Here is a 1115816-nt window from a genome sequence, read left to right as displayed (position 1 = left end):
AGAAAGATTCATTGAAGGTCTCCTTGGAGTCAGGACCATGTTAGCCTCCTGGACAAGTTGATGGATGAATTTATAGATGAAGCCCTTCTCACATGGCTGAAGGCTAGTTGGGGTCCAAGCAGTAAACAGCAGTGGAGCCTTAATCACAAGTGAGGTACTGAAGAGAGAGTAGAGCAGGTAAGGCATTTCCTTGCTTTCTCAATCCCCTGCACCCCATATGGTCACCTGAGCCCGGCCATAAGTGATCCCTGAACACAGAAGTGATCCCTGGTGGATAAGCTCTGAGCTCTGCCGGGTGCTACCCCCAAACCAAAATAATAACAAAAAAATTTGGATGCATGCTTTAAAAGAAATGGATGGAACCTTAAGAAAAGCAAATAAAAGGTCCCAGGTTGCAGAGGCAGACTTGTAGGAATTTCCTCTGGAGGAAGGCTACTTGGGCGGAGATACACAGAATCAAGTACAGTTCAATTTCATGCAGGAAGTGGCCACATTCTAGACTCAGAAGAGCACAAACAGGGGCCAGAGAGGTATTACAGCCTCGCATGTGGCTGACCTGGGTTCAATCCCCACATAACATGTGGTTGCCCCTCTGTTAATGCAGCCAGCAGTGATCTATGAGCACTGAGCTAGGAGTAAACCCTGAGCACTGCTGGGTGTGGTCCCAAAACAAACAGAAGTGAGTCCAGGCCAGGTTTTCCCCGACCCCCACACTAAATCCCTAAAGGGGTTGAGCTGTAAAATCCCTGGTAAAGGTCAGAAATTTATTTCAAGAGTTCCGGGTAACTTTCCGGTGGCCCAGCTCAGGTTGATGACAGGATCCTTATTTGCAGAGAGCACCTTGACTGCCATACTGAAGTCATACAGGAAAGACATTGCTTCTCTCTGCTATCACAATTACTTTCCTGGGATCACTGAACCCCATGAGTACTTTTCTGCTCCCCTGTGGACATTTGAAAGCTATTTTAAGTGAAGGATTAAGAATTTCTTGTTTCTTGATTCTTCCACGAGCCACAGACACAACACCTTCCTGTTTGCTAGGTCTCCTGATTGACAAATCAAAACCACTTTATTTGTCAGTGATGCTGCAAACCAAGTCTAACAAACTGCCTGGGACCATCACAGATAGTATCACCTTACGTCTCTCTTCTTCCCAGCCCCTCTGTACATGCTCTTCATGTTTCAGGCTTCCTGTCTGACTCTGATCTACCAACCAGTGCAAACTGTCTCTGATTTACCCCTACATTTCCCCCTACACAGACTCCTGCCTTACATATCCCCTACACAGCATCCTGCCAACTATTGAAATTGGTCTTTTGCTGAGCTGTTGAATAGGGAGATGGAGAGGATGGGCAAGAGCAAGGCAGAACTGCTCATCCTGACCAGCTATGCCAGTTGGTCCATAGAACTTTATCTGGTTGCAAAGACCCACTCATCAATGTTCAAATAGCCAGGACTGAATGCTTGAATGGGGAAATTGCCCTTATCAAAATTCTAGGTTCCCTACTGAAACCTGGGACTCTGTTAGGATTAGATCTAGGGGCCAGGGATGTGCCCTAAGTGGCCCTGAATTAGATCTTCTACACCATGTTGTTCCCATGGACCACAAGAAGTGATAGCATAAGAAAAGGGGGAGGGAGGGGCCAGAGAGATAATACAGTGAGTAGGGTGTTTGCCTGGGTTCGATCTCCAACATCCCATATTGGGAGTGATTTCTAAGTAGAGAGTCAGGCCCAAAACCAACAAAATAAGAAGTGTCCAGTTTAGGGCTTCTTTCTTGCTCCTGGTGGGTAAAATCCAAACTTCAAAGCCTGGAGACACAGACTGGGTCCACGATGCTTACTTTAGTATGACAAAGCTCTTGCATAGCCACCCCCAGTGGGACAGGAAAGGAGAGGAGATGGCAAACAGCTGGTATGGTTTTCTTTTCTTAGTTTTATTTATTTATTATATTTTTGGTAACACACCCAGTGGTGTTCAGTGCTTGCTCATGGCTCTATGCTCAGGAGTCACTCCTGGCATTGCACAGGATGCCACATTGATGCCAGCAATCAACCCAGGTCAGACATGTGCAAGGCCAGCACCCAACCAGCTATACTATCTCTGGCCCTGTTCCTCTCTTTTCATCTCAAATTAATGGGCTCATGCTGAATAAACTGCATTTGTGGTCTGTTCACCTGTCTCACAAAAGTGATCATGATCGTATTCCTCATTGAGATAGGAGAGGATATGTCTTGCAGTTCTCATGACCTTCTGGTCACAAAAATCAAAGAAAACAGAAGAGTAAGCTTCTTAGACACAGCAACCAAAACTCAACCTAATGGGATGGCTCTATCACCTTTACTAATACAGTTCAAGCTCACATTGGCCATCCCATATCACTGATATGCAAGCAATATGCTTGTGAGATATAAAGTAACATAATAAGGGAACAACAAATGGCCAAAGTCATGAGAACTGGAGATTTTGTCTATAGAACTGAGCTTAATGGAAGGGGAGGAGTCTGAGAATAGGCCTTGAGAGTCTAGTGCTGGGAAGCTGGCACTCTGGTGATGGGTGTGGTGTTGGAATGATGAATTCGTGAAAAGTACAGTTAACAGCATTGCAAATCCCCTATCTCAATAAAAGTGGCTTTAAAAATATAAGTGATATAGTATCAGTTTCCTAAAACTGTTTTCACTTCTGCCCATGCTAAATTGTGTCTCCCCAGTCTTAGGTATATCTTTATGGCAGTTTTTTGTTTATTCTGTTTTAGGGCCACACCCAGCAGTGCTCTGTGCTTATTCCTGGCTCTGCGCTCAGGGATCTCTCCTGGAGGGCTTGGGGGACCATATTTGTGCTGGGGATCAAACCTGGGTCTGCTGCATACAAGGCAAGTGCCCTGCCTGATGCACTATCTCAATGGCCCCTTTGTGTCCATTTTAAAATAGATTTATACATCAGTATTTATTATGACCATGTGTCTCTTCTGCCTTTAGGTCTTGGGGAACTTTACAAACAGTAAGTTGCTCTCTGTAAGACTGTTCTACAAGGCCTTCAGGTGGAATAACATTCTGACCCCTCGCTCCTAGTATCATTCCTTTTCTTTTTGTTGGTAAGAGCAAGAGATTACAAATTCTCACTCTTATACATCTGAGATATGAAACTATCAGCAAGTCAAATGAGAATTTATCAAATATTCTACTGCATAGATATGTGCTGTTCGTCTACCCTGTTTGTGCACACTGCTACTTAGAAGTAAATTCTTTAGCTGTTTTTTATTACTTTATACCGAATAAGTTCTCATCACTTCTCGTAGTTGGGTCTCCAACTATGTTTTTGTTTAGTTTTGTTTTGTTGACCATACCTGGCAATACTTGGGGGTTACTCCTGGCTCTGAACTCAGGAATCACACCTGGTGAAGCTCAGGACACCATATGGAGTACTAAGGACTAAACCTGGATCAGCTATATGCAAGCCAAGTGTTATACTGTCTCCCCATCACCATGAGTTCCCAACTATAATGCCAAAAGAATTAATGTCAGGCAAATAAGAGTTCCCTTGAGGTGGGGATGGGGGTGGTGGGAGGGATACTGGGAACATTGGTGGTGGAGAATGCCCATTAGTGGAGGGATGGACACTTGATCATTGTATTACTGAAATGCAAGCACAAAGGTTTGTAAGTCTGTAACTGTACCTCACAGCAATTTATAATTTTTTAATTAAAAAAATAAGAGTTCCCTTCACTACCCTCCTCTGGACCTCAAAATTTCTCTAAATTGACTTTTTTTTTAAATCTCAGAAGACAGTACTCTTTTTCTTACCAATACCTGATCTAAATCTTTGTCATTTTTCTAATCTCCTTTGGACATATTTTTCTTTTGCTACGTTAATATCTCTCTCCCAGGGCTGTCTGTAGCCCTCTGACAGTAGGCAAGAAAAATAATCTAAGCTTCATATTCTAAAAATCAATAAAAATTAAAGCATCCCTTAAACCCAAAGTTTAAACATGTTGCTTTCATTTACTTCACTCTGTTGACCCATTTCTATTAAGTTTTCTTGTTCCAATAATTTTCTATTCAAAGTTGGTCAGTAATTTTTCTAGTGATCAAAACCAAGTAATTTCTTATTCCCATGTTATTGAATGTTTTTTGTTGTACTTTATAGCCTAGGCTGTCCCTTGGACCTACAGTGGGTCCATGATATATATCTCAGACCTGCATGTCATAAATGCAGCAACTTCAATGCTAGTTCTGATAGTATCTCTTGGTGTCTCAGATGGCCCTTGCCTACCATTGAGTCTATGAGGTATGAAAGCAATATGTATTCCAAACTACACAACTTTTCCTTTTGAGTTTTGAGTTATATTTTGTAGTTTTCAGAGATCACTCATGGCAAGCCCAGATGACAATATTTGGAGCTGGGAATCAAGCCGAGTTAGCTGTGCTCAAGGAAAATGCCTTACTTACTGTACTATCTCAGACCCCCAAATTTCACCGTTGATATGTTGATCTTTCCCCAGACTAGTCATATGCTGTGGGATGCTCTCTCTTACACTGAGCAGAGACAATGCGTCACTGTACTATAAGAGCTCTTAACCTTGATGGTAGGCAACAATCCATGTTCTGTGCTGTCAGCAACGTTCAGACTTTGTTTATGGATGTTACCACTGGACATTTGCTTGTGGGGCTCAGCCCTACATTGAAGATCTGGTGGACCGGTGCTAAGAATGATGAAGGGCTTGGGAGTCATCAGGCTTACAACGGGTGATATTGGGGGGGCCATGAGGTGGCAGTGCTAGGATCAACCTCGTGGTTTCACACATGCTGGGTAAGTGCAAGTACCATTTCAGCTCCCTTCCCAGCTCCAGACATTTTGTTTTGTAGTTTTGCATCCATCCCATCATGCCTAGAAAATGCCCACCTGTACCTCCTGTGTCTAGTGGGAAGACGAGAAAGGCAGTCATTCTCAGATGACACTCAAGGTGATACTCCCTCCCGCCCGCCCCGTGTGTATCTAATCTAAGTGCACTCTGCACTCTGTTGCACTTGTCCTGTTTTTCATCGATTTGCTCGAGCGGGCACCAGTAACTTCTCCACTGTGAGACTTGTTGTTGCTGTTTTTGGCATATCGAATATGCCATTCAATTCAATCTAAGTGATCTTAGCAAATTCCAGTAGGCTGGGCTGAACTGTGATGTTGTTGAGTAGGTGTATCAAATGCATTGGTTTTGTTTCCACTGTTTTAGCTTACAGGGGTGCAGGGGGGTCTCAGACCGTGTCCCATTTGTAAGTCGAGAAACATCTGTATATTCTATTGCCAGAATGACATTGCTAAAGCTCATTCACTTGAGCACCTTAGATAACTCAACCCAATTCCCATCCAGTCAGATCGCCTAGTGTTTCTTCACCCAGTAGCTCAAGCAGATGGCACAAAGCAAACTCACTCCCTTTGCCCAAGAAAAATGTTTCCACTTCTTCAAACTTTCCATTGAGCTGTTTTCCATGCTGGGCTTTTCTTCCCTGTTCTTTATGTCACAGTACTAGCTGTCCTTTAACTCCTTCATCAGTGCTCCACTGAGAAGCCTTGCACAACTTTCTTGTTTTGTATTTGTTTGTTTCTGAGGCCACACTTGCCTGTGCTCAGAGGATCATTATGCTATGCAATGATCAAACCTAAGCCAGATGAGCGTAAGGCAAACACTGTATTCACTATACTATCTCTCTGGTCCCTTGCTTCATTTTTAAATTTTTTAATTTAATTTTTAAAGATTTTTAAATTAAAACACTGATTTGTAAAGGTACTCATAGTTGGGTTTTGACATACAATGTTTCAGCGCTGATCCCACTACCAGTGTCAACTTCCTTTCACCTATGGTGTCTGAATTCTTAAATGAGTGAGTCTGGGCCAGGGAGTAACTCCAAGGGCAGGGGAGAACATCTTTGTGTTCAGCCTCCCACACAGCATGCTCTCCCCACCCCCCAGCTTTGCTGGGTGATGCCGTAGCAGGCCCAATACCACTGGGGCAGAGCAGCACTGCACTGTGGGACCCAAGTGTTGAACCTTTGTGAGTATCTCCGGGGTGAACCCTACTTTCAGGAGCAATGCTTGGGAATATCTTCCAAGAAACAGGTAAATTTTAATAAATAGATGACGGATTTTTCCCTCTAAAATTCTAAAACCATTAGCATCTCTTTAGTATTCATCCAAATACACAAACACTAATTTTAAAGAACTTGACATCTTCAGACTGACTAGATCTTCTGACACAAGAAAAACAATATGAGTGCCTTTGCCTTTCTTAGCTCTCATTAGTTTATTCAAAAGACCATCTGAGAACCGGGAAAACCATAATTTTCTTGAATGCTTTGCCTGTAATTTGCAAAACAACAGAAAATATTCCTGTGGACATGGTTAAAATCTTTCCCATCTGCTCTGATTTCAGCACTGCTGGCAATGTCTTCAGTGACACCCACGGAATATCCAGATGCAGAGTCTGGAGGACAAGAACGAAAATGATAAGCAATTTTGGAAATAGGCCCTATGTGGAAGTAATTTATGTATGAAGGAAGAGGAGGAAGACAAAGAAAAGGTGGGGGGCAGAACTATTTGACTCAGAATAGGAAAGGTAGGGGCAGGAAATGTTAGCAATTAGTTTCCAATGGTCTAAAAAGTCTATTACACGTGTGACAACAAGCAGCTGTTTCATGTTCCTTCTCAGACAAGGAGAGAGCTTTGGACGATTGAAAAAAATGATCATAAGGAGACATCAGAAAAAGTCTGCACACTCAAAATCTGATTAAAATTGCGGGGTGTGCCAAGATGTAGTCAAAGAGGGAAGACCAGAATGGTGCCCAGTCAAGAAGAAAGGTACAATAAAGTTTTATTCAAATGTGGTCATGCAAAAATAATAAAAGAAAAACATAAACTAAGCAACAATTTTATCACAGAATAAAGAAAAAACACAAATTAGGAATCTAATCTAATCTGTTGCAGAAAAGAAAGAGTTTTGAGGGAGAATGCACACTCTTTGAAATGAATGTCTGTTTACTTCTGGATCACCCACTCCCTGGATTATGAACCTCCAGAGTGATTAGCTGCTATGATAATTGTCTTCTTATCCACAAAGTGGGAATGAACGTTGTGCTTCATTCACAGAGATGCAAGAAGTCAGGGAGATGATGCTCAATAAACGTCTGTTTTCACCATTTTGTTAGATAGCACGCACCTTCTGGCACTGCCAGCCTCATTGCCAGTTATTCTTTCCTGTACAGAGCAATAATACAAGCCCTATGGAAGAAGGGATGATAAGATGACTTTTCACCAGAGTTATGTTCTTTAATTAAAAATGAAAGCCCTAGGTATCAAAGCCCAGCCTGCTGAGTTTCCTTACCTTTCCCAACCACGAGACATTTCCCTGATGTCTGCAGCATGCCTTTGACTTCTGGGACAGAAGTCCAATTTGCCACTACCCCCACGTGGCTCCACCTGTCACCATTACTATGTGATCTTTATAAAATTAAACTGAAAATGCACCAACTTCTTTCACTACTCTTTCAATCAAAGCAATTAAGCTTCCAAATATGGTGTCTGTTTCATAAAAAGAATGGAGACAGGAAAAACATTTCTGCACATAATTTCACATCTTCAAAACAATATTTACATCAACTAATATATTTATGCTCAATTTGAGCTACAACGTATTTCCCACCACCTGATGATTTTGTGATGCTGGGTTTATTTGTAGCCTCTAGTTAATATACAAAATGGTTTTTTCCTCTGATCTTTGCTTCTTTCTTCTTCTACCATTTACCTTCGAGGGAAAAAAGAAGCAATTTTCTCAGGGTTCCCAGGGTGTGAATCCTTTAACTCTTCCCTATCTCTCCCGAGTAAAGAGTTCATCTCTCTGATCTTAGCAGTAGTTATTGTGTATCAGTATAAACAACTAGGAAGATTTAAACTCCCCATTTGTGCTTCAGTTAAAGATCACAGAATTTTAGAGTTACCCAGAGTTATACCAGAGTTGAGTGTGTGCATGCACATATACAGATTATTTTGAAAAGACAGTTTGACTTCCCAAGAGCAAGGATAATGAGGCATCTGCTCTATTCCTCACAAAATAGTTTATTACAAAATGTTATATATACATAGATATCTTAATGCAAAAAATATATTAATGACGATCTCTATGCTAATAGTGAAATTTGAAAATCTAAACTGTAGAGCTGAATTTCTATGACAGAAAGAGTCATCACACTTGGAATTTCGGCAACATGTTTGCTGATAGAAATCAGTGAAGCATGACAATCTTTACTTTGAGTTATACATAAAGATGGCTTAGGATTGGAATGAGGCATGCATGATGTATAAAGGAGCCCTTACACATGATGAAAATAGTTTATCGCCATGAAGAGAAAAGGGTAATGCTAAATTACTTTGAAATAAAACCCCATGTAATGCCACAAACAACTAAACTAACTTTGTTTTCTAGATGTCTTCAGACTTGTAGAATTGTAGTGATAAAGGAACATATGACAATATTATCAAGGTGTGCCTGATACTTTGCTATACAAAGCAGCAATAAATTTTATTTAAGACAAAGGAAATGCTATTGCATAGAATTTAGTGAGGCATTTTTTTACAGAATATGTCTAAAATGCCAGCCTTTGTAGTATGAAATATTTTAGTGTCATTCCTAACACCACCACCAACTCTATTGACACATGGGAAATTCCTTCACCATTGCAGACTATCGTTTCTGTAAAATGAGCATAGTAACTAACGGGACTACATGAGGCTAGTGTGAGAGTTTCTTTTTCCCTTTACTTCAGACTGTGGGGTGATCAGAATCACTTCACTGCATCAGGAGCACAACGGTTTGAGGTCAGGATCTCATGCTTGCTCTGAGCATTTCCTCAGCCGCTGAGTCATCTTCTATGTTCTTTACACAAGGCAGACTTAACAGAACTGCCAGTGTCCCCTCAATATGTGAGGGCAACTCTGGGGATTTGAACTCACCACTTTGTGCTTGCCACGCAAGTGCCTTAAGTCACTAAGCTATTTTCTAGGATCGTGATGTGAGATTTAAGTTAAATAGTAATAAAGTCCTTAGAATAGGCTTTTAGGTACAGTGGAAGTACTAGAAAATATCACCTACAGCGGTGATAATGGCAATGGTTAAAATGATGAAGAGTAGAGAGAATCCAGGCAAAAATCGACTACACCCTGTACCAATAATCCTTGTTAAAAGAGACTCATGAGAGGAAACAACTGTGGTGATGAAATGGGAACATTCTCTCCTTTCAAGGAGGAGATATTTAATGAAGCATTGAGGTGCATTCCTTCGTCTGCATTTGTAGAAGAATATTGATTGTAAAATTGAAATGAGATCATATGATTTTACCAGGAGGAGGAATTTTGAAAGCTAGAATTAAGTACAAACCTTAACTATCTTATCAAACTCTTTATGTCCTGTTGCTAAAACTAAGTTTCTTATTCTTCATACTCCTTTGTCTGCAGGGGCAAAGAGAGAGTGTAATACATAAAAAAAACAGGGCTGGAAAAGCAGGCTTTCTTGAAATTTTACAGTCAGATACTAAAAATTACATAGTAATGAAAAAGATGGCAAATATTAGGTGTAATTGTGATAAGAAGGAAGAAAGTTAGGGAACTTTCACTACGTGGGGAGTGAAATATTCTGGGAAGCTAGAGTACTCAAGAAAAGGGAACACTGCTAAAAAGCTTGACAGAAAGGGCAATCAGAGCAGGGAGAAAAACAGTATTCACCAGTGCAGGGAGTCATTTAATTTTGACCAAGGTACCAAAATGATCTCATAGGAAAAGGAAATTCTTACTATTACATGTTACAATAAATAAAAAATAAAAAATTTCAATAATTTTGATATGAACAATGTAGACCTTGACCCCCTATCTCATATCATATATAGAAATTAATTCAAGATAGATTAAACAGTTTAACATAGAAGTTAGTGCCGTAAAATTTTAGAAGAAAATCATTTAGAAGATCAGGGTACTGCTTCACAATTTGGAGATAGGTTAAGGTTTATTTTAGGTAGAAGAAAGAAACATTAATCATCAAAGAAAAAATGAATATACTATGCTTCATCAAATAAAATGTTCTCTAGTCAGAAGATCTTTCTAAAGAAATTAATAGAAAAACTGAAGATCAGTGAAGACTATTGATTAAATATATACCTGAAAATACTCATAATCTAGATGTGAAAACTACTGTAACTTATAAAATTAAACAATTCATTATGAAGAAAAAATATTTGAACATTGAAAAGCATACAGCCCAGCCAGCTTCTCGGACCCAGGCCCTCCCAGCACCCCCCTTCCCTCCCACTGCCGCCCTAGTGGGCAGTGCGCTGATCCCCGCAGCTGTTTCCCCCCGCCCCAAGTGTGTGACCTCCTCCCCCTTAGCCAGCTCCCCAGCTACAGCACAGTAGGGGGCGTGGCCTCTGCAGAAGTGGCTGTGGCCTCTTGTGGTGCCAGGCAGCAGTTATTTTCTCCATACCCAGCAATCTGGTGTCCCATTGTTTTTATTTCCTCAGTGGGTACCCTCAACAATAGAATGGAAGACAGAATCAGTGAGCTTGAAGATGAGCTGCAGGAAGCCTACAGGCAACAACAAACAATGGGAAGAGACCTCAAAATAGCTCTAGGGCGAATCAAAGTTCTAGGGGATGATTTCAAGAGAACCAACATTAGAATCATTGTAGTACCAGAAGGACAGGGAAGCAACCCCAATGAAAAAGCCACAGTCAAAGAAATCAATGCTGAAAAATTCCCAGAACTGGAGAATGCAGGTATCCAGATTCAAAGAGCCCGAAGGGTGCCAGCTAAAAGACACCCTAACAAAAAGACTCCAAGACATATCGTAGTTAAAATTATAGATGTCATGAATAGAGATACAATACTGCAAGCAGCAAGGTCAAAGAAGGAAATCACATATAAAAAGAGCACCCCTTAGATTCACAGCAGACCTATTAGAAGAAACCCTCCAAGCCCGAAGGCAATGGTAGGATATAGTGAAAAAACTCAATGAAATGAACGCTTCACCGAGATACTTTATCCGACTAAACTCTCACTCAAACTTGAGGAACTATACACTATTTTGTGGATAAACAACAGCTCAGGAACTACATAGACTCAAAACCAAACCTAAAAGTAGGAGTAAAGGGGCTACTGTAAGAAGAAAATCCCCTATACAGCCCAGTTTCCAAGTCGCCCTGGCCGCTGGAAGTCACACCCTTGGCCCATCCTCAGCACCATGTTGCCACAACCAACAGTGACGAATCTGGGCCATTTCAGAAGGCACCGCACCACCACAGACCCCAGACCAACAACACCGGGGTGCCAGATGGAGAAGCACTGCACGCCTTCTCCAGATAGCGCCCCGGTGACACTGAGCTTCTACTAACACTGCTACGGTATACGGGACTGGGACACCTCCAAGCCGCGCGACCTTTCCTAATACACAAAAAATATGCTCAGGAATGGCTCCGCCACCCCTGAGGGTCCGTTATCCCAGAGGGACAGAAACCAATCTCAGAAATGCAGCGGCTGCTGGCAGATATACTCCTGGACTCTGAACTAAGCTACAGCCCCGTGCAGCCCCGGGAGGGGAAGGGTTTCTGTCCCTTGGCCTTTTCCCCCCTGGAAACCATGGCGACCGCCACAGTTCAGAACCAACTGGACAGAGAGGTAGAAGTTTGCAGTGATGGGATGGGATGCATGGGGAATCTTGCGATGGGGGAGGCAGAAACGGCCCTGCCTCCTGCCCAAATGAGACCCCTAGCGATCGTCCATGTAAAGCTCCTCCGCTCCTGAACAGCCATGATCCCAGCACCACAGAAACCAATCTCGGAATGCAGCGGCTGCTGGCAGAAATACCTCTGGACTTAAAACCAGAATTCCAAATCTGGGTGACCGCTTTCGTGACCATGCAACATCATATGGTCTTTGTTACCAACAATAGAAAACATACAATCTAATGATGCCATTCTGAAAGATCTGACTGTTGGGGGAAAAACTCCAAATAATGATAGTGAGTTTCCTGTCGAAAATTAAATGTAATCAAATTAAGGAAAGAGTAAAGTGAAAATCATCTGCTACACAGGGGGCTATGTTGGGTTTATTGGTGGTGGAACATGTGCACTGGTGAAGGAATGGGTTTTTGAGCATAGTATGACTGAGACTTGATCCTAAAAGCCCTGTAACTGTTCTCATGGTTACTCAATTAAAAAAAAAATTTTTAGGGGGCTGGAGCGATAGCGCAGCAGGTAGGGCGTTTGTCTTGCACACGCCCAACCCGGGTTCGATTCCTAGCATCCCATATGGTCCCCTGAGCACCGCCAGGAGTAATTCCTGAGTGCAAGAGCCAGGAGTAACCCCTGTGCATCGCCAGGTGTGACCCAAAAAGCAAAAGAAAAAAATTTTTTTAAATTTTAAAAAAAGAAACATATGGTAGATAGGAAGAAAATATTTAAAAATAAAAAAAAAAGAAAACCCCTTACAAGCACAACAAACCCTTACAGAAAGATGGCCCAAAACCCCATAACAATAATCTCTCTCAATGTCAAAGGTCTAAACTCACCAATTAAGAGAAACAGAGTGCGAAAATGGATTCAGAGATTGAACCCAACAATCGCTTGCCTACAAGAAACACATCTAAACAGTCAGAACGAACACAGACTCAAAGTTAAAGGATGGAAAACAATCCTGCAAGCAAACAACTCACTCAAAAAAACTGGGGTGGCCTTACTAAGAGATCACACTCCTAAATGTATTCATACCCAATGAGGGGCCAGCTAAATACCTACAACAACTGCTAGCAAACCTTAAGAAACCAAACATTGCAAGCAACACAGCAGTAGTTGGAGACTTCAACACTGCCTTATCACCTCTGGATAGATCAAGAAGATTAAAACTCAGCAAGGAAATACTGGCTTTGAAGAAAGAAATAGAAGAGAGAGGGCTAATAGATCTATACAGGACTTTATATACCCCCCCAAAAAGAATATACATTCTTTTCCAGTGTACATGGAACATTTTCCAGAATAGACCATGTGCTGGGCCACAAAACATACCTCAACAAAATGAGGAAAATAGATAGACTATCTTTTCAGACTATGTTGCACTGAAGATAGAAATTAATCATGTACAGATGCAGAAAACCAAATCAAACACCTGGAAATTAAACAACTCAGTGTTGAACAACGAGTGAGTCAGGAAGGAAATCAAGGAAGAATCACAAGTTAACTGGAAACAAATTAGAATGAAGACATGAGCTGCCAGAACCTGTGGGACGCAGCTAAGGCTGTGTTAAGGGTAAAATTTATAGTCCTGCAAGCATTTCTCAGGAAGGAAGAAAGGGCTCACATAAATAACTTGACTTCAAAACTCAAGATTTTAGAAAAGTACCAACAAAAGGAGCCCAAACAATGCATAAGGAAAGAGATAGTAAAACTTACAGCAGAAATCAACAACATGGAAACCCAAAAGTCAATCTGAAAGATCAATGAAACCAAGAACTGGTTCTTCGAAAAAATAAAAAAGATTGATAAATCACAAGCAAGACTCACAAAGAAAGAAAGAGAGAGAACCCCAATAAACTGAATCAGAAATGAAAAGGGGGATATCACAACAGAAACCAAAGAAATTCAAAAGAGTAACAGAGACTATTTTGAGAATCTGTATGCCACAAAACAAGAGAACCTAGAAGAAATGGATAAATGCCTGGATTTCTATCATCTCCCAAGACAAAACCAAGAAGTCTTGGAATACCTAAATAGACCCATTAATATCAAGGAAATTGAAACTGTAATCAAAAGTATTCCCCAAAACGAAAGCCCAGGCCCAGATAAATTCAATAGCAAATTCTTCCAAACATGTAAAGAGGACATATTGCCAGTTCTTCTCAAGATTTTCCAGGAAATTGAAGAAACAGAAACTTTCCCAAACAGTTTCTAGAAGGCTCATATCTCCTTCATACCAAAAGCATACAAAGACACCACAAAAAACAAAAATACTGGCCAATATCCCTGATGAACACAGACGCGAAGATTCTCAACAAAATATTAGCAAATAGAATTTAACAACTCATCAAAAAGATCATATATCACGATCAAGTAGGATTCATCTTCATCCCAGAGATGCAAGGATAGTTTAACATTCAGAAATCAAAAAATAATCCATCCTATCAACAAAAGAAAAGATAAAAAACACACGATCATATCAATATGATGCAGATAAAGCATTTGACAAGAGTCAGCATCCATTTATGTTGAGTATAGAAGGGATTATCCTCAATATAGTCAAAGTCATCTACTACAAGACTATGGCAAGCATCATTCTCTATAGGGAAAAACTAAGAGCCTGGATCAGCTTCTAAGATCAGGGACGAGTTAAGGATGCCCACTCTCCCCACTTCTGTTCAATATAGCACTGAAAGTACTTGCAATAGCAGTTAGGCAAGAAAAAGATATTAAGGGCATTCAGGTAGAAAAGGAAGAAATCAAGCTCTCACTATTCACAGATGATATGATACTATACTTAGAGCACCCTAAAACCTCTACCAAGAAACTCCGAGAAACAATAGACTTGTGTAGTAAATTTGCAGGCTATAAAATCAATACCCAAAAGTCCATGGCTTTCCTGTATACAAATAATGAGAGAGAAGAAAATGACATGATAAAAGCATTCACATTCACAATCACGCCTCAGAAAATCAAGTACCTTGGAATCAGCTTAACTAAGGTGATAAAGCACTTGCACAAAGAAAACTACAAAACGTTACTTCAAGAAATAAAAGAGGACATGAGGAAATGGAAAGATATCCCCTTATCATGGATTGGGAGAATTAACGTTGTCAAAATAGCAATACTTCCCAAAGCATTGTACAGATTCAATGCGATCCCTATAAGGATACCCATGACATTCTTCAAAGAAATGGAGCAATCACTCCTGAAATTCATATGGAACAATAAGCCCCTGCGAATAGCTAAAGCAATTCTTGGGGAAAAGAAGATGGGAGGCATCACCCTCTCCAACCTCAAACTCTACTACAAAGCAGTCATAATTAAAACAGCATGGTACTGGAACAAAGGCAGAGCTTCAAACCAATGGAACGAGGTTGAATGTCCTGAAACACACCCTCAAATATTCTTTGATAAGGGAGCAAGAGGTGTGAAGTGGAGCAAGGAAGGCCTCTTCAACAAACGGTGCTGGCAAAACTGGACAACCACATGCAAAAAATGGGCTCAGATCTCTACCTAATGCCATGTACAAAAGTCAGATCAAAGTGGATTAAAGATCTCAACATCAGACTAGAATCCATAAGGTACATGGAAGACAAGGTTGGCAAAACCCTCCACGACATTGAAGCTAAAGGTATCTTCAAAGATGACATGCCACTGACCAAGCAAGTCAAAACAGAGATAAACAAATGGGACTATCTTAAACTAAAAGGCTTCTGCACCTTAAAAGAAACAGTGACCAAAATACAAAGAGTCTACAGAATGGGAAAAAATATTCACCCAGTACCCATCTGATAAGGGGTTGATATCAAGGTTATAAGGCACTGGTTGAACTCTACAAGAAGAAAACATCCAACTTCATCAGAAAATGAGGAGTGGAAATGAACATAAATTTTCTCAAAAAAATCGAGTGGCTAAAAGACACATGAGAAAGTGCTCTTTGTAACTAATCTTCAGGGAGATGCAGATTAAACAACAATGAGATATCATTTCACACCACAGAGACTGGCCCACATCCAAAAGAACAAAAGCAACTGGTGTTGGCATGGATGTGGCGAGAAAGGGACTGCTGATGGGAATGCCGACTGGTTCAGCCCTTTTGGAAAACAAATGGACGATTCTCAAAAAATTAGAACTTGAGCTCCCATTTGACCCAGCAATACTACTCCTGGGAATATATCCCAGAGAGGCAAAAAGGTATAGTAGAAATGACATCTGCATTTGTTTGTTCATTGCAGCACTGTTTAACAATAGCCAAAATCTGGAAAAAACTGGAGTGCCCCAAAACAGATGACTGGTTAAAGAAACTTTGGTACATCTACACAATGGAATACTATGCAGTTATTAGAAAAGATGAAATTTACATATAAGTGGATCAACATGGAAAGTACCATGTTAATTGAAATGAGTCAGAAAGAGAAAGACAGACATAGAAAGATCGCACTCATCTGTGGAATATAAAATAACAGAGTGGGAGACTTACACCCAAGAGTAGTAGAGATAAGGACCAGGAGGTTTGCCTCATGGATTGGAAACCAGCCTCACATGCTGGGGAAAAGGCAGCTGAGATAGAGAAGGGAACACCAAATAGAGAATGTTGGGAGAACCATTTGGGTTGAAGATGCATGCCGAAAGTAGACTATAGACTGAACATGAAGGCCACTCAAGACCTCTATTGCAATCTACAACACTTAAAAGGAGAGAGAACAAAAGGGAATGCCCTGCCATAGAGACAGGGTGGTGTGGTGGGAGGGATAGTGGAAATATTGGTAGAGGAGAATGGGCACTGGTGGAGGGATGGGTAAATGATCACTGTATGACTGAAATGCAAACATGGAAGTTTGGAAGTTTGTAACTGTACCTCATGGTGATTCACTAATAAAATATTTTTTAAAAGAGTATATATGCACATATTTGTGTGTATATATATATATATATGGGATAGATATATAGTACCGAGATTTAGGTGTTTGTCTTACATATGACTAATACTACATGTGACTACATGTGACTTACCGTGCTTCAGTCTGTGGTACCATATAGGGTACCCCAAGCACCACCTAAATGACCCCTGAGCTCAGAGCTAGAAGTAAACCTGGAGCACAGACTGGTTCTCACTCCCCCCAAAAAGAAGTTATATGAATAATCTGTACATAAAAATGTACTAAAATAGCTAATTGATTAGGGGAGATAAAAGTTAATACTTAATGTAATAAAACTAAGTTAGGTACAAAAAAAATAAGTTGAACAAAAGTATAAATTTATGTGAACTCTCAAACACAAAATGGAAGGACAGAGAACTCAGAAATTCTAGACTAGGTATCATGGCCTAGAAATTCTACTTTCTAGGAAATGCTATTTTTTATATAAAACAATGCATTCTCAGATTTTACCCCCAAATAACCTACCAAGCATACCTGACACTAATATTTTACTTAAGGAACTTGAGTACTTTTGTCAAAATTCAGAAATGTTTAAGATTTTTGCTTTTGCTTTTCATTATAAATAACTTTTCCCTCCAAAGAAAGGAATCCTGTAAATAAATATTGAACCCTTGTCACTGATGTGCATATTTGAGAAATTTAATGATACTTGAATTGATTGTGATATGAACTCAAATAATCAGATGAATTGATGAATGCAAAGAGGAATGGAAAATGGATTAAGGGAGAGGAAGATAATCAATCAGTCATGCACATGGGACAGCTATGTGCTATGGACAAAGCAAGAACAGAAAAATATGAATACTTAATCTAGTAATTGGTATGTGGATGCATATTGCAAAATTATTATCTTTATTTGCAGGGAGATTCGGGGCCATACCTGGCTGTTTTCTTACTCCAGGTCTGCACTCGGGACAACATAGGGTGCCAAGGACCCAACTCTGGTCAGGCCTGTGCAAGGCAAGTGCCCTACCCATGGTACTATCCCTCTGTCCTCCTGTATTTTTTTGTGAAATGATTGTATTTGAAACCATACCAATGGACCAGCTTGTGCAGGGAGAGAATACAAGAGAAATGTCTGAGTTTACCGACACCTTAAGAGTTGATGGAAGAGCAACCAGTTGAGACTGAGGAGAACCTTTTAGGAAATGTTTATGGTTCTCGAAAGTACTAATGACAAAGTATACCTAGAGAGGGGTGAGAAGACACCTTAGGACATTGAAGGACAGAAAGGAGAAGAGTTGGGGAAGTTTTCACTAGAAAGTACTCACTTAGGACAGTTTTTCTGAAAATAAGGGAGAGAAAAGAAAGGCAGAAGGGAAGCTGGGAAATGACGCCATGGCCTTGAACAGGTGCCTGCAATCTGAGGTCTGGGTTTAGTCCCCAGCATTGCATATGGTCCCCTGAGCACTGTTGAGGAAAACCCCTGAGCACTACTGGGTGTGGCTCCAAAATCAAAGACAAAGGCAGTAAAAGCAATCTGATAAACCAGAAGCTTGATGGCAATACACATTAGGAGTATTTCAAGCCAACTCTCTTTGACTCCAGGTTGGGAATTTGAAATGTGGCATTTCCAAATGCAAGACTTTTTGTATGCAGTCATGGACTTGATTTTCCCAGACAGAAACCAGTAGTCCTTCAGCTATATAGTTCATCAGAGCTTACTAAAATGCCAGAGCTCCTGATGCAACAGATGAGGTCAGTCTTGATCATTGAGAGCCAGCAAGGGAGCTGGGCAGAAGAGATGTCTATTCAATCATCCTAGAGGGGCTTTCAGGGTAAAAGGGATGAGTTACATTAGAAGTACTCCCCATCATATTGCCATCACACTGCTCTCATTTTCTTGGTAGACAGATCCCTCATTTTTTTTTTTTGGTTTTTGAGTCACACCCAGTGATGCACAGGGGTTACTCCTGGCTCATGTACTCAGGAATTACTCCTGGCAGTGCTCAGGGGACCATATGGGATGCTGGGAATCTAACCTGGGTCAGCTGCATGTCTGCCTTTCATGGGTACGGCCTGGGTTTAATCCCCAGCCATTCGAAACCGAACAAATACAATAAAAAAAAGCAAGTCAGTTACAAGTGAATAAATCACATATCTTTAAAATAGTTTCTGATTTGCTTTGTGAGTCCAAAGATAAAACTCAGGAACTCACATGTGCAAGGTGAGCCCTCTACCCAAAGCCACCTCTGTGGTCTTAAGAATATGCTTTTTTAAGAGGAATGATGTTGTAACAACATCACCACAAGAGTTCCTAGTCTCGTGGGATTCCTAAGGACCCCACAGGCTCTCCTCAAAACTAGTGATAGTTTCTGTTCCTTTCAAATTTATCACTTCCACAAGTCTGTCACATATAGACAACACAATCTAACACACTTACACATGCACACACACACACACACATTAATTAGGAATCATTCTTCTCAAACCCACAACCAGATTCAGATTGTAGGTTTTACGGCAATGAATTAAGGCTGCCTATATATGGTGTGAGAAGAAATTCCTTTTAACTCTCCCTCCTTCATTTCAAACATGCATATGGCAGGAATCTGGGAGCTACCTCTGGGGCCACCAAGTTAGGGAAACAGCCTAAATGAGACACTTTATGCTGTCCCTCTCTTCCCACCTCCTGAGCCGTGCAAGAGAAGATTTGGGCAGTCCCTCTGTCCACAGAAGAACATATCAGTAATGAATAAGGATCAGGGATGAATTAGGAGAATGCAGAACATAGAATGACCTGTGTGACAGGGACAGATTTGGGAATGGGGAAGCTAACCTTGCAGATGACAGATTATAATGCACAGAGGTGTTTTCACACATTTGTAGAAAGTTGAAATATGGAAAGCTAGATACAAGGCAGAGACAGGGCCAAACCGAAAGGCTTTCAACTCAAACTGAACTAAAGGAAAGACAAAATGGCCCAATTTCAGACTAAAATAGGAGAAACACGATCACCAAACTATGAGGCCACTAGGGTTCAACCAATTTCTCTGCCAAACTTGGTTCAGTTTTTTTATAAAAAAAAAGAAAAGAAACACTTAAAAGGTGAGAGGGGAAGGCTAATTCATAAAATCAAAAGACTATTTAATGCCATCTGTGAATTAGTGGGGGGAAAAACAATAAAGCCGAGACAACTCAGGGGTTGTGATATTCATCAGCAAGTATTCAAAGGCTTGTCATGTGAAAGATGAAATGTGTATGTGTGTGGGGGGCGGAGGGTGGATGTTATAGGAAATAACTTTGAAATACAAGAAAGGATTTGCTAGAAAGTTCAACAGCTTGGTGTAAGAGCCATAGCTTGCTTAGGTTTGAGGCTCAGTTCTTTAGCCCTTGTGCAACCTTAGGCTAAGGATGGAGAAATGAGAGTCGGTGGTGGTGTATTTACTCAAAGGAGCTGCCTGAGCAGAGATCTCGTAGGAAGCCATGCAGAGAGTGAGATATGGTCAGAGGGCAATACATGGATTGATGTTGTATAGCTAAGGGGCTGTATTCTCCATGAGGGTGGAAAAAAAGAATCAGGAGGACCAGGCTTTCAGAACAACTGAAGGTGCTGTTCACCACAGAGTCTGTTTCTCCTTGCAATAGCACATCATAAATTCATCTCGGCACTAAATGAAAGTCCTTTTTGTTTCACAAAAGTACTAAGGCATGGTCACAAAGTTACTTCTGCAATTTAATATCTTTGAAATCTTTCTTAGATGGTATGTGTTTTATGCTGTATAATGGTATGATAGTTGAGAAATAGTGAACATTTAAAGCATGGTAAGATCTAAGAATTGTCATTCTTTCACTCAATATCTATTGAGTATTGAATAAGTTAATACATACTAACTTATGTTTGAATCTCTGAAAGACACTGGGAAATATTTAGATGAAAATCAGTAAAGCAACCCTTTCTGCCATCATATTGGTCAGACACAACAAAGATTAAGTATAAGGAACCTCCGAGAAAGGCTGAGTAAGAATCCGCAGTTGTACAGTTCTTGATAGCAGCAACTACAGTGGACAAATACAGTACAGAGGAGAGATAAGAGTAAAATGAGAAAAACAAAGGGAGGGAAACCCAAAATAAGACAAAAAATAATAAAAAGCTCTCAGCAATATACAGCCAGACTTAAGGTTGTGGCAGTATGCTAAGTTAAAGGAACGAAGGTCACTGTACTTTTGAAAAGTAAAGTAACAGGCCAAGAAAGAGCAATTCCTCAGGGAAGGAGCAGAGAAATGACTGCTCCGGAAGCAAGATATTCTGCAAGATAAAATTCCTTATGCTAAAATAAAATGTGAAAAATAAAAATCTACCTGACTATAATTATAGCTCTCCAAGGACTAAATTCATAGACTAAACTCAAATGGGGTAAGGTCTATAAACAGATGGTACCAAAGATAGATTATTGAAAATCTTCACGCAAATTACATAGCATCCTTTAGAAGCTGAATGAAAAACTGCAGCTAAAGATAAATTTCACAAAGATTAAGAAACAAAAGAGTCTTAAAGAGAAGAGTTGAAACAAAAGAAATTTAGGTAAGACAAAAATTTTCCTTGCAGTCATTTTTAGTAATTGGTTGATGGAGCATAAAATCTTCCAGGAAGTTATTATGGAACTGAAGACATGTAAGTGTTTAGCTCTCGAAAGCCAGATGGTGTTCATGGGGGTCCCACGAGAACTCCAACGTGGTGCTGGTCAGAACATGAAATACAACTGGAATGCTATGTTCCTACCAAAATCCTGAGCTCTACTAGGAGTTTTTTTCTTCAATAAAGGTTTGAGAATTGGGTCCCATCATCTATTAGTACAGAGGAATTATTTCTGGAAATTAGAAAGATGCTCTGGTCTCAGGAGATACCAGATATTTAAAAACTCATTCTAAATTCACTCCTCCTAAATAGTGAATTCTAAAAACACTTGCTTCAAAGACTAATTGAATCAATATGCAGTTATAATCCTGATATATTCTGAAGCAAAAAAAAATAAAATCAATATTCAATTTACATTCTTTCTTGGGAACAACAACAAAGTGGAGAGAAAATAACTAGTCCAACATTAGATTTATATTTCTCTATTTTTTTAAACTGTTTTTTTCATGAATATGTATTCTTCCTAGATTCAGGAAAGATGATTGAAAAAAACAGTTATGAAGAGCCAGGTACAGTGGAAGTCATTGAGGTCGCTCTGGACTCCAAATCGAGATTGTAGGATGCATGGTCCAAAACAAAGCATGAAATGGAATGCCCTAGCATTTTTTTTGGGAGGGAATAGAGAAACACATTGGAGACTTGTTTGTTTCCTTTTCTTTCTTTTTTTTTTGGTTTTGGCCCATACCCAATGGTTCTCAGGGATATTCTGACTCTGTGTTTGGGGGTTAGTCTGGCAGTCAAGGTTAACATACCACTGGCCCTTTGGTGGGTTTATTTTTAGCTCTTAATAAAATCTGAACCCCTCCACTCATATTTGGGTGGGTAGGGAACTGGGCACACTGGTGATGCTTAGAGTTTAATTCTGGCTGTGTGCTCAGGGGTGGCTTGTCATCGAGCTCAGGAGACCATCTGTGGTGCCAGGGTTGACGCATGTCAGTAAGTCTCCTAAGTACTGTTTCATCCTTCCCTCCAACCACTCTACCTGCATTTTAACCTATCAAAGCTAAAAGGGCAAATGAATACTATATAAAATTAAGAACTAGAAAGAATAGTAAAAATGTAAACTAACATTTCACTTTGTAAGTACTAAAGTATAAAATACCATAGGACTATTGTGTGTGTCTAGAGCACACTTGGCTATGTTCAAGGCTTACTCCTGGCTCTGCACTCAGGGATCACTCCTTCTGGGGCTTGGATGACCATATGGGGTACTGGAGATCGAACCCCAATTTGCCACATGCAAGGCAAGTGCCTTACCTACTGTACTATCTTTTCTGCCCCAGAGAAATTTACTTTTTGTAATCATTAATCATATTTATTTCAGGTATAAATATTTTTATTAGTTGCTGTTATAATTAGCCAACCCTATAAAAAAGCAATAGTTGGTTACCTACAAAAGAGATTACATTCATTTCCATTGTCCAACATATATCCATTGGTTACTGCACTGTGGGTTAAGTGGCGAACTAATTTCAGAATTATCAGATATGAGATATAATGAAGCAAGACAACCGGTGAGGGGAATCAACTATTTGACCAGTTTGAGAAAAATCTTTATTTCTCTTGAAATATTTTTATTTTAGAGGAATTTCTGTCCTCAGTTGAAAAGACCAGTGTGTTTCCAAGGAAACTGAAAGCTCTGTGTAAAATAACCTCTATTAAGCATGAGATAACATCTGTCTCCAGGTCAAAGAGCTGATATACTGTCTTGCAGGACACTGGTTCCTTTTTGTTCCCATCGGATTAAGATAAAGTCAGACACTTGGCTTCAAGTGACTGTCTGCGCCAGTCTTATGCCCCAAAGTTTACCAAGGCCCAACGTTAATCAGTGGGCTAGAAGGCAGAAGCTCTTCCTATGTAATAATGATACTTCATTTTTAACTGATCGTTGACATCCTCTGAAGAGCTATTAGCACATTGAGAACTCCTAACTGTTAACCTTGGGTGGGAAAATAAATAATTATGATTAGTGTCATTACTAGGGTCAAGAGCAACCATCTTCTTGGGCTTACACTCAGTGCATAGATTTTCTGCTAATGTTCTGATACTGTACAAGTTTTAGATTTAGTGTACATATTTAAATTTTGCAGAAGTTTTTTCTATTTAAAAAACCCACAATCCTGTGACAGTTTTAATAGAATTAAAATGCCTAAGCAGCCCTATCAATGTAACTTTCCTTTGCCTACCTGACTTCTGAAAAACACCCATTGTCTTTGTAGTGTCAAGTACTAGCCTTGAGCTGGAAGTGAGATTGAAGGTCAAATAAGAGAACAAATCTTAAATAAATCATATTTATTTCCTTTGGCACCACAAATTTTCTGTCACATTCACCTCTATCAAAAATCAGCCCATCTTCACAGTTTGCTTTTTACCGGAAGTGAAAATTAGAGTTTGCAAATTGTAAATATGGGGGGGAAAGATAATTTAGCACATTGTTTTATCGCTGTCAGCCCAGTGGTTTCCATAACAGAATCCCACATAATTCATGAATGTCATTACTGACTTGCGATGTTTATAGAGGAGAGGAGAGGAGAGGAGAGGAGAGCGAGTCGCCTCCACCAAAGGTCAGAGAGGGAAACCGAATAACCCCGGATGGGCAGAGGCACTGTGGGATTAAATTCTGCAAAAGATCAAATGTTAGGACAGGCCAGAGCAAGAGGCAAGATGCTCACTTAGAAATTGGTCATATTACTGTGTCTTTTTTTCCCCCTTTTTTCTCCCTCTGCTTCCCCCCATGATGCCAAGGTTGATAACTGCTCTTTCAGATCACAGCCTAAATACTTTGCTTCAGTGCCGTTATTCAAGCTGGAGGAAGGTTGTCGGCCTGGTTTGGTAATGCAGGAAGGCACATTTGTTTATTCCTTTGCACTTAAGGACAGAAAAAGACCAGGGGAGTTGACTCTGGGTTTCAACATCTGTCAGTATCCCTGCAGAAATCTTCAGCAGCTGAAGTCAATCCATTTCTGGAAAGTTCTAGGCAGCCGTACTGGTGCTCCCAACCAGCATCGCCTCCCATGTGCGTGACCGGGCATATTTCAGTACTCTCTGCCAGGCGGCGTTAGTAATGCGAGCAATATGCAGCTCACTTTACTTGCTGACTGGCTTAAAAAGAGAAAATTAAATACATTTCTCATAAGGATATTTTGTGGAATTTTTCCACATCATTAAATAAAATGTAGCCCTGGTTTAAAGACATTTCCTGAGAGAAAACATTTCTTAACCTAAACTAACTGAACTATGTGAAACGGTCTGCCTGCATGCACCATAATATTTTTTTCCTGATTACATGTAATGGGCGCCTACCATTCTGCAGGCTTGCCCATATCATTGAATTGTTTCATGGCCATGGGGGAAAAAATTGACTGCAAAGTTTTTGAAAGTGGTTCTCGTTCTCAGTGGTTATTTCATTTTCTCCTCTGAGCTAGAAAAGACATGATGGCCTCAAAGATGACATGTCTGAAATAATTAAGAAAAATAACGATGTGCTTTCTTCAGCTAGGCACATCCTCCTTCACAACCACAGAGATAACAAGCTCTAATGCTCCAGTCAGGGAGATCAGCCAAACCTGACTGAAGGTAAGTAGTTCTCTTACAAATCAGCAGAAGCCCTCTCATTGTTTTCAGATGCATAGTCTCGCCTTCTGCATTTCTGTAAGTTACTTAGGGCCATTCTGAGTGTGGTTTTGAAAGGAATGCTTAATTTCTGGGGAAGTGACCCGCCACACCTAACTACCAAAATTCATTGTTACTGTATAGGGGGTACGGTGCTGTATAAGATTTAATCCTCATCTTGGCTTTCTACTAGCTTGTCCACATGAGTTGTTTTGTTTTTAACGGATTAATCTGGCCCTTTTGACTCTGCCATAAATTTTCTAATAGAAAGAAAGAGTAGGGCACTTGCTTTGCACATGACCTACCCAGATTCACTCTCAGGCATCCCATATGGTCCCCCAACACCACATAGACTGAGCCCTGAATGCAGAGCCAGGAGTAACCCATGAGCATTGCCAGATATGGCCCAAAAGCAAAACATAAAATAAAAAGGAGAGAGAAAGAGAGAGAGATTTTGCAAGCAGATACTCCACTCTTTCTGTTTAATCCCAGGAGCCCTCTAGTCAATGTGAAAGTCAACATCAGACAGAGTGCTAATGCTTTTTAATTTTGTTTTGTTTCCTCTGTACAGTTGTTCAAGTGGAATAAAGAACAAAGTGGTAAGCTCAGTGCAGTGAGGGTGGGAGGCATCTGTTTTACAAGGTGGTGTGTGTCGGGGTGGGGGGAGAACCGCTGAACACATCTCTGTAGGAAAATTAAGGAGAGCTAAGGTTTCCATGATTGTGTTGCCTTGTCCCATCAAGACAACAAAATCCATAAATGTGCCTGCCTCTCACAGCAGAATCCACGTCGTTGTATTACGCATTGAGCTATTTCTGCACTGGGGGTGTGCGGGGAGGACAGGGATGGCGGGTGTCTGAAAAGCCCTCGACGATAGAAACCAAGTTGGCTCTGAGCATCTGAGTGACCTGGTCCCCACATGGCAATGTTGACAGACAAGAATGAGTGTGTGTGCGCAGACACACACAGGGGGCGCACACTAGGGACAAGGGTGCTGTGTCTAAAGAGAAACATAGACCAATTTTCTCTTTGGGATGCTGGATCAAGTTCCCGGTCTCTTAACTAGGTTAAGGCTCTGTCCCTGCTTTAAGCATTGCCTTGTGGCAAAGACTAACCTCCTGCTCCATTCCTATTCCCTGAAAAAATAAAACCTTCAAGAAGAAAGAATGTCCTATTGTTGGAGCAGAATTATTCCTCTTGCTTCTCAAAGAGGAGGTATTTTTGGCATCTGGGAAGAGATTGTGTCCAGAGGGGCTTCTTAGTTTTACAGCTGGGTCCACTCAAACCAGTCCAACAAGCCAGCATTACATAGAGGAGCCCAGCCAAACATAGGCACTTCAATCACGCTCAATTCACTGGGGTTCTGGTAAATGAAATAAAATCCCAAAGCTTGGCTTTTTATTTTTCTTAGGGCAAAGTCCATTTAGAATTGATATAATCGCTTGCTATGGTTACATATGCCACATTTATTTTTAAATAGCTCTACATCCCAAGGGCTTCTGATTTCCATCCACAAGGCAGGTAAGAAAGCTGCAGGAAAATAATTTTCAATACAGTCTGCATTTTAGCAGGCTCGAGAAAAGCTCATCTGGGAAGGCTCACCTAAGCTAGTAAGACGCAGGACAGTTGGGTAAATGTGCCTTGACTTTTGTGCCCAGCAAGAGACCGTTCACTCAAGGACGGAGCCTGGGGATAAAACCTATGCCTTTATATGTTGGTCGAGCCGAGAGTTCTGCCATGGGTTTGCAAATGCCCGGAGGAAGAGGCTCTTCTTCCCTGCTTTGTGTAAATGTGTCTTCCACTTATAACCCCAGTACAGGCAAGGCTGTGTTCGCCAGTCACTGGACCACCAGTCATTGCATGGGTTGTTCCTGACTAAACAGGCCTTTGTTTACTCTCTGCTCAGTAGTCAGGTGGACATGTTGGAAGATGATTTTCTGCTGGGGGATGGATCAGATGCCAGGCAAGGCTCGGCTGTTGCCACCAGTCTGACTTGTCAGCACCCTTGGGATGAACTACAAACACTCATGATTTGCTCTGCTTCCTACTTAACTAGTACTATGTGCTTCTCAGGCATTTGACCATGTTTGCCTCCTGGTGCTTTACTGAGGCACTTATCCTCCCCTGTGATCAGGAGTCAGGGGCTGGAGTGAGAGCATAGCGGGTAAGGCATTTGCCTTGCACGCGGCCAACCCGGGTTCGATTCCCAGCATCCCATAGAGTCCCCCTAGCACCGCCATGAGTAATTCCTGAGTGAAAAGCCAGTAGTAACCCCTGCGCATCGCCAGGTGTGACCCAAAAAAGGGAGAAAAAAACCATCAGGAATCAGACCCGACTCCTCTTTAAAAGCCAAGAGCTGAATCCTGCTTACTCAGTAAATGTTTCCTTAAATACTAAACCGCAAGCTGGGGACTGTAGACCAGGCTCAGTTGAGGCCCTAAGTCTTTCATCCATCCTTACACTTGCAAAGGGGTAAATCCACCTGTTAACATGTGCATGTCTCTTAGGAGCAACCAATATGCAGAGCAGTGTTGCTGCAGCCCTTTTGGCTCTGGGGTGCCCTAGTCCTTCCTTGCTTTTTGGGCGATTGGGTGGAGATGGCATATAGTTTCATTGAACTGGAGTTCACTGGAGTAAGTGATCCAATAATCTCCTTTACATTTCATGACTCCAGCTTGGGCTGTAGTGGGGAGCTCGTTGGTGCTGTTTGCTTTTTTCCTGTATCAGTGCTAGATGACTTTTACATGTGTAACACACTCTCCAGGGTGCTGTCAGGGTGATTCTTGCTGTAACTAGACTGTGAGATGGTTTCTGTAGCCTGGAAAACTCTCCTCTTAGAAAAAAGTAGCAAACAAATACTTAGCAAGCTTCAGAAGCACTGACTGATAACAAATGTCTTGTGACGTCTCACACCTGATCACGTCTCACTCGTGTGGTATGAGCAGGCGGCTAAGAAGGGCTCCTGCTCATTCCGAGTAGGTAAAGAAAAAGCCAAAGTGAGAGCAGAGGATTGTGTTTATACAGCAACCCAGGAAGAAAGGAGCCCTGATAAGACCTCCAAGTTAATAATTTTAGGTCAGGGTAAATACTAGGTTTACTGACTTCAATTCAACTTCCCGCACATGTACTTATGGTTGAATCCAACCCTGCAACATGGGAGAAATTGGCAGCCTCCTTTTCTTGTGATTGGGGTGGTAAAGAATATGCTATTAGACTCACTTCTAGCATTTAGGTAAAGAAAAGCTGGCATCTCTCAGAGATCCCCGAAGGCAAAGAAGACCCACAGATTTTCTCCATCCCTTTCCTGGAACTTAAGTTAGGATAGGAGTCTTAGTCATTTATACCAAGAAACAGGTGGATGGCCTGGTTACATGTTGTGAGAGATGATGGGTCAGTAAGGGTGGGCATAAAGGAGGGGTCTGGAATGGGGAACTATCACAGGGAGTCCTGGGGCATTTGATGCTCACAGAGAAATAGAATCAGATGAGCTGTTGAGAAAGAAGATTGGGGTAGGAGTGAGGCCCACGGGGTTTAGGAATCAGTAAGTTTCTTTTTTTCTTTTCTTTTCAGGTCACACCAGCAATGCACAAGGGTCTGCACTCAGGAATTACTTCTGGGGGACCATATGGGATGCTGGGAATTGAACCCGGGTAAGCCATGTGTAAGGCAAACACCCTATCCGCTGTGCTATAGCTCCAGCCCCAGGAATCAGTAAGTTTATTGTCTCAATGGGATCTGTGAGTGTGGTACTGATGCTGAGTTTCCCCAGTGCTGCTCCAGCTTATTTACAACATGGCAGGCGAGTAGATGCAGAAGAAGCCAGTGTTCACTAGGGGGACAAACGCAAAGCCAGATTCTCGTCCCTAATGCAGAACATGAATTTGGTCCTGCAGGTCAATCTGATTTCCAGGATCTTTATGATCATTATTTGTGCTTATGTGTGTGTGTGGTGCCAGGATAGAATCTACTCCCTCACATTTGCCATGGAATCCATCCAAGCTTCAGGGGGCTTGATAGGCCCACTTGTGTTTGACTGAGAGTCATGGATTCTTAGAGTACAGTGTTGACCACTTGGTATTTCTAGGAAGTCGATAGTGAGTGGACAGGCACAGTGAATGACCAGAACGTTCTTTCCTTTTTTGTAAACTGTATTATTTACAAGTTGACCTGAGCCAATTAGAAACATGAATCAAGAGCTAGTAATTCTTTCTCTGACTAGGTTCTGATGTCTAAAATTTTAATGTAGACTAATGATTTTAACCATTCTATCTTCAAATATTCTTGCTTCCTGTCAGCAGGATTTTTTTATTTAATTTTTTAATTTTTATAAAGTAGTTCACAATACTTGATCACACTTAATATTTGAACACCAATCGCATCACCATTATACCTTCCCACCACCATATTTCAGATGTTTCCATCCTGAACCCCAATTCCTTCCCCAGAGCAGAACCAAAATAATATATTTTGTATTGTTTGTTATGAAAAACTGCTGAAAATACTCCAAAACAGTTTCCTTAGAGTAAAGAATGTGAAGATTGTTGCATTTCACCCAGGAGCTGTTAAGCCTTTCTATAAGGGATCACTAACAAGTTGTTAAAGGTCCAGTATTGCTTGCATCACTGTATAACTGTATCACTCTATGACTGTCATCATTTACTAGAGTGGGCACCAGTAACATCTCAATTACACTCAACCCTGAGATTTTAGCAGCCTCTCCTTACTCGTCTTTCCCAACGATTGGAGGCTCTGAAGATTAGAGAATGAGACTTATCGTTACTGTTTTTGGCATATCGAATACGCCACAGGTAGCTTGCCAGGCTCTACCGTGTGGGCGGGATACTCTCAGTAGCTTGCTGGGCTCTCTGAGAGGTATGTATATGTCTGTTACTGTATTTGGGATATGAATATGCCACAGGGAGCTTACCAGGCTCTCCCGAGCGGGAAAAAGACTCTTGGTAGCTTGTCAGGTTCTCCAAGATGGAGAACTAGGCTATTAGCTTCCAGAAGCTTGGTTTATAGTCTCTGGATGTTGGCCATTGATGGGATTACATGGTGCAGGGGCAAGGGGGGGCCCTCGGGGAGAAGGGGGGGTAGTTTGTGGGTGTGGCTGCCAAGCTACTGGAAAATGGGGGATCTGGGTGGAAGAGGCCCAGTTCTGATCCGAGCAGCCCCGGGTCCCCACACCTGGGTTCCTCTGTTGGTTCCTTCATACGTGAGGCTCATCCAAACATGTGGAGCGGGGCCTCGAGCATGACTTTGGCTGGGTTCTGGAGGTCTTCAACTGTTGAGGCTCTACTCAGGGCGGGGAGGAAAATGCAACCCGTCCCCTCCAAGGGGACCCAGTGAAGACAGCCAGGCGTGGGGGCATATATGTGTATATGTGTGTGTGTGTATGTTGTGTATGGCAGAGCCTGGCAAGCTACTGAGGCGTATTTGATATGCCAAAAAGTAACAAGTCTCAAAATGGTGACGTTACTGGTGCCCACTGGAGCAAATCAATGAGCAACAGGATGACAGTGTGTATGTGTGTGTATACATATATATACATACATACATATATATCTCTGTAAAAAAAGATATTTCCCTCTAAGATTGGTTGCCTCCTATTTAAACCCCATCAAATGTGGTGGGTATACTCATGGCATATGGGTGGTGTGAGGTATGATTTTCGCACATGGCAAATGTGGTTGCTCGGTCCAGGAGCAGGTTCACTCATGGGTGAGGCTCGGCCAAGCGTTTGGAGAGCAGCCATGAGCATAATAGCAGTTGAGTTCTGGAGGTTTTCAGCTGCTGGGGCTGGGTCCCTTGGGGTGGGGAGGGCTCTCACTCACCACCTCTGGGGCACCCTGGATAAAACATGCTATTCCAGTGGTTGGAGAAGACAGGTAAAGAATCTCAGTGAACCGCAAAACTGTGTCAAGAAAGTTTACTTTCCTTGGTCATAGAATGAGCAAAGGAGCAAGCTTGTTCTGTCCCAATCTTTGTCTCCGTAGCTCCTTGGGCCTCTCTTGTCAGAGAGAGACACCTTTTCTGCCAGAGCTTGCACACTGGAATGCTCCTTGATTTTGAAAAAGGGTGGAGAATCTGAGTCGTGCTTTCACCCCCTTGTTTAAAATGTAACCACCGTGTTTCTGGACTCTTTCAATAGACTCAGAGAGAAGTCCTGTGGGAGATACCTGTGGTAGGTACCTGTGGTAGTTCCCTGTGGTCGATAAAACCAGGCCACCCTTATGCCTCTGTGGGAGTGAAGGCGAGCCAAATGACTTGCAGGCGGCTTCAAAGGCAGCAAAAGTAATTGTAATGGTTTGAGTTATTTTTTTTAATTTGCAAAAAGGGAGAATAAAATGTTAATAGTTGCAGCTATAGAAAATATGCCTGAGAGAATGGCCTTTATTAGGATCTTCTAAGTAAAGGCTGAGAAAAAAGATGAAGCCAGGGAGAAAACCTTGAGGTACGGAGTGCCCTGGGCGCAGGATACTACTGCTACTTTGGGGAGACATTTTCCTGTAAAGTCATTTCAAAATCCTTCCTTAAATAGGTAAGAATCATTTTCATGTCTCCTAAATGGGCTATCCCTGCTTCATCTCCAGACAAGAATGTAAAAGATGTTTATAAAGATCCAAGCCTCTGTTTAGGGATGTCTAAATACATCGGGTAATTAGCTTACGTTGATTCAGTGCAGTGCTTTTTCTTGGTAAAATAAATAAATCTGTAACTGGGTCTGAAACAGTGGTCCCTGTGAGGTCTCTATCCATTCATATCAGAACGAGTGGTCTCAATGGCTAGTCTTAGGATTGGGTGTGCACACTAAAAAAGAAATTTCAGGTCTTGTTGTCCTGTTACTAAATAATGTTTAATATCTATTACTAATAGTCAGCAGGGGGAACTTATGAATAAGAGACCGTTCTTATTCTCAGGAGAGTGCTGATGCAATTAGAGTCATTATAAAATGGAGCTGGGCAACCTTTTTTGGAGAAATTATTTATAGGAGCTGGGCCAAATCTCCACATCTCGAGAAAACAGCAAGAACAGGAATAACCTGGTCTGAAGGATAGATAAAATTGACTTTCACTAACTTTACCTCCCTTACACTCTATCTGACCACTTTACCTCATAGTTGCTTCATTCCACCATTTTTTCATCCTCTTATTTCTCTCCATAAAACCTTTTTTTGGTTCTTTCCTGATCATGTTTTAGGTTTCTCCATAAATTTCTGTCCCCTTAATTATAATTTTCTTCTATGTCTAAATAAATGCATTTCAACTTGCCAGCAACGCTAGCAATGATTTTATTAAAGGTCAGCAAAACCAAGATATAGACATGTTCCCTGTAAAACTGCCCATATCTTGGCAATATTCTTATCATATCATCTTAGCTCCTCACTTTATTGTGAGAAATACAAGTCACATGATAGAAGCAATAAAGAGAGGAGCAGAGTTCACCTTCCATACCAATGAATAAATTGTATTTAACTCCTTTTGTCATTTTTATGTATGCGTCTTCCCTGAAACTCAGAAGGGAAGGAGTGAATTACTATTTCATCGGAATGCATCACAGGCTACTATATATCAGATAGAGTCTCTCCCCCCTTTGTCCCCATTTCCTGGTGATTCCTAGTAGCATTGTCTGCAAAAGAGCTGACTTCATATCAGAGCTAGAGGTATGAAAGGGAGTTTGGACTTTATTTTTCCATTATAAAGTGAGAGATATATTTAATTATTTGACTTGAATATTGAATTTCAACAGTCTCATTATACCAACAACTGCTATCCCTTTTTTTTTTTTTTTTTGCTTTTTGGGTCACACCTGGCGATGCACAGGGGTTACTCTCGCTCAGGGGACCATATGGGATGCTGGGAATCTAACCTGGGTCAGCCACGTGCAAGGCAAATGCCCTACCCGCTGTGCTATAGCTCCAGCCCCAACAACTGCTGTCTTTTTTTTTTTTAATTTATTTATTTTTAATTAGAGAATCACCGTGAGGGTACAGTTACAGATTTATACACTTTTGTGCTTATACTTCCCTCATACAAAGTTTGGGAACCCATCCCTTCACCAGTGCCCATTCTCCACCACCCGTAAACCCAGTGTCCCTCCCACCCTCCCCAATCCCATCTCCCCCCCACCCCACCCTGCCACTGTGGCAAGGCATTCCCTTCTGTTTTCTCTCTCTAATTAGCTGTTGTGGTTTGCAATAAAGGTGTTGAGTGGCCGCTGTGCTCAGTCTCTAGCCCTCATTCAGCCCGCAACTCCCTTCCCCCACATGGCCTTCGACTACAATGTAGTTGGTGATCGCTTCTCTGAGTTGACCTTTCCCCGGAACGTGAGGCCAGCCTCGAAGCCATGGAGTCAACCTCCTGGTACTTATTTCTACAATTCTTGGGTGTTAGTCTCCCTCTCTGTTATTCTATATACCATAGATGAGTGCAATCTTTCTATGTCTGTCTCTCTCTTTCTGACTCATTTCACTCAGCATGAAACTTTTCATGCCCATCCACTTGACTACAAAATTCTTGACCTCCTTTTTTCTAACAGCTGCATAGTATTCCATTGTATAGATGTACCAAAGTTTCCTCAACCAGTCATCCGTTTTGGGGCATTCGGGTTTTTTCCAGATTCTGGCTATTGTAAACAGTGCTGCGATGAACATACATGTGCAGATGTTGTTTCGATTGTACTTTTTTGCCTCTCTGGGATATATTCCCAGCAGTGGTATTGCTGGGTCAAATGGGAATTCAATATCTAATTTTTTGAGAGTCGTCCAAATTGTTTTCCAGAAGGGCTGAACCAGTCGGCATTCCCACCAGCAGTGAAGAAGGGTCCCTTTCTCCCCACATCCTCTCCAACAGCGACAACTGCTGTCTTTTTAAGTGAAAAAATTTAGGATGTTATTTTAAACCTTGGCTAATTTAAGGGCTAGGACATTCTCCCATTAAAAATCCCTAACCCAAAGATAATAGACAAGATATATTTAAAAGAAAAAATTGATTTGTATCCAACCACTTAGAGATAGTCATAACCAACATTGTAAACTTTCTTTTCAGATTTTTATATGCACAGAAAATGTCATTTTTGTCAAATTGGGATTTGCTATATACATAGTATTCTGTTTTATTTAAAGTTCATTCCATTTTCCGATGTCATAATATAAAGTTTTTAAAATCACAGTAGTTTTTAATGTAAATGAAAATTACACCTTTTTATGGGGGAGAGAGGCCAAGAAAAATTATGTCATGTCAAGGATCTCTCCCACTGTAGATCTGTTTTACTCTGCGGGGTTAAGTAAACATTTGCTTATAAACAGTTGCTTATTGATATCAGTATTTAGTGCTTAGGTGCTCTCTCTATGTATATCTTTTTGTTTTTAACTTTATTTTTCAAATCACTGTGGGATAGACCCTTACAAAGCCATTCATGATTAGATTTCAGTCATACAATATACAACACCCATCCCTCCAACAGTGTACATTTCCCAACACCAGTGTCCCCAGGTTCCCTCCATCACCCCCCACTCCCACCGATCCCATGCCTGCCTCTATGGTAGGCACTTTTCTTCTCTCTCTCTCACTCTCTCTCTCTCACTCTCTCTCTCTCTCTCTCTCTCCTTTTGGGCATCGTGGTTTGCAATATAGATACCAAAAGATTATCAGGAGTCTTTCTTACCTACTTTTAACACTCAGATCTTGTCCAGCATGATCATTCCCAGGTATTATTGTCATACAGGTCTCAGCTCTATCTTACTTACCCTCAGTCCCACACACACTTGTGACTAGATTCAACCATTAACCAGTCTTCCTAAACCCTGTTTTCCCTGGCCATGGATATTAGTCTTCTACAATATAATTTCTTATATACCACAAGTAAGTTTAGTCATTCTATATCTAGCCCTCTCCTTCTGACTCATTTCAGTAAGCATGATACCTTCCATGTCCATCCATTTATAGGCAAATTTCATGACTTCATTTTTCCTAGTATTCCATTGTATAGATGTGCCATAGTTTCTTTATCCATTCTTCTGTTCTTAGGCACTCAGGTTGTTTCCAGATTCTGGCTATGGTGAATAGTGCTGCACTGAACATAGGAGAGCAGATGGTGTTTCTGCTGTGTGTTTTTGGGTCACCAGAGTATATTCCCAGAAGTCATATGGAAGCTCAATTTCCAGTTTTTTGAGAAACGTCCATATTATTTTCTAAAAAGGCTGGACCAGTCGGCATTCCCACCAACAATGAATGAGAGTCCCTTCTCCCCACATCCGTGCCAGCAACTGGTTGTTCTTGTTCTTTGGGTGTGTGCCAGTATCTGTAGTGTCTCTCTTTCCTTTGTTCATTCATTCATTCGTTCATTCCTTCCTTTCTTCCATCCTTCCTTCCTTCCTTCCTTCCTTCCTTCCTTCCTTCCTTCCTTCCTTCCTTCCTTCCTTCTTTCTTTTCTTTCTTTCTCAAATTAAGAATCCTAATATCGAAACCAGAGTCAACAACACTGATTAAGTTTATGAGATCCAACTTTCAACACCCAAACTTAGTAATATGCCTGACAAGGTGGTAGACTGGTGTAGGGGACAGGGAGGGAGGACACTTGGGAATATAGTAAAGGGAAATTGATACTAGTGTGATAGGAATGGTGCTTGAACATTGTACAACTAAAACACAGCTATGAATAAGTTTGCACTCACAGTGCTTTTATAAAGTAATTTTTTTTTAAAAAAAAAGAATCCTAAATTTTCTGTGAGTGTGCCCAGTTTTTGAGCATTGGTGATTTATTAAACAAGCCCAACAGCACAGGATCAATAAACTTGCTTACAAGCTGCCTTAGAGCCTGATGTTAATTTTCTTTCATTAAGGCCCCTAGTCATGGGCAAACATTTTCCCAACTTTGACCTGCAAGTCCCAGCTTCTATAAGCTCAGGAACAGACTTGCTGCTCCCCTCTTCCCGCGGAGCCCAGGCCTAGCTTTCAGAGGACTGGCACAGTTGCTGACATAACATCACAGCACCAGTTTAAGCATATCCAGGACAAAAGATGTGTAGGGGTATGAAACAAGGATAGAATGAAGGCAAGTTAGATAAGTCAGAGGCAAAAAGTGACATTTTGATTTTCTAATTCTCCTGTGACCCTATAAGGGGGTATAGGATGGTACCTTTGACCATACCACCCATCCTGTGCCTTCTGGATATCTTGTCTTACTGCTAATGCTGAGGTCAGAGAAGAATCTGAATATAGTCTTTTTTAAAAAATCAACTCATTGGGACTGGGAGAGAGGATGGGCAGTTGCTTTGCATGTTCCAACCCTAGTTCATTCCCCAAGTCATATATGGTTCCCCCAGTGTCTGCCAGAAGTGATCCCTGAACAAAGTACCAGAATTAAGTCCTAAGCATCACTGTGTGTGGTCCAAAAGCCAATAAAGAAAAATTTACTTATGGGTGGAGAGAAAGTATCAGGGTTAAACACTTGCCTTGCATGAGATAGACCCCAGTTCAGTCCCCAGCACCCCATGGTGTCCAAGCACTACTGGTTGTGTATTCTCATCCTGAAAATTTGTGAATGTGACCTAAAATCTGCCTCTATTCTAAAATATTCTCTCTATAATCCAGCCGAACTCTTATTTGTTATATATATGCCTCTGACTGTGCTCAAGTGAGTTTACTGTCATCTGGGAGTTAAAAAAGAAACAAGTGAGGTTGATGGTGATGTAGCTTGGTGCTAGAGCATTTGCCCTGCAAGTGGATTTGGATTCTTGACACTCTGGGGAGTAGGCAGGCAGTGGCGGGCGGGGTGGGGGTGGGGGGCTCGGGCAGGGAAGAAAGAAGAATGTCAATTCAATTTTATACCAGTAATTAAAGAAAATGCCTTCAAGAAGCTTTAAAGTAGCAAGTGTTTAAAACAGCAAATTTTTGATGTTTCCCACAAAAGAAAATTAAAAGTATGGTTTGTGGAAAAGATAAAAAGTTGCTAAAAAGAGCCAACAAATCAGCTTGCAATCTCACATTTTATAAAAATGATGACCACTTGGCATGGCAGAGGTGCCAGAAAGAGCAAAGAAATATGGTAGAGACCTCTGGTTCTAAGTTTATTGGTGAAGCAGACATTAGTTTACTCAAAAGGGCATATAATTGATGTCTTTATTAACCTCCTATCTAAAGGGGGCCTTCTTATTTGAATACTGAAATATGGAATCAAAAAAATCTATCAATCTATTTCTTCTGGTTATTTGCATTTCAGATTTGTGAGATCTTTTAAAATATTCATGTTCTTTGACTTGGTAATCCTACTTGCAGGAATTTACTTCAAGGGAAGAATTCTAAACAATAGCAAAAAAGGCAAGTTAGCATTCAATAATAGTAGAATGGTTAAGTAAACCACAGTTTACAGTCTCAGTGATATGTTATACAACCATTGCAATGATTATAAAAATTGTATAATAGCATAGAAATGCTTATGCTAAAATGTTGTCAGAGACAAAATGTAAAATTCTAAAGGAGCATGATTATATATTACAAGTCAACCAACTAGCAAGCAAATATCCTTTGCATAGGAAAGTTAAGATTAGAGGGAAATTTATTGAAAAGTTAATGTTTCAATGAAAAGTCAAAAGAGTTTACATCTCTCTTTCTTAATTTTTCTGCCTTTTCTTAAATTTGCATATATTATGTTGACAGTAGAAAAAAAGAATGTAAACTTTTAAAATGAGGCTTAGCCCCAATGTTTTGTAAAAGGACAGCATACCTGGAAATAAAGCAATCTCTTTAATAAAGTGAATTGTGGGTTGTCAGAAACATGACTTTCTAAAGAAAATGGTTCATTCACCAGCTCAGAGCACTGCTTCTGAGGAGTCAAAGTAAAAGCCTTTCCTGTAATAACTCTGCCAACAGTATGCCCAGAGTCAAGAGTTTAATCAACCATTTTCAGAACTGTTTACAACCCAAAGTAAAAGATCTTCTTATTTTTATAATATCAGCTAAATCTTGCCCAAGTCAGAAAATTAAACTTACTAGATGCCAGCCATAGTACGAGAGCCGGGATTTCCATGGAAGCAGATTGGGAAGTTGAATGAATGCAATGTGAAGTGGAATTTCCTTTCATTTTGCACCCCCTCCCTCATAAATCTCTGTCTTTCCGCTTCATGAAGAGATTCTTTGTTCTGACACTCTGAGCAGGAAGTATGGCGAGAAGTGATCAGCTTTCCTAACACCTCTTGTGATTTTTGAATATGCACGTGTTTGAGTACATCAAACACATCTGCTTCGAGACAATCCATGTTAAACATTCCCAACATGTGTGATTCATACACCACGCCAGCGCCTCTGCTCCCCCCTTCCGTATGGAGCAACAGCTTCCAAGTAAACCCAACATAGTTTTCCCAGCCTGATTTAGAAGATGAAGGAAAACAAAGTTGCCGCCGGAGGACTGGGCAAAGCTACTATGCAGCATCCGAATAACCATCCGGAGTGAAATAAAACCAAGCCAGCAAGTGAGAAGAGAGATGGGAAAGGGAGAGGCCCGGAGGAGAGCAGAGAAATTGAGGCTGGAAGTTCCATTGTTTGGTTTTTCAATGGCTCTGCAGAGATTCCCGTACTCTATTATCACTTCCAAACAGCCCATTGAGTAGGAAGGGACACAACAGCTTGAGTTTTGTTGCTGTGGTGGTTGCTACCTTTAAAGGGGATGTTTTATTATTCTCATAATAGTTTTTTGGTTTGTAATGACAAAAAAAGACACACAAAATAAAAAAGACACACACACAAACAGAGAAAAACCAGAAGCATTACTATTGATGCTTTCCTATTTTGTTTTCTTGAAAATGTTTGTGACTCAGGTTGCTATGAACAAAAGCTGATTTTTTCTTTGATTATTATCACTTTTCCTTTATGTGTTCAGGTAAAATATTTCAGGTTTTTCCCTTGTTATTTTTACTAATTTGCCTGGTTTATCGTTGAAGGGATTCACTGGCACTTAACATTCCAGAAGCTTCAGAATTTGGTTCTGAAAGTAATGTGGGAGAGATTACCCTGTTTTGGTTCTTTTAGTGTCTGTATTTGAGGCTGTAAAATTGAGAATAATCATATAGAGTTAAATTGAATAGAACTCCTCAAAAAGGTAAACATCATTTAAAGAAAACCATATTTCTTTACACTCCGCCCAGCACCACTCCAGGCCATGAGGGCTGCACGTCCAACCACTAAAGGCTGATTCACAAATTCACCAAGTCCTTCCCTTTCTAGTTCTCAATTCACAAAGAGATCTGACCTTTACCCTGTGGTCTCCTAATTCCCTTCAAATGTCAGGGGGCAATTACCACAGAACACACTCAAATGTCTCCACTGGCCTTTCCTCCAAGCGTCTTCTGGCCTCCCAGCTTCTCTCTTCAGTCATATCCTTTGGGATTCAGACTTTTACTCTCATCTTTCAACTTCCTCTTCTTCTCCCACAGATTCCTCTGATAAGAAATTTCAAGTGCAATCGTTCACCAATTTGAAAAAAAATTGAGAGTTTCCAGTGAGCTCAAACTTGGGCTTAGTGGGAGGTATCAAGATAGTTCATAAAGGCAAGTAGATTGGCATCCTGTGGTTAACATGAACCCAGTGTAAGGTTTTCCTCAATCAATTATAGCTCAAGTTTAAAAATAAAGCAAAACTAGGATGGCACAGTGGCCATATGCTATGTTAAGAACATTGAATATTATTTGTCCTGATCTGAAAAATTCCCTGGCCTCCAAGAATCCTCTTTTTTCTTGTAGACCTCTGTTTCTAGGAGGAATTTTACTATCCATGACTCTAGCAGCCATCCCAAATCTTTAGTCTCAGCTTTATCAAGGGTCTACTGACAACCACCTCAAAAACTTGGACACTTCCTTTTATAGTGATGTTATACAGATCATCTCTTTGTGATTGTCCTAATGAAAATGGAATTTCAGCACAAGCGCGCACGCGACACACATACACATGCACGCACGCAGCACACACACATACACTCGCACACACACACGCACAAAGCACACACGCCACATTCTTCTATTGTTTTCAAACCCGAATGCTTTCCCTTGCCTTTGATCTCCAACATGCCTCTTAGAGTAAAGATCTACATTGTTTTAGGAGGGTTTCAGTGAATGGGTCATTTCCTCGCCTTACTTCTGCATTATGAACACACTCATGATAACAATTAATGAGAGAAAGGGTTTTTATGATAGCGTCCTGCATCCGGTTTTCAGCTCTTAAATTCTCCCTATATGCACGCAGATCCTATTACCTCTGGGAGAGCTCTTATTAATCTCAGTGTCAAAGCTGTTTCAACAAATCTACTGTAATAATGAAAAGTCATCTTATCACACTTTGCTCTCAGTAAATTTACCATTCTTTGATAAGGTTGCAAACAACGGGGAGGTAATTGATCTGTAATTAGTGTGGTGAGTGCTGAAGAGAGCGTGTGCTGGGGTTTCATCATTTATCTGCCCAGCACAGCGCATCCTGCGCCCAAACACTAAATTATTTAGCATTCCTTTCAAATACAAATGGTCTCAATGGGTTCTCCATTATTTTAAGAACTTTCTGAAGAGGAGGTTAACATTTAAATTTCTGATTATCTGTCACCAGTGCTGAGCTTAAAGGAGTTGGGAGTGGAAGGGGATCATTTTTCACACATGACTTGCCTGCTGAAGCCAGCTTGTGCTATGAATGGAGGACAGGAGCGCTTTGATCTGAACCAAACTTGCACAATTTATCTTTCAAATGCACTGAAGCTTTTGATAAATGTCAATTTGACAATTAAATTCTTCAAGGGCCACAATATATCACCATCACTGTGTCTATTTTTGAGGTTCGGTCAGCCATGACACCTTTCAGCAGAATGCCGGAGAAGTCAGAGGGGAAATGATAACTCTCAGACCTTCCTTTCTACATATGGCATTTTTTTCACCTCTTGCTAAGTAAAAGAGCCGATCATTTCCTTCAACATGACACAACTCTGGTGGCTGTTTAAGGCTGGCCTTACAACCCAAATGCTTTGTGTTTAAGATCTGGTCTTGATCACGTCTGATTGTTCAGAGAAGAAATAAACAAATCCTAGCCTGGTATCTGTCCTTTTTGACACTGTATTGCTATATTAATACATAATATGCTAATACTGTAATATAATAATCTATTGCTCAGGGTTAATATGTATAGACATATATATTTGTCCTCAGTGGTATTTTCTTTTGTGTTTGTAAGGGATGACGGAGTTGGGCAGGAGGCACACCTAGAAAGACAAAGTTATGACTGGTTTTATGTAAGATGCAGCTTATCCTCTGATTACAAGATCATTAAGTCAAAGACTGTAGACCCTAGATGCACGAGGGTCTGAGGTGAAGCATCACCTTCAAGGCCATTTGGATCTTTCAGGGTCTGAAAACTTCAAAGTTATTTCATGCCTAAGCTTGGATCTTACGCTGGGTCTTTGAGATCTGAAAGAACCATCAGATCATGAAGGATTGGTACCTGTCTTCTCAAGGTTTACATTCAAAAGCACTTCTTTTCTGGGGCTCTCTTTGCTCCATGAAAACTCACCCCTCGCTAGAAGCATAACAATTGCAACGTGACATTTTGAAATGTTTCACATGAAAGATTATTTCAAGAACTCCATGGTTACGAAAGAGTTTCTGAAGAACTGACAAAGGAAGATGCTTTGGACACAACTACAGTGTCTGTGATTGTCTTTTAAAACATCATCAGAGCTGGTTTTCTCCAGTTAGCCAGGCCCAATATCCAGACTTCTGGCATCGAAGCGATTCTATCTTTGGACACAATTGACATTTCAGTACAATGGTGAAGGAGGCTGAGACTTCCGGGCCAGACAGCTGGCCTGCTGAAAATGCAGACAGGAGTCGCTGCTCAGATGTCTGCGTGCCATCTTGCCTCAAGGACTAGAACCACTGCAATCCTGCCTAGCGCTAAGAAAAAGTGGGAAAGGACCAAACTGACTGTCTAGCAGGCATCTCACTGTTTCTAACAGAGATTAATTTCTTGGATGGGTTCTCATGCAGTGTTGTCAATCAAACCCGCCCAAAATTGTAATGCGACTCCATCCTCCATAGAGCCAGAGTCAAGAGTGCTCAGAGTTAGCGCTGAAGGAAAGGAGGAGACTTTCCTGACCTTCAGATTGTTTACAGGCTCCATCTCTTTGCAAAGAACTGAGAATAACAATTATTTTGTAGTTGGGGCAACCAGAGGATGTTTGCTGAGTGCCTAAGGTGATTTCACAGTGGCAAAACCTAGCTTAAGAACAGGAAAAAAATAGTCATTTTGTCCACTGCCATTTTAAAGTACACTTGTTTGTCAATAGCCAGCGTCTCTGAAAGAAATTTTCTAAAAGAGTTTCTATTTTCTGATGTCAACCATATAATATGTCTCTCCCTCCCTTCCCCCTGCTCTTGTGTGTGTGTGTGTGTGTGTGTGTGTGTGTGTGTGTGTTTGGGCCATTCCTGGCTGTGCCCAGGGCTTACTCCTGGCTCAGAGAACCATATGTGGTGCCAAGGATAAAACCAGAACTGGTCACATACAAGGCAAGTGTCCAAATTCCAGAACTATCTCTTTGGCTCCAATAAAGTTTATTTTTAAGAGATTAGCAAATTTATTTGAATTATATTTCTGATACATTAAAAATTTAAGATCTCCTTTTCTATGTAAACTGTTTACTACACTGTCATGAAATGACACAGTCACACTAACCATAGGCAAATCAAATTGAGGAATTAAATCATTATTAGGAATCTAGTCATTTACTCCTAAATAGCACTGGGAGAGTAGGTCTTGCTTCACGATGTTGCCAGAACGTCATACTTCTGCTCTCTCCGATGCTAGAGGTGGGGGCTGTGGATGGAGTCAAACATTGGCCTGTAGAGCATATCTAAATAACTTACATTTATACATTTTGTCCATAAATTATAAAAGTCACAAATTTAAACTAGCTTTTTGTTTTGGGGCCATAGCCGGTGGTACTCAGGACTCTATGCTCAGGGACCATATGTGATTCTGGGGATCAAAACTGGGTTCACACAGCGTATAAACTGTACTACCTCTCCGGCCCCAGGATTTCAACAAAACATTTACTTTTCAACCTTATAAACGTGTGCAATAACAAAATTGAGTAAGATGTAAAATTGCCTAAGTTTTATGACTGGAAGTCGGCCAAAGGGAAAATATGAAATAATTCATTTATTGTTCCATTTGGATATTTTATTGATGTACTTCTAATATTTAGAGAAATAATACAGAAATTAGATAACTTAAAATTGCATGTTTAGCCACAAATTTTTCCTTGTCTTCTTTTTAGTGAAATTTTGTTACCTTATTTAAAAAAAATTTAGTGAGAAGTGAGTTTACCACAGACTGAAGATGTGGGGTGACTGGGAAGGGCACTGGGATAATGGCAGAGGGAAGTGGTCATTCTGGTGGAAGGTGATTTGGGATATTATATGCATAAAACCCTACTCCACAGTATTCTAAATCATGATGCTTTGGAAAACGAACAATTTTAGATGATGGGGCTGTGGAGATCATTCAAAGGCCTAGTGTGAAAGTTTTGCATGCAACCGGTTTGCATTTGTTCCCCACTGCCACCTGGTCCCCAAGCAGTAATGTAAGAATGTCCAAGTATGAAGCCAGGAATAGCCGCTAAATTCTCTAGGTTGTGCTCTAAATATCAAAAGTAAAATAAGATAGTTTTCCTGTGAATTCCATATAACATAAAACTGGCTAGTTTTAAGGTAAATCAATCAACATTAACAATATATTCACAACATTGTGGAACCGTAATTACTATTTAGCGGTCACCATGATGATAGACCAACTAAACTAATTTTATCTATAAGGTCTATATCTTTCCTTAATTTTGGCCCACTTGCTCTATAATGGGCTAAGAAAAATAAAATAAAATATTCTACTTCTAATGCTTTTATTATTTCTTTACATATCTTTGTGCTTTTGATGGGCTTTTCTCTCATGCCTAGTGATCTTAGTCCAATTTTCATGAGCTCATTGGCAATTTTCATGTCTTCTTTGGAGAAATATCTATTCAAACCCCTTGTCAATTAAAAATTCTATTGTTTCAATATAGTAATTTTAATGTATTCTATAAACTCTTGTACTATTTCAAATCTTTTACCATTCTGTGGACTAAATATTCACTTTACTGAATGGCATCCTTCAAAGCACAATTGTATTTAATTTTTTTTTTTTTGCTTTTTGGGTCACACCTGGCATTGCACAGGGGTTACTCCTGGCCCATGCACTCAGGAATTATTCCTGGCGGTGCTCAGGGGACCATATGGGATGCTGGGAATCGAACCCGGGTTGGCCGTGTGCAAGGCAAATGCCCTACCCGCTGTGCTATTGCTCCAGCCCCAACAATTGTATTTAATTTTAATAAATTCCAAAATATCAAGTTCATCTAATTTTTTCTTTTGCTGTTTGTGCATTCATGTCATGTCTAAGAAAGCACTAGCTAATGTAAAGCCTTGATGATTTAGTTCAATATTTCCTTCTTCATTTTGTAGTTTTGGTCTCTCACATTTAGGCTTATGACCCATTTTAAGTTAATTTTGTACACAGCATGACTTAGGATTCCACTTAGTTATTTTACATTTGGATATTCAAATGTCTCAGAATCACTTGTCCAAATGGCAATTCTTTCCCCTCTCTTTCCCCCCCACCCCAGCACCCTTGTTCAAAAGAACTTGGTGGTCAAAGTAGGAGTTTCTTTGGGACATGCTTGGTAATAAAGCTAGGGTCCCACTTGAAAGCAGGCTCTCAGTCCCTGGAGGCATATCCTCCATCATGTTTCTTTTCTCTTGGGCAATAGTCACTCTACAAGTTAAAGGTGATACTTCCCCGATCATAAGAGATGACAAGCATCTTTTCATATGCACATAGGCTATCTGGATGTCTTGTTTGGAGAAGTGTTTGTCACTTCTAGTCATACTGTTTGGGTTTTGATTGTTCAGTGATGTAAACAAAGGTTGTTTTCTCTTTTTTTTATTTGTTTGTTTTTACTTGGGGGCCATTCCAGTTGGTGCACAGGGTTTATTCCTTTGTGCTCAAGAATCACACTTGACTATGCTCAGGGATTCAGTGCCAGGGACTAAATCAGGGTGACTACATGCAAGACACATGCAAGGCCTTATTGTACTCTCTCTGGACCACATTGCACATTTTTTGTTTATTTTCTTTTTGCTTCAATTTTTGTTGGTTTTGTTGTTGTTGTTGTTGTTCTTTAAAAGCTATACCTGCTGGTACTCAAGGGAGATTGGTACTGAAGATTGATTGAACTTGGGCTTCCTGCATCAAAGAGGGCTCTGATCAGTTGAGTGAGAGTACATCTGGTAGGGTACATGCCTTGCATGCAGCAGACCTAGGTTTTATCCCTACCATCCCATATGGTTGCCTGCTCCCACCATACCCTCCTCTGCACCCCCCCCTTACTCTCCCATACCCTGTGTCCAGCCCCGTTAGATGTAATCCCTAAGAATAGAGCCAAGAAATAAGCACTAAGCACAGTTAGCTGGGTATGACCCAAAAAGAAACGAACAATAACAAAGTATTAATTCTCCATAGTTTTTTATTTTAATTTATATATTGAGAATTTGGTAACTTTCACCAATGGTAGTTATTTATTGGTTGATGACTTTTATTTTGGAATTTAAAAAATTGTTAATTTAATTTCTGTATCTGATACAGTTCTTTTCAAATCTTGTATTTCTTCTGAGATAGTTTTCATAGCTTGTGCGTCTTTTAGGAATTTTTCCACACCGCCTAGATTAGCAAGTTTTTTGGCATAAAATTGTTTATAGTATTCCCTTACAGTGCTTTGTTTTTTTTTAAAGTCAGGAAAGTAGTCTTTCATTTCAACTTTAGTAATTTGAGAATTTCACTCTTTTTTGGTTCATTATTGCTGCAGATTGCCAATTTTTCTGATAATTTATTGAACCAATTTGTGACTCAATTGGCATTTTCATCATTTTCCCACTCTATTCCATTTATTTTACCTAGTTTTTATTTTTGTTCTTTCTGCTAACTTTGGGTTTAATTTTCTCCTTTTTATCTAATTTCTGAAAGTGAAAAGTTAGAGAGTTAATTTGAGATTTGTATTTGTTTGCTTCGGGCAACACCAGTAGAGCTCAGATATGACTCTTGGCTCTGCACTCCAGAGATCAACCCTGCAGGGCTCTGGGCAGCATATGGAAAGTCGGGAATCAAATGCATATAGGCCATGTACAAGGCAAACACCATACTATACCCACTGTACTATTCCCCCAGCCCTTTACTTGGGATCTTTTTGTTTGCTTTTAATATAGACAGAGTTGTAAACTGCCATCTAAGCACTGCTGTAGCTTTATTCCAAAAGTTTGAAGGCACTACTGTGCCTTCAATTTTTTTATCCTTTCAAAGGATTTTCTAATTTACTTTGTAAATTTTTTGCTCTCTTTATTAAAGATGTTGTTTAAATTACGCATATTTGAAAAACTTCTAAATATCCTTGGTGTGAATTTCTACTCTAATTCCATTGTGGTCAGATAATATATTTCATCTGACTTCAATTCTTTACAGTCTACATATAAGTCTATCCTAGAGTCTACTTAGAATGGAGTCCAAATACTCTAACCACTTACTGATTTGTTTGTACAGTTCAGTTGCTTTTGTTTTTGCTTCTGGCTTGAGTGATAAACCCAGGTCTTTTACACGTGAAGGACTTTATGGAACGTAACACTGAGCTATGGCTCCAGCTTCAGCCCTGCTTACTCACGCTAGTATTTAGTGTGAACCTGCAGTCTCTACTTGTTGAAATTTTGATTCTTCCTCTTAGAATTGTTTGCTTCATTTGTTTTGGCACCATACTGTTATGTGCTTATCTGTTTATAATACATAACCCAGCTCTGCTCAGGCTATGCTCTGCACTCAGGAATCTCTCCTGGTGGTCCCAGGGGCCCTTAAGGGATGCCAGGGATGGAAACTGGTCAGCTGCATGCAAAGCAAGTACTCTATCCACAATACCATCTAGCCTAGTAATACAAAGATTTTAAATCTATTTCCTCTGATAATAGTATATAGCTACTCAAACTCTTCTTTGCTTCCTTTTGGTATGGTATACATTTTCTAACCTTTTACCTTCAATTTTTTAAAATTCAAAGTCAGCCTGGGACTCTGCACCAGGCTGTTTTCACTCAGGGCACCCCAGAGGGGGTGGGTGAGAACCCTCCCCACCCCAAGGGACCCAGCCCTGGCAGCCGACCTCCACTACTCAACCACCACCATACTCCAGGCCGCTTTCCAGACACATTATAAGATAAGACACTTCCTACCCATTTTCCATATTTACCACACCATATTTGATGGAGTTCAGACAGTAGGCAACAAATCATAGTTTTATATATATATATATATATATATATATATATATATATATATATATGGACTTGAGCGATAGCACAGCAGGTAGGGCATTTGCCTTGCACACGGCCGACCAGAGTTCAATTCCTCTGTCCCTCTCAGAAAACCCAACAAGCTACCGAGAGTATCCCACCTGCATGGCAGAGCCTGGCAAACTACCCGTGGCATATTCAATATGCCCAAAGCAGTAACAAGTCTCACAATGGAGACTAGTGGCCGCTTGAGCAAATCGATGAACAATGGGACGACAGTGCTACAGTGTAGTGCTACACACACACACACACACACACACACACACACACACACACACACACACCTCGGAGAGCCTGGCAAGCTTCTGAGAGTATTCCACCCGCCAGGGCAGAGCCTAGCAAGCTACCTGTGGTGTATTTGATATGCCAAAAACAGTAACGGTAGGTTTCATTCCCCTGACCCTGAAAGAGCCTCCGATCGTTGGGAAAGACGAGTAAGAAGAGGCTGCTAAAATCTCAGGGCTGGGAGGAATAGAGATGTTACTGGTGCCCGCTCAAGTAAATTTACGAACAACGGGATGACAGTGATACAGTGAAAGTCAGCCATTTTTGTTTACTTAAATAAATGCTACTCTGGTTGTTGCAGGCCTTTGATTAATTTCCAGAGTTCTGAAAAAGTTGGTTTTGACAATTTTGCCAGTTTCTTGTTGCTTTCATGGAGAAGCAGATTCTTGGACATCCTTAACCTGCCATTTTTGAAGTGTTTTTTCTATTCCCTGAATTTCACATGTTAAAAACTTTTGTCTATAGTCTTTACACTTACTGGAAATAAAAGTTTGGCTGAATATAAAATCATTGGCTCGCACTTTCTTTCTTTAAATATCTCAAAGTGTTAAGGTGTTGAAAGCTGCTTTGGAGATATTTGAATCCAGCCTAATCTCCCCACGTAGGTGACGTGCTGCCTTGGCTTTGCTGTGTAAATGGTTCTTTGTACGATGCATATCTGTTACAGCAAATCTTTTGACCACGTTGGCTTCGTTTCCTTTGGCATGCGGCATGATCATACAATTTATAGAGTTAATTCACTTTTCATAACGGTAAAAAGTCATGGAATTTTATCTATAGATACTTATTTTTCCATTGACTTGATCTTTAGAATTTAGAATGGGAGGTTGGTCTTGTCAGTGACTAGAATGCGTGATGTCGCGAGCAAAGCAGGTCCTACCCTGGGCAGGCATCGGGTATATGCTCCAATTCTATCTTTTTTTTTAAAGTACAGTTATATGTATTCTGGGGTTCCTTTGTCTGTCTTCTGTACCTGTGACTATTCTTTCCAAATTTGCTTTCATTCATTTTTTTAACTCTTGAAATGTCTATTTAATTTTTTCTCGTATTTTGTTTCTTGAGAATGGCCATAGCCAGCAATATTCAGGGGTTACCTCTGATTCTGCACTCAGGATCATTTCTGGCAGTGCTCAAGGAACCATATCGGATGCCTGGACTTGAATTCAGAGAGGCAGCATGCAAAACATGCACTCTACCTGATCTACTGTCTCTCCAGCCCCTCTATTTTATTTTGTTGTGTGGGGGTAGTACGGGCTCTGCTGAGAGGCACAGCAAGTGTGAATGAGACCATATCGTACCAGGCTTGAGGTGGGTTCCTCTACGCAGAGATGCATCCATCCAGCCTTTCAAGTTCTCTCTGACCACTCTTCTCATTCTTTCCTTAATTTTGCCATGTCATGCCTCATATCTGCCACTGACATATCTCTTGCTATGGTTTTTGTCTTTCTTTATTGTTATTGCACTGGAGGCATTTTTATTTTCTTTTAAAGTGATGAAAATATATTTTATGCACATCGTCATAATTTCAATGACAATATTTTTGTGTGTGTTTTATTTGTTTTTAGTGGTTTGATATTGTTGCCTTAAAAATATCATAGGCTCGGTGGGTTCAGCAATGCATTTCTCACAGTTTGGAGGCTGAAAGTTCAGTATCTAAGCATTGGTTTCTCATAAACCGTTCCTTCATATGCAGGAAGAGAGTGCCTTCTATGGGCAATGGAAGCTTCACATTGGTACCATCTGGACTCGCGAAGTCTCTTATATTGCTTTGTTTTCTGTCTATTAATTTTAAAAAACAGTAACCAAAAATATGAGTTTTCAGTACGTTTTCTGTGTAGTTCTAGGGAATTACTGAATTTTTAAGTTGGTTTAGAATATCCTCTCAGACTTGAAATAGGAGTCAAGTTGGGAACAGTCTTCTTGAAGCAGTGCTCTAGATCTTGTAGTTCAGTTCACTGAGAATGCTCATAAGTATTGGAACCTTTGGATTTTGCTCTTGAGTTGTTCTTTACATATTCTGAATGCAAGCATTTTGCCACCAAGATAAAAGAAACATTTTTTTCTACGAGTGTAGTTTGCATATTTACTTAAATCTGTGTTTGTTTATATGTCTTTTCATAAGCAGAAATTTTAATGCTGAAGAATTCTAGGTCATTATTTTTCTTTTATTAGTGCCTCCTGTGGCTAATCCTTACCCTCGTGTCATAATGGCATTCTGTCATGTTTTCTCTGGAAGCTTTATGTACCTTAAATGTACTTTAGGATTTGTTCATTATACCTGTATTCTTTATTCTCATTGAAAATGATGCTTATAAAAATTTCTATATTTGCTTTCACTTTATTGTGGAAGAGAGAAAAGACAGTGCTGATTTACATAGCTATGTTCATGTTAAGAGTCTACAGAAATATAATTTGAATTTAGAAAACCAATCCTAATATCTCATTAATTTTGTATCTTTGCCATCTGCCCCATGACCAAAAGACATGCAGCTATGGCTTATTTAAAAGTACTCTTTCTCAGGGAATTGTAAGGCTAGTCCCAGGTCCGAAGAATGTATGACAATGGAAGAGACACCCCACTCACTCCTTCTAGCAAAATAGGGAGACAGATGGGGAGATAGAGCCTAATGCACAGCATCTAACATTTCTAAACGGAGTTTGAGCACTAGAACTAATAAGGAGCAAGGAAATGGAGGATACGACACACTTCTTAATTCAGGCACATTCCTTTTCTTAAAACTTTGGAAACTGTGTTATATCTGAGGCCTGAGTCAGTCCCCACCCTGCATGACCCCTCAGCACATTGCTTAGGACTCCTGAGCACAGAGCAAGAAGTGGACTCCGAGCACCAGTTTGGTGTATCCCCAAACCAATGCCACTGCCCTCCCCAAACAAATTTGAAAACGTGTAATCTTTATTACTATCTAGGATACACTTCAAACTCCTTTCTCAGCCCAAACAACTTTTAGAAGTGCTGTTCCAATAAAAAGAACAAAATCTCTATACAGGAAAACATTTGATTGGGTTCCTGTACTGCAATCTCTGTACAATAATATAATCTATAAGAATATTTGTTACATATAGTCACAAGGATAAATATACTACAGGCTAGTCCGAGTTACCACTAATAAAATGCAAATGGTCTCATAATTTCAGTCTTGCAAGGGGTTGGATGATGTGTTAGGACAGTAGAAGGAATGTGTGTTATAAGTGCAAAGCTCTATTACCAGGTATCCAGACTAAGTCAGGAGGGTTACAGCACTCACACCATGGCAGGCGGCATTTCTACGAACAAGATATTGCACAGATTTTGCTGAAATATCAACAAAAGTGCCACTATACATGAATATAAATAAGAATACAAATTACCGGTAAAACATACACATGGTTTTCTTATTTATCATGTCCTGTCTAATAATCTAAACCAAGGACAAAATCAGTGCTGTTTAAAATAAAGTAATTCTCTAATTTTTTTTTATTTTGAACTTCATTGGTAAAGGTGACTAGTTTAAAAGATAGAGATGCTTTATGAGCGTTTTGGTCCCATTTGCAAGGCTTGCGGCATTTAATTCAAGTTTTTTTTATAAAACTGCTCTCATCTTCCTAATATGACAGCCTGAAAGTTGTTTAAATAGGATATTAGCCTGGAGCTTGCCCTTTTGTTATGACACCAGAGGTGTTTTGCATGGCCTCCCTATATTTAGAAAGGCAAGCTTAATTTTTGTCATTGGCGATAAGATAGTAATTTCCTTTCACAGACAGCTGCTGAAATCCCTATACCTGACAAAAGAATACTCACTGGTTCTTACTAATGCAAGTTCCTGGGGAAAAATGAAGCAGAACTCCTTGAAAAATAGAAAATGTTCTTTCCTTCTCTTTGTTTCCACAAAATGACAAGAGTATCAATGAGCTGACAAATGCACAGTGCCAATTTCATCAGGGGATTTCACTATTTCAGAAATACAGGTGCAGATTAATATTTCTTTGGATTTATATTTCGAGATGAAATTTTAACACAGCAATACCCTTGATATATAATAAAATATAAATAATATTCAGCCATATGTTTCATGCTGAAATTATCCTACCAATTCTCATCATTTATCATTCCATTCTAACTATAAAGATCTATAACTCTTAAACTTGAAGAGTTCCAACTCTTTCATTTACCTTGAGACTGCAATTGTAGTAGGATTAATAAATTCATTTCTTGCCTCAGTTCAGTGGCCATATACATTCTCTTTATGACATCTTTTCAGCCCCTTCCCTGATTTCAACAAAAAGGTTTTTAATTATTAACTATAAAAATAACTATGCATTATGTTCACATTCATTAATTGTATTATCAAAGGTTTACCTATTAAAGCCACCAAGGCATTTGTATTTTTAATAGAATAACAGCCAACAGTGTCTTCCTTCTAGATTCATTCTGTGTTTTCCTTCTAGATTCATTCCGTGATTTAAAATCTTGAAATAGCTTTTTCCAAAGCCCATTCCTTTAAGTATTAGAGTCCTGCAGGATAGGACAGGTCTTCACAGGCAAGGAATTGAATAAAGGAATGTCCTGAGGAAACTGTGACTGAAACAAAGAAAAGCATTCACTTTTTATTTCTTGATTGCTTTCTGTCTTGCTTGCTCTCTTGCTTTTTAGCTTCCTTTCTTTTTTTAAGGGGGAGTTGTGGGGGGGGGTGAAACATGGTGGTGCTCAAGGCTTACTCCTGACTCTGCACTCATGTATTAGTCTTGACAGAACTCAGGGACTCTATGGGATGCAGGAGATGGAACCTGGGTGGGTCATGTGCAAGGCAAGAACCACACTGGTTGTGCTATCTCTCCAGTCCCAGGTTTTTATTTTTAACTACAGAATTCTTGGGACTTAGTTAATGCTATTGTGTATTGTCACTTTCTGGAAAGCCCAATAGGAACTCTAGACCCCATCTTTCTTTCTTTGTTTTGGGGTCACACCCAACTGTGTGTAGGGCTGCTCCTGGTTAGGTAGTGGAGTCAAGGAGCTGGAGTGGCTCTGAACCATGCCCTCGAGCCCTTTGGGTCACTTCCCCACCTGAAACCCTTAATCATTTCACTGGAGGCCATGAAATGATGCTTAGTTTCAAACTGAAGGGATCACACCTAGTGGTGTGCCCTGCCCTGAAACCATGTAGTCCTGACGATTGAACCAGAGCCTTGGACATCGAGGCATGGACTTCCATGCATGCTCTTTCTTCAGCCCATGTTTTCTTTTAGTACATGGATATATCTGGGGTCTGGGGGAAAAGATCAAATGGTAGATCTCATGTCTAGCATGTACAAAACCCTAAATACAATCCAGGGGATCTCATCTCCCCCAATTATACCCCATAGTTATGCTGGGTTTGGCTCTGATGGCCTTCAGCCACCGCTCACCAAGGCATCACTGTATGTGCCTGGCTAAGTTCTGCTGGCAGCAACCCCAGATGCCCCCCGCCACTACGCCAGCATTGCCAAGCATGTGTAGCCCAAAAAGAAAGAATAAAATGGGGGGCAGTTAGATAATACACCAGGTAAGGGGCTTGGACCAGCTGCATTCTGACGATCAGCACCACACAAAGTCCCTTGGACACCACCAGGAATGATTGTTGAGAGCCATCAGCAGTAACCCCAGAGAGACAGAGGAGAGAGAGAGAGAGAGAGAGAGAGAGAGAGAGAGAGAGAGAGAGAGAGAGAGAGAGAGAGAGAGAGAGAGAGAGAGAGAAAGTGCCTGCCATAGAGGTGGGCTGGGTGGGAGGTAGCTTGAAGGGGTGGGAGGGAAACTGGGAACACAGGTGCTGGGAAATTACACTGGTGGAGTGATGGGTGCTGGAACGTTGTATGACTGAAATGCAGTCATGAACAATTTTATGATACTCTCACGGTAATTCAATTAAAAAAATCAATACATTCAACACCAAAAAGAAAAAGAGAGAGAGAAGTAATTTCTGAGCACAGCCTAGTGTAACCCCCAGAAACCAAGAGGAGAAAATAAAAAAATGAGAGAAAATAGAGGTCCAACCAAATGATCTTTCAACTTTCCTTCCTGATGAGATATTTAAATCAATCAAGGAATAGCTAAGTCAATGACAAAACTATGCAGGAGAATATTGTACCACCACTAGAAATTATTTTTTAAAAGATTCATAAAGGTATGAGCACATCCTCATATTGCAACAATATTGAGTAAAAAATATGAAAGAGAATTTGTCAGTATTGCTAAAGATATTAAAGATTACTAAAACATTTGTATAAATTTACCAAAAGTAAATAATACCAAGGGGAAAATGGATTTATGGATTTGGCCTTGAAAATGGCTATGGATTTATGATGACATTTTCTTTGCATTTTTCTCTCAACTTGACTTTTTAAAGATTGGCACTCTTTGTATAATATGAAAACTGTTAAAACTTAACTTTTGTTTCCTTTTCCTATACATTGTTAGTGTCATTATTTCTTAACTATTTCTTAATAATCTTAATTTACTTTTAAATTTCTCTTTCCCTCCATTCAATTCTCTCTATTAGGGCTCAATTGCTTCTGTTTTGTTTGTTGTTTTGTAAAGAACATTGTCCCTTTTTTTAAAGAAACATTGTCCCTGGGCTGGAGCGATAGCACAGCAGGCAGGGTATTCGCCTTGCACGTGGAGGACCTGGGTTCAATTCCCAGCATTACATATGGTCCCCTGAGCACAAAGTCAACATAACAACATAACAACAAAGTCAATTAGTTAAAAAAGAGAGAGAGAGAGGAAGAAACCACTCTCCACACCTCGGGCTGAGCCTCACCCACGAGTGAATCTGCGAAAACCAAGGTATGCGGGATTTAGTGACTGAAAACTCTGGGCTCAACAGAACTGGCAACGGGGATCCTCCGCCAGTATCCCCCTGCTTCTGGCAACTCAGTGGTCATGCCTATAAGCCACCTCTGGCTGGCGCCAGATAATTTTGCCATCGCCAGTGATCTAGAGTCGAATTGTCCTCCTCTCCTGGAAGGGAGTATAACATGACACATGCCATAACCATGCTGCTAGACCCCGTACCAGGCTGATTTACTCAGGGTAACCCAGTGGAGGGCGGGTGAGGGAGGGAGGGTCCCTCCCCGCCCCAAGGGACCCAGTCTCAGCAGCCCAAAACCTCCAAAGCTTAATCGCCACCATACTCATGACCGCCTCCACAGGCTCAGCCTGACCCTCACCCAGAAGTGAATGTATTGAGTGCGGCCCTGTGACAACTCACACCTCACACCACCCATACTTCAAGAGGTAACGCACCATATTTGATGGGGTTTAAAGTAGGAGACAACCAACCTTAAAGGGAAATTTATATATATATATATATATGTATATATACATACATATTATATATGTATATATACACATACATATATGTGTGTGTGTATATATACATATATATGTATATAAGCATACAAGCCTCAACCTTTAACATGTTAGGTTGAGTGATCTTCTTATAGAAGAGTGGCTTAATGGCTCCTGGGTGAAATATAAAAATCTTCATACTCTTTCCTCTAAGGAAACTTTTGTGGAGCATTTTCAGTGTTTTTTCATAACAATACAATATAAATTATTTCAGTTCTGTTTGGGGGCAGGGGTTGGGGTTCAGGATGGAAACATCTGAAATATGGTGGTGGGAAGGTGTAATGGTGGTGGGATTGGTGTTCGAATATTAAATGTAATCAAATATTGTGAACTACTTTATAAAATAAAAAAGTAAAACTAATAAAAAAACCATAGATCCTACAAAATCTGAAATGCTTGTTGTATCATAAGACTGGGGCTGGGCAGGAAAGTGAGGCCCTCTTGGACTGTTATGAGTTCAAGCAGGAGCACCACTCCCTCGTCTAGTTGATGATGTGTTAGTCTGGGCCTCTGACGAGCAGAGGCGAGGAAAGAATCATATGTATAAGAGACTTCCAGGAACGCGGATGAAGAGCAGATGAGAGAGGAGGTGGAGGAGGAGGGGACAGGGGACTGATGCATTAAGCAGGGCCTAAGCCTACAAGAAGAGATGGAAGCCACATTAGAAGAGCCCCAGAGCAGTGCTGTGAACACAAACCTGACCGATGGAGAGCACCAGAGAGAGAGAGTAGAGATACCCCCAGGGAAGAATGACCTGGATCCAATACTGCTGCCTCAGCACAAACATCGTGGTGGGGGTGCTGGAGGCACTACTGCAGACTGACCATTGAACCATGCTTCACAGAAAGACATTTTCAAAGCGACTGCTGAGCCATTTCCTGCTCTGGCTAGCAGGGCGCAGATGACAATTTGCCTGTGTGATTTGAAGAGTTCAGTAAACACTGTAGTTATTTCCCCTCCAAAGCACCATCCTGTCTTTTTTGGCTTGGGAGAGATTGACCTCATTTTGGACCAACGCAATTGCCTATGAAGATAGGTCAGCCCCGTACCACAGTCATTTGCGCACAGACGATTCTGTCAGAATGAAAGCTAGAACTTTAATGGTGAGCAGCAGGTCTTTCTCCTTGGATGTGACAAGGAAGCTTTAACCCTTGTTGCTACTGGTAGTCTACATTAGTTAGACATGTCTCAGCTAAATGTAAATGAAACTCCTGATTAAAGTAGCTTGTTACTGTCACAGCACAAGAAGATCAGAGGTAAGAGTTGTGCACATTGCTTCAATGATTTTGCAACAACTTCCCTATGATTCATGGGGCCTTGTCATTGCAGGGGCTCCTTTCTCATGAATTCGGATGCAGCAGTGTGACTTAGAGAGGAACAGACCCTGCCGTTATTATTCACCACATGCCCTCCTTCCACGGGGATGAAAAATGCTCACAATTGGATCTGGCCAAAGCCAGGACTAAGTTGCACACTTACTCTTAAGCAGACCCAGGCTTGGCCTGTTCTTGAATCACAGATTTCTGCTCTACTCTGAACAAAGTGCAGTTCTTCCTTATGTGCAGATGCCCCTAAAATGGACAGCAGTTTCTAGACAGGCAGCAGACAAAGCCAGCTACTTGGCTGAGCTATTCACATTTCAGCACCAGCTTTTGGAGGAAGCCAGCACGGAGGAGAGATTGCAGAGGAAGAGTGGGAGTGGCCGTGCTGTCCCCATCAAACCACACTTGATGATCACACTTCATCAAAATTTCCTTTGATGTGAGTCAATGAAACCCTTTGGGGCTGAAGTCAGTTGGGATTCTTGTTCTCTTTCTGGCAATTCAAGAATTCTAGTTAACTGAAGTCAAGAAGAACTTATTTGCTTTTAGACTTTCCAAGACAAAGTAGTAAAGTGAAAATCAATTAAGGAGGTTGGGTCATATTAGTTAAGATGCTTTGGAGTGGATGTTACAAACAAACAAAAGACTCCCTAACTTCAAGTGACTCAACTTAATGAAATGTATTATGTCATAACCAGAAATCTTTAAATAGGGCAGATTCCAAGATTTGATTCTCAGCTCAAGAATCAAACACTGAGTTTTGGGGATCGGATCCCTCCCTACCCCCACCCCCCCACGTCTTTTCACTGCCATCAGCATCAGTTTAAGCTTGAGGCAAAGATGGCTGCCATTGACAATGGAAGTTACATCCAACAAGAGAAAGAGGAGAGCGGCCAGGATTCTCTCTCAGCTAAGTTCAACCGTATCCACAGCACATAACAGTCAAGCAAAGGACTATGTGGGTAAGCGCAGGAATAAGACATAAGTGTAGGTGATATGTACATGTGTGTGCATGTACACACAGACATGCACACTTGTAGCTAGTCTCAAGTTTCTTTTGTATAAGTCATCTCAAGTATTAGTTTTGGTATAATAATTATGTGAACTAGTAACTGCTAGGTATTTATCATTTGCCAGGCATCCCTCTAAGTATTTTTAAATGCACTATCTCATTAAATTCTCACAGCTACAATAGTTCTTTTCATTATCCCTACTTTCTGAGCAAGCACCTAAAGGCACAGAAATATTAAGTAATTCGGACAAAGTCTCACAGGAAGTCAGTGGCAGAGTTGGTATTTGATGTCAGGAAATCTGAGTACACACACGTTTTAAAATCAAAGTCCTGAATTTGAATGTTTAACTCTATAATTTCCAACATGTGTTAGCTTGGGAAAGTTACTAGATCTTTCTCTCCTTTGTGTTCCTCATTCATGCAACAGTATCATATGAGAGAGTGTGATTTTCATTATGGATATACTCATTCCTGCTCTAGATTTCTCCAAGAATGGCTTCAGTAATTCACTAAAAATGTTTTACTTTAGGTTATAGTTTATTAGAGTAAATAGATATACGTTAAAGTCAGCAAAAGAGTATAGGGCAGAACCACAGAGACTGGCCCACATCCCAAAAAACAAATGCAACCAGTGTTGGCGTGGATGTGGGGAGAAAGGGACTCTCCTTCACTACTGGTGAGTATGCCGACTGGTTCAGCCCTTTTGGAAAACAATATGGACGATTCTCAAAAAGTTAGAAATTGAGCTTCCATTTGACCCAGCAATACCACTCCTGGGAATATATCCCAGAGAGGCAAAAAGGTATAGTAGAGATGACATCTGCATTTCTGTGTTCATTGCTGCACTGTTTACAATAGCCACAATATGGAAAAAACCAGAGTGCCCAAAAACAGATGACTGGCTAAAGAAACTCTGGTATATCTACACAATGGAATACTACGTAGCTGTCAGAAAACATGAAGTCATGAAATTTGCATATAAGATCAACATGGAAAGTATCATGCTGAGTGAAATGAGTCAGAAAGAAAGAGACAGACATAGAAAGATTGCACTCATATGTGGAATATAAAGTAGCTGAGAGATACAAGCTTACAATGTTGCATTTTCTGACAGATACTTCTCTGGACTTAGTTACTAAAATCCTAAAATACAGAAATCCAAAACCGTGCAGCTGCTAGTGCGGCCTCTTGACCTCATATCTCTTCATTCTCAGCAATGGAAAACAAATTATCAAATGCTTTCTTTTCAGCAGATCGACTTTACGGGGGAGAAACTCCAAATCAATAATAGTGAGTTTTTTGTTGAAATATTGAATGTAATCAAAGTAAAGTGAAAGTAAAGTGAAATTTACCAGTTACACATACGGGGTGGGGGGCTGGGGAATTGGGGGGAGGGGGGAGGTATACTGTGATTCTTGGTGGTGGAATATGTGCACTGGTGAAGGGATGGGTGTTCAAGCATTGTATAACTGAGACTTAAACCTGAAAGCTTTGTAACTTTCCACATGGTGATTCAATAAAAGAATAAATTAATTAAAAAAATTTTTTTAAAATAGAGTATAGGGCAGAGACTGAGGGAGACACTAGAATAGAGTCTGAGGTTCTCATTATTCAATCTCAGTAGAATTCACAGGCAACTTCCCTAGTACTAAAGTGGAACAACAAATAGAATGTCGTAACCAGGTCATCTGCACCTTGGTGTCCAATATTTCCACTGGGGGTGGTCACATAGGCCACAGAGGTCACGTACTCATTTGGTTGACTATAATTACTCAGTTGTACCACCCTCCCAAGATCAAACAGATCCAACATAATTCAAGGTCCCCCCCAACAACAATATTAGCACAAACTATCGCATGTTCCAAGGATATAAAGATACTTTGAGCAAATAAGATAGTTCAAGAATTTAGATGCTATCTTCCAGGAGCCAGTCAAAGACTAGAACTCTCTTTGGGATGTGAAGGCTTTGGGCCACCCAGGTCTTCAAGTTAACCTTTGACTACATGAAGTTTGTAACATGTCTTGGGTTCATCTCTTAGGACTATCTCTCTTAAGTCACTGGTTTCTGTTTGCTTACATCCAACCTCATGGGCTGTAAGCTAAAGCTCACAATTGATGACTTTGATGACTGTAGAAGACCCATCCACATTCAACTCATTGATTACCTACATCAAGGGATTATACGCATTAATCCTGGTTATATAACTCATACATGTTAATAAACTTCTGCATTTTAAAATCTCATATCCTATCTCTCCAGTCTTTAACTGAATACTTTTAAAAAGAAATGTTCTTTCAAAGTCACAGTACTTACCATGGAAGAAATAATCATGGTTTGATATTGAACACCAATAAACACAAATCGATAAATTTGATTATTTCCTTTAAAAATCAGATTATGTAAGAATATATAGTAGACAGATAAAGATAAATTGTTTCTTTTCCTGTTTGGTCTTTTATGCTAGAAATACCAACAATGTTTTGATTATGCATTCCACTTTTGAATTTCAACTTTAGTTCCTCTAATGTATTTATATCAACTTATTTACAAGTTCTGCTAACCTATACTATGATATTAATTGTATGTATATGCTAAGTCAGATATAATCAATATAAGTCTGAAAAGTATAAAATTGAAAAATAAATATAGAAAGAAGTTTGAAGCCAGAGAAATGATTCAGGGGTTAAGGCAGTTGCCTTGAATGCAGTCGGCTCTGGTTCACTTTCCTGGCACTACATATGATCCTTCTAGCAGTGCCAGGGATCACTCCTGCACACAGAGCTAGAAAGAGCCCCTGGTCACCTAGAGGCATGGCCTCACCAAAGTCCCCCAAATAATATTAATTAAATTCAGATTAAAAGAAGTTTGAATACTGTCTTCATTGAGTGGATTAGCTGGTAAATCCTTTGGGTACTTACCTTCAGTCTGGGTATCACTATTCTTCATGCTGAAACCGCACCTTAGTGCCATTCTGCCCCAAACCTCTCCAGGGCCCTCACTATTATACCATCATTGTAATAGCATTGTATTATGGAGAGCATAATTTGATAAAGTTGCAGGAGAAAGAATGAATATTTATGAAATTATCCAAAGCAGTTAAACGCTAAGCTGTGGTAAGGGGAATTGGGATTCAGGCAATCATCAGATGTTGAATTTATTGGATTAGTGTCGTCAGGAAAGGTCCACAGAAAAGGAAAGGATAAGGTGGCCTTTGAAATCAGATTGTGGTGGAACTATAAAGTGAGCAGAAGCCTGGAGGGAGGATAAGTGTGACCCAGACTAGGGAGAACGTTAGATGGGCCGAGTGGAAGGCCCGGCGCAGGCCAGCCTTGAAGCTCGGAAGCTTTTGTTCTGTCAGGCCACAAAGTGATTCAGGCGGGTTTGTTCGCTCACTCCCAGGAGTCCCCGAGGCTGAGACTCTTCTCTGGAGTCTTCTGTCGCAGCAACTAAGGGCTGTCCTTGGTTCTCACAGGATCACTGATGCCAAAACCTTTTGCCTGAGCTATGTTGCTTCAGATTTCTCCCCAGTGCTTCCCCAGGGGGTCATCCATCAGGGACTTGCGTCTGAGTGGGACGAGGCTGGAGAGGCGACAGGAGGGGACTTCCAGGCAGGAGCAGCCCTTCCTGCTCTGGTTAGCAGCTCATGTTTCCGTGTTTAAAGGCCAGCACATGTGCTGTACTGTGCAGCATGCAATTTCATTTACATGTCTAGTGAGCTGAGGTTGAAATAAGACTCCACTGATGGCTCAACCCCCTCAGAAAGTTCACCTGGGCTCCTGCTTGTGGACGCCCAGTCTCCAGAGAACAGGGCTGTGGGGAGATCACGGAGAGGAGTGAGAATGGTGGGTGGTGCAGAGAAGGTCTATGTTAATGGAGTTAAACATTAATTGGCGTGTGTATGGTAAGAGGGAAAATGAAGGGAACAGATACTGCAGGGAGGCCAGTTGCCAGCATGCAGCAGCGTCGGCACATCTTTCTGCCAGGCCTCAATCCCAGCTCTTTGGAGGAACATTTTGGCTACCTCAGGCTCTTAATGGAACACTGGTCAGGGTTGTGGGTACTGAGTTCTTGCCAAGGAGATGTCATCTTAGACAAAGTTTCAAAGAGGCTGTGGAAGTAAGGGGCGTTCCCCCTTGCATGTTCTTTTAGATCCACCACTCAGGCCTGTGTGTTCTCAGAGTACCTTCAAATAAATGCCACGGAGGGTCCTTGCTGTCTCCTACAGGCATGTGCGGGGGTGGCCCTGACATTCCAGATTCAGTCCCAGAGGGAACAGGCCTCAGGCTTCCCGCCTTCCCTTGGCAGCACCGGGAGTCCACTGCGGCCTCTGCAGAGACAGGCTCCCCCACATTCCACACGCTCCAGTGATTTATTCTCAACAACAGAGCGGCACGGGGTTCTTCTTCCCCCACCCCATCTTCGCAGAAACACAAGGCAGTGTTCTGGAGAACAATCACGTACTTTCCATAGAGGAAGGTTATCAATGAACTTTAGATTTAGACGTGAGAAATTATGATATTGGAAAAGATGGATGCTATGGATAAAAAGAAAAAGTCAAGCAGGCCACGAGACTCAGCATACAAGGGGTGTGTGAAAATCAAAGAAGCATTTCATATTGTTACTGTTCAAGGTACGGCAGGTGTGGGGATCAGGGCTCTGCCATTGACTGTTTCCCTGGTGCCCAGTGAATGCCCGTTTTAAACGGCGGAATCAGAAATGGCGTCTTCACTCAAGGAACAACAGGAGCATTATGGGGCAGAGTGTTCAAGGAGAGGGGAACCGCCAGTAAGAACATCTAGAAATAGCAAGGGAGAGAGGAGTGAGAAATGAAGTCAGGGAATGGGCCCACCACCAAGAGCCTCAGCAGTTGGAAGGCTGAGGTGTGGGCTTGCAGTGAAATCACAGCATTCCAAGCAGGAGAGGGACAGGATCTGACATGCCTTGGAAAGATCTCTCTTCCTGCCGTGAGTTAAGGGGCAATCACAGAGCTGCATCCCTTAGCAACAGGACTGTGTTCTGGGGAATGGTCTTAGGTAATTCTGCGGTTGCACGAATGTCGGGGAGTGTAATTACACAAGCCTCCAGTAACTGGCCTGGCACGTACCGACTCTACACACTTGAGCCTATTCTGCCTTTGACTAAGTGTCATTATGTGATGAAGTCAGTTATATACAGTTGTACAGATACAGGGAGACAAATTTGGAGGTTGTAGTATATACTGTTCATCATTGACTAAATGTCATTACATGATGAAGTCAGTCGTGAACAGTTGTTCAGACACAGAGAGACAAGTTTGGAGGCTGTTGTATATACAGTCCAGCATTGACTAAATGTCATTACGTGATGAAATCAGTCATATACAATTGTACAGACACAAAGAGACCAGTTTGGAGGCTACTCCAGTGATTCAAGTAGGAGACAATGACAGCTTGGATCTGTGAAGGTAGTAAGAAGTGGTTGGTTGCATTCTAGATACCACCCCCCTAATTCATGCATATATCATTCCAACACCACTTCACCACTTGAGTGCCTGCTTCCCTCCATAAAGGTCCCAGGGTCCCCTCCCATCCAATCTCTGTCCATCCTTTATAGGTAAAATCAATTCTATACACCAAAGTTTTAGTTCTGGGGACCAGATCAATAGCACAGTGGGTAGGGTATTTGCCTTGCATGTAGATGACCTAGGTTTTATCCCCGGCATCCCATATGGTCCCCTGAGCACTCCCAGAAATAATTCCTGAGTGAAAAGCTAGGAGTAACTCCTGAGCACCCGTGGGTATGATCAGCAATAAAAAAAATTATTTTTTAGTTCTGTTGAACAGAACTAAAGTTCCTTGTTCTGTTCAACAGAACAAGTTCCTTTGGCCACTTGTTATACCTTTTCTACGCTTCATTCTACCCCACATATGACAGAGGTCGTTCTCTATGTGTCCCTGTCCTGAATGACTTCCCTCTGTATGACGCCCTCTAGTTTCATCCACGTAGTGGCACAACCTTTTTAGTTGCCCTCTTTATTTATGTTTGAGTGCCCTAAAGTGCCAGCTTTAACCGCATTCCCTAACCACATGTCAGGGAACCACTCTTTGTTGAATTTCCCAGAATTACTTTTTCATAAAACACTCATTATGATCAACCTTGGAAAACAATGCCTTAATACCCAGACATCACAGTAGAGAGGGTAAGTGGCCATCTGCCGGTTGGAGCAGCATTCTCCCAGCAGGAGAGCTGCCTAGGAACCGAATGCCAGGCTTCTCTTTAAAACTTGAAGGACTCGATGAAACATTTTCTCACGGCAGTTGTCCACTGTCACTGAACTGTTTCCATTGTGTGTTCTTGCTCTCCAGTATCTAATTCATGGGTTGACATTACTTGCTTGGACCCTGTAGGCATCGGGGGTTGAGAAACTGCCCCCCTGCTGAAGGAGCTCTGAGGAGGGGTGGTCACGTCAAGACCACACTTGGAACCGAACCCATACACTGCAGGTCTGCGATACTTAAGCAGATGAAGTGTTAAAACTCACTTGTCTGGACACACATCCTCTGTGGGTCTTTTCTGAAGGCGTCTTTGGCTTCCTCTATTTTCTCTCTCTGTTTTCTATGATAAACTGAGTCAGATCTCTTCACATAGCCGGAAGACAGTTTCTCCGGCTCTTCCCTGAAGATAGTCCTGAGCACAATGAGGAAGCAGGAGGCAAGAAAGCTGGTCCAGTGGGGGAGGTGCTGGCCTGGTTGAATTTGGTTGTGGGCCCAGTATATGGTCCCCAGAGCACTGCCAGGAAGGAGTGATTCCTGAGCCAGGAGCACAGGCCCTCAGCACTGCCACCCAATTCTTTCAGGCTAGAGAGCTAGAATTGGGGGTGGAACACTTGCCTTGCATGTGGCTGACCCCAGTTCGAATTGCCAGCACCATATATAGTCCCCTGAGCCTCACCAGGGGTCACCCAAGCAGAGGGCTAAGAAAGCCCCTAAGCACCACTGGGAGTGGCACCCAAACAGCACCAAAGATCGGGGTGGGTGGGGGAGGCCAGGTGCTCTAGAGCCGTGGTTTTCCACTTCTCCCAGTTTTTCCACACTGTTCACAGACCAGTGATTGAAAGCTGCTGCTACAGACCAGTGTCCCGTGTCCTCTCTGTACTGCTGGTGGCTCCCTAGTACCATGCTGTGGTCTTCTGTTTACACAATTTTTATCTGTGACCACCTTTGAAAATTCTCACAGGTCACCACAAGCCACTGTATGGCCCCGGTAAGAAACAGCTTTCTCGGGGCCGGAGCCATAGCACAGCGGGTAGGGTGTTTGCCTTGCATGTGGCCGACCTGGGTTCGATCCCCGGCATCCTATATGGTCCCCCAAGCACTGCCAGGAGCAATTCCTGAGTGCAAAGCCAGGAGTAACCCCTGAGCATCGCTGAGTGGGACCCAAAAAGCAAAAAATTAAAAATAAAATAAAAAAAAGAAACAGCTTTCTCTTGCTCTGGTGTCTACGTCTGTTCTGCTTTATCTTTTCTTTCCCACTCCCCCCACCCCCCGCTCCAGCAAAATGTTTTATTGAAACATATTTAGAAAGATGTGAGGGAGTGAAAGAGATAAGTAACATGTTTGAGAAAGAACATAGACTTCTCTAGAGTGGAAATAAGCGAGCAAAGAAACAGACACACATGTAAGAGACATGTTCACAGGAAGAAACTTTGCATTGTTCAGAGTTTCTCTTGGAAGTCTAGAGTATCTATAAGTAGTCACTGGGGGTTCTGGTTGCATTACCTCTTTCTGTGGAAATCTTCACTGGTAGCATTTATTTAGTCAATAAGAAATATTTCAAAGACTTTATCTCTGCATTTATTGGGAAGGCAAAGTATACACTTAACAAGGGTTTAATAGCCAAATTAAAGTAAATAGTCGTAAAATTCAACAACATAAAGACAGCCTGATTAAAAATAGGAAGTTTATTTTAGTTATTTCATTAGTCAATTCTCCAAAGAGGACATACAAATGACCAACATTGCTCATTATCAGCTCTTATTACGAGGCAAATGCAGCAAAAGAGCCAGGAGGTATTGGCTCATACAATGAGAATGGCCATCATGCAAAAGGCAAAGGAGCAGCACTGGAGAAGATATGGACATATGGAAACGCCTTCTGTGTTGTTGATGGAATATGAATGTCACCATTGTGCAAAAAAAAAATAGAGTGCCTCAAAGAAAGTAAAAATAATCTGTTATGCACTATCCCAAAATCTGGTAAATGTGCACTTCCTTGTTCATTATAACATTATTTGTAAGAACAAAGAGTTGGAAATAATATGGAATACTACTCAGCTATTAAAAAGACAAAAGCCTGCCATCTGTAATAGCATGAATGGACTGAAGGTATTATGCTTAATGAAATACGCCAAGTATTATATTATTTCAGTTTTGTGGTACAAAGAGAAACAAAATCAATGAACTAAATAAGACAAAAATAAACTTTAAAACTATAAAAGCAAATAAATGGCTACCGGAAGAGAAGGGAAATGGTAAGAGATCAAACATATTATAGTAAGAATGGAAATGGACTTTTAGAGGTGAACATAATGTAGCATATGCAGATGTTGATTTTAACAATGTAAACTTGGAACTTAAAAAAATTATGAGCAAATAGACGTACGGCACACATTCAACCTCAGCACCCTACATGGTCCCCTAAGCATTACCAGAAGTGATCCCTGAGCACAGAGTCAGGAGTAAACCCTAAGCATCACTGAGTTGCCACCCCCCAAAACAATTGAAAATTGAAACAGGCACACATAGAGAGAAAAGGAGAAATCATCCTGCCCTCCCTTTATTCTCGTTCTGGATCCTGAGTATTGACAAAAAAAGCATGCCTTTCCTCTTAAACAGCACAACCTCAAGCATGTCTATCCTCCATGACTTGCCAAAATCATCTGCACACTTAATGAAGCTTCAGACTCTAGCCGTCTTTCAGCAATTTAAAGGTTGACTCAGAAACAAGTAACAGAAGGCTCTTCTCGGCAGTGCTGATGCTTTGGGACTCTCAGGGAGCACAGTGGAGGCAGAGATAAAAGGATTACTTGACCATTTACCACACAAAGAGAGTGAGGCAATGTTTTGGCCCATGCTGAATGCAGAGCAGGAAATACAAAAGTGTGACAGATCTCTTTGTCTTTTCTTAATTCCCTTCGCCATGGCAACACTCCTGTTATAAAGGCAAGAGAAAAGAATCGGTGTACCTTAGTTTCTGCACCTTTACACCTTCTTATCTTTTACTTTGTGCTTTTGAATAGCACATATTTCAGAGGGAAAGATTTCTTTGGAGAGATGCAGGAGATATTGTAGAACCTGTTAAGTGGTTGGCTGCAGAAAGCATGCTAGCGAATGACCACCAAAGACAGGGAAGATGCTAAGAGAGGTGCTGAAATGGTTAGACTCATCTTGCTATTCCTGTTTGAATGCTGAATCTTCCTACCTTCACAATTATATCATTATTAGAGAGAAATAGAAATATCTGGAAGAAATAGCATACATTTTGAATACTTAAAGTAGAAAAGACTGACACCAAATTAGTCCTGAGGAACTCAATTTTCTTATTTATTTATTTAGCTGGTCACCAACTAGGCTTCAGGGATCACTTCTGGCAGTGCTTAGGGGATTAAACCAGGGTTGGTTGTGTGCAGGGTAAGTTCCCTACCCTCTGAACTATATCTTCTGTCCCTGAAGAGCTCAGTTTTAATAGAAGGATGAGAAAGTCTGGATACAGGGATGTAGTACATGGGATAGGCTATTTGTAAACCTGGGTTCACTCCCCCAGTACCACATAACCTCCCAAGAACTGCAAAGCATGGCATTGAAGGCCCCAAGCACTGAAGGGTGTCAGTTCCTGTCCCCAGCACAGAGGGACCAAGCAACCCTGCATCCTTGTACCCTTGTGGTGAGCCACCCTCGTAGGCTGAAAGTCACCAGAGTGATCCCTGAGCCTCTAAGCACCGTTTGGAAGGCATCAGTCAAAATAATTAAAATTATAATAAATAAATGGATGAAGAAACAATTAAGAATAGAGGTGACACCAATGGAGAAGAAAAAGTCTACTAACTAGAATAGTAATAGATATAGATAGATAGATAGATAGATAGATAGATAGATAGATAGATAGAGAATAGATAGATACAGAAGCAACAGATACAGAAGATGCCAGAGGACAATGTCTAGATTGATTTTAGAGGTCTGAAATAAAATTAGAGGATGTAGAACTTTACAGGTAGTTCTTGTTCTCACAAAGGGATTCACACAGTTTCGTGAGGGTTCTCTTACTATTTGATTTTGGTCCTGAGCCTCACTGGGCAGTACTCAGGGCTTACCTGAGCTCCGTGCTTAGGGATTACATCTGGAGAGCTCCAGGGACTACAAGGGGTATCAGAAATCAAACCTCTGCATGCAAGTCAAACACTCTACCTGGCGTGCTATTTCTTTACCTCAGCACGCCTTCTTTCAGGATTTAATTCTGATTCTGAGTGAAATAAGGATGTCAAATGACCCTCAATTAAATCATCCTTAGTATTTGGCAAGTGTACCTACTGAATGTCATTCCCAGATGTCCTGAAAAGCTCTGATTAAAGCCAGATGTCCAGGCAAGATCAGTCCCCTGTACCAAGAAAGTGTGAGCCATCGCTTGCCTGCCTTGTCCATTGTCTGAGTCTCAGGAAGCACCAGACAATATATGATTGTTGGTCACCCAGCAAGATCAGTGAGCCGAATACCCACCCAGCTGACGCTCCGGTGGCAGCACCCTCACCCCACCACTATAGCTGCACCAACGGCTCAACTCTACTCCTTCACGGATATTCTCTACAGGGGCATCAACCTGCAACTAATCTCAGGTACCCAGTGCCCAGGCTCAGACCGCTAGTGGCTTAGTGGCTTTTTTTTTTTTTTTTTGAGTCCTGTTTGGTAGCCTCCCTGTAACCCGGTACTTCCGAAACCCTGGAAGCCACGCCCACTCCCCACAGCAGCCACCTGTGTCGCTCTTTAGCCAGACCCCATAGAGCCACACAGCTGTGCGGTACCTTCTGAAGGAACAAGCAGCTTTATAAACTTTTAGACAGGGACTTAACAATCCTGTAATCAGCTATTATAATGTTCACTTACATTGATTTTCTAGATCTACTGATTTTAATATTGCAACTTTGTTATCTAATCAATTTTAATTCTAGAATTGTACCAGCAGTTGTGGCTTTACTTTTTCTACATTAAAATAATTTTTTTGGCTCTTACTGATTTATTTTCTGATAATTACATTTGCCACTCCTTTTACGTCTTTTTAAATTTATTTTAATTTTTAATTTTAATTTTATTTTTATAAAGTTGTTCACAATACATTCAATATTCCAACACCAATCCCACCACCATTATACCTTCCCACCTCCATTATTTCAATTTTTCCTTTCACCACTCAACCTGCCCCAAAAGCAGGTCCTAAATAATTTATTTTGTATTGCTTGTTAGGAATAATATGCTAAAAATTATCTAAAAAAGTTTTATTAGAGGAAAGTGTGTAAAGATTGTTGTATTTCACCCTGGAGCCAGTAAGCCCTTGAATAAGGGATTACTAGCATGTTGTTACAGGTTGAGTCTGTGTGCTAATATTATTTTTCTTTTTCTTTCTTTTTTTTTTTGAAATTAGTTGCCTTCTACTTTGCACCACTTCAAATGGGGTGTGCTATTGTGATGTACATCAGTGAAGTAGAGTATGAGATGTTGCAGCCATGAATGTGGCCTCTAGGAATTCTAAAATTTTAAATAGGGTGATACAACCGGAGGTGACTTTGGGGTCCAGAGGCATCTCTGCAGCTTGTTGCTCTCTTCCGAGATTTATTTATGGATCTCTGGATTATGGCTGTTAATCAGCTTATATGGAGCCAGAAGCAGTGTGTGGTGTGACCGCCCTGATGCTGGAAGAACAGGGAGACGGGAGGGGTCACCTACTCCCAACTCCATGTGAGCCTGGAGGTTTCCATCCCAAGCTGTGTACCTGAGCTTCTCAGCAGATTCATTCTCATGGATGACACATGTTCCGAGCCCATGGAGATCAGCCTTGAGCACGGCAGAGATTTGGTTGTGGAGGTTTTGGGCTGCTGGGACTCTGTTGGGGCAGGTGGGGGACTCACCCGCCCCACTCTGGGTTGCCCTGGATGAGACTCAGCCTGGTTTGGGGTCTGGAGGCATCTCTAAAATAATCTTTTTCAATGAAAAAAGTTTTTAAAAGTTCCTGTAAATTAGTTAGATAAGAAATATATGTATGTATATATATATATGTACACATATATAATTGCTGTGAATATGCCCCATGCTGTCTCCTCGCCTCTGTGGAAGTCACATTCATCACTGCCCACAGTCCAAGAACTGTTTGTTGATCTTTCTCCTTTCTCGACTCATTTGAAATCTAAAGAGATTCTGACCTACAGAGCTGAGTGACAAAAGGTCCTTCTTAGGCCAGTGAGCGGTTCAAGTCCCCTGAGTCAGAGAGCAGTTGCTTAAAACACCTCAAGGTGCCAGGAGAAGCAGGAAATGGAAGCCCACCTTCCTGGAAATCAAGGCGAGATGGAGCAGGGGAGCGGCAGGGGCAGCAGCAAACATATGGCCAGTTCCCAGTCACGGAGGAAGGAGACCCAAGGTAGGACCCACTGTTTGCATTTCCTTCAGTGTTCAGCCTGAAGAGTGCCCAGGACATACTTCCCTGCAAATTCCTTTTACTTCAGAAGCTATGAAAGGCCTTTCAGGGCGAGGGAGACGTAAAAGTGACTTACAAATGGTTAGATGGTGATTTTCTCCCCTGCCTTTCAAAATAAACTGCATATCTTTCCGAGTGGGGAGTTAACTAGTACAAAGCTATTTCACCAGTGACAGCTTCACAAAAATCATCAGAAATTGTTTGCTACACAGAAATCATCGTGCAGTCACATAAGGCACGGGAGCATTTTATCATCTTGGGGGGTGGGAGGGCCTCTCCGGCAGTGCTCTGGGCTGCGTGGGTCTGAGGGGAAGTTCTTGGCTCAGCAATGTGGCACTGCACGTTGGGCTCAGCAGGCCCTACGAGTGGGGACCAGTTTGGGGTCTCGAGCTGGCTGAGCATGTGCTCTTCCCTTAGCTACCTCCCTGCCCGCACCCCCCCACCCCCCGGGCACACAACCGTTGATCCCTTCATCTTTGAAGAAATAACTCAGAGCGAATGTCTTCTATTAAGAAGATCTCTGTTGTTTCAAAGTTAATTTTCACATTGTTTCTTGGACTATTTCAAATTTGGGCATCAGCAGCTTTCTACGGAAGCTTTAGCTGAGGGAAATAAGCAGACCAGGTTGTAAAGCAATCCCTTTCATTTCCAGAAACTTCCCCTGGTTTCTGACTGATATTTTAAAGAACATAATTTAAAATTTTCAAAGGAATGAACTTCCACTTGCAGTGTTTTTCTAACAAAAAACTTTTATACTTCTTTTCCAAAGTTACATTTATTCTCACAGTGACAAATGTGAAATTTCACGTGGGAGTGAGGGCTGGGCCACACCAGTGGTGCTTAGGGCTTAGTCCTGGCTGTGTGGCAGAACTACATCACACTTCTGAAGATTGGGCTGGGGTCAGAGGGTGACGCAGTACTCTCTCTCCAGCCAGCAAACTGTACTTTTTTGCTTTCCCCCCTTTTGTTTCTATTTTTGTGATACATGTGGGCCCCACAGTTTGTTGCAGTGCTCACTCAGCTGTGCTCATCAGGAGTCACATGTTTCAGTGGTGGTGCAGTTATTTTGTCATTCTGTGTCAGAGATTTGAAATAATAACAGCTCTTGGGTGGCCTCAGTGAGTGTGGCCATGCCAGGGATCAAAGTCTCAGCCTCATTCCTGTAAGGCAAAAAAATTTTTTTTTGTTTTTGGGTCACACCTGACTGTACTCAGGGCTCACTTCTGGTGCTCATTGATCACTCCTGGCAGGGCTTGGGAGAACATGTATAATAATGGCAAGGGTCAAATCTGAGTTGGCTGCAGGCTAGGCAAGTGTCCTACCTACTGTATTACCTCTTCAGCCTTCTGTACTATTTCTATTATGAGCAATTTTAACCAGTTGCAGTATGTGAGGTGTTGAGTTTTTCCCTTGATGGCAAAATAAGTCAATCAAAGATCCATTTAAAAAAGTCATCTCAGGCAAACACACTCCATGATCTCTTCCTTATACAAGTACAAGCTTATTTTGGTGCAGGCTAGGTACATTTTTGAGCAGGCTTTAGTTCTTGTTAGCAGCAAAGAAAGATGAAATATGGCATTTTGATCATTGATAGTTGATAAATATTTATCAAGGGATACTCACTATAATGCCCCCAGCTGCAAATTGATAATTGTAAAATTAGACAACTTTGATTTTAGCACTAGCTGTACCGTTTATTCCTAGCACCACCTTTCAATACAGTGTTTACTGAAAAAGAATTCTTCCCACTTGGTCATCTTAAACCCATTAAAATGAAATATTAAAATTCAGTGCAAGAATCCTTTCTATAGCTTTCAAAATCATAAAGACTACAGAATGATTTGCCACAATTAAGAAGTAAATATCTCGGAGCTGGAGTGATAGATAGCACAGTGGGTAGGGCGTTTGCCTTGCATGCGGCTGACCCAAGTTCCATTCCCAGTATCCCATATTGTCCCTTGAGTACCACCAGGATTAATTCCTGAGTGCAGAGCCAGGAGTAACCCCTGTGTATCGCCGGGTGTACTCCCCCCTGCCCCCCCCCCCCGCAAAATAAAAAAAAAAGAAGTAAATATCTCATTGTTCAAAGTGGGAAGGACTGTTGGTCTGTTGTGCTTTCTCAATTCCCTGGGACATTAGAGTAAGTTGTAGAGCTCCGCTAAACCTTGCAGCGCTTGCCAAACCCGCCTTGGGACAGAAGAGCTGGTGGAGAAACACTGTTTTTAGCAAAGCCCATCAGAAGCTCTGGCTTCTCAGAATCGGACGACGTGCCAGCATGGATACACATTCCTAGCAGAAAGCTGGAGACAGAAATGCAGAAGCTGACTGCAGCCTCGGGGGTCCTTAATGCTAGTGCCCCGAAGCTGCAAAATCCTGCTTAGTTTTAAGTGAACTAAATCCTGTCTGCCCCTCTGCAGCTGAACTCCAGCAGCCTCAGAGCCCACGTGTGTCTCCAACACAGAGAGTCTCAGTGCGAGCTTTGTTTGTGCACGCTGCCTTGCTGCCAGGTTCTGCAGAGATCAGAGAAGGCGAACACCTCCCCTCAAGAATACAAAAGGATACTGGAGAAAACAGGGCAAGGACCACACTTACATTCCATCCAGAGGAATAAGAAGGACTTTCTGAAGCAATTCAAGTTTGAAATGCTTTGTGAAACGTTTCATAGGAAAAATGAGGCATCGGATGTGTGGTAGATACAGAGATGCAGGAGCAATGGGGGGTTGGTGTGTTTTAGGGTGTGTCTGAGGTGCAGGGGAGGACTATCTACTAAGGTGGGCGGAGGGCTGTAGTTCTTCGGTTAATAAATAGCAGGGTGCTTCGGAGGTCTTTCGGGGATGCACTGAAGAGTGACACCATGAGCCCTGGACTGAGAGGAGACAGGCCTAAGGCAAGGAGGTGCTGAGATCTTGTACATATATATATATATATATATATATATATATGTACATATATATGTGTGTGTATTATATATATAATGTGTATATATATGCATATATATATATATATATAATCTCGAATGCCACATCCGAGAATGTGCTTTTTTACCTATAACTTCATTTTATCCTCAGGTTCTCTGAAGAAGTTGCTAGAATTCTTGCTGGGATTATGGAGCTCAGGCACAGTGGACTAAGTAAATTGGCCAAATAGCTCTATATCCTTAACATCTTGCCCAGTAAGTGTTTGTTGGATGAGTTTAGACACATAAACCAAAAAGTCCATGCAGAGTGATGCATATGATTGCTTGGGCCGAGAGATGGAAGATGGCTGGCAGCGTGGGTGGCTGGAACCAGCACTGTCAGTCCTACGTCATGCTAGGTCCCTTAGCTTCGGCTTCCAGTGATTTGAGATAAGTCCGTCTGTCAGAATGAGCTCAGCCATGTCTGGGCCCACACAGTGGCATTGAACATAGCTGAACGTTTCCACTGGAGACACTAGTGCGCAATCACACAATCGAAAACCCTTGTATTCACAGGGTTTTCACAAAGCACCGGTCACAGGAGTCCCTTTGGATGACACACTTCCCCATGCACCACCTGTCCTTCGGGGCTCCTCTGGTGACACTGGGAAGACGGGCTCCACTGCCAAGAGATGCTCTTGCTGAAGCTGTTCCAGAGTTACAGAGACACCAGGCTAAAGAAGGGAAGCGATTCATTTGTCATCGGCAGTTTCTCCAGAGCACCCTGAGTTTTTATCTGAGACTGGGTGAGCCAGAGGTTGCTTTCATCTCTAACTCTTGAGCATGCCAGTGGGCTATCAACGTTCTGAACAGATTAGAGGACAGAGAAAGCTTCATTTTAGGTTTGCTTTATCATTTACAAAGTACTTTCATATGGCATGTCTGAACTTAATCCTTATAAAGTTGTTTGAGGTCTGTTCCCATTGCATAGATGAGAAGGATAAAGGGGTGTCTTTATCCCTGGGTTGTCAGCTAAGAAGCAACGAAGTTAGGCCACATCCTCATTTCCGCCCTTTTGTGTTCGGCAATCACAAAAGCAGAAAGCTAGGCCAGCGCAGCCTCTCAGACACTTGTCACAAATCATACACAATTGCTCCAGGTGGATGTTAAGCCTGCGACGTCTCCAGATTCTAGCCAGCCCTTCAAACTCTCATCCCCGTAGAGAACATCCCTTGCTTTCCTGCAGCTCTTCGACCAGTTATATCAGAAGTTTCATCTGTACACGTCTATTTTCTGCAATCAGCTGGTGAGTCCTAGCAGACACTCCGCGTCCCTCACTCCTCCCCTGTCTCTTAGAACAATGCTAAGTGCATGGCAGGAGCTCAGGGAGCTTGTTCTGAATGCTGAATGGCTCCTACCGAGCAAAGAGGCTTGCCTGTGTGCAGTCTCCAAACGAGGCCGGGATGCATATAAGTTCTCATGCTGCTCTGATATAGAAGATTTAAAACAACACAAATTAATGTTCTGACAGTTCTTAGAGCCCCAAAGTTTGAAACTGTTTTCATGGGGAAGGGGGTTTAAAACCAAGACAGAATTGTATTCCCTTCAAACGTGCTTTGCCTCGCCTTGCCTTTTCCCACTTCGCAGGTCAGGCTATATTCCTTGCTCTGTGCCTCTGTCCTTCATCTGCAAAGGATGGAACAAGGAAAACTGATGGCCTCACTCGGACTTTCTCTTTCCTTTTGTTTGTATAAGGTTACTTGCATCATCCACAACAGTCAGCTAATTTGCAATTTTAACTACTCTACTTTGTGTGTGTGTATGTATAAGCATGAGAGAGAGAGAGAGAGAGAGAGAGAGAGGGAGGGAGAGAGAGGGATGGAGAGAGAGGAAGAGAGAGCTGAGAGTTTTGGGGCCACATCCAGAGATTCTCAGGGGTTACCCCTGACTCCCCCCACTCAGAGATCACTCCTGGAGCTGCTCAAGGGAGCATATGGGATGCTCGGGATCAAACTTAGGTTGACCACGGATGAGGCAAATGCGTTAACCCCCATACTATCTCTCTGGCCCTCGTCTCATCTGCATTTATTTCTACATTGTCACATAGCATAACAATCATGACTTTTCAAAATGAGGCTATAACCTTCAGGAGGGGAGAGGAAGAGCCATCCAACTTTTACAGGAGGAGTCAGAGAGACCGGTGTCTACAAATTGCTAAAAAAGTACACAAACACAACTCCCTAGAAGCTCCTTCTCCTACTGCCTATTGTTTGAACACTTATATGACTTCTGCCTCTGTGCTCAGGGACTTGTGCAGTTTATATTGGTATTTGATGGCCTCACCCACTTAGTAATATTGGTGAACACTAGTTCTCAGATGATGGAACAGGCAATGAGAGATCATGACATGCAGATCAAAACAACCATAAGATACCACCTCACACCACAGAGAATGGCACACATCCAAAAGAACAAAAGCAATCGCTGTTGGAGAGGATGTGGGGAGAAAGGGACCCTTCTACACTGCTGGTGGGAATGCCAACTGGTTCAGCCCTTTTGGAAAACAATATGGACGATTCTCAAAAAATTAGAGGTTGAGGGGCCGGAGCGATAGCACAGCGGGTAGGGCGTTTGCCTTGCACGCGGCCGACCCGGGTTCGATCCCCGGCATCCCATATGGTCCCCCAAGCACTGCCAGGAGTAGTTGCTGAGTGCAAAGCCAGGAGTAACCCCTGAGCATCGCTGGGTGTGACCCAAAAAGCAAAAAAAAAAAAAAATTAGAGGTTGAGCTCCCATTTGACCCAGCAATACCACTGCTGGCAATATATCCCAGAAAAGCTAAAAAGTATAGTTGAAATGACATCTGCACTTATATGTTCATCGCAGCACTGTTTACAATAGCCTGAACCTGGAAAAAACCCAAGTGCCCTAGAACAGATGACTGGTTGTAGAAACTCTGGTACATCTATACAATGGAATACTACGCAGCTGTTAGAAAAAATGAGGTCATGATGTTTGCATATAAGTGGATCAGCATGGAAAGTATCATGCTAAGTGAAATGAGCCAGAAAGAGAGAGACAGACATAGAAAGATTGCACTCATCTGTGGAGCATAGAATAATAGACTATAAGACTAACACCCAAGATTAGTAGAAATAAGTACCAGGAGGTTGTCTCCATGGCTTGGAGGCTGGTCTCTCATTCTGGGCAACTCAGAGAAGGGAACACCAAGTAAAATGTGGTCAGAGGTCATGCGGGGGAAGGGTGATGCATGCCGAATATAGACTAGAGACTAAACACAATGGCCACTCAACACCTTTATTGCAAATCACAACACCTAATCAGAGAGAAAGATCAAAAGGGAATACCCTGCCATAGTGGCAGTGTGGGGTGAGGGAAGACGGGACTGGGGAGGGTGGGAGAGATGCTGGGTTTACTGGTGGTGGAGAATGGGCACTGGTGAAGGGATGGGTTCTTGAACTTTGTATGGGGGAAACATGAGCACAAAAATGTATAAATCTGTAACTGTACCCTCACGTTGACTCACTAATTAAAAATAAATAATTTATTAAAAAAAAAGAGAGAGATCATGCCACCAACCAGTCTCCATAAAAGTGCTAAGAAATGAGTCAGAGGGTACTGGCTTCCCTGTGCATCTCTGCATCTGCCCCCAGATTCCCTCCGGCCACACAACTCCTAGATTTCCGGCGTCTTCCAGCCTGGTTCACACTCATGGGTTCAAGGAGACATAGGGTGAGGAAAGCTGGCAAAAACCCTCCAGCCGGCAACTCAGAGGGGATTTGTTTTTCCTCTTATTCCTGTTGTTCCAGGAGACAGATGATAATTAAAATGTCAGAACCCTTCATGCTTCTCTGATCAAGATAACTACCTTAGTACAGGTGATAGAAAAGGAGAAATGTCGGCTGTGGGGAAGGCGAGGGACGGTGGCCAGCATGGGGCCAGGCTGGGGAGACTGCACCCCAGCAGCTCGAGAGAAGCCCATTGCAGCTGCAGGTGAACTGGGTGAGTGGTCCTGAGGGAAATTTGGGGGCATGCCTTCGCCCAGCCCCATCCTGCAATTCCCCATCCCTACTTTCTTGAGGACCAGTTCCTGACAGATCCATCCTACAGCTTGGTGATTCTCTGCGGCCTCCTGGCGTCAGCTCGTTCCCCGCTTCGGTGACAGTAGCTGCAGCTGTGTCTTTGCTTCTCCACTCTCACTTCTCCGCCTTCTCACCTGACCAAGTGAGTCCCATATAACTTTCCGGCCTGTGGGAGGGAAAGGGAATAAAAATCCTGGATTGAAAGGGAGACAAGACTGGAGAGATAGCGCAGGGGTAAGTCAGCCAAGTCGCACATGGAAACGGCAGCTCCATCCCCAACAGTCTGGTCTCCTGGCTCTGCCTGAATGGCCTCTGAACATCACTCCGTAGGGCCCCAGAGCCAAAAGAGAAAGGGAGAGAGAAGAAAAAGAAAATGAAAGTACTAAGTTAGGGTCAGAGCAAGAGTACAGGGAGTTGGGCCTTTGCCTTGCAGATGGACAACCCAGTTCCATCCTGCACTTGTTCACAAGTTCACATTTCCTGAACTTGCCAGGAGCTAGTTCCAAGTCCAGAGCCAAGAGTAAAAGTCCTGAGCACTTCCAGGTGTTTCCCATAAACCAAATAAATAAATTAATGAAATAAAAGCACCAAGTTAGTTGGGAATGATGGAGCAAGTTCATCTCCTACCTTCGATTTCTCCATTTAATATCGAAGGACCAGTTCAGGCCCAGGAATATTTCAGAATGATGCGAACTTACTGCGACAAAGCAGGTGTTATTCAGATTCCAACCAGCTCTGGACTCATGTAAGACAATATCACATGCAAGACAATATCACTGAGTGCCATGAAACACATAAGGCCATGGTCTCCATGCCTGTATGGCTGAACAATGTCACGTTGCTCTGAAGATTATTGCACACTTTCAAGTTCTGTATTTATGTCATTAACTGAGCCACACTCTCTTTGTGACCTCCTGAAGAAAACATGGGCTACACTAAGATTTAAGGCATGTTAGTTTGCCTTGTAGATTTGCAAAAGAAGAGTATTTTGAGCAGAGGAAACATTCAGATTTTAAAAAGGATTGGATTGAGGGAGAAGAATAGCTAAAATGATGAGCCTGGAAGGTGAGAGGCAGGTGGAAGCTCATACCGAAGCTACAGGCCAATTAAAACTTCAAACTCTGAGCAAAATGCTGTCATGTGATCAGATGGTGGGTGAAGCTCTAGCTGCAGAGCAAAGCGGAAATGTTGGAGGAAGTCAGTTGGTGAGGGCTGTAATGAAGCTCTCTTAACCAATCACCAGACCATCTTCAGGTGAGAAAGCAATGGGATTTAATTATTTAGCACTCAGATGAATAGCTGCCGGGTCATCCCTTGAAATTTCGGCCCAGAGAGAAGTATATAGCAGCTTATATAGAAAGATTCCTGGCCTTTTAGCACGTGGTGGGACAAAGAGAAGAGTCAAAGGCTGGAGTCTTTCCATGGCCACTTCATGACGATACTTAGAGATATATTCACACACAAGGGACACGATGGGCAGAACAGAGTGGGGTCCCTCGGTACTGTGAATCTTTGGGGGTGGACGCATTCTGTTACAATAGTATTGATCATTTCTATGGGTCCAGTCGCCTGCCTTGGCCGGTTTGATCTGGCTCTTCTGTTTTCTTAGTCTTAACTTTATGATTTTGGACCAACTCATCTTTGCCCAGTAGCCAAAAGAGTCACTCAGAGGACCCTCCTCTGACTCCTGGTTACCTGTGCTACTTAGTTACCCACTTCCCTACTTTCGCAATATAGCGAGATAAAGTATTTCTGAAGCCAAAGGCACACATGTGCGCAGAGCATGACTTGCATCTTAAGCCTTCCCTATCCATTAGTTTCTACGATTGTTGACCAGAGCTCATGCGTCAGTGTTGGAGGAGTGACCGGAGTCCAGGTACAGACGTGGTTTGGAAGGCTGAGTGTGGAGAGGGTACAGGAGCCAAAGGAGAACCCAGAAGCACCAGGAAGGGCTGAGCTGGAGCGGGCATCACAGGGACTGGGATTGGCCGGGGAGGGTTGGGAGCTCCATGGTGAACGTGTTGAGTCTGGATCACGTCCCAGACCTTCAATGAAGAGAAGAGCAAGGCTGGGAGGTGCCATATCTGCAGAGGGGAGAGATGTCGAGGCTAGAAATAGAAATGAGGGAGTTGTCGGATTTCAGTTTATGGAATTCCACAGAGATGAAAGTCCCAAAAGGAAGAGGTCGGGAACGGGTCCGGGAAGCGAGGGAGGCACAGGATGGGAGGCTGCCCTGAGCGAAGAGGGGAGAGCCCAGAGCAGGAGTCAGGCCACCCAGAGCGTCAAAGCGTCATTTCTGTCCAAGCTGGTTGGAAATATCAGCGTCCCTGAGTGGCTGCTATGAGACCATGAGGGAGTTAATCCAGTTGATACTCTCTGTGTCCTAAGCGTGCCATTGCTCTAGGTCCTTGATTTGTGCCTTATGGTTTCCTTCTTCAAGTAGGAGGTTCTGTCTGTGCAGACATTTCACCTGGTACCTCACCCCAGACAGTGCTCCAAGGAGAATGTTGCTTTTCTGCTCAAAATGGTAATTGTCTGTGTGGGTTCCCATTCTCTCTTCTGGAGGCCAGTTAGAAACCGCAATCCTAGTTAGACGGTGTGGGTAAGCAAGGGAATATCTCCTTTCTCACCGCTACAACCACGATGCTCTGAAATGCCGTAGAACTGTGGATTTCTTCAGTAAGGGAGTAAGTAAGTTGGATCTGCTTTGGGATTCAATCGCTGATGTTACCTGGGCTGACCTAAGTCCACCCCCAAGGATGCCAGCAGCCCAGTTCCACCATGCACACAACTTTCCCCCAGTAACCCCCTCCCCAGGCTAGAGGAAGGTGAAGTAAGGCCATGGGCAGTTTGCAAAGGAGGCAGAATCAAGGTGAGCTGAGGTATGCACAGTCGTAGGCGTACCGTGTGGAAACAGGGGTCATGCATCCCAAGCATGCATGCAGGGCTATGTGCGTGGGAGCAAGCCTTGGTTTTCCCGTTCACCAATCACCAGGGCCAGCTCTTCATCTGGAGTGTTCTAGGCCTGCTCCTGACTGCAGGCTCGCTCTCCTGCCGGGCTCCGAGTAGTCAAGGCAGGCGAGGCCCGGGGGAGACGGAGCTGCTCCCCCAGCGATGTCCCCTCTCCCCTGGCCCCCCTGCCCATCTGGCCTGCCGCAGAGGGAAGCCCCTTGGGGGCTGCTGTTTTCTTCTTGCTCTGGGTGACATTGCACAGGCTCCATTTCTTTCCCAACGCTTTTGTTTTGATCTCTGAAAGTCTGCTGAGTTTCTTTTGGGCCTTGTCATGTTAACCAAAACAAATGTAATAATATGCACTTGAAAAGGCTCTCATGTCTTGATATTTTAATAAGCTTTTGATTCTACAGGGACCGCTGAGGCTTTTAAAAGTTTAAAGTTAATAAAGAGAGTAAAAGAAAAAAAACTATGAATTGTTTTTAATTATTATTATACAGGATTAACCAAGCCAGTTGTGTATAATTAGACAGTAGCTACCTTGCATCGTGGAGGCAGTAAATAGGCCCACAGGGGGGCTGACAGAAGGCTGAGGTGTTTACAAGGCACTGGAGATGTTTTCACCAAGCTCAGAATCCCCGTTGCAGTTGCGATTGCCTTTATAATGGATGTGTTCATTACAGTCAGAAACTAATATGCGTATCCATCATCTTTCTAGCACAGACAATTCTGAAGTGGGGGCTGGCGGTGAGACGGTGCAATTTAATTTGCTGGTGCAATTATTAAGAGCGTCCATTAGGATACAGCTTTTTGGGGTAGTTTCATTTTTGTTGCCACCACTGAGAAAGATTTTAGGATGTTAAATAAACAATTGCCAAAGGAGCAATAATGAGGATCTAGCTAAGAAAGTTGCTTTTATTATTATTTTTTATACCTCCAGCAGCAAAAGCTATGGGCCAAGAGTTGCAGGGCTTTGCTGTGAACCCGGCTATGACTTTTGGGAATTCGTTCATTCGTTTAGCATTTATTGAGTGCAGCCATATGCCTGGCGTTGTTGAGGTGCTGGAAGAGAACAATGAGTAGTTACACTGGATCCTGTTTCAAACTGGGTGTCCTCAAGATATTCTTCTGAGTCCCCTCTGCCACGCTGAATAGTCTGGGCAGTATCCCCAGGGGCTAACCTGGGGAGAGGAGCTTTGAGCAGGGTCTTCAGTGACTCTGAGAGCCTCTGACTGAGTGGGACAATGATATAATGAAACAATAGCATACAGTGCCAGCTGTAAGGAGCTCCTTGAACCCCCAGCCTTGATGTTCTTGGAGGAGCTAACAAAGCCTGTCCTGCAGAACTGGCTTGGGTCAGTTCCTCCCTGGAGGCATGTAAGAAGTTTACTAGGGCCTGGCCCATTTCAAAGGGCCCAGATTCACAGTTTCTTAAGAACATAGCTGCATAATTTTTAAAAGAAATAATTAAAAAATTTTAAAGTTATGTAGCACTGTCTTGCCGTTGTTCATCGATTTGCGCGAGTGGGCACCAGTAACATCTCCATTGTGAAACTTGTTACTGTTTTTGGCATATCGAACACGCCACGGGTAGCTTGCCAGGCTTTGCTGTGCAGGCGGGATACTCTCGGTAGCTTGCCGGGCTCTCCAAGAGGGGTGGAGGAATTGAACCCAGGTCAGCTGCGTGTAAGACAAACACCTTACCCTCTGTGCTATCGCTCCAGTCCTTAGAGTTATATACCCATAATAAATGTTTTGACTTTTTTTAATCAATTCATAATTGATTTGCAATTTCGTGGAATTCCAGGAATTTAGCTCCACTCACCTATGTGCCTAATTGTCATGAGAGAGAGAGAAAGAGAGAGAGAAAAGAGAGAGAGAGAGAGAGAGAGAGAGAGAGAGAGAGAGAGAGAGAGAGAGAGAGAGTGTACCCCAGAGTAAGGAAACAACAAATGGTCAATGTCATCATAACTGAAGATTTTCTCTCTAGGACTCAGCTTAGGGATGGGTTCGGGGGTCTTTGGGACACTGGTGGAGGAATGTGGGCTCTTTAGTGGTGGGGATAGTATTGGAATAATGTCCATGAAAAATATTAGTAACAATATTGTCAATCCCAGTACCTCAATAAAACTGGTTAAAGGATAAAGAAGATCACTGAAGGATTTTCTCAGGATTAACACTGCTGGTGGTGAAGTACATTGTGGTGTGAACTGGGCAAAGCTCATCTCTGCAGTCCCCGCCTCCACCCACTGTCCACACTTGGAAGAACTGGACGTGGGGCCAGGGGTCTAGGCTGGCATTCGTTGCAATATTCTAGAGAACATGGCTTCTAAAACTGGATCTCAGTCTCTCCTGAGGCCATGCCATTTTTAAAAATTCTGTTTTACCAATTTGGACGATTCTCAAAAAATTAGATATTGAATTCCCATTTGACCCAGCAATACCACTGCTGGGAATATATCCCAGAGAGGCAAAAAAGTACAATCGAAACAACATCTGCACATGTATGTTCATCGCAGCACTGTTTACAATAGCCAGAATCTGGAAAAAACCCGAATGCCCCAGAACGGATGACTGGTCGAGGAAACTTTGGAACATCTATACAATGGAATACTATGCAGCTGTTAGAAAAAAGGAAGTCAAGAATTTTGTAGTTAAGTGGATGGGCATGAAAAGTTTCATGCTGAGTGAAATGAGTCAGAAAGAGAGAGACAGACATAGAAAGATTGCACTCATCTATGGTATATAGAATAACAGAGTGGGAGACTATCACCCAAGAACTGTAGAAATAAGTACCAGGAGGTTGACTCCATGGCTTCGAGGCTGGCCTCACGTTCCGGGGAAAGGTCAACTCAGAGAAGCGATCACCAACTACATTGTAGTCGAAGGCCATGTGGGGGAAGGGAGTTGCGGGCTGAATGAGGGCTAGAGACTGAGCACAGCGGCCACTGAACACCTTTATTGCAAACCACAACAGCTAATTAGAGAGAGAGAACAGAAGGGAATGCCTTGCCACAGTGGCAGGGTGGGGTGGGGGGGAGATGGGATTGGGGAGGGTGGGAGGGACGCTGGGTTTACGGGTGGTGGAGAATGGGCACTGGTGAAGGGATGGGTTCCCGAACTTTGTATGAGGGAAGTATAAACACAAAAGTGTATAAATCTGTAACTGTACCCTCACGGTGATTCTCTAATTAAAAATAAATAAAATTAAAAAAAAATTCTGTTTTACAATATCTGTTTTAAGCCATGTGTGCAAGGCTGTGGGGGAGAACAGGCAGTGCTTAGTTGCTAAGCTCTACTCCAGTTCTGTGCTCAAGGATCTCACCCAGGTCTCCTGCATGCAATGTATGAACATGGCCTCTTGAGTCATGTCCCTGACTTCAGAAATATTCTTTTTCCTTTTCTTTTGTTTTTTGGACACACGCAGCAGGGGTCAGTGCCTACTCCTGGCTCTGTGCTCAGGGATCATTTTGGCATGACTCAGGGGACTATATGTGGTGCTGGGGATCAAACCTAGTTTGGCCTTAAGCAAGACAAGAACCCTACCCACTGAATATCTTTACAGCCCCTCAGAATAAACTTCCTAATGATTTATTATCAGTAACTGATTAGTTTACATAGCTATTATATATACCTATAAACCTTGGATCACATAAAAAAAAATCCCCAGAAAAAAAGGTCTCTTGGGTCTTTTAGTATAGTGAAGAGATAGTATAGTGGATAGGGCACTTGCCCTGCATGCAACCAACCTAGATTAGATGGATTCAATTATCACACCCAAATGGTCCCTGAGCAATGGCCAGGAGTGATTCCTGAGCACAGAGACAGGAGTAAGCCTAAGAACATTTGCATGTATCCCCTAAACAAGGAGTCACAAGTGGGAAAAGTTTAAGAAGCCCTGATATAGAAAGAGATCTTGCAATGAAGATAGGAAAGTACATGAGAAGATAAGAAGTCTTTTCCAATAATTGACCCACAAATAAATTTAGTCTTGGTAATGACTTTTGAATTTTACTTATTTTTTTGAGAATGATGTTTACAATATCTGTCAACCCCCGATCACCAGTATTTGATTAGATTGAGCTGCCTATATAGGATAGGAACCCCTGAGACTCTTTATTCCCACCTACAAAACTTTGAAAACCTGTACAATTGGCTTAAGAAGGTACTTCCCAGGGGTTGTAGAGATATAACATACAGTAAGGCACTCATCTTATAGGTGGTTAACACAGATTCTATCCCAGGTACCACATCTGGTCCACTGAATGCTTCCAAGAGTGATCCTTGAGCACAGAGCCAAGAATAATCCCTCATTACTATTTGTTGTAACCCCCAAATGAACCACAAAAACAAATTTAAAAAGAAAATACTTTACATCAAGAGAATAATTACTCTTTGCTAGTTTGTTTTGGGGCCATAATCCGGCCGAGCTCAGGGCTCAGAGATCACTCTTGGTGGGACTCAGGGAGACAAGACCCATGTGGCTGTGGTCAAGGAAAGCAACCTGCTGGCTGTGGTTTTGCTCTGGTTCCCTAAATAATTGCTGTGTGCCAAGACACATAAATAGAGCTTAGCTCTTCTGTAATGCCCTCAATTAGCTTGCAGCCATGTTGCAATTTCTAAACATGGTATGCTGTTTTACTTACATACATTAAATATTTTTCTTGATTCTCTGCTTAAGGATGAGTTTCTAGACTTCTTGTTTGTGTTTAGCTAGAGGTCTAAACCCTGTGCTTCTCCATTCTATTAGCTAGAAATAAGGGAGTTATTTTTATGATCTTTAAGATTTTCCTGGCTCTAACAATCCATGGTTCTGTGATTCCCTGTGCTTTTATCTTGACATGAGAGTACCAGATTTCATCCTATAAAGAGAAGGCAATATAAGAAAAGCATGAAGAATGTGTTTTTGCTGGATTGGATGCATTATAAAACTACTCTAATATACTAACAAAACTGGAAGAACCTGGTGCCATCTCTTGCTAGTTTACAGAGTATAGAGGTGAGTAAGTGACAATACATAGTGGTGGGAGAGTGCACATAAGATTCTATTAGAATGGGAAAATGACATTAAAATTGAGTAAAACATTGAAGTCTGTTCCGTTATATTAACTGGGCACATACTACACTTGATTTTCTAATCATTTTTACCACGGTCCTATTGTAGTTGGGATGTAAAGGATCAGTTTAAAAACAATTGACACAGATTTAAAAATCATTTCTCATTAAGCTGCTGCATCTGTCAGCATGTTCAAGAATACAAACAACAAGAAAAGCAACGTGGAGCTTCACTGGAGCCCAGAAATCTCTGTTCTGGGAATTGAAAATTGCAAACCAGTTTGCCAGACAATTGTAAGCTGAAACACAAATAGTTTTAGCTATAAGGATTCTTAGGACTCAAGAATGCCGGGAAGTGAGTCTGGCTGGCAAGACAGAAATGAATTTCCACCACTGGAAAGAACGGTTTTCAGAACTTTGAATTTCAAGTACAGGACACTGTGGTGCAGATGAAAACATATTTGTGTAACATTTCATTAATTGACTTCCTTTTTGAAGCCAGGGCCTAATGGCCTGGAACCATACTGCATTTGAAACCCAAAATGATGGTGCAGGATTTGGGTACAGAGAAAAATGAATAATAACAAAATAGCTAATGAAAGATAAAAGACGAACAGAATTGGCCAGGAGTATAGTAACATTAATAATCTATCTTTCTTGTGAAATTCTGAAAAATCACAAAGAACACTTACTCCCATGGCATAACCAACTGTGAAGCATAATAGGTAGAACTTAAAAAAGAAAATCTGAGACAGGCAATAGGGAAGAGATGAAACTTCCCCAGCCCCAGGGGACAGTGAGTACATTTAAGGCATTTGAAAATTGAGGTTGAATTAAACTCTAGGAAATATTTTCTACTGTCGGCAACAATTCTGTGCTGGCCCACTGGGATGGAATACATCATCTAACAGGATATTTTCATTTCTAATTTCTTTAACTTCATGGAAAATCCTATCTGAATTCTTCCCAAATCTCTGTGGTGTTTACTAAGTGAAATAACTTAGTGCCCGCCACAGCCTTTACTAACTTACTCTCCACTCATTCCTCCAAATCAATAATAAGCGCATTAGATAACATTGGTCCCCAAACAAACCCCAGATGCACCACACTATTAACCTCCCTCCACTCCAGGAAAGCAACTGACACTCAGTTCTCCTACGGCTTGGCGGGCTTGCAGCCTCCAGTCTTCGACAACTCCTACCCAGCTCCTCTCCTGCTTTTCCTGCCCAATATTACATGAATACCAGGTTGGCCTCCTGGGCTTGTGGGGACGGGGGAGCTCGGTGGATGGGTCCAGACAATGGGAGGCCAAGGATATTGAACTAGGAAGGAAAAGTAAGTAGAAAAATATAGTTTATTGTCCCTGCTGAAAACTCCCTGCTTTGGCATTTTTCAGTTCCATTGAGAAATGTCAACGTTCTCTCCCACCGTCTGGCTGAGGCAGGTGTGACCAGGTGTCGCCACACACAGTGGGTTCTCACAGTTGGGCTGCGTGTGTGTCAGGGAGCTAAATAAGGTGCCAGTTCAGCCCACCCCCCTCTTTGCTTCTGCTGGCCAGACCCACTTCCCCATCTGACAGTCTTATAAATAGCTGTGAAGCAGCTGGCCCTCCTCTCACCTCCTGACTCCATCAGATTTCCTCACCGAAGCCCCTGGCAGTCAGGCAGCTGGGAGCCCCCCTCTCCCTTCTTTCCCCTTCTCCTCCCTCCACCTCTGACATGTGGCCGCCACTTCGGCAAGTCCCACTGGAATGATTCAGAGATTGACTTGTATGAGAGAAGGGCTCAAGGAGGTTGGGAGTGGACTTGACCACCAAAACAAGCTGTCACCCCACTCAATGAGGGGACGGAAGGTTGGGAGACACCATAGTGAGCCATCAGACAGCCCAGAGTACAGGGGCCAGATGGCTGACCCAGCACAACTCCCAGGATTCATTCAAGAGTGAGTCAAATATTACAAGTATCTGTGGGGTTCTGTAATGCCTTCTATCTACATTTTACATACTAGAGAATCATTGGGGAACAAATAATATAAGATTAAAGGCATTATTAGTAATCTTTACAAATATATTCAGAGTTCAATGAGGGTAGGATTTAGAATAATAAAGCATGAAAGAATTAAAAGTTTAAACTATATAATAATAAAGTGATATCATAAAAGGGGCATTTTCTTCCTAAAAACAGTTGATTGCTATAAAAAAACTTTGGTTCTACTCTCAAGGGTCATAGAGCTGTAGGAAGCTAATGAGATTCAAGGTAAACATCTTGGGCACAATACTATCTCTATGACCCAGGTCAAGGAGGTTCAGGAATTAATAAGAAAATGGGTACCAATATGTTCTAGGGACAAGCAAGGGGATTCAAAGAAATATCCCTGAGCCTTGATCTCTGAGATTCCAAGATTGTGAGATAAACAGGGGTCCAGCAGATACTGTTGAAGGTGGAGTGGTCAATCTTGCTTTGGGGAAGAAGAACTGAGGACATATACAGAGGTGACTCTCATCACAGTGTAGAGCCAGGAGATGAGAAACGAGGAGGTCTGAGAAGCAGTGGATGGATTCGGAGAGCCCAAGGGGACTGGATCAGAGACCGCTATAATGAGAAGAGGCATATAAATGGAAAATAAAATGAAGCCTTTGGACAGAATGAGGTCACCATAGAATAAGGCTGAAATGATAGGAGCTGGTGGTTCTAGCTGAAGAATCCTACTTTCTGTACAATTCTCATAGCCTGATTAAATGTCTAAATCTCTCCTAGATAAATTCTCCTATCAAGAAGTTATCCCTGAACACCAAAACCATGTTTCAGTGGAGCCACACATCTTTCTTGGAATGCATAGGCAGATGACCACAGGAATCTAAGACACCTCTAGAGACTGGCTGATGAGAGTACAGGGCAGGGAGGACACATATGATCAGAAAGTAAAGGGGGCATGCAAGAGGACTGGTGGGGCCTGGTAGGGAGCCAGGGATGTGGGGCTGGACAGAGCAGGCCACATCATCTCATTCTCTACAAAGCTTCCTTGGACTTTGCTCTTAGTTCTCTTGGTACCAAGTGTTATTCTTCATAGCCCTGAGGCCTCTGCACACTCCTTTATTGGCTTTGCTTCCCTTAGGAGGGCAGTGACCGGCTTTCCTCCCCACTCCTAAGTTGCCCTGGCACACACCGGACACTCAATAGATAACTGCTAGGATTATAAAAACTAATGCTCATTGAGAGTATTGTTATACCAGTTAAACTTCATCAACCTCTATGAGATAACTGGTATTAATCATTCCCGACTTTCAGGTAGATGAGTCCAAGTGGCAGGGCTGGGATGTGAGGTCAGGAATTCAACTTCTGAGGAGAGCAGAGAGGCCTGGGGGAAGGGAACAGGGAGATTAGTGGCTTAGGGGGCAGGCCACACAGAAACCCTCTCCTCCTTTCAGGCTTCAGTTGACTGTTGGCCCACCTCCTTCTTAGTTTCTCAGAGGACAGTTTAGGCCATGAATCCTTAGGAACACATGGCCTACCCACTTGAACTGGCCTCTCCTGGGGGGTGAGCTCCCCAGAGTTCAAGCTGCTGAATGTTTTCACAGGTATCCCTCAGCTAAAGGCTCCACGAACTCCCCAGACAGGCCTCCTCGCTGACACCCCGGCCTACATCCCGTTTGGGGGAGTTTCTGCACAACAGGTCAGAGGTCAGGTTAGAGGCAGCTCAAAAGTCACACAGCTCCAAGGAAATATGGGAGACAACATGAAATCTCCACACCCCTAAATCTGAAGTTTATCAGTGATTACTTCTCTGAGTTAAGGTTAAATGATCCCTGTGCATTCTGGTTTCAAAACCATTTCATTACCTGGAAGTCTTCACTTGATTCGAAGTGAACAATGTTTTGTCATGTCTTAAAAGTTGTTTTCTCCAAGTAGTTTTCTTAAACTGAACCCTGACTTGTGATAAGTGCTCTGCATCGATTTTCATTTCATCACCACAGCGTCCTGAGAAGGTCTTAGTAACTTCCATTTGCAGAGGAAAGAAACAGGGTAAGAGGCTGTTGACACTCCTTCACCTCTAGCAGTTTTCTGGTGAAAGGGGAAGGCAGAGAGCAAATGGCAGAGCTGGGGTCTGAACCTGTATCTTTCTCAACCTGGATTTAAAGATTTTAGCAACAGGTGCATTTTCAGTTAATAGTCATTATGAGAATGTGTAATTTTCTCAGATTGGGCCCTGGGAAATGAGGTGTTTGAACATTACTTCAACTATCTTCAGTAGTCAATGTGAGACTCTTTTCTCAAACAACAATTTGATTATTTAATGACTTTTCAAAAAAACAAAAAGAACCAGACTAAAAATTCCATTTTAATTTGGTCTTACTCTAAGAGGCCTAAACTAAATCTTAGGACAAGATTTAAGAGGGGTGAGGGGTGGGCGAAGTAACAATGTCTGAATGGTTTCGTTTGGGGATTTTTTTTTTTTTGGTGTTCGACTGAACAACAGATTTTGTTTAAAAAATTAAATGTGACAAGAAATTAATCCACATTGTGATCTAATTATTTTTAGAATTATGCAAAAAATGTAAGGTGTCTCAACTAGTTAATTTTGAAAAGCGTCTATGGAAATTGACTTTCATTACCTTTCATAAAGATTTTTTCTGTTTTTTTGCTCTCCTTAAATGGCATTTTCAACATTCACTAAATTGCTGGGTTACAAGGAAGTATTTCTCACAAAGTCTTTGAAAAATGGGTGGCAGGTGATGCTTTATGCGTGCCCAGGATATATTTATCAAATCTACTCATCATAATTGGACAAGTCAAAGATATACCTGGTATCCTAACCTCCCTAATGTTTCTGAAGGATCAGTTGCTTTTGGTTTGTCTTTTATTATTGGTTAGTTTTCAAAAATGTTGAAAATTTATGGTGTTGTATGAAGTTACTGCATCCACCATCTTAAAAATGTCCACGAAAGGCTGGAGAAGAACTGGCAACAGGTCCTGTTTAAATGTTCGGAAAAATTAGCTAGTGAATCCATCTGGGCCTGAGCTTTTGTTTTTGGGAAGACTTTTAATTACAGTTTAAATTTCCTTGATATTAATAGGTCTGTTCAGGTATTTCAGATCTTCTTGATACAGCCTTAGAAAATTATTGGAATCCAGGTATTTTTCTATTTCTTCTAGGTTCTCTTGTTTAGTGACATACAGACTTTCAAAGTAGTCCCTGACAATGTTTTGTATTCCTTTGGTTTCTGTTGTGAAGCCCCCCTTTTCATTTCTGATTCAGTTTATTAAGGATCTCTCTCTTTCTTGTGAGTCTTGCTAGAGCTTTATCAGAACAAAAACTCTCCCAAACAGTTTCTATGAGGCTCATATCTCTCTAATACCAAAAGAAAACAAAGACAGCACAAAAAAAAGAAAAATAGAGGCCAATATCCCTGATGAATATGGATGCGAAAATTCTCAAAAAATATTAGCAAATTCAACAACTCATCAAAAATATCATACACCACGATCAGGTGGAATTCATCCTGGGGATGCAAAGATGGTTTAACATTCGGAAATCAATCAACATAATCCACCATATCAACAAAAGAAAAGATAAAAACCACATGATCATATCAATAGATGCAGAGAAAGCATTTGACAAGATCCAGCACCCGTTTATGATGAAAAATTCCTGCCAAAATTGGCATAGAAGGGACTTTCCTCAGTATAGTCAAAGCCATTTACCACAAGCCTATGGCAAACATCGTCCTCAATGGGGAAAAACTAAGAGCCTTCCCTCTAAGATCAGGGATAAGACAAGGATGCCCACTCTCTCCACTTCTGTTCAATATAGTACTGGAAGTACTCACAACAGCAGTTAGACAAGAAAAAGTTATTAAGGGCATTCAGGTAGGAAAGGAAGAAATCAAGCTCTCAATATTCACAGATGATATGATACTATATTTAGGGAACCCTAAAGCCTCTACCAAGAAACTCCTAGAAACAATAGACTTGTATAGTAAAGTTGCAGGCTATGAAATCATACCCAAAAGTCCATGGATTTAATATATGCAAATAATCAGAGAGAACAAAGTGACAGGAAAAAAAGCAATACTGTTCACAATCATGCCTCAGAAAATCAAGTATATTGGAACTAAGGAGATTACGGACTTGTACAAAGAAAACTGAAAAACGCTACTTCACAAAATGAAAGAGGACATGAGGAAGTGGAAACATATCCCCTGCTCATGGATTGGGAGAACTAACATTATCAAAATGGCAATTCTCTCCAAAGCGTTGTACAGGCTCAATGCGATCCCTATAAAAATACCCATGACATTCTTCAAAGAAATGGAACAAACACTCCTGAAATTCATATTGAACAATAAGCTCCCACTAATAGCTAAAGCAATTCTTGGGAAAAGAAGATGGGAGGTATCACTTTCCCCGACCTCAAACTCTACTACAAAGTGGTAATAATTAAAACAGTATTGTACTAGAACAAAGGCAGAGCCGCAGATCAATGGAACAGAGTGGGATATTCTGACACACACCCTCAAATATATCATCATCTAATCTAATCTTTGATAAGGGAGCAAGAAATGTGAAGTGGAGCAAGGAGAGCCTCTTTATGGTGTTGGCAACAGTAACATGCAAAAATATGGGCTTAGATCTCTACCTAATACCATGTACAAAAGTTAGATCAAAATGGATTAAATACCTCAATGCCAGACCAGAATCTGGTATTGTCTTCCAGGTACATGGAAGACAACGTTGGCAAAACCATCCACAACATTGAAGCTAAAGGTATCTTCAAAGATGACACACCATTGGCCAAGTAAACGGAAAAAGAGATAAACAAATTGTACTATCTTTTTTTTATATTTGTGTAAACATGTGTCTTCATTTTTTTTTTATTATTGAGTCACCATGTGAAAAGTTACAAAGTTTTCAGGTTTAAGTCTCAGTTATACAATGCTCGAACACCCATCCCTTCACCAGTACACATATTCCACCACCAAGAATCACAGTATAGCTCCACCCCCCACACACACCCCTAGCCCCCCATCCCGCCTGTGTAACTGATAAATTTCACTTTACTTTCACTTTGATTACATTCAATATTTTAGCAAAACTCACTATTATTGTTTGGAGTTTCTTCCCCATAAAGTCGGACCTGCTGAAATGGAAGCATTTGATAATTTGTTTTCCGTTGCTGAGAATGAAGAGATCTGAGGTCGAATGACCTCACTAGCGGCCTCATGGTTTGGGGTTTCTTTATTTTAGTATTTTAGTCACTAAGTCCAGAGAAATATCTGCCAGAAATTGTATCACTGCAAACTTGTACTTCTCAGTTATATTATATTCCACATGAGTGCAATCTTTCTATGTCTGTCTCTTTCTTTCTGACTCATTTCAATCAACATGATACTTTTCATGTTGATCCATTTATATGCGAATTTCATGACTTCATGTTTTCTGACAGCTACATAGTATTCCATTGTGTACCAGAGTTTCTTTAACCAGTCATCTGTTTTGGGGCACTCTGGTTTTTTCTAAATTCTGGCTACTGTAAACAGTGCTGCAATGAACATAGAAATGCAGATGCCATCTCTACTATACTTTTTTGCCTCTCTAGGATATATTCCCAGGAGTGGTATTGCTGGGTCAAATGGAAGCTCAATTTCTAACTTTTTGAGAATCGTCCATATTGTTTTCCAAAATGCTGAACCAGTCGGCATTCCCACCAGCAGTGAAGAAGAGTCCCTTTCTCCCCACATCAACACCGGTTGTTTTTGGTTTTTGGGATGTGGGCCAGTCTCTGTGGTGTGAGATGACATTTCATTGTTGTTTTGATCTGCATCTCCCAGATGATTAGTGATGTTGAACATTTTCTCATGTGCCTCTGAGCCATTCGGATTTCTTCTTTGTGAAAGTTTCTGTTCACTTCATCACCCCATTTTTTGATAGGGTTGGCAGTTTTCTTTTTGTGGAGTTCAACCAGTGCATTGTATATCCTTGATATCAACCCTTTACCGGATGGGTACTGTGTAAATATCCTTTCCCATTCTGTAGATTGTCTTTGTACTTTGGTCACTGTTTCTCTCGAGGTGCAGAAGCTTCTTAGTTTGAGATAGTCCCATTTATTTATCTCTGTTTTCACTTGCTTGGCCAGTGGCATGTCAGCTTTGAAGATACCTTTGGCTTCAATGTTGAGGAGGGTTTTGCTGACCTTGTCTTCAACGTACCTTATGGATTCTGGTCTGATGTTTAGGTCTTTAATCCATTTTGATCTGACTTTTGTACATGGTGATAGGTAGAGGTCTAAGCCCATTTTTTTGCATGTAGCTGTCCAGTTTTGCCAGCACAATTTGTTAAACATTATTTCCTTGCTCCACTTCACATTTCTTGTTCCCTTATCAAAGATTAGATGGTCATATATTTGGGGGTGTGTGTCAGAGCATTCAACCCTGTTCCATTGGTCTGCCCCTCTGCCTTTGTTCTAGTACCAAGCTGTTTTAATGACTACTGCTTTGTAGGTAGAGTTGGAAGTTGGGGAGGTTGATTCCTCCCATTTTCTTTTTCCCAAGAATTGCTTTAACTATTCGTGGGGGCTTATTGTTCCATATGAATTTCAGGAGCACTTGCTCCATTTCTTTGAAGAATGACAAGGGTATCCCTATAGGGATCACGTTGAATTTGTACAATGCTTTGGGGAGAATTGCCATTTTGACAATATTAATTCTTCCAATCCATGAGCAGGGGATATCTTTCCATTTCCTCATGTCTTCTTTTATTTCCTGAAGTAGCGTTTTGTACTTTTCATTATACAAGTCCTTTACCTCCTTAGTTAAGCTGATTCCGAGGTAATTGATTTTTTTGAGGCACAATTGTGAACGGGATTGCTTTTATCATGTTGCTTTCTTCTCTCTCATTATTTGCATATAAGAAAGCCATGGACTTTTGGGTATTGATTTTATAGCCTGCAACTTTACTATATGAGTCTATTGTTTCTAGGAGTTTCTTGGTAGAGGCTTTAGGGTTTTCTAAGTATAATATCATATCATCAGTGAATAGTGAGAGCTTGATTTCTTCCTTTCCTACCTGAATGCCCTTAATATCTTTTTCTTGCCTAATCGCTATTGCAAGTACTTCCAGTACTATATTGAACAGAAGTGGAGAGAGTGGGCATCCTTGTCTCATCCCTGTTCTCAGAGGGAAGTGTCTTAGTTTTTCCCCATTGAGGATGATGCTTGCTGTAGGCTTGTGGTAGATGGCTTTGACTATCTTGAGGAAGGTCCCATTCTATACCCATTTTGGCGAGAGTTTTCATCATGAATGGGTGCTGGATCTTGTCAAATTCTTTCTCTGCATCTATTGATATGATTATATTATTTTTAACTTTTCTTTTGTTGATATGATGGATTATGTTGATTGATTTCCGAATGTTAAACCATCCTTGCATCCCTGGGATGAATCCCACTTGGTCGTCGTGTATGAACTTTTTGATGAGTTGTTGAATTCTGTTTGCTAATATTTTGTTGAGAATCTTCACATCTGTGTTCATCAGGGATATTGGCCTGTAGTTTTCTTTTTTGTGGTGTCTTTGGTTTTTTTTTTTGGTATTAGGGAAATGTGAGCCTCGTAGAAACTGTTTGGAAGGGTTTCTGTTTCTTCAATTTCCTGGAAAAGCTTGAGAAGAACTGGCAATAGGTCCTCTTTAAATGTTTGGAAGAATTCGCTAGTGAATCCATCTGGACCTGGGCTTTTGTTTTTGGGAAGACTTTTGATTACCGTTTCAATTTCCTTGATGTTAATAGGGCTATTCAGATACTCCAGGTCTTCTTGGTTCAGCCTTCGGAGATTATACGAATCCAGGAATTTATCCATTTCTTCTAGGTTCTCTTGTTTCGTGGCATACAGATTTTTAAAGTAGTCTCTGATGATCTTTTGAATTTCTTTTATTTCTGTTGTGATGTCCTTCTTTTCATTTCTAATTCGGCTTACAAGGGTTGTCTCTCTCTCTCTTTTTGTGAGTCTTGCTAGTGGTTTATCAATCTTACTTATTTTCTCGAAGAACCAGCTCTTGCTTTCATTGATCTTTCGGACTGTCTTTTGGGTTTCCATGTCGTTAATTTCTGCTCTAAGTTTTATTATCTCTTTCCTTCTGCCTTGTTTGGGCTCCTTTTGTTGGTCCTTTTCTAAAGTCTTGAGCTGTGAAGTCAAGTTATTTATGTGGGCCCTTTCTTCCTTCCTGAAATATGCTTGCAAAGCTATAAATTTTCCCCTTAAAACGGCTTTAGCTGCATCCCACAGGTTCTGGTAGCTCGTATCTTCATTCTCATTTGTTTCCAGGTACCTTTTTATTTCTTCCTTGATTTCCTTCCTGACCCACTCCTTGTTCAACATCGAGCTTTTTAATTTCCAGGTGTTTGATTTAGTTTTCTGCATCTGTCCGTGATTAACTTCTATTTTCAGTGCATCATGGTCTGAAAAGATAGCTGGTTACAATGTCTATTTTGTTGATTCTGTTGACGTATGTTGCATGGCCCAGCACGTGGTTTATTCTGGAAAATGTTCCATGTGCACTGGAAAAGAATGTGTATTCCCTTTTTTATATATAGAGCCCTGTATAGATCTATTAGCCCTCTCTCTTCTATTTCTTCCTTCAAAGCCAGTATTTCCTTGGTGAGTTTTAATCTTCTTGATCTGTCCAGACGTGATAGGGCGGTGTTGAAGTCTCCAACTACTATTGTGTTGCCCACAATGTCCTTCTTAAGGTCTGTTAGCAGCTGTTGTAGGTATTTAGCTGGTCCCTCATTGGGTGCATACACATTTTGGAGTGTGATTTGTTCCTGCTGTATATATCCCTTGATTAATAAAAAGTGGCCTTCACTATCCCTTCTAATCTTTTTCAATCTGAAGTCTATGTTGTCTGATACTAGTAAAGCTACCCCAGCTGTTTTGAGGGAGTTGTTTGCTTGCAGGATTGTTTTTCCATCCTTTGACTTTGATTCTGTGTTTGTTCTGGCTATTCAGATGTGTTTCTTGCAGGCAGCAGAATGTTGGGTTCAGTCTATGAATCCATTTTGCCAGTCTGTGTCTCTTAATTGGTGAATTAAGACCATTGACATTGAGAGAGATTATTGTCATAGGGTTTTGTGCCATCTTTCTGTAAGTGTTTGTTGTGCTTGTAGGGGTTTTTCTTGTCTTATAGTAGTCCCTTTAGACCTTCTTTTAGGTTTGGTTTAGAGTTTATGAAGTTCCTGAGTTGTTGTTTATCCGCAAAATAGTGTATAATTTCTTCGAGTTTGAATGAGAGTTTGGCCAGATAAAGTATTCTTGGTGAAGCATTCATTTCATCCAGTTTTTTCACTATATCCCACCACTGCCTTCAAGCTTGAAGGGTTTCCTCTGATAGGTCTGCTGTGAACCTAAGGGGTGCTCCATTGTATGTGATTTCCTTCTTCAACCTTGCGGCTTGCAGTAATGTGTCTCTGTTACGTCCATCATCCTAACTATGATATGTCTTGGAGTTTTTCTGTTAGGGTCTCTTTTAGCTGGCACCCTTCTGGCTCCTTGAATCTGGATGTCTGCATTGTCCAGCTCTGGGAACTTTTCAGCAATGATTTTTTTGACTGTGGCTTTTTCATTGGAGTTGGTTCCCTGTCCTTCTGGTACTCCAATGATTCTAATGTTATTCCTCTTGAATTCATCCCCTAGGACTCTAATTCTCCCTAAAGCTATTTTGAGGTCTCTCCCCATTGATTGTTGTTGCCTGTAGGCTGCCTGCAGCTGATCTTCAAGCTCACTGATTCTGTCTTCTGCTGCAGTCATTCTATTGTTGAGGGCACCCACTGAGTTTTTTAATTCATCTACCGAAACCTTTATTTGTGACATTTCCTTCTGTAGGTTTTTTATTTCTGTTCTCATTTCTTCCCATAATTTCTTGGCTGTCAGTTGTATTGTTTCTGTCAGGTCCTCCTTTAATTTCACGAATACCTTGTCAATCTTTCCATTGAGTTCATTGAACATCTTGAGGATTTCACCTCTGAATTCTTTATTGGAGAGCTCCAGTTTGTAGGAAAGGTCTACTGAGGCATCTAGACTCTTTTCTTCGTCCTCTCCTTGTGGCGAGGATTTGCGCTGTTTCTTCATATTGTTGTGGTGGTATGGAAGAGAGACCTTGAAGTTCACCTCTGGTTGTGAAAAAGGATTCTGAATGGGCTTGGTCAGTGGTAATCAATTTCTTCTGTACCCCCTCTAGAACATGTCCCTCTCTGATATTCCTCTATTCTTTATGTGAAGCTTCAAGCAATGCTTTTTGAGAGTGAGGTCCTTTAGCTTTGGCTTGAATAGCTGCTTATATTCATTGGTAGTTTTCAAACTTGGAATTATCTAGCAACCTGCAAGAGGGAGCGGACCAGTGTGCCGGCGCTGGAGGGTGGCGAGGGGCTAGCCAAATTGTACTATCTTAAACTCTGAAGCTTCTGCACCTCAAAAGAACCTGTGACCAAAATACAAATACAGTATGCAGAATGGGAAAGAATATTCACCCAATACCCATCTGATAAGGACTTGATATCAAGGATTTACAAAGCACTGGTTGAACTCTACAAGAAAACATCAAACCCCATCAGAAAATGGGGCGATGAAATAAACAGAAACTTTCTCAAAGAAGAAATCCAAATGGCCAAAAGGCACATGAAAAAATGCTCTTCATCACTAATCATCAGGGAGATGCAGATCAAAACAACAATGAGATATCATTCACACCATAAAGACTGGCCCACATCCAAAAGAACAAAAGCAACCAGTGTTGGTGCAGATGTGGGGAGAAAGGAACTCTTCTTCACTGCTGAAGGGAATGCCAACTGGTTCAGCCCTTTTGGTAAACAGTATGGTCAATTCTTTAAAAATTAGAAATTGAGCTCCCATTTGACCCAGCAATACCACTTCTGGGAATATATCCTGGAGAGGCAGAAAATTATAGTAGAAATAACATCTGCACTTATATGTTCATTGCTGTACTGCTTACCATAGCCAAAATCTGGAAAAAACCCGAGTGCCCGAGAACAGATGACTGGTTAAGGAAACTGGTACATCTACACAATGGAATACTATGTGGCTGTTAGAAAAAATGAAGTAACGAAATTTGCATATAGGTGGATCAACATGGAGAGTATCATATTAAGTGAAATGAGTCAGAAAGTGAGGGACATACATAGAAATATTGCACTCATCTGTGGAATATAAAATAACAGAATAGGAGACTAACACCAAGAATATAGAGATATTAGAGATAAAAAAGAAGTTTGCCCCACAGCTTGAAAGTTGGCATCACATGCTGGGTGCAAAAGGCAGCTCAGATAGAGAAGGGAACACCAAGTAAATGGTGCTTGGATGGCTCACTCAGGATGGGAGATGTGAGCTGAAAGTAGACTCTAGACCAAACATGAAGGCCACTCAATACCTCTATTGCAAACCACAACACCCCAAAGGAGAGAGAACAAAAGGGAATGCCCTGCCACAGAAGCACGGTGGAGTGGGGGGGGATACTTGGATCTTTGGTGGAGAATGGGCAGTTGGTTGAGGGATGGTGCTCGATCATTGTATGACTAAAACACAAACACGAAAGTTTATAAATATGTAACTGTACCTCACGGTGATTCACAGATTAAAAATAAATTAATTAGTTAAAATGTCCACAACCCTTCACTATTCCACTTCTGTCACTTGTAGTTCAATAAAATATCAACTCTTGTGCATAATGGAACAACAGGCACAGGGGATATCCTAGTGGGATGTTTAAAACAAAATCTACCTTTGAGAATTAGACCAAAAATGATGAGACAGGGTTAGTGGAGATGAAATTCATTGACCAAATTAAAATACTTGGATTGAAAAGAACGTAATTCAGAGCTTTGACATTTTCATCAAGGTTGCTTTGGAGTACTATGGCATACCTGTCTTTTTCAAAATACGTCTTCAATTTTGGGCTCCAGTGGTTCAAATTCTGATTATTGACATTACTCTTCTTGAGAAAAAGACATTGGATCCATAGAACACCAATGGAGTGTGAGAATACTGTCTGGAAAGGAATTTGTCCACATTGAGTACTCTTAAAAAAAGGTATGCTTTTACAGAGTATAGTAAGGAATAATTTACAGGTGAATTTCAAACTTAGTGCCAGAAGTAGCAGAAATTCTTTGCAGAAAGAGGGGAATGAGATGGGAAAGGGAAAAAAACATGTAGCCTTATCATGAGGGACACCACAGTGAGTAATGAGTGGAGAACATAGACCCAAACTTCTCCTTTGAGAAGGAATGGAAGGAGCTCCAGAGATGGGCTAAGATGAGAGCTGATCAGTGCATTTACATAGCGATTCTGAGTGACTCAGTTATTTGAGAGCTTGGTGCTAGCTCTCTGCAATCCACTCACACCTTTAAAACCTTTTATTATCATTTTTTTTTCAGAGCGGCTGGGAGGAATCAGGGCTATAACCTAGTACTGTTTGTGCTGGGGGTATGTAGTAGCAGAGATTGAATCCAAGGCCATATACTTGCAGAGACAAGTGAGGCTCGCACGTGGCCACATGAGCCGCATCGTAACCCATAACAAACACAGCATCAAGGGATACTGCTCTCTGTGTTTCTGTCCAAGCTCTAAAGACAAATAATGACCATATCCAAAGGCTATCAGGATCTATGGCTGAGTTGGCAGCAGATGGACCCTGACTCATAGTTTATAGGAGGATTGCATCAGTGGAAGTACTTGATAAGAAATATGTCAAATTAATTAACTTGTCGAATTCTTCCTCTTACAAGGCTTGAATGCAATCGATTGTTATAACACCGAGTTCCATTTCCCAGTAGCACCAATTGTCCATTTGCTTGCTCCTTACTCCATTTGTGGACTTAAAAGTACTCAGACATTCCAATGATTCTCAAAATCACCCGCATGGCTGCTGTGTATTGTAGTGGAATGTGTATACAAACATGGACATAAGTGAATACAATATGTGACATAAGAGAAGCATCATGCAAGGTCCTTGTATTGACAGCTAGATGGAAAGTTAAGAGTAGAGTGACTCCTCCAGCTATCATTTTCTTAGTGTTTGATCATTGTGTGATTGTAACCCAAACACGAAGGCTTGTAACAACCTCAGGGTGATTCAATAAAATAAAAAAGAAAGAATAGAGTGAAAAATAATGTTTTTAAATGTAAGACTTGGATTTAAATGTTAAAGAAGAAAAACTTAGTATTTAAGTATTGATTTAAAATTTGAAAATTATTGATCCCTGTCACCTAGTGCCTCCTCACCACTGCCAGGCGTGGCCTCACAATTAAAGAAAAGTATGGCAATTAAAATTTGTACTTTCCTTTTATCTTTAATAGAATTGTTATAATGATTTAAAATAACGTATTGTTTAAAAACATAGTAAAAATTTCATATTAATTGCATTGAAGTAATTAGTGCAATTCTAAATGCACTGGTTGAACAGATCTGTAGATCTTACGAACTGAAACTCTATATGCACAAAACCTGTCACTTCTCCTACACCCCTCCAGCTATTGGTAACCACAATTCTACTTTCTATTAAAAGAAATTAAAAAATTGAAAATATATAGAATTTTAATTCTTTTTACATTTTATTTTCACATTTAATTTATGAAAGTAAATTCAAATTTGTATATATTGTAATATTTTCATTCTCTTGACATTACTCTCCACAGAGCACAAATTTTATGAAAAAATGTTGATTTTATAATAACATAATTAGTGATTTAGTTAAAATAATATCAATAAGAAATTTTATGAAATATATGATAAATTATACATGCCTTTACTTGACTATTCATTCAAACATTCCAGTTCATCAACAGAATACCAAGACATATGCAATAACAATTAATTCAGTCACTTTTTGACATTGTGCCAGACATAAGCCATATAAAGGCTGTAATTTTACTCATACTTATTAATTTTGTTTCAGAAATATATTTCTCAAGGATGGAAGAGAAGAAATATTTTAACAGTTTATTACCTTTGAATAGTTATGCATATGGCATGTGGGTGTCTATTTGATCTTTTGTCCCTCAAAATATGAACTTGCCTAATTATAATTTTAAGTCTAGTTATGCATCAGTATTCCTAGAGGAGTCCTAAATTTCACTGAAATTACCTTCACTGATCACACTGGGCCTCTCTACCAAAAATTCCTAGTACATTCTAAGTGCTAGAGATCCTAAAAATTGACTAAATCCTTGTCTCCCTTTCCTTCCTTCCTTCCTTCCTTCCTTCCTTCCTTCCTTCCTTCCTTCCTTCCTTCCTTCCTTCCTTCCTTCCTTCCTTCCTACTTTCTTTCTTTCTTTCTCTCTTTCTTTCTCTATCTCTCCCTTTCTCTCTTTCTTTCTTTCTTTCTTTCTTTTTCTTTTCTTCTTTCTTTCTTTCTTTCTTTCTTTCTTTCTTTCTTTCTTTCTTTCTTTCTTTCTTTCTTTCTTTCTTTTCTTTCTTTCTTTCTTTCTTTCTTTCTTTCTTCTTTCTTCTTCCTTCCTTCCTTCCTTCCTTCCTTCCTTCTTCCTTTCTTTCTTTCTTTCTTTCTTTCTTTCTTTCTTTTCTTTCTTTCTTTCTTTCTTTCCTTTCTTTCTTTTCTTTCTTTCTTTCTCTTTCCTTTCTTTCTTTCTTTCTCTGTTCCCTCCTGGCAGTGCTCAGGGGACAATATGGGACACTGGGGATCAAACCCAGGCTGCCTGAGTGCAAGGCAAATGTCCTACCCACTGCTCTATCACTCCAGCTCCTCTTGTCTCCATTTTTCATGTGTGGATAATAATATTACCTCCCTGGAAGTACTATTATAAATATGAGGAAATCAAATTCTTAGGGAGCACCCAGCCCAAGACTGGTGCAGAGGAGATAGGAATAGTAGTAGTCAGGGGTAGCAGTGGGGCACAATAGTCACAATGGGGACTGAGATTCGGAGTTCAGAGCCTTCGATTATCTTCAAAGGAATCGTGAAGGAATGCACACAGGCATTCGAGAGTTGAGGATATTTCAGAGCATATTTTTAAAAGACTAAGTCACTATTAATTGGGTTTTAAAAAGCAATTGAAGAAAAGTAAAGTAAAGAAAAGTAGAATTGAGATGAACAGATGAGAAAGAATGGAAAGAGACAGGGTGATAGGGCTAAATGCTATTCTTCACAATAGCAGAACTTATAGGGAAAGAAGTGGTGGGTCATGCATTTCAGGGAAGGAGGGTGTCACAGTCAAGGAGCAGGAGTAGGAAGCTCTGAGGACAAACCTGAAACCTGAATCTCCTGACACCTGTAGACACACTGCATGGGAGAGAATTTTTGGTCACCTCTTGAAAGGACCACAGGTGCCACAAAATTTATGAAAAAGAACCAAGTGCCAAATAAGAGAGCGACTTAGAGCAAAGCTTATTGACCTAGTTTTCTGGGATACAGTTTTAGGCTATTGATACAGGTATCAATAGTCGTAGGTGGATCTGAGTCAAGAGCAAAAAAGTAAACAAATGATGGAGCTGTTTGCTTTTTACAGAGGGAAGTTCTGAGTTTGCTGGGAATCTGTCCTTCACAGGATTCATGTTTACTGCCCTGATAGATGAAAATAGTGAGGACAATGTTTGTGAATTTATTTTTACCATTCTCCTTAGAAAGAAATCATCTATCATCTATCATGTGTATGAATTTAGATAAGTGATTCAACTTACTATGTTCATCTCTTCATTACAAATAGAAGGCCCATGACATATGCCTTGTGTACCAGTGAAAATTTTTAAAAATACATACAGAGCTCCAGAGAGATTACATTGTGTTAGGAGTCTTGCTCTGCAATGCAGCTGAATTTGGCTCAAAACTACATATGGTTCTTAGAGTACCCGTCAGTGATTGCTTCTGAGCACAGAACCAGGAACAGCCTCTGAGCATTGCCTGATGTCTTCCATGTCCTCCCTGCCCTCAAATATATCTAGCTCTGGAGGTTTTTTTCTTATACAATTATACAAGTATCTTGTATATCCTGGATATTAAACCCTTATCAGATGGGTATTGGGTAAATATTCTTTCCCATTCTGTAGTCTCTTTCTGTATTTTGGTCACTGTTTCTTTTCAAGTGCAGAAGCTTCTTAGTTTGATGTAGTCCCATTTGTTTATGTTTGCTTCCACTTTCATGGTCAGTGCTGTTTCGTCCTTAAAGATGCTTTTAGCTTCAATGTCATGTAGAGTTCTGCCTGCATTTTCTTCTATGAACCTTATAGATTCATGTCTGATATTGAGGTCTTTAATTCACTTTGATCTGACTTTTGTGCCTGGCATTAGACAGAGGTCAGAGTTCCTTTTTTTGCAGATAGCTATCCAGTTTTCCCAGCACCACTTGTTGAAGAGGGTTTCTTTGTTCCAACTTTGCATTTTTTGCTCCGTTGTCAAAGATTAAGTGGCCATATATTTGGAGGTCTGTGACAGGATATTCAACTCTGTTCCATTGGTCTGCAGGTCTGTTTTTATCCCAATACCATGCTGTTTTAATGACTACTGCTTTGTGGTAGAGTTTGAAGTTGGGGAAGGTGACACCACCCATCTTCTTTTTTCCAAGGATTGCTTTAGCTATTAGTGGGGGTTTATTGTTCCATATAAATTTCAATAGGGACTGCATTAAAAAATGGGGAGAAGAAATGAACAGAGGTGTCCTCAAAAAAGAAATACAAATGGCCAAAAGGCACATGAAAAAATGCTCCACATCACTAGTCATCAGGGAGATGCAAATCAAAACAACAATGAGTCTCTGTGACACCACAGTCTCTGTGACACCACAGTCTCTGTCACACAGTCTCTGTCACACCACAGAGACTGGCACACATTCAAAAGAATAAAAGCAAACAGTGCTGGCATGGATGTGGGGGAAAAGGGACGCTCCTTCACTGTTGGTGGAAATGCCGACTGGTCCAGCCCTTCTGGAAAACAATATGGACAGTCCTTCAAAAACTAGAAATTGAGCTTCCATATGACCCCTCAATACCACTTCTGGGAATATATCCCCAGGATGCAAAAGAGCACAGTAGAAGTGACATCTGTACCTATATATTCATTGCAGCACTGTTCACAATAGCCAAAATATGGAAACAACCGAGTGCCCTAAAACAGATGATTGGTTAAAGAAACTTTGGTACATCTACACAATGGAATATTATGCAGCTGTTAGGAGAGATGAAATCATGAAATTTGCTTATAAATGGATAAATATGGAGAGTTTCATGCTAAGTGAAATGAGTCAGAAAGAGAGGGACAGACATAGAGGGACTGCACTCATTTGTGGAGTATAGAGTAATATCATATGCACTGACAACCAAGGACAGTAGACACAAGGGCTAGGCGAATTGCCCCATAGCTGGAAGCCTGATTTATAAGTGGATTGGAGAAGGCAGATGGAATAGAGAAGGGATCACTTAGAAAATTATGGCTGGAGGAACTAGTTGGGATGGGAGATGCATGCCGAAAGTATATAATGGACCAAACATGATGACCTCACAGTGTCTGTGTTGCAAGTTATAATGCCCAAAAGTAGAGAGAGAATATGGGGAATATTGTCTGCCTTTGAGGCATGGGGAGGGTGGGAAAGAGGGGGTATACCTGGGATTTTCATGGTGGGGAATGTGCACTGGTGGAGGGATGGGTGTTTGATCATTGTGAGATTGTAACCCAAACATGAAAGCTTGTAAGTATCTCACAGTGATTCAATAAAATTTTAAATTTTTTTTTAAAAAATACATTTAGCTCTGGAGGCTTGAAAAAGTTAAAAATGCAAAGTTTGAAGCTTATACAAATATATATTTGAAAATACAGGGCATGATTATTGCATTTCTATATCAAGTTAGACTGGGTTCCCAGATCAAATATTTCAAACACAGATTTTTATAAAGATGAAGAGACTTGTGGGACACCAGCTTTATTGCTCACTGAGTTTTTGTGAGACACCAATTATTCAGAGGATGGGTCCTTACAATAAATTCTGCTGCTGCCATGTCACAAGATGAATAGTTATGTAAAGAGGGAAGAGAACAGGTCAGAAAAAGGTCATCAATATAATGGTTGCAGAGAGTCAAAGAATGAGTGTATTAGAGAAAAGAACCCCTATAGAGGTTTCCCCTTCCCTGTTGGAGCCAGGTCTGTGGCACCCTCACAACTCACTGACCTTGAATGGAGAAACAAACAATAAGTCAGTAAAACATAAATTAGATTACAACATGGAAGGACCTGAACCATATTTGGGTAGAATAATATTATTTCCCCAGTTCCAAATATACTCTTTCCCCCCAGCACCCTGCAAAATTTGAGTAGGTTCAGATTTAATCTTACATCTCTCCTGAAAGTTGTAATGCACTGTAATTTCTCCTGGGTTAATGTAGCACACTGAGTGTTGACAGTCAGAGCATCTAATTATTCGAGGTTGTAATTTCCCTGCAACTTGACTAATAAGCTGGTTTCTGAATGCAACTACAAGGTGCTGCTTGCTTCTCTGAGACACCAGGGACTCTTCCTTAAGTTGCATGGGGATTCAGCTTTTCACAGAGATCCCGAGGGGGCAGTAAAGCAATTATCTGGAGAGTTTAGGAAAAGTACTGACTCATCTTAATTATCTGGATATGAGTAAAATCCAATTTCAACAAACTTGAAGACACTGTCCTAATTACTTTAAATATATTTTGCAAGAATTGAGTCATCATTTGGGCATTAAACCTTTGTAGATAGATTGCTATTGTTGTATTGGTGTCTATTATAATCAAATTTAATCTGCTTGAATTACCTAGAAAATGGCTTTAAATGATCACTTCATTTATTTATTAAAGTATGGAATCCACCTTGAGAAAAGACAAACAGAAAGGGCCCCTGTCTGTAACATTTGGGTTTCCAGACCATAAACTCAAATAATAGTTCTTGCAAAGCAATTTACTTTGAGTTACTGAATTGAAGGCAGCATGGAATTTGAACTCTTTGTCCTGGTCAGTTTTGCATTTCAGACTGCTTGTTTAGATCAGCTTGAACATGGAGCAATTATTTAATTATGACTAGGAACAGCCTTACTTTAGTCTTCTTTTATGAGCTCTTGCATTTGTCAGGATCATCACTCACAATGCCTGGTCATGCTCAGGCAATGTCACAAGAAAATATGAGGGCTTCGGTCCTTACATTTCTACACCACTCGGAAGGTGCTCTTACTACAAGGAGACAAGAGGTTGAGCCCATAAAGAGACAACAATAATAGAGCAAAGTATTTACTAAGGGTTTCGTGTAGTGTCTTATACACAGAAGGTACTTGAATATTTATTTAGTAAATGAGAATACATATGTTGTATGGTCCTTATTTCAAATGCAGTTCCCATAAGCTATCTAAACAAAGGAAATCTTACAGTTATGGATTGAGCTTAATTTTCCTTTCAACATCACATTTATATCTTCCTTTTTGAAGGTTCCATAAGCCAAAGGAACCATCTCAGAGATTCTCAATCAACTGGGCCAGCAGTTCAATGCTAGGGCACTGGAAGGTTGTAGAAAATTGGCTAGGAGGGAATCATTGTATGGTAAAGGGTAGAACTGCAGTTTTAGTGGTGAAGACTAGATAGATAGATAGATAGATAGATAGATAGATAGATAGATAGATAGATAGATAGATAGATAGACAGACAGACAAATAGATACTCACACACACACATACATATATATAAACTTTGTTTAAACACTGTGATTTAGAAAGTTGCTCATAATGTAGTTGTTCTGAACATTCAATGTTTCAACACCAATCCCACCAACAGTGTGACTTTTCCTCCACCAATGTCTCCAGTTTCCCACACACCCCCAAAATCTTCCCCATATCAGGCACAAATTAATTTATTTTATATGGATTGTCACAACGAAATGACTCATGGAATTATAGAAAATTACTTCAATAAAGGAAAATTTGTGGAAATTGTTATATCTCACAATGGCCTCATGAAAGTCACTGTCTGGGGGTTTACTGAGCTATTTCTTGCTAGTTGAGCCTTCTGTATTTTTGTTTCTTGAGCTTATTTGGCTTCTGTGCTACTTTCCCATCTAACTTGGATTTTTCCTACTGGGACATAATATTGTGGAGGTGTTGCATCTGCAGACCTCAGGGCTCCAGGATCTGTAGAACTGGGATGATTCTCAGCCTGCCCCCCTCCTCTCAAGGGGGCCCCAGAGTATTCAGCCCTCAACTGGTATACTTGTGAGTTTCCTCAGCTTGGCTTGCACCCCTTCTGAGATTAGTCATGAATCTCTGAAGCTGGGTAATTGTTTCCATGGTGTGACTTCTGGGGCTTCTGGAAGTACAGGAGGATGAGGGGAGACAGCCCACCCCAACTCTGAGAGACCTTAGAATTTTCAGTCCCCCAACCAGTGTGCCAGGGAGTTCCACCAGTTTGGCAGAGATTAGTTGTGAGGAAATGAAGTTGAACTATTTGTATGACTGTGGCTGAGTGGTGTGTGAGGCTGCCAAGGTTTTGGCCAAGCAGAGGCTGGGCCCACCCTTCTCCCGAGGGTGTCCCAGGGTTTTGGCTTTAAGGCTTGTGTCCTCATGAGTTTCAGTGGCTTGGCTTTCATCTCTTCTGATATTAGTCACAAAGCCATTGGGCCATTGTTTACATGGCAATGGCTATGGGATGTTGGTATGGCTGCTAAGGCTTTTGGAAGCATGGGTGAAGACATTTTATAGACTTACTGGTTCATAAAGATACACATATTATCTTATTTAAATTATAAATAGGATGGGACTGGAGCAATAGCACAGCGGGTAGAACGTTTGTTTGCCTTGCACATTGCTGACCCGGTTTGATTCCCAACATCCCCATATGGTCCCCTGAGCACCCCTAGGGGTAATTCCTGAGTGCAGAGCCAAGAGTGACCCCTGTGCATCGCTGGGTGTGACCAAAAAGCAAAAAAAAAATATAAATAGGACCCAGAGAGATAGTACAAGGCTCAAGGCTAGTTGCTGCCTGCCACACCTGGTCCTTTAGCATTGCCCTGTAAAGCCCTGGAAGCCTTGAGTAGCTTCAGTGTGGCCTAGTGAACCTCAGCACCCCGGGGCCCAAGTAGCACTGTATTTTCAGACTCTAGCATTGAAATCAGGCCTGGTGGGCTGACAATTGCCAGGAGGGGCTCCTGAGTCTCTGGGCACCTTTTGAGAAGCCTCTACTCAAAATATTATGAAGACCACAGTGGTAGTCAGCCTTTAAAATAACTCCCAGTGATATAATCCTACCCAACAGTATCATGCACTGTAAATCTGCTATCTTGAGGAGCCTGATATTGATGATTCATTTCTAAATATAGACTAAAAGTAATGGGATATACAAGGTGAGTGTGGGTGCCAAAGACTATGACATCTAGCTTGTTCTCCTACATCTCAGTTCCCATCTTTCTATCTCTGTCTCTGTCTCTGTGTCTCTCTCTCTTTCCCTCTCTCTCCCTTAACACACACACACCCATTCACACACACACCCCAAGCCTTGCTCTTGGGGAATATGGGTGCCACTTTATAAGGAAGCTACATGAGACCCTGTCAGGGACCTCGATGTTGGATTAGCAACTCTCAATGAAACCCGAGACCTGCCCAGTGCCACAGGAGAGAGGAGAGGGGCTCATTCACTCCACACCCCGAGCTGATGACAGCTCGACTGAGAAGCCCTGTGCCTGCATTCCTGATTTCCCGAAATTGTAAGATGATAAATGTTGATTGTTTTAGCCATTACATTTTGAAGTCATTTGTTAGACAGGATATGTAATTGATACTGTCATTCCTGCCTTTTCTAGGTTATTCCAATAGTCTGACAAATGGTATTCTTTCTCTTTCATTACTCAAATTTTCCTCACCACAAGTCCAATCATACTCATCTTACAAAAAAAAAAAAACCCCAATGTTATAAGTTTTCATTGCTCCCAAAGAAAAACTTAAAACCAGTACAGAATATTCTGGGTCCTTCATAATCTGGCATTACCTGCTGTTTTCAACATTTTTTTTGTGGTTTTGGGGAAGAAATCCAGGGCTTCACACATACAGCACAAACATGCTACCTCAGAACCACAACCCCCGGTCCTCTATTTTTACTCATGTTCCTATTCCTCACGATCTCCTCTCCAACGACACCAAATTCAGCAGTTCTCAAGCATACCACATACACGCATGGTTTCCTGTTTTGTTCTAGCTGTCCCTGGCCGATCCACCTCAAGCCTCTCCAGCATGCAGACCCTGTCCCCCTTTCTGTTAAGCCTTCTCTGCTATAAGCACAGTGCAGATATCATTTGTGTGCTCAGAATTCTCCGCTTCCATTACCTCCTTCTTCTACTCTTACAATAATGCGACCTTCACTGGGACGAAAAGTTTTTCCTAGAGCATGATCATTGAAAAGTATCAGGCCCAAGTCTTCTGAGTTCAAAATCCTGCCCTAGCTCTCATTACCTCTTACAATGTAAGCCTTGGCCAAGTTTTTAACCATTTAGGTCTTTATATCCAACTTTCTAAAATAAGATTCATAACAGAAACATTGGGTGAGAGCTGAAGTGTTTAGTCTAGTTCTTGGTATAACTAAGAGTTCAACACATGAGCTCTTGTTGACACTATAATTTGCATCAATAACCACAGAGACTAGCTCATCGATTTTCTCGGATGGGCACCAGTCTCCATTGTGAGACTTGTTGTTACTGTTTTGGGCATATCAAATACACCACGGGTAGCTTGTCAGGCTCTTCCATGGATTCCGCCCGGGATCCTCTCGGTAGCTTGCCGGGCTCTCCAAGATGGACGGAGGAATGGAACCAGGGTCAGCTGCGTGCAGGGCAAATGCCCTACCCAGTGTGCTATCACTCCAGTCCAGCACATAGTAAAAATTTTGTCTAGTAATACTCAAGTCTTTGAGAATTCTATGCATTATGATCAGGGACAAATGTGGGCAAAGGAATGGAAGTGACAATAGTGTGATTTTCTATCCAAGCATCAAGCAGGCCCATCCTTGTCTCACTTTCAAGATCAGAAGAGATGGGGCGCATTCAAGGTCCAACAGCTGTAGATCTGCTTTAATCTCTTTCAAGGCAGATTTTGTGTCTGCATATGGGAACAACAAAGAATCTAGCAGGTTGGGAAGGCAGCAGGAATTATGGAGCAATAGCACAGCGGTTGGGCGTTCGCCTTTCACACAGCCAACCGGAGTTCGATTCCTCTGCCCCTCTCGGAGAGCCCGGCAAGCTACCGAGAGTATCAAGCCCAAGCGGCAGAGCCTGGCAAGCTACCGTGTGTATTGGAGATGCCAAAAACAGTAACAAATCGATGAGCAACGGGATGACAGTGACAGTGACAGTGGCAACTATCAAGAACATGAGCATGAGAAAATTGCGCACATTCATGGGATGAAATGATTGTGATCTTGAGGAGAAAGAAAACATTTCCACTTTCTAAAGAGAAAGTCACCTGGGGATCCACTTGAAGAGTCAGTAGCCATTTAGGAACTGGGGCACAGTGGAAGGAGCCCTGGCAGGGTTCAAGATCCACCTGCACATGGACTGGTCAGGAAGTCTCCAAACTGTCTCGTTGTACTTCCCTCATCCCCAGTCACCGACCTGAAGTCAGAGAAAACGAGATAATATTTGTGAAGACAATATGTGAAAGTTTAAGAAAACAAAAAGTGCACGATGTGTCTATTTTTATGGCTTCCTATTTAAATAAGAAATAGACAAGCACGTGTAAGGACAGCAATGGAGACATAATTGATTCTGCTTATGCAAATGCGCTTTTCCTTATATGCTTTCCAAAAAACTCAAAAGGAAGTCATAAGACTAAAAGTCATTTTAAGAAGAACTTTCTTTTAAAAAAATTGGAATAAAAGTGATTTTTCTTTTTTGGAACTAACAGAACATGACTAAAATTTAAAGAAAATGAAAAAAAACAAAAAAGAAAACTTGAGAGAGCCAATATTTAACACAAAGGAACCAAAGAGTAAAAGCCTAGTGTTAGATTCTTCACCAAAAGCCAGAGTTCTCTCAGATGACATTTGGTTAGACAGATCAGTTTCTAAAACTTAGCCTTTGTATTTTCTAGAGGCCTCTTTGGAATCTACCCATCGCTTCTTAACCACTTTTCTGATGTCTTGAGATTATTTTGTAAGTTGAAACTTGAAAAAAGTGAAATGCAGAAGACAACTCTAGGTAAACTGGAGAAAACTGGTGATCTTTAAAGGGTGAATCATTCCAATAGAGAAAAAAAAAAGAAAACTCAGTTGACCGCCTACTTGGTGTACATTTTAAAATGAGACTTTTCATTTCAGAGGTTTCTTCCTTGGTTATCTCTCACAGAGAAAAAAATTATTACTGTTCACAATTTGAAACAAAAGTAAATGGAAGTTTGCAATGTTAAGAACCCCTGTGGAAATAAGACGAAATAAGACAAGGCCTTCAGACCTGTGAGAAAAAATCAATCTGATGGGAAATTGACAGACTTGTTTAATGTGAGGAGCCAGGGCTCAGGGCTGACCCCGAGACCTCCGTGGAGACACCAGTGAAGTTCTCTTAATCCATTCAATTACACAAAAGCATCACATAGGGGACCTTTTTTTGGAAAACCAAACATCACTTTAAATTAACTTTTTTTTGCCATTGTGTTTTAAATTCCAATTTCTTTCTCTTCATTCTCTACTCCACACTCAATTATTAAAATCACCAACTGCTCTACAATCAAAAATATTTCAGAAAGCGGTGATGCCAAAATTGGATTGACTCAAGTGAAATCAGACAGAAGGAAAGATATTTTAAACATCTCCATGCTTGGTGCATTGTTTAAGGATATGGCAACGAGTCATTAAAATGGATTACTTGGCTTTCTCCCCACAAAACCACTGCCATGTTCACCACTGGCCCCATTACAGCTGGATTCAGAGCAAGGAGGCACTGGAGTGAAATGAAACACATTAATGTGTTTATAGACTGTTTCCCCCCCTACTTCATCTATAATTTCTTCTTTTCTTTAATGTATGGTAAGATTTAAAAAAAAGTAAAATCAGATTTTGATTTGAAAAGCCAAATTGGAAAGTTAGAACAGAGAAAATAAAAAGTAGACTAATTTGTCCAATGAGAGCAAGAAGAGGGTCTTAATTTGTTTCTTTTCTTTTTTTTTAATTGCATCACCATGAGAACAGTTACAAAACTTTCAGGTTTAAGTCTCAGTTATACATAAATACCCATCTCTTCACCAGTGCACATGTTCCACCACCAAGAACCCCAGTAAACCCCCCTCTCATCCCCACCCTGCTTGTGTGGCAGATGATTTTCACTTTACTCTCTCTTTTCTTTGATTACATTCAATTTTTGACAGAAAACCCACTATTATTATTTGGAATTTTCCCCCAACAATCAGACCTGCCGAAAAGGCATCAATAGACAATTTGATTTCTATTGCTGATAATGAAGAGCATATGATGCCATGGTTTTGGAATTCTGGTATTTTAGTAATTAAGTACAAAGATATTTCTGCCAGCAGCCTGTGTGTTCCGAGATTGGTTTGTGTGCCTCTGGGATCATGGCCGTTTAGGACCAGAGGAGCCATTCATGGACGACCACTTGGGGTCTTGTTTGGGCAGGGAGCAGGGCCGGTTCTGCCCCCACTCCACATTGCAAGCTTTCCTGAGCACCCCATTACTGCAAGCTCCTACCTCTCTGTCCAGTTGGCTCTGAAAGGTGTAGTCGCCATGTTACCTCAAAGGGGAAAAGGCCAAGGGACAGAAACTCTTCCTCTCCTGGGGCAGCACGGGGCCGTAGCTTAGTTCACAGTCCAGAAGCATTTCTGCCAGCAGCCACTGCGTTACAAGATTGCTTTGTGTGTCTTTGGGATCATGGCCATTCAGGAGTGAAGGAGCCGTTCCTGAGCATTTTTTTGTATATCAGGAAAGGTTGTGTGGACAGACCAGAAATAGTTCTGGTCCCCACATACTGGAGCCATGTTTGTAGAAGCTCATGGTCACCAGGATTCCATCTGGAGAAGGCGGGGAGACTGCACCTGCTCCATATGGGGCATCTGAAGCTTACTCTGGGGTCCGGAGCATTCTCCGGCATTGTGGTGCCCACTGGCCAGGATTCTTCACTGCTGAGTGCAGCAAGATGGCGCTGGGGGTGGGTTGAAGGCATGACTTCCAGGGTCAGGGGAGGGCTGGAAGCCAGGATAAAATTGCCCAGTTCCAGTGCCCCCATGCAGTTTGGAGAAACAGTCCTGGCAAGGGTCTTAATTTGTTTCAAGTAATAATATCATATACATAAATGAACTTGCCTTTGTGGCCTGTCATTGAAATTCTGACTGCCACCCAGATATAGCCACATGGTTACAGAAAGAGAAGACGATAACCACCTCACAGGGAGGACACAATGGTACCTTACACAGTAAAGCAAACACACCCCCAGTCACCTTCACTCTTGCCCCCTGTGTTTGACCGCTGCTCCCTTCAGGCCCCTCACTTCACTACACTGTTCTATAAATCTGTTGCCTGCATTTCACTTAGTTCAAGCATTATTTCTGAGTGCCCACTGTGCCCAGCACTGGGAAGTGTGCTTGAAGATGCAAACATAATCCCAGCAGAGTCCACAGACAGTGGCTTTTTTAAAGTTCCTTCAGAATCCTTCCTGGATTCCAGGGTGCAAGGTGCAGAATAAAAGTATAATAGGTGATGCCCCAAATAAATTCTGCTTTTAAAAACTAAGAAAAGGGAGGTTGGGCTCAGTGTGATTGGAAACCAGTCCACATTTTTTCCACTCTGGAAAACAATATTCACACCTCCTGTGGTGGCTACTCGGCTCAGAATCTCCAAGTTGTGTAGCTCCAACTGTGGTTGAAATTCCCGCATGAAGGCAAAGAAAAGTGCAATTTAAGAACCTGCCCTGTTGTTGTAAAAATGGAACATTTCAGATATCAATTTCATATTAAAAAAGAAAACCGTCTGGCCTCACTTTCAATATTTAGAAAATACTGTGAAAAAAATTCCTCGTTTTCGCCAGAAGATCGGGCACTGACTGATCTCTATTTTTATGTCATGAAACCTTAGACCCAGCAATTTGGTAAGGTCAAGCTGGTTAAGAGAGAGGTGACCCCAACTGGCACCCCTCAATGCAAGAGACTGTACCCCTTTTTCTACCTGAGACAATCTCAGCTCCTTTCTGAGGGAAATACAAGCTATAGTTTCAAAGTAATGGATTTAATTTAAAATTAAAAATAAAATGTTATTTTCCAATGTCCCTGAAGTATTTTATTCCTTCCTTGTAACTTTGAAGAATAAATGTACCTTGGAGAACAAATGTACCCTATAGAAGTTTTCCTGGAAGAAGATGAGTGGCTGGTTAACTAGAGAGTACTAGGTTAACTTGTTCCTGGTTCCACTTCTAGATAATGACGAACTTTTTAAAAGATCCCTCTTCAATTTGTAATGTTGGAAATCATGCTGATTAATTAGAAAAGAGAGGGAGAAGGTGACACTACAAAATGAAAATTAAAGAAAATTATTGTAAGGAGCTGGCCTGTTTTGTTTTATTAAAAAACATATACATTTTTGTTTCTTAAAAAAGTTTTTTAAAAGTATCAAATCTGTTATTGAGGTGTCAGTTATACAAGAACTGCATATTTTATCAAGCATTTTATGCAAAAGATTAGATCTTCAAGAAAATCAAACTTAAGTAGATTTCATTTTTTTCCTCAGGGACCAAAAGTGCCAGCAAATGAGTGACACATGTAAAAACTGACTTTCACATGAAAATGTCTGAATTGTAGTCCTGTGCTAAAGATAAGGAAGCAAAGGCATTTAGCCCACAAATAGCTAGGCAGTGTCGAGTGAAACTGAGAAATGTAGCATAGCATAGCACAGCTTTCTAATCCATTCTTTGTGTGGAGGACTGCCCCACCCAAGGCCGCCTCACTTTCAATCCACACAGACTTTAGTACCATATCAGGTAATGGTAACATATGACTTTTACGCTGTGAATGGAATACTACACGCTCCTACATGTTACCATGCTGTGAACTTTAGTTAGCTCTTGTGGGAAATTTGGGAAATTTGTGATGGTGGGAAGCAAATTCCTGTCATCACTCAATGGATCACAAAAAAACAGTGTAGGGCTTGCTAAAAACTTGGATATTATCTTGAAAGATTGTGCTGACCAAATCAATATCCTCCCTAAGATCTGTTGTAGCCAACCTCATTCCTATGTGTGAACTGGATTTCAGATGTTGAAGAGGATAGAATTGGTTATCTCCTTTTATATCGCTGTTAGGTAACCCTCCTGCCTGGGTTTTTATAAGTTCAGAAAAACTCAAGTCAAGCATATGGCATTCTGTGGGCATTAAACTAACCATAGTTGAGTAGTGCTGTTTCACACGTATGAGACATGTGAGGAGATGTGGTATCTTACAGATCGTGATTCAAAGCCGATTTTAGTAGCTAAGTAGACATGCAACCCTGGACAAATTTCTGATGCTTCTGAACCTTAGCTCCTTTAGGCAAAATGGACATAAAAATATTTGCATCACTGGCTTGAGCTCCCAGGTACTTATACGGATCCCAATGCTTTCATTCACTCTCCATGCTTCCCTTCAAGGTATGTCTCCTCTCCATATTTTTTTTTCTTTTTGTGTCACAACTGGCAATGCACAGGGGTTACTCCTGGCTCATGAACTCAGGAATTACTCCTGGCAGTGCTGGGGGACCATATAGGATGCTGCATCCGGGTCAGCCACATGCAAAGCAAATGCTTTACCCGCTGTTATTGCTCCAAACCCCATCTCCATATTATTTGACTCTGAATATATCCATGCATATATCCATGTTTCTGTGTATGTATGCACTTAAGTGCATACCACTAAATATTGATAGTGAGTCTAATAGAAATTTTCTAGCACTACCTTTAAGAATTTCAAAATAACTCCATATATCTCATTAAAGTTACATTTAATAGTTATTTTCTTCCAACTGGTATGTTCACTAAAAAATAAATATTCCTTTTAAAATGAAATTACTAATCACAATATATCAAAGGGATTTGTTGCGAAAAATAAAGTTTACTGAGATTCACTTACTTAAAATTTCCCTGACAATACACTGAGAACTTAAGCATATCCCCGAAATTATCTAAATCTATTACAAATTCACATGTAAAGAAAATACTAAATCCTAGATGAGAAAAAGTTTTAAGGAAAATACTTAGAAGAGATGTGAGTGTTTGAGTGTTTTGTTTTGGTGCCACACTCAGAAGAGCTTAGGGCTTACTTTTGGCTCTAGTGCTGAGGAAACACTCCTGGTAGGAAGTCAGGGACCATATGTTGTGCCAAGGATTGAACCTGGCACATGTAAGGCAAGCAGTCTACCCACTGTGCTATCTCTCCAGCTCCAGAGACTTTAAATTTTATATAAATTTCACCTTAGGATATGTTAGTTTAACAAAGGCAGACCCAGGACAAGATCACACTAGAAGAAGCCCTGATGCTTAGTCTTAGAGAATCACAGTCCTTTGCTTAATCCTGTACATTAAAAGAAAGCCCTTCAAAATGTAGGTGCAAACATGAAGTGCCCCCAGAAAAAGTAATGCCATATGCAAAGACTCTGTCCAGAGCTTCCACCCACATGTAGCTCTGCTTCATGTTTAGCCAGTGGGCTTTGGGAGCTCAGAAGAACAATCATCTAAGGAGAGAATTAGTTATTTCTTGTCTTTTAATAGAAGAATATTTTAAAAATATTAATCAAAGTATTTTATACCCATTCAAACAGTAGGGTCACTTCAGGATCATCACTTTAAGAGGGGGGAAATAATCCACTGAGAGCAAGAGAAAACGCTTTCCCAGCTTTCGTCTTCCAAAAGCCTGACCCCAGCGGGGTCCTTAGGAGAGAAATAATGGAAGGTTTAAGCGTGTGAACACGAGTGAGAAATACTGAAATGCATTCTTCTCGACATGTCATTCCTCCGACTAGAACAAATTTCCTGGGCTGAGGAACAGAGAGGAGAGATGAGAAGGACCCTAACAGTATCAAAGGCTTCTGGAGAAAAGCATGTTGGGTCCTCTAGAAATAGTCACATCCAAGGTCTTTCCAAAATCTAATAGTTGAGAGTACCTGGGATTTAATTCCCCAAGGAATGGAAATTACAGTGAATTTAGCTAGACAAGGCAGGAACAGTAATGGTCTTGCAGAATGTAGCAGACAGTGTGCAAAATGGCACAAACAGCAAGAGGACCTCAACAACAAGATGATGCTCCAATGTCAACAACAGCATGGAGAAGCAGGAAGGCATATGGCTGTAAAGGCCACGGACCAGGAGCAAAGAACTAAAGAAAAACAGTGTTTCCACTGCCGTACCTTTCCCCTCTGGGTCTCTCTGTTGCTCCTGTGCTTATAGGCACCACTCCAAAAGAAATGCAGGATAGAAAAGTAGCCCGAATCTGGAAATAAACCCAGTGCCCAAGGAAAGACAATTAGATAAAGAAACTATGGTACAAACTGTGGTACAATGGAACACTATGTGACCACCAAGAAAAATGAAGTCATATCTTATAAATGGATGGGAATGGAGAGTATCATGCTGAGTGAAATGAGTCAGAAAGAGAGGAACAAACAGAATGGTTATATTAATTTGTGGATATTAAAAAACATAGTATGAAATTAATACCCAAGAACAGTAGAAACAAGGCCCATGGTTGGAAGCTTGCCACAAGCGGTGGTGGGGAAGGGCAGTTAGGATAGAGAAGGGCCCACCATGACAATGATAGTTGAAAAGCAACACTCAAGAACTGAGTGCCGAAAGTAGGTAAAGGGATCAACATGATAACCTTTTAGAACCTGCATTACAAACCACAATGCCCAAAAGGAAACAGAGAGACAGAGACAGAGAGAGAGAGAGGGAGGGACGGAGGGAGAGAGAGGGAGAGAGAGAGAGAGAGAGAGAGATAGAGAGAGAGAGAGAGAAGTGCCAAAAGTGCCTGTGAGGCAGATTGGGTGGGGTGATGGGAGGGAAACTGAGGACACTGGTGGTGGGAAGTATACACTAGTGAAAGAATGGGTGTTGGAAAAATGCATGACTGAAAACCATGAAAAACTTTGCAATTGTGTGTCTCACAGTGATTCAATAAAAGAAAGAAGGGGGGAAGATGTTAGTTGAGTCGACATATTACTGAAAAATATCCAGTGTTCATGAACATAAGCCATACAGTTCTTCTCCACCTGCTTTGTGACATGGAATATTCTGGAAGGCTAAGCAAAAGCCTAGGTTTGAAGTCTGGAGAGACTAGCAGCGCTAGAGTAGGAAAAGCTGAGCCTGTGTCCCCCGTCAGGCTTGTCTCTGATGCGGAAACGTTTCCTCCGTGCTCTCACTCCAGTCCAGTGGAAGTTTAGATGCAGAGAGAAACCAGCTGGTCTGTCAGAGGAACAGCACACACTGCAGTCAGTTCTTGAAGTGGAGTCGCTCTGCAAAGTCTTTACAAGTGAAGTGCAGGTTTCAGAAAGGACTGCACATTCAGGAACTTCAGTAAGCTCACATTCCATTCACGTTTTTCCAAAGGCTCCCCTAACACTGGAGGGGGAAGTCTTGGTTTTTCAACTGTTCAATGTGTTTGGAGATGACCCCCACACAATAGCAGTGCAACAGGATGCCAGAAGCACATCAAGTTTGGTTCTGAGTCACTATGGACCCAAAACCTCCAAACAGAGTCAGAAATCACTTCAGTACAAAGGGAAGGTTCTGCTCATTTAAATAGTCAGCATCTGAGCCCCAAACACTCCACACCAGAGAATTCCAATAAAGCCACTGTATTGTACACTGCGGCATGCAAGGCAGTCACCATGACTGAGGGAAGCTGATGGATGAGCTATCTGTATCTTAGGAAGGAAACAGAACTGGCCAAACTTTAAGCAAAAACCTTGGAATGACAAAAACAAATATGTGAAGGGCTGACCAAGGGCAAGTCAATAAATAAAATGGGAAAGACAGACTCCCCGGGGTGCTTGTCAGAGGTGGAGATGGATGGCTTTGTGTGTGTTAACAGAGAAGTTGCATGTAATGCACTTCATGCATTTGCTTATAATCACACTGTTTCTGGCTTATCCAGAGATGAGTCTAATCCTGAATGCAATAGCCACGCCTCAGCAGATCAGAACACCTGTATTTCTTCTGGAAGCTTCTATGTGTCATTGAAATCATGTACATAATCTCACGATGCCTCTCACAGCACGGAAAGAAAAGTGGGAAGAGTAACCCCTGCGCTCTGGAGGGCTCCTCTTTCAGCCAGGAAAGCGGGCCGGAGAGGAGCAGGATGGCTGGAAAACTTGAGGGACATCTTTGTGCCCCGAAAGTCTCCAGCTTCCTTCAATTGTTCTCAGGAGCTCAAGATCAGAAATAAAATCTAACCATTCTTTCCACTGTTAAAGAAAAAGCAAAAGCATTTCATATGAAAGTGTAAATGACTGGCATCAGATTTCCTCCCTATGAATGGGTTTTGATAAGGTGTAAATAGAAGAGGATGGAGTTAGTACTGAGGACTAGAATAGAACAGACATTATGTTGGGAGAAATGGTGGAAAACGGGAAGGGTTGAAGTTACCAACTTCATCACTTTTCATAAGACCAACTTTATCCAAAACTAATGCAATACTTTTGTGAGCCTTGTGGAGGTGTCATTTTACCAGCCCAGGGTCTTATGAGTTCTGCACTAGTAATAATGATGTAGGGAGAACACCTGTGAGAACACCCTATAAACAAAAGGTCTTCTCTATTGTGAGCTTCTGGGCTATTCAGTCTCCCAATAAAATATAGTCCCAATACAGATCCTGCATAGCTGACAGCCACTTCTGCAGAGCTTTAGCCAGAAGTCATCTCAACCTCGTGGGTGCTTCCATGGCAGCAGGACCCCCAAGTGTTCACCTTCAAGCAGGCTTTCCCTCGGACCTCTCTCAAATCTTCCTACGGGCAGTTTGAATTTAATACGCCCTCTGAAAAAGTATGAATGTTTCTTGCCTGATTCAAATAAATTTATGTCAAAGTACACATGGAAAAATAAACAATCAAAAGAGCCTGGAATCTTCTATAGAACAATTGGACAGTGCAGTGCAGAGACCTGAGCAAGTATACATTGGAACATAACAAAAATAAATGCCTCAATATGTAAACAGTATGGGGCATCCACAAAAAGTGAAATCCCCTTGGATTGTTTTAGCTATCTGTGGGCATTTATTGTTCCATATGATTTTCAGGATTGCTTGATCCATTTCTTGAATAATGTCATGGGTATCCTTATAGGGATCACATTAAATCTGTATAGTGCTTTGGGGAGTATTGCCATTTTGACAATGTTGATTCTCCCTGTCCAAATGTGTAGAGAGGAGCCTCAGCATGGCTGCAGCTAGGTTCTGGTGGTCTTCGGCCGCTGGGAGCTCTGCTTGGGGTGGGGATGGAAGCTGGAGACCATCCCCTCCTAGGGGCCCCGGGGAAGACAGCCAGGCATGCGGGCAAGAGACTCTCTGCCTCTCTACACGTTCGGACGTGTTTAATGTGTCTAACGGGCTATCGTGATAGTGATCGTGATCGTGATTCTCCCTATCCATGAGCAGGGGATATGTTTCCATTTCCTCATGTCCTCTTTATCTCATGGAGTAGTGTTTTATAGTTTCCTTTGTAGAGGTCCTTTATTTCTTTAGTTAAGCTGATTCCGAGGTATTTGATTTTCTGGGGCACGATTGTGAACGGGATTTCTTTTTTCATGTCCTTTTCCTCTGTCTCATTGTTTGCATATAGAAAGGCCATAGTTTTTTGGGTATTGATTTTATAGCCTGCGACTTTACTGTACAGGTCAATTGTTTCTAAGAGTTTCTTAGTAGAGGTTTTAGGCTTCTCTAGATATAGTATCATATCGTCTGCAAATAGTGAGAGTTTGACTTCTTCCTTTCCTATCTGAATACCCTTAATATCTTTTTCTTGCCTAATGGCTATTGCTAGTACTTCCAGCACTATATTGAAGAGAAGTGGTGAGAGTGGGCATCCTTGTCTTGTTCCCGATCTTAGAGGAAAGGCCCTTAGTTTTTCCCCACTGATGATAATGCTTGCCATAGGTTCATGGAAGATGGCTTTGACTATCTTGAGGAAAGTTCCGCTAAAACCCATTTTGGTGAGAGTTTTCATCATGAATGGGTGTTGGGTCTTGTCAAATGCTTTCTCTGCATCTATTGATACGATCATATGGTTTTTATCTTTACTTTTGTTGATATGATGGATTATGTTGATTGATTTTTGAAGTTTAAACCATCTTTGCATCCCCGGGATGAATCCCACTTGATTATGGTGTATGATCTTTTTGATGAGTTGTTGGATGAGAGGCATCACCCTCCCCAACCTTAAACTTTACTAAAAAGTGGTAACAATTAAAACAGCATGGTACTGGAACAAAGGCAGAGCCACAGACCATTGAAACAGAGTGGAATATTCCTACACACAACCCCAAATGTATGATCATCTAATGTTTGATAAGGGGGCAAGAAATATGAGTGGAGAAAGGAAAGCCTCTTCAACAAATGGTGCTGGCATAACTGGACAACCACATGCAAAAGAATGGGCTTAGACCTCGACCAGACACCATGCACAAAAATCAGATCAAAATGGATTAAAGACCTCAACATCAGACTACAATCCATAAGGTACATCGAAGACAAGGCCGGCAAAACCCTTCAAGATATTGAAGCTAAAGGTATCTTCAAAGATGACACGGAACTAAGCAATCAAGTAGAAACAGAGATAAACAAATGGGACTATATTAAGCTAAGAAGCTTCTGCACTGCAAAAGACACAGTGACCAGAATACAAAGGCAATCTACAGAATGGGAAAGGATATTCACCCAATAACCATCCAGTAACAGGTTGATATCAAGGGTATATAAGGCACTGGTTGGAAGAAAACATCCAACCCCATCAGAAAATGGGCCGAAGAAATGAACAGAAACTTTTCCAAGGAAGAGATACGAATGGCCAAGAGGCACATGAAAAAATGCTTTGCATCACTAATCATCATGAAGATGCAAATCAAAACAACCATGAGATACCACCTCACACCACAGAGAATGGCACACATCCAAAAGAACAAAAGCAACCGCTGTTGGAGAGGATGTGGGGAGAAAGGGACCCTTCTACACTGCTGGTGGGAATGCCGACTGGTCCAGCCCCTTTGCAAAACAATATGGACGCTTCTCAAAAACTAGAAATTGAGCTTCCATTTGATCCAGCAATACCACTTCTGGGAATATATCCTGGAGAAACAAAAGAGTATTGTCGAAATGACATCTGCACTTATATGTTCATGGCAGCACTGTTTACAATGGCCAGAATGTGGAAAAAACCCAAGTGCCCGAGAGCAGATGACTGGTTAAAGAAACTCTGGTACATCTACACAATGGAATACTATGCAGCTGTTAGAAAGGATGAAGTCATGAACTTTGCATATAAGTGGATCAACATGGAAAGTATCATGCTAAGTGAAATGAGTCAGAAAGAGAGGGACAGACATAGAAAGGTTGCACTCATCTGTGGAATATAGAACAACAGAGTAGGGGACTAGTTCCCAAGAATAGTAGTATACAATACCAGGAGGTTGACTCCATAGCTTGGAACTTGGTCTCACAGGCTTGGGGAAAGTCATGACCAGTGGAGGAGGGAATACCAAGTAATATGTGATTGGAGATCCTGCGTGGTGAGGGAAATGCGCGCTGAAAGTGGAGTAGTGACCGAACATGATGGCCACTTAATACCCCTATTGCAGACCACAACACCCAAAAGGAGAGAGAGAGAACAAATTGGAATGTTCTTCCACAGAGGCATGGTGGGGTGGGGGGATGGGATTGGGGGGTGGGAGGGATACTGGGTTCATTGGTGGTGGGGAATGGACATTGGTGGAGGGATGGGCTCCCGAACACTGCATGAGGGGAAAAAAGCACGAAATGTTTGAATCTGTAACTGTACCCTCACTGTGACTCACTAATTTAAAAAAATCCCCTTGGGACAGGCTAGAACGTACAATAAAAGAATAACATGCATATAGAGTCGAGTATATGATAAAGATGGACTTTTTGTATTGATTATTGAGACAATAACATCCTATCCTAAGGATGAAATTGTATCCATAACTTCACATTAATCACCAAAATTAATAATTTAGACGTGAAGAAAAATAAGACCATAAAGATACTAGAAGGAAACTTGGGAGAATGCTTTAATAATTTTGGTATAGGAAAATTTATTTCTAGCTTTAGCTAAACATTGAAAATCCATTTTATAAAAGCTTGATAGATTCATGTATAGAATAAAGAAAAGAACCCTTTGCCATGTAGATGTACCATAAAGGAAAAAAGAAAGGGAAAAGGGGCTGTAGCAATAACACAACGGGTAGGGCATTTGCCTTGCATGTGGCCGACCTGGGTTCAATTCCCAGCCGTCCTATATGGTCCCTTGAGCACCACCAGGGGTAATTCTTGAGTGCAGAGCCAGGAGTAACCCCTGAACATAACCAGCTGTGACCCAAAAATAAAAAAAAATTTTCCTATGTAACTCTTACATAGGAAAAACATCCTCATTTTTTCCTATATTTTTTTCCTTGGAGAAGAGAAAGACCAAAAAAATACAAAAACAAAAAATATGAATAAAAGACACAAGTAAAGCTTAGAGTAAAGGAAACCCCTGTGGAAAGTGTGTTTTGAGATGATCGTGGTCGTTCATTACAGGAGAGGAAAGTATGACGAGTATGGAGAGATGCAGGAGTCCCCGTGTGACCCAAGCTAAGAACCAGTTGTTCCCCCTGCTGAGGCAGGGGCTCAGGACTCTTCTTCACTGTGCAAAGTGATACCTCACAGATCACTCAGTGGCATCCTCCAGAACATTAACACACCTGTCAGCCCTCTTCTTTTATTTGTTTTATTTTTAAAAATTGAATCACCGTAAGATACACTGTTACAAAGTTGTTCATGATTGTGTATCTGTCACACAATGGTCAACACCCTTCCCTTCACCAGTGCACATTTCCCACCCCCAGTGTCCCCAGCCTCCCTCCTGCCAACACCCCCGCTCTCTCCTTTTAGCCATGGTGAGATGTACTCCCTCGCCTAAAATATCAGCAACATAAAGAATGAACTGTTTTATGCAAAATATGCTTTGCTCTCTCATAAAAAGTGACACTAGAGAGTTACAAGGACTGATTTTGGCGATCAATCAGACAGCACCATGAGGTGCCTGGATATTCGCATCAGCAGTGTTCTGTTTGTGGGGCTGAATGAAAGTAACATTTGAATCTCAGATAAACATCTCTATATCATAGCATGTATGGGTCTCATCTAACTGTTGAAATTCTGAGAACAGAAGTACTGACCCCAGGGAGTTCCCTTTGCTTGCTGTGAGACTCAAGCTTTGATACTGGATTTTTGCTGTTTTCTTATTTTCAGATTCCAACAGAAACGCTGGCCTTTCCTGAAGCCATAATCTGCTACCTCAAGGATGGTCTCCAGGTGCCAGCCTGGGGAAGTCCTTCCCGACAGCTATCAGTTCTTTGCTAAGTCCTTGCTAACTCATATTCTTGCTAAGGTCAGGAAACACACCTGAAATCACAGGAGGGAGGAGGGCTAGACTTCATCAGGCAAAGTGAGAGGTGAGAGGTGAGAACTCACAGGTCATTGCTCTCTTCAAGCCTGAATGATGGCCCTCAGTTTCATGGACCTCTTGTAGTGAGACTTTCTTTACGGAAGTTGCCCCATTTCCCATTCAACAGCATGTCTAAGCCCCACTGCTTCACTTGGGGCACTACTCGAGAAAGAATGATTTACTGTGATGGAAACCTGCTTCTTTCAGGCCCAATGGGAAATCTGCCAGTGTCCACTATGGCACCTTTTCAGAGGCTGTTGTGACCACGTGGCATAGAATCTATCTTTATGCAAAATTTTAATAAAATGAAATGGATTTAATAATTATGGATTAATATAATATAATATAACCAATATTATATTTTTAATTTTCATATTCAGTATTATATATCTTAATATTATATATTAATATATAAATTAATATATACTTGCTATATAAATAATATTCTATAATATAAATATTATAATTAATATAATATAATAATACAATACAATAATAATGAATTAATAAAATGGAATGGTACTGGATTTTTGAGTCAGGAAACTTGTAGGCTTTAATCTGTCACATCACCTCTGGATTTTTTTTCTAATCTGAAGAGAAGGGGCTCAAGCAACTGATTTCTAAAGCTTCATTGAGTTCTAGAAGTCTAAGAAAATTTCTGATAATACATCACCATCACAAAGAACTTACAACACTCCAAGAGAAGGCATAATTGTACTTGTTCTGAAATATATAGCTATGCTTCTTAATTTACAATGAGATTTAATTAACTCTCCCTTCCTACTGTCAAAAGCCCCAGTGGAATCATTGTCTGTAAGTTATGAAGTGTTGTGGTACCCTGATTGGACATTCTGGATTCCCAATGTGTTTTCCTAGCTGCAGGAAAATCTTTGGAAAGCAGCAACGTTTTATTCACTGATGAAAAGGACAATCTGTGGCAGGAGGCAGCTGCCGAGGGCCGACTAGCCCTTCCTCCCCCTAAAACCTCAGGTCCATCCCCGGAGTGATGGCACAGAGGTGGCTAAGCGCCACGGAAGGATTTAGTCCGCTGGATAAATGTTGTCCCTACGGCTGTCTGCAACAGGTGGATGGGGCTGACGCAAATGTTACGAGTTGGACTTTTTCATACAGCCTTGTTGAAACAACCCCTGCTGGGCCGCGGGGGAACCGCTGCCCTCAGCACAGGGCAGTGCCCTTTCCCTCTCCCAGGAAGCAACCTGCACGCCGTGCCAGCCCCCAGGGCCCTGAGCTGCTTGCAGGGCTGGCTCCCAACCCAGAGGACGTGCTGCACGTAAAAAAATAAAGCCTCCTTTCTTTATACCATCTGTGAACGAAAAGCAGTGTTCGTATGTTTAACTGTTTCAAATTGCCATATGTCTCGCGCGCGTGTGTGTGCATATGTGGGCGCGCGCGCATGGGCACTCCCCGCCCCTTCCCTCTCCCTTGCCCCTCCTCCCACGCACACACATACACACATCACTTTGGAACTGGGATCAATTTGATACTATAAACTTACTGAAGATTTTTGACCCTTCTCCTTAACCACCCTAACCACTGGTTTTTCTTTCAATAAGGTTAGAGGTAAAAAAAAAAAAAGTTTCCAGGTTTGTGCCAACCCAGAAAAGGAGCAATTTTCATCTTAGCGGGGTGCTAGAGTGGACTTTTCTGGAATTTCAAACATCTGCTGACACCCTCCCTCTCTCCTTTCAACTCTTCACTTAAAATGCCCCCATGCTGCCACAGAATCACAAACATCTGGGGCCCCAAACTTTGGCAAAATAAGGGAACAGCACTTTATTTAGGGTTTTTATTTTGTAAGTGGGATGGCTGGGTTGAGAGAAGAGGTGGAAGAAACTTCTTCATTCCCTGTACCTCATTAACTCTGGGTAACTGACAAATAAAAGACTTTTTTTCAAAGACATTTTAGTTGGGTGCTTGCTTGCATTTAATTTTTTTCTGAAGAAAAAAAAAAGCTAGCAAGCCAGAGTTTTTCTTATTGTCTAAAGTTCATCATTCATCACTCAAAGCTGTTAGGAATAAAGGTAAAATCCTTAATGGTACCCATCACAGAATCTATTTTGGTCTATTAAGGCACTGCCAGAGAGCAAGGTGCTAACCTATGAGTGCCATTACTCCCCAAATCTAACAGGGAACCTTCGTGAAGACCTTTAGAATTGAACCAGAGGTATTACCACATAAGTCCTTTGATAGAAAACAGTGGGTGCTGTTGTTTTCCTACCAACATCGACCCTCTCTCTGACTTGCAGGCACAAATGTTTCTTCGCCCCAAGGGTTAAAAGTGAAAACATTTCCCCGGTCAGGGTTTTTGTTTAGCCCCAGGACATGTGCACCAACTCTGCACAAAAAAACTATAAGAGGCTCGGGACACCTGGGTAAAGCTGATTAGGAAGGTATCACTAGCGCTGACCAAGGGCCGGATCTTCACTACCTCTACATACATATATGACAAGCTATGCCTCCTCTCCTCTTGCAGTGAGGCAACGCGATAGAGAGTTGCAATGGCTGAAATGCCCAGAAGTTACTTATAATTCCTCCGCAGCTGGAGCTCCATTTTCTGAGCCTTTATCCCCTTAGAAGCTGGAAACCTGAAATTCTATTTAAGACGCATGCCTTCACCAAGCTCGTCTGTGCCGTGGGTAGTGCTGCATGCGATATGGCACCTGTGCAATCAATGCACTTGCATTGCTTTTTCATCGCTATGATGTGACGCTTATCTGTTACTACACTTGTGTCCATTCAGTCTTGATGGACACAGTTTTTCTTCCCCGAAGAAAGGAGGAACAGCCTCTGTGACTATGTTGGAGACTTTTTTGAGATGTTGACACTAGTGACTGATCATGTATCTTCCAACCATGAGAAAACAGATGTGAAGCCACTTCAGAAAAGGATGACAGCAAATGAAACACAGAGAGCCACTGGGCCCTTGGTCATGCTATTCAACTACAGAACTAAACCTGAGAGGCTTTGTCAATAGACTTCTCTTGGGAGGGCAGAGGAGTGGGGCCACACCCAGAAGTTCACAGGGGCTATTCTGACTCAGTTGCACGTAATGCAGGATCTGGGATTTCATGCCAGTACTACTCCTTGGGCCTAACCAGGTTTCTTTTTTTTTTCTTTTTTTAAAAAAAATTTTTTTAATTAGTGAGTCACAGTGAGGGTACAGTTACAGATTCTCACATTTTCATGCTTGTTTTTCCCTCATGCAATGTTTGAGAGCCCATCCCTCAACCAGTGTCCATTCTCTACCACCAATGAACCCAGTATTCCTCCCACCCCCCAATCGCATCCCCCCACCCCACCATGCCTCTGTGACAGGGCATTCCAATTTTATATCTCTCTCCTTTTGGGTGTTGTGGTTTGCAATAGGGGTGTTGATTGAGTGGTCATCCTGTTCACACTCTAGTCTACTTTCAGCAGGCATCTCACTTCCTGCGAAGGATCTCCAATCACATATTACTTGGTGTTCCCTTCTGGGGATGACTTTCCCCCAGCATGTGAGGCCAGCTTCCAAGATATGGAGCCAATCCCCTGGCATTGTATACTACAATTCTTGTATAGTATATACAATAATAGTATACTACTATTCAGAGTCTCCTACTCTGTTGTTCTATATTCCATAGATGAGTGCAATCTTTCTATGTCTGTCCCTCTCTTTCTGACTCATTTCACTTAGCATGATACTTTCCATGTTGATCCACTTATATGCAAAGTTCATGACTTCATCCTTTCTAACAGCTGCATAGTATTCCATTGTGTAGATGTACCAGGGTTTCTTTAACCAGTCATCTGTTCTTGGGCACTCGGGTTTTTTCCACATTCTGGCCATTGTAAACAGTGCTGCCATGAACATATAAGTGCAGATGTCATTTCGACAATACTCTTTTGTTTCTCCAGGATATATTCCCAGAAGTGGTATTGCTGGATCAAATGGAAGCTCAAGTTCTAATTTTTTAAGAAGCGTCCATATTGTTTTCCAAAGAGGCTGGACCAGTCGGCATTCCCACCAGCAGTGTAGAAGGGTCCCTTTCTCCCCACATCCTCTCCAACAGCGGTTGCTTTTGTTCTTTTCGATGTGTGCCATTCTCTGTGGTGTGAGGTGGTATCTCATGGTTGTTTTGATTTGCATCTTCATGATGATTAGTGATGCAGAGCACTTTTTCATGTGCCTCTTGGCCATTCGTATCTCTTCCTTGGAAAAGTTTCTGTTCATTTCTTCGGCCCATTTTCTGATGGGGTTGGATGTTTTCTTCCAACCAGTGCCTTATATACCCTTGATATCAACCTGTTACTGGATGGTTATTGGGTGAATATCCTTTCCCATTCTGTAGATTGCCTTTGTATTCTGGTCACTGTGTCTTTTGCAGTGCAGAAGCTTCTTAGTTTAATATAGTCCCATTTGTTTATCTCTGTTTCTACTTGATTGCTTAGTTCCGTGTCATCTTTGAAGATACCTTTAGCTTCAATATCTTGAAGGGTTTTGCCGGCCTTGTCTTCGATGTACCTTATGGATTGTAGTCTGATGTTGAGGTCTTTAATCCATTTTGATCTGATTTTTGTGCATGGTGTCTGGTTGAGGTCTAAGCCCATTCTTTTGCATGTGGTTGTCCAGTTATGCCAGCACCATTTGTTGAAGAGGCTTTCCTTTCTCCAGTCACATTTCTTGCCCCCTTATCAAAGATTAGATGATCATACATTTGGGGTTGTGTGTAGGAATATTCCGCTCTGTTCCACTGGTCTGCAGCTCTGCCTTTGTTCCAGTACCATGCTGTTTTAATTGTTACCGCTTTGTAGTAAAGTTTAAGGTTGGGGAGGGTGATGCCTCCCATCATCTTTATCCCAAAAATTGTTTTAGCTATCCGTGGGTGTTTATTGTTCCATATGAATTTCAGGATTGCTTGGTCCATTTCTTTGAAAAATGTCATGGGTATCCTTATAGGGATCGCGTTAAATCTGTATAATGCTTTGGCGAGTATTGCCATTTTGATGATGTTGATTCTCCCTATCCATGAGCAGGGAATGTGTTTCCATTTCCTCATGTCCTCCTTTATTTTATGGAGTAGCATTTTATAGTTTTCTTTGTAGAGGTCCTTTACTTCTTTAGGTAAGCTGATTCCAAGGTATTTGATTTTCTGAGGCACGATTGTGAACAAGATTGCTTTTTTCATGTCCCTTTCCTCTGTCTCATTGTTTGCATATAGGAAGGCCATGGATTTTGGGGTATTGATTTTATAGACTGCAACTTTACTGTACAGGTCAATTGTTTCTAAGAGTTTCTTAGTAGAGGATTTAGGCTTCTCTAGATTTAGTATCATATCGTCTGCAAATAGTGAAAGTTTGATTTCTTCCTTTCCTATCTGAATGCACTTAACATCTTTTTCTTGCCTAATGGCTATTGCTAGTACTTCTGGTACTATATTAAAGAGAAATGGTGAGAGTGGGCATCCTTGTCTTGTTCCCGATCTTAGAGGAAAGGCCCTCAGTTTTTCCCCATTGATGACAATGCTTGCCATAGGTTCGTGGAAGATGGCTTTGACTATCTTGAGGAAAGTTCCTCCAAAACCCATTTTGGTGAGAGTTTTTATCATGAACGGATGTTGGATCTTGTCAAATGCTTTCTCTGCATCTATTTATATGATCATATGTTTTTTATCTTTATTTTTGTTGGTATGATGGATTATGTTGATTGATTTCCGAATGTTAAACCATCCTTGCATCCCCGGGATGAATCCCAGTTGATCATGGTGTATGATCTTTTTGATAAGTTGTTGGATTCTATTTGCTAGTATTTTGTTGAGGATCTTTGCATCAGTGTTCATCAGCGATATTGGTCTATAGTTTTCTTTCTTAGTGGTGTCTTTGTTTGCTTTTGGTATTAGGGAGATATGTGCCTCATAGAAACTGTTCGAGAGGGTTCCTGTCTTTTCAATTTCCTGGAAAAGGTTAAGAAGAACTGGCAACAAGTCTTCTTTAAATGTTTGGAAGAATTCGCCAGTGAATCCGTCTGGACCTGGACTTTTGTTTTTGGGGGAGACTTTTGATTACAGTTTCGATTTCCTTGATATTTATGGGCCTATTCAGGTATTTCACGTCTTCTTGGTTCAATCTTGGGAGATTGTAGAATCAAGGAATTCGTCCATTTCTTTTTGGTTCTCTTGTTTTGTGGCATACAGACTTTCAAAGTAGTCTCTGATGATCTTTTGAATCTCCTTGGTTTCTGTTGTGATGTCCCCTTTTTCATTTCTGATTCAGTTTATTAGGATTTTCTCTTTATTTGTGAGTCTTGCTAGCGGTTTATCAATCTCATTTATTTTCTCAAAGAACCAGCTCTTTGTTTCATTGATCTTTTGGATTGTTTTTCGGGTTTCCATATCATTAATTTCTGGTCTAAGTATTATTATTTCTTTCCTTCGATCTGGTTTGGGTTCCTTTTGCTGGTTCTCTTCTAAGATCTTGAGCTGCAAACTCATGCTATCTACATAGGCCCTTTCTTCCTTCCTGAGGAAAGTTTGCAGAGCTATAAATTTTCCCCTTCACACAGCATTAGCTGAATCCCATAGGTTCTGGTAGCTTGTGTCTTCATTGTCACTTGTTTAGAGGTATTTTTTTATTTCTTCCTTGATTTCCTTTGTGACCCACACATTGTTCAATAGTGATTTGTTTAATTTCCAGGTGTTTGATTTGGTTCTCCACGTCTGTGTGTGATTAACTTTCATCTTCAGTGCATCATGTTCTGAAAAGATAGTTGATACAATTTCTATCTTCTCGATTCTATTAAGGTATAATTTTTGACCCAGAACATGGTCTATTTTGGAAGGTGTTCCATGTGCGCTGGAGAAGAATGTGTATTCTTTCTTTTTGGGGGTGTATAGCCCTGTATAGGTCTTTTTAGCCCTGTCTCCTCCATTTCTTCCTTCAGAGTCATTGTTTCCTTGCTGAGTGTTGTTCTTGTCAATCTATGCAGAGGTGAAAAGGCAGTGTTAAAGTCTCCATCTACTATTGTGGTGCTAGTTATGTCCTCCTTAAATTCTGTTAGGAGTTCTTTTAAGTATTTAGCTGGTCATTCATTAGGTGCATATACATTTATGAGTGTTATTTCTTCCTTTTGTACATATGCCTAGATGAATAGAAAATGACCTTCACTGTCCCTTCTCATCTTTTCAGCCTGAAATCTATGTTGTTGATACTAGTATGGTCACCCCTGCTTTTTTGAGGGAGTTGTTTGCTTGCAGGATTGTTTTCCATCTTTTGATTTTGAGTCTGCATTTGTTCTGACTATTCAGATGTTTTTCTTGTGGGCAGCAGAAAGTTGGGTTTAGTTTCTGAATCCATTTTGCCACTCTGTGCCTCTTGATTGGTGCATTTAGACCATTAACACTAAGAGAAATTATTGTCATGGGATTTTGTGCCATCTTTCTTTAGGGATTGCTGTTCTTGTAGGTTTTTTCCCTTGTCTTATAGTAGCCCTTTCAGTCCTTCTTTTAAGTTTGGTCTTGAGTCTATGAAGTTCCTGCACTGTTGCTTCTCCGTGAAATAGTTTATGGTTCCTTCAAGTTTAACTGAGAGTTTAGCCGGGTAAAGTATTCTTGCTGAGGCGTTCATTTCACTAAGTTTTTTCACTATATCCCACCATTGTCTTCGGGCTTGGAGGGTTTCTTCTGATAGGTCTGCTGTGAATCTAAGGTGTACTCCTTTGTATATGATTTCCTTCTATGATCTTGCTGCTTGCAGTATTGTGTCTCTATCAATGGCATCCATCATTCTGACTATGATATGCCTTGGGGATTTCTTATTTGGGTCCCTTTTAGCTGGTACCCTTTGGACTCCTTGGATCTGGATGCCTGCATTCTCTAGCTCTGGGAATTTCTTAGCAATGATGTCTTTTTTGTTTGTTTGTTTTTGGGTCACACCTGGTGATGCACAGGGGTTATTCCTGGCTCTGCACTCAGGAACCACTCCTGGTGGTGCTCAGGGGACCATATGGGATGCTGGGATTTGAACCCGGGTAGGCCGAGTGCAAGGCAAACGCCCTACCCGCTATGCTATCATTCCAGCCCCAGCAATGATGTCTTTAATTGTGTTTTTTTCTTTGGGATTGGTTTCCTGTGCTTCTGGTACTCCAATGATTCTTATGTTGTTTCTCTTGAGATCATCCCCTAGGACTCTAATTCACTCTAGAGCCATTTTGAGGTCTTTTGCCATTATTTGTTGTTGCCTGTATGATTTCTGCAGCTCATCTTCAAGCTCATTGATTCTGTCTTCGGCTGTAGTCATTCTACTATTGAGGGCTCCTACCGAGTTTTTTATTTCATCTACCGATTCTTTTAATTGTGTGACTTCTGTTCGCAGCTTTGAAATTTCTGCTCTCATTTCTTCTTGGATTACCTTGGTGGACCATTCCAATGCTGCATCCATATCCTCCCTTGATTTATTGGATGTTCGTTCCATAGAAGCTTTGAGTTCGTCAACCATCTTCACGATTTCCTTTCTGAATTCTTTATCTGAGAGGAGGTTGTATTTCTGGGAATTCCCTGCTGAGGTTTCTGAGATCCTCTCTCTATCTCTCCTGGTGGTGGGGACTTTCACTGTTTCTTCATGTTGTTATGGGCTTTACTATCAGGCGCTCTCCTTGCGTGAGAGGGGCCTCAATTGAAGAGGTGATGCTATTATGTTTTTACAAAGGACTTTATGTGTAGCTTGATGTGTTCACTGACAGTTTTTGTGAAATTAGGATAGGATAGGCTAGTTGACTATTAATATATAGTGACTAAGATGACCAGGGTATTCTTCAGAGGAATAGATTGTATCTATTGTGGCCAAAGCACAATGCACGGGATGGGAGAAATAACTGCAACGGGCCGCTGCTCCAGAAGGAGGCCGCGCCCCCTTTGAAGCCACGCCCCCCGACTTGAGGACACAACCCTAACAACCTGAGCAAGAGGAGGAGGGGGACAGGGCCAGTGGGGAGGTGACTGAGAGGCGCGAGGCGGGTCTGGGGGCTTCAGAGCCCCAGACCGCAGCGTGGGGCAATGGGAGGGTTTCTCCACACGGGGTGGGGTCTCAGAAGGAAAATCCCAGTTACCTGGAGAAGAGGGAGGGGTCAGGACCACGCCACAAGGTGACTGAGAGGCGCGAGGCAGATCTGGGAGCTTCAGAGCCCCAGACCGCAAACGGGGGGCGATCGAAGAGCTTCTCCCCTAACCAGATTTCTAATGTGAAATAATAAATACTTTATTTATTTAATAATGTAATAATAAATACATATTTTTGTGCCACTTACAGTCAGATTTTCTCTTATTTGCAGCTCGCAAGCATCCTGATATACTGCATAAAAGGTTACTACTTCTTTCCTTTCCTTTGCATTTTCTGTGCTTGCGTGATCCACTCCTCTTTCCATCAGTTCATCCATCCATCAGCCCATTGACCCATCCAACCATTCACTCCTCTATTCATCTGCCCAGGCATCACTTGAGGATATCACTTTTCAGACCATTCCACCGAAGGAAACAAACTTACCAAAAGACTGTTCATCATTTGAATTGAAGCCATAGACAGATACTGGCTGCACCAAATCAGCCCCGTCATCACTTAAGCTTTTCCTCATGACTGGTCACTTCTAGGAGCTCTCACCAACTCTCCTACACAGTGCTAAAAAGTAAACATCATGTGAACCTTAGGATATCTTTGATGGACATTTCCACCACTTCCCCCCAACCCTTATTTATCAGTTCTGCAAGTACATTTACTCATTTGACCCTGTGCTCAGCCTGCACTGATCATGGGCAATGCCATGACGGCGGCAAGCGAGAAGAGTCAAGTGTCCGGACAGGAAAGTCGGAAGGATCCAAAGGCCACCAGGTATCATCTGCCACCTCTCTGTCTCTCTGTGTCTGTCTCTGTCATTGTTTATCTCTCTCTTTCTCTCTATCTCTTCCCCACCCCCGCCCCATCCACACCCAATGCTGGTCACCCACATCAGCGGACCTATCCCATAATACCCAGGCCTTTATATCCAAGAATCCTTCCAGTCTTGATGGTGACTTTGTTCTTTGAGGCCTAGCCTGATGCCCAGAAGTGAGATCAAAATATTTAACTCTTTACTTGGCACAAGGAAACTGCTTTGCTCACCTTTAATCATCTCTTCAGGGCCGCCCTGACAGCATGACAGGTGTCTACCACAGCTTCCATCACAAGATTTGAACAGTTTTCATTTTCACTCCTCGCCATCTGAGTCAGAGAGGAAAGATCTCGTGGGTCTCATAGAAAAATAAAAATCAGTGTTTAGAGAGAGACCCTGCTTCCTTGTAAGAGTTTCCAAAGAAGAAAGACATAGAGTCCACAGTTGAGTCTCACGGGCTCCTTTTCCATGTTCTGCCTAGACTCCACACATTTTCAGAGTCCATCTCTCTTCCCTTGACTGGGCCCAGAACATTCTCCTCTGGGGTCACCAGGTCATTCTCTCATCAGCTTCGCTGATGTCCGCTCACTAACAATTGCCCCAGATGACCGGACAACCGTGTCTCTATTCTAACCTACTTTTTAAATTTTTTTTATTCTAACCTACTTGTCCCTGGAGCCGAGGACCCTAAAATGTCAAGGCAGCACCCAGCTATACTAAGAGTTTAATGGAGTCCTGGATCTGAGAAAAGTTTATCCATTTTGACCAACTCAGGGAAAGCTTTCAGTTAGCCATTGGGAATGGGTCCTGCTCCCGTCAGAGTTAGAGTGCTTGGGAGCACAGTGCCTACCAAGGTTGTCAGGCCAGTGCAGAGATTCCATCCTTCTGAACAATAAGGAATATCGCATGATTAGCTTGTCACTCCCAGGGGCATCTGCCCTGTTTTCAAATCCTTGAAGTGGGTCTTCCCTGATTTGGCTTTATCCAACGTTATGTTGTCTCCTATGCCAAGAGATCAAATGCTGTGGAAGTCCTTGGAGAGTGCTGACCAAGACCCTGTGGGTACAAAAGGTAAAGACATCTCCAGAACAGCTGTATATTCACCTGAACACCCAGCATACCTTGGAGGATGGAGGAGACTTAGTGCAGTGAACTAAACACCTAGTGGCCTGCAGTTCTCCTTGAAGGATGATGCCATACTGGACATCAATCATCAGTCACTGTGACTAAAAAGTGAGTAACCAGCAGCATAGAAGTTAGATCACCAGTGTTATATGCCCTACATGCTGTTGTTTGTCATTATGCCCTGCTTGTTTATGTGTCCATTATTCCAGCAGTGATACAGTTGATAATGTCCCATGATGGGGTCTGTCTACTTATCCACTTAGTGCTTTCTTGATAGTGAGCATTCTTAGCATACTACACTATGACCTGCACTCTTTATACTCCTTCTATACTCTTCATACTTCTTCTGTTGTGCCCATCTCCATGTTTCCACCCCCAGACCCCTTATCTCCAATCAGCTGGTTGTTCTTCACCCACATCCCTGGCCAGCAAATAAAGACATTCGTTATAGTTCACAATTCAGTGTTTACTTCAGTATCACACCATTTCTCTTCCCACAATTTGATGGCCACATGAACCACTTGAAACTGCCTGTTAGGAGAACTTTTCCCTTGACCCTGTATCTTCAGGCCATTGCTTACAAGGCTATCTGAAGTTGCAATTCATATTTGACTAACACCCATATCATGTTAAAGCCAACACATTTGTACCTTAAAGTTATGTTCTGTCCTCCATTTTCAGTTGTTCATAGAAAACATCTATCCTTTTTAATTTTTTAACATTTATCCTTTTTAATTGAATCACCATGAAATACACAGTTACAGAGTTCTTCATGATGGGGTTTCAGACATGCAGTGTTCCAACACCCATCCCTTGATGAGTATCTTAAACGTTAATATGCAATAATGGAGGCAGGTTCATGTGTGCCAAAGGTGGCAGCTGTGGGTGTGGGGTACATGTTCATGTGACTGTGTTTTAGGTTTTGTGTGGCAAGTCCAGGTAGATGGCATGTTGCTGGACCTAGTGAACCTGCCAGAGTGGGCCTGGGGGGACGCAGACCCTATGCTCAATACAGGCTGCATTGTAACTTAGTGTGGCCTCACTGTGCTTAGGGTAACAAATTGTCCCAGTTTCTGGACTGGGAAACTTCTTTGTTTTTACTTATGGTAATGTTGGTTTATGATACCATATATGTTCTAGGGTACAATTTTAACCTGATTCTAAACATATGTTGCCATAACACACCTACCATTAAAAGGGACTTCCATTTTCTTATTTTCTTCTTGGTGTGTATGTGAGTAGGTGGGTGCTTTGGTTGCATGTGGTGTTAGGGGTTGAACCCAGAGACCCCACGTACAAGACATGTGCTCCAGTATCTGACTCATCTTAACAGTACTAAAGGGGTTTCTCTTTTTGAAGTTCTTTTCGTGTTAAAACCAAAAAAATTGGGAAAGTCTTTTGCAAATGGGGATGTCTTGGTTATCTCACCGATGGTCAGTTACTTGACTCCACTGAATCTCCTTAGTGTGCCAGGAGATAAATTTCAAAAGGCACATAAAAAAATAATCCAAGTTTAAAATAGGCAAGAATCTGAATAGACACTTTTCTGAAAAAGATATATGAACGGCCAACCAGTACATGATGTTCCATGTTGCAGGTTATGAAGGAAGGCAAATTAAAACCATGATGTGCTATTACTTCTCCAAAGTTTGAATGGTAATCATCAAAAGACAAGAGGAAACGATGCCGGTGTGGGTGTAGATTGAAGGGAGTCCTGTGCATGTGGGTGGGCCAGTGAACTGAGAGGAGCCATGAGGAAAATAGTTTGGAGCAGCTGCAAAACTACAATAATAGAGCCACTGTATGATCAGGCAATCCTGCTCCCAGGAATATATACAAAGAAAATGAAAACACTGATTTTAAAAGATGTGTGCAGCTTCATGTTTAAAGTAGAATATTTAAAATTTCAGGTCATAAAAACAAACTAAGCATCCATAAATGGATGAATGAATAAGAATAGATAGACACACAGACGCAGACACACGCACAAACACAATAACTATTCACTCATAAAAAGAAAAGCCTGCCATTTGCAACACAGGGTTGGTCCTTGAAAGTGTGCTGGCTCTCAATGAGATGAGTCAAAGAAAGACAGATCTCACTATATGTGAAATCTAATTTTTTTAAACCAGATTCATATCAAAAGTGTTAAGATTTTTATTGCTGGAGTAGGTTGGTGGAAGAGGAGTAGAAAAGTTAGAGAAAGTTCTAAGATAAAGAAATACTGGAGAAGTACTGTACAACACGTTGACTACATCCAACACCGCTTGAGGGTCAGAGGAAGGTCATCAAGAAACTAGAACTTAAGAATTGCTAGTGCACAAGTGGTGCTGGGAAAACTGGACAGCTACTTGCAAAAAAAAAAAAAAGAATTCAAACTTCTGTCTAGCACCAGGCACAAAAGTCAGATGAAAGTGGATTAAAGACCTCAATATCAGACCTGAATCCATAAGGTACATGGAGGACAATGTACACAGAACCCTCCATGACATTAAAGCTAAAGGCATCTCTAAGGGTGAAACAGCACTGACCACGCAAGTGGAAACAAACATAAACAAATGGGGCTACATTAAACTAAGAAGCTTCTGCAGCTCATAAGAAACAGTGACCACAATACAGAGAGAGCCCACAAAATGGGAAAAATTATTTACCCAATGCCCATCAAATAAGGGGTGGGGTTAATATTCAGGATATATAAGACATTAGTAGAACTTTACAAGAAAAAAATCTCTAATCCATAAAAAAATGGGGAGAAGAAATGAACAGAAACTTCCTCAAAATAGAAATACATATGGCAAAAGGCACATGAAAAAATCCTCTACATCACTAATCATCAGGGAGATGCAAATAAAAACAATAATGAGATATCGTCTCACACCACAGAGACTGGCCCACATCAAAAAGAACAAGAACAACTAGGGCTGGCACGGATGAGAGAAGAAAGGAACTCTCTTTCATTGTTGGTAGGAATGCCATGCCGACTGGTCCAGCCTTTCTGGAAAACAATATGGGAATTCCTCAAAAAACTATAAATTGAGCTTCCATATGACCCCACAATACCACTCTGGGAATATATCCTGGGAGCACAAAAATGCACAGTAGAAATGACATCTTCACCTGTATGTTTGTTGCAGCACTGTTTACAATAGCCAGAATCTGGAAACAACCCAAGTGCTTGAGAATAGACAACTGGCTAAAGAAACTTTTGTACATCAACATAATGGAATACTATGCAGCTGTTAGGAAATATGAAGTCATGAAATTTGCTTATAAGTGAATGGACATGGAGACTATCATGCCAAGTGAAATAAGAAAGAGAGGGACAGACATAGAATGACCGCACATTTGTGGAATATAAAATAACATGAGACTACATCCGAGCACAGTAGAGACAAGGGCCAGGAATATTGCTCCACAGTTGGAAGCCTACTTCATGAGCTGGGGGAGAAGGCAGGTAGGCTAGAGAAGGGATCACTGAGTCAATGATAGGTGGAGGGATCGCTCAGGATAGGAGATGTGTGCTGAAAGTAGACTAAGGACCAAACATGATGGCCTCTCATTATCTTTATTACAAACCAAAATACCCAAAAGTAGACTGAGAATAAGAAGGAAATTGTCTGCCATAGAGGAAGGGGTGAGGTGGGGTGACGGGAGGGATACTGGGACATCGGTGATGGAAAACGTAACTGGTGGAAGGTTGGGTGTTTGATCATTGTATGATTGAAAATCATGAAATCTTTGTAACTGTATCTCATGGTTCAATAAAAGATCCTCTAATCTAAAAAAATAAAGAATTATTAGTGCAAAGAGAAAACTTTTTTTTCTTTTTAGTGTATGTGTTCAAAATTATGAATGCCAACTAAACCTATTGTGGTAATCATGTCACAGTATGTTCGCCTTGCAATCCCAAACAATAATATTCCAATTTAGTAGTATTAAGTAGATTATCTTTGTGTCTGAGAGTAATTAGGTCTCTTTTTCTATATAAATTAATGGCCATAAATTTTCAAAGCTCCCTAAATAATGCAACAATTTGTACCAACTAGAAATGTACTTTCAGGTAGATGGCTAATCTGCATGTACAAATGAACCATCGTGATATATGCATAAACTTACAAAAAGACACATGTCAATTTTCCATCAATAAAATTTGTGGAAAATTGGAAAAATCTACACTTCAAACAATATGGCTTTACTCAGAAACTCAGTAGCCATATTTGCTGGTTTTTACCCTGGAATTGTCGTACATTCTTTAGGGGCATTCATCCTTGACCCAAGAGGGTATTTGTTCAATGTCTCAAGGTTCCAGGTTTCTCACCCAAGGCTCTGGACTTAGGCTAAGAGACCTGTATTGGTGGTTTCAGCCCCTCATTCCCAGGCTCACACTTGGCTTACAGCACCCTTGGGCTAAGAAAGACACTCATTCATGAGTGCAGGGAAAGGAGCACTCAGCACTTTATGTCTGTCTTTCTGTAACTCATCTTTTGCTCTTGGTGATTTTCCTGCAGAATAACAGTGTCATAGCTATCCAATCAACCCCACTATCTTTATGCTTATACCTCTGCGTTAGGTGTCTTCTTGTTACTAGTGCATTTCCCGCTGCTAATATTTCATCACAATTCACCATGGAGGAACATACATTTTAACAATTTGACCATTATAGGATCTCAAAGAACAAACCTAACTGACAGGAAAGTGTTGAGTGTTTGGCTTGTAAAACTCCTGCTTCCCACTATTGCTTCCTTGGGCATCTCCGTACCAATTGTTGAAAGACTGACTCTCCAGAAGGCACTAAGCCAGATTCAGAAGCAAGAGATGCATAGACATTAAGTGCCTTTAAGGGAAATGGGGAGGAGAGGAGACCATGGTACATCTGCACAACAGAATACTACACAATCATTAGGGAAAATGAAATCATGAAATTTGTTTATATATGGATGGACATTGAGAATATCATGCTAAGCAAAATGAGTCAGTGGGAGAGGGACAGATATAGAATGATCACACTCATTGGCTTGATATTTAAAAAAATAGTATGAAACTAATATCCACAGACAGTAAAAATGAGGGCCAGTATCTGGCCCATGGCAGGAAGGTTGGCACAGGTGTGGGGGTAGGAGAATGCAGTTAAGAAACAGGAGGGATCACTATGACAGTGATGGTTGGAAATCATCACTGTGGACAAGAACTGAGCGCTGAAAGGAGGTAAAGGGATATGCATGATACCCTTTCACTACGGGGTGTTGCCCACCGTCCTATTGAACCTGCCCTGGATGAGGATGAAGGGCTGGTGTGATCTGCAGCTGAGGCTGATGCTGAAGGAGCAGCCAGCTAAGGTGGGCTGCTAATTGCTCTCTCCTAGAAGGTAGGAATCTTCCACGCCTAGGAATCATCTCCCACCGTGATTTTCAGGAGTCCTGGAAACAAGACTTTGGCATTGCACTCTTGAGCATAGTGGTCACGTCACACAAATCACACAGTGATTCCTGGTATGCAAGTTCTGCTTCTTGAGTTCTTTGTCAGGAAGAGGGAAAATAACAGAGAAGATTTGCAAAAGGGATTCTCTCAAATTGTGGGTGAATTGGGAGTCAAAAGAAAGAAACAGCAGCACCACAATTTCAGAAGCAGAAAAAAAGACAGCCTTTACCTCTCTCCATTCTCTCATGTTCTTCCCTCCCCATCTTCCCCAGATGGAGACCCAGCCTAGAGAAACTCGGTTTGGAACTGCCCCCAGGCATCCGTCGAGGAAGTAGCCATTTTTGTGGGACTCTTTCTTTAGATTCCTGCCAAAATGTTCAGTCAAATGAAGTATTGTTCTTTTTTGTGTTTGGAAATATAAACAATAACTTAAAGCCCTCTCAGTCGGTGCCCTGAACACCAACCTTGGGAATCCCACCACTGGCCTCATTCCCTGCCCTCTTTCCATCGGTCTTGCCCTGGTCCACGGTGATGCCTCTACAGGAAACGGAACTGCAATATGGTGGTGGTGCGGCCCCCACACAACTCTAGTGAGACCATTTCCTATAGGTCTACATAGGGAATGGTAACAAAGTTAAGAGCCATTTAAAGTGCAAGTATTACTCTGAAAATGCTCCCTAATTAATAAATGTTCTACATTTTTATGTAGGGATGTTTAATATTTAATTTTTCAATAATTTTATCATTTATAATTTATTAAATTTATTTTGTGGCTTGTATTTATTAAAAATTGATATACTTTCTATTTCTTTTACTCCAATGTTAGATTATTTTTATGCAAAAGAAAAAATTCTGGTGCTTTTAAGTCACAGGACTTTTATGAAGGCTTCGATCGCAGCACAATCGTGTCCTAAAGCCTCCCATAAACCACTTCTTCCAACACTGTCTCAAAAACCATTGCATTCGTGTGGGTCAGGGGATCAACAACCCTTTAGAGTGGGCTAAGAAGTTCAGCTTTTGTCTCCGATGAGTCATGAGAAGCAGTAATGCGGCACTAAATTTTATGGGGCAGGAATTGCACAGACTTGGAGCATAGTCTAAGTATACAGGCTCCGAAGGCTCAAATCTGGCTTCAGGTTGGGTTGAAAGGAGGCCTGCAGGGCTGGGGGTAGACTGTGCATGTCTGTAGTTTCCGGTAGGGAATCTGAAGGAGGAGATGGGGCTAGAAGTCCGTCTGGTAAATGCCTTAGCCTCTCACAACTAAACATTTTCCCAGGAGTAAAACACACCTGATGCCAGGCCCTGAATTCTTCAGCACCTTGAACTTGGAAGCTACAAATGAGCATAGGACTGCATGTCCTGCTAGACGGAGGGAGTGTTATCATAACTGAAGTTGTGATTAAGGTCAGGAACATGTGTATTAAAAATGGAGAGTCTTGGTTTGAAGACCGGCAAGCAGAGGGCACGGTCTGTTCCTTCAGCCCAGAGATGGTCCCGGCAGACCAATGAAGAATGGTGTCAGGGGGGAAAAGGACATCACAGGGAGAGTCACAGCGTGAGAGGCAGAGGGGAAGCATGGACTTTGCAATGCTGCAAGTTACCAAACCCTATGAAGAAAGCGCCCACAAAGGAGCTGTGAAGTGTGACAGCTTTAAAAAAAAATAAAAGGATATAAAATCATTAATGAAAAATCTACCACTCATTACGTTTGACACTTTCTCTAACTACTCAGGAGCATGTTTTCTCGCCTGTGTTAGAATTGAGGACAGGGGTCAAGGCCCACATCAGTGTCACCTTCTTTCCCGGCATCCTGCATGGTGCTTGGTGCAGAGTGACTCACACAAATGAATCCTGTTTACATCTCGACCGTTCTTGCTTGTCAGCCACAGAGAACAGGTCAGAGGTAGTTTCCATCTACGTGCCATCCATGGAGCCCAGCACAGTGCTTCGCGTGAAGGTGCTGAAGAGCTACCTATTTCCTTGAGGAGAAACCTCCGATATCTGGTTCTTTTTCTGTCCAGGCTCCTGGTGTCCCCCACTGCAGCAACGCCAAGCTGGGACTACTTGGGAGCTAAACCCAGCTCGCTCAGATAATCTGGCTCTCAGCGTCTGGAGCATTTTGATATAATGCATTAAAACATTTTCTCAGCCAAGTGTTTTACACAACATAAAATATTTTCCCATGTTAATGTTTCTTTTATTGAGTTTTTTACAAAAAAATTATCACACATTCTACAGATATTCAGCAACACTTACTCAACTGAAACACAAAATAAAATTACAGAAACACCAAATACAGACATTCTCTCAAATTAACCAGAAAGAACTGGAAGTTGGTGAGGAATAAACTCTATGAAGTAAACTGCAGACAGCCTCTGACTGCAGGCTTGTGCGGGGGCGGGGGTTGAGTGAGGGGGGGGGCATGCATCTCTTTTATCCAAAGCTACACTGGGACCTCTCTCTGGGCAGCCAGACCCACTGACCTGCTGCCTAGCAGTCAGGACAGAGAGGCAGACCAACCCACTCCAAGTCCATAGCAGAGGGCTCGTGTTCTAGTTCCAGGGGTCGCAAAGCAGACTGATTCCACACATTGTTCAGGCCCAAATGAGTGAGCGCAAGTTTATGAATCTCATCTGCAGACCCAGCAAGGTGGGACATAGCAAGCTGGGACGAGGCAGCAGGGAGAAATCAGAGGACTGTGAACAAAAACTGTCAGCGTGGAGGTGACAGAACTGAAGGGCGGTTGGGGAGGATGTCAGGTAGGAGATCAGAGCATGTGAGGACACTCTGTGCTGGGCTGGTGTGTGGCTTTCAGGAACCCTTAAGGGTGTGCACAAAATTCAACTCTCCGTTTCCTTTTGCAACTCGGGACTTGAGGAGCTTAGAGGCTGGCCGGCAGGGTCGAGAGCTCCCCCGCACTCTATCTGATTCTTGAAACCATCTGCAAATTAGTCACTATGGGTATTTCCACTTTCAGGCACTAGATGAGGGGATCAAGGGCCAAGAACTGTGAGCAGCTGCCAAGGTGTTGCTCTCCACAGAGGGACCAGGGCTGCAGTTCCGATCCTCAGATGTGCACCCATCTCTGCTCAGTCTCTCTCCCTTAGTAGGACACCCAGATCGCTCCACAACATCCTCGGCCCCGCTGGCACTACCCGGCATGACACTTCCCACTCTGAGGGAGGGGAGCCCATGCTGCTTGCTGAAGGAACGTTCTCTGTCCCCTTTGTCCTGTCAGCCTTTCCTATCGCCTTCAAACCGGGAATGGTGCCGGTCCCTTAACTCTTGTTTACTCCAATTTCAAATGTGACCAGGCCTTTGAAATCAGCTGTGTTCATCTTGCTCAACTCTGAATTTTGATGCCAGACAGTACCTGCTGGTTGGGGATCTTCACTAGGGCACTGAGTCCCCTAGGAGTTGACTTGATTGCAAGTGGAGCCAACTGCAGAGGCAGGGGCAGGGGCAGTATGCGAGGCAGGGGCAGACAGAGGGAATTCTCCCGCCAACGGGCACGGTGCTTTCCTTATGGTTCTCCTTTGGTGCCCTGTGCATATTGAACATTGGTATTATTACATTCTAAGATAACCTTAATTAAGAGCTAGGTAGTGGGCCTGGAGACATAAGACAACAGGTAAGGCACTTGCCCTGCACACAGTCAACTCAGGTTCAATCTCCAGCACCACATCTGATCCCAGAATCCTACCGGAAGTAATCTTTGAGCACAGAGCAGGAGTAATTTCTGAGCACTATTGGGCATGACCTCCATACAAAACAAAACAAAAAGGACTAGATGGGGCTGGAGAGATAGTACAGTGGGTAGGGCATTTGTCTTGCACGCGGCTGACCCGGGTTCAATTCCCAGCATCCCATATGGTCCCCTGAGCACCACCAGGAGTAATTCCTGAGTGCAGAGCCAGGAGGAACCCCTGTGCAACACCAGGTGTGACCCAAAAAGCAAAAAAAAAAAAAAAGAACTAGATAGTCTGGAACTTTTGTCCCTAGCTCTCTGACAGTCACTGGGGCTGCTGCCCAGCTGTCTGCTGAGTTCCATTGCCGCTGAGGCTGGGGGGCCACCCCTAAACTCACCTTAAGAGAAAAGCAGTCTCCGAGACAGCTGCTAAAGAACCAATTCTCCTACGCAGAGATTTTCCCCAGGGTCTGTTTGGCAAACACGTATGTTTCTTACTTTGAGGCAAGTCATGTCAGCAGTTTAATTTAAGACATCAAATGAGAAACAATCTGTCTGATGTAACCTTTTGCCGGTGAAATGAACAGCCTCTGCACCGGTCCCAGAGAACACTCTCATTATCCCGGTCTCCGTGACATGGGACATATTGTCTCTTTTCTTGACTTGACCTTAACACATCACTGATGCAAAACATATTTCTAGTTTGAAAAATAGTCATCTAGAAAATAAAACCATTTCATCGCCTCAGCCACAGTTCTGAGTCTCGGCACTGCTGAAATGTGTTTTATTTGTTTGATTTGTACCACCGACTGGTTCTACCCTCTTAAAAAGTTAGGGACACATTTGTGGGCAGAGAGGTATCCTGTAAAAATTTGTTCTTTACATTCAAGACATAAATCCAGGGGGTTGAGATCAACAGGAATATGTTGCCTTTGATTTTTTTGCTTGCAAAAAATTTCTGAAAGTAGAGGGATAAAGGATTTTTTATTAGCAAAGATTCATGATCAAATTAATTTTTTAAATAGTAAATTCTTTCAGGTAGTAACAATGTAGTCTATGTCATGGAGTGTTTCAAAGGAATAGAGTAAGAAAAACAAACCATTGGGACTAGTCTTGTTGAACTTGTTTGAGGTGAAGAAGTGATGGCTCTGGGAGGGAGACTGGATAGCAATGGAAAAAAACAGTACCCTGGGTTTGCAGGCTAATGACTTCGCCATCTCACTTCTCCTTGATAACATTCCTGTACAATGGATGTATAAAATTGTTCTGTGTGGACTGTATCAATAATACAGGGGTAGGACACTTGCTTTGCAAACATCCAACTCAGGTTCTACCCCTGGCACCCTATGTGGTTCCCTGAGACCACTAGGAGTGATCCTTGAGTACAGAGCAAGGAGGAAGCCCTGAGCACCACCAGATGTGGTCTAATACCCCAAATTATTGTGTGTACTTATTAATGTTTCACATAAAGGCCTAATCACATCTCTTAAGATTTGCATCAACTATTTCTACTATAGTACATAGTACTACAAGTACCTAAAACAAGATAAAAAATTTATTCATTTTTAAAAATCCCAGTGGTAGATGGAGCTGGTGTGTGACTCTGCAGATATTATGGAACCATAAACCTTTTTACTTCTTACTCCATTTTCTCTACTGTCAATTCAAGAGATCCAAGTGGAGGCTGACATTCCCAGCTCCTGTGCACACCACATGCTGGAAAATGAGAACACAGATGGAGGGCAATGGGGTATAGCTATGTTTCTCTTCTAAGGGGGTGTCCAACAATTTCTGTGATTATTTTAGCGACTTAACTTACACTGCCACAAGGGAAGCTGGGAAGTGTCCATTGTGACTCTACATTGAATTGGATTCAATTCTGGGAGGAAGAGATTTCAGGTGTTTGGGGGCATTAGGTTCTCTCTGTCGCTGCACATAGCATGTACTTAGCATTAAGAGCACTCCTCTGGCAAATCTGGCCTCTTCATATCCAGAACGCCAGCAGTCACATTTCTGCCCATGGCAAAGGTGCTGGTATTAGGCTGACCCTCCCACAAGCAACACACTCAGTGGGAAGCAAAACCAAGACCCAGGATACCCCTCAATGTCTATGACTTCTAACTCCAATTTCTTTGCAAAGGATTGTCAAGTCAGATGCATTTTGAAGCAATCTAAATGCAAAATCCTCCCAGGAATATGTAATTTTTCCATTCTATATCCTGTGTGCTGTCTAATGAACTAGGGGGAGTTCTTGGGACACCCCCTTCATTCTGGATTTCCAGAGCACTCAACCTGCTTTTATAGCAGAGGGAAGGACCATAGTCCTCCCACGCTAATCATCACTTTCCATGATACTGAATTCCACTATAGTATCAAAATGACCATAAAGCCTTGTAGTGGGGCACTGCTTAGATTTCTATAAGTTCTCACTCAAACCCAAGCTTCTTCTTTAAATCTACAAACCTCATCCAAGGCCCCTTTCCCTTGTGACCTGCTTCGCAGAACTTCTGCCCCCAAAACTACTATTCACCATGGCAATCCTTTAAACTCTTTCCTATCTATACCTTTTTCTCTAAATGGGAAGAAAAATATTGATTTAAAGGTTCACACAATCATTCTTCTCTAAATGATCAAAAAATGTAAAATGATAGCCCCAAATTTTATTGTTCAAGGAAATGCAAACACAAAAACATTGCATAAGAATCAAACAGGTGATCACTAAGAATTTTCATACTTGCTGGTCAAAACGTGAATTGGCTTGGCCATTAAAGAAAATGGTATAGTTCCACTGAGCTACAACCTCGTGCAGCCCGGGGAGAGATTTTTCCCTCTCCACCCCATTTTTCTGAGCGAAAATGGAGGCAGCGGCAGCAACCACGTGGTGAGAACCACCCTCTAAGACCCCTCAACCCGGAGGTAGGACTCTCTTTAGTGACATAGCCTGTAGGTGGTCCTGGGAGGGGGGGCGTTCCCGGCACGCCTTCCGCCCAGAGATGACCAGGAGCCGCAGCAGAGAAACAGACCCTCCGCGCCTAAAGACTGTGATCCTGAGGTCTCCTAACCCATTTTGGCACCAGAGCGGATTCTTGCAGCCATCCATTTTGACTGTGAACTGAGCTAAAATATTAGAATCCCAAAACCGCATGGCCGCTATTGCGGCCGCGCGGACTCAAAGTCTTCACTCTCAGCAATGAAGAGAAATTATTAGATGATGCCTATTCAGCAGGCCTGATTGTTGGGGAAAATTTCCAATCAATAATAGTGAGTTCTGTATGGAAATATGGAATGTACTCAAAGTATATAGAGAATAAAGGGACTATCATTAGCTACTTCGATGGAAGGTGGGGTGGGAGGGGGGTTTATTGGGGTTCTTGGTGGTGGAACATGTGCACTGGTGAAGGGATGGGGGTTTAATCAGTATTTGACTGTGACTTAAACCTGAAAGCTTTGTAATTTTTTTTCTTGCTTTTTTTCACGGGGATTCAATAAAATATTTCTTTAAAAAATATAAATAAATAAATAAAGAAAAATAAAATAAAGAAAATGGTATAGTTCCAGGCAATATTTGCAAGTACCCCAAACTAGACACAAACCAAATGCCTTTCAGTAGTAGAAATGGATAAACAGTGGCATCACATACTCACTCCATAGAGTCTTAGGCAGCACGCAAACACTAGAAACTAGAGGACACAAAGCAAAAGCAATAGATTTGACAAAAGCTCTGAGGTGCCAAGAAAATGTCATTACACCATGCACATGTCTGATGCTTCCATATAAAGTTCACAACCAATTACATCTTACAAGGTGCACACGGGTTGTAATCACAAAATAAAAATGAGAAACTCGGGTCTGGGGAGAGTGAGGTGGTAGAAAACTGCCTTTCGGGCATGAGGCTGAGTTGGGGCTTGGCACTGAAGCCCCTGTGCACCTTGACTCCCAGTACCAGGACAAAGGGGCTGTGTCTGCGGTGCACCACAGTCACGTGTTCTCGAGGCCAGGTCCTCTCCAAAGCAACAGAGAGAAGGAAAAAGGAAGGAAGAAATTAATTTTCTCGGAGACTAGGAGGGCGAGTGGACCTGGAGAGGCAGGGGGTGCCGGGATGTTCTCTAACAAGTCCGTCCTGCTGCTTGCTGCACAGCCCTACTATGATGGATGGAATCTCCAGGCTCTAGGGAGACCCCACGGCTCTCTCTCTTGCTGCCTGCATTTGGTGGTCTCGAGCCACTTCTCCACCCAGGACGGTCGATGCCATATTAAGGCCCCTGTGCACTAATATTAAGTGATATGACTTCTAGCTCCAATTTCTTTGCAAACGATTGTACTTTGCACTTAATATTAGTGCACAGGGGCCTTAATATTAGTTATTTCATATGGACACAGTAAGAAGGAGGAAATGAGGACCAGGCTGGCTGGTGATCAGTTGCCGTTTATTCCATTCTCCCCAAGTGCCTGTTCTAGTCTCACTAAGCTCCCCACTCTAGTCTCACACTGCCCCTCATTCCTGTATCCTCCTGTCTCTCTTGCTCATCTCTTCGTGCTCCCACTGGCAGCCGCATCTCTCATCTCTCCACGCATCTGCTCCTGCATTCTTCCCCTACATTCTTCTCCCTCTGTCTCCCTTGCTAGTCTCTCCGGGCTCCATCTTGCGGCCCTGGTCTCTCTCTACTCTCTAACCAACTCCTGCATTGGGGGTAGACACCATACTCTTTCTGGTAGCACAATCAACATATCAAAAACCCTTCCTGATGGCCCATCAGGCTCAAGGGTGGAAATACCCCCTAGGGTGTTTCTCCTCTCCTTAATCCAATAACTTAATTAACGTTTTAGTTCTACTTCCTAATATTAGTTATTTCATATGGACACAGTAAGAGATATATTGAGCTTCTAGGGTGGCTCTCCTAGGGTGATTCACTATTTATCTCAGACAACAGTTCTCAGGCCAGATTCATTTTTCGTACCCCTAGCAGGGTCCTAATCTAGATGTTGCTTTTTGGATCATAACAGAACTTATCCATGACAATGTTCTTAACTTATAGTTAAGCACTATGGTGCTTTTGGCCAGGCCCATTTCAATGCTAGGGTAGCTCACAGCTTGCCCTGGGTCCATCCAGTCCCTCATTGGGACCCTGCTTTTGGGGGTGCTAGGAACTAAAGGCAACTGAGGGTTAACTTGAGAAAACAGATGCCCAGGAGTGAATATCATTTGGAGTCAATGAACTGCCAAGTTACAAAAGTATAGCATTGGTGCAGTCTCCCCTTTTTTTCCAGATGGAATCTCGGCGACCATGAGCTTCTACAAGCATGGCTCTGGTATGTGGGTGTCAGGACAATTCCTCCGAAGCACACGGCCACGCAAATGGAAAATAAATGATCTAGCGTCTGTCTCTGGAAGGCAGGCATGAATTGTGGTGGGAATATCCATGCAAAATATAATGCCCCAAACTAGAGAGAAAGTATCTGAGCAATTGTCTGTTATAGAGGCAGGGTAAGGACTGGAATGGAAGTGGGGGGATAAAGGGGATATTGGTGTTGGAAAGTTTGCACTGGTGGAGGGATGGGTGATCAATCATTGTATGGCTGAACATCAGACATGAAAGCTTTGTAACTGTATCTCAAGGTGGCTCAATAAAAAATTAAAAAAAAAAACCAAAATTATAGCATTAACTGTCTTCCTGTGTCTATACAAAAAGGACATTCACTGTCACTGTCACTGTCATTCCGTTGCTCATCGATTTGTTTGAGCGGGCACCAGAAACGTCTCTCATTGTGAGACTTATTGTTGCTGTTTTTGGCATATTCAATATGCCACGGGTAGCTTGCCAGGCTTTGCCATGCAGGCTCGATACTCTTGGTAGCTTGCTGGGCTCTCCAAGAGGGACAGAGGAATCGAACACGGGTTGGCCACGTGCAAGGCAAACACCCTACCACTGTGCTATCGCCCAGCCCACAAAAAAGGGCATTGCTCTGAATTATCTATGCAAAGGACTTAAGGAGAAGAGAAAAGCAATATTTACAAGTTAACCGAGTCTGATTAGAAGATAAAGGTGAGTCACCAGTTGGGGAAGCAGAGCACAAAGAAAGAAATTAAAAGTAAACACAGAGGGATGGGAGCACTGTGATAGGAGTAACCAATAAACCTAAGCTCCCTGTGGCAAGGCAGAAAGGACAAACCAATGTTATCCTACAGACAGATGGGGGTTTGTCTTTCTTCTGTTACAGTCACCACAGAACGTTTTCAAACATGGAGTCTGTCCCTGGTACCACCTCTCCTGCCCCCTCAGTTTGGCTTTTAAGGATTGTATTAAATGCATCATTAATCCATGGAGGTAAGAAGATTCTGGGCACTTAGCTTTTTCAGAATCCTAATTTTAAGAGCTAAGTACAGCCAGGAGAGGTAAAATTCATCAGAAGCCACAGGGAAAGAGCAGGGAAACAGACTAGGCACACAGCCATGTGCACTGGAGCAAATTCAGACATCAGAGGAGGCCCCAGTAACTTAATTTTCACATTCAATCCAATTATTTATGTTTTTGATTAGTGTTCTTACCAATGTTTTCCTCCTCTATGTATCCATGAATTTGGTATAGCAAAAGATCAATTAATAAAAATTTCTCATAAATCCAATGATCAAATTGTCTTTTTGTTCCAGCTGAGTCACTAAATGGGTCAGTTGCATGATGGTTGAAATACAGTAACAGCATTTCTATTGACAAATTCAAAGCTGCTGAGCTTTCTCCAGTCATCTTAAGGTTATTTATTTTTAAAAAATCCTTCTCCAGTAGGCCCATTACGGCAGCACCTTTTATTTAGCACTCCTTTTATTATTTTTATTATAGCACTCCTTTTATTATTATTATTATTGTGATTATTATTATTTTGCTCAGGGCTCACTCTTGTCTCTGCACCCAAGAATCACTCTGGGCCAGGTGGGTGCAGTAATTAGACCCGGTTCTGTAGCGAGCAAGACGACATTGATGCTTCTCACTTCCAAATCTGCCGTGTGACGCAAAACCTGTAAAAACTATGGAGGAGTATAAGAAACTATGAATATCTCTTGCATTGTCTGATGACTCAGGTGAAACATGTGTCTTTGGGGTATCTCTTTCATTGAGCTGATAGATGCAGAGTCACAGAAGAGGGGGTGCTCCTTAAAGTCATTTTCTAGAGCTATTCATTTTGAATCTGTTTCTTAGATATGATTGCATTCCAAGAACTGAAGAAGTTTTATTACTGAAGTTCTATTGAATATCTCAAAAAGTTATACTCAGTTTTAACTTTTTCCTTTTTGGCCAGGAGTATACACTCAGCAATGCTCAGGACACTCCTGACAGTGCTCAATGCTACCCCTGATGGACTCAGGAACCACTCCTGGTAGGCTCCAGGGACCATATTTGGTGCTGGGAATTCAACTCAGGTCAGTCACATGCAAGGAAAATGTTCTACCCTCTGTCCTATTTCTCCGGGACCTGTGGTTAGTTTTAATATAAGCTTAACACTCAAAACCAAAAACACACCAATACCTACCAGTGGTAGTATCTGTAAGCAAGTTGTGATTTATTCATCTGAAAAAATGGATAAAGTTGGCCCAAACTGATTGCCCAAGGATAGGTGAAACATACTAAACAAGTCTGCATTATTCAAAAGTTTTATAACAGATTTATCTGTGTAATTAAAAATAAGGGGATAATGAAACAATTGCTTATGAAACAGTATAGTAGTTCTTTGATTCCTGTGAGAATGATATGAGAGATATGCCACAAGAATCCTCACAGCTGTCTCCATATCATAAGTACAGCTATTTAGCTGGGATTTAAAGCATAATTCTGTAGCCTGAAAGACAGAACAGTGAGCAAAGCACTTGCCTTGAATGTAGCCCAGCCAGGCTTGATCCCTGGCACCTTATATGGTTCCCCGAGCACTGCCAGGAGTGATTCCTGAGCACAAAACTGGAGTAAGTAGGTGTGGTACCCCAAAACAAGTAACTTTTTTTTGCAATGACACCATACGCTTGCTTTTATATTTGAGTGCTGCTACCCCATGTCCACCACCAGGTGCAAGAACCCTCCACCATGATCGAGAGCCCCCATTTTCTACCTGCCTGCTCTGGTACTCACAGATCACAGTTCTACTGACTGTATTTCAGGTTTGTTTCCACTGGGAATTGTTCAATCCCTTGCTTTTTTTTGTATACTTGCATTTGGGTGAGATCATTTGGTATTTGTCTTTTTCTTTCTGACTCACATCACACAGTGTGATTTCCTCCAGTCCCCCCCAGCCTGCAGCAAATAGCAAGCTTTTGTCTTCTCTAATAGCCGAGTCATATTTTGTTGTGTATATATAGGCACAATGCCTGCCTGTCCTTCGCCAACTATAAGGCCAAGATAACTGCCCTCTGACGACCTGATGGATCTGTCACATCTTCCAGAAGGGCAATGGAAAACGTTACCCACTTCTACTCGGATCTCTTCGATAGCCACATCCACCTGCCCACGTACCAAATTCTACAGGATGGACATGTCGCTCCTAGCATTCTCCCTTCTGAAATCCAACATGCCATTTCGTCCATAAAGAAGTATACAGCACCCAGTCCAGACAAAGTCAGACCTGAGCACCTGAAGAATTTGCAACCAGTACTCATCAATACACTGGCTCAGCAATTCACACACTCACTACCTGTCTGAATGCAGGGTTCGGTCCCAATGGAAAACCAGCAGGACTATCCTGCTGGTCAAGAAGGGAGACATCCACGACATCGGCAACTATCGCCCAGTCTGCCTGCTGTCCATCGTCTATAAGTTGCTCACTCGAGTCATCCTGAATAAGATTGGCAGAACACTAGATAAAGGACAATCATGCAAACAAGCCGGGTTCTGAAAAGGATTCAGCATGATTGACCATATCCATAGTGTGACCAAGCTCATTGAGGTTTCATGAGAGTTCAAGATGCTGCTCTGTCTAACATTCATCGATTTAAAGAAGGCCTTTGATTCTGTTGAGACTGAAGTGGTCATCAAAGCCCTAGCCAAACAGGGCATTCAAACTCAGTACATCAGGATCCTCTGTGAGTGTATTACGGATTCACCGCCAAGATCTCACCATTCTACAAGGAAGTGATCATTGACATAGAGGGGTTGGGCAGGGCGATACCATTTCACTGAAACTCTTCAGTGCCACCCTTGAGAACGTCATGCGATGACTGGAATGGGAAGGAATGGGAGTGAAGATAGACAGCAACTACACCACCTCCGCTTCTCTGATGACATTGTTCTAATAACACCAAACATTAGCCAAGTGGCACTAATGCTGGCAGACTTTGACCATGAGTGTGGAAAGGTCAGACTGCAGCTGAATCTCACGAAGACAATGTTCACGAGAAACAAACTACTACTTCATGACATTCCATCTGCTTTCAACACAATGAACATCTCCGAATGCAGCAGTTATGCATACCTAGGTCAAGAACTCAACATGATGAATGACCTGGCACTTGAGCTGCGCAGGAGGAAGAGAGCTGCATGGAACGCCTTCAAGAGTGTCAAATAAGTTGTTAAGAGGATGAAGAACCCTCCTGCTCCGGGGACAGCTTTTCAACTCCACCATTCTTCCTGCACTAACATATGCCTCAGAGACCTGGGCTCTATGAAAACAGGATAAGAATGCTATGCTTGGAGTATTACTACGTTTCACTCAAGTGAGAGAAGGAATCTGGAGTTTCGACCTCCATCTAAGATCGAGAATCAGGGATGCTGTCTTGTTTGCCAAGGCGTCAAAAATCAGATGGGCCAGACACATAATGCGATTTGGAAATGACTGCTGGACTAGAGCTGTTATCATCTAGATTCCACAGGACATCAAAAGAACGCATGGCTGCCCACCTATGAGATGGTCAGACTTCTTCATCAAGACCCTGAACAAATGGTTTGAGGCTCTTTTTGTTCCTGGAGTGAGGAGACACCATTGGGCTATGCTAGCATGGGACAGGGATGAATGGAGACTTTACTGGTGCCCACTCGAGCATATCGATGAGCAATGGGATTACAAGTGGTACAAGTGAAATATAGGCTATTGTAAATAATGCAGCAATGATAGGTGTTCTCATGTTCTTTCAGATGGAAGCTTCTGTGTTCTTGGGGCTAAGGCCCTGCTTAGGATTTCAATGATGGAGACTGGAGAGATAGTACAGCAGGTAGGGGCTTGTCTTGCACATTATGGCCGACTTGGGATTGATCCTTACCACCTCATATGGTGCCCCTAGTAGTGCCAGGAGTGATTTCTGAATACAGAATCATGAGTAATTACTGAGCTTCTCACAGCATGACTCCCTTAAAATTCCAATGTTGGTCTGACAGAAACCAGGAAGAGATGCAATGCTATGATCCCAGAACTGAAGGGGAGAAGGTTGAGACTAGAAGGTTCTCCCAACTGTGCCACCTCCTTAGAGATGGGAGTGTGTCAACACTGCTTCACAAAGAGCAAACCTCCATGAAAAAAGAAGCAGGAAACAGCACCACTAGGCTTAGTGATTATTGATGTGCAGCTGCGTAAAAATATTTAATAGTTAAATAAAAAATAATTTGTTACATATACATAGTAAAGAATATTAATAAATCAAATGCTAGTAAAACTACACTTCACCTTATGAAGCATAATCCTAGATCCAACCAAGGTCTTCCGTGTAGTTTGATAGTCCCATCCCACTGCAAGAATGCCCAAAATAAACCTTCATCCTGAATTTTTGCAACTGTTCTCTTTTTCTTTTCCCTTTAAAAACACTTGCGTCCATAAATAATAACTTACTTTGCTTGCCTTCACTTAATTATAGGGAACAAATGTCTTGCTCTGTTTCTTCTGAAGAGGTTCCTTCTTCTGCCTTCCAAATGTCAGGTGCCTGAATACACATTCTTTTGACTTCTATCTCAGCTCATAAATGACAGGAGATGATTTTAGATAGACTTGTAGTTTTAAATGTCATCCATCCACCTTGTTTATCCCTCTCCTCTGGCTGAACTCCTGCATCTAAATACAAAAACTCAACAGCTACAGTGAAGGTGTGATTCATCCAGAAGCATACCTGAACCCAGCAGGAACCCAGTAGGGTGAGAAGGTGAGATCCTAGATATAATGGTGGGAGATGGATGCCCTCATGGAGAAAAATTCTCACAAGAAGAAACTCCCAATCCCCGTCCCTCAATCCAAAAACCCTGGTTTATACCCTGAAACCAGTATCAAGCTATTAAAGGAGCAAGACAGGGTGTGGTCCCCAGCAAGTATCCCGTTGACCTCATAAAACTCTGGTGAATGCCTTATTGTATCCTGCTTGTCATAGAAATAGGGTCACCACAAGCAGCTTTTGGATGACCTCTCATAGCTTTGCTGGCAGGGGCCATTCTGGATCTTACTCTTGCCTTTAAATTTTATCTGCTAGACACTTCAGTTTTGTCACTTCTGATTGTAGTTTTCTCATTTCTGTTCACATGCTTTTATTTTCTTTAGTATTTTTTTTGCCACACCAGGAAATGCTCAGGGATTACTCCTGTATCTGCACTCAAGAATTACTCTTGGTGGGCTTGGATGACCATCCGTGGTGCCAGGGATTGAACCTGGGCTGACTGCTTGCAAGACAAGCACCCTACTTGTTGTACTATTGCTCTGATCATTACATACTTTCTTCAAAGTTTTTATTTAATTGATTAAGATTTTGTGGTTTACAATCATCATCATCATCATCCCGTTGATCCTCGATTTTCTCGAGTGGTCTCAGTAACGTCTCCATTCGTCCTAGCCCTGAGATTTTAGAAGCCTCTCTTTACTCGTCCTTCCTAACGATGCCGCATTGGAGGCTCGTTCAGGGTCACGGGAGTGAGACCCATCATTGTTACTAGTTTGGGCATATGAATACACCATGGGGAGTTTGCCAGGCTTTCCCATGCGGTCAGGAAGCTCTTGGTAGTTGAGAACTCTGGCAAGTTCCCAGGTTCTCCCAGAGGGAGAACTAGGCTATAAGATGTCGCTTCCAGGAGCTTGGTTTTATAGTCTGTGCATGTTGGCCATTGGTGGGATTACATGGATCCGGGGGCAGTCCCTGGGTGTGACCGCCTAGCTACTGGAAAATGGGGAATCTGGGCGGAAGAGGCTCAGTCCTGATCTGAGCAGGCTTGGAGATCTCAGCCCTGGGTCCCACACACCTGGGTTCCTCTGCCAGTTCCTTCATGCATGAGGCTCGTCCGAATGTGTGGAGAGGGGCCTTGAGCATGGGAGGTCTTTGGCTGCAGGAGCTCTGCTCAGGGCAGGGAGGGAAACTGAGGCCCACCCTCTCCAAGGGGCCCCGGGGAAGACAGCCAGGCGCGGGGGCAAGAGACTCTGCTGTGGTTTACAATACTGTTCATAATGGTTTCTCATACACATAGTTTTAACATTACATCCATTACCAGTGTGCCCATCTTCCTCCCCAGAAGACCCCCATTCTTTTTACTTTCAATCCTCAATCTAACCCCAAGTCAACTGTCTGGATCAGTTCTCTCACTGCGTTTCCTAGAAGACAAAAAGATGCAGCTCCTTTTCACCCACATCTGACTGTGGAAGTACTCCTAGTGAAGCAGTATTTCCCCGATAGTCAGGAAGAAAGACTCTGGGAACCTTCAAAAAGACATTGCTTATTGCCCTCCATTCAGGCCTCTTTTCCCTCTTATGGCCCAACCCCAACTGCCCTGTCTCAAACACACACAGATTTCCCAGTCAGGTGTGGACAAGTACAACCACAGCAGGGCAGCCTGGGAGCTGAAGTTGTTGTGACCTTCAGCCTCTCACTGCCACTCAGATCTTGGAGCTCTTCATCCTTCAGCCAACCTTGGCAGACAGCTGTCACTGGGCATTTGTGTTTTTGTCCCTGGTCACCATCCAACCTTGTGAACAGGTACCTTGAAGAATGTGTAATTTTATTTTGGAGCCTCACCTCTGCTCAGGACTTGCTCCTGGCTCTGAAATCTAGAGTACATTCCTGCCAGGTTCAGAGGACCATATGCCTTAAATAGTAGACAGAGGAGAAGGAGGGACAAGACGGCACTTAAAGTAGCCCCATAATTCACATGAGCTTCAAAATTTACAACAGCAAAAAAGTCAGTGGGAGAGGACAAACAGGGAAGGAAAATAGCAACACACAGCCTCATTCATCAGCGAGCTTCCAGGGAGGAACTACAGAGATCCACACCCAGATCTCTGCAGCAGACAGACTGCGGCATCTAGAAGTCTGCCGTACTCGAGAAATGAAAATAATAGCACGAAGGGCTCTACCAGCATTAACAAACTCTATAACCTCTCAGCGAACGACCTTAAACACTATGATGAGGATGTTAAATTAGGCAAACAAATGATGGTACAGAGAGTCAAACAGGTCAATCAGAAGAAAAGGGATATATACAGAATGATCTCTAACATGTATCTAACTGCAAGGTAGCAACAAAGGTCCAAAGGCAACATAATGGGAGAATTGGTCTGCAGAGTTAGGTTGGTTGGGGTGGGCGTTAGAGAAGAAGACTTGTTGGAGTCCTTGGGAGGTGAGGGGAGTAAAATGGTGATGGGTGGGGTGAAAACAAATCAATGATGTTCATGAAAACCAATGATTAACAGTATTGTAAACCACAGAATCTCAATCAATAAAAAACATTTTAAAAGAAATTTAAAGAAGAAATAATAAAAGTACAACCAAAAGAGACAGAACTGGATAATGATAGAGAAAATGAAAAACTAAATGCAGCCTCAATAGCAGAGTGACAGTAGTTGAACTAAAAACTAGTGAGCTCCAATATGGGTACAGGAAACTTCTAGAAAGCAGCAGAAGATAAGAAAAAGTCTGAAGAGAAATGAACAGTATCACAGAGAACAATGGGGTGCATTCGAGATGAACAATATAAGATTCATTGTATTCCCTGAAAAGGAAGGTGAATTCAACAAAGAATCCCAGTCAAAGAAACCGCGGAAAGAATTTCCCAGAGTTGAGGAATGCAGGCACCCAGATTCAAGAAACTTGAAGGATCCCAGTGAAAACAGACCCAAAGAGAAAAACATCCAGACACACTGTAGTCAGAATGACAAAAGTCAAAGACAGGTGGAATACGGAAAGCAGCAAGATCAAAGAAGGAATCACATACAGAGGAACTGCCCTAAGATTTACAGTGGACCTATCAAATGAGATATGACATACCAGAAGAGAATGGTGGGAGATAGTAAAAACAACAAACTTAATGAAATGAACACCTCCACATGATTATTCTTTCCAACTCAATTAACATTCAAGGCTTTTTTATCTTTTTTCTAGGTCACACCAGCTATGCTCGGGGCTTACTCCTAACTCAGTGCTCAGTAAGTACTCCTGAGCACTGCTCAGGGGACCATATGTGATGCTGGGTGGAACCTGGGTTGGTCACATGCAAGCCCACTGCCTTAACTGCTGTACTATCTTGATTATGATTCAAAGTTGAAGGAATGATACAATGCTTCAAGGACAAGCAACAGTTTAGGAAGCTATAGCCTTTTGTGACTGTGTATTGAGGAATAATAAAGGAAGTTCTTTAATAGATAAGATAAATTACATATTCATAACTTCAACAAAATTGATGGCAATAAATTCCTTCATCTTGGTGATCTCACTCAATGTAAGTGGCCTGCACTCACCAATCAAGAGATAGAGAGTGGCAACAAGATCAGAAAACCAAACCCAACATTCTACTGCCTTTAAGATATAGCTGAACAATGGGAATAAACACTCAAAACCAGAGGCTGGAATATAATCTCATAGGTAACAATTTTCTTAAAAAGACTGAGATGGCCATACTTGAATTTCAAATTTAAAAAGGCTATAAGGGACAGGAATGGTCGCTTCTTAATGAGCAAGGGATCAATACATCTAGAAGAATTCCTAATTGTATATGCCTCTAATGACGAACCATCAAAATATTTAAAAAATTTTTAACTGACATAATGGAAGATATTGACAGCAACACAATAGCAGTAGGAGACTTTAATACTTCTATCACGGCTGCATACATTAACTAGGCAAAATCTCAACCAGGAAACACTGACCTTGAAGGAAGGAAAGGAAGTGATGCCATATATAAGGCAGACATATATGGGACACTTCATGTCAAAAGTTGAGTACCTTTAGCTCACACTGTGCACAAAAGTGAACTCAAATGGATCAAAGCCCTAGGTCCCTACAGTGTTTGTGCGCTAAACAATACACAGGTATATTGATGTCTGTGGTTTACCCAGAAATTCAGTTGCAAACCTCAATTTAAAGAATAGTAAAAATAAGATTATATCAAATTAAAAAAGACACTGTGAAACAAAATTATTAAATCAAAATGCTTTAAACATAAATTATTAAAATAAAGACATCCTTGTGAATGGGAGAAAATATTTGTATATCCTAAATTTGACAAAGGGCTGGTAACACATTTATACACATACATGCATAGCTATAAAATTCAACAACAAACAATCCTACAAAAATGTGTAGATGAAGGGCCCAAGTGATAGTACAGTGCGCAGGGCATTTGCCTTCCATCTGGCTGACTCAGGTTCAAACCCTGCCACCCAAATGATCGCCTAAGCACCGCCAGGAATACTGGAGCACTGCTGGGTCTGGTCCCCAACCTAAAACTAATGAAAAAGAAATACGTGGAGACGAGTTGAACAGGCACGTCTCCAAAGAAGACATATAGATTAGCAACAAGCACATGAAAAGTTGCTTCCTGTGAGTGGCCAAGAAACAAGCTTTGATGGAGATGTGGAGAAAAGCAACCCCAATCTGTTTCTAGAATTATAAACAGTCCTTCAAAAAAATGGTAATGGAAATTTCTCAAAAATTTAAAACCAGAACTACCAATGATGTGGCAACTCCTGTCCTGTGTATCTGTGCCAGACAGACCACACCCTGCTGTGACAAAGGCTTTCCTTATCTGTGCTCAGGGATCACTCCTGGCGGTGCTCAGAGACCATATGGAGTGCTGGGGATCAAACCAGCTCAGTCATGTGCAGACCAAATGTCTTAACTGTGTGTCTTTTGCCCTCAATTTATGTTTCACTTCGCAAAAGGGATTATAAAAGCTTTCAGGGAACCCGACTTTATGTGAGGCACTCTGATTTGACTCTCCAGTATTCACAGGACCAATGTTCTGTGCATTCTCTAGGTTATGTGAATGATGCCGTCTCCCATATCCTAATAATTTCTAAGCTTCTCTCTGCAGAGACGATAGTTTCATATTTGGGATATAAGGAAACACAATGAATGAATGAATGCCTAAATACAACAGAAGCAAAGAACATGAGAACTGGTATTCAGGTATTCAGTATGAAACGTGCCACCAGAGGAAGATGAGGGTAAGGACTGCGAGGGGCAGTAACTATGGTAGAGAGAAATGTAAACAGGGAGGAGGAGGTGGTGCTGGAAGTGGTAAGGTGGTACAAGTGAAACCCTGCCAGCACCAGTGCTATAAACCACAGTACATACATGTATATGCATATGCCCCTCAGGGAGGCAGACTGGCGGTCAAGGGATGGGGGACACTGGTGGAGGGACGTAGGCACTGGTGGGGGATCAGTGTTGAAACACTGTATACCTAAAATCCAATCATGAATAACTTTGTGATTTCACAGTGACAAAAAATTTTAAGAAAGTTTAACGTGCATTACAATCACTGGGAGGGCTTCTACAACAGATTGATAGGCCTTATTTCTTGATTTTCTGAAGTAATAGGTCTGGAGTGAATCTGAATTTGTAGTTCTAACAAATTTTCAGGTGCTTTGATCAGACTGAAAGACACATATTGAAGCAAGGGGCCAGCATACGTTTTCTGTAAAGTGCCAGGCAGTAAATATTGTTATAGAAACCTCTCCATTCTGCTCTGCAGCAAGAAAACAACCATAAGCAATAGAATAACAAATGCATGTGGAAATGCTTCAATGAAAATTTATTTACAAAATGTCCATCTGTCTAGATTTGGCATGGGAACAGTTTCATGATCTCTGCTGGACACTCAATTCTTACTCTTTTCCTAGACAAAAAAAAAAGGGGGGGAGGGCTGCTTTGCTTTCTTGAAGGTACACTAATTTATAAGGATTTAAATAGTTTTTTTAAAAAGTAATGTTACATAGCAATCATTCAAACTCTTTATTCCACCACAGTGCCAGGATGGTGCAGTGAAATTCTGCTTGATGAATGACATTAGGGCGAACTCGCCTTACTGAGCAAATCCTCAGTGGAGGCTCAGTCTCTCCGCTTCCCCCGGCTCCCACACCTCATCTCCTACTACTCCAGACAGTCCCCATTTTCCAGGTTGCCTCTTCTGCCTTCACAAATTCCTGTAACTCCTTCAGCCTCATTAAAAACTCCTCCTGCAAAGCTCTCCTTCTGCAGCCGTCTTAGGAGGCCTCCCTATAATCACGTCCATTAGTAACATCTGTCGGACTCCACTGCCACTGCTAATTCTTAAAAATGTCCTCTCGCCAGGCTCTAAGCAACTGGAGGGGAATGGGTTTTATTTATCATCAGGTTCCCAGTGTCTGGCACGTGTCTTTTACTCAATAAATGTTTCATTTTATTTACTATTGAAAAATCAGATAAGTGGTAAGTAAATGAGTGTTTAGAGAGCGGGATTTTAAACAGCATTCTTTTCCATCTTTGAGGCTTCAATCTTCTCGCGATAATCACTGGCCAAATTAGAAGCTCCTAAACCTAGTCTTGTTTATTATTCCGGCTTAGTCGAACCTTCATAAAATCAGTAACGAATCACACAAGGACACCCCCACCCCCGCCACCACCCGCTTCACATCAGTGGCATCAGCCTGGCATTTATTGTATCTAAAATAAAACAACAGACACAGTGTTTTGTTTCTCTTTTATTGCAACCCATTGCAAGGTCAAAAGATTCACAGAAATATAGAAACTACAAACTGGGTGAATTTCCTTTATCCACTCAAAAAGACATTAAAGACAAAGGGCCAGAATTTTCCACTACAGCAATATATTTCATAGTCTTTATTCTGAAAATACTGTTGACATTTTGGAGAGGATAAAAAGCCCTGCATCAAATGTGTTCACATATATTTATGACAGTCTAAGCAAAAAAAGAAACTCTATATTGCCCAGAAAAATCATTTGAAGCCCCATTTCCAAGCATCTAATGAGAACACATTTCACAACCATCACTGGATCACTCAGGGTGATGCTCTTGTGAGGTGTTTTTGAGAGTAATGCTTTGAGGCCAGGTATGATATTTCTACAGATTTCTACAAATATACCAAAGCAGTTTTCTGGGTTATGTTGCATCAGGCTTTCTGGATTAGTCAACATTTTAAAGGTAAGTGCGAGACCCTCCCAGCCCACCCTCCCCCCAAGCTAAAGCATGTTACAGTGCTGTACTTTAGATCAAAACAATGCAACATTTTAAAAATCAGGTATACACTTCTGAAACCATTTGACAACCGAACTGTAACACTCTAAAGATTATTACAACTTTGAACTGAAATGGTGCCATCTATATCATTGATGGCTCTTTTTTTTGGCCTTTTTAAACTATTTAAAATATAATGTGACATATATAAAAATTAAACTTTTGCTTATTCACTCAAGCTACTTTACTATACATATGGTCTTATAAATTAGTTTTGGATTAAAAACAGTTAAAAGATTGTGAATTTTTTTCCCATGGCGGGGAAAGAAATATTAAAATGATGCATAAGAAGACCTAGAATTTATTAACGGCAAGCTTTTTTTGTCTTATTCCAATTTCATTCCTTTAAACTGAATTAGCAATGTATTTAGTAATGTAATTTAGTATAGGGAAAAAAGACCCTTGGTGCATATGACTAGATTTTCCTAACTGATTTGGGTTCAAAGTCAAAAATTAAAAATGCCAGAAACAAGTTGACATAATCAAAGGCAACAACTGTCACAAAACAAGGAGTCATCATAAATAAATGAGTGACACTGAAATGGAAAGCTGTTTTTCCTTAGGACTAGTATCAGTTTAGCAATATTAGGGATTTATAAAGTGAAAGTAAAATCAGCATATCTGTCAAAGATTAAAAAAACCAGTATGTCCACATTGAGGAAGAATAAATAGGAAATTCACAAGTCAGGCTTTCATATCTAGTTCTACTGTAAAAGATAATCACTCTTTAGCTTAAAAAGGCTCCCTGCTGTCTTGATTATAAATCTAGATGCAGGAAAGATTATTTGAGCCTGAGTCCCTACTCTGAATTCATCGTAAAGATGTTTGAAATCAAAACATATATTCATTTACTGATAGATATTGTCTTAACTGAAAGCTGGAAAACTTTAAACAAACAAATGCTTATTTTTGACAAGTGTAAACAGAATCTTAATGAAAAGATTTTCTAATTTTTCTTCTTAACTCATACACTAACCAGAAACAGATCTTTGCAGTCGCATAAGAACTATTCAAAAAATAACATGCATATATCCCAAAAACCTGTTCTAAAGTCCAAAGCAAAGCAAAAAAAAATCAATAGGAAGATTGTCTACTTGTATCTCACTCATTAATCTTCTATCTACATGACTACCCCCAAATTTCAGAAATATACTTTCATAATTACCAAATTTAACAAAAAATAATTAAATGATCTGTGAGTTTCTTAATAACTGCACACTATTAATTACATTGGTGGTTTTAATGTGAATAATGCTAAGATTAGCTCTAGATATCATTAAAATATATCCTGACCAGTTACTATCCATGAAACAAAAGCTAACACCAACACACCATTAACATGAAACTCAACTAAAATATTTAGTACTCAACAGAACACATTTTAGGAAGGATGAATAATTAACTTTCGTCTGATGACCGGAGAGTTCTGATGGCTGCCTCCATAAAAATTTAACAAAAGGCTTTAGTCTCTAAGTCGTCCACCAGATAGCAAGCAAGTTGGCCACTTGTGGATGAGTTTGGTAGATCCACAGTGGAGAACGAGCTTCTGCCGGGGCCTGGGAGAAGGCTACAGAGTCGCTGAAGGCTCATAGGTATGAGAGAGCATGAGAACATCTGTGTGTGTTTGAAACCTTGAAAAGCTCTGGTTTCCAGACTTTTAATTAGTACAACATCCTTCTGTTCTGGCTGACACAGCAGACATGCACAAATCTGCCCTTCCAGAAAGAAGACAGCTGCCTTCATTTTGGAGGTCTCTACAAGTGGCAGTTATTAGAATGTCAAAACAATCCATCCAATTGTCTTATTCTATAGTAAAACAAAAAAAAAAGACTTTTTCCTCTTTTTATAGAGAAAGAAGCCTTTGAACTTAAAAACGCCAAGCTTTCAAAGCTTTCCTTTTAAAGAATAGAACAGCTCGCCTGGGAACAAATAGCAATTGCGCTTATGCTATGCAGTATGCAAACGAGACACAAATATACACACTCAGATACATACGCAGACACGTGACAGTTAAAATCTTTCCAAGAGATCACCCAACCCAAATCCATCACTCCTGCCTGCCCACACCGATCCCACGGCCCAGGTGCAGGCAGGAGCCTTAGGAGGAGGCAGCAGACATGCTGGGGGTCCAGCCCATCTGGTAGGCTCTCTCCAAGGTCCTCTTGCAGTCCTGCAGGACGGTGCTGAAGGTGATGTGCGGGTACTGCTGCACCAGCTGCTCCACAGTCACCTCGTTGACCTGCAAGTGGACAAGAGTGGCCGTTAGACACGGGGACCATGGGAACGGCTCACCTGTGCACGCACTACTGCTAACGGTGCCCCCGCCCCCGCCCTTCTCTGTGGTAGGTGAAGAGATCTTTGTCTCATTTTGTCTCACGGTTCTGACTACTCAGATACTACCTTTAAACTATGGGATTTCTTTAGAAGCCATGAGGTAGGGGCTACGCTGGTGATAGGTGTGGGGTTGCAATTATTTGCATGAGAAACCATTATTAATAGCATCGAAAACCACAGATTCTCAATTAAAACATTTAAAAACCCATAGGGTATCACAAGATTAAGTGTGGGGGTGGGGAGATAGCAGAGTGAGTAGGACAGCTGCACGCAGCTGACCCGCAGTGGACGCCTGTCAGCTCATATGGTCTCCTGAGCACTGCAGGAGTGATCCCTGAGCATACATGAAAGCATGGTCCCTAATCAACTACTCCCATTCCCAGAAACATAAGTGACCTGTCAGGATCATTTTTGCTTTTATTTTGGGTGGTCACATGGGTCCTGATTCAGTGCTCAGGGCACTATGCAGTGCCAGGAGTCACTGGGCATTGCGTATGGGAGCAAGTGCTCCAGTCCTTTGAGGTATCTCTCCAGTCCCACCTTGCTAAGATCTTGTGCGTGGGAGACAGGTGGGAAGGCATAAGATAGCATTCCAATTATACAATTGACTTCATCATCAGTTCCACAGGGTTTTCTTCTTTTTCTTTTATTTATTTTGGTTTGGGGGGGGGCACAGCCAATGGTGCTCAGAGCTTACTTCTATTCTGTGCTCAAGGATCCCTCCTGGTAAGCTCAGGGGCCCATACGTGGTGCCAGGGATGGAACGTGGGTTGTACATACAACCCAAGGCAAGCGCCCATGCGCCCCACTGGACCTCACAGCTTCTTTAGGACAAAACTCTTGGTTGGTGGTGAAGATTCATAGATGTCTAGGTGGCAGAGTTCAGCAAAATAATTTTTCTTTCCTTTAAATGTTTAAGTATAGCCAACTTCTGGTTCTTTTGTGAAAAAGGGCTGAAATGTGAGGAATCAATAATTAAAACATACATGGTTGGCAGGTCAGGGATGGCCCCAATGGACCTTAACCATCAAAGACACCACCTTGATTCTTGATTAGACAAGGCAATCAGACAGGCCTAATTAAAACTAACACCTTTACAATTGCTGTGTGTGAAGGGATTAATTTGTCAATTATTTTTAAGCTGATTGCAGCTCATATCACAGAAGTAGACAGTTTCCTTCATCCTTTAGATAAATAAATGATTAACCTAAGAACCACAACTTTAAGGTAGCTTTATTTAAAATCTTTATTGAACACTTGGGCATTTCCAAACACATCAATATTTCATTTATACTGAGTAAGCTGATCTAAGAGAAGGTGCATGTGAGAGACATTTTTGTGTTTTTCTTTCTGAGTCTATTACTGAAGAAGATCAGAATTACCAGGAAAACCCAATAACATTTACCTCCCCCCAAACATCCAAATATCTTATGCTTTGAAAGTTTAGTCAGAAGCATGAGGACATGATGTTCTCTGTCTTCTGCACTTTTCTGAAATAACACAGTGTTTTGTGGATGATTTGGAAAACTACATTATATATAACCTTTGATTAAAAAAATTGAGAATTGATATTTCAAAACTGGGTTGATAGTGTTTAATCTCTGTCAGAATGCTTATCTATTGAGGCCTTGTTTGTATGAAAATTGACTTTCATTCCAATAGCAAGCTAGCTAGGAAGTTCATTCTGTGATATAGACAGGGGTCGTCAACTGTAAGAACATATTTTAGAATTGATTGTTTTAAATCAATATTTTAAAATAGCTTTTGTAAAGCTAATATACAAAATACAGTTGAGAATATTAATGGATAGTCAAGGGAAATTTGAAACAATGTAGTTGAAACTTATAAAGTTTATATTTATATTCCAATCTTGATTGAGTCAAAGCAGCAAGGACAAGGAAGGTGATGCATGGTCTAGCCCAGTTCTGGTTTTAATGCTCTCCAGTCACCGATCTACTTTCAGTTTACCAAGCTCTAAGTTCCTGCAGGCTGGGGGCATTGTCCACATCATTCGCTTCCTTTGCCTGGAACACTCTATAATCTAATTCCCCCTTGACCCTCTTCTTATGTCTACTTTTGAACCCATTTCTGATTTCTTAGCTTTGATGTCATTTCTCCAGGGAACTTACAAAACTTCCCTCCCCCGACACTACCACTCCCCTCCCCTCCCTGTCCTCCTCCCCCATCTCACACAGTCAAGTTAGGTACTCCTTGAGTCCAAGTTAATTTACAGCATCCTCAACAGTACTTACATACTTACAATCATCAATCTAGAAACATACCTTCTTATTGCTTGGTTTAAAGTCTGTCTCTTCTAGTCCAACTTAAGATCCACAAGACTATGACTATTTTTGTATTCACCGGCTAGGTATAGTTTTTAGTGAATAAGTGATTTATTTATTCACTGCAAATACAAAGAGAAGTCCCAGAGCAGGGCAAAGCCAGGAAAACCAGTGACTTCACTGGGAACTAATATTCAGCTAAGGAATTCCCTCCTTCTGGAAGCTTCCCTCACTCAGTCACCCCCCAATAGGCTGGGCTGAGTAAGTCTTCTCTGAACACTTCCACCGGCCACCTGAAACCTTGGTCTTTTTCTGCACTCCCACGCCACACTGCTGTCCTCGTATTTTTCTGTCTTCCATCAGAACAAAAGTCTCTGAAGACTAGAAACTACCTTTTCTCCGGAAAGTCATCAAACTACACAAAATCAGAAGAATGACCATGCTTCCTTCCTATCAAGTGTCATTAACCAGAAACACTGGCTTCCTGGTCTCAGTGCTTTGAGGTCTGGGTCCTCAACTGTGTGAACAGAGAAAGAATACTGCGTCCTGTAATTGTTGTGAGGATGAACTGTAATAAAGTACCTGACGTTCCTATTTTGAAGCAGTAAATATCCATGTGTGTAATTCAGCATGTTATCCAGGTACATAAAGAGATACTTAGGGGGGCTGGAGATATAGTACAGTAGTAGGGCACTTGATTTACAGAAAGCTGACCTGGGTTCAATCTCTGGCACACTCTAGGAGTAATTCCTGAGTGCAGAACCAGGAGTCAGCTCTGAGCACCACCGGGTGTAGACCCAAAACAAAGAAGATAAACACCCCTTACCCCCCAATTAAAAGGAAAAAGGAAAGAAAGGAAAGAAGGATGAAGGAAAGGGAAAGAAAAGATGCAGAGAGAGAAAGAAATTTAGAAGAAAAATTTAGGTACGTGAAGAAGCATAATACAGAACTGTACAATCTTGGTAACATTGTGGATGCTTGTTGAATACTCATATCTTCAGGACCCATAAGGACATCAGACAGAACTGCTTCTAACTGTGTAGGCCTGTATTTTTTTGCTTCTTTTATTTTTCAGTTTCCTGTTAGCACATCTTTATTTTTAATAGTATGTTAAGGTTATGAGCTCTCTATATTGATGTTTAATACTTTTCTACTTCGGAGCTATTTCAGAAACACACCTTGCTAAAACTAGTTGCAATATTCAAAATAAAATCATCACAGGTGAAGACGGAAGCTTTACAACATATCTCGAGAAGAATATTTTCTATTTTCCCACCCTCTGGAAGAGATGCCAGAACTTTCCAGGAGAATGCTGCCCAAGACAATGTAAGCTGTCACTCTCAGGAAACCTTTCTTTTCTTTACTGGATATCCCCCATGCTGCAGTTCTATTTCCTTGATCCTCCTGCCATAAATGAATGCAGGGTTCACAAAGTGTAAGGGGGAATCATTTGGTCAAAGAGAACCCAGAAAATCTATATTATATCATGCAGATTTTGTAACAAAATGGAAAAGCAGCTGAGACTGGCTTATTTGATGAACAACTGAAAACTGATGAAAAAATAATGAAGAGAAAACATTTAAGCCCACCAAAAAGACAGGGTACTGTCTCCTATGGTATAGCTTTTCCAATCTACTGTGTAATGTTTTATACCAAGGTTGAAAGAGAATCTGTTACTGGAGATCCAATTTTTTTCCTTTGTTTTGGAGCCACTCCTGGTGGTGCTCATGGCTAACTCGGGGCTTTACACTCAGGCAACACTCCTTGTGGGGTTCAGAGACCATAGTGGCTGCCAGGACAGAACCCAGGTCAGTGCCCTATCACCTGGACTGTCTCTTATGGAGATAAATACTGGAAGTCCAATTTTTATAATAAAAGTCTCTGTGTTATAACTATTTTGCAGAAAGATATGCTATTCACTTCATTTTTAACTTTTTGGATACCATCTGCTTTAAACAAACTTGATGCATGAAGATTTGGAATTGTTCATAATTAAATATTCATACTCCAGTATATAAATTAGGGAATAATTGTTCATTTTAATGCTTTTTTTTTTTGTAGAGGGCACACCAGTTCTTACTCCTGGCTCTGTACTCAGGGACCACTCCTAGAGGTACTCAGGAGACTGATCGTCTGTTGAGCTGAGGCCAAACCTGGGTCAGCTGTGTGCAAGGCAAGGGTCTGAACTCCTGTAATATCTCTCCAGCCCCTAATGTTTAGATCAGTTAAGACTTTCATGCTAGAATTACTTTTTTTCTAGCTCTTCTAATGTGTTTTAAAGATCCTTCGATATACAAAAATTTTATTTGCCATTTTTCTCTTGCATAAAGTAAGATACACCTGTATCAGCCATATAGATAATGTGCTAGCTCTGACTTTCATAGGTTGTGGGTAAGTAGGAACAGACAGAAATTGCACTTTGTGTACCTCTGGTTTAAGAGTACCAGTACTCCTTTATAAATATGATGTATCTTCTAAACAATCTTTTAGCTAACTGTGCTCTATAAATTTTTGAAAACAAAGCAGGGGGCAATGCAAATATTCCATTTTTGAGCTTTGTTGGGTACAAGTTATTCAGATGAAAATACATGTGCTCCCACTAGGGAGGGTTACCTCTAGTGTCTATTGGCAATGCGGAGAGAAAATTACATACCCAGGCTATTTTCAACGACTCCTCAGAAGACAAGCTCACCTTATGTGCACTCCCTAAGCACTTTGGTGTCTGGACAAGGAATTTGGCAAGAGATACCAGGAGGGCCCAGGCATGGAAACCCTCTTGCCTACACACACATTTTGTCACGCACAACTTTGCCCCCTTGACTGAAAAGAACCATTTTCGGCTTCAACTTAAAAAACATATGTAATATAAAAAAGGAACTAAAGATGAGGCTGAAAAAAAAATCTTCCACAAATTCTGGTTTTCTGCATTCAATTTCTCCCTTGCTGAAAACTATCAATGGCAACTTCTCTATAACAGAAGATTTGAAAAATGCAATGAGTGCATCTTGCTAAGGAAAGAGGCAACGGTGTCTACTGAAGAAATTGCTGTGTTTAAAGGGAAAAGGCACGTAGCATAGGCTTTACACACACACACACACACACACACACACACACACACGACTGGATTTTAGAGTTCTCTCCAAAGACTGTATAACTGTCATTTAAAATTTCAGACTATTAGGACTCTATTTTTTTTTTGTTTTTGGCTTTTTGGGTCATGCCTGGCTATGCTCAGGGGTTATTCCTGGCTCTGAACTCAGGCATTACTCCTGACAGTGCCTGGGCGACCACATGGGATGCCAGGGATTTAGCCAAGGTCAGCTGCATGCAAGGCAAGCTCCCTCCTGCTATACTATCACTCTGGACACTCTCCTTTTTTTCATAAAATGATCGAATACCCATCTCTCCACCAGTGTACATTTTATACCATCAATATCTCCAGTATTCCTCCTGCCACCCCCACCCACTCCCTACCTCTAAGGCAGACAATTTCCCTTTCTTGGGCATTACGGTTTGCAATACAGATACTGAGAGGCCACTATGTTTGGTCCTTTACCTACTTTCAGCACACATCTCCCACCCCGAGTGATACCTCCAATCATCACTGACTTAGTGATCCCTTCTCTATCCCAGCTGCCTCTACAACTCTAAGGTACTGAAATTGATATTTTAATCAATTTTGAGTCAACATCTATTAGCACTTTTTGAAATTGCTATGCATATTATTAAGGTAAACTGCATCATAGTTTCATCCTACTGCAGCCAGCAGGATGGACTGTGAGGAGAGAACCCTTAGCACTTCCCAGGTTCAGCTCAATCAACTTTTCCATCCCATGACACTGTTTCATCACCACCAAAATAAGACTTTTCCCCAAAGCTCCAGATGGATATAAGCCCACCCACAATGATCTCCACAACGATGCCTGCTCAAAAGTGTGAAATTTCTGATAAGATTTGAAGAAACCAGTTATAGCAAGTGATTTTCATTTACTCTTGGGGGCATGTTATAAACTATTCAAGTTCCTCAGACATGTTCCTTGTTGGGAGAAGTATATGGCACTTGGTATAGTAAACTCATACTCAAGAACACAATGAGCCCTCGGCCCAGATAAGATCCAGAGCTGCTGCTCGCCAAACAGACCCTCTGCCCCTAAAGATTATGATCCAAGAGGTCTTCTAATCCATTTTGGCACCCAGAGCGGCTTTTTAAAAAAATTTATTTTATTGAATCACCATGTGGAAAGTTATAAAGCTTTCAGGTTTAAGTCCCAGTTATACAATGCTCGAACACCCATCCCTTCAGAGTGGCTTCTTACAGAAATGTAACTAGACTGTGAGCTGTACTACAACTATGTGCCGCCTGGGGAGGGATTTTCCCTCTCCACTCTGCTTTTCTGCATGGAAAATGGCGGCGGCACATCATCCACGTGGCGAGAGCCACCCCCTAAGACTTCCATCCAGAGGTATGAACTTTGCAATACTGTGGCTCATAGGCGATCATGGGAAGGGGGTGTTATTGGCAAGCCCTCGGCCCAGATAAGATCCAGAGCTGCTGCTCACGAAACAGACCCTCTGCTCTAGACTATGATCCAAGAGGCCTTCTAACCCATTTTGGCACCCAGAGTGGCTTCTTACAGAAATGCATCTAGACTGTGAACTGAACTAAAATATCAGAAATTCAAAACCACGTGGCCGCTGTCATGGCCGTGTGAGCTCATAGAATATTCATTCTCAGCAATGAAAAGAAATTATTAAATGATGCCTTTTCAGCAGGCCTGAGTGTTGGGGGAAAATTCCAAACAATAATAGTGAGTTCTCTATTGAAATAGTGAATGTATTCAAAGTATAGAGAGAATAAAATGAAGATCATTAGCTACTTAGGTGGGGGCTGGGTGGGAGGGGGGTATTTTGGGGTTCTTGGTGGTGGAACATGTACACTTGTGAAGGGATGGGGGTTCAATCATTATATGACTGACACTTAAACCTGAAAGCTTTGTATTTTTTTTCACGGTCATTCAATATAATAAAATAAAATTAAAAAAAAAAGAACACAATGAAACACTTAAAACCAGTTTTTACGCAGCGAAAAGTTTGCAAGGATATTATTTCCATAAAAAAAACTGAACACTATATTCAAAATTCCAATAATAAAAATACATTACATTATTCCTAGACTTTATGTTTCTTGAAACAAAGAGTATTTTTAATTATTTTTTTGGTTTCAATCCTACACACATCATCTGGCATATTCTTAGACCTCCATTCACTGACAAATTTCTAGCCCCTAGAGAATGCCAAGCACTAAGTACTCAGAAATACTTTTGGCTATTCATATAGTAGCTGCTGAACTAATCCATAGTGAATGAATACCAAAGTAAGAAAAGCTGCATCAGCTTGTGGCTCTGGGCTCGCTTGTACTCAGGCTGTCTGACGGCAGTGGGAGCAGTTTTTCAAGTCTTAACTTTACAGACTGCCGCACTCTCCAGTCCCTGACGTTCAAATCCAGACGGGTTCCTGGTGTGTCACACCTTTCACGGCGTTTCCCAAAATACTGCACAAGAGACCCGACTGGTTCATTGTGGCAATTCTGGAAGTGGTGCCACATGGATGCCAGGTGGCACTCTGAAATGACTTCAAGGGAACTGATAACTTCCTTCTTAACCGAAGATCAATGACACACGGCACAGCGCGCTCCACAGCGGAGGACCTGCCAGCAGGCACTGGGCATGAGTCAGCTTCCAACACTGCAAAACCCCACGTGGCTCAGAAGAATGAACACTTCATTGGCAGCGTTAGCGTCCTGCTCAAGAGTGCCCCATAGAAAATACTTTCTTTTTTTTTTTGGAGGGGGGGTGGTCAAATCCTCAGATGCTCAGGGGTCACTCCTGGCTCTGCACTCTGCACTCCTGACAGTGTTTGAGAGACCAGGAATTGGACCGGGGTCAGCCTCGTGCAAGGCAAACACACTGCTTGCTGTACTACTGCTTGAGCCCCAGGACTTTCAGTGACTCTTACAGTCCCTTTTGATGCCACAGTTCTGTGCTGGCAGCGAGGGAACCTTGGACAGATCTCCTGACTCAGACCAATGCAACTTCCCTCCTCCAAGGGAATCAGAAAAGAGAACATCAGGAATTCAGTGGGCTGTGAGGGGCAAAAGGAAATCTGCCAGGCTTGCTTTATTTGGTCGGTTCTGATGTCCTCACTGTAGCCTGGCATCTGCTGCCCCAGGGAGGCATGCAGTTAACACTGCAGAGAAGCTTCTGTCCCTGCAAGGAAGGGTTTTCCAACCACAGTTTCCCCTCTTCGTAACAATGGACGCATCGAAATTTGCATCTTCTGCAGTAAGAGAGAAATCCAACTCATACTTTCCCTTCAGTATTTTTGGCCAAGAAAGAAAGTAATTTGTTAGTTTTTCATAGTGGCAAAATATTTATTTAGGCAAAAATTGGAGTACATAGTTCTGCCAAGGAGAAAGACAAAGGAAGACACGAGAAACTATTTCATCAATGAGCATCTACTATCTTCCCAGGCACTTGATGGGAGGGATTCTGAGCAATAACAGCCCCTTCCTGCAGGTGGGGTGGGATCCTGGGCTAGTCCAGGGCAGCGAGGCTGTCTGGGCACCGTGTCACTCCGCCTGGTGTGGGGCCTAGGACTCCCTGACAGTGAAAATGTTCAGCCACTTATTTTCTGTGGACACTCACAGGAGAATGAATGCAGGTCCCACGGAGGCACTGGGAGCTGACCCTCTCTCCTAAATGCTACTGGGTGGAATGTTAGAGACAGAGAATTTCATAGAAGAATGGGAAGTGCAGACGCCCTCGAGGCAGGAGTGGCTGATGGGTGCGGTGCCTCTCCAGGATAAGGGAGGCAGCAGCAGGAAAGCCTGAGAGATGCTTTCTGGGAGGTGGGTGGCAGAGACACTGAATAGGCACCAACCCTTGCCAGCACAGCTCAGGAAGGCACTGAGGGAGAAGGGATACTTGAGTGAGCTTTTGCGGGATGTGGAGGCACCAGCCTGTGTACCACAAGCACTGACATGTCACTCAGAGGAGAAGGCGAATCTGCCCGTGGGCTGTGATCAAACAGCCCGGCCAACCTTTGCAGCCTGGGCTTCAGGGCTCATCAACACATTCAAGCGAGTGCCAGGCTAAGTTCTTGGCCCTGCCCTAAGGAGGGGGGCAGGGGGGCAGAGGAAGCGGGAGGGAGGGGAGAGGGTGCACCGGAGGTCTGTGAAGGTGCTCACAGCTCACTCCGCTTCTGCCTCCCAGCTGGGGCTCTCCCTGGTGCTGATCTGGCACTCTTCACACTCCCTGGCGATGTCACTCACTGGGAACACCCCAGAGGCTGACTCTTGGCCGTCCTGGGGCTGAGTGCTGTCGCTCAGGCAACAGGCTTTCTGGCTCTCCTGGAGTTTGCTTCTCCCGGGAAACTGGCACTCACGAGTGCTGGCAAAAGCCTCTTCAAGTCAGATCTAACTGCCTCTCACTGCTGCCCACAGGCCCCCAAGATGGGTCAACTATGAGTAATTTGAATTTAAGGAATACCTTAAGGTTGCATGAAAAGGAGGTGCGTCACTTGAGCACAGTGGAAAAAATTTAAATAAGACACTCAACAAAGAGTAACTGATACGCTGCCCTACCCAAGCCCAGCACCACCAATGATATACACCTACTCTCTATGGAGCCGGAGAGATTTGTATCACTCCTTTTTTTTTTTTTTTTTTTTTTTGCTTTTTGGGTCACAGCCGGTGATTCACAGGGGTCACTCCTAGTTCTGCACTCAGGAATCACTCCTGGCGGTGCTTGGGGTGATGGGACTTGAACCCGGTTGGCCGTGTGCAAGGCCCTACCCGCTGTGCTATCGCTCCAGCCCCTCGTATGATTCTTTTTACCTCGCTTTGCAGCATGATTCTCAGTTCCCTTGGGGCCTTGTCACGCATAATGCTGACCCCCCTACGGTTAGAGAGGTCTGGGCGAGCAAGAACTTGGCACATTTACAATCTCTGGGAGAAAGGCTCGTAGCCCCTTCTGTTAAAAAGTTTTTTTGGGCCTCACCTGGCTATGCACAGGGGTTACTTCCTGGCTCTGCACTTAGGAATCACTCCTGGTGGTGCTCAGAACCATATGGGAAGCTGGGGATCGAACCTGGGTCAGCTGCGTGCAAGGCAAATGTCCTATCCGCTGTGCCGCTGTGCCAGCTCTTCTGCCCTTCTCCTTGCCCTGTGGCAGGAGGCTGGGCTGTAAACTCCAGCTGCGAGTGTGAGCTCACCCCACCTTTTTGTCTCCAGGTAACTTCACATTCTCTTCCTTCCCTCTTCCTCCTTCAAGTCTCGGCATTTCTCTGCCAGCTAATTCCTCACTGACTCCTGGGGAAGAAATGGCTGATCCCTACCCAGGGCAGGATGAGTTTGACTGTATTTGCAGCCAAAGATCCAGACTCAGCCCAGGTCTCTCTGCCAGCACCGGGGAACTTCGCAAACTCTGGACGCCTACTCCATGTCTTGGCCTGCACATGGCAGTCAGTGCAGTGACCTCGGCATCTGCTAACGTGCGTGTCTGTTTGCTATTTTTTTTTTTTTACTTAACAACTACCTTATTATGAATCATTTTACTATTTCTAAGTGCTTTTCTATTTCAAATTAAGTTACAATAAAGGCGTCTCTGCATTTCAAAATGTTTCCATGGGATAAATTTCTAAAATGAAATAACTAAATCAATGTTAATTAAAAATTTTGGTGTTTTTTTTAATTTTGCTCTATTTTTATTTATTTATTTATTTTTATTTTATTAGTGAATCACCGTGAGACAAAGTTACAGACTTACAGGTTTTCATGTGCTTGCTTTTTAAGGTTTGCTTTTTGCCATCACAGTCTTTGGACTCTGCCTGAATTTTACACCCAGGACTGCACACATACAAAACACAGGCACACCTGCTCAAGCTATATCCCTGGCCCCCGCCACTGGCAGTTAAAAGTTTTAAATATTATTGACTTTGGGGGCCTTCCACGTGGTGCTTAGGAGCCTGGGGAGCGTCTAGTGACTCAGTGAACCCAGCCAGGGTCCTATGGCTGTGCCCAGCAACAGTCAGGAAGCGCAACGCTGGGATGGACACTGTCCGGCTGCATGCCAGGCAAGTGCCCTCACCCGGACCGTCTCTCCAGCCCCAGCAGCGCTTAAAGCTCCTGGGAGACTCTGGTACCAGCTCAGAAACAGGCCTACTGAGCCCTCACACCTCTGACTACAGAGCTCTGAAAGGTGTGATGCACCCTGGATTTAAGAAGCTATAGGCAAGATTTGAACAGAGATTATTTTCTGTTGTTGGAGGGGAAGCTTGGGGCCAACCCTGGCTCTATGCTGGGGACTGTGCAGCCGCTGGGGATTAAGTCAGGTGGGGTGCACTCAAGGCAAGCACTGTAACCCCAATATCCTCCGGCCTTGCCGCTGACTCAGCGTTCACAAACAGCCCCTTCTCCCGCTCGCTACCCTAAAGAATGAGGAGTTCCTGAAGGGGAAACTCTGGCCGAGAAACCTTCCCTCCCCCTGAATCTGTATCCGTCAGTGGCAGATGTGCTAAACCCAGATCAGGTGAGTCACCTGCAGCCTCCAGTCTCAGCTGTGAGTGGAGTGAAGTGGAAGAGGGCCACTTGGCCTTCCCCACCACTGACAGACGAGAAGCGACCTATAAAGCCCATTCTCACGTGGACACGACTTCCTCAGTGGACCAACGATGAGGCAGGAAGGCCGTCACACCTGACTAAGCATTTAATAGAACTTAAAGAAGAAAAGCTGCGTATCCTGTTAGCATCTCAAACCACCTGTCAAATACGGGGTCAGCTGCCTCAGTGCCGCCACAGCGTTCTCTTAGGCCTTTACCCCTGTGCCTGAGACCAAGAGCTGAAGGCCTTTAAAAACAGTATCTTTCCCCCCACCCCCCATATAGGGGTAATGTATTAGCTTTTAGGTGGAAAAACTTATCTAAAAATCCAAAAGCACGGAGAGCCAGATACTGAGAACGCAATGAAGCTGACAGAGCCGGCTCATAAATTCAGTCAACTTTGTCAAATGCACTCATTCCATTTCCGAATCTGCGATGATTGGAGTGCTATGCTCTGCCTGTCAATATCACAACAGGCTCGGCTTCATGCTGTCTCTTTTCCAGGAGATGTGGGCTGCCTGTTAACACTCGCACTGCTTCTATTCACTTGGATTAGCACAGTGAGAGAAGCTGGGAGGACGGGGATCACGGCAACGCCTGCAGCGTTAAGTGAGAACCGGGGCTTGCCAGCCGGAAGCCTCTAATTAGAGATCAGTGCGACTGGAGTCCGACCACCAGGCTGTCAGAGAGAGAAATTAGTGACATTTTCATTCCCGTTTCACCAAGCCATTCTGCACCAGGAGGGTTCAAGCCAAATGTAGGTTCTCGGCACAGGCCCGACAGGCCATTCTGAGGCCACGAACTGCTGTCCGTGGAACTATTAGGCAAGCCTGATTTTTTTTTTTTTGGTATAGATTCGCATGTGCTGTGCAGGTGACACCCCAAATTGACATGCGTGGGCTGGTGGGCCGGAGAATCCACCCGGGGCCTCGTCTGCAGTGCTCGAGGCGGTGAGTGAGATAAAGAGTGGAGGCCACCCGGGCCAGGTAATGACTGGAGCCACTGCAGGAGGCCAGCAGAGGTCCGGGCGGCATCGGGCAGCTACGCAGAAAGCCAGAGTGGAGGGAGGCGTGGGAGGCACCAGGGGCAGGGGCGAAAAAGCGTCTTTTTTGAAGCGTAGTTTCAAAATCATACAGGGAATCATACAGGAATGCAACCTGGGTCAGCTGTGTACAAGGCAAGGACCCTACCTGCTACACCATCTCTTTTTGGCTCCAACTTATCTTATCCATTCTTTTTTTTCTTTTTGGGTCACACCTGGAGATGCACAGGGGTTACTCCTGGCTCTGCACTCAGGAATCACTCCTGGTGGTGCTCAGGGGACCATATGGGATGCTGGGAATCGAACTCGGGTCGGCTGTGTGCAAGGTAAACACCCTACCCGCTGTGCTATCGCTCCAGCCCCTCCAACCTATCACATTCTTAAGAGGCATCTGGACCTCCTGGTTTCCAAGTGTGCCTTACACAGTATTATACAACTAAAAACAATAAGCCAACCAAATAAAGAAAGTTAATTTAGTTAAGCACTAAGGAGGGGTTTTTCTGATTGAAGTTAGGAGCAAGAATCCGGCCCCCGACTGTCTTCACTGCACTGCTGTTCTCAGAGGCCCTAGGCGAATCTTAAGGCCTTTTGGTTGCTCATTTTCTTATCTGTCTCCCCGGGAACTGTGGGCTCCCTGGGGTACAAACACTCTCTTGGCTACTAATTTTTTTTCTGATAATCAACCATCTTAGTGATAACACTGGATGAAGATGCTCAGTAGGGATTTCTTAAGTAAATGGGGAAAAAAAAAACCCACATACAATAACAAATGTAAGTGGAGGAAACTACTTTGCCTGATAAACTTTTCGCTAACTGGAGCTTTCACTGGGCCCAGCCTGGGAGGCCCTTCAGTGGCCGCCTCCTGCAGGCTGGCTCGGTTCTCCCCACTGCCCTGCCCAGCTCGGATCAGCCCTCGTGGGGCTCCGTGGGGTCAGTTGATCCACAGTGCTGGGATCTAATCTGAGTTTCTGTTAAGGAAGTACTGATATATTTCTATTTTTAAATGAGGAAAAAAAGGATCCTGTAACCTAATTCTGTCCTATAATTACTTAAAGCTAAATCAAAGTTCCAAGGAGATTATTTACTGCATAGCAATGAAGCTGCAGGGCGCCTCTAGGCAAACTGCATCCTCAAGTTCCATTCACCCCATAGCATTCAGGAGCACGAGGCCCTCTCCATCCTATATATATATATATATATACACACACACATATATATATATTCACTCTCCATTAATGCCATGACAGAAGCAAGCAAAACGTCAGCACCTACTTGCATTGCTCCCTGAAAGGGTTCTGGGGAGATGTCGATTTTCATGAAGGAACAGAGCAAATGAGCCCCGGTCTGGACCCTGGCTAGCTGACTTGGCAAGTCTTTATTTCTAGGCTTTAGAAAAAAAAAGCACCAAGACTAAGTTTATTTATGTTCTTTTTGCTTGTTTTTGGAAACGAGGACTTGCTCCTGGCTCTATGCTCAGGGATCACTCTTGGTACTGGGGGGACTATATGTGGCGCTGGGGATAGAACCCTGGCCCGTCGCATGAATTTATACTCTCTTTGTAGCCCTGAGGCTGAGTTTCATTTTCCTGCACAAACAGGTCCTATTAAGACAATCAAAGATCCTACCTTTTTTTTTTTAGAAAAAAAATCGCTGTCTGAGGCCATGGATGTGATTCAGCAGTCAGAGCACAGGCCTTGCAAGTGTGGAAACCTGGTTCCATCCTCCACTGGAAAAATATCATTGCTGAGTCTCAAGAGCCTAGTTTTTCTACGTGCGATCTCAGCAAGTGAATTTATATTCATGGCTCTAATATTGCAAACCTGTTGGGCCAGATGGTTAATATATCAGATAAAAGACTGCAGAGCAGGTGTGTGTATATTATGCATCATACATAATAATGATAATAAGGAGAGCTGGCATTTATTGAGTGCTTACAGTATGCATGACTTTGGGCTAAGTAATTTACTGCACTAACTCATTTAATCTCCTAACAATCTTATGGGGCAAATATTGTTATCTGCAATTTTCAGATGGAAAAACAGAGGCCTTGAGGGGTTAAGTTGTCCCAAGTCCCACAGAGAGAAAAGTGATGGAAAAGAATCTGAAAATCTCAGAGTGCCACAGTGCTCGCAAATGTAACCTCTGCCATAAAGCTCCATGTCACTGTTTCTTGGCTAAATAGTTCAAGCCAGGAGAAGCCTTCATCTGGCTCTGTAGTGCTTCAGGAGAACAGGGCTGGAAGACTTGGCTAAAATGAGGCTGAGAGCGAAACCTCTGAATTTCAGCTGATGCATTTTTCCCTGTTTCAATTACCAGGAATAATCAGAAGAGGGTTGTAAAAATGTGTTTTAAAGTGCTCCTATGCGAAAATCACCTGGAGAAACTGTTTTATCAGCAAAAGGAGCAAGATGCTGATACTTCAAGTGAAGGGCTAGGTCTGACTTTGAGAGTGCCCACTGCTGTCCCTTCTCCGGGGGAACCCAGGCTGCCGGCCCCGACCCCGGTGGGGCAGACCCACAGCCAGGCCAGCGTGGCCTGATTAGGACAGAATGCTGGGCTTTGTTTTTGCACTTCATTTTCTTTGATAAAGCATACATTTTCAATCTTAAATTGTGGCTGTGGGCGGTGTGGAAACAGCTGTGCAGAGGCCGCGGAGGGCCCCGCAGGTACACGCTTTGTTTCATGGCTGAGCTGCTGCCCAAACAGTCCTGGACACAGTGCCCCGCAAATGATTTCTCCCTTAAACTGATTTTTCCAGTTAGTTCAGTATATTAGTTACAGAGTCCTATATTATTTTCCCCATAGGGCTTTCCTGTTCATGAGTCCTAAACAAGCTGATAAAAACTCCATTTTCTCCCCAGAAATATTTAGGTGGTTGAGGCTTTCTCTTACCATAATTACTTCCTGAAAAATGCAGTGGTCAATTTTTCCTGAATATTTTTACATTAAATTGGGCAACAAAACTTGGCCCTTGATATTTTAAGGTTATAAAGCAGATTCCTGGCTTTCACGTGTGGACTGGTTCCTATTACTGCTTTTCTGTATTGGTTTCTTATTGATTTGATTAAAGCAAACCTCTCTCCCACTGAAATGAGGAACTCTGCCTGAAAACAAAGATTTCACAGCACCTAAAGAAATCATTTCTTCTGAAAAGAAACCATCTATTTCATTCCTCCACCAAGTACTCCAGGAACTGGGGCAGGTGAGAAGAAAGGTCTTGGCAAAGGTGGTTGGATGAGAAATGAATTAATTTGATTATTTCCATGGTGTGGATCGATAACAGTCAGCTTGGACTCGGCCCCTGGTCTGAATGACTCTGGGTGATCAATAGGATCACGAGGCAGCCCCCCCCTTCTCCACCCCCACCCCCCAATGGCAGCTTCTCTGATCTTTTCTGGGCAGGCTCTTCACGCCTGTGTAATTCTAATTTATGTCAACTAGAAATCAAAGAAATTCCTAGCGGCTTTAGTCATAGGACATTGGGGTGGACCTTTCACAATCTATTTATGTCTGTTCCTTAAGTAATGCGGCTCCCGAGGCCCTCCTGGTGCCTCTGCTGCCAAGGAGAAGTAGCCTGTCAGCAGAAGGCAGCTCCCACCTCTGGGCAAAGGCTGAGGAGCGCAGAAGGTAAACTGAGGCACACGTTCTCAGTCCTTGCAGGGACTCTCTTCAGAGACGTAAGAACTAATAAGCATTTTATGTAAAAGGCTTTGCCAAGAGTGGCTCCCTCAATAACGCTCTTTAATGATACCCCAGACGCTGGCATTTTCAAATCAAATGAACAGTGTATAAAATTAGTTCTGCATGAAGTTAAAAAAAAAAAAACAAAAACAAAAAAGAAAGTGAAAGGGAGCTTTTAAAAGCTCCAGCATTTCTCCATCCAACTGCTTTTCACGAGGGTTTGGCATTTGAGAATTGCTACATTTATGATGTGACTTGCTGCTCATAATTCGGGCCCTCTGTCTCCAAACTTCTGTAGCAAGGCACACTCTGGAGGTTTCTATCACGACATTTTATCACCGAGGTTTCCCAGACCAGCCAGGTTGCCTCTGGCGAGGTCTGGTTTCTCAGCCAATGCCACACCACTGGGCTGCCTCTCTTCTTGTGAACCTTGTTACCCCAAAGAGTTTTCATTAACCTTGAGCACTGCATTTCCATTTGCCCTACAGCTTTCCCAGGACATTTTTTTGTTGTTGTTGTTCTCTTCAGTTCTGTCTTGCATCTGAACTGCCTTGTAAGAAACGAGGAAAACATGTTATTAGTAGAAACAGATCTATGTAAACCTGGAATTCACTGAAGTTACAAAAAAAAATTTCTCTGACCAAAGCCACTGACTAAAATTGTGGAAAGTGGAGTAAAACACGCTAGTTCTCTTAACAGCATTCCATTGCCTTCACAAGTCATTTTAACTAAACCATCAGTTAAATGTGCGTTAAGTTGATAGGTGATTTCAGGTCATCCCTAATTCCCAAGGTCAAGGAAGCCTTTGAAACAGTCTTTAAGAATGTACGCTCACCCAGTTCATCAAAGCCATCTCACACGGCGTTTTCTTCTTTTGGTTTTTACAATGCATTAAGTTGAGGGGATTAAGTGGCCCCTGCTTCGAACCCCAAAGTAAAGCCTGTAATATGCTTATCCATCCGGCAATCAGAAAAGCTACTCAGACAGGGGCTTCCTAGTGCACTTCCTGACTTACCAGCAAGTCTACAGGGACCGCCTCCCCCAGCGGAGATGTTGGGGCAAACAAATTTACCACTCTTTGCCTTAGACACTGTCTGATCGCCTTCATCAGCCACGAGCAGGGTTAGTGTTTCTCGTCTGTTTTTATTTACTAACGTGTGCAGGTGAGTGAGAGAGGAGAACGCGAAAGAGGAGTGAAGAGAGAGTTACAACAAATACCATGCATTCTGCTGTTCCCTCAACTCCTCAAAAGCTCACCTCAGGGGAAAAAGTATCAGGAGAGGATAGCTTCCCAATCCCATGGAGGGGCTCACGAGAAACAACTACACAGGAATGAAGACGCAGCCTGTCCTCGAGTCTTTTTCAGAGTCACAGTCTAACAGACACTTAGTAGCCTGATATAGTGACCTCACCAGCCTCCCTCCCCCAGTGCAGGAACCTGACGGACAACGTTCCTGACAAGGGGTTGATCATGTAGACGACTGAGCTCATGGCTCCCTCCTTCGGCTCCAGTGCACGTGCAGAGAGAGGTCGAGCTAATGCGTCATCAGTGGTGAGCTGAGTGGGATGAGGTACAGGGCCCTCTAGGCCCTGACTCATTTTGTCTTTTAGTTTTTTCACTCCGCACCAGGGATGCCCGGGGGGGGGGGGGTTGAGAGCCCTCCCCGCCCCAAGGGACCCAGCCTCGAAGCCGACCTCCCCTACCCCACCACTGCCATGCTCCAGGCTGCTTTCCATATGCTCATGCATGAGTGAAGTCCCACAGAACCCAGGTAACATGGAACTTTGTGACGTTGGATTCTGGGCTCAACAGGACCTGGGAGCAGAGATCCTCTGCCTGCTTCCCCCAGTCTCAGATGACCCAGGGGTCACACCCACGAGCCACCTCCTGCCAGCGCCTTATAATCTCATCAGCCTCCAGAACTCACAGCTGCTTCTCTGGGAAGGGAGCATAAAATGAGGTTTCCATAACCATGTCACTGGACTCTGCGCCAGACTGTTTCTACTTGGGGTGCCCCAGAGGGGGGCAGGTGAGAGCTCTCCCCGCCCCAAGGGACCCAGCCCCGCAGCCGACCTCCACTACCCCACCGCCACCATGCTCCAGGTCACTTTCCAGCTTTCCACAAGCTTGGGCCGAGCCTCACGCATGAGTGAACATATTCCTGGACACATCATCATAAGGGGAAATATATACATACATATATATATATATATATATATATATATATATATATATATATATATATATCTCAAAGAGCCCAGCAAGCCACCAAGAGTATCCCGCCCACACAGCAGAGCCTGGCAAGCTCCCTGTGTCATATTCGGTATGCCAAAAACAGTAACAATAACAGATCTCATTGCCCTGACCCTGAAAAGAGCCTCCAATCTTTGGGATAGACGAGTAAAGAGAGGCTGCTAAAATCTCAGGGCTGGGACAAATGGAAACATTACTGGCACCACTCAAGTAAATTGATGAACAAAGGGATGACAGTGATACAGTGATACAGTTTTTCCATGGCACCAATGTTGTTGTTGAGTTAGAGTGGATTTTTGTTACTATATGCTAATTACAATGTTGGTTCCTATTCTCATTATTTTTTCTCCTTTTTCTTTTCTTTGTTTACTTTTTCCTGCTTTCAGGCCGTACCTGGTGATGCTCAGGGCTACTCCTGGCTCTGCACTCAGGAATTACTCTTGGCCGTGCTTGGGGGACAATCTGGGATGCTGGCGATCAAAGCCAAGTTGGCTATGCACAAGGCAAAACGCCCTACCCACTGGACTACGGCTCCATTTCCTCCTTTATTTTCCTTATTAACTGTTTTACTTCCCTGCCTTGGAATGATCTTATCCTCAACTCAACCTCTTGCGTTCTCCCTGTGCCTGGGCAGTGCACTGATTCCTACCTAACCCGGGTGCCCTAAGCAATCTTCAGTTTCCATTCCAGGGGGCAGAAGTTAAAAGGCAAGATCTCTGTGCTAACTGCACTCTCTTTTAAGTTTACTTGCAAAACGGGATGGCAGGCAATATAACTCTTTCTCATTTGCGTATCACCACATCAATGAAATCACGTGGTAAGAGGCAAGAATATTCAAGAACAGGACATTTTCATGTAGCAGAGATGACAGACGCTCGCTCAGACAGATGATGATAATTCTACATGAGCCGTTTTGCCATCCCTCATCTTACAGGCGGGAAACGGCAGCAGGCAGAGGGTAGAGACCTGCAATGATGACATGACTGTCAGAATCCAGCACTGACCCTGAACTCTGCATCTAGCGTCCAGGCCCTCTTTCCTTTGCTCCTCAAAATATTCTCTGAATCTCGATTTAATTTCTTTCAAAACTTCACACCTTGAGAGCCGAGCAGCCCGAGGTTCTGCCCTCCCCTCGATTCAGTCCTTTGGCGCTTAGGTGCCAGCGGCTTTCACTTCCACTTTGTGCCACAAGGCAGCCCCCTCCACACCCCTGTGGCCAGCTTGGTTTGCTCTGTACTGACTAGCCTGAGGATGTGAAAGAGGGAGGCCCAGCATGCTCTGGGCTGCTCCATCTGCGGGGGACCAGGTCAGGTGGCACAGTGCCGCGTCTCCCTGCGGGTGTTCGGGGCTACTGGTTGGCTATTGGATTCAGCCTGAGCAAAGGGCTAGGACCCTCAGGACCGAGCTCACCAGCATTCCTTTCCCCTCCCGGACTCCTGTCTTAGGTAGAAGAGGATTCTATGTGCTGTGCGAGGCTGGGGTGGGGGTCCTCAAGGAGGGCTCGGTGAGCCTGGGGCTCACTGTTGTTTTTCTTGGCTGACCAGACCTGTGGTTCAACGTGAGGACCCTGGTGGCACCAGAGACCACTGAGGTCACCCCAGTAACCCCAGAGGACTCCAGGGCCATGCCTGGCAGTACCAGAGCCTTAACCTCCGAACTGTATGATCTCTGCTGTCTCAAAAGGGATTTGTTATTTTACGGAGCTTCTGTGATTTACAGTTAATACTGGTATCCGGGCATATGATTCCAACCCCAAATCCATCTTCAGTGTACCCCCGTCCCTTCCTGCAGGCACCCAGCCCACCACCAACTCAACTGTGTGGCTCAGTTCTCCCATTATGCTGCCTTGGGACCTCCACTGCTATCTTGCTGTGTAGCTTTAAAGTCCACATATAAGTGAGATCATCCTGTGTCAATCTATACTGAAAGGGGTCCATTCTCATCTGAACATCAGCAAGAGACAGATCAGTAGAGGCGTTTGATGCTCCTAATTCAGCCATGGAAGCAGAACCAAATTAACAACTCGAGAGTGGTAATTCCTGAGAATGGATGTGTGTGCGTGGGCGTGTTCTGAACGCCTACTTTATAGAGTCTCAGCACTCATGTTAGGGAACACGGATGTTGCACCCTTTTCAAGGGGAAGCTGAGAGGCTCTACTTGTCATTTCCTGAATCCTCGGCCTATTGAGGCCCTTTTAACTCGTGCTATTTTACTTTGGTTTTGTTTGGGGCCACACACAGCAGTGCCCAGGGCTTACTCCTGGCTGTGGACTCAGGGATTCCCTCCTGGGACCATATGGGGTGGTCTCTGAGCACAGATCCAGACAGAAGCCCTGAATATAGTCTGGTATGACCCAAAACAAAACTAACAGAAAGCAATTATTCTTTGGTCTAATGTAGCTGCTGCTGCTTTTTTTTTTCTTTAGGGGAGATTGGAGCCACACCCAGCAGTGGGTATCAGGGAATCAAATGTGGTGCTGGGGATCAAAACTGGGTCACCAGATCGGGCAAGGCAAGAGCTCCACCCAATGTACTATCTCTCTGGCCCCACCTTTTAGCTTGTTTTATGTGACATGGTTAGTCGTGATTTCAGCAATGAAATCTGAGGGAGGCTTGCAATCCTTGGTCCCAGCACTGTTGCTTAGTAACAGAGTCAGCTTTTTAAAAAGGCTGGGCTGTGAATAGATAATAAAAGCTCTCTAAACATAACTAACTGGCAAAAGCCTAGTCCAAGTTAATAGTTGAAAGCATTTAGAAAAAAAAAAAACTAGGTCAATTAACAAAAATGACAAAGCACATGAAGGATTTAGGCCATTCTTCCATTAGCCCCAAATGGCTATATTTAGGAAATTCATGTCCTTTGAGAGGCATGCATATTTGGTTTCATTTTCTTTGGCTAGATTTGTCCGTAATCACCATTTGCAAAAGTAGCACATGCGTGTAAACCATTACGAGGGGCCAGCTCTGGGCAAACATCTGAGGTGAATCTTTATCAAGGAAGCAGGGCCTGCTGGGAAATGGCCTCTGGAGAGCCACCAGCACTGAAACCACTCCAAGGGCCTGGGATGGACTCATGGCTCAATGACTGCTCTTTATTTTCTTTTGTTTCCTTTCCTCTGTGTGTGTGTGTGTGTGTGTGTGTGTGTGTGTGTGTGTGTGTGTGTGTGTGTGTGTATTCCTCTTGGCTCTATGCTCAGGGATCATACCAAGCTGTGCTCAGAAGACCGTAAGGAATGCTGGGAATTGAACCTGGTGGACCATGTGCAAGGCGAATGCTCTATCCACTGCTCTATCTTTCCAATGTTCTTTCTGAGCTTCCGCTTTCTTTCCTTCACAGTGCAAAGAGGGGTACCTTCAACTCATTATAAATGAATGATGGATGTGACAAAAGAGGAATAACCTCTCTAGTACCAGATGAATCATCTCAATTTTTATTATCTTTCTTCTTAGTCTTCAAATCATTAAATATGATCTAATCTTCCCAAGTTCACACTTTCGTATTTGGTCAGTACCATGGGACCTCAATAGCACTGCTGGGATTATTTCTCACCTTAAGCTGTGTCATCCTAAGTGTAGAAAGAGGTCAGTTCACATATATAATATCCCTTCACTGGTCCTTTCTTATCCCCAAGTGGCAAGAAGAGATAAGAGTACTGAAATCATACAGTTTAAACAGTGAAAAAATTAGATGCCACTGTTCTTCCTACATTAACATCACAAGAAACTTGGAAGCCAAATAGAATTGGATGGTAATGATCATGCATATTGCAGTATGCTAGACAGTTAACCTTCTAAGTTGTAATGCAGACACTTATGGACAGGTCAAGATCCAAGCTGAAGATGTGCGCATGATTGCTTTTTTTTGAGGCACAGAACAAAATTCACTTTCTCTGTTCAATTTTAAGCAGAGATATGAGAAGTCATTTAGCAAACCAGGTAACTCACAATGTATGATTTTGGTAGTACAGCTATGTGTGTGGATGTATATTCTAGAGGGAGAAAGATGAGCCAAGCTATTAACTACTCTGATGTGGAGAAAACGTGATGGAGATCTCTTACTTTATCGCATCTCATCAGCCCCAGGTATCTCAGAGACTTGCTGCTCTGTGCAATCAGCGTGGCTCCCTGGTCTGTAATTTCTTTACACCATCCAACATCCACAGTCTCTATGGTCATGCTGTAGCGCCCAATGGCTATCAGTGCTGCAAGAGAGAGAGGGACAGAGAGAAGGCAAGCACAACGTTAGCAGGCTTAGTGAACGCTCTTATTCCAGAGATTTTTCTCATTTCCTTACCAAATTAGTTCCTCAAATGTTGGGAATAAATAAAATGTTTTGTAAACAAATTCAATTTGAAATGCTTTGGGGAAGCTTGCCCTATAACAAACCCTTTCAAAGTGAATAATAATTCCATAATTTCCTTTGTGCTAAACTACAAACTTCTATCAGTTTTGCTCATTACAAGGTTCACATGTACTTTTAAGTTTTTATACTGGCAGAGGGAGTACAGAAAAAAAGAAGAAACTGTTACAACAAACACACACAATGGTATAGCAACCCCCAGAGTGGCTAAACTCGAAGGTAACTTGAATAAATTTTCTAAAAAAGAACAACCCATGTAAACACTATTCTGAAGTGTGTTATACAGCACATTCTTCCCACCTGTTCATGATCTGTAAGATGTGAGAGTATATAACATTTACCCCCTTAGTCCTTTGTGGAGCCGTGAGGGACTGGAAGTCCATTATACATACTGTGGAGTTAAACTGGAGCCAAGTTAGACTGCAGTAAAGGGAATGCGAGTGCTCTGGGGACCAGGTGCCCATAGCAGAAGTTTTTCTTCTATTAACATACCAAATGCAGCCTGTCACTGAGGCCAATGATGATGGTCTCTCTAACCTTTGTGACACTTTAGCCTTCTGCCACCCGGGGTGCAGAAGCTTATCCTCTAATCTCTGTGTGACTATTTACCCTTGAGCCATAGCCCATCCCCGTCAGGGCAGCCAATTGGAGACAGGCCATGGGCTTGTGATTTGACAGACAATCCCATCTCTACCCTCTACACTGAAGCAGAAAACCAATCTCCATACCTCCAGTCAGAATATGTTTATGGAGCACTGGTTTGGAAAGCAAAACCCTGAAAACAATGGCACAAATATTAAAAAGGAAGAAGAAATAGTTTGCTAATCATTTCCTCATTCTAAGAGAGTGGGGATGAGTTGATTTCTGCAACATTAAAGGCAGGTGTTATTTTCCAATTGACTAGACTGATAAAGGCAGAGAATTACACCTCTATAGGAGTGTTAACTCTTACAACTCCTGGCAAGATTCTTTTGCGAATGAATGCAGTGATTTTTAAAAATTTGTAAATGAGAAAATTTTCATTCAATCCATTTAAGTATCAAGGCAGGCCTATTGAGACATATTTAGAAGAACAATAATTATTCTATTGCAATAATGCAACACTATGCATTGTTAAGAAAAGTGATGTCATGAAATTTTCTTATACATGGACGGACATGGAGACTATCTTGCTGAGTGAAATGAGTCAGAGATAGAAATGAGTCAGAGTCAGACAAAGAATGACTGCACTCATTTTCGGGATTATAAACAATACAAACAAATATAGTATTTGAGTAATACTCAAGAACAGTAGAATCAAGGGCCAGGAGGACTGGTCTATGGTAGAAATCTTGTCACAAAGGAGGAGGAGAAGGGCAGTTAGACAGAGGAGGAGGGGCCACTTTGACAATGACAGTTGGAAGTGATCACACTGGGTAAGAACTGAGTGCTGAAAGGAGATAAAGTGATATGCATGATACCCTTTCAGTAACAGCATTGTAAACCACAGTGCCAGAGAGAGAGAGAGAGAGAGAGAGAGAGAGAGAGAGAGAGAGAGAGAGAGAGAGAGAGAGAGAGAGAGAGAGAGAGAGAGAGAGAGAGAGAGAGAGAGAGAGAGAGAGGAGAGAGAGGGAGGGAGGGAGAGAGGGAGGGAGAGAAGGAGGGAGAGAGAGGGAGGGAGAGGGAGGGGGGTCAGGGGTCTGCCATAAAGACAGGCTGTGGGAACAGGTGGTGGGAGAAAGACTGCAGACAGTGGTGGTGGGAAATGTACACTGGTGAAGGAATGGGTGTTGGAACATTGTATGACTGAAACTCAATCATGAACAACTTTGTAACTGTGTATCTCATGGTGATTCCATTTTAAAAAAAGTACAAAAAATCATGATACTGGTTTTGGTCTTTTTCCTTGGAGGGGTGGGTGCTATGAACACCTTTGGCAGTGCTTGGAGATCAGAGTCATTCTTGGAGAACTCAGAGACCCAGTAGTGATGGGAATGAAATCCAGGACTCACTGGCAAGCATATGCCCTGGTCCTTTGAGCAGTTACCTTCCTGAACCAGTATCTTAGGTGTTCCCAGTGAAAATGCTCTAGGGAAAGAGCATATTCACTGTCCTGGGAGTTCCTCATGCCACTCCTTTGCTGATACTCTTATCCTGGCATGCACTCTTTGGGCAGCTGGCTTTCTAAGAAGGCTAGGAGGGAAGAGATCATATGCCAGAGGTTTGCTGGATGGTCTACGTTACATTTTTGTGTCAAAGGAACAACCACCAATGTTAATTCCATGGGTACCCCTAACCAAAAAAAACTGTCATCATCTCTGGGGATGCATCATTTTCACTGCTTAGGACTGTCCCCTGGCTCCCCTGGAGAAACACTGTGGGAGACACACGAAAGAAATGCCTTTCAGGAAAAAGTGCTCAAATTGTGATTTCAAAGATGAAAAGTATCAGTTGCAGACTGGTCTTAGGTCTTCAGATTGTGTTGTCTTTCTAAGGTTTGAGATGAGAACATGAAAATCCTATGTTATCCTAGAAAAGGCAAAGCAAATCTGATCTGTCTTTAGCAACTGCTTGATAAACAAGCCAAGAAGTCATGGACTCTAGCTGCTAGAAACACTGCATGGAGCATTTTTCATTTCTTCCTTGGTCAAGTGAAAATAAAAGCAAAGAAAGACAACTGGAGATTTTTTTTTTTTTTCGACACAGTGCTCTTGACTAAATAACTGCTCCTTCTTAGAGCATTTTCTCCAATACTTATTGACTACCATTGTGCCAGATACTGGCCTAAGAATTTTAGGTGACATTTTCTTATTTAACCGTCAGAGTAATCTTATAAAATCTTTGCGACGTTTTTAGTTTTAAAGATCAGAAAGTCAAGTAACAGAAAACTTAAATGAATTTCCTCCATGTAACTGATACACAGGAAGAGTTGGAGTGGAAGGAAACCTCAGAGCCTGCTCTCCTAGCTGTAGATCAGATCTCCTAAACCTGAACTGTGGGTCCAAGCAACCCTCAGACAACAGCCCACCAACCCTCGCACTGTGGCGTGGCAAGCCAGAGAAGGACCAGCTTTTGGGAAATCACAGTGTATGGAATAACAGTGTGACATAGTAGGCTGTCCCACACATTCATGGACTCTTTGTGCTACCCAAGGGAGGGAGAGGCAGAAGTGAGGAACAAAGGAGTCAATGGTGAAGTTATTTCCCCCATCACTTCCCATTCCTAACTTTCACACTGCTGACCTCAAGTTAAAATCAGCTTCTCAGAACAGATCATCCTGTCATTTATTAACTATTATTGGACGTTTCATTCATTCATTCATAGCCCATTAGAATGACAGCTCCAATTTACTGCAACATTTAGCATATGCCTGGTACCTGGTAGGCTTTAAAAATATCAGTTAGTTAAAGTATGACTGTGATATGGCCCATTATGGAGGCATGTCAAGGGCAGAGAATATGGTCTGTCTCTCTTTAGGGAAGGAACGAGATCACGGGAGCACTTATGAAGAGCTGACCTAGGTCTTGAGGGATGAATAAGGATTCTCTAGAACAATAAGGAAGTAATGGCAGATATGTAGGGCTAAGGGATGAATCTGTGTAGGAACAGCGACATGTGAAAATCAACACAAAAGCAGAATGATTCGAAATTGAAACAGGTGTTCTTAAAATTTGTACCCATCATTGTAAGGCTGACATTTACATGGGGGATATCAGAAAGACTGGTCAAGTTACTTCTACTCCCAACAGTCCTGCAAAAACAATTTTTTGCAGAGCGAGAGAGAAAGAGAGAGAGGGAGAGGGAGAGAGGGAGAGAGAGAGAAACACTGACTGTATGCCTGAAACTCTGTTAACAATATTGTGAATCATGTTACCTAAATAAAAATTTAGAAGGAAAAACAAAACAAACAAAGCAAAGTGCAAAGATTTTTATATGTTGCAATTCCACCCTTCTTATAAGACCTACGGGAATTCAATGAAATCACAGATCTGCTCATTGGTGGAAAACGAATGCTGTGAAGATAAATGAGTGGGAAAAAGGAAGAATGAGGGTGCCAGCAGTGTGACACAGGGCAAGCACTGGGAGCATCTCACTGGATATAGCTTTAACTTTGCCTCTCGTTAGTGTAGTAATGCTTTCCATATCACCCCAAATAAGAAAATCAAAATAAACTAGGATTTGGGGAATCCAAAGAGGAATACATATACAGTGACAAGTGAACTAATTGCATTACAAATGAATGGCATACCAGACTAATTTAACCAAGCTAATGAGAATTAAGAATTAAGTCCTTTGGGAAGACTGGACACCGTATGGGGAGAAACACAAAAAACCCAAAAAACCCAGTTGGCAGGAAATACTGTCACCACAGTTTGTAAATCTATTCTTCTTAGGGATATCAATTAGAATTCAATATACTTTATTTGTAATCTAGGATTATAAACAATGGCCACCAGTCCGCCAGCTGTTGGAGAAGTTACAAATAAGAAAGGAGAAACTTAAAATAAATATTGACCTGGAATCAGAGGTACCAGAATAAACCATGGAGAATAAATAGGCATAGACATAACTAAGCAGGAAATATGTGCTTCCATGGTTTAATAGACAGACATGTATTTCTTAGCTTTTTCTGGTAAGAGGCCTAGGATCAATGACATCCCAAGAACAGTGATCTCCTAGCAATGAGATTTTGGTCCCTAAATATAGTTCTTCAACAAAGTAAGTTACTTTGACTATTATTAGCGAAATAGTTGTAAGATTGGGAAAGGAGAATACAAGGTAAGTTTGAAAATTCTTGTATAGAAAAATGAACAAATGTGGAAGGAACGGGAGAAACACAAAAACTCTATCAAGTAATTTCACAGGACTAACTGAGGCAGGCAAGATTTGCCAATAGATGCTCAAACTCAGTGGGCAAAAGTGTGAGGAGAAAGAGGATACTATCACAATACTTAAAGATAGTTATTAATTACCGAGGGAAAAAAGTAATTTTACAATTGTGTAAGAGACCCAGTGAGAGAGCCAGTAGACTGTATGTTAACCAAAAACTGGGTCAATATCACCAGCAAGAACAAAGACCAACATCACGTATTACCTGCTCACTTGTGACAGGCTCTTGCCAAAATGAATCATCCCAGTCTACTAATAGGAAAATACCACTCAAACACAAACTGAGAATGTTCTCCAAAATATCTCACCAGAACTCATGGAAAGGGTCAAAGTAATGTAATAAAAAATGAAGAGGCGTCTCAGACTGGAGGAGAGTGAGATTCGGTAACCAGAAGCTATGCAGGATCCTGGAGTAGATAAATAAAATAGGGAACAAACCAGTACAATTCAAATAAGACTTGCAATTGAGTCAATCTTATTGCTCCAACATTCACTTCCTAGTTTGATCACTGTAACTATTGTAATGAACACAGCAGGTAGCGGGGCACAGGATATATATGTGAATACCACTACTTCACAACTTTTCTCCAATTCTAAAATACTTCAAAATAAAGAGCAAAGTTAGGGAGAAGCTAATAATAGACGAGTGAATGAACTAAGTAGAGAACTAAAAATTTCTAAGTGGAAGCAGGGATTAGGTTCACACTGAAAGATCTGATAGAGAAATGTAAATACTAAAAATACATTTTCCTCATAGAAGGATTAGTCGTGTGCGTGCATTAACAAGTGACCTACATGTGCTACGGTGTCCTTCTCAGCTGTGTCGTCCACTATGGGATCTAACTACCTGCAATAAAATCGGAAAGAGAAAAAAAGAACACCCTAGTGCTTAAAAGAATTAGGGTCAAAATTTAACAGGAGAATTATCGTCTTTCATGTAATACTTGGACGAAAGCCATTCGCAGAGAAATTTCTTGGCAGAGATACAAAGAAATAAATCTGAAAAGGTCCCTTCTTTGAGGAAGCCACAGAAGCTGCAGAAACAAAGAAACGACAATTTGGTTGTTGTGTGACAGTCACTGAGAAGGTTGGCCCCAGCCCGAGGGGACGAGAGCAACACTTCTTCATCCTCAGGGTTTCAGCAGAGCACAGGCGACCCAGAAAGTGCAGAAGCCCAACTCCCAGCCCTGGAGATTGAGAGACGCGATACAAACTCCCCTGATTCTCCAGGAGCAGAGTGGCTGAGTGTCACCTGAACAGGCCAGCCTACAGCCTGGCAATGGCAGGCAACTCCCAACAGAGACACGACCAGCTTGTGTTCTAGAGCATTCTGCCTCTCAACCAGCAGTGAAATCGAGCAGACGGTCCGACAGACACTTACATCCTTCCCCCCAACTACTGCGAGGAGTCTGCTTGCACTCTGAACACTTTCCAGGCTGTCCTGTGCTCTGACTACCTACCATGTCCTCATGGCTTCTTTAATATTTCTACTGCAGCATTTTTCAGATGTTGTTGCATATCGCATTATTTTTTCTCAACTTGCCAGATTACCCCAAAGGCTGTGAAGCTTCAAAGCAGTAAATGGGAGAATACTTGACTAGAACCTCTGAATCTCTGAAAATTAAATGCCTCTCATCTTTCCATCTTAATGAGTTTTCTAAAAGTATAACACAGATCCTAAAGATGGCAACCGCAGAATTTTTTGTCATTTGAGCCACAACTGGAGGTGCTCATGGCTTACTTCTGGATCTGTGCTCAGGGCTTACTAGTGGGTCTGTGCTCAGGGATCACTTCTGGCGGGACTTGGGGAACCATCTGGGGTGCTAGAGATCAACCCAGGTTGGCCACATGCAAAGCAAGCATGAGACATGCTGACCCTTTGCACTGACAATGAATGAATGTTGAGACTCAGAACAGTGTGTATCAGTGTTCAAAGTGAAGGGAAGGAGCAACCTTCACTGTGAAGCCCCTCACCCCTAAACTCAAGTCTCTATTATCCCCCCAAGACCCAAAAAGGATAACCAGCTATCTAATCTCCCATATATATACTAGTATTCCTGTCTGGGAACTTCACATAAATAAAATCAAACACTTGGCTTTTAAAAAGATATGTTCACTGCCTTTGGGGCCATTGTGGGCAACTCTTCTACAAATATCAGCAAGAGTTCACCCTTCCCTGGAGTAGATATCTCAGAGGCAGATGGTAAGTGTGTGTTTTTCTAGAGAAACTGAACCACAGAGGTAGTACCACAGGCGGACGGATGCTCGCCTTCCACATGGCTGACCCAGATTCCATCTGAGGCTACATGTGGTCCCTTGAGCACTGCCAGAAGCGATCACTGACCTCAGTGTCAGAAGTAAAGAAGACAGAAGCCCTGAGCACCACTGGGTGTGACCGAGAACACCAACAAAGCAACTGTCTAAATATTTTCAAAGTGTGTGTGTCATTTATAGCCCCACAAGTTATGTGAGACAGTCCTGGCCATGCTTGCCTGACTCTGACCATAGCCATGAAGGGCATGTGAAGTGGTCCCTACCTGTGCACTCTTCCCCCAGCTATACTGAGATGTAATTTACATACTGTGCTGCGTAAGTTCAAGGCGCACAGTGGAGTGCCTTTAGAGGCAGTATACTGTGAAATGATTATCACGTCATTGTAGATTTTAATTTTCTCTTCCATAAAAACTAATGACATGCTTCTTTTTAAGGTGTCAAACGTTGCTTTAAAATGCTAGCATTATATCTCTTTCCTTGCAAGAGCTCTGTAAATATCTATTATTAAACTGATGAAGAAGAAAAACCACACAGGAAATTTTCCTATTGTTAGACTATGGCAAAGAATAGTTTTCTAAGCAACGGATAATCTTCATGAAATTTGAAGGGAAGCACTGGTAAAACAAACTAAGTGTATCCCCTAAAGACATAAAAAAATCTTAAAGTTTTTAAAAATAAGCAAGTAAATTCAGGGGGATGGGAGGGAGAGCATGACCATAGAACCTCTCAATACTATTTGTGGAAATCTCAGACTGTGCAGCACGTTTCATTTAGAAACCTTAAGTCTCTGAAAATCAAGCAAAAAATAAATGTATGGCAAAAGTTGTTAACAACAGCAGGTAAGGTCAGTGTGAAAACTTTGAATGATGCTAGAGTCTTCAACATGCTGCATGTAGGGGGATTCGTTTTACAGAATTCTGTTTGCTTAGTTATATAGAGCAACACACAAGTACTGTTCAGCTTATGCAGGGAGTGATCTGGCTGTGGCCCTTGACCTTTCGGGGGCAAAACCTCTCCTGCCCTGTGTGTCTTGGAATAGAAACACAAGCATTATTTATGGACTGCCACTACTTCCCTTCCTAGGAGATAGACAAGTTGGTGAAAATGTAAGAATTCAAGTGAGGAGAAGAGTATTTCCCCCCAAAGATTTTTCAATGCACTGGGAGCAAGAATGGCTATTTTTCTCCTTTACTGCTTCCTAATTTTAAGGTAGGAAGACATAAATCTGACTGGGCATGCAGAAACTATTTCTGAATATGTGACTTCCAAACACGGAACAAATAAGGGGCATCGTTAGAGGTAACCTTCACGTAACAGGCCTGGGTTCTGTTCTCAGAGGTACTGTGGTTGGTGGGAACTAGTCCAGTGGGTGCAATGTTAGGCTTCTCTGACAATCCCCTTACTAAGTATAGTACTCAAGACAAATGGGGAAAATAAAGCCTTACCACTCTACATTAGCCAAGACCTAAAGTCCCTGGTTCAGTGATTCTTTTCCATTCCAGCTGCATAAATGCATATATTACTTCTCAAAGAATTATGCATCCTTTTCAAAATCCTGGCATTATATTAGATTTTCTCACTCTATGAGAGGTGAATTATGGGCTTAAATATGTTGGTTCATGGATATGAAAAAGTACATTAGTGTCTCTGTCATAGATCTGCCTTGTCTACACCTGTGAACAGAACTTGCCAGATGCCCAGGAACAGAGAGTATTCTAACGTAATGCAGAACAGGACGTGACTTCAGTGAATGCCACTAAAGAGACACACCATGGTTGGTGACAATTCTGATAAAAGAATTTGGGGTAGAGGAGTGATACAATCTTCATGACGTTCTCAAAGGGTTTCCTGGTTTCAGGGGTGAGGACAGCTTTGATGGAGGCTAGAACAGACACAGAGACCAGAAGGCAGGAACTGGAAATCTCCAGACACACGTGAGAATGTTTGGTCTAACACGGCAGGGATGGAGAAGAGCTGAGTTGGGAAAAGGCTTTAAAGAAGGCAACAACAGCTCTTCTTGATGGATTGGATGAAGAGTGAGAGTAAGAGAAGACTCACAAAGAGATCCAAAGAAAAAAATCTTGGGTTTTTTTTTTTTGGGGGGGGGGGGCGCGGAACTCCCTCTGTGGGTGAGGTTAATTTTTTTTTACAAAAAAGAAATCTGCAAGAACTTTTTGACATGGGTTTTTCCATGGCTGCATTTTGTGTCCTTGTGTGCCCTTCGTCCATTGATAGAAAACTGGGGTTCCTTCTAGTGGACACACATTTCATGGGCAAATCACTGTTTATTCATCCTTGTCCCATCACTAGCCTCAGTACTTGTTGTCACTCACTGTACATTCATTTCAGCCTGTGCACCACAGGGTTCGGAGCCACAGGATAGTGGGGTGGGTGCTTGCCTCGCATCTGGCAGGCCTGAGTTTGATCCCAAGCAGCACCTAGGGTTCTCTGAGTCCCTCCATGGTGGTCCCTGAACACAGAGCCAGGAGGAATTCTGAGGATCACCAAGTGTGGCTCCCCCCAAACCACACCAAAACAAATCCAAAAACAAACGTGTTACTGGACAGATCTCTTAATTTATCCAGATTAACCTAGAGAACTCGGCATTTTCGGCAGAGCTTTCTCTCTGTTATCAAGATTCCTAGGGTAAACATTTATTGATACCAAGAGTTAATATCTAAAATCATACTTTCTTTAAAATTGTATTATTTGTTTGTTTTTTGGAGACACACCCAGCGATACTCAGGGGTTATTTCTGGTTCTACACTCAGAGACCATATGGGATGCTGGAGATCGAACCCGGGTCAGCTGTGTGCAAGTGCCCTACCCATGGTACTATCTCTCCAGCCCCCAAATTTATTTTTATTAAGACACCATGACATACAAAGTTGTTCATAACAGAGTTATTTCAGGCTTACAAAGTTCCAACACTAACCATGCCACCAGTGTGACCTTCCCTCCACCAGTGTCCCCAGTTTCTTTCCCACCCCCTACGTAGCTCCTTTGGCAGGCACATGACAATTCAGATTGCTTGCTCCTATAAAACTTAGAGAAATGGCAAATAAAATCATCAATAAGAATTCAAAAGTCAATTTGTAATGATTGACTGCTACGTGATTTTAGCCTATGATGATAAAAAAATCCAAATCATTTAATAGAGTATAATACAATGCCTATTCTCTTAAGTTTTCAAGTTTGGTATATAATATATATTGCATTAAGTTTTATTCTGTACTTGGATCCCATTGTGGTAATTATCATTCTTCCCTGTTATTAATAAAACTTTTTACAAAATTCTGTAAAAATTCTACTAACATGAAATAGATTAAATTTACAAATGTAAATTTAGTCCAAGTGAAGAGAACTAAGAATACTGAAAGGGGAAAACCTGAGTAGGTCTATAAAAGTACAACGGTGTTTATCCTAAGAATGGGAATATTGCTTTAATGTTAAAAATATTATATAAGTGTCTGAATGAATAAGTAAAAGATGTCAATAAAATTCTTTATGGATGTAAAACAAGTGATTAGATATAGGACATTCAATACAAATGAGACATTAATTCATTATTGAAAATGTATAAAATCCCTTAGCAAGCTGGGAGCAAACAGACCTTTCTTACTCTAGTACGGAGTTACCTGCAAACTAAATCCCAAAGTGCTGCTCAGTCATTCTTCCTGGAGCCTGGGCTAACTTGCCCTAGCCCTTGCACTGACCAGTGTCTATGAGCTTTTCCACTGTAGGCAAAGCAAGGGGATAAACCATGAACTCACAGTGGTTCTGTTTGAGATTTCAATGTTTAGTGGAACACTAGAGTGATACACAGTGTACAAAGCATCTCACTATCTCTTCACTCTAAGAGGGCCAGGAGAACTCCAGTTCTGGACTCTCACTGGGAAGCTTGACACACACACACACACACACACACACACACACACACACACACACACGCACACACAGATTCCGAAGCCCTAGGTTCATTACACTGAAGCAAAGATGAAACTTTATTCCTACTTTACATGGAGTTTACAACAGCTTGGATCCTAGAAACGTCTTCACCTAGAAATATATTCTTATATAATGTCTGAAGGCATCCCCCCCCCCCCACCACTCTTTAATGTCACGAAGTGATTTGTGACACACAGCCAAGCTTGATAAATCACTGACAAAGGACTCCAGACTGATCATTTTAATGAGTCCCTGACATCTAGGTTAGTATTTGTTTTTGGAGCATTGCCACCATTGATTGGGATATCAACCATACGACACTAGGTAGTTTGGAAAAAGTGGGTAATTGGCAGCATTCACTTCCACATTGCAGTGATGAATCACACAATGCTCTGTGCCGAGTAATTAACTATCCATTTGTATGTACTGGCTGTAGTGATACAGTTCTTTTCAACGTGGAAGGAAGAAAATTTGGACATAACATTAACAGTTGTTAATACCAAGCAAATAGAGTAAATTGGATTTATTAAAAAGAGTATGTGTGTGGATTTTTTTCCCTAGGAGTTGGTATAATTTGTCTGGCTTTCTAATTATAGCTGAGACAGAGAATGGCTGAACTCAAAGACCTCTCACGGTATCTAATAAACTTTTACTTACAGGGAGAACATTTCTTGGGTTGGAGAATGACAAATAATTTACTAAGCTTTTCCTGAAAGATAGCTAAAGGTGTTTCACCTATATCTAGCTGATGAATTAGCTTTAGCTAATAATCAGTGTCATGAGACAGGAAAGAAGTAGTCTGTAATTACTTTGAAAGAAATGAAGGAACAGATTTGATAAGGAAACTAAATCAGCTAATTCCTCTAGAGGCAGAGCGGGAGAGAAGCTCACTTTACTGCAAGTTTTCAACAGAGGCAAGGAAGGGGCCCGCTGGAGTTCTACCTGCCCAGCATCCGCCCATGCCCACTCTCTGGTGTCCACTCTTGGTTTCTCTTCCCATGGGTGCACGTCAGCAAGTTCATCAAAGGGGTCCTGTCTTCTGCAGGTTGTTTCTGGGCACCCCAAATCTGCCTCAACCTACTCACTCATACACTCACACCAGTAGTCCTTTCCAAAGCCTACTTTATTTAGTTTTTATTTTGCTCCTGGAAATTATCTCTCATTCATTTCTTTGCTTTCGTTCTTTGTTTTGTGTTTTCTTGAAGTAGCTACTGTGTCCATTACTTGCATCCAAAGAAACAACTGATAGAAGAAACTATGCATGCAACTCAATTATACTCTATAAGAACCCAAAAAGATTCTAAACAATGTTAAAATGACAGTTATAGCAGCTAAAAAATTAATAAGGCTCAGTTAATAAGCATGTCTTATTAATTACTGGAATTTTCATACTTTGTTAGCATCCAAATAAAAGTAACTTTTTACAATCTGTAATACACTTAATTTTTAAATGACTATCATAAATTACCTAAAAATGGCACAACTTAATCTGAAAATCCAATCAACAAGGTACAAAACACTTTGAAAATAACCCCTCCTTTTTCTATTGTAGTTTATTGAAATATATCTGTATGAAGTAGCAGATGTCAATTTAATTATTCTTAAGCTCTATTTTTTTCTTTTTTGGGTCACACCTGGCAATGCACAGGGGTTACTCCTGGCTCTGCATTCAGGAACTACCCCTGGCAATGCTCAGGGGACCATATGAGTTGCTGGGAATCAAACCCGGGTCGGCCGTGTGCAAGGCAAACACCTTACCTGCTGTGCTCTTAAGCTCTTTGAAAGAATGTTAGATAGTGTGTTTTAGACATCGGTGAAATCAGGAAAAGTATTGTTGTGACAGAAGGAGGGACACATTTTTTTTGCACTTTGGAATTCATGGTTATTTGCCTTCATGTAAATCTATTTTCAGTCATCATGCTGGAAATTTAGTAAATTCATCCAGTTTGGTAATCTAAGTTTTCATCTTTTTAACAACCAGTCCTTTAATCGAGAATACGATTTCTTTCCCTGTCTCCGATTACTGGTGGTGTGAGATGTTCTTTCTTACTCTGCAGGTGTCCCCTCGGCTTTGTTTTTCTTATTTGGAAGCTTTACTCAATGGAGGCGGCCCTGAAGCAGAGGCCGACCCAGGCCTCGGGCTGGTCCAGGTGATGGGCTGCAGCGCGTCCTGCTCAGTCCTGCCCAGCCCGGCAGGTCAGCCAGGTCCGTGCAGGGACGATGACAGAAGACCAGAGCCTGGAGCTATGGGAGCGACCGCTGGAACTGCAGGCAGGTTCGGCCGCCCCATGGGGCTGGGGAGGTGAGAAGGGGGCCCAGTTTGTTTTTTTTCTTTTTGGGTCACACGGCAGAGCTTGGCAAGCTCCCCATGGCGTATTCAATATGCCAAAAACAATCTCACAATGGAGATGTCACTGGTGCCCGCTTGAGCAAATCAATGAGCAACGGGACGACAGTGCTACAGTGCTACTCGAATGCCTGTTACCTGAGCATCCTTGACTGCACCCCACACTCCCCCCCTCCCAGGGCTATGGCAGTGAGTCCCCTTCTTCTGATTTCTGCTTTCTAAGGAGAAGCGCTAATGTCGTATTTGCTCTCTGTTCCTAGTAGATCTTTAAATACAACCTTCCACAGCACCTTTTCAGGACTTTAGGCGAAAAGATTTTACTCAGGGAGAAAAGACACGAGAAATCTAATATCCTTTCTAATGTTGTCAGTTGTATTTATTTATGAAAAGTTATTTCCATTGGGCTTGAGTAAAACATATAACTAAGTGAAAAAATCAGTCTCTTTACAAGTGGTGTGTTAGATATGCACTTCGTTAAAAGCAAATATTAAAGATAAAGTAAAAGCAGAAAAATGTATCAACAATAGTGAGTAGTAAGTATATCCTGGAAAATATAAGGCACGTGAACAATTAAATGATAGTATATTTTTAGTTACTGGTTCCTATTCTATTATTCTGCTCTAAACTTAAGTTAATCTACATGGGTAAATAGACTATCTTAAAAATATATTGGTATATGCTTTAACAATTTTATAATTTAGAATACCATATTTACTACTGAATAAAATAAACTTGAAATTAACTTCCATAATATGCTTGAAAATTCTCCAAATATTTTCAAGAATAATTTCTCTAACCTGCGTCTTTCCTTCACGACAAATTGAACATACTTTTTCTCATTTCATCAATGTCTGAACGCACAATAACTTTAAAGAGTTTAAGAACAAATAAATGAACATCTGTTACTTTATACAAAAATATTTCAATAAATAGCCTATTTTTCTAAATAAGTGAAAAAGTCTCTTGATTCAATATGTCTTTTAGTCAGAGATTTAAAAGACATTTAATTGTTGCAAATCTTACACAATATTTTGATTCCATTTACTTCATTCTATTACCTATCTACAATACATGTAATTGTCACTGAATTCAGCCAGTTATTTCGGGTCCAGAGAGAGCTTCTTAAATTTTTATTTAAAAAAATTATTTTAAATTGAAATGTTTTAAATTTAATTGTTTTAATCGAATCACTGTGAGATACAGTAACAAAAATTTCATGATAGGGTTTCAGTCATACAATGTTCCAACTCCCCTCCCTCCACTAGTGTTCATTTTCCCGACATGCCCACCTATCTCCTATCACCCATATGCCCCCTATCACTCCTGCCAGCCCCCACACCCTGACCCCAGCTTGCCTCTATGGCAGGCACTTTTCCTCTTTGTCTGTCTCTCTCTGACAGAGCTGTCTTTGGGAGATGAGGCAGTCTACGGTGATATCACCCTGAACGTGCCTGATCTCACCTGATCTGGGAAGATACTAGGCAGTAATGGATGACAGTTACCTCAAATCAGTAATATTATATTTATAGGAATAGTTACAAATTATTATTAAAGAAATTCAAGTAACTCTTTATGATAACAGTTCTAAAAACTGAAAATCAGAATTTTTTAGGTTCTCTGGAATTTCATGCTTTCAAACAAGAACACATCTAATTTAAGAATACTAGATAAGGTACATCTCAATCTATGGATCACTATATTTAATGTTTTTAAAAAGATCTGTGTCCTTCACTGTCTTGTGTGTAAAAGCCTTTGAGAGTGTGCAAGATAATATTAGTTGGAGGAAAATGTTGAAAATATATTAAAAAAAAAAACATACCCTTAAAAGCTTGTGTATAAGTTATTTCGACTTGCTGACGAAGTAATGAAACCTACTGAACTTGATGATTATCTCTCTCTTTTTGGAGGCTTTCCAGGAGTGCTGAGGAGTCAGGGATGGGGTGGCCCAGAGAAGCTTCCTCGAGACACAGTGAAGTGCAGACAGTCGGGCGCTCAGGCCTGGCACTATAGTGCTGGCGTGTCTGGGCTCTTCCGTACTGCAGAGTGAGCATGGGAAAACAGGACTTGAACTCAGGGCCCTCCCTAGGCCAATGCCACATCTGTGCTCCATCCGTCTGCACTATCTCCCCAGCCACACAGTGATATGCTTTTACGGTGAACCTCATAAGAGCAAAAAGCTGTACCCGTAAAGAAGAATGAACCAAGTGTGAAGAACATATTTACTTGATGCTCAATGTTACGAATAAGCCTCTTCAGAAAAAGCATTATCTCCAAGGGGATTTGAAGATTTGTTCATGTTACTATCCTCTCATAATGACAGGCTTACCAACAGGAAAATATTTTCGAACATTACATTCAGCATTATCACATCCATGAACATAAGCTATAATTCAGGTTGAAATGAAGCACAGAAGTGCATGTTTTAATTGCTTTTAGTAAAATTCACATAATACCTGCAACTATTCTCCATATATTATGATTTTTATTAACCCAGAAAAAGCACTGTCTCATTTGTTATTTTGTGGGAAAGAAGGAACTGCATATAAGTGAAATAAACAGGTAGCAGAAGCTTACTGTTTTATTGTAACTTAATGTGAAATTACAATTTTTGTGGGCCAAAAATTATGAAATATTGGCAGTTTCATGTGGCTCCAATTGCAAACCCAAAATTTCTCACTTTAATTACATTGGCTGAAAATAGTTCTGGGAAGTTTTACATACTTCTTTATATTTTTAATAACATTTATTGGAGTCAATTAAATTTCATCTTGTTGATTATGATTACACTGTGCTGTAATACAAAGCAGTGCTCAGAGTAAGGCAGCAGAAGCCTGAGGGGTGACAGAGACACCGTGAATGCACAAAGCTTCTTTACAGTACCCTGACAAAAATACCCTCCGAGCATCACATACAGAAATGTTCTCCTGAAAAAGATGCACCCCCCTCTCTTTTCTTTCTTCATCCGTCAACTCACAAATTCTGCTTTCCCATTTCTTAAATTCCTTTAAAATCCACTCGGTGATGCTATTTAGGAATGGATCAAGTAACTGAATCGTTTTCTAAGATAACGCGTGTCCTCCATTCCTGGCAGAAACCATTCCTCCCAGTACCCCACACTGCTGTAGGGACCCTCTGCAAGTAGGGACAGTGGCAAGGGAGAGACTACATGCACTGCAGTCACCGACACTCCCACTGCACTGTAGCACTGTTGTCCTGTTGTTCATCGATTTGCTGGAGCAGGCACCAGTAACGTCTCCATTGTGAGACTTTTTACTGCTTTTGGTATATCAAATACATCCCAGGTAGCTTGCCAGGCTCTGCCATGCGGGCGAGATACCTTTGGTAGTTTGCCGGGCTCACCGAGAGGGATGGAGGAATCGAACCTGGGCCGGACATGCAAGGCAAACACCCTACCTGCTGTGCTATTGCTCCAAAAGAATTAATTCCTTTTAAAAGTGTAGATTTAATGTTGCAAGATCTTCAGTTCTTTTAGAGAGATTTAAAGTCAACTTTTCAAGCTGGAAGTCACCTGAAGACATAAGTCACAGAAACTTAAAAAGACAAACTCGAACAAAATACCATGGAGGTCAACATTCTGGGAGTTAAACAAAACATTCTGGGAGTTAAACACGGGCGTGAGATGACCTGCCTTTCACCCAGCGGGGATCTCTGCTCCCGTGTGCCCACACTAGGCTGTTCAAGGTATTTTTCTCCCTTGGTTGCTATTTTCCAGTGACTCCTATGAGAGCTGGACAACTCAGACATCAGGCAGACTCACTTGTCAAACAGTACAGCGTTGTCGGGCTGGACAGGGTCTTCAGGAGCAAAAGACAAGATTATTTGTGTTTAAATGCTTGAAGGTGTTGGACCCCTCATGAGATCACAGGGTGGGTTTCAGCATCACTGCCAGTACAACCATAGCGCAGCCAGGAGTGCCCGCAGGATGGGCTTGGGAGCAGCTGCTGTGCGGTTATCTCCACCCCATTCAGGGTGGGGGTCAGCATCAGCAGAGTCAGCGGGAAGAGTTCTCAGAGCAGAACTACCTTCGAGCATCTAAGCCGAGCACGGCTATCTTGGAGACAGTTTTCTTCTTTTTTTTCTTCCAAATCTCTATTTACCTTTTTTTTAAATTTTATTGAATCAACGTGAGATAGTTATAAGCTTTCATGTCTCGGTTACAATCTCACCATGATCAAAACCCATCCCTCTACCAGTGCACATTCCCTACCACCGATATCCCCGGTATATCCTCCCTTTCCCACCCTCCCCCTGCTTCCATGGCAGACAATATTCCCCATACTCTCTCTCTACTTTTGGGCATTATGGCTTCCAACACAGACACAGAGAGGTCATCATGTTTGGTCCATTCTCTACTTTCGGCACGCATCTCCTATCCCGACTGGTTCCTCCAGCCATCATTTTCTTAGTGCTCTCTTCTCTATTCCATCTGCCTTCTCCCCTCCGCTCATGAAGCAGGCGTCCAGCTATGGGGCAATCCTCCTGGCCCTCATATCTAAAATCCTTGGGTGTCAGCCTCATGTGATGTGATTCTATACTCCACAGATGAGTGCAGTCCTTCTATGTCTGTCCCTCTCTTTCTGACTCATTTCACTTAGCATGATACATTGGAGACAGTTTTCTTCCTTCCATAAAAAAAAAAACAGCTTGCAACTTGAAGAAGATATATTCTAGAAGACCATCTAAAAATATCCTTTTGTACTTTCTTCTTATCTGCCTTTATTTATTTATTTTTTAAAAGTTCTTATTATGGAAATTTAAAAACAAAAGAGCAAGAGATTTTATGCATGTACTTTGTTGTACCTATTTTAATTACACACATTGCATGTTTTTTTTAATAACCTGCAGGCTTTTGGTTTGTGTTCCAGTTGATAATTGATCTCCAGACAATTGAAATTTTACTGTAGTTTGTTTAATAAAAACCATCATTCACTGCATTCACTGAATAAAATGTGAAGAGAACAGAAATTTTGTTTTATCTCAATAATTTATGAGACTGAAGAATTTTCCCGGTTTATTTCATGAACCTCTATGTAATAAAGATAGAAACCATTAAGTCACTTTGATTTAATCTTTGTTATTGTAACAATCTGTAACCTAAGCTTAAGCAGAAAGATTTAGGCAACATATTTCTGGGAAATAATTCTATTTCACTGACGTTATAGTTGATAACTATATATTTGTTTCTCTGCTTTAGAATTTTCAAGCACTTTTAGCTTGATAGTTCTATGTTTAAAAGAAATTCTTAGGGGCTGGAGATATAGCAGAGTGGGTAGGGTGCTTGCCTTGCATGTAGCCAACCTGGGTTTGTCCCCAGCACCCTATATGGTCCCCTGAGCATCACCAGGAGTTATTCCTGAGTGCAGAGCCAGGAATGAGCCCTGAGCACTGCCAGGTGTGCCCACTCCCCACCAATATTTTCACTGTAACTTCACAGAGCATGAAATTAAACCACACAAAACTGTAGAAACAATATCCATTCCAAGGGATTCAGCCTAGTAAGTAATATTAGCAGAAGTGCTTCATGAAAGAAGAGGAAGTGGAGCAGAGAGATGAAGTCATCGACCCAGTGTCTTAAGATGGGGAACAGTGGAGCTGGAATTCACAGCCCTCGGATGGGAATTGTACTGAAGCGCAGAGCTGGGTGCATCTGATGAAGCTGGGGCGGGGGGCAGAGCAGAGCTGCTAGGAAACTACAGGAGATTCAAGTTTGTGGCACAGGAGGGGAAAGCAGGTGACAGTTACTACAAAACCAAAAATATTCAGTCTGTGTGGAGAGAAAAAAAATTAAACTTATCCTGGATAGGGCATAGAGAGTCGTAAAAGAATGTGCAAAGTAACGGAATACTGTGATTTAAGCTTGATCCTTGCAACGTCTCTCAGTTTCTTGAGGCCATCAGGGCGCCGAGGCGTGAGTTGGCTCTGGCATCCAAGAGCGACACGCCGTTTCCCCAATCCACCTGAAATCAGCACGATTCACGCCACAGCAAACTGTGCTATGAACGACTTAGCGCCCTGATTCCTCTGCATGCGCACGTGCCTCTCTGCTGCTCGGCTCCTGCCCCCCGAAGCACTCAAATGCAACATATGCAAGAAATAAAACCACAATTCCTTCTGCGCCTTTGTTCTCTGAGCTGCATCCCGTGCTGCTGGGGGCTCCTCCACATTTGGTGCTCGGCCAGCAGGGCTCAGCAGACCGCTCGGCTGCTGGGGACTGAGCCCAGGACTCCCGCACTGCAGGAGAGCACATGTGGCCTTCCCAGACATCTCCCTGCCCATTCTCGACAGAAAAACTATCACTCCCCTCGTTTTCAAACGGGTGAGGGCAGCCAGTGAACAGTCCAGATCAGTGGAATCATCATCATTCCATCTCTTTCTGCCTCTAGTTTAGTAACTTTTCTCTTCTGAAATTATTCCAATAAACAGTTACCCCTCCTCCACCCAGAGCCTCCCGCACGGCTCCCCTTGGTCTTTTCCTTCCCGCTCCTCTCCTGCCTCTTGCTGTGGTTACTGGTCCTGTATTTCAACGCCAAGAACTTGTCACTGCACAATGCTTCAGTCCTCTTGTTTGTCTCTCTTCCACAGCTGAACGAGGTCACTCAGTATTTGTCCTTCTTCCTCTGACTGGTTTTACCTAACAAGATTTTGGTTGCACTTATTATTATTTTTTTTTTAATTTCTAAATTGTTGATTTCTGCTCTAACTATTCTTATTTCTTTTTGAGCTTTGTTACTCTTTTCTAGTTTCCCGAGATGCAAGGTTTGTCAAATGCCTGTATTACTATGTCCTTTTCCTCATCCCTATGGGTTCTGTTAGTGAATGCTCATATTCTCACTTATTTCCAGGAATATTTATTTCATTTTTGATATGAACAATGTCTTTTACACAGGTTGTTTAGTCCTATGATGTTTCCAAGTGTCTGCGTTTTCCTCATTTTTCATTATTAATTCTATTTTCCTAACTATGTGATCTGAGTAGCTTCTTTACTCTATGACCAGTCGCCTTGTGCCCTACTGTGTTGTCTATCCTGGAGAATGCTACATGGATTTTCAACCTTGGAGGATAGAGTGTGTCTATTAACTCTAGCTCTTCCATTTCTTCAGTTAAGGCTGGTTTCTTGCTGACTTTTTTGATTTTTCAAAAGTGAGAGGTAGGTATTACAATCTCCTATTGTCATGTTGCTGTCAATATTTATCTTCAGGCCTATTTATAGTCATTTTATATATTTTAATGCCCCTTCACTTGGTGCATCTGTGTTAATGAATGTTAAGATTTCTCGATAACAAATCCCTTGATAGTTATACAATGTCTATCTCTTACAACCTTGTTTAGTTTGAAGTCTATTTTGTCTCATGCGTATGGCTGCCCAGTCTTTTTTAAACACTCTTTGCCTGTATTATTCTTCTCGAGACTTTCACTGTGAGCTTGTGTTTATTATGACAATTCAAGTGTGTCCCTGTGAGCACAGCAGGTCTGTTTCCTTTTCTGATCCACATGCCCATTCTGTAATGTCTGCTGAGTTAAAGACATTTACATTAAGTGAAGTTATGAAAATAAAGGAACTACTGTCATCTTTTTATTTGGTTTCTAAATGTTTGTTAAGTTAATGTTTCTTTGGACTTATTTTATTTTCTCTCCCTGCAAATTTTTATACCTTTTATGTTGTGACCAGGTTACACTGGCTGCTTCTTCTTCGTGTCATTGATGTATGTCTTGTTATTACCATGCAATTTACCTCTGAATTTCTGACTTTATGTCTCTTATTACTTCAGTGCACGTGAGCTTCAGGTTTATTACATAGACCCCATTATTGCTCTCTCCCCTTTTCACATTGTGTTCTAAGTATTGAACTACCTCTCGGTAGAGTTTCTTTGCTTTTACAGAAGATTATTCAATGCTTCTTGTACAGCAGCATTAGTTGCCATAAAGTCTGTTAACTGCTGGTCCATAAAGCTTGGTGCCATTCTTTCGAAATCCGAGTAATAGATAACCGAGCTGGACTGAGTATTCCTGCTTGAATGCCTACTTCATTCACTGCATTTGCATTTCATTAAACAAATCATAACATTCCCTTCTGGCCTGCAGAGTTTCATTGATAGATATGCTACACATCTTATATGTCAGTTTCTCTATATGTTCCTTTACACATGGTTCCTTATATGTAAGTTTTGCTTTGTTTTTTTGCATTCTATCCTTTGTTTTTGCCATTTATATTATAGTGTGTCTTGGTGGTCTTCTGTTTGGAACTCTTGGAGCTTCCTGGATCTTGGTTATTTATTTCTTGATTCTTAGATTGGAGAAATTCTTGGCAACAATTTCTTTCTTTCTTTTTTTTTTTTTCTCGCTATTTTGGTCACACCCGGCGATGCTCAGGGGTTACTCCTGGCTCTGCACTCAGGAATTACCCCTGGCAGTGCTCAGGGGACCATATGGGATGCTGGGCATTGAACCCGGGTCGGCCGCGTGCAAGGCAAACTCCCTACCCGCTGTGCTATCGCTCCAGCCCCTCGGCAACAATTTCTTCCACCAACATTTCTCAATCTCCTCTGGAATTCCTAGGATGTAAATGTTATTCCTCTTGAAGCTGACCCATAAATTCCTATGTTTTCTTCATTTTTAAGCTTGATTCTTTTTGCTTCTTGGGTTTTTTCTTTTTTAGATGGTTAATGTATCTTATCCTTGAGCACATCAATTTATTTCTTGGCTTGACTGAAGAGTGGTCACGGAATGGACAGTAGTCCATTCAGACAGGGCTCAAAGTCCCCTGCTGTCTCACAGGGTATCACCAGTATATGGATGTGGGCCCGAGCCTCCTTGATCCTTGCCTCCAGTATCTCTTACAGGCCAATGGCTGTCCAGTCTTCCACCTGGCCCTGTTGTAATTTAGTATTCACAGAAAAGAAGACTTATGATGTACTTAAATTAGTTTCTAACCACTGAAAACATTAAAAGGATAAAGATATAAAAGAGTCCAACCTTCTTCACTTTCATAGACAACTTTAGGGACTGAACCCAAGATCAGCTCTAGATATAAACTAGATAATAATACTCTGACAGGTAAATACCCACTAACAGTTCTTTTCTTTCTTTTCCTTCCTTCCTTCTCCTCCCTCCCTCCCTCCCTTTCTCTTTTCCTACCTTCCTTTGTGAAGCAAGGTAGTTTCTTTTTTTTAATGAACTTATTTAGAAAGATGTGAGAGGAGAGGAAGAGGGCACATGTGCTCAAGAGAGAACGCGGGCTTCTCCAGAGCAAGTAAGATGTATGTTCAAGGAAGAAGAGGCTTGAAGAGAAAACCTATTCTGCTTGCGATTGTACAGAAGGTTTTGTGTTATTTCTTTGGGCGTTTGCTAGTTTGTTCGGTCTCACCCAGCAATGCTGGGGGCTAGACCCAGCTCAGTGCTCGGAGGATGCCCTTGATGCTGCATGGGGAACCAAGCAGTGCCAGGGACAGGCCCTCGGCCTGACGCATGAAAGCGTGTGCTCCAAACCTCTGAACAAGCTCCATGAACTTACACAGAAGTTTTTAGTGGAATGCTCATTCCTGCCTGTAAGTGAAAACAATTTAAAAAAGAAAAGTATTTTCTCTAGATAAAGTCACTCAATGATCAAAGTTATAAAGCATTAACAACTTCAATGTTTATGTATTAGAACTCTCGGAACTACGACTCAAGCCAGCTTGCCAGACTTGTTATTTGAGGGCAGTGTTCAAGGAGATAGCTGAACAACCCTAAATCATCACTGACTTGACTTAGGGTACTTCAGGAATTGCAGAGGTGGGGTTAGAGGAGGAAAGGGATGAGAGAAGGGAAGGGAAGTGGAGGAGAGAAGAAAAGGGAAGTTACAGTTATGCTGCCTCCTTTTTTCTTGCTTCCAACATCAGCAAGGCAGTTCAACAATTATTTTTTTGCCTAAACATGCTATGATATGCAACTTTTACATAATTTTTTTGTAATACAGAGAACATCTAAATTTAAAAGTGATTTTAAATTAGTAATTCAAAACTTATTGTTCTGAAGTCAGAGTAGATGAAAAGTATTGTGATTTAGTGATTATCAAGTGATTGTATAAGTCTATATTGCTTTTTAACTAAATAAGTATGAACATAACCCCAAACCCTCTTTAATAAATATAAAACTCTTCTGTGTCCTCTTAAATATTTTATGAATACTTGATGTTACTATTTTGCCCCAAATTTAAGACTGTTCCCAATATTATTTGCATCAATTCTTTTAGTTTTGATTTCTCTTGTAATCTACTCTTGAACATTGAACAAAAGTACCTTTGTAAAACAAGGTGCATGGAATACCCGTTCAGACTTAAACACTAACATTTAGTATACAAATGTTACTTAAACTTAAAAATATAGCAAATCTCTAAAATTGCAGACATTATTGCTAAATACAGCTAGAACAGGTAAAATGGGGCATATAACTTCAACATGTGTGTATACACTTTATATACACATTCATGTCTATACATATACTTGTAAATATTTTCTCTTTGGATATACAAATGAGGCCATAACTCGAATATACTAAAAGATCATTTTCAAGTTTCTGTCCATCTGGAATTATTTTCACAATGGAATTTCAAATCATATTTTTGGGTGGAGACTTGCCTTTTAATAAATTCTATATGTTTCATATTTTCTCGTGGCCTCACCTGCCTCAGGCAGTGGCGGCCTCCTGTGGTAATTTGTGAGTCTACCTTTGAGCCCCTGGGCAACATTTCCTGAGAATGAAGCATAGGCCTGCAGTCAATCTCAGCAGGAATATAAGGGCATGACCATGTTGGGAAGCAATCTAATATTATGCCCAGATGAACTGCAAAGGAAGAGAAGCAGACTGCATGCCTAAAAGCAAGACTTTTTTGCCCCCTCAGGGAGCTTAGCAAATCTGGTTAAATTCTCTGGACCCAAATGTACGTTTTGACCTTTCCTTGGAAACTCAATGACAGGGCAGTCAAACACTGAGAATAATTTTACTAACACATAGTTGTGGAAAGTATGTTTCTTAAACATCACAGGCGTTTGAGCGATGCTATCTTCTGTAAGCACATGCTGAAGGTAAATAAAACAGACCCATCATGTAGCACTTTAAGCTTCACACATTAAAGCATAATGAATGGGTAAAATCTTTTGAAAATAAAGTTAAAACAGGATATAGCATCCACTGGAGATATGACAAGGAACATAATAATGGTAAAAGGAGCAGCAGTTTATGAAAATGGATTATTTGGCAGCATCACGTTAAGTGCTTTTACATACATATGCTCAATTAATCCTCATTCCATTTTTGTGGTGGAGATGCTATTTGTATCATTTAATGAGAAGGTTCTGATTCAGGTGAGGATGCACAACAAGGCCAGTTAAAGAGCAGTAGAAAGAGTTGTACCATGCTCAGTCTCTCTCTCTCAGAGCACTGGATAATAAAACTCATAATGAAAAAAATACAAAAAAAAAAAAGGCTAGAGAGCATATCCTGGAACAGGGGTAAAAAATGGGAACTGTTAAGATGGTTAAATAAAGCAACAAAAGGGATTCAGAAGCAGCTAAGAAGGAGTAGGACAATCTTTCATTTAAACAGTCTGAGAAAAACCTAGAAGCTACACAGTGATAAACATCACACAATATTTAGAGAGCTCATAATACTCTTCTTATGTTAAACTTAATTTTCCTTCAACTTGGCCTATCTCTTGTAGTCAATTCTATTCTGCAGAGCAATGAAAAACTGGAATGTAAGGGAGACATTTGCTATTCAGACTCCTAACAGAGTCAACCTCTGAATCACAACTGATCTTACTAAAAGAGATAAAAGTCCCAAGATTGGGCTGGAGCTGTTGTACAGTGGGCAGGGGGCTTCCTTGCATAAGGCTGACCTGAGTTCCATCCCCAGCACCCCACAGAGTCCCCAAGCACTGTCAGGAGTGATCTCTGAGCACTGCTGGGTGTGGTCAAAACACAAAAGCCCCATGACAGGTACAATAATCCATTAACGAATGGAATGAAGTACTCACAGTTCTCTCGCACCTTTCTACCCTACTGCACCTTACCTCTCCTTGACCATTCACACTTCACACACTTTGCAAAGATCTACCGAGTGCGACTACAGTGTAATGAATAAGGAATATAGTTCTGAAAGATAACTAATAATCTTTCAGTCACCTGGGAGATAAGTGATAGAAGTAGGCAAGTTAGTATACGCAAGCTTTAAAGATTAGTCACACTATTTTTTCAGATATTTGTTTTGTATTATGAATGAAGCTATGTAATAGACAAAATGCAAACATAAAACCCAGTGCATGCAAGGGATACAATATACACATATGCCATGCCTGTGTACAATAGCCTGTGTCTGGCCTAACAGAGTCTAGTTTTTCAAAACAAAGCAAAACACAAACAACAATAAAAAAAAATAGACTCAAGCACACAAATAACCAATAAAATGCATAGGATTTCCTATACATAGACATATGCTAAGAATTAATTCTCATGTTTTTCTGCAACTTAGTTCTGGGTTATATTTATTTGAAAATTTTACCAATGTTCAAATATCATCTTCTGCATGCAGAGAAACCCATTCATTTAAAACAATTATAAGTGCCTAGCAGTTCCCAGGCACACCGGTCAAGTGCTAGAAAATGAAACAATGAGCCATGTAGGAGGCAGCTATATGCCATTTGAGGGGCTGGAGAGCAGCAGTGTGTGGGGGGACTTGCCTGCACGTGATGGGCAGTATTCAATTCCTAGTACCCTTCATGGTCCTGTAAGCTTTGCAAGGAGTGATCCCTGAACAGGTCAGATGTGGCCCAAACTAAACAAGAACCATTTTGAATTTTGAAACAGTAGTCTGGAGGGATGGATGGGCTGGAACTTTTTTTCCAGTCAGACCATTTTGAAGACTCCTTATTAACTCCTTTTTTCTTCTTCTTTACTTTTTCTCCCCTCTTCTTTTTTGGGGGACCCAGACCTGGTGATGCACAAGGGTTACTCCTGGCTCTGCACTCAGGAACCACTGGTGCTTATAGGCCCTCCCAGTTCTGCTAAGGAGAACTCTGTGGTGCCAAAGAGAAATACCTGCATGCAGTTTCAGCCCCTTGGGGCAGGAGTGATGTGCACACAGCCAACGGATTAGGTCTCTGGCACCCCAGGTGGCCTATAAGCACCAGTGGATGTGATGCCCAAGCAAACACAATTTTTAAAGTCTATTAAAATACAAAGGAATCCTGAACACATTTGAGATTATATAAACATGCAGACTTTAGACAAGTGACCAAAGATCTGTCTGCAGTTAGTTCCCTGTTAAGAAGAGAAAGAGAGGGAGGATCCCACACACAGCTGAGGAGCAGTCAGGGAAGACAGAAGAGCTGGGCGGAGAGCTGGGCCCTGGGGCATAGGCAGACCAAGGACTGCTAAGGAGGTGTTCTAGGAGGAGAGAGGAAGCACAGGCAGGCTGGGAAGGCTCATGGAGAAGGGATTCAGCGTGGGTACAGTGAGCATATGAATCTAGGCGAGCAAAGGTGGCTGTGGCCATGGTAGTACAGGCTGGAGTCATCCCTCCAGTCTTAGACGCTGCTTTGGGAAACCGAACACACTGAAAACACGCATCAGCCTTCTAGATCTGTGACAGTGATCTGACATGAAGCATTCTGTAATGCTGGCATATACTTCATTGGCTACTCCAGAGCAAATGGTAATGTGTGTGTGTGTGTTTATATAGCCCTGTATTAAGTATGATTAACTGAATCTGCAATGATCTCATATCACACTCATGTGAACATAAATAGATGTATAAAGCACTGGATGCTGAAACTCTGGAAGGGGAACTTAAAAAAATTAAACATAACTCTATACTGAGAATCCACGTAGACTGAGTAAACACACTGAAGGGACTATTTCCAGTCAGACCATTTTGAAGACTCCTTATTAACTCCTTTAAGTGGATCCTAAGTACTTCAGAAAGAACAATTGTGCCAAGTTTCCATGGAAAGAACCACAATTTGTGCACAGTGCCTCAAGACTGTCGAATTAGTTTCGAATAATGATACTTACTGTATGTGAATAATGGCTATTTCTCAGTGGCAGTAACTATACATAGCTTGCATCTTCTTTATATTAACAGAGCTTCCAACCATAATTAGCTGCCCAGCCACTGAGAACACGCTTTAAGAACTTTAGGAAGGTGGTTGAATGCCATCTTCTTGAAATTCCTTAAGCAACAATGTTAATGATGAAAATACAAAGAAGAGCTATTACTTCTACAGCCTCTGGACCATTTTCTCCCCGAAACAAAACATTTTCCAGCCTATCCTGCATCCTAAGCTCAAATGGGAAAAATCTTTTCTCACTAATTAAGCCCTTTTTGCCCCAGAACTTGTTCAAGAAAACATAATACAAATAACAGGACTCCTTCAGATCCCTACCCAATGAGTCCTTCCTTGAAATAAAATAGAAAGTTCAAATGCAGAGACAACTGAAGTGAGTGGACCGGGTTTGCACAAAGATAAAGCAGGCTGTGATGGCGCTTCCTCAGAATCCCAAACAGAACTGAGTAAACCTCATGCTAGAGAGACCAAGTCAGTCCAGAGAGATCTTGTGCTTCAAGAAAGTTTAAATGTTTTAGAGATAAATCTCAGAGGAAGGCAAACACACACACTTATGTTTACCTTACTTTATTGATGGTAAAGTTAGCACATTGGGTTTCTGTTGGCTGCACTGTAAGAATCTTCTCCTTTCGAAAACTAAAATTATCAAATTTTTAATACAGCTACATACATTGAACTAAAGTGACCCCACAATAATTCACTCAAAAATCCCTTTCAGGAACTCCAATGCCATTTGATTGCAGTATAGGTTGTGTATAGAGAGAGAGGCTAAGTGAAGTGGAATTAGAGGACAACCATTCCGGGGGATTAGGAGATACTCCAAGAAGAGAAGCATTAAAGGATGGAAAAAACAATAGCAGAACAGATTTGGAAACTAAGACGCTAAAGAAGTCAATCAGAAAAGTCTGACATTCCTAATTAAGCCTTCCAGCCTGGAGCCTGGAATGACTCAGTGGTCCAGCACTGCCCACCATGGAGTGTGAGTCACTGGCACTGATGCTGGGACCCCCGGTGTCCCGGCACATCATGTGATCTCCTGTGCACTGTAAACAGTGTGTGTGAGCACCGCAAATAAAGCACGCGAGCACTGCAGCTCCGTGTGCACCTGGGGCCTGGCTATCCTCACACAGCAGCAGCAAAGGCAGCGGCACCAATGAGAACAGCAACAACCAGGGGAGTACGGGGGAACAGCACAGGGTACATTCATCAAAAATGCCGGTCAGCAAGAGCGTTCCCACACCATTACTCACTGAGGCACTCTGTACAACAGCTAGGATTCTGAGTCAACCTAGATGTCCAACGACATGAGGTATATATACTCAGCGGCATATATATATATTTTAGAAAGGCAGTCTGCCACTTACAGCACCTCATCTGGATATGTCTGGAGTCTTGGAAGCTTTACTACTCTAGGTTCTACAAATGGACCTTGAGAGCTTGTTTGAAGGTTCTAGCAGGGGAGCACGGCTACTTGTATACCCTTGACCAAAGACTAGTCCGTCTCTATTTGGGAGAAGGCCATCTCTCTGACCCAGCGCACAGCTTCGGGAGGGATGCACATGGAGTGGTGGGGGAGGAAGGGGATCCCTGCCTAGCCAGCCAGATCAGCCACAGCAACCCTGGTGACCAATGGGGTGACAGATGTCGCAACCAATCACGCTCACCTCCACACAGCTGTTTTTTAAGGTGGCGTTTTGACTTTATTGGGGGTGAGCTGGAAGGGATGATGAAATCATGCAATTTGTGGTACCATAGATGGAACTGGAAGACATGTTAATGAAGTTAGCTGAAAGATGAAGCCTAAACACAGGATGAAAAGAACTTATATGTATTATTTAGAATAACTGGACGAGGGAATGCAATGCTTTAAAGGGGGGATGCCCAGATCAACCATGGCCCCAGAGTACAGGAAGGAGAAGCAAAGAAAGAGTAGAGGGGAGAGAGAAGAGACAGTCGAGAAGCAATGGGGCCAGGTCAAGGGAGTTAGGCACAAAGGTGGCGTTAAGGGTGATAGAGCCAAGCATCCAAACCAAAAGTCAACAACACTGAACATCATGAAACCCAAACTTGAACAACCAAACTTAGAAAGGTGCCTGCCAGGAGGGCAGGCTGGAGGCAGAGGAGGTGGTGTGGAAGGGAACCTGGAAACACAGGTGGAGGGAAGCGGACACTGATGGTGGGATCAGTGCTGCTGTGTGTCTGAAACACAATCGTGGATAACTGTAAACCACAGTGCTTTAATAAAAAGTATTTTATATATGTTCTATATAAAATATATATTCCAATATATCTGTCATCATTACTGTCATCCTGTTGCTCATAGATTTGCTTGAACGGGCACCAGTAACGTCTCCATTGTGAGACTTGTGATTGTTTTTGGCATATCAAATACACCATGGGGAGCTTGCCAGGCTCTGCCATGCGGGCAGGATACTCTCCATAGCTTGCTGGGCTCTCTGAGAGGGACGGAGGAATCAAACCTGGTCGGTCGCGTGCAAGGCGAACGCCAGACCTGTTGTGCTATCACTCCAGCCCATTCTATGTATATAAATATGTATAGTTAAAAAAATGTTGGTCAGACAGAGGTCAAAGGGACAGCTCAAAGGGTTGGAGCTCATGTCCTTTATGTGTGTGGCCCGGGTTCCACTCCTGACATGCGTGTCCCCTCCACTCCACAATGCTCTGTGCAGTCCCAGTGGCTCCCGAGAACTGCCTGCCCAAACCCATAGAGCAGGTGAGTACCACTGGACAGTGGCTGCAGTGCTCCCATGTCGTGGGTGAGGCCCCTCTCCAAAACAGACAGCTAGTCACTAGCGCTCCATTTGGTAGATGAAGGCTCAGAGTTTTAAGGTCTTATTGTTTCAGTTTTCAAAAACTGCAAACTGAGGGGCCTGGAGAGAGTTTCTAGGCTCTTCCAGTTGAATCCCTGAGCACCACTAGGTGTGGTGCTGGGGGTCTCCCAGCTCTGCCAGATATAACCATAAGGTTCTGAGCACTGCCAGACTGGCAGGAATATCAGAGGCCCAAATAAAGAGGGACAGCGTCTTGGGCCCTCCACTGAACCTTCCTGTAAAGGATCACCTGAGCTGTGTCACAGTGGCCTTCGTGATGCCTTAGTGTCTAAGCCAAGACAAGTCTAGCGGTGACACTGCCATTCCCAGAATAAAGGTATGAGAGGACAACAGGAAGCAGGATGAGGTATTCAACTCAAAAGAAGCCAAATGATCAGGAATTTTAAAATACACTTGTAAGAGACTCAAATCTCAAACATATTACGGAGTTAGTTCAGCAGGTAAGACACCTGATTTACATGCAGGTGATGGGGTTTGATCCCTGCATAGCAAATGGTCCCTAAGCACAGAGCCAGGACTAAGTCCTAAGCACTGCAACACACACACACACACACACACACACACACACACTTGTGTGTATCTATGTGGGTATATGTGTATATATTTGTCTTGTCAGTTCAAGACAAAAGAAACTAACTGCATTCTAATATAGTTAAACAACACATTAGAATTTAATAAAGAAAAATGATCATGTTGACAACTGTAACCCACTAATAGATACATAGGATGAAAACTTGGAATGGCTTTCTAGAAAAATTATCAGTTTTATTTATTAAGAAATTTGAAAATAATGCTAAGTGAAGTAAGTCAGAAGAAGAAGGACAAACACAGGATGATCTCACTTATCTGGTATGCAGAGTACACGGACGAGGGAATGCAGTGTACTACAGGAAGCATGCCTAGATCTTGTCTGACTCCAGGGTACGGGGAGGAAAGGGACAGAGAAGGAACGAAATGGAGGGTAGAAGCATCAAGAGACAGAGGGGAAGCCATGGGGGCAGGGGAGGTGCAGGGCACTCGGCCCATCAGCACACAGTGTCGAGGAATGATATCGCCCTAAATCTAAACCAGGGGTCCATCCAAACGTGGTGTCGGGCTTGAGTTCAGGGTTGGCAGAATGTGAGTCAATCACTTCAACATCTTAGTATAGATCTCTCTGATCCCTAAAAATGACATCTTATGAGTTTTGATAATATTTTGTTACCTGCTAAAAATATTTTCTTTGAATCTGCCTCTAGTTTACACCTTAAAACATACTTGTTTTTTAAAAGGTTGAATTTTATTGGACCACACTGACCCACTACATACCCAGACCCACACCAAACACATATACATATATGTGTGTATATATATGTATGTATATATAGGTATATGTGTATACACACACACACACACACACACACACACACACACACACACCCCACATCGAGTTTTTCAGCTTGACAAACATCTATGGAAAGGAATAATGGCTATGAATAATTTAGAAAATTGGCAACTAATTTAAAGAAGAAATAAAACTAATTTAGAGAAGAAATAAAACCTACAAAAATAATCCATTCACTAGTAATCAGTAAAATATAAACTAAAATTCACCAAGAGGGTATGTTATCACACTGAATAGCAAATAAAAAAGTTTGATAATCAATGGGGTTGAAAAGAATGAAGAAAAGAAATACGCTCTCATATTGCTAAGGGAATTATAAACCAATATACCCATTATGGGTGGCAATTCAGAAGTACCAATTAAACTGAAAATGAGCACTGCTCAGGGCACAGACATTTATGATATTAACACCTTATTTTATGGCACACTTACAATGTACCAATCTGTAAGTCAGCATCTTAAACATATTAGCTCATCTAATTCTGTAACAACTCTATGATGAAGGAAATAAAGCCCAGGCTATTCAGAGACTAACTTTTAACCATTCCACACCTTGGATCAGCACTGGTCTGTGGATTGGCAGTTATGAATCACTGATCTGAGGTTGAAGAGTTGGTATAGCAGTGGCACTTGTCATGCAAGTGGCTGACCCGGGTTCTGTCTCCACCACCCATATGATTCCCTGAGCCCACCAGTAGTGATCCTTAGCACAGAGCAGGGAGTCCTGATACAGTTAGGTGTGGTCACGCCCCCTGATATATATGTTTTTCAAATGCATAAAAAATACATCACTAGTTTCTGACTAGTCAAGGTTCCACAACTTGTAGGTCAAGAGCAGGAATTTAACCAGCCAGACTGCGTCTTCTAAGAAAAAGAGCTTCGTAGTCATCATCAGGGAAACAAGATTAATACAATGTGGATCACTTACTTCATGGGATTTACAAACGCCCTGTATCTCTACACATAGAACAATCTAGACAAAGCTCAAATGAATACTGCCGCAAAGTTTCTCTGCAGTATAATTCAGTACAATATACTCTTGAAGACTGCACATATAGAAATATATATAGAAATATAAGAATAACTGCTACACTTGTCCCAGTCTTTCCACTGGGGGAGAGTAAAGGTAGATGAACGTGATTCTCTTGAATTTGCAGCACCTTACATACTTCCAAACAACAGTCAATTACCAATGCCATTAAAATGCAATAATAAAGAAGGCTCACAATTTTGTCATCCAAAAGATTTGTATTCAAATTGCGTTTGTAAATACTGGCAGCAGTGAGTAGAAACACAAATCCAAATTAGTCCCAAGACAGGGCAAGGCAATTTTAGTGCTAAAGAAGGCAATGCAATTTTAGGGTTAAAAAAGGCAAGCTGCCAAGCATGACTGAAACAGGCATATCTGGGTGAATTCATAAAGAGGAAAAAACTTCAGATTCATCCCATGACTTTCTTTTCACAACAGCAACTTTATATACTGATATGAGTACAAAGTGCAACTCTGAGTCCACTCTATGAATATTGAACGCTTGTAAGATGACTTCGTTAGAGATTTAATGCAAAATCTAAAAGTAAGAGGCTTTCCGTGGGAAGGTGATTTTATCTACACTTTCCTCGAGGGGCACTGAAACCAAAGCAGTAGTTCTGCTGCTAGAGGTTGGAGGGTGTTTGCCATTTTTGGACAAAAATGAGGGGTTGAGTCCTGAGGGAAGAGTCCTCCTACATGTGCTGCTGATATTCCTCTTATGCAAAGGGGTTTGTGTGCAAAGGATGTGAACAACTGATGTTTTGAAATAAGGATACAATGCCTTACTGGGAATCACAAATAGGGAGATTAAATGAATTTCCTCTGCTAAGAAATGTGTGGTAACCGGCAAGAGAGACTTGTCTCTGTTCCCTCAAGCCCGGTTGCCTAAACCCTCCTTGGGTACCTGATTGGAAAGGAGACGTGCCAGCTGTCCCCCAATTCTGTCACCGCCCTTCATCCCTTGTCTGAAAAATGCTCTAATCTTCCCGTAAGAGCCAACCCAAGGCCCAGGATATTAACTCGACTTAGGTGGGACTGGATTCACCCTGAACGCTGGAGTTAAATTGCTCTAAACTTTGCAAAGTTTAAGGAGCCCTGTGAATGCCATCCAGCTGACGACAGTGACGAGTGAACTTAAGCCAACCCAATGAGATTAAGCCCAGAACGTTTGCTGAAAATGCTGGGACACAAGCTTTAATTGGGCTCATATTTACGAGACACTAGATCTAGAAGTACTGCAGTCCTTTCTGATACCACAAGTCCTAAGGACAACACCAGTATACTAAAGAAGGGGAAGAGAAACAACAACTGCAATAAAATGAAGATGGAGCCCTTTAGACTGAGAACTGCTACATGCCTACACATGTGACCAGAATGACCTCCTTCCTTTCATGAGCTACTCAAATTCACTACTTTTCGTCTCAATTGAGATGGTGTTTTTATTAATTACAACTAAAAGATTAACTGGAAATAATCTACTTCTTTGTCCAATGTTTTGAAAATAAGCATGGATGAAACACTGAACTACATTCTAGCATTTGATGGAGAGGCTAATAAACCATCTTTTGTGTAGAGAAAAACTAGTTTCTTACTATAATTGAAAATTTAAAATATATTATTTTCTTAGACCCAAGCATCTCTTCATTATTTTTGGCACTTCCCAAAATTTATTCCATATGGAATCTGGAGGGGGATGTTTGAATTCTAAATGAAGAGTCTCAACCATTACAAGCTGCATAAAACATAAGTAAAACATTTTTGCCAACTTTTTTATTTGTATACCCTATTTTAGATCTGGGAATCTGACACTAAAAATGGTCTCAGATTTAATGTTGATTTTTATTCAATGCCAACAATAAAAAAAAAGAGGCCTAGTTAATATGTCTTTGGTGCTTTTATTTTAGAGAACTGCTATTTCATAAGAGCGGTTTCCCAGATTGGGTAGGGGTTTGAGGTGGGGGAAATGGTTTATTCTTCACATGCAAAGAAAAATTTCCACCAATAGTCTGGAAAAAAATATACAACAGTCTATTCTGCAAGAATGCATGAAAGTAATGAGATTCCCCCCCACCCCCAGCTTTTAAGAAATTTACAGTGAGCCACATTGTTCTTGTGTAATCTAGTCGAGGGACATATGATTTTAGAACCTGAGTGTACCTTTTTGCATGTAAAAATAAAAGTAATTGGGGGGCTTGTAATAAATCAATAGCTAAATAGCGGAGCTGTGTTTACTCTCGGCTTACCTGCCACCCTGATCAACTGCTGGAACCAAAAGCCTTAATCCAAACTTGCCTTCCCAAACATTTCATCATTATTGTTAGTCCCCACTGTGCTCCATCAGGCTGATGTCTATGCGTTCAAGAAGCCGTACACATTTTCCAGCAGACAAAAGACTGGTGCCCGTTCTCTACACTCACCAACAGGCACCTTCAGAACTCTCACTTCATCATCCTGTAGATGTTTTCTAAAACATAAAGGTCCACTCTATACTTTGTGCCAGATAATAGATTTTCTTTCTTATGATGGGACGGACCAGTAAGGAGCCAAGATGGTTGCTGAAAGATCCTTGCAGGTCATGCAGAGATTGCGCCCACGTGTCAATGGGCGGAGTGGATGGTGCAGTGAGCACAATCTCCAGATTCCAGTTATTATGCCTATAATTTATTTCATAAATACTATGTTGTTTGGGACTACGCTAATCAATAACTTATTTCCACAGGGTTTCCTAAAATGTAGGACTACTAGACATGGTTTAGGGTTGTGCTTTTAAAGTCTGTAATCAAACGCATAACAGCCTTTGTTAAAGACGGAATCATGGCTAGAGTGAGTATGAGAACATCGTTTTGCCCATATCTAGGTAAGCATGTGGATGGGGGGGGATGCTGCTTACTCCAATTTCTTACCTGAAATTTCAATTTTCCTTAGAGCTGCATCATTTCTGGGGGCCAGAGCTCTGGAAACAGCCGCAGGGAAAGCACTTTCCTTGCACTCAGCTGACCCGGGTTCGACCCGCCATTCCATACCATCAATCTGGGCCCCGCCAAGAGTAAACCCTGGGCCCTGCCAGGTATGCAACCCTACCTCTCCCCCCGCCCCAACCCGTGACAATAAAAAAGCTGCTTCACTTTCTGCTTATCTTTTTAATGTAGTTTCATGAGATAAAAATGACACCAAATAAAGAGATTGGGGAATATACGATTTCTGAGAAGAGTGTTCATTCCTCCAAGAAATTCAACAGTAAATAGGCATTAGGTTCAATCATTTTAAATAAAGTTCAGTTTAAAATGTTCTATTTCTATTCCAGAGCACAGGCTATACAACATCTTTCTCCCTTTTCTGTAAGAAAATAAATGTCTTAAATAAGCCACCCTATCTCCTGTGGCTGCTGGGCATAAAATGTGCTATTTAACTAAAGACCCTTACCTCTTTGCTTTATCCTGTTCATTTCCCACAAAATAACTTATATCCTTTACCTGCAGACAGATGGAGAGAGAAAATGGCTCAAACAGATGTGGTCAAGGAGGTTTGTTTTCAGAATTAAAAATGCTGGGAATAAGGAATCATTTTCTCTACATGCTCAAAATTTAGTCCCCGTGTATGTGTCACCAGGACACAGCAACTTTTGGCCTAGGAATCCGTTTTAGGATTTCCTATTTTGCAGTCTCTATCGGGATATTTTAAAAATATCTTTTCCTAAGGTCACTTCAAAGAAATGAGTCGGAGTTTTCTGAATATACAAACCTTAAATGTATTTTACGCCGTTAAACTGTATCTCTACCCCCAGCACTATTCGAGCTCACAGTACTGGCCGTGAACAGGAAACTGGGCTGGCCAGAAGGAAGGGACTGAGGCCTGCCGAGGGGTAGGCTGCCTCTGCCCTATTCTAATTTCTAAGATTCCTGAGGGGATCACGTGATCTCATGAGGACGTTGCTAAAACCACATCTGAAAATCCAAAGAATGAGCAGTCTATAAAACTTCAGAACTAAATAATATCCAAAGCTTTAGGAAGCTGAGGATATTTTTTTTAAAGGTGAAAGATGAAAGGAAAACCTGCACGAGCAGCATACCAAGAAACAGATGGTCCTTTTAAAGCGTGAACCGAGAGTGAGTCTTCCACAATCATGCTTCTTAATTGTAGCGTGCCGAGCACTTTGATGCAGATTATTGCAATTGCTAAGTGTGGAGCCGGAATAAACAGGGTTAGCTCATTGACATTAAATGGCATAGTGTACTTGGAGCTCATCTAGTACTTCGTCTGTAAACACCTGATATGCAAAATTGTCTGAAGAAACTAGTGCCAAAACGATTTAAGATCAACCAATGTTCAGTGGAGATTTTAAAACTTGGACTCCATTTCGCTAAAGAAGCTCCCTTTCATATTTAATCAATGAACTCAGTTCCATTTTAGTGCTCCGTTTAGAATGTGTGATTTTGTTGCAGTTTGACTTGTTCCAAAATGAGTTAAAGGAAGCTTAGAAGGAAGGAAGGGTAGAGGGGTAAAAAAATACATGGAAAAACTTAGATGAGTTAAGTAGCAACAATACTTCACCCCCAAACATGAAACGCAAGTAGGTTCACTGCCTTGGTCTTTCACTGGCCGACTGATGAACTGCTTAACCATCTATTTAGCACAGCGTCATTGAAATGTTCGTGATGGATGACTGACAGATGAAACCGTCACTGCTTCTCACTTTGCCAGCTTAGTGTCCCTTTGGCTGCTTGCTGAGGATGGCATTTAGTGAAGGGAGAGTCAGCTTCAGCAAGTCAGCTACACTGAGGGCTGTGAAAATGCTTTTGTTAAGACCCTAAGCTCCTTTAGGACCAGAAATGTGGTATTCCTCTGCTGATGCCACGAGTCAGTCTTGTTGATTTGCTCTATCAATAACCAATCTCAGTCCTTCCTCTGGATTTAGTTCAGGGAGCCAGGGGAGTCATCCATGAATTCTTGTTTGCATTTCAAACATGTATGTCAGAAATACTCCTCTGTGGGCCTGTACTTGTGACTTCTGGCTGTGCTTAGGGTCAGGGGATCGAGTCCAGAATCTTGATACCAGTCCCTGGCAACATCTCTTAGTTTATGTTACATTGGAGTACAATTCTGCTTATTTTGCAACAACCACTATTGGTTACTTTTTCCTTTTATAGACCAAAGAACAGATTTTCACTGAGTCAGAAAGGACAAAAAAAAAAATGAAGCATCCTGATTAAATGGAAAATGAATTCCCTGCCACGAAGGCTGGCTGGCAGGGCTTGGCTTGGGCTGTCAGACCTTCGCAAGTTCTGTGGGCTCAGTCTCGCTTGCAATCTAAAGTCCACAGCCCCAGTTCTGCAGTCTCTCAGGGTGGTGATGAGAGCAGCCTCTGAACATCTCGTCTGTCTGTATGCCTCGAGAACTTACAACCACGGACAGCCAAGCAGCTCCCTTTAGAGAGTCGGCGCAAGACCTTCCTCACTACAGAGCCATTGCCAAGCTCCTTCCTCTCGCAGAGTGAGGTCTAAAGATTTATGCGCCCTGGCCCCCGGGCCCCCATCTTATCGTCTCTCTCGATGCTTTCATTTGCTCACCTCACCCACTTTGCCCTCACCACTGTGCTACAATGGGCCTTCTTCAAAGCACAGGGCTTTTGTTCTCTTCACCCAAATACATTCAGTTGATTTGTCCCTCCAGACCCTTCTCACCCAGACTCTTGGCCACCTCTGATCTTGCAGGGTTCCAGCAAGGCCTTCCCCCTTTCTCCTCCTTATACTTCCTATCGCCCCTGCCCTGACTTATTTGCCCCCTGACTCCTTACTAGTGGATTTTATTTACTGTCTTACATTAGAAAGGTTCTTTCCTCTCATTTTCCAGCAACTCTCCACTCTCAAGTACTTTTGCTAATTTTCTTCTTCACTGTTTGATCTTTAGCACTCAGAACAAAGATGAAGGTAAAACTGTGCAAATTTTAAAAATCTAGTTTCATGCCAGAGATGCAAAATGCAGACTAAAAATGTAAGCTGAAGCAGCAAAAACTCTTTAGCACTGTGAGTCTAGGTGCTTCAAAGTAACATAGGAATTCTTTCTAGACAAGTTTACAAACTGAGAACCAGCATGACTAAGGCTACAGCATTCTATGACACTTCTGCCTGAACTGTAGGTTTGAATTTTTATACTGACTTAAGTTTAGAGTTAGCACTTTTTTTTTTTTGGTAAATACAAATTACTACAAGAGACTGGGACAACTCAGCGCAGTATACACCTGAGAAAGCAGTTTAGATGATCATCTCTGACGAACAAAGGAGAGAGATCTGGGACATGAATAACTCCATGTTCCCAAATTCTGATGCGAATTTCTGAGAAAACCAAATGACTTTTGTACTGCACCCTTTATAAATCCAGCAGAAACCTGAATTATATCAATGCCAAAGACAGAGTGAATCTTTCTCTAGGAAGTGCCTAATCCTGCAATAAACCTGTTGAAGAGAGAGGTTTAATGCTCACCAAGGCTAAGTGTTTAAGAGGTCTCCATGGTATAATTTATCAGTACTAGAAGTTTCTGCTTTCCTTTAAAAGCCATGAAAATTGCCCCACAATCTATCTCACTAGAAGCTAAGCCCTTCACGTCAGGGCTTCAGTTTACAATTCCTTTCTATTTTCATAGCATTGTTTATTCCCCATTGAAAAAATAGGTATTACACAATATATTTATACACATATACTCCAATGCCACGGGAAATATGTGAAGATGCAAAGATACTTAATATTTGTAAAAATTTTGACTATAATTAATTGAATAAAAGCATTGTGCTACTTATCTAAGAAGCACAACTTGTAAACAGAATTTTCAGATTAAAATGGGAATGAGGGACATGGTTGTTAACATTATTTATTGCCAATCTAGTTGAAAAATGACATCCATACACTCAGCATAGTGACTGTATTATAGTCCATGAGGTTTATTCAGAAATTTTGTAAAACTGCACATCCCTGAGTTATTTCCATTATGCTAGTTGTAAAAGAACATATGTGCTAAATTTACCAAGTACAGTAGAGGTCAAAATTAATGCTGTAGAATCTACAGAGAATATTTTTGTATTTACATGCCAAATACTCAAAAGCATAAAGAGACAGTTGGCAAAGACTTATTTTCCTTTTATTCTGCCTTAAATAAAACAAGCCAATTGTAAATACTGTGCAAGTCAGTATACATCTCCACACTTATTTGATGTCAGCGTTTATTTTCAGGGTGATGTCTATTTACGACAAGTCTATTTAATAATGAAGAGTCTCAAGAGGTCTGCCCAGGTTTGGGAGCTGTCCATCACGCATGATAGACTGGAGGCTGGCTCGGATTTCAGTACAGAGCATCCTTGAAGGGGTTTTAGTGGAAGTACTAGGAGGAACTTTGGGGATAGTTTTTGAAAATTCTAAATATTTATCTCCAATTTCTGATTAAAATTTCATATTTTGTCAGGGGCTACTTGCTTTAGAAATGCAATTTGATTTCTCACCTCTCTCACCAGCATTTTATTTCCATATATTATGGTACAGGGGGTATAGTGGGCACACATTTTCCAAGGGCTATGATAAAAAGCGTGGGGCCAGAGATTTTGTTATATATATATATATATATATATATATATATGTATATGTATGGCTGGAGCAATAGTACAGTGGGTAGGGCGTTTGCCTTGAACATGGTCGACAGGGGTTCTATTCTTCCATCCCTCTCGGAAAGCCCAGCAAGCTGCCGAGAGTATCCGGCCCACACGGCAGGGACTGGCAAGCTACCCATGGCGTATTTGATATGCCTAAAACAGTAACAAGTCTTACAATTGGAGATGTTACTGGTACCCGCTCGAGCAAACTGATGAACACTGGGATGACAGTGCTACAGATATATATGCATATTAAATAAATATATAGTCACAAAGATGATAATATACAGGAGCACTGGTCCCTCTATCAAGGGCCTGCAACATGAACACGGACAGACTTGATTTCTGTTATTTTCTGTCGCCAGCTGTGGCTCTTCTCTCCCCCTTCTGCATCCCAGGGAGGCTATACAGATACTCCTTTAACTCCAAGCTGATCTGGCCCTAATTTGCTGAGTCCTGATTCAATTCAATTTCAATATCTCTGAAGCAACCGCTGAAAACAATGCTCACATTTCCTCTGTGCACAGAATGAAACAAGAGTCCAGGGTGTGAGCAGGATCTGAAGGCAGAGCCGAGACTCGCCCCTGCCAGGGAAGCTGACTCTGGCTTCTCGGAGAGACTCTGAGGGATGTGAGGAAGCTGGAGTGCGGCTGCTAAGGGCCCCTTTCCCTTCATGCCTGAGACACTTTATTTCCAGAATGGATCGAGGTCAGACAGAAGTACCACAAGGCATGCTGAGTGTGGGAAGTTTACAAGTGTGCTGTGGGCACCGGAGCCCTAATATGTATGGAAGTCTGCGGATGATTTCACTGTGTAATATATTACGATGCCTTAAAAAAAAAATCAATGTCCTACGGCACAGAAAGATGAATACAGAGCTTTTCAATTATCTTTTTTTGTTGTTGTTGTTCATAAAAATATTTCTCCTTCAAACAGATTCAACGGGCAAGATGGGATTGTTTTCATTTGGGTTAAGAAGATGTTGAGTCTATGCTTAGGATCTTGACAGGTTCATTCCCAGTGGGGAGTGACCCACTGGGTGGAAGACTGGATAGGCCCTGAGAACACAGGAGGTTAATGCAGCCCCCCAGAGCTCAGTGAATGAGAATGAGGCGGCTTCAGCGCCTGCCGAAGGGCTTGTCTGTTTAACAGTCGAGCTGCACCCAATTTCTTCCAGACTGACAATGTCTTTTTTTTTTTTAAATCAACATCTTCTGTCAGTAAGAACCTGTATCACTGCATTGTTTTAAAATAAAATGTCCTGTCATACTCACATCTTAGGATATGCAACAAAAGCAATCCTAAAAGCCCAGACTCTTTCAATTCAGTCAAAAAAGAAACCAGAGTCAGTTTAATAATGGGCAGAAACCTAACTTTCTATCTCAATTACACAAAGGCACAGGGTCATCTGCCAACTTTGGAAAAAAAAAGAAACCAAACAACAACCAACAGGCTTTCACTTAAGTGATGGGATATCAAAAACAAGCTTGAAGACATCCCAGCTTCTTGGGGGGCAGAAGAGAATTTCCTGGAGAGTCAGAGAGCAATCATTTTGTGTTTTGGACCAGACATACTCTTTCCAGTGCTTAAAGCATTCCCGACCAGTGTTAACAAGGTGCCGAGAGAGCTTGTGGAGCTTGTAGTGGTAAAGCCCCCTTTCCAAACAAAACTCTACAAGTAAAGGTCAATAAATATACTCAACAGCCAAGTGGTTCTGTAGAATGGATCCACAAATGCGCAGTTACGGGTGAACAGGAGGGCCCAGGTTAAACAGAGCTAGTGCACTAAAGGTGCTGGATAAATATTTGTTAAAAGAACAAATGACCTGTAATTTCTGACAAGAATGGGCTTGATTGATGTCACGTCCCTGGTGTTTTTACGTCAAAGACACTCAGCTTGTCCTTTCCTCTGGTGGCCTACTGGTGACATTTTTATCTCACTTTTGCTCTTGGGAAAGGGCCTCTCTCATCAAGGAATGGAGCTGGGAGCGGTCTGAGTCACCGGGAAGTGGAGATTTACTGGTTTTTGATTTGCCCCATGTCTTAGCTGATTAACAGCGCAGCCCTTCAGCCTTGAAAGGGTGCTTCCTCCTGCGGATGCGGTATCCGGGCCACACCTGGCAGTGCTCAGGGATCACTCCTGGTGGGACTTAGGAGACCTTGTGGAATGCTGAGCTGGAACTCAGGCCAGCTGTGTGCAAGGAAAGTGCTGTGCCTGTTGTACTACCACTCCGGCCTCTTTGCTCCAGATATTTTATTTTGCTTCAGTGAAAATGAAACGTATTTTTTTATGCTAGAAAGAGTTAAAAGTGCTTCCCCAAAACACTAAGGTACTTGATATGCTACGTTTATTTTCAAGGACATGGGATTCTTAATATCCATTCTTTCATTGATTCATTCAACAAAAATTTATTGAGCGCCTACTCTGTGGAAGACACCGTCCTTGACACGGGGGTATAACAATGAATAAGATAAATTCTTTTCCTCCATGGCAGGACCATTCCAGCGGGAGCAGGCAGACAATCTTACAAATAAATAAAGGAGCACGAATAAATAAAGACCACCAGGGAGTGAAGGGTGTACTTAAGGAAATTAAACGGGATGGGGAGTGGAGGTCTGGAGAGAGACGCTACCTGGAGGCTGGAAGCAGGAAAGGTCCACGTGAGGGGGGATTTCTGAGCTCCCTGAGATCCAACTCTGCAAAAGTGTTTTTTAAATTTTTTTTGTTTAAAGCCTTCATTCGTCGCCTTCACCGGGATGTGCCAAAAATGTGAAGGAAGTACATAAAATATCTTCATTTGTCTGCATTTATGTGTCTAAGTTTGACTAAAAGCTAAGCTTCATGGCAGAGAGCCACTTACATTTCTAATTGGGTACAAGGAGTCTTATTAGAGAAATATTTATTGCATGTAACTGGGTAAAATATTCCAGATGGTATCCAAGCATTTGCCTAGAGATTCATGTCAAATTAATAATCATTAATTAAGGTTTATGTTATTCTGAATAAGCTGGCTGAAGAAGGATAAACAAGCAGGCAAGCCAGTACTAACTTTCGGTAAAACTTCCAGGGAGACAAGGTTTGTATCTGAAACTGCTGTCTCCTTCTAGAATCCTCTTTTTATCATATTCATGACCAATGTACCCCGAGTCTTCATACTTTACAGTTTAGCAATTCTGGACTTGACTAAGTAATTGAAAGGATCTGCCCTAAAAAGAATCTCAGGAACCCTCCTTTTAACCTCAAAGCAATTTCCCCAGATGATCTGTTTTAAATTGAGTAAACCATCCATCACAAAATTCTTAAGACCAATTTAAGAATTCAACAAAATTTCTTGTGCCTAATACACCCTTGCTCAGCTGCAGAGTCAAGCTAAGAAGATAATATGTGAAATAGAGCAATTCTGAAATCTTTGCATTTTCTGATCTGTGTTATGGTATAATACAATGAAAGAATTGCTTTTGACCCTGCCAACTGGAACCTCAAGGACAAACGTTTTATCATTTCTTTTCCTAGAAAATTGATGTAAAGATTCAATTTACTTTGGAGTGCCCAAGTGCTTCAGCAACTACGGGAGAAAAAAGAAGGATTGATTTTTCATGTTCACATTATATAATTAAGTTCTAATTTCATAAGACTTTGTCAAAAATTGGTGACCATTCTGAAATGTTCTATTGAGGCAAACAATTACTTGTAATGCTTTTAAAAAGAAAGGAAAAAAAGCAAAAGCCTTTCCTTTGCATGTCAGGTGCTGTGTTTCCTAATACTCTCATTTTTGAGGCCAGAGGGATAGTACAGCAGGAAGGAAGGCTCTTTGCCTGGCCTGCGCCCAAGCCAGGTTAGATTCCTGGCATCTTGTATGGTGTCTGCCAGGAATCAATCCTGACTACAGAGCCAGGAGTCACCCCTAAGCATCGCTGGTTGTGGCCTCCAAACAAAGCGAAACAAAAATTCTCATTCTTTGGCTTAAAAGAGAATTGTGCATCCAGCATCTGTACATTTCGTGCCTCCTGTGCTTGGCGTATTTTGAACCTGCCTCACAGAGCTGTATGTCGTAAGTTTCCGGGTGAAGATCTATGTAGCACCACTGCTTCTGGTGCCACCCACGGTCTTTCAAGAACCTGTACCTGGAAGGACAATGACTCCTTTTGTCCCTTGGCAGCTGGGACTCTGCTGAGAGCACTCTGGCCCAGCGTGGACACTGCTGGAAAATCAAGGCAACATTCACCAGGAGCATCACTGGCCAATGACAGACAGGGACGGCTGGCAGCCACCCAACTGTTCTTTGCTGTTGTCTGTTTGCTTTTCTCTGGGGCCCTGCGGTGTGCTCAGGGCTTACTCCTGGCTCTGCACTGAGGGATCACTCCTAGTGGTGCTCGGGATAGAGCCCACATCAGCCGTGTGCAAGGCAAGGGTCGAACCTGCTGTCCTCTCACTCAGCCCCAGCAGCACTGCCCCTGATCCTCGGGCAGACGTGCTCTCACAGAGGCTCCAGCCCTCCTCGGGACTCCCCTCGGGGAGTGACTGCCACTGTGGCCACATGCTCACGGATGTGCCCACTGGTGGCTTTCTGATCTGCCTCCTTCCCACCCCCACCTCCTTATCACTGCTCTTGGAATAATCTACATACACTGCTCGTGTTCACATCTTATCCTGAATCTACTCTTGGAAATTCTAACCTAAAGTCATTGTTATCTTAAACATGCAGAGACAATGAATGTGAAAGATGGGCACAATATAGAACTTTGAGGCCCTTACAACATGTAATCTGGTGTTTTGTGCATAAAATGTAGCATTAATAACGAAGAAGAAAGCATCTAGTATCAACCAAGTGTGACCACAGTATAAATCACTGGCAAATCCTATATTCTAATGACTCTCTCAACATCCTATGAGGAAAACGCTACCAAAGAAGTGCTTTTTATACTTCACAGTTAAACCTCAGCTAATGTAAATACCTAAGACATACCCAGTACTTAGTAACACCTGTTCCAACCTTATCCTTTTGTCTTTTTATTTTTTTCTTTTAATTTTAATTTTTATTGGTGGACTGGCGCCGCCACAGCCCAAACCCCCTACGCTCTCCTGAACCCAGCTCACCATCTCGCCTTAGACGGTGCACAGCTCAGCACGCCAGGCACGGAACTCTGTGTCTGATCCCTGCTCGAACTCTACATGTGATTCCTGCTGGACATCACCAGCTGTTTCGCAAGATTCGGGCAGAATGATGTCGGCAGAGCACAGAGAAACCTCCGTGGTGACCACAGTGTCGCTGCCTGCCCTGGCTGGACCAAGTCGCAGAGCAGTTGGGCACAGAGCCATGGTGGCAGTGTGCGCAGTGGCTCATCCACTGTGGGGTGCTGTCAGCCAACCACCGGGTGACCTGGGACTCGGAGCAGGTGTTTGACCTGGCACAGACCCTCCGAGATAGGGTCCTGCTGTGCCAGCTGCTCAACAACCTCCAGGCGCACGCCATCAACCTCAAGATCAACCTGAGGCCGCAGATGTCCCAGGTGCTGCGCAGAGACGCAAGCAGGTGCATGTTTGTCAGTGTGCAGATCATTACAACATGCCCTTCCACCAAAAGCTTACATTCGGTAGACTGGGAACACCTGTAAAGGCGATTAGACGCCGCTCCAAAAGCCTTCGTCCCTCTAGAGAGCCCAGCAAGCTACCGAGTATCCCGCCTGCACGGCAGAGCCCGGAAAGCTACCTGTGGTGTACTCGATATGCCAAAAACAGTAACAACGACAGTCCTCATTCCCCTGACCCTGAAAGAGCCCCCAATACGCCATCTGGCTACACTAGCATGGGACAGGGACGAATGGAGACATTACTGGCACCTGCTCGGGTAAACTGATGAACAACGGGATGACAGTGATAGTGAATTTTTATTAAGAAAATGTATTAATCATGATTTACAAAGTAGTTTAATTCTAGAGTTGTTTCAGGCATAGAATGTTTCAACACCAATCCCACCACCAATGTCCGCAGGTTTCTTCCCAGAACCTGTTGCCATTTTAGATGCTCTAACAGAGACTTGGAGAGGTAAGGAATACACTGAAGATTCAGCAGCTGTAAATGACGGAACAATTTCATAGTTCAAGCTTTTACCATCACATTACACTTGATGGTGTAGAACAGAGAAGCAGTTAGTCTGCATAAGACATATTAATTTGTTTCAGGCTTAGAGCAAGATATGTAACATCGGGGTTGCTCATATACTATATTTTACACAAAAATTTATTGCATTAATCATACTTTACTGATCATACTAAACATAATTTCTTGGCTACCTATATTTTTCAAAATATTTCTCCCAACATCTCTTAAGTAAATGTATGTATCTGCCCTTGTGGATAGTGAGAATAAGCCATGTTTAGTTTTGTCAATAGCATGTTATGTTATCTGTGATGGCATTTGGAAGGGGAAAATCAACAACAACAACAAAAATGATTGCGGAAGGGACAATAACAGGTTTCTCTGTTAGAGAAAGAAATAAATGTCTGTATTACTATCATTATTATTATCATTATTATTATACATAAGGAGGTAGGCATAAGGGTATAGCAACAGCAGCTTTTGTTTTGTTTCAAAATAACTTAGAAACATTCAGAACTTAAAGAATTTTTATTTCGTTTTTTGCACAACTTTTAGTTACCTGTAACAAGTTCATAATCTGTAGATCCCATAAAATGAAAACATTATTTTGCTGGATTGCTGACTTTAATTTTGTTTAGAAACAGATCATACTATAATCACTGATGTCAAATTTAAGGAAAATAAAACAACAATGGCATATATAAAAACAATAAGAACACACAGAGGGATGTGAGCAATTTAAAACATGCCAACTTAAGGTCATCTATAGGGCTGGTCTTAGAGGTTATTAAAATGATGTCCCGAAAGTGCAATAACTTTTAATAAAAAGACAAAATAGAAAAATGTATGCTGAATCAATTTCTCTTGGAATATTTAAAATGTGGAAGGTTAATCTGTTTTGGAAAACTAGCCATGCAGAGCTACATGTTGCAAATGATAAACAGAGTCAAATAATAAGCACGGGAACTCTATTACATTGCATATATATTTTTTAAATGGCTCAAAAAGTCATTGCATGCTATAAGCAATTAGGCATGTGAGAGAAAAGTGTGGGGGCAACCCTTCCTGCAGACTTACATTACCTGAGATTTTTGAGGAGGAGCAAGCAATCACTTAAGGCTCTCTGAAAGGAGATAAAATCTTAGATTGCTGAGCACTCTGTCTGCCCAATAGCTACAAATATTCGCTTCTTCTTATATAAAAGCTTATATAACTGAAACATACAGAACAATTTTTCTAGTTAATAACCTCTTCTGGGACTTTAATGGTAAACAGACAATGATTCCTCGAAAAATAAAGAAAATAAAGGTTCTTAAATTTCAAATAAGTGTTTTTAATAGAGAAGTATCCCTAATTAAAAATGGAGAAATTGACACCTAAGCTAACCGATCTTTTTTTTTTTTTTTTTTTGCTCATACGGTTTGTGATATTCTACACCAACTCCAAGAAGGTAAGGAGCCAGAATGAAAGGGGCTGGGGCTTGAGTGATAGCACAGTGGGTAGGGCGTTTGCCCTGCACGCGGCCGACCAGGGTTTGATTCCCAGCATCCCATATGGCCCCCTGAGCACCACCAGGGTAATTCCTGAGTGCAGAGCCAGGAGTAAACCCTATGCATCACCAGGTGCGACCCAAAAAGCAAAGCAAAATAATAGAAAAGAAAAGAAAAAAGAAAGAATGAAAGGGGTTGTATGTGCCTTGTTTTCATTCCATTTCCTCATTCAAGTGCACCTGTCCTTCTCACTGACCTTCCTTGGCATTTATATCTTAAATATACACATATTTTTAAGGATGGCAATCATATTATGAAATGATGAATTTCTTACCATCTGCCTACTGAGTCTTTATAAATAGTAAGACTGGGCTGAGGAAAGGGGTTCTTGCATAGTTTCTCTCAACCATAACAAAGGAAATTCTAAATAATAATTAACATGGGCAAGTGAGATGGTTCTTGGCATACTGGTGTAGACATGGGCAGATGTTACAATCTGATAAAGAGAAGCAGCATGTAAACATCCATAAAGAGAAAACGGGGTTCCTAGGGAGCCTTCTCAAGCTCTAAGGGATGTTTTTCACTAAGATTAAAGAGGCGGTAGGGGGGAGAAAGCTTTTGCCTAGCTCTGTAGGAAAAATACATATACAGTAGCAATCCATCACACTCAGAGTTGTGAAACATTTATTCTTTAAAATTTTATTTACTTAAGTGTATTTGGCCCTAGGATTAGTTCTAGAGACAAAAAGCTACTTTGAATTTTCAAAGTTGGCAAAGATGACCTTTCCTAAGTAGTTACTAGATACTCCTTTTGAAGAGGCACTATTGCTTTTACTAATGGTATCACATCTTAATTCACAGCAGCTCAACTCAACCAACCTCTACCGTGACTATCCGGGCTATGATGGAGGGAAACATGGACTTTACACACTGAGCTCACACAGATCAATGGTGTCAGCATCTGGCTGATAGGTGGGCCACCGTCTGGAGAAAGAGACAGTGGTTTTAACACAGAATCCGCTGCAGATACATCATTACTGCCCAAGCAGAAAGGTGTCTACCCCCAAGCTTCTTCAGCAGCTCTTTCATCTGTTCCTTAGCTGTGGGGTGTCGCCGATGCTGCCATCACCCACGGAAGTGCAAGTCCTCTGCAGAAAACTCACTCTTAAAAACAAGTTATGTATTCCCTAATTACCTCTCCGGAAGAAGAGTTTCTTGCAAAAGCAGACACTGACATCAGAAGAAAGCGAAAACAATCTCCTTGTGCAGGAGTGAATAATCGAAGCATCTCTATCTGTGCACTGCCATTTTAGCATTTACCTTTCTTTACATAGCTCAGTAGACGGGAAATAACAGAAGGCAATGAAAGGTGAAATCTCTCTCTCCCTCAAAGGAACTTGCCATACTGGTAGTGAAAAGAAACTCACTGTCAATACTGAAAACTGTGAAGATTAAACAAAAGAAAAAGTCTTCAGAGAAGAATCCAGTTTTAAATGGCTTGTCCTTCTATTTCCTTTGGGGTACAGTGGAGAATAGGGAATGAAGAGCCTTTGAAAAACCTAAATCTAATTATTTTGTGGCTTCTGATTTTTCCCGATGCTTCTTCTCCTCTTGTAGACTTATTACTTAAAATGAGCCACATTTGTTTGGCATTACTAAATCTGATAAATTAGCCTAAAGGGTTTAAAATTACTTTTAGAACAACTTAGTAGGAAAACATACTAAAATATTATCAAAAGATTTATCTATGACAGGGTATTATATAAATATACACTGGTCAAATTCTAAATATTTAAGGTGTATTTTTTAGACTTCATAAATACTTCAGTATTTACTTTTGGATTTTAATCTTCAACCCTAAAATGCTGATTTATGGGCTGAAGAGATAGTACAGGGAATACGGTGCCTGTGTTGCATGCAGACACAACCCATGACACTCCAGATGGCCCCTGAACACCTCCAGAAGTGAGCCCAGAGCACCCAGCCTGGAGTGAGCCCCGAGCACAGGTAGGTGTGACCCCCAAATCTTATTCGTTATTAGAAGCGATTTCCAGTAAGTAAGCACTGAATAAGTTTAGCTATTGGAAATATGAGCATTGAATAAGAGGCAAAAAAGGAAGCGGAGATCTGATGCTGATGAAAGCTAAGAGCAGGGAGAAGGGGAGAAGGAGCCCACCCGAGATGGAAAGCCATTGCTGAGTACCCCGGCACTGTGGGGGGGCTGGGGGAGGCCCTGCCCTCACCCCACCCCCACCAGCGACCACTCCAGAGAGGAACGAATAGGACTCAGGAAGAGACTTCACAGGGCGGGCACATGCTTGGCATGCAAGAGGCCCTGGCCTCGAGCCCTGGCACTGCGGCCCCTGAGCACCAGTGTGCCTGAGCAGTTGCAAACCCTGGCAAATGCGGAGCTGTCCTGCCGACACAGCCAGGCTGAGCACTTCGGGGAGGGACCCTGGAGAGCCTGGGCATGGCTTCGGGGCCCTCCCTCCCATGCCCCCAAGAAAGAGGACAAAGTCAGAGGCAGAGAGGGCATGCACACTTGCGACCAAGAAAGACTTAAGTCCTACCCCACACTCCTATCCCATAAAGCCGAAACACACACACACACACACACACACACACACAGGTTTATAGGTCTGGGTATTACATATATTTAACATTGATAGGAAGATACACATATAAACGTAGGATCTTTTCCTGGAACTAACAGTCCTAACTTCATGCCCATTGCCTCACTAGTCTTCAGTATCCAAACTGCTGATTCTCTTTAAAGTCGGGCCCTGCCCCATTCATTTGTCATAGAGCCTTATGTTTCCCTCAGCCTTGTTTTATCACTTGGTTTGCCTATACTTTATTCTTCTCCTTGTAACAACCCCCAAGTGGTAGGAAGGATTATTGTTAATTCAGTCCAGGCTGCAGCCCCTGTGCCAAGGAGATGGCTTTGCATTGACACTCAATACTTGTTAAATAAAAAATGTAAGAGAAATGAAGGTGAGGTACAAAGCTTGGCAACGAAAAATTCAGTAACCCCATCAAAAATTGGGCTGAAGGGATGATAAACAATTCCTGAAGAAGAGCTACTGAGGGCCAGAAGACATGAAAAAGTGCTAATTGCTCCTTATTCCTATGGAAATTCAAGTGCAAATGACAATGTCATACCATCTGACCCCAGTGAGACTAACTCATGTCAAAAAGCTTGGAAAGAGCCAGTGCTGGCAGTGATGTGGGGAGAAAGGGGCCCTCCCTGACTGCCAGTGGGAATAGGGCTAGGCCTCCATGGAAAATCGCATGGAGAGTTCTCAAAAAAAAGTACAAAGAGAACTCCTGTACTACCCATGATTCCACTCCTTTGATCTGCCCCCCACACATAAGAACATTAATTCAAAAGTATATAACACAGCTATGTTCACTGCAACGCTTAGTACACTGGACAGAATGTGGAACAGCAGCAATCCCAACTACGAAGGAATGTGTAAAGGAGCTGTAGTATATATGCATACATACACACACATGATGGAATATTATGCAGCTGTAAGCAAAGATGAAATCATGCACTTGGCTGCACCATGGATGGCATCTGGGGAGGTGAGTAGTGGTAGCACAATCATGTTAAGTGCAATAAATCTGCAGGAGAAGGAAAAAAACTGGATGGTCTCACTCATCTGTGAAAGAGTCAAAAGAAGAGACTGGATAGTGCTGAGCAAGGCCTACCCTTGGTCAAACGGTGGGGTGGGAGAAGAGTAGAGTAGAAGGGTCAGAGGGGTAGTACTGGGGGTTCTGGGCACTTTGGTGGTGGTGGGGTGAAGTAATTCTGTATATCAAAACTTTAGCAGTACTGTAACTACCTAAATGATAATAAAACTAATTCTTAGAACAGAAAGTGAGTTCAATACATCTTTCTCCCTCCCTCCCTCCCTCCCTCCCTCCCTCCCTCCCTCCCTCCCTCCCTCCCTCCCTCCCTCCTTTTCCCATCCCTTCCCCCCTCCCTCCCTCCCAGCACACAGGGATTGGTACTGGTGGACTCTATATGGTGCTGAGGATCAGACATGGGCCAGACACAAGCCGGGCACCACATGCGCTGCTGTACTCTTTGCCCTCCTTTTGAATGTGGTGCCGGGGACCAACCCCAGAGCCTCACAAATATAAGGCAAGTAACCGACCACTGGGCTACCTTCCTGGGCCTCGAGCTTTTATATTGCACTTCATTACGTTACTGAGTTAGGAGTAATTATCACAATACGAACTGTTACAGTGGGCATATCTATAACTGATCTATAGGAACTGCTACCTTATTAATAAATGCTAGAAGGCTATTTATTTCACAGGTTTTTCGATACTTTCTACCTTGACATTTTCTATCGATTGTCCAAGCATCCTACGGAATCTGGCTCAATTTATCATTTTGTAGATCTCAGTAGAAAGTAAACAAGGACACTTCCGTTGGGGCTACGCACACTGTCTCGTGGCCAGCCCTCGTGAGCGCCCTTTCGAATGAGCCAAGCGGCTGGCTGAAGCCAGCACCTCCCTGCTGCCAGCTGTACCCCCGAACAGACGGGCAGTTGTGGTGGCCTGAGTACGGCCACTTCAAGCTGCTTCTGTTACAGAAAACAGGGACGCCAAGAGCTCCTGAACACTGCTGAGCTGCTGATATGAAAGAGAAGTTTTTAAGAGTCATCATTCTCTCCTTCTTTCTCTTTCATTATTCCTACTCCTTGTAAACAGGTTTCATTCAGGCATTCCTTATTCAAAACAGAGAGAATCTCTAGAAAAAAATTTTTTTTTCAGACAATCAATTTTTGTTAGAACTGAGAAACACCTGAGGTAGGGATTCTAGAAAAATATCTATCCATGTACTCCTCCCATAAGAGAGTTGACATCTCACGACTTTTATTAATCAGAAACTAACTTCAAAAGGCTGCAGTGACACTGCAGTGGGTAGGGAGCTTGCCTTGAAGGCAGCCCCCCCAGGTTTGACCCCCAGTACCCTGCCAGGTATTATCCTTGAGCACAGAGCCAGGAGTAAGCTCTTAGCAGTCAGGTGCAGCTGGGAAACAAAAATAAAACCAACCCCCACATATTTTACTGAAGCATCAAAGCCAGTTCTGTCTTCTTGGTATACAGGCATCTCTCAAATCCATGGCCCTCAGGATCACTAGGCAACAGCCAGCGCAAATCCCTGCACCCCACCTGCAGCTCCTGGCTCAAGGAGGCTGGACGAGCCCAGGGACCTGCACTTGAACAGGTTCTGCAGGCACCTGAGGTACTGACGGGAAGAAGGAAAGATGCCGGCTCGGGCCCTTTTCCGGAGCAAAGGGCTGTTTCTAGCACACTTAAAACATCGACCCTACAGGAGCACTGGACGCCTTCAGCGCCGCTCCTAAGAGTACTGTGAATCACAGTGCCTGCAGAACATCGGGGAGAATGAAAACTCTGAGAAACACATTCAAACAACTCAGCAACTCAGCTCCTGTCAGACACGGAGCAGGCACCAATCCAGCTCCATGAAATGAATCGTTTACGAACATACAGCTGATCTTATGATGTTATTAAACATTTCATGGAAAATCCTCACTGGTTTCCTAATTAGTAATGTCACCTAATACTAGTTTGCTCGGTTTGTTTAGTTTGGCCTGTGAAGGTGCTCCTGGGGCCTTGGGGTCACTCCCAGCAACACTTGGCCAGTGGCTCAATGTGAGGGCCTCATGGTTTTAAATGGCTGATCAAAATGCAGAGCAACTCCATTGCTGATGAAAATGAAAGAAAACTAATGTGCCCCCCTCATGTTCTACTGTTTACAGGAGACCCCCTTGAAGCTCAATGATAAATACAGATAAATACAGTAAGAATTTGGAAAAAACAAACAAGAAATGTCAGCTTAACAAAAGTAGGGTAAGCCATATTTATATGAGGCAAAGCAGACTTCAAAGTGTAAAAGTAATCAGCGAGTCTATGGATACTATATAATGATTAAAGCATCACGGCACCAAGAAGGGCCTAAGAGATGGCGTATGTGCATGGACTCCACAGAGCACTTGGCCCCGAGCTGAACCCCCAGCACCACCAGGGTGGCCGAGGGCCCTAGGGTTACAGGGAGTCAGCAGAGGCAAACTGCTGGCCTGAGCGCTGAGCTCTCAATCCTGCCTAGCTGGCCAAAGCATTTGCCACAAGTGTCTCTGGACTCTGTAGGGACAGCTCGCGGGCTTCTCAGCCCCACACCCCAAATCTCAACCCCCAGAAGGGCCTTAACACTAATTACGGTGTAGACAGCAGAGGATCACAGTGGAGATATGGCAATTGCCTTGCATGCAACAAGCAGGGCTTGGTCCCTGGTAGCCATAAGCATCCCTTAGTCCCGCCAGCAATGATTCCTGAGGGCAGAGCCAGGAGCAACCCTGAGCATCACTGGATTGGGTGTGGCACTAAAACCAAACCAAACAAAAAGATTTCATATATAATATATATGTATATGTATAAATTATATAATATACAAAATTACTATATATAGTAATCTAGTCATATTTAATTATACACAGTAATTTAGTTATATATTCAATTATATATACATCACTGTATCACTGTCATCCTGTTGTTCATCAATTTGCTTGAGCAGGTGCCAATAACGTCCCATTCATCCCTGTCATGTGTTAGTGTAGCCTGATGGCATACTGGGGGCTCTTTCAGGATCAGGGGAATGAGGACCGTTGTTGTTACTGTTTTTGGCATACCGGGTAGCTTGCCAGGCTCTGCCATGGCAAGCTACCCGGTATGCCAAAAAAATATATATATATATGTATATATATATATATTTAACAGATCTGAAGAGATATCAACAAAAGTAGGGGACTTTTAATAGTTAACTTTCACTACTGAGAAAAACAACCAGGAAGAAAATAAAAAAGTCACTTCCATAATTGATGCATAGTATATGAAGTGCTTAATATACATGTATAGGACTCTCTCCATCTCTCAAAAGTTGAATTCCTCTCTAGTTCACATGGAAGATTCCAAGGATGAACCATATTCTAGGACACAAAGTAAGAGTCAATAAAGTCATATATATTTAAATTGTGTCAAGTGGTTTTTAAGGTCACATGGAGCAATGCTAGAAACCAATCACAAAGGAAAGCTGAAAAACTGTGTAGCGTTTAGAGACTACAGGGCATGCTCCTGACTCTGTACTAGATGGATAAATAAAGAGCTTAAAAAGTACTGGAAACAAACAGAAGACACGAGCTGTCACAACAGCAAAGGCAGTGTTAAACTGTCCTTATGTATGGAGACTTTTTTGGGAGATGAAGCCAGTATCACTGATAATATTTAAAACAGGAACTTCACACACACACACACGCACACACACCAGACCCATAATACTCCTTGTGAACATGGATACAAATATCCTCAACAAAATCTTAGAAAACTGAATAAACCAATATATTAAAAGGACTAACCATCAAAACCAAATGGAATTCATTCCAGGGATGCAAGGATGTTCAATATATGCAAATCAATTGAGGTGCTACATCAATATACAAAGGAAAGATAAAAATCTTACATTTAGGGCCACAGAGAAAGAGAAAGTACTGGGTCAAGATGCTTGCCTTGTGGTGTGGGGTAAAAGGAACCCTCATCCACTCCAGCAGCAGTGTTAACCAGTTGAACCTCTTTGGAAAATCATATACCTCAAAAAAAAATTTGGCTTCGATACAATTTCACAATTCTATTTCTCAATATGTACCCACGGGTCTCGAAACACTATTTCAAAATACATCTGCGCTCCTCTGGTCACAGCAGCACTAGTCACAAGACCCAAGACCTAGAAATAACTTGACTGTCCATGAACAGATGAGTAGGTAAAGAAACTGGGGTACACAATGGAATACTACTCAGTTATAGAAAAAGATGAAGCCATGTAACCTGTCACTACATGGACAAACTTGAAGATACCATACTTAAGGAAGCCAGTCAGAGGAGAGGGGCAGATACAGAAAGATCTCTCTCTTATGTGGTGTATCAAAACACATAGTATATGAATAACAATGGTCAAGAACAACAGAACCTGGGGATGGACACACAGTGCACTGGGTTGGGCATTTGCTGTGCACAGGCTACTGGTTTGATCCCCAGTAACCCACATGGTCTTTTGAGTACTACAAGTATTAATCCCTGAGTGCAGAGGCAGAAGTAACCCTGGAGCATCACTGGGAATGACCCAAAAACTAAAAGTCAAAACAAAAACAAAAAAACCCAGAACGTGAGAACTTGTCTAATAGAACTGAGCTTACCAAGGGTGGGGGTGGAGTGATGGGTGTATGGAACCCAATGAGATCAAAGACCTAATCATAGGAATCATGAATCAAAAGAGGAGTGGAACTCATATAACACGATTTCAAATTATATTACAAATCAGAAACAGTATTATTTGGAATTCAACACAGACACACAGACCAATGGGATGGAACTTAGAGCCCAGAATTAAATGCTTACACCATAGATAGTTAATTTAAGAAAAAGGAGGCAAAAGTATAACACAGAGAAGGAAAAATCTTTTTGGCAAATGGTTCTGGGAAAACTGGCGATCCACATTCAATAAAATGACACTGAAAATTGGAGAGCCATATTCAGTAAAATGAAACTATCTGATTTCATGTACAAAAGTAAAGTGTATTACAAGCCTAGATGTTACGGCTCTAACACATAAATTACATTGAAACTATAGACCAAACATTCCTTGGATGTATACAGATATTCAGAATTCTACTCCCAACAGCAAGGAAGAGAATATAAAAAAGAAACAAATGGAATTATATAAAATGAAAATACTTTTGCACAGTTAATATTATTCACATACTATATATCCTGAAAAGGGATAACATAAAAGATACATAAGGAACTCACAAAAACCAGCAAACAATCCCCTATAGAAACAAGAAGAGCTGAATAGATGCTTCACCACAGAAGACACAAGGGACAGGAAAGAATGCTCGGTGTCACTTATCATCACAGAAGTCCACATAAAAATGACAATAAGCTGTAATCTCACAATCATGAGAATGGCATATATCAAAAAAGTAAAAATTCCCCAAAAGAAGAGGTGTTGTTTCAGGGTGTTGAGATAAAGGAGCCCTTACTCTCTGTGGGTGCCTATGGAAACTGGTCCAACCTCTATGGAAAACAGAATGTGGTTTCTCAAAATACCAGAAATGGATCTGCCATATGATCCAGAAAGTTCGCTCTGAGGTATCGATTAAATGAGCAAAAAAGCTCTACTGGGAAGAAACATGCATAGGTGTGTTCACTGCAGTGCTATTTACACACTTAAGGGGGGGGGGAAGCAAACCATGTGGCCAACAATAAATAAATGAATAAAGAAATGGTGGGGTGTATACACAATGGAATCCTTCTCAACTACTGGGAAAAACGAAGTCTTGCTTCTTTGTACACATGCGTAGAATTGAAGGAGGTCAGGCTATGTGAAGTGAGTCAGGAGAAGAATGAACTCATTCACAGGCAGGATATAAAGCAGCAAAGCAAAGTTACAGACAAAAACAAATGAAAAATTGTGGACTCAGACCACAAAGCTGAGGCTGACAAGGGGAAGGGGCCCAACAGACTCTGGCCGAGGTCGAAGTGGTGGCAGCAGTGTGGTGACATATACTTGCAGGGGATGGAAAAACACATGCCTCTAAAATACATCCAGGTGACCAACCCCTGGGTGCTCTCTGGCAGCCAGCCCTCTGGCTGTTGCAAGGCTAGAAGAGTAATCAGACAGCCCCGGAAACCTTAGTAAAAGAAAAACCAATTTAATTCATGGACACAGCAGTCCCCCCAGCTGAGATCTCCATGGCACGTGTGCCCGTGTCCCAACCTGCCAAAGCACCCGCAGCCTAACTCCGTGGCTTCATGAAGAATCTCTGCAGACCCATCCCAGTTCTACAGATCTTGGAGTTTCCGTACTGTGCGGCCACATGTTCAAATTCCACAGTACTGAAATTCCAGTAGGACCACACCAAATTGGATGCGAAAGTAATGTAGAAGGCAAAGAAACTCAGTAGCAACAAAAAATACTCACACAGATGGAGGGCTCAACTAGCAACAAACAGCTCAGTAAATCCTCTGACACTCAACGGCCCCTTGGGAGATGCAATAATTTTCACGAATTTCTTTTACTGGAGTATTTTTGATAATTCCTTGAGTCATTTGGTCATTAACAAGTGAAATAAAACAAATTACAGTGTGCCCACCAGAAAGGCAGGCTTGGTGGGGGTGTTGGAAAAACGAGGACAATGGTGAAGGAAAGATCGCTCAGGCGGGGACCATCAAAAGCTCATAACAACTGGGTTATGAACAACTTTGTAAATCATGGTGTTTAAACAAAATTAATATAAAATACGGGCATGTCAACTAAGGCCACTGCAAAAATAAATGCACCTTTAAGCAAAATACTTATTGAAAACTTTTTATAAATACAACAAAACGGGCTGTTTTAATTATGTGCAGGCAGCTAGCAGGTGGAATTATGATGCAAATAGGGAAGTGCTCTCTTTATAACAAATACATTTGCTAAACATTTGCCTGGCTTTGCGACACCCCTGGGTGGGGGGGGGAGGGCGGCTGCAGGCTCTGCTCCACTCAGGAAAGCACTCCTGACTGCACTCAACAGACACTCTCAGGCCCAATATGTTAGATAAAATAGATCTGATTTGTTTAAAAAGAAAATCATATTTTATATCACGTTTCAAATCGCGGAACAAAAATTTTTTTCTTTAGCATATGGTCAAAAGACTTTTAAGAATAAAAGGCAACCTTAAGCATTTGAACGAAATGTAATCTATTTCTAAGAAATACCAGTTAAAAATATGTTTAAGGATAGCGAGAACAATAGTAAAAGGGAAAAAAACCCCATGTAACCTCTATCTCAGTGAATGGTTAGAACCTAAGTTACTTCTATGCCTAAAATAGCCGCAAATACCAAAAGCAAGGAGTCTGTTGAAGAATGGGGCAGAGAGGACAGTGGGTGGGGCACTGGCCTCACTGCAGCTGCTCCAGCAACCCACACAGTCCCCACCAGGAATGATCCCAGAAGGCAGAGTCAGGAGGAAGCCAGGTGTGGCCAAAAAAACAAAGGAAAACACTGTAGCACTGTCCTCCAGTTGTTCATCGATTTGCTTGAGCCACCAGTATTGTCTCCATTGTGAGACTTGTGACTGTTTTTGGCATATCGAATACACCACGGGGAACTTGCCAGGTTCTGCTGTGAGGGCAGGATACCCTCGGTAGCTTGCTGGGCTCTCCAAGAGGGATGGAGGAATTGAACCTGGGTCGGCCACATGCAAGGCAAACGCCACACCTGCTGTGCTATTTCTCCAGTCCAAGAAAAACAAGCCAGGATATGAAGGGTATTTCCTCAATGGTGAATATATACAAGAAAGTCTATGAATCAGATTTAAGGTCATGGCAATTATGCAAAGATGAAAATGGAGGAGAATTGGCAGGAGAGAGCATTAGGTAAGGTCTTGTCTTGCACACTGCAAAGTTACAGATCAAATCAAATGAAAGCAAACCTGTGGACTTAGACCACAAAGCTGGCGCCGACAACGGGGAAGGGCCCATGCAGCGAAAACAGGTTCAGACCCCCTCACTACAGATGGTTCCCCCTCCCCACCCCTTCCATGAGTGACTCCCTGAGTGCAGAGCCAGGAGCAGGCCCTGAGTATTACTGGGTCTAGCCTCCAAACAAAACAGAAAAGTGTCAGTGTTTTCATTTTAGGTACAGAATGATGAGCAGGGTTGGACCTATAGTACAACGGTAAGACGCTTGTCTTGCATGCAGGTCACCTGGGTTTGATCCATATATAATTCTCCGAGTCTGCAGAAATGATCCCTGAGCACAGAGACAGGAATAAGCCTTGAGAACTGCTGGGTGTGGCCCAGAACAAAACAATAACGAAGTACACAGAACTGCACTAACATGCAAGATTATCCTGAGAACATACAATAATTCATGCACAGGATCTTATAAATAGTTGGTCAATATTATTTGTATTACAATTACCGAGGCACATGAGTAGGCTCAATATGCTAAAAAAAATGAGATGAAACTTGGCAGACACTAAATTGACAGATAACGAATGGAACTTTCATTCTATCCAAATTCAGCAGTTTGCACAAAATCCACCTCCTTGCACATGTTCAGTATGAGAAGTTCAATTACAACCACAGACGTAAAAGGACACAGTGACTAAAATTACACCTAGGATTATATAACTGAGTTTACTTCGCAAGAATTCTTCACATGAAGGTTACTGGAACCCAAAGAAATGGAAAGCCTAATGGCCTTCTTGTCTTCCTAATTACTGCAAGTATATAAAGAATTCACAGTAACAGACCTAAAACTTTAAAAATGTTTGTTTAAACCAGGATCTGCAAAGTTGTTCATAATAGTTGTCTCAGACGTTCACTGTTCCAACACCAATCCCACCACCAGCGTGATCTTCCTTTCACCAATACCCCCCATTTCCCACCCATCCTCCGCCTGCCCCCTCGGCGGGCAAATATTTATATATTGCTTGCTACAACAAAACAGAAAATAGAATGACCAAAAATAGATCAATAAGAGAGAATTTGTAGTAACTGTTTTATCTCACAACTGTGCTACTGAAACCTCTGTCTGCAGACAGCTGGTGCTTGAGGAGCTTTCTGTGTTACTGTTTCGCTCACTGAGCTCGATGGGCTTCTGCACAACTTTCCCAGTCAACTTGCCATGCTCCTACTGGGCTGTCAGCGCTACGGAATTTGAAGGCTTTGCCCTAAGTATGGGGCCATGTGCTCCAAGAGTTGAGAAGTGGGATAATCTGGTGGCTTGATGAGGATCAGTTTACATGCTGGAGGGTGTCAGGTGGGGGCTTCAGGACCTTCAGGCAGGGATGGGAATTTCCCTCCCCTATTCTGAGAGATCCTAGAGTTCTCAGCCTGAAAACCTGTTTACTTGGGACAATTCAGTAGCTTGATGTTTTTTTTTTTTTGCCATTAGTTGTGGAGATTTTTTTTAAACAAAACCCTGTTCCTAATGGACTTGAAATATAGTCATTGAAATGCATCCAATGTTCTTTTCTATTTTATCAATTTGCTTTTGATTCTGCTTGTGAATTTTCTCTTGACCAGTCTTCCTTTTGCAAAGTGCAAGGCAGTAATAAAAGTTAAAAATCTGTAACTCATTCCAGGATGCATCTCTACCTAAGTGTTTAACTTCAACCATTCCATTTATTTTCACTTAGAAACATAACCAGCCAACACGGAAGATGCACACCACGAAAGAGGGGAGATGTGTGGATTCATTCACACCTGCACCATCAGCTTCATGTTAGGCCCATGTAGAGGAGGCCGCCACGAGTCTCATGGGGATAGGAGCAGAATGGCTGCTGATTACAAAGAGACTTAGGGGCCAGAGAGAGAAAAGCGAGTAAGGCTGTGTGTCTTGCACTAGGCTGATGGGGATTCGATCCCCGGCACCCACCACGGAGCTGGACAGGAGGGATCCCTGAGCTCAGGGCAGGCCTTGAGTACTGTAGGATGTGGTCCCCAAACAAAACCCAAAACAACTACAAGGATCTCTAACTATACTGCCATGGAGACAGACCTGGCGAGGCACCAAGGATGGTCTATCTGGGAGAACGGAAAGACAAAGCTTCTGTGATATTTCAAGTGTTTTCCCCTGACGTATTATTTTTTTTTTAAACCTCTTTTACTTCCCATGAACAGATTTAGGCTTTAGGAAAGGAATTATTTTCACTGTGGAATACTAACAACATAAGAGTGTAGTTTGAGCAAAAATACTATCTCAAAAGTGACACTCTTCTATACACTGTAGATTTTTAAGAGAACAATTTAAATGAATTGTTTCTGACTAATTCCCAATACACCAAAGGCATTGCATGTAAATTAGCTGGGACAGTTTTGTTACTCCAAAGTAGTCTATATGAGTAGACAGAATAAGGAGACAACTACTTTAAAATTATTACCTAAGATTAAAATTATTTGAAATTTCAGGTAAGTCGAGCCATTTTGAATGAGGTAACTTTAAAAAAGGCATTGTCTTCCTTGCATGGGTACATGGTCCTACTGCTAAAGGTTGTTCCCTTTCCTTCCTAGTTTGTTTCCTTAATTTCAATTTCTTTTTATTCCTTCACTGGGCAGACAGGTTCTTGTTAGATATGAAGTGTAGTCTGGGCTGTCTTATTGTGTGGGAAGAATGAGGGTTGAGAGTCGTTTTCCTGAGTTTATTTCAGAGAAGTCTTCAAAGCAGAGGGGGGGGAGGAGGGAGACAGAACGAGAGAGAGAGAGAGAGAGAGAGAGAGAGAGAGAGAGAGAGAGAGAGAGAAGAAAAGGGCCTGCCATAGAGGTAGACTTGGGGGCTGGGTGATGGGAGACGGGAGGGAACCTGGGGACACTGGTGCTGGGAGATGTACACTGGTGGAGGGATGGGTATTAGAACACTGTATGACTGAAATTTAATTATGAACAGCTTTGTAAGGGACTATATCACAGTGATTCAATTAAAAATTTTTTAAAAAAATTTCTAAAGCTGGAATCTCTTACTATGCATTAGGTTTGCTTTCCTATGAAACTATAAGAATGCATTTCAAACCACTGTTAATGCACACATTTAATCACATCCTTAGTGTACTCAGTAAAGTATGTAAAATCATGTGGAAAAGTTTGGGGTTAAGGCTGACGTAAAGCAATACTTGCAGGGTGGGAATGAAGCAGTTTTCTGCAGTGTTTCCTCACGAGGGGAGGTCTGAGTCACTTCGTTCTGTGGAGGTCACTGTCACCGTCTCTCTCCAGAAAGAATGGGCACAAGAGCAACAAGATGATATATTTCATTTGGTTGTACTTTACACTTGAATGTAAAAGATGTTTTTCTTTTTTTAAAAAAATGGTGTTTTTAGATATTACTCAAAATTCCATTTCTTTAAAGAAGGTGAAAAGTATAGCTTAATTAGACTCTTCAGTTGCTTTGTATGAATAGCAAGCTTTAAAATCTAAGGACCCTTAAAAATTGATTAGTAAGTAATTGCTGTCATTTTTAAAGTATCAGTAGGAGAATGCGGCAAAGATACATAAACACTGCATCTTCCCTCACCTGTTCCATAAAAACCAAACTAAAGGAACAAAATAATACAGATGATGCTCAAAATTATTTTAGAAAAGCTACACACATATGCCTCTGTATGTAGAGGAATATACATGTACCCTATCTTGCAATATTTTATAAAATTCTTTTAAAAAATAATCAGTGGCAAAGGAATACTGCCCTCATTATGGGGGAAATGATATAAGAGATGGTTGGCGGGGGGAGCCAGAGAGAAAGCTCAACAGGCTGAGGGCTGGAATGATCCCAGATGCCAGAGCCTCTGGAGGCACTGGATATATCCTCTCCCCGAACAAAGAAGGCAGGTGACGTGTGGGGATGTGACTGAGCGACCCTGAGTCCATTTCGTGGTGTGAGAACATGACTATGCTTTCAAGCTTTGACTTAAAAATATGTTTTGTCCTAGTACTTTCGGAGTCATGATAAAATAAAAAGTCATGTCAAATAGGATTACATCAATTTTTTTCCCTTTAACTATTTTGCAAAATTAAAATAAGTCAGCTGACACAAAAGGCCATTTTCCCTTTAATAAGCCAAAGAGGAACGTTTGTAACAAAGCTGAGCAGAAATGCTGGCACCAGGTTGTCCAGTTGGGTTCATCAGATCTCACTCCAGAGCTGAGAATGAGGAGTCGGGAAGCAGCTGAGGGGAAGCGAAGATCATATCAGATGCCAAAGGCAGGAGGGAGACCAGGAACTACCGGCCATCTGCTAATCAATTAGGAAACTAGGCTCAAGACATCCTCAAGAGGTGAAGACGCCTCTTCCACTGGACAGCAGACACTGTTGCAAATGTTTATTTTTGTTCGGAGCCAGACTTGGTGGTCTACGGGGCTTACTCCTGTCTCTGTGCTCAGGGATCACTCCTGGCAGTGCTCAGGGGACCAAATGTAGTGCTGGTGACTGAACCCAAGCCAGCCATGTGTAGGCAAGAGTCTAAGCACTGTAGATACTTTAGCAGACAATGGCAAAATAGTGCACAGAAACTTAATGGGGAATTCTCCTTCCAACTTGCAACACAGGGTCAGATTGTTAACATTCATGTATTAGTAACACTGCCGTTCATTATGAAATAGTCACTTTGCTGTAAGCCATCTGCTACAAAGAAATTTTTCTCATGCTATTAGTGCAAATACGACAGCCATTTATCCAAGGGCAGTCACACTGGTAATTTCCTTGAAGTTTACATTAATTTGCACTATTGGATTAATCTGAGAATTTGTTTTTTCCAAGTGCAGCATTTTATTATTAACATTGAAGCTACCCTGTAACTTAAATGTGTACTATTTTACACTCTTCAATCTGTCCACATTTTTATTAGCTGAAAAAGTCAAAGTACCCATTTTTCCTTAGGATTTATTGGGGTCGTGTGACAAGATTATTCAGCTTGTTGTTGAACGGGGGGGTCAAAGCAGCTTGTAAGTCACCTAAGTTAGTATTTATTTTCTCTAAAATGATTCCCGGCGGCTGAGAATCCTCTCAAGCTCGCTGCTGTTTTCCTTTTGTCTTCTGGCTCACTGTTCCTCCTCCCTCTGCACCACCCTACCTTGGCAGATCTAACAAGTCCTCTTTTGTCCTACTTTCCTTGAATTCACATCTATTGATGACTCCACATTAGAAGAATGACTGATGTGTTACACAAAGGCCCCTATGTAGGTGAAGACTGGAGATGTGCTAAGCAGCCCATTATTTTCACAGCACAGAAAACTGCCTGTGGAATTTTCTGGAAACATTTCCAAGGTACAGACATCAGAGCCTCCCTTTCTGTTTTATATTGACTTTTGACCTAACACTGCAAGTGAGTCCCAGGTGTAAATATGTGGGGTTTGACAGTCCTAAATATTACAGAGGTCAAACTCCCTAGCTAGGTATCATGAGAGAGGCAAGCCGGCCCACTTCTCCCACCCTGTAACTGTCTTTATTACACAGTTTTGTGTTATACTGAGCAGGCCAGAGATCTAAAGTAGCTAACAGAGGAACAAAAATCAGATGAACATTTCGTCACTGAAAATAACAAAGGGCCAACTTTAAGTACAGGAATATAAATATAGGACGATGTTTCCTAATTAAGAAAAAGACAGAACCTAAGTAACAACCAAATTCTATTACTAAGCAAAAGTTCTATATTCCCACTTATAAACACAAAAAAGGTGTGAATTAACTTAAGAGTTAATAGTTTTGATTCAGTGTGTAGGAAATCTCCAAGAATTATCTGAACATAAACAGGGTGAAATGCAGTCACCAATAGGTGAAGCAGTGGTGCAAATCAGCCCTGTCTTATTCAATCTATTGTGTGCAGTGATTCTCTGCAAGTGCAATAAAGGGCTCAGAAGCCAGTCTTAGACTGATTTTTGTCTTCTGGGAAACTCCATTTAGCAGCTCTGAATATCATTAAAAGCCTGAGAGACAGTCATTCAAGGACTGCTTGGTATAAACCGACTTGGGAGCATTCAAAATAAACGCCGAGAAAGATCTCTTGTAGTTACAGATTTCCTTTCTCTTTTTCTTTTTTGTACAGTAAGTTCAGTGGCTTAAATGTCCAAAAGCTAACCTGGCCCTCCAACAGTACTTCCTGTCTGTCCGTTTCAGTACTGACATAGAGGTTTAGCCTCATAAGCTCCTTGAAGGGAGCAATGGGGCCTGGATTTCTTTCCATCTGGTGGCACCTGGCATATTTCTGGGAAAACTGCAAGTGTGCAATAAATACACGTTGAATTGAATTACAGCATGAGATCACGGACTTGTCCCCATCAGCAGAACCCCACACACCACTCACTGGCAATATTGAGATTACAGGGGTCACGGGAAGCACTCTGCCTAATGGTGCGCTGACTGACAGAGGAGAAAATCAAATCAAGAGGGCCAGCATGACCTTTGAGTCAGGCAGACAGGGTGAGCACTCACTGTAGCAACAAGGTCAAGATCAAAGTGACGAGTGTCCAACCGTCTAGTACATGGCTACAGACCTGAACTGACCATGGCTGATTATCTGCACAATTTCATCAGCATCACCTGTGAGTTAAGACTTGAGCTAATAGTCAACAATGGGCGGGGAGCACAAATCACATGAGCCCGGCCCAAGCAGGCTGCCGGCTTGAAGAAGTGCACTTGACAAGGGGCTTCTTGTGGATTATGCAAGCATGCCGATTAGACATGAAAACAACTGCTTTATGGTGACCTGAAATGGGATTAACGTAAGCTGGATGAGTGTTAGAAATTCTTTAAAGAAGCCACTGAAGTACCATTCAAAAGGATATAACCAAGGAGTAAAAGAGGAAAAAAAATTCCTGGGAAAACAGAGCAACTGGGATGCATCTGGGTCTCAGGAATCACGAACGGGACAGCCCGTACTGAGAAAATCTGTGTGGGAAAACAAGAAACCAGGCATCAAAGTCACTCGCTTCTGTGACTCTAGGGTGAAAAGCACAATTAGTTATTCATCTGCCTCAGCTCCCTTGGGCCTCGAAAACGGCCGTCAGACAAGCACTGAGCTCTGCAAACACCAGGGGCAAAAACAAACAGGTCTCATATAAATGTGCATCCAAACAAATTTTACCTTTAAAAATAACCACCCTCAGCTATTGGAAAGCTCCTTAAATTCTAAGAGATGGTGAGTAGGTGAGTAAGGCAGTACAGTTTACAGCTGCTTACCGATGAGATATTTGTCTAATCTCCAGAGGGCTTCCTACCTGGTTTTCTCCATATGCTCTCCACATGTTATATTACCATAAACATATCGTCGAGAAAATAACCATATGTTGCACCTTTATACCTGAATAATAGTGGTCTTTCTTTACCCTTTGGTTATTATCTAGTCTGTGAATTTTGAAATATTTATAGAAATTAAATATAAAAAAATACTGTTAAAATCAATAGAACATGATTCTAACTATTCATATTATTTTATTTACAGAACCTACATACATCTTTTCTGTTAACACTGAAATTCTCAAGCTCATCCATCAAAATAATATTATTTTGGGTCAAACAATTTGGCATACATTTTAACGCATCATCCCCTAAAACATTCCTAAATCTGCCAAGGAAGGGAAGGGCTTTCTCCAAGTGAGGGCTGCATCACGGGCACTCATCATTCGGCCTCAAGCTATCAACAATAGTGCACAGTTACTGGGTTCAACTGGCAGGCCACGCATTGCACTACAGACACATGGCATTTTACAAATGTATTTGATATGCACAAAACAGTAACAACAAGTCTCACAATGGAGACATTACCGGCGCCCATTCGAGCAAATTGATGAGCAACGGGACGACAGTGCTACAGTGCTACTTACAAGTAAACTATGGGTGGAAACTTGCTGGTGATGTTTGCAGCTATATTCTTTTCAGGTTGAACTCACTTCTCCCTTGGAAACTGGCAGACTCTCTGCGGTCAGTGTACCCACCAGGAGAGGCGCTGCCATCTGATCCGAATGAATCTCTCGGGTGGTTGACAGCAGCAATGCAGTGTTAGCGTGCATACAGTTGTGGTTTACTTTATTTGCTATTTTTAACTTCAAACTGCCTTAGAGTAGGAAATTCAGAGTCAACTTCTGTCCTTGGTAGGTACTGCAAGTCAGACTTTGGAAATATCACCCTATTTTCAGAATTTGTCTCCATTCACATAAAATTGTGTACAATGGTTTCAATAATTCTGTTCATATACATGATCAAAAATGGCACACTTACTATAGCATATACCTTTAAATTCCAGGAACTTCTGTAGACTTTCTTTTTTTTTTTTTCTGGAGAGGGGTCATACATGGTGGTGCTCAGGGTCACTCCTGGCAGAGCTTGGAGGGCTGGGTACAGTGCTGGGGATCAAGTCTGGTCTATTGCAGACAAGGCATGTGCTATCTCTGGGCCCACTGTCAGTCTCATCTGCTACCACTGCTTCTGATGGGGTTCTGTGTACACCTTTCTCAAGGCCAGAAGGTAAAAATCTTTGCATGGAAAGATGAGGAAGGGGATGGGAGGGTGAGAGTCACTCAACCCAGAGCAGGCTGATGCAGTAGACATTTATGTAATGCCTGTGATGTGTTAAGGCACCCTAGAACTACTTACAAAGAGTCTATCCTCTAATTTTCACAAGCCCATGAAGCAGGAAATAGTATTATTACACTTCACGCATAATGAAATTAAGGCTAAGATACAGATGACAGAGCTTCTATCTGAAGCCAGGACGTCTGACTCCAAAACCACTCTACTGCTTCCTGTGAAATGCCATTTTATAATACATCTCACTCATCTCTACAAGGAATACCACAATTTAGGCACTGAGCTGTAATATGGAGAACTGTAAGACCTGGACACAACTCTTAAGCAACTCAGCACTTTGGAGGGGCTCAGACAAGTAGTGGCAAGGGATACAACTAAGCAAGTCTGGAGAGTGCCCTCCCCCCTAGGAGGACCACACACTCCCTCAACAAGGCAGGGAAGGCTATGAAAGGATGGGCTGACATTTCAAGGAGAGAGGGAGGGAGAGGACGGGAGAAGGGGGGAGGGAAGGAAGGAAAGAAGGAAGAAAGGAAGGAAGGAAGGAAGGAAGGAAAGAAGGAAGGAAGGAAGGAAGGAAGGAAGGAAGGAAGGAAGGAAGGAAAGAAGGAAGGAAGGAAGGAAGGAAGGAAGGAAGGAAGGAAGGAAGGAAGGAAGGAAGGAAGGAAGAGAGGGAGGGAGGAAGGGAGGGAGGGAGGAGGAAGAGAGGGAAGGAAGGAGGGAGGGAGGGAGGGAGGGAGGGAGGGAAGAGGCAGACAGGCAGGCCTCTGCTGGGCAAGGATAAGGTGAATATTTACTAACTTAGACCATGGTAAAGACAACTAGTTTAAGGAATGGAGCAACAGGAGGATGTACACAGCTGGCATACATCCTTCTCTGAGGAGTCTTGGGAAGGACTAGAAGACCAAGACATTAGCCTGCTCCCTACTGACAAAGGGCTTTAGAAGTGTGTGTGTGTGTGTGTGTGTGTGTGTGTGTGTGTGTGTGTGTGTGTGTGTGTGTGTGTGCTGCACTGGAGGTGCACAGAACTGTGGTTCTCACCTGCAGATCTGAATATGCTGAGTCTTTTAAAGACTGTGTGTTGTCCCTCTCGTGGAGTAGCTGAATTTGATTCTCTGGGAGATGAGTGAGTGGTTGCAGAATTTCTTTACGACTGCCCTGCGCTTCTCAGTGCAGCTGGGTTTGAGGTCCTCACTTTTTACCGTGTAAATCCAGTTGTGTGCACCCACTCTCCAGCACATTATCATAAGTGCAATGTTAGTCACTGGCTCTTATTAGCCAGAGAGCACAAGAGTAGCAAAACATATAGTCAGTAAAGAAGATTTTGCTCAGATAGAATTCTAAAAACTCCTTTCACAAAGTGATCACTAAATTTCTCCAAGAATATGGCTGTGGTGGCTGGCATGCATGCATGACGTGATGCCCAGTACTTCATGGGTCCTAAACACTGCGAGGTGTGGGCCCTGGCCGAGGACAGAGTAACAACGAAGGCAATGCCAATGAACTGCAAAGGGAGCTTTGAGAATGAACACGGAGAGAATGCAACAGCTGCTGAGATCAGTCTAGTGGTAACTCTGGGTTAAAAGCTATTACCAGGAGGGTTGAGAGACAGTTCAGAGAACTGAGCACATGTGTTGCATGTAAGAGGCCCAGTTTCAACATGCAGCATTGCATGGTCCCCCATGCCTCAGCATCAGCAGGGATGACTCCTGAGTATCAGACTGAAACAAATCCCCGAGTACCATAGGATGGGACCACAAACTAAACAACAAAAATGCCAACAAGCCCAAAACAGCCCCAACAGGTTAAGTACAGACTTAAAGAAACACTCTGGCTACTGGCTGGAGTGTAAAGCAAATGTGTGCAGGTGAGACGTAAGAATGAGAGGGCTTAAGCTATGGCACTGGATGATGAAATCATACGGAAAAGAGACTACTAAGGGAATAAAAAGAAAACAACCATTTACTGTTTAAAAAAGAACATCACACCTGTTTCTAAAATGCAAAGATTATCACTATATCGTGAATGACAATAATTAAAAATCCGAGCGTATGGCGAAGCTACTTCACTACGTCATCGCTAAACTCTGCCGTGACGACTGCAGGACACTCCTGGCTGGGGCCATCACGGGCCTCTCTGCAGCAGTGAAAGTTCTTCCAGTTGTTGGGTGGGAAGACTGACGCTTCAGCTCTCTGGACGAGAAGAAACTCTCAGCCACTTCGGGGCTTGGCGCGTGTATTTTTATAGGCACCTCATCTAATGTAAAATGTAATGCAAACTTAAGTGTCTGGGAACAGTAAAGAGGTTTGGGATTTTCCCCTAGAGAGTTTCGGTTCCATTAATGCTAGACTTGGTGGTCGCGGATGGATAGAATCCTGATGCCACGTTAGAGATAGAGACAGGAGAGACTCTTCACTGTCTTCGAGTTAGCACTCACGTTTCAAAAGATAAGAGAAGCCTTTCAGTGCCTGGAGGACGGAAGAACTCAAGTGGTGCCGAATGCAGCATGTTGCACACAGCCCTGACCAGGAGGCTCTAACGTGCTAGTGCTAAGTTGTTTCCGCTGAGAGACGCTGGCTGGCCCGGGCTACCATCACGACAGGCCCTGCCCGGGCCGGCTCTGGCTGCTGAGGCCCAGGCAGCGAGGGGGACAGCTGAGTGGGAATTGTGCGCTGCCAACGCAGCGGTGCCAGCATGGCCACTGGCGCAGGAAGGCCGCGTGGGAAGGACTGTCGTGTGCTGCTTCTCCCTCTCGGCACAGCCTGGGGTTTCCTCACTCCCGACTGTCCTTCGAGCGCCCAACAGATTCTGGCGAGGCCCTGCTCCGCCACCCTTTTCCTGAGGGCAGGTGTGGGGCTTAGTGGAACCCTCCCGCCCAGCCCCAGTCCAGCCTGGAACACGGCCAGGGCTGCCACTCGGACCCCTGCCACAGCTCCCGCTCATCTCTGGCTCTAAATCCCTCCTTTCCACGTTTTAATTCAGAACCTTATCACTTGCCACCAGGAGAGATCCCGGCACAGAGCTGGGGGGAGCCCTGGGCACTGCGGGTTACGGCTCCCAAACCGACACAGGCACATGAATAAGTCACTTCTGAGGACAATTCTTAAAGGATAACCAGCTCTTCCAGTCCCTACAACAAACTGGGAAATTTCGTACTACCAACCTTAGAACTGTAGCTTAACGTCTGACCAGTTCAACTTTTCCCCATTTGCAAGTGAGACTATTGTGGTATGGACAATCCTACCATTTCGGCATTGCCGGAGAGGCTCGTAACAGGAGCAGGCTAGCCGGGGCTGTGCCCGAGCTGCTGCAAGCCCATCTCGCACAGGCACCTGTGCGGGCCAGAGCAACGGGATAGCAGGCACACAGCCGCGCGAGCCAGCTCCCAGCACCTGAGCCCTGCCAGGACTGAGCCCTAAGCACCGGCAGCTGTGGCCCCCAAACAGAAACAAAACAGAAGACATTTCTCAGCATGACGTTCCACATCCTAGCATCATTCCTTTTATGAATCTTCCTTTAATCTGCATACAAATGTATACCTCGAAACTGCCATCAGGGCCAGAAGAAGACCCTACAGACATTCTGGGTTTGAAATGGACTAAGTTCAGTACATCATCACCATGCCACAATTTAAGGAAAATAACAGTGTATTTTCTTGGTTTCTACATGCAGAAAAATATGCCCATAAGAATAAATGAGGGTAATAGTTGTTAGTGGAAGCTGACAGTGAAGAAAGCATTTTGTGCCTGTTCTTATTTTTGCCATTTGGACCGTGTGCATATATTACATATTCAAAAGGAAACAAAAGAATTTAAAAAGAAAGTCCCTACAGCATGTACTGACCTAGCTCCTCTATTATTACAGAGACCTCGGGGCTGTTGGAACCTTGTTTGACTAGCTCTGGCGAAGGGTGGCCATGCCCAGCCATGACTGGGGCTATCTCCTGTCCAGGGTCAAACTCAAGGCCTTGTCTATGGAAGATCTGCTGCCTGAGCCACACCCAGACTCAAAAGAAATGTTGTTTCCTCTTTTTCCTCTTAATAAACTCCTGCATCTTATCCTGCCCCTGTGGCTCCCCCCCCCCCCCCGCCCCCATGGGTGATCAGAAAGTGACGGCTCGGAGTGAGAGTCTGACAGTGGAGCTCAAAACCATGACCGTGACCCCAATTTCCAGGACTCAGCCCCAAGCGAGTGCTGAGACCCCGCAAGCCTACTGCTCTCTGCCCAGAGAGCTCCAGAGGGGTGGGGTGGGGGCTCTTTTACAGCCCAGTTCTGGCTGGAGCCCTGCTTGGCTGCCTGACCCCTGACTTCTGGATGCTCACAGCTCTTATTCTGCAGGCCTGGCTTGAGCTGCCTTCAATCCTGTGCCACGCCTCTTCAGAGTTTCTCCTCTAAGTTTTTCCCTCTTCTCATCTGCCTACCTGCTGACCTGTAAATATGTATCTTTCTTTTTACAAATCAATAAGGTGGGAGTTACTTCTTTCTCAATTTAGAATTTGATTCCCCCACCCTCCACCCCGTTTTAGTCACCCTCAGGGGCTGTTTTATCAAGAACAGTGCTCTAGAAAATTATTTCAAGAAAAGTCAGGGCAGTGGAGATAAACTGAGTCTCTAAAACTAAGGCACCTGGATGGATTAAACAAGGTCTCTAATGTTTTAATCGAATGTTTCCTTTCCTTAAAAATCAGTAATCAGGGCTGGAGCTGAGGGTGGCTACCTTGCACGTGGCCAACCTGGGTTTGATTCCCAGCATCCGTATGATCCCCCCGAACACCTCCAAGAGTAATTCCTGAGTGCAGAGCCAGGAGTAACCCCTGTGCATCGCCCGGTGTGATCCAAAAAGGATAAAAAAAAGTCATCTAGCTGACATGTAGGTTCGGACAGAGCTAAACTTCTACAGCTCTCCTTTTGGTTACCCACCTCTGCCTTTTCTAGTTTTATTTTCTTTTCCACCTGAGCATTTAAAACCAGAGCATCTACTCTGCACAGAATAGATGTGTTTAGATAAATGTGCCCATGATTTAATCTCACAGAAGGATGTCAGAAAAACAAAAAGGCTTGGCAACATGGCAGCATGGAAGAACAGATAAGAACTGCGGCCTGGCAACTTTCATCAGAGAAAAAGGCATTTTCTTCTACTGGAAAAAATTCAAATATATCAAGGCATTATGGCTAAAAAATGAAATGGGCATTGAACCATGTTCCTTAAGAATATGAGTTTTTTGAAGGGAGCTTCTTATTTTAACTCATATTATCAATTCATTCAGCCACTCCCTTAAATATTTCTAAGCACTTGCCCTGTAGGATTTAGTTTTCCTAACAAACTTTGCATTTTATTCCTCACTGTCATCTTGTGGCTGCAGTTAGACACTCAAGAGTCACCCTGAGGTCCTGCCCTCTCTTGACCAACCCTCAACCCTGGGGACCCAGATTCCAGAGCAGATTGGCAGCCCCCTCCGTCCTGCAGCTGCCCGGGCACAGGAAAGGCCTTCGTCACACTGCCCCCACGCTCCTAGTTGCGGGCGACCAGCAAAGTTACTGCTGGTTCCTATAATCTGGTTGAACAAGTTATAAAGTCTCCTTTTACATGATAATTTTAGGCTATAAAATTCAGCTAAGGCATGACAGATAGTACAGGAGCTAAGGTACTTGTTTTGTATGAGACAGTCCTCAGTTACATCCCTGGTATTAAATAGGATCCCCCAAGCACTACCAGGATTGACCTCTGAGCACAGAGCCAGGAGTACGCCCTGAGCACCACTGGATGTGGCTCCAAAACCAAGACAATGACAAAACCCCAGGGCACTTAGCCAAGAAGTGGGACGTGGAAGCAAAGTGCTTATACTTTAGTTCTTTGTACAAATGAAGGACGCAGTGAGGGCTGTCTGGATAAGATGGAGAACCCACTCTCTTAGAATGATAAACTAAGCATTTCATCTGCACATGGACCCCAAGCCCTGTCAGGAGTGATACCTAAATACAGACTCAGAAATAAGTCCTGAGGACGCTTGAATATGACCCTGAAAATGTCCCTCCCCCTCCACACTTCCCTCCAAAAACCCAAACCGAACCAAACCAAAACGCTCTTAACAAGGTGCTTCAAAAACAAAACACGAATGACAATACCAGTACACCTGGGGTCAGAGAGATAGCTGAACACACGTTCCACATTTAGGAGACCCAGGTTTGGTCCCTGGCACCATTTGTTCCACCAGGTACTGCTGGGAACAAGCCCTGAGCCAGAAGTCACCCCTGAGCACCACTGGGCATGGCCTGAGAAATCAAACCAACAGAAACTAGTGAGCCCGTTCTGACACGCCTTTTCCCTTCTGCCGTGCTGAGAATGGGAAGGCCGCACTAACTTTACTACAGAAAGTCGCGGACTAGGGTTAAAATAGCCACAGCATCAACAATGGCTATTGTGATTTTCATGGCTAATATGAAAATCTTTTAAGTATTTTCGGTGAATTCAAGCATTTAACAGAAAGCCCACAGAGGCCATCAGGTCCCCCCCCCTGCCCCAACGGGTACACAGAAGAAACACGGTGACCTCAGAGCACGGTGCTGTTCATGTATCTGAAAGGAGAGAAGTCAATTTCAGGACATGTCAGAGGAGATGTGGTTCTATTTTAATAGCATGAAAGACCTGTGAATTAAGGGAGTTCTAACAATGTCTTATATGAAATAATGAAAGGAATTGGGGGGCTTCACTTTGGGAAGAAAAAACCTGAAAGAATTGATGGGCAGGGCAGGGTATTTCAGAGACGTGGAAACCTTTTTACAGAAAACACATTACATATATTCTAATAACAGAGCTGGGACTGAACTCTAGCAGCCCCCAGGATGAAGACATCAATTATAATTACTAGAACTATTCAAAAATAGGAGGGACTGAATGCTTGGGAGAATAACGAATGGTCCTTCATTGAAAAAGTTAAATACAGGGTAAATGATTCTCCTCAAGGAACCATGTGGAAATAATTTCCTTTTGGGATAAGAGCAAGGCTTTAGTATTAAAGACTAACATTTACTAAGCACTTGATGTGCTAAGAGCCTTGCAAAATTACTTATTTAATCCCCATAGCAACTCTATGAGATAGATACTGCAATTTTGCTGATGAGAAAATTGATATAGGTTAAGTCAGTGGTTTCAACTGCTTTTTGTGGACCAGTGCTGGTCTGCAGGTGGAAAAGTTTAAAAACCACCGAAAATGACTTGCCTACAGTCCGACAGGACAAACATGGAAACATGGAAAGAGGAATCAAATCCTGGCCAGCTGAGTTTAGAGCCTGAACTCTCAGCCTCTGTGGGATACGACGTCTATGCTAGTTGACTTCTGAATGTCCTCCGTGAGTGCCATGTGCCATTCCCATGACTATCTGCAGTCACATGTTGGTGACTATTCTATTCTGCTACTGAGACTTTTTAGAAAAGAAAGGAAAGATTTGGATGAGGTGAATATGAACATAGCCTGGGAGGATCTGGACTAGGTGACTACGTATGGCCCCTGGACGTGAACAGGAACCCATGTGGTGGCAGAAGGGGAACATTAGTCTATGCAAACTCTCCAGAAAAAGGGCAGAAATCTGTTCCCAGAAAGAAACTGATAAGAGATGTCTCTGCTCAGACAAAAAAAAAGGATCTCTAATCTGATTTTAAATATTCAATCACTTGACACATGCAGTTCATAATAGAAGAGATCCAATGGAAAAATAATACTTCACAGCAACCTATACATACATCTGAATGCCACCGGATTTAAAAAAGAAATGCAGGAAGTTAAGACTAAAATTCTTAAAAATAGAATAATCACTAAGTAACACTCCCTATTCCCCAAGGAGCACATTTACAAAGTGAAATAGTCTGGACTAATTTGCAGATACAGATAAAAAGGGGGTGGGTGTATGAGTCTTTATTTATCATGCCACCCAGTGCACAGTTATTCTGTTCAGGTAAGAATTTGGGGTGTCTTACTCTGCTCAGACATCTCCTATGGTCTCAGCTGGCACAGTTCTGCAGTGATAGTCAAAAAATACAAAATGCTCATTTAGAACATGTTTTAGAGCTGGGTGAAAAATAATTTCCCTAAATTGAATATCTGGGAACCAATTATACCCCCAATACACTATTAACCTCAAAATAGGTAATTGCAAGTTTGTGTCTAAATCCATTTGTCATAATCGAGCAAATTAAGACTCGCATGATGGTCATGATTAATGTGTGACAGTTATCACGAGCACCAGGAGCCCCAACTAATAACAACATCAAAGAAAGATTCCAAATATGATGCAGCCATGAAGGCAAAACTAATTTTCAAATTATAGTAGCAACATCCAAGAGAGTGAATGTTTGCTTTGTGTGATAGTCACGGCCGGCACGGGGAGGTGGCTCCCACTAATGTCCTAATCAACGGCAGGCTCACAGTGACCAGGCTGTCATCCCGAGGAAGCTGCATGCAGGCCCTCCCTGCTGTCACTGTCATAATGGCCTGGCCAGGCGGCAGGTCACAGGAAGCTAGCAGAAAAGTGACTTTCATTACCGGCTAGGACTCGGGGCACAGAGCGTTCTGACTTATACTGCATCAACACCTCAAGGCATAGAGGATAGGGGTTTGGCTTTATCCTGGTCCTGGGCAATGTTGTTCCTTACTGGTAATGGGAAGACAGCCTGAACACTTGGGAAATGCTTGGCAGGGGCACAGCCATAAACCATCCCACGTATGCAGACAGCTTTTGCTTGCTGGCGGCTTTGCCATTCAGAACACTGCAGGTTCGGGGAGAACAGGAACTTCAGCTCCTGTCAGCAGGTACATGGGGTGGCTGCACCCACTCTGGCATCTTGGTACTGGCAAGTGAACCACACAAAGAAAGCAGTGGCCCTGCCCCACTAGACTGAGGGCCAGCAAGTGATCATCGGCTTATCCCCGCACTGAACAAGGGGCAGGAGAAGATGGCAGAATCAAGGAATCAACACAGGAGCTGAACTTAAGCAACAGGCTTGGGATCCTGGCTCACACCCTGGGCAACTCACTTCGGATTCTCTACTTTTCTGATTCTCCTTGCAACAATAATAATAATAATAATAAAAGAACAGTTGAGGATGAAATGAAATAACATAGTAAAGCAGTACATTGCTGTGCTAAAAGAAAATGGCAGTTTATTTTATCACATGTACTTGAATGTGGCACTTGGACGATGAGAGCTGTGAGCTGCCTCCCACACTGCCTGCCCTGCTGGCTTACCCACTGGCCTGCCTCCCCGACTCACCACGGCATCTCTCAGGAGATGCAGTCAAGGAGCTAAAATTCATGGACACGGTAGTCCCCTCAAGAAGAAAATTCTTGGATGCCCCCAGAGAAAGGCATGCTGAGTCCCTGTCCTGAGGAAGCCCTGCAGCCATACCCATGCCAATGGCCCAACGCCACCACTTCACTGATAGTGTCTGTAGACACCAATCCATGAAATGTTTCAGGTACCCTGGTGTCCAGGCTGAGAACTCTGGGTGTCTTCTCGGAGCAGGGGCAGGCAGCCTCCCCATCCCTGATGATGACAGAAGTCCTGGAAGCCAGCCTGGCATAAACAGAGATTCTTAAGTCTTGGGAGAGTGCAGCAAAGTACGCAGCTATGCGATACCTCTAAATTCCTCAATGCTGAAATTCCAGGAGGAGCACCCCAAGTTAGATGGGAAAGTAACACAGAAGCCAACTTAACAGACAGAAACAATTAACAGAAATCTTAACTAGAAACAAACTGAATAAATACTGAGATAGGACTTAGCAACTCCATGATGAGATATAACTATTTTTGTGTAAAAAAAAAATGGATTCTTAAGCTTATTGATTTTAATATTGGAGCTTTGTTATCTAATAAATTTCAACTCTAGAACTGTATCAAGAGCTGTGGCTTTTGTCTACATTAAAAAATTAAAAAAAAAATAATAATGAGAGCTGCCTGGAGGGGTGAGATAAAGGAAGGTGAAGTCCAGAAAGGCAGTTTCCACACGTTCACAGCAATAAAAGTACTTTTCATCGCACTTTATAAGATGAAAACAACATCTACTTATCTAAAGAATTTCTTCAAAAAAAAAAAAAGAAAGAAACGATTTCTAGAACACTATCATACAATGTATTGCAGGAAAAAAAAAAGCAAATTCTCAAGAAAATAAATACTAGTTAATATTTGGGGGGCTGTCTCATTTTAGTTCAAAAAATTTAAGAATCTTAATTATATTCAACAGAACCTCAAGGACCACACAGACTATTACAACAACTAAAACAAACCGTTTCTCTGATTCAGTATAGTTTTGCCAATTTAATGATAGCAAAAATAATGGGTGGTCCATTTTCTTTCAGACATTTATACATTATATTCTTCTATAATCTTTCAAAAGTTTTATCTCTTCAGCTAGAATGAAACTGATTTTCTCTCATTGCTTAAGTCTTGATATATTAGGGTGATAAGCTCTGATGCTGGCAAATTTCTGTTTGCCCCCGGTGCTACTGAAGCTGTCTTGATGCCATTTCCGGAGATGAAACCTAGTAGTTATATGTAGAATACTGCCACATAATTGCTTAGAAATTACGAGTGTTTTAATATGATTGTTCCTCTCTGCCTTTGCTTTTGGGCCACACTCAGCAGTGCTCAGGGCTTACTCCTCACCACTCTGCACTTAGGGATCACTGATTGCAAAGCTTGTGGGGGTCACATGGGGTTCTGGGAATCAAATAAGTGTTGGCCACAAGCAAGGCAACCCCTTTACCTGCTTTACTATTGCTCTGGCCCAATACAGTTGCTTCTGATTGGAAAATTAAGTTGGAGGCAAGCACTGCAGGAACTTGGAGGACCTCTTCAAATACCAGGTTTCTGATTTGTATGATTTTGTGGCTCACAGATGTGCTTGTGATAGTTCAGTATGCCATGAAATAGCTTAGACAACCAAATGACGTTTTCAGGGGTCTCAAGTCTTCAAATACTGGCTTGTTCCCAGAGAACAGTCTGTAGAAAAACTAATCAGAGATTCCTTCTTTGAATTATTTGGCCAGAACGGTATATTAACACATTTACCTATTTTGACTGACTATTCGATGTGATTATATCTGTCTAAAGGAGGTCAGCTTTTCTCAGAACAGTCAGTAAGCCAACTTGGTTCATTGACGCCTAATCAATGAATAGCTAATGCCTAGAAAAAGGTGAAATCCACAAGTATAGCTCTGATTTGTGAGTAAAACCTTTCAAAGAAGTACTACTCGAGTGCTGTGGCACCATGTTTGTCTCTCAGCAGATGCAAGACGGGATGAGAAGTCAGGAGACTGGTAACTCCTCTGCCATTCCATCTGCTATCAATCTCTTCTCTGATACTGTCACCTGCCTGCAGCAACACATTCCTTCACCTTTGTCTCCTTTCAATTAGAAGCTGCAATGTCCCTTGAGGCTCATCTTCCTCCTCTACTCTCACCAAATATTTCCTCTCTCCATGCAGAGGTCAGACATACTACGTGGCTCAATTATGGCGGCTGTGTGGAGAACCTTGCAAGTGATTCTTTGCGAGATGTTACAGCTCAAGCACTCTCAGAGTCTCTTACTTGATAGATAAGTGGGGGAAGGTGAAGCTGTGAAGTCACACAACTGAATCTGCCCACCTAACTGGTGTCACGGGGGGCACAGAACAAAGCCCTCTGCAGCATCTGCTCTACCACCCAACCCTGACCCGTAGCTCGAACTGGGGTCTCATTAGGTCTCCTGTATCTCTAGTTTCTCGCACACCCAACCTTCCCAAACAACTCTTTTAAGTCTTTTTTTCCAAAAATGACACGTCCCTCTCTAGGTCATCCTAAGATGAAATCCTAAATGCACCTTTGGCTCCAGCTTTTATCTTCTGAATATAATCAATAGAAGGTCTTTGGTATGGAGAGTATATAGAAACAGATCCATCTTTCAAGGACACATGCAAATTCGAGCTCTTCAATGAAGCCTTCTGAGGTCATCAATTTATATTGATTTCCCTTTCCTCTAAAACCACTGAGGACTGATTGAGTCCCCCAATTATTCTGATACTTAATCATATATTGCACTGAGCCACTAATTACTAAACTGTAACTTCTTTTTTTAATCCTCATAGGTCCGGGGAAAAGTTTCTGCTGAGAGTAAACATGAACTCAATGCACCGAGTTCTTTTTCTGTGTAACTTGTCTGGCACAGATCCAAGACATGGGCAGGATGCTCAAATGTGCTTCTGATAAATTTTGAATACTGCAATAAAAATGAGTTCTGAATATATATGTTTCTTCTGCGGGTACCTCATTTAATATATTTCCAAACAAAGAGAAAGGTTAAGTAATAGTTGTGCACAAAATAACATAAGCGATATCTCTATTACGTATTATGAATATTACTCCAATGAGGCCAATTAAATATTTTCCTGACACATATTTGAAACACACAAAATTTTAAAGAGCAACAACTTTAAGAAGAGAGTTCTGTCTCATTAGGAAGGATCAGTCTGGAAGGTGGGCTGAACCGTGCACTGACTGAGTTGCAGTCAACAGGCTTGGAGAACAGCAGCAGGCTTGCTGCTAAAGAATGCAGGGGTCCTTAAAAGAAAAACATCCTAATGCAATTTCCCACATCCAACTTGGTGAATCATTAGTTGGTAGAGACAGCTGATTTTAATTGTTTAGACTGGTACACAGGGAGAATGACAATCTCAAAAGCAAAGAAATTTTTTCCCTCTCGTTAATTAGTCAAAGAAAGCTGACATACCATGGCATATTCATGAGGAGACAGGAAAGGAAACAGATTTTAAAAGGAGTGATAAATGAAAAGATAGCATATGGAAAGAAAGTGATTTTGATCACAGATTTTGAAATGAAGGAAAATTAAGGTAAATTATTATTAGAACGTTAAAATGGCTAGAAGAAAATTAATAAATGTAGAAAGCAGAAAGAAATGGAAGGTAGCTAATTATGGGCCAGAAATTAATTTCTCATGTTTTTATTATCTATGAAATGGGGCTCAAGTAACTACAGATTGCACAATTACTTCTCTGATATGAAATCTGAGGTTTAAAGTCTGGTATTTATCCCACAAGCTACCCAGAAAATTCAATCTCAGAAATTTACTGCCATACTTTAGATATGTTGCATATGGAACATGTAATTCATTTGGGAAAATGGCTCCCAATTTTTCAAAGGAAGAAATATCTTTTAAATTATAAAACTCTCTCTTAGAAGTTGTTAACACTAGTAAGATTACAGGAAATTTCACTGTATTTATAGATTCACTGCAATTTGAACACATTTGCAACAAATAATAGAGTAACATAAACATATTAATGCTTTTAACAGGAGGACATACAGCTAAAAAAATTCAATACACAGCACAAAAATCATTCTTGGCACATTGCACTTAGTCTTAAAAATATGATTTATATCAGTAGTAGGAGTGTGTGATCATTTTAAAAAACAGAAGTAACTAAGAAAGATTACAAAGATGTTTCACTTTTTAAAAACTAATAACTAAGAAAGATCACAAAGATACTTGCTTTGCCATAAACTGATTCTGAAACCCTCTTTAATGTGGAGTTTTGCAATCAGAGCAGAGGCAGCTCGGAATTTGGTGCAGCTCGATGTGACAAGAGTCTCCACGGGAGATGAATGAGATCTTCCTATTGATAAGGTCGCAATCGATCTGAAGCAGACCTTTTTGAAATTAGCAAAATGTTGCGGCACTTTACAAAGTGTCACCAACAGCTCTTCTCCATGAAAAATGCACGGGCTTATGGAAAACTAATACTTTTAAACTAAAAATTTGTCTCTCAACAAAAAAGAAGTCTTTTGCTACACCTACTTTTCCTCGATTCATTATTATTTTAGAGACATACTCTGAAAGTAGCCTGCCTTCTAATTTTCTTTTTTAAAATCTGGTCTCAGTATAACCTACCTCTAGAAAATCATTTAAAATAAGCTGTGTTCACTAATTAATACCAATGTTTATGGTTGAAAGTACCAGACGAAAGGTTTCTCAAACATACCAACAGATATCAGTAATGATGCTTGTATCCCACCCCCTGAAAAATCTTTAACAATATTTGAAATGACTTAACTCAAAAGATCAATGACCTCTTCTCATTACAAGAAAATAAAACCTGTCACTCTGCATAAGATGGATGTTATTTAGATTGTGTTGGTGATCATAATACACACAAATATTGACTCATTATGCTGTTTACTTAAAACCAATATATTATATGCCAATTATACCTCAATTTAAAACAGAAACCAATGACCATGAATTAATCTAGAGAAAGAAAACCTAACCCAGTAGCTTTCCTGGGAGGGAGAAAGTAGACAAAGAAGGAATGCTTAGACAATAAAGGGAGCAGAAGTGAAACCATCAAAAAGTTAACCATCACGAGGCAACATAAGCCATATTTTTTTCCTTTAAGTCAAAACTATGATGGATGGTACAGAAAATTTGACCATTATTGTTAAGGCGATTCTCAGAGTGGAACTGCACTTAGAATGATCTGATACTAGTTAACCAGAACTTCTACTGGTATAGGCAGAAACCTGAAATTTGACCATGCTTTTCGGGAGAGAATATTTTGCAAGCCAAGGTTTGCAAATCTCTGCTGCTTCCAGCTTTCTTTTAAAGGCACAGGTATAGTGTGGTCAGAAGTTAGGTACATAGGACAGCCCAAGTCCTGTACTTTTTCCCACAATCACAAACTCTTTGAGACTTGGGTTCATTCCTAAAAGGAGTGAATGTTTTCATACTTCACAGAGGGTTTGTGTGCTAAAGAAAAATTCACATTGAGATCTTAGCACAGGAGACTTCCAAATATGTCTCCGTTAGGTCAACACCCACAGTATCGGCAGGGCTGCCTAGAGAACAAAGGAAGGGCACCAGAAATAAGCCCCCACGGCCAAGTAAGCTGTTAAAGCCTTGAGGAGTTAATTTTGGTGGAGAGGATAAGAGAGGGGCTGCTTATTTGACAGTGTAAGAGAAGTCAAGAAAAGCACTGAGAAGTGGCACCAATGGGAAATACAGATAAAAACTTTTCAGTGTTCAAGCGAGGTACCCACAGTGGAGGGGAAGTAGCTGATCTATTGGCATAGGTTTCCCAGTCAGCATTAGAACAGAACACTGCCACCTTTGGAACTCGGAGGGTGGTTTCCTTTATTTTTTATTGTTTTAGTTCTGCTACTTTGCTTAATAAAGCTTAATATAGTCACTTCTTGATTATTCTTTTCTTTCCTTTGCACTTTTCTCTATCTCCTATGTCCTGATTAAGAGTCCTTGTACTAGAAGTATCTTGCTAATAGTATACAGGGCTCTGGAATTCTAAGTAATCCAGGTGAGGCTAATGGGGGTAGAGGCTTGGGAAGGGTGGGTGTAAATAACATCTGGTACCACCGACTGTTCCACTGTCCTCAGCCAATTAGTGGATCAGGAAGTAACATGCTAATAAACAGTTCTAACACTGAAAAGGAGCGAGAGGAAGTTAGATTTCTTCATCAGTTAGAAAAATGGCTTTAGGCCAAATTACAAAATATATATTTATATATGTATATGTATCATGCAAAAAAAAACTTTTGTTTTTATTTGTTTTATTTAGTTCAGAAATACATCACTTAACTTTAGTACTCTATTTAAAACATTAATGAAGAAAACATGCATGGTCCAATGTGTAGGAAAAAAAAGAAAGGAAAGGAAAGAAGGAAGGAAGGAGGGAAGGAAGAAAGAAAGAGAAAGAAAGGAAGAAAGAAAGAAAGGAAGGAAGGAAGGAAGGAAGGAAGGAAGGAAGGAAGGAAGGAAGGAAGGAAGGAAGGAAGGAAGAAAAGAAAGAAAAATAAAATATACATGGTGATCTTTCAGAACTTTTTACAGATTTTTAACTCCCTGATGACACTTGGGACACATTTCATTTCTTCAACTAATGTAACTGCATGCTTCTCTATGCAGCTCCTTTGCAAGCCCAGAGTGTAAACACATATTACAAAAGCACTTTTGATTCTATTTTGTCTGTAGAGGACATAGTCTGCACATCCTAAGTGATGAATGACATGCAGTACCTGGATGTTAATTTGCAATGATGGATGCCCGAAACCCACAAAGTTATACTGTACTTTTTCTGTAGTAACAAATGTTTAATATATAATCGTGGTGGAAGCTTGTGAGTGGCCCGACCGGCCTGAGGAGACAAGACTGTTTCAGAATGAATCCCTGCTGCCCATTTCCCCTGCACGTTCTGAAGATGACCTCATCCATTTGCCGGGCAAGGGACATGGACATGAGAAATGGCGTCCGCACAGCAGCTCTGCCCAGGCACTGGGGCCCACATGATGAATTCTTGACTACTGACGAGGCAGAGAACAATCCCGGTTTAGGAGGATGCTAACTGAAGCCCAGGTGAAGACTGAGTCGTCTCCCTGTGATTAGGAGTCAACCGTCTACAGTGATGAAGAGCCTTCAAAAAGAGGAATCCCAAGTGAAAATAAGAGAAAATTTGGCCTGCTTTCCCCCCAGTTTCTCTCAGTACAGAGAAATAAGAGCTGTTCCTTTATGCTTTGGGGAAGATTGGGGGGGATAAGTTTTTATCTCTTCTGCTCATTGTCCATCAATACCTTCTCTAACTAAATTTTAACCATAACTATAGTAAACTAGCAGAAGTAAGCTTCAAAAAATTCAGCAAAACACAAATGCTTCTGCTGTTTAATGGGAAACATTTATTTTATGCTCCTTTGTCCTGTGGCATCCTTATTTTCCCCATTTATTTCCTCCTTAATTTCATTTTAACTTGATGTTGCACAATTAGAGCTCAGAAAAAAAAAAAAACCAATGACACGGTGGAAATAACCTGCAAGGAACCGACTATTCTTTGTTTTATTTTCAAATGTCACCTGCTGTATGCTTGAACTCTGCACACCTAGAAGATCTTATCACAAAGAGCCCTTTGCTACCTCCCAGTGAAAATTTACTTGCGTCCTCCATTTCTCAGCAGCCACCTCTTCTGTGGCCACAGACAGGCTCAAACCATGACCTGTTCAGCAGCAGCTTGCATGGCACGATGCTAATGGATGTCTGGGAACCACTCAGGCCACAGCCTTGCTCTCCAGTGGAATGGCACCATGGCTCTGTAGAAACACATCTGCACAAACACTCCTGTGGGCAGTCTCCTCAGAGACGAGACAGCTGCTGGCAAACACCCCGTGACCCATTTCCCTTGCACGGCACAGGCCTATGCCTTCTTAAGAAAAAGGCATTCAAAATTCCATTTAAAAAAAAGCAAAAACAAAAACAAACCAAAAATACCAACCTATGGTAAGAATAAGAAACAAGACAATGAAAGCGAAACCACATTAGGTTCCATGTTTAGAGGGATGATGGCAGGTCTTTCAAAAGTCTGAGTTTTCAGCCAAACGAATGATGGAGAGCTCACCCTGTGCCTTAAAATAAATCGTCGTATTAGAGTTTAAAATGTCAAGTATGGTCAAGGTTCCGTGGAAATTAGTGGCGACATGAAGATCAGGTGCTTTAGCATCAGGAAGTGACTTGAATCATGTAGTCTCCATGGTAACAGCCTTGGTGCTTACATCAAAGGACCTTCCCCTCCATGCACAATAGCCTATGATGTTTCTGATGAGTGCTTGGACTATGGAACTGCTCTTGGAGGGACGAGCCCTCTGCATTAGGGCAGCCACTCGCCTGCATTTAGCACTGATGATGAAAATTATCAATCACAGAACCCCTACCAGGCTACAAAGACTGCACTTTATTAAAGAAAAAAAAAGTGCTCAGCATTTAATAGAACCTTGCTATTTTCAACTCTTACCTCAGTACACAGAAACTTAAAACGTCAAGTCACAATGATTATGTAACAGACATGGCTGCTATACAGTCACCCACATTCACAAACACAAACAGGGGCCCTTGTTCCTGATGCTGATTTTATATCTGTAGGTATTTTGTGATGTGCCTCACTGCCTTTCTCCTGGTTCCAATCACTCTCTTACCACTGTTCACTCGCTCACCAAATTCACTAGGCTATTTGCTGCAAACATTTCGATGGCCACGCCGGAGAGCACATACTAATTGTCACTCCATTTTATGCTCTACTTTAGTGGTACTAGCTTTGTTGCACAAAACACCCACAAAGCCCACAATAGACAAACTGTTGCTCTAATAATCTTTCAAACATGGATGGTTTTGCTGCTACTTACAAGACCATTGTTCCAGGTGTCTCCCAATGTGGTCGGAATTGCCATGGAACAGAACTTAAAGTGGTTTGCAGCAGCTGTGGCTAGAAAAAGGCCTCTGAATTCTTTCTTATGTGGTGTTTTTTTTTTCTTTTTTGATCCTTGGAAATAACATGGCCCCACAAAAGCAAGAAAAACGGGGACGTTTATTCCACACTTTGTAATATAATCCATGCTTACTGTAGGGGGTGTTTCAGTAGGTCTGTTCTGAATGACGACAATTAATCTGTGTACTTTCCTTCTCACGTGACTCTAGTCCCAGGGCCTTATTTTTTCATGGAAACTGATATTTAGATTAATCAAGAACAGAAATTATACTGGCAGAAGGCAAATGTAGAATGCCTTGCGCTCCCCGGTCTCAATTCCTTTTTCTTGGCTCCGCTGTGCCTGCTTCTCATGTGGCCCAAAGTCACGCATGTATCTCCATGGTTCTGGCGCCACTCGTCCTTACCACGTCTCCTGCCATGCACAGCTGCTCAGTCATCCACTCCCCTCTTAAGAGGCATCGGTACAGGTTCCTACTGGACTGAAATACAAAATGGGGCATTCTACTGTACCTGAATCAATGGAAAAAATTATAACCCCACAAACATGAATTTCCTAACTACTGGCTGCCTTTCCTGTGCTCCGAAAGTTCGATACAAACACCGAGGAGGCCCGGTAACACACTCGGGGGAGCGCCCCATCTCAGGGGCAGAAGTGAATATTAACTCTCAGTGTCAGGGGGATGCAGGCAAACAGCAGATGTGTGCAGGAAGTTGTGGACACCAACAGCAAGGTAGATTTCATGCCAGAGAAGGAAAGAGTCACGTGAAGAGCTTTCCTGGCCGAGAAGACACAAGGCGAGGGAAGCACGCTAACACAGGAGCAATACAGGCAGTCAGCTTCCGGCTAACCAAGGAAACGGTGCGGAGAGGCGAGCACCCCAAGAGACACGTGGACAGTGGAGCCTGTCTCAGGGAACGCAGATGCACAGGTTGAATCGCCAGGAAAAATGAGTTCAGACCAGGCAATGCTGTAGGAGCAGCATGCACTCCTGGGAGCACAGCTCCACCAACTAAACAACACCCACCCTCCGTGCCCACCCCTCCACTCCAGGCACGGTGTGAGGAAAATGTAGCACTGTTGTCACGTTGTTCACCGATTTGCTTGAGCGGGCACCAGTAACATCTCCATTGTGAGACTTGTTATTGTTTTTGGCCTATCGAATATGCCACGGGTAGCTTGCCAGGCTCTGCCGTGTGGGCGGGATACTCTCGGTAGCTTGCCAGGCTCTCCGAAAGGGGCAGAGGAATCGAACCCGGGTTGGCTGCATGCAAGGCAAAGGCCCTACCCACTCTAGTCCTGAGGAAAATGTAACTAATGTAAAATGTTTTTCTCTAGTCACTTTTTTTTGGGGGGGGAGTGCTGGGGGGTGAACATGCAGTGCCAGGAACTGAAAAAGGGCTCATGCACCCTAAATTCCTATGCCATCTTCCCAGCCCCAATATTTTTCCCAAAGAGTCATAGTTGGGGCTGGAGAGAGAGTGTGGTGAGGAGGGCATTTGCTTTGCATCCAGCAGACCCACATTTAATCCCTGGCACAGAAGGTCCCTCGATCACTGCCAGAAGTGATCTCAGCACAAAGCCAAAAGTGTGCCCCAAGCAATACTAGTGTAATCACAAGATAAAAAGCAAAACCTGAAACGAACCAAGTTGCTGGGTTAGGATTTATATTGTGGGCACGGGTAGGATGACACACAGGAGAGGAGGGTGTTCTCGGAGTTTGGGAAGTTTAAAATAACTTTTATGCTTGGGAAGTTTAAAATAACTTTTATGTTAAATGTTGTTCATTAATTTCTTATAGTAAACGTGACTCATAAGAAATGCCTTTGGAATAATAAAGAGAAGGCAATGCACATTCTATTATATAGCTCTGGTTAAATATGTTTTTGTTGTTTAAGTCTTTAAAAATAGACTAATTTAGAATTGTAAATGAAATATATACAGTTTCTGATTGGGATGATGTAAAAGTTCAGGGGAAGGAGAATGGTGATCACTGCACAGCACTGTGAATTACTTCATGCCACTGCATTATATACTTAGAAATTGTTCCAATGGTAAATTTCATGTTAGGCATACCATAAAGGTTTTTAAAATATAGCTATGTATGACACAAAGCTATAAAATACCTTAATAAATGCATATGTATAAGGCTAGGAAATACAGCTCAAATATTTTTGTAAGAAGAAAAAAAGTATCCACATTTATTTATTTATTTATTTTGTGTGTAGTTTTTGTTTGTTTGGGGGAGCACACCCAGAGGTGCTCAGGTCTTACCCTTGCTCTGTACTCAGGGATCACTCCTGGCAGAGCTTGGGCGACCATAGGGGTGCCGGGGATCGATCCTGGATGGGCTGTGTGCAAGGCAAGTGCCCCACCTGCTCTCCTATCACTCTGGCCCCTATTTACATTATTTTTATTTAATAAACTCTTTTCTCTGTGACTACTCAAGTCCCACAATATAAATAACTTCCAGTTACAGACAGTCTACTCCAGAGGTGCCCACTACCCATTTTCAGACAAAAACCAATTCGGCACCGCATGAAAAATCTGACTTCATTAAGAAAATAAACAGAGTGCCCCCTCGATGACACCTGAGGTCACAGTAGCCCCTCTGGTGGCCCAGCACCCCGGAGTGTGATGGAGCATCTCCAGAAAAGCTCAACTCCTCCGCCAGGCCTCGGGGAGAGGAGCAGCCCTGGGACTGACACTGCCAGCGTGCTGCAGAGAAGGAGCAAACACTCAGGATGGAGAGCAGGATTTGATGTAAAGATGGAAGAAACGTTAGAGATGTTACCGCCAGTACCTTGTACGTGAAGCACCTATTTTTCTTTCGTGTTTCTAACATTCCTAAATACATTTCGAACTTTGGAACTAAAAAACAATTAATTTGGAGTGATTTTCAAACTAAGAGCAAGTTTTTAATTAAAAAAAAATGTCCATTTTAAGGAAACTTGACTAGCCAGAAATTAAAATTACAGCTGGGAAGTGGATCGCGATATATTTATATAACTGATACATTTCCTTTGATCAGTAATTTTAATATCTAGAAAGGGGTCTTCCTAAATCTGGTAAAAGATTTTAATAAGAAGACAGTTATTTTAATCAATGTAATAACTTAACTTTAAGAAGTCATTTGAATAACTTCACGGCACAAAATCCATCCCACCTTCCTAGAATAGGAAAATATATTCATGAGAAAAACTACAACACAAAAATGCTTAAAGCATTAGGAAGAGGCAATCACAAATTATTAAAAATATAATATTTTCTTGTCACTCTTTCTAGTATTTTTAAAAACCCTTTTACACAGCACATATTTAAAATGTACAGATCTGTACCAGAATATTTCAATAATTCACTTGTGAGTTAGAAGCTCCTGGCTCTGCTTCTGATTCACCCACCTATATATTAATTAATTAAGGGCTAATGTAAGTCAGGAACGTTCATTAGGCAATGAAAATAAGAAAATCCCTTGTTTTCAAAATGGCAATGAGGGGCTGGAGCGATAGCAGAGCGGGTAGGGCGTTGGCCTTGCACGCGGCCGACCTGGGTTCTAATCCCAGCATCCGCCAGGGGTAATTCCTGAGTGAAGAGCCAGGAGTAACCCCTGTGCATCTCCGGGTGTGACCCAAAAACCAAAAAAAAAACCAAAAAAAACCCAAAAAAAAACCCAAAATGGCAATGAGAAGTGAAAGTAAATCACATTTATTAGTACTATATGTTATGTTATACGTGATCCTGAGCCCTGTATGAGACATGCGTGCAGTGTTGAGACCCAACACGGGAAGAAGGAGGGCTCTAATTCCCACTACTAGTGACCTGAGGAGCTAGCTGAATCCTGGAAGTGGGAAAACCTGGATTTGAGTCTTTGCTTTTGTGTTACTCAACAGTTGGGTCATACAAATCTTTCTAATTTTAAATTTTCTGACCTGTCTGACACCCAAGGACAGTAGATACCAGGGCCAGGAGGATTGCCCCATAGCTGGAAACCTGCTTCATGAGTGGAGGGGAGAAGGAAGATGGAATAGAGAAGGGATCACTAAGAAAATGATGGCTGGAGGAAGCAGTCGGGATGGGAGATGTGTGCCAAAAGTAGGTAATATACCAAACATGATGAACTCTCAGTGTCTGTGTTGCAAGTCATAATGCCCAAAAGTAGAGAGAGAGTATGGGGAATATTGTCTGCCATAGAGGCAGGGGGAGGGTGGGAAAGGGGGAGTATAACAGGGATATTGGTGGTGGGGCATGTGCACTGGTGGAGGGATGGGTGTTTGATCATTGTGTGCTTGTAACCCAAACATGAAAGCCTGTAACTATCTCACAGTGATTCAACAAAATTAAAAAAAATGAATAAATAAAAAAAAGTTTTGTACCTGTAAAATGAAGTCAGCCCTACTTTTGGGCAGAGAATCTCACTGCTGAAGGTAGAAGAGAAGCAATGTAAAATGGCTGATGCACAGTCGATGCCATTATTGTCCTAGTACCTTCACTTATCATTTACATTTTTAAAAAAGATCATGAAATATAATTTTGCATTCAACTCTAAGAGTGTGGAAACTCATTTTCCTTTTCTGTAACAATCTTTGTTTTGACGTATTTAGAATATTCAAATTGTGGAGATGCAAATCTACAATTTTATTGTTTGGAAACTCAACCTTGGCTGTATATAATAGAAAGAGAAGGGTAGAAAACAGATCTTTCTCTAGCTAATGAAACTAATCAGCAGATAATTCAGAACACATTAAACTCTTAGATATTTATAAGCATTTCAGTATTTATCTTTCTTTGCCAGTCCAAAACACACCCAGGCCAATGTCCAAATAAGCAAAGTTTGAAAACAATGAAAAAAGCAGAATAGATTTTTTTTTATGGAAGAGTTTTAAAAAAAGATTTATTACAGTCCCAACCTAAAGTAGACAGGTGAATTCATAGCACTGCTGGCACTCTCTTACTTCACTTTGTGTTGGGATGACCTGGCACCAAGCAAAGGTTCCCATTTCTTTATCCAAACGAATTAATTTTGCTCAAACAGATGACACCATCGTATGAGCTTTCATGTGGTAAAGCTGGTAGATTTGTTGTGATTTCTATGATCAAGCAACAATAAAATCACAGGGGATGCAATCTATGGACAAAGCACAAATATAGTTAAGGAGAATCCTAGGAAATGAGAACTGTTGCTTTGAGAATAAACACCATGAAATTACTTATGGCCTTACTCCTTTGAAAAAAATTACCAAAGTGAAGAGTATTTAAATGTAATATGAATATCAAAATGTAATACAAATAACCCCACTGGGTCCTAATTGCTTGAGAGGGAAATCCTGAGTCAAGAAGCAACACCCATTTCTAATATTTTGAATGAAGAATCTTGATAAAAATACAAGTCCCCATTAAATGGTGCCTCATAATCATTAGTGAACAGTTAAGGCTTTGTAGAGAATGGATAGCTTTGCCTTCAAGGCTATTTAGAGGAGGCTAAAAACCGAGACCCCAAAGACCTCGATTTGCATAAAAAGAAGGCAGGACTACATTCACACAGGTACACAAATGGTACCCACACAGACAAAAGCTCTAAGAACTCATAATCTCTTCTTTGCGAGCTTCAGTCAGGGATGGCTTGCTAATTGGAAGAACTCATGAAAGTTCCTTACAATCCAATTAGCACTTCAGTGCAATTAAGTGGTAGAGGCTTCCCTATTCTGCAGAGACTGGCTTTGATCTTGTACTGAAAAATGTCCTCCCTGAAAGCCGTGGTTTTGATTTTTTTCTCAGTAATTAGTGCTAATTGTAAACCCAAGCCTGACCTGCTATAAACAGAGTGTTTTACCGCATTTGACACTAGGACCTTAAATCAGTGTTCTCTTTTGTCTATATTGTACTTGCTTATTAGAAGTCTGCCTATTTTGCTCATTATTTGATGCACAATGGATAAGTACATACTAAAGTCAGCTGAAACAAACGCCTTGATCTTAAGAGCTTGTGTGGGTATTTTCACTGATGTCTTTTAAATCCAGTCACCATAAAAGTAGCTGATTGAATTTCACTTAAGGAATATACTGTAGTTTTTCTACACAAAGAGTGACTATTGAAAAGCAATTTCTAAAGAGGTTTAGTGACCCTTGTATGTTTGGAAAATAAAAACAAAAGAGGAAAATGGTCTTTTCATAGGAGCAAACATAAAGAACTGCATAAATCAACTGCAGTGGTCTGCTGAAAAAAAATACCTCTGACAACGTCCGTTAAATCATTGTTCAGATTCATAAAAATGAATTTAAACACAAGTCTGTTAAGAAGCCAGTGAGATATCTATAGGTGGAAAAAAGATGCTGAAAATGTAAAATCCCAGATCTTGACTGAGATTTAGATAATACCCTTTGAAATAAACACACATTTTCTATGGAGATGAATATTAGGTAGGACCTTTGTTCTTCAAGTACGTTTTCAAACATTTTCTATTAAAAACAGGGAAATATATAAATGAGGATACACCTTGTCCAATTTGTAACATTAGAGATTCTGAATTAAGAGCAATTTAGTCCTTATGAAAAAGACATGGCCCAGCATATAGACATATAATTGTGAAGGGAAAATACATACCTAAATACTCACAGACACTGTATTTCTGTGTGTATTTAAGTAAGACACAAATTGACTCCATTGACTCCTTTGAAATAGCTGTTTTGATGATTTTTTCTCTCCAGACAAGAATAGGGCAAGAGTTTAGAAATTTAGGTATTTTTAGGGGCTGGAGCAAAAGTACAGCACGTTGGGCCTTAGCCATGCACACGGCTGACCTGGGCGCATTCCAATCATCCCTGTAGCTCTTGGAGCTCGCCAAGAGGGATTTCCTGTGGCAGAGCCAGGAGGAAACTCTAAACATCACCGGATGTGCCCCCAAACATAAACAAAACAGAAAACATCCATCTCTTATTTATGTCTTTATCTTCAATCGTTAAAAAGAACTCAAAGTATTAAAACCGTATGGTTTAGAAATCAAACAATAATATTAGGCTTATTTAAGACTCAGGGCTAGCCACTTGTCCCATCGTTTCCCTTCCTTCACCCCCAGGGAAAATTTTAAATCTCTCAGTCAATATTTCTCTCGTTCCCTTCACTTTTGTCTGACGGGGATTCACACCCAGCAGTGCTCAGGAATCACTCCTCGCTGAGCTGGGGCTCAAACCCGGGTCTGCCGCATACAACACAAGCACCTCCCCACTGTGCTCTAGCCACAGCCCCTCTGCTAGCAAAACGTCCCAGGAAAGGCCAGACCCCTGCTGCCTGGGTTCTCAGAGGAAGGGCCGCACGGTCCCGCAGTCTGTTCTGCTGAGTGTTTCCAGTGGCCCCATCCTCTCCACTCCCTGGCTCTCCCAGTCCAGAATTTTCTGCCTCTGCTCCTGGGAGTATCTCAGGCCTGGATGGAAAAGGTGAGGGGTACAGGGACAGTAGCTGGGAGGTCTAGCCTCATTCACACACACTTCCAAGACACATTTACTTCACTCTCCTCTCATTATCTCGTCTCCAATTTCCAAGACCTTTCTAAGACGCAAATGGCTCACTGGTCTTTAGCATTCTCACCTGCAGCCACTTTAATTTTGACTTCCTCTCTTTCTATTAAGGTGCTTATTTGTTAAAAAAAATTGTTGATGCTAATATATATATATATATATATATAAAGTTTATATACGTATATAAAGTTTGGCTTCTTAACGACAAACTAATCATGGCAATGATTTTTATAGAAATATAATTGACATATTACATTAGATTCAGATGTATATCTTGACTCAATATTTGTACTTTAAAATAATCCCTATAATATTTTTTATTAACATTCATCACCACGTAAAGTTATAGGGCTCTCCATATTCTCTTCAATACTATCATCCTTAAACATTTCAAAAATTATAGTTATCAAACCAAGTGTGAGGTGATATTTTACAGTGCATTTTGATTTGTAATTTTCTAATCATTTGAGATACTGAGCACCATTTCCTTTGCACACTGGCTGTTTTTCTCAGAAATGTGTCTATTTAGATCTTCGGCCTACTTCAAAATAATTTTCTTTCTGTTGAGTTGAGTAAGTTATTTATATATTTTAAACATTAACCCTTTACTGGGAATATGTTTTGCATATATTTTCTCAATGGGATGCTTTTTCATTTTGTTGATGGTTTACATTGTTTCCAAAAGACTTTTTAGGTCTCAATAATCCCAGTTGATTATTTGTTTGGGGGTGGGCTGGGCGGTCGAGGGGACACACCTGGCGATGCCCAGGGCTCACTCCTGGAGGGCCTAGTGGACCATATGTGGTGCCAGGGATGGAACCAGAGTTGTCCATGTGCAAGACAAGTGTCAATAGATTATTACTGGTTTAGGTGTCAAGTTGTAAATCTGGTTATGGTGGGTGGGGTACTGGCCTTGCCTGTGACTGACCAGGGTTTGATCCCTAGCACCTCATATGGTCCCCTGAGTACCATCAGGAGTGATCCCTGAGCACAGAGCTGGGAGTCAGCCCTAAACATTGGAGGCTGTGGCTCAAAGACAAAAACAAGTATTGGACAGGTTGCCTTAGCGATTCAGGGTTGTTTGTGGGCTCATCTGGTCTTTAGGAGTTTATTCTAGTTCCCTAAAAAATGCTACAGACTCTTTGATAGTGACTGCACGAGTCTTCTCACTGTGTAAAACGGACACTGATCATTATTAATTTTTCCAACCACGCACATGGAATAGCTTTCCATTTACTCACTGGCAAGAAACTGCTCACATACAAGCACCACTTCTGCTGTCAAAGGCTTTTCATTATCCCAATTGTGTACCACTGTTCTATCTGCACCTCAGCCTCACAGGGTGTGTTTCTGGGTGATGGTGATATCTTACTTTAATTGCAACTTAATGTTCTGTTTTTTGCATCCATTTTCCTAGTTTGGGGATGGCTTTCAAAAGGATGCACAAGTGTTTTAGTCTGTCATTGTAAATCCTCAAGTCCCAAGTCCTCATTTTAAAGACAGGATAACTCTTGCCTAGAAAGATTAGCAATATATTCTGGCTACTGATGAGGTTTGTCTAATTACTCAGTCGGGAACTTTCCATATCAACCACAGTGTTTGCATCATATTGGGGTCTATGTCAGTTGGATAATTTTTTTTTCTTGGTTGACATTTTAAATTGTGTATACCGAATAGATTTAAAATAATGTTTCCGTAGGAATTACTCGACCATAACTGCTGGAGAGAAGCTGCACTGAAAGCTGAATCTTCCAAAATTCCATTATGTTAACAGCAACCAGGAAATTGAATAAGAGAATTAAGGGCCTGGAACTCTTAGGATGTGCCAGCCTGGGAGAAGTTGCTGACCAACGTTGACAGCTGAATTTATCACCTATTCCTAAAGCCAGCAAGCCTTAAATTAGGACCTGTTAAATATAACATTTTCAATATTCTACCTAGTATGCACCCTAAATTGGATGTAAATAGTACCTTAAACATCTACAAGAGTTAAGGTGATAAAATTTTTCTGTGTTTGACTGCAGTTTTTTTAAACTTATTTTTAAAAACTTAGTCTTATTTTTATTTCTTCTTGGGGTGGTGGTTTTCCCAAGCGATGCTCAGGAGGCCCTTGGGGAGCCTCTCGGCAATTCCTGGCTGACGAGACTAGAGCTTCAACGCCAGGACTCGAGAATGCGGTGCTGCTGGAGCTCTACGGGGCCAGGGACCCCCTGGGTCACCCACAGTGCACAAGGGCTCTCGGGCTTGCACCTAAGATGCTGGGTGATCACAGGATATTAGGGCTCAAATGCCACATGCTAGGCAAGCTCCAAGCCCTCCAGTCTCAGGACCCAGGCTGCAGCTTCGTGGAAATCCTCACTTCTTACTTTTTATGTTCTGTTGTGGCCACCTACTTTAAAGTAACATCCACTATTTTCTTTAATCTCACGAATTATCTTCTTCTATGATGAACTGGTAGAACTGTTGCGCTGTCATCCTGCTGTTCATCGATTTGCTAGAGCGGGCACCAGTAACGTCTCCACTGCAAAACTTGTTACTGTTTTTGGCATATTGAATATGCCACACGTAGCTTGCCAGGCTCTGCCATGCGGGCAGGATTCTCTTGGTAGCTTGGTGGGCTCTCCAAGAGGGACAGAGGAATTGAACCCAGGTCGGCCATGTGCAAGGCAAATGTCCTACCCACTGTGCTATTGTTCCAGTCCATGATGAACTGGTAAGAAAAAGAAACCTAACAGAATACCTTAATTGAAAACAACATGCCAAGCCTACAGATGATTTGTGTATCACCAGAGGAAAAGAGAAGGAAACAGAGGAGAAACTGTAAGAGTCACAACACCAGACACACTGACTCTTCTCTCAGACAGCAACACTTAGCCCCTGCATAAAAGAAAGACTCTGAGACTCTGAAAAATTCAGCTATTTGCCAAATAGCTATGAGAGACAGCGCTAAGTTCTGAACCAAGATCTACTGTTCTTAAACAATTCAGTTACACAGATTAGAGATCCCAGTGAATCAAAGACAAAGCTTAATTTCCTTTAGAGCTCACATATATGTTACTCTTAATAGACTATTTTTAAACATGGAAAAAACTGGACAAGACATATTGGCATATGCCCATGAAAATATAGAGGAGGATTTTATTCTTGTATTTTAAGCAAATGTGACAATACTGAAACACAACAAAAATCTTTTAATGCAAAAGACTAATTTAATACAACCACAACTTGGCCAATATCTGGAAATCAAGAGAAAAGGCATCAGCAAACATCGGGAAGAAAAAGCCACAGTAAATATACTATGCACTCTCTTTACTAGGAAGCCTTTGACTCTCCCTCGGAGTAAAATGACTCTTATTTTAGAGACAATCCTAACAAGGTAGTTTATTTTTTCTTATACTTCAAAGTACATCAAAAGCAATCAATGTAAAGGAGTGAGATATTGCTAAAAGAAGGAACATGCTAACATCAAAACATCAAGAAATGACCATGAGGAACTTAAAAAAAATAACTGGAAAAAGATGTATCTGATTTGGAGGTTGTCAAACCACAGCCTGAAAGTCAATTTAACCTGCTGTCTGTTTAATAACAAAGTTTTACTGGAAATCAGCTCTGTTCATTTCACGATATACTATCTATGGGTTTTGCATGGCAGAGCGAGGGGTGAATACAAGCAAAAGGAACCATGTGGTCTGCAAAACTTAAAATATTTACTTTCTGGCTCTTTGCAGAAAGTTTGCCAAACCTGTGATCTTGGGTCATTAAAAGTGTGGATAAATAGCTTTCTAAACCTCACTGGTTCCCGTGGGACCAACGCAACTGAGCTCTCCAGAAAATGTTGGCTTGTGTTTAGTGCAGTTCAATACACGCTGTTCCCATAAAGCACCAGAGGCTGTAGTGCATTTCAGAAATATTTTCAGAAAAGATGATTATTTTTTTAACTGACGCATAGTGTAACCCTTCAGTTAACCAGAATATGCAAATAAGTGTTATGTTTCTCCTGGAATAATTCTAAGAAAAACTATTCTGGAGCTTGAGTCTCAAAATTATGCAACAATATAAGCAGATGAGTAAGACAAGAATCATTTCAGATACCCTCTCTCATATATTTCCCCCCTTCAGATCAAAGTTCAGTTCCAGTTTCTGGGGTCTGGGAACCTCGTGTTCCCTAAACGGAGTCGGTTGGAAACACTGATCATCAGACAAGTGAATTGGCAGTTTTTGAAGAAGTACCACTGTAATTTAAACTACTCCTTGATCTTTCCCTGAAGCATGCTGGAGGAACACATTTCCATAAAATTTTCTAACCCAATTTGAACAGTATAATGTGGACAGTGGGGAATAAATGGGTTTGATCAATTATGAATTCCTATGATATGTTAGTAAGCTATTCAGGCCATGCTTTACTATTCAGTATTTTAAACACATGTGCCGTGACATACAATCTTAAAACAAGCTTATGTTTTTCTGAAGAACCTCACTAGGGTATATTTGCATATTTGGAAATTTAATGAGCCCACACCTATCTTAAGATTATTAAGAGTACATTGTTTGGTCAGCTGAAGAAGATGAAAAGTTTTTAAACATTAGGAACAATTTAACCTTCTGCCTCCCAATTCTGAGACCGGGACTCATCTGGGCGCTACATATGGCTGGATGGGACTTCACTTGCTCCCTGCATCCCCTCACCCCGCCACCCCTGTCTTTGCAGCTCAGCATGAGTAAGAAGATTCCAGTGACTTCTAGAACACTACTGAAATGCCTGTCAAAAGTTCCTGCTACTGTCAAATACAAATCTAAAACTGTCTGCTCCCCAACTGTAGCCAATGCAACCAAGAGGGACTTTCCTTGTGGTATTAGGAGATAAAAATCACCATCACGTTACGGAGGAGACAAAACACCCTTCTGATCTGGAAGAGGACCAATGGGGAGACTGCCTGACTTGTCGTTCGGGCTCCTGTCTCCTCAGCTCTTAACGTTGGCTTCTTCAGTGGGGTTTTCCTCTATGAGGCCAGAAGCCAGGTCACTTCGTGAAGGGAGAGAACAGAAAGAAAAGGCCACTTCCAAGCATGTACTGGCTCCCTAGGAAAAGGTGACATAGGGAGTTCCTATATTAGCTATTTTCTGTGGCTGCTGGTAGTGGCCAAAGTCCCAATAATTGGCGCTTTTTTTTCTTTTTGCCATAGTCATCTTGACAGAGTGTGGTGGGAACATCTCAACTAGGCTGCTGTCTGTTACTGCACCCTCCCACTGCAGATATGGGGAGTCAAAACAGTAAAACAGAAGGCAGAGAGATAGGACCGCAGGTGAGGTCTTGCATCAATTTACCCAGGTCCCATCCCCTTGAACACTGCCAGGCGCGAACCCCAAGCAGAGCCAGGAGTAACTCCTGCACACAGCTGGGCATGGGCCCCCCAAAAGAGAAAATGAAACAAAGCAAGAAAGCTGTGGTGCAGAATTTCCCTAGCCTGGTCTTTGCCGCCACAGGCTCCCCTGGGTGGGCAGCCCTCAGGACGGGATGCTAATGGAAGTCACGGCACAGCAGCGAGGAGGGAGGAAAGCGCATCTATAAGGAGTCCTCAAGTACCAATTGCAGTGAAAGGCATCTATGCAACATTACAGGGGACAAGGAAGGGAGCAAATTCTGATTTTAATTGGCAACAATATACAATAAAGAGTGTAACAATATAGATTCTTTGAAACTGCAAATTTGATCCAGCTGGACTGGTACTGCAGGGAACAATCCAAGCCCAGTTCCAGGCTTGCTTCTGCTAAGCTCTGGTGAGGAACAGTAGGTGAGCAGCACAAATGCCCCGGCTGCAGGGGCCGGGGGACTCGGGCACGACCGCGAACATGGAGCTCCAACTTCTCCTTTCCCTCCTCACTGATGACGCAGGCTCAGGCCCATCTGCCGTCACAATTCTTCATCAGACTCCGATCCAGACTCAAGCTACACTCGGGTCTGGTCAAGGTCTGCCAGGAGCCTGAGCTCCTGGCTCCTTCCTGCACAGAGCCACGCTACTCTTCTACTAGGTCCTCATCTTTCAAAAACTTAGTATGTCGCCATCAGGTTTTGCGTGTTTGCTCCGGTCCCCTTTCCCCCGAAGCTCGGGTGTCATGTGTGGCATGATGGGTTTAGAAACATGCATGTCAGCTTGGCACAGAGCTGACTATAAATCAGGTTTTAGTGCTTTACTGAAAGACCAAAGAAAGGGCAGAGGACAGAATCAATAACATTTCCTTCACTAAAATGAAACAAATGCTCTTCCGCATCTTGTTACATAGAAACAGCCGGTGCCTAGGAGAGCTGTCCGGCATTCTGGACCACAGCGGGCCCTTCCTGCTACACCCCAAATCAGCTCCGGCGACCGCTCCCATGTGCCGGTACCCTGAGGTTTAGCTGTGCCCCTCTGTGTGCTTGCGAGTGCCCAGACCCACCTCAACTCAGCCTCCTTGGAGCTGCGGCCCCTCCTGGGCCTTGAGGAGCTGGAGCTGGCGTGGGCAGTCCCTGGATTGTGCACAGGCAGCACAGAGCCCACACAGGGAGCCGCCCAGCAAACGCTGGGGTGAGACGAAAGACGGCAAGTCCCATTGTCTGCTGTTACCTGCGACCTTGGAGCATGGTGCCGTGCACAGAACAGGCTCCCGGCCTCTGACAGAGCCATGGGGCAGCCCCCTCAGAGGCAGGGCAGGGGTAAATGAGTGGCAGCCGGAACTTTCCAAGCCAAGTCCCGAGAGAAGTTAAGAGGCAAATTTATATTTCTAGATGGATAAGGAAGGAAGAAAGGGCTATCATTTCCATAACCTGGATGGAAAACCTGAGGGCCTCGCAAGATTCCTGGCTACGACTAAAGCAGCTCAGCACTTTCAAGTCCTCCAACATCGCATTTTAACCTGTGTGTGGGGGATGGGGAGGGGGGTCCCCGAGCTGTGCTTGAGAGCTGGCAGCGACTCCTACCAAGTGTGGACGGAGATGTCACGTGCCAGAGTTGCTCGGAGGCTGCAGGGGCTGACAAGCGCGACTCAACCTGAACAGTTGGGGGGATCATTTGGTAGTGCCTGGGGTGAGATTCAGGGTTCGAACCCTTAGGCTTATCTCCTAGAAACTATATCCCTTTAAAACATCTTCAAAGATTGTCTCCTGGTAACCTTAGACAATGCTTACGAGAGTCTGTCACCGAGGAAAGCTCTCCCTGGCTCCTTGAAGCTAATCTGCCTTTTCTCTCTCCTCTGCTAGGTTAAAACGCTGGTCCACACTCTGACGACGAGCTGCTCGTGCTCCAAGATGGCTTTGAAGTCACCTTGGAGCTTCCTGGTTCCCTGGCTAAGCGACCAAACCCCCTTACCTTTCACACATGACCTAGTCTATACCCTCTTAAGAATTTCTATAGACCTTTTCAAATGTTCACTTTGAAAATCTGGACGCGTGAAACCAACAAAATAGTTTAGCAATAGCTTACACAAGCTGAACATAACAAAAGATGAGGTCCTAAGTCCTTAAACCCTGCATGTATGTGCTATGGCAAACTCTGTCCGAAATCAGCAAGTGCTCACCACTGACTGCACGGACTGGGTGGCGAAGTGCCGCACCCAGAATCGCGGTGGACACGCCTGCCTGTGCCTGCTCGGGCTCCAGGGGCTTGGGGAATGTTCCTAGATGCAGTTCATCTATTGCAGGGGTGGAGCTGGGGTGGGGTGGGGTCTTGCCGCAGAAAAGCTGGTGTCTGTAGTCTGGCGTTGAGGTGCTTCCGTGACAGGGCCTCTGCAGTCGGCTCTGCTTGTTTCCTGTCTCTCAGGATATAACCTTGGATTTGTTCTCCGTTTTTGAAATGTGATTTATATAATTTATTAAGATCATTTTGAATTCAAGTTCCAGCTTCCCAAGTGTTTGTAACTCCTGTTAGCTTAGTGTAATCTCCAAATTTAATCAGCATGCCTTTTACGCTGTCGCCAGACAGAAAGAAAACGCAAAAGGAACTCTAACTGGGTGACAGGGCAGAATCCTGCAGATCTCCAATTAATAGGCCCTACACTTTTTGAAAAGGAATTTTAAGGGGAAACTCCCTAAATAATCCATGTTTAGGGGCCAGAACATAATACAGAGGACAGGCAGCGCCTTATATGTAGCCACCCCAGGTCGAACCACAGCACCCATCCCTGGCCCTGGGAACACCTTGCAGTGAGCCCTGAGTCAGAGTCAGAAGAAAGGCTGGAGCAAACCTGGGCGTGGCTCCAAAACAAACAAGCAAACAAAAATGCACATTTACCAAATATTGACTAGATCTAGCTAGACACAATCTATTGACAAAGGGCAGCGGTTTCTGGGCTGGAATGAGAATGACAGGAGGCAATGACACTATCCATCACTCTCCTTCCAGCTATTTGCAGAGCAGAATGGTGGAATTGCAACCAAAGCTCTGCAGTGTGGCTCTTCTTAAACTGGTCGCTGTCACCAGAGAAACGGAAAGATCCCCAGGGGCAGAGAAAGAGCACAAGGCAGTGGGGAGCAGGTGCAGCCTGCAGGGCGCTGGGGGTCAGGCCTAGCCACACAGCTCCGGACACTGCCAGAGTTGGGAACTAAGTGTGGCAACAACAACAATAGGTAGAGAAGGAAGGAAGGGAGGAAGGGAGGGAGGGAGGGAAGGAGGGAGGGAAGGAGGGAGGAGCTTAGCTTTAGTTTTGGTGCTGTTTTCCAGCCACACTTGACTGGGCCCTGGCGGGACAGAGAGGGCGTGGGGAGGCCACAGTGATGCTGATGACCAAGCCTGGATAAGCTGCACATGAGGCAAACACCAACCTCTGTACTATCTTTCCTGCCCGTACTCTTATCTAGAATTTAAAAGTTGAAAGATTATTAAGTCAATATAAGAATCTAAAGATAGGGAACTGGTATTGTCATGAGATCCAATTGTTGGATGAATTTGACAGAATCCTTATGGAGTAAGTATACTAAAAGAGACACACTTGTGAAAAATTACTTTAAAATCAAATGCAGTTAGCAACAAAGATTCCGATTACTAAGACTCCAAACTGCTAAATTCTAAACCCCAATACTCTATACAGTTAAGCAAAAACAGTAAAGCAATTATGTCTGTACTGCTAAGGCTTTGTAAGTCATTCCAAATAGTTAAATACACTAAATTACTGTTAAAATATTGATAAAAAAATTTTCTTAAAATTAGCTTATCTCTCACGTGCCTGTGATATTCAAGGATATAAACAATAAATCTAACAAAAATGAACACTGGCCTTTAAAGAATGGTATTCAGCTAATCACAGATATTTTTACTAACAGCAATCTGATTGCTATATAGTTTATTTACTAATTTTATTCCAATTCAGTTATTTCCATTTACCAATATGTTTTGTGCATCTCTTTGTTAGACTATTTAACAAAAGGTACAGAAATGGGTTGAGGGAGAATTATAAAAAAATTAATCTCTCTAGATTCTGATTGATGAAATGTTTGATAAAGGGACATCTGCAATTAATGGAAAAAAGAAGATCTATCGAAAGAAGAACAAACTCTGAGCTGTGGTGTTCAGTTGAGAGTTAGTGAACTGACCTTGGAATTGTATTGTATAAATATACAATTCTGCACCAGTTAGTTTTCTGTTGGCATATACACCCTTTCTGCATATAATGTTAATGCATCATTTATTTAGATCAACAGAATGCTCTAGACAACTGTCCTAAAAATATAATAAGATTACCTGGTGTTCTGGGAATAAAAGAAAAGTTCTCATCTTTAAAATATGCTATTTTATATAATCAATTCTCAGATATTCAGTGTCTAGTCATTGAGCTATGAATTACCTATAAATATGCTCAAACATTTTTCCTCACCCTTCTTTTTCTTCATGTACTGTCACCAAATAAGCATTAGCATGGCCAGGACAAGACCGTCTAGATGACATAAATCTATTAGTTTGGCTTGCCAAAAAGTTGTGGGAATTCACTTCCCTGAAGCTGTCTTATTTTTATTAAAGTCTTTGAAATATGCTTAATTAACACAATTAGGTCCAAGACCAAGTAAACTTATCACATACAAAAATGATATCATACTATATCATTACAATTCTAATATGGCATCAGTTTACAAAGTCTTCTTAATAATCCTATTTGATACTTATTTACTTGATAGTCAACATTAAACATGCAGATCAAACCTTTTGAAGTTAGTACAGTTTATGAAACTTGTCTTGGCATAATATACTACCTATATAGAGGGAGAATCTCATTAACTGAGATTTGGTTAATTTATAGCCATATTTTTCACTGTAATAGCATCGGGGTTTGAGGATTGTGGCATGAATTGGAAGGAAACGTACCTTCAATAATACAAAAATGAATTCTATAAATCAAACAAAAAAGGGCACATGAATATGAATCAACTTGGATGTAAGTCTGAGAATTCATCTTTTTGACCATGATAACTGGAGATTTTGAAATAACAAACATATAAATAAAACCCAATATTCCATTTGTGGTGCCAGAATGAGCACTCCAGGGGCCCAGCACAGGCTTGCACACACAGGCCCGGGCTGGGCTCTGGCGCTGGGAGGCTCTGGACACCCCTAGCTGGGGCTCCAAAGCCAAAGAGAACGTCCACTGGTAAGTGTCTGTGAGTGGTGCTCTGGGCTCTCTCTCTTAGTTAAATCTGATTTTTTTCAGAAGAGACACTTGAAGTTATCTGACATAATATAGGTAACAATGTTCTATGGGGAATGTTTAGTATCCCAACTTATGGTAGGTCTGATGTAAAATGGCTGTACAATGTGAGAGTCAATATAATCACTGGTTTACTACAACCCTTAATCTTCTGATTTTTTTCCCCATGTTTGTTTCTTTTGGGAACACACTAGCCAATGTTCAGAACTTATTCCTGGCTTTGCTCTCAGTCCTCAGTCCTGGAGGGGTTCTAGAGACCATATGAGATTCCAGGCAAGCGTAACTCTCCTGTACAATGTCTCTGGTCCCCCTCTGTCTCATGCTATATTTAACAAGTGTGGGCATGAATAAAAGGTAGAAAGGGTTTACTTGTATATCTGAATGTTCACAATGATCATTATTTTTTTCCTTTATAATTTTTCTCAAATATTTGACTATAGAAGGGATCATTTCTTCAGAGATTAAGGGTATAAAATAAAGGAGTCTGGAAGCTGGAAACAATCCTAGGGATGCTGAAGATTCCTGCTCCTACTCCCAAGCGGCCCCAGATCTCCAGACGCCAAGCAAGAAGTCCAGTGGCTTCCCCCAGGGCTGAGCCTGGCCACTGCAAGTACGTAGGGTTTCATTTCACAAATCTTTGTTCTCTCCACTGCTTGCAAGAATAAGGAACATCTTAAGTATTAGGAAGTAGAAGAAGTTAGAATTCCCTAACAAACATTTCTTCTCTTTGCTAGATTTTCCTCAAACTAAAATACACAGCTGGGCTGGAGTGGTAGCACAGCTGGCAGGGCCCTTAGCTCTCCTGTGGCTGACTTGGGTTTGATTCCCCAGAACTCCACAGGGTTCCCCACACACACACACCAGAAGTCGCAAGTAAGCACTGAGCATCACGAGGTGTAGTCACCAAACAAACAACCAAACAAAATGAAGTCCTTAGAATGCTGATAGAGATGGTAAAGATATTACTTGAATTGTTCACATTTCTAAGGAGCTTATGCTTAGTCAACAAAAAGATACTGGAAAAACTGTTTGTTTACCTGTACTAGATACCTGATGAAAAAGGAAGATGTTGCTCCTTCTCACGGTGGCTAAATGCCCAGACAGCAGACGGTGTTGGTATCTGACAGGGTCTGAGAGCAGGAGGCACGTGCTCAAGGCTTCCCATAAGGAGGAGACTTTGCTTTCCCTCTGTCTGGGGCTGCCTATTCTGACGAGAGTGGACAAACAGGGGCCAGAGAGAGCCCAGCACGGAATGCACTTTTCTTGCATGCAGCTGACCCGGGTTTCGATCCCTGGCATCCCAAATGGCTCACTGTGCACTGCCAGGAGTAACCCCTGAGCATCACTGGGTATGGCTGCCAAACAAAGCAAAGCAAAACAAAACGAAAAAGGAGTGGACAATCAAGTGGCTGGAAGGGCTGGAGTGATAGGACAGCAGGTAAGGCACTTGCCTTCCATACAGCCTACATGGGTTCAATTCCTGGCACTCCATTATGGTCCCCCCAGCTTGCCAGGAGTGACCTCTGAGCCCAGAGCCAGGAATAAGCCCTGAGCAACCAGAGTGTGGCCCAATCCCCCCAAGAGTCCCCCCTAAAAAATGAGATGACTAGAAAAAGAAACGTTTTGTTTTATAAAAATGTCTATGGCATTTTATTCTCTTACATTTTGGGAACATTTCACATTATGGCATGCAACAGGAGGAAAAACAGGCAAGATTTTAAAAGAGATTATGAAACAGATTTCAACATAAACCGTCTATATACTTAAGATCTCAAGCTGTACCTTGTACAGATTGAAAAAACAACTGCTTCTAGATTCTTGGGGGTAGGGCAGAATAATAAGTATTAGATACATCTATACAATGGGAGACATGTTATAGTCACATTCACCTTCTCTCCCTTCCTTCCAAGCCTGGCATTATGAACTAATGAAGGTGTAGATGGAAATTTCAGGGTGTTTGTTAGTTAAACACCAAATTCAAAACATTAAATGCTTAGCCCTCACCACTATAACGGGCAAAGAATACAGAGTTAGGTGAAGGGGGGCAGGTGCTAAAATTTATTCCAGTATTGTATTAAAAATCTAATTGGTGATAGTTCTTCCTAAGGAGGTTTACAAAGAATCATAATATACAGCACTGTAAAAACTGGGTTTATTAAAACAAAATGTGTCTTTTAAATGACTGTCAAACATTTTTTATCTCTGCGCTGTTGTGAATTTGTGGGTTCTCATTTATTTCCTTTTTAATTTTCTGCATTTTCCAATGGACGAAGAATAAAATGCACACATTTCAGTGGCTCCTGTACCATCATGTTATGAGGTTTACTTCTATCACTGAGAAATTTTCTACAGTTCTCCTAACTGGGTAGTATTACCCTCGTTTTACAAAGGACAATATTAGAGGACCCAAGTAGATGAGTTTTGCTTAATTTCTACATAAATATTTAAATATCAGAGGTCACATTCTGTTCTTTAAAGAGGAAAGTCAAAGCACTATTGAGATGCATGGCTTGTTACTATTAGGAGGCGCACTGTGGCCTTTGGGTACAAGCCGGTCACCTCGTTGTAGCTGCTCCCGAGTATTTCCCTGAACCCCTCAGACACCCATGGCCAAGCTTACACCAGGGCACCGGAGCACTGGACAGTGGGGAGGGCGCCAACCTTGCATTCTGTCAGCTCGAGCTGGAACCCTGGCACACATACAGCCGCTGAGCCACCAGGAGGGAGCCCTGGGCAGTGCCAGGAAAGAGCTCCGAGCAGTGCTGGGCGTGGCCCAGAAGCCCCCCAACATCTAAACAAACAAAGCTCACATCATGAGATATATCTGCCTTTCAGGGAAGAGGCTTCTAACCTGGCTGATCAGACAAGGTGCTGGCTCAAGACAGAAGCGCGCACACAGCTTGTGCTCTCAATACATTTAAGCAGTAATCCATGTGTGGGGAAGCGGAAAGGAGGAGCTGGCGGGGAGGAGGCTGAGAAGCATAATGGACACAGGGGTGGCTGGGGAAACTGGGAGAGAAGGCGAGGGCTCAGTGCAGGCACCACATGCCCAGAAGGACCGGCAGGGCGCGTTAGCCCAGGCACTGGGGCAGGGGACAGCAGAAGGCCGAGCCAGGCTCCACAGGCCCTTGGACTGCTGAGTCCTGGCCCCTGAGTTTCTGACTTAGTTCATCTGTGTTGGGATCTAAAACTTTACCTTTCTAGCACGGTACCATGTAATGCTGAAGCTCTAGGATAGGAAAGCATGGGTAAGGGCTGAGGCAAGGGTCCTGGGGTCCCATGGGGCTTAAACTCTTGGTTTGCTACTTAGAGATGTGGAATAGCTGACAAGTTATTTAACACCTCAGGCCTCAATTTTCTAATCTGTAAAATGGGGATGGTTATGACCTGTGAAGTTTAGACTGTATAAGGCATGTGAAGTGCTTATGGCAGCTCGTTAAGAGTTCAGCAGACTTTATACACAGATACTTAAAACACACATAAAGTGCATTACATATATACTTGGCTTAAACAAAACTGCACAGTGCTGAAGCAACTCCCATCAGGATAACTGATCGAATGAAAGCAAATCAGCCACAATATGATTTTAATTGCCTTTTAGATAAATAAACCCCTTTCAAACTATGGAGTCAAGCTAATCATATCATTGCTATTTCCTTACATTTCTAGCATTTCAATCAAGACAGAAGCACCAATGCTAGTGGAACCCATGGTAACCGAAGAGCATAAGCCTCCACCCACCCATTAGAGCCGGCAATAATTTGGCATTTGTTATGTGAGTTAAACCGTGTAATGGTGTGTGAGAAATCAGTTTCTGCTTCCCTGGCCCTTTGGAAAGCGGCTTGTCCCCCCCAGCGTGCCTTGCTGAGGCCCAGAGTCAGCTGTGCTTTCTCTCAAGAGCCCCTCTGGAAATGAGGGAACATGGAGGTTTCCTTTCAGAGAGGAAGAATCCATCACAGGGGCTTGATTATCGATAATGACCATTTCTATTTTGAGACTAGCAGCTAACCACGACTTAAACTGTTCATTTTAATAAGTATTCACCACAAACCCTCAATCCTTCAGAGAACATCCATTTTAAAGGCGAGTGATAAAACTACAACCCAATGAAAGGACTATTTTTTTTTTTTTGCTTTTTGGGTCACACCTGGCAATGCACAGGGGTTAATCCTGGCTCTGCACTCAGGAATTACCCCTGGCGGTGCTCAGGGGACCAGATGGGATGCTGGGAATTGAACCCGGGTTGGCCGCATGCAAGGCAAACACCCTACCCGCTGTGCTATCGCTCCAGCCCCATGAAAGGACTATTTTTATGACAAGATTTTAAAAAATGTATCCCACTTATTTACCTTTATGATATACAAAGAAAATGGAAAGTTAAATATTAAACTCTTTTGAAGAACAACTTTAAGAACAAATTCATCTTCAATGCTCACAAATCCTTAATCTTAATTTAAGAAGTAGTTCAGAACTGAAAATACAAATAAATTTAAATGAATAAGCTTTTTGGGTCATGCCCAGCAATGCTCAGCAGTAGCTCTTGGCTCCGCACTCAGGAATTACTCTTGGTAGTCCTCAGGGGACCATAGGGGATTGAATCCAGGTTGGCCTTGTGCAAGGCAAATGCCCTACCCACTGTACTACCATTCCAGCCCCAATAAGCTAATTTTAAAAACTCAGAGATACACTACCTGTCCATGGGGGAATTTCCTGTATTGCATCTTGTAGGAGATAGAAAAATGAGTAAGTGTTCAATTATTATTTTTATGGAGCTGATAAGTCATGGAGAGTCAGAGACCAGGGCACGAGAGGAAGAGGAACCACGGGAGAGAGTGACAGAGAATTTGATGCTTAGGGCAGGGTGGAGGCCGCCAGTGCAGCCTGAGAGGCTCACTCCAGAGAGGAGGCGGGGGAGGGGGGGAATGGAAGCACCTCAAGGAGAAAATTCTTAATGCTGACCTCATCACCCTGCTCGGTGGCAAGTAACTTGGCTCTTGGTAAAATCTTAATATTTTATTTTTCTTTCCTGTTTGAACCTCTGTGCCGGTCACAGACAGACCTCAGGAGATTTTACAACGAAGGATCACAGTGTGGGCCAGTGCCCCTCTGCTCTCCTCGGAGAATCCAGGCACACTGAGCTTTGACGTCTGGAGCACTCCTCGCTAGGAGCGGAGTAAGGATGGGGGAAAGGAGGGGACCAACCAGGTCAGGTTGGCTTCCCACGCCTGGCTTCGCATGTCCCATGGGTCTGTGAACACTTGCTTCACTGTGACAGAAAGACAATGTGTTCACTTTATAGAAATCTCAGCCGGGATCATTCTGTGATCCCAGAATGGTACCAGGGCAGGGTCGGTGCAGAAAGAATTCTGTTTGGTATTCTTGCTTGGACATTTCCCAGATGATCTTCTTGACATCTTCCACTATAACGATTGGGGGCAGGGGCTGCGGAACCAACAAATGAATCCAAGAGGTCAAAAAAAATTAATATATATATATATGTATATTGTTCTAGACTCATACAAAATGACTTCTCTAGCAGTTTGGCTGCAGCAGTAAACTCAACTCTCCCCTCTGGAGAAAGATGTGCTTGAACAGAGTTTTATTAGAGGGAAAAGTACAAGGAAATCTGAAGTACCATTTATCATGACAATGCTGGCTGTCACTGCTAGGCTCTGCCCTGCTCCTAATAAAGTTCTGGAGTAACAGAATGCAGGATTTGGACTATAGCAATAACTTAATGAGAAGAATTTTACATCATTTCCTTTAGAAAAAAAAAGACAAGGATGAACCCTAAACACAAAGGAAAAATACATTAAAAATATAGGAATCTCTACTTAAAGTCAAACGGATTGTAGTTTTTAACTGGTAAGCACGTAATATATAAACCAATTCTGTCATTTATAAATAGAAGAGCTTAAGAATATTTGTACTTTAGATATATAAGGGTATACTCTTCAGGATTAGAGTAGTGAGCCACAAATCTGGACCTTATCTATATAAAACAATTTTATATTAGGATGTCAAGGAAATGTTCAAGGTTCATATAAAAACAAATCATTCAGAAACAGTTATGGACTACTCTGCTTTATAATCCTCTCATTCAATGCACTGATGAGTATAACACATGACAATAAACTTGCTAGGAAAACACCACCATTATTTTCCAATGAAACTTTGCAGAGAACCAGAAAGGGTAGAAACACGTCCACCTGCTCAGGGTGCCACCACTGCATCTCATTTATGCAGAGTTTCAATTAACTGATAGGACTCACAGACAAGGGTTCTATAAACCATTTTACTGAGCATACGTCCTGGTAATAATGTCATGTTAAGAAATGGAGGGCAATCTGTCTACCTGTCATATTTAATAGATTTCTCGTAAATAGCCCACAAGCGCTCCTGTTATCAGGCAATAAATTATATGGATGACCCGTTGTACTTTCATAATTAAGGGTCTGCGCCACTTCCTTTATGATCAAGAATTGAAGTAGGGAACGAAGGGAGGGAGGGGTCTTCAGGTTTCCAGCCTTGTCTATTGCTCCCCTATGCCCTGCTGCCACCACGGTGAAAGGAAGTCTAATTCTGAGGTCAGAGTCAGAGATGTTTGGCAAGTTGTTTGGTTATCAGCACCTGCATCTGTATCGCACCACTCCCTTTCCTCCCCGGCCGCTCTGCCCTTTCCAGTGGCCTCTGTTCCTTCTAGTCCCCAGTCTCATAAAAGTCCTTTTCTCCACAAGTGAAGCTCAACAAAGACCAAGCTCCCAAACTGTCCCAGGTGAACGCTCCCCAGGCTAAGAACTCTGCGGCCTCCTAGGAACGGGGGGTGGGCAGATTCCCCCGCCTCCCGGCACACCCCACCTCCTCTGCATAGAGACAGCCCAGCTCTGCAGCTCCCAAGCACTTGGCTACACCTCCTCCAAACATCACAGCATTAACAGCCCAGTGGGTGCACAGCAAATCTGATGGGAGAGCTGCAGAGAAGGCCAAGCTCAATGAGCAAAAAAAGTAACACAGAAGGCTCGACGGGCACGTAAAGCAGCTCAGTAAATCCTCCGACAGTAACTTTAGCAACACCAATGTGAGATATAATAATGATCACAAAATGACTTTTATTGATCCATTTTCGAATAATTCATTAGCCATTGCGTTGTAAAAATAAATATGAAGCAAAGTTGTTTGCATCTGCCAAGGGGATGGGCTTGGGGGCTGGGAGGGAAACTGAGGACATTGGTGGCAGAAAGGTCACACTGGTGGTGGCACTGGTGTTGGAGCAGTGAATGCCTTAAAAACTACTGCATCATGCATGAAACAACTCTGCAAATCACAGTGTCATAATTTATCTTAAAAGTCCTTTTATCTACCCTCTGGAGTAAACTCAGTGCTTCTTGTGGGTCTGCCCTGTTCCTTCTTCTGGAAACCTGGTGAGCTACAGGGTTCCACAATCCGAGCCCTTCTGAGAAGGAAGAGCTAAACTCCACAGAGGAAGCCAATACAGAGATGGCAAAGGGAGATAAGAAGAGTCCTTTTACAAGACACAATAAAGCAAGAATTAGCCAGAAAATTCAGGGGATGAACCTCTAGTCTATGTAGTTGGTGCCACTGCAGAGTTTTTAATAAGGATATGAAAGAGTTAAGCCAGAACCCCTGGCTGTCCTCCCCCAGGTAACTTTGGGTGAAGGCACCATGACCACCTTTGTCTAACACTCATCAGAATAGGGCGTGAAGGTGGGGAACAGCAGAAGCAGAGGGACAGACAGAACAAAGAGGAAGGGGGAGGATGAGGAAGTTGCTGGGAGAGAGTTCTAAGATTGACTTCTAGACTTACAGTTCTGCTACAAATGAACAAAAAGTATGAGTTAATGAGAAAGAATTGTGCAGCTAGTCCTGACCTCCAAACACGGTACTTTTAAATGTCATGCTATTTCTATTTTCCGAGTATAAATTCCCAAGAGAAATCTATTTTAATTTTATGAAACGCAGACAGCTGGCCCGGGTGATAGTACAGTGGGTATGCCATTTGCCTTGCGTGAGGCTGCCCTGAGTTGGATTCCCCAGCATCCCATATGGTTCCCTGAGCCCCGTCAAGACTGATCCCCAAGCACAGAGCCAGAAGTAAGCCCCAGGCCCAGCCAAGTGCAGGTCCCAAACAAACAAATTTAAGTAAATAAAATCCAGTTCGGTGTGGAGAGGCAGTACCAGAGGCCATGCACGTGCCCAAGTGACTCTGGTTCAAATCCCAGCACCACACACATACAGACCACAGGGGTGACTCCTGAGCACAGAGTCAGGGAGCCGATGAGCAACATGTGCACATGGTCCAAAACAAAAACAAATTCTGATGCAGTATCTGACTATTAACCAGTGAACATAGACTGATACAAAGACAATGTTACAGATGCCATTCATCGTACTGTGGGGTCGCTAGAGCTATCAGGTCTAGTTCCAAGATCAGGAAAGTTCCTCATACAATTTCACTTCCAGGAGTTGAGTTCCTGGACCCCTCACCGTATCATAAGCTGACTCTTCCCAGTGACCTCTCCCTCTGCTCAAAGTATAGCCAGGGTTTGCTTCTTGCCATCAAAAGGGTCTAAAGCATCTGAATCAAAGTCAAATAACATTTTTTAAAAATGGCTTATCTCTTTCTCACTAGAGAGAGAAAAATAAATGATCATGTAAGTAAAGTGAGTGAAAGTTATTTAATGTTGAGCGGTCCTATTCAGAAAATTAGTTTTAATTTTTTTAGCATTCATTTTAATATACAATAAAGAAGTTTTACAGGGGATTCTCAAATATACATTTTTTGGCAAAAAAGGATTTTTTGTTACTGAAGCTACCTACCTATACTGTTTTAGACCTAAACCTTTTGTAGAAAATCAGAATGAATTAATATGGTGTGTAAGATAACCTACTATGTCAAAGTGCCAGAAGTTTGACCAATTCCTTTTCATGGAAGTTTGAAAATGTCAAGTTCATTTTTAAACCCATGGCTAGTTTCATCTACTTTAAACCAAAAGTGACAAAATAAGAATTGACTGGGGGGAAAATTCTGCAATCCACTGTTCTTAATATTTGATAATCCATGTGAAGCAGGTTTACCACAAAATGCTGTGACAGAACAAAGATGACAGATAAACTCCTGTGACCAAATTAATTGGAAATAGATGCCTCAGTCCTGTGATCCTACTTCAGTGTTTGAAAGAATTATACGCACCTTCGGAGCATTCCACGTCTAAGGATGATTAGTCCTTGTACTGCTGGCATCCGGCTGATATGGCATGTAGCCAAGTGTCTCGGGAGAGAGCTGAAAGTTCAGAGGAGGTGGTGCAGAATGCATACCCATGCCAGTGTTACCTCCGAGAACATTCTGGCTTTTCTGCTGGAAGCGGGTCAGAGGGAGAGAGCCATTCACTTGGTGTCTGTGATGTTTGCCTTCCAGGCTGCCCCGAGGAGACCTTCTTAAAGGAGTCTCTTTGTTACATTAGTTTCTCCATTTTTTTGCCATACTGCTAGCAATGTACCATAAAGTAACCTAAGGCCTCTTATCAGAAAATCTATATCCACATCACTTTCCCCACCTTTATTATGGCTTACACATGTCAGAATGATCACTGTTAAGCTATGGCAACAAGTCCTGAGGAAAACGCTAATGTTTTCCATTTGTCTGAAAACAGTAAGAGGCCAACATCAAACATCTGTAACCTTGCAGCTAGCTAAAAACAGCTGAATAATAAGCATAACCCAAACATTGCTAATTAAATGATTAAATACCATCCCAATTTCTAATTGTATACACAGTTTCTCTTGGATTTCCTTCAGTGTGTGGAAAGAGAGAAGGAGTGAGTACTGATGAAACAAGGCAGGTGCCCTCTGGTAAGTGCTGAAGTTAAGTAATAATATGTACATAAGATTTCCTGACTTTTTTTCAGTGATGAGGAAGTGTTTGAAACTTTCCATGACATAAACATTTAAGAACATAAAACCTAGCAATTTTAGAAGGCTATGATATTATCTAATGTGACTGAAATAAATGTTCTTTTAAGAGTAGAAATATAATTTATTGAACCACTAGTGCTAAACTACTTTAGAAAATGACCATATTAAATTTATGAGATAAAATGTATCTGTAGCTGGTATAAATATTTCAATGTCTAATACTGATAGGTGCTTTTCATTCTAATAAATTTACTGTTTTATCAAATCAACTGGAAGAGAATATAAAGAAACCTGAAGTATACAATTACTTTAATAGGCATTTTTGTTGTCATGTTTGACTTCCAGTTATAAATGATGTTAATGTTCTAAAATAAACTTTTTGAGGTCATCAAATAAAAAGAAGGAAAAATAGTTTACTCAAGTTTTAGAACAACATACAAATAATATTAGTTATGCTGATCTGTTTTGTTATACTAAGAATAGGTAACAAGAAATATCTTAGTAGCATATATTGATAGATTTTTAGGTAAATAGGTATTTCCTTAAATCAAATAGAATATTTAAAACAAACTTAAATCATATCCTTTAAAAATGTGGGGTAAATAGTCTTTTTTTTTTTTTTTTTTGCATTTTGGGTCACAGTCAGAGATGCTCAGGGGTTACTCCTGGCTCTACACTCAGGAATTACTCTTGGCAGAGCTTAAGGGATGATATGGGATGCTAGGGATCGAACCCGGGTCATCCTTGTACAAGGCAAACACTGTACCCACTGTATTATTGCTCTGGCCCCTAAATAGTCCTTTAAATCACATTTAATTGGAATTTTTCTTGACAATAGCTTGCTATTTTCATTTAAAATATAGAGTATACATAACATGCATTAACATTAAATTTTGTTAACCAAATGATACACTTCTGAATGTAGTCTTAGTCAAATGACAATTTTGTAAACTATCAGTGACTCAAAATGAAAGAGTGAGAGAGTAGAAAAGATACTTCCTAAAGGATATGCAAAAGCCAAAACCCACATTCGTATGTATTTTAAGCTACACATATCTACAAAATGATTGCTATTGCTTTTTAAATTTTTCTAGCTACATTCCTCTTTTAAAAAAATTTAGACATGTGTTAGGCTGGTATTTACCTTTAAGAGCTAAAATCTATCCTGAAAAAAGATTTTTATTTTAAAATAACAATAAATTGTGAAATAAAACACATTTTTAAGGCTGATGTTTTGTTTATAGTGAGTTCTCTTAATCTCTTTTCCTAACTCTCTCCTTCTTTTTCTTAATGTGAGAAAAGGAGATCATCTAAATTTTGTAGCTCAAAATGGACATCTAGGGCTGGAGAGAAGTGACCCCTGTTCGTATGTCCAGAAAACAGAACATGCCTTAGGCGGGTACATTGTGTTTCAACAATGTATAAAGACATTCAAATTTTAAAAGTCAGGCTAATTTGGCACATGCTGAATATATGTGGTGCACCCAGCTAAGTGGAAAATTGGAAACTGGGTTCGAGTGTCTTTAATACTACATGAGGAGATGCAGGTAGGTCAAAGGCAAGAATCTCTGCCTGTCTAATGACTACAGGAACCAACTTTCAGGTAGCTCTAAAATGAGGTCAATTCTTTAATTTCTTTGCGGGGAGGGGTTGGGCATACCCAACGCTGTTCAGGGCAGCTCCTGGCTCTGAGTCTCAGGACGTCCCTTGTGGTGCTCAGGGGACCATATGTGGTGCCAGGAATTTAAACTGTGGTTGGCCAGACCAAGGCAAATGCCTAATTCCTGCACAATTTTTCTGGCCCTGGCTTACATTAAAAGTTGTAAGGTCCACTGACATTAATATTGGCAAAAAGAAAAAAAAACACTGCTGGATTTCATTTTTGCATATTTATCTGTTTGAAAACAAAAACTAGTAAGTAAAATCAACACAAGTAAGAGCATGACTGGGTTTTTATAATAGAAACTGCTAATTTTTATGTTTTTCCTTATTATAAAAAATTAAATAAGGTTTAAATGTCAAAAAAAATTGAAATCCTCTTCACAGTACTAGCTGTATATAATGTTTCAATATTCTGAATCCTGTGAGTAATCTGAAACCAAGTAATTCCATACAGGAAGTCTAACCAAGATACCACCTTTCTACTCATTACCACCTTTTCGGACTGAAGAAACAGACTAATCAGAGAACTTACTGCCCGAGAGTAGAGAGTATGGGGGAAACTGTCTGCCAGGGAGGCAAGAGGAGGGTGGGAAAGTGGGGGTACACCAGGTAGATTTGTGGTGGGGAATGTGCACTGGTGGAGGCATGAGTGTTTGAACATTGTATGACTAACTCAAACATGAAAACTTGCAACTGTATATCACATTATTCAATAAGAAAAAAAAAAAGAAAAAAAAAGAACTTACTCACCAACCACTGTCACTAGTCTTTTACATCTTAAATCATTTTTAAATCATTTAAATCATTTTTCTCTTGAAGATGTTGTATAGGGTGCCAATGCTTTTATAAGCACAATCAACACCCTCAGAGTACTGAAAAATAGGTATGTGCTGAATATACAGGCTGCTACTAACAAATCCCTTGTTTATGAATTTAGTTTCAGGAGGTATTCCTAAATAAATGTTTCATAAAAAGGTCGAGTAATTAAAGATCATTATTACTAATGAACGGAACATCAGACACACAAATAACAAGTAATACTGATGACTGGCCAAATTGGGATGTTTTAAAATGTGGAAATTTTGCTAAAACTATTTGAAAACTTAAAATAATTCTTTTGGATATGGAATCATATTTGAATTGATTCAATAATTAAATGTAGAAGTGAAAAAAAATGCACCTTTTGTTTTGTTTAGAATAGGTAACTTCCTACTTGAAATTTAACCCCAAGCTAAATTTTGTTGGACAATAACAAAATCTGGGAAAGAAAGAATTTTGTGCCAAGATGCCAGCTCTGTAAAGTACCTCACAGGAAGTGCCAAGTGGCTACTTACATAGCTGAATTTCTACTTAGCCTCATTTGCAATATGTACTGACGTAACAGTTGACCTGATGTATCTGCAGCCTGAGAGCTGTGTAAGTAAGTCAGGCTCTGACTCCCTGACTCCCGTTAGCTCCCCTGCTAAGCCTTCGTAAGCTCCACTGCAGGGGCGACTGCTGGTTGCCTCGAGGTGCCTTTCTGTTCCTCGGCTAAGTGTTCAAACTCCTCCAAGAAGTTATGTGGATCCTGAAGTTGAATTCCTGAATGGTAACAGAGCATCACCTTGGAGGAATGGACTTTTCAAGAGAAAAAACCTTTCTTGAGCCCCGTAGTGGTTGCTTTTGTCTCACTCTTTTTGTAGGAAGTGAGCCCAGTTCTCTTCCTCTCATCCTTTCCTTTCCAGCCCCAAAGTGGCTGAACTATTGTCCCCCAGAGCAAGGGCCGAGAGCTGAAGCGGGATAGGCATTAATTCCATATGTTCGAGAGACAAAAGGAGTACTTGGTGTCTTTTGCTTTTCTTGGGGTTTTGTGGCAGATTCGGGGTCAAAGATGCCTAATCCCTTTCATTGACTTGATAATCTTCATGGTGGGTGAGAGTGGAAGCTCTAGAGCCAATCCCCATAAATTTGTATTTTAGTTCCAGCCTCTAAAAACTGTCTATCTTTGGTTGAGTTATTTACTTTCTCTGTCTCTTAGTTTACTTATCTGTAATTTGGGAAATACAGTAATAACAGCACTTGCCCCAAGAAGCACTACTGTGAGATTTCATTAACAAATGTGGGAACCTGAAAAGCAGGCTTACTCTGACATATGATTAAAAGCTAAAAAATATGAACTATAATTCTCTGGGATTCCCTCAGGAGGGGGACAAGCCATGCTCTCCCCCACACCCCAGTCCTGGCAGCCATATCCACATGTCAACACTGCAGCCACGCCAGGGTCCAACTCCACCACTTCACTAATATTGTCTGAGACACCAAACTGTGAGAAATTTCAGGTACCCTGGTACCCAGACTGAGAGCTCTATGGTCCTCTCGGAGCAGGGATAAATGGCCTCCCCCTCCCTACCTCTGGAAGCCCCCGCAGCCAGGCCCACCCCAACAGCCACCACCATGCCAACTCACTGGCCCAGACCACTGATCCTGTAGTCTCTGGACTGTGTGGCCACATATGTGGTCACACAACCCCCAGTTCCTCAATATTGAAATTCTAGTAGGGAATTAGATGGGAAAGTAACATCAAAGCCAACTAAACTCAACAAACAGAACAATAGCACAGAAGGCTCAACCAGCAACAAACAGCTTAGACAAAAGCAATCCCTAGACAAAAGCAACTCCGTGATGAGACATAACAATTTTTACATCAAAAAACTGATTTTTTTAAGAAACATCAATTTGAATATTGAAGCTTTATTATCTAACCAATTTCATCTCTATAATGGTATCAACAGTTTTGGCTTTTGTCTACATTAAAATAAATAAGCGAACTATTGTTGATAATTAATATTGTTGATAATGCTAGTCTTGTTTGCTAATCAGCTAAGCAGAAGAGATCATAAATGAACAAGCAAGACATGTTTCTGTACAATATGAAAGTCTGAGGGAAGTTGTTTTGTGTGAACTGTGTGTACCTTCTAAGGCATGGCGAGGGTTTCTTTGCTTTAGGATTCCTGAGGTGACATAACATCCTAACTTTGCTTTTTTGAGGGGGGCTCAACTAGTGGTATTCTGGGGCATGGCATCAGGTGGTAGGGATTGAAACCTGGGTCTGTGGCAAGAAAGACAACTGCTCTGCTGCTGTGCTATCTCTACAGCTCCTTAGTTTTACTCTTACAGCAAACATCTACTTTCAGAATGATAGGACTGACTGGATCAAAAGGTCTTTGATAAAATCTTCTGTTTCTATCTGAAGTGACCCGATATTATACTTCAGGCTTGACTTATTAATAAAGAATTTTCAAGTGGTACTATTACTAGGTACTTGAAAGGAAGACTTCCTAAAGATGAGTTACACAGTGCATTGTGGCCCGGGGCGGGTGGTTCAGTGAAGAGCATCTGCCATGGCTGGAAAGAAGACTTTAGATATAATACCAATAACATCAAATTATAGGGAAGACTAAAAAATAAACTCCAGGGTGACAATGGGCTAAGTACTGTTCATAGGGTCCCCCAGAAATAACCTGAAAGAAACCTTTTTCCAAATATCTTCATTGCTTTTGTCTTCAGCATTTGGATGCTGCTTTGACTGTGAGTAAAGCTATTCTGTAGTTTCTTATCCTTTCATCAGCCTGAAAACTGAGAATCCAATATGATTTATTTTCAGGGGTATCCTAAATAAAACACTCTTTAACATACCTAAGCATATCATTTCACTGCACAGAGCAAAGAGCCCCTAACTGATAGGGTAAGGAAACTGATTAACACAGTGTTTAATGAAATTAAAACTAATTGCCTAAATCATGATTTTCACAAATAGAGGGTACTGATGGAACATAATTTCACCCATTTGCATCTAAAAATACTGCAATGAAAATTACACACACATAATGATTTTTAGTGATACAAAACTGAGTCAGGTCTAAGCATAAATATGATGATTTCATGCTAGGATTTTCATTGGAACAAATAAAAACTAGTAAGCATTATGTCTGCACCTCCTCTCTTTAATTGTAAAGCTTAATGAGCAATTTACTTAGTCAGACTAGGATAGAAATCTCTATTAGAAAAGTAGAACATGTCACATCACTCCACACTAGCATGAAAAGCAGACTTAAATACAGAACCAAGTGACACTGTTGTACATTCAACAAAGAAATCTTTTTCTCCCTGAGACTAGAACTAGAATCCCAAACTGTTGAACTTGAGAAAGATGTATAAACAAGTCTATGACTCTTTCAGATTCTAGCATTACTTCTCATGATGTTAAAAACCTTGCCTTTTTAACTAAAAGGATTGTTTTCTGTGTGTCTACATGATGAAATAGGTAACTAGTGGCACTTATACCATTAGGACAAGAATAATTATTCACATTAGTTATGAGTGTGCTTTGGGGGAAAAAATTTAAATTTTTTTATGGAAAAATTTTTATCATGGAAAATTTCCAACATACACAAAAGTAGAAAAGTTTGGTGCACTTTTATGTATCTACCACCGAGCTTCCACAAAACCCCCTCACCTTCCCTCTTGGGCAGGCTTGAGGGAGAGAGCACAGGCCTTAAGGTACTGCCTGTGTGCAGCCAGCCCAGATCTGATCATCCTCTTCACCTGCATGGTCTGCGCGGGTTCCACCAGGTGTGACCCCTGAGCCAGGAGTCAGCTCTGAACACCACTGGGTGACCCAAAACTAACGAACCAAACAACTCCCCCTACTGAGCACACTGACTGCATTGGTGTTTTTGAAGTGGGTGCATAGATAGGAGGGGAGGGTGGAGGTGGGATGGCAATGACTTCTTGGGAACTAATAAAACCAAGATGGGACTTGAAGGCAGTACTCTGTCATCAAACCGAAAGCAACTAAAAGCATTACTGCTGGACCCACTTTGTGGACAAGAACTGAGGTCTGTAAGTCTCTAGCTAGCTCAGCAAAGGCCCAAAGAAGGCTGGATCAGAAACAATGGGCTGTGTTAAGGACATGAAGGAGGACACAAAAAGTTTCGGGCTCTTCTCCTTGAAAATGCCACAGAATAGACTCTGATCCAGGTAGAAAGCCCCATGTTGGTTGCAGAGCTATAAATTTTCCCCTTAATATGGCTTTAGCTGCATGTTCATTGCAGCACTGTTTACAATAGCCAGAATCTGGAAAAACCCCAAGTGCCCGAGAACAGATGACTGGTTAAAGAAACTTTGGTACATCTACACAATGGAATACTATGCAGCTGTTAGAAAAGATGAAGTCATGAAATTTGCATATATGTGGATCAACATGGAAAATATCATGTTAAGTGGAATGAATCAGAAAGAGAGAGACAGACATAGAAAGATTGCACTCATTTGTGGAATATAAAGTAACAGAATGGGAGACTAACACCCAAGAACACTAGAGATAAGTACTGGGAGGATTACTCCACAGCTTAGAAGCCAATCTTGCATACTGGGGGAAAAGGCAGCTCAGACAGAGAAAGGACCACCAAGTAAAGGGTGGTAGGAGGGTCTATTTGGGATGGGAGATGCAGGCTAAAAGTAGACTATAGACTGAACATGATGGCCACTTAATACCTCTACTGCAAACCACAACACTCAAAAGGAGAGAGAGAGCAAAAGGGAATGCCCTGCCACAGAGGTGGGTTTGAGTGGGGGGATGAAGGGGTGGGGGTGGTGGGAAGAATGCTGGGACCATTGGTGGTGGAGGGATGGGCACTCAACGTTTGTATGACTGAAACGCAAGCACGAAAGTTTGTAAGTCTGTAACTGTACCTCACGGTGATTCACTAATAAAAAATTAAATAAAATTAATATTCTGAATTTAAAAAAAAAAAGAAAAAAGAAAACCCCATGTTGGGGCAGCTTGGGAGAAAACCTGTGTGACAAACTCTGCAAAGGCTGGTGCACACCTCCTCATTCTGGGGCGGCCGCGTCCACACCTGAGATGTGTGCTCCCCACCCTCACTCCAGTCTCTGCACTGTTTCATTATTTGTCTCTTCCCAAAATTCTTTGCTGCGAGAGAAAGATGATGGATGCGAAAGCCTGAGTGAGATTTATAACTGCCTTTCCTTTCCTGCAAAGAGCACTTCCTCAGCCTGTCTCCACGAGTACAAGCCAGTGGAGGGTTCATCTCCTGCACTGTGCAGAAAGAGTGGACTGCGGCACAGGTCAGCGGCTGCCTGCGGGGCTGTGAGACTGTACCAGGGTGTCAGTTCCGTGCAGAGGCTCACAGCCAACATCCATCAGTCCTAGATTTCTCCAGCCACTTCCTGGGTGAACAAGGTGGGTGGAGAGAGAGGTGACAGATTCCTCCCAGTTCACTTAAGTCACCAAGAATAGTCATAATAGGTATACTCATAGCTTATAGCCATACCTTTAATGAGCATTCTCTTTGATGGGAAAAGTCTCTTAAATTTGCAAAGTGGTAAAATTTGGTAAAGTGACAGGTACTCATTCATTCTTTAATCAATAAGAAATGGGATATGTGGGGATTTATTAAACCTCTGTTTGCAAATGTATTCTGACCCAAACCAGTAAATACTAAAATACTAAATGTTCCTTTCTTCTTTTTTTTTTTTGGTTTGTTTTGGAGGCCACACCCAGTGATGCTCAGGGCTTACTTCTTGTTCTGTACTCAGGAATTACTTCTCACAGTGCTCACAGCACCATACGGGAGCTAGGGACCAAACCCAGGTCAGCCATGTGCAAGACAAGTACCTTACCTGCTGTATTATATCTCTGGCCCCTAAATATAACATTTTTGATATATCAGAAAAGCTCAGTGTCACTGAAGTACCATTTTCACCATAATATGACTAAGCAGTAAATTTTATGGGCAGATACAAGGCATGGTATAATAGGCAAATTTTAAATTTTCATCCAACTATTTCATTTAATATGTATTTTTTTCCTAGGGTGTTTTATTTTTACATGTAAAGTGTTCTCTTGATAAAAGCTTATGTTGAAAATGAAGACCTATGTTACAATTCTTTTTGTAGGGGAAGAAGGAAAAGTTGGGTTACACTTGGTGCTCAGGGCTTACTCCTGGCTCTGTGCTCAGGGATCACTCCTAGTAGTGTTCAGGGAACCATATACAATGCCAGTGATCAAACCAAAGTGAGTCAAATGTAAGGCAAGTGCTTCACCCCTGTGTTACTATTCTTAAGGAACCTTCCTTAAATAATACCCTTGGTGTCGTGGCACTATACCAAAGAGTTAATCCATGGAAATATTAATACAAACTGTGGCAATATAGTGAAAACTTCAATCTGGAGGATGACATCACAGTCCAATTTGGAATAAGACCCAACAGACCGCAGCAAGCTCACTCAAGATGCCAATCTTGTGCTCACAAAAAGAGTTTCTCCTCAGAGAGTTCTAGTGGTGGCTGTGGTGCAGAGATTAGCTAATCTACTTTTTCTAAATTATTTCCTACTTTTACAAAATTATAAAACCACAATGGTTAATTTTGTATCTTTTAAAATAAAATTTGAAAGTAAACTGTGTCTTATTAATCAGGTAGGCTTGGTAGAGAGAGAATAATTCTGGTTCATAAATAAACACTGATTCATAAACATGAGTTGTTTTTTCTGACTATTCTTGGAGGTTTCAAAATTATTTCCAACAAAGACCTGTGACTTGGTAACAAAAAATTATTTTGAAAAACAAAATTCTTCCTTTTGATGTGAAATCATTCCAAATGTTAAAGAAGAAAACAACAAAACAACTTGTTTTCTTACTGTTGTGTTGCTGTGAATAAGAACAATCTGTGGGAGGTCAAATTCAGTTGTATAAGTTTTTCTTTCTCTCTTTAAGGTTCCAGGTAAATAACTCATGAGCAGCTTAAGTTCAGGCTGAAGACGGTGTTAAAATTATATATGTAAAAATAGTAAATATAAAAATAAGTACGTTAAACACCTTTTTTGCTACTTCCAAAATACTACATGTTCAAAAAGATTTTAAGTAGAAAAGGAGGAAAAAAAATTAATCTAAGCTATTAGCAATAATATAAAAAATCACATATGGTAGAACGATTACACAGCCACATTGATACATGATACAAAACCTTAGCACGTGACAGAACTACTCACTTGTTGAAAGACTGAGCAGATCTAGTTCTGTAAAAGATGTTCGTGTGACAGAAACCCTCACACACCACTAGAAGGAACATGAAATAGCACAAGCAATGCTGGAGATGCTTTGGTCCATGTGTTTTGTTCTGTTTTGTTTTGCAGGGCTATGAGGCATAGTCTGGGGTCACAAACCGGTGAGTGGCGGTTCCTATCTCTGTGCTCAGGGTTTACTCCTGGCTGTTCCAGGTCCAAACAAAGATCCTCTGCGTGCAAGGCAAGCACCTTCACCCTGATACTCTTTCCCTGGTCCTTAAAGTTGGTTCTTCCTGAACATTAAATATCACCTACAGTCAGACTTGGTCCTTCCACTCCTGGATGGATACTCTTACCCAACAGAACTGAAGGCCAATGTTAATACAAAGACTTGCACAAGGATACTTACAAGAAGCCTACTTGCAATTGGGCAAACACTGGAAATGACTTAATAGGTGATTAGATAAACAAGTTTTGGCACAGTCCCATGAGCACTATACAGCAATAAGAGAAACGAACAACTGATCAACAGCAGAATAATGAACAACTTAACAATCTCAAAGTAAATATGCCAAGTGGAAGTGGAAGAAACTGTTTATAAAAAGAAAAACAAAAGCAGTAAGATTACTTAGCCCGGGGCTTGTGATGTGGAAGCAGGAGCGAGCCTAGAAATATTTCTTGATCTGGATGTCAGTGTGGAGAAATTCACTGAATTTTGTATTTATGATGCATATGTTTATTTTATGTATATTATACTTCTTTGTTTATTATACTAAATGCCTTTTTGGAAAGACATTAAAGGAATTAAAATGGCACTAGGTCAGTTTTACATCATATCAATTGTAACATTACACTTTCCTTACATTTTCTGTTAACAAACATTCTCACATTCAAAAATATAAAATACAGAAATTATTCTCCTCATTTTAGGACAATTATTTATAACTTAATCTGATTAATCTATGATGCATACTCTTTGGGTAAACAATCATTATATGAGTGAAATGCAAACACAAAGTTCCTAAGTTTGTAACTGTACATCACAGTGATTCTCTAATAAAAAATTTTCCAAGATGTATACTCTTTTGAAGAAAAAAAATTGAGGTGACTTAACTTTCATTAAGAGTTTGAATGGTTAAATAAAATCTTTTTAAGTAAACAAAAAGGACCCCCAAATAAGAATATATTCTCATCAATTCCAGTATGACTTGTAGTAAAGGCTACCTAAAGCCGAGGGGGGTGGGCAGGAACCCCAAATGTCCCATAAGAACTGGAGTATGTGAATCAATGTAACCAAAAGCCTAAGAAACTCAAATTTCTTAGGGCTTTTTATAAATTATTCAAGTTCTTTAATTATTTTTGAAAAATAATATGAGATGTCTAGTAAGAAATTCAAGTAGTCTGGTCTTATTCAAAGTTTAACTTAATAATATTATCAAATAAAAATAAATAATATTAAATCAATAGTATTAAATCAATAAGCATTTAAATTAGTTCTGTGAAACCTAATAAAAGACATAAAACTGCTATTCTAAAAGAAGGTGAACATGTTAGACACGGAACATGGAAAATGAAAAACTGTAGACATAAAAAAATGCAGACATTAAAGGAGTTGGGAAACTGAAATCTGCAGCTCACGAGCAACGTGCCGAGTCGCGCCTTAGAGTCGGGCGCCACAACAGGGCTATTCTCCCAGTGAGCCAGGCCTCGGACAGAAGAAGCTATCCAATTCTACAGTTTCTTTGATCAAAAAGTCAACAACCTGAGCCAAGTCCAAATGTTAGAAAGCATTACAGATTCTTAAAGTTTCCACACATATATGCTCGTTTTTCACTTCCTCCTAATACCGATCGCTCCGGTTCTCCTGTCCAAATTACCTCTCCTTTCATCAAACTGAAATCTTTACCCTTTCTGAAATCTTCCTTGACCAAACCCCAGTTCTCAATTTTCTTTGTCTTTCTTTGTATTCTCTGACACTGAGAATGTGACTCTTTTGTAAGAAGCATTTTATGAGTGAAACAATTTTCCCCCTCACAATAAAAGACAAAAGTCTAAGTTTATTTATTGGATAATTTTAAAGTAATCTGACTCACAACTGAAGACACGGAGATTCAACGAGTCTAAATAATTAATATCTGTCTGTTCACAAATACTAAGGAGCAGGATGGGATTCTGAACCTGGGGCAACGAGACTTGAAGTATTAAAACCTCTAAACTCAAGGAGATGATGATCTGGGAGCTATGTCACTTATTCAGCCATTGCAGTTCTCTTAGAAACGGACTGTACTTCCCACGTCACTCCTTGGAGGACACTGACAGACAGGTGTAGAATAGAACACTCTGAAGAACATAAGTGTTTGTTTATTTATCTTGGCTTTTGGGCCACACCGGTGGCATTCAGGGCTTCGAGCTGGCTGAGCTCAGGGATGGCTCCTCATGAACTTGGGGGACCACACAGGGTGCTGGGGTCAACCTGGGCCAACGTCATGCAAGGCTAGTACAAGTCATACTACTGCTATCATCCCAAGATGGTGAGATTTTACACCTTCCCACCCACCTGCTTAGCTGCAAGGTAAAGATTTAACTGTCTTTTGGTCTGTTTGCACATGCCCTAGTGAGGATTCAGAGCACATAGGGATCAAGACAGAAAATACATAAAACATGCAGTGCAGTATAGTGAAAAGGGTACCCGGCTCTGGGTCAGAGAGATCTGGATTTAAATTAACTGCAAAGAAAAATATTTCACATTTTCTTCCTGTATAGAGAAAGATTCAGTTCTCCTGGATCTTTATAAAACTATTTTATGAAGATATATCATATGTATATCTATATATTTCTTCATGAAATATTTTTAATTTTAATTTTAGGCATGGTAGTTTATAATATTGCTAATGATAGAGTTTATTGCATAACACATTCAGTGTCACAGTCCACTTTCCTCCACACAACTTCCCCCACCAATCTCCCCACCCCACCCCTGTGGTCAGCTTCCTACTGAAGACCAGTTCTCATTTTCTGTTGCCTTTGGGCATCTGTTACCCCGCCCCCCTGACTATGTTTCTTAGTATTGCACACAGATAGAAATCACTCTGTGTGTGCCCGCTCCTGACTAAGTTCACTCAACATACTGCTTTCCTCTGAGTTTCCTTTATCTTCCCACCTCACACCCTTCACTTCAGATGTTTACATTTACCAACTGAGTTGATGTTTTTCTTCATACCAATCAATTCTCTGAGAAACCATTTAGCAGTTCTACAAATGAACTACACCGTATTGGTCCTGTCCACCAGGAAGTAGCACCTCATCTCATAGATTAAAGACCCAGTTCCACAAATCCTGTATGGAATCCAGACAGTCAGAAGTCGAAACACTCCTGAATAAGCAGGGGAGAGAGAGGGTGCTCAACCACCCCATCCTGTATCCAACTGATTTGAGTAGCTCACAAAACTTCAGGAAACAATGAGGTAATTGTTCAGTGAAGTCTATGACAAGGAGGGCAGATAAAGTACAACGTTAAGACTCCTGCTTAGCATGGGGCTGCCACCCGGTTTGATCCCAGAACTACGTATGAGCCTCCAAGCAGGAACAGGAGTGTCCCTGAGCACAGAATCATGTGGCTGTTGAGCTCAGCAGTGAAGCAGCCCTCCCCTAAAGACACAGTAGGAGATAAAGAGAAGTGTGGAGTCAAGAGCGCGACAAAGTGCAGTGCTCCCACGCCCATCTTCTCTGGGATGTTGGCCAACTGGGGACCTATACAAAATTCCTATTAGGATTTACATTAAATTTTCATCATGTGAACACGAGTGATCACTGGCTTCATTTTCCGTCCTTTTCTCTTAAGGAAAGTAAAATGAGGAGTTGAAAATTCCATGCTTGAAGTCCTGGCTTGGTCTCTGAGATGGCCACACTCTCCATCAGGGGCTATTTGCCAGTGACCTGCCCAGTGCTGTCTCAGTAGAACAAAATACACTGACCTCACCCAGGAAATTACAAAGTAATCTGCTGTAGTCAGAGATGCATACAATTTTTATTATCTCAAAATATCCTTAGTCAACCACTTGCAAGTACCCTGCACTTATTTTTCTCAATAATACCATAGTAAGACTACAAACACTAAAGTTCTAAAATGCTAACGACCAAGAGATCTAACAGATGTTAAATGACTAAAATACTCAGTGTCAGTGTCTCAATACTTCTCCCAATTTACAAGGAATACTGGAATGAAAAACTGGGGTACTTATTTCATAGATATATCATCATTTGCAGGCGTCTGTCATAAAGCATAGTCCAGAAATGAGGTGTGTGCCCTCCACAAATACCCACTTCACACGGGGCTTTGAACTCTCGAGGCAAGCTAACAACAGAACAGTGATTACCTCTATTCATTACCCAAGAGTATTACGGAGATAGATGGCATCTTGGAAACAATTGGAAGAATTCATTATCATATCAAAACACAGGTTTCATAGGAGGGCGAAGAGTTATGAGCAGCACGATTTCCTTATTTCTGGTTCACTTTTTCCTGTCTTTCCCTAAATGTCACATAATCAGTGTTTTATTTATAAATGGCCCTACAGCTGAGAGCAAAACAGATGTACCCTATAAAGAAAAAAGCCTTAGCAAGAGGAAGCAGGGGGCAGACTTCAGGTCCCCTAACTAGCCAGGTGGATTAGCATACACAAAGTCACCAGAGCAGGTGACAAATGAAATTCGTTTTGTGATCACTTTTCTCCCATTTTGCTAACATTGGAATGAATTCTGACATAGAATATTGCACTAAAGATGATGAGTCTAGATGGTACACCCCACTCTAGTAGTTACTAGCAACAGACATTACTGCACAGCTTGAAACGTGGGAGTCAAACACACAAGTACATGCCAGATGTATGTTTGGTTTTAAGTCCACACTGGTGGGGCTCAGGCCCTGCTCCTGGGATCTGTGCCTACAAGTGACCCCTCTCAGAACTTCACAGACTGTGTGGTGCTGCAGATTCAAATGAAGATTCTGGCCACTGCAGCCAGAGGTGAGGCAAGTGGCTTTTCTCCCATACTACCCTTCTGGCTCAGGACCGTAACATTTGTAGAGGGCCAGAGAGAAAGTATAGTGGGAGGGTGCTTGGTTTGCATGTAGCTGATCTGGGTTGGACCTCAGCACCACACCTATGGTCTCCCAAGCTTGCCAGAAGTAATCCCTAAGCACAAAGCCAAGAGTCAGCCCTAAGCACAGCTGGGTATGGCTATAAACAATGTGGTACATATGCGTGCTGGAATACTATGCAGAATGGACTATGCAGCTCTAAGAAACAACAAAATCAAGCAACTTGCCACAATTTGGATGAAGCTAGAGAATATCCTGCTGAGTAAAGTCAGAAGAAAATGGATAGGGCAAGAGCACAGTAGAGTGACAAAGCTCTTCCTCTGCGTGTGGCCCACCCAGGTTCAATCTCTGGTACCCCAACCAGACCCCCAAGTCAGCCAAGAGTGAAACTTGAGCACAGATGCAGGAGTAAATGTGAGCTCTGCTGGGTGTGGCCTCTCCCCTCCCCACAACTGAATCAAAACAAGTCAAAAAAACACAGACAAACACAACATAATCTCTCATATGGGAACTTAAAAATACGCAGCAAGGTAGCAGCAAAGCACCTAAGGCAATACAATGGGGCGACTGACCCACACACAGAGGTTCTGGTGAAGGGGTGGAAGGGATGGGTATGTGGGCATCTTTATGGAAGGGAGGTGGGCACAGTGGTGTGACGTGTGGTGTCGAAAGTGAGGGCATGGGAGACTATCATTACAAGCATTGTAAATCACAGAATCTCAATCAATAATGTTTTTATCCAACCAATAGTTCTTTTTAAATGGTAGACGGAATGGAGACGTGCTGTTGGTATGTTAACACATCAGACTTCAGAGACTTTTCTTTAAAAACCTGTCAGTAGAAATGTTTTGTAAAAATTGCATCCAGCTGTATCTATAGGTGGATAACATGTAACAAAATATGGAACTATTATTTATATTTCATTCTAAAATGAATTTCACCAGTAGCTTTTCCCTTTTATCAGGTCATGATCAAAAATTTTAGATTACAGCTCTAATTCACAGTTGGAGGTGCTTACATATGTGATACATCTTTTGGAGAGCACTGGCCTAAAATGATAATAAAAGCTACTTGATATGCAAGAAAGTGACAAGATGTGAGAAATTCTCTATTCAACTAAGAGCTTCATTGCAAATGAAATGAAACAACTGAACTTCATTATGAATCCATTTACAAAATGATTTTTGAGTCACAGATTTCTGTGTAAACATGTTTATGTGCAGCAGGTTACAGGTCAAGTTACACTACACAGAGAAAAGATCCAATGAACATTACCATACATAGATATACACAGAGCAGATGTATATACTAAACAGATTGCTAAATATATACAAATATAACAATGGATTGGTAACTATGAAGCCACTAGATTCTCAGAGGCAGGGTAGATGGAAACACTGGGGTAGAAGAAGTAGCAGCCACCATCCTGGGAAACCTGATACTCGGCATCTTAAGCTCTTCTTGTACGTTCCTGGTTATCTATCTCCCCACTGAAGTGTCTTCTTTGCAATCCTTCCTCGACAACCCTGTTTGACTCCTGCTTCGGCAGAGAAGATGGATTCTGTCCCTTTTCTCCTCAAATGCCTACAGGAAGTCCAAACATTCGTAACCTAAAGCTTAAACTGTTGAAAGCATGCCAGAACCACACCTGAACTTGCCACTGACATCTCTGAGATGCTTCCACTGCTGACAAGGGCTTGTCCTTCCCGACCAAGACCATCCTATTCACAGCCCCTGCGCCACTCCCTCTTTGACTGCTGCCAAGTTCTCCACCTCCAGGTGATTTGGGGTGGGTTTTATCTATGCCCCAAGTATCTGGTAATGGGTAACTTTCTATGTGCTACATCTCACATTCTATCGTACAGATCAACCACCCGCTCTACAACCAAAGCTCTTCGTCCCACTCCAGAAGAGGCCAGCCCGAGCTCCACCTCTACTGTCCTAAGATACCCTCGGGCTCCTGGTTCATGATATGCAAAAAGAACTGAATCTCCATAAACCTTGGTGCTTTCTAACAAACTAATGAACAGCCTGAATGGAAACAAATTCATGTATCACAGCCCAGTGAGAGAAACAGGTTACAGTGATGTAGTGATTGGGGCTGACTGAGCAAACAGCCAGGGCAGAGCAAAGGGGAGGGAGCCAGGAGGCCACATCAGAAGCCGGGGCAGCCTGGAAAAGGAGATGGTGTGGGTCATGTGACCTCTGGAATAAAATGCACCTAGATTTCTCTTCTAGCTGAATGACCTTGAATAAGATTACAGCATTGACTCAGATTTCGGTTTCCATAATTGTACTATGATGACAATGCTCCCTGCCTCCCAGTTTGCCGGCTGTGTGTCACGCTCTGTCATGGAAAGCTGTGTTAGTATCCTTGTGTAGACACATGGGAATAACAGTAAGAGAATCACCACCTGGAAACCGTAACGATGAGATTGATTTCTTATCTGACCAGAAGAGTCTTAAATGCTTAATGCCAATATCCCACCAGTTTGAAGTGGAAACAGAGAGAGGATACACTTATAACGGACAGAAGGAGTGTAGGAGAGCTGTGAGAACAAGCTCCCCCTGGCAGGTCTATCAAGGCAGAATTCCACTCACAAGAGTCTGCTAGTCACCCTTCATCCCTGTTTATTTCAATAAAGTCTTCCAAGGAAAGTGTACGGGGTCTCTCCTTTGGACTAAAACTCAGAAGTACAATAACAGTATTTCAGCAATGATACCTGGTTACAGCTAAGACATGTCATTGATTGATAGGATTTCATAATATCAAATCCTAACGTAATCAATTCACTAAACAAAAATTTTCTATCTTCAACTTTTAACTTAGAGAAATATGTCAGACACAAAGGGCAGTTTTTCCCCTAAAACTGTGTTCTCTCTTAAATATGTGTACCTCCCTCCTCTGCTTCTCCTCTGCAGGAGAAGCCTGTGCTTTCTCCCCTGAAGACACACCTCTCTCTTTCTCTCTCTCCCTTTCTCCTCTTATATCTTGTTAAATTTCTTTTAATAAAACTACTCTGCTTCACTAAAATAAACAAACTGAGAACAATAATAACATTTAAAATTTTTGGTCCATATCTGTCAGAGCACAGAGCCTACTCCTGGCTCTGCTCAGGGTTACTCCTGAGCACTGTGGTACCAGGGATTCCAACCATCAGCTGATGAACAGATGGAACATGGAATATACCTACACAGCAATACCATTCAGCAATAAAAACAATGTAAGAGTGACACAAACATAGATGAATCTCAAAAACAAAATACTAAGTTTCAGAAGGCAGATGCAAAAGAGCCCATCGTGAGTGATTCCATTTATATGGAATGTTCAGAAAAGGAAAATTTATATTGCCAGAAAGATTAGGAGTTGTTTGAGACTGGATATGGGAATAGAGGTTTACTATAAACAAACATGAGTAGCTTGCTAAGGTGGAAAAATATTTTAAAACTGGGTAGATGGAAGAAATAAAGAGGATGAATTTTGTTAACTTACTAAGATAATCATATCGGTGAACTGAAAATGAAAAAAAAATTATGACATATAAGTACCTTTTAAAATGAAAGTAAGCAAAAAAAATACAATTAAGGAACCCCCAAATGAAGAAATAATGCCATTTTTATTGAGGAGAATTGTTAGCTTTCGAAGCCTGAGTTTAATGGGTCCCAAGAATGGTGCAGTGAGGGATGGAAGATTTCTCTCCTGAGAATTACAGTCACAGGTTATCTCTTATCTGAATCAAAAATATGCATCGGCTTTCCTGCTATTACAAACCCACATCCCCGAAATTAATACAATGCATGCACAATCTGGTACTAACCCAGAGTTCCTGCTAGAAGCAAACACAGACCTTCTCTGAAGGCACATTCACTAACCGCTTTCAGCGGCCCCGGGTTTCCTACAGACGCACCCAAACAGGAGCTCGCGTAAAAACAAAGCAACAAACACAACCCACTATAAATGAAAACCAATGAAACGAAACCAAGATGGAAAGACCCAAAGGACCCAAACTATCTGAAAGAATGTAGTACATGTATATTTAAACTGTTCAAGAAGTATAAGTGAAATTGAAAGGATGAGCTACCAAATGACAGTCAAAATTTCTATAAATTAAAAATATAATAACTAAACTTCAAATGTAATAGGTAGCATAAAGATCAAACTAGAGTTGAAGAAAATATTAGCAAATTGAGAGATCTGGTATCACACCAAATGGATAATATAAAATAGTTCAACACACACAGTGTGAAAAGGCCCAATATAGGAGTAATTAAATGTACAGAAGGAAGGAATAGAAAAAATTTGGGGGAGGGGGGTGGATAATGTTTGAGGGGAAAAATGAAAACTTTCCCAAAAGTTTCAAAACATTTTTTTCCAAAATTTTCTAATTAAAGGACTATGTTCTAAGGTTTAGGATACTCTACAGATTCTATGCATGATAAATAAATCAAAAGATATGCATAAGGAGAACCATCATAGAAAAAAACATGGAACACCGAAAATACAAAAGAAAAATAAGATGCTCCCAGCAGTCCAAGAAAAAGGAGACAATTAACTAAAAAGGAATGACGACTGTCAATTTGTCAATGCAGAAAAAGTCATAAACAAAGGGATAAAACCTTCAAAAAAGCAAAGTATTATGATTCCCAAAAGTGTGTACCCTGCTACGTAGCATTTGAGAACATGATTGAACTATAATATCACCTAACACCTGATATTGATAAAAACAGACCCTAAAAGCTTTATACATTTTGCTTAACGAGCATGATTTGTCCCATTATAATGCTGCAATCTCACTTAATCTAGACCAGGTAATTACATATAATTTCTGAGGTAACTTATATGTATAACACAACACGCTAATAAAATAACACTTCTAAAACATTACATCAAAGAAAAAGTGTTGAATTATTACATGACATTTAAATAAACAATAAAACTAGTTTCATTTTCTTTTTTTCTCAGCCACATCCAGTGGTGTTCAGGGCTTGCTTCTGGTCCTGCACTCAGGGATGGCTCCTGGAGGGGGTCGGGGATCGAACGTGGTTCGGCCACATGTGAGGCAAGTGCCCGCGTGGCGTGCTATACTATGTCTCTGGCCCTTTAACCTACTTTCTAACCCTTTATAAATCCACTAAGGGAACCTGAGTCTGGCTGGTTCAAAATGCCTGGTGCTGGGAAGGGGGAGTGAGCGAAGGTCACCATAATTACTCAGTGGGAGGAAAGAGGACAATGAGGTTCTGGTTTCCAACACTGGAGAGAATGAGCCTCCTTTCCCCTCGGAACAGGCAGCAGAATTTCTAACAGCTCGTACACTCTCAAGTTCAATTTGTTGGGCAAGTCCACCAAAATTTTGGCATCCAGAATATCAGACTCCAAAATGAAGTGAGATCCAGATAGCACCTGTAGCACGTTATAAAAATATTGCAATATTTCTTCACTAATATCAGCTAGGGTGCTTCTAATATTGATTGCTCATGCCAGAGCCCAAGAGATTTAATTATAGAAACTCCAACTCTCAGGTAGTGCTGGGTAGGGGTATGCTTAAAGGATCCAACGTCTAGTCTGCTGGCTTGGCTACCCTGTCCAGTTTTCAGTGAGAATTTGACCTTCAACTTCCCAGACCCATTTCCTTAGAACAGTCTGTTAACCAGGGTCTGAGGCAACACCTTTTACAGCCATGATGATTGTGGCTGGAGAGAAATCAGCCTTGAGGATTGGAACCCTCTGCTTTAACTGCCATGGATGCACTCATGGCTCTTGACTGGGCTTGGGACAATGGGTGGGGCTAGCTGTCTCCCCTACCCATGACTGGTCCCAAAGCACTTTGCTACCGGGCAGTTGAAAGGCCAGAGCCAGGGACCCTCTGGATCTCATCTCCTTGCATTTGACCCCTCATGTAGTTGGGAAGGAAGCTGCTCCCCACTGATAGCACCTCAGGTGATAGATGGATGGGCTGCTTCTTTACAGCAGGATTGGGTGGCCCTGGCCCCTGCATGCTGGGGGGCTCCCCTTCACTCCTCTGAGTACACTGAGCCAACAGTGGCTAGGATGGCTGACCGCCTGAAGACTAGGTTGAAACCAAACAAATAATCACATCGGACACAGTATCTGAGAGTCTGATTAGCAGCATTTCTTAGCACTTCATGACAAAATTAATATTTGAACTTAAACAAGAAAGATCATTTGTTCGTTTGTAGCTGCCTTGGAATTACACAGAATGCAAGCAGGGAAGGAAGAGAAATAGGGGATAAGACTATGGGAGAAACACAGTTACTTCAGTGACTGGTTCTATCTGAGGTGTATTTCCAGGATAGAGCCCATCTGGTGTGTTAATGGATGTGATGAGAGGTATGAAGAAAAGTGAGGCATTCACTTTAGAACGCCCAATCTTTGACCACTGTGACAAGGCAAATAGTGAGGCCATTTACTGCGTCAGAGAAGACCAGTGGCAGTTATACATAAAGACAAGGTTGGTGTGGTGGTGAAAAATAAACAGTCTCTTCTGCATTTAGATGAATCTGCTGAAAAGTAGGTACTTCTATAAGTCAGGGTTAGGAAATGATGCTTTGAGAGTCGTGATAATACCAATCCAGTTTTATAAGCAGCATTACATACTTAATTCCCTTTACAGGAACCAGGGATGAATAAAGAAGAAAATGAAGGAAAGGCAAAACATAGCTTTAAGTATGCAGCACATCATGTGTTAAATTGAAACAACCTCAAAGTTCAACTTCCTTCACTGTTCAAGGAGAAAATCCTTTACTATGTACTTCAGGATAAAGGATTTGCAACTATATGGTGCTTGAGAAATATGCTATTGCTGTAATTTAACTCACTGTATGTGGGCTTCAAGATGCACAGTGGCATTCCAAACCAACTTTTAGAGAAAATTGCATGGAATTTTGAAGACATCAGGAGTGTTCTTAAAAGTTATGCAGAGAAAACGGATTTTTGATAGTTATGAATTACATTTAGTGCTGCCACATTGCAGGGAATGCTCTTTTTGCTGCAGTATGGTTAGAATTGTTGACAAAGTTTTAATTTAAATTTTTAAGGATTTAAATGGAAGAATATAGGTCACTGAATTTTCATTCTCTTGAGTATTAGTACTAGTAGAAAGCAAGTTTTGGTAGGCAGGGTTCAATTTTGAACCTGGAGCCCATTGTTTCCATAGTGGCTAGGAACTGAGTATGTGTTAGTGAGAATAATTTGACTTTCAGCCAATCAGAGGGCTGAACCTGGACAGCCAGCCTGGCACAGAACAGATGTTTAGTTCAGAAAATACTAAGTGCATTTGTGAGACACACTCAAGTCTGCACAAATCCTATAGCACAACCACGGGTTGAAAGGGATTCCTTCTCTCCTAACAGGTTGTAGATTTAGATAGATTTGTAATAGCCCCCAAATACACCACACTGCTCCAAAGTCTAATTCTATGAATTTGAATTGATTTCTTAAAGTTGAAAATATAAATATTTTTAGAGTCCACTGCATGTATAAAATGTCTTAAAGAGCCTTGTCATGTACCAGGAAATTTTAAGAAATTGTAGTAGAAATGTACATTAAAATAACAATCTGAAGCTGGAAGTGTGGCTTAGTGGCAAACCACAAGCCCTGTGTGCAGGAGACCTGGGTTCAATGCCCAGCACTGCAAAAGCATATGCTGTGTACGTGATTAAAAACACAGACAATTATCTTGGATGAGAAATGAAATATTTTTTCATGAATCTGAAAGAGCGTATTTCCAATCAGTAGTCTAATTAGCAAAATGATGATGATGAGCTGCAAAGAAAAAGCAGTGTAACTCTACAGGGAGGATTCCTTTTTCAGGTTGTACACTGGTATATCATTTGTCCTTGGGGGCTTTAGATCTAGAATCACTGTTTCCGCCAAAGAATGATGAACTCCTCCAAAGGATGAATAAATATTAACATCAGTATCCCACTACATGGGCATTTCCTGAACTTACTAATGGGAGTGAAAGAGCATGGCTGAAAATCTGGAGAAAACACCTATGTGAACAGTTGGGGATTTTATAATAACAGAACTGACACAATGACAAGCACTGAATATTATACTGACGAGTATCACACATGAAAAGAGCTGTGACAACAAAAAAGCCACAAATTATGTGCGGATTTTGCCACCGGTCACAAAAGTCACCCTGTTCTGCCATTAGAGAAAATTCTTTCAGGATCCCAGTTAAAAGACAATATCACTGAATATATTCTAATTTTTAAACATTTTTAGAAAGCAAATAATCTGCAAACCTTGATTGCAAGGTGTGTTGTACTGCAAAGTTGAAAAGGAATGTTTTAGAGGATTTCACCTAATTTCTTATGTAAACCAGAGCAGAAGGTACATATCTCAAAAAAAGCCAAGTACATTTGCAGCAACATAAGATAGAACTGATTGAATTTCAAAGACTTCATTTATTTTGAAGAGCTGAAATGTTAAGTTCCTTACTGCTGTTCAAATTGGCTTGAATGTTATTTACTATGATATATACCCATATATAATATATGTGTATGATATTATAACATGTATTTTTATATACGTTATTCTCATTCATTTAAAAGAAGCTTGAGGTTACTATCAGATACGATTGAAAATTTCAACTATATTCTCTTCTTTCATATTCAGAAAGTGTTAACTTGGGTAATTCAGCTCTGGTCATACGCGGTTTCTGATATGGTGGTCTGGTCCTTCAGACATCTGAGAAGTATTTCTGGACTTCAAATCTCCAAATGTGACCTTTCCCAACAGACTCTGGAGTGACGGCAAACACACAGAGGGCGGGGAGGGGGCTTGGTTTATGCGAAGGTCTGACTGTGACTTAAAATCTAGCAGAACAGAAGAATCATAGGAGAATAAGAATCTTCAAAGCAAATTTGCTTTTTTGTAAGCATTCCTAGAGCAAAATGCAAGGAAAGGGCAAGAAAAAAAAAATAATGGGAAACCTAAGTCCAGAAAGCGATAGATATGATGAAACATATACTGTAAGTATCAATCACAAAGCAGCACTTTCTGCAGACTTTTTTCCTTTGCTTCGAAGAATTATTTACCCTATAAAAGTTCCATGACAAGCATAATTCCCAGCATATCCTTCTGAAGGACGTGGCAGTTCATCGCTAAAGGCTTTTGATACAACACAGAGAACTAACACAACTCTCTGAAGGCAGAGAACACCATTTTCTGTTTATTCCATCTAATTTGTAAACTCTCCTTTTCCCTGCCACCCCCAGTCTCTGTCAATAAAAGACAAGCTTCGTTCGGGGTTCGACACATTGCACAGAGGCGCATCAGCCGGGCTGCCACGTCAACTCCACACAATTGTGTGAAAAGTTGAAAAGTTCAAACTATTTATTTAATGTCAGATAAGCCCAAGAAAAGAAACACGCTTGACAGATAAATTCTAAGTGATTGAATCTTACAAAACCAAAGGAATGTTTTTAGATAAGAGTTAAAGTGAATACTTCAATATTAAAGTTAATATAAAGTTTGATTTGATTAATCATGAAACAAAATAAATGAGATTATTTGGGGAGGGTTGCTCTGGAGATAATTTCATTTAATATCTAGCCTAAAATGAAATTATCAAGAGAATCTTTTGAATCTATTACTCCCCAAAGTAAGAGCTGGAAGAATAACAATCATTAATTACAGAGATCATAAGATCAATGTGTTTTTCAAACTGCTGTTTCTCTTAGGAAGAAAAATAAAATATACTTTTCACTGCAGGACAAAGAACACTGAATGGATCTGAACAAGACTAAGACCATAAAGTTAGAAACTTTTTTCTTGTTTCTAAATGGCCAGACCCCAAAAGCTCAATTTTTACACATACTTAAAACAAACAAGGAAATTTTAATACAAGTAGAATCAGTTAGAAAGCCCAAGGGAGTTGATGTGATGAGCTAAAATGTGGAACTACTTTTCTTTCTCAAGCTCCAACTTTCAATCTTCACAAAGCAGAAAACTGGGGGGTGGGAGAGAATGAAGAGAGTTGGTGCAGTGGAAGTTTCTGGTGTGTTGGCAAGCCCAGACTCAAGGCTTTAAAACCTGGGGATGCTGGTCCTGCTGTACAGTGGGGTGTGTGATGGGGTACGGCTTTCAGATGCAGAAATGAATGGTAGAAAACACATTAATAGTAGAGTGTAGCTGTCCTAGAAAATAAACTCCCTGCCAAGACCTAACTCTTTTCTTTAAAAAAAAAATATTTTTTTAATTGAGTCACCATGAAATACACAGTACAAAGCTATTCATGATCAGGTTTCAGTCATACTATGATCAAACATCCATCCCTTCACCAATAACCCCAATGCTCCTCCTACCACCCCCATCCCCAAGCCTGCTTCTATGGCTCTATGGCAGGCACTTTCCTTCTCCTTTTTTCCTCCTCTCCTCCCACCATATCCTCCCTCCTCCCCTCCCTCCCTCTTCTGGAATTATGACCTGCAACACAGATAGTGAGAGGTTATCACAATTGTTCCTTTACCTACTTTCAGCTTGTAGTTCCTATCCAGAGTAATCATTTCCAAACAAGACCTAATTTTTTTTCTCTTTTTGGGTTACAGCTGGCACAGGGGTTACTCCTGGCTCTGCACTCAGAAATTACTCCTGGCAGTGCTCAGGGGACCATATGGGATGCTGGGAATCAAACCCTGGTTGGCTGCTTGCAAGGCAAACGCCCTACTCACTGTGCTATCGCTCCGGCCCCAACAAGACCTAATTTTTAACTGTCTTTTCTCTCTGCCTTAAAAAAAAAAAGTTCTTTAACTGCCTCTGGTGCCATATAAGCTCATTAACTGGTCATGATCCAGAGACTCATAAATAAATGTTGAAAGAGAACAGCAAGCTATAAAGATGCTTCCAGACCCCAAGCCACCACCATCCACTTAAAATTTAACTCCAACTGAATCACCCCCTTCAAAATTTTAGAATGCCTAGAGCATGTGTCGTGACATCTCATAATCTTCTCCACTGATATACCTGCAGTAGCACACCACATTGGATGGGATGTAAAGCAGAAGGCAACCAATCTCAATTAAGAAAATATTACACACAAGGCTTACCCTGTAACAACATGTCAGTAATCTCTTATATAAGAGCTTAAAGGCTCCAGGGTGAGAGACAACAGTCTTCATACACTTTCTTCTAAGGAAATCTTTTTTGATCATTTTTAGCAAATTATTCATAACAAGCAATACAAAATAAATTATTTAGGAATGGGTATTGGGGCAGGCATGGGTAGTGGTTGGGAAAATTGGAAATAATGTGGTAGGAAGGTGTTGGAATACTGAATGTAAAAATCATCGTGAACAACTTTATAAAAGTAAAATAAAATTTAAAAAAATTCTTTAGAAAAACAGCTGAAGCAATTCAGCAAAGAAAAAAAAGGCACACTGAAAAGACAATTTTAACAACATCACTGAATGTCAAGAAAGACCCTGTAAATAACTTGGAGCAGTTGCTACTATCAGGGGAGAATCTGAACACCCAAGGAGAAAAATAACTGGAATGTTTGTTACTCATATAATGATAATTCAACACCACCACTTTGGGTGAAAAAAGAGAAAAACCCAAGTAGTATTCTGAAATTTGGCAAAGAAAAAGAACTGTGTATTTTTCTATTCTTCCTTATGTATGCTTTAACCATGGTAAACCAGAAGGTTGAGAAAAACAAGTTATATCTAATATTAAAAAGCCCTAATAATAAAAAATAGAGCATCTCTACTAAGAGTTAATCTTATCTCTAAGCAAATATAATAATGTGAGTCTAATAGCTATAGGCATACAGTATAATAAATTATTTTAATGCCTGCTTCTATTATGTTTTGACTGCTATCATTTTCTAATGGGAATCTTGGATAATTGCTTTGTTTTAAAATAAATCAGATACCAAGTATATTAATACTAATAACCACTAAACTGTAAAGGAGAATTAAGTATCAGCTGGATTGGGCAAAAATATCTCAAAGAGTAGGTAAAACCATAAGAGCATTTAAAATAGTTTTTTAATAATAATGATAATAACAGTTATTATCATTATTATTAGCTTTTGAGGTCAAACCTGGTAGTACTCAGGGCTTATTCTGGCTCTGTGCTCAGGGATCAATCCTGGCAGGGCTTAGGGGACCATATGTGGAACGAGGCATTGAACCCAAACTGAGAGAGTGCAGGTACAGTGCAAGTCAACTGTACCTTCAGAGTTCTGGCCACTTTTCTAGGTATTTCTAGGTGGTGGAGGATGATGTGAAGTTTAAAAAGGAGAAGTGCACTTCTTGGGTTTTTCTTACCTTTCTATGTCAACTATTTATGACATCAGAAACTGAGGAGAACTAAAATGAAGGAACCCAGAGAGATGAAAGGCCAAATCTGTAATAAAGCCAAATTCAATTCTGACAAGTTAGAGAATACTCTCAGACAAGATTGGTCCAGGTGAAACAAATGAAGGAGCAACATAGGCAGATGGTGACTCTGAGCTCAATTTTAAGGAAGATGAAGAACAGAACAGTTGTTTCTATTTTTGAGAATGGCACAATTGCTTATCTGTAGGAATTTCTGCTCTTTAAGATAATAAGAGTACGTCATATAGAATTATATGAAATTGCTTCTGTGAACTCTGCTTTGGAGGAGGGTGGGAGGCAGAGGTGCCTAGAGCACCAGATATGAACTCCAACGCTCTGTGCTAATTCCTCGACCATTAAAATAAAATCTTTCCTGGGCTGCAGTGGTAGTACAAGAGGCAGGATGCTTGTCTTGTAGGATGTTGACCCTGGTTCGATCCCCAATACCCTAAATTGACCCCTGAGCACAGTCAGGTAGGGACCAAATATGAAATTTATAAAATCATTTCTGTACAAAAAGTAGAAACATCAGAGAAGCTACCTACATGTAAGCCAGTAAGCAAACGGGAAGAGCCCAGAGAAATAGTGCAGCAAGTAAGGTGCTTGCTCTGCACACAGTTGGCCCAGGTTTGATCTCTGGCATTGAATATGGTCCCCTGAGCACCACCAGGAGCACAGAGCAGGAGCAAGCCCTGAGCATTGTTTGGTGGGGCCAAAATATAATATCCGAAAGAAGAAAAAAGAAACAATTTTGAAAATTTGAATACATCCTAAACGTAAATGAAAATCGCCACCTTTGGCTGGCCAATGTTTAATCACAGCATGCAACTGATTTTTGGTGTCAGATAAAACAAAGTTGTAATGAATAAGCACATTAAACCAATTAAGTTCTATAACTATATAATTAGATCTCATAGGACAGCTGCTATGTGACATTTTTAAAAAATACACAGATGGGCACACATGGTCGCATGGGATCAATAATATTTTTCACACTTTGACAACTGGGAAAATCCACAAGGCTTTCTAATAATAAATACTCCAAAGCACATCACTGACCTATGAGTGACTATGCAAGACACTGACTTAATATTGAATCCATATGATACTGTATTCACACACCACGTGAACCGGGGCCATCCCAGCCTCAGATTCCACACTTGTAAGCTTGGATGTATTGGTATTTATCAAAAGACATGGAAATCATATAATCAGAAAACAGCCAAGAAGTGTCATCATTATTGTTTATATAATATACATATAATAGATCGTATATTATATATTATTGTTATAATTATTATTGTTATAATATATTATTATTGTTGTTATCATAGTTTTCATTGGACATCTTTCAACTGAATTGGATTCTTGATTAGTAACTAAAACCCAGATATGTTTCATTTTATATATGTTAAATAAAGTTGTTGCTATGGGAATGGTGAATAAGACAGGAAAAGTTGAGATCAAAATTGGAACTTACCCTGAATTTTCAAGTAGGATATTTTCCTAAGATATGTTTGAAATTCGCCTGTGTATACATATAATCACTTTGGGTGATTTCTGTCCCTTCTTCCGATTTACCAATGTGCACAAGCTTATCCTGTCAGAAACCTGTTCTCGTTCTGAGCCATCTTAGGGCTTTCCTACCTCCAACGCCTCCTTCTCATATGCCTCCCCATACCTGCTCTACTGCAAATCCTTCCCCAACAATTTCAGTGTCTAATAATTTTGTCTTCTTGAGTCCTGACATATTTTTGACAGCTTATTATGTTATAAAATTTTAGAGCTGCTATTATCTTCTTTCTTAATCTAAGAGCATATCCTTCTCAACCAGCTATGATGAATTCTTCGCCACATTCAGCCAGCGTGCATACAAGTAAACATTTGTTGGATGAAACACAACCAATAATTAAATTCCAGGATTAGAAGGAAATTTAAACATCAGATAGGTTTATCCCCTTACTCAGTACTTCCATCTTCCACATCTTTATAAAATTATCTTGGCTTGAGTAACTCTTGTAATAGAGAACCCACTCCTCTGTAAGACTTCTACTTCAAGAAAGCTTAAATACCAGAAAATAATCCTCTTCTTTTTTAGGAAAGGAAGTGCTCAGGGGCTATTCCTGGCTTTGGGCTCAAGAGTCACTCTTGGCAGTTTTTCATGAGACCAAGCTGGGGTCAGCCCTGTGTGATGCAAGCATCTTAAACCCTGCACTATCTCTCCAGTCCCCAGAAAATTGTTTCTTGTGTGAAATATTGGAAATGTGATATTACAGCATTACCCTGACATTCATTTTAGTCCACTTTAGATCTCATTACTATTGAACTACTGACAGCTGTTGATGCTGACCAAGTGTTTGATCACAGTATTAATAATTATCAATAATTATTCCATTTCTGCTATAGCACAGAAGAAAAACAAGTATTTAGTAGATGTTTAAGAATTCTGAGCAATAAAGGTTAAAGAGAATTGTGAAAAATGACTTATTTGGGACAGATTTATTTTCTCTGAAAGAGAACACTGGTGTCAGGGCCGGAAGCCAGGCCTCCAGCTTGCAAAGCCCAGGCTCGGCATGCTGAGCTCTCTGGACGGACCTGCCAATCTTCAAGTAGGTTAGAAGATTTAATTCTTTAAAAATCACCGCCACTATAGGTGTGTAAGCGAGAGTTCAACATTTGTATTGATTATAGGAATATTTTCTTGAAGAAATGTCTTGGCAAGTTCTTGTCAATAGATTTCAGATTCATACTTTACTATCACAAAATACAATGTTAGTATTCTTACTATTCAGCCTCTATTTCAAGGCTACATAGCTGCAGTCTTAAAAATGACAACAAAAAAAATGAGGCAGGAAGGGGTAGAGGGGGAGGTCTGTAATTACTTAGCTCGTTAGCAAAGAAAAGCATCAGAAAAATGTAACTAAATACCAGATTCTGGATCAAAAATTATGCCCACCACTGAGAAAAAGACAAAAAGAAAGTAAACCAGTAGAACCTTAAGTGTATTCGTGAGCAACTCCATGATAAAAATAAAGAATTATAAGTGAAAAAGAAATAACATTTAAAATGGACATAGAAAGAGGGCAATTTGCAACAACAGAGGGCTCAGCAATTTAGGGCTATTTTGTCAGAAACAATAAAAGCTATCTATATTTAAATGATAGAATGGAGAGAAAGTGGTGAATAATCAACAGTAGAATGTCTTCTTTTTTGACTTGCAAATGTATTTTCTAAAGTTCTGTCACTTTACAAGTATTAGAATTATTCCTACTGACAAAAGAAGTAGAATCTAACACAGTAATCTTAGAATACTTGGAAAAACAATTTGAAAATAAAAGAAAACATAGAAGGGAAATTATATCGATTTAATTTTCAATGAAACATTTCATGTAACTCACACCTAATAATATGAAAAACAAAATGATATAATGAAGAGCAAAATTATTTTTGCCATGATTTTTTTTAATTTGACAAAAAAATGAATAACATCTTTTAGATCATAGTGGAGCCCCAAATCTCAGTTTGCTGGGATTTCTTTTTGTTCCTTCATTCCTTGAGTGTGTTTACTTTGATAATGTATCCCGGATCTCAATTTGAGTTAACTAACATCTAAAAACGTCTGCTATCCCATGAAGAGGGAGGGAAGGCATGACCTATTAATCTTTCAGTAGTGTTGCAAGGTCAACAGGACTGGGGGGAGGTTGGGTTACACTAAAGCAAAGATTAATGTTAGCAGGCTGCTCCTTCCCATTCTTCTTGTCTAAAAGAAAAAGCGTGACTATTTTTTTTTCTTTAGTAAAGCAGGAAAGCCCTTCCCCGAGGATGACAGCAGATGAACATTCTAGGAATGTAGGGACTGTACAAACTCTGCATCTAACACAGGACCCTGCACACAGCAGGAACTTATCATCATTTGTTGCCTAAACAAATATGGATTATGAGTGCCACCCTAAAAATGGCCAAAGGAGCGACAGTCTCCCTAAGAGACATTTTCCCCCTGAGTAATCCAAACACTCCTGTGGTAAATCTTGGGATGAGGTTTGAGATCTGTCAGGCAAGAGAGCACTGGGGTCAAGCAGAGCCAGGGCGAGCCCTAAGGGAGTCGTCCAAAGCCAGGGGGTCACAGGAGGAGCCTGAGGGCCGGGAGAGACCTTGTGGGGTCCCAGCACTGGCGTCACTGTTTGAGAATTTTTTCTTTAATGAAAAGGTTATTTGACAGCTTGAGAAGGGTAATGCCAATACATCCTGCGGTGCCATGCTTCCCGTACTACACAGGGGTCACAGGTGGAAAGAGCATAAACAGGGGCCTGGTGGGGTCAGGGGCAGCAGGGAGGTGTGAGAGGTCCATGGGCAGGAAACGGTCGGGACGCACCGCTCTCGAGTGGGTTCCAGGGCTCCTGGGTGTGGTGACCTCCAAATGTCCTGGGCCCTGTCCCCCACGGTCCAGGGTAACTGGCCCTGGAGACTCCAGCAGAGAAGCAGTCTCCCTCCTCTGCCTCACTGTGCTATTTAGCTCGACAGGAAGAGCAACGTGGACCCCGAAGGAGGCCTGACCTCTCCCCTCTGGCTCCTAAGGATACGCTTTTTTAATAGAAATGAATTTCTGAACAAAAAGTGCTTGGAGGTGAGCAAGGAGGAAGGCTGAAAATTCTGCTGACAAATGATTCCAGGGAGGGAGAGAGAGAAGCAGGAGGAGAGTGGAGAGAGAAAATGACCCTGACAGAAATGGCAGGGTCAGGTAGAACGCTGGAGTCCGAGAGGCACATCCCAGCCCTGAAACTTGGATCTTTGTCTTCGTTCCCTAACACAAAGATCTGCGGGGAGAGTTCAGGGAAGGGCATCAGGCTGGCAGGTGCTGACAAACACAGGGCAAACTTCTAACTGATGACTCTTCCCCACACAAAAGCTTTGCCTGGAGAAGGGGGTGGAGGGGCTGATTCTTCTTCAGTGACAGATAAACCCTATTGTCATAAGAAACACCCATTCTGGGGTATCCAGGAGGCCAGGAGGCTAGTCACAGATGTTGTATATTGCTTCCCAGCACCTCTACTGTGCTTCACATGCGGCAGAATGAGGAGGCTAGATCATTTGCCCAGGGTCACGAAGGAAAGGAACGGCAAAGCTAGAAACTTCAGCTGATTCTCCGACTCGAATGTTTGAATTTTCCCCACAATATTGCCTGTAACACATATCTGTTAGTGAGAAAGGAGTGACAAGACTAGATTTCTCTTCAGGGAGCAATTTCCCAAGGCTGGATTTTCCACTTAGTTATGCCTGAATTACTGATTTGTTTATAATTGCTACCCTTTGCCATAAAGATCTATGTTCAATTTGGGAAATAAGAAGCCTATTAGAATGACGGGTTTTCTTCTTACGACTGTATCATATATCAGTTAAGATGAACATAATTTTCAAACAGCCTGGCCAGGTGTTACTAAGTGTTGAATTCAACACCTGTGAGAATCTTGACAAAAAATACAAATGATATAGGTGCGAGGCAAGCTGCTGTCCCTGCACGAATGAGCCCGCAACACTTCAAACGCTCATGTCTTATTAGACTAAAGGCATGGATGTGCATAGTATCACAGAACGCGGCTAAAGCCTGGCTGCGAGTAAAGCAACAGCAAATGGATTATCCAACGTACCCTCAATTATACCCCCTCCCCCCCATGTTAGGTATAACTTGAAATTCACAATTTCTAAGAAATCTAACAACTGGAAAGTTCCCCTGAATAGGTTCCTACTTATGTGTTGAAAGAAGGAACACAGCATCTGTTTTTTCCTCTTAGGACTTATAATTAACACAGGCAAGGTCACTAACAGCCTCCGAGAGCAGAGCAGTTACCTCTAAACACTTGCGGTTTCTCTGGTTACGATGAATAATCCTTGTTTGCTGTCTTTTTGACAAAAATTCCTCCTGTGCTACTGGCACGGTACCAGGTAAAGATCTGAGCGGAGTCTTCAATAATTTGTTTTACTGCATAATCAGAGAGCAATGAGAGTGCGTCTCGTGAACTATCAACCTTTCTCCCTCACTCGCGATGGCACCCCACCCCGCCCTCAACATCTTGAAGAACGGAATCAACAGGAGCGTCGACAATTTCTCCACGAGGCTTTTGAATGTCACAAAGTTTGAGTGGGAAGGGTGAGAGGTGGACAGGGGGTCTGGGAGCTGAGGTAGGAAAGAAATTAGGGTAGATCCCTCATCATCAGGCCTGAGAGGAATCACCAAATGACCTACTTTGGGTCCCTTTTAAGTGAACTAGATCATGTATGTCAGCTTTGGCTGATAGGGACCGCATTTATGCAGGTCTAAAATTACTTCCTGGCACTTGTCTTTCAGAAACTTATTTAATTAATCCTGAGTCAGATGAAGGCATTAATGGATTAATGTGCTGAGAACCTTCAACTAAAATAATTCAGAGATAAGTGTAAATAATATTGACAAGGTTTTAATATGGTTTTCTACATTACTAGAAAAAAAATCCTAGTGTCTTAAAACATCAAATGGATGAGAATCGCTGAATAACAGTCACCATAACAATAAGCAATGACAACAATAACACCACTAAGACCCTCTTGAAAGATCAAGAAAATCAAATGCATACGAAAAGGATTTTGCTTGAATCTCCTCTGCCACGCTCTATAGGAAAGTGACATTTCTCACCAATAGATGCTGGGCTAACTGGAGCACACAGGCATGACATTAACTTCCCATTTAAAAATGAGGAAACTGAGACTCAGAGAGGCGTAAAAATTTCCCAAACCCTTAAGAACTTAGAGAGAACCCGATTCCAAATTTATTCCAAGTTCAAAACCTTTCTTTCCTTGTATCTTCTGGACTGGCTGACTTAATGAATGAATGCTGGAATACCGCATGAATTCAGAGACATTTTTCACAGAAAGAACTTGAAGATTCCATACTAAGCAACGTAAACTAGAGATAATGATTTTAGCAATCTCTTCTTGGCATCAAACAGATAAAAAGGGCGGGGGGGCGGGTGGGACTGGTATAAGAAAAGGTTAGAAAGGGAGAGAGAGAAACTATGAATACCAAGGGACTACAATGCCAAATGCTGGAACAAATGCATGTATTTGCTAATAATAAATTGACATGTATTACACACATGTTCATAATTGGACAGATAAAAACACCTTGAGGCCTAAACACTAAGGAGATACTGGAAGTTTTAAATTTACTAATAAAAATGGAAGTCTAATATACAAAACCAGAAAACAAACTACAAAGAGAGAAAAGTATAGCAAAATAATTCCTCTTGAATTGGGTTAATTAGGAAAAAAAAAAAACCCAACAACCAGAAACTCTTTGGGTAAATACATATATGGCCTATTACCCATATTGAAAAATATGATATATTAAAGTTCCATTAAAGTTTTTCCAAAGGATTAATTCAGTAGCTCATAAAATCCAACTTTCTCATCCAGAGCAGATGGTCAGCAAGATTGGCTAGGATTGAAGTAATTTATTAGCAAATATAAAGGTTAGCAAAAGCAAACAAACAAGCCAAAAAAAATCTGAATGAGGTATTAATTTCACTCAAAATAGAAAAGCATTGTCTCAAATGTAAAATAACCAAAAAATCAGAAAGGAGAAAAGCCTTTTAGTCTCCTATAAAACTGTATTTAAATTAAATCTATAAACTAACAAGAAAAGAAATAAACAAAAATGAAGGGCTAGGTTTTTGTAATACTCCAAAGGGATTGACACTTTTTATTAACTTTTTTTTAAATAAACGAATTGCTTTTCTCTTTTAAGGGATATTGAAAATTTGGAGAATTTAAAACTGTGCATACAAACATATATCTTTGACGTACAAATGTGTATCTTGCATACACATATATATCTTTGACGTACATACATAAAAATGGAAGTTTTAGATGCCTTAAAAAAATCAATGCATTCAGAGTTATAGAATTTGGAATGTCAACAGAAATGCATCTGATGTAAGATGGTGCACATGGAGATACACTGATCTGCATGCTTATTTTACTCTGGCTCACCATTTCTTTTTCTTTCTTTCGTCTTTTTTTTTTTGGTTGAGCAAAAGTTAGCACATATAAAGATAAATACTCTCCGTGAGTCAGTAACTCTTGATTTTTTTCAAAAGCTTTCAACGATTTTTTAACATTTGATTCTTGAGAAGGACCAGGGACAGTGACTCATTACATACCATGATCTGTGATCTTACAGGACACCAAATACAGCTCTTTCAGGTTCTGCCCCTCCTTCGCGATGACCTCCACACACCTGCAACACACACAGGAAGTGGTGAGTTACACTAATGCATTTCAAGTGAAATTAGCAAGAGTTTGGCCAAGAGATTAACAGAGAGAGGTCAGCTTTGATGAATGCCACAGCCCTCTTCTTTCAACAAGCCTCTTTCAAGGTGTTTCTGGAAAAGATATTATATTCCCTGCTTTTAACTCAAATGCTCTAATACCTAAATGATGTTAATTAAGTACATTTGGGCCTATTGCAGATTTTAAAGCTGAAACGAAAATCAATACTTTTATAAGGGTAATGGCACAGATGATAATAGAACACTGGTATACATAGCCACATAATGAACGCATGTTGTACATAGTAAAATAATATGAAATTAATTATGATTAAACCATAGACTACAGGTGATTGTAGATGTATGGTAATATTGCTCAGTTCAATTACTGCTGATCACAACTGGTGGTTTGTTAACATTGCCTTTACTTAAGAGGGAGATTTGGGTCACAACCCGAGACGCTGGGGAGATACTCCAGGCTCTATGTCCAGAGATCACTTCTGGCTGTACTCAGGGGACCATAACTTGTTTCAGGGATCAAACCAATGCTGGCAACATTCAAGGCATGACCCTTGAACTAAACATTTGTTTATGGTCTTCATTTATTTTAAATTGATTTTGGGGCCTCAACCAACTGTGCTCATGGCTTATTTTTGGCTTGGTGCTTAGGGATAAGCTCTGGGGCTCAGGAAACCTTATTGATGCTGGGGATCGAAGCCCAGGCAGCTAAATGCAGTGAAGTGTCATATCTCTGGCCCCCAAATACACGTTTTGATAAAATCATTCACCAAGATAAAAAAAAAAGTTTTAATGTCCATAACATACAAAGACATGAAATCTCTTTCCCTCTCTCTCTAAGCACTTTAAGTCTTATTTTAATATTTTAGTTTTTGATTATTGGGTCACACCCACCAGTGCTCAGAGCTTACTCCTGGCTCCGAGCTCAGGGATCACTAGTGAACTCAGGGTGCCAGGGATTGAACTCAGGCCAGCTGTGTGCCACGCAAGCGTCCTATCCACTGTACTATCTCTCCAGCCCCTATTCTGAATATTTTAAATAAAGTTTTTCATAGGTGTAGGTCTTCCTAGAGACATAGATTTGAAGTCTTTGTTGGTTTGTTTAAGTTTTAAAAGACCCTGAACGGTACAATCTGTTCTAATAGCCCGAGCAGAACCTATAGTACATAACTTAAAGAACTTTAAAAATAATGATCAGCAACACCATCTATTATGTGGCTTAGCCCCTGTGATAACAGAAAACCTGTACAGTCATAACTGACAAAGGCATATGTGTCCTTCAGTGCAGCCCCTGTTTTAATCTTTATAAATAACAGTTAAGTAAAAGGGTAAAAGCAAAAAGAATCATTAACCTTTTCTAGGAAGTAAGGATCAAGTAATTTGATACCTGTGTGTATAATCCATCAAGAGATTACAGAGAATCCGTCTCTGTCTGTCATAGATTTTATTTGCTGTCTGGCTTACTCACAGGTATCTTCATAAAATGTCAGGAAATTTTGTACAATTTTACTTCACATAATTCATTACTGAAGGTTAAATTAGTTACAGAGAAAACATTTTTCCTTTAAAATATTTTTATAGAATATTGTTTTAACTGATTGATAACCATTTTGAAGTTCCTCAGAATAAGTGTGTAAACACACTGCAGGGCTAGTTTTGAGCCTGTAGCGTGGCTGGAAGGATGATACAGGGGAAGGCGCTTGCCTTGCACGTGGCAGACCCTGGCTCAAGCCCACCATGGAGCAGCCCCTGAGAACTGTGAGGTGTGGCCCCCAAACAAACTCTAATTTAAAAATTATGATACAAAACAGGCATTTCCGTGACTCAACAAAACCCAATAATAACAATGTAATTATAAATCATAAGAAGTATTCTGAAGGGAAATTAAAAAATGTAATTCCATGTCATCTAGTTTTCATGTAACATTTTAATAAACACATAAAAAGGGAAAGTAAAACACTCTAGGCAACAACCATGCCTTATTTGCATCTTACAATACTTTCACACGCTAAGAAAAAAAAAGTGCCGAGAATATTTCTAAAGAGTTTTAAAAAATGGAAGTCTGATTACTTTGTCTTATGAAATGTACATATCCTGTGACTGAAGAGATAATCCATCAGGTAAGGTGTGCGTGCTCTCCAGCAGCTGGTCAGGCGAGAATCCCCAGCATGCAGACCCTCCCCTGAGGCTGCCAGGGGTCACTCCCGAGGGCAGAGCCAGGAATTGTCCCTGACCAATGTCAGATTTGATCCCAAAACAAAGACAAAACAACCAACAAAAGAATAACAAAAATACACTTACCACCATCCTCCATTAACTACCCAAAAAGTAAGCAGACCCATTATTTGATATGATCATTACAAAATGCAACAAATTTGTCAGAAGTTATGTTCATATAATTAACTGCACATTGCTGTCATGCTCTATTCAAATAGCTCCAAATGTATGATTTTATATGTGATTATGAAGAAAATTCTAAGCAAATTTGTGTTCCTGACACTTGGTGCCATATTACATACGATAGACACATACACCGGGCATCCCCTCTGAGCAGCAGACAATACGTTGATTTCACTGTACATTCCATCAAATGCTATTTTGAAAGCAATGAGAACTGGTATCCATTTAAAGTAACATGATCATTGGATGGAACCATGTGAAAGGATGATGAAAGACCATGAGCACTAGGGCTCCTACCCAACCACAGACACAAAGTCTCTACAGACAGATATAAAATATATTTACTTACTCGAGAGGAATGAGCCCACAGATAACACATAATTAAGAAGGAAACAATGTCTTTCAAACAAAAAAAAATGTTTTTTCAATATAAAATCACATTCCTTTTATTTATTTATTTTTTATTTTGGGGGCTGCACCCTGTGGTCCTAGGGCTTACTTCTGTCTCTGGCTCAGGGATCACTCCTGAGTGCTCAGAGACCATATATGGTGCTGCGGATCGAACCTGGGCCAATATATGTGAGGCAAGTGTTTTATCCACCATACTGTATCCCCAGCCACACTTTTACACTTCATATTTTAATAAAAAGAAAATTTGCAAGAGAAAAGCGCCTTGCTTTCACAAAGCATCAGCTGGATTCTGTTCTGTTTGTGAAAGTTCAGTTGCATAAGGGCTTCCAAATACTTTAATAACCCTGTAATCACAGTCAGTATGCTAGAAGTCATGCATCATGCACAACACAGAACTATTATTCAAATAAGAATCCTTGAAGTGAAATTTTTTCCCCCCTTGGAAGATCTGCAGCAAAATTTAATTTTAATTATCATACTCTTCATAGATAAGACAGAGGAAACATAAAGTTCTGTGAATGCAAACTGAAATTCTTTATATGATATCAAAGCAGATGACTGAGTGGCTCAAGTAATAGTAAAACAAGTTCCTGCTTAGAGAGATGAGAAAGGAAGTGGCTTGTCTCACTGTGGTGCCCAGTGAGAAACACTGACGCTATGGTGGGTTCCTGTAGCATCTGAAGTGGGAAGGATCTGGTTCTAGGCTCCCGGGTAGCCTGACCTTTTTTCCTGAAACAGTTAAAGACCATTCTAGAATATTCTTACAGGAGGTACCCTGGGACCCATTTCTTCAAGGTAGCTCTAGCCTGTGTTAAGAGAGTTTTTGGCTGCAGACAGACTTGCAGCGTGCAAACACCAGCGCTTGCAGGCTGGCTGAGACATGCAGGCAAGAAACAAGAGGAATTCTAGCAACTCTCCAAGATCCCGAAAGCACGCACGAGTGGAAGGTTGTGAAGAAACGGGTCGGAAACAGCTCCAGCTGAAAGAGGAAAATGCAGGACGAGACAACCCGTGACCACACTGTAAACCTTTACTTCCTATTCTGAGTCGCAGACACGGCATAGGAGAATTTGTTTTTAGGGCCACACCCAGTGGTGCTCAGGGCTCGTGGTGGTGTTAGGGGCACCATATGCAGTGCTCGGGACTGACCTAGGGTCTGCTGAGCGCCAGGCAACCCCTAGCAACTGTACGATCGCTCCAGCCCAGGATTCATTTCGGTTCAGTGTTTGAACGAGTTTGCTATGGATTGGGTGGAGGGGCAGAGTCGGGGAGTCATAAATGTTCTAAGCTCTGAATCGACAATTCAAAATTTTCCTATCCTATTTCTCACCGTTTCTGGAGAGAAAGCTCAGAGTTCCACAGGACCAACATTTCTTGCAGGTCACGTTCAAGAGTTCCAATTTCAAGCAGGACTATGTAAGAGATTGTAAAACTTGAAGGAAAACTTGGAATATAGGAAAAATGGCAGAGTGGGAAAATACAGAGAATATTCAATATGACTGAAAGAGTCCTTGGATATCAAACACAAGCATATTAATCTTCTCAAGTTCAGAACACTAAGGGGAGCCTTGTCTCACTGCACAGGAGGCAATAATCAGATGACATACATCCTATCCTACTTCTCCGGAGCCACAGAAGAATCACCTACATCCTTTGAAGTCCCGTATCATTATTCTCTATTAAACAATGGCGTATATAAAAATTTTCTCTAATAAAATATCCAAAGGTTCATTTAAACATTTTCCTTTTTTTCTAAGTTTACTCCGCTCATGCTATTTTCTTGCTTTTATGTTTTGGCAGGATTCTGAAGAGAAATTTTTTAAATTGCAACTACTGTAAATTTCGTGAATAACAACTGCTGAGAAAATATATAAAAAAACTCTGCAGAATACTGAAAAGGGCCCGAAAACCTCCAAAGTATCGAAAGCATCCAGAATGATTTTTCATAATAACAGAATATTATGCTCATTTGCCTTTGATAATGTTCTAAAAAGCAGCTGAACCATTTGATGAAACTTGAAAAGCAACAAAAAAGGCTACTTTTGTGAGCCTTGTTTTGTTTTTTAAAGAGAAGACAGAATTAAGATTCAGTGGAGGGAAAATCTGTTTCCTTAGCAATAAATTCCTAATCACCTGATTTATGGAAGGGGAAAGGTTAATGAATTAAGTTGTGTAAGCTTCAAAACTATCAAAGGAATTCAAAAGAGCCTTGAATTATGGAAAACAATGGCCCATTCTATATACATACCACATTTTAATGTTTTTTGTCTCCTACTCAAGGGCTGGAACGTGGCATTAGTGACAATTGTAAAGAACTAATGAGGAAATATGACTACACTGCTTGCAAGAGGAGTGTCCTAGGAGACCTTGTTACTGTTTGTGATGTGTTTCAAAACCAAAGAAGCTAATTGGAGCTGCCAGATCCTGGTTTGCAAATCTCCCTTTAAAGGACAGGCTCAATCACCTTAGAGGTGTGAAAAGAAATGTCCCCATTAGAGATGCATTAGAATGGGTCTTGGTAAATTTCTAAATAAACTTTGGGAGGTTCTTTCATTAGTCATGTCTATATTTGAATTACACATCTACCTTCAACCAGAGAGGAAAATGTGGAACAAGACAAAAACCATCTTCGTATGATTTCAAACAGAAGTATACAGAGAGTTATAAAGAAAGTGGCAAATAAGTGCCATGGGAAAGTAGGAATGTTTAAGGTTGAATAAACATGTGGATCAAACCTGAAACTTTCTAAAATGCAAACAGGACAAAAGAGGATCTATTCAAGGGGTTTTAAAAATGGAACTTCATTGTCCTATTTCTCAAAACTGAAAAACCTAATGGAGCCTTCTCATATTTGAACCTGAATAAAAGCATGGGGTGATTGGGTGAGAGTGGGAGAGAAAAGAGAGGGAGGGAGGGAGGGGAGAGAGAGAGAGAGAGAGAGAGAGAGAGAGAAAATGACATTTTAAGCTCTATACAGAGCAACAGAGTAGAAGCTTGGCCCAATTCTATATTACAAAAGCTCATCCTAAATCATCATATTTATTTAAATAATAGCATTTAAATAATAGCAGGTCATTTAAATAATAGCAGAAGACAATTTGGAAGAAGACAAAAGACAATTTGGCATCTTACAGAAAGAAAAATGATAGCTAACTGATTTTTCCAAAGTCTCCAATCAAGATTTATGGAAGAATAATCCAATCACGCATAGTATAGGGATGATTTCCAAGTATAGGCATGGTTTCCAAGTACACACTACTTTTAGAGAATGCACTGTACGAAATATTTCTGTGTGCAAAGATAAATTTTCATATAAGATAAATCAACTCAAAAATCTATTAATAATATATTTTCCTTTATTATATTTAAAACAGATTTATTCACAGGTACTTTTAACATGACACCTTAATGTTACAGAAACAGCATCCATGCAGTTGCATTGTCTTTCTCTTAAACAAGTGCAAACAAGTGCATATATGACAAATAAAATGCTATTTCAGGGACCAGTGAAAGAGTACAGCATGTAGGTGCTTGCCTTGCATGCGGCCAACCAGGGTTTGATCCTTGACACCACGCATGGTCTCCTAAGCTTGATCACTCAGAGTAATCCCTGAGTGCAGAGCCAGGAGTAAGCCCTGAACAAAGCTGGGTATGGCCCCAAAAGCAAAAAATAAAAATATAAACAGACTATTTTAGGAAGTGACACAAGGCATCCAAGTCCCGTATAGGTGTCCTTTGTACTTTGTGGCACACGTTCTTGTAAATGTTCCTTCCTAGTCCAGTAACAACACAGAGCCCAAAATATACAGAAGTACATTTTCACGCAGATATTCTCAAAAAAGCAATATTTGCTCCAAGAGATGCATTTTTTAAGCATTGGCATGCAATTAAAACTCCAAAGTGTTTGCTTAAGACACATTTTTACTATACCACAGGGGCAAATGCATGTGAAATGTCACCAGCTCTATCAGTCACCAGTCATCATCTTGGGACACTCATTACATTTTCACTTACCACATGTTATTCTCTACAAAGTCAGTATCTGATTAGTACATCTAGAATTTACGGAGGCATTTTCTACCTACATAGTGAAGAGTGAAAGTCCGTTTAATCAAACAGAGATACCAAAGCCTTTCAAAAGGAGAAGAGTAATTTCTAAATGACACACACCACATTAAGTGGTCTAGAAACAGAAATGCTATTAAAAGTTAATACATAAAACAGTAACAACAAAAAACTAACTAAATATCTTAGACATCAGCACTGGAGCTTTGAGGAAGGCAAAGCAGATGAATCTCTGGCTCAGTCCTTAACATAATATTCCTCAGAATATACAAGAGGCAAGAGAGAATCCAAAATTTTGATTACTTATTAATTTAACTGAATAATGTTGAATGAACACTGTGTATTCAAAATGAAAAAAAATATAATCAGAAAATCACATTACTGTGCAGTGATAGATATAAAACTTAAATCCTGATATATCAACTACTCTTTATTTTGCTATTATTATTGATACTAATATTTATACTTAGGGGAAAAATAAGATCACTGTCTCTATTTATCTGCTAAAATTTTCTTGCAAATAATTACATTTCAGAACAGAAGAAAAAGCTAGTAAGAAAAATAAGAAAAACATTAAGGACAGGACTTCTTCATTCAACAGTGTGTTCATTCTTCAATGGAAAAAAAAGGTAGGTTTTGTTGTTATTGTTGTAGTTTTGTTTTGGGTTCACACCCAACAATGCTCAGGGATAACTCCTGGCTCTGCACTCAGGAATTACTTCAGTGCTTGGGGGACCATATGGGATACCAGGGATCGAATCACAGTCCGTTGCATGCATGGCAAGTGCCCTGCCCGCTGTGCTATTGTTCCTGCTCCAACAGGCAGCTACTTGGAAATAAGGCAAGTTCAGAAATAGCCTTCATTTAAGCTATTCAGGATCCATAAATTCATAGCCAATAACTCTGGGGAATCCAGGAAGGGCAAAATGTTGGCTGATGATATCTTTATGGCAGTCTGGCACATTTTAGCAAGATAGAGGGCAGAAGAGAAAACTTTATTATCTTACATGTAACAAAGATTTACTGTGTGGAAGCATGATCCCAGGACTTTAAAAGAAACATGAAAATAAAAATAAGGAAGTACAGTCCAATACGGTGAATTCTAATTCATCAGAGACCAATATTTACTGAAAAATAAATTAGAGAAAAATCTGAAAATCTCCAAACCCCTACAATTAATGATTTCAAAAATATACTGTGATTGCAAACCTAGGAATGTTTCAAAGAAACTACTTAGACTTCCAAACAACTAAAATGAAAATTAGGTGGGCTATTTATTAGTCATAACTTTGATGTCACTGTTAGAACTGACAATTCAACCAACACTGCATACTTAAAACTCACATTTAAGGTGGTAAATTATTTTCGTGGAATATACAAGCACCCAGAAGAGGAGATTTCAGCCATCATCCAGGAAGGAAGGACTCCCTTCCACCAGAAGATTCCATGCTTCAGCTCTGCAGTGACTAATTGCCTCTTTAACCTCTGGGCTCTGGGAGTTGGTCTGTGCCTCAATACCAGTTTTGTGACAGAGCCAAAGACTGATGTTTGACATAGACCTCCCGTGACCCGTGGAGCCCGACAGTTAACTCAGACAAGATGCTGACAAAAGGTTTCCTTCTCACTGGGGAAAGCACAGAATCTCTTGGCTCTTGGATAAGCCAATTTCTCCAAAGGATATAGGACACAGAAGGTAAAGACAACTTAAAAACTCAGAAAGATGGCTTCATTTTAGCTTTGATTATTCTAAACATCAGATGTACTAACTCAAATGTTTGTTTGACAAAATGGTTGCAAATGGTAATTTTTTAAAGTATGTACTTAAAATACAGTGAGGAGAGTACCCAACTTGATATCTCTGAAAGCTTATAATTAGGCAGGTGAAATAAAACACAAAGAAAACAGGTCAATGGTTTCCACTCCAAATGTTTCCCACATGCTTCAAGCACTCATATTCCGGAAGTTTGAAGATTTGTGCTTCATTTTTTTTTTAAGTTTGGTAACTTTTTCACCTGATCAAAGCTAACAGAAAATGTTTTGTCGGTGATCTTAAATAGCATTCAACAAAACACAAGGCAATCTTCTAATTGGGAGAAATGAATAGTGAAAGTTTCTTTAATAAAGAAGGAATGAGGGGCACATATGCTGCTTGAACCCATGTGCTGCTTGTGCCCACTTGGCCGAGCACATGTGTCGCCCGCATCTCCCCTCTTGAGATGTGTACTTTCATGCTTTAATACTTTTGTGTCTACAATTGGGTATGCGTACGAGCTCTCTCCACCCTTGGAGAAGACCATGTTCTCTCTTGAGTTACTCTTACTTTTCCGTCTCTCTTATCCCTTCCTCCTCCCCTCAAAAAGCCTCTAAATAAAATCTGTTTACTTCAAAAAAAAAAAAAAAGAAGAAGGAATGAGGATGCAATTCTAGGTTAGGGAGTGGAAAAAGTCTAGGCAGTGAGAACCAAGTAAGCCCCATATTTAGAACGAAGAAAAGAGATAACACACAGGCTTGAAAAGGGAGGGACACCTCATAAATCTGACCTCAGTGCACTAAACTAGATTGAACTCTGAACCCACTGAGGCTTCAAGATCATCACTGCTGAACTAGAAACAAACACCACCAACAAAAACACCGTACTTCCAAAGCTCTTGGACTGCAGTAGCTTTATTTCTATTTTCTTCCATATCACTTTAGAAGTTAAATAATCTTCACAGGAAAGAGAGGCAGCAGTGCATGTCTGACTGCTCTGGCACATAATGTGTACAGAGAGATAACCCTTTGTGCTTTAAGAGAGAGAAATAACATTTCCATTTTTTTTTTCTTTTTGGGTCACACCCGGTGATGCTCAAGGGTTACTCCTGGCTCTGCACTCAGAAAACAGTCTTGGCGGTGCTCAGGGGACCATCTGGGATGCTAGGAATTGAACTCGGGTTGGCCACATGCAAGGTAAATGCCCCACCTGCTGTGCTATTGCTATGAGGGAAAAACAAACTCGAAAATGTGTGAATCTGTATTTGTACCCTCATGGTGACTTACTAGTTAAAGAATAATAAAAAAAAATTAAATAAATAAATAAAGCCAAAAAAAAGGAGAGAGAAATAAAAACAGCCCACGTATTTCTGCGAATTACAACCAGGGGGTATATTCCAATCATTCTCTTATAATCAGTGACCAGTTTACACATTTTTCATCCTCATAGAAGAATGATGACTCATTCTAGATACTTTTTTTATTACCCAAATGTATAGAGAAATGAAATCTTCCCCATGTTCTTCTTAAATAACACTCGGGTACAAACAATAGAATGATACTTAGAAATTCCAGAGGAAATCTACTGAACCTTATCTTTTTAAACCATCAGGCCATTTCCATCCATTTCCTTAAAGGTCCATTTCTGAGAGGCAGAGAATCAGCACAGGGGTTAAGGTGCTTGCATGGCCCAGACCCCAATTTCATTCCCAGTGAAGAACCAGAAGTAACTCCCGATCACTACTGTGTGTGGCCAAACCACCCACTTTCCCCTCCCCCCACCCAAGAAAGCACATCTTTGGGTTTCAGGGTCCAGAGAGACAGGTCAGCAGGCTGAAGCACATGTTTTGCATGCAGTACCTGAGCACGGCCAAAAGGAACCCCCCCTTTCCTCCCTAGTGGGGAGCGGAAAGTCCTCTCTGAGCACAATCCAGTGTGGCCCAGGGGGGAAAAAAAAAACCAAAATAACCAGTCCATTTCTCTGTAAAATACACCATCAGAAAATTCTTTTGTACACATATGAACAGAATGCATACATTTCCCCTAGACAATTCTGTCATTAAATCAGCAAATACATAACTATTATAACTACTATAAATACATAGTATATAAATACTACTACTACTACTATAAATACATAACTATTATAAATACATAACTACTCAGTAAGGGAATTTTGGAAGTCTACCCCTGAAATGCAACGATGACTTAAATCCCAATTGCTTTGTTTGGACTACTCATCAATCTATTCCCAATGATGGAATCTGCATCTCTGTTGTTAGAAAGAGTGGCGGAAAGTGAACAAAACTCTGGAAGATTGACAGAAACTGTGGGAGCAGGAAATTGCTACCCATTTAATCCTTGCAGAAAACTGCAAGAGTGAGACAGTGAGTAAACATGGAGAAGGAAGAAGCACATTTCACAATTTCTTTCTGACAGTGAACACCTTGTAGGCAACCTCGTATCTGAGAGTCAGCAAGGAAAAAGCAACTATGTGAACCCCGTACTCAGCTTTCTGTCATCTAAAAGAGAAAAGAAAAGAACAGTGCATTTCTAGCATGTTTCTAAATGTTCTGTTGTTATTGTGGGTGCTGTTCTGCCCGAACACCCAGGCGAACCACGCAGCAAAATGCATCAGCAGCATGAACACTTCTGCTCTCCCCAGAAGACAGTTAATTTTCTCAAGTACTCCTAAATGCAGATCCACACGCTGCAATTCCAAGGAAGAGGCAAGACTGAAAGCTGAGGAGAAATGGCTTATTATTTTTAAAAGTCATTAGTGAAATAAAGAGGGGAAATGAAGAACAGCATTTGAAAGGGCTGTCTGGTGAATGGACCTGTTGTTAACTGGTCAACCTCTGCTTCTATAAGTCCTGAGTATGCTGTAAAGTCTGCTCTGGCAACGACAGAATTTTATTTACTTTATTTCATTTAATTATTTGGTTTGGGGGCCATGATCTATACTCAGGGATACAATATCTGAATAATCACATCACTGGTTTGACTTAAGATTGTGAAAAAAATATTGTAAAGAGAGGAACAGGATGAAATACAATATATGAGATATGTAGCTATATAAACACATAGCATATTATTATGTAAAATATCTATAAAAATACATTTACTCTATAATTTCTACAGGCCAAAATATATTTTAGCTCTTTATTTATATCCGGTCTTGTTTCAATAGAAATATATAAAACTATAAAAGAAATATGAGAGATAGAAAATATGAGGGTAATATAAGAATAAAATCAGGATATACTTATTCTGAAAGAATTCAAATGATTCTATTCTCATAAACTTCTATAAGAGGGATAAGGTCATGGAATAAATTTTCAATGAAATAATACAAGAAGGGGATGTATGATTATTTATAAGGTTCATAACATCAATGAGTTTTAAAGTCTGATGTTCAAAAGAAGCCACAGAAAAGACTAGGTATGTCTGAGGGATTTCTGCAAGGAAGCTGACATTTTAATAGAGAGTAAAATATTCTGTATCCTTTACTTCCATTCTTAATACTACTGAGGTCTTAACTCATGAGAAACTATTTCTCAATAAAAGAAAAAAAGCAAAACAACCAACTATTAAGTATATTGCATATAATTATCAATGTAATAAAAAGACATTTGGCTAAATCAAAATATCATTAAATTATAATACAACATATAGAAGATCAAGCAGCGATCTAGAAGAGATATATATCTCCGATGCTCAGACTATAAAATTTGTGTGTTGTACTCATGTGTAATAAAGTGTCGTGAAGTTGGAATGCAATTCAAAGTCTCCAGGTCTTTTCTATAGAATGGAAATCACAATCATAATATCTACCTCCAAGGGTTCCATAAAGGTCACATTTCATAAGGTTTGTCAAGGCGCTGTTAGTTATTCAACAAACATTTACTAACCCCTACCCTTCTAACAATATAAATAATAAGATGGATAAGACATTTTTCTCCCAGAAGGAATTTGCAATCTTGTCCACTTTAACATCCTTCACCCAAATAAGACAAGGTTATTTAGAATAAAGTAGAATTTCCTAAAGTATATTTCTCAAAAAATTAGCACTCTTGGGCTTTAATGTTAATAGATGAAAAAAAGAAGTATTCTTCACTATGTTTATGCAAAAACAAAAATTTTACTCAGTGGGGGAAAAAAGAGGGAGGGAAGGAGGAAAAGAAAGAGGAAATAAAGGAGAAAGGGAGGAAGGAAGAAAAAGAGGAAGGGAGGGAGAGATGCAAACAAGGCAAAGAAGGCAGGCAGCAAGGAAAGAAGGGAAAAAGGGAAGGAGGGAGGGAGGGCGGAGGGAGGGCAGAGGGAGGGAGGGAGGGAGGGAGGGAGGGAGGGAGGGAGGAAGGAAAAAAGAAGGGAGGAAGGAAGGAGAAAGGGAGGAAGGAGGGAAGAAAGGAAGAAGTGAAGGAAGGGAGGAAAGAGGAAAGGAAGGAGGGTGAAAGGAGGGAAAAAGGAAGGAAGGAGGGAAGGAAGGAAAGAAGGGAGGAAGAAAGGAACGAAGGGAGGGAGGCAAGAAGGAGGAAGGGAGGGAGGGAAGGAGGAAGGAAGAATGGAAGGAGGGAAGAAAGGACGGAAGGAGGAAGGGACAAAGGAGGGAAAGAGGGAAGGAAGGAAGGGGTAAGGGACAAAGGAGGGAAGGAAGGAAGAAAAGAAGGTAGGAGGAAGGAAGCAAGGAAGGAGGGAGAGAGGAAGAAGTGAATGGAAGGAAGAAGAAAGGAAGGAAGGGAGGAAGGGAGGAAGCGAGGAGGAAGGAGGCAGGGAGGAAAAAGGGAAGAAAGGAAGGAGGAAGGGAAGGAAGGAAATAAGGAAGGGAGGAAAGGAAGGGAGGGAGAGAGTAAGGAAGGTAGGAAGGAGGAAGGGAGGGGGAGGAAGGAGGGAGGAAGGAGGGAAGGAAGGAAGAAAGGAGGGAAGGAAGGAAAAAAGTAAGGAAGGGAGGAAGAAAGGAAGGAAGGGAGGGAGGGAGGGAAGGAGGAAGGAAGAACAGAAGTAAGGAAAAAGGATGGAAGGAGGAAGGGACAAAGGAGGGAAAGAGGGAAGGAAGGAAGGAAGGAAGGAAGGAAGGAAGGAAGGAAGGAAGGAAGGAAGGAAGGAAGGAAGGAAGGAAGGAAGGGGTAACAGACAAAGGAGGGAAGGAAGGAAGGAAGGAAGGGGTAACAGACAAGGGAAGGAAGGAAGGAAGGAAGGAAGGAAGGAAGGAAGGAAGGAAGGAAGAAGGAAGGAGGAAAGAAGGAGGAAGGAGGGAAGGAAGGAAGGAAGGAAGGAGAAAGGGAGGAAAAAGGGAAGAAAGGAAGGAGGGAGGGAAGGAAGGAAATAAGGAAGGAAGGGAGGAAGAAAGGAAGGAAGGGAGAGAGGAAGGAGAAAGGAAGGAAGGTAGGAGGAAGGAGGGAAGGAAGGAGGAAGGGAGAGAGGAAGGTGAAAGGAAGGAAGGTAGGAGGAAGGAGGGAAGGAAGGAGGAAGGGAGGAAGAAAGGAAGGGAGGAGGAAGGAGGGAAGGAAGGAGGAAGGGAGAGAGGAAGGTGAAAGGAAGGAAGGTAGGAGGAAGGAGGGAAGGAAGGAGGAAGGGAGGAAGAAAGGAAGGGAGGAGGAAGGAGGAAGGAAGCGAGAAAGGAGAAAGGAAAGAAGGTAGGAGGAAGGAGGGAAGGAAGGAGGAAGGGAGGAAAGAGGGAAGAAAGGAAGCAAGGAGGGAAGGAAGGAAAAAAGGAAGGAAGGGAGGAAGAAAGGAAGGAAGGAAGGGAGAGAGGAAGGAAGGTAGGAAGGAGGAAGGGAGGGAGGGACGAAGGAGGGAGCAAGGAAGGGAGGGAGGAGGGCGGGAGGGAGGAAGGAAGGAGGAAGGGTGAAAGGAAGACAGGCAGGCAGGCAGGTGCAGAGGACAGTGCCCAGCAGAGATTCAAAGCAATGAAATGTTAATGATTACTTTTTAGGCCCAATCACAGAACTTGGCACAATATCAATATAGGCTGAATAATGGCCACAACGGATATGAGTTCTTAATCCATGGGATTCATAAATATTTATATAGAAAAAGCAGCTTTGATGGTACGAGCAGATTATGGAGCTGGAGACAGCTGGTCACCACAGGTCATTTGGGCGCGCCCTCTGCGCAGACATCAGCGTGCTCACGAGCACCGCGGCCGGTGGGGGCAGAGCAGAGAAAGGCTCTGCCGAGTGGGAGCGCAGGCTGCGAGCTAAAGGCTGTTAGAATGAAGCTGCAGAGAGGAGGGTCACATCTTGTTTTTTGTTTGGGGTCAAATGTGGTGTTGCTCAGGGCTGACTCCTGGCTCTGTGCTCAGGGATCACTCCCGATGGGGCTGGGGACCATATGGGGTCCCAGGGGTAGAACCCAGGAAGGCACACACAGAGCGGGCACCCATTCCTCTGTACTATCTATGCAGCCGCTAATGTCTGGATTCTGCTGTTTGCTTCTTATTTTGGGGCGACTCCTGCCTCTCCACTCAAAGATCACCCCAGCAGGGCTCAGAGTGCAGAGTGCCATGGCTGGAACCCGGGGGGCTGCGCGCCAGACCAGGAGCCCTGCCACTATCACATCTCTCCAGCCCTTTATGTCCTGATCTTTGACTCAAAGACACTGGTTTCAGATGCCTGATGTTCACAACTGTGAGAGAGTAAGTCTGTTGTTTATAAGCTACCAAGTTAATAACAATTTATCAGAGTAGCAACAGGAATTGAATACAGTACCTAAAACTAGTTTCTGGATTATATGTGGGTACCAAGCAATACCATTTAAAATGTAATAAGCTAATTTGAATTAAAACCTCACAAGTAGAAAAGACACGATTTTAAGTTATTAAAGAGTCGTCACTATCACATATTATACATATCCCGCCTATTTAGCAAAGTATCTTAAAATGAGAGCAAATGTTTCTGTATACTTGTTACAAAAAATGGTATGATCCTGAACTTTGCTCTAGAAGAAAAAAACATAAATCTGACATACACATAAAGGGGACTTAAAGATACACAGCAAGGTCTCAGAAACAGGGTGTAGAGAATGAACAAACATAAGGACTTACAGGAGTGGGGGGGCTTCAGATTAGGGCCAGAGAGCAGAAGCGAATCTGATGGATGTTCTCAAGAAACACATTGCACCGTTCGGAAAACATCTCCATTCCCAGCCCAGCGGAAGCAGCAATGGGGCTATGATATATTTTCAATGCTATGGCTACCAGAAGTATAAACTGTTGTTAGTTTGTTGTTAGTTTCAGGAAATCTGAACTTTAAACTTTTTGATAGAGAATAGAAACACTTATCTAAATTCACTGACTTTCCATCAAAGATTTGACTGCAGAAATGAGAGGCAGCTCTCTCTCTCTCTCTCTCTCTCTCTCTCTCTCTCTCTCTCTCTCTCTCTCTCTCTCATGACTTGCTCAGTTATTGAGACAGTATATTTTCTGGAGAGATCTGGAACAGCTCTTCCTCAGGGAAGTGAGAACTATCAGTGCCGGAGTGGAAGTGCAACGTGCACAGCTGATGCCAGGACCAACTGGTGAGTATTGAAAGGAATGGCACAGGGGCCGGAGCTATAGCACAGCGGGCAGGGCCTTGCACGCGGCCAACCCGGGTTCGATTTCCAGTATCCCATATAGTACCCTGTGCACCGCCAGGAGTAATTCCTGAGTGCAGAGCCAGGAGTAATCCCTGTGCATCGCCGGGTGTGACCCAAAAATAAAAGAAAAAAAAGAGGACTGACACAGGGGCCAGAGCGATAGCACAGCAAGTATGGCATTTGCCCTGTACATGGCTGACTGGGGTTTGATCTCGGCATTCCATATGATCCCCTGAGCACTGCTAGGAATGATTCCTGGCTGAAGAGTCTAGAATAACCCCTGAGCATCATTGGATGTGGCTCAGAAAACAAAAAATAAAAATAAAGGAATGGAACAGGTAAAACATTCATAATATTTCTTTATACATATTAAATGACACATGCCTGGGCTATTATTACTCATTTAAATTTTCATTATCCCCAGACATTATATAGCTCCTGATGGAATATAATAAGGCATGTCAAGAATCACCTAGGAAATACACAGTGCCAAATCCAAGAACACAGCAAATTATAGGCAATTTAGGAGGGTTAGGCAAATTGCCAGATACACTAAACAGAACCATAAAAGATAATTAGCTAAAATCAGAACTTAAGAAATCCTGCAATCCTAATTCAAATAAATGAATGGCATGGAAAAATAATGGTGGCATGGAAGGGTAAGAGGGAGGCGGGTAGAGATACAGTAACCGAGACTCGAGAAATCCATCAACCGAGGACAATATGTAACCTCATTTGTATCTATTTTGAATACTGAAAAAAAAACTTCAAGCACTTATTGTTCTGTGAGCTGGACAGTAGGACTGGAGTACTACCTTCTGGAGAGAGCGAAGCCTCGAGGCCGGCCTGCACACAGCAGGGCCTAGGCTAACTCCCAGCACCTCCCACCCCCAGGGGCCCCCGGGACCCCTTTAAAGCACAGAACTGGGGGCAGTTCCTGAGCACAATCAGGTGTGGCCCCATCCCCAAATAAACACAAACATTCATCTCTTGGGATGATCGAAGTCTCTGCAAGTGGCAATCTGGCAAAGACAAAATTTAAACCGCTGCTGAGACAAAGTCAGAGGGATCCAGGGAAAATTACGAACGGGAGCACTGACAGCTACTGAGTAAGGGGACACCCGGGCCATCATTAGACACTCTGTGTATATGTCTTTAAAGCTTTCCATGATGGATGGAAAATTTGAAAAATTCTTATCTGGGGACTTAGCCATGCTTGCCCTCAATCTATTTCTACCATCCTGTTTGTCATCTTAATTGTGTGGCTCCCGCATTAGAACTAAAAGTGAAAAGTGGGAGTGAGGGAAAGAGTGCAAGGATTAAAGAGCATGCTTCGCTCGAATCTGATCCTGGTTCCATCCCGACATCAAATGCCCCTTTGAGCTCTGCGAGTGTAGCCCTAGAACCCCCAAGCACCAGGGGGGGACACTAGATGTCCACATTGTGGCAGAAACCATGCCTCGGGCAGCCCTGCCCGGCTGGCTGTTCCCCTGACCCCTGGCACACTGTTGAGAGGCCCCGACCCTTCCCCCACAAAGTGAGAGTGAAGAGGAAACTTCTGGCTTTTAACTATACTGAATGCTTTACACGAATATCTGATGAATCTCACCGAAAACACTGTCGAGAGCTAGACAGAGAGTGGAGGATTCAGGTCCCTGCTTGGAAGGTGGCTGACCCCGGTGAGACCCCAGCAACCCAGGGTCCCCCGAGAACTGCCAGAATGAGTCCTGAGTTGGAAGCAGAGTTACTGCACCGGAGGTGCAGCCCCCAAAGCAAAATTTAAAAAAAATAATGCACTTTAGAATTTTGGTGTGACATAATTTAAGAGTTCAGTGGGCAATTATAACATTTAGAGGGATTCTACTTACGTTGTTTCAAAATATCTTAGAATTCATGCTAATGTACAAAAAGCTAGAAATCACTGATGATATAACTGCAGTGTGGCTTATGGGAGAAAAATGACATAAAGCTCCCATCAGCATCATTTTTAACACAAATGACAGGTTTTGATGTTCCAAGAGAAGACATCAATTTTAAAAAAATTCTTCATCTTTTTATTTTATACCCCATTCCTTGAAAATCTTTACAAATAAGTATGAAACCCTATCAGAGTGTAGAAGAAGGTTCCGCTCTGCGATTGGTCTGTTTTGTGTTCTTCTTTTATTTGGTTAGTTTTGCTTTTTTGATACACCAGAGATTGAACTCAGGACCTCATATATGTAAGGTAAGTGCCCTACTGCTAAGCTATAGCCTAAATTCTGGCGTTCAGATTCCTGGCTTCTGATCTCAGAGCCAAGAGTATACCCCGTGCCAGGTGAAGTCCAAGTCCCACTCCAGCTCCAAAATGATCAATATTAAAAATAAACAGATGAAGTTCAGCAAAAGTATAATTCTGAGTTTAATTCCTACCTTAGGAAAATTATCTAAAATCCTAATATGCAGGCCCTAATTTAAAAAAAGCTTAAAAAACTGATTTTCATAAAACAGATTTTGCTATATATTTAATTGTAGTCCCCATCTCAAAGCTACTGGAAAAATATAACAGAGCAGCAAATCATCATTAAATTAATACATGATGAACCTAACTTCCACTCCAGAATTCTCTGTCATCATAAAGTTTAAATTGACATTAGTTGTTTAAGATGACATAGCTTGTTTATTTAAAATGACAATGCTTGTTTATTTAAAAATGCCGAAGCACATTATGTAAAAATCGCTGAAGCACATTATCTATCTTGGGAAACAAAATATAAAATTTCATAGTATAATTTCTCTAAACCAAACTTTCAAAATTACAAGAATTAAATATTTACGCATAATAAAATCTTGAATTATAGAGAAGCATTTAGAAACCAGACAGTGCCACTTAAAAATGCAGTGAACTGTGTGCTATCGAGAAGCTGTCACAGTCACAACTGTGCATCTGATTACTTGATATTTCTACTCTCACTCGGGAAGCAGTTTATTTATTAAGAAAAAAAAGGCATCATGGACTAAGTTGTCAGGTTTCATCCCCTGCTGTGAGATGGATATGGAGCAAAAGATACACGAGTGGCAGGGGAGGAATTAGCAACGCCATCTTGGAATGCTGTCTGGGATGACTCATTCATTCATTTATACACTTGGGGGCCACAGTAGATGGCCCGGGATGTGATTCCAAGATACAGGATGAATCAAAGGAAGGAAACGGTCAATCAGTGCCACAATATGGCTACTACAAACACATTAACTTAAATAAATTATAGTATCCGAATCCTGGAAATATAAGGATAATACGTAATACATATTACTTCCAATATATAGTTCCCAAGAAACTGATAAATTTAAAAAGCAAGTCAATTTAAAAGCAAAGGACAGCCCAGGATTGAGCAGAAAGTGTGTTCTGAATCTGGTTTCACTTCATGATAATATGACCGAGAGCCAGGTTGTTTAACCTGGTATTGGTATAATATAAATTTGGAATAATGACTTTGTAGAGTTACTGCGATAATGAAGTGATAAAATATGTCAATGACTAACATCCATGATTAAGCAATGATTTTAACCGGCAATTATTATTAAATAATTCTCATTAGAATAATGTATTTTCAACTATTTAAGAGGTTTCATAATTTCAGTTTTTGTACTGAAATTCTCAACAAGAGACTGTTCCTATTTTCAACAAAGGAGGTTCATTATAAATCAATAATTGACTATTGAACAAAATTTTTTGAGGCATGGTATTGGTACAGGTCTGTTGCCAGAAACAAAAAATTAAGTTTATAGAAATTCATGCAACCGTGACTCTCAGAAAACAGTCTTGGCTGTCATTTATAGCATAAAAATAGATATCTTGACTAGAGTTCCTGGAAATGTCAAAAATCTGAACACATATATTCAGGTGAAAGATGACATCATCATTGATTCACCTGCTACATGACTCTGGCTTGTTTGGGGCCCACAGCCTACAGTGCTCAGGGGACAGAGTGGTGCCAGGGCGGCTTTCTGCAGGCAAAACATGCTCTCCAGTCTGGGGGCCCATGTTCTCAGCCCCACACGCTGAAAATTCTTCTCAGCCGTTCAACAGTAAGACCGTTTCTGCCGGGGTTGGAGAGGTACCAAGGAGGCAAGGTGCTTGTCTCACACACATCTGCCTCAGGATCGCTCCCTGGCACCTCACAAAGACCGCTGAGCTGACCAGGCCTGGCCCCTGGGCGAGAGCAGAAACCCTGAGCGCAGCCAGCCATGCTCCTCTCCAAAACCAAACAACAAAAAATGATTTTTTTCTGTTTATGCAATTTTACAGCAGATCACAAAATATTCACCTAACTGCTCGCAGAGGGCAAGTGAAGTATGGAGGGATCGTAGGAAACAGGCTTTAGAGATCTACCCCGGTAATCTAAGCAGGAAATGGGGATTCGTCTGAAGAGACAGAATTTAGCTAAAACCTTCAAAACTGTAAGGTTTCTCAAATACAGGCAGACAGACAAATGAAGTCTAGGATATGTAATACAACACACAGTGTCTCAGAATAAACGGAAAATGTCGTGTTTTAAAAGACCAAAACTTTTAGTGCCATGGAGATTGCGCCAAGGGCTGGAAGTGCATCATGATGGCTGGAAGTGCATCATGATTTGCATGTGCAAATGCCCGGGTTCCATCACGGGCAGCAAGCAGCCGGCAAGCATGGCCTGGTGCAGCATGTCCCATGCCGACACTGCTTGGGCTCAGGATTCCCGAGGGCACTTAGGAATCCCCTCCCAAAGACAGACTAAACCTTCTGAACTAAACTATTTAAATTTCACATCAGAAATACATTTCAAAAGAAACTGTTTTAAGATAACTTGAACAAAATTTCAGTGCCAATAGCATCATTGCTTTGTGTAACTCACATTTAACTTTATGCGGAATATCTTAGGGATTAGACAGAGCAGAGTGGGGAAGGCACTTGTCTTGCATGTGGCTGAATCAGGACCAGCTCTGAATCAGGACCAGCATGGAGGAAAGACCTCTGAGGCAGAGCCAGGAGAAAGTCCTGAGCAGCGGTTGGGTGTGGTCAAAATAAAAATAAATTAAAAAATAATAAAAATCTTAAAATCTTAAATGACTTGAAAGTAAAAATAGGGGTTTCACATAAGAATTTGTCATATTCAGTAGAGACAAGGGCCAGGAGGATTACCCCATAGCTGGAAGCCTGCTTCATGAGCGGAGGGGAGAAGGCAGCTGGAATAGCAAAGGGATCACTAAGAAAATGATGGCTGGAGGACCCAGTTGGGATGGGAGATGTGTGCCGAAAGTAGATAATGGACCAAACATGATGACCTCTCAGTGTCTGTGTTGCAAGCTATAATGCCCAAAAATCGAGTATGGGGAATATTGCCATGGAGGCAGGGGAGGGTGGGAAAGGCGAGGTATACCCAGGATATTGGTGGAGGGGAATGTGCACTGGTGGAGGGATGGTGTTTGATCATTGTGAAATTGTAACCCAAACATGAAAGCTTGTAACTATCTCATGGTGATTCGATAAAATAAAAAAAAAAAACTGTCATATTTTCCCAGAGTATTCAAATAAGAGTTTTTAAATCTTACCAACATGCTTTTCACATATTTCTCATTTAAGGATCCCCAAAACATACATTTTAAAATGCAACTTCCCATATTAATTTTTTAAGAGATTGTCTGATACATGAATTCTGTCTATATATAATTCAGCTAAAGTTTAAATCCACAATGCTGCCAAACTCTGTATCTTTTACAGTTGTACAATTGAAGATGAAAGAATTTGTACACAAATTTTAAATTATATAAATCCTGCTATGTAGGATGGCAGCAAGAGGCTCAGAACTTTAAGTCTGTCCTAAGGGATTTTGTTAAAACAGTGTATGTTCTCTCAGCAATCACATCGCAACAGATACTTCAATCAAAACAGCAAGTTTCCACTGTCAAAACTTTGAAAAATTGCCACTTTGAATACTAGTAGGTATTAATTGGTACCTTAAAAAAACTCTTACGATTAATTAAACATCCATTATCTCGGCTTATACTTCATAAAACCTTCTGTGATAGTTTTATCTTCATTTGACAAACCAGGTGCTTTGCTACAATCACCGTAATAATCATCTCTATAACACTACTGTAGCCAACAGGACCGTGAATGATAACAACAATGAGTGTGCAATAGCTGATGGCTTGCTAAATACCTACTTTTTTTTGGGGGGGTTGTTGTTTCTGTGTGACACCTGGCAGTGCTCAGGGCTTACTCCTGGCCCTGTGCTCAAGGATCACTCCTTGACAACTGGGAGGACTTATGGGTGCCGGGATTGAACCCATGTTGGCTGCATGCAAGGCCAATGCCTAATTTGTTGTACTGCGGGTCCAGCCCCAATATCTACTTATTTCATTCTATAAAATTCTACCATTTCCTTCCATTTTACAAATGCAAAAACGAGAAATATTCAGGCTCATCATTTTCTTTGGTAAGTGGCATGTTTTTAATTGAGCTCCATGTGATTATGATAAAAAAATTTCTTGTTTATTGCTTAAGAGAAAAAAAATCTTTAAGCTAGAAAAATAAATCAGAATCTAATAATATACACTTTACCTACTGCTTGTCTACAGATGCTTTCTTCTGTGGGCTAAAAAGGGAATTCAAAACATTCAAAACACCAAGTAAATATGGGCAAGTGAATAGATTCTTAAGTGTTCTGATTTTCCTACATTTAACCTCACTCTCAGAGAGCCCGGCAAGCTACCGAGAGTATCCCGCCTGCACAGCAGAGCCTGGCAAGCTACCTATGGCATATTAGATATGCCAAAAATAGTAACAAGTCTCACAATGGAGACGTTACTTGGTGCCTGCTTGAGCAAATCGATGAAAAACAGGATGACAGTGCTATAGTGCTACCCTAGCCCTTAATTCATATGCTGTGCATGTAGGTGCTTCTGCAGAAGTTGGCCCCAGAGAACTTTCCAAAATAAGCCAAGAGAGTGGCCAGAGAGACAGCAGGTAAGGTTCTTGCTTTGCATGAGTGCCTCGGTTCAATGCCAGCACCATCTATGGTCCCCAGAGCACCCCCAAAAGTTATGTCTGAGCCTAGAGCTGGGAATACATCCTGAGCACTGCAGGTGTGGTCCAAAAACCAAAACCCAGACAACACTAAACAAAAACAAGATAGGAGAAGGAGAGATTTTCAGAAGATCTCACAATATCTGGTGATCTCTGAGTTAATCATCTCTCTAGTAGACTGAATACACAGGAAAACATCCACTGTTTCTCCTACAGCACAGAGTTTATAGAGACTTTCCACACACACAAATATATCATTCAAATGAGCTGGAAACTGCCCCCACCCCCCGCATTTGAAGCCCTCAATCATAGAGAAACAGAAACAAATCTCTGCACAGGCCCTTCTGGACATGTCTGACCAAGTTTTTCCAAGTCTAATACATTAATGGACTGGAGCGATAGTGCAGCGTGCCTTGCACGCAGCTGACCTGGGTTCGATCCTCTGCCCCTCTCAGAGAGCCTGGCAAGTTGCCGAGAGTATCTCACCTGTGCTGCGGAGCCTGGCAAGCTACCCGTGGCGTATTCGATATGCCAAAAACAGTAACAACAAGTCTCACAATGGAGATGTTACTGGTGCCCGCTCCAGCAAATCAATGAGCATGACAGTGACAATACATTAATGCTCCATGGAAGAACTTCTGGTATTGCAGAAATTGACACAGAAAATACTCTTGAGTTGGAAGCACAATGTGAGTCTCACAAGAATTACTGTGAGTAGAATCTTTGGCATATTATCCACCAGGTACAGACCTAAACGTGCATGATCCAAAAGCACAGACAGAGCGGCTGGAGGCATCTGAGACTAAATGGCAAAGATCTCTGACCGGATCTCTGAATGGCCTTCTCACCCCTCATTTACATAGGAACGAGTCACAGCCTGGAGGGACTCAACCCCAGAAGATCACAGGGCCTGGAACCCGGCCTGCACCGCTAATGAGCAGCTCAAGGGGCTCAGATGTGGTGCCTTCCCGGCTAAGTGTAGGACCGCTGGTTAGAAGGGCTAAAGGGGTACTGAGCACACCTCAGAATATCACCTCAGGATGCTGTTCTGCCCTCTCGCACTCCTGATTTCTCTCAAAAGAGCTTCCCAGCATTGGAGTCAGGTGGCAGTTTTCAGCAGGAAGTGTTCATAGTGGATTATCAAGTAGTTCGCAGACATCCTGAACCATGTGTTCAGGCTGAAACACACCCACAATACCCCCCACCCCACCCCCATTAATGTGCTGAGGGCATCTCCAATTCCCAAGGGGATTACTGACTCTGTGTGTGTGTGTGTGTGTGTGTGTGTGTGTGTGTGTGTGTGAAGATTAACTTTGAGGAAAAACAAACTCCGTTTCATTATACCTTCCCTTGCCAGTGGTTTCAAAGTGATTTTCTAGGTGAGAAAGAAAGACTTTTATATCATTGATAATTCAGTAGGCGAATTTAAGTGTCCCTATATATAGTAGTATTGTGTTCACTACATAGACTACATTTTGACTAAATATTTCAATACCTATATATGTGTGTATATATATCACAACTTTATTTCAATACCCATACATGTGCATTTCTATCACAGCTAAAGAAATACAATAGCTTGTATAAGCGCGAAGTCCTGCTTCATGCCATTTTTCAGCTAAACAGAAATGAAATTGATTTAGAATCGAGGCAATAATACTTAATATAATACTTGTGAAAGTATTATAAGTTAAACTGTTGAAAATGCTTTCCAGTCTCCCCTAACATCAGATTATGGGAATTTCCTTTCTTTGGGCCCTGTCAATCAATCACAAAACATTCAAAAGTCTTACCCTAAAAATACATTTTCTTTCCAGCTGAATTCCTTTTTAGAACTTTGATATTTAAGGGTACTAAGCGAATGGCTCATTGGTGAAGTTTCTCTGGACCTGAGCTCACTTGCCTTATGCTACCATTTTCTCTAACTGGGCTATCACATAAACGAACCAATTTCAATTTTAACTTCACAGTTCTGTAATTCTTTAAGTACAGCATATAAGTTGATAGCCATGTCAAGGAATTCTGAATATTTTTACAGCTATGGAATCAGTGAAAATCATGATTTTCATGGTTGGAGGTGTGGCTTTCCTTCAGTTATTTAAACTCACAATGCTTCATCTTCTCTACTTGAACAAAGAAAAATACAGAGGAAATGTTACTTCTGAAGAAACCAGTTTGAGCTCCCCAGACGAAAGTCCACATCTTTACAAGTGGGATAGGGCTTACTGCCTCTTCTCTGATGAAATGTGGCAGCCTTCTGCTCGAAATGGGATTCAAAATTCTGACGATCACAGAGAGGAGAGAAACACAAATGAGTAGCAAGCTGTCAGAATAAATAAAATTGAAAAGGTGGAGAGCACTCATTGTACAAAAGAAACATTAGTTGTGAAACTTGGGGTTTAATTTGGTATGCCTTCCACTTTGAAAAAAATCAGGCTCAACTGCATGTATAATGAGTTACTAGCAGAAGGTACATTCAGTAGAACATGAATAAAAAATGACCTTTTCATTTGCTCTTCCGTAGCTTGGCATTCCTATATTATTAAAATAAAATGTATTAAAGATTAAGTAAGCACATTAGCATACAGACATGGTGCATATGTGGCCGAAGATGAGGCTATCCAACAGCAAGCCAGAACCCCCTCATTATAAAAAAAATGCAAAGTTTCAATAGTATACATATCAGTTAAAAACACTAATTTTATAACACATAATCAGCTATTAGGAATAGGAAAGGAATGGAGAGAATAACAGAACTATAAATAACAATCCCAAGCTATTCAGTAGCTGGGAGTGAGGGAATTCTGTTAAAAGAAACATGTTAAGGAATAAAGTTCCTTGACACAGTAAGACGTCATATTCTCACACTAAGATTTTTAAGGCAATATGCATACCAGCATTTTTTGGTAGAGGTGGGGTAATAAACAATGTACAAAATATTTTCTTGTGTTAATTACATTCTGTGGTTTCTTTTGCCCCCTTTCTCACTTTGTTTTTGATATCTATGTTCCTAACATATTAAAATATGAGGTCAGGCGCATTCAGGGTGGTATGACCAGAGATGCTGTATTAAGAGAATGTACCCAAATCTAACTGCAAAAGCAACACTGAATTGTCAAATTTCCAAGGCACAGTGTCTGTCTTCACCCCAGTCTCTTCTTACGTACTTCTGTTCAGGTTTCTCAACGTATTTTTACTGGTTTCTTCTCAAGTTTTATCCATACTGTTATGGAGAGACATAATGCAGTATTATGTTGTGTTTTTGTTTTTTTTTAGTTAGTATGTCAAGAAGCATTTTAGGCTCAGAGCATGTGTGTGTGTGTGTGTGTGTGTGTGTGTGTGTGTGTGTGTGTGTGTGTTTTCACTTAAAGTTCATCTTCCCTTTCAAAAAACGGCTTTCTCTATCCCAAGAGAAAGCTGACGCTCTCTAGGGTCATTCAGAGGAGGCTCTTTCCCAGAGAACCAAAAAGATGCTGAGAATCTCGTTCAGAGAACTCTGAGAAAGGAGGCACCTAAACTCTGAGAGGAAACACAGTTCCAACTCATCAAGTATTCAAGAAATGAACCTCATCTCTCAGCAAGCCTGAGGTGAGGTTAAAGATGAGATAAGATGTGTTTAGTGAACTATTTAACTTGGCTTCTAAAAACCTAAACTATAACCCTCTCACTTCTACCTCTTTCTCAGACCCCTCAGCTACTACTCACTGACCCGAGGAAAAAGAACAGGTCTGTATGAGAAGCAGGACTCCTAATTCATCAGACTCCCAAGTACTGGACCACTGAGCATACTGAGAATGTATGTTTGTAATGCAGAGATTCTTCATTTGCTAAAATGTTCCTATGTTTAACAATATTAGGGAAATTCTTAGAAGAATTTCTTTGGAGAATAAGAGGGAAATCAGACAAAGAGGAACACTAAATTGAATATTGGAGGGGGAGAGGGAGCAAATCTTTACCTTGAAAATGATGTAATACAAAACAGACATTTATATTAAGTGTGCTTTGTTTGCTCTCTTGTTCTCGGAGATGAAAAACAATAGGGACTCTCAAAGTAGGCTATGAATAAACCGATGTGTTACTGATGCATTATGCCTCAATTTCTTCTTCATATTATTGCTCTGAGATAAATGGCAATAACAAAGACACATTAAAATGACACTAAGAACAGCTTTTTATAGTTTTAATTATTTTTTTCCCTTTTTGGTAATAAAAATGATGTGGCATGTTCACGTTTTATATATTGAGAAGCAATAATGTTTAAATATTCATATTTGTGAAGATAACTTTTCCATGATATTTTAAATATGAAATAGATCACTTTGGGGCCTCCAATATTATTGTCCTGCCTATTAACATAAATTGCAGGCACACCTATATTTGTCAACCACTGACGGGCTTCTGAGTTGATTCAGAACTATCATGCACAGAGAGAATATTCTTTTACAAGGCCATCAAGTTTCACTTTCTGAGAAATAATTTCACAATTTATGATGCCGTTAATGAGCACTCATTTCCCACCTCTCTTGGGAGTTGAGTACATTTTTGTCTAGGAAATAAAAACCAAAGAACCAGATGAAACGCAAATCCAAGGCAACTCAAGCCAGTCAGGGGCTGGGTGGTGAATGTCCTAGTGAGGTGGCCAGGGATGCTAAGGGGCGGCAGGCTGGGTGTCTAAAGGGCTGGACTTCCTCTGCTTGCCACAGTTGCTCAGCCCAACCTCCTTAGCCCCCAAGAAGTGCCTCTGTGCTAATAAGGCAATTGAGAAGTCTCTCAGGGATGCTGGCTTACCAACCAACCAACCAACCAACCAACCAACCACCACACACACACACACACACACACACACACACACACACACACACACACACACACACACACACACACACACACACACACAGAGCATCAGATTAGAATGTGCAATGACAAACTAGGTGTTTGCCTGGATAGACGCCTGCACACCCCCCGCCCTTGAACTGCAGCTGCTCTCAGGGCTGGATCTCAGTTCCTCGCTGATGCAGTCCAGTTAGAGGACATCAATGGGGCAACTTTTTAAACTTAATGTTTTGCACTTAATTTTAATTAAAAATTTATTTATTAAGGGGACAGGTTGCAAAACATGGGCGTCCTGGCTCTGTGCTCAGGAGCGGGCCCGGAGAGCCTAAGAGCCATCTGTGGTGCTGGGGTACGAACCAGGCCTTCAGCTGACGCAGCTGCAGGCAAGGCAAACAGCATGACCTCCGCCACCTCTCTGAACTCTGCATTTTCATCTTAAACCATTAATTTGTTTTGAAACAAGCATCACATTTATGTGGTTCAACAGGAGGAAGAAAAAGGAGGTTTACATTCAACCTTTTTTTATACTTATTAATTTTAATGTTGGAGCTTTGTTATCTAATCGATTTCAACTCTAGAACTGTATCAGTAGTTGTGGCTTTTGTCTAATTAAATAAAGTTTTTAAAAAAAAATTAATTGAATCACCATGTGGAAAATTATAATGCTTTCAGGCTTAAGTCTCAGTTATACAATGCTGAAACAACCATCCCTTCACCAGTGCACGTATTCCACCACCAAAATAACCATAGTATAGCTCCCGCCCCCCCACCCCTGCCTGTGTAACCGATAAATTTCACTTTACTTTCTCTTAGTTACATTCAATATTTCAACAAAAAACTCACTATTATTGTTAGGAGTTCCCCACTAGTGTCAGACCTGCTGTGAAGAGATATGAGTTCGAGTGGTTTTGGATTTCTGTATTTTAGCAACTAAGTCCAGGGAAATTTCTTCCAGAAATTGGATCATTGCAAGCTTGTATCTCTCATTAGTGGTCCTAATAATATGGCGGTCGCCAGGCCTTCCTCCCCTGCCCCCCCTCTGGAAAGAAAAAGGTGAGAAAGGAAAAAAACCTTTCCCTTCCTGGGCAGGCATGGGGCCGAGGCTTAGTTCTCAGTCTGGAGACATTTCTGCAAGAAGTTGCTGGTACCAGAAGTAGTTTAGCTGGTCTCTGGAGTCCTGCTCGTGCAGCTGAGGTGAGGCTGCACACGTGCGGCTGCCAGGGTCACATCTTGGCGGAGAGCCCCACCCTCTTTTTATTCTAGAATTCTCTTTCTGGGAACTTTTCTGGTAACAATTTCTCTCTCTCTCTTCTTATTTTTTTTCTTTTTGGGTCACACCCGGCAATGCACAGGTGTTACTCCTGGCTCTACACTCAGGAATTACTCCTGGCATTGCTTGGGGTACCATATGGGATGCTGGGATTCGAACCTGGTTGGCCGAGTGCAAGGCAAATGCCCTACCCGCTGTGATATCGTTCCAGCCCCACCTAGTAATAATTTCTTGAGTCAACTTCCAGATATTATTGGCATATTTACAAACAGATCCCATGTATACGTGTACACTTATGTACACGTATGTTTGTTCTATATAATATACATACTGTATGATACTCCCCATACAAAGTGGAGATTACACCTGCTGCCTCTATATTTTTTTATTTTAAACAGCATCGTTATACCTTTCCAATTTTTAAATGTATACTATATATACAAGGAACACCTATACAGTAAATCTCCTTCAATATTATTTCACAAAGACAGGACTGTGTCTGTTAGAAAAACACTTATAAATAGTATACTGAGTTAAAGGGTATGCACATTTTCATTGGAAAAGAACAGCCAAACTGTTTCTAAAATTTTACAATGGTAAAATCATGCAATTTAAAAAGAGGCACAGCAATTAACCCCTTTTAGGCTATAGCTATAGAATGATTTGTTATGAATCTTCGCAGAAGAGAAAGATAACTCAAAATAAATAATTTCTGCTTCTAGTTACACTCTCATATTCAAATCCAACCCTTGAAAGTACATGGTTGATTTTGAAACCCCAGAAAATAAGCCCATCAATCTAATGGAATACACTGCCTGAGAGATGAAGAGCTGATAAAGAGCAGATCACACGGAGAAGATTTTACTCTGGGTTTCAGAAGGGCACCTGTAGCTAGTAACCTTGGGGGTTGGGAGCAAAATCCCTGCTGCCCACCTGCCAAGCAAGAGGTGATGAGAAAAGGTAAAGTGAGAATTCTAGGGCCGGAGAGAGAACACGGCGGTCAGACAGCATGTGGACCATCCATGTGGAAGCCCTGGCACCCGAACCCCCGCCATGTGGCAGCCCTGAGCACTGACGGGTGTGCTCCAGATCACCTCTCCACCACCACTACCACCACCACCACCATCAAAAATAAGAAAAATAAAATAAGTCAATCACATGTATATGAATTGAATGAGTAAGAAGAGATGGTTGCCAATGGGAATATAGGTGGATCCCGATTCCTAAGGAAAGAGGACCACTGATTAGGTATCTGGCAGGGATTTTTCCTGACATCCATCCTGGTAAGAACTTTCAAATGTTAAGAAAGGGCAAGGTAGAAAGAGAAGTAGAACTAGGTTTCGGTACTTCAAACTTCAACTCAAAATATCTTACTGGGGACAAGAGAGATTAGAACACTGAGCATGGGGCTGGAAAGATAGTACAGTGGGAAGGGCTCCTGTCTTGCCAGCAAGGGTTAATCCCTGGTATCCTATGCCCTGCCAGGAATGGTCCCTGAGCTCAGAGCTGAAAATAATCCTTGAGCAAAGCCAATGTGGCTGAAGACAAAAGGAAAAAAAAACAACAAAAATTAATACAAAAAAAGCAAAAAAAGATCATTTGGAAGGAAGGGATCAAATCACAGGGAGAAATGTTGCTAACTAGTACCATTAGCAATGAAGTCACTGTGTTGGCTCAAACAACAACACAAACTCGAAACATCCAAGGCACAAGAGCATCCATGCAAGTTCACATCACCAACACACAAAGTACACAGATGACATCGACATACTTGACTGAAGCAATGTGGAATAGAGGGACCGGGAGGAGCAGGTGGTCAAGGCACCTGTCCTGGACGTTGTCTGCCTTGCTTGGCTCCCTGGAGTCACATGTACCCCCTTCACCCTGCATTGCCCAAGAGCTCCACTGCAGTAACCTCCTGGTCCCTGGCATAGTGGGGTGGGTGGAAGAATGACACATGCATTGAATCTCTGGCCCACCTGGCTGAGAACTGTCAGGAGAAGCCTAGACCTCCTGACCGGTACTTGAGAAAGCTCCTGTCCCCAACCTGGCACTATGGATTGGCCTTAGAGTAAAAAAAGTAATAAAATCTTGGTGCCTATAGCAAGATTTTATATAAAATAATTAATCATAGCAGTTATAGTTCCACCAAAAGCAACTCCTAACAACTAGGAGTTTCTTATCAACTACAATAAAATCTTTATTAACAATATATGTATTTCCTCAAATAGTATATAAACTCAAAGTCAAGTATATAATTTGCATCTGAAATTAGTATCAAGATAGGTTCTTTTCATTTGGTATTACTGAAGGTTAGCACTCACGATTTTAGTCTGTATTATCTTTTTTCAAGAAATTTGCATATTTTCACAAAGCTAATGTCTGTTTTATAATTACAATGTTTACCTCACGTGAGACAAAAAAAATGGCTCACTTTTATTCTCAGTTCTTAAACCATGCCTTTAGACTATAATTTTGATTAGTATATCAAAATAAATGAGGTAATTATACCTGAAATTAAATAAAGCATTTGGATCTTTGAAATGAGCACAGAACATGTAAACATAAAAACAGAGTGATGATTCAAGGAAAAAATATATTGTAAAAATGAAATGATTTTATTCATCTTCTAAAAAATGAGTAATTTTCTTATACTTCTAATAAAGCAAGGTCACAAAATCATAATTCTGAACCCATGCTATACTTTAAAAGTTCTTAAAAAATAATTTCTTTCTATGAACCTTATAGATTCATGTCTGATATTGAGGTCTTTAATCCACTTTGATCTGACTTTTGTGCCTGGCATTAGACAGAAGTCAGAGTACATTTTCTTGCAGGTAGCTATCCAGTTTTCTCAGCACCACTTGTTGAAGAGGCTTTCCGTGTTCCACTTTGCATTTCTTGCTCTTTTGTCAAAGATTAAGTGGCCATATATTTGGGGTTCTGTGACAGGAAACTCAACTCTGTTCCATTGGTCTGCAGGTCAGTTTTTATCCCAATACCATGCTGTTTTAATTACTACTGCTTTGTAGTAGAGTTTGAAGTTGGGGAAGGTGACGCCACCCATCTTCTTTTATCCAAAGATTGCTTTAGCTATTCATGGGAGTTTATTGTTCCATATAAATTTCAGGAGTGTTTTGTCTATTTCTTTGAAAAATGTCATGGGTATCCTGATAGGGATTGCATTAAATTTGTATAGTGCTTTGGGCAGTATTGCCATTTTGATAATGTTAATCCTCCCTATCCATGAGCAGGGGATGTGTCTCCATTTCCTAGTGTCCTCCTTTATTTCTTGAAGTAGTGTTTTGTAATTTTCCTTGTATAGGTCCATCACCTCTTTGGTTAAGCTGATTCCAAAGTACTTGATTTATGAGGTACTATTGTGAATGGGATTGTTTTTTTAATGTCTCTTTCTTTTCTTTCATTATTTGTATATAAGAAAGCCATGGACTTTTGGGTGTTGATTTTGTAGCCTGCCACTTCACTGTATCAACTTATTGTTTCTAGGAGCTTTTCTGTAGAGTCTTTAGGGTTTTCCAAGTATAGCATCATATCATCTGCAAATAGTGATAACTTGATCTCATTATCAGACATGAATCTATAAGGTTCATAGAAGAAAATGTAGGCAGAACTCTCCTTGACATTGAAGCTAAAAGCATCTTTAAGGACTAAACAGCACTGACCATGCAAGTGGAAGCAAACATAAACAAATGGGATTACATCAAACTAAGAAGCTTCTGCACTTCAAAAGAAATAGTGACCAAAATACAGAAAGAGCCCACAGAATGGGAAAGAATATTTACCCAATATCCATCTGATAAGGGGTCAATATCCAGGATATACAAGATACTTGTAGAATTGTATAAGAAATAAACCTCCAACCCCATCAAAAAATGGGGAGAAGAAATGAACAGAAGTTTCCTCAAAAAAGAACTACAAATGGCCAAAAGGCACATGAAAAAATGCTCCACATTACTAGTCATCAGGGAGATACAAATCAAAATAGCAATGAGATATTATCTCACACCACAGAGACTGGCACACATTCAAAAGAACAAAAGCAACCAGTGCTGGAGTGGATGTGGGGAAAAAGGGACGCTCCTTCACTGTTGGTGGGAATGCTGAATGGTCCAGCCTTTCTGAAAAACAATATGGATAGTCCTTCAAAAACTAGAAATTGAGCTTCCCTATTACCCCACAGTAACACTTCTGGGAATATATCCTGAGGATGCAAAAAAGCACAGTAGAAATGACATCTGTACCTATATACTTATTGCAGCACTGTTCACAATAGCCAAAATATGGAAACAACCCGTGTGTCCTAAAACAGATGACTGGTTAAAGAAACTCTGGTACATCTACACAATGGAATACTATGCAGTTGTTAGGAGAGATGAAGTCATGAAATTTGCTTATAAATGGATAAACATGGAGAGTATCATGCTACATGAAATGAGTCAGAAAGAGAGGGCCAGACATACAAGGACTGCACTCATTTGTGGAATGTAGGGTAACATCACATGAGGCTGACACCGAAGGACGGAGGATACGAGGGCCAGGGGGACTGCCCCATAGCTGGAAGACTGCTTCATGAGCAGAGGGGAGAAGGCAGCTGGAATAGCAAAGGGATCACTAAGAAAATGATGGCTGGAGAAACCAGTTGGGATGGGAGATGCATGCCAAAAGTAGATAATGGTCCAAACATGATGACCTCTCAGTGTCTGTGTTGCAAACTATAATGCCCCAAAGTAGAGAGAGTATGGGGAATATTGTCTGTCATGGAGGCGGGGGGGGGGGGGATGGGAAAGGGAGTTATACTGGGGATACTGATGGTGGGGAATGTGCACTGGTGGAGGGATTGGTGCTTGATCATTGTGAGATTGTAATCCAAACATGAAAGAATTATGCTAGCTCATAGCTTGTAACTATGAGATAGCTTGTAACCATCTCACAATGATTCAATAAAATTTTAAAAATTAAAAAAAATAGTGCTATAGTGAACATAAAAAATAAATTAAAGTTCTTAAGAAATAATCTGATGAACAGTAAGTAGTGAAAAACAAAATTTACAAATATAACTAGTAACTTATATAAAAGAGAAAACCTCATCTTAAATGTATGGGTTTAATCTTTGTTTTTAAACCATACCTTGCAGTGCTGAAGGGTTACTCCTGGCTCTGTGCATAGGGCCACACTTGACAGGCTTGGGGAACCATACGGTGACCAGAGCTCAAACCTGGGTCAGCCACATGAAAAGCAAATGCCTTACCCGCTGTGTAATTTCTGAGGCCCCACGTATATAAATTGTTTAATGTACTATGGTATATTTTCATTACATAAAACATAATAATTCCAATCATATAACTTTATAGCTATATTTATATTCTTTTATCTTTTTTCAGGATTATAAGTATATACATATATTGATAACATATATTTATATAATATACTGTTATATTCCTATTAATAAGTGCAGAATCTCAAAATGAGCTCAGTCAATAATGTTTAATAAATTTACTACAATGTTTGACTTTCTGTTAAAATATGAGTAAGTACTTCTCCAAGAGCAAAAAAAAAAGGATAGAAAAATTCCTACTACACATAAACTTTATGCTATACACTAAAAAAAGCAACAAAAAAAAGAAACATGATATTTACAGTAATGTAATTTTATTCAATCCAAGAGCTTCAGGTCTTTAGATCAATTATATGCACTCCCCCCAATACCAGGCTGGAATTAGGCCCTCTGATGGTTATGTATTTTTGCATTGTTTTCATAAGGGAGTTTAACTATGATTAAGAATATTTCCCATCTAGGGCTATGGTTAGAGGGAAAATTAAAAAAGTGACAGGTGTCACAAATGTAGATGAATTCCTCCATACTTAAACTGAGGACACCTTAGCTTGAGAAGTCAACCTCCACCATCACAGAGTCAGGGAACAAAGATTTGGTTCACATTCATAAGTATCCATCACTTACTGTTGATAAGTTTAAAAAAAAAGGCCAATCTGAAGGTATGAGCTAGCATAATATTCCAAAATAGACTTCATCATCTAAATCATGTGGTGAGATTTCAATTATGTACCAGCATATTTTCTCAAATTGCAGTTTTCTTTCCTGGTAATTAGACTTGGACGTTTATTGACTAGCAGTTAACAGCTGCTCGACTGCTTTACTTATTTTAACTTCGTGTGTTGCTATTTTACATTTACTCATATTTTCTGATAGAAGGTACTTGAAGAAAACAGGCACTTTGATATTACTTTCTAGAATCTTTACAGTTTATTTAGCATGTGAGGATTTCATAAAGTTGATTTTTGCCTCTAAGAAGTCTCAAAAAATGTGCCATAATTAAAAATACACACATAACATTTAATTTTCAGTTAAATATTTTGACATACTACCAGAATAACAGAAGTCAACTACCATGACAGTACTATGAAATACTTTGAGTCAAAGATGTTTTTGTTCAATACAGTTAGCAAAATAAGGCCCTTTTATGCCAATAAAATATAAATATTCCTAATTGCTAACAGACTATTTTTTCTTGACAAGTGTTAGACTGGATGAATGTGTAGTCTTTGCCGAGCAATGAGCGGCTGGGAAACAGCACTTATAATGCAGACACTGACACAGTTTAAACCAAAACAACAACACAATTCATGTATCACTGCTGGCTGGAGCGGCTGAATACCTTGGTCTTGCAGAGGTGTGAGAAAACAGGTAAAGAATCTCTGATTTTGCTGGGATGTCAACATCCTTTGTTAAGATAAATGCTTGTAGGTGTGGGCATGGCATCACACACACAGGCACCACACACACACACACACACACACACACACACACACACACACACTCCACTATGTCTAAGTAAAAAAATATTGTGATCCTATTCATAGCACAGCTTGCTGTGTTAGAGGCAGAAGCGAAGAGAAGACTAACACAGAGAAATGCCCTAAACTTTACAACTGAATCCTGTTTACTGATAAAACACCATCTATACTCCTCTCCTGTGTTTAACAATGTTTATATTTTTAAAGGGGATTTTACAGAGCTCCAAGAACAGGAGATAATTCAACTGTTTTGCTTATAGAAAAACTCTCCTTTATGCTATGTTAAAGTTAGGTACACAGGGGAAAGACGCATATTCTAAATTAAAGAAGGTAAAGACTATGAGTGAGACTCATGTTCAAAGGAAAATAAGAAAAATATTTTCTAAAGGTTACTTTTATGTTACTTCAGTGTGTGTGCGTGTGTGTGTGTGTGTGTGTGAGAGAGAGAGAGAGAGAGAGAGAGAGAGAGAGAGAGAGATGCCCACAACAGCATAAACAGAAAATAAGAAATAAGAACTGGTAAGAAAAAGTCACAAGAAACTTATTCTTCATTAAAAGCTAGATCCTATAACTTTTAAAGCAGGAAATCATGGAGACAAACTCAACTTCCTGCTGATGCATGGAGGAGAGGATGGTTATTTCTCCCGACTTCCTTGGCTTCCCTCCTAGATTGGTTTGAGGCAGTCAAGAACACTCTCTTACTTTTCTTGGTTTCAAAGGGTGTCATGCCCCACACAGCTGGCGGAAGAAACGAGAGCTGACAACTCTTATATCTTTCTCATTTCAAAACCATCCTCATGCAAATGCCTGGAACCAACTTGTTCAAGTGCTGATAACTGACTTTTTCCCTCTTTGTTCCAGTCTACTAACTCTAATTATTTTGAAGCTACACAACACTCTGGTGGTCAAAGTACAAAACTGATCTGTAGAATATTCATACAAAGAGAATTACCCATCTACATTACATGCTTTCATCATCCTCTATTTCTGTCTGAAATACTTTTTTGGGCAGAGAGCTTCCATATCAAAAGAACTAAAGAGTTGCAGTAACACAAAAGAATGACTGTCAGGGATATGGCTCTGGGGTAGAGCCCATGCCTTCACGTATGAGACTCAGGGGGGTATCCCCTGTAACACAAAATAAAAATAAACAAGACCCAAAGTGTCAAACCAGGAAGACTTCTTCTTAAGAGCTGGAAGTCTTATCACAAATTGATTTGTTCACTCTGTCATCCCATTATATCAACTAAGACCTTACAAAGTCAAACTCTGCAAAAGATTCGATTAACAGCTCCTGATCAGTTGGTGAAGTGGTTCTTTGGGACTGCATTCATCTTCAGGAAGGGTGGCGATATTCTAAAAGCCACTATAAGGTTCAGGGATATTAACTTTTAAAGATACTTTTAATAGTCTCTCCTATTACTAACAATATTATCCTTCACTTTGGCAAATGAAATTTTTTTCATGATCATATGGAGGAAATTGCTAAAAAATGAAAATTGAAAAATTAGATTTTTTTAAGTCACCAACAGAACTTGTTTAACAAGGGTAAACTTCCTCACTGCAAATACTTTGAACCTACCTCACAAGATGCATTTGTTTTTCCTGTTGCTTCTACTGCATAAATCAAAACAGTACTCATTAGTGTAAACTCATTAGAGTAAGACAAACCTCAACTGCAAGAATCTCAGCATTTCTGAAAGCATAGATATAAAGAGATCGAAGTTAATGCCACTTAATTAAAAATATATAGTTTGCTTCAGACATTTTTTGCTAGCCTTAGTCCTTATTATTGGACCTAGTGAGATTAAGATAATTTAAGGCTGAATAGTTCCAGAGTACAGCCTTCCATAGAGGCCCTCTGAAATATCTGTTCCAAGCCCAGGATACATACAGCTATGCAAGTACCACTGAGAGATGCAATTTTAATTTGCAGCAAGATTCTAAGGAAAATATCTGGTGTAAATAGAAGTGAATCTTTTTAAAAAGGAATTCAGTAATTGTGCAAATGAAGTCAGTAAGATACTGTCATATCTTAAGTTTTTTCACTTTATTTTAGAGGGTCCACTCCCAGAGTCGTAAGCCTGACTTCTCAGATCCAGCAATGTGAGGCTGGGTTGGGGAGGGGGGGAGGGGCATGAGGCAATGAATATCTATCTCAAAATCTCCAACGCACGCATGCACGCACACAGTGCATTCACCGACCATCGTGAGCGTTCACTCTCGTCCGTCCTGCTTTTAAAAACTATCCAGATGCAATTTCTTGTTGAAAGAGGAGCTATTTCAGCAAATTAAAAATCCAATACACCCTAAGATAAAATTTCTCACAATAAAATTTCTCATCTATTTGAAAATTTAATGTAACAAGAAACAAATGGAACTGCCATCTGCAGATGGCACTCTGGAAACAAACTTAGTCGCCTCGCTGGCCTTCCATACATGCACCTCAGCGTGGCTGCTCAACAGACATTGGAGTCTGCTGGTTCAAGGGCAGGAATGCAGGCACTGAGAGTCTCGTGAAGTACTATACAGCAATTAACTCTGAAGTTTCAGATAAAAGGCAATGGAGTGAAATCTAAAATAGGCACTGCCTGATTCAGAACTTAATGACAGGCGCAAAACAAAGCTCCTTTTATGTCACACATTTTCTGCCAAGTTTTGAAACCAGACAGAAAACATCATCTCATCACTGCATTCTCCAATGGGAAGGACAACATCACTGCAATGCAGATTCCTCTCCTCTTCAGACTAATAATCCAGAGATAGTGACAACAACTTTCTACAAAGTCATCTTCCTCCACAGCACCTGTGAGCAAAGTAGCAGTAGCAGTGAGGCCGCCCGGTGGTCAGCGTGCTAACCTCACAGGGCATTCACAAGAGCCCCGATGCTGGCCAGGATCTGAGGTAACATCATCCATCAGTCACGGAATTTCCTACATCAGAGTCTAGTCTAGGATCAGAGCTGAGACAGCTTATATAACATCTAGATTTATTCAATACTCTCTTTATGAATTCTGTTTGTCCACATCTTCCTTTATCACCCTGATTGCTCTTTCACTTTCTCTTCTGATTTTTTTCTTTTCATTATTGGGCCACACCAGGCAATGCTTACTCCTTGGCTCTGCACTTAGGGACAACTCCAAATGGGTTCAGGAGACTGCATCGAGTGCTGGGGACTGAACCCAGGTCATTCCTGCTACACTGTCTCTTCAGTCTTACTGCCTCATTTTCTAACAGGGTTCTGGAAGTGTCTTCTAGGGTCTTTTGAATGGAGTACTGTCACATTGTTTATGTGTGTGTGTGTACACACACACACACACACACACACACACACACATACACCAGTTTAGTAATTCTAATGTTTAAAATACATTTTGTAGGCACATTCAATGTTCATCCATAATTTCTGGCTTATAGCTCTCAATTCTTATAATTTCCTGGTTTTGAGATGCGTGGTATCTCTTGTTATGTTAATTATGAAGCACTTAAGGATGGCTGACAGAGGAATCAAGAATATGATTACAGAGTTGGAACTCTGGATCCTACCCACACACTACTTGAGGGGAGAGATAAAAGAGATCACAAACATGGCCAATTATTTAATCAATATTGTTTAAATAATGAAACATCCATAAAAATTCTGAAGAAACAGCTCTGAGAAGTTTCCGGATTGGTTACCGAGGGAATCAGGGAAGTCCCACGCATACCCTTTCCTTTGTCTTTGCCACTGTCTAGATCGCATGTCCTTCTCTCCCAGAAGGGAGCATAACATGACACTTGCCATGACCATGCAGCTGGACCCCGTGCCAGGCTGTTGCATTTAGGGCGCCCCGGAGGGGAGCGGGTGAGAGTCCTCCCCACCCCAAGGGACCCAGCCCAGCTGCTGAAACCAGGTCCCAGCCGCCGCCATGCTCACAGCTGCTCTCCACAGGCTCCGGCCGAGCCTCACCCAAGAGTGAATCTATTCCTGGACTGCACGGTTGCATTTGAGGCAGCGCAATACTTCAAACCACACACCCTACCCATACTCCAAGAGTACACACCACACCTGATAGGTTCAAAGTAGGAGGCAGCCAATCTCAGAGGAAAACATACATTTTTTTACAGATATATATGTATATATATGTAAATACACACTCATATATATGTATATATAAAGCATACAAGGCTCAACCTTTAACAGCATGTTAGTGATTTCTTACAAAAGGGCTTAATGGCCCCTGGGTGAAATACAACAATCCGCACACTCTTTCCTCTAAGGATACCTTTTCTACCATTTTCGTGGTTTTTCATAACAAGCAATACAAAATATATTATCTTGGTTCTGCTTTAGGGCAGGAATTGGGTTCGGGATGGAAACATCTGAAACATGGTGGCGGGAAAGGTGTAATGGTGGTGGCATTGGTCTTTGATTATTAAATGTAATCAAATACTGTGAGTTATTTTATAAAATTAAAAAAAATTAAGAAAAGAATATAGAGGCTGGAGAAACAGTTCAAAGTCAATGGTCTTACCTAGCTCACAGCTGAGACTGGTTCAAATCGGCACTGCATATGGACCCCTGAGCACAGAGCCAGAAGCAGCCTCTGAACACTTGTTAATACCCCCAGGTCTTCACAATATGCCCATGGCATGCACCACCACTGCAAGTTCAGATATGAACAACACTTACAATGTCACCATCTGCAGAAACTTTCTGAGCAAGTATGGCAAGAAGACCTCAGCAATCTCTTGATCTAACCACTAATGGCACTTTTCTTTTTTGAGGGGGTGTGAGGGGCCTTTCTCAAGCAGTGCTCAGGGGACCTGCCCCTCCCACCAGGAGATACGTATCCAGTAGGGCTGATAAGCTGAGATGTGGAAGGGAAGTTGCATTGAGGGGTGACCAGAAGCAAGGATAGTACAGTCCTACTACTTTCTTTGTGTCTCTTTCCTCTTTAATATGGGGCTTTATTCTCTCAGATTCACTTGCTCTTTATTTAATTATTTTTTGGCTTTTTGGGTCACATCCAGTGATGCACAGAGGTTACTCTGGCTTTACACTCAGAATTACTCCTGGCGGTACTGGGAGGACTATATGGGATGCTGGAGATTGAACCCGGATCGGCCACAGGCAAAATAAATGCCCTCTCTGTGCTATTGCTCCAAACCCAGATTCACTTTCTCTACAACTCAGAATGCCAGCTCACAAAGCTGTGGGCTCAGCCCTTCCGTCCTTGGCACTGAACTGGCAGGCTGGGGCTGTGCTTACACGGCCAGAATCATCACTCAACAAGCCCTTCCAGGGACACCACCTTAGAGATCCAAAGCCCAACACAGTTAAAATCTGAGAAGATGGAGGTGGGAATGGTTAGCCCTGGGTCAGCAGGAACTGAGCTTCTGGATCACTCAGAAGTAGTGGTGTGATCACTGGGTTTGCCTAATGAGTCCAGTGGGACACCTTTAGGTACGCTGGTGAAAAACAATTTGTCTACTGACAGGCAAAGTGATCCAGAAACTCTCCCCACCAGGGCCCTTTATCAAATTTTTGATGCATTCCCCTGACTGGAAATTTCAAGATATAATCTGCCTCCTAATTAAAAAAAATCTATTTGATGTTCTTTGATGTAAGGGAAGTCACAAGATTCAATGTTCTGAAAGACAAGTCATTCTCTACCTGTTCAGGACCAGAGGAAAGCGATCAGAGAAGAGATCCCGCCTCAAATTCCAAAATCTTCCTAACAGAGTTCAATGTGTAATCACAGGCTCACTGGGAATGCAGTTATAAAAATCCAGATGGCTATTTCATAGGTGCAAGCAATGAGGTTTCAAGAGCTCCTTCACAAGGGGCTAAGAAGTTGCAAAATTGTGGTGTATTATTTGAGGCTGCATACAGTAGACATATCTCTTATTTACTACCCAGCAATTGCAAAGGGCCTAATTTGTACAATTATTTATAAGTAACTCGTTTGAAATGCATTGAGTGATTAACTGGCTTGGCTTCAGGAATGCAATATTGCTTTTACACTCAACCTAAAGCCCCCTGGAGCACAGATCCAATTAAGAGACAAGGCAGGGAGGCAGATAGTAAGGCTCGGTATTTGCTATTATGCGGCATTTGTTTGGGGGGGGGGAGTGACCACCCAATGTAGTCTGCGGATCCTTGGCTGTTGCAGTGTGCCCTGGGTTACTGGGTATGGCTGGTGGGAAGGGACAAAGAAGACTGTGTCAGAGAAAACTCAAAATCAAATAAATTTAACTCATCAAAGGGTATATTTTGTTTTAGGGGCCACACCTGGCTGTGCTGGGGCTTCCTTCTAACTTTGCACTAAAGGCCCAGCACTTCATGCTTGGTGTTCAGGGGATCAAATGCAGCGCAGGTAAATGAGTTGGTGTGGGCCACATACGAGGCAAGAGCCTTAATTTCTCCAACCCCAAAGAGTACTTTTCCTTGCTTTTTGGTTTCTGGGCCATGCTCATCAGCAGTGCTCAGGGCTTATGCCTTGCTCCTATCATAGATCAGGGATATTCAAGAGGACCATATATGGTGCTGGGATCTAACCCAAGTCAGGCACATGTGAGGCCAGCACCCCACCCACTGCATATCTCCCCCACCATCCTCCAGGGATATTTTTAAAACAAAAACTGAACTATAGTTAAGTCTTGGGCATATGACAGATAGCTCCTGTCTACAGTGATAAAGAGTTTTCCTCTTCAGTTAGTTTTTCCAACCAAACTTGGCATTGAGATAACAATTATTACTTTTGTTTGTTCTGTTTTGCTGCCACACACAACTGTTCTCAGGACTTACTCCTGGCTCTGCACCAGGGATCATTCCAGCAGTGCTCGGGGGGCTATAGGGGCTGTTGAGAATTGAACCCGGTAAGCAGAGTGAAGGCAAGCGCCCTATCCACTCTACTACTGCTCCAGCCCTGTCAACACTGATCTTTTCACTCTGAAAACTTAGGCTCCTGCCTGCTAACGCTGCCTTTTTATGATAAAAACATGCGGTATTCACGTCACCTTGAAATGATCAGTTCAGACACAGACACAGACACAGACCTTAGTTTCTACAGTCCCACACCAAGAGTTGACAGTATCTCATCAAAAATGCACTTCATACACTAAACCTACAGCACCTTTATGGTATAAACAAGTTTAGAGCAACTGTATTAGCTTTGACTTGCATAAATCATCTAACACAAGGCTTACTATACTAGAAAACGGTGCTATCTCAGGGGCCAAAGAGATAGCACAGAAGTAAAACACTTGCCAGGGTTTGGTCCCTGGTACCAGGAGTGATCAGTACCTGAGCACAGCTGAATGTGGCCCCAAAATTCTGCTTAAAAAAAAAGAAAAGAGGGAGGAAGGAAGGAAGGAAGGAAGGAAGGAAGGAAGGAAGGAAGGAAGGAAGGAAGGAAGTGAGGAAGGAAGTGAGGAAGGAAGTGAGGGAGGGAGGGAAATGTTTACTATCTCATGCAATTGATCAAACACTGTATTAAAGATTCAAGAGCATCACCAATTGAAAATTCAAAGTATGGTTTGTACTGAGTATGTAACTCTTTGATGCCATGGAAAAATGGAAAGTAAAACAACAACTTTCATTGCTAAGGAACTTTTCTTTGTTGGGTTGTTCCATTGCAGGGATGTTCCAGTTCCTCTGTCCCTCAGATCTTGCCCTAGTAGTACTCACGTGGCTTTCTTTGCCTACTGTCCCATCTTGCTCTCTAAATATCTTCCTCTGGTACCTACTCAGCTAATCTGCCCTGCAAGGCCATCAAGAGGAGGTGAGCCTTACAGTCCTCCATCCAATATGAGGAAAGGCTTCCTGTCAAACAGATCCCCAAAAGGCTGACATGGAAGACCCAGGCTCAACTCTCTCCCTCTTCTCTAACACAGATACATACTCACCGACATGTGGAGAATGAAGAGTCGGAGAGGATTTCTCAAAGTCCCTTCAGGACCCCAGTACCCAAATATTAGAATGGAAGAGCTGTGGTTCAACCATAGACCATCAACTCAGAGCACCTGGGCTCACCTCACTGCCCCATCACTTCCTGGCAGTAACTGTCAATGGTTTCATCCCTCTAAAATGATGATCCTCAAAAGAAACAGTGACCAGAATACAAAGTCTGCAGAATGGGAAAGGATATTCATGCAATACCCATCTGATAAGGGGTTATTTCAAGTATATACAGGCACTCATTGAACTCTACAAGAAGAAAACATCCAATCCCATCAGAAAATGGGGCGATGAAACCAGAAAAACAGAAACTTTCTTAAAGAATAAATCGGGGGGGCCGGAGCAATAGCACAGCGGGTAGGGCGTTTGCCTTGCACGCGGCCGACCCGGGTTCGATCCCCGGCATCCCATATGGTCCCCCAAGCACCGCCAGGAGTAATTCCTGAGTGCAAAGCCAGGAGTAACCCCTGAGCATCGCTGGGTGTGACCCAAAAAGCAAAAAAAAAAAAAAAAAAAAAGAATAAATCGGAATGGCCAAAAGACACATGAAAAATTGCTCCTCATCACTAATCATCAGGGAGATGCAGATCAAAACAACAATGAGGTATCTCATACTAGAGAGACTGGCACACATCTGAAAGAACAAAAGCAACTGCTGTTGGCCCTGATGTGGGGAGAAGGGGACTCTCCTTCACTGCTGGTGGAAATGCCAACTGGCTCAGCCTTTTTGGAAAACAATATGGACGTTTCTCAAAAAAACTACAAATTGGACTCTCATTTGACCCAGCAATACCAATACCACTTCTGGTAATATATCCCGAGATGCAAAAAAAAAAAAAAAGTAGAAACATCTACATTTGTATGTTTATTTCAGCACTATTTACAATAGCCAGAGTCTGGAAAAAATCCAAGTTCCCAAGAACAGATGACTGGTTAAAGGAAATCTGGTACCGCTACACAATGGAATACTATGCAGCTGTTAGGAAAGATGAAGTCATGAAGTTTACATCTAAGTGGATCAACATGGAGAGTATAATGCTGAGTGAAATGAATCAGAGATCGAGGGACAGACATAGAATGACTGCATTCATTTGTGGCATATAAAGTAACACAATGTGAGACTAACACCCAATGATAGTAGGGATTAGGGCCAGAATGATCGCTCCATGACTTGGAAGCCAGCCTCACATGTTGGGGAAAAGGCAGCTGAGATAGAGAAGGGAACAAGATGTAAATGATGCTTGGAGGGTTGGAGGGCTCACTCAGGATGGAAGATGTGTGTTGAAAGTAGACTATGGACTGAACATATGGCCACTTTGTACCTGTATTGTGAACCGTAACACCCCAAAGGAGAGAGAGAGAGAGATAAAGGGAATGAATGTGCCTGCCACAGAGGCAGGTGGCAGGAGTGGTGGGAGGGATACTGGGAACAGTGGTGGTGGAAAATGGGCACTGGTGCAGAGATGGGTACTTGATCATTGTATGACTGAAATGTAATAACGAAAAGTTTGTACTTCTCTTTCACAGAAAAATAAATAAATAAAATGATGATCTGCCTCATCACATTACAAAAGTAGAATAATTCAATATTATCAATAAGTCCTAAAATAAACGCCTGACACATAGCAAGCTGTTCTCTTTGCCATTCTAGAATTTCCCAACCACAGAAGAACTACCTGACAAGCCAGCTCTGCCTCACAGTTGACCCAATTTTAGTAGGAATCCTTTCTGCTAATTTCAGCTTTTGCTACTGAAAAGGAAATATATAATTAAAAACAATAGAAGGCCCTACAAATCTTCCTTTGTAATCTGCAAAGTATGCCAGAGGTGAAAATATAAACTCCAAAAGAGTCTAGAGGGACCTCCTACAAACAATTTGTAAAACATCAACATAGTAATAGTAATGTATGTACTATTATTACATATGTACATGTAACATGTACATTATGCAATATTGTATATTATTTAATACATGATGTTATATGATATAAAGAGGGACTGAAGGAAAAACAATAGTCTACTTGTATATAGATATTGTTTCAGCATAGTCACGCATGGCCCAACCTACCCATCCCCCCAAAAAAATGACTGAACTTGCTATGATCAGATCACTTCTGACCATAATATGAAAAGTCAATTTTCACTAAAGAGAAAATAAATGAACTCCTGTAATATCTGGGGTTAAGGAGCATCTTTCCATTGTACTAGGATAAGAAACTTTGTGTTTCTTAAGTAACTTTAGTACCGATTACCTTGTCAACCAACTATCTGCATTTGTTCAAAAAGGTAATATTGCACCATTATTGCTGAAATTTTGTGAAATTTTATAATTTTGTGACTCTGTCCTTGATGACCATGAAAGGTGAACAATAAGAGGAAAAAAATGAAAGTAACAGCCCTAATATTTTTCAATGTTTAAGAACATTAAAAAAAAAAAAGAAAGAAAACAGTGAAATGGCATGAAACCACTCACCTAGTGACTGGATTTGGGAGAGGAAAATAGAACAAGAAACCCTCAGATACCCCCAGGATTTTACTTCTGAGGTCCAGGTCGCAGTACTCAAGATCCAGGGAGTTAAGTTCCTTCATCATTAACCAGTCAAAGTGTTCCCGGCTCTTCCCAGCTCTGAGACACACACTGCTCTCTGGAATTCTTCCCCTTGTGAAACACAGCACCAGGCTCAGAGTTTGTGAAACCCTTCTATGGCTAGCTTGAAACAACATGGGAATGAAAATGTCCTCATAAAATGTGATTAAACACCAGCATAAAAATATCAGGCCTAATGGCGCCAAGACTGCACCGGGCCAGGGCCCTAGGACCCCGAGCCAGCCTTGCCAGCCTGGTGTGAAGGTGCCCTCGTGCCAAGGGCCCATGGCACCAAGAGGGGAAGATGTCTTTGAAAATGGAAAAGAGTTTCAGACTGATTTTCATAAGAAAGGTGAAAAGCTCAGGGTTTAATCGTTTCTACTTAGCCAAGACTCTATCTTTCATATTCTTATAAAGTAGCTTTCTTCTGCGTTATCAATAAAAACTAAGAGTGACCTTCCTCCTGGAAGGTTAAACTTCTAGCTTGTGTTTGAAACGCTAGAGTGCCTTTTCTCAGAAGAAATGCTACATGTACGTGCCGGGAGCAATGAGAAAGAATACACTATCGCCCGGACCCTTCATTAGTCAGCGGAGCTGGCAACAGCAACACGGCTTGTACACGGTCTCTGCATGAAAAACTGTTTTCAAAGGTAACCTTGCCAAGGGCGATGTTCTGTCTTGGCGCAAGGAAGCAAACTTTACTTTTCTACCAATCGGTTTGCTCTGCATGAGAAACAGGTGTTAAGGTAGGACACGGGGTTTGGGGAAGTAGCAAATAAAACTCACCCAAAAATAAGTTCATCTGGGGAAGAAAATAATCATAAAGAAAAACATGACTCGTAATAAGCCTGAGGGCTGACATGTTTTTGCAAAATGCAAATCATGAAAACTGGTTAAGGGATTAAATGCTCTTTTGCAAAAATGACCATGGAGATTATAATCATTAATTAAAATCATGTAAATAATTTTCTGAAAGAACCTTTTTTTTTAACTCATAGGTTTCAAACAGTCTAATGGTAAAAAGGTTTAGTCTCAGAAGAGATTCTCTAATTAAATCTAGAAATCTGGTATAATTAATAAGTGTCAGTCTGCAATCTCAACCACTTAGAAAAGGCAGAGAAATCAAAAGCTTGTGTTTTATAAAAATGCCAATAAAAATCTTCAGCAAAATGGGAATATTTAATAGAATCTTCTTCCTTCCTACCTATCCAATGGGCCGGCCCATATGGCAATAAGAACCTGCTAAGTGGATAAATACGTTACAACCTTCAACACCCTACAGATGAGTTTTCCTGTTCTTTTTGGAGTTCTGTCCTGACCCTGAACTCAGAGGTTTAATATGAGTTTATAGGTGTGACTCATCTGGACCCAGAGTCACCTCACCTAGGCTGAGCAGGGCGGGCCCCCGCAGGGGTGGCCACGTCGCCGAGGTGCTTGTCCCAACCAGAAGCTACTCTCTGCTCAATGCTTCTTTCTTCACACTTTCTTCTCCAGGAGCTACATCATATAAACACAGAGAGGGCGCGGGGAGGAGAGCGCAGGGAGGAGAGCGTGTGCTCTGCCTGCAGGAGGGCACGGCCTCGGGTTCCATCGGGCACACTGGCCCTGGGTCCCCGCCGAGGACGATGAGCATCTTAGAACTGACCTCATCTCTGTGCGTGCCACCAAGGTGGGGTGACAACAGCGAGCACAGGGCTGTGAGCTGACCCTCAGCGCCCGGGTCCCGAAGCACTGCGGAGACCCTCTCAGGCACCACCAGGGGCCACCCCAGACCCGAGAAAACAGACCAGAGTGACAGCTCCAGCGTCTGTTCACTTTCACAGTGTATCAAAATAGGAAAAACAAGCAAACAAACATCAACCAAGTACATAGCAGATTATTTTCCTGCCCCATCTCATCCTCCTCCCCTGTCCCACCCTTCCTTTGATGAACTCTTTCCTACACTGAAGGGTTTTCTTCTAGACAGTCGCGTGTAGAAGGAATCCTGGGAGGGGACAATCAGGCTGCCTGGGAGCCCGCCGGAAACTGACATGTGAGCAATGTGAAGGTTCTCCTGAGTTACCAGTTTGCCTTTTTTTTTTTTTGTCAAGTCACTTTGTTGTAACAACCATTTTCTCATTATTTCCCTTTTTTTATTAAAGGGGGATTTGATGTATAATCTAGGTAAGACTTAAGCATTTAGGAGATGAGAAATAGTCGTTCTCAATAAAAATTTGCTGAGAAGCAAATTTCTTTCAAGTGCATCCCATTTTTTAATTAACTGCCATTGTAAAGTTGGGGATCAATTGAACAATAAAAAGATCACACCTGGGAATGCAGGTTTTCTTTAAAACTAATATAGTTAAAGGTATAAATAACTTCAATAAAACAGTAATTTAAGGGCTCTATTCTCATCGCCTCATCAAAACACTTCAAGATCTAGCCACTGAGGACACTCTATCCCCAAATCCACTCATCAATCTCTTTCTGTTGACTTCTCTGAGGCATAATCAGTCCCAGGGTACTTCTTTTTAACTTCAACCACACAATACTCGGCTTCACTCTCCTCGTGCTTCTATCCAGTCATTTAACAGCCTCCCTCAGAACTTGCCCAAGGTGCCTTTCCCTCCACTCTACGGACAGTCAGTAGTGCCCACGCTGAGCTGTGCCACACAATTCACGCGCGCACAGAGATGCTCAGAGGGGAGTTCAGATTCATGCACCCCCGGCACCTCACGGTTCTCAGGCCTGAACTCTCGACACGCGTTCTTTGGGTGATGATCTCAGAGAAAAGTCCCACTATTCACCCATAATAAAAAAACAAACCCCAAGTCTGAGGTGACACCTTCTGTGCTTTCAAAATCCATCATCAAGTCTGTCTCCAAACCAGACACTGAGTCAGCTACCTTCCCTCCACCCTGACTGGTGACGCCTTCTCTCACTGGGGTGCCAGGGTGCCCTAACTGATCCAGCTGCCCCGTGGCCACTGCTCTGAGGAAAAAGAAAGTGTCACCTAACTCCGTAGCCCCGAACCTTCCCTTTTCACCCTCCACTACACTACGTTATCCCTCCCCAGCTGTTCCTGTCATGAACTTTCACTCTTATTCCAACTACACAACCTTTTGACTTTGTTCTGTTTTGGTTTGGGGGCCCACAAAGCAGTGTCTATGCGGACCTGGGGGGCACAGTGTCCTCAGTCCAGGACCATGGGATAGTCATGCAATGCCAGCGACTGAACAAGCTGTGGGGTCATTTACACACACCCTGACCCTCTGGCCGAGGGCGAAGCAGCTCCCACACGTGCCACAAGAGACTCCTGTATCTCCCCTGAGTCTGAACTCAGCTGTGAGCTCTCGAGTGAGACTTTCTAGGATCCCTGTGTATATGGTTACTGTCCTTGGGCCAATGAAAGGTTTTCTTAGACCCAGTTGATACGTTTTTGGGACCATCTGGAGTGGAACCTGGGCCTCTTGCATGCAATGCCTACGCTCTGGCCTGCAGATCTCTCTCCAGTTCCATTCTATGATTTTTTTTTTAATCGACATTTTATCTAAGTGCATTTCAGTTCAATTGAAGTGCATCTAAGAATTCCTATAAAACTTCCACCAACTAATCCTCATATTGTATTGCGGATTAGATAAAAACGGGGAGCAAGATAAAATATTTAGTTTTAAAAAAAGTCAAACAATCTATAACAACATATTTCTTCTGCTGATTCATCTGTCAAACGCCTGTCAGGAAAACACAATACCCTCCTGCGTTGCGATTCTGGCATTAGCTTTGGCAATCTGTTAGGCTGAGAAAATTTCAACTTTAAGTATTAAGTCTTGTATTTAGCACCATATATCACTCCTGTAAAACTAAAATTTATTTGAATGTGACAACAGAAATGAACGCTTTCTTGGTTGCAATTAAAGATCAGAGACTCTCTGTCTATGAGCCCTCAGACACTCAGACCAGTTCATCCCTGGGCCATGTTTAATACCTGTCTACACCAGGGGAAGGGGACAGCAATGACAGCAGCTGAAACGAGACCATCACTTGGCCTTGAGAAATTAGATAGAGAGGGTGACTCTGAGTAGGTCCATATTATGTAAAAAAAAAAAAAAACTGACAAAATTTCTACCAAATGCAACAAGGAATGACTCTGAGCACAGAACAAGAAGTCACCCTGAGTGACGATGGTTTGGCCCAGGGACAGGGGAGAGAGAGTGAGAAAACTTGCAACTGTTACCTTCTCATTGCTAAGAAACTGTAAAGATTTCATTAAATGCTTCCCTCCCCCGCCCCCCAATAGACTACAATGAGGTATTTTCAATTACGTACCAGAGGGAGAAAGCATCCCAAAGGAACAGAATAAAAATTAGCAGTTAAAGAAAGTATCTATGCACACGACTAAGATGCATTATATATTTTTGAAAATTTAATTATTGTTATTGTTTTGAAGAAAGAAAGAAGTATTGAGGGACTAATTAGAGGGTTTCTCTTCAATTCCCAAATTATATAAATACATAATCAATCTGTGAGATTACCCAGAGAAAACTGGAGGAGAGAGGAAACTCTTTCTACACCATTTCCTTGGACAAATAATAAAATATTCAATAACAGACTCCGCATCCTGACACAGACCCAGACCTTACCGCCAGACCCTTGCCAGGAAGTGAGCATCCTTCCAAGAATCCTTCTAGGGGAGAGTCAATTACTCCCTAATTTTTATAATTTATCAAAAGCAAAAAGTATTCTAGTATTCCGTTGCGGGTCTTAATTTATATTGAAGTAGTCTTTGTGCATAGCATCTCACTTTAAAAAGTTTCTTTGCCCACATTTGACATGGAAGAACCCACTCATGACCATTGCTCCACTAGAAATCTAAATCTGCGTGAGGATCTGGAGAGTTCAGGGCCTGGAGTCTAGCAGCCTCTCTCCGCCGAGGTCTCTCCTGTGACTCTGCAAGAAGGCTCCATCCTAAAGCAAGGAGTGGAGCTCAGTGGAAGACATAAGCATGAGGACGCTGAGAATGTGGGTACAGTCCCCTGGCACCCCCCCCACACACATACATACATACACACGGGCACACACAATTCCAGCCTTAGTGTGCCCTTCCCCATGCCCAGGGCTGGGGGTGAGGGGTATCAGGCCAGTAATTTATTAAGCAAAAGCAAAACTTTCTGGTGAGGCAAAGTCAAATCTATTGATGGGAAACATTAAAATGATTACTAAAGATTTCCTTTGAATTTCTAATACTAAAAAATAATAATAAAAAAAATCCCTCATCTTGAAATACACCCAAAAGCTGAGAAGGCAATTTACACAGCTATTCCCTAAAGGTCACCAATGAAATCAATATTGTAACATAGCACAGCAGTAGGGCGTCTGCCTTGCACGCGGCCAACCCGGGTTTGAGTCCTCTGTCCTGCATGGCAGAGCCTGGATAGCTCCTGTGGTGTGTTCGATATGCCAAAAACAGTAGCAAGTCTCACAATGGAGACGTTACTGGTGCCCACTCGAGCAAATCGATGAGCAACGGGATGAGCAATGGGATGGCAGTGACAGTGACAATGTTTAGCATTGAAGCATCTTAGAAGAATTTCCTTTACTATTCATCAGGTTCACAATCTTACATTGACAGTTTCTAAACATCTTTTGATTTAGTACTTTTACCACATGTGTATTTGCAAAGATCAGACACAGACCTGAGAGATAAGTGGGAGGATGTGTTAAAGGTAAGTGCAATAGAGTAAGATTTAAAATCTTTTGCTCTGCCGGGTGTCTGCGTTTTACTCGAATGCCTAACTTTATTTCAAGAAGTCGATGTAAATGTATGATAATCTGAAAAGAAATGGAGCATAATTAAAAAATCAAAGCTGCAGATTCAAGGTACTGGAGCCAGAACACATTTGCATGAACTATCAGTCCTAAATTTTACATGTCCGGATTCCCCTCTGCAGTGCCTCCATCAGAGCAAAATATGTAGCTGAAATATTGGCAGGGTACAAGGACAATAGGAAAACCCCAAGGGGCACCACCAGACTTCTCAGCTGATTGTAGCTGGGCCAGTCACACCCCTCCCAGTCCTTCCAGGCAGAGAGAGGCCGAAGGAAAAGAACCTGAGACCGACAATTGCTTCAGGAGTCCTGTCGCACACTGAATATCCACCAAGGGCCCCAGTCACCCAGCGCAGCACCCTGACACCATCCGACACCCTGCAAGCGACACAGAAACACATCCTCGGGTGTCCGGTCACTCTGCCCAGCCAGCTCTGTTTTACAGAGTGCATTTCCTGCTTCTAAGTAAACTCTTGCTCTCCTTTGCTGGGTCACACCTGACTGTCTAAGGGTGGGGCTGGGAATCCGAGCGGGGTCTCTGTGTGCACAGAGATCACTTGTGCTCAGGACTACTTCTCCAGCCTGCTCTGCTCTTTGTCGGGTGACTCCAGGACAGCTGTACAGAGTCTGCTGGCTACAGGCTACAGAGGTAGGAGACGGGACCTTAAACTCCAAATGATCCCTGGAGCACAGATGCAAAATGCAATCTATGGCGCTTCAAAGCGTGAGCTTTTTCAGTTACGGTTTGTGCAAATGCCGATCTCTCTGAGCAGCCCAAGAATCAGGCAGCCAGGCACAACTGCAAAGGAAACATCAACAGTCACAAAACCAGCTTCCGAGTAGCTCTGCGAGTCTCACATCCGAAAGTCCGTCTGAGCCTCGGAAACCCGGTGCTCCGAGAGAGACGGCTACTTTACATGCAAGTCCCCTTAATACAAATGTCAGCAGGACAATGTACAAACCTGTGCAAACAGTGCACGCCATCTGGAGAAAAGTAACCCAGGAGGCCTCTTGGCCTTCACGTGTCTCATGTCTACTCAATGTCTTCAAAGGCTAATAAAACTATTTCTGATGTCCAGCTCATTCACACAGACAACAAATATTTTAAAATTTCTCATTCATTTATAAAAAGGGGTCTGTGGTTACCTCACACTGAGCTGTAATTGTACTCCTACTGTTTTGTGGGAGAAAGGTCTTTTGGTAATTGAAAATGTATTACTTTCAAGGTATGTAATGGACTCATATTCTACTCTACGAATGTTACGATCTAAAGCGTTCCTGGGGATTGATCATGACCCGATTGTTCTATGACTGCGAACTTTATGGAGACTGAAGTAAAAGAAAAAAAAAAAGCCTAGATTTCAAAGGCCCCTCTCAAAATCGATAGGAACAGGGTTCAAAAAAGAAAATGAGTGAGTGACCTTCTATGAAAACTCAACTTTATGTTGATCATCATGCTTGTTCTTTATACATTTTACTAGAACATTTCAAAATCGGAGAGAGAGCAATGCTATCGATCATTACAACTTGGAAGAAATAAAATTTACAAAACCTTGCTTCTCTGGACAAATATGGTAATACATATAGTTTTCTGACTCTATCTATAAGAAAGTCTTTTCAGAAAGAAAATGTTTCATTTATGGCACTCATTTAAATACCATGACATATCATTTGTTCATATTTGGGGCACATGGGGGTATGCATTCTTCTTCCCGTTAGAAGCAAGTGTCCACGTGTGCTCAGAACCTTACTTCTGCAGAGCTCAAAGCAACTTTTATAACTACTGTCAGATGGCAAAACTGTTTACTTATGATATGAAAATGAAGGAAGAAGCAGGAACAGAAATTGTAGTCACCTCAGATGTTTTCTCATTTGAAAGGTATTTATTTAACCTTAACATACTGTTAGAAGGCAGGCCCATTATTTGGAAAAATTCAAACTACATAATATTGAAATGAATTCTTTTAACATACTATTAACAAAGACATTAAGAATAAGGATTCCACTTACCTTATGTACACAACATAAAAATAATCAAATAGTCGTTCAAATTAACAAAATGGTATTTACCATCCAGCTGATTTGATCATTTCCTGACAAGTGAGGTCATTTTTCTACTGTTTCAATAATTTGTAATAATATTTGCTCTCATGGCAACATATGTTAGAAACATTTACACACAATTCATCACTGTTAATATTAATCCAGAGGTAATAAGTGACAACTATAGTTACATTTTATTTACAATAAGGATTGATGTGAGTTAGGTAACATCACTCATAGCATTTTCACCTTTAAGTCATGCCACAACAAAATGACACAAATTCAATTGTTTGAAAAGAACCAGGAAATTTTATGGAGAGAATTGTCTTCTTAGACATAAGGAAAACTGATAAATCAATTTTCTAGACAGGTAAAAATCAATGCTGTGCAGGAACTCACTGTTAACAATGCCAAAAGAGAACTTTAAAATATTTAGATAAAATGAGCCTTTAAAAAGTCTGAGATTGGAAAAAGAAGGAAAAGCTCTCAATCTGTCTGTTTAAACAGTATTGTTATCGGATCAATTGAGTTCTGTTCCTATAGAGAGACCACTGTTTCCCCAATGGCTGTGTTTGCCTGAAGGTTCAGAAAGTCAAGGAATCCAAACTGTAGGAGTGATTACTGATACCAGAAATATTCTTCTTCTTCACAATCCACTGAAACAACAACATACTTAGACATGGAAACCTTACACTAGGAAAATGGTTTTGCAGCTCAGTAAAAAGCTAGAATTTCATCACCAGTAACAGAAATTCATCATCAATAACAATACTCCTGTGCCAATGGAGAACGGAGTGTTTTTCAAACATGAGCACAAAGTTCTTAACTCAGTCATACACAGACCCCCTGTGCCATTATAAGGCATTCGTGGCAGTTCCTAATTTAACATCCAGCTTAGGGACACTGTCCTCAGACAACACCGGGAACCGTGCCTCTGTAACTCTGAAAGGGGACATGTGTCTGAGAGCAAGGGGGTGGGGCGGAGGGCAGTGGACAGCAGAGCAAGGCTTCGGTCTACACACATGTTGGTCTCGATCCAGATTCCTGAGTGTCTAAGAGCAACCTCCAGGAGAAGGAGAGCTTGGTACAAGCAGACATGAGAAAACAAGGCAGGGCTCCCCGAATTTGGGAAAGTGGGAAGAATGGAACAAATGTATGAAAGGAAAAATGAAGGAAGCAGCTGTCTGGACAAAGTCAAGACAAGTGTGGAGCCCCCCCACAAGGCCAGCGTGGTCCACGGCTTCCACCGCACAGGGAAGTAAAGCCAGCAAGAAAGCCAGAGAGTGAGGGGCCAATGAACGAAGGGGTGAAGGGGTGGCACACATTCATGAGACCCCCCTGTGCATTTCACTTGAGCACGTAATGGTCCAGTAGAATCCAGGCCCTCACAGTTTTAAAATAAAAGCCAACAACTCCAAAAGGAAGCCGAGAACTCGAGTGGTGTCCTTCCTGAGTCCCTCTGCAAAAACACTTCAGGCTACTCTTCTCCCAATGACACTGAATATTCGACAGTAATTTCCCAGCTATTATCCTCCAATGGAAGCCTCATGAGGGCAGGAGACACTCTAGTCGAAAACACCTTTGGATTTCCAGGAAACTCAGAGATTCTCAGAAGACACTGTAGGGAGCCATTTTACAAGCCCGGCTCTTATCCTCTAGTCAAGGGGAGGCTTACTTGGGATTCCTGTAACAAGGTCACCACTGCTGACCTTACTGATCTTATCAGTTCGCCATTCCTCTCTCACTTGCCAAAGCCCATGCCTGATCTGCCCAACGCCCATGCCTGATCTGCATTTTACTATTGTTCCTATGGGGGTCCAAGCATGCATACCGCCCCCTCCCACCAAGAGGTATAAGTATTGTAACTGCTGTGAATAAACTCTCTCTCTCCTCCTCCTTCTGGCTCTTCGTCTCTTCGTTCAGTTGTGTCCCCTCCTTAGCCCCACGAAGGGTCCTCCCTGCGGGACAGGATGATGCCCGCAGGGGGGACCCCACAGGACACCAAATGACAATTTGTCATATGGACAATGAGACAGATGTATACTCAGATGCACGAAAAGTCACTCCAATAGATCCTCAATAAATGTTTAATCATTCACAGACCAGCAAGGTAATCCAGATTATCAGAACTACACATATGGCTTTCATTATTTCTCTGTAAAAATACCTCTCTCCCTTCTCTGTCTCTGTCTCTGTCTCTGTCTCTGTCTCTCTCTCTCTCTCTCTCTGAGTGTGTGTTCTGGACTGTACTACTGATGCTCAGAGTGACTGAGATCGAGCTACCACTGGGATGTACACAATAAGTCAGTGTCTTAGCCCCTCTGCTCTCTCTCCAACCCCATCTGTCAAATATTCTTTTTCCTTCTCTGTTGTTTCGGGGACATACCCGGCTATGCTCAGCACTGACTCCTGGCTCTGTGCTCTGGGATCACTCCTGGCAGGGCTTGGCGGATCGAATGTAGTGCCAGGGCTCGAATGCCACCTATACTACTGATCTGGTGTCTTTGAATAACCCAAAATGAAGAAAACAAACTTTTTATACAGTAATTCTTTAAGTTAAAAAATAAAGATTAGAGAGGAAAAATAAGTTGTAGCAGTCTTGATCATTAGTAAAGCTTACTTTTTACTCCTTTAATTTTAAAGACAAAACTACACATTAGAAGATGAATTCATTTTTGGAATGTAGACTCACTGAAACAAATTCAGACATTCCACTACAAATAGAGGTGCAGCTGTAAACAAAACAAAACAAAGAAGTAGAAAAGATTTGAACATCAGGATTTTTCCAGAGGAAAAGTCTGTGATACATTACTACAGCCTTCGGAATGAAGACACGGGGTGACGCCGGGGAGTAGTGAATGTCTATAGCCAGCTCTGGAGTTTTGAGAGTTTGCTCCTCAGGCCTTTGATGTGAATTTTCGGAGAACAACCAAAGAAAGGGTAGGGCTATGCCGTTTTTACATCAGCCACTTGTTTCTGGGCATGCTAGGAGGAAAGGCATTCAAGAACCTCTTCAGAACTTTGCTTTCAAAGTTTAATTATGAATGGGACAGCATAGCAGAAAGACAGCGAATTTCAATGTGTGCACATAGACCTCTGTCCACAGGCCAAGATTTTATTTGCAAAAGGACACAGGGCCGTCTCACTGAACAACACCATGGTTAGCTCATCATACCCACGCAGGACTTGTGCCAGGACATTTAGGCCTTTCGATGTTCCACTATTCATTATTCCCTGATGCTTGCCAAGGACCAGACTGAGCCCATTCAGTCTAAACTTAATGCTGGGCCCCATCAAAGGAGTTCAAGGAAAACATGAACAAGTGTTTTGTATGCGGAATCCAGCCGCTGGCAGTGCCCATTAATGTAACACTGTTTCCAGCTAATTCTTCTCATTTAGAAAATGGCTTTTGAACTAAATTGAGTTACTTCTCTGCTGTATGTTAACATTAACTGACACCAAAAAAGGGAGAAAATGTTTAGAATTTGTCATTTTAAAAATATACTATGTGATGGTAATTTTCCAAGCAATCTTCTCCCATGCCTCGCAATGGCACATGGGCAGGGCAACTGGGCAAAGAGGCGACTTTTAATTATCGCCTAGTCTGTTGCCTATGTATTAACTAACAAAAATATATTTAAAAGCACTACAATATCAACTTGAAGGTCCAAAAGCATACCGTTTCAGTAGTGAGAGACAAAAAAGGATACAGTCTACCAAAATTTCAAAATAGACATCATAGAAGCAAGAACAGCACAAAATACAAACCACCCTTGAGAAAATGATGCAGGTGCCAGAGCCATGTACAAATGCATTCCTGGGTCTCCAGGACACCGGTCCCCGGGACTGGGGGTACTCCAGCCAGCTGGGGTACATGCGGCAGCCACCAGCAAGCAGAGAGTTAAATCAGTTTCTGCGGCTCATCTTTAAGGAATGAGAATTACAGGCAGCTTTTTGTACCCCGAAAAAGATGGCCATTACCAAGGAAAGGGTCACTGAATGCTGAAAGTGAGGCGTAGGGAAATGGAACAAGGAGAGGCGCGGGGAGGGTCAGCCATTCTAATCCCCCAGCAGAACAAACTGGAAAACGGCAGGCACTGTTTGCAGAGAGCAGCGAACATTTCAGTCGCAGGTCAATCAATTTTCAGCCTCCAGTTAGGAAACTAGTGGATGCTTTCCTCTCTTGGGTCCAAACCTGGCTGGCTTGCTAAGTGTGGCGCCGTCCGGGACTCTCGAACCAGACAGACCTGAGTTATAACTCGGGTTTCACACCAACTGGGAGCGGCACAAATCACTGCATCTTGCCTAACTAGAAGCTGCTTATTTGTAAAGTACAAGTAATGCCTTCGCTGTGGTTTTGAATTCGAGTGTGAGCAGAGGGGAGAGCTAGTCTCCGCTGGGTCCACCAGCTGAGCAAAAACATCAGCTCCCAAACTTTCAACAGGAGCCAGTGGTAGGGCACTTGCCTGGCTGATAGCAGACCCAAGTTCGATCCCTGGCACCCCCCAGAGTCGCCTGGTGACTGCTAGGAGCAATCCCTGAGTGCAGAGGCTTGGGTAAGCCCAGAGCACGACTGGGGCGTGGCTCCCAAATCAAACCCAAAGCCAAACAGCCCTTTCTCCTCGCCCCTCCCGTGGATTCGGATCCACTAAGGTTGCCACTCTACATGTGATAAACAATAAAAAGCACAGAATCAAACCTTCATGAGAAGATGCTTCTGCAAAAGAAACACAGGAATATCTTTCCCTGTATAGCACAGTTAACACTTAATGGTCTCAAGAATTTCAAAAACAATACAGAGTGAAATCATAGTTTTTATAATGCTGAGAATTCTATGACAAAGCAATTTCTTATGACATTTTGTCCCTACCAATAACATTTACTATTGTAAGCATTGTAAAGTCAGACTAAATAAGAGACAATATTGACTAATAGGAAAAGGTCAAAATAATACCACAATGAAGACAATCAGAGAGGGGAAAATATATTTGCTATTGGAATTATGGAAACTTAGCAAATACGTATAACATCCTTTGAAGCTGTAGGACTACTTAATTTTTTTGTCTTTAAAGATTCTATTCTACAGCCTTCAATTTTTTCTCTTATTCAGCTTAAATCAGCTTGAACAGACTTAGGTAAAACCTAGAAACTAATCAGAGAGAAAGAGACCCATTTCATCAGGTTTATACAACAATATAGGAATTTTAATTCAGTTTGGAAAACTTCCCCAAACTTCTTGCAGCTTGAAATTTTAAGCTGTGGCATTCTGCTTCCCACTGACAAGAAGGTAATTCAGATCCAGAATGTATTTCTGGGCACAAGGCTAGAACATTGCCTCTGCTTCAAATAATGCATTTGTTGTTCTTGTTTTTATTTTTGACATGATCACCTGAGTAACAGGTTCTATCACTAACATCTTCAAACCTTTGATATACACTAAACAATATAATCACATAATATATGGTATTGGCCTGCAGAGGTTTATAAGCATAATGAGTACAATGATGTGAGTGGGAAGATTAATGTAATGCTTATAAGTGCTGTCATTATTTTATCAGGCAATCTCAGGTTCACGAAATAAAATTTTATTTTTCCACACAAATATTATCTTTGCTTTGTTACTCTACATATATATGTGTGTATATATACACATGTGTAGATATTTATAAATAATTTTAAGGCCACATACAATAGTGCTCAGGGCTTACTTCTGACTCTTTACTCAGTGCTTACGCTTGGTAGAGCCTGGAGGACCATATGGGATGCTGGGGATCAAACCTGGGTTGGCTGCATGCAAGGCAAGTGCCTTGCTCACTGTACTGTCTCTCCAATCCCTATTTCCTGTTTTTGACTGAAAGGGTATTTTGAGAGGAATTACGGCTCTTACTCTATAGTTAATATGATGTTTCTTTCCGGAAATTTCGTACAGACTACACATTTATTTTTTACTGAAAAAGTTCGTCATTTGTTCTTTGCTTTTCACTTTGCAAGCAAATCTCACATTTTTGCTAGTTTTCTTTTACATACCTCTCTCACTTCTACTCTTTGCACAAAGCAAATGATACCAGGGTGATTCTTAGTGCTGAACTGTCTCAAATTTTCTTTACTCAATGTATTATTCTCTGCCCTCTCCTATATATAATTTTATATGTAACTGCTTTGCTAAAGGCTGTTTCTAGATTCATTGCAAGAAAATTATTAATCCTCTAAAACTTCTCCTAAATTTATCATACTGAAATATAAATTCCAAATACTCAACTCAACCCAACTCAACCCAAAATACCTAATTAAAAGTCTGCTGCAGAACTGGTTTTGTACATTCTGATCTGGAAGAGTAAAGGGTAAGAGATAGCAGGGCAGATTAATAGCTTCCCTGGCATGTGGTCAATCCAGATTCAATCACTGGCACCAAATATGGTTCCCTGGGTACCACCAGGGGGCACACCTGAACACAGATGTAGGCATGGCCCCAGAGCACCACTGGGTGTACTCTCCCCCAAAAATATTAACAAACATAATCTTCACGTGAACAAGATACTGAAATTTCTGTTACTCCTTTGTATTATCTGCTCTTCGTCTCCACTTTCGATTCAGTTCCTGCTTTTTGTTGTTTTTGGTTCCTGGGCTGTACCCAGCTATATTCCAGGCTTATTCCAGGTGCTGTGCTCAGGGATTACTTCAGGCAAAGCGTAAGGGATCATACGTAGTGCCAGGTATCACGTGTATTCAGCCAGAGTCAGCTGCATGCTGCCTAAGTGCCGCCCATCCGGTCTCCTTTGCCTGGTTGTTCCTGCCTATGTATCTCTTTCCCCTTCAAGAATTACAGTCTGGCCAATTCATTCACTGTGACACCACTTAAGAGCACAAGGAATGGAAGAGAGGAAACAATGCGAAAGAAACTGATATAGAAACTTGAATGTGTATGTCCAAAACATGAAATGATGTTTGTAATTTTTTTTTTCCCTTTTTGGGTCACACCCGGCGATGCATAGGGGTTACTCCTGGCTCTGCACTAAGGAATTACCCCTAGAGGTAGTGCTCAGGGGACCATATGGGATGCTGGGATTAGAACCTGGGTCGGCTGAGTGCAAGGCAAACACCCCACCTGCTATCCTATTGCTCCAGCTCTGATGTTTGTAATCTTTAAAGTGATAAAAATGAGACTTTTGATATTGAGACTTTTGTCTTCTCAAAAAATACACAAAAGTTTTAATTTTTTGAATAGAAGAATTGGAAAAAAAACAACGGGCTAGAAAAGAGTTCTTTCTTTCCCACCTCCAGACTTAGGGTCTTGAAATAGAACGAGCTTGGGGAATGTATTTAACACCCTGGAAGCTCCGTCCCTTGATGCATCACAGGGTTGATGCGCCAACCCGGAGGTCATCAGAAAGACTGAGACAATTATAAATAGATGTTTTCAAATTTCCTTTTTAGTTCCTACATATACTTCAGCAGGAACGGATGTGAGTTAGTAAGACGGGAAGGGGAGGGGACGCAGGGCCATGGTGGAGGATGTGGTGCTGGCCCTTGCTGTGCACGAAGCCTTATCATTGATGGTATGGCGAAGCAAAGTGCCTAAAGTTAAGAAAAAAATTAAATGAACTAACCTTAAAATAAATACAAGATCTGACCATCTCCCACAATCTTCACTCCTCCCCTATCATCCCACACCCCTTCGTCCACCATCAGATCATAATGCCCCCGATTTCTTGGCCCCTCCCCTTCTCCAGGTACACTCTGTTCTCAGCACCAGTCGGCAGGATCCCTTTATTTCCGTTTCCCTCAGAGGAGCCCCGGAGCACCGAGCTATGGAGATGCCTTCAGTGGCTGCAGGGCACATGGGTTTTCATGCTGACTTGGTGCTGCAATTTGTGCCCATTAGTACACATTCAAGTGAGTCACTACATCCACAAGCAAAGCTCAGGACCTGAGTGCTGACCCTGCGTGCTCCCTAGCCCTCAGAGTTGTATCCCAGAACCTTTCTCCACAGGGATGCCTTCCGGTAAAGCTGTCAGGATCACCTGACTGCAAATGGTGGCCCAGGGGCTTGAACTCAGAGCCCTTTGCATGCAGGGTAAAAGCATGAGGCTTTTTTTTTTTTCTTGTTCAATTCTACTAGTGTCTTGTATACCCTGGCAAAGAACTGTTGGCTAGCTCACTATCCACCTGTCCTGGAATGAAACCCCGCCCAGGCAGGGCTTATATGTTTATCTCACGGCTCTACCTCTGGTACCAAGAAAGGGCAACTCAGCAAGTATTGGTTGAATAAATGAATAAACAACTAGATGATCCCTGGAAAAATGCTTGTGAAACTATGAAATATTATGAAGTCTTCAGATCTAGGAGTTCTCTGCACCCCAAGAGCTGAGCACTTAAGGATTCATTTAAGGATGAACAGAAAAATTCATTAATGAATACAGTTATATTTAAGGAAGATCAGCTTAAGCTACATCAACATATTTTAACAACGACATCAGATGTTATTGCTAAAGTTTGTTTTTTAATTATTCACTGGCTTGCCTGTTGCAAAAACTCACTGTCGTCAGTCTGCGTATTTTCAGCACTAAGAACTTACTCCTTAGATCATCTGTGTTCTTACCTAAAATAAGACAAAGTAGAGGGAGGTGTTATTAGATCTCTTCCCATTAGGCAAAACAAATGAACAAAAACAATGAAAGAAATCTTTCACCCTTCCACTCCCAAAATGAGTCTCTGAGGGAGAAGAAAAGTACTGGAAGAAGACTCAGATTCGCAGAGGACAAAGAGCCACGGAGAACCAGCGCCTCCTCCATGAGCTAGTTCTGACATGCTTCCCACACACGCCATCATTTCAACAACTAGGGTCTCCCGTGACCTGACTGCCTGAGCTTAACATACAGATGAATGGCATATAGAAGAGAAACTCCTGACGATGACACAGCCGTCGCTGATGCGCGGGGTATCTATATGATCCGAACCACCTTTCACAATCAGCGTTATCAAGCCCCGTGAAGGAGGAAGAATGGGGGCTCATCCAATCACCCTCTTAACACTTGAGAAATAATTTATTTTCTTTATACTAAAACTTTAAACAGTCTGTTACATGGCAGAGCCAAATGCCTTTATTCATTTTCAGCTTCTGCTGCTGACGTGATCAATACAGCCTACGGCTATTTCAGCGCTGCTCCTGGGAGGACAGCTGGCTTCCTCAGGTCCCCGCTGGGCCCCGAAGCGTCTCCTGGCCTTGGGGCCACCTAACCAACCCTCCTGTACTGGTCAGCTCTCACACGCACTCACTGCGCAAGGAGCTGAGAAAACTCATATATTCAAGAACACCTTTGCAGAATGCAAAGTGCACTTCTGACTTAATTGCTCCGAAGTCCTTCAAGTTTAATCTAAAACAAAGGCTTTGCTAATACAAACGATTTATTTAAATTAACAACTGAAATGAACTAAAATAGGTCTTTCCAAATAGAGAATTTCTACTGTTTCATAATTGGTTATCAGTAGACATAATTAGAGTGCGTTAGAGCTAAGCCATTCAAAGAACAAAAATAAATGAATGAGTGAATATATGTCATAAACAAAATTGCCACTTGGCTGTGGAAATTAGATTTTAATTAATGAGTCCTCTATCAAGTTGATTTTTTTTTTTAAGTTTACTGCCTCAAAGTAGTTTCTTCAGAGCCCAGAGAAAAGAGCCCAGTGGCAGAGAGCACGAGCCCTGCAAGGGTTTGGCTGTGAGTTGCAGCCTTCAGCGGCCCACACGTGTTGCCCCCAGCCTGGCAGCTCTGAGGCTGAGCCCACCGCTGGCACCACATGCCATTTCTGGCTGCACCAGAGTCAGGTGTGTCAGAGGAGCAAGGCGTGTGGGTCCCAGTGAGGGCCACAGTGGCCCAACGCACAACCCCATTTTGCAGGAGCACTCACTGAGTCCCAGGAGCACTCAGTGAGCCCCCACCTTCCCTGGGGGCCTCTCTAGCGATAAGGCCCCACCACGCGTGCACACTCTGGCAAGCACAGGCAGCTGACGAGTGACCCCGGAAAGCACACACAACAGCAAAGTAACAGTGACAACAACATGCAGACACCACAGCCAGGCATGCGTGCCAGCACAGCACTGCAACACACCAACGACAGCAAGGCACTGCAACACGACCAGCAATAACACGAGTGAAGGGAAGGCAGGTGGGGTGCGACTGCGACAAGGACACAGAATAACGTTTGCTATGGAGAGCCCTCATTTCCACACAGAGGACAGGCTCCCGAGCTTCTGGGGCCAGAGAGGGCAGGAGGTACGGGATCTGCCTTACATGCAGCTGTCTGTAGGGACCTGGTTCAATCCTCAGCACCGCACAAGGTCCCCTGAACACTGCCCAGGGTCTCCCCCGAGTACCGCACCAGAAACGGTTCCTGAGCACCACCAGGTGGAACGCACACTCCATCCCACAGGGAAGGAACCTCTTGATTTTCAATTCTGAAGAGTGTGAGATATTTTTCAACTGCTATATCTTCAGGACTGGAGCAATAGCACGGCGGGTAGGGCATTTGCCTTGCACATAGCTGACCCAGGTTCGATTCCTCCGTCCCTCTTGGAGAGCCCGGCAAGCTACCAAGGGTATTCCACCCACACGGCAGAGCCTGGCAAGCTCCCCGTGGCGTATTCGATATGCCAAAAACAGTAACAAGTCTCACAATGGAGATATTATTGGTGCCTACTCAAGCAAATGGATGAACAACAGTGCTACAGTGCTACTATATCTTCATATTGAAGAACTGGTTATTTTGATGGAACTCACTGCTTGCCTATCCTACTGTGGTTTTCTATTTTTTTGTAAGTTAGAATGTTTTAATAAAAAATAAAGCAGATTTGAGCCTGAAGAGAATCATACTACTATTTTCTGTACCTTTATTTCCTCTGTGGAGAAAACCACCCCACACATTTTAATTAGAGTGGCATTTTGTGTGTTTCATCGCTCTAATTAAGGGTTCAAATAAAATCCTGGTGTAGTGGTGAAATGCATAATCTGCCCTCTCTCTCATCAGTCCCCTAAAGGGTCTGCGTCCACCAGCAGTGAGTCTTTCACAGGACGATGGCCACAAAAAAATCTTCAACAAGTGCTGGCCTGACCCCTTTTCTTCTTCTCAGATCCAGCTGAGCAGCCAAAACTGCTTGAAATTCAGCAATCACATTTCTCACTGTTCCAGAATGACCTATTTCGCACTAGAATGAACCAGTGAATTCATACATATAAATAACTATCTGCAGACACTGCTTTTGAAAATATGAACAGGAATAAGCAAAAAAGGGGGGAGGGAGAGAAGGGAGCAGTACTTAAAATGAAGGTTTGATTGAATTGGTACTTTTGAACTGTTTGATATGGTAATTAGAAACAGAGCAGGTCTACACAACTTAGATTTCAATGCTGTATTTCAGGCCTTTGAAATTGTCAATAAAAATAGTCATGATAGTGCAAGCTAAACCAAGTGAGAATTTTACTTGAAACATAGATCAACATATTCCTACTGTCTATTTACTTAAGCCACCTTTTCAAGAGCGCTAAGCAAAGAAATGGTTCGAAGCGGGAGATTCGAATACATCAGCCTCAGTGGCTTTCCTGGGCCTGTTCTGAAACCTCAAGAGCGCCCCAGAGCCCTGGCACATGCTCCAGCGTCTCGGCCCAGGGAAACCGCACATGCCCGCCTTCTCCACTGCTCGAGACGGCTTCATCCAGGCCATCGTTCTGATGACTTAACAAAATCCTCTCACAGAATAAACTGCCGACAAGTATCTGCTACGTGAACTGACTGCTTCCGCCTGGCCCTGCGGAAGAGAGAAGCCCAGGCAGTGTTCACACGAGCTGGTACTACTAGCTACTGCTTCAGAAGAGCTATTAAGATGAAGGGCTACACAGATATCTTGAACAGAGCAAAGGACTCTCAGTTCAGGTTCTGCTTAAAAGATCTAGCAAGTTCAATTAAGGAAATCCAGGTGAAATGATTTTTTATAATTTGGGGCCACCCCCGGCGCTGCTCAGGGCTTACTCCTGGCTCTCTCCTGAGGGATCACTCCCAGTGGGTCTCAGGGACCAGATGGGATGCCAGGGATCACACCAACGTTGGCTACGAGCAAGTGCCTTAACCCCTATACTACTACTCTGGGCCCACAAAATCTTCACTGCAATAGTTTCAATGAAATCTGGAATTCCTGCTACTAGACGTGAAGAAAATAGGCCGAAGTTTGCCTTCCTATCTCAGATAATCACCAAGCTAGAGAACAAATCTGAGAAGAAATAAAGAATGGGCATTCAGACACTAAATAACAGGTCATGCAAAAAAAATCACCTCCCAGGAGTGAAACAAGTGAACGGATGAGCCTGCCCCTACTGCCTGGGCGGTCTCCAGACCACAGTGAGGGGAAAGAGATCCCAAACAGAGCCTCACAGTCTTAAGGAGACAGAGTTTCGAATATTAGAATACCACGGGGGGGGGGGGGGAAGGGGGTGGTACTGGAACCCCAGGAGGGCACAGTGGCAGAAAGGAAGCACTGACTTAGGGAAAAAAAAAAGGAAGTGCTGGGAGATAGTTACAAGAGTCCAGATGAGTTTTGGGGTGAATGAATACTGATGGGGCTATTCACAGGCTAGAGGAAAAATGCACCCTTCAGAGGTAAGTAGGACATCCCTCTGAAGCTCACAAGGCCTGTGCTGCCGAGAGAAAGACCCAATCCACAGGGCGCCGGGACAATGGGGCACTAGTGTGGCCGAATTGGTACTTGAACAAAAGCTGCTCTGTACCCACCTACTCACGCTTAAAAGCAAGCCACAGATGATCAGACTGTGTCCAAGTAACAACTGCCGCCCAGACCAAAGCCCAGAAAGATTTCAAAGCAGGCTGAAAAAAATCAGCACCCAACCACCTACTATTCACCATAGTTATCGCAATCAAACTAATGAGGCATAAAAAAAGAGAAGCAGCCAAATGCACCCCATACCCAGGAGGAAAATAATAAAAATAGACGCAGAAATGGACTGGATGAAAAAGGAAGTGAAAAAGAAAATTTAATTGTTATTAACACTGACTTCTCTGCGAAAGACAGAAGGAAAGTAGGAGCACTATGAGGAGATAATGGAAAGACAAATCCAAGTTCTAGAGGAGAAAGCGCATGCTGACATCCTTCAAAGTCAAACAGCCTGGACTTCGAGCCAAAAAGCCAGCACGGGGTAAGGCACTTGCCTGGCATGAAGCTGACTTTGGTCCGATCCCCTGCACCACATTCGGTCCCCTGACCGCTGCTGTGAGTGCCTCCTGAGCACAGAGCTGGGAGCACATGTGCCCTCAAAACAACACCCAGCAAGAAAAAACAGCATGTATTTAACAAATACTCTTTGCAAAAAACTCTTAACTTCTTGCTTGTATTTCCTCTGCAGGAGGAGGGACACCCTGTGGTGCTCGGGGATGACTCCGTGTACAGTGCTCAGAACTGACTCCTGGCATGCTCAGGGGACCACAGGTAGAATTGGGTATAGAACCTACCTCAGCTGTGTGCACATGCCTGACTGCCATTATCTCTCCAAAGCCCCTCTGATATTTTACCCCTAAAGTGTAGGCAAAGTTGAAGCAGGGAATGATGTCCTACTAATTATGCCAAATTATCTTTCCAATATTTTGTCTCTCTAGTATTTAACTGTTCAATCGCTGTATGAGAAGAAAGCTAGTCCTCTAGCCTCTAACATTACAAAGAACACAGGAACTATGTTGAAAGGAATCTAGGTTTTGTCAACACCTTTTTTTTTTTTTTTTTTTTTTTAATTTTAAATTTATTTATTTTTAATTAGAGAATCACCGTGAGGGTACAGTTACAGATTTATACACTTTTGTGCTTATACTTCCCTCATACAAAGTTTGGGAACCCATCCCTTCACCAGTGCCCATTCTCCACCACCTGTAAACCCAGTGTCCCTCCCACCCTCCCCAATCCCATCTCCCCCCCACCCCACCCTGCCACTGTGGCAAGGCATTCCCTTCTATTTTCTCTCTCTAATTAGCTGTTGTGGTTTGCAATAAAGGTGTTGAGTGGCCGCTGTGCTCAGTCTCTAGCCCTCATTCAGCCCGCAACTCCCTTCCCCCACATGGCCTTCGACTACAATGTAGTTGGTGATCGATTCTCTGTGTTGACCTTTCCCCGGAACGTGAGGGCAGCCTCGAAGCCATGGAATCAACCTCCTGGTACTTATTTCTACAGTTCTTGGGTGTTAGTCTCCCACTCTGTTATTCTAAATACCATAGATGAGTGCAATCTTTCTATGTCTGTCTCTCTCTTTCTGACTCATTTCACTCAGCATGAAACTTTTCATGCCCATCCACTTAACTACAAAATTCTTGACCTCCTTTTTTCTAACAGCTGCATAGTATTCCATTGTATAGATGTACCAAAGTTTCCTCAACCAGTCATCCGTTCTGGGGCATTCGGGTTTTTTCCAGATTCTGGCTATTGTAAACAGTGCTGCGATGAACATACATGTGCAGATGTTGTTTCGATTGTACTTTTTTGCCTCTCTGGGATATATTCCTAGCAGTGGTATTGCTGGGTCAAATGGGAATTCAATATCTAATTTTTTGAGAGTCGTCCAAATTGTTTTCCAGAAGGGCTGAACCAGTCGGCATTCCCACCAGCAGTGAAGAAGGGTCCCTTTCTCCCCACATCCTCTCCAACAGCGGTTGCTTTTGTTCTTTTGGATGTGTGCTAGTCTCTGTGGTGTGAGGTGGTATCTCAAAGTTGTTTTTATCTGCATCTCTCTGATGATTAGTGATGCAGAGCACTTTTTCATGTGCCTTTTGGCCATTCGTATTTCTTCCTTGGTAAAGTTTCTGTTCATTTCTTCGCCCCATTTTTTGATGGGGTTGGATGTTTTCTTCTTGTAGAGTTCAACCAGTGCTTTATATACCATTGATATCAACCCCTTATCTGATGGGTATTGTGTAAATATCCTTTCCCATTCTGTGGATAGTCTTTGTATTCTGGTCACTGTATCTCTTGCGGTGCAGAAGCTTTTTAGTTTAATGTAGTCCCATTTGTTGATCTCTGTTTTTACTAGATTGCTTAGTTCCGTGTCACCTTTGAAGATACCTTTATCTTCAATATCGTGGAGGGTTTCGCCAACCTTGTCTTCAATGTACCTTATGGTTTGTGGTCTAATGTTGAGGTCTTTAATCCATTTTGATCTGACTTTTGTGCATGGTGTCAGGTCAAGGTCTAAACCCATTTTTTTGCATGTGGTTGTCCAGTTGTGCCAGCACCATTTGTTAAAGAGGCTTTCCTTGCTCCACTTCACATCTCTTGCTCCCTTATCAAAGATTAGATGGTCATACATTTGGGGTTGTGTGTAGGGATATTCCACCCTGTTCCATTGGTCTACGGCTCTGCCTTTGTTCCAGTACCATGCTGTTTTAATTGTTACTGCTTTGTAGTAAAGTTTGAGGTTGGGGATGGTGATGCCTCCCATCATCTTTTTCCCAAGAATTGTTTTAGCTATCCTTGGACGTTTGTTATTCCATATGAATTTTAGGATTACTTGATCCATTTCTTTGAAGAATGTCATGGGTATATTTATAGGGATCGCATTGAATCTGTATAACGCTTTAGGGAGTATTGCCATTTTGACAACATTGATTCTCCCTATCCACGAGCAGGGTATATGTTTCCATTTCCTCATGTCCTCTTTAATTTCATGGAGTAGCGTTATGTAGTTTTCTTTGTAAAGGTCTTTTACTTCCTTGGTTAAGCTGATTCCGAGGTACCTGATTTTCTGGGGCACGATTGTGAATGGGATTGCTTTTTTCATGTCCCTTTCCTCTGCCTCATTGTTTGCATATATGAAGGCCATGGATTTTTGGGTATTGATTTTGTAGCCTGCAACTTTACTGTATAAGTCTATTGTTTCTAAGAGTTTCTTAGTAGAGGTTTTAGGCTTCTCTAGATATAGTATCATGTCGTCTGCAAATAGTGAGAGTTTGATTTCTTCCCTTCCTATCTGGATGCCCTTAATCTCTTTTTCTTGTCTAATAGCTATCGCAAGTACTTCCAGTACTATATTGAAGAGGAGTGGTGAGAGTGGGCATCCTTGTCTTGTGCCCGATCTCAGAGGAAAGGCCCTTAGTTTTTCCCCGTTGAGGATAATGCTTGCCGTAGGCTTGTGATAGATGGCTTCGACTATCTTGAGGAAAGTTCCTCCAAACCCCATTTTGGCGAGGGTTTTCATCATGAAAGGATGTTGGATCTTGTCAAATGCTTTCTCTGCATCTATTGATATGATCATATGGTTTTTATCTTTACTTTTGTTGATATGCTGGATTATGTTGATTGATTTCCGAATGTTAAACCATCCTTGCATCCCTGGGATGAATCCCACTTGGTCGTGATGTATGATCTTTTTGATGAGTTGTTGGATCCTATTTGCTAGTATTTTGTTGAGGATCTTCGCATCGGTGTTCATCAGGGAAATTGGTCTGTAATTTTCTTTCTTAGTGGTGTCTTTGTTTGCTTTTGGTATTAGGGAGATATGTGCTTCATAGAAACTGTTTGGGAGAGTTCCTGTTTTTTCAATTTCCTGGAAAAGTTTGAGGAAAACAGGCAATAGGTCTTCTTTAAATGTTTGGAAGAATTCGCCAGTGAAACCATCTGGGCCTGGGCTTTTGTTTTTGGGGAGGTTTTTGATTGCCGTTTCAATTTCCTTAACATTGATGGGTCTATTCAGGTATTCCAGGTCTTCTTTCTTCAGTGTTGGGAGATTGTAGGAATCAAGGAATCCATCCATTTCTTTTAGGTTCTCCTTTTTTGTGGCGTAAAGACTTTCAAAGTAGTCTCTAATGATCTTTTGAATCTCACTGGTTTCTGTTATGATGTCCCCCTTTTCATTTCTGATTCGATTTATTAGAGTTTTCTCTCTTTCTTTCTTTGTGAGACTTGCTAGCGGTTTATCAATCTTATTTATTTTCTCAAAGAACCAACTCTTTGTTTCATTGATCTTTCGGATTGTTTTTTTGGTTTCGATGTCATTAATTTCTGCTCTAATTTTTATTATTTCTTTCCTTCGGTCTGGTTTGGGGTCCTTTCTCTGGTCCTTTTCTAGGGTCTTGAGTCGTGAAGTCAAGCTATCTATGTGGGTCCTTTCTTCCTTCCTGAGGAATGCTTGGAGAGCTATAAATTTTCCCCTTAACACAGCTTTAGCTGCGTCCCATAGGTTTTGGTAGCTCGTGTCTTCATTCTCATTTGTTTCTAAGTATCTTTTGATTTCTTCCTTGATTTCCTTCTTGACCCACTCATTGTTCAACATGGAATTGTTTAATTTCCAGGTGTTTGATTTGATTTTCCGTATTTGTGGGTGGTTAGCTTCTATCTTCAGCGCATCGTGGTCTGAAAAGATGGTTGATACAATTTCTATTTTTCCGATTCTATTGAGGTATGTTCTGGGGCCCAGTACATGGTCTATTTTTGAAAATGTTCCATGTGCACTGGAAAAGAATGTGTATTCTTTCTTTTTGGGGTGTAAGGCCCTGTATAGGTCTATTAGGCCTCTCTCTTCGATTTCTTCATTCAGAGTCAGTGTTTCCTTGTTGAGTTTTGTTCTTGTGGATCTATCTAGAGGCGATAAGGCCGTATTGAAGTCTCCGACTACAATTGTGCTGTTAGTGATGTCCTCTTTGAAGTCTGTTAGGAGTCGTTTTAAATATTTAGCCGGTCGTTCGTTAGGAGCATATACGTTTAAGAGTGTGATTTCTTCCTGTTGTACATATCCCTTGATAAACAGAAAATGACCTTCGCTGTCCCTTTTGATCTTTTTCATCCTGAAATCTATGTTGTCGGATACCAGGATGGCCACTCCAGCTTTTTTAAGGGGGTTGTTTGCTTGGAGGATTGTTTTCCATCCTTTGACTTTGAGTCTATGTTTACTCTGTTTGTTCAGGTGTGTTTCTTGCAGGCAACAGAATGTTGGGTTTAATTTCCGGATCCATTTAGCCACTCTGTGTCTCTTGATAGGTGCATTTAGGCCATTGACATTGAGAGAGATTATTGTGATGTGGTTTTGTGTCATCTTTCTGTGGGATTTGTTGTTCTTATGGGGCTCCTCCTTGTCTTACAGTAGCCCCTTTAGACCTTCTTTCAAGATTGGTTTTGAGTCTATGAAGTTCCTGAGCTGTTGTTTATCTGAGAAATAGTGTATGGTTCCTTCGAGTTTGAGTGAGAGTTTAGCTGGATAAAGTATTCTTGGTGAGGCATTCATTTCGTTGAGTTTTTTCACTATGTCCCACCATTGTCTTCGGGCTCGGAGGGTTTCTTCTGACAGATCGGCCGTAAATCTGAGGGGTGCTCCTTTGTATGTGATTTCCCTCTTTGACCTTGCTACTTGTAGAATTGTGTCTCTATCTAGAGCATCCGCCATTCTGACTATGAGATGCCTTGGAGTCTTTTTATTTGGGTCTCTTTTTGCTGGCACTCTTCGGACTTCTTGTATCTGGACGCCTGCCTTCTCCAGCTCTGGGAATTTCTTAGCGATGATGTCTTTGACTATGTTTTTTTCATTGGGGTTACTTCCCTGTGGTTCTGGTACTCCAATGATTCTTATGTTGTTCCTCTTGAAGTCATCCCCCAGGGCTCTGATTCGCTCTATAGCCATTTTGAGGTCTTTGGCCATGATTTGTTGCTGTCTGTAAGCTTTCTGCAGCTCATCCTCAAGCTCGCTGATTCTGTCTTCGGCTGTAGTCATTCTGCTGTTGAGGGCATCTAGTGAGATTTTTATTTCATCTACCGATTGCTGTATTTGTGAGACTTCCGTTCGAAGGTTTGAAATTTCTGCTCTCATTTCTGCTCTGATTTCTTCCTGTATTTTCTTGGTAGACCGTTCGAGCGCTTGATTCATCTCCTCCCTTAATTTATTGGATGTCTGTTCCATAGTTGCTTGGAGTAGGTCGAATCTCCTCCATATTTCCTCTCTGAATTGTTTATCTGAGAGGTCGTAGATGTTGGGAGACTCTTTTGAGGTTTCTAGTATCTTTTGTTCTCCCTCTCTTGGTGGAGGGGATTTTCGCTGTTTCTTCATATTGTCACGGAAGTGCAGAGTTGGAAGCTTGTAGTTATTTATTCCTCTTCCTTTTTGTGGGAAGAAGGGGCTCCGATTGTGCTAAACTTCCGTTATTCCCTGATAGCTTTTATAGTGTCAGCCTAAGCTAATGGCTATTTTACATAAATGTTTGAGATCGCAAAAGTGAGTTTTCAAAGGAATACACAGTACGGATTGAGCTGAGGTAGCAAAGAATGACTGCGGCCGCGTTAGCGGCCTGTGCTCCGGAAAGAAGCCACGCCCACTTTTTAGGCCACGCCCCCTGAGATGAGGACACGCCCCTAAGCAGCAGAGTGGGGATTGGTCAGGATCCGACGGCGGCGGCGGAAAGGTGCCAGGCAGGGGCTTCAGGAGAAGCCCCGAGCCGCGGCGGGCAGGGGGCGGGGAGGGGGCTTCTCCGCGCTGAGGCAGGCTCTCCAAAGGATTGCCTGTTTACCTGCAGGATGGAGATTGGTCAGGATCCGACGGCGGCGGCGGAAAGGTGCCAGGCAGGGGCTTCAGGAGAAGCCCCGAGCCGCGGCGGGCAGGGGGCGGGGAGGGGGCTTCTCCGCGCTGAGGCAGGCTCTCCAAAGGATTGCCTGTTTACCTGCAGGATGGAGATTGGTCAGGATCCGACGGCGGCGGCGGAAAGGTGCCAGGCAGGGGCTTCAGGAGAAGCCCCGAGCCGCGGCGGGCAGGGGGCGGGGAGGGGGCTTCTCCGCGCTGAGGCAGGCTCTCCAAAGGATTGCCTGTTTACCTGCAGGATGGAGATTGGTCAGGATCCGACGGCGGCGGCGGAAAGGTGCCAGGCAGGGGCTTCAGGAGAAGCCCCGAGCCGCGGCGGGCAGGGGGCGGGGAGGGCTTGTCAACACCTTTTTATTTTAGTTGCGGTTGACCAAGACCTCCTCTGTGTGTGTGTGTGTGTGTGTGTGTGTGTGTGAGAGAGAGAGAGAGAGAGAGAGAGAGAGAGAGAGAGAGAGAGGGAGAGAGAGAGAGAGAGAGAGAGAGAATGTCCCAGGGAGGGGACCCATGCACAAGATTAAGGCCAGCAGTGCTCAGCTATGGGGGGAATATAAAACTGGCTGAGAAACTTCCCTTCAATTTGCTTTCTCTGTGTCATGGATGAGAGGAAAGACAAGGGGGGAAATATATGCAAGTCATCTCAGCAGAAAAAATGAGAAATTTTTGAATTGTGAAAAGAACAGAAAGAGGACTTCTGAGATGCCATCCTTAGAGGCAGAGAATCTTACATATCAGACACCGGGAGTCCTCACGCACTCAGGACTCCCTAAGAAATGTTTCCTTAGAATTCAAACTCCTCACATTCAAATAACTCGTTTCTGTAGTGCCTATCTTCCAATCCTCCTCTCACCGAACTCTGCCAGTCTGTGCCCCGAGAGGACTAGCAGAAAGGCCCTGCAGAGTCCGTGCTTGTAGCTCGCAATAACTCCTGATTACTGACTCTGTGAAACGACCCTGATGTAACAGCATAATAATTTCTTAAGAAAACTATTTTTTTCCAAAAAAAAGGTACAAAAGTATTAAGGCATATTAATGCATTTAAGTTTCTTATTTAGAACTTTTCCATATATTTTTAATTTTATGAGTTATTTAAATACACCTTTGCATGTCTTCTTCCATTAGAGCAATTGACTATGGTACTTATTTGGACTACACAGCAGTTCTAAATATGTAAATCATAAAGCTTAATTTGGGTCATCAATGTCTACATTGTAAAAAAGAAAACAAAATGGAACATGCACTGATTTTCCATCATCAATCTCAAGAACTTCACTATTGTTTATGGATTTGTCTGAAACGTAACAATTTATTTGTGATTAAAGCACATTTTAGGGGTTGGAGAAATAAAACAGTGGGTAAGGCGCTTGCATGGCATGCAACCGGCTGGACTCGATCCCTGGACCACATACAGCTCCTCTAGCACCTTCAAGAGTAATTCCTGAGCAGAGTCAGAAGCAAGCCCCGAGCACAACCAGGGCCCAAAGCAACTCCCACTCTGGAAATAAAGTATATAAATAAAAGCATTTTCAAAAGTGGGTTAGAGTGATAGTATAGTAGTTAGGCATTTGATTGCACGTAGCTGACCTAGGATCTACCCCCAGCACCATTTGCGGTCCCCCAAGCTCTGCCAGGAGTGACCCCTGAGCACAGGGCCACGTGCTCGGGGATCAATGCATTTGCTTCGTTGAGTTTTCCATAAACCGCTGTTCCTGGATTCCAAGTTGCTATAAATTCAGCATGACAACAAGCATAAATGATCATTTACATTAATTTCGTGTTACTATTACTGAAAGATAATTAGGTTCACACCACTAAATGTCCGACTGAAGCAAGTCAAGAAAGTAATTTTGTGACAGATGATGAGAAATGAAGTTGTTCCCTGTTCAGCCGCCTCACATTCCCTGCGGTGGTGGACAATAGGGACACTTTCCGATCCTTACCTGTGGTGACTCGTTCTTCAAACTACGTATTTATCAAACAGACATTCAAGTAGGCAAAATTTACTCCGATGGTGAATGAAGCTCACAAATGCTGGCGCACTGAAAAGTGTTTCAAGCTTGGCTGGCTTTCCAGTGCCTGAGAAGGGTATCAGACACAGGCCGCTGAATGCTAATCACAGGCTGCATCTATTCGCCACATTTAAATTCTTGGGGCGAACATATTTATCACTGACTTGTGATGCTACATCATTTTTTAATATTGCTCTGAAACTGCTGGATAGAATTTCATGTCCTAAGTTCAGAGAACCAAGGTAAATGACGAACATGTGGCAAATTTCTTTTCTTATTCAGAATATTAACAGAGTGCCTCTAATTCTATACAGAAATATAGTCCCCAAACAGCCATTCCCATATAAAGCGCACCCTCTTACATGTATATAAGATCACAGGTACCCAGCAATGTTTTAAATGACGACATCAATCAACTGACAATTGAGAGAATTCAAGAGAGAAGAGAGAGAGAGAGAGAGAGAGAGAGAGAGAGAGAGACGGAGAGAGAGAGAGAGATGAGATTATGAGATGGAGAGAGGAAAGGGAGGGAGAGAGAGAGAGAAGTGAGATGGGGGGAGAGAGAGAGGTGAGACGAAGAGAGAGAGAAAGATAAATCACTGGGATATAAATAACCCAGTGTGATAACCTGACTCAATGTAAAGACTCAAAATTATGCAAGAAAAGAATTTGTTTCCTCCAAATAACTATGATAAGAAGAGAAAGTTCTTACTAGCAAAAAATGCACAACCAAAAAACAAATTAAATCAGAAGTGTAAGCTTTATTTGTTAACTGCTTTTCAAAAATTCTGGGTCTGGGCTGGGGCAAGGGGTTGACACACCAATCGCAGTGCTCAGGGCTTCCTCCTGGTTCTTGCTCAATGATCATTTTGGGAGGGACCTGAAGGACCCTATGGGGTGCTTGGAATCAAACCCAGACCTGCCACCTATGAAAGAAGTGTCCCTACCTACTAAACTATCTCTCCAACCTATTTGTTTTGTAAAGTGTAAAATGTATAATAAACCTGTTTTACAGAATAGATTGGTAGCAAGTTTTAAAAATGTTTTTCTGCAAATCAAAACAACAATGAGATATCACCTCACACCACAGAGACTGGAGCTCACCACAAAGAACACCACCACCACCCAGTGCAGCATGGATGAGGGCAGCTGGTACCTTCACCACTGGGAGGAATGTAGACTGGTCCAAGCTTTTGAGAAAAAATAAGAAGATTCCTCAGAAAACTTGCAATTAAGTTTACATGTGGCCAGCTACTCTACTCCTGGAAATATACCCTAAAGGTCCAAGAACAGATAACTGTATAAAGAAACTATCATACATATACCCAATGGAATAGTACTCTGTCATTTAAAAAAAAAAAGTCGACAATCAGTTTGTTGATGCATGGATGGATCTGGAAAGTATTCTGAGCAAAACAAGTCAGAGGGAAGGGACAGATATGGAATGATCCCACTCATATGCAGAATATAAAAATAGGGGAATTGAGGGGAATAACTAAAGCCCAATGATAACAGAAAAGAAGAGCCTTAGTCGGAAGCCTGCCACTGGGGGACAGAGGAAACGGGACCCTGATGGCAATGACAGAGGGAACTGGTCATTCTGGATCAGGTGTAGGTGCTGAGAGGAGGTAAAGTGACCCGTGTGCACCCTATCAGAAGGAGTATCATAAAGCATAGTACCTAAAAGGTGTGTGTTTGGGGGGGGCGTGGTGAGAAACAAGTGCCTGTCACAGAGGCAGACTGGGGAACAGAGGTGCGAGGGATACTGGTGGAGAGAAGTGGACTCTGGTGAAAGGGACTGGTGTTGAAACGGTGCATGCCTGAAACTCAATCATGAAGAACTTTTTAATTCATGGTGATTCAATAGACAGAAAAAAAAATTGAGACAAATACTCTTCTTGAAAAGACTCCTACGACCATACAGAGTCAGACATTAGTCCTTCATTTCCGGCACTGGTCTCCGGAGCTGATGTCTAGAAAGACCCCAGAGCCCACCTGTTATGAAACAAGAGGCCCGAGCACAGGGCCTATTCGGACTGCCAGTCAATATTCAGTTTAATCTGCTTGGGCTTGTGGGAGGGGAGGAGAAATGCAGATGCAATATTTCTGGATCTTCTCATTTTGGGGGAAAAAAGATTGAAAAAATTTAAATATCCCAATTCCAGTCTTCACAACTAATTTCAAGTGAAAAATGGCATCTCTGAGTAATTCTACAAAATAACCCACATATGCAGACCATGTTAGTAATGAGCAACTGAACAAGGCTAGGAAGAGAGACTGGGGTCACCAGAGATAAGCTCGAGGACCTACGACCCTCCTCCACTGGAGCCCTTGCTTTCAGGTGGGAAGACAGCTGAGGGCTTGCAGAGTCAGGAGCATTGCCAGGCGTGGCCCCCAAACAAAGCAAAACAAAACAAAAGAGATAACCAGAGAGTTTAGGCTGAGACAACCAAGGCACCAAGAGATTAGGATGTTTAACTGAACCTGTTCAAAGGCACACTGAAATCACACAATAACAGACCGTCTGCTGTAGGAGATCTGTCTTCTGAGTTTTTATTTTTTTACATAAATAACCATGGGCTTAGAATTTTTACTGAAAAAGTCATATCTTTAAGAAAGATTAAAAGATACAACAGAATCATCTAAGGGAAGATAACAGTGAACAAAATCTCCTCAAAAGGAATGTCGTAAAACAGAAATAAGAGAAATCTGAAAGTTGAAGGAAATATGAAATATAAATGCAGTAAGAGCCGTATCAGTAAAATAACTCCAGATGGGACATGTAGGAGAAAGATGGTAAATTAAAATAGCAAGTGGGGACAGAACCAAGTCACGTAATGGGAAATTCTAGAAACCCGGGTGGGGTAGAAAATATCGTCAATTCAAATTGGACAGTTAAAATAGTAAGAGACTTAGATAAAGAAAACTGGAATAAGGAATGCATGACACAGTTTTTCCTTAAAAAAAAAAAGTTACAGGCACAAAAACATTCTCATTATTCAAATAGATCCGTCTTGGAATGAACACCAGATTTTTATCTTCCAATGTTGCTAACACCCTGAATAGTTAATACCCAAGAAGGGTGAGGTGGCAATTTTCTCTCATTTGTCAGGTAAGTGACCTTGCAATGTCAAAGCGAAAAGAAACCATAAATAATGATGGTGTACATATAAAAAATAGTTTTTTAGATTTCTATTAGGGTTAGGATGTTTATCTGATATTTTGGGTATCTGAAACACTAATAAAAATCTAACATCTTATGCAACCCAATGTTTTAGGCTTATTTTTTTTTTTAAATCACCACTGACCTTTATTAACTTATTTTCTTTTTTTTAAATTTTATTTTAAGGCTTGTGATTTTTACCTAAAATAGTTATTAGAAGCTGGCTATTAGCAAACTTCAATCTTAATATCAAATATTTAATGGTATTATAATTAAGTTTACACATATTTGAAAATGATTCACATACAATAGATTTTTGGTTATAAGTTGTGTTGAAGGGCTCAAGAAGACTAAGATTTGTAAGACTGTCTTGCTGAAAGTTCATATGTGCTTGGGAAAATTAAATAACTAAAGTTTATAGTGTGAGATGTCTAAAGGAGTTTAATCAAGTATAAATCAAATCTGGTAAAAAACACTTAGGAAAATTTATCAGCTAACTGATAAATGATCAAGAAAACAAAAATCCTGAGTATTTAAATATGACCTGTATTATTATAATAAAACCTTAAGTATTTAAATTACTAAATTTAAAAATAAAAAATACATATATAGAATTTGGAGGTTCATAAAAAGCAGACTTGAAATTTTTAAAAATGATTAACACAAAAATTCCTTCTTTAGTATATAAAAGATTCTTAAATATTAAAAACTAAATGGTTCTATAAAGATGACACTAATTTCTATAATTAAGAGGTGAGCTGCTTTTTTAATCTCTTAAAATATAATCTTGAAATATATCAGTAGGCATTCCAGAAAGAAAAGAAATCTGCAACAGTACAAAAGAAAATCTTGGAAGCACTTACTAACTATACCTGTGTCTTGGAAATTTCTTGTACATATTAATAAAGATTCCTAGGAGTCCTACAATAAATAAATGTTTTTTTCCCCCATTCTTTTACTGGACACAAGAGTTCATTTGATATTGAGTAATACCACATAGAATTGCAAATAGTATCTGATGGAATATGGTGTGGGAAACTCCACGGAAGAGAGTTCTGAAAACTCCTCCTAGAATTCCTTCCTTCTCTGTCAGCACGTTGGCATCGTGAGAAACAAGAAGGCAGTCACGAGGGATTAAAGTTTCCATTATTTGGTAGCATCAGACAGCAGCTTACAGGTAGCCTACGTTAACGAAATGGCACGGCTCTACTGCAAGACATTTCCATGGCTCGTCACAATCCAAATGCCTTTGTGCTTTCTCAAGTATTATACCTGGCCCCTTCTTCTCTTTACAACCCAGCCATATACACAATTCTCATTGGGATCCATGTCCTGAGGGTCTAAAATTTTTATTTCCATGACTGACTTCCACCTCCTGATTCAGGCCCAACTTTGCAAATATATAAAGACCTCTCTGGCTGGGTGACTCACGTTAATTTCTCTTCAACATGTCCAGAGCTCACTTTCTTCTTTCCACCCAAAATCTATTTGCACTATATTCACCACAATTTGATTGACAACATTTCACCATTCAAATGCACAAACCCAAAGCTCCTCATCTCCTTAGCTTCTGAACACAGAGACCAACTTCTTTGCTGAACCCCTTTCCTCAACATTCTGCTTTCACGCCTGACATTCTGGACACTGACACTTATTCTGGACCACTGAAGCTGTCCATCAGATGTCTTCACTCTAACTCACTGGATGGAGGTATTTTGTTTCAGTTTTTCATTTGTTTTTAGTACAATTGATTTTTTGCCTTCCCATTATCTACATTTGAAAACTCTCAATTCTTAGAAAGACATCCAAGGTCAGCCCCCAGCTCTGGTGTCTCCATGTCTCTGGAACTCTCTCCCACCGTGGTCCCATACTTACCCTGTTTTGGATACTCAACTTCTTGCTCTTCCATCAACTACATGCTACGACAGCTAAGATCTGTCTCTACACAGGTGATCAACTATGCTCTGGATGTACTTACTATTCAGACAACAAGCTCCAGTTTATCCTGAAGGATTCAAGTAAGTCACTTCCTCCAGGAAACCGCCTGATTCTTTCTGCAGTTCCATTTATGTGCTAATTAATTTCTCAATCCTTTGCTTTCCATGACTGCTTTCCCTTTAAGGCTCACCATGGATTACTTTCAGGTATTTCAAAAATAAAATAATTACTTCTCAGGTATTTCTGTACAGTAAGTACAGAAATTCATCAATGTTGCTTAAATTAAATTTCTTATTCTAAAGTTTGTAATTTGAGCATTTCCTTTCTTGAATCTGGCAGTGCTCAGGGGCCACTCCCAGCTCTGTGCTCTGACATAGCTACCAATGATGCTTGGGGACCATACCCCTGTGCACAGTAGCGCTGGGGACTGGACTGGAGGTGACGACATAGAAGGCAAATGCCCAACACCTCTACATCTCTCTGCTCGTTACTCCTAAACTTGCTGTCTTGTTTCAGAAGCAGGAACCTTATTTTCAGCCTTCCCTTTATTGTCACTGATAGAATCTAGGACAACCCTCTGTGTACGCTACAAACACAAGAAACATTTGTGTTCCGTAAAGCAGCACCCGGGGCTGTGATCTTCCTGAGTCACGGATCCGTATCTTTCATCAAATTACTCACTAAGCTAACATGCTTTTTAAAACTCAAAGTTTCTAGAAAGTTGGACTCTACTAAGAGCAAAAGAGGATGTCAGAAGCTTATTAAAATATAAATAAGTGTGAGCATAAGTGACATGCTAAGTGCCCCGGGTGAGGACGAACGCGGGGTCAGATGGGAAGGGCCCACCTGACCCTGGCGTGGCTAATCATGTCCTGAAGTGATGCAGGGGGAATGCCACTGGTCCCAAATCAACATGCTCCTTCTATTCATAGCCTGGAATAAATTAGGCACTTCGGGGACTGGAAACTGCCCCTCTCCCCAGGAGCACCCGGGCTGCATGCACAGGTCAGAGTACCTGCCTTGGGCATGTCAGGTGCCCAGCCAGCTGTGAAGCTCTTCCAGCCGTGCTCAGTTGGAAGCAGCATAATAGGGCCCATTGTTAACGCGGAGAAAATCAGAAACTCAACTTTAGAAATAATGTCTTTTCCATCTCTCTCTAAACTCAATGAAGAAAGTTCTGGGATGCAGCTGAAAGGACCAATCAAAGTGTGACATCTATATTTTTGACAGAAAATTCAGTCAGGACATCTAATACTCTAATGAGGAGTTGGTTGGAGAGTGGTAACTTCTTTTTAAAAAAAATAATTTTAAAATTTAGATTCTAGGGCTTATAATACTATGAATAATGCTTTCCCATGCACAAAATTCCAGCACCGAGTGGTAACTTCTTGCATGAGCTAGATATTTTGCAGTAGTGTCTGTGTAATGAGAACACCGGCCCTCACAGTCTACTCATTTTGCGATTGATTTCCTCCCCTATATTAAAACAATAACATCAGTTCCTGATCGCTCCTCTGTATCTTCAAATAGTTGCAGAGAGCAAGATTTAATACAGATTAAATTAGACTAGATTACGTGGGATGGAGCTTCACGCAACCAGGACTGTTTACGAATGTGAGAGCAGGGGCAGGCTGTGGCGCAGAGGCAGAGGCCTGCCATGCAAGGACGAGGTCCGGGGTTCAGTGCACTGCAAAACAAACGAAGACACATGCGCCAGAGAGAGCGCAACAGGCTGTGTGCAAGCCACGGAGGCGGAGGCCCAATCCCTGGCCCCACTTGGTCTCCCAGGCCCTTTAAGGAGCAAACCCGTGCTCAGAGCTGGGAGCGGGCCCCGAGTACCATGTGGATACGGCCCAGAGAACAAACAGAAACATACGTAGAGGGGGGTCTGGTGAGTCACCCACCGGCCCCTGTACTACCGAAACAGACTTGCGTTAGCCCTGCAGCTGCTTCTGTATCCACGGGCAAGCTGCAAGAATGGCAACATGTTAGATGGAACACGTGTTGTACTGTTGGTGTGAGCTTAAACTTAAAACTCACCCGCCGTTCACGGTGCTCTAAAAATTAGGTTTCCACTGTATCACTGTCATTCCGTTGCTCATCAATTTGCTTGAGCGGGCACCAGGAATGTCTCCATCATGAGACTGTTACTGCTTTTGGGATATCAAATACGCCACAGTGAGCTTGCCAGGCTCTGCCATAAGGGCGGGATACTCGGGATACTCTTGGTAGCTTGCCGGGCTCTCCGAGAGGGGCGGAGGAATCAAACCCGGGTCAGCTCTGTGCAAGGCAAATGCCCTACCCCGCTGTGCTATCGCTCCAGTTTAGACTGTAGGTGGAGAAAATTTACCTGAGAGCAACACCTTATCACTAGAAAGGGGAGGGAAGAAAGAGCAGAAAATCCTCCTCTTCGGTTCACTCAGCCTTCTGTAATAAAGAGACTGCTCCAGAAGCCAAATAAAACTTAACTGGGCTAAAGAAATCCCCAAAGCACCACATATTATCCAAATTTGAAAGATTAAAAAGATACCTTAAGCCTTCATCAAGGTTTCTGGCTGCTACTAAAAACATGAACGCAATTCTCCTTATGCACTACATACCTCCACACATATCTGTAAGGTTCATTCCTAATAAATTTTACTAAGTGTGTATGTTTAGTTGCTGTAGTTAATGAAGCTGTGTTTCTAAAAAATAAATGATGGCTTATGTCAAGAAAGAAGTTCAATGCACAATACACTGTATTTAAGATCAACTTTCTATCTGGGAGTTTCAGATTTAACGACTGTTGTAACAACTGTTTTACTGAAGAAAAGAAAATGCTATTTTAACCAAAAGCCCAGGAATGTAGAGCATATGCACTCAGTGACACCTGAATGTTACAGCTGGGACAAGGCAATTTCTTTACACGCAGAAAAGAAGTTACAGGCTTACCGGCTTAGGCAAAAGTTTCACTGACATATTCTAAGTACTCAAAATGAACCTGCCAGCTGAGTAGGCAACCACACATCGACTGACTGACTAAATGAATGAATGAATGAATGTGCTTATCATTATCATCATGTTATTGTGTCCATAGTTCTAACGGGTTTGAATTTAGTCCGTCACCATTTGCTAATTTGTAAGCAAGCTGGGCCCCAATGTTGAAAAAGCAACACTGGTGGTAGATGCTTATTTACATTCCCCACACGCACAAAAAAAATGACAAGATAAAAAAGAATGAAAGAGATATTTCTAAGTTCTCTAGAATGATTGTGTGAATACTTAATATAACTATTATACAAAATAAGTATATAAATCTAATGGGTAATAAAAGTCATAACTTGAATGTTTCCTTCATATTTTTAAAGATACTGTACTCTGCATTTTTATATTCCAACCTAAACATTTTACCATTATTTGGATATTTAATCTCTAATTCTCTATACTGGAAGGGGGTGCAATCAAAATAAGTAATACTAAAAATATCTTTGAAAAGCACTGAAATGTTATTCTCTAGACTCAAAGTCTAAAATTTGAAAATATACTGGCTTTTCAGGATGGAACTATCATGAAGAATAAAAGCTAATTGTTGCAAAAAACTAATCAGGTCTCAGGTTAATGCTAGCTAGAATATATCCTTTTAATATAATTTGAATAATATATAAAGTAAAAAACACATTATATATGCATATATAATGTATACATGTACACCTATAGCACTCACACACACACACACCAAAAAAAAAAAAAAAACCTTATGCTGCATTTCATAGAGAAATGAAATCCAACTTCTTGTGAGTTAAGTACATACACTAAGAACTCTGTCAGCAAACTAAGGGCAAGGACTCACAGTGCCTTCTGTAAGGTCACTGCTACACTCCCCCCAAATCGTGCGACCACCTTAAGGAGGCCCATAACACAGGAGGTAACTCCTCTGGGGAGAAAGCCCTGCAGTTAAGAAGTAAACAGTACAGGCATTTAAAACTCTATGCCAATTCTGTATCAGATAAAAGCCAGACCCTTGCCTAGGTTCTGGAAATCAGAGCAGTACATGCAAATGACCCAGTCACCGCTGCTGTGTTCTTGGCGGGCAGGAAATGCCCAGGAGGAGCTGCCGCACAGAACTGCATCCAGCACTGCGCCTCAGCTCTCCTCGCTCCAGCTTCCCAGAAAAAACGTGTGCGAGGAAATGGCATCAGCCTGATTACCGGTGGGGCAAGCGCACTCCTTAGCCTAACGTCCTGTTCGCTAGAGCATGTGCTTCTGATTCTGCCGGAATATGACCTTAATCCGGGCTGAGAGACACGTATTCCTGCTTCTCATCCTCCAGGCTGACTTTTCACTCTCAATTCTTCTGCTGCACAAAAGATTTCTAGCGAGCATGCTGGATTTTAAAGCACATTCCTTCTTCACTCTCGTTACAGGCTGACAAGGCTGCAATACCGCCAGCCTTTATGGTTTGGGTGTACACAGTCACTGCAAACACAGTGTCCAAGGAGCATCTCCACAAGGCTGGACGTTGGCTCTTTTGTTCTTCTTCTTCTTCTTTTTTTATAAAGAGGTTAAAAGGGAATCTTAGGAAAGGAATCCTTTCAATTATCCGCTCCCCCCATCCTTCCCTTACCACCTTAGGAAAAAGATCATTTGGGAAGGTCAACATTGTATAAAAAAATTCAAGTTTTGATAAATTTGTTTTCGTGGGAGAAGGTCATTCGCCTGTTAATTTCCTTCAATCTCACCTGTTTTCCTCCTGTCAGCATAAAACTCAGAAAATAATATCAAAGGACTCTTAAAATAACTGAGGGAAGCTCCCCATAGATGGGCAATCATCTACATATACGTCTTAAAAAATAAACATGACTAATGTTTTCATTTCCACTAGTACACCTTAATGTCTAGTGTTTTTGTATTTTCAGTAAAGATATCATCAATTTTTTTCCTTAGAGCTCAATTTCTTCCCAGAAAGGGGGGTGGGGTGGGGGAATAGCACTGGGTGAATGCACCTTTTGTCCTAGTTCACTGCTGTCTTTTTATTAGCTTTCATTAACCGAGGCACCCTATTCTTCTATACCTTCTCTGCACAACTACAAGAAACACCAGAGAAAACCACTGGAATCACGTTGGTCTCCGAGGTTTTGCTATCAGGCAAAAGGGGACCAGACAAACCCCAAGAAATTACACTCCTAAATGTCCAAGTCAGCATCTTGTATATAATACAGATCACTTTATGACCGGCAAAAGTCGCCAACAGTACGAGAAGAGAAATTCCTCTGTAATCTTGGGGCTGTGCATCCCTTTCCTGAGTTCCAATAAGAGACAGAGTGTCTGTCCACCATCGATCTTTCTGAAATGATATTAAAGGATGCCCTAAGTATGAACAGTGACTGTCAATTTATTTGGAGCAAAGAATTACTTCCCATGACAAGCTGACATCCTTAAATTGCCTTGACAAGGAAGATAAGCACTGGATAATGTTTGTGATTATGCTTCATTAAGTGTATAATTATCAAGTTTTGGCCATTTTCACCAAATAAACCCTACAGATTTATTTCACAGCCTACAATTTCAGGTCATCTAGAGATTAAGATGAAGCTGATAAAGAAAGAATTTATATTCCTGAAATAAATGCACATTAAGCACTGCAATTTCATTAAACATGAACCAAAAGTTAAAGAAAAATAAGCAAAGTTATGCAGAAAAATTCAATTTTAGTTCCATTCATGCAAATGTCAATATTTTTGACAATGGCCTATTATATGGGCTCAGGTTTCTCATACACAAAACTAAAAAGCTGGATTCAATATATTTTCTTAATTTTTTTTAAAGTTCTGAACTTCAGCAAAATTATCTGTGGTTTAAACAAACTATATAATTAACAGTATTTAAGTTCTGGAATGAGTAAGTGAGCCTATTACAACAATATGCAGTGTGCTGAAAACACTTCACTTTGGCTCAAAACGTTATTCTACTTTAATAAGCATGCTACCCAGCTAGTAAGCAAATACCTGTACATAGAAAATATTTTTACAGCAAGCATAAACAGTTTGACAGTAATTTGTATCATTCTCACGGGAAAATAACTTCTCCAATCTCATCTTTCTAGTCTATGTAGCAGTGCCAATTTATAGGCATATAAAATTCGAAATCTCTTCTGTGCATCAATTATAACTTACGCAGCTCCCAGAGCAGCATTTAAAAAGCAAAGAAGTGCAAACAATATTCTGCTTGCTGACATAGTAAAAAATTTAGCTAACATAGCTTTAGAACTTCACGATTTAACTGCAATCAAATATCCCCTTTTCAAGAAAGGAAAATGACTAGGGCAATATTCTAAGTATGAAACTCCATGTCCAACCAAAGTAGCCTCCAAATTACCTAATTACTCAAGGAAAACGGCTGCAGGTTGGAAACCTGGGTAATAATTTCTCCTTGTTATCAAAGCACTAAAACCCACGAAATCCTATAATTTAAATTTTTTAAAGGAATTCGCTTGAAATCATGGACGGACATATCCAAGTAACATGCAATATATATATATATATATATGTATGTATGTATATATATATATGTGTGTGTGTGTACACACACACACACACACGGCAACCGAACTAAGGAACCTAAATTTTAGGACCTACTTTAAGTACTCTGCAGAAAAAAGAAATGTATATAAAATAAAGATGAATAAGTAAGAGAGATAATACAGAGTTCAGAGCGCTTGCCCTGCACGTAGCAGAGCCCTGTTCCACACCCAGCACTGCACCATCACCTGGGCACTGCCATGAGCAAGCACCAAGCAAAGAGCCAGAACTAGCTCCTTACGTAGCGGGGAGTGATCCAAAATCCCCGGAAAAATAAACAAATGACAAAGTTCCAAGTTTTGTGAAAGTTTTGGATATATCCACAAAAACATGTCAGGGAGAAAATGAAATAAACAGAGCAAGCCTTACGAGAATCAACTAGAACTGAAGTTAGAAATAAGAGCTTCCTTCTTGAAGGAGCAGCTCAGAATGGGAGCCGTGTCTCTGAGTCGCTCTGAGAGTGCTCGGAGCGTGGCCGGGGATGGAATTTCCTTTGTGTGTGCTCCAGGCCACACCTGTGATCCTCAGAGAGACTCGTGGCTGGTGCTCAGGGCCGTGTGGTGCCAGTGATGGGGCCTGGACCCCCTGTACACCCTCCGGGCTACCTCTCCGGCCCCTAAAAGCTGGCAGATTCTTTCAATTGACAGGAACAGCATTGGCTGCCCATAGTACTAGAAATTCGGATGAGTTTGTAATGTAATTGTCATTGTTACTACAATTACGTTGCAACTTGTGGGTGGCACGTTTAAGAGGCTCCTTTCATGACAGTCAGCCACCCCAATACTACCTACCACCCAGGAAAAACATGAGGAAACATTTCCTGAGACCACTGTTCCTCTCCAAACACGGCCTCCTTCCAACCTCACTTCCTTCCTGTGTCCCCCATTTTACTAGCTGGCCCCAAGTCCCAGGCAGGGCATGCGGCCCGCCCCCAGTTATGTGGCTTTGCACCTGTGGTCCTCCTGCTGAGAACAGAAGCTTCCCACTCTTTCCCTACAACTGGAAACCAAGTGGTAACACTTGTATCTTCCCGCAGTCCAAAGGGCCAAAGGAGGCAACAAAAATTTGGAAATCCCACGAGTGTACAAAATCCTATTTCCCCAACCTCTTCATTTTAGATTACACTGATGGAATGGGGCGCCTGAGAATGTTCTTTCGAGCAATCATGTGGAGTCCGGAGACGTGCGGCGCAAGTGGCTTCCCGTCAGCTGTGGGCCAGAGATAGTCCCAGGAAACCCAATGCACAGCACGAGGCTTAACAAAAATAGAGAGCATCATTTAGACCCTAATTCGATCAGTTTCAAAATCAGGAAGGATAAAAATTGGACCCTAGGCTAGACCCTGGAACAGGAGATATCTGCCCAAGGCCATATTTTCTTAGACACCATTTTGGAGGTCCTTATCTTAACCAAAAGATAAGGTTTGCTCACTTTTCCCTTTTACTTTAAGATTCTGCTCCTTTGTTAATCAATCCACTAAGAATTTTTAATTTTCTGCTAAAGTAATAAGTTTGGGAAATTTCATCCAGTTCAAGTAAGACTATTTTTATTTCAGATTAAAAGTTATTTTAATAACCTTCAAGATAGCAAAGGTCCTAGGAGAAACTGCCAGTTTATATTACAATAACCACAGCCTATTAAACATAAAATTATACATACTTAAAAATATGTGCATATGTACCATTAATTCTTTTTTTTAACGTAGGAATACCACTATTTATTCAGCCATGGATTAAGCTGATTGAATTGGGCATGAACTCCACATTACATGTTAAAAATTTTTTTAATTGAATATCCATGGGATAGACCATTACAAAGCTGCTCATAATTGGGTTTCAATCAAATACGATCCAGCACCATCCGTTCACCAGTGTACATTTCCCACCACCAATGTTCTCTGTTTCCCCTCCCACCTTCCCCCAAGACCCCATCCCCTAACGCCAGCCTCCCTGTAAAGGAGGCACTTTCCTTCTTGCACTCTCACTCCTCCTTTTGTGCATTATGGTTTGCAATACAGCATAGCAATTCTAAAGGAAAATATATAGCATGGATCAGCTCAATCTAGTCACAAGAAAATGCTTACAATAACTTTGGAGATGTCAAGATAAAGTTTAGATACCCAAGTTTAGCCTTTTCCTTAGTTCTCTGAAAGACACATTTAGAGAGGAGAATCATCAGGAATCAGAAACAGAAAAACAAACACCTCAGTGGTCACTGAGGAGAGTTGCGACCACCACACAGAATCCACTCAAAGTCAATGGAAGCCTCTGGGTAGCTCAAATGCACAAATCAATACAATTTCAATCTTATCTTTGCTTTTCTGCATTGCTCTGTTGCTTTGCTGTGACAACAGAAACAGGGATCAAGTTATAAATATATATATTTTTAAATTATCTCCAAGAAAGCAATATTGTATTACAAATTGAGGCCACAGTGGTAAACATAATAAAACAAACAACTTCCTCAACCCAAAAAAAAACCACCTCAGACCACTACCCAAATCATAATAATACAGAAAATAGTATTAAAAAGCTATAAAGCACCAAGGGGATTATGCATCTTTATTCCCTTTTTGAAAGTTCCATCAATACACGCTATTTTAGCAAGGAAAATGCAGAGTCAGCTTAACTAACAGGACTTTGGGTTTAAAAGCTATTGACATGTAAGGTTATTTTCTTAGAGATAGGGAGATGTATACAATTAGAAGAAGAAAAGAAGTGCTCAGGAAATACATAAGAAAAATTGTTTAGCAGGTTATTGCTTTCAATTAAAGAACAAAAATGAGTTTTTGCCATACCCGGCAGTGCTCAGGACTTACTCTTGGCTCTGTGCTCAGGATCACTCCTGGCAGGGCTCAGAGACCATATGTGTTCTGGGAATTGCCTTGGTCAGCTGCATGCAAAGCCAGTGCCCTACCTGCTGTATGATCTTTTAATCGAGTTTTCTAATTCTGTATCAAAAACTATGGTTAAGATGACATGATGAGAGATCACAGCTTTGGGGACTAAAACCAAAACCCAAACCCCAAACGCTGCTGGGAATCAGAGCAATGGCGCAGTGGGCAGGCTCTCCTTTATGAAGCTGAGCCAGGTTTGACGCCTGCCCCTCCTCTGCCCCCACCCTGCTGGGAGGGGTCCCTGAGAGCAGGCAGAGGGAAGCCTTGAGCAAGGCTGGTTGTGGCCCCAAATCAAAATATATAAATAAAAATAAACTTTAAGAACAGTATCTTGCCTAATTTAAAATTCTTTTAGTGAAATCAATCAATCAAATAAAAAGGCAGGAATTAAAAGCTGGTCCTCAGGGTCCAGCAAGATGGCTCAGGGGCTGAGAGTCTGGTCCCCCAGGCAACGGCAGGAGCAGTCTCGGAGCGTGAAGCCTGAGATGCGACTGAGCACCCCTGGGTGAGGCACCCAAACAAAGGTTGATTATTAAATATGCTATTGCGAATTGGTTCAATGCCACAGGGGGACTTTAATTGCCAGTTTTAAGTTTTCTTGGAACAGTATTATTTTTACCCCTGCTTTCTCCACTTAACAATTACTGAGAATTCCCCCATAACCCTCCATTAACCAAACTCATCATTATCCAGTCACATTATTTACTTCCGCTGTGATGGGGACCAATATTTCATGCTTCTCCTTTTAAGCATGGTTTCCTCTAAGGTTAACACGTCAGCCATGCTAAGGGTGTCGCAGTCTAATCAGTGAACCCAACTTCATGCTAAAAACACTGTTATGATAAGACAAAAGATCACAAGCTAGTTGAAAAATGAAAGGGCTAACGCACCGACAAAAATTTACTACCTTACCATAACCTGGCTGTGCCATGCAGAAATGCTTTGCCAAAAGCAACCAGAAAAGCTTTCCTTTACATAACACTTCTGACAGCTTGTGATGATAGCTGGATTATAATATCAAAATGAATAAGAGTTTACAAAGCCCAGTTAAAACTTATGTGAAGATATGTTGCTCAATTTTTTCAAGTACCTTAAGATTTTAATGAGATAAGAGATCACACAGCAAGCTAAAGAAAGAAACTGGGACAAACCGACTCTACTACCAATGTTTAACTCTGCAGACAATATTAACTGTAAGGAAAATAAACTCCACAATCATAGACACTATTAGCAGGAACATCTGGATACTTAAATATCTGTACTATAAAAACAAGCTCCACCAAGTTCAGTTATTACATTTATGTTCATAGTATGTAGGAACTCATTTCCCCATCTAGCTATTTAAATGGAATTTTCTGGTTGATGTGATTTTTAAGTAGATGTGATACCAATTGCTACTGAGAATTGCATTCTCAGAGAATTGCATCAAATAGATTGGCTTTAAAATGCACTCAAGTCTTGATTATTGTTAGCAGAAAATTTGAATTCAGTATTTTCTTTCAACTGTAAGCAATCAATCTACCTATACAGCACCCTGAAAGAATGCATGAGTTAAGAAAGAGAAAACCAAAAGAAAGGCTTTTTTAGCACTGTCTTTTCACGAAGCAGGATTTTACCAATTTGTTCTGCGGTTGTATAGGCTGTCAGGCATTATGAAATCAATGCAATGTATTCACTAGTTGTCACTCACAGGCTGGCAGTATGGTAAATTAAAGGAATGCATCTTCAAGCAGGGCTGCATACACATATTTCTAAGGAATCCATTTGCAGTCTGATTTATGCTCTTAAAATAGACAACCTACCACTATCTGTTGAAAAGTCTCACAGGTCTGAAATTGTCTAATTGAATATCATTTTCCTTTATAATCAGAGTAAGCTCCCACTTAGCTTCAATCACTTTGCAGTTTTAACCTTAATATTTTCTATACAGTGAAAAGAAGTCAAAAGACTTGAGGAACAATTTTGAATAACATTACTTATTTAAATATGTCTCTACTGAAATGAAAATTACTGAGTAAAAATATGTCATGGTAGTTACATAACTCCTGAGACTATATCAAATAGCATTCCTTAAAGTAGCAATTCATTACCATGATAGATTGCTAAGATCTATTCTAAAATTCTACTAGAATATTTTTCAAAAGAAATAAAAAATAATTACTGGTTTGTATTGTAAATCTTTTAAAGTAATGGGAAGTCAATTTTTAGTAAGGTTTTTATAAATTTTGCACAGACTTCTATTTATATAAACCATGTCTTTTGATCACATATAATGATAATCTAATAATCTAATAAAAATGGCTATAGGCAATAGAGGACCCAATACTGCACTAATATGTCACAGTAAATAATTCTGTTTATCATGATTTATGTCAAAATAGTAAAATTTTAATGAAAAACATCTTAAAGGACAGATAATTATAAGATTTTTATTATTCATGACTGCATCCAGATTTCCACACATATAATATAAACTGAACATAATAATTTACATAATTGAATTCTGATAGACAAAAATTTTATAAGCAAGAAAATATAAGATAGGTTTTACAAAGTATTAAAATGACTTAGGAGAAAAAATAAGAAGAAAATTCCTCTCATATACACAAAAACTTCACAGATCTTAAAATTAGCAGCACATCACCTATCTTTGTAATCAACAAGCTGTGGGTGGGAGAGGAAAAGAAAAATATATTCATAATATCTGGATAAAGCCATAGACTTCTGGAAGACACTCTTAAAATACAATGAAATGATTATGTGTCAGTGTAATTATTAGGTCTATGAATGGAATATCAAGGGCTATTATATGTAGAATCAATTTATATGGATTTTTTAAAAAGGCTATCTGTTCAAGATTTTACTCCAGGTGGTAAAATGTGAAAACCAAGGACAAGTTCATTTGTAAAGACTGTTTTTCTGCCTGCTGAAAATTTATAAAGCCAATTATTTTCTTCTGCTATTTTATAGGCACAATTATCAACCTCTAAGGTTCAAAGTGTGAAACAAAGTCAGCCTGGATATCACACTGTATTTTTTAACTCTATATAGACTGACACTTGTGTTCTACCCACATGATAGTATTGTGTAATCATATATGGACATAAACATATTAACCATGTGCCGAGATGATATTATGGATTTAATTAATATAATCCCGTATTATTAGCTACACTAGCACGCAACAGGGACAAATGGAGACATTACTGGCACCTGCTCAGGCAAATCGATGAGCAAGGGGATGAGAAGTGATACAAGTGAATCCCATATTGTTGCAACCTTACCTTAAAAAAAGGCTTAATTTAGTGTAAACATGTTTCAGGGACACAAGGCTACTGCACCAAAACTACCTCGAAATGCCACTATCTGTCCACTACTGTCCATAGGGTTTTCATAGTCCACTTGTTCCCTTATCCCTGGTTCCTCCTTAACCCCTGGTAGGTCTGATTAGAACCACACACGCCTCAATTCTTTATCAGATTCTAAGGGTCTGTTTTCAGTGGGCACCTTCTCTTCCCTTAGTTTCTTTATATACACGTAAATGGGAACATCTAACTGTCATTCTCCCTAACTTATTTTGCATCTTCCTGTTCCCTCTGTGTTGCAGTTAGAGACAAGGTTTTGTATTTTAATAGCTAGGCAGCATTCCTAGGAGTACCACACGTTCTTTACCCACTCATCTGTTGTTGGGCATCTGGATTACGTTTAGATCTTGGCTATTGCATCTAGTGCTACAAAGAAGTGAGATGTACACATTACTTCACAAATTAGCTTTTTTGTAGCTAGCCAGGAGAGACAACCAGGAGCAGAATCACTGGGTAATATGGCAGTTCTATTTTTAACTTCCGAAAACTCTCCTAGTGTCTAAGGACTTTAAATATACAGTTGTTTTTAAAATATACTTTAATTTAGATTGTTTCTTAAAAATAGAGAATAACTGAAAATATCCAGCATTAATCCAGAGTTATCAAATCTTTCAGTAGTTTTTAAGTATTTGAGCATTTTCAAATTTTAGGACACAGGGGAAGATTCAAGAAACATACTGTCCACATAAATCTCTGCAATTTTTTAACTCTGCTTCTGAAATAACAGATTTCAAACAGGAATAGAAACAATTTTTATAGATTTAGACCTATCCCTGTTTTGTGCTATTCTGATATAAACTTCTGGATTCAAGTTATTTCAGATGTAGCTAAATATTACTTCTTAGTTATATGAAGAGGTTCTTTAAACAACTAACGGATTTTAAATAATAAGTGTGTTTCCTTAACTACCACCATCAGAAGTGCTAAATTCTATTATAAACAAAATACTTGACTATTTGGTCATAGTGGTTTGCTTTAAGAGGGATTTCTGAAAGACTTGCAAGCTTTCCAAGAATTCAGGTAACGAAAATCACAAATGAAGATACCCCTAGAGTACTCATTAATAGGATGACTATAAATGATTTAAAATTGTGGTAAAGAAAATGCTTCTATGGAAAGACAACATTATTGGTTTTAATAATGAGAACCCTTCACCTCTGAAGGAAAATCCTAATAAAACATTCCATTAGGAAAAATGTGAAGGGAGAGGATATACTCCTTATAAGCTAATCACCTCTGAGAATTCACTTCTATTCGCAGAGCAGCAAGAGACCACATGTTCATCAAAACATAAATCCTTACAATAGAGGGAATTCAGAACACAGGTTAGCAAGAAAGAAATAATTATTATGGTGTTTGTGATAATAACATTATAACAATCATTGTCATAAGGTTATAATAATTATAATTCCATGAAAATTTTTTTAGTTTTCAAGTTTTAATATTGAATTAATGTCAAGGCTGCAACTTAACAATGTTTCTCATGAAAGCATTTGTTATTTAGAATAAAGAATAAAAATATACAATCACATTTAAACTAGTATTCTACTAAAAAGATAAGCATATGATTTTTCAAAAAAAATCATTTTAACCTTGAGGAAGCTAATCTGTTTTTAAAATATACAAGCAGGGGCCAGAACAAGAGGACAGCCGATAGGACACTTGTCTTGCATGTGACTCACCCACGAGATCACTAAGAGCTGCAGGATTGATCCCGGAACACAGCGTGAGTCAGGAGTAAACCCTGAGCACAAGCAGCGCATGGCAAAAAAAGAAAAAAAAATTGTAGGGGATGGAGAGATCACACAGTGGTGAAGGTGGTCAGTGTTGGGTACCACACAGGATCCCCAAAGATCACCAGAAGCAAAGACCCCCTGAGCTAAGAGTCAGGAAAAAGCCCTGAGCACCACCAGGTGGCTTTCCCCCTACACATAAGTGCTTAATCATAGAGTTTTGTATTTTAGAAAACACGTTTCCACAAAACCCTAAAAATTTAAAATTATTACATATAGATAAAATGACCATCGTAGACTGTAATTACGTGTTGTTATTAATGTTAAATAAAAAACAGTGGTAAACCTTAATATACTGTCTACTAATAATTAATGAATAATAGTCAAAGTAAACCCTATAACCTAGGAACTATATTCTTGTATTTTCCTTATAAGTGGAAAAACATATTTGCTCCATTCAATATGTTACCTAGTCAACAAACCATTCAAAATGACTAGAAAGTTTTCTCCTTAAGAATAACTTAAGTGAGCCTTCATTTTTTCATTATGATTTTAGCTTTCTTTTTTACTTTTATCCTTTAAAACATTATGTTTTTATTTTTTGAATTTTAATATTAAAGTACCATGACAGGCACATTTTAAGGTTTGGGTGCTGCATGGTGTCCCGTTCTCAGAGTTGACGGCTCTGTGGTTCAGATGCACATACATGCCACAGCTCTACTCCACCAATATGCCATGCCACAGGTCCCTGACCTCTGCCCCTGCCCTTCTCATTTCTATGATCTAGGGTATTCGACACATTTAAAAATATTTACATGCCACTTGTCTTTCATTCACGTAAACAGGGATCTACTTTACCTTGTGATCACCATCTTTTAATTTCACTGGGCGAGAGAGCTAGTACAGTAGGTGCAGAGAGATAACACAGCACTTGTCTTGATGCAGCTGACCTGTGGTCAATCCCTGGCACTGCAAATGGCACCCACACAACATGTGAGTGATTCCTGTGCAAAGAGCCATGAGTAAGGCCTGATCACCACCAGATGTGGACCCCAAATCAAAAAGAAAGCAAAAAACAAAAATCTGTCATTTTGATGTCACTATTTAATAATGGTGACCTGATGGTTTACCAAGTTTACCAAGAAATTAAATGGCCAAAAATTAAGTATGTGGGAGACACACCCACAAACCACTGCTGGCTCAGCTATATAAGCTCACTCCTAGCAAGCTACCGAGGATATTCTGCCCACACAGCAGAGCCTGGCAAGCTACCTGTGACGTATTTGATACGCCAAACACAGCAACAACAACGTGTTCTTCATGTTACTGGTGCAAGCAGACTCCACTGGCTTACACTAGCACGCGACAGGGATGAATGGAGATGTTATTGGTGCCCGCTCAAGCAACGGGATTACAGTAACAGTGACAGTGACAACCTGATGGTAAGAAAAGCAAGCAGAGACTTGGAGCCCTCTTGGCTGGAGTATATTCACCATCATCAACCTCTGTGTTGACTCTGCTGGACTTCAGCCACACTGCACTCTCCCTAAGACAAAGAGAACATCTCATTTGGATGTACTGTATCAGTTTACTCAAAACTAGCATATAAACATGAGTAAAAAATGCAGGCAAAAATACTCTAAGCATAAAAAGTTACCTGCAGACCGATAAGCAGTGGTAAAACCCAAAAATTATTGGAATGACTTCAACACCAAGAGGGAAATGGTCCTATCAAGACCGGTAGATCGCCACTAGCTGGGTGCTGTCCTAGCATCCCTCTGACGGATCTGGGGAACGCAGAGCCGGCGTTTAGGAAAGAGCAGAAGCACTACCATCACAATATAAAAGGCTTTGTGAACAAATGGGTGGAAGGCAAAACACGAAGCATAAAATGCACACAGTAAATGTAAACTTTCATCAACTATTGACTTGGCGCTCAGGGGTGGGGGTGGGGTTGGGGGTGGGGAGAGATGTTTCAGCCATCAGGAGGTGATTCACAGGTGGCAAGAAGCCTTCCCACTGGGCCCAGAGAGACTGGGCCAGCCCCACCTGCCCCCCACCCCCAGGTTAGCTGGGATATGCTGGTCGCGCAGGGGAAACCAGCTGGGGTGGCCGCACACAAGGCACACACTTTCTGGCTCCCTGTAAATTATTTACTGCCTCAAAAACTTTCTTTTTGCTTCTTTAATGTCCACATTTTTTTAAAAAGTAAGTCTGACAATTTGAGGGATCAGTAAGAATTACAATGGCAAAGAGAAGTAGTTACCACTGAAATGTTAGTACTATCATAATTAAATACTCCCTAATAGTATCTGCACTTGCATCTTATCAGCGTAAATATTCGTCATACTTACAGAGAGCTGTAATAAGCTACAAAAATTATGAGAAAGTTTAAAAATCCTATATTACTTTTTCCATTTATTTGTTCTTCCATTTATTCAGAACACAAATAATATCCTCTTCTGGAAATTGAAATTTGAGCTCCCTGAGGGCAACGCTGAGCGCCGGAGCCAACCCAGGTTCAGCCTGAGAGAGCATGCAGGATTCTGTTTAAAGAGAGGAAGAAGGAAAGAAACTGATGGAGCGATGGGAAGGAAAGAAGGTTGTCCCTGCAGAGCAGACAAGGAAAAGGAAGTGGAAAAGGAAAAACAGAGTGAGATCCAATGGCTTGGCTTTGAAGTCAAATCTCAAACAAATTCTATTCTTACAAACGATCTATTCTTTCCCTTGCCACGCTATATTTAGGAACCATGATTTGCAATACTCCGCCATCGATGCCCCAAGGCCCCTCCACTACACTGCTCCTCATGTTTCTGTAGGGCAATTCTTAGGACCTGCTGCCTTTGACCCTCGGCGCCTCCCTCATGGTGTTTGTTCACCCTATAAAGGGAAAGACCACTCTGTGTTTCTCCTTGTAACTGACTTAACACACCAGGATACCACAGCGAAGTGAATTGTGATCCCATCCCTTATTTGGGGGGAGGTGCCCACACCCATCAGTGCTCAGGACTTACTCCTGGCTCTGGGTCAGGGATCATTCCTGGTAGGGCACCTGAAACGGTCTGTAGTGCTTGAGTAACAAACCAAGGTCAGTCACATAAAAAACTATCACTTTAACTCTTTTTGGGGGGGTCACACCCGGCGATGCACAGGGGTTACTCCTGGCTCATGCACTCAGGAATTACTCCTGGTGGTGCTCAGGGGACCATATGGGATGCTGGGAATCAAACTCAGGTTGGCAAGTGCAAGGCAAACGCACTACCTACTGTGCTATTGTTCCAGCCCCTCACTTTAACTCTTTACTATCTCTCCAGCCATTTTGACTGAATAGTATTCCACAATCTGTTTATTCTCACAAGTTGAAAATCTTGGATGTATTCAAGGTTTATGTTCTGTTTTTCCCATCAGTTAAAAGTTATTTCTCAGGCATCTGTAGAAGATTTTGCAGAATCAGCACACAATATGTTCTCAGGACTGGTGTTTGAAGGGTGCATATACACATACATGTACACATACATTACACAAGCAGACAAACACACGCACATATCGTAGTGAAAGTCAAACAAGCAAATACACAGTAACTGACAACAAACACTTGCCTTGGGGCACAGAGCTGAGATCCCCAAGGCAGCGGTGATGGACTAGACGCAACATGGGGACAGCAGAGAGTCCGGGCCACTCTGGGGGTGCTGAGATGTGGTGATTGTACAATCGAGACATTAATGTCAATGCAACTGCAAACGCTCCCCCCTCCCCTCTTTTGGGACGTATCTCTCCAGGGGGCCTAGGACAGAGTAACAAAGAAACGTCGATCACCCTAGTATCATGGCAGCCAGAAGCTGTTTTGAAGTACTCACCGATGCCAATCTTTACCTGAAGAAAAGCCTAGCTCCCAGAGCCAGTAGCTTATTCTGGAGAAACCCTCAGATCAAGAACCATTACCCTCCATTTCTGCTACTCAGTAAGCCTCCATTGCATTTCCTTCTCTTTCTCTTCTTTTTTTAAAACTTCGGAGGTGTGTGATTTGGACCACACCCAAGCAGTGCTCAGGGTTTAGTACCAGTTCTGATCAGGGATCACTCCTGAGTGTGCTCAGGAGATCATGTGGGGCTCTGGGGATTGAACCTGGGTCAGCCACATACAAGGAAAGAGCCTGACCTGTTGCACTATCTCCCAGACTCTATTGTCAAAAAATACTGCTATGGATTTGGTACTGCACTTTATATACTTGCATTTTAATAGTCACTACATCACAGAAATACACCTTTGGCCACCATATATTTAAGGAATAATTCTAGTCTCTCATAATCCAGAATGATGTTCTGTAAGTAGAAATCCACAAACTTAAAAAGACAGAAAACACCTGTGGAATACAGCTCATTTGTTGATACATTCTCGGATAATGCATCTTTAAGTGAATGGAGAAATAACAAAAGCTGTTCCTGGAAGATTCATTCTTGGCCTGGGTTTTCTTTCTGATCTATGTTATAATGAGACATTACTGGCTGCCCTGCCGTGTATTCTTCACAGTGGTGTGTCTGAATCTCTCAGCACGTGAGTCTCAGCGTCCAGGAGATGGGAGGGAAAAGGCTAAGCATTCCATTCTGGCACACAGTTTTTACAGACCACATGTTTCATTCATTTTCTGAATGCCAGCAGATGGTTCTGAGGGAGCAAAGACCCTAGTCAAAAGAATTTCGTACAGTTCCCTTCAACTTTAAAGAGACATTTCAATGAGTAGGCGAGAAACTGGTAGTCAGGTGAGCACTTAACATCCAAAGGGGTAATGGATTAGGTAATAGACTTGGCTATAGCTTGGCTATCATCACAAATTCTTCAGATGCGGGGCCAGAGAGATAGTTCAGTGGGCAGGGCATTTGCCTTGCATGAGGCCAACCCAGATTCAATTCCCAGAACTCAGTACAATCCCCTGAGCACCAGCAGGAGTAATTCCTGAGGCCAGAGACAGGAGTAACCCCTGAGCATCGCTAGGTGTGGCTCCAAAATGAAAACAATACAGAGAAACAAAAATAAATTCTTCGGGTGCAAATTATATTTGTAAGCGAGCCCCCAATCAAGTCTTCCAAACTCACCAGTTAAATCTTAGTGTCTATTCTTCACAATTCTGTAGACTTGATTAAACAGCAGGAGGTAAACTACACATAGAATTTTGAGAAAGCCATAGACAAAAATGTCCACATTTTACTATTTTTAAAATTTCATTGTATTGGGGGGGAGGCTTCCAAGCAGTGCTCAGGAGAGCCAGCGGATCCTTGACGATCCTCTGCCAACTGGGCCAGCAGTTCTGAGCAAGGGAGCAAGGACAGGCCGGGAGACGGGGTCCCCCTGCCAGGGTGGGCTCAGGGCTGCACCTGGTGCTGGCCTGACGATACCTGGTTTGGAGTCAAACATTCTTTTTTAATAATGAGAATCACAGTTTTTAAATAAATGATGATAAAATTAAAAAATAAAGACTAGAACCGTCACGACGTGTCCATAGATTTTACAGGTTTCTGTGAGCTGAAACTCCCTTTACACTCTCGACACTCAACTCTGGTGAAAATCACGCTGCTCGGCACAGTGGGAGGAGCCCGCGGTGGCAGGACCGCACAGGGGCACGGCGGGCGCCTCTCGCAGCCAGGCCCAGGCTGAACCCCTGCACCATGCCAGGCCATGCCCTGCAGCCTCAGGCCTCACGCCAGGCCCATGGCCCCTTTCACGGCGCATTTCTGGAGGCCCCCCGGGTTTGAACACCCCCGTGAGACCTCCTTGGAACACCTGTTGGTTTTCACAGCAACCGAGTCTTCGCTTCAGCCTCACCCTACAGAACGGACCGCATCGACCCCAGGCGGAGGTGCAGGCCCAGCGGCAGCCTCCTCTCCGCTCGGCTTCTGTGTGCCAGGGGCTGCGCCTTATCTCGCCACCAGCCACTCACAGTCACGAGCCTCACCCCTCACCCCTCACCTCATGTTTGTCAAACGTGGCGTGATCACCTGCTGGTCGCCATGCCCAGGAGGGAAGTGGCATGCCACTCCAGACAAAGCTGCTAGAGATGATAAGTGCGCGCGGGTGGGAGCAGTTAATTACTGCCGAGCTTATCACTGCCCGGCAATTATCTGCCTCGGAAAATGAGCCATACTTAGGAATTATCTGTTCCTAGAGAAAGACAGAAAATCAATTTGATAACCAAATTGTCTGGGCAGGTATCTCCGTAGTAACCTTTTTCCTAATAATAATCTAACAGGGCCAATTATCCATTTATTTCATACAATAGCTACTGAACAGTGTAAAAATTTAAAAGATGAGAGAAAAAAGACCGTGCCACTGAACTTCTGATGGAGCGAGAGCTGGACGACTTGCTAAGACAGACAGTATTTGCACCTTGATATTGATCGTCTACACACAGGACCTCTGGAACCAGAAGCTGGTTATTAAAATGAGAGCTACTTGCTGTTTGATTTTTGAGTTACTTTGTCTTATTCTTCTAACATCTCAATTTTTTTGTAACTTTCAATATAAGTTCTCAGGATTAAGCTATTTATAATAGAGATAACTTCAAAATCTTAAATAAAAAGGACAATAAAGATATTGGTACAATGGTGTATTATTATTCCATAAAGCATCCAAAGTTATTTTTAAAACAGACCCTAACCAAACTGGGAGAAAGAGTCACTTTTGGAAAACACGGAGGAGCAAAGAGATCGTTTGGGACTGCATTAGCCCACAACTGGAGAACAGAGCACAAAGCGTACAATTTAAACTCTTTCATCTCTCAGAAACTTTGGTAAAATTTCTTGCAAAGTCTTTTGTACTGTATGTATATTTGATACTTATCTCCTATTCCAATGCCCAGAATAATGGGCCAGGTAGCCAAAAAACAAGTAAACAGTTCCTCTTGGTTTGATAAAAAGGTTTAACAGTGGGGAGAAGAGGTAAAGAGAAGTCAGAGTACCAAAGATTTATTCCTCCTTTCAATCAGAACCATCACACAGAAAATAAAATGATTATGCAATGTCACAGTTACTTAAAGGATAACAAAGTATTTTTCTATCCACATCCTTTTTTGCTGCTTTATTTTTGTTACTGGGAGTGCAGGTAGGGTGGGAGCGAGCACAGCGTTTAAGCGGAGACATGCCAGAACTAGACACAAATTATGTGCATTCAGCAGCTGACACAGTATTTGCTACCCTTAGAAGCCACAGGCTTTCCAGCTGATTCTGTCATCCACATGTGGAATTTATGGGACGTGAGAGCTGTCACAGCCCACGCCGTGTTCCCAGGCCTCCCAATTCAGTTCCAATGCACAGTCTTCAAGTTTTTATGAGTTGGCTGTTTAGTTCTGCTGGAGGAAATACGACCACCGTGCGGACGGGTGCCGCTCCAAATTGACGGTCCCCGAGTGCTCAGAACCACTCAGCATCTCCACTTTCTGCCGGTCAGCGCTCTGCCACTTCCCACAGCAACACTTGCAACGTTTAGCTCCTGTCCCAGACCCCCCCCCCCCAATTCTTTACTTGCCTCTGGCTCTTAGCTGAGAACTCATTAGGCTTCAAAGAATAATTAGAAGCCACCGTGCCTGCCTTCCTGAAGCCCTCGATCAGCAGCGCATCTCCAGGGACTGTCACATGCAGCTGCTCCCTCTCTCTCCATCTCTCTCTTCAAGGTTACTTCCACCTTGAGTGCCCCTATCCCTAACCATGTCCCTGGGATGCTTCTTAGATATCTTTCACTTATGCCCATCTCTGATCCCCTTTACTTCGGCCTCTAAATATCTCCATCAACTCTTTTCCATCTTAAAAGAGTTGACGAAGCAGATGAGCTGGGTTCTGCCCATGACCACTTCTCTACTAAAACAGCTCTCACTAACGTCAGCAAGATCCTTCTCATGAATTCTTCTTCAAAGATGTTTGAGCTATTAGTGATGAACTTAATGTAGCATATATCCAACTGATAGACGAACATGCATATATAAATAACATGTGAGTCATAACCCAATGTCACTTCCATAAAAAAACAGAAAATAATGGTGTAATTTACAAACTGTTGAACTGCACAGACCATATACACTGATCACTGAAGCTCTGCAACGTGCCACTGTTGAAATCATAGTTCCAGCCTGAATTCAATGACTCCTTCAAATACAGCCTGACAAAACTTGGAGCTTCAAAAAAGTTCACTCAAATGTTAAACCTTAGAGATCTTTCCTCAGCGCTCAGTGGCATAACTATCCAAGGCATCTAACACACACACAAAACTGACATTATTTAGTGAATGACACCACGTAATGACATGTCCTAGAAATTAAGGAGGGGGATGTGGCCCATGACAGAGGACTTGCCTGGCACGCAGGAGTCCTAGGCTGGTGCCTAGAAATGAGGGAGGGAAAGAGGGAGGGAGGGAGGGAGGGAGGGAGGGAGGGAGGGAGGGAGGGAGGGAGGGAGGGAGGGAGGGAGGGAGGGAGGGAGGGAGGGAGGGAGTAGGGAATTGGGGTCACACCGCCCCACTCTCATGGTGATATCATCTGTGGGAAAATGCATTATTCCTATCCCCTGATTTTTGGGGTAATATCCCGTCATTCTTTCTCCATATCCCTACCTTAAGTCTATGCATCACCATCTCTTGCCTAGCTCACACAAATTTCTCCCTGTATCAATTTTCCTAAATCTTGAACCTAAGCTATCTTTTTATATCATAACATGGAAAGATCATGACATCATTCTGCTCTTCCGAGGTTTCTCGGGGGTGACCTCCATGTACCTCTCACATTCCACTTCCTGGTGAACACGCTCAGACCTGGTGGTTTTTCCACGTTCCCTTTCCTTGTCCAAACAACTCCATGACTGCGCCTCCGGCTGCCTCAAGCCCAGACTGGCCGCCAGCTGTCTGCCTGCTGTTCTGCGCGCAGGGCCCGGCCCGGTTCCCTCTGACTTGCAACCAGTCTCCAGTGACCTTCAAGTCACCGCAGGAGCCAATTAATATCATTTCCATGAACAAAGGCCATAGACATGTGTTGTCTTCTGCACACTAGCAGACCTCCACACGGGAGTCCGGGCTCCCAACACAGACATGCATGATCAGATGACTTGCCCAATTAATCTGAGAGCAGTGAAGAACCTTCAAAGCAATGCCCAGATATCTAACCCTGGTTTCCGACTCAGACTATGACCCACTGAGGCTTCTTTGCGTCTCCGCAACATCATCTACCCCTTTAGTTTCCAATGAGACATTCCAGCAATATCAGGCTCCGTGTTACTCTCTGTTGCCAGACCAACACGCTGGGAACCAAACTCCTTCCTGGCCCAGCTGGGAGAATCCCCTCATCCAGCAAGGTAATGCTCATCTATGAAGCATCCATGAGGCGAGTTAGCACTGCGCCTCTGTGAAGCGCACTGGAGCGCCCCCTCTAGGCCGATATGCCACTTTTGCCTTCAATCTCCCAACATTCCAATTACTGGTTCAAACCCCGGCTTGTCCACTAGACTATCAGCTCCTTCAAGCCAGGAGCTATTACACTGACTTTTAAATCTGTAGCACTTTAAGTATAGCAGGATAAGTAAATATGCATGTGCAAACACACAAACACAAATACTTCTAATTCACTTTAGTCAGCATTAATTTGTCTACACTTAAAATACTCTCTATTTTTATCATTTTTGCACTGGCACTTTAGAAACTGTAAGAGGCTACACTCTAGGTACAATTATTTTGAATTCAATGTTTTGCTTCCACTGTAATCTTTTTTGCAAACAATAATTTTTCAAACACTGTTCTGGGAATTTTTTTCCCACTCTATTTCCAGCTAAAGGAGATTCTCGAAAGGTGTTTAATGAGCTAAATCTATGCAGACCCAAAATAATATGGTGAATGGTAAATCAGTTGGGCTTAAATTTCCAGATGCTCATTATTTCCTTAAATTAGCTCTGAGCAGCAGCATTCTGGCATTCACCAGAGCACCTCTGTCTAGAAATGCTATCTGTTTAGAAATAAATATCAATTTGTTAATTGATTTCTCCCTGTGGAGTCTACATAAGTAATAATAATCACCTTTTTCAAACATTAATTGAAAAGAAAAAACTTTTTTTAAAGGTGGAGAACACTGGACAATGCTTCTTTTTTAAACTAAAGAATATTTGAAAGCAATTATCAAAAGTGAAAATATGGCATCACAGACAGCATCATGTAGATTTATTTGCTATTAAATCATATAACAAATGCACAGACTGTTGACATGTTCTACCTGAAGACAAGTATGCATCTAGACATAGAAAGAACATGCTATTCATGCACATTTATTTCAAAGCAGCAGCATTTTTTGGTTCTTCCTGTTTCGGGCCGTGCCTGCTGGTGCTCAGGGCTCCTGCGAGCACAGTATCTGAGCTGTGTCAGGGGCTGCACCAAACCCAGAATCCCCACGTATGAAGCCCATGCCCCAGCACCGGGAGCCATCTCCCTGGCTGCAGCAGATTTTTCTAAAGAACAGGAAACTCATGCTAGGCATCTCCTCATGCCCAAATTCTCCTACAGCAGAGAACCTGTCCCAACAGAATACTCAGTCTTGGGGCCAGAGTGGCAGGGCAATAGGGAGGGTAGTTGCTTTGCATGTGACCAACCTGGTTCCATCCCGGGCACTTCATATGGTCCTCCAAGTCGGCCAGGAGTGATCCCTGAGTGCTGAGCAGGAATAAACTGAGCACCGCTATGTATAACCCAAAAAAAGGAGGGAAGCTAATACGCTTCTGTTCTCCTCACCTGTTTTCCCCAATATCAGCAAATAAACCCTCCGTCTGTGCCTGTGGATGCTGAAGTACACCGTGAAGTCGAGAAGAAACATACAGCCCCATCCAAGAAGCCACTGTGTGCGCCTGCCTGCAGTAAAGGTATTTTCATGCTTTTTCTTGGTGTTTGCAACTTTGCATTTGAAAAAACTGAATTAGTCTAATGCAGGTCACGGGTTCACAACAGTGTTAACATTTATGATCTTGACATACAATGCTATCACACCTGACCACACCCAACTGTTCAAGACCCTCCCTTTCCCCCTCCCAACTCCCCACACTGCTGATCTTCTGAGTTTTCCTCCCAGAGGCCAAGAATGTGTTATCATCTGCACTGTCAAGTCCCCTGTTTTGTCACACATACCACAGATGAATGTAATCCAAAATACCCATCATGCCTGCGGATGCTTCTACAATCTGTCTCCGGATAAATCTGAGAGAAGACTCTTATTGCAAGAAAATGCAATTTAAATTTTCTAATTCTTTAATGTCCCAGAGGCTGTAAAGAGATCTTAATTTAAAGACAAATCATCATCATCATCATCATCACTCATAAAAAGAACACCTCTAAGCTGGTTGGGGAAATATGACTGAACAATTACAGAGACATTACATATATATACCCTCATCTATCGGTTTTGAAAAATAAGCAACCAGTGCCGGTGTGGCTGTGGAGAAAAAGGGACCCTCATTCACTGCTCATGGGAGTGCCGAATGATCCAGCCTTTCTGGAAAACAGTATGGATATTTCTCGAAAAACTAGAAATTGTGTTTCCATATAACTCAGCAATACCACTCCAGGGAACATAAATCAGTGGCCCCAAACACAATGCAGAAAAGCTACCTGTACTCCTATGTTCATTACAGCACTATATACAATAGCCAGATACTGGAACCAACCCAAGTGCCCCAGAATAGATGAGTGGATAAAGAAACCATGGTATATCTACACAGTGGAATACTACGCAGCTGTCAGGAAAAATGAAATCATGAAATAAGCTTATATGGATGGACATGGAGAGTATCGTGTTTAGTGAAATGAGTAAGAGGGAGAGGGACAAACAGAATTATTGCAGTCATTCACTATATACCTGCCTGCTCATCGATTTGTTGGAGCGGGCACCAGTAACATCTCTCATTGAGTAACTTATTGTTACTGGTTTTGGCACATCCAATATGCATGGGTAGCTTGCCAGGCTCTGCCTTGCAGGCTCGATACTCTCGGTAGCTTGCCCGGTTCTCCGAGAGGGGCGGAGGAATCGAACTCGGGTCGGCCATGTGAAAGGCGAATTCCCAACCGCTGTGCTATCGCTACAACCCTATTCACTATATATGTATATAATATATATATACATACATGTATATATGTATACACACACACAGTACACAGTATGTGAATAATACTCAAAGTCAGTAGAAACAAGGAGGTTTGGTCCATGGTAAGAAACTTGCCATGGAAGGGAAGGAGGAGGGCAGTGAGGTCAGAGAAGGCCGCTATAACAACGATAGCTGGAAATGATCACTACGGACAAGAACCGAGTACTGACAAGAGGTAAAGTGATATGCGTAATACCCTTTCAAGAACAGTACTGCAAACCAGTGTCTAACAGAAAAATGAGAGGGGGGAGGAGAGAGCGAGAGAGCAAGAGAGAGAGAGAGAGAGAGAGAGAGAGAGAGAGAAAGGCTGCAGGGGAGGGGCTGGGGGTGGGCAGGAACAGGGGACACTGGTGGTGGGAAATGTGTACTGATGTAGGGATGGGTGTTAGAACATTGCATGACAAAAACTCAAACACAAAAATAAAACCTTTTTAACTATGTATCTCACAGTGATTCAATTAAAAAATTTTAATAAAGGTTTTAAAAAATAGATTAGCATCTTATAATTCTAAACTGATAGATTACACCAAGACATCTGATACACTAGAAAGTTCTCTTTGATTTTCAAACCTAAAATTCATTAGCATTTTCAACATATTTAGATCAAATTAAAAGGAATGGAAAGTCAAATAAAATATCTGTATTTAACCGTTTTTCAAACAAAGGAAAAAATGTCTACTTCACTGGGTTACTATAATCTAATTTGCAGTGTAGATTTTACTCTAATGATACCAAAGTGTTAATGCAGATGCAATTACACGTTGATTCTTAAAAGGTGTTAATCCTGCATAAATTAAAAATAATGTGACAAACTGTAAATCACTAAGATTGAATTTTACGTACTCTCATGGGCCAACATACATACATGACACCCACATGCACATACGAGGGTAACGTCTAACATAAAATGGCTTAATAATTTGTCAACGGCAGAAAGCAATTTCCCATGGATAAAAACATCTTAAAACTCTGACATAAGGATAAAATGATATTAAAATGCCGTACTATATGGCATATGTGGCAACTTGCCCAAGGTAGATACAGACTTCTGCAGATTTCTCTTTCAAAGGTACACCAAGCTTTCCAACATTTCTAATCATTTGATAGTCACTGCTGTAGGCAACAAAATAGCCTGTACTGAGTAATTCTGTACTGCCAATATATTTTAAACCATTCCATAAACACTGCTCATACAGTATGTCTAATAGATTTTGCATACTTTCTCTTATCAAAAACTTCTTTAACACATATAATCTACTGAAAGTCTCAAACTAAATTAAATCACAATACGAATAAAACTGACAAAATCTTTGTCAGTATATTTTACCTGGAGAAACCAGTAATATAGAACTCATGACTCTGAATCTCCATATATATTGAAAACAAACTCGTTTAATATTCAAGTAATTTAGCTAGACACAGATTTTTCCCCTACATTTAAAAATGCAAATCTGACAGAGAAACATAATAACATTTCAAATATGTATTTTTGGAATTAAGCTACTTCAGTCCAAACTTAGCAGAACCAAGGAATCACTAGCACTTCAGAAAACAGTTACTTTATTATCAGAATTTTAGAAAAGGGTCTATTTATGGTCAAAAAGGAGACAATTTTCCACTTACTTGGATTTTCCTAGTTTATATTAATAGCAAATGGTGAACCAAGTAACACAGTTTCAGCTTTTAAATGTATGTTTTATGAGAGCACATAATATTTTATGTGTCGAATCGCTTCCTACTTCTGATATAGTGCCTTAAGATGTAGGATAATTATATCAAAAACAAAAGATTAACTGTAGTCAAATCAAATGAGAGAGATCACCTGGCCAGAACTCCAGTCTTCAAGGATCTGATTCTATTTAGCATTTCACATCCTCTCAGAACTCTTAGAGCTGGACAGAATTTGGAGGTTCACGAACACTTATGTCAGTCATATGGTCATGGCAAGTTCCATCTTATATTCACACCTAAACAACATGCTTAAGAATTTCCCTCTTTAGATACATCTCAGGTACATTAACTACATACTAACTCACCTTTCCTTTGCTGCCCCCTTTGCTTCCTTTTACATGCTAGTAACACAAATGTTAAGATAGGTCTCATAATATTCGTTACCCCGGAGAACTCAAGGATACCAAAAAAGATTATATTTTTAGTCTGAAATTCTGTAAATAAAGTAAGTGACTTAGCAGATAAGAAGCTGTTCTAAACAACAGAAGATCTGTTTTAAAGATTTCTTTGAAATGATAACTTTAGGTACCTCAGTTAGCTTACAAAGGGCTTTTTAAAGAACAAAGAATAAAGTTTTGTCAAGTGCAGGACCAAACTGGAGAGTTTTGTTTTGTTTTGTTTTTAAGTAATCTTGGTATGTTATACCAAGATTGAGAGATAAATGTACCAAGTCAGCTATTAAGTTTTGTATCATCAAAGCAGCGAGAATGAATCTGAATTAAAAGCTCACCTATTTTTTAATATTTTTTTTGTTGAATCACCATGAGATAGTGCATAACAAAATTGCTCATGATTGTGTTTCAGTCATATAGTGTTCCAACACCCTTCCCTCCCCCTGTGCAATTTCCCAGCACCAGTGTCCCCAGTTTCCCTCCCACCCCTCAAGCCACCCCCCAGCCCAGCCTGCCTTTAGGGCAGGCACCTCTCTTCTCTCTTTCTCCCTCATTTTAAGCATTATGATTTGCAATGCAGATGCTTAAAAAAATCTATATTGCAAATCCCTTTAATTATTTATATATATATATATATATATATATATATATATATATATATATATGCCTTTGCCTGCTTTTAACACTCAGTTCTTGTACAGGGTGATCATCTTCAACTAGCATTTTCACAGTGGACCCTCTTCTATCTTAACTGCCCTCCATCCCTCACAACTTTGTGGCAATCCCCAAATAAGAAATCAGAATGGCCAAAAGGCACATGAAAAAGTGCTCTACATCACAAATCATCAGGGAGATGCAGATCAAAACAACTATGATATATCATCTCACACCACAGAGACTGGCACACATCCAAAAGAACAAGAACCACGAGTGCTGGTGGGAATGCCGACTGATCCAGCCTTTTTGGAAAACAGTATGGGCATTCCTCAGGAAACTAGAAATTGAGCTCCTATTTGGTCCAACAATACTGCTTCTGGGAACATACCCTGTAGGTTCAAAAACACACAGCAGAAACACTGTCTGCACTTCTATCTTCATTGCAGCTACATTCACAATAGCTAGAATCTGAAAAAACCAAAGTGCCTGAGGACAGACAGATGGATAAAGAAACGATGGCCCATCTACACAATGGAATACTGTACAGCTGTTAGGAAAAATGAGGTCATGAAATTTGTCTATAAATGGATAGACTTGGAGAGCATCATGCTGAATAAAATGAGTCAGAAAGAGAGGGACAGACATAGAATGACTGCATTTGGGGGAGATACATACACAAACACACACACAAACACAAAAATATATGTAAACAGTATGTAACAAGGCCTAGGAAAAATGGCCCAGTGTAGGTCAAACAGGTCAATGGTTGGGAATCACAGCTCACCTCTTATGGGGCCGAGAGAGACGATTTCCAAACTCCGTATTTACTTTGCTGTTATCAGGGGCTGTGGAGGCCTGTCCTATGGTTCTGAGGGCCTCAGGGCGACAGGAGCAGTGACCAGGAGGCCTTGTGGAGCCAGGAGCCAGGCCTGTGCGCTGTCTCTCTGAGGTCACATCCCCAGGTTTTGACTAGGACTGTTTTCTTCCTGGGTTCTGCAAGAATTCTGGGGGCTGTTTCTAGTTCAGGATCACGCTTGTCAGACAGAGGAGGAGTTTCTGCTATGTTAGGTACCCTGGGACTAAGAGGGGGACACGACCCAACACCCTGACTGAAAGAAACTGTAGGGAAACAAAAACCGAACCCCTCTGAGGCTTATAAATGCAGGCTTCTGAGATGCAGTTAACTAGCTTTCCAATTTTAAAGGCCTGAAAAGACTAACACTCCAGATGATTTATGCCACCGAGCACAGACGTGAACGGCTACAAGGAAAGAAAGTCCCCACCAAGGAGGCCAGTGCGTTTCCCAGCAAGGAGAAAGGTGCCGACCAGAAGGGTTATGGTGCTGGTGAGGCAGGTTAGAAACCCTCGGGCAGATTTTCAAGTTCTGCGTGAATCTGTGAAAATCTTACTAGCAAAGATCAGAACCCCAGGGGTTGTGAAGGCAAGTGAATATCTGCTAAGACAAAAATCCCTCTATCAGCCACGCCCTCTTCGCCTTGTCACAGCCATTAAAAGCGCTGCATACACAGAGAAGGGGCAAGAACATAATCTTGATGACATGGTTTGCAGACAACAATTATATACTTGCCTTCTAAAAATAAAATTTTAACATTCATAATTTATCAAATTCTATTCATATTTTATAGAGCCCATTTCTTAATTTTATCGGCATTTGTAGTACTATCATTTTCACGTTCTCACTTTTTAAAGAACTTTCCTTTTAAAAACCCTTTTTGTTTTATTACATGCCTTCCTGAGAATTATTTGAATTTTTAAAAGGAATAGTAAATAATTCAACAACTCAAATCAAATAAACACCGTGCCTTTAATTTTAATAAAATGGTTCAGGTTTACCGTTGTAATGACAGTAAACCAAACAGATAAGTACAAGATATTTACATTTATTTAAAAGAAAATAATTAGAAATTATCTGGCATAAAGCCATTTTTCTATTAAAATAATCACTAAGAATTCCAACTAAACTTAAGAAGAAAAATGGTGGAGAAAAAATGTATCAATTCCCTCATTCTGTCAGAAAAACACTGAGAGTCCGGGGCGAGGGCCAGGGACAGGGCCCGTGCGTCACGCGAATCAGCAGGTCTGATTCCTAGTACTCCCGAGAAATAATAACAAAAGTAAAGGTTAAAAGTAAGAGATTCTTTTCCAAACGCACATGAGAAGAATTTGATCCAGATAACCGAGGAGCCAGAGGCAAAAGATGAAAACAAAATCTTGATGTCACTCCCAATTCTATCTAAAATTAATATAAATCTTAGAAAAGAAATATTTTATTGGCCTTATTTCACAGTGAGACAGACTATTTTTGGGAAATAATTTTAGGTCAAACTAATATTACCTTAATCAACATAATTATGTAATAAATTGTTTTCCCCATTTTTCTATATCTAGGATTATTCTACCAGAATATGTCATAAAGAGAATAGCAAATTAATTTCATTTTTTTACTTCTATATCCCAGATTCTTACAAAATGTAGCACCTGGTCTCATTTGTCTTCACTCTTTTCTAAAGTAGGAGACAAAATCAAGACCAAGAAGTTGAAGACAGATGTAGAGAAATTAAGGAGAATGTAGCAGAAAGATAAAGAGATGAAACATGAGGTGGATATATGGAGATACTGACTATAAGACATGTAGCGGGGTGGAAATCTAATCACAATTCCAAAATACACAACATATGGAAAAAGTCAAAACTTTCAATGAGACAATGGCAAGGATTTGTCTCATGAACAACCAATCCTGAGATCCAAGAGCCCAGTAAATTACACGCCGAGCAATAAAGAAATCTACACCGCAATACATCATCATGAAACGTCATGCTATTAAAAGGTATTTTAAAACCTGCCGTAAAGGCTGATCATCCATAAAGGAATATCAGATTTATAATAGCAACTAAGAATACCATAATACAGTAAAGCATTTTCATTGAGCAAAAAGGAAATAACTTGTAAACTAGAATTCCATACTCAAGCAAACTATCTTCCAAAAGAACAAAGACAAAGGCATAATCAAAAGAACAAAAACTGGAAGGGTCTCCCATTAAAGGAAATTCTAAAGAACTCCAGGGAGACAGGAGAAAAATGATCCCAGATGGAAGCTTAGAGTTCCAAGAAGAAATAGTAAGCAAAAATATAAAAGGCAAGAGAAACAAAGAACGAGGCCTTGGCAGCAAGCTTGCCACTGGGTGGGGAGGGAGGGAGGGCAGGGCAGGGCTGAGACCTCTGGGGCAGTGACAGAGCGAAGTGGCCACGCTGTAGCAGGACTAGATGCTTAAAGGAGGTAGGCGGACATGCAGGATTTCCTTTTGGAACAGAACTACAAATCACAGTGCCTTAAAGGGGGGCGGGGGGGAAACGCCAGCCACAGAGGCAGGGTAGAGGGTGAGGGGGGAAGCTGGGGATACTGGTAGAGGGAAGTGGACACCGGTGAAGGGACAAGTGTTGGAAAACAGTATGCCTGAAACTTAACCATGAATAACTTTGTAATTCATGGCAATTTAGTGAAAAAAAAATTACTTTTAAATTTTAAACGTCAGTACAAGGCCATCTTGCCACATTCAACTGAGAAGCAGCCAGGCATTCTGGTGAGCAACACGGCCGGACAATGCTCCGGACCCGAATCGGGGTCAGCAACACCGGGGATCCGGACGGAGGAGGTGCAACCACCACACCTTCTCCAGATGGAGCCCTGGCGACACTGAGCAGCAACTAACACGGCTCCGGGATGCGGGACTGGAACACATCCGAACGCAGCCTCGAGTACTTTTCTAAAAACTGAAAACATACAATCTTTTAATGGAAAACTAATTATCAAATGCTTCCTTAGTAGGGCTGTTTTTTGGGGGAAAACTCCCACAACAATAGTGAGTTTTGTGTTGAAATATGGAACGTAATCAAGGTAGAGAGAAAATGAGGTGAAGTTCATCAGTTATACAGTTGGGGGTGGGGGGCGGGGGCGGGGCGTATACTGGGGATTTTGGTGGTGGAATATGGGCACTGGTGAAGGGATGGTGTCTGAAGGTTGTATAGCTGAGACATAGACCTGAGAGCTTTGTAGCTTTCCACATGGTGATAAAATAAAAATTAAAATAAATAAATAAATAAAAGTCAGTACAATAAATGCATAAAAATAATTTCTGGAAAAATAACACTTGAGAAAAGAGTGTGCAATATTTCATACTTTTTAAAAAGTATGCACACGGAAATAGTGAATGCTACCACAAAAAGGAGCAAACATGGAGCCCATACTTCCAAAGGAAGGTGCGGAAACGTGGACCCTGGAGAACAGGACAGCAGCTAAGGCGCTGACCTTGCCTACCGCCGAGCGGGGCTTGACCCCAGCACCACAGAGACCCCCTGAGCCCTGTCGGGAGTGACTCCTGAACACGGTCAGGGATGGCCCCCAAGCAGACAAAACAGAAGAAGGAAAGTGAAAGAAATGGTGGGGAATTTGAAGTGCAAAATACACACAAAGCAGTAACTTGGTCAAAAATTCAATGAAGAAACAGAACAGAGAATGTCCAGTGGCCAAAGGCAACGAAACAGGAGAGCTGGCCTGCAGAACTGAGTGACGGGCGCAGAGGGGACGGGACAGAGCGGGAGCACACATGGACACAGGCAGTGGGGACTGAGGGGAGCACCGGGGGGAGCGTGTGGCTCAGGAACACTGTGTGCGTGAAACAGACTGTGAATCACTGTGCTTCAAATACATTTTTTTAGAAATAAAAAAAATCACCTTTTAAAAAGTCACAAACATGCAATTGATTGCACTCTATTTAAAATTAAACTATCTTTCTAAATCAAAGTCAGTGTGTTCTTTAGTACTAGACAAAGGTGTGGGAAGTCAGAAAGCACTGAAAGAGGAAAAAAGGGGGTTCATGATAAAATAATAAAGCATTACCCTCAAGAGCGAAACACAGAAGTTCTATATATGTTAGAATGGTATAATATAGCCTCAGGAGAAAGTAAAGCAAAAGAAGTTCCACAGAAACAGAAAAGAAACAAAATTTTCATTATTTACAAATGGAATTGTCTACCTAGAAAGTACCAAAGAATCTATAGATATAAGAAAAGATGATTGAATATGAAAATCAGCAATTAAAAGTATAGTGCATTTCTACATGCAAGAACAGTAAAACATAAAGTAAAGAGGAGATAGGGCACATGCCTTGCCCTATCCAACCCCAGTTCAAACCCAGGCACCACACTGGCTTGGAGCACAGAGCACAAGAGCAGGCCCTGAGCTGTGCCTCCTCCAGTGCAAACAAAATGCAATTCACAGCAGCAATGTTATACGTAGAAGAGGTTAACGAAGTATGTTCTAGCTTCTAGTGAAAAAAAGTATGAAATTGCTTTTTTCTTCTTTGGGTCACTCCCAGCAATGCTCAGGGGTTCCTCCTAGCTTCACAGTCAGGAATTATTCCTGGAGGTGCTTGGGGAACCAGAGATGGTGCAGGGGATCAAACCCTGTCAGCCATGAGCAAGGCAAGTACTCTCCCCACTATACTATATCGATCAGCCCATTATGAAATCAATAATTAGGATATAATAAATATTGTAAAAATATGGTCAAGACATATGGGTCTCATTCCCTGCCATTATGAACATAAACTGAAAAAACTCACAACACTATACACACCACAGTCCTCACAGAGAGCTATGAAAAGGAACTTTTACACATGTGCTTGGGAGACTTATCACGGTATCACTGTCACCCCACATTGCTCATCGATTTGCTCGAGCGGGCACCAGTAACGTCTCCACTGTGAGACTTGTTACTGTTTTTGGCATATTGAATACGCCACAGGGAGCTTGCCAGGCTCTGCAGTGCGGGTGAGATACCCTTGGTAGCTTGCCGGGCTCTCCAAGAGAGAGGAATCGAATCCAGGTCAGCTGTGTGCAAGGCAAACGCCCTACCCACTGTCATCGCTCCAGCCCAGGAGACCTACAAGGATATTAATATAAGAAACACTGCACATAGTAGCTGAAACTGGAAAATACCCAAATGTACAAAATAAATAATTAAGGCATGCCTATTCACTCAAGAACTAGACAACAGTAAACTTCTACTCCATACAAGATGAATGAAATGCAAAGAATGATTGTGAGTAAAGAAAGCAAATCATTGAGGAAAACATAGTATAATTCTATCCATATTATGAAAAATAGTAGGCAAAACTAAATTATTCAAGTATATTACAAATGTAGGTAACATGTCATGATGAAAGTTAAATATCCACCTTCTAAGGTAACAGCTAAATTGAAGCAATTGCAAAAGACAAAACAGAGAATATATTTTATCGGCTAAACCTAGTAATGCTGACAGCTGCCACCAGGGGGCGTTTGGTGCCATGACTTCTGAGTACAGAATTCCAAACCATAGAAACCAATCCCAGCAGTGGGAGGGAGATAGTGCCGCATGCCACAAGCCTGCAGAGCCTGGTGTGGCTTCCACGAGGCCCCCACACAGCCCGGTGGCCATGCTGGTCCGCAGCACTGCTTTGCAGGGCCAGAGCAGTCCATCCCTCAGGCCCTAGCACTTGGCCCAGCTGACCAAGTATCACCAGGGAGGTCCTCAGTCACCGGAGCACTGCTTGGGAGTCCTCTGTCCACTGAAAGTCTTAACAATACTGCTGCCATTATTATGAAGCGCAAACAATGCGCCCGTCACTGTGCTACGCAAGCCGCAATCACTCTGCTCATGAGCCAGCCAGGGGCCTCTCCTCAGGCTAATGATGAACCAAGACTCGGTCACTTTGCCCATGTGGTGGGGCATGGAAAGGAGAGTTCTACTCAAGCGACGCCAGCTCCTGTCCTCCTCCTCACATGTCCTGTGGCCCACAGCACAACACAGCCCACAGAGGGATGGTGGCTGAGAGCCATGTCGCAACTCACTCAGCCACTTTATGATAATGATTTACACTTCTCAAAGTAGACTCTGATGTACGGCGCAAGACGAAGAATGGCTGGTTGGACTTTTTTAAAGCAGAAGCCATCTCCCTGTGCACGTAAGAGTCTCGGACAAACGTGAGCTAAGAGTAAAATCCTGGGGAAAGGTGTTACATAAGTAAAACCACAGGAAAAACGAATGTGATAGAATAAAAATTCAAAGAAAAGTGAAAAGAGACAAAACAAATATTACATACTGCACGTAAATAAATGAATGCAAGAGTTAGAACTACAGCCAAGCTGCAGGGCTGCAAAGGACAGTCACAGAGAGCCCAGCAGGTGTGAGCATGTATGCGCACACAGGAGCCCAGGCACCACCTGAGATGGCTCAAAAACAAAGCAAAAAGGGTCCCGAGAGACTGCTCTGAACACCTGACTGCAAAAAAACCACACAGGCAGAAGAAATGGACTAGATGAGAACCACACTCGCCTCCGAGACTAAATGATCAGGAAAACCTGACTACCCAGACGGACTACTCACAGGGGCACAAACTGAAACCGTATCACAAAGATCCCTGGGACAAAAGCCCAGAAACGTGAATGCCACAAGTTTCAAAGAAAACAAAGAATCGGGTCCAAATTCATGAGGCCAATATTATCTGGATCCCCATAACAGAAAACACCTGCACACAAAGAAAGCTAACATTTCTGATGACCTTAGCTAAGAAAATTCTCCACAAACACTGTGTATGTTGAGTCCAATACTGCATCCAAAAAAAAAAGGACTCACTGTGACAATGTGGTACATATCTCAGGGATATTAAAATTAGTTTGAAATGTATAAATGAATATAATATGCTCCATCAAAAATAAAAAAGACAGAAATCACATGATCACATCATAGTAGATTCTGAAAAAAATCTTCACATCATTTATAATTAAAAATGACACCAAAAAATGGTAATAGAAACAATAAACCTGAACAAACTAAGATCATATATGACAGTCACAGCTCCAAATTCAATGTTAAAAAACTAAAATCACAGATCTGAAAGGAGAAAATATCCTCTCCCACCACTACTTTTCAACATAGTCCTAGCTAGAGCAATTAGGTAAAAATATAAAAGAAGTTCAAATTGGAAGAGAGTAAAACGATTCTAATTTCCAATGGTGATAATATACAGAAAACTCTAAAAAAGAAACCTACAAGGTAAAAAGCTATGAATAAATTCAGTACAGTGGCAGGTTACAAAATCAAGTCACACAAATCTCTATATGTCACACAGATCAAGTCACACAAATTTCTATATGCAAACAGTGAACTGGATGGAAAGGAAATTTTAGAAGCAATTCCATTTATAATTACATCAACAAAGTTAAAATGTCTGAGAGACAACAAAAAAGGTGAAAAATTGAAAACTGAGAGATTATTCAAAGAAGTCAAAGAAAACAGAAAGAAAAAGACATCCCATGTTCATGGATTTGAAGAATAAACAGCATCAAAATGGCCATATTACCCACCCAATCAAAAGATTCACTGTGATTCCCTATTAAAACTAATGTCATCTTTCAAGGAAACAAATAATTTTAAGATCCATAATGGAACCATAAAGAACCAAAACAATTTTGAGATAAAAAAAATTTGAGGTACCACAGTCCCTTGCTTCAAATTCTTAAGTGTTAGTGATTAAAACTGGCATGTGGATATTGAGATGAAGACCCCCGAAATAATCCCACAGGGGCGGGGCCGGAGCGAGAGCACAGCGGGTAGGGCATTTGCCTTGTACGAGGCCGACCGGGGCTCGATCCCTGGCATCCTGTATGCTTTCCCCAAGCAATGCCAGGAGTAATTCCTGAGTGCAGAGCCCGGAGTAACCCCTGAGCATTGCTGGGTGTGACACAAAGAGCAAAAACAACAACAACAACAAAAACAAAAACAACAAAAGAAAAAAAAATAATTCCACACACAAATGGACATCTGACCTACAATACAGGAGTCAGGGTCATTCGGTGGAAAATGAAAAGACCCTTCAACAAAGGATGTTGGAGTTAAATTAGAGTAAATTACACTCTAACACTGCACACCAAAATTAATCAAAACAGATGAAAGATTTGGATAGCACACACACCAAACCATGATACACACAGGAAAAAAAAAATAGGAGATACATTCCAGGATTCAGTGTCAGAAATAGATTTGAAGACTCAGCTCCAAAGATAAGAGCAATAAAACACAAAGAAAACAATAAACAAATGAAATTACATAAAATTTAAAAGGTTTTTACACAGAAAAAAATGTGGCTAGGGGGAAACCTACCCCAAACCAAAAAAAGTCAATCTAGCAACTGGGAAAATGTATTTGCACACCATACACTTGACAACACTGTAACATACATTATCTACAAATCTATGAGCTTACACAAGCCAGAACACAAAAAGCAAGTCCTGCTGAATGATCACCTCATTCATGCTGGTGAGCATGGCTGCACTTCTATGTTTATAGCAGCATTATTCACATTAAAGCCTGGAATCAACTGCTAAGCCTTCAAAATAGATCAAGAAACTCAGTCATGGGCTGGAGCAATAGCACAGCAGGTAGGGCATTTGCCTTGCACACGGCCAACCCGGGTTCGATTCCCAGCATCCCATATGGTCCCCTGAGCACCGCCAGGAGTAATTCCTGAATGCAGAGCCAGGAGTAACCCCTGTGCACTGCCAGGGTGAGCCAAAAAGCAAAAAAACAAAGTTTTCATTAAAAAAAAAAAAACTTTCAGCGGCTGGGGCAATAGCACAGCAGGTAAGGGCATTTGCCTTGCACGCGGCCAACCTGGGTTCGATTCCTAGCATCCCATATGGTCCCCTGAGCACTGCCAGGAGAAATTCCTGAGTGCAGAGCCAGGAGTAACCCCTGTGCATTGCCAGGTGTGACCCAAAAAGCAAAAAAAAAAAAAAAAAAAAACTTTCATTAAAAAAAAAACTTTCATTTAAAAAACTTTTTTTTTTAATTTATTCTTTTATTGAATCACCATGTGGAAAGTTACAAAGCTTTCAGGTTTAAGTCTGTTATACAATGCTCAAACACCCATCCCTTCACCAGTGCACATATTCCACCACCAAGAATCACAGTAAATCTTCCCTGCACCCCACCACCTCCCCAGCCCCCCACCCCGCCTGTGTAACTGATAAATTTTACTTTACTTTAAGTTTACTTTGATTACATTCAATATTTCAACAAAAACTCACTATTATTGTTTGGAGTTTCTCCCCCCTAAAGTCAGACCTGCTGAAAAGGAAGCATTTGATAATTTGTTTTCCATTGCTGCGAATGAAGATATGAAGAGGAAAAAAATAATAATAAAAAAATTAAAATCTTTCATTAAAAAACTTTCATTTGAAAAAAAAGGTTTTATTAAAAAAAAACCTCTACCATGAATTTAAGATAATCCCCTCTCTCTACATATTTTCTATGTACCACATGGCCTGCACTTTAAGAATACTCCTTGTCAGGGCAGGAGAGAGAGTGCGGCAGATAAGGCTTTTCCCTTATATGTGGCCAACCCTGGTTTGACTCTTGGCGCCACACACAGCACACTGAGCACGATTAGGAGTGTCCCCAAAATGAAACAAAAGAGTGCTTCTTCTTAGGAAGAAGGAAGATGGAAACACCAGGGGCTGAAGCTCAGGCTGGACACTCGTGAAGCCCCGCGTGGCATCCCCACAGAGCATGGCTCTTACGGCAGAGCCCCAGCCCCCCAAACCTGCACCTCTGGGACCGATCTCTCCTGCCAAGCACCCCTGAAGAGACCCCAGGAAAAAGAAATGCATTAAAACACGCCCAGTGTGGCCTTTCGCCCAGGGGAATAGGAGGGATCTTTGTCTTCTGCCAGGCCTGTATGTAGTCCAAAACCCAGCCCAGAGGATCACCTTTGGGCTTCTGACGTAGACATGTTACCTATCTGGATTATCTTTCTGTCCCTAAATCTACCGCATTAGGCCCAAATCCTGCAGGCAGAAATGTCTTAGGAGATTTCTCCTGAATCTATCCTCCTACTTCAGCCATCTATGTGGTTGGGAATCTATTGCTTCTTTATTTGCTTCAAGTAAAATAATCGTAAAATAATCCATTTTTATTTTAATTTTGGACATTTTCAACCTCATGAGAAGAACCGAGTAGACTATATGCCCATCAACTCTTCGGCCAGGTTTCGAGTTAATATGTCATGTTTACTGCATGATAAACACACATTTTCCTCTATGCAGAATCATTTAAAAGTAAGTTTTGAAACCATAACACTTTATCTATAAATACTACAACATATGTTTTCTAAGAACTAGGACAGCCTCTGTTAAGTCGTAACATCATAATTATGCCAAAGAAATAAAATGTCTGGTACAATTGTTGTTCTCTTATACAATTTATCTTCACCTGCCCTATCAATGTTCTGCTGTTGTTGTTTTTTAATCCAGGATTTAATAACAGGTCAGACATTTAACTGCCATGTTCCCTTAACTTTTCCTCATGTCTTCTATTCACACTGACATTTTCAGGAGTCCAGGGCAGTCCTTGCAGAATGTCCTGCAACCTTCGTTCACCTGATTACTGCCTCGTGATTAGGTTCAGATGAAGCTTCTCTGGCAAGAAAAGCACAGGAGAGGCGCACTTGCACAGGATCACATCAGGTGCGGAATGACCTTTCTCCCAATACTGGCGGTGAGGACTGACGACTTGATTAAGGAAATGTCTGCTGAATCTTGCCATTGTTCAGGTACCTTTTGCCCTTCACGATCATCTTGGGAGGTTATAAAAGTATCTTTTTCTCATCAGCTTTCCGCACAATGATTTCAGCATCATTGATGAATCCGACAACTTTAGTTCTCCTGCGGGCCCCTTGTTCCTCATGGCTGCTATATTAACCAATCTGTCCTCAGAGAGCCAGCTTAAGTAACAGACCATAAGGTTCTGGTGAGGCCTATGCTTTTAGCATGAACAGTCTGCTGAAGTCCGCGGTTCAGTCCTTACGCCTCCCCCCCAACTAAGTCTTTCATAACTTTCTTTGAATAAGAGCTTCAAATATAGTATTTTACATAGTAGCTGCCTCAATGTGCATATTGTATCTGCTTGTCTTACTTTCCATAAAAAGAATAAAAAGAAGTCATCCAAACATAAGCAGAACTAAACTAAGCCCATCAAACTTGGGCCCATCTGTCTTATCAGTTAATAAAGAAAATTCTCTTCTGCTTCACTCACAAAATTACAGGACAATCTGTCAATCAAACTCAGAGCCTGTCTCCTAAAAGATTTGGAGTGGGGAGGCTGTCACAGCTTCCGTGTCCTGTATTTGCTGCAGCGCTTACTTGATCAGCTCTAATGAAGCAAGATACATAGAAAGGTGAGATAAGGTTTCGATCAAAATCTTAATTCCCAAATCAGGAGTCAAGAGAGCACTCCTAAGAGGAGTAGAGCCATCCAAATACCGCCAGAAGAAACTTTGGCTACGACAGATAATTACGGCAGTGGAACTTTTCGCAAAAGTAACTCTGACCTAGGCTGAAATGTTACCCATAAAAATCGAAACTGATCTTTCTGTTATGCAAAATGAAAAAGCAATTTAAGTAAGAACAACTATGTTTCTGCTTAAATTCTTTGCCCTCTGAAAAACCTGGCAGGCATTTAAAGTAAGTGACCTAGGGATGAATAATCTGCTTTAACGCTTATAGTAATAATATTTAATGTGTTCCAATGTCATGCTCGACTGTTAAAAACTGTAATATGAAGGGCTAAAAAAATAATTGCTTGAACGATATATTCTTCCACAAGAAAGCCCAATGGTAAGCAGAAAACACAGGGAGTAAGGAATTAGATTCTCGACCTTGCCACTGTGATACATTTCATTATCTACTCTTTTTAAGGATTAGAATGCTAGAGATTGTATATATAGTCTCTATGAAACCAATCAAAAAGGAGACTAAAATATAAAAAAACACAAGTAGAATGGGGCTGAAGAGACAGCACAGGGGCTAGGCACTTGCACTATGGTGGGAGAAGCTGGTTCAATCTCCAGCACTTCATAAGGAGCACTGCACACCTCCAGGAGTGAGCCCCGGGCAGAGCCCCGAGGAAGTCGGGAGCACTGCTGCGCAGAGCCAAAACCCACCTCCCAGATAAAACCACAAGTAAACACTATATATAACTTCTTAAACGCTCCTAAAAATGTCTAACCACAATCATTAATTTTAGGAGACAGAAAAATTAGTCTGTAATCAAGATAATTAACAGTTTGGTACAACACATATACTTATATTTTTAAAAATAAAAATAGTGAAAAACCCTATATTCAACAAAATAGTTGAGTTTAAAATTTTATATGAAGATATGCTGTGGCTATTTTTTTATGGCCTTGTAATACTTACGGCACAACAGAACCATCATTTCTAATCAGCCCATGGCATTTAGAGAGTTGAATTTGCCAGCCAACAGACAGAGGCTGGTCAATAATGTGCAAAATTGTTACACATTTTGATTGCAGTGTTTTGATTGACTTTTCAATCTGATATATCTGATGGGAAGACAATTTGAGCATTGCACATTGTATAATAGTTTTACCTCAACTCTAAAGCAGTCAGGAGGCCACTGGATTTAAGGATTCATTCTTTTAACAGGTGAAACACCAAAACTTTTCAAACTGGGGCGAGTGACGTACTACAGCTAGGGCATCTGTCTTGCAAGCAGCCAACCTGGGTTCGACCCCTGGAATACCATATGGGCCCCTGAGCACCATCAGAGTCACTCTAAGCCAGGAATAAAATGTTTACTTACAGTCTTGTCTGTTACTTTGAGCCGGGCTGGGAGATAGCGCAGTGCCAGGCATGTGCCCGGGAGGGCCCTGGCCCACTGTGTGCTCTCGCCACACACGCTCCAGAACCCTGAGAGTGGCCGCAGCACCCAGGGCCGGGCACTGAGTCTGCCACCTGCCGCTCACCATCGCTCAGGGGCAGCTGCCTCCTAAGAACCACCTGGTAGAGCCCCCAACTACAGTGATTAAAATAGGTCTTGGAGTTTAATTCTAATTAAATTCCACTTGAAATTTACCTTTGGTTTATTTGAAATTTAATTTTAATTCAAATTCTAACTTGAAACTTAATTTGAATTTAAATTCAAAATTTAATATTTGATTTTAAAATTAAATTTAAAGGTTAGTATATACTACGTACAACTGCTTGTACTGACCCACATTATTTTATCCTGTTTTTTGGGGGGAAGGGGTTGTCTACCATGCAAAAGAGCTAATATGTAGATTGGAATAAGTCATTATTCTTGGTACTTCATATTAAAGCAGCAGATTTAATTGCTGCTGTGGATTTTTGTTCATGTTTTATGTTTGATATATCAAGCTGGAAATGTAGTTTAAGAAAAATACTTTTCTACATAAAGTCATACTATGATTTCCAAAACTTGCTTTTAATGAAAGCTGCTAAATATTTTACATAGTTTCCTTAGTCAGAAAAAAAAAGTGTTTAATTCATAGCATTATGCTAAAAATCTCAGTAAGCTGTAACATTTTCTCCTACTCCAGAAATGTTTAAATTCCCATGGAAAAGGAGACTCTATTCTTTTATGAAGCTGGGTGATATGGATACGGTATGCAAAGTTGCATTTTGTAATGGACCATATAGAGTACACTTCTCCAGATAGTTATTGATTGATATCTAGTTCTTAGGTTGAATATATCCATAGAGGATTTTGTTCTTTCCTTTTTAGGTATCAAATATTATGTTTTTTGTAAACCCGAGTGCCCTAGAACAGATGACTGGTTGAAGAAACTCTGGTACATCTATACAATGGAATACTATGCAGCTGTTAGAAAAAATGAGGTCATGACGTTTGCATATAAGTGGATCAGCATGGAAAGTATTATGCTAAGTGAAATGAGTCAGAAAGAGAGAGACAGACATAGGAAGATTGTACTCATCTGTGGACTATAGAATAATAGACTATAAGACTAAAACCCAAGAATAGTATAAATAAGTACCAGGAGGTTGTCTCCATGGCTTGGAGGCTGGTCTCTCATTCTGGGCAACTCAGAGAAGGGAACCCAAGTAAAATGTGATTGGAGGTCATGTGGGGGAAAGATGATGCGGGCCCAATATAGACTAGAGACTGAACACAATGGCCACTCAACACCTTTATTGCAAACCACAACACCTAGTTAGAGAGAGAGAACAAAAGGGAATTCCCTGCCATAGTGGCAGTGTGGGGTGGGGGGAGACAGGACTGGGGAGCGGGGGGAGGGATGTTGGGTTTACTGGTGGTGGAGAATGGGCACTGGTGAAGGGATGGGTTATCAAACTTTGTAAGGGAGAAACATGAGCACAAAAATGTATAAATCTGTAACTGTACCCTCACGTTGACTCACTAATTAAAAATAAACTATTAAATTAAAAAAAAAACAAATATTATGTTTTTTGAGTATTTAATTTATCTTAATACTGCTGTATATGCTGCGCATAAACGTAGTAAATTCAGGATTCCTGACGTGAAGAGCCTTCTAGACACCAGAGTGGGGGAGAGAGATTTCGGGATGAATATCTATAGCTTAATATGATTCTTATCAATAGAAGTTACAAGAGCGGGACAAAGGTCCCTGCACCTCCACTCCCCATGAAACACACACACACACACACACACACACACACACACAATCAATCTGCACATCATTAAAGAATAACAGCAGACAACTAACACACACCTAATGTTCTAAGTGCTGTTCTAAGTTGTTAAATTCCCAACAACTCTGCAAGCTAATTATTCCCATTTTTTTCAAATCGGGAAACCAAGAATCACAAGAGATTAAACCAACTCGCCCAATGTCACATTTTCCATTCCCGAGTGAGTTCTTGAAAACAGCTCTATCCCTGCGCCTGTACCGTTGCTAAGCAGTGTTAGAAGCTGTTGTCTGTGTGATCCGAGCGGACACGGGAGGAAATGACTGTGTATCATTTCCTCTCCTCTTTACTCAGCAGATAGTTATTAAGCATCTATCATGCCTGTGCGTTTGTGACAGGCAGTGAGCAGAACATCTGTGTTTCAGGATTTTGTGAAGTTCTGTGCTTGCCTCTGACGGAGTCAGAGGGTTTGGGATGATTGCATATGACATTCCCAATTTCCATTTTCAGTACTTCTCTCCAACCTTTCAACTCTGCACATGTTCCTGTATTCAGAGTTTACGGTCTCCAATCTGCATGTGTAGATACTTTGTGGTTCTGTCGAGGAGAAAGAAGGGAGTTGGGCCATACCTACTGTACTGGGGGCACTCTTGGCTCTGCACTCAAGGATCTCTCCTGGTGATGCTTGTTGGGAGCATGTGGTGCCTGGGATCAAACCAGTGCCGGCAGCATACAAGAAAGTGCACAACCCCCAGTGCGAGCTCTCCAGCCAGGTGTGGATATGCTTTTTAATTCCTGCATGCTGCACTTTAACAAAACTAGCATTATCAACGTATTGTACAGCATCTTTCAACTGTCTTCCAAATGCCAATTTCATTGTTCCAGCTAACTCAAGAAGCTTTCACTTAGGCTTCTGACTGATTTCCAGTGACAAACAGGACTACTCTCCTCCGTAAGTAAAATGTTGACACCAATTATATTTGCTTTTATAATAGAAAAGTAAATAAGCTTTAACTGTTCCAATGAGGGGGAAATAGGGTGCTAAACTGATTTACCATTGGTCAGTGATATGGACTACATATGAACAACTCCATGCGGGGGAGAGCAGCGGGCCTCTGTGACGGTGTGGGATTCTAGGGAGCAGAACTTGGGTAACAAAAGCAGGCCCATTAGTTTATTCTATTGTCCTCCCTCCTGCCCACCTCTTTCCTCCTTTCCATTCTCCTGTCCCCCTCCCTCCCTTTCTCCTTCCTCACTTCCTTGTTTTGGGGCCACACCCGGCTGGGCTGCATTGTGAGCTTCCTCATGGCTCTGTGCTCAGGATCACTCCTAATGGTGCTGGGAGGACCATGTGCAGAGCTGACAGCACCTTGCCCGTTTATGTCACGTCACTTCCGTACTCCTTTCAACTTGTTACAATTACTTTCCCCAACATCTTCCTGACTTTGGTGGCTTAAAAAGAAAGTCCTTTATCCTGGTCTTTACCAGAGTCCCAGAATGTGCTCCCAGTGGAAGTTAAAGAATGGGCAATGGACTGGCCTTCCCCAGAGGCCAGAGGCAGGCAGGGAAATGGGCTCTGGGTGGGCGAAGGAAAGGGTCCCTCTCATAGCCACCAGTCCTCAGGCTGGGCAGCAGCTGAGCATCTCCATGGCCTCATCAGGGCTCTCTGCACCCCAGGGAGGCCCGTGGGCCCAGGAGGGACGCCCTTCCGGCACAGCAGGGGAGTGCAGGAACGATCAGACAAGCGAGTGAACCTCTCCGCCCCTGCATCTCCTCCAACCATGAAAAGTAACATCTTAATAAGGTTTTCTTGGATTTTCAATTTCTTTCCAGGACTAGATTTCATCCTCAAGTAGGAGCGCTGATTCTGAGAACATGAAAGGCATTTTTCCGCTAGGACTTTCATCCTTAACTTGGATACTAAAACCAGCACAGAATGTAATTGGGGGAAACGGTTTCTTCTTTGATAGCTCATTGCCACCAACAGAATGCCAACCCAATTTCACTCAGTCTTCTCCAAGATAGTGACTGAGAGCTTTCTTCCCCTACTCTTTCTTTCAGAAGGAATAGCGGTCTGTCTAATTACTTTACAATAGTTACAATTACAGAGAAAAGGTCAGTCTAGTCATAGCCAATTAAGGTAGGAAAAAGCTACATTTATAACCACTAAGAGTCATTATGTCAATTTAATGCTGTTCATCAGTGTGTAGTCCGTTTTCTAAGATATATAAATCTAATCTTGGTATTAAAGTACACTCGCCCCATTACAGGCTCTGATGCTGCAGTGGAGAGATTACTGCAAGCAACTCACATAATCATACATCCTTGCACGGTGTCTCATCAGGAATTTTTAGGATCTGGGTTTTAAAAAAGCTGGATTCCATAATGAGTTGAAATAGACGCTATAAAAAAATTATTGGCTGACCCTTTCATTTTTAAGCCTCTGCTACAGTAAAACATTGCCTGTTGAGATTTAGGTTTTCTTTTTATTATCATTATTCAGTGACTGACAAGGCTATACTATTTAACAGTTTCTCATTCAATATATGCTGTATTTTACAAGTAAGAAAAACCTGCAGTTCTAAATGATCTCAGTGAAGAATAACCCAGGGTTCAGAGCTGTTTTTTTTTATCATTGCTACTTTCACTTTTTCATTCTATTCTGGATAAAATTCACAACAATATGTGTTGTGTGTGTGTGTGTGTGTGTGTGTGTGTGCATGTAGTGTCAGGGATTGAACCTAGGGTCTCACATATGCCAAGTAAATAATGCTATACTGCTGAGATCCATGGCCTTATTTAAGGATTTTAAACTTTTAAAAGGCATCACAGATTTTGCCTAAGAAATTATGACCAAAAATGAAACATTTAGTTCTTTTCACCCCTTATGAAAACAAAATTATTCCTAAGGCAGATATCAGGAGAGACCCATCACTAACCCAATAAAAGCTCATTTCCAAACAAATGACAACTCTCTTATAACATTTTACTTCATACAGATTTTTTTAAAATTACATATGATCTACTTGACATTGTGGCATTTGGATTTCCACTGACAAAATCTCAGGAAAAGAGTCAAGGGAGATTCCGATGCTGCACTCTGCTATTACTCAGATATATCAATAATCAAATCTGGAGAACTGCCAATGAAAACAGGATAAATGTTGTTAGCATTTTAATAAATCTGCAAGCCAGGAGGAAGGGAAAGCAGTGAAGCCAGCGAGAGTGAAGGACAACACCGCATGTGCAATGTCCCCTTCCCGCTGTCCACTGTGGCCCCCTGCTCCCTGCACAAGGCCAGAGGCCAGAGACCGGCCTGGACTTGAAAAGTTCTCGGCTCCATCCAAGCTCTAAACAGAAGCATCTTCTTAAATTGTGTTTTTCTAAAAAAACTAAGTTCAAATAATCTGATTTAAAAAAAAAAATAAGGAAGCACTGATCTTTAATTCTAAGAATCTGAGAGACAGATAGTCAGGATGCGATCTAATATACCTAATGAACACAAATGACAGATAAAGAAAAAAGGTCACATAAAGATGGAAAAAAGGAGAAAAAAAAACGTACACAACTGATGGAAGAGTCAGGAGCTATAGTTAGATGACTGAATTATGTGTCCTTTGAAATTCATTCCAGTTAAATCCTATAACACTTGGAGTATATAAAAGTCAGCATCACATACAACCAAAGTAAATAGTTAATTTTCCTTAGTTTTGAGTCAGTACAATTTCTCTCTCACTCTCTCTCTCTCTTTTAGAAAATCAGTACATTTTTTCAACCGAGGTAGACATTAGAAATACTGCTTCTTGGAATGCTTTAAATTTCACTGACTTGATTCATCATGTGTATTGTTTGTAAAGATAACATAAGGTCTATTTCTTCAAGTACAATTCATGCAAATATATTTGAATGAAAGCCAAAAATGACCAACATTTTTCAAAAATTAAGTCGCTATATATTAAGGGGCATGTCACAATACAAGGAACAGTGTTGCTGCAATTTTTTAACCTCTAGTAATGAATCTGAACTCAGTTCCATCAATTTAATCTGGAAAGATGTTTATGAAAATATACAATAATGAGTCTATGCTGTCTCATTTTTATCAGATAACTGTGAACACTTAAGTGTTAGTGCTCAATTGCAATACAGCAATCTTTGAGAACCTGTGAGTCGCTTTAATTTCAGATGTTCAATGTCAGTTTGTAAGAATCTCTGATGCTTCAGTGGGATTAAAGCATTGAAAATGGGTAGTACCAGTCAAGCCACCATTCAGATACTATGGATTCATGATTCACACTGGAGGTGCTTTTAAAACTTGACTAAGCCTCCAAAAATTCCACCCCAGTATTACAAAGAAACTATAAATAAAAAAATTTTGGAGAAACAAGCACACACACACACACACACACACACACACATACACACACACACACACACACACACACACACACGACTCCAGACTCTCAACTACTTTTGTAAGCCTGAGTCATTAGGACTGAGGAGAAACCTTTCAGGACAATTTATTTCATTGTTCTGAATCCAAATGACCTTCTCTACTGGCCACTGGCAAGTGCTTGCCAAAATGTCACTGGCCAAAAAAAGGTCCGTAATACTGTGTATTATAAAATGAATATGTCAAGAATCTGATGAAAATGTCATCAGTGACACGGACAACAAACAAAGAAAATAGTCCACAGATTCAAGGAAATGGGGCAAGTTCCCTGCTGAAAGCGGGAAATTGCCTGAAAATAATGTCATCAGTGACTATATTAAAAGAAAAAGGAAAAAATCAAGCAGACACACTGGTCACGTCTGAAGTAAGGGAAGAAGATAGGGATCACGAAGTGGGTGGGGTACCTGAGATCAGACAATGCCAGGAATGGATGGAAGGGGGTGAAAGGCTTCTAATGCCCGTGACCCACACATCCAGAGGTGGCGGGTAGTTCCCGGGGGAGAGCGCACAGCCCTGCTTCCGTGTGGGAGCATGTGAAGCCCCTAACCTGGCGTTCCTTACATGTCTAAATGATGACTAGGGTCATGAAGACTTGAACTAGCCACAGAAAATTAAAGAACAACAAAAATCTCCTCCTTGTTGTCCTTTCGAAGTCAAAAGTTGTTATTTCCACCATGAGAGCTTAATAAACAGACTGCACTTGGAAAATAAACCTTAAAATTAGAAGAAAAAAAATGGAAGTGTCTACTATTTCTAACTATAAAGTTACAATCAGTTCATTGAAAAAAAATTATTTGAAGATGTAGGATCGTGGCTTACAGGAGGGATTTTTAAGAATCAATGTCATCTTCCTGAGGAGAAACTGTTTTGAGTATTAACCACAATCCATGCCTATGCTAGGAGTTTCTCCCACCAAAATGCTTCTGGGGCCCTATACTGACAATGAAATAACAAACACGAGTGGTAGTAAAATGCAGAGATACACACTGGGAGTTCTGACTACCTTATATTCTATCCTGCACTCTCCTCCACACATACAAAACACACCAGCATGCTACCCACAAACTCTAAGTCTCTTTTTGGGGAAGGGTTTTGGCCACACCCAGCACTGCTCAGGGCTTCCTCCTGGTCTCCAGGCAGTGCTCAGGGGTCCATATGCGGTTCCAGGGACCAAACCTGACTCATCAGGGTAAGTGGTCAGCCTTGATCCTGAACCCCTATACTATCTCCCCAGCTCAAAAATTCTACTTGCTTCCCCCAAGGGCAGAGTATTCCTAAAACAAATGATTCAGAAGCAGGAGAAACAGGACCTGTAGTTGCCTCCAGTCAACAGAAATTCAGAGAACTAAAAAGCTTTCAACAACTCACACCAACAAGTTGTAACAAATAAACACAACAATTCAAATTAAACATTACAAAAATCACAGCTAAGGGCCAGAGCAATAGTCCACCAGGTAAGGCACTTGGCAGGCCTGAGGCAGACCCCGGTCAATCCCCTGCACTGCGTATGGTCCCCTGGGCACCGCCAGGAATGGCCCTGTGCACAGTCGGCAGGAAGGTCTGAGCACTGCTGGGCATGGCCAAACCAAGCCAATATTACACGTGAAAGACATGCACATACATAAGTGACAGGAGGTAATATAGTGCAAGTACTGTGACCTCTCCCCTTCCAGAAAGCTCTGCTTTCCAAGTGAGAGGTGACCATCAGGTTGTCACAGCGCAGGTGGCTGGCCAGGCCTGTGTCACATCCCTCACCCCTGGCTACCAAGCGGCAGGGTTACATCCTGTGTAGATGACCGTGGCCATAGCCACCAACAGAAAGAGAAACCCCCCAAACCTCCACAATGTCAAGATATCCCAGGATAAGCTTGTGAAAGGAAAATTTGGGGAACAGAAAGTTGGACCTATGTTTAACCATGTAGACCATTAAATCCTTCTAATTCCAACAGTATCTTAAACGCAACCTGTACATAAAGTGGCAGATTTCTCTGAGAACAATACCATAAGTGTCTGCAAGAAAGAGATGTTAAGGAAAAGTCATTTTCACTCCAGTTTGTTATTAAATTTACCAAAGAAAGCCCGGACAGTATCTTCATATATTCTGTCACATCCTTTCTGAAATTACTGTGGCAAGAAGAGATCATGTAGGGCTTTTCTACCCCACATTCAGTCAGCTCTGTCTTTCTAGGAAGGTTACTATGATTTCAGTTACAGCATGTAACATGTAACATACAACATGGCTTTTATCTACACATAAACCACCACCCTAAATTAAAGAATTCAGTCAATACCCCTTTAATTCCTCAATCACATTTATATGGCATCTTTAAGGACTATTTTCAGCCATTAAATGAACTTGACTATTTTGAATGACTTATTTTGAATTGCCCCATTTTACCACTTAAAAAGTTCTTTCTTCTCCATTCCTCTCTTGAAAACAAGCTTATATTCACTAGGTTTGATTGTTATATAATCAATCAACAAGCATGTAGCAGACAGCTCAGGGGACTGGGGAAAATCAGTTTACAGTTACAGTTTTAAGTCCTATGTTGTTATCAAATGTAACATTCTAATAAAATTACAACCCATTTGAACACACACTGAGACTAAAAGAAAAAATGTAAGTTCCTCTTTCTTCCAGCCACAAATATAAATTAATATTCTCCACATATATATTCACACAAAGGAAAATATTTGTATCCATGTATAACAATAAAAGATTAAGATACAAAAATAGATTGGTAATTTATTAATGAAAAAGAGATTAATCAAAACCAAAAATAGGAATTCAGTTTAAGTTCAGGTTAAAATAAAGATGAGTGAAAATTGTATTTTCCAAATGAAACTAGTTTTCAAGATACTCTAATAAATCATGGGAAATGCTCCCAGGCCTTATTTAACAGGCAATAAAAGCCAGGGGCAGCTCTGATTAGTGTGTGCTGCCAGTGCAAGATGAGTGATGATAAATACGTCAGGCTCGCCTAATAGTATTAACTGGTACTCTGATGTATGGTTAATAAGGTGACAGTTAAAATTAAAAGCATTTCATAAAATGAAAGACTCTCATTTTCTATTTGGGGAATTTTTCTGGAGGGTGTACCATTGTCGTCAGTGTGCCATAGAAGTCATGTCCTCATAAGATGACACAGGTGTTGTGTTATGGGACTCCATAACACAACAGTGAAGAACTCTTGCCCACAATGTTTTTCGGGTGGAGAAGGGTGGCACCACACCTATCTGTGCACTCGGGGTCACTCTGGGCAGTCTTAGGTGGGGGGGGAGGGGCTAACGTGGGCCAGCCACATGCAAAAGGAGCATCTTGATCTCCACCCCTCCTTCCTCCCCAAGGCTCTGTAACTTGACCCCTTGGTAAGAAGAGACAGATTCTTAAGGCTCATGAAACTAAAAGCTATTTTTAAGCTACACAAAGCCAAGGTCTACTTTCCAAGCGTTTAAACACTGGCATTCATAGTGTTACTTCCAGACTCTAGGTCCTACAGAGCCAGGAACTACCATGTGCTCGCCGAACGCTCAAGATTCATGCCAACACTATGGACTGAGTACTTGACTGTAATGTTTATTTTAATATTTAATTTTAATACTATTTAGTGAGCAAATGCTATGGGTAGCTTTAACTATGATTGCAATCAAAACAATTATTGCTTTACCTATTATTGCAATCGATTACATTTTTTAATTCAGAATAAACTGCTGGAACTACTTGATAGATGGGCCTGAGGTCAGAGGTCGGGCATATTCCCACTCAATCCGATGCTGCACTTATTACCTATGGGCAGCTGCAATCTACTTTACCTCTCCGGGCCTCATTTTACCTCATCTATAAAATAGGACATGATGATTCTTATGCCACAGACCTGATGAGAATCAAGATCATGAATAAAAACTCCTGACACCCTGCCTGATAAAACCGTCTCCAAGGAGGGAAGCTCGGTTACTGACTGCCATATAACAAGCCTCAGCAGAACTCGGCTGCAACAAATCCTCCACACCAACTCTGATAAGACCCTATTTGCTCCCAATGTCCTGAACGAACAGCTGCGACAGAGTTCAGCTGAGCTGCGCTACTGCCCTCAGTGTCCAGACTGCCAGAGTCTGCAAGCGGCACTGTGGAGCACGGCCAACGGGGCCCCACGCTCGTGTCTGGCCCTGCTCCTGGCTGGCCACTCGCCTTGTCTCTCGATGCAGCCTCTGGTCCTCAGGGCTGCTTCTGGTCTTGGAAGCATTGCAGAAAGGCAAGAAGAGAAGCTGCACAGCCTCTTGGCGGGAAAACTTGGAAGTCCCACAACAATTCCCATGACGCTTTACCAGTTGAAGCTAATTACAAAGGCAGCCCCAGGACTGGAGCGCTGGGCAGAGGGCAGTGTACCTGCCTCACAGGCAGCCAAGCAGGTTCAATGCCCAGCATCCAACACAGGCCCTGGGAGCACCATCAGGAGTAATCCCTGAGCAGAGAGCCTGGACTGAGTCCCGAGCACCACTGGGTGTGGCCCCAACACCCCCTCCCACCCCCCAAAAAAGGAAACTAGGAAGCAAGAGGTGGAGATGCCATCCCTTGATGGGAAAGGAGGCGTGTATAAGGGATGGGAAAAACTTGTTGCTATACTACTGTGCAATCTTCTAGGCCCACAAGTCACGGCGAATGCTGCTTCTAACTTAAAAAGATTTCACAACGCTGGGTGTGGAGGCCAAGACAGGTGGGTTTTCCTCCAACTGGAGTGACACTTCGCTGTTTCTTCCATGAGGAATTTCAAAAGAAGGTCAACATCCAGTCCCAAATCTACCTGCTGTTACCTAGACTTCTTTACTTTTTTCTGTGTTCTCAACACATTTCTATTTGATATAATCAACAAATTGATCTTCATCTGGCATTTTCATCTGATATTTTCAACAAAGAGCTTTCTAATTTCTCAACATTTCTCAACAAATCTGCATCCAGTACACAGCAAAGAACTTCTAGAAACTATGAAGTTTGGGAGGAAAAGGAGGAAGGAGACAAAGAAGAGGTGGAGAAGGTAGAGGAGGAGGAAGAGGAGGAGGAGGAGGAGGAGGAGGAGGAGGAGGAGGAGGGGGAGGGGGAGGGGCAGGAGAGGAAGAAGCAGCATTAGAAAGATGGGAGGGAGGGAGGGAGGAGGAAGGAAGGAAGGAAGGAAGGAAGGAAGGAAGGAAGGAAGGAAGGAAGGAAGGAAGGAAGGAAGGAAGGAAGGAAGGAAGGAAGGAAGGAAGGAAGGAAGGCCACCATAAAAAATATATATATATGCATTTTTCCTCCATGCAAATGTTTAGTACAGAAAAATTTATTTCTGTCATGCAGTTCATTAGCTACCAGAGACCTAATCATACTGAATTGAGTAAACAAAAAAAAGAAAATTTTCATCTATTAAATATTAGATGCTAAAGCAAAAAAAAAAAAATAGGAAATATCCCCATTGTATGGAAGCTCAGCTTAACCAGTATCTTTCTACAAAATTTTCACACCACAAAATAACCACTGCTCTCTGAATTTCCTTAAACATTCATGTTTCTAGAACCATGGTTCTTTTTTTTTTTTTAAATTTATTTATTTTTAATTAGAGAATCACCGTGAGGGTACAGTTACAGATTTATACACTTTTGTGCTTATACTTCCCTCATACAAAGTTTGGAACCCATCCCTTCACCAGTGCCCATTCTCCACCACCAACCGTAAACCCAGTGTCCCTCCCACCCTCCCCAATCCCATCTCCCCCCCACCCCACCCTGCCACTGTGGCAAGGCATTCCCTTCTGTTTTCTCTCTCTAATTAGCTGTTGTGGTTTGCAATAAAGGTGTTGAGTGGCCGCTGTGCTCAGTCTCTAGCCCTCATTCAGCCCGCAACTCCCTTCCCCCACATGGCCTTCGACTACAATGTAGTTGGTGATCGCTTCTCTGAGTTGACCTTTCCCCGGAACGTGAGGCCAGCCTCGAAGCCATGGAGTCAACCTCCTGGTACTTATTTCTACAGTTCTTGGGTGTTAGTCTCCCACTCTGTTATTCTATATACCATAGATGAGTGCAATCTTTCTATGTCTGTCTCTCTCTTTCTGACTCATTTCACTCAGCATGAAACTTTTCATGCCCATCCACTTGACTACAAAATTCTTGACCTCCTTTTTTCTAACAGCTGCATAGTATTCCATTGTATAGATGTACCAAAGTTTCCTCAACCAGTCATCCGTTCTGGGGCATTCGGGTTTTTTCCAGATTCTGGCTATTGTAAACAGTGCTGCGATGAACATACATGTGCAGATGTTGTTTCGATTGTACTTTTTTGCCTCTCTGGGATATATTCCCAGCAGTGGTATTGCTGGGTCAAATGGGAATTCAATATCTAATTTTTTGAGAGTCGTCCATATTGTTTTCCAGAAGGGCTGAACCAGTCAGCATTCCCACCAGCAGTGAAGAAGGGTCCCTTTCTCCCCACATCCTCTCCAACAGCGGTTGCTTTTGTTCTTTTGGATGTGTGCTAGTCTCTGTGGTGTGAGGTGGTATCTCAAATTTGTTTTGATCTGCATCTCTCTGATGATTAGTGATGCAGAGCACTTTTTCATGTGCCTTTTGGCCATTCGTATTTCTTCCTTGGTAAAGTTTCTGAAGAACCATGGTTCTTAATGCAAAACAACACAAGGCATTTTCTCGGAGAAGCCAGGAGCTGGAATAGCACACTGAACTTACTGCATAAACAGAACTGCTCCATACGGAAGGAGAAAGGGGAGAGAAACAGCAACCCACCGCTTGACAAGATGGCAGACAGAGAAGACTGTATCTGACTCCCATTAGTGACATTTCTACTCTTCCCATATAGAATATATTCCTCAAATTGCCTTTATTTTTTTTCAGCCTAGGATCTGTTGCAAAATTGCTTCATGAAAAAAAGACACTTGGAAACTATAGTTTCAATTTTAGATAAATTGGTGCTGCCAAAATTATAATCCTCCATACCACAAAACTTCAAGAGCTGGTTCTAAAAACATTTAAAAATCCTGATTGATTATCTCATGAGAAGCAAAACAGACTCGTCTAGAGACAAGGGTGCCAGGCGGTGTGCTCGGAGGTGGCTAGGTACTTCTGCTCCTCTGGAAAGACATGCCTGCATGCACTACTTAACTCAGAGATTCTTTCTGACATCCAGGGATTAAAAATGACCCCACGTGGCACCCTCAGGGAGGGGATCGGTCAGGTTCCCACCCTGCCAGACCACCATACCCCACAGCTGCACCCCCAGACACAGCCACTGCTGCTGCCATGCCACGGCCAAACTCCACTGCTTCACGAACGATTTCTGCAGACACCAAACTGACAATTCCGGGTACCTGGTGTCCAGGTGGAGAACTCTGGGGTCTTCTGAGCTAGGGATGGGCAGCCTCCCGCAACCCCTGGACTTCAGGCAGTCCCACAGCTACTGCCACATGAACGCATTAACACAGTTCTACAGATCCTGAAGTTCCAGAAACCGCCAAATTCCACAGTCCCGAAATTCCAGTAGGAGCACACCAAATTAGATGGAAAGGAACAATGGAAGCCAACTGAATTCAACAACAACAACAAAACAGTAACACAGAAGGTTCAACTAGAAACAGACAGCTTGGTAATTCCTCAAAGATTTAACAATCCTTAGTGAAATATAACAATTTTCACAAATTTTCTTTCAGTAAGGTGTTTTTGATCTTTTCTTTAGTCATTTACTTGTAACAAATATGTAAAAACACAATCTCCAGCCGCTTCCCCACCCCGGGGGAGGTTGATGGCGATGATGAGGCAGGAGAAGGAAGGAAGAAGGCCAAACTGGTTGTTTGATCAGTTTATTTCATTCTCTCTCTCTGCTTCTCTTCCGATTCTCGATCTCTCTCTGGATCTTCCTCTGATTCCCTTTCAGCCCCGCTCGCTCTCACTTCTTTCACCTTGTGCTCTGCTTATGTGTGTGCCACTGTGCTCTCTTCGTCTGCCTCTCTGTGCCTGCCTCTCTGCATCTGTCTCTCTGCATCTGTCTCTCTGTGCCTGTCTCTCTGCACCTGTCTCTCTGTGCCTGTCTCTCTGCATCTGTCTCTCTGCATCTGTCTCTCTGTGCCTGTCTCTCTGCACCTGTCTCTCTGCGCCTGTCTCTCTGCATCTGCCTCTCTGTCTCTGCCTCTCTGTGTCTTCTGTCTTCTTCCTCTGTCTTCTTCTTCTGTCTCCTTCTTCCTGTCTCCCTTGTCTTCTTTCTCCTATCCCCGTCTCTTCTATCTCCCCTCAGTGCCCCACAGTCTTGGTTTATATAGCAAATTACATAGGGTGGTGACACAAAGGTGAGTTTAACATCAACAAATCAACAAAGAAGGGTTAGACCATTTCTTGAGGAGATTAACAAAATCTCATCTAAGGAAATCTCATCTGAGATCCACTCAAGGGTGGGGGTCCAAACAAGGGTGTATCAGGGTGTGAGCTAGTAATCTACTTAAATAGTTATAGTAAAATCTACTTCTAATATTTCTAGCAATGTCATTCTGTATGAGCACAGTAAGTGATATAAAGTTTGGTTTTTCCTGAGGGCATCTCCAGACCACAGTCCTCAGGCCAGGTTAATCTTCCTAACCCCAGCAGGATCCTAATCTCATCATCACTTTTGGATCATGACAGCATTGCCCATGATCATGCTCTCAACTTATAGGTGAGTATTGTGGCACTTTGGTCTGGCCCACTTCGATGCCAGGGTAGCACATAACTCATAACTCACCGCTTGCCCTGGATCCGTCCTGTCCCTCTCGGGACCCTGCTTTTGGGGTGCTAGGAACTAAGGGCAGCTGAGTTAAGAAAGCAGATGCCCAGGAGTAAATATTGTTGGAGTCAATCAACTCCCAAGTTACAAGTACAATATTGTCTTCCTGTGTCCATACAGAAAAGACATTGCTTTAAGATAATCTATGTTCCCTAAGGCAAGGCTAAAAGGACAAACCCCATGTTATCCTACAACAAGCAATATAAAACAAATTATTGTGGGGATGGGGTGGTGAAAAAAAATTAAGTGTGTGAAAGACTGGCCCATATCCAAAAGAAAAAAAACAACCAGTGTTGACACGAATGTGGGGAGAAAGGGCCTTCACTGGTGGTGGGAATGCCGACTGGTTCAGCCCTTTTGGAAAACAATATGGACGATTCTCAAAAAATTAGAAATTAAGCCCTCCGCCGAGATATAAGCACAGTGGCCACACGTGTGTGGACTTTCCACTGCTGCACGAGCATGATCCCGGAGGTCAACTGAACTACTTTGGACACCAGCAGCTCGCAGAAATGCCTCTAGACTGTGAGCTGAGCCACTGCCCCATGTGGCGCCAGAGGGGTAGGGTTTCTTTCTCCAGGATTTTCCATCTTATGAGCACCACAAAAGGGAAGTAAAAGTTTGCAGGGATGCAATTTCTGGCAGAATTTACCCTGGACTTTATACAGAAATCCAAAACCGACAGCAGCCGCGTGACATAATATCTATTAATTGTCAGCAATGTGAAACGGTTCCTTTTTAGCAAATCTGACTTTGGGGGAAAACTCCAAACGATAATAGTGAGTTTTTTGTTGAAATATTGAAGGTAATCAAAGTAGCAGCCATGTCTCTAGACTGTGAACTAAGCCATAGCCCCACGCCGGCCGAGGAGAGGAAATATCCTTCTTTCTCAGTTTTTTTCCCTTTTTGGGGAGAAGCAGCGTGGCGGCCGCCATATTATGAGGTCTATTAAGCAGGTACAAACTTGGTGGCGCGGGAAGGAGAAAAAAAAGAAGAAAGAAAAATATATATATACTTGGAACAGCCTCGGGCTGGGGCTGATACCAGCGCACGCTCCGCCAAGATTCAACCCAGGTGGCCACACTTTTGTGCGGCCGCTTTGCTGCAGGATCTGGAGGCCAACTAGACTACTTTTGGTGTCAGAAACTGCTTGCAGCCATGTCTCTAGACTGTGAACTAAGCCATAGCCCCACGCTGGCCGAGGAAGGGATATATCCTTCTTTCTCGATTTTTTTTCCCTTTTCGGGGAGAAGCGGCATGGCATCCGCCATATTATGAGGACTATTACGCAGGCATGAACTTGGGGGCGCAGGAAGGAGAAAAAAAAAGTTATGATCACTTGGAGCAGCGGGACTTCATATCTCTTCATTCTCAGCAATGGAAAACTAATTATCCAATGCTTCCTTGACAGTAGCGCTGTCATTTTTTGGGGGAAACTCCAATAACAATAGTGAGTTTTGTGTTGAAATATGGAATGTAATCACGGTAAAGAGAAAATTAAAATTAAAAATAAGAGAAATTAAATTAAATTAAAATTAAATTAAAATTAAAAATAAGAGAAATTTATCAGTTACACAGGTGGGGGTGGGGGTGAGGGGGGTGGGAGATATACTGGGGTTTTTGGTAGTGGAATATGGGCACTGGTGAAGGGATGGGTGTTTGAGTATTGTATAACTAAGACATAAGCCTGAGAACTTTGTAACTTTCCACATGGTGATTCAATAAAATAAATAACTTAAAAACAATCCACTAAAAAAAAAATTAGAAATTTAGCTCCCATTTGACCCAGCAATACCACTCCTGGGAATATATCCCAGAGAGGCAAAAAGGTATAGTAAAAATGACATCTGCATTTGTATGTTCATTGCAGCACTGTTTACAACAGCCAAAATCTGGGGGGGAAATGGAGTGCCAAAAAACAGATGACTGGTTAAAGAAACTTTGGTATATCTACACAATGGAATACTATACAGCTGTTAAAAAAGATGAAGTCATAAAATTTGCATATAAGTGGATCAACATGGAAAGTATCATATTAAGTGAAATGAGTCAGAAAGAGAGAGACAGACATAGATCTCACTCATCTGTGGAATATAAAGTAACAATGGGAGACTAACACCCAAGATTAGTAGAGATAAGGACCAGGAGGTCTGCCCCACAGCTAAGAAACTGGCCTCACATGCTGGGCGAAAAGGCAGCTCAGATAGAGAAGGGAACACCGAGTAGAGGATGTTGGGAGGACCCATTTGGGTTGAAAGAAGCGAGCTGAAAGTAGACTATAGACCAAACATGAAGGCCAATCATTACCTCTATTGCAAACTACAACACCCAAAAGGAGAGAGAACAAAAGGGAATGCCCTGCCACAGAGGCAGGGTGGAGTGGTGGGGGATGGGGTGGGAGTAGTGACAGGGATACTGGGATTATTGGTGGAGGAGAATGGGCACTAGTGGACGCATGGATAAACGATCACAGTATGAGTGAAATGAAAACACAGAAGTTCATAAGTTTGTAACTGTACCTCACGGTGATTCACAAATAAAAATTGAAAAAAAAAAAAGTGTGTGCCTGCAAAGGGGTCAGGCTTGGGAGAAGATTGGGAAGAAAGGAGAGTGGTGGAGGGAAAAATGCTTTGGTGCTGGGACTGGTGACGGAACACCAAAAGCCTGTAACAACTGTATTGTGGACAACTTTGTAAATCATAGTGTATATGTAAAGCATTTTTAAAAGCGGACCTCAGACTATAATTCTGTTATAGGCCATCTAAATTCTCAATTTATTTTTAAAGTGAAGTTGTAAGTCCCTACACTACTCCTGCTTCATTTTAATCACTTCAAAACTTCAACAAAAGTCCTAAGTATCCTATGAAGGTTCCAATGGAATAGTTACCACTTTTTAAAATAGTGACTACTCTAAAATTCTGTAATCATATTGCTTACTAATCTTAATTGCTGCAAATTCCAAAGACAGTTCCACAGTGCATCTTGAACAAACAGAAAAGCAATTAGCCTAAATTAATTGCTTTGCTGATGTGATGTGCACCAGGTATGCTTGGTGGTTTGGAAATTCCTGCCAGCTCCTTCACAACTTGATGTTCTGATGATTTTTAGCCTATTTTTGCACCAGAGCAATTAACCAGATAATTGTTCTAATGTGAACCCGGCCTTAATCAGCATGTTTGGGGCCACAGCAGTGATCAGCCAAATATTAAATATCATTTAAAGAGCAGGGCTGAGAAGTGACATAGGAAGAGTAAGGGGAAATATGTAACCTTTGTCATATTTTTCCCACCAAAAGGCAGAAGGGGGAAAAAATGATGTAACTGCCTCTTTTCAATTAATGCCAGGTAGTAATCCACCTGGAGAGCAAGTGAATTGTCTAGTTCTTCATTTAGAGCATTCCAGGGACCCTATCAAAAGAGCAACATTAAAATGCAATTTATTATTCCAAAAATGAGCCTCTGATTTTTAGATAAATAGCCTGCAAAACATAAAAGAGAGCATTTTCTGAATTCAGACAATGACCTTAAATCCTCACTTTATTAAGTATCAACTATATTCAGAAATAAATAAATCTGGAAGTAAGAGAGCAGTTGAGCCAATTGCCTGGATTTCAGCCAGAGTTCAAGGCAAATTTAAAAACAGATTTATTCATCCTACCAAAGCAGCATTTACAATTCTCAGCACATGTGGGCTGGATTCCGTTTCTCCTCTGAGCCTTCCATGGGCCGCTGAGATGGAAGAGCTACGCAGAGCACGAACGAGCAAGGCATGGCCCACTACCATGCAGAGTGATGCAGAAATAATGCCACCCAGTTTTACAAGGGTCTATGCCACCAGGCAACAGTCACTGCCATCTACAATTTCTTTACATATAAAAACACTCATTCCTTACAGACTAGAGACTGAACACAATGGTCACTCAACACCTTTACTGCAAACCGCAACACCTAATCAGAGAGAGAGAACAAAAGGGAATTCCCTGCCATAGTGGCAGGGTGGGGTGGGGGGAGACGGGACTGGGGACCGGGGGGGGAGGGGGGGGGGAGGGATGTTGGGTTTACGGGTGGTGGAGAATGGGCACTGGTGAAGGGATGGGTTATTGAACTTTGTATGGGGGAAGCATGAGCACAAAGATGTATGGATCTGTAACTGTACCCTCACGATGACTCTCTAATTAAAAATAAACTAATAAAAAAATAAAATAAAATAAAAAAATAAATAAAAAAACTCATTCCTTTTAAAAACATTATTATTATTATTATTACTTGCTCGAGCGGACACCAGTAACATCTCCATTGTGAGATTTGCTGTTACTGTTTTTGGCATATCCAATACACCAGGGGTAGCTTGCCAGGCTCTGCCGGACAGGCGGGATACTCTCGGTAGCTTGCCAGGCTCTCCAAGAGAGACAGAAGACTCAAACCCAAGTCGGCCATGTGCAAGGCAAATGCCCTACTCGCTGTACTATCGCTCCAGTCTCTCTCTCTCTCTCTCTCTCTCTATATATATATATATACATATATACATATATATAAATGATATATATTAAAATTTGATGATTACTAAATTTATGTCTTAACAGAGGCTTGAACAATTTACATTTCTGCTATAAACAGATTTCCTATTTACCTACATTCTCATTAATGCTGGGTAAAATCAAACAGCTTTTTGTTTGGCCATACCCAACAGTGCTCAGGGCTTACTTCTGGCTCTGCACTTAGGGATCACCCCTTGTGGGGCTCAAGTAACGATATGGGGTGACAGGAATAGATCCCAGGAGGGTCACATACAAGGCAAATGCCTGACTGATGTACTATTACTCTACCCCAACAAACTGTTCTGCTAGTCTGATAAACTAAAAAATAAACACAAAAAATTCTGCGTATGTTATTCTTCATTCCTGAATACTCCATTATATTTCATATATGCCACTCAGTAAAGATCAAATAACTGAAATAGGTGAAAAATAGTTTATAAGAAAGTTAGAATCATGGTCCTGATGCTTTTTCTCGTTGTTAATTTTTAAGATAGTGAGGTATTATTATTATTACTAATATTATTATTATTATCATCATCATCATCATTATTTTTGATATTCTGGGCCATTCCCAGCTCTCCTCAGGGCTTACTCCTGTCTCTGCACTCAGTGTTCACTCATGGTAGAGCTCAGGGGACCAGATGAGGTGCTGTGGCTCGAACCCAGGTCGGCGCGTGCAAGGCAAACACCCTACCTGCTGTACTATGACTCTCGTCCAGGAACTCATTCATTTTGTGGTAAATTATTTGCAGTGACTATCACAGTCGTTGAAACAAGTTTGGTTTTCTCCCAACTACAGTAAGCAAAGAGTTATTTTTATCCAACCTCAAATTAAGCATTTTATCACTTGGGAAATGATCTCCATAAAGCCTGTTTCCCCAAGGCAAAGCACCTGCCGAAAGCACTGTTATTCTTCATGTCTTTCTGTCTTCGGTCTTAATTTCTGAAAGGACAGTCACACGGAGGGTAGCTCGGGCACAGAGGTGTCAAGGCTGCCATTTCTAATTATCGCCAATCAAGTTCCAGCAATTGCTCCTCTGGTTAAACATGTGTATACCTATCTTCCGAAAGATTTCTTGATGCCACTGTTCATAAAATAGTTTAAGCTGAAGCAAAATCCATTGCACTAAATTAATAACTAATCACAGGAGATATTTATCATCTCAAGTCTTTTACAAGAAAATTGTCAGATTTAATCACCTTTCTCATATTTTCACTATTTACTGGGCTTCATTTATCATACATTTTAAAACCCTGACAAACAGCGAGTTATCTGAATGACCAAGTCTCACTGGCCATAAAGAGTAAGAAAACTGCTGGGGGGGTGGGCGCAGATTTGTCTAGGCAGCCAGTAAGTGACCATCAATGTCAGCAATGAGTTTTTTCTCCATTATTGGCAAATTTAAAATAAAATTAGGAAAACCTCCAAATCCCCAGGTGTATAGCACTGCATTCATTATCAAATAAAATGTGTTCTATTCTTTCTTATAATTTGCTCACAAATTTTGAGTTCATACCACACAAAACACGTGGCCTTTAATCCCATGAGCTACGACTTTTATAATCTATTTATTGATCTTTCTCTGGTATGTATGGGGGGGCGGGGGTGAAAATACTGGAGAAGGTACATGGAGCCTAGGGTCAAACCCAGGGCCTCACATACAGGCATGTGCTCTGTTCTACCACGTAAGTAACAACTCCATACCCTGTTTGCTGATGTTGGAGGCAAAAAACAAAAGCAGTAGCAACACTTGGAGTAGCACAACCATGGGTACCAACGATATGACCTGATAAAAACTCTTTCAATTATTGTTACTTGCAGCATTATGGTTATTTAGGGGCAAAAGACAAAGTAGAAATTTTAAATTACCATTACTAAATTTCTGGCACTCTCATAAAAATTCACATTACTCTGTAAGTCAAAATAAGGTGAATAAGGAGAATCAGCAAGTCCAACCAAGCACACCCAATCCAGTCTCCAGCTCCGCTGCAGAACTGAGGCTAAAAAGCACAGCTAGGCTGAAGAGACACAACTCAGATTCCTGTTCAAGAGACTGTACTAAGTTAAACACTCCAGTGCTGTATCTCAGTTAGGTGTGGCTTTGAAATATTACTTAGTAACGAGAGGCACTGCAAGAGTCCATATCAAACCAATATAGTATATCACTACCTACCAAACAACTAAAAAAACTTCCTTTAATATGAATAAATTATGAAGTTTAACTTTGGACCAGTGCACACAAATATACTTTATCAAAGAAAGAAAAATACACCCTTAAGCCTCTGCAGAAAAATACCACTAGCTATTTGAAAACTCACAATTACTAGGAGGAAATGTACAGATTTGCTATGGCATTTATTTCTTAAAAATTATAAATTATAATATATAATTTCATATATTATCCAATTTTCTCCATTAATCAGGTGTTATAGATGTATATATATGACATGCATTATTTATGGGTAAAATATTTGCAAAATATTTTATTTTAAAAAATAAAATATATATCACTACATGCCCAAATAAATATTCAAAATTTATATGAAATTCTCTTTTGCTTGCTGTCTTGTTTGTGGGTTCCTCTTGGCGCACGGGACCAGGCGGCACAGGTAACTGAACCTGGAGCGTGCAAAGCAAGCACTCAGCATACCGAGCTATTCTATGAAATTCCACTGATAAGACTACAAGTCTCTGGTGTACAAGATAAAAAATAAATAAAAATTAAAACGGGCAAGAGTTTCTACTCCCCTCAAGTAATCAGTTAAAGAAAAAGAGAATACTCGTAAATGGGACTGCAAATAAAATAAAATACTTTCTATTTTATTACAAAATGAACTTTTCAGAAAATCTGCAGCTCTGCTTTCAGTCAGAGAAATGAACATTATCATCTTACAGATACCACATAAGGAAAAGAGAAGGCAACGGACCCCGGTGCCGTTCAGGACACAGGAAGAGGATGATGTCTGCGTTAGGATCCCCGTGGAATTACCGTCGAACCTGACACTTGGGAACACAGAAGGAGAGTGCCAGCCCCAAGGCTGAGCCCAGGAGGAGGCCACGCCAGGTCTGCAGGCCAAGGCTGCACAGTCCTGAGCCGAGTACGACTCAGGGCCGTCTCCAGGCCCGAGAGTAAGGCCCGGGAGAACAGGGGCACCGACGAAGGAGAGAAGATTCTGTACTCTGATAGCACTAACGCTACAAATTAGTCATGGGTTTAAAGAAAAGTTTTCAATCGCTCCTGAGGATAGAAAAGACATCACATTTTCAGTGAGTTTTAAGGCATAATCGTAGTTATTACCTAGTTAGTTAGTACCAGGCCTCCTAAGGATAGCCTTATGACTAATTCTCAAAATATAAAAAGTAGCATCAAAACATATACCAACCTCACATTGCCACCAGCTCAGAAATATTCCACTCTGATCCCTAAACCTCCCGAAAACAATTAAACATATTTCATTATTATTTCTGCAACTGTATGAGTATGACAGAACATGCATAAAAGTATGTGGCAAATTATAGAACTGAGCTGAAATTCAGATGGACTAAGTCCCCCACCAGTTCATCTACACAGTTAGGCACAGGAATATGCAAACGGCTCCGAACTCTCTAGAGGCAGGATGGAGCTGCTCGAAATAGCTACCTGGAGTGGTTTCAACTGCGAGCATTATTTTTGTGCCTCTTTATTTCCAAATTTTCAGGCTCCTGTAAGAGAAAACTGCTCAAACATCTCAGTGATTTAAGGTGAAAGTATTCCTCACCCTGACACCACTTAGGTTGAATAGAAAACAAAATATTCTCAAACTCAAATTCAACAATGCCTGCTGGATTTAATGGTAGGTTTATCCCCTGGGGCAATCTTTAAACCTAATCTGTAGGAGAATTAAGTAATATTAAGGGATTGAAATGAAATAAAATTCTAAGTCCACTGTGACATGACATTCACAGGAATATGGTAGATTATCCACCCAGTCCTTAAACACTTACAAATACAATATATAGCATATGTTCACAAAACAATTCTTCGAAATAAAACACAATGGGCACTCAGCAAATATTTTATACCACCAACACCTGCTCAAATCCTCTCTGAACTTTATTTCTAAATGTCACCGTTTTTTTTTTTTTATTATTGAATCAATGGAAATTTGAAAGAAGAAACAGAATAAACATCCAAAGAAGATCAAGGGAGTTAGAAAATCTTTATAGAAAGCCTCATTGAGTTTTACATTAGTCGAGGGGCTGTCAGTCTCGCTGAAAGGGGGGTAGAGTGATCTGTCACTCCACGACTTCAACCCAAGTAGACTTAAAATAGATTAGAGACAACAGTTAAAGTGTTATACACTGAAAAAGGAAAGAAAAGTTGGAGTAAGATTTTTCATAATATTATGAACAATGGAATCAGGATACTAAACACTGCAAGTAAACTATTCTAAAAATAATTTTAGGCTAGAGAACTAGCACCATGGGAGGGCGGGCGCGCCCGAGCCCACCAGGCGGAAGCCTCAGCAGCTCGCAGTTCCCGGGGCCAGCCAGAGTGACCCCAGGCATAGAGTCAAGAGTAAGTCCTGAGCACCACCAGGGATGGCCCCAAAATAAAAGAATAAAAAGATGATTTTAAAAGATGGAGGGAATTTATTAAACAAGTTCAATTCTTTCTAGAGGCCAGTAAACTTTTTAAATAGTACTCTGGTTTGAACACAAAGTGAACATACAAAGTGTCCATTTCTGAAAATATCCAATAAAAATTCGCATTTTCGTTTATTTTAAGCTGAATTATGTCCTCCTCTGTAACTGCTACTGTAATTGCTCACAATGTAAAGGATAGACCGTGTCTGCTGGGAAGAGTGGGGGTTGGACATGGTCACCCAGAACAGACTGTTGACGTGAAAGAAAAACCACTGTGGGCCTAGAGTTGCAGATCTACATTTCCAAGATAAGGCCCAAAGTAAGAATTTTTATGTGACCTGTACCAATTCTAAAGTGTTGGCAATTAAATACAATATTTTGAATATGTGCCTTCACTGGTATACAATTTTAAATCAAGACAACCATGAGATACCATCTCACATCAGTGAAAATGGCACAGACCAAAATTAGCAGGAATAGTCTGTGTCGGTGGGGGTGTGGTGAAAAGGAACTCTCACCCGTGCTGGGGAGAATGTTGTCAGGTACAACCCCCACAGAAAGCAGTATGAGAGTTTTCAGTAAACTTAATTTCAAACGGCTTTAAACAGTCATCTGACAAAGGGTTAATATACAACAAATAAAAGGTTCTTAGAAAGGCTAACAACAGAAACTCAAGTAATGCCATCAAAAAAAATGGGAAGACAAGATGAAGAGACACTTCATGAAAGAAGACGCACCGACTACCAGTAGGTGTATGGAAAGATGCGACCCATCACTGATCATCAGGGAAAGGCCAAACAAAACAGCACGCCGGCGGCACACCCCAGTAAGACCGGCACACAGACAGAGAACAACAACCAAAGCGGTCATAGGTGTGAGCACAAAGGAAGCCCCATCCACTGCTGGTGGCAATACCTGACTGGTCCAGCCTCTTTAAAGCTAAGAGCTGACTGGAGCCAGAGCAGCAGGGCAATGACTAGGGCACTGACCTTGCACGTGACCACCCAGGTTCAACCTCTGGCTCCTCATCTGGTCCCCTGAGTCCCAGCAGGGGTAATACCTGAGTGTGGAGCTGGCAGTAACGCGTGACCACCACTGGATGTGGCCTGAAAGAGCTAAGGACTGAGCTTCCATGTAAGCCAGCGACCGCACTTCTGGGCATCTACCCCAAGGACACAAAGCACTATTCCAAAAGAAGCTTGCGTGTAGCCAACATCTGGAAACAATCAAGTGTTCAAGAACAAATAAATGGATTTTTTAAAAAAAAGTGTGTGTGTGTGTGTGTGTGTGTGTGTGTGTGTGTGTGTGTGTACACACAGAGTGGAATACTATTCAGCTATTTAAAACACTGAGTCATAAAATCACGCACTTTGGTACTGTGTGACAGACCTGGAGGGTGTCACACTGGAGCAGTCAGTCAGGAGGACAGACAGAGCAGAACGGCTCAGAATCTCAAAGGTGGGCTAGAATGAGACAGCAAGAAAATAACAAGTGGCCAAAACAACAAAGTCCAAGTGAGCTTTGCAGGGGCGAGGCAGAGGGTGAAGGGCGGCGGGAGGGCCCGAGAACTGGCAGACCCTGGCTGCAAAAAACCCTACCAGGAACAGGATGGAAAGCACAGGGCCGCAAATGTTTTTGAATAAGAGGAAACATTTGTATTTTAGTTTCTTTGTGTGTTCTGGGGCCACATCCAAGTAGTGCCCAGCTCTGCTATCAGGGGTCACTCCTGGCGGGCTCACAGGATCATATGGAGTGCCAGAGATTTAACCCACGGGGCCACATGCAAAGCAAATGTTCTACCTGTTGTACTATCTTTCTGATGCCCCCCCCAAAAAAAAGTTGTATTAAAAGAAAATATTTTTTAAATCAATGCACATAAAGTAACAACAAACTGCAAATGCAATTTTTACTCAAAACAAGTTACAAGTAACATAATCTAAAATTTTTAAACATTCTGTACTTGTTCATATAATAGCCTTTTACACATAAAATCAAGACAGCATATTAATGCCTTCAAGAAAGTATCCTGATGACAATGTTCAACAAATGTAACATATTTAGGGGCTTTGGGGCTAACACTGGGTGCTGAGGGTCAAACCTGAACATGCTCTTTCTTCTGAAACTGTCAACCCAAAGAGTGAATCTCTAGCTGGGGCACGTTAAACAAGTAAGCAGCAAGAGGTACTTAATTTCACAACCAGCCTGATTTTTACATGTTCTGCAACTTCTACTGATGGACAGTAGAGAATACGTCAACTCTCTTGTATTTTTAGCCCTATGTTTATTCTAATTCATAACAAGCAAACATCATTAGTCCTATTTTTCTTGGGGTGGAGGGGCTCACACCCAGCAGTGCTCAGGGCTTATTCCTGGCTCCTCACTCAGGGGTCACTCCTGGCAGGGCTCGAGGGACCATACGTCGTAACAGGATTGAACCCACATGCAAGGCCAGCGCTTTGCCAACTGCACTGCCTCTCTATACTAAGTCACTGAAAAAAAGAAAATCTTACATTTGATTGTGGGTCTGTAAATCATATGATTAAATTTTTTCAGTACTAGCATTAATAAAATGAAAATGAAGAAGAGACAAATGGTGGTCTTTGATGGTGAATTTAAAATTTATAAAGGTTCCATAAAAGTCTACTGAAATCAGTATATATCATTTCATTCTCCTTGAGGGGAAAACACAAGTCACTATTAAGTAGCATATCACTATGCTTTTTTTCCTTTCTTGGTGGTGGTATTGGGTGACACCAGCAGTGCTCAGGGCTGACTCCTGGCTCTGCACTCAGGGGTCACTTCAGGAGGGGAGAGGGGACCATATGAGATGCCGAGGATGGAACCTGGATTAGTGGAGTGCAAGGCAGGTGGCCTCCCCGCTGCCCTAGCCTCGGGCCCCAATAGCGTCTAACTGGCTCCCAACAGCATCTAACTGGAAAGGGTCTCAGAGCTTCTGTCTCCAGCATATCAGAGCTGTACAGCCAGGTCTTCCAGACGCCATGCCAAACAAGGCCAAATTAGATAGGAAATAACCTATGGTTTATTATCAAGTACAAATAAACATTTTAATAAACTTGGAATCATGGAATGAAGGGCACAGAACAACCAGGTGTTCAATTTAAATCGCTGCTTGAAAGAGTGTCCTCTTTCCATGAGCCACTGCGATTTATCCGCGTTCAAAGCAGTGGTAAATGTCAAATGACTCCTAGACCATCCTTCTGAATACAAGAAAATACCATGCTGTTTAGCTCTCCAAATACAAACGGTGCTTCTAGAAAAACAAAGAGAAGGAACAGCACGTGGCAGACACAGAGATCAAGTCAAAAATCACAGAGTGCTAAGAGGTACCATAAACATAAAGACCTTCATTCATGACACATTTTTATTTTTTAAAGTTCAAAAAATATTTAGAGGTAAGAACCTTTCAAATCCAAGAGAGAGCTTATATTTAAAGATTTAAAGCTAGGGGAAGAGTACCAAAGATTATCTTGATGTGAAAAGGCCTTTATTAGAAGTCACAGCATGAAACACAACCTTTCTCAGAGATATTAATGTAAAATAGTATCTAAAGATTGTATTATAATTCTGTTATGTGAAACTGTATGAGACTGGTTTAGGAAACTAGTAATTAAACATAAGTGCCAACTGCATGTGAGTCCCAGCTATGCCATGGGAAATCCCACTCGACTGACAGCTTCTTGATGTTGCTGCTGTTTATCCCTACACAGTCTTTACTACGGCAATGAAGGAACAATAACACTATAAAAAAGTAAAATAAATGCCCTAGATTCAATAGGGATAGTGTGATCTCCTACTGAACAAAAGATGCTGAAAGGTATAAATGAGAACACATGTAAAGTGCCTATCAATTACCCGGGTAATAAAGGTTACTCTCCTCCCTCCTATCCTAACAAGGCTCACGATTATCTCACTCATTAAGTCTTATGTCACCTAAAGGATCAACCCTTGAGAGCAGCAGGGACACAGTCTGAGACACAGTACCAAGTATTTAGTAGGGGGTTAATAAATGCCTCCTGATTTACTAGAGGATAATAATAATGAACAAATGTAAAACAGACACTAATTGATAGGCTAAATGCATTAGTGCAGCCCACTGCCCGGTATATGAAAGGTTACTAACCCACCTCAGCTAAGTGCTGAAATTATAATTAAGTCTGACGGGAAGTTCTAGATTTATACCAATATAATTACAAATATTACTTAGCTTAGTGATAGAGCGTGGCAAGAACAATGAGAGGAGTAATTTAGATGATACTGCAAAGTGGGTTTTAATGTTTGAAACTTCTATTACAGTACACAGGATAAGTGCAAGTAGTGTAATTAAAACCTGAAAGCGCCTGGGCTTTAAAACTCTTGCTGAACCTCATTAAAATGCATGTTTTCTCAATTAATCCAAACTTTTCCATTAAATACATAAAAACGCACTTTCATTCTTTGCAAATAAATCTCCACAGCACATATATTCAGGTTCAAACGGCTATTATATTTAGGTGGGTGGGGGGGGGGGCAAAGGACTGAAAGAGATTTGAGTAGATGCACGTATCAAAGGGGAGACGAAACACAGGAGAAACGCCCCTTCTCAGCTGCAGATCCCGTCACTGCATAAACAATTCAAGAATTTGAGATTGAAAAATCCCTAACTATTTTTTGCTTTCAAATGATACCAAAGTAGGCGAGAGCCCTGCTGGTCCGAGATGAGCTCCCTGTCCCGTACCTGTTGCGGCCACCTACAGTCCTTCCACACAGGCACGCTGCTATAGGCTCACAGAAAACCACTACAGAATAGAAACGATCACTCTTCCAAAACAGGTGTTGCAAATCTTATGCATTACTAAGTTTATTTCAACACTGGCTCAGGTAAAATATTAAAATGAGAGAATTGTTTATTAGTTATGAAAAACACTCAAAAAACTTTAAGTTCACACAAACTGAGTCTGTGGATGAAAGATAATCACAAAAAAGAAACTTTTGAAAATTTTACCAACATTCTTTATATGTGTATGTACTTTATGTAGTGAATAAAGTTCAAATAACAAGTACCTTTTATAAATGATTACCACATCCAGTGTAGAAAAATGAATTTTTCAAGAAAAGTTTTAACAACAAGCCAGTGAAAAAGCTATTACATAATTTAAAGAGTAAAAGGGATGTTTTAAGAGAGTTTCACTATAATTAACCAAAACTGGAGGAAAGTGACTCTAGCTAATTTAATTTTTAAGTAAAAATGGAAATTAAACATAGAGAATTTCTGTGAATTCAAAACATTGTTTAACACAAACAATAAACTGTTGCTTCAATGTTGAAAAAAATACGTAAGTCTAAATAGGTTCTAATTTTAGCTGAAATAGAGTTTACAATAGCAAAATCAAAATATTTTTGGTGGCCTATCTTAAAAAAAAAAAAAAAAGAAGTCTTGACAAGTTACAAGTTACAGAGCAAGAATCTTCTCTCCCCTCTAAGAACCACCTAACCGAATAGCTACAAAGCACTGCATTATTCTGCAGTTTTCCTTATAAAGTCAAAGTTTCTCTCATCTTTTTCCATGCAATATTTTTATTACATTTCTTTTTTTTTGTTATTGCATGACATGAGATACAAAGTCACTAAGTTGTTTGTGATTTGATTTTAGTCACACACGCATCCCTTCACCAGAGCACAGCTCCCACCACTAACACCAACTGCAGTCTCCCCACCTCCCCCCGGCTGTATGGCAGACACCTTTCCCCCTCTCTCTCTCTCTCTGTCTCTCTCCCTCTTGCTCTCCATCTCTCTCCCCACTCTTTCTCACTTCTCTCTCCCCCACACACTTTTCCACACTGTTTTTTGCAATACTGTTAAACTTATATAACTAACTTTGTCTTCTTGCAATACGTTTTAAAGGGGGAATTTATTCCTGTTTATAAGAAAATGCCTATTGTACACATTTTCACTATATATTTAATTCTCTAACACATAAGCCAAAATTCCAAAACCAGTTATTTTTATATAGAGAACAAAATGTCATCTTCAAAGAGAATTAGAACACAAAATATTTGAAATACTTTCCCAGAGTCATTTTTTTCTTGATAAGTGAATAGGAAATTCAATTACAAGTTAAAAAAATGTTTAAGTGGCAAATAAACAATATATCTTGAATAGATGACAAAGCAATATTCAGCAGACTCTGATATAATTGTTTGGGTAATCATTTAAATCTTACACAGAAAAATCCCATTGCAAGTATAAAAGCGTACATCTAGATAGCTTCCAAACTCAAACTTACCTATCCTACCAATATTCCTTAAAGCTGGCATGGCTTTTTACAATGATGATTAATATTTGGTATAAAGAATACATGCTTTTCTCTGGAAAGCATTTCTGAGATGTTAACAGTCATTACCTGTCATTTATGATCCAGTTCAGACAGAGATTGAGAGAGCTAAGGTTTTTGCACCTCTTGACAATTTCCATCACGGTTTCATTATCCAGTTCAGTGATATGACGTAGGTCTAAGCTGGAAAGGTTCCTTAGCTAATGAAACAAATGAAAGAAAACAACAATAAATGTCACATTTAATCTGAAAAACTATAAATATAATTTATCACAAGATAGAATGTCACTTAAACATGAGTGGAAATTAAAGTCCTTATTTAATATTTTACATACTCAATCGAAAATTAGTACAGAAATATGTGGTGACTACATAAATGGCAATAAACATGAAATTTAAACATCTTACTGGGCAGCATAAAAATCAAAAGTCACCAATCAAATATGTGGGGTAGTTACTTAATATCCATAATATAATAAATTTATATTTGTTGTATTATAAATTTATGTTTATTTTTATATTTATTATATGATAAATATATTTTATATAATAAATATATTTGTTTTATATTTATTGCATAATAAATTTATATCTGTTATATTAATTTATTAAATTAATATACTAATTTCCCTCTCACTGTTCAGTTTTAAACTTTATCTTCATTATTATTTTGCCATATCCTTATAGACTCACAATTTTTAAAACACAAAAACCTAAAAAGCTCATATATATGTATAAACTGTACTTCAAATTGTACCATTATGGGTTATTACGCCACCTTGCCAAAATCAAAACAAAACATTGTTTAATAAATAAAGATTTTCGCCATTTACCACCTGCCTCATTTCTCCAATTTCTCTATTCCTTTCCTGATGTTTCTTGTCTTCTCCCTGATGTTTAGTCTCCAAAGAAAATTAATAATGTCATTTACAGAAAGGTGATAGGATCTTAATTATCTTCCTCAAATAAGCTACATTTCAAGTAAGCTATTTTTGCTTAGTAACATGCAAAGAATTAATCTGGGGACATGCAGAGAAAATCACACTCTCCCTAAAGATGTCTATGGCTAATGTCACCATATCCGGCATTAGAGAGGACAGAGAGGATAAAAGTTACAGACTGTGAGATCAGGAGATTATCCTGCATTATCAAGGGAGCCCAATATAACCCAGGAGCCCAGAGCGCCTTCCTCTGCTAAATCCTGACTCGAGAGAGAAGGTGGAGGAGACATCTAAGAGACCAAGACAGATTCAGCCTACACTGGCTGCTCCAAGCATAAGCCACAGAAAGGAAGGGTGAACACAGAGGAGTCAGGAAATCCTTGTGACCTCTAGAAGCTGGGCGCGGGCCTCAGCTCTGGCCAATGGGACACCGCTGAGATCGAAGACAAGATGGAACCACGCCAGTGACTAGACGGGAACGTGACTGGTCCTCAGCCTCGGAAGCACACTGCGGGGCTCACACTGAGTTAGCGCAGCACCTCCAAGAGCTGGGCGTTCGGACCCGGGGCCAGCTGTCTGCCTCCCTTTAGGACCCCCTCACCCGTCCTCCTGTATCTGAGTCAGCAGCAGGCACGGGGTGCAGAGCTCAGCTGCCACATTTCAGACAAGAACTCCACGGAGCATGTAACCTCCTCCTTTCCTGCTCACCATACGGAGCCAGGCCAGCCTTACACGAAACAACAGTTTCTGCAGTAACCGAAGGAACAAAACAAAAAAAGAAACCATGAGAAGTAAAAATAAATAGCAAAGTAAGTTTCTGTCATCTTTCAGATACCACTCCTATTCCCCTGAAGCAGCGAAGGGTGCCCCGCTGCGCCTCCTGCCCTGCTCACTGCTGACACATGCCCTGTGTCCTGGAGTGACGCCTGGCTTGGCGGAGAGTGGACGGCCACGCGTGAGGCCAGGAGTCAAGTCCCCGCATCCCTACGACGGGAGAGGAAGCAACGGAGAGAGGCAGCGTACGTGACCGACTCTGCCAGTCTCGGCGTCCCATTAGCGACAGCTGCTGCCGCTTCTACGTGGACGCAGAAGCAGCTGTGGAGACCCAGACCCCCCGCACCCGCCCTCCATTCAGGGAGACCCCGTGAGGAAATGCACAGCTGTGGTGAGTGGAATCCCACGACTCAGAGCAGAGTCCGTGCCCATCAGTGGGGGGAGCTGCGGAGGGAGCGGCCAGCCCCTTCCCGGGCCCGGGGAAGGGAGATCTCGGCTGGAATTAAGGCCCCGCGCAGCTGACATTGGAATTAATCAAAAGCGACAAACCTGGACACGCTTGATCTTATCAACTGAGCGCTTGGGTCAGAGATCCACGCTGGCCACTCTGGGAAATGGCCTCGGAGACCTCCGGGGCTCCAGGGGGGAGAGAGCAGTGCTGCTCCTGACCAGAAGAAAGCGGGAACCCAGACTAGCACCTCTGAGGGCTCGGTTCTCCATCAGTGGCGTGAGCATGGTGGGAGCGCAAACAGAAGGCGGTGCGAAGCTGCAGAAGGCAGGCAGCGAGCACTGGGCTGCAGGGAACCGAACGGAAGGGTCTGCCCCCCACCCCCCAGCCAAGAGAGCAGGAACAGGTCAAATAAGAACTACACCTTGGTCTCGAGAGCTGGTTCTCTAAGCCAGGCAGGCTGCCGTGTAGTGACGGAAGGCCAACCAGAAGGGCTGGAGAGGGCTACTAGAGGGGCTGGGCGACCAGATGGGGGGCTGGGGATGGGGCCAGGCCAAATGGCCTTTGTGCTATACTAGCACTCGGGCCCCTCTTAGCCACCATACACCCCATGGCGGATGCCCCCTCTCTGCCTGAATAGGCCAATAAAGACGAATGGTCCACTCCGCCCTCAGTAGGTGGGAAGTGCTTCCGAGGAAGCCAGCTCACCCCCACGATGCCCCACTGCTCTTGTCAGCCTCGTGTCACAGGTAAAGGTGGGAAGGGTGTCTTGGGAAAACGGGTTCCATCGCAACAATCCCTGAGATGCTTACACCAGCCCACGGCTTTTATTAAATTCATGTTTTGTCAGCACTCATGAGTTTTCCACACATATCACCCTAAGTTTACTGGCATTTCTCTCACTGGAGATGTACTCTCTCTAACGCTCTGCACTGGGGTCTGGAGAAACAGTACAGACGGGAAGGCACTTGCCATCCACGCAGCCAACTCAGGGGTGATCCCCGGCACCACAAGAGCCCACCCCCCTCAAAAACACCCTGGCAGGAGTGATCCCTGAGCACAGCTGGGTGTGGGCTAGAAGCCCAAAACAAAATACAAACACTATTTCCCACTGAGGATGTAAAGGGGACAAACCAGTTTCCCAAGCCAAGTCTTCCTATCCAAGGCTAAGCAAAGACAAACTTGGCTGTGTGTGCCCAGACCCACCACTGTCCAATTTCCATTTATTAATGCTCGCCCTTAGTAACGTGCCCTATCTTGTTCTCCACATTAAAAGGTACACATCGAGTTTCGTAAAACACACATAATGTTTTATCTTTACGGAACATTTGTGACCCGAGCCCCCAACGCATTCTCATCAGTGCTGGGAACATGGTCTCTGGGCAGGCAAGAAGAAGCTGCCTCTCAACTGCAGAGGCCCAGTAGCTCTCGGGGCCCGTCTTCCAACAGCAGACCCTTGTCCGCATCAAGAAGCCTCATGTAAATAGACTCCATGAACGGGACCCAGAGGGCCGCTGGAAAACACTCTCCGGTTCAGAACTATTAACGCCTGTGACCGTGAGGAACGGATTCGGCCGTGTCTGTCCAAACGCAGCGGAACTCAAGTACAGCTGCCTCATAAGCATGCAGCCTCCCTCCCTTCCCTTCATCACAGCCCTAAGAAAGACCCAAAACACCAAAACTTTCACCATAGCTAATGTCTCTTAATGTGCATGTTTTGAGCCTTCCACAGTTTTGAGGCGAAGTCTTAGCTCTCACTTCTTCGCTTCTGGCACTGAAAAGTATCTCTTCATCACAACAGGGTGAATACAATTAAGACCACTGAACTATAGGCTTAAAATTTCTTGTGAAACTAAGCTTGATGTAAGTACAGTTTTGCAGAATTTTTTTTTTTCAAAAATCACTTCAACTAATAAGAGGTCACAATAAAATATACAAAGTTTAAGCCAATTCTGTTCCCTCCTATTAAAGAAGCAAACAAGAATCAAAGAGTTTTGACCATTTTTAGTGAATTATAACAAGAAACATAAAATAATAAATTATTGAGGGCCCACTATGGGGGCAGGCTTGAGGGGTGTTGGGAAAATTGGAACCAGTGGTGGGTGAGAGTGCAATGACGGTGGGATTGCTGTTGGAATACAGAATGTAACAGACCACGAGCAACTTTATAAAAATCAAAATTTTTTTAAACAGGTCTAATTTATTTGAGTGCAACCAATAGGGAGAGAGATATTGGCAAATTTTACTGTTAAGTAAAATCTCACAATTTGTAAAACCCTATAAATATATCCTACAAAACTGTTGGAAGAATGCAAGAGGCAACCACTGCAGTAACGATGTACATGTGATAAAAATCGAATCCCAGTGAATGGACTGGAGCTGTGAAAATGCTCTGCTCCGACCTGCTCTTGAGAGGAGGATCAGATGATGGTGCTGGAACATTTATGGCATACCCTGCCCTGTATGATTGTCCACAGGCAGAATATTTCTGACTCTCCCAGTGGCACACACACACTCATGGCTGGGGACCTTCCACGCAGCTACCACACGCCCACATGCCGCTGGTCCTGAGGAACACTAATGCCTCTCGTTCAATTAGGGCTCCTTCTCTCACAGGCTACTGAGTGCCACTGGCGATGATGATGTAGCCTTTCCCAGACCATTCTGGCAAGTTCAGAAATATGACAGTACCCACAGGCACTTCGAGGAGGCTCATTACCAGGAACTGGCATCACCGCGATGCACGGGCCACCTCCAAGCAATGGGGTATTTTTACTCAAACAACAGCTCTGTCAAATCCATCACTTTCCTCTCCCTGCTATGAAAATTTCATAATAGTGCCCTCCAGTGTTTCATAAAAAGCTGCCTAAACTAATTCTTCATGGTCTGAAATGAATCTGGGAAACTGACATTTTAATTAAACTGACTTTGCTTGTAAATTCACTAATATTCTTGGGCCATACAAGTCACAGAAGATTTGAATTAGCAAAGTCATGCAACCATGATCTTCTACTTTATTTCAATTCTTAAGCATTCAGCAAGGCGTTTTAAAAGAAACTCAAATCAAAATGTGGATTGGAGATAACCGAGTTTCAGTTTGATAAAGCTTTTATTGGAGAAAAATGCTACTTATATCCAGTTCATGTTAAAGACTTAAGCTTCGTCTATGAGTAGCATGGCTATGTATTAATTTAAACATAAAATGAGGCACTAAAATGTGACCTAGGAAACAAACTTGGAAGAATACAAAAAAAAACACGTCAAACAGCTTCCACATTTTCTTCAGGCCCCAGAAATTAAAATATGAAACAAAATCCTCAATTAAGCAGATCTACTACAGGAGATGAAGCAACATAAGACAACCCAAGTACCTTGGTAAAGGCAGGAGGGAGGTACCGCCATTTCAGACTAAAGATGACAATTTCTGTGAAGCCAGCTGGAGGTAATAATTTTTGAAAAGAATAAAAACTTCTGTCTAGTTAAATGTGCTCAAATGTCAATTAGCAGTAACTGACTTCCTGTGAGTTCTGCTTTGGGGGAGACAGTGGGTTTCTGAGGAATCAGTTGTTATCTTTCAGGAACAGAGTCAAGTCACAGCCTGAGATAAGGGTCGTGCAGAAGACAGTGCTAATATGGGGGGCCATCGACCGGCGCCACATCTGTCCATCGGCAAACACCTGTCAGCTCACTGGAGGGCCCTCACAGAAGAGAGCAGAGGCACAGGAAGACAGAGGGTCAGAGGACGCAGCGGGACGGATGGCAGAGAGATGGCACTTGCTTCCTAGTTTACATCCCAGCAGCACGTGGCTGCTCGCGCCCGCCAGCATCGTCATGGGGCTTGTGAAGTCAATCGCCACAAAACCCTCCTTCGGCGAGAGAGCAAAGTGTTCCAGTTAAGTGAGGCCTGAAAGAACGGAGCTAGGCAGCCACCAGAAATCACAGCCCGGAATAGGGGTCCAGAGCCCCTGGAGTCAAAGTTTTCCTGACAACCATAGCAAAGGGTGAGACTAAGAGAAGGAGCACCGAAGAACAGAGTTTTCTGACTGGTTCCTCCACAATTCTCATTTCAAGGAGCCCTCGGGAGGCTCCCTGGAATGAGAAATCATTCCTGCTGGTGTGTTCTGTCTAGGTCCCACACAGACATTTCTGAATTTACTGACTGTTTCAGTAGCCCCGCCCCCCTCCCTGCGCAGGTAAAGGCACTGTCCCGCATCCTAACTTACGATTTCAGGCTCACTCATCGTTGGCCTTTCCGGAATAATCCTCTTGGAGCTCCCGCCCCTTGGGTACGCGTTTAGCAATCTGTTTCTGCTCCCGACTGTGGTCCTGTGGCTCCAGGGTGGGGACTGAGACGAATAATGCACCCGGATAAAGCCTTCCCGAAGCAGAGTAACATCATTCAAAGGGTACACGAAGACTGAAAACTGCCACGTGACTCTTCCAAGCTCAGCAGGAAGACTGTGCCCGCTGGAGGGAGGAGGAGAGTGGAGCTGGGGCACGCCAGCCCGTGCTGGCCTCGACACTGAGCAGAACTTGGCCGGCCAAGCTGTCACCAAGGGCTGCACCTCGGCCTGGTGTGCGCTCCCACCCACGCTGGTGAGTCGCAATCAGTGCATCAGGTGAACCCCCGTGGCAGCTCAGAGGACTGAGAACTTCCACAGAACTCAGAGCTTGGAAAAGCCCAAGACTGTCAGAGACAGTAAAGCCAGTGAGGTGTGGCCATGAGCGAGGAGCCCCCGGGTGCTCGGGACTTCCCACACACATGGCAGGCGCTGTGCTAGTTCTCTGGAACCTTCTTCACGCACTCCTTCCACCACTGCCTTCCTCGTCACCCTCGTCACAGGATCTGCAAACCCAAGGCCTGCTCAGTCCTGCCGAGCTTTCCAGGGTTCCTTCCCACCCACCGAGTCATTCTCCTTGCAACTGTCCCACCGAGCAGACTCTGACCCGTTACCCCTCAGGAAAGCCTCTTTAAGGAGTACTGACCTAGAGATGCCTCTAGACCCCGCGCCAGGCTGAGTCTCATCCGGGGCATCCCAGCCGAGGGGTTAGCGGGGGAGAGGATCGAATCCCCACCCCCACCCCACAGAGCCCCAGCACCCAGCTGCTTCCAAGCTCGCGGCCAGACTCCACAGGCTCTGGAGGACTCTCACATGAGAACGAATCTGCTGAACAACCAGGTATACAGGTTTCGTGACCGAAATGTCCAGGCTCTCAGTCTGGGAGGGGCACCCTTCCCACCCCTGTTCTTCTGGGAGCCTTGCAGGCATGTCCACCAACTGCCTCTGGCGCCATATAAGCTCATTAACGGCCATGGTCTGGACACCCAGAGATAAATCTTAGAAGACATCAAGAGGCTGCAGAGATGCCTCCTGACCCCAGAGTCACTGTCCAGTTAAAAAGTTAACTCTCGCTGTATCACAATATTTAAAATCTTAGAATTACTGGAGTATGACATCCCAGTCTGTGCCACTGATATACCAGGATAAGCACGTATCACAGGATGGGATGTAAAGTAGAAGGCAACCCATCTCAATCTGTGTGTGTGTGTGTGTGTGTGTGTGTGTGTGTGTGTGTGTGTGTGTGTGTGTGTGTGTGGGAGACAGAGAGACAGAGAGACAGAGAGACAGAGCACACAGGGCTCAACCTGTAACAACATGTTAGTAATCCTTAGCACAGGGCTAAAGACCTTAATGGCTGCGGGGTGAGATATAACAATCTTCACACAGTTTCCTCTAAGGAAACTTTTGGGGATCATTTTTAGCATATCAGTCAAAGCAAGCAACACAAAATAAATTATTTAGGGCCTGCTTTTGAGACAGGCTTGGGTGGTGGTGGAAAGATTTGAAACAGTAGTGGTGGGAAGGTGTAATAGTTGGAATACTGAATGTAATTACTCATTATGAACAACTCTTTTTGAAAATCTAAAATAAAAAATAAATAATACTGACCCTACCTCCCATCATTAGGAATCAAACCATTTCAAAATTAAAACTGGTTCTGCAGCATAAAAAAAAAAAAAAATTCAGAGCTTGTCTCCCAAAGTCCATCGCTATATGTGGAAGACAATCGCTTGCCTTCACTGTCCATCGCTACTGTTCCCTGCAATCTGTTAAGTTAGCTCAAATCTGATTAGGCCACATTTGGACAAACTTTCCTCACTGGGCTGTGCAAACAGCTCATTCTCTAGCAAATGCCCTCACTGCCTGTTTACTTTAAAGAGAGGGAAAATTCATGAGTCTTGAAATGCCTTAACTGGCTTCACACAGACTATCACCCAGGCAGTCCCCAGCACAAGATACTCACTGGACAGGAATTGTCACTGCTCAGAGCTAAGGGACCAACTTTCTGTTCCTGCATAACCAGAGGGATCTTTCCTTGCCCATGTGCTGCAGAGAATTAGGATGGCCTGGAAGGTAAACTGTGAGTTTAGTCATGAATCTCCTAGGAGATACTTAATGGAAGCGATGTGGAATCAGATGAACCCTTTAAAGACCATTTCACTTCAATGTCCACAAATCAAGTCTCAATCCCATGAGTTGTACCAAATGCAAATTATACCAAATCTTATGTTTTTAAATATGATGCCTCCACATATAAACTTCACTACTATTAAAAATATTAAAAAAAATTTAATCCACTCATTCCATGCAATTAGAGGTCATTGTGGAACAAGGATACAAAAACCTCTATTTACATTGTTTTAGGTAAAATAAACATTTTTGAAAAACCTCTGTAGTTGTCAAGAGTTTTGATATGTGTGGCAGGAATTCTGAGGACTTCACCAAAATTTCAATCACTGTCTTGTGCTGCAGAAATGAGAATTTCTTAATTGGATTTCTGCTTCCGAGTAGACCAACGAGAATGGGTGCTCCTCTCCCCTCCACTCTGGCAGACAGTGTAGTGTTTAATTGACTTTTTCTAAGCCTCTTCCTGCTTCAAACCCCCTTCTTTCTCCACACAAGAATTCTAGAACTTGTAACAAATTACAAACACAGCAGCTTGAAGTTTGCAACACTAAGAAGCTTTGTCACTTTTTACCCAGCAGGAGCTAAGAAACAGAACTTCTCATCAATTAAAAATGAAAACACTCACACTGTTTCACTTAAATAAGTGAAAAACCAAAAGTTAAATAAATGAAGGATAAATGAGGTCAAAACTGAGTGTGAGCAAGGAGAGGGGCCTGCATCTAACTGGACTGATCTGGCCTATTCCTTTCACGTTCTCCTTCCAACTTCAGAGAGCAACTGAAAAATAAGCAGCTCGTGGGGCTTTGAACCATTCCAGTCTCTCACATCCATATACCTCACTTTCATGTGGCAAAATTTCATAAATATAGTCTCCATGAGTGTTACAGCATTATTTGCAGAAGCAATAAAGTAACTGACATGCCAGCCCACGAACAAAGGATGTCAAACCCGGGCAAGTGACCTGCGCATCGCCTCTGACCTTCATAGTCACTTACAACAGAACAGCCAGGGTGAAGCTGCAGCGGGAAGAAATGGCGTCACTGGCTTTGAAGGTAAATAGTCCGGCATGTACTTCTATTTTCTTGCTTTTGGAGTTACAGAATTGGACCCTACACTGAAGCATCTCTTTCCTTCCTTTCTTGCTTTGTAGTTCAGAGTATGTAAATGGGATTCATCTTCAAATCAACAATCTTTTAACCATAGGACCAGAAAGATAGGACAGAGGGTCAAACACTTGCCTTAAGTGCCGCTGACCCAGGTCTGAATCCCCACTTCCTAAATGGTCCCTCAGCACTGCCAGGAATGATACTGGAGCACAGAGTCAGGAGTCAGCCCTAAGCACTGCTAGAAGTGGCCCCACCCTACCTCCACTCCCCCAAGCCCCCCCCCCAAATCCCTTAGCCTTAAATTTTCACTTCTGAGCCTCAGACTAAAAGCTACCTAACTCCACAGTCTGTGCCCACCTGCTGCTCTGAGAATTTGAGTCCCAGGGACCTGCAGCACAGGGGACACTTAGCACAGCCGCGTGCCAGCTCTGCCTCCGGCACCCCCAGGGAAGGTCCTACACATGCACCGACACAGGGACGCCCGTCAATGGCACCTGAAGATGCTCTCTGGGGGGTCAGCCCACAGATCTGGACCAACCTACATGGCCCAGGAAGAACATACCAAACCTGGGCATCCATCAGTCATTTCCTGAACCCCCAACAGCCAAGTCATTTTATTAGAAAAAACACTGCAAAACGTCCACCTCGACCTCACTCTTCCTTCCCCCTTTTGCTGAAAGTTCCTTTGAAAAGGCCTCGAGTCTCCCTTCTACATGGAAGACAGATCTGATGCTAAGAGACAAAGTATGTCAATAAATCCACCCTAACTTCTGTATCTGGGCATGAATTAAACAGGCTGAACCAAAAATATCAGATGACCTCTAATGGTATAGTGAGAAAAGTTACAAAATCTCATCCTAAATCAGTGAGAATGCAGATTTGGGGGTAAAATATTATTTCTTCCACAATTTTCACTTCTGGCCCTTCAACTGCCTTCATTATTCAAGGAGCCCTTCAGGCTGGGGGCATTAGGACCACACCTTGCCCAATGCCCAGTGGTGCATCCCGGTAGTGCTTCAGGGAATAGATGCAGTAAGAGGGATTGAAAGGGGCTGGCTTTGTGCAAGCACCTCAACCCCGACTCTCTCTCCAGTCCCTCCAAGTACGACCGCGCACTCCAGTCACTCTCGGTAATGAAATAATGAAGTTTTCTGAATAAAAAAAAAACAATTTTAGACAATTCAAATATTTTAAAGGAAACTTCATCATCATCATCATCATCATCATCATCATCATCATCATCATCCTGTTGATCGTCGAATTTCTCGAGCGATCTCAGTAATGTCTCCATTCATCCTAGCCCTAAGATTTTAGCAGAGCTCCTGCAGCCAAAGACCTCCGGAGCCTAGCCACAGCCATGCTCAAGGCCCCTCTCCACACGTTCGGACAAGCCTCACCCATGAAGGTACTGTCAGAGGCACCCAGGTGTGTGGGACCTGGGACTGGGATCTCCAAGCCTGCTCGGATCAGGACTAGGCCTCTTCTGCCCAAATTCCCCATTTTCCAGTAGCTAGGTGGTCACACCCAGGAACTGTTCCCAGCGCCATGTAATCCCACCAATGGCCAACATCCAGGGACTTAAAACCAAGCTCCCAGAAGAGAACGAGGCAGAGCGCCTCTTGCCCGCGCACCTGGCTGTCTTTCCCGGGGCCCCAGCTTCCCTTCCCGCCCCGAGCAGAAAGGAAACTTAAAGATTTACATTAAAATCCAAGTCAGAAACTCTACTGTACCAAATCCGTTTTATTTTGGGGAGGTGGAGCAAGTCCCACACCCAGTGTGCTCAGGGCTAACTCCCGGCTCTGTGCTCAGGAATCACTCCTTGTAAGCTCAGAAGACGATGGGGTGCTGGGGACTGAGCCCAGGTCAGCAGCAAGAAAGGCAAGCTCCCTGCCCCAGTGCCCTTGCTCTGGCCCCTGATCCCAGACCTTTTACTTAGTTTTAGCTTTATTCTATAGCAAGAGTTAGAAGAGGCAACAACGTTCAGTTTACAATATATTTGACTTTGCAATTGCTACACTGGAATTCCAGACTATCCTCAGCACGCTTAATGTTAAAACCTAAAAATTATTATCTAAAATTCTAGATTAATGATTGTGTTAAAGGTCAGTAACTTTTTAAAATGGCAATCAGAATAAAGGTCCACGTAGAGTTTTCCTTGACAGTATTTAACACAACATGAATAAAATTATCAAAATAAAATGATATAAAATTTGCCAAAGTAAACTAAAAAAAAATTCTTTTAACACTGATATACATATTAAAGAACTGATACAAAATCTTATTCTGTTATCCTTTTCCGTCAAGCAATTTGTTTTCCATTTGAACCAGTTGAAAATTCTACTCCTAGCAGAATTTAAAATGACAATATCTAATATAAAACTAAGGTAAGGTTTTAAATGACAATGTCTGGAATACAATTAAAAGAAAGTTTAACGTGTCAACCTACACTTTAACTTAACGTTATGCTTTATGCATCAGATACTTCCTCACATATTTCAAAAGTATGACTAAGATTCTCAAGATATTTTTAAATGATTTTATATTTGTACAAAATATAACTTAGCTACGTAATAATTCAAATAATTAATTCACAACTTAGTCAAATATTTTTCTTTACATGGGTTTATGTGACTTAGTATTACAGATGTAGCACTGAAAATATTGAAGTTAATTTTGCTAGGAGCAAAAGTAAAAACTATCTCCTTTATCTAGCCCTCTGTCCAATCTTGGGGCTTTGATCGTGGCTTGATGACTTCAATATTTTTAACTGTCATATAGCTAGCTGCCCAATCTCGAGCTAGATCTTGTCTAGACTCAGGTAAGAGGGAGCCTCAAAAAGGGTCAAGTCTAATTTAAACCTAACAATATTTGCCTTTGATCACCATTGTTGCAAGATTCTCTGAGAGGAAAGAATGATCAGGTCTAGCCTTTGAAATATACTCTCAGACCCAAATGACACAAGAAAATTTAGCACTCTGGAAATAACCAGGAAAACAGAAACCACTACAAGTATTTGTAAACCACATGCAGAGAATTCATCAAGGCAACTGGGAGTTCTAGAGAAGTATAGGCTCCAAGGACACAGAGAGATAGCACGGCGAGTGGAGATCAGCCTCTTGGGAGCTGGAGAAACAGAACAGCAGCTAAGTGCTCGCCTTGCCCGGTCAGACCCTGCTCAATCCCCAGCACCACCACCGTCTGCTTTCAGGAGTCATCTCTGAGTTTAGTCAGGAGTAAGCCCAGAGCACTCTGGATGTGCCTCCCCACAACCCAAAAAAGGGACAGTAGCAGCATCTCAGTTACTGGAACTCACAGATTACAGTCATCCAAAACAGGCTGAGGTGGCGGAGGATCTCCCAAGGCTGGAAATTACGGCTCTGCCATATAAAAGCATTGCCTTCCCATGGGGGAAATAGAGGCACTGCCAAAATACCATAAGCAAGAGAGACAAAGAGATGCTGCCTTTGACTTTCCTGCCTCCCAAAAGACACAGCCTGTAGATAATGAGGCCTTCTGTGCCCCCAGAAAAGTGCTCCTAGAGAAAGAAACCAAGAGCAGAAAGAACTAGCCAAAAGTAAAGAAAGGAAGAGGCGCCCACTTCCAGCAGTCCTAGCTTGTGGGATGCTTTCTTAGGCACAGGACATTGTTTCGTTTTTAAAGACATAAGATAGACAGCCAACTGCATGTTGAAAAAAATAATGCCTTTGATCAAACATAGGAACCAAGCGTTTCCTCTACGGAACGTAACAGGAAGAACTGCCACGAGAGTTTCACTTGGGGGAGAGAGACGATGGTCTATCATCTCCCTGGGATGCAATCAGCTGAGGAACAGAAAAGAAAGCAGAGATGTTCCAGATAAAGACACCATCATCAACAGCCTTGGTGTAAATGCTGGTGACACCTGGGGGCTGCCAAGCAAACCTTTGTGGCGCTCAACTGCTTGTCCTTAGGAAACCTCACTGGGCTTGAGTACCAGACCAGAGAGTTAGGGAAAGGAGGGGATTAAAACCAAAGCTATTCCAAAAATTATTCTGAAAAGTAACAGGAGCATAAAAAATACATAAATAAATACGCAGCCCAAATTCTGGCTACATTTTGAGTTTCCATGCTAAAATTTCTGAACACATACTCCCACTGTGTCCCTGAATAACTGCCAACAACACGAGACCTACGATGGGAATGAACTCCCCAATTCCACAGGGCCTGACCACAGTATCCAATGAAAGATGCAACATCACTGACCTTCCTTTCAGTATCCAGAGGTCTGACAAGGATTGGGGCACATGTCTAACAATCTTAAAAATCACAGTCATTAAGCAAAAACTGTAAAGAAAACTCAGGTCATTTGGATTCTCCTATTGACAAGTGACACAGCTCAGCGTGTGCTAAGTACACGACAGATTACTGCCCAGGTGCAGGCAAAGTAGGACTTTACAAAGCAGATAAATCAAAACTAAAATACTGTTATAGATTTAATACATGTTTAGAACTATTAACGTGAATAGAACTGTCAATGTTTTAAATCAACTGGAAGTTTCTACATAAACTGAATTCCATTTAACTCCAATTCTCGATGCCTGGGAATTTAAAAAACATTTATTTTACATTGATGAATTAATAGGTCTGATTCCTATTTTTATGCTTAGCGGTGTACCTCTTGTTCAGTTACATTCTAACTTCTTCTCATTAAGCACCGAGTCTGGTTTCTGTAATATAGGCAGTCTTTGGGGAATTTAGAGAAGAAATCCCGTCCATGTCCAATACATTATTTACTTATAAGCCACAAGTCTGGGCAAAGTAAATTCACATAGATATTTAATAACATTGCTGTCAAAAACCAAGCAGTATGACTGAATTTGTAAGTGAAATAAAGAAAGACAGCGCAATCTGCTAGTATCTTTCTGGCTTAGACTGACCTCACGTGTTAGAGACCAGATAAAATCAAAATCTTTATTACAGAAACACTTGCAACAAAAACCACAAACATAAAAATGTATGACAAAATTTCAAGGAACAATGAATTGAAGATATTAAAAGTAAAGGGCAGAGAGATGGCACAGCCCGGCGGCCCGTGCATTGCACGCCAGCCTCAGCCTCTACCGCCAAGCACGACCCAAGACGGCCAGGAAGGATCCCCGAGCACAGAGCCAGGAGGAGAGCCCTGGGCACCGCCAGTTGTGGCCACCTCCTCTACTCCATGCCATCCCCCCAGATAATATTTAAAGCCAATGGGACCAAAGAGACAGTGCAGGAAATAAGGCACTTGCCTTGCATGGGATGGAAGTTCAATACCTGAAAGACCACCAGGTGTGGCCCAAAACCCTGCTTCCCAAAATGATTTTATATATATATATATATGTATATATATAGACACACACACATATATACGTATATATGTATATATGTATATGCATATATGTATACACACACATATATGAAGTCAATACGCAGCAAAGGCTATTTCAAAAAGACTGTCACTAGTGTTCAGGTGGGAGTGAAGGGAAAGGGAAGGGTGCCAGGGAATCGAGTTACACTGTGTGGCCCCTTTAAATCTCACCTGCCCAAGAGGAAGCAACAAAACAGAGCTGTGGGTAGGGGGCATATAAGATTTCCTTGAGGTCTTGTCTGTGCCCCAGCATGCAGCAGGACAGCAGCAGAGAGGGGGAGCAGCGCAGGGGGGCGCGAGGGCGCCAGAGGCTGGAGCTGGCCGCTGAGCACTGAGAGGTGGGTCCGAGAGAAAGGCTTGGGCATCGGGAAGGACCTGGAACCACCTCAGCTATAACTTCATAAATACCAGGTGCTCGGTATACAGAAATCGTCATTACATTATTCAAGGGCCCACATAATCGCGGGTTCAGTTTTGGTGATATATTCTGCTAATACACCTGGTGAATGTCAGTAGGATACATACTGGAACTAGCACATGCATCAAAAGATAGGACTGTTACTGAATGGATATTACTGGCACAACGGTGAGAAGTTCTGCAATATTGCTTTGCAGATTTGGTCTGTACTAAGAAAAATAAAAATCATAGTCACTAATTGGGACAAAAATAGACATTCTTCAAAGAAATGGAACAAGCACTCCTGAAATTCATATGGAACAATAAGCCCCCACGAATAGCTAAATCAATTCTTGGGAAAAAGAAAATGGGAAGAATTAACCTCCCCAATTTCAAACTCTACTACAAAGTGGTAGTAATTAAAACAGCATAGTACTGGAACAAAGGCAGAGCTGCAGACCAATGGAACAGGGTTAAATATTCTGACACACCACCCCAAATATATGATCATCTAATCTTTGATAAGGGAGCAAGAAATGTGAAGTGGAGCAACGAAAGCATGTTTAACAAATTGTGCTGGCAAAACTGGACAGTTATATGAAAAAAAAATGGACTCAGATCTCCAGCTATCACCATGTGCAAAAGTCAGATCAAAATGGATTAAAGACCTCAACATCAGACCAGAATCCCTAAGGTACACTGAGGACAAGGTCGGCAAAACCCTCCAGGACATTGTAGGAAATGGTACCTTCAAAGATGACACACCACTGGCCAAGCAAGTGAAAACAGAGAGAAATAAATGGGACTACCTTAAACTAAGAAGCTTCTGCACCTCATAAGATACAGTGACCAAAGTACAAAGACAACCTACAGAATAGGAAACGATATTTACCCAATACCCATCCGATAAGGGGTTGATATCAAGAATATACAAGGCACTGGTCGAACTCCACAAGAAGAAAACTGCCGACCCAATAAAAAAATGGGGTGATGAAATGAACAGAAACTTCCCCAAAGAAATCCAAATGGCTGAGAGGCACATGAGAAAATGCTCGACATCACTAATCATCAGGGAGATGCAGATCAAAACAACAATGAGATACCATCTCACACCACAGAGACTGGCCCACATCCAAAAAAAACAAAAGCAACCGGTGTTGGCGCGGATGTGGGGAGAAAGGGACTCTTCTTCACTGCTGGTGGGAATGCCGACTTGTTCAGCCCTTTTGGAAAACAATATGAACGATTCTCAAAAAATTGGAAATTGAGCTCCCATTTTACCTAGCAATACCACTCCTGAAAATATATCCCGGAGAAGCAAAAAGGTAAAGTAGAAATGACTTTGCATTTCTATGTTTATTGCAGCACTGTTTACAATAGCCACAATCTGGAAAAAACTGGAGTGCCCAAAAACAGATGACTGGTTAAAGAAACTTTGGTACATCTACACAATGGAATTACTATGCCGCTCTTAGAAAAGATGAAATCATGAAATTTGCATATGTGGATCAACATGGAAACTATCATGTTGAGTGAAATGAGTCAGAAAGAAAGAGACAGACATAGAAAGATTGCACTCAGATATGGAATATAATGTAGCAGAGAGGTACGAGCTGGCAATGATGCAACTTCTGGCAGAAATTTCTCTGGACTTAGTTACTAAAATACAGAAATCCAAAACCTCGCAGCCACTACTGTGGCCACACCTCATATCTCTTCATTCTCAGCAATGGAAAACAAATTATCAAATGCTTCCTTTCCAGCAGGTCTGACATTGGCGGTGGGGGGGGGGGAGACTCCAAACAATAATAGTGAGTTTTTTGTTGAAATATTGAATGTAATCAAAGTAAAAAGAAAGTAAAGTGAAATTTATCAGCTACACAGGCAGGGGTCGGGGGTGGGGGCGGGGGGGAGGTTTACTGTGGTTCTTGGTGGTGGAATATGGGCACTGGTAAAGGGATGGGTGTTTGAGCTTTGTGTAACTGAGACTTAAGCCTGAAAGCTTTGTAACTTTCCACATGGTGATTCAATTAAAAAAAAAAAAGTAGAAGAATACAACAGCAAATCCTCCTGACTCTAAAATTATTTTATGAAAATAATAGCTGAGTTTTCCGCATGTAAAAGAAATCACTATATAGCCCTCATGAGACTGCAGAGAAAAGTGGGTGGGGTGAGGAGAGGTCATGGCGGGGGCGGGGAAATGAGGTGCAGATAACAGTTATTAGTCTCAACAGTCAGCATTTGTACTAAAGTAATAAAATTAAGATTTATCGTAAAAACATCATTTCACATTTTATCGTAATGAGCGAATTTTCAGTGGGTTTTCAGAGGGGCGGAGTACAGAGGCCCAGAGGGAGGGGAGGTGTGTTCGCCTCCTGCATTCCAGGCAAGTCCACACGGAAACCTGTATTAATTTACACAAAAACTGACACTGTCTATACCACTGTCATCCCGTTGTTCATCCATTTGCTCCAGCGGGCGAGTAATGTCTCCATTGTGAGACTTGTTGTTACTGTTTTTGGCATATCGAATACACCACGGGTAGCTTGCCAGGCTCTGCCATGCGGGCAAGAAACTCTCAGTAGTTTGCTGGGCTCTCCGAGAGGGGCGGAGGAATCGAACCCGGGCTGGCTGCGTGCAAGGCTAATGCCCTACCTGCTGTGCTATCGCTCCGTCCACAAAACTGACAAAAGGGCAAAATCCAGATGAATCACAAACAGAAAGAAATCCCACAGAAATCCCGAGCACCAGCTCCGCCAGGAAACACCCATGATGCCGCACCCCAACTCTGTCACGGGCCAGCGCTCTCCTCACCTGGAGAGGCAGCTGGGCGCCACACTGGCTCTCAGTCTCCACGCTCCCTGCCCCTGGAAACCAACGCCTGAGAGCTCCACCCACCCAGAGCCAACAGACTGAGAGAAAACCATCCAGCCATTTCTTCTCGAGACAGATGGACAGACCCGCCCGGCCAACACCAGAGGCCTCGCAAGCAAGCCACACCCCACAGAGAGAAGGCAACCTGAGGAACCCCAAGCACAGCGGCCCCGAGCAGGCCTCACTGGCCAGGCAGCGACCCAGCCAGCGCGAGGCCTGCCAGTCTCTGCTCCCAGACAGCCCAGAGCTCTCACTGTGGGGCTTTGTTCGAGGACAGGAACCAGGAGAAATAACTATAGACAATGACAATAACCTACGTGACATACACAGCACAGAGATTCCGTAGGAAGAGAGAAAGGAGCAATTCTTTTTGGAAGAGATAAAACTTTCCCACAGTGCAGAGAGAGTCAGGCTGAGAACTGAAGTTTCAACTCAGAATGAACCCGGGGAGACAGACCCTGAAACACATCACAATTATATTGGCAAAATAGCAGGGCTGGAGCGTTAGCTCAAGGGGCCAGAGAAGGTGTCTTACACGCGCAAGACAAAGGCTGACTTGTGGCCCTGCATGGCCAGGCCAAGCACCCTGGGCCCTCAAGCAATGGAGAGGCCCAGCAAAAACAGGTAAGAAATAGAAGACTGTCCGAGATGAAAAGAGAATCTCAAACACAATAAGAGAAAAGTCAAGAGTTACCAACAAGGGAACCACCGGAAGACCATCAGAGATTTCACCACAGAAGGGAGAGCCTGAGCTGTACCCAGTGCTGCGGGAAAGCCAGGAACACTCAACCCAGCCAGACCATCACCCAGAGGCAGAAGGAAGGGCTTTGCCGACAAGCCACCGGAACAGGATTCTTATCGCTAAACCAGATCTCCAAGGAGGAAAAAAAAAAGGGGGGGTGGTGGGATGTCCATGGGGCTTTCTGCCCCTTTCTTACTGAATCACCGTGAGACACACAGTCACAAAGCTGTTCATGACTGGCTTTCAGTCATACAATGGCCCAACACCCGTCCCTTCACCAGTGCACATTTCCCACCCCAGTGTCCCCAGTTTCCTTTCCACACCCCCCACCCCAGCCTGACTTTGGCAAACAAACCAGACACAGTTCTCTCCGTTTCCCTCTTCTCTCTCCTTCCTTCCGCTTCCTCCTGTCTCTTTTCTCCCTTTCCCCCTCTCTCCTTTTCCCTTTCGGCTCTGCAGCTGCAATTCTGTTCCTGAATGGCTATCATGCTTGTCCCTCTCCCTCCTTTCGGCAGTCCTTGTCCAGAGTGAACATTTCCAACTGTCACTGTCATACGGTCCCTTCTCGGTCCTAACTGCGCTCTCCTCCCCCATGTCAAGCTTCCTGCCCTGGACCAGTCTTCCCAGCCCTCGTCTCTACTGTCTTTGGGTATTAGTCTCATGCTTCGTTAGAAAGCACTGTTTATTTCTGTCTTGGGGCTACACCTGGCAGGTGCAGACACCACCTGCTCAAAGCTTACTCCTGACTCTGTGCTCAGGGATCACTCCTGGTTATGCTCAGGGGACCTTTGGGACTGAAACCCATGCCAACCATTGACCTATCTGCTGTGTGATCTCTTCAACCAAAGGGCATCTAAGAGAAAAACAAAACCCCACTTAAAAGTAAAAAGTGAGGTTTCTCTATTTTATAATGCACAAAAATATGGGAGAGAAGGAGAATGATCAAGACTCAATTTCCAAGTTAACCAATTCCTCCCTTGCTACTGCCGTTCTGTTAAGTTTAGGGAATGTGAAACCTCTGATATTTTATTTTTCAGTTCTAAAGTTTGTTTCTTTAAACAGATCTCTTTTAACCTGGAGAAATTTGATGAGAGTATTGGGTCACTGGATGTAGTTCCTTTTTATTTATTTGTCTTTGGGCCATACCTGGCAGTGCTCAGGGCTTACTCCAGGTTCTGTGCTGAGGAATCATTGCTGGCGGAGCTCAGGGGACCATATGTGGTGCCAGGGAACAAACCCCGATGGATGTAGTTTTAATAGCCGTCCGAGATCATTTTGTTCGTTTCAACAAATCAGGCTTGAGATTATTGATCTTTTCTTTTAAGAGTAGGCCATGGTGCCCTCATTCTTTTGTTGAATAATTTTGACTATATATAGGTATTTTTTGTCCTGAGCCTCTAGGTTCTATATTAGTTCTCTAAAATTCTTGGTTTTTCTTTATTTTCAATTTTAAGTAAATTATACTCACCGTAAGAAGTCTACTTCTTGGGCAGAAGCTCCAATCTCTGCTCAGTTCTTTTATCCCTCAACTGGACTGTTTCACTCTGAACTCTATGTAATTTAGAGGGCAATATGATAACCTGGACAGTTTAGCAGCATAACCGGGTATAAGCTACGACCACTGTCTCCAAGCTCCTACTTAAGCACTACCTTAAAACTGTACATTCATTGTCTCACACTGACTTTCAAAGGCCAGGAAGATGTCAAGGTTTCTGATGGAGCTTTAGCCTCTACCCCTCAAAGTGCCCTGCCTCTTTATTGCTGAGTGTATCCTGTCCTCAGAACCATTTTAAAGCTGTAATTTTTCTCTTCTAAGTCTTCAAATCTTCCCGCAAATCTGCCTGCACGTCTTGTTTCGTGTGTATATTTTGCCAGGTTATAGTTGTTCATCCAGAGTGCTAATGCTACAGAAATCACTTCAACATGGAAGCGTTCTGTCTCACTTCAAAAATGTACTCCTTAAAACTGTGTAAGAGTTAGCAGAACACAGTTCTCTCCTACTGCATCACCTCTTGCTTCATCGGCCATCTGCTCACAACTCACGACCCACATCAGCCTTCCGGAAAGATCTCCTTTTAGTGCCACTTTACCTGCAAATTTTGCCTAATGTTCCCCTAAGTCTTTATTTACATAGCTGTTCATGAGCATTAAATTATAACTTGACATGTAAAAAAATAAATAAAGCCACAGAATATTTCAATTAAAATATAAAGTAACGTGAGCACAAAAACTTAAAGAGAGCTAAAACTATCTATTTTTTGACAAATATTTTTCTCCTTTAACTCCCTTTCAATGGATTTTGGCTCTACGCCAAACTTCTCCATGACTCTAGACTGCCGTAGATGCCAGTAACATCATGTTACAAATTGGAAACTGAGGAAAAGAGATAGGGTGATTTGCCTAAAGTCAATCAGTAGCTCTAATAACAGCAAATAATGGTTTGCTAAAGTGCCCATGAGAAAATCTATCAATGGATGTCACCAGGACTAGGGGCTCATTGCAAGCTGTCCATACTCTGTTACTGCTCAGCTCCTAACTACTGAGAAGCTGAAAGGAATAAAATACAATAAAATACAGATATCCTTCCCAAAACGCTAACTGCATCCTATTCAATAGGGAATAGTTCGAAACTAGATGAATTTAAAAGCAAGTATTTTCCACACCTCAAATTGGTATTTTGTCAATTCAACTTCAGCAAGTTACCCATAATTAATTAGAAACAAATGAAATTATAATCTATGGCCAAACAACAATAGTACCCCTATAGAAGAAAATTACTGTCGTCTTCCTTTGAATAAGGTATTTTAATTGATCAGCTTTTTGGAAATTTGAAAGGTAAGAAAGTTCATCTTTCATTTCTGGTCTCTGAATAAACAAGAAAAGGAAGATGAAAATTGAGTTAGCTGCATGAATGAGCATTCTTTAGGTTACTTATGTTAAATTGACTGAAAAAAATCAATTTTGTTCTCCTTTAAAAAACATTTCATATTTTCAGCTATAAGCACTTTTAAAATACGTGTGTGTGTGTGTTTTTTTAAGCAAGTTATTTAAAAGTGATCATGGTCCCAGAAAATATGAGAAGTTTGGGCATTTTGTTTCTGGGTTCGCTTCCTAAAAGTCTTTGAGCTAGAAAGATAGTAGAGGGGTTAAGGCACTAGCCTTGCATGCAGCCAACGCAAGTTTAATCCCTGGTACCACATATGGTTCTCCATCTTTGCCAGGAGAGGATGAAGCACAGAGCCAGAAGTAAGTCCTGAGCAATGCTCAAATGTTGGCCAACACTCTTACCCAGAAATAATCCCTGTCTTAAGACAAAATTAAATAAAAGCCTCAATCAAACCTAACCCTGACATGTAAGAGGAATTCAAGTCAGGTTACACATAGGATAATTAAAGCAACAGCTATCAAGTAACATTGGTAATTATAAAGAAATTAGAAAGAATATTTAATATTGCTAGCTTAATTATAAATATTTTAAAGTGTATCAATAATCAAAAAAGGGAGTACTGCCCACCACTCTCCAAAAAGCCAGAACAAATATTTGGTTGATTGTCTAATATTTGGCTAATATTAATATCTATCTTGGTTTTTGTGTTGCTTTGGGAAGAATAAATCAAATATTTGTTACTTCCTTATAGCAAGGCAAAGAAGTACAGCTCTGTTTTGGCTTCTAGATATCATTACACATTCTTAACTTTCTATATATTGAGATTGTTTTAATGCCTTGGAGTCATTTTCCTTTTTGATGCTCAAAATATCTAAATTTTGGCCCGTGTGATTCACTTGAGATTCATGGTCATTTTGACATGTCCTAAATGATATTTATGGACTAAATACTAAATGTGAGTAATTACTTCTGACACACAAACAAATCTCGGAACTGAGCGTCTCTTGGCAGAAGTGCCTCTGGACTTGACATTAGGCCACCTTCACCGGGCCACTCCAGACAGGAGCAGGTGCCACCCCTCGCCTGCTCCCCAGGAATCCTGGTGGCCTCCATCTTCCAGAACCCATTGGAAAACCCAGGTATGGAGCAGCAGTAATGGCAAACGCCAGGCCTAAGGGATAGGGGAGGAGCTGGCCCTTCTTTCCTGCCCACGACAGTCCCCAGCTACTTATTAAGCTCCTTAAGGGCCACGATCCCAGAGACACACAAACAAATCTCGGAACTGAGCAGCTCTTGGCAGAGATCTCTCCAGACCCTAATTATTAAAATTTTAGAATTCCAAGACTGCATGGCTGCGACATCATATGCTACTCATACCTAGCAATACAAAACAAATTGTCTAGCATTGGCTTTTCGGCAGGTCTGAGTGTTGGGGGAAATTCCAAATAATAATGGTGGACTGCTGTCGAAATACTGAATGGAATCAAAGCAGAGAGAATGTGGAAATTATCTGCCACACAGGCAGGGGTAGGGTTGGGGTAGGGGGTATACTGGGGTTTTGAGTGGTGGAAATTGTGCACTGGTGAAGGGATGGGTGTTTCATCATTATATGGAATTAGTTATTTAATGGAAGTTATCTAATGTTATTTAGTTATTCAATGGCAGCCTCCAACGTTAGTGTCACTGGGCTGGATAGTACAACGGGCAGTGGCCAGCCCTGGGTGGGTCCCCAGCATCACACATGGTCCCCCCAGGCCTACAGCAGCGATTCCTGAGTACAAAGCCAGGAGTAAGCCCTGATCACCTCACAGTATGGCCTCAAATCAAAACAAAACAAAAATTCCTGGTCACTGGTTCTTAAGACACACATGACATGCCTAAACACGCACCAAAAACAGTCAATAAACTTGACTTGATCTTCTCAAACTGTGGTTTCAGTCTTACATATTGCTGCACTCATATTTATAGAGTTTAACAGCTTAGAACAAAGATTTCTTCTCCTAATACCACCTGAAGAATAAGGACGTGAAGTCAGTAAATAATAAAAAATTCAAAGTAAAATTTAACTCGAAGGACAGCAGTGACAGGATCGTACTGTTCTCCCAGTTATTCCCTGTCTTCTGTCCTTGTGAGCTTCGGCTGAACACGCTATCACCGAAGCCCAAGCCAGCCCAACTACAGCCATGGCATTTCTTCATCTCAGCAAGAATACCGTAAATTCCCTGCTAGGCCAACAACTCCGAAATTCATTTATTCCTCTGGGCACAAGAAACCCTAATGAGCGAGAACCAAATCCTGGCAAATGCATAGGAAACTTTGGCACAGTTTTCATTTTTAGGTACAGAGATTTCTATGCCACCTGTCAGATGGGATATTTAATAACCTAGGTGTTTCTAAATCATAGAAAATTAAGCAAAATCAAAAGCTATCAACAAACAGGCTCTCACATTTCCTATTTATTTTCAAATTATCAGTATGATGCTAATAAGGCTAGGATAATTTTCTAGAAGCATTTATATAAAATTTATGTAAATGACATTTGCTATAACCCTTAGTATGGAGCACTGGCAAAGCACAAACACTTTACACAGAAAGTTTTATTTTGCTGAAACATAAACCCTGCCGTTGTTCTTAAGAGATAAAGCAATTAACATACTTATAAAACCTAGGCACGTTTTAAATGCCATCTTGCCTCTCCCTGAATTGGGGAGTGAAACAATGTTTTGCCACAGACCAATCCTCTCATCAAAGACTTTCCTGAGCAACAAAGATGATCTTCAAAACTTTGTGGTTCAGCTTTGATATGAGGCCAACAGACTCTGAGTGCTGACAGGCCAAACCAGCAATCTTGGCCTGTGATCTTAAGAACCTTCTCAGCAAAATTGAGCCTTCCAACATGGACATTTGCTGTAGCTGCTATTTTGTCACAGAGAATAATTCTGATCTTTTTAAGTACCAGCGTACCATAATTTTTGGCTATCTCAAAATGCTCAGGGAAGCACTTACTGATCTAATAAGTCTTGTTTTGTCCTTAATGAGTACAATTTCAAGTGATCGTAAAATCCCACATATGGCCATAACACTTGTCGTGCACAATCTGTTCCTCCAAAGGCATTTCTGCTCTACACCATAAAAGCATTAGATGCAACTAGAAAAACATCTTATACCAAGATTGCAGGCCAAGGTTATAGAAAATGAATTTAAAAAAGGATGGCCACATATGGTCTTGGTTAGCCTGAACTGTTCTGATAGAGGAATAATTGAGAATAACGGACCGATCCTCTCCACTAGCTTAGGCTGTGATCCTTGGATGATAATTACAGCTAATCAGACATAAGAAAATCACAGGCTCTTTTTCAGATACACCAGAGCAGTGATTTCATCTTTTCTCAAAGCTTGCTTTGACTTTCCACAATTTTGATAGCATAGCATTAATTTTAATATTAGTAGGGAGTATTTACTTAGCATTCACTGTGATCTTGAAATTGAGGCAAATACCTTGCATATATCACTTAATTGTGTACTGAAAAATACTTGGCCCATCTAGCTACTAAGCGCAGAGACAGGATCACAAGTAAGCTGACAGCAGGGCTCTGGCCATAGTCCTAGGGAATTCACAAACATGTGTTCCTTTCCTAGGAAGGACTGAAATGTGCTATTTCCCACTAAATTATAGGCTTAAAGAGACCTGAAGGGACAAGGGGAAGAGGCCTGGGATCATACCTGTTTTATTCAGCAGTGTGCTAGGAACACAGCACTTTCCTAAGAAGTAAGGGGGTGAGATAAAAACGTCCCTCAGAGCTTAGCCTAAGAGGCAAAGCTCAAATCCACCCGCCTAGGCGGTGCGTAGGAGAGTTACACACTCAGATACCGCACAGTTGAAAGCTGAGCCAGTTTTTCCATTAAAGGCAAGAAAGAAGCTGCTCCTATAAATTAATTAATTGATACCTTGAAAAGTGGTGATGACAGTGAGATATTATAAAAGAATCAGCACTTTCATCTTTGCTAAAATTGACTTTATGTATTTGACATGTAAGAAAACTCTTAGCTTAAAGGTTAATTTTTCACAGACAATCACCTCTCCTCGCTTTACCTATGCTTTATCAAATGCACGGTACAAATCCTTCATCCAAGGATTACGACTTCACTTCATAATCAAGAAACACTGGTAACTGCCTTGCATGCAGTTGATCCCCATTCGATCCAGAGGACCATGTGCATGTGCTTGCCTGACCACCACCAAAACTAGCAGGGGTGACCCCTAAGCAGAGAGAGTAGCCACCAAGCACTGCTGGGTGTGGCCCAAACTCCCCCCACCCACCGAAAGCCAAATGTTCAAAGAAACTGTGTTACATGAGCAGTTAAAACATCAATCAAGGGTTGTGAGATAGTAGAGTGGGTTGTGATCTTGTCCTGCACGCAGCTGACCCAGGTTTAAACCCCAAGACTTCATATGGTTCCCTGAGCACTGCCAGTTGTGATTCCTGAGCACAGAGCCAGGAGTAAGTCCTGAGCACAGCTGGGTGTGACCCAAAATTCATCTTTTAAAAAAGCCAATTAAAAAAATATTCTTTTAACGCAACATATTAACTCGACATTGAGCAATTCTTGTCCCATGCATTTGTTTCATTCATCTCTTTCATGGCCATTGGCAAAGAGAAGGTACCTGCTTACAGTATATTTCCCAAAGTGGGAGGCACGGCCCCTGAGGGGTGGGGCAGACAGCAGCAGTGAGGGTGCAACCGAGGATGCTGCTGTTTGTTCCTTTAGCAGAGCAGACTGTCAAGGGACGCTGAGGGTTTTGTTTGTTTGTTTTCCTGAAACGTGGACTGTCAGTCAGGGTTTGGGAGGCTCTGGCTTAGTGCAATGTGCCGTATCAGAAAGAACAGGCTTGGTTTGGGTTGCCTTAAACCAATCTCAATTTTTTATCACATACTAATACACTTGTGGATTATCATACATACCCAGTGCTCGGGGACCTTTCCCAGCTCCATGTTTAGGAGTGACCCCGGCAGATCTCAGGGGACCACATGTGATGCCGGGATAGAACGAACCAGGGGTGAGCAACGCCAGGCAAGCTGCTATACCACCCTCTCTCACCACCTCTCGGCCCTTCCCCCCTTCAGTGTGTTTAGGGGTGCTAGAACATGATATGGCAGCAATGGGGCCTGGACATGAGACAGGAGCACAGCCAGAGCACTTACCTTGGTGAGGTGGATGACTCCTTTGGAAGTAACTGAACAGCCCATGAAACCAACATACTGCAGCTCAGGACAATGATCAGCAAACGCTTTCACCGACTGGTCTGTCACCTGGAGGAGACAAGGAAAGCTCCGGTCACGGGGCTGCACTGGCGAGCAACGGTCAGGCTCCTGAAATCCCCTCTGGCCGCCCCAGCATAATTTTATTTCCACTTCCACTGGGTTACATGAATCAGTATATAAAAATGCTGTAATACCTTCTGTGGTTTACTAAAATAATTCTGCTTGACCCCTCAATCTCTTCTATCACCCCATCTTTTTTTACATCTCCAAATAAAATGCCTCAAAGAAACTGACACAGCTATCTCCACTTCATTTCTCTCTCACTCTCTTGGCACACATAGTTGATATGTATTTCAGAGAATATCAAATACAGCTATTTAAAGGGAGGGTCCATGCCACAGAGACGGGTGGGGTGGGGGAAGGGGGAAAAGGGTGGGGATGGTGGGAGGGATGCTGGGACCATTGATGGTGGAAAATGGGCACTGGTGGAGGGATGGGTACTTGACCATTGTATGACTGAAATGTAAGCACGGAAGTTTGTAAGTCTGTAATTGTACCTCATTGTGGTTCACTAATAATAAAAAAATACTCACAAATTTTAAAAAGAATCTACCTCACCAATGAAATTCTTTCTGGATATTAAATAAATAAATAAATAAATAAATAAATAAATAAATAAATAAATAAATAAAGTGAAGGGAGGGTACAGTTCTTAGTTTCTAGTATTTTAAAAGGATTCTGCAACAGGAACCAGTACCTGCCTCCAGAACACAGTCATCCCCTTCACGGCAACCATCAATCACTCTTGGTCCCTCCCTGACAATACTCTGCCTCTTCCTATCCTGGATACATTTTGTAACTGGAACTGCATATTTTAGGGTCTCTTATAACTAGCTACTTCCATGGAACAGTCACTCTAGGTCCAGTTCTATTAAGCATACATTCCTATTTCTGCTTTTTCTTTTTTTAAATCAAATAACTGAACTGTATCTCCCTACAATTCACATCTCAAAGTCCTAACTCCCAGCACCTCAGGGTGACACTATGGAAACAGGGCATTTTCAGATATGAACAGGGAACAGAGCTGTACTGGAATCCTCAGGAAAAAAAAAAAAAAAAACTGGGGGCTGGAGCAATAGCACAGCGGGTAGGGCGTTTGCCTTGCATGTAGCCAAACTGGGTTCGATTCCCAGCATCCTGTATGGTCCCCTGAGCACCGCCAGAGGTAATTCCTGAGCCAGGAGTAACCCCTGTGCATCGCTGGGTGTGACCCAAAAAGAAAAAAAATTGACACCCAGATGCATACACTGGGAAATGGCCTGAGTACAACATTATACTGCCAGGGACAAGGAGCGCCAGACTGTCTGGAAAATCAGAAATGGAAGAGCTGGGCATGAGGCAGAATCCCTGAGGTGATGCAGGGCACCAGGGCACTAGCAGCAGTGCCATGATCTCAGACTGCCAGCCTCTGGCGGGACCTGTGAGACTAACAGTGTGTGGTGTAAGCCATGAAGTAAGGGGTGTTTTGTTACAGCAACTTTAGCAGACTAGTGCCCACAGTTCTCTCTGATGGCACTCAATCGGACTCCCCACCTATCACAAGAGTCACCAATGGCATCAAATTATCTGGAGGCTAAGGTTTGTTTCACTGCTCCACTAAGTTGCACTTATAAAAGAAGGTCCAAATATTCTCTGTCCTGAGCTTGCTTTTAAATTCACTTTACAGGGGCTGGAGCAATAGCACAGTGGGTAGGGCGTTTGCCTTGCACGCGACCGACCTGAGCTGATTCCCAGCATCCCATATGGTCCCCCGAGCACTGCCAGGAGTAATTCCTGAGTGAAGAGCCAGGAGTAACCCCTGTGCATGCATCGCTGGGTATGACCCCCCCCAAAAAAAAGAAAAAAGAAAGAAATTCACTTTACTCAGAACGAAGAAATCAAATTAAACACCTTTGTTAGTTTCCAAACAGCAGCGGCTTACATCTCCCTTTGCATTTGCTTTAATACGAGCATTCAATAGTTCATATCCTCATTTATCCTGAAGAGATACTCGAAAATAAAGGCAGGTGGGTAGCATTACTCGAAAACAATCACAAGAACATTTTTGTAAAATAATAAAACCAATGGTCCTTCTAACACAGATCTGAACACAGATTAATTCTGCCCTGGAAAGTAAAGTATGCCTCTGCATATTAAGACTAAGAGTACCAGTGATAAATTAACAATGCACCTTCCTGACACTGGACTTTGAAAAACATTATGTTCACAAAGAATATTTAAGGCATTAGCATTGCCTGCAGCTTTAATAAAACCCAATCTCCATTTTAAATAGGTGAGGGAGATAACAGAGGTTAAATGCACATGGTTAGCTGGTTAAACACTCTGCTTAATCTCACTCTAGCATCAAGAATTTCCTCTATCTTCCAGGAGGGAAGAGGAACAGAAGGATTAAGGACACAAGATCAGATTGAAGGAGGTTACAGCCTCCAGAGAGAAAAAAACGGGAATTAAAATTTTGCTTGGTGTGTCTTATCTTTCCCCTTTAGTTCAGGCAATCTGAATGAGCAAGCTCCAGAGGACCATTAAGCTTTTTGTTTTGTTTGGGGGGTGCATCAGGGGTGCTCAGGGATCACGGCTGGCAGGGTTTGGGGAGGGAAGCATATGGGGTCGGCAGCACGCAAAGTAAGCACCCTACCTGCTGCATGTTCTTCACCCCAGCCCCCAAACAGCTACTTCCAGTGGCACAAAAACAATCCTTACTAGGTTTCGGTGGGTTATAACAGACCAATCAAGTAGAGGTCTAAGATTTGGGTGGGGATTGGATCCATTTTCAAGGACAGGAGATCAGTTAGGAAGGTGAGGCTCAAGGTCAACAGGCAAGAAAGGGGGAATTGGGGCTAGAGCAACAGTAAAGTGGGTAGGGCATTTGCCTTGCACGCTGCTGACCCAGGTTCGATTCCCAGCATCCCATATGGTCCCTCAAGCACTGCCAGGAGTAATTTCTGAGTGCAGAGCCAGGAGTAACCCCTGAGCATCGCCGGGTGTGACCCAAACAGAAAAAAAAAAAGGGGGGGGGGAATTATAGAATCCAGCAACTTTATTTTCAATCCCAGGCATGCACTTACTAGCTGAGATTTTTCATTTTTTTAATCGAATCAACAGGAGATACACAGTTACAAAGTTGTTCATCATTGTGTTTCCCACCAGCAAAGTCCCCAGTTTCCCTCCTGCCTATCCCCAACCCCTTGACCCACCCCCACAGCCTGCCTCTATGGTTATGAGATTTATTTTTTTTTTTTTTTGCTTTTTGTTACTCCTGGCTTTGCACTCCGGAATTATTCCTGGCAGTGCTCAGGGGATGGTATGGGATGCTGGGAATTGAACCTGGGTCGGCCGCATGCAAGGCAAACGCCCTACCCGCTGTGCTATTGCACCAGCCCCTGGTTGTGAGATTTTGAGCAGCTTCTGTCACCTCTAGAGACACCACTGCTTCTCTGATGAGGAGGAAGTCACAGGACCGACCTTTCAGTGTCAAACAGGAGAATAAAGAACACAAATGAAGTGCTGTGAAGTGCATGGCACATTGTAATTGTTCCATACATCGTAACTATTACCACTCTCTGCTCTGCTCAAGTTCTCTGCCTTCTGTTCTAATTCTAGGAGTCATGTTAGGTATGTGTACAGATATACCTCTATTGCAAACAACAACACCCAAAAGGAGAGAAAACAAAAGGGAATGCCCTGCTGCAGAGGCAGGGTGGGGTGGTGGGGGATGGGGCGAGGGTGGTGGGAGGGATACTGGGAACATTGGTGGAGGAGAATGGGCACTGGTGGAGGGATGGTTAAAGCATAAACGATCACTGTATGACTGAAATGCAAACACGAAAGTTAGTAAGTTTCTAACTGTACCTCACAGTGATTAACTAATAAAAAATTTAAAAAAAAAAAAAAGAAAGAAAAGAATCCCAAAGCATATCCTTCCTGGTTCTTCCATGAAATGCTGATCATAATTTGGGAGCTTCAGAACGCGAATAAGGGAGAGAGGCAGAAGCTTATCTCCCACTCACTGGGTGCTTGTTTGGTTTGGGGGTCACCCCCAGCAGTGCTTGGGATTTGCTCCTGGTTCTGTGCTCAGGATCACTCCTAGCAAAGATGGAATACAGCCAGACTCACCCTGGGTGAGCGCCTTCCCCACTGCACCATCTCTCCAGCCCCATGCTGTGCTCTATGAAAAAAGTCCCATTTTATGAAGGTTCTGAATCTGAAGGCACATCAGAGTTCCCTAAAGGGCTTCAGCTTAGTTCCTAGAGGCAGGCCTTGATTCTGAAAGCCGGGACGCGCTGAGAGTCACCTTCTATTCAAGTTGGGTTCTCAGGAGTCAGCAAGATAGCACCGAAGACTGTGGGCAACACAGCCCTAGTTTGGTCACAGCACCACAGACAGTCCCCTGAACCCGGCCAGGAGGGGTTTCTGAGCACAGAGCCAAGAGTAGCCCCTAGGCACGCCAGGTGAGACCCAGCAAACCCTCGGCCCCTAAAAGAGTCAGATGAGTTTTCGCCCAGGAAGACTTATAAGATTCTAATACTTAAAATCAGCTAAGAGCCTGACAAAATGCAAACTTTCAGACCTCACCCAGACCCAAGGAATTTTCATCTGCATTGAATTATTTCATTTATGGGTTTTTTGTTGTGTTTTTGTTTTTGTTTGGGGAGGCCTAATCTCTTCAGCTCCTACAGTGAAGATGTTAAAGCACCTTTATTGGAACAAGTTTATATAGCATGAAATTCACCCATTTGAAGGGCATATGTCACCGAGTTTTAGTAAGGTGATACAATAATGCAACCATCACAATCCAGTGTTACGAGTCTGCCATTATCTGCCTGGAAGCAATCACACCCCTACCTTTAGACCAAGACTGATCTGCTTTCTCTCTCTGTGTTTTCTAAATTTACCTACAGAAGACAAGACAATACAAAATTGCAGACGTAGTTTTTCCTTCCATATTTTATCTCCAGCACTATGTTTTCAAGGGTCATCATGCTATTATGTAAGCTGATTCGACTGCTAGGCAGAATTCCATTGCAAAATCATACTACTTTATGTTTGTTCACCAAATTAAAAGAAGTTCTTTCAAAACCTCACTTTTGATCATTTACAATTTTTTTTGTAAAAACATCCATTTTCATCTTGCTTGAATCATATCTAAGAGTAACTTTTGAGATGCATAATGGGAAGTTTTCCTATTTGCACTTTTTTTTTAAAAAAATGGGTTCCTTTTCTTCTTATTAGCTTGCAATGACTACAGAATCCATTTAATATTCTGGACACATTTTATTTTTACTGTGTATCTGCTTCACAAATAGTTTACTATTTTTTTTTTTTTTTTTTGGAATCTGTTTGGGAAGTGAGCCTGGAGAATCACACCTGGTGGCACTCTGGGTCATGCTCCCAGGGGGGCTCAAGGCAGTAAGGAAGTGCAGGGATCAATCTGGGCCTCCTGCGAGCCAGGTTCCCCAGGCCAGGCAGGTATGTCCCCGGGCCCGTCTTCCATCTCTTCATGGTCTGACTTTAGGTCCCGGGTGCTTCAGGACTTAATTTTAGTGAAGACCATGAATTAAAGGAAAGGATTTATTTATTTATTTTGCATGAACTATCCATTGCCCGAGCAACACTGAAGAGTTGGAAAGACCACATACTACCAAATAATCTAAAGCTCCACCACATTAAGACTTGACTGGAACCTAATATTTAACTCCCAGACTGTGGAGAAACCAGCAGTAGTTTAAGAAATATAAGAATTTATGTGCAAGTAAAAATAGCTCAGGATTTGGGTGGGAGAAAACGTTAGAAAATTACGGGGAAATGACATCAACTTGCAAAGCAGATTTCAATCTTTAGGATGTGAGAGATGAAGAGGAAGATGAACTTCTGGCTTAACGATGCCACCTCTTCACATGGCAGAAGTGAAATAGCATCTCCCTAAGCCAGCCTTTTAAAAGCTAAGGTATACTTTCATATCTGTATGAGAAAGACGCAGGTGCAGTTAGTGCTGCGACAAAGAACAGCATCGGTAATAAAGAATGTCTGTTGTGCCTTAAGAGTCAAGAGAACCATGAAAAGCCTGAATAATATAAATATGCACACAAAGATTCAGTGGTGCTTTTGTTTATAAATCTGAAGGAAGTTTTTTCTAGTTGCTAAACCTGAAGCAAATAAAAAACATAAGTGAAGAGGGCCAAAGGGAAAGGTAAGAAAACATTGGTTCTCATAAGCTCCTTAGAGTTGCACTCCATCAGAAATCTTTTGAGGGCAAACAGGCAAATAAAAACCAGAAATTTGGGATACAAAGGAACAGGAAGAAGATATTGGTTCTCATAAACATCCCGGAATTTCACTTAATCATAACTCTTAAAGGATGGCTTATTTTAAGATCAAATGTGGAAAATAGAAAATTCTCTTTGCAAGAGGTAGGAGAGGCTGAGAAAGTGACAATAGAGGAGGCAGTGTGACAGAAATGACCATAAGTGACTAAATGCAAACTGGCTAGAAGAAAAAGAGAGGAAGGACCTTGGATTTACTTGCAGAATTACTATTTAGAAATGTAAGTTTTGGATTCTGTAATTCCTGAATCTAGAAGTTCAATTTAACCACATCACCTCACACGTGGTGGAGTCCCAGAGTCTCAACAGTCATAGAAAGAGGAGAAGAAAGACATCAGAGAGATGTGCAGACAGGACAGCATTTTCCCTGCACGTGACCAACCCTGGATCAACCTCTAGTAGCACATATGATTCCCTGAGCAGGCCCTGGAGTGATCCCTGAGAAAACAGCTGATAGCGGTCCAAGCACTGCCAAGTACAGCCCCAAACCTCCAAACAACAATTACAATAAAAACCCAAGCATTGACAAGAGTACCAAATAAGATCGACATTTACTAAGGCCTTACAGTGTGGAACGCTGCGTACTCTCTGCCTACCAACTCGGTTGATCCTCCTTGTCATGAAGTCCTGCATGTAATAGACCCAATGAGTGGCTAACATAAATCAATTAGCGTTTAACTTCCCAGAAATCACACCACTACCCCATAGTAAAGAGGAGTATTAAACTTCGGTCTTAACATTTTGAAATTCCTCTGATCTCTCTCATAAAAACTAGGTTTTCACTAGTTTCATGCATCAGATCTTGCATTTGAATGAGATCTCCAGTCCCAGAGAAGCAGAGTGGCAAGGAGGGATCAACAGCTGTAGTTGCTGAGGGGCAGGCGGGACGTCAAGTCAATGGTGGGTGTGAAGTTGGGACAGTTGTACGTAGGAAACCCTGTCACGATGCCTCCAATGAAACTTAAAATTGATTAATTAATAAGCAGTTCTAGCTGGTAATGAGATTATGAAGAGTAGCATCATCAGTGACTTTCTATTTTTCATCTCCTTTGGATGGCGAATCTAGGGTGCCAGAACAATGATAATATTGTATATCTCAAGAGCTGTCCCAGGAGAGAAATTCTCAGAAGGGTGGGCGGTGAAGAAGCTGGACTGATAGTCATAAATTATAAAACAAAAGAAGTAGAGCCTTGCAACTCAAAGAAGTATAAAGGGGGGATTAAAATTAAGGAAGAAAGGGAGAGAAAGGAAACAGAGACACTTTCACATAAATTCCAGTAATATAAATAAGGAGGCAGAATTCACCTTTATTTTAAAGCTTAAAAGTTTCCTGAAACATGACAGATAGAAGATAGGTTTCAGAATACAAGAGATTCAACCAAATGGGTTTTGTAATCTTTGCTCAAAAATTAACTTCTGGGAATGATTACTAGCATTTCTAGAGGAAGTCAATTTATAGTATTAGTTCTAAATGGTAAAGTCAATGTTTATCTTTATGAAATTACTTTTTGTAAATTACCTTTTAAAAATGCCTTTTACAGAATAATTGTAGAATTATTCCGTTTAAGCCTGCTAAATAATGTAATAGTATACTTGCACAGAACACTTTTAAAACTAACTTTTTTTCTATACTTAAACCAAAACTTACTCGGGACCCAGTAATAAGTTCCCTTAATAAGTTCCCTTAATTATTATTATTGAATCAACTCAGAAACAGCTCACAATTAAATCTTACAAGCACGTCTAAGCAGACCCTCCAGCTACAATCCAAGGCAGTCATGAAGTTATTTCCTTGGTGAAGAGAGCATCTAAGGCATGCCACCCTCCCTGGCATTTTCAGCAGCTACCATTGGACATCTTCCTGCCACTCATTACTCCAGGCTACTCTCCACCCATCAGGTCACGATGACATCCGTCCACTACTGAAAATTCCCCCATGGTACCAATCACCCTGAAACTCAAACTTGACTCCAACCTGCATGGCACTGCCTAACTGACTCCTCCCTTTCTTTTTCTGATTTCATCCCACCATCCTCTCCCCGCATTCACACTGCAATGATCCCCATCTATCCCATTCACTGCCTTAATTCTTGGCAGAGGACGGAGCACAGAACAGAAATTCCAAAAATAAAAATGAATGAGTGAATGAGGCATTGTCATAATTATGCGTGGAGTGGTCATCTGGCTCAATGTTGAAATATAATCATTTTTTACAAAAAGAATTTTTTTCTATAGACAGCAATTAAATTGAGAACAAGTTTATTTGAAAGTACTCTGGAAGCCAACATGAGAACATGATTCCAACAACCAATAGCGGACAAATTAGCTCAAGAACATGACATTCTTCACAACATTAAATCACTGTTCTCGTAGGCTGGGTTTTATTATACAGTCGCGGTATTATAGTTTATGGGATTTTTTTAAAAAAATTTATTAAAGCACTGTGATTTACAAAGTTATTTACAGTTAATTTTAAACCTCCAATGCTCTAGCGTGAATCCCCCCACCAGTGCCGACTTCCCTCCACTGCTGTCGCCAGCATCCCTTGCAATGTCCCCCACCAGGCTTCTTGAGAGCGCATTTTTTTTTGGGGGGGTCACACCCAGCGATGCTCAGGGGTTACTCCAGGCTCTGCACTCAGGAATTACTCCTGGTGGTGCTCAGGGGAACATATGGGATGCTGGGAATCGAACCCTGATCGACCGTGTGCAAGGCGACACCCTACCCATTGTGCCATTGCTCCAGCCCCAGAGAGCATATTTTCAAGTTTGGTTAAAACAAACTTAAAACACTTGCATTCTCAGTGTTTTGACTCTGCAGTTGGGATAGCTAACTAGACCACTCCCCCACATCACTGATGCACCCAAAGTCCTTGACATTTTGCCTGTTACTTCCCATCCATGTCTTCTGAGTTCCTCCTCTTGACTGCCCTGGTTTCCTTCCCTCTCTGTCCTTCTCTTCCCTGTACTTCAGGGTCAGTGGCGACACTGCAGTCCCTCATTCTACATGCCGTGTACAAATGAGACCATCCTGAGTTTGTTCTTTGGGCTTACTTCATGTCACATGGTATCATCCAGCTCTGTTCACATTGCAGGGAACTACATGATTTCACCACTCGTTGCAGCTGCATAGTATTCCACTGTATATATGTCACATCTTCATGATCCATAATCCACTTATCAGTGACACCTACATCTTAGCTACTGTACTAGGAGCTGGAATGAATAATGGTGCATGTCCTTTTGAATGTTTTCTGTGTCCTGGGGGTAGACCCCCCCCCCCAAAATCGCTCGGTCAGGTGGCAGTTCAATTTTTATTTTACTGAGAACACTCATGCTGCTTTCCACAGGGGTTGCACGAGACAACATTCCCACCAGCTGTGGAGAGAGTTCCCTCTCACCACATCCCCACAGCTCAGACAGTTCCCAGTCTTCTTTATATGTGCCATTCTCACTGGTATGAGAAGGTATCTCGTTAATGACAAGAAATTTTAAACTAAAATGTTCTAAGTGACAAAAAGAGGCAATGGCTGAAATTAAAAAGTACTTTACAAAGCTAAAGACAGGATTTTCAAATAAAGCAATTGCAAAATTTTGCTTCTGAAGTTAACAAAAGTACAGAATCTGCAACATAACAACTCCACCTCACTTGGGACACGTGGACCAACTTAAAGTCTTCTTAAGGGGCTGGAGAGACATACAGCAGTAAGGGAGCTGCCTTACAACCAATCAATCAGGATTCAAGCCCTGGATCCACATGCCTCCCCCACCCTCCAACCCCACCAAACACCTATAAGAGTGCTCACTGAGTACAGAGTCAGAAGTAACCTCTGAGCACTGCCAGGAATGGCCCCTAAACCAAAAGAAAGAAAGGAAGAAAATCTTTCTACCTCCAAGGAAAAAGAACATGAATCGAGGACATAGGGCATCTACTTCCCAGATAGTTTTCCGGGAAGAACATCAGCCTTTGATTGTTTTCTCCGTAGCAAGCAGTCAGAGTTGTCGCAATGCCTTCATCTTCCAAATGCAAAAGCCTTATGATGCAATACATTTAGGTAGCATCTAAATGAGCTTTAGGACTAAAAAGCAAAATATTTTCACGTGTTTCAATTCTATAAAGTTCAGCCAAAGAGCCATCTGGATTCTAGGCAAGAGGCAGTCCAAGGGCAATACCCTGGCACCATGCGGGAGGCAGAAATCAGCTGATGCCTCCCTGATTCCGCAAAGCACTAGAGAAATGACCCAAATAGTGAAGGCTACCCCAGCCCACTAAATCATCAACAGCCTTGAAAACAACAACAATAAAGAAACATTTACAGAGTGTCTAAGGGCTGATATCATTCGGACTTCCCAGTCTCTAAAACTCTTCAACTCAAGAGCTATCTCAGTAGCTAGCATATGCACAACCCTCAAGTTCTAATAAGCAATGATGCAGCATGAAGATAACAGGCAGATCCTGCCCATAAAGCTGCGATTACGGGTGAAAAAATTCGTGCAAGTCACAGCGAGACCCTGGGAACATTTCAGCTTGTACTTCAGACCCCAGTTGAGTAGTTCAGCCTTCGAACGAGACTGGAAACCAAGGGAAAAGAGGTCACTGAATTATGGAAGCTGAGAGCTGGACAGAATAGATATGACTTGATATTGAGAAAATCTATTTTATCGGTAATATGAGGAATGTAAGTCTTAAGGAATAGGCTTCCCTTGAATTACAATAGACAGCAGGCCCATGACTGATGGAGCCATTCATTTAAGGACCTAAAGGAAGGGAGATAATGGGAAAACTACTTGAGAGCCCAACAGGCACAAACAGGTACGGCTCAAAGGATATTCTGGCCTCAGACAGACTCTGGCTATGGCCACGTGGACCTCTGTCCCCCACGAGAAAGTAATATACTTCACCACGGGGTACCGTGGTAAGGCTTTGCCACACACCACATCTGACAACTAGCAAATAGTGTGTGAAGTACTCCGACTATAAAAATCTTAAGTGGAAGAAAAGTTATTTAAATACCTGGATAGAATTAAATTGCTTTGTCTGTTCAATTCTTCAAAATCTACACAAAAATTCTTTTTCATTTTCGCCTTCTTTGCTTTTCTGTATTATATCCTTCACAGGATGCCGGATGTACACTCACCATTAATACACCACAAAGTCTTATCCCTTGAAGTAGAACTATCCCTTCCCCACTTCCAAACCCACCGACTAATATTTACTACAGAAAAGGAAATTGCTAAATATAAAGTCAATATACTTGGTATGGATTTGCTTTAAGTCGTTTCAATAAAATCTGCCTTTTTTGTGTTCCTTAGGCACTATAAACATTTTATTGTCAGTAAATTGTTTGTTTAGTTGGTTTGGGGTAGTGGGTGCCACACCTGGCGGTGCTCAGGAGTTCCTAGGAATTACTCCCTGTGTTCTCAAGGGGCCATGCAACGGGATGTCAGGGAATGAACCCAGGTTCATTCTTGACTGCATGCAAGGTAAGCGCCCTACCCACTGTACTCACTCGGGCCCCCTCAGTAACTTTGAAACGAGCTCAAAACACAGATGATTTAGACTTAATGGTTCTCTTTGAAACCATGATCAGACAACTATGTACTAAGGAAAGAGCTAATACAATTATCACGGCAGACATGCCTGCCCTTATGGACCAAGAACATGTTAAACAACTTAGCAAGTATGGCTGCTGTACTTACTCTGTCACTTGCAGTCATTATCAATTATTACTTCTTATAATATGCCATAATTACAGACTTTATATGGAAAGGGACCAAACCTATGACTAAAATTATACTAATTATAACTGTGACCAAATATTTCAAGCTAACCCTAATTGCACACCTGATTTCCATTCCACGGGAAACTGTAGTAAATATTATTTTTCCATATCATGAAAAAATAGGATATTTTAAGAAAACATTAATACAGCAGTGGGTTTATTTTTCATCCTGATACAATTAGTTCATGAAGCAAATCAGAAGCACAAAGGAATGAAACTGAATTTCTTTGTGAAAAAAATTTCAAAAATATGTACACGTAGGCAAAATGCGAAGTCAAGCTTTCATTTACCAACAGCCTAAATTCAAAAATGACTAATTTACTGTGAACCTTGTTTTGTCAATAGCCACATGAAGTCCTAAAACATCACATTAATCAGTAAATACTAAAGTATATATTTTAAATATTTGTATACAGATAAAGGCAGGCTTAAAAAAGAAACACAGCCACAATACCATTATCATTTTAGCAGAAACGCTTCTGTGAGGCTTAATGTGAATAGGTTTTATGGTGAGTCTAACACAGTGACTTCTTTAATCTCATAAAAAATTTATCACAATTTTACAAAAACTGACCTTCTGTCAACAAGGACACTGAAATTCATAACTAATCATTTTCTAAAAGTGAAAAATTCCATTAGTGTCCAATGAGAATCAGATCACTTAAATGCTTATTTGACCTTCCATAATTTTTATTCTTCTATCTTACTTAGTCCTAGTCTGGATTTGGAAAAGTCAGACTGACTGGAGGGAAAAAGATTTATAAATTATGCATAAAAGTATTATGAAAGAAAAAGATAGAACTAATGGGGTAGATTTTAGTTCCTATTAAAAAGATCTATGACACATTAGGTATGACTTAACCACTTTAGTTCCATTTTCTCCCGTTTTCTTAGATATATCATTGCTTTAGTTTATTGAAATCCAATATTTAGAAAATGTAAAAGAAACATGAGAATTAATTTATTGTAAATTTGCTCATCTCTTAATAAACGGAAGCACCTAAAAGCTAATCTAATGATGAACATAGCCATACATGTATTAAGCAATTTTTACTAAATATTTTCTAGTACACACATACAACATATACTCACCTATTGAGTTTGACAAGTGGAATTTCTATGTTACAAATGAAGCAGCACAAAAATTGTTTTAAGGTTATGTGAGCCCAATGGTCGTTTATTATAACAATCTCATTGATAAAATACAACCAGAGAATCCATTTGAATTATTAGATTTGAAATTAACATGCAAATTTAAGTGATAAAGTAATTTCATAAACATATAACTACTTCTTTGGTAGGGCTGGAGCGATATCACAGTGGTAGGGCATTCGCCTTTCACGAGGCCGACCTGTGTTTGATTCCTCTGCCCCTCTTGGAGAGGCTGGCAAGCTACCGAGAGTATTGTGTCTGCACGGCAGAGCCTGGCAAGCTACCTGTGGCATAACGGATATGCCAAACACAGTAACAATAAATTTCACAATGAGAGACGTTACTGGTGCCCGCTGGAACAATTTGATGAGCAACGGGATGACAGTGACAGTGACTTCTTTGGTCCTATCACAGGAGAAAGGTTTAAAATTCCCTAGTAGTAAAATTCCTTTCTTTCTGTTAAGCTTCAGTTTCCCAATACAATCTTGCAATTAGCAGATGTGGTTAGTGAGGTAACTTATTTCTGAGAATATCAAAGAGAAATTCCCAAGAGTATGATTGAAAGCTAAATTAAATCCTCCAGACAGAAGATTTAATGAAGTTTGATTCTGTGGATGTGGTATGTGAGAAAATAAGGGTGTAGGGCATGAGGAAGGGAAGTGGCAAATAGAACTTGAATTCTGAAGCATCTAACTCTAAATGACATTTCACCATAAAGGATGGAACGAACCTACAAACAGTGAGTGAGAGAACTCTGACTAGCAGAGCTGCTTAGTCTTTCCAAGGTACACGATTTCTAGAGGCATACTAATTCCAGAGCTATCCTATTTCCAGAGGTATTATACTAAGGTATTCTAATTCCAGAACCAGTGAAAGAGCCGCTGTGGGAAAGGATGAGCGACTTAGACGTCCAAAGCCTGCTTCTTCCCGCTGTCCCGGCACACTTCTTCATTCCATTTGTCGTCTTCTCCTTCATTTCCATCGAACACTTTATCACCTGTCTTGGGTCTTCTTCTCATATGTCTTCTGAATCTTTGGTGCCCACTGCCCCTCTCCCCTCTTTCTCTTCCTCCTCCACTTTATTGTTTTTTGAGGGAAGCCAGGGTTGGGACCACACATGGTGGTGCTTGGCGCTTCCTCCTGGCTCTGGAGGATCCGTCCTGCACTCAGGATCTGTCCTGGCAGAGCTCAGAGCATCCTCCAGGTGCCTGGCTGAACCCAAGCCAGCCACACACATGCAAGGCAACGTGCCCTCCTCACTGTGCTCTCCCTCCGGCCCCACGTGCATCTCTGGCTGGTCAACGTAGAGAAGAAAAGCATTTTAAACATATAACTTCAATTTAATTTAAATACATACATATTTGTATTTTCTTCAATGTCAACTATTGTTCTAATTCTTCCTTTTTCACTAAAATGTAAAAAGAAGGGCTTGGACTGGTCCTGAGGTCCTGGGTCAAACTAGGAAGCCGCCAATTCCTCCCATGAGCCCCCTAGTTTGCTCCAAACAAAATACGGCTTTGCTTTTTTTGAAAAAAGTCTGTCCTTAGTTTTGTGATGTCATTCTTAGGCTGCTCACATCCCATATCAAATATGGCACTAGTTTTAATATCAGTGACATGAGGTTTTTTTTGTTTTCTTCAATAAAGAGTCTAAGGTTAGAAGTCTCAATCAAGTCGCTTGGCTCAGGCCACGGGGCGGTCCTCTGCAGAGGCATCCAGCCCTCTGCAGGACATCACCAAGTTCCCAATCACCCAGGACGTAAGCGTGGAGAGGGTGCCTGAGCGTGGCCGAGCGCCAACTCACCAACACGTGAAGCAACACACTGTCTTAGGGTGCGCACTCTGCACAGTGCTCAGTAACGTCTTAGCCGATACTCAACCTGTGCATGTCCTTCCTCCAGTTTGTTGAAACCAGCATTATAAATATTTTGTATGAAGTTAGGTAGGCAGAGAGAGGAACACCGGCCCCGGGGTAGCGTGCTGGCCTGCACGTGGCTCACCCAGTTCCATCCTGCACCGTGTTTCCCGGGCACCAAGCATCAGTGGGAGGGATGCCTGGGCACTGCTGGGTGTGGCCCAAAACCGACACAGAAGTTAAGTTAAAAGTTAAGTTTAGTCCTAACAGCGTACTCGATAGAATATAAATCAACAGTCAATGAAAACTTTTATAATAATATGCCCTCTCTCCCTGCCCTGCGCTGGTAATGGCAACAGAAATGACAACAGCAAGGCGGAGAGCGGGCACTGCGCTAGGGCACTTGCCGCGCCACAGACGGGGTCAGTCTCCACGCCCCACGCCATACAGGATGACCCTGAGAACAGGCCAGGGGAAGCCGGGACTGCAGCCGGGCGCACCTCCAAAACCAAAGGAAATGAAATGACAACACATCATCATTTTACTCTGGGCAGACTCATCAGACTGAAATTATGGATCCTGAAAAAAATCGCAAGGTAAACGAGACTGTGAGCTGGGAAAAGCCGGGAAAGATGTGGCAAGGGAACAAAGGGAACGCCTCTGCAGCAGGGCCACCCCCACCCCCCCCACCCCCCGCCGCAGCACGGGGCATGCACCTCACCCCACCACGCTGGGGCCCCACAAACCAGAAACCAGTAACGAGTTCAAGCATATACACAGACTTATTTGTACTTTGCAATTTACTTAAGCTTACAGCAAGATAAGAAAGTGATACAAATAACTATTTTGCTAGCTTATACTGATTCTATTCTTTGGCATAAATCGTACTTGCAATATTATTTTCTCTATTCACAACCGCTTATGGAACAGGCACTAGAACATTATATACGTTTCCAGTTTGCAATCTTGAAAGACAACATGTGTATAGACTAGATTAAATTTGTCATTAAAAACCTATTCTAGTGAGTTTTATTTTTAATACTGTACCTTCACAGTAGTTACCTCACTCTAACGGCACTTGGACATGACATTGAATTCATACTGCTGTCAAAAGGCTTTGAAAAGCACAACAAAGCACATCTATGAGTATATGTGTATATAAATATACGCACAGACTGCAAATTAGGCTTTGCAACACTCTTAAATATACAAGGTCTAGGGCAATAAATAGAACCAAGTTTGTTATCTGTGATTGTAAGGTCAGGTTTACACCAAGGAATTAAAACTCATGAATATAGGAGAAAACTCGATTTAAATGTGTAATATCTCAAAACAACAAAGAACACATCCATCCCGGAGAGGCTGATATATAATATGCAAAAAGAAAATGCACAGAAGCAAGAGTACAACCTTCAAAAAGTCACTTGTGCTTGTGAAAATATTTCAAATTAGGCTTTAATATTTTAACAGGAGAAAATGCTTCCCAAGATGAATAAAATCTAACCAAGGAGTGAAGCCCTAACAGACTGTGTTTTAATCATAATGAAAGACAATAATCACTTGTTTTAAAAAAAGGGAGAGTACAACACCCTGATGTATGAATATAGAACATTCCTTACATATTCATGTTGACATTCTTTAAACAAGAAAACCTATCATCAAAAAACAAAGCCTAAAATTAGGTTATACATTTTTCATCATGTCGAACAAATATATTCACCACTCCCTAAATGTTCTTTCTTACATTTCCAATAGCCTGTAAAGCCCACCCCCTTCCCAAGGTCCCCACAGTAACAGGAAGACGTCTGGTTTGCTTTCTACCCTGGCCAAGTAAGCTGGGTCCACACGCCTGACCTTCACAAAGAAAGACATTCTAAGCAACATCAATGTAAGCAATCCACTTTTTGAAATTAATTCTGGCTGAAAAAAAATGTAGTATGCAAATTATTTCTTGTTGTTGTTGTTGTTGGAGGCATATACTTCAGGGTGATCAGAGGCTATCCCTGGCTCTCTGTTCAGGGATGACTCCTGAAAGTGCTTAGGTGTTGGGCAAGTGGCTTCACCCCTACACTATGTCCCTGGCCCAAATAATCATTCACATTACTACCAATGACCTTTCCTTTTGGTTTTTTCTGGTTTGGGAACCACACTCAAATGGTTCTCTGGGGGGCTATTTCTGGCTCTGTGCACAGGGATCACTCCTGGCCCCGAGCAGAGGACCATATGCAGTGGCTGGGATCATACCAAAGGCAGCAAAAGGCACCTGAGCCCAGGTACTATGTCCCCACTCTGTTTCATTTCTAGAATCAAAGGCTTTGCTGTGTTCCCACTTGAACACGCATCTCGCATCATGCTTGTCTCTGTGTTGTTGCTTCCATTTTCCACTCTGGAGTGTATTTCGTCTCCTTCCCTCACATCTTTCTACATAAGTTTCATTCAATAAAAGCTATGCTGCTTCATGAAAAAAGAAAAAATTACAACCTCACATCGTGATAAGGAAATCAAAAGAAGAAAAAAATATCGGATGATCTCACTTATCTTTAGTATATAGAATAACGGGATGAGGGAATGTAAGAAATCAAGTGGGGGTTATCCTGGACCTAGATTACAGAATGACCTCTCTCATACACTCTACCAATCAGAAACTGGCAAACACTATGTGTATTAGTGTATTCACAGAAAGAAATGAGTGGATAGACATCCACACAATTTTAAATGGTTAAGGTTTGAGTCTGGAATCACAGGGTCTGGGTGTAAATCATTCTTTTTACCACAACCCATATCTAACTGACCGAAATGCCAATAGTTTCATTCATCTTAAGCACAGCCAACAACAGTTCCTATTCCCACCGAGCTGTAGTGAGGATTAAAGGGGATAAAGTGGGCGAGAGGCAGAGGACAGGCGTTGTTTCCCTGGCATTCGGCCAACCCTTGACTATCCCCCCAACACCAATTATTGTCCAAGTACCACCTGGAGTACCATTAGGTATAGCTCCCCACACACCCAAAAAATTAATAGTAAGAAAACAAGAAAATCATAATAAATTTCAGATTATTCCTGTGGCTTTTGACCACACAGTGTTTGGCAATGTTTGCGGTGGCTGGCTTCTCTAGCACCCGTCAGAGAGATAGGACACGGGAAGACAATGCAGGGAATTCATGAGTGTGGCTCTCAGCTGCAGGGGAGAAACTCAAGAAACAGGGATAAGCAAATGTAGAAGTGGAAAGTCTCAGTAAAGAAAGGCTATCAAGGAGAATCAAGTTGAAATTTTATGAAGAGTAAAACAAGTCACTGGATGGTCACAACAGCAGAATGAAGACAAGAAAGGAGAGAAGACATCAGGGAGAATCGAGAAATTTCCGTGCCAAGCACCGAATCTGAAAGTAGAGAAGGCGGGCTGGAAACAATGACAACTCCGGGACACCCGTGTCATGACATCAAATCCACATCATCAGAATTCCAGAGAAAAGGAGAAAGGATATGGAATTGAAACTGTACTTAAGATAAATAATGGAAAAGATTTTCCCCAAATGAATAAATCTACTTATTCAAGAAGACAAGGAAACTCAAAACTCAATGGTCCCAATGAAATAGATACCATAATTAGACTCCTAAATGCTAAAAAAAAAATTGTCAAATTTCTCTACAAATGGAATTTGAAAAATCATTAATTATAGTAGCTTTTTTTTTTTATCAGAAAGCAGAGACACCAGGTAGAAATAAGGCAATGTTTTATCATGTGCTGAAAGTAAGGAGTTGTCAAGCTAAAACTCTATATCCAGCAAGAACATACTCTAATGAACAAATAAGAAACCAACACATTTCCTTCATCTTCACAGATGAAGAGAAACCTCATATAATTGATGGTCAGCAAATCTACCCTAAGTGGATAAAAACACAATGTTGCTGAAATTGAAAGGAAAGGATAGAAGAAATAAATCTTGGCATACTTGGAAGGCCAAGCAAGAAAAGAAGCATAAATATGGACTAAAATAATAGACTTTCCTTCTCCTGAATTTCCTAAATTATATCTGACATTGAAATAGTCAAAAAGTAACAATTTGAGAAGAATTCAAAGTCTGGTTGAGTCCATAGTAAATCTTGCTCTCCTTCCCAGTCCTTCGCCCCTCAACAAATAGATGCTCTGCTTTGGCCAGGAGCCCCAGTAACTCACCCTACTCTGTAGTGACAGACCAGGTCTCATCATGGATCTGCCTTAAGGAAGGAAGATAAGTCTCTTCCCCTACTACGGAAAGGCTAGGAAAAGCAACTGACACAGAAAATCACAGAATGGAAATTCTAACTGTGACAAAGAAAAGAAAAAAAAATCATGAAAACTGAAGAATCAGGGGCCAGAGCAATAGTACAGCAGGTATGGCATGTCAATCCCCAGCATCCCCTATGGTACCCTGAGCACTGCTAGGAGAAATTACTAAGTGCCAAGGCAGGATGAACCCCTGAGCACCGCCAGCTGTGGTCCAAAAGTTTTTTGTTTTTGTTTGTTTTTTTTGTGTGTATTGATGAAGGGTCATTCTTGCTTATACTTTGGGCAAATATAATTAAATATACTATTTTATTCTGTAACATGCTAGTTTCTTAAAAGTAAAATAGTTTCACTTTTGTTTTCTGCCTTCTTTTGGATCACACCCAGTGATGCTCAGGGGTTACACTGGCTCTGCACTCAGGAATTACTCCTGGCGATGCTCAGGGGACCATATAGGATGAATTGAACTGATGAATTGAACTCGGATGGGCCACATGCAAGCAAATGCCCTACCCGATGTGCTCTCGCTCAGACCCCAGAGTACAACTGAAGGAATGTAAGGGAAATCACACATCACAGGTTAAGATGTGGGAGAATCTCCAAAATAGAGAATGTCGTAACTTGTTCATTTATAGAAACTCTGTAACAAGTGTTACAAATAGTATAACATATATTTTATTGTATACGGGGAAAATTCTACATTTACTCATTCAAACAGTGAGACTGGCTGGTGTGTGACCTTTTTAAGGCAAGGACTAGCATAAGAAAGCAAACCCACCAATTTAAAAAGGAGTATGACAACCCAGCACATTTTAAACGCAGAACTGCAATGCTCCCTAACTATTATTTCCTATTTATTCTAGCCTCGATTTATAATCCACTGCCCTGAGGAGCAGTGCAGAGATGAGAAAGACAAAACATACATGGCCCATATTTTCCGGAACATGTTTTTAGAGGTCATCTGTACACGGTCAGACACATTCTTCTACAAATAAAATACGATGCGGGGAAACTCGAGGGCAGGCTGCCCCACGAGCGCAGAGAAGCGAACCCCTCGCCCCTCACCGCAAAGTACACCCTAATGAGTGGAGGGAATTTTAAAATAGTTGGGAAAAGCTAACAACTGTACTACACATCCAGGAAAAACATTTTTCATGCGAGAAAAAAGGAACATTATTTTTTTTAGAACTGTTCATATCCAAGAAGTCATATAAATATCTTCAAAGGATTTGAAAAAGGTTTAAAAACCAGGAAATTTAGATGTTTCAGCACCATTAATGCTAACCTTGGCACTGTGACTGCTACCAATCAATTTTTTTCCTTCAGAAAGAATGAATAATTTTGATAAATGCTACTGCAAATTACACACTAAAAACATAATTTTTCATATGAATGAGGCCAATGTCTTTTGGCACGCTTGTCACTACCACAATATAACTGCTAATCTTCAAACACAGTTATTAACAACTTCAGAAAATCATTTAGAAGACCAAATCTCCTTTTTTAAGGTCAATGATTACCAGAGTTAATAAACAATTGGCTTTAGCCATTATTGTCCTGACCTTTACTTCACGTTTTGAACAAGACAATAAATAACTTTTAAAAATGGCCTATTTTGAAGGCTATTTTTTAGTGACCATCTTTCTCACTGAAAACATAATTGTTGTGTTTTAGATAATCACTCAGTCACTCGATTACTTTTGCTATTTCCTTGTAATGGCTGACCGTGTTTTATAATAAAAGTAGGAATAAGGATAGAGGGTGTGAAGAGAGGGAAAATTTGAGAGATAAAAGCTAATGGATTAAAATAAATTAGACATGCATTCATTTAGAAAACAAGCATTAAAAGGTAAAAAATTTAAGATAAAACCATCGCCTGGTTTTTCCCAGAAAAAATTAAATCTTAGTTTCTGAGCATGACTTACAAAAATGCTCTATGCAAATGCTTGCATATATGTATGTTCTGCCTTACAGTTTCACATAAAAGTTTCATATTTGGAACAATGTTTTGTGGTTCCCTTTTCTGCTTACAGTTTCTTGGAGACCAATAAGCATAGACTTTCCTCAATTACTTAATAGCCACATAGTATTTTTACCATGCAAAAATACAGGTTTATTTAAACATTTCCTTACTGATGATCAGTAATCTTCTGTTTTTTATTTTGCTTTGCTACTGTAAACAATACTTCACTGATAATCCTATACATTTTGTAAATGTGCAAGTTTTCTGCAGTAATTCCTTACACTGTGACTCCTGGGTCAAAGGACTATGTGGTACATCTGTAAAATTTGTCCTTCTCTTAAATGTGGTATTTTGCTATGCAGTCTTCCAAAAGGAATGCACTACTGATATGTCACTTAAGAAAGTGTCCTCCTGTTATCAGAAATAACAGTGACTTTACATCTTTATATTTAAGTGTCAGGAACAATTCTCCAATGACTGTCTTTAAGTAAACTCAGTCTAATTAAGAAACTATGGAAACAAAGAAAAACAGGATTAAAAACCATCGTATGTATGAGGCCACGCCAGTAAGCTTTGCAAGGCAGCGTCACGCTGACAACGAACTCTGAGGGAAAAGCTGCAGAACGCAGAATTCTGAAACAACATCATTTTCAATTTACATCTACAATTTCTAGAAAAAAATGAAATCCCTAAAACCAGGTAAAAATATAGTATTATATTTGGTACTGTGTCCAGCAGTCATTGTTATTTGTTATTACACATAAACCTGAGAATGTAATACTATTTAAGTACATACTGCAACAGAGAGACACACAATATTTCCTATAACCTATGCATTACTTTGACATGAGGGTTAAAAGTCAAAGAAATAACTCTAAGTCCCCAAGAGAGCTTCACAGATATTGAATTTCTCTGGCAGTAGCAAGGCAAATACTGTTTAATCCCCAAAGCTGGGTAATAAGGACTATTATAATTCTTTACAATCTTGTGGGAAAATTCTCAAATTTAAGTTACAGAAACATTTTCATATTTGTTAAAGCATAGAACAAAGTTCACCTTTCCAAAGTCCTTTGGATTCCTGAAAATCATCTTTTCGCTTAATGGTTGCTTCACTGTCATATGGCTTAACAACATTACTAGAAATCATGTACCTTGACCTTCATGAGCATACAACAGACCTGAACAACTGAATAGGACAGTCTTGAGTACTAACGCTGTGAGAAGCACGTAAGTCTTTAAGAAAAGCTGAGAAACAAATATTTCAAGACTGAAATCAATTTTTCCCAAGAACCTAAAGAACCTGAAGACAAAACATACCTATGGCAGAAGGTACTGCATGATATAAAGAACTATGCTCCGTAATCCTAAGGCTTAGCATGCTGTGTGTACGCACATATACACATATAAATGAGATACACATTTATCTCATAATGTGGACTTTCACTTGTTCCTTTTGGCTTTTTTTGGTCACACCCAGCAATACTCAGGGGTTACTCCTGGCTTTGCACTCAAGAATTACTCCTGGCAGTGCTAGGGGAACCATATGGGATGCTGGGAATAGAACCCAGTTCGGCCGAGTGCAAGGCAAACACCCTACCAGCTGTGCTATCGCTCCATCGCTCCAGCCCCACACTTGTTCATTTGCAAGGAAGCAAGCAGAGAGCCTCTTCCCTGCTCTCACGGAGGTAACTCATAATCTGGTAGTGCCCCTTGGCCTTTGCTGCGTCTCTCAATCCTAAACCATGTTCTCCTGCATTCATAGCTTAACGTTAAACGAAGTCCTGGCATGGGGGAAGTGGGGAAACCACGCTGGAAAGACTCTGAGAGATCATCATGCAGACCCTGGAAATGCAGCTCTGAACCAAGTGACCTCAGAGTTTTACAAGGAACAGAGGAGGTTTCCCAGGATGCTCCGACTGACGCCAGCCCCCCAGCCTCAGGACAGAATTCTCCCTCCCTTCACCTCCTGGCACACATTTCTTCAAACTTCCTTTCTCAACCAGCCCCATAAAAATCTTTTTGTCCCAATCCAAGAATCAGGTGGGTTTGGGGAATGGAGCTGTCAGCTTCGCAGAGCCTCGCTCCCGAAAAAAACCACCTGCTCTGTTTGCATTCCACATCAATTCCCAGGTCAGCACAGGGAGACACAAACTTGGACCCAGTAATAGCTCGCCCTACAATCTTTCCTGTGCAGTATTTTACAACATTACAAATTTAGAAACTGGTAACATTTTCAATGTTTGCTCACTTATCTTTACATTTAATGAGTAGAATCAAAGATAAGTTCATAAAAGAGGAAACATTATGATTTCAGATTTGGTTCTGTTTGGGGCCATTACATGGACATGCTTCTGGATCACTCCTAGCCCTTGGCTCAGCCGTCACTCCTGGCAGGCCCAGGGAAAGTGAGTGGTGCTGGGCACTGACCCTAGGTCCCTGCATGCCAGCCACACAGAGCATTACCAGGTGCACTGTCACCCTCCCATTTCTGGTTATTATTTTTCTCTTTTATTAGCAAATGAATAATTGACACTTCAGCAACAATAGTTTTTTCTGGTATGTGAAACTATGACAGGGCAGTGTCTGGGCCCATATTTAGATTTTATTCTTTTTTTTTTTTTTTTTTGAAGTAAAACAGATTTTACTTGGAGGATTTCTGAAGGGAAGGAGAAAGGAGGAAGAGAAAAGTGGGAGAGTAAAGAGTAAGCGAGGCAGAGTAACGCGCTTCGGAGAGAACGCAGGCTTCTCCAAGGGCGGAGAGAGCCCCTGTACACACATCCCAGCGTTAGATAGGAAAGCATGAAGTACACATCTCAGGAGGGGAGATGCGGGCAACACATGTGCTCAGCCACACGGGCACAAGCAGCACACGGGCTCGAGCAGCACATGTGCCTAGAATTTACTCTTTATATTGTTTCATCTGATTGAAAATCAAATCGTATTTTGATTAAATAAAATTACTGTGCAAGCCTCTTTCTGACAACCTTAGACAAATCACTTGGGAAAACTCAAATTTAAAAATGTTACAAAAATAGATTCCAATTTCTTGGAAATTTCTTTTTTTCTGTTTTGGGGGATGGGCAACATTCCCCCAAAGAAACAGAAGTTTCTTTTTGTTTTGGGGGATGGGCAAGAAACAACACCTAAAATATAGAGTTGTGTTAAAATGAGATACTGTGCTGCTTATCCAAAGGAAGCTGGGGTGGAGGGCGGGGGAACGGACACAGAACAAGCACTTCCAAATCTCAGCAGGACCTTTAGATATTGGTCTTGCTGTCAACTCTAACTCCTCAACTCAAAGGACCAGTCCACAACAGGACTGTCATAAGCCATCTTCAGCACCTTTCCCTCTGCCAAACTGCCATTTTCCAAAGTCTTTAACCCAAAAACTGAGCCCTCAATTCACTGCCAGTTGGACTGGAGTGGGTCAGTCTCTGTGGGAAATATTAAGACTTGTCAAAAGGTTGAAACCACAACTACCAAACAATCCAGTGATTGCACTTGGTGGAATCTACTTCAAGAACACAAAAACACATATTTGGAAAGATATACGCGTGGGGTTCATTGCAGCACTATTTATAATACCTAAATCTGGAATGCTACAGAAAATGATGAATTTTGCCTTTTGCTTCATGAATGGAACTGAAGACAGCCAAGGTCTGAGAACAAATGTCAGATGCCCGTGCTCATGAGTGGTATGGAAAGAAACAAGGGAAGAGTGTCCAAGGAGAAGGAGCCAGCAGACTCCGACAACAGAGCAGAGGGGACCGAGTGGGGGTGGGGGCGGGGCAGAGGGGAGGGGCCTAGAAGGCTCCGTGGTAGAGAGTCTTCAGCATTCTGGTGGTGGCTGTGGGGTAGTACCATTGTAAATACCAAAAGTTTAACATATTTTGTTATTGTAAACATTATAAATCATGTCACGTCAACAATAAAATGTCTTTTTTTTCCAATGTAGGGGTTGGAGCAATAGCACAGTCGGCAGGGCACTTACCTGGCACATGGCTGACCCAGGTTTGATGCCCAGCATCCCATGTGGTTGCCTGAGCCTGCTAAGAGAGATTCTGAAACTGAGTGCGGAGCCGCGGGTAACCCCTCAGCTCTGGCAGGTTGGCAAAAAAAAAAAAAAAAAAAAACCACACTCTTTTAATTTAAGAAACATTTTTCACAAATGTAGAAATATTTGTTCTGATATAAACAGAAAAATGTAAGTACACTTAAAAATGATTTTTAAAAAATGACTGATGGAGACATTTTGTTCTTCTCTACTGGATTCATTAACTGGACAAGTCAACCTCTCCCTAACCGCCCAAAACGCTGAGCACAGCAAGCTATGAGAGGAAGGGTAAGGGCGGAAAGAGACTAGGACCCAGAACACTGTCAACTCTGAAAACCACCAGCGAGGCTCGGGTCTCTTTCCATTTGACTAGTACAGTGAGCCCAAGGCCTGGGGCCAGTGTCCAGCAGGACAGCAGCAGGACGTCCTCTCTCCCGACAGGCATCTCACGCCTCCACACGGGTTACCTGCCTGTGTCTCATCTCCTGACTAGGAGATTCTTTAAACGCAAAGACACTGTAATCTACATTTCCATTCTGCTGTGATACTTGGCACATTATAGACACCCAGCCAACGTGAGGCAATGTAATTATGATGTCTTCTTACAAAATACCAATGTTTATCTTGACATTCAAGAAAAACATCCACTAAGTTGAAGTCAAACTATATTGATTCTTAGTTTTCATTCTATTAAATTTATGTATGTACCTGAATTGAATCAAGAAATGACTTCAGAAGGGTTTGAAAAAGCAGGAAATTCCTCTCCCCCTGCCCCCCTGTCACCTCCATGCAAGAGAATTCTCAGTTTTTCAGATGATTATTCTGAATTACTTCCACATCTCTAAATGTCACGGTTATGCTGTTACTCCTTGATTTCAAGTTCAGGGAGTTATCTGTAGATGTTTCAATATGAAAACTTTTCATCTGAGAGTAAGAATTGAACTTTATTTCCTTTTCCCAGTACCAAGACACAAAGGCAATCTCCCCTACCTGTTTGGTCAGATGGCCATTTACTGTTTCTATAATTCTGAAGAGATGAATAATATTCAGAGCTGAGCTACACAGTGAGATACTAATACTTGTCCTTTGCTGCAGAACTTGTTTACTGACAGTTTCCAAATGTCTTCTTGTTTACCGACAGTTACCAAATGTCTTTTGTCACTATTCTGTATTTCCTTTACTTACTTTATATGTGCATAAGGAAGCAGAGACAGAGACAGACAGGCCCAGGAAAAGAATCTGGTTCCCTGATACTTCCCTTATCTATAAAACAGAGGCTGTGATTTCTCAACCCACTAGAATAATTCAAAAATACCAAAAGGCTTGGATAAAACTGCCACAAGAACTCTCTCCACATGACAGAATAAACTGAACTAAGGAGTTCAATAACAAGGAAGAATTCTGAGGCCTATGAGGTAAACACGGTAGTCACCGGACACCAAAGGTGAGAAGATCATAACCACTAACAGTAATGGGATACTTGGATTTAGAGGCACTATTCCCTTTACTCCATCCTGCCCATGACTGTAACCGTATTCCCTTTACAGATGAGAAGCCGAGGCAAAGACCCCCGAGTCAAACTCTTGGAAACTTGGCAGCCCGCACCCGGGAAATTCCGTGCCAGTGTTATTTGTAGACAGGGACATTCATGTGCGACCTCGTAATGCCAACCACAGAGGCTTTAAGCAACAATGATTTTAAATTGCGACGACATACATGCTAGAGAAGACTGGATGCCCCCATCAGAGAGAGTGGGACCAAGACCCCAGCAGAAAGACGGGCCTTCCCGCCGCCCGCCTTCTCTCTGCACAAGCACACAGTCCACCAAAAGGCATTCACACAAACCCACTCTCCCGTCCACAGGCACCGGAGGGCTGAAAGCCACCCGCCTCCGCCGCGGCCCAGCTGCTAAGCCGTGTTCCCACATGCAGGCCAGGGCCGGTCACAGGGGGACAAAGTGAAGAACTCTGCCATAGACCACCCAGTCCTGCACTTTAGTCACAACACCCCAATCAGACTAGTACAGGGCAGGAATTTAGGAGGGACTTAATGTTTGCTTTGTTCTTCCTCCTTCTGTAGTGCAAGCAAGAGGTGGCAAACAAACAACCTCAAGCTTTCCTGAATGGTAAATTCAAATGGAAAGGGACAATCTTTTGGTTATGAAGATAATGTGGTATGGAACAAAGAACCAGAGCTGAAGCCAGGCAGCCTGCTGGGGGGAGGGGAGGGGAAGTGGGGGCGGGGGAGGAGGGGGTCTGCACTCATTTGTTAAGAATCAAGGAAGTTGGCCTAGGTGACACTTGACTTCTTTCAGCTAAAAACATTCCAGCGCCCAGTAATCTTGGTGGTAGAAAACTGATCAATGAAGAGTGTTCAGTGAATACTCCCCCACGGTGATGCAAAGAACTGAAAAGAAATCACAATGACACAAAGAAGATTCTAGTAGTAGCCACAATAAAAAGCAAAGAGAACAAAACTCAGATCCCTATATCGAAGTATACACATTTCCGAGACTGTCTATAGATCAGAGTCAAAGCAATTACACAATTTCCATTTAAATAACATATTTCTGTGACAGTAAAGTGATTTTAAAGCTACCCCTTCACCAACAATAGTTCCCTGGGTGTTATCAGCTATTTCCACAGCAGAGTTTGAACTGGAGATAATAAAACAGAACAACACTGCTGAGGCCCAGGAGCGGATGGGACCTGCTCTAGGATGGCCAGCACAAACGTGAAGTCGCAGGATTAGGGAACCCGACATGGCTCCTTAGAAACTGTCCGTCACGATGGAGGGCTGTGGGAACCCTCCAAGGAGCTGGGAGCGTGTTGCGAGCGGGAGGTCGGGAATCCGCACCCGGAGCCCGACTGCTGCCGCGTGCACGGGAGCTCGACTGTCTCAGGTCTGCGACTCCACGGCCACTGCAGCAGGGCGCGTCTCCTGCAAGTCACGCGCGGCTCCTGCAGGAGCCTGAACAAAGCAGACCCGCCCGCCATGGATGAGCACGTGTGCAATGAGGACAGGCGCAGGAGGGGGACCTGAGTCAGCTCACAGGAAACGGGCAAATGTGCATGAGTCATTCACCATCGACAGCAGAGGTGACACCCCCACTCACCCCAGAGCAACAGTGACAAAGGGAGCAAACTAAAGACAGAAGTTCCTGAAAAGGAAAAGTTGGCACTTATTAAGAAACACTAAAATTTGGAATAATTTCAAAGAAATCCGAGAACACCAACAGACAAGGACCCTCGCTGTGCAGGCGCATGCAGTACAGGGCGGCGGGGGGGGGGAGGGGGCGGGGGGGGGGGGCAGAATGGCCTGGAAGGCTCTTTCCTTGCATGCTGCTGACCTGAGCTCAACCCCTGACCTCCCCCCACATGGTCTCCTGAGCCCCAGCAGGAGGGAGCCCTGGGCACAGAGCCAGGGATAATCCCTAAGTGCAGCGGGTGTGGCCCTCAAAACCAAGCTAGCAAACAAAACCTCTGGACCAAAAGGCTAAGCCCCAAGTCCTGGGTCTCCTTGCAGAACTGTGCCACTGTGTCTGACAAGACTGGTCGTTCTGAGCCCTCCAGCCTTCCCAGAGTAGCAGAAACGAGACTCCAAAACCACATCCGAAAAGACTTTTCAAAGGGTCATAGGCAAAACATGAGGATGTGGAAGAAGATGAAGCATATTCAGTTTGTCAGCCCCAACCCCTGCTAAGGCGAGGTGTTCAGTACGGAGCAGTGGCCCGCCTTGCACACAGCCAAGTGGGGATCACTTCCCAGCAGGGCAGGAGTGATTCCTGAGCCAGGAATGACCCTTCGCGCAAAGGCAGGAGGAAGTACACAGCACTGCCAGGAATGGCCCAAAAAGCAAAACAAATGAAAAAAACATAGGGCAAACCAAAAGAGCAGAGAGAAGCCCCAAAGCATGATTACATGATTCTTTAATCATGTAAGATTACAGCACTGTAGCACTGTCATCCCGTTGTTCCTTGACTTGCCCGAGCGGGCACCAGTAACGTCTCCATTGTGAGACTTGTTACTGTTTTGGGTATATCGAATACACCACGGATAGCTTGCCAGGCTCTGCTGTGCGGACAGGATACTCTCAGTAGCTTGCTGGGCTGTCCGAGAGGGATGGAGGAATCGAACCCAGGTTGGCTACATGCAAGGCCCTACCCGCTGTGCTATCACTGCATATAAGATTAAACAGAAAAAAAAAAAGAGTTCCCCAAAAAGGAAGCATGACAATAGCTAATAAAATCAAATTTCAAATCCCAGAGGGCAAAGCAATGCCACATCATCTGCAGGCTTATCAACTGGGGATGAGTTTTTTAATGCAAGCTATGTTGAAACTTGCTTTGTAGTTACTTACAAGGTAGTGTATTTTCTTGCTCCTATCTTGATGGTAAACTCCCCAAACTACTACTAACTTTGTCTACAAAAATCAATTGTAAACAAACTCTAGTGAAGGAAGAGAGTAACTGCAAAAGTATGTGCGTGCTAGGAGGGGGTGTGGAACACAACCAGAAGTGCCCAGCGGCCCCGCCCCAGTGACGGCTGTGCTGAGGCCCAGAACAAACTGGGGTCACTACATGCAAGGCGAGTGCCTTCACCCAGTCCCACAGAGATCATCTTGAGCAAGAAAAAACAAAGGTCTCTATGCCAGAGCCGTCCTGAAAGGAGCAGCTTGGGAAAGACAGTGGCGGGTGGCCCTTGGGGCAACCACCACAGAGGAGGAGCCACGGTGCCACAGCCCGAGGGGAAGGCAGGGTCCCTCCAGACAGGACAGCAGGAGCCCCGGAAGTGGATTCCCTGGGAGAGGAGAGACAGCAGGAACCTGGGAAGCGGACTCCCTAGGACCAAGGTAACAGTGCTCAGAGCAGACCCTCAGGAGTGCCCCAGCCTAGTTCCAAAAGAGTGAGCCTGGGAGAGAAGGAAGCCGACTGAGAAATCCAAACACCTAAGCAATTATACAGTGATCATTAACTGATCCACAAATCTAAACAAATGATAAGGGCTTGCCTGAGGGGAAGGTTGAGGAAGGGTAGCAGACAGGAAGCAAGGAACAGAGCAAAGCCACACTATAGGGCCAGGAGGAGCAGGGAAGGAGAAAAGGGCTCCCTGCGCCCTGACTAGCCATTCCAAACAGCTCCACAGACTCAGGCCAGGCGGAAACTGCTGAGGGACTGGAGAAAGGGGACAGCAGGGAAGGCGGCTGCCTGGCAAGCGGCCACCCACACCCAATCCCCAGCAACCCATATGGTCCCCTGAGCACTGCCAGGAGTGATTCCTCAGTGCAGAGCCACGAATAACCCCTGACCATCACCAGGTGTGGGAAGGGAAGAAAAGAAAGGAAAGGAAATAATGGGAAGGAAGGAAGGGAGGGAGGGAGGGAGGGAGGGAGGAAGGGAGGGAGGGAGGGAGGGAGGGAGGGAGGGGGAAGGAGGAAAGAAAGAAAGAAGGAAAGAGAAAAAGAGAGAGAGAAAGAGAGATAGAAAAAAGAAAGAAAAGAAAGAAAGAAAGAAACAAAGGAAGGAAGGAAGAAAGAAAGAAAGAAAGAAAGAAAGAAAGAAAGAAAGAAAGAAAGAAAGAAAGAAAGAAAGAAAGAAAGAAAGAAAGAAAGAAAGAGGAAGAAAGAAAGAAAGAAAGAAAGAAAGAAAGAAAGAAAGAAAGAAAGAAAGAAAGAAAGAAAGAAAGAAAGAAAGAGGAAGAAAGAAAGAAAGAAAGAAAGAAAGAAAGAAAGAAAGAAAGAAAGAAAGAAAGAAAGAAAGAAAGAAAGAAAGAAAGAAGAAGGAAGAAAGAAAGAAGAAGGAAGAAAGAAAGAAAGAAAGAAAGAAAGAAAGAAAGAAAGAAAGAAAGAAAGAAAGAAAGAAAGAAAGAAAGAAAGAAAGAAAGAAAGAAAGAAAGAAAGAAAGAAAGAAAGAAAGAGAGGGAGAAAAAAAAGAGAGGGAGAAAAGAGAAACAAAGAAAGAAAGAGAAAAAAGAGAAAGAGAGAGAGAGAAAAAAGGAGAAAAAGAGAAAGAGAGAAAAAAGAGAAAAAGAGAGGTGAAACTCACCTTGGCCCCAGAGGCTAACAGGAGGCAGCAGCCACTACGTGGCACCAAGGCACAGCCCGGACGAGCGCTGGCTGTGGCCCCAAAGAAGGAGCACTGTGGTTCCCCAGCTGCACGGACTTACTGTACCCAGCCCATTCCCAGAAATACCATACATACAAACACTCACACAGGTCAAAATGTGAACTGTTTCATTGTATTTTTGAGAGGCTGGGTGTATCTGCACTGTATCATTGTCATCCCGTTGTTCATCAATTTGCTCAAGCGGGCACCAGTAACGTCTCCATTGTGAGACTTGTTACTGTTTTTGGCATATCGAATATGCCACGGGGAGCTTGCCAGGCTCTGCCATGCAGGCGTGATACTCTCGGTAGCTCGCCGGGCTCTCCAAGAAGGACGGAGGAATCGAACCCGGGTCGGCCACGTGCAAGGCGTGCCCGCTGTGCTATCGCTCCAGCCCCTAGGTGTATCTACTGAGCCAGAATTACTGGAATGCATATACTAATATCGTGACTGATACAGGTAAAGCAATAAAGGAAAAGTACATCCGCACTAGTGAACAGTGTTTGGCACGCACTCGGCTGGCCCAACCAAGTTCAACCCAGCACCCACAAGTGCCCTGAACTCCAGGAGTAACCCCTGAGAGCAGTGCCTGGAGTAAGCGCTGAGCACTGCAATGTGAGGCAAACGACCAAACAAAACACAGGACCAGAGAGACAGCAGAGTCTGCAGGGAGCTTGCCTTGAAGGCATGGCCCGAGTCTGATATCCAGCAGAGCCCACCAGGAGAGATCCCTGAACACAGGAACAGGAGTCAGCCCTGAGCACTGCCAGGATGTGGCCCAAAGCTCCCGCTCCCCCAAATCAGCTCAGCACTTTGAAGCACCAGTAAAGTCTTATTTTTAAAGTTAGGGCCAAATGGAGAGTGAAACGGACCCTCTGCACCTAAAGACTTTGATTCCAGAGACCTAACACATTTTGGCATTCAGTGCAGCTTCTTACAGCAATACACTGGGACTGTGAGATGGGCTATGCAGTTTCTGGCAAAATTTTCCCTGGACTTTATACAGAAATCCAAAACCGTGCGGATGCGACAATTAACATCTCTTAATTGTCAGCAACGTGAAACTGTTCCTTTTTAGCAGGTCTGAGTTTGGGGGGAAACTCCAAATAATAACAGTGAGTTTTTTGTTGAAATATTGAAGGCAGTCAAAGTAGCAGCCATTTCTCTAGACTGAACTAAGCAACAGCCCCATGCCAGCCGAGAAGAGGAAATATCCCTCTTTCCCATTTGTTTCCCATTTTCAGGGAGAAACTCGGCCTGGTGTCCACCATACTATGAGGCGCAGGAAGGGGGATGAGGAGGAAAAAAAAAAAGGAAAAGGAAAAAGGGAAAAAAAGGAGGTATGTACTTGGAGCAGTGGGGCTACATATCTCTTCATTCTAAGCAATGGAAAACTAATTATCAAATGTTTCCTTGGTAGTAGGGCTGTCCTTCTTGGGGGAAACTCCAACAACAATAGTGAGTTTTGTGTTGAAATATGAAATGTAATCAAGGTACAGAGAAAATGAAGTGAAATTCATCAGTTATGCAGTTGGGGGTGGGGGTCGGGGGCGGCAGGTATACTGGGGTTTTTGGTGGTGGAATATGGGCACTGGTGAAGGGATGGGTGTTTGAATGTTGTATAAACTGAGACATAAGCCTGAGTACTTTGTAACTTTCCACACGGTGATTCAATTAAAAAAAAAGTGAAAAAAATAAATAAATAAAGTTAGGGCCAAGGATACAACTCAGGGCCCTGAGTCCCACCCTCGAACATAAAGCCCCCCAGCCCCCAGAGACCCTGAGGGCAGCAGCCCTGGCAGGAAGTGCCCCAGCCTGTTGGCCTGAGCATCGTCGGCATGGGGAGAGCCCATGATGACGGGCCTGAGACAAGGAAGCATTTGCCGTGCACACAACCTACTTGGGCTTGAACCCCGCTACCACTAAGGCCCTCAGGCAGCAGCCTACACCATGACCTGCGCACAGCCGGAGCCAGAGCTGTACCAGATGTGGTTCCCAAACCAAAACATACTAATTTAAAATACTGGGATGAAATACAACAGCTATAAAAGCAATGCAGTAAGAGATAAAACGGCAGGCTGAACTCAGCTCACGGATTAATTACTGTTTTAAAACTCAAGCTGGAGAAGCCAGAGCGGTAGTACAGTGGGCAGGTGTTTGCCTGTACCAGCACCCCATGTGGCCCCCAGCACCCCGAGAATGATCCCAGAACACAAAGCCAAGAGTCAGAAAGCCCTGAGCACCACTGGGGGTGGCCCGAAAACAAACTATAAAATCAAACTGGGTACATTTCTAAAAAGAATTTAAACAGCCAAAACAGGCAACAACATGGGGGCCTGGGCGGTAATGCAGCAGGTGAGGCATTTGCCTCGCACGCTGCCAACCCAGGTTCCATCCCGACATCCCAAGTAGTCCCCAAGCACCTGCAGGAGTGATTCCTGAGTGCAGAGCCAGGAGTAACCCCTGACCAGGTGTGACCCAAAAAGAAAAAAAAAACCCACACACCACAAAAATAAAGGGCAGGAAAGAGTCCAGCAGGTGGCTGGGACAGACCCCTGCCCGCAGAGCCAGGAGGCCTGAGCACAGCCAGCCCTGCCCCTGAAACCAAACAGGTGACAACTAGAAAAAAGAAAGAAAAGAAAAAGATAAATAGTATCTTGTAAGAAAGCCGAGGAAAAGCAGGTGTGTAAATACTCAGATACTAAGCCTCAGGAGAAAGTGGGGGGAGAGGATGGTGGAGACCAGGGAGAGAAGCTTTTGGGCCTCGGAGGAGCAGCTGCACGCATCCCCCAGCCCCAACCTGCCAGACTGCTAGCTGCCTGCCTCCTGTGCATTTGTCTCTCCCAGAGTAGCTGGAAAAAAATAAAAAAGAAAACCCCAACATCTTAAGGCCACAGCGACATCTACAGGAAACAAGGCAAGCCAACCCACAGACGTCACAAAAACCCTTTTAAAATACAAAGATGATTCAATAAATTTTAAAAAATAAAATAAAAAGATGAAACCCAATCATGAACAGCTTTGTAACTGTGTATCTCACAATGATTAAATTTAAAACTTTTTTAAAATAATAAAATGACAAAATGAAAATACTTGGAGAGAGAGAATAATAAATCTCCTGAGACAATTCTAAAGGCTCAGCTGGAGGGCTTAAAGCTATTATTATGAAACTTGCCCGCTTGCCAGGCTCTGCCATGCGGACGGGATACTCTTGGTAACCCATGGCATACTCGATATGCCAAAAACAGTAACAATGACGCTTCTCATTCCCCTGGCCCTGAAAGAGCCCCCAACACGCCATCAGGCTACACTAGCACACGACAGGGATGAATGGAGATGATACTGGCGCCCACTCAAGCAAATCAATGAACAACAGGATGACAGTGATACAGTGATACAGTGATTATGAAACTTAAAGTTCTTGAATCTCAAATATAAACAAGCAAGTCTATAGTATCAGAAAACAGCAACAGAAGAACTTCACCAAAGAGACTGAAAATAAAAAAATTACAAGCAGCGACACTGGGTGTGAAGAGCACACGAGTAATAAAACTGAGATTAGGAAACACTATGAACGCAGTGGCCACTCAAAACCTTTATTGCAAACCACAACAACTAATTAGAGAGAGAGAACAGAAGGGAATGCCCTGCCACAGTGTCAGGGCGGGGTGGGGGGAGATGGGACTGGGGAGGGGGGGAGGGATGTTGGGTTTACTGGTGGTGGAGAATGGGCACTGGTGAAGGGATGGGTTCCCGAACTTTGTATGAGGGAAACACGAGCACAAAAAATGTATAAATCTGTAACTGTACCCTCACGGTGATTCACTAATTAAAAATAAATAATTTTTTTTAAAAAAAGAATTGGTTCATTCTTACAGAGGAAATAATTGGTGACACCAAAAAAATAAAATTATAATATTCTTAATCTCAAATGAGATTTGGGGAACAGGAAACAATCAGCTCCAGGCAGGCCTCCCAAGGCGGAGACGCAGAGGACAGAGAGGACCCACTGAGCACTGACCCGTTGGTCTAATTTAGATAGAGAAACTGCAGGCGGGCGCAGGCCTTGCATGGCGTGAGCCCGGCCCCACCCCCAGCCCGCAGAGGCCAGGCCAAGCACACAGGCAGTGGGAGGCCATGGGCATCACCGAATGTGCCCCTCCACACGGACACGCACACAGACACAAAGCACACAGCCTCATGGTAATCACCAAAACAAAATGTACAGAAACACAGGAGAAAAGATGAAGAAACAAAATCCAGTAAATCCAGTCCAAATGTAAAAGGGAGATTTAAAAAGAAGCAACAGAAATTTAACACAATCAGAAGCCACCAGGCTGCACCCATGCATCGTCTCCCTGAGTGCCCACCAGGAACTCCTCGGGCCCTGGGCACGGAGCACCCACCGACACACACACAGGAGACCCCTGTCACAGCCAAAGACAACAGGCCCGGGGTGCAGAGGTGCAGGAAGGGCTTACGCCAGTGGAACAGGAAAAAGGGCAGGGGTTGCTCGATTCTGTAAATAATAAATAAAACTTTCAACTGAAAAAAGTAGTCACAATAACAACGACTACATATGATCTATAACTATCTTTAATATGTATGCAGCCAACACATATATCTAAACATATAAAACAATTATTAATAGTAGCAAGATACTGACAGTAACACAAAAGTAAGGGACATCAACACACCACTTACATCATGGAAACAGTGGGCTAAAAAACTAAGGAAACAGTGGGCTTCCGTCAAGTAACAGATGAATTTAACAGAGAAATTTTAACTCCGAAAGAAATAAACACACACTCTTCTCCAGTGTACAGAAAATGTTCTCAAGGCTATATGATATACTGGCAGAAAAAACAAGCCTCAATAAATATGGGAAGATTATAATCAGATCAAAAATCTTTTCCGACTACAATGATATGAAGCTAGAAATCTAACATAAAAAGAAAATGGGAACAAAAATCAAACTCGTGCTTCAGAATAATCAATCCTTGGGTCAATGAAGAAATCAGAGGAAAAATGAAAAATTCCCTGGAGACAAAATGAAGAGACAAGATCAGATTCTACCGGTTGCGGAATTAGTGTCATAAGGAGCACATTGCTCACTGCACTACAGGACTACATCAATGAGCAGGAAAGCCTTGAATAACTGAACCTTTCATGTAAGTGAAAGAAGCAGAAAGAGAACAAAACCCAGAGTCAGGAGGGGGAAGGAAATAATAAAAATCAAGGCAGAAATAGATGCAATAAAAACAAAAAAATAAAGGAAGATCAATAAATCTAAGAGTTACTAATTTGAAAGATAGAACTGATAAGCCTTATTTAGGCTCACTAAGAAAAAGAACACAGCAGAGCCTGGCAAGCTCCCCGTGGCGTATTCATATGCCAAATACAGTAACAATGATGGGTCTCATTCCCCTGACCCTGAAAGAGCCTCCAATGCGTTACCACTGGGAAGAACGAGTAAAGAGAGGCTGCTAAAATCTCAGCGCTAGGGTGAATGGAGACATTACTGGCGCATGCTCAAGCAAATCGATGACCAACGGGATGACAATGTTACGGTGATACAATGAAGAAAAAGTGTGAAAGAACAAAAAACGTTTATTAAAAAGATTGAAGGAAGAACGAAGAGATGAGCCAGGGTATAAGGCAAGTGCACATGACCCACCTGATTCTATTCCTGGCACCACGAAGGGTCCCCTAAGCACTGCTGGGAGTGACCCATGAGCAGAGAGCCAGGAGTAAGGCCTGAGCACCACAGGGTATGGCCCAAAAGGGGGCGGGGGACCGAGATCAGAAAGGGGTGAGGGAGTGGCACAGAGCTTAGGGCGTTTGCTGCTGTGCGTGTGGCTGGCAGTTGTCTCCCCGGCACTACTGCGCCCCCTTCCCAGCGCAGTGGCCCTGAACTGCATCTCCGGCATCACAAAGCGCTCGGGGCTCTGCCAAGGAGAGCCGGGGTGGCCCCCAAGTCTGAGCACCTCAACATGTGGCCCCACTATTATAAAAGAATCAACTGGTAACTGCAGGAATGAAAAGGCTCCTGGGGGTACTGTTAATGTCTACTTCATAACAAGCTGGACAACTCAGGAGAAAGGACACAAGCATAAATCCCCCAAAACTGACTCAGGAAGGCAGAGCTGAACCAAACACAGAGCTTGAGCCAAGACAGAGTTGAAACACAGGTTCAAAATCAAAGCAGGAGGGGACAGTCTCCCAAGACAGAAAGCCAGAGCAGCGGGCTTCACTAATCTGCCACAAATATAATCCTGTAATGTTCTGATACAATGCTACTTCAATAAAAGGAAATTTCAAGTAAAATGAATAAGCAATAATGAGTACTTACCTTAATGTTCATGTCTGCCACTGAATGCATCAATTTGATCGGGAAGATAATTTACATTTTTAACATTCAGTACCTTTATTTTCCCTAAATAATTTCATTTTATTTTCATGCTTCACTACTTCACACTAACTTCAGTTTCAAAAAACACAATAGTGGTCACCAATAAAAATTATAGCAGTCTCCTTATGTCATTAGTTATTGGCTATCTTAAGATAGCAAGCTTGTTACTATTATAAAATTATGAATTATTGGTCAATACCACTGACATTAAAAAGAGCTATTTTTATGGATTTAAACATACTCTTATTAAAGTTTCAATAGATTCCAACAAACTGCCCATAACAACTTTTCAAAATTTACAATTAGAATCATCACTGTGAATTACTTTATAAAATAAAAAAAAAACAAGAAAAAAAAAAGAAGCATCAAGGCAAGTGGAAACATTCCGACACCAATGGGGCCAGGCAGAGCGTTCACAAGGCGGATGCGCATGTGCACTGTGGGGCCCGAGCGCGGAGTACCCCCGCCCCACCAGGCACCCCAGGCCCTTCTCACAGACCCCTCAGCGCCAAGCCAGGAAGAAGCCCATGCCCACCACGTGTGCCTCAACAGCAAAAACATGAAATTCCAACACGGGGCATACAATATTTGCTTTAAAGAATCTCTGTGGCATTTTTAAAAAGTAACACCATCTTTGAATTAACCTATTTGGTCAACTGAGTAAGAAAAGCAAAGGTCCTTCTCTCCCAGGTGGGTCTCTGCCATGTAGAGGGCCCAGGACTTCCCAAGGACCTGGAGGTCTGGCCCAAGTGAGTAATGACCAGAAGGACATGAACGACATTTAACCAGGGAAGAGGGAATATGGGAAGTATGTGAGGTGAATCATGATGACGTGAATCATGTGGACCCCATTTCTGTGCCAGCTCCTTATATGATGCTTGTGAATTTACAGGAATAAACAAGCGTATGGTAAAAATAAAGGGAGGTCAGATCAAAATTTAGGAGTTATTTTGATCAATGATTCGTCTACATTGAAAGGGTTTCATGTTTGGACTCATTATTTCATTAATCAATAGCAGCCCGGCACTCGGAAGACCCAGTTGCCATCCGTGGCATCACATATGGTCTCCTGTGCCCTCCTGAGTGCAGAGCCAGGAATAAGCATCACCACATTTAGCCCCAAACAAAACAAACAGAAACACAAAAAAAAATTAAACCTACACAAAAGACTCAAATAACCACATAAAGTTTTAGATGATTAAAAACCAAAAGTCATCATAGTCAATATATTTTCCAGTATTCACATTTATTAAATCCAAGAAATGTTCAACCCAATGTCACTGTATAGTAATTTAATTAAAATCAGCACACACCAAAAATATGCAATGTGACTTACTAAAACTGTGTTTTGTCCATCTTTTATCTTTAAGAAGTCATCAAACTAAACCATTGCCATGAGTTTCATGTCTATAGTAAAATACTCCCACCGAGACATTAAGACATTATACTATTAGAAAACCCTGAATACTATTAGAAAACAGTCCCTGAAAAATGGCATCTACGCATGCTAATGCTTGGTGGTCCTATTTCCTTCCTTTGAACAACTCATTCTAATCAGGCATTTCAAACTGTAGTGTGCACGAGTATCACTTTCTGTTAAAATGCAGGCTTTGAAGCCAGAATGATAGTACAGCGTGTGGGAAGCTTGCCCTGCACACAGCCACCCAGGTTCGATCCTGGTACCACATATAATCCCCCAGGTATGCCAGGAGTGATCCCTATATGTAGAGGCAGAAAAAAAACCCTAAGCACAGCCAGGTATGGCTCAAAATATAAAATAAAAATAAAATGCCAGTATGATCCCATGACTTCGGGGTAGAAATCTAAGATTGTACATTTCAAAACAAATTAAGTGAAGCTGGTATACTCCGGGCTCTCAGATTACACGTTACAGAGCAATGTTCACAACTACAATTACGTTTAACTTCCACAGCTATGCAATCTAATCCTCTTTATATACTCAACACTTCATTACTAACACCTAACTAAGAGAGGGTCATCTAACCTAGTGTTTCTCAACTGGGGGTCAAATGATGTCTCCATAAGGTCCCCAGGATATTCTGAGAGGGCCACAAGTAAAAATCACATAAATGGGGGTAAGGTAGCATGAGACTAGGACCAATAGGCAGGATGGGTGGGGGGATAGGACAAAAATAATATCATGCTGAGTGAAATGAGTCAGAAGGACAGGGATGGACACAGGATGGTTGGACTCATTTGTGGGATATAAAAAATATACATATGAGACTACTACCCAAAACAGTAGAAACCCGGGTCAGGAGGATTGGCCCATCGTGCAAAACCTGCCTCAAGTGCGGGGAGAGAAGGCAGCTGGGATAGAGGAGGGACACCAAGACAGAAAAAGCTGGAAACAATCACTCTGGGTAGGAACTGCATGCTGAAAGTAGTTGATGGAACAAACACGATAACCTCTTAGTACCTGTACTGCAAACCACAATGCCCCAAAGGGGAGAGACAGACAGACAGACAGACAGACAGACAGCCAGCCAGAAAGACAGAGAAGAAAAGTGCCTGCCATCGAGACAGGCTGGGGAGGGGGGGAGGGTAGCAGGAGAGAAACTGGGGACACCGGGGGTGGGAAATGTGCACTGCTGGATGGAAGGGTGTTGGAACACTGTATAAAACCCAAGGATGATCAGCTTTCTAACTGTGCATCCCAGGGTGATTCAACCACTGCATCACTGTATCACTGTCATCCCATTGTTCATCGATGTCCTCAAGTGGGCACCAGTAATATCTTCATTTGTCCCTGTCGCGTGCTAGTGTAGTCCGATGGCGTCTACTCTCTCCAGGAACATGAAAAGCACGTTGTTGTTACTGTTTTTGGCAAATCAAATATGTCACAGGTAGCTTGTCAGGCTCTGCCATAGAGGAAAAAATATAAAATAAAATAAAATAAAAATCACTTGTATCACTTGTATCACTTGTCTTCCCGTTGATCTTCAATTTGCTCAAGCAGGTGCCAATAACGTCTCCATTTGTCCCTGTCGCGTGCTAGAGTAGCCCAATGATATCTGCTCACTCCAGGAACAGGAAGAGTCTCAAACCGTTCACTCACAGTTCTGACAAAGAAGTCTGACCATCTCGTTGGTGAGCGGCCATGCAGTCTTTTGACGCCCTGTGAAATCCAGTTGGTAACAGTCCTAGTCGTCTCTGAATCGCATTACATGTCCGGCCCATCCGATTTTTGATGTCTTGGCAAACAAGACAGTGTCCCTGATTCTTGACCATCGATGGAGGTCAGAACTCCGGATTCCTTCTCTCACTTGAGTGAGACGTGATACTCCTAGCATAGATCTTTCGATTCCTCTTTGGGATACTCAAATAGCGTTCTCATCCTGTTTGCGTAGGGTGCAAGCGCAGAAGATCAAGTACTACATCACTGGTCTGACCAAAATGAGAAGACATAGATCACATCACGCCATTTTCGACACTGGAGAAGAACTGTTCCTCGGAACATGTGACAACAGAGGCGTCGGTGGCATTGGTGTCCTTGTCAACACGAATTTGGCCATGAGCATTGATTCATTCGAATGCCTAACAACCCGAATCGGACAATTACGCTTGAATAGACATGGCTCACTGCCGGCAGTTTCTATCTTTGTTGTCTATGTACCGACATCCAACTATGATGAAGAAGAAATTGAAAATAAAAATACAGAGGAAAAATTCTCTTCCAGGAGCTTTGATTTATAGTCTCTGGATCTTGGCCATTGATGAAATTACATGGTGCTTGGGGGCGGGGTGGGGGGGAGGAGGAGGGAAGAGTTTGTGGTTGTGGCTGCCAAGCTACTGGAAAACTAGGGGTCTGGGTGGAGGAGGCCCAGTCCCAATTCGAGCAGGCTTGGAGATCTCAGCCACGGGTCCTGCACACCTGGTTTTCTCTGTCAGTTCCTTAATGTGTGAGGCTCATCCAAGTGTGTGGAGAAGGGTCTTAAGCATGGCTATGGCTGAGTTCTGGAGGTTTTCGGCTGCCAGGGCTCTGCTCGGGGTGGGGTTAGGAAACTCAACCCAACCTCTCCAAGGGGCCCCGGTGAAGACAGCCAGGCGTGAGGGCAGGAGATTTTAGTATAAACTTTAAAAAATGAGCATACTATTTTTAGCATTTTCCAATAAGAAATACTGGTAGAAATTACTTTAAGGTATTATTAAAAATTCAGTTGGCATAAAGTGCCACCTTAAAAACAATTTTAAGCTTGTACATTTCATACAATATTTACTTTAATGGGTATTCCCAAGCATTTACAAATACACAAATATAAATATTTGACCTTAAGTTTTTTCCAATTAACTTCTCAATACAACAGAAAATGTAGCAGTTTTTAAACAGTTGCACACAGAATTCTTTAAGAATTTAAGAAGAAAACAAAAGGCGTTATTTCCCAGACACACTTTGGAACAGACTTTAAAACAGACCAAGTTGTTTTGGAACCACACCCCAAGTGCTCAGGACTTAGTCCTGGCTCTGTGCTCACGGTCACTCCCGATGGGGCTCGAGAGGCACATGGGCTGCCCAAGAGGCTGGTCAGCAGCAGACAAGGCATGTGCCACACCTGCTGCTCAGGGCCCACACTGATATTTTAATAGTAAAATTTTTTTAAATCACAATATAAAATTATACATATCCCGGCAATGTAAATTCAAAGTTTAGTGTCTATAGACAGTAATAAATCTAAAGGGTGCTTAATTATATGCCATGGAAACGTCAAAGATATGCAAAATGTGTGCATTTCAAGGCTTGGAATAACTTCACCCTATCCCCTCTGGCAGTCATTTACCTGAGTAAAAGGTCACTCTCTCGAAACACTGATTCTGATTTCTCCAGAATGCAGAGAGCTACTCACTCCCCTTGCCAACAAGTCGTGATCATCAAGTACTTTGTGCCCTGGGTAGGCACTGCGCCATCACTCGGCCCCTCGGCCACAGGCAACGCACCAGCTGCTCCAAGTTGGTACTGCAAGGATAAAGGCTGCGGGGACATGCCTGCGTGACCAGGATTTCTCTTTCACACAAGGGCCTATCACAGAAGGTCTACCCCAGGGAATGGCAATTCATGGAAGACCTGTTAGTAGGATTTTGTGGGAAATAAGATTGCATTTTTTGGGTTTCAATTCTAGTTTCTGAACTTTATTTTAAAATCAACTTTGGAGGGCTGTGGAGATAGCACGGGCACGTGCCCTGCAGGGGCAGCCCCTGCTCCATGCTGCCCGGGTCACTAAGAGCACTGCCGTGTGATCACGCGCACCCAGGCCGCCCCACACCAGCATCTGCTCAGAGCCGGCCCGAGCACTGAGGCTCACCCACTCCACCAGGAATGGGCCTGCCCCATAGCACACAAGAGAAAGCCCAGCTGATTTGAGGGTTTGTATGGTTGTTGTTTTTTTCCTTCCCCTTTTTACCTTTTTGCCTCTGTTTAGTTTTGTTTTGACACTCAGGTCAGTGATGTGGCTTAGTGGCAGAGTGGACACTGCCTGCATGAGGCCTTGAGTTCAATCCGCAGAACCAGGAAACAAGGACACTGCTAAGTCCCCATGGCCGCCCCACCACCACGGACTTAAATGACCATAAAAGAATTCGCATGCATATAATACACAATTATAATATACACACAATATAAATTGTGTTTATATCCAAATCCAAATCAATAAAATATTTACTGCATATAACGAACTTTCATTTGTACATAAACTTTGATTTCTACATAAGCCCTACACACCTTTCATTTATCGTGATGACAAATGGGGGTTGGCATAATCAGCTATGTTAGCCAAGAAAATCCCCAACAAATTTGGTCCTTAGTGTGGTAACTGCTAACAAGGCACCTCGTTTTCTGGCCTCACGACCTCTGGGTTGTCTGCACTCACCATGGATCCAGCACCTGGCACTCTAGGTCACACAGACAATCCTGCCTCCCTTGGGAGAGCCAAGGGTGGAGTCAGAGCTGAATCTCCTCCTCACCCCCCACAGCTCCACCCACATACCAGGCCCATCGGTCACTTACCTTTGGAAGCCAAGAGAGTAGTGCCAGAAACAGAGAGAGTAAGGACTGCAAAGTGAAATCTTTAGATGATTTTTCTTACCACCAAGTTACATCAGTACTGGGTGGGGGGAAATGTGCTTTCTCCTCTGGGTAAAACATCCACGGAGACCGGTGTGACAGTGGCTGCTCCGGGAGAAACTCTCCCCGTTATGCTCAACGAGGAGCTGTCAACCCACAATCAGGACCAGGGAAGTTGGAACGGTGATGGACCAGGGCTGTACACTCAGGAATTACTCCTGGAAGTGCTCAAGGGACCATATGGGATGCTGGGAATAGAACCCGGGTTGGCCGAGTGCAAGGCAAATGCTCTACCCACTGTGCTATTGCTCCAGCCCCTGCTTACACGTTTAAATGTAGAAAACCAAGGTTTCAAGTGTTAAAAAATTCTATATGTTCTAATACATTAAAAATCAACAAAAATAAGGAAAATAAATGAATACACAGAGAACAAAATGAGTTCCTGGTAAAGGGCACAGAAACGAAAACAGTTTGTTCGCACAGTTCTGTCAAAGTAAAACACCTGTACCTTAAGTGAGAAGAAAAGACAGAAAGTTCGGAGAGATGATTCTAGGAAGATCTGACCTTCACACGAAACTCAAAGTATGTTAAGACTTCTCTCCTCTAAACTGTGTTTCTATGTTGTTTTAAAATTACAGACTTAATTTAAATAGAAGAATGACTTTCTTTTGACTGTCTGCATAGAAGACTAAACAGGAAAACCTCTTTAAAATCTTTAAAGCATGGGTGGAAAATAATAATTTTCAACTTATTTGCATCTGGACAAAGCAAAACCCCACAGAGTTGAGTGTGGCAAACTGACCAGTCACAAAAGCCCAGTCAGACATGAAGAAATAAGGAAAGAGTCATTTGAAAATACAAGTTATAATAAATAATGGCTTGCATATGAGCTTCTGAATGATTTTCTGGGGGGTCCCGGGACAGATGCACGGTGAGGTGCTGGGTCACCTGACAGCCTAATTCCAAGTCTACTGGGAACTCTCTCCTGTTTTGCACAGGGGCTGAACCAGACAGCACTCTCCACAGCTGGGAGTGAGGGTTCCTACTCACCACCACCCCCCAACACACTGTTCCTGCTATTTTTGATATGTACCATTCTCATTTGTAAGATGGTACTTCATTGTCATCTTCGTTTGAGTTTTTGTTTGCGGGCCACACTAGGGGTTACTCCTGCCTCTGTATTCAGAGGGTCCATACGGGAATCCAGGAGTCAAAGCCGCACCAGGCAAATGCCTTACCCAGGGTCCTTCCTCTCTGTTCCTATTTTCTTGATTTGAAACTGGAAGATAATATGTTGAGTGAAATAAGCCAGAAGAAGGGCAAACAGGATGATCTCACTTATCTGCAGGAAGGAAGGAAGGAGGGGGAAAGAGGGGAAGAAGGGAGGAATGAAGAGGAAGGAGGGAGGAATGAAGAGGAAGGAGGAGGAAGTGATGAGGAGGGGACAGAAGCCTTGGCTACCTGGTGATGTGGAGCTTGCATAGCTATATGCCATACAGCCAATGCCCGTGTCCACCAACACTGAAAGCAGATCTTTCACATGTGCCTGCCAAGGGCACAGACGAGGGGGGGAGGGGGGCGATGGGAAGCATGAATATGAGAGGAGGGAAGTTGACGCTGGTGGTGGGATTGTGTTAAATGCTATACCCCTAAAGCCCTAAAACACAACCAGTAAAGCAGGGTGCTCTCGGTTGTCTTCAATTTAAAAAAAAAAAAGAAAAACCCAAGCTGTGGGGCAGGAGCAACAGTCCCGGGTCAGTGCTGGCCTGACATGCGGCTGATCAGGATTCAATCTCCTGCACCACACCATGTCCCCAGATCCCCGGCGGGAGTGATTTCTAGGCACAGAGCCAGGAGGAAGACCTGAGCACTGCCAGGTGGGGCCCAAAAAAGCAAATGAATTAAACAAAAATACAAGTTGCTAGGGAGTATCCATGGACTTTCAACATATGTGGGGAAATACCGATTTTAGAGAATGAGGGAAAAAGAATAAAAAAGAGAGGGATGTTCTCTGAAAGGATAAAAAAGGGACTTAAAGTTTAAGGAAGGATGAAAAACAGGAGTTTCTAGAGAAATGAAAATGAAATTGTTTTTCAAAAGATAATGAACCTGACAGGCTTAGCAGGAACTGCCACATATACGGAGAAGCAGGCATCTGAGGAAGAACATCAGGAAAGACGTTATCCATGAATAAGGAACTGTCATAAGGACTTTAGATTGTTTTATGTTCGTAATGACCACACTTGAACATTCTTTTCCTGAGGGACAAAGGTATTACTAAGACCACAGTCAGCTATAATATTAGATAATAAATTCTTTGAGTGGTCTGCCTAGGAAATCAAGATATAACTTCATACATTTCATGTCAGCTTTATCATCGTGTCTTTAAAAACTATACTGTGTTTTAGAAGAATTCTAACTTAGTCTGGAGAGGAAGCATAAGGGCTCAGGCACTTGCCATGCACGGAGTCAAGCCTGGTTAAAACCCCAGACACCGAATATGCTGCCCTGAGCACTGTGCTCTGAGCACAGTCTGTGTGGTCCAGCCCCCTGGCCCCACCAAAAAACACCTACAACCACAAAATGGCTTTTTTTTTTGTTTGATTTTTACATCTTTGTCCCTTTTTCCACTCTAACCACTCGTTACCTGGTAGGAGGCGACAGAATATACACACAAAGAGACACACACAGACACACACATATAGATACACAAAGACACACACAGAAACACAGATGCACACAGACATATAAACACACACACAAAATATATTAAAACCAAACACCTGTCACGCAGTAGAGTCCCCTCTACTCACCGCAACACATGAAACTCTTGGGACAGGTTGGGAAATGCCCAACCCACAGACAGTGAAGCCAGCGCCCATAAAAACTGTTTTATAACCCACGTCCTCGGTGCATATATGTGGTCCATTCCTGAGCTAGGATGGGGACTCACATGTCAGTAAGTCACACAGCAGGGCCATGGCACACATGCACCACTAGATGTTGTCCCGAGGAGCCCGGCCCTGCTGGGTCGAGCACTGACCTGTCAAGGCCACACCCCCTGGCCGAGGACTGCCGGGAATGGCCCCCGTGCCCACAAGCACTGCTGGAGAAAACCCCATTACAACCTATAAAACAAGTACACAATAACACACTCAGACAGGCTCAGCTGTAAGTGTCAGTCTGACGTGGGTCTACCTGTGACATCTTAACATCTCACGGACTCCCTTCTACCCTGGGGGCAGAAACCCTTCACTACGGACTCGGACAGAATGTCAGCGAGAGCTCATAATTTAGAAGTTATGAGAATTTAAAAGTAAAATCATCTCTATGTCGTGTGGTAAGAAAGCGATCATTGCCGACCAGGGAACACCCACTCTGAGACCCCACACCACATGGCTGTAGCCCACCGGGCCCTGGGTACCACAGGGTTGGCCTCATGGCCTGCTGGCCACTGCTAAGGAGGCTCATTCCAAAGGAGAAAAGGCTACCCTGCAGAGTACTGGACATGACCCAACGTCGGTATACAAGAACGTTACGTAATTAGGTTAAAACTAGAGCCACCAGGGGCCGGGTGACAGTACAGCAGACAGCATCAGCCTTGCACGCTGCCACGGGGCTCCACCCGAGAGCCCTCATGGGCCCCCGTTCCCACCAGCAGTGATCCCTAAGGGCAGAGCCAGGAGAAACCCCTGACTATCGCTGCGTGTAGCCCAAACATACACAAAAACATAGAACCACAAATTAAGTATTATCATCATCATCATCATTCTGCTAATATTCTTACATGTTCTGCTAAATATGTAAGAATATTAGCAGAAAAGCGAAATAACTACTGAAGTCTAAAGAGGAAAAATAATGATTCATGATTTAAGACCAGGTCTGTGTAATCCCCAAACCAGATTCCCCATCAGTATAAAATGCATCCGTAAATATCTACTAATCCACTCAAATACATATGTATATACACACACATACATACACATGTGGATTATACAAGCTATACTATTAACATAACATACATAGCAATTTCATAAATACGTAGCATATAATTCTATTGGCATTAGAATAGTTATGGACTGAAGAGGCTGGAGCGATAGCACAGTGGTAGGGTATTCGCCTTTCAAGCGGCCGACCAGTATTCGATTCCTCCGCCCCTCTCAGAGAACCCGGCAAGCTACCAAGAGTATCTCACCCGCATGGCAGAGCCTGGCAAACTACCTGTGGCATATTCGATGTGCCAAAAACAGTAACAACAAGTCTCACAATGAGAGACATTACTGGTGCCTGCTCGAACAAATCGATGAGCAACGGGATGACAGTGACAGTGACAGACTGAAGATATACAATGAACTGGGCATTTGCACTGCATATATCAGGTCCCAGTTTGATCCCTGGCACCATGTATGGTTCCCCAGGTACCATCAGAAATGATACCTCAGCACAGAGCCAGGAATAATCCCTGAGCACCACCAGGTGTGGCCCAATAAACCAAACCAAAAATATTTATACATGTATGTAAATTGTATTTGTGCATAATATAATGACTTTTAATCTCAAATCCCCTTAAAATGGTCATGACTGCTCAATGAAACTGATATTCACAAAGTTGGTGACACGGGGACCCCCTCACCATGCAGCTAGAATGAGAATCTGATAATTCAGATAGTGCCTGTAATAGCACAGGACTTCAGCAAACCACTTGGCAAAATAACCAGCTCAAGTATATATATATACTGTAACATTTTACCTGGAGGATAAGGGTGTTAGCAATTTAAATGAAAGCTACACAAATTCATTAAAATCAATTTCTTAAAACCCTAATTTTCATCTTCTAGGTTGCCTGCACCTAACGTAAGCTGATTGTAACTTGCCCCAAGTATGTTCTCTCAATTGAATTGTAAAATATTAATCTTGCACCACTTCTACCCATCACTACTTCCACCAAATAAATCAATGATTCTATTGTCTGAGCCCTCAGTAGGCGAGATGAGGAAGAAAAATTAAAATAGCACCAAACTCTGTAAAGCCCCTACACAGGTTGCAAAATTAAGCCACATCTACAAGGTTTTCTTAATTTCTGTTTTCCACAAAAAAAGGCAATGGAAACAAAGATTTCTTTCTGGGTTCAATGCCCCTTCAGAAAATGATGTGGCTTTTTAAATTTGAACCCCGAAGGAACACACCTTCCCAAACGGAAGCAACTTTGACAATTCTCATGAGCAACAGAAAACTCTTTGGTCACTAGCTGGGTCTCCTACTCATTCCCTCATCACTGGGCCTGAAGCAACGTGGGCAGGGTCTGGGCAGGATAGAATTAATACAAGGCATGAGGACCTTCGTTTCCAGACAGTTTTAAAAAGTAAAAGGTAATCTGAAGAGAAAGTATAGGTATTTAAGAATGATTTTTATATTAAAATCTGAAGGTAATAAATGTGATCCAGCATTAAATGATCCTATAAATAAATCCTCTAGCCAGACTGAGAATTCTGTCCATGGGGAAGAAACAGCTCTGATTCCAAAATGGTCTGAAACGCTCAGGACAAGGGAGAAACCCCAGGGTTAGAGCAGTTTTGCGCCCTGGTGCCGGCTGGTCTCAGAGCACCCATGACTCGCTTCCTGACCAGCACTGGATTTAGCTCAAAATCTAGTAACCATAACAGTAACAACAACAACAAGAATGGAAATGAAATTTCTGGATATTTTATGTTTCCATTTTTTGTCATTGCTGTTTGGGGGCCACACCTGGCAAAGCTTGGGGACCACTCCTGTGATGCCAGGGGACAGAAGTGGGCCTGTCACATGCAAAGTAAGCACCTTAACCTCTGCACCACCTCTCTGGCTCTGGTTTCCAAAACTTAATCACTTATATTTAAGCCATTTACTGTACCTCAGAAATCTAGGAAATGCTCCTAGTAGTTTATCTGAGGTACCTGGATTCTTAGAATCTGAAAACACCTACGTTCAGAGAAGTTATCAAATGACCGCGGTGATCTACACAACGTTCACTATAGACCGGTAAACATTGCTAAAAATCCTTGCTGTGATGATTGATTGCATTTCTCCTTGCTTCAGTTACCTCAAACTAAATTGCCTGTCATTAAAATGATGACTTCTGTCAATGTAGTTTCTTAATCCTTCCTCACTCCTTTATAGCAATGACAACCTTAAAATAACATATTCCAAGTCTTTATGGATCAATAATGTTCAGCATAAAACACTGCAATCTACCTCCAAGATTTTTGTCCCTTATTTATAATGATCTCTGACAAGCTACCTAACAGTGAAATTTCTTACTAAGGGAAAAAAAAAAAAAAAAAACAGACATCTAACAAACCAGTCAAATACAATACTATAAACAGCATATGCCAATCTAAACAAGTTAAGAATTTTGAGTGAATTTCAAGGTTAGCAAATGCTTTTATCCAAAAGCAGTTAATGACTGAGATGTCATTTGCAGACTATTCAAGAAAAAAATTATTATTCAGGCCCTTACTTAGACATTTTGAAATGATTTATAGGAGGTTATTTATGTGAAAAGGCTTCTCTGCAATGTCAGAACAGAAAGCTTCTACTTAAAAACCATAAAAAATAAGCCAACAAGCATACTCTTGTTAACGCCTCTCTATAGGCAATTAAAAATGATTTTTAATTTAACCTCTATTTAAATTGTATCTTGGTTATCTCTATATGGAAATTAATTCTAATTGTCTTTAAATGCCCCCGTTGAGATGTTTTCATTTAAACCAAGAATTTTTTAAAATAAATGCAGCCGTATCAATGAACAGATCCGTGCCAGGGCGCCTCACAGCTGACACCGTCTCCTCACGGAAGGGTGCTAACAAAGCCTTTTCTGAATTCCCACGTGCATCATCATTTATCAAATTTGACTAACCTGAAAACTCTGACAGAATTAAACTAGAGGGGGAAAGTTTCAGCAAGATAGCAACTCCTCCCAAACTATTACTTTTCCTCCCTGATTTACCACAGAATTGGGAAGTTTAAAAATAAAGTTTTACTGAATTTCCTCCATCACTTTAAGCACCTGGGGCAGGTGCAAGTGGCCGGCTTGTCTTGGTTTTTGTGGGTGTGTTTCTTGTTGTTGATGATGTATTTAATCTCACACCAGGTCTTTTAACACTTTTTTTTAAAAGACCCACAAAAGAAATAAAGGATGCCCATAAAGGATGTCACCTTCACAGAAACGTTCTGTTTTGATTTCACGGGGATCAAACCCAGGGCACAGCACATGTGGCTGCATGCATCCCGCCACTGAGCCACACTCCTGGCCTCCAACATAAAGTAGTTAGTTCCGCAGCCCGGAAGTTCTGGGGCCCACTAGGGCCATCCTGGGTGTTCGGGAGTAGGAGCTTCACACACTGGATTGGAAACACAGGGCCGGAGCGCCTGCGTGGCATGCTCCCCGCCGCCTATGGTCCCCCGCACATAGAAAAGTATTGGAAGAATTTCTATTATTAACAAGGCAAGAGAAAAATATGGAAACCAGGGAAAGCAGGAAGGCATCGAATACAGAAGACATCAAAGAAATCAACATCGAAGCAGGAGTTTCTCGGGGGAAAATAGATCATTAGTTACATTATTCACTTAATTATACTGGAAGGCCCTGCAGGGGAGCAAAGACTGCAGACACACACAGTGAACGGGGTGCACACGGAGGTGGAGTGTGGGTCTCCCACACACAGCACCCCACTGCGACCTCACCACCCAACACTCCCTCCCCCGAGCACTGCCTGGCGAAGCTCCATGGGAAGCTAGGCCAGAGAGAAAGTGCTCACCTTGCACTCAGCTGACCCGCATCCTGTCCCCAGCACCCCATACGGTCCCCAAGCCCCACCTAGAGTGATCTCTGAGCACAGGAATAAGCCCTGAGTGCCACGGTGCCCCCTCCAGAAAACACACACATACACACATACACACACACACACACACACACACACACAAAGAAAGGAAAAACACACATATACTCAATCACTGCACTCAGCATTGCATAGCAGAGTTTGGCAAATGCTGAATGATATGACACAGAAAGGTCTGAAGTCAGGCAGTTCGTGTTCCACTCCTGATTTGTTCAGGGTCAGTTTCTTGAACTCCATGATCCAGTTGCCTGTGTTAAACTTCGGATAACAGAAATGACCTTGCCAAGCTGCTGAGGATCAAGACAAAACACACAGGACAGCTCCCTCGTGCCACCCTCAGTCCCTGCTGAAGGGAACATCCCAAGGAAAGCCTGTGAACAGTGTGACACTAACACTCAACAAAGACAGACGAGGGAACTCTGCGAATTTTTAGGCAGAGAATTTATTTTCACATACAAGATAACAAGAAAAAATAAGAACAACATGGGCTGGAGCGATAGCACAGCAGGTAGGGCATTTGCCTTGCACGCAGCCGACCCAGGTTCGATTCCCAGCATGCCATATGGTCCCCTGAACACTGCCAGGAGTAATTCCTGAGCGCAGAGCCAGGAGTAACCCCTGTGCATCACCAGGTGTGACCCAAAAAGCAATATATATATATATATATATATATATATATATATATATATATATATTTCTAAAGAGAGCCTTCCAATGCCATATTCTACACATACTAAGACATACATTTTCTTTCTTTTTTTTTTAAACATCTCTGAAACACAATTTATCTACAAACAATGGTATGTGGGTTTAATTGGCAATGTCTTTCTTGGGGGTACATAAGATAAGGCATTTTACATTTAAATGACATACAACAGACATGGAAGAAAATATAAAGTGGCAATAGTAAAGGTACAGAAACTGAAATTTCCAAGCAAGGAGTGTTGGCAAGTATGGCTGCCTTGCTTCTGTAGGGTATACACAGAGAAGAATAAACAGGCTGAAAAGGCAGACTATTCCAGGGGTTTGTCTACTCATGTTATTAACGAATACCAATTACCTAACATGAAATTAAGTAGCAGTTAATTACTGCTTTATATGGCACGGTACAGATTTTAGTGTATACATCAATATCGTAGTGTTCTTCAAAACCGTTTAGCTCTTCCATGTGAATTTTAAAAATCAGGCTGTTGAATACTATAGAAAAAATCAGAGATTTTAATCAAAATTAGGTTGATCTTAAATGTCTTATTTGGGGAGAATTTCTAATTCTATATCTATCTCTCCATTTATTGAGTTATGTCTTTCAATAAGGTGCAATAATTTTTTTCATAAAACTTGGCAAACCTTTGATGGATTCAGTCGCTGAAATTTACATAGACATAATGCCAGTATGTTTAATCTTGTATCTATGTATACTTATGCATGATAATTAAGAAATAATACTTCTGCAGTGGTGATGGCTCTAGGGCACTGTGTGTGGGGGGGGGGGCGGGGACCAGTAACTATGCCCATCAGTACCATACACGTTAACAGTTTTTGTATTCATATTACAATAACTGTAATTTTAATACAAAATATAAAATTAAAATAATTCTACAACATTTTGATATTCTGCATGGAATAGTAAAACTCAAAAGGCCAAAGACAAGATTCAAAACATATAAAGAAATTCATTGAAAACATCTTAGACTTAAATTGTCCTGGTAATAACAGAACCTCAAAAACCAATAATTACAAACAATGTGATATAATACATAAAATATGCTGCTTAACTATTGAGAACCACTTTTCTGCAACCTGAAAAATTGTAATTCTATCAAGAGACTTATTAACACTCAGTTTAGTGTCTGCATCTGTCAGCTCGAAGAGGTCCACACCAACAGAGAAACCAGTGACCCCTAGGACAGAAAGCTAAAAGCTGTCCACAAGTTGGAGAGATAATATAAACAAATGTAATAAGAAGTTACATATCCCCAAATTCATAAGTACCCCAAACTTCTGCTCTTCTGTCCGGTAAAGTTCCGTTAACTTCCCGTAAGAGGGTGATCAGGCAAAAGAGGCAGAGACTGAGAACAGAAAAGCATTATAGACAATGGAAATGAGTTCCAGAGCGCTCCTTAGAAAGGTGTGGGGAGCGAGCACAGGGCTGGAGCAGTTCTCACGCCGGAAGTGCAGGCTCCATCCCTGACACCACATGGTCCGTTAAGCTCTGCCAGGGGCCACCAAACAATCAGGAGCCCCCACTGGGCCCCCAGATATGACCCAGACAGAATTGCCTGTCTGAGAGACTAGGAAAAGGTATTTATTCTTCTCAAAGCTCTTGAGTTCTAAATATCCCTTGCTTTTATTTCTGTACTCTTTTCTCTGAAGGCAATATAAACAATAGAAGAGTGGACATCATGACGTGATTTGCGAATCTCTGTCATGTGCCATGGTCCCCAAAAGCCCACCCACTCCCCATGCCACGTTCTTTGCTCAGTTCCTACGTCACTCCTTCCCTATCTTTAGTCACTAGGTTACCAAAACAATTAAAAAAGATTCTGGACCCCAACGTATTTGAGAGGAGCTATTGGCTCTCTCTCAATAATGCCCACTCCTTCCACTCTCGCTGCCGCGGCCCCTGCTCAGACACTCATCACCAGTCTCTGTTCTCCTGCAGTAATGCCTCTGACCATCTTTCCACCACAGTCTACTCTATAAACAGAAGTACCCTTCAAAGCGGAAACGGGCCATGTGACTCCCTGATCAGAATTATCTAACACCTTGCCAGTACTTAAAGGAGGAACACATGACCTCAGCACACCGTCGGAGAGCTTCTGCAGCCCACATACCCAGTTCCACGGCTCCGAATCCCTCCGACGGCCCTGATCCACGCACCCATAGCCCTCCCCACTGCACTCTGATCTGTTCAGTGGCAATCTATATTTCTCTCACCTCCTGTAAATATTTCTGGGGTCCCTGTAACAAGCTGGAGCACCATCATCTCACAAAAGCCTTCTTTGAATTCCTAAGGCCTAAGCACCACTCTAAGTTTCCTCTGAATCATGCCTTACTTTGTATGACATATAAAATAGCATTATAAATCTGTTAAAATGCCCTCCTCTTCCTAAATATTTATTAGGAAATATCTAGACCCGATTAGCATAGTGCCAGAATTACACCAAAGAAGGAAAAATATCTGTGTTGAGCAGGCACAGTGTGCTTCAATTAGCTTCACATAAAAGCATGGTCTCACAGAAACTAAATTACTGAAGAGTGATAGTACAGCGGGTACAGTGCTTGCCCTGCATGCAGACAATCCGGGTTCGATCCATGGCATCTCATATGGTCCCCCAAGTCTGCCAGGAGCCATCCCTGAGCTCAGAGCTAGAGGATGTCTTTAGCACTGACAGGTGTCGCCCAAAAACAAAAAAGTAATTTTTTAGCAAAGATGATCATCTTACAACAAGGACTTTTGTTATAAAGTAAATTTTTGTATTTATGTGATTTTACACTAATTTTAAGGAGATTAAGATGAAGGCTTTACCACTTAAGAAATGATAAAGGAGACAGAGGTAGGGCAAGTGCCCTGCACATGGCCAACCCCAATTTGATACCGGCATCACATACAGCATATGTCCCCTGTGACCCGCCTGAACTGAACCCTGAGCACAGTCTGGAGCAAGCCTGATTACCACCAAATGGGGCTGAAAAACCGACAATATAAGAAATAAGTGACTGAAAGCTTTCTGTGCAGATCATACTTAAAAGATGTTTTCTAAAATGAGGATAAACAATTCTATTCTCTAATTTGGCTACTTAATTTTAAAATTAGACATTTCTTAGCAAACAAATTTTAAGAGTAATATACAATTTACCAAACAATAAAATACAACCAAAATACAATTTTTAATTGATTCTTAGGTTAAATTCATCCTTGAATATTTAATCAAATACCCAATACGTTATATTTATTGGATAAGTAGATTTTATAGGAAGAAGATCTCAATTATAGATATCCAATTATAGAAATACAATGCATATAAGTAGTTTTCAGTTGTGTAATAGTGTAACTCAATGACAATTAAGTGCAAAATAGAAGATTAATCCAACAAACGATCAAATGTCTTGTACCTTGCCTGAAAAACATACTTTTCATAATTCCAAGAAATTGTAAGCTCTTTAAAAAACTATTTGTGCTTATATTCCAATGTAGTATTAACATTATTCAATGATCCTCATTATGGGTTCTTGGTTTTGGGTTTTGGGGGGTTTATTTATTTTTGGGTTTATTTATTTTTGGGGTCATACCTGGAGATGCTCAGGGGTTACTCCTGGCTCTGCACTCAGGAATCACGTCTGGCTTTGCTCAGAGGACCACACGGGATGCTGGGGATGAACCCCCGATTGGTCATGTGCAACAGAAACACCCTACCCGCTGTACTATCACTCTGGCCCTCTCATTATGTTTTAAGAGTTTTTGACAACTGTCTAGTTTCAGAAGCAAATATCCCAATGAACATTTTTTATCTTTATTGCTCAATTCCAAATAGTAAATTAAAAACCTGAAAATTTAATTGTAACAATGTACACATATTTGCACATATTTTTATACCTGTGTGAATATTCTCTTGATAATTCCTTTTCTTCCTACCTACTCTCATTCCAAAAATTCAAAAACATGATCTTGAATTTGCCCAGAAGCTACATAAAAACTCTTAAGGACAGCGGAAATTCTATATACGCATACCATAAGTACATATACATGCATAACACAGTCCCAAGCAAGTCCACTGCCGCCATCAACCTGCACACGATGAACTAACTTCAGACATCAAGGCTGTCCTTTCAAACCTTCTATTTTCATTTATATTCAATATTTCTTTAAGCCCACGTGAGGTCTTTATTTTTTAATTTAAAAGTTTACCTGAAAACATAAGGTGCTAATTTCTATTTTATTTTTTGCCAGTATTACACCAAACCTTCAAAGAACATTTTGGTTATATTTTGGTCACGTATATATACTTGTCTATGTATTTAAAATTGACTTGCTAAAGATCTGCACAATTCTATTATCAGCTATTAAACTTTTGAACTAAATAATTTCTTTCCAGGTATTAGTTTCAAATGATACTTTAATGCAAGAACAAAACAAAAACCTTTAAGAACTATGCAGCCAGAGGACAGGCGCAGAATCAGAGAATGATCTTCTCACATGAAGGACAGAAAAAAAAAACATCCTAAGAGGAAACAAACGGCCACTGCATCAGAGCCCGAAAGCTGGGCTAGGGAACTGAGCTTAGGAAGAGGACAGGTCGGGAGAGACACTGGGAAACTGATGCAGGGGCCTGGGCACTCTGGTGGTGGGTGTGGGCTGGAACTTGGCGTGCAGGAAACCCCGCCATTAACAATATTGGAAATCACAGTGCTTTTTTTTTTAACCTTTTTTTTTTTATTGAATCACCTTGAAATACAGAGTCACAAAGCTGACCGTGGTCATACAGTGTTCCGGCATCCTTCCTTCCACCAGTGAACATTTCCCACCACCAATGCCCCCAGTTTCCCTCCCGCCACCTTCCCCCAAGCCTGCTTCCCAGATACTGAGAGCTACCATGTTTGTTCCTCTGCATACTTTCAGCACGGAGTTCTTACCCAGAGTGAGCATTTCCAACTATCTTTGTCAGGGTGGTCCCTTCTCTGGCCCTGCTGCTCTCCCCCCGGCGCCTGAGCAATGAGTCAAAAGGAGAGGGGTAGGCAGAGAATGACTAAATTCATTTGTGGGATATAAAAAAAGTAAAAAAAAATAAACTGTTTAATACTTTTCCAAATGATATTAAACAGTTTATTTTTAAATAATAATAGCATTGCATACCACGTATCAGTACCAAGTACACTAAGTCTACCTTGGTGGTGGGGCTTGGGTCACACCCTGCAGTGTTCAGAGTTAACGCCTGGCAGTGCTCAGAGGCCATATGCAGTGCCACGGTCAAAACTGCAGTCGGCCGAGTGCTGGTAAGAGCACTGTGTCGTATCTTGGGCCCTACGGTACATAGTATAACATTTAGGGACTAAGGAAATAGGTAAATAACTTTGCTGAGAGACAAGAACTGGAACCCGACCATCCCCTTATTCCAGACGCTTTCAGTTCAGGCTCCTGCATGCCGAGAACAATGTGGTCAAAACTTAGAATTCAAAACCCACACAAACAGGAACACTCAGTCACCTCTTTCCAAGAGTTCCTAACAAAGCCAACGCACAAACAACCCTGCCAGGGAACAGACCTAGAAGCATGACTTAAACGCTGATCAAGTCAGTGCGATTCATCATGAAGAGACTTTCCACAAAGTAATGACATTTGGTTCCAAAAGGGTGTGGTGTGGTGTGGTGTGGTGTGGTGTGGTGTGGTGTGGTGTGGTGTGGTGTGGTGTGGTGTGGTGTGGTGTGGTGTGGTAGGATGGGGTGAGGTGGGGTGGGGTGGGGTGGGGTGTGGGGTGTAGGGGGTGGGGAGAATGGTCCAGAAAGGTAGACTGGAGTCAGGGTATCAGGGCGAAGATCAAGGGATGTCATCTTAAGAAATTTAGAACAGATACCGATGGGTAGCTGAAAGACAAAGGAAATAGTTGATATGACCAGGACACAGCTTGGTAATAAATACACAAAACTAGTGAGTGCTGTTGAAGAAAGGGTGGAAAGGAAGTTTAACATGCCGCCAGACCCCGCACCAGGCGGTTTCATTCCAGGTACCCGGAAGGGGGCAGACTCCCACATTCGATGGGGTCCAAAGTAGAAGGCAACAATTCTTAGAAGGAAATATATTCTTACAGATATATATGTAAAATACATATTTATATGTGGTATATATATCATGTGTTATATAAATAACATATATTACATGTGCATATATAACATATATAATATACATAAGCACACAATGCTCAGTCTTCAACATGTTAGTGATCTCTAACAGAAAAGCTTGATGGCCCTGGGTGAAATACAACAATCTTCACACACTTCCTCTAAGGAAACTTCCATCCCGAGCCCCAAGGCAGAACTGAAATAATTTATTTTGTATTTTTATGAATAAATGGCCAAAAATGCTCCAATGCTGGCACTACATGTACTAATTTTCATACATAAATTACTGTTAGATACAAAATAGCAATGTTATGTTTCTTAAGTTTGATGGGTTTTTCTTTTATTATACTATTTTTGTGTGTGTGTGTGTGTGTGTATATGTGAGACAAACATGGAACAAATTCTACTTAGAAAGTGTGACCTCAAAAACCAAGCTCCCTCAGGCCCCACAGTCCTGCCTGGTTCCCCGCGTATGACTAAGAGGTGAGGCAGAGCACCAAGTACCTGGCACAGTTCCAGCACACCACCCCGTCGGCAGTGAGTACCACAGCTGCCATCTACAGTCCTGACACACAATCATCTGAGCACTAAACGTCACCTCAGACGTTTTATTTTGGCTCTGAGAAAATTAGTTTATATTAAAAATAAAGTTATTAATATTTGTATTAGTACCTATGTCAAGACTGACAGATTCTGCAGTCAGTAATTTGTTTTGTTCTAATATTACAAAAAAATTCAATGTTAGCCAAAAATTATAAAAACATAACTACAATAAAAATAGCAGCTGCTGCTACCAAGAATTCATGGCTACCTTTTTACTTTAAGCCTTTAAGAACAAAACAAGGATTCCATTTTATTAAAAAATTGAATCGAGCATCATTTAGGTACTGCACAGAGAGCAGTAACAGGAATCAAATACCTAACTGTTCTTCAAATGCTGAATTTTCACATAAGACAAAAATATCATCTTTTTAAATAATGCCATAAATAAATACAAGGTTAAAATCATTCAACTTAAAAAATTAACTTGTAATTCAGCAGTATACAGCAAATTTATAATAAAAGCAATCTGTTAATTTTATGAAGTATAGTTTACAGACATAAATCTACACTTTGACAGAATTATTGAAGATATCAGTTGTTAAAGAATGTAAGTGGTTCACAACATCACAGGAATTTTTTTTTTGCAAAATTCACGAATTAAACCCATTGAGTCTGACCAACAGGTGGTGCTCATTCTCCACTGATAAAATAAATGTCTCACAAGAATTTGCAGTACCATAAAACCATTTCTATCATGTCAACTCTTAAAAATCAAACATCAGAAATAAACTACATATTTCTATTTAGAAGTAATACCATTTTGGTTATTCTACAAAAGAATGGTAATACTTAAATAGCCCATTCACACATCAAAGAAAGGTGTAGTTTAAAGGCTTTAAGTTGCTGAAACATTTTTAAGCTCAACATTTATTCCAAAATAAATGTAAAGCATCTTACAAAAAACATTAAAATTACAGTGTTCACTATAATCTAAGAAAAGATATTTCTTCCATTTTATTCCTTTCTAGTTTTAAAAATAAAACAAAATCAATATATTTTTGATAATTCTGGTTTTTACAAGGCATTTATATAAATACTTTAAGACCCAGTTATCTTGCTGAATCCTAAATGTTAGCCACTCTCTAAATCGGTATTTTCACGTTTTTATCAGCGTGGTTAGAAATTTTATAGCCACTGCATATAATATAAGCCCTGCATATAACATAAGCAAGGCTTATATTCTATTTACCCTTTATATATAATGATTTTTTTTCCTTAGGAAAAAGAAATACAAACTGTTATAGCAATTCTGAGGGGGGACTGAGGGAGAGGTAGTGGGGAGGGAACCTGGGCACTGGGGAAGAGACGGGTGCTGGAGCACTGTGTGAAACCCAATCATGAACAACCCTGTAACTGTCTGTATCTCAGTGATAAAATTTTTTTAAAAAAATTTTAAATAAAAGAAATTCTGCAAAATGCAGAATGAGACAGAAAATAACAAGCAGAATAATTTAGCCAAGTTAGAGTCTTCGGGCAACTTAAAATGGTATTTAGCTGCAAAATATCAAAAATAAAACAAGATTTTTATAAAATCTGTGTATAAAAGCTACTTCTGTATGTGAAAGGAAAGCAGTAAAAGGAAGATTGATGTGGATCTCAACTCAAATCTAAAGGAAACTTTAAGTTTTGCTTTACAAAAATTAAATGCAACTGATTACTAATTTGCTTGATTATGATCAAAAGAGATCAACTCAAATTCATTCTTATGAAATGGAAAGCAAAGCTGCAATGGGGGAAATCTTTTTTAAAAAGCAAAGCTCTCAACTAATATGCAAGGGATACTGCTTTAATCAGAACAAATTTTAAAAATGAGTCTTAAAATTCTCAGTTCAATCTTTTAAAACTGATACAATTCTTAATCAAATTCTTACATTTCTTCAAAATGAAACAATTTAAAACCTTAATGGTTCAACACTAATAAACCCATAGTTATTCTCAGTTTATAGATTGAGTCACTTTGCACATCTACACTGAAATTTTGACACACTGGAGTAAAAATATTGACTTTTAAAGTTACATTTGCTTCATGTCATGTGAAAATTTCATTAGACTGTAATATAGCTGTTTCTCCTGTACATAACTCCCAACAGTGACTCTTGACTTTATTACACATCCCCCACAAAATGCCCAAAATTGTGTTGCTTTTCTAAAAGTTTATTTAGTCAATCCTACCACAATTTTTGTTTTTCATTTCTACTGATGGCAGGTCATAGCTTTCTGGCAAACTGAGCAATCCACAGCACCATCAGCAAACTCCTCCTGCCTACTTCCCAAACACACGTGGGGCTCTTACTGCCATGCAAGAAAACATACATATAGATTTTGTGTTTATACAGAGTACTTGTAAATCGGCTTTTTGTTGCTGTTTTGTGTCTACACAAGCAGGTTTACTTTACAGACAGACACAGTAGTAGGGAAAGAAAAAGAATGGAGCCACAATGTAAAGGAACCAAAACAAGAAGCCAGTTCGCTTTCTCAAAACTATCCTGACATGATCAGGGTAGGATTTTCTATAAAAAAGAAAAAAAAAAGAAGCTCACTGGCATTTACTTTTCAGTAATTAATAAAATGAGTATCTATACTTTGAAAAGCAATATGTATAAAGATAGTTTCACAGCAGCAAGGCCAGTGTGCCGCCTTGCGCAGGGCCTGCCCGGGCACTAGGCGAGTCATCCACTCGGGGCTGGTCCAGGCGGGGCATGAAACTCCAGGGTCCAGGAGGAACTAAAGGGCATGGAACACAAGAACACGATAAAATGGCAGTCGGAAACCTGAAAAAAAGATAGATGCCATGGAAAAATCATTAGGTATTTCTTCCCAAAACATCTGAAATGATGGGCGAATGAAACTAAACATCCAAGATTAGCTCCTACACTAGAATGGACTTTTCAAACTCAAAAGCAATTTGCCCATATTTAGCAAACTCTGGTAATAATTTTGAGTTTGTATTACCTATGATTTTTAAAACCAGAAGGCAACAGTCATGTATTGTGTTTCACTTGAAAATGTTTTAAAACATTTTAAACTGACAACTGGTTCTGCCCAGTGATATAATTTAATATTTACATCTCTGATTAAAAATTTTCATGTCCTTCAAAATAGTTCTCAAAACTTTTAGTCAATGATAGTAAGTCCTCTGCTTGATTAAAAAAAATCACAAACATGGATATATGTATATTTAACATTTAATATTCCATTTATTCAAAACTCTACAAATGTGGAATTTTAAACAAACAAAAATACATACTCTCTACTACTAAACGTGGCCCAATTCAGAGACAGATTTGTGATTTTTTTTCTTCATGAAATTATTCTTGGAATAATCCAATAAATGCTTCAAAAAGAAACACAGTAACTTTAATCAAATGTGTGGACTAAATAATCTACTCTCTAAGGACAGTAGTTAATTCATTCCAAAGATCTGTTCCTTTTATATCATCTCCACATAGAGATCTTTGATATAAATGTTTAACAATGCTCCATACACTGAAGATCTGTATTCACCCTTCACGTTTATTTTTGTTTTACTACAACGGCAATTTGAGAAAATGTGAAGGACAGTTCCTAGCACTACAAATGATTCATTACTGTGAGATAACTTTTTTTTTTTAGCTTACACATAAAAGGGCAACAAAAAGAATAGGAGAACAAGAAAGATCAGTATTTCTGAAAGGTACTGGCTACCTTCCATTATATAAAATTTCGATAGTGAGGGTCTACATGGAATTGTTCTCTATATGTAAGGCAGTTCTGAGAGTTCCAAATAACTGTGACTCAAGATTGCTTAAAATTAAAAATTATAGTTTATAAAATAAAGATATACTTCAGTATATTATAGATTAAAATAACAGCTTAAGATACAGCCTATAGTTATAGAGTAACTGTAATAAAATATGCATATACATGAATATAAAAAAAGGAAAACAGCTACTTATGTTTTTCTATGAAATCGCTATTGAATAATTATGTAGCCACTTGGCATTTTAATTAATTTCATTTCTGTGTTCACTAAACTTAAGAAAAATTACACATGAAAGTCAAAGTCTCCAAATTCTGTCATTTCCATCACTTATTAATTCTGTGACCACTGGATTTACTTTGTTGTTCGGTTTTCTACCACCTAGCTTAAGATTAACTGGGCACCTATTTACATAAATGAATAACTTTAAAAAATAAAAGATGAGTTTAAGACCTTAAAACATATTAATGAAAGAAATTTCAAAGCAAGTTCTTTTTGTAGGGCTATTGTTATCATTTGAACTGTAAACGTTTTAAGCCAGTAATTTTATTAAATTTTTTAACATATAATTATATACGCTGCAAGATTTCTCATGCATTTCTTATATAACACCTACAGCTACATTTCTAATGGGAAAAAGTTTAAACTAAGCCATGATTCCATAAAGCACAATGTTAACTTCTACCTGAATGGCAAGAGAATTAAAATAAGCTTTACTTATTCTTTTTGTTTAATTAGTTATTATGTCAAAGATCTAGTCTTAAGAAAAAGTCAAGCACTGGAGAAGCAACATTTATTCTTAAATGGGTTGCAAGTGATAAAACTTAATTTTTCCTAGAAAATGAGTAAGTTATCAGAAAGTAAGTTAGTAATTACTTATTAAGTGACATGATTTTTTTTTAATTTAGGAGAACTGTCAAGAATTTGGAATCTAAAATAGTTTTATATATTCCCAGAATGACAACATCTGTGAATTTATATATATATGTACATATATATATCATGATTTTTAACAATTCTGCCAATAAAAACCATTCAGTTATTTCTCATTCTTAATGATATATGAGTATTGGTATAACAGGTAGCTAATTTTAAGAATACCTCCTAGCAGGAAGGGCAATCAAACCATTTCTCATGCTGTGATTAGGATATGACATTTCTGGGCACCAACCATTCCTTCATAAGACTTTCTGAAAAACACACCCAAATTTGGGCCAATAGATAAACCAGCTGGTCAAGTATAATTTAGCTGAAAATTCAGATGTCATCAGTATAACTACATTGACCTCTTCACAGAAAAACAAATGCTTGTAACAAAATAGCAAAAAATGAAAACAAAATATAAAAATAATGTATGAAAGTATAAAAATTATTCCTGTATAAATGCAGTCATCACAAGTCAAAAAAATTTCCAAGAATGCATCAGTATACTATAATTGGAGAATAATTTCTCTCATAATGTTGTCAGGGTATTCAGTTTTCATTCACGGAATAACTCTCAAGAAACCCAAAATTAAGTTAAAAATATACAATGCTTCTTGATTCCACCAAGGTGCCCTGAAACCTCTCCAAGAAGTCTTAAACCTCTCCAAGAAGTCCTAAGAAATTAATCCTATGTAAAATTAACCCTATCTATCACAATTTTTAACTCTGCTACTAATAAAACTCAGTTATATCTCATTTTTTGTTTAAGTCCACTGAAACAAAACTTTAAGGAATAAGGTATTTGTACTTTATGGGATACTTTACTACAACACCTCCATTCAGACATCAACATAATAGCTCTTATCGTAGGCTGTGCTATTTCTCTATCCAATAGACAAACTTCATTTTTAAACTACTGATGAGCTTCAATATTTAGATTTTAAATTTCAGACTAAAAAATTATATTTTAAAATACCACTGATAATACCCTTCCTGAAGCACAATAAAGGTCATGAGATTCTCTCAGAATCCTTCCAAATATAGTCCCTTTCACCAACCATGGTTTTTAAATTCCATGATTTAAATCCTCATATACTGAATCATGATGTGTGACTGAAAACACAACTACAGCATATTTCTAATCCCACCTCAATTCTATTCTACCAGATGACACATCCTCAGGAAAAATCCATTGATTTTTCATATACTGATGTTCCAATTTTAGACAAACGCAAACAAATGACTGAACTGCTTCCACTTAAGAAAAAAAAACTCTAAATTTAAGTGGGGTATACTTATCAAAATAAAATATATGTATTGTAAAGACTTTTTACATTTTACCTCAAATACTGACTTTTCCCACTTAAAATGGTTTCAAAATGTATTTGAACTACAGAAGCAGTATTCAAAATTTTTTCCAGAATTCTCAACCAGAATGTATCCAGGGTATCTGAAAGGTCAAAAACAGTACTAATCCACATGATTGCCATTTCCACTTTCATTCTCTGGATATACGGTGATGTTAGTCAGAAACTATTTAACTTGGAATAGCAATCATGCTGAGGATTAATTGTATGTATACTTGCAAATTCAAAATTTCTCATTTTTAGCCATGCAATGAAAAATATGCCAAAAATGTAACAATGTAAACAAAAGATTTTTGGAGTCCTAGATAATTTTAAGAGAAACTGGGCAGAGAAAACTTGATTGTTGTTTACTGATTTTTATGGAAAGATCATTTATTCCTTTCCTCTTTTTACCCATAAAAGAGATACAGATCAACTCTTTATTTTTTCATAATTTAAGTCAAACAAAGCAATCAGACATTAAACAATTTATAGTAATTTTAATTAAGTAGGAAATATGCAAATTTTCCTTGCAAATTATATCTACCATAGCACTGTAGCACTGTAATCCTGTTGTTCATTGATTTGCTCAAGCGGGTACCAGTAACATCTCCATTGTGAGACTTGTTACTAAATTTTTGGCAAACTGAATATCTATCATATACCTTTAAAATGAAATGTTTTTCTTCAAGTTACATTTGAGTATTATTACCTTACTCTTAAAATGAGTTAATGATTTTGCTTTCTGAGTCATAATTCAATGTTACCTGTTTTTATTTTATTATTGTACTCAATAGTTCAACCTGATAGGTTAGCTCAGTAGTTATCAGCCAACCAAAGAATGTAATATAATTGCTTTCCTGAGGAACAATTTAACTAGACTCCAAACGTATTAATAAACCAATAAAAAATTACTTTCAGCGAAGAGTTCCTCCAACTTCATTAAATCTCTTAACAAATATATACAAATATGAATATCTGCCTTAATTGTGCCCTTTTATCTTGCACAGAACAAAAAGGCGATTCAAATCCTAGAGAGGAGATCCCTCATCACCGGCACAGGAGGAACTGACCAGGCAGCCGCTCTGCGTCCCTGGCCTCTCCCTCCCCTACACTCCACGCCGTCCTTTAACCGCACACCTGAGCCTTACACAGAAACAACTTAGACCACTGGTCCATTTCCCCTTAGGAGAGCTGAGTCTCTTATCTTCTCCTATAATAAAGGTAAAAATTTTATGTCAGAAATGATTGATGCATGTCTAAAATAAGCCTCTTCTATTTTGAATGGATTAATTTTCTTTTTGTAATTCCTAGGCAAGAAATTTGATCAGTCATTAGAAAAACTCAACTTTCTAAGCTGTAATTTTCTGTCTCAAAAATGAGGACACAATGCCAACCTCATAAAAGATGTCAGAAATCAACAAGTCCATAAAAATGAGCCTGGTGAAAAAAAGAGAGAAAAGAACTTGGGGAAAAGGAGAATGATGACAGGCAGGTTCGGAAACCCCTACGTGGAGTCGGCTGGGAGCAGACTTGCAAGGGCAAGGCAGAGCCTGCTAAAAGAAGTCACAGCGGGAACGCAGACCCCGTCCTGAGTTCAGAAGCGGGGATTCTCTGCTCCGAGAGGAAAAAACAAAACACTGAAAAGCTTTGCACAAGTGTGAGTACCCAGATGAGAATGAATCGAGGAAAGCGGGTAGGTAAGATTACAAGCCTGTACAACGGCATTGGGGCAGGCTCAGCCTGAGTGGGCAATGAGACCAGGAGAATTAGGAAGCAGTCTAGGATAGCTGAGTGAGACAAAGCAGGTGTCAGGTCATCCTCTTCCAACCGTTTCCGACTGATGTCCAAAGAAACAGCCATGCAGTTACCCATCCAATTTTGAAAACAAAGTTCCTAAAAACAACATTGTCCTTTGCTACCTGACTGCTTTCACTCCTACTTTTAAAAACTGTCAGTTTGCGTCCAACAAATTTATATCAAATATCAAAGGCTCACTATTGGGAGCCTTCACTGACAGAATAATACTGAGCTAAGGGTATATTGTAGTCAGAACAGATTTCAATGTCCAGGAGCCATTACACTGAAATTTTTAAATCTTATCCACAACTGTTCACAGCGATGGAGGAAGGAGTAGAAAACGTATTTTCAGATCTTTCTGCTTTAAGTATATTATAGGGTATTTTCATACATTTCCTTGGAAAGTGTGTATGGAAACTTACTGTTATATTCTGTGGCATTCAGGTAAATACTTTGCAGAGCCTCAGGTAGGCCTTAGGAATGAACCTGGGGGGCCAGGGAGAGACCAGCAAAGGGTGTGTGGTGCTTTCTGGGCTGGGCTCTTCCCCCGCACCAGACAGTCTCCCAATCCCCACCAGGAGGGGAGCCCAAGAGCACAGTCAGGAGGAAGCCCAGAGCTTGGCGGATGGACCCAAAACAAAACAAAATTAATCTGTTATGCTGTAACAGAACAAGAATAATAATTATTATGTTCTGCAACGAGTTATGGAAGGCCAAGGCCTAATTTTCACCACCTTGTAGATCTTTGTAGCACTTCAGGTCCCCCAGTTTGCTGCAACATACAGATCAGTGCTATGAACAGATTCTGATGCCCGGATTCCACACTGGCTCTGAAATCCACTAGCGCCCATCACTCAGACGCCAGTCTCACCATTCAGAAACAGAGCTAATACACCTACCTCTTAGGAATTAGGAGTATTTCTAATTACTTTAAACACAAAAAGCGTTTCACAGAGTGGGTGGTTCAAAAGTTAAATATATCCCTGAGTACTGCTGGGTGTGGCCCCCAACAAAAGAAAAAATTATAAATGATTAAAAAATTAAAGTATTCAGAAAGGGAGGATGGAGTGGTACACAGTGGGTGAACCATTGGCGCTGCATGCAACAGACTGGGGTTCAGCTCCCAGAACCCCAGGGAGCTCCCCAAGCCCCACCAAGACAGACCCCCGAGCAGAGCAGGACTCACCCCTGGGCATCACCAGGTAGGGCCCAAAGAACAGAAACAAAATCAAACAGCAAACCAACAACAAAAAGTTAGATGTAATTTCTTAATACACATACTAATTCAAGTTAATAATTACAACCTTCTCAATCTGGTCAGTGGTCCTTTTGTTTCTGGGCCATACCGGTGGTATTCAAGGCTTACTCCTAGCTCGGTGCTCAGGGATCTGTCCTGGCAGTTCTCCAAGGACTATCTGTTATGCCGGGGACTGAACTCAGGCCAGCCCCGTGCAAGGCAAGCCTGCGCCTGCTCCACTGTACTATCTGAGCCTGCTGTCATTGGCTCTTGCATCTGTTTTTCCCTTCTCTGTTTTGTATTTTGTTTTTAGGCAACAGCCAGCAGTGCTCAAGGGTGACTCCTGGCTCTAGACATCTGGGCTGTCCTGGGCAGTACGTAAGGACCCAGCGCAGGCCTCGTGCATGCAAAGCATGTGCTTCGGTCTCAGGAGCTGTTTCTCCAGCCCTCTCCTTCAGGCAGCCAAGCAACACAGTAATCGGGATCTCTGGCTATCAGCTCAGGCTCTCCTCTACTCGCCCCCGTCCCTGCACGCAGCATACAGCAATCTGACTGGTGACTACAATTCTGCCCATGGGCCACCCAGAAAAAAACTAATTATCTTAATATAGTCTCTTCACATGATAAATCATCTACGCACACCTGAACGTGCTGGTTCTCGAGGCTTCCTCTGGTTCTGTGCCCAAGCGCCCATCTCGGCAGGGAGTGCTACCGCAGCCACCAGGCAAGATGCAATCACAGAAGGAGATCAGCTGCAAGCCATGCCGGAGTCGAACCCCGGAACTAACGTGTCAAATACTGTCGCCCGAATACAATATTTTGGAAAGCTGACTTTCAGAAAAGATTTCTTCTTCTTTTTTCCCCCTTTTCTTTATTTTTGAGGGGGGAGGAGTTGTGTGCACACCCAGAGATGCTCAGGGCTTACTCCTGGCTCAATGCACTGTAGTACTGTCATCCCATTGTTCATTGATTTGTTCGAGTGGGCACCAGAAAAGTCTCCATTGTGAGACTTTATACTATTTTTGGCATATCAAATATGCCATGGGTAGCTTGCCAGGCTCTGCTATGTGGGTGGGATACTATCTCGATAGCTAGCCGGGCTCTCCAAGAGGGATGGAGGAATCGAACCCAGGTCAACCATGTGCAAGAAAAACACACTACCCGCTGAGCTATCACTCCATTCTCAATACTCAGAGGTACTCCTGGCAGGGCTCAGAGACCATATGGAACGCTGGGGATTGAACCGACGTTAGCCGCATGCAAGGCAAATGCCCTACCTGCTGTATTATCACTGTGTCCCCAAAAGGTTTATATGTAAATAAATGAGTTTAGTTATCCAGTCAAAAATATTAATTTTTCCATAGTATAAATAAAATTCTACTTTGTACTATATATTAACCTCTTACATGGAAATAAATATTTCAATTTTCTGAAAGGTGATCCTTACGTGAAGGTATTACAAGCGGATATTGTAAGAGCTAGTTCTGTCAGACAAAATATTCTATATAAATAATCACCTTTATCTTGACCTATAGAAGCATCTTTGCTATAATGAAAATTGCTTCTCCATGGTATTTATACTCAGAGGAGTACTGCTCTGCCGCGGGGGAAAGATGACACTCTGCCACTGCAGGCAAACTGGAGAGAACTTGAGACGTGCAAACTTAAATAAGGGAGAGCAAGAAAATTAGCAAGTAGTTTCACAAATGGGTGTAGTGTAATAAAAACAAAAGAGGGAGGGAAAAGAGCAAAGAGAGAGGTGAAGGGAGGAGGGAGTGATGAAGTGGCATTAGAACTAGTGAGTGAGATAAGTCCTATACACATTGAAACAATATGTAAAAACTGTATCCCTAAGATTCTGTAATAGTATAAAAACAAGACTCGAACTTTAAAATTAGGGCGGGAAATATTGGGGAAAAGTGACTTCTCTAGAGATATGCTGTTATAAAATATTGAGGAATAAAGAAAAGAAGACCCATCAGAAGTATTACTAGTATTCTAATTTGCTATCGATCTATCTTTCTGCTCTACTTGCTTCTCTGAATATGCAACCTTATCTCATTTTCTTTACTTTTTAGCCCTCAGGGGCTTACTCAGAAGTACTCAGGGCTTACTCCTGGCTCTGCACTCAGGGATCACTCCTAGTGGTGCTCAGGGCCATGCCGGGTGCCAGGGATCAAACCTGGCTTGGTCACATGCAAGACAACTACCCCCCACAGAGCCTCCCCTTCTCTCTTTTTCACTCAATCTGCCCAACTGATGTTTCTCACTCTTTAAAAATTTTTATTAACTAAAATTAAAGAATGAGAAATTATGTCTATAATAATTAAAAAATAATGTGGTAGTATTAATAAAAGTAATAGAAGCAAGAGAATTAGTAACAGTAATAAGTAATGGTAGTTTTCATTTTTGAACAGCCAGATATAGATTCCCACGAGAAGCACATCACTAGGCATGCATACATACATAACTGGAGCAATCCAATGAGGAAAATGTTAATCCCAGTTTTACAGTAAAAAAATTAAGGTTCGGGAGGTGAAGTAACTTTCTCAAGATGATTTGGCTTATTAAGTGGTAGAAAGGAAGGAAATCAAAACCAAATCTGTATCATTAATAATGTATACCACCCTGATTCCACTTTAATATTTTGCCATCAAAAACCGGTTTTGCACTCATTTATTCCAGCTTTTAACAATAAATGATGAAAAAATCATTTCTGTCTAGAAAGGAAATAAATCAGTGCCAGAGCAATGGTGTGGCGTGCAGGTGTTTGCCATGCATGAAGCCGGCCTGGGTTGATCCCCCAAACCACCTATAGTCCCAGCAGCCTCGACAGGAGAGACCTGAAACATAGAGCCAGTGGTAAGTCCTAGGCACCAGAGATATGGCCCAAAACACACACACACAATAATTAAAAATAAAAAGTAAATAAACTACACGCATTTTTAAGAATAATTTTTTGCATATTTTAATTTTAAAATTATATAGCATATAGTTCAGATTAGACACAGAGAAAACAGAAGTCATTTACCATGAGGACACAAATTTATATGATCATACATCGTGAAGGGTAATCTGCCAGAGAGAGCAAATGGTTTGGGGGGAGTCTTCTTTTGTTATGTTGCCTTGTTTGGGGGACTACACTTACTCCTGGCCCTGCACTCAGAAATTCTGGCAGTGCTCAGGGGACCACACGAGGTGCCATATGGAACCCAGGTTGGTCACATGTGAGGCAAATGTCCTACTGCTGTCTTGTCACTCTGGCCCAGAGCAATTCTTGTTTGAGATTCTATGGCTTATAATACTATTAAAATTGGTTTTTCATGCACTTAATTCCAATACCACATCCACAACCAATGCTACTTTTAAACAATTCTGTTTGAAGATGATTCCGGGTCTTCCTAAACATCAGTATATTCCGGTATACATTCTGATTTCCTACAGATCAGTTTTACCATGAGGTCTCACAAGATGCCATAAGATCTGTGGGTAATCTATTTTCTTCAACAGCTAAAAAATAAAGGTCACTGACGATGAGAGCAATGCATTACACTCTTACCTTCACTCAAAAATAACCTATAATCTATTCAATTTCTGCTTTACCTTATTATCTCCTATTGCAATATGTAAGTCATTTATTGCTCAAAAATAATTTTTTAATCCTCTGTCCATTATTTGTCCCCATTACTTACATTTAAAGTTCCTTTAAAGCTATTTCTAAAATGTTTAATTGCACACGGAAGACCAGGGTTCAATTCCCAGCATCCCATATGGTCCCCTGAGCACTGCCAGGAGCGATTCCTGAGTGCATGAGCCAAGAGTAACCCCTGTGCTTCGCCAGGTATCACACAAAAAGAAAAAAAGTCAGAAACTTATTTAAACTATAGATTGCTTCAGTAAATAAAATTTAAATTATGTAAATTTTAAATATACTAGAAACTTATATTTTAAAAATTCTACCCATTAAAACTTGAATCATTTTTTTAAATTCAAAAAATGACTCAAAAATTTGCATTTGCAAATTTGTTCCATTATATTGTAGACCCTCTCTCAGATAGCCCGGCAAGGTACTGAGAACATCCCGCCCGCATGGCAGAGCCTGGCAATCTACCTATGGCATATTCGATATGCCAAAAACAGTAATTATAGCAGGCTTCATTCCCCTGACCCTGAAAGAGCCTCCAATATGGCAGTATTGGGAAGGACGAATGAGGGGAGGCTGCTAACATCTCAGGATTGGGACGAATGGAGATGTTACTGGTGCCCGCCTGAGCAACTCGCTGAACAACGGGACAACAGTGCTACAGTGATATTGTAGACCCTCCTCCAACTGATGTTAGATAGTCACCATTTGTACTGTCTTGTGCTGGAATTAAAATATATCTTGTTTTACAGAAAAAGCAACAATCTGAGCTGGAATCAGCCCCTGTCTTTCACATGCCCACAGATGACTTCCCTTCCCTGCACGCACTGCTACCAGTTAAGACATGCCCTCCTTGATCTTTTTTTCTAGCAAAATGGTTAGCAAGCTCTTAATAACTCACGGGCTTCCTGGAGGGACCAACTCAGGACCAGGCGACAGAGCTGAGATGTGAAGGAGACAGAGGAACGGGAGGGAAGCAGCACTGTCGTCAATGCTCTGGGTCCCCAGCTCCCGACTGGCGATAAGTTAACTTACCTACTCTTTCCTCATATAGTTTTTATCACTAATTATGTTCATATTCTTCCTTGGAAATGCTCCAGGGAAGGTATATAGAAAATTACTTTTGGTTTCTGGGGTTCTTGTCCAAGCCTTCCTTGGACAAGAGTCTTTACTATTACTCCAATCCTCATGTAGTACTAGTGTAAACTTAGCAAACCTTGAAAAAGATCAAAGACTTACTCTAAGGGCAGAAAAGCAAAAAATATATACTAAGAATACATTTATTTTAAGCTGAAAAGGGAGGAAATCTAGTTATAAAAAGAGTGGGGGAGGAAAGAGATGAAGCCCAGCGCCAGAGAACACTGGACGTGCTCTAGGCAATGCAATTCTAGTCATTCACAGCAGGGAGCCAGTCCCAGCCCCAGCCCTCCCGAGTGCCCCATGGACACTGCTGCAGGCCCCCACAGGCTCCTGCCTCAACAGCAAAGACTGAACTTTGTCCTTTCAATCCCCCACGCTCTCCAAAGGCAGCTCTCTAGAACTTTCTAATCAAAGGGGCCTAGAAGTCGGCATACCCTATTGAATACAGTTCACATAAAAGTATTAATGACCCAATGCGTAAAACATTCCTAGAAAGAAAAGGAATTCTTGGGGCTGGAGTAGCGGGGAGGGCATTTGCCTTGCATGCAGCCGACTCGGATTGGGTCCCCAGCATCCCATATGCTCCCCCAAGCACCACCAGGAGTGATTCCTGAGTGCAGAGCCAAGAATGACCTAAAAAGGGGGAAAAGAAAAAAGGAAAAGAAAAAACAACAACAACCAAAAAAAACATGTTCCTGCTTCCACTTAGTACTCCTAAAAGACTATAACTTAAAGTAACTGACTCATAACTAACTGAGCCACAAAACTGAGACTTGCGGGTGGGGGGAGGGTGGTGTGGGCCAGAGTGGTAAGCTTAGAGGAAGGAGGTGATGTGTGTGTTCTTGAACCATGCATATGATAAACCATGATTAATAGTATTGTCTATCACAGAACCACATCAATTTAAAAAAAAAAATCAACTCTCCAAGTATTGTCCCTTTGGGGCTAGAGAGTTAGGCCAGCAGGTGGGGCCAACCCAGATTCGATCCCCGGCATCCTATATGGTCCCCAGAACATTGTCAGGAGTGATCACTGAGTGCAGAGCTAGAAGCAACCCCTGAGCATCACCAAGTGTGGCCCCAAATAAAACAAAACAAAAAATTGCCCTTTTGTATCTCAAGAATTACCAATATATACATTGCAGACAAGCATGGCTAGCACAGCAGCATTACCATGTACAAAGCAATTTCCCCTTTCCCTAGGAAAGACTGAATCTCTTTCTGAGCTTAAATACCCCTGGTAGCAGACTGCCCACTTCCAGCAGGCCAAAGCACAGCTGGAAGACAGCCCAGCAGTGCGCAGGGAGGATTTCACGTGGAGCTCCTATTTAAGCCACCAACATTATGATACTACGCAAATGCCAAACCGTGGGCCCAGAAACAAACTTTCATAAGCCTAACTTTCATCTAAAGAGCTTCTTTAAACATAAAAAAAGCCAGCTATTCGAAGTCTGAATTTTGTTATGCATTAAAAGTACAGATAACACAGTAAAAATTTTTTCCTTAAAAATACAACTATATATAGGCATTATTTTTTACAACTTTGAGAAATACAAAACAATGAATTCTACTCTATTTGTGGACCAACTTGTTTATTCTGTATAAGAGGTTCTATATGTTCTCTATATATCCCATATTATATATCCATATAAAGACATTCTCTTTTTTAGGTCTCTCTTCTTCATATGTTCCATTACTAACAATGTCTAAGTGCATAATAATTTCAGAAGTTAAAACATTACTACAATAAGTCAAAAATGGTCTGTTTTCCTGATTTTAGGTTTCTATGATATGAAATGGAACCAGAGTTTAAATTTTGATGGTTTGGGGGGTGAGGGGGTGCAGGGGAACAGTCAGTTGTCACACCTAGGGTCTCAAGGCTCTACCACTAAACTGCATTCTCATTCCTTTTGGGAGGGAGATGCAGTCAGACCTGGGGATGCCCAGGGCTTATCTTGGCCCTGTACTTAGGGATCACTCCTGGAAGGGCTTCAGAAACTCTATGGGGTACAGAGGATTAAATCCAGGCCAGCTGCATGCAAAGCAAGTACCTTATCCACTGTACCATATCTTGGCTCCGGTATGTGACACTTTAGATAAAGGTTAACATTTCACATACAACCGCTGCTCAATTACTACAGATCAGACTATAGTGACTTAAACATGAGTACTCACTTTTCCTCCTACTTCCACTGCTGGCTCTTCTTCACACTTATTAAATGACAGAAAGGAATTTGGGGGGATATATAAATATATATATGAATCATATATGCATATCAATAAATTACGGGGCAGAAGAGAGCACAACGGGGAAGGTGCTGCCTTGCACGCAGCCAATGCAGACAGGTCTCAGCATCTGCAAGTGTGGCCTCAAAACAAAAACACGCACATATGTGTGTGCATATATACATACATGTAGATACACGTGTATATATGTATGTGTATACATGCATGTATATATGTATCTATATATGTGTATTGTGCATATTGTGCATATATAAATAATTCTGATTTAGAAAGACAAGTTCACCATACATGAAGAATAATCTAAATGATAAAGTACATACTAAGCCTTTCTATCACAAATACTCCAAAATAAATTCGACCTCCAACTAACATTTATTCCCAGCCTTGGGCTTTGGGAATGGATACATCCTCTGGGAGCAGGCGTTTCACTTGGAAAATGATAGGCCAATCACTTTGAAGCAAAGGCTTCGGGCCATTTAATTTTAACCATACCACATGGAAGTCCACCATTAATGAGGGATGGAAGAACTAAAACAAATAGACCCAGTTCTGTCATTCAAGTGTAACAAGCCAGCAACTGCAAAACACACTGTTAGTAGGCATGCCAATGATCCTGCTCGTTCACATTTCAGTGAGAACTGGAAAACAGGAGAGATGGGTTAGGATGACTTGGTGACTAACCTCAATAATTTATATATTATCTTATGTCTATTTCTGTGTATTGACATGGAAATATTTTGAATGATACAATTGCAATTCACTAAAATTAAATATATCTTTTAGGACACTTTTTTTTTTTTTTTGCTTTTTGGGACACACCGGTGATGCACAGGGGTTATTCCTGGCTCTGCACTCAGGAATTACTCCTGGCGGTACTCAGGGGACCATATGGGATGCTGGGGATCGAACCCGGATCGGTTGCGTGCAAGGCAAATGCCCTACCCGCTGTGCTATTGCTCCAGCCCCAGGACACATTTCTAATACAATTTATTGAAGTATTAATTGGAGAATCTCCATAATTTTGAGATATTTCTATCTTTTAACAATTCAAAAATACAAAAGTGCATATAGACTGCTCAACTGATTTTCTTGCCCTCTCTAGAATTCCTTTTCTTGAATATGTGTTTATTATTTATGTCAGTAACAAAATGACCTCATTGACATTATTTTCATAAATTCTAACTTTCTCCCTTTATAATGAGCTTTGGTTCCCTGCCATGATAAGTGATCAACTCAAATAAAAGTCTGCTAGTCCTTGTTTTTAACAGATAGTTCTCAGACTAGACATGTAATTTTAATGAGGTGCAGTCATGCTAAATATACTAAATTTCAAAATATATTCATGTCAGTAAACTAAAATAACATACTACAAACTACCCCAAGGTTATTTAATTTTAGTTAAATCTGTAAATTATTTGGTGACTCAAGCTGTTCAATGTTCTCCAAATACTTTTTAAATAGTATTTCTATTTGTTTTTTTAAAATACTTACTTAATTGCACCGTCATGAGATACACAGTTACAAAGTTGTTCATGATTGGGTTTCAGTCAAAAGTCTCAACACCCCTTCACCAGCCACTAATGCCCAGTTTCCCTCCCACCCACACCCCATACCCCAACCTGCCTCTATAGCAGGCACTTTTCTCGATCTTTCATTGTGGGCATTATGGTTTGCAATGAAAGAACTGAGTGCTGAACGTAGGTAAAGGGATATGCATGCTCTCCAAATATTTTTAAATATCTACAGAATACCTTAATATGTCGTCTAACCCTAAAGAGTACTTTAGATTGGTAATGGTAGAAACTATTGATAGATTTAAAACAATACAGAGCAAACAGGATGTATCGAGTATATCCAACAAAGTTTCCATTTTAAAACACAAGAAAACAGGGACAAACCTAGTCTGGACCAGCCTACCGCCGGACACCGTTTGCTGACACTGTGTGCTGGCGAGGCTGCCTGGGGACAAGTCTGTTACGCAGGTTTCTAAGGACCGAGCCTCTTCACGTAATGCCACAGAACATCTATACCAACATAAGGGACAAGGACTCGGGAAAAAATGACATTTTAGGAATCCAATGAAACTATGCTTAAGAAAAATTAAGACTTTCAGTAAAACCTTTCTGCCTCCCAGATACTCAAAAGCATTTAAAGGAGAAAACCATGGTGACAGAAAACACTTGCCAGACAAATTTGTTTTTAATGAATTACCAACAATAGAAGAATTATATTTAAAGATCTGAAATGTAAATTCAAATATTTCACATTAATATCAATTCTAAATTCAAACTGTTCATAACTACCTATGTAAGTTAATTCTGCCATGGGCTACAAATTAAATCTCAAAGACACTTAGTAGATTAACAAATGACTAATACAATGGATGTTTCAAAACTCAAGAACTATTTTTCATTATACACACCCCATGGAGCAGACATTCAATAGCTTATAGATAGAAATAATAGCTGTAGAATTTTTAACATGATAATATTAAAATAAAAACATGTACAGTTCACAAATATGAAGATAGCACTTATTTCCTATGTTCTATGATGTGTTTTCATTACTATATAATCTAGATTAAATTCAGTTTAACCTTGTCAATATAGCAGGCATTTTAAAACAGCACAGTGATAGTAATAATACAGTAAATAATACATTAGGTAATAATATACCAGAAGACACAAAATAAATAGTACATGTAGAAAATTATGTGGCTGACATTTTAGATGGCATTAATCACTAAATCACAACAACTGAACTACTAGAATGATAACTTCTTATAAATCCAATTTACTTCATAAAATTTCAGTTCTAATTTTAACTTAATTTTCTGCTCTTTAGAATTTTTAAGTAGACGTTTGTGGCTTACTCATCACATTTTAAATTTCTTTATAATAATTTTAACTGTCAGGTCTTAATTTCTAATAGTAAGTTATGCTTATAACAAATCCATCAGATAAGAATTAAGTGAGCCAGAGATACTTGCTAAATGTTAACTTTTTTATTGCAACTGATATTTTAAAGTTTTAAAAATATATGTAAAAAAATTATTTCTCCAAAATTTAAGCCTATGTATACTCATTTGTTAAAATCATAATTCCAGACCCTTGGTCATACTTTTAAAAGAGTCCATTATAAAGAGAACTTTTAATGATGATTGTAATTTTTCCACAACCTGATGAGGAAAAAATACTAAGTATTTTGCTGTAACATTAAAAGGTTGCCCTTAAGTTTAACCACTTTAATAATAAGATAACATTTTCATACATCTTAATATACCAGACACATATATATAATTGTAGCAGTGTACACATAAGTTGTATCTTAAAATAGAACCATAAAGGACCTGTGTAGAATTTTAGCTGTTTGTGAAATATAGCAATCTCATTTACTATAAAAGTATTTTTAAAAAGCATGTGTGCATTACAAATGTATCAATTTAAATGCAGAAGTTATTAATGATTGTATCCTATCTACCTGAAATTGACTTAGTGTTTCATTAATTATATTTATGAAAGTAAGTGCTGATAGATCATTAATCAATAATAAAATGAAATGCATGATCCTGGCCAAAAATGACTTATGAAGAAGTTCACAAAAGATTTCAAATGCCTATACATAAAATAACAGACTAGTAGGTATAAAACTATATATCTTCCTTTCCTAATAAATGAATCCTAGAAGAGGGGGAAACATCACTCAACAATACTACTATATTGTTTTCTTAATTATTTTAATTGGTTCATACTAATTTTATTAAATAATTGTGATTTACAAAGTTACTGACAGCTGAGTTCTAAAATGTAGTAACCTAGCATCGACCCCACATCCAGTGTCAATTTCTCGCTGCCAGTGTGCCCAGGTTCCCTCCCAGCACCCCGTCAACCACCTTGACAGGCACATTTATAAGTTTGTTGGTTGTAGTTTGTGTAAATAATGAATCAGAGGAAAAGATCAAAGAATCTATCATGTTCAAAATAGTGTCCAAAGCATCTAAGTACATAGGAATAAGGTTAACAAAAGCAGCAGGAGACGGACACCAGGAAAGCTTTAAGGCACTTGCAAGGAGTCTTCCCAGACCTCCGGGGATGGAAAATCATTCCATACTCATTGACTGAAAAGAATAAACATTGCCAAAATGTAAACTACTGTACAGAACGAATTAATTTTTTTAGTGATGTGTTCTGCCCATCACATCACACCTCAAACAGAACTTCAGCACACGCTCTAGCTTCCTCCCTCATCAGCAGGATGTCACCCACCCTGGGGCTTTAGTGAAACTGATACAACAAAAATATTTACTGACTTATTACACACCTTCCACTGTTCACTGTTACTGTATCTGCAAACATTTACATTTTTAAATAAAAGCCACAAAATATACTGCTAAAAACTATGTAACCAACACAAATGTTCCTCAGTAATCAGCAAGCATGTGGACCCCAGAAATGAAACTAATTTTAAAGATTGAGAGCACACAAGTCTTTTATCACTTGAATACAGCATTTTCAAATATGAACTATTTTAATTACTGGTCTTTAAGTAGTGTTTGCTGAAGCTTTTTCTGGCACTATTTGCAATCAAAAGCAGGAAACAGAGCAGTTCAATGTTATTTTTTTTTTATTTTTTTAAATTTAGCCACCATGAAATTACAAAGTTCCTCAGGCGGGTTTCAGGCATACAATGTTTCCCCAATGACTCCTTCACCGGGCCCACTTCCCTCTGTCTGGCAAAGCTTCCCAACTCCACTGGATTCCCACCCTGGTTTTATGCAGCGCTTTTTATAAAGAAACAAAAATTTTTTTTGAAGTTTTTCTCTACATTTCTGTAATGTGGTTTCCGGTATTATGGCTGTTCCATACACAACCCTTGGCCATCTTCGAGACCGCCTCCTCCCTCACTAGCACATGTCCCTCCACCATAGCACAGTTCAATTTTAGAAGCCCGAGAACCTTGGGATTCGAGTCCGCAAAGTCCCCAGCATGGAGGATACAGTCACACTCTGGCTGCTCCCAGAAAGTGAATACGCGCACCACCAGGTGTGGTGTTCCAACACTGACACCAAAACAACTGTGATGAGGACAATACATTACGTTCACGATAGGTAAATTAAAACTTACTAATTTAAAGAGCTCTCTCTCTGAACTGCAGCTTTGGAATCACACTGAAAAGAACATACCCACTTTTAAAAAAATCAGTTCTTGTCAACGCCAAAATCAAGGTCAAATCCAAGCATGACTAATCCTGGGTGGCTGGGAGGCGAGGCTGTCAGCTTTGTCTGGGCGCCCTGAGACACAGGTGGAGACCTTCCTCCCAGGGGCTTCTCTTACACGCATAAGGAAATATTTCCAAGTAATCTACTTAATAAAAATATTTTCCACATACCACATACTAGTGTGAAAATTATACAGCCAACCTAGTTTTTTTTAATTAATGATGCAAACTGCGGAATAAGCATAACTAGCAACAGAAAGAAAAATTATTCTATTGAATAAGTAAATGAAGATCATTTCCATTAAGATATTTTTAAATCATTAAATGAACTTTTAAAAAAATAGAGAATACAAAATCATCACCATGATTTTGTATATTATATATAGTTAATTTTGTATTTATATAGTTAAACCCCCTATTTCTTGACTCAACAATAGCCATTTGTTTAGAACAAGAACTACTTTTAGGGGAAAGTTGTACCAGATAAATTTCAACGTCTGCCTAAAGCCACAAAGAAAATTAATCAATAACTTAGCATTTTGAAAAACAATTTATTTCATAAAAAAACTGAAATAATGAGAAGAATTTAAAATCCCGTTTAACATTTCCTAACTATTTAAAATAATTCAATTTAAAATTAAAGGAAAATAATTCTGATACTAATCCAGATACTAATTATAATTATATCAATAATATACTTTAGATAGAAAGAAGCTATCTAGATTTTAAATCAGTAAAATTACCTCAATAAAATAATTCAAAATCTGTGAAACTATCTATGTGTATAGCGGCTCCTATATTAAGCTGGGGGAAATAAAGAACAGCAATATTTTTTCTGACTGTGTGAATGAAAAATAAGTATCAAATATAGTAAAAAACAGTTTTCTAATTACTAGCTTTATATATCATTTCAACATAAGGAAAATTACCCATTTTTGCTATTTCTTCTCTTTAAAAAAAAAATTAAAAAAATACTCTTACTCAAAAATGTATTTTCTTCCATGATATACTCCTTTAAAAAGTACTTAGGATTATAAACTTGTCTCTCCTTGCTCTTCTGATTTTTTAATTTTTATTTGGAAATAAAAAATAGTTGGTTTCATCATTTTCACCCTGAACTTTCTGTTCTTTTACCTTGAATTTTGTTCCTTTCCTGGTCTTCTCTTTCATGCTCTTCTTTGTTTCTGTCTTTTCCTATTTCATTCTGTCTTTTAAGTCAGCTGAATATGAAGTCAAAGCGGCCTAGGTGTCCAGGCCTGAGATAAAAAGTAAATTCTTAATATTTTAAGGGGAGAAAAACAGACCAGCCATTATCCGGGAGAGGATGAGGGTTTGTAAAACCATCGAACAAGTCTGTCCAATAAAACTCAGACAGGAATCAAGTGATTATACCTTCTCCTACACACACACAAAGTTCTTGGAAAGCATCCAAAAAAGCTTTTTTTTTTTTTTAATTTCTTCTCTTGTCTAGAAAAAGAGAGTCAGGTTGATCTATAATGATTTGATCACTTTTACAAGTCAATTGGACACGAAAATACTTGAAATAAAATCTTTATAATCTGAACTTCAATTTTTTGACAATTTTCCACTTCATTTAAACACAAATCTGGGGCAAATATAAAATCTTTTCTGCTACCCACAGTTTTGCTCCAACTAATACTCTCTATTGCTCAGTGTCTAATTGCTGAATAATCCAAAAATAAAAGCCTTATATTTAACAACTAAAAAGGTAAGCAATTCCATTCCTCTTCACAATTTTGTAAAGATGCATATTAGCAACTTGAGTAGGCTATTTTCCTCATAAAATTTTTAAAAAGCAAGCGATTTCTAGATAATGGGGATTATTTTTTTTTCAGATCATACACACTTATTATTTAAGTACAGGTTTAGTGTCTACCTGCAAATAAACTATTAAATTCAAAATAAAATAAATGATCACCAGCCTGTATACTATAGTAGCAACATCCTGAATTTGTATTCAATAATATATCTAGTAAATTTATGTGGTGCAACGCTGCAAAAAAAAATATTAATGATACATTATTGCTACATATCTGTCATATGGCATATGTGCACTTGATACAGGATGTTCAATAACAATATTTACACATTGAAATCTTTACTGAATATATAATATTTTGACATGGCAGAAATTGGTATCTAAATGGCATTTAAAATGTAATTATATTGGCAAAAAATATTTATTCTGCTTCTTCTTTGAGAAAAAAGTGGAGAAAAAGGCTTTGTGCCAAATGCTAAATAAATTAAATGCAAGTCTTTAAAATTCAAAGGTCAAAAATATAAACACAAAAATGTAAACACTTTCAGTTTTAAATAAAACTTTCATATACAAAGTATTAATAGGAAAAGAACAGATCCAAATTATAAATTAAAAAATATTTAAAACTCTAACTGCACACAAGGAACTAGCATGTCTAATAAATTAAAAAGTGCCATATATAGTTGCAGCAACTTGAAAACAAGATGAGTCTAGGATGAGTAATCACATAGAAATCCAAACAAATCATTTTAAACATCTGAAGAGGGGCAACCGAATTCATAGAGAAATACAAGCTAAAGGCAGCTTGGTACCCTTCTTGTCTCTCAGGCTCTGTCTAGCAGGCTGACAGCAAACCTATAGCAACAAGGGCTCTGAAGCCATTTCCCCTGTTCTTAGGAACACAAAATGATGTGACCACTATCATTTGGGAGGGAAAAGCACAAAATCATAGGAAATGTGCTCCCTAATTTTAAGAATCTCTCCCACATACATGTAAATCCAAACAGAATAAAGCATGTCCAAGCAGTTATTACAATTCTTGTAACATAAACAGTGGGTACAACTAAAGTGTCCAAAAATCAAACGCTGAATGAAATATCCTTCCACCAAGAAGTAAACCAAGGATAGAAGATGAGGGGGATATGAGTGAGGGAAAGAGTCAGGAGAGAGAAGAAAGGTCTTCAGATCGCAACATTCATTTCATTTATTTCTCTGAATTGAAAAAAAGTATGTATATATATTAGTTTAACTTTTGCGTAAAAAGATACCACCCTTTGTGCAAGTGTATATTCTTTTTATATAAAAGTATGATTGTATTTATTCATGTATTCCATAAATGCTGACTACTACAAATATAATAGAAGATAGAAAATACCTGAAATATAATTTTATATCTATCCTTTTTTAAAAAAATTTTTTGTGAACTAGCAGCTTTTCAAAAATTTTATTGATTTTTATCGGAACTTAGTGGGGGAAATTATTACTTTAGGTCACTTAATTAATCTGTAATACTGCTTGCTATCAGTTATTTGACATCTCCAAACAGGAAATAAGGGAACAGAACTGTGGGAGGGGCTATATGGTCTTTCAAAATGTTGCTTCCATGGGGCCGAGCAATGCCCCAGCAGGCAGGCCACCTGCCCTGTACTCAGCTGATTCCAGTTCATTTCCCGGCATCCCACCTGGTCCCCCAAGACCGCCAGGAGCCAAGAGAAAAGCCCTGAGTACTGCTGGGGGTGGCCCCAAAACCAAACAAAATCATTGCTTAGAAACAAACTGGAAAACTCCCCGAGTTTTAAAACTAGAAACTTCAAAAACCAGATTTAGTACCAACATTCAAAATTTCGAAACTTCAAAACTGGATTTAAAACCAACACTGCCTGGCCACAGTACAGCCAGGGGAAAATGCTATGTACAAGGAATGCGGCCACTTTCAGTTAAGAAAAACTGAGCTGAAAAATGAAGCATTTCTGTCTGTCTCTAAAGAGTAAAGGGAAGGATGACCACGTTGGGCCACTCCTATTTAACAAACTACTGGAAGCTGCAGCCAGAGCAACGAGGCAAGAAACAGAAATAGGGTGAAGAGCGTGTGGCAGAGGGGTTACACCACGGGCTGGGGGTGGCCGAGACACCCACTCCCATCCTGCTCCCATCCCCAGGCAAACCCGAGCTTGGCCAGGTGTGCCCCCACCCCAAGAATAGAATAGTAATAAAAACCATCAAAACTCAAAAGAAAACAAACTTAATCTGTGTATAGATTAAGATCTCTTATACAGAACATCCTAAAACTACACAAAAAAGTCGTTAAAGTAATTGAACTTAACGAAGTTGCTGAATACAAAATTGCAAAACACACAAAACTCAGTTGTTATTTATCTACACTAGCAATAAACCACTTGAAACAGAAATTAAGAAAACAAATTCATTTATATTAGCCTCAAAGAAATAAACCATTTGGGAAGATCCGGAGCTGCCAAGCGCGAAATGGACCCTCTGCTCCTAAGACTATGATCCCAGAGGTCTTCTAACCCATTCTGGCACCCAGAGCGGCTTCTTACAGAAATGCATCTAGACTGTGAGCTGTGCTACAACTCCGTGCCACCCAGGGATGGATTTTTCCTCTCCACCCTGTTTTTCTGTGTGAAAAAATGGCGGCGGCAGCAACACCCACGTGATGAGAGCCACCTTTTAAGACTCCCAACCCAGAGGTATGAATTTTGCAGTTTTGTGCTTATAGGCGATCATGGAAAGCGGGCGTTACCGGCACGCCCTCGGCCCAGATAAGATCCGGAGCTGCCGAGTGCGAAACGGACCCTCTGCTCCTAAAGACTACGATCCCAGAGGTCTTTTAACCCATTTTAGCACCCAGAGCGGCTTCTTACAGAAATGCATCTAGACAGTGAACTGAGCTAAATTATCAGAAATCCAAAACCGCGCAGTCGCAACATAGTCTTCTTTCTCAGCAATGAAATTATTAAATGATGCCTATTCAACAGGCTTGATTGTTGGGGGGAAATTCCAAACAATAATAATGAGTTCTCTATTGAAATATTGAATGTATTCAAATTATAGAGAGAATAAAGTGAAGATCATTAGCTACTTAGGTGGGGATGGGTGGGAGGGGGTATTTTGGGGTTCTTGGTGGTGGAACATGTGCACTGGTGAAGGGATGGGGGTTCAATCATTATATGACTGAGACTTAAACCTGAAAGCTTTGTATTTTTTTCACGGTGATTCAATAAAACTTAAAGAATAAAATAAAATAGGGGCCAGAGCGATAGCACAGCGGGTAGGGCGTTTGCCTTGCACGCGGCCGACCCGGGTTCGATCCCTGGCATCCCATATGGTCCCCCAAGCTCTGCCAGGAGTAATTCCTGAGTGCAAAGCCAGGAGTAACCCCTGAGCATCGCTGGGTGTGACCCAAAAAGCAAAATAATAATAATAATAAAGAAGAGAAATTATTAAAAAAAAAAGAATAAAATAAAATAAAATAGAATAAAATAAAATAAAAAAGAAATAAACTATTTGGTAATAAACTTAACCAAAGACCAAAAGGTAAAGCTACAGGCTAGCGCTGAAAAAGCAAAGACACAAAGAAATGTAGGATATTCCGCATACACTGACTCAAAAGTTTTAAACTGTTCCTCAGTTTTTTGGTTTTACTCTGGGGCCACACCAAGTGTTACTCAGGAGCCACTCGCAGCTCCGTGCTCAGGGGTGATCCCAGAAGTGCTCTGGGGTCCACACAGTGTCAGGGATGCAATTAGGGGCCTCTGCACCTGAAGCACACACTCCAGCCCTGACTCATCCCAGTCTGACAGTGCTGAGACTCAAGACCACCCAAGCCAACTCAGATACAGTGGACGCCCTCCCATGGTGTCCCTTTTAGTAGAAAAGGGGGTGGGGGGGGAATCTATTCTAGAATACATGTAGAATCTCAAACTTTCTTGAAATAACAACAAAAAGTCTCCTGATCCCAAAATTTTGGTCTATGTTGGCTTCTAGGTCAAACCTGGTGGTGCTCAGAGGACCATATGGGATGCCAGGGATTGAACCCGAGACAACCGGTCAGCCATGCACAAGGCAAGCTCCCTACCTGCTATATTATCGTGTCACCTCCCAATTCCAAAATTTATTGGGAAAAAAAAATATGTGGGGGCCAAAAAGACAGTACAGGCAAGCACAAAAACAGGTTTTAAGAAGCTAGCCAAGGAGATCCAGTAGGGAGATGGACATCTGCTCCTGGTGGCAGGTGCTGACTCTGGTGCAGGTTTCTGTTGGAACAGTGACCGTCTGAAAGTCTTACTGAAATACGAAGATTTCATGTCAATGGTTTTCTTGACTATGATACCAAATGCACAGTCAAATTTCTGTTCATAAGAGGTCACCATACACAGAGTGAAAGCCCACCTAAATAATGGGAGGAAATATTTGTGCAGCACATATCTTGTAAGAGATTAATATTTAGAATATATAGGCACCTCCAATAATTCAATAAAGTCAACAAAAGAACATGACTGGAAAAAAGGGACAAAAAACCTGAACAGACAGTTGTCCAAAGATCAAAGAACAACAATCTTAAGAAAATATGCTCAACATTAGTGATGACTAGGCAGGTAATCCAGAAACCTACAAAGATTACTGAAGATCTGTGAGAAATAAGAACCCTTGGGCCTTCTGGAAGGAACTAAAAACGCTCAGCCACCTTGTAAAACAGCAGGACAGTTCCTCAAAGACTGAAGCTAGGACTACCTTACGACCCAACAAACCCATTTCTACTTTCATACTCCCAAACCAAAAGGAGAGTCTCAAAGAAATATTAGTAAGCCCTTGTCCCTGGCTGGCATGGGGCTAGAAGCACACTGCCCACCAGTGTCTGAATGGCAGAGTTCTGATTGTATAAGCCAGAGAGCGCCAGGCTTCGCTGGACAATGCCCTAAAGGTCTTTATCACTGCCACTACCATATCTCTTCATTCTCAGCAATGGAAAACTAATTATTAAATGCTTCCTTGTCAGCAGGGCTGTGTTTTGGGGGGAAACTCCAAGAACAATAGTGAGTTTTGTGTTGAAATATGGAATGTAATCAAGGTAAAGAGAAAATGAAAATTTATCATCTACACAGGCGGGGGTGGGGGGTTGGGGGGGTGGGAGGTATACTGGGGTTTCTGTTGGTGGAATATGGGCACTGGTGAAGGGATGGGTGTTCGAGCATTGTATAACTGAGACATAAGCCTGAAAACTTTGTAACTTTCCACATGGTGATTCAATAATACAAATAAATTTTAAAAAACAAATGAAATTAAAATTAATTTTTTTTAAAAAAGAGTGGTTAAGACGATCAATTTCATGTTATGGATAATTTACCATGATATAAAATTTTTTCATGACTTGGAAAAACTAATATAAAGCCACTATCTTCTCCTGTAGTGCCACTACAAAAAATTTAGTCAAATAATAAAGAAGTACTCAACCATGAAGCATCACCCCTAGACTAAACTTTACCAAATAAGTGTCATGTGTAAACCACCACTGTAAAGAACAAGCTAGAGGGAAAGGAAAAAGTTAAAAAAGGAGAAGCTAAAACAAAAGTCCTAATGCTCTGCCCTGGATGAATGACGAAGAACGTGTTTCTTAATTTCTAAGATGAAACATCTTTATAAAATCCGAAGTATATAACTGATAAGGGAAAACAACTATCCAGGTCATCATCTCTCCCGAGGACTACAGCCCGAAGTCATGTTCGGTGAGGGTTGTGATACTATGAGCTGACAACGTCTCATAACAATGACAAAAACATCGACCTAGTGCCTAAGCCAACTCATAGTATTTAATTTTTCAATACAGCTGCCCACAAACTACCAAATACTACTATCACTCAATGGAATGGATCTTTAATAGCAAAGAATATTTATATAAAAAAGTAAGCCACTTTAATAAATATGTAGTACCTATAATAGCTTCTTTAATTATAATCTCCAAAATATTTCATCTTAATTAGGCAATTAAGGTGAAATAACTTGAGAAATTATCATTATTACCAAATAAAATATTTTCATGCCATCAATTTCAAGTTCTCTTTTTTATTTTGGGGCTACACCCCGTGACGCTCAGGACTTACTCCTGGCTCTGCTCTCAAGGATCACTGCTCGTGCACTCAAGGGTCATGTGCAGTGCTGGGGATCGAACCCAGCCAGGGTACTATAGCTCTAACCCTCAAATTCTTACTCTAAAGTTAACATGTACACAACTCACATCCCACAGCACCACCATGTAAACAACGGTCCGGCATCATGATAGACCACAGTGACATGATAGATAGATCATGATAGATCAGAGGGACAGTGATCTCTGGGCTGCAAAGCTCTGTGGTACCCTGGGGAGGGGGACATTCCCCGAGAAATGACCTGTGGAGCCCCACAGCCATAGCCACACCCTACTGCTGTCCCAAACAACCCCACATCTCTGCAGAGATGCTAAGCTGACGAAACTCCCAGGCACACCAGGTTTCAGGCTGAGAGCCTTAGGGTCTTCTCAGAGGGGGCACAAATCACTCCGGCCACCCACTGTGCTGCCGGAAGCCCCAGCAGCCACCACGTGAGCAGTGGCCCGGCCCCGCTAGCTTCATGACTCACCTCGGAAGAGATGCGCGCCAAGTACACCGGTCTTCGGGCTGGAGCCCCTGGGGTCCCCCCCAGAGTGGAGAAGGCTGAGACTCACCCCAGTTCCACAGGTCCTGGAGCTCCAGATTCCACAACACTCACAGCCCAGCAGGAACACAGCAAACTTCATGGAAAAGTAGCACAGATGCCAACTAGGCTCAACAAGCAAAAACAGTAGCACGCAAGGCTCAGCTAGCAACAAAGAGCTCAGTAACCCTCAGACAACGACTTTAATAACGCCTGAGGATATAACCATTTGCACAGATTTTCTTCTGCTGACCTATTTTTGAAAATTCTATCTTCATTTAGTTGTAACAAGAAACACAAAACAAATTATGTTGTGCCTGCCAACAGGGCAGGCTTGGGGGTGGCGGAGAAATCGGGGACACAAGTGACAGGAAGGTCACAGCGGTGGTGGGGTGTGGGGGTTGCTCTATGCTCAGAATGCATAAAACATTTGTATGATAAACACTGTAAACCATGGTGTCTGAATAAAGCCTAACAAAATTAAAATGTACTCCTGCTTCTTCAGTGCACAGATGATTCCAAGCCCAGAGGCCCTGACCATCATATCCAGAGTGGGTGCCATCATCCCCCCAAGAGCTCGGGCAGAGCAGTGCCGAGACGCCACTGGGACATTTGTGTTTATCTGCTTAAAGGAAGCAGTCCTCCAGCACTGCCAACCCATCTGTTTTTTCTGAAAGAAGGCAGCAGGCCAAACAGGCTTGGGTAGCTCCGTGGGAGCAATAGTCTGACGGGGCTGTTACTGTACTCGCCTATAGAGGCTGCACTGTAGCACTGTCATCCCGTTGTTCATCGATTTGCTCGAGCGGGCACCAGCAACATCCATTGTGAGACATGTTGTTACTGTTTTTGGCATATCGAATATGCCACGGGTAGTTTGCCAGGCTCTGGTGTGCGGGCGGGATACTCTCGGTAGCTTGCCGGGATCTCCGAGAGGGATGGAGGAATTGAACCCAGGTCAGGTGTGTGCAAGGCAAACACCCTACCCGCCATGCTATTGCTCCAGTCCTGGACTGTAGAACTGGACTCCAGGACTGGACTGTAGATTTTAACAAAGGTAATTAAAGGATACAAAGAAATGAGTCGTGTTAGTTAAGGGTCTCCCTCTAACAGGCCAGAGAGAGAGCACATTGGGTAAGACATTTGCTTTGCACAGCTGACGCGGGTTCGATCCCTGGCACCCCACATGGTACCCGAACCCTTCCAGGAGTGATCCCTGAGCACCACTGGGTGTAGTCAAAGACCGAGAAGTTACATGATTAAGTAGGCTAACATTATCCAAGAAAAACTGGTCAGGTGGCTCAGTGCTGCATGTCTAGGCTGTACTCATAAATAATGAATGAATATGCAAATGACAGGAGAATGAACTTATAAAAAAATTAATTCATGTAGCAAGTAATAAAGGAGCTAGGAGAGAAGTTTTTTCCTGAATGACACCATCTGTAACTACAGCATCATTTATTTCCAAGCATTCAGCACTATTTCACAGGATATAAAAGCCCATGTCCACTCTCTAAACTCTGCCTCAAAAGCCTAGATTTTCTCTCAGATACCAGATCTTCTGTGACTTCTAAACCAATAAACCCATCAAAACTTGAAAATTAACTTGGAAATCCAGTTAACATACCTAACTGGAAAAATACGAACGCTTAATGAGCTGACTTTCACACCACCTCGGGTCACAAGAGAGAATCATACAACATATCACTAGCCCCTGGTAAAAGACCAACATTCAAAATTCAAAACACAGTATCTACTGAATGCATGTCATATTCAAATCATCATAATGTCAAACCACCATAAATCAGAAGCCATTCATGTCATAAATCAATCTCTGACTGCTGTCAAGACAAGTCATTAAATCAAATGATTTTCCATTAAGCTGTCCAAATGATTGGCCTAGGTGGTGAAAAAAAAATAGAATATCCCACTGTATTTTTATAATCCTATGTGGCACTTTAAAAGACATGCACGGAATTACAGTTTTGTCTTTTCAGGGGGTGCCTCACATTATAAACCACAGGATAAGCCTCAATGCAGCTTCTGGGGCTTGTTTTGTTTGATTGATCTGGGGCCACACTCAGTTCTCAGGGCTTACTCCTAGCTCTGCACTCAAGAATCTCCTGCCAGAGCTCAGGGGACCATGGGGGTGCCAGACCTTGACCCCAGGTCAGCTGTGTGCAAGGCAAGTGCCCGCCCCACGTACTCCAGGCCCACGGATACACCTCAATGGAACACACTAGGTGAAGTTTCAAATATTTTGATAACTACATTAATCACTCGTGAGTGATCTAATCAAGATACATTTTATCTGATTCACTATTTCTGGGCTCAGACCATGGCTGTGGCCAGGTTCCGGGGGTCTCGGCTGCTGGGGTTCTGTTCGGGGCGGGGAGGGAAACTCAATCTGCCCCGCTCTGAGGGGCCCCAGTGCAGACAGCCAGGCATGGGGCAAGGGACTCTGCCTCTTATACCCTAGTTCTCCCTCTCAGAGAAACTGGCAAGGGTCCGAGAGCATCCTGCCCACATGGCAGAGCCTGACAAGCTCCCCGTAGTGTATTCGATATGCCCAATACAGTAACAATGATGGGTCTCATTCCCCTGACCCTGAAAGAGCCTCCAATGTGGTACCGCTGGGGAGAATAAGCAGAGAGAGGCTGCTAAAATGTCAGGGCTAGGACAAATACAGACATTACTACCGTCCGCTCGAGCAAATCGATGATCGACGGGATGACAGTGATACAGTGACACTATTTCTGGGGATGGGTGCTCCCAAGCAGTGCTCAGCAATTCCTGGCCAACCAGGCCAGAAGTTTAGTGTGAGGGCTCAAGGATCGGGTACTGCTGGTGTCCCGCAGAGCTCAGAGGCCAGCACACCTCAGCTGGCGGTGGCCAGGGCCCATGACCTGGCAGTGACCAAATATAGAAAGGGAGGATAAATCAACACTGTGTAGACCACTCACTTCTGCATAGTCAAGAAGCACGAAAAAGAGGCAATGAAAAACGTCTCTGACACTGCCTACATTCATGGAAAATCGAGCCACATCCTCGTATTATGTCACATATAAGTGTATTTACAGGCACACATAATTGATGCCCTAGATTGTACTAGATTAACATTGGAGATTGATTTAAAAAACAACTTTATTCTGCATCCACATTGTCATAAAAGCTATTAATCATAACTTGTTCAAAACGAAAAAAAAAGATATCTACAAAGCTGAAATGTTCTCATTTGATGACCAATAACATCAATTACCTCATTCAGTATTCACAAATCATTAACCATTTAAAACAATGACTACTCTTAATTATAAATTACATAATTATAATCAATCACATTAACAAAAGTGTAAATATGAGAGCAAGCATGAAAATTTCATTTACTTACTGGTTTTGAAGCCACACCCAGAGGTGCTCAGGGCGGGGCTTTCTCCTGGCTCTGCATTCAAGGGTCACTCCTGGCAGGGCTCAGGAACCAGATACGGTACCAGGGATTAAGCCCTGGTTATTCACATCTAAGGCAAGTGCCTTGTCCACTGTACTACCTCTCCAAACGCCAAAAATGCATTTTTATTTTTTGATTAACAAGCCTAAGAGAATATGACAAAAATCTCCTGTATCCAAGTATGTCATATTTGATTTTATATTAATACTTGTATATCAACTCACGAGTTAAGAATTCAGTTTCTATATGATACAGAGATTCCACTTCTTGGCATCTTCCCCACGAGCACAGCTACATTAGTTCATGCACACATTTTCAGACATTTGTGCTTATTGCAGTAACCAAGTTCTTGGACACAAACATCTCAAGTGCCCAAGAAGTGAGGAGTGAGTGAATAAAGAAACTGGAGCGTGTATACTCAGCTATGAGACAGTCACTGCTACGTGGGCACTAATGAAAGGCTTTGTGTGAGCAAAGTGAAGCCAAGGGAGAAAGGCAAATGATCTTTCTCATACACAGAACATAAAAAAACGCAGGAAGGGAATACGAAATGTCCAACGAGGGGACGGAGCGATAGTACATCAGGGAGGGCGTTTGCCTTGTATGCAGCCAACCCGGGTTCGGTGCGTGGCGTCCTATACGGTCCCCCAGCACTGCCAGAAGTGATTCCTGAGTGCAGAGCCAGGAGTAACCACTGAGCATCGCTGGGGTGACCCAAAAAGCAAAAAAAAAAAAAAAAAAGAAAAGAAATGTCAATGATAACAGATCCTAAAAGTCAGGGTACAGAACTGAACTTGTTCAGGGAGAGAGAAGGAACCACAAAGAACAGCGCAGGGAGCTGGTATCCCAGTGCTGGCAATGGTGCAGCGAGGCATGTGCCGGAAGCATCACAATTAGTGGGATTATGAAACACGGTATCTAACTTTACAAGGGCACAGAGCAGGGGCAGCAGACCAATCCTGAACTGATCAATCAACAAAATGTAATGAAAACTACCCAATTTAATAAGTAACTAATTACACTTTAAAATCTGATAACCATGAACATCATTTGTAAAGCTTAAAATTCACTTGTATACATATCAAACTGGAAATTAAATCATTCCGTGTGAAGCAAAACAGATTTAAAGAAATTTGCTTAGAGAAATATGAAGGGAGAAAGATACACGTTCAAGAGATAACAAGAGCTTTTCCAGAGGGGAAAAAAGAAGTCATTATTTGGTTTATTGTTGTTATTTTTGTGGTGCGTGGAATTGAAACTCTGGGGCCTACACATGTAAAAGCATGCACATTCAATCTTCCATGAAATAAAAAATTTTATTACCTATAGATCAAGTCATAAGAATTGCTCCAATTACACAAATTAAAATTATGAAGACTTTATTCTCCATATATATACAATATAAATGGAATATATACACTATAAACTATAAAGAGACCAACAGACAGATACTGCACAGTATCAAATTTAAGTAGAGAAATACATTACCAATGATTAATTTATCAAGAGCTATCACTCTGAAGTACTACAGTAAGTTGTAGGTGTCAGGCCAGGGTTGGGAGAGGGGAAGTGGGCACAGTGGGAGGAAGCAGACACTGGGAAGGGCTGTGCTGAAACACGGGAGGCCAGAAACCCAACCATGAATAACTGAAACGACGATGACTCTGTGTGTGTGTGTGTGTGTGTGTGTGTGTGTGTGTGTGTGTGTGTGTGTACCAGCATTTCTCAATAAGGGGTCCCAAGCCTATAGGACATTCCAAGATTCCAAGTACTAAACCAGTCCTTTTATCCACTCATCAATGATCTCTTTATAAATTAATTTGATTAGGAATAATTAAAATCTATAAATACTGTTATTTATATGTACATACATATACATACATATACATACATATGTACATACATATACATGGTGGAAAATGGGGGGAATGGTAAGTCTTAGCACAGCTGCTATTTCTAATTACCTCTGATGAGCTCTTAAGTGAGTCAGAGATGAGGAAAAGATGCAATACAGCGCCAGGTCGGGAGCTGGGGAGCACTACTTACAGCGCCAGGCGGGGGGCTGGGGAGCACTGCTTAGAGCGCCAGGCCGGGGACTGGGGAGCACTGCTTACAAAGCCAGGCTGGGGGCTGGGGAGCACTGTTTACAGAGCCAGGCCGGGGGCTGGGGAGCACTACTTACAGCGCGGGGCCCTTGGGTCAGAGCCTGATGCCCGGCAAAGCACGAAGTTCAAGAGAGGCGATGCAGGTAGCTGGGACTGGAGTGCCTGCAGCAGGGAGGGCACCTGGAGTGCACCGCCAGCCCAGGGTTCGGCCATCATTCCACGTGGGCCCCGCCCGCCAGAGGGATTCCAGAGAGCAGAGCTAGGGCCGCCTGAGCACTGCTGGGGGTGGCCCCAAAGCAACAGAAAGTCGCGCTGTAGATTTGTCAGAAATCTACCTTTCACAAATGTTTCTTCCAACATCAACATCAGCAAATTCTGTCTGAAAATGCTCTTATTTAAAAATACACAGTAGAAAGATATCTACAAACATATCTGCAAAGAACTAAGACCCAAACCCAAACCCAAATCCTTCATAAATTCAAGTAATGCTAATACACTGATTTCAATTTTTAGTCTTTTAGAGGAAATTAGGGCATTTTCTTCAAAACAAAAAAGAAGAAAATCTCAAAAAAATCTAGTTGCAGTTACATAACATAGTACTATGAATCGTGAATCGGCCATGATTTTTGTAACTGACTGACTGATTTTGGACTCTACACACAGTAGTGCTCAGGCCCCCCTGGCTCTGCTCTCAGGGGTCCCTGCTGGTAGAACTCAGGAGACACGCAGGGCACTGGGGTTGAGCTCAGGCTGGCCCATACAAATGTCCTGCTCACTGTACTACTGTCCAGCCCCTGATTTCTTAGATCATAAAACACTTCAAAGTAGATGTAATTACAAGATATTTTATTCTAATAAAATATCAATAAATATAAATTAAAACATTAATTCAAAAAATATATTTGCACAACAGTATTTAAGGCCACCTTATTCACAATAAAAACATAAATGCTTACCAACAGATGACTGGGTAAAGAAACAATAGTATATATATCCAATAGAATATTACTATGCCATTAAAAAGATGAAATTGCATCATTTGTCCAAAATAGCTAGAAATTCAGGTGATTATGCAAACAAAAATAAGTAGAGGAATAAAGGACAATTAATAGATGGTGTCAGTCACATATGGAATATAATAAACATGGAAACAAACCTGGACAAGCAACAAACCTAATTCCTATACTTGATGAAAAATCTGATTAATTACTAGACAGAAAAGTGGGTGAGTGGAAGAAATCTGCAGTCTTTTTGGATGGTACTTAACTTTTAGTATGGGTACAGAACATTCGATGCACATACACAGGTATTAAACTCTAGATGTCTCAAAATTGACAATATAATAAACTGAAAGGAGGCCCAAACAACAAAAGCTGATGAGAACTTAAGGACTAGAGATTTAGTTCAGGGGGTAAAGTACCTGTCAGGCATTCAATCCGGGGTGCCACATGAGCACTGGGGTGCCACATGAGCACTGCCAGGAATGAACAGAGCACAGAGCACAGAGCCAGAGATAAGCCCTGACAACTGCCAGCCTGCCTCCAAAGTGAAAAGTAAATAAAATAAAATGAGACAGTAAGAGGTCAGTAGGAGCCCCGGAAATAACCCCCGGCCTGCAGAATTCCCAGGAGTACCACAGAAATGACTCCTGAGCACCAAATCAAAGCAGCCAATGAAAACCACCAGGGGTAGCCCCAAAACAGAAATAAACAAAAGACAAATCAGAAATATCAATATTTGGGGGTCAGAGAGCAGTACTGCCAGTGGGGTGCTTGCCTTGTGTGTGGCTGACGCAGGACAATCCCTGGCATTGCACACAGTCCCCAAGTCCGCCATGATCCCTGAGTGCAGAGTGAGAAGTAAGCCCTGAGAACCACCAGGTGTTGCCCAAAAACCAAAGTAAAATAAATAAAATAGAAATAACAGTACTTATATGAGTGCACAAGTAAATTATTCTGAAATTTCTCATATATAGCATAGTAATCTATAAGCCAAATATTAATCTTACATGAATATAAGTGTTTTATAGTCTTTCCCGTATCCAAACATGAAAAGGTGGAAACTTTACCAAAGTAGTGTTTTTAAGCCTGTGGAACAGGTGCCAAGGAGCGGGACGGCCAGGCTCTTGCTCCTCAGTTCACTGTGACAGCATCTACAACAGCCCAGATCTGGACACAACTGAGTGTCCACGAACAGAGACAGGGAGAGAGACTGGAGGCACAGACACATTACTACTCGGCCGTAATGTGGAGTTCATGCACAATTCAATAGCCTAACCAACGGCTGAACAAGAGATGAACCAGGCTACTGACCACTATGTGGACAGACAGAACCAGAGGATTTGTGCTGAGAGGCGTCAGTCGGAACAAGAGGGACAGATACCGAGCGACCCAATGCCCTGCATGCAGCTGACCCAGGTTTGACCCTGGCATCCCATATTCCCACAGTCACCTGGGCTGACCCCCAAGTGCAGAGCGGGGAGGAAGCCCCGAGCACAGCGGCTGTGGCCCAAAGACAGACAAAAACATAAGATGAAAAAATAAACGCACAACAGCAACAGAACTTGAAAAATGATCGACAGAACCGAGCTTATAAAGGGACAGAGAAGGGTGACGCTTGGTGAGGTGACCCTGAGACAGCGGTGGACATGAAGGAACACTCGGGGGGAAGGGGTGCGGTTGAAATGTCGCATTCACAAAATCCTATTGTGAACAGAACTGCAGATCAGCATGCTTCAAATTAAAACAATTTCTAAATGAAAATTGAAAGAACAAAAGTCACTTTTGAAAGAATTGGTAAGACTCTTTGGGGCGAGGGGCACACCCGGCAGTGCTCAGGGATTACTCCTGATGGTGCTGGGGGGAAGGTAGTTGGTGCTGGGAATAGAACTAAGTCAGCCACATGCACAGCAAGCACCCTACCTGCTATACTACAGCTCCAACCAGGAAATTGGTGATTTTAAATAAATTTTCATTTTCAAAATCTGAAGACAAAACTGAATCTGAACTAAGTTCAGCAGTATTTATAGTACCCAGTGCTGAGACAAGAGTACCCAGGATTGGTCATATCCTTTGCTTTTGAGGGAGAAAAACTGACTTTTTCTATTAGAAAGGGTTACCTTTCGAGAGAAGTATAAAATCAGTTAGGAACAAAAGAGTTCATTCAAGTAAGCTTTATTGAAATTTCATATGTAACGTACAAAATCCTGCCATAAAAGTCCTACTATGTGGCAAGCTCAGCATTATCCACCATTACAATTATCCAAATATTCTGACTAAAGTTATTATAATAAGAAGCTTAAGAGAAACGGAGAATGATGGCTTTCAAAGTCTCCTTCGTACTGCACGGAAATGTATTTACAAGTATTTTCTCTAAATACACTGTGGTGACATAGCTAGTATAGGTAAGCGAGAACATTGGGTTCAAAATAGAAAAAAAAAATCCCTATAGCTTCTAGACACTTCAAGTAATAAAATTAAACAACCAAACTGCCCAAGAACTAGGAGTAAAAATCTTCTGTACTCCAGTTAAGTTTCTATTCTGACTTCCAATTCACTGTACATCAAAGAAAATCAACTTGTCCTGACACATCAGGACTATTCCCTTCAGTGACGAGGCAGGTGCTGGGCCAGGGCGAGAGCCTATTTTCCACAGCCCTTTACCTTGTTTGATCACTGCTTACTTTTGATCTGACACTGCCCTCTCTCTAGTAATGACTTCCCCCTCACGGACCCTACCTCACATCTGTCAGCAAGAATAAAGGGCATCAAACTGAGAGCTGACAACGCCCATGGGCCATGCGAAGGGGCTGCCAGTGAATGCTCCCCAGCTCCCACCATTGCCAATTCCGTTTCTTTTGTTCTGGTAGGGACAGGGTTAGGGTTGCAATGACAGCAGACAGGATTATGCAGAAACTGTGAGACCAAGCTTTCTTGAATGTGTATCTTTTATCTTTGCTTCTTCATGGTCTTAAATGCTGCAAAGCTTCATGGCAGTTACTATGAAATATATATTCAGCAACTGCAATTGCAAATTTGTTTAAATCATTCTTCGTCAGAAAACAAAGGACACAAAGTATTGTAACTCAACTATAAAGCTTTACAGCAAAAATTTCAAACCCATGAGGTGAGATTAGTAAAGACCAGCTCTCCCATTGCCTGTTAACAGCAAGTGGAACCACAACAGTTCCAGGCAAGCCAGATACTTAGCAGGTATTGCATTACACTGTTTAAAATTTTTCTAAAAGAGTCACACATTTACAATAGGTGACCAATTCAACTGCTAATCACATATTCTTACATGCATCTGGTCAGAATTCATATTAAAAATAAGTCTACCTACTTTGTTTAAATAATAAAGAACATGCAGAATTTTTCAAAAAGGTTGTTTCAGAATCTAACATTTATAATGCTACAAATTAGATATATTTTAACTTAGTCCTATACAAGTTCCTCCCCAAGTGGGGAGTTTCTTTTTCTTTTCTACTTCCCAATAAACCTTTCTACTTTCTAATAAAAAAAAAAACACAGAAAATTTAGTCAAATGATATTTTACTAGTAATTTTTCAAATGTCATTAAAATCATCCATAAACAAAAAATAAGTTATTAAATATTCCTGTATAAACAACCACACACACACACACACACACACACACACACACACGTGATAAAGGGCTCATTATCAAGAGTACAATTTGCAGAAGCAGGTTTAGAGGTTTTCAAATTTAGAATCATTTTCAAAGCTTAAGTAACTATCACATTTTTTAAATAATACTTTCCTGAACATTTTTAAAATATCAAAGAAGGGAAAAGCACATAGAAGACATGCATGCTAATTTAATGTACCTTTAATATTATAATGCATACAACTAGTAACCCAAGACATACACAGATACAGAACCCCAAAAGTGGAGTGTAATCACAACCTGATTTCTAGTAAATGAAATTAGTTTCTGTAACAAATGATGAACATGTCTTGATGGGAAGAAAGTGAAAAGGGTCCATATCAAAAGAGTTAACGGCGACAGTGAGCCATGCTGCATGGCACTAACACGGGGTCATCACCACAGAGGGGCGCCATGCAAAGGGCCGCTGGCCTTATGCTGATCAACAATGGCATGATTACACTGGGAAGCAGTTGCTAATCATCACCCTGCCAGTGCTTGGGGCTTGCTCCGGGCTCTGTGCTCAGACACCACCCCTGCCAGTGCTCGGGGCTTGCTCTGGGCTCTGTGCTCAGACACCACCCCTGCCAGTGCTCGGGGCTTGTTCTGGGCTCTGTGCTCAGACACCCCCACTGCCAGGGCCAGAATCTAGGGTGGCCAGAAGCAAGACAAGAGTCTTACCTGCTATACTATCTCTTTGGCCCCTTACACAGACTTTAATATAAAAAACAGATGATTCCTATAAACCTGTTTAGAAAAGAAGCCATTTAGATATTCTAGAAAAAATATATAATTTCTATACTGGGGGGTAGAGGGAAGACGCAACTTAGTTGCCCAATTGCTATTTAATCCTCAAGAAAACTAAGAAACTAACCATGTTATTTATTCTAATTGGACATCTGTTTATATCTCTTTCAGGGCATTCTTTCCCCAATGTTTTACTTTATAAAGAAATTAAAACGTGAAAATAAGAAAAGCAAGTTGAACTGAACCAATTAATGAAGTAAAAAACTAAGCATTTTATGCATTATATTAATATATTTGTATCATTTCTACATAGTATGCTCTCAAATACTGCACTCTGAAAAACCACAATATTAGTGTCCTAACTAAATTTAATGCCAGGTCAACTAAGTTTACTTTGTCATACCAACCAAGGTACATATTAAGTATTACATTTAATCTGTTTTAACTTGCACAATAAAGTTCAGTTCTTCTAAACTAACACAACCATATAAGCAACTTGTCAACTCTCATCTTTTCCAAGATCAAGTAATGAACAAATTACAACTCAAAGTCTTGAGAGATTTTTGCTGGGAATATCTACACCTGAGGGGCATGGGAGGGCAGAATGCCCTGGCGGACAAAGGAAGCAACTCCAATCTGCTGGATGACTGCATGGACGCCGAGAAGGTAAGGCACATGATCATCTGCAGTGAAATCCCTCTTTCTCAGGCCCTCACTGTGAGGCACGTGCCCTGCCACTGAAGTGCCATCTCTGCTTATTTCTTATTCATTTTTTTTTAATTTAGACACTGTGATTGTAGTTGAGTCGGCATACTATGTCCCAGCAGCAGCCCACCACCACCCTTCTACTATCCAAAAGACAACCTCGTGCTCAGACCTTGAACAAGAACGCCAACAAAAAACAGCGCCAAAGACAACAGGTGATGAAGAAACACCCCCGCCACGGGGGCAGGAAGTGCTCACCACACCAGGCGTCCGGACAGGAGGGCGGGACAGACAGCTCACCTGGAAACACCAAGGAACAGCGTTCCCGTGGCAATGCAGCTACTTTTCTAGGACAAAGGATGACGCATACAAATGCTGGAGAAGCAGCATTCATTCTATCAACTGAAGCCTGATTTAAAAAGTTTTTAAATAGCATTCAGAAAAGTCATCCTTTAAACAGAAACACAGACACACACACACACACACACACACACACACACACAGACGCGTGCGCGCGCACGCATGCACACGCATTCTAACCTCAGACAATTCAGCTCCATGTAAGCTTCAGCACTAAGATAAGGAGAGTATAAAGATGAGACACCTGTCATGCATGTGGCAAACTTGGATTTGATCCCACGCACCACATATGGTCCCCTGAGCATCTACAGAAGTGATCCCTGAGTACAGAGCCTGCGATTAAGTTTTCGCTATTCGAAAACCCCAGTGCTTCATTACTGCAGATTGAGAGAAACATAAGCCAAACTTCTCCTTAGATCCAAACAATGATCTTCACTTGCTGGCCGCCTAAAGTGGTACTGAAGAACACATGCTCATAAATGACAGGTTTAATGTAAGTCCAGCATCCCGCTGTCCTCTAACCTTCTAAAATTTCTATTTGCTGAGTCTAATGTCTTGGTAAGTTTTTACCACAACCTATTGTCTCCTGGTGCCAACTCATGTGTACAAAGACCTAGACAAGACTTCAACATTTTATATGAAGGAAGATCATCTGACTTGCTCAAAAACTCCATCCTGTTTAGATACGCAGGGGGAAGGTGGAGCACCAGTAGAACAAGGTACCTGCCTCGCACACAGCTAACCGGGTTCAGTTTCTGGCACCACACACATCTCTCTAGTCCACCAGAAGTGAACCCTGAGCAGAGCCAGGAGTAATCCCTGACACTGCCAGGTGTGGACCCCCAAGCCCCCCCAAAATTTAATTCATTACAAAGAAAAAATAGTTGGGTATCATTCAAGTCATTGACTGCTGTCTATAGCACACTGAGGCACGGGATATAAAAACACACACCTACACACAGATTTCATGTATTTCCTATGAGCTTTCAAATGACAGAATACAAATAGTTATCCCTATCGTCTTCCAAATATGACAGCTACCGAGAAAAGAAGGAAAGTAGGAGGGGAAGCCTAGCAAAGAATATATAATAAGTTAAAAAAAAAAAAAAAGAGGCCAGCAAAATAGTACAACAAAATAGCATGCTGCCTTGTACATGGTTCTTCAGGCTCAACCCCCGGCGCCCCCATGCTCCCCCCAGCCCAGCACGGCCAGGGGTGATTCCTGAGCACAGAACCAGGAGGAATCTCTGAGCACTGCTACATGTGCACCCCCTCAAAAAAATTCTAGTTATTCCTCAAAAATGCTGCCAAGTAACATTTCCACTCTGTGCTCAGAGATCACTCCGGGGCAACTCAGGGGACCATGAGATGCCAGGGACCAAAGTGGAATCAGTCACATGCAAAGCAAGCTCCCAACCTGCAGTGTCTTTCTCCAGCCCCAAAGCCCTTTGTAAAGCTTTTGTAAATATCTTCTGCTGATACCGATGATTAACTCCTGCTTTTGATGTCTCACTGCAAGTGTCGGTAAGTGTTTAAAAGAGGGTAATGCCTTTTGAAAATTACTGTTTATTCATATTATAAAAAAATTATAGATTAACACCGTCTGTAATGTACCACTTCACTCAAAATCTGTAAAACAAAATTGAGGAGTCTAACAGGTCTGCGGCACAAGCTCGACTCCAACACTTAAATACTGCTTAGTCTCAAAGTCTAAATGTCTTCATCTAGAACAGGGATTTTTTAAAAAAGCGACCCTATCTGGTTGTGGTGAGATGCAACTAGACAAAAATGATAGCAACTGGTATATTATATTCAATAAAAGGAAATTATTATTAAATATTTTAAATATAAACAAAATGATGGTACCATCCTGTAACACTGTCATCCCACTGTTCACAGATTTGCTCAAGGGGGCACCAGTAACATCTCCATTGTGAGACTTGTTACTGTTTTTGGCATATTGAATATGCCACGGGGAGCTTGCCAGGTGCCATCCTATAATGTAATATATAAAAAGACGGAGTTCAATATCTTAAGTCACCTTTAAAACACCCATTCATGCAGAACTATTTAGTAACCCAAGTCTGGGTAAGGAACGTTTCACTCACTACAAGGAGAAAGAGCAAAGCAAATACCGAAAACACAAAGATTTTGGGTTTTTTTAATGAATTACTTAGGATAAGAACTTCCTCGCAACTATGATTTCTGTTAGGGATTGTAAGGAAAACCGCTTTTCGAGGAATGTCAGAGAGAGATGCGTTCCCTGCAGTACAGTGGAGGGACTGAGAGACGACGAAGTCCCTGACCACTCTGGGCCAAGCGGCGAGCGGGAAGGTCAGAAATGGTCCATCTGAGTCCCAGAGCTGTGCTCAGACGCCAACACTGCACAACCCAAGGACATGCACTCGGCCGCAGCCACAGCCTTCAAGTATACAGCCGGAGGCCAGAGGAGCCACGGCACAGTGTGAATGGCCTGACACCCATTTCAAACTGTCACAATCCACATGTCCAGAAAGTCAGCTGTGGAAGGAAGAAAACAGAAGGGAGTTTTGACGAGGAAAACCCAGCATTCAGCAAGGTGCCTCTTAAGCTCACCAAGTGTGATCCTCAGAAGAACATTTTCTGAGTGAGCTATTTTCTTTCCACAAACAAGGAAATGGAAACACAAAAGTTGTAGTAGCTAAACCAAGGAACAAAAGAGTAAGAAAAAGCAGAATCAAAGTCTAACTTGGCAGGAAGCCGACTCAGTCATGCCTTAAGACATTCTGAAGTCATGTTAGTGGGTTTGAGTCTATTGCTGATGACTGTGCAAGGGACCAAGGCAACAGTTAAGTGGCCCAAAGAGCACACCCTGCGGAGATTGGTGTCCTGCGCATGCCCTGTCCAGACTAGTTGGCAGAGAGGCCTCCTGAGCACTGCTGAAGAGCTACAAAAACAAATCAATAAATAACTTTATAGTCGGTGCTGCCCACAGTAATATAAAAACTACCACTAGAATAAGAGACAGAGCTACCTACAAGACTCTCAGGAGACCGTGCCCTACACCTCGCCCTCCAGAGCTGAAGTCAGAGTTTTATAGCAAACGCAAAATGTATCAATGGAGGTGCAAAGAACTTGTCTCACACAAAAGTTACAAACTACTCAAACAGAAATTCATCCTCTGTGGAAAATTCATTTTCCACCAGAATAAAACTTCTTATAAACATAGGAACCCTTTCCTCTACGAGACTTGGTTTCAGTTAAATCAGTATCACAGGTAAGAATGTTTTAATGTCTTGGTATGTACAAAATAGCAAGTTCATTTGCTAACACTCTAGATACAACTGATTTTGCAATTATTTTTAGAAGAAATATTCCCACTAAAGTTGAAAAACAAAAAATGAAATGAGCATTAATAGCTATAGATTCTGTATAAAGAGCTTTAGAGCGTTCTAGTTATCAAGGACACAAAAAACTGTCACTGGCATCCACAAAGACAATGCTGCCATCTAAAGGCCAATGAATAATATGAAAGCTAAGATATGTATAAAGTATTTTTTAAAGCATTAAACAAACAATTTGACGTTTTTAAAGTCAACAAACTGGGGCTGGAGCAATATAGTACAGCGATCAGACACTTACATCACACGCAGCTGGATTCAATCCCCAATACACCACACGGTCCCTGAGCCCCCCAGGAGTGACCTCTCGGAGCACAGCTAAGAGTGAGTCCTGAGCATCGCTTGGTGTGACCCAAAACCAGAAAAGTTTAAAAATTAAAGTCAAGGAAGTTTATCATCTTAAAAACCCACCATGCTCTGGGGACTGGAGAAATAGGACAGTGGCTAAGCCGCCTGCCTTGTATGTGGCTGACCCCTGTTCAATTTCTGGAACCCCATAGGGTCTCCCAAGCACCTCCAGGAGTGATCTCTGAGCACAGAGCCCAGAGCAATTCCTGAGCACCACTGGGTGTGGCCTCCAAAGTAATACTGTAGTACTGTTGTCCCGTCCATGGATTTGCTTGAGCGGGCACCAGTAATGTCTCCATTGTGAGACTTGTTGTTACTGTGTTTGGCATATCGAATACACTATGGGGAGCTTGCCAGGCTCTGCCATGCTGGCGAGATACTCTACCCAAAAGTGTATTTAAAAGTGTACCTTTGTAAGTACACAAGTATTTGTCATTATTTCTTTTTTCTTTTTGGGTCACACCTGGCAATGCACAGGGGTTACTCCTGGCTCTGCACTCAGGAATTACTCCTGGCGGTGCACAGGGGACCATATGGGATGCTGGGAATCGAACCCAGGTCAGCCACGTGCAAGGCAAACGCCCTACCCACTCTGCTATTGCTCCAGCCCCTGTCATTATTTCTTAAGTCCCAAAACCATAAAACAGAGTTCCTAATGAAGATTAGTTATCTAAATTGTGATCCCTGTAATCCTTCTGGCTCTTTGCTCAAATCATAATAGTTGCAAAATATAAAAGTCAAATTCTAAATTTCCCTTTCTAATAACTTTAACTGAAAGAACCTCTCTGAACTTTAAATTTAGTAAATTTACTTCAAATTCCCAATGAAATAAAAATATTCACTGCATAATAACGCATAGAAAACAGACCCTCCTTAGCAGAACATCTTCTCACGAACTACAAAGAGAAAAGCCATGAACATAACTAGAGACTTCAAGATGTATAGTTTGTTCATTTAAGAAACGGACAAAAGTTTTTTTATATCAAAACTGCTCCCTTGTGCAGTTTTGCTTAACCAAAAAGAAAATAAGCATTGCTCAACAGATCTCCAATTTTGTGAGGATACAAAAAAATTTAAGCTGGGCCTACTACTCTTTAATTTATCTTCGGTACAGAGTAGAAGCCAGCAGAACAGGCAGGAGCTGTGTTTTCATGAAGACTGTTTTTCATATCAGTAATTTTTTAACTTTAATAAGAAATGAAATGTAAGAAAATACAATTTTCATTACATCCTTTTCAAATACTGTAATTTAATTTGCAACACCACAACCTGCAAAATGACATCAACTAACAACCTGCACCAAGAAAACTCTTCCTTCAAGGAGCTTAGGTAACTTTCCCAGCCTGATGAAGCAAGACTGAAACCAGAATTCAAAGCTCCTGGCCACAGATGTGAGTCCTGCAGCACCTGCCCTGCAGTGGCACAATGGTCAGTCTGCTGGCACTGCAGGGCCTTCGGGGTGACCAGGCGTGCACCCAGTCCTCCAGCACTTCCAGGAGGAAAGACTTTTCCACTAAATAAAAACTTTAAATGAAAAATTCAATTCTGACACAAGAAAGCCTGTTCCCTCTACAAGATCATAACCCTTTACTTCAAGAATGATCCGGTTTTAAGTAAAGAAGCATATAAAACATTTTACTATAAAATTTTATTATAAATGTTTTACTACATAATTTCAAAGAAAAAAATTTTCAGGAAGAAGCAGATAAGAGAAAAATGCAATTTTATGTGGCCATAAAAGCATTTCCTTTTAACTCAGTTTTAATTTTTCCACCAAGAATTTTTTTAAAGAACATTATCAGGATAAGGGACGTAATAGACACACATGCTTTGCACATGTGAGACAGAGTTCAATTCCCAGACTATAAAACAAATAAAAGAATGGGCATTATCTCTCTTAAAGTTCTGACATTTCAAGAAACTTCAAAACTTATACTAATATGAGATAAATTAGCTAAATCTTCTAAGCTCTAAGTAGCAACAAAAGAGGTCTTTACTTTAGGGATACAGTTAAAAAGCAGTAGTGTTTTTTTAAAATAAGTAACTCAATTCTCAGGACCACCTTGTACATACTTTAGAACACTTTTTTTTTTAATTTTTCAACATTGAGAATTCTACTAGTTCCTTCCCAGTAACTTTTTCTGTTAACTTATACTATGTGTCTAGCAATATAGAATTAATGAATCTGGAATGTTATTCAGAAACGAAAATAAAATTCTGACATGTTACACTATGAAGGAATCCTGAAACATTTTGCTAAGTGTCAGACCACACACTGCAATTCCATTAATGTTAAGTGTCTTGAATAGGTAAGACAAATTAAACCTCCAGAGTGCAGGGCTAGAGGAAGGAGGCGGTGGGAAGTGGCACCCAGAGGCACAGGGTTTCCCAGGAGGGTGTAATAAACCATGTTCCAGATTAATCTTTATGACTGCACAACTTTGTAAGTACACTTTAAAAACACTTCATGACTCACTTTAAAATAAAAAAATCATAGTTTATGTGAGTTCTGCCTTATTTTATTGAATTACACCTCCATGAAAGGAAATTACCCGGTTTTAAATGAGATGATACACCTAAGTGTGAATGAGTTACACACACGTGTTCAAAACAAACTGTGTAATTACCAAAATTATCTGACTCAATTTCCTGGGTCCCATTTTTCCCCATATTCAGCAAAAGGGTCTATTTCACAAGCTGTATCTCCCCGACCATTAAAAACTGCCGTCCATCATTATCATAATCTCTGGGAGAATCCAAAGGAACAGGCCCAAACTAGGGCACCATATGGTGGGCAACTGTTTCTTTCAATTTATTTCACAATCAATTTAAAACATACATCACATGCTAATGTGAAATGTTAAATGTCCAAATGCCACATACAAACACTCATGGCCATAAATCCATTTGTAAGATCCCTGTTGAAAGAGCATCCTTGCTTCCACACACAATTTCCCTCTTCGTCTCTTTCCCAACCTTCTTCTGACATTGGCCTTTCCTGACCTTTTCTACCCGTTCACTCCCCATTTACACAGTTTTCACCAGTGATCCCCTTGGACTGTCCTGGGACCTCAGGAGGCTGTACAGCTCCCAGAGGAGAAACACAGCTCTAAAACCCCACAGCAAAATCAGCAAAAAATAATTCGTAAGCTGCGTTCAAAGGAATCAAAGAATCAGAGACAAGAGACTCAGGATGAGCAGTACTTACTAATTTGTTTTCCTGCATGTATATCCTCTGTAGTTTCAGGCAGCCCTTAGCGATGACAATCATGCCTTCGTCGGAGATCTTGTAACACTGGCCGAAATGAATGTCTTTGAGTTCTCTGCATTTGGAGCCCAGCTGTGAACAGAGAGATCTGGCTGAATGCGTGGACACTGAAGGCAACTCATCTTTAGTGGGACCCTAGAATTTTTTGACGTTAATAACTTTTTAAAAATACCTTTAAAGTACAGCATAAGCAATTAGAATTTAAAGAAGCATTGTATAAATTTTTCCACCTTCTCGTCTACTTTCCTGATTCCTCTCCTTGGCACTGTGTGTCCACTTACATGACTAGAAAACCTGTTTCTCCAGGGTCTTTCTATCAACCACAATGTTATAATGGCAGTAACAAAATTTCAAGTAATAAAACGAAAGATCAAGAAATGAGACAAAGGAGAAAAAGAGTATTTAGTTCATGAAACTCTGGTTCTACTTCTGATTCCTCAACGAAAAATTTGTCTCCACTGGCTCATCTACTCTGTGGAAAAGAAAAATATCATAATGTAATACTGTTAATTAATTTTATCACACACTTACTAATTACACTAGAAACAAAGACTAGAGATTATCTGAATGAAATCTAAAATCTAAACTGTAACTTTAAATAGTTACTGAACAAGTATAATGTTCTCATTTAAAAAAAACACTAAATATAACAAAGAACAAATCATATTCATTTCTTTACAAAATCTACTGCAGGGTTTAAAGGAACAAAGCAAGCTATGAATGAACATTGCTTTATGGGCATCATATTTGAAAAGAGTCATTTTAGGAATAAAATTAAGCTTACCTTAGTAACAACCTATATTCCAATATTGTTTCCTAAAAGGTTACATCAAACAAAGTAAAATTCAGTTCTTTGAAAGACTTGGAAGTACCAGAACCTCTGTATTCACTCACAGAGTGAATTAGTACTAAAACTCTTCTTGAAGAGCTACTCAGCACAAATGAAATTTTTTTATAAAACATGCACAGAAAATGTGCCGGCACTTCAAGTATTAATTGAGTTTGTTTAAAGGAATGGACATGTGGCAAAATCAGCATATTAGAATGCTAATTACACACCAAAGGTATGGGCATACTGGATATTCACCGTGTAATTTTTTAAATATTCCATATATTTAATTTTTTATGATCAGTAGTTGGGAATAATAAGCTAAGGTATTTGGTAAGACGTAGCTAAAAGGAATTGACAAAAAGGCTTTCTTTTTCCTTTCTTTTGTTCTGTTTTGGGTTTGGGGCCACTCCGGGCTGCGCTCAGGACCCCTGCGGGATGCTGCCCCCACCCGTGCAGGGAAAGTGCTCCCCACCCGTGCCCGCTCACTCCAGTCCCAGAAGCACTTTAACAAGCAAGGGAATGACTTCGAGGAGAGATTACAATGTTTTTATAAAACTGGAGTCAGTTATTAAACTTTAGATAAATACTTGACAAATGTGAAAATAGTCAAAATTGTGTGATATAGTCTAGTTAATTTTTTTAAAAAATATATCTGTAACCTAATAGACATGTACAGATAGAAAAGATACTAAAATGCACAACAGAATGTTAAAGTGGTCATTTTCTTAAGCATTTATTTTAATTAAAACGTAAATTTGTTTTTTAATTAAAACGTAAATTTGTTTCTTTTTAAAGAAAAAACCATTCTGGGGGCTTTCGAGGGAGACACCCAGCGGCACAGGGCTCTACACTCAGGAACTACTCCCAGCACTGCAAGCGGAGGGAGCCATCATCATGCTGCCCTACAGCACACACTCCCCATGCTTCTGCAAACTCAGAATTTCTACAACGAATAAAAAGGTAAGATGGAAACAGGGTCTGCAGGGGGAAGTCACGGGGAGGGGATGCAGTGGATGAGGAACACTCTGTCCATCTTCATCTGCACCCTGCTCCACACGGCACAAACTCTGGCCGCCCCTCGTGTCAACACCACATGGCACACACACTGGCCACTGCACAGCCCAACCAACCACAGACCATGTGGTGTGCTAACAGAGCACAGAGCAGGGGCAGGAGCACCAAGAAGGCGTGAGCGCGCGGGGCGGAGGCTGGAACAGTTGCACAGGCAGCCAGGCTCTCCGGTGGAAAAGCTTCTTCCGTGTGCCCATGCCCAAGGGAAAACACACCCTGGGAGCCCAATTACTGTAAGCCTTCAGAATTATGTATACTCAAGTACTGTACAGACTTGGGAAAGAAACATTTCACTTAAAGAAGTAAGGATCTTGAAAAGCATAAAATTTGGTTGTACAAAAGGGAAAAAAGCAACAGCAAATTCTGGAGGCAATTACTGCCAGTCTCTCATTCCAGCGATCGGGAGCTGGGCAGGCAAGAGTGGGCAGGACTGAGAGACCTGTTAGGTCTGCAGAAGCCCCTAAGCACTGAAGCTGTGAGTCTGCCCCATGCCACCCCCAAGTAAGAGTAAGGAGGTATTTTCAGGTACCTGTTCTCAAAACACTTCCTCTCCATACATTAGACTAGGAAGCTTAGAGAATCTGTATTCTGGTACCGAGACATAAGAATACACTGACCACTGAGCTCTGCTCTCAGGGGTCACTGCCAGTGGGGCTTGGGGTACCAGACAGGCTGCAGGAGCTCGAACCCAGCTCAGCCTTGGCCAAGACAAGGGCCCTACACACCGCACTAGCTCTTTGGCCCCCAGAGTGCTGCAATGTGGAGTTGGGTGTGATCTAGCTCCGTGAGAAAGTATGGTCTCTGCAGGTGCCCCCGGTAATCTCCCAGAAAAACACCAGGACAAGGAAACCGGGAAGGTAAGAGGAAGACCCCAGGACAGCAACTAACGCACGCCACGTCTAGATGGGAATCCGAGCTACGGCAGGGAACCTCAGAAGAGAGCTAAGGAAACGCGGCAGGCTTCATCAGGGCCATGAAATTATACACAACCAAACTAAAGGGGACAAAAGGATACTAATTCTGGGCTAAGAAAAATCGTATGGAAAATACAGCTCTAGCCTTGCACGCGACTGGCACGGGTTCAATCCCCAGCACCCCATCTGGTCCCCTGAGCCCCATCAGAAGTGGCCCCGACAGAGCCAGGAGAGAGTCCTGGACCCTGCCAGGTCTGGCTCAAACAAAGCAAAACCACCACGGCTGGCAGTGAAGAGGAAGGCCTCGTCTGGGTCATCGGAGGAGGCAGTGCCCTGAAACAGTTCTGCCTGGGGCGGCCCAGCACATACGGAACTGAGAAAGTCCTGCGCCTGCCAAACAATGAACTGAAAATCTAAAACATCCATCGAAGTGAGGTACGGGGAAAATGACATTACCCCAAACTGGAGAGATAAAAAGGTGGCTACTGAGTGACACCCCTGGAAGACAGGGGCACACAGGCTGGAAGGCGACTCCTCTCCTCCCTTCGGGGAAGCATTTACCCAGACTCACCTTTCCAGACCCCAGCCAAAAGTCAGAATTTAAAGGAACCACAACATTCAAAGGCATTTCTCCATTTCTTCTATAAAATGTGGAGGTGATTTTCCCACATTTCAAATTTGTATTAAATTTTGCCCAGTATCCACAACAATTTTTAAAAGTTCTCTGTTTTTACTGGAATAATTTTTGTGATAAAGGAAAAAACACCTTAGGAAAAACATACACTTCCATTGACAAAGAAGGCAGCCAACTGAAAACATACTCGAGTCCCCGGGATAAAGACAAGAGGGGGGCTGGAGGGAAGCAGTGGGCAGGCGCTGGCCCTGCATGTCACCGGCCTGGTACTGCCAGAAGCGGTCCCTGAACACAGGACAGGGAGAAACCAGGCCCCCAAACAAGATTAAGTCTTCCAATTTCACATGAAATTTGCTACTAACAATACCGAGGTATTAAATGCTAAAATATTTTAAAATAAAACATGTGCTACCTTCCCAGGAGGGAAACTGTTCCCTCTACTTTGCGTTCTGAATCTGTCACCACCTAAAACTAAAATACACAGGTAGCAGGAAGCTGTGAAAAATCCCAATCCAGGGTCCGGAGAGGTGGCCAAGCTGGGTCAATCCTGCATCCCATATTGTCCCCAGAGCCCACTGGAAGTGATCCTTGAGCACAGAGCCAGAAGGAAGCCCTGAGCACTGCTGGGTGTGGCCCAATCAAAAAAATTTTTTTCTTTAATAGAAAGAAAAATCCCAATCCACATCTCCTCATATCTTCATCCAACTCTACTGTGTTTATGCTCCACTGGCTGACCCCAGCAGTCTGCTCTCTCGAAGCCACTTCTCGTCATCCGGCAGGTGCTCCAGGTAGTGGGACAGAGCTCTGGGCTCTGAGACCCCACTAAGGGTGCCACAGGCGGCACAAGGCCTGTTCCCTGCCACCTGCTCTCCCAGGCCCCTGGCGCACAAGCTCCCCCCAGCAGTAAGATAACTAGCACAGTGATGTAACAGAGACCCCGATAAAATGACCATGATAAAATGTTCCTTTTAAGATCATGAATTTTGCATATAAGTGGATCAGCATGGAAAGTATCATGCTAAGTGAAATGAGTCAGAAAGAGGGAGACAGACATAGAAAGATTGCACTCATCTGTGGAATATAGAATAACAGAGTAGGAGACTAACACCCAAGAACAGTAGAAATAAGTACCAGGAGGTTGACTCCATGGCTTGGAGGCTGGCCTCACATTCTGGGGAGAGGGCAACTCAGAGAAGGGATCACCAAGTATAATGCGGTCGGAGGCCATGCGGGGGAAGGATGATGCATGCTGAATGTGGACTAGACTGAACACAGTGGCGACTCAACACCTTTATTGCAAACCACAACACCTAAATAGAGAGAACAGAAGGGAATGCCCTGCCACAGTGGCAGGGTGGCGTGGGGGAAGATGGGATTGGGGAGGGCAGGAGGGATGCTGGCTTTACTGGTGGTGGAGAATGGGCACTGGTGAAGGGATGGGTTCTCGAACTTTGTATGAGGAAAACATGAGCACAAAAATGTATAAATCTGCAACTGTACCCTCACGGTGATTCACTAATTAAAAATAAATAAATTTTTTAAAAATTTTTAAAAAATTTTTTTAAAAATTTAAAAAAAGAAATGGGGGAAAAAAATAAAATGTTCCTTTTAAAAAAACTTTTTATGAATCACTGTGAGATAGACCCTTACAACACACTTTCTGATTAGGTTTCAGTCACAGTGTTCCAACATCCATCCCACCAGTGGACAATGTTCCAACACCCATCCCACCAGTGGACAGTGTTCAAACACCCATCCCACCACAGTGTACATGTCCCCCACCCACCACAGTGTACATTTCCCAGCACCAGTCTCTGTCTCTGTCTCTGTCTCTGTCTCTGTCTCTCTCTCTCTCTCTGTCTCTCTCTCTCTCTCTCTCTCTCTCTCCCCCCCGCCCATCCCCCCCTCCCTCTCTCCCTCCCTCCCTCTCCTTTTGGGCACTGTGGTTTGCAGTACAGAATCTGAAAGGAATCACATACACCCCTTTGCCCACTGTTAGCCCTCTGCTCCTGCCCAGTGTGCCCATCTCCAGCTGTTACTGTCAGACTGGCCCCTCGTCTCTGTTTCTATCTACACTTTCTTTGGGCTGTTTTCCCACGTGAGTCTCTCTGTTCCTTCCTTTTTCCTTCTAAGTACCACTGCTTCCTGTTTTTGTATTGTGGTTCAAAATAAGGTTTGGATGAGGTTTGCCCTGCGGTTTGAATGCATTTTCCCACATCCGGGTCGGTGTTTCTCCAGCTGCTGTCAGAACATTCTTGGGACTCAAACTCTGTCCTTCTCTTCTTCCCGGCTGTTTTACTGTCTCATCTTCTCTGTGTTTTGGCTTCTTCATTGTTACCAAAGGTTTACACTCTTTTTTTCCCTTTGTATATTAACACTTCTAGTGCAGGTCTAGTCACCATAATTGAACTCCACTCATTTTTGTTTGCCAGAGAGAGCCTTTATTTCTCCAATAAGGGTATTCTGGGATAACGTTTTTATCTTTTAGAAATACGGGTTGCTCAGAAAGGAAGCAGGTAGCACATGGGACGGCGCTGAGGTGCTGGTTCCGTGGGTATCTCAGGCTGTCTAGGCAGAAGGGAGGCAGGGACGAGGCCTGAAAGGGAACAAGCGCAGGAGGTGCCAACCGGCCACTGCCCGTCGCCCAGGCTGGAGCCCACCAGCAGGAGCTGAGCTGCAGGACCTCGCAGCCCAAGCTGGCAGGGGCCCTGGGGAGACAGAGAATAAGGAACAGCAGAGCTCTCAGCCCTCCATCTGTGCACGACACTGGAGGCAAACCTCTGCATGCCATCCTCTGGCCCAAGACACCTACTCAGCAGCAACTGCAAACAAGGACTGGTGACCTCGGCCTGTGTGAGTCCCAGGCTGTGGGCCCGGGGCCTCACAGCACGGAGCACGGTATCCTGCTAGATGGACAAACTGGCAGCAGATAAGTGGGCAGAGCCGGCAAGTTACTTCTCCTTATTCTGCAGGGAATAGAGGGACAGGAGAAAGCAGCAGGGGGAACGGACAGTCGCTCTGGAGGGGCTTCCATGCTGGGGCCACCTGAGTCTGCAGCTCCCCCACTGGCAGGCCTGGAGCCTCCCGCCTGCGCTGTGAGGGCGGGGAAGAGACACGTGTGTCTGCACGCTCTCGCCCACAGCAGCCCAACAGCATCACGCAGCATGGAAAGGACCACAGTGCCCTGTGAGTACATTTGAAGGAGTAAGAATTTTTGTACAAAGGGGTTTTCCTCACTCATCATGAGAAAAATGTCAATTCCTGGGGAGGCTTATCCAGACTTGGTTGCTTTGGCATATTCTGACTCAAAAGCTGACTTGGACCATGAGAAGGCAAACACACGTGGCTGCAGAGATGCCTCCTCCCTCCGCGCCAGGCTGAGTTTCATCTGGGGCAACCCAGAGGGGGACAGGAGAGCCCCTCCACACTCCCTAGAAGAGCCCTGGCAGGCGAAAACCTCCAGAACTCAATTGCCACCGTGCTCACAGCCAGACTCCACAGACTCGAAGGAGCCTCAAGCATGAGACTGGGTCTGCTGAAAAGCCCGGGCATGTGGGTCTTGTGACTGAAATCCCCAGGTGCCCAGGGAGTCAGGAATGGGCGACCTCCCGAGCCTGGCAGTCACGCCCAGGAACTGCCTCTGCTGACATTCAAGCACATTAACGGCCATGATCCAGAGACACAAATACATCTCAGAAAAAAGCCACAATCTGCATAGATGCCTCTGAACCCCGAAGTCAGCATCCAATTGAAAATTTAGCAGCTGGCATGACATCCTCTGGCCCAGATGCCTACTCAGCAGTAGCTGCAAACGAGGACAGGTGCTAAAAAAAAAAAAAAAAAGAAGAAGAAAAGAAAAGAAAGAGAACAAAACAAACAACAACCAAAAAAAGCATACCTGGGTGATAGTTCAGTGAACTGGAGCACATGTTTCACATACTGGAGGCCTGGGCTGACACCTGGGTTGATACCACCAAGAACCACTGGTGGTGTCAACTTGGTTTGCCAAGTTCTGTAGCCCCAGGTGTGGTCCAAGATAAATAAAAACAGATTTCTTTTTAATTTAAAGGGGGGGGAAAAAGGAATGATATACGCCTAACACCCATACTCTCCTTGTCTGTAGTTTTTGCTATGAAATGTATTGATGGCCCGAATATACTCTGTCTGGTACATCAGCAGCCTTTAATATCTTTTGTCAGACTTTTGCTAAGATAGGTGTCTTCAGCAGTATACTTTGCATTTAAGAAGTCAGATGTGTTTCTCGGTTGGAAGTCTCCTTGGGCCTGGGAGCCCCTGGTTACTGCTTCTCTAAGAAGTACTCTGCCCGCCCCCCTCCACTTTCTAGGATAAGAATACATCTTATGCTCATCCTCTGAATGGACTCTGGAAGTTCTCAAAGGTTTTCTCACCGTTTCCTCTCTTATTTCTCTCTCCAGTTACATCTGCGTCATTACTAGCGTTTCCCCAGAGCCAGCAATCACAGGGACTCACACGTGACACGTGTGCTCTGCCACCAAGTTACACCCGTGGCCCTCATTAATGGGATTTCATCCTTGATTTTATCTGCAAGACTTGAGCCTTTACTTTTATGCTTTCCATGGAAATCTTCATTTGTGTTTTCTTAAAAAAATATATCCAGCTTCCCTATTTGTCATTTTTTTATAGTTTCAATTCCTTCGGTAAAGATCCCTTTTTCCTACTAAATTTCTTTGATTAATAGCTTCTTCAATGTTAGTATGCATTTGCTATGTCTCATTTTCTTCCTAATAGGAATTGTTCAGTTGCCTTTCAGACAGCCCATTTCCATGTCATTATGACAGATTTCCAGGCACTTTCTTCCCGTCACAGGATTTACCACATGGGGGGGGGGAGGTACTGCTTAGGTTTTTCAGTAGGATGAGCTGTGACCTCGGCTTGCAGACGCGTGTTTTCCAGGGCCCTGGCTATGCTGGGGAGAGGGTGCGTGTATTGGGGTTTTAATGTAATTGCCGCCAGTAACCGAGAGCAGCGTGACTCTGAAAGGCCCTGCTGCCCGGTGCCCGGGACTGACTCCTCGGAGCTCAGTGTCTGGGCGGGGTGCTGTGTGAGTGTCCTCCTCTGTACGTCCACCTCGGATGCCCAGTGAGGCAGAAGCACAACTCCAGGGAAGCTGGCGGCAGACTGAAGAGCTGACTGCTACGGGGCCTTTGCCGCACTGTCTATGTGGCCTTCGGCAGAGCAGCAGCTCCTGCCCCCAGCAGCCACGCACCTGAAGGGCCCAGAGGCCAGGGCCAGGACTGTCCCTCCAGCTCCTGTAAGGGCCCGGGCAGGAACTCGCCCTGAGCGCAGAGCCTGCAGGCAGAACACAAGCACTGCAACCCATGTTCGATCCCGAGCACCCCACATGCACCCCTTAGGCATCCCCAGGAGCAATTCCTGGATGCAGAGTCAGAAGCAAGTCCTGAGAAAAGCCAGCATGGCCCCCAAACACACACCTCAAAAAGGGCGATGTTTCAAGCTCCATCTCTCCTCCAAATGAGGGTCAGTTACTGGAGACGGAATTTTCTCTGAGTTTCTGTTACAAAGAGGTTGTTTTGTGCCACCCCAGAAGAGAAACTTCCTCCCAGGCCTTTGACATACATTTGTATAAATTAGTGCTTGTATATCAGTAGGACCATACTTATGTACAAATACCCTTTGTGAAGTAACTCCACCGAGACAGCTCTGCTGGTCAGAGCGGGAAATTACGCAGATGTGCCCAGTCCAGAGGTGGCCCTCGGGCAGGAACACGCTGAAAGATGGACAGAAAGATGGACAGAGTGGCTGAAGCACGTGCCTGGCATTCAGCACCACCAGTTTCATCCAGAGCCGCCACATAGTCCCCAAGAGTTGCCTGAAGGGTCTCAAGCATTGCTGAGGTGGCCCAGGTAATCCCTGGCACAGCAGGGCCAAGAAACACCACATCCTTGGGCACTTGACAGTAAACCATGGGCCCGGGGTACTTCAGAGAGTACAGGGGTGGGCTGAGGCAAGAGCACAGCAGGCAGGGCTCTGGTCTTGCACATGGATGACCCAGGTTCAATCCCGGGCACCATATCTGGCACACTGGTCCCCACCAGTAATGAGCCCTGAGCACAGAGCCGGGAATAAGCCCTGAGCAGTGCCAGGTGTGGCCCTCAACCAAGAAAATAAAAAATAAAAGATTTCAAACCACTGACTTTCATCACAGAAATGGACAAATGCAACAAATAAGAAGAAAAAGATTCTCCAGACCTGGAGTGTGGCTGGTTCAGTGGCAGAGCCTCTGCTTCCTGTGCATATGTGAGTCTGCGAGTTCAATGCCCAGCACCCCCCCCCCACACACACACACACATACACACACAACAAAAAGTTTCAAATGTTGTCTTCTCAAAGAAGAGAATCCAAGGGGCGGAGTGCACGCAGGTGGCGTTGTTCCCAGCACTGCACATGGTCCCGAGAACCTCCGAGCCAAGAGGGAAAGCACGGCCAGGTGTGACCCAAAATTAAGAATTAAAAATTCACTTTCTCTCGGGGCTGGAGAGATAGCACAGCGGATAGGGCGTTTGCCTTGCACGCGGCCGACCCGGGTTCAAATCCCAGCATCCCATATGGTCCCCTGAGCACGGCCAGGGGTAATTCCTGAGTGCAGAGCCAGGAGTAACCCCTGTGCATCACCAGGTGTGACCCAAAAAGCAAAAAAAAAAAAAAATTCACTTTCTCTCATATAGTTTATCGGTATACCTGCAGATAAGTTTCTGTAGGTTTATAAATATAAATTATCTTGATTTTAAATAAGATTATATAATTGCAAAGACGCCTGACGGCCAAGGTCTGATTCTCAGTGAGTCCAGACAGTTACTGAGTTAGGCTTGTTCCTGCTAACACCCTTCGATACCATCGTGAGCTGGGTGGAGGAAGGGTTTCTGGCTCTCACGTCTACCCCCAGCGTCTGTGTCTGCTTTTGCTCCAGTGCCTCACTCGTTTCTTTCGTTTTTGTTCTGTGTTATTTTTTGGTTTTGGGGCCACAGTAGTGGTGCTCAGGGGCTACTTCTGGCTCTGGTTCAGGGGTCACTCCTGTGGTGCTTCGGGGGCCATACAGGGTGCCAGGGGCGGAACCCAGGACAGCTGCGTGCCAGGCAAGCGTCCTGCACCCTGGACGTCTCTCAGCGCCCAGCGCCTCACGGTCCCGACTGCAACAGCTCCACAGCGAGACTCCAGGGATGCTGGGCCCAGGAGCTCAGCGGCTCGCACTGCCCAGAACAAGCCTCAGCTGGTGGCTCAATCCCTGGTGGCACACGGCCGGAAGACCCGGGCCCGGCGAAGCAAACAGCGCAGATAAGCGCTGTGCCTCTTGTTTCTTTTCTTCAGGGTTACTCTGAACATTGGGGTGCTCCATGGTCGCCCACATGTCACAGAAGTAACTGATCAGTGCGTGGCCTTGAAGAATGCCATTAGGATTTTGATACTCACTGAACTAAAGATGTAAAATGCAGGGTCCGAGAGGCAGTATAACAGGAAGGGCGCCTGCCTTGTATGCGGCTGATCTGGGTTTGATCCCAGGTATCCCATACGGTCCACCAAGCCCACTGGGAGTGATCCCTGAATGCAGAGCCAGCAGTAAGCCCTGAGCACTGCTGGGTAGTGCAAAAAAGAAAAAAGAAATCTGTAAGATACTTTGAGTTGAAAGAGCATTTTAATGGTGCCAATTTTTCCAATCTATGAGCAAAGAATATTTTCCATTTCCTTAGTTCTCCGTGTGCTTTCATTTTTGCTTGTGGACTGACTGCTGGTTTCAAATGGCCCAAGAGCCAGCCAGTGACACTCTGGAACTGGGCCAAAGGTTTCAGTACCAGGATCAGCGCCAGGACGACGTGCTGCTGGCCCTGCAGTGACTGGTAGGGTTCGATCTTTAACTATATTTTTGTTTATGTAGTGCACTGTGTTAAGTTGAAATAAAACAAGCAGAATCTGGAAGAAAACAAAACTCAAAAATAAACCCTCAGATGGAGCTAGACAGTCCAGTGGATAAGGGGTCTGGACTGCATGCAGCTGACCCAAATTAGCGCCATGATTAGTACCACAGGGAACTGAGTCTGCCAGAAGTGACCTCTGAGTGCAGAGCCAGGAATAAGCCCTGAGCGTCAGGTGTGACGCCACCAAAAAAAAAAAAAAGGAAAAAGAAATGGTCAGATATATGAACAATTAATTTATTACAAAGTATAAATAAATCAAGAGCATGAAATTTTTTTAAAAAATCCTCTTCAACAACGGTGTTAGGAAAACTGGTTCGCCACATGGAGAAGAACAGAACTGGGCCCCTTCTAGTCACTCACACTACCAGGCCGGAGTAGCACAAAGGGATTAGAGACTAGAGTCAGATCTGATGCGGCAAGTGCACGGCAGAAAGGCTGAGCTCTCCAGGATACTGGCTTCAACCGAATCCTCGATGATTCAACTCCTTCACCAAGGAAATAAAAGCAAAAATAAACACGTGTGATGACACCAACGTCAAAGTGACCTCTGCAGAGTGCAAGGACTAATCACGAGGCCGCAGGCGGCTGGACACAGGCTCCTCCCGGCATCCTGGCCCAGCTCACAGCAGGAAGACCAGAGCCAGAAGGCAGCTCCCGCTCTGACAGGCTGGGAGCACGCTGGCACACGCCACACGGCTGAGAAGGGCCAATACCCATGACAAAGAAGACCAGGGAGCTTCTTTACAAGAAACAGCTACAGGGTGAGCAGGTAACTTGATTATTCTTATAGGGCAACTGTATCAAATGACTCCATCCTTCCATAAAAGACCAGGAAATATACACATTTTAAAGTGCTGAATTTTTTAAAGCAAAACTGACTTATACATCACTTGAGGTGGGCTGAGCCACAGTCTGTGAGTGACAAACGTCGTCCAAGAATGGAGAAACGCCTCCCTGAACACGCCGTCTAGAGCATGGGGGGGAAGGGGGCAGCAGCTGCGTGTGACACAGATCTTAACCCTCGTGTTCCGCAACAGATCACCAGAGACCAATTCTGACCTAAATAAGTGACCTGGCCTGAAACCCACCCCCTGACATGAGTGACCAGATTAGCTGCAGGGACGAGAGCGGCGAGAGAAGGAGCCAGTGTGCCATCAGCGCAGCAGTGGAGCCGAGAGCAGACTTGTCCCATTACATGTGCAGTTTCTTATGGCATCCTTAAACTCTGAAGATGAACAATTTGCTAAAGAGATAGACCAGACTTGTAAATGAAAATAGAGATTTGGTTTCAGTCTTGATCTTACTGCACTGCCCACGTGCAAGGCAGACTACACCCACTCTACTATCACTCTGGCCCCTCCCAAATTGTTTTGTGCTAAGCCATGCATCTGCAAGGATTTCTTCCTTTCTATTTGTGTATTTACCAAAGCGCAGTGGTTCTCTCTCTCCCTCTCTCTCTCTCTCTCTCCCCCCCCCATCTATCTCTCTCTATCTCTCGATCTCTCGCTCTATCTCTCCTGCCGCTTGTGTTCGGTGGTCTCCGCTTCCCCCACCCGAGGGACGTCGATGGCAATGGACAGGCGAGGGAAGGAACAAGGGCCAGGCTGGTTGGTATCAACTGCGGATTATTCCATTCCCATCTCCATTCTCCTCTGGTTCTCCCCCTGCTTCTCCCCCGCCATGCTACTTCATTCTCCTTCTGGACCCCCCTTCATTCTCTCGCTGGCTCTGGATCCCCATCAATCTTACAGTCTTGGTTTATATAGCAATCACATAGGGTGGTGATACAAAGTGGGTCGAACATTAACAAATCAGCAAAGAGGGGTAAGATCACTCCTCCAAGAGATTAACAAAATCTCATCTAAGGAGATTACTCCAGATTACTAGGAGATCCACTCAAAGGTGGGATCCCAAGGAGGGTCTGTTGCTTTCTTCTTTCCTCAGCTGGTAATCCACCTAAATCATCATCATCATCCTATTGATCGTCGAATTTCTCAAGCGGTCTCAGCAACCTCTCCATTCATCCTATCCCTGAGATTTTAGAAGCCTCTCTCTCTACTCGACCTTCCCAATGATGCCATATTGGAGGCTCTTTCAGGGCCAGGGGAATGAGACCCAACTTGTTGCTGGCTTTGGATTATGAATACACCATGGGAAGCTTGCGAGGCTCTCCCATGTGGGAAGGAAACTCTCAGCAGCTTGCCAGTTTCTCCCAGAGGGAGAAGTTAGGTTATAATATATCGCACGGCCACAAAGCAGCCACGCACTTCTGGGAGCTTGCTTTTAAGTCTCTGGATGTTGGCCGTTGATGGGATTACACACCTGGGTTCCTCTGCCGGTACCTTCATGCGTGAGGCTTGTCTGAATGTGTGAAGAGGGGCCTCGAGCATGGCTTTGGCTAGGTTCCAGAGGTCTTCGGCCACCAGGAGTTATGCTCGGGGCGGGGAGGGAAGCTGGAGCCCATCCCTCCAAGGGGCCCCAGGGAAGACAGCCAGGCGCTCAGGCAAGAGACTCTCTGCCATCCACCTAAATAGTTGTAGTAAATCTACTTCTAATATTTCTAGCAGTGCCATTCTGTATGAGCACAGCAAGAGACACATCAAACTTAAAGTTTGGTTCTTCCTGAGGACATTCACTATATATTCCAGACCACAGTCCGCAAGCCAGGTTAGTCTTCCTAACCCTAGCAGGGTCCTTATCCACTTACCTCTTTTGGGTCATGACAGAGTTTGTCCATGGCCGTGCTAAAACCTTATAGTTAAGTATTATGGCGCTTGGCCTGGCCCATTTTGATGCCAGGGTAGCTCACAGCTTGCCCTGGGTCCATTCAGTCCCTCATCAGGACCCTGCTTTTGGGGTGCTAGGAACTAAGGGCAACTGAGGCTTAAGTCGAGAAAGCAGATGTAGGAGTGAATATTATTCGGAGTCAATTAACTCCCAAATTACAAAAAAAAAGCATAATATTAACTGTGCAGAGACCACCGAATATAAGCAGCAAGAGAGAGAGAGAGAGAGAGAGAGAGAGAGAGAGAGCCGCTCCCTTCAGTAAATACACAAATAGAAAGGAAGAAATATTAATATTAACACATCCTGTGTCCATACAAAAAGGACACTGCTTTAAAGTAAATTATGCAAAAGATGGAGAAACGCAATATCTAACTTAAATGCAAATTCAATGTCCTAGAAGGATCTGATTTTACAAGTTAACAGTATCTGATTTGGGGAAAAGGTGAGTAACTGGTTGGGGAGGAGAGCACAGAGAGGAGTTTACAAAGGAATGGGAGTGACTCGGGAGCACTGTGATGGGTGTAACCCGATAAACCTAATTTCCCTGCGGCAAGGCTAAAAGAACAAACCTAATGTCATCCTACACTATTTTGTAGATCTTATTTCCTTTACTTGTCTAACCTAGCACTTCCAGGACAAGGTTTAACCTATTTAATAGGTCTCCTTTGTGCCTCTTTTCAAGTTCTGTAACGTATAACTTAGATTACTAATTTCACAACTTTTTTCCTTTGCAATGAAAATTTCCATTTTGTCTGTTATTTTTGTTTGGCTTTTGGGCCACGCCCATAATGTTCAGGGCTTATTCCTGGTCCCTGCATACGGGGATTACTACTGGCTTGCGGACTACTCCAGACAGACCAAGGGAACCCTCCGGAATGCCGGGGGTCAAACCCGGGTTAGTAACATGCAAAGCAAGTGCCCTACTCACTGTACTATCACTCCAGCCCCAGACGTAAGTTTTAAAAGCCCAAAATTTTCCTGTTAGGCTAATTTTCATTACAGTGTGTATTTTCATCTGCATTCTTTTCAAGATATTTTCTAATTTTTTTTTTGTCAGTTCTTTTGTAACACATGGGTTGTGTAAAACCATGCCATTTAAGGTCCCAGGAAGGAGGTTACAATCAGTGCTGACTTGCAAGCCGGCGGCTGCAGGTTCTATCCCAGCCAACGAAGCTCCAGCACCTGGAGCCTGAGCGCCCCCGAAGGTGCGAGCAGGGAGTACCGCCGGAGGGCGTGAGCACTGCTACCAAGGGAACTCCAGGGAGCACCACCAGTGACAGATGTGCGAGCACTGTGGACAAGAGACCATTGAGGCCCAATCTGTGCACAGAGCCCTGTAGCCAGAATGTGCAGGCACAGCAGCACCAAGGTGTGGCCCCGGCAAGGACAAGGCAAGGCCCATCCATCCCTGCAAAGAGCAGTCCCAGGCGAGCAAGCGGCCAGCCATGCCAAGGCCCGGGAACATGACTCTGATGTATGAGACACCCCCACCACCTCACAAGAGCAGCAAAAGACAGGGAAGGGGGGAAATAAAGCGTCACTGAATTTCCAAATGCTGCTATATTCTGTCGTTTTAGTTCACTGGTTGTTAACTGATTTTTTTTTTTTGCTTCATATTAAGAATAGCATGATTATAATGCAATGATTTGTTTATAACAGCTCAATTTCAAATGTGTCACTTTTTTTTCCACACCCAACAATGCTCAGGGGCTACTCCTGGCTCTGCACTCAGGAATCCCGGTGGTGCTTGGGGACCATGTGGGACACAGGGGATTGAACCCAGGTTGGCTGTGTGCAAGGCAAACACCGTCCCTGATGTACTACCTCTCCAGCCCTTCAAATGTGTCATTTTTAGTTGACTGATTGTTAACTGATTTCCTTCTGCTACCAATTTCTACTTTCATTCACAAGATTTTTACATGCTTTCAATCCTTTAAAATTAAAACTTATTTATAAACCTGAAACCGAAGTCTGTCATAATTTCGAGACTGTTCCATGTGCACTTAAAAATGTGTCTTGGGGGGCTGGGGCAATAGCACAGCAGGTAGGGCATTTGCCTTGCACGTGGCCGAACCGGGTTCGATTCCCAGCAACCCATATGGTCCCCCGAGCACCGCCAGGAGTAATTCCTGAGTGTATGAGCCAGGAATAACCCCTGTGCATCGCCGGGTGTGACCCAAAATATATATATGTGTGTGTGTGTGTGTGTGTGTGTGTGTGTGTGTGTGTGTGTGTGTGTGTGTGTGTGTGTGTGTGTGTGTGTGTATATATATATATATAAAGTGTCTTGGCCTGGGGTAGAGGAGTCAGCTAAGCGGGCAGGGGCATATGTGCATGAACTGGGGCCTGAGGCACTCTCTGGCCACACAGCCCCACTGGGGCCCCTGGAGGTCCAAGTCTCTCTGGGTGTGAAGACTGAGGTGGTCCTGGTGGCACCCAGCACCACAGGGTCCAAACCACTCTACACTGAACTGCCATGCCAGCTACCCAAGAACTGCCCAGAGGTGTACCCCAGGTCTCCCTCAGCATTTCTGGAGAGGCCCCAAAAAGAAAGTAATTCTACTACTGAGCACACTGCTTTTATTATATAATACACGGTTACTAGTATATAGTACACAGTGTCTGTTACTACATTACAGTACACCTGTCTATTACTATTATACAGTACACCTGTCTATTACTATTATACACTACACCTGTCTATTACTATTATACAGTACACCTGTCTATTACTATTATACAGTACACCTGTCTATTACTATTATACAGTACACCGCGTCTACTTTATATAGTACACAGTGTCTATTACTATAATACACAGTGTATATTACTATTACATAGTACACAGTGTCTATTACTATTTTTATAGTACACAGCAGTGTCTATTACTATTATATAACAGTGTCTATTACTTAATTACATAGTACACAGTGTCTATCACTATTATATAGTATGCAGTGTCTATTACTATTACATAGTACGTAGTATCTAGTACTATTATATGGTACACTGTGTCTATTACTATTATATAGTAGTGCCTACTACTATTATATAGTACACCATGTCTACTATTATACAGTACACCGTATCTATTACTACTATACAGTACACCATGTCTACTACTATTATATAGTACACTCTGTCTATTACTATTATACAGTACACAGTGTCTATTACTATTCTGTAGTACAGTGTCTGTTTCATATCATTTGTTTATGGTAGTGCTCAAGCTTCCGACTCCCTTGTTGAGGTCTTCTGCTTGTTCTAGCCATTACCAAAAGTAAGATTTTTAAATCCCTATTAGGGGTCGGTGTTATAGTACAGTGGGTAGAATATTTACCTTGCATGTGGCTGACCAGGTTCAATTCCCAGTATCCCATATGGTCCCTAAACACTGCCAGCAGTAATTTCTGAGCACAGAATCAGAATAACCACTAGGCACTACCAGGTGTGGTCCAAAAGCAATAAATAAATAATTTTAAGATTAAAATCTATTAATGTAGAACTATTTCTCACCTCCAGATTCTGTATTTAGGGCCAAAGAGGTAGCACACTGCTTGGCTCACACATGGCATACCCGGGTTTGATCCCCAGCATCACATTTGTTACCCCAAGCCTTTTGGGGACTGATCTTTGAACAAGACTAAGTCCTGAGTACCATGGGTGTGGCAAAAAAAAACTGTGATTTTGCTTCACATTATTAACTGCATGTTTATAATGCCATGACTAGATTATAATAGCTCAATTATTTTCAACACGTCATTTTTTTGTTTCACTGGTTGTTAACTGCTACCAGTTTACATATGCTGTTGAATTCCTTAGGAAGTTCATCGTATTGTATTTTTAACTTCAAGAATTCCAATTTATTTCCTTTTTGTAATTTCTACCTCTTAAAAACAATACTCTCAATTCCTTAAGTTCTTTGTTGATAGCTTCTATGCTGAAGAGCAAGTTTAAGAAAACTGACTTAAAATCTTTGGCCATGAAGTCTAAGACACCCTAAGAACGGCCTCTGTCCACTCATTCTGACCTGAGCATGCATGCATTATGCTGAGTGCTGTTGCTGTAAACTGCACATCCCGCACTGCAGCGTACCACAGCCTGAATTTCACTATGACCAGGGGAGCCGGTTCTTCCCCTTCCCTGGAGTTCGCTTCCTTCCTTACTGAATTCAGCCACTATTTCAAGAGTTATTTTCTGGAGTATCAAAAGCTTAAATATAAACAAGATGCAACAAATGAGGCCCGAGAGGAACTTCTGAGGCCAGGACACCTGTCCTGCATGCACAAGGACCAGAGTTCCATCCCAGCCCCACCAGGGGCCAGCAGCCCCATCGGAACAGCGCCGGACAGCCGGCCTGGGCACTGAAGCATCTTGGCGCAGCTGATCAAGACTCTCGGGAGTGATGCCTAGCACTGCGTGAGCAGCCGCTCCCGGGAAAACCAAATAAATAAATAAATAATGAATGAATTAATGAAACCCTTCTGCTAGACTGTGAACTCAGTGGCCAGCGTGCAGCCACCCCGACGCCCCAGCCATGCGGAACATGGCCCTGGCTCCTCACCTCCCCCACAGGGTCTCAAGCAGACCCCGTGATGAAACTTTAAGCCTGAATATGCATGCGGCTTTCTAAATTCCCTTGCTTTAAGAATGGTATTTATGACTGCCCCAGTTTCCCAAAGAAATTATCTCCTTGGCTTTTCTTCTCAGGCTTTAGATAACCTATGCAAGGCTTCTTAAATTTTTCCGCTTTTTGCCTGAATAACTGTTCTACACTCCCAGCTATAGAAGGTATAGAAGTCAAACATTTTCTGGTAATAAGTCCAAAGGAAGTGGACTTTATGCAGCTCCCACATTCAGTCACTGGACCTCACCTGGTTTAAGGAGCGGGCCCTGTTTCCCACGCCCCCTTCCCCTGGGACCCAGCGACCGTGGGCTTCTCCATCTGCCTCGTAGGGTTTTCAGCCCCATTCCCCCTGTTCCTCCAACCTGAACATTCTAACTTAAGGAAATAAAAACTCAGCGCTGCCCGAGGTTGCTCGGAATGGCCGCGGAGAACTCGGAGGGACAAGCAGTGATTTGTGAATAGACTGCTCTGCCCCCAGAGCAGGAGCTCTGGGCCCCCTCCGGGAACATGTTCTCGGAAACTGTTACCAAAGCTGTGAAGCGTGTGGGACGAAGATTAGGGAAAACGCCACAAGCTTTCCTACGATTTTCTAGCTGTCTTTTTCTCGGTACAGCACAGACAGACACTGTGAAGTTCTGACTATTTTCCCAGGCTGTGGCAAAGTCACTCCTAACAGTCATTTGCTGGTTTTCAATGCTCTCTGGAGAGATGAGAATTGTCCCATTCCTAAAGAACAGGAAACTAAAAATGCAGCCAGACTGACATGCACCAATACAACACAGATTTGCATCATTTTATCCCAAGACATAACTACTTCCAGGAATTTCGACTGAGATCTATATATTAGACTGAAGTATTAAACTACAGAAATCAAATGAAACAAATACATAAAGTATTGGCTTAATGGACACAATTTCTTAAATTTCCTTGGATACATTGTATGTTACAATCATGGGTGCTGGTGGGGGGAGGGAGAGAAAGGGACAGGGAGAGAGAGTGTAGAGAGTGTATAAAACAACTACACTATTCCTAGTGACAGGGCCCTTACCCCAGGGACGTAGGCAGTGGTTCCTGTTTCTGCATCAGGGCCACAACGTTGGTTCTCTGATGCTCCCGGGCCGCTCAGGGCTCACTACTGGCAGTGCTGGGCCCAGAGTCAGACCCGATCCCGGGCCCTGGTCCCCAGCATCATACTGGGCAGAGCCTTGACCTTTGTACTCTCTCTCCAGGTTCAACTGTTTTTCCAATTACAGTTTTGTAAGATGCATGTAACAGAAATACATCCCACTGATAAACTTCTTTGGAGTTATTTTATGGAAATAAGCATCGGTACTTCAAGATCCTATCTCCCAAGTTTTGGAAATAGAAACATCAGTATTTCAAGATAGGTTTCACAAAAAAACATTAGTGCTATCCAAAGACAGCCTGAATTTTAGGTGTTTCATCATAACTTTGACAAATATTAAGTAGAAGCTAATATTTAGAAACCCTCAATTTTAGATTTATTAGGAAAGAAACCTCTGTAACTGTGAGACCTCCAAGGCCATTCCCGGGGCAGGCTTCGGAGAGCAGCAGGAGACGTCGAGCCTGGCATGCGGCTAAGCCAGGCTGATCTCCAGCACTGCAGAAAACCTCCTGAGCACTGCCAGGGCTCACTCCTAAGATAAGGCCAGGAATCACCCCTAAGCTCTATGGGGTATGGCGCACACCCTCCCTGCCCCCAGGGGAAATCCATACAGGAAAGGCATTCAAAACTATTATCAGTTATACTGGAAAGACATTGAAATCAGCATCAACACATGCATATCATTCATACAACACCTCTAACTCCCATTTTTACTAACAGGAAAGAGGAGGAAACACTAGAACCATAGAATCAATACTCTTGCCAAGTGCTATATTAATAAGGGGAAAAATAATTATCCAGAAAAATTCATGAATTAAAGATCCACACCAGATCTTTAAAAACTTTATCATATATTTTTAAGTCATTCACTAAAACTGTACTATACTCCACAGGAGATCTCATTAAACATCAATGGGTTATGAAATTAATTTACTGAGTAGATGAAGGTTGATATTATTTAACAGAATAGTTTAAGATAGAACAGAAGCTATTAATGTCCACTAAAAACAGACTATGTACAGTTCCACATAACATTTCTATTGTGATAGACAGATAGATAGACAGATAGATAGATAGATAGATAGATAGATAGATAGATATTACCTATGAGATCCAGTCTCTAATAGTGTTAGAAAGTTAGTAGTGTTAAAAAAAAAAGTAGAAAAAGACAATTATGATCACTGCATAACTGTCTGAGAATGGCTGGTCATTATAAGAAAACCTACCCATGCTCGCTTTGGAAATTAAGTCCGGAATACACAACACCAAGTATCAGATAACTCATGATATGCAACAAGCAAGAAGTCAAAGCCCTTCTGTGTTTTAATCCAACTGTATCTTATTCTCACTGGGGCTCAGGTCTGCTCAGCGGGTGCAGACATGTAACAGATAGGATCCACTGCTCTCTGGTCTTTGCTTGAGGGGCAGCCCCGGCAATGCTCAAGGGCCAGGTCGCTCTGCCCACAATACTCAGCCCCAGTCTGACAGTGTCAGGGCTAGCAGGGCAAGCCACCACCAGGGCACAAACAGATGCGCAGGCACAAACACAGGAGCTCAGGATTCACTCCAGGAAATGCTCATGTGACCATAGGGCCAGGGCTGGCCACATGCAAGGTAAGGGCTTTAAACCCTGTACTGTCTCTCTGAGCCTCTCTATATATGATCAACTGTATCTCACAGTGATTCAATAAAATACACACACGCACACACATGCACGCATGCACACACACACATATTAGTCAGAGCCAGAGAGCTAGTACAGAAGGGAGGGCATTTGCCTTGCACATCGCCATCTTGGATTCGATCCCCAGCATCCCACATGGTCTCTCCCAAGCACTGTCAGGTATAATTCCTGAGTGCAGAGCCAGGAGTAACCCCTAAGCGCTACCCAAAACCAACATGTCTTTTTAAATGTTACCTTAAGGGAGAGTGTGGTGCCAACCAGTAGTCAACCTGTACCTGTGGGGTGAGTACATCAGCAGCCTGATGGTGCCTTCAGGCTTCCTGATACCCCGAAACTCCCACTATGCCTCTGGCTGAACCCCAACAACTCAGGATCAAGTTCCCACATAGTTAGGTATGTGGGAGCCACACCCACAAACCAGCGCTGACTCAGCTGTACAAGCCCAATGATCAGCCTTGATTCAGAGACTCATAAATAAATCATGAAGAAGATCAAAAGCCGCAGTTAATCTCAGACCTGCACAGGGCTGAACAGACACAGTAAGCCAGAGGCAGGCAGGTCAGCCTGACGGTCACTTGCTCCCACAATCCAAACTAGCCACCATGTCTCCACCAGACTCCACCATCTCAGGACAAACCTCACTGATATATAATCTGCCAAAAATTTGGGGATGCACATTTTGTGACTGAAATCCCCAGGCTTTCTCAGGTTCGGGTTGGGCTACCTCCCCCAACCTCCCTGTACTTTTGGAAGCCTCAGCAGTCACATTCACACCACAAAGCTGTCACCCAGTAAAAAAGTTACTCCAGCTATACCTTCCAGATAAAAATACTGAACACCCTGGACAAACACGATGACCTCTTAGTACCTGTACTGCAAACCATATTGCACAAAAGGACAGTGAGAAAGAGAAAGAAGAAAAGTGCCTGGCTGGGGAGATGGGGGGAAGTTGGGGATGGTGGGAGAGAAACAGGGACATTGGTGGTGGGAAATGTACACTGGGGGAGGGACGAGTATTGGATCATTGTATGACTGAAACCCAATCATGAACCACTTTGTAATTAATGGTCTACCTCGTGGTAATTGAATAAAAATTAAAAACAAAACAAAAAATTTTTTCATTACAAAGCATGTATCTTTAGGAAATTTTCATCAAAAAATTCATGCCACTTCCACATTAAAGATTTATAAATACCATAGGGAATCCCATACTTGTACTGGAATAAATCAATATAAACATTACAGCAAGACAACCTTTGTATGACTGACTACCGCCCACAAAAGAGGCTACTTTACAACTGTATCATTCTCAACAGAAAGTTGGATTAACACAGCTGTTTGTTCTTTTAAGGTTTTTGAGGGGAGTCACATGTAGCAGTACTCAGGATTCACTCCTGGTTCTGCACACAAGGGTAGTTCCTGGAGCTGTTCGGAGCCCATGTAGTATGTTAAGGAGCAAACCCAGGCCTGCGGTGTTCAAGCCACGTGGCCTTGAGCTATACTATCTCTCCAATCCCAGGATAGAGTCATTCTAAATTTCTCCCAATATTGAGCTTTGATATAATGCCTACGTAGAATTTAAATTTAGGGTTCTTCACTTCACCTGACTTCAACTCCATCAAATTTACTGATACTCTGCTTCGTTGGCAAGTATTACAGTTACCACCCCAAAACTGAACATAAGTAATCCTGACAAAGTTCTTGAAAGGAATTAGTTTCTTTCAATTAACATTTGCTAAAAGCACTATGGATGGAGTGACAAATGTGCAAGTTCTCTGCCCAAATGGAGAAGGTACTTTTGAAAGAGTATATTCTACTGGCCTGGGAAAATGGAAAGATGACAGAGGCTCTGGAAATTCCAGGCTTAAAATCCACCTATACTCAAAATAGTCACAGATGTGGGACTAAACTCTTATTCATTACATAACCTAGACAAGAAAACTAAACGGCCATTTCCAAAGACAGTGCACAGAATAGAAAGTACAAAAAACGCTTTTTTTTGAAAGAGTGAGAGAGTGGGGGGTTGGTGTGCGGGCCATACCCAGCAGTGTTCAGGGTTTTCTCCTAGCTTTGCACTCAGGGATCACTCCTGGAAGTGTTCGAAGGAACATATCAGGTGCTAGGGAACCAAATCTAGACCTGCCATGTGGCAGGCAATCACCTTACCCACTGTACTCTCTCTCACCCTGAGGATACCATCTTCAATCCAACGATTATGCCAACTATAGATTCATTACACCCTTTACTTCACTCTATAATCTCTACTTTGGACTTCCATTTATATCTTAGAATAAGGAACTAGAGTTCATGTTAGGGGCTGGGTACACAGTGCTGGAGTTGGGTGGACCCTCAGCTTGGTTCCCAGTACTGAATCCCGCAGCAATGCCCAGTGTGGTCCTCCCATGGGGGAGGCAGGGGTGGAAGGTTAGAGAGTGAGCAGGGAGGAGGGAGAGTCAATTCTGGGGTGGCCCTGGTGGCCACCGCAGGGTCTGAGCAGCCTCATGCCTTAAACTGGCTTCAACTACACTGAGGAGAGTTCCTTCTATCCCCATTTTTTTCTTTAGAATTTTTGTCATAAATGAGTGTTGGATCTTATGAAGTGTTCTCTTACATCTACCAATACATTTGGTTTTGTTTCACTTTTTCCCTACAGTGATACGGTGTATTACATTGGTTGACTTGCATATATTAAATCATAGTTAATCATCCTAAATCCCACCTGACCACAGAATATGACAATGTCTTGTTGGGCTCAGTTTGCTAATATTTTTGTCAAGACTCTTTCACTTATGTTTATCAGATGAAATAATTTTATTTCATAAATAAATTTTGGCCTATAGTTTTCTTTTTTGGTAATGCAGGTTTGCTTTGGGTCTTGTAGAAAGTGTTCAGGAAGACCCCTGTTTTGTGAGTTTCCTGGAAGGTCCCGAGAAGGAAAGGAAGTAGATCTTATCCGAAGGTTTGGAACTGACTGGTAAATGCATTTGGGCCTGGGTTTTTTTCTACTGTGGGAAAAATTCGGTACCATTTCGATATCCTTGTTACTGTTCTGTTCAGGTACTCTGCTTCCTCCCGGCTCAGTTTGGTGGTTACAGGATTCCAGAAAGTTGCCAGTTTCTTTCAGGTTCTCCAAATGCACAGCACAAAGGTATTCAGAGAAATCTCTGAAAAAGCCTTTGGATTCCTATGGTACTTGTGAAAAGGTCTCTCCTCTTATGATCTGGCTGTTCAGAGTTTTCTCTTTTCCTTTGTGAGTCTAGCTAATATTCTGAAGATCTTGTTTATTCTTTTAAAAAAAGGTTCTCGGTTTCACTGACCTTTTATATCGTTTTTAAATTTCCATTTCCTTGATTCACACTCTTTAAGTTTTACTACTTCCCTTCTTTGGGGAATATTTTGGGCTCCCTCTACGGGTCTTTTTTATACTGACTTAAGCTATGGAGTAAGTTTTTATTTGGGCCTTGTTTCCTAATGAATATTATTTTATTTTATTTTATTTTTATAAAGTTGTTCAAATAGTTCATTACAGATAATATTGAAACACCAATCCCACCACTGTGCACCTTCCCACCACCCTGAGGAAAGTGTGTGAAGATTGTTGTACTTCATCCTGGAGCCATTTTAGTCCTTCTATAAGAGATTACAAGCATGTATGTTAAATCCAAACAAATGTGTGCTACTTTTGGTACATCAGTGGGCTAGAGTATAAGAGATCCAGGCCTCGCCCTCCAGAACATTCTGTGTCACTCTCTTCTGGGAGCTTTATTTCAGTCTTTAGATCTTGGCCATTGATGAGATTATATGGCGCCTGAAACAGTTTGTGGGTATAACTGCCAAGCTACTGGAAAACTGGGGAGCTGGGGGAAGGAGGCCCAGTCCCATTGTGAGCAGGCTTGGAGATCTTAGTCATGAGTCCCACATACCTGGGTTGTTCTGCAGGTTCCCTCATAGGTAAAACTCATCCGAGCCTGTGGAGAGTGGCCTTGAGCATGGCTGTACTATTGGGTTCTGGAGGGTTTTGGCTGCTGAGGTTCTGCTGAAGCAGGGAGGGAAATTCAACCTGCGCCCCCTCTGAGTTGTTCCAGTGAAAACAGCCTGGTGCGGGTCAGGATATTCTGTCATCCTGATGAATATTTACATTGCTTTGAGATTCCCTCTTAGAACAGCTTTTGCTGTGTCATATATGTTCTGATAACTCAGAACTTCATTTTCATTTGTTTCCTGCAATTTTAAAATTTTTTCTTTGATTTTCTCTTTGTTGTTGCCATGTTGTTTGGTTGTTTAAATTTTTCCCCACTTTCTGTTTGTGATTAATTTCAATTTTTACAGCACTGTAGTCTGAGAAAACAGTTTGATGTGACTACTGTCCTCTTGCCATGTGGAGACAAATCTTTTATCATGGAAAATGTTCCATGGATTAGAGAAGAACATGTACTTTTTGGAGTAGAGATTGAGTCCTACATATGTCTATTAAGTCTAACTCTCATTTCTTCCTTTAAGGTCAATGTTTCCATACTGATTTTTTGTCTAGTCATCAATCTAGCAGTGAGAAGTGTTAAAAATATCCTACTACTACTGTGTTGTTTTCAATATCAGACCAGCTGCTTTACAAACAACAGGACTGTGTGGTACTGGACTAAAGGCAGGTTATCAGACAAACAGAATAGAATTAGAGTCCAGGAGAAAGTTCTGATATATGCAGATAATAAATTTTCAATAAAAAAGTGAGGTTGTGATGTGGAGGAAGAAAAGTGCACTTCAATAAACGGTACAGGGAATATGGTTTGCATTGTGTGAAAAAAAATTAATAAACTCGGGGCCCTTATCTCACGCCATACAAAGAAGTTAACTCAAAATGGATTCAAGACCTCAATATTAGACTTAAATCCATAAATTATATTCAGAAAAACATAGGAACTCTGTCTACATAGATTTTATAGGCATCTTCAATGACTCAATGCACTGGAAAGGCAAACAAAAGCAAAACTAAATAAATTGGATTCCATCCAATTAAGAGGCTCCTTCACCACAAAAGAAATGATGACTAGACTAAAAGAAACCCTACAGACTGGAGGAAAATGTTTGTTTATCACACCTCTGACAGAACTAATAGTCAAAAATAAAAGGGGAGTGTGAGGGAGAACACTACAGACATCTCCTCAGAGAAGATACACAATGAGATAGAGACAATTAGGTGAGAAGCCCACTTCATCACTCATCAGGGAAATGCAAAGCAAACAGGTCACTACCTCACTCCAGGAAGAACAGCCCACACCAAAAGTGGGAACAACCAATACTGGTGGGACGTGAGGCAAAAGGACCCTCATCCCCCTTCTACTGCTGGTGGGAATGTCATCTCGTTCAGCCGCTATGGAAAACAATAGAGACCTCTCAAAAAAATATGTCCAGCAGCTCCATTTCATAAAATCTATCCTAAGGGCCCAAAAACACTAATTTGAAAAGACATTTGGTTGCCCTTGTTCACTGCAGAGCTATTCACAGAAGCCAAGATAGAGAAAAAAATCCAAGTGCCAGAGAACAGATAGTGGATACAGAAAACGTGCTATGCATCTATAACAGAATGTTACTCAACTATAAGAAAGGGTGAATTCATGCAATTTTCTGCCTCATGGATGGAGCCAGAGGGTACCACACTGAGTAAAGTCGGTCAGAAGAAGTGGAACGAATTCAGAATGAGCTCTTGTCTGTGTGAGAGAGTTAATGGTGGCAGGCCCTGAGCATCCGCACAAACGAAGCTTACCAAGCGGGTGAGGCAAGCGTGTGTGGGAAGATCCTGAGAGCCTAGTAGAGCATGCTGACACGCCGAGTGTGTGTTAGAACAATGCATACCTGAAACTTATTGACCAATAGCACTGTCCATCATGGTGCCACAAGTGTTTTTAAATTTCAGAATTAGGGGCAGAGCGATAGTACAGTGGGCAAAGAAAGACTTTGCCTTTGAACCAGCCAACCCAGGTTCAATTCCTGGCATCGCATATGGTCCCTGAAACACCACCAGGACTAATTCCTGAGCACAGAACCAGGAGTAACCCCCAAGCATTGCCAGATTTGGCCCAAAAACAAACAAAAAAATTTCAGAATTATAGGTCAGAGAGATGGTATGCCATGCAGGGTGCTCGCCCTGCACACAGTCAACCTGGGTTCAATTCCCTATGCCCTATATTGTTCTCCGAGCATCAGGAGGAATAATTCCGAGTGCAGAGTCAGCAGCAACCCCTGAGCATTGCTGGGTGTGACCCAAAACAAACAAAAAATCAACAAAGAATTAAGGAGCCAAGTGCCTGCCTTGCACAGCACTGAGCCAGGTCAGCATAGCCCCATATGGTCCCCCAAACCCCAGAGGAAGCCCTAAGCACCACTAGGAGTGCCCCCTGAGCAAAAAAAAAAAGAAATTAAGGAATCAGAGAGGTAATTCAGGATTAAGGCGCTTGCCTTGCACATGGCTAACCCTGTTAAGGTCCTTGATGCCATATATGGTTATCTGAGTCCTGAGTACAGCTGGACACAGCCCCAGATCCCAAAATAACAACAGCATGGATCCTCACAGAAATTCAGATATTCATTAAAAAATACAGCAAAGTTAGTAACTTATCAATTACAACCAGAACACTCTAGCTCATGCATCCAAACAACATCTCTGAGTACACTTTAAAAAAAAGACTTCCTCTATTGTCTGAACATTTCTAACCTGACGTCTGTCAGGGTGCTGCGGCAGGCTAGAGACAGGGCAGGCGGCAGGAGCTGAGCACCAGCCACGGAGTCCAACCAGGAACAATTCCTGAGCACAGAGCCAGGAGCAAATGCTGAGGGCCACTGGGTATGCCCCCCCCCCCAAAAAAAAAAAAAACATCAAATTGGAAAATAAAAGTGTTGCTGCAGGAAAGCACTGGGTCAGCGTGAGTAAAGTCACTCTGGAAGTGGAGAACTGTACCTGCTTGAGCCCCTCATCGGTCAGCTTGTCCTGGTTGCCCACGTGGACCTTCTGCAGCAGGGGACAGTGTGAGGCCACCGCGATGATGGACGTGTCCGAGAGCTGCTTACACCGGTAGGCCGTGTACCTCAGCAGCCCGGGACACTTGAACGCCAGGACACACACGCCGCTGTCGGACATGCTGCGGCAATCAGAAATGTTGATTTCGATTATATTCTGACTTCTTGATGCAATTTTTTCCAATAGTTCATCAGTGACCTATGAGGAAAAAAACAAAAAAAAGCAGTAGATTTAAATTTTGCTAAACTATCGATTTACTTTCTATTCTTTCATTAACTTTCCCCAATAACAGAGATTAGACTACTGCATAGATAACTCACAGCATATATATAACAACTCACAGCATATATATAACACAATAAAAAGAAAATCTTAATATCAAAGCATAGTAAGAATTCAGTGTCTTAAGAAATATATTACTGTGACTCCCAGACTCTGACAACCAGGGGGCGGAAGCAAGGAGGAGGGTGATAAAATTCCTCCACAGCAGGTGTGAAGAGCTTCCAGGCCGGTGACAATCCAAGTGCTGGGAAAGCCCAGAAAAGATGGTGGGACACTGGTGGCTGGAACTGCACACAGTGAAGGGATGCGTGGCGGAACACTGTATGACTGATCCCGGCATTGGATGTCTAAAAGTTTTGCAACTGTGTATTCTCACAATGATTCTATTAAAAATTAAAATGGGGGAGAGGGAGAGGAGGGGAGGGAGGAAGGAAGTTCTTGCCTTGTCTTAGGCATTTTTTTCATTTGGTGAGGCCTGAGTGGCATTCTTCATAAAACCAGTTTGTTTTATAAATGTAAACATTTCCCCCTAATCTTTGACAGTATTTCGAGCAAATCAGAGAACCTGTAAAGGGGACTTGTAGGAACCCTAAAAACACAGTTGCTGGGTCCAAAGTTCTAGTGGCTCCTAGCCTTGTGACTGGCCTCTGACACAGGGACAGGGTCCGGGATGAGGCGTCACCCCATGAGGTCAGCGTCAGGCAGAAATGTACTGCTGGACATGTGTCAGATATTTGTCACCAGAATGGAAAAGTCCCAGACCTTTGGTATCAGAAACAGTGTTAAAAACTACCAGGCAAGGAGAGTACCTATCACTTAACATGAAAAGTCTGAAAATATATCCTTACTGGAAACTTACCTTCGTTAAGCCCTAAAACAAAACAAACTCACAACAAACGAAACTGTACCGGAATTGTCAGTGTTTTATTCTCCACTTGAGGCGAGGGGGCCACAGAGCTGCGTGCCCGGCACTCAGGGCATTGCTCCCTCACCCCTCACTCCCTCTGGCCCTGGCAAAGAGCAGGAGATGAAGACACGGTGTATCGTGTAAACTGCCAACACTTCTGTCGAATGCTGCCTGACCTGTGACCCGCCAGATGAGAAGAGAGCCAGCACCAAGGAAGGCGCCTGCCTCGCCCACATCTGACCGCAGGCCAACCCCCGCCATGCTGTCTGGTCTCATGGGCACCCGAGCAGCACCCAGAGTGGGCCCTGGGCTCGAAACAGGGATAGGCCCGAAGCAAACTTGGGGTAAAAGTGGAGAGAGGAACGAAAGGAACGATGCGATCATTCGGTTCCCAATACACCCAGTGATATCAATGGCCACCTCCAACAACCAAGTACCTTTTCTCGGAGGACTCAGCTACGCTGCAGCAGCATCTGGCGCTCCAACAGTGAGTGCCAGGCTGGGAGGGGGCTGCCCGCGCTACGCAAGACCCTGCCCGGCCCTGCCAGCTCCAGGGCACTGTAGGCCAGGCCATGCCGACCCAGCACCAACACAACCCTGATGAGCATTACGGCCAAATTGTGCCGCAGAAGGCCTCTAACGCCCAGGGACCCGCAGGCAAGTCCCCACGAGCTCAGCAGTGGTGTGTGCAAGGACCACCAGCACGGAGAACGGGAAGGAAACCACCAGCACCCAACGCGGATGGACCAAGAACGGGAAGGAGCAGGGGACTGTCAGGGAAAATCTCACAGGGCCTCTGAAGGTTTTTTTCTTCTTCTTGTGCTCAGGAGTGACCGCTGGGCAGTGCCCAGTGTGTGAATGTTTTAAAATCTGCATCTCTACCCCCCTGCCCAAGAACCACATGGGGACGGGGGAGAATAGTGAGGACATTGTTCAAGACCTGGGGAGAAACACAGAGGTGGGGCGGGGGAGGGGCGGAACACACGTGATTGAATGTAGAACAGGCAGAGGAGAGAACTGTGCTCAGTGATGCTCGCCAGAAAAGCCAAGGCTGAAACCACCTTTGTTCATATGATTCCGTTTACAGTTTCGGGAATCACCTTGTTGTTTTACAGTAAGCAGCAACTCCCAGTCACAACCAACTAAATACCGTTCGTGCAGGGAAAAAAAAAAAATTCTGAAACTGGGAAGACAGATTTCTAATTCTCGAACAGTTTTAACGTCATACCAATGACAGAGAAAGCTCAAAAGGAACACCACCCTTCCTTTTGGCCCTGCTGCGCATCGAGCATGATGGAAGAGCCCAAAAGAGCACCCTTGGACTCCGAGCAGCCCACTGAACTAACTCCGGCGCGGGATCGGAGACCCCACAGCGGGCTTCGAGAGTGGAAACTGGGCATTTCCCAATTCTTTTAACCTCTCTCTCTCAACCCCTTCCTCCCGAGCACAGCGCAGGGTCCATGGCTTTCTGAGCGCAAAATGGAGACGCCGAGCCAGCTGAAACAGGACGCGCGCGCGTGCGCGCGGGAGACACCAGGGGGGCAGGGGCGGTGACCCCCGCCCACCGCAGATAGATACTTAAACCCACCTCCTCCACGTATGCGTTCCTTTTGGCCCTGCTATGGATCGAGCATGATGGAAGAGCCCAAAAGAGCGCCCTTGGACTCCAAGCAGCCCACTGAACTAACTCCGGCACGGGATCGGAGACCCCACAGCGGGCTGCGAGAGTGGAAACCGGGCATTCCCCAATTCTTTTAACCTCTCTCTATCAACCCCTTCCTCCCAAGCACAGCACAGGGTCCACGGCTTTCTGAGCGCAAAATGGAGACGCCGAGCCTCTCTCTAGGTTTCTCCATCTTATGAGCACCATAAAAGGGTAAAAGTTTGTAGTGATGTTATTTCTGGTTGTACTTTCCCTGGACTTTATACAGAAACCCAAAAAACAGCAACTCCCAGTCACAACCAACTAAATACCGTTCGTGCAGGGAAAAAAAAAATTCTGAAACTGGGAAGACAGATTTCTAATTCTCAAACAGTTTTAATGTCATACCAACGACAGAGAAAGCTCAAAAGGATCACCACCCTTCCTTTTGGGCCGCTGCTGCGGCCGCGCGACCTAATGTCATCTTAGCATCAGCAATATGTAATGGTTCCTTTTTAACGGGTTGGACTCTGGGGGGAGATCCTAACAAGAATAGTAAGTCTTTTGCTGAAATACTGAAGGCAATCAAAGTGGTAGCCATCTCTCTAGACTGAACTAAGCTATATCCCCACGCCGGCTGAGAAGAAATATCCTTCTTTCTCGGGAAGAAACGCGGCGTGGTGTCAAACATAGTGTGATGTCCATTAAGCAAACAGAGCTGGTGGCGTGGGAATGGGATATAAGGGGAAAAATTATGTACATGGAACAGCGGGACGCTGGTGGAATCTGAAGCCGGAGCCGATACCAGCGCAAGACCTTTGGTTCCAGAAACTGCTTGCAGACACTCTACTAGACTATCAACTAAGCCAGAGCCCCACGCCGGCTGATGATGGGAAATAACCATCCTTTTCGGTTTTTTTCCCTTTGTCAGACAGCGTGGCGATTACTAAGCAGGCGTGAACTCGGTGGCACGGGGCAAGGGGGAAAAAGAAAAGTTATGTAACAAACAGCAGGACTTAATATCTCTATATTCTTAGCAATGGAGAACTACCAAATGCCTCCTTGGCAATAGGACTGTCTTTTTCTTTTGGGGGGGAAACCCCAGCAACGGTAGTGAGCTGTGTGTTGAAACATGGAATGTAATCGAGATAAAGCGTAAACGAAGTGAAACTTATCACTTACAAGGGTGGGGACTGGGGAGGTGGGAGGGGGCAGCAGGTATACAGGGGGGGTTGGTGATGGAAGATGGGCACTGGTGAAGGGAAGGGTGTTTGAGTATTGTATAACTGACATAATCCTGAGAACTATGTAACCCTCCACATGGTGATTCAATAAAATTTAAAAAAAAATTTTTTTTTAAAAAAATAGCTATAATCAGGCACTGGTGGAGGGATGGGTAAACGATCACTGTATGACTGAAATGCAAACATGAAAGTTCATAAGTTTGTAACTGTACCTCACGGTGATTCACTAATAAAAGAAATAAATAGTTATAATCTCAAAAAAAAAAAAAAAAGGAACACCACTCCACACAAACGCTCAGTTCTGCAGGGCTCAGGCGTGCCCACACGCGGGCCGCGTCGGCAGAGCACTCGGGAAGCTCATGGCAGCACAGACCAGCCAGGCCACAAACTGGCCAACAGCACACACCAAAGGTTTTCATGGGTTTCTGAAACCAAAACATCTGGTGACTCTTTACCGGAACATCACTAGCAGCAACATAGGGAGGAATCTGGAACAGGTCTAGTTCTCCGATAAAATCATATTCTTACCTGAAACGCTTCCAATGCCAAGCGCTGACAGTCAAATTTTTTAAATGAATCCAACAAGTCTAATAAAACGACTGCAAAAAGTACTCGCAACTCTTTTTCCAAATTTATTCCACTATAAAACCATATTGGCAGCTAATCAGGATTACACAATTCCCCAAAAGAAGTATTAAAATAGGTTATCTGGGCCAGAGCAATAGTACACTGGGTAGGGAGCTTGTATTGCGCACAGAAGACCTGGGTTTGGTCTCTGGCACCCTATATGGTGCCCCAAGCACTACAAGGATTAATTCCTGAGTACAGAGCGAGGAGTAATTCCTGAGCATTGCCAGGCATGGCCCAAAAAACAAAAAACATATAACACAAAATAGGTAATCTTAGTTCATTTTGTTTTTATTTCTTCATCTCTGAAAAAAACATACAAGAATGTATATATGCACTATACTGCAATACATGAAGTAATGTGCCATGTTTTTAGCAGGAATAATGATAGCATCAACCCATAAGGTTGGCAGGTGGATCAAATAATATATTAATATATATAAGGTTGTAGAATACTACATGACAAATCAGTACTATATAAATGTGTGCCATCACTTTCTACTATTTAAGCTAATATTCATAAAATGACCCCTCCAAACCAAAATCCTATTAATATCTTTAAATAATGAAAGAAATGACAGATAAGTGGACAAGAGAGAAATAAAAAGTAGCCCAAGATGACACTAAAATTACCTTTTACCTCATTAGAAGCTAGCTTAATCTGATTCACCAAAAAATAAATAAAGCATATAGCTATAAGTCAGAGTCACTTAAACTGTCTCAAAAACTACTACAGGATCAAAGAAGTGATTTGCAACATGGGCTAGAAATATTTCTAAAAGGCTGTTTCTTAGAACAGATTCCTTACCTGCTGACGGCTACTAAGATCCAGCTGCTTCCAGAACTGGAAATCTAAACAGAGATCACGCCAGTATTTGCAAACCAACGATGCAGAAAGACAGCGCTCATCCAGGGACAAATTGGAAAAGATCTGTGAATAAAAAAAGGAGTTACAGATACTAACATTTTTATAGCACAAAAACAATGTTTCTATCAGTTTTTAAAAGCTAACTTTTTTTTAAACTTTTCTTATTGATTGAGGGTCTGTGACTCTGCAGTACCACTAACGGTGGTTTCCTGTGCCACCATTCCATCAACACCACACCCTCAGCAGTGCACCCCTCCCCCGACCCGGGGCTGCAGCGGCCCCCTCTCAACTCCCACCCCACCCCCCACACACACACGTGTAGAGCAGCTCTCCGGTGTTATATCTGGCCCTTTGCTGCTACTTGCTGTGCATCTTTAAGTCCCAAATATCGGAAAAAGTAACTTTTAAGAACACTAAGCCAACTTGAACACTAGCAGCTCACTGCTGGGACCGCCCTGAAGACGGGGTTCATTAACACTGGTGTCAGGAACAGGAACTCAGCTTCCATTCCTGCAAGAGTGGGACTTAGAACATGGTGCAAAAATGTGTTAACAAAGAAAGTGCCAGAAGCAGACGGGTGGGTGGGCAGGCTGCGCATGGGGGAGTGGGGAGCGGACGCTGATGAAGGGGTGAGTGCTGATCCCATATGCCTGAAACCTAAACAGAATAATTTTGTGATTTCACAATGACTAAACTTTTTTTAAAAAATAGTAGGACTGAAATAGAGACATTAGTGTTGTGTGTGTGTGTTCGAGGTGCAGTGTGTGGTGTGTGCCAAGACGAGAGGCTGGAATGACAGCACAGGAGGGGTCGCTCGCCTGGCAAGCACCGCCAGGAGTGATCCCTGAATGCAGAGCCAGGAGAAAGCCAGAGAGCTGCAGACCCCAAACAAAACAAAGAACAGGGAGGGATCCATGTGTGTTACCAGGAAAAAAGAAAAACAATGAAATGAGAAATTTAAAAGATGCGAACTTTTAGAACCTTAGAGTCATATGGAATTAAAAGCAGCAATAAGCAGAGGCTGGAGAGATAGCATAGCAGGTAAGGTGCTTTCGGCCTCCCGAGCAAACAGAAGTTGAGTGCAGAGCCCTATGCATCACTGGATGTGACAAAACATAACAGTAATGACAATGAATAAAGCTTCAGGACTTGGACGAGAGGTAAGGCGCCCAAGCTCGCGCCCGTGCGGCTGATCCCCTCCGCTTCCACAGCATCATTCCTGGTGACTGGGCATGCCAGCGGCCACTCCGAAACAGAGCCAGACAGCTCCTCAGAACAAAAACAAACCAGAACAATTATTCCTGTTACTGCTTCCCAGAAATTCACAGCCTTAACCTAATCATGAAAAAGTATATATCAGATGTATGGCAACTTAGGACATTCTACAAGCTACCTAATAACCAAGACTCCTAAATAAATGTTCAAGGTCTGGGGCCAGAGCAACAGTACAGCAGGCAGGGCGCTTGCGCTCACTAGCCCAGAGTTCGACCCCCGGCAAGCCGTATGGCCCCCTGAGCACTGCCAAGAGTGAGCCCTGAGCACAGAGCCAGGAGTAAGCCCTGTGCACTCCTGGGTGTAACCCAAAAATGAAACAAACAAAAATTCATGGATTCTGGGTCGAAGGGGAACTGGAGGAAGGTAGTCGAGTTACCCGCCCAGCTGTGAGACAAGAGGTGCGTCATGCAGCACAAGGGCCTCCATGAGCACCATCCCAGGGGACACAGAAAACTGCGAAGGAAATAAATCCTCAGTCTGGGGTCTTTTGGGGTTTGGGGTTTTGGTTTCGGGATTATTTTTTTAATGTTGTTTTGGGGCCATGCCCAGTGATGCTCAGGGGTTACTCCTGGCTCTTAACTCAGGGATCACTCCTGGCAGTGCTCGGGGGACCATACGGGATGCTGGGGACAGAACCCAGTTTGGCTGTGTGCAAGGCAAGCGCCCTACCTGCTGTACTATGGCTCTGGCCCCCAGCCTGAGTTCTTATCACAAGAAGCAATGTCTTCTTTTTTCTTTCCTTTAGCTGTATCAAAAGATGGTTAGCCAAACCTACTACAGTGATCATTTTGTAATATGTAAATCACACCGTGCTATATACCTTAAATTTATGCAGTGAAAGGACAATTCTCAAGCTGGAATATAATTCCAGGTTGTGAGGGTGAGGGATGAGGCTAGAGGTGGGACTCACTGCACGTGAGGCCACGGACTAGCTCTGACTCCAGGAAAAGAGAAGTTCCAGGGCACTGAGATGACCACAGGCGACAGAAAGGAGAGAGCCAGAGACTAATGCAGCCCTGAGTACGAGAAAGGAAGAGACAGGAACGCTGGACTACGGACCTCAGACAGCAGAAGAGAAGACACTTGGGGCAGGGAGAGATGGCAGGAACAGACTCGGTAATATCTGTGTAAGTTTTCTCTAAAATTATCCCAACATGAACAACTTATATTTTTAAAAGTTTTAAAACAAACTTAAGATTATTAGAACCCATACAGGTTTTGTTTTAATTCAGAGAAACATCAATAAATATGTCAACATATTGAGATCCTGAATTGAATCACATAATAAGAAATTTCTGAAACTATTAGATAATAGTTTTATTTATTGTGTCTCCTCTTCTCACTGGACCCTTGGCAGGAGAACTGCTATACAGTTCCTCTATTACCTGATAGTTCCTCCACTACTATAATAGATACTAGTCTTACTGTGAATATACAGATAAGTTGTTATAGTCATGTGTTGTTTGTATTTTTAAACTTACTCTTTTTAGACACATGAAACACTGAAAAGATGAAAAGAGCTTTCAACTATCTAAATCATAAACAAAGCTGGGGAAAGAGAAAACAAGAAAGGCAGAATCTTGAATGAGGAATACATACAGGGAGGGCATTTGTTATACTATTTCTATATTTGGAAATTTCCACGATACAGAAATGACAGCTTCACAACACAAACTCCAACACAAAATCATCTTGTTTTAGTTGATTCATGGCTCTACCATCTATTCCAATATTCATGTGACCTTAAGCAAATTAACCAATCTGTACACTTTAATGTCCTTGTCTTCAAAATGAGGATACACTAGTTAACTGGATCAGGCTATTCTGAGGACAAAAGGCATAAACAATTTTTAGGACAGTGTCTCCAACGGAGCAAGCGAAATATAAAGGGTTGCTACCATAAAATGGCCTACGGCTACTTACCTCTGAGCAGTTAAAGGCGGTAGACATCTACACTAGAATCTTTACTATTTCTGAATCTTAAGCTTATGGGGGAAACTGCCTTATCTTCACAGCTACAGTTCCCCTTCAAGGTCCAGTGGGAAGTGAAGAGACCAGAGACTAGCAAAGACAAGTCAGGGCCCTGCCGGCCAGCACCACCTGAGAGCAGCTGCCTCGGGACTCTAGAAAGATAAGCAGACTGAGGGCCATCGAAAGACAGCATGGACATCGCCAGGCACGGGGCTGGGCCAGGAGTCGCTCCCTGGCAACCCATTCACTCCCTGTGCACAGCCAGGCAGGATTCCCGAGTGCAGAGCAGGGAGTAAGGCCCGAGCATCGTGCCCAAAAACAAACAAGTAAAACGAAGGTAAGTAACAGACGATGGAAGAGCTAACTCACACCCCGAGGAATGGCCAATAATGAACTGTGTCTCCTTCCACAGGGACATGAGGATGGCCCCGTGCGCAGGCCGCAGGGCGGGGGCAGCGGCTAGGGCGAGCCCCTGAGCCCTGGCGCTCCCCCAGCACAACACACTTCCTGAGCACAAAAGCGCAGAGCAGACCCCGGCCACAGCTGTGCTGCCCAAACTACAGCGTGAGTCAACTTTCCGGAGAGAAATGTATTCCTCTCTGAGACACAGAATGTGAAGAAGCGCCTTCATTTTCGCATTTTCTTTTCTCCTGTCTCTTTCTTTAAAAAAAAATAATATATTAACATTTGCTACAACTTCTCAGCAAGAAGAAGAATTTAAAGATTAAACGCATCACTTAAAAAGTGAAACAGAAACACTGACCGGATTTGGGCTGGAGAGACAGTACAGAAGGTAAGGGAATTCCCTCCACAAGGAATCTGGTTCAACCCCCAGCACCAACTATGGGTCCACCAGAACCACCAGGAGTGATCCCTGAGTACCACCAGGTATGACCACCCCCACCAAACTCTCCCCCAAAAATGAACTTAACAGGAGACAACATGAAATAGTCTGATCTTAACAAATATAAACTGATTTGAATAGCAAAAAAAAGAAGAAAGAAGGATTTGGAAACTGCATAGCACATCGAAGACCTGTGATGATCTACAATTTCAGAAGGTCTACTTTCCATGTTGAGGCTTCCCCAAAAAAGGGGAGAAAGAACAGCAGAGGGGAAAAAAATACTGAGAAAACATAGCCTGTGCCCAGAACTGTGGCTCAACGCGGTCAAGTACGTGGTACAAATGAGTTAATATTGAGGCCCTGGGTTCCATCTCCAACACGCAGGGGGCGGCTGTTGATAAAAACATGGACCATGTAAACTCCCATGATTCTGTGGACTTCTAATTCAAGAAAATCAACACAAACCCAAACAGCTCATATGCAAAGACAATCATACCCAGACACAACACAGTCCAACTCTGAGGAGACAGAACAGCGGGTAAGACACTCACACTGCATGCCAACAACCCAGGGCTGCTCCTGAGAGTGTGAGTCAAAAAAAATATATATCTGGAACTCAACCCTCGAGAAAGAATATACAACATACAGAGCAACGCTGGTTTAAAGGGCAGACTCATCAAAAACCATGCAAGTGGGAGCGTAAAACCAAGGCTCGCGTCACGTGCAGGGAAGGATGGCACGCACGGAGACCCCAGGGGCCAGGGTTCCGGGAAGGAAGATCAGAAGAGGGGTGCGGGGAGGAGGGTCTGGCACTCTGGGGGGAGGGTACACAGCAACCATGAGTGTCACACTAATAGTGACCCTATTGCTGAAGCCATAATAAAGTGGTAAGGGACAAAACAAAGGTACTTCAGGGCCAAAGACTAATCCAGGGGTCACGGGGTATGGCCATGGGGCAAGGGGGGGGAGGGGCGGAACCCGTAGGACAGAGGCAGTGCAGAAACACGTTCAAAAAATGGAATGGGCTCATCAGTCCCGAATGACATGCTCAAGAACCCCACTCACACCACAGCCAAGGCGCCTCGGGCTGCCGCGGGGCGGCTTCCCCGACCAACGGCCGGGCTGGGGAGATGCCCGCCGAGACCCAGGGTCAGGGCCGCCCGGCTGTGAAGGAAGGGGCGCGCCGGCTCCAGGCTGGGAGCGGTGCCTGCCCTGGACACGCCTGCGGTGGCACCCACACCTCACCGCGGCCACGGGCAACGGCCCGACCGCACAGCTCACGGCCAGGCCGCAGAGAGCCAGCTCCCAAGGGTCCGCGCACAGCTGGGGGTCTCCGGGGCCGGCCCACCCCGAGTACAGCTGCCATCCTCCCTCCCGCCCGCCCCGTGCGTGACCTCCCTCCCTCCTGGACCTGCCATTCCCACATCCCAGCCACCCTCTCGGACCCAGACAGACAGTCCCAGCTCAGGGTTACAGGGCGTGGCCTGGGAGGGGCGTGGCCTCTGAGAGGGGCGTGGCCTCCCAGCGTGGGCGTGGCCTTTGTGGGGCCAGCGGCCTCATTTTCCCCATTCCTGCAACTCTGGAGTAACATCTCAGTCTTCACTGCCTAAATCGGTGAGTAAGCTCCTAGCTATCTCCAACACAGTAGGCGAATAGCCCGCTAGTCTATTCCAATTTCACCAAAATACTAATAAACAGAAGCTGTATGAGCCCGATATAAAAGAGCACATTCTCCAAAAGCATCACTGGAGGCCTCAATAAGGAACAGAGGAACATCTGAGAGGAAGGACATGTCCTAGAAGGGGAAAATAAAAAGGCGACCACCAACAACCAACTCATCCAGAATCACCGCTGGCAACAGGAGAGAACAGAGATAGTGACCTGGAAGGTCATACCTCCATACCACCACAACAACATGAAGAAACAGCGCCAATTCCCACGACGAGAAAAGGACGATGAAAGGAGTCCAGAAGCCTCAGTAGGCATTACCCACAAACGTGCGCTCTCCAATAAAGAATTCAGAGATGAAATGCTGAAGATGTTCAATGAACTCAAAGAAACAGTGGAACAGGTATCCAGTAAATTAAAGGAGGACATGAAAGAAAAAGTGGAACAGACAGCCGAGAAAATACAGGAAGAAATGAGAGCAGAAATACAGAAGCTACACACAGAAGTGTCACAAATAAAGGATTCGGTAAATGAAATAAACTCAGTGGGTACCCTCAACAGTAGAATAGCTACAGCCGAAGACAGAAACAGTGAGCTTGAAGATGAGCTACAAGAAGCTTACAAACAACAACAATGGGAAGAGACCTCAAAATAGCTCTAGGGAAAATCAGAGACCTAGGGGATGATTTCAAGAGAACAACATTAGAATCATTGGAGTACCAGAAGGACAGGGAAGCAACCCCAATGAAAAAGCCACAGTTAAAGAAATCATTGATGAAAAGTTCCCAGAACTGGAGAATGCAGGCATCTAGATCCAAAGAGCCCGAAGGGTGCCAGCTAACAGAGACCCTAATAAAAGCACCCAAAACATATCATAGTTAGAATGATGAATGTCACGGATAGAGACACAATATTGCAAGCAGCAAGGTCAAAGACAAAAATCACATACAAAGGAGCACCCCTTAGATTTACAGCAGACCTGTCAGAGGAAACCCTCCAAGCTCAAAGGCAATGGTGGGACATGATAAAAAAAAAAAAAATGAAATAAAAAATAAAAAACACCTCAATGAAATGAACGCTTCACCAAGAATACTTTATCCAGCTAAACTCTCACTCAAACTCAAGGAACAATACACTATTTCATGGATAAACAACAGCTCAGAAACTTCACAGACTCAAAACCAAACCTAAAAGAAGGACTAAAGGGGCTACTACAAGCACAACAAACACTTAGAGGAAGATGGCAAAAAGCCCCATGACAATAATCTCTCTCAGTGATAATGGTCTAAATGCACCAATTAAGAGACACAGAGCGGCAAAATGGATTCGGAGACTGAACCCAACATTCTGTTGCCTACAAGAAACATATCTGAACAGTCAGAACAAACAAGACTCAAAAGTAAAAGGATGAAAAACAATCCTGCAAGCAAACAACCCCCTCAAAATAGCTGGGGTGGCCTTACTAGTATCTGACAACATAGATTTCAGGTTGGAAAAGATTAGAAGAGGCAGTGAAGGCCATTTTTTATTAATCAAGGGATATGTACAGCAAGAAGAAATCACAATCCTAAACATGTATGCACCCAATGAGGGACCAGCTAAACACCTACAACAACTCCTAACAGACCTTAAGAAACCAAACATTGTAAGCAACACAATAGTGGTTGGAGACTTCAACACTGCCTTATCACCTCTGCATAGATCAAGAAGATTAAAACTCAGCAAGGAAATACTGGCTTTGAAGGAAGACAGAAGAGAGAGGGCTGATAGATCTGTACAGGACTTTATATCCCCCAAAAAAGAATACACATTCTTTTCCAGTGTACATGGAACATTTTCCAGAATAGACCATGTGCTGGGCCACAAAACATACCGCAACAGAATCAGAAAGATACACCTGGTATCAACTATCTTTTCAGTCCACGATGTACTGAAGATAGAAGTTAATCATGTACAGATACAGAAAACCAAATCAAACACCAAATTAAACAACTCAATGTTGAACAACGAGTGGATTAAGAAGGAAATCAAGGAAGAAATCAAAGGATACCTGGAAACAAATGAGAATGAAAACACAAGTTACCAGAACCTATGAGACGCAGCTAAAGCCATGTTAAGGGTAAAATGCATGCCCTCCATGCATTTCTCAGGAAGGAAGAAAGGGCCCACATAAATAACTTGACTTCACAGCTTAAGATTTTAGAAAAGGACCAACAAAAGAAGCCCAAACCAGGCAGAAGGAAATAGATAATAAAACTTAAAGCAGAAATCAACAACATGGAAACCCAAAAGACAATCCGAAAAATCATGAAACCAAGATTCTTCGAGAAAATAAACAAGATAAACCACTATCAAGACTCACAAAGAAAGAGAGAGAACCCTAATAAACCGAATCAGAAATGAAATGGGGGACATCACAACAGAAACCAAAGAAATTCAAAACATCATCAGAGACTACTTTGGAAGTCGGTATGCCACAAAGCAAGAGAACGTATAGGAAATGGATAAATTCCTGGATTCCTATAATCTCCCAAGGCTGAATCAAGAAGATGTGGGATACCTGAATAGTCCTATTAACATCAAGGAAAATAAAACTGTAATCAAAAGTCTTCCCAAAAACAGAAGCCCAGGTCCACACAGATTCACTAGCGAATTTTTCCAAACATTTAAAGAGGACCTATTGCCAGTTCTTTTCAAGCTTTTCCAGTAAATTGAAGAAACAGAAACTCTATCAAACAATTTCTATGAGGCACATATCTCCCTAATACCAAAGGCAAACAAAGAAACCACAAAAAAGAAAACTACAACTGATATCCCTGACGAACATGGATGTGAAGACCCTCAACAAAATATTAGCAAATAAAATCCAACAACTCATCAGAAAGATCATACGCCATGACCAAGTGGGATTCATTCCGGGAATGCAGAGATGGTTTAACATTAGGAAATCAATCAACATAATCCATCATATCAATAAAAAAGATAAAAAACCATGTGATCATATCAATAGATGCAGAGAAAGCATTTGACAAGATCCAGCACTCATCACTCATTTATGATGAAAACTCTCGCTAAAATTGGTATAGAAGGGACTTTCCTCAATACAGTCAAAGCCATCTACCACAACTCTATGGCAAGCATCATCCTCAATGGGGAAAAGCTAAGAGTCTTCCCTCTAAAATCAGGGACAAGACAAGGATACCCACTCTCACCACTTCTGTTCAAATACTGGAAGTACCTGCAATAGCAGTTAGGCAAGAAAAAGATGTTAAAGACATCCAGATAGGAAAGGAAGAAAGCAAGTTCTCACTATTTGCATATGATATGATATTAGATTTAGAGAACCCTAAAACCTTAGAAACAACAGACTTGTATAGTAAAGCTGCAGGCTATAAAATCAATACCCGAAAGTCCATGGCTTTCCTATACGCAAAAAAATGAGAGAGAAGAAAGTGACATGAAAAAAGCAATCCCATTCACAATCATGGCTCAGAAAATCAAGTACCTCGGAATCAGCTTAACTAAGGAGGTAAAGTACCTGTACAAAGAAAACTAAAAACATGACTTCAAGAAATAAAAGACCACATGAGGAAATGGAAACACATCCCCTGCTCATGGATTGGGAGAATTACCATTGTCAAAATGGCAATACTCCCCAAAGCATTATACATATTCAATGTGATCCCTATAAGGGTACCCATGACATTCTTCAAAGAAACGGAGCAAACACTCCTGAAATTCATATGGAACAATAAGCCCCCACGAGTAGCAAAAGCAGTTCTTGGGAAAAAGAAGGTGGGAGGCATCACCTTCCCCAACCTCAAACTCTACTACAATGCAGTAATAATTAAAACAGCATGGTACTGGAACAAAGGCAGAGCCGCAGACCAATGAAACAGGGTTGAATATCCTGACACACAACCTCAAATATATGATCATTTAATCTTTTATAAGGAAGCAAGAAATGTGAAGTGGAACAAAGAAAGCCAATTTATCAAATGGTGCTGGCAAAACTGGAAAGCTACATGCAAAAAAAAAAAAAATGAGCTCAGATCTCTACCTAACACCATGTACAAAAGTTAGATCAAAATGGATTGAAGGCCTCAACATAAGACCAGAATCCATAGGGTATATTGAAGACAAGTTTGGCAAAACCCTCCACGACATTGAAGCTAAAGGTATCTTCAAAGATGACATGCCACTGGCCAAGCAAGTAGAAACAGAGATAAACAAATGGGACTATCTTAAACTAAAAACTTCTGCACCACAAAAGCAACAGTGACCAAAATACAAAGACAGTCTACAGAATGGAAAAAGATATTAACCCAATACCAATCTGATAAGAGGTTGATATCAAGGATATACAAGGCACAGGTTGAACTCCACAAGAAGAAAACATACAATCCCATCAGAAAATGGGATGACAAAATAAACAGGAACTTTCTCAAAGAAGAAATCCTAATGGTCAAAAGACACAGATGAAAATGCTCTTCGTCACTAATCATCAAGGAGTTGCAGATTAAAACAATGAGATACCATCTCACACCACAGAGACTGGCACACATTCAAAAGAACAAAAGCAACCGGTGTTGGCGTGGATGTGGGGAGTAAGGGACCCTCCTTCACTGCTAGTGGGAATACCGACTGGTGCAGCCCTTTTGGACACTTCTCAAAAAATTATAAATTGTTCTCCCATTTGACCCAGTACCACTTCTGGGAATATATCCCAGAGAGGTAAAAATATAGTAGAAATGACATCTGCACTTGTAAGTTCATTGCAGCACTGTTTATAATAGCCAGAATCTGGAAAAACCCAAGTTCCCAAGAACAGATGACTGATTAAAGAAACTTTGGTACATCTACACAATGGAATACTATGCAGCTGTTAGAAATGATGAAGTCATGAACTTTGCATATAAGTTGATCAACATGGAAAGTATCATGTTAAGTGAAATGAGTCAGAAAGGGACAGACAGATACAGAAAGATCGCATTTATCTGTCGAATATAAAGTAACAGAATGGGAGACTAACACCCAAGAGTAGTAGAGATAAGAACCAGGAGGTCTGCTCCACAGCTTGGATACCAGCCTCACCTGCTGGAGGAAAAGGCAGCTCGGATAGTGAAAGGAACACCAAGTAAATGATGTTGAGGGGACCCATTTTTGCTGAAAGATGCGTGCCGAAAGTAGACTATAGACCGAATATGAAGGCCACTCAATACCTCTATTGCAAACCACAACACCTAAAAGGAGACAGAACAGAAGGGAATGCCCTGCCGCAGAGGCAGGGTCGGGTGGTGGGGGGTGGGGTGGGATGGTGGGAGGGTGACTGACTGGGAACATTGGTGGAGGAGAATGGGCACTGCTGGAGGGACGGGTAAACAAGCACTGTATGACTGAAATGCAAACACGAAAGTTCATAAGTTTGTAACTATAACTCACAATGATTCACTAATTTAAAAAAAAAATTTAAATTTAAAAAACTCCGGGGTTTCCAAGTGGGGTGGGGAGCAACCCTCCACCCACTCCCTCAGACTTCCGGAAGCCTGGGCTGCCCCAGTTCTACAGTTCCTAGAGCACCTGCTGTGACACCTCGAACTCCACAATCCAGCAGGAGCACAGCCAGTGGGCGGAAACCAGTGACAGGAAGCTTAGAAACCCCCGGAGGCACTGTCAGAGCGCACAGTGACCCTCAGGGAGAGACACAAGAAGGCTCACAAGTTTTCTTTTACTGAAGTATTTTTTGATAATTCCGTTTCGTTGTAACAAGCAATATAAAATGGAATGTTGTGTGCCTTCTATGGGGGCAGGCTTGGGCAGCGGCTGGGAAAATGGGGACAATGGTGGAGGGAAGGTCACTCTGCAGGAGGCTTGGGCTGGACCACTCACCCCACACAACTGTACTATGGGCTGTGTAAAAACACAAAAAAGAAAAGAGAATAAAAAGAGGGAGCAGGCACCACACCGGGGAGGTTGGACTTTGTGAACCACAGTGTTTAATCAAGTAGACACACACGAAAAACATCACCATTTAATTTTTTTAAAGTATCATTGAAAAAGTACGGAGTTGGTTTGCCTTGCACTCAGCCAGCTGGGGTTGGATCCCCGGCATCCCATATGATCCTGCAAGCACTTCCAGGAGTGACTCCTGAGTGAGGAGCCAGGAGTAAGCCCTACCCCCACCCAAAAAAGAAAAAAGAATTACAAGAAAAACATTCTCAAAGGAAAGAAAACCAAAAGAATTCACAGGCAACAACACTTCGGGTCTGCTCCCTGCCACTGCTGCCTGCACAGGACCTCTGAGGCCCCCGGGGATCCCTGAGCATCATGGGGTGTGCCCCACCCCAAAAAATTCCTATCCGGGGCTAAGAAATGGGAGAAAGGCCACTGGGTATCATACAGCACCCACAGAAGATCTGTGAGACCCAGGAGAAGAGAACGAGGGAAGAAAAACAAAGGAGAGGAACAGGGAAGGGAAGGGGAGGGGAGGGATGGGGAGGGAAGGGAAGGAGAGAAGGGGAGAAGGGGAGAAAGGGAGGGGAAAAGATAGAAGGGGAGAGAGAGAGCATAATACAAAACAACAGGCCAAGAGCTAAAAAATTGTACAAAGAACGAAAGAAAACCATGAGAGGGGCCACAACAAAGCATTGGATTTGCATGTAGCCAACCCGGCTCAACCCCGACACTTCATGTAGGTTTCCTGAACACCAAGAGTGATCCCTAAGCACAGAGGCAGAACTAAGAACTGGGTACAGTTGGTTATGGCCCCAAACAAATCAAAATATTTTGAGGGAAAAAATTTTAACAACACAAGAATCAAATATCAAATCGACATAACCTACCACATAGACATTTCTATTTCTAAAAAAAGAAAGTATATGTGTATATATATGGAAACGATGAAATAGAATATCTAGAATTGATCTGTACAGTAATTGAAATAGAAATTCAGTGTAGAAACTCAGAAGAAATCAAGACAGACCAGAGAGAGTATAGCAGGTAAGGTGCTTGCCCTGCATGCTACCAACCTTGGGGGGTTGGGGGGTAGAAGAAAGAAGAAATAAGAAGGAAGAAGAAAGAAGAAAGGAGGAGGAGGAGGAGGAGGAGGAGGAGGAGAAGAAGGAGAAGAAGGAGAAGAAGGAAAAGAAGAAGAAGGAGGAGGAGGAGGAGGAGGAGGAGGAGGAGGAGGAGGAGGAGGAGAAGAAGGAGAAGGAGAAGGAGAAGAAGAAGGAGAAGAAGAAGAAGAAGAAGAAGAAGAAGAAGAAGAAGAAGAAGAAGAAGAAGAAGAAGAAGAAGAAGAAGAAGAAGAAGAAGAAGAAGAAGAAGAAGAAGAAGAAGAAGAAGAAAGAGAAGGAGAAGGAGAAGAAAGAGGAGAAGAGGAGGAAGAAGAAGAAGAAAGAAGACGAGGAGGAGGAGGAGGAGGAGTAAATTTAATGAATATAGAACAGACCAAAGTGTTCTATAAATGAGTCACCGGTGGCCTTTATGGAGTGAGAACAAATCAAAGGGCCAGTGAACCTGTCTGCATGATGAAACCTGGGGTTCACACCACGTGACCCCTAAGTCAGGCACCACTGGGAGTGAGCCACTCTGAATAAAAAATGCCTCTCTAGACTGGCTCCCTGGTTATCTAATAACAAGCTAAGACCTTTTACCCTCAAGAACCTACAGAGAACAGCAGTGAAAATATTTCATGTTCATGGATTGGAAGAATTAACATTGTAAAAATGACTCTCCAGGGGTCAGAGTCATGGGATAGTGGCTATGGCACTTGCACTCCTGAGGCCATCCCAGATTTGATCCCCGACTCCACACAGAGCCCCCCAAGTCTGCAGGGGTGGTCCTTGAGCACAGAACCAGGAGGACAAAACAGTTAATTTACTGACAGATGCTTGACAGAATTCAACAAATAGTGCTGAAAAAACTGGCTAGGGGCTGGAGTGATAGCACAGCGGGTAGGACATTTACCTCGCACACAGCCGGCCCAGGTTCGGTTCCCAGCATCCCATATGGTCCCCTGAGCACAGCCAGGAGTAATTCCTGAGTGCATGAGCCAGGAGTAACCCAAAAACAAACAAACAAAAAAAACTGGCTAGATATATGCAAATAAAATAAGAAGAAAAAAAAGAAAATGGGCCCCTATTTTACACTCTACACAAACGCTAGTTCAAAGTTAGAGATATTAGACCTGAATAGATATTAGACCTCAGTAGAACTCCCATGACAGTCTTCAAATATGTCTTATTACTACTCGAACAACAGCAGAGGACTGGAGCGACAGCACAGAAGTTAGGGCATTTGCCTTAAACTGGCTGACCCAGGTTCGATTCCTCCATCCCTCTCGGAGAGCCCGGCAAGCTACCAAGAGTATCCAGCCTGCACAGCAGAGCCTGGCAAGCTACCCATGGCGTATTCGATATGCCAAAAACAGTAACAACAAGTCTCACAATGGAGACATTACTGGTGCCTGCTCGAGCAAATCGATGAGCAACGGGATGACAATGATACAGTGCTACTAAACTCGAGTGGCAAAGAAAAATAAATGATTAATATCTAACTATAAAGAACCTTACTATGAAAGAAGAAAACACCCTCCTGAATGGAAGGACACATTCATAAACCACGTGTCTGGTGAAGGGCTACTAGCCAAGATGCACACAGTATGTGGGGACTCGCTGGGGGGCCGGGCAGGGGAGGTTTATACAGGGAGTCCAGACATGCCCAGCTAAGCCACTTCATAGGATCCCCCACGCACTTCCACGGTTACTCCTGAGCACTGCTGAGTGTGGCTCCAAACTACCAGCAAAAGTAGGGCAGGGGGAAGTTGAACAGTCACTTCTTCAAAGAACATGCAGGCATACAGAGACATCATCACGATCAGGGAAATGCGAATCAAACAGCGCTGTCAGCTCTCACCATGGGAAATGGTCCGCACAAAGCTCAGTGCTGATGGGTATGACTGAAAAGCGTACCCACATTCAGAACCTTGCGGGGCTGCCCTGATCCAGCGTCGACAGAAAACGGCATGGAGACTTCCAAAGGGGAAAAAATTAAAAATCAAAAACGGAACTACCAAATGACCCAACAATTGCACTCCTTACCATCTACTGTAATAGACAATCATTCATTCAAAAAGGTAAGTGCATGCCCTTGTTCAATGCTGGGTATACCATGCTGGAGACTGCCAGGGTCCTGTTGGATAACATTGGGTTGTCCTTGCTCCTCCCGGAGGGAGCTTAGGTTTATTGAGCTACACCCACAACAGTGCTCCTGAGGCACACCCAATTCCATCAAGCACTAATAATCCTATATTGCTTTCTCTTTCTTTTATGTCACCTGCGTGGTTTAGCAATGTTCTTTTTGTATAGACATAGGAAGACAGCTGATGCTATGCTTTGTACCATGGGAGTTAACTGACTCCAAATAACATTTACTCCTGGGCATCCGTATTTACTTGACTTAAGCCTCAGTTACCCTTAGTTCCTAGCACTCCCAAAGCAGGGTCCCAACGAAGGGAATAGATGGACCGAGGGCAAGCTGTAAGCTACCCTGGCATTGAAAGGGGATAAGCTAAGTGCCATAAGTATAATAAGCTAAGAGCAGGGTCATGGGACAAACTCTGTCATGACCCAAAAGACATAACTGGATAAGGACCCTGCTGGTCCTTATCCAAAAGGAAAGACAAATCTGGCCTGAGGACTGTGGTCTGGAATATACAGTGAGATGTCCCCAGGAATAGCCAACCTTTAAGCTTAATACATCTCTTACTGTGCTCATATAAAATGACTAGAAATATTATGAGAAGTAAACTTACTATGGTTGTTAGCTGAGGAAAGGAGAAAGCAATACACCCTGGATGGAATCCCGCCCTTGAGCGGATATCCCAGTAATCTGGAGTGCTGAACCCTCAGATGAGATCTTGTCCTTGAGTTAATCCCCTAGAACTTCCCCTGAAGGAGGGGCTTTACCTCTGTTTGTTTTTATGACAATGTTCAACCCCACCTATGTGTGCCCACCCTTCATGATTGCTATATAACTATGCTGTAAGGGGTAAGAGGGGACTATGATACTAGAGATGAGGAAGAAGATAAACAAAGTAGAGGACTTTGAGGTCTAGGAGGAGACTAGAGTGATGGACTATGATGACTGGGACTCCGACCAAAACGACGACTACAGCTGCACTGTAAGGGGAGAGATCGGGCTACACTGGAGACGAGAGAGAAGTAAACTGACTACCAACAAGCTGGGGGCCCAGTCCCAGTTTCTCCGATCCCTGGTCCATCGTCCATCTGTCACCGTGGACAGGCCTGGGGAGGTGGCTTGAGTCCCACCGCTCCCTTCTTGGGAAACTCACAGCGTCCCGCCTGGCAGTGCTCATGGAGTCCTGGGGTACAGGTCTAACTAAGCACATGCAAGGCATGTGCCCTGAACCACTGAACTATCGCCCCTGGTTTCCCAAGCAGATCATCCTACAACTGAACAGCTGTAGTGTCCAACTAGCAACTTACACAGAAGTATGTGCAAACGTCTCAAGCCCGCCGGAGGGATCTGGGATGGGGGTTGGTGGGGAGGAAGAACATCCACTGCTGTCTCCACCCTGCAACCGTCCCTGCTTTCTGCCACACACACTCCCCCTCTCACCTGCACGGAAGCAGCTTCACAGTACACCAGGATGAAATTTCATCTTTCTCCTGGAGGATTCTCATTTCCAGAACCAGAGTTCCTGGATGGCCTTGCGGACACGGCACCCCAGCCACGTGCTGCCCACAGGGGAATTTCTCCTGCTGGTTCCCCACCAACAACCCACTTCCAGCGGCAATCATATGCTTTACCTCACTGCCGCAAACTGAGTCTGCCTCCCTGGCAGAAGGGCTGATTCTAACTGGTTCTTGCTGTAGCGAGAGGCGAGATGGCTCACACAGGTCACGGCAGACCCCCACCGCTCCAGCCTGAGAGCAGGAGCGAGGAGCAGACAGTCTGCTCGCCTGCCTCTGGTCCATCGCCCGGCCCAGAGAGCAACGGAGGAGGCCGCCCAGTTGGAATCTGTTCTTTGTGGAGAGGCTTCACCTAACTCTTCACGGGGCGAGTAAAGGAGGGCAGAAGTGCCAGGATGGTACACCCGATGGCAGATTTTAAAACGCCCCTTTCAGTTTGGGTACTCTAGTAGCTACTCCAGGAGGAGAGCAAGGGTACCACGGCCATGTCAGAAGCAGCCCCGGGGGAGGGCAAGTGCTTAAGCATCTGGCTGACAGCCAACAACGCTCTCGGAAAGCCGACAGGAATCCTTGAGGCCCAGCCTATGCCTATCAGAGCAGCATAGACTCGAGGTCAGAGGGACTTAGCTAACCCAGGATTTGGAAGCCATAGAAAGGACAAAATATTAAGGTCTGTGATTTTACCTACTAACTGTTGACATAATTTGTGACAAATAAAGGGGCTGGAGCGATAGTACAGCGGGTAGGGAGCTTGCCTTGACACAGCCCACTCATGTTCGATCCGTGACACCCCATTTGGTCCCTCGAGCCCACCAGGAGTGATTCCTGAGTGCAGAGCCAAGAATAACCCCCGAGCACCACTCGGTGTGGCTGAAAATAAACCAACCACCCCCCAAAAGAAATACGAACCTAACTTAACGTTTAAATATTTCTGCATTTTGTCATTAAGATGCTAAATTGTCCATAGCCTAACTCCTCAGAAAATAACCATTCTCCCCATTTTCCTGCCTCATTTAGTAAAGATCTGTACACATGTACTGGCTCCTATGAGACACTGAGACGTGAGGCAATTGTTGGTTTTTAAAGAGTACACAGTGAAAGGCATTTCAGAATGTAATTCCAGATTCAAACAAGAAGAGGCCAGGGGGCTCCCCACGGCCCTCAGTCCCCTGCGCCGAGGGAGTGACTCTGAGGCTCTGCTGAGGTGGCAGACGCCAGCCCAGCACAGAGTGCAGACACACACAGAGAAATAGGGAGACTCCAGGAGAAAGAATATCCCAGGGATGACTGGGAAAAAGAACCGTTATCTATAAAGAACTGACCTAGAACATATTTGCTGAATGAACAAAACACTGTCACTATAGCACTGTCATCCCATTGTTCATCGATTTACTCAAGCGGGCACCAGTAACATCTCTATTGTGAGACTTGTTACTGTTTTTGGCATATCGAATGCGCCCTGGGTAGCTTGCCAGGCTCTGCCGCGCGGGCGGGATACTCTTGGTAGCTTGTCGGGCTCTCCAAGAGGGACGGAGGTATTGAACCCGGGTCGACCAGAACAAAACAAAGATTGAAAAAATGTCAAGGGGAGTTGGTGGCATGAGGGGAGGGGGCAGGTGCAGACACCAAGAAAAAAAAAAAAACAGCTCCTGCATCTCTTGCACCAAGCCAGAAAATCACTTACTTTAACTCAAGCCTTTTATTTTTGTTTTGGGGCCACCTCCAGCAGTGTGCAGAGCCTACTGCTGCCTCTGCGCTCTCGAGTCATTCCTGGCTGGGCTCACAGGACCACAGGAATGGCAGAGACTGAACCCAGTGGACAGCGTGCAGGGCGAGTGCCCTACCCACTGTACTAAGGCAGCTGCTTGCACGTGACCGACCTTGGTTCAATTCCTAGTACCATAGATGGGCCCCAAGCAGCAGTCAGGGCCACTCCTAAGCACAGAGCCAGGAATAGCCCCTAAGCACTGCCAAGACAAAATGCAAAAAATAAATAAATAAAGGAAAAAATACAAGAACAAAACACCAAACTGAGGGCAGATAGAACCAAGGTGCAGTACAGCATGCCCTGCAGGTATGAGCCCTCAGCTCACCCTCAGAGCACAGAGAGGGGGCAAAAAAAAAAAAGAGAGAGAATCAAGCAAATCAACACATAGACCAATGGCTCATTTCTAAATTTAAAAATCTTATCTGCTACAGATAGCACTGTTAAAAAGGAGTTAAAGTTTCTGAGTAAGAAGTTTATAAGAAGGCTATATCCAAATTATAGAAACATTTACAAAACTTAATCTGTTCAGCGATTTTACATGACGATTCCTGTGTGTCAGCATCTGTGCTGAGTATCATAAGAGAGAAGTATCAAAGATACAACTCAGGGCTGGAGCGCTAGTGCAGCGGGTGGGGCATTTGCCTTGCATGCAGCCAACCCAAGTTCGATCCCAGGCATCCCATATGGTCCCCCAAGCACTGCCAGGAGTAATTCCTGAGTGCAGAACCAGGAATAACCCCTGAGCATCGCTTGGTGTAACTCCAAAAGCAAAAAAAAGAAACAACTCAATATTCCTGACTACAAAGTGTATGGTGCTACTTGCATAAAATTTCTAGGAAAGCCAAAACTATAAACATTGAAGACAAATCAGTGATTGTCTGGGGCTAAGATTGGGAGCAAAAACTGCATTAGAAAAAGGCAAAAGGTTAAGTAATGAAGGTATTTTTTTTTTTGGTTGTTGTTGGCTTCTTGGGTCACACCCAGCGAAGCTAAGGGGTTACTCCTGGCTCTGCACTCAGGAATCACTCCTGGCGGTGCTCAGGGGACCAAATGGGATGCTGGGGATCAAACTCAGGTTGGCCAGAAGCAAAGCAAATGCCCTCCCCGCTGTACTATCACTCCGGCCCAGTCATGGAGGTATTTTTAACTGACTGTTACTAAAAGTGTGCATTAACTAAAGCACACTTAAAATGGGCAAATTATACATGAACAAAGCTGAGCTTTTTTAGATCACGAAGTCTATTTCTATCATCATGCTCAGAGAAGACACAAAGATCAAACACATATTTTAGTGCAACACTAAATAGGCTGAATAGGTAGTAGCCTAAAAATTCAACAGATAACCTCTCAAAACTCTCATATTTCATCCAAGTTAAGCTTTTCTAGTCTTTTCATTTCATCCCATGCACACCATTCTTTCATCTTTTTATTTACTCATACTGCCTGCAAATAGTGGAAAAGTAAAATTTGCTCATGTATTGGGTAAGAGGTATTTTAAAAAACAGAGGCACCAGCCTTGCTTCTGATCCTATCCTAAGATAGCCATAGAGAAGCCATGGACTCTAAAGCATTTTGTCTATCATTCATGATAATTTGATATACTTTATTAAAATGTAAGTGCCAGAGAAATAGCCGAGGGTGCATGCCTTACATGAGGCTGACCCCAGTTCTGTCACTACACCTGGCACCCCATAATCCACACGCATGAGCAGATGCAAGCCTAGAGGTCCCCACACATGCCACATGCGGTGGCCTGCACTCCCCAGCACCCCAGACCCTCGCACTGAGCCACCTGGCAGGTGGGCCAAGAATCACCATGGGGTCTCTGCCCTGGGGTCTCCTGAGCACAGCCTGAGAAGCCAACATGGAACACAAACAAACCCGAAAAATTACCATGCAATTATCCAACAACACAAGCCCAATTATGAAATTTAACAGCACAGAATTCAACTAGGAATCACAAGAATCAAGGATTTGCGGGGGAGGGTGCACCAGACAGTGCGGCACCCTTCGGGCACAGATCCGTTACTCTTGGAGCAACTGCTTCTTTGTTGGTGGTGCTGCTGTTCGCGGTGATTTATTCCACTCGTGTTCCAGCACCAACCCCACCAGCACTGCACCTTCACAACACCAGTATTTCAGATTTTCCCACCACCACCCAAGTCTGCCCCAAAGGCAGGTGCTAAGTAACTTATTTTGTATTGCTTGTTACAAATATTCGACTAAAAATGATCCAACAAAGGTTTTTTTAGAGGAAAGTGTGTGAAAACTGCTGTATCTCACCCTAGAGCTACTGAGCCCCTGTCACTGTCACTGTCATCCCGTTGCTCATCGATTTGTTCGAGCGGGCACCAGTAACGTCTCTCATTGAGAGACTTATTGTTACTGTTTTTGGCATATCCAATATGCACGGGTAGCTTGCCAGGCTCTGCCATGCGGGCTCAAGACTCTCGGCAGCTTGTCGGGCTCTCCGAGAGGGACGGAGGAATCGAACTCGGGTCAGCAGCGTGAAAGGCAAACGCCCAACCGCTGTGCTTTCGCTCCAGCCCTAAGCCCCTGTATAAGAGATTACTAACATGCTGTGACAGGTTGAGCCTTGTGTGCTAATTTACTGGTTGTCTTCTACCTTGCACCATCAAATGTGGTGTGCTACCCTTGGGAGACCAGTGGCATAGAGCGGCTGCCTGAGCACTTTCTTATACCCTGGCAATTAGCTCGTTCTTTCCTTTCCCCAGCTCTGGAAACACCAAGACAAACTGACCCCTAATGCAGAAAACAGCATGGAGAACATGGACATTACATATCTTCACTGATACTGGGTACTACTGCCCCAAGTCCCATTCTTCAGGGCTAGAGAATGGATGTATGTATGCATTTGTGTATGCATGTATGTTTGTGTGTGTGCATGCTCTTTAAACAATCTCAACACTGCAGCTCTCTCCTTCCTCAGCATAGATGCCTTTAATACATCACAGGGGATCAAACCAACCAAACCCCGGGTAAACTCCTGAAAAACAGAAAATAGGATCTGCAGCCAACAATAAGCAACTTTAATTATAAATTTTATATTGGATATGCCAAAAACAGTAACAATAAGTCCCTCAATGAGAGATGTTACTGGTGCTCGCTTGAACAAATCGATAAGCAACGGAATGACAGTGATTACAGTGATATGGTACTGCCAGGGATAAAACCCAGGACCTTACAGGTGCTAGGTAAGTACCTTACTGTGGAGTCACATCCCCTCCACTTATAAACAAATAATTGCACTCATACTAAGTGCTTTCATAATGGTCTTCCCTTCCCTTCCCTTCCCAAAGAGCTCGAGGAAACCTCTTGACAGAGGCTCATTATAAAGCATCAAAATTTATAGACTTCTTAAAAGGAAAAGAAAACGAATTTCATCTTCTAGCAAACTAATTAAGTTAACTGAAATTACTCACCATCCTTCAGAGAGAAACCTTGAACATGAATTTCCTAAGGACACTCTTTTAACACTGTCTAAAACCAAAAGTGGGATTACAGAACACCCCCCACAAGGTTACCTAGTACTGGAACCCCAACTCAAGAATTTGTGAGCTGCTACATCTAACTTAGTTCCTCTGACCACTAGTAACCTACAGTCAAAACTTAAAGTCTTTTTTCCTCTGATTTCCTAATTCATATGCTTTCATCCTTGGTTTTATTCCTGAAAAACACATCAGGATTTCCCTAGCACCACAAACCAAGTACATTAGCTTTCCTCCAAAGTACATTTCCCTTATAAAAATCTTTCTTTGGGGCAGAAAAGATGATATAGCGGAGAAGGGGGATGCCTGCCGTAAACAAGGCTGACCTGGGTTCAATCCCCAGCACTCCCAATGGTCAAGCACCTACAGAAGTGATCTCTGAACAGAGTACTGGGTATGGCTCAAAGCCACACACACACACAAACACACACACACACACACACGCACACACAAGCACACACACGCACACACAAGCACACACACGCACACAAAAGCACACACACGCGCACACATCTTCCTTAATTACTAAAGCAACCTGTTGGCAATAAGACTATAATAATAAAGATTTGATAACTGCTGACATATTACCAGGAATACATGCATCGTGAAACAGTTTTCTAATAAAGACAACAGACTTTGGCTTTCTCATCTACCATGCTTTGAAAACAGGTCTGCTGACAGAGCAAGGCATCTAAACAAAAAGCTAAGTTTTCAACCTTTATGTACACAACTGCTCAGATAGGAACTCTCTGAAATATCCCGCCGCTATGGTTTGGTAAAACTCCCGCACACTCATTTCACAACATAAAACTCCAGGCTACCGACAGGAAGGACTGCTTCGGGTCAGAAAGGCAACAGGTTCCAAGGCTGAAGGAGGCTTATAAACAGCAGCCAGAGAGCAACAGGCTTCAGTGCTGCCGAAAATGCTATTCCCGCAGCTGACCTTTGAGGAGCTATTCCCTGCTTCTCAAATTTCTTATATTTAAAGACTACAATTCAACCCTACGGCCCACTTATAAAATTAGCCTCTGACGCATGACGATTTAGAAGTCCTGTCCTGTATGCTGCCCCCCTCCCCACTGCACTCCCAGTTCAGAAATCTCTTTCCTAAGATCTCAGATGGGGGGGGGGGCTACTGCCCCGCCCCCTCAACAGAGTCGGCTAACAGCCTTCCACCCTGCCAACGGGGGACTGGGTCCCAGCCAGGGGCTGCCCTCGGTCCTGGCCGTGTTCGAGCTCTGTTCTCCAGCATACGCAGAACTGAGGTTCCCAGCAAAGCTTCTCAGCAATCAGTGAAGGGTGCCTAGCTGTCTCCCAGGGCTCTTCCGGCTCTCAAGTTACACAACTGCCATACCCTCAGAGGCTCACTATTTCAGGAAAGAATTCATCCACCTTTTCACACAGAAAACATGGTTAGAAGTACCTTCTAACTACGCCCCTGGGGCCAAAGGGATAGCACGATGGGGAGGGCGCTTGCCTTGAACGAGGCCGACCCTGTTCCATGCCCAGCACCCCATAGGATGCCAAGGCCCACCAGGAGTGATCCCTGAGCACAGAGCCAGAAGTAAGCCCTGAACACCGCCAGGTATAACCCCAAAACAAACAACAACAAAAAAACATATATACATTCTTCAACCCTGAAATTCCAGGGTTGAAATCTACCCTAAAAAAAAACAAAAATGCGCAGAAACATTTTTTTGTGCCAAGGATTAAACGTAGAGTCTCACACTGCAGTCCAGGTACTCTACAAATCCTCATTTCTGCTTCAGAAAACAACCACTAACGTCACTTGTAGAAACAAACTGGAAACACCTACTGTAGAGAAGTAAATGCACCATGACATGGTCCTTTAAGATACTTTGCAACAACTCAGAATAAAGGAAATCATATATTCATTGGCCAGGAAAGACTTCCAACTATACTGATACCCCCCAAGCCGCTTCCCCCCCAAAAAAAAATCACAGAACATTAATGGTTATGTCATTTATGTAAAATAACATAAGAGCACTGTACAGTAAGGAAGATTGTGGGATCTGTTCAATACTATAGAGATGTGTGTACCTGCTGATCTCTAGACTGGTTGCTAGGGCAGAAACTAAACTTTAAATTTTATTGAACTATTTTAAATAGCCACATGTTGCACGAGGCTACGACACTCAATGACCTGTCCTGGAAGTACAGTGTAAACTGGTGACAATGTCTAAGTTCCTCATGAAGATGCACCTGGAGGTTAACTGCTTCACCTGCATTACTTCAATGTTTTAATGAAAGGAAAATCTATTACTCTGCATAAAAAATTTTACTACCTTATTGATACTGAGCCAGAAATCTGCCAATGGAGGAACTCTATTTTCTCTTGTTTCTGCCCTTTCTGGGAAAAACTGGCAGCTTTTCCTAACAGCTTCTTTTGCTCCACATTTCCTCACACATCTTTCCCAACGATTCCCCCACCCTCACTTTTTTATACAGCTATAACTTGCTGGGGGACTGACCAGGTGCCAAGGTAGCAGGGCATACTTCCAGGAGCAGGGGTGACGGCCTGCGCGACCTCTCCACGCAACAACCTTCCCAATACTATTTCAAAAAGTTATCACAAGGCCTGAAGGTTTTCTCCTGAGCCAAACCCCAGCCGGTCAGAAAAGGCTCTTTCTCTAATGCTGAACAACTCCATGGTGGTCGCACACAGGCAGGCTCAGGGCGAGCATCTGAGCACTTCTGAGTGGCATGGCAGGATCACCAGGTCTCCGCTCAGACCTACCAAACAAAGCCAGGTGGGGGAAGAGTAATGAACAGGATCCGGGTCAACAGTCTGTCCCCAAACCGAAGGCCTTGTCCCTGAAAGTTCTACCTGCGTCGATAACCATGACAAACCTGTTTCAATTCATTCCAGACACACAACTCGCTCCATGCTGGAAACCCTAACTGAATACCACCTACAACTATGAGACCCCCACAAGGAATTTTTCCAGGTGTTTTGCTGGTGTTCTTTGGTTGGCTGGCTGGCTTTGGTCGGCATGTCCACCGGCCCTGCTCAGGGCCCACGCTGTGGGTGTGGCGGATCAGGAGAGCGCAGGGACCAGTCCAGTGCCCTGCATACTGTACTATCTCTCTGGCCCCTCACAAAGAATCTTTCTACAAACTTCAAGTAAAAGAAATCAAAGTCTCCACAACGTTCAAGTAACCCAATATAACAGAGTAAATCCATTGGGTAATTCCCAAAGGTTGCTAGACCAAAATCTTCAAAGGTACACAGCAAAAACTGTGAAAAGTGCAACAAATAGTATAAATGTAATTTGTAGAGTTTCTCTTTAATATGTTTTCTTTCTCATATATACTAAAACATCCACTACCTAAAATAGTGGTTTAGGTATAGAGAATAAGGTAGAAAACATGGGTCTTGTTTTCAATAAATCATCAGTCAAGCCTCAACTATTGGTATTTGATTCACCCATATGATCCACTAATTTAAAGGGCCCCGGCGCTCCTGTGGCCTGAATACACACAGGCCTGATGACAAAGAGGAGGCCATTACTCTGCCACAAAATATATTCCATAAGTTAAATATTTACCAACAGATACAGTATAGCAGGTAGGGCCCTTGCTGCACACAGCCTACCTAGGTTCCATCCCCCTGAGCCTGGTCAGGAGTGATCCCTGCGCACTGAGCCAAGAGTAAGTCCTGAGCACCATGGTTGTGATACCACCCCCAAGAGAAAAAAAAAAGTTAACTACTCACATTTTGACACATGGAAAAGTTCCTATTCTTTCGCGGTATTTAGAAGCAAATTAGTAACACAAGAAACAGACCTAAGTACCCGGGATTATGAATACTCGAAACGTTTGAGGAGCTATACTGCTGCCAGTCCCAACTGTAACCGGTGAGTTGCCTCGGGAAGATAAAAGTAACCAAATTAAACGGTCTTACGAAAAGGCAAGTTACACACTGGTTCGTAGCGTGGGGCCACACCCGTCGGTGCTCACGCCGTACTCCTGACTCTGTGCTCTGGGTCTACCCCCGTTAGGGTTCAGAGGACCGCACGGGATGCCCGGGATGGCACAGGGTGGGCAGCGCACCAACACCTCCAGCATCTCTCGGGGCTCGCTGGAGTGGGGAAGGGGTTGGGGAACGGGGACTAAGACGACGCATTAACCACAACTTTGTGCGCGTGACCCTGTCCCTAGCAGCACCCACAAAATGCGAAGGTCTGGGAGCCCCGAAAGTGTGGCAGCGCCCGGGCAGGGCAGCCACACCCCCGGCCCCGCAGCTCGGGGACCGCGCGGGCCCGTCCCCGTCCACGTCCGCCGCCCGGCCCGCGCTCCCGCCGCGACTCCCCGCAGGGCGGCCGATGCGTGTGACCTTGGCCGAGTCCCGCACCCCGCCCACCCCCGCCCGGGGGACGCTCGGGCCGGCCGCGGCCTCGGCGGCCCGGGAGCGCCCGGCCCGCGCGCCCCGGCACCCGGCCCCGCGCCCGCGGCCCGCGCCCACCCACCTTGAGCAGGATGGACGGCGGCAGCTGGTTGATGTCGGGGGTGTCGGGGGGCGGCTCCCGGGCGCAGTCGCGGGGGCTTCCGGGGGGCTCCTGCCAGCCCGCGTCGCCGCCGTCGCGCTGCGGCGGCGGCGGCGAGGCCGAGGGGGCGGCGGGGGCGCCCTGCGCGGGCGAGGGGCAGCGGCCGGCGGCGGGGGGTCGCGGCGGGGAGGCGCCTCCCCCCGCCGGGCCGCCGCCCCCGCCGCCGCCGCCGCCGCCGCCGCCGCCGCCCCCGCAGCGGGGCTGCTTGCAGGGGGTGCAGGCAGGGAGCCCCGCGCCCTTGCGCTTGCACACCATGTCGGGGGGCGGCCCCGCGAGGCGCACGGGCCCCACGGCCGCCAGCACCAGGCCGCGGCCCTGCTGCTCCCAGGCGGCGGCGGCGGGCGACAGCAGGAAGCGGCGGGCGGCGGCGGCGCAGTGCTCGGCCGCCAGGGCCGCGAGCGGCGGCTCCTCCTCCGGGCCGGCGGGGGCGGGCGCGCCGTGCACGACGAAGCAGAGCATGCAGGGCCCGCGGAGCAGGCAGTCGCGGCGCCCGGCGCAGCAGCGCGGCCTCGAGCGGCGCGGGCGGCGGCGCGGCTCCCGCGACAGCAGGTGGCCCATAGGGAGGCCCGGCTACCTGCGGGCCGGGGCGCGGGCCGGGCGGCGCGGGCCGGCGCCGGGGCCCGCTCGGACCATTTTAACTGCGGCTCCGCCGGCGCGTGCCCGCGACCGCGCTGGGGGCCAGGGGCGCGCGGGACGGGGCGGGGACGGGGCCAGGGGCGCGCGGGCCGGGGCGGGGCGCGGCGGGGCCGGGGCCAGGGGCGCGCGGGACGGGGCGGGGCGCGGCGGGGCCGGGGCGCGCGGGACGGGGCGGGGCGGGCGCCGGGGCCGGGGCGGGGCGGGCGGCGGCGACGGGGCCGGGAGCCGCGGCGCGCGCGGACGCGGGGACTGGGCGGAGCTGGGCGCGCGGCCGGACGCTGCCCAGAGCCCGCCGCCGGCGCGGCGCGGGAGGGTGCGGGGCTGCGGGGGGCTCTCGGGGCTGCCGGCGGGGGCGCGGGGCCGCCGGGAGCGGCGCGGCGCGGCCCGGGGCGCGGAGGCGGCGGAGGCAGGGGCGTTCCCGCGCCGGCCGGGCTGACGTCGGAGCTGTGAGCCTAGAGCCATTGGCCGGAGCCGCTGCGCGCCGACCCGCCGCCGAGCCTGGCCCGGTTCCGCCGGAAGGGCGGTCCGGCCCGGTTCAGGCCCCGCCGCTCTCAGACTCGTGGGCGCGCGCGCCCCCGACTTTCCCGACTTCATCCCGGATTGGGCGAGCGCCAGTCGCCGCAGGCACCTTGGGCCCCACTGCAGGCCCTTCCGTCGGGGGTCCGCGGGCACAGGCTGCAGCCTTCCCGTCGGGGGTCCTCGGGCACAGGCTGCAGCCTTCCCGTCGGGGATCCTCGGGCACAGGCTGCAACCTTCCCGTCGGGGTTCCGCGGGCACAGGCTGCAGCCTTCCCGTCGGGGGTCCGCGGGCACAGGCTGCAGCCTTCCCGTCGGGGATCCTCGGGCACAGGCTGCAACCTTCCCGTCGGAGGTCCGCGGGCACAGGCTGCAGCCTTCCCGTCGGGGGTCCGCGGGCACAGGCTGCAATCTTCCCGTCGGGGGTCCGCGGGCACAGGCTGCAGCCTTCCCGTCGGGGATCCTCGGGCACAGGCTGCAACCTTCCCGTCGGTGTTCCGCGGGCACAGGCTGCAACCTTCCCGTCGGGGGTCCGCGGGCACAGGCTGCAGCCTTCCCGTCGGGGATCCTCGGGCACAGGCTGCAGCCTTCCCGTCGGGGGTCCGCGGGCACAGGCTGCAATCTTCCCGTCGGGGGTCCGCGGGCACAGGCTGCAGCCTTCCCGTCGGGGATCCTCGGGCACAGGCTGCAACCTTCCCGTCGGTGTTCCGCGGGCACAGGCTGCAACCTTCCCGTCGGGGGTCCGCGGGCACAGGCTGCAGCCTTCCCGTCGGGGATCCTCGGGCACAGGCTGCAACCTTCCCGTCGGGGGTCCGCGGGCACAGGCTGCAGCCTTCCCGTCGGGGGTCCGCGGGCACAGGCTGCAACCTTCCCGTCGGGGGTCCGCGGGCACAGGCTGCAGCCTTCCCGTCGGGGGTCCGCGGGCACAGGCTGCAATCTTCCCGTCGGGGGTCCGCGGGCACAGGCTGCAGCCTTCCTGTCGGGGGTCCGCGGGCACAGGCTGCAATCTTCCCGTCGGGGGTCCGCGGGCACAGACTGTAGGCCCTCCCGTCAGGGGTCCGCGGGGCCGGCTGCTGACCCTCCTGTCGGGGGTACCAGGGTCCGCGGGCACAGGCTGCAGGCCCTCCCGTCGGGGATCAGGCACTCTCTGAGCGGTCTTGCCCAGCCGGTTCTGTGCAGTGCGGGGTCCGGGAACAAACGGACCATGGCCCTGCGCGTTGGCCTTTACTTGTGGGCAGTGATGAATGGGGTTTCTTCAGGGCTGGAGAACCATCACCTGGGGAAGTCGAAACGGATTAGATAGTGGTGGAAAGGATCCTCCCCAAAGGAAGAGATAAGGAGAATGGAAAAGATACATCCAAATGGAGAGGCCTTAAATCTTGAATTTAGGCCATTAATCCAGTGTTTAAGTAGAGCAAAGGAAGTTGGAGTGGGGGCTGAGGCGCTTGGACCGGGGCTGGAGAGATAGTACAGGGCTAACGCCTTTGCCAAGACTGATCCTGCGCATCGCTGGTGCGGACCGGCTCCCCATCACCACCACCGGCAAAGAGACTTCTTCCATGGAATTTTAGGGACTGGGTTATTTATGAATTAGCTAGAGACCTAGGAGTGATGGGTAGGGAAGAAATTAATCACAGATACCAGCGTGTGCAGTCATGGATTTAATTCGAAATTCATTGTAAAATAATGGATTCTACAATATAAAGTATTTGCATATTTGAATACCACCAGTGGTACCGTGATAGACTCGGTGACCCGAAACACAGGAAGGCAGTATATAAACTTAGTGAATTTATATATAAAATACTGACCAAAGAAAGTCTCTCAGCACAGCAGGTAGGGTGTTTGCCTTGCACGCAGCTGACCCCGTTAGATTCCCAGCATCCCATATGGTTCCTGAGCACCGCCAGGAGTAGTTCCTGAGTCAGAGCCAGGAGTAACCCCTGAGCATTGCCAGGTGTAACCCAAAAAGCAAAAATTAATAAAAAGAAAGTCTCACTCTTGCTCTCCACCAGGAGCGAGTTCTCAGCCCCACCAAACAAAAGTAAAAGACACCCGTATGTAAAGACGCTTAATGACAGCAGCTGAACAGTGGTCATAGTGCGTGTAACCAAGATGCCTGGGGTATAAGACCATGCTTAGTCTAACATCGATCCCACAGCTGAGCAGGACTCATGGATGGTTTCACATGGCACTTCCTGCCCGACAGAAGCATCCAGAAATCACATAATACTGCAAATCCATACTGAATTGTGGTTTCGTTGAAAGCCCAAGGTAATGAAAAAATTCAGAAAATTTCTATCAGGACATCTATAATCTTGAATAATTTGTTTCAGGCACAGTCTGAATGTTCAGTTACTGATAGGACTTTTTCTCCACCAAAGCTCTTCTCATGACAGATTCAAGTTCACTTTCCACATCTCAGATAACACCACAGTCACTTTAGATCATACCTGATTCAGCCTGGTTGATCTCTCTCCCAGCAATTACCACAACCCACACTTGTGGAATTTCAGATTCTTGATTATACCTCTATCAGTTCAATTCTACTTATATGTTGGGTCACAGAATCTAAGGCTGTTAATCGATTATATTATAAAGGGAGACTATCCTGGGTGGGCTGGATGTAATCAGATGCAGTTTTGATTTGTTTGTTTTGTTTGGGGACCACACCCAGCTGTGCTCAGGGGTCATTTACTTTTTCTTAATTTTTTTTTAATTGAATCACGTAGGATAAGGTTACAAGCTTTCATGTTTGAGTTACAATTGCACAATGATCAAATACCCATCCCTCCACCAGTGCACATTCCCCACCATCATCTCCCCAGTATACCCCCCTTTTCCCACCCTCTCTGCCTCCATGGCAGACAATTTCCCCCATACTCTCTACTTTGGGACATTATGCTTTGATGCCCCCAAATGATCTCTCATTTATACTGAGAAGTCATCATGTTTGGTCCTTTATGTACTTTCAGCACACATCTCCCATTCCGACTGATCCTCCAGCCCTAGTGATCCCTTTTCGATTCCAGCTGCTTTCGCCCCTCCTCTCCTCACCCCCCACTGCCAGTTCATGAGGCAGGCTTCCAACTATGGAGCAATCTTCCTGGCCCTTGTGTCTACTGTCCTTGGTGTCAGTCTCATGTTATTTTATACTTCACAAATGAGCGCAGTCCTTCTATATCTGTCCCTCTCTTCTAACTCATTTCACTTAGCATGATACTCTCCATGTCTATCCACTTATAAGAAAAATTAATGACTTCATCTCTCCTAATAGTTGCATAGTATTCCATTGTGTAGATGTACCAAAGTTGAACCAGTAATTCGTTCTCAGGCACTTGGGTTGTTTCCATATTCTGCCTGTTGTGAACAGTGCTGCAATGAACATATAGGTACAGATGTCATTTCTACTGTGCTTTTTTGTACCCTCGGGATATATTCCCAGAAGTGGTATTGAGGTGTCATATGGAAGCTCAATTTCTAGTTTTTGAAGGACTGTCCATATTGTTTTCCAGAAAAGCTGGACCAGTTGACATTCCCACCAGCAGTGAAAGAGCATCCCTTTTCCCCCCACATCCACGCCAGCACTGGTTGCTTTTGTTCCTTAGAATGTGTGCCAGTCTCTGTGGTGTGAGATGATATCTCATTGTTGTTTTGATTTGCATCTACCTAATGATAGTGATGTGGAGTATTTTTTCATGTGTCTTTTGGCCATTTGTATTTCTTTTTCGAGGAAGCTTCTGTTCATTTTTTCTCCCCATTTTTAAATGGGGTTGGAGGTTTTTTTCTCGTACGATTCTACTAGTGTCTTGTATATCCTGGTTATTAATCCCTTATCAGATGGGTATTGGGTATTAAACAGCTCACTATTGGACAACTAGTGGCTTAGGAAGGAAATCAAATAGGAAATCAAAGGATTCCTGGAAACAAATGAAAACGAGGACACGAGTTACCAGAACTTATGGGACACTGCAAAAACTGTGTTAAGAGCAAAGTTTATAGATCTACAAGCATTCCTCAGGAAGGAAGAGTGGGCCCACATAAGTAACCTAACCTCACAGCTTAAGATCTTGGAGAATGACCAACAAATGGAGCCCAACCCAGGCAGGAGGAAGGAAATAATAAAACCCAGAGTAGAAATTAACGAGATCGAAACCCAAAAAACAATCCGAAAGATCAATGAAATCAAGAGCTGTTTCTTTGAGAAAATAAACCAGATTGGTTCATTTACTCTTGACTGGGCTCTGGGACCTCTCCTGGTGAGGCTCTGGGAACCAAATGTGGTATGGACCCAAGTTCGATCCCCCAGTACCATGGGAGTAATTCTTGAGTGCAGAGCCAGGAGTACCCCTGAGTATTGCCAGGTCTGGCCCAAAAGGCAAATGTAAATAAAAATAAAAGATCTGTACAGGTGAGATAGGCTAGATCTTGTAGTGTGTAGGGCAGAACGCTAAAAGAAGGAAAACATGGAGATGGCGGTCCCCTGGGGGCTGAAGGGATGATGCACAGGGTTGGGGCTCAAACCAGAGCTGCTGGGATCCAAGGCACACTTTGGCCCCTGTTCTACGTGGCCCTAAAAGAAATATTGTAGTGAGCCTCGTGGAAATCAGAGGTTCAGACAGCAGCCGATGCTCAGCTCTTAGCTGTGAAAAAGAAGCGAACTCCGATGTTCCTGAGAAGCAGCATCAGGTGACATCTAGATCTCAGCCACCCCTTGCAGATGCCATAGAGTCAGTCCGCAGTACTACAGAGTTCTGAATTCTGCCAGCCAAAGGAAGACAGTCCTGCTGACACTGATTTCAACCCAGCAGAGAATTCCCTTAAGCCTACACCTACATTCTTGACTTGAAAACCATCAAGCAATATATACGCAGTTTTTTATCACTATTTATGGAAATATATTGTTGCAGAAATAGGAAATATATTCAGCTATCAGAGCACTTAATGCAGTTTAACAGGAGAAATTAAAACAACTCTCCCAAGAGTAACTCAAGACAAAAATTTAAAAAAGTTCAGACTCGACCATTCAGAATAACAGAATTCATTACTGGTTAATTCAACCAATGATTCATTCAACTATTCTGAATAACAATCCATTATCCTCCTACTTTTATTTCAATTAATGGAATAATGGAGGTAGGGGTTGGGGCAACTAATGTAGCTACTTACTTGAGAGTCATTTATCTATTTCTATACTTGAATTAGTTCAACAAGAATCTGTTCTACCACTTATATTCCCTCAAGTGAGTGCCAGCTATATCCTAGGTAATAACTTGTTCACATTTTCAGATGGTAAAAAGATGTTGTTTGCATCTGCCTAACTCTTTTGGTTTGTTGGTTTGTTTGCTTTATTTTTATTTTTTGAATCACTGTGAGAACAGTTACAAAGCTTTCCAGTTTAAGTCTCGTTCATACAATGATCAAACACCCATCCCTTCACCAGTGCGCATTTTCCACCACCAAGAACCCTAGTATACCCCCCATCCCACCCTTCCCCCTGTCTAGGTGGCAGATGAGTTCCACTTTACTCTCTCTCCACCTTGATCACATTCAATATTTTGACAAAAGACCCACCACTATTATTTGGAATTTTCCCCAACAATCAGACCTGCTGAAAGGTATCATTAGATAATATATTTTCTATTGCTGGTTATGAAGAGTATATGATGTCGCCTGGCCGCAAAGTGACCGCTCAATTTTGGATTTCTGATATTTTAGTAATGAGCCTGGACATCTCCCTAACTCTTATGTTTTTCCTCTTGTATTTAGGTTTCTCTTTCTATAATAGATAGGACTTTAGCTACAGCTATCCATACTCCATGGCCACTTGTAGAAATATTCACGGCGTCCATATACTATTTTTGCAATCCCATCTTTTCATATAATTGTAAATGGTCGCATAGTCACTTATGATAAAGACCATAAAGCTGGAGTAGTTTTTAAAAATTAAAACACTTGAATTGCACTTGTAATCATTCCTCTAGGGACACATAGGGGTCAGAAGACGGTGGCAGGGGGTGGTATGAAGGAAACCCAGCTCAGTGACTGCTGTGGTTCTCCCTTCTCATCTGGTCCTCTCCAAGAACACGAATTCCCACATCACCTGGACCTTATGTTGTCTCCTTGTCCTAGTGCTGAAACATCATTCAGTGTTCTACTCAAGGTGGAGAATCCTGGTATGTAGAAGGCATGCTAAAGTATACCTGGAGGCGGGGGGGAGGATATGGGCCACACTCAGCCATGCTCGGGGGCTACACTTGGCAATGTTTAAGGGATCATTTACGGTCAAGGATTAAGCAGGTGTGAGCTGCATGCAAGGCAAACACCATGACACTTACACTACCTCTCCAACCCTACAGTACCTTATTATTTTTCAAAGTTTTTAGCTTTGGGGCCACACTGGACACTGCTTAAGCATCCCTCCTAACCGTGCTTAGGGACCATATGCAATGCTGGGGGTCCATCGGGATTTGCCAAGTGCAAGGCAAGCCCCCAACCCCTGTACTCCCTTTGTAACCCCCCCATGGTACCTTTTTAAAGCTACTTTACCTCTCTAAAACTAAAAAGTTAACAGTTATACCTGATTGTAAAATAAATAGAACTGATTGGGAAAGTTGTTCTCTATAATGTTACAAAAATGTATTTTAAGTTTTTAAATTAAAATTTCTTTTAAAATTTATTATTGGGAGCCTGAGTGATAGTCCATTGGGTAGGGCATTTGCCTTGCACTTGGTCAACCTGGGTTCAATTCCTGGAATCCCATTTGGTCCCTCAAGCCTGCCAAGAATAATCCCTGAACATCTTCAGGTGTGGCTCAAAGACCAAAAACGAAATATCATTGTTTGATTAGATTTTTTTAGAGATGCCTCAACTTTCTGGAAGGATAATTTATCAAAATGTAACTTCAGTAGCTTTGGGTTTAATCTGCTCCATTTGCTTTTTAAATTATTCATTAGTGCATTAGTATCACTGTATCACTATCATCCCATTGTTCATCGATTTACTCGAGCGGGCACCAGTAACGTCTCTATTATACTCAGCCCTGAGATTTTATCAGCCTCTCCTTACTCGTCTTTCCCAATGATTGGAGGCTCTTTCAGGATCAGGGGGATGAGACCTATCATTACTGTTTTTGGCATATTGAATACGCCATGGGGAGCTTGCCAGGCTCGGTCCGGGCGAGTGGGATACTCTCAGTAGCTTGCCAGGCTCTCCAAGAGGTATGTATATATCTGTTACTGTATTTGGGATACGAATACGCCACAGGGAGCTTTCCAGGCTCTTCCATGCAGGCAATAAACCCTCAGTAGCTTGCCAGGTTCTCCAAGAGGGAGAACTGGGCTATTAGATGTCTTCTATAAGCTTCTTCTATAAGCTCCCAGGAGCTTGGTTTTATAGTCTCTGGATGTTGGCCCTTGATTGGATTACAGAGCCCCGGGGGCAGTTTCTGGGTGTGACTGCCAGTGTCCTGTACTGGGAAATGGGGAATCTGGGTAGAAGAGCCCAGTCCTGATTCGAGCAGCCTTGGAGATATCGACACCAGGTCCTGCACACCTGGGTTCCTCTGCCTGTTCCTTCATGCGTGAGGTGAGGCTCGTCCAAATGTGTGAAGAGTAGCCTTGAGTGTAAGTAGCATTTTAATTTTGTTTGTTCAGTTTCATCTGCAGTATTTAATGATGCAAATATGTCGACCCTATTTTGGGGTCAGTTATTTCCCTATAGTGACATGGAAATACTGGAGTACAGTGATTAAAATTTATCCAACCCAAAAAAATACCGGCGAGCTTTCCGCCAAGATGCGACCTCGGTAGCCACATGTTTATGCGGCCGCTCTGATGCTGATCAATCACGATCCGGAGGCCAGCTAGACTACTTTTGGTACCAGCAGCAGCTTGCAGCAATATCTCTAGATGGTGAACTAAGCCATAGCCCCATGCTGCCCCAGGAAGGGAAATGATGCAATTTCTAACACAAATTTCCCTGGACTTAGTTACTAAAACACCAAAATACAGAACTCCCAAACCGCGCAGCCGCTATTGCAGCCACGCGACTTCATATCTCTTCACTCTCAGCAATGGAAAACTAATTATCAAATGCTTCCTTGTCAGCAGGGCTGCTTTTGGGGGGGGAACTCGAACAACAATAGTGAGTTTAGTATTGAAATATGGAATGTAATCAAGGTAAAGAGAAAGTGAAGTGAAATTTATCAGCTACACAGGCCGGGGTGGGGGGTGGGGGGTGAGAGGTATACTGGGGGTTTTGGTGGTGGAATATGTGCACTGGTGAGGGGACGGATGTTTGAGCATTGTATAACTGAGACATAAGCCTGAAAGCTTTGTAACTTTCCACATGGTGATTCAATAAAATAAATGAATTTTTAAAAAATTTATACAACCCATTTGTAAGCCATATTTTTACACCTGGTACTTCACCAATGCTTGTTATTAAAAATCACCTCTCCCAGCCCTAAGTACCAAAAGAAATATATGTAAAATATAGGTGTTTGGTTCTCTTTTTTGAGACAGACAGGTCACACCCAGCTGTTACCCTTGGCTCTGTGCTCAGGTGTCACTCATACAAGACCTTAAAACTCTCTCTTCTCTCCCTTCCTCTCTCTCTCTCAAACCTATTTTACAGAAATGCAATACAATAAAATGTCTATTGTCATTTACATATGTAAGTTTTCAATTCTGGAATTAAAGTATACTACATCAAATTTTAGTTTATACTTGCATCCCACTATGGTAACAGTCGTGTCTCATCTGTCATAATAAACCTTTTCAAGCAATTCTATATTAATATATATATTTTTAATTCTTTATGGAATAGGTAAGGCTACATATGTAACTTTCCCTCCTACACTTTATATAAATACTGTGGTTTGCTATAGGCATTCAATATTCCAACACCAATCCCACCACCATTGTCTCCAGTTTTCCTAACCATTCTTAAGCCTGCCCCCATAGCAGGCCCTTAATAATTTATATTTCTTGTTATCAATAATTTTCTAATAGAATGATCAGAAAATATATTCCTAGAAAGAAATTAATGTAAATTGTATTTCATCATGAGACAGTAAGTCCTTGTATGAGAAATTATTAAGCTGTTGTTGCAGGTTAAGCCTTTTGTGTTTATGTTTTGTTAGTTGAAATTAGTTGCCTTCTACATTACATCCCATCCAATATGGTGTGCTATTACTCATTTATCAATGTTGTAGAGATTGAGATTTTGCATGGCTGAATGACCCAGGAAGTCCAGAATTTTTAAGGGGGTAGTACAGCTGGAGTTAACTTTTTAATTGAGTGATGGCTTTTGGGTGTGGGTGTGACTGCCGGGGCTTTTGGAAATGCTGAGAGGTGGGGGAACGTCGCTCATCTCAACTCTGAGAAATGCCTGTAGATTGCAGTCACAAAACCTACATACCTGAATTTTTCAGCAAATTAATTTCTAGGTGAGGCCCTGTCTTGCGACATTGGCCATGGTAGGGATTTTGGAGTATAGAAGCAATTGGCTGCCAGGGCTCTGTTTGGGGAGGCACAAGGATGATCTGCCTCACTCTGGGGTGCCCTGATATCTCAGCCATGCATTGGTATCTGGAGAAATTTTTCAGTTTGTTGATCTCTTTCAAGTTTTATTCATTAGTCTCTGGAGCAATGCTGGTAGATGAACTTACATGGCGGTGGTGCTGGAAGTGGTTTGTGGGTGTGACTGCTGAGACCTCTAGAAGTAATGAGATGCCTATTGGTATTTTTAATAATTTCCTTATATTCTCTTCATTTCTTTCAGTCTCTTTTCTGTTTCTTCCTCTTTCTTGCTGTATTTGCCTACTGTCTTTGAGTGTGCTGATTTACTCTTTGGCTTTATCCATATCACTTCTAAGGCTTAAAATTGCATGCTTAAGCTCTGTTATTTCTTTTTTTTTCCATTGAATTACCATGAGACGCAGTTACAAAACTTTCATGTTTGAGCTTCAGTCATACAATGATTGAATGCCCATCCCTCCACAAGTGCACATTTTCCACCACCAATGTCCCCAATATCCCCCTTGCCCCATTAAGACCCACCCCTGACTCTGTGGCAGACAATTTCCCCTGCACTCTCTCTCTACTTTGGGGCATTAGGGTTTGCTTGAATTTTCCCACCACCATTCAAGTCTGCCTGCCAGGGGTAGTTGCTAGATAAATTTAGTTTTCTTTGTCCCTCTCAGAGAGCCTGGCAAGCTACCAAAAGTATCCCGCCCGCACAGCAGAGCCTGGCAAGCTACCGTCAGGTATTCGATATGCCTGAAACAGTAACAACAAGTCTCAGAATGGAGATGTTACTGTTCATAGAGAAAATCTATGAACAATGGGATGACAGTGCTACAGTGCTAATTATGAATATCATGAAAGGCTGCATGGTTGCAAAAATGACTGTGTGCTTCTAGAATTCTAAAATTGTAAATGGATGGGTTCCAGAGATATCTCTGTAGGGAGCTAATCTATTTTGAGATTCATTTGGAAATCTCTGGATCAAGGCTTTTGATGCGCTGAAATGGCGCCCAGAGGCAGATCCTGACAGCCAGGACCCCAAGCGGATGGGGCGGTGGAGAAGTATGGCTCATCTCTGCTGCCACCACAAGGCCTGGAGTCTTAGTCCTGGAACCTGTATACCTGGGTTTTGCTTCTGGAAATATGGCCACTGGGGCTTCATCTGGAGAAGGTAGAGAGGACACACCTGCTCCATCTGAGGTGCCCGGTGGAATTGCCCTGGCATGGGGTCCAGAGAGATCTCTGGTGAGCTGCTGTCTTCCGGGATTCACTACTGTGTCTCTTGGAAATCATGGAAATTACACTGTCCTTTGAGACATCGTTTCTCTGCTGTCTTATTCAGAAGGTGATGGGTGTCTTGGGAGAAAACTTGGGAAATTAAAACTTCCCAATCCCTGTTGTTTTCCATCATTTTCGCTAACAAGCATGTTTCCTCCATATTTATAATTTTGACATCCCTAAACATTACTTCAATCTAACTTGAAAATTTTGAATCTTTATTGAACTACAAATCAGTTTTACTCTCTGCAGACTTAATGTCAGGAAACATAACTGTAGCTGTTCTCATGTATAAAAACTTTGCTTCTAAAATCAGTATTGTTGTTTTCCATGTCAACCATAAAAGGATAAATTGTCCCATCACTCAAAAAATTTTTTCTTCTTGAAAATTTACTTTGAAAGTTCTAAAGGCACTAAACTGTGTCAGAAGAATCTTCACTAAAAAAGATTTAAAGTGCATATAGTCATTTGAAAGTGACAAGAATCTATAGAGAACTGCAAAAAAAAGTTATTTCAAACTGAACTTTAGTTCTAGGGGAAATGAACCCTAAAACCTACTTTAAGTTTTATTGCCTATTTCATGCTGTTTCATTCCCTTTTGTACCAATCAGCCTCCTCTCACCCCTGAAATGTCTCATTTATGATTATTCCAGACTACACCTCAAGAGTATTGAGATATGCTTCATAGTGTCTTCTACAGATGTAGTTTTAAGGGAGATTCGATAAAAAAAATTAATAGTCCTTTTCAGGAACAGTAAAGGAAATACTTTCTAAGATCAAGTTTGAGAATTATTGTTTTGAATAGAAACTTTGAAGAGTGGATTAATGTTGAAATAATAGTTTCTAAAATAAACAGTATGAAATACATTTTCTTGCAAACCCTCAGTTTTTATGCTACATGAAATGTATGTATAAGAAAGAAAGAAATGAAACTTCTTGTTTCTGCAGTGATAATGACTTTCAAGAAATATTAAAAACATAACCTTACTCATTATTTTTATTAAAGAAACTCCAACACACACAAAGAAGTTAACAAAAAATAATCATTTCTGGGGCCAGATGGATGGGTACAATGGGTTAAGGTGCTTGCCTTGCAGGCAGTTAACCCCAGATGGTCTCCCGAAGTTTGCCAGGAGAAAGCACAGTCAGGAGAAAGCCCTGAGCATCGCTGGGCATGGCCAAAAAAATTAAAATATAGATAATAATTAGGGCCGGAAAAATTTTGACAACCTTCTGACTAGATTTTGGGTGTCAGGATTTGGTTTATAGTCTCAGAAAGAAAAAAAAAAGAGTTTGAAAAGAAGGAGCAAAAAGGGACACTATCCTGATGAGGTAAGGTCTTTCTTTTTTTTTTTTTTTAATTGAATCACTGTGATATACACAATGACAAAGCTGATCCTGATCAGGTTATAACACCCATCCTTCTACCAGTGCACATTTCCCATGATCAGTGTCCCCAGTTTCCCTCCCACCACCCCATCACCCCAAGTAGGGCCCTTCTAATGGGTACAATAGTTTCATTCAAGAAACTATTGCAAATGCGGCTGACCTGGTTCTATTCTTCCATCCCTCTCGGAGAGCCCGGCAACTACCAAGAGTATCCCACCTGCATGGCAGAGCCTGGCAAGCTCCCCATGGCATATTCGATATGCCAAAAACAGTAACAACAAGTCTCACAATGGAGATGTTACTGGTGCCCACTGGAGCAAATCGATGAGCAACGGGATGACAGTGATACAGTGGTACATGTAAATACTATGCCATTTTAAATAAAAGACTTGAATGCCTTAGATTTTGACATACACACTCCTTAAATTGGTCTCCTCTTGGACATCAAGGGAAGCATTCATTTGCACGTATATATTGCAATTAAACATGAAGTAAATGGATGACAGCTGGGGGAAGCCAGGTTTTTGTTAGAGTGGGAAGTTACAGATAAGGAAATGGAGATCTTGAAGGATTCTTGTAGTCATGAGTTAGAGTTGGAAATAGTGGATTATAGTTAGAGATAAGTATGAGTGAATACTTTGCCTAATATATATTCACAAGGTTATACGGAGAAATATTTACGAATGTCTAGGGAATGTAGCTCAAACATCTGGTGAGGCCCTGGGTTTGAGGGCCTGGGTTTGAGTCCGGCTGCCTAGAATTGTGAGAATGTGTGAAGGGTAGTGTAGAAGAAAAGTTCTTGGACCCTCTGTGCCTAAAGACTTTGATTCCAGAGACCTAACACATTCGGGCATCCAGCGCAGCTTCTAATAGCAATGCACTGGGACTGCGAACCTGGGCTACAACTCTGTGCTGCCCGGGGGTGGATCTTCCCTCCCCATCCTGTCCTCCTGCATGGAAAATGGCGGCGGTGGCAGCATCCACATGGCAGGAGCCATCTTTTAAGACTCCTAACCCAGAGATAGATGATTTTTACACTTGGGGCTCCTAGGGAATCATAGGAAGTGGGTGTAACCGGCACGCCCTCGGCCCAGATAAATTCGGAGCTGCTGAGAGTGAAACGGACCCTCTGCGCCTAAAGACTTTGATTCCAGAGACTTCTTATAGCAATGCACTGGGACTGTGAGCTGGGCTATGCAATTTCTGGCAGAATTTTCCCTGGACTTTATACAGAAATCCAAAACCGTGCGACTTAACATCTATAATTGTCAGCAATGCGAAATGGTTCCTTTTTAACAGGTCTGATTTGGGGGGAAACTCCAAATAATAACAGTGAGTTTTTGTTGAAATATTGAAGGTTATTAAAGTAGCAGCCACTTCGCTGGACTGTGAACTAAGCAACAGCCCCACACCGGCCGAGAAGAGGAAATATCCCTCTTTCTCGGTTGTTTCCCATTTTCAGGGAGAAACGCGGCATGGCATCCACCATACTATGAGGCGCGGGAAGGGGGATGAGGGAGAAAAAAAAGGAAAAGGAAAAAGGGAAACAAAAGAGTTATGTACTTGGATCAGTGGGGCTACATATATCTTCATTCTCAGCAATGGAAAACTAATTATCAAATGCTTCCTTGGTAGTAGGGCTGTCTTTCTTGGGGGGAAACTCCAACAACAATAGCGAGTTTTGTGTTGAAATATGGAACATAATCAAGGTAAAGAGAAAATGAAGTGAAATTCATCAGTTATACAGTTGGGGGTGGGGGGTGGGGGCGGGGGGCATACTTGGGTTTTTGGTGGTGAAATATGGACACTGATGAAGGGATGGGTGTTTGAATATTGTATAACTGAGATATAAACCTGAGAACTTTGTAACTTCCCACATGGTGATTCAATAAATTTTTTTTTAAAAAAAGAAGAAAAGTTCTTAAAAAAAAAAAAAAAAGAAACTATTGCAAAATCTGGAAAAAACCGGAGTGCCCCAAAACAGATGACTGGTTAAAGAAACTTTGGTACATCTACACGATGGAATATTATGCAGCTGTTAGAAAAGATGAAGTCATGAAATTTGCATATAAGTGGATCAACATGGAAATTATCGTGTTAAATGAAATGAGTCAGAAAGAGAGAGACAGACATAGAAAGATCGCACTCATCTGTGAAATATAAAATAACAGAGTGGGAGACTAACACCCAAGAATAGTAGAGATAAGGACCAGGAGGTCTGCCTCACAGCTTGGAAACTGGCCTCACATGCTGGGGGAAAAGGCAGCTCAGATAGAGAAGGGAACACCAAGTAGAAAATGTTAGGAGGACCCATTCGGGTTGAAAGATTCGAGCTGAAAGTAGACTATAGACCGAACATGAAGGCCACTCATTACCTCTATTGCAAACTACAACACGAAAAAGGAGAGAGAACAAAAGGGAATGCCTGCTGCAGAGGCAGGGTGGGGTGGTGGGGGATGGGGTAGGGGTTGTGAGAGGGATATTGGGATCATTGGTGGAGGAGAATGGGCACTGGTGGAGGGATGGGTAAACGATCACTTTATGAGTGAAATGCAAACACAAAACTTCATAAATTTGTAACAGTACATCACAGTGATTCACTAACAAATTTTTTTAAAAAAGAAACTATTTCTTCTGCCCCAGAAACAGAGCTTAACATTTTTTCAATTAAGATGGCAATACATTCTTTATAATATACTACAACATATTTAGTAGAATCACTAAGACCACAGTAGGGCACTGGGAACAGCACTCAGTGGTGGCGAACATGTCTCATTTGTTAGGAGGCCCAGAGTTGAATCCCTGGCATCACTGTTTTCCCCAGTACACACCGTCACCAAGATAAACTTAGTGACAGTATCACTAAGGTTGTAGAACAACTTTAACTCTTACATACCAGTGATGAGGTGTAAAATAGTACAGCCACTTTAGAAATAACACTTCCATGTTCTCTTGAAAGTTGAACACACATTTTACCATATAATCCAGTGATCTAAATCCTAGGTGTTTAAATAGAAATGAAAACATGTTGACAGGAAAATCTGAAAATATTTGTAGTGACCTTATCTGAGTCTGCATACTGCTGATACATAGTATTAAGTGAAAGATATCAGACTCAAAAGATGACAAGCTATATGATGTCATATACATGCTTGCACTTGCATTGGGATCACCCGAGCCCTCCAGGAGTGATTCCTGACTGCAGAGGCATAAGTAAGTCCTGATCACCACCAGGTGTGGCCCAAAACCAAAAATGAACATAAATGGCAAAGGCTGCCAGGAACTGGCAGTATGGGGAGGGGAGTGCTTTAAAAAGAGAATAAAACATGTTCTGTGGGAAGTTACTCATGTTATTTATCTTTTGGACTCCCAAGCAGTGCTCAGGGGACCAGGGATACTCCCAGTGATACTTGGCCACCAAGGCAGGACAGTACTGTGTTTGCATCTAGATTGTCTTTCTGCTTAGACCCCAAGCGCTGGAAGCCACCAATGCCACTCAGAGACCACTCAGCGTACTGATGAAACATGGATCCTTATGTGTTGGAATATTTCCCCTTTTCCAGCTGCCTTCTGGAGTTTTGTCACAGAAACCTTTTGTCACAGAAACCTAGCTGATCTTTGACCTACAGATCTAAGGTGCTAGTCAGGCATGATTTGACTTTGTAGATTCCAGGCCCTGGCCCAGCCTAGTCTTTGGGATGTAAATTTCAGGTGCTGTCTAGTTTGTAATTGACATGTAGATTTCTTGCTGCAGCCCAGCCTGGTCTTTGGGATGTAAATCCGAGTGCTTTCAGCCCAAAGAAGGCTTTGATTTTGTTTTTGTATCTTCTTTCCAGGGGCCTAGATTAAGGGCCTGCAGATACAAGAGAATTATGTTGCCTCAATGTTCTTCCGGTAAGATCTTTTGGTGCTTTTGGTGACGTCAATGTATTGCACCTTTTGGAAGGGCCATGATCAATAAAAGGGATTTGGAGAGAAGGTGAGGGGGCGGAAAGTATATAGGGAGTGGAAAGTGTATAGAGGCGGGAAAGTGTATAGAGGGAAAAAGTGTATAGAGGGCGGAAAGTGTATAGAGGACGGAGAGTGTATAGAGGGAAGACTGGAATAAACTGCAAGTGAGACCAACCATCATGGCTCCGTCCCTTCCTTCGCCTGCCACATCTTCGCCATCAACCTCCCCGGGGTGGGGGAAGTGGCTGGAGGCTACCGAACTCGGGTGGTGGGAGAGACAGCTGCTGCCCTAGGCCCTGTGCCTGGCTCGGTGCGGTGAGGCATCTCTTTCCTCGCCCGCGCTTTTTCTTTTTATTTTTATACACTTATGCATGCTAAGCTTCCACCCTTGGCCCCTCAGCTATTTTCCTGACCCAATAATTAATTTTTTGGCACTATGATCTCTTTCATGTGGTGCATAAAGCAACGTAATATGGGAATAACAAACTGTCCAAGGTAACAGAACCTGAGAATTGGTCTACAGAATTATACTTTCCACCGGTGGGCAGGGGTTCAGGGGAGAAGGTAGTTAGGAGGGGGTCCTAAGACAAAGGGAAAGTGAAGAGACACTGGAGGAAAAAGTGGTGTTGGAACTTTCAGTGCATGAAACCTTGTCATTAACAGCAGTATAAATAGTAGTGTCAGGCATTCAGACTCAGTACATCAAGATCCTCCGTATTACAGATTCACCACCAGGATCTCATCATTCTACAAGGAAGTGATCATTGACGTAAAGAGAGGGGCTCAACTGGGTGATACCATTTCACCAAAACTCTTCAGTGCCACCTTCGAGAATGTCATGTGACGACTGGAATGGGAAAGAATGGAAGTGAAGATAGATGGTCGGCAACTACAACAACTCCGCTTCGCTGATGATATCATTCTAATGACACCAAACTTTAGCCAAGCGGCACAAATGCTGGCTGACTTCGACATCAAGTGCGGAAAGGTCAGACTGCAGCTGAATCTCAGCAAAACAATGTTCATGAAAAATGAACTAGTCCCTGAGGTTCTATTTGCTTTCAATGGAACGAACATCCCCAAATGCAGCTATGTGTACCTGGGTCGAGAACTCAACATGAGGAATGACTTGGCACCAGAACTGCACAGGAGGAAGAGAGCAGCATGGAACATCTTCAAGAGCGTCGAAGAAGTAATTAAGAGGACAAAGAACCTCCGGCTCAGGGCACTTCTTTTTGACTCCACCGTTTTTCCTGCACTAATGTACACCTCAGAGACCTGGGCCCTGCGAAAACAGGATGAGAATGCTATTCGGGTATCCCAAAGAGGAACTGAAAGAGCTATGCTCAGAGTATCACATTTCACTCACGTGAGAGAAGGAATCCTAGTTCTGACCTCCATCAAGGATCAAGAATCAGGGGCGCTGTCTCATTTGCCAAGGTGTCAAAAATCAGATGGGCTAGACACATAATGCTATTCAGAGATGACCACTGGATTAGAGCTGTTACCAACTGGATTCCACGGGACATCAAAAGACTATGCGGTCGGCACCAACGAGATGGTCAGAATTCATCAAAACCCTGCATGAACGGTTCGAGGCTCTTCGTGTTCCTAGAGCAAGTAGATATCATTGGGCTACACTAGCATGCGACAGGGACGAACGGAGATGTTACTGGCGCCAGCTCGAGCAAATCAAAGATCAACAGGATGACAAGTGACACAAGTGATAAATAGTGGAGCTTTAAATGTACAAAAGTCAGATCAAAATGGATTAAGGACCTCAACATCAGACCAGAATCCCTAAGGTACATTGAAGATAAGGTCGGCAAAACCCTCCACAACATTGAAGCCAAAGGTATCTTCAAAGCTGACATGCCACTGGCCAAGCAAGTGAAAACAGAGATAAATAAATGGGACTATCTCAAACTAAGAAGCTTCTGCACCTCAAGAGAAACAGTGACCAAAGTACAAAGACAATCTACAGAATGGGAAAGGATATTTACGCAGTACCCATCCGATAAAGGGTTGATAACAAGGATATACAATGCACTGGTTGAACTCCACAAGAAGAAAACTGCCAACCCGATCAAAAAATGGGGTGATGAAATGAACAGAAACTTTCCTAAAGAAGAAATCCGAATGGCTCAGAGGCACATGAGAAAATGTTCCACATCACTAATCATCAGGGAAATGCAGATCAAAACAACCATGTGATATCATCTCACACCACAGAGACTGGCCCACATCCCAAAAAACAAAAGCAACCGGTGTTGGCGTGGATGCGGGGAGAAAGGGACTTTTCTTCACTGCTGGTGGGAATCCGACTGGTTCAGCCCTTTTGGAAAACAATATGGACAATTCTCAAAAAATTAGAAATTGAGCTTCCATTTGACCCAGCAATACCACTCCTGGGAATATATCCCGGAGAGGCAAAACGGTATAGTAGAGATGGCATATGTATTTCTATATTCATTGCAGCACTGTTTACAATAGCCAGAATCTGGAAAAAACCAGAGTGCCCCAAAACAGATGACTGGTTAAAGAAATTCTGGTACATCTACACAATGGAATACTATGTAGCCGTCAGAAAACATGAAGTCATGAAATTTGCATATAAATGGATCAACATGGAAAGTATCATGTTGAGTGAAATGAGTCAGAAAGAAAGAGACACACATAGAAAGATTGCACTCATATGTGGAATATAAAGTAGCTGAGAAGTACAAGTTGGCAACGATGCTACTTCTGGCAGATATCTCTCTGGACTTAGTTACTAAAATACTAAAATACAGAAACCCCAAACCGAGAGGCCGCTAAGTGTGGTCACTCGACCTCATACCTCTTCATCCTCAGCAATGGAAAACAAATTATCTAATGCTTCCTTTTCAGCAGGTCTGACTTTAGGGGAGAGACTCTCCAAACAATAATAGTGAGTTTTGTTGAAATATTGAATGCAATCAAAGTGAAAGTAAAGTGAAATTTATTAGTTACACAGGCGGGGGGGCTAAGGGTGGGGGGACTAGGGGCGTGGGGGGGTTAGGGGTGTGGAGGTGCGGGGTGGAGCTATACTGTGATTCTTGGTGGTGGAATATGTGCACTGGTGAAGGGATGGGTATTCGAGCATTGTATAACTGAGATTTAAACCTGAAAACTTTGTAACTTTCCACATGGTGACTCAATAAAAAATTAAAAAAAAAAAGAAAAACTAAGATAATAATGAAAAAGAATGACATGGGTGCCAGAGAGCAAGTACAGGGGTAAAAGTAATTTTCTTGCATTCTGCAAACCCTAGTTTGATTCCCAGCACTGTACAGGGCCCCTTTGAGCATTGCTCATTTCTCCACACAGAGCCAGGAATATCTCACCACCCCTGGGTATGACCTCAAAATCACAGATAATAATACTATATAGAACAATGACTTTTTTGTTGTTTCTTAGAGCTGCATAGTATTTCACTGTGTTCATATACCACAACTTATTCCATTCACCTGCATTTGAGTTGTCATTTGCATCTGTAATCTGTGGAGAACTAGAGGATATCATGCCTAGTGAAGCCAGTGAGGAGACGAATAGATACAGAATGATCTCTTATATGTGGAACCTAATGATGCACAAGGCAGCAACAAAAGGCCAAAGGCTACATAATGGGAGAACTGAGCCACAAAATTGAGTTGGGACGGAGATTGGGAGGGAGGGAGGTTGGGGCCTTGGGAGAGGGAGGGAGTGGATGCTAATGGGTGTGGTGCTAGAATTATGTGCATGAGAAGCCATTATTAATAGCACCGTAAATCACAGAATCTCAATAAAAATAACATAAACAAAGTATGGGAAGGAAAGAATTAATTTTTTACTAGGAGATGTACACTACAGTATTTAAGGTAAAGTTTGTTATTTACAACTTTTTTATAGTACTACATACAAAAGGAGGAGAAAGATATGGAAGATATGGTAAATAGTTTATTGAAAGCACATTTAAAAAATCTGTTGTTACAGGGCCTGCACAATAAAATAGCGGGTATTGCACTTATGTTCTATGCAGCCAACTTGGGTTCCATTCTTGGCAACCCATGTAGTCCCTTGAGGACCTCTAGGAGTGATCCCTGAGCAACACCAGGTGTGGCTCAAAAACAAACCAAAAATATGTTGATGTGGGTAGCACTTACCAGATAGTAGATGTTAACTGTGGTTACAATACTCTGATCTAAAATATCTTGCTACTTAGAAAGTAAAGTGAAATTTATCAGTTACACAGGTGGGGTGGGGAGCTAGGGGTGTGGGGGGGCGGAGTGGAGCTATACAGTAATTCTTGGTGGTGGAATATGTGCACTGGTGAAGGGATGGGTGTTCTAGCATTGTATAACTGAGACTTAATCCTGAAAACCTTGTAACTTTCCACATAGTGACTCAATAAAAAAATAATAAAATAAAAAAAATAAAAATAAAAAAATAAAATATCTTGCTACTTAGACTGGAGAGAAAATAAAGTGCCTTCCTTGCACACAACCAACCTGAATTCAATTTCCAACACCCTATATGATTCCCTGAGCCTTGCCAGGAATGACCCCTGAGTAGAGAGCCAGGAGTAAGCCCTAAGTACAACTGGGTGTGGCCCCAAAACAATAAAATAAAATGCCACTGTTAAGATGAATAAAGCGGTGGTTATGAGTTAAGGGGAAATTGTATGTATATATGCATGAATAATTCTGTCTTTCTAAGCTGTGAAGTTGGTGACTGCATAGAAGTCCATCTTCATAAAACAAGGTATCAATGCACATTGGTATGTAATAGTGATACTTCATGCAAGTGAAGCAAATATGAATTAGACATTTTATATTTATTTTATTTAGCACTCTACTTGATAATTTCTATTTTTTCTTTTCATGTATACTTTAAAATGTTAAAAATCTGGGTGATTTCATCCAAAAGAACAAAAGCAACTGGTATTGGCATGGATGTGGGGAGAAAGGGACCCTCCTACACTGCCGGTGGGAATGCCACTGGTTCAGCCCTTTTGGAAAACAATATGGACGCTTCTCAAAAAATGAGAAATTGAGCTCCCATTTGACCCAGCAATACCACTTCTGGGAATATATCCCAGAGAGGCAAAAAAAGTATAGTCGAAATGACTATACATCTGTGGAATATAAAATAACAGAATAGGAGGCTATCTTTCTCTCTGGACATGAAGGGTGCGGTGTCCGCCATATTAAGACGACCACAGATGGGATTTAAGACAAAAACTGCAGCAAAAGGACACGAGGGTGCTCTTGGGAAGGTGGGAGGCACCGGCCCCTCCAACTGCCGAGATGTGATCCCGGGGCCGCAAGCATGTGCAGCCTCTCCGCAGCTGCACGAGTGTGAATCCAGACCCAGCAAAACCTCTTTCGACATGGGCAACTCCTCGCAGAATGTCTCCAGCCTGAGAACTAAGCCTGGGCCCCGTGCCCGCCCAGGAGGGGAAAGGTATTTCTTTCTCTCGCCTCTTTCTCTCCGGGGATGAAGGGCGTGGTGTCCGCCATATTATGACAACCACAGATTGGATTTTCAAGCCTGCAATGATCCAATATCTGGTAGAAATCTCCCTGGACTTAGTTGTTAAAGTATGGAAATTCAAAACCGCGTGGCCGCACTAGCGGCCGCGAGACCTCATTTTTCTTCACAATAGGTCTGACTCTAGTGGGGTACTCCTAACAACAGTAGTGAGATTTGTGTTGAAATATTGAATGTAACCAAAGTAAACAGAAAGTAAAATGAGACTTATCAGTTACAAGGCGAGGGGTAGGGGGGCGGGATGGGAGGTGTACTGTGTGGGTTTTTTTTTTTTTTTGGTGGTGGTATATGGTTGCTGGTGAAGGGATGGTTGTTTCAGCATTGTATAACTGAGACCTAAGCCTGAAAGCATTGTAATCTTCCACACGGTGATTTAATAAAATAAAATTTTTATTTAAAAAAAAAAAGGTGAAAAGCAGTAAGTGCAGGCAGAGATAGGGAAGAGGGAAAGGGAGAAAAAAAAAAGAATAGGAGGCTAACACCCAAGAATAGTAGAGATAAGTACCAGAAGCTTGGCTTCATGGCTTGGAAGCTGGGGGAAAAGGCAGCTCAGATGGAGAAGGAAACACCAAGTAAAGTGTGGTTGGAGAATCCGCTCGGGAAGGGAGAAACGTGCTGAAAGTAGATTATAGATTGAACACGACGGCCACTCAATACCTCTATTACAAACCACAACACCCCAAAGGAGAGAGAGAACAAAAGGGAATGCCCTGCCACAGAGGTGGGGTGAGTCGGGGGGGATGGGGTGGGGGGTGGAAGGCGATGCTTGGATCTTTGGTGGTGGAGAATGGGCACTGGTGGAGGAATGGGTTCTGGAGCATTGTATGACTAAAGCACAAGCACGAAAATATGTAAATCTGTAACTGTACCTCATGGTGATTCACCAGTAATTTTTTTTAAATAAAATAAAATAAAAAAATAAAAATATCAATTCACTGAAAAAAATCTGGGTGATTTTTACTTTTCTTGTGTAAAACACTTAGTAGGATGGAAGATTGTTTTAAAAAAAACTTATTGTTTTTGGTTCCTTTATCTCATATTTGTACAATGAGTCTAAAAATTCTTTCCAAAAATATTTTGCCTCTTTCTAAATAAAGTCCTCCTTTGATGGATAAATAGCTACGCTGAGGTAGTCACACCAGCATGCTTTTAGTTTTGAAGGTGATTACATAGAAGAATTTAGAAAAATTCATCAGTAACATCACTGGAAAAACATATGCAATCTATAAACAAATATAGGCAGCACTCAGTGCAACAGAAATGGTTTTAAAAATCACGGTCAAGTGTTGTGAATTTTGCAGGGATAAGAACTTACGAAATTCTTACTTTTCCTGCTTCTATTGGAGAAAGCTGTGAAAGTATTACTATTTCATTTCTTTTTAAATAAACAAAAGTTGCTGGAATGCGGAACACGTTTTCTCCACGGCAACATTATTAAACATGTTGGTAAAACATGAAGGCCAGATTGGAAACGTTTACTCAACCCAAATGTGAATGAGCTTTAGTACCAACAGTGTCTCCCAAAATATCTGCTGTGTCAAAGAGTGAATCCGTCGGAGAGAACAGGAGGTTCGTTACTCGGAACTCTGCAGGAAGGCACAGGGCAGCCTGCGTCCTGCTCAGACCCTCGCACCCTGCCTCGGACCTGGAGCTCAAAGAATGCAGAACTCCTCACTTTCCAGGGGGATGGAACTGGACTGAGGCATTAGCAGCCTAAAGGAGAGTTGAAGGTTACATTTTGGAGGGGGCGTGTAGGGGGAGGCAGTTCTCCCAAGCAACATTCAGAGGGCCCAGGCGCCTTTGATCGCTCCCAGTGATTCTCCCCCAACTCGTCTAAATAGTGCAACGATGGGGCCTGGCCCAGCTCCGCTGCACCCAGGGCCAACACAGGGCCCCGCTGCATGTTCTCTAGCCCCTCAGCTGAGAGATTTTTCAACACAGAGAGGAACAGCATTACAAAGAAACTTAGCTTTGTCACAAGCAAGTACCAAAGGGACAACACTTGCCTTGCACACAGCAAACCTGGGTTTGATTCTTGGCACCACAAAGTGTTCCCCAAGTCAGGAGTAAGGCCTGAGAACAGTCGGGTGCAGCCAGCCAAGGAAAACGAAGAGTATTGGGGGCAAAGAGATAGTACAGGAATTCACGCACTTGCCTTACATGCAGCTTACTCCATTTCGATCATCCCCCAAGTACCACCAGGAACGACCTTCTGTCACAGAGATGGGCGTGGCACAAACCCCCCTCCACCAAAATAAGCAAGAACATCATAAAAACAATGTAAAAACAAAAAACAAAATTTGGGGCCGGAGAGATAGTTCGGTGGCTAGGGCATTTGCCTTGCACGCGGCTAACCTGGGTTCAATCCCCGGCATCCCATATGGTCCCGCAAGCACCGCCAGGAGTGATTCCTGAGTGCAGAGCCAGAAGTAGCTCCTGAGCTTCGCCAGGGTGTGACCCAAAAACCTAAACCTCCCCATCAAAAAAAAAAATTAAACAAAACAAAACACAAACAAAATTATTCTGATAAGAAATAGCACCTCTACAGTGTAGCTAACACAAGAGGTAGAGCATTGATATCAAGGAAGTAATCTTTGTGAGCCTATCATACTTGATAGTCTCTTTGCAAAGAAGCATTCACTTCTATCACTTGTCATCTCGTTGATCCTTGATTTGCTCAAGTGGGCACCAGTAACATCTCCATTTGTCCCTGTCGCGTGCTAGTGTAGCCCAATGATATCTGCACGCTCCAGGAACACGAAGAGCCTCAAATCGTTCATTCAGGGTTTTGATGAAGAAGTCTGACTATCTCATTGGTGGGTGGCCACATGATCTTTTGACGTCCTGTGGAATCCAGTCGGTAAAAGCTCCAGTCCAGCAGTCATCTCTGAATCGCATTAGGTGTCCCGCCTATCTGATTTTTGACACCTTGGCAAATGAGACAGCGTCCCTGATTCTTGACCATCGATGGAGGTAGGAACTCTGGATACTCCAAGCATAGCTCTTTCGATTCCTCTTTGGGATACCCGAATAGCGTTCTCATCCTGTTTTCGTAGGGCCCAGATTTCTGAGATGTATATTAGTGCAGGAAAAATGGTGGAGTCAAAAAGGTGTCCCCGGAGCCAGTTTCTTTGTCCTCTTAACCATTTCTTCGACGCTCTTGAAGGTGTTCCATGCTGCTCTCTTCCTCCTGCACAGTTCTGGCACCAAGTCATTCCTCATGTTGAGTTCTCAACCCAGGTACACATAGCTGCTGCATTCGGAGATGTTTGTTCCATTGAGAGCAAATGGAACATCAGGGACTAGTTCGTTTTCCATGAACATTTTCTTCATGAGATTCAGCTGCAGTCTGACCTTTCCACACTCACGGTCAAAGTCGGCCAGTATTTGTGCCGCTTGGCTAATGTTTGGTGTTATGAGAACATTAACATTGGTGTTAAGAGGCATTATGAAACTAAAAAATAAAAAACACTTTCTAAGAGTTCTCCATTATACTATTTTGTTTCATATTATTTTCAAATTTAATAAAGTTTTTAGACTGCTGTGCTTATCCAACATCAAATATGGATATTTGTCTTTCCTTTTAGAAATTAGTTTATTACATTATGTAGGCTTTTATTTCCATCATGCCATCTGCTAGAATAAATCGAATTTTCATAAAGACTGCTTCTTTTTTGTTTTGGGGACACAGTAGTGGTTCTGTTCTGTTTTGTTTTGGAGACCACAACCATCTATGCTCAAGACTTACTGCTGGCTCTCTACCATGCATCACTCCTGGAAAACTCGGGGGACCTTATGGGGTGCCAGAGATGGAACCCAGGTCAGCTGTATTGTTGGCCAGCTCCCTATCCACTATACTATCACTCTGACACCCACACCAGCAGTGTGTTGGGGCTATACCCAGCTTTGTGCTTTGGGGTCACTTGGTGCCAGGGTTAGAACCCCAGATGCCAACATACAAAGCATGTACCACAGCTCTTGAGTCTATTTCCCCGTACCTTAAGGACTGTCTTTTTTTCTTTTGGAGGAGAGTGGTTGGGCGACACCAGGCGATGCTCAGGGCTTACTCCTGGCTCTGCTGCATGCAAAGCAAGCGTCCTGCCTGCTATACTATCTTTCAGGCCTGAGGACTGTCTTACTTAACACTCCTGTTACACAGTTCCATAGACTGAGCAGTTTAACAACAAACTTTATTTTTCCTCCTAGCACTGCAAGTCACAAAGTCCAAGATCACCACACACATCAGTTAACTGCCTGCTGAGGACCTGCTTCTTAGCTTATGGAATGCCGACACTTGCTGTGTCCTCACCTCACAGGGGTGGGAGGGGCAAGGGAGCTCCCTGGGGTCTATTTTTGTGTTTGTGTTATTTATTTATTTATTTATTATTTATTTTGGTTTGGTGCTACCCCTGCGGTGCTTCCTCCTGGCTCAGGAATCACTCTACGTGGTACTCAGGGGACCGTATAGGGTGCCAGAGACCAAACCTGGGTCAGCCACAAAAAAAGCAAATGTCCTACTTGCTCTACTATCTCTCCAGCCCCTCAAATCATGGTTTGTATGCTCTTATATGGATACCTTGCAATAGAATTGTTGGGCTATATGGTAGATGTAGAAACTAGAGGAAAACTATCCTGGTTTTCACAGAGCCAATTTACACTCCCACTGATTGTGTACAATGTCATTTCCCCCACTTTCACCAAAACTATTCTTTCTGTTTATTTTGAAATAAGGCACTTCACAGATGTGAAAGGTTACATACTGTGGTTTAATTTTCATTTCCCAGCTAATAAGTGATGATGAGCATTTTTAAAATGTGCCATGTTTATCTGTACACCTTTTGGAGGGCATTGTCTATTTGTCTCTTCTGCCAATCATCATTAAAAAATTTTTTTGTTGAATATCTGTGAGATAGGCCTTTGAAAAGCTGTTCATGCTTGGGTTTCAGTCATACAATGATCCAACACCCATCCCTCCATGAGTGCACACCTCCCACTACCAATGTCCCCCGTCAGTTTCCCTCCCACCATCCCCCAACCACCCTCCCTCCCCACACACAGCCTCCCTCTATTTTTGTGCATTATGGTTTGCAATACAGGTGTTAAAAGGCCATCATATTTGTTCAGGACGTTCAGTATTTTTATAGGTACAGTAAAGCTGGAGTAGTTTTTAAACTGGGTGGCAGCTTTGTAGTGTGGACGTAACTGCCAAGACTTCCAGAAGTAAAGGGAAGTAGGGGGAAATAGCCCATCCCAACCCTCGAGGAAGCTTGGAGATTTCAGTCACAAAACCCGCATAACCAAATTTTCAATAGGTTAATGTTTCAGTGAAGTCTGTTCTGAGATGGTGGAGTTATCCAGGGGCATGACAACAATTTTGGATTATGAAAGCAAGCAGCTGCCAAGGGCTCTGCTTGGACAGGCACCAGGATAATCCACCCTCCTCCTATTTATCCCCGTCTGTTTAGTCTTGTGCGGGTTCGAAATTAACTGCTGTTTTTTTTTCATCTCTTTTGAGATTTATTTATGGGTCTTGAGGCAAGGCCAACCAATGAGTTTGTATAGCTGAATCACAGGCGGTCTGTGGGCGTGACTCCCACATACCTAACTTTTAGCAATTTTCTCAGGAAACTTGGTCCCAAGTTATTGGGATCCAGCCATAGGCACAAGGGAAATTTTGGGGTATCAAAAAGCCTGAAGGCACCATCAGGCTGCTGATGCACATGCCCCACAGCTACAGGTTGGCCTGCTGGCAGCACTGTAGCCCCACTGCCTATTTTTAATTGAGTTCCTTACTTTTTGTTCTTGAGCTGTATCTATTCTTCATGTATCTTGGATATTAACACATTTGGTGCATGTATGATGCACAAATGTTTTCTCCCTTTCAGTAGAACGTTTTTTCATTTTAAGGCTACTTTATTTTGCTTTGCAGAAGAATTTTAGCTTTATGTGTTACTATCTGTTGATGTTTGCTTTCCCCCTCATGTGTCTTTATTTAAATATGGGTGGGGTATACACATGGAAGTGCCCAGGGTTTACTCCTGACTTTGTGCTCAGGGAGCACCCTTGATGGACTGAGGAAGGGCATATAGGATGCAGCAAGCACCTTACGCACTGTATCATCTCTCCAGCCCCTACACTTGCCTTTAGAGTCATGAATTCAAAGGCATCATTGAAGGTGAGCACGTGGAGTGTACTGCCTAAGTTTACTTGGGTATGTTTTATGATTTTAGGTCATCTTTGATACATACAATTATTTTTGTTCCTGTTTTTTGTTTCCTAAGCTACTTGGTGGGGTTGCAGGTGTCCAGGTGTGCTCAGGATTTTCTTCTATCACTGTTAAGTTAGTAAAGGATAAAATATCAATTTAACAACAAAAAAGAGGTAAAATTAGTGATTCAATTAGAAAGCATAGAAGACTCTTTTGGGTATTATGGTGCTTATAAGTGGCTAAATACATACTTAACAGTCCTAAGGTTCAGTTCTCTCCTAAATAAGAAAATCTCTCAGAGTGACCCACTTAGCTGTGTTACCCAAGCTGAGAACATAGAAAACCTTGGGTGTTACCCAGTATAGGAGGTAGGAAAAAATTAAAGGACCAAGAATAAAAGTGGTCTGGGCACTTGGATGGAATATTTAAATTGGTTCTTAAACCATTTCTTTATTTATGATTGGTTTGTCCAGAACCTTCAATAGAAGACTGTAATGTGGGGTCTATATAATAATAACACTGTAGCACTGTCGTCCCATTGTTCATCGATTTGCTCAAGCAGGCACCAGTAATGTCTCCCTTTTGAGACTTGTTACTGTTTTTGGCATATTGAATATGCCATGGGGAGCTTGCCGGGCTCTGCTGTGTGGGCGGATATAATAATCAGCAAATCATTTACTGTTTCTTTCATCGAAGTTACAAAGAAAAATAAGCATGTAAATTTATGAATCAGGTTACTGCATTCAACATTGACACTCACTTGAAAACCTCATTATGACAGCTGGAGACAAGACTGGGGTCTCTTTATCAATGTTCTTGATGAACATTGATGCAAAGATCCTCAACAAAATCTTAATAAACCAATCAACACATTAGAAAAATTATAATTCATGACCAAGCAGGAGTCATGACAGGGATGTAAAGATAGTTCACTATAAATAAATTCTCATAACAAAATTAATTGATGTAACAAAAGGAAAGAGAAAAGTGAAAGTCACTTGATAATAACAATAGAGATCTAAAAAGCAATTAACAAGATTCAACGCATATTTATAAGTTTAAAAAATCAATAAATTTTCAGGGCTGGAGCAATAGCACAGTGAGTAGAGCATTTGCCTTGCACACGGCCGACCTGGGTTCAATTCCCAGCACCACTAGAAGTAATTCCTAAGTGCAGAGCCAGGAGTAACCCCTGAGCATCGCTGGATATGACCCTCCCCCACAAAAAGTAAAAAATCAATAAATTTTGAATAGAAGGAACATATCTCAATAATAAGGGCCAAATTAAAAAAACTCACTGCTAATATCATACTGACTATTGAGAAACTAAAAGATTTTCCTCTAAGATTAGGTAAATATTAAGGATATATACCTCACTATTGATAGGTCTCATTCCCCTGACCCTAAAGAGCCTCTAATGCGGCACCGTTGGGAAGGACAAGTAAAGAGAGGCTGCTAAAATTTCGGGGCTAGGATGAATGGAGATGTCACTAGGCCCGCTTGAGCAAATCAATGATCAACCGGATGACAGTGACAGTGACCTCACTATTATTTGTCACTGTTTTTGGAAGTATTAACCAAGTTAATATTGTCCAGTATTAACTGGACAAGAAAAATGAATAAAATGAATCCAAATTAGAAAAGAATTTAAACTATTATAATTTATAAATGGCATAATAAAACACATAAAGAGCCCTGAAGACCCAAATGAAATAGTTAATATTAATAAATCTTTATAGTAAATTGGCAAATTCTGCTGCATTTCTACATAGTTTTTCTTATAAAGTAGAAGAGAAAAAAATCAAGAAAACCATCCCATTTACAATTGCATCAAAAAGATTTAGTCTGAAACTCTGCTAAGTGTGGCACCAGTGGCCTCAGGTACTGCCCAGGCCTCAGAACAGCACCAGGTGTGGCTCAGAAACAACCACAACAATACAACAAAAGAATTAAGTGTCTTGGAATTAACTAAACAAAGGAAGCAAAAAACATGTACAAAGATAGCAGTGCACTGTAGCACTGTGGTCACATTGTTCATCGATTTGCTCAAGGAGGCACCAGCGATGTCTCCATTGTGAGACTTGTTACTGTTTTTGGCATATTGAATATGCCGCGGGGAGTTTGCCAGGTTCATTGTGAGGGCGGGATAATCTTGGTAGCTTGCCAGGCTCTCCAAAAGGGATGGAGGAATCGAACCCTGGTCAACCTCGTGCAAGGCAAACGCCCTACCTGCTGTGCTATTGCTCCAGTCCTGCTATCGCTCCAGTCCATGTACAAAGATTACAAAATAAAAAAAGACACAAAGGAATAGAAAGATTTCCCCCTGCAGCTGAATGAGTATTGTTAAAAAGGCAATATACCTAATAACAATCTCTATCAAAATTCCCATTACATTCTTTTTTATTTGGGGGTTGCCTCCCAAGAAGACTTCAGGAGCCCCAGGGGTCATCTTGGCAATATCAAACAATGCAGCTGGCTGCTCAGTGCTAGCACATGGGCATATCTGCTGTCTAGGCTTGGCAGTGCTGGAAACCGTAGGGAAACACCTGGTGATGCTTGGGGCCTCCACGACTAGTGATATCAGGAGCCCATGTGAGGCCAGGCATTGAACAGGGTTAAATCCTTTAGCATGTGACTGAACTCATATATATATATATGTATATATATACACACATATACATAATATACATATACATATACATATATATATCTGTCCCCCATTGCATTATTCATGAAATAGAGTAAACACTACTAAAATGTCTCTGAAACAACAAAAGATCTCAATGAAAAAATAATCCTGAGGGGGAAAAAATGGAATTATCACCATCCTTGACTTTATACTACAAAGCAATAGCAAGCAAGCAGCCAAGTACTGCATAACAAGAAACACACAAGTCAGTAGAATAGAATTGAGAATCCATATGTAAAAACACAAATTTATTATCATTAAACTATGACAAAGAAGTCACAGGTCTCCTATGTGGAGAGAAGAAAGATTCTTTCTTGCCTTTCTTGGTGCTGGGATCCAGGGGATATGGATGAAAGAACTGTAGCACAGACTTTACATCAAACCTCAAGTTCAATTCCTGGCACTGCATGGCCCCCAAGCACTGTCAGGTGTGACCCAAAGCAATGCTCTTGGGAATACTCGTGGTGACACATAAGAGAATGAAACTTGACCAGTCACTCATGCTAGAGATGAAAATTCATTAAAAGTGTTCCAAAGATATTTTGGACTCAGGAGATAGTCCAGGAGGTAAGGTGATTGCACGTGGAAGACCCCAGTTCAATGCCCAAAACCACATGTACTCCTTCAAGCACAACCAGGAATATGTTGCTATTTTTTGAGTGGCCTCTGTAAGCATAGATAAAATATATGTTGTCCTCCTCCCCACAATTTATTGTGAGTTTTATTGTGAATTTATTGTGAGTATGGAATTTGTTCACTAATAATCAGGGAGATGCAAATTGAAGCAACAATGAGATATCATCTCACCTCACAGAGACTGGCACACATGCCAAAGAAAAATAGTCAGTGCTGGCACAGATGCAGGGAGAAAGGAACTTCTCTAAAAGGCAAGACAGTCCTCACAGTTAACATGTAACTCCTCAAAAATGATAGCAGTAAATCCCTTCATATCAATAGTCTTACTCAATGTCAATGAGTTGAACTCACCAATCCGGAGACACTGAGTGGTTTGATGGGTCAGAAAGGCGAAACCAATATTCTGCTGCTTATATAGACACATGTGCATGAACAGGGTAAACACCAGCTCAAAGTTCAAAGGCTGGAAAATAATCTTGTAATCAAACAAAACCTTTACAAAGACCAGGGTGAACTGGAGTGATACTACAATGTCCCAGATAGGGTGCTTGGTTTGCATGTTACTGATTCTGGTTTGATCCCCACCACCCCATAGGGTCCCCAGAACCCTGCCAAGAGTGATTCCTATGCACAGAGTCGGCAGTCAGCCCAGAGCACTGCCGGGTGTGGCCTCAAAATCAAACTGAAAAAGTAAATAAAAGACCAGGTGGCCATGCTTATGTCAGACAACATAGACTTCAAATTAAGAAAGACCATGAGGGACAGGCATGACCACTTCTTTATTTTTGTTTTTGTTTGGGGATCAAATCCAGAGATGCTTAGGGCTTCTGCCTCTACTCAACCTCCTGGCAGGTTGGGAAACCTTATGAGGTGCTGAGAATCAAACCAAGCCTGCTGTGTACAAGGTAAGCTCCCTACCCACTATATTTGAGTTCAATCCCCAGCACCCCATGCAGTCCCCCAAGCCTGTGCTAAGGAGTGATCCCTTAGCACAGACTCAGGAGTAAGCCCTGAGCACTGTCAGAAATGACCTGAAACCCAAATAAAACAAAAATTATCAATAGACACAGAAAAAGCATTTGACAATATCCAATACCCATTAATGATGAAAAACCTTCAGTAAGGGTGCTGGAACGATAGTATAGTGGGTAGGGTGCTCACTCCAACCCAGATTCAATCCCTAATATCCCATATGGTCCCCCGATTCCTGCCAGGAGTGATTCATGAATTCAGAACCAAGAGTAACCCCTCAGCCTCACCAGGTGTGCAACCCACAAAAAACAAAACAAGACTCTCAATAAATAAGTGTTGAAGTAACTTTCTTCATCATAGTTCATTACTTTGACCACAATGCACAGCAAATATCATATTGAAAGCCTTTTCTCTCCAATCAGATACAAGGTAAAGCTGCCTATGCTTATCACTACTATTCACTGAGTTGCTGGATGTCCTTCCCATAATAATTAGGAAAGAAAGATAGCTTATGGACTTTCAGATTAGAAAAGACAATGTCAAACTTTTTAATCCACCCAGTGGTGCTCAGGACTTCCTCCTGGCTCTGTAGTCAGGGGTTACTCCTGGCAGGACTTGGTGAACTGTATATGGTACTGGGGGTTGAACTGAAGTTTAGCTATATACAAGGCAAACAACTGACCTGCTATAGTATTTCTCCAGCCCTCAATCTCTTACCTTTTTCAGATGACTTGATATTATACTTAGAAACTCCAAAAACTATACCAAAAAATGCTCCTAGGAACAATGGACTTGTACAGTAACGTGTCAGGTTACAAAATCAATGCACAAAAATCCATGGCTTTTCTATATGTAAATAATAAAATAGAAGACAGAGAAATTTAAAAAATAATACCATTCATGACATGCCTCAGAAAATCAAGTACCTAAGGACAACTTAACAAAAGAGGTGAAAGACTTATACAAAGAAAACTATAAGTCACTACTTAAAAAAATGGTAAACAAAGAAATATAAACATCCTCTGTTCATGGGTTGGAAGCTATTAATATTATGAAAATGACAGCCTTTCCAAAGCATTATACATATTCATTGCAGACCTTAAAAATTACACATGACACTTTTTAAAGTCTAGATCAATAGTCTCCTTGATACTGCCAGGAGTGATCCAGGAGTAAGTCCTGAGTATGCTGCACTTACTGAACTTACCCGAAAACAAAATTAGACTTAGTCAAGTGCTGTTGAAATTTATATGAAGCCATAAATCCCCCAAGAGCTAAAACCATCCTAAGGTATAAGATGAGAGGCTTTTCCTTCTCCAATTTTAAATTATACTATAAAAGCGGGCTAGATAGATAGCACAATGGGGAGAGCACTTATCTTGCAAGTGCCTATCCAGATTTCATCCTCAACAGCCCTTATATTCCCCCAGCCCACCAGGAGTGGGTGAGTGTAGAGCCAGGAATATGCACCGAGCACCACCAGGTATGGTCCCAAAACAAAACAAGCAACAAACAGAAATGATCTATTATCATCAGAGCAAAGCAAAACAAAACAAAAATTAGATATCAACTCACATCAATGAGACTGATACACATCACAATGAACAAAAACAACCAGTCCTGCTCTGCAAATGGGGAATAAAGACCCTCACTCACTGCTGCTGGGAAAGTCAACTCCTTCAGCCTGTTTGGAAAACTACATGGACACTTCTAAAAACAAAAACCCACTAGGAGTTGGTCTTACATATGATTCAGCAGTTCCACTTCTTCACATCTATCCCAAAGTTCCCAAAACTCTATTCAGAAAATGCGTTTGCTTTCCTATGTTTGTTATACCACTAGCCATAGTAGCCCAAATCTGGAAACAGCCCAAGTTTTCAAGAATGCATGAGTAAATAAAGAAACTATGATACATATATACAGAAGAATATAACTCAGCTATAAGCAAAGACAACATTATGAAATTTGATGTTATGTATGAATTGGTTGGGTTGGAGTTTCATGGTTTGTCTTGTCATAGAGATGGATTTCTCAAATAATATTTTTGTTAAAAGTTGTGGGAAAGGGGGCTGGAGCAATAGCACAGCGGGCAGGGCATTTGCCTTGCACGTGGCCAACCCGGGTTCGAATCCCAGCATCCCATATAGTCCCCCGAGCACCGCCAGGAGTAATTCCTGAGTGCATGAACCAGGAGTGACCCCTGTGCATCGGCGGGTGTTGTGAGAAAAAAAGAAAAAAGGAAATGAAAAGAAGCATTTTTTCAAAGGAAACAATGAATAGAGTACAAGGACAGCCCACAGAGTGAGAGAGATTATTTGCCCACCTCTCATCTGATAAAGTGTTCATATCTAAGACATCTTAGGCACTGGTAGGTCTTCACAAGAAAAACACACCCAACCCCATTAAAAATGGGGAGAAGAGATGAATAGAAACTTCTTTAATAAAGAGGATACAATCTTACTTGCCTTGATATGTCCTGAGTTAAGCCTCCCCACTATAAATCTCTCCTCCCCACTATGAATCAGGGCAGTAACCTTATACCTAACATAATGGTCAAGATCAAAGTCTTCCTTACCCTCCCTAGGAAATGTAATTGAATTTTTTCTTTAGCAATGGTTTTAGAGAAACCTCTAGGAAGAAAATATATAATACATTTTACAAATTACGGAAAGATAAAAAAGTAATAAACCAATATGATGACAAGCAATATGTTGGAAAATATCTTTATTGTTATCACTTTTGAGAGCAAACAGTCTATAAAAATTTTTAGAAATTCCCCCACAATACTATCATATTAGTTCTTCAATCTCAACTTTTATTTGATGATGAAATTTTCATTTTGGGACTTATCTGTCTGGTCTGATAAGTTACAAAAAATGTTTAAGACTCTTATATCGACCAGAGTCAATATTAGGCTTGTCTGGTTTTGTCAACAAGTTATGTAGAAAAATCCGTAAGTCTGAATGTAAAGGAAATCAGCTTCTTTACCTCTCTTGCCGACCAGAAGGCAGTTACAAAATCAAACACTTACTGTCCAAGTGATTCTAAACCAATATTGGATAAAGTTTTAACCCTCCTGATGTTTTGCCTTCCTTGGTGTACAAGTACAATAGCAATACTACAGGAGAACATAGTGGGGTGGGAGGTGGAGTGTGGGTAGGTGGGGTGTGTAGAATTTGATATTTCATACTCACCAATGAAACTCACCACGACCCTCTTTGAAATTTGTCATACAGTTGTTAATTTCTATCCTATTTAGTTTAAGTGAGTTGTTATTCCCTTTTTCGTCCCAGAAGGCGTATTATCCCACTTCCTTCACAATAAAGTCTGCCAAGACTGTTGTGTTTTGAATCTTCAGTTCAATTTTCTACTAAACTCTTTATCTTTTGATGCAGATGAGGCAGAAGCGGCTGTGGGTCACTGTGTTCACTCGCGATTCCCAGGTTCTTCAATCTTAATAAAGATGCTCAGAGTTGGAAAGTAGAAAAGTTTATTGGAAAGTATAAGAGAAAAGAAAAAGAACTCCCCATGTGGGGAAGAATTTAATATAGGACTATGTTAACAATGGCTCTTTTGTGGGATTTTTATAGGAAAAATAGGGTCTCTGCGTTACAGAAAATGCAGGGAATATACAGGGTGGTACAGTTGGTTTGAGTGTTTCTGGCCATCTGCTTCAGGTTTTGCTTTTTATCTTAGTCTCCCTGTGAGCCCAAGCTCTGGGGCAGGGTTTTATGATGAACAATTGTTAATTCCTGTTTATCAGAAAAAAAATCCAGGAATTTTTGAGGAGTAAAAAAATAAAGAACAGGCCAGTCAGAAGCAGGATAGCACTCAGTAGCTGGCAGGGGTAAACTGAGGCTTCTTTCACTTTCACTGAGACCTTTTATTTTAGTCAACTATGAGGTGCTGACTTCAAATAGCTAGAATCCATTTAGAGCTCTTATTTTCCATTCTTCAAGTTGAATTTCTAAAAATACTGTGAGGAAATACCCAAAGAATATATTAAAGCATAGCATAACATGTTTTTATCACGTTACAAAGATTTTCTCTGACAGGAATGAAAAACTCACCCAGGGAACATCAATAAGTCGCAAACAGTATACAACCCACTCTAGTCCCTTATATAGACCTTAGATCTTTTAAGAAACCAATTATTGCTTTAAAAACATTGAATATATATATATATATATTTCAAAACATTGGGAAAATTTTTAAAGCAATACACAGAACATTTTGAAATTAAATGTGCCAAGAGTTCCCACACTTGATAATGATGGCCAGAGGGCATGGAACCAAATAACAGTGGAATAAGGCAGAATGAAAGAAGTGCTGAGGAAACAAGTTCTTGGAAGAGTCAGAAAAAGAAAGGTCAGCTAATCTTGATGAAAGGGAAGAGGTCTTTGTTGAAGGCATCACTGAATGGGGCTGTTTGATTAGAGTTTAAGTAACAAGACAACAATGAACATTTGTTTCTGCTACCAGGTGGTCTGGAGCTGAAATGATATGATTTTTGTATAGGTAACTTGAATCCAGGTTCTGTAAAGTCTTGATTTATACCAGAGAGCCATTAATGGACATGAAAATAATGCTGGTTTTTTATTTGTTGAGTGCTCAGGACTTAATTCTTGGCTCTGTGCTCAGGGACCATATGTAATGCAGGACTGTTGTGCATAAGACTAGTTAATACCTTACCTGCTGTACTATCTTTATGGCCCTGATGCTGATCTCGATTAAGAAACAACTTACCAGACAAAAATCACTGTGGTTTAATTCTCTCTTCTACATTCCTTTATTCTTCTCAAACTGGTATTTTTATTCTCTCTTGGCTCCTATAAGCAGCTGTTTCCTACCCACATCATCCCAGTGAGTTCAGTTGTCCTTCAAAAACATTTTCACAAGTACAGCAACAAAAACTCACAATATGTCACTTATATCAACCTCACATTTTGGGAAGTTGGGTCACACCCAACAGTGCTTGGAGTTACTCCTGGTTCTGTGCTCAGGAGTCATTCCTGATAGTACCTGAGTGATGTGTGGGACCGGGGTCGAACCAGGATCAACAGAATGCAAGGCAAGCATGTAAACCCTGTACTATCTCTTCAGTCCTCAGTCTCACACTTTTATGTAGTTTATTTGGGAAGTAAGAGGAGGGAAAAGGAGAGATACATGTTCAAGAGAGAATAGGGGCTTCTCCAGAGTGGAAAAATACCATGAAAGGGTTTTTACTGTTGCTGTTGCTATTTCTGTGGTTTTTGATATTAGTATTGTTGAAAATTTCTATAGGAAATTTCCATGTTTTCTTAAGAAAATATTAGTTATTATGGGGCTGGAGCAATAGCACAGTGGGTAGGGCATTTGCCTTGCACGCGGCCAACCCGGGTTCGATTCCCAGCATCCCATATGGTCCTCTGAGCACTGCCAGGAGTAATTCTTGAGTGCATGAGCTAGGAGTAACCCCTGTGCAATGCCGGATGTGACCCAAAAAGCAAAAAAAAGGAAAATATTAGTTATTTTAATCCCAAAATTTTTCTTGCCAAATGCCTTCCAAAAATTCCCATTTGAGCTCACCTTTAGTACTTCAGTACACACACAAACATACAACCTTCTGCACTCTTTAATCTTCCTCATTTGCTGCCTAATTTTAGTTTTATTTCTATAGTAAATTGTTAAAAAAATATTTCAATGCGAGAGGTAGAATCTCCCGACCCCATGCCAGGCTGTCTACACTGGGACACCTTGGAGTGGGGGTGGATTGAGTTTCTCTCCCCACCCCAAGCAGAGCCCTGGCAGCCAAAAACCTTCAGAACCCAGCCGCACCCATGCTCAAGGCCACTCTCCACATGCTTGGACAAGCTTCACCCGTGAACTGACAGAGGAACCCAGGCATGTGGGACCCTTGGCTGAGATCTCCAAGCCCACTCAGATCAGGACTGGGCCTCCTCCATCCAGGTCCCCAGTTTCCAGTACCTTGGCAGTCACACCCACAAACCACCCACACACACCCTCATGCCACATAATCTCATCAACGGCCAAGAGCCAGAGACTATAAAATAAAGCTCCCGGAGGAGAGAGATGCCATATTTCCTGGAGCATGCGGCCGCACTTGTGGCTGCACAACCTCTTATACTCTAGCCGACTGATGTACTTAAAGCAGCACATGTGTGTTTGGTTTTAACATACTTCCTTGTATTCTTCTATGTTTGGGCTTAAATGGCCCCAGCATGAAATACAACAACCTTCACACACTTACCTCTTATTGTGGCGGGAAGATGCTCTCTGGTTGGGTGGGTGTTTGAATATTATCTGTAATGAACTACTGTGAACTACTTTATGAAAATAAAATGAATAAAAATCGTAAAAATATAGAAAAATAAACAATTCAAGTTAAGGAAAGAATATTGAAGGAAACAAGAGAAATATAGCTAACATAAATCAGACTTTACAGTTTAAGTCCGATTGTCCCCAAGAGAAAGGGATGACATATTCAAAACACTGAAAGACAAATTCTGTCACTTAAGATTACTATATTCTGCAGAACTGTTTTATGCATAAGTAAAAAATTAAAGACTTCCACAGATAAAAGCCAAAAAATACTTCAATGCAGCTTCTTGTCTCTTTTATCTATTTTTTTGCTTCACAGTATCCAAATAAAATATAATTTTATATTTTGAAACATCCTCAATGTATTGTTATCTTTTGTTTGGTGGTACTGAAGTTGGTGAGCCAACTCAGTGTGGCTTCTGTGTGACAGAAAGAAGAGAGAGAGGATCACCTTCTCCCGGTCTGCCTCCGCCACTCCGGGATGTGCTAGAAAGAGGAGGACTCGGGATGGAGCGAGGATTTGCTCTTTGCAGGAAAGGAGAGTCAGCCTTAGGCCTTACCCGGAGTTTATAGGCTCTTGTCTTTCTCTCAGAAAGGAATTTCAGTAGACAAGCAGTGAAGTAAAAACAGGTTTTATTTGGAGGGTTTTAGGAAGACGAAGGAGGGAAAGAAAGTGAGAGAGAATAATGTGCTCAAGGGAGAAGGCGGGCTTCTCCAAAGGTAGAGAGAGCTTCAGGACACATCTCAAGAGGGGATATGTGGGCGACATATGTGCTTGGGCACAACATGTGCTTGGTGATGTGACCACAAACAACACATGGGCTCGGGCAGCATATACATGTCCTTCCTTTGTTCAAGGTGGCTTCTATAGGGTTTCTCCAACGTGCCCCCACGTGGGGCTTTTTAGCTAGGCAAGAGTTTGTTGCTAGAGTGGTTCCCAAGAGGAGTGGCCTTGGTCTGGAGCTTCTCTGGCAGAGGTGGGGGTTGTTCAGGTGTCATAAATCTCCCTCAGGTTCTTAATTGCAGTCTCTATCTCAACTGAAATTTGTGTCTTTGTGGGGTCCAGTCTCCACAAGGTCTGTCACTGGTGCCAGGAAGATATTATCTGGCCTAGGTCTTAATTCTTGCAGCTTCAGTGTTACTGGATTTATTACTTCTGAGAAATTCCATTGTCATGGACCCTGTCCTATCTACCTGCCTGCCTCAGTACTAGCACTTAGGGATCCACTAGCTCAGTTATATAGAAAGTTAGAAAGGCCATAAAGTTAATACAGCAGGAAAAGCACTTACCTTGCACTCACCTAACCTTATTTGATCTCTTGCACCATTTATGAGCATCCCCAAAAGTGATTCCTGAGCACAGAGCCAGGAGTAAGCCAGGAGCACAGCTTGGTGTTGCCGCAGCAAAAATAGTGAGAGAAAGGGTAATTACTTCTCTTTCTTATAAAAAGGGCCCCCCAAGACCAGAGAACTACAGGTGGTAAATGGGATAAACAACTGATTTATAGGGGAAGGAATCAGAAAACTTTTTCTCTGATGGAAATGTAGACCTCTGTGCACACACACATTGCAAAACTTATCAATAACAACATTCAGCTCTTCCTTACATAAATATCTTTGAGTTTGTACAAGGAGTTGTAGATATTATAGCCTGTCCTAAGACATATTAAACACACACCTCCTTTCATCTTTGAACATGTTTCTCTTAGTGATAAACAGTGCTTGAAAGCCCAAAATGGTTTTACCATGGGAGTTTATATATTTTACCCCAAAAGGTGAGAACAGTAAGATCCCTGGCTCATTGGTGCTTAAGAGAATCAGAGCCAAGAAAATCCATGATGGTGGACCAAATAAAGTATGGATCACTTTCACCACTGTTATACACAATTGCAATATATCTGCACTGTTAAAAGCTTAAGCAGAGTCACCTGATCTATGCCCATTACAAGTCACATGGCAATCTCAAGAAATGAACACAGGTGGTTAGAACCTGGGTACCACCTTGACTCTAGAACTCACCACCCCGAAGTCCTGCCTCTCTCTGAAATGTCATGTCCCTTGTTATTTTACCATTCTGTACCTATTCGAGACATCGTGTAGAAACTATGGTGCTCAAAGAATGCCTGTACTCTGATTCTTTGAGTATGAACTCCTCCATTCCAATAAACACTTTTCTATAACTGACTTCTCTGATGCATGCTTGAATTCTTTCCTGCCCGTGTCACTGCGCTAGAGGCTTTAGGTACTTGGGCAGCATTTTGAGTGGCTACTAAGCAATTACGAGTAAGAGACCCTAAAACTCGGCCTGTGGGTTTGTAATCACAATCTGCTCCATCCCAGTTAGCAGATGCTGATAAGCAATACAAGGACCAGAGCGAAACCGGGTGAGTTGAGAAAAGCAGTGCCACAAAGCAAGAAATCCCTCTAAGAAATGTCAGGACAATGGGTTCAAACTATGCACCCAGATACATAGGGGAGGTAGTCCCCTCAGACACCCTCTGCTTTTCCGACCCCTTTGTCTTACCACCTTTCATGTCTGTCTCGTGAACAAAAGCTCACACCCGAGCCCACCTGGCTAAAGGACCAAAGGAGGAGTGTCCCCTTGCCCTGGCATCCCGTCGAAGGATTCCCGGCCCCCAGCTCCCCTGCCCCGCTTAAACCGTTTCTGCTGACCTGGCCATCTGCTCTCCAGCCCCTGGCCTTCAGTCTGGACGCCTGAATCAAGCCCTGAGCACGACAGAACCGAGCGCGAGGTCGCCCCGGACCCCGGGTCCGAGAGGCTGCAGCCCACCGCCCCGGGTCCGAGAGGCTGCAGCCCACCGCTCGGCCGAGTCCGTGGCCAGGGCGGACCCCGCGGAGCCTCTCCCAGCCCCTTCCTCTCCTCCCCGATGGCCCCTGCCGCGGCCTCTGACCCATCACGATGCCGCCCGGCCCCGGCTCGGACAGGCCTGTCCTTCCTCGGGCCAGTCCTCGCGCCTGTGGGCACCGCGGTGGGACTCGCGCGGCTGAGCGGTTTGCTCACGGCCCCGCAGGACTGGCCGCGCCCGGGCCGCTCCGCCTCGCTCGCTCTCTCGCTCTCGCTCTGGCGCTCCCGCTCGCTCTCGCCCTCTCGCTCTCTCGCTCTCGGTCTCGCTTGCTCGCTCTCGGTCTCTCTCTCTCACTCTCTCTCTCTCTCTCTCTCTCTCGCTCTCTGCCTCGCTCTCACCCTCTCTTTCGCTCTCACTCTCTCTTGCCCACTGTCTTTGTCTCTCTGTCTCTCGCTCTCTCTCGCCCTCTTTCGTTCTCTCTCTCTCTGTCTCTTGCTCTGTCTCTCTCGTTCTCGCTCTCTCACTCTTGCTCTATCTCTCGCCTCTATCTCACACTCTCCCTCTCCCGTCTCTAGTCTCTCTCTCTTTCCCTCTCTCCCTGTCCCTTCCCGGCTCCGCTCCCTCCCCCCCTGCTCCTGTCCTCCCCTTATGTCCAGGCCCTCTCTGTCATGCACCCCTGCCCATCTCTCCTCAAGGTCTGTCAGGTCTGTTAAGAAGACAGGAATATGGAGAATGCTGGCTGCTTTTAAACCGGATGAATACAACAATTTAATTTTTGGGATTAAATTTTTTTTTTTTACAGCCACGCCTGCCCTTGCTTGCATGGCTTCCCAGAGACTGATGTCATAACTGTCTTAAACTTCCTTTACTATGCACCTAGTGACAGCACTAAGGCAGCTCTCTACCTCAGAACTAGGAAAGCTAAAAGTGGTCACTTTTCACTATGGTAGGCTTAACAACTAAATTGGCACAAATTTAGTTTGCTGGATTTTGTGTAAACAAAAGCGACTTCTTGATCCACTTTTACATAAAAACTGGTAGGGAATAAAGGCTGCTGCAGGCTGAAAAACTATGGGGTAAAGTTCCCAATCAGCAGACAGGGTTATTTTACCCTGGGGACTAGTCCTTTCCTTCTCAGCCCATATGGAGAGATAGCACAGTGGGTAAGTGTGTGCCTTGCACACAGCGGATCCAGGTTTGATTCCTCCATCCCTCTCGGAGAGCCCGGCAAGCTACCGAAAGTATCCTGCCCACACGGCAGAGCCTGGCAAGCTACCCATAACATATTCGATATGCCAAAAATAATGACAACAAAGTCTTACAATGGAGACGTTACTGGTGCCTGCTAGAGCAAATCGATGAACAAGGGAATGACAGTGCTACAGTGCTAATGAGTCAGATAACAACTGGAACAGATCTGCCATTCAACTGTCGATGTATGTGTGTATATGAGGGTGTGCACCACTCCCTCTCTATAATTAATTCATCTATTTTTTCTCTCTGTGGAACACTGGAATGTTAGAGCCAGGTTGAAATCAGAATTATAAATCCTTAAGCGTAAGTAAGCTGCATCATCCGTAGAGTCAGAGTGATATGCAACCCAACAATTTAAAAAGTTTAGGTGAAAGTTTAGGTGCTTTGGGGGCTGGAGTGATAGCACAGTAGGTAGGGCATTTGCCTTGCACACGGCCGACCCAGGTTCAAATCCCAGCATTCCATATGGTCCCCTGAGCACCGCCAGCGGTGATTCCTGAGTGCATGAGCCAGGAGTGACCCCTGTGCATTGCTAGGTGTGACCCAAAAAGCAAAAAAAAAAAAAAAAAAAAAAAAAAAGTTTAGGTGCTCTTGAGACTTGTTAGACCAGAATTCAACAAAAAACAAAAGTTTCTAATTGGAATGTTTAGCCTACAGAGAAATTGAAATACTCAATCTATGTCTCTTACTGTAAAAGGTTAAAGGTTTCTGACTTCTGAAATTCTTGTAATTAGAAAGAGTGAGGAGCTACAAGCAAAAATAGAAATGAGATAAGAATTTTGTGAGACAGTGTATCCTATCAGGATACCCAAGACAGTTTTCAAAGAAATAGACAAAGCACTCCTGAAATTCATGTGGAACAATAATCTCCCACGAATCCCAAGCAATCCTTGGGAAAAAGAAGATGGGTGACACCACCTTCCCCAACTTCAAATTGTACTACAAAGCTGTAGTAATTAAAACAGCATGGTATTGGACTAGAAACAGACCTGCAGACAATGGAACAGAGTTGAATATTCTGTCACAGACTCTCAAAAATATGATCACTTAATCTTTGACAAATGAGCAAGAAATGTGAAGTGGTAACAAGGAAGGCCTCTTCAACAAATGGTGCTGGGAAAACTGGACAGCTATCTGCAAAAAATGAACTCTGATCTCTGTCTACGCAGGCGCAAAAGTCAGATTAAAGTGGATTAAAGGCCTCAATATCAGACCTCAATCCATAAGGTACATGGAGGAAAATGTAGGCAGAACCCTCCATAACACTGAGTTCAAAGCACCTCTAAGGATGAAACACCACTGACCAAGCAAGTGGAAACAAATATAAACAAATGGGACTACATTAAACTAAGAAGCTTCTGCACCCCAAAAGAAATAGTGATAAAAATACACAGAGAGTCCACAGAATAGGAAAGAATATTTACCCAATATCCATCTGGTAAAGGGTTAAAATCCGGAATATACAAGACACTAGTAGAACTGTACAAGAAAATGCCTCCAATCCCATCAAAAAATGGAAAGAAGAAATGAACATAAACTTTCTCAAAAAAGAAATACACTTGGCCAAAAGGCATATGAAAAATGTTCTACACCGCTAATCATTAGAGAGATGCAAATCAAAACAATAGTGAGATATTATCTCATACCACAGAGACTGGCGCACATCAAAAAGAACAAGAACAACCAGTGCTGGCACGGATGTGCAGAGAAAAGAACTCTCATTGTTGGTGGGGATGTTAACTGGTCCAGCCTTTTTGGAAAAAAATATGGGCATTCCTTAAAAAACTAGAAATTGAGCTTCCATATGACCCAGCAATATCCATTCTGGTAATATATACTGAGGGTGCAAAAAAAGCACAATAGAAATGACATCTGCACCTATATGTTCATCGCAGCACTGTTTGCAACAGCCAGAATATGAAAATAACCCAAGTGCCTGAGAATGGATGACTGGTTAAAGAAACTTTGATACATCTACACAATGGAGTATTATGCAGCTGTTAGGAGAGATGAATTTATGAAATTTGCTTGTGAGTGGATGGTCATGGAGAGTATCATGCTAAGATGAATGAGTCAGAAATAGAGGGACAGACATAGAATGACTGCACTCATTTGTGGAATATAAAATAACATAACATGAGACTGACACCCAGGCACAGTTGACACAAGAGCCAAGAATATTGCTCCATGGTTGGAAACCTCCCTCATGAGCTGGTGAGAAGGCAACTGGAACAGAGAAGGGATCACTAAGTCAATGATGGTTGGAGAGAGTGTTCGGGATGGGAGATGTGTGCTGAAAGTAGATAAAAGACCAAACATGGTGGCTCTCAGTATCTGTATTGCAAACTATAATGCCCTAAAGTAGAGAGAGTATGGGGAAAATTGTCTGCCATAGAGTAGGGGGAGGATAGACCATTACAAAGCTGTTCATGGTTGAGTTTCAGTCATACAATGATCCAACACCCAACCCTCCATCAGTGTAGATTTCCCAGCACAATTGTCCCCTGTTTTCCTCCCATCATTTCCCACCCCCAACCCCTCCCACCTGCCTCTATAGCAGGCACTTTTCTTCTTTCTTTCTTTCTTTCTTTCTTTCTTTCTTTCTTTCTTTCTTTCTTTCTTTCTTTCTTTCTTTCTTTCTTTCTTTCTTTCTTTCTTTCTTTCTTTCTTTCTTTCTTTCTTTCTTTCTTTCTTTCTTTCTTTCTCTCTCTCTCTCTCTCTCTCTCTCTCTCTCTGTCTCTTGTGCATTATGGTTTGTAGTACAGGTGTGAAGAGGTCATGATATTTGTTCAGGGATTTCAGTATTTTTATTGGGAAGCTATGCTTTTTAATGCTTTTTAACTGGATGACAGCTTTGGGGTGTGGATGTGACTGCTAAAGCTTCTGGAAGTACAGGAAGGTGAAGGGAGGTAGCCTGTCTCAACCCTGAGAAAGCCTGAAGATTTCACTCACAAAACCCACATACCTAAATTTTCAGCAGATTATATCTCGGTGAGATAGGTCCTGAGGTGGTGGAATCCGGTGGGGGCATGGTGGCAATTTTGGATTGTGGAAGCAAGTGGCTGCTGGGGGATCTGCTTTAGCAGGCACCAGGCTGACCCTCTCCCCTCTGGTTTACTGTGTCTGTTCAGCCTTGTGTGGGTCCCAGATTAACTATAGCTTTTGATCTCTTTTGAGATTTATTTATGGGTCTCTGAAGCAAAGTGGGGGAACAGATATGGAGACTGAATCAGATTGAGTGCAAGGCAAGAATCTTAACTCCTGTACGATCACTTAGGATCCTGAACATTTCCTCTGAACCGAACACTTCTAAGGTGGAGTGTTGGATCACACTGTTTGAAATTATCTGCTGTCAGTTTACATTCTGAACAATAGAGTCTATGTGAGGGCGTGAAGCATTATATTAGATAAGGTGGTTAAGGAAAGTCCCTTGATGAGGTAATGTTTTAACAGAGAGAAAGTAAGTAAAGCTGCTTTCTTTATGTGTGGAGTGAGGTAAGGTGTTCAATATGTACAGACGCTAAGCAAGGAGTCCCAGCACATGAAGAAATCAGTGTAAGTGCATCAGAGTGACAAAAGCCAAAGCAGTGCAGAAGTTAGGAGGTGAGAAAGGGCAGTATGAAGAATAATCTCAATCATGGTAACGCCATTGAGTTTCCTTCTGAATAATGAAGAAAAAAGACCAAATTCTGTTCCACAGTGGATTTCTTGGCTTTGTAAACAAGATAAAACAAAACAAAAGAACCCCAACAGTGCTGGGAGGTGGGGCCAAAGGAGCAGAGAAAGGAGAGTTGTGAGATCACTCTGGGCCACCAAAACATGAACTGCACCCAAGGAATCAGGAATATCTCCACAGGATCCTGTGTGACCCCCACAGACAGAGTGGGCAGGAGTGCCTAGTCATTAGCACCAGAGAAATCTCCAGCGAGCAAGCATTAGAACACAGAACTGTCTGCACAGCCCAGAGAGTGGGGAGAATGGAGCAGCGGTAAAGAATGCACATGGTCTGGGGCAAGGAAGCAGCAGATGAAATTCTACACTCCAGCAGTGAGACTGCACCCAGGAAATCTGACTGGGACACCTAGTCCTGGGCAAGTTCTCTGGGCTTTGAGTGACAACAGGTAATCACTTGAGGCCCCCAGTGATTAGGAAGGAATTCACAGCCCTTGGAAGCTGAGTCTGGAGCTGGTGGTTGTCAGTGTAGGTGAAAATGAAAGTCCCACCTGTTTTTTTGATCCGACTGAGTCCAGGCATTTGCCCAGGGTCTGAAAGGAGATTTTCTTCAAAGACTATGGAAAATTGGTTCTGTGTGGTTGACTGCCCAAACTTAGACAACATGGTGACCACTGTGAATATAGGGACTACCAGTAGTTGCAAACACTGGGAAGCAATAAATCTGCATTGTAAGTGGCCAGCAGCAGACATGAAGAATAGGAAGAACTCCACAGCAATAATGGGTGAAGAAGAAAGCCCCACGAAGTTCCCCAACAAGCACACCAGAGTTCTCTAGTCTCCTAGATGAAAGTCTTCAAAGTGACAAAGATAAGGATGTTCACTGAATTGAGGAAAACAAATTGAATAAACATACAGGGAAAGAAGTGTGAGGGAAACTGTAATCAGAAGTCACTGAACTGAGGAACATCTATTGAACTAAAATACAATAGATGGGCTCAGTGGCAGAATGACCGAAGCCAAGTAATAAATCAATATGCTTGAGGACAAGAGAGAGGTGTAAAAGCATCAGCAACAAACACAAGAAGAAAAAAATGTATTTAAAAAATTAAATAATATACGGGAACTACGGGACAACTTCAAAAGGATTGGTATCCTATTTATAAGATTTCAGGAAAAAGAGTAGAGAGAATTATCATTTCTCTAGAAAAGGAGTAGAGGGTAGAATTACTAGTTGAAGAAATTGTAGCTGAGAAAATTTCCAAAATGAGGATTAAGTCATATATACAGACACAAGAAGCTCAACGAGTTCTAAATAAAATAAACACAAATAGAAGAACACTCAGGCACACTGCAATTAAAATGGCAAAGCTGAAGAAATAATTTCCTTAGAGCATCAAGACTAAAGAAAAAATCTTTGATATAAAGGACAGCTCTACCCACATAAGACTCACAGTTGATCTGTCAAATGAAACCCTGTGGTCCAAAGGGAATGGTGGGTAGGGCACTTTGCCTTGTAGGCAGCCAAACCAGGTTCTATTCCCTACCCCACTCCTAGCCTACTCTCCCACCACATTAAGTATAGTTCCCTGAGCACGGACAGGAGTAATTCCTCAGTGTAGAGCCAGTACTAATTCCTGAGCATCACCAGTTATGTGTCCCTCCACCCCCCCTGCAAAAAAAGAGAAGGGAATGATATGACTTGACCAACATGTTGAATGAAATGAATATCCAAGCAAGGATCTTCTGTTCAACTGCATTATCATTCACATTTAAAGGAGTGACACACAGCTTCAGACAAACAACAGCTATAGAAATTCATGATGACTAGACTCCCGCTGAAAGGCAAATAAAACATGTGTGAAGGTTATAAGACTAGAAATATAAAATGTGAGAGATGAAAAAAGAAAGAAGTTTTGTACAATGTACCTAAGCCTCACTTGTTCTGAACTTCAGAGGGGATATTGACTTAGAACATAAGAATTCAGACATAGGTTACCAGGTAATCTCAAGAACACAAGAGTCTATACATAGATCATACCAAGGCCAGCATAGGAGACATGACCACAAAGAGGCCATTGGAACTTGACTGCTCCATAAAAGACAGATGTCTAAGTAAAGGAAAAGAAACTAATGAAGGTGAAAGAAACAAAGACAAATTTCATAGACACCCACAGTTCATAGGAAATGATCGTTGTAATTTTCTTGTTTCAACAAATAATCTTTATGTCAGTGACTTGAATTATAGCTCTACCATAAAGTTGAAGAAACAGGAATTCCCCCAGTTTCTTTGAAGCCCACATTATCCTGACACCCAAAGAAGACAGTCATTTTATCACTGAACAGTAAAATGACAGGGGCCAGAGAGATAGCTCAATGGGTGGAGAGCATGCTTTGCACGTAGGTTCCCTGGTTTCAATCACTGACTCCACATGTTTTCCAGGGCGCCACTGGGAGGATCCCCTGAGCCAGAAGACCCCATAGCACAGCTAGTTGTAGACCACAAATCAAAACTGAAAAAGAAAATTCAGACCAATATTCATAAAAAACATAGACATACAGATCCTCAACAAAATTTTACTAAACCAAATTCAATAACACATCAAAAGCCTCATATTCCACAATAAAATGAAATTTACTACAGGGATGCAAGAATGGTTCAATATATGCAAGTCAATTAATGTGTTACATTACATGACTTAACAGAACTTTAAAAAAATATAGACAACTATTAAATAACTGCAGAGATCCAAGGACCCTTTGTGGTAAAAACTCCTAACAAAAGGTGGATGGAAGGAACTTATGTCAATATAGTAAAGTTAATCTATTACCAAACTGCAGTTAACATAGTATTTAATGACGAAATTTTTTCCTCTAAAATCAGGTGCTTGAATTCTCTTAAATCAATGTTCATTGGAAGAATTAACACTGTTAAAATGACCATCATACCTAAAGTATTATAGAGTCAATGCAATTCCCATCATAATTTTCAGGACATTCTTTTCTAAAAAAATCTTTATTGTATCATCCTGAATCACAAAGTTATCAGAGTTATTTCATGGTTGTGTTTCAGGCATGCAATGCTCAATCACCAGTCCCTTTACTAGTGTCCACTCCTCTCCACCAATGTCCACTGTTTCCCTCCCTCCCACACTCCAGCCTGCCTCAGCAAACATTATTTTCTTTTTTCTTTTAGGCACTGTGGTTTGCAGTACTATTACTGAAAGTGTATCACATACAACACTTTGCCTCCTTTCTCAGAGGACTACTTCCAACACTCTGTCATAGTGGTCTCTTCCCTCTCTCCACTGGGCGTAGCATTCCTACGACCAGTTCTCCTGTCTTTGTTTCTATCCTCTTTGCGTATTTGTTGTTCCACTACTATGTTTCTTTTATATCTCACAAATTAGTGTAATCATTCTGTGTCTGTCCCTCTTCCTCTTACTTATTTCATTTAGTATAATATTCTCCAGTTTTATCCAAGTATCAACAAAATGCATGACGTCCTCTTTTCTTCTTTTCTCTTTCCCTCCCCTTCCCCCTCCCCGCCCCTCCCTTCCCCTCCCCTCCCCGCCCCTCCCCTCCCCTCCCCTCCCTTCCCCTCCCCTCCCCTCCCTTCCCCTCCCCTCCCCTCCCTTCCCCTCCCCTCCCCGCCCCTCCCCTCCCCTCCCTTCCCCTCCCCTCCCCTCCCCTTCCCTCCCCTCCCTTCCCCTCCTCTCCTCTGCTCTCCCCTCCCTTCCCCTCCCCTCCCCTCCCCTAGAAAGTTTGCACTCATCTGTGGAATATAAAATAGCAGAGTAGGAGACTAATATCCAAGAATAGTAGAAATAAGTACCAGTAGGTTGTCTCCATAGCTTGGAAGCCGGTCCCACGTGCTGGGGAAAAAGGCAGCTCAGATAGAGTAGGGAACACCAAGTAAAATGTGGTTGGAGATCCTGTGCGGGAAGGGAGATGCGTGCTGAAAGTAGACTAGAATCTGAACACCATGGCCACTCATTATCCCTATTGCAAACCACAACACCCAGTTGGAGAGAGAGATCAAAAGGGAATTCCCTGCCACAGAGGCAGGGTGGGGTGGGGGGAGATGGAATTGGGCAGTGGGAGGGATACTGGGTTTATTGGTGGTGGAGAATGGGCACTGGTGGAGGGATGTGTTTGCGAACATTGTATGAGGGAAAAACAAGCTATAAAATGTGTAAATCTGTATCTGTACCCTCATGGTGACTCACTAATTAAAGAATTAAAAAAAATCTTCCCATACAATTCATGAGTTGTGAAGCATGGCTACAGGCACTGGAGCCATCAGCTGGTCCCGGAGGGTGTTGTCTCCTCTAATTGGCCATCCTTTGCTGCCTGTCTGTCCCTACCCGATGAACAACGTGTCCCAGCACCGTTGGGGAAAACTGTTTCCCAGCAATGAGTATGACCAGGTTGAAGAGTCACTGGTGGACAGAATTGAGACTATTCATTAAGAATGTTTTGATGACGGTTTGAAAGAATAATTTTATTGCCAAATTTAATAGTAAATATATTTATAGTAAATATATTGGTTTGCATTTTATTTGCATTTATCTTTTCAAGTGAGTTGGTTTGAATTTTAAAAACATGTTGGTCTGTAATGAAGTAGAATTTTATTGCTTTTCTTTTTGTGTGTTTTTTTACTATTACCCAGGGTGTTCAGAGTTCGTTCCTCTCTCTCTCTCTCTTTGCTCAGAGATTATTCCTTGCAGGGTTTGGGGGACCACATGTCTTGTGGGGGATTGAATCTGAATCAGCTGCTGCAAGGCAAATGCCTTACCTACTGTACAATTGCTCTAGCCACTGAGGAAGAATTTTTTAATTGAGAATCACAAATACAATAAAGAGCTTAATACCAAATTATATTTAGATAAAAATACAGAAAGGAATTTTAAATTAAATATACCTTTTTGAAAAATCAGTGCTCATTTTGATAACAATATAAAAATGGAGAAGTAATAAGTTTCAAGATCACAAAGACAATACAAGGAAAGAAAATTACATCATGTTGCTTTTGAACTTATGTGTCAAACCTGTCTTTATATGAATCAAGACAATGTGAGTCTTATCATAGCACTGTGAATATCTGTCCACGTAATTCATCTCTGGTAGAACAAATACATGTTTACATGATTATATGCAAAAAGAGACTTCAACAAAATCAGCATCCTACTTGATGCAAACTTAGCAAATTAGAAAGATCTAATCAGCTCCAATCTGGTTTTTTAAAAAATCAGCTGTGAAAAACACCAGCTAGTACCATAAAAACATAGCCAATAGTCAATACAACACTTTAAGAAAAAGGAAAGGAGGATCGAGGTAGAATTAATAGTGTTGCTATTCAAGGATTGGAGAAATAGTGCAGCAGGTAAGGCTCTTGTACAGCACACAGCTGTCACTGTTCTTGGGTGGGCAGTCACTGCAGTGACCCAAGGATCCCTGGGGTGTGTATGGGGCCAATCGCCATCTCCCTGACCTGCCGATGCCGACAGACAAAGGAACAGGGCCACCAGACTGGTTGGTAATTGGTGGCCGTTTATTCAAGACTCATAGCGTTAGTTATAAAGAAATCATGAAGGATTGGGGGTAGCAATTACACATAGGTGTGGTTTAACATGATCATAAACAATGAACAGATGTAAAGCCCTTCCTTCTGGGAAGTTCTTCTAGGAGATACACAAAGACAAAAATCTCATCTACGTGCTCAGCACTCTAGATTCCTGCTAGGAGATCCACCCAAGGGTGGAATTCCATCAAAGGTGTATTATTTTGTCCTTTACTTAGCCAGTATCCATTTGAACAGTCATCTTAAATTTACTTCTAAATAGTATTCCTAGTCATTTTGTGTTGACACAGCAAGATATTAAATTTAAAGAGCAGCTCTTCCTGGGGACATCTCAGTTTCCAGACCAGGTTAGGCTTTCCTATTCCCAGCAAGGTCCTTATTCAGTTACTTCTTTTTGGTCATGACAGAGTTTATTCCATGACCATGCCCTTAACTTATTACACTTTCTATGGCACTTAGCCTGTCCCTTTCTGATGCCAGGATAGTTTACATCTTTCCCTGGGTTCATCCTTGTCCCTCACCAAGACTCTCTCTTTGGGGTGTTAGGAACTAAGGGCAACTGAGGCTTAAGTTAAGTAAATATGATGGACATACAGGAATAAATATTATTCAGAGTCAGTTCACTCTTAAGTTACAAGAGCATAGCATTAACTGTCTTATTGTGTCCATACAAAAATGGCTCATAACTATTCAAAGGACATAATGGGCAGACAAAAAGCAATATTTTACTTACATATACAAATTGTAGAGCCCACAGAAGATTTGACTTACAGATTACAGGGTCTGATTTGGGGATATTTGTGATTAATAGGCGAGGGAAGAAAAGCACAAAGGAGAGGTTAAAGATAAACACAGAGGATTGGGAGTGCTTAACAGAATTGGGTGTGCCTCGGGATGCACCCACCACCCACCCTTCCTGAGCAGAAATGACAAACCAATGTTACTTCTTAAAATGCTTAGAATCCAACATGCAGCTAACCTGGTTCTAATCCCTGCCACCACCTTCAGTCTCCTGAACACCACCAGTGATTTCTGAGCAGAGATCCAGGAGTAAAGTCCTGAATACAGCTGGGTGTGGGCCACAGATAAAGAATCAAACAACATTGCCATTATTCGTGAAAATGCTATGCTTAAAGACTATCATAATGTAAGAAATGATCTAGTGTTATTAAGTGATTTAACAAGATCAGGACCCAATGATCAATAGAATAATTACTTCTTTTTTTCCTGTTTTATTATTCTAATATGGTCAGAATAGTAGGGTTAATATATGTACATATATAATTTTATGTGTTTTCCTCATATATATATATATATATGCTAGCATCATTTTTGGCAGTTTGTTTATATACATGCATACACCCATCTGTCACATTTGTAACATACACCCATATGCATCCATTTGTGTATATTGGAAAAATGTCTTTTGGCTTACATTAGACAGAAGAATTTACCACAGAGAGCAGAAAAGTCCTCCTTTTAGTGGAAAGGGCAAATTGTTGTTTCTTTCTGAAAAAAGTAATGGCTGTTAATTGTCATAACAGAAATGTGACAAGAGAAAAACAGCAGAGAGACATGTTGACCTCAGTATGTGCAAAGGTCCTGAGGCTGCTAGAGAAGGCTCAACAGCAGCAAAGGGGGTCAGGATTTTTGTCCCTAGCAGGTAGAAGCTGGTAATATCCATATCTGCGTGGATGTTTTCACAGACATTCCCTTCATCCCTTTCTTTCTGGTTGTGCCACATTCCCTTTCCTTGCCACTCTCTACTTCCCCTAAACTCTATGGTGACAGACAGGTCAGACAGACAGGAACGACAGCCCAGGACTTGTGCATTAGAGTGAGGATTACCTACAGCTGAAGTCGACTGAAATCCTGCAGTTTCACAAGAAATTTTTCTTATTTCCTTTGGAAGTAGCATCGCAAATCAAGATTTTTATCAAAAATAACATTTTTATTGGAGAAAAATCATGGCAGGGCAAATTTATAATACAGAGAATTTGGTCCTCATCACACACACTTCTTTTTATTTTTTAATTAAATCATTATGAGATAGACCATCACAAAGTTATTCATGATTGGGTTTCAGTCATACAATGTCCCAACACCCATCCCTCCACCAGTGTACGTTTCCCATCAACAATGTTCCCAGTTCCCCTACCACGCTTGCCACCACTCACCCCACCCCACCTGCCTCCTCTATAGCAGGCACCTTTCTTCTCTCTCTCTCTCTCTCTCTCTCTGTCTCTCCCCCCCTTTTGTGCAATACAGGTATTAGAAACCATCATGTTCATTCAGAGTGTTCAGTATTTTTATCGGAAAGGTACAGCTGGAATAGCTTTTTTCAATTGGGTGGTGGCTTTAGGGTCTGGATGTCACTGGAAGGGCATCTGGAAGTACAAGGAAGTGAGGTGAGGTAGCCTATCCCAAACCCCAAGAAAGTATGGATATTTCAATCACAAAATTCTCATAACTGAATTTTCTGCAGATTAATATCTTGGTGAAGCTTATCCTAACGGTGGAATCTGGCCAGGGTCATGGTGGTTGTTTGGGATTATGGAAGCCAGTAACTGCTGAGAGCTCTGTTTGGGTGGGCACTGGATTAATCTCCCCCCCTTTGATGTACCCCCAATCTGTTCAGCCTTGCGTAGGTCTGCGATTAACTGCAGCTTTCGATCTCTTTTGAGATTTATTTATATGTCTCTTACATGAGGCCAGTAGAAGAGCTTACATGGTGGTGCTGGCATTGGTTCATGGGGGTGACTGCCAGTGCTTCGAGGAGAATAGGGAGGCTGGAGGAGGTAGCCCATTCCGAACTTGAGAAAGTCTGGAGATTTAAATCACAAAACCCACATGCCCAAATTTTCAGCTGGTTAATATCTCATTGAGGTCCATCCCAAGATGGTGGAGTCTGACTGGGGTCATGGCAGCAATTTGGGATTGTGGGAGCAACTGGCTGTTGGGGTCTCTGGGTGGGCACTAGGCTAACTTGCTCACTCTCCAGTGTACCCCCAGTCTGTTCAGCCTTGCATGGATCCCAGATAAACTGAGGTTTTTAATCTCTTTTGAGATTTATTTATGGGTCCCTGAAGCAAGGCCAATGAATAAGGTTGCATGACAGAGCTGGAGGTGGTTTGTGGGTGTGGCTCCCACATTCCTAATTTCTGGCTGTTTTATTTTTCTGGAAACTTGGCCCAGAGCTGTTGGAGTCCAACTAGAGACACAGCATGATTTTGAGTATCAGGAAGCCTGAAGGTTGCCCATGCACTTGCCCCATGGGTACAGTTTGACCTGCAGGGGGCACTGAGCCCCCTGGCAGCAGCAGCCCTGGCTGGGGGCAGCACCAAGGCCAACTATGCTACCGGTCACATCCTGGGCACTCTGGGTGGCTGCAGCCACCAGTACAGCAGAGCCTGACCAGGGGGCACACGCCCTCATCCTGGGTCTCCAGAGAGTCGGTGCTCAGGGAGTTTTTCCTCTGTAATCTGCTGCAGGTGCTGCAGGCTGGTCCAGGGAAGAAAGAGCAGCGGGCCGTCCTGCTGGCAGCAAACCACCCGGCCCTGTGGTGGGAATGGGGGCTCCCCCTCAACTCAGGGACTCACACTCCATGGTGCTGCCAAGTTGGACCTAAAGAGTCCTGCTCAGACACGTCAAAATTCTGCCAGCTGGGACCCTCTGCTCCTAAAGACTATGATCCCAGAGGTCTTCTAACCCATCTTAGCACCCAGAGGGGCTTCTTACAGAAATGCATCTAGATTGTGAGCTGTGCTACAACTCCGTGATGCCCTGGGATGGATTTTCTCTCTCCACCCTGTTTTTCTGCTTGGAAAATGGCAGCGATGGCAACATCCACGTGGCAAGAGCCACCTTCTAAGACTCCCAACCCAGAGGTATGAATTTTGCAGTTTTGTGGCTCATAGGCGATCATGGGAAGCGGGCGTTACTGGCACGCCCTCAGCCCAGATAAGATTTGGAGCTGCTGAGCGCGAAACAGACCCTCTGCTTCTAAAGACTGTGATCCCAGAGGTCTTCTAACCCATTTTGGCACTCAGAGCGGCTTCTTACAGAAATGCATCTAGACTGTGAATTGAGCTAAAATATCAGAAATCCAAAAGTTCGTAGAGTCTTCATTCTCAGCAATGAAAAGAAATTATTAAATGATGCCTTTTCAGCAGGCCTGATTGTTGGGGGGAAATTCCAAACAATAATAGTGAGTTCTCTATTGAAATATTGAATGCATTCAAAGTATAGAGAGAATAAAGTGAAGATCATTACCTACTTAGGTGGGGGCTGGGTGGGAGAGGGTATTTTTGGGTTCTTGGTGGTGGAACATGTGCACTGGTGAAGGGATGGGGGTTCAATCATTATATGACTGAGACTTAAACCTGAAAGCTTTGTATTTTTTTCACGGTGATTCAATAAGATAAAAACTTTTAAAAAAAAACAACTCTGCCAGTTCCCGAGCATCACTCGGGGTGGCTCTCTGCGCAGGGGCTGGCGGCTTTCTGAAAGGGTGCTCTCCCTGGACAGACTGTCCCAGGGGCACCCACACTCACTCACATGGAAGTTTCATGATCATCGGCTGCTCAGAGCGCTATCCCGATGTGGGCACGTTCCTCTCCCCCAGGCGCTGCATGCCCACCCCACGCCTGAGCTCGGCCTACCTACTGACCGCATTCATGTCTGTATCCCATATGCCTGGAATTAAATTTGTTGTTTCTCACTAATCTGTGTGATATGAATCCAGAGATGGGGACAGGTCCATTACTGCTGGCTGACACAGCCACTTGGGGGTCTAGAGTGACCAGGTCCCTCCAGCAGGCACCCGTGTCCGCCTCTCACAGCGCCTTCAGAAAGCCAGGGCTGTGGCCACTCTTCTCCTTTGCCACATTAAGAGGATCAATGCTCATTGTCCTCCGGCCTTCCATTTGTGGTCTGCAGTTTTGCTAGTGGACACTAGATGACAGCAGAGGACACCAATCAGAATCAAATGAAGGTTAAGTCTGCATAAATTATGTGTGGCTTCAGACACTGTTAACTCCCTGACAGATGCTGCTGCATTGACTGCATCTAAAATGAGCCTGTGTGTGGGATTTGGGACTCTCTATGGCATTTGCTCTGTGGTCTTGTGCCACGTGGGCGCTACCACTCTGACCTCACCTGGACTATTGTTAATCCACCTGGCCTTGCTCCACTGACCCGAGAAGCTGAAGGGTTAGGTATCTGGGCCCAGGTTACACATGGCAGGGATGAGGGAAGCAGCCTGGTACAGGAAGTCTGTGCAACCAGTGAACCTTCCTCAGAGATGTCACATTCATTTTGTCACTTCTGCAACTACATTCTTGTCTCAACTAATGCTCCTGGAGAACAGGCTCTTGAAGTTAGAACTTCTAAAAATGACTGTGGGTTTTTTTTTTCTTTTTCAGAAGGAAACAGAACGAAGGGAAACCCTCTATTTGAAAATCAAAACCTCTGGCTCTGGGCACATCTTTTCGACTCCACCATTCTTCCTGCACTAACATACACCTCAGAGACCTGGGTCCTACGCAAACAGGATGAGAACGCTGCTATTTGGTATCCCAAAGAGGAATGGAAAGAGCTATGCTAGGAGTATCATGTTTCACTCAAGTGAGAGAAGGAATCTGGAGTTCTGACCTCCATCGATGATCAAGAATCAGGGATGCTGTCTTGTTTGCCAAGGCATCAAAAATCAGATGGACCAGACATGTAATGCGATTCAGAGACAACCGCTGGACTAGAGCTATTATTGGCTGGATTCCAGGGGATGTCAAAAGACCTCGTGGCTGCCCACCAGCGAGATGGTCAGACTTCTTCATCAAAACCCTGAATGAATGATTTGAAGCTCTTCCTGTTCCTGGAGCAGATATCATTGGGCTACACTAGCACGAGACAGTAAATGGAGACATTACTGGGGCCCACTCGAGCAAATCGAGATCAACAGGATGACAAGTGACAAGTGAACTGATACAAGCCTTTATCAATTGTTAGATGAAAACTTCGACTATATTGAGCGATTTAAATAAATTTAAAGTTTACATTCTCATCTTAGGGAGTATTTGGTAATTAAAACTATATCAGAGTATGTAACATGGGACCAGAGAGACAGTAGAGTGGGTAAGGCACTTGCCTTGCACACTGCCACTTGTTACATCCCCAGCATCCCATTTGGTCCCTCAAGCACCTCCAGGAGTGATGACTCTTGAGTGCAGAGCCAGGAGTAAAACACAGAATGTGGTTTAAAAACAACAGCGAAGTATATAGCACATATAAAGTATAAAGAGTTAAATAAGAGACATTTTTGTAAAACGATGATTTGTTCAACATGCAGGCTACAGGCAATCCATGGAAAGATAAAAGGTATAGATATAAAATTCCATTTATGTCCACATTTCTAATTCTCCATATTTTTTGTTTGTTTACTTTCATATTGGGGCCACCCCTGGAGGTGCCCAGGGCTTACTCCTGACTCTGTGCTCAGGGACCACTCTGGGAGGGGCTTAGGGGACCATATGTGGTACCTGGGATAGAATATGGGTGAGCTGCATGCAAGGCAAAATCCCTTCTCAATATAATATCACTCTGGCCCTTAATGCTTGTTTTTTTTTATTTCAATACTTTCTAAACTTTCAAGTCATTTTTAATCTCCCTCAACCCCCAACACTCTCCCTAAATCTGACAAAACCTTGGAGAAATTCTCTTATCAGATTGTGTCTGCACTGGCACAGCTAAGTCTGATGTGAATCATGCACCAGAGCTCTGGCCCGCAGGAAGGCAGACTGGGTTTGTCTGGGAGGTTCACTGATGTCTTCTCTAGACTATTTCTCAAACTTTCCTTTTGTTTTATCCCTCAAATCCCTTTGCTATAAGCAATGACCTCGTCCGCTGAGGAATTAGCAGTTCTCAGAGGCAGTTCCTCACGTTCCCAGTTGAGTTGCTCTCTGACCACTGAAGTTTTTGAAATGTGCTTAATGGTGTTCTTTGTTTATTTATTTTAGAATGTCCTTCAATTGGGATTTGTCTGCTATTTTTTTCATGCATGACCAGATAGAAATTATGCTTTGGGGAAAATATAAAATTAACACATACACAATTCACAGAGGTGAAAATGTAGTGGCTGACATCCACATATATGTGTATATATATATATATATATAATTGATGATGACATCAACCTTGATCACTTAGTTAAAGATGTATCTACAAGTGTTTCTTTCAGTTTGACGTTTCTATTGTTCATTTTTCAGTAAATAAATATTTTGGAGGAAGATTATTTGAAACTACTCTTTTTACTATCATACTTTGGCCTGTTGGTTTTGGCCTCATCGATGGTTCTTGTTTGCCACATTTTTATGGTGCTGATTGTCTAATAGTGATTTGCTATTTCCCTCTCTCATATGGGCTTATGTTCATAAACCTGCTGTGTTCCAGTGGGGACTCATGTTCCATTTCTGAATAAATGTGGAGTTGAAGTATCTCCTGTCTGATTTTAAAAATACATATGCATATTTTATTAAAGCCCAATGATTTACAGATATTCATAATTGAGTTTTAGACATGCGATTACAATGTACCAACCCCAGCACCAGGGTCAGCTTCCCTCCACCAGTGGCCTCAAGTTCCCCCCACTCCCAGACTGCCACCGTGTCACACACATTTTTAAGTTTGGTTGTTGAAGTTTGCAACTCATGTTTTCAGTGTCGTTGACACTGTGTGGTTTGGATATTTAGCTGCACCGCCTTTTATATCTCTGACCTACTGGAGTCCTTTTGGCCCCTCCCCCCACTCTGTTTCTTCCCTTTTGTCTTTTTCTCGATTTCTTTCCCTCTCTGTCCTTAGGCATTTCTTTAAAAAAAAAAAAACACCTTTTTTATTATAACACTGATTTACCAAGTTATTCATACTACAGTTATTTGAGGTCTTAAATGTTTGAACACCAATCCCACACCAGTGTGACCTTCCTTCCACCAATCTCTCATTCCCCACCTGCACCACAGCCTGCCCCCTTGCAGGCACAAATAAATTTACTTCATATTGTTACAATGCAGCAGAATATGAATTACCAAAACTGAGATCCATACAAGTCAATTTGTGACCATCCTTCTATTTCCTGAGATGTTACTAAAGTCCCATCTGAGACTCCGGAGCTGGCTGGTGCTGGGTGGGCTTCTGTGTGCTAGTTCAGGCTCCCTGAGCTGGGTGGGCTTCTGTGCGGCCTCCATACCAGATCCACTGTGCTCACACTGGGTTGGCGGTGCTGTGGGATCTGGCCGGTGCAGCCAGGCCATCTGGAGCTGTAGAGCTGGAAGATTTCGTGCCTGGGCAGCGTGGCGAGGGTCAGTGGTGGAACTGGCCATTTCGCTGCTGGAGGGTGCCGCTGCGGCTGATGCAACTGAGCCTCCAGGTAGCAAGGGGAATCTGCCTGTCCCCCATCGAGAAGACCCTTGGGTTCCCATTCTGGGCCATCGGCCTGGGGAGATTTGACGCTAATGCGACGCTGGGCTGCTTCTCTACCAGCAGGACGGTGGGTGAGGGTGGGGAGTGCTGGGTTTTCTGCTGGGGGACCAGAGTGGGGTGCAAGGGGCATTTGTCATACCCCGTTCGGAGACTGCCACAGAGTTTCCAGCCCACAGGCTGGTCCCACCCGGAATATTCAGCTGCTCGTCATTCTGTTTGAGATTTGATGTGAAGCTGGACCATTTCTAGTCGGGGCTGCGGGGTGAGACTGTGAGCTGCTGGACCTCCAGTCAGAAAGGGGAATCCGCCAGCCCCGTGTCGAGAAGCCCTCCAGCTCTCAGCCCCGACTCAGAACATCTTCCAGAGGGGTGAAGCTGGGCCATTTCTCTGCTGGCAAGATGACACCTTCTTCGGAATTTCTAAGGACCAGAAGAATTTTTCAGTATATGAAGATGGTGGTTGAAGAGGGAGATACTGATCCCCTTCTAATAAAGCAGGTGGAGGACTAAATAAAGATCATGTATATTAATACATGAATTTGTAGAGAAGTTTAGTCAAGTCCTATTAATTTTTTCTTGGAATATTGTGATTCTTTTACGTATGCAGCTTTAAGTATGCCTCCACTTTTGAAAATAAGAAAAAATGTTTTTGTTGAAATCATTTATATTTTGGCTTTCTGTTACATTTCCTATGTGTCTACTGTATTTTTTAGAAAAAATATTTTAAACAATTTTCAAAAAATTACATTTTCTCTATCCTCTGAAATGCATGGGTATTGTTAGGACATTTTTTGTATAATTGTTTTGTGTCATTTTTCTCTAGGATTAATAGGTTTTCAAAGGCATTTCAGGTCTTGCATGCCATTATTCTAAAATACTTTATTATGTGCACATTTATTACTTTGGGAATTGTAGCTTACAGGTATCCTTTCTACTTCCTATAATCAGAATAATTTGTTGCTGTTCTTCCAGACAAGTGCAAGACTTCCCAAGTCAATCTAGTCCGTTGCATCCCAGCCCACCTTGGTTTGGATGCTGGGCCTGAGGTGTTCAAGTCTCTCCCTGCTTCATCTCACTGCGGGCTCTGGAAAGCAGAGGCATGCCCCTAACACCCTCCATCTGGGAGGAGGGATCCTGAGAAGAAGGAGCACTCTGTTCTCTGTCATTCGATGTTATCCTATTTTATTGTTAGAACCAAAGTGTAGCCATTTTAGTTGTTAGTAGCCAGTTTGCTATTCTGTAGATTTTGTTACTGACAACTGAGTTGGGCATGAACCCGAGACCACATCTTGGGAAAGGGAACAGAACAAACAAAATTTACAATACTTGCAGATAGTGCCAGCCAATCAGTTATCTAGTGGTCAGCCAGGCATGGGAAGAATAGAACAAAGGGGCACCTACAAGTGGCACAAGTCAGTCAGCTTACAGATAGGGAGAAAGAAAATGGGTTTTAGGGTACTTAGCCCCTTCCCCGCAGTTGGTGAGGGTCATACCCTGACCATTTCTCTATGGGGTGCAGCCCTGGCCTGGCAGTCTGTCTGTAACTCTCTCCTCTCCCCCCTCCCCGCCCCCCGTAATGAATCTCTTTAAAATCTTTGAACTCCTCAGCAGTGCCTTGTGTCCTAATTGTGAACTCTAACAATGTCAATTTCTCTGATATTATTACATGTCCTATCCCCATTTACTGGAATAAACTTCTTCCAGGATATGATATTTCTATGCCAGTGTTAATTTTTTTGTCATTCTCTTTCTATATTTTGGATTCATATCATTAAAGATTATCTTTTTCTCAACTTTGAATCAAAATGTAAGGTTTGCCCCCCCCCACAAATACCACAAACACCCCTACCCAAGTACCATTTATAGTTTGTAACTGTACTCTTTTCTTATGTCTCTGGATATTATTTGAGTTATCATCTTGAGGTAGAATACGTTGATGGTTATTGGTTTGTGTTCTTTGTTCAATTATGTAGCTGCAAGAAGTGGATGGGAGGGAAACTATTTTTTCTTTTTTCTTTTCTGTGTTTTGGGGGATTCTGGCTGTGCTGAGGGCTTACTCCTGGTTCTGTGCTCAGGGATGACTCCTGGTGATTCTTAGGGGACCATATATGCAGCCCAGTTTGGTATATGCAAGGCAAGTGCCTTACTCATTGTACTATTTCTCTACTAAAAAGCTTTCTCTGATTGTTTTGCTTTTTGGCCACACCTGATAGTACTCAGGGCTTACTGCTGGCTCTTCATTCAGGGGTCACTCCTGGCAGTTCTCGGAATCTGTCTGGGGTACTGGAAATCAAACTAGGTCAGCCGTGTGCAAGACAAGAGTACTACCCTCTATACTATCTCTCCAGACCTGGAAAAACCCATTTCTATGGGCAATTATATTCGGGGAAATTTACATCTGCTATCTCATCCTTTATAAATCTTGCATAGCTTCTGCACCCCAGGCTAGATGACTTGAATTGATACTATTTCATGTTATATCTGTGAAGACATATTACTTGTGTGTTTTGTTCTTCTTTTTAACATAAATGAACCATGTTAATAACAGTGACTATATTTTTTGTGGTGGTTATACATGTAACTGTGCTTGTTATATACTTATGGCATTACACTGCAGAACAAAATAATGTTTTGTTGTTGTTATTGTTGTTGTCCTGATTTCTTTCTCTCTACTTTGTAAAGTATCAAGGTGACAACCTCTCCTGCTTGGCATCAGTTCTGTCTTCTGCCTTAAGTGTTTTCCTTTACTTATTTGGTATTTGGACAACTCCCAGTGGCTTTCAGAGTTTTCTCCTGATTCAAGACTCAGGGATCAATCCTGGCGGTACTGGGGGATCATATGCAATTACTAGGATTGTAATTATAAGGCAAGTGCCTTACCCACTGTACAATCTGGCTCCAGCCTTGGAATATCGTCTGGATGGCTCCAACTAATATATCCCAACCCTTTTCTGAGTATGCTCCTATCAACTGTTCTGTTGCTTCCAAACTAGATAGTACAAAACATTTTTTATGATGTCTTGCCCTACCTCCTTGAGCCAAATTCTAAAGAGAAAGTTCCTTTCTTAATTTTTTTCTTTATTCATTGAGGTTTTGTGGTTTACATCTCTTGCCCACACGCCTGGCTGTCTTCCCTGGGTCCCCTTGGAGGGGATGGGCTCCAGCTTCCCTCCCACCCCGAGCAGAGCTCTGGCGGCTGAAGACCTCCGGAACCTAGCCACAGTCATACTCAAGGCCCCTCTCCACACATTCAGACAAACCTCACGCATGAAGGTACTGGCAGAGAAACCCAGGTGTGTGTAATCCCATCAACGGCCAACATCCAGAGATTTAAAAGCAAACTCCCAGAGGCGATATCTTACAACCTACTTCTCCCTCCGGGAGAAACTAGCAAGCTACTGAGAGTTTCCTGCCCATATGGGAGAGCCTCGCAAGCTTCCCATGGTGTATTCATATGCCAAAGCCAGTAACAAGCTGGATCTCATTCCCCTGACCCTGAAAGAGCCTCCAATGCAGCATCGTTGGGAAGGCCGAGTAGAGAAAAGCTTCTAAAATCTCAGGGATAGGACGAATGGAGAGGTTACTGAGACCACTCAAGAAATTTGATGATCAACGGGATTTCATGATTTGTGATGATTGAGGTTTTGTGGTTTACAATAGTATTGATACTGATGTTTATGTCTAACAATGCTACTGTACCACATTGGCTGTCAAGAGTGCCCATACCACTCCATGACTGTCCTAACTTCTCTCTTGCCCCTGTCCTCTGTAACTTGCAGCCCCAATTCTGTTGATTGTTTCTCAGGGTCTGTTTTCATTGAGCATTGTCTATCCTCTTGCTTTGTTTCTTCATATTCTACTCAGGAGTGAAATCATCCAGTATTTGTTTTTCTCCTGACTCACTTTGCTGTAGTTCCATCCAACTCATAGTCAAATGAAGATTTAATCTTTTCTTAGAGCTGAGTGGTGTTCCATCATGGATATATGCCAGTTGCTTTACCTATTTGTCTGTTGTTGGACCTTAAGGCCATAAAGAACACAAATGAACATATGTTATTATAAGTTAAGGGTTTTGTGTTCTTGGAAGAGAATTAGGAGTAGAATTAGTTATGAAATTTCTTCTGACTCTTGCATTTACAATTGCCATGCTCTAAATAGAATTACTCTTCATTGTTGCAAGCTGAAGTTTGTATACAAGATTAAACATGTACCATTAATCCCGTCTTGACAGTATTGTCTTTATACTTTGATTTTGGTTGTTGTAAATTTTGTTTTTGATTTCTCCTCCTCCTTTTTCTCCTCTTCCTCCTGCTCCTTCTCTTCCTCGTATTCCTCTTTCTCTTCTACTTTTTCCTTTTCCTCCTCCTCCTCTACTCCCTCCTCCACCTCCTCTTTCTTCTCTTCCTTCTCTTCTTTCTCCTCCTCCTGCTCCTGGCTGTGCTCAGAACTAACTCCTGGCTTTCTGCAAAGTGTCTCATTGTGCTCAGGGGATGTATGTGGTGCCAGGGGTTGAACCAGTTGCAGCAAGGCAAGTGGCTAACCTCTGGTACTTTATCTCCAGCCCTTGATTTATCTTTCTTCTATTTTATTTGAACAGTGTAGTTTACAAAGTTGCTCATAATACAGTTGTTTTTTGACATTCAGTGTTTCAACACTCGTCCCACCATTCGCGTGACCTTTCCTCCACCACTTTCCATCCACACTCTACGCTTGCTCCCTTAGCAGGCAAAAATAATCTATTTTATATTGCTTGTTATAATAAAATGGCAAATATAATTATTAAAAAACAATTCAGGGTCTGGAGCGATAGCACAGAGGGTAGAACTTTTGCCTTGCACGTGACCTACCCGGGTTCGATTCCCAGCATCCCATATGGTCCCCTGAGTACCGCCAGGAGTAATTCCTGAGTGCAGAGCCAGGAGTAACCCCTGTGCATCACCAGGTGTGACCCAAAAAGAAAAAAATAATTCAGCAAAATAAAATAAGCGAAAATTGATATATATCTCTCAATGGTGTTATTAAGATCCTTGCTGAGGTTTACTGAGATGTTTGTTGTTAGCCTTCTATATTATCATTTCTGTTTATTGAGCTTAGTGGGCTTCTATGCTACTTTCCTGTCTAATTTGCTGTGTTCCTACTGGGCTGTCAGTATTGTGGCATTTGAGCTATAGAACTGAGATGATTCTCTTGGCATCTCTTGAGATTAGTAATATAAGGCTTTCCTTCTGATAAAAAAAAATCTCATCACTTGAAATTCAGCACTGCATTATCTTTCCTGCACACTGTTGGAAAGAAAACACACCTTGAGATCAGTTGTGAAGTTCTGGCACTAGGCCACTTATATGCCAGAGGCTGTGGGGTTTGGGTGGGATGTTGGAGTTTAGCAGGATAGGGACTCAGCCCTCCCCTCTTCCTGTGAAGGCCCTGGAGTTTTCCTCTTGAAGACCATGTACTTGTGAGCTGTATCTTCTTGGTTACTCTTTTGAGATTATTTATGAAGCTGTGAAACCGGCATCTCCTGAGACCAGTCGTGAGGCTCTGAAGTAGGCCATCATATGCCAGGGGTGGTGGGTGTGGCTTCGGGCCTCCTGCAGTAGGGGTGTGTGTGTTGTGGGGTGGGGGGGTCCAGCTCTTGATTTTTATTAAATCTGCTTATGGAAGGAATTTTCTGAAATATTCTCATATATTTTCAGATTGTTAAATTACTGAGCATAACATTAAAAACCTGCTTTTGATCTCTCCCAGTGTTAAGATGATGTGTAATTATCATTACTGCAATTTTGAAGTGGAAAATATTCAATATTGCCTAATTGGTTTTTCATTATGTAACAAGTCCTGTTGCTTCTGAAATCTTCTAATGAAAGCTTTTGAAATTTTCAAAATACAAAAGTAATGCTGAAATATATTTGTGTACTTGGGTCGAGAAATCAACATGAGGAACAACGTGGTGCCAGAACTGTGCAGGAGGAAGAGAGCAGTGTGGAATGCATTCAAGAGCGTTGAAGAAGTGATTAAGAGAACAGAGAACCTCCGACTCCGGGCCCATCTTTTCGATTCCACCGTTCTTCCTGCACTAACATATGCCTCAGAGACCTGGGTCCTATGCAAACAGGATGAGAACGCTATTAGGGTATCCCAAAGAGGAATCAAAAGAGCTATGCTGGGAATATCATATCTCACTCAAGTGAGAGAAGGAATCCGGAGTTCTGACCTCTGTCGACGGTCAAAAATCAGGGATGCTGTCTCGTTTGCCAAAGCATCAAAAATCAGATGGGCCGGTCATGTAATGCAATTCAGAGATGATCGCTGGACTAGAGCTGTTACCAACTGGATTCCATGGGACTTCAGAAGACCTCGTGGCCTCCCACCAACTAGATGGTCAGATTTCTTTGTTAAATCCCCGAATGAATGATTTGAGGCTCTTCTTGTTCATGGAGCAAGCAGATATCATTGGGCTGCACTAGCACGCGACAGGGACAAATGGAGACGTTACTGGCACCTGCTCAAGCAAATCGAAGATCAATGGGACTACAAGTGATACAAGTAATGCTGAAATAGGTTTTGTTTTAATTTTATTCATTTCATAGAAAGAAACCTAAAAACTCAAATGAAATACTTTCAGTGGTGGGGCTGGAGCAATAGCACAGCGGGTATGGCATTTGCCTTGCATGCGGCCGACCTGGTGGTTCAATTCCCAGCATCCCATATGGTCCCCTGAACACCGCCAGGAGTGATTCCTGAGCGCAGAGCCAGGAGTAATCCCTGTGTATTGCCGGGTGTGACCCAAGAAGAAAAAATAAAATACTTTCAGTGGTATGTGATGGACGTATATGATCACCAGATGTCACTGTTGTTTTATGCTTTCTTTCAACCAATTTACAAGAAAGATAATACAATACTGAATTCCAAATGATGAAGTGTTGGAATATTTCCCCTTTTCCAGCTGCCTTCTGGAGTTTTGTCACAGAAACCTTTTGTCACAGAAACCTATATGATCTTTGACCTACAGATCTAAGGTGCTAGCCAGGCATAATTTGACTTTGTAGATTCCAGGCTCTGGCCCAGCCTAGTCTTTGGGATGTAAATTTCAGGTGCTGTCTAGTTTGTAATTGACATGTAGATTTCTTGCTGCAGCCCAGCCTGGTCTTTGGGATGTAAATCCGAGTGCTTTCAGCCCAAAGAAGGCTTGGTTTTGGTTTTGTATCTTCTTTCCGGGGGGGGGGGGGGGGGGGGGGGGGGGGGGGGGGGGCCTAGATTAAGGGCCTGCAGATACAAGAGAATTATGTTGCCTCAATGTTCTTCCTGTAAGATCTTTTGGTGCTTTTGGTGACATCATTGTATTGCGCCCTTTGGAAGGGACATGATCAATAAAGGGGGTTCGGAGAGAAGGTGAGGGGGTGGAAAGTGTATAGAGGTGGAAAGTGGATAGAGGCGGGAGAGTGTATAGAGGGAAGATTGGAATAAACTGCTAGTGAGACCAACCATCATGGCTCCATTCCTTCCTTCGCCTGCCACATCTTCGCCATCAACCTCCCTGGGGTGGGGGAAGCGGCTGGAGGCTACCGAACTCGGGTGGCGGGAGAGACGGCTGCTGCCCTAGGCCCTGTGCCTGGCTTGGTGCCCGCGCCTTTTCTTTTTATTTTTATACAATGAAGTATGCTTATCAGAATGCAAACCTTCTTTTTTTATTTTTTTATTTTTATTTTTTAATGAATCACAGTGAGGTACAATTACAGACTTACAAACTTTTGTGCTTACATTTCAGTCATACAATGATCAAGTACCCATCCCTCCACCAGTGTCCATTCTCCACCACCAATGTTCCCAGTTTCCCTTTCACCACCCCATCCCATCCCCCACCTAGATCCCTCCCCCCCCCCCCCCCACCGCCTCTGTGGCTAGAGAATTCTCTTTTACTCTTTCTTTTCTTTTTGGGTGTTGTGGTCTGCAATGCAGGTATTAAGTGGCCATCATGTTCGGTCCATAGTCTACTTTCAGATGGGAGTCTACACATCTCCCATCCCGAGCAGGTCCTCCAAGCATCCTTTTCTTGGTGGTCCCTTTTCTATCTGAGCTGCCTTTTACCCCAGCATGTGAGGCTGGCTTCCAAGACATGGAGCAATCTTCCTGGTCCTTATGTCTACTATCCTTGGGTGTTAGTCTCTCATTTTGTTACTTTATATTCCACAAATGAGTGCAGTCTTCCTGTGTCTGTCTCTCTCTTTCTGACTCATTTCACTCAGCATGATACTCTCCATGTTAATCCACTTATATGTAAATTTCATGACTTAATCTTTTCTAACAGATGCATAGTATTCCATTGTGTAGATGTACCAAAGTCTCTTTAGCCAGTCATCTGTTCTAGGCACTCAGAGTTTTTCCAGATTCTGGCTATTGTAAACAGTCAGAATGTAAGCCTTCTATCCTCTAAATAAGAAAGTAGGACTTAAGGGGAGTTAATTTTTGTGGTACAAAGACCAAAAAAACAAAAATCTCAAAATTTTGAAATTATCAAAAGAAAGAGGTGATTTGTTAAAATGCCTCATCTAAACAAGAAGGGCTTATTGTATGTAGCTTAGTGTGCTGTTAATTGCATTTTAAATTGACATGCCCAACAGTTATGTCAGAGTTTTCATTTATATCATTACCATTAGAATAGAAATTTGAAGTATTAATTTCTAAGTTTTGGCAGGGCTGATAAAGTAAGTTAAGTAAAAATTATAAATACTAGACATGTCTTAAGTTTTTCTGTTGAAGAAACAAATGCTAACATTTTTGAAGTTCACTTTTTAAAAACGTTTTAAAGATGCTTCGATTTTATAAATACTTTTCAAAACTTCTGTAAGAATTTTTTATATTTAAGCACATCGAATGCCAACATATTACACTGCATCTCATTTTCAATTCCTAACATTTATTGGATACTTATTAGTCATTAGGCACAATTCAAATCCTTTGTATATTTTCTACTGATTTAATTTTTTTCAGTGAATCTTTGAGATCACTACCCTTCATTTCCTTTTACTCAGAGTCAGATAAACTGAACTGCAGAAGAGCTGAATCAACAACAACCAGGACGTGGTTTTCAATCCCAGGAAGCCTATATGACCATTGCAGTACCACCTGATTAAACTTTTATTCATCTAAAAGTATAAAATTAAAAATATTAATTTTAAAATAAAAATTGATTTTTAAAAAAATTAATAGAAATGTTTGTGGCTATTAAACTATGATATAAACAGTAGTTTAGCCATTTTAGAGTGGTTTTGTACAAGAATGGTTATTTATCTGAAAGCTCCAGGTTTCAAATTAGATTTTTTTTCCTGTGTGTGTCTGTTTCTAATATTCTCTTAGAGAATATTAGAAACAGACACACCAGAGGATGGACTTAGACATGGCTTAGACGATAGAGAAAATTTTATATATGCAAAAAAAGTCTACTTATATATTATGTAAATTATATTTGCATAGAAATTATTTATTTATATTTTATTTATTTTATTTTACTTATATTTTTTGTTTCATGTATACTATAGTATACATACTATAAAATATGTTTATAGTACATGTAATATACACATTTACAAACTTCTTTTATCTTTTCTCAAACTATACTAAAGCTACAGTCAAGTTATATTTCATTTAAGTAATTAACATTTTTTGTTCTGCATTACTTGGACTGGAGCGATATCACAGTGGATAGGGTGTTTGCCTTGCATGTGGCTGACCCGGGTTCAATTCCTCCACCCCTCTTGGAGAGCCCAGCAAGCTACCGAGAGCATCCTGCTGATACTCTCGGTATCAGTAGCAGAGCCTGGCAAGATACCAGTGGTGTATTCTATATGCCTAAAACAGTAACAATGAGTCTCACAATGGAGATGTTATTGGTGCCTGCTCGAGCAAATCAATGAACAACAGGAAACAACAGGACTACTGCTACAGTGCTACAGTGCTACTTGAGGCACTTTGGTTTACAATACTGTTAATGATGGCTGCTGTCCCGAGTCTAACACTACACCCATCGCCAGAGGGCTTGCCTCCCTCCCCCAGAGTCCCTCCTTTTCAAGTCCTTCCTGTCACCATAAACTATTCAGTGGGTCATTTCTCCCACTGTGTTGCCTTTGGCCCCCTGTTGCTATCTTGCTATGTATCTTTAAGTACAGGAGAGATATCATTTTGTAATTATCCCTTTCTTTCTGAGTCACCACTCAGAATGATGTCCTCTAGTTCCAACTATGTCCTGGCAAATTGCATGATTTTTTTCCCCTAAGAGTTGCATAGTATTCTATTGAATATATATGTCACAACTTCTTGATCCATTCACCTATAGTTAGGGCTTTCGGTTGTTTACATATCTTGGCTTCTATACTAAGTGCTGCAATTAACTTAAGTATGCGCATATCCTTTCAAACAAATATTTTTGTGGTTTGGGGATCTATGTCAAGCAGGGGGATAGCTGGGTCATATGGGAGCTCATCCCTGTATTGCTTTTCGTGGAGATTAAACCAGATGGCATTCCTACCCACTGTGAATGAGGGTTCATTTGTCACCACAACCCTGTTGACACTGGCTGTTTCTCGACACTTTGATATATGCCATTCTCACTTGTGTGAGATGAAATTTCAGTGTTTTGTTTTCCATTTCCCCACTAAGCACTGATGAGCACTTTCTCTTATGCCTGTTGGGTAAGTGTATGTCTTCTTTGGGAAAGTGTCTATTCATTTGTTCTCCTAATTTTTGGATAGGGATGTGGATTTTTGTTGTCATGTTTTGTGAGTGCTTTATAGATCTTGGATATTAGCCCTTTATCTAATGTATTGTGTGCAAATATTTTTTACCATTCAATAGGGTGTCTTTTATTTTTGTTTGTTTGGGGGCCACACCCAGTAATGATCAGGGCTCACTGCTGGCTCTGCTCTCAAGGATCATTCCTGGTAGGCTTGTGTGACCACACAGGGTTTCTGCCATTGAACCCAGGTCTGCTGCATGCGAGGCAAGGACCCTACCCACTGTACTATCTCTCCAACTCCATTTGGATTTCTTTTGCCTTGCAGAAGTCTTAATTTTATGTAGTCCCATTTGTTTATTTCTGCTATGCTTGACTCTGTGTTCAGGGTATGCTGAAGTGCTCTGCTTATATTTTCCTCAACATAGGTTATGGTCTAATCTCTCAAATCTTTAATCCATTTTGAGTTTACTTTTGTGAATGGTGTGTGATATAGTTCTAACTAAAAATTTTAACAATTGTCTATCCAGTTTTCCCAACACTATTTGTTGAAGTCTTCTTTTGGTCCACTTTATATACTTTGCTCCTTTGTCATAGAATAACTGACCATAAATCTGGGGGTTATTTTTATGACTCTCAGGCCTATTTCAAGCCTTCATTTGGTGCATATATATTGATTATTAAATCCTCATGATCTACTGTCTCAACTATATGTAATGTCTTTCCCTATCTCTTATTATCTTCTCTAGTTTGAATGCTACTTGGTCTAAAATCAGTATGCATTAGCCTGCACGACTGTCTTCCAACCATTCACTCTGAGCCTGCAGTTATCATGAGAGTTTTAGTGTATAAGCAAGACACGGTTGGGTTTTGATGCATTCTACTAATCTGTGTCATTTGATGGGGAGTTTAGTCTGTTGGCATTTGCAGAAATTATTAATATGCAGGGATTTTTTGCCATGTCTATATGTGGAGTTTGGCTGCTTATGCTATTTTTCTTTTATGTGTGACATTGTGGTGTTCTTGGAAGGCTAGTTAGATTCAAAACATGCTCTCCACTGCTGTTTGTTTGAGAATGTTTTTATCCTTTCTTCCACTCTGAGTGACAATCTTGCTGAGCAGAGAACTCTTGGCTGGAAGTCCTTTACATTCAATATTTGTATATGTGATTCTGTTGGACTCCCTGCTGACACTGCTCCCAACGACCTGGACCCTGCTGCCCTGTTGATTATACATACACCAAGGGCTCTCCTTGAGGGAGAGCTTGGGGACGTTGCCTCAGAGGCAAAGGACAGTGCCAGAGGGGTGCCAGCCCCCACCATAATTTGTGATCCTTGCTCCTCTATTACAAGCAGTTGGGTGGCTCTGATTTGTTCCCCTCTCTAGGAGGTTATGTTAATTGAGTTACCTGCCACCTTTTGTTTTGCTGATTGCAATGCTGTGTGGCTCATTGCATGACCTTCCAGGGAGACTCACAATTCCCTGTGCCAGAGTTAAGCGTCTCCTTTGTGTTACACTTCCTCTGCATTGCTTCCCAGACTGCCACTGTCTCCCCACTCTTTAGAAGTCGCTCTCCTTATATGTGGCCCATGGTATTAGGAATGAAGGTTGTTGGTTATTGTCTGGCAAACTGTCCTTTGTGGATGGCCAGCCTGGCCTTGTGTAATGGACCTGAACACACCAGGGACCCCCATCACAGCGGGACCAGGACTGTGATGCTGACTTAGACATTATTCATTCTTTTTTTGCTTGCAGAGTTTCATTAGAAAAATCTTCTGTGAATTTGATGCTTCCCCCCAGTGGGTGAGGGCTTAAAGACCCTGTTTCTGTCTTTGGCTCTTGCCATTTGATTACAAAATGTCTTGGTGTTGTTTGCTTGGTACTCCTAGGTCTCTTGGATCAGTGCTCCCATCTCATGTTCCACGTTGGGGAAATTCTCAATTATTTCTTCAACTACTTTTTCTTCTCTTCTTCCTCTTTCTTCTCTTCTGGAATGCCTATCATTTTGAAGTTGTTGCCACTGGCATTATTAATAATTTCCCTTAAATTGTCCATGTTTTCTTATTCTCTTATATATTTCCTCTTTTTTCCTGCTAAATTTGTTTATGAACCTTTGAGTGTATCATTTTTCAGCTTTATCCCTGCTGCTTCTGAGGCTTGCTACTTATTCCTTATTTCCATTACCTCCATTTGAATAATTTCTTTAATTTTTTGCTATCAAGATATCTTCAAGTTTATTGGCTCTTTGTTCAAATATACATTGATATGATTGTTGTTCTAAAGACTTCTTCTAGCAGATAGCAGAGGCCTGATGTTACTGGCTACCCCCTTGGGTTTTTATTGTCTTCTGTTGGCATATCTGCATTCTTTCATTATCTCATTGTATTAGGTATAATGCTCACCACTGATGAGGAGTAAGCAAGGTCGGTACCTTTATGTCCAGATGGTGTTCTTGTGCCCATGTTGGGAGTGGACAGAAGTGTGGAAAAGCCAAGGACCTTTGCAATTAAGGCAGGCGTGCTTAGGCTCCATACTTTAATGGTGGTGATGGTGGTGAGGGTGTGAGAGTGTGTGTGTGTGTGTGCTAGTAAAGTCTAAGGTCTTCCAACAGGATGTTGAGTGTATGGGATGACTGGAGTATAGCTGTTGTGTGGCTCCACAGGAATCTGAGGTTATATGGTATAAATAGCCACACAGAGGTGTGCAGGGCAGAATTTCCCATCTCTGGTACCTTGGGGGAGGTCCACAATGGGGTTTTGTGTCCTGAGCCCTCTAGCTCCTCAGAAGACTAATCCTACCTCAAGGTGCATTTTCAATAGTTTAAGTCTCTCTGCAAGGTAGTATCCCAATAAGAGAAAATAGCAGCAATGTTAAATATTTTATATCTTGACCAGCTTACTATGAATTTTTCTCTTTTTTATTGTAATTTTGGTAACCTGGTTGCAATAGTGTTAAGGTTAGTGTTACTGGTTTACAAAATTAGCAGCAAGTATTGTAAGGTGGAAAGCAGATGTTTGAAAGCAAGTTGACTGACAGGCTCGACCCAAGCCAGGAAAGCTGGAACAATACAATGCAAACTCCAAAGCTGACACGTGGAAGGCTCAGCCACTGGTTCCCAGAACTTTTGGACGCCTTTGTGCAGTCCTGAGCATCTCCAGATACATGGGTCTTGGTGCTAGGGGCATGCAGGGTAAACGCTGCCTGAAAATAGTTTAATTCTGAAATTCCCTTCTGCTCTCCATCCATGCCTCTGAAGAAATTTCCATTGTTTATTGAGGCAGAAAATTGGAGGTTTATCTCTAGAACAAGGTAGGAAACTTTTTCCTGCCAAGGGCTATCTGTATATTTAGAACATCATTTGCAACCATACAATACAGGCAGATGACTAGGCAGCTGTCCTGTGTGGTTACAGGTTCAAGTCACAGGATTTCTTGGGCCTTCTTTGTCCAAGAGAAAGCTTTGTAACTGTATATTTCATGGTGATTCAATTAAAAAAAATAATTTAGGGGCTGGAGCAATAGCATAGCAGGTAGGGCATTTGCCTTGCACACAGCCGACCCGGGTTTGATTCTCAGCACCCCATATGGTCCCCTGAGCACCGCCAGGAGTAATTTCTGAATGCAGAGCTAGGAGTAAGCCCTAGGCATCACCGGGTGTGACCCAAAAAAGCAAAAGATAAATAAATAGGTAAAATAATTTTAAAAAATTGAAGGAAAGAAAGAAGAATCAGCCCTTCCCCAGGTCTGGGAGAGAGTAGATCTCCCCATGGGAGTAGATTAGGGGCCTCCATCCTTAGGGGAGGGATGGGAACCATACCTAAAAGAGGTTGTGCATAGTCTAAGTTACTGTGGGGTGCAGTGCCCTCACTTCATGTAATAACCTTGAAAAATGTCCAGTCTGAGAGGAAATAACTTAAAACAGATGGCTATCCAGAGAAACATCAAGAGAAACTGCGTTAGGACCAGAGTGAAGTAAACCCTAGTATAACCAGATGTGGGCCCCAAACAAACAAAAAACAACAGAAAAAAAGATTGATGTGTTCAATCTACATCGTATAATTAGGCTTTTAGTTCCTTACTTCTAGTCAAGGCCAGATAACCAAGGATTTCTAGGACACTAAAGAAAGATAACATGCTGCTCTCCACCAAGATGTGATTGTGAACCATTCCTGAACACCCATGATCCCAGAGGCCAACTACTTACTTTTGGCACCCAGCGGCTTCTTGCAGAAATGCCTCTAGACTGTGAACTAAGCTATGGTCCCATGCTGCCCTGGAAGGGGAAAGGTTTTGTTCTCTTGGCCTTTCCTTTCCCCGGTGGTGGCATGGTGACCGCCATCTTATAAGGCCCACTAAACAGATGTACGAGCTTGCAATGATGTGATTTCTGGCAGAAATTTCTCTGGACTTAATTGCTAAAATACCAGAAATCCAAAACCATGCGACTTCATATGCTCTTCATTCTCAGCAATGGAAAAAAAATTATCAAATGATGCCTTTCGGCAGGTCTGATTGTTGGGGGAAAATTCCAAATAATAATAGTGAGTTTTATGGTGAAATATTGAATGTAATCAAAGTAAAGAGAAAGTAAAGTGAAAATTGTCAGCCGCAAAGACAGGGAGTGGTAGTGGGATGGGAGGTATACTGGGGTTCTTGGTGGTGGAACATGTGCACTGGTGAAGGGATGGGTGTTTGATCATTGTATGACTGAGACTTAAACCTGAAAGCTTTGTAACTTTTCACATGGTGATTCAATAAAACATTTTAGAAAAAAGAACGATAACAAAGGAAATAAGGACAAAAACTATTAGAGAAACTGGAAAAGTAAAACAAAACAAAACAAAAACCATAACTTTCTCTAATATACCCAGAGAGATTGCACATTGTGCTTGGAATAAAAAGATGATCACGAAATGAGTCGGAAAGAGAGAGACAGACATAGAAAGATTGCACTCATCTGTGGAATATAGAATAACAGACTAGGAGACTAACACCCAAGAATAGTAGAAATAACTACCAGGAGGTTGACTCCATGGCTTGGAAGCTGGCCTCACATTCTGGGGTGAGGGCAACTTAGATAGAGAAGGGAACACCAAGTAAAATGTGGCTGGAAGCCATGCGGGGAAGGGTGATGCGTGCTGAATGTAGATTAGAGACGGAACACAATGGCCACTCAACATCTTTATTGAAAACCACAACACCTAATTAGAGAGAGAGAACAAAAGGGAATAACCTGCCACAGTGATAGGGTGGGGTGGGGGGGAGATGGGATTGGGGAGGGTGGGAGGGATGCTGGGTTTATTTGTGATGGAGAATGGGCACTGGTGAAGGGATGCGTTCTCGAACTTTGTATGAGGGAAACATGAGCACAAAAATGTATAAATCTGTAACTGTACCCTCATGGTGATTCACTTATTAAAAAATAAATTGAAAAAAAGAAAAAAAAAGATGATCACGAAATCCCGTTGATCATCGAATTGCTCCAGCAATAACCTCTGCACAGTAACCTCTGCATTAATCCTATCTCTGAGATTTTAGAAGCCTCTTTCTACTCAGCCTTCCCAACGATGCTGCATTGGAGGCTCTTTCAGGGTCAGGGGAATGAGATCCAGCTTGTTACTGGCTTTGGCATATGGATACACCATGGGAAGTTTGCGAGGCTGTCCCATGTGGGCAGGAAACTCTCAGTAGCTTGCTAGTTTCTCCCAGAGGGAGAAGTAGTTTATAAGATATTGCTTCTGGGAGCTTGCTTTTAAGTCTCTGGATGTTGGCTGTTGATAGGATTACACACACCTGGGTTCCTTTGCCAGTACCTTCATGTGTGAGGCTTGTCGGAATGTGTGGAGAGGGGCCTTGAGCATGCCTGTGGCTAGGTTCCAGTGGTCTTTGACCGTAGGGAGCTCTGTTTGGGGAGGGGAGGGAAGCTGGAGCCCATCCCCTCTGAGGAGCCCCAGGGAAGACAGCCAGGCATGCGGGCAAGAGGCAAAAAGATGATACTAAAAAATAAATAAAGGAAGTTTTAGAGACAAGGCTGTAGGATAACATTGGTTTGTCCTTTCAACCTTGCCACAGGGAGCTTAGGTTTATTGGGTTTCACCCATCATGGTGCTCCCATTCCTTTGTGTTTGTTTTTTGTTTGTTTTTGGCCTTTTTGGGTCACACCCAGTGATGCTTAGGGGTTACTCCTGGCTCTGCACTCAGTAATCACTCCTGGTGGTCTTGAGGGACCATATGGGATGCTGGGGATCGAACCCAGGTCAGCCGGATGCAAGGCAAACACCCTTCCTGCTGTGCTATCGCTCTAGAACCCACTCTATGTTTATTTGTAACCTCTTTCTTTGTGCTCTGTTTTCCCAACCAGTCAATCACATTTATCTCCTAACCAGACTCTGTTAACTTGTAAATAGTGCTTTTCTCTTCTCCTTAAGTCCTTTGCATAGTTAATTCAGAGCAATGTTCTTTTTGTAGAGACACAGGCAGACAGTTAATGCTATGCTTTTGTAATTTGGGAGTTAATTGACTCCGAATGATATTCACTCCTGAGCATCTTCTCTCTCAACTTAAGCCTCAGTTGCCCTTACTTCCTAGCACCCCAAAGTAGGGTCCCAATGAGGGACTGGATGGACACAGGGCAAGCTGTGAGCTACCCTGGCATTGAAATGGGCCAGGACAAAGTGCCATAATACTTAACTATAAATTAAGAGCATGGTCATGGACAAATTCTGCCATGATCCAAAAAGTAACATCTAGATTGGGACCCTGCTAGGGTTAGGAAAGATTAATCTGGCATGAGCCCTGTAGTCTGAGATCTATAGCGAGATGTCCCCAGGAGAGCCACCCTACAAGCTTAATGCATCTCTTACTCTGTCCATACAAAATAACTAATATTAAGAAGTAGAATTAAGATGTAAATTAGGTTATTGGACTAAGGAGAGGAGAAACACCCCTAGGTGGTATTTCTGCCCTTGAGCCTGATCAGCAATCAGGAAGGGCTTTTGATATGTTGATTGTGCTATCAGATGGGGTTTAGTGTCTACCCCGATGGGGGCAGTTGGTGAAAGACTAGAGAGAGAGAGCAAGGTGGTGAGATGGAGCGCAGAGAAACTTAGCGAAGGGAACAGGAGGAGAAGGGAATGAGGGACAGTGTGAGACTGGAATGGGAAACTTAGTGAGATTGGAATAGGCGCACGGAGAGAATGGAATAAATGGCAACTGATCACTAACCAGTCTGGCCCTCGTTTCTTCCTTTGTCTGCCCATGACAGCGGGTGTCCTGGGTGGGGAAACTGCTTGAGACCACCAAACACGGGCAGTGCAAGAGAGAGCCACCTGAGAGCCTGGCACCCACACTCATGGGCCCCCATTCAGGGCGATCAAGGGGATGGGAGGTCATAGTTCAATCCCCAGCACCACATGGTCCTTTGAGAACTGCCAGGGTGAACCCTAAGCATGACTCAAGATCAGCCCCTGGACTCTCAAAACAAACCAAAAATTTTCAGAAATTAAAATCATTTTAGCCACGAAATAACCTCAATATAATATTGGTAAATACAATAAAGGCAATGTCCCATCTAGCAGAGTGGATAGACATAGGAAGGACAGGAAAATAGAAATGATAAGAGAAGAAAATCAGACGAGGACTACAGAGATGGGACAGGAGGAAGGTGCTTGCCTTGCATGTAGCTGAGCCAGATTTGGCCCCAGGTATTCCATATGGACCATTGAGCACTGCCAAAAGTCATCCCTGAGCACAGAGCCAGGAGTAATCCCTGAGCACTGCCAGATGTGACCCACTAAACCAAAAGCCAAAACAAGCTAACAAACAAACAAAAAAGAATAGGAGAGGCCAGAGAGATAGTACAGGGAACAATGCATCAGCCTTCCATTCAGCTGACAACCAACTTTATCCCCAGTATCATCAGAGGTAACCCCTGAGCATGTCCAGATGTGAATCCCCCAGAGGAATAAATAAATAGAAACATTTACAGATTGGGGGAAGCTATTCAGGGACCCCAATGCTCAAATAGTAGTAATTCCAAAACAAGCACAAGAGAGATCTAGAGGCCGGAGAGATAGTGCAACAGTAGGAAGCTCGCCCACATGCTTCCAAACTGGGTTCCATCCGCAACATCATGGGTGGTCCCCAAGCCCTGCCAGGAGTGATCCCTGAGCACAGAGCCAGGAATATTCTTTGAGCCCTTCTGGGTGTGGCCCCAAACTAAAAAAATAATATAAAAAAGAAGTCTGGATGTATGAAAATATCAACAACATCCCCCAAAGTGTAGCCTGCGTGATTCCTCGTGAAGGGTCCAGGAAGCGTGCAGCACTCTGTCTGCACAGACTGACGTGGAGTGCAGGGAGAGGACTGGAGCTATCTCACCTGTGTCCTCCAAGCAGCGGGCCCATGGGGCCCAGAATAACTTGAGAGGCTTTGCCAAGGAGAGAGGCTGCATCAGGTTGTGCTTCTGATGGAAAACTGGCTTCCTTCCCAAAGACTTACAGTCCCCCTAGATGCAGCCGAAAGTCTCATTCAGCTTGTGCAGAAGCTGATCCTTCAGACCAGACACATAGCCCCGCTCCTTAGCTAGGCTAGTCTAAGACTCCTGAATATTAGAATGCAGTGGGCATGACATTCTGTAACTTTTATGGCAAATCCTAAGGATCCTTGCCCTTGTCCTTGTATGCTCAAAGGCACACGTAGGACTGGAGAAAGGAATGCAGCGCCTCCTATGAAGACAAAATTCCAGCTGGGCTTCCAGACAAGAGCTAATACCAACTTGCTGGCTTTGTGAGCCCGCTGGATATTTTTAGCAATTGAATACAATTTAGTTGAGTTTTCCCAACCATGTGAAGGAGAAACCAACTCTCTAGCAAATATTGCCCAAATGGCAAGTTGTGAACAAATTGCCCAACTTGTGAGCAGAAGAAATGATTAATGCTGATATTCGACATGGTCAATTGCATCACTGGGCTTTTGATGTTGAATTCCGTGTATTCTTAGCATAAACTCTATTATTTATTTGGGTGGACCTTACAAGCAATGCCAGTGGTCACTCCTGCCTCATGAACCAGGTGGTTCAAAGCTGGCCTGGCAGTGTGGAACTGTTCAGGTCCGGCAGAGCTGCAGCCAGCCGGGTCACAGCCAGTGGTGCCCAGGGATCCAACTTGAGGCCTTGCACATACAAGATATGTGCTCTACCCTTTGAACCATCCCTCCAGCCCTGACCCCAAACACTTGGAAAACATCCTGATGTACTCTCACAGTTTGGACGCTGCACTGAGTAATACCTTGATCATTTAAGGAAAAACATAGTTACCAAGCAATCAAATAATAAGTAAAATGCACGAATAAAATCTTTGCTTATTCAGAAAAGAATTTCAGCCTATGGATAAAGGCAGTTAACAGGAATGGTTGACAATATTCAGAGTCTGTTTTCTTTATTTTATATAATTAGACTTTCCTTTCATTTAAAATATTTAATCCAAGTGAGTTGGTCTAATATTTTTTTTGGCTATTTTGAAGGTTGTCTTTGAAGTTCAGCTTTTTTATTTGTCTTTTTATGATTCAACTTAGGGATTTGATTAACGGCATTCTATTTAGAAAATAACCGAGGCTTCACTAATCTGAAATAATCAGAGGCAGAATTCTCTTGCGCTCTTGCTCTCTCTTTGTCTTATCTCACTGAATGTTTCATTTAATGAATGTAATCAACTGTTTATGTAAAAATAGAGAAACACAATGAGGCTTGAAAGTCTTTTGAAAATGAAAAATAAGAAAAAATAAAAAGTAACAAGGCAGCCTAAAGGTTTGGGGCTGCCCTAATTTGAAAAATTTATCAAGTGAAAAGATGTTTTTCTGCTTTTCAGATGCAACAATATTTGGGAGAGCATCTCCCAACTACCCCAACTCTCTAACTCCTCCACCAGCTACACTCTCATGCCCACATTCACATGTTCATTCACCATCAGACTCATGCATATACACACACTCACGCACACACATATTCTCTCAGACTCACATATACAAACACTCGCACACACACACATACTCTCTGTCAGACTCATGCATATGCAGACTCACGCACACATACACTCCCTCAGACTCACATATACAAACACTCCCCTCCCCACACACACATATTCTCTGTCAGACTCACACATACACACACTCATGCACACACATACTCTCTCTCAGACTCATATATACAAACACTCGCACACACACACTCTGTCAAACTCACACATACACACACTCATGCACACACATACACTCTCAGACTCACATATACAAACACACGCGCGCACACACATATTCTCTGTCAGACTCACACATATACAGACTCATGCACACACATATTCTCTGTCAGACTCACACATATACAGACTCATGCACACACATATTCTCTGTCAGACTCACACATACACACACTCATGCACACACATTCTCTCTCAGACTCACATATACACTTTCACACACACATACTCTCTGTTATAGTCACACATATACAGACTCATGCACACACATACTCTATCAGACTCACATATATACACACTCACATTCATGTTTACACACATACTCTATAACACACATATAGACACACTCATGCACACACACAAGCTCTCACATTCACACACATAGATATACTCATGCATATACTCACTTTCACACTCATCCACATAGACACATTCACACTCATGCACACACTAACACATACTCTATCATACACACATAGATACACTCATGCACACTTACAATACTCTCATATACAGACACACTCACACTCATGCACACACTCATACAAGCATGCAAACTCATACTCTTCCAAACAAACACACACTCTTTCACTCATGTACATACTCACCTATGCACATACATGCTCTCACATGCAAATGTACACACACACTCATGCTTCCATATATGAACACACACTCTCTCTCTCATACACATAGACCCACTCCTTTAGTTACCCCTGTCTCTAAGATAAGGTTAATGCCTTTGTTTAGTTGTTAAGCTTTGGTTTGGGGCTACACTTGACAGTGCCCAGGGGCTCCATGCTCATGGGTCATTCCTAGTGGTGCTCAGGGGGCCATATAAGTACCAGGAATTGAAATGAGGCCAGCCACATGCAAGGCCCTGTGCTATCTCTTCATCCCCCTGTGATGAAGGATGAAGCTCTTTTCCAGTTCCCTAACGCTTCCCTTTCAACATGAACCTGGTGAGCCCCCTACTGTTTCCCTGCTACTCTACTTCCACCTTAAAAAACTTGCTCTGGGGCCAGAGAAATAGCACGAGGTGGGAGGTGGGGGGTGGGAGAGGGTGAGGCACTGGCCTCCTGTGGGGCAGCTTAGACCTTGATTCTGGTTTGATCCATGGCACTGCACATGGTTCCCTGAGCATTACAGACAGGGCTGTCCCCTGAGCACAGAACAAGGAATAAGTCCTGAGCACTGCTAGGCATGATCCACAAACCAAACGCAAATAAAAATAAACACGAAGATCAATTATTTTCAATTATTTTCTAGTGAGAGAGAACTGGGAACTCCAGCAAATCCACTTCGTGTGTATGTGTGCTTCTAAGATATTTCAATAAAAATTTCCTCTAAAAGCCTGCGTGCCTGGAGACCTGGATGAGGTCCCGGATAGAGTGGGAGCAGCACTCATCTGCTGGATGCTACCAGCCCGGCGTGCACACCCAGCTGGGAAGCTGTCGGGGCACAAATGGCAGCCGGGTGACAGCTCTGGAAGAGGACAAATGAGTCATCAGTGACTTCTTAATCAGCCTGTCACTAGCAATAATAACCTAATCACTGGCCACCTAATTAAAAATGAAAGAAATTAGAGCCTTTTCCAGAAATGGAGGTTTTCAAATCTCCGGCTGCAGACTGTCGTTAAGCAGAGCGGTCAGCTGTTAGCACGACCCATTAAGGAGAGGCAGAACTTCGCCAGCTCACACGCGGAATCTGATTCCTCTGACCATCATTCAATTAATGTCTTGATGTGGGTGATCCGCTGCTCCAGGACTCTGGTCACTGCTGACTCACCTGCTGTTTCTCTCTCAGAAGCACTTGCTGCAGGCCTACTGTGTGTGGGTACGTTGTCCTGGAAATATAAATAGGACAGACAGGACACTGCTTCCACCTTTGGAGCAACTCTCTGTGGGGGAGACATATAAAAGTATGGTGCTATGATACAATAGTTGGATAGTTTGATCAGTCCATAGAGTCCAGGTAACAAATATGCATATTTATATTAGTAGGCATATTTCCTATCATGGAAGACCCCATGTGGCTGGGCCCTGGCCAGAGCTGATCCACAGAATTTGAGATGAGTTCACATGGGGTATGTATGTCTCAGGTTATAGAACATCCCACTAATAAAGTGTTTTATTCTTTAAATCCAGTCTGGTTTATTCACTTACATCTCCTGCCTGATCACTGTAAGCACTTGAGTCTGAGGTCCTACTATTCAAGAAGATATGAGAAGCAGGCACCTGCCATAATCTAATTTAGATGCTGTAGCATTGTCGCACCATAGCACTGTCATCCCGTTGTTCACAGATTTGCTCAAGTGGGCACCAGTAACGTCTCCATTGTGAGACTTGGTGTTACTGTTTTTGGCATATAGAATATGTCACGGGTAGCTTGCCAGGCTCTGCCATGCAGGCAGGATACTCTCAGTAGCTTGCCGGGATCTCCAAGAGGGACAGAGGAATCGAACCCAGGTTGGCCGCGTGTAAGGCAAATGCCCTACCTGATGAGCTATCACTCCAGCCCTGATTTAGATGCTGTTCTTTTAAATTTATTTTAAAGAAAATGGTGTGTGTCATGTTTTAGAACACTTAATCATACTTTTCTTGGATGTGGGAAGAAATATCTCCCCAGTGACATATATGTAACAGATGCATGTATCATATATGCAAATGTTATATATGTGTATATAGTTTTGTTTGGGACCACACCTAGAGGTGCTCAGGGCTTACTCCTGTTTCTGCACTCAGGAATCGCTCCTGGTGGTTCTCGGGGGAACCGTGTGGGATGCCGGGGATTGAACCCAGGTTGACTGTATGCCAGGCAAGCGCCTTATGCATGGTACTACTCCTCTGGCCCCTGGTTGAGTGTTTTATGATACTGTTCTCACTCATTGAGCTTGGTGCACTTCTTCGCATCTTCTCCTTGGGTTTGCTGTGCTGGAGGTAAATCTTTGTAGTGCCCCCCCACCCCCCAGAAGTCTCTGAGGGATAAGGTCGAGAACTTCTCTTCTCCTTTCCTGCCCGTCTTCACCCAGAGACAGGAGGAAGTCTAACTGCGAGCAGGGTGAGAGCTGACGAGCAGAGACGCCAGCCTGGAAATCAGCCTCACCGGGCAGGGAAGGGAGCATCAGAGATGCACTGGAGCTGGGCTTATCGTGGCAGTTCTCATAGGAAAAATATGTAAATTAATGGGAATTTCTTCTTTGTTCTATGCTGTTTTGACTTATGAAAGATTTTATAGCTGCAAGTTCCAGATGAAGGGGGAAGCTAGTAAAACATAAAGTGCTCATGGAGTAACCCATGAAGTAACCCATGAAGTAACCCTATTGCCCAAGAGAAACCAAAGGCTCCATGTGAGGCCTGTGAGGGCTCAGAGATATGTTGATAATGTGCATGATCTAGTTTATGAAGTGGATGTTTTAGGGTATTCAATGACCCCAACATAGATATGGTTTAATCAAATCACTAAAAATGTGTCATACTTTTACTGCAGCTGAGAAATCCTGGTATTGACCCCATTGGTGTTTTCAGTACTGAGGTTTCCTCTCAATAAGAATTCAAAAATGTAGTAACAAAGATATACCTAGTGGCACCAGTTAAAAACAACAACAATAACAACAACAACAACAACAACAACAACAAAACAATTGCCTCAATCATTGGTCAATTAACTCACACTGAAAAAACAAGAGGCTTGTTTCTTGATTTTTGTCGAATTCAAGTAGACTTTTCTCCTAAACAACTCTAGCTATAAATGGCTATCATTAAGACAATGTAATTATGTAGTAAAGACTTTAAAAGACATTAACACAACAATTAACTTCTGCTTGTCAACTTTATTCTCCAGCTTAAGGGTGTTGTATGTATTTATGTATATAAAGGGAGAGATTTATTTTAATGACTTGCCTTGTGCAAGTTGGGTGTCGCAGGTCAGGAATTTACAGTGCAGACTGCTGACTGAGGGAAGAGTTGACGTCACAATTTCATGTCTGAGAAGAGGCAGCTGGCAGAATTCCTTCTTCAGGAGAACTCAGTCATTTCTCTCAAGGTCTTCAATACATTGGTTTGGGACCATTATAGGGGGTGACAGAGAGTCTCTTGCCCAAATGCCTGACTGTCTTCCCCGGGGCCCCTCGGAGGAGATGGGCTCCAGCTTCCCTCCCCGCCCTGAGCAGAGCTCCCGGAGGCCGAAGACCTCCAAAACCTAGCCACAGCCATGCTCAAGGCCCCTCTCCACACGTTCGGACAAGTCTTGTGCATGAAGGTACGGGCAGAAGAACCCAGGTGGGTATAGTCCCATCAGTGGCAAACATCCAGAGACTTAAAAGCAAGCTCCCAGAAGCGATATCTTATAACCTACTTCTCCCTCTGGGAGAAACTAGCAAGCTACTGAGAGTTTCCTGCCCACATGGGACAGACTCGAAAACTTCCCATGGTGTATCCATATGCCAAAGCCAGTAACAAGCTGAATCTCATTCCCCTGACCCTGAAGGAGCCTCCAATGCAGCATCGTTGGGAAGGCCGAGTAGAGGGAGGCTTCTAAAATCTCAGGGATAGGACGAATGGAGAGGTTACTGAGACCACTGGAGAAATTCGATGATCAATGGGATTTCGTGATTCCTGATTCATAATGGGGGGGGTAGGAGGAGAAGGGTGAATATGTATTTGTTTTACTTGAAGTCTACTGATCTGAATGTTAATCATACCTTTAAAAAACCTTTACAGTTATCTCTAAATATATTGGTATTCGACCAAACACTGAATTTGCCTTAGCAAATTTGATAATTAAAATTAATCATCTTAGTAGCTAAAAAAAGTTTAACAATTTCAAATTCAAATTTCATATTTAATATTTTATAATTTCAAGATTAAACACTCCTTGTTAGAAGACCTCTGCCAGGATAATACATTTATTATTCAGAGTGATAGGTCACTAAAAAGCCAGAACAATGTACTGATAATAACAAATTAGAGAAAAGATACAAGAGAAAATAATTAGAAATATACTTAAATGTGTTTAGTAACTTTAAATTCTTTTTCTTTAATTTTTTAAAACAATTAACTATTTTTTATAATCTTGTGATTCACAAACTTGTTTGTAATACAATTGTTTCAGGCATATAATATGCCAAACACCAATCCCACCACCAGTGTGCCCTTTCCTCCACCAATGTCCTCAGTTTCCCTCCCAACCCGCTCAAGCCTGTCCCCTTAGCAGGCACATAGCAAATTTACTTCACATTACTTGTTACAACAAAACCTCTAACCACATCTTTCTAGATTAAGATCTCCTTTAAGGTTTCTGGCAAAGATAAGCTTTGTACAACAATTCCCAAGGCTATATATCAGCTTTAGCTAAATGGACGCTGACACAAACATTCACTATTTCATTATATTGCTTTGATGTGATACCTCCAAATTTTTTACTTAGAAATTTGCTTAGAGAAAGTTCATTTTTGGGCCTGAAGGAAACGCCCAGTGGTTTGGAATGCCTGCCTGGCAAGCATTTGGTCATGAGTTCAAATCCCTGGTGTCACCACATACCTGAAGTGAGCCCTGGTGCCACCGTCATCGCTGGCACTGCAGTCAGGTGTGTGTGAGCACCATACAAAGGGATGCGACACTCCGCAAGCACCAACACTGTGTACTTGTGTTCCCCAGTTAAAGGCGCCAGTCCTGCTGAGCATGTGCATGCACCAAGTGGAGAATGTGACCTCTTGAGCACAACAGCCTGGTGCCCGGTCCCCCACCTGATGCGCAGCTTCTGGGGAGCACTGCTGTGAGACCCACGAGTGAACTGTGCTGGGGCACGGTGCCAGTGGCCGCAGTGAAGAGAAGCAGGAGGAAGTACCAACAAGGAAGTAAATGTTTCGTTAAAGGATGTTTTAAAAAGAAACCAGTCTCCTCTGAAAACCCCGTCATTTCCTCTCCTCATTTGGTTTAATGGGGTCTCGGATCTGTTGTTGCTGATCTTTGTCAGTACATTATACATCCGGAATAGAAAAATGAACTCTTATTCTCTGCTGGTGTGAATGTTGTCTGGTTCAAACCCTATGGAAAACAATATGGAGAGTTTCCATAAATTGAGTTAACATAAGACCCCAAAATTCCACTTTTGGGTGTCCCCAGGACAGAAAAGAACTATTTATTCAAAAGGACATATGTGCACTGTTATCATTGCAGCACTCAGTACAGTAGCTAGGTTTGGAATCAAGCCAGATGTCCAATAACAGTCAGTCGATCATGAAGATGTGGTATAGATGCACAATGGAAGACTACACAGCTGTAAGTAATGATGAAATCATGCAATTTGCTGCAACATGGATGAGACTAGAAGACATCATATTAAATGAAGTAAGCTAGAAAAAAGGACAGTCACAGAATGGTATCACTTATAAGTGGTTTTAGAGTCACTGGATGAGGAAATGCAATGGTTTAAAAGGGGGATGCCTAGGTCAACCAGGGCCCCAGAAGAGAGAAAGAAAGGAATAGAGTGAAGGGGAAGGGGAGAAGGGATAAACAAGAGGCAATGGGGGCAGGGGTCAAGGGTCAAGGTACATCAGTGGTGATCAGGAATGACAGAGCTGAATATCTAAACGACAGAGTCAACAAAACTGAAATCACTAGACCTAAACTTTAATAACCAATTTTTAAAAAATAGGTAATCTGTCTTTAATTTTCATTAGATAAGTGCCCTATGTGGTTTTGCAATTCTATTCTCAAGAGGGGCTGGAGCCATAGCACAGCGTTCGCCTTTCACATGGCCGACCCGAGTTCGATTCCTCTGCCCCTCTCGGAGAGCCTGGCAAGCTACCGAGAGTATCGAGCCCGCGCAGCAAAGCCTGGCAAGCTACCTGTGCGCATTGGATATGCCAAAAACAGTAACAATAAGTCTCTCAATGAGAGACATTACTGGTGCCCGCTCGAACAAATCGATGAGCAACGGGATGGCAGTGATTCTCAAGAGATGTAATAACCAATTTTTAATCACCTGTCAAGATGCAGGTTGGGGCTGGGGTGGGGATGGGGTTGTAGGAGAGGGAACCTGGGAACACTGGTGGAGGGAAGTTGACACTGGTGCTAGGGTCAGTGATGGGACGTTGTAGCCAAAAAGTCAGCTATGATTAACTTTGTAACTCATGGTTCTTAAAAAAATACAATCTGGGTGGGAATGGAAAGTTAACTTTACAGAACATTTGCATGTAATAATATCAGGCTAAGAGCATGTGAGCCAGGAGGTCTGGGAGAAACAAAGTGGATGAGCACCACGGCAATCTTCACTTAAGTTTCTTATGGTTATTAATCAAGGATTTAAATATCCCAAAGGTACAATATTTCTTTGCTCAGGAAGATGTTGCAGTGGTAGCCATATGTGAAAAAAAGGAAAGGGGGCTGAAATCCCTGGTGTGTCTTGGTCTATATTAATGACAGCAGTGTGCAGTGATGTAAATTTAACTTTTCACATGAAAAGATGCTTTATTTCCCCCAAAAGAAGTAACACAACACATCAAAACAGGAAAACTAATTTGTACACAATGGCTTAAGTACCAGGAAAACAAAATCAACATGTAATGCTATATTTATTTCCAAAATTCCTTGAAACATTTCTTCACAAAAAGTGTGCTTTGATATAGTCAGTAAAGAAAAAAAAAAGCCTTTTTGTGTGTTTGAGAGTAGATGCCCAGGAGTGTAACTGCAGGACATATGTACACAGTGGCATTATTTACAATAGCCAAAGTATGGGACCAAGTTAAGTGCCCAGATATATGAGTGGATAAAGATATTTGAGGACTGGAGCAATAGCACAGAGGTTAGGGTGTTCATCTTGCATGTGGCCGACCTGGGTTCGAGTCCTCCGTCCCTCTTGGAGAGCCCAGCAAGCTACTGAGAATATCTCACCTGCAAGGCAGATCCTGGCAAACTACTAGTGGCGTATTCGATATGCCAAAAACAGTTACAAGTCTCACAACGGAGACATTACTGGTGCCAGCTCGAGCAAACTGATGAGCAATAGAATGACAGTGATACAGAGACAGTTAGTGATACAGCCCCTATAAAAATATGAAGAAAACATAGGCAAAACCCTTCATGACATTGAAGCTAAAGGTATCTCCAAAGATGAAATTTGCTGACCAAGCAAGTGGAAGCAAAAACTAACATAATGGGACTCATTAAACTAAGAAGCTTTTGCACCTCAAAATAAACATTGACCAAGAATCAAAGACAGCCCATGGAATGGAAAAGATATTTGCGATATATACAGATGAGATATGGCTCAGCTATGAGAAAACATGAAGTCATGAACTTTGCTGCAACTTCAAGGGAACTGGGGGGAATAATGCTGAGTGAACTGAGTCAAGAAGAAAAAGACAAATACGAGGATAATCTCATCCACTTGACCGGTGTAAAGGAAAAAGCAAAGGCTTCGACAACAGTCCCCAGCAGAAACAGCCCTGAGATGCTCAGTAGACTGTGATCTGAGGGTGCTGGCGGCGTGGGAAGGGGACCTGTGGGTGTTGGTCAAGGGGTCTAGGCTCTGGTGCTTGTCATGCAGTAGCAGCAATGCAAGGATAAAATATTAGTTTTTTTAACCCCTTCCCAGTGGTGCTCAAGGCTTATTCCTGGCTCTTTTCTTGGGGATCACTTGGCAGGACTTGGGGGATGCTACTCGGTACTGGAGATTAAAGAGTGTCCAATCTCTCTGGCTCTTTCTGTTTCTTTAGTTAGGAATTAGTTTGTTTTTTACTTTAAAGAATATTTTTTCACATTTATTGACCATTTTATATTTCTCTTGTTGACTCATTAATTGATTTTTTGCTCATTTTTTATACAGATTATAATATTCACCCATATTTTCCATTTTAAACTATCTGCACATATGACTAATAGAATAAATACATTTAAGGGGCTGGAAATATAGGCCAGAGGGTAGGGAGTTTGCTTTGCACGCAGCCAACCCAGGTTTGATTCCTGGGACCTCATATTGGACCCCGAGCTCTGCCAGGTGTGACCCGTGAGTGAGAGCCAGGAGTGAGCCCTGAGCCCTGCTGTGTATGGCTCAAAGACAAGAATCAATAAATTTAAATACTACAAAAATAGTTCACATACTACCTAAGTTTAAAGTGTTTTAAATTCTAAGTAACAATTTTGTGTTGTGTTCCCCATAACACGATCAATCTATTTTAAAACAACTATAGATTCTCAGAAGGTTGCTTAACAAGTGGAGACCAGTGAACCGTTCACTCAGTTTCTGGCAGTGGAAATATTTTATATAACTCTTGACATCAGGTGATATCATTTGCATGACTGCATGTTATTTAGTGTTTATTCATGTGTGCATAAAGCTCTATGCAATTTACCCCGTACACAGATTTGTGTGGCCACCACCACAATCAAGCTACAGAGTTCTTTTATCACCTCAAAGGAAATCCTCACACCACTCGTTTGTAGTAATACACATGTCGTGGTATTCACCTTGTCCCCTGTAGTCACGGACCTATTGGATCTTCCTGAGTTGTGTCATTCCAAGGATGGTTTACAAATGCAATTATGTCACCCTTTCCTTTCTCTCAGTAGCACATCTCAGTGGTCACCAATTCCTCTGGATTTCCTTTGCAGGACCCTAGAAATCAGCCTCCCTCATTCAGACTCATCACTATTAATTGAAGGTCATATAGCTGTCTCCCAAATAGTGCTCCCCGAACTTCTGTCTTTTAATCCGTTCTATAGTTATCCTCCATGCAGTCCTCCTGGGCCATTTTTCTGCTCAAATTAGTACAATAAAATGAGAAATACAAGGATACAATACTGACAAAAAAACCCTATATTAAACCATATGTAAATGAGAGAATGACATTTTTGTTTAAGAATATTGTATGCAACTTTATGACATAAATTGGAAATTCTATGAGTCTTCTTAGAAGAATATAATATACTTAACTAAAGAAACAAAAGTGTTGAATTGATCAACAATCATGAAAGGTCATGAGGATTTATCCTTTGAAACAGCTCTAGGGCTGGCCTGGAGACAGAACACCCAGGATAAGGCACTTGCCTTGCAGGCAGGTGTCAACGCATCAGTGGTTCAAATCAATGGTCCCCAGAACACCGCCAGATATGGCCCCTGAGAACAGAGCCAGGTGTGGCCCATAACATTTCTGGGTGTGTACTGGATGATATTAGCTGATATGGAGGGCGTGTGTCCGCAAACACTCATCACCTACAATAAATTTAGAGTTCACTCAAAATTAAAAAACAAACTTAAACAGCTCCCATTTAATAGGGCATGGATTAATCAAGCAAAGCCGTAGAGTGAGACTCTATGGTTGAACTCAAAAAAAAAGCCAAACTTTTTTTTTTTTCGCCACATCTGTTGGTGCTGGAGAAACCATTTGGGATGTTGGGGATTGAACCCAGGTCATCGGAAGTGAGCAAGGCAAATACCCTACTCTCTGCACTATCGCTCGGACCTACTTAGGTTAATTTTTATTCTCCTTGAATTAGTGACCATGATAATCCCCCCTACCCCGCAATACCTTGCTTAGAGAAGCACCCCCCAGAAATAGGCTTGTCTATGCTTCTGGAAACCTCTAGGTGGCAGCATTTTCCTTCGGAGACGGTGGTCAGCGGCGGCAGTCCGGAGCTGGGCTGCCAGTCCTGGCCACTCCGGAGCAGCCTGCCTGCAGAGGACGGAGGGACCAGGCGGTGGACATGTTTCAGGATAGTCTGACCTTTCACGCTTTTCTCTAACTTCCATCCACGAAAAGCTGCTGTAAATTGGCAGTTCGGGCAGCGAGTTAATAATAGAAACGGTATTATATTGCAGCTGCTTCTGGACCATCCCAGGTAAATTGCTCCTTTTCGGTTCCTAAGGTGACACCTCAGGTGCAGAAACAATTTTTACTTTTCATCCGGAAATTAAGCAGTGAAGAGTCAATGCACTGACGTTGATGTAGCACCGGCCCCTGCCTGGCTGGTGGAAACAGCCTTCTCCAAGCCTGATGGCTTGATTATTCGCCTATCCCCCGTAATTCTGTGTCTTTGCATTGTAATCAAGTTCAACTTTTCTTTCCTTTGTGGTTTTTGGACCGCATTCAGATGTGCTCAGGCGTTACTCCTGGCTCTGTGCTCAGAAACCGCTGGGGGTGCTCAGGGAACCAGGTACAGTGCTGGGAGGGGACCCGACAGGGGAAGGCGAGCGTCTTAACTTCCTTTTTCACCGGACTGTTTGCCCAGACCCCAACTTTACTCTTTTGTTTTGGGCCACACCTAGTGGTACTCTGGGCCTGCCCCGACTCAGGACCACACCCCAATGATACTCAGGTGCCTTGGGAGGCGAGGGATGCTCTCTCGCCTCCCACATGTGAAGCACGGAGTCTGGGGACCCCCACCTGGGCTCCCTTGCAGAGACTACCTAATGCTTACACCGTGGACACCAGGCTGCCCGAGAGTAGGTTTGGTTTTTTCGTTCTTTTGCAGTGCTGGTGAAGCAGGCAGACAGATAGGGAAGCACCCCAGCACCTTCCTAACCCCCCAAATCAATGGAATTCCTTGGAAGTAATAAAATCAATTACCCCTAAGGTAGCGAAAGTCCACTTGTGGACTTTCGAACCGAGGTCTGATTGGACCTTTACATGATGCCAGCCAGACCCAGAGAGGACTGGAGCCCCTCAGAGAAAAGCACCAGCAGGAACAAAGGCCAGGAAAGGAATTTCAAAGACCATCAACTGCTCCCACCTCTACCCCCTTGGCAACCGCTCTAGCAATGGACTCTCACCTGCATAGAAAGCGTCTCTGTCACTGACACCAGCCTTGGCACCCCAATTAAAAAAAAAATCATGGTCTGTAGGACCCTCGAGTCAGATTTCCCCCACTACTGTGAAGACACTGTTCACAGCTGGCCCTCTAGCCTGCTCACTCTGCTCCAGTCACCGGCGCCCGCACTCCCCTGCACCCTGAGGACCGCATGGCTTATGTCGCATCTCAACAATCACTCTCTGGTCAGGCCTCTCCTGATCGCCACTGCTTTGCCCCACCTTTTCCTTAAGCTGCTTTGTTTTTCCTTCATTGGAAGATAACAGTCTCTAACTATTTGCTCTCGGGTTTTTTATTTTCTCTTGCTGGGGAGAAAGGGTTGGGCCACACTCACTGGAGTTGCCTGGGGGGCTAACCAGGGCTGTTTGCCAGGAAAGCACCCTAACCCCACACTCCCACTCCAGGCCAGCATCTGTTCCAAGCAGACTCCAGGAGGAAAGGGACTTTGGTTTATTCTTGTCTTCTTAGGACAGTGCCTGGCACTGAGTAGGTGCTTGATAACTAGGTGCTAACTGAATGGAAGATGAGCACAGTTCAGTCAATCTGACATTTCTCCTCGACCTTTTGGCAGCACCACAGTTCCTTGCTGAGCACGGAGCAGCCCCGGCACTGCTGAGGCATCTTCTTCACGCTGAGTCCTTGTAGATTTCAGGCACTCAGACATTTATTTACTTCTTAAATAGACATGATTTTAAAGTCTCTCCCAAATTGTCACTAAAACAATCGTGTTCAGATAAATAATGGCAGTTAGATGTCGATAACACTTATTTAATTAAAAAATTAGCATCAGAGTATTCCAAAATAGACCTCTAAAATAAGTTCTTAAATGAAATTAGCTTTACTGAGCAGTTATGCACGTTTCCAAAGAGAACTTGTCACTTATGTCAAAGAATATCTGCATTACTAATCCTGGATGATATTTGCCTGCAGAGCAGTTCTGAGGCATGGAATAATCAGGCTGAGAAGAGGAGTGTAAATAATTAATATGTAGATTCAATTATGACTGTGTCCCCATTACTGTTCTTTTTTTGGTAATAGCAGTGTACTCTACCCTCAATTTATAAATGAAATTTCATCCACTGTAAGCACGAGGAAGGAGATATTCTAAAATGTTCTTGGTAAATAAAAATAAGTCACTAAATATTATCCTATTCTTTACGGGTACATTTGATAATATTTGGTTCAATCTTGCAGCATAGATGATAAAATAAAATTATAATATTAGAGTAGTATAATATTCTTAAAAGATAATTTCCTAGATTACTTTTTAGTAACAATTAATGTATTATATATTTTAGTATATAAGCTGAAATACATTAAGTACCTCCTTTGAATTTAGAATTAAAACAAGTAGATTCATTTTTTTATAGTGATTCATTGACTGTCCCTATCTGAGATTTTATAAATGCTTACTAGCTTAATTCTTAGTTTTAATTTAAAATAATTTGGTTATTTTGTGTATGCTTGTAATTTAATAATATTTATAATTTATTAAGTATTTACAATGTGCTGGAGTGATAGCACAGCGGGTAGGGCATTTGCCTTGCACTCAGCCAACCCGAGTTCAATTCCTCCGTCCCTCTCTGAGAGCCTGGCAAGCAACCTGTGGCGTATTGGATATGCCAAAAACAGTAACAATAAGTCTCACAATGGAGATATCACTGGTGCCCGCTCGAGCAAATTGATGAATAATGGGACGACAGTGCTACAGTGCTATTTACAACATGCTAGAAACTGTACTATGCATATTCAAATTTATTTATTAATATTTATGGCTAGCTATGGAACCCTGTTAACATTTATTAGAATTCATTTTATTTCTTCTCTTTTTTTAGTGCCAGAGATTGTATTGTTATACATGTATTGCAGGTGCTCTACCTCTGAGCCATGGTCTTTAGTCCTTATTATAAATTTCCCTTATGGGGGGTTTGGAAGTACACCCAGTGGTGCTCAGGGTTTACTTCTGGCTCTGTGCTCAGGGATCACTCCTGGCAGGACTTAGGGGACAGTATATGGTGCCGAGGATCAAAGTGGGGTAGGCCACATGCAAGCACCTTAAACCCTTTACTATCTCTATATCTCCATATTTTTAATAGGAAAATCAATTTTGAAATCACTGACTCACAAAATTTTCTGATATATTTTTAAGAAGGACGTCAGAATAAGGTGACTGCAATTTTAATGAGAAAAAACCTATGTAGCACAAGAAATTTAATTAAGTGGGAACAACATTTTTTTTTTTTGGATAGGGCCACACAAGGCAATGCACAGGGGTTACTCCTGGCTCTGACCTCAGGAATTACTCTTGGTGGTGCTCAGGAGACCATATGGGATGCCGGGAATCAAACCCAGATCGACCGTATGCAAGGCAAGTGCCCTACCCGCTGTGCTATCACTCAGCCCTAAGTGGAGCTGGAGTGGGAATAACTTTGAAGCACAAGAAAATGTTAACAGCCTTCTGTGTTTTGTTTATCAATGACTTTTTAACATGCAGCAATATTGCTGCTACACTGCGCAATGAATTTTTGCAAAACTGCAGAATCTTTTGTGCATGACTTGCAGTTGCTTTCAGAGAATCATTCTTGTGAATTCCAGCTACTGACCATGGTTTGGCAGAGTCAAAGGTTGACTTTGCTCAAAACCCCACACCACCTGAGTTACCACGCTGTGTCTGCATGTGTGCAAATATTCAGACACTACCTGCACATGTACAAGATGATTAATCTAAACTTTTTTTTGTTTCTTTGGTTTTCTTTGCAGGGGGTGGTACAGCTGATGTTTCTCTGGGAACCATGCAGTGTCAGAAGTTGAACTCAAACTTTGTAACTTTCCACATGGTTACTCAATAAAAAATTAAAAAAAAAAAAGAAGTTGAACTCAGAATTTCTACACATAAAATATACACTCTAGTTCTTTGAGCTCTTTCCCTATCAGAAGTCTTGTTAATGTTCTTTAGCCCCCTTTGTTGTGAGTTAGTTCATTATAGGGAAGTCATTTTAACAAAACTCCAAATCTTCCAAAGTAGTCCAACAAGAGGGCAATATATTGCTCAGTGCACCAGGGAATATAATGGATGCCTGTAGCTTGTTTCTGCTCACATTTCTTTCCCTGTATTGAAGTGATAACGGTCTTTTGGGGAATCAACCTATGATTCGGCTGGAGCTAAATGCTCCTTTGGAGAAGTTGTAGGTATAAGTCAATGAGAGCAAGAGCAACAAGAGCAAGTTAACAAGTGTTTTGACCAGAAGGACTGGAGCAGAAAAAAGAGTTTATGTCTCAAGCAAAAATCCACAGCCAAATTATTCCTTAAAACTTTTTGTTGGAACCACAGTGAAAGAGGAACTCTTTGTTTTCTGAGGTTTCTGAATGTAGATCTTATCATGGCCACTTTGCCACCACCTGCCACAATGAAAACAACTTTTTAAAAACAAATTTATTTTATTTTATTTTGGCTTTTTTGGGTCACACCCAGCGATGCTCAGGGGTTACTCCTGGCTCTGTACTCACTCAGGAATTACTCCTGGCTGTGCTTGGGGGACCATATGGGAACCCAGGTAGGCTGCATGCCAGGCAAATGCCCTATCTGCTGTACTATCACTCAGGCCCAACGAAAACAACTTGGGGGTAGCCAAGTTTGGAGATGATGATTACAAATAACCCTGAAGAGATATAGCTTATTAACGAAGCAGTTGACTGCAAACTAGCTTGAGTTTACCAGCCAAATAAACCCTTAGAAGGGTTTTGGCCAGTAGATCCTAAATACTACACTAGCTTAATCATATCAGTTTAAGTTAGTTGAGTTGCTTGCTGCCTTTTGCAGTGAAAAGAATCCTGAATAAAAAACAATGGGTGATCACAAGTCTGAAAGTCTGAGGAGCGTTCTCAGGCTCTGTTATGGGGCTCTATCCAGAGCATAATTATCACATTAAGGATTTCTATTCATATGGAGGAGGGACCCATAAAGTAAAATCTTGACATTCTTGAAGATTGACAAGCTTGCTACAGGTTGCTGAGATTGTTTAGAAATCTCAACTGGAATGACAGAGTAATAATTTGGGAAACGCTGCTGTTGTATCATCTTATTAACACTGTAATCTTAAAACAAAGTTTAAAATTTGATTGAAAGGTATAGTAATTAATAAACTGAAAGTGAAATACCAACTGAAATTGCTTAAAGGGATTCTGTGTGATGGACAGGTTTTGAATTTAAAAGTTTTGAATTTAAGCTCTTTGTTTTTATATTGTGATTATGGTCAAGTTACTTAACTTAACTCTCAACCGACAGTTGCCTCATGTTTAAATGAGGAAAAATAACAGTCCATCATGTAAGACTTTGGCTCTTTGGGGCCACACTCGGGGCCTTATTAAGTGCTACTCAGTCCTGTGTTGCACCTGGTCATGCCCAGGGGAACATGCCATGTCAGGGCCCCAAAGGGCCTGCATGTTCTCTAGCTTACTTAAACCTCTGATATGGAACAGGGAGGTGGGTTACCCAGTAGATTAATTTGGGGAGCACTGTTGGAATAGTGCCTGGGCGTAAGTGCTCAAAATGCATGGTTACGGTTTTTATTACTCCTGAAGTTTAGGCCTTGTGTCCAATGACTCCAGAAAGGAGCTGGGGCTCCTTCCATCCCTGTGAGTGTCTTCATAGAACTTGGACACAGGGCGGACAGCCACGGAGGAGACACAAAGCCCTAGGTGAGGCCTGAGAATGCTGCTTTCAGTTTCTTGTGGATTAGTGGTTAATATAAAGAAGCAACAAATATGAGGCTACATCAGGATGGTATTCAGCCTTGAAGCAATTTCCATTGTAATGGGTTCACTTAGACCAGTTTGTATGATAAAAGATCAATGAAAAGAGAACTGTGTTGGAAATAACTCTGCCTTGTTAAAAAATATGAGACATTTCCCTAGACCACATATGCCTTTAAACTTTGTTATTTAAAACTTTGTTATTTCTCTGCAAAGATGTGATTACAGTATTATAAGAAGATGTTGCAGCTGTACAACAGCCTTCTTTCAGTTCTCTGGAAGCAAGGAGTATAGATGTCTAGTTTAAGAGCGATCATATATTATTATTGAGAGACTAAATTAAAAAACATTTGAAATTAGAAAAATAGACAAAGGCAGATTTTATTGGTACACTTAAAATATGTTCTTTTTTGGCTTGTATAAAACAGTGTGAGTGGCTGTTACAGGAGCAAATTATTAGAGTGAAAGTAAAATAATTTAATCGGTTTGGATCAATAGAGCAGTGAGTGGCATGGTTGTCTTGACCCCGGTTTAGCCCCAGACAGCACACGTAGTTCCTCAGCATTGCCAGGATGATCTCTTAGCACACAGCCAGAATGAGTCTTGAGGACAGTCAGGGAAGGCTCCTTCTATGAAAATAATTTAACAAAGTTTTTTTATTGAGGCAATTGATTTTACTTTCGAGTAAATAACAGTCTGCATGACACAATTTGTGGATGCTTTCAGTACACCAGTGTCCCATTTCTTCATTGTCGGTTGTCAAATATAACAACTACCGTGGCTACTTGTAGCCGTCACCCCCTTTTAATTTCTTGCTTCTAATCTGTGCTGGTGAGTGAGCTGACTGGAGTGATAGCACAGTGGGTAGGGTGTTCACCTTGCACGCGGTCGACCCGGGTTCTATTCTTCCGAATCTCTCTCTGAGAGCCCCGCAAGCAACCGAGAACATCCCGCCCGCACACTAGAGTCTGGCAAGCTACCCATGGCGTATTCGATATGCGCAAACCAGTAACAACAAGTCTCACAATGGAAAAGTTACTGGTGCCCGCTCGAGCAAATCGATGAACAATGGGACGACAGTACTACAGTGCTAGTGTTAATCTGTGCTGGAAAGGAGGATTCGATTATTTCAAAAATAAAAGTGAGCAGACTGTGAGTGAAAGTCATATATTTTTTTATTTTGGAATGATTAAACACAACATTCAGATATTTTTAGGGGCTATTCCCAGTTCTGTGCTCGGGTCAGGGATTGCTCCTGATACTGTTAATGGTATCTTGTGGTCTTGGGGATCAACCAGTTCTCCTGAACACAAAACATGTTTCAGCCCAATAAGCTACAGGTTCAGCCCAATGAAGCCCAGTAAACTGTCTTTCTGGCTCCTGAGAATCAGATTTTGTATTTTGTTCTTTTGGGTTTGAGGTCACACCCAGCAATACTCAGAAGTTTCTCCTGGCTTGTGATTTTATTTCCATGGATGTCCAAAAGTTTCTTTGTTGGCTTGCTTCTAGTTTTGTCAACCACATCCAGATGAGCTGTGACCTACCTTTGGTTCAGTAAAGTGCTTTTAAAAAAGTCTATAACAGATGTAAAATTTTATGAATTCTTTTCACAAATCTAACCTCTGTATTTATGCATAATTTATTCCCTTTGTGCTCATAACCTTCCAATGGATTTCATGTCAAGAGGAAAAATTCGAAGTATATTTGTTTTATGTCAATTGTCCTTCCAAATGTACCTGCTCTTTTTTTAGCCTATCCAGGGTAGTCATTTGTCTCATCATTTTTTCCTAACTAAACTTGCTGTGCTCTTGCCAGTATGCAATTCTTAATGTTTTTCTAAGAGTTTAGGCAGAGACTTCCCCTCTCTCAACCTTCAAATGTTTCCCATGTAATCCCACAGTGTAATGATTCCATGATTCTGACTCTGGACTTCGTGGATCACTCCTCATTCTAATTGCTTATAACTACATAGTCTTTCCAGTACATTGATAAGAGATGAAATACTGTCACTTGTTATCTCTTTGGGAGTAGATATGCTTATTATCTAAGCATGGTATTATTTGTTCTGTGTAAATGTATATACCTTATTCAAAAAAGAGAATATTATTAATTTGCCTTTTACATTTTTTCTATCATCTTGTCTTCAGTGAAAGAAGCAATTCTTGCTCACTCATGTACATTTGTGAAATGTACATCAAGGGAAACTGGGCTCAAAGGATAGGCTTCAATACCCCAAAAGGCCCACCTGAGACATAAAGTGATTCCAGGCATTTTATTTTTCAGATAGAAAACTTTTTATTTCAAACATATGGTTCAGCCATTTGACTAATATAGCTCTGTAATCATAAACCCCTTTATTTTTACATAAAATAATTTAAGAGTCATTTAACTATAGAAGAGCATCATTTTATAATTTTATTTTCATATCAATCAATTTTTATGTTTTGTCAAAGGGAATCTTTTCTAATATGCTTTTTTTCTCTTTGGGTCACATCTGGTGTTGCACAGGGGTTACTCCTGGCTCTGCACTCAGGAATTACTCCTGGTGGTGCTCGGGGGACCATATGGGATGCTGGGAATCGAACCCGGGTCGGCCGTGTGCAAGGCAAAAGCCCTACCCACTGTGCTATCGCTCCAGCCCCTCTAATATGGTTTTTCTTTGCTTTTAAACCATTCTAATAAAAAACCTGTTTTATTTTTGTACATACCACATGAAGGCTATTTTACTCTTTTTTTTATGTTTTTATTTTTTATTATTTTTTTATTTTAAGTAATTGCAAAGTAATCTATGCATTATTTATTAGATTTATACAAGATATTTTATGATAAACCTCAGTCTGATGACCCATACCCAAAGGAACTTATGTGAACATACAGTCATGTTTTAAATATAAATGTCTATTTTTAGACATTTTAATAATTTTCTTTTCTTTTCTTTTTTTTTAATTTATTTACTCTTTTTAAAAAAAATTTGTGTTGTACCCAGCAGTGCTCAGGGCTATTCCTGGTCTGCACTCAGGGATTGCTATGGGAAGGACTCCAGGAGCCACATGCTGGGGATCAAATCAGACCAACCTCGTGCCAGGAGAGTGCCCTGCCTGCTGTACTATTGCTCTGACCCTACTGTTTTACTCTTATTCTAACATTTGCTAATGAGGCATGCAAATCTTTTATGTTTTCTTGACACAGATTCCATGTTTTTAAAAAAATATTATTAACATTATGGTTAATGCATATTAGAGATGAATAACATCTTTCTGGAATTAGAATTGCTATTGTTAACTGAGTAAGTCATCCTTAACTTAGTAATTCATAGAATCTCGGCAAAGATCTAAAGATATGTGGGCACTTTGGTTATAACAGGATGCTAATGACATTGAGGTCAAAAAAGCTTCAGTTCAGTCCATTAGATTTATGTAGAGGCCTTTGTTCTCTAAATATGTACTGCTTTGTCAATGCAGGCAGCAACCTCAGCAATTTTCTAGCCCTCTCAAAATGAGGAAAATTGCACTACGGTGAGTTAATTTCAGCCACATTTCTATAGATTCTGGGTCATTGTGTGTCAAGCCACAGTTACTAGTTTCTAAGTAGAGTCTGAAAACAAAGACCTGCATGATGCTGTGTTTCTGTTTGTGCTGCATGAGGACCTTTCTCTTTCTAGCACAACTAGCCTACAAAAACAACGCAGACCTGCCACGGCTGTATTATATGTCCTCCCACCCTCCCACGTCCTTCTTCTGTTCTAAAGGAGAGTTAATTACAGATCTGTTGAGTCACACAATGCCGACACACAGAATGTATAAAGATTTTATTGCCAGATAAATGCTTTCTCAGTTGCAATCATATTGATTAGCATGTAGTAATCTCCAAGGTTGGCACTTACAGATCTTAAATCTCACTCGATTGTACTGAGACTGTACCCTTGACTCTTATTTCAATGAAGAAAAATGAATTTTGGGGCATGGAAAGGCACACCCAGTGCTGCTTGGTGATTACCCAGCTCTGTGCTCAGGGATCACTCCTGACAAGGCTCAGGGTTCATATGTGGTACCCAGGATCGAAACATGGTCAGTAGTGCGCAAGACAAGTGCCCTACCCACTGTATTATTTCTCTGTCATCACTTTTTGTTTTCTGTTTTGGTTTTGGGGCCACATTGGGTGATGATCAGGGCTTATTCCTGATTCTGTACTTAGGGAAGAAAATGAATTTGAATTAAATAAAACTTCTTACCATATCCATTATATCTAATGTCTTATATTTTATGACAAACAGGGAAACTTCTTAGTCTAAATCATATTTTATATTTAAAATACACTGAAGAAAATGATAAAATGATAACACTGGCATTTGGGATTCTTATATTTGTATACAAAGGTATTTCTGAAAATTTCTCATTATTCCTTGTGAAAAAATATGCTCCTTCATAGTTTCTTGGTTGAAATTTAAAAGTTTGAAGAGAAAATATCATGTAGGAGGGAAGATTTGAAAAAAATCCACATTTTAAAAAGTTTACATTTTATTCAGAATTTTAAAATGACAAAGATGACTTTTAAATTTAACCATTATATATAAAATCTATAGGAGTTTCTTCAACTAAAGTTTTTATTCTCCTTCAACCTGTTTAAAGAAATATCATCTCTGAAATAAATGGAATGATTTACAAGTTAAAGACTGCTTACATTCCTTATTCCTTAAAATTCAGTTTTAACAAATTTCCTAAATACGGTCTGTATCAGTTTTATGGTTATAGAATATCAATCAAATGGGAAACATTTAAAATATAACAGAACATTAATTAAATCAGTTTTCCATCAATACACAAAATATTTATTATTTAATGATTATGTCCATTGTTTCTATTGGTTGACAGGATGCGCCTCTGCTAGAGGTTCCAGTGACTTAGATTGTTTTATTTTTTTTTTCACCAAACTTACTTCATTTTCAGCATGAAGAATTGCCTTTTCTGAAGTTGATATTCTAGTTTTTTAATATCTGGTTTTGCTTTAGCCATACCTATCATCTTCTTTGTAATCTGTTCTCTATATTTTCTTTTTAAAGATTTGGGGCTGGAGTGATAACACAGCGGGTAGGGCATTTGCCTTGCACTCAGCCAACCTGGGTTCAATTCCCAGCATCCCATATGGTACCCTGAGCACTGCCAGGAATAATTCCTGAGTGCAGAGCCAGGAGTGACCCCTGTGCATCACCGAGTGTGGCCCAAAAAGAAAAAAAAAAGAAAAGAAAAATTAAATTATATTTCTCTGCTTAATTAAAACTATGGTTTATAAACTTGTTCATGATGCATTTGTTACAGGCATATCCGAACTCCAATCCCACCACCATGTCACCTTCCTTCCACCATTGTCCCCATTTTCCCAACCACCCCTCAAGCCTGTCCCCAGAGCAGTCCAAAATAATTTATTTTATATTGCTTGTTACCACTAAGTTATTAATGGAATTATCAAAAAATATTCCAGTTAAAGAAAATTTATGAAAATTGTTATATCCTACCATGGGGACATTAAGTCCTATCTGAGGGTTTGCTAAGCTGTCATTGCCAATTGAGCCCTCTGTGTTAATGCCCTTGTTAATCGAGCTTAGTTGGCGTATATGTTACATTCCCATCCACTCTGATGTGCTCCTACTGTGACGTTAGTATTATAGAGTTTGGAGATGTTGCTCTGAAAATTCCAGAATATTTAACTGGCTTTGAACTTGCACGGTTGTGGTGGTGGAAAGGGGTCTAGCTGCCTAGGCTTCTGGCAGCATGGGCAGCTGGGGGGAGGTTGCCCACCCCAGCTTCCTAGAAGGCCTGGCGTTTTCAGCCAAAAGTAAACCAAAAACCTGTGTACCTGAAATTTTGGGGAGTTTGGCATCTCTGTGGCACTCAGTGGTGAGGTGGTGGGGTCCCTCCCTCCCTCCCTCCCTCCCTCCCTCCCTCCCTCCCTCCCTCCCTCCCTCCCTCCCTCCCTTCCTTCCTTCCTTCCTTCCTTCCTTCCTTCCTTCCTTCCTTCCTTCCTTCCTTCCTTCCTCCTTCCTTTCTTCCATCTTTATGGCTCACACATAGTGATGCTCTGTGGTTACTCCTAGTTCTACACTCAGGAATTACTCCTGTCGGTGCTCAGGGGACCAGATGGGATGGCGGAGATCCAACCTGGGTTGGTTGAGTGCAAGGCAGACACCCTCCCTGCTATACTGTTGCTCCTGCCCAAATCCCTTAATTCCTATATAGACAATTTATGTTGTAATTTCCTGTTCTTCGGGTATTGTCCAGTTATTCATTTAATTTAATTTTTTTTTTGGTTACAGAAGATCAAAACTGTGAAGGAGAACAATTTTACACAGTTTGATTACACATTATTGAAATTTTTCTCATGAAAACTATGTATGCTTGCTAACAAAAGAATCAAAAAATTCTCTTACACGACCCTCAGGAGGAAGAGGTGGTGCTGAAAGGTGGTAATGTGTTCTGTACACACCTTACAGCAATAGCACTGTGAACCACAGTGCAAAAACTTGTTTATAAAAAGTACCTTTTACAGAAGCGAATTGGTGGGTGGGAGGCAAAGGAGAGGAGGGCGTTGGAGGGAGTGGCCGCTGGGGAAGGAACTCGGGTCGGAATATTGAATGCCTGGAACCCAATCATAAGTAACTCTGTGACTTCACAGTGTGCAGAAAAAGAAAAACAAACATTGACCTCTCGAGTTCAGTTTCTTAACCTGTACGCCCCCAGCCCACCCCCACCCTCACCCGGGCTCAAGCTTCCTACTGAAGACATGCTCTCAATGTCCTTCCTTTCTATTGACGAGGCGCCGTCGAAGAACCTTTAAGCACAGAGCCGGTAGCAGCCCCCGAGTGTGGGAGGGAGTGCACACAGAACCCGCAGGAAACACAAAACCAAAGCACCCAACAAAACCCAAACCAGGACAAATGAAAAAGGAATATCTTTCTGTAGAGTTGTTTAACTAAATTGAAATTACCATGACAACCTCATCCCTACTACCTCATGATTATCCCTTGTCTATATTTTAGTTTTCCTTTTTTGCTTTGTTTTGCTTTTTTGTTTTTGGGCCACACCTGGCAGTGCTCAGGGGTTGCTCCTGACTCGGCACTCAGGAATCACTCCTGATGGTGCTGAGGGGATCATATGGAATGTCAGGGATGGAACCCAGGTTAGTCACATGCAAGGCAAGTGCCCTACCTATTGTAATATAGCTCTGCCTACATCGTAGTTTTCTTTATAGCTCTTATTGCTGGAATCAACACAGTGTACCCGACATTACATTGTGTTTAGTTATGATCTATCTGTTTCACTTAGAATCTAAGATTCTAGACAGCAAAGACTTTGCTTATTTCCTCATGATGACTAACAGAGCCCGGATTTGTGCTTTACTCATAATAGATAATAAGTATTTGCTAAATAAATGGATATACCGAAATTTTTATTTTAATTTTTTGTTTTGGTGCCATACCCACCTTTGCTCAGGGATCACTCCTGAAGAGCTTGGGAAACCATAAACCCCGGGATGCTGAAGATCAAACCCAGGTTGGCCATGTGCAAAGCCAATGCTCTACCCACTGTACTGTATCACTGAGTCACTGTTATCTCATTGTTCGTCGATTTACTCGAAGGGGCACCAGTAACGTCTTTATTCCTCCCAGCCCTGAGGTTTTAGCAGTCTCTCCTTACTCTATTTCCCAGTGATTCGAGGCTTTTTCACAGTCAGGGGAATGAGACCTATTGTTACTGTTTTTGGCATATTGAATACGCCACGGGTAGTTTACCAGGCTCTGCCCATGATGCACTGTACTATCACTCTATATTTAACTCTACAGTGATCTTGGCGATTTAAAAATTATTATTTTTGAGTCACAGCTAGCTGTGCTCAGGGTGCGATTCTTGGTCCTATACCCAGGAGTGACTCCTGGCAGTGTTCAGAGTACCATGTGTGGTACCAGAGATTCAAATCAGTGTGGCTGGTGCAGTCACATGAAGGTAAGAGCCTGACCTTACAGAGACAGTACTGTTTCTCCAGTTCTGAGCTTGACTCTGACAATGAAAGTCTATGATATACATTTAGTTTTTATCTTCTTAATATGGCAAAAATGTGATAGATTTGAAGTAGTATCCTGTATATTGTGTATATTATCATAGCTTTTGGTTAAATAAGCAAACAAAAAATATTAGTTACTAGGATCAGATCATAGCAGGTAGGAAGCATGTAAATGATCATATACCTTGATTCTATCAAAAAATATGAGGCCAGGTCTCTGTCCTCTGGGGCCTTCTTTGAGAAAAACAAGTTCAGCACACAAAAGCTGTTAGGGAGTATCAGGAAATGACACTGTTCTAAGGGTGTGATCAGAAGCAAATGAATTAAAAGAAAGTTAATAATAGACTCTATGAGGCTCATGAGACTGCAGCCAGTCTACTGGATTGCCTCATCTGGAAGGAAATATTTGAAGGAAAAAGTGCAGGTGAGAACCCAGGGGCAAATGTAAGAATGGGCAGGAACATTTATGAGGCAGGGAGAAGAAAGCAGATAAATGTAACATTATAGAAGTACACAGAGAGAGAGAGTGGAATGAAAGGCTGTTGGGCAGAGCATGTGAGACAACTGAAATGAATGACTTTTGCAACACTCCTTTCTTTGTTTTGTGAGAGTTGAGGCTTTTATTCTTAACTGTGGAGAAACTGGAAAGAAGTAGAAAAACTTCACCAGGAATTGTGACCTTTGAGAGTAGAATTTAAGGGCAGTAGTTATAGCAATAATGTGCAAAATGATTTAGATGGGATTTGGGGTAGGTGTTGGAGTGGATGTCATTTTCTTCTCGAATGGTTTTGGTACTTGTAGCCTTGCTCATCATAAAAAATGACTTCTTATAACTTTTCATAACTGATCTATCTACTTCCTAAAACTTCCCCTTAGTAGCTCTGGCAAGTATTATCTCCAAGAATAAAACTTCTTTGTGATTGCCAAGTTGTTGACTGGACTTTCTATGCCCACTCTAGTTAGGTGGTTTGTGTCAATAGTTATTTATCACACTAAATAGAATATGTTTATTAACAGTTTCACTCTGAAGAACAATGTGCATTCCTTCACTTTGCACACAGTATAGCGCATAGTTTAACATAATACGTGCTACAAAATGAAGCTTATTTTTTTTTTTGCTTTTGGGTTTACACCCAGCGATACTCAGGGTTACTCCTGGCTCTACACTCAGGAATTACTCATGGTGGTGCTCCGGGTACCATATGAGATGCCGGGGATTGATCTCAGGTCAGCCGCGTGCAAGGCAAATGCTCTACGTGCTGTACTATGGCTCCAGCCTCCAAATGAAGCTTTTAAAGTTCATTGGTCTGTTGCATTCTTCCCCACGTGAAGACCTTCTTTGTGATATAAGCACTTATTATTCAAGTATCACTTTTGTCTTACAACTCCTACCCTCCTTGGTTCTAAGGAATTTCTCCAATTCCTAGTTAGTCACCTGTTTCAAAGCTGATCTTTGAACCAGATTGTCTCTAACTGAAATGTAGGAAATTTCATTACATGTTGGCGATATAATTTTATTACTAAAGCATCATCTCTCAGGCAAATAACCTTGTTGCCATGTTCTCTTGGCAGAAACCCATGATACATAATTATCTGAATCCTTGTTTTCACTAAACCAGCCATGGGGAAATTACATAGTGGGTCTCCAAGGTATGCTGTTCTTCTGTGTTACCCTGAAATTTATCCAAGTTCTCTTAGTAAGTCTTCTTCATTATTGTGGTGATTATTCAGAGCCTTCATTATGCTCTTCAAATCTTTTAATCCACCACTCTTTAACTTTTGGTTGTTGTTAATAACTGTTTGGTTTGTTTATTTTTAATTAATTTTTATTGATTGAGTGTCTGTGATTTATAATACTGTTATTGGTGATTTCCCAAGCATGTGATTCCAACATCAGACCCATCACTAACATATTCACCTTTCCCCAAGAACTCTAATGTTTCTCCCTTTCAACAACCCCTCCACCCCAACTCAATTATTTGGATTGATTCTGCCGTTTAACCTTTTATTACTCTTTTTAAAAATTTATTATTTTTTATTAATGAATCACCGTGAGGGTACAGTTACAGATTTACATATTTTTGTGCTTGTGTTTCAGTCATACAATTCTTGAGTACCTATGCCTCCACCAGTGCCCATTCTCCTCCACTGATGACCCCAGTATCCCTCCCCCCATCCTCCCTTCTGTGGCAGGGCATTCCCTTTTGTTCTCTCTCTCCTTTTGGGTATTGTGGTTTGAAATAGAGTTAACCTGTCTATTCTTAAGAGATCTCAACTTTACTTTTACAGGGTAGCAGGAAGTAGTCAGGAGCTAACTTCAGATTCACCTTTGCAGTTCAGTCATTCATAGTCCTTTACAAATTCACAGGAATCGGGCAACTCAATGATCTGAATCAAGTCAAAGGATTTGCTTCCTACAGCAGCAGGAATAAACTACCATGAATTTGGTGACTTAAAAACAACATAGATTTGTTCTCTCTCTCTCTCTCTCTCTCTCTCTCTCTCTCTCTCTCTAGTTCTGGGAGTCATACGGCTTGAAAGTAACTCAAAAGGTGCTAGTGGGTCTCTTTGGTTCCTTGTAAGGTTCTAGGGATGGATCCATTTATTCGCTGCTTCCATTTACAGATACTCCTCCATTCTTTGGGTCTTCACCTCTCCTTCAAAACCCCAGCCTTAGAATGTGGACTGCTTTGTCACCTTCCGGGAAGAGAATTAATTTTTCCTCTTTCTCTCTCTTTTTGCCTTTAACACATAACCCACATATGTGATGTGTTAAAGCTTAACAAACGTCTGATAAATGTATACATGTGAGATGAAAGCTGTGAAACTATTGCTGGAGTGTTTATTGTAAGTGAAAAATGCCATTACAAACTTTTGAGTATAAAGATGATCATTTTATTTTTAGATTTTTACTTGTGTCAGTAAAATTTTACTGAAGGAACATGCATTATAGCGTAAAAGTGTTTATCATCATCTATATCCTATTATATACTACATTAAATTCACCACTAAAAGTTCAGTTATTTTTTTTCTTTGTTTCTGAAAAATTTTATTGAAGTGACTTGTGAATAAATTCCATTGCTTAATTATTTTCTTTTTGACTTTTTATATATTTTATTTTCATAAAAGTAATTCACAATAGTTCATTACAGATAATATTCAAACACCAATCCCACCACTAAGCATCTTCCCACCACAATAAAAGGAAAGTGTATGAGGGTTATTGTATTTCATTCTGGAGCCATTTAAGCCCATAGATAAGAGAATACAAGCAAGTGTTAAAACCAAACAAGTGTGTGCTACTTTTGATAAGTAAGTGAGGTAGATTGTAAGAGGTCACGTGGCCATTTGCGGCCACACAATCCAGGAAATTCTTCATCATTCTCTTCCAGGAGTTTTAGTTTATAGTCTCCAAGTCTTGGCCACTGATGAGATTACATGGGCCCGAGGGCAGTTTGTGGGTGTGACTGCCAAACTACTGGAAAACTGGGGAACTGGGGATGGAGGCCCAGTCCCGATCTGAGCAGGCTTGGCGATCTCAGTCACAGGTTCCTGCATACCTGGGTTTTTCTGTGAGTCCCCTCTTGGGTGAGGCACATTCCATCTTGGTTGAGGCTTGTCCCCTTTGGGTGAGTCTTTTCCGAGTGTGTGGAGAGTAGCTTTGAGCATGGCAGTGGTTGGGTTCCCAAGGATTTTGGCTGCTGGGATTCTGCTTGGGGCGGGGAGGAAAACTCAACCCACCCCCCTTCGAGGTGCCCTGGTGAAGACAACCTGGCATGGGGTCAGGATAAAAGTTCAGGTCTAGCCGTCATCAAACAATTGAAATAATTTCTCCACCTTCTTTCTCTGTTCCCTTATGGGGAGTGATTTTTTCTGATAGTACAAAAGTTAATATTAAGACAAAATATAAAGTTTTATATATAAACAATCCAGTTCATTTATTCATTTGTTTTTTTCTTTATTTATTTTGCTTTTGGGTCACACCCAGTGATGCTCAGTCTTACACCTAAATCTATACACAGGGATCACTCCTAGTGGGCATAGGAAACTGTGTGGTCTGCCAGGGATTGAATACGGTTGGCTGTGTGCAAGGCCATCTGCTGTGCTGTAGCTCTGGCCCTTCATTTGGTTTCTCTACAAATGACATATGTGAATGAAACCACTCTAGGCAGATTTCTGGACAGGGTGGAGAGGCCTAGATATTTCTGAACTGGAAAATATTGGAATCCAGAGATGGAACTGGAGAATATGAAGAGGAACAAGGACAGACTCAGGGTGGGTCGGAACCCTGACATCTTGCTTCATCCAAAAAAACCTGGTCATGCTTTGTTCTGCATAGGGGCTGAAGGACAGACCTACAAATACCATGATGTCTCGTGTCACTTCTGGTCTAGAACAGCAATAGTGCTTCAAGAGAAATTGAATAATGATATTGGTAAAAACCTTGTGGAATATGAAGGAGAGATAGAAAGCTTACCTGAAGCATGAATTATTCATGCTTCATTGAGGAACAATGAGGAAAAACTTTAGCTTCTGATTCAAAGTGATTAGTTTTCATTTTAGGTAATTGCGTATGGTTGTGTAACACAGTAAATTTGATTTGGATATTAACATTTTTGTTTTGACCATTCCAATTTGAAATGATTTACTTGAAGTCAGGAAATTGTTTTTTCCCTAATGAATGCATTAGAATTGAATATTAAGATATATGGAAGCCTTCTTCCTTGTCTTCACGGTTAATCAAATAAAGTAATTCTTGTCTCTGATGTAGAACCAGAGATAGATGGACATTTGAACTAAAATTAGATTAAGTGAATAGTCTTCTGAAGAATAGAAATATACATGCCCTTTGCTAATAGCTATTACAAGAGAACATTCTTGTATTGTTTCGTTGATGTGAAAAGTGCTAGCTATGCATTTCCAGATGAATAGAGCTTCAGTTGAAAGATGATGCCAGGATCACACAGTGGATAGGAGGCATGCATAGCATGTGCTCAGCCTGCTTCAATCTCTTCTGCTGCATGATCCGAGAAACTGCTGGGAGCCAAACGAAGGTCTGGGTGCACGTGATGTGACCTGGAGGGCAGGGCTGGGGCAGCACTGCATGGTCAGAGACTCCCTGAAGTGTGCAGGTAACTGGGGGTCAATGGTGGGGCCCCTGGGCCCCTGGTCACACGGGGAATCCCTACACTCCCACAAAAAATTGCAAGTTGGGTCCCTAAACCTCACAAAGGTGATCCTCTTTTCCGAGAACCAAGAACATGAACTAGTTGGTGGTGAACAGAAAGAATTGAATATGCAGTTGTTGATGATAATCACCGCATGAATACCATCTGTGGTGAAGTTTGAGATCTGGAATTTCTTTGGTTAGTTAACACATTTTGATGGTTTTCAAGTTATTTGGGAGGAGTTATAAATCTTATAACTAAATCTTATAAACCTTGTAAATCTTATTTTAATGTTCTTTGACTTTAATATATATTAAACTAGACTCATTTATATTATTATTCAGTACTAAAACAGCTTATTGAAAGAAAGAAATAGAACCAGAGTCATGATTTAATGGACAGGAGCACCTGCTTTGCTTGTGGGAACCCTCTGGTTGAACCCTGGGGTGGCACATGGTCCCCGAGCACTGGCAGGGGTGACCCCCATCAACAAGGAAGGAGGAGCTGGAGCTTGGCAACTGCCAGGGGTAGCCCCCAAACAAAAGAAAATGGTTTTCCTGTGGTAGTATAAATTCCATTGTTATAAAGAGAGGCAAAAGAACGGCTGCAATTGTTTAAAAGATAATTGAGTGACTTATGTTACAGTTAACACAGTTACCAATAAAACAGTATTAAAATTCCCTGACTTCAGTAATAAGATAATGATGACATTTAATCCCATGATCAAGACTTAATTTAAGGGACTGGAGTCATAGCATAGTGGGAAGGGTATTTGCCTTGTGTGAAGCCAACCCCATTTGATCCGTGGCACCCCATATGTCCCCGAGCGAAGAGTCAAAGGTAAATCCTGAGCACTACTGGGATGACCCACAAACAAGCAAACAACACAACACAACAAAAAACAAATGATGAAAAAACAAAACTAAAACATTTAAATTCCCAGGCAATTTGAAAACAATTTTGACTGCCATAGAGAGTCTGACAATCACAGACAATATACTTCTCCCTCAGAACGAAATGAACTGCTTGGAATGGGTTTTTCAACAGTTAATATTTATTTATTTATTTATTTAAAAATTAAAAAAATTGAATCACTGTGTCACTGTGAGATACAGTTATAAAGCTTTCATTATTGAGTTTTTCTCCTCCTCCTCCTCCTCCTCCTCCTCCTCCTCCTCCTCCTCCTCCTCCTCCTCCTCCTCCTCCTCCTCCTGCTCCTCCTCCTCCTACTCCTCCTGCTCCTCCTCCTCCTCCTGCTCCTCCTACTCCTCCTCCTCCTCCTTCTCCTCCTCCTCCTTCTTCTCTTTCTCTCCCTCTCTATCCCTTTGGGTGTTATCATTTGCAATACAGATCAGTTCTTATAATGTGGATCTGAAATAACATTTTACCTTCTATGTTTTATTTCACATTTTCGTGCCTATTCTTGTGGGGCCACTCCTGGTGGTGCTGGGATGGGTGTGTAGGGGAGTTAGGGAGGAGGACATGAGTATTGGAAACTGATCCCATGGCTTCACACACATGTCCAGGGCATTGCTCTGATACTTCAGTCACATCCCAGCCATTTTCTAGATTTTTAAAATTAAGCATGATTTAAATAACTTAGGTTGTAGAAACTGGTCTTTTATTCATCTTGACATTATGCATTTTGAAATAAATATATATGCTTAATTTGAATAAAGAAATAATTATGAATTTCAGCACACTTGTGATATACCTATGAACTTGTTTACCTTTTTCCTTTGAGGAAACCCAGACCCTGATATCTGGAGGTAATCGCAATGACTTAATTTTTTTTTTAACGTATTGCTAGAGATAAAGTTGATTTGAAAATATGAATTACAATATTCTCTACTAGGATAAGGGATGGGCTGGAGCGATAGCACAGTGGTAGAGCATTTGCCTTGCATGCACCCAACCCAAGTTCGATTCCTCTGCCCCTCTCAGAGAGTCCCGCAAGCTCCTGAAAGTATCTCGCCCGCACAGCAGACCCTAGCAAGCTACCCATGGCGTACTCGATATGCCAAAAACAGTAACAACAAGTCTCACAATGGAAACATTACTGGTGCCCGCTCAAGCAAATCAATGAGCAATGTGATGACAGTGACAGTGACAGGATAAGGGATAAAAGTTCATTCCCAAGCACTCAGTCAAGTGACATTTCCTATTTGTCCATTTCAAGTGAATTCTACCACATTGTAAAATAGAATGTTGTCCTGTTTTTGCTGTCTTGGGAGTTCCTCTGGTACTATTCTTTCCTCATGTTTCATGAGGAGCAATTAATTTTCCCGATCCTTATTGAGTTTTAGCTCCTGCTTAACCTTGCTTACTACCTGAACAGCTGACCGTAGTTCTCTACATGAAATCCCTATTTATAATATCAACAAATAAGAGGGGCTGGAGTGATAGCATAGCGGGTAGGGCGTTTGCCTTGCACGCGATGCGGCTGACCCGGGTCAGCATCCCATATGGTCCCCCGAGCACCGCCAGGAGTAGTTCCTGAGTGCATGAGCCAGGAGTAACCACTGTGCATTGCCAGGTGTGACCCAAAAACAAACAAACAAACAAACAAACAAAAAACCAAATAAGAAGCATTTAGGATATTTATTAATTAGAGCTAATAAGATTCTTTTCACTGTATGGTCCCTAACCAAAGCCAGGAACAACATTCAACATGATATAACCTGAGTACCTCTGTTGCAATCCAAACCAAGTCAAGCCAAACCAAATTCTTGGGTTCATGATTATTTGGGCACAACAGTAAGAACACATGCTTTGCATGTATGAGGTATGGGTTCAATTCCCACAGAGCAAGGTACCCTGAGCATTGTTTGCCGTGACCCCCTCAACCTCTCCCCAACACCAAATCAAGAGCACCCCCTGATCAACTCTGGATATGGTCCTAAAATAAAAGTAAAGGACTAGTTAATAAAGAGTCCTGATAATTTTTGAGATAAACTATTGAACCCTCCCCCAAAGACAAATATAGACTTAAATAAATGCAAGATATATTATTGAATAGGAAAACTCAGGATATTCTGACCATTAAGTGGTAAAATGTGATGGGAAAAATGTGGGTAAAAACCTCAAAAAGTCAGGGTCAGAGAGATTGTACAGGGTTGAGAGCACTTGCTTTGAACATGGTTTCACCCTCAGCACGGTCTATGGCCCCCTGATCATAAGTTACCCCTGATCAAAATCAGGTCTGATCCAACCTTATCCACCCAAATATCTAAATACAAATCTAAATATAGAGGTAAGAAAATTGAGTCTAAATTTTGTGTGTGAGACAAATGTGCAAGAATTATCAGCAAAATTGACACCAAAAGGAAGCTGGAGTGATAGCACAGTCGGCAGAGCATTTGCCTTGCACGTGACCAACCCGGGTTTGATTCCCAGCAACAAATATGGTACCCTGAGCACCACCAGAAGTAATTCCTGAATTCAGAGCCAGGAGTAACTCCTGTGCATCACCGGGTATGACCCAAAAAGAAAAAAAAATTGACACAAAAAATTGGCAGGGATGGGGGTGTGGGGTGTGAAACCGAGGTAGGATGGGATTGCTATCACAATGTAGTTAGACATAGATTAGGGGCAGGCCTGTGGTTCAGTGGTGGAGTGTGTATTTCACATGTGTGAGACCCTGGGCTGGATCCTGATAATCCCTTCCCCACAAGAAAGAGTAAAAGTAAAATGAGTTTACCAAACACTGTGAAATAATAATACGATGTCTGTATGACTAAAACAGTGTGGTACTGGTACCGACAGATCGGTGGCATAGATAAGAAAGCCCACACAGAAATAAAATCAGATAACGATAAAAGTGGCATCTCCAATCATAGAGTCAAAGACGGACTTGAATAGTCATTGGATAAAGATAAAATTATATTTTATAATATATGTATAAGATCAAACTCCAGAATTTTCCATTTATACCAAGAGAGGCATAAATAAGAAATTCCAACAATTTCTACTAAGAATATCACGAATCACGAAATCCCCGTTAATCATTGATTTCTCAAGTGGGCTCAGTAACCTCTCCATTTGTCCTTTCCTTGAGATCTTAGAAGTCTCTCTGGGCTCAGCCCTCTCAAGGATGCCACACTGGAGGCTCTTTCAGGGTCAGGGGAATGAGATCCAGTTTGTTACTGGATTTAGCATATGAATACACCATGGGAAGCTTGCAAGGCTGTCCCATGTGGGAAGGAAACTCTCAGAAGATTGCCGGTTTCTCCCAGAGGGAGAAGTAGGCTACAAGCGCGCAAAGCGGCTGTGCGCTTCTGGGAGCTTGCTATTAAGTCTCTGGGTGCTGACCATTGATGGAATTACACACACCTGGGTTTCTCTGCGGGTACCTTCATGCCCGTCCGATCATGTGGAGAGGGGCCTAGAACATGGCTGCAGCTAGGTTCCAGTGGTCTTCGGCCACTGGGAACTCTGCTCAGGGTGGGGAGGGAAGCTGGAGCCCATCCCCTCCGAGGGGCCCGGGGAAGACAGCCAGGCGTGCGGCCAAGAGACTCTCTGCCACTCATATATTCTTAGTAGGCGAAAGAAGCCTTTCGCCTACTAAGAATATATGAATGAATAATTATTTGCTTTAGTTTTGAGTGAAGCAATAGCACAGTGGGTAGACCTTGCATGCTGCTGACCCTGGTTCAATTCCTCCATTTCTCTCAGAGAGCCCAGCAAGCTACTGAGAGTATCCCGACTCATGGCAGAGCCTGGCAAGCTACCCGTGGCATATTCGATATGCCAAAAACAGTGACAACAAGTCTCAGAATGGAGACATTACTGATGCCCGCTCGAGCAAATCGATGAACAATGGGAAGACAGTGCTACAATGCTACTACAGTTTTGAAAAGAATGAAAAATTCAGAGACAATAAAAAAGTGATAAACTTGAATATGCATTTTAAAATTCTCATCATGGACTGGAGTGATCGCACAGGGATTGAAGTACTTGTCTTACATGAGACCAATCCTGGCTCAATCCCTGGCACTTTGGCCTCCTTGAATCACTCACCTGTTTGGCTGAATATTGCTAAGGGAAGCCTGACTACCACCTGGGAGGGAACCCAAATTCCCATTACTTAATGTAATATTCCTGCCAAAGTTGATCTGAATCTAATAAAAGGGAAATGTTAGACAAACCTAAATTGAGGGATATCCTACAAATTTTGTTTTGTTTTGGGACAAACTTGGCAGTGCTCAGAACTTACTCGTGGCTCTGCACTCAGGACAACTTCTGTTGGTGCTCAGGGGACAATATGGGGTGTTGGGAATCAAGACTGGGTTGGTTATGTGCAAGGAAGCACCCTACTAGCTCACTATTCCTCTGGCATCCTACAAAAAAATGTTAAAATATGTTTTTAAGTCCATAGATCATAAAAGTAACTGAAACAATGAGTCTCCATATAGATTGATGGAAACTAAAGAGATGTGACAACTAAATGGAATATGTTTAGAGCTATATCTTCTGTACATAAAGGATATTAATTAAATAGTACAAGTGGCAAAACCTGAACTGAATTTGATTAAGAAAAAGATGATAGTAATTTGTCAAAAGTACCATCTTGAATTTGGCACTTGTATTGTGTTTATAAAGGAGACATTCCTTATTTGTAGGAAAATTACACTAATAATTGGAGTGATGAAACATCAGGTAAATAATCCACTATCAAATGTTTTCGGGAAAAAGTTTCTAGCATCATATTTGCAATTTTTCTCTAATTATGACATTACCATATATGTGTAGTTGTAATATATATGCATATATAATATATAAACCATATAGAAGACATGGTTGGTTTCATAGAAAAATTTTCTACTCTCCCCTGAACCCTTTCTCCTCTGGTAAACACTAATCATAATTTTTTTTTTTTTTGCTTTTTGGGTCACACCCGGCAATGCACAGGGGTCACTCCTGGCTCATGCACTCAGGAATCACCCCTGGCGGTGCTCAGGGGACCATATGGGTTGCTGGGATTCGAACCCGGGTCGGCCGCGTGCAAGGCAAACGCCCTACCCGCTGTGCTATCACTCCAGCCCCACTAATCATAATTTTAGGTATTTATTTATTTATTTAATGTCTGTTTTCTTTGTCTCTTTATATCTCATATATGAATGATATCATATGGTACTTGTCCTCCTCTTACTGTCATTTCACTTAGCATAATCACCTACCATGAAAACAAGTGTGAAACTTCTTTCACCCAAATTAAAAATAGAATCAACATATGATCAAGCAATGTCACTCTGGGCATTTGGGGGTTCATCCAAAATTATGGAAATGCAAATAATAAAGGATATATGCCCTTTTATGTCCAATACAGCACTATTCATGAAAATCAAAATGTGAAAACAACTTAAAGGACCCACTGGTGTGGGTGGATGGATAAAGAGCAGAGCAGAACAGCGCCCAGCTGGAACTCCTGCCTTTTGTAGCAACATTGTAAAATATTGTCTTTCTTCTCTCTATTTTTCTGTCTGATACTTGAATTAGAAATCTGTAGGACCTGGTCTTTCTATTCCCGATGTTTTTAATTTTGAATTATTTTTTTACCTACACTTTATTTAAACAGTGTAGATCACAAAGTTGTTCATGTAGCTTTGCTACAGGCATTCAGTATTCCAGCACCAATCCCGCCACCTTTTCTCCATCATTGTCTCCAGTTTCCCAGCCGCCTCTCTAACCTGCCCCATAGCAGGCTCATGATAATTTATTGTATATTGCATTCAAACTCAGTACATCAAGATCCTCTGTGAACTGTATTACGGATTCACCACCAGGATCTCACCGTTCTACAAAGAAGTGTCCATCAACTAAAAGAGAGGGCTTTGACAGGGAGACACCATTTCACTGAAACTCTTGAGTGCCACCCAAGAACATCATGCGATGACTGGAATGGGAAGGAATGGGAGTGAAGACAAACGGTTGGCAACTACACCACCTCTGCTTCGCTGATGACATCATTCTCATAACACCAAACATTAGCAAAGCAGCACAAATGCTGGCCGACTTCGACCGAGAGTGTGGAAAGGCCAGACTGCAGCTGAATCTCAACAAAACGATGTTTATGAAAAACAAACTAGTCCCTGACATTCCATTTGCTCTCAATGGAATGAACATCTCTGAATGCAGCAGCTATGTGTACCTGGGTCGAGAACTCAACATGAGGAATGACTTGGCACCAGAACTGCGCAGGAGGAAGAGAGCAGCACGGAACGCCTTCAAGAGCGTCAAAGAAGTGGTTAAGAGGATGAAGAACCTCCAGCTCTGGGCACATCTTTTCGACTCCACCATTCTTCCTGCACTAACATATGCCTCAGAGACCTGGGCCTTACGCAAACAGGATGAGAGTGCTATTGGGGTATCCCAAAGCAGAATCAAAAGAGCTATGCTAGGAGTATCATGTCTCACTCAAGTGAGAGAAGAAATCTGGAGTTCCGACCTCCGTCGACAATCAAGAATCAGGGACGCCGTCTCGTTTGCCAAGGCGTCAAAAATCAGATGGGCCGGACACGTAATGAGATTCAGAGACGACCGTTGGACTAGAGCTATTACTGACTGGATTCCATGGGATGTCAAAAGACTGCGTGGCCGCCCACCTACGAGATGGTCAGATTTCTTCACTAAGACCCTGAATGAATGGCTTGAGGCTCTTCCTGTTCCTGGAGCGAGCAGACGCCATTGGGCTACACTAGCACGTGACAGGGACAAATGGAGACGTTACTGGTGCCTGCTAGAGCAAATCGATGAATAACAGGATGACAAATGATACAAGTGATATTGCTTGTTACCAATAAATTGCTAATAGAGCAATCAAAAAATATTTCCTTAGAAGAAAATTAGTTTGAATTTTTGTATCTCACCATGGAGACATTTAGTCTTTGTATGAGGGATTACTATCCCCATGTTTTTTAATGTCTCATTTACATTTCTATTTTTGAATCTTGTTCTAAGATGTCTCTCAATCCAATACTTTTTGTTTGTAGTTAGTCTACAGTTCAGCTTGTACACTGGAACTTAAGACATTTAACTGAACTAATAAATTTAAAGAATTTAAATTATTTTTAAAGTGACACCTTAATAACTTTATTTGAAGAGAAGAAGGAATGTTTCCCACAGTTCAAACTGTTGTACTGAACATTGGTTTAGGTATTTCCCAATATTCACAAGCCCATTATTTTGTGGATAATGCGTCACATTTGTTTAATAGTTTCCTATTTTGGATTACTGGTGTTATTTACAACTTTTGAGTTTAAAAAATTATTTTCGGGGCCACATCTGGTGTTGCTCAAGACTTTCTCTTGGCTCTGTGCTCAGGGGTCAGTCCTCGCAGGGCTCAGCGAACCATTTGTGGTGCCAGGGGTCTAGTTCGTGTCAGTCACCTGCAAGGCCAACGCTTTACGCCCTGCACTCTTCTCTGTAAGTTTCAAATGTTTTAATCTGGATAAATTATTAATGAATGCTTTCATGCACAAAAGATATTTTACGTTCTTTAAGAACTGCTGAACTAAAAGTGTTCACAGTTAGAACTTTTTCATGCTTGTTATTAAAAAAGTTCTAGCGCTGAATCAATTAAAATGATCATCAATCTACATTGTGTGATAGACCCAACCGCATCAATAGTACTGGACGTTTCCATTTAATTTATTTTCTGGTTTAACATCTTCTACTTAAAAGTTGTGTTTATTGAAATACCAGTAGCAGTAGAGAACATTTCTCTAGTCTTGTCTATTAGCTGTATTTCCTCTTTTCTGGGTGTTGTTCAAAAGGCTCCCAGGCCCTTGCAGGCTTCTCCGCTGACTGTGCTGGAGATCAATCCAGAAGCAGAGGGGACCAGGAGTGTGGCAGCAAAGAAAGCAGAAGCCTAATCTCTGTGCTGTCTCTCCAGCCCCCTATTTACTCTTGAGGACAGTCTGTGCTCTGTGCATGTTTTACTTTGTTAGAATCTCATTGATCTTCTAGATGCTCTTGATGTTGATTATTCTTTGTAATACAAATACTAACACATAGTCATATTTTCCTCCCAGTGCATTGTTGAACTAATCTATAAGTTGCTGTAAATGCATTTATTCTCCTTAAAGCAAAACCAATCCTTTACCCATTCTGGTGACCTCAAAACTGAGGAACACCACTAAATGGCTAAAGGAATTATCAAAAAAATCCCATTGTCATCCCATTGCTCATCGATTTGCTCGAGTGGGCACCAGTAATGTCTCCATCGTGAGACTTGTTGTTACTCTCGGGCATATCAAATACGCCACGGGTAGCTTGCCAGGATCTGCCTTGCGGGCAAGATACTCTCGCTAGCTTGCCATGCTCTCCGAGAGGGGCAGAGGAATCAAACCCAGTTCAGCCAGCGTGCAAGGCAAACACCCTACCCGCTGTGCTATCACTCCATCAAAAAATACTTCAGTAAAAAAAAAATTATGAAAATTGTTGTATCTCAACAGGTGGACATTAAGTGCCTGTCTGAGAGCCTACTAAGCTTTTTTTTTTTCTTTTTGGGTCACACCTGGCAATGCACAGGGGTTATTCCTGCCTCTGCACTCAGGAATCACCCCTGGCAGTGCTCAGAGGACCATATGGAATGCTGGGAATCGAATCCAATTAAGCTTTTGTTACTTTCCCATTAAATCTGTTGTACTCGTTGGTAGTATTTTATTGTTTGGAGACGTCAAGCAATATAAAATAAATTATTTTGGACTTGCTACAGGGGCTATTCCTGACTCTGCACTCAGGAATCACCCCTGGCGGTGCTCAGAGGACCATATGGAATGCTGGGAATTGAACCCGGGTCAGTCACGTGCAAGGCAAATGCCCTACCCGCTGTACTATTGCTCCAGCCCCAAGAACACATTTTTTAAATGGAGATGTAGAAACTGTGGCTCAGATTTTTAGCAAATATGGCCAAAATAGCTGCACTGCCTAGCTCTGAGGAATGCTGAGCACCGTGGCCAGGGAGCCCCTCTGAGCATTAGTGCTGTGTGGGGCACACCCAGCAGAAGGAATTATGGCTGATATGTTGTGGAGTTATTACAGGAACAGCTCACCAACCCAAGCCGGAATAACTCACTCTGAAGTGTTTTCACATAATCAAGAGAAACTCTCCAAGGAACTGAACATGCTGAATCATCTGTTCATAATTAGGTTTCTGAATGTGAACTGAGAAAATGCACATATATTGAGGCTGTCATTCTCCTTAATACAGACTGAATTATGAAGTTAGTCTAGCTCCATCCTGAGATGAAGACTCAGAGATAGGGGAGATAGAGTCAAGCAAGTGTTATAAAATTTGTGAGTATAGATGATCTAAGAGATTAAAGAGGCAGGATAAATAAGAAAATATCATGTGTAATTGCCAGCCTTATTCAAGTTGAAGACAATTGACCCCCAAAAGGCCAAAACTAAATCATAGCCAGCTATCTGGAGTGAAGTTGACTGTGATATATACTGCTAAAATGATTAGTGACGTGAAAGTAGAGAGGGTTATTCCTAAAGGCTGATGGAGTGTCTTTAAGCATAGTTCCACTTTCCCGTGCCCATTAGAATTGCTTAAATTTATCCCTATGGATAGATTTGTCTTGGGAAACGTAAAATCAACTGCCTGTGGCTTCAGACCTTTATGCAGTTAATTTGGGGATGGGGTGTTTTAAAAGTCCAGTGCCTCTGCAAATCAAAACAGACACCCAGAGCTGATAAACGAGGTACAGAAGAAAGCAAGACAGAGAGGGAACTCAGGATTTATCTTTAGCTTTTTCCAGAAACTTCTGCTGTCCCAGACATCTGCCTCTGCTTTGCCGCCCAAGACCCTCGCCAGGACCATCAGACCCCACGCAGTCTCTCCATTGGCTGCTTCAATTCATGGTGTTCCGAAGAAACCAGAGCCCCATCTGCATCTCTTTTATTTCTGGAAGCCAGCTGAAGCGGTGAATTTTATTTCAGACTTCCTACACAGAGACCCAAGATTTATTTCCCACGACTTGGCTTCCACTTCTCAATAAAAGCAGTTACGCTAACCACAGTAATCAGTTCTTTTCACTAGCAATAAAGCACAAATATCACAGGTTTGAGTTCATTTTTAAGAGAAGCGCAATTTAAAAACCTTTAGGAAGTTGATGCCTGGAGCAGGGTGGTATAATGACCTCTCTCAAATCAAAATGAGACCCAGATTGTATTTCCAACTGAAGGCTGGGGAGCCAAAGAGAGTGACCTTTGGCTGAGTGAGTACTTGTTACCTTGTCAGCTTCCTTGCTGCCTGCCATTAGGAAGAACTACCAAGTAATAAACTATTTACAGCCTGAACTTATCTTTCCCCTTCAGGCCACTTTCTGGAGAGAAAAAAAAAGAGGCAATTGATTTTTTCTTTTCTATTTGATAGTCATCCTCTTATACTTAGGTCATCTAACTGCCTATCACTACGTCTGTTCAATTCTCAGGGCACCTGATATAGCAAGGGCAGTTAATTTGGGGATGGGACATTTTAAAAGTCTGTGCTTTAGCACACAGTAGCAGACACCTAGAGCTGACAAATGAGGCATAGAAGAAAGGAAGGCAGAGAAGTTCCCTGTTTGCAAGAACCACACAAGAGAATCAGACTCAAAAAAGTAACGTCTCTTTTCTCCAAATCCCCTATTTTTTGATTCCAGTGAGTCAAGAACTCTTTTACATTCTGAAAATGTCTCTTAAAAAATGATTTTTAAGAAGCATATTTACTCTGGGCTGGGGAGACAGCTTGACCGATGGGCCTTGGACTGTCAAGGACGGGGCCCTGAGTCTGCCCCAGTACCACGGACTGTGCAGGAACCGTGGGGCAGGGCACTGGTGTTCTCTTGAGCACTTCTGGCCACTCTTGTCCAGGCTTTTCCAGAGTGACCCTATAATTAGAAATAATAATATAAAATAAAATAAAATTTGAAAAGGCAAATTGACTTTATTCTCTCTAATGTCATCCATCTCTCCTGGGCTTCATGTCTGAAAAATAAGAAAGTTCTCACCTCTGGAAAAACAAAACAAACCAAAACACCTCACCTCAGTTGGTTTCTAAGAAACGGAGATGTATGGCAAGAAGGTTTAATTTTTATGGTTTTTGTGGTGGAAAACAGTAAATGTTGTGGAAATAAAAATAAATTTTTGTTGTTTTGGGGCTACATTCGGTAATGTTCAGTTTATTCTTGAGTCTGTGCTCAGAGATTACTCCTGGTGGTACTTGGGGAATGAACCAGAGTAGCCATATCCGGTAGTATCTTTCAGGCCCCTAAGAAAAAGATTTAGATCTGGAATCCATAAAGGTGGGCTTTAAAAAATAGAAATAGGTTATAAACAAGTGTTTTTGACAGGCAATTTTTGAAGATCTCAGAATCTCTAGATCAGGACATAACTTACTGAAAGCCAGAGGTATGAATTTGCAGGAGAGACAAGATAGATGAAACATAAATCAAGCACAATCCAAGCAACCATGCTCACGTGGGGCTGATAATAGGCACAAGAAGATCACTGTGAGACGGTCTCCTGTCTGGGGGTAGCATAAGCACGGTGGACATCTTGGGTGCGCAGGGAGAGAGTGACGTGGGACAGGGAGTGACATCACCCCATCAGTCTCCCACGCTCATTCAGAGTAGCTCCTAAACACCATCAATGTGTCTGCCATGCACACCTGAAAAGCAAGCATTGTCAGGTTTGGAGTAAAAGAAAAGGGAAGAAAGGGAGAGGAAAGGTCCTGGAGTACAATTTTAAGCTTGAACTTGAAACTGATTCACTTGGAAGGGCCTTCCATTAGGAGCCTCCGGAACTATAGTCTTCACTAGGGTGACACACATTAGAATTTCACAAAACTATTCCTTGGGATGTGGAAATAAAATAAAACTTTAATATATTGTTTCATTTTATTTCAAAATATAATCTCTTATATTATTATTAATACATTGTGTTACACATAAATAGCATAATGCAAGTATATGTTAAAGACACAGGTTTATGCAGAAAAACACATTGGAAACAAACATCTCAATATTTATTTCTGATAGAAATAAATGGCTAAAACATTTATGGGACTGGAGCAGTAGTACAGCAGGTAGTTGCCTTGCATATAGTCAACTCGGGTTCAATCCCTGGCATTCCATATGGTCCCTGAGCCCACCAGGAGTGATATCTGAGTGCAAAATCAGGAGCACTCCCTGAGCAACTGCCAGGTATGGACCCCAAATTTAAAAAAGTTGTAAATCATAATTTACATCATTGTCATCATCACAGTAATGGTTGCTATCTATGATAGTCCCAAGTCTTATGCTGAGTGCCTTATGGAACAACACAACAATGTGTGACATAAGCAGTGCAGGTGATTTCTTTCTTGTGGCATAGACTTGAGATCACTCAGTAAATTGCAGAATTGTTTTAAAAAATTTATCTTTATTTATTTATTTATTTATTTTTTAAAACCAAAGTAATTTATCAAGCTATTAATAATAAAGTAGTTTCAGGACTCAAATGTTTAAACCCAATCCCAGCACCAGTGTGACCTTCCATCCACCAATGTCTCCTGTTTCTCATGTACCACCTCAGATTGCGCCCTTGTGGACACAAACACGTTTACTTCATATTGCTTACTTCAAGGCAAGGGCAAGTGGAATTATCAAGACTTAGATCATATGAGTCAATTTGTGATAATTGTTCTAGCTCATAGTGATGGTTCTACTGTGCTGGTTAGTGCTGGTGCAGCCACTGTGTTACGGTTTAGGCTCACTGAGCTTGTGGTCGTCCATGCAACTTTCCCATCAGATTTGCTGTGATCCTACTGGGATGACAGTACAATAAAATTTTGAGGTATCATGTGGTCAGATAAGTGGACAAGCGGTCAGGAGCTGCAGATCTGGAACAATCTGGTGACTTTGCAGTCTGATGAGGATCAGCTGTAGAACTGGGTCATTTCTGTGTTGAGGGGTGCTGGGCGTCTGGGCAGACAGGGGAACCTGTCTGCCCCATTCTGAGAAGGCCCAGAGTTCTCAACCCAGTCCTGTTTGCCTGGAAAGACTGGGCGGTACCGTGTTCTGTCAGAGAGGCGGTTCTGGGCTGTTGCTCTATGGGCAAGATGTTGGGTGTGGGCAGGGGCTGCTGGATTTTCAGGGGTGTAGGGTTGTGGGGGGAAACAGCCCACCCCTATTCTGGGAATACCCCAGAGTTCTCCACCCATGGATGGGTCCAACTTGGGAGGAGGTGGCAGTGCTGCTTTTCACTTATGAAGGACGTTTTTATTCTTCTGGTTGGGCAGAAACATAATGTTGGACCTTGCTTGATGCATGTGTTCAGGACTTTTTACTCTCATTTATGAAACAAGGTAAGTTTTTTTAAAAATAATATTTATATTCAAACATCATGTGGCAGGAAGCTTTCAGAATTTTCAAAAGTACTACAAATGTATTTCATATGTCTAAACACTAGAGTAATTTCTTATAACCAGTAAGTAATACTGCTAATTTCAACTTATCCTCTGGATTCTTAGGGCATTTTTTTCTAAGAGTTAAATAATCCTTTTCCTGAAGAAGGGATTTAATCATATATATAATATTTTGGCATCCAGGATTAGTTAACAGTGTATACCTTTTCCCTGCTAAAAACAAAACAGGTTGTAGGAGTTAAGTACAGGTATTAAGGCATTTGTCTGAGGCTGACCCTAATTTGATTCCTGGAGCTACATAATCCCCTAGTATGTCAGGGTATTCCCTGTGGACAAAGCCAGAAATAATTCCAAGCACCAACAGGCATGGCCTCTCCCTTGTCCACAACTATTGCCCATCCAGAAAAAAATCTGCTACAAAAATTGCTCACCACCCTCCCTTAAATTCACACACACCCGTTTACCCTACACCTTCCCTTATGATAACCTCAGTTTTGTTCTCACTTAATTGGAATTATCATTTTTAATTTTTCTTCTGACTTATTTTGTTTGACACACTTTCTTCAGATCCCTTAAATATTTCTGAAAGTGGTAAAATTACGTAACCGAAGAGTAATCTAGTGTGTCTATAACCCCCATGATTTTTACTTGTTTGGTTGGATTTTGAACCATGCACAGCTGTGCTCAATGAGGCTCCCTTCCCTCTGTTTCTGGGCTCAAGGATCACTCATGGAGGTTTCATAGGACAATACGGGATGCTGGGGATCAAATCTGGGTTAGCCACATACAAAGCAAGCACCTTGCTCATTATGCACCTTGCTCATTATACCATTGTACTATTGATGCAGGTGAGGCAAAAGCTGACTCAACTGAGTTTGATGTTCAGACTCAGAGTTGGAAAATAGAAAAGCTTATTGGAAAGAGAAAAGAAAAGGAGCTCCCAAGTGTGGAGGAACGTATAGGACCAAGTTGACTATGGCTCTTTTTGTGAGATTTTTATAGGAAACTGGGTCTTTGTATTACTGAGAATGAGGGAATCTACAGGGTAGTTGGGCTGGTTTGTCTTACTGGCCACCTGCCTCAGGTATTTTCCATCATCTTAGTTCTCTCTGTGAGCCTAAGATCTGGGGCAGGATTTTATGATGAACAATTGTTAGTTCCCTGTTTATCAGAAAAGCCCAGGAATGAGCAGGGAGTAAAAAATGTAGACTGGGCCAGGGAAAAGCAGGACTACTCACAGCAAGGGTAAACTGAGACCTCTTATTTCACTATATCTCCTGACCACTCCACATCTTGGGTTTTATTTCTTTGGGGGCCACATCTGGCTATACTCAGGGTCACTCCTATCTCAGTGCCATGGCGATGTGATGACGGGCGCTGACCTGCAATGGAGATGTTGTAGGCTCTTGCGGGCAGTGGCATCAGATACTTAAGCCTCTGTGCAGTAGACGCAGGAGACTCCTTAGCCAGGCCACGCCGATGCCTGCTTTGACTTAGTGACTGGGTGCTTGTGTCATTCATTAGGGTTTTCACTGGCAGTCTTTGCCAGCATGTGGCATGCCACCCTCATGAGGGGCACTGGAATGATCCAGGGAGAGGTTTGGTAGGAATCTGGGGGGAGGTGCTTTCAGTTTGTTCATTAAAGAAGGTGTATTTCCAGGAAATGCTGAGATTTTAAAAAACAATTTACTGAAAAGATGATTGACCAAATAGCTTAGGAGTCTCTGGGAGGAATGGGTTGAGAGGAAGTAGGATCATTGGGAGCATCTTAGGAACATCTCTGAGATTTTCAGGAAGCCATTCTGTTCTCAGAATCCCAGTTCCCCACTGACAGCATCAACTTGCTCTGAAACAAGTTGTACTGACAGGCTCTACTTCCTTTCAGAAACCATTTTTATCTTAGGCGATTTTTGATTCCTGCATATCCTAAGGTCAGGTTTCATCTGAGAGGATTGAGACAAGCCTTAGTGAACAAGGCCGGTTATATCATTTCCTCTAGGTTAGCAACTGGTGACTATTTAACGTTTATGTGAACAAGATGATTGTTTCTGTCTAGTACTTCCTCACCTGACTCTCAGAAATGCAGTTTTGAGTAATATATAGTAATATATGTACCTAGCAATCGAAACAACGAAAGAGGTGCACAAGAGCTTTCAAAGAAGAAGAACAATCTTCCAGCCTATTTTCTCCTACAGAAGCAGCCAAGTAAATATTCTTTTTTTATAGCTGATTTTTCCCATGTCACAAATACGCTCACGATGCTTTCATGTTTGATGAAATAAACAATAATATCTTTTACTCTGTGCTAAAAGATGAGAGTTTATGTCACATATTTTTTTAACTTATTTTTTAGCATTTTGAGTTTGGGGGAGCTATTATTTTAGTTACTTTTTTAGTTGTACTTTAATTTTAAACATTAGTTAATTTAGTCATCATTCCTTGTTTGCTCATTTTTTAAATGAGTTTTTGTTGATTCCTTCTAAGTCAGATGAGACTGTCATTATGTAAATATGGTTCATTGAACAGGGAAGAGATGTCCCAGATCCCAAAACCATGACCTCTGGACAAAAGACTAATTATTATTCTTATTATGGATATTCCTACCTGAATATAATCTTTAATTTGCATAAAATACAGCTTATTTTGCATATCTGGAGAATGGCTTTTACAGTTTTTCTAGTTTCTAATTCAATTCTTTGTTTCTCTCATTTTTTCATTTTTGGGGCACACCTGGCAGTTGGCAGTGCTCAGGGATTGCTCCTGGCTCTGTGCTCAGGGATCACTGCTGGCAGGGATCAGGAGACCTTCCCAGATGCCAGGGATGGGACCAGGCTGGCTTTGAGGAAGGCACAAGCCCTAGCCTCTGCACTATCTCTTCAGCCCCTTAACCTTCTATTCTTAAAAATAACTATTTTTTATTATGTTGAAAGTATAAATATCTATTTCCCTCTTGCTGTTTGTTGCATTGGATTCATTCTATTTTACCCAAGGATATTTATGATGGTTCCACTATCATGGGATTTTTGTTTTATCTCCCCAATATTTTCTTTTTTTTTTTTTTTAAATTTTTTTATTATTATTTTTATTTCTTTCACCAGAGTCTTACAGTTTCCATTGTATTAAATATCTCACCTCCTTGATTTAATTTAATCCTAGGTATTTTTTTTAAATTTATTTATTTTTAATTAGAGAATCACCGTGAGGGTACAGTTACAGATTTATACACTTTTGTGCTTATACTTCCCTCATACAAAGTTTGGAACCCATCCCTTCACCAGTGCCCATTCTCCACCACCCGTAAACCCAGTGTCCCTCCCACCCTCCCCAATCCCATCTCCCCCCCACCCCACCCTGCCACTGTGGCAAGGCATTCCCTTCTGTTTTCTCTCTCTAATTAGCTGTTGTGGTTTGCAATAAAGGTGTTGAGTGGCCGCTGTGCTCAGTCTCTAGCCCTCATTCAGCCCGCAACTCCCTTCCCCCACATGGCCTTCGACTACAATGTAGTTGGTGATCGCTTCTCTGAGTTGACCTTTCCCCGGAACGTGAGGCCAGCCTCGAAGCCATGGAGTCAACCTCCTGGTACTTATTTCTACAGTTCTTGGGTGTTAGTCTCCCACTCTGTTATTCTATATACCATAGATGAGTGCAATCTTTCTATGTCTGTCTCTCTCTTTCTGACTCATTTCACTCAGCATGAAACTTTTCATGCCCATCCACTTGACTACAAAATTCTTGACCTCCTTTTTTCTAACAGCTGCATAGTATTCCATTGTATAGATGTACCAAAGTTTCCTCAACCAGTCATCCGTTCTGGGGCATTCGGGTTTTTTCCAGATTCTGGCTATTGTAAACAGTGCTGCGATGAACATACATGTGCAGATGTTGTTTCGATTGTACTTTTTTGCCTCTCTGGGATATATTCCCAGCAGTGGTATTGCTGGGTCAAATGGGAATTCAATATCTAATTTTTTGAGAGTCGTCCATATTGTTTTCCAGAAGGGCTGAACCAGTCGGCATTCCCACCAGCAGTGAAGAAGGGTCCCTTTCTCCCCACATCCTCTCCAACAGCGGTTGCTTTTGTTCTTTTGGATGTGTGCTAGTCTCTGTGGTGTGAGGTGGTATCTCAAAGTTGTTTTGATCTGCATCTCTCTGATGATTAGTGATGCAGAGCACTTTTTCATGTGCCTTTTGGCCATTCGTATTTCTTCCTTGGTAAAGTTTCTGTTCATTTCTTTGCCCCATTTTTTGATGGGGTTGGATGTTTTCTTCTTGCAGAGTTCAACCAGTGCTTTATATACCATTGATATCAACCCCTTATCTGATGGGTATTGTGTAAATATCCTTTCCCATTCTGTGGATAGTCTTTGGATTCTGGTCACTGTATCTCTTGCGGTGCAGAAGCTTTTTAGTTTAATGTAGTCCCATTTGTTGATCTCTGTTTTTACTAGATTGCTTAGTTCCGTGTCACGTTTGAAGATACCTTTGTCTTCAATATCGTGGAGGGTTTCGCCGACCTTGTCTTCAATGTACCTTATGGTTTGTGGTCTAATGTTGAGGTCTTTAATCCATTTTGATCTGACTTTTGTGCATGGTGTCAGGTCAAGGTCTAAACCCATTTTTTTGCATGTGGTTGTCCAGTTGTGCCAGCACCATTTGTTAAAGAGGCTTTCCTTGCTCCACTTCACATCTCTTGCTCCCTTATCAAAGATTAGATGGTCATACATTTGGGGTTGTGTGTAGGGATATTCCACCCTGTTCCATTGGTCTACGGCTCTGCCTTTGTTCCAGTACCATGCTGTTTTAATTGTTACTGCTTTGTAGTAAAGTTTGAGGTTGGGGATGGTGATGCCTCCCATCATCTTTTTCCCAAGAATTGTTTTAGCTATCCTTGGACGTTTGTTATTCCATATGAATTTTAGGATTGCTTGATCCATTTCTTTGAAGAATGTCATGGGTATACTTATAGGGATCGCATTGAATCTGTATAATGCTTTAGGGAGTATTGCCATTTTGACAACATTGCCCAATATTTTCTTTTTCTGTCTCCTTTGTTCCCATGTTTTCTTCACATGCCTAGGATCTTTCTTTTCTGTGTTGATTGCTACTGAAAGCCAACTTAGAGCTCCTGAGTTAGGGTTTCCTTTGGGTGGGGGGAGTGTGTTTCATTGGTTCTCTAGCTTCACGAGGATGGCTGACCTGGAGCTCATGAAGCTGACTGGGGCCGGGGCTGGAGTGGACAGGAAGAATGCTGGAGAAATCTAGAAGTCTCCAAGTGTCCAGGTGGTAATGGTTGCTTACCCTAAGCATTTACCCTAATAATTCTCCTTCTCAGGAAGACCCTACATTCTGAAAAGGTCCCCCTGACTTTTGCCTGGCACTAACATTCTGGGTGGTCTGAATAGGAAGGTGGAATGCTGGTCGTGACTGCCCAGTGCAGTCACGTTTAAGGTTTAAGACAGAGGATCCTTCAGCCTCTTTCTCTGGGACCCCACACAGCTCCTTCCCACATTAGCTGCTTCCCCCCAGCATCTGAGGAGAAAACAGCATCCTATCTGCATCTTTACAGCCCTGTGGAATTGCCCCGGCTTTGCTTTGTTTAATCTGTCGACAGCCTCTCTGTCTTTTGTATCTATCATCCAGAAATTTCTCAGTTTTCCTCCATTATAGAGAAATTTATGACATTTTGCATATCATAGGTACATAGAGAAAGAGAGAAGCACTCTTTGTTTTGAATTTGCAGTTTGAAGCAGAAGTTTCCATTTAAGACTAAGGTAGATAGCTAATGCATCATATTTCCAAGGAATATGATCTATTCCTCTTTCTATCAGCTAAGAGATTTTTTAATACTTGAGTAATTGATAAGACTAGGAAATTTTGCCCTTCCACAGTTTCTTGTCTGAACTTGAACCAAGAAAACAGTGTTGTTTGATCTCCCAGTGACTGAGCCTCTTTTCTTTCCTTTCTGGTTCCTCTTGTTATTGTGATGGGGGTCTCACAGATTTGTTGAGGTTCTCACAGGAGAACCTCTCTCTCTCTCTCTCTCTCTCTCTCTCTCTCTCTCTCTCTCTCTCTCTCTCTCTCTCTCTCTCTCTCTCTCTCGGGAGTGGCCACAATCATAGCAGCACTTCCTGGATCTGAATCCACGACCAGGATCACTATCTGAGCCGCGTCCCTGAACCCCAGTGGTTCCAGTAAGTTAAACCTGGCACTAAGATGAACGTCTCCTAGAAAGTATAAAATGCAGGCTAAACTTGAAGCTCTGAAACATTCATCAGACCCAATCTCCAATAAAATGCGAAACTTCACAAGAAGCAGAAAAGGAGAGAAGGCAAAGACAGACGAGGGTAATGAATTAATGAGTCAGCAAGTAGGACTTCCTGAACACATTTTCAAAGACATTTAATTTCCATCTGAATGCTGCCATTGAGTCGACTATAATTATCTCTTTAAGGAAATAGTCCCATTTGCTAACTGTAATTAGCTCCAGGAATACTTTCTCCGTTTTAGCTTGACTTTGCCCTTTTGCTCTCCGTTCTTTAGACTTTTCCATTCTACTTTGCTTCACTCTCTAGTCAATGCTTTTTTGGTATGATCTGAAATACAATTTATATGTTTTAATTTTTGGATTGCTTTGGAGTAACACCTGGTGGTGCCCTAGGTCCACTCCTTGTCAACCCCGGCCTCCTGTGGTCCTGGGAACTGGATGTGGGTGGCCAGCAAACAAAAGCACAAGCTCCAGTTTGTTTTCACATTATTATTAGCAATGCAGGAGATCCAATCCAGCATATCTCATGTGTAAGGCAAGTGCTTTGAACTGCATCCCCTGACTAACATGAAACATTATTTCTTTAATATAAATAAATCATATCACTTGACCTGGTTTGGGTGGTTTAGTTTTCATATTAGCAGCTTTGGGGAGTTTGATCATAGAATTTAAGGTTTTCTTTAATATGAAATCATCTAAATTTAATTTCCACATAATATACAGTAAATCTAAATTATACAAATACAAAATAAAAATTGAGCTCCTACATGATCTGGCAGTACCACTTCCTGGAATATATCCTGGGGGTCACAAAAAACACACAGCAGAAATGCCATCTGCACTTTTATGTTCATTGCAGCTCTATTCAGAGTAGCCAGAATCTGGAAGCAACCCAAGTGCTCAAGAACAGATGACTAGTTAAAGAAACTATGGGACATTTACATAATGGAATACAACTGAGTTGTTAAAAAAAATGAAGTTATGAAATTCGTTTGTAAATGGATAGACATAGAGAGCATCATGCTGAGTGAAATGAGTCACAAGGAGAGAGATGGACATAAAATGATTGCACTCATTTGTGAGGTATAAAAAGCCATAATATTAGACTAATATCCAAGGACAGTGAAAACAAGGATGAGGAGGATTGGTTCACGATTAGAAGCCTGCCTCAAGGCTGGGGAAGAAGAGAACTGTAGATAAGAACTGCGTGCTTAAAGGAGGTAAAGGAATGGTATCATGTTTATGACAATCTTTCAGTATCTCCATTGTAAACCCCAGAGAGAGAGAGTGAGAGAGTGAGAGAGAGAGAGAGAGAGAGAGAAGGAAAGTGCCTGTCATAGAGGCAGGTGGTGGGGAGCGGGTGGGAGGGAAACTGGGACATTGGTGGTTGGAAATGTGCACTGGCGGAGGCATGGGTGTTGGAATATTATATGACTGAAACCTGACCATGAACAGCTTTGTAACAGTGTATCTCGTGGTGATTTAAATAAAAATAACACACTAACCACTAACCTTACATCAATTTTTTTATTAATTTTTTTTTATTGGATCACCATGTTGAAAGTTACAAAGCTTTCAGGCTTAAGTCTCAGTTACATAATGCTCGAACACCCATCCCTTCACCAGTGCATATATTCCACCACCAAGAACCACAGTAAACCTCCCCTTACCCCGCCCCCCACCCCCGCCTGTGTAGTTGGTAAATTTCACTTTACTTTCTCTTTACTTTGATTACACACAAACAAAAAAAACTCACTATTATTGTTTGGAGTTTCCTCCCCAGAGTTGGACCTGCTGGAAAGGAAGCATTTGATAATTTGTTTTCCATTGCTGAGAATGAGAAGATATGAGGTCGTGTGGCCACAGTAGCGGCCTGAGGTTCTAGGTTTCTGTATTTTAGTATTTTAGTGACTAAGTCCAGAGGGCTTTCTGCCAGAGGTTGCATCATTGCTAGCTCGTACCTCTCTCCTACTTTATATTCCACATATGAGTACAATCTTTCTGTCTGTCTCTTTCTTTCTAACTCATTTCACTCAACATGATACTTCCCATGTTGATCCACTTATATGCAAATTTCATGACTTCATGCTTTCTAACAGCTGCATAGTATTCCATTGTGTAGATGTACCAAAGTTTTTTTAGCCAGTCATCTGTTCTTGGGCGTTCGGTTTTTTTCCAGATTCTGGCTATTGTAAACTGTGCTGAGATAAACATACAGGTGCAGATGTCATTTTGATTATACTTTTTTGCTTCTCCGGGGCATATTCCCAGGAGTGGTATTGCTGGGTCAAATGGGAGCTCAATTTCTAATTTTTTGGGAATCAAGCATATTGTTTTCCAAAAGGGCTGAACCAGTCGACATTCCCACCAGCAGTGTAGGAGGGTTCCTTTCTCCCCACATCCACGTCACTTTTCAACTCAAAATCAGATAAAAGTTAACAATTGCACAACACTATATAAAATACACTTATAGATACATCCACATGGGGGGATGACTTAGTCAATTTTTAGAATCATGTGCACTGTCTCTGAGCCTTGTCATTCATTCAATCATTCAACATTAATTGTGTCAAATTTTATTTAAGAAGCTTAAATGCAAAGCAAATTAAAAGCAAATTGTGGGGTTGGTAGGTAGCTGGAAGGGATGGATTGTGTGCTTTGCTTTGAGGACTCCGGGTTAGATCTCAGTGCTGCATGGTTCCCGGAGCACCTCCGAAAGCAACTTCAGCCATCATGCCTGAGCACCAAGAGTGGCCAGAAACAAACCAACCAACCTCAAACTTGACTCTGTTCCCATGAAGCTAAGAATCAGCAGGAGACATTTTCAACTGGTCAGTGCTCTGGAAGGAAGTCTGGGTTACCAGTGGAGCAAGAGGTGCTCTGGGAAGCTTCCCTGAGAGCAGAAATACAGTGTATACATATAATTGACCCTTGACATTTGAAGGAAATTAGGAGTGCTGGCTGGGGCAGTTGTAATTAAATTATGATCTGTTCTCTGTGTGGGTTTCTCACCACAGGATTCAAATAACTGCTGTTCTTGATTGGTTGATACTTGAATTAGGAGCTCACTCCTTCAGTAAGTGGTCACCTGCAAACTTTAATCTGTGCTGCTCCAAGGCCAACTGTGTATTTGTGTAAACGTACTTCTGAAAGAATTTCAAGAATTATATGGAACATCCACAGCAGGCTTTAAAAAATTAGCTTAATTGAAGTATTATTCACATAACAAGCAATTTACCTATTTAATTCCGCAGGCTTAATTAGTAATATTATTCATTGTCAGAAATTGTGGTAATATATACTTATATAAAATTTACACTTTAATTATAATTAAAGGCAAAATTCAGTGCTATTAATTGTATTTAAAGTTTGTTCCACCATCACAACTTTTTCTAAAACCTTTTCATTAGTCCATACTGAAACTGATAAGCTAAGAATCCCAATTTTTCTTCACCCAACTGCTAGTAACCTATATTCTACTTTTTGTCTCTGTGAATTGCTTATTCTAGGTATCTCATATATGTGAAAGTATATTTTATTTGTATGTATGACTAATTTAATTGAAAACACGTGTCCATTAGTGTTTAATGATGTGTCAGGATTCCAGTTTTATAGCTGAGTAATATTTCATTATATTTATGTACACCCCATAGTTCATCTGATATGTACGAGAGTCATTTCTACCTCTTAGTTATTTTAAATAATGGTGCAATAAACATTAGCGTAGAAGTATCTGTTTGGTTTCCTGCTTTAAGTTCTTTGAAGTTTACATGTAACAGCGAACTTGCTGGATCATATAGTAATTTTATGTCTAACTTTTGAGAAACCACAAAACTTTTCCTTAGTGGCTGAATTATTCTATGGTATTGTCCATGAAATATGAGGGATTCTATTTATCCCCATCTTTGATAATACTTGTTATTATCATTAAAAGATACTCTCTTTGTAGATATAAAAATGGTATCCTATTTTTAATCTTTTTTTGTTTTTGATTTTGAAGCCGCACTTGGCAATGCTCAGGGGTAACTCCTGGCTTTGTACTCAGGAATCATTCTCGGTGGTTCTCAGGAAATCGTATGAGAGGCAGGGGGTCAAACTTGGGTGGACTGCATGCAAGGCAAGTGCCCTACCTGCTGTGTTATCTCCCCAGGCCCCATCATTTCTAACTTTTGAGTAAATTATCCAAATATTTTTTTAAAAAATGAAAATACCATTTGACATTCCCAGCAGTAGTGTATGAAGTTTCCAGTTTATCCATGTCCTAACTAGCGTTTATTATTATTTCGGGGGAGGGGACTATTTGGGCCATACCTTATTGTACTTAGGGTTTACTCCTGGCTCAGGAACCTAACCTGGTGGTGGTTGGTGACCATGTTGTGCCAGGTATCAAACCAGGTAGGCTGCATGTATGGTAAATGCCTTAGCTCTGGTACTATCTCTCCAGTGCATTGCTTATTATTATTGCCTGGCTTTTTGATTCTAGCCTTCCTAGAGGGAAAAAAAGTAGCATCTCTTGATATTTAAGTTTGCATTTACTTAATAACTGGCGGTGTTGAGACTCTTTACATGAATTTATTAGCCAGCTCTTTAGAAAAATATCTATCTGTGGAGAGCCTCCACGGGACCGTGCTTTGCAACAACAGTTGCACTGTGCTTGTAAATTGCACCTTTCTTGGTAAACAACACCTGTGTGCTTCGAAAACCATTCCTAATAAGGAAACAGGATGTCTTGCCACGCCCATAAGCTGTAACTAACCTATCAGATGCAGACACGTGGGCGAAAACAAGCAGCGAGAGGGATGTAAGGAGGGAAGCTGCCTAGCTAGGGGTCCCCCCTGGTTCCTTTTCCTTAGTTCGTCCTTAGTCCATGCTTCGTTCGTCCTTTTTTCTGTTTGCATGAGAAGGTTTCTTAATAAATAGCTGGAAGAAGAATCTCCGGGTTGCGTGTTTTCTTACATCTATCCAGATCCATTGCCCATTTTTAATTGCCCAATTTGTCTTTTTGATTATGAAATGTTTAGAGTTCTACCAGCAAGATGTCAGGTCTAAGCTACTGGCAATGCTTGAAAGGGAAGTCTTTTTCCCAATAATAAAAGTATAGCTGTCTACAATCCCTATACTATTTTTTTTAATTTTATTTTATTAAATCACCGTGTGGAAGATTATAATGCTTTCGGGCTTAGGTCTCAGTTATACAATGCTGAAACAACCATCCCTTCACCAGTGCCCATATACCACCACCAAAAAAAAAAAAAACCCACACAGTACACCTCCCATCCCGCCCCCCCCACCCCCTACCTTGTAACTGATAAGTTTCATTTTACATTCTGTTTACTTTGGTTACATTCAATATTTCAACACAAACCTCACTATTGTTGTTAGGAGTACCCCACTAGATTCAGACCTACTGTGAAGACAAATAAGGTCGCGCGATTTTGAATTTCTGTACTTTAACAAGAAGTCCAGGGAGATTTCTTCCAGATATTAGATAATTGCAGGCTTGAAAACCCAATCTGTGGTCGTCTTAATATGGCGGCCACCGCGCCCTTCATCCCCGGAGAGAAAGAAGCGAGAGAGAGAAATACCTTTCCCCTCCTGGGCGGGCACGGGGCCGAGGCTTAGTTCTCAGGCTGGAGACATTCTGCGAGGAGTTGCCCATGCCGAAAGAGGTTTTTCTGGGTCTGGATTCACGCTTGTGCAGCTGCGGAGAGTGCGGCCCCCGGGATCACATCTCGGTGGTGGGCTCCCTATACTATTTTAATGAGCTTTAGAATCTTCAGGGACTTATGCAAAGTAATTTGTTCCTTTATTTTATTCCTTTGGGATTTTCACTTGAAGTCAAGAGATCAATTCTACAGAAAAGAACCTCACATATCTTCTTGTTTTCTTTTACAATGATACTATTTCCTTATACAGTAATAATATTTTTCACTTGTTTATTTTCTTCTGGGGGCACCCCCAGGGTTCTCGGGGCTGCTCCCAGTACAGCGTGTGGGGGGTTTGTGTCTGACTGTGCTCAGAGGAGCATGCAGATGCTGGGGCCTCTGACCCTGTGCTCACACACGCAAAGTCTGAGCCCCGTCCAGTCCCCAGTTAAAAAGAATTGTTTTGAATTAGTTTTTGACACTTTCCTAAATACTTACATCTCTTTCTACCATTCATTGTTTCCTTGGTTAGAATTGTTGAGTCTTATAATTATATCACATGTGGGTCATGAGATATAATTCTGGTTCATGTCAAATTAACTCACATTTGACTGTCAAATGCATTCAAGGTTATTAATGAGAAACCGTTCTTGAAGTTTATAAAGCAATTTCCACATACAAAGCATTCTTCAGATAGTAATTAATTTTACTTTGCAATATACCTGAAAGATAGATTTAGTATTTATAATATTTTCCCTGGTGTCAAACTCTATGAAGCAACTACTTGACATAAAAGCTTAATGTGGTAAACGTTAATTGAGAAGAGCCATTGCTTTCCAACTTGCAGCAAACTGCTTATCTAGGTATCATATTATTCATCTCTTGTCAGATATTTTTCTCTCAAAAGCAATACATCAAAATGTTTCTAAAACTTGATAAATTATACCTTGTCTTGGTAGAGGAATCATGAAAAAATCTGCCCTATAGCATTTGATTTCTAGATAAAAAGGAGGGAAAACAATGCAATTTCTTTTAGTTGGAAATACAAATGTCTTGAGAAATGATTAAATTATTTAAAGCACTTTTAATTTCAAGTGGGGTTTGGGACTAAATATCCTTAAAATAAGTCTGATGATTATGTTATATAAACAGAGTCCTAGAAATCACAAGAATTGAGTGCTAATCTAAATATTAACATTAAATATATTTGTGATGCTTGAGCAGGTATTATAGCCTCAGTCATTATACTCATAGAATCGTGGAGACACAGTAGGTGAGTTTTAAAAACTTAGGTCAGTTTTAAAAACTCTGAATGCTGTACAAACCTTCATTATTTGACAAAATATGGGAAGCATGTCTTACACAGTGCTCAGTGAACCTAGAAGTCATTCCTGGATATACACATAACCAAGCTGTGTGTACCATAGGGTGAACAATAGATTTTGGGGCGGGGGACCTTCCAATCAGTGCTCAGAAAAACTGGCAGCCATTCCAGGCAAGGGACCCAGGATGAAATAATACCTGGACCATCCCAGCAGTGCTTGATGACCTTCAGGGCCACACCTGGCAGTGGCTGGGGATCAAATGGTGTTGGGGGTCAACCAAGCCAGGTCACCTACATGCAAGGCATGTCCTTATCTCTCATACTATAGTTTGCCTGATAATTAAAAATCCTTTTTAAATATAGTTTCTGACATTTAAAAATATGGTTCATTATGTATGTATAAATATATATAAACATATATTTCAAGTCATTTTTCTTAAACTGAAGGACTATGAATTGAAAAGTTAGAAAGTTATTCCTGATTCAGTTTTAGGTATACAGTGCCCCAACACCAATCATTTCACCAGAGTCTAGTACCCTCCATCAATGTCCTGTTTCCTCTGCCTCCAGCCTGCTTCTATGGCAGGTACTTTTTCTTTTTTTCTGTTAGGCACATTGTTTTACCATACTGTTACTGATAGGGTATCATAAGTCACTTTAGCACTTCTCAGCACCCAGCTTTCCTCCTAAGTGACTGCTTATCTCTGTCATTGTCGTTGTGCTCCTTTCCTGACCTCTCCCTCCTCCCCCATAACCCCCCATAGCAAGCCTCTTACTAAGGACCAATTTTCCTGCTCTTCACTTCCATTGCCTTCGGGCATGAGTTTTTCCTTTTTATATCCTTCATATGAGTGAGATTATTTTCGGTCTGTCCCTCTTCCTCTGTATCATTCCAGTCAGCAAGATGCTCTCCAAATTCATCTATATATCAGCAACTTTCATGACTTTATCTTTTCTTATGGCTGAGTAACATTCCATTGTGAATATGTACTATAGTATCTTTATCCAATCATCTGTTCTATTTTGTGTTTTTGTACCTTGGGTATATTTCCAGGAGTAGGGCTGCTGGGTTGTTTGGAAGCTTCATTCCTAATTCTTGGAGAAATGTCCATATTATTTTCCAAGACAGGCTGGACCAGTTAACATTTCCATAAGCAACAAGTGAGATTCCCTTCCCCTACCACTCCCCCATCCATGCCAACATTGGTGCTGTTCTTTATGAGTTCCAGTTTCTGTGCTGTGGGGTTATATATCATTGTTATTTTGATTTGCATTTCCTTGATGATGAGAGAATGTTTGTATGCCTCTTGGCTATTTGTGTTTCTTCTTTGAGGAAGTCAGACATCCTTCTGACACCATGCACAAAGGTTAAATCAAAATGGATTAAAGATGGTAATAATATAGACTTGAATCCATAAGATACATGGAGGAAATCACAGCAGGACTCTCTATGACATTGAAGCTAAAGTCACCTTTAAGGACGAAATACCACTGACAAGCTAATGGAACAAAGATAAGCAAGTGGGACTACATTAAACTGAGAAGCTTCTGCAACTCAAAGGAAATGATCAGAGACAGCCCAGAGCTTGGGAGAAATTATTTGCCCATCACTCATCTGCTAAAGGTTTAATATACAAGACATGTAAAGCACTCATAGCATTTTACAAAAAAAGAACAAAACACATCCAGCCCCATCAAAAAATGGGGAGAAGAGATAAACATATGACAATAGAGGTTTTTTTGATTGCTGGAGTGAGTAGCTACCCTAACTTAGAAAATGGATCTTGACTGAGTTGTTAGCCTGACTCAGGTTCCTCATTTCTGTGACTTGTAACACTTCTTTTTGCACTTCACTGTGTCACAACAAAAATTAGAATGTTTTGTATTTTTTTCCTTATCTGTGGCAGAATTGTAAGGCACCCCCTGACCTCCAGCTTCTCCCATGCACCCCTTTACATTCCCTCCTTGAGTGGCCTGACTTGCAAGCTTAGTGCTGTCACTCTCATGACTGAGTCATGAAATGGCAGAACAATTGCAAAGCAACTTAGGTGACTTCATCAAAAGAGCAATTGCCCTAGGTGCATCAGAACTGATAAATTGAGTTCTGAAAAAACAAGAAGCTAAAAGCAGTTATTTTCCTGTTGATCTGAAGAACGAAGCAATCATTTTATCAACTGCCAATAAAGTGAGGTAGTTTCTTGCAGCCAAGGTCTTCAGTTTCATCATAAGAGAGCCTGAATTCTATCAATATCTTTTAAGGAAAATCCCCATTCTTCTGTAAGAATTCTCAAGATTATCAAGAACTCAGCTCTCTACTAAATTAATATATATAATGCCATACTATCCAAATAAAAATTCTAACAAAATTTTTTTGGTGAAGTGATTTTGAAGTTCACACAAAAAATAATTAAAGGACATAAAAATAAACGAGTAAAAAGAGAGATAATTACAGTCAGGTAAACCATGTTTCTAGAACTACAACAAAACTTCCTTGTGCTTGATGAAACTGAGTTCAATCTCTTTCACTCTGAACCCCATAAGGAGTGATCACTGAACACAGAGCCAGCAGGAAGCCCTGAGCACTTCCGGGTGTGGTCCTAACTAAACCAATTAAAAGCAAAACAACAAAGTTTCTAAAGCATGAATTGCTTTTGGTAAAATATATTTTCTTTAAGTAGCATTTATAACCCAAAGTCTGTAAAAGGAAAGTACTGAGAGATGGATACAATTTGAAAAATTTTGCATGACAAAAAGCTACAAATGCAATCAAGAGGTCAGGGATATGGCTCAGTAGTAACATGCCCCATATATGTAAGACCATAGTTTTGATTCTGGATTTTCAAAAAATAACAAAACAAATCACTTGTATCACTTGTCATCCCTTTGCTCATCGATTTGCTCCTGCGAGAATCAGTAACATCTCCATTTGTCCCTGTTGCATGCTGGTATAACCCAATGGCGTCTGCTCGCCCCAGGAACATGAGCAGGGTCTTGATGAAGAAGTCTGACCATCTTGTAGGGGGGCGGCCAGGCGTTCTTTTGACGTCCCATGGAATCCAGTGGTTAACAGCTCTAGTTCAGCGGTCGTCTCCAAATCACATTACGTGTCCGGCCCAACTGATTTTCGACACCTTGGCAGACAAGACAGCGTCCCTGATTCTCGATCACCAATGGAGGTCGGGGGATTCTTTCTCTCACTTTAGTGAAACGTGATAATCCAAGCATAGCTCTTTCGATTCCTCTTTGGGAGACCCAAGTAGGGTTCTTATTCTGTTTTCATAGGATCCAGGTCTCTGAAGAGTATGTTAGTGCAGGAAAAATGGTGGAGTCAAAAAGATGTGCCCAGAGCTGGAGGTTCTTCGTCCTCTTAATAACTTCTTCAATACTCTTGAAGGTGTTCCATGCCGCGCTCATCCTCCTGCATAGGTCAGGTGCTAAGTCATTCATCATTTTGAGTTCTCAACCTAGGTAAACAACTGCTGCATCCGAAGATGTTCATTCTGTTGAGAGCAAATGGAATGTCAGGAACTAATGCATTTCTCATGAACACTATCTTCATGAGATTCAGCTGCCATCTGACCTTTCCACACTCATGGTTGAAATCAGCCAGCATTCGTACCACTTGGCTAATGTTTGGTGTTATTAGAACAATGTCATCAGAGAAGCAGAGGTGGTATAATTGCTGACCGTCTATCTTCACTCCCATTCCTTCCCATTCCAGTCGTCACATGACGTTCTTGAGGGTGGCACTGAAGAGTTTCGGTGAAATGGTATAGCTCTGCCAAACCCCTCTCTTTACGTCAATGATCACTTCTTTTTAGAATGGTGAGATCCTGGTGGTGAATCCATATTAAAGCTTTTGGAGGATCTTTATGTACTGAGTTTGAACGCCCTGTTTGGCTAGGGCTTCGATGACTGCTTCAGTCTCAACAGAATCAAAGGCCATCTTTAAATCGATGAATGTTAGACAGAGCAGCATCTTGAACTCTCAGGAAACTTCAATGAACTTGGTCACCGGTGTGGATATGGTTGATCGTGCTGAATCCTTTTTAAAACCTGTCTTGCTTGCATGGTTGTTCTTTGTCTAGTGTTCTGCCTATTCTATTCAGGATGACTCAAGTGAACAACTTGTAGACAATGGACAACAGGCAGATTTGGTGATAGTTGCCGATGTCGTGGATGTCTCTTATTGTACAGCAGGACGGTCCTGCTGGTTTTCCTTTGGGACAAAACCTTGCATTCAGACAGGTAGTGTGTGAAGAACCGAGCCAGTATTGACAGGTACTGGCGGCAGATTCTTCAGGTGTTTAGGTCTGACCGTGTCTGGACCGGGTGTGGTAAGCTTCTTTACTGACGAAAAGATGTGTTGGATTTTGGAAGGGAGAACACTAGGAATGACATATTCATCCTGCAGAATTTGTTATGTGGGCAGGTGGATATGGCTATCAAAGAGATCTGAGTAGAAGCCATGGATAACCTTTTCCATTGCCCTTCTGAAAGATTTGATAGATCCATCAGGACATTGGAGGGCAGTCATCTTGGTCTTACAGTTGGCGAAGGACAGGCGGGTATTGCAAATTCTTTTCCCAGCTTCTGCTACATCACTTTTGTTCTTCTCTCTTTGAGGTCTTCCTTTATAGCTTTGCGGGCTTGAACATTAGCTTGTGATTGCCTGAGGCTCGTGCCAAACCACATTGGTGAATGAGCGTGAGAGTTCTCAAAGACAAGCGTCTTTTTGTGGCTTTCTCTCTTTCGGTGTTCCTCGCACAATTGTGTAGGTGTTGAACCAGTCAATCATATTCCTCATTGATATTGTCAACAACGGTATCTTTCCATATTGCTGCAATAGTGCCAAAGAGCTCCCAGTTGGTGGTTGTTCTGGGAGCTCTCTTCTTAAACTTTGCAGCCCTTTCTCCCTGCTCCGTGAAATATAATTTCATATGAAGGAGACGGTGGTCTGATCCCGTTTGGAATTTTGGGACAACAACGACATTGGTCAGGCAAAACTGTCGATTTGAATATGATGTGGTCAATTTCATATTCTGTCCACCGGGAGACTCCCATGTCCAATGTTTTGATTTGGCCTTCTGGGACTGTAAGTTACAATGGATGATCTTGGTCAACATGATGAACTCAGACAGTCTCTTGCCCTGTTCGTTCCATTCTAGGCTGTGGGTCCTGATGTGGAGTTCTTCAGGTGACCTTCTCTCTCCTGTCTTGGCATAAAAATCACTGACAATGATTTTGTAGAAGGTGTGATCTTCTTTATAGAACTTCTCCAGCTTCATGTAGAACTTTTCAATTTCTTCTTTATCGTAGTTGGATGTTTGTACATAGATGACGAAGATAGAAACTTACAGCAGTGAGCCACATCGATTCAAGTGTAATCTTCTGATTTGGGTTGTTAGGCATTCAAACAAATGCTCATGGCCAAGTTCGTGTTGACGAGGACACCGACACCACGGAGGCCTCTACTGCTGCATGTTCCAAGAACAGTTCTTCTCCAGTGTCGAAAAATGGCGTAATGTGACTGATGCCTTCTCGTCTCAGTCAATCCAATGATGTTGTACTTGACCTTAGGCGCTTGCACCTTCAGATCCTCGATTTATGCTTCCAATGCCAGCATATGTGCATTAAAAATGCAGACAGTCATTTTAGTCTTTCTTCGTTTTGGCAGCCTAGTTCGGTCCTGAGATTTTATCAACCTCTCTTTGTTCATCCTTCTCAATGCTGCCATATTGGGGGTTCTTCTAGGATCAGGGGAATGAGGCCCATTTTTGTTACTATTTTTGACATATTGAATATGCACAGGTAGCTTGCCAGGCTCTGCCATGAGGGTGGCATGTAGGGAGTTAGCCCTCTTCCTACTCCTCACTTATCTACAAAACAAAGAAAAAACAATTGGGAAAATAATGTGAAGCATACCTCTAAGGATTAATGTCCAAATATATAATGAATTTAAACAAAAATACCAAAATCTCCCTCCCCATGAAAAGACTGAAACAATGCAAGAAAATAAAAGCAAAACTGTCCCTTGAACATCAATCATTTAGTCCACATTAATACAGTCTCTGGGTTCTGGTCACTTTATCACTGTGGGACATTTGGTCTATCACAGTCACTTTTGAGCCGTGAGAAAGAATCTAGCCCACCCTAAGCTTTTAAAGAGTTTCTCTTCAGAAGCAACCTATAAGCAGACACCCAAGGACTAAAACTAATTGTGAGGCTTGTTGCCTCTTCAGTCTGAAGGACAACCATACTAATTTAGGAGAATCCAAACACATTTCCATTTTCCTTAGAGTCACTCAGAATCAGAGATATATGAAAAATAATTTTGAGATACAATTTGTCACTTAACATGTTGGTTGCAAATGTAAGAAACGAGCTCCCATTTGCCTCCAATGTGCAGTCCCAGGTGAGCGCTCACCTCCTGATTTCTGCTCCCAGTCCTCTGCTGCCCATCTTGCTTTCAGACCCATGTGTCTACAGGTGAGACTCCACCTCCTGCCACTTGTCTCCACCTTGAACCACACCTCATCCCCTGAGTCCATGTTTCTGCTTCCCCTGAAGTAGCTTTGCTCCTGCCTCCTCTCATGCTCCCACCCACTGCTGTGTGCATGTGGGGTCTTCTGAAGACTTGACTTTCCCTTGTCCCCAACAGTTAGAGCTTGAGCTCAGCTTGTATGCCTGCTGGTCATGCAGAGAAAGCCTCATAGGTAGTGGTGGCAGCCAGAAATCTGTAGTGACAATAGCAGTGACTGGATCTTGTGAGTATGAGCGCTGGATCACTGCTCAGACAACATGAAACTCAGAGCTCCACCCTTAGCAGACACAAAGAATCAGGAATAATGAAAACAGCAAAAAGATGACAAGTAAGCAGAAGAAAGGGAATAATGAAAATTAGAGTAGATATCAATGGTACAGGAATCAAGAAAACATTAAAAAAGATTATTGAAATCAAGGCAATGGTTTTTCTCAAAGAACATGTAAAATAAACAAAGCCTTAGTCAGACTCATCTCATGTGTGTGTGAGTTTGTGTGTGTGAGAGAGAGAGGGAGAGAAGGAGAGAGAGAGAGAACCCAAGTAAATAAGATCAGCAGTGAAAGGGGATAACTTAAAACATTCCTACCTCAAAAATAAAAAAGGTCAGAAGAGGTTGCTATAAATAACTGGATGCCACAAAACTGTTGAACCTAGAAGAAACAAATTCTTAGAATAATATAAACACATAAGGTTAAATTAGAAAGAATTAGAAAACCCTAAAAGATCTATGAGAATAAAATATTGAAACAGTAATTAAAAATCTCCAAAAGTACAAAAGCACAGGTCCTGGCAGGTTCATTAGTGAGATGTATCAAATTTCTGGTAAAGAGTTACAGCATATATGCCCAAACTATTTCAAAATATAACAAGAAAACAAAAACCAAGAATCCTTTTTAATTGCTTCTATAAATACAACATGACCCTAGTATTTAAAGTAGATAGAGATGGTACTAAACAAGAATAAAGAGCAGTATTCCTAGTCAACATCATCACAAAACCTTCAAAAGATCTTAGGGAACTGTCTTATATCATGATAAAGTGAGATTTTTTTGCATGTAATGAGAAGATTGTTCAATGTATGTGAATCAATTGATGAAATACACAATATGAACAAATGGAAGATAACGTCATTATGACCATACCAATTGATGAGAGAGTTATATCCTTACAAAATTCAAATCCATTTGTGATCAAAAACTGCAACAAAAAGAAGATAGAAACATTCCTCAAAATACTAATGGCTGTTTACAAACCCTCGGACAGTGTCATATGCAATGGTGAAACACGGAAAAGTCTACCCCCTGAGATCAGGCCCACAATACGTATGATCACCCTCTCCACTTTTATTTAATAGAGTCTTGGAAGTCCTCACTGAAGCAATTAAGCAAGAAAAAGAAAACAAAAGGTAGAATTAGTGTTGGGATATTGTATGCCTGAAATTTAGCTATGAATTACTTTGTAATATATGGTAATTATTCATGCCTAATGTGATTGCAGTGGTTAGTACAGACCAAGGATATAGAAACAATCCAAATATCCAATGAGAGATGAATGGATCAAGAAGTCAGGGTATATATACACACAACTATACAACTGTAAGAAAAGATGAAATTATGTGGTTTGTTGCAATATGGATGGAACTGGTAGATTTCATGATAAACAAAATTTATCACAGAAGCAAAGACAAATTCTAGATAACCTCACCTGTGGCATGTAGAAAAACAAGATAAGGGAATAGACAGTATAAAATGTGTACCCTTGGCCCTGAATTATAGACCTGAGAATGTGAAGTAATAGAGAGAAGTGGGTGGGAAAATAATGATGAGGTAGACTTGAAATAACATAAAAATATTGTCAAAGATTTGGGGCATTTGATGGTGAGGTAACTGTACATCAGAATCATAAACATTGCCAGTATTATAAATATGTGACCCAAACTATGACAATTAAAGTAAAATGAATTAGCCAAGGGGTAGTGTAGAGAAGGGTGCCAGGAGTCACCTATGGAGGGATGATGATATGGGTGTTAGGTGTAGCTTATTCCATGTCTGAAATACTATAGTGCCTAAACAACTGTCACTGTCACTGTTGTCCTGTTGCTCATCCATTTGCTCCAGCGGGCACCAGTAATGTCTCCATTGTGAGACTTGTTGTTACTGTTTCTGGCATATCAAATACACCATGGGTAGCTTGCCAGGCTCTTGGTAGCTTGCCAGGCTCTCTGAGAGGGGCAGAGGAATCGAACCCAGGTTAGCTGTGTGCAAGGCAAACACCTTACCCGCTGTGCTATTGCTCCAGCACCCCCCCCCAAAAAAAAAGCCTAAACAAAAACTGGGAAAATTATTTTATTATATGACTACATCTTTTTTTAAGAAACCATGACCAAAACTTTTATTTATTTATTAATTTTTTTGCTTTTTGGGTCACACCCAGTGATGCACAGGGGTTACTCCTGGCTCATACACTCAGGGGTTACTCCTGGCTCTTACACTCGGGGTTACTCCTGGCTCATATACTCAGGAATTACTCCTCTGAGACCATATGAGATGCCGGGAATCAAACCCGGGTTGGCTGAGTGCAAGGCAAACGCCCTACCCGCTGTGCTATCACTCCAGCCCCAAAACTTTTAAATACCATCTTACATTTTATAATAATTGTTCTTACTTGAACCATAATTTTTTCTTTGTCCCATAAATTTTATTTAGGCTAATCATATGATAAAGAATACAGACAAAATTTTTCAAAGGAATTCCTCTGTTCCTTGTTTCAAACTAAAGAGCCTTACTACTTTGAAGGAAGAAATAGGAGATCTATATAAGGCTACTAGATCTATTCAGAACTTTACATCCCCCTAAAAAATTCCACATTCTTTTCCAGTGCACATGGAACATTTTCCATAATAGACCATGCACTGAGCCACAAAACATACCTCAACAGAATCAGGAAGATAGACATTGTATCAGCTATCTATTCAGATCACGATGCACTGAAGATAGAAGTTAATCACATACAGACGAAGGGAACCAAACCAAACACCTGGAAACAAAACAACTCAATTTTTTTGTTGAACAATGAATAGGTCAGGAGGGAAATCAAAGGAGAAATAAAAAGGTACCTGGAAACAAATGAGAATGAAGACACGAGCTACCAGAATCTCAGGATGCAGCTAAAGCCATGTTAAGGGAAAAATTTATAGCTCTGCAAGCACTTCTCAGGAAGGAAGAAAGGGCCCACATAAAAAACTTTACCTCATTGCTCAAGATCTTAGAAAAGAACCAACAAAAGAAGCCCAAACCAGGCAGAAGGAAAGAAATAATAAAACTTGGAGCAGAAATCAAGGACATGGAAACACAAAAAAAAAATCCGAAAGACCAATGAAACCAAGAGCTAGTTCTTCGAGAAAATAAACAAGATTGACAAACCACTAGCAAGTCTCATAAAGAAAGAGAAAGAGAACCCAAATAAACTGAATCAAAATGAAAAGGGGGTACATCAGAACAGAAACTAAAGAAATTCAAAAGATCATCAGAGACTACTATGAAAGTCTGTATGCCACGAAGCAAGAGTACCTAGAAGAAATGGATAAATTCCTGGATTACTATGATCTCCCAAGGCTGAACCAAGAAGATCTGAATTCCCGAATAGATCTATTAATATCAAGGAAATTGAAACAGTAATCAAAAGTCTTCCCCAAAAATAAAAGCCCAGGTCCAGGTGGATTCACTAGTGAATTTTTCCAAACATTTAAAGAGGCCCTACTGCCAGTTCTTCTAAAGCTTTTTCAGGAAATTGAAGAAACAGAAACTCTATCAAACAATTTCTATGAGGCACATATATCCCTAATACCAAAGGCAAACAAAGAAACCACAAAAAAGAAAACTACAACCGATATCCCTGATGAACATGGATGTGAAGACCCTCAACAAAATATTAGCAAATAAAATCCAACAACTCATCAGAAAGATCATACACCATGACCAAGTGGGATTCATTCCGGGAATGCAGAGATGGTTTAACATTTGGAAATCAATCAACATAATCCATCATATCAATAAAAAAGATAAAACCATATGATCATATCAATAGATGCAGAGAAAGCATTTGACAAGATCCAGCACCCGTTTATGATGAAAATTCTCACCAAGATGGGTATTGAAAGAACTTTCCTCCATATAGTCAAAGTCATCTATGACAAGCCTATGGCAAGCATTATCCTCAATGGGGAAAAATTAATAGCCTTCCCTCTAAGATTGGGAAAGAGATAAGAATGCCCACTCTTACCACTTCTGTTCAATGTAGTACTGGATATATTTGAAATAGCATTTAGGCAAGAAAAAGATATTAAGGGCATCCAGATAGGAAAGGAAGAAATTAAGCTCTCACTATTCGCAGATGATATTATATTTAGAGAACCCTAAAGCCTCTACCAAGAAACTCCTAGAAACAATAGATTTGTATAGTACAATTACAGGCTATAAAATCAATACCCAAAAGTCCATGGCTTTCCTATATGCAAATAATGAGAGAGAAGAAAGTGACATGAAAAAAGCAATCCCACTCACAATCATACCTCAGAAAATAAAATACCTCGGACTAAGGACATAAAGAACCTATACAAAGAAAACTACAAAGCACTACTTCATGAGATAAAAGAGGACATGAGGAAATGGAAAAATATCCCCTGCTCATGTATTGGGAGAATTAATATTGTCAAAATGGCAATACTCCCCAACGCATTATACAGATTCAATGCGATCCCTATAAGGGTACCCATGAAATTCTTCAAAGAGATGGATCAAATACTCCTAAAATTCATCTGTCACTGTCACTGTCATCCTGTTGCTCTTCGATTTGCTCAAGCGGGCACCAGTAATGTCTCCATTGTGAGACTTGTTATGACTGTTTATAGCATATTAAATACGCCACGGGTAGCTTGCCAGGCTCTGCTGTGCGGGCAAGATACTCTCAGTAGTTTGCCGGGCTCTCTGAGAGGGGCAGAGGAATCAACCCAGGTTGGCTGCGTGCAAGGCGAATGCCCTACCAATGGCCTACCATCTGCGCTATCACTCCAGTCCCTGAAATTCATATGGGACAACAAACCCCCACGAATAGCTAGAGCAATTATTGGAGAAAAGATAAAGAGAGGCATTACCCTCTCTAACTTCAAACTCTACTACAAAGCAGTAATAATTAAAACAGCATGTTACTGAAACAAAGGCAGAGCCGCAGAACAATGGATCAGGTTGAATATCCTTACACACACCCTCAAATATATGATAATCTAATTTTTGATAATGGAACAAGAAATGTGAAATGGAGTAAGGAGAGCCTCTTTAAAAAACGGTCCTGGCAAAACTGGACAGCTACATGCAAAATAAAATGGGCTCAGACCTCTACCTAACATCGTGTACGAAAGTCAGTCTATGACTGAAACATAAGCACGAACATTTGTAAGTCTGTAACTTACTTCATGGTGACTCATTACAAAATAAAAAAAATAGAAAAAAATAAAGAGCCTCACTAGTAATAATAGACTGGTATCAATTTACTATATTATGCTCAGTGAGAAATTAATAAATTGCATGATTTTTACCCATGTACTTATAGATTGCCATGGTTTTCAACTCTCATACACCAATATTATGATTTATTTTTGTTCTGTAAGGACCTTTATTTAACTATCTATGGTAGACAGATTGTTTTTCATCTTCTGGTCTAAGAAACAATGTTGTTAGTTTGCACATACTTGTGTGTGTCTGAATACTAAATCTGTAGAAGTTGAATTGCTATTAAAGGATACTCATTTACAAACATTATGGACACTGTCTAATTACAAAAATGATAACAGCTTACACTGCACTTAGATAACAAGGCTAATGGTAGTTTATACAGCTTCATCACAGTCAAATTATTTTGTAAACCTCAGATGAAAGAAAGTACTGAGAATTAGAGAGTGCAGGAGTAAGTAGATTCATGGAGAACCCTAAAACCGAAACACTTACTCCTGTGCTCTCAAATTCTCAGAACTTACTTTCATCTGAGGTTTGCAAAATAATATGGCTGTGGTGGAGCTTAAATGATCCTGTATTTGCATCAGATAAGTAACAAAGTTACTACTCCCCCAAATTAGTAGCAATTTACACTGTGATACCTTATAGAAGTATGGCTATTGATCTTGATATTGTCATGTAGCTGAACTGATAGCAAAGCATGCTATTTAAATAAAGCTCTGTTTATATTTCTCTTGTTGTAAATGATAGTTAACATAACCTTATATATTTTAAGACCCATTGGCTTATCTTCTCTCTGCTAATTATAAATTTGTTATTGCAAATTTTTTCTTGGATTATGCAGCAATTTTTTATTTTGTAAATTTTAAATATAATTTGGAGAAATAACTCAGTGATATAAACTGTAATATAAACTGAATTTTTGAAAGTTTATTATTGTGGAGGCTTTTGAAGTGATTGTCATTTGTTTTTATTAAAATATAGCATAACCAGAAACCAGACTATATTTAGTGACTGATTTTTTAATAAGCAAAGTAAAGACAGCCACAGAACGCCCATACTTATTTGGAAATGTCATAGTTCCTGGAAGTTCCTGACAGGTGTTCTGAGAAGCTGAGCCACAGCCACTCTGCATGAAGCTCCCATCCTGTCCACCCCGCGGGCGTGTTGCCCGGGAGCTGGGAGAGCACTTCTGTGCCTCTCCCTGGGTGTGGACGTCAGAATTTCTGACACTTGAGCTTATAATGAAAGAGGAAGCCTCAGTTTACCCTTGTCAGCTGCTGTGAGCAGCTATATTTCTGACTGCCCAACTCTACATTTTTTTTTTAATTCTTTTATTGATTCACCATGTGGAAAGTTACAAAGCTTTCAGGTTAAAGTCTCAGTTATACAATGCTCAAACACCCGTCCCTTCACCAGTGCACATATTCCACCACCAAGAATCACGATATACCTCCCCCCTTCCCCCCACCTCCCCAGTCCCCCACCCCGCATGTGTAACTGGTAAATTTCACTTTACTTTCACTTTACTTTGATTACATTCAATATTTAAACAAAAAATTCACTATTATTGATTTGGAGTTTCTCCCTCCTAAAGTCGATCTGCTGAAAAGAAAGCATTTGGTAATTTGTTTTCCATTGCTGCCAACTCTACATTTTTGACTTCCTGCAAACTGGCCAACAGAGAGCCTTGGTCTGGACAATGCCTAAGAAACACGGCCAGAAAGACCGACACCAGCTAGACCACTCCTTCCCGGTCCGCGTTCTCCGTAACTCTGTCCCAGTCTTCCTCTAAAGCCCCCCAAATTTAACTATGGTTAACTTATTCCTTACTTAGCTCCTCTCTGCCTGGGGATTTCCAGTTCTTTTCTCTTCCTCTGTCCAGTAAACTTTTCTATTTTCCAACTCGGAGTCTGAGGCATCTTTATTACTCAATATTTTAATTTTTGAAGATATTGAAGAACCACTTCTGCGTTAATAATGTATATTGTAACAGATGCTCCGGGGATGCTGATGCTGCCGTGGTCCTCACACTTTGAGAACCATTGCTGTAACGATAACTTGAAAGCCACAGTTAGGTACATTTTGCCACACTCAGCAGCTACCGGCTCATGTCCTGTTCATTTCGTTTTTGCTTTTTATGCCTACCAGGTGGTGCCCAGGGTCCACTCCGGCTCAGTGCTTTTGGGTCTTTCCTGGCAGTAATCAGGTAACTACACAGTGCTGGGGATTCCATGCAGGCCTCCTGCATGCAAAGTGTGCACTCAGACCTGCTCCCACCCTCTCACCTTCTGTCATTCTGCCCTTTGCAACTACTTTAACATTCTAGATGAGTAAAGTGGGGGGAGAGAGACAGAGAGAGAGGGAGAGAGAGAGAGGAAGGGAGAGAGAGGGAGAGAGAGAGAGGGAAAAGAAGAGAGTGAGAGAAAGAGAGAGAAAGAGAGAGTGTCTGCCATAGAGGCAGGGTGAGGGGGGAATGGTGTTAGGAAGGAAGTGTGGAAATGTACAGTGGAGAAGGGATGAGTTTTGGAGCATTGTGTGACTGAAATCCAATCATGAACTTTATAATTGTGCCTCACAGTGATTCAATGAAATATTTCAAAAATTATAAAAATTTTGGGGTGGTTAAGAGCGTCATAATTCTTCTTGATTTATTCTGTGTTATCATTGCCATTCTAAGAACAGGCTTCTCATTAAAGTTTTTCTCAAATGTTTTTGTACTTTGGCCCCCAGTATGTATTTCAATTGTTTCCTCCTTCACTAAATCTTGTGTGTGTGTCTTCAGAATTTATGGGAATATTTTAATTGCAAGAAGTTAAAAAAGTCCTTTAAATGAAAATCATTTTGGACAGAGTAGAGACCATAGACAATTAATATCTTAATTCTCATTGTTAGTGTTGTCCTCTGATAGTGATATATATCTGTATATATGTATATATATGTTATATTTTGGAGAAAGGCAGAAAATTGTAAGGAATTATTTTCTTTCAGGCTAGACTATTTTAACACCAGCCTACTCATTTCCTTCCCTGAAGGAAAACATCTGGCAGCAAATGCTATAAAGGAACCTTGAAGAATGAGAACTGTAGATAAGCCTCAGTGGGGTGATTCACCACTTCACTCTTGGAGCAAAAAATCTAGGGGTGTTTCATTGTACTCAAATATGCTACTAATTATCTTATTTTATGGTTTCTGCTAGTTTTAAAATAATATGGGAATTGTTCTTATTTGGGTCAAAGATTGATTGAAATGCTCTTTTTCCTCTGAGCATTTTAAGCATTCTACACCATTGTCCATTAAAATGTCTCTGCAAAAGGATGGTAGATAGTATAGCAGAAAGGGTGCTTTCCTTGTACATGATTGATGTGGGTTTGATCACTGGCATCCCATATGGTACCCTGAGTACCACAAGTAGTAATTCCTGAGTGCAGAGCCAGAGCCAGGAGTATGCTGTGAGCATCACTAGGTGTGGCCCCAAAACAAAATAAAGGTCAAAGAAAAAAGGTCTCTGCAGTTTCAACACTGTAAGCCTGTTGTAGAACAACACTGAAGCAAATGATTTCCGGGCTAAACACGCAACATCCAAAGTCTCTTCCAAGGGTCAGGGAGATAGCTCAGTGGTCAAGCATTGGCATTGCATATGTGAGGTCTTAGGCTTGATCCCTGGAAACACAGAAAAAAAATCCTTATTTTAATCTCTTTATTGTAAATGGCATGCATAAATTTGGTCCTAACCCAAGACTAATAGGTATTCAAAAGACAGAAGAACTCTTTGAATAAATGCAACATAGCCATAACCTCAAATTAGAATAATTATTTTGGTTTCTATTCTGGCTTCATTTTTTTATTTTTTATTTATTTATTTATTTATTTTTAATTAGTGACTCACCGTGAGGGTACAGTTACAGATTTATACAATGTTTTGTGCTCATGTTTCCCTCATACAAGGTTCGAGAACCCATCCCTTCACCAGTGCCCATTCTCCACCACCAGTAAACCCATCATCCCTCCCACCCTCCCCAAACCCATCTCTCCCCACCCCACCCTGCCACTGTGGCAGGGCATTCCCTTCTGTTCTCTCTCTCTAGTTAGTATAGCTTCATTTTTAATTAAAAATTTTTAAATACAACTTGGATTTTGTAAGGTTCACTTGGGACCAAAATGCCATCTGATGCTATAGTGACACATTTCCAGAATCAAAGATCATCCTGTCCTTTCCCTCCCCACCACCACCTGGAAGACAGGATTATCAGACCCACCCCACCTCCCACCCCCGACTATGTGGCAGATAATTTCCACCTTACTCTCTCTTCTCTTTGATCACATTCAATATTTCAACAAAAGATCCCCTGTTATTATTTGGAATTTTCCCCAATATTCAGACTTGCCAAAAAGGCATCATTAGATAATTTGTTTTCTATTGCTGATATGAAAAGCATTTTGGGCTTCTGATATTTTAGAAATAAGTCTGGAGGGATTTCTTCCAAAAGCTGCTGGGTGCTGGGATTGGTTTGTGTGCCTCTGGGATCATGGCCACTCAGGAGTCAGGAGCCATTTACGGGCCTCATTGGGATGGAGACAGGGGCAGGTTCCACCCCCCATCCCGTGGGGCTCTGCATGTCATGTCACTGCAGTCTCATACCTGCCTGTCTAATAGGCTCTGAAAAGGTGGCAGCCACCAAGCTACCAGGGAGAAAAGGCAGAAGGGACAAACACATTTCCCCACCCAGGGTGGCACGGCACCATAGTTTAATGCTCAGTCCAGATGCATTTCTGCCAAAAGCCACTAGGTTCCGAGATTGTTTTGTGTGCCTCTGGGATCATGGCCGTTCAGGAGCCAGGAGCCATTCGTGAGTAGCAACTAGGGGCCTCGTAGGGGTGGGGAGAGGTAGATGTTTTAATTCTTACATTCAATTTTACTTTCAAGTGATTTTCATAGTAGTACACTCATAGACTTCACAATTTGTGTGTGTGTGTGTGTGTGTGACCAGGGGTGGGGGTGAGGGTGTTCTGTCACACCCAACTGTGCTCAGGGTTTACTCCTGCCTGACTCTGCACTCATGGGACCAAATTACATAGAAAAATTTAAAATTATTATTATGGGTGATATCTTTTATCACCCAAAGAAACCTTCTATAAAAGTGTGACAAAACTAGAAAAATCCAGGTTACAGAGTTTAAGAGGTTAACTAAGAAACCATAATGTTTCTGAGAATCCCTGGTCTGCTGTGGAGAATTTTACCTCTCTTTTTATAACAGACAAAATGTGAAAGAGTGAGAATCAGAAATCCTCTGCTTGCCCCCAGGGCACAGATAATCTCAGCCTCACCATCAATATTCAACTATGTTCTCTGCATGTATGCCTTGCAGATCTTAGCGCAGTCTGCAGGCTTTGGTAAAAATGGTGCACAGTTTTACTGAGGCGAATCCAGTACTTGGCACACAGAACAGTTTTTCTGAAGCTAATCAGTACTTCAAAAATACACATCTGGTGTCTTTTAGCCAGTCTTGACTGAGGACTAGGCCTTGCAGCGCACAACACACTGAACCCTCTCTTCCTTCCTTAGGACTCTTCTCTACAGGGTTCCCATTCACAACCAGCCAAAGTATATGGATTCATCACCTCCTCCTGAGAAAACACTTGCTCTAGACTAACAGATAAGGAAGTAAAAGCATGAAAGAAACAGTGAGTGGGTGTCTTTGTTTTTATAGCCCACTCTGCAATGCAGATGATCTCAGATTAGTCTTTCCGCAGCACCTTGGACTCTAAGTGTCTGGGAGTATCAACATTCTTCATTTACACTAAAGTGTGGAAGATTAACAGCTAAGCTTAATTTACCTACCCCCATAGTAGGTTCAAACCTGGAAGCAAATATCTGCTTTTCAAGTCAGTTTGCTTGCTTCTTGGTTAGCAGGCTGTAAAATTTACTTGAATCCATCATTGGACCCTTAGAATATATTATGCACTTGTCCTGTAGCATATGCATATAAATTAGTAATTAAATAACAATAAAAATGCTGGTTGAATGTTTTTTCAAAAGAAATTTATGTCATGGAGAGTCCAGATTATGAGAGAACCTGGACCCTCCATGACATAAATTTCTTTCGTGTTCCTTTGTCTCAGCGCGTCTGACTGAAGGAATGATCATGAAATATCTGGCGCCCAATGTGTAGGCCCGAAGGGTCTACTGAAGGTCTTATCAGGTCTATTTTCTGTATCCACAGGATGGATCAGTCTTAGGATTTTCCTCCCAGAAGTTCTGCTGACCTAAGTTTCATTGCTGAGGGCCTTTCCCTATCTACCCGCCTACATCAAAATTGTTAGTGTCCAGGTCTGGTGTGAAGATTTATGATTTAAGGTAATTAAAAACTTTTGCAGTTCCCCCACAGCCGAAGACCTCCAGAACCCAGCTACAACCATGCTCAAGGCCCCTCTCTACATGTTCGGACGAGCCTCATGCATGAAGGAACCGGCAGAGGAACCCAAGTGTGTGGGACCTGGGGCTGAGATCTCCAAGCCTGCTCGGGCTGGGACTGGGCTTCTTCCACCCAGATCCCCCATTTTTCCATTAGTTAGGCAGTCACACCTACAAACCACCCCTGGCGCCATGTAATCCTATCAATGGCCAACATCCAGAGACTATAAACGAAGCTCCCGAAAACGACATCTTATAGCCTAGTTCTCCCTGTTGGAGAACCTGGCAAGCTACTGAAAATTTTCTGCCCGCATGGGAGAGCCTGGTAAACTCCCCATGGTGTATTCATATGCTAAAACCATTAACAATGATGGGTCTCATTCCCCTGACCCTGAAAGAGCCTCCAATGCAGCACCATTGGGAAGGATAAGGAAAGAGAGGCTTCTAAACTCTCAGGGCTAGGACGAATGGAGACATTACTGAGACCACTCGAGAAAATTGGGATGATGATGATGATGATGATGATGATGATGAAGACTTAATAAGCAATTATAATCTGATTTCATTGTTGTTAGGAACTAACTATACACCATACTGAGGAACGGCAGCTGCTGAAGAAAGGAATTTGATCCCCACTGACTTGATTCTAAAACTATTCTTTTTTTTTTTTTTAGGATAGAAGTTCTCAGCTTTCATTATACTATTCTAGGCTATTTGGAAAAACTGAAGAAGTCCACATTCTACATGAGAATAATTGAGTAGGTTTCTCTACATAGGCATGTTTTGTAATGATTATAGTTATTTATAATAAGTTAAGAAGCAGTATATCTCCCAGGGATTATTTAAAACAAGTTAGAAATCAACATGAAGGAGTGATAATAATTAATTAATAATTAATAATTAATTGTGATACCATAATAGTTTGGGAATAGTTATTAAGAAGGAAACTCAAAATATTTTTCAGGCAATATCTCATTTCCTCTTTCTTTGTTGTTTCTCCGATGTCCTCGTATGCAGAGTTCTTGGGAGTCTTTTTTTTGGAGTTCTATCAGGAGAGCACAGCCACTCCTTACCCTCGACCCAACAACCAGGTCTCTACCAAGGCGGGTCGTCCTCACTATTCTCTTGGATTGAGGGTGCAGCTGAGGGAGGGATGCACATGAGCGGTGAAAAGGGAAGGGCACACCCACCTCGACAGCCAGATGGGGTGACAGATGTTGCAGCCACATCGCCCTCACATCTGCAGTTCTTATATCTGGTTCTCATATGCAACTCTGCCCCATTTTCTGAGTCATACCAATGGGAGACAATGTAACAGCATTTCAAGCCCTCTCCCACTACAGGTGATGCCTGTACTTTTGGCTAAAGTAAAGCCATAACATAATCTTTCTCCCACACAACGTGTCAAAAATACATAATTATAGTCATTATCTACTTTGTTCCTACTGCATATGATGGTGCTATTCATTTTGCAGGGTGGGAGTGGGGGATGGACTCCCAAGCAGTGCTCATGAGGTCCAGGGGATCCCACCATCGGATTTTTGTCAAACTGACTATAGATCCGGCTTGAGGGCTGGATGACGAGATGCTTCTTAGGCTCTGCAGTGCCAGTGACATCTGAGTCACCCCACTGTACTGGCGGTCTCCAGGACTGCCCTGGTAGTGTGACTCTAGCCAAGTCTTCCAGCCAAGCACATTGTGCTTAGCTTTATGTATATTGATACTTAACTTTGTAACAGCGCTATGAGTTAGGTACAATTAACATAACTGTTTGCATGTGAGAAATTCAGAATTTTAGAGGTGGTCAGTGAGTGCAGGGCTAGAAGACATTGTTGCTTGTTCACTCCTCCATAGAATGACGTTTTCTTCATATGCTACAGATGATAAAACCAAGTAACACCTTGGTGTGTTATTTCACTGGAAGCAGTCATGACAATAATAATATTAGTACTAATTCTCATTACATGTTTTACATTGTTGCAAAAACACTTTATCTGCACTTATTTGACCCACAATAACTCTATTAGTGAATGTGGCAATTGATTTTTCTCTTTTTTTCCACTTTTTAATGACTCAGACAAGATAACTAACTCTAAATCATAGTACTAGAGAGGGGGTATAACCGGATTACAATTTGGGCTCTGACAGTGTTACCCAATACCCTATCTGCCTCTTAAGGAAAACGTTAAGGACCTGGGAGAATGCTCGAGAACCCAAGCTGAATCCTTGGCACACTTCCTGCCCCAGACACCCTGGGGTGGCCCTGGTGGCCCCCAGTAGCAATGAGCCCAAGCAAGCAGCACCCCATTGCCAGACTAAGTATTGACTATCTGACTATCTGGTCCTTGAGTATTACCAGGAGTGATGTGGGGTGGGGTGGGGTCCTCTGAGCCCTTACACAAATTAAATATGTCTCTGTAATTTAGAAATTATAATACATAGTTGAGAGTTTACACTTTGGGATTTTGCTTGGTAAACTTGAAAAATAAAAAGTCCATCATCCATATTTCTTTATATTTCTGAAAGGATAAACAGGATCAAAGTTTCCTCAATTGTGAAGAGACCACTATGACAATAATAGCTGGGAATGATTATGATGGAAAACGTAATCAAAACGTAATGATTATGAGGGTTAAAAGCAGGTAAGGGATATTCTTGAGAACCTTTCAGTATCAATATTGAAAATCACAAAGCCCAAAAGGAGAAAGAGAGAGGGAGAGAGAGAGAGAGAAAGAAGAGAGAGAGAGAAGGGTGGGAGAGAGGGAGGGTGGAAGAAAGGGAGAAGAAAATCACCTGCCAAAGAGGCAGGCAGGGATGGGGGTGGAGGGTGATGGGAGGGAACTTGGGGACACTGGTTCTGGGACATGTACACTGATGGAGGAATGGGTGTTGGAATACTGTATGACTGAAATCCAATCATAAATGGTTTCATAATGCTCTAAAAATTAATTAATTAACTAATTAATTAAAAGTTCCCTCAATTGTAAGAGGAAATATGCAATATGGCACATCAGACCTTAATAGCAACAATTTCCCAGTGAGGACCACATGCATGTACACCAGTGTCTCTCTATGGCGTAGGCGTGCTCTTCCCTAAGTCATTCCCTGAATAGAGGTTCTTTCCTCTCGTCCTGGGTAAGTGCATTCTAGGAACTTTGCTGCTAATGAACTAGCTTCTCAACAGATTCCAATTATTAATGGACACATTAAAATTATTTTTCCAGAGTCATTTGTTTAACATTTACCAGCACATTACGGCCTAAAACTAGAAAATGATGATAAATTTAGCCTCCTCCAAGTGCCACCCCTAGGTCCTAGAAGGGCAGCATTCCACCACTACCCTGTACCCTCTTGTCCCTGGACCCCTCCCCCCACTGCATTAGCACACCCTCAGCAGTGGGGGGAAACTTTACTGCTCAGGGCTGACACTTCTGACCCATTTGCCCTGTAGCCACTGGGCATGCTCCTTCCCTATCCCCCCTGCAGCTGACTCCACCAGCTTTACACATTAAACCATTTTGGAAATCCACAGAACCTCACAGAGACCCCGCCCGTCATAGAAATGTGGGGCCCAGCTTTGGCTGCCTATCCTACTGAAGTACCCTCACAAGGCAGTGAAGAACGCCAGAAGCAAAAGAGACATAAACCACAGTTTGATACTGTGATCCACATATTGGATCAGCGTTGTGATCTTCTTTACTCTGATATTTCATTGTTAGCATGCACACAACACTAAGAACAATGGGGAATAATCAAGAAAATCATCTTAAGCAGAAGGGCACAGAAGTATTGGTAAGTGCTCAAATTCATGTAAACCTCGAAGCAGTTTGGGGGGGTTGTCTTAGAATAATGGTCTTCATGATGGTAGCAGAAATGAAGGAAGTTACTGAAAGAGAAAAATCAATGATATTAAAGGAAATTTGATATAAATATTAAATATTCCATCAAAATGGAACTGAAAGAAATAAAGAATATAATAATCACCATAGCAGCAGAATTTAGCACTCCAAAAACAATTAGCAATCTTTAAGACAAAGCACAAGACACAACAAAAAAGAGGAGGTGCTGGGAAAGAGACATGGAAGGAAATATATTTATTGATAATAGCAAAAGAAATAATCTACAAATGATGGGAATACCAGAAAGAGAGGAGAGAAGAGAGAAGGGAAGGGCAACTAAAGGAAGACATCATAGCTGAAGTCCCCAATGAGCAGAGGAAGAGTTCTTCACAGTCTTGGGAACCCCATGAAAACCAAAGTAAACCCAAGCAGAACAACACCAAGACACGCTGTAATCAAAGGGTAAGAACTAGAGAGACGAAGTACTAAAAGCAGCTAGAAAAAAGCAAAACGTCAAATATAGGGAAGCAAATACTTCATACAAAGTCCTACAAGCAAAGAAAGAATGGAACGGTATATTCAAAACACTGCATGAGAAAAATCTGGACCGAGAGTCCTGTACCCTGAGACACTGTCATTCAGATTTGAGGGAGGAGAATAAAAACATTCTCAGACAAAGAGGAGCTGGAAATACTTGCTATATCACATCCAAACCATCTTTCAAGGAATACTTAATGGCCCCATACAAAATAGCAAATGGAACCAAAATAAACATGAAAAAATGTCAACAAAATGCAAAAGGGCAAGAAGTAACATATTTCCATAACCAGAAGACATTTGTATGGAAATATTACTGATGGGGGCTGTGGACTGGATGGAGCTATGAAGGTGACTCCTTGTCAGGCAGGGGGAAAAAGTCTGGAAAATTTTCAGAGACTATTAGAAACGCAGTTAAAGAATTTTCGGTTAAGCAGTTAAGCAGTTAACAAATCTCGCAATTGGTTAGGTAGGTCTAATGAGAAAATATTCTGAATAGGAAGAACTAACACAGATATAGGAGGGGTGGGCAAGGAAGCGGAGCGACTCATTCTCTTTCTTCTCTCTTGTTCCTTCCAGGGACCTGAATGTCTGAATTCAAAAGTGACCACTGTGACAATGCATCAACTTCTCCAGGTCAGAGAAGTGAAAGCTGGACAGTGGGGGTAGGCAGTGGTAGGTAAAGCAGAGGAAGTTTCGAATACAGAAAGAATATCACCATAGACTAGAACCACTTCACAGCACCTATTAGAAAATAAAACTTGAGCCACTGGTGGAAAATTTGTCTTCATCGATTGTATGTTGATCTAGACCCTGAGACCTGACCTGGGACTGGGAGAGGGTCTGTGGCAGAGGGCCTGCTTCCCCTGAGCTCACTATCCCTGGCAGTTTACACCCCCACCCCCCACACACACACCACAAATTAAAGTTCTTGTTTTTACTGTCATCAGTAAACTGCCTCCACTGGATAATGAATTGAGAACTGAACTGAGAACTGACACCCCTGCATAAAAACCCAGACCTTCCTCTATTTCTGTTAGTTCGTCCTATTCAGAATATTTTCTTATTGAACCTACCTAACCAATTGAGAAACTGGTTAACTGCTTAACTGCTTAATCCTTAATTCTTTAACTGCTTTTCTAATAGTCTCTGAAAAATTTCCCTGTTTTATCCTAATAAAGAAAATGTATGTGTTATTGCTCTCTCTCTCTCTCTCTCTCTCTCTCTCTCTCTCTCTCTCTCTCTCTCTCTCTCTCGTTGGGGCCATACCCTGTGGTTCTCAGGACTTATTCCTGGTTCTGCACTTAGGGATCAGCCAGCCCTGGTGGACTCAGGGCCCTGTGGGATGCCAGAGATAGAACCTGAGTCAACCATGGGAAAAGGAAGCTGCCCTGACTAATTTGAAAAAAAGGAGTTTTTTAAACATTAAATCAATATACCTACCAAAAAAAAAAAAAACCCAGTAGGTGCTTTATAAGTATCTGTCAAGTATTCAAATTATGAGATTCTATAGGCAACTGACTGTGCATGAGGTGTCTACAATATATTTAGAATATTTAGAAAATAATTTCAACAGTTTTACATGTAGACACTTGGCAGATAAGATATTCTGAGAAACTCTACAAAAACAAACTCTCCAGAATAAATATTTTATTTCTGGAAAAGTGAACTAAGCCTTGGTAGAAAGTTAGAACTGACACCCCTGCATAAAAACCCAGACCCTCAAAAGTTAAATTTTCTCTACACATTTTTCAAATAACCAAGAATTATTAAATATTGAGGGTTAAACAGAGAAGCACAAAATTCTTCCTCTGAGAGGAGGAAAGGGCTGAAGAAGTAAATGCATCTACACAATGGAATACTACGCAGCTGTTAGGAGAGATGAAATCATGAAATTTGCTTTTAAATGGATAAACACGGGTGTTTGATCATTGTGTGGTTGTAACCCAAACATGAAAGCTTGTAATTATCTCATGGTAATTCAATGAAATTTAAAAAAATATAGAAAGAAAGAATGGTTCAATAAACATGAATCAATTAATGCGATATAGCATATAAACAAAAGTAAAGGTAAATTGATATGATTATATATATCTATGCAGAGAAAGCTTTTGACAAAATCCAATATCTATTCTTGATAAAACAATAGAAACAGAAAGAACTTAGCTTAAGATAATAAAAACCATTTACAACAAACACACAATCAACATCATACATAATAATGAAAAACTGAAAGCCTTTTTCCTGAAATTAGGAAGGAGGAAAGATGTCCACTTTCTCTATTGTTATTCAAAATAGACTTGGATGTCTTCACAGCAGCAAGTAAAAAAGAAAAAGAAAACAACGGATCCAACTTAGAAAAGAACTTAATCTTACTCTTTACAGATGGCATGATAATATACATTGAAGACCCCAAACAGTCCACTGAAAAATTCTTAGAAACAATAATCTAACTCAAAAACGATGCAAGTATAAAATCAATGTACATAAAAGCAGTCACATTTCTATATGCAAAAATGAACCAGTTGAGAAAGAATTGCATGCCATTGCTCCATTTAAAATAGTGCCCTTGCACATTCTCTGCTACCTGAATCACAGCATGTGATGTGTACTTTCTCTCTTTTCACTCTCTAATTCTTCATCTATTTTTCTAAATGAAATTTTTTTATTTCACAAAATGAAAGAGTGCCTCAAATCATAAAATATGTAGGAATCAACTTAGCAAAAGATATAAAATATTGATACATTAAAAACTATAAATTGCTATTGAAAAAATTAGAAGATGAAGGAAAATGGAAAAACGTTCATGTTCATGTTCATGAACTGGAAGAATTTACATTGTAAAATTTGCCATCCTAGCAAAAATAGTGGGGGGCTAGAGTGAGCAAATCGGGTAGGGTGTTTGCCTTGCATGTGGCCGACCCGGGTTCTATTGCCAGCATCCTATGTGGTACCCCAAGCACCGCCAAGAGTAATTACTGAGTGCAGAGCTACGAGTAACCCCTGTGCATCACCGGGTGTGACCCAAAAAGCAAAAAAAAAAAAATAGCCATCCTATCATTGTATTATACAGATTCAATGCAATTCCCATCAAAATTCCAGTGACATTCTTTAAAGAATTAGAGCAAACTTTACTAAAATTTCTGTAACCATGAGACTTCCCAAATAGACAAAGCCATTTTTACAAAGAAGTTGGGAAATATTTTACTGTCTAGCTTTAAATTTTATTATGGATCCTTAGTAATCAAAATGGTGTGGTGTTAGCTGAAAGACTATCAGACCAATGGAATAGAATAAAGACTAAAAAAAAAACCCTCAGACATATGAACATTAATCATGACAAAAGATCAGAAAATGTGAAGTGGAGCAGGAAAATTGTTTCAGCAAATGATGTTGAGAAAATTAAAGTCTCATACAAAAAATGAAATTGTATCATATCCCACACCTACATAAAAATTAAATTCAAGATGGATTAAAGACCTCAAGACTAGACCATAATTTATAAAATATTTTAAGGAAAATAGAGGTAGAACTCTCCAGGAGTGTTTTTAATGATTTGATTCCATTGGTAAAGATTTTTTAAAAAGTAAACAAAGGTGATCACTGTATCACTGTCATCCCATTACTCATCAATTTGCTGGAGCGGGTGCCAGTAACATCTTCATTTGTCCCTGTCACCTTCAGGGTCAGGGGATTGAGGCCCATTATTGTTACTGTTTAGGTATATCAAACACACCATAGGTAGCTTGTTAAGACTCTGCCATGCGAGATTCTGCATTGCTGTCTTCTGGGAGCTTTGTTTTAAAGTCTCTGTATCTTGGTTATTGATGAGATTACATGGCACCAGGGGGAGTTTGTGGGTGTGACTGCCAAGCTACTGGAAAACTGGGAATCTGGGTGTAGGATGTCCAGTCTCGATCTGAGCAGGCCTGGAGATCTCAGCCATGGGTCCCACATACCTGGGTTCCTCTGTCAGTTCCTTCGTGCGTGAGGCTTGTCTGAGTGTGTGGAGAGTGGCCTTGAGCATGACTGTGGCTGGGTTCTGAAGGTTTTTGGCTGCTGGGACTTTGCTTGGGAAGGGGAGGAAAACTCAACCCACCCCCTTTTGAGGGGGCCCTGGTAAAGGCTTCCTGGCACGGGGACAGGAGATTCTGCAAAGGTGATCACACTAATTAAAAAGTTTTTATATAGCTAAAAACAAAAACCAACTCAGGTCAAAATAAAGAAACCCTACTTAATAGGAGAGAATATTTACATATGACATATTTAATAAGGGAACAGACTTCAAAATATATAAAGCACTCACGAAGCTCAGAAACAAAGAATCCAGTAACCTCATCAAAAAATATTTAAAGAAAATGAACAGAAACTTCCCTAAAGAGGACATGTGGGCTATGCTCCTAAAGACTATGATCCTAGAGGTCTTCTAACCCATTTTGGCACCCAGAGTGGCTTCTTAAAGAAATGCATCTAGACTGTGAGCTATGCTACAACTCCGTGCCGCCCGGGGATGGATTTTTCCTCTCCACCCTGTTTTTCTGTGTGGAAAATGGTGGCGGCGGGAACATCCACGTGGCAAGAGCCACCTTCTAAGACTCCCAACCCAGAGATATGAATTTTTCAGTTTTGTGGTTCATAGGTGATCATGGGAAGGGGGTGTCACCGGCACACCCTTGGCCCAGATAAGATCCGGAGTTGCCAAGCGCGAAATGGACCCTCTGCTTCTAAAGACTATGATCCCAGAGGTCTTCTAACTCATTTTGGCACCCAGAGCGGCTTCTTATAGAAATGCATCTAGACTGTGAACTGAGCTAAAATATCAGAAATCCAAAACCGCGCAGCTGCAACATAGAGTCTTCATTCTCAGCAATGAAAAGAAATTATTAAATGATGCCTTTTCAGCAGGCCTGATTGTTGGGGGGAAATTCCAAATAATAATAGTGAGTTCTCTACTGAAATATTGAATTTATTCAAAATATAGAGAGAATAAAGTGAAGATCATTAGCTACTTAGGTGGGGGCTGGGTGGGAGGGGGGTATTTTGGGATTCTTGGTGGTGGAACATGTGCACTGGTGAAGGGATGGGGGTTCAATAATTATATGACTGAGACTTAAACCTGAAAGCTTTGTATTTTTTAATGGTAATTCAATAAAATAAAAACTTAATTTAATTAAAAAAAGACATATGGATGGACACTAGAATATAAATCTGTGTTCATCATTACTTATTATTGGGAAAATGCAAATCAAAACAATGTGATTTCATGTCACTTCAGGGAGAATGACATATATCACAGACAAAGGAAAGCCGGAGAACAGTCAGGTGTACTCCTTACATTAGTGGAGGGTCTTAGAAATTCACTTTGGTGATGGTAAGGTGAGGTAGTTGTATACATCAAAATCATAAGAATTAGTACTACTGTAAACATGTGAACAAACTATAATTTAAAAAGATAGCTTTCCAAGAGGGAGGATTGGGATGGGTGGGAAGACCTTGAGACATGGGTGGAGGCATAGGGACAATGCTAAGTTGGAATAGTGTGTGAAAGAAACTCAATAATGTTGTAAATAATGGTGAATAAATAAAATTGGAGAGAAATAAGAACAAGTCATAAGATGAACAAAATATCAAACTTGCTCTTGTGGTGCCTTAAGCCATAGGGAAGCCAATTTATGTGAAAATAAAGTAGTGGGTCTTATTCCTTTATTTAGTCACTTCATTCCATTTTACTAAAATTTTTACCCAGTAAACGTGCTTGTTATTAATCAGCACAAGATACTTGTTCCTGAGCCCTATGGTCTAATGGGGGTTAATAATAAGTGTGATTGCTACCACTGTTGTGTCCAGAAATCTTCAAAGACACTAATTATATTTTCAAAGTGACTTTCAATTCACTGAGGGGAAAATATAGGGCAAATACCTTCCTATGCCTTTCACTTTCTGCCTATTAAGCTGAGTCAAGTAACAGAATCTTCCTCTCACTGGTGTCATGATGCATCTTTGGAAAGATTCTAACTGGATCGTTAAATGAAAAAGGAGAGACTCAAGCCCTGGGGACCCTGACTTACTCTCTCTGCCTGCTAGGAAATAGCTCTGGGGCCCTTCATTTTCCTCCACTTGGGTTGCTTCTTTTAATTTATTTTCTCAGAAGAAGGGACATTGAGTGATTACAGCCCCACCTCTATGTTGTCATCACTGACCTTAATCAATCACTGCTCTATACACCAGGTCAAACAACATGGCAAAGAAAATAGGAGTGAGAATTATTTTCTGGGCAAACCTGTACAACTAATCAGATTGCAGTTTATCATTTCAGTCTGAGTTGTTGGCGAGTTTGGATAGCAGAATGAAAAAGGAGTTTATCGTGAGGACTGACATGCACAGCCTAAGCTACGGACAGAAAAATGCATGCTCTGAGCTAGATGTTTTCCTCTTGCCAAGGAAATACCACAGATTCAAACTCTCAGCACCCGCTTAACTTCACTTCTTTTCTGATTATTAAGCTTCATTTTATACAAACTTATAGGCTCCTGTGTAAAACTTATGCAAAGATATCTAAGAATTAGAATAAAAGCAGTACTGTATTCAAAAATCTCCTATCCTTACCCCGATGTGCAAATTTTGCTTCAGTCGCTCTGCTGTTCCTTCACTCCTCACATTCATTAGCATGCCATGCTCAACTCCGAGAAGATATATACAAATTATTTCTAAATCAGTCTTAAATGTGTGTAATAAATAGAAATTATGGTCAGTGCTAAACTGGCACCAAGCTCTAAGTTTTAAGGACTGAATACCTCCCACAAGAGCAATTGCATGAAACAGCCCTGGCAAACTTCATTCATGGAGCTTCCCTGACTTCCCTGGGGAGGGCCCAGGGATTTCCATCACAAACCTTTTGGAATTAAGAAATCAAGGACTCCTATTGTTTATTGACCAGTTATCCAACTTCTGGAGCCTATTAAATATTTCTTTCCAAGCTATGGCACTGCCTGGTGCGTATGAAGCAAGCCTTCAGGCTTTCTTGGGCTAACCAGGTTGCAGACTTTCCCCTTCACCCTGATAATGCATACTGCTGGTAATTGGCTTTGACTTTGCCTACTTAATATATTTCATCCTAATCTATTATATCTGTGTCCCATACCCCATCGAAGCTCTTTCCATTCTCCTTTTTAGGGGGCTGGGATTTGTCTTCTGCAAATACCCCTTCAGCTCTGCCTCGATACTTGGCTATGGTTTAATACCACCAAGTATAAGTGGCTTCTATTTACAACAGAAATTCATTTTTAAAAACTCATATAGAGCACTTGTCTTGCATGCAGCTGACATGGATTTGACATCTTTCACTACATATGGCCCCCTGAGCTCTTGACAGGAGTGATCCTTGAGTGTACAGCCAGGAGTCAGTCCTAGGCACTGTTAAGTGTGACCCATCATGCCCCCACACTCCCTTCAAAAAAAGAAATAATATTAAAGATATAACTTCATTTTATTTAAAAAATTTATTGTAGTTCATGTATTAAAATTTACAATATCGATACATGAAATCACCACACCCTCGCCCAGCACTAGATAGCCTAGAAGCCTGCACCACAGTTTCCATGTTGCTTCTAGTCTGCATTCTTATCCCCTCATCCCTTCTCCCATTATTTACTGACTGATTTAGTATTTTAAAATCATCATTGCTCAGTAATGTCTATTTTCTTGTTTTATCTCTCTGCATTCCAGAGATGAGCAAGATCATTCAGTATTTACCCAGTCTTTCTTTTTTGGGGGGAGGCGTATTGTTTTTTGGGGCCATACCTGGCAGTGCTTGGGGAATACTCCTAGCTTTAAGGTCAGGGATTACTCCTGGTGGTGCTTCGGGGAACCTATGGCATGATGAGAATCAAATTTTGCCTGCTGTAGTTATCTCTGGCCTCTCCCTCCAACTTATTTTGCTTAAGAAATACCATCAATGTTTAGTGAACTGCATTATTTATCTTTTTAACAGCTGCATAGTATTCCATTATATACATATGTGTGTGTGTGTGTGTGTATGTGTGTGTGTATCACTTGTATCACCTGTCATTCCTTTGCTCATCGATTTGCTCGAGCAGGCGCCGGTAACTTCTCCATTCATCCCTGTTGCGTGCTAGTGTAGCCCAATGGCATTTGCTCACTCCAAGAACATGAAGAGCCTCAAACCATTCGTTCAGGGTCTTGATGAAGAAGTCCAACCATCTCTTAGGTGGGCAGCCAGGCGTTCTTTTGATGTCCGTATATATATATATATATATATATATATATATATATATATATATATATATATATATACCCACTGGCTCAGCTCTTCATATGCTACCTGTCTGAAGGCAAGGTTCTGTCCCAGAGGAAAACCAGCAGGACCATTTTGTTGATTTTGTTGTACAAGAAGGGAGACATCCACGACATTGGCAACTATCACGTGATCTGCCTGTTGTCCATCATATACAAGTTATTCACTCGAGTCATCCTGAGTAGGATTGGCAGAACACTAGACGAAGGACAACCATGCAAGCAAGCTGGGTTCCGAAAAGGATTCAGCACGATTGACCATATCCTCACGTGACCAAGTTCGTTGAAGTTTCCCGAGAATTCAAGATGCCGCTCTGTCTAACGTTCATCGATTTAAAGAAGGCCTTTGATTCTTTCGAAACTGAAGTGGTCATCAAAGCCTTAGCCAAATTGGTTGTTCAAACTCAGTACATCAGGATCCTTCATGAGCTGTATTATGGATTCACCACCAGGATCTCACCATTCTACAAGAAAGTGATCATTGACGTAAAGAGAGGGTTCGGCAGGGTGATAGCATTTCACTGAAACTCTTCAGTGTCACCCTCAAGAACGTCATGTAATGCCTAGAGTGGGAAGGAATGGGTGTGAAGATAGACGGTCAGCAACTACACCACCTCCACTTCTCTGATGACATAGTTCTAATAATACCAAACATTAGCCAAGTGGCATGAATGCTGTCCAACTTCGACTGTGAGTGTGGAAAGATCAGACTGCAGCTGAATCTCATGAAGACAATGTTCATGAAAAACAAACTAGTTTCTGGCATTCCACTTGCTCTCAAAGGAACAAACATCTCCGAATGCAGTACCTATGTGTACCTTGATCAAGAACTCAGAACGAATGACCTAGCACCTGAGCTGTATAGGAGGAAGAGAGTGGCGTGAAATGCCTTCAAGAGCATCGAAGAAGTTGTTAACAGGACAAAGGACCTCTGGCTCTAGGCACATCTTTTTGACTCCACCGTTCCTCCTGCACTAACATATGCCTCAGAGACCTGGGCCCTATGAAAACAAGATAAGAACGCTCTTCGAGTCTCTCAAAGAGGAATCGAAAGAGGATTCTTGGAATATCACGAATTCTTGGAAAGAGGATTCTTGGAATATCACGTTTCATTCAAGTGAGAGAAGGAATCCAGAGTTTGACCTCTGTTGATGATCAAGAATCAGGGATACTGTCTCATTTGCCAAGGCATCAAAAATCAGATGAGCCGAACACGAAATGCAATTTAGAGAGAACTGCAGGACTGTAGCTGTCACTGACCGGATTCCATGGGTCATCAAAAGACCGAGTGGCTACCCACCTTGAGATGGTTTGACTTCTTCGTCAAGACCCTGAATGAATGGTTTGATGCTCTTTGTGTTCCTGGAGCAAGCAGATGCCATTGGGTTACGCTAGCAAGTGACAGGGACAAATGGAGATATGTTACTGGTGCCCGCTCGAGCAAATAGATGAGCAAAGGGATGACAAGTGATACAAGTGAAGTTTTATATATATGTATATATATACATATATGCCATAACTTATTGATTCATTCATCTTTTGTTGGATGTTCGGGTTGCTTCCAAATCAAGACTATTATACCAAGTGCTGCAATGAAGATAAGTGTGTGTATATCTTTTAAAATTAATTCTTTTGTGTTTTGGGATAAGATGTCAAGAAGTGACATTGCTGAGTTGTGTGAGAATTCCATTCATAATTTTTGGAGAAGTATCTATACCATTTTCATTAGAGGTTGAATCAGACATTTCCACCAACAGATGTTGTCTCCATCTTTTTTTTCAGTAGTCCAGTCTTATTGGTGTGAGATCAATCTCTGTTGTTTGATTTTCACTTCCCCAATAATAATCTTTTATATTTCTACTAGCCATGCATATATCTTCTTTGGAGAAGCATCTATTCATCTCCTTTCCCCATTTTCTGATGAAACTACTGGCTTCTATGTCTAGTTGGATGTTGGTGCATAGACGACGAAGATAGAAACTGCTGGCAATGAACCACATCTATTCAAATGTAAGCATCCAATTTGGGTTGTTAGGCATTTGAACGAGTCGATGCTCATGGTCAAGTTCATGTTGACAAGGACATGGACACCACTGATACCTCTACTGTCCCATGTTCTGAGGAACAATTCTTCTCCAGTGTCGAAAATGACGTGATGTGATTGATATCTTCTTGTCTCGGTCAATTCAATGATGTCGTACTTGATCTTCTGTGCTTGCACCATCAGGTCCTCGATGGATGCTTCTGATGCCAGCATATGTATGTTAAAAGTGCAGACAGTCATTTGAGTCTCCTTCTTCATTTTGGCAGCCTAGTCCAGCCCTGATATTTTAGCAGCCTCTCCTTGCTCATCCTTCTCAATGCTGCCATATTCCAGGGTCAGGGGAATGAGGCCCTTTTTTGGTTACTGTTTTTGGCATATCAAATACGACATGGGTAGCTTGCCAGGCTCTGCCATGTGGGTAGCATGTTGTGATGACCTACAAGCTGACAAACACGTGTTTTTGTTTGTCAAGGTACCTGTATCATATTCAATATGCCAAAACCAATAACAAAAAATGGGCCTCATTCCCCATCCCTGGCAGCCAACCTCCACTACCCAACCTCCAACATGCACCAGGCCTCTTTCCACTCACTTGGACCAAGCTTCACATATGAGTGAACATATTCCTAAACTCCGTACAACACATCATAAGATACTGCCTACTCATTTTCCATAATTACCACACCATATTTCATTAGAAGCAAGATGGTGTCGATGCTGTCCGCCCAAAACCTCTTGCACTCTTCCAAACCCAGCTCACCATCTCATCTTAGACAACACGTGGCTCAACACGCCAGGCATAAAACTACGCATTATTCCTGCTGGAACGCTACGCATGATTCCTGTTGAACATTGCCGGCTGGTTTGCAAGATTCGGACAGAATGGCATCAGCAGGGCATGGAGAAACTGTGGTGGCGGCCGAAGCATCGTCCCCTGCGCTAGCCGGCCAGCAGCACTGTTGGCATAGAGGCTTGGCGACAGTGCACTCAGTGGCTCATCCACTGTGGGGTGCTGTCAGCCAACCACCGGGTGTCTTGGGACTTGATGCAGGTGTTCAGCCTGGCACAGACCCTCTGCAATAGGGTCCTACTCTGCCAGCTACTCAACAACCTCCGGGAGTCCTCCATCAACCTCAAGGAGATCAACCTGAGGCCGCAGATATCCCAGGTGCTGCCCAGAAATGCAGGCAGATGCGTGTTTGTCAGTGTGCAGATTGTTACAATATGCCAGTTGACCAAAAGCTTACATTTGGTAGACTGGGAACACCTATAAAGGTGATTGGAGGCCACCCCAAAAGCCTCTGTCCCTCTTGGAGAGCCCAGCAAGCTACCAAGAGTATCCCATCCACACGGCAGAGCCGCCAAGCTACTGGTGGCATACTCGATGTGCCAAAAACAGAAACAACAACGGTCCTTGTTCCTCTGACCCTTAAAGAGTCCCCAAAATGCCATCAGGCTACACTAGCATGCGAAAAGATGGAGACATTACTGGCGCCTGCTGGAGCAAATCGATTAATGAGGGGATGACAGTGATACAGTGATACAAGGACAGATCACACTTCAATAGAAAGCAGCCATTCAAGATACCATGGATTACAACTCCTTGATCTAATTTCTTGCTTTTTGTCCAAATATTTGAATATTCTATGGGACGAAACAAGTAAAGGATCTGGGCAGATAGGGAAGAGTGACAGTGCAGAAATTGTTTATGGCTGGACAGTCCAATTAAAAAATTTGATGCATGGAAATTTTTCTGCATTTTTTTAACTTTTCCTTTAAAGTGCTCATAATACTTTGGACACAGTAAATTCTATACTGGGAAATAAACCAAAAATAAACATTTGGAATTTTTACTGCTCCACTCTACTGATTCAAAGAAGATCATGAGTAAAATCCTTGTGAATACTATCATATGACTTAATTAAATCATTGTAAACATAAACATAGATTTAAGACGTGTGAAATCCCTATGCTCCTTGGTGTGCTCCCAGGTGGAATCACTTGTTAAAGAGCTGGGAGGGAGAAGCTCAGGAATGTAATGGGAAAATCACAGATGCATATGTAATTAGTTATGAATTCCAGAAAGATCAGTTTTATGCTAGGAAGATAAACTGAAATTTTCAGGAATCAGCTGTATTTTGTGTGATTCACATAATTGCTGAAGATAATATTTTTTCTATTTAGCCCCAGATTTTGTTGTTAGGAACCCCATCCCTCAATTTTTGCCATTTTGAAATGAATGGTTTTGTGGACAAAAGGGAAAACCTATTCTCTCATGTCTAAGGTATTCTTTACATTTTAGAATGAGAGAAATTAGTGAAATGTTTAAGGACTGTCTCTTGGGCTCTGTACAGTCTGCTTGGGCCAGGAGCACTCAGCATTAACAAGAACCCTGCCTCTACTGGCCACTGAGGACTTAGTGGTCTGGGAGAATATCTTTACCTCCTGGAATCTTGGTTTCCTTCCATGCAAAGCGGAGGGAGGGGGAAAATAATCTGGCAAGAATCATTGTCAGCACTGAAGGTAACACATATGATTTTCATGTTTTCCCTGGTAGAAATCCAGAGTCAACAATAGCTGTTGTATTTGTGATTAGTATTAGTGCTATCTTTATTGCTGTCTTCACATCCCCCTCTCCTATCTCTCTTTCCCAAGAATTTATTTAAAATTTTCCAGTGATGACTTAGTACTAAGAAATTTTCTATTCATGTTTTGATGTGTGTGCAGCAGTTTCAAATTTCTTAAGCAGTGCCCAGGGGGCCAGGGGGCCATTCCTAGCTGCTTTGTCCAGCTGGACTGGCAGTTCAGTGTGAGGCTCCAGGGATGCTGAGCTGCTTGGGCCCAACAGAGCTGGAGATGGCTGAGTCACCCCAGCAGTGCTTGGGGTCATCTGGGGCTGTGCCCAGCAAATGCTCAGGGAATCATGTGGATCCGGGGATCGAATCAGGGTTAGCTGTAGAGATCTTTAACTTCTGTTCTATACTTATCAGGAACAGTCTATTTCTTCCTTTCTCTTAGGGTGGAGTAGGAATGAAGGCAGAGCTAATGTCTCTAATCTCCTCTCCAAATTTACCCCAATCTCATGAGAACTGCTCAGAAGACTGCATGTCCCACAGAGACTGCTTAGGAAGAACCTAGATAAGCAAGAACTGGCTTTGTTCACCTTCGTGAGTTCCTCTGTGCCGCACAGAGCCCCAGAGACCAGAGGCACCGTGTCTTTTCCTGCTAAAACCTGACCACCATGGATGGCCAATATTTGTGGCATGAATAAAAAATTAACTTACTCATCATACTTTGCTTATGTGTTTGAAATGGCTTTTGACGTCTCATTTCCACAACTTTTCTGCTATAACAACTTATATATTTGCAATAGCACCAATATTATTCTCTCTGTGTGGTGCTGCTGCCCCGTGCCTGCCACCACGATCGCCAAGTTCCTGTACCATTACCCGGCCTCCTGTCCTCCCTCCTCCTTGCCCTGGGCAGCCTGCAATTTCAGTTTATTGATCAATAGAATTCAGGTTTGTTTCCATTAGGAATTTTTGATTTCCTTACTTTATTCATGTACTACTCTGCATACGAATGAGATAGGATTAGAGTCATAGCACAGTGGGTAGGGCGTTGGCCAACATGGGTTTGATTCCTCCATCCCTCTCAAGAGCCTGGCAAGCTACCGAGAGTATCTCATCCACATGGCAGAATATGAAAGCTACCCATGGCATATTCGATATGCTAAAAACAGTAACAAGTCTCACAATGGAGACATTACTGGTGCCCGCTCGAGTGATGACAGTGATACAGTGATGAATGAGATCATCTGGCATTTATCTTTTGATTCCTGAGTCCTTATCTTCCTATTACTTCTGCCAGTTCTATGCAAGTTGCATCAAAGTGCTAGGTATAATTTTTCTTTCATAGCGAGTGACATTTCATTGTTACTTGTTACCAAAATTTATTTTTTTACTAATTGTTTGGCATTTGGATTCTTTTTAAATCCTGAACATAGGTGTGCCTTTGCACTTCTGGATTAATGTCTTTGTGTTATTGTATAATTTCTGGGTTGTATCAAAATTTTATCTATGAATTTCTAGATTGTATAAGTGTTTTATTCTTAACCTTTTTAGACATATCCAAACCATTTTCCAGAGATGGTGCACCAGACAATACTCCCACCACAGAGAATGAGTGAGAGTTCTTTTTTCCTTTTTGACACATCCCTCCACTAAACAATCATTTATTGTTTCCAGACATATTTATCTAGACTATTTTTAGTGGTGTAAAGTGATATATCATTGTTGTTTTGATTTGCAGTTCCCTGATAATCAGTGATGATAAAAATTTTTTCTTATGCCTGCAGGCCATCTTTATGTCATCTTTAGGAAAGGTCTGTTCATCCCCTTTCATTTTAGTGTTTTCAGCTCTCGGATCACTTTATATATCTGGAAACTAGACCATAGACTTTAAAATTTATTACTACTCTATGTGCAAAAATGATCTCTCTATGATTGAATTGAACTGATTCAGGACCCTGCCCTATCCTTGCTCATCATTACTGCAGATGGTGGTGAAAAATCATCTTGATTTTACAGAATAAAAGCAATATAGTCACATACAGTTTAAAATTTAGTCTCTTGTTTGTTAAGTTCAGGGTTTATAGCCATACCATTCAAATTCCAGAGCCTTTCTTTTAGCCCCCCAAAGATAGTCCAGTACAGAGAGAGCTGCTGTTCTATTAGGTTGTTAGGGCAGTGTATCTGGCCTGCAAGCTGTTCTCAGTCCTCCACTGGCTATCCAGAAACGGGCCTATGTAGCTCTACATCTGTTGTTGATGAGGCTGATGTTTGTCATTCCTGAGAGTGTCTTCTCCATCCTCCTGTCTGACTGAGACCCTTTTTGGCTGCTACAGTCCTTTGAGTATCATTGAGGGAAACCATGGCCAGGTACTCTGAGTGCAACTCATCTCTCTCTATCCTTCCTAAACTCTCCACCCACCCAATAATAATAACGCCACATTCTCAGATGGAAAGTATGTCAGGAAAATAAATAGCCATATTCAATCTTCTTCTGAAGCAACTGGTCCCTTACACAGAAGCCCCAGCTAGGGAGACATTGCTAGGTATCATTCTGATAGTCTTTCCTCTTGTTTCCCATTCTAAAAGAAATGCAATTTTGTTCATAATACCCGGGAGATTTGCATCAATATTCATCTTTACGGAGTCTTTACTAATTTTGCACATAATGGTTAATCATATGTAAATAAAAATCCTGAATAGACTAAAAAGTAGCTATTATTGTAGGACTTTGGGGCAGATACAACTTGTGGTCCTCAGGGGTTACTCCTTACTGGAGCTTGTGGGTTGCTTCCAGTGGAGCTCAGGGATTCATATAGGACTGAGACCAAAGCTGGGCATTCTGAATGCAGAGTATGTGCTTAGCCCTTTGCACTTTCTCTCTGGATGTATTTCAGGAGATTCTTTTTGCAAAGCCAATTCTAACTTTGGCCTTTGCCTTCCCTCCTTCTTGATCATAAGAATGCATAGAGCAGTCACCTTTCAAACCAGCAAGCCACATACTGAGGCAACAATAGAAATTTAGGAGGGTTTTTAATCCCTGATGGATTTAGGTACAGGTCCAAGTTGCTTATCACTCACTTTTTGTGAGAGGAGGAAAATTAAGGCATCAATTGATATGACTTTCCACGTGCAGCCTAAATCAATAAAAATAGTTCAACTTGGGCACTATACATATAATATATATAACATATATATATACACCTCAAAAATATATGTGATATCCCAATCTCTACCTGCATCCTCCAGACTAACAAGAAATTTTATAACCATTCCATTTGTTAGGAAACTTCTGTGATATTATTAAAGAGAAATAAATCTTTACTGGGTTCCTCAGAATTCTCATAAAAAGCCTTTGCTACACAGAAGTGTAATGAATACTAAGATAGAGAATGTTGGCTTATGCCTTTCCTGGACACATTTCCACATACTATAAGAATTAAATCAATAGCTAGTTGTTTCTCTAATGATACAGCTAAGTGTACTGATCTGAAAGGATAATAAAACTTCTCTTATCTTCCTCAAAGTCCAGCATCCTGAAATAGGCACCTAGGTTAACTCTGAGGAATTTATAAGGAAAAAGGTTAGAGCTGTAGATTTGGAGCTACATGACTTGAAGAAATTTTTATGATCCAAACAGCTAGAATGAAATCAGCATCTCCTTTCTTTCCTTCTCAAAGCATTTTTTTTTCTTTTCTCATCTCGTTTGGGGAGAGAAGCATTTCCTGGATAGAAATAAAGAAAGGTATATTATTCTCTATCTCCAATGGCTTAAATGGAAAGCATTCATGGATTTTATCACACATCACCCAGAAGTTTAAGTATGGGGAATTGTGCTGCTACTATACTCTGTAAGGAAAGAATTCTTTTCACTGGCCCAGATGCCTATGGTATTTACAGAATGGATGAAGTGTACATACCTGCATGAGTGATATAGCCCAAACAGCCACATCCCAGCTCTTGGCTAATGATTATATTGTCTTTTCTTTTTCTGACTGTGCTGGGGTATCTGTGATATCCCTTAGATGCAAGGTATCTGGGATATCATTGAGTCATCACATTCCTGGCTTGGACCATACAATATTATCTTTAAACTCATCATTTGGCTCATTATATAACCTGTATTCTTTGATGCCCCTAAGTTTAGGTTAATTTAAACTGCAAGTCCTATGGGCTCAAAGAAACTTGACAATTTCATGTTGTTCTAGTTCCCATATGAAATGAAGTTGATAAACTTAACATGGAGGTACAGTTAGGAACATTTACTCTTTGGTTGTTTGCCTTCTTTGTCTCAAAGAGAAGTAATCTTTTTTTAAATGGTGGTTTAGAGTATTTATTTATTTCTTTTAAGTTCAATTATCTTTATTTTGTTTTTTTTTCATAGTTACAAAGTTGTTCATGATTGGGTTTCAGTCATACAATGTTCCAAGAGAAGTAATCTTATCTTACCAGAAAAACTATGTTGGAAAATAATTGTATAATATTCCAAAATGTAGTTCACCTTTTTATTTTTTTAGTATTAGCAAGCATGGCATTACATGCTACACTTTGCTGCAATATATGGTGTCATTGAAAATTTCACCCATAGTCAGGTGTCTTTAGTACTACCCAAGTGGCACTTCAACGGACCTTGTTCTTCTTGTATTGGGGCATTTATCTCTGCCTGTTTTCACATGTTTTTCCTGTGGGCCAAGCTATTTTCAATTTTAGGATGGTGAAATATGTATCCATTCACCAGCTTATTTCTCTTCTTCTTTCAAACCAAGTGGTTTAAGTGCTCACAAATCCTCTTATCTTTTTCCCCATTTAGAGGGGAAGTCAATATGCCTTTCTTCAGAATCCAGGTACATCCAAGAGAGCGGTCAATGCAATACAGAACAAGGGACTTTGTCCTCATTTCTTGGCAGTGCCCTAGGACACAGCTGCTTCCTCTTCCTAGAAACATACTTGCAGATCTGAATTTTCGTGTCAGCAGTCAGATGAGTCTGGATAAGAGAGCACAAGCAGAGGACAGGTTGCTCAGGCAACCTCCAGCTTTGAACTCTCCTCACAGGCCGTCACTGAACCTGTGACAAGATGATCTTGACCCTACCAGACCAGCTGGCTGAATCATGCTGCAATTTCTGACCCTTAAAACTATGATATAATCAAAGTTACCTGTTCCACGCCACTTATTTTAGGTAGGGGTGGGAAGGAGACTGTTATTCCTCAGCAACCGGAACACCCAAGCTCCTTGCTTGTTCTTCTTCTTAGCACTTTGTCACTAGCCCTTCCCCACAGGACAGTTTCATAGCACCCTTACCATGGAGTTTGCTAAATACCACTTAATATAACTATGGTCCAAGGCACAATATAGCAAGTTAATTGCGAGATAAATTGCTTAACAACCTAGAATGTCAATTATAATCATTGTGTTTGATTATCTTCAGGATACAGGTCTGTCCTTTATTTGGCAAGACAATTTATTCACTCTGAAGTAAAGTTTTTGAAAGCTTTATTCAACATTATTGTTATTTGTGCTGATAAAAATACTGGTATTAATAAACTTCATGCAGCCTCAGGGTTTGAATTTCTTTCCCATTTAGATCTGTCGGGATTTATACAACACACTTTGATTAATGCAAAGAAGTATGCCCAACTTACAGTACTGTAATTAGTGTCCCAAAGCTTTGGAACAAAAAAATAACATTTATAAAACATTTAAAGCAGAATCAAGATTGAGTTTCTGTTGCTTCTCAGAGGGATTTGGAGAGATGAGAAAGGAAGAGCTTAAGGGGTTTCGAAGTGTGAGTGCAGTCAAGGTATTTTGAGCCTTTACTCCTAAAATTAAAAAAATTTGTTTCTCACTGTCCTGTGCCCAGACTGAGTCCACTTATGTCTTACAGTGCCCTGGCCTGAGTTTCCAGGCACCTCTAGCATGGGGCATAGATACCATCAGGTTCTCCTCTTTCTGTGCTAAACTGTGGTTTACAAGTAAGGTAATCTATCTACATAAGCACTCTGAGCAAAATAGATAATGCAACTAATCTAAATGTAAAAAGCGAAGTAGCACTGTAGCACTGTCATCCTGTCCTCTCCCATTGTTCATTGATTTGCTAGAGTGGGCACCAGTAACATCTCCATTGTGAAACTTGTTGTTACTGTTTTTTTTTTTTTAAATAAATTTATTTAGTTGTTACTGTTTTTGACATATTGAATATGCCACGGGGAGCTTGCCAGACTCTGCCACGTGGGCGGGATACTCTCAGTAGCTTGCTGGGCAATCTGAGGGGGCGGAGGAATTGAACCTGGGTCAGCCACATGCAAGGCAAACACCTTACCCGCTGTGCTATTGCTCCAGTCCAAAAAGAGAACTATTACATGAAAATATAATATAATGTTTAAGAATCTGAGCTGAATGATCTTATGAAAATAAGAAAGAATCAAGTGCTTGCATAGATGTATTGAAGGCCTCTGATGGTAACCATTCAGATACATTGGTGAGGGGCTGGAGTGATAGCACAGCGGGTAGGGCGTTTGCCTTGCATGCAGCCAACCCGGGTTCGATTCCCAATATCCCATATGGTCCCCTGAGCATGGCCAGGGGTAATTCCTGAGTGCAGAGCCAGGAGTGACCCCTGAGCATCGCTGGGTGTGACCCAAAAAGCAAAAAAAAAAAAAGATACATTGGTGATTCAGATCCCACAGTTACTGTTGCTATAAGGAGTAGGGTTCTCTGTATAGATAATATAATGAAGCATAGAAGCATAGATAATATAATGAAAAAAAAAGTAAAGTAATTAATTTACTTAGTTATTGCACTCTGATTCCTAAGATTCCATTGTACATTAAATTCATTGCATGTTGACACTACACCAGTACACTTGGTTTTGTTTTCATGAGTATCTAGTTGGATGACCAAGTCACGAGTCTCTGGGAGCACTCTTTGGTGTATAAGATTATTAACCACATGCATCCAAATGCCCTCCACAAATTATGAAAAGTCATCTAGAGTAGGCTTGTCAAGCTAAACTTGAATTTCAGGTGAACAATAAAACAGTGTAATGTACCATGCAATATTTGGTACATATTTTCCAAAAAACTTGTTATTTTTCTAGAGCTGGAGTAACAGTTCCTGGGCTTGACAACAGGCCTTGCATCTTGGAGATCTGAGTTTGATCCCCAGCAGCTACGTGGACAACAGAATAGTGCCTGAGCACTTCTGAGTACTGTTCCAAAACAAAAAAAAAAATCAGTGGTTGTTTTCTGAAATTCATGTCTTTTCTTGGGACCCTCTCTTTTTATTTTCTAAATTTGGCAAACAGATCCTACTGGAAGGTGCCAATCTTTTGAGACCTTGCTCAGCAGGTTACTTCCAAGCCCTCAAACCAAACTCCCACTCCTGGAACCATGGCCAGAGAACAGCACTGCAGAGTGATGAAGTGATGATGACTCAGCGACCCAACCTTTTGCAGCCTGTTGTAAGCACAAATTCTCCAATAGCAAAAACTTGCTGAGGGTTAGTTCAAACTTGCCAATGGCAATGAATTTACCTGGCCTTCATGTCTCTATGTTAATTTGATTCATTCTTATGCTAATTTTAAAGGAAATCACAATGGGAACCAAAGTCAGGTTTTTCTAAGAAGCCATTTAAAATATTTCCTTCGTAAGTAAAAGGGACAGTAACCTCTCATTGATTTTCAGGTGTATTCTTCTGGAGATAACAGAAAGAGGAAATAGTAGTATATTTAGTATATTATTGAATATTTTGTGCATATATATTTTTTAAATATCAAAGACAGATCAGGTGAGAGTGACAGAAGGGGCGATAAGCACAATGAGAAATATATAAAGGAGTGTGCTAAATCTCTCCATGGTGGAAAGTTCTCCTGAGTATGGATGTCATAATTCTTTATATTATACCTCATTCAAAGGGGCCTCACATTATATTTTGCAATATGGAACACTCAGTTTCTCGATGATGGAAAAAAGCAAAGGCATTAGAAAAAGAGAATTTCACATTAAGTAGAATCACGATGCAGATTAGGAATAGTAAATTCAATAAATTACTTGTACAATACTTAAAACTATCTTGGGGCAAATTTCCTAAATTTTATAGAAAAGGACAATAGGAACGTCCAGAGGGGTCTTAGGTCTTTGGAGACATGAGCTGGGCAGCCAGGTCTTCTAGCAATGCCTCAGGATTTTGTTTCATTTCCAAAATATGTTTTCTAAAGAATGGTTTTGAGAGGGACTCTAGGGTAAAGAAGTTTCTGTAATAAAGTAAGATTGGGGTATGTTGTGTATACCAATCTCCCTACTCCAAAACACAATGTACATTATTAGCCCATCAATTTTTCTGAAAAGTCTTACAGTAAGGCTTTCACTGTAAGTCATCATTTCCCAAACATATTTTACTATGAGCTTATGCCATTATGATTAACATAATGCCTAAGGTCTTTAAGAAGTAATACTGTGCACCATACTGTTTCAGAAAAAAACTAGAAATATATGAAACATGATCCTGGGCTTGGCAAGCAGTGGCCAGAGAGAGAATGGGAAGTGAACAGCTGTTCCCAAGAGATCTCCAGCCTGTGAGTCCAGCTACAAAAAAATCACCAACTGAAACTATGAACACATGCATATATTTTCTGTTATATCCCTACATTCTCCAAATCTGTCAGACGCCAGGAATGGGTAGTTACAAAATTCTGTATGTCTGTTACCTACAGCCATTCAGCCATTCTAGAACCTAATCTGGAAAATGGCACGTTGATGCAGTGATGTATTTTGAACACTTACTAGGTTAGCATAGATCTTGTGCTATCCAGATTTCTGGGATCCCAGGCCTTAAAGAACTTTCCACAGAGACAACACATCATTTGACATTTAGGGAAAATATCAATTGCAGTTTGTCATGCTATGAAGGACACAGAGAGACATTTAGTAATATTTACAACATTTTCAAAATAATTTAAACTTTGGGGAGAAAAGGCACATAAATCACAAATCAACATGTCAGTTATTTTCTGAGAATATACATGAAGAATTAGAAAGAAAACATCAAAATATTAATATTGAATTATTTATTAGTAATTGGATCACTAGAGATTGTGGGTTTTTTTTACCAAAATAATGTATATTTTGAATCAATAGCATTGCATTGTAGCATTGTATAAGTTTCAAATTCAGCTTGTATGTCAACATCTCTACTTACTACATTACACTATGATTACTACATTGTGATCATCAAAAGTCTAGTTAAATTGATATTCTTAACCTATTTTACTGACAGTCCCATCTGCCTGTTCAACTCTGGTGAACATAGTTCTGTTGCAAGAATTTATGATACTTTGTTTAGTTTGTTCATTAGTTTCATTTCTTTATCTTCTACTTATGAGTAAAATCACATGGCATGTCTTCCTCTGAGTAATTGACTTAATTCACACAAGCCACTCAAAGCCCATCTGTGTTATTGCAAGTAACAGAATTCCATCCTTTTTGTTTGTCTGTTTAGGCCTATACCTGATGGCACTCAGGGTTTACTCCTGGCTCTGTGCTCAGGGTTCCCTCCTGGCAATACTCAAAGACCCATATTTGATGCTAGGGATCAAACCAGGATTGGCTGCATGAAAAACAAGTGCCTCACTCCTTATCTCTTTGGCCCTCATTTTTTTATAACTTATATTATATTTCATTGTGTATATAGACAACATATTTATCATCAATATATTAAAAGGAACTTAGATTGTTTCACTAAATTGATTATTGTAAATAATTCTGTAATGAATGCAGGAGTAGGTATATATTTTTGCATGTGTGTTTTCATAATCTTTGAAAAAATACCCAGAAGTTAAATTGATGGTCTATATAGTAGCTCTATTAATTTTACTTTTTTTTGACTCTCCATATTATTTTTCATAGTAGCCTGCATCTACATTTCCACCAGCTGTGTATGAGTGCTCCCATTTCTCTGATTCCTTACCAGCAGCATTTGTGTCTTATATTTTGGATGATAAATATTCTTATGGGAATGAGGTGATATCTGATTGTTATTTTCATTCCCATTTCCCTAATGATAATGAAAGATCAATATTTTTCCATGAGCCTATTTGCCATTTGTTTGTCTTCTTTGGTAAAATATCTATTTAAACTTTTTACTCATTTTATAACCATGCTGTGGGCTTTTGTTTTTGTTTATGTCTTTTGATTATTAACATCTTGTTTGACATATGATTCACAAGTAGCTTATTCCATTCATCAGGGTGTCTTTTCATTTTGACAGGGGTTTCTTTTGCTTTGCAGAAGTGCTTAGTTTGATGTAGTTCCACTGATTATTTTTGCTTTTGTGTCTCTGGTCATTGGAGATGACTCCATAAAGGTTGCTAATGTCAAAGAACAAACCATCTGTGTTCTCAACTCTGTACTTCGAGGTATCAGATATTTAAATTTTTATTGCATATTTAATTAATATTGGTATATAATTTAGGATACTGCTTTAATTTCATTCTCACGTATGGCTGTCCTATTTTCCTAGTACTATCATACCAACTCCTTTGTCTTAAATAAATTGTCTATAAACGTCTGACTTCTGTGTTTTAAATTCTGTTCTATTGATGTGTTTGTGCTTGTTTATGCCAGTAGCAAACTATTTTTATTTGCTTGTTTGTTTTACTTACTACACGCTGGGGGAGAGAAAAGTAAGGAAATTAATGTGTTTTGCTGCTATTATTGTTTGTTTTATTTTGTAATGTGATATGAAATCCAGGGCCTTGCCTGTGTAAGGCAAGAGCTGTACAACTGAGTCACATTACTGGTCTCCAAGCTGGTTGATATTACAGTTTTATAATATAATTTGAAGCCAAGAAGAATGGTACATCCATTTATATATATTTTCAATCCTCAGGATCACTTTGGCCCTGAAATGCCTTTTGTAGTTTCACAAAAAACTTGGAATTGTTTGTTCTATTTCTGGTAGAGATTCGTTAGAATTTAAACATTTTATTTATTTATTATTATTTTTAAATTGAGGTAGCATGGGTTTATAATAATGCATGGTTTTGGAAAAAGTATCAGTTCTCTACCATGGAATTTTGATGGGGATTGCATTAAATTTGTATATTGCTTTAGGTAAAATGACCTAAATAACTATAGCAATATTAATTCTTCCAATCCAAAGGCACAGGCTACTTCTCTACTTTTTTCTGACTTATTTAATAGTTTTTAACTGTGATTTAATGTTTTCAGTGTAAGATCTTTTATTTCCTTCATTAAAGTAACCTTTAAAGCAATATATTTTGAATTTTACAGTGCAGTGTTATGAATTGATTTGCACACTACAATATTATTATGCTTAATTCTTGGCTCCAATTACTTTCACTTTTTGGAATAAAATTTTCATAACAGAATTTGTCAAAGTGAGGTAATTCAATCAAGAATGACTTGTGTATTAAAGAGAAAATTTGGACATGAGCATGCATTTAGTGAGAGCATCCTGCAAAGATGAAGAAAGATGTCGGAATAGAGTAACACTTATTTTCTTTCTCTCGCCCCCCCCTCCCTGCAAGGTTTTGGGGCCACACCAGGTAGTGCTTAGGGCTGATTCCTGGCTCTGCACTCAGGGATCACTCTTGGTGGGGTCTGGGGACCATGTGAGGTACTGAGGATCCAATTAGCCTGTATTTGCTGCAATAATACAGCAAATGCCCTATGTGCTGTATTATTGCTCCAGGTCCTAGACTGACGTTTCTATAGATCAATCAAGGAGTGACAAATGCTCTCAGCAAACTGATAGAAAAGAAGCATAAAACCAAACCTTCCTTATAACCTTCAGAAGAAACCAATCTCGATCTCAGATTTCTAGCCCCCAGAACTGTGAGACATTAAATATCTGTTGGTGGAACTGCCTACTTTGAGGTATTATATTCTTCAAGCCCTGGCAAGCTGATACACATGGCCACAAGCTGTTCACGATCCTGCCCTGTACCGTCACTTCTCCCCGAGTGCTTCTGTGCAGGGTATGTCGGACTCCTCCCTCCATGGCATCTGTTATAGAAAAGCAAACCAGGAAAATATTTGGTAATAGCAAATTGCCTCCCTCCTCCTCTTCTTTTTTTCTTTTTTGTTTTTGAGTGGGGGCATACCCACGATGCTCAGAGGTTCCTCCTGACTCTGGACTCAGGGATCATTCCTGGTGGTCCTTTGGGGGTCCAATAGAGGATCACTGAACCCAGCAAGTGCACTGCCTCCCTCCTACTTCTCAGGACCCACCTTCATCATCCCTTTTGCCTACAGTCCCCTGCCTATATTTTCAGTAGGCACACCTCAGTTTTATTGCTGTTAGTAGTAATGGAATAGTATTGATTAAAACTAAGAAATAATCTGTTCATTTTTATTATGATTTATCTTAACATAGTTGTGACCTTATATCACAGGGTACAAGAAAAGTTAGGCTTTCAATGATGTGGATATTAAATTACTAAGTAGTAGGGAAATTTGGTTTCCTTAAGCCTAAATATAAGACAAACCTAATGTTGTCATAGATGCTACTTGGCCTGTCCCATAAAAATCTTCATTTCTTACCACAGAAATGCTCTGAAAACTCCTTGCCTTCTTTCTTAGCTTAATTAAGGGCAGAATAGAAATGTCTAAAAGTCAAAGCCCGGGGAATAATACTCAGTCAGTGACAGAAGTCAAAGAAAGAAAATCCAATTTATTTGTAAAAAAGAACCAAAAAAATTAGTGTACTTGATGTAGAGAAACCTTCCATTTAAATTAGTAATTAACTATGGTAATTTGTTTCTCAACTTCTGGTTTTTAAATGTGAACTCTTCAAAGGACTTAAGATCTATTAAAATCTCATTTTTGACATGCAACTACCCCAATTCTGGTGTACTAATATGCCGCCAAATTTTAGAGTACTTGCCTCAAAATCTAAAACAGTTCTTTCCATCCTTGTTGAAAATAACAATCCAGCCACTCTCTCTAGTTTGGTGATTTGCCTTTCTGACATTTCACATTAGCAGGAGGTTAATTAGACACAATTGCAACGCTGCTGTGCTGCCCTGGGGCGCAGCACAAAGAGCCAATTTGGAGCGCGGTATCTTGGAAACCCCAGGACACAGCGGCTTGAAATGTTCAGCAGGTTTAAGACAGAACCTTCTTTACAAATTTGCTCGCTTTATTTGGAGCCTGACGTCTGTGGCATCAGCCCTAATTGGACTAAAGTTTCCACTGCAAGGAGCTGCTCAAGGACGTAATGAAAAGTCAACTCTCCAATGTGTCTCTCTGTGCCTTGGCTCCAAGGCACAATTGGAAATGATAATATCCAGATGCCTTTCCTAAGAAAGGGAAGGCATTTTATTTGAGTTATAGAATGTAGTTTTCTTTTCTTCTTCAAACTAATTCACTCAGTTACATCACCTGTGAAACACGTAGCGCCTCTAAACATGGAAACACTGAGGACTGCTAACTGCTTCCTCTCTTGGCTCCAACAACAAATTTGTCCTAAATTTAAACTAAACACCCCACTTCTGCATTTAAGCTCAAGTTATTATAGACGTGGGGTTCTTTGACTATGGAAAAACAGAATTTTACTTAAGTTCCAAACCGTTTCCCTGGGGCCAGAGGATACCCCAGTGAGTAGGGTACCATCTTGCATGAGGCAGAGCTGGGTTTCATCAGCACATCCCTTATGGTGTTGCGAACCGCCTGGAGTGATTCCTGAGTGTAGAGCTAGATGCCTTGAGGACAGCGGGGTGTGGGCCTCAAACCAACCAAACAAAACTGGTTTCCTAGATAAAGTTTATTTAGGTAAGGGGCTGATAGGTTGGAGCACGAGGAGAGCTGTGTGTGAATGAAACTTCCACCAAGTTTGCTTTTCAAAGGGAGCAAGAACAATGGTTTTAAGGGGGAAGATGCGGGGAAGGGTGCACAGTCTATTGTTGGAACAACAGGGTTCTTTCCTGGCTTACTTGTCCAATCACAAACAAGCCGGTCCTCTCCTTCAGGAGTATCTGGCAGTGCAGCTGCACAGTGCCCTAGGGCAGAAGGCAGTACCAGCCCAAGCTGCTTAATTTTGACAAGCTTTGTGTGCTGGGTGAAATTTATGGTCAAGAATGGGGAGCTGGAGGAGCTCTTACTAGCATGCTGTAAGAAGCATTTCAGAGAATGACAGGAAGTCAGTGTCTGCACAAAGAAGTATCTTCTCAGGATGGGGAGAGGCACATAGCCCTCTCTAGAACTCAGGCCTCTGTGCCCCCAAAATCACTCTTGGGCCATTCAATGAACTCTTGTTATTAATTCTGTATTCCAATGCCAGATCCCTACTTACTAGTTGCATAAGTCTCATGCAATTAGCTCATTTTCTAAAATTTAGTTTCCCAAAGCAAGCTTAATGCATCAGAGGTTGAGGAGATAAAATGAGCTTCTAAGCCCTTGACCCAGGCACAGGCATTTGGTTAAGAATTTGTCCTCCTTGGAAAATGTAAGCTGAACCCTCCATGACATTGAAGCTAAAGGCATCTTTAAAGATAAAATGACACTGACCGAGCAAGTGGAAACAAATATAAACAAATGGGACTACATTAAACTAAGAAGCTTCTGCACCTGAAAAGAAACAATGACTAAAATGCAGAAAAAGCCCACAGAATGGGAAAATGTATTTGCCCAAACCAAATAGATAGGGGCTTAATAGTCAGGATATACAGGGCACCAGTAGAACTTTGCAAGAAAAAAATCTCTAACCCCATCAAAAATGGGGAGAAGAAATGAACAGAAATTCCACAAAAAAGAAATTCAAATGGCCAAAGGCACATGAAAAAATGCTCCATTTCACTAATCATCAGGGAAGATGCAAAACAAAGCAACAATGAGGTATTATCTTACAGCACAGAAACTGGCACACATTAATAAGAACAAGAACAACCAGTGCTGGTGCAGATGTGGAGAGAAAGGAACTCTCATTCATTGTTGGTGGGAATGCCGACTGGTCCAGCCTTTTTGGAAAACTATATGGACATTCCTCCAAAAACTAGAAAGTGAGCTTCCATATGACCCAGCAATACCACTCCTGGGAAGATATCCCAGAGATGCAAAAAAAAAAATACAGTGGAAATGATATCTGCACTTGTATATTTATTGCAGCACAGTTTACAATAGCCAGAATCTGGAAAAAACCCGAGTGCCCGAGAACAGATGACTGGTTGAAGTAACTCTGTTACATCTACACAATGGAATACTATGCAGTCATAAGAAGAGACGAAATCATGAAATTCGCGTATACATGGATGGACATGGAGAGTATCATGCTAAGTGAAATTAGTCAGAAAGAGAAGGTCAGACATAGAATGACTGGACTCATTTGTGGAATATAGAGTAGCATAATATGAGACTAACACCTAAGGACAGTAGAGATTAGGGTTGGGAAGATCACACCATGGTTTGGAAGCTGGCCCCATGTGCTGGGGAAAAAGGCAGTTAGGATGGAGAGGGGACCACTAAGTAAATGATGATTGGAGGGATCACCCAGGTTGGGAGATATGTGCTGAAAGTAGACCAAAGACCAAAATACAATGGCCTCTTGGTATCTGTATCACAAATCACAGTGCCTCAAATTAGAGAGAGATTAAGAAAGACTGTACCTGCTACAGTGGCAGGGAGTGGGGTAGGGTGGGGGTGGCAGGTGGGACGCTGGGAACAATGGTGGTGGAAAATGTGCACTGGTGGAGGGATGGGTGCTCGAGCATTGCTTGAATGAAATGCAATCATGCAAGTTTGTAACTGTATCTCACTGTGATCCAATTTTTTTTTTAAAAGAATTTGTTCTCCTTTAAGTAGCACTAATTTAGAATAGAATTCTGCTTCGATACCACTTATTCTAATTATGCTTGACCTTGAAAGATTTCAAAAAGTGTTAAACAGGTCATTTTTGTGTCTTGCTCCTCAGCTAGTTTGTAAGTCTCTAGAATACAAAGAGTAATTGGAATTTTTTTTCTTGGGGTGGGGTGGAGAGAAGGAGTCTGGAAGTTGGTGGGAGGGGCAGGCAGGCTACGGTTCATCACCAACTGGGCATGCTGAAGGATAAGGTGAGCCTCTGTTGCCCTGGCAGTGCTCAGGGTCCTCCAGAGCTAGACCTGGAAATTCTTGGGAGATCAAGTGGCATCAGAATGTCAACTGTGCTTGCAGCTTGCAAGGTAAGAATCTTAGCCCCTGTACTATTTCTCTGGCACCATGATTACCATGCATTTTTTGTTCTGGGCACACCAGCAGTGCTCAGGTCTTACTTCTGTCTTTGAGATCAGAGATAATTTCTTGTTGACTTGGGACCCATGTAGCATGCCAGGGATCGAACATGAGTCAGATGCATGTAAGGCAAGTAACCTATCCATTGTACTGTCTCTCTAGCACCATAATTAGCATTATTCTTTACATTCCACCAAACACCTAACACACAGCAACAGATTTCTTATTTTGCTTTGTTGGGGGGTTGTGGTTCTGGAACTCAACTCACAGTCTCACACTTTCAAGGCATTCACTCAACCACTGAGACATGTGCTTGACCCCAACACTCGGTTTTATGGTGTAAACAGTGAGGGCATTCTCAATGCTTATACACAAGGTCTTGCCAACCAACATAACTTTATTCATTGAATAAAACAAATAGTAGAAAGGTCAATGTGCTAATTTCATTAAATTGCTGGAATACAATAATGTTCACGAGCGTTAATTATAAATGGAAATATTTACAAATATTAGCTTGTATTTTTCAAGAAATACAATAGGATTGGGGCAATAATGCAGTATGTAGGGCACTTGTCTTGCATACGACCATTCTGGATTAGATCTCAGTACCATATATGGTCTTCTGAGCACTGCCAGGAGTAATCCCTGAGTTTAGAGCAAGCCTTGAACACTTCTAGGAGTCTCTCTCTCTCTTTCTCTCTATTTCTCTCTGTCACACACACAGAGAAATACAATTCCTTGTATTTCTAGGCAAGAAATAGTTAGCAAGACATAATCAAGTTAAAATTCTTTGATTTGTCCCACCCCATCTAATATAAATACTTTTAGATACATTCATGTATTAAGTCTAGTTTTCAGAGATTTTTAGCCTTGCATGTCCCATGTATTCAGGCATGAATACATAACAAGACTCTCTTTATATATTTATGAATATGGAGATGAGATTGGAGCCATACAGGAGAGGGTACGGATTTGTGGCAAAAAAGTTTCAGATGCTGGAGGCTGTTTTCTCTTCCAAGAATAAATTCTCTCATCTACCTCTTTTTCAAGATACTATGTAAAGGAATACACATGTATGTGAAACTTCTCAGACCCAGAGATATTGCGCTCCATCTAGGGTAAAGTTTTGTGTATAGCTAAGGAGTACAAGTGAAGAATACAAGTATTCAAAAATATTTCTATTGCTACATTAGAAATGATCAGAAATAGAATTCTAGCAGCACACAAACCTGAAGAAATCTTCACTGCCTGGAATTCCTGTCAGCCTTCAACAGCCACAATTCTGGCTCATTCTACCATCTCCTTTGAGGATAGAGGAGAGAAGTGGAAAGAAACAGACCTGATCCCCAGAAGTCTAAAATGGTGATGTATTTTGCTAAAAGCAGAAATAGAGGATGAGCATCATTCCTCTGCCTTTTGCCCAGTCTGGGTAAAATATTGACCCTTGTTTCACTGAAACTTTCCATTTTAATTTCAAATATAATTTACCACATGTTACTTAGCAGCAGATGTATTTCCAAGAAAAAAATGCAACTTGCAGTTTCCTGCTTTTGTCTTCCCATTCCTTGATCAGACTCTTGCCCTTCCTGAAGGATCTGTAAGATTCTCACCTCCTCCCTTATACTCATCTTTATTTTTATTTTTTTTGGTTCAAAAAGCAAATTTTATTTTTAATTGAATCAGTATAAGATGCACAGTTATAAAACTCTTCGTGGTTTATTTCATTTCCAACTATCATTGTCATAGTGGTCCCTTTGCTATCCCAACTGCCCTCTCCCCCACCACTTAAGGCAGGCTTCCAACCGTGGACCAATCCTCCTGGCTCTTCATATTAATTTATTTTTTTAAAAAAGAATTAAGACATCAAGGTTTATTATAATATTCATAGCGGCTGGAGCGATAGCACATTGGTTGGGCTTTCGCCTTTCACGAGGCCAACCCGTGTTCGATTCCTCCACCCCTTTCGGAGAGCCTGGCAAGCTACCGAGAGTATGGAGCCCGCACGGCAGAGCCTGGCAAGCTACCCGTGCGTATTGGATATGCCAAAAACAGTAACAATAAGTCTCTCAATGAGAGACATTACTGGAGCCCGCTCGAACAAATCGATGAGCAATGGGATGACAGTGATCACAGTAATAGTAATAATTTAGGCATATGTGCTATTGCACCATGCCTACCACCAGAGTACTAATGACCCTCCACCACTGCCCCCAGGCCCCTCAGATCCCCACCACCAAACCTCCCACCCCACCCCTGTCCAGATTAGCATAATTGGTTGCCTCCACAGACTCTCAGGGTTTGTGTTCACTGGCCTTTGTTCATTTACTATGTTTCTTTAGAAGAAACAACACATGAGTGAGATTATTCTGTACTTCTTCTTCTCTTTCTAACTTACTTTGCTGGAAAGTTATCTTCTAGTTCCACGTAAGTTTCAAGGAACTGCAAGAATTCATCTTTTCTTGTAAGTGAGAAACATTCCATTGTGTCTAATCGAATAGTCAACCCTGGTAAAGTTAGGAAAGTCTAGACATACACATTAGTCAGCACAAAAATATGACTTTAGATATATTTTCCTCATTATAAAACATTCATGTGTTATGATGTGTTCATTGCATTGCATGTGGTTACTGTTGATTTTTTAATTTAGTAATCTTGACAAAGCAGTTTTATTAGGACATAATCAAGTGTTACAAACATTGAATTATATATTAAATGACTATGCTGGTTTTTATAATAATAAGACATTCTGAATTGCTTACTATGATTTAGGCAAAGCTGTAGTAATAGAGTCTGGATAGATACTATGATAGGTAAGGTGTTTTCTGTGTGTGAGACTGCTCAGAATCAATCCCTGACATCCCATATGATCCACAAAGCATGGCCAGGAGTGATTCCTGAGCACAGAGAAGGTGTAAACCCTGAGTACTAACAGGTGTGGCCCAAACTACCTAGGCTTAAGTTAGAAAAATGTTTATTTCTTTTATTTCTTTTTTAATGTCATAAACAAGAAGAGAGAGGTCTATATGACAAAAGAAATGGTGATATCATGAATTTATACAAAATACAAGGTATTGGGTTGACTCAACCATCCTAATTATTGCTTCCTACTCTAGGTCTCTTGTTGCAACTTTCCAAAGTGGGAAGGGGGAACAAAGTATCCTATAGAAAATAGCTGTTCTTGTAGATAAGACCCGGAGTGCATCTATTGTGTTTTCATCCAAGACTCTGACAGATAAGAGTGCAAAAGGAGAGTGTCTTTGATGGATAATTAGTAGTATCTGCTAAATTCCTTTCAAGGCTAACTAAAACAGACTGAGAATGAAGAAGGTCCAGTAGGACAGCTAGGAGAGTTCGTCCACATTTGGGTGACAGTTCCTCTATCACATGTATATCCAGAAATCTTTGATGCTCAAAGTCAGACACATTTCAGGTCTCTGTCTAACTGAATATAAAGTTTTGGATTCATTGGCTCCATCAAATAAAGTATCATTATAGGGAGCATAAAACACAAGGCTACTCAGATTTGTCACTTCCTGCTGTGCTGCTAAATTTGTTGGACTTTCTGTCCAATAATATTGTCATTGGTTGAGCTAGAGACCTTGAGTCCAAGGTAGAGAAAATGGACACTATATAATCAAACTTCTTGGAGAAAAAATGTGGAGAAGAAGGAGATAACTAGACATTAATCTGAAGGATTAACCTAGAATGCATCAACATCATCAACAATAAATGAACAAAAGATTTTGAATATTTGTGTCTTCATCAAGTACGTAGAGTGATAATTTAGAATATGCCTTTTGTTTTACTGACTAATAAATGAAATACTTTTCTTGCTTTTGGACTGAATTCATTTTTAAATTTAACTTTATTTAAACACCACAATTTACAAATTGTTCAGTTATTAAGGGCTTTTTGTGTTTCAATACCAATCTCACCATCTGAGCGACCTTCCCTTCACTATTGTCCCCACTTTCTCAACCACCCCCAAGCCTGCCTATTTAGCAGGCACACAATTTGTTTTATGTTAATTTTTATAACCAACAGTTAAAGAAATTATCAAAAATACTGTAGTAAAAGAAAATTTGAAAATTCTTCTATTTCACAATGGGTTAAGATTTACAAAACTATTTGGAGCTAGTTTAGCCTTCTAAACTTCTGTTGAGTTTAGTTGGCTTCTGTGTTACTTTCTCATCTAATTTGGTGTGATACTACTGGAATGTGGAATTTGAAAATGTACAAAAACTTCAGGATCTGTAGAACTGGCATGAATCGCTGTAGACCATTGATGTGGTGGCAGCTGTCAGGGCTTCAGCAAGGAGGGGACTTGTCCCATCCCTCTCTCGAGGATACTAAGAGTTTTCACCTGGGGGACAAATGTGCCATGAATTTCAGCTGTTTGGCTTGAATATCCTTGGAGATTTAGTTTGTGAATCTGAGGAGCAGGTCTGGTGGGTAAGTCAACATGGGTACAGCTATTGGAGTTGGGGCATGTCTGCCAGGGATTCTGGAAGTACGGGAAGTTAGGGAGAGGCTGACTTGCAAACTCTGAGAAGTCCCCAGAGTTCTCAGGCCAATCCAATTAAAAAATTAATATTGTGTATAATTCTGTTCTAAACACATTTTAGAGCTTATGTGAAATAGGTGAATCATCAAATGTAAAATTTAATAAGAGTGAAGAGAAAAATTTAAAAGAAAAATTTGAATAGTATTATAAAAGTAAAAAGTGTGTTTTATCCTTGAAAAAAAATTTGCTTTATATTAGAAAACAGCATATTATGAATACATTAAATGTCTGCATTAATAAGTGAAAGATTATAACACATATCTCTATGGATGTAAATAAAACTTTATCAAAGAGCATGCAGCAAAAATGAGATATTAATTCACTATTAAAATTGTATAAAATCTTTAAGTAAGTTAGGAGTAAACAAACCTTCCTTAGTTTTGTAGAGAGCACCCATAAGCACCATGAGTGAGAGTCATACACGTGTCATGTGCTGCAAAGTTATAATTTATATTGTTTATTATGAAAAACCGCTGAAAATGCTACAAAAAAGTATCCATAGAGGAAAGAGTGTGAAGATTGTTCTATTTTGGCAGGGGCCATTAAGACCTTCTATAAGATATCACTAACATGATGTTAAAGATTGAGACTTGTGAACTTTTGTATATATCTGTAAATATATATGTATACATATACACACATATATATATTTCCCTCTATGATTAGTTGCCTACTACTTGAACCCCATCAAATATGGTGCAGAGTATGGGTAGGATGTGTCTTATGATATGTCCAGGAATAGGTTTATTCATGTGTGAGGGTTGGCCTGATCATGTGGGGTTCGGCCTTGAGCATGACAGCGGATGGGTTCTGGAGGTTTTTGGCTGCCAGGGTTGGGTCCCTTGGGGGAGGGGAGGACTCTTACCTGCCCCGCTTTGGGACGCCCTGAGTGAAACAGAATTATGGCTTTTTTAACTCACAAAGTCAGAATATGGAAATATCTTCATTATGAATTAGTGAAAATTATTTTTAAGCCTCTCTGCTTTCACTCTGGTGACTTGAATTACATAATTTCACAAAGAGTGTAATATTATGTAGTAGAGGCTTAAGCAAAAGCTTGTAATGAAGATGCTAGAGTACCAATTTTCAGTTTACATTTTAATGTTTTGCTGTTAAAATTTAAAATGTCATAAATATATACATTTGCCTTCTTTTATTTCTGTGGGGTTAAGAATTCCAAAGACAGAAAGGTCTGGTTAGTGAGTTCTATAATAAGTCAAATCCAATTAGGGCAGCCTTGAAGGACTAACCTTGAAGTAAATTCTATATTTACACTGAATTCATTCTCAACTTGTATAAATGTCAACTAAACCAGCTCGTTGGCTGAGATTTAAGGAAATTTAAACTGTGTAGGAATTTCTATTGTTTTGTTATACCCAAAATTAAAATTTAGCTTGGAGCCCAAAAAAGTGAAATATAGAGAAAAAGTCACTTGATTAATGGTAGAGAATCAAATAAAGTCAAAAATTGGAAAACTAGGCAGTAAATCCACCAGCTGAGACTAATTAATGTCACAAGCTGCATATTAAGGCTAGACATCTCAAAGAGAATTATGATATAAAAGATAATGTTTATGCTGTTTTCTTGATTGACAAGGAATAAATGCTTCTATGCCATTCAGATCACATTTGGATATTTTCATATTATGACTATTTTTTGTGTGTCCTGAAGTTTAATATATTAAAAGATTGGATAACATTTTGAAGATATGTTGAAGATAGAAGTAGTAGAAAAACACATTTTGGAAATTACTTTTTATTAAAATTTATGTGACAAGTTTGATGCATTAGGGAGATAATCAAATAATCACTTTAAGTAGTGCCCATTATGTTTGTGCATGGTTCAGGGAAAAAGAGAGGAGGAGCAGAGGAGGAAAGACACGTCGGAAGAAAGAGCCATCGTGGGACTGGAGTATAGAGGGGAGGGTACTTGCCTCACATGCGTCTGACCCTATGTTTGATTCCCCAGCACCTCATAGCCCAGAGAAGAAGTAAGCTCTGAGCTCTGCAGGTGTGGGTCAAAAGCGAAAAAGAGAAAAGACTAACCATTGCTTCTTCCCTTGGTGCCTTTTGCTTTCCTGTGCTGGATGTATAATGTTAGTAATAAACAGATTAGTTCTAATTTACAGCAACAGGTCTTTTAAGAAGTTAATAAGGTTCCTGGTATGTGACAGAGGTAGAGTTAAGATAATACATTTTGTAAATTTTGTGCCATTAATTCCTGGAAAAAATTATCTTCTGAAAATTTGAACACTATAGGTCACTGGTTTAGTGAAAGGAGAGAGCAAGATTTTAGTTCAAAGTGCATTTGTTTTTAAGATATTCTCAGATTATAAGTGTGATGGTATTTAGTATTTTCAAGACTGATATACATATATATTAGACAAATCAAGTACTTATTTGAAATATGTAGGTGCTTAAAAATGCCTGGAATATGCAAAATGTACAAAACAACTTTGTACAAAAAAAGATTACTTTGTAAATACCTGTTTGTTATATGGGAAAACTATTTTGGAAATGGAATTGCTGAATTACTGACATGAGCAAAATATTTTATGTACTTAGCAGACTTTGGAAGATAATGGAGGAAAAAATAATTATAAAAAGTAATATTATGATATGTTCACATTTAACCCTTTTTTCAGATAAAATTATGTTTATGTGTGTTTTAAAGTTTTGAGTATGTAGTTTGTATTGTGTATAAACAAGTTTTAATCTTGCAGTGGAATGTCTTGATGTGAAACAGTTTCCAATATATGCAAAAGTAATAAAATTAGTACACTGTGTACCTTCCCTATACTTTTTCCTGCCAGATTTAAACAAATTTTGACCTGCAATTATTGGTTATCTGCATTTTGCCTCTACCCAAAAACTAAAAATAAAGGAACGGGTAAAAAAGAAAAAATCAGAACCCCAGAGAGCTGAAGAGACATGAGTTCTGACAGCATTGTTATCTGTCTAAACAGGGAGGCAAGACTCTCCATTCTGGAGTAGAGGAGAGTAGAAAAGGTTAGATTGGTGACCTCCCCTTAGCTAGCTCTGAAGCTGTTTCACACTGGGTCTTTCACTAAGAGATGAAGAAATACATTCCTTTGCTTGCATAAGTTGTTTTTGGTTGATTTGATGGAGAGATTTATGAATGATCAAGTAAACAGCAAGATCTGTTAAAAAATAAAAGACCAACTCCTAAAAAAATAATAGCACAATATTTCTGAAAAGTCAATGCATATCGCAGAGAGGAAATTAATTATTTGCAACTTCAGACTCACTGAAGAGGCTTGCCTTCAAATAATAGCACTCATCTGTTATTTCTGTGAGGACTATGTCTCTAACAAACGTTGTTCAGAGTTTCTGAAAATTTGAAATCTGGGGCAAAGAATGATCTGAATGTTTATCTGTTCATATGTCTGATAGTTGATGCTGATGATTGGCTAAGGACCTAACAGAAGTTATAAATCAAAACACCCACACAGGCCTTTTTATATGGTGAGAGCTTCCATGATATGGTGGCTGAGTTCCAATGTTACATTCCAAACTGAGAGACTAGGCAGAAGTCAAAGAGCGTTGTCTGCCACATTTTATCAGACACATTATGACAAAGGGCACTAAATTTAGTCTTTGAAAGGGGAAGTATTAAAGAATTCACACCCATGTGAATGGCTATTATCCAAAGGACAAGGATGTGGATAAAAAGGAACATTTATACTTGTTGAAATGTTGGTAAATTGACATGACAGAAAGCAGTATAGAGATTTCTGGGGGCGGGGGAATAAAAAGAATAAAAGTTCCACATGATCAAACTATATCACTTTTTGGTATTGACAAAAAATACAAAAGCATTAATTTTTTTAATTGAATCACTGTGAGACAGTTAAAAAGCTTTCAGGTTTGAGTCTGAGTCATACAATGATCAAACACCCATCCCTTCACCAGTGCACATGTTCCACCACCAAGACCCAGTATACCTCCCCTCCCACCCCCCACGCTGCCCGTGTGGCAAGTGATTTTCACTTTAATCTCTCTTTACTTTGATTACATTCAATTTTTTTTTTTAGTAGTACTAGTAGTGTTTTATTAAACCACCATGAGATACATAGTTACAAAGTTGTTCATGACTGGGTTTCCATCATATAATGTTCTAACAACCATCTCTTCATCAGTCTTCATCAGTACATTTTCCACCACCAATGTCCCCAGTTTCCCTCCTTCCACCTCTTCACCCCCAGTCTGCCTTTATTGCAGGCACTTTTCTTCTCTCTGTCTCTCTGTCTCTCTGTCCTCTGTCTCTCTCTCTCTCTCTCTCTCTCTCTCTCTCTCTCTCTCTCTCTCTCTTCCCTTTGGGCACTATGGTTTGCAATACAGGCACTGAAGGGTTAATAAATTACATTCAATTTTTGACAGAAAACCCACTATTATTACTTGGAATTTCCCCCCAATAATCAGACCTGCCAAAAAGGTATCATTAGATAATTTGTTTTCTATTGCTGATAATAAAGAGCATATGATGTCGCATGGCTGTGACAGCAGCCACAGTTTTGGAATTCTGGTATTTTAGTAATTAAGTCCGGAGGTATTTCTGCCAGCAGCCGTGTTCCGAGATTGGTTTGTGTGCCTTGAGGATCATGGCCGTTCAGGAGCTGAGGAACTGTTCCTGAGCGTATTTTTGTTTGTTTATTTGTTTTTTATATCAGGAAAGGTCATGTGGCGGCTTACGTGGCCACTCGGTTTGGAGAGATATTCCTGGTCCCCACTTACCTGAGCCGTGTTTGTAGAAGCTCATGGTCATCAGGATTCCATCTGGAAAACTCGGTAAAACTGCACCTGCTCCATCTGGTGCACTCGGGTCAAAAACACTAATTTAATGGATATATCCACCCTTTTTTAAAACAGAATTATTGACAATAACCAAGAGTGTTAGACAACTGAAGAGCCTATGAAAATATGGTGGGATTAAGAATATGTGACAAAAAAAATACTCAATTGCAGCTATTTAAAAAAATATTGACAATTTCAAGTAACATAGAGATCACCATGATTAGTCAAATAAATGAAATAGAGAATGTCAAATTATATACAATTTTGGGGCTGGAGCAATAATAGCACAGCAGGTAGGACATTTGCCTTGCACACAGCTAACCCGGATTCGATTCCCAGAATCCCATATGGTCCCCTGAACACCACCAGGAGTGATTCCTGAGTGCATGATCCAGGAGTAACCCCTGTGCATTGCTGGGTGTGATTAAAAAAAATTACGTACAATTTTACTCATATGTAGCATAGAGAAAAATATAGAAAAAAGAAATAGATGAACTAAGTTTAAAAACAATAGATTACAGAACAAATAAGAGGTTTCCAGAAGGGAAGGCAGGAGGGGAAGGAAAACATCACAGTAAAGTTTGCTGTACGATAAAGGTAAAGAATAAGATTTGAACTTTTCTTGGAGAGCATAATGTAATAAATAAGTATTGATTTCTAATACTGCACACCTGAAACTTGTATGATGTCATAATATCATCTTACTTCAACTAAAACAATTCATTGAATTTTTAAAAGAATCAGCAGATATTTAAAACTGCACAGATGAGAGGAGAGAGAGTTTTTTGAAAGTTCAGCAGAAATAGAAACTAACATGTTCTTTTACAGCAAACTCATCAGAATGCAAAAGAAAGGAACAAAGCTTATGCTGTGGTCATTATTCTCTGGTGTCCTTGAACACTATGCCCTCCCTGGTTTGGGAAAGCTTTTCTCCTCTAGGGCCCAATACTTAAAAATAAAGAGTTGTCTAATCTATTTGATTTCCCTTCAAACTAAGAATCCTAAAACCCAATAATCCATTGCCTAGTTTATCATGCTAAATTAGCACATGGTTTCACTCCCTTACACAGACAGTTCTATGCCCTTTGCCAGCAGGAAACAGCTATAGAAGACAGAGCTTCACCTATGTGGACCTTGAAGATTTTCAGGAGGTAAAATCTTTAGGGAGAGTGTTTCATACAGATAGGGGCCCCGATAATGAGTTTTTGGGAAATAATAAAACTAAGAAGAAGTTGCCTAGCCCTGAAATGGCCCAAAGTCATGAGGAACAAAATCCTTCGAGATACAATTATTGAGATTTTAGGAAATAGAGAAACTGAGGCACTACCTACATGCGTAAAAAGAGGTACCACAGAGAAGGGTGGACCATTTTAGGAAAGGAGAAACTATAGGAGAATCCAAAGATTGTGATAAAAATAGAAAGGTCATCAAAAGTTTCAAGGGTTTTTTCTCTTTGACAATACCCAGGTAAACTTACATCTGGAGTAATCCAGCCCAAGACAATCTGGAAAATTGTATATAACCTTCTCCCAAAAGCCATTCTTTGTTTTTCCCCTATCTGAAGTAGCCCTTATTCTCTCTTGAATGCATTTATATTTCTCTCTGTCACATTTCTCTAAGAAAATGTCTTTTTTTGGGGGGTCACACCTGGCGATGCATAGGGGTTACTCCTGGCTCTGCACTCAGGAATCATCCCTGGCAGTACACAGGGGACCATATGGGATGCTGGGAATCAAACCCGGGTCAGCCACGTGCAAGGCAAACGCCCTACCACTGTGCTATCACTCCAGCCCCAAGAAAATGTCTTTAACCATTTTACCTTACTAAAAAAATTTCTAATAGAATTTCCCAGCATCCAGGAAGATAATACAGTGGGTTGGTAGGGCGCTTGCCTACAGCCAACAAAGATTTGAATCTTGGCACCACATATGGTTCCCCAAGCCCACCAGGCATGTTCCCTTGGTGAAGAGCTAACAGCAGGAACTGAGCACAGCCAGGTGTGCCCTCGAACAAATGAACAAACATTTTTCCAAAGCTGAGGATTACATGCACCCAGTTTCAAAAGATCTGAATAGTTCCAGTAAAAATAGACCCATTTGAAAAAAAAAGTCCAAGAAACATTGTAATCTGAATGACAACAACCAAAAACAGTGACAGAATATGGAAATCAGCAAGATCAAAAAAAGGAACTTGCATACAAAGGTTCATAAGATTCACAACATACCTATCAAATGAGACTCTAAGATTTAGAAAAGAATAGTGGGAAGAGAAGAAGGAATAAGTATTCAATGAAATGAAAACCTAATAAAGAATAATTTATCCAACACTGAAACCTCAAAATAAATGATAAAATATTTTCCTTTAATTACAAAAATTTTTTTCTTCTTAAAGTAGAACATTCCTCCCAAGATCTTGACAAACAAACCTGCCCACTTCAAGGTAAGACATAGCATAGCTTAGTCCTGTGCCACATTGATGTATGCTTTGGACTCCACTTGACCCTGTGCTCCCCATACAATGTGGACAGCCCACAGAAGGACCTTAGGAAAAAAGGACCATTCTCAGGTTTCCTAGAAGCACACAGTTGCATTAGCAACCACACAGTACTTCCCTCCTTCATATCCCGAGGAGAACACACATGGACTCTCATACTGAGTTTGTTCCCAAACTAATAGAGCAGCACAGCTTACCACAAAAGAAACCCAAAGCAAACAAAAGGAAAAAAATAATAAAACTTCAGTAGGTTTTAATAAAATGGACTCCCTACCCCCCAAATCCCTTCAAAATTTAAAAGATTAATGAGACAAGAGTTGGTTCTCTGGAAAAATAAACAAGATTAACAAACCATTAGGAAGTCTCAAAAACAAAAAGAGAGAACCCTATTAAGCTGAATTAGAAACAAAAAGGGAAATGTCGCAGAAATTCAAAGGGTTATCAAAGGTTACTTTGAAAAGCTTTATGCCATAAACTTGGAGAATTCAGGAGAAATGGATAAATTTTTGGACTCATATAACCTCTTAAGGCTTATCTGTTTCCAAGAAGAAACAACAGCTGAAGAGGCCAGTTTCAATAGAAGAAAGCTAAATGGTAATCAAAAGTCTCCCCCGAAAAAAAAGCCCAGGCCCAGATGATTTGCTAGTGAGTTCTTATAAACCTTTATTTAAAAGCTTTTTAAATGTGGGAGTACTGCTATTTATTCAGCCACTGATTAAGCTGATTGAAGGAGGCATGAACTTTGCATTACTTTTTTTTTCAATTAAAAAATTAAATTTTTCATAAAGTTGTTCACAATAACTGTTTACATTCAATATTTCAACACCAATCCCACCACCATTTCACCTTCCCACCACCATTACTTTGAATCTTCCCACCACCACCCCAGCCTGCTTCTTAGGCAGTTGCTAAATAATTTATTTCGTACTGCTTCCCATGAATAGCATGAGGTGTCATGTGGCTGTGAAAGTGACTGAAATGACCATGCACTCCTGGGATTCTAAAATTTTTAAATATTTGGGGTACAGAGGCATCTCTGAAGTATGCTGTTCTCTTCCAAGATTCCTTTGTGAGTCTCTAGATCATGGCCATTGATGTACTTAAATGGCACCCAGAGGCAGTTCCTGGGTGTGACTGCCAGGAAACGGGAAGGGGAAGTGATGAGGGGAAGTTGCCCAACCTGGATTCCGTGAGGCCTGGAGTTTTCAGTCACTGGTCCTGCATACCTGGGTTTTCCAGCAGATTCATTCTCATACATGGGGGCTTGAGCCTGTGACGTTCGACCATAAGATTGGTGGTGATTGGATTCTGGAGATTTTGTGGCTGCTGGGGTTCATTTGGGGCAGGCAGAGGGACATACCTGCTCTCCTCCAAGGTGCAAAAGGTAGCCTGGTGAAATCAGCCTGGTGTGGTGTGGAGAGACATTTCTGCGGCATTCTACTCTCCTCCGAGATTCAATTGTGAGTCTCTGAATCATGGCCATTAATGGCGTGTTTTTGATTTCCGTTGAGATTTATTTATGGATCTCTGAAGCAAGGCCAATAAATGAGGTTGCATAGCTGAACTGGAGTTAGTTTGTGGGTGTGGCTTCCACATACCTAACTTTTAGCCATTTAATTTCTTGGTAAACTTGGTCCCAAGTTGTTGGGGTCTAGCTGGAGGCATAGCAGCAATTTTGGAGTATTAGGAAGCCTGAAGGCACCATCAGGCTGCTGAGGCACTCACCCGCGGGTACAGGTTGACTTGCTGGGGCGGCACTATACCCCTTCTTATAAACCTTTAAAGAAGACCTATTCCAATACTTTTCAGGCTGTTCAGGAAACTGGAGAAACAGGAATACTTCAAAATAGTTTCTGTGAGTTAAACAGTACCCTGATACCAAAAGCAGACAAAAACATCACTAAAAAAGCAAACTATAGACCTATATGACTGATGCGCATAAATGCAAAGATCCACAAAAAAATATTAGCAAACTGAATCCAACAATACCACAACCAAGTGGGATCCATCCTGGGATGCAAGGCTGGTTTAATATACTCCGTCAACCAATGTAATTCACCAAGGAAAAACAAAATAATATACCAAGAAAAAAATAAAATCCATACAAAGCAACATATAAAAAGAAAGCATTTGACAAGATTCAGCACATATTCATGATAAAAACACTAAGTAAATCAGAATTGAGAGTACTTTCCTGAAAGTAGTTAAAGCCAGTTACCACACAAACATTGCAGTCAATTGTGGAAAATGGAAAGTCATCCTTCCAATATCAGGCACAAGTCAAAGTTGCCCACTCTTAACACTACTATTCATATGGTATTGAAATATTTTGCCATAGTAATTAAGCAAGAAAGATACATTAGGTCCATTGCAAAAGTCAAATTTTCAATATCTGTAGATGACTTTTATTTTACTTAGAAAACCTTAAAGACTCTGCAAAACAAATTGCATCCTAGGGACAATAGACTTGGAGAGCCAAGTGACAAGCTATAAAATCCACACACATGGTTTTTCTATATTCAAATAGTGAATATAGAAACAAAATAGAGAGAAATATGAAAAATACCGCTCACAACTGTGCCTGAGAAATTCAAGTACCTGAGAAATCAGCTGAATAAAAGAGGTAAGAGAGTTAAGCAAAGAAAATTAGAGATTGGAGGCTGGGAGAGGGGGGAAGGCCTCTGGGGCCCCTAGTGGTGGGGCTGGTATGGAAACAGTAGCCTAAGACTAAACTACCAATAACTTTGTAAGTCATAGTAACTTAATAAAAAGTTAAAATTCAAAAAATGAATATTGAGGGGCTGGAGCAATAGCACAGTGGGTGGGGCGTTTGCCTTGCATGCGGCTGATCCAGGTTCGATTCCCAGCTTCCCATATGGTCCCCTGAGCACTGCCAGGAGTAATTCCTAAGTGCATGAACGAGGAGTAACCCTTGTGCATTGCCAGGTGTGACCCAAAAAGCCAAAAAAAACAAAATGAATATTGAAAATAGTTCTACGACATGATCCAGAAATTCTATGCCTAGGCATCTACTGAATAAAATGAAAAACTATTTTATGTTCATCACAACTCTCTTATAGTACCCAGATATAGAAATAATACAAGTGCCCAATGAATGGGTAAATATGTATCATATACACACAATAAATACAACTCAGCTATTAAAAATAAATCTTGTCATATTGACAACACGAATGGAACTAGAGGAGTTGATGTTAAGTAAAGTAAGTCAGGAGACGGACAGATACTGGATGTGGCACCCAGTCACTGTCACTGTCACTGTCACTGTCACTGTCATCCCGTCGATTTGCTTGAGTGTGCACCAGTAACGTCTCCATTGTGAGACTTGTTACTGGTTTTTGGCATATCGAATACGCCATGGGTAGCTTATCAGGCTCTGCTGTGTGGGCAAGATACTCTCAGTAGTCCGTTAGGCTCTCTGAGAGGAGGGGATGAATCGAATCTAGGTCGGCTGCATGCAAGGTGAACACCTTACCCACTGTGCTATGGCTCCAGCCCGTGGCACCCCCCAATATGGCATGTAAAAAAAAGAAACAAGGAACCAGACAAAGCCAAGTAAAAACAAATCCCTAGATTCCGATCAGAACTGATTTTACTAAAGGGGAAGGAGAGAAGGGATGATGAGGTAGAGGGTCCAATGAACTACAGTGAAAGAACATTGGTATTCTGATAATGGACACATCAGATGCACGTTTGATGAGGTGTGAGCCTATATCCCTAAAACATATACTTTCCTGAAACTCCAGATTAATCCATAAATAAATAAAAATAAAATTTTGTCTGAGAAAATTATAAGATGTTTGATACAAACAAACAGTGTGCTTATATATAACAAGCATCTAAACATAAAAGTGGTATTAAAGAAACACCACGAAAATTAAATCAAGATACTTAAGATGGAGAACAAGCACATGTGCTAAAATCAAAGTTGGGAGCATGATAGGTGGAAAAAGGAAAAAAACTATGTGCAACCAATTTAAAAATAATTGTAAATATCCTTTCCCATTCTGTAGATTGTCTTTGTAGTTTGGTCACTGTTTCTCTTGAGGTGCAGAAGCTTCTTAGTTTGAGATAGTCCCATTTATTTATCTCTGTTTTCACTTGCTTGGCCAGTGGCATGTCAGCTTTGAAGATACCTTTGTCTTCAATGTCGTGGAGGGTTTTGCCGACCTTGTCTTCAATGTACCTTAGGGATTCTGGTCTGATGTTGAGGTCCTTAATCCATTTTGATCTGACTTTTGTACATGGTGATAGGTGGAGGTCTAAGTCCATTTTTTTGCATGTAGCTGTCCAGTTTTGCCAGCACAATTTGTTAAACATGCTTTCCTTGCTCCACTTCGCCTTTTTTGCTCCCTTATCAAAGATTAGATGGTCATATATTTGGGGGGATGTGTCAGAGTATTCAACCCTGTTCCATTGGTCTGCTGCTCTGCCTTTGTTCCAGTACCAAGCTGTTTTAATGACTACCACTTTGTAGTAGTGTTGGAAGTTGGGGAGGTTGATTCCTCCCATTTTCTTTTTCCCAAGGATTGCTTTAGCTATTCGTGGGGGCTTATTGTTCCATATGAATGTCGGGAGCGCTTGCTCCATTTCTTTGAAGAATGACAAGGGTATCCCTATAGGGATCACATTGAATTTGTACAATGCTTTGGGGAGAATTGCCATTTTGACAATATTAATTCTTCCAATCCATGAGCAGGAGATATTTTTCCATTTCCTCGTGTCTTCTTTTATTTCCTGAAGTAGCGTTTTGTGGTTTTCATTACAAAAGTCCTTTACCTCCTTAGTTAAGCTGATTCCGAGGTATTTGATTTTTTGAGGCACAATTGTGAACGGGATAGCTTTTATCATGTCGCTTTCTTCTCTCTCACTATTTGCATATAAGAAAGCCATGGACTTTTGGGTATTGATTTTATAGCCTGCAATTTTATTATATGAGTCTATTGTTTCTAGGAGTTTCTTGGTAGAGGTTTTAGGGTTTTCTAAGTATAATATCATATCATCAGCGAATAGTGAGAGCTTGATTTCTTCCTTTCCTACCTGAATGCCCTTAATATCTTTTTCTTGCCTAATCGCTATCGCAAGTACTTCCAGTACTATATTGAACAGAAGAGGAGAGAGTGGGCATTCTTGTCTTGTCCCTGTTCTCAGAGGGAAGGGTCTTAGTTTTTCCCCATTGAGGATGATGCTTGCCGTAGGCTTGTGGTAGATGGCTTCGACTATCTTGAGGAAGGTCCCTTCTATACCCATTTTGGTGAGACTTTTCATCATAAACGGGTGCTGGATCTTGTCAAATGCTTTCTCTGCATCTATTGATATGATTATATGATTTTTATCTTTTCTTTTGTTGATATGATGGATTATGTTGATTGATTTCCGAATGTTAAACCATCCTTGCATCCCCGGGATGAATCCCACTTGGTCGTGGTGTATGATCTTTTTGATGAATTGTTGAATTCTGTTTGCTAATATTTTGTTGAGAATCTTCGCATCTGTGTTCATCAGGGATATTGGCCTGTAGTTTTCTTTTTTTGTGGTGTCCTTGTGTGCTTTTGGTATTAGGGAGATGTGAGCCTCATAGAAACTGTTTGGGAGGGTTTCTGTTTCTTCAATTTCCTGGAAAAGCTTGAGAAGAACTGGCAATAGGTCCTCTTTAAATGTTTGGAAAAATTCGCTAGTGAATCCGTCTGGGCCTGGGCTTTTGTTTTTGGGAAGACCTTTGATTACTGTTTCAATTTCCTTGATGTTAATAGGACTATTCAGGAACTCCAGGTCTTCTTGGTTCAGCCTTGGGAGATTATAGGAATCCAGAAATTTATCCATTTCTTCTAGGTTCTCTTGTTTCGTGGCATACAACTTTTCAAAGTAGTCTCTGATGATCTGTTGAATTTCATTGGTTTCTGTTGCGATGTCCCCCTTTTCATTTCTGACTTACACAGTACCCATCCGATAAAGGGTTGATAACAAGGATATACAATGCACTGATTGAACTCCACAAGAAGAAAACTGCCAACCCGATCAAAAAATGGGGTGATGAAATGAACAGAAACTTTCCTAAAGAAGAAATCCGAATGGCTCAGAGGCACATGAGAAAATGTTCCACATCACTAATCATCAGGGAAATGCAGATCAAAACAACCATGAGATATCATCTCACACCACAGAGACTGGCCCACATCCCAAAAAACAAAAGCAACCGGTGTTGGCGTGGATGCGGGGAGAAAGGGACTATTCTTCACTGCTGGTGGGAATGCCGACTGGTTCTGCCCTTTTGGAAAACAATATGGTCGATTTTCAAAAAATTAGAAATTGAGCTTCCATTTGACCCAGCAATACCACTCCTGGGAATATATCCCGGAGAGGCAAAAAGGTATAGTAGAGATGGCATATGTATTTCTATGTTCATTGCAGCACTGTTTACAATAGCCAGAATCTGGAAAAAGCCAGAGTGCCCCAAAACAGATGACTGGTTAAAGAAACTCTGGTACATCTACACAATGGAATACTATGTAGCCATCAGAAAACATGAAGTCATGAAATTTGCATATAAGTGGATCAACATGGAAAATATCATGTTGAGTGAAATGAGTCAGAAAGAAAGAGACAGACATAGAAAGATTGCACTCATATGTGGAATATAATGTAACTGAGAAGTACAAGTTGGCAATGATGCAACTTCTGGCAGATATCTCTCTGGACTTATTTACTAAAATACTAAAATACAGAAACCCAAAACCGTGAGGCCGCTAAGTGTGGTCACTCGACCTCATACCTCTTCATCCTCAGCAATGGAAAACAAATTATCTAATGCTTCCTCTTCACCAGGTCTGACTTTAGGGGAGAGACTCTCCAAACAATAATAGTGAGTTTTGTTGAAATATTGAATGCAATCAAAGTGAAAGTAAAGTGAAATTTATTAGTTACACAGGTGGGGGGCTAAGGGTGGGGGGCTAGGGTTGTGGGGGTTAGGGGTGTGGGGGTGCGGGATGGGGCTATACTGGGATTCTTGGTGGTGAATATGTGCACTGGTGAAGGGATGGGTATTCGAGCATTGTATAACTGAGATTTAAACCTGAAAACTTTGTAACTTTCCACATGGTGACTCAATTAAAAAATTAAATAAAAAAGAAAAAAAAACAATTGTAATTTGGATCAACATCACCTTTTTTCATCACTGTATCACTGTCATCACATTGTTCATCAATTTTCTCAAGCGGGCACCAGTAACACCTTCATTCATCCCAGCCCTGAGATTTTAGCAGCTTCTCCTTACTTGTCCTTCCAAACGGTGCCGTATTGGAGGCTCTTTCAGGGTTAGGGGAACGAGACTCATAATTGTTACTGCATTTGCCATATAGAATAAGCCACTGGGAGCTTTCCAGGCTCTGCCTAGCAAGCTCCATTTTTTCATATACCAACAAAATAAAATGGTGCCGTCATCCAATAAGAAACACAAACAATTCAAATAAAGAGGTCTAACACAGAGCTTTGTAATACAAATGGGACACATTCTCCATAGAAAAACTCCTAAGAAATAAAGAGGTAAAATGTTGCAGAACCAATGGATAGAGGTGCAATTGAATATGAGTTGAATATGAATCTTCTATTTGCAAAATTAAGTTTTAGCAGACATAAATTCAAGTCTAGTTCTATTAGGTATTTGGGTAATTATAAACAATGGGCAAATAATTAATGACAGCATAATTAACTCTAGGGCTATATGTAGTAGCATGTTTCAAGGGTCTATTTTGGGTCTGGTCCAGTTTAATGCCTTTAATGATCTGGAGAAGGGAATGAATAGAATTTATAGGTCTTACTAATTTTTCATTGAGTTTATGGTTCTAAATAGAACATTTTCTTAGTGTGGGTTGGATGGCATTCAATCTGGCATAGAAGAGGATGGAATATAATCTCTAGTCCTCCAGCCTCAAATGCTTGCCTTGCATATTGTAATTAATACTTTATTTTTACCTGGCCTGTTTTAAAAGTCTAGGCTTTCTTTGAAACACTTTTCCCTCTGATTCTACTACTATACTTTCTGCTAAGAGAACATGTGAAATAGCCCTCTTCTGTCCCAGTTATCAATTACTATTACTCTTCTGGGACCTGAATTTATAATCTGGTATATGCATTTAAAATACAATCTACTGTAAACTTAGTACATGTATGACAGCCTTGTTCTATGCCATAACCAGTCAACTTGTATGTGTGCTTTCTCTTTGATATAAACACTTATATAAACTTGTATATATAAGTGTTTTCAAAATTCGACTCTTTAAACTCTCTCCCTTTAGACATGGGATAACCTTTGTCATGTCATCTCTGATAGGACATCTGCTCTTTGCTTTTTCTTTCATATTAGCTCCTAAGACAGGTTACTAATTTGATTCCATTTCTTTTCACTTTTGATTGCTTATTGAAGAATTTATTTCATCAAAATTCCCAGAAGTTTTAAGATAAAAGAGAAGAATCTCTGCTATTCACATATTGGTCACTCAAAACCACAGGAAATTATGAATAATGTAAGTACTTCATTTCAGTTATAAATTTTAACAAAATCTGTTTAAAATAATTTTTATATTGTATGAACAGAGAAGTAAAAGGATATTTAATTTATATATATTTTTTGCTTTTTGGGTCACACCTGGTGATGCACAGGGGTTACTCCTGGCTCTGCACTCAGGAATTACCTCTGGTGGTGCTCAGGGGATCATATGGGATGCTGGGAATCGAACCCAGATCGACCTCGTGCAAGGTAAATGCCCTCCCCGCTTTGCTATTGCTCCAGCCCCAAATTTTTATATTTTTATGATTTATGTCCTCTTTACTTTAGGAACGAAAAAGAGATAGGTAAAGATTAGGTAAATAGAGGAGTGGGAACTAACTTAACAGCTGATCAAATTATCAACATCTATTAATACAGAGTTAAACCCAAAGAAAATTTGATATTATAAAGTTAAAATAAGCAAAATTATAAATTCGAGCAAAATGATGAATATAAACAATTACTTCCATACCTTCTTCAAAATCCTTAAAAAAATTGAAATCAAAGTGTTGAAGAGAGAGTGTTGGGGTTAAGGATTATGCTTTACATGTGGCTCACCCCGACTTGATCCGTGGCAGCACATGGCCTCTGAACCCTGCTGGGAGTGACCCTAGAGGCCCTCAAGCACCTCTGTGATGTCCTGAGTAATCCCTGCTGCTCAGGACATGAGCATCAGTGCATCTTCAGTTTTTGAGGTTGAATTACTAGCCCAGCTGGTCAAGAATTACTAGGAATGGCCAGCTTAGGAGACCCTCCACAATGGAAAAGACATTTTATACTGAATACACCTATAACAAGAAAAAACATTTCATGTGCTAACAATTGATACAAAATTGTGAGAAATTCTTGCAACAGAGAAAGCATATGAGAACAAAATGAAGAAACAGTCTTTAACTATCCCTGCACACAGCAGCAGCAGCACCCGCACCTCCACAGCTCAACAGGAACTTCAGAGGCAACCACAGAACTGAAACCACAGGTTGAAAATATGGTGAACATGGAGAAAGTTTGGGGACAATTGTTAGGAAATTGTTTTAAATACAGACCCTAAAAGCAAGTCAGTGAAACTCTACCTACCTATCCAACACAATCTATCAGCAGTAGTTACAGGACTCTTGATCATAAGTTAAACCCAAAATATGCACAATAAAACCCAAAGTGAATTTTCACCTAAAATAGTCCTGGTCACGGGGGGTGGAGATAGCTCAAGTGGTAGAGACAAGCACATTGTAAGGCCCCGAGTTCAATCCTTGGTACTGGCAGTGTGGACCTGATAGCCTTCAAGAATTCAATTTGAACCTAGAAAGAAAGAAAGAATGGTCTTGGTTGAATGCAGTAAATTTAGAGGCACAGAACAGACTCCATGAATACTGGAATTGAACAGAAACAACCCTGAATCCTGGAATAAAATGTTTTAAGGAGAGTTGTCCCTTATATCAAATGAAACCATCAATGTGGATCTTTTGCATTTTGCCCAAGATTTCAGTTCATTCTCCTACATGAGCTTGTAGAAAAAGATTCTTGATTCACAGAAACTTTTGTCACTCAGGGTAAGTAGAATTTTGTGTTGGTAACTTAGACTCATTCCCTAGTGTAATAATCCTGAATCATCTCCTTCCCTTGGGTAGAACCTATGTATATTATTTCATTTCTATGGTTAGGTCACTAATAATGTGATTTTTTGTTTTTGCCTAAATTTCCAGAATGAGGGTTAAAAAAAAAAACCAAACACTCCCCCTAAATAAAACCCAACTCCTTCATCTCCCTCAATGTCAATGGCCTAAATGCACTAGTTAAGAGACACAGAGTGGATCAGAAAACTGAGCACAACTTTCTACTGTCTACACAAGACACATTTGAACAGTTGGAGCAAACACAGGCTCATATTTCAAACTGGAAAGCAATATTCCAAACAGACAATTCTCCTAAAACGGTTCTGGTGGCCATACTTATATCAGACAACATAGACTTAAAGTTTTAAATAGTTATGGGGACAGGTTGGCCATTTATTAATGGTAGAATAATGTATTTACCATGAAGAACTCATACTCAAATAATTATGCAACTATGGAGGGATCATAAAAATGCTTAAAACAATCGCTGGCTTACCTCAAGGAAAATATAGACATGATAGAGTTGGAAACCTGAACAGACTCCAGAAGCCAGACCAGACTCCACTGTGAGTGACAAAACTCCAATAGAAAAGGCTGCTGGGCAGCCCCCCGAGAGAAAGATGCCTTGTTAAAAAGGACAGGGCACTTTCTTTGTATGGTCATGTGCTCTATGTACAGGTCACTGGGGGAAGGGGTTTTCTTGTGTAGTCAGACCAACAGCCAGATGTCTAGTTCAATGAGGGTAACATTTTTAGGAACTCTGGACCCACTTTGTTCTCAAGAAACATGCTTTTCTGAGATTCTTACATCTGGCTATGTGTCCAAGCTACTTTATATCTCATCCACCAGATATCTAAGTGGTGGCTTTTCAGTTTTGCCTTATAAATAGTAGTTGAAGACTTAAACACTGACTTACAGCCTCTGAGTATGTCAAGTAGACTTCAACAAGAAACACTGGCTTTGAAGAAGAAATGGAAGATGGGCTTAGCATACATATATTTGGCACTATACCTGCAAAAAGTTGAATACACATTCTTCCCCAGAACATATGTGACATTTGTCTAGATTGATCACAAACATACTTACATAAAATCAAGGTGATAGAAATTATATCAATAATACTCTCAGACTGGGACCATCTCCAGTGCAGGAGATCAAACTGGTTTTGGCGCATGCAGGGCAAGTGCCTTACTCATGTATTATCTCTCTGGTCCATACAATCACGATCTTGATTGTGTGTAAAGTTTTTAATTTTGGTAATATTTAATTTATCTGCCTATTCTCTTTGTTGTTTATGCTTTGGGTGTCATATTTAAGAAAATGTTATGATTATATGTCCTGAATATTTATTTGTACAATACTTCAACGTTTCTTACAATTTTAGAGATTACATATAAGTCTTTGACTCATTTTCATTTAATTTTATATGGTGATATGTGGAGTTCCACTTTATTTTTGTGCATTTGTATATCCAGTTGCCACAGAACCATTTATTGAGAATATTATGCTTCCTATTTTACTTTTCTCAGAGGTCATAGCAAAAAATTAAATGAATAAAATTTGAGATTCAGTTTTTGAATCCTCAATATGATTCTGAAAAAAAATAATACTCTCAGACCACAATGCATTGAAAATGAAAGGTCATCACAGAGAGAAAGGAGATAAACATTGAACAAACAGTTCAGTACTGAACAACCAGTGAGTAATAGAGGAAATTTAAAGCTTCCTAGAAACAAATGAGAACAAACATACAAGCTGAACATGTGGGACACAGCAAACATGGGGTTAAGATGAAAGTTCACAGCAATGCAAGGGTTGAGTAAGAAGCCACAGCTCATGCAGTTAAAAAATAAAATCAATAAAATGAACCAAAGTCATCAGAAGGAAGTAAATAATAAAATTTAAAGCACAAATTAATGAAAATAAAATAGAAAAATAATCCAATAAAGAGCTGGTCCTCTGAAAGAATAAACAAGACTGACAAAGCATTAGCAAGACGGAGGAAGGAAGGAAGGAAGGAAGGAAGGAAGGAAGGAAGGAAGGAAGGAAGGAAGGAAGGAAGGAAGGAAGGAAGGAAGGAAGGAAGGAATGAAGGAAGGAAGGAAGGAAGGAAGGAAACCCTAGTAAACCGAATCAGAAATGAAAGGGCAGATGCCAAACAAATAGCACAGAAATTTCATAGGATCATCAGGAATCTTGGAAAATCTTTTTGCCAAAAATGGAGAATCCAGAAGAAATCAATAAATTTTTGTTGGAAGTTTATAGGAATCGAGGAAATAGAGTTATAGCAATTGAGGAAATAGAGTATCTGAACAGGACACTTATTATCAAAATGATAATAAAAAATCATAAAAAATCTCCCTCAAGTCCCTCAGTTTACTACTGAGTTTTTCCAAACCTTTAAAGAAGACCTACTCCCAATACTTATCTTTTTTTTTAGAGTTCAAATTTTTTAAAAATGTATTTTAATTAAATCTGGAAATAACACAAGTGACCTAGAACAGACGATGGATAAAGAAATTATAGTACACCTGCACAATAAAACACTATGCAGTCACCAGAAAAAAGGAAGTCATGAAAATCATTTATAAATGGATGAACGTGGAGAGTATCATGTTGAGTAAAATGAATCAGAGGGAAGGGACAGACAGGAAATGATTGCACTCTTTGTGGTGCATTTAAAAAAAAACACAGTATGAGACTAATACCCAAGGACAGTAGAAAGAAGGGCCAGGAGGACAGGTCCACAATCAGATACTTGACACAAGTGCTAATGGGGGAGAGCAGTTAGGATAGAGAAGGGACCCCAATGACAATCCTTTTGAGGCTCATTCAGAAAGTTGAAAAAACAGGATTCTTCCTGAACAGTTTCTGTGAGGCAATTATGATCCTGAAACACTACTGAAGCAGAGACATAACAAAAAAAGGAAAACAGTGTACCCATATGTAAAAAACTAAAGCTCGCCGATAAATTGCCAGTTGATTCTGGCAAAATAACTCCATTGGTCACCCGAGTACTGCTGGGACTCACTCTTGAACCCAGGGCCAGGAACAGTCCCTGATCACTACTGGGTGTGGTCCCTCAAAAAAATAAAAAGGTAAACATCAAACTTATAAGAACACAAAATAATGCATACATATGTGTATGTATACATATATGAATAGCAGGTAAATGCAATTTTAAATTATTGATTCTTACATGTAAGAATAATACATATTTAAATAAAGAGATATAATTTATTTTCTCTCTTATTCACAAAAAGATGGAAGCCAAATCAGCTGAGAGCCAGTATTTGAGAGAACTATGTAGTCTCTATATCCTTTAAGTTTTAGTTTTAGTACCAAGAATTGAATACAGAGCCTCTCATGCATGAAGATTGTACTCTACCATCAAGTAAATTCTGGGAGCAATTTGTACCTAAAAAGACCTTTGGGTTTTACTTACCTACACTGTAGAAAACTACACATACATGCATAAAGAGACAAAATAATAAAACTTGATGCATTATATATAATGAGAAATTAGAAATAGCTGAAAATCTATCAATTAGTTAATATTAGAGTAGATAGTGTATGAATTACTATGAAATGTTGTATGAAACAGATTTGAAAAACACAGGTATGTGATAGAGAAATTTTACCAAGTCATATCATTAAATAAAAAATTAAAAACATATAAATTATAAATTTCCCTTTCCCTCCCCGCTCTAAGCAGAGCCTTGACAGTTGAAGACCTCCGGAACCCAGCCACGCATGGAGGAACCAGCAGAGGAACCCAGGTGTGTGGGACCCAGGGCTGAGAACTCCAATCCTGCATGGATTAGGACTGAGCCTTCTCCACCCAGACCCTCCATTTTCCAGTAGCTTGGCAGCTACACCCACAAACTGCCCCGGCACCGTGTAATCCCATCAATGGCCAACATTCAGAGACTATAAGACCAAGCTCCTAGCCTTTTTCTCCCTTTTGGAGAACCTGACAAGCTACCAAGAGGATATTGCCCACAGGGGAGAGCATTGCAAGCCCCCCATGGCGTATTCATATCCAAAATACAGTAAAAGATATACACATACCTCTTGGAGAACCCGGCAAACTACCTAGAGTATCCCGCCTGCATGGCAGAGGCTGGCAAGCTACCCGTGGTGTATTCGATATGCCAAAAACAGTAACGATAAGTCTCATTCCTCTGAGCCTGAAAGAGCCTCCAATCGTTGGGAAAGATGAGTAAGGAGAGGCTGCTAAAATCTTAGGACTGAGTGTAGTAGAGATGTTACTGGTGTCCGCTCGAGTAAATAGACAAACAATGGGATGACAGTGATACAGTGATAAATTATAATATAGCTTCAGTATTGCTGTATGACTAGTTTTGTGATATAAAAGCAAAGAAAAATACTATACTAAGCATTATATATGACCATCACTGTATCACTGTCATACCACTGCTCATCGATTTGCTCGGCAGGCAGCAGTAACGTCTCCATTGTGAGACTTGTTGTTACTGTTTTTGGCATATTGAATACGCCACAGGTAGCTTGCCAGGCCCTGCTGAGTGGGCGAGATACTCTCAGTAGCTTGCTCTCTGGGAGGGACGGAGGAATCAAACCGGGTCGGCAGGTGTGAAGCGAACACCCTACCCGCTTTAATTCCATTCAATATTTCATTAGCCTCTGCTTCCTTATCGGCTAGCTGGCTGTTTTGGCTGCCAACCTCCAGTGCTCCGTGCTCCACACAGGCCAAAATAGATATGACCGACCATGTATCTTTTACATGGTTTGCTAGTATTTACAGGAATGACCCCCAAGTACCACACTGGGTGTGACTCTAAGAATGAATCATCATCATCATCATCATCATCATCATCATCATCATCATCATCCCGTTGATCGTTGAATTTCTTGAGCGGTCTTAGTAGCATCTCCATTCGTCCAAGCCCTGAGATTTTAGAAGCCTCTCTCTACTCATCCTTCCAATGATGCCTTACTGGAGGCTCTTTCAGGGTCAGAGGAATGAGACCCAGCTTATTACTGGGTTTGGCATATTAATACACCATGGGGACCTTGCAAGGCTCTCCCATGTGGGCAGGAAACTCCCAGTAGTTTGCCAGGTTCTCCCAGAGGGAGAAGTAGGCTGTAAGATATCCTTCCATGAGCTTGCTTTTAAGTCTCTGGATGCTGGCCGTTGACAGGATTGACAGTCCCTGGGTGTGACTGCCCAGCTACTGGGAAATGGGAAGTCTGGGCGGAGGAGGCCCAGTCCCGATCCAAGCAGCCTTGGAGGTTTCAGCCCCAGGTTCCAAACACCTGGGTTCCTCTGCCGGTTCCTTCATGAGTGAGGCTCGTCCGAACGTGTGGAGAAGGGCCTTGAGTATGGCTGTGGTAAGGCTCTGGAGGTCTTCGGCTGCCAGGAGCTCTGCTCGGGGTGGGGAGGGAAGCTGGAGCCCATCCCCTTTGAGGGGCCCCAGGGAAGACAGCCAGGTGTGCGGGCAAGAGGCTCTCTGCCCAAATGAATAAAAGAATGAATAAATGAATGAATAAAAAATATAAGAATGAATAAAAAATGTAAGAATGAATGAAAAATGTAAATGTATGAAAAAATACACACAAAGCTATTAAAAAGACTGTGTTGTCCATGATTAATAGGAACTTGGAAGAACTGGTAAGGATTATGATCTTTCCATTATTTCATATTGTGTGTTTCTAATAAAGAGAATAAATTCACACTTCAAATGTAAAATTGATAATAAAAATATTTTCAAAAGAGCCCTTCTTTTAGGGGTTCACTTTAGTTAGATCCCCACATGCTTGGTGAAAAAGCATACACTACTTCCAAATTAATTTTTACTCAAGTGAGGAAATTAAGAATGAGTGTTATTTTTTTCAAGTGGTGCTGGAAAAACTGGATAGCTACCTACAAAAAATTGAACACTGACCTCTGTCTAATGCCAGGCACAAAACTCAGATCAAAGTGGATTAAAGACCTCAATATCAGACATGAATCTATAAGGTTCATAGAAGAAAATGTAGGCAGAACTCTCCATGACATTGAAGCTAACAGCATCTTTAAGGATGAAACAGCACTGACCATGCAAGTGGAAGCAAACATAAACAAATAGGACTACATCAAACTAAGAAGCTTCTGCACTTCAAAAGAAACAGTGACCGAAATACAGAAAGAGCCCACAGAATGGGAAGGAATATTTACCCATACCCATCTGATAAGGAATTAATATCCAGGATATGCAAGATACTTGTAGAATTGTATAAGAAAAAAATCTCCAACCCCATTAAAAAATGGGGAGAAGAAATGAACAGAAGTTTCCTCAAAAAAGAAATACAAATGGCCAAAAGGCACAGGAAAAAATGCTCCACATCTCTAGTCATTAGGGAGATGCAAATCAAAACAACAATGAGATATCATCTCATACCACAGAGACTGGCACACATTCAAAAGAACAAAAGCAACCAGTGGTGGCGTGGATGTGGGGAAGAAAGGGACTCTCCTTCACTGTTGGTGGGAATGCTGACTGGTCCAGCCTTTCTGGAAAACAATATGGACAGTCCTTCATAAACTAGAAATTGAGTTTCATATGACCCCACAATACTACTTCTGGGAATATATCCCGAGGATGCAAAAAAGCACAGTAGAAATGACATCTGTACCTATATGTACATTACGGCACTGCTCACAATAGCCAAAATATGGAAACAATCTGAGTGCCCTAAAACAGATGACTGGTTAAAGAAACTTTGGTACATCTACACAATGGAATACTATGCAGCTGTTAGGAGAGATGAAGTAATGAAATTTGCTTGTAAATGGATAAACATGAAGAGTATCATGCTAAGTGAAATAAGTCAGAAAGAGAGGGACAGACATAGAAGGACTGCACTCATTTGTGGAGTGTAGGGTAGCATCACATCAGGCTGACACCAAAGGACGGTAGATACAAGGGCCAGGGGGATTGCCCCATCTCTGGAAGCCTGCTTCATGAGCAGAGGGGAGAAGGCAGATGGAATAGAGAAGGGATCACTAAGAAAATGATAGCTGGAGGAACCAGTTGGGATGGGAGATGCATGCCGAAAGTAGATAATGGACCGAACATGATGACCTCTCAGTGTCTGTGTTGCAAGCTATAATGCCCAAATGTAGAGAGAGAGTATGGGGAATATTGTCTGCCTTATAGGCAGGGGGAAGGTGGGAAAGGGGGGTATACTGGGGATACTGGTGGTGGGGAATGTGCACTGGTGGAGGGATGGGTGTTTGATCATTGTGAGATTGTAACCCAAACATGAAAGCTTGTAACTATCTCACGGTGATTCAATAAAATTTTAAACATTTAAAAATTTTTTTTTTTAAAAAAAGAATGAGTGTTATTTTTTTAAAAAATTTTCTATCTCATCACTAGAAATAAAAATTATTGCCAGAGAATTTCCCCTTTGAGAAATTGTATATTCTCTTACTAAGAAAAAATAACGCCAAACTAAGCAAAGACCACTCTGCAGGGGAGGTAGGGAGAACGGGAGGGAACCCGTTTATTTGGAAATGATAGAGAAGATTAATTGCGCCTGGAACTACAGATAAGGACACAACTGTACTTCAGTCGGGTTGTACATAGGCATTTATTTTCCATGCATTCTTGGCGACAAAGCCCTGGGTGAGCTCCACAGAAGGCACCTGAGACTTGCTTCCTGAGGTGTGAGTGTGACAGCAGATTAGCAGCGTGGAAGCAGGAACAGCCTATCTGAAATGACAGGCAGCAGGAGACTGCGGATTTCTCTATTATTTAAAAAAAAACCTAATGTGTATGTGTATCTGACTGAGAAAATTTTAGACTCCAACTATGTTTATATTTTTCACGGGGGACAGGCTGTGCAGCAGGCCCTGGGCTAATTGCTTTCCTCTCTAAATATACCCCATTTACTCCTCAAAAGAACACATAAATTAACAAGTGTGAAAAATAACTCTGCTTCCAGCTATTAAAAGACAAAGTCAATCTAAAAGATAAGAAAAGGCAATTTAGAATCCTCATTGTTCCTCATCTTCAATTAGAGATTTGATAATCATCTTTAAGGCTGAATGACTTTAATGCCTGTACACCTACACTTAGAGCTTATTTTGTCCCTCCTCCTTCCAGTTTTTTAAAGATTGACTCAATAGTTCCCAAATTTTGGACTAAGTTTTCCATTCTTTATAGGTGCCACCCCCAGCAGAGTTTAGGGGATCTGGGTCCTTCCCACTGGGGGATACTCAGCCCAGTGGTGTGAGTGGAGGTATAGAGCTTGGCCCCTCAAAACATTGCCTGTAGGACTCAATGGTATGGCGGAGCTTGTAGGTGTTACCAGAGCAATGTCAGGTGGTGCTCGAGATCCAACTCAGGGCCTTATGAATACTGGGCATGTGCTCTGTCATTGAGCTTACTCCACAGACCCTAGAAGTACTCTTCATAGACATTTACAAGCACCCTTCAATTGTTTTTCAAATAGTTCTACTACAAAGGATCTCTAACTTCCACAAAGGGCTTGAAAATCCTATGCTGCTGTATGCCTGGATATGTGAATGTTCAACATGAAATTGATGCCTATGTTTTAAAATTCAGAACCCCTTATAGTTATGCATAGGTTAAATTCTGAAATCTGATCTCATCAACTTCCTCGATGAGAACAATATAGCTGTGTACACAGTACATGAGTATCTGCGTAAAGCTAACACTACCTCGATTTCATAACCATGTACCTCTTCTTCTGAATGCACACACATAACAATGATTTTGCATTTGTGGGATTGTATATGGTCTGTAACAGATCTGGAAATAAAGTAGAAATGTGACAAAGTGCTCTGGGCTGGCAACCGAGACCCAATTATCACCACACAATTGCTAATCTTATCTCTGCAGTGGGGGCTGAGGTGACACACCAGCAGGAACTTTGTAGTTCATAGTCCTCCAAATACCTAAATTCTAAGTCTGTCTAGTTGTTGAAAAGTTTCTTTTCTGCAATCTTTATTACCAGTTCTTCAATCTCTAATATATAATGTCAATGGAAATATAGCCTGTTAAAGAAAGGAAAGGAAATTAATTTCATTCTTTTAGTTAATTTTCCTGACTTCATATAGAATTTGGAAAGGAAGAGTTAGGTAAATGGATGCCAAGGTACTACACAGACTATTCATCACCTTAATTGCTGTCACCATCAAACTTAAGGTGAAAAATGGTAGTTTTCCTTTCTGTAAAAAATTACAGGGGCGTGCGCACGCGTACTCTCTCTCATCGCTCGAGTTCGGTGCTCTCAAGCCGCTGTGTTTGGACCGGATTGGGATGGCTCCTCCTTGTGCTCTGCTTCTGTGTGTGCCGCTGTGCTTCTTCTGTCTGTCTCTCTATCTCTGTCTCTGTAGTCTCTCCTCTGGTCTCTTCTAACCTCTGTCTCTGTGTCTTCTCTCTTGCTTTTGTATCTTCTCTCTCTGCTTCCTTGCTTCTCCTTGCTTTTGTCTTACCTCTACCCTTCTGTCTTGCCTCTGCCTTTCTGTCTCTCATCTGTCTTGATTCTGTCTTTCTGTCTTAGTTTATGTAGCAAATAACATAAGGTGGTGACAAAAAAGTGGGTTCAACATTAACAAATCAATAAAGAAGGTTAAGACCATTTCTCTAGGAGATTAACAAAATCTCATCTAAGGAGATTACTCCAGATTACTAGGAAATCCGCTCAAGGGTGGGATCCAAATAAGGGTGTGTCACTTTCTACCTTCCTCAGCTAGTAATCCACTTAAATAGGTATAGTAAATCTACTTCTAATATTTCTAGCAATGTCATTCTGTATGAGCACAGTAAGAGATACATCAGACTTAAAGTTTGGTTCTTCCTGAGGACATCTCACTATATATTCTAGACCACAGTCTTCAGGCCAGGTTAGTCTTCCTAACCCCAGCAGGGTCCTAGTCTCATTGTTACTTTTGCATCATGACAGCATTTGTCTATGACTATGCTCTCAACTTAGAGTTGAGTATTGTGGTGCTTTGGCCTGGCCCATTTCAATGCCAGGGTAGCTCACAGCTTCCCTGGATCCATTCCATCCCTTGTCAGGACCCTGTTTTTCGGGTGATAGGAACCAAGGGCAACTGAGTTGAGAAAGCAGATGCCCAAGAGTAAATATCATTGGAGTCAACCAGCTCGCAAGTTACAAAGCATAATATTAACTGTTTTCTTGTGTCCATACAGAAAGGACATTACTTTAAGGTAAACTAAGTTCTCTGCAGCAAGGCTAAAAGGACAAACCCAATGTTATCCTACACTTTCTACAGTGTTACATTGTCACTCATTTGCTATTTGCCTCATCAAAGAAGTTTCTTAAAGGAAGGAATCATACATACAGTTTTCATTTCTATACCCCAAGGCATAGAAGAAACTCTAGTATTTATCCAATAAAAGAATAAAGGAAGGAGAAAATGAAGAAATATGAGGAAAAATAGGAGAATTGTATAATGTAATTGACAGTTTAAAAAAGATAGGGGTTTCTGTCAATAATTTCCTATTGTGTTTCATAGAATCAAATATTTTGACAAAAAATGTGATTCTTTACACATATTTTATTTTCAACACACGCTTTTAACCTTTCAAGCTAATTGTCATCCTTAAAGAAAATTATAGTTTTCCTCTCATAAACAAATTGTGCTCAAAAATCAAGATAACTAGAAAACACTTTGGATATTTTGTTGGGTTTCAGTTCAAATATCACTTCACTTGCATCACTTGTCATTCCATTGATCTTTGATTTGCTCGAGCGGGCACCAGTAACGTCGTCATTTGTCCCTGTCACGTGCTAGTGCAGCCCAATGATATCTGCTAGCTCCAGGAACAGGAAGAGCCTCAAATCGTTCATTCAGGGATTTGATGAAGAAATCTGACCATCTAGTTGGTGGGCGGCCACCGGTCTTCTGACATCCCATGGAGTCCAGTTGGTAACAGCTCTAGTCCAGTGGTCGTCTCTGAATCGCATTACATGACCGGCCCATCTGATTTTTGATGCCTTGGCAAACAAGACAGCGTCCTTGATTCTTGACCGTCGACAGAGGTCAGAACTCCAGATTCTTTCTCTCACTTGAGTGAGACGTGATAGTCCTAGCATAGCTCTTTCGATTCTGCTTTGGGATACCCGAATAGCGTTCTCATCCTGTTTTCGTAGGGCCCAGGTCTCTGAGGTGTATGTTAGTGCAGGAAGAATAGTGAAATCGAAAAGATGTGCCCAGAGTTAGAGGTTCTTCGTCCTCTTAATCACTTCTTTGATGCTCTTGAAGGCATTCCATGCTGTTTTCTTCCTCCTGCACAGTTCTGGTGCCAAGTCGTTCCTCATGTTGATTTCTCGACCCAGGTACACATAGCTGCTGCATTCGGAGATGTTAGTTCCATTGAGAGAAAATGGAGCATCAGGGACTAGTTTGTTTTTCATGAGCATCGTCTTGTTGAGATTCAGCTGCAATCCGACCTTTCCACACTTGTGGTCGAAGTCAGCCAGCATTTGTGCCGCTTGGCTAATGTCACTCTCTTCCTGCTTTCTTCATAGTTTTCATCCATTACTCTGAGGTAGTTGTTGCTATTAGTTTCTGGTTTAGAGTTTTGCTTACCTTGGTGTGAACACATATTTTCTTTCTTTTATTTGAACATCCACTACCTAGCTCAAATAAAAGAAAGAAAATATGTGTTCACACCAAAGTTAGCAAATCTCTAAATCAGAAACTAATGGCAACAACTACCTCAGAGTGATGGATGAAAACTATGAAGAAAGAGGGAAGAGAGTGACATCTCTTGAGTATACCTTTAATATAATTTTTGCTACATCATAAAAGCAGCATTTGGACACAGTGAGCAGTACATGGCCTAAGAACTGCAAAGAAATATGAGATTAGGTTTAATTGGCTATTATTGGCAATAATAACAAGTATACTGATTCTGAAGAAAATTGTTTTTGTCATAAAATAGAACAAATTATTAAATATATCAATGTTTAGAAGCAGAGTTCTGATGGTAGGAGGGAAAATGCAATAAGGAATGGATGTGGAATTAAAATGGAATAGGCAATATCTGTATGAACTCGTGATTAAAAATAAAATTCATGGATTTTTTTCTCTTTGTCACTAACAGAAATAATGGTACCTTGATGACACTGAGCACAGTTAGGGCTCAGGTTTCTCATTGCTACTCTGCTATAAAAGGAACCTAATATCCACAGAGAAATGACTGATTTCAGGCCTCAGGCAGGAAAAACATGAGCCTAGCCTGAAGAATCTTCTGCTGGAAGGAAAATGCTCAAGGACAAATGACAATAGTTCAAAGGTTGCAAGAGCAGCTAGAAGACATTGTGACTGGCTAAATTAGAATTCTCAGACAATTCGAGCCTCAAAAAAGAATAATTGTGAAAAATTTTATATTTAATTTTAAAAGAGAGCAATTTTTTTGCTTCCTCTAAGGATATATAAAATATTGGGAAGAAAGAGAGTCATTCCAACCCCATTTCAGGCAAATATTGTGTATCATATAAAATCACTATTTTATTGAATTCATCTAAAAGCTAATTTTTTTTCAATGTGCCCAGCTAATGAGAAAAGTAATGAAAAATGGCCACCTCCAGGGAGAGACAATATATGAATCCAGAGAAAGATGGGGTCACTATGGCAAGTAAGATTGCATGTCAAAGTTTTAATGAGTCGTTGAAAGTTTAGGGTGACCCAGATAAGAACATAGCGCCCCGGAAGCCTCAAACACAGGATTGTCAGACCGCTTCCTCTCATGCGCTCCATGGGTGTTTGTAAAGGTTAGGTAAACAGTGCAGGAGTTAAAGAGAGTCTCTCTCTAAGCCAGCATGGGAAGAGAACCACCACACAAGAGATTTGATAGTTGTTAAGAAACTATCTTTTTTGTTTGGTTGGTCTTGATTTGGGGACCATTTCCAGTGGTCCTCAGGGGCTACTGCTGGCTCAATGCACGGGATGCTTTCAGTGGTGTTCAGAGGACTGCGTCACACTGGGGATTGAAAACAGCTTCCCACACTTAAAGCACATGCTCTGGGCACTGAACACTCTCTTCAACCCAAGAACCTGTATCTTCAACATTTTTTGACTTTTTTTATTGTATCATCATGAGTTACAAAGTTGCAAAGACACTCATAATTAAATTCCAATACCAATCCCTTCACCAATATCCCCCCTCCACCAGTGTTCCCAGTTTTCCTCTTCACCCAACAACGCCCCCAGGCACCATTCCCTCCACCGTTGTCCTATAAAGCAATAGTAATTAAAACAGAAGATACTAGAAGAAAGACACAACAAACTTTAGAGACAGATTCTCAGGTGTATTATTTGATTAAAAAGAAAAACTATTAAGTGGAGCAAGAAAAACCTCTTTGATAAGTGGCGTTGGGAAAACTGGTCAGCCACATTCGGAAAAAAGTGAACTCAGACCTCTCTCTAATGCCATTCACAATGGTCAAATCACAATGGGTTAAAGATCTCCATTTCACACCTAAATCCATACGCACATAGAGGAAAATAGAGGCAGAACTTTCCATGACCTTGAAGCTAGAGGCATCTTTAAGGATGAAACACCACTAAGTGGAAACACAGATAAACAAAAGAGACTATGTTAAATCAAAAAGCTTCTGCACCTCAAAGGAAATGACCAGAATACAACAAGAGATCACAAACTGGGAGAACTTATTTGCCCACCACTCAGTCTATAATGGGTTAGTGTTCAAGATAGGTAAAGCACTGGCAGAACTCTACAAGAAGAAAACATACAAACCCCATCCAAAAAAAATTGGGAGAAGAGGGCCTGGAGAGATAGCACAGCAGGTAGGGCATTTGCCTTGCATGCGGCTGAACTGGGTTCAATTCCCAGCATTCCATATGATCCCCTGAGCACCACCAGGAGTAATTCCTGAGTGCAGATCCAAGAGTAACCTCTGTGCATCACCGGGTATGACCCAAGAAGCAAAAAAAAAAAAAAAAAAAAGTGGGGGGGAGAAAAAATGAACAGAAAGTTCCTCAAAGAAGAACCTGTTTTTTTCTGGCACAGGGAGGCCACAACTTCTACGTTCTTTTTTTCTTTTTTTTTTTTTAAGTTGAATTGCCACAGATGCAAAGATCCTCAACAAAATACTGGCAAATAGAATTCAATGACTCATCAAAATATACAACATGACCAAGTAGAATTCACCTTGGGATGCAAGGAGGGTTTAACATTCACAAGTCAATCAATCAACATAATACATCACATCAACAAAAGCAAAATAAAAGCATCTGACAATAGATGCAGAGAAAGCATTTGACAAGATCTAGCACACATTCATGACTAAACACTTGACAAAAAGAGAGCTAAAGAACTCTTAACGTTCACTTCCCTCAGATAGTGAAAGCCATCTGCCACAAGCTCACACCAAAAATGTTATCCTCAATAGGGAAAAGTAAACACTTTTGCTCTAAGACCAGGCGCAAAATAAGGCTGCCCACTCTCACCACTCCTATTCAATCAAGTAGTGGAAATACTTCACATTCGATTATTCTAAATATCACATACATGTGAGATCACTTTGTGTTTGTATTTCTTCTTCCATCTATCTTCAAGTTCCATCCACATTGCAGCAAATTTAATGATTTCGTTGTTCTGCATAGTATTTCATTATATATATGTACATATATATATCTATCTTCACTATTCACTTATCTATAATTTGACATAGGGGTTAATCCCATATCTTTGCTGTTATACTGGCTGCTGCAATGAAACATGGTGTACATAAGCCTTTTTTGAATCCTTTCTTTGAATGAAAGCTTTTCTGTCCTGGAGATAGATACCCAAAAGTGGAATTGCTGGGTCATATGGAGGCTCAATTCTAAGTTTACTGTGAACTATTCATGTTGTTGGGTTTTTTTTTTTTTTTTGCTTTTTGGGTCACACCCGGCAATGAACAGGGGTTACTCCTGGCTCTGCACTCAGGAATTACCCCTGGTGGTGTTCAGGAGACCATATGGGATGCTGGGAATCGAACCCGGGTCGGCCGCATGCAAGGCAAACGCCCTACCCGCTGTACTATTGCTCCAGCCCCTCATGTTGTTTTTGTCAGGGTTTAACTAACCCATTCTTTCATATGAAACAAGTGTGGAACCTATTTCTTTTTTTAAAAAAATTAAAAAGTTATGTCACCACAATTACAAAGTTATTCATAATTGGGTTTCAGTAATACAATGTTACAACACAAATCTCTTCACCAATGTCCACTTCCTTCCACCAATGCCCTCCAATGAACATCTTGGTGTAGAGATTCTGGGATCAGAAGAACTAATATATAGTGTGCTGGCTATAATTTACCACATTGTACTACATCACTTGTATTACTTGTCTTCCCATTGGTCTTCAATTTGCTTGAGTGGGCGCCAGAAACATCTCCATTTGTCCTTGTCGTGTGCTAGAGTAGCCCAATGATAACTGCTCGCTCCAGGGACAGGAAGAGCCTCAAACCATTCCTTCAGGGTTTTGACAAAGAAATCTAACCATCTCGTTGGTGAGCAGCCATGCAGTCTTTGACATCCATGGAATCCAGTCAGTAACAGATGTAGTCCAGTGGTCGCCTCTGAATCGCATTACGTGTCCATCCCATCTGATTTTTGATGTCTTGGCAAACAAGACTGCATCTCTGGTTCTTGACTGTCGATGGAGGTCGGAACTCCGGATTCCTTCTCTGACTTGAATGAGACATGATAGTCCTAGCATAGCTCTTTCAATTCCTCTTTGAGATACCCAAATAGCGTTCTCATCTTGTTTGTGTAGGGCCAGGTCTCTGAGGCATACATTAGTGCAGGAAAAACAGTGGAATCGAAAAGATGTGCCTGGAATCAGAGGTCCTTCATCCTTAACCACTTCTTCGATGCTCTTAAAGGCGTTCCATGCAGCTCTCTTCCTCCTGCACAGTTCTGGCGTCAAGTCATTCCTCGTGTTGATTTCTCGACCCAGGTACATAAGCTGCTGCATTTGGAGATGTTCGTTCCATTGAGAGCAAATGAAGCATCAGGGACTAGTTTGTTTTTCATGAGCATCATCTTGTTGAGGTTCAGCTGCAGTCTGACATTTCCACCCTCGCGGTCGAAGTCAGCCAGCATTTGTGCTGCTTGGCTAATATTTGGCATTATGAGAATGCTGTCACCAGTGAAGTGGAGGTGGTGTAGTTGCCAACCGTCTATCTTCACTCCCATTCCTTTCCATTCCAGTCATCACATGACATTCTCGAGGGTGGCACTGAAGAGTTTTGGTGAAATGGTATAGCTCTGCCGAGCCCCTCTCTTTACGTCAGTGATCACTTCCTTGTGGAATGGTGAGATCCTGGTGGTGAATCTGTAATACAGCTCGAGAAGGATCTTGATGTATTGAGTTTGAATGCCCTGTTTGGCTAGGGCTTCGATGACCACTTCAGTCTCAACAGAATTGAAGGCCTTCTTTAAGTCGATGAACGTTAGACAGAGCAGCATCTTGAACTCTCGCGAAATGAATTTGGTCACCATGTGGATATGGTCGATCGTGCTGAATCCTTTTTGGAACCCGCCTTGCTCACATGGTTGTCCTTCATCTAGTGTTCTGCCTATTCTATTCAGGATGATTTCTGTGAACAACTTGTAGACAACAGACAGCAGGCAGATTGGGTGATAGTAGCCAATGTTGTGGATGTCTCCCTTCTTGTACAATAGAACGGTCCTGCTGGTTTTCCGCTGGGACAGAACCTTGCATTCAGACAGGTAGCGTGTGAAGCACCAAGCCAGTGTATTAATGAGTACTGGCGGCAGATTCTTCAGGTGTTCTGGTCTGACCTTGTCTGGACCGGGTGCTGTATGAGTCTTTACTGACAAAATGGCATGTCGGATTCCAGAAGGGAGGACATCGGGAACGACATATCCATCCTGCAGAATTTGGCATGTGGGCAGGTGGATGTGGCTGTCGAAGATATCCGAGTAGAAGTCATGAATAATACTCTCCATTGCTTTTCTGGAAGATGTGATAGATCCATCAGGATGCCAGAGGGCAGTCATCTTTGTCTTGTAGTTGGCAAAGTACAGGCGAGTGTTGTGAATACTTTTTCAGGCCTCTGCTGCATTGGCCAACACTGCTGCTCTTCTCTCTTTGAGGTCTTCCTTTATCTCATCTCTGCACAGCTTTGCGAGCTCAGATGTTAGCTTGTGGTTGCCTGAGGTTCGAGCCAAACCACGTTGACTAATGAACTCAAGAGTTTCCAAAGACAGGCGTCTGTTTGGGGCTTTCTCACTCTTGGCATTCTTTGTGCAGTCATGGAGGTGCTGATCCAGTCAATTGTATTCCTAGTTGATGTTATCAAGGACGGCATCTTCCCACGTTGTCGCTATAGTGCCAATGAGTTCCCAGTTGGTGGTCATTCTGGAAGTTCCCTTCATAAACTTAAACTTTGCAGACCTTTCCCCCGCTCTGTGAAGTAGAATTTTGCATGAAGGAGACGGTGGTGCAACCCCTCCTCCTCCTCCTCTATTGTAGTACATAAAAAGAAAAAAGAATAAATCTAATTTTAGTAGACATGTTGAACAAATTTGGTGGAAATGTTACACATGCTAGTTAGTTTGATTGTAATAATCATTTCATAATGTATAGGGGCATGAGGAATTTTATAGCCCTAAAACATAAGCAATCTTTTTCAATATACCCCAACAGAACTTTTAAAAAATACAACTAACCAGGTTGGAGACTTAACTACAGGCTTACTTAAGTAGCACAGGTTTTCAATGTTAGAGGAAACCTGGTACCACGTGGTCATCTAAGCATGGGCAGAAGCAATAGCCAAGTCAGCAGTAGTCACTGAGCACTGCCAGATGGGCCTTGCCCTGAATATAATCATAAGATAGCCAATGTTATTGAGGTGAGACACACCTATCTATGTTAAACTGAACCTTAATTCACCACTGAATCCAATCACCTCATATCACCTGGTAGTCAAGAGAAGTAACAGTGAGAAAACTAATAGTAGTAATAAGTATTCAGGGTTTAGGTGACCGTTGCTAAAATCAGTCAGCATTGCAATCCCGAGCAATTGCATTTTACTTTTCTGTTTTCCTCTGTTACGCTTATGAAAAACCGCAGGGGAAAGCCATGTCTAGGTGTTGCTCTCATTCGAAGGCCGAGGCTGCTCCCAGCTTCTCCTCAGAACAGACCTCACCCCTCACTGCTGGTTTGTGTTGCTCCAGGCCACATTTCTCCACTCCGTCTTCCCTCCTTGTTTACACTGTATACTCACTGCTCCTGGGTTTGTATCATGTCTGGGTCATTTCTGAGTACAAATGAATGTCCAGCTTTATTTTCTTTTCATGAGGCTATTAAGGTCTCTAAAACTCCAAAAGTGCCATAATATTTTTTGTGAAGCTAATGGCAATCCTGTCAGACTTATGGAAAATTTCTTTAGACAAATGAAGAGAGAAAATGAATCTTTGTCAACAGACTTCTTTGTCCATTAGATGGAGAATTTCAAGCCAACCACATATAAAGTCTTGTACGATATTAATTCTAATCAGTGTTTATTAACATTCAGACATGTTCACAACTGTAGCAGCAGCTGAGTGCCTGTAAGTTAAATTGATTTTAGCCCTTAGATACCCATTAGCGGTACAGTTCCCCATTTCAGTAATGGAGTACAGTTGTTTGAGGGTATTTATGAAATGACATCTATTTGATTCATAAGTAACCTTGATTAGGAAATCTCTTATGTTAAAATATAAACGATCACCTCCCCCATTTTGATTGCTGTGTTGCAGCTGTGCTTTCTCATTTCCAATCCTAAGAGACCCAAGAGTTTCAGAAACCCAATAAATATGAAGAGTTTGTCAACCTAAGGGCTTGAGATGTGGATCAGAGGTATAGCTTGCACACCATGCATGTGTGGTGTCATATTTGATCTCTGACACCATCACTCAAGTGCACATACACACACAGTCACACACAGTCATCTGCACATTCTCACGCATGTGAGTGTGTGCACACACACACATTCTCTCACATACACTCACACATCCAAGAGCAGAAACAGTAGCACTCAGGTTTGCTTTAACCAGTCAAAGCGTGACCCCACTAACGCACTAACGGCATCAGACAGGAAGCAGTGCAAAATCCTCAGCAGGCTTTCTGGACTTTTGAAAGAAAGGGGAATTTTTGAATTCTGCTTCACAATATGCTGGCAACCTGTTTTTAAGCACATGTTAGCGCTACTCAAAATTTGTTGGAATTAAAATATATAATCTGACCCTATCTTGTTTTGTGTTTAGATCTTATATAAAAGTAAGCCCAGAACTGCAAAAGAAATAAAATACCAAACCCTGGCTTTCTGTTTCCAGTGAGACCCAGAGTTGGTTCAGAGAGTTTCTGAAACTGACCTGTTTGTATATGAGTTTTAGTATCTCCTGATTCTCCAAAGAAGTGCAAAGAGGATTGAGAGACTGTGCCTCTGTTTGCTTCCAGGACATTTCCTTCAGGGGACATGCATTTAAATACATATATACACATATATATGTATATACATATATGTCTTCACAGAGTATAAGTGTGCTGGGCAAGAAAAGATCACTCCAGAAGTCACTGTTCTCTAGGGAGGGATGGAAAATCAGCGGAAACTCCCAGAGAGATTCACACTGTTCATGAATTATAGTAGCCTGCTCTCTGACTTTCACCTTGAGAGCAGCATCAAGTTTACTTTGAACATAAAGTCAGGCTGGAGACTATTTTGTAGTTTTGTGTTTTATTATTCAAGATTGAATTACAACGGGTATTATAAAGCAAGTTTGTATCAGTGCTTCTTTACTTACCAGGGAACTCTTTCTGTACAAGTATTTTGTTTGTGTAACAAAAGGAATGAGAGATGATTGTTTAAGGACTTGTTTCGCTGGACTCATTAGCTAGCAGGTTATCTGCATGCTGATGGTCCAGTGTCTTTTACTTTCAGGTAATAATATTTTGCTTCCATAGAGCACAATATTGTTTCAGAAAATCTTGCAAAAAGGAGGTAGATAAATAACTAGAAAACTAAGTAGAAATTAGGATAATAAACAATTCACACTTGGAATAATATAGATAATGAAGACCATGAAGGGAAATGGTGGATAAGACATATAAAAATAGAAGCATCACAGCCTGTGTGTATCAGAGAGAATCCAATCAGATTGTGCTGACGAAAGAGAAGGGCCGCAATATCCCTGCAGGGAAGGAGGGCTTTGTTAGTTAGGAATGGCTCGAGCTGATGTGAAACACTGTACCAACTCTCTGTCAAGTCTGGACTTTATTGATGTGTCTCCCTCTCGGTAGCTATTCTACTGCTTACTACTACCCACTGGCTCGGCTGCTTACCACTCACCTTATAGATGTGATTATTGCAAATTGAGCAGTTCCAAAGTGGAGAGGTTTACAAAATCTTCAGAACTGTTCAGGTCAGTACCTAGATATGCTCCGTGCTGGAGAACCTGCCTGTATGTGTGTGACCGTGTGTCCAGGTGCTGTGGACTTCCCACCCCCTGGTTCCAGTAGCTCTGCTTTTTAGGAGCTCCACATGTGTGAGACTCTTGGCCTTTGAAACAACAAAGGGTAGGGAAGAAGAGGGCTGCTTGTGGTACATGGTATGCTCATGCCTAGATCTCTGCTTCTCCCAAACTCTAACCTACTGGCCCTGGACTTTCAACTTTAGTTCTACTTCTAACACTTTGTCCACTCCTTTCCTGCAGTCTATCACTTGTCTGGCTTTGTCTCCTGGGTCTCTAATCCCTGAGAAGCCTTATGACAAACCTCAAACCAGGAACAGAGAGATGGCCCTGAAGTTAAGGTGCTAACATTGCACATAGCCCATCCCAATTTGATCCCCAGCCCCACATATGATCCCCACACCGACAAAGTGAATCTTAAGCACAGGGCCTGGACTAAGCCCTAAGCACAGCTCGCTGTACCCTCAGATAAAAAAAATAGATTTCTGAGACTGTGAAACTGGGCCAAGATCTCCCCAGAGGAATCACACAAAGACAAGTTGCAATGCAATAAGCAAAGGGTTTTTATTGGCTAGCCCGGCTAGCTCGAGCTAGGGCCCTCATCAGGCTCACGGACAGTGGCAGCCTTCTTGGAATAAGCAGCTCTGAGTCTCAAAAGTGAGGGGCTTTTATACAATAACATATAACAGGAACTTTCTGCAGACCACCCTTTTGGCTGCAGTCTGAGGGGCTTTCCACTACTTGTACTTAGTTGATTTGGAATAAGTTGGAGTTACATAAGAGTTGCATAAGAGTTACATATGGGTTTGGTGGGGGGAGGGGGCTTCCCTACCTGCATCTGATTGGTAACCTTTAGTTGACCTCACCATGACTATCTCTCTTTGGGGAAATCATGACTCAATTCCAGGTATCTGTGCTCAATTCCAGGAATTCTGGAACTGAAACCTAGCCTAACTTCTTCTGGCTTCTTTATGAGCCCATAATGGCTCTGCCTATGCTTCTCTATCTTCAAGACTGCACTGGTAGGGCAGCAGCCAAATATCCATTCTCTTTCCCTAGGAGATCCTTAGTTCATGAAGAGTCCTAAACCCAATGATTTCTTTTTTATAAGGAGCTTATCAGCTAGGCTAGGAGACAAAGTTTTTAGGAGTGTGTGTGTGTGTGTGTGTGTGTGTGTGTGTTTTGAGGGGGTACATCTTCCTTGAGTTATTTGTTATTTTGTGTGGGGGGGGTGGGATGGGTGGGAATGTACTTGTTTTTTGAAACAAGGAAATTACATGGACTCTCATGCATTATTTCTTAGAGGATTTGGATCATATTTTCTCTAGGAAATTAAATGAATTTCCATACCCATGCAAATAGGCAGAGGGAGGAAAGCATTGTGGAAATGGAGATATAGTAGAGAACATTTCATGAATTGAGCCCTTTGTAATTTGCTTCCCAAAGATTTCCTCCCTTGTAGGACATGCTCTAAAAACTGAGTGATACAAGGTGGAAAAGGTTTACTAAAATCTACTCTCTTCAGGTTTTGTACCCCAAATTGAAATAAGATGAAAAGATAATAAAGTCAGACAGGCCAAGTTCTAGTTCACTCATTCTCTGTGTAGAAACACAGGCAATTTCAATCTTTCTAGTCTCAATATTGTTACCTGTAAAAACGGAAATTATAATTCCTACCTAATAGGGTTTCATAGAACTGTATAGAATGATTACAAGTTCCTTGCAATGATACCTGGCCCAAATAGTCAATTATTAAATATGTTGTTCTTGCTTCTGCTATCTTGATGGATGCTAAATAATAAGACTAATGCACTTTAAACTATTCTTCTAATATTCTTGTAGGGAAACAGTTATCTGAGCACTGTAGAATATATTTGTAGCACATTAATACTGAAATGCTGCCTTGTAGATGTTTTAATGATTAGCCCTTTCTCCTCTAGTCATGAGGCTATACCAGATAAATCTTTCATAAACTAAAGTTGTCTATAAACTGCACCTCCTAAAAGGGATGAATTTTAAGATATATTTTGAGCTGATCTTGAAAACATTGCATCCACAATAGGTATATCTGCAATAGAACACTTGCTTGGCATCAATTGGCACCACATACACAAGAACAAAAACGTCAGATTTACCTTAAAAATGCCAAACAAAAGAACAGTAGTATAAGCAGAATACCCTGGTGAAAAGAGGAGGTAAAGGCTTGATGCCAGTGGAAATGTCACCAGGCTTTGTAATCCTTCCCTTTCACGGTTTTCCAACTTTAAGCAAAAGTCATAGCTTGGAGACGTACTTATTTATTTTCCCCCAGCCCACACAGAGACTCCTCCCCACTTCTTATTTCATATTTCTGGCCAGCACTCCAAGTTTGGTGCACTGGACTTTGCAAATGCAGTTTGTTCCTTTGGTTGCTGCTGACAATTAAGATTTTACAGCTGAAGTAATTTGTTTTGTAGGAGGGAGCACAGTTTTGGGTGTCCTTTGTGATGATTGGTGGAACAGGCTTTCAGCTTCCATGATAATGTACAACAGCTGCTGAAGAACATCCCGTTCTAAGTGACACCACATTGGAAATGGGGAACCAGCCTCGAAAATCATTTGCAGCATCATTTGTATGATTGAATTTCCCACTTTGAGGAAGGCAGATGACATTTTTATCTAAAACCAATTTAGCTTTCCTTTGGGTGGGAGAAGTATTTAAATCTACCAGCAGAATACAAAGCAGATTATGGAAGAGGGAGACATTCTTGCCGGGAGGAAAGGAAGGAAACCAAACAAAACAGTGAAGTGTGCGGATTAGATTCCACCTCTTTTTTGTCACAGTGATAAGAAATTAACTCTTTCTTTTTTTGAGTGTTTATTTCCTTAAGTTTGACCCCTCCAGTGCTCATTATAAAGAAGAGCAGTGTTGCCCCAAAGTTTGGCATATTTCTCACAGGATCAGATTCCTGGGCAACTTAGCCCCGTGAGGAGCACCATTGCTGCCTGGGTGGGGAATGAGAGGTACTTGAAGACACCACGTGCTATTGCCCCAGAGCCTGGAACAGGTTGGACCAGGCACTTACTGCACTCCAGCCTCAGGTAACAGGGCATAGCCTGCCAGAGCTGGAAGGTACTCAGGTTATATAGGCCGTAGCTGTGACACCAGAATCACAAAGGGTATCATGATGGGGCTTCTGGGCCAGGGATGTGCTTCAAGTGGTGGAGTTCTTGCTTTGCATGTGTGAAGTGTTAATTCCAACCCCCGTTACCACATGCTGCATCGCAATTAAAAGGAAGGGACTTTAGGAACTATGTTTGCTTTTGGAATTGTCACTTTTTTTTTTTAAATTGCATTTAAAGCGTAGTCCTATGTATAGTCCCAAGGAATGGCATTTGGGGAAAAGATTATAAGCTTGAGCTACCATCTATAATATATTTTTGTCATGATTTTTGAGTGATTTGGACTGTCTTTTCCAGATTTCCCTTATTGTCTTTCCGTTTTGGAACTTCCCAGTACACGGAAGGAGCATTTTCCCCTGACATGCCCTAGGATATTTGTGCACCTCTGCCAATTCTATACGCTTAGAGCCAGTGAATTGGACCTGTGCCTAGGGAAATTTCTAATTTAGAGACTCTTCTAGCTCAGTGCCTTATAAACTTTTTATTTTCAGCTGAGCATGTGGCCAGACAGTCTAAGTAAACCCAGATTTACAAATGAACTATCCTAATAAGTTACTTCATTCTTAAAGGCCTGTTTTGGATTCAACTTGAAAACATCCTATTTGCTTATGTCTTAGCAAAAAATAATAGAGGAAATAGCGTAATGGATTGGAATGACAACTATGCTGGGTCACAAAAGTGGTGTTTAGAGTCTATCTGTAGAGTTAGCATGCCAAAGGAGACTTTCTTGATGTGGGGAGATCTCTCTGAACCAGGGGATGCCAGTCAGGTGTGTGGTATCATCCAAGAGCCATTTTGTATCTAAAGGATAATTTGTTCTTTCTTCTTACACCTATAAGATCAGGAAGACAATATACAGGAGGAAGTTGTACAATTATGTTCTTTCCTAGAATTCCCCTTTCCGTGGCTTCCCATTTTCACTAACAACTGTGCAACCCACTTTTTCTCAAGTATCAAATGGACATGGTTTTCAGAGTTTGATTAGTAAAAAAAAATCAAATAAAATACTGTGAAGCATCTCTTGTGACCATACTAGTGTGAAGCTAGGAAACAGCTACACACACCACACACACACACACACACACACAAATACACAAACCCTGAGAAAAGTAAGAAAATCTCAAATATATGAAGAAAAATTCATACTTCTGAGAGAAATTATTGCATAAATGAATAAATAATTTATCCAATGAGAAAATACTATCTGTAAAACAAAAAAAAATGAAGGGACTAACTATCAGATATGATAGGAATCAGCCAAAGTGTTGTGGTGTTAAGAGACAAATTTATAGCAGTATGGGCACATATTATCAATAAAGAAGAGAAGTCTCAAATAGGCACTCTGATCTAACATCTAAACCAACTAGGAAAAAATAAATGTATCAAAAGTTAGTAAAAGAATAAAAAATGAAACTGAATAATAACATATGTACAACAATCCACAAAACCAAGGAGTGAATTCTTGAAAGAACATAAAAAATTAACTAAGCTTACCAAGAAAAAAAGGAGAGAAAAATTCTAATTTAAATGATCGGAAATGTGATATTAAAGATATTATGGAGAGTATCACATTTCACTCAAGTGAGAGAAGGAACCCCGAGTTCCGACCTCTGTCAATGGTGGTCAAGAATCAGGGACGCTGTCTCCTTTGCCAAGCCATCAAAAATCAGATGGCCCAGACACGTAATTCGATTCAGAGATGACCCCTGGACTAGAGCTGTTACTGACTGGATTCCACGGGACGTCAAAGGACCATGTGGCCGCCCACCAATGAGATGGTCAGACTTCTTTGTCAAAACCCTGAATGAACGGTTCGAGGCTCTTCCTGTTCCTGGAGTGAGCAGATATCATTGGGCTACACTAGCACGTGATAGGGACGAATGGAGATATTACTGGTGCCCACTCAATCAAATCGAAGATCAGTGGGATGACAAGTGACAAATAATCGGAAATAAGAGCAAAAACACAATAGATATTACAGATACACAAATGAAGATAAGAGAATACTCTGAACGTCCACATGCAAATATCAGGCAGCTTAGAAGCAATGAAAAAAATCATAAAACCTTCCCATAGTGAACCATAAAAAGATAGCTTGGATAGATCAAATAAAATACACAAATTAATACACAATTTAAAAAAAAACTTCTTAAAAACAAACAAAAAAAATGGATGGTCTTACTGGTAAGTTCTACCAGACTTTCAAAGAGTACAAATAATTACCTTTTTCATACTTTTCCAAACAATTAAAAAGGTAGAAATATTCCCTAACACATTTTGCAAGGTCAAGTTTACCCTGTAATCAGCTAGTAATCCACTTAAATAGTTGTATTAAATCTACTTCTAATATTTCTAGCAATGTCATCTGTATGAGCACAGTAAAAAGATATATCAAACTTAAAGTTTGGTTCTTCCTGAGGACATCTCTATATATTCCAGACCACAGTCTTCCAGACCAGGTTAGTCTTCCTAACCCCAGCAGGGTCCTAGTCTTGTTATTACTTTTGGATCATGACAGCATTTGTCTATGACCATGCTCTCAACTTATAGTTGAGCATTGTGGTGTTTTGGTCTGGCCCATTTAAAAAAATTTTTTTTATTGAGTCACCATGTGGAAAGTTACAACGTTTTCAGGTTTAAGTCTCAGTTATACAATGCTCTAACACCCATCCCTTCAACAGTGCACATATTCCACCACCAAGAATCACAGTATAGCTCCACCCCGCACCCCCACGCCCCTAGCCCCCCTCACGCCCCTAGCCCCCCCTTAGCCCTCCCGCCTGTGTAACTAATAAATTTCACTTTACTTTCACTTTGATTGCAGTCAATATTTAAACAAAACTCACTATTATTGTTTGGAGAGTCTCTCCCCTAAAGTCAGACCTGCTGAAAAGGAAGCATTAGATAATTTGTTTTCCATTGCTGAGAATGAAGAGGTCTGAGGTCGAGTGACCACACTTAGCGGCCTCACGGTTTTGGGTTTCTGTATTGTAGTATTTTAGTAACAAAGTCCAGAGAGATATCTGCCAGAAGTTGCATCATTGCCAACTTGTACTTCTCAGTTACATTATATTCCACATATGAGTGCAATCTTTCTATGTCTGTCTCTTTCTTTCTGACTCATTTCACTCAACATGATACTTTCCATGTTGATCCATTCAATGCAAATTTCATGACTTCATGTTTTCTGACAGCTACATAGTATTCTATTGTGTAGATGTACCAGAATTTCTTTAACCAGTCATCTGTTTTGGGGCACTCTGGCTTTTTCCAGATTCTGGCTATTGTAAACAGTGATGCAATGAACATAGAAATACATATGCCATCTCTACTATACTTTTTTGCCTCTCCGGTATATATTCCCAGGAGTGGTATTGCTGGGTCAAATGGAAGCTCAATTTCTAATTTTTTGAGAATCGTCCATATTGTTTTCCAAAAGGGCTGAACCAGTCGGCATTCCCACCAGCAGTGAAGAACAGTCCCTTTCTCCCCACATCCACGCCAACACCAGTTGTTTTTGTTTCTTGGGATGTGGGCCAGTCTCTGTGGTGTGAGATGATATCTCATGGTTGTTTTGATCTGCATCTCCCTGATGATTAGTGATGTTGAACATTTTCTCATGTGCCTCTGAGCCATTCGGATTTCTTTTTGGGAAAGTTTCTGTTCATTTCATCACCCCATTTTTTGATTGGGTTGGCAGTTTTCTTCTTGTGGAGTTCAACTAGTGCATTGTATATCTTTGTTATCAACCCTTTATCAGATGGGTACTGCGTATATATCCTTTCCCATTCTGTAGCTTGTCTTTGTACTTTGGTCACTGTTTCTCTTGAGGTGCAGAAGCTTCTTAGTTTGAGATAGTCCCATTTATTTATCTCTGTTTTCACTTGCTTGGGGTCTGGCCCATTTTGATGCCAGGGTAGCTCACAACTTGCCCTGGGTCCATTCCTTCCCTTGTCAGGACCCTGCTTTTAGGGTGGTAGGAACTAAAGGCAACTGAGTTGAGAAAGCAGATGCCCAAGAGTAAATATCATTGGAGTCAATCAGCTTGCAAGTTACAAATCATAATACTAACTGTCTTCCTGTGTCCATACAGAAAGGACATTGCTTTAAGGTAAACTAAGTTTTCTGCAGCAAGGCTAAAATGACAAACCCAATGTTATCCTACATCTCCCCCTTTTCTTTTGACAAAAATACAAAAATTTGAATTAGAGGCACAATTTCAAATCACAATAAGAGTCTTATTAGTTGTGCTAAGATTTCGGTCCAACCCTGGACCCAGAGCAGTGCTTGTAATAAAGCGTCCATTGTCCTACACTGTCCAGGGATGATGAAAGTCACTTTTCCGCATTTGGACGACATGTGTCTCAATGAGCTTTGAAGAGCTATTCTGGCAACAGCAACACAGAGGTCACATTACTGAGTCTCTGGAGAACTTTAATCAGAAGTCTGACAAATTGTCAGACAGTCTTGCAACAAAGCTAGAAAACCTTTTTTGCCATTTTTCTGATGTTGACTCCTCCAATTTCCTTGTGACTTCCAGCTGAAATAGCTTTGGCTGACTGGAGTTTAGAGAGTTAAGTAGTTTCTGACGGTTTGAGGGTTGAATTCAGTGAATCAATTAGACTTCTAACGAGACATAGTGGAACCCAAATTTTCTTTGTGGGTTGGTTACCTGTTAAAATATAAGCATATTACTAGCTGAGTAAAGAAGAAAGCAGCACACTCTGGAATGGATCCCGCCCTTAAATGGATCTCCTAGTAATCTGAAATAATCTCCTTAGATGAGATTTAGTTAATCTCCTGGAGGAGTGGTCTTATCCCTCTTTATTGATTTGTTAATGTTCAACCCACCTTTGTGTCACCCTATGTGATTGCTGTATAAACTAAGACTGTTAGAGAAGTATGGGAGAAGACACAGAAGCAGAGCACAAAGCAAAAGAGAATCAGGGAGTCATCGGAGCCAGAAGCATGAGAAAGAAAGAGCCAGAAGCAGACAGAGTCAGAAGTGAGAGCGAGAGAGAAATAAGGGAAAGAGTCAGAAGTGAGAGCGAGAAGGGCTCCAGAGACTGAAGCAGAAAGGCTCCGGAGAGAGAGATCGGAAGAAGAGAGATTGGAAGAGACCAGAGGAGAGACTACAGAGACAGAGTCAGAGATAGAGAGACAGACAGAAGAGAGCACAGCAGCACACACAGAAGTGGAGCACAAAGGAGGAACCATCCCAATCCGGTCCATACACAGCAGCTCTAAAGGACCAAACGCAAGCAGTGAGAGAGAGAGTGCCTCCCCGAGAGCCCGCGAACAACACACACATCACCCCCTTCCACGTGCGCACATTTGTATTTTTTACAGAGTTGAGTTTCCCTCCCTGCCCCGAGCAGAGCCCCGGCAGTTGAAGATCTCCGGAACGCAGCCACAGCTGAGTTTACTGCCCGCACAGGGGAGAGCCTGGCAAGCTCCCGTGGTGTATTAATATGCCAAATACAGTGACAATGATGGGTCTCATTCTCCTGACCCTGAAGAGCCTCTAATGTGGCACCATTGGGAAAGACGAGTAAAGAGATACTGCTAAAATCTCAGAGCTAGGATGAATGGAGATGTTACTGGGCCCGCTCGAGCAAATCGATGATCAATGGGATGACAGTGATGACTGTGATATACAGTGAAGTTTACCTTGACAAGTACAATAGCACTGTATCACTGTATCTCAGTCATCACATTGTTCATTGATTTGCTCGAGCAGGTGCCAGTGACATCTACACTTGTCCCTGTCATGTGCTAGTGTACCCCGATGGCTTATTGGGGGCTCTTTCTGTGTCGGGGAATGAGGACTGTTGTTGTTACTGTTTTTGGCATATCAAGTATGCCACGGGTAGTTTGCCAGGCTCTGCCATGCAGGCAGGATTCTCTCGGTAGCTTGCCAGTTTCTCCGAGAGGGACCGGGCTTTTGTGGCGCTCTCTAATTGCCTTTACAGGTGTCCCCAGTCTACCGAAAAACATGCACCTGCCTTTGTCTCTGGGCAGCAACTGGGACATCTGCAGCCTCAGGTAGATCTCGTTGAGGTTGATGGAGTGCACCCCAAGGTTGTAGAGCAGCTGGCAGAGCAGGACCCTATTGCGGCGGGTCTGTGCGAGGTCTAACATCCCACTTGTTCGACTCCACGAACAGCACCCCACAGTGGATGAGTCACTCTGTGCTCTGCCGCCACAGCTCTTTATACGATGGTGCTGTGACTTGGCCCGGCCGGGGCAGGCAGTGACTCTGTGGCAGCCCCTGCGGTTTCTCCATCCCCTGCCGATACCGTTCTGTGCAAATCTTGCAAAACGGCCAGCGATGTTCAGCAGAAATCATGTGGAGAGTTCTAGCAGGGATCATGCATAGAGTTCCATGCCTGGTGTACTCAGCCGCGCCTGTCTAAGGTGAGATGGTGAGCCAGGCTCTGGAGAGTGCGAGAGGTTCAGGAGGCATCGGCGCCATCTTGCCAAGTACAGTACAACATACACAAATAAAACTGTGAGACTTTATTCTTGATGACTACATATGTGAATACTCTCAGCAAAATCTTGATGAGTTAAATTAGCACATCGAAATAATTATAAACCATACCAAGTGGGATTTCCTCCAGGGATACAAGAATAGTTTAATAGTTGCCAATCAGTGCTGGAGAGATAGTACCAAGGTTAAGGCTCTTGCCTTGCATGCAGCCATCCCTGGCATCACATGGTCTCCAGAACACACCCGGACGGACCCCCAGAGTATCACCAGCAGTGATTCCTGAGCGCAGAGTCAGGAATGGTACCTGAGCACAGCCAAGTATGACCTCCCCATCCAAATAATAATAGTATTTGCAAATCAATTAATATGTAAATCACATCAATAAAAAGAAAAGTAAAAATCATGTAATTACGTTGTTGCCTTTGGGTCCTAACCATGCCTTTTATTGTGAAGACCCAAGCTTGGCAGTGTACATCAAAACCACAAATATTAACATTATTGTAAATATGTTACCTAAACTACAACTAAGATTAATTTTAGAAAAGGAAAGAAGATAAAGATTAAAAAAATGTAAAGTTATCTCATGCTTAATGACTGGAAAATTGTGTCAAAATGACCATATTAGGCATTTATAATGCACAAATTTAATGCAATTCCTATTAAAATCCTAGTGGCATTTTTTTTAGGGATATAGACCAAGCAGAGCCAAAGAAATTCTTCTCCCTGACTTTAAATTATATTACAGGTTAACAGTAACCAAATAAGATAAAATTGAAAGAAAGGCATTCAAACTTATAAAATATAAGAAACACTCAAAATACACACAAATACCTATTCACACACATACACGTGCACACACACACATACAACTTATGACCTAGAAGCCAAGAGCATACATTGGAGAAGTACTTGCCTCTTAAAATAATGGTATTGAGGGTCTGGAGAGATAGGGGATAAGGAGCTTGCTCTGTATCCCTGGGATAACATGGTCCCCAGCGTATGATCCCTGAGCAAAGAGCCAGGAGTAAGTCCTGAGCAGCACTGGGCGCGGCCTCCAAACTAAAATAGAAAACAACAATGGCATTGAGAAAATTGGAAAGACACGTGAAAAAATATTTGGTATTCAATTCAGTACATTCCAACAAAAATGAGCACAAAATGGACCAAAGACATTTATAGAAGACGTAAAACGATAGGAAAATATAGAAGAAAACAGGAAATACTCCTATGAAAGGGGGAAGTGAATGCTATTCTCTAAAGGCAGCTCTATCTGTGGAGAAATAATTCCTTTAGAAGTAAATTGTGGACAGTCAGTGATATTATTGATGGTTCACATGCAATAAATCCTTAAGAAATATTACTGTATAGATACAGAGTCAAGTTCTCCCACTTTAGAAATGGTGTTCTTCCATTTCTCAGTCTGGAGTTCCTGTTTAAGCTCTCATTCTCCTATTCTTAGACTGGACTCTCCTGCCTAATTTCCCAAGAAACCCCTAGAAATAAAGCTACTGGGGCTGGAGAGATAGTACACTAGGTAGAATGCTTGCTCTGCATGTGCTCAATCTGGGTTCGATCCCTGGCACCCCATATAGTCCCTCAAGTACCACTGGAAGAGATCCCTAAGTGCAGAGCCAGAAGTAACCCTGAAGATTTCCAGTTTTGTCCCCTAAAGAGATAAAAGACAAAAACACTAAAATTATCATATTTTATATTGTAATACTTGTGTATTTCCAAATGGAAATAGTTGCATTATCAATCTTTGCTACTCCTCACCTCAATGGCTTCCCTTTGAACTCTGTGAGTTCCACTCCTCACAATTATGAGAGGTACCTAGAAAGATCCTCCTCTATTCCAGAAGCAAGATTTACTTAAGGTACAGCAGCACCCATTAAGAACACATAATTATAAACACAGTGTGCTTGTTGGAACCTACACCACCATTGACATGGCAATATCTTCATTTACCATAACTTCCTGCTGTGCTTGGAGTTATGACAATTGCCAAATAAATATTGCCAGAATCCTATCTCCAACACACAATAAATGTAGAAATCCTAAAGTCAGTTTGTGAGATGTTTCCTCATTGTATTTTCTTGCTAGCTTATTATAATCAAACATGTGGGCCACAAACATAAGTGGGTAAAATGTGGTCATCAGTTGACTATGAAGTTGAGACAAATGGCACAGAGGGAGACTAACTGGACAACTGGACAATGGGTGTGATGGAGAAGAAATGAAAGTGGATAATGGCTTCCTTTTTGGTACAAATACAGAGAAATGAAATAATTTCTCATGGTGTTCAAAGTAAGAAAATTCATTCTTTTGAAAAATAAAACAAGGCAATAAAATCATGCGTTATTTGGGGAGAAGAGTAGACTGGAATCTCTCCATCTTGCAGCATAGCTACAAATGAAAAAGTCTGTTTCCAATAGAAACACATGGTATACAACATTACCATCATAAATCCCACCGTCTTGGACAGACACAAGAATCTAAAATATTGATTCTGGCAAAACTTGTATGACTTTTCATTACAGCAAAGTTACTGAAGTGGAAACGTGGGCTGCCATTTTGCAAAATGGATAATCTAAAAAATATGACCATCTTGAAAATGAGAAGAGGCAGACATTGGGTTCTTTATTTCTTGCTTATCATTGCTGTATTTCCCACAAATCATAAAAATAAAACAAAATATTTGTTAGCATTTTACTAAGATAGAAAAATAAGAATGGAATAAAAAAATCAAGAATCTCCTCTCTGGTTTGTCAGATTAATCATTGAGAAAAATGTAAATTGAAACAGCTTGTAGAAAACTTGTGATATTCTATGAATATAGCTAGTTACTTTATTTAAAAGGAAAGCAGGAGAGGAAAAAGAAGGCTTATAATATTCTGAACAGCTGACAGGAGCTGGAGTTAGCTAAAGGACTAGAGATCATGCTTCATAAACAGTAGTCCTGGTCTTGATCTCCTGAACCACATGGTCCTCGGAGAACTTCAAGGGGTGATCCCCAAGGACCCTTCCTGAGAATATCTACTGAGAACTGCAAGATGTGACTCAAACTGACATATCCAAAAATATTGGAAATTTTCATGCTGTGAATATCTAGTTTATCACTGAAAATGTATAACTTCTTTTATGAATTTAATAATGAGGTTTCATAGATCATTCCAAACACTAACTTTTTAATCAATGTGCTTTTGGGGGTGCGCCCAAGCAATGCTCAGGAGACCAGGACACCCAGTAGTACTTGGCCAACAAGATGGAGGTTCAGGACCAGGGTTTTGTGATGCTGGGAAATACCAGGGTTGCAACAGGAAAGCTGGGAATCTCTGAGGCTATACCTGGTAATATTCAGAACACAGTACATGTGATTTTAAAGACAAAACATAGTTCATGCAAAAATCATGAAAACAAAAAAAATAGATCATTAAAAATATTACCAAAATGAATTATTTACTTATGAAATTAAAGACATTCTTTCCAAAAGAATTCAGATCGTATGTGCACTCAGATTGTATTGATGCTGTTTTAAGGGATGGGTGAGAATTCCAAGATTTTTGGCTAAAGATGGCAGCAGTGAGCAGTGCCATTTCCTCAGACAGTTCACGTTCAGAATAGTATAGACAGGGATGAAAACTACAGATAGAAGAATAAAGTGACCTTGAACTGTCAACAGTCTTAGAAAGATGATGGATATGACTGAAGCAAGAGCTGGAACAGAAACTCAGCAGAAGAAGTGGCTCTCTTTGTGCAGGGCTTCCTACCAGGGTGTCGCCACAGCGGTGGTTGGAAGGGAGGCCAGGACTAGACTGCAGGAGTAAGTGATGCTGCATGGCTGCCCGAGAGAGACCTCCTGTCAGTCCCCCACTTCCAGGCAGGAAACACAAGGTGAGTGGAGGGATTTGCTCACCATTCCAGTGTCTTCCCTGTCCTTTAAGGCTGGAGATCACGTATAGGTGAGAGTGTTTCTACTTCTTACTGTCACGGGCACATCTTTGGAGAGTTTGCCCCTGGAAAGAGAAGCATAGCTTTCATTTTCATTCCTAAACTTTTCTTTTTTTGTCTTAAAAAAATTCACAAAGGGCAATGCCTTTCAGATGGCCCTGGGTTTGATCTCCAGCACCTCAAAAAATTAAAAGCCATAAAAGTAGCTTCAAATCCGTAATAAAAAATATAGATACTGCAGCTGAGATAGAAAAGGGACCACCAAGTCAATGATGCTTGGAGGGCTTGCTCAGGATGGGAGATGTATGCTGAAAGTAGACTATGGGCTGACTGTGATGGCCACTTAATACCCGTATTGCGAACCATAACACCTCAAAGGAGAGAGAGAAGGAGAGTAAGAGAAATTTTGCCCGCCACAGAGGCGGGGGGAGATGGGGGTGGTGGTGGGAGGGATACTGGGAACATTGGTGGTGGATAATGGGCACTGGTGGAGAGATGGGTACTCGACCATTGTATGTATGACTGAAACTTAATCACAAAAGTTTGTAAGTCTGTAACAGTATCTCACCGTGATTCATTAAAAAAATAAAAAATAAAATAGGTACTGGGGCCAAAGTATACTACAGCTGATAGGGCATTTTGATTTGCACGGTAGACCTGGGTTTGGTCCCCAGAATCCCATAAAGTTCCCCAAGCACCAGCAGGAGTAATTCCTGAGTGCAGAGCCAGGAATAGGGGCTGAAAATCACTGGGTGTGACCAAAAAAGCCAAAAAAAGAAAAAAGGGAGAAAGGGAAGTGCCAAGATAAGGGTTTGTTTGTTTTATTCACTTTGCTTGCAATTTGTATCAATCCACAGACCACCCAGTGAAGTTTTAGGACCCTGGAGTTTCAAAACACCTGGGCACACTTAGAAGCACATCTCTGCTTAGTAATGAGTGGATGTGTTCTCTTCGGCTGTCCCACAGAAGGAGAGCAGGGTGCAGGGACCAGCCAGCTGACCACCCTGAGAACCTCCACCTTTCCTGCTTCTGCTCATCACTGCTTTGGTGGGAAAAAGACATGGGAAGCTCTCAAACTGACCTAGGAAATACTTGATTTTGATAATATCTAAAGTCTTTAACCAGTCTGACATATTTGTGAAGAGCGTTTAGTGTCTATTTGGGAAGTGTTCATTTTGGTCACAAATTACCAGTCCAGCCCTCTTGTTTGTAAAATTGATCATTGACGTATGAACTGCTTTGGAACTGCCCTTGAAGGACCACCTAGGAAAGTTGGTTCTTTCCTTTATGCACTCATTCAATCAGTATATAATATGTGTACATATATATATATCATACACACACAAACATATATCATAGTATCTCCAGAAACTGGTAGGTTTGAGAAGGAAAAAAACGTCAAAACAGGTGCATTGGAGTGGCCTCCGGTCTAGGGGGAATGGCAGCTGGACATCAGACACAAGGACACGCCGTGGATTCTTATTCCCACTGTGCCTGCAAGTGTGGGGGCGCCTGCTTCAGCAGGGACATGGCTCACTCATGGCACTTCTTGGAGAGGAGTTGATTTCTCTGAATTTTGACTTCATTTGGAAGCAGAAAAACAACTAGTTCTTACAGCATAGGATGTGATGAGTGAGACCTAATGCTCCTGACACAGCAAGTGTTCCATAAATATTCTGGTTGTTGTCATTATACCTATGGTTGAATACCAAAGGGGAAGTGCTTGGTTTGTGACTATCTCCATATGCTTTCTAGAAAGGTGCATCTTGAAAATTAATGCCAGGTTATGGGGTGAAATAGGTTTGGGGAAGAGGAGTTCCATGACTCTGTGTTCCCGGTAGGACTGTCTGCACCTGGGAGAATATTTTAGGCATAGGAAGAGGCCAACACTCAGGCTGCCCCTTCATGCAAGACCAGGGCAGCCCCCGGGCTGGGGGCCTGATTCTATCTTACTGAGGGCTCTGTAGAAGAGCCTGATTCTGTTCTATTGTCCATGCCCAGGATCGGCCATTGCTATACCTTGAATTTATTACTTGAGAAGTAGGACATAGAAGCACATGACCTCTACTATTTCCTTCCAAAATGTTGTGGCTTAACTTGGATTTTCACTTGCATCTTGGGCAAAACCTATGAATTTTATGAGTTGAAGAACTGCTGAAAAAAGATCATGCTTCATGGAAGTTGATGTGTGGGATGGAGAAAGGTTGGGTACATAAGCCTGAGCTGAAATGAAGTCCTGGCATTGCCAGAGAGCCAAGAGTTAACCCTTGCACCCACGCACTCAGCACTGCCGCCTTGCACACTGTGGACTTGTTCAGTTATCACTGGAGCGTATTCAAAAGCGCCTGCTTCTGTTACTATGTAGATTCTCCAGTAAAGCATACTAAATGATTTGCTTGCCACTGGATTGGAAATGGCAAGTATAAACTACGGAAGGGAACACTGGGAACACTGGTGGAGGGGAAAAGTGTCCACTCTAGAGGCAGGCTGGTACTGTGGGAGGGTAACTGGGGACATTGATGGAGGGAAGTGGACACTGGCAAAGAGATTAGAACATTGTAGGCCTGAAATATAATAATAAATATATTTATGACTCTGAAACAAAGTGATTAGAAATAAAATTATTTTTTAAAATGTTCTGCTAACTGTATAGCTCATGGTGATTCACTTCTATATTTATACATATATATATTATATGTATATAGTTTTTAATTTTCTGCAATTACAATGTGGAGATCAGAAAATATTTTTATTAGCAAAAAAGTATTATGTATGAAAATCCTGGGAATAACTAGGCACTCCTAAATTGCTGTGATCTCACAGTTTAATGCACCAACACTGGTGCTGCAATTTGTGTTAATTAAATCACATTCAAGTGTAAGCCACTGGTGGTGCATGGTACTAACATCGGCACACCAATCTAGGGATGAAAATCAGTTCACATCTGGAAACAAACACACAAGAAAGAATTCATTTATATCCGACTTTAAAAGACAATTGAAGGGACCCATGGAGAAGCTCAATGTGCAAGTGATCCCACTTTACATACAGGTCGGAGCCCCTGGTTAACTCCCACACCCCATGGTTTCTCAGAAATCTTCTGGGTATTTCTCTGAAATACCCATGCAGGTATCCATATAGCACTAAGCACCAGTAGGTGTGGCCCATAAGCCTCAATGTTGTTGCTGGTGTTGTATTTTTAAGTAAAATAACATTAAAAGAAGTGAAATATTGGAAAATGGAAAAACATCCCCTGAAGAGTCAGTACACTCTTTACTGGAATTTCAGAGCTTTTCTGTACTAAAGATACTCCCCACCTCCATAAACTGAAAACTCCCATAAGAAAATTTATATGAAAGGAATTTGAATGGAAGAAACTACTGCTAGATTCTGGCTAGTTTTCACCAGTAGAGACTTGGTGTAATAATATAGTCTTTTGTCTTTTCAAAGTCCCGTGTTTGAAAATAGGATTCATCATTTAAGCACAGAGCCATGTGGGGACGCTCCTTTGCGGCCCCGCGCGAGATCGACCCCGGAGGCAACTGAACCACTTTGGACACGAGCGGCGCCCCCAAAATGCCTCCAAACTGTGTGCTCGGAGCTTCTGGCCCAGGCGCTGCCAGCGAGTGATGCAATTACCAAAAGAATTTTCCTTGGACTTCATATAGAAATCCAAAACTGCGCTGCTGCTATCGCAGCCGCGCGACCTAATATCTCTTGATTGTCAGCAACGTGTAAATGTTCCTTTTGGGCAGGGCTTAACGTGGGGGGAAACTCCAAACAATAGTACTAAGTTTTTTGTTAAAGGGTAAAAGATTGTAGCAATAGAATTTTAGGCAGAATTTTCCCTGGACTTTATATAGAAACCCAAAACTGCGCGGCCGCGGCAGCCTAATATCATCTAATCATCAGCAATATGAAATGGTTCCTTTGTAATGGGTTGGACTTTGGGGGGACCATAATAGGGTTAAAATCTGTAGCGACGTGTAATTTCTGGCTGTACTTTCCCTGGACTTTATACAGAAATTCAAAGCCACGAGGCTGCTGCCATGGCCGCGCAACCTATTGTCATTTAATCATCACCAATATGAAATGGTTCCCTTTCAACGGGTCGGACTTTGGTGGGAAATCCTAACAAGAATAGTAAGTCTTTTGCTGAAATATTGAAGGCCACCAAAGTGGTAGCCATCTCTATAGACTGAACTAAGCCATATCCCCATGCCGGCTGAGAAGAAATATCCTTCTTTCTTGGGAAGAAACGCGGCGTGGCGTTAACTATAGTATGATGTCCATTAAGCTGACACAGACCTGGTGGCGTGGGAATCGGATACAAGGGAATAAATTATTATGTACTTGGAACAGCGGGACGCTGGTGGAATCTTGAGCCGGGGCCGATACCAGCGTATTACTTTTGGTTCCAGAAACTGCTTGCAGACATTCTACCAGACTATCAACTAAGCCAGAGCCCCACGCCGGCTGATGACGAGAAATAACCATCTCTTTTGGTTTGTTTTCCCTTTGTCAGGCAGCGTGGTGATTACTAAACAGGCATGATCTTGGTGGCGCGGGACGAGGGGGGAAAAAAATAGAAAAGTTATGCAACAAACAGCGGGACTTAATATCTCTACATTCTCAGCAATGGAGAGCCATCAAATGCTTCCTTGACAGTGGGACTGTCTTCTCTTTTTTTGGGGGAAACCCTAGCAACAATAGTGAATTATGTGTTGAAACATGGACTGTAACCAAGATAAAGCGTAAACGAAGTGAAACTTATCACTTACAAGGGCGGGGACTGGGGGGGCGGGAGGGGGCGGGAGGTATAATGGGGTGGTTGGTGATGGAATATGGGCACAGGTGAAGGGAAGGGTGTTTGAGTACTGTATAACTGACATAATCCTGAGAACTTTGTAACCCTCCACATGGTGATTCAATAAAATTTAAATTTAAAAAAAATAAAAAGAAAATAGGATTCATTCATTGTGGAAGATATCCCAGGGAAGGTACTGGACACGGGTCAAAATTTCCACTGTAACCCAGGGACACTAACCCTTCAATCCCTCCATCATTCACATTGCAGTAAGCTCCCAAACTAAGGAAGAGTGACAGTGGGAGATTTGGGACTGAAAGCACTAGCATAAGAAACTCACTTGTTTGCATCTATAAGTGGACCTGAAGTCATATATACTTTCAGACTACCCTAGTGTTTGAGCCATGACCTAAAACATGGTCACTATCTGCAAGGAGCACCATCCACCTATCATCCTTTTGCCCCCACACTTGCACAGGTGAAGCAAGGTGCTGCTCTTTAGCACCCAGCACCTCCTTGTACGTATCTCCCACCGACCCTTACTCTCCATAAGAAGGGGGCTTCTCTTTTGAGCATGCCTTCCTAGAAAAAGATATGTTCCAGTGTGACTCAGAGAATGAAATTGTGGACAGTTAGTAGACTGAAATTGCCACGAACTGCCTGGTTGTACAGTCCTAGGTGTACAATCAGTCCTGCCTGGTGGTAGAAGTCCCAGACTTCTAGATGTCTAAAAGGTGTAAGGGGGCTTCAGGTGACTATGGTTGGAAACAATTACCAGGAAAGGAGAGGTCTTTCATTTTATCAGCTCCCTTTCAGCGCTAGCCTAAGACTTTTCTATGTCTTTTACTAAGTTAAACTGTTGAAGGTAAAATTTAGCAGATACTTAAAATAAAGTAATATAGTTAGTTAGACAGCCATATTAAATCTATCCCTTAAGTGCATCCATAGACATGGAAAAGGGTAGGAAACACTGATTTGTAAGAAGATATTCCCTAATCACTTGTGGTCAGTAAATAATTTTGAATGAGCTTATCAGCATCCATTTGTTTAAATTACAGAAAGATAAAAACTGCTTGGCGACTATTCTTTCACACCATTTAAAATGAAAAAAAAAACCCCAAAATCCAGAATCAGTCAGCCTCTCTTAATAGATATATTAGTGTGTGAATATATTCATGGGTGAATATATCATTCTTGGCTGTTGAACCCAGGAGACCAGTGGCTTGGTATATAGAGTCAATTGCTTTGTTAAATTATACAAAGATGTCATTACTTCAACATCTTCATCTTGAATTTCCTGTTAGCAATTCCCATTTTTAACAAGACACTACAAGTCAAAAAATACTTTCTTTTTCTCTTCAATTGCTAGGTTGGTCAACATTTTTTAAAAACTTTTCTCATTTGTAGAAATAATTCAAGAGTTATTGTATGAGTGGGAGTATTTTGTTTTCCTTTCCTAAATATATCTTCTACTTGTGGTTGGGAGACTGAGAATGAGTATCTGCTTGGTGGTTTATGAACCAAACATTTGGTGGATGTATGCCTTGAAAATCATCACAACTTACATATTCAGTTTTTTCCACAGTAGCTCATATACTTATATCCAGAAACCACAAAACTGAAACAAATATTGATTCTGTTAAGCATCACTTAGGTACTTCCAGAGAATTCAATAGCTATTGTTTTCAAAATGTGCTCCTTTCTGAGATATGCAGTAGCTGAGAGGAGAGGGTACCAGGGAGGTTAGGTAAAGGCTGGGCCCAGAAGAGGGGGTGCTGGGACGAGGGGAGATTCCTACCCTGACCAGTACTCTCACATACAATAGTTGAGCATCACATTGTCACAAGGCTATGGACTGGAGAATTCTGGAAAAAGAGGGAGGTAAATGGGCCCTATGTAGTACACATAAAATCTGCACATATTCTTTTCTTTAATCTTCACATTGGTTTATAAATGAGGAACCTACTGCATAAAGAGATGAAACAACTTGCCCAAAAGGCTAAGAGACAGAAACAAAATTAAATTCTTGCTGTCCAGAAAAAGAATTTATAAGAAAGAAACCTTTATTTCCTATTGATTAGTGAGTAGATTTTGTTGTTAAAACTAAATTTATTGGGGGCAGACAGATAGTACAACACAAGGGTAAGGCATTTGCCTTATATGCAGCTGACCTGGGTCCAATTTCTTCTAGAACCTCATTTGGTCCTCAGAGGCCCACCAGGAGTGAACTCTGAGCATAGTGTCGGGAGTAAGCTCCAAGCACTGATGGTATAACCCAAATCGCCCCTCCCCTCCAGAACTCAATTTTGTATATAGTGGTTTTCCAAATATATTCTTATGACAACCTTTATTCTGGAGGTTTAAGTTAGTCTAGTAATTACAGAATATTTTTGTTTAATTCTATTTATAAGAGTCCTGATTTTTAATAAAACACGTGCATTATAACCCAGGAAGCCATGAAATAATTTATTTAAATTATTTATAGTTTCATGAGTGAGTGTAGCACATTGGGATTTGTCCAAAAAAGGAATTCTGTAAAGAAAAAAGAGTTGTTCTACAATAAAATTCTGTCATCATTCCAGTTCTCTGCCTCTCTTTGTAGCAATATTTATTGAATTAAATAATATTGGTTACATCTCATTAACTCTCATAGCCCTTCAGCCCAGCCAGGGTTCAGTCTGGCCATGTTACAGAAACAACTCTAATAAATGTCACCACTGCATCAGCCAAATTCTGGGTCATTATTTTTTTCTGATTTTCTTTTTTTCTCATTTTATTTTACCTCTCAGAAATGTTCAAAATAGACAATAGCTTGACTCTCAAACCTCCCATCTCCCCAGCTGTTCGGGTTGCTGACTAGCTTCCTGTTTCCACCCGACCCTTTCCTGACAAGCCATGCAGGTCACAGCTCCAAGTTCTAAACCACCGAGGCCAACTTCCATTAGTTGTCTAGTGCTGTCGGGCAACGTAGAGAGATCCGAAGAATCCTTGGCGCAAACCCACTAGATGTCAGTAACACTCTCTAGTTGTGACAACCAAAAAATGCCTCAGATTTGAGCAAGTGTCCCCGGAAGGTAAAATCACCCCATGTTGAGAACGAATGTTGAGCAGGGCCAGAGAAGTTTCTAGTGAATCTTATTTAATAGCAATGATAAATATTAAGGTCATGTCAGTTTCCTATATTAAGACATACAGTGGCTCCCTAATCTTATCCTAAGGAACCCATATGATCCAGATTCCACAGTTTCTCTGATAAGAAAGCCTCTATTGGCCTTATTTCTATTCCTTATTAGAAAAATAAGGAACACTCACCTTAGGGCATGACTTGAGTTTTTTCTATCTAGGATTCCGCTTTCCTGATTTCCCTACTGCTGTGTGGTCATTTTTTAAAAATCACATATTAGATGTAGCTCCTCAGAAAATCTTTGCTCTCACCATCCGATTCTGCTCCATACATCTCCCTGTTCTCATATCAGCTACAGTTACCTGAAAATTACCTTGATGGTATTTGCTCTTCGGACTCAAAACTACAAGTAGGAGCTGTCTGAGAGGAATCCTAGTCTAACTTCTATCTTACTATTTCTCCAAAATGGCCCAGAGCAGTGCCAAGCAAGCAGTAGTAGAGCTGGAGAAATAGTCACTGAGTTATTAATTCTTCACATCTCCATGAGGTTATCCATGCTTTCAGTCTAATGTTTGTAGGTAGTTTAGAATTTAACAGAAAGCCAGCCACACAAGGTTCAAACCAGTTATTTGCTCACATCATGTAAATGCAGAGAGTGTCCTTGTCATAAGCAGAAGATGCTCTCCTGACTGAATTATGATTGGAGCCCAAATGCCAATAGACAAAGTTTGCAAGTTAACACCATTAGACCCATCTATTCAGGTGACTAAGCTTTGTCTAAACTCAGTCCCACAAGTAAACACTTAATGAATCGATCTATTATGCCATTGAGTCTTCTGTTTGATATAAGCTCTGCCAGGGGGATGAGGTATTGATGATTTAATGTCTGTGGATTATGGTAAGTGCTTAACTATATTGATCTATTCAGCATTCTGTACTTGTTTTTGGCTGTTATGCAAAGAAATTCCAAGAGAAGGAGGTGTCCAGATGGCTATAACATGGGCTATGAACAGGATCTAAGAAGCTACACATCAACAACATTCATAAAATATTGACCACCAGTTTTGGCACCTCACTTAGCCTTTGGCCTAATAAGAAGTGTAAAAGGGATTAAATTAATCCTATATCTGATTGGAGTATGTGGCAAGAAGAACTGCCTAGCTGACCTGCAATCTGGGTCACAGAGACACACCTTCATGAGTGAGCTCATATGCTCCACTCCTTCCAGGGAGGACCTCAGAAACAATGCAGAGAGAAGTCACATAGAAGGGGATGTGTGGAGCTCTGGGGGTTCAGGAGGATACCCGAGAAAGCATCTGGAGAGTCCGCAGTCTCTGAAGTTGGGCAGACCTGATTAACATCCAATCCTGCCTCTTACTAATAATATTTTTGGATGCCTGTCTTCTGACTGCAGGGATTTTATCTTTCTCTATTTTCTTTTTCACTTTTTTTCTTTTTCACGTTATAATATGAGGGACACTTTTTCTTCTCTCCCAAGATAGCACTGTCTGTAGCATTGTTCATCGATTTTCTCAAGCGGGCACCAGTAACATCTCTATTGTGAGACTTGTTGTTTCTGTTTTGGGCATATTGAATATGCACGGGTAGCTTGCCAGGCTCTGCTGCGTGGGTAGGATACTCTTGGTAGCTTGCCGGGCTCTCTGGAGGGACAGAGGAATTGAGCCCAATAAAGAGTAGCAAACGCCCTATCCTCTGTGCTATTACTCCAGCCCTCAAATCACACTTTCCCTAAAGTCTTTTAAAAGTATAGGGTCAGAGAGGTAGTACAGCAGCTCTGCATGTAGCCGACCCAGGTTTGACCCCTGGTCCTCTATAGAAGCCCAAGCCTAAGCCCACCAGGAGTGATTCCTGAGCATAGAGCCACGAGTAACCCCTGAGCACCACCAAGTGTAGCCCAACACTCCAAAAAAGAAAGGAATAAATTTTGAAATTTTTCCAATAATTTCCCTACCATTAAAAATTATCTATTATAACTACACTAGCAAATTATCCATTTAAAATTTTGAAGTTTGAGGCTGGAGCAATAGTACAGTGGATAGTTGTTTGACTTCAACCAGGATTCGATCCCTGGCACCCCTGGTTCAGATGATCCCTGAACCCATCAAAGTAATTTTAAATACAGAACCAGGAATATATCACTTGGGCACCGCCAGAAGTGGTCAAATAATAATAATAAATTGAAGTTTATCTCTGCTCCCTGTAGATAATGCAGTAGCTGCATGCAAAGGATAAGAAGTGGTAACAAATGTGCTCTATGACCCACTGCCTACATGTCCTTGCCCACACCTGGCTGACATGCTGAAGTGAGAACAGTAGGACTCCAATACGAGAAGCACCTTAATAGCTTCACAACAACATAACATAAACTTTTATGTTTATGTTTTAATCTCTAAACTATGTACACCGGCTTATAAATTTTTTCTGAGCTGCCCTGTGAGAGCAACTCTGATTTCTCAAAGATGATCTAATAGCCTACTTTTGGGTAAAATCACAGATTCAATAAACTGTTGAGTACATACTCATGAAGAATTATTTATGTGAAGATAATTAAGTAAAAATACCAATGCAAAAGTTCACAGCTGATTATATATCAAGAGTGATTACCTAAACAATACCCTCAAAAACCAAAATGGTTGTATGAACACTGACTGGTCTTGACAAGTATTTCTCCTCTCTGGACTTAGCTCCTCAGATTTTGAAAAAGCATACTAGGCGGCAGAGAGAAAGTATAGGTGTTAAGATGCTTGCCTTAATGCAAATACCCCAGTCCAAATGCCTGGCACCATCAGGAGTGACTCACGGGCACATAGTCAGGAGTAGTGAGATGTGTTGGCACATTTTTTTCTTCTCCCAAGATGACAGAAGAAAAAAATGTGCCAACACATTGAATAGAACACATTAATTCTCTTCCTGCTTTCCATCTATTCCCTTCAGGTACTATAGTGAGTGCTCTTGACACTGTGCACATGAATAATGTGACCTGAAGTCAGCCTACCTTTCTAAGGGACCCAGATTTGCTCTTGTGTTCTCTGCCTGCCTCTCTGTCACCTGCCTATGTGAGTGTCTCACATTGAGTGACTCTCTGCCAAAAAAGGTGGGTGATCCAAGGATGGCAGGAGTGGTAGAGATGAAGGGGGTGAAGAACTTGGGGAACCATCTGTGCCTGCCCCAAATATCAGGAAAGAACAGACCCTTCTCCTGCCAGACTGATCCTTATCACAGATGCTGCAGATACTTTACAGCTATTATAACCAAAGCTGATTCTTGCCAGCCCTGGCTTCAAGAGACAAGAGGATAAACAATAGCTAGCAGATTAAATAACACAGGACATTTTATATTCAAGTGTGAGAGTTCAGTAGAAATGGAGAGCATAATAAATAAAAAGGATTATGCGAGCCTTTAATAAAGCAAACAGACGAAGGAGTCATTCATTTACCATATGAAGGATTTGTTTTCCAGGGCAATCGTGCAAAAAGGCTTGGCATATCCTGCAGATGAAAAACTAGTCTGACCCTTTCCTGCCCAGGTTAAATGAACTCTGCAAACAGAATTTTCAAAGTGCTCTTTTTCAATAATGTTTTAATACTTCAAGCCTTTTCATGAAAATTATAGCTCTAGCTGTTCAAGATGACATAAGCGACTGGGTGATTTACAATGCACCCAAGCATGCAGTGCCTTTGCAAATTAAATTTTTTAAATCGTTCACATGTGGCTTTTTAATGTACTCAAGTGTTTCCCATATGCCACCATCTAGTCTCATTCCGAAGCACAGACTTTCAATATCTAGGACATATTTCAACTCTTTTTATATTTTCTTCCTTTCCTTTTGGATAGCTTCAACACTACTTTTATTCATGAGAATAATGAGACGAGAACCATAAGACTCTAAATGAGAAAATGTCAGCCGTCAGGGTCTCTGTCCCCGGGGAGTCATGGATCATCACTGAATCCTTCATTCTTTCCTGATCCTCCGTCTTACTGTGCCATGGCTTCTTGCCATTTTGGACCTGGCCAAGGGATTCTTCTGAAAACACTGCTCCTACCCACATTCTGTTCAACTCAAAAATAAGAGCACTCTCTGCTTCCAGTCCAAATGTTCAGCTCCTCATCTTGGCTTTTCTCCTCCTATTTAAGAACAAAACCCCCTTTTTAAAGAGTAACAGAACTGAGCAGAGAGTACAAATCTACTCTACTCCTCTCTTACCTGCACGGCTTCCCACCATCAATCCTCCATATCAGAAGGTACAGTTATTGCTTTTTTTTTACATTAAAAAATCTTTTATTAAATCACTGTAACATACAGAGTTACAAAGTTGTTCATGATTGAGTTTTGATCATACAATATTCCAACACCCATTTTTCACCAGTGTATGTTTCTCATCATCAATGTTGCCAATTTCCCTTTTTCCAACCCTCCCTAACCCAGTCTTCCTCTATAGCAGGTGCTTTTCATCTCTCTCTCTCTCTGTCTCTCTCTCGTTCTCGCTCTCTCACAGCCTCCTTTTAAACTTGTATCATTGCAAATTCCATTTACACATGTAAATCAGATCATGTTATGCTTTTGTTTTGTTTTTGCTTTTTTGGGTCACACCCGGCAATACACAGGAGTTACTCCTGGCTTAGAGAGTGGCAGGCTTTGGGGCCATAGAAACAACGACCTCATTTCTTTCTAGGACCTCAATGCCCATAAAAGGAAGCCCATGGACCCTTGTAGGTCATTTTTAAAGCCTTTAGTTTTTACTATGAACACTACATAAAGGCACAGTTATGTTATGCTTTTAATCAAAAGCATAACACGATCATGGGGCTGGAGTGATAGCACAAGCGGGTAGGGTGTTTGCCTTGCATGCGGCTGACCCGGGTTTGATTCCAAGCATCCCATATGGTCCCCTGAGCACCGCCAGGAGCAGTTATTGCTTTCGAGGCTTGGCAATAACTCAGTACTCAGTGACCAAGGACCCCACCAGTAACTCTCCAACAACTGGCCCAGTTGTTCAATGTGTGGAACTGAGGGTGCAGAGATGCTGAGCCTGAGTTCCAGGGCTCAGCCATGCCACTGACCTGGCCACCCCATGACGCTGCCAACCTTCGTGGCTACTTCCAGTCATACTCAGAGAACTATGTGATGTCAGGGATCAAACCCGGGTCAGGCTCATATGAAGCATCTGCCACAACAACTGTACTGCTTTTTTGTCCCCCTTTTGTTATTACTGGTGAATCTACAACCACCTTATTCTTATCCAAAGTTCATAGTTCATCATAGTTTATCTCTTGGTATGATGTACTGTTGGTTTTAATAAGTGTAGAGTGACACGTACCACATCAGAGCAAGTACAGAATAATTTCATTGCGCAAATTGTTCTGTGCTTTATCCATTCATCTCCCTTCCTCGCTAACTCCTGGCCACCACTACTCTTTTATTGTTTCCATAGTTTTGCTTTCCCCAGAATATTATACTGTTGAAATAATCTATAATGTTAAATCATCTATAATGTTTTTATTTCATTTTTTGATAGAGTAAATTCACTCATTCAAGCATCCTCCATGTCTTTTTATTCTTTATAACACTGGCTACCGTTCATGTATAAGGAGTGTGCTATATTTTATTTATCCTTTCACCTAGTGACCTAGTGAAGAACACTGTGGTTGCTTCCAAGTTTTTACAACTCTGAAAAAAGCTGCTATAAATGTCCTGTGCACAGGTTTTTGTATAGACATAAATTTTTATCTTATTGAGTAAAATCCCAAAGAGGACAGCTGGTATACTATTTAATAAGAACATGTTTAGTTTGAGAAAAAACGGCCCAGTTGTCTTGCAAAGTGTCTGTACCAGCCCCAAATGGTCTTGCAAAGTGTCTGTACCAGCCCCAAATGAATTCTTGTTATTCTACATTCTTGCCAGAAGCTTGCCAATCTCTTCTTCCTCCTTCCTTCCTTCCTTCCTTCCTTCCTTCCTTCCTTCCTTCCTTCCTTCCTTCCTTCCTTCCTTCCTTCCTTCCTTCCTTCTTTCCTTCCTCCCTCCCTCCCTCTCTTTCTTTCTTTCTTTCTTTCTTTCTTTCTTTCTTTCTTTCTTTCTTTCTTTCTTTCTTTCTTTCTTTCTTTCTTTCTTTCTTTCTTTTTCTTTCTTTCTCTCTCTCTCTTTCTTTCTTTCTTTCTTTCTTTCTTTCTTTCTTTCTTTCTTTCTTTCTTTCTTTCTTTCTTTCTTTCTTTCTTTCTTTCTTTCTTTCTTTCTTTCCTTCTTTCTTTCTATTCCTTCCTTCCTGTTTCTTTCTTTTCTCCTTTCTTTCCTCCTCCCCTCCTTTTTTCCTCCTTTCTTCCTTTCCTTCTTTCTTTCTTTCTTTCTTTCTTTCTTTCTTTCTTTCTTTCTTTCTTTCTTTCTTTCTTTCTTTCTTTCTTTCTTTCTTCTTTCTATTCCTTCCTTCCTGTTTCTTTCTTTTCTTCTTTCTTTTCTCCTTTCTTTCCTCCTTTCTTTCTCTTTCCTTCTTTCTTTCTTTCTTTCTTTCTTTCTTTCTTTCTTTCTTTCTTTCTTTCTTTCTTTCTTTCTTTCTTTCTATTCCTTCCTTCCTGTTTCTTTCTTTTCTCCTTTCTTTCCTCCTCCCCTCCATTTTTCCTCCTTTCCTCCTTTCCTTCTTTCTTTCTTTCTTTCTTTCTTTCTTTCTTTCTTTCTTTCTTTCTTTCTTTCTTTCTTTCTTTCTTTCTTTCTTTCTTTCTTTCTTTCCTTCTTTCTTTCTATTCCTTCCTTCCTGTTTCTTTCTTTTCTCCTTTCTTTCCTCCTCCCCTCCTTTTTTCCTCCTTTCCTTCTTTCTTTCTTTCTTTCTTTCTTTCTTTCTTTCTTTCTTTCTTTCTTTCTTTCTATTCCTTCTTTCCTGTTTCTTTCTTTTCTCCTTTCTTTCCTCCTCCCCTCCTTTTTTCCTCCTTTCCTTCTTTCTTTCTTTCTTTCTTTCTTTCTTTCTTTCTTTCTTTCTTTCTTTCTTTCTTTCTTTCTTTCTTTCTCTTTCTTTCTATTCCTTCCTTCCTGTTTCTTTCTTTTCTCCTTTCTTTCCTCCTCCCCTCCTTTCTTTCTTTCTTTCTTTCTTTCTTTCTCTTTCTTTCTATTCCTTCCTTCCTGTTTTTTTCTTTTCTCCTTTCTTTCCTCCTCCCCTCCTTTTTTCCTCCTTTCCTTCTTTCTTTCTTTCTTTCTTTCTTTCTTTCTTTCTTTCTTTCTTTCTTTCTTTCTTTCTTTCTTTCTTTCTATTCCTTCTTTCCTGTTTCTTTCTTTTCTCCTTTCTTTCCTCCTCCCCTCCTTTTTTCCTTCTTTCTTTCTTTCTTTCTTTCTTTCTTTCTTTCTTTCTTTCTTTCTTTCTCTTTCTTTCTATTCCTTCCTTCCTGTTTTTTCTTTTCTCCTTTCTTTCCTCCTCCCCTCCTTTTTTCCTCCTTTCCTTCTTTCTTTTTTCTTTCTTTCTTTCTTTCTTTCTTTCTTTCTTTCTTTCTTTCTTTCTTTCTTTCTTTCTTTCTATTCCTTCCTTCCTGTTTCTTTCTTTTCTCCTTTCTTTCCTCCTCCCCTACTTTCCTCCTCCCCTCTTTTCTTTCTTTCTTTCTTTCTTTCTTTCTTTCTTTCTTTCTTTCTTTCTTTCTTTCTTTCTTTCTCTCTTTCTCTTTCTTTCTATTCCTTCCTTCCTGTTTTTTCTTTTCTCCTTTCTTTCCTCCTCCCCTCCTTTTTCCTCCTTTCCTTCTTTCTTTTTTCTTTCTTTCTTTCTTTCTTTCTTTCTTTCTTTCTTTCTTTCTTTCTTTCTTTCTTTCTTTCTTTCTTTCTTTCTTTCTTTCTTTCTTTCTTTCTTTCTTTCTTTCTATTCCTTCCTTCCTGTTTCTTTCTTTTCTCCTTTCTTTCCTCCTCCCCTCCTTTCCTCCTCCCCTCCTTCCTTTCTTTCTTCCTTTATTTCTTCCTTTCTTTCTTTCTTTCTTTCTTCCTTTCTTTTTCTTTCTTTCTGTAGAAAGGCTTTTGCTTTTGCTTTCTTCAGAATATTCAATGCACCAATAGCACCTTTCAGAAAGTTTCTTCAACTTTAATTAGTTTCTTCAACTTAAAGGATGTTTTATGAATTTCTCCATTTCTTTTTATGACTTGATAATCTGAGAGTTCTTGAGTGTTCTTCTTTGGGAGCGTCTCTCCTCTGGGCTTCCATAGGAATGCACATATTAGAAATCCAATGGAAGAACTTGAGCAGTGTTTTCCTAATGCACACCCCATGCCTTGTTTCCTGGCCATCTTTCACTGTTGGTTCACCTGATGGTATTCAGTTTGGTGTTTATGCACAGAGTATTCTTAAAGTGTTGGAGTTGAACCCTTGGCATGGCCTCAGTGGCAGGTTGAGGGTACAGCTGCCCGGGGTTTGGTTGCATAGGTATTCAGCCCACCTTCCTCACAAGTGCACCCAGGAGTTTTCAGCCGTGGAAACGTTCATTCCAAAAATTGAAGCTGTGGCATGCATCCCCTGGGAAATTGAGTCAGGATGTGGTAGAGCAGGGGCAGCATGAGTGTCAACACTGTGGCCCCTGTGGGAGGTAGCAGTGTTTTGATTTCTTGCCTTTCTAATAGATATTCAGCCTTTTATTTTATTTATTTAGTTTTTATCGAATCACCATGAGATATAGTTACAAAGCTTTCATGATTGAGTTTCAATCATAAAATGATAAAATACCCATCTCTCCACCAGTGCACATTTTCCACCACCAATATCCCCAGTGGGGCTGGGGCATAGTGGGTAAGGCGTTTGCCTTGCATGCATCTGACTCAGGTTTGATTCCTCTGTCCTTCTCGGAGAGCCCGGCAAGCTACTGAGAGTATCTCGCCCGCGCAGCAAACCCTGGCAAGCTACCTGTGGTGTATTCGATATGTCAAAAACAGTAACAATTCTCACAATGGAGATGTTACTGGTGCCTACTTGAGCAAATAAATGAGCAATAGGATGACAGTGATACAGTTACAGTTAATGTCCCCAGTCTCCTTCCCACCACCCACCACTACCCCTGCCTCGATATAAGGCAATTTAGTTCTTATTTCTCTCTATTTGGGGCATTATGGTTTGCAATACAGATACTGAGTGGCCCTCATGTTTGGTCCTTTATCTACTTTCAACACACATCTCCCATCTCGAGTGATTCCTCCCATCGTCATTGACTTAGAGATCCCTTCTCTATCCCAGCTCTATTCTCCCCCAGTTCATGAGGCAGGCTTTCAACTGTGGAACAATCTTTCTGACCTTTCTCTCTACTGTCCTTGGTGTTAGTGTTAGTGTCATATTATGTTATTTTATATTCCACGAATTAGTGCAGTCATTCTATGTCTGTTTCTCTCTTTCTGACTCATTTTACTAAGCATGATACTCTTCATGTCCACCCATTTAATAAGCAAATTTCATGCCTTCATCTTTCCTAGGGCTGGAGCGATAGCACAGCGGTAGGGCATTCGCCTTTCATGCAGCCGACCTGTGTTTGATTCCTCCGTCCCTCTCAGAGAGCCCGGCAAGCTACCAAGAGTATCGGGCCCACACGGTAGAGCCTGGCAAGCTACCGATGGCGTATTGGATATGCCAAAAACAGTAACAATAAGTCTCACTTTAAGAGACGTTATTGGTGCCCGCTAGAACAAATCGATGAACAATGGGATGACATGACAGTGACAGATCTTTCCTAACAGCTGCATAGTATACCGCTGTGGTAGATATACCAGAGTTTCTTTAACCAGTCATCTGTTCTCAGGTACATGGGTTGTTTACAGATTTGGGCTACTGCGAACAGTACAGTCATGAATTTACAGGTGCAGATGTCATTTCTACCGTGCTATTTGCGCTTCCATATGACTCAGCTATATCACTCAGAAGTGATATAGCTGAGTCATATGGAAGCTCAATTTCTAGTTTTTTTTGAGGAATGCCCATATCGTTATTTATTTATTCATTCATTCATTTATTTATTTTTATTAATGAGTCACCTTGAGGGTACAGTTAGAGATTTCCATGCGTGTGTTAGAGTCATACACTGCTCGAGTACCCATCACTCCACCAGTGCCCATTCTCCTGCACTGATGGCCCCACCATACCTCCCCCCCCATCCTTTTGCCCCCACCCCACCCTGCCCCTGTGGCAGGGCATTCTCCATTTTGTTCTCTCTATCCTTTTGGGTGTTGTGGTTTGCAATGGAGATATTGGGTGGCCATCATGTTCAATCTATAGTCTGCTTTCAGCCTGCCTCTCCCATCCCGAGCAGATCCTTCACCACACTTTAGTTGGTGTGCCCTTCTCTATCTGAGCTGCCTTTTCCTCCAGCATGTGAAGCCAGCTTCCAAGCCATGGAGCAAATCTCCTGGTACTTATTTCTACTATTCTTGGGTGTTAGTCTCCCATTCTGTCATTTTATACTCCGCAGATGAGTGCAATTTTTCTATGTCTGTTTCTTTCTTTCATTCTGACTCATTTTATTTAGCATGATAACTCCACATTGATCCACTTATATGCAAAGTTCATGACTTCATTTTTTCTAACAGCTGCATAGTATTTCATTGTGTAGATGTACCCAAGTTTCATTTTTTTAATTAATTTATTTATTTTTAATTAGTGAATCACCGTGAGAGTACATTTACAGATTTATACACTTTTGTGCTTATGCTTCCCTCATACAAAGTTCAGGAACCCATTCCTTCACCAGTGCCCATTCTCCACCACCAGTAAACCCAGCATCCCTCCCACCCTCCCCAATCCCATCTCCTCCCACCCCACCCTACCACTGTGGCAGGGCATTCCCTTCTGTTCTCTCTCTCTAATTAGCTGTTGTGGTTTGCAATAAAGGTGTTGAGTGGCCACTGTGCTCAGTCTCTAGCCCTCATTCAGCCCGCAACTCCCTTCCCCAACATGGCCTTCGACTACATTATAGTTGGCGATCCCTTCTCTGAGTTGCCCTTTCCCCAGAATGTGAGGCCAGCCTCCAAGCCATGGAGTCAACATCCTGGTACTTATCTCTACATTTCTTGGGTGTTAGTCTCCCACTCTGTTATTCTATATACCATAGGTGAGTGCAATCTTTCTATGTCTGTCTCTCTCTTTCTGACTCATTTCACTCAGCATGAAACTTTTCATGCCGATCCACTTAAATACAAAATTCATGACCTCCTTTTTTCTGACAGCTGCATAGTATTCCATTGTATAGATGTACCAAAGTTTCCTCAACCAGTCATCCGTTCTAGGGCATTCGGGTTTTTTCCAGATTCTGGCTATTGTAAACAGTGCTGCGATGAACATACATGTGCAGATGTTGTTTCGATTATACTTTTTTGCCTCTCTGGGATATATTCCCAGCAGTGGTATTGCTGGGTCAAATGGGAGCTCAATATCTAATTTTTTGAGAATCGTCCATATTGTTTTCCAGAAGGGCTGAACCAGTCGGCATTCCCACCAGCAGTGTAGAAGGGTCCCTTTCTCCCCACAACCCCTCCAACAGCGGTTGCTTTTGTTCTTTTGGATGTGTACTAGTCTCTGTGGTGTGAGGTGGTATCTCGTGGTTGTTTTGATCTGCATCTCTCTGATGATTAGTGATGTAGAGCACTTTTTCATGTGCCTTTTGGCCATTCGTATTTCTTCCTTGGTAAAGTTTCTGTTCATTTCTTCGCCCCATATTTTGATGGGGTTGGATGTTTTCTTCTTGTAGAGCTCAACCAGTGCTGTATATACCATTGATATCAACCCCTTATCTGATGGGTATTGTGTAAATATCCTTTCCCATTCTGTGGATAGTCTTTGTATTCTGGTCACTGTATCTTTTGCGGTGCAGAAGCTTTTTAGTTTAATGTAGTCCCATTTGTTGATCTCTGTTTTTACTAGATTGCTTAGTTCTCTGTCACCTTTGAAGATACCTTTATCTTCAATATTGTGGAGGGTTTTGCCGACCTTGTCTTCAATGTACCTTATGGTTTGTGGTCTAATGTTGAGGTCTTTAATCCATTCTGATCTGACTTTTGTGTATGGTGTCAGGTCAAGGTCTAAGCCCATTTTTTGCATGTGGTTGTCCAGTTGTGCCAGCACCATTTGTTAAAGAGACTTTCCTTGCTCCACTTCACATCTCTTTCTCCCTTATCGAAGATTAGATGGTCATACATTTGGGGTTGTGTATAGGGATATTCCACCCTGTTCCATTGTTCTACGGCTCTGCCTTTGTTCCAGTACCATGCTGTTTTAATTGTTACTGCTTTGTAGTAAAGTTTGAGGTTGGGGAGGGTGATGCCTCCCATCGTCTTTTTCCCAAGAATTGTTTTAGCTATCCTTGGACGTTTGTTGTTCCATATGAATTTTAGGATTGCTTGATCCATTTCTTTGAAGAATGCCATGGGTATCCTTATAGGGATCGTGTTGAATCTGTATAATGCTTTGGGGAGTATTGCCATTTTGACAATATTGATTCTCCCTATCCATGAGCAAGGTATATGTTTCCATTTTCTCATGTCCTCTTTTATTTCATGGAGTAGCGTTTTATAGTTTTCTTTGTAGAGGTCTTTTACATCCTTGGTTAGGCTGATTCCGAGGTACTTGATTTTCTGGGGCACGATTGTGAATGGGATTGCTTTTTTTGTGTCCCTTTTGTTCTGCCTCATTGTTTGTATATAGGAAAGCCATGGATTTTTGGGTATTGATTTTGTAGCCTGCAACTTTACTGTATAAGTCTATTGTTTCTAAGAGTTTCTTAGTAGAGGCTTTAGGCTTCTCTAGATATAGTATCGTATCGTCTGCAAATAGTGAGAGTTTGATTTCTTCCTTTCCTATCTGGATGCCCTTAATCTCTTTTTCTTGTCTAACAGCTATCGCAAGTACTTCCAGTACTATATTGAAGAGAAGTGGTGAGAGTTGGCATCCTTGTCTTGTGCCTGATCTTAGAGGAAAGGCCCTTAGTTTTTCTCCATTGTGGATAATGCTTGCCGTAGGCTTGTGGTAGATGGCTTCGACTATCTTGAGGAAAGTTCCTCCAAAACCCATTTTGGTGAGAGTTTTCATCATGAACGGATGTTGAATCTTGTCAAATGCTTTCTGTGCATCTATTGATATGATCATATGGTTTTTATCTTTACTTTTGTTGATATGATGGATTATGTTGATTGATTTCCGGATGTTAAACCATCCCTGCATCCCCGGGATGAATCCCACTTGGTCATGGTGTATGATCTTCTTGATGAGTTGTTGGATCCTATTTGCTAGTATTTTGTTGAGGATCTTCGCATCGGTGTTCATCAGGGATATTGGTCTATAATTTTCTTTCTTAGTGGTGTCTTTGTTTGGTTTTGGTATTAGGGCGATGTGTGCTTCATAGAAACTATTTGGGAGAGTTCCTGTTTTTTTAATTTCCTGGAAAAGCTTGAGGAAAATTGGCAACAGGTCTTCTTGGAATGTTTGAAAGAATTCGCCAGTGAATCCATCTGGGCCTGGGCTTTTGTTTTTGGGGAGATTTTTTTATTACAGTTTCAATTTCCTTAACATTAATGGGTCTATTCAAGTATTCCAAGTCTTCTTTGTTCAGACTTGGGAGATTGTAGGAGTCAAGGAATTCATCCATTTCTTTTAGGTTCTCTTGTTTTGTGGCGTATAGACCTTCAAAGTAGTCTCTAATGATCTTTTGAATCTCACTGGTTTCTGTTATGATGTCCCCCTTTTCATTTCTGATTCGATTTATTAGGGTTCTCTATCTCTCTTTCTTTGTGAGTCTTGCAAGCGGTTTATCAATCTTATTTATTTTCTCGAAGAACCAGCTCTTTGTTTCATTGATCTTTCGGATTGTCTTTTTGGTTTCGATGTCATTAATTTCGGCTCTAATTTTTATTATTTCTTTCCTTCGGTCTGGTTTGGGTTCCTTTTTCTGGTCCTTTTCTAAGGTCTTGAGCTGTGAAGTCAAGTTTTCTATGTGGGCCCTTTCTTCCCTCCTGAGGAATGCTTGGAGAGCTATAAATTTTCCCCTTAACACGGCTTTAGCTGCGTCCCATAGGTTTTGATAACTCGTGTCCTCATTTTCATTTGTTTCTAAGTATTTCTTGATTTCTTCTTTGATTTCCTTTCTGACCCACTCATTGTTCAGCATTGAGTTGTTTAGTTTCTAGGTGTTTGATTTGGTTCTCCATGTCGGTGTGTGGTTGGCTTCTATCTTCAGTGCTTCGTGGTCTGAAAAAATGGTTGATACAATTTCTATTTTTCTGATTCTATTGAGGTATGTTCTGGGGCCCAGTACATGGTCTATTTTGGAAAATGTTCCATGTGCACTGGAAAAGTATGTGTATTCTTTCTTTTGGGGGTGTAAAGCCCTGTATAGGTCTATTAGGCCTCTCTCTTCCATTTCTTCTTTCAGAGTCAGTGTTTCCTTGCTGAGTTTTGTTCTTGTTGATCTATCCAGAGGTGATAAGGGGGTATTGAAGTCTCCAACTACTATTGTGCTGTTAGTGATGTCCTCTTTGAGGTCTGTAAGGAGTTGTTTTAAGTATTTAGCTGGTGGTTCATTGGGTGCGTATATGTTTAAGAGTGTGATTTCCTCCTGTTGTACATATCCCTTGATGAATAGAAAGTGGCCTTCGCTGTCCCTTCTAATCTTTTTCAACCTGAAATCTATATTGTCGGATACTAGGATGGCCACTCCAGCTTTTTTAAGGGAGTTGTTTGCTTGCAGGATTGTTTTCCATCCTTTGACTTTGAGTCTGTGTTTACTCTGTTTGTTCAGGTGTGTCTCTTGCAAACAGCAGAATGTTGGGTTTAATTTCCGGATCCATTTTGCCACTCTGTGTCTCTTGATAGGTGCATTTAGGCCATTGACATTGAGAGAGATTATTGTGATGGGGTTTTGTGTCATCTTTCTGTGGGGTTAGTTGTTCTTATGGGGTTCCTCCTTAGCTTACAGTAGCGCCTTTAGACCTTCTTTTAAGTTTGGTTTTGAATCTATGAAGTTCCTGAGCTGTTGTTTATCCGAGAAATAGTGTATGGTTCCTTCGAGTCTGAGTGAGAGTTTAGCCGGATAGAGTATTCTTGGTGAGGCATTCATTTCGTTGAGTTTTTTCACTATGTCCCATCATTGTCTTCGGGCTCGGAGAGTTTCCTCTGACAGGTCTGCTGTAAATCTGAGGGGTGCTCCTTTGTATGTGATTTCGCTCTTTGACCTTGCTGCTTGTAGAATCGTGTCTCTATCTACAGCATCCGCCATTCTGACTATGATATGCCTTGGAGTCTTTTTATTTGGGTCTCTTTTTGCTGGCACTCTTTGGACTTCTTGTATCTGGATGCCTGCCTTCTCCAGCTCTGGGAATTCCTTAGTAATGATGTCTTTGACTATGTTTTTTTCATTGGGGTTACTTCCCTCTGGTTCTGGTACTCCAATGATTCTTATGTTGTTCCTCTTGAAGTCATCCCCCAGGGCTCTGATTCACTCTATAGCCATTTTGAGGTCTTTGGCCATTATTTGTTGCTGTCTGTAAGCTTTCTGCAGCTCATCCTCAAGCTCCCTGATTCTGTCTTCGGCTGTAGTCATTCTACTGTTGAGGGCATCTACTGTGATTTTTAATTCATCCACCGTTTCCTTTATTTATGTGACTTCCGTTCATAGGTTTGAAATTTCTGCTCTCATTTCTTCCTGCATTTTTTTGGTAGATCATTCCAGTGATTCATTCATCTCCTCCCTTAATTTATTGGACGTCTGTTCCATGGTTGCTTGTAGTAGGTCGACTCTCCTCCAGATTTCCTCTCTGAATTGTTTATCTGAGAGGTCGTAGATGTTGGGAGCCTGTTTTGAGGTTTCTAGTATCTTTTCTTCTCCCTCTCTTCGTGGAGGGGATTTTCGCTGCTTCTTCATATTGTTATGGAAGTATAGGATTGGAACTTTGTAGGTGTTTATTCCTACTCCCTCTTGCTGAGAGAAGGAGGGGCTCTGTTTGTGCTATTGCTGATGGCAGCTTTATTCATATTCTAGAGTTCTTCCTTACACTCAGGTTTTTCTTCCTGATTGATGTGGGGGCTTTATTGAAGACTTAAGGCTAAGTTCTCTTTACAAAGGCTTTGCTAAGCTTCTCTTATTCACTGATAATTTTTCTAAACTTAGAGCTAATAGGCTAGTTCGCATAAGTGATTGAGATGTGTTAAAGCGATTTTCAAAGCAAGAAGACTATACCTAATGTGCTAAGGTAGGAAATAATAACTGCGGCCGCTCTGGCAGGAGACCACGCCCCCTTTAGGCCACGCCCCCATCTAGGCCACGGCCCCTAAGATGCAGGCCACGCCCCCATTTCTTCCTTGCAGGGGCTCCTGGGACGTGGGACACCCAAGTTGGAGAGAGCCAGCCGGACGGGAAAGCTGGGGCGATGGGACGCGGGAAGTGACGGTGGCAAGGGTCTGATGTCCCGGCAGCCGCGTGGGAACCAGGGGCGCACCCGGGAGGCGTGGCTGGAAGTCACCTGATTACCTGGGAAACGGCCGGGTTGGAGGGAGCCAGACGGACGGGAAAGCTGGGGTGGTGGGACGCGGGAAGTGGTGGAGGCAAGGGTCCGATGTCCCGGCGGCCGCGTGGGAACCGGGGGCGCACCCGGGCTACCCAAGTTTCTTTAACCAGTCATTTGTTCTTGGGCATTCGGGCTTTTTTCCAGATTGTAAATAGTGCTGTGATGAACATACAAGTGCATATGTCATTTCGACTATACTTTTTTGCCTCTCCAGGATATATTCCCAGAGTGGTATTGCTGGGTCAAATGGGAGCTCAATTTCTAATTTTTTGAGTAACGACCATATTGTTTTCCAAAAGGGCTGAACCAGTTGGTATTCCCACCAGCAGTGTAGGGGGGTCCCTTTTTCCCCACATCCACGACAGTAGTGGTTGCTTTTGTTCTTTTGGATGTGTGACAGTCACTGTGGTGTGAGGTGGTATCTCATTGTTGTTTTGATCTGCATCTACCTGATGATTAGAGATACAGAGCATTTTTTCATCTGCTTTTAAACCATTCGTATTTCTTCTTTGGTAAAGTTTCTGTTCATTTCTTTGCCCCATTTTCTGATGGGGTTGGATGTTTTCTTCTTGCAGATTCCAAAGAGTGCCTTGTAAATCCTTGATATCAACCCCTTATCAGATGGGTATTGGGTGAATATCCTTTCCCATTCTGGAAATTGTCTTTGTATTCTGTTCACTGTATCTTTTGCAGTGCAGAAGGTTTTTAGTTTAATATAGTCCCATATGTTTATCGCTGTTTCCACTTGGTTGCTCAGTTGTGTCTCATCTTTGAAGATACCTTTAGCTTCAATATCGTGGAGGGTTTTGCCGACCTTGTCTTCAATATACCTTATGGATTGTGGTCTGATGTTGAGGTCTTTAATCCATTTTGATCTGACTTTTGTGCATAGTATTAGGCCGAGGTCTAAGCCCATTTTTTTGCATGTGGTTGTCCAGTTATGCCAGCACCATTTGTTAAAGAGGCTTTCCTTACTCCACTTCACATTTCTTGCTCCCTTATCCAAGATTAGATGATCATACATTTGGGATTGTATGTAGGGATATTCCACCCTATTCCAGTACCATGCTGTTTTAATTGTTATCGCTTTGCAGTAGAATTTGAGGTTGGGGAGGGTGATGCCTCCCATCGTGTTTTCCCCAAGAATTGCTTTAGCTATTCATGGGGTTTATTGTTCCATATGAATTTCAGGATTGTTTGATCCATTTCTTTGAAGAATTTCATTTGTATCCTTATAGGGATCGCATTGAATCTATATAGCGCTTCGGGGAGTATTGCCATTTTAACAATGTTAAGTCTTCCTATCCATGAGCAGAGAATATGCTTCCATTTCCTTGTGTCTTCTTTTATTTCGTGGAGTAGCTTTTTGTAGTTTTCTTTGTAGAGATCCTTTACCTCCTTAGTTAGGCTGATTCCAAGGTACTTGATTTTCTGGGGCACGATTGTGAATGGGATTTTTTTTTTAAATGTCACTTTCCTCTGTCTCGCTATTTGCGTATATGGAGGCCATGGATTTTTGGGTACTGATTTTATAGTCTGCAACTTTGCTATTAAAGTCTATTATTTCTAGGAGTTTATTAGTGGAGATTTTAGGATTCTCTAGGTATAGAATCATGTCATCTGCGAATAGCGAGAGGTTGATTTCTTCCTTTCCTATCTGGATGCTCTTAATGTCTTTTTTTTGCCTAATAGCTATTGCAAGTAATTCCAGTATTGTGTTTAACAGAAGTGGTGAGTGTAGGCATCCTTGTCTTGTCCCTGATCTTAGAGAGGAGGCCCTTAGTGTTTCTTCATTGAGGATAATGCTTGCCATGGGTTTGTGGTAGATGGTCTCGACTATCTTGAGGAAAGTTTCTTCTAACCCCATTTTGGTGAGAGTTTTCATCATAAATGGGTGTTGGATCTTGTCACATGCTTTCTCTGCATCTATTGAAATGATCATATGGTTTTTATTTTTACTTTTCTTAATATGATGGATTAAGTTGATTGATTTCCAAATGTTATACCATGCTTGCATCCCCAGGATGAATCCTACTTGGTCGTGATATATGATCTTTTTGATGAGTTGTTGGATTCTATTTGCTAATATTTTGTTGAGGATCTTCACATTAGTGTTCATCAGAAATATTGGCCTGTAGTTTTCCTTGTTAGTGGTATCTTTGTTCACTTTTTGTATTTGGGAGATATGTGCTTCATAGAAACTGTTTGGTGGAGTTCCTGTTTCTTCAATTTCCTGGAAAATCTTGAGGAGAATTGGCAACAGGTCATCTTTTAATGTTTGAAAGAATTTGCTTGTGAATCCATCCGGGCCTGGGCTTTTGTTTTTGGGAATACGTCTGAATACAGTTTCAATTTCCTTGATCGTAATGGGTCTATTCAGATATTTCAAGTCTTTTTGGTTCAGTATTGGGGGATTGTAGGAATCAAATAATTCATCCATTTCTTTTAGGTTCTCTTGTTTCTTGGCATACATATTTTCAAAGTAGTGTCTGATGATCTTTTGAATTTCATTGGTTTCTGTTGTGATGTCCCCCTTTTCATTTCTGACTCGGTTTATTAGGGTTCTCTCTCCCTCTTTCTTTGTGAGTCTTGCTAATGGTTTATCAATCTTGTTTATTTTCTCAAAGAACCAGCTTTGGTTTCATTGATATTTTGGATTGTTTTTTGGCTTTCCATGTCGTTAATTTCTGCTCTAAGTTTTATTATTTCTTTCCTTCGATCTGTGTTGGGTTCCTTTTGCTGGTCCTTTTCTAAGATCCTTTAAGCTGTGAAGTCAAGCTCCCTATGTAGGCCCTTTCTTCCTTCCTGAGGAATGCTTGCAAAGCTATAAATTTTTCCATTGACATGGCTTTAGCTGCATCTCATAGGTTTTGGTAGCATGTGTCTTCATTCTTATTTGTCTCGAGGTATCTTTTGATTTCTTCCTTGATTTCCTTCCTGACCTACTCATTGTTTAACAGGGAGTTGTTTAATTTCCAGTCATTCGATTTTGTGCTCCGCATCTGTGTGTGATTAGCTTCTATTTTCAGCTTATTGTGGTCTGAAAAGATAGCTGATATAATTTCTATCTTCCCAATTCTATTGAGGTATGTTTTATGACCCAGCATGTGGTCTATTTTGAAATATGTTCTGTGTGCACTGGAAAAGAATGTGTATTCTTTCTTTATGGGGTGTAAAGCCCTGTATTGGTTTATTAGCCCTCTCACTTCTATTTCTTCCTCCTGAATCATTGTTTCCTCGCTGAGTTTTGTTCTTGTTCATCTATCCAAAGGTAATAAGGTGGTGTTGAAGTCCCTGACTACTATTGTGGTGCTAGCGATGTCCTCCTTAAGGTCTGTTAGGAGTTGTTTTAAATATTTAGCTGGTCTCTCATTAGGTGCATATACGTTTAAGAGTGTGATTTCTTCCTGTTGTACATATCCCTTTATGAGTAGAAAATGACCTTCGCTGTCCCTTCTAATCTTTTTCAGCCTGAAATCTATGTTGTCAGATACTAGTATGTGACAACCATCCCAGCTTTTTTTTTTTTTTTGCTTTTTGGGTCACACCTGGTGGTGCACAGGGGTTACTCCTTGTTCATGCACTCAGAAATTACACTGGCGGTGCTCAGGAGACCATATGGGATATTGGGGATCGAACCTGGGTCGGCCGCATGCAAAGTAAATGCCCTACCCTCTGTGCTATCACTCCAGCCCCCACCCCAGCTTTTTAGAGGTAGTTGTTTGCTTGCAGTATTGTTTTCCATCCTTTGACTTTGAGCCTGTGTTTGCTTTGACTGCTCAGGTGTGTTTCTTGTAGGTAGGAGAAAGTTGGGTTTAGTTTCTGAATCCATTTTGCTACTTTGTGTCTCTTGATTGGTGCATTTAGACCATTGACATTGAGAGAGATTATTGTTATGGGATTTTGTACCATATTTCTGTAGGGTTTGTTGTTCTAATAGGGCTTTTAGTTGTCTTACAGTAGCCCCTTTAGCCCTTCTTTTCAGTTTGGTTTTGAGTCTATGAAGTTCCTGAGCTGCTTATCTGTGAAATAGTATATTGATCCTTCAAGTTTAAGTGAGAGTTTAGCCAGATAGAGTATTCTTGGCGAGGCGTTCAATTCTTTGAGTTTTTTCACTATATCTCACCATTGTCTTCAGACTTGGAGGGTTTCCTTTGGTAGGTCTGCTGTAAATCTAAGGGGAGCTCCTTTGTATGTGATTTCCTTCTTTGACTTTGCTGCTTGCAGTATTGTGTCTCTATCCATGGCATCCATCATTCTGACTATGATATGCCTTGGAGATTTTTTGTTGGGGTCCCTTTTAGCTGGTACTCTTTGGGCTCCTTGGATCTGAATGCCCACATTCTCCAGTTCTGGAAATTTCTTAGCAATGATGTCTTTAACTGTGGTTTTATCATTGGGTTTAGTTCCCTGTGCTTCTGGTACTCCAATGATTCTTATGTTGTTCCTCTTGCGGTCATCCCCTAGGACTCTGATTCGCCCTAGAGCCATTTTAAGGTCTTTTGCCATGATTTGTTGTTGCCTATATGCTTTCTGCAGCTCATCTTCAAGCTCACTGATTCTGTCTTCAGCTGTAACCATTCTACTGTTGAGGGGTCCTACTGAGTTTTTTATTTCATCTACCGATTCCTTTAATTGTGTCACTTCTGCTCGTAGCTTTAAAATTTCTGCTCTCATTTCTTCCTGTATTTTCTTGGTGGTCCATTCCAATGCTGCATTCATATCCTCCCTTAATTTGTTGGTTTTCTGTTCCATGGTTGCTTTGAGTTCATTGACCATCTTCACGATTTCCTCTCTGAATTCTTTGTCTGAGAGGAGGTTATATTTGTGGGTGACCCCTGTTGAGGCTTCTGAAATCTTTTCTTCATTATCTCCTTGTGGTGGGGTTTTTTGCAGTTTCTTCATGTTGTTATGGGACGATAGAGGTGGAACCCTCCGGTTTCCTTTCCCTATTCCCTCTTGCTGCAGGAGGGGATTCTGGGTGAACTAAGTTGATGATGGTAGCCTTTTTCCCCTCCTAGAATAGTTCCTTACACTCAGGTGCTCTTCCTAGTTTACGTAGGGCATCTAGTGAAGGATTCAGGCTATGATCTTTTTATGAAGGTCTTTGTGTACCTTCTTGTGTTCCTGACAGTTTTTGTAAAATTAGGACAGGCTAACGGATTGTTGGCATATAGTGATTGAGATGGCCAGGGTCTTCTTTAAAGAAATAGGTCATACAGACTGTGATCTAAGTGCTCAGTGTCGGGAAGGGGGAAGAAGCCGCATCCCCAGCAGGAGGCCACGCCCCCTGAAGTAAGGGACATGGCCCCGCCAACCTGTTAGCAAGGCGGGGCAGAAACCAGGGTCGTGCAGGACAACCAGGCAGGCTTCAGGAACCCCAGGCCGGTGGGGCCGGTGGGAGATTTGCTTCTGGTTGGGCGGTCAGGGCTGAGGGCAGTCCAAGTTACCTGGTTAGGGGAGTGCTTGGTTAGGGCAATTGGGAAATTGCTACTTTCCCTTCCTCAGGAAGAGCGCAGGTTTTGCAGGAATGTTGAAAGTATGGAACAGAGACAGCTAAAAAGGGGCTGCTCATGGCAGCTGGTGAGGAGAAACTGAGGCTTCTTTTTTCATCCTCCCCCCAACCCCAAGATGAAACCTTGACCAATTCAACAATCCAGGGAAAAGAATTGTTGAATTGGTCAAGCCCCCTGCCTTGCAAATAATGTTTTCTGCCTTTTAGAGCAAGAACTAAACTGAGCCGATAGAGACGATTTAGTACAGCCTGTGACACCACTGAGATTAAGAAAAACGGCAGTAAGAGATAAGGGAAAGGGCTACTTGAATTATCACTAAGTCTTCCTGTTTTGAGAAGTTTTCTGCTTGTTGTTGGTTGTGCTACAATGTCATTAGTACCACTTGAAAACTTAAAGATTAAAAGAGAAGACAACACTATGGTAGTTAACCAGAAAACAAATGCTGCTTGCTGGTCACCTGAGCTGCTTCTGAGTTTTTTCCTCTTACTAACTTTAGCCCATCCTAAAAGTGTCCAGAAATAATACATATCAGGAAAAAAATTCTAGCCAATTAAATGGAGTTTACAGGGTGTGAAGTCTCTTCTCCCCAGATGTTGGAACCAGCAATTAGTACATTGGCTTACTTTCCTCTGGATTGGCTGAACCCCATGTTCCCCAAAACTCACCTTTAAAAAAATCCCTGTGAATTACAGTGCTGTAAAATGAGAGACTTATTGCGTGGAAATGTACTGTTTTCAAGGATACAAGTGATGATGAGTAAGTAAAATCAGAATGAAGAAGCTCTGTTCTGGTGTGGGAAGTTAACTGAAAATTTATATTTATGTCTTTTTCAGCATGTCCCATAGAAATGATGGTAAAGATATAAGAAAAGAAAAAAATCCATAATGAAATCCACCTTTCTTTTTATGTAAAAAACATCTGCCAGGGGATGACTGGGGGAGAGCCCCAGTGGCTCTCTCCATCAGCCGTCCCTGGGTTCAAGGAGGTCGGTCCCGGGCCATTCGCCCAGCCCGAACAGCCCGGGCTATGAGGCAGACAGAGGAGGAAATGAGGGCCAAGTCGGTTGATTGATCAGTTGCCGTTTATTCTATTTCTCCTGTCTCTCTCCTTCTGTCCCAGCTCATGATCTCTCGCCCTAACCCACTCTTACAGCCTAGTTAAATCCACCCAGCATGAGGGGGTTGGGGCTTACACATAGGTGTGGTCACAATCAATAGGGGTAATGTTCTTTCCCTCAGGGGAAGCTTCTTCTAGGACAGATTCTCTTTCAGCAGGACACCCACCCAAGAACGGAATCCCGTGGGTGTGTTTCTCCTCTCCTGTCCAGCAAACATATAAGCATCCATAATATCAATCATTTTGTATGGACACAGTAAGAAATGCATTAAGTTTAAGAATTGCTCTCCTGGGGCCATCTCAATCTCAGACTACAGTGCTCAGGCCAGATTAGTCTTTCCTATCCTTAGCAGGGTTCTAGTCTCATCGTTAATTTGAATCATGACAGTATTTGTCCATGATCAAGCTCTTAACTTATAGTTAAGAATTAAGCACTATAAATTAATCCCATCTTGATGCCAGGGTAGCACATAACTCACCGCTTGCCCTGCGTCCATCCCGTCCCTCATCAAGACCCTGCTTTTGGGGTGCTAGGAACTGAGGGCAACTGAGTCTTAAGTCGAGAAAGCAGATGCCTGGGAATGAATAATATTCGAAGCCAATTAAATCCCAAGTTACAAAAGCATAATATTGTCTTCTGTGTCTATACAAAAAGAACATTGCTTCAAGTAATTCAAAAGACCCAAGGAGAGGAGAAAGGCAATATTAACTTACAATATAAGCTCAGTGTCCTAGGAAGATCTGACCTTACAAATTAACAGAGTCTCATTGGGGGGAAAGCTGATTAACTGTTTGGGGAAGAGAGCATAGAGAAGTGGTTACAGCTAAACAAAGGAATGGGAGTGATTCGGTAGCACCTTGATGGGTGTGACCAGGATAAACCTAAGCTCCTGTGGCAAAGGGGGAAAAGACAAAGCAATGTCATCCTACATTTTTATCTTTCAAAAAAAAGGGAGGACTGGAGCGATAGTACAGCAGGTAGGGTGTTTGCCTTGCATGCGGCCGACTGGGGTTCCATTCCCAGCATCTCATATGGTCCCCTGAGCACCACCAGGAGTAATTCCTGAGTGCAAAACCAGAGTAACCCCTGTGCATTGCCAGGTGTGACCCAAAAAGCAAAAAAAAAAAAATCCCTCAAAAATCCTTTACATATTTAAACACACACACACACACACACACACACACAGAGAAACAGAGATAGACACAGAGAGACAAGGAGAAGTAGAATTCCTCCCCCTCTATCATTTCTTTGCTTTTTTAGCTATATTTACAAAGTGAGACTGTCCATAGCCCTTACAGAGAAATATTCCCTGAATGTTTACATTTATATGACTCCAGGTCATATATATTGGCTGCTGATCAATAAAACCACTGGTTTGGAAACTCTTAAGATGGGCTGAGGGGTCCTAACATAAGAGACTCCATTTTTGTTCCTGTCCTAGCCTGTCAGCAGTAAAGAACTCCTCTCCATCGTTCCAAGGGTCAGGTGTAACCCACTAGCAATTTCAACCCATTAACAAACTGATCAGCTCCTGGAATCACCCTGTATCATGATCATCCCCCATAACTACAAGCCCATTGTTCTTCCAGCCAGTGACTCAGTTTAACTATTAACTAGTTCATTTTTCTTCTGTGACTTGCTTGGCAGATCTGGATTCCTGCAACTCCCTCCCTGTTGTATGCATTGTATGACTGAGACGTAATTTTTGCCTTTATAATTCGCCTCTGACTGTGTTCAGGGCTGTGAATTGTTTGGGATGCTGGTCTACACATTGTTCAGTAGTGAGTTGTTTAATTTCCAAGCGTTAGAGATTTTTCCTCCACTTCCATGTCAAGTTGATTTCCATTTACAAAGTCTTGTAGTCTGAGTTTTATCTTCTTGATTTTACCGAGATATGTTTATGTTCCAGTGTGTGGCCTATCTTGGAGAATATCCCATGTGCACTGGAGGAAAACTGTGTACTCATGTTTTGTAGGTGGAGTGCCCTACACATGTCTGTTAGGTCCATGCCTTCTCTTTCTTCATTAAGGGCTATTGATTCTTAGTTGAGATTTTGCCTAGATGATCTATGTATTAGTGTGTGTTCACAAAATAAATGAGTGGGCGGCAGCGTGGTCTCTTGCCCGCCATGTGTGTTTGCTGGCCATGAGCCGTCTCCCTATCCTGGTCTATAGCCACCACTAACAGACGCATGAAGGAGGGGACAGGAACACCAGGCTGGTTGGTGATCAGTTGCCGTTTATTCCAATTTCATCTCCCTCTGCCTCCTTCTAGTCTCACCCACTCCCATATTTCTCCTGTCTCGCATGCTAGTCTCTCCACATGCCATCTCACAGCCTTAGTCTAGAGCCCAACCTCCCAAAAGTTGGGGGAGCAACTACCCACAGGTTTGGTAGCACAATCAACATATGTAAAACCTTTCCTTCTGGGGAAGCTCTTCAAAAACAAAGATCTTCTGCCAGGTGATCCATTCAAGGGTTGTTTTTGTTTTGTTTTAATCCTAGAACATACTTTTCTTTTCCTTAGTCCTTAAACAATCATCTTAGATCTACTTACTTCTTAATAATATTAGTCATTTTGTATAGACACAGCAAGAGAAATATTAAGCTTGTAGCGTGGCTCTTCTGGGGACATCTTGCTATATAGCCCAGACTACATAGCCCTTCCTAACCCTAGCAGGTCCTTGGCCAGTTGTTTCTCTTTGAATCATGACAGAATTTGTACATGACCATGCTCTTACCTTATAGTTAAGTATTATGGTGCTTGGCCTTCAGGAGCATTGTCAATGGCATTGGTGTTGGTGGACCCCATGTGTGGTTCAAGTGAGTCGGAGAGGAGAGAAAGACAGGCACTTCCTCTCAATCCTCCTCTACCACCTGGGTGCCGCTGGGAAGCCTGGGATTGGTAGTCTTCCATGAGCCTCTGCTCGACAGGGGCCTGAGCCCCGCCAGCTCCACCAGGTGGCCATCAGGACACACCTGAAGTCTGCTTGGTCTGCCAGGCACAAGAGTTGATCCCTACCACCTGATTTCTCGGGGAGCCACGGACTCAGCTAGAGCAAGGATTTGCTCTTTGCAAGAAAGGAGAAAACAGTCTCAGGCCTGACCAGGGTTTTCAGGATTCTTGTCTTGCCTCGCAGAAAAGAATTTCAGGAGTAGACAAGCAGTGAAATAAACAGTTTTATTTGGAGGGTTTTTGAAGGTGTGGAGAGAGAAAGACAGAGAGAATAAAGTAGGCTTCTCCAAGGGCAGAGAGATAGCCCCTAGACACATCCCAGCGTTGGATAGGAAAGCATGAAAGTCCACATCTCAAGAGGGCAGATGTGAGTGACACATGTGCTTGGCCACAGGTGCTCGGGCAGCATAAGTGCACTCCTCCTTTGTTCAAGGTGGCTTTAATAGGGTATCTTCTCTGGATACCTTGGTCTGGAATGTTCTAAAGTCTTTTCTGGGCAGAATCACTAAAGTTAGTTGAATTAAGGGAGAGGTTCAAGGGTATTCAAAGAATTTCCTTCATGGGGAGGGGTCTAATCTTTTCAGGGTCTGCTGAAGGTCTTATCTTGGGTCTTGCTTTCTGTATCCACAAGGTGGGTTAACCTTAGAACTTTCCTTCCCAGAAATTCCATTGCCATCATGTGGGGATCCTTCCCTTACCTACCTGCCTGCATCAGTGTAACCCAATAAACCTAAGTTCCCTGCAGCAAGGGAGAAAGGACATCCCAGTGTTATCCTCTGTTGGTGAAAGCGTAGTGTTGTAGTATTTTACAATTATCTTTCTGTACTTCTGTGTTTGTTTGGTTTTTTGGTTTTTTTGTTTTTTGCTTTTGGGGTCATACCTGGCAATGCACAGGGGTTAACCCCTGGCTCTGCACTCAGGAAATACTCCTGGAAGTACTCGGGGGACCATGTGGGATGCTGGGAATTGAACCCAGGTTGGCCATGTGCAAAGCAAACACCTTACCCGCTGTGCTATTGCTCCAGCCCCAAGTGTGTTTGTTTTTCTTGATGTATTGGTCTCTTGATCATTAAGAAATGCCATCCTTGTCCCGATGACATTTTTGAATTTGAAGTCTATGTTGTGTGATGTGGCTACCCCAGCCTTTTTAAAGGATTTGTTTGCCTCTAAGATTATTTTTTCAGCCTTTGGCTTTGGCCTGTGTTTACCCTGACTGTTCAGTATGTGTCCTGTAGGCAGCAAAATATTTGGTTGTTTTCTGATTTTCACATTCAATGTCAATGTTCCCATTGACATTTAGTGAGATTATTGATATGGATGGGTTTATTGTCATCATTCTGTAGGAGTTATGCATGCTACTGGATCTATTTTGTGTTTTAGAGAAATCTCTTAGTGCTTCTTGCAAACTGGTTTTAAGGCCATTATATTCTTAAGCTGTTGCTTGCCTGTAAAATTTTGTATCATTCCTTCAAATTGGAATGATAATCTAGCTGGATAAAGTATTCTTGGTGAGGTGTTCATTTAATTCACCTTTTTTACTGTCTTTCCGCATTCTTTTCTGGTCCATAGAGTCTTTTCAAAATTATTTTTAATTAATTTTTTATTATTTTTATAAAGATGTTCATGATTGGGTTTCAGTCATACAATGCTTCAACACCCATCCCTCCACCAGTATAATTTCCCAGGACCAGTAGCCCCAGTTTCCCTCCCACCCCTCCAAGAGCCGCCGCCCCTGCCTGCCTTTATGACAGGCACTTCTCTTCTTTCTCTTTCTCTTCCTCTCTCATTTTAGGCATTATTGTTTGCAATACAGATGCTGAAAGGTTATCATGAATATCCCACTACCTACTTTCAACATCCAGCTCCTTTTCCAGAGTGATCATTTCCAGCTAATGTCATTATGGGACTCCTCTATCTTAACTACCCTCCACCCCCAGCTTTTATGGTGCTTTCCAGCCATTTCCCCTGGCATTGGGTATCAGTTTCATCCTTTTTTTTATATCTCACAAATAAATTGCAGTCATTCTGTAACTAATCCTATTTTTCTAACTCATTTCACTCAGTATAATACTCTCCAGGTCCATCCATTTATAGACAAACTTCGTGACCTCATTTTTCCTAACATCTGTGTAGTATTCCATTGTGCAGGTGTGCCATAGCTTCTTTATCCATTCTTCTGTTCTTGAGCACTCAGGTTATTTCCAGATTCTGGCTATTGTGAATAGTGCTGCAATGAACATATGAACATAGAAGTACAGGTGGTGCTTCTGCTGTATGTTTTTGGACTCTTGGGATAAATTCCCAGAAATGGGATTGCTCGTTCAAATGGGAACTCAATGTCTAGATTTTTTGAGGAATTCCCATGTTTCCAAAAAAAGCTGGAACGGTTGGCATTCCCACCAGCCATGAATGAGGGTCCCTTTCTCTCCACATCCACGCCAACACTGGTTGTTCCTGTTCAATTGGATGTGTGCAAGTGATGATTAGTGATGTACAGTATTTTCTATGTGCCTTTTGGTCATTTGTATTTCTTTTATCAGGAAATTTCTGTTCATTTCTTCTCCCCACTTTTGATGGAATTGGAGATCTTTTTCTCAGAAATTTCTACCACTTTCTTGTGAAATCCAGCCCCTCACACAAAGGGGAGCTTGGACCTCCAGCGTCTCACCCCATCAGGCATTGCCCCGACAGGACAATCTAACTTCTCAAACTCACAGTGTGTGGACTGTGAGTTCTCTCTTGATCTTGCTGCTTGCACTGTTCTGTCTCTGTCTTTAGCTTTTGTCATCTTGATTACAAAATGTACTAGGTTTTAAAAATTGCATCTCTCTCTGCTCAAGAGGACCTTTTGGACCTCTTGAATCTGGATGCATTTTCCCCTCAACTCTGGGAAGTTCTTTTCTACGATTTCTTGGACTAATCAGTTTTCATCACTTTCTACTTCCTGTTGCTAGGGACTCCAATTATTTTTAAATTATTCTTCTTGAACTCATCCCCTAGTTCCCTGGTGTACCGTTCATAGCTTTCCAGACTTTTTCATCTTCTGTTGGTTTGTAGATGCTTCCTGCATTCTATCATGGAGATCACTATGTTTTTCCTCAGTCCTTGTCACTCTGAATTGAGGCAGGGCTTGGTGGGCTTTTATGCAGTTTCCCCATCATGTCTACTGTTCTCTGTGAGGATGACCTTAGTGACTCAGTTCCAAGATGCAGTAGGGACTCCTGAAGGGTTGTGAACTTCCCCTTGGATATTGGAGTTGCAGGAGTAGAATTCTCTTGTGTCTGTGACTGTGGCTGCATGGTTCAGAATTTGATCAGTGAAAGGTGAAGTTATGGCTAGTTCTGTACCCGTCAGCTTTGTTGTGGACCATGGGAGGAAGCTGAAGGCAGGTGCTGATAACCTGGAATTCTCTGGGGCAAGGATAGGGCTGGGGGTTTGGGGCTGTGGTTCTGATTGTGCTAGCAATATGGTCCTTCGGGAGTTCATGAGGGGGATATCAGAAACACTGGAGATGGCTCGATGAAGATACAGGCAGGTACTGACACCCAAGCTTCTCTCCAGGTTATCCATTTTATTCTTATTTAGGTTTTTCTTTATTAATTACTAGTTTATTGAGCCAATGCTTGTTTACAAGAGTATGATTGTTATATACATGCACACATATATATATATATATATTTTTAACTTTGAACTTCCAGTACACAAAATTAAATTTATCATAAATCTTATTAGTAGCACATTAACATCATTGGTTCATTAATAATTTTTATTTTCTTTCTTATCAATATTACAAATATTGACAAACTACTATTGAGAATAATATTAAGTATCCACAAACTATTTGTAATCTGAGGATAAGATCATTTACAATAATTTATCATATGCTCTCCTCAGTTGTATGCTCTCACTTCCCTGTTTCACCCCATTTCTCAGTTGAAGGTTTCTTGTTCTCTTGCCTTTCTTATTTATCACAGGATCATAAACTTATAAGATGTTGTTTAGTGGAATTGTTTTATTAAATTTATTATGTTATATGTAATCTTCTGAGACATGTTTTTCTCAATAACAATATATTACTAATATTATATATATAACAGCTCTATATAGTTATAATTCATTCATTCTGACTGTTGTATAATATTCAATAATTAATCTCACTTATTACCTCAAGTTTTGGTCGTTTCAGGGTTTTGGTTTTTTGCTGCTGTTATATTTTACCACAAATATTTTTTTCACTCTCTTTTTAAATTTATTTTTTAATTAGTGAGTCACCGTGAGGGTACAGTTACAGATTTATACATTTTCGTGCTCATGTTTTCCTCATACAAAGTTCAAGAACCCACCCCTTCAGCAGTGCCCATTCTCCACCATAAATAAACCCAGCATCCCTCCCACCCACCCCCAATCCCATCTTCCCCCACCCCACCCTGACTCTGTGGCAAGGTATTCACTTTTGTTCTCTCTCTCTCTAATTAGGTGTTGTGGTTTGCAATAAAGGTGTTGAGTGGCCATTGTGTTCAGTCTCTAGTCTGCACTCACTACACATCACCCTTCCACCGCGTGACCTCCAACCACATTTTACTTGGTGTTCCCTTCTCTATCTGAGTTGTTCTTTCCCCAGAATGTGAGGCCAGCTTCCAAGCCATGGAGTCAACCTCCTGCAAATATTTTTGTACATAATTTTTGGTGCAAATTTCTTTAGGGTCATACTTAAAAATATAGTTTTGGTCACAGGGTAATATTCACCTTTACAGAACAATATAAAATTTTCTCCAAATTAGTTGAATTATTTTACTCTTATTTGCAATATGAAAGACACTGTGGATCTATGTTTTCTCTGAGACTTTGGAGGACAAGTCTAAGGCATTGGCAGCAAAGTGGTTACAAAAGATATTTTATTCTTTTAATAGAATTATAAAATCAGATACAGTAAATATTTGAGTCTAGAAACACACACACACACAGGCAAAAACCAAACCCACCAGCTCCCCCCTGCTTCTCACCAGTGCTGATAAGAGTTATGAACTGAATGTAAAGAAAGCATAAGCAATCTTGAGTCCTTTTTCTAGGATACTGAAGAAGAGAAGCATAACTCAAATTGATTTTTTTCTACTAAGATATAAATGTTTTAAGTAGACATAGATAATGGCAGCGAAGGGGAAAAGGTCTAGACTTCAGTCTTAGAATTCCTTTTAAATTCATGCCTGATTCCACACCTTGTGTGTAAGTATCATCAAAGCTACTGTTTAACCTAGGGACAAAGAAAATCATTGGCATCAGACAGACAGAGACTCGGGATCCTGGACTGGGTTTCTTACACTTAGCCATTCAGGTTAGCTGTTTTAGAATGAGTCCCTGTTAGAGTGCTGTGTTGCTCCTTTCCTCTTCCACAGCAGAGCTGTAAATCATTCAAAGGAGAAACTGGCAGGTATTATATAAACACTGAAAACAATTGAACATTCCTTTCAAATAGTGTCAGAGTTAAACCAACAAAGCTCAAAGCGTTTGCAGTACTCCAAAGAAGAAAGCAATACAACAGCTTCAGAAATACAAATGTTGTTAGTGAAATAAATTTAGGCTATTGACTTTTAGGAAAAAATAATCAAGCGCCCAAACAAGAATAACAACAACAAAGAATCTATGTAAAAGGAAGCAATCAATATCAAAGTAAAGGAAAGTCCTTCCTGTAACCAGAAGTATACTGTTGCTCCCTACAGATTCAAACTGATGTGCTTTTATGCTGAAAAATTATAGTTTATGGTGGCATGTGTGAGTTAGAAAGCAGCAGTGAAAATGCCTACCTGCTGGAAGAAATAAAAGCAAGGTATGATGTAAGGGAGGATAACAAGTCATTTCCTATCTTTCCCTTAAGACTTCATGTCAATGTTGACCCACCAAACATTAGCTTCATTTTTACTTGAAAAGTCCCATTTTTTCTTTCACTTCTCTTTTTTCTAGTCAATTAACATCATTTTATTAAAGAACTGCTTAATATGAACTACTGTTGATAGACACTGAATATTTCACGACAAAGAAGATTAAATGCCAGTGGTGGTGATTCAAATGGCAACAGGAGCAGGTGTGCTAAAAGTCAGAAAAGACCCCATAGTAGAGAACTGAAAGACATTAGGCGACTGGGCTGATGGCATGGTTATGCACTGCGTTTCAGTCAGGAAAAAGCAGGTATATGCAAATTTGTGCTCTGAGATGAGAGCAAAAGTTCAGCATAACGGTAAGAGGTGTGAGAGGAGATGTTGGAAACAAAAGATGACAATTATTGATCATGAAGTTTGAGGCTGAGTGTGTTGCACAGAGAGAATGAGATGAAGTGAGTCCCACTGTCTCACTTCCGTGAGAGTCAAGCACAACATCAGGTCTTCTCCCTTAGCTGGGTCTAGGGATTCCCACCGTCTCTCCATTGGCTTTCTACTTGTTCATAGTTCCTTCTATTAGCCATACGAGAAAAGTAGCTTTTTTCTCAATCCTAGAAACTGAAACTTGGAGACTCAGAGTTAAGTCACTTTTGCCTATTCCTGAGTCAACAAGTGGGCCAAAGAGGAAGTGTCACGTGTCTACTCCTCACCAAACGAGAAGGGGATCTGTCAGGCCAAATTCTAAGGAAGAGCAAACAAGACATTAAAGATGGTTGTTGCTTTCCTGTCTGGCCTGCTAAGAGAAACAGAATTCATGAAGGGAAGTGTTTAAGGGATGAGGTGAGTTTAGCTTGGAATGATGAATAGACTCTTGGAAGAGATTTTTATTAGTAGTTGGGAAATCAGATGTGAGTAAAATCCAAAAATAATATCTTCCAGACAAATAACAACAGAAACATTCAGATAATCTCAGGACATTAAATGATGACAGTATGGAAAGAGCAAGCATAGAACTGGCAGGAAATACCAGTGTAGCTGATTTCAATATTTCTTTCCAGATTTTGCACATGAAGTTCTATGGGTGTGCTGCACAGGCAGTAAAAAAGATAAGGGATGAGTAGAAGGCAGATTATTTGTATGATCAACTCTTTTCTTGGAGTTCTCCCTGGCTTCTCTTAAATCATTGTCAAAATAATTCTTTGGGAGATCATTACTCATGTCTTTCTCACACTCTATAGCTCTTATGAGGTCTCTGTGTGACTGTGGCCTTTTGAACCTACTTTCTTTTTTTTCTTTTTTTTAAAGTTATTTATTTTATTGAATCACCATGTGGAAAGTTACAAAGTTCTCAGGCTTATGTCTCAGTTATACAATACTCAAACACCCATCCCTTCACCAGTGCCCATATTCCACCACAAAAAATACCCCAGTATACCTCCCACCCCCGCCCCCCACCCCCACCTGCGTAACTGATAAATTGCACTTCATTTCTCTTTACCTTGATTACATTCCATATTTCAACACAAAACTCACTATTGTTGTTGGAGTTTACCCCCAGAGAAAACAACCCTACTGCCAAAGAAGCATTTGATAATTCGTTTTCCATTGCTGAGAATGAAAAGATATGAAGTCCCGCTGTTCCAAGTACATAACTCTTTTTTTTCTCCTGCCTGCGCCATCAAGTTCGTGCCTGCTTAATAGTCCTCATAATATGCCGGATGCCACACCGCTTCTCCCCGAAAAGGGAAAAAAAAAAACGAGAAAGAAGAATATTTCCCCTCCTCGGCCGGCGTGGGGCTATGGCTTAGTTCACAGTCTAGAGACATGGCTGCAAGCAGTTTCTGGGACCAAAAGTAGTCTAGTTGGCCTCCAGATCCTGGTCCATCAGCAGCAAAGCGGCCGCACAAAAGTGTGGCCACCTGGGTCAAATCTCTGAGGAGCGTGCGCCAGTATTGGCCCCGGTCCGAGACTGCCCAAGCGTCCCGCTGTTCCAAGTACATAATTTTTTTCTTTTTTTCCCTCCTTCCCGCGCCACCAAGTTCATACCTGCTTAATAGACCTCATAATATGGCGAATGCCACGCCGCTTCTCCCCGCTTTCTTTATCCAAAAAACTTGCATCACAGGCTTAGGTGTGAAGTTTAGTAAGGTATATGCAAATGATGCTGTTTAATTTGCCCTTTGGGAACTTCGAATCAAAACCAATTTCTGAGGGAAGATTTTGAATGTGGAGAGGTGGACAATCTTCATTATTGTTGAATTTTTCCTTTCTGCTTATAGAACCCCCTCCATTAATACCCTTTAGTGTCCCATTCTTAATCAAAATGTGTTGCAGAAAATTGCATTCTAATTTCAGTTTAAATCTGTTTTGAAATGATCTCTTTTTCAAACTTACCATGGATAAAGTAATTTTTGTTTGTTTGTTTGTTTGTGGACTACATCCAGCAGTGTTTGAGGATTACTCCTTGTTCTGTGCTTAGGGATCATTTCTGTCTATGGGGATCATATATAGTGCTGCTGATGAAAGCTGATCTGGCTGTGTACAAAGCAAGTGTCTTACCACTTATCACTACAGCCCCAGATAAACATGACTATAAAAGGACAAGAACAATCATAAAGAACTAGTGGGGAAAAGGGGAAATTCCCCGGCAGGGCATTCACTTTTATTCTCTCTCCTGTAGGTGTTGTAGTTTGCGATAGAGGTATTGAATGGCCATCATGCTCGGACTATATTCTACTTCTGGTATGCAGTTTTCAACCCGAGTGGGTCCTGCCAACATTCTCTACTAGGTGTTCCCTTCTCTATCTCAGCTGCCTTTTCCCCGAGATTGTGAGGCCAGTTTCCAAACTGTGGGGCACCTCCTGGTTCTTATCTCTACTACTCTTGGGTGTTAGTGTCTCATTCTGCTACTTTATATTCCACATGAGTGCAATCTTTCTATGTCTGTTTCTTTCTTTCTTTCTGACTCAATTCACTCAACATACTTTCCATGTTGATCCACTCATATGCAAATTTAATGACTTCAACTTTTCTAACAGCTGCATAGTATTCCATTGTGTAGATGTACCAAAATTTCTTTAACCAGTCATCTGTCTTTGGGCACTCCGGATTTTTCCAGAATTTGGCTATAGTAAACGGTGCTGCAATGAACATTCGCGTGCAGATGTCATTTCTAGTATATCTTTTTGCCTCTCCGGGATATATTCTCAGAAGAGGTATTGCTGGGTCAGAAGGGAGCTCAATTTTTAATTTTTTGAGAATCGTCCATATTGTTTTTCAAAAGGGCTGAACCAGTCGGCATTCCCACCAGCAATGAAGGAGAATCCCTTTCTCCCCACATCCATGCCAACACTGATTGCTTTTGGTTTTTTTGGATGTGGGCCAGTCTCTGTGGTGTAAGATGATATCTCATTGTTGTTTTGATCTGCATCTCCCTGATGATTAGTGATGTAGAGCATTTTCTCATGTGCCTCTCAGCCATTTGGATTTCTTCTTTGTGGAAGTTTCTGTTCATTTCATCACCCCATTTTTTGATCGGGTTGGCAGTTTTCTTCTTGTGGAGTTCAAACAGTGCATTGTATATCTTTAATATTAACCCCCTTATCAGATGGGTACTGGGTGAATATCCTTTCCCATTCTGTAGACTGTCTTTGTATTTTGGTCACTGTTTCTTTTGAGGTGCAGAAGTTTCTTAGTTCATAGTCTCATTTATTTATTTCTGTTTTCACTTTCTTGGCCAGTGGCATGCCATCTTTGAAGATAACGTTGGCTTCAATGTCATGGATGGTTTTGCCGGCCTTGACTTCAATGTACCTTATGGATTCTGGTCCGATATTGAGGTCTTTAATCCATTTTGATCTGATTTTTGTACATGGTGATAGGTGGAGATCTAAGCCCTCTTTTGCATGTATCTGTACAGTTTTGCAAGCACAATTTGTTAAAAATACTTTACTTGTTCCACTTCACATTTTTTGCTCCCTTATCAAAGATAAGATGATCATATATTTGGGGATGTGTGTCAGAGTATTCAACCCTGTTCCATTGGTCTGCGGCTTTGCATTTGTTCCAGTACCATGCTGTTTTAATTACTACTGCTTTGTAGTAGAGTTTGAAGTTGAGGAGGTTGATTCCTCCCATTTTCTTTTTCCCAAGAATTGTTTTAGCTATACGTGGGGGCTTATTGTTCCATATGAATTTCAGAAGTGCTTGCTCCATTTATTTGAAGAATATCAATGGTATCCTTATAGGGATAGCATTGAATTTGTACAATTCTTTGGGGTGTATTGCCATTATGACTATATTAATTCTTCCAATCCATGAACAGGGGGTATCTTTCCACTTCCTCGTGTCCTCTTTTATTTCCTGAAGTCGCGTTTTGTAGTTTTCCTTATCCAAGTACTTTACCTCCTTAGTTAAGCTGATTCCGAGGTACTTGATCTTTTGAGGCACAATTGTGAACGGGATTGCTTTTATCATGTCGTATTCTTCTCTCTCATTATTTGCATATAAGAAAGCCATGGACTTTTGGGTATTGATTTAATAGCCTGTAACTTTACTATACAAGTCTATTGTTTTTAGGAGTTTCTTGGTAGAGGTTTTAGGGTTCTCTAATTATAGTATCATATCATCTGCGAATAGTGAGAGCTTGATTTCTTCCTTTCCTATCTGAATGCCCTTAATATCCTTTTCTTGCCTAATCGCTATTGCAAGTACTTCCAGTACTATATTGAACAGAAGTGGAGAGAGGAGAGTGGGCATCATTGTCTCGTCCCTGATTTCAGATGGAAGGCTCTTAGTTTTTCCCCATTGAGGATGATGCTTGCCGTAGGCTTGTGGTAGATGGCTTTGACTATATAGAGGAAAGTCCCTTCTATACGCGTCTTGCCAGAATTTTCATCATAAATGGGTGCTGGATCTTGTCAAATGCTTTCTCTGCATCTATTGATATGATTATATAATTTTTATATTGTCTTTTGTTGATATATGAATTACATTGATTGATTTCTGGATGTTAAACTATCCTTACATCCCCAGGATGAATCCCACTTGGTCGTGGTGAATGATCTTTTTTATGAGTTGTTAATTCTATTTGCTAATATTTTGTTGAGAATCTTCGCATCTGTGTTCATCAGGGATATTGGCCGGTAGTTTTCCTTTTTTTTTTTTTTTTGTGGTGTCTTTGTTTGCTTTGGTATTAGGGAGATAGGAGCCTCATAGAAACTGTTTGGGAGGGTTTCTGTTTCTTCAGTTTCCTGGAAAAGCTTGAGAAGAACTGGCAATAGGTCCTCTTTAAATGTTTGGAAGAAATCATTAGTGAATCCGTCTGGACCTGAGCTTTTGTTTTTGGGAAGACTTTTGATTACTGTTTCAATTTCCTTGATATTAATAGGACTACTCAGATACTCTCGGTCTTCTTGGTTCAGCCTTGGGAGATTATAGGAATCCAGGAATTTATCCATTTCTTCTAGGTTCTCTTGTTTCGTGGCATATAGTTTTTCAAAGTAGCCTCTGATGATCTTTTGAATTTGTTTGGTGTCTGTTGTGATGTTCCCCTTTTCATTTCTGATATGGCTTATAAGAGTTCTCTCTCTTTCTTTGTGAGTCTTGCTAGTGGTTTATCAATCTTGTTTATTTTCTTGAAGAACATCTCTTGGTTTCACTGATCTTTTGGATTGTCTTTTGGGTTTCCATTTCGTTAATTTCTGCTCTAAGTTGTTTTTTCCCCTCCCCTCTGCTCTACGTTTTATTGTCTCTTTCCTTCTGCCTAGTTTGGGGTCCTTTTTTTGGTCCTTTTCTATGTTCTTGAGCTGTGAAGTCAAGTCGTGTGGGCCCTTTCTTCCTTCCTGAGATATGCTTGCAGAGTTATAAATTTTCACCTTACCACGGCCTTAGCTGCGTCCCACAGGTTCAGGTAGCTCATGCGTGATATGGTACTTGGGACAGAACTCTGGACCTCCTGTGTGAGAGGTAAGCATCTGCCACTGAGCCATGTTATCAGGCTTCTGGATCATGATCTCTATATTCGCATTTCTATGAATCAAGAATGCTTTCTGTCTCAGGAACAATAAGCTCTCATTCAAAATATGCATTGTCTTATTCACCCAGCATGTGGGACTTGCTAAATGTTCATTAAGAAAAAAGTGGATTTGGAAGAATCCTGGTTGGTGGGCACCACACAACAGAGAATGCTCTGGACCCCAGACTGAGCAGATAACACGGGGTGCCCCCAGATGGAGAAGGTGCAGTCTCCCCCCTTTCTCCAGATGGAATCCTGATTCCGGTATGTGAGGACCGAGACTATCTCTCCAAACTGCATGTCTGCATTCTCCAGCTGTGGGAATTTTTCAGCAATGATTTTTTTGACTGTGGCTTTTCCATTGGGGTTTGTTCCCTGTCCTTCTGGCACTCCAGTGATTCTAATGTTGTTCCTCTTGAAATCATCCCCTTGGACTCTGATTTGCCCTAGAGCTATTTTGAGGTCTCTCCCCATTGTTTGTTGTTGCCTATAAGCTTCCTGCAGCTCATCTTCAAGCTCACTGATTCTGTCTTCCACTGTATCCATTCTATTGTTAAGGGCACCCACTGAGTTTTTTAATTCATCGACTGAATCCTTTATTTGTGACATTTCCTTTTGTAGTTTTTTTTTTTATTTTCTTCCTGTAATTTCTCCGCTGTCTGTTGTATTGTTTCTGTCAGGTCTTCCTTTAATTTAACGAATACCTTGTCAATCTTTCCATTGAGTTCATTGAACATCTTCAGGATTTTAACTCTGAACTCTTTACCGGAGATCTCAAGTTTGTAGGAAATGTCTATTGAGGCTTCTGGACTTCTTTCATCGTCCTCTCCTTGTGGTGGGGATTTGCGCTGTTTCTTCATGTTGTTGTGGTGGTATGGAAGAAGGACCTTCAAGTTCACTATCACTGTTCCCTCGGCAGGAGGGAGCAAACCGGGTGTGGTGGCGCTGGGGTAGATGGGCGGTGCTCAGACAGGGTGGGAGTTCAGAGTCCGGAGAGGAGATGGCGGGAGTAGGGGAGGTGTAGGCGCAAGGGAGATGGCAGCCCATTTCAGTTCACTGACCTGCAGGAGGGAGCAAACCCGCCAGGAGACAGTCTTATACCCAAACTTAATATCTGATTCTTTCACCTCTGGCAGGCTAGCACCTCACCACGTGTTAGTCATCAATGTTTACCTGAAGTAGTTGTTCTCAAAGCATAGTTGTAGTTTCAGTTCCTCTGTGAACTCAGATAAAAGAGAGAGTCAGACTCCTCTTCAAACCCTCTCAGTCAGCACCTCTAGAGGTGGGGCCAGTTACTGGCATTTTGTTGTTGTTGATTGAAGAGACTTTGATGAATAATATCTTGAGGGTTTCAGGTGTACAGTTATACTCCCACTGGATGAGTCATTATTTGTACATACTGCGTGATATAGTCTCTAAATGTGTTGTTTTCATCTCTCACCAAATAGTTGACTGCATTTGCCCACTTTACTGACTCTAGGTTCTATTTTCCTGTCCAGAAATCATTAATCTGTTCTTGTAGTCCAAGAGTTTGTTTTTGTTTTATTTGACTTTTCTTTTTATTTATTCATTTGCTTTTTGGGTTACACCCAGCAATGCACAGGGCTTACTCCTGGCTTTGCACGCAGGAACTACTCCTGTCAATGCTTGGGGAACCATATGGGATGCTGGGAATTGAACCTGGTCGGCCGCGTGCAAGGCAAACGCCTTACCCACTGTACTATTGCTCCAGCTAGCTCGTTTAACTTATTAACTTATTTTTGTTTCTCAATCACTCATGAGTGAAGGGCATTAGGTGTTTTATTACTCTATGATTTATTTCATTTTAGCATGATACTCTAGCCCTTTTATACTGGGGAAAATGACAGGATTTCATTGTTTTTTTACAGTTGAATAATATTTTATGTGTATATATACTACAACTTCCTTATTCAATCAGACTTCTGTAGGTGGGCACGAAGGTTGTTTCTAGTGCATTTATGTCTTTGGACTTTAAGTTTTGTTTTCTTCCAGATGATCATATGGCATTTCTACCATGTTCTTTTTAGGCATATCCATACTCCTTTCCATTATACCTGTAACAATCTATGTTTCCTCCAACGGTGTGCAAGGGTTTCCTTTTCTCTGTGTCCTCACCAACACTGTTTTTTTTATTCTCTGCCCCTTCCCTCTATATGTCTGGCTGTGGTGTTTTCTCACTTTCAATTGTGACATTAGCATAGGGTCACACATAGGTGATGGTGCTCACACACTTGACTCTGATGGTCACTGGATGTCATGCTGTTCATCGGTGGTGTTTGCAAAAATTCTAGATATAGTGCTCAATATAGTGCTCAATAGGATTCACATCCCTTAGCTGTGGTGCCTGCACACTCCTGTCAGTGGTACAAGTGGATATAGCTTGCAGCACTGAGGGTCACAGACAATGGAGTCTATCAGATTCTATCCTACTAGCAACTCTCTGGCCTGGCGGCCTCTAACAGATGCTTATAGTGACCAATGATGAACTGCTTCAAAGATTTAGGAAACACAGCTAGAAAAGTTAGAACAAAACCTTCTAGCCAACTTGTCATAGGAGTAAGATCTTCCGTGATACCCTTGTGAGAGCCTCAATAGTAGAGAATCTGTAGCCAAACATGGTCCTATCTTCTGATTTAAGTTTTTTTATATTTTGCTGTTGCTAGTTATGGGGATCATCAGGGTGTGGGCCTCCAGTACCACACCTGAATTATTCAGAGGGGCCACAAAGTATTGAGTAAGACTCAGAACCTCACTCATGCAAGGTATGAGTTCTGCCCTTGAGCCTGCCCCTTTAACTTCTTTCTTTGGAGAAATGTGAGCGTATATAGTTTTATCTTGCAATAATCTAGTGGACGCACTTAGTTTGAGATTCCCATGGACAATCTTCATTCCTGCAGGGAATGTTTGTGGGATCGTATATTGTCCTTGGAGATGATAGAGAGGAGAATATGCCAGATTCTAGTAAAGAGGTAGATATGGAAGTGAAAGAGCTAATAAAGAGGTGGTAAAGAGGTAGATATGGAAGTGAAAGAGCTAATAAAGAGGTGGTAAAGAGGTAGATATGGAAGTGAAAGAGCTAATAAAGAGGTGGTAAAGAGGTAGATATGGAAGTGTGAGTAATGGAGAGGGGTTCTGAGTGCAGGGGAGCAAATGAGATGGGGTAAGAGGTGATGAGTAGAAAATGGTGAAGCTGGGGAGAGGGGAAAGAGGCAAGACAAAGCTCACAGAGCTGCTTTTCTAGATAATAGAGCCTTTATCCAGTCTGGCTATTCATCTTATTCCTGACAACAAGAACAGAAAATAATACAAAGGGTTAAGGAACTCTGTGTATTTAATGAAAACAAGCTGAAAGAAAAACAACCTTTAGTAGACTTTTTGCTGTGTTCATTCCCTCCATATTAGTTAAAAAGAGTCAGATCCCTCTTCTTCTCGGATTTTTTTTTAAATTTTTTTTTTGGGTCACACCCAGCGATGCTCAGGGCTTATTCCTGGCTTTGCACTCAGGAATTATTCCTGGAGGTGCTTGGGGGACCATATGGGATGCTGGGGATTGAACCTGGGTCGGTCACGTGCAAGACAAATGCCCTACCTGCTGTGCTATCACTTGGGCCCCACCTCTTCTTCTCTGAAGTCTGGCTGTATCTTACTGAAAAGAAGATGTGGACAGCCAGCAGAGATGGCCTCAGAGGGCACAAGCAGCCTGTGTGTGTTGCAGGAGACCAGGCAACAACGTGGCTCCTCAGACATGGAGTCTTCATTTTCTCAGTGGAAACAGGCAAGCTCCAAGCACATGCATAGAAAAGACTCTTGAATGAATTTTGCTGTTTTGAAAGGGCCATTCATCTGCCAGGGTGATCCAAAATAAATACAACTGTCACAGTTGGAATCCCTGAGGAAAGCCTTTCTCTTCTGCACTCTGATTACAGCTGGAGCTGACGCTCCACAGAATGTCATGATTTATGCAAGAGGAAGATGACTGGCTGTGGGCAACTGGGGGATTTTCCTCTGCAAGAATTTCTGGCATGGCCTTTCCTGACCCTTTACCCTGATGACTGACATTTTAAAGTAAAATGAATGCCTTTGCTATGAGTTATTGAGTTTCCCTGCCCTGCACATAGCGTAACTTACTACTTGAGGGAATAAAAGGATAAAGGGCTCAGTTCAGTCAAATGTCTGAATTAATGATCTTCCTAAGCATCTTGGATCTAGGTGGCAGATTCGAGACTGTAGAGAGCATGAATGTTTTTAACTGAGAGATGTAACTTTATAGGAAGAGAAGCTAATCAGCAAATTGGTGATAAGACTCCAGTGAGAAAGGGTAAACCCAGTTTCGGGGTAAGCTTACGTTTAAGCTGACTAGTGAACCAGGCAATCTTGTTTGCCAAGTCTTCTCTGCTTATGCTGTGCTGGTTTTAGGAGACTGAGCCACGGAAGCACTAGCCCTGACCAAATCAGAGCCAGAATCCAGACTGCACTTATCTTAGCTGTTGTACAAATCTGGGGTTAGGCGGTCTGAGGCCTTGAGATAGGCTTGCAAAAGAAATTGCTGTTCACGGAGGGTCACAAGACTTGCCCAGATCTTGTGACTCAGAGCAGCCTTTTCAGCCTCCTTTTATTTACTGGCTTGTACTGTTATCCAATGAAATCTAACCACTAAGAATATGTAAATTAACAGTCAGTTAGAAAACATAGTCAGTTACAGAAACGGAAACATAATCAGTTACATAAAGGAAAAACATAGGTCATGACCTCTTCACACCTGGGGTCTGTAACAAATGGGAAAGAATGTTTCCATCCAAAGGCTAGTTAGGCCTCAGATATCTGAGAAGGGGAAGCTGCTGCCTTATGCTGCAGAAACTTGTTGGCCACAGAGGGTCAGTTTTGTCTTTTCCATATCAATTAGACTCTCAAGTTTAGGCTCTCCCACCTAGTGCAATGTGGGGTCCTGGTTCTGCTTCCTGCTTGCAGGGCAGCGTCCAAGGACTCATCTTCATGAGTTGGTTGGGCACCAACACTTAGCTTCACCAAAGCAAATCTGGTGATGTAATGGAAAGATAATGGGCATCAATTGCATAATTATATCACAGGGCAGAAAAGCCCCCTCCCAAAACTACATAATGGTATTTATTTTATATATAATATAAATTTATATATGCTACAATAACATAATATATTATATACTATATGTAACAATATAAATAATATATAATAATATTTTGTTTGTATTATAATATGTTTTAGGGCCATACCTGGTCGTGCTCAGTGGTCAACCCCGGATCAATACCTGGAGGTCACATTAATGTGCATGGGGGGACCACGTGGTACTGGGGATCAAGTCCAGACTTCTAAAATGCAATCCATACCCTCCATTTCTTCAACTAGTTATCTGTCCCCTCAAAATAATTTTTTTGTTTGTTTTGGGGTCACATCTGGTGGTACTCAGGGCTTACAACTGGCTCTGTGCTCAGGAATCACTCCTTACAGGATTTGGGAGACCATTTGGGATACTCAGTTCCAGGGATCGAATTTGGGTCAGCCATGTGCTAAGCCCTACCCTCTGAACTATCTCTCCAGTCCTAGAAATATTTTTATATTTAAACAAACATTTCTGTGCTGTTTTTAAGATTGGTCTTCTGGTGCTAGGAGAGCTCTTACCAGAAAGTCAGAGTGAATGGATGGGTATTGTATTGACTGTCATGGAAAAGGGAAGTCTGTGCTACCAGCACCAACCTAAACTGTTGAACTCTTTCTGAAAGCCTAAACTTGGACAGTGAAGCTAGAAATGCAGGTGTCCACAACTGGGACAAGCTGAGTAATTCAGAGACATCAGTGCCAGGTTGGAACAGAGAACACCTTCATCTAAACTGGCTGCTTAAACACCCTTCAGCAGACCAGTCTCACAAGAGAGAGCAAAGAACAGAAAAAGCAACTTCTGGTAATTCTTTTGTTCATTCAGCATACCAGCTGCATATCGTGTGCCAAGGGAGTATACATAGAAGCAAGGCATTTAGAGATTGATGAGCAGGAAAATACATGCATAAATAGCCATAAGGCAAAACACAATGCGATAAATATATGTGAACTATGCAGGACTTTCACAACTAGTTTTCACTCTCCAGCACTCACTGGGCCCGGAGTGATTGCCTCACAAATTAAAACATGACTACAGTGCACAAAAGCATTTTACTTGGGAAATTTCATGTTTTCACACTGTTGTGTTACTGTTACAGTAGGAACAATAAGGTTATGGTGGTCACAAAATTCACAACCAAGTGAAATCAGTCCAGCATAGAAAGACAAATGTGTTAGGATTTACTTATGTATGGAATCTAAGAAGCAAAATAAATCAAATAAAAATAAAAAGTCATGAACAGATTGATTACCAGAGAGAGGTTGGTGGGTAGGTGAAATGGATGAAGGAGATAAAGAGTAAAAATGTGCAGTTATTGTAATATTTTGCCATTGCCTTATATATCTTGGATATTAACCCTTTGCCGGAGGAGCAGTGGGAAAATATACATTTCCAATCTGTGGGGTATATTTTGATTCTGGTCATTGTTTCTTTAGTGCAGAAGCTTCTTAGCTTGGTATAGTCCATTTGTTTATCTTTGCTTCAGTTTGTTTGGCCAATGTGATTGAATCATTGAAGATGTTGCTAGATTCAATAGTACAAAGGGTTTTGCCAAGGTTTTTCTCAATATAATTTATGGAATGCAATGTGAATCTGATATTAAGGTCTTTAATATATTTTGATTTGATTTTTGTGCATTTCAGCACTATTCACAGTAGCCAAAAATGAAAACAACCCAAGTGTCCAAGAAAGATGGCTAGATGAAAAAATGGTCGTACATATACACAATGGGAATTCTACTTGACTATAAAAATAATGTAATGCAATTTACTGCTATGTGGATAGATCAGAACAGAATCATGCTGAGTGAAGTTAACCAGAAGGTGAGGGACAGATAAAGAATTATCTCCCTCATATGTGACCAGTTGATTTTCCAACTTACATCACAATAGCCTCACAAAATGGGGGATAATTATATTTTTATAAGGCTGTTGTAAAGATTGAATGAACCGATATTTGAAAACTTTGTAACATAGTGCTTGGCATGTTATGCATAACACAGTACTATCTTATTAAGGTGTAATAGTTTTAAAATGCTTATGATTTAATTTAATTTTAGTTTAGTATAGTTTTAAAAAAATTTAGGTACTACTATTTTCAACCCCGTTAATGATAGGAGCAATTTAAAAAATCTTTATGAAGGTACTATGACTTGTAATATTGTTAATGATGGTTTCATGTGTATGTCATTTCCACACCCACCACGAATACTGGTAAGGCAATTTTTAAATCAAGGTATAATCATCATACAACATTGTATAACTTTATTATGTTACTTTATTTAAACACAATAGTATTAAGATGCATTAACTCTACAAAGGCAAGAGTTGACCAGACTAAAACGCTAGGTAATTCTACATCAATTTACAATTTTCCCCAAAATTCTAGGATCCATTTATCTAATATATTCTTTCATTGCATAAATAGGGAAAAGGTGCTAGAGCATAATGAAGTGGATTATGAGTTAATAAAGTATGCAACTGAGTTACAAGACTCAGCGGTAGAAACTGATGCTACAAAGGCAGCTGTCTCAGAATTCTCTGTAGAGGGCATTACTTGTCACATTGAGAAACTTAGAATTGATCTCACAGGAAAAGAAAGAATTGATCTCACAGGAAAAGATTATTAGCTATTTTTATTTAAGAAAATGACACAATAAAAATTATGAGCTAGTCCAAAAGATGTGGCAACAGAGCAGGGCAGGGCATAAGGCAAAGAGATCAATTCAGAATCTTATGTCTGATCTCTAAAATAGAATCTAAGATATAGTTATGAGTACTAATGTACCACCCTCACCAAAATTCTGTCAATTGAACTATTCAAACAATTAAATAAAATTGTTTATCACCTAGAATTTTTTAATGTAATACATGTTGAATTGCTCTTGTATACTTCAGACATTTACTAACTATTACCTACCACTTATTTGCACTCATAAAACCAAACTGTGAGCCAAGTGGGTTTGTTATGGCCATCTTCCCAAACACACATTGGGGCATACAAGGAGTCTCAATAAAGTTGCAGGGGTGTCGTGGAAGAGTTGATATACTCAAGGGACACATAGTGATACTTGACACTGTTAAACATGGTGCAAAGCATAAATTCCAGTTCCATAATTTACAATTTAACCATTAAGGGGCTACATTCCTTATGATGACATATTGTGAACCTGGGTTACTGGCAATTGCTGTGATTTCTTATAACTCGGTTCTATAAAAATAATGTAGAATAAAAATCAGGTTGGCTTCTTCCAAAGTGATTCCAAGGTTTGGAAAATTGTGCAATGCCACCTCAAAATATATTTACTCCATTAATTAGTAATTCCAGTTTGTTAAGAGTGAATATTTTCCAAGTACCTCCTAGGCTATTAAATCTAACTATTTGATAATTGGAACAATTAAATAATTCTTTTATTATAGAAGTGAAAATATATTAAACATTTCAGAGTGAAAAATATATTAAGATCTCAGAAATGCATGTTCCTAGGAATTTGGGAGATCTCTGGTTTTATATAGTTCGAAAACTTCACTTTTGTTATGCAATTCTTCAGGATCACTGATTGGACGTTTTCTGTATCCATGCTTAATCTATGTACTATGCTCTGTGCCATAGATACATTGTGATGCATCATTTTTGTTGTTTAAAATTTCTTTTTGTTAAATTAGCATGAATTACATAGCTACAAAGCTATTCATGATTGGGTTTCAGTTGTACCATGTTCCAATCCCTTTATCTACTCACTTCCACCAATGTATACCCAGTATCCCTCCTGCACCCCCGCCTTGTCTGACTCTATATAGGACAGGAAATTTTACCTTTCTTTTTTTTCCTGCTCCACCCCTTTTTAGGCACTGTGGTTTACAATACTGTTATAGATAAGGTATGATGCATGTCACTTTACCTACTTTCAGCACCTAGTCCTGGTCCAGAGTGAACACTCCTTCTATCATTGTTCCGAGACCTCTCCTACCTCCCCTGACCCCAATAGTTGTGGGAAAAAGGGACCCTCTTCACCAGTCAACTGGTCCAGATTTTTTGAAACACAGTATGAAATTCCTCAAAAAAGTAAGCTTTTATGCAACTCAGCAATTCCATTCCTGAGAAAATACTCCCAAGTTCTCCAAAACACATTCAGGAAAGAAATCTGCACTCCTTGTTCATTGCAGCATTATTCCTTTGTCTTAGAGCTTGGTTTCTGTTTCTGTAGTTCTTTTCAAACCCCATTCTTTCTGAAACTTTTGATACTGAAAAATATCCCAAAATGTTAAATAGAAGATTTTAAAACATTAACCAAGTCTCATATTCATTTCTCAAACAGTCTATTATGAACTAGCAACTAAGAACAGTGAATTCCATTCATGCCGGCAGGGAAAATATGTCAGACTGAGTATGCTTAGGTGATGATAAATCCACGACAACTGTTCTGCAGCCAGTAGTAACTGAGCTGCCATGAAATACAAAACTCATTACAATTTCAAATGTAGAAATACATATGCATCAAAAACCAATAAAATATATCTGCTTCACAATTTTGTGAGAGTTGAGATAATAATGAGGTAAGAAGTTTTATAAACTATAAACCAATACCAATATTATTCTGATTATACCCAGATAATATGATCTAAAATGTAGCATTGTCATCCTGTTGTTCATCTATTTCCTCGAGCGGGCACCAGTAACTTCTCCATTGTGAGACTTGTTACTGTTTTTGGCATATTTAACATGCCATGGGTAGCTTTCCAGGCTCTGCCATGCGGGCAGGATACTCTGCCATGCAGGCGGGATACTTGATAGCTTGCCAGACTCTTTGAGAAGGACAGAGGAATCAAACCCAGTTTGGCCATGTGCAAGGCAAATGCCCTACCCTCTGTGCTATCGCTCCAGCCCCATTGGGGACATTGATGGTGGAAAATGTGCACTGGTGGAAAGATGGGTGTTAAATTTTAAATTCACTTATTTGGGCCTAGATTGCAGATCCTAACTATGCTTTTATTAGATGTGACCCTGACCCTCTTGATATTAGTTTTCTGATTTCATAATATAATTATAATGATTATTTCTTATTCCTAGGGTTGTGAAGATGACATGAGAAAAAGCATAGACATAATGTCTGGCTTACGTTTAGCATTTATATGTCAAAACGAGAAAGACTGATAATCACTTTGTCATCTCCTTAGCATCCGTGTAATATTCTCTCATGGGAACTTATCCTCATGCCCAAACTTTTGTTCAAAACAGCTTTATTTTTCAAAATATCTACTTCTTTATTTGACAGAAGATAACATAGTCCAACTGGAAGGTTTACAAACTGAGGCATACTTTCATTTTTATAATCAGGCCATTCTAGATTAATAGATGTTTCATTTTTTAAAAATTTTTTTAATTGAATCACCATGGAAAAAGTTACAAAGCTTTCAGGTTTAATTCTCAGTCACTCAATGATCAGACCCCCATCCCTTCACCAGTGCACATGTTCCACCACCAAGAATCCCAGTATACCCCCGCACCTCCCCCACCTGTGTGGCTAATGATCTTCACTTTATTCTCTCTATACTTTGAATACATTCAATATTTCAACAGAAACTCAGTATTATTATTTGGAGTTTCCCCCAACAATCAAACCTGCTGAAAAGGCATCATTTGATAATTTGTTTTCCATTGCTGAGAATGAAGAATATATGAGCTAGTGTGGCCGCATTAGCGGCCACGCGGTTTTGGATCTCTGATATTTTAGCTCATTTCTATAAGAAGCCGCTGGGTGCAATTCTATAAGAAGCCTCTGGGTGCCAAAATGGGGTAGTAGTCCTCCAAGATCATAGTCTTTAAGGAGCAGAGGAGCCGTTTTTGTGTGCGGCTGCTCCAGATCTCATCTGAGCGGAGAGACCTGCCAGTAACACCCCTATCCCATGATCTCCTGTGTGCCACGTCACTGCAAACTCATACCTCTGAATAGTGGGATCTAGAAGATGGCGGTCACCACGTGGGTGCTGCTGCTGTTGCCATCGCTGCCACCTCCCCCATAGCAAGAAGGTGTTGAGAGAGAAAATCCTTTCCCCTCCCGGGGCGGCATGGGGTTCTAGCTCAGTTCACTGTCTAGATGCATTTCTACAAGAAGCTGCTGGGTGCCAAAATTGGTTAGTAGACCTCCAAGATCATAGTCTTTAAGGAGCAGAGCGGCCGTTTTTGTGTGCAGCTGCTCTGAATCTCCTGTTCAAAACAGTTTTATGAACAATTCATAGGCAGAAGTCAAATGTGACTCATCTGTCACCAATGTCAATTCTTTCTATGCTTTTCTATTTTTTTTTTTTTTTACTGTTTGGGTCACACCTGGTGATACTCGGGGATTACTACTGGCTCTGCACTAAGGAATCACTTCTGATGGTGCTCAGGGAACATATGGGATGCCAGGGATCCAGCCCACGTTGACCCAAATAAGACAAATGCCCTACCCATGGTACTGTTTCTCAGGCCCTCTTTTCTCTTCTAACTGTAACTGTTGCTTTCACTTTTGACTCAATGTGGAAATGTTCTTCACCAGTATTTAGTAAACATTTGTCAGGTTCTTTCATCTGGTTAAAATAACTCATTTTGAGAAAAAAATTCAAACTTTGTGCACAGACACTGCAAGTCTAATATTCCTCCTCATTTGTACTCTTACATATCACTCCTCTCCATTGCACTTACCTAAGTCTGTGCCTTCAACTTGCCAAACCCATGTCTGCCATCAAGACCCTTATGTTCCCACAAATAACACCAAATTTCTCTCATATTTTTCTAATTCACTGATTCATTTAACAGTCATGCTTTCTCCTTCAATTCCCTGGTCCAGCCTGCAGAATGTAAACTCCACAAGAATAGACATTGTCTTATTCTTTGCTACATACTCAAGGTCTTAAGCATTATCAGGGGTACATAGGCTTTTCATGAAGAATTTCTTAACTATAAACAAACATAAACAAATTTATCATTAGAAAATATTATACAAGAGCTCTTTGGGTATATATTTACTAAGATATAACATTCTGTAAGCAATAATAACATATCATTTTATATCTGGTAGTAAAGACTAAATAAATCTTGCCCCCATACTAACATTGACTTTGCATAAAGTCAAGAAAATGGTGTTTTATTATCACCTCCCTTGCTTAAAAGTGTTCAGTAACCAAGAGTTGATTATAGCATTTTTACTTTAATATTCAGAAGCTCTGGTTCTAGTATCTGAAATACTTCCTTGTCAGTTCAATGTAAAAGAGAATTTCAGTTTCAAAGATTTAAATTTAGAGCAATCTGAATTCTTATTCAGTCATTTAATTCTCCTGACATTTAACAAATAAGCTATTCCTAAACACCAGGTTAGTAAGATACTCTCTGCTTGTTGTGGGTAGAGAAAATGTCAATTTGCAGTAGATAATTAATTTTTTAAATTCTTGACTTGCCAAGCTGGAAAAAACTAGGAGACAAACACATTTATTCCAGTTTGAAAACTCATCCCTTCCGTGTAGGAGCAGCAACAAACAGCAAGTCAGCATAATAGTAGTTATTCAAGGAAAATGTGTAACATAATTTCCAAGAAGGTACAGCAGAATAAACTGATACCCAGACTTTCAGGCTAAGTGAAAAAAAGATTCTGTTCAATTTAGAAGAATACATTGAATGAGCAACAATTATTCTCCATTATAAGGAGTCAGCAAACCAGACCCTCTAGGCTTGGGGATCTGTATAAAGTGTCAAACACAAGTTAAGTCTTCAGGAGCTACTCCACAAACCAAGGCTTTTCCTCCCATTTTGTGGCTTCCTGTAGTCATGTGAGGATCTTTTTAAAGGTCCTGTTACTCAGTTCAGCTCAGACATACACCCAAGTGGGGAGCGGTGGGGGGCAGTAGTCCACCGAGACAGGACACTGGGACAGAGTCTCATTTCCATCCTCACAGGTAGTGTTTTATTCACATTTAGCAGAAAAGGAAATAGAGGCATTGAAAGATTAAATGAATTTCCAAGTAATTTCCCAGTAGATAAAGAATAAAAATTAAATTCTGGTTGGTCAAAGCCATTTGCATTTCATCCCGAACATACTTACAGATCATGTGAAATTCCTAAAGTTGAATATTCAGCAAAATGGAACATGCTCCAGATACCTGAAAGGCTTTCACCTAGTGTGGATGAAACTTTAAATAAATAACATTTCAAAAGTGAAAATATTACAGCGGAAGTTTGCTTGACAGGGCTTGAGAGCCAAGGGCCGCTATGCCAGAGAAAGAGTGAAGGATGGAGGGAAAGACCCCATTGTCACCATGGTTGGTCTATAGTCTACTTTCAACGTGCATCTACTGTCCAGAGCAAAGTCAGTACTTGTATCTCACGATGATTCATTTTTAAAAAAAGAAGAAGAAAGAAAACGGAAAAAAAAAAAACTAGAGAAAAGACCCCACTGGCCTACGAGCACTGTTCAGTCTGGAAAGAAATGAGGAGTGTTGAGCTGGAGAGAGAGCCGCAAGTCGGGTGCTTGCTTTGTAGGCAGGGGACCGCACGCTGGCTTTGCTCGCCGGCACCCTGTGTGGCTCCCCCGAGCCTGCCAGGAGCGACCCCTGAGCACAGAATCAGAAGCAAGCCTTGAGCACAGCCAGGTGTGGCCCCAAACGCAAAAAGAAATGAAAAGTCTTGAAGACAACGAAGTGACGGCTGTGGAGCATGGAGGGGAGGGGAAGGCAGGAGGTAGGATGGAGTGGTTGGGGAAGAGGACGGTGGGGGGGGGGGGGGTCAGGATTGTTTTCGGGCTGGGGAGCAGCAGGTCATTCCATTGGTGTGGAGTGTGAGTGTGTTGTGGGGATGAGCTTCCAGAAGGTGCAGACACGAAGGGCTGTGTCGGGGACCCCTGATGAGACTGTAAGCAAGGAGACGCCTCCCCTGAACGGTGTCCTCTGCAGGTTCCTCATCAGGGCAGGAGAAACTGGAGGGAAACCTTCTCAGGCGGCAGGGAGCCGCCAGAGTGTAGGGTCCCAGCCAAGGCCCAGAGACGTACCTGTGTGGGCCTGCGCCCGGCGCTGCGCTGCTGGGCGGCCCTCAGCGGTAGGAGCCAAGCCCTGCGCCCAGCAGCGTCCAGCGCGCGCGCCTGTTTGTTTCTCCAACAGGGTTTTATGTAGGTCATTGTTCCAGTGATGTTGCCCTTGCAAGTGTCCCGGAATGAGCCCATTAGTCACCGCTTGGCACCGGGCTAAAGAGACGCCTGCTAAAGGAGAGCGGGTCCCCAAGGAGGAACGCAGCGTTATTAGACACTAATGCGCGGCTCTTTAGAGCTGCACAGGATTAATTAGGTGGTTTCCCAGAGAAGCCCTAATCAAGGTGGAGGTGGGGTGAGTGGAACTGATAAACGCTGATGAAACGAAGGAGGAAATGCGATCCGAGGCAGTGAGCACAAGCGAAGGAGAATTGCTCAGCAATCTAAGCAGAAATGGGGCGCCGCACACACAGGAGAGAGCAGAGGAGGGCAGCGCCACAGAGACAGAGGAGGCAGCACGGATGCATCCCTTTCCCCCGTAAAGACAGGCACTCAGCCTGACACTGAGGAATGCGGCCCAGTTTCTCCGGCAATGCGCCTCCAGGTCTGTCTGGCCTGCCAGACCTTGATTGCAGCAATGCTCCAGCAACGCGCCTGGGGCTCAACAAAGCGCCTGGGGCTCAAGCAATGCGCCTGGGGCTCAAGCAATGCTCCAGTAATGCGCCTGCAGCTCAGCAATGCTCCAGCAATGCGCCTGCAGCTCAGCAATGCTCCAGCAATGCGCCTGCAGCTCAGCGATGCGCCTGGGGCTCAGCAATCCTGAATCTCTAAAATGCTCCTCCAGGACTGTTAGACCTATGTCTCTCCACCACTGCTGCAAGTAGACTATGATTACTGCTTCTGGCTATCCCAGGAGGAAGCAGACTCAGAATTTAAGCAAAGAGCCCAGTCATTCATCTGAGTAGCAGGGTCTGGATCTGAGTCTAGATCCATTAGACTTCAAAATCGTGAATCACAAGTTTTAGGTCCAGCGGTCACCATCTCAGCTCTCACTCCCAAGGCCCGCAGAGGTCATTTGACTTTTGGAAGTCCTGGGCTGTGTATTTTCTCTTAATAGAATTTTAAAAAATATTTTATTGAAGTCATACTGGTTTATAGCATTATATAGGTTTCAGGGATATAGTACTACAAATCAACATTTATATGTTATATATGCATATTTTAGGCACCAAATGTGTCATTGCCATCTTATACCATAAGAGTGATCTTTTAATTTTTGGTTTGGGGCCACATCTTGCAGTGCTCAGGGCTTACTCCTGGCTCTGTGCTCAGGGGACCATGTGCAGAACCAGGGATCAACCCCAGGTTAACTACAAGCAAGGCAAGAGCCTTATATACTATATTATCTTTCTGGCTCACAAATGGCCCATTCTGTTTTGTTTTGTTTTAGAGTCACACGTGGCAGTGTGCAGGGCTTACTTCTGTCTCTGCAGTCAGGCATCACTCCTAGTGGTACTCAGGGTAACAACGGGCTGCTGGGGATCAAATCTGGGTCAGTCACAGACAAGGCAAGCATCCTATCCACTGCACTGTCTCTTGGGCCTGAGAAATGACAAATGACCCTTTAACCTAGCTTATCCACCTCCTTTCCCTCTTTTCTTCTTATAACCACTAATTTGTCCTTATGAATTTATTTTTGCTATTTTTTTCATTCATCAGCCTTTAAAAAATCTTTCTTTTTTAGTTTGAATCACCTTGAATTACAGAGCCATTCATGATAGAGTCTCAAGCATACAGTGCTCCAACACCAATCCTTCACCGTGTCCATGCCCCGCTGCCAGTGCTCCCGATTCCTTCCTGCTGCTCCAGTCTACCTCTATGTCAAGCATTTTTTTTTCTCTTTTCTTTTAAGCACTGTGGTTTACAATGTCACTCCTGGTAGGGTATCGTGTAGATCATTTTACCACCTTTCAGTTCCCCCTCCTCCCAGTAAGCACTTCCTTCTACCACTACCCTGGTGTTTCCTTCCCTCACCTATCCCCCATCCTTCCTTTCCTTGTGCCCCTTCTTCACCCATGACAAATTTATTACTGAAGACCAATTCTTAGCTTTGTTTTGTTATCTTTGGACATATATTTCTCAAGCTGTGTTTCTTTGTAGCACTATAGCACTGTCACTCATTTGCTTGAGCAGGCACCAGTAATGTCTCCATTGTGAGACTTGTTGTTACTGTTTTTGGCATATCAAATACGCCACAGGTAGCTTGCCAGGCTCTGTCCTGAGGGCAGGATACTCTCGGTAGCTTGCCAGGCTCTATGAGAGGGAGAGAGGAATCAAACCCGGGTCAGCTACATGCAAGGCAAACGCCCTACCTGCTATCACTCCAACCCTGTGTTTCTTTGTAACCCTCATAATAGAGACATCATTCTGTGTCATCATCCACTTTCTTTATCTTCCACATGTGAGCTAAATCACACAGTGCTTGTCTTTCTACATCTGACTCATTTCACTTAGTGTAATATCAAGTCCATTTTTGTTACTATGGATGCATATTGAAAAGTCCTGAACCCCAGTTAAACTCTTATTTTTACCCAGATTGGCCATCTTATGACACTCCTACCATTCTCTAGAGTGGCATTCTGGGACTTGCCATTGTCACTGCCATTTGAGAACTAACAGAAGATATTTCCTCCTCAGAAAACTGTTGGAGTCTTGCAGAAGTCAGTCATGGAGCTGCGACTACAACCCAGGTCTGTTTGATCTTAAGTCAAGTTCATGTCTACTCTCTGAATCTCCCAGAAGGCCATGCTTGAGTTAAGCTCGAGTATGGCACATAAAAGTGAAGAAAAATAACTATAGAAAAACACAACATCACAGGTGATGGCATATTAGGCATGATGTAGGGGGAAAAAATGCTTAGAGGATAATGAGAAGCATAAGGGGCATGAGCCAGAAGATGGGAGTAGGAGAAAACTGGAAACTTGGAGCTGCAGTTTGGGATGACGTTGAAGAAATGAGACCTGGGAAATGTATAATGGAGGGAAAGGCACTCATCATTTTAAAAATGCTATTGAATCACTGTGAGATACAGTTACAAAGATTTCATGTTTGAGTTCAGTCATACAGTGATCAATCAAACACCCATCCCTCACCAGTGCACATTTTCCACTACCTATGTACTCAGTATCCTCCCTCTTCCATGCCAACCCTCCTCTAGCCTCTATGGAAGATAATTTCCTCCATATTCTCTCTCTACTTTTGGGTATTATGGTTTGCAATACAGATACTGACAGGCTATCACATTTGGTTCTTTATCTACTTTCATGCACTCATCATTGAGTTGATACAGGTCTCTGAAAAATCTAGGGAGAGCAAAGCCTACGATGAAACTCATGATTGCTACTACCGAGGGATAATTAGGAAAGAAAACAGTCAACAATTAGTTAAAGATTACAAGTGATGATTGTAATTTACAAATATGTCTTAATATTCTGCATTTAGTGTATCACAACTAAGGAGCAAAATCAAAATATGATATTAAGGTTGGTAAACTTTGGTTATTTAAGGTATCATGAAGCCTGAAGGCACCATCAGGCTGCTGATGCACTTGCCCCACAGGTACAGGTTGACCTGTTGGTGGCAACATACCCCCATCATGTAATTTTTATTGTTCCTTTTATTGACACTATATTATATAAAATGACTTGAAGGCATTGAAAATCCTCCCCATTTCTTCCCTGCCCCCCCAGGAAAGAATATTTGGATGGTGTTTTTTTTAGTTTTGGCTTTGTAGAGCAGTGGCTTTAAACCACTAGTCTACTGATCATACAGTTGTTGGTCCTCAGGTGTAGGAAGGTTGAAAACCACTGCTGAAACATCACATGAGGCTGACACCCAAGGACGGTAGATACAAGGACCAAGGGGATTGCCCATAGCTGGAAAACTGCTTCATGAGTGGAGGGAAGAAGGCTGATGGAATAGAGAAGGGATCACTAAGAAAATGATGGCTGGAGGAACCAGTTGGGATGGGAGATGTGTGCCGAAAGTAGATAATGGACTAAACAGACTAAACATGATGACTTCTCAGTGTCTGTGTTGCAAGCTATAATGCCCAAAAGTAGAAAGAGAGTATGGGGAATATTGTCTGCCATAGAGGAAGGGGGAGGGTGGGAAAGCGAGGGTATACCTGGGATATTGGTGGTGGGGAATGTGCACTGATGAATGGATGGGTGTTTGATCATTGTGAGATTGTAACAGTGTCCCATAAATCCTGAAATTTGAAGGTCTGGTCTTTGAGATGACCAGACCTTCAAATTTCATCTCTCAACACTTCATCTCTCAGAGGAAGTGTTGTTAATCCCAAGAACAAAGACCATGCTTCATTCCTCTTCCCCAAAAGTAACAGATAAGACCCTCAGAGTTAACTGCAGAGACTGATCTCCCAAGCTTACCAGGAGTGATCGTTGACCACAGAGCCAGAAGTAAGCCCTGAGCGCCTCCAGGTGTGGTCACAAAACAAAACAAAACAAAACAAAACAAAACAAAACAAAGAGTTAGTTCATCTTATCTTTCTGGCCATCTGGATAATTAATGTAGTTAAATCCCCACATGACTGAGCTAGCAACATGTTGGAACTGCAAAGGAAGGAAAGGTAGTTAGTTATATGGAAGGAAATTCAGACTCGAATACCTTGTGTATACATGAGATGAGGGAATGTTCCAGGGACTGAATTGCAAGGGTACTTGAGAAAAAGGGTCAGAACATGAAACTGAATAAGCAATTTTTCTGTGACTTCTGACAGATTCTCACTGTATGAGATTTACTATTCTAACAAGAAAATAGGACAAACTTCCAGCAAAGGAGACTCTTAGAAGACTGAAAAAAGTGATCTCTTATCCTGGACAATCTGGGAATGTCCAAATTACCACACTCAAAGTAGGAATCAGAATAAATAGATCGAAGGAAATGGGATGCTGGAGTGGATATATTATGTGAAGCTAAAAGATTTACTGCAGAATAATATGCTCCATGGAGGAACCCAGAAGACACACATGAACCAAGGACTGTTCACAGGGGTAGCCTCTTCTGCAGATAGGAGATGACACTAAGAGGTATGCACTGGGGAGGGGAAGTGATAAGGTGGAGTGACATTCAGTTCATAAGCCACCCTATTATCATAGTCACCAGCAAATTTTATGGGGCAATTAAGGATGTTAACTCCAGAAGTTGTTCATCAAATCAACAGAACATTGTGCGTTTAATTATCCCACAGAGCCAAACTTGCTTGTATTGCTTAAATTTTTTTTTCTTTTTGGGTCACATCCGGTGATGCACAAGGATTACTCCTGGCTTTGCACTCAGGAAATACTCCTGGTGGTGCTCAGGGGACCATATGGGATGCTGGAAATTGAACCCGGGTCGGTCGCATGCAAGGCAAACACCCTACCCGCTGTGCTATCACTCCAGCCCCTTTTGCTTAACATTTATAACCAGAAGCAAGACCAAAAGGCAAATTAAATTGCATGAGCTGGTAGCTAACACCTCTAGCACACTTGCACTGGAATCATTACCTAAACTGCATTTATAACTCTATCCATAACTTGGCCTCTATATCCAACAGTCAGATATAGCTATTGACCAGCTCAGTATGTAGGTAAAAACTAAAAATGGATAGTAAAATTACATAGCCGTGCTTGGGAATAGCCTTGACACAAGGTACAGAAGGAAAATCTACCAATTGGAAAGTGATATACAACATTATTATTTACTTTGCAATCAATATGAATGGTGCATGGCAAAATTATATAGAGAATCCTGGGCAACCAGTCTTGAACCTAGAAGGAAAAGCACTAGAAGATCATGAACAAGAAGTACTGGGGCAAAAAGCAAAAGGAAAGCATATGGTTGTGGTACAAAATACAATGACATTTATTTCACAGATCAGTACCCAGCATAAAGCATACACTGTGAAAAAGAAATCAACAAATAAGAAGAAAAAAGTGGGGATGGAGGTATAGAACAGGTATAGAACAGGGAGGAGTTGATTTGATAGTGGGGAATGGTAACTAGACTTTTGGTGGTTATTGCGAAGTGTCATACATCTGCTAAAGAGTGGCATTCTGTACCAAAAACTTAAACAGTGTTATAAGCTAGTGTTATCTCAATGAAAATTAAAAATGAATAAAATATGTTTTAAATAAACCTAGGGGCTAAGCTTCTTGCATGCAATTGACTAGGATTTGGCCCCCAGAACCACATATGTTTCCCCAAGAGCCTGTAGCAGTGACATTTGAGTGCAGAGTCAAGTAAATCCAGAGAACCCTGGGCATGGTCCAAATCCTCTATGCTCCTCAGCCCTTCAAAAGGGCTAAACCCTTGTTAAGGTTTAGAATTTGTGGGGAAGAAGATATTTAAATGTCTTCTAAATAACATTTATATTTAAAGAGTGTAAGCTTATTTAAATTTTAAACTTGTTCTTATGAATACTTGAGAACAATAATATATGAATAACTTATATTGTTAAAAGTCAAGTTAATTGCTTCTGCATTGACTTTTCAAGAACAGATGAGAATGTGTTTAACATTAATTCTATTTTTTCAAACATCAGGACTATTTGACAAATAAATAAGAATTATTTTTGCCAATCAAGAAGAGACAGGTTTTGCAGTAAGAAAGCCAATCTTTGCTCTAAGTGAGATGAGATACCACATTTTTATGGTATTGTTGGCATTCTATGTGGGTTTCGAATTTATTAATCCGCATTAAGTAAATTTATGGTCCCAACTGTTGTTTTTACTATATGTTAACTATAATATGTCATAGATATTAGTTAGGTCAAGGAGATTTTCTTAAGGAGAGCAGCATTAATTGCCCTAGCTGTGTTCAGAAAAGAATCTGACAAGAATTTTAAGAAGTTCTGCAAATGAGATTGCTCCTGAAAAGTTATTCACTCATTATGAGGCCCCTCATTCATTATCTGATAAAGATAATTTGAGTCAAGTAAAGGGTGAAGTTCAAAATGAAAGCAATAAAGGATTTATTTTCAAATCTGATGATGACTGTGTTCCCATAAGCATTCTAGCAAATTTAGATTTATGAGTATAAGTGACTCTGCAACATGTCTTAAAATTATAGTGGATTCCCCATGGTGCCATCCATGACAGCTGGCCCCATGCAAATATGAGACTGGGTTATTAACCACACAACAGCGCAGGCAAATAAGAGAGGCTTGGCTTGGGCTGCATTCCCTTTTTATCTTTTAAGAAATTAACTAGAAGAAATGTGGAGAGATTCATATGTGGAAATGTGGAAAGATAAAATAGAATTGCTTTCCTGGTGCTTTTCCTATTGGAGCTGAAACAATTCACTGAATTATGTATAATGAATAAGTGCTTCTTTGAGGAAAAATTTTATTGCTATGAAATTTTAAACTTGAAAAGAATCACATCTGTCATGATTTTGTGAACTGTTGTTAAAAATCATTAAATAGAAGGACCACAAATCATTCGTGCTCTAAGTTGATTCTTAATCACTGTTAATGTGGAAAGACCCTTGATATTACAGCCAACATCTGATTCGTACTATGTTTATGTTTCAATTTATTTTGGGTTATTTAGAGTTTAGGATAGGCTGCACCTTGTGAACAAGTGTCAGTTATGAGCACAAAAACCAATTGTGAGACCACAGACCCAGACACACTCTTATTTTAACTCTATTTAAGGCCTCAAGGAAACTGCATACCCATAGTGGAGTCATACCAATCTCACATTTGAATAAAAAATGAAGTATAGCTTTGTTTGGAGCCATACTGGTGTGATGTGTTAACTAGCTTTCCCCCAAAGAAATTTTACCTTTCAAGAAGTGGAGGGCTTCTGGGCCTAGAGGCTGACAGTTGTGCTGGTGGATAGTTTGGGTACAGATGACACACGGGCTACGAGCAGAGACCACAGAAGCACAAACAACGAACCTGAGAGCACAGCTTTGACCCTCTCAGCGCCAAGCTCTCTTCCTCAGGGCCTTCCACCACTGCAAGTGATTTGGGGCTTGCTTAAACACTACAGATATGCATTTTTCACTATGTGATATGATTTTGAAAAATTGAGACATATAGATCCTTTCTTGTCCATTCTGCCTAATTATATAATTAAGTGTATGAATGACACAGCAGAGCCTGGCAAGCTACCCGTGGCATATTCAATATGCCAAATACAGTAACAACAAGTCTCACAATGGAGACGTTACTAGTGCCTACTTGAGCAAATCGATGAGCAATGGGACACAGTGCTACTACAGTGCTACAGAGAGTATGAATGACAAAGGTGCCCTTAACTATCCCAGAGTTCTTTGCTATCCTATGACATAAAAATTTGACATTAAAATTTAAAAATTGATTTCTCACTGATGAGAATTTAGGCAATGTGAAAATGAGTAATTTAAGAATAATTAAGTCAGTGGGAAACAGCTATCTGGGGGTTTAGGGAGAGGTATTAAAATCCCCTTCGAACATTTATGTTTCCACAGTTTGAAAAGACAAGATGTTTCAAAGCTCCAAGATGTTTAAGTTCGTAAGCTTCAAGGTGATTTTTATTTCTCTTGGTAGAGATGTCAAATGTAGAAATTTATATCCCACAAAAAAAATTTATATCCCACAAGATATAAGATGCTTTGCAAGCTCAGGACAATCTCCCAGTGGTTTCCATTTTACTTCTGATTAGCTCTTCTTGGGGGTAGAGGAGGTTGGGCCACACCTTGAGGTGCTTCCAACTGTGCTCCTGGATAACTAGTGGTGCTCAGGGAACAACATTTAGTGTTGGGAAGAGAACCAGGTTGCCATGTGCAAGGCAATGGCCATAATCTTTGTATTGTCTCAACACTAGCCCTAAAAACAGGAAAGGAGACCAGTCATTTGGGTCTAAAGGCCCAGAAACAGATCGTTGAAAGCATTTTAACCTTAAACTTTTGCTGTCTTTTTTCCTTCCTCTCCCTAACTGAAGGAAACCATCTTCCTTCGTTCAAGAAATAAAAGCATATTGACAGGGGTCTCTTTATGATATTTTTTCCCTATAAATATGTAATATAGTGGTGGTAGGAAGGTATGTGGATCTAACGACCATTCCTGACCTCCAATTCCAAGAAGAAAATTTCACCTTGGATGTTCCAGTTAAGTTCAATAAATTCATCATTCAAAATCAAAGAGACAAAAATGAAACACCCATGAAGAGGATCCAAGATGATGTCACTGTCACTGTCACTGTCATCCTATTGCTCATCGATTTGCTCGAGCGGGCACCATTGAGCATTACCAATTCACATTCCTGGGGACCAGAAGCACAGTGGTTCAGAGGATCCACCTTGCAAGTGTGTGGTCAAGAGTTCAATCCCTGACGCAACCACGTGTACCAGTTGTGATCCTGGCAGCTCTCCTCTTTCAGTCTGGTGGCTCTGCTGCTTGTAGTCTCTACTGCCAGTCAGTCAGCACAGTGTCTGTAAAACTTAACTGCAGCTCCAGCAAACAATGCAACTAGAGGAGGTGTATAAGCACCACAGCCAGGAAGCATGAGCCTTGGCAAGCTCAAGTAAGAGCACCTGGCAGGCACTACAGCCGGAATGTGTGTGCCACCACAAGAAAATGTGGCTCCTTGCAAGCACATGTGTAAGCCCCACAGCTGAATGGAATACAAATCTTGGTGAGCACTGGGGTCAACTGTGCCTGTACTGCAATTAGTTGTGCAGCCCTCAGCATGTGTGCAGCCCCCAGTTATCACAATGACAACAACAAAGGGAGGTCAGGAGAGAATAAAAAATAACACATTCCTGAGAACTGCTGATGAGTTCTTTCAAGGGGAGGTATGTCACTGCATACAAACAGGATAGAAAGGGATCAAAGGAACAAATAAACAGAATGTGCTTGCAGAACTCCCGGCCTGATTGCCTCAAAAAAGGGGAGCAGAAATAGATCAAATCAAAGCATTTAAAAAATATGCCTACGTGGCATTTTACAGATCATCCTTTTAAATGCCAGATGGTTAATAAAGGTCAGGCAGGCAAATTCCATAATTTTTCATTATGAGTTTAATTGTGTGCCTTTATTAGGAAATGATAGATAACCTCCTGTTTAGCTATATTTTACAGTGTTGTTTCATGTAACGTGTAAAAATTTCAACTATGAGCACAAAGGGTAGCATAAAAGAAGTAATCTAAAATTCTTTTTTCCTAATAGAGCTGAGAGGGCAAATAAACCTCATAATAACATGTTTATGCACAAAATGAAACTAATCTCTTTCTTACACCTGGAGGAATCTTTGTGAGTCAGAGGAACATTCTTGCTGATGTGCGACTTTAAGAACAGAACCTGAGAAGGATAAAACTGAATCAAAGGCTAAATTGGCCTTTGCAGTACAGATTTCAGAGGCTAGAGGGCATAATTGTTTTAGCTGATCCAAAATGATGAAAAGCAAAATCTATTAGCCTGTTTCTTACACAGTGACCTAGAGGTTTTAAAATGAGGATCATGATGCAAGTCTGTTTTTCATCAAGAATCTCAATGTCCTCCGGAAAAAGCAACAGAACAGAAATGTGCATTATTTTACAGTGTTTGCTGATTTTTGTGCAAAGACCTTGAGTTTGTCATCAAAAAAAAGAGCATATTCCAAAGAGCCTCTTTAATTCAGCTTGGGTTCTTCTTCCCTTGTTGTCAATGTCAATGCCAGGGATTGAATCCAGGGGCTCACACATGCAAGTCAAGTTCTATCACTAAATGACATCACTGGTCCTGGTTCAGATGATTTTGCTTTAGGATTATCAAGCTATCAACATGTTCTTCACTTGGGCTTTTTCCTCTCTTAAGTAAGCAGCAGAGCTCCCCACAAATTTATATGTACATATATTTATATATTATTTATAAAACAAATATATTTATAAATAATATACATATAGGTTCATATATCTACAGTTACCTACATATTAATGTCATATATAGGCTTACATATACATATGTAAGTATATAAATATATTTAGTATAAAACAATGTTCTTGACAAAGGTCTCCATAAGTAGCTAGCTGAATGTTATTAGGAAATGACAGGGTTGAGTCTGGATGGTGAGATCATTTTTTATGTGAAAACTGTTTATTTTTTATGATGTATGAACCACAATTATCTTTCCAACCAGGTTAGCTTATCAATGATGTGACTTCATTCATGCTTTTCCACCTTCCTTTGCCCTCTTCCTATCTAGGACTTTCTGAATCTTCTTTGCCTTGTTACCTTCTTTAATATGATACACCTGATATCCCCTCCTCACATCTCCTCACATACAAGAAATAATTCTAAATACCAGATCACCTTCCGCTTCACTCGTGTCCTCTGCTCCCACTCGAACCAGCAGAGCCAGTGGAAGGAGAGCAGTAGAAAGCAGGATTCCTAAATCTCTCCTGGGATCCCATCGCTTCTCGACCTTTCATCAGAATAGACATTGCAGTGGTAGTGCAGATTATAGCAATTAAGTGGAAAATGGGAAAGCAAAAGATTTTCCTCAAACCTATCAAGTGATTTTTTAAATTATTTTTATTATGTTTTATTTGTTGAATCATCATGAGATAGACCACTATAAAACTGTTCATGATTGAGTTTCAGTCATAGAAAGTTTGAACACCCTTCCCTACCAGTGTACATTTCCCACCACCAGTGTCCCCTGTTTCCCTACTATAACCTCCTCAGCTCCCCTCACTGCCCCTCCAGGCCTACCTCTATATCAGGCATCTGTCTTCTTTCTTTCTTCTCTCTCTGTCTCTCTCTCAGTCTCTGTCTCTGTCTCTGTCTATCTGTCTGTCTCTCTCTCCTTTTGTGCATTACGGTTTGCAACATACGGATTAAGAGGTCATCGTGTTTGTTCAGGGCATTCAGTGATTTATCAGGAAGGTACAGCTAGAGTCACTGTCATCTCGTTGTTCATCAATTTACTCGAGCGGGCACCAATAACGTCTCTTTTACACTCAGCCCTGAGATTTTAGCAGCCTCTCCCTACTAGTCTTTCCCAATAATTGGAGGCTCTTTCAGGCTGTGCCGTTCGGGCAGGATACTCTCGGTAGCTTGCCGGGCTCTCCGAGAGGTATGTATATATCTTTTACTCTATTTGGGATATGAATACGCCATGGGGAGCTTGCCAGGATCTCCCATGTGGGCAATAGACTCTTGGTAGCTTGTCAGGTTCTCCAAGAGGGAGAACAAAGCTATCAAGTCTTCCGGGAGCTTGGTCTTATAGTCTCTGGATGTTGGCTATTGGTGGGATTACACGGCGCTCGGGGCAGTTTGTGGGTGTGGCTGCCAAGCTACTGAAAAATGGGGGGGTCTGAGTGGAGAAGGCCCAGTCCCGATCCGAGCAGGCTTGGAGATTTCAGCCCCCAGTCTCACACACCTGAGTTCCTCTGCCGGTCCCTTCATGCGTGAGGCTCGTCCGAACGTGTGGAGAAGGGCCTTGAGCGTGGCTGTGGCTAGGCTCCAGAGGTCTTCAACTGTCAAGGCTCTGCTTGGAGAGGGAAGGGAAAGTAGAGTAGCTTTTTAAAACTTTTTCTGGGGTGCGGACCTGACTACCAGACCTTCTGGAGGTGCAGGTGCAGGGACCTCGCTCATCTCAACCCCAAGCAAACTTGGAGATTAGTCACCAAAAACATGCCTAAGTTTTCAGCAGATTAATATCTTGGTGAGGTCTGTCCCAAGATGGAGTCTAGCCAAGACATGAGAGAGATTTGAATTGTGGGAGCAATTGGTTGCAGGGGGCTCTGTTTGGGTGGGCACCAGGCAAACCCACCCCCTTCCATCTACCTGAATCTGTTCAGTTTTGCGTGGGTCTGAGAGTAACTGCGGATTTTGATCTCTTTCAAGATTCACTTATGGATCTGTGGAGCAAGGCTGATAAATGAGCGGGACGGCTGAGCAGGAGATAGTCTGTGGGTGTGGCTCCCACATACCTAATTTGTGGAGGTTAAATTTCTCAGAAAACTTGATACTGAGTTGTTAGAGTCTGACCAGAGGCATAGAGATGATTTGGGTTGCCAGGAAGGCCAAAGACACCCTCAGGCTACTGATGCCCTGGCCCCCTGTGTCCGGGTTGACCCGCCAGTGGCGCTGAGCCAGTGGCGCTGAGCCCTCTGTGCCCGAGCAGCCCAGCGGGACCAGGACCGAGGGCAGAGCTGCTTCCATTGGCAGCTTGGGTGCTCTTGGTGGGCTAGCCAGCAGTCTGGCAGACCCTTACCGGGAGAACACCCCCACCCTCCGTCTCCAGGCAGCTGCCGCTCAGGGAGGTTTTCCTACTTAATATGCTTTGGGTGGCACTGGCAGCATGGGCTAGTTCAGGGAAGAAACGGTGGCGGGGATACCCCAGTGGCAGTAAGTCCCTGAACTCCAGAACCCGCACCAAGCTGGGCCCGAAAGGCCCTGCTCATTCAAGCCTACTGCCCATAGTTGCCTGAGTCACTCCGAAACCTGCGGGTTCCCCCATCTTCTGAGTCCATTGCGGTGGGGGTGGGGGCGCTGCAGTTAGGTTCCACTCAAAGCGATTCTTTTTGAGAGGAAATATCCCGCAGGCTGCACAGCCGCTGGCCAACTCTGCGGGCTCTGGCGCCTGCTGCTGCTGTGCTGTCTTCTCTCCTCCCAGATCTTATAAAGTGCGTTTTGTTCTTGAGGGGGTTGATGGTGGAGGTGGTGCTTTTCTTGGAAGTTTTACCTTTAAAACTAAAAGTGATACCTCAAACCACAGGTGAGGACGATGAAAGCTGTTGGTGGTGTCCTTCCCGGAGCCTGGCAGCCCATGAACTGCCTCTGGCACCAGCGAGGATCCCAGACTCCGAGTAGATGCTTCAGGACTCCAAAGTCTCCATCCAATTAAAAGTTAACCCCAGCTGTATCACCCCATCAAAATTTTAGAATTCCTGGAGTGTGTGGCCATGACATCTCCTACTCAGACATCACTAATATACCAGGCTAATCACTAATATCCCCATCACTAATATACCCATCCAATGTGGGTATATAAGAGTACCCACATTGGATGGGGTATAAAGTAGAAGGCAACCAATCTCGATTAAGAAAATATTAATACACAAGACTTAACCTGTAACAATAGGTTAGTAATCTCTTATACAAGAGCTTAATGGCTCCAGGGTGAGAGACAACAATCTTTACACACTTCTTTTTTGATCATTTTTAGCATATTAATCATAACAAGTAATACAAAATAAATAATTTTGGGATGGGCTTGGTGGCGGTTGGGAAAATAGGAAAGAATGATGTTGGGAAGGTATAATGGTGTTGGAATATTGAATGTAACAAATCAATGAGAACAATTTTATAAAAAATTAAATTCAAGAAAACTGGGAACTGAAGTGATAGTATAACAGATAGGTCATGTGTCCTTTACACAGTCAACCGAAGTTTGATCTCTAAGACCACATATGGTATCCCAAGGTCCTCTACCAAAAGGGATCCCTGAGCAGAGCAGGGTGTATCCTCTGGCACACCCCAATAAAAAGACATAAAATTGAACAAAAAGATGTTCCAAAACTCCTGTGTTCATTCAAAGACTTCTAAATGTATTAGCATGTGCCCCAGAAAAGGCTAGAGAAGGTTTCAAGGAGGTGCTCTATCAAACAGTGCAGCATTAATAACAAAGCTGGTGTCTCTTGTAAGTTCAAAAATTTTAAATTGTCTTTGAGAAGTTCATTTTATTTTATTGTAATAAAATAGAGAGCTTTTCCATTAGGATAAAAAGGAAAAAAGAATATGCTTTCATGCTTACAAAGGCTTGACTTAGGTCATCATGCCTTTGCCTTACAAACACACATCCTGTTCCTACATTCAACATTTTCATTTTTTCTCATATTAGCATTTTATTTATATCTTTTCCAAATTTATTTTGATTTCTAATTTGTTTCATTTACAGTAGTTTTAACTTTTGTTATTGCAGCTTGCCACCACCAAAGTACCCAAGCCTCCCCACCAAGTGCTTACGTAACCTCCAATTCACCTCTTCCGCAAACCCTGCCTCTCCAATAACTACTGAGTAGTCTCAGATTTGTAACCCAAGGCCAAAGATTTGTCATCATTCAGTAAGATCTATTCCCTTGTTTTGTTTCTCTGTATATCATAAATGGTGGAATTCATCCAGTATCTTTCCTCCTTCTCACTAATTTTACTCCTCCCTCTGACTTATAAATTGTAAGGTTTCTTCTTTTTGTGTTACTGCATAGTATTTAGTTGTGTAGATGTGCCACTAACTCTTTATACATCCATATATCGTTGGACATTTTAGTTGTGTCTATATCCTAGCTATTAAGCATTGCAGTGAGCATAGTTGTGCATATCTTTGCAAATTAATATTTTTTATGTTTGAGAATAGATGCTAAGATGTAGAACTATTGAGTCATATTAAAACTTTATTTTTACTCTTTTGACAAATACACATAGAGTTTTCCAAAGAGGCTGAATTAAATGACATTCTAGTCAACAGTTAAAGAAGATTCATTTTTTGATGAAGTCATGAAATTTGCATATAGGTGGATCAACATGGAAAGTATCATGTTAAGTGAAATGAGTCAGAAAGAGAGGGACAGACATAGAAAGATTACACTCATTTGTGGAACATAAAGTAACAGAATGGGAGAATAACACCCCTAACACCCAAGAATAGTAGAGATAAGTATCAAGAGGAGTACTCACAGCTTGGAAACTGACCTCACATGCTAGGTGAAGAAGCAGCTCTGATATAGAAGGGATCACCAAACAAAGGATGCTAGGTGGGCCCACTAGGGATGGGAGACACAGGCTGAAAATAGACTATAGACCGAACAATATGCCTACTTAATATCTCTGTAGCAAACCACAACACCCAAAAAGAGAGAGTGAGCAAATAAGAATGCCCTACAACAGAGGTGAAGTGGGGTGAAGGGGACAGGGTGGGGGTGGTGGGAGGGATGCTGGGATCATTGGTGGTGGAAAATGGGCACTGGTGGAGGGATGGGCACTCAATCATTGTATGACTGAAATGTAAGCATGAAAACCTGTAAGTCTGTAACTTTGTCTCACGGTGATTCACTAATAAAATAAAATTTAAAAAAAAAAGAAGATTCCTTTTTTACCACATCTCCACCAACGCTGGTTGTTTCCAGTCTTCTGGATATATACCATCTCACTTGTGTCAGATTATATCCCATTGTCATTTTTATTTGATTTTCCTGACAGTAAGTTAAGATAGCATTTTTCAAATGTCTAATGCCCTCTTTGGTAAAGGATCTATTCCCTCTCCCCATTTTTTAATAGGGTTATTAGATTTTTGTGTAGATGTGTGAATAGTTTACATTTCTTAGGTACTATCCATTTATCTAATGTATGGTGTACATATTTCTTTAATTCAGTGGGTGTCCTTTCCTTTTAGGTTAAATTCCTTTGGCCAAGTGAAAAAAAACCTTTTAATTGGATGTAGACCCTATTTATTAATTTTTGTTATCTTTGCCCTGGAGACAGATTATTGGAAGCTCCTTCGGAGCCACATTCTGTATCGTTCTGCCTATGTTTTTCTCAGTGTATTTAGGAATCAAGTCTAATCTTGAGGGATTTTTATTCACTTCAAGTTAACTTTCCTATATGATATGAGGTATGTATTCAGTTTCTTTTTCACATGTACTTATCCAATTTGCCCAGCACAATTTGCTGAAGAGGCTCTCCTTGTCCCACTTCATGCACCAATTTATTCGTTATGGATTAACTCTCCATAAATCTAGAGTTTATCTATGAACTTCTAATTCTATTCCTAAGGTTTAAAAGGCGATGTTCAATTTAGTACCACAACACATCAATTGTTATTTTTTTATTATTGAGTCACTATGAGATACACAGTTAAAAAGTTGTTCATGACTGGGTTTCAGTCATACAACACCTGTCTCTTAACCAGTGTACATTTGTCACCACCAATGTACCCAGTTCCATCCCAATACACCCCCTATCCTAACACTATGGCAGATACTTCTCTCTCTCTCTATGTTTCTCTCTCTTTCTTTCTTCCTTTCTCTTTCTCTCTTCTTTCAGGAACTGTGGTTTACCATGCTGTTATTGAAAAGATAGCATTATCACTTTATCTCTTTTCAGCACTCTGTTTTGGTCCAGAGTAATGGTAGTGGTCCCTTCTCTGTCCTAACTGTACTCCCCTCCACTTTTGACAATCTTCCAACAATGGACCAGTATTCCTGTTTCTATTGTTCTTGGGCATTAATCTCATACATTTTTTTATATTCCACAAATGAGTGCAATTTGTGTCTGTCCCTCTATCCTCTGACTTATTTCACTCAGCATGATGCTCTCTATGTCCATTCATGTATAAAACATTTCATGACTTCATTTTTCCTGGTGGCTTCATTGTGTAGATGTACCATAGTTTCTTTATTTCTCATCTGTTTTTAGGCATTTATATTGTTTCCAGGTTCTGATTATTGTGAATAGTGCTGCAATGAACATGGGAGTGCAGGAGAAAATGTTCCAGAACATTTTCTGCATTGTGTTTTGGGACCTCTAGGGTATATTCCCAGCAGTAGTAATGCTGGGTTGTATGAAAGCTCAATTTCCAGATTTTTGAGGAATGCCAATATTGTTTTACCAAAAGACTGAACTAGTGGGCATTCCCACCAACAATAAATGAGAGTCCCTTTCTGCCAGCATCCCTGCCAGCATTGGCTGTTCTTGTAATTTTTGATGTGTGCTAGTCTCTATGGTGTGAGATAATAACTCATTGTTGTTTGATTTATATCTCACTGGTGATTAATGATATAGGATATTTTATTCATGTGCACTTTGACCTTTTGTATTTCTTTTTGGGGGAAGTATCTGTTAATCTCTTCTCCCGAATTTTATGATGGGGTTGTACATTTTTTTATTGTAAAGTTCTATCAGTGCATTATATATCTTGAATATTAACTTCTTATCAGGTTGGTGTTGGGTAAACAATTTTTCCCATTTCATGGGGTGTTTTTGTATTCTGGTCACTGTTTCATTTGAGGTGCAAAAGCTTCTTAGTATAAAGCAGTCCCTTTGTTTACCTTTGTTTCTGCTTGGTTGGCCAGTGGTATTTCACCATTAAATATGCCTTTGGCTTCAATGTCATAAATTTTGCCTAGGTTTTTCTCTATGTAGCTTATAGATTCAGGTCTGACATTGAGGTCTTTAATCCATTTTATCTGACTTCTGTTTCTGTTGTTAGAAATAGTTCTGAGTTCATTTTTTGCATGTAAGTGCCCAGTTTTCCCAGAACCATTGTTGAAGAAGCTTTCCTTATTACACTTTATAGTTTTTGCTCCTTTATCAAAGATTAAACAATATATTTGAGGGTCTGTGTCAGGACATTCATTTCCATTACATTGATCTGTAGGTCTGTCTTTATTCAAATAACATGCTATTTTAATTACTACAACTTTGTAGTACAGTTTGAAGTTGGGGAAGGTGATGCCTGCCATCTTCTTTTTCACAAGGAAAGGGAAAATAGCTATGAATCCCATAGCTATTCAGGGATGGGAAGTGTGGTTATTATTACATATAAATTTCAGGAGTGTTTGATCTGTTTCTTTGAAATATATCATGGCTATCTTTATAGGAACCGCATTGAATCTGTATAATGCTTTGGGGAGTATTGAGATTTTGGTTTTGTTAATTCTCCAAATCCATGAGCAGGGAATTTGTTTCCATTTCCTCATGTCGCCTTTTACAAGTTGAAGTAGTATTTTGAAATTTTGCTTGTATGGGTCCTTCATCTCTTTAATTAAACTGATTCCAAGGTACTTGATATTCTGAGGCACAACTGTGAACAGATTTTTAAAAATATACCTTTTTTATATAGGAAAACCATGGACTTTTGTGCACTGATTTTGTAACATGCCATGTTACCAAACAAATCTATTGTCTCCAGGTGCTTTTTTTTTTGGTAGTCTTTAGGATTTACTAAGTATAGTATCATGTCACATGCAAAGAGTGAAAACTTTACTTTTTCTTTCCTATCTGGATGCTGTTAATATCTTTTTCTTACCTAACTGCTATGCAAGTACTTCTAGAAATATATTGAATAGGAGTGGTGAGAGTTGACAACTTTGTCTTCTCCCTAATTTAAGAGAGAAGGCTTTTATTTTCACCCACTAAAATAATGCTCCCTATGAGCTTATAGTAGATGACTTTGACTACATTTATTGAAGATCCTTCAACTCCCATGTTGTTGAGAGTTGTTTTCTTTTTAAAACATGAATGGTGCTGAATCTTGTCAAGTACTTTCTCTGTACCTATTGGTATGATCACATGGTTTTATTTTCTCTTTTATTGATATGGTGTATTATGCTAACTTGTGAATATTAAACCATCCTTGCATTCCTGGGATAAATACTACTTGATCATAGTGTATGATCTTTTTGATGAGATATTAGATTCAATTTGATGGTATGTTGTTGAGGATCTTTGCATCTGTGTTTATCAGGAATATTGGCCTGTAATGATCTTTTTTGTGTTGTTTCTCTCTTCTTTTAGCATCAGGATAATGTTTTTTTAATAGAAGCATTGTTTGGTAGTGTTTCTCTTTCTTCAATTTCCTAAAAGAACATTAAAAGGATTGGCAGTAGACCCTCTTCAGAGGTTGAAAGAATTCACTAGTGAATCTACTTGTGAATCTACTTTTGTTTCTGGGAAAATTTTTGATTACAATTTCAATTTTTCCTATATTGATAGGTCTGTTAAGTTATTCTCTTTTTTAAAGTTTTTAAATTTTTTATTGAACCACCATGTGAAAAGTTACAAATCTTTCAGGCTTAAGTCTCAGTCATATAATGATCAAACACCCATCCCTTCACCACTGCACATGTTCCACCACCAAGAACCCCAGTATAACTCCCATCCCACCCTTACCCCTGGCCTGTGTGTCTGATGATTTTCACTTTACTTTCTCTTTACTTTGATTACATTCAATATTTCAACAGAAAACTCACTATTATTATTTGGAATTTCCCCCAAACAATCAGACCTTGCCTAAAAGGCATCATTTGATAATTTGTTTTCCATTGCTGAGAATGAAAAGCATATGAGGTCAAAGCCACGCGGTTTTGGATTTCTGGTATTTTAGTAATTAAGTCCCTGTCAGAAGTAGCATCATTGCAAGCTTCTACCTCTGTTTAGTGGGCCTTATATGATGGTGGTCTCCACGCCACTGGGGAAAGGAAAGACCGAGATAGAAAAACCTTTCCCCTCCTGGGGCGGCATGGGGCTGTAGCTTAGTTCACAGTCTAGAGGCATTTCTGCAAGAAGCCGCTGGGTGCTGAAAGTAGTTAGTTGGTCTCTGGAATCATAGGCGTTCAGGAACAGAAGAGCCATTCATGTGCGGCTGCTCGGGGTCACATATAGGCCCTGTTAAGTTATTCTAAGTCATCTTGTTTCAGCCTTGGAAGGTTATAGGAGTCCAGGCATTTATACATTTCCTGTAGGTTCTGTCTTTCCTTGGCAATAAGAAACTCAAAGTCATCTGATGGCCAGTTGAATTTCTGTGGTGACTGTTGTGATGTTCCCTCTTTCATTTATGATTCAGTTCATTATGGCTCTCTCTCTTTCTTTGTGAATATTGGTAGTGGTTTATTGATCTTGTTTATTTTTTCAAAGAACCAGATCTTGGTTTCATTGATCTTTTGAATTGTTTTGAATCCCAATTGTTTAATTTCTGCTCTAAATGTTATTATTTCCTTTCTTCTTCATGCTTTGGGTAAAATATTCTTAGTGAGGCTTTCATTTCATTGAGATTTGTCATTGTATCCCACTATTGTATTAAGGTCTGGAGGTTTCATTTGGTAAATCTGCTATAAATCTTTTTTTAAATTTTATTGAATCACCATGAGATAGTTACAAGCTTTCATTTTTGGATTAAAATCTCACAATGATCAAACACCTATCCCTCCACCAGTGTACATTCCCCACCACCAATATTCCGATATACCCTCCCCTTTCCCACCCTTCCCCTGCATCTATGGCAGATAAAATTCCCCATAATCTCTCTCTACATTTGGGCATTATAGCTTGCAACACAGACACTGAGAGGTCATCATGTTCGGTCCATTATCTACTTTCGGCATGCATCTCCCATCCCAACTGGTTCCTCCAGCCATCATTTTCTTAGTGATCCCTTCTCTATTCCATCTACCTTCTCCCCTCCACTCATGAAGCAGTCTTCCAGCTATGGGGCAATCCTCCTGGCCCTTGTATCTACTGTCCTTGCATGTCAGCCTCATGTGATGTTATTCTATACGCCACAAATGAGTGCAGTCCTTCTATGTCTGTCCCTCTCTTTCTGACTCATTTCACTTAGCATGATACTCTCCATGTCTATCCATTTATAAGCAAATTTTATGACTTCATCTCTCCTAACAGCTGCATAGTATTGCATTGTGTAGATGTACCAAAGTTTCTTTAACCAGTCATCTGTTTTAGGGCATTGGGTTGTTTCCAGATTTTGGCTATTGTGAACAATGCTGCAATGAATATATAGGTACAGGTGTCATTTCTACTGTGCTTTTTTGTATCCTCGAGATATATTTCCAGACATTGATAGCAACACAATACTAGTGGGAGACTTCAACACCGCTTTATCACCTCTTGATAGATTAACCATAATCTTCTACAAATCTATGGATCTTAAGGATCCTCCCATGTATAATTTCTTTCTTTGATATTACTACTTTCAATATTCTATGTGATTTCTGTCCTTCTGATTAGAATTTGTCTTGGAGTGTTATTATTTGATCTATTTTAGCTGGTGCCCTTGGGCCTCCTGGATCTGGGTGCCTGCACTCACTCCCCAGCTCTGAGAACTTCTCAGCAATGGTGACTTTGACTTCTTATTAGGATTGTATTCCTGGCCTTCTAGGACCTTGAGGATTCTTATGTTATTCCTCTTGAAATCATCCCAAAGTTCTCTTGCCACCTGTTGGTTTATTTTGAGACTCTTTTCCAATCTTCTGCTGTTGTCGAGATTTTCTGCACTTCATCTTGGAGCTCACAGATTCTGCCCTCAGCAGCTGTTACTCTGCTGCTGAGACCTTCCATTGAGATTTTTATTTTGCCTACCAGGTTTTTCTGTTACTTCATTTCTGCTTTTAGTTTCTTCATTTCTGCTCTTATCTCTTCCACACGGCAGAGCCTGGCAAGCTACCCATGGCGTATTCAATATGCCAAAACCAGTAACAACAAACAATGTAGATGTTACTATTGCCCGCTCGAGCAAATTGATGAGCAATGGGATGACAGTGACAGTGACAGTGATCCTTTTGTGTTATGTTGGCATTCTGTTCCATTGTTTCTTTGCACTCCTTAAACATTAAAACTCCTCTCTAAAGTCCTTGCCAGAGAGGTTATACAGTTCATTATTGCCGGCAGAACCTTCAGGATACCATTGTCACTCAGTAAACCTAGTGGGTGTATATGTTGCTTTCCCACTGCGACTTCTCCAGTTTGGAAGCATTTACTGAGTGTTCTTATGTGGCTAGGTGACTTGAGTTAATACGTCTTAGCATGCTCACAGTGAGTTATGGAGAGGAGCATACTGACCTGAGGGGCAAAATGGCAAATGTAAGTAAAAAGAAGGGCCCCAGTGCCACTGTGCTTCCTCAGTTTTCTGGCACCAGGGCGGGTGGACCCATGCCAGGGTGACGAGCAGCCTTCTCCTCCTTTTCTACTCCACGGGCAGTGGGAATACTGACCTGGGCACAAAATGATGATCCTGAGTAACAAGCAAGGCCCCTCTGGTCCTACTACACTTCCTCTGTTCCCCAGAAATGAGCTTTTGTTCTTGAGAGATATTAAATACTCTTTCAATTTCTTTATGATTATTCTGTTTAAGCTTTCTACTTTATCCTAATTCAATTTTGGGTGGTATCTGATTCTAAGATTTCATCCACTTTTTCTAGATTCTCCAAGTAGCATAGATTTATTCATAGTAACATCCTATGAACTTTTGTTCTTTTTAGAGTATTGTTTTAATTTTTCCCCTTCATATCTGATCCAAGTAATTTGGAATTTCTTTCTATTTTTTTACTTGTAAACTTGCTAAAGTTTGTTCATATTGTTTTTATATTTTTAAACCAACTTATGGTTTCACTGAACACTTTTTATTGTTTTCTAGATCTCTATAAATTTTTTCTACTTGAATTTTTATTCAATTTTTATTATTGTGTTGTATTATTTTTATTTTAATTGTTATTGTAATCTGTGTGTTGTTTAGATTTTTATTTCCTTCCTTCAATTCATGTTGTTGTTGTCATTCCAACACCATATCCACAGAGAGTTTGCTCCCTCTACCAGTATCCCAAGGGACCCTCCCACAACACTCTTCTCATGAAGCTCAGTTTTATAGACAAAATCTTCAGTTCTATGACTTTACTATTCTGCTATTATGTTTCTTTTTATGAATTCCATGTATGTAAGAAATCTCTCTTCTTTTTAAATTGTGGAGATGATGACACCTATAGAAGTGACACATTCAGATAAATTGAGCTAATTAGCATTTCACTAAATTGTAAATTAATGATAAGTTGATAAGACAGCAGATAAGGAGCTTGCCTTACATACTGTCAACCTAAATTGGATGACTGGAACCCCATTTGGTTCCCTGAGCCCAATCCATTGGGAGTGATCCTTGAACACAAGACCTTTGAGCACCTCTGGGTGTGGCTCCCAAGTCAAAACAAACAATGAGAATGGAGTGTTAACATCTCCCACTAGTAATGTATTATTGTCAATTCATCTTCTGTGGTCTATTAGCAGCTGTTTTATAAAGTTGCTAACAGTTTGCAAGATGTATATTTGCAAGATCAGAGTTAACTCCTCTTGATTTCTTAAGCATTCTTCAGTGCTTATCCTTATTTCTTAGTCCCTTTTTTTTTTAGCTTGAATGCTATTTGGCCTGATATGACTATGGCCATATCTAACTTGTTAATTCTATTTTAGCCTATGTTATTGTTTTTCACTCTTTTCTTCAAGACTGTGTTTAGTGCAAGAATTCAAATGCATTTTTTTTGTCAGCAGGAGAAAGTTAGATTTTTGTTTCTTAATCTATCTAACCATGGGTTGTGATTAGCATGAGCAGGGCTAAATTCCATTCACTCTCTGAGAAGGGCTTGGCGGTGTCAGCTGGTTCTGCATAAAGTCCTTATGAAGCTCACTGGGGATGGGACCAGCATGGGCCAAAATTTTATTTAAGTAGAAGCTTTTGCTCCCTTTCATACACACACAAAGACTCATATGATGGGAAGTGGGCACTCTGTTGGTGGGTATAGTGTTGGGGTGAAGTATACTTGAATATATCACTATCAATATTGCAAATCATAGTGCCAAATAAAAATGAGAAATTTTCATTGTGAGCTAATAAAAGAAAGTGCTCAAGGAAATGGTGGTTGGCCCTCAGAAGTTCCTAAATAAGAAAAGCATGTCTTGTCAGGTATACCTGACATTTTTGAAGCAAGTCTTTTCACCTCTCCCTCCAAAACATATTGCAAATTTGTAGGCAGATTTTTTGTTTCCAGGATCTCTTCTCCCTGTTGCTAATCCTGTGAATATGTTAGATTACATGATGCAATGGGTTCTAGATATGTAACTTTGGTTATCAAAAGTATGATATTTAATAAGATTACTCTAGATTATCCAATATAACCACATGAATTCCTAAAAGTGGTTACATTTTTTCAGCTGATAATAGAAGATGAATTCAGATATTCAAAGTATGGAAAAGTTAGCATCTGTGCACAAAAGACAAATGCACATAAATATGCAAGTATTAAAAAGAAATAAGAATGGCCAAAAGGCACATGAAAAAGTGCTCTACATCACTAATCATCAGAGAGATGCAGATCAAAACAACCACAAGATACCACCTCACACCACAGAGACTAGCACACACCCAAAAGAACAAAAGCAACCGCTGTTGGAGAGGATGTGGGGAGAAAGGGACCCTTCTACACTGCTGGTGGGAATGCCGACTGGTTCGGCCCTTCTGGAAAACAATATGGACGATTCTCAAAAAATTAGATATTGAGCTCCCATTTGACCCAGCAATACCACTGCTGGGAATATATCCCAGAGATGCAAAAAAGTATAATTAAAACGACATCTGCACATGTATGTTCATCGCAGCACTGTTTACAATAGCCAGAATCTGGAAAAAACCCGAATGCCCTAGAACGGATGACTGGTTGAGGAAACTTTGGTACATATATATAATGGAATACTATGCAGCTGTTAGAAAAAAGGAGGTCATGAATTTTGTATTTAAGTGGATTGGCATGAAAAGTTTCATGCTGAGTGAAATGAGCCAGAAAGAGAGAGACAGACATAGAAAGATTGCACACATCTATGGTATATAGAATAACAGAGTGGGAGCTAACACCCAAGAATTGTAGAAATAAGTACCAGGAGGTTGACTCCGTGGCTTGGAGGCTGTCCTCACATTCTGGGGAAAGGGCAACTCAGAGAAGGGATCACCAACTTTAATGCAGTCAAAGGCCATGTGGGGGAAGGGAATTGCGGGCTGAATGAGGGTTAGAGACTGAGCAAGTGGCCACTCTACACCTTTATTGCAAAACACAACAGCTAATTAGAGAGAGAGAATAGAAGGGAATGCCCTGCCACAGTGGCAGAGTGGGGTGGGGGGAGATGGGATTGGGGAGGGTGGGAGGGATGCTGGGTTTACTGGTGGTGGAGAATGGGCACTGGTGAAGGGATGGGTTCCCGAACTTTGTATGAAGGAAGCATAAGCACAAAAGTGTATACATCTGTAAATGTACTCTCACGGTGATTCACTAATTAAAAATAAATAAATTTTAATAAAAAAATAAAAAAAATAAAAAGCCTATAAAATGGATCATCTGTACAAAAATTTACATGGAATTAATTATTTGAAGTGAAATAAATTGATCATATCTGCTTAACATATAGAAATTTCTATCCCAAAAGAAATTAATAGTGAGTATTGGTGTTATAATGGTGAGTTAGCTTCTGTCTTGCAAATGGAATGAATATATGTATATTTTTAAATCCACATGTGGCATTCACAAGGATAAAAATATGGCAGAGCACAAGGAAAATCTCAGAAAATACACATAGATTGCAATCATATCAAGAATTTGTTTAGCCACAATCTATGAAAGTGGAAAGTAATTGCACACAAAAAGTAAAAATACCAAACATATGGAGACTAAAATAACATTTGTCTAAAAATTCTTAAATCAGTTAATTGAAGAAAAATTTAAAAAATTATTCCTGTAAAATTACTCCCTACTCCCTACTTGTAGGCTCTTGACGGCTACTCCTACTGCAGTGCTCACAGGTGTTCTTGGTGGTGCTGAGGAAATGTAAAGTTTCCAGGGCTCACCTCAGGAATCCCACATTCAAAGCATGCACTCACTCTGGCTCTTTGGGCCATCTCCTAGCCTCTAGATTTTTATTATTTCTTTCCTCTCATTGATTTTAATTTCTTGGTTTGTTTTTTTGTTTGTTTGGTGGCCACAACTGGCAGTGCTCAGGAGTTACTCCTGGCTCTGCACTCAGAAATCACCCCTGGTAGTCCAGGAAAAGCACATACAATGCCAGGGATTGAACTTGAATTGGCAGCATGTACAGCAACCACCTTACCCACTGTACTATCATGCCATCCCCTGACTACATTTCTTTAAAATTCGTTTTCTAGTTCCATGACACCTAATGTGCCTTTTCTTCTTTATTGATCTTAGCCTGCATTGTTAAGGAAATTTTTCAGTTCTCAATGCCACTTGTGGACTAAAAGTATATACATCCATTCCATCCCCAAGAAACTGTAGGGCTGTCCCCAATACAAAAAAAAAAGAAGGAAGAAAAAAGAAAGATTTAGAAGAAAAAATTACATAGGAAAAAGTAGCTGGTACAAACATCAACAAAACTAAGAGCTGTTTTTGAAAACTACATAAAATTGATAAGCCTTTATCTAGGCTTACCAAAAAAGGGAGAAAAATAGAGGTCCCAATTAATATAATTACTAAACTGGGGAAGCTAGACTAACTAGAAACAGTTTAGAATCCTACAATCTTCCAAGACTAAAGAAGAAAGCAAGAATAGATTACTTCTACAATCAAATTTACTAACAATGAACAGCAATCAAGTCTCCAAAAAAAACAAAATCAAGAGGCTGGAAGGTCACTCCAAAGGGTGGAGCATTATTCGCAGGCACAAGGCCAAGGTCAAATCACATCACTGCATGGTCCCCAGAACAACACGAAACTTGAAAATGCACCACATCACGGGACATGAGCCCTGAATCATCAGTCTCCGCTGCCAGGCCAGTATCATTGGGACTGGCTCCTAGGTTCCAAAGCACTGCTGGGAAGGCACCCCAAGAGAACCAAGTCCAGATGTGTTCACTCCTACATCTTACCAAAGTTTCAAAGATGGAATATACTGGTATAATACTTTACAGAGTCTTCCAAGATACCAAAGAAGAAGAAGTGCTTCCCCATAGTTTTTCTAGACCAACAATATTTGATCCAAACACCTGACCAGGACAACACCAAAAGAGAAAACTGTGACCACAATTTATTATAATACAGATGCAAAAATTGTCAGTAAATTCTTGGCAAACCTAACCCAAAATGTACGAAAGAATAATACAGAATGAGCAAGTGTGGGTACAGAGAGTACAAGGGTTAAGACACTTCCATTGCAAGCAGCAAAGCCTGGTTCAATCCCCAGAGGAACATAAGAGAGGTCGCATATTGGAGCCCTCTCGGGAGAAAACCCTGAGTACATATGGTTATGCCCACCAGTCAAAAATAAAATAAAATTGTGAAAATTGTCCTTACCTCTTCCCAGTTTTCCCTGGGAAAGCTCCACCCTCCACCCTCAGAGAAAATAATTTCAGAAGGAGACAAGTTAGTTGTCTTAAGTTGAGATACCAACACCCCCAGAATGATAGGTTACATTCATCGAGTTGGTTGTGCAGGATTTTCCCCACACTATACTTGCTTGGATCTTTCTATGCATACAAGAACCTATTGATAGGGTTTTGTCAAGCTTTGAATTTTGGGTGGTTTTCTCTCAAGTTCTTATCACTTTCTTTTCTTGTTCTTGTTACAGCTTCTCTTCTCTTCAGGGAGTCCAACCTTTTCAGGCCAGTGCCGAAGCCAGTTAGAATTTAATCAGGTTTCAGTTTCTGCATCTCAAAGACGGTCCAACTTCATGCCGTTGGGCTGTGGTAGGCCTGATGACAGAGTAACGTTTTTAAATCACATCCTGGTTTTATTATTTCCCAAGAAACTCATAACCAATGAGTCCTATCTGCCTGCCTGCTTCACTTTTATTTGTATTATAAGGATTTTATATATGCTATAATTATTAAGTAGGAATTTTACATTTAAAATTATTACATTTAAGGTTTTTTTGCCCTATTTGATAATTTCAACCTGGATTTATTCCAGAACTCCTGGGTAGTTGAGAATTGCATGAAAGATTTGCATATAAAACTAATTTGCTTGCCCTTTTGCATGTTAGTGGACTGAACGGGCGCCATCCAATCTGCGACTGCACCTCCCCAACCCCTGAGGTCACCCAGCCACATTGTGTTAGTGGGCGTGACCTCAACAAAAGTGGGCGTGGCTTCAACAAAGTGGGCGTGGCCTCCTTCGGCCCAGGGGTTGCTTATGCAGCCACAGTTATTTTTTTCAAATACCAAGCATTTATTTGGTACTTCTCAATATTCATCACTTATATTCCTGATTATCACCTTAGCGGACCTTAAAATTCTTCCTAAATAGGTTCCTAGCTAATTCCAAATTTTGAAAACCACCAATGAATATAAGCAGCTATTCAAGCCAAAGCTAAAGGACCTCACTCTCAAAAAGCATTGCTTGAAGTTTCACATAAAGAATGGAGGAACATCAGAGAGGGACATGTTCTAGAGGGGGTACAGAAGAAATTGATCACCACTGACCAAGCCTATTCAGAATCCTTTTTCACAACCAGAGGTGAACTTCAAGGTCTCTCTTCCATACTACCACAACAATATGAAGAAACAGCGCAAATCCCCACCACAAGGGGAGGACGAAGAAAAGAGTCTTGATGCCTCAGTAGAGCTTACCTACAATCTGGAGCTCTCCGATAAAGAATTCAGAGGTGAAATCCTCAAGATGTTCAATCAACTCAATCGAAAGATTGACAAGGTATTTGTTATATTAAAGGAGGACCTGACAGAAATGATACAACAGACAGCTGAGAAATTACGGGAAGAAATGAGAACAGAAAGAAAAAACCTACAGACGGAAATGTCACAAATAAAGGATTCGGTAGATGAATTAAAAACTCAGTGGGTGCCCTCAACAATAGAATGATTGCAGCAGAAGACATAATCAGTGAGCTTGAAGATCAGCTCCAGGCAGCCTACAGGCAACAACAATCAATGGGGAGAGAACTCAAAATAGCTCTAGGGAGAATTAGAGTCCAAGGGGATGAATTCAAGAGGAACAACATCAGAATCATTGGAGTACCAGAAGGACAGGGAACCAACCCCAATGAAAAAGCCGCAGTCAAAAAAGATCATTGCAGAAAAGTTCTCAGAACTGGACAATGCAGACATCCAGATTCAAGGAGCCAGAAGGGTACCAGCTAAAAGAGACCCTAACAGAAAAACTCCAAGACATATCATAGTTAGGATGATGGACATAACAGATAGAGACACATTACTGCAAGCCACAAGGTCGAAGAAGGAAATCACATACAATGGAGCACCCCTTAGGTTCACAGCAGACCTATCAGAGGAAACCCTTCAAACTCGAAGGCAGTGGTGGGATATAGTGAAAAAATTCAATGAAATGAAGGCTTCACCAATAATACTTTGTCCGGCCAAACTCTCATTCAAACTCGAAGGAATTATACACTATTTTGTGGATAAACAACAACTCAAGAACTTCATAGACTCTAAACCAAACCTAAAAGGGGCTACTACTATAAGACAAGAAAAAACCCTACAAGCACAACAAGCATTTACAGAAAGATGGTACAAAACCCTATGACAATAATCTCTCTCAATGTCAATGGTCTTAATTCACCAATTAAGAGACACAGACTGACAAAATGGATTCAGAGACTCAACCCAACATTCTGCTGCCTGCAAGAAACACATCTGAATAGCCAGAAAAAACACAGACTCAAAGAGTCAAAGGATGGAAAACAATTCTGCAAGCAAACAACTCCCTCAAAAAACCTGGGGTGGCTTTACTAGTATCAGACAACATAGACTTCAGGTTGAAAAAGATTAGAAGGAATAGTGGAGGCCACTTTTTATTAATCAAGGGATATGTACAGCAGGAAGAAATCACTCTCCAAAACGTATTTGCACCCAATGAGGGGCCACCTAAATACCTATAATAGCTGCTAACAGACCTTAAGAAGAACATTGTGGGCAACACAATAGTAGTTGGAGACTTCAATACCGCCCTATCACCTCTGGACAGATCAAGAAGATTAAAACTCACCAAGGAAATACTGGCTTTGAAGGAAGAAATAGAAGAGAGAGGGCTAATAGATCTATACAGGGCTCTATATCCAAAGAAAAGGGAATACACATTCTTTTCCAGTGCACATGGAACATTTTCCAGAATAGGCCATGCTCTGGGCCACGCAACATACCTCAACAGAATCAACAAAATAGACATTGTACCAGCTATTTTTTCAGACCATGATGCAATAAAAATAGAAGGAAATCATGGACAAATGCAGAAAAATAAAGCAAACACCTGGAAATTAAATAGCTCGATGTTGAACAATGAGTGGGTCAGGAAGGAAATCAAGGAGGAAATCAAAAGGTACTGGAAACAAATGAGAATGAAGACAAGAGCTACCAGAAACTGTGGGACGCAGCTAAAGCCGTTTTAAGGGGAAAATTTATAGCTCTGCAAGCATAACTCAGGAAGGAAGAAAGGGCCTGCATATATAACTTGACTTCACAGCTCAAGACCTTAGAAAAGGAACAACAAAAGGAGCCCAAACCAGGCAGAAGGAAAGAGATAATAAGACTTAGAGAGGAAATTAACGACATGGAAACCCAAAAGACAATTCGAAAGATCAATGAAACCAAGAGCTGGTTTTTTGAGAAAATAAATAAGATTGAAAAACCACTATCAAGACTCACAAAGAAAGAGAGAGAGAGAACACTTATAAGTCGAATCAGAAATGAAAATGGGGACATCGCAACAGAAACCAAAGAAATTCAAAAGATCATCAGAGACTACTTTAAAAATCTGTATGCCATGAAATAAGAAAACCTAGAAGAAATGGATAAATTCCTGGATTCCTATAATCTCCCAAGGCTGAACCAAGAAGACCTGGAGTTCCTGAATAGTCCTATTAACATCAAGGAAATTGAAATGGTAATCAAAAGTCTTCCCAAAAACAAAAGCCCAGGCCCAGACAGATTCACTAACAAATTCTTCCAAACATTTAAAGAGGACATATTACCAGTTCTTCTCAAGCTTTTTCAGGAAATTGAAGAAACAGAAACCCTCCCAAACAGTTTCTATGAGGCTCACATCTCCCTAATTCTAAAAGCAAACAAAGACACCACAAAAAAAAGAAAACTACAGGCCAATATCCCTGATGAACACAGATGCGAAGATTCTCAACAAATTATTAGCAAATAGAATTCAACAACTCATCAAAAAGATTATACACCACGACCAAGTGGGATTCATCCCGGGGATGCTTTAACATTCAGAAATCAATGAACATAATCCATCATATCAACAAAAGAAAAGATAAAAATCATATAATCATATCAATATATGCAGAGAAAGCATTTGACAAGATCCAGCACCCGTTTATGATGAAAACTCTCGCCAAAATGGGTATAGAAGGGACCTTCCTCAATATAGCCAAAGCCATCTACCACAAGCCTACGGCAAGCATCATCCTCAATGGGGAAAATCTAAGACCCTTCCCTCTGAGAACAGGGACAAGACAAGGATGCCCACTCTCTCCTCTTCTGTTCAATATAGTACTGGAAGAACTTGCAATAGCGATTAGGCAAGAAAAAGGTATTAAGGGCATTCAGGTAGGAAACGAAGAAATCAAACTCTCACTACTTGCAGACGATATGATACTATACTTAGAAAACCCTAAAACCTCTACCAAGAAACTCTTAGAAACAATAGACTTGTATAGTAAAGTCGCAGGCTATAAAATCAACACCCCAAAGTCCATGGCTTTCCTATATGCAAATAATGAGAGAGAAGAAATCGACATGATAAAAGCAATCCCGTTCACAATTGTGCCTCAAACGATCAAATACCTCGAAATCAGCTTAACTAAGGAGGTAAAGGACTTTTGTAATGAAAACTACAAAACGCTACTTTAGGAAATAAAAGAGGACATGAGGAAATGGAAAAACATCCCCTGCTCACAGATTGGAAGAATTAATATTATCAAAAAGGCAATACACCCCAAAGCATTGTACAAATTCAATGCGATCCCTATAAAGATACCCTTGACATTCTTCAAAGAAATAGAGCAAGCACTCCTGAAATTCATATGGAACAATAACAACCCACAAATAACTAAATCAGTTCTTGGGCAAAAGAAAATGGGAATAATCAACCTCCTCAACCTCAAACTCTACTACAAAACAGTAGTAATTAAAACAGCATGGTACTGGGACAAAGGTAGAGCTGCAGATCAATGGAATATAGTTGGATATCCTGACACACCACCCCAAATATATGATCATCTAATCTTTGATAAGGGAGCAAGAAATGTGAAGTTGTGCAAGGAAGGCATGTTGAACAAATTGTGCTGGCAAAACTGGACAGCTACATGCAAAAAAATGGGCTCAGATCTCCACCTATCACCATGTACAAAAGTCAGATCAAAATGGATTAAAGACCTTAACAGCAGACCAGAATCCCTAAGGTATATTGAAGACAAGGTCGGCAAACCCCCCCCCCCCACGACATTGTAGCCAACGCTATCTTCAAAGATGACAAGCCACTGGCCAAGCAAGTGAAAACAGAGAGAAATAGATGAGACTATCTTAAACTAAGAAGCTTCTGCACCTAAAAAGATACAGTGACCAAAGTACAAAAACAGCCTGCAGAATGAGAAAGGATATTTACCCAATACCCATCCGATAAGGGGTTGATATCAAGAATATACAAGGCACTGGTTTAACTCCACAAGAAGAAAACTGCCAACCCGATCAAAAAATAGGGTGAAGAAATGAACAGAAACTTTCCCAAAGAAGAAATCCGAATGGCTGAGAGGCACATGAAAAAATGCTCAACATCACTAATCATCAGGGAGATGCAGATCAAAACAACCATGAGATATCATCTCACGCCATAGAGACTGGCCCACATCCAAAAAATACAAAAGCAACCGGTGTTGGTGCGAATGTGGGGAGAAAGGGACTCTTCTTCACTGCTGGTGGGAATGCCGACTGGTTCAGCCCTTTTGGAAAACAATATGGACGATTCTCAAAAAATTAGAAATTGAACTCCTATTTGACCCAGCAATACCTCTCCTGGGAATATATCCTGGAAAGGCAAAAAGGTATAGTAGAAATGACATTTGCATTTCTATGTTCATTGCAGCACTGTTTACAATAGCCACAATCTGGAAAAAAAACGGAGTGCCCCCAAACAGATGATTGGTTAAAGAAACTTTGGTACATCTACACAATGGAATACTATGCACCTGTTAGAAAGCATGAAGTCATGAAATTTTCATATAAGTGGATCAACATGGAAAGTATCATGTTGAGTGAAATGAGTCAGAAAGAAAGAAACAGACGTAGAAAAATTGTACTCATACGTGGAATATAATGTAACAGAGAGGTATGATCTAGCAATGATGCAACATCTGGCAGAAATTTCTCTGGACTCAGTTACTAAAATACTAAAATACAGAAATCCAAAACCTCGCAGCCACTATTGTGGCCACACCACCTCATATCTCTTCATTCTCAGCAATGGAAAACAAATTATCAAATGCTTCTTTTCCATCAGGTCTGACTTTGAGGGGGGAAACTCCAAACAGTAATAGTGAGTTTTTTGTTGAAATGTTGAATGTAATCAAAGTAAAGAGAAAGTAAAGTGAAATCTATCAGCTACACAGGCGGGGTGGGGGGTTGGGTGGGTGGGGGCTTGGGGGGAGGTTTACTGTGGTTCTTGGTGATGGAATATGTGCACGGGTGAAGGGATGGGTGTTCGAGCATTGTTTAACTGAGACTTGAGCCTGAAAACTTTGTAACTTTCCACATGGTGATTCAATAAAAAAAACAAAAACAAAAACAAAAAACCTTATTTGCCTAAGTTTATTGTACAGTTTGAGTAGATGGTTCCTGTCCTTCCTACTTTCCAGGCCTCTCTTGCCCATGTATGACATCACTGCCTACTCTGGATTATGATGTCCTTGTTCTGTCCTTAACCATCCATAGCCCCATGACCATGGCCTAGTCTTCCCCCTCTACTGTTCTCTGTCAGTGCACACATTTCTGGTCTGGTGTCTCTACCTGGCCCCTGGCCCCTGGGTCCCCTGGTTGGGATCTGCTGCTTTCTAGCCTGGACTGGTCTCCAGCAGCTCCTGCCCCCTGGGCCTCCCTCAGTCTCCGACCACACGGTGATGGACTGCTGTCTTGTCAGCTGGGTGTCGGTTAGAACACAAAGAGGAAGTTGCCCAATTGGAGCTTTCTTTTTTTCCTTTTTTTCTTTTTCTTCTTTATAGTTTGCGCCACACCCAGCGATGCTCATGGGTTACTTCTGGATCTATTCTCAGGAATTACTCTTGGTGGAGCAACGGGGACCCTATGAGATGCTGGGGACTGAATCCAGGTTGGCCATATACAAGGCAAACACCATACCTGCTGTACTATTGCTCCACCCCAGGAAGCTTCCTTTATCTCCCACTCAGCCATCCCTTTACCAATTAGACTTTTGGTGGATGAGATTTAAAATGACCAATTAAATTAACTAGTTTACCTGGCCCCCCATCCTTCCACATCTCCCCACTGTAGTTTACAACATAGAGAACTGTAGCATAAAATTCATCTATTTGTGTATTTATGAAAAAGGATGTAATATTGCACAGCACCCATGTTTATGAGTCTTATGAAAAAAATATTAGAGATTCTGTGTATAATGAATAGGGCTTATACCAGGAGGAAGCCCATCAAATATTTCAAGGAGATTAAGTTTAAAGTTTTGAGGGCTTTTTTTGTTTTGTTTGTTTTGTTTTAGACAGTCTGTAGTTTGTTTTTTTAAATTTTTTTATTAGTGAAAAATATTTTTTATTAGTGAATTACCATAAGGTACTGTTACATACTTACAAACGTTTGTGTTTGCGTTTCAGACATACGATGATCGGTTACCCATCCCTCCACCAGTGCCCATTCTCCACCACCAATGATCTCAGTATCCCTCCCACCACCCCTACCCCTGCACCTCTCTCCTTACCCCACCTCTGTGGCAGGGCATTCTCTTTTGTTCTCTCCTTCCTTTTGAATATTGTGGTTTGATAATCTGTAGTTTTAAACAGCATAGCTGACACCAACAGAAGTTGAGAGTGAAAACTATTGGGTTCATGACATTGTTATAACAACAGATCTTAAAACCTGAAAGTGATGATCACTTGTATCACTTGTCATCCCATTGATCTTCGTTTTGCTGGAGCAGGTGCCAGTAACATCTCCATTCGTCCCTGTCACATGCTAATGTAGCCCAATGATATCTGCTCAATTCAGGAACACGAAGAGCCTCAAACCATTCATACAGGGTTTTGATGAAGAAGTCTGACTATCTCATTGGTGGGTGGCCACTCAGTCTTTTGATGTCCTGTGGAATCCAGTAGGTAACAGCTCTAGTCCAGCGGTTGTCTCTGAATCGCATTACATGTCCGGCCCATCTGATTTTTGATGCCTTGGCAAATGAGACAGCGTCCCTGATTCTTGACCGTCAACAGAGGTCGGAACTCCAGATTCCTTCTCTCATTTGAGTGCAACGTGATACTGCTAGCATGGCTCCTTAGAATCCTCTTTGGGATACCCGAATAGCATTCTCATCCTGTTTGTGTAGGGCCCAGGTCTCTGAGGCATATGTTAGTGCAGGAAGAAGGGTGGAGTTGAAAAGATATGCCTAGAGCTGGAGGTTCTTTGTCCTCCTAACCACTTCTTCGATTCTCTTAAAGGTGTTCCATGCTGCTCTCTTCCTCCTGTGCAGTTCTGGCGCCAAGTTGTCCCTTATGTTGAGTTCTCGACCCAGGTACACATAGCTGCTGCATTCGGAGATGTTCGTTCCATTGAGAGCAAGTGGAATGTCAGGGACTAGTTCGTTTTTCATGAACATCATTTTGCTGAGATTCAGCTGCAGTCCGACCTTTTCACACATGCAGTTGAAGTTGGCTAGCATTTGTACTGCTTGGGCTAATGTTTGGTGTTATTAAAACGATGTCATCCAGGAAGCAGAGGTGGTGTAGTTGCTGACCATCTATCTTCATTCTCATTCCTTCTTATTCCAGTCGTTACATGACGTTCTTGAGGGCGACACTGAAGAGTTTCGGTGAAATGGTATCACCCTGCCGAACCCCTCTCTTTATGTCAATGATCATTTCCTTGTAGAATGGTGAGATCCTGGTGGTGAATCCATAACACAGCTCATGGAGGATCTTGATGTATTGAGTTTGAATGCCCTGATTGGCTAGGGCTTCGATAACCGCTTCAGTCGCAACAGAATCAAAGGCCTTCTTTAAGTCCAAGAACATTAGACAGAGCGGCTGTAGGGAGCCATTTTACCTTACTGATCTTACCCTGTCACTATTTGTTTAATCACTAGCTAACCCCATGCCACACCTAGCAAAGGTTGCCACTCTAAATCTTACTGATCTTATCCTATCAGCATTTGTTTATTACTAGCTAAATCCCGTGCCACACCCTGCATTTCTATTGGGGGTCCCGGCACCACCACCTCCTCCCAGCAGGGAGGTATAAATACTGTAACTGCCATAGAATAAATACCTTTTCTCCCTCCTCCGGGCTCTGCGTCTGTTCATTCGGCTGCCCTGCAAAGGGTTCTCCCTGCTGAACAGAACGAGACCTCCACATCGACCTCTACAAGCAGCATCTTGAACTCTCGCGAAAATTTAATGAGCTTGGTCACTGTGTGGATGTGGTTGATCATGCTGAATCCTTTTTGGATCCCAGCTTGCTCACCTGGTTGTCCTTCATCTAGTGTTCTGCATATTTTATTCAGGATGACTCGAGTGAACACCTTGTAGACGACAGACAACAGGCAGATTGGACGATAGTTGCCGATGTCATGGATGTCTTCCTTCTTGTACAACAGAAAGTGATGATAAAGAGTAAAATTTTGTCAGTGAACCTTGTAATAGGGGAAATATTATATTTAATATATTTTAATAGAATATCATTTATTTATATTTTATTATAGAACTGTAGCACTGTCCTCCCATTGTTCATTGATTTGCTCAAATGGGCACCAGTACCATCTCCATTGTGAGAATTGTTGTTACTGTTTTTGGCATATCGAATACACCACGGGGAGCTTGCCAGGCTCTGCATGTGGGTGGAATACTCTCGGTAGCTTTCTGGGCTCTCCAAGAGAGATGGAGGAATTAAACCAGGGTTGGCCACATGCATGGCAAACACCGTACCCGCTGTGCTTTCACTCCAGCCCCATATTTTATTATATTTTATATAAACATATTTTATATGTTTTTATTATTTTTATATTATAATATAATTTTATATTATAAAGTATAACAATGTAGTATAACTATAATAACATGATAATATATGAAAATATACAAATAAAATATTGTTTGCCATATTATTTAATAATTTTATTGTGTTTTGTAATGTATTAGATATAATGTATTAGATGTACTATAAATATATAAAATATTGTATTTTTACAGATATTTTTACAGGATGAGATTTCTGTCGGAGATCCTTGGGCAAGTAAGACAGACAACAGGCAAATTTTTCTATGTTTTTCCTTTTCTGTGTTTTCCTCCTAAAAGTTTCCCAATATTACCATCCCACCTCTAAGTCTTCTTTCCTTGACTAAAGATTAAAGCATTATTTTCAAACTCCATTTTTTCATTTAAGGGACAGGTGGCCCTTCCCTTTGGGGTTGTTAAAGGTTCACAGACAAGAGCCTACCCACTTCCCAGTCCTTGCTGTAGCTGCAACAATAAGCCAAGTGACCACAGGAGCTGAGCTGAGATTAGGTGAAGCCACAGCCAGCCACATATCTTACACTAAAGTTCTCTCTCTCCCTCTTTCCTTCCCTTTGTTATGTCATTGATGCTGCTTGCGCTGCTGTTTCCTTTTGTCTAACAGAGTCTGGTGCTCTGAGGGTTGCACACGTGCTTTGACCTGGAAATCACACTGGCACAATTGAGCATCTCATTCAGTGAGGTGATATGGTACTTAGGACAGAACTCTGGACCTCCTATGTGAGAGGTAACTATCTGCCACTGAGCCATGTTCTCAGGCTTCTGGATCATGATCTCTATATTTGCATTTCTATGAATCAAGAATGCTTTCTGTCTCAGAAACAATAAGCTCTCATTCAAAATATGCATTGTCTTATTCACCCAGCATGTGGGACTTGCTAAATGTTCATTAAGAAAAAAGTGGATCTGCAAGAATCCTGGTTGGTGGACACCACACAACAGAGAATGTTCTGGACTCCAGACTGAGCAGATAACACGGGGTGCCCCAAGATGGAGAAGGTGCAGTCTCCCCCCTTTCTCTAGATGGAATCCTGGTTCTGGTATGTGGGGACCGGGTCTATCTCTCCAAACTGCATGGCCAGTTTGGAACCTTTCCTGATATACAAAAAATCTTTCAGGAGCGGCTCCTTTGCCCCTGAATGGCCATGATCCCAGAGGCACAGAAACCAATCTCCGAATGCAGCAGCTGCTGGCAGAAATGTTCCTGGACTGTGAACTAAGCTATGGTCCTATGCAGCCCCAGGAAGGGAAGTGTTTTTGTCCCTCAGTCTTTTCCCCTTGGTGCAGCATGGCGACAGCCACCTTTCAGAGCCAATTGGACAGAGAGCTTGCAGTGATGGGGCTTGTGGGAAATCTAGAGATGGTGGGTGGAACCGGCCCTGCCTCCTGCCCAAAAGGGACCCCAAGAGGCCTCCCACGAATGGCTCCTCCGCTCCTGAACAGCCATGATCCCAGAGGCACACAAACCAATCTCAGGATGCAGCAGCTGCTGGCAAAAATATCTCTGGACTTAATTACTAAAATACCAGAATTCCAAAACTGTGTGGCCGCTGTTGCGGCCATGCAACATCATACGTTCTTTATTGTTAGCAATGGAAAATAAATGATTTAATGATACCTTTTTAGCAGGTCTGATTGTTGGGGGGAATATTCCAAATAATAATAGTGGGTTTTCTGTCGAAAATTCAAAGTAATCAAAGTAAAGAGAGATAAAGTGAAAATCATCTGCCACACAAACAGGGTGGGGGGTGGGATGGGGTTATACTGGGGTTCTTGGTGGTGGAATATGTGCACTGGTGAAGGGATGGGTGTTTGATTATTGTATGACTGAGACTTAATCCTGAAAGCTTTGTAAGTGTTCTCATGGTGATTCAATTAAAAAAAAATGAAACAGAAAAAAATGTGGATTTAAAAGAACAGAAATAAAGCCCATGAGAAGTGGTGCTCAGTAGGAAGCATTCTGCTTGAGGGTGTTGGTGGGTAGAAGAGGGAGGGGCAGCGTCTGTCAGCCAGGAGGAGGAGTTGGTGCTGAAAGGTGGGAAGGTGTGATGCACCGAACTCTTTCAGCAACAGTAAAAGTCAGGTATATTTTTTTAAAAAGCTCCTCTTGTAGAAGCCAACTGGGGAGTGGGAGGGAATGGAGTGGGGCGTTGTTGGAGGGACGAGTTCATTGGTGATGGAACTGGGGTGAGAACATTGTATGCCTGAAACTGATCATGAATAACTTTGTCATTTCATAGTGACTAAATAAGAAATGATTCATTAAAAATAGTGTAAAACTGGTTTATTAGTTTAATGATTAATGTAATTTGTTTTCTTTATTGAGAATAGCCCCTTCTGGTCTCAACCAATATAATTTGAACCTGCCCTAAAATGGGCATGGAAGCAACTAACCAGATTATTCTCTGTGGTAGCTTATCCTTCAGGCCCTTAACTTAAACTCAGAAAAAGAATTTTCTTCCTATCCTTCATGCAGTTATGATATATTATTTTAGTGAGAAGTAATATGATAAAAAAAATACAAACTTTGGAATACTTTCAAAGTCTTTTGGGGAGGTGTGGCATGCCTGGGGTAGCTCAGGAATTACTCCTGGCTCTGCACTCTGGGGTCACCCATGGTGCTCAGGGAACCATATTGGGTGCCATGAGTCGAACCATAATCACCTGTGTTCTGGACAAGAGCCCTACCCATTGTACTATCCCTCTAAAAGAAATCTTAATAAGAGAACCGAGGAAATGAAAAGCTATCCATTTTTTTATTTATTTATTTTTAATTAGAGAATCACCGTGAGGGTACAGTTACAGATTTATACACTTTTGTGCTTATACTTCCCTCATACAAAGTTTGGGAACCCATCCCTTCACCAGTGCCCATTCTCCACCACCCGTAAACCCAGTGTCCCTCCCACCCTCCCCAATCCCATCTCCCCCCCACCCCACCCTGCCACTGTGGCAAGGCATTCCCTTCTGTTTTCTCTCTCTAATTAGAAAAGCTATCCATTTTTAAGCTACCTAGCTTTTCAGCTCCACTGTGATGTTCTTCTCTTGAGTCATTCATGAAACTAGTCATGACAAGACAGACCAACTCCGAGATTTCTCAGAACCTCACTGCATTTCAAACTGGATGCTTCACCTGGATGCTTCAAACTGGATATTTCAATTTCTTGTCTTAAAGGAGCAGGGGTGTTAGCTGGATAATTTTCCAGCTAGTGGATTCTTGCTCCAGACACAAAGGAATTACATGACAGAGCTGAGCTTTGAAAGTTAGTTTCACTGGCCCAAAAAAGTGGGACACAGCCACAGAAATCTGGGCTCACAGACCACAGAGGCAGCCATGGACAAGACAGGGAGGAAGAGAGTGCACCAGAACCCGAGTCAGCCAGCACCTCAATCTTGAACTTCACAAACTTCAGAACTGTGTTTCCCGGGCTGAATTGATAGCATAGCAGGTAGGGCGTTTGCTATCAATTGCGGCCGACCCAGGTTTGGTTCCCAGCATCCCATATTCCTAAGCACCGCCAGGGGTAATTCTGAGTGCAGAGCCAGGAGTAAACCCTGTGTATCGCTGGGTGTGACCCAAAAAGCAAAATGTATACATATACATATATATTTATATATGTTTCTCTCAAATTACCCTGACCATGGTATTTTTCTATGGCATCCCACAAAGACTAAAACAATACTTGCCCAGTGGTAAGCATTGTTCAAACATGACCTTCATAAGACCAAATTCTACTATATTGTACAAATGTACTGAAGTTTATTTTCCGAAACCACTAAACATTTTTTTTCCTCAGTTTGAACTCCACATAGCAGTGTTCTGGGCTTGACTTCAGAATCCTTCCTGGCAATCATCAGGGGACTGTGGCATGGTAGAGATGAACCAAGTGCTTCCTGAATGCAAAACATGCCCTTTTGCCTCTTGAGCTATAAAATGTCTTTTAAATTTCTAGTACAATTCAGTAATGCAAACTTTCTCTGTAATGTACACTTTGGGCTGCTTTATACTTTCAAAAAAAACCAATGATTTTGTTCAAGAATATACTCCTTCATGTACCTGTGTATATGAGAAATAATTCCACTAGACATAATCTGCTTCAGGAGTGAACCTGGTTGGTCAAAACTAATTTTAAGAGAAATAATTACACTAGACATAATCCGCTTCAGGAGTAAAGCAGATTGGTCAAAAATGAATGCAATTATCTTTCTCAATGATTGGTTCAGAAATGTGATGTGGCCATATCTAGCCAATAACATATAATGTGAAGTTCAGTGGAGAGATTTGGTGGAGTTTTCCTGCATTTAAAACAGTGTTGGAGAGCAACCTCTCTTAGATTTTGTGAATTGTAGCTTTACAGTCATCTTTCTGCCAACTCTGGAGATGTCAGAAGAGATGAATGAAACCTACTTTTTTATGATGTTAATACCAACAAATTATAACTTCAAAGACTTCTTTGTACTTGCTATGTATCAGATAATTTCCTCTTAAATCAACGTGTGTCCAGATTTCTAGTGCCTGCAGCTAAAATTATTCAAATACATTTACTTGACACTATTCCTTCCTTTTTTCCTTACTTCCTCCCTCTTCCCTCCTCCTTCCTTCCTTCCTTCCTTCCTTCCTTCCTTCCTTCCTTCCTTCCTTCCTTCCTTCCTTCCTTCCTTCCTTCCTTCCTCCTCCCTCCCTTCCTTCCTTCCATCCTTCCTTCCTTCCTTCCTTCCTTCCTCCCTCCCTTCCTTCCTTCCTTCCTTCCATCCTTCCTTCCTTCCCTTCCTTCCTTCCTCCCTTCCTCCTTCCTCCTTCTCCCTCCCTCCCTCCCTTCCTTCCTTCTTTTCTTCCTTCCTTCCTTCCTTCCTTCCTTCCTTCCTTCCTTCCTTCCTTCCTTCCTTCCTTCCTTCCTTCCTTCCTTCCTTCCTTCTTTCCTTCCTTTTTTCCTTCCTTCCTGGTTTTTGAGCCATACCTGACTGTGTTCAGGAATGATCCTGACAGGACTCAAGAGATCAAGTAGTGCCAGGGATCAGTGCCAATTTAACTTCTTGCAAAGCAAGCTTCTTGCCCACTGTATGTATTTCCAGTCCCTAATTGCTTATTCTAAAGCGTCATTTATTACTTCTTCAGCAATATCTAGGTTTCTCTTGACTGCTTTAATAACTCACAACTTCCCTCATGTACTCTCTTACAAAAAAAACTGGAGAGAAACAAGGATGTATGAAGGAAAGATAAGCTTGAATAATAATAAGATGTAACAGGAAATTCTTTTCCACTTTAATTCCGAAAGTTCCATTTTTTAAGTCTTCTGCAACCTTGGAAACAGCATTATGAAAACTATTGTTCATGAATTCAATTGATTATACCTGTAAATACAGGTTGGCATTATCTAGGAGTATTCTTGGAAAAAAGAATAAATGAGAAATGATACTTTTTCCTTCGTTGGAAACTCCTTCCATGATGTGGACTGGATTGGAAAGAATATTCTAAAATGCAGCAGAGTGCTGTGTCCCAAAAGTTATGCAACTTTGTGGGCTGGAGTGATAGCACAGCGGGAAGGGTGTTTGCCTTGCACGCGGTCGACCTGGGTTCGATTCCCAGCATCCCATATGGTCCCCTGAGCACGGCCAGAGGTAATTCCTGAGTGCAGAGCCAGGAATGACCCCTGCGCATCGCTGGGTGTGACTCAAAAAGCAAAAAAAAAACAAAACAAAAAAAACGTCATGCACCTTTAAGTCTGACGCACGGAACTAATGATGACCCCTTTAGTGTGATAGGTAAGTCTCAGCCAATGATCTTTGCATCTAATGAGTCTATAGTAGAATGCAGACTGCAGACCAAATAAAAGTGCTGTAATCACTGAGTTTGAAGAACTTAGTTACTCAGTAGAAACTGAGAAGGTAAGAAGAGAAACAGCACCAGAGAGAAAAGTTAAATTCCAGGAATCAATACACAATGTGGTAGGGAGAGCTTCAGTCTGAAGACTTGACTGTCAGCAAATGTGACTCAGAAGTGTACAATCCTGACAAATAGCTCCAGGTGGCTCAAGTTCTAACTCTTTTGAAAGTCACCAAATTGCTAATCAAATGTAGAGTAGGACCCAATAGCAGGAATTCAAGAAGACATTAATTAGACTCAAGAACAGGAAAATGATTATGAACCCAAGCTCTGTCCTGCCATCTCTGCTCCTTAGCATGTATCTGCTACATCCTTCTCTCTACATGGCCATGCCCATAGGTGACCTGCCTTGGTGCACAAAGAATGTGGCAGCTTCCTATCTATGAATTTACATATTGGAGTTCAGTCACACAGGGTCAGAATCTCTATTTTCCTCAATCTCTTGCAAACTTTTCTAGATAGGTAGATGATAGCTATTCTTTATTTGACCCATGTCTAGCTCAGTCAGTGTGTCCATGGCACATAGTGTCACAGAGAAGAGGTGGGACAAAGAAACTCTACCTTGGAGAAGCTAGAGAGATAGTCTAGGGTTTATATCTTGCATTCTACCAACCTGGGTTTTAATTCCCAAAACCATGCAAAGTCCCCTAAAAAAGAACCAGAAATCAATCCTGAGTGCAGAACTAAGACTAGTCCCATGAGCAGAACATGATGTGGATAAGGAAAAAAAGAAAGAAAGGGGACTGGAGAGATTGCACAGTGGCTTTGCCTTGTATGCGGCCGACCCGGGTTCAATTCCAAGCATCCCATATGGTCCCTGAGCACTGCCAGGTGTAATTCCTGAGTGCAGAGCCAGGAGTAACCCCTGAGCATCACCGGGTGTGACCAAAAAAACAAAAAAAAATAAAAGAAAGACATTAGGAAAGAAAGAGAGAGAGAAAGAAAGGAAGAAAGGAAGAAAGGAAGAAAGAAAGAAAAGAAAGAAAGAAAGAAAGAAAGAAAGAAAGAAAGAAAGAAAGAAAGAAAGAAAGAAAGAAAGGAAGGAAGGAAGGAAGGAAGGAAGGAAGGAAGGAAGGAAGAAAGAAAGAAAGAAAGAAAGAAAGAAAGAAAGAAAGAAAGAAAGAAAGAAAGAAAGAAAGAAAGAAAGAAAGAAAGAAAGAAAGAAAGAAAGGGAAGGAAGGGAAGGAAGGGAAGGAAGGAAGGAAGGAAGGAAGGAAGGAAGGAAGGAAGGAAGGAAGGAAGGAAGGAAGGAAGGAAGGAAGGAAGGAAGGAAGGAAGGAAGGAAGGATGAGAGAGAGAGAGAGAGAGAAACTCAGCCCTGGGAACTGCAACGTAAAATGCCAAGGGTAGGGGAACAGGTGATTAAGAAATCATTGGTACTGGTGATAAATATATGTTGGAATTATATGCATAAAAAACCATCATCAACAATATTGAAAATCACATCATCTCAATCAGTAAAACAGACAAACAAACAACTTAAAGATAATTGTTAAAGGTTATTGGTGATATCTCAATTGCTCAACTTTTATTTTCTTGATTTGGAGTCACCGTGCTGTTCTCAGGCCTTACTGCTGTCTCTGTCCTCAGGGATCACTCCTGGTGGTGCTTCGGGGATTATCATATTTAGTGCTGGGAATTGAACTGGAGTCAGCTGCATGGCAAATACCTTATTAACTGTACTTTATTTCTCTGACTCAAATTCTAAATCTTGTTACATTGGAGAGGAAAAATAAGTTTGCCAACATCCTGTCTGCTCTATGTTGAGATTCGCCTTTGATGTATGAATAGCGCTATTGTTGAGTTGAGGGAAAATTGTAGCCATGATAGAATAGCAGAACCTGTATCTCCTTTGTCCCCAAGGCAACGGTTGAAAACCAGATAGAGCATGTAAAACAACAATTTTCCGCATCATACAGTGGGTAGTCCAGGAATGTAATCCATATGAAAACACCCCTATCAGTTCTCCAATTTACTGCATGGGGGTGTTCTGGTTAAGGATACCCAAAATAGAATCCAGCAGTCTCAAAAGTTGGAGATTACAATCTGTGGAGCAAGCTAATGAGGAGGAGGGATCCAGAGACTGAAGTCTGAATACAGATGGAGGACTGAAGGCCAGCATGATTGATAAAGATGTGCATTCGTAAGTAATTGTTATTTCCCTTAAAAAATCTTTTAGGGCCTGTAGGAAAACATAGTCTCAGGTAGTTTAGGTTTATTGGGTTACTCCCATCACAGTGCTCCCATTCCTCTGTGTTTATTTGTAGCTTCTTTCTTAGTGTTCTGTTGACTTGTAAATATTGTTTTTCTCTTCTCCTTGAGTCCTTTGCATAGTTTATTCAGAGCCATGTCCTTTTTGTTTGGACACAGGAAAACTTAGCAAATTCTATGCTTTTGTAACCTGGGAGTCATTTGACTCTACATGATATTTTCCTCCTGGGTATCTGTTCTCTCGACCTAGGCCTCAGCTGTCCTTACTTCCTAGCACCCCTAGCTGCCCTTACTTCCTAGCAACCCCAAAAGCAGGGTTCCAGAGAGGGACAGGACGGACCCAGGGCAAGCGGTGAGTTGTGTGATACCCTGGCATCGAGATGGGCCTGGCCAAAGTGCCTAATGCTTAACTATAAGTTAAGAGCTTGATCATGGACAAATGCTTTCATGATCCAAATAGTGATAACTAGATTCGGACCCTGCTAGGGTTAGGAATGATTAATCTGGTCTGAGTGCTGTAGTCTGAGCCTGTGGCAAGATGTTGCCAGGAGAGCTGCCTTGCAAGCCTCAATGTATCTCTTGCTATGTCCACACAAAAATAACTAGTATTAAGATGTGAATAAGTTCTTGGACTAAGGAAAGGAGAAAAACACCTTAAGAGTCAGGAAGGGCTTTGGAATGCCCTTAGGTAGTGTTGCCTTTGAACCTGAAGGCCCTCAGGAAGGGCTTTCTTATGTTGATTTTGCAACCTGCCTGTGTGTAGCCTAGGGGCAAGGGCAAGAGAGAAAAAGGGAGGAGAGAGACAAGAGAAGGGTGGCAATAGATCCAGAGAGAGGACAGAGCTATGAGTGTGGGAGATGAGAAAGGTGGAAGATTGAATAAATGGTAACTAATCAGCAACCATCTTGGTCCTCGTTCTTCCTTCGCCTGTCCTTGGCTAATGGCCGTCCCAATCTAGTCCATACACAGTGGTTCCAGAGCACCAAACGCGGGTGGTGAGAGAGAGCCACCCAGAGAGCCCGCGAGTGCACATGTCCTTCGGCGTGCATAATTTTTTATAAGGGTCAGAGAGATAACAGAACATTTAAGGCATTTAAAAAGATTATTTATTTTATTGAATCACCATGTGGAAAGTTACAAAGCTTTCAGGCTTATGTCTCAGTTATAGAATGCTCAAACACCCGTCCCTTCACCAGTGCACATATCCCACCACCAAAAACCCTAGTATACGTCCCACCTCCCTCACCCCCGCCTGCATAACTGATAAATTTCATTTCACTTTCTCTTTACCTTGATTGCACTCCATATTTTAACACGAAACTCACTATTGTTGTTGGAGTTCCCCCCCCAAAAAAAACAGCCCTGCTGAAAAGGAAGCATTTGATAATTAGTTTTCCATTGCTGAGAATGAAGAGATATGAAGTCGCGCGGCCGCAATAGTGGTTTGGGATTTCTGTATTTTAGTATTTTAGTATTTTAGTAACTAAGTCCAGGAAAATTTATGCTAGAAATTGCATCATTTCCCTTCCTGGGGCAGCATGGGGCTATGGCTTAGTTCACAGTCTAGAGACATTTCTGCAAGCAGCTGCTGGTCCAAAAAGTAGTCTAGCTGGCCTCCGGATCATGGTCGATCAGCAGCAGAACGGTCACACAAACGTGTGGCCACCCGGGTCGCATCTCGGCGGAGAGCCTAAGGCGTTTTTCTTGACACTTTCCTTCACACCACATATGATGCCTAAGCACTGCCAAGAATGCTCCTTGAGTAGAGCCATAAGTTAGTCCTGAGTACCATCTGGTGTGGCCCCCAAATCAATAATAATGATAATGAGAAATAGACAAAATATTTTATATGATACTGATAAGAAATATAGTAGCAGTTGTATTGTAAAAGTTATAATTTCTCTAATATAGCATATTAATTAATCATGATGACAATGTGACAATAACACACAAGAAAAGAAAGGAACGGTGTTAATCTAGTTAAGAGTCTTGGAGGAGCAACTCTGCTCAACGGGACACTCTATGAGGTAGATGGGTCTCCTGGTTGACAGCTCTGAGACCTTTTGGGAACAGGGATAGACAGGAAACCATCACTAGGCTGGCAGATTCTACTCTAGACCTCTGCAATTGCAAAGGGCCCAGCTCCACAGCTCCTGATGTATGTGGTCACATAAGCAGCTGCATGATAGGTCCTTATCAAATTTCACACTGCTCACAGTTATGCATCCTATCACTCGGTGAAGACAGGAAAGAAAGGAAAAGATGAATTTCCAGCCTAATTCCTCAGAGAGTCCGGGAATGAGATGTGAAGGGACACTAACAACAATTTTGTAGTTATGAGTATGAATTCATACAGGAGCACAGAAAACCCAAAGAGATAGATGCATAGAAGCTCACTGATGTCAATGAGCAAAAACAATAGCAAGGAAGGTTCAACCAGCCCTGTGGATTCTCAGAGAAATACTTTATGACATCATGGTGAGAGTGTTCAATGAGCTTTCAAAAACTGATGGCACAGGAAATCAGCAAAGTACAAGAAAGTCTGAGGGCAGATATGAGAAAACTACAACCAAAAATGTTACAGATGAGGAGTATGGTAAGGGATATAAAGGTCTCGGTGGAAGGTCTGAACATCAGAATTGCAGCTACTGAGGAAAAGATTGAGGAACACAAAAATGAGATGCAGAAGATCTTTAGAAAATAGCAAAACATTTTAAAAAGTCCAAAAACAAATCATCAGCAAAGCAGAAAACTATGGTGTAAAAATCTAAAGCTCGCCGAAGGGCGCATGCACTCGCGGGCTCTCCGGGTGCCTCTGTCTCACCGCCCACGTTCGGTGCTATGGAACCACCGTGTATGGGCTGGATCAGAATGGCCGGTGGTCAAGGACAGGCGAAGGAAGAACGAGGACCAAGCTGGTTGCTGATTAGTTACCATTTATTCAGTCTTCCATCTTTCTCATCTCCCGCACTCCTAGCTCTGTCCTCCCTCTGGATCAACTGCAGCCTTCTCCTCTCTATTCTCTCCTTCCTTGCCCTCTAGGCTACACCCAGCCACGTAGCAAAATCAACATAAGAAAGCCCTTCCTGAGGGCAGGGCATTCCAAAGCCCTTCCTGACTCTTAAGGCTTTTTTTCCTTTCCTTAGTGGAAACACTTATTACCATCTTAATACTAGTTATTTTTGTATGGACATAGCAAGAGATACATTGAGGCTTGCGAGGCAGCTCTCCTGGCAACATCTTGCCACAGGCTCAGACTACAGCACTCAGACCAGATTAATCACTCCTAACCCTAGCAGGGTCCAAATCTAGTTATCACTGTTTGGATCATGACAACATTTGTTCATGATCAAGCTCTTAACTTATAGTTAAGCATTAGGCACTTTGGCCAGGCCCATCTCGATGCCAGGGTATTACACAACTCACTGCTTGCCCTGGGTCCGTCCTGTCCCTCGCTGGAACCCTGCTTTTGGGGTTGCTAGGAAGTAAGGGCAGCTAGGGGTGCTAGGAAGTAAGGACAGCTGAGGCCTAGGCCGAGAGAACAGATACCCAGGAGGAAAATATCATGTAGAGTCAAATGACTCCCAGGTTAGAAAAGCATAGAATTTGCTAAGTTTTCCTGTGTCCATACAAAAAGGACATGGCTCTGAATAAACTATGCAAAGGACTCAAGGAGAAGAGAAAAACAATATTTACAAGTCAACAGAACACTAAGAAAGAGGTTACAAATAAACAAAGAGGAATGGGAGCACTGTAACGGGAGTAACCCAATAAACCTAAACTACCTGAGGCTATGTTATCCTACACTATGGGATGAGTTCACACAGTCATAGTCACCGTCATCCTGTTGCTCATCCATTTGCTCGAGCAGGCACCAGTAACGTTTCATTGTGAGACTTATTGTTACTGTTTTTGGCATATCGAATACACCACAGGTAGCGTGCCAGGCTCTACCGTGCGGGCGCAATACTCTTGGTAGCTTGCCCAACTCCCTGAGAGGGGCGGAGGAATAGAATACAGGTCAGCCTCGTGCAAGCGAACACCCTATCTGTTGTGCTATCGCTCCAGCCTTATGGGATGCGTTCAAGAGGAGGAATATAAATATCATTGTAGTACCTGAAAAACATGAAGGAAAATTTAATGAACAAAAAATAGTTGAAGAAATTATATGTAAGAATTCCCCAAGAATATGCTCCAAATTCTCACAAATAAATCTCATGAGAGCTACAAGCTGCAGAAATGCTTCCAGAACCCAACCCAGGCCGAATTTCAACTGAGCAATATGGAAGGAGGCGAGTAAGCACCCCCATCCCCACCCCAACAGAGTCCTGGCAGTTGAAAACCTCCAGAACCCACTCATTGCTGTGCTCAGGGCTGATCTCCAAAGACTCTGGACAAGCCTCATCCATGAGAATGAATGTGCTGAAAATGTGCTCTGGTATGCATTTTTGTGACCTAAATCTCCAGGCTCTCACAGAGTTCATAATGGTGACCTCCCCCCTCTCCCTGTCCTTCTAGGAGCCTGGTGGTCACACCCACGAACTGCCTCTGGTACTGTATAAAATCATTAACAGCCATGATCCAGAGACTCATAAATAAATCTCAGAAGAGAGCCACAATAAAGATGTTGAGTGGCCATTGTGTTCAGTCTCTAGTCTGTATTCCGCCCGCCTCACCCTTCCCCCACATGACCTCCAACCACATTTTACTTGGTGGTCCCTTCCCTGAGTTACCCAGAATGAGGGGGTGGGGGGAGACGGGACTGGGGAGGGGGGGAGGGATGTTGGGTTTACGGGTGGTGGAGAATGGGCACTGGTGAAGGGATGGGTTATCGAACTTTGTATGGGGGAAGCATGAGCACAAAGATGTATGGATCTGTAACTGTACCCTCACGATGACTCTCTAATTAAAAATAAACTAATAAAAAAAAATAAAGTATAGATACATGCAAAAAAAATAAAGTTATCATATATTCAAATTAACCAAAAAAAGATACATTTTTTTTCAGCAGAAATTATGGAAATTGGAGGAATAAAATACAAGCCCATGAAAAAAAAAAAAAAAGAAGAGAGCCACAAGCTGCAGAGATGCCTCTGGACCTCAAAGTCACCTCCAGTTTTACTACCCTATTTAAAATTTTAGAATCTCAGGAATATACAGCCGCATTTGCGGCTGTGAGATATTTCATACTCTACTCCACTGATGTGCTAAGGATAGCACACCACATTTGATGGGGTAGAAGGTAGAAGGCAACTGATCTTGATCAAAAATAAATATATATTAGAACACACAGGCCTCAACCTGTCACAACATGTGTGACAGGTAATAAGTAATCTCTTATTCAGGGGCTTAATGGCTCCAGGGTGAGACACAACAATCTTAACACACTTTCAATAAGTAAATACTTTGGGGATTTTTTTTAACAGGTTATTCATAACAAGCAATACAAAGTAAATTGTTTACGAGCTGCTTTGGGGTCAGGCTTGGGTGGTGTGCTGGTGGTAAAATTTGAAATAATGGTGGCTGGAAGGTGTAATGGTGGTGGTATTGGTGTTGGAATATTGAGTGTAATAAATTATTGTGAACAACTTTATAAAAACAAAATAAAATTGAAAAAATTAACTCCCTAAGAATTGAGGATTACAGACACCAAAATCCAAGAGAGATGAAATGTCCCAATGAAAAGAGACTCAAATGGGAAAACTTTAAGACATAATGTACTCAAAATGAACAAAAATTCAAAGATAAAGACAGAATCTTGAAAGCAGCAAGATCAAAGGGAACTCACATATGTAGGAAAGGGCATAAAAGTCACAGCAGTTCTGTCCAATGAGGCTCTTTAAGCCAAAAGAGAATGTAGAGATATAGTACAAAAACTCAATGCAATGAACACTTCACCAAAATACTCTGCCCAACTAGGTTATCATTCAGATTTGAAGGAAAGATAGCTTCAGGGACAGGAAACAGCTTAGGGAATTTGTAGATTTGAAACCTGTTTTTCATTTATACTGACTATTATGGCCGATCAGCTGCTTCTTTTACATCTATAGAATTTTTTAAATTCAATCACTATGAGAACAGTTGCAAGGATTTCAGGTTTAAGTCTCAGTCATACAATGATCAAACACCCATTCCTTCACCAATGGACATGTTCCACCACCAAGAACCCCAGTATACCCCCCATCCCACCCCCCACACTGCCTGTGTGGCAGATGATTTTCATTTTACTCTCTCTTTACTTTGATTACATTCAATTTTCGACAGAAGATACACTATTATTATTTAGAATTTTCCCCCAACAATCAGACCTGCCAAAAAGGCATCATTAGATAATTTGTTTTCTATTGCTGATAATGAAGAGCTTATGGTGTTGTGCAGTCACAACAGCAGCTGAGTGGTTTTGGATTTCTGGTATTTTAGTAATTAAGTCCAGAGAGGTTTCTGCCAGAAGCAACTGGGTTCCGAGATTGGTTTGTGTGCCTCTGGGATCATGGCGGTTTAGGAGCGGAGGAGCCACTCAGGGTCTGGGCGGGGCCCATAGAAATTTTTTATTATAATCTACATAGTAAAGCCTTTTTTTTTTACAGGGATAGGACAAATGGAGAAGTTACTGAGACTGCTCGAGAAATTTGGCGATCAACGGGATTTTGTGATAGTAAAGCAGACATTTCAGTAGTATATATAATATAATATTTTCTAATATAAAGTCAATGTTCCGGTTCTTGTGATAAAATATATTTTTCTATTTTTATAGTCCTATTCAGATTTTCCCCTTAAAATGTTCTTAATTCTCTTCATTTTAACTAAATTTTACATTTGTAGGACTTATCTCACAGAGAGTCTCTTGCCCGCATGCCTGGCTGTCTTCCCCAGGGCCCCTCAGAGGGGATGGGCTCCAGCTTCCCTCCCCACCCTGAGCAGAGCTCCTGGCGGCCAAAGACCACCAGAACCTAGCTACAGCCATGCTCGAGGCCCCTCTTCACACATTTGGACAGGCCTCACGCATGAATGTACCAGCAGAGGAACCCAGGTGTGTGTAATTTCATCAATGGTCAGCACCCAGAGACTTAAAAGCAAGCTCCCAGAAGCACACGGCCGGGCGTTATCTTGTAGCCTACTTCTCCCTCTGGGAGAAACTGGCAAGCTTCTGAGAGTTTCGTGCCCATATGGGACAGCCTTGCAAGCTTCCCATGGTGTATTCATATGCTAAATCCGGTAACAAGCTGGATCTCATTCCCCTGACCCTAAAAGAGCCTCCAGTGTGACATCATTGGGAGGGCCGAGCCGAGAGAGACTTCTAAGATCTCAGGGAAAGGACAAATGGAGAGGTTACTGAGCCCGCTCAAGAAATCGAGAATTAATGGGGATTTCGAGATTCGTGAGGACTTATCTATCTTATGTAAAGTGCACTAGCAGATAAGTAATCGTGATATTTTAAAATTTATTTTCCCTAGGGGCTGGAGCGATAGCACAGCAGGTATAAAGGAGCCTGATTTCTACTGTAATTGAGTTTTCCAGTAAAGTAAAACTTGTAACAGGTTTATAGATATCTCATTTCTCTTTTTAAGTTAGCCCATTTTTCCTTTTTCCTTAGATCCGTACTAATTTTAAAAGTTTGGCTTTATGTCTCAAGAGAATCTTAGGTGTTGGAACACATTTTTGTGCTATTTCTTGACCTCTTTATCCATTAGAAATTTTCTCAGTAAGAAATTTAGAGTGAAATTTCTCAGTGACCTGTTTTGAAGCTTTCAGCCATTCATGGTCCAAGTGAGCTGGGTCATCAAAGTCACCATGTGCTCTCCACACACCGACCAGTCTGTAGACCCGCACACTATGTCTTTCTCAAACAACTTTACTTCTGATCAAAACCGATCTTTAGTGTTTCAGAAGAACTGGGTTTCAAAACAATGGCAACAGAACAATTTTATAGAATGTGTTATGAGATTTGGAGCACTTGCTGGCAGGAGAGTATAAAAGTAGAAAATTCAAAGCATGATGTTTTGCAAAGCAGGGTCTGGACTACCTCAAAGACATGAGCACATTTGGAGAGCATCTCTAAATTACCAAAGTCACAAAGCAACCCTGAATACCTCAAGGACATGCATGGTAGTATTGGAAATCCTGGCACCTAAGTAAAATGGTTAAAAAAAATGTTTTTTTTTAAAGAAAGAAAAAATGAATAAGAATATAAGAAAGAAGTATAAAAATATTCTTATCTACAGTGGTAGAACTGATGCATTCATCTGAGGTTATGGGGTGGGGTTGAAAGGGATGGCCATGGGGTCTTCAGGGGAGGGAGGTGGGTACACTGGTGAGGGGCATAGTGTTGGAATTATGTGCACTGGAAATCATCATTAGCAGTATTCTAAATCACTGATACAAGTTAAGATGGGTAGAATATATTCTCATTTTAAGAGTCTTAATGTAACTAGATTTTTAAAATAAGACACAGCTGAGGCCTAAGAAATCAATACAGACAACACAACAGAGAATAACTTCATATTTACAGAGTACAAAGCCTGTGATTTTAGATTTAATTTTTGACAAATGAACTGTAGTAAAACAAACAAAAAACAAGCCCCAATTTGGCCACCTGAATGTTTTTAAACACTGAATGCTAAATTAGAAGTGTGACTTTGGCATAATAAGAAAAGGATCTAGTCTTCTCTTATACATTCCTAATATATTATTCAATCTAATTATGCTTTGAGGCACTTTTTTATATTTAAGTGAAATATCTCTAGTGACAATTGCATATTAAATAAAAATCACACCCTAAAGCATATTTGGATCTGTTTGCCAGTTTTTTCTAGTAGACAAAAAGAATTTCATGGTGAACATTCATTTCTTGTATCAATTATAGTTTTCAAGTTTTTAACTCTGGAAATTTTAGTCCTCTAAACCTATTGCTGAATTAAACATCAATCTCTCTAAGGAGCTAAGCTGTGGGTGCTTTTCTTTTTATGAGGCAATAACTGAAGTCTCTACTAAATAAAATCAGTGGCTGAGATTATTTATAAGAAATAAACTCAAGGCTGAAAAGCTAAAAGATTTTTTAGTCTAGGATATGATGATAATTGAGAATTTTCAGAAGTACATTCTCAGGTGAACACGGGAATGCTAAAAGGGCATCTCTTCACCTTTCTACCTTTCCTCAAGATCTCTATTAGCTCACTCCATATTTTGGAGACACTTCTAAGGTGCTGTGAAATTGTCTCATTTTCTCCTTAACAAATGTCTTAGTTTTTATACTTTCTATCTTGAACTCTACTGTGAACTCAACTCAATAATAATGAAATCACACACAACATTCAATATTCAAATAGAAAGAGCTGACACTTCCTCTTCTGTTACAAAAGCAGAGGGATAACACTAATTTGAACCTGGGGTTAAGAATTCATTCAAAACTATTATCAGGTGATCACTGTATCTCTGTATCACTGTCAACCCGTTGTTTGTCGATTTACTTGAGCAAGCACCAGTTAGTCTCTACTCCTCCCAGCCCTGAGATTTTAGTAGCCTCTCCTTACTCATCTTTCCCAACGATTGGAGGCTCTTTCAGGGTCAGAGGAATGAGACCTATCGTTACTGTTTTTGGCATATCGAATATGCCACAGGTAGCTTGCCAGGCTCTGCTCCTACCCACATGGGCATGATCAGGTGGTAAATGAATAATTTAAAAATAGACCTAAAAATAATAAAAAAATAAAAATAGACCTAAACTCTGTCCTATAGGAAATTGTGACTTGACTGCCTTAGCTTATTTCTATTTTGAAATCAGTTTTTGAAGTATATATAGAAAAGAGCTCTCAACCAGGGTGATGGCTCAAAGGGCTGGAGCCTGTCATGCAGAATGCACAGGTTCAATCTCAGGTAATACATGGCTTCCCAAACCTGACTGGGTAGAGCCCCAATGGCTCCTGTACTTTCGGGGAATGCCCCTTCCCAAAATAAATCCTCACAGGGCCAGAGAGATAGTACAGGTGTTCAGTTTTACTTAGAAGGCCAAGATTGGCCATCACCTCAAATAGATGCCGGAGCACCATCAGGAATTATCCCTAAGCACAGAGCCAGAAGTAAGCCCTGAATCATACTGGTGTCACTCAAAAACAAATCAAAGAGAGACACCTTTATTAAAGAAAATGGAGTCTCTATAAAGTGAAGTCTCTATTGGCTATTGCACCATCTTGATAATAACAATATTTCCACCAAATTAGTTGAATATGTTTCAGATGGTCTGATATAGGAAAATGGGTTATATGGATGCACACACAATTCTCACTGAAGTTTCTAGGATGGTGCTTCTGATAGACAGAAAAGGGATAACTACAGATGTTGAGATTTGCCCAATCACAGGTACACATATGTTCCAAGTGTCTTCAGCATGAGTAAAGGCAGTTGCTAATTTAACAATGGAGGGTTCTTCTCCAGAGCAATGCTAGGTTAGCCTATAAACATTTCAAAATACGTGAACTATAGTCAGTCCTAGTATGTTCTTTTAAATTTGATACAAATTTAATGTGACCTCTTCATAGGTCCCCTAGATCGAGAATGCACCTCCAAAGCCCCTCTTGAATCCAAACCACCCCTTCATTCCCAATTTCAAGGGATCACTCCTTCATATCCAATTTCAAAGTTTCTTAAGTCTTATGTATTTCCTCAAATATATATATTGTAACCCTTGTATACAACAGAGATATTAGACACTGAAATGCATGAACAGTGAAGTAGTGTGCTATGGGCACAGACATTGTTAGAATAACAGATTACTATGAGTACAACAACATAGATCAGACCTCAGATATCTGGCATTTGAAACTCAAATCCTACCACCAACAAATCTTAAGTAACAGAGGCGAAGCAAATGATTTCATTTACTTTGAAGTAGTGGCAAATCACTGAGCTCAAATAGACCCTCAAGCTTCACTGATGAGAAACTCAAGTCAATGCTCCATACAATGGTCATGGAACTAAAGCAATCACTGGAAGAAAAATTCAACCAACTTAAAGATGAACAGATACAGGAAATCAAAGAATCCATGCAAATAGAAATGAAGAAGTTAAAAAAAAAAACCAAGTCACAGCAACAGAATTCAACATGCAGAGGACCTTATCAGTGATACTCAAGACAAAATACTAGTGATAAAAGAAAAAAAGTAAATTAATGGAAGAGAATATAAGATTCTTGATAGATAATAGCAGAGAAATAGGGGCCGGAGCGATAGCACAGCGGGTAGGGCGTTTGCCTTACACGCGGCCAACCTGGGTTCGATCCCCGGCATCCCATATGGTCCCCCAAGCACCGCCAGGGGTAATTCCTGAGTGCAAAGCCAGGATTAACCCCTGAGCATTGCTGGGAGTGACCCAAAAAGCAAAAAAAAAAAATAGCAGAGAAATAATCTCTGAATCATAGGAATACCAAAAAGAGAGTGAAAAGGTAAAGGGGAAGAACAGCTAGTTAAAGGAATAACAATTGAGAACTTTCCTGATATCTTGAGAGAGGCTTCTGCACGTATTCAAGAGGCCCAAAGAGTTCCAAACAAAATAGCTTCAAACAAAGAACACCAAGACACATAGTAATCAAAATGGTAAAAACAAAAACCTTAAACAGTGTGAGAAGAAAACCCTGGATATAAAGGAAACGACATAAGAATCAAAACAGACCTTCCATATGACATCTTACAAAGTAGGATAGAATGGAATGACATTCTAAAGTACCCACTGAATAAAACTTCCAGTCTAGAGTTCAATACCCTGCAAATCTGTCATTTGCAGGAGGATAAGAACATTTTTAGACAAACATGAGCTGTCAGCAGTTGTGACAACTAAAGCAATCCTGCAAGAATTACTGTAAGACCACACATACATACACACACACACAAAAGACTTGCAAAAAAGTACTGGATCATAAACATGCACACACAACAACAATGCAGCCTTTTTTTTGGTCAATAAACTCTCTTATTTAGTCAATGGGCTAAACTACCTTATAAAAAGGCATAGAGTAGTTGGGTGAATCAGGAAAGAAAATTCATCCATTTGTTGTCTACAGGAAGCACACCTAAAGTCACAGGATAAATATAACTTTAGAATGAAAGGATTGAAAATAATCATAAAAACTAGTTGAAGGTCAAAAAAAAAAAAAAGCTGGAACAGCCATACTTACATCAGACCAAATGCCATTTAAGATCACTGTAGCACTGTATCACTGTCATCCCATTGAACATCGATTTGCTTGAGCGGGCAGCAGTAACTTCTAGTCCTGAGATTTTCGCAACCTCTCTTTACTCGTTCTTCCTAGTGGTATAGCATTGGAAGCCCTTTCAGGGTAAGGGGAATGAGACCCATCATTGTTACTGTATTTGGCATATCAAATAAACCATGAAGAGCTTTCCAGGGTCTGAAGTGAGGGCAGGATGCTCTTGGTACCTTGCCAGGTTCTCTGAGAGGGAGAATTAGGCTATAAGAGATTGCACTTCTGGGAGTGTTGTTTTATAATCTCTGGATCTTGGCCATTGATGGGATTACACAGCGCCGGGGGGGGGGGGGCAGTTTGTGGGTATGACTTCCAAGCTACTGGAAAATGGGAGATATGGGTGGAGGAGGCCTAGTCCCAATCCAAGTAGGCTTGGAGATCTCAGCCCCGGGTCCTGCATATCTGGGTTCCTCTTCTGGTTCCTTCATGCATGAGGCTCATCTGAACATGTAGATAGGGGCCTTGAGCATGGCTGTGGCTGGATTCCAGAGGTCTTTGGCTGCCTGGGTTCTTTTCAGAGTGGGGATGGAAACTCAACCCACCCTGCTCCGAGGGGCCCCAGTGAAGACAACCATGTGGGGGCAAGAGACTCTGCTGACATTTAAGATAAAGAAAATAATTAGAGACAATGAAGAGCAACTACTTATTTGGCAAGGAAATATTAGATAGAGAAATACTATCATAAACATTTATACACCAAGTGAAGGCTCAGCAAGTTTCATAAAGTCTGCTCATAAACCTCAAGAAACACATCGACAGAAACACAATAGTAGTGGGAGACTTCAACACAGCACTTTGCCCACTAGACAGATTAACTAGACAGAACATTAGCAGAGACAAATGCCCTAAACAAGAAACTGAAGAACTGGGATTATTGGACATATGCAGGGCTCTCCTTAACAATAATTCACATTATTCTCTAATGCACACAAACCATTCTCCAGGATGGATCACATATTAAGACAACTCAAAATTACATAAATTCACAAGAAAAGAAATGGTAAAAACTATCTTCTTAGACCATAATTCTACAAAAGTAGAAATTAACCACAGAAAAAAAGATGGGGAAAAATTTCATCACTTGGAAGTTGAACAAAATACTGATAAACAAAAGTTGGATCAAAGGTGAAATCAAGGAAGAAATAAAAGAATTCCTTGAAACTAAGACACAAACTACCAGAATCTAGGGGATACAGCAAAAGTTAAGCAGGAAATTCATAGCAATGCAGGTTTACAGTAAGAAAGAATAAAAAACCTAAGTCTGCAACCTAAGCACACATCTCAAAAATCTGGGGAAGGAATAACAAACAAATCCAAAAGTAGTAGTAGGAGAGAAATAATAAAAATTAGAGCAGAAATTAACGACATAGAAACCAAGAAAGCAATTCAAATAATCAATAAAACCAGGAGCTGGTTTTTTCAAAAAAAATAACAAGATAGATAGCCTTCAGCCAGACTCATGAGGAAAAAAAGAGAAAATGTTCAAATAAAATGGATGAGAGATGAAACGAGAGAAATTACGATAAATCCTATAGAAATTCAAAATATAATGAAGTTACTATAAACAACTTACGCTCTTGAAGATTTTTAGCATCATGTAATCTTACAGAACTGAATGAGGAGGACATATAATAACTAAATAGGCTCACCAATAATAAGGAAATTGAAACAGTAATTAAGAATCTCCCCAAGAACAAAAGTCCCAGTCCAGCAGATGAGTTTGTTGGTGAGTCATATCAAACCTTCACAGAACATTTAATTACTGTACTACTTAAAATTTTCCAAAATATTAAAGACACAGGAATCCTTCCTAACACTTTCTATGAAGTTAACATTACACTAATACCCAAAGCAGACATTGACACTTCCAGAAAAGAAAATTTAAGACTCAGTCTCCATCAATGCAAAAATCCTTAACAAAATCCTACCAAAATATTTGCATTCAACACATCAGCTAAGGGTTTGATATCTAGGAGATATATGTGTATATTTATATATTTATGTAATATATATATATATATATAGAGAGAGAGAGAGAGAGCTGGAGAACCTAGAAGAAATGGACAGATTCTTAGCGTCATGTAATCTTACAGAGCTGAATGTGGAGGATATATAATGCCTAAATTGGCATATCAATATTAAGGAAATTGAAACAGAAATTGATCACAGAGATCAACAAAAGTACTCATAAAAATCATGCATCCAGATCAAGTGTGATTCATCCCATGGATGCATGGATGGTTCAATACAAACAAATAAATTAACATAATATACAACATTAATAAAAGGAAAGACAAATCATATCACATCAATTGATGCAGAGAAAGTCTTTGACATGATCCAACATCCATTCAATGAAATAAGGGTGGAAGGAACCTTTCTCAAAATATTAATGACCAAGTCCACAGCCAGTATCATTCTTAATGGTAAAAAGCTATAATAATTCCCTCTGAGATCAGGTACAAGGCAAGGATATGCACTCTCTCCACTCTGTTCAACATAATATTAGAAGTCCTGGCTACAGCAATCGGGCAAGAAAAACAAACCAAAGCGATCCAGAGTGGAAAAGAAATCAAATTATCACTATTCGAAGATTATATGATGATATACATAGAAGAGTCCACAAAAATATCCCAGAATCAATAATCCAATACAGCAAAGTGGCCAACTACAAAGTTAGTACACAAAAATTGATTGCATTCTTATATATAAAGAATGAATCAGAAGAGAAAGTGACCAAGGAGTCTATTTGATTAAAATTATATCCAAAAACATCAAGTAACTAGGAATTAACTTAACAAAAGATGTGGAAGATCTATACCCTAATAACTTTAAACCACTTAAGAAAGAGAAGACCTTAGGAAATGGGAAAATATCACATTCTCATGGGTTGGAAGAATCAATATTATTAACATAGTTATCCTACATAAGCCATTGTATAGATTCAATGTAATCTCCATCTAACATTCAGAGACATTCTTCGAGGATCTAGAAAAGTCAATAGTGAAGTTTGTATGAAATCAGAAAAGACCACAAATAGCTAAAGCCATACTGAAAAATAAGAAATTGAAAGGTATTTATTACCTAATTTAGAACTGTATTATAAAGCTATAGTAATCAAAACGGCATGGTACTGGAATAAAGATAGGCCCTCTGATCAATGAATGAGTCAGAAGTGAATACCCTATGACAAAACCCCATGTATATGGAAAGTCAATTTTCTATAAGAGAGCTGAGGACATGAAATGGAGTAAAGATAGATGCTTCAACAAATGGTTCTCAAAAAATGGATAAAAATGTGTAAAAAAATTAAAGCTGAATGCATATCTTACATTTCACACAAAAGTCAATTCAAAGTGAATCAGAGTCTTTGAGATCCGACCAGAAACTATAAAGTAAAATATAAGAGGAACACTTCAAGATTTGGACCTCAAATTATTTTCAGTGATCTGATACCGTGGCAAAGGCAACACAATAAAAAATAAACAAATGGGACCACATAAAATTAAAGAGCTTCTGCACGGTAAAAGATACAGGCTAAAACTAAAATACAGCTAACTGAATGGGGGAAAAATTTTATTCAACGCATCAGCTAAATGTTTGATATCCAGAATATATAAAAACTCACAAAGATCAACAAAAATAATTTCAAAATCCCAGTCAAAAAATAGGGATAGGAAATAGACACTTCTCAGAAGAAGACAGATGGCCAGTATGCACATTTTAAAAAATGCTTACCATCACTTATCAGAGAAATCCAAATCAATGTGACAATGAGATATTATCTCACACCAGTGAGAATGGCACATATCAAAAATAGTAACAGTCTGTGTGGTGGGGCTGTGGTGAAAAAAGAGCTCTCATCTACTGCTAATGGGAATTCATCTGGCACAAGCCTGTGGGAAACAGTGTGAAGAGTTCTCAGTAAACTTAGAGTTGAATTGCCATATGACCCAGAAATTCCACTTTTGAGAAACTACCCCCCAGGATATAAAAACTCTCTCCCAAAAGTACATATTTACACCTTTATTAAGTGCTGTACTCGGTACAACAGCTAAGATAGGGAATTAACTTATGTGTCCAAGAACAGATAAATGGATTATGAAGATGTGGTATATATACACATTGGAATACTATCCAGTTGCAAGGAATAATGAAGTCATGCAATTTGCTGCAACATGGTTAGAACTGGGAGATGCCATGTTGAGTGAAGTGAGCCAGAAGAAGACAAACACAGGATGGTCTCACTTATCTGTGAAATATAGAATACTGGATGAGAATCTGTATTTTCATAAAGGGAAATGCCTAGATAACACTTGGCCCCAGTGTCTAGAGAAAAGGACAAAGATGGAAAGAAATTAAGGGAAAAAAAGAGAATGGGAAGTTATGTATGAATAGGCATCAGTTGCTTCAGTAAGACTGGTAATATGGGTGAGTGATGTAGCCATATATCCAAAACACAGACTCAACAAAACTGAAAACATGAAATCTAAGCTGCAACCACTGAAACTTTGTAATATGCCTGTCAAGTTGGCAGGTAAGGATGAGATAGAGGTTAGTGGGGGAGGAAATATGAGAACACTGGTAGAGGGAAGTTGACAATGGTGGTGATTGGTGTTGAAATATTATATACCTAAAAAATCAACAATCAATAACTTTGTAAATCACTGTTCTTTAATAAAAAAGAAAATAAATAAATTGATACAAATTTAGGTATTGGAGAGAGAACTCAGTTTGATGAGTACATACTCTGCATGTAAACAAAAAATTGATACCAAGTTAATAATTTTTATGATAAGCATACCTTAAATTGGAATGTTGAAATGATGAAGTCTGATTTTTAAAATCGCTAGATCAGTTTATTTATTTATAAAGCGAACTATTCTAATACAAAAAATTATAAATTAATTTATTTCTTGTTGCAGGTACCATTCATAGCTCCTGGACCCAAATGAATATTATTTGAAACTTCAGTGCTCAGATCCCAAACAGACCTGGGATTTCCTGAGGCACCTGTGCCTCCTGCTTAGCCTCTTGTGCTGCAGACCAGAAATGCCAGGGAATTTGTCTGGAGGAAGAAGAGGCCAGTAAACAAGAAATGAGTATTGGTAGATAAATACACCAACTTCCTTCCTTCCCATTGGTTAATTGCTATAGCATTACTAGAGTTCTCACCCAGGGGAAGCACAGCTGGAATACAGATGCAAACATGGACAAGAAGCAACAGGTTATGTTATAGTCATGTTATAGTCAAGAGTCAAATCAAAATGAATGAGCTAAATAAAGCAAATTGGAACTTTGGGGTTGTAAAACCAAGTTAGTGGTGACCAGAAGTGCAGGGGGACGAAGGGTGAGTGAGTGGTGGTTAGAGGAAACAACTGTATGCTAAAGGCAGAATTGAGCTTCTAGTGAAGAGTTTAATGTAGTGCATCACATGTTGACAGAATGATACACACCTACAATTTACATAATGCTATAAAACATAATGCTATAAAACAATGTTACTTCAATTAAAAAAAATTGCTTCAGATAGTGATGATAGCCTGTGCCCACTCATTGCACAACAGATGAACAAGAGGACCCCTTGGCTCCTGGACCTCAGTGACCCAGGGCCCTCCCCACTCCCTCTCCACTCAAAGGAACACCTGATAAACCAAGATTGGTCATATCCACCTCCTCACTCTTCAGCTGTCTCCGATTGCATCAACAAATTCACCACTACTCAAGTTCAATCATGAGGCAGTTCTTTTTTTGTATTTTGTCATTCCTAGGAATTTTTCCATTTTATTGTGTTTTTACGTAAGGCTACTAAGACAAATGCTGATATCTTAAAATATTTATGTGCATACATTAATAGTTTTTAGTATATTCATAGTGTTGTATAACTATGACTACTAGTTAGCTCCAAAACATTTGTATTACCTCAAAAATAAATTTCATACTCAATAATAAATGGTTCCCTATTTTTCCCTGGAAACGTCTAATCTTATTTATTTCTCTGTATTTTCTAGTCCAGGTATGCTGTATAATTGAATCATAACAATATGTGATCCTTTATGTCTACTTTCATTTAGCAAAATGCTTTTATTATTTTCCATGTTGTAGCATATAAATCTCATCATTTTATTCCTTGTAAAGGATAGATAATATTTCATTGCACAGGAATACATTTTGTTTATTTATTCACTTGCTGATAAACAATTAAATTTTGATGACTTTTTAAATACTGATCTATTATTATAAATAAAGTTGTTAGTTCATATTTTTTTGTTTAAATGTTTCCTACTGTCTTTTAAAATATTTTTTATTTAAAACACCGTAACTTACAAAGTTGTTCATTATACAATTATTTCAGGTATTTTGTGTTCCAACACCACCAGTGAGAACTTCCCTCCACAATGTCCCATTTTTCCCTCCCATCCCCAGCCTGCCCTGTAGGCATATAGAAAATTTACTTTATATTACTTGTTCCAATAAAAGTAATGGCAAATAGAATGATCAGAAAATAAATCAATGGGTCAATTTGTGACTGCTAAATGATTTTAACATAAACAAGAAAATATAATAAAATACTTCTCATTTATATAAGTTTTCAACTCTGGAAGCTAAGATACATTGCATTAAATTTTATATTTGTATCTCATTATGGTAATAATCATGCCTTACCTGCCATTAACAAACCTTTCTGTGATAGTATATTTTGGAGTCTACATGAAATGGGTAAGGCTTCTGCTTATATAAATGTTTCTCCCTGCATCTTATATAAACATTGTGGTTTGCAAACTTGTTTATGATGATTTGTTATCACTGTATCACTGTCATCCCATTGTTCATCAATTTGCTCCAGCTGGCATCAGTAACGTCTCCCTTGTGAGACTTGTCGTTACTGTTTATGGCATATCGAATGCACCACGGGTAGCTTACTAGGCTCTGTCATGTGGGCAGGATACTCTTGGTGACTTGCTGGGCTCTCCGAGAGGGATGGAGGAATCGAACCCAGGTTGGCCTCATGCAAGGCAAACGCCCTACCCGCTGTGCTATTGCTCCAGCCCAATGATGATTTGTTATAGACATTCAATATTCCAAAACAATTGTAACCTTTCATCCACCATTGTTCCAACCTGCTTCCATAACAGGCCCACAATAATTTTGTATGGCTTGTTATCAATAAATTGCTAATGGAATGATAAAAAAATGTTACCTTAGAAGAAAATATGTGTAAATTGTTGTATCTCACCAAGGAGACATTAAGTCCTTGTATGAAGGACTACTAGGATGTTGTTATTGAAACTTCTGTATTACTGTTTGGTTAGTCCAGTTTGTTGCCTTCTAAGTTACATCCTATCCAATCTACTACTGTATAATCACTGTCGTAGGCTTTGGAGATGTTACTCCAAGAGGTCAGAATTTTTAATTTGGTGATACAGCTGAAGGTGAAGGTGAATTTTTAACTGTGTAGTGGCTTTAGGGTGTAGACGTGGCTTCTGGGGCTCTGTTTGGACAGACACGGGGCTGACTCAATCCCCTCAGGGGTCAGACTGAGCTGGCGTCTGAGAAAATTTTTCATGGCAAGTCGATCTCTTTTGAGATTTATTTATGAGTCTCTGAAGCAAGGCTAGATGAGCTTACATGGCACTGGAAGTGGTTCATGGGCTTAGGGATTTTTTTTTTACTAGTGTTTGTAATAATAATAATAATACTGATTTGAAAACTCATTATTAATAGCTAGTAATCAGAATTAGAGTAAAAGTGCACATAATTTTCATGATGTTGAAAATTCATTTGAGCATGTAATGATAAATTGCTAGTTACTCTAGTTGTGCTAACATCACATTTAATGTATATTCAATGTCAGGAATCCTTTCTAATATTTTCTGTATTATACAACGAATATTGGTACATTAATAATGCAATAACTAATACTGATAGGATTGTATCATAGTAGCAAATTGTATTTAAAACTACACTTACTAGTGTGAGGGATGGAAGGGTTAGGTTTGAGAGTGGAAACACTGGTGGTGGGTATGGTATTGGACTATTGTATGCTTGAAACTATATTATTAAAGTCAGTGTAAGTCACAGTGCCTAAAATAAAAATACTTTTTTCAACAAATTTTTAAATGAGAAAATTACACTTAAAAATTAAAGTGTAACTTTTGCAAGGACATTATGAAGATACTGTGTTGTTTTGTACTCCAATTGTTATTCAAATGTTAGGTGTGCATCTATCTACTACCTCCAAAGCGATTATAAATTCCTTGAAAGCAAAGAAGAGGCAATGGTTAGTATTGTTTTCTTAGTCCTCACAGACCTCCTGTACTCTGAGAAGAGCACCAGTTAATGAATGACTCTCTGGCTGACAGGCAGACTAAATGATATATATATACACACATACTATGCATTGCTTTCCCTGTAATAAGTTTATTCAAATACACCATGCATTTCTTGCTCTCATTCTTTTCTATAATGAAAACATCAACATGAGGTAGAGTCTGGGTTTTCCTAGGTTGGGGTTCCATCCATGTTTGGCTCACCAAGTATTCATTCCCTTATCTCAGCCTGAGTCACGATCCATTCATTCCTGTTAGCTGTGAGGGAGAAAACAGATTCAAGCCTGAGGAGAGCAGTCAGGGAAACCATGGAGCTCTACTGAGATTCAAACCCAGCCTCCCGCAGAAAGAAGTCTTGTCAGATAGAACATGCTCTTTGCCTGCTGAGCAAGTCTCCTCACTTATAAGAGAGAATATCCCAATAGTGGCCCCATCGTTCCATCCTAAGGATTAAATAAAGGAACAATGCCTGACCTCCTACATACGAGCACTCCGAGGACGCTAATCATTGTAATTATTTCTGCCTGTGCCTGATGCAGGTGGTAAGAATGCTGCCCCAGTGAACTCATAGGGCCCAACCCTGATGGCCCAGTTTTTTCTGTTCTGAATTTTTCACCACACCCTTTCTTACGCCATCCTGAGGGGAGTGCTGGGAGCACAATGAAGTCAACAGGTGCAGAGACTGGGTGGGAGGGATGAATCTGAAAACCTGTCACTATGAGGGTTTCTGGTTTATTTCATTTGGGGGCCACGTCTGGCAGTGCTCAGGGCTTACTCCTGGCTTTGCGCTCATGGGTCACTCCTGATGGGCTTGGGGGGACCAAATGAGATGCTGGAGATAAAATCTGGGTTGGTCATGCTCTGTTTCTCCAGTCCCTTCACTAGGTTTCAATACAGAGGGATGATGGTGTCCCTAAAACTTTTCCATTTATCACAGACAAAAGAACAAACGGGAACCAGGGAATACACATGTATATGATTAAAATGTTACATAATTTACATTTAATCTTAAAGATTATCCTTGGTGCCACTTTTTAAAAGGAGTGGGCATCAAAGCTGGCAGTGCTCAGAGCTTATTCTGGCTCTCTCTGCACTCAGGGTTCATTCCTGGAGGGCTCAAGGGACCATATGGGATGACAGAAATAAAACTAGGGTTTAGGGCTCATGTGCTGGAGCGATAGCAGTGGGTAGGGCATTTTCCTTGCATGCAGCCGACCCGGGTTTGATTCCTCTGTCCCTCTCAGAGAGCCCGGCAAACTACCAAGAGTATCCCGCCTGCACGGCAGAGCCTGGCAAGCTACCCATGGCATATTTGATATACCAAAAACAGTAACAACAAGTCTCACAATGGAGACATTACTGGTGCCTGCTCAAGCAAAATTGATGAACAACAGGATGACAGTGCTACAGGGCTAGGACTAATTGACACCTCAAGGGCACTCTCACAGAGGCTGAGCCAGCTCCCACCCAAAGCCCCAGCTGCCATTCCCACACCCCAAAGCCTCCTGCCTGACCTCACCACCTCAGGACTGAACTCCAAAAAGAACTTAATATGCAGAAAACCTTAGGTACCAGTCTTTGTGGCTAAACACTCTAGGCCTTCTCAGTTCAGATGGGCGACTTCCCCCACCTCCCCATACTTCTGGAAATCCTGAAGCCACACCCACTTCCCATCATGACTATGGCCACCAACTAAGCCCATCTACCTCTATCGGCCTTTTTCCAGAGACTCATAAACACATCTCAAGAGATAAACTAGAGAGTGAAGAAATCCGGTGGGCACCACAACACCGGAGAATTCTCCAGGGTCCCTACCGAGCCGATATCTCTGGGACCCCCAGATGGAGCAGGTGCAGTCTCCCCGCCTTCTCCAGATGGAATCCCAGCGACCATGAGCTTCTACAAGCTTGGCTCCAGTATGTGGCTAGAGGACTGTTCCTCTGAAGCATGCAGCCTTTCCTGATACACAAAGGGAGCAATGGAAAATAAATGATCTAGCATCTGCCCCTGCCCAAAACTAGAGAGAGAGAGTGATGACATGCAGGGTCTTGCAGGATGGGGGGTAGAAGAGGCCCCTCTCCCCGCCCAACAAGGCCCTGAGTTGTCACCCACAAATGGCTCCTGGCTCCTGAACGGCTATGATCACAGAGGTACACAAACGAATTTCTGAACCCAGCGGCTTTTGGCAGAAGTACATCTGGACTGAGCATTAAACTACAGTACCATGCCACCCCAGGTGGGGAAAGGTGTTTGTCCCTTCCTCCTATTCTCCCCACCTTTTCAAAGCCTATTGGAGAGCCAGCTATGAGACTACAGTGACATCACAGGCGGACCTCACAAGATGGAGGGTGGAACTGACCCCTCTCCCCACCCCAATGAGGCCCCAAGTTGCCACCCACGAATGGCTCCTGGCTCCTGAATGGCCATGATCCCAGAGGCACAAAAACCAACCTTGGAACCCAGCGGCTTTTGGCAGAAATCCCTCCAGACTTATTACTGAAATATCAGAAATCCAAAATACTCTTCATATCAGCAATAGAAAACAATTCATCTAATGATGCCTTTTCGGCAGGTCTGAATGTTGGGTGAAAATTCCAAATAATAATGGTGGATCTTTTGTCGAAATATTGAATGTGATCAAAGAAGAGAGAGAGTAAAGTGGAAATCATCTGCCACATAGGTGGGGGAGGGGTGGGATGGGGAGCGTACTGGGGTTCTTGGTGGTGGAGGGTGTGCACTGGTGAGGGGATGGGTGTTTGATTATTGTATGGCTGAGACTTAGAGTGGAAAGCTTTGTAACTGTTCTCATCTTGATTCAAAAAAAATTTTAATAAAAAATTAAAAAATTAAATTAAATTTTAAAAAAAGAGATCAACTAGTGAGCCAAAAAATTTCTCAGGCACTGCTCCCAGCTGAGACCCCGGGGACTCTTGAAGAAGGGTGGGCCAGCTCCTGCCCTCCCAAAGCCCCAGCAGCCACTCCCACACACTAAAACTGCCATCATTTTCACACACCAAAGCTGCCACCATGCCTCCAGCAAACCTCCCTGTTAAATATTCTAGATTATCTGGACATCTCCACACTCTCCAACACTGACATCCCTGTAGTAATACACCAGTTGGATGGGAGGTAGCGTAGAAGCCAACACATCTTCACTAATATAAGCATTAACACAGAAGGATCAACTTGCAGCAACAGCTAAGTAAGCCCCAGACAGGACTTAATGTCCCCCAGTGAGATATAATTTTCACAAATTTTCTTTCACGGAAATATTTTTTGATCATTCTATTAGCCATTTAGTGGTAATAAGCATATAAAATAAAATATTGTGGGCCTACCACAGGAACCGGCTTAAGGGGTAGATGGTAAAATGGAGACAATGGTGGAGGGAAGGTCACAGCAGTTGGTGGGATTGGGGTTGTAACATTGAATATCTGTAACAAATCATCATGAAGAACTTTGTAAACCGCGGTGTTTAAATAAAGTGTGTGTGTGTGTGCGTGTGTGTAGAGAACCTGGGTCTGCTGGTGCCAGGCAAGCACCCATCCCACTTTACTATTGGTCCAGCTGCCTAACGCAGCATTTGACCTACTCACACCATTTTGCATCTTGGTCAATGTGGGAATTTCATACTTAGGTCAAGATCTACACAAAAAACAATGCAATTTTTATTTCTTAGAATGCGAAAGTCTCATAGATGTACAAAGACATTCTGAAATCTACTGGCACATGCTCTGTAACAGAAAACTGTTGTGTCCACATAGTACCCTCCACAAGTGCTCACAAACATACACACACACACATTCACATGCACGCTAATTGATTAATCTTTTTTTCTCATTAGTTAATTTGTGGTCATACCATATTCTTGCCCATCGTGAGAAACTACTTTTCTCTACATCTTGCAGCTGGGTTCTGAGTGAACATTGCTTCAGCCCTGGGGAGCGAGGAGCACGTGTAGGGTGTGAAGTCTGGCCTCATTCTTTGTGGTGCGCTGTCAACTCACGGGTGTTGGCAGCAAGGCTCAGCATTCCAGTGTCCTCTCAATGTGCTTTGTCATTTTGCACAGGCAGGGCCGAAGGCACAGCCACAGTTTCTGGCCAGTACCATCAGGGGAAACTGAGACAGCTGTGGAGCTGGAGCAGCAGAAATAGCGGCAGCTTGCTGCTATCTGGATTTTGGTGGTGTACCCTGGAAATCCGAATCTGTCGCAGAACACTAACTTCTGTCCCCTGAACCCATCCTGCAATTGTGTAAGTACCTAACACCCAGCTTTATAGTCCTCTTCATTTTAACATATTATTTATGTTTACTGCACTAAATCCTGACACACAAATGCTATGTAGATGGCAAAGAGAATTAACATATATTTGAGTTTTAATCAGGTGAGAGCATTGGAGTAAAATATAAAAATAGAGAATTGTATGTAAACTTTTATGTGGAGGAATAGAATGGGTTATCTTATCACATATGCACACATGTATGCTTGCGTATGCATAGTCTAATTCAAGAATAATAAAGAAAAAATTTAAGTCAGTAGTATCTTCTGGAGGATCAAAATGAGGACTGGAATAGGAGAGTTAATTTTTGTTTATATCTCCCTTGGATTCGTTTTCTTTTCACTATACTCATGAAATACATTATCTTTAATGAAAGAACTTTAACTTATAAGAAAATGGAGTTTATATAACACTTTTCAAATAAAAAATGCATTAACCCACTAATACAACATAATAGCTGTTTTTCCATAGTCCTTTTAAATCTTTATTGGTTAGATTTTACGCTAAGATTTTTTACATACAACTTTATCATTTTGCTTTATTTATTTTTAGTGGTTGATTTCTTTCTAAGTATCTATGACTAACAAAAAGCACTTATCACACGGCAGATAATATGGTTAATGCTTTCATTCAACATATTTTATTGGAACGTAGATGTTATTGACTGTAATATTCATTAGTGTATATTATTAAGAAAGAATTTATAAAGAAAAGCTGCCCACAATACTTTCACACAAACAACACATAGCTCTTTTTCCTCTACTGATCCTCAAATCTCCAGCAGTAAATCAGTTTGTAAAGCCAACAGGATATTTTTGACACATTGTTTGTGTCGGACATGAATTGGGCATAACAGTCTCTTATTGCTTTGAAATGTCTATGATCTAGTTCAACGGATTTCAGTTTCTTTTGCATTGCGTGAAATTGGCAGATGTGCCATACTCATATCTCTCAGTCTCAAAACATAACATACGTTCTTTTTAAGATTGTTTTGCATAAATATGTAGAATTAGTCAAACTGGTCTTTTCTTCCCAGACAAATATTTGCTTTTCTAGCATCAATTTTAAGTCTCCCTGCTCTACTTCTTCCTTGGTCCTCACACAGTAACTTTTATTTCTATGTTGAATTGTAAAGTAAACTTAAGGCATTTTAAGTGACAGTTAAGTATAAATTGTGGAGTATCACCCTGTATCTAATTTAATCAAGTCATGTGACAATCACATCAATAGCAGTAGCCAAACTTGTGGGTGGACACTGTTAGCCCAAAAAAAGTAAGATACTATTGATTGTAAGTCACAATCCATCGTCAGAAATTTAAAATGTGAAAAGATATTCTTAGACTAGATGAAGGATGGTATTCATTTGATCCACAAATAAGCTTTAAACCAATTATTTCTCAGATGAGAAAATTGAGAAATAAGCTTGCTATTAAGGTGCAGAGTTATTTAAAAAGCAAGTTTACTAATGATACAATTTTGTTTCAATGCTCAGGGTCTGAACCATAAAGTTATGCTATGTTCTTTTTCTAAAATGTATTTTTTGTAGCTACCTAATAATTGGGCTGGAGCAATAGCACAGCAGGTAGGGCTTTTGCCTTGCACCACGTGGCTTACCTGGGTTCGATTCTTCCGTCTCTCTCGGAGAGCCTGGCAAGCTACCAAGAGTATCCCGCCTGCACGGCTCCGTGGCATATTCGACATGCCAAAAACAGTAACAACAATTCTCACAGTGGAGGTGTTACTGGTGCCCACTCAAGCAAGTCGATGAACAACAGGACTACAGTGCTACAGTGCTACCTAATAATTATGGTTGCTTAATATTCATTCAAAAGAACAAACCAGAATTCAGTGAACCATTATCAAATTTTGTTTAATTAGACTGTGTTTGACTTTTCTATCATTTCATAATTATGCAATTAACATTCAAATGCATTCCTTTTCTTAGTGCATAGGAACTTATTTTGTGGGGATTTTGTTTTGTTTTGGGGCCACATAGTGGTGTTGAAGGACCCAGGTGGTGCCCATGATCAAACATGGGTTCCCAAAGGTAAAGCATGCATTCCAGCACCCTGCACTGTCAGCTGAGGACTTAAATACTTTTTTACATAAATACATGTCTTATTTAGAAATTTGGAGAAAGACAGGAGCTATAAAGCAGCACATAACGTTATTATGTTCTCCTCATCTAGGGACAATCATTACAAATATGATGGTTTCATTTTAGTTTTTTCCACACATTTTCACAGAGTTGAAGTTGTTATGGAAATATCTTTCAACACTCCACTTCATTCATTTTGTTTTCTTTAGGGTACACCCAGATGTACTCAGGACTTTTTCCCGAATCTGTGCTTAGGGATCACTTCTGGCATGTCCTGAGCTGGGCATTTAATCTGTGTCAGCTGTGTGCAAAGCAAGTGCCTTACAACTTGCTGTACTATCTCTCTGGCTTCATCTTTATTATTTTAAAGTGCTATATTGGTTTATTGTGACTATTCTAACAAATCACACCTTTTGTGAATTAAAATAACGTAAGTTTATCCTCTCACAATTCTAGAAGCAAGAATTCCAAAATCAAATTTGTGTAGGGCCACCTGTCCCCCCTTCTTTATGACTGGTCAAACCCTGTTGCCTTCCTAATGCTGTAATGTTACAATAATAGAGTAATAACTGGTTGTTAATATTGACAGCTAGTTGCTTTTTATTTAGTAATTAAACATACACAAATCAAGAAAGACCATTTCTCTCTATTTGGTAATAAACACTTTTCATGTTCTTTAAATTGGTTTGGAAAGAACACAAAAGAGGATGCGACTCATTGTCCAATTGACAGGTCCTATGTTGTGTATGTACCACGCCGTTAAACAAAACAAGGTAGGCACATGTTGCCTTCAAAACTTAGCAAGTAGAACCAAGAGAATGCAAATATTGTGATAAGTATCTCATTAATAATGGTACTTTATGAAGAGATTTTTGATATAGCTATGTTGGATTTAAGAGGCTTGCTGTAGTTGTTTGAATGTGGGACTACCACTTCAACACAAAAGATTTGCTGGCAAGGCAGTTCTGTATGAAAAGAGGAAATATAAATTCAGACTGGGCTTGATTTGAATGCTGGCTCTTGTTCCTTTATTTCCTGTAATATTGAGCAATTTAGCCCACTCTAGAAAGCATTGTCTCTTGTAAAAGATAACCTTACAAAGATCTGGGCAGTAGAGCAACCAATGAAACTTGTTCATTGCCTGGATGCCATTAAGCATCACTGGGTACCATGTGCTGCCCTAACACTAATGTTATTTGCTTCTGTCAGCAATCCCAAACCCTAAACCATTTGGTGAAAATTCCTTTGAGGAAGCATGTATACTCCTTCTCCTTCTCCTCACTGTGAAACCAGACTTCCTGTAGTGAGCAGTAACTTTTTGAGTCTACATTTAATGGTACAGATACATCAAATGAATGATTTGTTATCCATAGCACATTACAGAGTACACTTGGCTTAGATACTATGCCATTTCAAATAAAGTAAATGATATGGCAAATGAATTGATGTTTTTACAGCAATATACAATTGAATAAAGCAATTAGCATACCAGCCAGTGGTATTTAGTCACTGACAATTTTGATCCAGGAGTAATGTTGAAATAACTTAGCAGAGAAAGAAACATCAATTAAGGCATGTTATCCTCTATCATGTTGTAAAATAAAATTATAATCCTGTGTATAAAAAGTCTTTTAGTATATATGAGTAATATAGTTTAAAAATACAAAGGCTCTGGCAGACTACAAAATCAACACCAAAAAGTCCATGGCTTTCCTATATACAAATAATGAAAAAGAAGAAAGAGATATTAAAAGCAATTCCTTTCACAATAGTGACTCAGAAAACCAAGTACCTCAGAATCAGCTTAACTAAAGAGGTTAAGGATCTACACAAAGAAAACTACAAAACGCTACTTCAAGAAATAAAAGAGGACACTAGGAAATGGAGACATATCTTCCTGCCCATGTATCGGAAGGATTAACATCATTAAAATGGCAATACTCCCCAAAGCAATATACAGATTTATTGCAGTTCATATCAGGATACCCATGGCATTTTTCAAAGAAATAGACAAAATACTCCTGAAATTCATATGAAACAATAACCCCCCACGAATAGCTAAAGCAATCCTTGGGGAAAAGAAGATGGGTGGCATCACCTTCCCGAACTTCAAACTGTACTACAAAGCAGTAGTAATTAAAACAGCATGGTATTGGACTCAAAACAGACCCACCCACCAATGGAACAAACTCTAAAATATATGATCACTTAATCTTTGATAAGGAGCAAGAAATGTGTAGTGGAACAAGGAAAGTCTCTTTAACACGTTTTGCTGGGAAAACTGGATAGCCACCTGCAAAAAAAAAAAAAGAATTCTGACCTCTGTCTAACACCAGGCACAAAGTCAGATCAAAGTGGATTAGAGATCTCTATATAAGACCTGAATCCATAAGGTACATGGAGGAAAACGTAGGCAGAAACCTACATGACATTGAAGCTAAAGGCATCTTTACAGATAAAACACCACTGATCAAGGAAGTGGGAACAAACATAAACCAATGGGACTATGTTGGTTTTGTGGTGTTGTGTGTGTGCGTATGTGTGTGTGTGTTGTATTTTGCTTTTACTTTCTTTATATCTGTTTTTCTGGGTTTGGGACCACATTCAGTGATGTTCAGGGTCTATTTTTGGCTATTCACTCAGATATTACTTCTGTCACTGCAAGGAACAAATGTCTTTTTTTCTATCTTGTTTTTGGGCTCTTGGGTTATATTCCAAGAAGTGTAGTTGCTGGGTCAAATGGAAGTTCAAGTCCTAGATTTTTTAGGAATATTCTTATTATTTTCCAGAAACAACCGAGTAGTAACATTCCCATCAGCAGTGAATGAGAGTCCTTTGCTCCCTGCATCCACGTCAGCACTGGTTGTTTTTGCTCTTTTTGATGTGTGCCAGTCTCTGTGGTATGAGATGATATTTCATTGTTGTCTTGATTTGCATCTCCCTGATGATTAGTGACGTGGAACTTTTTAGAAAGTGCCCTTTGACCATTTGTATTTCTTCTTTGAGGAAAGTTCTATTCATCTCTTCTCCCAATGTTTTTAATGGAGTTGGGCAGAAATGCTGTCTTACACACAGAATGATCTGTCTTATATGCAGTATATAAAGAAATATAGTAGGGAATAATAAGTGCCCAGAAATAATAAAAACAATGAGCAAGAGGACTGTTTACAGTAGGAAGCTTGCAGCTCTGCAGGGGGTGAAAGTCGGATAGGCATGGGTATGGTGGTGAGAAGGTTCATGATGAAAACGCTCACCAAAATGGGCATAGAAGGGAACTTCCTCAACATAGTCAGAGCCATCTACCACAAGCCTATAGCAAGCATTATCCTCAATGGGGAAAAACTAAGGACCTTCCCCCTAACATCAGGGACAAGGCAAGGATGCCCACTCTTTTTTTTTTAATTTTATTTTTTTTATTGAGTCACCATGTGGAAAGTTACAAAGTTTTCAGGTTTAAATCTCAGTTATACAATGCTCGAATACCCATCCCTTCACCAGTGCACATATTCCACCACCAAGAATCCCAGTATAAGCTCCACCCCACACCCCCACACCCCTAACCCCCCACGCCCCTAGCCCCCCACCCAGAGCCCCCCGCCTGTGTAACTAATAAATTTCACTTTACTTTCACTTTGATTGCAGTCAATATTTCAACAAAACTCACTATTATTGTTTGGAGAGTCTCTCCCCTAAAGTCAGACCTGCTGAAAAGGAAGCATTAGATAATTTGTTTTCCATTGCTGAGGATGAAGAGGTATGAGGTCGAGTGACCACACTTAGCGGCCTCTCGGTTTGGGGTTTCTGCATTTTAGTATTTTAGTAACTAAGTCCAGAGAGATATCTGCCAGAGAGATATCATTGCCAACTTGTACTTCTCAGTTACATTATATTCCACATATGAGTGCAATCTTTCTATGTCTGTCTCTTTCTTTCTGACTCATTTCACTCAACATGATACTTTCCATGTTGATCCATTTAATGCAAATTTCATGACTTCATGCTTTCTGACGGCTACATAGTATTCCATTGTGTAGATGTACCAGAATTTCTTTAACCAGTCATCTGTTTTGTGGCACTCTGGTTTTTTCCAGATTCTGGCTATTGTAAACAGTGCTGCAATGAACATAGAAATACATATGCCATCTCTACTATACCTTTTTGCCTCTCCGGGATATATTCCCAGGAGTGGTATTGCTGGGTCAAATGGAAGCTCAATTTCTAATTTTTTGAGAATCGTCCATATTGTTTTCCAAAAGGGCTGAACCAGTCGGCATTCCCACCAGCAGTGAAGAAAAGTCCCTTTCTCCCCGCATCCACGCCAACACCAGTTGTTTTTGTTTTTTGGGATGTGGGCCAGTCTCTGTGGTGTGAGATGATATCTCATGGTTGTTTTGATCTGCATTTCCCTGATGATTAGTGATGTGGAACATTTTCTCATTTGCCTCTGAGCCATTCGGATTTCTTCTTTAGGAAAGTTTCTGTTCATTTCATCACCCCATTTTTTGATCGGGTTGGCAGTTTTCTTCTTGTGGAGTTCAACCAGTGGATTGTATATCCTTGTTATCAACCCTTTATAGGATGGGTACTGCATAAATATCCTTTCCCATTCTGTAGATTGTCTTTGTACTTTGGTCACTGTTTCTCTTGAGGTGCAGAAGCTTCTTAGTTTGAGATAGTCCCATTTATTTATCTCTGTTTTCACTTGCTTGGCCAGTGGCATGTCAGCTTTGAAGATACTTTTGGCTTCAATGTCGTGGAGGGTTTTGCCGACCTTGTCTTCAATGTACCTTAGGGATTCTGGTCTGATATTGAGGTCTTTAATCCGTTTTGATCTGACTTTTGTACATGGTGATAGATGGAGGTCTAAGCCCATTATTTTGCATGTAGCCGTCCAGTTTTGCGAGCACAATTTGTTAAACATGCTTTCCTTGCTCCACTTCGCCTTTTTTGCTCCCTTATCAAAGATTAGATGGTCATATATTTGGGGGGATGTGTCAGAGTATTCAACCCTGTTCCATTGGTCTGCCGCTCAGCCTTTGTTCCAGTACCAAGCTGTTTTAATGACTACCGCTTTGTAGTAGAGTTGGAAGTTGGGGAGGTTGATTCCTCCCATTTTCTTTTTCCCAAGAATTGCCTTAGCTATTTGTGGGGGCTTATTGTTCTATATGAATTTCAGGAGTGCTTGCTCCATTTCTTTGAAGAATGACAAGGGTATCCCTATAGGGATCGCATTGAATTTGTACAATGCTTTGGGGAGAATTGCCATTTTGACAATATTAATTCTTCCAATCCATGAGCAGGGGATATTTTTCCATTTCCTTGTGTCTTCTTTTATTTCCTAAAGTAGCGTTTTGTAGTTTTCATTATACAAGTTCTTTACCTCCTTATTTAAGCTGATTCTGAGGTACTTGATATTTTGAGGCACAATTGTGAACGGGATAGCTTTTATCTTGTCGCTTTCTTCTCTCTCACTATTTGCATATAAGAAAGCCATGGACTTTTGGGTATTGATTTTATAGCCTGCAACTTTACTATACGAGTCTATTTTTTCTAGGAGTTTCTTGGTAGAGGCTTTGGAGTTCTCTAAGTATAATATCATATCACCAGCGAATAGTGAGAGCTTGATTTCTTCCTTTCCTATCTGGATGCTCTTAATGTCTTTTTCTTACCTAATCGCTATTGCAAGTACTTCCAGTACTATATTGAACAGAAGCTCCTCTTCTGTACAAAGTGATATGAAAAAAGCAACCTCATTCACAATCATGCCTCAGAAAATCAAGTAGTTTGGAATCAACAGAAGCTCCTCTTCTGTTCAATATAGTACTGGAAGTAGTTGCAATAGCGATCAGGTAAGAAAAAGACATTAAGGGCATCCAGATAGGAAAGGAAGAAATCAAGCTCTCACTATTCGCAGGTGATATGATATTATACTTAGAGAACCCCAAAGCCTCTACCAAGAAACTCCTTGAAACAATAGACTCGTATAGTAAAGTTGCAGGCTATAAAATCAATACCCAAAAGTCCATGGCTTTCCTATATGCAAATAATGAGAGACAAGAAAGTGATATGAAAAAAGCAACCTCATTCACAATCATGCCTCAGAAAATCAAGTAGTTCGGAATCAACTTAACTAAGGAGGTGAAGGACCTGTACAAAGAAAATTACAAAATGTAATTTTGTAATTTTACTTCACGAAATAAAAGAGGACAGGAGCACATCCCCTGCTCATGGATTGGGAGAATTAACATTGTCAAAATGGCAATACTTCCCAAAGCATTATACAGATTCAATGCAATCCCTATAAGGATACCCATGACATTCTTCAAGGAAGAGGACCAAACACTCCTAAAATTCATATGGAACAACAAACCAGGAGGGAATAATATGACATTGGTGGAGGGAAGTGGTCACTGGTGAAGTAGTCAACTGGTGTTGGAACACTGTATGAAACTCAGTCATCAATAACTTTGTAATTTTGAAATTCACTGTAATAAAAATTTAAAAAATGAAAGAGAACAAATATTGCTTTAAAGGTACTTATTCTTTGTACAGTCTGAAACAGAGTTTGTGCTCAGTAATGAGGGCTCTCGGGAGACTGTTTTCCACCCACCAGCAGCACCATGGTTTAGGAAGCTTCTTACATATATAGAATCTACTGAGATAGCTATTTTAAAGTGTTTGCATCTCTCTCCTATGTCCTTAGAATTCTCTATTTGTGATTTTGATTCATTGGATAGAAAAGGGAAGCATGTTAAACTTATAATTAACCTTTTCTCTTGACATGTAATTAGCTAGAATTTATGAGATGCTGAGGGCTGCAATGTCTGAGAAAGGGAGCGTAAATAGTGATATTTTTGTTCTACAGAGCTTGGAATAATACAGTCATTTGTTATCACCCAGACATTATATAAGACACTCACAAAACACATACAAACATATATATATGTACATATACATATATATACACAAGAGAGAGAGACTAATGATTTTCTATACAACTTAGTCTTATTATTCTAACCCAATCATGAAACAGAGATCTGATTTTAACTTTCATCCACCAAAATTGAGGATCAGATTAAGTTAATATAAAACAATGCACAGTGTGAATTCACTTATCATGGTAATTTTGTTAAAATAATTTTGCAGAGAGTCTCTTGCCCGCACGCCTGGCTGTCTTCCCCGGGGCCCCTCAGAGGGGATGGGCTCCAGCTTCCTTCCCTGCCCCAAGCAGAGCTCCCGGCAGCTGAAGACCACTGGAACCTAGCTAGAGCCATGCTCAAGGCCCCCCTCCACACGTTCAGACAGGCCTTACGCATGAAGGTACCGGCAGAGGAACCCAGGTGTGTGTAATCCCATCAATGTCAACACTCAGAGACTTAAAAGCAAGCTCCCAGAAGCGATATCTTATAACCTACTTCTCCCTCTGGGAGAAACTAGCAAGCTACTGAGAGTTTCCTGCCCACAAGGGATAGCCTTGCAAGCTTCCCATGGTGTATTCATATGCTAAATCCAGTAACAAGCTGGATCTCATTCCCCTGACCCTGAAAGAGCCTCCAATGCTGCATCACTGGGAAGGCCGAGTGGAGAGAGGCTTCTAAAATCTCAGGGAAAGAACGAATGAGAGGTTACCGAGCCCGCTCGAAAAATCAATGATTAACGGGATTTTGTGATCGTGAATTTTATTCTAGCTGGAGTGATAGCACAGGGGGTAGGGTGTGACCCAAGTTCGATTCCTTCGCCCCTCTCAGAGAGCCCGGCAAGCTACCGAGAGTATCTCGCCCCCATGGCAGAGCCTGGCAAGCTACCTGTGGCGTATTCAACATGCCAAAAGCAGTAACAACAAGTCTTACGATGGAGCAAATCAATGAGCAAATCAATGAGCAATGGGATGACAGTGACAGTGAATTTTATTCTTGATGCCAGAGTGGTAGTACAGAGGGTAAGGCAGTTGCTACATGACTGACCAGGCAATCCATATTGTTTCCTGAGGAGAATAACAAGTGGCCAGAAGTAATAAAAACAATGAGCAAGAGAACTGTTTACAGTAGGAAGCTTGCAGCTCTGCAGAGGATGGAGGTCCTACAGCCATGGGGATGGCGGTGAGGAGGTGTGATCCAGGAATGATCCCTGAGTGTACAGCCAGAACTAAATCTTGAGTGCTGCCAGGTGTGGCCCCCAAATCCAAAATGACCAAGAGTGTCCTGCCTGTACAGCAGAGCCTGGCAAGCTACTCGTGGCGTATTCGATATGCCAAAAACAGTAACAACAAGTTTCACAATAGAGATGTTACTGGTGTCCACTCAAGCAAATTGATGAACAACGGGACGACAGTGCTACAGTGCTACTATTATCATAATTCAAAATTATCCTGATAATAGAGTAGCACTTTATTTATTTTTTGGGGGGATCACACCCGGCGATGCACAGGGGTCACTCCTGGCTCTGCACTCAGGAATGACTCCTGGTGGTGCTCGGGGGACCATATGGGATGCTGGGAATTGAACCCAGGACGGCCATGTGCAAGGTAAACACCCTACCCGCTGTGCTTTTGCTCTGGCCCCTAGAGTAGCACTTTAGATAAAAGATTCTCAAACTTACTTGGTCTACTTATCTCTTTAAGAAAGGACTATTCTTCAGTAACCCCCTGGAAATCTACCTTTTTTAAGCAGACAGGAAGCATCCACCAGTCGCACCTGCCCATGAGTGTTCAAGCATCCCAGAGTCCCACAGGGGATAGCATGGAAACCTGGAGGAAATTATAAATGCCAGATATTGCATTTATATAATTGTTACTTCAACAATTATATTTTATAATTATAAATTATATTTATAACATCAGAGATATAAATATATAATTATATTCTATAATTATAATTTAAAATTATAACTTGTTTTACAATAAGTTGCAAGCAAACTTTTACCAGCTAGTCTTTTACATGAGATATAATACATTTTTAAGTTTTATTATCCATTATTTAGGAAAAACATTATTTCCCTTTAGTTTGATAAAATATTTTTTAAGTGGAAAAAATGCCTAGAACAAGAATATATTCCAAATTATCTGATAGCTTGCTTATTTTAAATGTAATTAATTTGATGAAATAAAACATCAAATGTTTAACCTTCAGAATATGTCTCCTAAATTTAAAAAATGATTCAGTACATCTTGACTGTGCATCTTGACTGGAGGCCATATAGCTCCCTGTAGGCCCCAGGATATTTCAGTGGCGTTATAGGTGAAATCAGGAAATCAAGAAACAAAGTCTGAAGGAGACCATAGTCACAAAAATTTTGAGAAAAACTGTTTTATTTTGTCTAGAATGTACACGCATCCAATTTTATCTTGAACTTTTATCCTACTCTTCTTTAAGTCTTGCAAAAACTGCCCAAACAACACTTAGATCAGATATTTTCAAACACTATTTTCAGGTCTTTCATCTACTTATGTAGAGTTAAATGAGAAGCCAAAACTCTTGCTCAAAGCATAACTTTTCCTTGTCTATACTATAGAAATCACTCTTTTTCCATTTCTTAAATTCACTTTCTAAGGATTTAAATCACATACATGGGAGGAATGTTTTTCCCATTTGTGGCAATCTTCCTTGATTTCTTATTTACTTCAATTCTCAAAGGGAGCTTTGCCTAAAATTGTTATCATTATAATAATATAATGAGATATATTACATTTTAAAGTAATATTACATATTATCAGTGTTTAGAAGAGTCTTGGCAAGCTTCCTGTGGTGTATTCGATATGCCAAATACAGTGATAATAACAGGTCTCATTCCCCTGATCCTGAAAAGAGCCTCCAATCATTGGGTAAAACAAGGAGAGGCTGCTAAAATCTCAGTGCTGGGAAAATGGAGACTTTACTGGCACCTGCTCAAGTAAATCGATTCAATGAACAGGATGACAGTGACAGTGATACAGTGATTATCAGTGTTTATAAGTGCAACTTATAAACAGAGAGTCTCTTGTCTACACACCTGGCTATTTTCCCCGGGGCCCATCAGAGGGGATGGGCTCCAGCTTTCCTCCCCGCCCCAAGCAGAGCTCCCAGCAGCCAAAGACCACTGGAACCTAGCCACAGCCATGCTGAAGGCCCCTCTCCACACGTTTGTACAAGCCTCACATTAAGGTACTGGCAGAGGAACCCAGGTGTGTGTAATCCCATCAACGGCCAACATCCAGAGACTTAAAAGCAAGCTCCCAGAAGCGATATCTTATAACCTACTTCTCCCTCTGGGAGAAACTTGCAAGCTACTGAGAGTTTCCTGCCCACATGGGACAGCCTTGCAAGCTTCCCATGGTGTATTCATATGCTAAATCCAGTAACAAGCTGGATCTCATTCCCCTGACCCTGAAAGAGCCTCCAATGCTGCATCACTGGGAAGGCCGAGTGGAGAGAGGCTTCTAAAATCTCAGGGATAAGATGAATGGAGAGGTTACTGTGCCCCACTTGAGAAATCAATGATCAATGGGATTTCGTGATCGTGATTGTGGGGATAAGTACAACTAATTCCTTCCCTCTTTCTAGGTTGATGTATGTGAACATTCTTAATAAACCTGTACTATAATCTTCACACTTCTTTTTTATATTTACTTTCCCCAATAATTCAAATAATATTATTGATATTAAACTGTTATTCTTTCTAGTGAAGACCTTTTATGAGAAATGCTAAGAGCATAAAATATGGGAACTAAATGGAATAAAATATGCGTTAAAATGAGAAAGACATATGAAAAGAAAGATGCCAGTTTTAGTTAACTGAACTGAAGTCTTTTTTTAAGAAAGCCCCATACCTTTATTACAAGACTCATCCTAAGTGAAAGAGGTTGATCTAAGTCTTTCTTTATCTTTACATATGTGTAATGGTAAGGAAAAATGGCTTCTAGCTATGTGCTATTATATTCACCAGGAATCTGGGGATTCATTCCATTTTCTATTGTGACTACCATTCTCAGAGAACCTCTTTGTTTCCTGTTATAGCAATGGTTTCTCTTTTGAGTGTTGCTGACCCAAGGTTAATATTTTCCCAACCTTCTTGTAAGTGTTGTTTTAAATGGTACCTGTCTGTGCTAAAATGTGAGGTAGCAGTGCTATTAGGAAGCAAAGCCAGGAGGATGGCAGACATAAATACCTCCTGTGCTGCTGTACAAGGTGACCTAGCAGATTGTATTCATGTTAATGAGAGGATGCAAGAGAGCAGGAAGACTCAGATAGTAATGCCCAAATCACGATGTTCGACTGAAAATATATCAACTCTGTAGTCAGAGAACTAATTATGCTACTTCCCATCTTTTTTCCTGCAGGATTGGGAAACCCCAACAGAATTGGGGCATCACCATTAGAATAGTTTAGCAGAACTCCTAAAAGAGGACCTGTTAGGGTAAGGTGTGACAACCCCCTCTGGAGCTGTGTAAACTCCTTTGCTGGGGGATTGCATATTAAAGAATATTCGAATATTTGTGGGCTCTCCAGGTGGCTCTGTCTTGCCACCCTCTTTCGGTGTTCTCAAACTGATTTCCCACCGGGGATGGCTGTTGCCTGGGATGGATGAAGGAACAATGAGGGCCAAGCTGGTTGCTGATTAGTTGCTGTTTATTCAATCTCTCATCTCTCCCAGCTCTCTCCAACCCTCTCTCTAAGTCGCTCTACAACGCTCTCCATGACTCCTCTCCACTCTCCCCAGCCATGCTCACTCTCAGCTCTCAGCCTTCTCTCTAACTCGGACCTTCTCCTGCCTCTTATCTTCGTCTCTGTCTCTCCCTCAATCTTCCTTGAACTCTACGTCTCAATTTACTCATCCCTCTGTCACCATCTCGTCTCTCCCCCAAGCAGTTTTTTTTCCTTCTCTCCCCACAACTCCCCAACCACACCTCCCCACAGGAAACACAATCAAAATGTTTTTCTAGTCTTCCTGACTACCTGCAGCCCATAAGGGCAAAACAGCACTTAAGGTGTGCTTCTCCTCTCCTTAGACTTAATTTATATCTTTAATTCTCCTTCTTAATATTTACTATTCTGTACGGACACAGTAACAGACACTTTTGGGCTTGTAGGGTGACTCCTAGGGACATCTCACCACAGACTCAGACTACAGTACTCAGGCCGGATCAATCATTCCTAACCCCAGCAGGGTCAAAATATAGTTATTACTTTTTGGACCCTGACAGAATTTGCCCATGACCAAGCTCTTAACTTATAGTTAAGCATTAGGGCACTTTGGCCAGGCCCATTTCGATGCCAGGGTAGCTCATAGCTCACTGATTGCCCTGGGTCCATCCAGTCCCTCCCTGGGACCCTGCTTTTGGGGATGTAGAAAGTAAGAGCAACTGGGGCTTAAGTCGAGAGAGCAGATGTCCCAAAGGGAATATCACCTGGAGTCAATCAACTCCCAAGCCACAGGCTTGTCTTTTAACTGTCTTCCTATACCCATACAAAAAGAAACTGCTCTGAAATAATAACCATGCAAAGGACAGTAAGGAGAAGAGAAAGACAATATTTACATGTAAGAGTTTGATCAGGAGACAAAGGTAATTGACAGGTTGAGGGAGCAATCAACAATCACAAGTTCCCAGCAGCTAGGGAGGAAGGGCAAACCAATGTTATCCTACAGTAAAGAAGGTGAGACTTTGTGTGACAGAATATTTTTAATGGAACTTCAGCAACAAACACAATACATATTCATCTTTTTACTGCTAGATTCACCCAGGAGCTGACCTGACACCATGGTCTTTATTTTCTTACCCTTTGTTCCTTAACCTTGAGATCACCTAGACTGATCACTCCTCCAAAATATTCTGAAAATTTCACTGAAAATACTTTCCCAAAGACGTCATTCCTGGTGTGCAGGTAGAACCACAAGGTAGTAAGAATCCTAAGTTGCTAGTTGGGTCCCCAGCATCCTCCCCCCAACACTTATCACTGAACACAATCCCAGAAGTACTGCTCTTTGGGATGCCCAATGGCCCCAACAAAGTGCACAACCACTTCAGTCACATTTGTAGTCCCAAGTGAGCACCACAACTAAATGTGCAAGTATTGCAACCACATGTGCGATGCCTGACAAGTTCTGCAACCAAATTGTGTGTGAACACCAGAACCAAATGTGTTAGCACTGCAGCCAGGTATGTGAAATCACCAGTCGTGGTAATAGCAACAAAGGGAAGAGATATGGGAGGAAATAATAGAACAAGTTTTGGAATCAAGCACACCTAACTAAGATATTGATTCTAGGGGTTAGAGAGATAGTACAGTAGGTAGGCCCTTGCCTTTCATGTAGCTGACCCAGTTTTGATCCCCAGTATCTCGTATGATCATAGACCCCAGACCCAACAGGAGTGATGCCTGAATGCAGAACCAGAGTACCTGAGCATAGCTGAGTGTGGCCCAAACACTTAAAAAAAAACAACAACTTTATTTTTATTCTGATTCTAACAAGTTCTCTAATCTTGAGCAAATGTAAATTGTCTATGAAATCAAGATAATAAAAGTTATTTCATTCAATTTTTATAGATTAATATAAATGTACTTAATGATTATTTCTCATAGCATATCTAAAAGATATAAAAAAAATCTCCACTTCATACTTAAATGTTTTCTTTTTCCAGTCACAAACCGAATTAAGCCTAGTATTCGATCTTCCTACTACTATTCTTTATTCCCCAATAAATCATTACTGTTTGTTATTAGAAGGGATAAAGAGAGAAACTTAGAGGAAAAAAGCAATATCACTTTGGAAATTAATCCCTACTAGACCTTAGTCAACTTGGGGCAACCTTGTTGAGCAGCATCAGTTAGTGATACCTTGATTTCCTTTTCCCTTATCTACTACTGGGGTATTCTGTTGCTAGGATCGAATAGAACCAGAGACCACAGAAAGCCCTGGATATGGTCTATGCAGGTCAGGCTTTTTAGAGTAGGAAACAAAGTGGAGAAGAGCACAGGATCTACATGGAGCAGCAAATAGGTTTATCTGACACAGCTGCATTGGAATTAAGCATGGAATAAATCCATGGAAGTGGTTTTGAGGATGTGACTCAAGGACTAGATCACATACCTAGACTGCATGCACTGCTGGGAGTGGCACCCCCAAAAACTATATGTGAGATTTCTATGAAAAAATAAAAAATTTTCTAAGCAGAGAACTCTACCACACTTTTGGATAAGCAGAGTTCAATAATATTAAATGTCATTTTCTCACAAATTCATAAATTTAGTGAACTTTTAAAAAACATTGAGAGGCATATTTGGGGTGCATGGGGCTCCCAGAAAAAAGAAGAAAAGATAAATTAAAAAATATTAAAATACTGAGAGCAGCCAACAGAACTTCTAAAGTTTATTCTAAAATCTGTAAGGATCTACAACTCATCAAGCATAGATCCTTACCAATTTTAGAATCAATTTTATAGATTAATAATAAGAGTAAGGGTTAATATCCAAGATTTATATATAAAGCCTTTGTAGAACTTTTCAAGAAAAACAACCAACTCCATCAAAAAAATTGATGGGGGGGAGGGAAAGATGAACAGAAACTTCCTCAAAGAAGACAAACAGATAGTCAAAGGACATATGCATAAAATAGTCTTCCTCACTTATTATCATGAAAATGCAAATAAAACAATAAGCTCACACTAATGAGACTGTTACACACCTCAAAGAATAAAAACAACCAATGTTGGTGGGGAGATGAGGAAAAGAGATCCTTATTTACTGCTGGTGGGAATGTGACTGGCCTACCTGTTTTGGAAACCAATATGAATATTCTGCAAAAAAGCTAAAAATTGAATTCCCATGTAAACGAGCAACTCTGCTTCTTGGTATCTACCCCAAGAGCAAAAAAATTAATTCCTATGATTATTGCAGCACTATTCACAATAGCCAAAATCTGGAAACAGCCCAGGGTCCAAAAGAGATGCTTGGAAAGAATCTATGATACACATTTACCCAGAAACGATGAGATCATGAAATTTGCTGCAACGAGTGGGGATCTAGAGGGTGTCATATTGAGTGAAGTTAGTCAGTAGAAGAGGGACGGATATGGAATGATCTCTCTCATGTGTGGCAGATAAAGTAACATAAAAGGGGTTTGACAAATGCCCAAAGGTAAGAGAATCTGAGAACTAGTTTCTGGTTGGAAGCTGCCACAGGAAGGAAAGGCGGGAATCAAAGTAGAGGGAGACACTGGTACAATTTTGGGTGGAAGCTGAAACCTGGGGAAGGGTATGGGGAAGGACCATTTGTGCATGAAACACTATAATTAACGGTATTGTAAACCACAGTGGTAAAATAAAATGTAAAGATAAGTAAAACCAAAACAAAAGGAATGAACAATGCTAAGACAAACTGGAGATAAAAATACAGGACAGCTCACCTAGAATTCCTGAGAATAATTATAAACCTATGGTAATTAGGACATTATCATATGACTGGAACAGAAAACCCAGAAATACATCTGCATATATAAGTAGACCTAGTATATAACAGAGCACATAAATAAAAATAAATAATGGCCAAAATAAAGTTAATAAATGCTCCTGGGAAAAATAATAATCTCATGAAGACAAAACATTTTTAACTTCCCATCCACAAATATATCAAAGGTAACATTAAGTGATTTTGACTTAACTGTGAGAAAAACATACAAATGTAAGTAAATATTTTCTGAAATCTTGTGATATTGGCAAAAAAAAGGAATTTTTTAACTATGCAAAAAATGTTTCCTCTAATAAGGGAGAACAATTCTTTAAACAAGTCATAAAATGTAGAAGCCATGAAGGAAAGATTTATCTATTTGATTACATTAAAATTAAGAACTCTGTGTATTAATAGACATGATAAAAAATTAAGACAAATCACAATTTGGGAAAAGATTGTAATGCATATACTAATAAATACCTAATGCAGAGAATAAAGAAATAAATATAAGCCAATATAATAAATAAAATTTTTGCACATATACATTAAGAATCACATATAATAGCAATGACAATTTATTTAATAATTTAAAACATGTTTAGTAGAGTAGGGGCTGGAGCGATAGCACAGCGGTAGGGTGTTTGCCTTGCACGAGGCCAACCCATGTTTGATTCTTCCGCCCCTCTCGGAGAGCCTGGCAAGCTACCGAGAGTATCGAGCCCACACAGCAGAGCCTTGCAAGCTGCCCGTGGTGTATTTGATATGCCAAAAACAGTAACAATAAGTTTCACAATGAGAGACGTTACTGGTGCCCGCTTCAGCAAATCAATGAGTAACGGGATGACAGATGACAGATAGTAGAGTAATGAATTGTAATACATTGACGGCACCAAAAGCACCAAAAGATCTTACAGGAAGAACATTGAGGCAACATAATTCTCTTGTATCTGCAGGCCCTTAATCTAGCCCCCCCCTCCCCCCCCCCCCCCCCCCCCCCCCCCCCCCCGGAAAGAAGATACAAAACCAAAACCAAGCCTTCATTGGGCTGAAAGCACTCGGATTTACATCCCAAAGACCAGGCTGGGCTGCAGCAAGAAATCTACATGTCAATTACAAACTAGACAGCACCTGAAATTTACATCCCAAAGACTAGGCTGGGCCAGAGCCTGGAATCTACAATGTCAAGTCAAGCCTGGCTAGCACCTTAGATCTGCGGGTCAAAGATCAGCTAGGTTTCTGTGACAAAAGGTTTCTGACAAAACTCCAGAAGGCAGCTGGAAAAGGGGAAATATTCCAACAATGGCCATTAATGAGTTAATATGACACAGAGAGAGTTCATGGGTGTGACTGCCAGGATCCCAGAAGGACAGGAAGATGCAGGGGAGCCACCCAGTCCCAACTCCCCACTAGCCTGGAGATTTCAGTCACAAGACCTGCATACCTCGAATTTTCAGCAGATTGACTTACAAGGATGAGGCTCATCTGAGCCCATAGAAATCAGTTGTGAGCATGGTGATGATTGAGTTCTGGAGGGTTTTGGCTGCTCGAACTAGTTGGGGCAGATCAGGTTGGGACTCATCTACCGTCCTCTGGCTGCCCTGGTTGAGACAGTCTGGTACAGTTTAGGGGCATTTTTGCGGCGTGTTGCTCATGTTCTCTCTTCCAAGAGAGTTGTTTCTGGGTTTCTGGAACATGGCCATTAATGAGCTTATATGGTGTAGCCAGGCAAATTCTTCAAGCCACTGACCACCTTGCAATTTTTTTGAAAAAAAAATAACATTTCCTTTCCTCTAGCTTGCTTTAATAGTGCAGTATGGAACATGACATAACTTTAAAATATGTATTTATCAGCTATCTATGTCATTTGTAAGGCTTCCACCCAACTACAGGCTTTAAGCACATTAGGGAGACCCAAATTAATATGCTGGTTGGAGAGACAGCTAAGGGTTTAAGGCAATTGTTTTGCACACAGATGACTCCTGTTCAATCCCTGTCACTTCATATATTTTCCCAGGCCCTGCCAGGAGTGATCCCTGAGCACAGAGCCAGGGGTTAGTCTTTCAAGGGTAAGCTTGACATAGAGTAGATACAAACACACTGAATATACATGTATATGATGTCCCTGTAAAATACATCTTTTCAGCAGGTGAAATTAACTGCTAACATTTCCTGGTTTCCTTTATACCTATAAAAGAATTTCTTGACTTTTCTCCCTGACAATATAATCTATACTAATAGCCTCGAATTTCATGTCTATGATTATGACTTTCAAATCTTTCTTTCTACCCTAAGTGAAATACTTTCTAACTATTTCTTACATCATGCTGTTTTTTGTTCTCCTTGGCATTTGCTTACATCTGCCCTCATCTTTGCTGATGCCAACTTGTGGCTAGCAAATAAAAGAACACCTTTATCTTACTGCATAAATATAGTACTTTCTGTCTGAATTTATTCACAAAAATTGGCTCTTTTCAAGTAACCTGCCACCTCCTGAGAGCATCCAGGATCTGGCATGTGGATGCTGCAGAGTCTTCTATGAGATGACACTGGCGGTTAGTGTTAAAGGACTGCTGCTCCTGACGCTGGTGGCAAGGGCACTGCTCACTTCTTTACAAATCTTTCTGTAGTCCAAGACAAACCTTTCTTCAATTCCCTCCAATACAACCAAGCCCAGACCATAACCCTGACAAAAACTCCACGCATGTGTTTAGGATTAGAAGAGAGAACAAAGCAGTTACCTAAATCCCACAGAAATACCAGACCCATATGAAAAGTCAACACAGGCGCCTTATTCACATCTAAATCCCACCCTGGCCAGCATGACTTTCCTTCTGGAAACACCTTAGACGTCTTGGAGCCTTGGAATCCTTTCTGAACTGAGCTTGGTAGCAAAAAGAGTAAGTTTTCCTTTCAGTGAGATTCTTACTTTGACAGAGAATTGAAACTCATGGTAGACAAGAATTCTAGCACTCCCCTAAGAGAAATATAAACCAGTCCTCCAAAGACAGGCACAGCGCAGTACACTGACTGATATTACTTCATTTCCTAAAATGTGGATAATTCCATTTTAAATAGTCTCATATGAGACATCAGTAACCCAGAGAAAGATACTTGCACCAACCTTATTCAAGTTCACTTTCAGATTCTCCTCAGGAAAGGTTAAAACATTGCTGACAGTCTCACACAGACTCTCATTGTTATGGCTGAGATGACTTTCAACTAATCTCCTTCCTCCAGTCTGGCCTCACTGAATCTAATCTACTTCTTTGCTGCTGCCTATGTTCTATCAGAAATGCAAATCTAACTTGTCAGTTCTTTAGTTAAGACTCCACAAAAGGCAGCTGAGAGACAGCTCAATAAGTTGAGAGCGTGCTTTGCATGCAGGAGACCTGGGTTTGATCCCTGACACTCTGAGCATCAGCATCACTGAGAAGGACCCCAAACATAGAGCTGGGAGCACTGCTTAGTGTTGCCCGACTCAAAAACAAAGAACTCCACAAAGCCGAAATAACTCTGCTCTTGCCTGTTTTTTCCCAGCACTTATCTTTTGCCTCCCACAATCACTGCTGAAGTCTAGATATTCAGGATTACTAAATCTCCTGAATTGAAATTCTCTTCTGCCTCTGCCTTTGCAGTTGTCTAGACTGGGAATGCCTTTCACCCCAGGATCCTTGGACTATAAATTATTCATCCTCTAGATATGTCCCTGTTGGTCCTCCTCTCCCAGGATTCCTTTCTTTATCACACCCCCAAAGCTGGAATAGGAGCATCTCTCAGGTCTGAAACACTTTCCCCTTACTTTTGTGGCACAGTTTTTTTTATATGTATGTTTTTTAATTAGTGAGTCACAGTGAGGGTACAGTTCCAGATTCAAACATTTCGTGCTTGTTTTTCTTTGTGGCACAGTTTTGAAACAGTTTGACTCTTCCATAAAATATGGGAAAGACTGAAGAAACGTTGCCCTTCGTATTTTCAGGTACCTGGAACAGGGCCACAATACAACAAATCCTCAGCTAAGTTGAGTAAATGTTGACTCGATATTTTCATATGATCCTCTTAATAACTCTGAGAAGCTAACAAGCACTATTTCCAAAAGTGCTGGTGGAAAATAGGGAATCCATTTCATTGAATATGAAGATTAAAATAACTTAGGGGTTGTTTGTTTTAAAACAAAAATATTAAAACAAATGCAGGCTATGGCTCTATAATACAACAGGTAGAGCATTTGTCCTGCACATGCAGCTGACTGGGTTTAATCCCCGGCACCCTATACTGTCTTCTGAGCACCACCAGGGATGAGCCCTTCATGCAGATTCAGGAGTAATCTCTGAGCACAGCTGGATGAGGCCAAAATAAAATATACAAATTATGATTATATATTGAATCTAAAGTATATGAATCACGACAATGTAGAAATAATAGTTAACAAAGAGGAAAAGAGTGTGAAAAGATGGTCAGTGTGTATTATGATGACTTTCTCAATGCTGTAGCTAATGTCATAAAGTTAGGTTTTAAAGCTGATAAATATACAGTCATATTTTAATATATAAACAATGGAACAGTATATATTATAGAACAACATAATATATAGTACAACACAAACATAAAGTACATATGCAATATATAAAAAACATATAAACAATAGAAAATATAGAAAAATAGGAGATATAACATAGACAATGCTCTTATTAGAGAGCAGTGATTGGAAAATATTTATGTACACATATGTATGTGGAAATGAAGTCAAGAATAATTTACATAAAATTATAGTAGCTTTTATCTTAAAAAAACAACTAAAGTCTCTACACTATGTTTCTATGGTAATGTTCAGTCTAAAAACAACTAGAGCAAGTATCTTTATATTTTCAGAAGAAACACATGTACAAATAAAAATGCAGATTTATAAACATACATTATATGTAGTAAAAACTAAAGGTGATAGAGCAGTAGTACAGCTGGTAGGGTACTTGCCTTGCAAGTGACTGACCCAGGATTGACCCATGGCACTTCATGTGATCTCTCAGCAATACCAGGAGCGATCCTTGAATGCAGAGTCAAGCATAAGCCCTAACTACTACCAGGTGTGGCCCTAAAGCAAAATAAATAAATGAAATTAAAAGATGGGAGATGAAAGAAGGGTTCTCTTTACTTTTATTGATTTATCATATCAGTACTATAGAATTTCAAGAATACAGTTTCACATTGTACAGTAGTCAAAATCTGGAAACAACATCAGTGTACAAGAACTCAACTGACTGGATGGAGAAACTATGGTACATATATACAATGGAATACTAGTTGACTATAAGAAAAATCAAAATCATGTGAGCTTGTTATCACAGAAACAATTCTGTCAATGTTAACTGACTTAAGAGAACACCAGAAGAGACATTCAATAAATAAAAAAAATATGAATTCACTGAAACAGAACTGAAGGAGTTCAAGAATATAGTGGATGCAGCAGCATACACTGTAGCACAGTAGGACTGTCATCCCATTGTTGATTGATTTGCTTGAGCGGGCACCAGTAACATCTCCATTTGTTTGCACCAGTAACCTCTCCACTTATTACTGTTTTTGGCATATCGAATATGCCACGGGTAGCTTCCCAGGCTCTGCTGTGTGGGCAGGATACTCTCAGTAGCTTGCCAGTCTCTCCAAGAGGCACGGAGAAATTGAACCCAGGTTGGCGCATGCAAAGCAAACGCCCTTCCCACTGTGCTATCGCTCCAAGTAAGAAGCCAAAATTGAAGAATCAGGGTGACCCTGAAGAAAACATGCATTATCATCAACAAAGAAGAAGTGAAAGACAACAGAATAATGAAGAAAATTTAAGATATTTAATGGATAATATAGCAAGAGGAATAGCTTGTAGATCAAGTGTATTCTAGGAGGGAAAGAAAGGGGAAGAATGGCAGGTGGAAGTAATAATAGCTGAGAACACCCCCAGCATGGTGAGGTAAACTTGCAGTGATTCAGGGGGCTCTGAGAGTGACAAGATAAACCCAAAGGAACAATAACAAAACACATTGTAATCAGAATGGCAAGAACCAAAGAAAGAGAGAGAACTTAAAGCTGCAAGAGAGAAATAAAATCTCAAATTTAAAGGAAATAATGTAAAATTCACATCAGATTTCTCAAATGAAATATTTTATTTTAAAATGATATCTAAGAATATAATAAAATTATATATTCAAAGTATTTAATGAAAAGAAAATACAACTAAGAAATCTCCACCTTTGTAAAGAAATCACTTAGATTTAGGATAGGATAAAAACATTCTGAAACAAACAACATCTGTCATGTCTAAAGACATCTGTCACATCTAAACAAGTTCTGTAAGGAATACTGAATTAACTCATTTTAAAAATAAATGTTGAGGGGCTGGAGCGATAGCACAGCAGGTAGGGCATTTGCCTTGTACACGGCCGACCCGGATTTGATTCCCAGCATCCCATTCATATGGTCCCCCAAGCACTGCCATGAGTAATTCCTGAGTGCATGAGCCAGGAATCACCCCTGTGCATTGCTGGGTGAGACCCAAAAAGAAAAAAAATGTTGAATAGCAAAAATGACCAAAGTCCACATAAGAAAATACCGACACATTTTTTCACATCAATATTTTCTCTAAATGTCAATGGACTGAACTCTCTTGTCAAAAGGTACAACCAAGAAAAAAAACAACACAGCTTTCTATTGGCTAATATAGAGAGACCCTTGAACTCCCATAATAAAATTGAATCCAAATGAAAGGTTAAAGAATAGTCATACAGGGGAATGGTAGACTTAAGAAAACAGGGAAGAGCATATTGTATCAGAGTAAGTAGCATTCAATCTAGAAAAAATTAATAAAAGAAAGTAACTCAATTGATACAGGTGGACCTTACAAACTAGTTCAAATGATCAAGGGGACTTAGCTCTTATCAAAACATGCACACAAATGAAGTAGTAACACTTCTAAGCAACTGCAAGTAGGCTTGAGATATTTCAATAGCATCTCAGTAGTAGTGGTAGTTTTCTTTTTCTATTTTGGTTTTGGGCCACACCCTGAGCACAGGTGCTCAGAGATTACTCTTGGCTCTATACCCAGAGATCACTCCTGTCAGGGATTGGTGACCTTATGTAGTGCCAAGAGATCACTGCATGAGCCACATGCAAGGCAAGTGCGCTGGCTACTCTACTATCATTCCAGCCTAGTAGTGGGATATTTTAATACCCCACCCTCATTATTGGAATAATTGGAATAATGAGGGTGGGGTATTAAAATATCCCACTCATAACATTTATAAAGAAATAAGAATCCTAAATAAGAATGGGAATGCTGGGACTAATAGATATGTACAAATTCTCCACCACACAAAATCTAAATACACATTCTATTCCAGTGCATATGGAATATTCTCCAGGATCTATCACATTCCATGTCACAATTGGAGTGTCTTAAAGTTATAAAAATATAAATAGTATTAACTATCTTCTCATACTGTAATGCCAACACCATATTCAGCGGGAAAAAATATCTGACATCAAGTACAAAAATAAAGTAGTAAAAAGATCCAATTTTTGGAAAAAGATACCTGGAGGAAAATGGGCAAAAGATGTAATAAAAAAGAAATACAAAGATTTCTCAAAACAAACTAGAATAAAATACAAACTATCAGAACCTATGAGCCACAATAAAAGCAGTTCTAAGGGGGACATTTTTAGCAATGCATTAGGAAGGAAAATAGAGTCAGTGATGTAACCCCAAGCTTGAGAATCTACCCCCCTCACAAAAATCCCAAATTATCTGTAAGGAAGGAAATAATAAAATTAGAAAGCAATGACATAAAAATCAAGAAAATAATAGAAAGATTTAATGAAACCATTAGCTTCTTTTTCAAACAAATAAACAATATTGACAATCGTTGGCAAGACTGCAAGGAAAAAATGAGAGATAAAATGAATCAAATCAGAGATGAATAGCCAAAAATTACAACAGATACCTCAGAAGTTCAAAAGTTCATAAGAAGTTACTATCAATGCCACTTGATGGCACTTAGCTGTGGAATCTAAAGAAAATTAATAAATTCTTAGAGTCATTAAAACTGTCATTAATAATTTGAACCAAAAGGAAGTACAAAGCCTGAGCAGACCGATCAAGGCAAGGGAGCTGAAATAGAGAACAAAATTCCTTGTCCAAATAGATTTACTAGTTATTTCAAAGAAGACATACTAGCTATATTCCTTAAAATCTTCTAAAATATTGAAGAAACAGGAATCCTTCTTATCAGCTTCTATGAAACTAATATTACCATATTAAATATTAGACAGATATCAAAAAATAAAATTATGGATCTGATGAACATTAATGGAAAAATCCGCAACAAAATTTTAGTGAATCAAATCCAACATGTCAAAAGAGTAATATATCATGATCAAGTGGGATTTATTCCAGAGATATAAGGCTTGTTTCTTGCAGAGAAACCTTTTGACAAGACTCAACATAGATTCATGATAAAAAAATTCACTGAGGGAGGCTGAAGCGATAGCACACAGGGTGGGGCATTTGCCTTGCATGTGGCCAACCCAGGTTCATTTCCCAGCATCCCATATCATCCCCGCAAGCACCACCAGGAGTAATTCCTGAGTGCATGAGCCAGGAGTAACTCCTGTGCATCGCCGGCTGTGGCCCAAAAATCAAATATATATATATATATATATATATATATATATATATATATATATATATATATATTTAAAGAATAGCAGAAAAAACAGATATTGAAAAAACAATCCTCTTCACAATTGTCCCTCAAAAAATCAAGTACATTGGAATCAGCTTAACGAAAGAGCTTGATACAGATAAAATGTACAAAGAAAAATACAAAACACAGCTTCAGGAAATAAAAGAGAACAAAAGGAGATTGTAACCATCCTCTGCTCATGAACTGGAAGGATTAACATCATAAAAAATGACAATACTGCCCAAAGCATTGTACAGATTCAATGCAGTCCCTATGAGAATACCCATGACATTTTTCAAAGAAATAGACAAAACATTCCTGAAATTCATAAGGAACAATAAATCCCCATGAATAGCTAAAGCAATCCTTGAGGAAAAGAAGATGGGAGGCATCACCTTCCCCAATTTAAAACTGTGCTTCAAAGCAGTAGTAATTAAAACAGCATGGGATAGAGAGAGACTTGCAGACCAAAGAAACAGAGTTGAGTGTACTGACATAGACCCTCAAATATATGATCACTTAATTTTCAACAAAAGAGCAAGAAATGTGAAGTGGAGCAAGGAAAGCCCCTTCAATAAGTGGTGCTGGAAAAACTCAACAGCTACATTAAAAAAAAAAAAAAAAGAACTCAGACCTTTGTCTAATGCCAAGCACAAAAGTCAGATAGAAATGGATTAAAGACTTCAATATCAGACTTGAATCTGTAAAATACCTGGAGGAAAATGTAGTCAGAATCTTCCATGAAGTTGAAAATAAAGACATTTTTAAAAATGAAAAACCACTGACCAAGCAAGTAAAAACAAGATAAGTAAATGACAGTACATCAAGCAAAGAAGTGTCTGAATCTCAAAAGAAATAATGACCAAAATATAGAGACAGCCTATGGAATAGGAAAATTTTTTTACCCAAAACCCATCAAATAAGGGGTTAACATCCAAGTTATATAAGACACTGGCAGAACTTTATAAGGAAAAACCTCAAACCCCTCAAAAATGGGGAGAATAAATGAACAGAAACTTCCTTAAGGAAGAAAATACAAATGGCCAAAATGCATATGAAAAAATGCTCTACATCACTAATCATCAGGGAGATAAAAATCAAAACAATAATGAGATATCACCTTATACAACAGAAACAAAGAACAACCAGTACTGGCACTGATGCAGGGAGAAAGAGGGAGAAAGGTACTCTCATTCACTGTTGGTGGGAATGCTGACTGGTCCAGCCTCTTTGGAAAACAATTATGGGCATTCCTCAAAAAACTAGAAATTGAGCTTCCTTATGACCCAGCAATACTACTTCTGAGATATACCCTCAGCGTGCAAAAACACACAGTAAAAAATGACATCTGCACTTGTATGTTCAGTGCTGCACTGTTCACAAATAGCCAGAATCTGGAAACAACCCAAGTACCTGAGAATAGAAGACCAGTTAAAGAAACTCTGGTACATCTACACAATGGGATACTATACAGACGTTAGGAAAAAAATAAGTCATGAAATTCTCTTATTAATGGATGACATGGAGAGTACCATGCTGAGTGAAATAAGTCAGAAGGAGGACAGATATAGAATGTCTGCACTTCTTTGTGGGATATTAAAAAGAAAGATTGTAAGAGATTAACACCCAAGAACAGGAGACAAGAACAAGGGCAAATGCCTGGACAAATGGTCTACAGTTGAAAGTCTGTCTCTAGGGCTGCGGGAGAGTTGGGATAGAGAAGGGACCATCGGACAATGATAGCTGGAAGGGATAGTTCCTGATGGGAGATGTGTGCTGAAAGTGGGTAATGATCCAAACATAATGGCCTTTCTGCAAACCGTAATGTCCAAAAGGAGAGAAAGGGAGCAAATGAGAGGGGGGGGAGTGGTAAAGAAGAAAACTGCCTGCCACTGAGATAGGCTGGAGTATGGAGTAGTGGGGGGTGGTGGCAGTCGAGGATAGGGGGAATTTTGGTGGTAGGGAATGTACACTGGTGGAGGGATGGGTGTTGGAACATTGTATGACTGAAACCCAATCATAAAAACTTTATTACTGCATCTTGTGGTGATTCAATAAAAAATATAAATAAAAATAAACAAAAGAAACAAACCATTTTCAGGGGAGGGGAGAGTCTAGGACCTTGTGAAATTGGAAATCATGTACACAGTGGCTTTTTGTTTTTATTAAAATATCATGCCCTTAAAAAAAAAAAAGAAAAGAAAAGAATAGTAGAAAAGGTAGTATGGGGCAAGGCCCTTGCCTTGCACTCAATTGGCCTGGGTTCTGCAGCCCCACCAGGGAAGATCCCTGAATGCAGAACCAGAAGTAAACCCTGAGTACAGCTGGTATGTGTTACCCCCGCCCCTCCCACAAAAATCTAAGCTCTATGAATGAATATTTTTTCATATTTCAAAATCTCTGTGGTGGGGGGTGGTTGGGCCCACTGTGGCGATGCTCAGGGGGTGCTCCTGGCTCTGCACTCAGAGATCACTCCTGGAGGTGTTTGGGGATCATGTGGAATACCAGGGTGCAACCCCAGTTAGCTTTATGCAAGGCACACTCCCTGCCCACACTACTACAGCTCCTGGCCCCCAAAACTATTTTTATAGCTAAAAATATTTTAAGTAACAAATTGTGAGGTAAAAATAGGTTATAATAAGATATAAACAAATCAATGGGTTAAAAAATATAAGTAAATAAAGTTATCAAATGAATGAAGGCAAACCAGGGGATGCAGGAAGACTACCAAGATATATAAGGGTTTTCAAGAAGAAATAGATATTTTCTAAAATCCGTTTATAGGAGAGTTATCAAGTCCACAAATATGCCAAAAGCTGCTGAATCATGCTCTCTGCATTTGTAAATTTATCATATATAAATTTTAGCAACAAAGCTCTTTTAAGTGATTTTAAAAGCTTTCAACTGAAATGCCAAGTGTACAATACCAATACAGTACAGTACCAAGAGGAAATTGTCTTAGTTCGTCAGTTCTAAGATGCGCATACCCTTCATTTTTTAATGTCTGAAGTCAACATGCATCTAATAACCAATGGTGGTTAATGATCCTGTCACTCAGGCAGCCCCTAGGCAAAAATATCTATTTTATCAAACAGGAAATAGGAAAAATTGCATGGTACTCATTATGAAGAACGTGTGTAAGGACCACAAAATGTGCTGCCTGGTTCGTTTCTGGCCAGCGAGCTTACTGGGGGATGGCACAGTCAGCGCAACGTTATTCCTGCAGTGCTCGTGGCGTCTGGGCTCCCAGGACCCTCACACCAGGTGCCAGGGAGCTGTCCCGGGTGGTCACTGTCCGTACTCCAGTCCCGCACTACCCCCACGGCACCTCTCCCTGTTGGCTCAGCAGTGGTCCACAGACTGCGGTGTTAGCAGGTACACCGCCAGGCCCCGAGGAAGTACTCAGCAAACAGCACTCAAGCTGACGGTGTTCACACTTAACCCGCACCAGACCATAACAAGAATACAACCCCATCCTGAGGCGTGACCGCAGCCCTCCTGCTGGTCCCTTGCTGGCCATGGGGCACCTTCCCTGTCCACTTATGTTAGACCCTTCAGGCCACAGCGGGGACATGCTCTCTGGGTGCTATGGCCAGTGAAGACAAAGCAACTGGGGCAAGGTGCATCAGCTTTGAAGCAACCTGATCCCAGCCTCGGGCTGCAAGAGCAGGGGCTCGCTGGGTCCCTGGGGTTGCAAAGGGCAGGGGTCAATGGAGCCTCGGGCTGCAAGGGCGGGTGGGGGCTCCCTGGGGTCCCGAGGCTGCAGAGGCTGCAAGGAGGGTGGGGCCTTACTGGGGTCCTGGGACTGCATGGGCGGGTGGTGGCTCACTATGGTCCTGGGGCTGCACAGGGTGGGGTGTCAGTTAACTCCCAGCCCCGGGCCCTTCCAAATCCCCCAGTGCAGACTCATGGGGCCGGGCCTCCAACTGGCACTGCCCATCTCCAGGCAGTCCCCACCTGGGTCCTGGGACTTGCTAGCCCTTTCTCACTCCGGATTTTGGGGTCTGAGCGCCATCTCGGAGAGGGTCAGGCTTGGATCCTGTTTACCTTCACCACAATAGTTGACTCTGAAAATTCTGATTTCTAAAATGTCAGGGAACAATGTGTCCCCCCTTTTCTTTTTTTGCCAAAACTTCCACCTTCCTTTTACTGCGTGGCAAACATTTTTCAGTTTGTCTTTATGTTTTTTCCTTTTTCTTTAATTGTGGTATGATTGCTATTTAATGTTAGGTTCAGTTTTTGTGTTGCAAAACAACCCGCACAAACATACCTAGTTAACATCTGTCATCATAAGCAGCATAATCTGTTTTTCTTGAGATGAGATTTCTTAAGATAGATTCTCTTAGCATTTTTGGTTTATATTTTTCAATTTAGGCACCGTGAATAGCAGCGCTGTTGGCAACAGACTTTCAGACACACAGTGCTTCTATTCCAAGCCCAGCACTTGTATCCACATCCATCCACTCAATACCCCAGGCTCCCCACCATCCCCAGGCTGTCTCCTTAACAGGCATACTTTAATTATTGTAGCTTGGGTCTCGTTCTTGGAATAGTCTTGTCTCTACTGCCTTAGATACAAACAGATACCTCAGTTCTATAGGATAATAGAGTTCAAGGCCCCTGACCTTAGTCCTATATTTCCTCCAGACCTCCTTTTCCTGCTCCTCATACTCCAGTTCTCTGGAATTCATTTCTATACACTAGGGCCAAGGATATCTACCATTCTCTTGCTGCATTATTCTATACACCACAGGTTAGTGAAAACATTAGTATTTGATCTTCTTCTGACTTACTTAACACGAGATTCTCCAGTTCCATCCAAGTTGCGGTGAGTCATATAATTTCATTGTTTCTTGTGGCTACATAGTATTCCATTGTGTGTGTATATACACCACAACTTCATTATCTACTCAGCTGACAATAGATACCCAGGTTACTTCTCAATCCTGGTTATCATAAAAACACCACAATGAACAAAGGTGTACATATGTTTCTCTGAATGAATGCTTTTGCATCTTGGGGATATATACTAAGAGGTAGAATTGGTAGATCCACCTGGCATCTATGTTCTTTATGGAATCTCCACTGTTTTCCAAAGGGGCTGAACCAGACAACATTCCCAGGAACACTGCATGAGAATTCCTTTCTAACCACATCTTCTCCAACACAGGTTGTTTCTATTCTTTTTGATATATACCACTGGTGTGATATAATAATTCACTGATGTCTTAACTTGGATTTCCCTGATCAGTGTCAATCAACACTTTTTTAAATATGCCTGTTGGTTATTTGTCTGTCTTCTTCAGACAAGTGTCTATTCATTTCCTCTCCCCTTTTAAGTAGGGTTATTGAATTTATTGTTGTTGACCTTTGTGAAGAGCTTGTTCAATTCACCTTTTCATTGGTGCATTGGGTGCAAATATTTTATCTCATTCAGTAGAATGTCTTTCAACTTTAGTGCAGTTCTTTTGCCATCTCAGTGTCTTTTAAATAAGCAATTCTGTACCATTCTGTACATTACATCCCTATGACATTTATTTTCTCACTGGAAGTTTGTGCTTTTAGAATTATTCTACTTATGCACCTATCATCAACTATCCTGGTAACCACAATCTGTTCTATGAACTTGGTTTTATGTCTGATTGCATTTTTAAGTGAGATCATACAACGTCTGTCTTTGATTTATTTTACTTTACATAATGCCCTAAAGGTTCATCCATGTTTCCACAAATGGAAATATCTCCATCTTTTTGACTACTAAGATTCCAGTTTTATAACAATTTTTTTATCTATCCAGCCATCTACAAACAATTAGGTTTTTTTCATGTTATAAACAATGCTATTATAAACAATGTTGCTACAAACATGGAGATTCATAACGCTGCTCCCTTTCTTTGTCTTGGGGGTACACATGCTGATGCTCAGGGGTTGCTCAGGAATCACTTCTATCAGGGCTCAGGGACATATGGAATGCTGTCAATCAAACCTGGGTGGACTGCATGCAAGGCAAACTCCCTACTGGGGTATACTTTCACTCCATCATACGTAATGATGTTTTCTTCATGTAAACAATCTGAGCTGGAACTTCTGGATAACATGGTAATTTATAGGAACGATTCGTATTTGGACCTTCCACATTGTCTCTCATAATGACTACATAAAGTCATTTCAACCAATGAACAGGTTTCCCCCTTTCCCCATATCCTCACCAAAGCGTTTTGTTTCTTGTCTGTTTAACAATAGCCATTTTAAGATGTATGTGGTGATTGTCTTACTCTTTTCAAATAACTACTCTATGTTTCCTTAGCTGTGTTTCTAATTCTTGCATTAGAAGCCTTAATATGGTAGAAGTAAGCAAAGGGAGCCCTAACCACCAATTTCCTAGCAGCAGGCAGCATATGAAACCAGATCACCCTGAGGTGCCTCCCCACGCCCCCACCCCCAACCCAAAGAGAGCTAACAATCTTTGAAAAAGGAACACACATTTTCTCTGCCACCTACTTTGTAGTGAACTCAGTCAGTGAATTCAGAAATTGATATTACAGTGACAAGGGAGAGGGGACTGGGTTAGATCACTTGAATCACAACAGTTCAAGATATTAACTTTTAAAAAGTTAACAGAAATCAAAGTATTGGAGTAAATGTGAAAGATCCACTTGAAACTTACATTATTCCGTCTGAGGTAAAAGGAAGCAGCAATAAAAAATAAACTAGAACAAGTCCTTCTAAATGCACAACTATCAACTAAACAAAGGCTCGAGACTAGCTTTATTGAGATGACACCAGACAATACTGAAGCATGCTATAGGCTATTTCCATTTTCAAGATAATTTAAAGGACTATGGCAAGATGGGGAAGTATGCCTTATATGCTCATTCCTCATTCAAAATGCTTCTGTCAGTTTCTCATATCTTTAAATGGGTGTTCTATTTCTCTAATTTTTACTTGAATAATCTAAGAGATACTGAAATCAAGTCTTGTCTTTGTTTTGAGATATATAGAAGTAAAATATCCTTGCATGGGTCAGCAAAGATGTTTGGTTAATTTAACTAAACAGGAATAAAAATAAGTTGATGCCCTGGCTAGTTAAGAATCTCAAGGAATTCAGTTTCACTTGAAAATATTAGAGCTATTTCAGAATACTTATTAATGAGCTTATTATATTATCCACTTTAGCAATATGTCTTGGCAATCTTTTCTTTTTAGTTGCTCCCTCTAATAACTTTTTCATTTTATGACTGTGTGCATGATAATGTTCTTTAGTAGCACCAAGAGATTTTGAAGTTGGAATATATAATGATTCAAGTTTCATTCTAGTAGCTTGAAAGAGTAATAATGAGGTATTCTAATTTTTGCATTGATTCTCCCCCCCCAGGTATATAATTTTAGTTTAAAGTTAGTATTGTTCTTCTAGATTTTTCTATTCAATAATGAAATGCAAAATAATAATTGTTTCCCTAAGAACAACGTCAAGTTCTCTGACAATTATGATAAGCCAGGTCTAAAAGTATCATATGGGAATTTAACACAATGTACTTCTAGCCAGACATAAGAGAAGGCTCTTAATTAAAATACATGGCTAAAATGTATAACCTTGAACTAAACTCACTAGTATAGACATGGTGAGTGATAGAATTAGAGGAAGAAAGTGAAGATTACAGGTTGTTTTCAGCTTTTGTAATAGAAAGCCAGCTCAACATTGCAGAAAAATTGCTTAGATCACACAGACAAAATAGTGTAGGATGGTGAGAATCTGTCAGGAATAAAATACTAAAAATAATAGTAGTGGTATTAACTTTTATGGGACTTCTATTTAATGACATACATGACTATAATCATTTTATGTATATTATGCCATTTTATTCTCTCAGCAATTCTATGAGTTATCATTATTTCATGACAAAAGAACTAAGGCTTAGTTAAGGATTAAAGAGATAGTTCAAAGTACTGAAACACATGGTTTGCATGCAGGAGACCTGAGTTTGATTCCTGCAGTGCATGATCACCAATGAAAGAATCCTCCAATCACAGAGACAGAAGTAATTCCAGAATGCCACAACATGTGGCCCTAAAATAATTAAATTAGAAGGTTCAGCTAAATAAAGTGGTCTCCAAGAGATCCCTAGGCTGGGAAATTGTGTAGTAGGTTCTCAAATTTATGTTTACTGACTTACAGAGCATTAGATTATTTTTATACAACTGTGCTATTTATTCTTTTTAGCCATCTAGCCATCTACTTATCTATCCATCTATTCATGCTGTGGTGCTGCTTATTGAACCAAGGACCTTGTTACAACAAAATGGCAAATGGAATTATCAAAAAAATAGTACAGAAAAAGGAAATTTGTGAAAATTATTATATCTCTAAGTGGTGTTTTTTAAATCAATGTCTGAGGATTTCTTGTGCTGTTTGTTGCTAGTTGAGCCTTCTGTGTGCTTGTTTTCACTAAGTGAACTTAGTGGGACTCTAAGCTATTTTTATATAAATTGCTGTGCTCCTACTGAGCTATCAATATTGTGGAATTTGGAGGTGTCATATGACTGCATATGCAACCACATGGTCCAGTAGTTATAGAACCAGACTATTCTTTGGCTTGGAATCTCTTGAAATTAGCCATGAAGATGTGAAACTGGGCCATTTATACATTGGAGGTGTGCATATGGCTTCTGGCACTTCCACCAGTAGGAAGTAGTGGGCAGAAGCTGTCCATCTTCATTCTGAGAAGGCCCTAGAATTTTCAGCCCGAACACTGCTGCACCTGGGAAATTCACTAGCTTGGCCCTCTTCCAAGATTCAATCAAATGACTACTTTTGAATCAACAGATATATCTGGCAGACAAGATAATGGCTAAGACATCTTTTATGATAATTTGAAATTTTTAATCACTGTAAATTAGAGTTATAAATTCATTCTTATTTTCAGGCATACAATGTTGTCAGGCATTCAAACATTTTCCTGGTGCACTCCTATGTTTAGTGTGCAAGACAAGCACCCTACCCACTGCATGATCTCTCCAGCCCCAGATACAGAGCATGTTTTCCATATTACTTTTGAAAAATGCTTTTGCATTTAGTCACCTGGGTTCAAATTCTATTGATATGTGAAACTATAAATCATTTATTTAACCTTTCTTTGACTTTATTTTTTAAAAAAACCTGCAAATTGGGATAATATTAGTGCCTACTATGTGGGGTTTTTAAAATATTTAAATAAAATTATCAATGCTGAAGCACTGGGTATACAGCTGAGCACATAATAAAATAGTAAGCTTATAATGTTCTTGTTAAAAACCAACAGGGTATATGATAACATTTTCTAAGGACCTGTGAGAAAGCAGAGACCCACCTTGCAAGAATGAAGGAAAACATTTGCCCTAGAAACTTTGGGACTCAGGACTAAAAGATGAGACATAGTAAAAAGTTATCAGGAATAGAGCCTGTGACTATGGTTTAGCAATAGAGCACAACTTTATATATATGAGCTCTGGGTTTAATTCCTAGCACAAAAAAAGATAATTATTTTACTAATATTTTTGGTATTTGGATTTTTTTGAATCAAAAAGTGCTATTAAAGCAACAGCACTTTATTTACTTAATGCCATTACATAATTTCTATACATACTTACTTATAAGACAAACCTCTGAAATTGCTTATAATGTTATTCTTATGCTACAGACAATGTTATATATTATTCTCCAGCTAAAAGGTGGCTGAGTTATGACTTATGGGAGAGGAACTGGCTCGAGAGTCAGAGCTTTGATTTTTTTTTTTAAATTTACGACTGAAAATACTGACTGGGTCACTTCTGGCTCTGCACTAGGAATTACTCCTGGCAGTGCTCGGGGGACCATGTAGGATGTCAGGACTCAAACCCGGGTCAGGGGTCAGGTTATGCAAGGCAAATGCACTACCCACTGTACTATCTCTCCAGCCAGGTTGGTTGGTGTCAGTTGCAGTTTATTCTGTTCCCATCTCCATTCTTGTCCTCCTCCGGATACCCCCTCCCCGATCCCCTTCATCCTCCTCTTGGATCCTGCTCCTTCATAATTCTTCTTGCTTCTGCTTCCCCCAGCCCACTCTCACAGCCTTACTTAAATCCTAAAGCATGAGCGGTTGGGATAATTATTACACGTAGATGTGGTCATACAATCAACAGTCCTTCCCTCAGGGGAAGCTTCTTCTAAGACAAATTATCATTCAATAAGATGACACTCCCAAGAGTGAAATTCCATCTATGGGTGTGTTTCTCCTTTCCTTAGTCCAACAAACATACACTCATAATATTAGTCATTTCGTACGAACACAGTAAGAGATACACTAAGCTTAAAGGATTGCTCTCCTGGGGCCATCTCACTATAGATCTCAGACTACCGTGCTCATCACAGATTAGTCTTTCCTAATTTAGCAGGGTCCTAATCTCGTCATTACTTTTTGGATCATGACAGAATTGTCTATGACCATGCTCTTAACTTATAGTTAAGTATTGCGGCGCTTTGGCCTGGACCATTTTGATGCCAGGGTAGCTCACAGCTTGCCCTGGGCCCATTCAATCCCTTGTTGGGACCCTGCTTTTGGGGTGCTAGGAACTAAGGGCAACTGAAGCTTAAGTCAAGAAAGTAGATGCCCAGAAATGAATATTATTCAGAGTCAATTAACTCCCAAGTTGCAAAAGCATAAAATTAATGTCTTCCTGTGTCTATGCAAAACAGACATTGCTTTAAAGTAAACTATGCAGACCCAGCCTGCTTCTCGGCCCTGAGAACCCAGGGCTTCCCTCCCCTCCAGACTGCCAGCTGAGTGGCCTGCACGCTGACCCCAGCCCGTTGACCGCTGCCAGGTTGTGGGAAAGGGGCGTGGCCTAATAGCCAGGGGCGTGCCTAAGAAAAGTGGGCGTGGCCTCATTGCCGGCGGCCGCAAACACGGCAGCAGATAGTTTCCTCAACATCCTATCCAAGACTAATATCCTAGCTATTCGCAAGCAGTAGGACAATAAAACACAAGACTTCACATAAGGATTGAAGGAAGCATCTCAGTAGGAGACCAGATTCTACAACCGGCAAGTAAAAACCCAACACTATTAACTGAGCCTATCCACAATCCTTTTTCCCAAACAAAAGGAAACAGGGGTACTCATCTTCAAAGGCCCTCTTTCATACCACAACAACAACATGAAGAAACAGTGAAAATCCCCAGTGCAAGCAGAGGACGATCAAAAGAGTCCGGAAAACTCAATGGGCTTTTCCTACAAACTTGACCTCTCTGATAAAGAATTCAGAGTTGAAATCCTCAACATGTTCAATGAACTCAATGCAAAGATGGACAACTTCAAGGAAGACCTCGCAGAAACAATACAACAGACAGCCGACAAAATAGGGGAAGAAATGAGAGAAGAAATGAGAGCAGAACCTTCAAAAAAAAATGAAGGATTCGGTACATGAAATCAAAAACTCTCTGGCTGACCTCAACAATAGGATGACTGCAGCCGAAGACAGACTCAGTATGCTTGAAGATGAGCTGCAAGAGGCCTACAGGCAACAACAAACCATGGCAAGAGACCTCAAAATAGCTCTAGCCAGAATCAGAGTCCTAGGGGATGATTTCAAGAGGAACAACATTAGAATCATTGGACTACCAGAACCACAGGGAACCAACCCCAATGAAAAAGACACAGTCAAACAAATCATCGCGGAAAACTTCCCACAGCTGGACAATGCAGGCATCCAGATTCAAGGCGCCCGAAGAGTGCCAGCTAAAAGAGATCCTAACAGAAAAACCCCAAAACATATCATAGTTACAATGATGGACATCATCCAGAGAGACACAATACTGCAAGCAGCAAGGTCCAAGAAGGAAATTGCATACAAAGGAGCACCCCTTAGACTCACAGCAGATCTATCAGAGGAAACCCTCCAAGCTCGAAGGCAATGGTGGGATATAGTGAAAAAAATCAATGAAATCAACGCTTCACCAAGAATACTTTATCCGATAAACTCTCATTCAAAATAGAAGGAATCATACACTACGTTGGGGATAAACAACAGCTCAGGAACTTCATAGACTCAAACCCAAACCTAAAAGAAGCACTAAAGGGGCATTGTAAGACAAGAACAACCCCTACAAGCACAACAAACCCTTGCACAAAGATGGCACAAAATCCCATAACAATAATCTCCCTTAATGTCAATGGTCTGAATTCACCAATTAAGAGACACAGACTGGCAAAATGGATTCAAAGACTGAACCCAACATTCTGCTGCCTGCAAGAAACACATCTGAATAGCCAGAACAAACACAGACTCAAAGTCAAAGGATGGAAAACAATCCTGCAAGCAAACAACTCCCTCAAGAAAGCTGGGGTGGCTTTACTAGTATCGGACAACATAGACTTCAGGTAGAAAAAGATTAGAAGGGATAGTGAAGGACACTTTTTATTAATCAAGGGATGTGTACATCAGGAAGAAATCACACTCCTAAATGTCTACTCACCCAATGAGGGACCAGCTAAATACCTACAACAGCTGCTAAGAGACCTTGAGAAGGATATCTCGAGCAACACAATAGTAGTTGGAGACTTCAACACCGCACTGTCTCCTCTAGACAGATCAAGAAAATTAAAACTCACCAAGGAAATACTGGCTTTGAAGGAAGAAATAGAAGAGAGAGGGCTAATAGATCTATACAGGGCTTTATATCCCCAAAAAAAGGAATACACATTCTTTTCCAGTGCACATGGAACATTTTCCAGAATAGACCATGCGCTGGGCAACACAGCATACCTCAACAGAATCAACAAGATAGACATTGTACCAGCTATCTTTTCAGACCATGATGCACTGAATATAGAAGGTAATCATGGACAGATGCAGAAAACCAAATCAAACACCTGGAATTTAAATAGCTCGATATTGAACAACGAGTGGGTCATGAAGGAAATCAAGGAAGAAATCAAAAGGTACCTAGAAACAAATGAGAATGAAGACACGAGCTACCAGAACCTGTGGAACACAGTTAAAGCCGTTTTAAGGGGAAAATTTATAGCTCTGCAAGCATATCTCAGGAAGGAAGAAAGGGCACACATAAATAACTTGACTTCACAGCTCAAGACCTTAGAAAAGGACCAACAAAAGGAGCCCAAACCAGGCAGAAGGAAAGAGATAATAAAACTTAGAGCAGAAATTAACGACATGGAAACCCAAAAGACAATTCGAAAGATCAATGAAATCAAGAACTGGTTCTTCGAGAAAATAAACAAGATTGATAAACCACTGGCAAGACTCACAAAGAAAGAGAGAGAGAGAGAACCCTTATAAGCCGAATCAGAAAAAAAAGGGGGGACATCGCAACAGAAACCAATGAAATTCAAAAGATCATCAGCGACTACTTTGAAAATCTCTATGCCACGAAACAAGAGAACCTAGAAGAAATGGATAAATTCCTCGACTCCTATAATCTCCCAAGGCTGAACCAAGAACACCTGAATAGTCCAATTAACACCAAGGAAATTGAAACGGTAATCAAAAGTCTTCCCAAAAACAAAAGCCCAGGTCCAGATGGATTCATTAGCAAGTTCTTCCAAACATTTAAAGAGGACCTTTTGCCAGTCCTTCTCAAGCTTTTCCAGGAAATTGAAGAAACAGAAACTCTCCCAAACAGTTTCTATGAGGCTCATATCTCTCTAATACCAAAAGCAAACAAAGATACCACAAAAAAAGAAAATTACAGGCCAATATCCCTGATGAACACAGATGCGAAGATTCTCAACAAATTATTATCAAATAGAATTCAACAACTCATCAAAAAGATTATACACCACGACCAGGTTGGATTCATCCCAGGGATGCAAGGATGGTTTAACATCCGGAAATCAATCAACATAATCCATCACATCAACAAAAGAAAAGATAAAAATCATATAATCATATCAATAGATGCAGAGAAAGCATTTGACAAGATCCAGCATCTGTTTATGATGAAAACACTCACCAAAATGGGTATAGAAGGGACCTTCCTCAATATAGTCAAAGCCCTTTATCACAAGCCTATGGCAAGCATTGTCCTCAAAGGGGAAAAACTAAGAGCCTTCCCTCTGAGAACAGGGACGAGACAAGGATGCCCACTCTCTCCACTTCTGTTCAATATAGTACTGGAAATACTTGCAATAGCGATTAGGCAAGAAAAAGATACTAAGGGCATTCAGGTAGGAAAGGAAGAAATCAAGCTCTCACTATTCGCAGATGATATGATACTATACATAGAGAACCCTAAAACCTCTACCAAGAAACTCCTAGAAACAATTGACTCGTATAGTAAAGTTGCAGGCTATAGAATCAATACCCAAAATTCCATGGCTTTCCTATATGCAAATAATGAGAGAGAAGAAAGTGACCTGAGAAAAGCAATCCCGTTCACAATTGCGCCTCAAAAAATCAAGTACCTCGGAATCAGCTTAACAAAGGAGGTAAAGGACTTTTATAATGAAAACTATAAAACACTACTTCAGGAAATAAAAGAGGACACGAGGAAATGGAAAGACATCCCCTGCTCATGGATTGGAAGAATTAATATTGTCAAAATGGCAATTCTCCCCAAAGCATTGTACAAATTCAATGCGATCCCTAAAGGGATACCCTTGACATTCTTCAAAGAAATGGAGCAAGCGCTCCTGAAATTCATATGGAATAATAAGCCCCCACGAATAGCTAAAGCAATCCTTGGGAAAAAGAAAATGGGAGGAATCAACCTCCCCAACTTCCAACTCTACTACAAAGCGGTAGTCATTAAAACAGCATGGTACTGGAACAAAGGCAGTTCTGCAGACCAATGGAACAGGATTGAATACTCTGACATACACTCCCAAATATATGATCATCTAATCTTTGATAAGGGAGCAAGAAATGTGAAGTGGAGCAAGGAAAGCATGTTTAACAAACTGTGCTTGCAAAACTGGACAGCTACATGCAGAAAAATGGGCTTAGACCTCCATCTATCACCATGTACAAAAATCAGATCAAAATGGATTAAAGACCTTAACATCAGACCAGAATCCCTAAGGTACATTGAAGATAAGGTGGGCAAAACCCTCCACGACATTGAAGCCAAAGGTATCTTCAAAGCTGACAGGCCACTGCCAAGCAAGTGAAAACAAAGATAAGTAAATGGGATTATCTCAAACTAAGAAGCTTCTGCAACTCAAAAGAAACAGTGACCAAAATACAAAGACAATCTACAGAATGGGAAAGGATATTTATGCAGTACCCATCTGATAAAGGGTTGATAACAAGGATATACAATGCACTGGTTGAACTCCACAAGAAGAAAACTGCCAACCCAATCAAAAAATGGGGTGATGAAATGAACAGAAACTTTTCCAAAGAAGAAATCCGAATGGCTCAGAGGCACATGAGAAAATGTTCCACATCACTAACCATCAGGGAGATGCAGATCAAAACAACAATGAGATATCATCTCACACCACAGAGACTGGCCCACATCCCAAAATACAAAAGCAACCGGTGTTGGCGTGGATGTGGGGAGAAAGGGACTCTCCTTCACTGCTGGTGGGAATGCCGACTGGTTCAGCCCTTTTGGAAAACAATATGGACGATTCTCAAAAGGTTAGAAATTGAGCTCCCATTTGACCCAGCAATACCACTCCTGGGAATATATCCCGGAGAGGCAAAAACGTATAGTAGAGATGGCATATGTATTTCTATGTTCATTGCAGCACTGTTTACAATAGCCAGAATATGGAAAAAATCAAAGTGCCCGAAAACAGATGATTGGCTAAAGAAACTCTGGTACATCTCCACAATGGAATACTATGTAGCTGTCAGAAAACATGAAGTCATGAAATTTGCATATAAGTGGATCAACATGGAAAGTATCATGCTGAGTGAAATGAGTCAGAAAGAAAGAGACAGACATAGAAAGATCACACTCATATGTGGAATATAAAGTAGCTGAGAGGTACAAGCTTACAATGTTGCGATTCCTGGCAGACATTTCTCTGGATTTAGTTACTAAAATACTAAAATACAGAAATCCAAAACTGTGCTGCTGCTAGTGCGGCCTCCTGACCTCATATCTCTTCATTCTCAGCAATGGAAAACAAATTACCAAATGCTTTCTTTTCAGCAGATCGACTTTAGGGGGGAGGAACTCCAAATCAATAGTAGTGAATTTTTTTTTTAAATATTGAATGTAATCAAAGTAAAGTGAAAGTAAAGTGAAATTTACCAGTTACACATGCAGGGTGGGGGGCTGGGGAGGTGGGGGAAAGGCGGGAGGTATATTGTGATTCTTGGTGGTGGAATATGTGCACTGGTAAAGGGGTGGGTGTTTGAGCATTGTATAACTGAGACTTAAACCTGAAAGCTTTGTAACTTTCCACATGGTGAATCAATAAAAGAATTAAAAAAAAAGTAAAGTAAACTATGCAAAAGACATTAAGGAGAGGAGAGAAACAGCATTTCACTCATGAATACAAGTCAAGTGTTCTTAGAAGGATCTGACCTTACAAGAGTCTGGTTAGAGGGAATAGGTGATATACCGGTTGGGGAAGCAGATAAGAAAGACAAGGAAAGGAAAGTGAGTGTCTTGGGAGCACTGTGATGGGTGTAACCTGATAAACCTAAGCTCCCTATAGCAAGGGGAAAGGACAAAACAATGTTATCATAAAATATTTAGAGCTATATTCCAATAAACACAGAGGAATGGAGGTGCTTGACAAGCATTGTGATGGGTATCACTCAATAAACCTAAATGCTTTGTGGCAGAGGAGAAAGCACTAACCAATGTTATCCTACAATTTTGCTTTTAGTTGTTATACATTTTGAGGGCTGTATTTACTTTGTATTAAAAAATTACTGAGCTAAACATTGGGTGTGTGCCCATGCTTTGGCACATTTATTAGTTTTCTAGGATTGCTATAACTAATATCTCACTTTTGTGGAGTCTATAAGTCCGAGATCAAGGTTTAACAGATTTGGTTTCTTACATGACCTCTCTCCTTGGCTTGCACATGTCCCTCCTTTAGTTGTGTTTCACACAGTTTTCTCGGTGGGTGTTCATACCCAGTGTTTCTTTGTGTACCAAATTTACTCTTTGTATAAGGACATCTGTCAGATTAGATTAGTTTGTCTTGATGGATTTATTTTTCACTTAATGTCTTGTTTTCAGTAAATCTAAGACTTTGCATTTTTTAAAAAGCTCCTTAGGTAATTCTGATATTAGTGTACAAACCCACATTTGAAAATCATTACTCCAGTTCTTTCCTACTGATGCATATTTAATGGTTATCAATGAAGGCACAATGAGGTAAAGGCCAAGTATATTCTGAGACAAGGATGACTTAAAGACAGGCATGACTCACTCAAGAACATCTTGCAGAGGGCATGTCCAATAGGGAATGTTGATGTACTTCTAATGAACGCAGGTCAGGGAAGCTGGGGAAGGGATTTTCAAAGAGCAAAGACAATCTCTTACTGAGAAGGATGGTTATGATATGGTCTTATATCGAATATCTTGTGAAGACCAATTAGAAGTTTTCTTCTTCCTATTCTATGCTTTGTAAACAATTTTAATTTCTGCCTTTGTTGTTCAGTGATGACCAAGGGTTCCTCACACACTGGTTGTGGTGCTTGCTGAGGGTCACACACAGTAGTTGTGTTCCTCTCATGTTCCTAGCTGTGAGGTACCATATAGCAAACACTCTATTCCAGAGCAGGAGGTTGCAAAAAGTAAAGTTGCAGGAATCATGCTCATGGTTTATAGGGATGGAACCAGGGATTGAGCTCACAGACTCATGTTTGCAAGGTAGGCACTTTAACCACAAAGCAATTTTTAGGTCCAGCACCCTCTGCCTTCTTCCCTGCTTTTCCTATTTAGTTCCATTTTTACAGATTTATAAAATAAAGGAAGTCACATAGCCATTTTGAAAATTTTAAACTTAGTAATTAAAAAAAGTCTTAAGAAAAATTTCTCACAAATATGACTTCTTGTAACTGTATTTACTCCAGAGAATTTTCAAAATCAGTGGAACTCACATCCACTGAAAACAGGGTTTCCAATTAAATTAAAACTAGGCATGATGTCTGTGTTTTATACTTCACCACAAACTGCATTTAGGAGTGGTGTGTACAAATGGGTAGGTGTGAATTGTGGGTTGGAGAAAGCAGAATAAAAAAATCATTGAACTGGCCGAAAGAAGGAAGAGAAGTATATATTATGGAGAGATAGATGAAGTAGCATGAACTAGCATGACACGTGGCTAAGATCTCTACAGTAGAATATGCAGCACTATTAAATAAGAAAATGGAGGCAGAGGAGGAAGAGTTTTCAAAATCACTTTTTAACTAATTGTCTTAAAAACTGATGTGCATATTTTTGTGTTGATTTGTTCACGTAAGTAACATTACTATAACAAACTTATGTTTCTTAAATTGGACAATATTCTAAGGATTTAAGTATAAATTTTAATGTTAGATCTCTTAAATTCTATGCTTACAATTTCAACTGAGCTTCACTTCCTTTTGGGGCGGGAGTTGGAGAAGGAGTATATAGTATTTTATGAGGCCCATAGATCATCTAGACAGGAAATTACTTTTTTATTTTTCCACATCCTCTTTAAATTTACAAAATGTACAGAAAATAACTAAAATCAAGTGAAATGAATGGGGAATGACAGAAGAAACATTTAAAACTGAATTTGCTATCAGTTTTCTGTTTCAAAATGCAGCATAGAGTTCTTCCACATTCATTCACTTCAAGTACATTCATTCAAAATTGCATATTTTGACCTGATGCAATACACTGGGTGCTTGCCTTGCACATGGTAGACCTGGCACACCTAATAGTCTGCCAAGCCCAGCCAAGAGTAATCCCTAAGCATACAGTTAGGATTAAGTCCTGAGCACTTCCGGGTATGGTCAAGAAACCATGAAGACCATCTTCTCCCACAAAAAGTCCTCCAAAACAAAATTGCATTTCCTAGCACAATGGTTGGTATGTGATGACAGACACTCCTTTCTTTAGTGAATGTGAATCAGAAGTAGAGGACATGCAACATATTTATTAAGGGTTTGACTTCTGGCACTGGAAAACAAATTACTTGTAACACTTCTCATCCCGTTGATCTTTGATTTGCTTGAGCAGGCACCAGTAAGTTTCCACTTGTCCCTGTCATGCGTGAGTGTAGCCCAATGATATCTGCTTGCTCCTGGAACACGAAGAGCCTCAAACTGTTCATTCAGGGTTTTGACAAAGAAGTCTGACCATCTCATTGGTGGGTGGCCACGCGTTCTTTTGACATCCTGTGGAATCTAGTCGGTAACAGCTCTAGTCCAACGGTCCTCTCTGAATCTCATTATGTGTCCAGACCATCTGAGTTTTGACGCCTTGGCAAACGAGATAGTGTCCCTGATTCTTAACCGTCGACAGAGGTCAGAACTCCGGATTCCTTCTTTCACTTGAGTGCAACGTGATACTCCTAGCATGGCTATTTAGAATCCTCTTTGGGATATCTGAATAGTGTTCTCATCCTGTTTGCATAGGGCGGGGTCTCTGAGGCATATATTAGTGCAGGAAGAATGGTGGAGTCGAAAAGATGTGCCCAGAGCTGGAGGTTCTTCGTCCTCTTAACCACTTCGTCAATGCTCTTGAAGGCATTCCACACTGCTCTCTTCTTCCTGCACAGTTCTGGTGCCAAGTCGTCTCTCATGTTGAGTTCTCAACCCAGGTACACATAGCAGCTGCATTTGATAGCTGCTGCATTTGGAGATGTTTGTTCCATTGAGGACTAGTTTGTTTTTCATAAATATTGTTTTGTTGAGATTCAGCTGCAGTCCGACCTTTCAACACTCCCGGCCGAAGTTGGCCAGCATTTGTGCCGCTTGGCTAATGTTTGGCGTTAAGAGAGAATGATGTCATCAGTGAAGCAGAGGTGGTGTAGTTGCTGACTATCTATCTTCACTCGCATTCCTTCCCATTCCAGTTGTCGCATGATATTCTCGAGGGTGCACTGAAGAGTTTCAGTGAAATGGTATCAGCCTACTCAATTCCTCTCTTTACATCAATGATCACTTCCTTGTAGGATGGTGAGATCCTGGTGGTGAATCTGTAATACAGCTCGAGAAGGATCTTGATGTACTGAGTTTGAACGCCCTGTTTGGCTAAGGCTTCGATGACTGCTTCAGTCTCAACAGAATTGAAGGCCTTCTTTAAATTGATGAATGTTAGACAGAGTGGCATCTTGAACTCTTGTAAAACTTCAATGAGTTTGGTCATGTGTGGTCGATCATGCAGAATCCTTTTTGGAACCCAGCTTGCTCGCATGGTTGTCCTTTGTCTAGTGTTCTACATATTCTATTCAGGATAACTCGAGTGAACAACTTGTAGACAATGGATAAGAGGAAGATTGGGCGATAGTCACCGATGTCGTGGATGTCTCCCTTCTTGTACAACATAATGGTCCTGTTGGTTTTCCATTGGGATGGAACATTGCATTTGAACAGGTAGCATGTGAAGAGCCAAGCCAGTGTATTGACAAGTACTGGCAGCAGATTCTT

At 41.5% G+C, this 1115816-nt stretch overlaps 1 protein-coding gene across 1 annotated transcript; it reads right to left on the bottom strand.

Annotated features, from left to right (window-relative positions):
• Positions 1–162822: 162822 nt before the first annotated feature.
• On the bottom strand, positions 162823–690784 carry FBXL17 (F-box and leucine rich repeat protein 17). The gene is made up of 9 exons (XM_055139470.1): positions 690075–690784; positions 663775–663897; positions 658205–658462; positions 629545–629676; positions 521403–521510; positions 494243–494373; positions 338988–339064; positions 188703–188845; positions 162823–165633 (listed from the first exon to the last, which is right to left on the bottom strand). The coding sequence occupies exons 1-9, from the start codon at positions 690708–690710 to the stop codon at positions 165493–165495; spliced, it is 1749 nt and encodes a 582-aa protein (XP_054995445.1). The 5' UTR covers positions 690711–690784; the 3' UTR covers positions 162823–165492.
• Positions 690785–1115816: the final 425032 nt, after the last annotated feature.

The sequence above is a fragment of the Sorex araneus genome, chromosome 1 (genome assembly GCF_027595985.1).
Source record: "Sorex araneus isolate mSorAra2 chromosome 1, mSorAra2.pri, whole genome shotgun sequence".
NCBI lineage: Eukaryota > Metazoa > Chordata > Mammalia > Eulipotyphla > Soricidae > Sorex > Sorex araneus.
Note: the sequence above shows the minus strand (reverse complement) of the source record. Positions and strands in the feature narration are given on the sequence as shown.

Bases quoted from the DNA above. Each gene is read 5' to 3' on its own strand.
- FBXL17 (XM_055139470.1), bottom strand. From the start codon at position 690,710: ATGGGCCACCTGCTGTCGCGGGAGCCGCGCCGCCGCCCGCGCCGCTCG. The intron at 658,463-663,774 runs GTAAGGAATCTG...TTTTCCTCATAG, and splicing joins ATCTTAGTAGCCGTCAGCAG to GTCACTGATGAACTATTGGA. The intron at 629,677-658,204 runs GTACAGTTCTCC...CTCTGTTCACAG, and splicing joins CCGATGAGGGGCTCAAGCAG to CTGGGCTCCAAATGCAGAGA.